General features: G+C 41.7%; 3 protein-coding genes, 1 long non-coding RNA gene, 1 other non-coding gene and 1 pseudogene across 6 annotated transcripts; 2 read left to right on the forward strand and 4 right to left on the reverse strand.

The window, feature by feature from the left end:
* The first annotated feature begins 145,780 nt into the window (after window positions 1-145,780).
* On the forward strand, window positions 145,781-958,506 carry DSCAM (DS cell adhesion molecule). Of its 2 annotated transcripts, XM_055279737.2 has the most exons (33): window positions 145,781-145,895; window positions 283,627-283,944; window positions 299,339-299,485; window positions 623,886-624,032; window positions 637,658-637,936; window positions 643,736-644,011; window positions 651,378-651,674; window positions 652,417-652,692; window positions 678,266-678,544; window positions 691,716-691,835; window positions 711,582-711,755; window positions 802,284-802,480; window positions 803,526-803,622; window positions 804,254-804,382; window positions 812,012-812,179; window positions 824,072-824,142; window positions 842,269-842,509; window positions 844,325-844,471; window positions 852,843-852,998; window positions 862,480-862,613; window positions 887,591-887,744; window positions 894,621-894,738; window positions 896,111-896,274; window positions 897,838-897,936; window positions 901,503-901,691; window positions 902,888-903,178; window positions 906,688-906,864; window positions 918,775-918,805; window positions 925,984-926,099; window positions 929,684-929,833; window positions 937,813-938,010; window positions 939,416-939,718; window positions 957,225-958,506. In XM_055279737.2, exons 1-33 carry the CDS (start codon window positions 145,853-145,855, stop codon window positions 957,521-957,523), a joined length of 5,985 nt encoding a protein of 1,994 aa, XP_055135712.1. In that variant the 5' UTR covers window positions 145,781-145,852; the 3' UTR covers window positions 957,524-958,506. The 2 variants fall into 2 exon arrangements, with proteins under 2 accessions (XP_055135712.1, XP_063496658.1); XM_063640588.1 differs by lacking the exons at window positions 145,781-145,895; window positions 283,627-283,944; window positions 299,339-299,485; window positions 623,886-624,032; window positions 637,658-637,936 and having other exon boundaries at window positions 643,693-644,011; window positions 957,171-958,506.
* On the reverse strand, window positions 229,019-229,093 carry LOC129483845 (uncharacterized; annotated as a pseudogene).
* Window positions 479,272-479,407, reverse strand: LOC129483768 (small nucleolar RNA SNORA51). Its single transcript, XR_008658264.1, has one exon. It is a non-coding gene; the product is annotated as a small nucleolar RNA SNORA51 (small nucleolar RNA).
* A 14,512-nt stretch (window positions 958,507-973,018) lies between the features above and the next one.
* Window positions 973,019-977,689, forward strand: LOC129482530 (uncharacterized). Its single transcript, XR_008657751.2, has 3 exons — window positions 973,019-973,068; window positions 977,033-977,081; window positions 977,184-977,689. It is a non-coding gene; the product is annotated as an uncharacterized lncRNA (long non-coding RNA).
* Window positions 977,690-1,043,632: 65,943 nt separating this feature from the next.
* PCP4 (Purkinje cell protein 4) lies at window positions 1,043,633-1,112,991 on the reverse strand. Its single transcript, XM_055279735.2, has 3 exons — window positions 1,112,847-1,112,991; window positions 1,083,126-1,083,177; window positions 1,043,633-1,044,046 (listed from the first exon to the last, which is right to left on the reverse strand). The coding sequence occupies exons 1-3, from the start codon at window positions 1,112,853-1,112,855 to the stop codon at window positions 1,043,919-1,043,921; spliced, it is 189 nt and encodes a 62-aa protein (XP_055135710.1). The 5' UTR covers window positions 1,112,856-1,112,991; the 3' UTR covers window positions 1,043,633-1,043,918.
* Window positions 1,050,760-1,051,978, reverse strand: LOC134736826 (rho GTPase-activating protein 5-like). Its single transcript, XM_063640587.1, has one exon. It carries the CDS (start codon window positions 1,051,841-1,051,843, stop codon window positions 1,050,851-1,050,853), a length of 993 nt encoding a protein of 330 aa, XP_063496657.1. The 5' UTR covers window positions 1,051,844-1,051,978; the 3' UTR covers window positions 1,050,760-1,050,850.
* Window positions 1,112,992-1,153,433: the final 40,442 nt, after the last annotated feature.

The raw sequence follows: 1,153,433 nt of genomic DNA on the forward strand, positions 1-1,153,433 counted from the left end.
TCTGTAGCTCTGGGGCCACACCCCTGTTTTGAGTTGGCTGTATAAGGGTGCTTCTCAGGTTTCTGGGACCATTCTTTACCAGATCCTCTGTGAACCTTGGCTTTGATTAGATCTGAGTTTGCTCTCGTGGTTTTTGCCTTCAGATCCAGCATACCTGGCTCTTGTATTCCCAGCTTCTGAAAATGCCAGCTTTATGGTTTATATCTAACCATTGATCCATCCATCCATCGACATACCTGCACGCACATACACGTACATGCACACATGTGTGGGCACATACATATAATTTTACATATATGTATTTATTTATAAAATAGCTTTTAGGCAACTTCTCTTCCAGATATTGAGACACGATTTTCCTATACCCTGGAAGCAGGCAGAAATAATTATGGGGCGGACTTTTGTGCTGTTTCTTTAGGGATTTGGGGGATGCCTTCATCACACCGTCCACTTTCTTCCTGTTCAGGGCTCTGCCATCCAGAGCAGCACGGGCTTTCCAGCAGAAGCAACATCTTGGGAGAGCTGCACGCCTGCCAGTTCTAATGAGACTCTGGTCTTACTGGCTGTTACGAAAAAACAGAAACAAAAACAAACAAACAAACAAACAAACAAAACCCTTGGAACTCATGAAAAACTTACACTCATGTTGTTTTAAAAAACCCTTCTTTTTCTTATAATAAGGGATATATGGATTAAATTTTTAAATTAAAAATTTTTTAAAAAGCTTTTGCATCTCTCATGGGGTGTCTGTGACTTACCGTGCAGGGCTTGGCTGTTATCAGAGATCAACTGGCAATAAGCCAGCACTTCTCTTCCATGATCTGAAGAGTCTCAGGCTACATGGCTCCCACCTAGTATTTCCTGGTACTGGCTTGTGTTTTGAACATATCTGCAAGACACCCTTGGTTGACTCATTAATTCCTTGTCATGCTCTCATAAAAAACTTTAATGGGGCTATTTTCTATATATGTAGCCAGCATGATGAGCTTTTTCCTTGAAATTTTCTAAATTTTCCTGTAGGTCCTGAGAATCCATCCCCTGATCAGCTCTTGATGTAATTTCCAGGCTTGGTGTGAGGACGGTGGTTATTTTTTACACTTTGCTCTTTTTAAAACACTCAGGGAGACAGTGGTTTTAATCATCCCAAGCCTGCCACTCTGCTTGGTGGCCCCACTTGTGTGTCGACTTGAGAGTCTCATAGCAACGTTGCACCCAATGGCAGGTTTCTTGAGAAAAGCTGGGGATGATTTATTGATGGCATAGGTGAAAATAAAAAGAGCTTCGTAAACTTGGGTGGCAGCTTCAAACGGTGGGGAGCCAGAGCCTTGGCCTGATGAGAACCACGAGCACCACTCAGGCAGAAAGAGGTGCCTCTGTTACCAGCTTTATGTCTTTTGTTTATTTCTAACAGGCTCCACGTGCACCACTGAAGCCCTGACTGTGTTTGTCCTGGCTGCACTCACAGAGAGCAAGACTGATGACAATTTTGAACACGCAACTCAGGCTCTCACTTCTTGCAAGAAGAGGTACCACTTGTTAGTCATTTACTAAGGGCCAGCTCTGCTAAATATTTCGCTTTTGACTCTCACAGCAATCCTGGGAGATGAATGCTACCTCTTTCCACATGTGACAGATGAGCAAACCGAGTCTCTAAGAATTTACATAACTGGCTATGGCAGGGCCAGAGATTGCTGGGCGCTGCCTGACACCCAGGCCAATGCCATACCACATGGCGGCCTGTAGCATGGAGGTGAAGAGCTCCCATCCAGAGGCCAGACGGTGAAACCTTTTCTCTCTACTTGCTTGCTGGGTGACCCTTACCTCTTGGGAGCTGTTTCCGTTTATACAGAATGTGGACAGTAAAGGGCCTCTTCATAGGGTTGGTGCAAGCAGTAAGGAACTGCAACACCAAAGCTCACAGAACAGTGGGGCAGCTCGTGTGAGCATGAGCATGGCTTTGGCCATGTCATCTCCAAAGAGAAAAGAAAATTCCTTGGTAAGAAATGGAGCTTCTATTTTTAGAGGTCTGTTGGGTCAATATTCACATTACACAATTTCCATTAACTTCCTGCACTCTCTCTTTTTTTTTTTCTTTTACTGAACTCTGGATTTCAGCCATGCCCAGTATATATGCTTTACAAACTCCCAATATGCACATTGTAGGTATCTGCACTATTATAGCATGTGGGCTCCTATGTGGTGTCACATCTGCAAAAATGAAGTCTGTTACTCACATGACAGTTACGTCACCTGTCAGAAGGACAGAATTCTGGAAGAACAACTCATTTTTCAGTGAATACATGTTCCCCCAGTGATAAAAAGGTGTCTTTGCACGATCCTCTGCTCTCCTCTCTCCTAATGGGCATGCCAGAGGCACGCAGTCAGGGTGCCAGCCAGCATCTCCCACTTGGTCCTTCATTGTTTGTTTGGTGTTTAGGGTGCCAGAGGGGCCCTGGATTCTGTGAAGCCAATTGTCCTCTCACCCATCCCCTTCTCAGTTTCTGCAGGCGTCCACTCGTGGGTAGACCCAGAAGTCCCCGAGGAGCAGCTTCACACTGTCACCTCTTCTGCCTTTCCCAGCCCACGCCCTCTCAGGAGCACCAGTTCTTCCCACTCACCTCCTGTTCCCATGCCAATGTGTCTTCCTTTTTGTTTGGCATATTAGGGACTACGCTGTGTTCCCCAAATGCATCTGTTGGAGCCCTAACCCCCAAGATCTCAGAGCGTGGCTGCATTTAGAGATAAGGCCTTTAAAGAGTTGATTAAGGTAAAATTAGATCATTAGAGTAGGCCCTGATCCAATCCCACTGGTGTCCTTATAAAAACGGGACATGAGGACACAGACAGACACAGAGGGACGACCCTGTGAAGGCACAGGGAAGAGATCTGCAAACCAAGGAGAGAGGCTCAGTCCTGCCGACACCTCCATCCTGGACTTCCAGCCTCCAGAACTGTGAGAGAAGAAATGCCTGCTGCTAAAGTTAATTAATCTGTGGTGCTTTGTTACAGCAGCCCTGGAAAACTCAGAAAATAAAAAGGAAAGAAAACATATAGTGAAAGCATTTAACACACTGGAGATGCTCAATAAATATTACCATTTTTTTCTAAATGGTAAAAATAAATAATAAATAAATACAAAGAAAAGGAAAGAAAACTCATATAGGCATTAAGCGAAAGTTATCAAAGTCAGGTTTGGTTCTGTCACTCTGGATGAGCAGAATGGCAGAGGCAGCCCACGGCCAGCAGGTGTTCTTCTACTTCTGCCTTGGGTCAGACACCATGCACTTAGGAGGGGGTTGGGAGGAACGAGAAGGGCAGAACATCCACTCAGAATATTCTTACGTGGAGCTCTCCCCGAGTCCATGCCAAATCAAATCCCTGTACTTACGTTCAAATACATGATATGTAAATTTAGTGAGAAAACAGTGCTTTCTTTGTTCATAGTTAGACACTTTCACGTCTTTTTTTTTTTATTTTTCAGCAAAACCAGTGTGATATTCAGAGTTCTGGCAATAAATTAAAAGAACTCTCACTGACTTCGATAGAAATAGTCCCTTACCTGGTGCATGTTTTCCTTACGTCCTGTCTTTTGCAAATGAATTAAGCAGAGGAGAGAAGTGTAGAGAAAATAGTTCAGGTAACAAGCAAAGTTGATTCGAACATGCACGGGTGTTTTAAAGAAACCATGCAACATCATGTTAATTTATTTTAAATGATGAGAAAAAAAATACCTTTCAATAAAATGCCCCACTACATTCTCTTGAAATACAAAATACTGCCTCTCCAAGCTGCACGTATTTTGAAACCTCACATGGCAGAGTTATCCCCTGAATATTCTGCAGCTTCAGACAAGGATGGGCACGGAGATCACATCCATCTCTGTACTCTCTCATGGCGCCAAGTGCAGTCCCACACTCACAGCACAGGGCCTCAGAACACGTGTGCTCCCTTCTGGCTGGTGACTTTCACTCTCTTGCTGTGCTGGATGTGCCAAGAAGTGAAATTGGAACCCAAAGGACCTTCAGCTGAAGCTATATTGTATGTATGAGGGAACAAGCTTGAATCTAGCAGTCCTTGGAAACCCAGATTCATTCATGATGCCGGCCCTTCACTTATCCCCCTGTAAAATAGAAATCACAGAGTGATGCTCCCCTGCTTGAAACCCCCCCCAAGAGACTCTCCTTGGCACAAAGAATAAAATCCACGCTCGCATCAGAGCCTGCAAGGTCCTGGGGAGCCACCCCTGTTGGCATCTTAGCCTTGACTTTGACCACATGTCTCAATGTATTATGTAATATGTGGCCCCAAAGGCCATTGTTGATTTTTTCAAATATCGTTAAGTCCTTTACTGCTTCAGCATTGTTGAGTCTTTGCAGACACTGTTACCTGTGTTTGGAATACAGTTCCTTTCCTGTCCTGGTCTCCAGTGCACAGGCATCCACATAGAGGAGCATGTGAATGCAAACACACACATGTGCACACATGCACACTCTATCACACCATGCATACATATGCATACACACGTGCACAATCACACGCACACATGCACACTTTTCCTCTCTCTACACTTAGAAAATGTCTGTTCCCCCTTTTGGTCACGGCTTAAATGTCCTGTCCACAGAGACAGAGAAACCATCCCAACCTCCCAACTGAAATGCTAGGCCTGTTGATTCACAATTTTTTCTGCTTTCCCTTGATGGCACCTGTGTTTGTTATGAAAATACGTAATTTTGTGTGATTATTCAGTGTCTGTCTCCGTCTCTGTGAGGGAGGAGTCCTATCTATTTTGTCTGCCACTGTTTACCTCCAAAGAAATATCCATTCTTCCAGTCTCACTAGCTGCTGAATATGCAAGTTAATGAAGCAAAGGCCTATGACTTGACACCTCAATTGTTGTTTAATTAAAGTGTATACAGACTCCCCGAGCTTTTCTTCTGTACAGAAAGAATGTTGTCATAGGATACTTCATATTTTGCCAACGGATATTCATTAGCAACTGAGAATGAATTTTTAAGTAGTCTGAACCGGAAGACATGTTCACCAACAGAGAAGCGGTGATGATTCCTTCCTAGTCTAAAATGAGGTCTCCTAAGAATGATTTGATCTCAGTTTCCTTGACCTTAGGTATTTGTGTATTTTTCTTACATGCAGATTAGGTAACTTAGATGCCCTTTTCCTGGCCCCAAAATTCACATTTGATAAGATCATAGACAACTGTAATAGAATGCCTCATGTTTGAGTGGCGTTTAATAGTTTACAAATGGCAGTTTCAGTTTGCAGCATCTATTGCAAGGAAGAAGGCGTGCTCCTGGGTGCCTCATCATGCTTAGTCTTCGTATTTTCAGGCCTTTTGCCCCGCTGGACTCTTCTGTCCATGTCACCCTCGCTGGCTTCCCCCAGGGGTCTGCAGGCTAAGGGCCAAATCTTGTTCATTGCCTGTTTTGGTGCGACCTGTGAGCTGAGAATAGTTTTTACACTTTTAATGGTTGGAAAAAAAAGCCAAAAAGAATACCTCATGACAGACATACAAAAATAATACAAAATTCGATTTTAGCATCCATAAATAAAGTTTTATTGGAACCCAGCCACTCCCATGGCTTTACTTATTATCTAAGGCTTCGGCTGTAATGACAGAGTTGAGTGGTTGTGACAGATAGGGTCTGCCAAGCTGAGAACATTTTCTAGGGGGTCATTTAGAAAATGTGTTTGCCAGTGCTTTGCTGACATAGTGACCCGCCCCTGGGTTTCCATCTTGCCCCCGTCAACTGAGCTTCCCTGCCATCCTTCAGTGTCTCAGGCCCAAAGAAATTTCTTCTGGAAAGCATTCCTGACACCAAGCATAGTCCACTCCCCATTCCCTGTGTTCTCGTGACCTCCCTGGTTCACACTGTGTATTTCCACCCCCATCCCTGCTGCAGGTGGTGCTGGTGAGATTAGGGTAAGAATCTCTCCTCCTCTATAGACTGTAAGCTTTGTGAGAGGAGGTGCATGTCTGTTTTGTTAACCACTGTGTCAGTAGAACTCAACACAGCACAGAAATATTTCTAGAATAAAAGAGTGAGGTTTTGAATGCCAACTCATACAGAGGAGGAGAGTAACTTCATATGCAAAAAAAGGGGCCTCGGAGAACTCAGCCAACCAGAACCCATGCTTTGAACCATCAACTGCCCATAGTCACAGGTCACAGGACAACACAGCTAATTAGATGCATGGCAAGAAAGCCCCACCTGTAACCTAGGAAATCTCTCAGGGATTGTTTCCTGGAAGGGCCTCATATGGGAAATGACCTCCAAATGCCAAAGGATCAGAGAAACAAAAGAATGAGGCAGACAAATCCAGTTTGTCGGTATTAGTTGATGTATTGGGGAACTTACACATGGAAGCGTGGCCCTGGGTGTCCACAAGACAGGTGGCTCTCTGCACTGTTACTCCCCAGACGTGGGGCTTACATACCACAGGGAAAGGGTGTACGTGCTCCCGCAAAACAAAGACAACTCCTCAGGACAGCAAGAATGTCATGTGCGCCATCGCCTCTAGTTTGTGCGGTAATGTCCAGGTTGACACGTTCTTACACCAGGGACAGTAGATAAAGTAGAAACCAGGAGGCATTCACAGGATTGGGGCTGATGAGACGTCAACATGGTGGGTTAGCATCCAAGAGGGACCCACTTTTGTCTCCAGAAGGATCATTAATTAGAAGTAAAACATGCAATCTTTGTGGTAGAACTTTTATAAAACCATGAAGTTGGCAGCAGTGAGCAACCCAAATGACAAGTCTATATTGATTGGGCACTTAGGTTACATGCATCAGGGCTAAATTTCATGATCATTAAGACACAATTATGGCCAGATGTGGTGGCTCATGCCTGTAATTCCAGCACGTCAGGAGGCTGAGGCAGGCAGATTGCTTTGGGCTCAGGAGTTTGAGACCAGCCTGGGCAACATGATGAAACCCCATCTCTACAAAAAACACAAAAATTAACAGGGCATTGGTGGTGCAAGCCTGTAGTCCCACCTACTCAGGAGGCCAAAGCTGGAGCCCAGGAAGCGGAGGTTGCACTCCAGCCTGAGCAACAGTGAGACCCTGTCTCCCCCCAACACACAAAAGACAAAATTATGACTATGCCTACTTTACAGATCCAAAACACAGGCAAAGGAGTTATATCTTAGTCCAGAGCCTGGATTAAAATCCAGACCTGTTTGTGCCATTGCCCCATAAGTGGGCAAGTAGCTCCTAATAGGGTTGGGTGTAGGCCTCCTCCACTAAATGTTCATTCCCAAAGTTTGCCAGTACCTTGGCGTCCCTGGGGCTGCAGGCTGTTGTCCATAACATGGAGACAGTAAGCTTCAAACAGCAGAGAGAGCATCTCAGACCCAGTAGCTGCCGAAAGCTGCAGAGTGCCTGACTTGGAGCCAAGGAAATGTTTATAACACAGCACTGGTAAAATTACCCATTTAGAAGGTATTTTTCTCAAGATTTCCCTTGGGTAATTCTGAAGGGCAAAGTAATTCTGAACCCAGAAGCACGCAGTGTTTGCTGTGCCACCTCGTAATGGAAATCATACCAGCTTAACTGCTCAGGGCCTCTGAATTCAGAAGCAAGCTGAGGCATAACATGTAATGGACTGTTTTTCCAACACCAGGTAATGCTTATAGGCCACAAACAGTACGTACGGTGAATGCAACTTTTGATCATTATGACTAAAAACTTCCAATCAATTTCGTTTTTCTCACCTCCATATCCAGCATGACTAAAAGCCTATTTTTTTAACCTTAAAAAATATATCCAGGATTTCTAGTTTCAGCTTCAAAATGTAAAGAGTTTGAAAGTCATTACTCCCATCCTTCCAACAAGAAAAGAGCTAAAAAAGCTAAAAATCAAAAACCTCTTTTCAACCCATCAGAGCACTAGAAAAATGTAGCCACCCAGATGTGCTAATCTGGAGCAGATGTCACCGGCGCCATGAGGTAGGAGCATGTAACTGGTAATGTTGTTGGATTGCTGGAAGCTGGGTATGGACTGGTGTGAGGGTGGGAAATTCCTAGGACTGCAGTCTTAGGGGGCTGCATATTTTTGTAGGCTTTACCTCTAGGAATGCTACCAGGTTCTCACATCGAAGAGCCAAGGAAAATCTCCTTGTTGTCTTTGGCAAAGGGAGGGGAAAAGTAACCGTTCTGAAATATATCCAGGGTATTCTCCATAACTAAGGCCCCACCAGCAAGGGGAAATGCTTTATTAGAGCCTTATCCCAATCTGGGGGCTCCTTCTAGCCTTCCTGTAGCACTTAAGGGAGGAAAAGAGCTAACTGTGTTCCCCCCCTTCCAAAAAAATATATTGATGTTCTAACCCCCCAGTACTTCAGACTTTGATGCTCTGTTGTGAGATTTATACATATGAAGGATTTTTATGTTTGGGGTTTTTTTGCAGAACTAACCCATTTATCATTAAGTGATACTCCTCCCTATCTCTGATAATTTTCCATATTTTGAAATCTGAGTGTGCAATGCATTCAGTTCAGAGGACTGATCTTCTAGCTTGTCGCACTTTCTCTGCATTATTTTGGGAACCCTGGTCCTGGCTGCCTCCCCTAGCTGATGCTGTGGCAGTCTAGGGGACAAGAGCTACATCATCACGAATGGGAAAACATGAGGTTTGATTTGAAGAAGCTTCCCATGAATATGACTAAGGCTTATATTGCTGAGCAGAAAATCATACAAGGTTAAAATTTTTACAGAATTGATGTCAAAACTCACAGTGAGCCAAATACCTAAACATAGTTGACCATTGAGCAACATGGCAGTTAGGGGTGGCAACTCAACTCCCCATGGAGTCAAAAATCTGTGTATAACTTTTGATTCCCCAAAACTTAACTACTCATAGCATACTATTGACCATAAGCCTTGCTGATAATACACACAGTCGGTTAACAAATATTTTGTATGTTAAATGTATTATGTACTGTGTTCTTACAATAAAAAAAGTTACTAAGAAAATCACAAGGAAGAGAAATATATTTACTATTCACTAAGTGGAAGTGGATCATCATTAAGATCTTGGTTGTCATCATCACGTTGAGTAGGCTGAGGAGGAGGAGGAAGAGGAGGGGTTGGCCTTGCTGTCTCAGAGATGACAAGAGATGAAGGAGGTGGAGGAGTTGGGAGGGGAGACAGAAGAGGCAGGCACACTTTGTGTAAATTTCATTGAAAAAATCTGCGTCCGGGCACGGAGGCTCACGCCTGTAATCCCAGCACTTTGGGAGGCTGAGGCAGGAGGAACACAAGGTAAGGAGATCAAGACAATCCTGGCCAACATGGTGAAGCCCCATCCCTACTAAAATACAAAAAATCAGCTGGGCGTGGTGGCGCGTGCTTATAGTCTCAGCGACTCAGAAGGCTAAGGCACCTGGCCTTTTATCTGTATCCTTTTAAAATTCTTTATAATAAACTGACAAACATAAATGTTTCCCTGAGTTCTGTCGAGGCACTCTAGAAAAGTAATCAAACCCAAAATATAAATTATGGGAAACCTGATTTATTGCCTCTTGGTCAGAAGTACAGGCCACAGTCTGTGCTTGTGATTGGCAACTCGAGTAGGGGCTATCTTGTGGGACTGACTCCTCATCCTGTGAGATCTGATACTACCTCCAGGTAGATCAAATTCATTAAATTAGAGGGCATTCAGCTGGTGTCCACCAGAAAATCTGCTGTGCAATGTGCAGAATTTGTTGTTGGTGGGGAACATTTTTCACACATCTTGGTGCCCAGAGGTGAAGTGTTCTGTGTTTTGAGAGTAAAGCAGGAGAAACTGAGTTTATTTTTATTAAATATTAAAGTCCCACAGATTTTGGATATTCTGTTTCTGTGTTACATTTTTTCTATTTTTTTCCTTTTTATATTTCAGCTTAGGAAGTTGTTAATTGATCTGTACTAAAGTTCACTAATACATTGGCCGTATCATGTAAACTGATGACCCCATCAAATGGGCTTAATTTCTCTTACAGTATTTTTTCTAATATTTTTCTTTTTTATCCTTTCTTAGAGTTTCCAACTCTTTGTTTATATTACCCATATATTATTGTATGTTGTTACTTTTTACTGTTAGTAACCTTAACATAAAACTCATGGTTATTTTAAATTCCTAGTCTGATAATTTCAACATCTATATAATATCAATCTGGTTCTTATCTTTCTTTGTCTTTTCAGACTGTTTTTTCTAGCCTTTCTGTATGCCTTGTAATTTTTTGTTGAAAGCTGAACATAATGTACCTGATAGCAGGACTGGAGGTAAATTGGGCTGTGGTGCTGTTTTTCATTAACCTGGTTAGGAGTCTGGCTGTGTTTGATGTTTGCTACAGTTGTAAGTACCAGAGACTTCAGTTTCCTTCAATGTGATTGTTTTTTCTCACTTGTTGACTTTAAGCTTCCCTAGGTATTCCTTCTTATATAAAGTCTGCATTTTACAGATCTTTTAGCTGTAATCCATTGTTTTTTATACTAGAACCTTGTTGCTGTGGTGGTAAGGTAGGGAGAAGATAAAGCATTCTGTAATGTCATAATTAAATCTCAGTGTGTTAGTGGGGTTGTATCTCTAGGTTATGACCTTCACGGTGTTTTTTCTAGTAACTTGGCTTTCTTTTTCCACTTCCTTCTTATGTCTTTCTTGACTGCAGTATTCCCAATCTGTTTCCTTGAAGCCGTGACCCTTTATGATTATGCTTTTTCCTCTTTGGCCTTAGGGAGGCCAGATGGAGCTTGACTGGGAGAAATGTCTTTCTCACAGGTAGGATAAGGTACTAGCAAATTCTTTTCCACTAGGGAGTAGTCCTTTTTTTGTGACAACTTATTATATTTCATAATGATTGCCTTTCCTTTGCCAGAGCCAGGGCTTCTTTCTCAAAGCTTCAATATGAGAATCCAGTGTGGTTCCAGGAAGTGAAGCCCACAATGTGTGAAGGATCCCCTAAGACTGTGGCTCCCAGGACTTTCTCACTTTCATGCTAGCCTATACTTTAGCCTCTAACAAGTCATCAAAATTGCCACATAAATGTCCCCGCCAGTTTTTGAGTCTAGTGGCTTCTGTTCCAGATAAGCAGATCTTGACTATTATGCTCAATATTTGTTTCTCAATATTTTGATGTTACTTTTTCCTTGTGACCTCCATTTTTTGTTGAGTTAAAGGGAAGTCACTGATTTATGTTTTTCCAGCTTTCTCTTGATTTAAGTATAGGATGAGAACTTCTAGGCTCTTTACCTGTCAGAGCTGAAACCAGAAACCTCTATTTTTTTTTAATATGTTCTTACTTATAGATCCTGCTGTCTGACTAATAATTTTTCAAATTATATTTCAGGTATTGCATATAAATAAATCACAGGTGCTCTAGATAATATCTTCCACTGCTGAGGATTCAGTTTCCTCTTGTGGGCATATATTATGAGGAACTGATCACCTCAATCCAACTAAAATTACTTTCAGTCAAGGCTGGATTGCAATTTTAGGATTTGTTTCATACCTGTTTCTTGTATATGGTGCTCCTAGGTTCTTGGTTTATCTCCTTAGCCCAGAATATTCTGTCCTTTAGAGATTTTGTGCTTAGCTCCTTAGCCTTTCACCTTGTACAAGTTCAGAAATCGAATCTGGCAAATATCTTGAGAGACCTGCCATGTGTTTTTATGTAGGCCCCCTCCCTCTGTGGGATATTTTGCTCTGCTTTTATTGGGCATGACTTTCCCAGATGTTTGATTGAGAAATCTCTGTTTTCTCAGCTCGAATGCTTTGCCCTTCAGAGGCTTTGAGTTTTTCCTGCACATAGGTTTAAATATGGCTGGCAGCTTGAGAGGGAGGCCAACTTCATGTCTGCTGCAGGGCTTCTCCCTGTAATGGGACTTAGTCTTTTAATCACTAGATTACTACAGAAAATTTTAATCCGTGTTTGTGTCTAGGTTTTTCCACTCCCAGCACTGTCAGAGAACTCAGAAGTCTCATGGGGAACTTGTTTGGAGATGATAATGGTTTCCAAGCCATCATTCTACCCACAAGTGACTTCCCAAAGCCTACCAAGAGCATCCCTTAGTTTGAGATAAGCCTGATCTTTAACTGATGTCCAGAATTGGCAAATAATGCCAAAAGAAGAAAACAGCCAGCAATGACTATCTCACTAGAAGGAACTCTTCTGTCTCTGGCACTTTAGTTCTTCTAATCTTTGGCTTTTCCATATGTCTTATTTCATTTGTTCTGCTATAGCAGAATACCTGAGACTGAATCATTTAATAAAAACAGAAATGTAATTTCCCACAATTCTGGAGAATGGTCTAAGATCAAGATGCTGGCATCTGGGAAGGGCCCTCTTGCTGTGTTCTCACCTGGCTGAAGTGGAAGGGCAAGAGAGCAATAGTGGGAACTCACTCACACGAGCACTTTTTATAATGGCATTAATCACATTGGGGATTAAGTTTTCAACAAATGAATTCTGAGAGACATATACAAACCATAGCACTATAGCTTTCCAATCCTTTAAAAATATGGGTTGTGTAGTTTATCCAACTTAAAAAAAATTGTTGCAGTGGTGTTATTGGTCTGACATGCCCTAATACATCTGCCTGGAAGCAGAAGGCATTATTACTTTTGTATAAGAAAAATTAGAATTCTTTCATTTTTGACTTTGCCTATATGCACCATTTCTAGTAGTAGATATCAGCAGAACTGTCTAATCTTCCTTTATTGACTCATCACATTAGCTGGGAATATGCAATCATCACTACATGCTTAGTGTTGGATGTCAAAAGAGTAGAAATCCAACATTTATATTTCAAACTTTGAAAGGCATAATAAACATACATTCATTTATGGTTCTTATGGGCATTTAAGGGAACACAGTAGAAGAGAATTCAGTATCCATAAAGAGGAGCAGAAAGCACAATAAAAAAAATTGCACAATATTACATGAAGCAGAAGAAAACTAAAGTATCCTGTGGGGCACTTTAATTAGAGCCCAGAAAATTGCAATTTCTTTAGAAACAACACAAAGAACAGGAAACATCCAGTGTAGATTCACAAAGGACTACTTAGAGGTATACCCAAAAAAAAATGCTGGAAACGATAAACAAGGGAGTGAAACTCAGAAATGAAAGGAAAAAAAAAGTTAACTTCAAAAAAATCTCAAAATGTTTCAACATGATATAATGCCAATTAGACCAATGTCCTGCAAAAAACAAACAAACAAATATACAAAAAAAGACCGAAAAAACAAACCCACCAAAAAACCAAAAAAAACAAAATCAGAAAACACCACTCTAATTCCTCAATGTCCCCCGCAAGGATGCGAGTTGTTAAATATTTGAGAAAATTGTGAAACAAATAATCAGTGTGACTTCAAATTGTTTGTAGTGCAAGGTAGACAGATGGGAGTAATGGTATGAGTCTTTGCAAACAGACCTTTGTTTATTTTTAGGATTCCTTAGGGTTGAAATATCTGCTTGTTCAAAATATGAAAAGTATTACACATATGCACGCGTATTTCTGAGTGTGTGTATGTGTGCACTAAAGCAAAGGCAGAATAATTGTGTGTCACTAGTTTTATACATAGATATGGCCACTCTCTTTTCTTTTTTCTTTTCTGAGACACGGTCTGTCTGTTTCCCACGCTGAAGTGCAGTAGCGTGATCTCAGCTCACTGCAACCTCTGCCTTCTGGGTTCGAGAAGTTCTTCTGCCTCAGCCTCCCGAGTAGCTGGAATTACAGGCACACATTTCCATGCTCGGCTAATTTCTGTATTTTTAATAGAGATGGGGTCTTACCATGTTGGCCAGGCTGGTCTCGAACTCCTGGCCTCAGGTGATCTGCCCGCCTCCACCTCCCAAAGTCCTGGGATTACAGACATGAGCCACTGTGCCCTGCCAGGTACTCTCTTTTCTAAACATAATTGAGAATAAATAATCTGACATATGTGCGTGTACACTTAGGAGACCTAAGGGACAAGAGTTTGAAATCAGTAATGTTCCAGAAAATTCAAGGCATACTGGGATGATGTGTTGGGGCAGTAGAGAGAACATGGATTCCAGAGTCAGACTTGGATTCAAATCCTGGTGGCACCACAACAAATGGATGAGCGTGAACAAGTCATTAATCTTTCTGAGCTTCAGTCTCCTTATGTCTAGAATGGGGATAATATCCATTTTCATAAGGTTTTGGTGGCAATTAAATTAGTAATAAATAAATTAGTGATGATGAATACCAAGCACAATGCTGGGCACCTGGTAGGCTTTCCATAAATGATAGATCTGATAGTCATGTGGTGCACAGGGAACAGGAATTATCAGGTGGTGGATGGTAGAGGCATGACTAAAGGGTGGTGTTTCAAGTTAAGAAAGAGGGGCAGTAGTAGAATGCGGACCTAATGAACTCACTAGGATATCAGAGATTGGGGAGCAGAGATGGTAGATGGAGGAGTGTGGCACTGGTATTGCAAGAAAGCCTGGGTTCTAGGAAAAGAAGAAAGATGGTGACATGTACATGATGCAGGTTGAGGGGACTGTGATGCAGGTGTGGGGGACAGTGATTGGGCCCCAGAGGGGTCTCCCTGACTATAGCATCTTCCAGGTTTTTCTGAGACATGACAGTGTCTTCTTATAATGCAGTCACAACAAATCTGGCAATCCAGGGATCCTACTTTGGGACCAGGTCTCTATTGTACCCTCCCATGAAGCCAGTATAGTGTATAGTCAATTAAAAAATTCATGTGTGATCTCTTCCACTCCTGGTAAAGGTCACTATGACTCTTGATGAATGATTCAATAGCTTCATCACCACTACTCTTAACTGTAAGATGAGGGGGTTGAGATCTTCAAAGACCTTTACAAGGCTTAAAGTCCATGCTGTCAAAATTGAGGAAATACGTGATTGTTTTTTAGAATAAGGATCAAAGTAAGAAAAGAACCATACAACTGATATGCAACAGGACGAAAGACAATTGCAAGTGACTACTGTGAGAATCAGAAGAAAACAATGCAGAGGTTATGGTGGGCAGCAAGCCAGATGCACATCTTCATTTGTGGCACTGCCGAGGGACAGAGGGCAATTGAGGGTGGGAGATGGGGAGAAGGAGCAATTCTAATTTGTACAGTAAACTCAAATAACCCTTTTATGGGGATGGAGTTCAAGGAGGAAAAGAAGCTAACTTAGAATCTCTTGCTGCTAAGTAGGTAGAAATAGTGGCTCCTTCCTCCTTCACTAAAGGGTCACTGCACAGAGAAGTTTAGAATGTGATTCACTTTTGCTTCCTTGTAGAATTTTTTTCTTCCTCTTTTTTATTTCCTCTATTTTAGGGCTTGTAGGAATTTTTTCTTCTTCTATTTTTAGCCTTCAGCCAGAAATGATTGAGTTTGCTGAGTGACTGGCCTCTTAATTACATTTACCTGATAAAGAAAACATTTTGTGCTAAGTCAAACAGTAGATAAGGATAGGGTCTGGGCACACATCACTGAAACAAAACAAATCTACTTCTCATGAGGTCAGAACAAAATTCCAAGGAAAATCCAAAAGAAATTGGTCAGAATGGATGAAGGAAAGACATACCAGGTTTCCAGGAGCAGAAGGTTCTGTGTGTTCCCCTTCATTATAAAAGAAGATGTAAGCTATGCACAAATATCAAGGTAAAGGCATTTGGTCCTGCCCAGGAATGTCAGAAGGTTGGGAATACACACTCTAGAGTTTCAATCCAGGGTTTCTGAAGTGATTGGACTTTCATCCCTCTTCCACACACCCTTTCATTAATTAGACACTATGTTTAGGCAGTAAGTCAAAGTGTTAAATGAGTTTGGTTTCTAATGCTCTCTGGCCTACAGACCTATTGCAAGGCTATCACTGCATGAAAAAGGAGAAAATTTATACTGTAGGGCATTCTTTTCCCTTTGGCTTTGCCAGCCAGTGGGGAAATCAGAATTGTTGCCAAGTGATGCTTGCTAAATCTCTTCTGAACAGCTTCAGAGAAGCTACGCAAGGGAGAATTGCTGAATTTTATTTTAAATTTTATTTTCTCACATGGTAGACAGATTCTAAGATGAAACCCAATTATCCCTGTTTCCTGCTGTCCATGCCTTTGTGCAATTCCCTCCCACTGAGTTTGGGTAGGACTTGCATCCAGTCAATAGAATATGGCAAAGGTGCTGGGATATCTCTTTTGTGACTGCATTGTGTTATATAAAATTCCACAGACTCACTGTTGCTCTCCTATGGGCCTCGAAGAAGCAATACGCCATGTTGTGGAATCAATCTGCCTATAGAGGAGACCGCATGGCAGAGAACTATGGGTGACTCTAGGAGCTGTGGAAGTCCCCAGCCAAGAGCTAGCAAGGAACTGGAGCCCTCATTCCTACAACCACAAGGAGATGAATTCTGCCAACCACCTGTGTGAGCTTGGAAGTGAATCCTTCCCCAGTCCAGCTTTCCAATGAGAACACAGTCCAGTCAATGCTTGATTACAGTGTTGTGTGACTCTAATCAGAGGACCCAGGTAAGCTGGGTTTGGACTATTGAAACGCAGCAATTGAGAAAATGAATGGATGTCGTTTTAAGCCTCTAAACTTGTTATCTGTTATGCAGCACAGAATATTAATATACCTTTATAAGCCATATTCTATGATACTTGGGAATTTTAGCTCCTTCATGTTGAAAGTCTTCAAGGACTTGGCATGATGGTGCCCAGCTCTTTCCCTCCTACACACTGTCTAAAGAGGCAGCTATGAATGACTGTCCATATTGGGATGACCTTCTTGAGGCACAGCCACACGGAGTGGCAGAAATACTACACCAGGCCTAATGAACATCAGGTTTCCTTTGGCATGGATTCACTTATTTTACCATTCTCCTATTGTGACAGATCCTGGGCTAGGCACATCAGCAGAAATATTAATGTTTAAGACCAGGAACTGCCCACAAAAATCTAGAATCCAGTGGAGGAGAGGAGAATTTAGATAAATAACTTCAATATAAGCCACATCTTGGGTACAGGCAATGAGACATTTCTAAGGAAAATTCAAACCAGGCAAGGTGCTCTTGCATTCATTCTTCCTGGAGCATCTTCTTCCCTACGTGAGCCCCAATCTCCAGACTTCCTGCGCTCCTATGCCTTCAGCTGTCAAGGGGTCTGCCTGTCCTATCTTAACCCAAGCTGACTTCTCTGCTCACTCCCTTAAAATTTAAAAAGGGGTCACAAATAGGGCTATTTTCCATGTTAGCACTGTGAGTTTTACAGCATTCTCAAATACTGTGCATTCTGTTTTTACATATTTTAATGCTCAATGGTGCTCATTCTTAGCAAAATTTTGTATTAAGTGAATCTGATTTTTGGTACCTCTGGTCTTTGCTTTCTGCATCCTTTTCCCACTGTGATCTGATGCCTTCTCCTCTATCAAATGCTGATCACAACAAAAGCATCTGCTGCCTTGATCATCTACTTTGACACTCTCTTTCAAGTGGATCTGTATGACTATGATACCTTTCCCAGGTATTCACAGAGTAAGCTTTAACACTGTGGATTAAAGGGTTTAGTCATCATTTAAATAGAGTGAACACATGGCAGGAGTTTTCTTTCTGAATGGAAGTTTCTAGAAAGACCTCTTTAGGCAAGTAGGCAATAATCTAATTTGCCCATGCAGAAGACCAGCTCCCCCAATCTCATCCATGACTAGTACTATGTCAAATGCTTAATAATAATAGTGTCACATGTGCATTTAAGATAGTAGTTCTCAACAGGGGTGATTTTGCCCCCTATTGAGCATTTGGCAATGTCTGGATACACTTTTGGTTGTTACCGAAAGTGGGGTGGTGTGGACTTTTGGTTGTTACCAAAAGTGGGGTGGTGTGGACTTTTGGTTGTTACCAAAAGTGGGGTGGTGTTGTTGTATTGGCATTGAGTGGATTGAGGCCAGGGTTGCTGCTGAACCTCCTGCTATGCACAAGACAACCCCCACAATAAAGAGCTATCACCCACATTGTCAGTAGTGTTGAGGCTGAGAAACCCTGATTTAACAGACTCCAATTCAACCCCATTTATTTGGCAAAAAAACCAGCACCAACAGCAAAAATAAATTAAATGCAAATCCGCGCCCCCCCCCGCCCCGCCCCCGCATTTACCCTATTACCTCTCTTCAAACTCTCTTTCTTGACTGGCCACAATCAAAGCTGAAATAGAAACAAATGTAGGCTAATTTTTTTCCCTTTGAATTTCTGTTGGGTTTTTAATATTCATCTTTATAATTTTACCCTGATTGTGAACATTTGGTATTCTAGATTACAGACAGATGGTCATTATTTATTTAAAAAGCAAACAGTAATGACCGCATGGATCCTCACACCCTGATTCTTTTTTTTTTTATACTTTAAGTTTTAGGGTACATGTGCACAACCTGCAGGTTAGTTACATATGTATACATGTTCCATGTTGGTGTGCTGCACCCATTAACTCATCACTTAACATTAGGTATATCTCCTAATGCTATCCCTCCCCACGCCCCACACCCCACAACAAGCCCCAGTGTGTGATGTTCCCCTTCCTGTGTCCATGTGTTCTCATTGTTCAATTCCCACCTATGAGAGAGAACAAGCGGTGTGTGGTTTTTTGTCCTTGCAATGGTTTGCTGAGAATGATGGTTTCCAGCTTCATCCATGTCCCTACAAAGGACATGAACTCATCATTTTTTATGGCTGCATAGTATTCCATGGTGTATATGTGCCACATTTTCTTAAACCAGTCTATCATTCTTGGACATTTGTCTTGGTTCCAAGTCTTTGCTATTGTGAATAGTGACGCAATAAACATACGTGTGCATGCGTCTTTATAGCAGCATGATTTATAATCCTTCGGGTATATACCCAGTAATGGGATTGCTGGATAAAATGGTATTTCTAGTTCTAGATCCCTGAGGAATCGCCACACTGACTTCCACAATGTTTGAACTAGTTTACAGTCCCACCAACAGTATAAAGTGTTCCTATTTCTCCACATCCTCTCCAGCACCTGTTGTTTCCTGACTTTTTAATGATCGCCATTCTAACTGGCTCACACCCTGATTCTTTTTTTTTTTTGAGACGGAGCCTCATTCTGTCGCCCAGGCTGGAGTGCAGTGGCGCAATCTCGGCTCACTGCAAGTTCCGCCTCCCGGGTTCACGCCATTCTCCTGCCTCAGCCTCTCCGAGTAACTGGGACTACAGGCGCCCGCCACCATGCCCAGCTAATTTTTTGTATTTTTTTAGTAGAGACGGGGTTTCACCGTGGTCTTGATCTCCTGACCTCGTGATCCGCCCTCCTCGGCCTCCCAAAGTGCTGGGATTACAAGCGTGAGCCACCACGCCTGGCCCACACCCTGATTCTTAAACCTGGGGTTAAGAATGATAAAAGCCGAGACAAACGTCCTACACATGCAAATGTCAAAGTCTACATCATAGTTTAGGAACAGGTTTTATCTCCTTATCTAGAGGAGGAAGAGTCAGCCACCTTCTCAAACCTCCCAAAAGGAGGATGAAAAAAATCCTTTGTTCCTTGGAGATACAAGAGAAAGGATCCTGGATTCTCACTCTAACCTTTTGGAATGTAAATACATCTTTTCTAGGCCCAGGTAGGCCCTCATGTCCACTTTTATAAGCTAGAGGTGCCCTCAAGTTCACAGGGCTCATTTTCCCATGAAATGTAAACATATGCCCCCAGAGAAAGGTAGATCTCTCTGGAGTTCTTTCACTCTTTATGCAGCTGTAAATTAATACTGCAAGGATTTCTGTGAGCCCAGTTTCCTGAATTTGCAGATAAATATATTCAGAAAGCCTCAACTTCATAAACACAAAAATATGTTCCTACATCTGACAATTTCCAAGGGTCCAGGGTCCTTAAGGATGACTTAAACGATCTTGACTACTTTTTCTTCTCCTTCTGTGACTACCCCATGTGAGGTGGATTCTCCTGTCATATAGAAGACCAGCACTGCCGCTTGTCCAGAAAGCAGGAAGCATTCCTGTGTCATATCCCATTAGGATTATGCCCACAAATGTAATCAAGAAATCCTGCTGAGTTGGTAGAGCTATTGATTAAGATACTTCTCCCACCGTTCCACTTTGTAGAGCCAATATCTCCACCAAGAGCTTATGTTAGGGTGGGAATTTGACTCTGAGGCAAACCAGGGGTGGATCTACATCTCAGATCCCTTGAAATCAGTCTCCAGGGGGTTGTCACGTGTGCATGAGTGCACGCACTCATTGTGTATGGCAGCTCTGTGTCCTCATCATGGCAGCCTGTCCTGAGTATAGAAAGGAAGGACATCTGTGTGGATTGGATTCTTTCTGCCACTGCCATGTATAGCCCACAGTCAGCAGCTCTATCTGCAGAGTCAGGCAAGGACAGTTGTAGCACACTCTTGGCATTGGGGAATTATTAACAAGGATGCTAAAAATTAAGGGAAAGCCATTCTATGATTCCTTCAAATTGCACTATTTTGGGATAAATGTGTCCTGAATTCTTTATGATGGAAAAAACCATTGGTACAATAAAAGAGACTAAGTAGCAGTCACTAAAAAGCAGGTGTTTATAATTTATGAAATAAAGCTTGAAGGTGAGACATATTAAATATATTACTTACTCTCTGTCTTGAAGGATTAAGTGTTCACTGGGGAGAAACTGATGATAAGATACCAGATGCCAAGTTTGAATCCCGTTGTCCATGCAAAACATCCCAATGAGAGGGGGCATTCACTCCAAGTCCATTTGTCAGGAATTTGGTAACAAAACAGACTTTCAGACTCAGCCAGGGTGCCACGTTCCCTTTTCTCCAGAGATTGACAGAGACAATTATAGTAAACTGTAAAGACTGGCTATCAAGCAGTCTATTCTGTGATTCTGTCATGTAACAAGAAACTCATTCTGGATTTTTTTTTTTTTAAGTAATAAGTAGATATTTTCAAAGTTTACCCAAATTGATCTGAAGCTCAGGGAAGATCATATACCCATTATCATCACATGGTATTTATCACACTTGTAACTGCCCCATGACTATACAACTTAGGACAATCCAAGTCCTGGGAACTTCTAATCCATTAGTGGCAGAAAAGATACGGAAAGGGAAATCTGTACATCTGCCTCTGGGATAATTTCCAACTGGAAAACTTCCATTGTTTTAGGTTGGAAGGTGAAGTGTGTTCTATGGAAAAGTTTAGACTCAAGGTTCCATTTTTCCAAGGGCAGTGGACATAGCCCTGCCTGAAATCATTGTTAGGTGACATAGTTTCAAGACTCCATTCCACCTAGGATAAACTTATAGCACTTGGGACCCAAGGCTAAGTAAGTTGTCAGGGGCAGAGAACTGAGGAAGCCCCTCTATGACTTGACCAACAGCCTTTTCTCAAGATCTTGAGTGCCCAAGCCAAGTCATAGTTGTGATAGCTGAGTGTCTTAGTCCATTTATATTGCTATAATGGAATACCTAAGGCTAGACAATTTATCAAGAAAAGAGTTTATTTGGCTCACAGTTCTGCAGGCTGTGCAAGTAGCATAGTGCCAGCATCTGCTTAGCTTCTGGTAAGGGTCTTACCTGCTTTCACTCATGGCAGAAGGCAAAGGGCAGCTGGTATATGTAGAGATCACACACACAGTGAGAGAGGAATCAGGAGAAGGGGGAAGATGACAGACTCTTTTTAACAACCAGCTCTCATGGGAACAAACAGAGCTAGAATTCACTCTCCCCTTCCTCCCACCCCCCAACCTGTCCCAGAAGGGGCATTAATGTACTCTTTAGAGGTCCACCCCATAACCCAAAGCTCTCCCATTAGGCACCACCAACACTGGAGATCAAATTTCGACTTGAGGTTTGAAGGGGACAAACATCCAAACTATAGCACTAGGTATACGGCCAACCCAGGAAGAATCTAGGAAAGAAATACAATATCCTCTTTCATCTCAGAATATAGAACCTGCGTGTAGATGAGCCTAAAGGTGTACAATGAGGTATCTTGGGCTCGTTTATTCAACAAGTGTTGCTGAGGGTTGACTAGTAGGCTCAAGGCATGCAACTGTGAATGTGACAGATAGAAACCCTTTCCCCATAGAATTTATAGTTTAAAAAAGAAGGAAGAATTGAAAGAAGGTGGCAACAACAAAATGTTATGAGCTCATCAGGGAAAGACCTAGGGTTTTCAAGGTCCATGGAAAGGCCCCCTGAAGATGCACTGTCAGAACAGACGTGAAGGTGAGGCAAATACATCAAGCAGATACCTGGATGCCAGTTGCTGACCAACACACTTGGCAGACAAGAGGACCTTCAGCAAACGGGGATCTTTGCAGGTAAAATATCTGAAGATTTATTCTTTTGTCTCCAACAGTCAGAGAAGCCTATGACACCCCCCCCATGCAACTGTGGAGACCATTTTATAGGATGTAGTGTTTTAAAATTTTCTTTCTTTCTCCCTCCCTCCCTCTTTCCTTCCTTCCTTCCTTCCTTCCTTCCTTCCTTCCTTCCTTCCTTCCTTCCTTCCTTCCTTTCCTCCCTTCCTTCTTCCCTCCCTCCCTCCTATCTTCTCTCTCTTTAATTCCTTCCTTCTGTATCTTCCCTACCTCCCTCCTTACTATCTTCTCTCTCTTTAATTCCTTCCTTCTGTTTCTTTCCTCCCTTCCTCTCTCCTTCCTATCTTTTTGCCTTCCTTCCTTCCCTCCCTCCCTTCTTCCATTCCTCCCTTCCTCCCTTCCTTCCTTCCTCCCTCCTTCCTATCTTCTCTCTCTTTAATTCCTTCCGTTTCTTCCTTCACTCTCTCCTTCCTATCTTTTCTCCTTCCTTCCTTCCTTTCTTCCTTCCTTCTTTCTTTCCTTCCTTTTTCTTTCTCTCTGTTTCTTTCTGAAAGCCATCATCTAAACTCATTAACCCCTGTGGAGACTCAACCTTCTGGCCTTTTGACATTTACTCAGAACCCTACAGCAGCTAGAAACCTGGCAAAAGACTAGAGTTGGGGAAGTAAGAGACTGAACATTTGACACCTGAAGATGAACCCAGCCCTCTGATGAGAGGAGTTGATCACTATCACCAGAAACAAACTCCAGTCATACATTACATTTTTATTATATTTAGTAGCTGTTCATAGACACATTTTATTATGATTCTTAAGTATATTTGGCTCCTGCCTACTAGTGCTTGTGCTTTATCTTCATAGAGCCCGATGCCCCATCCCTTCCTGGATCGTTAGGGACAAGCTCTGGAATGGCTGAGCGTGTGCAGAAGTCACTGTTCTGGTGCCCAGAGAAGCAGCCCTCATTGTATATGGCACCCAAACTGGAGACCAGAAGTCCATTTCTCTTTCCATCACATGCTCTCAGCACAAGTGTCCCAAGGAGGAAAGTCCAGCAAAGTAGCTTCTCTCCTCCTCTTTCTTTTGACCTTTTCATTCTTGAGAATGAAGCTTTGCCAGTTTCAGTGCTAAATTCAACATAAAGGAAGAAAATCCTATGATCTGTGGAGGTACAGCAAGATAGCTCTTGTGGCACTCACAACACACAGTGGGCCAGGTGAAAATAGACACAACCCATTTTATGTTGACCTGTTAATTAAGAGGGGAAAAATAGGTCACATTGATGCTTCAAGTTATAGTGGCTTATAGAGATTCAAATAACACATACATCAGAATTTTATGCCACAAAACAATAGCTTTCATGTAAGTTTGAAGTGCTGACACTGACATTTGTGGCAACATAAATGCTATTAGGGGACACAGTCTTTGAGCCCTGGGGTGTGGCTTAGTGCTCCCAGCACAAACTTTCAGTAATTTTGTGTCTTTGTGTGTGTATGAAAGGTAAATTTGGGCTATTATTTCTATAGCCCTATATTAATTCTGGCACACCTTGCACAAAATCTCATTATGTTACTTTTTTCAGAGTCAAAGTGCTTATGTTATAAAGAAGCTAAAATTTCACCTGTAGGAAAATTGGCACAATTTCTTATTTTACCATCCTCAGTGCCAAGCATAAAAAAGTGTACTTTCTGTTTGGGTAATTTTGCACAGCAGGAACTTTAAATTATTTACAGCTTTCCTTATCTGGAACCAGAGGAAACATACCATTTTCCATGCCACAATTTATACTGAAAAATGTTCTTAGAATAAAGAATGGGGGTAAATTGCCCATGTGTTCAAGAATCAGAGAAAGAACAAAAGAGTGTCAAAAATCAAGGGTCTCTTTTTCCTGCTATAATCAGGGTAGATATAAGGGACCCTGTCTAGCACCAAGACACTAGAAATTGCATTGTTCTCAGAGGCTTCTGCAAAATGGTTCCAAAACAAGCCTCTGTGAATGACCAAGAGTTTGAATGAAATGGAGAAAACCTGGGCATGAAATTGGAACTAGCTCTGGACAGAGGCATGAGCCTCCGATACAGTTGTGCTGTGAAGATTGATCTGTGTCTTATGGAAAATGCTAGCCAAGGACTTGTGTTTTGGAAACTCAGTCCTTTTAGTCCTTAGTTTTGGGGCATTTGCATACCTAGAGAGACAAAGGGAGAGCCGAAGGAATCTCCCTTCCTCCCTTCTCAGCCCTGAAGCTTTTCTCAGCCTTTTAATCACTCTCCCTTCCTGTGTGCCTCGAGGCAGCCTCCAAATAGGGTTACTAAGCATTGCCATATGTTAACCAGTCTCAGTCCCCAGTGCTCCTTAAGAATTTTACATCCTGGTTTTGCGCTGATCTCCTGTCAGTTTAATTAGTGAGAATGGGTCCATTAAGGTTAAGTTTCTGGACCTGTGTGGCTTGAGACCTCATCTTATAAAGAAGGGAGAGGTGTCTAAGGGCCATTCTAATTCTATTAATTAATTGACTCAGTTCAGTTACACATAACAGCATAACGATAACAGCTACTATTCATTGATCAGGCATCATGATGAGTATCATAGAAGGTTTGTCTGTCTTGGTCCTTACCTCAACTTCCCAGTAGACTCGTGCAATTTCTAAAGCTAATTGAAGCTCACGTAGATAAGAAGGGGTGTTGCTAGTTGTAGTCAAACTAGATGCTCTGACTTCAGAAGCCACCCACACAGCTGCCCTGTTCTACTGAATAGCAAGCAAGACGTCCTCTCTTGGAAGCTATTGTTTGATGTAACTCATGCAGCACTCCTTCACTACCCACTTATCCTATTAATATCAGTTGCAATAAGACTATTAGTAACAGAGGGCATTTAGTAAGTACATTACAATTTGCAGAAAGTTTTCTCACCTTAATTCTCTTTTTGAGGCTCACAACAACCTCACGGGCAGGGAGACAAATGTTTCAGCCCTGTTTACGAGGAAATAGCCTAGTTCAGGAGGATATGCTGACAATTATTTGCCTAACGAGAAGGATAACTGAACAGGGGTCTCTGAATTCAAGGCCTGAGCTTACATCATGAGCCTGGCCCACTTCTCTTGTTCTAGAGTTTTTGCTCCCAACAAACAGAATCATCTTTATTATAGTTGGGCAATAATGTGTGCTCGTGCTCCAGGTCAGTGGAGCAAAGTGATGGGAAGCCAGGCAGCAAAAGCTGTCAGATCATATGGCTCATTTCTACTTGATTCTCAAACTCCAGCTAGAAGGCACTTGTGGGCTCACGGCAAAGAAGGCTTGAATTAAAAAAAAAAAAAAAAAAAGCCACTGGCAAATCTGGGCAGGGGCTCCTAGAAGGAGCACTAATCAGAAAAGGACCAATGTAGACAGCCAATTCCACTGAGCAAGCTGATGGCAGTTTGGGGACTGGCAAATGGGGAACAGAGGCAAAGAGCAACAGAGGCACATGGGCCACTGTTGGAGGTGGGACAACAGGAACCTCTTTCTGACTGTCATTGTAATAAGAGAATCTTTGTCTAAATGACAGCAGCTTAGACTTGGGAAGCAATGAAGAAACCCAGGAGATAGCAACAAGAGCTTGGACCTTGCAGTCATCAGAATCCCATTGCAGCACTCACTGGCTCTACAATCGTGGCTGAGGAACTTACTCCACTTTGCTTCAAGTTGTCCATCTGAAAAATTGGTACAATAATGATTATTCATGAAATTTTTTCCAATTGTTTCCAGAATTCCATGTGTTAATATACACAAAGAGTCTATCAGAGTGCCTGGCACACATGGGGTCAGGGGGTTAATAAATATTGTTTTCTGTCTTTTTTCTCCTTTCTTCAGGACACAAATGCAACATGTGAGGGTCAGAACTTCATTCTAGGCCCAAGTAGGTGATTTATTCTAAATCCCATAGTTGGTACATTCAGAAACCTACTTAGTAGGAGTCCCTCGGAGGGCCAAAGGTGGGAGAATTGCAAGCAGCTGAAGGGACAGGGAAAAAGGGTACCAGAAAGAAGAACTGTCTCTTTCCTTTGATCAGTCTGTAGCTTCTGATCACCACTGGCTGTGGAAAAGCAATAGTTAAAATAATTAATCCACATTCATAACGCTACATAGGAAGAAAAATCCTTCCTGGCCTGAAACACAGTCTGGACCCCTCTCTACAGGAAACTCCTGCTAATAGGTGGCCCAGAAAGGATTCACCTTATTCAAGAGGATTAATAAAAAATAAACACCATAAGATCTATCTAAAGGTATTTCAAGAATAAGTAAGAGAAAATGGTAGGTCAAGAACAATCACCAGAAGAAAGATTTCATGAAACTCATGGAAACTGAGGCTAAAAATATCTTCAGAAAATGTATGAAACCTTAATTATCACAACAGAAAGCAAAACTAAAAAAAAAATATAGGCATGCAGAAGTTCAGGGAAGAGATAGTAAGAATGTAGCAGAAACTGAAAGTAATACACTAAGTCCTCAATGTCATCGATAGGTTCTTGGAAACTGTGACTTTAAGCAAAATGACCAGGTCCTTAAATAATGGCTGTCTTCCTGTATTAATAAGAAAAATAAAACGAAATAGTGGTAAAGTGTTGGGATGGCGAAAATTTTGGGGGGTTGTAGGGAGAGATAATGGGCGATGTTTCTCAGGGCTGCTTCGAGCGGGATTGGGGCGGCATGAGAACCTAGAGTGGGACAGATGAAGCTGAAGGAAGATTTTGTGGTAAGGGGTGATATTGTGGGACTGTTAGAAGAAACATTTGTCATTTGGAATTATTGGTGATGGCCTGGATACAGTTTTGTATGAATTGAAAAACTAAACGGAATAAGAGAAGGAGAAAAACAGGTATTAAAGGTCTAAGAATTGGGAGGACCTAGGACATCTGATTAGAGAGTGCCTAAGGAGATTCAGCATAGTCCTGTCAGCAAAGATTATTTATTTACTTCAAGAGTTAAGAGTCAGCTGTGATGGCCTGGAGAAACAGCGTAAACTGGCAGTGTAAACAAGAGCAGGGCATGTATGAGTAGTTGAGAACGGTGAACAGGAGTATGACTGGAGAGCAGATAGTAGGGATGACAAGTTTTTTGGGGCACACTCCAAGTTGGTCTGGTGTCTGGAATGAGACTGGGGCTTAATAAAAAGGAGCGTCTATACAGGAGCTCAAATGGGCTGTACCTTGTAGCATTCCAAGGACAGGCCTGAATTCTGAGAAGGGAAAGTTGTAAAAGTATTGTCCAGTCTTTTTTAAGTAGGTGGCTGAGCTTGGTGAGGTGTGTTTTTAAAAGACCTTTAGTCCATTCTACTTTTCCTGAAGACGGAGGACCGTAAGGGATGTAAAGGTTTCACTGAATACTAGGAGCCTGAAAAACTGCTTGGCTGATTTGACTAATAAAGGCTGGTCCGTTATCAGACTGTATAGAGGTGGGAAGGCCAAACCGAGGAATTATGTCTGACAGAAGGGAAGAAATGACCGTGATGGTCTTCTTAGTCCCTGTGGGGAAGGCCTCTACCCATTCAGTGAAAGTGTCTACCTAGACTAAGAGATATTTTAGTTTTCTGACTCGAGGCATGTGAGTAAAGCCAATTTGCCAGCCCTGGGCAGGAGCAAATCCTCAAGCTTGATGTGTAGGGGAGGGAGGGCGCCTGAATAATCCCTGAGGAGTAGTAGAATAGCAGATGGAATATTGAGAAGTTATTTCCTTGAGGATAGATTTCCACGATGGAAAGTAAATGAGAGGTTCTAAGAGGCGGGCTAGTGGCTTGTACTATAGCATAGTCTGCCTTTGCTGGTGTGTGGCGATTAGGCCTGGTGGAACTGCCATCAATAAATCAAGTGTGATCAGGGTGAGGAACAGGAAAGAAGGAAACATGGGGAAATGGGGTGAATGTCAGGTGGATCCGAGAGATGCAGTCATGAGGGTCAGGTGTGGTATCTGGAATAATGTGGGAGGCTGGATTGAAGTCCGGGGCAGGAACAATGGTAATTGTGGAGACTTACCAAAGAGTGAGTACAGCTGAAGGAGCCAGGGAGAAGAAAGTATATGGGTCAGGTGTGAGTAAGAAAATAGATTTTGGAAATTATGAGAGCTGTAGAGAGTGAGTTGAGCATAGTTTGTGATTTTTAGGGCCTCTAAAAGTATTAAAGCAGCGGCAGCTGCTGCACGCAGACATAAGGGCGAGGCTAAAACAGTAAGCTCAAGTTGTTTGGACAGAAAGGCTACAGGGTGCGGTCCTGGCTCTTGTGTAAGAATTCTGACCACACTAACCATGCCTAGGAAGGAAAGGAGTTGTTGTTTTGTAAGGGATTGAGGTTTGGGAGATTAATTGGACACGATCAGCAGGGAGAGCACGTGTGTTTTTATGAGAATTATGCTGAGATAGGTAACAGATGAGGATGAAATTTGGGCTTGACTGAAGTAATGGGAGCTGTCTGTGAAGCCTTGCAGCAGTACAGCCCAGGTAATTTGCTGAGCCTAATGGGTGTCAGGGTCAGTCTAAGTGAAAGCAAAGAGAGGCTGGGACGAGCGGTGCAGGGGAATAGTGAAAAAATCATCTTTAAGATCGAGAACAGAAGAGTGAGTTGTGGAGGAAGGTATTGAGGACAAAAGAGTGTATGGGTTGGGCACCACAGGGTGGAGAGGCAAAACAATTTGGTTGATAAGGCGCAGATCCTGAACTAATCTGTAAGACTTGTCCAGTTTTTGGACAGGTAAAATGGGGGAATTGTAAGGAGAGTTATAGGTTTTAGAAGCCCATGCTGTAGCAGGCGAGTGATAATGGGCTTTAATCCTTTTAAAGCGTGCTGTGGGATGGGATATTGGCGTTGAGCGAGGTAAGGGTGATTAGGTTTTAATGGGATGGTAACGGTCATGTGATCTGTTGCCAGGGAAGGAGTAGAGATGTCCCATACTTGTGGATTAAGGTGGGGGGATATGACAGGAAGACGCGAAGGAGGCTTTGGGTTGGGGAGAAGGGTGGCAATGAGATGCGGCTGTAGTCCAGGAATAGTCAGGGAAGCAGATAATTTGGTTAAAATATCTCAGCCTAATAAGGGAACTGGGCAGGTGGGGATAACTAAAAAAGAGTGCATAAAAGAGTGTTGTCCAAGTTGGCATCAGAGTGGGGGAGTTTCCAGGGGTTTAGAAGCCTGGCCGTGAATACCCACAACAGTTATGGAGGCAAGGGAAACAGGCCCTTGAAAAGAAGGTAATGCAGAGTGGGTAGCCTCCGTATTGATGAAGGGGACGGACTTACCTTCCACTGTGACAGTTACCGGGAGCTCGGCGTCCGTGATGGTCTACGGGGCTTCCGAGGCGATCAGGCAGCATCAGTCTTCAGCCACTAAGCCGAGAAGGAGTCAGCAGAGAGCCTTGGGCCAGAGTTCCAGGGGTTCTGGGAGTGGCTGCCAGGTGAGTTGAACAGTCCAATTTCCAGTGGGGTCCCGCACAGATGGGACATGGCTTAGGAGGAATCCTTGGCTGCAGGCATTCCTTGGCCTGGTGGTCAGATTTCTGGCACTTGTAGCAAGCTCCTGGGGGAGGAGGTTCTGGAGGAACGCCTGGCCACTGTGGTTCAGGCGTTTGGAAGTTCTTGTGTGCTGGAGATGTAGCTGGGGTTTGTCTCACAGTGGAGGCAAGGAATTGCAACTTTTTTCTATTATTGTACACCTTGAAGGCGAGGTTAATTAAATCCTGTTGTGGGGTTTCAGGGCTGGAATTTAATTTTTGGAGTTTTATTTAATGTCGAGAGCAGATTGGGTAATAAAATGTATATTGAGAATAAGACGGCCTTTTCACCTTTTAGGGTCTAGGGCTGTAAAGCGTCTCAGGGTTGCTGCCGAACGAGCCATGAACTGGGCTGGGTTTTTTATATTTGATGAAAAAGAGCCTAAATGCTATCTGATTTGGGAGAGGTCGGATAAAGAAAAAGGAGCATTAACCTTGACTATGCCTTTAACTCTAGCCACCTTTTTAAGAACAAATTGCTGGGCAGGTGGGGGAGGGCTAGTCACGGAACAAAACTGTAAGCCGGACCAGTGTGAGGAGGGGAGGTGATAAAAAGATTCTAGGGTGGAGGAGTGGAGGCTGAGGAAGAATTGGGACTTAGCTCGGCCAGGTGAGGAGCAGCCTGGGGAGGAGGGGAGAGGTCAGATGGGTCTGTAGAAAAGGAAGACTGGAAAGACTCAGCGACGCTTGGGGTTGGGACTGAGGGGACAGGCGGGAGGGAAAGAAGGAGGATCTGGGAGGAATTGCATTGGGAACAGAGACTGGGGGGGAACAAAGTGTGAAAAATGCCTGGATGTAAGGCACCTCAGACCATTTGCCCATTTTTCGACAAAAATTATTGAGGTCTTGTAGGATGGAGAAATTGAAAGTGCCGTTTTCTGTCCATTTAGAGCCATTGTCAAGTTTGTATTGGGGCCAAGCGGTGTTGCAGAAGAAAATAAGGCATTTAGGTTTTAGGTCAGGTGTGAGTTGAAGAGGTTTGAAGTTCTCGAGAACACAGGCTAAGGGAGAAGGAGGAGGAATGGAGGGTGGAAGTTTGCCCATAGTGAAGGAGGCAAACCCAGAGAAAAGAGAGAGTAGAGACACAGAGGGAAGGGGTTCGGGGGTTCTTACCCTCCAGAAAAGTGGGAAAGGGGTTGGGGCACAGAGATACGAGGTCTGGGCATGGAAATAAGTGATTGGGGCGCAGAGATATAAGAGGTTGGGGCATGGAAATAAGGGATTGGGATGCAGAGATATAAGAGATTGGGGTGCAGAAATAAGGGATTGGGGCACAGAGATATGAGGTTGGGGTACTTGCCCCTCCTCTAGAAAAGCGGGACTTGCTGGTCAGGGTGAAGGAGAAGGGGTTGGGGGTTTCTTGCTCCCCAGAAAGGTGGAGAAGGGGTAGAGACACGGAGAGAAGGGATTGGGGTACTTGCCACTTCCCCAGAAAAGCAGGATTTGCCGCTAAGGGTGAAGGACCAAGGCAGGCGTCCCTGCATGGTCTGACACCTCTGAAACGTGGGTGAATAATCAGAGAGGCATCCCTGCAATGATTAAACCCCAAGGGAAGGCTGCCTTCCCAGTCCGTGACTGGCGCCGGAGTTTTGGGTCCACGGATAAAACGTGTCTCCTTTGTCTCTACCAGAAAATGAAAGGAATTGAAATTAAGAGAAGGGAGAGATCAAAGTGTGGTGCCAAGATTGAAAGAAGAAAGAGGTTGAGGGATAGTGAGGGAGGTTGGAGAAGAGAGTAAAAAGAGGCCGCTTACCGGATTTGAAATTGGTGAGATGTTTCTTGGGCTGGTCGGTCTGAGGACCTGAGGTCGTAGGTGGATCTTACTCACGGAGCAAAGAACAGGAGGACAGGGGGTTGATCTCCCAAGGGAGGTCCCCCGATCTGAGTCATGGCACCAAATTTCGCCATGTGCGTCCATGTGAAGAGACCATCAAACAGGCTTTGTGTGAGCAACATGGCTGTTTATTTCACCTGGGTGCAGGCGGGCTGAGTCCGAAAAGAGAGTCAGCGAAGGGAGATAGGGGTGAGGCCGTTTTATAGGATTTGGGTGGGTAAAGGAAAATTACAGTCAAAGGGAGGTTGTTCTCTGGCAGGCAGAGTGGGGGTCACAAGGTGCTCAGTAGGGGAGCTTTTGAGCCAGGATGAGCCAGGAGAAGGAATTTCACAAGGCAGTGTCATCAGTTAAGGCAGGAACAGGCCATTTTCACTTCTTTTGTAGTCGAACGTCATCAGTTAAGGCAGGAACCGGCCATCTGGATGGGTACATGCAGGCCACAGGGGATATGATGGCCTAGCTTGGGCTCAGAGGCCTGACATTGGCATCTTGCAATTCCTTAAGGATCTAGAACCAGAAATACCATTTGACCCTGCAATTCCATTACTGGATATATACCCAAAGGATTATAAATCATCCCACTATGAAGACACATGCATACATATGTTTATTGCAGCACTGTTCATAAAGCAAAGACTTGGAACCAACCCAAATGCCCATCAATCATAGACTGGATAAAGAAAATATGGTGTGTATACACCATGGAATACTATGCAGCCATAAAAAGGAATGTGGTTATGTCTTTTGCAGGCACATGGATGAAACTGGAAGCCATCATTCTTAGCAAAGTAGTACACGAACAGAAAACCACCACATGTTCTCACTTATAAGTGGAAATTGAACCATGAGAACACATGGTCACGGGGAGGGGAACATCACACAGTGCAGCCTGTCGGGGTGTGGGTGACAAGGGAAGGGAGAGGGTTAGGACAAATACCTAACGCATGAGGGGCTTAAAACCTAGATGATGGGTTGATAGGTGCAGCAAACCACCGTGGCATACGCATACCTGTGTAACAAACCTACACGTGCTGCACATGTATCCCAGAACTTAAAATAAAAGAAAATAATAATAATAATGCGATTTTGTTATAATGTTGATGAGAAAAAAATCTATTTTCTTTATATGTCATTTTGCTCAAAATCGCAGTTTCTAAGAACCAGTTGATGACATTAAGGGAGGACTTCCTGTACAGAGTGGAGAGAAAACACAGTGTGCATTCTCCTCGTGTTTATTAACAGAGGGGTTGGTTGGTGGGGGTGGCACACCACCATCCTGGAAGCCGAACTGACTGCAGTGCTATTTAAACTACTTCAGGGCCTAGAAAAAGGAGATGATCTTATTTTTCTAGAAATGACATAAACATAGTTTTGCTATCAAAGGTTAAAAAAAGGATGAAAAGCAAAAAGCACAGGCAAATCTCACCTAGTAAACAATATCAAGCAATACATTGACAAGTAACACCAAGAGCTTTATTCCCAGAGGGCAAATTCCTTCAATATCTGGACATCTTTTAACAATAAGATAATACACATTATTGAGAAAAAAAGAAAAAGTTGATAAATTTAACAACGGTTAATAAGAAAAAAGTAAGTACATAGTTTCTCATCAATATGAAATATATCCAACATAACATATATCAAGTACATGCAATCCGTGAACTGATTCCTTCCTGATTTGAAAAAAATCAGCTGTAAAAGCCATGTTTTGAATTAGTTGAATACATATTAAAATGAGCTGCATGTTATAATAGAATCATTATTAATTTTTTTATGCATGATAGTCATTTTGTGTATATGTAGAAGAATATTCTTATTTTTTGGAGATTCATGATTTCTGTAATTTTTTTGACTAACTCAACAAATTTATATATATATATGTGTGTGTGTATATATATATTATTTTTGGATGTTTTAAAATGTTCATATTAAAATATTTTAAAAGTGCACATCTTCATCCCAAAGTCACTTTAATGTTTCTTAGGAAAGCCCTGGAAGCATCCCCATAAATCAACAGCAAGACAAAATAATGCCAAATGTTTCCACTCTTATTTATCTTAATCTGGAGCTAATAGTCAATGCAATCAGAAGGGAGAAAGAAACAAAAGGATAAAACAACATTTTCATTATGGAAAAACATGAAAAACTGAAAGGAACTACTTGAAAAACAATTATAATAAAAGAATCCAGAAAGTGTCAGGATAGGACTATTAAATACACAAACATCAATTGATGTCTTATACACAAGCAATGGGACATTCCAGTGAAAGAAAAGGCACACTTGTAATATCAACAAAAACATGACATAACTTGGGGTAAACTTAATAAGGAATGTTGAAGAACATGAAGAAGAAAACGTTAAAGCACTATGAAGTATTACAACATGTAGACTTGGTCAATGAAAAATATATTCTGCCTGAACAACAAAAGACAACTTTATAGAACTGGCAAGTCTCCCTTCATTAATCTATACATTTAATACTATCTCAATAAAGATCTAATATTATTTTTAATGAAGCACTGCAAATTTTATTTTACTTTTAAAAATTTTATTTCAATAGTTTTTGAGGAACAGGTGGTTTCGGTTACATGGATAAGTTCTTTAGTGGTGACTTCTGAGATTTTGGTGTACCTGTCACCCGAGCAGTGTACACTGTACCCAGTGTGTAGTCTTTTATCTCTCACCCCCTCCTATCCTTTCTCTCAAGCCCCCAAAGTCCATGATATCATTCTTATACCTTTGCATTCTCATAGCTTTTTGAAGAGAGGAATAAAGAAACTTTCTGGAAAAAACAATTTTTTTCTTTTTTCAACTTTTATTTCGGAATCAGGGGGCACATGTGCAGGGTTGTTACAAAAATAGATTGCATGATGCTGAGGGTTTGAGTACAGATGAATCCATCACCCAGGTAGTGAGTACAGTACCCAGTAGGTAGTTTCTTTCATCCCTTCCTCACTCTCTTCCTCCTTCTGTGTTCCCTCAGGTCTCTAGTTCCCATTTTTATGACCATGTGTACCCATTGTTTAGCTCCCACTTACAAGTGAGGACATGCAGCACTTGGATTTTCTGTTTCTGTGTTAGTTCACTTAGGATACTGATTTACAAATGCATTCATGTTACTGCAAAGGGTATGATTTCGTTTTGTTTTTTTTTTTTTTTCCCTCCCTGAACATGACCAATCTCATCTGGAAAAAAATTTCTTACATAAAAATACAATAATTAAATCAGTGATATTGGCCTTAGCTAAGACATAAATGGAAGAGGCCCATAAATAGAACCAATCAGATCTAAATATTTAAAGATGCTCTTTTAAATTAGCAAGGAAAACAATAATTATTAATTAAGATATACAAAGATAACGATTGTATTTGAAAAAATTAATAGTGGAAAACTAATCTTCAATAGCTCAATATATTAAAAAGAAAACATTAAAAGAAAACAAAAGAATGACGAATTCTTTTTTAAGTGTTCCACAAGACCTAGACCAATAAAAGTGACTAGATAAAGCTCTGAATTGGGAAAACCTTCATAAATTCAAAAGACAAATGACAATCTTGCAAAAAATCTTGCATTTTTTATCATGATCAATGGGTTAATTTTGCTAACAAAGCAATGAGAAAATATAATAAAATGGAAAACAAGGAAAGGAGATATATATATATATATATATCATATATATATATGCACACATACACATACACACATAGTGTCTGCCATTCCTCCAAGTACAAAGAGCTCCTAGACACATGAGAAATATTCCTTCTCGTTCAAATTAAGATTCCTGCAGATTTAGACCACATCAGAATACTGCTGCTCATGTGTCAGATTGACATGAATCAAAGATAACACAGCTTGTTGGAGAAGATGTAGGGACGGAGACACCCTTGTAGTGTGGCTGGGATAGCATATATTGTTTTAATACAGATGATGCCTTGGTGTTCGTTTTTAGGCCTGGTGTTAGTTGTTTGAAATCCAGTCTCAGTGTACAATCACCTTTGGCCTGATTAAAACTTCTCCTTCCCATATGGTTGTTTGTGATGAACTCACATATTTGTCATCCCACTGACCCCAAACCCAGCTCATCTCACAGCTGCTGACCATGATAAAACCTCATGGTCAATTCCTGCATTATGCCATTATGCAAATGAAATTCCTCCTTTTTTTCCTTAAATTAGGCAACCCATAGGCCCCTCAGGAAGGCCTAAGGGAGCATGACCATGGACCTCATTAAAAACATAGTCCCTCATTAAAAAGTCAGGAAACAACAGGTGCTGGAGAGGATGTGGAGAAATAGGAACACTTTTACACTGTTGGTGGGACTGTAAACTAGTTCAAACATTGTGGAAGTCAGTGTGATGATTACTCAGGGATCTAGAACTAGAAATACCATTTGACCCAGCCATCCCATTACTGGGTATATACCCAAAGGATTATAAATCATGCTGCTATGAAGACACATGCACACATATGTTTATTGTGCCACTATTCACAATAGCAAAGACTTAGAACCAAGCCAAATGTCCAACAATGATAGACTGGATTAAGAAAATGTGGCACACATATACCATGGAATACTATGCAGCCATAAAAAATGATGAGTTCATGTCCTTTGTAGGGACATGGATGAAGCTGGAAACCATCATTCTCAGCAAACTATTGCAAGGACAAAAAAACCAAACACCACACGTTCTCACTCATAGGTGGGAATTGAACAATGAGAACACATGGACACAGGAAGGGGAACATCACACACTGAGGCCTGTTGTGGGGTGGGGGGAGGGGGAAGGGAGAGCATTAGGAGATATACCTAATGTTAAATGATGAGTTAATGGGTGCAGCACACCAACATGGCACATGTATACATATGTAACTAACCTGCACGTTGTGTACATGTACCCTAGAAGTTAAAGTATAATAAAAATAGATAAATAAATAAAAACATAGTTCCACCAGTGCCCTTGCCTCTCTGCACTTGCTGGTTGAACTTCCTGTTGCCCTTGCACCACCCCATTCCTCCACCCCAGGCTTCTTAATCTCTCTGGGACCTGTAAGTAATAAATTTCTTCTGTTGCATGCATTTTGGTTTCACCTTCCCTCTGTGTCTCACCTGACTGACATACCCAAACCTAACTCCCCTAGCCCAACTGGCAGGGCTTTCCTGAAGAGTGGCTATCTTGGCTCATGGCCCCTCTAGACAGAAAGACCTTAAGTCCAAATTAGAAAGGAATGATAACAATGAAAATTAAAACATGGAAATGGCCAACTGGTATATTTTTAAAGATACATTTGCTAATATTTATTATAAATTTTAATTATACTTATTTAAATTACATGTACTTGTATTTACAGTTATATGGTTACAATGTTCAAGACTATATCAATATTTATCTACAATATGTTAATATCGTATTTACAACCATTATAAAATTATAGTGCAACTCTCCTTTGACTTGGAAATTTCTCTTCTAGTCATTAATGTACAGGTGCATTCACACATGTAAAATTTATGCCTGGACAAGGCCTTGCAGGATTAAAAAAAAAACTAGCAGAAAAAATTTTTTAAGTACCTATATTAGGAAATGTTTAAATCCATTATGACACATTCAGTTAGTAGCAGGTGTTAAGAGGGATGAGATAAGTCTTTGGCACTAACATTGAAACAGCTCCAAAATAGATATTCAGTGAAAAAAAATTAAGAGAAAGGGTGCTGTGCTTAGGAGGCTACCATGTGTAGAAATTTTCACTTCCACGGTCTTCTCAGGTTAAGTATAGAATATCCATTTCTGGGGAAATCCTCAAGCAGTGGGTAACAGTGCTCACCTCTCAGGTAAAGTTGTGAAAAGGTGATTGGAGAGAAACTTACATCCAACTGCAGAACATTTTTATCTAAATTTCTATACCATTTGCACATATTACTCATTCAATCTATGAATGCAATTTGAAAGATAATGACATAATAGCAAACACTCAGCACTTGTTATATGCCAGGCATTAGATGTATCAATTTGTATCATCCCCACAGCAGTGTTACGAGGTAGGTATAATTAATATGGATAATAAAAAAAACAAAGCACGAGGCCTGCACTTCAAAAGTAGAGAAGCAGGACTAGAATTCTTCCAGTGTTTGCCTCAGAATCTCTGCTACATTGGATATGTCTGTGGAGGAAGGACCAGTGAAAAGGAATATTTCCATGGTAGATGATACAGATGAGAAGGATCAAGAGTGATGGAAAGGAAGTCCTAGAGGACATGTGAGGGATGAGATCTAGGAATCAAAGATGCACGTTGTTCAAAGTCTCATGCTAAGTGCTCTTATCACAAAATACAGGCATATCATGAAAATATTGTAGGTTCAGTTCAGACCACCACAATAAAGCGAATATTGCAGCAAAGGAAGTCATACACATGTTTTGGTTTCCCAGTGCATACAAAAATTATGTTCATCCCACACTGTAGCCTCTTAAGTGTGCAATATTATTATGTCTAAAAAATAATGTAGAAACTTAACTAAAAGTATTTTATTGCTAAAAAATGCTAGTGATCATCTGAGCCTTCAGCACATGATATGGTTTCTTTCTGTGTCCCCACCCAAATCTCATCTCGGATTGTAATCCCCATATGTCAAGGGAGGTGATTGAATCATGAGGGTGGTTCTTCCTCATGCTGTTCTCATAATAGTGAGTGAGTTCTCTTGAGATCTGATGGTTTTATAAGTGTCAGTTTCCCCTGCACTTCTCTCTCCTGCCACCTTGTGAAGAAGGTGCCTGCTTTCCCTTCTACCATAATTGTTAAATTTCCTGAGGCCTCCCAACCATGTGAAACTGAGTCAATTAAACCTCTTTTGTTTATAAATTACCCAGTCTCAGGAAGTATTTTTATAGCAGTGTGAAAATGGACTAACACAGCGGGTCATATATATATATTTTTTTTTCTGGTAGAAGGTCCTCCTTTGATGCTGATGGCTGCTGACCAGTTAGGGTCATGATTGTTGAAGGCTGGGGTTGCTGTGGCAACAAGACAACAATGAAGTTTGCCACATCAATGGACTCTTCCTTTCATGAAAGATTTCTCTGTAGCACGCGATACTGTTTTGCTAGCATTGGACCCATGGTAGAACTTCTTCCAAATTAGGAGTCAACTCTCTTAAACCCTGCCACAGCTCTATCAACTAAGTTTATATAATACTCATTTGTTGTTATTTCAACAATGTTCATACTGTCTCACCAGGAGTAGCTCCCTTCTCAAGAAACCACTTGAGTTAACAGATGAGGAGTTATTTTTACAGATGGGCAATGTGAGTGTTTATTAATTTGCCTAATTTCAATATTGTTGTGTCTCAGGGGATAGGAAAGCCTGAGGAGAGGAAGAGAGACAGGCAGCCAGTCAGGGGAGCAGTCAGAATGCACACCACATTTACGGCTTAAGTTCACCGCTTTTTGTATAGATGTGGTTTGTGACTCCCGAAAACAATTACAGAAGTAACATCAAAGATCACTGACCACAGATCATCAGAACAGATATAATAATAATGAAAAAGTTTGAAATATTTTGAGACTTGCTAAAACATGGCACAGAGACATGACGTGAGTGTATGCTGTTGGAAAAATGATGTCAATAGACTTGCTGGGTGCAAGCTTGCCAAAAATCTTTAATTTGTAAAAAAACTCAATATCTGAAAAGTGCAGTAAAGTGAAGTGCAATAAAACAAGGTATGCTTATAATAATAAATAAAGCAAGTAGAAGAAAAATTTTAGAAGTGATGAATAGGTTTATCATTTACATTGTGGTGATGGTTTACAGGTCATACTTATCTCCAAACTCACCAAATGGTATACATTAAAGATGTACAGCTTTTTGCATGCCATTCTTACCTGAGTAGGGTGTTTCTAACCAAAGCATCCTCTTTGCTTGATAACAGAAGGACCTGGTAGACAGTAAGACAGTAGAATTATAAATCAGGAGATAAGTGTGTTCTGGAAGGCAAGTCATATAGAACAGAACCACAAGCTAACACCTCACTCCAACTAGCATGGCAAAACCCAAAAGACAGACAGTAACAAGTGTTGATGGGGATGCGAAGAAATTGGAACACATATACAATGATATTGGGAATGTAGAGTGGTGCATTTAGCATGGTACATTTAGCATATGGCTAAACATATAGTTATAACACAACAATTCCACTCCTAGATGTATGCGCAAGAAAAATAAAAACATACATCCGTATATGAAATCTGATAATATGTGGTCAGTCCTTTGTAACTGTCTGCTTTTACTCAGCAGAGTGTTTTCACGTTGTTTTATTTAATTTATATGAAATGTCCAGAACAGGCAAATCTACAGAGACATAGAGTAGATTAGTGGTTGCCTGGGGCTGGGAATGGAGGTTAAGGGATTCGAATGGGGAGTGAGTTCTTAATGGGGTCTTTCTTAGTTGCTTGGGCTTCTATAATAAAATACCATGGACTGGGTGGCTTAAACAACATAAATTTATTTCTCACAGTTCTGGAGGATTGGAAATCCAATGCCCAGGCCAAAGTTCTAGCCAATTTGGTTCCTGGTGAGGGCTCTTTTCCTGGCTTGTGGATGGTTGCTTTCTTACTGTGTCCCCCATGTAGAGAGAGAGAGAACAAGGGGAGCAAACTCTCTTATAAGTGCTCTTCTTATAAGGGCACTAATCCCATCATGAAGGCCCCACTCCCTGACCTCATTAACCCTAATTACCCCTCAAAGGCCTTACCTCCTAATACCATCTCATTGGAGCTTAGGGCTTCAACATATGAATTTTGGAGGGCTGCAAATACTTAGTTCATAAGAGTTCATTTTTAGGGTGATGAAAATATTCTAAAAATGAAGTGATAGTTGCACAATTCTGTGAATATCTAAAACTATTGAATTATATGCTTACAATGGATGAATCATATGGTAAGTGGATTTTATCTCCATAAGGCTATTTCTGATTTCTTTGTGAAATAAAAGGTGAGGTTGTTTCCTGAGAACCTGTGGGAAGATGATGCAAGAGAGATAAGATGTTGTGGGGATGAGAAGGGCCTTTGACCAGGAGCCTGCAGGAGGATCACAGGACTGCAGGTTGAAGGGTTGGGTGAAACTGGCATCTGAGAGCTTGTTGTCAACCCAGTCCTTCAGATATGGTTTCTCCAGTGGCCTTTGGCAGACAAGGTATATGAATGTCCTCCTAGTTTTAAATAGATACTCAAAGAATACATATTTTTATTTAACAGTGTCTCTCTTTGCAACGGACTGAGCATATTTGCAGATATGGCTGGATAGAGCTTTGCCCAAGGGCCCCATTCCCTAATAAAATAGCCATCATCACCCCTACCAGCCCCAGTGCAACTGTGCACACTGACTCTACTCCTTCAGCCTACATTCCTTCCCTAGAGTAGACATCATTATTACAAACACTCAGTGTGCCCAATTTTGTTCCTAGAGCTGTGCTATCCCTTTTGTGTAGATTAAATTTTTTATTCTTGTTGTTACAAGAAGAAGAGTGTCATTACATCCCCATTATGGATAACAGATCAAGGCTCAGAGGCATTCGGTGACTTGCTCAAGACTACAACTTGCAGGCTTTGAGCTTTGCGACTGAGGGGTACCTGACAACTAGGCTGGTAGGATTTCCACCACCCCATGCGCCTCTTCACACATTCAATAAGCACTTCCTGATCGCCTCCCTGTGCCGGGTACTGAGCTCAATGATGAGAATATAGGGATGGCCTCAAGGAATTGCAGAGACCTGGCCCTCTTGTGTGGAACCAGTCATGGCACGCCATATGCGTAGGAGGCAGGATAGTTTAATGCAGGTTTTTGATTTGTGAGACATTTTGACACAAATTTTGATGCCACCATTTGACATTAACTAGGTCAAGATGACTTTATCAACATGTGAAATCACTGTTCTTTAAAATGCCAAAAGCTCCTTGGAACAGGCATACCTGAACCTCAATACATCCCTAACTCCTACTTTGGCTAAAATGTATTTCCATTTTTTTTTATTATAGCAATCTCTTCTATAATGTTTCTTTGTTTTTCCTGAAAAAGAATTGCTTTTGTAGTCAGAAAATAAAGACTTTTCAAGAGTTTGAAGAACGACATTCATTTCTAAGGAATGTTAGTCCAGTCACCCCAAATCACACTTTTAAAGAGTTTTCATGATATTAAATATATCACAGAGAGTATGGAGAAAACATTCAGTCATTGAATGCAAGAGTTCCTGGCATATCTAGACTCAGAATAAAGAAACTTCCTTTTCTTCTTATTCCCCAGGCCCAGGGGCTAAAATTTGTATATATTCTATCAAAAGGTGAGCATAATTGTGAAGCCTACACAAAGCAGAGATTTACAATGTCTACAGTTGATTTTTTCTTTTTTTCTTTTTGGTTTTCAATTGTATTTTATTTTAGATGATATATTCACAAGGCACAATGTTTATACAAATACAAAAGGGAATGTAAAATTTTCCTCCAGTTCTCTCTTCCAGCCATCACCTCCATTCTTTAGAGGCAACCAAAGTTACCAGAATACTGGCAGAGCTATTACACACATGTATTAGCAAATAGGTATATGTGTGGGTGCATATCAGTACAGACACATAATATATCCATTCATTAACATAGATATAATGTGGGTATCTAATATGGGCTACTGACATTGATTATTTTTTGCATGAATGATAACAACTATACACATTGATTCATGCTTTGCTTCTTTGCTTCTAGTCTTATCAGAAATTTACCATAATAAAAAAATCTTCTACAAATTGATATTATATAATCTAAGATGCCTTAATAATAACGCACACTTTTATTTTATGGGTCACTAAAAAGGAAAAAAAAATGCCACCAATTAAATCATGTCACATCCATTACTCATCGCAATATCCAAGACACATCTTAAAAACTGATAAAATAGAGCATATTGTCATGCAAGGCTATAGGATAAATCCCCAGAAGTGGAACTGTAAGTTCAAAATGTAGATACTTTATTCTTGACTTTTGATTAGAATGCTTGGTTTATGTGTTAAGAAGGATACATTTTATCATGTTAAGAAAGTAGCTACCTAATCCTGTGTTATTGGAGATTGTTTTCTTAAAGAAGAGATGTTCATTGTTATTAATGTTTTTGCAGCATATGTGAAGATAATCATTCTTTTAAAATTTTTTGATTAATTAATGTTGTGAATTACATTTACAGATTTTCTAATTTTGAAAACCAACTTTGCATTCCTTAAATAAACTATTCTTGGTTAAAATGTGTTGCTGGTTAACACAATTTTCAAAGGAATAAACTATTGGTTCTATTACTAAGTAGCCAAATCTAATTAATAACTTGAAATAATTTAAAGTGATCCCCACCCTCCTCAAGTGTCTCAAAAATCTCCCTGTATGCTCTCAGGAGATGATCTAGCTCCTATTTTATAGGAAAAAAATAATCAAATAGCTATTCTATTTTACTTGTGAAATTACACATACAAACCTATCTACATCCCTTCTTCTCAGCTTCTGAGTTACAGAGAGTCCCTTCCTCTTATTTAAGGCCAAGTGCTCCCCTGTGCATTGGCTCCCAAATTCCTCTCAGGTTCTCATGATACCATCACTTATTTTCATTCTCCAGTGGAGCTTGTGTCTTGCAATTGGTCCTACTGAAGTGGTGTTGTTTGTCTAGAGAAGTAGTTGAGGTTCATTGTCTCATGCTAAGGAAACTGAAGATGTGGACACACAAGGAGTTTATTTAAGAGTAGAAGTTTAGGCCAGGTGCAATAGCTCACGTCTGTAATCCCAGCACTTTGGGAGGCCAAGATGGGTGGATCACCTGAGGTCAGGAGTTCGAGACCAGCCTGGCCAACATGGCAAAACCCCGTCTCTACTGAAAATACAAAAAAGTAGACGGGTGAACTGGCGGGCACCTGTAATCCCAGCTACTTAGGAGGTGGAGGCAGGAGAATCGCTTGAGCCCAGGAGGCAAAGGTTGCAGCGAGCCAAGATCATGCCATAGCACTCCAGCCTAGGCGATAAAGTGAGACTGTGTCTCAAAAAAAGAAAAAAAAAGAAAAAAAGAAAAAAAAGAAAAGTTTAATAGGCGAAAGAAAGAAGAGAGAGCTTCCTTGTGCAGAGGAAGGGAGCCTGAGCAGGTTTTTGGGTTTGGGGCGAGATGCAGTTGACTTTATAGATGAGCTTGGGGAAGCAGTGTCTCGTTTACCTAGGATCTAGAGGAGTGGTTGGACAAGGTGTGCCATTTACATAGCGTGGGAAGAGGCTGGCCAACCCACCCTAATCTTTCATTATGCAAATGGAGTCTTTACCTAGCTGGTGCCACTTTACCTGCACACTTGGCGACAAAGGAAAAGGCAAGAGGGAATCTCCATGTTGAATACACCTACCTGACTTCCAGGTATCCCTTTAATATTGGCACAGCTGCCAACATTCATCTATGCAAGACTCCAGCTTGCTTGTCTTTGCTTACAGCTTGATTTTTCAGGGTGCTTCTTGTTAGAAAAGAAATGATTTTGGGGCTGCTTTTTATTAAAAGGAAATTTCACCGAGATCTCATTTACCCTTAAACTGCCTACAAAATTTCTTTTCAGCTCCTTTATCACTACCCCTTGGCTTTTAGACTTGAATGAAATTTTTATTTCCCATAAAAGAAACGCTTTCCCTCAACCCTACATTACTCCACACCTGAGTCTATATCTTTCACTCTTTTATAGTTAACCTCTGGGAAAGAAAATAAAATCATACTTTCTGTCTGTATTTTCTCACTTTCTGTTTAGTCATCAGTTCTCTGTGATCTGAATTCAACCCAATACTGCACTGAAATGTTGTTATTAATGTCATCGATAACCTCAAGTTTCCATCCTACTTAAACCTCTTGGTATCATTCAATACTGTTGATTTCTTCTTGTGGCAGTGTCTGTTCTTGTCTCCGTAGCACCACATTATTTCAGGGTTCCTCTTTTTTTGTTGTTGTTAACTTTCATTTTAAGTTCAGGGGTACACGTGCAGAATGTGCAGGCTTGTTACACCCGTACACTTGTGTCATGGGGCTTTTTTTTTTATTATTATACTTTAAGTTTTAGGGTACATGTACACAACATGCAGGTTTGTTACATATGTATACATGTGCCATGTTGGTGTGCTGCACTCATTAACTCGTCATTTAACATTAGGTATATCTCCTAATGCTATCCCTCCCCCCTCCCGGCTTCCTCCACCCCATGACAGGCCCCGGTGTTTGATGTTCACCTTCCTGTGTCCATGTGTTCTCATTGTTCAATTCCCACTTATGAATGAGAACGTGCCGTGTTTGGTTTTTTGTCCTTGCAATAGTTTGCTGAGAATGATGGTTTCCAGCTTCATCCATGTCCCTACAAAGGACATGAACTCATCATTTTTTACAGCTGCATAGTATTCCATGGTGTATATGTGCCACATTTTCTTAATCCAGTCTATCATTGTTGGACATTTGGCTTGGTTCCAAGTCTTTGCTATTGTGAATAGTGCCGCAATAAACATACGTGTGCATGTGTCTTTATAGCAGCATGTTTTATAATCCTTCGGGTATATACCCAGTAATGGGATGGCTAGGTCAAATGGTGTTGCTAGTTCTAGATCCCTGAGGAATCACCACACTGACTTCCACAATGGTTGAACTAGTTTACAGTCCCACCAACAGTGTAAAAGTGTTCCTATTTCTCCAAATCCTCTCCAGCACCTGTTTTTTCCTGACATTTTAATGATCGCCATTCTAACTGGTGTGAGATGGTATCTCATTGTGGTTTTGATTTGCATTTCTCTGATGGCCAGTGATGATGAGCATTTTTTCATGTCTTTTGGATGCATAAATGTCTTCTTTTGAGAAATGTCTATTCATGTCCTTCGCCCACTTGTTGATGGGATTGTTTGTTTTTTTCTTGTAAATTTGTTTGAGTTCATTGTAGATTCTGGATATTAGCCCTTTGTCAAATGAGTAGATTGCAAAAATTTTCTCCCATTCTATAGGTTGCCTGTTCACTCTGATGGTAGTTTCTTTTGCTGTGCAGAAGCTCTTTAGGTTAATTAGATCCCATTTGTCAATTTTGGCTTTTGTTGCCATTGCTTTTGGTGTTTTAGACATGAAGTCCTTGCCGTGGGGCTTTGTTGAACAAATTATTTCATTACCCAGTCGTTAAGCCTAGTACCCATTAGTTATTTTTCCTGATCCTCTCCTTCCTCCCATACTCTACTCTCAGGTAGGCCCCAGTGTGCATTGTTTCCCTCTATGTGTCTACGTGTTTTCATCATTTTCCTCCTACTTATAAGTCAGGATATGTAGTATTTGGTTTTCTGTTCCTGTTTCAGTTTGCTAAAGATAAGGGCCTCCAGCTCCATCCATGTCTCTGCAAAGGACATGATCTTGTTCTTTTTTATGGCTGCATAGTATTCCATGGTGTATATGTACCACATTTTCTTTATCCAGTCTATCACTGATGGGCTGATTCCATGTCTTTGCTATTGTGAATAGTGCTGCAGTGAACATGCACATGCATGTATCTTTATAATAGAATGATTTATATTCTTATGGGTATATACTCACTAACGGGATTGCTGGGTCAAATGATATTTCTGCCTCTAGGTCTTTGAGGAATCACCACACTGTTTTCCACAATGGTTGAACTAATTTACACTCCCACCAACAGTGTGTTTCTTTTTCTCTACAACCTCGCCAGCGTATGTTATTTTTTGACTTTTTAATAATAGCCATTGACTGGAATGAGCTGATATCTCATTGCTGTTTTGATTTGAATTTCTCTAATGATCAGTGATGTTGAGCTTTTTATCATATGATTATTGGCTGCATGTATGTCTTCTTTTGAGAAGTGTGTGTTCACGTTCTTTTCCAAATTTTTAATGGGATTTTTTTTTTTTTTTTTGCTCGTCAGTTTAAGTTCCTTACAGATGCTGGATATTAGACCTTTGACAGATGAACAGCTTGGAAAAATTTTCTCCCTTTCTGTAGGTTGTCTGTTTATTCTGATGATAGTTTCTTTTGCTGTGTAGAAGCTCTGTAGTTTAATTAGATCCCATTTGTCAATTTTGCTTTTGTTGCAATTGCTTTTGGTATCTACATTATGAAATCTTTGCCCATGCCTATATCCTGAATTGCTTAAGTTTTCTTCTAGGGTTTTTATGGTTTTGGGTTTTAGATTTAAGCATTTAATCTATCTTGAGTTGATTTTTTTATATGGTGTAAGAAAGAGATCCAGTTTCAATTTTCTGCCTATGGCAAGCCAGTTATTCCAGCACTATTTATTAAATACAGAATCTTTTCTCCATTGTTTGTTTTTGTCAGGTTTGTTGAAGATCAGATAGTTGTAGGTATGTGGTCTAATTTCTGGGCTCTCTATTTTGTTCCATTGGTCTGTATCTCTGATCTTGTACTGGCACCATGCTGTTTTGGTTACTGTAGCCTTGTAGTATAGTTTGAAGTCAGGTAGTGTGATGCCTGCAGCTTTGTTCTTTTCACTTAGGGTTGCGTTGGCCATTTGGGCTCTTTTTTGGCCCTATATGAATTTTAAAATAGTGTTTTTTTCTAGTTTTGTGAAGAATCTTGATGGTAGTTTAATGGGAATAGTATTGAATCTATAAATTGCTTTGGCTTTGAGAAGCATGACCATTTTCATGATATTGATTCTTCCTATCCATGAACATGGAATGTTTTTACTTTTGTTTGCATCATCTCTGATTTCTTTGAGCAGTGGTTTGTAGATCTCATTGTAGAGGTCGTGGGTTTCCTCTTATGCCTTGGGTTGACTGACCTCTACTTCATTTGTAGTCTTGTCTTTAGCTGCCCATTAACCATAGTTTCTAAAGGCCTGGACCAAGCTTTTCTTATTTTACTGTGTTCTCTTTCCTCAGGAACTGTCTCCCATGCCCACAGCTTCGTTTAGCACGTGTAAACTGATGACTCATTACTCTATGTCTCCACCCATGGTCTTTCCTCTGAGCTCCAGACTCATATATCCAATTGTTAATGGGGCTTCTCCACTTGGAAGTTCTGTTGACATGTCAGACTTGACATGTCTGATCCTAAATTCATGATCCCTATGCCCCCCACCCCACCCCATGCTGATGTGGTTCTCCACTCTGTTACCTCTCAAAGTGGTAGAAGCCTCTTTACAGTTATGCAAGCCAAGTTTCTGGCATCTTTCTTAGAACCTCCCTTTCTGTGATAGTCATGAGCTGGAGCTGGCTTGTATTGGCTCATGATAGCTGATTGTTACACCTTCTGGAATTTTGTGGCTTATTGTTAAATAACAAATTATACAAATTTAATTATTAAAAGTTAAATGCTATTAACTTATAATTAAGTAAATTATACTAAAGCAAAGATAATATATATGAAGAAACATCACTTCCTAATTATTTTACTACATTTTCCTATCATCTATGTGCTTGAGATTATTCATATCTATGGTGTTCATATGTAGAGATCTTAACAGCGCTGCTATGCATCTCTTCCCTACTCTGCCCTCAGTGACCTTGCATTGATAGTTTGAAATTTACCATGGAGGAAGTATTTTCACCATGAAAACTGGCAAATGTCAACAACCAGAGCTTTATTTATTGCTTTGTTACTTGTCTCGACTTAAGAAAGCATTGGAGAAAATGTTAAAAATGTAGATTAAACTTGTAAGTGTGTCATGTCTTTAGCTATTATGATGAGAATAGCACAAAAAGTTGAGGAAATGGACTTCTGTAATTCAAAAATTATTAACACATTCAGCAACAAAATAGATCCTGTCATTGACCACTAAGTGAAGTTCTGACGTGGGTCTCCAGATTTCATTTTTGCCTCGCTTCTTAATGCAAACAAAAACATCAACTAGTATTCATGTCAGAACTAAACTTCATTAGTTGTAACATCGGGTCTCTATAGATATGAATTCTGCCAGCATGAATTAGAACATTAGAATAGTGAAAATCAATTTGCTATGTGAAATTTATAATAAAGAATACTACTTATATTAGTATTATTTGTAAATTGTGTGCTACAGTCATTTATAAGAGTAAAGTTCACAATAAACTGTATGTATAATACATGGAGAGAGATGTCACACACATGCACCTTTAGTTTTTGATAGTCGGTTTTTAAAATTTTACCATGACACCATTGCTCACCAGCCCACTGTATTTATTACCAAGACCTGTTGCTGTTACATCCTGCATATCTCTCAACCATACCCATCTCCTCTATCTTAGTTTAATTATGACCATCTCCCAAATGCCAGACCCCTAAGTAGCCCCTCAAGTCTATCTTCCTCCCTCCAGTCTTTTTGAACTTCCAATGTGATCATTCATCTTTTCTTTTTAATGAATATTTTATGAAGGACTGGCTGTCTATCTTACTTTAGAAGCTGGTTATAAACAGCAATGGATAAAACACACAGAAATCTCTGTCTTTGTGGCATTTACACTCTGGAGAATTAGAAATTAATAAGTGCTGTAAAGTGAAATGGAGCAAGGGTGGGGGCTAGCAAGGGCGGGTAACAAAATTGTAATAATCATAAAAATTGCACAACAGTACAGCCACATATTACTGCCCCAGGGACTGGCTTCTTGCTCTACCTCCTAGTGTCAACTTAAACCCAGCTGTTCCATCCTGTTTGACCATGGTCGTAGGTCTCCCAAGCCCTACCCCGTGTCAATTTCCCTCTTCCCTCAACCCAGTTTCCACTGAGCCACGTAGACCCCAGGCTGGGTGAAAGCCCCAGGCTCATAGTTTGCTTGGGAAAATAATTTGAATAAAAATCTAGAGCTTTATTCTTATTTCAAGTAAAATTTCTTACCCAACAGTGAATGCTAGAGGGGAAATGTCGAGCATGAACTAAAATGTCATTGAGAGTGCATATATTTTAAACTAAGGAGGTGGGGATACTTTGCACTGCATGATGACTGTGTTAAAAGGGTTATGACTTGTGCAAATGGGTCTTTATAAGCTACTCTTCCTGCTCTTGGTGGGTCAGCAATGGAATTCTCTTGGCCAGTGAGAAGGGCCTTTTCCTTCACAACGGCTGAGACGGTATTTTAGTTTTCTATTGCTGCTGTAACAAATTACCACCGACTTAATCACTTACTACATAAATTTATTATCTCCCAGTTTTGTATATCAGTAGATTCCCAAGCCCAGCATGGCATGGCTGGACTCTCTTCTCAGGGCCGCACAAAGCCAAAATCAAGATACTGTCCAGCCTGGGCTCTTATTTGGAGGCTGTAGGGAAGAATTTCCCTCCAGGCTCACTCAGGTGTTAGAAGAGTTTAGTTCCATGTGGCCATAGGATGGAAGTCCCTGTTTTCCTTCTGACCATTGGCCAGGGTCACTCTCACTCTCTGGAAGCCTCTACATTCTTTGGCTCATGCCCTCTCCACTATCAAAGTTAGCAATGGCTATCAGGTACTTCTCGCCCTTCAAATCTGAGTTTCTCTTTTGCTTTCCTCTTCTGTTATTTTTGAGGGCTCTGGTGAACACATTGTGGCCACCAGGATAATCCAGTATAATCTTTCCATCTTAAGGTCATTTATTAGTAATGTTAATTACATCTGAAAAGTCTCCTTTGCCATGGAATGTAACATTCCTGGGCATAATACCAGTGGTTGAAGTGATGGGGGCCAATATTCTGTCTCCCACAGTCTTCCCTCAGGTCCATCTCTTATACCTCCTAACATCCCCAAAACATACCTCATCCCATTACAGCATCAACTCAGTGTGCAAAATTTCATCAAAATCTCATCAGTTCAAAAATATATCAAATCAGAGGCCAGGTTGGTGGCTCACATACATAATCCCAGAACTTTGAGAGGCCAAGGCAGGAGAATCCCTTGAAAACAGGTCAACAAAAGTAGAAAAATTAGCCAGACATGGTGGCACACACCTGTAGTCCTAGCTATTTGGGAGGCTGAGATGGGAGGACTATTTGAGCTCAGCAGTTTGATGCTGAAGTGAGCCATGATCATGCCACTACACTCAGGCTGGGCAACACAGTAAGACCCTGCCTCAAAAAAATGTTTTTTTAAGCACATCAAATCCTGTCATCTAAATCAGATACAGATGTGTAATCCATTAAGTCCAGCTCATGGACACAATTGTCCCCCCTCCAAGGATCCGTGACACTAAAAAGAGAAGGTACCTGCCCCCAATATATAGTGAAAGAACAGGGATAGCTTAACAGCTATAGACATCTCTACTGGAAGTGGCAGAAAATGGAAAGTAAAAAGAAGTCACCAGCCCAGAGCAACTTTGAAGTCCATCCAGGTAAAGTGTATTAGGCTCCAAGGCCCGGGATGGGTCCCCCATGGCTCTCAGCTCTGCCCTCTGGGCTCTCAGTTTTGCCCTGAGTCATCATCCCCTTTTCAGTTGAAGAGTTTTATCAACCTGCTTCCTGCCAGTAGAATTTGAGGAGTCCAAAATGCCCCCTGTTATTTCATCCTCGCTCTGTTCCTTTTGGTCCCCACTGGAAGTGCTTATGTTAGAATAAAAGCCTCCTTCCAACCAAGGAACACCAAAGAACCTCACAAGCCTCTACAACTGACACAGGGGTTCTTTCGCAGATCCCTCATCCTAACGTGCTATTATCTTGTAAAATTATGATTTTTGAGTTTCTCATTTAGAATGTTTCCTTTTCTTTTGTAACATTTTAATTCGTATATCAATGAGTAAAACCAGAACACTGGTGAAATGGTCTGCCTCTGTGATTCCAACCAAATCTCATGGACGGGGAAGCCTGGTGGGAGGTGATTGGATCGTGGGGGCGGGCTCCCCCATGCTGTTCTCATGACAGTGAGCGAGTTCTCATGAGATCTGATGGTTTTAAAAGTGACAGTTTCCCTGTGCTCCCTCTCTCTCCTGCCGCCTTGTGAAGAAGATTTCTGCTTCCCCTTCACCTTCTACCACGATTTTAAGTTTCCTGAGGCTTCCCCAGCCATGTGGAACTGCGAGTCAATTAAACCTCTTTCCTTTATAAATCACCCAGTCTCAGGTAGTTCTTTATAGCAGTGTGCAGATGAACTAATATAACCAATGTTCATTTGTTATAAGTGAACTTGATCTCTAGGAATCTGATTTTAAGAAAATAATAGGGAAGGAATTCATTTGGTTCTCTTTACCCTTGTGGTTACAGAATTTGGACACCACTGTAACCATAAACCCCTATAGTACATTTGCTATTTGTTTTCCACAACTCCGGATTATTTCAAGTAATCCATAAGAACATTACAAAATATCACTCACAATTCCACTTTGAGAACCATTCGTCAAAGAAATGATAAAATATCCCATATATAAATTAAATAGACATGAAATAGATTTATTCATGGTTGGCCCTTGAATAGATATGCTCAAATCGGAAATGAGTCACAATAGAGCCATTCATTGAAACACAGCATGTCATAATAGACAAAAAAAAAATTGAGAGGCACCTAATATAAGGAAACTGCTATAAGAAAGAATAAAGCAATAAAAATTTAATGGGGACATTAAGGAAGCAAGAAATTTAACAGGACAGCGAGAAAAAAAATTACAAAAGAGAAAGTACTTCCCCCCAGTATCTTGCCTCCTATCTTGATAGGAGTTGGGTAGATAGATATCATTGTTATAAGCAATATTTTAAAGGGAGCCTGTATTTTTTACTTTGACCCTTAATCAGAAATTCTTTGAGAGTGAAAAACATTGGAGAAGAAAATAATGGAAAGATTAATTAATAGAATATGAACCAAATAAAGGAAAAATGTGAGAAAAAATTTTGGTATTTCAGCAAACTAGTAACAAATTGCGTGTGTACGCATGTATAAATTTAAATAGATATCTACATGCCTATGTACACACACACACACACACACACACAGACCCTCCAAAGGTTTGATTCTGTTATTCTCTGGTGCAATTGTGCTGAAATTTGCACTTGGACACAAAATAACATAAAAAGTCCATCATTTATTCCTCAAGAGATGATAGCAAGTTGGTTGTTCATTACTGCATTCCAATAATCTAAGAAGGCTTTCAAATTACAGCCCTTAGGTCATCCCAAAGGTGTTAATTCCTGAGATGCTGACATTCAAGTGTGCAGAGGTTCCAGCTTTTGCGACAGATGACCATGGAAAATACTGCATCAATTAGGCTGGAGTGCGGATATTTATTGTCATCAGTATTCAAAAAGGTGTTCCGAATTGCTTACTTATTGGTGTATGTGGGAAAAGTTACCATTGACAGAGAATTTTATTTTTGCAGGCTTTCCCTTCCTATGCCTGTTAGGAAACTTCCTTTTGGCTGGCTGAGACAGTCAATGGCCAAGAGCCCAGATACTGTGGATCAATTCACACGGGACAGGACAATGAATTAGTTGGGGAAGTGGAAAAGAAGAGATGGAAATAGTGCAAGCAATGTTAGGAGGAATTTGGGGGAGTTTGCAGAGAAAAATCCGAACTATTGTATTGCTTTATATATGATAGATACCAAGTATTGTGGGTTAAATTGTGGCCCCCAAAAGGTCATAGTAATGGAACCTGAAAATGTGACTTTATTTGGAAAAAGGGTCTTTGCAGATGTAATTAAGAATATCCGGATGAGATCATCCTGGCTTAAGGGGTCCCTTAAATGAATGATAAAAGAAGAGAAGGGGAGAAAACAGAGAGATGGGGGAGAAGAAGAAGTGAGGGCAGAGGCAGAGGTTAGAGTGAAGCATCTTCCAACCAAGGAACACCAAGGGCTTCCGGCAGCAACTGGAAGGTATGAGAAAAGCAGGGCATTGATCATCCCTCAGAGCCTCCAGAAGGAACCAGCCCTGCCAACTCCTGACTTCAGACTTCTGGCCTCTAGAACCGTGAGGGAATAAATAGCTCTTGTCGTAAGACCAAGGTAATGGTAAGCTGTTAAAACAGCCTGAGGAAATGAATGTACCATGTGTAGGGTGGAGAGTGGGATGGTTAGGTGCCAGGGGGTAGAGGGAGAAGGAGAGAGAAAGAGAGAAAGAAGGAACAAAGAGATGCAAGAGAGAGCTCACCTTTAAAGGAAACTTTAGTAAATATATTTTTTTTTCAGTGACAGACTGAAAAATGTACCATGAGAAAAATACGGTACATATTTATCATAAGCCATATGCATACATATCTACATATCTACACATGTATGTATACCATATACATATACATATCTACACATATGTATGCGTCTACACATATGTATACATATGTATATGTGTAGATATGTATATATGTATGCCATATAAATATATATGTGTATATATGTATATATGTGTATGTGTATATGTGTATACCATATACATATGCACTGTGCAGCCATAAAAAAGAATGAGATCATGTTGTTTGCAGGGACATGGATGGAGCTGGAGGCCATTATCCTTTGCAAACTAACACAGGAACAGGAAACCAAATACGACGTCCTCACTTATAAGTGGGAGCTAAATGATGAGAACACACGGACACACAGAGGGGAACAACACACACTGGGGCAGAGGAGGGTGGAGAGCGGAGTTTGGGAAGAGGGAGACGATCAGGAAAAATAACTAATGGGTAATAATAGGCTTAATACCTGGGTGATGAAATAATTTGTAAAACAAACCCCAATGAGACAAGTTTACCAATGTAACACACCTGCATGTGTACCCTGAAATTAAGTTACAAAAATTATATATATAATTTATATTTAAAAACATATTTATATATTATAAAAATATGTATATATTTAGACATGTATACATATATATATTTTTAAAGTTTCTACTGTATACCTGGCTGTCTTAGGCACTTGGCTGTCATGGAGCTTATATTCTACTTTGAACGTCACACTCTCCTAGGGTGAAAGTTCACCAGGGACCACCTGTGATTCTGAATTCAGGTACTTTCCTGCCCCGTTTCCCTCAGAGTGACCATCAGCCTAGAGGCAGCAAGACCGTGCTGCTGGACAGAGGAGCAGGAGCCCGAGGTGACCCAGGTGAGCCATGGAGGTTCATGAGTCACCCAGCAGAGCTAGCAGAAAACTGAAAATGGGTCTGAGCTAGGTTCAGAAGAAGAACCAAAGACACAACATATTACATGAATTCCCTGAAATGAGAAAGGCTGAGTAACTTCTTTGAGAAACTGCCACCTGGAGTTAGTAGTTAACCTAGTCTCCATGGACACCCAATTTCTTAAGGAATTTGAGTTGAGCCTCTCCTGGACAGACAAAGGAGCCTCCCAGGGACTGAGGCTTGGTTTCCTCTTCTGGAATCACTGATTTGCCATTGGAATGTTATGAGCTCATGGAAGCAGGTGGCAGGTGAGGAGCGGAGGCCACTCCACAGAAGTGGAGGTGGGTGGTGTCCGGCTGTGTTGAAGGATGAAGGGGCCGCAGGAGAGGTGGTTGTTCATGGACTCAGAGCCACAGAACCTCTGTTCTCATGGCTGATGATGTCCCTGACAGGGCAGGAGCAGAAGGAGGGCAGAATCCACAATTATCAGAAAGAAGCCATCAGACTGAGAAGAACGTTCCTGGAAGTTCAGATGCAGGCAGCAGAGAACTGACAGGACAACAAGCACAACTGGCAACACCTGGGTTAGGTGAAACCAGGAAGATTTGCAGCCTGAATTTACCAGACCCATTGAGACCTCACCTCAAACCTGAAAGGCTGCCTGTATTAGCTTCCTAGGACTGCTATAAGAAATTGCCACAACCTGGCTGGGTTAAAGCAATAGAAATTTGTTCTCTCAGTGTTCAGGAGGCCAGAAGTCCAAAATCAAGGTGTCAGCAGGCTGGTTCCATGCCTCTCTCCTAGTTTCTGGTGCCCCAGGCATTCCCTGGTGTTTCTTAGCTTGCAGATTCGTCACCCTAATCTCTGTGTCTGTCTCCCCATGGTCTTCTCTATGTGCCTTTGTCCCCTCCTCTTTGTATAAGGACACCAGTCATTGGCTTTAGAGCCCACCGTAAATACAGGATGATCTCATCCTGGGGTCTTTAACTCAATCATATCTGCAAAGAACCTATTTTCAAATAAGGTCACAGTCATAGGTACTGGTGATCAGGACTTGGGCAAATCTTTTGGGGGATATTATTCAACCCAGTACATTGTCCTCTTTCTCGTTTTGCCGTATTTCTCAACGGGGACAATATTGCCCCCAAAGGAGTGAAAATCAATTGTTGAACAGAAACCTTAGATATTGCAATGATTTGTAGACTCCAAAGCTCAACACTACTCAACAAATCTTATTCCTCACTATTTAATTTTACTCTTTAAGGAGAATTAAATTTTTTTTTCTCCTTAATGAGTGATGATGTGGTAGCAGAATTCTAGGCTGGCCAGCAAGTTTCTTGTCCTGTCATGATTATGCCCTGTAGAGTCCTCTCCCCTTGAGTGGACAGAACTTTGAATGGGAAGGATCACACCCCTGTGGCTAGGTTATTTTATGTGCAGAAGATGAAGGGGTTAGCAGATGTAACTAAGTCCCAAATCAGTCGACTTTGAGTTCATCAATAGGGAGAGTGTCCTGGTGGGCCTGGCCTAATCAGGAGAGCCCTTTAAAAGGGACTCAAACTTTCCTAAAGGAAGGTGCTAAGTGCGAGAAAGTCTCTGTTGACATGAAAGAAACAAACTGCCCCATTGTGGAGGGCCTGGGAACTGCAGTCAACCCCTGGGAGCTGGGAGCAAAGCCTGGGTGACAGTCAGCAAGGAAATGGGGACCTCAGACCTACAGTCACAAGGAACTGGATCCTGCCGGCAGCCAGATAGCCTGATGGGGCACCATGAGCCTCAGCTGAGCTCGCAGCCCTGGCTAACATCCAGATTTTGCCTGAGACCCAGCTATGCCATGCCTGGGCTCCAGAGCTACACAAATGGTGAGGTGACAAGTGTGTGTTGTTTTGAGCTGCTGAATTTGTTTGGCAGCAATAGATACCTGGATACCTAGTGAAAAGGCTGCCGAGAGATGCTCACTACAGTGTGGTGATGAGAATGGCAGAGGAGAGAAGGCCTGGGTGGGGTGCGCAGGGGCCAGAGTGACCCATGCACCTGTGTATGCTATGGGGGCACCTTGGCTTCTGAGAGTCAGGCCACAGCAAGTGAGTCCTGAGGGAGATGGCTCCACAAGGCCTCTGCAAGCCAGAAGTTTCCAGGGTGGCTAGTCCATCAGAAGGGACAGCACTGAGCCAGCTTTCTCCAATGCCAGCAGGGGCAGGAGCACAGGTGTTTGGTGATGACATTGAGAGTGGAGCTTGCCACACAGTTACAAGGAGATGGTGGTGAAACATCCTTTGAAAAAGTCATAATAGTGAGAAAATGACAATGAAAGAGATCTGATCTAACCAATCTCCATCTTGCCTTTAACCTCCAAACTGCCCTTGGTCACTCCTGGGTTTGGGCCAAGCTAACTCTGGCAGAAACTTAATTTATAGATTAAATGATAAGAGCCTTTCTCCAAGACTAAACCACCTTTGTAAAACTAATGCAAGGCCATCAGGTTAGGAGGATGAGAGGAGCCTGAATTCTGCTAAGATTTAGGGATAAACAATTACCAGCCATTATTCTGGAGGTCACAAGATTTGCAATTCCCCAATTACTCCTGCAGGTAACATCACTATTGGAGAACCTGAGATTTGCCTTTTGAGATGCCCTTTCAGGCTTTGGTGTTTCTGAAAACCAGATCCCCACCCAGGCCCACGACTCTTGGTTCAATTGCTTCTGTGGTCCCACCCAGAAGCAGACTCAGCACACAGGAACTATTTTCCTCATCCCTGTGGTTGCATCTCCAACCAATCAGCAGCACCCATTCTCTAGCCCCCTGACTGCTAAACTATGCTTGAAAAACTTCAGCTTCTGACTTTTTAGGGAGGCTGATTTAAGTAATAATAAAAGGTTGTTCTCCCATTTAGCTGGCTCTATGTACATTAAACTCTTTCTCTACTGCAGTTCCTCTGTCTTGATAAATTGGCTTTATTTGAATGGTGGGTAAAATGAACCCATTGGGTGGTTACAGTGCAATGCAGCCCCAGCAGGAGCCAGTGCAGTGCTTCTCCGAGTGCAGGGACAGGCAAAGTTGGTCCTTGAGTCAGGGCCTGGGAGAGTGGGGAACTCAGGGTGGACACTTCACTCCTTGCTTTACCACTCTGAAACTGGACATTTGTGGACCACCTGGTGATGACCAAGGTTCCATTCTCATGAGAGGAAGGGACTGCACATGGGCAGAGGCCATGGTGTCCTGTAGGGGACCAGTAAGGCTTTCCCTGAAAGCAGCCACAGAACAAAGGGTGTCAGCCCCACATGGCCTCAGCTCTGTCCCCTCTGCCTCATTGAGAACTATTCTCAACGAGGACCACTCAGTTTTGGGTCCTTTATTCAGAATTTTGGCAATGGATGAAATGGGAATTGCAGGAGTCTAGGAGGATGGGATTGATTAAAGTTTGGAGGACAGAGGTTGTCTCCGACAAGTGAACAGAGTAGATCTGGAAGGGGTGGGAATGAGAGCAGGAAAGGTCCTGCTGTGCTAGGTTTCAGAGTTTTGAGGTGTTTGGAGCAAAGAAAGGAGGGATTTGGGATGCAAGGTCAAGAAAGAGATTCAGAGAAGGGGAATTTTGAAGAAGGTTTATTGCACACTGTGTTTCATGAATGGAATCCCCCTTTGGCAATTTTAAAAGACTTCCTTAAAGATTTAAATTGCATTTCAGTAATTATCTGGGAGTGAGTGGCAATTCTTTGATATTGTCACCATGTAACGATGGTCCTTCAGGCAAGAAGATTTTATATGGTTTTATATGGGGTGTATTCAATTGCTTTTGGAACAAACCTGGAACAACTTTTTCTCCAAGCAGGGAAGTATTCAATAAAGCTTTCACTAATTTATGTGTATTTTCCTTACTGGCCAGCAAGAGTTGAAAGGAGTCAAAAGGGCCAGGCGCAGTGGCTCACACCTGTAATCCCAGCACTTTGGGAGGCCGAGGCGGGTGGATCACTTGAGGTCAGGAGTTCAAGACCAGCCTGACCAACATGGTGAAACCCTGTCTCTACTAAAAATACAAAATTTGCCAGACATAGTGGCACACACCTGTAATCCTAGCTACTTGGGAGGCTGAGGCAGGAGAATCACTTAAACCTGGGAAGCGGAGGTTGCAGTGAGCTGAGATCACGCCATTGCACTCCAGCCTGGGCAACAAGAGTGAAACTCCATCTCAAAAAAACAAACTCCAAAACCAACCAACCAAACAAACAAAAAACCAAAGGAGTCAAAAAGTGGAGCCCAGTTTCTAGAGAATTTGGATCATAAAGCTTTAGCTAATATGAGGAGACCCTGATGCTGTTATTTACCTCTGTCCATCTCAGCACTCCTTGTCATGCTACTCCTGTTAATTTCTCTTCAGATGTAAAAACCGGTTTTCCAAGATTTCCCCCACTTCTCTGCTTTCTTCTAAAAAACATGTATGTTTTGTTGTCTCCAGTTCTCTTTTGGAACTGTACTTCAGTTAATCTTGTTCATGGCAGATCTGAGAGCTCCTGCCTGTCACCAATGACTGTGACTTGCTTGGCAGAAGGGAACGCTGATCTCAGAGCACTTCAGCTGCACCACAGATGATGTGCTCAAGTTAAAAGCAATGGAAAGGTCATAACATGTCATATCTGGAGGTGGAATGTTTCACAATTTATTGAGGATTCCTTATTGTATTTTATTTTTTCTCCATATACACAAATATTGCCAAGAAGAATATGAGCTACAATTTTATGTCATGGATAAATTATTTCTTCCATGTCACAATTTTTATTTAATTCATTTTCATTCATTAATTTATTCATTACACAAGTATTTCTTGAGTTCCTACTATGTGCCAAGCTCAACTGGGTTGGTTGATGGAAAATACGCCATCTTGTGCTTTTGACCATGGACTCTGTAATTTAGTACTTTCTAGTTCTCTTCACCTGTTTCAGTAGATAGTCTCATTTAATTTTCTATTTATCACAAAGTGTATTGTTAAAATCTGAATTCACTTATATGTTTCTAAAGCAATAGTCATAATAGTTACTATAATCATAAGATGTCAAGCTGATTTAATATATTTAAAGATCAACTTGCTAAGCAATTTCAATGCCAACATGCTTTAAATCACTAATATAAAATGGCTGTAGGAGACAAGAAAAATGTAAAAAGAGGGATAGGAAACTTAGGTACACTGTGCCCATCAGTGACCTTGGGAACCTGTTATAAAACCTTTTACATTTTGAAAGGGTGAAATGAGTGGTTGGAGAGAGACATTTAAAAAAAACACATGCAGGTATAACAACACATTTAGCAAACTAATTGGGGCCTGTTTGCAGTAATGAACCAACCTGTTGTCCATCACAAATGCACCAGTCGATGTTGACAATGGTGACATTGTGTGTCCCCAGGACTCAGAAGGTTGTGATGTGAAGATTATCCTCCAGTCAGCTCCGTTAGCCCTGATTCCAAATTGAACTCTTAGAGAAATATTTGGTTAGACCTGTGCTTTCAAAATAAAGCAAATGCACTTAAAAAAATCAAAATAACTTACAATGGTTTTACAGAACCATGTGGATTAAGTGGATTTAACTGTAATTTTAGACAAAATAAGGTTAGTTTCAGGAGACTTCGCATCAGGAGTTTTAAAAAGTTAAACAAAGTACACCAAGGCAATGGAATTACATGCTGGCTGCCTGGTGGCAAAACGAATAAGCAGCTTCCTAGATCAGCACAGTAATCAGTGGCCATTAGGCTAAAAGGAATCAAAAGATGCAGAGTTCACCTAGAGTTTTTATCAGCATTTAGTGTTTTTTGACTGAAATTACCTTATATTAGTTAAAAAAAAAAAAAAAAAAGAAAAAAAGAAAAGTCCAAATTTGTATTAGGTCTTCTAGTGGAAAATCAAAGCAAGTGTTGAACAATACAGGCCAGGAAGAAACAAAACAAAAAATGTACAAAACAAAAACAGGATCACTTTGCCGAAATAATTCAGGTTAACCACCTATACCAGCATCGCTGGGCAGTTACTCCATTCCAGGCAGTGGCGGGTGGATCTTTATGCATGGCCAGCTTTCTACCAGACAGTTCAGTCTCAGAGTTTAATATTTCTCTAACAGCCACGCAGAATAGACATTCTTCAGCTAGGAGTTTGAAGGCTCCCCAGTCTAGCCTCATAATTGCCCACCCAATCCTTTCTACCTCTGGGATGCACATGTCCAGCAGGTAGATAAGTCTCCTTCCTGGTCTTTCCTCTCCTTCCTTTTTCCTTTCTGTTTTTTCTCTCACCTGAGCAGCTACCACCTTCACCAGGACCGTAAGCCCCTGGTTCACACTAAATCTGGAAATCCCTCTCTCCTCAAGTCTGACGCCTCATGAAGGATGTGTACTAACTAGTTTCTTGTTGCTGCTGCCACAAATCACCACAAACTTTGTGACTTAAAACAATACAAGTTTATTCTCTCATAGTTTTTGGAGATCGGAAGTCTAAAGTGAGTCTTAGGGGGCTGGGATCAAGGAGTTGGCAGGGGTGGTTCCTTCTGGAGCTCTGGGTGAACCCGCTGCCTTGCCTTTTTCAGCTCCTGGAGACTACTGTCTGCATTCCTGGGCTTAGGGCCCCTTTGCATCACTCTGAGCTCTGCTTCTCTGGCCACATCTCCTACCGACCTCTTGCATCTGTTTTATAAAGACCCTGGTGATGACATGAGGCTTCCCTGCATAATCAGAGATCATCTCGACAACACCAGATCCTTGATTTAGTCGCATCGGCCAGTCCTTTTCACTATATAATGTGACATATCCACAGGGGATTGGGGTGAGGGCATTTATTGCGGGATTATTCCGCCAGCTACAGGGCCTCACCAAAGGCCCCACCATATGTCTACAGCATCCTCTTTGCTGTCTGGCTCTTCTGACAGCAACCGTGTTACAGCATTTTTAGCTATTTGCTAAAAATTGACTCATCTGTCTGAGAAATCCCAGCCTTTGCCATCTGTGCAGTCCACTTGCTTGCCCTTGGATCTATTTCTGGGCTGCTTTATGCTCTGCTCCCTAACACAGTGGGGCTAGCCCCATAACCAGGCCCGCAGCCCCCATCTGCTGGCTTTGGGTTGGGTTGGGGAAGTCAGGGGAAAGCAGAAGCTGGGACTTTCCTCAGCTCCCCTCTGTGCTGGGTGGAGCCTCTGGCCCCAGATGCGTGTTCTGTGTGGTTTCCCCTCCTGCTGGTAGTTCATTCCTCCGCTTGTCCTCTCCATTTGTTTCTGTAGTCTCCTTGTTCTGCTGATCTCTCGGTTGCTTCCCTTTCTGCTGTGTGTGCTTTTAATTCTTCTAAACACTTTTGCATTTAATTCTCCCAGTTATATTTCCTCTATTAAATTATCTGATGGAGATTTTGTTTTCCTGGCTAGACCCCGTCAGATCCACCATTTCAGCAGCAGTGGGGAGGTAGAGATAAAAATGGCTTAGCCTTCTTCTCAGAGGTTAACAGTGTGGCTGAGGACACATCAGAGCAGTGTTGTGTGAAACACGATGAGGTAAGGGTGACAGGTGCCCATCAGCAGGATGCCATGGGGGCTGCAGATGGGTTCTCTAGAGAGACGTTAAGCCTAACATAGATTTGGTTTGGAAGGACGGAAAGAATTTCAAGGCAAAAAGGTGGGGAAAGCACATCTCAGGAGGAGGGAAGAAATCAGTAGACACGAGGCAGGACCCTGCAGGGAGGCGCTAGGAATGAAGAGTGCCAGGTGTGGCTGCAGGGCAAGGTTCACACACTTGGGAGGGGTGGGAGAGAGTGTCCTAGGGCCACTGGAACAAACTAATGTACACCAGCTGGCTTAAAACAACAGAAATCCACTCTTTTGCAGTTGTAAAAGCTGGGAGTGTCTAGAAGTCATTGAAGTTCCATATTCATGAGCCGTAGGGCCGTGATCTCCCTGAAAACTCTTCCAGTTTCTGGGGGTGGCCAGTTATCCTTGGTGTCCCTGGCTTGTGGAAGCTTCATCCAAATCCTTCACCCAAATCTTCTGTTATCCGTGGCCTGTTTTCCTGTGCGTGTCTTAGTGTCCAAATTTCCCTCTTGTAAGAACACCAGTTGTTGGATTTAGGAATCCTTGGATTTAGGACACCTTTGTCCAACAGAAAAACACCCTCCCTACATCTTCACCTAGCCAATGCTTACTCGTCTCATGCTAAAAAAGCATTAAGCAGAGAAAGACAGTGAAGAGCTGAGTATTGCAATTATCTTTCTATGATTATCTATTCACCCACCCTCCAATTCTCTCCACTTAGGACAGACTACCCAAATCTAGTCTGACCTCATCTTGATCACATCTGCAAAGACCCTATTTCCAGTTAAATCACCTTATGTAGCCTGTGAAGTTATGTTCACAGGTATCAGGGGTTAGGACTTGGACATATGTTTCTTGGGGACATAATTCTGCCCATAGTAGGCTGGTTTATGAAGAACCCCAAATGCCATGCTCAGACATGTGTTTGGTGCTAGGCTGTTATGCTAGCTGAGGAATGACATGAGGGTCATCTCCTCTACTGTTACACTGTCATGAGCATTTAAACCAACCCCAATCTCCTTTATTAACAAAAACACAAACAAAACAGCAACCTTCCCAACCCCATGTGTCCCTCTGTCTCTCTTCCTTTTAGAAGCCAACTTGTCTACACTTGCTGTCCCCACTCTATACCTTGCATCGATTCCACCACCCACTGAAACCTACATTGTGTTCCCACTACTCTCATCTGCTCCCTCTGCTATCAGCCACCATCTTTCCTTCTATCTGCTGAAGGTGCTCCCCTCTGCCAAACAGTGTCACTTAGCTGCCGCACCCCTATCTGCAACTCAACTTCTCCAAAACTCAATTATTCACTTCTCTATTTTTGAGTCCTCTGTGATAGCAATGAATGGCCCCACTACTGCCCTAGCTCCCAAACCAGAGCTGTAAAGTCAACCTCAACACCTTATTCTCACTCCTGCAATATCCCTAACTCTGCATAATTGCACTATCTGTCACTAAAATTGCTGCAGCCATCTCCTAAATGATTCCCAGGCTGTCAGACTAGCTACTGTAAAATGCTTATAGCAGCTACAGAGCTCTTTCATGAATGGGAATCTAGTCATATGGCTCTCCTGCTTGAAACCTCTCCATGCTTCCAATTGCCTCCAGCACAGACTGGCTTCTCGTGCTGCTGACCTGGCCCTGCAGGGCTGGACCCAGCTTGTTTCTATTCTTGTCATACAACTTATATATTGCCTTACATGCACTACCTCAAGTACTATACTACACACATTTCTGACCCCTAACTATACTGCTGCTTCTCCCACAAAGCTTTCATCCAACAGAAAAACTTCCTCCCTACCTTTTCACCTAGCCAATGCTTGCTTGTCTTATGCTAAGGAAGCACGAAGCATACAACAGGGAAAGCAAGTGAAAAGCTGAATATTGAAATTATCTTTCTATGATTATCTATCCCCCCAATCCTCCAATTCTCTCCACTTAGGACAGAATCCAGGTGTCCCCTCTCTTGACACCTCAGGATGCAGGAGTGCAGGGCTAGCCCCCCACACTGAGCACTAGGAGAGGCCAGGAAATTCCCTAAATGATGGGAACATTTCAAATACTCATCAGTTCCCAAATGGACAGGGTAGAATTGGCAGTTAAAAAAGCTCTTTGATTTCCAAGCCAAGAAGATATATTTTACATAGATGACAGGAAATTTGTGCTCCTTTGCATCAAAGCCCTGTGCAGTGCAGCATGGACTTGACCATCTGTGGGGGGGATTGACTAACAGAAGCCACTTCTAAAAGCAAATCCCAGTGAAATTTGCCAATTTGTATTTTGGGAGATACCAAAAATGTAAATGCTGAAAAGGGCCTTAGCCATCACCTAGGTCCAACTACTTTGCTCTCTGTAGATAAGATCAGGTGGATTCAGAGAGATCAGATGACTCACTTAAGGTGATTTAACTCATTGAGGGATGAGCAGACACAGGCAGTGAGTGTCCCAAGCCCCATGCCAGTGTTCCTTTTGTAGACACTTTCTATCATTTCTGATGATACTTTCCATTCCCATTATAGTGAAGAGAAAAGGTCAAAGGAGATTTAGAGTCTAATCCTGTTGAACTGCTCACCAGATTTGTGATCCCAGGCAAGCCACTTGTCTAAGCCCAGACTTTCCACCTCTACTATGAAGATATCGTTTGGCTGTGTCCCCACCCAAATCTCATGTTGAATTGTAGTTCCCATAATTCCCATGTATTGTGGAAGGGATCCAGTGGGAGGTGATTGAATCATGGGACTGGGTCTTTCCCATGCTGTTGTCATGATAGTAAATAAGTCTCACGAGATCTGATGGTTTTATAAAGAGCTTCTCTGCACACGTGCTCTTGGCTGCCACCATGTAAGATGTGACTTTGCTCCTCTTTGCCTTCCACCATGATTGTGAGGCCTCCCCAGCCATTAAACCTCTTTCCTTTACAAATTACCCAGTCTTGAGTATGTCTTTATCAGTAGCTTGAGAACAGGCTAATACAGTAAATTGGTACTGGGAGTGGGGTGCTGCTGTAAAGATATGCAAAAATGTGGAAGCAACTTTGGGACTGAGTAACAGGCAGATGTTGGAACAGTTTGGAAAGCTCAGAAGAAGACGGGAAAATGTGGAAAAGTTTGGAACTTCCTGGAGAATTGGAGGGCTCAGAAGGTAGGAAGATGCAGGAAAGTTTGGAACTTCCTAGAGACTTGTTGAATAGCTTTGACCAAAATGCTGATAGTGATATGGACAATAAAGTGTAGTCTGAGGTGGTCTCAGATGGAGATGAGGAACTTATTGGGAACCAGAGTAAAGGTCATGCTTGCTATGCAAAGAAACTGGTGGCATTTTGCTCCTGCCCTAGAGATCTGTGGAACTTTGAACTTGAGACAGATGATTCAGGGTATCTGGGGAAGAACTTTCTAAGTGTCAAAGAATTCAATAGGAAGCAGAGGATAAAAGTTTGGAAAATTTTCAGCCTGATGATGTGATAGAAAAGCAAACGCCATTTTCTGGGGAGAAATTCAAACCAGCTGTAGGAATTTGCATAAGTAAGGAGGAGCCAAATGTTAATCACCAAGACAATGGGGAAAATGTCTCCAGGACATGTCAGAGACCTTCATGGCAGCCCCTTCCGTCACAGTCCTGGAGGCCTAGGAGGGAAAAATGGTTTCCTGGCAGGGCCCAGGGGCCCCTGCTATGTGCAGTCTAGGGTCTTGATGCCTTGCATACAAGCTGCTCCAGCCATGGCTAAAAGGGGCCAAGGTACAGCTTGGGCTGTGGTTTTGGAGGGTGAAAGCCCCAACCCTCAGCAGCTTCCATGTTGTTTTGAGCCTGTAGGTGCACAGAAGCTAAGAATTGAGGTTTAGGAACCTCCACCTAGACTTCAAATAATGTATGGGAATGCCTGGTTGCCCAGGCAAAAGTTTGCTGCAGGGGTGGAGCCCTTATGGGAACTTCTGTTAGGGCAATGCAGAAGGGAAATGTGGGATCAGAGCCCCCGCACGGAGTCCCTACCAGGGCATTGCCTAGTGGAGCTGTGAGAAGAGGGCCACCGTCCTCCAGACCCCAGAATGGTAGATCTGACCATTGATAGCTTGCACCATACACCTAGAAAAGCCACAGACACTCAATGCTAGCCATTTGGGAGACTGTACCCTGCAAAGCCACAGGGACAGAGCTGCCCAAGACCTTGGGAGCCCACCTCTTGCATCAGCATGACCTGGATGTGAGACATGGAGTCAAAGGAGATCATTTTGGAACTTTAAGATTTGACCGCCCTGCTGGATTTTGGACTTTCATGGGGCCTGTAGCCCCTTTGTTTTAGCTAATTTTTCCCATTTGGAATGGGTGTATTTATTCAATGTCTGTATCCCCATTGTATCTTGCTTTTGATTTTACAGGCTCATAGGCAGAAGGGACCTGCCTTGTCTCAGATGAGACTTTGGACTGTGGACTTTTGAGTTAATGCTGGAATTAGTTAAGACTTTGGGAGACTGTTGGGAAGGCGTGATTGGTTTGGAAATGAGAAAACATGCAATTTGGGATGGGCCAGGGGAAGAATGATATGGTTTGACTGTTTCCATACCCAAATCTCATCTTGAATTGCAGCTCCCATAGTTCTTATGTGTAGTAGGAGGGACTCAGTGGGACGGAATTAAATCATGGAACCAGGTCTTTCCCATGTTGTTCTCATGATAGTAGATAAGTCTCATGATATATGATGGTTTTATAAAGGGGAGTTCCCCTGCACATGTGCTCTTGCCTGCCACCATGTAAGACATGACATTGCTCCTCCTTGCCTTCCACCAGGATTGTGAGGCCTCCCCAGCCATGTGGAACTGTGAGTCCATTAAACCTCTTTCCTTTATAAATTACCCAGTCTTGGGTATGTCTTTATTAGTAGCGTGAGAAGACTAATACACATGGGGTGTCATCCATCCTGTTTTTGTCCTTGTCTTTATAGCAGAATTTAATATTCTCAGATAATACAGCAAATGCACATTATGCTTTTTCCAAATACCTCTTTAGTTAGAAAATTTGCAGTGCAAATTAAGAAGTAGTTATAACAACAGTGAAACTCTGCTTAAGAATCTGGTGGGATGCTGCTAAAGCAGCACTTACTGGTACATTTATAGCCTTAAATGGTTTTATTTAATTTGAACAAATAAAATTATATTTAATATTTAGTCTTACTAAATAATAGTCTTATATAATAAATACTTAAATATTTAAAGAAGACAAGTAAATTAGTTAAGCATTCAATTCAAGAAGCTAGATTCAAACAAACAGTAGAAAGGAGACGACTTGGATTAAGAATAGTTAACAGAAAAGCTGAGGTGGTTTTAATTACTGGGAAGCTCAATAGCATCAGTGGGGTACTGACTTAAGTAAGAAAATAAATGCAATCTGAGGCTTAATATAAATAAAATGCTTTATGCCAAAGATGGTGATTGCTACAGAATATTCTGCATTACTCAGTTCAGCTCCAGGGCGTTAAAAGATTGGAATGAGAAGTATGGTGAGTTAATTATTCAGGAATTACTATGGAAACTGAATGTCTAACCTAGACAAAAAAAAGCCTATGGAAGGATCTACTAAAGGATGGGTGAGACTCAGTTTATTTGATAATTTAGGAATAATCATAATGTACTTGTTTGGAAGTTACAAAAAGTCAAATTTCAAGTTGTTGTAAGTAAAAGACATCGATCTAACAACTGGGAGTGTTCAAATGGAGCAGGGTTCCCTGTGAACTTGCATCCTTTTGGTTCTTTCTGGAAAGAGTTCAAGAAGGTGGGATTATCTGTGAGTAATGGAGAGAAACTAAATGGGAGATTCCTTTCCTTGTGAGAGACTCAGGATCCTAAGAGCCTATTGATCTAGAATAATAATATGATACTGTGGAGTCAATTCTAGTATTTAAAAGCTGCTTTCTACCAACAAAATTCTATTACACATAAAATTTAGAGAAATGTGATCTTATAATCATGTTCCTGGGGCAGCGTGAGCCACTCCAGATTACTTTCTTCCTAGCATTCATTATGATTAGCAGCTATCTTATTTATTATTTGCTTATCTGCTGCTTATATTATGATATACTATTTGCTTATCTGCATATTGCCCTTGTTCTCCTTCCTGAGAACAGAGACCACTTTTTCTGAGATCTCTGTGTACTTGGTACCTAGCAGTGGACTTGCACATAGTCGATGCTTGGTACATATTTGTTTAAAGAATGAGTCTAGAGTTCTTAACTTTCTAAATGGTCAATGTGTCTGGTTCAAAAGATTCATGAACCCTTGAAATGTGTATCTAAATTGGGTCTGTTGGGGGAGAAAGTCCATAGATTCTATCAGACGTTTAAATGGCCCCCAGATCCAAGCAGGGCTGAGACCATGAGTTCAGTAAGAGGAGAAAGAAACAAACAGGAGTTTATATTTTTTCCTCTGGAACATTGTGGAAAATTTAGATTTAGTGCAATTCCAGCTGAACTTCAGTGTAGTTGCTCTGTTGGAAAAATCTTCATGTGACCTTTCTAGAAGTTGACAATTTGTATAGGATGTAAATCTGATGGTTCAGCTTTAATCACACTTGACTCAACAAATTCCCTCTCCTACCCTATCAGATAATAGATTTATTCTAGATTTTTTTTCAGTTTTGAGGAATATTTGTATTTCTTAATACCATGAAAAGAATTTCAGAGCTCCCTGAAACACCTATCTCTCTCTCTTTTTTTTTAAAGCACCCACTGGCTTTAGAACAGTGTAGCCTCCTTGGGTGGAATTTCTGCTCAGAGAAGCACTCACACAAACACAGAAATATACATGCTTGTGCACACACACACTGGTGCACACACACAGAGACTCACTATATTCCAAAGGAGGAAAGAAAGCGAGTTTGGACAGTTTAGACAGCTAATCTACATCGTTTAACCAGATCATTTTTATTCCTGTATGAGTAATTTACAATTATCTCATTATGGTAGAGACTGTGGCAAGCTCCATTCTGTTAGGAGTTAAATATACACTTACAATTAATCCCACCGGCAGCTGTGATTGGAGTATAAAAATAAAAGTTGATAAGAAATCATAAAATAGCCTGGGCCTTGGCCTGTTTTTGACTTCAGATGAGTTACTCTTATCTCTGTAAGTCTCTCATTCTCTGTCTTCCTTCGTATCCATTATTTGCATTCCCATAAAATCACAGAATATTACAATCAAACCCCAGACCATGATGGCAGCCCTGAAACTCCAGCTTCTTTATTCCCATCACCTGTCTCCCTCTTACAGGGCTAGTGGGCTCTTTGACAGATGACAATAAAGTTGGTCAGGCATGTATCACCATTCTTTCAGCCCTGTCTAGCTCTGAAATGCAAGTAGAAGAAGCCCCACTTGAGAATCTTCTGTGTGACCCCCACGTGCAGGAAAGAAAGAGTCAGCCCTACCTGTGAACACAGGTGAGGGGTGGGGAAAACCTTTTATTATGTAACGTGATGCTCATTCGAGAAGGGGTAAGAAGGTTCTAAATGAGAAAATGTAGCCTCAAAATGTTCTTTCCATTTTGTCCTTTGACCTGGAGCTAGAAAATAAGTCAGAAAGACTTTTTTTTTCTTTATTCAGGGGGCAGAGATGAAATGGAGGGAAAACACCTAGTTACTACTTCTGACTTCCAGAGATGCTTTTCAGCTGAGTAGAAGAAGGAAATCTGTTTAAACCAAGAACTAATACTATGAATTTGTAGGGTAGTTGCATGTTCATAGACCTTGTCCTCTGGAGCATGTGTTAATCTCTTTATATGTGGAGCATCTGGAATTTTCAGTAATTAAAAGAAAGTTTGGAGCCAGATATTTCCTTGAGGAGCCTGGAGAGGTTTAGGCTGCAGGTTCTGTGTAACCCCTGGCACTCAATGACATTTCCAGTACATTGGTTTAAATTGGGCATCGTAGATGTATTTGGTGGTGAGTACTGGCAACTCGAATGCAATAGGGATACATGAATGCAGGCAGGACAGAGGTACGTTTGTGGTTCTCAGGCACTCACACTCCAGCCGGGAGTGTGTTTCTCGCAGTTATTTGTGCCAGCAGCCAGTGGCTGTGGAATTTGCACGTGTCCTGCACCGTCACTTGCTTTGGGCCTGGTCACTTCCAACCCAGCTGTCCTTTCCCCTGCCCCTGCCTGGGTCCTTCTCTGCGAGATCCACGTTGCATTCCCTGGCTTCACGTGGGGAAGCCCCACCCCCCCAACCCCATGCCTGAAGCTGCTCCTCCTTGGCTTTGTGATCAAACGGGCTGTATTTCTTGTTGTCTTCCTTTTTCTCCACTTGGCCCAGCTTTTGTATTTTCCTATCACCTCTGTGAATGAAATTCGTGGAGTCGTGATTTCCCAGGGGAAAACAACATTCCTCCCCCACTCTCTAGCACCACATTTGAAAGGGATTTTTTTTTCCCCCAGCTACAATCCATAGAATTTCTGTATTTGGACTTGACTTTTACAGCCTGTCTCTCTGCAGCCATTCATAGCTTCTTGGTATAAAAGGGGCAACAAGTGCTGACCACCTGGGTGGTCACTGAGCTCAGGACCACATGTATAAAGGGCATCAATACTGACCAGCAAAAACAGCCCATTGTGTGTGCAGGGCGGCCCTGAGGTGATCCCACCCTTGGGTGATGAGCAGGGCTCAGCTGCCCCCAACTTGAGGTAGCACCCAAGTTCATGATCAACCCGAGGGCTGCTCTTCGGATTCCACACCACGCTGTGCCACGTAATTGCAGGGTTCAGGTAGACGCAGGCACCTCCGAAGCCATTGCTGCAGCCCGTGTTAATTACTCTTCTTCTAGGAATTCAACAGAGCCAGGCTCCAGCGGTAGGAACTCTCACCCTGCCAGTTCCAGGCTCCTGTCAGAATCACCAGCACATATACACCATGGAATACTATGCAGCCATAAAAAATGATGAGTTCATGTCCTTTGTAGGGACATGGATGAAACTGGAAACCATCATTCTCAGTAAACTATTGCAAGGACAAAAAACCAAACACCACATGTTCTCACTCATAGGTGGGAATTGAACAATGAAAACACATGGACACAGGAAGGGGAACATCACACTCCGGGGACTGTTGTGGGGTGGGGGGAGGGTAGAGGGATAGCGTTAGGAGATATACCTAATGTTAAATGGCAAGTTAGGCCGGGCGCAGTGGCTCACGCTTGTAATCCCAGCACTTTGGGAGGCCAAGGCGGGCGGATCACGAGGTCAGGAGATCGAGACCACGGTGAAACCCCGTCTCTACTAAAAATACAAAAAATCAGCCGGGCGTGGTGGCGGGCGCCTGTAGTCCCAGCTACTCGGAGAGGCTGAGGCAGGAGAATGGCGTGAACCTGGGAGGCGGAGGTTGCAGTGAGCCGAGATCGCGCCACTGCACTCCAGCCTGGGTGACAGAGCGAGACTCCGTCTCAAAAAAAAAAAAAAAAAAAAAAATGGCAAGTTAATGGGTGCAGCACACCAACATGGCACATGGATACATATGTAACAAACCTGCACATTGTGCACACGTACCCTAAAACTTAAAGTATAATAATAATAAAATAAAATAAAAAAGAATCACCATCTGAGAGCATTGGGTAAGGACCACAACAGCCCCTCCTCAGGTCTTCCCTGGGGTATTTTAAGTCTTCTCAGTGAACACAAATGAATTCCCTTCTTCATACCTAAATAAGGCAGCTGATCAACCTGGCACTAAAAAGGTGGACTAAGGCAAAGAGGGCAAGAACAAGAATGAGGAACATTCTTTGGAGCCCCCTAACAGGAAACATATTTACTTTTTGCATTTCTGCAGACATTCAAAACAATTCCTGAACATTAAGAATCGTGCACCGATTTGGAATAATTGAAACTGAAATGTGAAAGGAATTACATTTCACTAATCCATTTACGTTGGTATGAATTGCTTCTCATAGCCAACTGCCAGATGGGCTGCTTTATTTAATAACTTGAATGCTAAAGCTCCCCCAGGCAAGGAGACAGTTCTACCACCAACTGTGGAATTTTCTTTCCCTTTCTGCTTTTTCTTGAGGTGGCCTGGCTTTGATCCAAAACTTCCTGAGTTCTCAGCCAACAGGAGTACCTGCTTGCCTCTCCCCAGTTCCATCTGCCCATGCTGCACCTCGAGGGGACAAAAGGGGAAATAAAGAACATGTCCTGTTTTGTTCCCACCCCATGATGGCTCAATTTCTCATAAGTTATAGAAATAAAATACGCATGACGGCTACACTCGAAGCACAGGAACAGGAACTCTTAGGACTTTGTGTCAAATAGAATCATCAGATAAAACCCTTTTGAGTCAAGGGCACTTGGGGAAATGATGTCAGGAAGGCAATCTTGGTTGTGCGGCACAGCAAGGCTCAGGGAATTGCTTTTCCCAGGAATCAAAGCACTCGGAGAGCCCTCCAGGATAGTCCTGTTGTCTTCTTCTCAGAGACTCTAAGCTCCTCTTTAATCAGGTTTGATACAGAGTCCAATTATTTGTCTATTATGAAGGTTTGAGATTGCAGAGATGTCAGGAGGAAAAAAAGGGTTAGGGCAGAGATTCTCCACATGGGGGCTGTGGAATCTCTGAGACCCTTTCTGTGGGCCATGAGGTCAAGAGCACTTGTATCATATAATCGAAAAGATTTTCTTAATATAATATTAAGGTGCTATTTGCCTTTTTTTTCACTGTGTAGACATTTGCACTGATAATGCAAAAGTGATGCTAAGTGTATTAGTCAGAGTCCTCCAGAGAGAAACAATAGGATGGCGAGAGAGAAGAGTGGGATAATACATATATACACGATAGATGATAGATAGATGATAGATAGATAGATAGATAGATAGATGATAGATAGATAGATAGATAGATAGATAGATAGATAGACAGATGATAGATAGATAGATAGATAGATAGATAATTTTAAGGAATCAGCTATGTACTTGTGGGAATTAACAAATCTGAAATCTGCAGGGTATACCATCAGGTTAGAGACTCAGGGAAAAGTTGATGTTTTAGTCTGGAGCCCAAAGGCAGTCTGCAGGCTGAATTTCCTCTTCCTCCAGAGAGCTTAGTTTTTTCTTTTAAGACCTTCAACTGATTGGATAAGATCCACCCACATTATGAAGAATAATCTGCTTTACTCAAAATCTATGGATTTAAATGTTAATCTCATCTTTTTTTTTTTTTTTTTTTTGAGACAGAGTTTCGCTCTTGTTGCCCAGGCTGGAGTTCAATGGTGCAACTTCGGCTCACTGCAACCTCCGCCTTCTGGGTTCAAGTGATTCTCCTGTCTCAGCCTTTGGAGTAGCTGGGATTACAGGTACCCACCATTATGCCTGGGTGATTTTTTGTATTTTTAGTAGAGATGGGGTTTCTCCATGTCGGCCAGGCTGGTCTCGAATTCCTGACCTCAGGTGATCTACTCGCCTTGGCCTCCCAAAGTGCTGGGATTACAGGCATGAGCCACCACGTCCAGCCTAATCTCATTTTAAAAGTACCCATGCAGAAACATCTAGATCAGTATTTGATCAAACAATTGAGGACCATAGTGTACTCAAGTTGACATAAAATTAACCATCACAGTAGGTAAAACTTCTGGTGCTTTAGGATAAATGAAGGCCATGGATTCAAACTTAATAGTAGTCATTGAATTCTTCTTGATGAAATAATCTGAAATAATTTTATTAAACCTCAAATCCTGAGTTTATCTTTTTTAAGTTTAAAAATTAATTTTAATGTCATCACCTTTCTCTGTTACCATATTTGTATAATTATTTTCATATTTGCAAGCATAGCATACATGCATTATGATATCCTTTTTCATTTAATTTTTAATTATTTTTGTTGGTATATAAAGATTGTACATATTTTGGAGGTGCATGTGATATTTTGATACCTGTATACAATGTGAGATGATTAAATCAGGGAAATTGGGGTATCAATCACCTCAAACATATATCATTTTTTGTGTTTGGACCATTACAAATCTTCTTTTCTAGGTATTTTGAAGTACACAATAAATTATTATTAGCTATAGTCATCCTACTCTGCTATTGAACTTTAAAACTTATTCCTTCTATCTAACTGTATTTTTGTACCCCTCAACCAACTTCTCTTCATCCCTTCTCACCACCTGCTCCTTTCCAAGCAGCTGGTAACCATAATTTCCCACTGGGAAGATTTCCATTCACCACCATCCTTCCGGGGTGTCCCAGTAAGGGGTTGTGGTGCTGCAGCTGTGCACTTCTGGGTGGTGCCCACACATGGTGCAGGACCATCTGTAACCAAGCCCGAGTCTTCCCTTCCTCTGTCACCTGATCATAGGGAACTTCCCATGAGGCCACGGTACAGGCTGGAAGAGAGAAGGCAGTATAGCATGAGTGGGGACCATGGCCATTGGGGTCACTTCTTCATGTAACTTACTCATGTTTTCAGGGCCTGCTTGAGCCCAGTCAGGTACAGACCACTCCTGTCTGATGATGGACTGCTCCTGTGCATGTCCAACTTTATGGCGTGGTGGGTCATGTGCATGCCCAACTTTATGACCCAGTCCGTGATGGGGGACCTCAGGTCACATGGTAACCTGGTGGCCCATGGAAAACTGTTTAGTTTCTATCAAGGCCCAGTTGCAGGCCAAGAGCTGTCTCAAAAAGAGAGTGGTTATCTGTGGAGGATAGCAGAACCTTCCTCCAAAATCCTAGAGGCCTCCACTGCAATTCACCTACAGGGACTGCCTAAAGCTCCACACTGCATTCCTCTCTGCCACTGACACCTCCAGCACCATTGGATCTGCTGGGTCATATGGTCCAGGTGGCAGGGCAGCTTGAACAACAGACTGGGCCTGTTGCAGAGCCTTCTTCTTTTCTGAGCTCCACTCAAAACTAACAGCTTTTTCTGGATCACTTGATAAATGAACTGGAGAAACACCCAAACATGTTCCCTCCAAAATCCAAATCGGCCCACTAGATGTTGTCCCTCTGTTTTGGTTGTAGGAGGGGCCAGATGCAGCAACTTATCCTTCACATTAGAAGGGATGTTTCAACAGGCCCAATACCACTGGACCCTTGAAAATTTCACTAAGGTAGAAGGCCCCTGAATCTTAAATGGATTTCATTCTCACCCTCTGACATGCAAATGTCTTACCAATAATTCCAGAGTGATTTCTACTTCTTGCTCACTAGGTCCAATCAGCATAGTGTCATCAGTGTAACACACCAGTATGACATCTTGTGGAAGGAAAGGCGATCAAGTTCCCTGCAAACAAACTTGTGACATAGGACTAGAGAGATGATAGGCCCCTGAGGTAGGACAGTGAAGGTGTATTGCTGGCCCTGCCAACTGAAAGAAAACTGCCTCCTGTGACCCTTATGGACAGGGATGGCAGCAAAGGCATTTGCCAGATCAATAGCTGCGTACCAGGTACCAGGAGATGTGTTGATTTTCTCAAGCAATGAAACTACATTTGGTACAGCGCTGCAATTGGAGTCACCACCCGGTTAAGCTTATGAAAATCCACTGTCATTCTCCAAAATCTGTCTGTCTTCTGCACAGGCCAAGCAGAAGAGTTGAATGGGGATTTGATGGAAATGACTGCCCCTGCATCTTTCAAGTCCGTAATGGTGGCACTAATCTCTGTAAACCTTCAGGGGTGCAATATTGTTTCTGATTTACTATTTTCCTAGGTAGAGGCAGCTCTAACAGCTTCCATTTGGCCTTTCCTGCCATAGCAGCCCTGATCCCACAGGTCAGGTAACCAATGTGAGGATTCTGCCATCTGCTAAGTGCGCATCTATTCTAATTATGCATCCAGCACTGGGGAAATGACCACACATGGGTCTTGAGACCTCTTGGACCTACCGTAAGTCAGAACTGAGCCAAAACTCCATTAACGACTTGATCTCAATAAACCCTACCCTAATTGAATGGCCCCAGTGATGTTTTAGGTTCAGAGGCAGTGTCCAGTAGGTCCTTGAAAAATCTGATTATTTCCTTTCCCACAATGCACAGTCATTCTGGCTAAATGCCAGAGGTCCCTTTGGGAAAGCATCAGAGAAACTTTAACAGTATACATTTTCAGTAGTGTACCAACGTCCTTCTTCAGGGAGACCTGGTCTCCCTTTCACACAAGGTGCTCTGCATCTATAAACTGGCTCAAGTCCAGAAATTGGTTGAGGGCTCATGATTCTGTTTTTATGATTTGAGTTAGACTTTTGTTCACCTGCCATGAAAGTTTTCTGCTTATACAGATGAAATAAGAAAGTAGTAGACTTCCCATTTATTTCATTTCTAGGAACACCATGATTAACTCCAATGTCATAGGCCAACATGAGTCAGACTTCTGATTGCTGAATTGCCTCTGCTGTCCATTATAGTAACTGCATCCACCTTGCCTTTGGGGATTGAGTGCTGCCACTTGACCCCTGCCACCCCAGGATCCAATTGTCCCCATTGCATTTAAGTTTTCCAATTGAGTAATCATGGTTCCCATGGTAGGATCTGGCATACAAGGAACAGCGATCACAGAGTTCTTCAGGGATGCTAGGGCTTCCATACAATATTGTGTGGTTTCCCACAAATGCTCAAAAGTGTCATCTACAGAGTCAATGAGTTCTTTGCTTCATAAGGTGGTGAATTAGGAGTATTAAAATTATTTATTTTGTGTATCTCTATTAACAGTTCATGCCTTGGAGTATCAGTGCTATCTGTACTATTAGTACAATCTTTCACATTTTTAGGTCTAGTCAGATTAGAGAGCAAAGTTGAGAAACTCCAAAACCAATTAAAATTCATTCTTAAAATTCTGTTTCTTTAGAATCACTTTTGGTACCAAAATCTGCATTAGAGGTTGAATTACTTATTGAATCTTACTGATTGAATCAGTGAGATGTATGGAAGGGGATTTATTAAGGGGGATTGGCTCACGTGATCACAGAGGCAAAGTCCCATGATAGACCCACTGTAGGCTGGAGACGCAGAGGAGCCATTCATGTGGCTCAGTCCCAATCCAAAGCCTCAGAACCAGTAATCCCCTAGGGTGGCCCTCGATCAGGCCAAAAAGCCCTGGTCGGCTGTGGTGCAAGTCTTGGAGGCCAAAAGCTGAAGAACCTGGTGTCTGACATCCAAAGGCAGGAGGAGAAAAAGCATTCTGCTCCAGAAGGGAGAGAGAAAGCAGAGACAGTGCCCAATCCCGCTTCTTCTGCCTGTTTTCTTTCAGTCAGGCCCTCAACCAATTGGATGCTGCAAACTCACATGGAGGGTGGGTCTCCCTCCTCAGTCCACTGACTCACACACCAGTCTCCTCTGGAAACATCTCATAGACATACCCAGAAACGATGCTTCACCAGCCATCTAAGTATCCCTCAACTCAGCCAAGTGGTCACCTAAAATTAATCATCTCACAGCTCCACTGCAGCTGACTCTACCTTTTTGGCCAGGCCAACTGGAATCAATGTGTGCCATGCAAAGCACCTCCTCACCATGCTTTCTGCCCAATGCCCCTTTCCTGGCCTCGTGCTCTTTCCTCATCTTTTACCTGTTTGCAGACCACTCAATCTCCAGTTCCTGAACGACCTGCCCTTCAGACCCATCCGGCCTCCAACTCTTCTTATTTAGTTTGGACACACACAAACCCATCTCAGATTCTTTCTCTTTTTCTTCTCTCAGGAACATTCTTCTGACACTTGCATGGTGCAGCGTCTGCCTTCTTTCATTCTCTGCCCACATATCATCATCCTTGGGATGGCTCTCTGAGGACCACCCTCTGGAAAGGGACACACTGGCTGTTTTCCATCCTCTTACCTTGCTTTATTTTCCTTCTTAGTTTATATGGTTTGGCTGTGTCCCCACCCAAATCTCATCTTGAATTGTAGTTCCCATAATCCCAACGTGTCGTGGAAGGGACCAGGTGGAGATTATTCAATCAGGGGACTATTTCCACCATGCTGTCCTTATGATAGTGAGTGAGTTCTCACAACATCTTATGGTTTTATAAGGGGCTTCCCCTTTCACTTGGTGCTCACATATCTTCCTGCCACCATGTGAAGAAGGACATGTTTGCTCTCCCTTCTGCCATAATTGTAAGTTTCCTGAGGCTTCCCCAACTATGCTGAACTGTGAGTCAATTAAACCTCTTTCCTTTATAAATTACCTGGTCTTGGGGATGTCTTTATTATCAGCATGAGAATGGACTAATACAGCAGTCTTATCTTTTGCCATGATATTTCACATTTCCTTTATACTTGTTTATTGTTTTTCTCCCCCTGTCTCATTCAATACCATGGACATGTGCCTTTTTCATTCACTATCATGGCCCTTTATTTAAAACAGAACCTGGCACATAGCAGGCACTCAATGCATGTTTGTTGAAGAAATGAATTCACTCCCAAAGTCTCCTTTTCCCTTTTGATGTACAAATAACAGTTCTCAAAACTTGCCTTTTTTTAAAAAAAGGAAGAAAATTCATTTCATTCCAGAAAACAAAATGCTTTCTTTCCTCCTCTTCCTTCTCCAATTTCATCCACCCAGTCACACCCCATGACTCAGTGCCTCTTAGAGACAGTGTCCCTTGGTGGCATAATACACATGGGGTCAGCATTTGACTTCTTGATTTGGGAGTGGCATGGACACAGGCTTATTTGCCCAAGTCAGATGAGATTTCCATCCCCACATCAGAACTCCAAGTCATTGCCCAAAGTGGGAGTGGGAATGAGAGGAGAAAGGAAGAATTTTATAATTCATCCGGGCTTCAACTCTAAACATTTATTTAAAAAATACTTTCTTTTTTACTACGACAGCATATATATTGCAGAAAATTTGAAAACTATATAAACTTAGTTTTATTGATTGATTGATTTTGATATGCCCACGTGGAATGCTTATGCAGTGCTAGACACTCTTCACAACAACCCTGTAAGGTAGATACTATTATTATTTTATTTTATAGATGAGGAAACTGAGGGACAAAGGTTAAGTATTTTGCCTGAGGTCACACAGCTTTCAGGGGGAGAAGAGGTTGGGTTTAAACCTGAATCTGCCTCCAGAGTCTGTGCTCTTAAACACTATGTGAAAATAAAATAAAAATAAGATGTGTGATTTAGAGATAACCAGTGGCTATTTTTCTCTTCTTTGTGAGATTTTGTTTTCCTCTTTCTCTGTTTCTCTCTCTCTCTCTCTCCCTCTGTGTGTGTGTGTGTGCGTGTGTGTGTGTGTGTGTGTGTGTGTGTGTCTATAGGCAAATTCTGGGCCATATTGTAGATTGCTGCTTTGTTTTTAAGTAATGTACTTCATAAAATATTACATACTTTACATTTTCTCATGTCATTAAGTGCTTTTAAGACATGATTTTAGGCCGGGCGCGGTGGCTCACACCTGTAATCCCAGCACTTTGGGAGGCCGAGGCAGGCGGATAACGAGGTCAGGAGATCAAACCATGTGGCTAACACGGTGAAACCCTGTCCCTACTAAAAATACAAAAACAAAATTAGCCAGTCAGGGTGGTGCACGCCTATAGCCCCAGCTACTCGGGAGGCTGAGGTGGGAGAATGGTGAGAACTCAGGAGATGGAGCTTACAGTGAGCCGAGATCACGCCACTGCACTCCAGCCTGGGTGACAGAACAAGACTCTGCCTCAAAAAAAAAAAAAAAAAAAAAGACATGATTTTAGTGGCTTCATGGCATCTCATCCTATGGATGTCTCACCATGAATGTGACCTGCTCTGATTATTGAACACTGAGGTTGTTCTGTGTTTTCACCATGAGGAATCCTTTCCATCTGCTGGCCACTTCCGTGAAGCCGTATGGTGACAGCTCAGCAGTGGACGCTCTAACCTCACTGCTGTGGTTCCTCAGGATTGGGTTAGGAGAGTGAGGCTTTGGCTGACATCACTGATGGCTTTTTTGTATTTACATATTAGTGATATTTTTACATCTGAATCCAAGCATGGGTTTCCATCATCATCGAATGACACTGCAGTCAAGAACAACCTCATTTGCTTAATATGCAGTGAACACACAGGTGTGACTCGCCCACCTCATGCCAGGAGTGAATTGCCTGATGGTCCTCACCAAGTAGTGGATTTATGAGGATGTGGAATAACCTTTGCAGGAAACAGAGAGCTTTTATTCCACCACAGCCCCATTCCCAGACTTTCCATCTTAGCACGCCAGTGTCACTGATCTGCAAGCATCTTTGAGAGACACACGCTGCTAGAGCACATTTTCCAAACAACAGAAGCCATTACCTTGGACAACGTTAGCCATTGTTGAGGGAAATAATGCTAACATTCAGCTTCCCTGGAGCAGGGATGTTCACAGCATCTGGCCTATGATCAGGCCCTGAACAAATGCTTGTTAATGTCCGGAATGAATGAAGGTGGTGAGGCAAGCCCCCAGCGTCTGATTCTGCAAAGCGAACCCACCTTTTGCCTTTCTCCAGGACGCAGGATGATCCTCCCCAGCTCTCATCCTTCCCTGCATGTTCCCCAGTGGCAAGCAGGCAGATGGCCACTCCTGCAGCAGGGACCCTCTGCTGGGGTCTTAAGATTGCACCTGCTCTTAGTGGTTTCTCTCTCCCCACACCCACTGCTGGTGTGGTGCAGCATCTAATCTGATGTGGTCCAATAATGACCAATGAGGATTTGTGAATAGTACAGTTAGCAAAGAGATGTTTACCCATGCTGTATAAAACAACCAGCAACCAAGTTTATTAGCACAAGTTTGTAGAAAATACACATGGGTGTATTTTCTATGTCTGAGGAGTGTTTCAGCCCACTGATGATAAGCCTGTGGCCTGTAGAGCTACTGTGTGGGGGCCAGAAAGCTACAGGTGCCTGTGAATGGGCTCAGGACCTGGTTTGATGCTATTTTCATCACTATCTTTCAGATATACAGAGACATTTGTTGCAATTTATAAAGTAACAGGGACTTGAATGATTTGATTAACATTTCTAAAGAAAGAGCATTTATTAGCCCTGGAGAAGAGCAGCAGCCAAAAAGGAAGAGCATTTGGCCTGACTCCAGACATTGCTTGGGGACAGGGCTGGCTTCTGGAAGCTCAGTTATAAATGGAGAAAAGGGGGTCCCTTTATTTTAGGTGAGGAGGGGATCCTACCTGCTGGTTACCGTGTGCACAAAGTTTCTGACACTGTGCGTGTGGCTTGGGGTCCTCCAGGAAGCTGTGTCCAGCAGAATTCGATGTGCAGGAGACTTCCTGGGGGACTGTCTGTAGTGCAAGTGGGCAGAGAGGGCTTCAGGACATCATGGGGATCTGACACCTACAAGGAAAGGAGGAGGAGGTAGGGTTGGGTAGAAAGAGCCTCGCTCTGAACTAGAGCCCCCAGAGAGTCTTGAGCAGGCTGACAGGGATCCCAAGGTTGCCTTAGAGGTGGCCTGCATTGGCAGAAATGGCCTGGCTCTTGTACTGTGTCAGAGTTGCCTGGGGAGAGAGTGGTCTCAGTGTAAACACTGCAGCAGATCTGGAAGATGTGGCAGATGGGTGCTGTCCACAAACTACACTCCTGGCTGTAGCCTTTTCTCAAAGGGTGGGCTGAGATGCCCATACCCACAGCTGCCCCATGGCTCACGTCCACTCACATAGGTGGAGGGGCCTATGTGGACTCTCAGGGGTGGTCCTCTTCTCCCCTCTGAGCTCCTCCTGAACTGTCCTCATGTCCCTGGACCTGGCTGTGCACAGGAATTCCTTTCCCAGGAATGCTGGTCCAGATCAGAGAAGGGCCACCATGGTGAGAAAGAGGAAATAGCTGATGGAGAAGTAGAATCATCAAGAGGGTACCACCGGGAAAACACATGGCCCTGGCATCATTTTCCAACACCACCGTTACCAGGAAAGAAGCCACAAACTATAGCTGTAACACCGCGGGACCGAGTGAGGGTGAGACCTTTGACATGGAAGCTAGAGCAGAGTTGGCCAAAGAAACATGGGGAGAAGGACACTGAAGCCCTGGGTGGGTAGCACTATATAAGTGGAAATCCACCACCACACGTGTCCCTACACACGGCTCATAGCTTTCTTTTGTTTTCTTTTTCAATGGGCACTGAGTAAATTTATGTTTTCTTGTACACAGGAGCAATTATTCTGAAGCTGGCAGTGGCTGGGCTGCTAGGAATGGCCACTAGTTTAGGCAGCGCCTGCTCCTCAGCCATTTGTAAATTTACATTTTCTTATACAGAAGAGCAATTGTTCTGAAGCTGGCAGTGGCTGGGCTGCTAGGAATGGCCACTACTTTCATGCAGTGGCTGCTCCTGAGCCATTGGCCAGCTCAGGCCTGAGCTGAGCAGAATGGTTGTCACAATGGTGACACCTTTTAGCTCAGAAGATGCAGATACCTGCTGGGAGCCATTGTGGCACCTCTGTCTTTCCAGAAAAGGTGTGGGAGCTCCAGGCAGGTGAACCTGCCACACTTGTGTTCTGAGGGCCTTTCCTCTGATCTTGGATCATTCTTATCTCCTGAGTAAGTGGGGCTCTCTGCTTCCTCATCTGCTTTGGGTCTGTGGTTGTTACCGTGAGGCTCAGCCTGGCATTGACCTTCCTACGTGCCATCTGACCCTTTTCCTCCCACCACTTGCATCTGGCTCTGCCCTGGTTCATGAAACGCCTTGGCCCACCATCACCTGTAGATGTCTGTGCTTAGCACTTTGCTCAGTCAAGAGGTTTACCTGTCATTTGCTGTAGAGAATTAATATGTATTTATATATATCCCAGGATAAAAATATGTATTTATATTTTAAGATAAATATATAAAAGTATGTATTTTTAATATATATTTTAAGATATATTATTATCTTAAATATATTATCTTAAAATATAATATATTTTATTTATATTTATATAATATATTTATATTTTATTTATATTTATGTAATATATTTATATTTTATTTATATTTATATAATATATTTATATTTTATATATATTTATATAATATTTTATATAATATATTATTTTATATAATATTTCATTTTATATAATATATTTATATTATATATTATATATTATATTTATATTTATATAATACATATTATATATTATAAATTTATTATATATTATATATTATAAATTTATAATATGTTATATATTATAAATTTATAATATGTTATATATTATAAATTTATAATATATAATATATTATAAATTTATAATATATAATATATTATAAATTTATAATATATAATATATTATAAATTTATAATATATAACATATAATAAATTTATAATATATAATATATATTATAAACTTATATAATATATAATATATATTATAAATGTATAATATATAATATATATTATAAATGTATAATATATAATATATATTATAAATGTATAATATATAATATATATTATAAATGTATATTATATATTATATATTTATTTATATTTATATAATATATTATATAATATATTATTTATATAATATATTATATAATATATTATATATATAATATATTATATAATATATTATTTATATAATATATTATATAATATATTATTTATATATTATATAATATAATATATTATTTATATATTATATAATATAATATATTATTTATATATTATATAATATAATATATTATTTATATATTATATAATATAATATATTATTTATATATTATATTATATAATATATTATTTATATATTATATAATATATTTATATAATATATTATTTATATATTATATAATATATTATATAATATATTATTTATATAATATATTATATAATATATTATTTATATAATATATTTATATATTATATATTATATTTATATTATATAATATATATTATATGTTATAAATTTATATAATATATATTATATGTTTATTTATTTATATCATATATTTATATAATATATTATTATTTATATAATTATCTTAAAATATAATATATTTTAAGATAAATACATATAAAAGTATATATATATAAAAGTATATATAGATATATATGTATATATCAGGATTAAAACATATATATATGTATATGACCTAAAATGCATATTTCTTTAGCTCAAAATGTTTACTTTTGTTTACACTCAAAACGCATTTCCACTTTAAAACATATTTACCATTGTCTAGAAATGTTTTGAACATATCAGTTTTCCCGATGGGTCACTGAGCACTTTCTGTGATGGCTGTGTTGTTTGATTTTGGAATGGTTCTACAACTGAAATGTGCCTTGGCAAATTTAATCACCTAATTATAGCATAGAATCTTTCCCGTGTGGTAGAGGTAAAGCTGTTTATCACAGTGACTTTTGATATCACACACATTTTTCAAAGTCACATTACTGGGGTTTCATCATGAGAAGGGCCACAGGTTAAACGCCTCTACACCAAGGCTCTGTCATGGATAACGGATGTGACTTGTACACATTTAAGAAGATTTTCATCCTCAAGTTGCTGACAGCCTGATTCAAGAGAAAAGACACAAAAATTCCTTACTAAGTATAGACACTAAATAGGTGCTAAGTGAGAGACAGTGACATTAAATTCCATGGAGAAGAGAGAGAGAGGTCTATGGCAATGTCACATTTAGCTTGTGGCTGTACGTATGCAATAAAAAATGCACTAATAATATTTAATTACTGTGATGTGTGATGGTGTCTGCCAGGAGCAGTGGGGTTGACTGTGCCCCACTGAAGGGGGAGATGGGAAAGTGACGGAGGAGCCAAGCTGGTGCTCTGGGCAGGGAACAGCATGGAATCATGGAATGGTTCCAGGAGACTTGAAGACTAGGCTCAGACCTACTTGATTAGAATGAATGGTTCATTGAAGTGGGGGTGATGAGAAATGAAACTGGAAATTAAGTGAGACACCTCAAAATTGTGACTTCCAAGATGAACCATAAGTATCTTCTCCCATGCAGCGTGTGGATTCCAGCACAGATGGCCAGCCCACCTGCAGCCCGTGGTTCCTCGGCATCTCAGCCGTCATTTTATTTTAAAAGATGTAATCCTGTGTGCCCACTGATTCATTGACTTGGGGTTACAACGATGGAGGTGTCAGCCCAAACAAGGGGGTTGTGCATAAGGAGAAACAGTGCATGCGTTAGGTGTGGAAACCCTGAGCCCAGGACACTGAGGATTCCCCACGCTTAGCATGGCTTGGCGTGAGCTCCCACTTTATAAGAATCCTCAAAAGGCTGAGTTTACTGTTATTGCTGAAAAACTCATGTTCTTTTCCTCCTAGCTAGTAAAACTATTTCATTTGGTAAGAAAGATAAGCAGGTTGTGTTCCCTGTGATACCTTGCTTCATGACAATTTAATGAAGAAATAAGAATAATGGATACTCAGATGTGGGACTCGCCACTTTGAGCCCCACTGGGGAGAACAAGAGAGCCCCGCTTATTCACAGAGCTGGTTACGTGCAGTTGAGCCCTGGTGGGGGTGTCTCTGCCTCTGCTGAGCCCAGAGGCTGACCCTGATGAACACATCCTGAGGCCCCTTACCCTCTAGCCTCTCACAGCTTCCCCAATGAGAGGCAGGGGAGGGAGATTTGAGGGGGAAAGGGAGAGGAATTATGTCCAGGGGCAGAGATGGCTTCCCACTTTGGTCCCTGGGTACTGTGCAAGCTGTCTTGTACCTGTATTTCAAGACATGGGCCTTTCATTGAACTCTCTTCAAGAACTCTTTGTGGGTGCTGTCTGATTCTTGCCAGGTCTTTGATGGTACTACAATACCTCATCCTGTGTGTGATGTAGGCAGCATCTTCCAAGAAGTGTATGACAAGAGGATGAAGGCATTTCTCCCTTTAATCTTGACGACGGAGGGGACACTTCCAAGGAGAAGAGCTAATCCTCTCTATGTACCATGGACCAGGTACTAAGCAGGAAGCACTTGGCCATAACACGTATTGCCTTGTTTCCTTCCCATCCCATTGGATACTGAGGCCATTTTACAGAGGAGGAAACTGAGGCACAAAGATTAAATAACCATGCAGCTAATGCATGCTAGAACATGAGATTAAACCCAAAGTCTCTGACTTTATAGTCCACATCCAACCATATGTATGTTTTCTTCTTGATAATTATTTCATTTCCTGATTTTTCTTTGATTTCCTCAATAAAATTTTTCAGATTTTTCTAAAGATCAATAGCTAAAATTGATATTATTTTAAAATATTGAGATATGATAAAGTATTTTTCCCATTTTAGATGATTAAAACAAACAAATAAAATGTTGTGTCATTGATCTAATTTGGACTTTTTCAATTCTATTCTTAATATTTGTTTAATAGTCCAAATGTCTTGACTTCATTTTTCACTGTAGTGGAACTAGTACATGCTGGACTTAGTTCAATTACGTTGTCAATGAATAGTGAGATAACATTTCTCATAGAAACACTTGGTTAAAAGTAGTTATGAGAAGCAAACAAAATAGAATGAAAATATAATATTAAATAAAATATATTCATGATATGCCATAGATGTGATTAAACTTACAAGCAGACTTTACCCGTATGCTTTCTTAGTATAATTTATTTGTTAAAAGTTTTATTTGTAGATAAATTAGTTAAACATAACTGTTTTTAATACAGGACTCTTATTTGAATTGGTTATTTATGTCGAAATGATGGTTTGAAGTTCCCTTTTCATGAGTTACCATCACTGAATTTCAAATGGTGTGTATACTAAAACCCACATAAGCATAAGATGGAATCTCTCTGACATCGTTTCTAAATGAATTCCTGGCTCCAAACCCATCATGAGTGAACCAAAACTTATCACCAAAAATTTGTCACAAGAGGTAAGACACACAAGACACTTTGACTTTTAGCTCTTCCTCTAAAAAATAATTTACTCCTCCTCTAAAAGTTAATTTAGATATTATAAGCCCGTCTCTCTCAGCTGTAAGAATCTTTTCTCTTTCATGTTTTTTTTCACTGTGGTAAAATATACACAACCAAAAATTTACCATTTTCACTATTTGCAGTGAACAGTTCAGTGACATTAAGCACATTCACATTTTTGTTCAAATGTCTCCAGAACTATTTTATTTTCCCAAATGGAATCTCCATATTCATTATATCAATGTTTTTGAAGCTTGATTCAGCACTCAGTGTAGTGTCTACCTGTTACAGCTAGTGTCACATGAACAATTGATAACCCTATGGCCCCCATCCAATTGCTGATAAAATATGAATGCCAGAAGTCAAGATTATAATCCTTTTACATGACAATACGGAATCCATTGATCTCTGTAACAACTCATTAATTAGCACTCTGGAAGCATTTGTTCAGCTAGCTTACAGTTCTTCTAATTATTCCAAGTTTTCCTCATCAGTCTCCGTTGCATTCACAGAATGAAGGAAAGTCTTTGTCAAAGGACTTCCTGAACTCAAGCCAACTTTCCCCTGGGGTCTTAATCTTTGAGATGAGATCTAACAGATCAGTAATCTTGCTAGAAAAAGAAAAATGATGCTTTATCAGGACATCCTCTTAGTGACCCCATGCTCGCTATTAATTGCTGTTTTATGCTCATGAACACATCTGCAAGGCCAACATGTGTCCAGCATGTTCAGTTGTTTACATCAGGAGGATTAGCCAGGGTGCCTCCTTGTTCATACTACAAAATCAGAGGGACAGCAATGTGAGCAGGAGGCACCTCTTCATGGCTGCTGACTGCCTGGCCTGGCCATGCCATACCCTGGTCCTGGGTGGCACACATGCCCTCCACTTTGGTGACCTATCACCTCCTCCACATCCTGGCACTGCCTGGTACTCCTTGGGCTGCCTACCAGACCATTAAGTGACCCTGAGCCCTCCCAGGTGTCACCATCTCCTGCAGCCCTTTTACAACAGCATCCCTTCTGAATTTTCTAGTAAGCTCAAATCCATCTTTTCTAAACCAGCTTTGTGTGTCTGATTTGTCCTGAATTCCTTCTTATTATTAGGGTCTTCAAGAGACCACATTCACTTTCTCCCAAGATTTCTGGGAATTTACTTTAGCAAATGTTTATTCAACACCACCTAGCACTTGCCAGGCATTGTTCTCTTTTAACCCTCATGACAATCCTTTCAGCTAAGTACTGTTTATTGCCTCCATTTTCAGACGCAAGATGGATATGAAAAGGTTAAGCAGCTTCCCAAGCCCTGGGGCCATTTGAGCCTGTCTGGCCCCAGAGTGCATGCTCCTAGCCCCGTATTCTCCGTATGCTGTGTCTCCAGAACAAACCAGTTCTTTCTTGGCAATTATATTAAATGTCCCCTTGTTCCTTCTTGGGATAAAATTTTTAGCATTACTGGTAAGCCAATAATACATTAGATGTTCTCACTAAGATGAATGAGACTTCCCTTAGACGCTCTTAGGCTGGAAACCCCCACCATTCTGGCCCCAGAAAGATGCAGATGGTGTTTTCCTAAGGCCTGTTACAGGGGAGCCCCTTCTTTTCCCCTTACACACATGCTCTTCACTGCATAATCACACTCTGTGGACTTTCACGTAGTCCAGTGTCCTCTGAACACAGAGCGCCACAACTCCATCTCTTCAATTAAACATTTAATTATAAAAGGAATAAAGCAAGGTAAGTGTTGCAAGTGCCAAGGAAAAAGTGTTCTTATCTTTGGTCTAAAATTGTAAGTGTTCTTTATAGAATGCCTAGCTCATCTTCTTTCTGCCTTGCTCTTCTCATCTCTGAAATGCGGTATTATCTGTAGCTAGCTCGTAAGATTGTTGTACAGATAATCAATAGCAACTAATTCACAAAACTATATCAGCAGATGAGGCATAGTTATTGCTTTCTATCCTCCCCCTCGAAATTATTCAAAAGACAATTTTATCTAAATACATCAGGTACATTCTCTAAACAATTCATTTTTCTCCTCAAATAAAATTATATAGCTGCTTAATTCAAGCAGGCACTAAAATCCATTCCCCCTTAGAAGTAATTCCAGATAAAAAAAGGAACGAAGCCCATATTTACTGTATAAATAAAACAATCCAGAGAGATTTTTGTGAGCTCAAAGAAGTTCGTGAAGTTTAAAAAAATCTCTTAAGTCTTACAGCTTTGGCTCCGAGAAAGCATATGTTAAAACTCAAAGCTTCAGGTAACCACAAAGACACTTCTTAATAATAAGGTATTTCCTGTATTTGTACTATGAACAATTTGAAGTTTTTTATCACTCATGTTTGTGCCCCCAGAAGTTACTGTTAAAATTACTGTAGCCCTTCTGGTTTCCTTTTTGTAAGATTTGTAATAATGGATCTTTCTTCAGTGACATTTACCTGACTTTGGACATCCCCCCATCATAGAATTCCTGGAATAGAATAGATTATTCTTGAACAGAGCTTCATGAATGATACAGTTTGCTAATTCCACTGTCTCACTGAATCCTCCCAGCAGCCCTGGGAGGTACTATAATCATGCCCACTTCACGAATTCAGAAACTAAGGCTGTAGAGTTGCACCTGTCTTTTGGGAGTGAGATGTAGGGGTTTATGTAGTAAAGATTTTTAGGAGACTGAGGTCCTGCTAGAAAAGGGAGGGCTCTGGTTACACTTTGGATAAATCATATTGTCTTATCAGACCTTTTTTTTTTCCCTTATGCTACTAGCGGTTTCAATCAATGATCTGTAAATTCACTTCTGGGATCAATGATGTATGATTCTAAGCTCTCGGAATGAAAAATATCCATATGCACCATGTGGCAAAACCTCTTTGCTGTCTCTGGGTTGACGTGTTTAATTTGGCTTGTCTCAGAAATTTAGACTTGAGGCTTTTAGAAGCAAAGTCGCATAATTCTGTGATTTGACTCCCAAAACAGCCAACATGTTTCCTTAAGGCCTGGTTACAAATGCCTGGGATGCTGTGAGTTTCTTTACTGGACAGAGAGTTCCTTGAGAAGCCAGAGCATGCCTATGATTTCTTTCTTCCTTAGTCCTTGCCCCATGGCGGGTGATTACTAAACATGTTTCCAATGCAGTCCCTACAATATGGACATCGTTAGGTTAAGGGCTATGGGGGATACACACCATGTTCTGTGCAGAGCTTGCTCTAAGGACCTCCAAGCTTGGCCAAGGAAACAAGGTGTGGCTTCCTCAGCACGAGGGCTGTCACTGTGCATGATTGGACGGCAAGGGCTCTGAGTCTGAGAGAGGAACAATGGTCAGGCTGGAGAGAACTGGAAAGGCACTGGGAGGAGCTGGCACAGGGCTGGGCCTGGAGAATGGCCAGGGATTAGATAGGAATGACGAGGCTGTCACCATGGAGGATGGAGCCTGTGGTCCAGGTGTGTCTGGGCCATGACCATTAGGACTGATTCCTCATGGGAAGGGGCTTTTTTTTTTGCGGGGAGTGGACAGGGTCTCAGGACCCAGGCTGGAGTGGAGTGGCACAAACATGGCTAACTGCAGCCTTGACATCTGGAGCTCAAGTGTTCCTCCCGCCTCAGCCTCCTGAGTAGCTGGGACAATAGGCACACATCACCACGTGATAAGGTTTGGCTGCGTTTCCACCCAAATCTCGTCTTCAGTTGTAATCTCTGTAATCCCCACGTGTTATGGGAGGAACTCTGTGGGAGGTAATTGAATCATGGGTTCGGTTCCCCCACACTGTTTTCATGATACTGAGTGCATCTCACGAGATCTGATGGTTTTATAAGCGTCTGCCGTTTCCCTCTTCACTTGGCACTCATTCTCTCTCCCGTTACCCTGTGAAGTGGTGCCTTCTGCCATGACTGTAAGTTTCCTGAGGCCTCTCCAGCCATGCAGAACCCTGAGTCAATTAAATCTCTTTTTTAAACAAATTACCTAGTCTCGGGTATTTCTTCATAGCAGTGTGAGAACAAACCAGTACATCATGCCCAGCTAATTTTTAAACTTTCTGTAGAGACAGGATCTCACTATGTTTCCCAGGCTGGTCTCAAACTCCTGAGCTCAAGCAATGCTCCAGCCTTCGCCTCCCAAAGTGCTAGGATTGCAGTTGCGAGCCACTGTACCGGGTGTGGGGAGAGTTTTTAATAAAAGTTGTGGGAAGGTTGGAGATATCAGCTCTGACCTCCTGAGGTGATGACCCTCCTCCCAGATCCCCCACCTCTGAATGCTGCCTTTAGTAACTGGACTGCTGACAGGCATGAGATGCCTGCCAGCAGTGGCACTGAGCTAGCCTTGGGTGCTGCCAGCCACTCATCAGTGAAAAGCAAAGGCTGTTTTCCTTTTAGGTAGAAGAGAGGAAGGGAAAACACAAAGACCAAGCTGGGAGACCAAACACTGTCAAGGTGGCATTTTGCCAACATGCCACAAAAGCAAGCGCAGAGAGACGCCAAAGAGTGAGCAGTTGGCTGGAGTGGAGAAAACACCAGGAAATGGAAGGAAAATGGTGAGAAATGAGGCAGAAGCCAAGTGGATGGAGAAATATCAAGATGACATGCACATCCTAATAATAAGGCTGCAGCCCTAAGTATGGATGGGTCAGAAGTATTTTTTCTCACCCCATCTCTCACTATGTTGTCTTTTGTTTATATCCAACATTTTCTATCTTAATCACTATATACATCAGCATGCTAGGACACAATACTGTGTGGTTCAGGTAAAACAGGCAAATTTTCAAAACTCATATTTGAGGTATTCCTAGTAACCACCCAGAAGTCATGATTTTTGCACAATGTGTGAGTTAGGGAGTTGTTGACTTTGCCTTCTTGTTTTTCAGGTTTGGTTAATAGTGAATGATGTGTTGCTACCGATCTTGGCAATGCTCATGTGGTTTGGAAGGTTTTCCCCTGGACCCACAGGCAGTAGGAGATAAACAAGCCATGTCCCAGTAGGGCAATGTGCAGGCTCGGTTCCAGCTTGGCACCTTTCCTCTGCTATCTTCATAAGCACTCCCTGGAAATACCACCTCCAATCTCATGATGAACTGCAAGGTGGAAAAACACCTATTTGAGTAAAACCAAAAGCTTCCTAGTCATCATTCTTAGACAGTCCAGTGCAATGGACTGTGCATTTTGTGGGGCAACCATGGAGTTACAATGATTCCCAAATGCTACGTGGACTGATCAGTAATATCAGAGGCAAATACTTGGCAGGTGAAGTGTCTGGAACTCTTGGAGTTTTGGCCAACACAGTGTGGATGTTTTTGAATTGTTGTACTTTTCGTCAGCTCATAGCTTCAGTGGTTTACCACTATCTCCATCATTCTGTCTTATATCAAATCCTCCCAACCCTTCTGTTTCTCACCTGGTTTGAACTGGCTAGGCCTCACAATTGTAGATTCTCATGGAAGCCTGAAGTCTTCCTCAGTTACTGTATTACAAATTCATTTTGCATACTTGTCTGTTTATGTGTCTCTTCTCCAACATCAAGAAATAACCATAAAGGTAGTAACCACATTTCTCTAGTTGTCTGTTGCCTTCCCAGGATCTAGCAGAGGCTGTATGCGTACTTGTTGAAAGAATTGTTAGTTAGCTGGTAGGCACTGCAATGTCCCTGAAAGAATGCAGGAGGGATCTGTTACTTCACCAAGATTAACATGTAAATTAGAAAACAAATCATTTTAGTGTCTTCACTCCTGTGTGTGTGGTGGGAGGGGCCTGTTTCTGGTCCAGCCCTCAAATTTGAAAGCCTGAAATTTAAATCTTTTATGTCTGCTCAAGGCTTGGTTTTCTCTTCCAGAATGCAATGTACCAAGTGGCCTCCTTCATTGCCTGCATTTTGAATGCACTCAGGCTGCACAGTGGAATGGAAATCCCTGGCCAAGATACACCTCTTAAAAGAAAATAATCTCTTCCTCTGTGTGTATGCCTGCGTCTACATGTATATTGTGGGGACCAGAATATACCACCCCAATATATAAATGACCGTTGAGCTGAAGGCAATTAAGAAGAAGTAGGCACAGGAAAGAGCTCTCCTCTCCCTTTATTTGCCTAAAAGTAGGACCCAGGTTTATAAGGACAAAAGGAATCCTGCCCTGCCTTCTTCTCCTATGGGAGAACAAAGGTTAACCACGGAAGACCACCTTGGACACTGATGACCCTGGAGATGATACCAGAGGCATCTCCATGAGCAAGCTTCCCTAACTCGCTTTTATTTGCCATTATGTGTCTTCCTGCAAGCTGCTGCCTTGGAGAACCCAAGTCCTTTTCCTTGTCTTGTTACTTCCTTAAAAATGTACTGTTCTTTGTTAAAAATGCTATACAAGCCAGAATTCAAAGCCATCCCTTTGAGGACTGCTCATTCCCTTGGCGTCTTTCATGTATCTATGAAATATACACCTTAATAAACTTCCATTTGTTTTTCTCTCATTAATCTGTCTTTTGTTACGAGTCCATTCCAACTCTGAACTTATGAGCGTTAATTATCTTTATTCCCCCAGAGTTCATATGTGTGTGTGTTCATATAAATACAAGTGAAACACTGTTTTTCCTCATATGAAACACTATTTTTTCTTCAACATTTAGCATTTTATGTTATCTATCTTAAGCATTCAAATAGGATCCCAAAGAGTAAGTTCATTTTTTTATAATGTCATAAAAAACTAGAGAGATGAAGAGAGGGGCAAAGCAGAACTGCTCTCAAAAACCTGCCATGCCTCTTTACCTGAATGTTTTAATTTGGGGTAAACATGAGACACTTCGTACACCTGTTTTAAATGACCAAGGAAGCATTTGTTTTTGACAATGATAATTCTAGAAAAGGAATGAAAGCTTCAGTGGCTATGAGCCCATTTCATCCTCAGGGTTCAGTAGAACCAGGACTGTCATGATTTGACCCTTTTTAACACAGAAAGATCATTTGAAGGATAATAAGATTGTATGAAAATAAATTTTATTTTTATTCTGGTTTTGGAGATGAAGTGGGGTAAGCAGCCATAACAATCAATAGAAATCATTAGAAAGATTGGGCATAAATGACATATGCTTTAGGGTTTAAAAATACAGCTGTGATAGGTCTTTGGGACAAAGAGTTTTGGGGGTGCTATGGTTGTCATGTGTCCCCCAAAATTCATGTGTTGGGAACGTAATCCGCAATGCAACAGTGTTGGAACGTGCGCTTTCAGGGAGGAATTAGGTCATGGTGACTCTGTTGTCATAAATAGATTAATGTCATTGTCAAAGGGCTTGATGGAGAACTTTGGCTTCTTTTTGCCCTTCTATGCCGTCCACTATGTGAGGAGGCAGCATTCCATTCTCTGGAGGATGCAGCATTCCAGGCACCATCTTGGGAGCAAAGACTAGACTCTCACTAGACACCAAACCTGCCAGCACCTTCATCTTGGATTTCCCAGCTCCAGAACTGTGAGAAATAAATTTCTATTGTTTATAAATTACCCACTCTCAGGCATTTTGTGATGGCAGCACAAATAGACCTAGACAAAGATGTGTACTAGCCAAGCTTGACTGAAAAGAGCCATTTCTTCATCTGCAAGCAAAAGAATCCAAGTGCCATAAATGGCTTTAAGTTTTACTGTTTGCTCTCCCTTATATTCTAGGCTTTTGTGTGTTTGTCCTGTGAGAGGTGCAAACAAAAATATAATCACCACAATACTCAAAATGCATCCATCACAACTCCCTGCAGAGCTGAAGTTAATGCAGGCCTTTTTGCAAGGGATGCAGATTGCAAACACCCTGGAGTCATCTCTCGACTACAAAGTTGATGCAGCTGAACCACTTAGCACGGAGTTGATGTTTACAGCAGCTCTCATAGCGTGATGCTACTTTGCCTATGATCTAACTTAGAATTCCCTGATCTGTTTTTGTTCATATAAGGTCACTTCAAGTTAAATCGAAAAAGTGGTTTGACAACATGCAGATTTTTCTCCTTGCCCTCCGTGTGTGCCCCATTTCTGTACTGAATAGTGAGATATCTTTTAGGCTGGCCCTTTGCATTTGATAAATGAACTTCTCTGGAGCAGCTGAAGTGAGAGATCAACAAGGTACATTTCTGTTAATTCTTCTGCAGATGTTGTCTGTTGATATCATTTATATTCCTGCCATATTTCTAAACATGCTCCCCTTGGGTGGACTCTCACGGTATCTTCTTGTTCTTGAGTGGCAGTATGTTAGGCTGTTCTTGCTTTGCTATAAAGGAATACCTGAGACTGGTTAATTTATAAAGAAAAGAAGTTTAATTGGTTCATGTTTCTGAAGGCTGTATAGGAAGTATGGCATCAGCATCTGCTCTGCTTCTGGTGAGGCCTCAGGGAGCTTGCAGGCATGGCGGAAGGCAAAGAGGGAGCCAGTATATCACATGGTGAGAGTGGGAGAAAAAGAGAGGGAGTAGGTGCCGCAGATTTTTAAACAACCAGAACTTGTGAGAACATGCCCACTATCAAGGACAGCACCAAGGGGTTGGCATTAAACCATTCATTAGAAATCTGCCTTCATGAACCCATCACCTTTCACCCGGCCCCACCTCCAACACTGGGGATTCAATTCAACATGAGATACAGAGGGAACAACCTCTAAACTACATCATTCCACTTCTAGCCCCTCAAATCTCATGTTCTTCTTCCATTAAGAAATACAGTCATCCCCAGCCAATAGTTTCCCAAAAGTCTGAATTCATTTTAGCCTCACTCAAAAGTCCAAAGTCCCAAGTCCAAAGTCCCATCTGGAGTTGAGTGCCTACCACCTATGAGTCTGGAAAATCAGAACAAATTATTTACTTTTAAGATACAATGGGGTTACAGGCATTGGTTAAACATTCCCATTCCAAAAGGGATAAATCAGCCAAAAAGACAAGGGCTATGTACAGCTCCCACACAAGTGCAAAACCAAGCAGGGCAAGTCATTAAACCTTCAAGTTCCAAAGCAGTCTCCTTCGACTCCCCGTCCTGCACCCAGGGAACACAGGTGCAAGGGTTGGGTTCCCAAGGCCACGGCAGCTCTGCTTCTGAGGTTTTGCATAGTTCAGTCCCCACAGCTGCTCTCATAGGCTGCAGTTAAGTGCCTGTGGCTTTTCCAGGGTACAAGCTGCTTATGGATCTACCATTCTGGGGTCTGGGGGAAAGTGACCCTCTCCCTACAGCTCCACTAGGCAGTTCCCACACTGGGGACTCTGTGTGCGGGCTCACACCCCACATTTCCCTTCATCACTGCCCTAGTAAAGGTTGTCTATGAGGGTTCTGCCCCTGAGATAGGCTTCTTCCTGGGCACTCTGGCTTTTCCATCCATCCTATGAAATGTAGACAGAGGCTGCCAAGCATTCTTCACTTTTGCACTCTGTGAACCTACAGGCTTAACACTATGTGGAAGCCACTGAGGCTGATGGCTTTCACCCACTGGAGTGGAGTCCCAAGCTGTAACTTGGCCCCTCCAGCTGCAGCTGGAGTGACTGGAATGCCGGAAGCAAAGTCCTATGACTGTGCAGGGGATTGTGGCCCTGGTCCTGGCCCCCCAAAACATTATTTGCTCCTAGAACCCATGGCCTGTGATGGGAGGGGCTGCCTCAGAGATCTCTGAAATGTCTTTGAGACCTTTTCCCCCTTTGTTTTGGCTGTCAGCACCTGGCTCCCTTTTAGTTACACAAATATCTCTAATAAGTGGTTGTTCTGTAGCTCACTTGGATTCTTCCTCTGAAATTGGGCTTTTCTTTTCTACCACATGGCCAGGCTGCAAATTTTCCAAATGTTTCTGATATGCTTCCCCTTTAAATATAACTTCCAACTTTAAGTCATTTCTTTGCTCCTATGTCTCAGAGTAGGTTGTTAGAAGCAGCCAAGCCACATCTTGAATGCTTTGTAGCTTAGAATTTTTTTTTTTCTACCAGTTACCCTAAGTCATCACTCTTAAGTTCAAATTTCCACAGATCTGTAGGGCATGAACACAATGCAACCAATCTCTTTGCTAAAGCATAACATGGATGACTTTTGCTCTAGTTCCCAGTAAGTTCCTCATTTCCATCTGAGACCTCAGCAGGCTGAACTTCACTGTTCATATCACTATCAGCATTTTGGTCACAATCATCTAACAAGCCTCTAAGAAGTTCTAAACTTTCCCTCATCTTCCTGTCTTCCTCTGAGCCCTCCAAAATCTTCTAACCTCTGCCTGTTACCCAGTTCCAAAGTCACTTCCACATTTTCCTGTATCTTTACACTAATATCTCACTCCTGATAACAATTTTCTGTGTTATGTGGTTCTTGCATTGCTACAAAGGAATATCTAAGACTGAGTAATTTATAAAGAAAAGAGGTTTAGCTGGCTCATGGTTTTGCAGTTGTACAGGAAGCATGATACTGACCATCTACTCAGCTTCTTGTGAGTCCTCAGGGAGCTTGCAATCGTGGAGGAAGATATAGAAGAAGCCAGCATATCACATGGTGAAAGCAAGAGCAAGAGAGAGAGGGAGGAGTTGCCACACACTATTAAAGAGCTAGATCTCATGAGAACTCACTATCACAAGAATAGCATCAAGAGGATGATGCTAAATCATTCATGAGAAATCCACCCCCATGATCCAATCACCCCCTACCAGGCCCCATGTCCAGTACTGGGGATTACAATTCAACATGTGATTTAGAGAGGACAAACTTGCAAACTATATGAATCAGTGAGTACAACAGCCTCTTTCAGGTCTGTAGTGGTTCAGCTGTGGCCCTCTCCAAACCTCATCTTAAATTGTAACTCCCACAATTCTCATGTGTTTTGGGATGAACCCAGTAGGAGATAATTAAATCATGGGTATAGATCTTTCCCATGCTGTTCTCGTGATAGTGAGTAAGTCTCATGAGATCTGATAGTTTCAAAAATGGGAGTTTCCCTGCACAAGCTCTCTCTCTTTGCCTGCTGCCATCCATGTAAGACGTGACTTGCTCCTCCTTGCCTTCCACCATGATTGTGAAGCCTCCTCAGCCATATGGAACTGCAAGTCCATTAAACCTCTTTCTTTTGTAAATTGCCCATCCTTGGGTATGTCTTAATCAGCAGCATGGAAACAGACTAATACAAGGTCTGTAGGGGAAGTGCTGAGCTCTCTTGCCATTTCCTTCTTCCTGTAGTTTTGAAGCTTTGGTCAACTGATATGCATAGATGAATTCATAGTATTGAGAATAATACTGAATGATCAGAGTAGCTGACATTTATTGAATGCTTACAGTGTTGTTGGAGCTGTTCTGAGCACTTTCTATGTACAAACTTACTTTATTTTCTCAGCCACTCTATGAAGCTAGGTATCAGTTAGGGCTTCGTGGGCCTTGCTTAGGATAATGGGAGGTCACATGTTCTTGGAGCTCCAAGGTACACAATTCTCAGAAGGTTGCTTGGAAACTGCTGCAAATTTCCACATCTGTCTGGTGCTGATGCTCAAACAGCTATCTTCCACTGATCTCTAGGCCAACTCCAGAGAGCCCATGACAGCTTCTCATTGGCAGAATTTCCCTGGAACCCACTGGTACAGAAAGATGGAATGTGAGTCTCCAGGCCTTACCCTGTGGATTAGGGGAGCATTTCAAAGGCAGATACCCCACTGAATGTCAACACATAGCATCTGGCACATGGAGAAACTGCTATTATTTCCATTGTACAGAAAGAAAATTATGGCACAGAGAGGTCAACTAACCATTGATGTGTCAAGGTTTTACAATTAGTGAGTGGTGGATTTTAAATCCAAACCCAGGCAATCCATTTTGTAGTTCATAGTTCTAACCACTTTGATCATGCTTCCTTCCTGCTAGGCGTGGCATGGGCAGGTGCTGTGGTAAGTGCGCTTAGGCTGGGCCACCTCCTTTAATCCTTGAGACAGCCCAGGAGGTAGACAGCAATGGTAGATACCATCATTATCCCATTGAGTGCAGGTAAAAAAGGATGCTCAGAGGTGTGGAGCCTGTGGCAGTCTCTCTAACAGCAAAAGGGGGAGCTGACCACATCATTCTTCCTTCTGAGCAACTCCACAGAAGGTGGCCAGGCCAGGGATGTCAAGAAAGGGTGTCCATTAGCAAAGGGAAGTCTGAAAGTGAGCCACAGCATATGTCCATCATGGAAATCTCTTGGCTGGTGGGAGTAGTGGAGGGTAGGAGGTAGGCTTCCAAGATATCCGTTAAAGAGCCCTGGGAGAAAAGGAGCTGGTATCTGAGCATCTGCCATGGTGAAGGAGCGGGCAGCACCTGCCAAGTCAAGATAAAGTTTTGCATCTTCAGGTTCATGCTTCCTTCCTACTCAATACTGAAGACTACAGCAAGGATGCAGCAAGGAAGTGGATCAAGGAAGGATGAAATGACACCCTGACATTATCCTTGCAGATTTTCCAGCCTAAATCACAGCTGAACTGCAGGAAAACCCAAAACATACTGACATTTTGGAATTAGACTAGACTGGCTTTTTTATATTCAAAAATAAGACTTTACAAATACCTGAAACTGACTAGAAAAGCCAGCTTCCCTGAGACATCATCCAACACTGCAGAATAAAAAATTGAAAAGTAGGTTTGAAGATTGTGGTGGGTTAAAAGGAAAACTATTTCCTGATTACAACCTCCCAAGTTCAGCCCCTTCCATAAGCTAGTTACAAAGACATCATCATCCTTGATTTACTCAAAATAGTCTGAGGTGAGGCCACTATATCTGTTTTACAAATGAGCACACTGAAACTTAGAGAGTCAACTGATTTGCCTGATTGGAGGTGATAAAGCTCAGAAAACAATCAGACACACTCACTTCACTGGATTTAACACAGTTACATTGGATGAAGACTGCCTGAGTTTGTACATGTTTTATGATTTCTTCTTAGAGAGTTTGTTCCTGTCTAGAGGCTGAACACTTGGCTATGGTATTGTAATAAATTCTTATGGAGAGATTATATCAGCACTTAATGAGAAACTGGTGTGTAGTTAATGAATCATTAATATTTAAGTGAAACATCCACTGATTGTGATATTTGGTAAAGAATCCAAGTCTACAGCACTGTTAATGTTTGAACCTGACATTGATTTATACAGATTAGCATTAAAGGTAGTATTTTATTACTTGGCAGGAGAGAGGACAGACTGACGGGGAGATCAATAATCCCTTGTGGATTAATGATCAGTTGGGGAAATGAGAAATTGTGAAAAAGATAGAAGTCAAAGAACTATTGTTCCAGACTGAATTCGACCCAGGATAGTGGCCCAACTCAGAATCCTCTGCAGCTGACATTCTGGTGCTCGGAGTTGAAGAAAGGAGGTTGTAACAAATACCGTTCTTGCGATTACTAGGAGCCAGAGCACTTTGTTAGCTTTATCACAGCTGAAGGTTTACTAACTCTAGCACCATCTTAGATCTGGTAGAGCCACCCCCAGAAGTCCAGACAATTTGGTTCTGGTCCAATCGTAGTGTTTGCCCCTAGCTTTGAAGTATTCATCCCTGCGATGCCTTATTTTTCTTTCACTGTATTCAGGATTAAGCCTATTTGCATATCTATTTGCCCTTAAAATCATACCATGTGTTATTATTATTGTCATCATCACCACTACCGCAACCATCATCATCACTATATTGTAGGTCCTTTTCCCTCCACAAATATTTGTGTACTTTTTAATAATCAAAACAATGCTGGAAGTCACATGTTTTTGTCTCATGGAAAATGCCTACAATCCCTAAGCCCATAGCCATGCCAAAGTTCTGAAAAGCCTTCAAATTAAATGTATAAGAAAGTATAATATAGTATAATATAAGGTAGCAGGGATTGGAGCTCTATAAAAATGAAGTATTGAACAATTTAGTAAAATAGTACAGTGGAAAACTGAATGCTAACTTTAAGATACCATACAATGTCTTTTTTAAAATCGACCTTATATACTTGAATTATGCCTACTAAAAAGATATAGAAGCTCCTGTATTTGAGGGGAACTACTTAGAGTGAAATTATTAAAAATTCCCACTGCATCAAATAAAAATGTACTAATGATTAATTATTTCATACCTCAGGCCTTAAAAAAAGTTTTAAGACAATGTCAAAAAAGCATCTTCCAGGACTCTAACCTACAACACCAAGGTGTGCTCATAACACAGCAGTGTCACAGCAGCCAGGGAAGCGTCATCTTTTTTTTTTGTAAAATATTTCTTTTATTTTTTCTTAATAATTTTTAACTAAACCTCCATAATTGACATAAAACTCCTTTTAAATTTTCATCAAAAAGGTTTTCTTCTTTGTGTAAGAATCCCAGGAATTTTACAGCAACTCAGTTATAAGCTCAGAAATCAAAAATTACCTAAAAGTTTTTATTGGACATTTAATTGTTACATTGGGCAACCAACTTCATTGATTTTTTTGTTACTGTTGAAAGAAAACTGTTTATTAAATTCACCATGTATTTTCTGACAATATCTCTTTTTTTAACTTTTATGTTCAGTGGTACAAGTGTGGATTTGCTACACAGGTAAACTTGTGTCATGGAGCCCCATCGTATAGGCCACCTCATCACCCAACTATTAAGCCTACTAACCAATAGTTGTTTTCCGTGGTCCTCTCCCACCTCCCACCCTCCACCCTCCAAAAGGCCCCGGTATATGTTGCTCCCCTCTACATGTCCCGTGTGTTCTCATCATTTAGCTTCCACTTAAAAGGGAAAACATGTAGTATTTGGTTTTCTGTTCCTGTGTTAGTTTGCCTGGACCTGGATTCTTCTGAGCTCTGGGGATGTAGGACTGTGGAAGGTGGTATCCGTTGATGACTGCTTGATTCAATTGTCTTTATCTTTAACATAAAATTCCAAGCAGAAATAGCAACTTAGAAGTCATTTTCAAAGGTAAAACATAAAGATGTGTTAGAAACTCCAGAGTACATGTGATAACTTTCAGCACAATAAAGATATTGCTGCAAAAAATACAAAGGATGGAATTGAGTAGAACAGTGCGAATTCCACACTTTGTCGATTGTTGTGGCTTATGGGTTTTAGTGCACTGTGCTACTGAATCAAATTGAAGCTGTTTTCAATTCTTTACGTATCCCCTCTTCTCTTTCTTTCTAGAGACAGGCCTCTTAAACATAGAGTGAGCTGGTGACCTGAATGAATGGGGTCATGAAGAAGGTGCACTACAATGATTCCAGAGCAATAACTGGGATGATAAAAAGCTGAAACCCACTGTTTTCAAGATACAGTTAAGATTGTAATTACTTGGCAATGGATGAGTTATAAGATGGTTTTCAGAAACAACTTAGGTAGAAACAGGGTGCAACTCCTTGGTATTGCTATTATATAAATCAGATGTCTGAAATGTTTTGTTACATTATTTAAAATAAAATGGAATAATCTCAATGACATCTCCAAATACGAATACTATGAAGTAAATATTTTTGGGTGTGAAAATCATGAATGATGAATCCTTCACCTCAAATACTTTAGATAGGATGTGAAATCTGTGTTATAGTACACCAACCTCTTCAGCTCTGATTTGATAAAGCATCAGTATGTTTTGAACACAACAAGGCTACTATTCAAGATTCTTCTAGCTATAACTCACAGTTAGTTTATTTATTTTTTATTTATTTATTTTTTATTTGAGATGGAGTCTCGCTCTGTCACCCAGGCTGTAGTGCAGTGGTGCGATCCTCGGCTCACTGCAACCTCTGCCTCCTGGGTTCAAGCAATTCTTCTGCCTCAGCCTTTGGAGTAGCTGGGATTACAGGCATGAGCCACCGTGCTGGGCCCACTGTTAACTTTTTTTTTTTAAATCTTTCTACTATGAGAATTGATGTTTAAAATAATAATCATGGAGCTGAACAAGCAGGGTGAGGCTTGTCATGTCTGACTTTGAGACCCTAAGCCTAACACTCTGGATGTTTATCCCAGAATGGTGTTTTCTCTGCTACTGCTGCTGCTTTTTTATTTTTACTTTTCGCTTCCCTCAGAATTTAAAGTCTTTTTCCCTTTCCTGGTAGAGACCTGCTTCTATATCAATCAGTGCACGTGCTTAAGGAGGCGTAATGTGCAACCCCTTCCAGGGATGATGGCCATCTACCAGCAGTGAACTTCAAGCTGCAGAACTGAAATGTTCATTAAGAAATTCCAGGCACCCCTGAACTGTTGGAAAAGTCTCTGGAGGGACATAGGAATACGGTCTTGAATCCGTGACATGTGGTTTGAATCAAACAGTCAGTACTACGTTACTGTCTCTATTCTGTAGATGAGGAAACTAACACACTAGGAAGCTAAGGAATGTAGTGGTCAAAGACTACCGCATAGCTAATGAGTGGGAGAGTGAGATTCAAGCCCACCTCTTCTTACCCCATACCTGGGCTCCTGGCATCCTGGTGTGCAGTGCTGGTGACATCAGATAACAAGATGGTGCACACACATTTCCTGGGAAAGGCAGTGCTGCACAGGGCTGGAGAGAGAAACGGATAGAAAATTAGAAGCAGTGGGCTCCGGCCAGGCTTTGAGCTAACTGTGCCTGGATTTTCAGCAAACCCTGGACCTCCCTGGGCCTCCAGTGACCATGCCGAGCCAGAGGCTCCCCAAAATCTCTCTCAGGTATGAATTATATGACTTTCAAAAAACTGCAATGTGTGAAGTACTTTACACATTGAATAGAACTAAATAAGGTCTTCAAAAGAAGTGGAAGAAGTGACATAGATATATTTAAAAGAAATGAAAAAAAAAAAAAAAAACCCAAAAACAGAAAACAGCCTGACTTCAAAAATACTGATTTTCATCAATAATAAAACAAAAAACTATATGCTTACTGTGTCCACCCATACAAAATAATTTGACTGGACTAAGAAGAAAAAGTTAATTCCGTGGGGCATTTCAGAGGGGTAGAGGGTGGGAGGAGGGAGAAGATCAGGAAAAATAACTAGTGGGTATTATGCTTAATACCTGAGTGATAAAAGAATCTGTACAACAGACCCCCAGGACTCAAGTTTACCTGTGGAACAAACCTGCACGGTACCTCTGAACTTAAATGTTAAAAAAAGAAAAAGTTAAATTCAGTAACATTATCATACACCCTGTTTGGTTAAATTTTTAATTTTGTAACTCGATGGTACTGGTATTGAAGACGCAACATGAGAAAAGGCCTGGAGTGGCAGACTGGGGCCCAGGCAGTAATTGGGCAAACCTGAGCCTGCACAAGTGCTAGTTACTGTGTCCAGGGATGCCCCCAGTAGGCATGAGCCCAAGGCATGGGCATGATAAGCCATCCTTTTCCAAAGTAGGCAGATCCTTCCAAGAACACATTGGGATATGCAGCTCAAAAGGGCAAGGAAAGCCTTGGAGTCTGGCCCAAATGCCTAAAATCCCAAGAGGATCCCAGAGGAAAGAACTTGTGGAACGAGACACTGGAGGAGAAGGGAAGGATAAGAAGTGACTTTAATACCATCCTTCAGGCTATCGAGAGCATTTATGGACAATGATGCCTGTTCTAGAATTTCACTGAATGAATGGAAATTGTAATAACAATAAGCCAGGAAGACATTAAAGGACAATTTTTTTTTTGTATAAGGAAAAATTTTTTAAGCAGTGAATTGATCGCAAAAAAAAAGTCACACAATTGACCTTAGACTCCTAAAGAAATATATTACCAACAGTTTTTTTAACTCAGAAAATTTAGCTAAAACTACTAGAAAGTAGCAAAAAAATTAAGAAAGAGTTCACGGAAAGTGACCCTTTGAAGATCTTATTTCTTTTTCTTCCCTTGCCCTGCAAGATTGGTAGTTAGGCTGAATTAAGTTGGCAATTCCTTTTAATCAGACATTTGGACATTGCTCCTAGCTTATGAGAGTCTCATCTCTTGTTTTATTATTTTTAGAAGTAATACAGGTACTATGAATAGTTTAAAATAAAACAGTGATCCCGCTATGATATGCTAGCAATAAAAAGTGATTGTATAAAATTCGGGTATAACATAATTGGTGGTCAGCTCTGATTCTCTGCCCAGGGGAGAGGAAAGACTTGGAGAGAAAGTTGAGATGAGGATGAAAATGACAGGAGACTCCATTTCAAAAAGTGGGAAGACAAAGGGTGAATCCTCCTGTTGCCAGTTTTCTCCCAATTCACTTTCCTCAGTCCCAATCCCAGCAAACATATTGTGCCCAGTCACCCAGGGAATCCAGGAATTGCTGACACTTTTCTGGGCATCCCAGGAAGCTACATGCCCCAAGCCATCCCTATCCAAAGGAAAGCCTGTGCTATACTGGCCAGCAATGGATGCCCACCTGCACACAGGGCCAGACTGGGTTTGGCCAGTGTGCCCACTCCCTGGACAGGCAAGCTCACTCTGTTCCTGTTCATTCCTTAGCCTTTCGGGAGTACCCCCTGGTTGTTCTAGAGCTTCGTGCATGGCAGTGGTCCTGCTGCTGGTGGTGTGATGGTGGCTTTTATGTTTCTGCTCATTGAAGGATGTCATGAAATGAACATCAATCCCCTAAGAAAGATTTCAGTGATTTGCCCTATTTTTGTGCTGCAAGCAGATAAACTGCAAATAACTATGCCACCTTTCAAAATCAGTTCTCTGGCAAAGCCACAGCCCTGCTGTAACTTTCTGTAATGGCCTTTTTATATTCTCAATAGTCCTCTCCCTCTATTTTTCTATTACACCTGTCCACGCTCTACTCCGAAAATTTCAGAAGACTCTCAGTTACCTACCAAGTTCCTCTTCGCGGTGGTTCCAGAGTGACAGATTCCTGGGACTGTGCTAAACAGAAGACTCAAATGTGTGTAGTTGGCAAAGCTTGGGGTAGAGTCAGGTAAGGAGCTATGGGGTGATGTCTTCTCTCTGCACTGGTCTTAAATCAGAGCTGACACCTACCTGGTTGCCACCTTAACCTACATTTTGGCTTTGTTTGCTTGGTTTTGCTTATTAATTTATTACTATTATTACTTATTATTAGAGACAGAGTCTTGTTCTGTTGCCAGGCTGGAGTGCAGTGGTGCAGTCATAGCTCACTGCAACCTCCATCTCCAGGCTCAAGAGATTCTCTCATCTCAGCCTCCCAAGTCGCTGGGATTACAGTCATGTGCCACCACATAAATTACTTATTTATTTTTGTAGAGACAGGGTCTTCTTATGTTGCCCAGGCTGGTCTTGAACTCCTGAACTCAAGTGATCCTCCCTCCTGTAAAAGCCAAAGACCATCACTAAGTCTAATTTTAGAACACTTCACCTCGCAAAGAAACCGTCTATCCATTAACAGTTTGTTCCCATTACCCTATCCAACACTGACGCCCCAGGCAAGCACCGTTCTACGCTGTCTTCATGGGTTTGCCTATTCTGGACATTTTATATAAATGGAATCACACAATGTGTGGTCTTTTGCGATTGGCTTCTTTGACTTAACATGGTTTCAAGGCTCGTCATGTTGTGGCATGTGTTTGTACTTCACACTTTTATGGCTGAATAATATTCCATTGTATTGATATCCTACTTTCTTGAGTTAAAGTTTCTCAAAAAGTGCTGGGATTGCAGGAGTGAGCCACCGTGCCTGGCCTGGTTTTGCTTTTGAAGTTGGCTTCAGCAGTGAGTCTTTCCTGGTCAGGGGGCACAGAAAGTAAAATGGACTCTTTCTCATCATTTTCCCCTAAGGTTAGTCTTTTATGGAACACAGGATGTGCACAGGCTTGAGCTCCTCTGTGTCTTAAGGCAATGTAAGGAAACACGTCCAAATGAACAAGTTATTTCAAGTTCTGGCAGAACACTACCCTTTGCACCTGCCAGGCTAACCTGGGCTGTCATTTGCACTGCTGGGCTGGCCTGGTCACCTATGCGGACAGTCTTACCAATGCTCTCTCTCCTAATTTGCAAGTACAAACCTGCTGAGTGACTCAACCTGTTTCCTGTGTGAGCCTGGGGCAAATAAGAGAAGCAGCTGTTTGTCCTCACCTAGAAACTTGTTCCTGTCTTCACTGAGACTTTTGGAATTGGATGACAAAAATTGTTTGTAACCTGTATGTTTCGATCACCCTTGTTGCTTTCCTGCTGACCATCAGCCACAGTGGGCCTCCAGTACAGCTTGAGCACCTGCTGTATACCCTGTGGATATCAACTTGCTCCATCCACACATGGACCTTAAGAGGCTGACATGGTATGGATCTGTGTCCCTATGCAAATATCGTATTCAATTATAATCCTCAATGTTGGAGGTCCGGCCTGGTGGGAGGGGATTAGATCATGGGGGCAGTTTCTAATTTAATAGCATCCCCTTGGGTGCTGTTCTCATAATAGTAAGTGAGTTCTCATGAGATCTAATTGTTTAAAAGCATTTAGCACCTCCCTTCTTACTCTCTCTTGTTCCTGCTTGGGGTCATGTGAAGTGTCAGCTCCCCCTTTGCCTTCTGCCATGATTGTAAGTTTCCTGAGCCCTCCCCAGAAGCTGATGCCACCATGCTTCCTTTACAGTCTGTGGAACTGTGAGCCAATTAGACCTCTTTTCTTTATAAAGTACCCAGTTTCATGTATTTCTTTATAGCAGTGCAAGAACGAACTAATACAGAAGCAGAGGCCATTCTCCCCAAGGTACAGCTGCTCTTATTTGTAGGTAATGTGCCCAGAGTCACCCACCAGTGGGATCTGAACACCGGTCATCTAAGAGGGTGGCTTAGACATCAGTCTTCAAAAACAAGTCCTGAACTTCACACACTGGTGGTGGGGAGGTAAAAGTGTGTAGCCACCCTGGAAAACAGTTTGCCAGTTTCTCAAAAAGTTAAAAATAGAGTTACCATGTGACTCAGCAATTCCACTCCTAGGTACATACCCAAGAGAAATGAAAAGAAATGTCCACAAAAACCTCTACTTGAATATTTATTGTGACACTCTTCACAATAGCAAAAAAAGTGGAAACAATTCAAATGCCCATAAACTGATAAATGGATAAAGAAAATGTAGGATATCAATACAATGGAATATTATTCAGCCATAAAAGTATGAAGTACAAACACATGCCACAACATGACAAGCCTTGAAACCATGTTAAGTCAAAGAAGCCAATCGCAAAAGACCACACATTGTGTGATTCCATTCATATAAAATGTCCAGAATAGGCAAATCCACGAAGACAGAGTAGAACAGTGCTTGCCTGGGGCATCAGGGTTGGATAGGGTAATGGGAACAAACTGTTAATGGATAGACGGTTTCTTTGCGAGGTGAAGTGTTCTAAAATTAGACTTACTGATGGTCTTTGGCATTTACAGTTTTTTTATTTATTCATTTATTTGTTTGTTTTTGAGATGGAGTCTCACTCTGCCACCTAGGATGGAGTGTAGTGGCACAGTCTCATCTCACTGCAACCTCTGCTTCCCGGGTTCATGCGATTCTCCTGCCTCAGCCTCCTGAGTAGCTGGGATTACAGGCACCTGACACCACGCCCAGCTAATTTTTTTGTATTTTTAGTGGAGATGGGGATTCACCATGTTGGCTAGACTGGTCTCGAACTTCTGACCTCAGGTGATCTGCCCGCCTCAGCCTCCCAAAGTGCTGTGGTTACAGGCTTGAGCCACCGCGCCTGGCTGGCTTGTACAGTTTAAATAGGTCAGGTATAGGGGATATGAGTTATCTCTCAGCAATGCTATTATTTTTTAAAACATCAGCTTTGTAGGTCATAATTACTTGGGTATATTGGGTATAAGTTAGAGGCAGAGAGAACATACTTGGTCCTCAAAGCAGAAGTTTGGTGGTTAAGGAGGGAGCAGGAAGAGTTTACCCTTTTGAATGCTCAGAGCTGTTATTATTTTTGTGGATTTATTGACACATAGGAATAGAGCTTTGAAAAATTTTAACCATTCTCTTCTGATGGAAAATAGTAATCGGTATCTGCACAAGCAAATAGAGATGATCAAGGATCAACCCACATCAGTTCTTTTTTCATTTGATTCACTGAGGAAACAAATAATTGCTCCCAGAGTAACATGGAATGAACAACTGCTTCATTACTGAAAAACTTTAACCCCCCTGAGAGTTTAAATAGGAATACATAGAAAGCATAGTTTCTTCTTTCGATTTCTTATTTTATGGTAATGAAAACAGATAATTAACAACAATAATCTGACACTTTATAGGCTTTTACATATTCTTAATAACATAAATTTTTTTTAACTTTAGCAATATCTGTGTGATAAGAATAGCACAAGCAATGTAATTCACTTTTATTTTTATTTATCATTTTTGAGATGGAGTTTTGCTCTTGTTGCCCAGGCTGGAGTGCAATGGCACGATCTCGGCTCACCGCAACCTCTGCCTCCTGGGTTCAAGCGATTATCCTGCCTCAGCCTCCAAAGTAGCTGGGATTACAGGCATGTGCCACCGCACCCGGCTAATTTTGTATTTTTAGTAGAGACAGAGTTTCTTCATGTTTGTCAGGCTGGTCTCAAACTCCCGACCTCAGATGATTTGCCTGCCTCGTCCTCCCAAAATGCTGCGATTACAGGTGTGAGACACCGCTTTCGGCCTATTCACATTTTATAGGTACTTAGTGTCAAGGATTAGAGTGGTTAAAGATCTTGTGCTTAATCATACAATTCACTAAAATCCAAGTCTCAAGACACTTTCTCATACTGACTGCTCCATTTTAACCCCAAAAAAGTAACTTCCTTCCCCTACCCTCATGCCCAGTGAGAGACATATACATACAGAGATTATTATAAAATTAAAATAGTTTTCATTTTCTATATGCAGTCATGCCTCTAGAATGGAAAGAGTTTACAGGAAACGTAAACATTTCCTCCTGGATACAATTACTTCCAGTGGAACTCCCTTGTACTGCTCCAATTAAGAACCTGGAGAACAAACAGGACTGGAAGCACATGTCACCTTTTTGAGTAGGCAAACTCTCTTTTTTTTTTTTCTTTTTCTGTCTTTTTTTTTTTTTGAAATGGAGTCTCACTCTGTCACCAGGCTGGAGTGCAGTGGCACGATCTTGGCTCACTACAACCTTCGTCTCTCAGGTTCAAGTGATTCTCCTGCCTCAGCCTCCCTAGTAGCTGGGACTACAGGCACCCGCCACCATGCCCAGTTAATTTTTGTATTATTGGTAGATATAGGTTTTTACCATGTTGGCCAGAATAGTCTCGATCTCTTGACCTCATGATCCACCTGCCTCAGCCTCCCAAAGTGCTGGGATTACATATGTGAACCACCACGCCCAGGGCAAACCCTCTTGAAAGACTAAGGATGATGCTTTTTTTTTTTTTTTTTTTTTTTTTTTTTTGGAGGCCCATTTTGTGGCCTCTTTTCTTTTTTTTTTTTTGAGACAAAGTCTTGTTCTGTCATCCAGGCTGGAGTGCAGTGGAGCTATCGCGGCTCACTGCAACCTCTGCCTCCCGGGTTCATGCCATTCTCCTGCCTCAGCCTCCCGAGTAGCTGAGACTACAGGTGCCCACCACCACGCCCGGCTAATTTTTTCGTATTTTTAGTAGCGATGGGGTTTCACCATGTTAGCCAGGATGGTCTCGATCTCCTGACCTCGTGATCCACCTGCCTCGGCGTCCCAAAGTCCTGGGATTACAGGCGTGAGCCACCGCGCCCAGCCGCCTCTTTTATTTCTTTACCTGGTGCTTTAAGTGACTAAGTAGGGGGTTGGAGGGCTGGAAAAGGGAAAGAGCAAAGCCAGACCATTCGACCCATTACTTATTCAACTCTAGAGACGAGGCCACAAGAAGAGAAGAGAGGAGATGACAACCACATCCAGAGAGGGGTGCCACACAGAGAGATGGAGTCTTGGATTGGAGTTGATTCACAAGCCCTGCATTCGACCTTTAGCTCCATTATGACATAGCAAAGTCATCTTGACTGAGCGCTCTGAAGTTTTGATTATTTCACCTACGATACAAGAACTGGGTTGCTGAGAATTTTATGTGAAACAGCATTATGTGAAAAGCATTATGATTTTCACATAAAAGCATCCATGATGTTTTTTACCTCTAAAGTTGAGTATTTATGGCCATGCCTAATGGACATTTTAGTGAATTGAGTCAGACTGGGTAGTTTCCTTGATTTTTTAATAAAGTGCACCAGCCTGGTGCTAATCAAGATGATGAAGTGTGCTAAAATAGAGACTGTAAGACTGACAGAACAGAGTGGCAATAAGACACCAAATTATAAATAAGACTTGAGGCCATGCGAGGAGGAGTTAGGTTATACACCTGTGCACTTAAAGAGTCAACTATGTTCTGCCACAAAGTTTTTCTTTTTCTCCACACTGGCCTGGCGATAAGCCATATTGAAACAATTGCAGCTCACTGATGGACAGATACTGACTAATTGACCTCCTCACCTCACCCAATCCCACAAACCATACCACAGCTTTGATTGGAAAAGAGACTAATTTTAGTAACTTTCTCCTGATAAGAGATCCGCAACCATAGACTGGTGGTCTGGCAGGTCCACAGAGGCTGCACACTGAGGACCTTCCCGTCCTCTTCTTCATCTTTTTGTATATAGAAATTAATGCATTTAAATGTTACGTCTCCACCCCAAAGTGAACATGGGATGCATATTACACGCAGGTTTACCATGCATGCGCACACACCCCTCATAAATATTCACAGCCCCTCCTATAGCTTGTTAAATATGTATACTTAGCCAGCCCATTCAGCATAAATTCCTGTCTCACCCATCCTCCTTCGAAGTAGCTGCTTTCAGTCTCTGCTGAAGGCTATGCTTCATAGTCTTTCAGGGTGGCCAGAGGCTGCAACCCTTTATAAGAAATTAAGCTCTCTTCTCCAGGTGTATGGACCTTGGGATTCTTTTGTGGACAAGTGTGAGAAGTTTGTCTTTGATGTCCTCTCAGTCCCTGAATCCATGTCCTCTCAGCATGCAGTGACTTTCCCAAACCTCACACATCCAACCTTCCTCCTTCTAGCTCTTGGAGGAAAGAAGGCAAGGAGCCAAGCATTTGCTGAGTCGATTGAGTTTCAGGCACTCTATCAGGAATGATTATATGTGGCAACTCTGCTAAGGTGTTGATTACAGAAGCTACATCAGGTAGTCTGATAAGAGATTAAGATGGAACCCTGCCCAGAAGTTGTTATGTTTTAATAGTGAGCAGTTAAAAGTAATCAAATCTTTTTGATTCACCCAAGCATTTGTTTATTTGCTCAACAATCATTTATTAAACATCTAACAAGTGGTCATCCTGCCAGCTCCTGTGGGGTATGAAGGTGGACTCACACTGCCAGCCACACGAGGAGCTAATAACTTATTGTCAAGGCCACCAGGGAGAGGGTGGGCAGCCAGAGATGGCCTGGCAGCAGCAGCATTATGGCTACGCCAGTCACTAAACATGCAACTTTGGGCTAGTTTTGCAACTTTTCCAAATTTTAGGTTCCTTGTTAGTAAAACGGAGAAAGTAATCCTCTCTGGCTCATAGGGTGTTGAATGAGGGAATGATTATAAAGAGCTCCACATGGGAGGAGCACGCAGTTCTCAGTGAAGACCTGATATTGAGTTCCATTCAAGCGTAGGAGCCCTCAATAGCCCTCCTGGAATGTGAGGTGGGTAAACAGCCTGCGGGGAATATTGTGGGAAACCAGAGAGAGGGTGCTAGACCATAGCCTGGGTTAGGGGAGGTGATATTTAAACTGGCTCCAGATGGGTGAAGGGTGGGCTCTCCCTTGGCAGAGGGAAAGGAGGGAATTTCTGGTGTGTTTTGGAGCTGTGGGTATCTGATGATTCGGGACTTAGGGTGATCGTGCATTGGGTGGCGTGGGAGAAGATGAGTCTTCAGGCTGGGATGTGTTTTATTTATTTTTTTTAGAGATGGAGTCTCGCTCTATCACCCAGGCTAGAGTGCAGTGGTATGATCATGGTTCACTGCAGCCTCTCACTCTTGGGCTCAAGCAATCCTCCTGCCTTAGCCTCCTGAATAGCTGGGATTACAAGTTCATGCCACCACGTGCTGCTAAGTTTTAAAAAATATTTCTTTGTAAAGACAGGGTCTCACTATATTGCCCAAGCAGGTTTTGAATTCCTGGGCTCAAGCAATCCTCGTACCTTGGCATTGCAAAGTGCTGGAATTGCAGGTGCAAGCCACCGTACCAGGCCTGGGATGTGGCTTTGAAGTGCCCTCTGTGGCATGGGATAGAGGTTGACGTTTATCAATGAGAACCAGTTTAACGCAGTTCCCAGAATGTATTCCCATTTCCCTAATTCTATTACATTTTACCTTTAAAAGGCTCAGTATCAGATTTCTGAAAACAAATTGCTTTAGTAATATACAATTGTTGCAATGAGTTAAATGATAAAATGTATAAAATGTTAATAATCTCTCCCCTCCCCAAGTGCCTTCCAGTCCCATCCCCTGAAGTAACCAAAGGTAATGCGTTGGTTGTGTCTTTCTCCACACACTTTGGGAAATCCTGACTTAAAGGGAAAACCCTATCACAGTAAAGTGACTGGCAGCAGGGGTGACATTCTCAGTCAAAGGCTTTTTCTGAAGATCCCCCAAGTCACATCACCCCTTAACTGACTTCAAGTCAGGTTTTCTGTCTGCCACAAAAGAGATAGGTTCTTGATAAATGAAATACCGTAAATGTTTTGTATGTTGGGTATTTCAGTTGCTATAAAGAAAAAGCTTCTAAATACATCTCCAGCTATCATGCTAATAAAAAGATCTGATGTTATATGACCTGAAGGAAGGAAATAAATGTAGGCCACCCATGGTTAAAGTAGCCATGAAGAAATAGTGCAATGCATTTCTTTTCTTTTTTTTTTTTGAGGCAGAGTCTTGCTCTGTCGCCCAGGCAGGAGTGCAGTGGCGCATCTCCGCTCACTGCAAGTTCCACCTCCCGGGTTCACGCCATTCTCCTGCCTCAGCCTCCCACGTAGCTGGGACTACAGGTGCCTGCCACCATGCCTGGCTAATTTGTTGTATTTTTTCAGTAGAGATGGGGTTTCACCATGTTAGCCAGGATGGTCTTGATCTCCTGACCTCGTGATCCGCCTGCCTTGGCCTCCATTTCTTAACCCACAGGAGACACACAAGATTTTATTTTATTTTATATAATTTTTTAAATCAGCCATTCAGAGATCTGGCACAATAAGCATGAATATCCCTTATCTGTGGACTTGCTAGTTCTGGATGAATTGTTTTGCATTCTGAGGAAAGGCGAACTCTATCAGTCTGGCTGTGCTAAGCACCCAAGATTCCACTGGGTCAGGCTCAGCTGGGTCTGAAAACTGCTTCCCAGGCAAAGGCAGATGAGACACAGGTGGAGGCACTAACCGGGCCTGGAAGCCAGGAATTCAGGTTTCCACTTTAAAATGCATATCCAGTAAGCTTTAAATATTGTTTGGATATCAAATTTGTATAACACAATTTACTTTTAAGATTGTTTTGATTCTTACTATTCTATATGAGACATTATAAAATAGGCACACTGACCGTATTTATGGTAAGCTCATTTTTGTAGGATAAAAATTCAGCTTCTAAAGTTAAACTCTGTTGCATGCAAGAGTATCTCTCATGTCATAGAAAACTAGAAGCAAAAAGCCACCCAACAGAGCATCGTTATAACATGTCCTTTGGTGCAGATGTGGGTCTGCAAGGCCAAGGTAGGCAGAACATGACGTGATCAGTCTGAACAGTGGAACAAATTCTTCCCTTTGACCACAGAGGGTTCCTGTTAGGTAAGGAATTGGTGTGCTTGCCCTGTCTCTACCAAGTTCCCAGCTGGAAACAGATGGCAGGAGCAGTGAGCCACTGTGAACTGAGGTGTGGGCACCAAGTACGAGAGGATGACATGACTCAGGAATGGCCCCAGCACAAAGCTTCTCCACTCCTAAGAGTGAAAGGGCAATGGGAGCAAAGGACCCTCATCATGGTCAGAAGAACTGTAGAAGCGGGTCGCAGACAGGGCTTGTGGTCATTAGGAATACAGCCACCCACAAAACCCCAGTAGGAGAGGGAGGGAGGAAGGCTATGTCATCAGACTGCTCTTTTTTTGCTCTCTGGTTTCCTGTCCATGTCTCTGTTGGCCAAACCCAATGGAATCAGTGTCTTAGTTCATTTGATCTGTGATAATAAAAGTGCCATAGATTCATGTCTTATACATAACAGAAGTGTATTTCTCATAGTTCTGGAGGCTGGAAGTCCAAGATCAGGGTGCCAATATGTTCAGGTTCTGGTGAGGGCCCTCCTGCAGACTGCAGACTGCTGATTTCTTACTGCATCTTCACAAGGTGGAAAGAGGGTGAAATAATTCCTTGGAGTCCCTTGGACAAGGACAGTAATACCGTTGATGAGGGTTCCACCCTCATGACCTAATTACCTTCCAAAGACCTCCTAATAGCTTCACATTAGGACCCAGCACAAAGCTTCTCCACTCCTAAGAGTGAAAGGGCAAGGGGAGCGAAGGGTATTAGAGGACCCTCATTATGGTCAGAAGAATTGTAGGAGGGGGTTGCGGACAGGGCTTGCGGTCATTAGGAAAACAGCCTAATGAGAGGATACAAACATTAAACGCTTGCGATGAGGGAGTCAAGTCCATAGAAGTCAGCTGCTTAGGGCACAGAGACGGCAGGGAAGGGTGGAGGGGCTATCGAGACCAGCCAGTATCCATAATACCTGGGATACAGTAGTCAAAATGACATCCTCATTATGGTGTTAATATTATAAATAAAAATTAGTTGAATCTGCATTTTTATTATATTTCTATACCTATAACGAGTTCATGAGCTATTGCTGTGAAACAGGATCTCACATGAAGAATGGTATGGCTTCAAGGAGACAAAGACATGTTATTTAATAGTCTCCATGATCACTCAGAAACTTTGGTAAATATAGTCTGTAACTTTCTGTCTCTTGTGCATGTGTTTCTAAAACAGCTATATGGAGATGTAATTCATATACCATATCATTTACCCATTTAACGAGTACAATTCAATGGTTTTCAGTATATTTACAGAGTTATACAACCATCGTCAAATCTGACTGTAGAACCTTATTGTCATCACAAAATGGAACCTGATAGAGTTTGGTTATTTGTCCTGTCCAAATCTCATACTGAAATGTAATCCCCAGTGTTGGAAGTGGGGCCTGGTGAGAGGTGTTTGGGTCAGGAGGGGGAGATCTGATTGTCTGAAAGTGTGTGGCCCTCCCCCCTCATTCTCTTGCTCTGTCTCTTGTTCCTGCTCTAGCCATGTGACGTGCCAGCTCCCTCTTCACCTTCCACCATGGTTGTCAGCTTCCTGAGACTCTTGGCAGAAGCTGAGCAGATGTGGCTACCCTGTTTGTACAGCCTGCAGAACCGTGAGCCAATTAAACTTCTTTTCTTTATAAATTGCCCAGTCTCAGGTATTTAGAGTAACAGAAGTATGGCCTAACATAGAGCTCTTTACCTACTCCAATTCTCCTTTTCCCATTCTTCTGTTCTCTTTCTACTCCACCTGACCTAGCCCTAGGCAACCAGTAATCTATTTTCTATTTCTATAAATTTGCCTAGTCTTGACATTTCATATAAATGGAAATATGCCACATGGGGTCCTTTGTGACTGGTTTCTTTCACTTAGCTTAGTGCTTTTAAGTTCCTCCATACTGTTGTAATTACTTCATTCTTTTCTATTGCTCAATAATATTTCATTATATGGATATACCACATTTTATTTACCTATTCATCAGTTAATAGACATTTGAGTTGTTTCCATTTTTAGCTATTATTAATAATGCTGCTAAAATATTCATGTACAGGTATTTTGTGGATATATGTTCTCATTTCCCTTGGGTTGATACGTAGGAGTTGAATTGCTGGGTCACGTGGTATCTCTATGTTTAACTTTTTAAGGAACTGCCAAGCTGGTTTCCAAAGTGGCTGTGTCATATCTCATTTCCAGCAGCAATGAGTGAGGGTTTCCATTTTTTCACAACCTTACAAAGATTTGTTATCATCTCTCCTTTTGATCCTTACTGAAGTGGTATCTCATTGTGGTTTTGATTTGTATTTCCTTGAGAACTAATGATATTGAGTGTCTTTCCATGTATTGTGGTCATTTGCACATGTTCCTTGGGGGAAAAAAGCCTAATCACATCCTTTGCCCATTTTTAATTAGCTTATTTATTTTTAATCACTGAGTTGTAAGAGTTATTTTTATAGTTCGAATACAAATCCCTTATCAGATTCATGACTTGGAAATATTTTCTTCAGTTTGGTGGGTTGTGTTTCCATTTTCTTGATGTTATCATTTGCAGCATAAAAGCTTTTAATTTTGATAATTTTGCTGAAGTCTGATGTATGCTTTTTTTTTTATCACTTGTGCTTTTGGTGGTCTACTGAAGAAGACTTTGCATAATGCAAGGCCACAAGGACACACTTCTATGTTTTCTTCTAAGAATTTTATAGCTTCAGCTCTTACATTTACATCTATGATCTATTTTGAGTTACTTTTTGTGTATGGTGTGAGGAAGTGGTTCAGTTTTATTCATTTGCATGTGGGTATCTAGTTGTCTCAAGGTCAAAAAGTTTAGTTTTTCCCCCTTGAATTATTCTAGCACCCTTGTTGAACATCAAGTGACCATAAAGTTAAAAGTTCATTTCTGGATTCTCAATTCTTATTCTGTTCCATTAATTTATATGTCTGTCCTGATGCCAATATTATACTGTCTTGACTACCGTAGCTTTGTTGTAAGTTTTGGAATTGAGAATTATGAGTCCTCCAACTTTGATTTTCCTTTTCAAGTTCGTTTTGACTATTTCAGTCAATTGCATTTCCACATGAATTTTAGGATGAACTTGTCGATTTGCGTAAAAAAGCCATTGAATATTTCAATAGCAATTGCAGTGACTCTCTAAATCAACTTGGGGAGTATTGACATTGTAATAATATTGTCTTCTGATCTATGTTAATGAGGTGTTTCATTTAGGTCTTTTTTACTTTTCCCAGTGATGTGTTATAGTTTTCTGAATACATGTTTTATATTCTTTTTGTTAAATATATTTCTAAATATTTTATTTTTTAAATGCTATTGTAAATGGAATTGATTTCTAGATTTGATTTTTAGGTTGTTAATTGAAACTGTATAGAAATACAGCTGAAATCTGTAAGTTGATCTTGTATCCTGCAATCTTGCTCGAATTGTTAGTTTTAATAGTTTTTAGTGGATTCCTCAGTGTTTTCTATATACAAGATCATTTCATTTGCCAATAAATAATTTTACTTCTTCCTTTTCAATCTGAATGTCTTTTATTTCTTTTCTTGCCCAATTACCTGGATAATTTTTTCTTTTTTTTTTTTTTTTTACAATATTGACTAGAAGTGGTAACAGCAGACATCCTTACTGTGTTCTTGATCTTGAGGGGAAAATATTCAGTCTTTCACTATTAAATATTATGTTAGCTGAGGGGTTTTGTAGATTTCCTTTATCAGATTGAGAAAGTTCCTTTCTATTCCTCACTTGCTGAGTAGTCTTATCATAAAAGGGCATTGGCTTTTGTCAAATGTTTTGTTCGCATCTATTGAAATGATCTCAAAAATTGTATTCTTTATTGTATTAATACGTGTTATAAGCATTGATTTTTCAGATGCTAAACAACCTTGCATTCCTAGGATAAGTGCTATTTGGTCATGATGTACAATTCTTTTGTGTATTGCTGAATTGGGTTTCTAGTATTTTAAATCTACTTTTATAAGGCATATTATGAAATTCATCAACTACAGATTCTGTCTGTAATTTTCTTGTGATATCTTTGTCTAGTTTTGGTATTGGGTTAATATTGGCCTGTGGAATGAGCTGGGAAATAATCCCTCCTCTTCTAATTTTTGGAAGAGTTTATGAAGAATTGGCCTTATTGGTTTTTCAACTGTTTGGTAGAATTAACAAATAAGGCCATCAGTGTCAGTGCCTTGGGCAATTTTTGTGGGTAGTTTCTTTTTTTTTTTTTCTGCCTGGAAAATTCTAATTAGTGAGATTACTATGGAACTGGAAGTAATTATTTTTTATTTATTTTATTTTTTATTTTACTTTAAATTCTGGGATACATGTGCTGAAGGTGCAGGTTTGTTACATAGATATACATGTGCCATGGTGGTTTGCTGCACCTATCAACCTGTCATTTAGGTTTTAAGCTCCACATGAATTAGGTATTTGTCCTAATGCTCTCCCTTCCCTTTCCCCTTTCGCCTTTCCCCCAACCCCCAACAGTGCCCAGTGTGTGATGTTCCCCTCCTGTGTCCATGTGTTCTCAATGTTCAGCTCCCACTTATAAGTGAGAACATGCAGTGTTTGGTTTTCTGTTCCTGCATTAGTTTGCTGAGAGTGATGGTTTCCAGCTTCATCCATGTCCCTGCAAAGGACATGAACTCATTCTTTTTTATGGCTGCATAGTATTCCATGGTATATATGTGCCACATTTTCTTTATCTAGTCTATCATTGATGGGCATTTGGGCTGGTTCCAAGTCTTTGCTATTGTAAATAGTGCTACAGTAAACATATGTGTGCACGTTTCTTTATAGTAGAATGATTTATAATCCTTTGGGTATATACCCAGTAATGGGATTGCTGGGTCAAATGGTATTTCTAGTTTTAGATCCTTGAAGAATCACCACACTGTATGTGGGTAGTCTCCTGATAACTATTCAAATCTTCTTACTTACTATATGTCTAGTCAGATTTTCTACTTCTTTTTTACTTGGTTCCAGAAATTTGTTCTTTTCTAGCAATTTGTCCATTTCATCTAAATTATATAATTTATTTGCATATAATTTCTCATAGTACTTCCTTATAATCTATTTTAGTAGACCAGCAATATTTCCTGATTCTTTCCTAACTTCAGTAATTTGAATCTTTCTTTTTATTAGTCAAGCTAAATAAAAGTTTCTCAATTTTGTTGATCTTTTCAAAGAAACAACTTTTAATTTTATTGATTTTCCATTGTTTTTCTATCCTTAATTTCATCTCTAATATTTATTATTTTATTTCATCTGCTTGCTTTAGGTTTAATTTGCTTTTTGTTTTTCTTCCCTAGTGTCTTCACATGGTAGGTTAAGTTACTGATTTTAGATCTTTCTTATTTTTTAATAAAGGCAATTGTAGTTTAAAAATTCCCTCTGTCACTGCTTAATCTGCATCACATAAATTTTGGTGTTTTGTCTTCATTTACATTCATCTCAAAATATTTTCTGATATTCCTTTGGTTTCTTCTTTGACATATTAGTTATTTAGGAGCATGCTGTTTAATTTCCAAATTTTACAACTTTCACAAATTTTATATTGCTATTGATTTCTAATTTATTTCACTATGGTCAGTGAACTCAGTTAGTATGAGTTCAATTCTTTTAAATTTCTTTGGGCTTTTTTTGTGGTTCAATATATGGTCTATGTGGAGAATGTTCCATGTGTGCTTGAGAAGAATGTGCATTTTGCTCTTATTAGTTGAAGTGCTCTATAGATCAGAGGTCCCATGGATTGGTACCAGTCCACGGCCTATTAGGAACAAGGCCACACAACAGGAGGTTAGCAGCAGGCAAGCTAGCGAAGCTTCATCTATATTTACAGCCAATCCCTATCACTCACGTTACTGCCTGAGCTCCGTTTCCTGTCAGATCAGCAGCAGCATTATATTCTCACAGGAGCACAAACCCTGTGGTGAACTATACATGTGAGGGATCCAGGTTGTGTGCTCCTTATGAGAATCTAATGCCTGATGTTCTGTCACTGTCTCCAATCACCCTCAAATGGGACCATCTAGTTGCAGGAAAACAAGCTCAGGGCTCCCACTGATTCTACATTATGATGAGTTGTATAATTATCTTATTATATAGTACAATGTAATAATAATAGAAATAAAGTGTACAATAAATGTAATGCACTTGACTCATCCTGAAACCAGCCCCTGCCCACCCTCCACCTCCGATTGTGGAAAAATTGTCTTCCATTAGACTGGTCCCTGGTGCCAGAAACATTGAAGATGGCTGCTATAGATGTCTGTCAGGTCTGGTTGTTTATGGCATTATTCAAGTCCTCTATATCTTTGCTGACTCTTTGCCTAGTTTTTCTATTTATTATTGAAAGTGAGATATGAAACTATTATTTTTGCATTGTCAGGTTTGCTTTACTTATTTTGGGGACTCTGTTGTTTGGTGTATATATGTTTATAATTGCTATATATTCTTGACAAATTTGTTTTTGTCATTATAAAATTTCCTTCTTTATCTCTATAATTACGTTTGTCTTAAATTTATGTCATCTGATATTTATATAGGTACTCCAAGTCTTTTATTACTATACACAATTTTTTATCCTCTTACTTTAAATCTACGTATATCTTTGAATTTAAAGGGTGTCTTTTGTAGATATCATATAGTTGGATCTTGTTTTTATTTTTTCCAGTCTGACAATCTTTGCCTTTGGTCAGGTAGCTTAATTCATCCACATTTAATGTTATTATTGATATGTTTAGATTTGTCTATTATTTTACTTTTTTTTAATATGTCACATGTATTTTCTGTTTCCGTGTTTCTCATTTACTACTTTATTTTGCATTAAGTGAATATTTTCTAATGCAGCATTTTGATTTCTTTAGTGAGTTTTTTACTATATATTTTCCAGCTTTCTTTTTTACTGTTTTCTCTGGGATTTACAATATACATATTAACTTATCAGATTCTACTTTAGATTTATGCTAACTTAATTCAAGTGAAATATAGAAACATTATTCTTACATAACTCCATTCCTTCGTTCTTTTTAATATAATTATAATGTTTGTTATATGTTATAATAATAAATGTTTTTTCTTATTTTACATTTCTGTTTCTCTTTATTTCTTCCTGCGGATTTTAGTTACCAATTTGTGTTATTTTCTTTCTCTGATATAATTTTGCTTCCACCTGCCTCCTTTGTGCTATTATTGTCAAATATATTACAATTTTGTAAGTTATGGGCCCAATAATATAATTCTGTACATATTATCTTATGCACTTGTCTTTTAAATCAATTGAGAGAAGAAAGGAGAAGAAATATGAAATTATACTATCTTACAATTAACTCAATTAGCTATATAATTACCTTTATTGGCACCTTTTTTGTCTCATAAATTTGAATTACTCTGCTGTCACTTGCATTCAGTTTGAAGATATTTCTTTAGTATTGTTAATAAGGCAGGTCTGCATGCTATAAATTCTCTGCCATTTTTGCTTTCACATTAGAAAGATTGTATTGCGAATATAAAACTATTGGTTCTCTCTTTCTCTTTTAGCATTTTTAATGTCATCCACTGCTTTAGCCTCCATTAATTCTGATGAAAAGTCAGCTGTTGAAATTATTGCAGTTTTCTTGTATGCGTCAAGTTGTTTTAGTCTTGCTGCTTTTAAGATTTTTCTTTGTTTTTGGCACTCAACATTTTGTCTATAATGTGTCTGGGTTTGGATCTCTTACATTTGTCTGACTTAGAATTTATTGAGATATTTGGATTTGTAGATTAAAGATTTTTATTATGTTTGGTCAGTTTTTAGCCATTATTTCTTTAAATTTTTTTTGTACTCTTTTCTCTCTCTGCTTCGTTGATATGCTCATTGCACTTCACTGCTTGAAGGGTTTGATGATTCCCCACATTTGCTGAGACTCTGGGAATTTTTCTTTATTCTTTTTTTCTGTTCTTCCAATTGCATCATCTCTATCCACCTATCTTCCAGTTTGCTGGTTCTTTCTTCTACTAGCTCATATTGACTTTTGAGCCCCTCTAGTAAATTTTTCATTTTGGTTAGTGTAATTTTCAACTCTAGAAATTTCATTTGGTTTGTTTTAATAATTTGTATCTCTTTGTTGATATTCTCTATGTGATGAGACATTGTAAACATATAGGCCTTCACTTTTTTAAAGCATGGCTTCTTTAGCTCTTTGGAAGTATTTATAAGAGAATCTTTGATGTTTTCACCTAAGTCCAAAATTTGAGTCTCTTAAAGATACTTTCTGTTGCCTGGTTTGTATTTTTTTTTCTGTGTATGTGTCATTCTTTCCTATTTTTGTTTTTGAATGATCTTTCTTTCTCTTTCTCTCTTTCTTTCTTTCTCTCTTTCTTTCTCTTTCTTTCTCTCTTTCTCTCTCTCTGTCTTTCTCACTAAAACATGGACATCTTAGATAACACCTTGTAGCGGCTTTCGATACTAACCTCCCTCCCCTGAGGCTTGCTGGTGTTATTTGTTTTTTTTATCTGTTTAGTGACTAGTGACTTGGCTGGACCAGTTTAGTGAAGTCTGTTTCCTCTGCAGTGTGTCACCTTTGATATTGCTTCTCACAGGGTACAGACTTGGACATGCATGTCAACAGTTTTAGCCAGGCTTTCTGTGACCAATCTCTTCGTATGATCTCCCCATTAAGCTTTGGGCTGTTTTCACGGTGTTGAGTTCACACTCAACTATTACCCTCCACTTATTGCTAGCTGATTGCACTATTGTTTTTTGCACTGCCCTGGGGCATACATTGCCCCACCTTCTAATCCAACTAAAATCAGGCCCCTTTGCAGAGGTAGTTTTTGAGGCTTTCTCTGACTCCAGATGACTCTTCTTAACTGATTCTCCCCATGGTTCTTTCTGTTAAACTTCTAGCTTGTCCCCTATTTCACGTATTGATATCATGAAGCTATAAGCCTTCTCTTAATTGTTGACCACCACAATCTCCATTGCTTTTGACAATGTCCTTTGGCTTGGACTTTCCTATGCTGTGTTCCAAATAAAGACAGTCCTGTTAGGGACAGCTACAGAGTTCTCTGTTTTTATAGCCTGTCTCTCTTGGGAAGAGATTTTATATATATTTCAACTTCTCTTTTAGATACAGGGGGTACATGTGCAGGTTTGTTACATGGGTACATCGCCCATAGACAGTGAACAAAGCATCTAATAGGAAGTTTTTCAACCCATGTGCACTCCCTCCCTCCCCCTTCAAGTAGCCTGCAGTGGCTATTGTTCCTATGTTAATGTCCATGTGTGCTCAATGTTTAGCTCCCACATATAAGTGAGAACATGAGGTATTTGGTTTCTGTTTCTGTGTTATTTCACTTAGGATTATGTCCTTCATCTCCATCCATGCTGCTACAAAGGACATGATTTCATTCTTTTTTAGGGCTGCATAGTATTCATGGTGTATATGTACCACATTTTCTTTATCCAATTCACCATTGATGGGCACCTAGGTTAATTCCATGTCTTTGTTATTGTGAATAGAGTGGTGATAAACATATGAATGCATGTGTCTTTTTGTTACAATTATCTGTTTCCCTTTGGGTATATACCCAGTAATGGGATTACTGGGCCGAATGGTAGCTCTGTTTTAAATTCTTTGAGAAATCTCCAGACTGCTTTCCACAGTGGCTGAACTAATTTACATTCCCACCAACTCTATATAAGCATTCTCTTTTCTCTGCATCTTTGTCAGCATCTGTTGCTTTTTTATGTTTTGACAATAGCCATTCTGACTGTGTGAGTTGGTATCTCATTGTGCTTTTGATTTGCATTTCTCCGATGATTAGTGACGATGTGCATTTTTTCATGTTTGGCCACTTGTATGTCTTCTTTTGAGAAGTGTCTCCTCATGTCTTTTGCCCACTTTTTAATGGAGTTGTTTGTTTTTTTCTTGTCAATTTGTTTAAGTTCCTTATAGATGCTAGATATTAGTCATCTGTCAGATGTATAGTTTGCAAAAATTTTCTCCCATTCTATAGGTTGTCTATTTACTCTGATGATAGTTTCTTTTGCTGTGCAGAAGTTTGTTAGTTTAATTAGGTCCCACTTGTTAAATTTTCTTTTTTTGTAATTGCTTTTGAAGACTTAGCCAAAAATTATTTGCTAAGGCCAATGTTAAGAAGGACATTTCCTGGGTTTTCTTCTAAGATCTTTGTAATTTGAGGTCATACATGTAAATCTTTAATCTGTCTTGAGTTAATTTTTGTATGTGGTGAAAGGCAAGGGTCTAATTTCATTCTTTTGCTTATGGCTGGCCAGTTATCCCAGCACCATTTATTGAACAAGGAGTTCTTTCCCCATTGCTTGTTTTAGTCAGCCTTGTCAAAGATCAGATAGTTGTAGGTGTGTAGCTTTCAAAATAATAAGAGCCGTCTATGACAAACCCACCACCAACCTCATACTGAATGAGCACAAGCTGGAATCATCCCCCTTGAGAACCAGAACAAGACAAGGATGCCCACTCTCATCACTCCTAATCAACATAACAGTGGAAGTCTTAACCAGAGCTATCAGGCAAGAGACAAAAATACAAGGCATCCAAATAGGAAAGGAAGAACTCAAACTATCTCTTTTCACTAACAACATGATCCCATACCTAGAAAACCCTAAAGACTCCACCAAAAGGCAACGAGAACTGATAAAAAATTTTAGCAAGGTTTCAGGATATAAAATCAATGTGCAAATCAGTAGCATTTCTATACACCAATGATACCTAGGGTAAGAGTCATATAAAGAACACAGTCCCATTTACCATAGCCACAAAGAAAACAAAATACCTAGGAATACAGCAAACCAAGGGGGTAAAAAATCTCTACAAAGAGAACTATAAAACCCCAATGAAATAAATCATAAACAAAACAAATAAATATAAAAATATTTCATGCTCATAGATTGGAAGAATGAGTACCATTAAAATGGCCATACTGCCCAAAGCAATTTATAGATTCAACACTATTCTTATCAAACTACCAATAGTATTCCTCAGAATTAGGAAAAACTATTCTAAAATTCAAAAAAGAGCTCGAATAGCCAATGCAATCCTAAGCAAAAAGAACAAAGCCAGAGGCATCACACTGCCCAACTTCAAACTATACTATAAAGCTACAGTAGGCCAGGTGTGGTGGCTTACGCCTGTAATCTCAGCACCTTGGGATGCCAAGGTGGGCAGATCACTTGAGTTCAGGAGTTGGAGACTAACCTGGCCAACATGGTGAAACCTAGCCTCTACCAAAAATCACAAAAATTAGCTGGACATGGTGGCAGGCACCTGTAGTCTCAGCTACTTGGGAGGCTGAGGTGGGAGAATCGCTTGAGCCTGAGAGGCAGAGGTTGCAGTGAGCTGAGATCACAGCACCACACTTCAGCCTGGGTGACAGAGCAAGACTCTGTCTCAAAAAAACAAACAAACAAAAAAGCTACCGTAACCAAAACAGCATGGTACTGGTACAGAGACAGACACATAGACCAATGGAGCAGAATAGAAAACTCAGAAATATAATCTGCTCTTAAGTTGAAAGTAGGAATAGAGGTCTACTTCTATACCCCTGATCTATGCATGGAGCATTAAATGGGGTGATAGCCTCCGGTATTCTTAGCTTGCTTCACCTGGCATAGAATCTCCACCCTACAAGTGGGTTGGGATAAAGATAATTGGGGCCCAATATTCTTGGCTTGCCAAGCCAGGGGTAGAACTTCCATCCTCCGAGAGGGGGCTGGATGGAGGAGGGGAACCCCAGACATCTTGGCCAGGCTTACTTGGAATAGAACTTCTGTAGCACAGAGCCGGAGGAAGGGTAGATAAGAAATGCTGGCGGCTTCACCACCCTGGGGAGAAACTGTAACTATTGTACCACTAAGGGAAATGGTAGCCTCATTTTCTTGGCTGTAAGTTCCTGGAGTATAGCTTTGATTATGCTGAGATGGGAGTGGGGTGGAAGAGAAAATGTCATGGCTGAGATGCCACAGATTCTTGTTGTTCTTACAAAGACTTGGTTGATTTTCTTGAAATAATGTTTCTACATTTGTGGTATGCCTCTCAGGACACTTTCCAGGGATATATATTCTCAAAAGAAGACATTTATGCAGCCCAAAAACACATGAAGAAATGCTCATCATCACTGGCCATCAGAGAAATGCAAATCAAAACCACGGTGAGATACCATCTCACACCAGTTAGAATGGCCATCATTAAAAAATCAGGAAACAACAGGTGCTGGAGAGGATGTGGAGAAATAGGAACACTTTTACACTGTTGGTGGGACTGTAAACTAGTTCAACCATTGTGGAAGTCAGTGTGGCGATTCCTCAGGGATCTCGAACTAGAAATACCATTTGACCCAGCCATCCCATTACTGGGTATATACCCAAAGGACTATAAATCATGCTGCTATAAAGACACATGCACACGTATGTTTATTGCGGCACTATTCACAATAGCAAAGAGTTGGAACCAACCCAAATGTCCAACAACGATAGACTGGATTAAGAAAATGTGGCACATATACACCATGGAATACTATGCAGCCATAAAAAATGATGAGTTCGCGTCCTTTGTAGGGACATGGATGAAACTGGAAAACATCATTCTCAGTAAACTATCGCAAGGACAAAAAACCAAACACCGCATGTTCTCACTCATAGGTGGGAATTGAACAATGAGAACCCACGGACACAGGAAGGGGAACATCACGCTCCGGGGACTGTTGTGGGGTGGGGGGTGGGGGGAGGGATAGCATTAGGAGATACACCTAATGCTAAATGACAAATTAATGGGTGCAGGAAATCAACATGGCACATAGATACATATGTAACAAACCTGCACATTGTGCACATGTACCCTAAAACCCTAAAGTATAATAAAAAAAAAAAAAATAAAAAAAATAAATAAATATATGTATATATATTTATAAATATATGTATATATATTTATATATTTATAAATATATGTATATATATTTATATATTTATAAATATATGTATATATATTTATATATTTATAAATATATGTATATATATTTATATATTTATAAATATATATATGTGTGTATGTATATATATTTATAAATATATATGTGTGTATGTATATATATTTATAAATATATATGTATGTGTCCATATATATGTTGCTTACTTCACCTGGCATAGAATCTCTCTCTCTCTCTCTCTCTCTATATATATATATATATATTTTTTTTTTAACATTTTCCACCAGGTATGGTTGTTTCACTAAAGAGAGGGTTTATGTAGCTCCTTATACCACCATTCTAGAAGTGTTCTTCTATATGATTTTATGTGTTTCTTTTTGTTTATATTTTTAGACAGTTATTCATTTTTCAGTTTTCTGACTTATCTATGTATTTGAGTTGAAGAATTACATAGTTTACAAGGTTTGCTACAAAGTAACATCCTCATCTCCTTTCTCTGTTTTCCCTAAAAAAAATCACTTTAAATTCTTTTTAATTGATGTTAAAAACTTATCTCCTTGTTTAGAAGTAATATATTTATAGAACAAAGTCTTTTTAAAAATAATTTCAGTTTTATTGCCAGGTGTGGTGGCTCATGCCTGTTATCTCAGCACTTTGGGAGGCCAAGGTGGGTGATCACCTGAGGTCAGGAGTTTGAGACCAGCCTGGCCAACATGGTGAAACCTGGTCTCTACTAAAAATACAAAAAGGAATTAGCTGGGCGTGGTGGTGGGCACCTGTAATCTCAGCTACTTGGGAGGCTGAGGCAGAAGAATCACTTGAACCCAAGAACTGGAGGTTGCAGTGAGCCAAGATTGAGCCACTGTACTCCAGTCTGGGTGACAGAGCGAGACGCCATCTCAAAATAATATTAATTTCAGTTTTATTAACTTACCATGATAGCAGATGAATACTGAGTTTTATTTCACTCTGCCATATCTCTGACATACGCTTCCATCATCCCTCTCTGAAGGTAGTTGTCATATTCATTAGATCAATACTACATGTTCATATATTCAATATCCAGTGTTTCTGAGTAGTCCCAATATTAATAGCTGTGCTACACAGAATAGTGCTTTCTTCCCCTTCTCATTTTTAAAAATTTATTTTTTCCTAAAGTTAATATTTGTTGGGCTCTCTTATTTGCTTGGTTTCCCATGTCATTATTACCAATTCCAAGCTCTTTCTCATTTACGTAATTTTCCTCTTACTGTGTTCAAGCACCCAGACATTTAAAGACATCTCCGGAGAGCTCCTGACCAGATTCTGCCTGAACTTGTTGCTCTCTGGGCTTAGGATGCAGCTGCATCTTAGGATCCTCACCATCCTCTTGGACAGTCCCTTCATCCCTGTCTTGTTTTAGACCTTCTGTTTTCTGTACCTCAGGTCTTCTTTTTTGGTTTCTACTTTTGTTTTAGTGGAGCTCATCCTTCAGTAACTCCCTGACAAAGCATTAGGGGAGGTAAAGTTTTTCAGACCTGTTTTAGGAAAGTATATTTATTCTACATACTACTAGTTTGCCTGGGCATGAAATTCTAGGTTGGAAATAATTTTACCTATGGTTTTGAATGACTAGGTCATCTGTTTTCTATCTTCTAGTATCATTTTTAAGAAATCCAATGCCATACTGATTCTCAATCCTTTGTATTAAATGTAACTTTTTTTCACTAAGAGTTTACAGAATGGGTTGCTGCTGTATCCTAAAGTGTCACGTAAGTGTGCTGAGGTGTACATCTATATTCTTCTGTTGTGCTAGATATTTGATGGGCCCCTTCAGTTTCGAAAATCATGTCCTTTGAATCTGAGAAAGCTTCTTGGATTCTTTGAGGATGCTCTCCCCTCCATGTGATCTCACCTCCTTCTGGATATCCTTTAAACCAGATGTTAGACTCCATGGGCTAGTCCTCTAATTTAAAAAATGTCTTATATCTCTAATTTTCTTTCTTTAATTATTTTCTATTTACAAATATGTTTAATAGTAGCATTTCTTTATGTTAAAGAAAAACAAAGTTCAAATGCCCAACCACAATTATGTTAAACACTTGGTATGCATATAAATAAAGACAAAGGGCTGCTGAGCAAATCTGAATTTAAATAGAGGTGTTGTAGGTATAATTAACTGTAACTTATTTTTTGAATAAGTAAGAATAAAGCCACTGGCTGCAAAGGATTATTAGAGATGTGTTTTCCAAAATTCATTTATCTGGACTCCCTCTCCCCACCTCTACCCCCTGCCAACAGAGCAGACTTCCCACTATTAAACCAAAATGCCTACTCACTCTCACCCCCCAGCAGTTATAATACACAACATCACTGCCCCACCGGATCGGGGGAATAGGGCGTTTGGCCTGTGGCTCTGCAATCTTTATCCTATTCTTTTTCCAGCTTCAAGAGCCTAACAGACGCCTGTGATCACCTGAGACTTCTTAAACAGCACCGATACTTCTATCTCGTTGGAACCTTAAATGCCACCACTCATCAGAGATAAGGTTCTCACTAGATTCTAAATCTGTTATTTAAGTTACTTTTCAATTTAAAAAAGGAGAGAGAGAAGAAACTTATTAGAATAAGGCCACCTAGGAATGTTCTTAACCTCTCCATTCAGCTTTTGGCTGATATATGAAACTACACATAATAAACACAACTTTTCTTCCAGGTGCACAGCTAAATTCTGGCACTTGATCTCCAGTGTTCAGAAAGACGCACTGCCCAGAGTCAAGCTAGTGTGTAGATTCAGTGGCCTCTGCCAATGAAGGCTTGCCAGTCATCAGAGGACAGACAAATAGGATCCAGCACCAGTTATATGGCCTTCCCGCCTGTTGAGTTTCACAAGCAGGATGTGTGTGAGGGGAGTAGCCCATACTTCTGTTGAAAGATGGCTGTAGTACTCTTTAGGGCACAGCCTGGACAGATGATGACAAAATTTCCAGGCACAGATAAGCCAACTGCAGTGGAGCCCAGGCAACATTCAGGGCTCTGGCCAACCCTGATGTGTCCCCCGTCAATGACCAAGGACAATCGAAGCCAGAGGTCTCGAGACCCCTCAACATTCAGAGAATTGGCCTGGGAGCTGAGGCTGGCACTGGTGAGAACAACAGGTTCCCCAAACACTTAGGCCAAGTCTTGCATAAAGGCATAATTAGGAATCCAATGCCTTGCTCACTGTCTTTTAGAATAGATTTTTTTTTTTTAATGGCTTGGCTCTTTTGAATATTTAATCTCTGCTTGTGCTTAAGAATTGTAAAATGCTGGTTGGCAGCTCATTGACACCCATGCACTCATTGACTCTCTAGAGCAGTGGTTCTCAAAGTGTGGTCCACGGAGCAGCAGTGTCAGCATTCCCGAGGTGCTTGTTAGACATGCATGTTCTTGAGCCCCTCTCAGACCTTCTGAATCAGAATCTAGAGTGGGGCCCAGCAATCTGCATTTTCATGCCTCCGTCCCACCATAATTGTTATTCATGCTACAGTTGGAGAAGTACTGAAAATTAAGGGTGGTCTGCCTCGGTGGCTTCGATGGGAGGATCTGCATGGCAGTATCTTTGTGCCTCTTTTGGACTGACCAGGTATCACAGCGTCATCTCTGGCTGCCAGACTCCTAAGAGCCTACTAGAGAAAGAAGCTGGGGAATCTCAACCTTCAGTATATGAACATTTCTTTAACCTCCTGTTTTCAATTTGAATTCCATTTTCAACTATGTCTGGTGTCATTCAGTCCAGAGACTGTTTATTCCTCTCTAGAATTAGACCCTGGGTCTTCAGTCAGATGACAGAGGGGCAGTTCTCTTTTGTCCCTCTTGCTGGTTCTGCTACATCTTGCCTTCAGTTGTCTTGGTTTCATAATCTCCCATGTTGGCTCCCACATTCCACACAGAGCCCCCAGAGCTCTGCAGGATCAGCTGCTGCCTGTGCCTCCTGACCCTCCTTTTGCTTCCCACACTCCAGCAGACCAGGCTCCCAGCCATTCCTGGTCACTGCAGCAGCCCTCCTTGCTGAGGGCCTTGGCATGTGCTTTTTTCTCTAGCAATGCTTTCTTCTTCCATCCTCCTTCACCCAGTCTAATTCTTTGCTACCTGTTAATGGCTGAAATGTGTTTCTCTAAGAGATGTTGAAGGTCTAACCCCCAGTACCTGTGAATATGACCTTATTAGAGATGATCAAGTTAAGATGCACTCATTATAGTGGTTTCTAATCCAATATGCCTGATGTCCTTATAAAAAGGAAAAACTTGGACATGGACAGGTGCACTTGGAGAACGCCGTGTGAACCCCAAGGCAGAGAACGCCATGCAAACATGCAGCAGAAGCTGAGGAACACCCAAGACTGCTAGCAGATCACTAGACACTGAGGGTAGGCCTGGAGAAGATCCCTTTCTCAGAGCCTCAGAAGGAACCAACGCTGCTGACAAGTTGATCTTGAACTTCTGACCTCCAGAATCATGAGAAAACACATTTCTGCTTTGAAGTTACCCTAGCGTGTGGCGCTTTGTTATAGCAGTCCCAGGAAAGTAAGACACCAGCCGCCGGTCCTCCTCATGATGCTGTCTGATCACTCATCCTTGGTTAGGACCTCTTTGCCGTATCTCCCCACACCTTACACTTTTTCACCCAAGTACTTTCCATAGAACCATTATTTAATTGCAATTTCTTTATTCAAATGTTTAACTACTTGTGCAATTCTTGGTTTTATTTGCCCCCATTAGTCTTCTTGTCAGTCCTCTGTGCATGCAGGGGTTGGGGTCATTTCTGTCTTATTTACCAAGATACCCCAACCGTTTAGCACAAGACTTGGCACATAGTGACCTTGGTTAGCACTGGTTGAAGGATTTAATTTTCTTTGATTTCTTCCCTCTCCCTCTCCTTGAGGGTCGCATTAGTTTTAGACATATTAAGTAGTCTGTGACCTTGGCCCTCCTACTGGAAAGGAAGCTCCAGGCCTGCCCCCAGCTGTACTTACTGCGGCTGGCCACTTACTGCCCTTCCTGGGCTGCTGTCAGGGAATGAGGGAACTGAACTTCACTTACAGCCGTGGCCTCCACCGGGACATAGGACTCACCTGGGGCTTATAAAATGCAGATGCCTTGTCTTCACAGCAGCTCAGGCCCTCTGGGTAATTCTAATACGGGAATCGCTGAATTTGAGCCCATTTACACCTTTCTTATGTGCAGTAGTAATTTATTTGGTCACTCGTATTCCTAGTTCATAGCTGTTTAAAAACCAGAAGTGAATATGGGGGTTGGGTACCAGAAACTGGTCCCAAACACCAAACAATTGAGTTCCGCCAAATCAATGGGAACACTAAGTATAGGGACAGATGGGCCTCTGACCTACACTGTAATGTTCGCAATGATGGGCTTCAGTAAATAAGAAAACTTTAGTTATGCTCTGTGTGCATTCCTTAACAAGGTGGAAAATGATAAATCACTAACACTGCCACATTGAGCTCTTCTGATGTACCAGGCACAGCTCTGAGCAGAGATGATGTTTGATTTAAACCTTACAAGAACCTTATAGGTTATGTTCTGTTGATATTCCTGTTTTTCAGGTGAGGAAACTGAGGACTAGAGAGAGCCAGTGAGTTGTTCAAGGTCACATTACTAGTAATTGGAGGGACAAACTCAAATCCTCATCTGGCCAACTTGAAAGTTGGTAATATAAATGTGTTTTGAGCAAATTCCTGTTGTTCCCATAAAGGACAAATTTTTTGTGAAAATTCATTTATGATGGCATTACCTACCAGTGCCATGTTAACGACACCGCCAGTGTTAATGACCTACCAACACCATGTCAATGGTGTGTTTACTTAAAAATTGCCCACAAGAATGAATTGGATAGTGGTTGACAAATGTGAAATTTTCAGAAGTTATTTAATTTTTATTCAGACCACATGGGTAGATAAAAAGAAAACTAGAAGTGATTCTATCGTGTTTTACTCCTTTGCACCTTCTGAAGAGAAGCAGGTGCTTTACTGAGTTGTATTTGCTGGGTTTTGCCGTCTGATTAACAGTGAATAGCAGAAATGTGCTCTTTTACCTCATCTTCCCTTTTCTGGCCTGCTTTGAGGCTCTCTTGGTAAAATGTCTGGCCTAAGACAGGATGTTCTTTGTGGGCTGGTCCAGACGCCATCTTTGCCTCACTTTCCTGCATGGTGAGTTCAGATCAGGTTGCTATTATAAGCTGATTCTCATAAAAGTCTGTGAATAAGAAAAAGGAGAGCTTGTAGTACTGGGAGATTTACATTCCTCTCCTGGTAGCAAGAAGGTCATTCTGAATATCTGTTTGCAGGGAAATAGGCAGTTTGTGCTTTCTCTGCAGGTTCTAAGGTTTCTCCTCTAAAATGGATTGTTGCAGTTTCTTCAAGGGAGTCCAAACAGGGAAAAGAGAACTGGAGTGAAGGAGCGTTTTGTATTCGCCCACACTTCCTCCTCTACTAGTTGATTATGAAAACCCCCAACCTGACAGATGGCTTGGTGCGGGGCTCTTTGTTGAAGATACTATTATTAACAGATCAAATGCACGTGTCCTCCATACAGATGTCTCAGGAGGGCAGCTCTCCAGCCAGATGACGGTCCAATATTCTATTAGCTTGGTGTGAAAAGGAGAGAATTTTTAAATCAGTTACTTTCCCTCTGAAGTGCAAGGATAAGATGTAATTCTGCATTTTTCTCTTCCTAATTGGAAGAAGAAGACTTCTAAGTCTAAAGGTTTAGTTTGTTGGCATTTGACTGACTAAGACTCTAGTTTTGGTGGCTGGAGATTTAAATTTATATTATACTCATTAAGAAACACAAGTAAAACTTTCAGAGTAGAAATGAATGGGCAATCCCCAAATAATTCAGTGGTACTTTTTAGCTTATTGAGCCAAATACACTGATAACAACTTTTAGGCATCCACAGTTATCCAAACTCAAATCTCAGTTGGGATTACGTTGGTGGCTTCTCAGAGTTGGAAGGGACCTCAGAAGGCTAAACACGTTCGAATGTGAGGAATCTAAAAGAGTGAGGAATTACCAGCACTCATACAGTAATTAAAAAATCAGATTAGAGTTGGTTTGTACTTATTTTTTATTACTTTATGTTAATAAATAACACTCAATAAATAGTGATCAATCTGGGTTGCTGCCGGGGAAAAGTACCCAGACCTTGTAACACCTAAAATATATGCAAAATAACTTCAAAGTCTTGATCATGACACTGTAAAAAGGTTGAAGGGATGAATTTCTAACTTTCCTCCTGGTTAATGAGTGGAGATAGAAAGGGAGATATGTGTTAATTTTGAGGAAACTTCCTACTTACTCTTCACAGCACAGCTCCTCTGGGTAATCTCCTTGTGAGTCAACTCTAGAGTGAAGAACAAAGGCTTAGATATCTCATGAAAAATTCACTGGCTCTAGGTTCATAGAGCATCCAGCACTGTCCAATATAACTGTCTGCAATAATGGAAATGTTCTATGTGTCAGGACTGTTTAATGTGCCAGCCACTCGCCATTGTGGCTACTGAGCACTTGAAATAGGGTGAGTGCAACTGAGGATCTCATTTTTTTTTTAAGTTTATTTTAATTAATTTACCCTTAAATTGAAGTAGTCATGTAGCTAGCAGCTGACGTATTTGACAGTTGTAGAAACCGTGTATAATAACCTCTTAAAGTTCATTGGTATCTTTTTATAATTAAAAAGTAGGCTTGTGCATAGTAAAATAAAACAAAATTAGTAAGAACACATCCATTTAATAAAGAAGGCTATTTCATGAAATTATATATTCCTTCTCTGTCCTACTCCAGTCTGTTTTTTGAGATGCAGCTATGGATAACAGCTTGTTATAGATCTCTCCAAGAGCTTTCTATGCATGCATAAACAGAGAAATGAATACACAGTTCTTTATGGGAGTGGGAACATACAGTATCCACTAACTTTATTTCATTACTTTTTCAGCTTCAAACATCTGGAGATCTGTTATATGAGCCCTAAAGCTGCCTAGTCATTTTAATAGCTGCATAATATTCCATAATCTAGATGAATTATTATTTAATTGCTCCCTGATGGTGGATATCTGGGTTTTTCCCATCCAGTTGCTATGGTATAATCACAGAACTGACCATTCATCCAGTTGTATTTTTGCATATGCATGTGTGGCTGGTATTTTCAATGATAGTAAATTGCATGAGAAGAAAAATCTCAAAGACAACACCAGGATGCAAGTCATTTAGGATTTAATAAGTTTTTGTCCTTGAAATGCTCTCAGAAACAAACAAGAGTGAGTATAATTTTCATACAGTGAGCATAATGTTAACTGTAAGCACCGTGTGAGAAACAGTTGCTGTCTGCTTCGTCCACTGATATATACTATGTGCTCACAGTGCTAGCCAGTAGCAGGGGCTGGATAAATCTTTGTTCAATGGTTGTGGATCACATTCTGAGTCTTTCACTTGCTTTGGAAAGGATCTGCCAAAGACCGAAGAGGTTAAATTTGTCTTAAATAACAAAGGCTATTAATATCTCTCACAGTCACATGTTATTTAGTTTTCAGTTGCTCCTCACCCATCCTTGGAGTAATATCCATTACTATTCCTAGAGAAATAGTCATGAAAAAGTTAAAATACCTTAGAAATATTGAGAGTTGCTTTTCAAAACTTTTCTTAAAATGTGATGAAATCATATAGGCATTGGCAGACAGATGTCATTGGCTATGGTCTGGACTGCTGGCGGTGCTTCTAGTTGCTCTCAGTGGGCCTTCCTCAGCTGAGAGGGAACTGCCCTCAGCCACCCTGGCACATGCCGTGCCTCTGCAAGGCAAAGGCTAGAAACCATGAGCAAGGCGGTCAAGTGGACTTGAATCTGGCCCTTTCCTTACTCTCCAACCACAGATCTCCATAAATACCCGATGCCCTTTTTTCTGTAAACCACTTACCATCCCTCCCATTCCCAAAAAACATTCACTTCTGCAAGGAGTTGCTCTGTGTAAGTGTAGAAAACAGGTTCCATCTCCCCTGTCTCTTCCTTTACTCTCAACTGCTGTTTCCATGGAGTTTTGTTTCTGACTTCTCCCTACCCCATGGCCCAGCCTTCTGGAGGAGAATGAGGAAGAGGAAATGAACCTGATGGGGTACTGTGATGGTTAATTGTATTTGTCAACTTGACTGGGCCATGGGGTGCCCAGATAGCTGGTGAAACATTATTTCTGGATGTGTCTGTGAGGGTGTTTCTGCAAGAGACTCACATTCTCATTGATGGACTGAGTGAAGTAGATGGCCCTCTCCATTGTGGGTGGGCCTCATCCAATCTGTTGGGAGCCTGAGTAGAACAAAAAGAAGAAGGAAGGTTGAATTTATTCTCTGCCTGATCCCTTGAGCTGGGGCATGTTTTCTGCCCCCAGAGTTTCTGGTTATCAGGCCTTCGAACCCAGACTGGAATATATACCACTGGCTCTGCAGCTCTCAGGCCTCTTTGAACTACACCGCTGACTTTCCCGGGTCTCCAGCTGGCAGATGGCAAGGCATGGGACTTCTCATCCTCCATTGTCATGTGAACCAGTACCTTACAGTAAAATTGCTCTCTCTCTCCACACACATATATGTATAGGTGTGTGTGTGTGTGTGTGTGTGTATGTATGTGTGTGTGTGTATATAGTCTATATGTCTATATGTATTCTATAATATAATATATTTATCCAATTTGCTCTGTTTTCTCTTAAGAAACCTGGCTAATATAAACATGTTACTTTGTTTAGAGATTTTAACAATGAGAAAAGGTCAAAATGGCCTCTCATCCAACACATGTCCACTATAGTGGGGGCTGCAGAATGAAACATATCTTCAAGGCTGCTTATGAACTGTACAGTTTTCTTCTTTATTTCTTTCCAACTTCTGCTTTCCACATCGCCTTCCTTCCCGTCTTTTCCTCGTTCTTGATCTGTGTTTGACACTGTTCCCTTTCTTCTGCTCTTGCGTCAAGGCATAGAACCTCACTAAAAACACAGCAAAGCTGTAGCAGCAATGACCATAGTAAATGCTTACATCTATGGGATCTTTTGCTCTGCATGCTGGGCACTGTTCTAGGCCCTTGGCAGGTTTTAAGTCATTTGATTGTCATAGCAGCTCTGTGGCATAGGTAGGGTTAACAGACCAGTCTTTAGAGACCAGAGGTAAAGCCACCCGCACGGGTCACCTCGTTCTGGCTCAGGCTCAGCAGCCCTGACGGAGTCTGACCCCAACCCAGCTCTTAACCACTGGGCTCCAGAACCCCATCACTCCTGCAGAGAGCGCAAGGCTGGCCCCTCGCCTTTCTCCACGTAGTGTTTTGGGACCCCTGCCTCTCCCTGGTTAGCACCTCCCCAGTGAGGACGGAGCTCCTTTAGAGACCCTGGGGCATTTCATCAAGACTGTCTTCCCTGGTGTCTGAAAAGCTGCCCACGAAGCCACAGAGCTGAGCTGTGGCTGAGGCTGCGGGGGTCATACAAGGATCCCTGAGCTGCTTCCTCATTCTGTTGCCCTCGGGGCCACGCTGGATCATTCCCCAGACATTGAAAGCCCCGTGCTAAAACCAGGATTTATCCTCTCCCTGTAAGGAGGCCCCAGGGACAGCTGCCTGGCACGCCTGGCGCCTCCAGGAACTCTGTATGAACGCTGGTCTTTTAAGAGGGGGCCGCTGCACCCCTCCACGAGAGTCCCGGGGCTGGTGGGAACTCGGGTCCCTCAGGCAGATGCAGGCCTGCACCCCCATCTGCAGCTCTCCCCCCAGCCTCTTCCCTCGGCGTCGTCCTTCCCCTCAACTGAATCCCAATGGGCCGCCATGATCAGCGCTCTCCACACAGGCTTATGTTCCGCTTTGAAGTGTTCACTGCTTCTAAAACCTATTTGATACAAACCCCGCCTTGACCTTTTCTTATAATTCAAATCCCTAGACTCAGTACCTGTCTTCATTTAAAAAAATACCTTGTTAGAGTGCCTATGAGCAAGCCACCTGCCCAGTGCAGAGTAAAGAAATATTTATTTTGATGAAATGTTTATGCAAGTTGATAAGCTGATTTGACATCTAAGAAGTGCTTTTTTTTTTTAATTCCCTTCCATCTGAGATTTTTTTTGTTTTCTATCACAATTCTATGTCTCCCAAGGTGTGAAATGCAGGAGATGTCACTAAGGGTCTCTGTGCCTTGCCTCATGCAACACTTTTTTTTTTTTTATCCAGTCTCTTTCGTAATTCAGCAGATATTCATTGAGCATTTACTATATGCTGAGCATTATTCTAGGTGTGGTGAGTGCAGAAGTGAACAGAAAGACAAACTCTCAGCTTTCATCTAAGAGGATAAGCCCATAGATAATTACATACATTTATAAGTCAATATAGAGAAAATAAAGCTCAGTGGATACACACTGGTAGGGTAGAGAATACTATTGGTGTGGGGGTTTGTCAAGGAAAGGCTCTCCGAAGAGAAGGTGTTCGCATTAGCAGTGATGGCAGTGGGAGGGTGGCCCCTGGGGTGCCTGAGGGAAGAGTGTGCACTTGTGCTGAGTGTGTTTGCGCAAAATGCAGGAAGCCAGCGCTGGGTGTGTAAGCAGGAAGGTGGCAGGGGCAGGGGATCTACCCGACGGGAGCTGGTGCTGGAGAACACTGGATTCATGGCCATGGTGAGGACTTCGGATCTCACCTTGCATGATACGGGGAGGCAATGGAGAGTTTGACCAGGGATTCCAATGATCGTGTGTGTGTGTGTTTGTGTGTGTTTGTGTGTGTGTGTGTGTGTGCGTGTGCGCATGCACGCATTGCAGGATCAAGGTGGCTGCTTTACAGAGACCAGGCTGTGTGTGAGAGAGCAGAAGTGGGGAGAAATGTAAAAGCCCGTGGGAGATGATGGGATTCCTGTTCTTGGTCAGAGGCTCCTCTGTCCGCACAAGCATCCGCCATGGATCTTTAGGAGTCATCTTGCCATCCTCCCTGTCCCTCCCCACATGCCCCACCTCTTCCCTCTTCAGAAGGGGACTGATCATTACTGGACCTCTGGGTGTTGTGCTTGCGTTCAGACCAAGCTCTGCCCCCCACTGGCTGGCTGATACAGTGCAGGGTTCTGGACCGCTCTGAGCCAAGGCTTCTGCATCTGGAGGGCAAGGAGGAGAGTAGTAGTGCTCACCTCCCAGGAAAGAATTGATTTTGTGAGCACAGACAGCATGTGGCCTAAAACTGAACATACAGATGTTGAATGAGTGTCAGTGATGAGCTAAAGGCCTCATGTATTGAGAATGATGCAAATGTTATTTAAAGTACTATTAAAGTATTTCCAACTCCTGATCATCTCACCTTTTACATGTCTTTCACTATTACCTGCGGCAAGTGCCTTCATCCCAGTCCTACTGTGTTGGTCAGGTCTTCCTCATTTCCTAGAAAGTTCTCCCTGCATCCTTCTCACATTCCTCAGGCCATTATCCAGTGTGTCCCCAGAAGGGAATGTTTCCAAGGCATACCCCTCATTGTGTCACTTCCCTATTGACCATACATCAGTGGTTTCCTTTCGCCTTCAGGATGGAGCCCAACTCCTCCTTGCAAGGGGCCTTCCATGACTGTGCTGTAGCCTGCTAGTCTGTGTCTCTATACGTTCAGCTCTCTCTGCCGTGGGGCAACTGTTCCTTCGTGTACAAGGCTGAAGCTGATAAAGTGTTCAGGACTCAGCTCCGGTATCTGCAGGGAAGCCTTCCCTGCCCACTCTCTCTGCCACACCTGCTTCCACCACACACACACACACACACACACCCAAAACAATGCACATAAACACACACCACATATGCAAACACACAAAATACACACAGTAAAATACAAACACACACCACAGAAACACACACATAGACACACAACACACTTTCACAGAGAAACACACACACTCACAAACACAGATACTACACACACAAACACACACCAAACACAGAAAGACACACATGTACAGCACACACACAGGCACACATACACCACACCAGCTAGTTGAATTAGATGTGTCAACTCCTGATTACATAATTTATCTTATCGAATTCTTGTCACTATTATTTGAATTTCCCACTTGATTGAGGTTAGTAGATACTGTGTTTTGGTCTTTTTTTTTACACACAGTAAGGCATGTAAAGTACATAAGGCTTAAGCGTACAGCATGGCAAATTTTCCATGTGTATGTTCCTGTGTGGTGTTTACCCACACCCAGACGGAGAACATTTCAAGCAGCCTGGAGGCTCCCCGGTGCCCATCCCAGTTCATCCTCATCCATCTTTAACCCCCACAGGGACTATTATAACAACCTGTAGATAACAGACTTATGCCAAATATTTGTTGAAGGACTCAATCAGTTCATTGGAGGAAGAAATGGGTGGGTCGCTGCTGACATTCTTGGTCATCTCTGCCCTTTGCAGTTCTGAGACCAGAGGTGTGGCAGTGTCTGGTTTCAATGAATCAAAACACCCTACAGCCAGAGTGAGGCTTTGCCAAGTAATATGTTTCCTCAAAATGTTTCTATAGGTCGAGTTGCAGGCTGTTATGACATCATGTAGTGGTTATCTGTGTAACCTTCTCAAAGCCAACTCCCATGTCTCATTGAATCCTCTCAACAATCTTCTAAGATAGGAAGGGTGGGTATGATTACTCAATTTTCCACGAGAAGAAACTGAGACTCCAGGTAAAGTCTGAGCTCCTTCTCTGCACAGGGGAGCACCGTGATGGTCCCTGATGCCCACGGCTCAAGTGAGTTATAAAGCAAGATGCTGGTGTCCTCACCCAAATCTACGGAAATCCTTCTCTGCCTCTTGCCCGTTGACTTCAGGCATCTTGATCCTGTTGGGTTTTAACTGTGTTCCCTTCTCTCCAAAAGAGGGTGCAATCCTAACCCACAGTGCCTCAGAGTGGGACCCTATTTGAAAGTAGGGATATCAAAGGTTGCAAATGTAATAAGTTGAAATGGGATCATACTGGAATAGGGTGAGTCTCTATTCTAACGTAACCACCATTCTTGTAAGAAGAGGAGAAGAGACGCACAGACACTTGCAGGGATAAAGAAGGCCATGTGAAGACAGAGGGTGAGATCAGAAAGATGCAGCTGCAAGTCAGAGTGCCAAGCATGGCAGCCACCACTAGAGGCTGGATGAGAGAAAGGGAAGCTCTCTCCTGCAGGCTGCAGAAGAGGAGGTTCCTACCAACACCTTGGTTTTGGACTTTTAGCATTCCGAATTCTAAAACAATAGCTTCCTGTTGTTTTAAGTCACCCAGTTTGGGGACCTTTCTTTCAGCAGCCCTAGGCAACTAATTCAGGTCCCCCATGGGAAACTCCTTATTGCCTTGGCCAGAATGAACCCCACAGGTCCAGCAGGACTGAGGCTCCCATGGTGGAGACCTTACTGCCTAAAATGCCCTCGTTGCTCATCCCTGACAACATTCAACCCCCAACCCTTCCTTCAGCACAAGGCTCAAAAGCCATTGCTTCGTATATGTTCTTCCTGGTTCTCCAACAGAAAACAGAGGAGTAACAGATGCTATACTTGGATGATGTAACTTGGATGATGTAACTCCTCAAATGTGCATTGTTCCTTATTTAGCATCAGTCAAGTTAGCACCAAGGTGGCCTCTTTGACTTCACCTTTCTTCCAGTAGGATGGCTGACCCAGAACTGCAGGAAGACAGAAACGGGGAAGGGACAAGTCTGGATGGAGTTGTTTCAGGTCAAAGGTTGATCTTCCAGAGGCTACATGGATTAGGAATAGAAAAGGAGGAATCGCTGGAAATCTAGGGTATTTTATAAAGTTGACTTTTCCGGATGTTTATACACTCAGGGCAGAATCCCCTGTCCTTGACTCAGTTTTGCACGTTGACATCTTAACTGAATTTGAAAGCTCAACTTTCTTGCCATTTCCTCTGAGACTTCTATATGAAGTACCGTACTCACTTTCCCTGCAAAGTTTCCATGGCGCTTTATGTGTACACGTGTGCATATCTGAGGACAGGCTCCACCTTCTACCTGCATTAGAGATCTCCATTCCAGCCCACAAATACTTGCCCGGCGTGTACTTGGGCCAGGCCGTGAGGTTACCTCCCTGAACAGGAAAGAGTGTCTGGTCTCATGGAACTCACAGTTTAGTGAGAAATAAGTGTGTTTCTTACTGAAGTCTATTATGTAAATATATTTGAAAAGACTCTGGTGCATGTGTTAGGCCCATTCAAGATCCTTCGCCCATTCAGCCTGTGGCAGATGCATTAATAGACAACCACAGAGAGTTGCACTCACACGGGGTCCCTTCTGGTCCCAGGCAAAGAAGGGCCTGCACTTGGGGTTGAATTCTCTGTAGTCACCATCTTGAAATGTTTAGTGATATCACCTCTGTTTTACCTTTTCTAAATCCAATGGGACAATGCAGCATGAAGAGGGCTTGGAGCCTTGGCTCCAGTCCTATCCTGCCACCTGCCACCTGCCACCTCTCCTTTGGGAGAGGTTCTTGGCTGTCCACTTCCCAACCCCATGTTCCACCAGCTCTTGAGCAGCCTCTGCCCCTGCAATTGTTGCTGCTCCCCAATAGGGTAGCAACTGCATCATTTTGGAACAGCAAGCCTGTGTTCTGCCACCATCTGCCATCTCTGGTGGGTGTCTGGGCATATGTGCAGGACAAGCACTGTGCAGTTCAGAGCAAGGCCTGGCAGTGACCATCCCCTCAGCAGGCTTGCAGTGCCAGGGCACATTCCACAAGTGGCCAGAGCCTTGTGCCCACCTCCAGTCCAGGTACCCAGAGCTTCCCAGCATAGAGGTTGCAATCCCCGAGAGATCTCCTGTCCACTGTACATCGGGCCAGTGTGCTGCGGGAGAGAGACAGCGGCTTCCCCATCCCCTAAATGTGGCTGGCCACAGCATGTGGGCGCAGCCAAGGGCAGGGAAGCAACTGGCAAGTGGAAGCCTCTTGTACTGCACTGAGTCACCTGGAAGGTCTGTGGGGTCTGTGCAGGGCTGCATTCCCACGCCCGAGGAAGAGCAGCATATAGCAGAAACCACCACGACTGGTTGAGAGAGGCAGGAAGAAAGGAGGAAGGGTTCCGTCTTAGTTCTTGTTATGGTGCTTCTTTTTCATTTTGAGAAAGGAGCTCTCCATTTTCATTTTGTAGTGGACCCCACAAATCGTGTTTCCAGCCCTGCTCCCAAACTCAGTAACAGTTAACCACAGCCGTCGCTCACTACAGTGACCACGTGCTGTCGACGGATGGAAAGATCTTCACAGCTCTGTGAGTTAAGAACTGTGATGATTTCCAGTCTGCGTATGAGGAAATTGAGGCTCGAGTCACATGCAGAAGCCCCACATCAGGGTAGTGGAGGAGCTGCAATTTGACCCTGGGTTTCCCTGACCCCAGTGCCTGGGCACCCTTGCAGGTGGCTAGTGTGCAAGTAACAATTAATGAATAGGTCAACCAGCCGGATGCAGGGACAGAATTAGGCCCATCCCCTGCCTTCCTGGGTTGCATTTGGGAAGGACCAGGGACTGAGCACCCAGCATTTGCAAAGCCAGAGGATGCTGGTTCTGGTGCGTGGTACTGGGGGCTGGGCCTGCGCAGCCTGAGTGGGCGGCAGCACGTGATCACCTGCAGCTGCAGAGCCGTGGTGAGCCAGGCAGCATCACCGGCTCAGCTGACCCTTCCCGGTACACAGGGCCTGGCCATCTTGTGCCCAACCCTGGTAAAGCACCATTTTGTTTCTGCCTCACCATTTGCTTCTCCTGTGTTGTTTTGTGAGCTGTCTGAGATGTGCATCATTCTTCTGTATTTGGAGGGGGGACCTGGAGCCCAGTTAGGATACCTAGTGCCTAGGAAAAAGCCTACTCAATTTCCCTTGAAAATGTCTCCCTTGACCCCCACCGAATGCTTTTTCTCAGTCCTGATTGTCCTGACTCTGAGCATTCCACCCTGGATTCTACACTGGGGTGCATTCCAGCCCTGTCGGTCATTATATTGCAAAGTGATGGATAGATGTACGCCCTTGTGAGAGCTTTAATTTAAATATTATCATGACTTCAAGAATCATACAGAACATTTAGGAAATGTCAACATATTGACTTTTCACAGAAACGTGAAAGGGGTTATATGTTTGGGATTACTCAAATTATCAGCAATTTCAATCAGCTTTTTTATGCGCCATTCAGAGAGCAAAATTAGAAGTGCTTGTGTTTGCATTCTACAATGTATTCAAGATAATTAAAAATTAGCCCGTGAAATCATAGAGATCTTTACAGTAGCAGCAAGGATTTGGAAGGAGCATTTCCCTCTAGGCAAATGAACTGGACTTTTCTGAGAGTAAATACGGAATCGGAATCCAGCTGCACATTTTAGTAAAACTACGAGCATTTCATGTTCACCTCTCCGTGGCTGGCCACCTTCCGCAATAGTCACCCTGGCCATCTCTTATTAGCAACCTGCAGGAAAATAAATAAAAATAAGCAGCTGTTGAAATGATTATTTAAGCCTCTAAGAAATTCCTCCTGATGACTGTGCGTGACTGTGCGGTGGCTGCGCTCTCCCCGGTCCTGCCTCAGTTCGGCTGCACGTCTCTGCTGCTGCTTTAAGACTGCAGAGCGCCCCAGCGGCCAGAGGCAGGGGAGGGGTCCCTGCTCGCCTCCGCGCTCGGCTTCACTCGCCCGGCTCGCAGGCAGGGAAGGTTGGCAGAGGGATCCATGTGACTGAGGCCGGAGCACGGCAAAGATGAGCCTGCCCGCCCGCCTGCTGCCTGGATGCGGAGGGTGAGGGCTGGCGCACGGGAGGCCGCTGGCTGCGCATTCTGGGCGCCGGGTGCCCGGGATGAGCTCACGCCCGCGTCTGCGGCTCTCTCCACCTGCCGACCTGCCGGGGGCCCACTGAGCTGACGGCGCACCTGGGCTCCGGCCGCAGCGTGGGGCGCGGCGCCCGAGAGCAGGTGTGCAGGAGCGCAGCGCGCGGCGAGCGCAGCCCTAGCTCCGGAGCCCGGCCGCGCCGCGTGCCCGGGCGGCTAGGCAGCGGCAGCGGCGGCGGCGCCGGCGGCGCGTCCTCGGCGGGCGGCGGGCGGCGGGCGGGCGGCGGCCCCCGGGCAGGTGCCGAGCGGCGAGCGGAGCCGGGCCGGGCGGAGCGCGGGGGGCGAGGCCGGCGCGTCGCTCGCGGGAGGCCGGGGAGCGGCAGGGGCATGTGGATACTGGCTCTCTCCTTGTTCCAGAGCTTCGCGAATGGTGAGCCTTTCGGTTTGTGATGAATTTCATTCCTTTTACATCGACCGGGGGGGCGGGGGGGGTGGGGGTTGGCATTGGATGCATGGGTAAAGTCTTCTTTCTTTTTCCGCTTCATCTGTGTTTTAAATTTCGTGCTTTTATTTATTTTTTAAATATTATATTTATTTTTTGGGGGGAGGAGAGGTGGCAATGGAGAGGCCCGGGAGAAATTGCTCTGTAATCATTGGAAGGCGCTTACCTAGCCAAGTGACAGCTCAGAGCCTAACTCCAGTACTAGAGAGCTGCCTCATTCAGAATAAACCAGGTTTGGTGACAGAAGGAGAGACAGGAAGATTGCCACTTTGAATATTACAACCTGGAAAGGGATATGACATTCCAAGTGCACGCAAGTGGAGGGGTCAATGAGGAACATCTCCCTTCAGAGTCAATGCTTTTTGAGATTTTTCAAACACGTAATTTCATGCTAGTACAATGTATCTCCAGCACCAAGGAGGGCTTTAAGAAAAATCTGTCCTTCTATGCACCCCGTGCTGCTTCATGCTCCTCACAGTCGTTTATGTAAAAATATGCACTGATAAGCATTACATCATCTGAAATGTTGACAAATTTTAAAAAAAAGAAAACACCTGTATAGTTGTAAAAATGAAATCAGTGAATATCGTAAATAGCATTCATTTCCTCATGCCCAGCCAATATTATATTTTGAAATGGTTTCTTCCTGGGTATTTAGAAAGCTATTGCTCTTGACTGAGTCAGACCCAATTAGTAAGTGTGACTGCACCTTAGGCTGCCTGTCACCGCGTAAATATGAACTTACATGTATGAATGGCTTCCTCTCTTGTGGGAACCAGAGGAAATTGTCATCATTTGACATCGCCTGGGAGTAGCTACAGCTTAAATTCCCATTTCAAATTTTGGAACACACATCTGCATAAAATGTATAACCTACTGACAGATCAAATTAAACCATTAAGCAGAATCCCCTAGCCAGAAGAGAGGAGAAAGAGAGAGAGAGAGAAAGAGAGAGAGAGAGAGGAGGGACAGAGAGACACACACACAGAGAGAGAGAGAGAGAGAGAGAGAGAAGGAGAAGAAGAGAAGGTAAAAGAAGAGAAGAGAGGAAATCTGGCCGTTGTGAGAAAATACGAGAAGCAAAGGGGAGGCTCTAAGATTTTCCTGGAAGATACACAGGGAAGCTCTGTGTGTTGGCTGCAAGGCAGTGCATTTTCTTTGCCTACCTAGACAGTGCCTAAAGAATCAACATGCCAACAGGCCAGAAGAAATGCATGAGCATTGTCAATGTTTTAAAAAAATGGTGACTAAGAAAAGGTAGAGTTGAAAGAAGGTACTATCAAAATGAACATGAAAATGATACTTTGCTCTCCAATATAACCTAAAGCAAAGTGTTCGAAACTTTCATTTTGAGATTTCCTAGCAGGAAAGAATTGCAACAAGTTCTGGCAAGACACCCATCTTTCCCAGAGGGCACCAGACCTGTCCTGTGTCCTCCTGGGAATTTCCCTTTGGGGACAGATCTGCTTAGGGAACATGTGGAGATGTGTCGGGGAAGCCAGCCCTTTCTGCTCTTCTGCTAATGCGACCTCCTAAGAAATGTACAGATGCCTACAGATGTGTTCCAAAGACACAGAGTTTTGACAGCCTGTTTCGCCTGTCAGGGAGTACCTTTCTGAACCCCTTGGAAAGGCCTGGGTTATAAGATGAAACAAAATTTGCACCCCATTGGGAAGTGTGTGTTTCAGGATGATGAAAGAGGCTGTGCTGGTTGTCAGTCAGCCAGTATTTATTTACAGTTTAAGCATTTTGTATGACAAAATGGTATGGAAGGATTTATGATACCAATACAGAGTATTAGCCTCTGATACAGAGATGCTATATATGTGTGTGACTTTTTTCTGAATCAGCATTTTATAACTAAAATAAACAACCATAGAAATAATTATATATGGTAATACAATTATATAAAACCTCAAATATTCTGCAGTATGAAAAATATATGCAAAAATTATGTAGGTACTCGTATAGTGAGTTCTGCGAGTATTATTTTCAAGACTTTTAAAATCAACTGATAATCACCATTATTGTTACTGTAATAAATATAAGTGATTCCACAATATTAGACATAAACAGCAAACACAAATGAATATTTTGCATTGCTGTATTATGTATTCTGATCCAATCTAGCAGAAGGCTATGGAGCTATCTTGTATAAAAATGCCCCTCTCTTTATATGATCAAGCATGAAAACATTATAAGCCTGCTGTAAAGCTTTAGGATCTTTGAAGGGGGGAGGGGAAATCAGCTTTAAACAATTTTCTAAAGCATAGTGTTCATTACGTACTGGGGAAAGGATCATAAAATATATAGACATGTTGAAATAAAATAAAAATCCAGTTTGGAACTATGCCTGTTTGTAAGACCATATTTCAAAAATATAAGAGTAAATGGTTTCTACCTATCTGAATTAAACTTTAAAAAATGGAGAATATGTTTGTCAATAACTGTCATATTTTGTTATACCTCAATTTTGAAAAATTTCTGAATGTGTGTGATAAAAGATTGATGAATTCTAATACCTGAACCGATTATTGCTAGGCCTCAAGCATCAAAATACCTGACATGATAACTTTTTTTTTTCATTTGTAAAAGATTATGCAGTTTAATATTTGGGGCTGTTAAAATAAGCCCACAATACATCTGCATTTTAACAGTAGACAACAACATTTTTCTTATTGATGTATCAGAAGTACAGTTATTTCTTAATAAAAGTATGGTTGCTAGACAGGCTGCAGACAGTATTTTTGGAAAAAAAAAAAAAGAAGTCAGTGACCAGGCCCTTCATGGGTTAAACCCTTAAATGAATGACCTCACCTGATAAGGTGCAGTATCATGTTTTAAAGCAGTCAATTTGTTCTGCAATGTTCTGGAAATACACGCGAGCTTCTGTTACAGTGCAAGGAGCCAAGGTACACGTATGTGCAGACACTCACCCACACACATCCCTCAGTGTCTTCTCAGCAAAGCTTCCTACTGCATTGTGTTTCATCACCATTTCTCCTGGTTTTAACCCCGGAGCACATTCTAGTTTAAAATTACTGCTAAAAGCAGAGCCAGGCCTTCAGACAAACAGAATGATGAAGAATCAGATTTATTATATATAATATATTTTTGCTAGTATCCTGGCATCTCTGTTTTTACACACACACACACACACGCACATGCACGCATTCCTGACATCATCTTTTCCTGAGCCGTGGGATTTTGAGCTCTACTGCATCCGTTTTCGTGGGGCCTGAGGGTCGTGGAGATTAGAGAGGGTGGGGTGCTGGGAGTAAGAAGGTGCTCATTAAAGAGAAGGTGAGTATGCGGCACCTTTGAGCTTCATCCATTCACTTGACAGGAAAATACAGAGCACACGCTTGCTATTTTATTTAATTAGAAGCAGACCTTTGTAAATACAAATGCACCTTAAGGACTTTGAAGGTGATTTTTATTTAATTCACATAAATGTATGTAAGGAAAAAATGTTATCAGGTGAACAATTTCAGGGCTGCCTCCCCTTCCCTTTCTCCCCCATCTTTATTAAGCAGATTAAAAAGCTCTCCATAATCTCAGGATTCACCTAAAATTCCTGGGCCTTTTAACTTAAGCTGCATGCCCCTCCAAGATGCCCTCTGTAGGAAAACAAAATGCCATGCAGACCTTCAGTAAATGCCAGTGGATCCTTCTCCACTTTTTGACTCTCTCCTTTGTCACTTTGGTGTGACTATGATTTGCTGCCTCGGGGGATCAGTGAGTCACGGGGGCAGAACCGGCGCAATACACCATTCTGGTAGGGGAACTAATTTTGACTAAAATATTTGCCAATTCTAATCCCCAGTTCCTGGACCTCCAGATAGCTGGCAAGGTATTTTATCTTAGATGTGTCTGGAGTAAGGTGCACGGAGTATTTGGACAAGAGACTCAATCCAGTGCGTATTAAAACTTGATTGAGAGAGAGAGAGAGAGAGGTCATTTTATAAAGAAAGACCTATGAACACTGTAGATTGGAAATTTACGTTTGCAAAATAAAAGGATGGGTTTATCAAGTGGGTGTATTTACAAAATGTGGCATCCAGGTTTCGTAAAATTAGCTGAATTCTACGGGTAAGATTATGAATGTGGCTCATAAATAATTAATAGGTAGTGAAAAAGAATGTATTTTGCATTAGGCAGTGCATTCAATAGTATTTCAGAAATGAGCACTTCGATTTCGTTGGTTTCCATGCGTGGCCCACCTCGCCAGAGCAGGGCAGGCACCCAGGGGCGTGCCCACACAAACAAGCGCGTCTGGGCATTTTCTTGGCTGCTGCGCTGAAGTGCACGCTGGGCCTTGGTGCCCGCGCCCTCAGCCTGGGAGATAGGGAGGTGGTGCTACCTGCATGCCGATTGTGTCCCCGCCATAGGACACTAGTGGGCGGCAAACCTCACAAGACTCTCGCAGCTAGCCTTCAGCAGAGCCAGCAAACCCAGCCGCCGCCGAGGGAGGACTGCTCCATGCAGATGGTCAGGGGCTATCTTCTGAAGACGCCTCCCCCACGATCGCTCAAGTTCACTGCGCCCAAACTCCTGCGTCGTAGAGTTCGTCTAACAGGAACCGTGCAAAGGCAACCGCAGGTCAGGCGAGGTCCAGCAGCCTTTGTTTTCAACTGTACAGCGGAGGACGGTATTCAGAGCAATATCTAGAAACCTAGAAGGTGCCCAGAAAGGAAACACAGGTGTTGCAGCGGGTAGCGGGCCCGCAGAAGGGTGCATTTGCACCCGCTTTCCAAAGCCACAAGGAAACCCCGGCGTGGCGCGCGCCTCGGAGGTGGCAGCTCCGGGAGCAGCTCCGCGCCTGATTGGCTGACCTTCCAATGTCATTCCAGGAGCCGCCGCTTCTCCTGCTGATGGTGACAGGGGTGATGCTGACGTGCCCGCTCCTCCGCAGTCCATCAATCTCCGCAGGCAAGGCTCCGGGACCGGGAGCCCCCTTCCCTCTCCCCCAGGCCCCCTGGAAAACACCTGTTCCCCTGGACTGGGGGGTTAACTCTTCATATTCCAAAGACCTGGGCACAAAAATGCTCATCTTATCTCTCCGCGCCCCTCCCCCAACTATATTTATGTTCTTTTCTTCAATGTTGTGAAAATGCAAGAAAATTCAAAGTTGCATTTCCCTGGCCGAATCTATGGGTTAAAATAAGGCAGTGGGAATGGAAGATTCCAGCAGCCCCACGGAGTATCCACTATGTCGTTCTGAATTCGAAGGGTGGAGCACACGGATGTTTTCTGCAGGTGACGCAAGGTCTGTCAAGGTGGCAGGAGGGAAGCAGGGACAGGATTTTGGTTCAGAGGTCAGATGGCTTCTGACCAGGACGTTCAGAAGGGTTGGGTTTCAGAGATCTGCTCCCGAAAATCAGTTCCCTCCATATTATCCTTTTTCTTAAAATCTTGGCTGTTGCCTTGATGGTGCCTACGGTAATCGTTAACCCTGCATTTAGGTGATGCTGATTTGACTAGTGGCTGCCTCTCTCACTAGATAGACAGGAGCCTCCACAGTCTGAAATGCGTGTGAAGCCTGAACGTGTCCTTAGCACAGAGCAGAGCACATGGTACGGAATAGTGGAAATAGATGATGTTCCTTACGGAGAGAAAGGATAAAGTGATAGGCAGAGCCTTTCTCCCCTCCTTAACTCACCCTCCTCCCTCCCGTCCACCTGTCTCTTCTGCCTCTAGCTGATTGGCTTCCCATCTTAGTTTGCTTTGCTGAACTTGCTCTTCTGGTCCCCATCTTGCATTCTGACTAAACCACTGGACTCTTTTGCTCTACCCACCTTTTCCTGTCGTAGTGACTCAATCACAGTAGAAATGTGTATTTTCCAGAAATGCCTGTGGCTTGGGGCATTTTCTTCTCTTTTCAAAAAGAGATTCCTGTTTCGAGTATCTGATGGGACTTCATCACTGTTGCACAACAGCTATAGAATTGCTTTAGGTGCTCTTCCTGCTGTGCAGTGGGTCAAGTGTCACAGAAAATAATTTCATCCATGTGCTGGACCCCTTGTTCTCAAGTGTATGCTGCTAAATGGCATGATTTAAAATTCCTATACAGTGTTTATTGCCCTGTCACATTTTGAAAGCCAGCCAGAAACATCAAACCGACATTTAGGCTCCCCCCCCCCCCCCCCGCCGCTCTGCCACCCCCAGCCCCTGGGAATTCATTTCTTCATCAAAGAGCCACCCAGGACATCAAAACAAAGCTTAGTTTCTCAGGCCTTAATCATCTTTAAAAAGTCATACTACTGTTTTCTTAAGCATCCTATGGATTTATGGGGTTTTTGTCATAATCTTCATTTCTTATTTTGCAGATTCAAATATGACGGTATCTTCATCAAAGTAACATGAAAGGATATCTTTTAATCATTGTTAAAGTTGATTTTTGTCCAAATATAAAAATCAAATTAAGTGTCTTATAGTTTACAATATTTATCAGCTTTTGATTTTTGGAGATCTCTATTTGTTCTATGTGATCAATGCTGTTTTTTTAAACTCATACAGCTGGATTAATTTTTGGTCTTTAAGCCCCCTGGATTATGTAAATATATATTATGGTTTAACAGAGAGGGATGAGTTTGATTGAGAAGATATATGTCAAGATACGGAGAAGGAAAGAGGCTACTACACAGAGAGACAGAATGACAGGGATTAATGAATCTTGCCTGTATCCCTAGTTATTTTTTTTACTGAGAAGACAGTGAGTAAGATTTAAGAGTGAGCAAGCAGTCCTATTTATAGAAAGCTGTTTTTAAGTGCAGCCGCAAAGACAGTGAAAGAAATAATTGAAAATGCAAGAGATCACCTCCATACTAAATGCTAGCTTCCCCTAACATCCCAGCTCTGTACAGCATTTTGTAGGAGAAAAAAAAAAAAAAAAAGCATACCAACCCTTGCAGAAATATTATGAAATCTCTTTGGACTCTCTGCAGAATATTCTAGAAGTGCTCTCAGTCTTTAAGTCTATGTTAGGCTTGGGAAGCTGGGGATGAGAAGGCAATATATATATATTATCTGGAAACAGCTTGACTAGGTCTGAACAAAAGACTGGAGGTGAAGGGAGGACATTGAACTTGCAGCACTGCTACAAATATTTATTCTGTAATAAGCCTTGCCTTTCTTAAAGATGTTTCACAGCAGAATAGTAGGAGGGTGAAATCTGCATACGTGTTTAGAGTAAAGCAATTACTGAGAGAAGAGTTCAAATTTAGGATCCTGTGATTATCACAAGTCCCTCCATGTTAACCTGTTCTCAAACTCTGCGGTTTTAAATTGCAATATATGAAGTCCTTATTTGTCAGTCTGTGTGGGGCAGACAATATCACCCCAGGCTTTGTGATTGACACAAATGTTATTGGACAAGGGAAAAAGAATGCCACATGCTCTTATAAATGAAATAGTCTTTATAAGATTCCATATATAAGAGACATCATGGATTTTGTGTGTGTATCTGGCATATATCACTTAGCTAATGTCTCCCAGGTTCCTTAAGTATATACAATTTAGCATAAAAAAAGAAATGAAATAGTCTTCCTTTCTAGGGCTGTATTTGTTACTTATAGCATTCTGGTTTTACTGGTTCCAAGTGGGCTTTGGGTTTTATTAATAGTAGAATCGTTGAATTTGTATGCAAATACTGCTGATTTACAGGTTGGAAATCTGGACAAAAGTCAGACCTGCCCTAGAAGATGATGCTGCGGAAAGTGTTTGCCTTTTGTCTTATAAAGAACCATCTATAAAATGGATCATTTTGTCGCTAGTCTCTCCAGACTATGAAATTGGCATTTTGATAAGGTGATGGAAAGAAATTTGAACTATTTAATTACTGATTTTGATTCATACAAGCCTCGACTCTTTTAGTATTAAAATTAAGAAAGAGAAAACAGTTTTAAGTCTGGCTTTACACAAAATTTACACTTTTTCCACACTGAAAATAAAACAGTAAAAGCCAGTTTATAGTTCTTTCTAAATACCCCAACTTTCTCATTATTGGATGCTTCTGCAAAACAACAGCAGGGTGATACCACTCCCAGTGATGACCTTGATGACCTTAGGGTCCCAAAGTGGCTTCAGCATTATCATGGAGTCACCACAATGATCAGGTAGAAGCTGGTGTTAGGACCAGCGGGAATGGGTCACAGGGGCTGAGGGCAGCTGTTGGGAGGTAGCCCATGCTGTGTACTGAAGTGCCATCCATGCCACTTCAGGTGGGTGATTGCAGTGGGTTGTCTCACCATTGATTAATCTTCCTAATATTGGGTAAAGCATCGATTCTTCTCATAAGCAAGAACTGCTGGATGATGGGAACGTTTCTATGATTGCATCATAAGAGAAAGACAAGTAGAAAGATAATTGGAACTGCTGCAATTCTATGTATATTTTTTTAATTTATTTTTTTAAATACAAAAGACAGCTATATTTCCTATATAATAAGGAAACTTCTTACTTTAAGGAAATATGCTTTCTCATGAGAGAAACTCAAGATTCAATTCTTTTCACAGGAGCCCCACTGTGGTGTGATTTGATCTTGGGTTCCATAGAGATACAGAAAATCCAAGTCCCAGTCTGCTTAATTGCCATGTTTATTTTTTAATCTCGGCTGTAGAGCATTTTTAATAACTGATATGTAGCTTGCAGGGTAGAAATAACAATGCTTTGGAATATTACTTGTGAGACTTTAGGAATGAGCTGAAGACACCCAACAATGACAACAATGGTCTCTACCAGCAAAATGGGCACCATGGCTACTTTATCACTACTGCCGGATCTAGTTCTTGTCAGTTCCTGCAAAGGCTAGTCATTTGTCTATTTCATTGGCTAGTGAAAAGGAAATCCACAAGAAATGTGGAATGCTGTCTAACGGACAGAATCCTCCCTTCACAAGTTGTTTAAGTTGGCAGCCCAAGTTAGCAACCTCTATCCGGGGCCTTGACGTGACAGCAGAATGTGGGTAGGATGGTTAATTACCAGATGTGTCTGTTATGACTCGCCCAAATCAATAGCTATTAAATCCTTGGTGGCTACTGTTTTAGAATAGGCTTGATTGAATATTTGTATAGAAATCTGGGTAGAAAAATGTTGACCTCGAGGTAATCTAGGTATTTGTTTTGGGTAAGGAATTCTCATCAGTGGTTGGTTTATCTGTGTCTTGGGGGATCTCACATCATCAGCCTTTATTAATCACTGGCACGAGAGGCCCCACATTCTCCCCCATACCTCTACCGCCCCATTGCTGAGGATGGGAGGGTAAGAATATAGAATATGCTGTAGGCTTCTGTGGGATTAGATGCTTGGATGCATGGAGGCAAATGTTGATGGGAAGACTGAATATGGAGGAAGAGGCTGTGCCAGCCCCATAGCCACACATCCCCTCCATCCTTACATCAGGATAAGAGGTAGACCACAGTCTGTTGACACTTCAAGCTGAACATTAGTTAGTATCCTTCTATCTGGGCCTTCCCAGATAGAAGGTAAGGATCGAGACATTGGTTCTCAACACCCCGGTGTTCTGGGTCAGGAACAACAGAGAAAGAAGATATGGAAGTTTCCTGAAATGCATTTCCTCTCATTAGCCTCCTGTTGGAAATTCTGATGCCAGCATTCTGGGGAATGGGCTATAGTTTGGAAAGCTCCCCAGGTGTTTCTAATCCCATGTGACTTTGTCCTCTTTTTCCACCACCACTGCGGTCTTCCAAGTTACAGTTTCTATGTTTGTTATGTCGTCTTCCAGCTCTGATACCAGGGAGTCTGATTCTGTAGCCTTGGTGTATGCACGGCCTGTGAATTTGCATTATTAAACATGCCTTTGCCTGTTCTGATCCACATGAACCATAATTCACCTTTGCAAAACACACATTTGCAAGGAAGCTACCCAAACAGTCGCTAGGAAGTTGATCCAGTAAAGTTCCAAGTACATCTCGATGAACTGTTGGAGAACTCTGTATTGGGTAGTAATTTATTGGGAATGTCTGTATACAGGGTTAGGGCTTCACTGACCACCATAAGAATTTGTGCATCTTTCGGGATAATTGGTGCTGGGGTTTAGTAACAAGAAAGATTCTGAGTAGAGGCATATGTGATCCTGCCAGAGGCACTCCCAATGTGGATGCTAGCAGCTTATGAATCATCTATGTGTATTAATATCTATCTCTTTGTGCCATTTTTTCTTCCTGTTTTAGTGTATTTGATATTCAGGTTTATAAATTCTTGTGCTTTGCTTATGGTCTTGATTCCATTGTATTTCTCACGTTGGTCCCTTCTTCGATAGCAGCTGGAGTCCCAGCAGAGAAGCCCTTTGAAACCTACATGTAACCATGAGGCTCCAAGCACGAGATCCATAGTGGGGAACCATTTGGGTGACTCTAGTGAACAAGCTTAAGAGATGAGCTAGGACGGGGTGAGACAGGGCAGGAGAGTGGATCCGTTTGCAGCTAGAGGTTTTGCTTTGATGCCGCCTTGGGATGCTGCACATGCCTTTGTCCAGGGCACAAGCTCATTCCAGAGCCAGATCTAAAGGGCTTTGGGTCATCTGCTCTGTTGGATTTTGTTGGCTTTCTTTTAGGTAAATAACCACAAGTTGACTGTATTTATCATACAAAGCATATGTCATTACCCTAAGTTGTCAGAAAAAAGAGAGAAACTGGCATGTAACAGCATACGTGCATTTTAAACCTTGTTACATATATGACAAAATAGAGGGCAGTTATTGGTGGCAGATTAATTTTTTCAAAACATCGTGTCCTTGATTTTTGCACTAAAATAGACTCAAATGTGTGCTGGAGAGAGGCCTAAATTCAGAACCTTAAAAATACCTTTTTGTGTCCTGAGATCTTATTTTAGATAATATTAAAAATAACTTTCCCTCCTAGGAATCTTAAACAAGTTTGATGTTATAATCCTTTGGCGATTTTATTGTGATTCACTATAGAAATTACCTTTTAGAGTGGCCGTTTTGAAATTTAGCTTTAGAAGGAAATGGTATAAAAGCCATTGTATGCTGAATAAATGTGAATTCTGCTTACTCATCACTACAGGAATTAGGGTAGACTGTTTCTTTACAATAATAGTTTCCTATACTCATGTTCCTTTAAAAGGGGGTGGGGGCATTATATTAAGAAGTCACAAGCTCTGACAGGGGAATTGCAGAAGAAGATTTCGGTTGAAAATAGCTCACAATTCCTCTCTGATTTGGAGTTTTCACAACCTACATGGTATAGCACAGACTGTTCTCTTTTAAATTTTGTAGTAGAGTAGGTCAATCTTTTCCCATCTCTCCGCCACGGAAAGGGCATAAATATTTCCATCATCAGATTTAATAACCTGTGTTAGACTCATGAGTAATTGTAAATGGTGAAACACTTTCTTTATTAAAAAAAATAAAAACAAGGGATAGTGTGACTCAGTATTATTATTAGAACAAATCACCTTAACCCATAAAAAATATTTCTTTCATACAGTAATAAGTGTTGAGTATTTTTCCCTGGGGTTTCTAGCATCTCTTGATAAGAGTGAATATTATTAGGTCCAGCCTAACTGGTGGCTAAGGCAGGTTAAGGTTGTGCAATAAATCGATTGTAGTGGAGATACATTCGCAAGAAATGGAGGAGCAGTCGGCATTTCACCTCTCTCTATCTTGTTCACCTTTCTCTCTCCCTCTTTAGAAACTGGAGCAAATATTAGAGCTTATACGTGCTCAGTGAGAGTGGAAGGAGAAAGCTGTATTTGCCTGGGGGGTCTGGAGGCCTTCTCTGGATTTATTCATTTTCAAAGTCACTGGTGGTTTGCTCTCTCCTGGGTAGGTGGAAGACATCGCTGTGACCTCTTGCCTGCTCAAGGCACACTGAAGTCTAGAAGCAAGGGTTAGAGTTCTCTGAGCCTGTGAGTGTCCCTATTCAAAGGTGCTCCTGGAAGTGTCTCCCTAAAGGTCTTTGATGGAGGAGGCTGGTATTTGATTATTTTTTTCTGAAGTGCACAGGCATATGCATTATGGGTTATTGTAAAGCTCTAAATAGAGCCATGAGAAATAAGGTAAATCCATGGAACTGGGCAACTATTATTATTATTACTATTATTATTTTGGAGATGGAGTCTCGCTCTGTCGCCCAGGCTGGAGTGCGGTGGCGCAATCTCGGCCCACTGCAAGCTCCGCCTCACGGGTTCATGGCATTCTCCTGCCTCAGCCTCCCGAGTAGCTGGGACTACAGGCGCTCGCCACCACGCCCGGCTAATTTTTTGTATTTTTAGTAAAGGCGGGATTTCACCGTGTTAGCCAGGATGGTCTTGATCTCCTGACCCCGTGATCCGCCCGCCTCGGCCTCCCAAACTGGGCAAGTATTATTTTAGGCTCATTATTTTTTGGCAGATGGAAATAAAAAGACCCCTCCCTCTATTTTTATGCCTTGGTTACTTTTAAAAGAAGTATGCACCGAACAAATTGTGTTCTTCAGTGGTTCTTAACGGAGGGCAATTTTGCACCCACAGAGGACAGTGAGAAATGTCTGGAGACATTTTTGGTTGTCACACATCTGGTTGGGGGTTGCTACTGGCATCTGGAGGGGACACTCACTATAAGATGCTCAACACCCTGCAATTCACAGGACAGCTCCCCATGACAAAGAATGAACCAGTTCAACACATTAATTGTGCCAAAGTTGAGAACACAGACTTAAATAGCTCAGAGTCTAGTTACTGTAACATCAGTACTGCGTTTTTTCCATGGATTTTAGAGTGGTCCTGGAGAGAGAGAGGAGGAAGGAAAATGTCATGAATCTCAGTTGCAATTCCTTCGGCTGCTAAAACCATAGCTGGTGATGCTTGTCATTGATTAACTTGCTATTTTCTTCCTTTTTTTATGAAGAAAGGGAAACCAAATCTGTGTTCCCTCTTGTCATTAAGAACATGGATGCTCAGGGTGTTCCTGGGTTCCTCCAGCCATTTCTCCCTCAAGCAATTATGCTAATTAGTGTTTGATCAGATGATTAAATTATAATGTGATTAATCCTGTGTGCTAACCGCTCTGAATGTATTTTCTCTCGCCTGGTTGCCCTGTGCCCGAAGCAAACCTTTTCTGTGGCTGGCGGAGGCCTGTTTTTCCCGTGGATGTGGATTTCTGTTTTCAAAGCACTGCAAATTCTCTTTGTTGCCTGGTAAAAGGGAGAGGGGATATTTTTGTAACCTGTTCTCTCAGGCAAAGGCTGGACTGGAGAGGCCTCTGGGAAATATTGAAACCCTAGCTAGAAAGCACTAATGATTTGAAGATACTAGATGTGGAGAAACGCTTGAAGAGGAGAGAGCGTCTGTGTGCAGAGACAGCTGTAGTGGCTCCAAAGTCCGTGAAGTCTTTTTCTCTGGGAGACTTTTCGCTGTTTACGTTCCTTTCTCTTCTGAGTGTCGCCTGAGTCTCTGCCTCTTGTGTATGTGGTGGCCCTGGGAGGGGTGTTCTCCATTTATTTTAGGTTTATATTTCCTTAAAAAGGCATGCCATCATTTGGTTTTGTTTTCTGATAACACGGTTTAGGTTTGCTCTCGCATGCCGTGTACTTTAGACTGGGTGATGTTTTGTGGCTCGTTAACTTAAAATGTTGATGAAATGCTTCCTAGTGTAAGAAAATTAGGACTGCGTAGGAAAGAATGTGAGTAGAAAATATCGATGGTGGCGTTGTCACTGATGGGCTTCTCCTCTAAGGCTGCAGATTACCATGGCTCATTGTGTAGTTTGATGAGCTTAGCAGTGATTGAATTTTTCCTTGTACCCTATCACTTTTTCTCTCTTTATATTAGCATAATGGGGTAGTCTGGATACAAGAAATAGGAGCATGTAGAATATGTGTAGTTTTTTAAATCAAAATTTGCCTGTGTTTTGATCTGGCTGGAACCTATGGCCTCTTGCGTTCAAGAGCAGGCCACACGATGATACCATATATCACCATTCCAGCTTCCTGCATCCTAAGAACCACTGGGCCACAAGAATTACTCATAGACACAGTCAATATCTGCATAGATTGTCACATACCCCTTCAAATATTGTGTAATCTCCTTCATAGAAATTAAAATCTCTTGGTTTACTCTGAAGAAAGAAATCCTCCTTGTAATTATTTCCCTAAAAAAGAATGAGGGTAGAAGGAAACTCGTATGTATTGGGCATCTAAAGTGTGTGGATACTTGAGTGACCACATGATTTGCACTCGTTATGTTTATTAGCTACAATAGTAATGATCATAAAAACAATAGCTTGAATTTATGATTTATGACTAGATGTGAGTATTGTTATTATCACCATCGTAAAGAAGGCATGGTTAGACAATGTGCTCACGGTCACACAATTGTTGAATGACAGAATGAGGACTATGGCTCTGTTCATTCTCAGTCAAATGAGTATTTTTAATTTCAGTTTTACAGATTGCAAAACCAGGGTTTGGAAATGTTGACTATCAGGTCCCGGTCAGGTGGCAACTGTGATTTGAGAATAGCACTTTGAGCCCAGGTTGTCTGGTGTCACAGTCTTTAAATCTTCTCCCAAATAAAGCCCCATTCATTCATTTGAAGTTTTCAAGCTGAAAATGATTATGTTAAATTTTCTTTAAAGAGTTGTTTTGGGAAAGTGAAAGATTGGTTTTAAAAAAATCGGTATATAAATGGAAAATTCATTTACTTTTCCATGTCAGCCATTTCACTTACTTAAGTTAGGTAAGTAAGAGACAGGTTAATTAACTTTTACCCACTTCAGAGGTGCAACTATTTCATGAGATTGCATTCTGTTGGGAAGAGTAAAATTGGAGACCAGATGACAGTTATATTACATTCGTATTACAGGATAGAATCTTTCCCCAACTCTCAAGTTTAAATCATGCATCTGTTTTTAAGTACACTATATTTCATTTGTCCTGAACTGACTACCAATTTTCTCAATGACAAAATATCAGAATCAAAATATTTTTGAAATTGCTAATTGGAGGCTGAAATTGTGAGTTTTGTATCAGTTTGAGCTTTTCTGAAAAAACACCCAAATTAGTTTTGTTAGTAAGAGTCTGAATCTTATTGAAGCTGAATCATTTTACCAGAAGTGTCTGTGGGACATGCATCTTAAAGAGTTTAGAAAATACTGCCTAGACATTTCAGCTTGACTGAAAGCTCTTGTAATAAATAAGAATAAGATATGCCTGTGTGTGCCTGTGTGTGTGTGTGCGTACCTGTGCCATGCTATGGTGATATTCTTATTACTCTCTCACACTGAGTTAAGGTTCAAGCCAGCTACTCATATGTGATATGTGTCTTCTGAGAAAGGAAATTTGCCTTCTGTGGAGTGTGTCCTTTGTCCAAATGTGATGAAAATAGACCAGTCCTCTCAGAGCTCAGAGCCTCCCTCGGCTGCTGGCTGCAAGGTGGTAGAAGTCGGTTTATTGCCTGGTTGGCCCCTCTGCAGGATACACACTGTGTGGCGCTGGTTGGAACACTGTTCTAATGAAGTCACCATCTGGGTCCACTGGTTGGTCCCCTGTCGTAACAATTGCCTTCATCCTGTCCAATCAGCCACCTCACAAACCTTGGCCAGGGATCCCATGGAGAGTCTGACTACAGAGAAATTTAAAGATATTTGGCTTCTTGTCTGTGGCCTAAGCAGCCTGAATTTCATACTATGATAATACTGACAGAATCACCTGTTTATGGAGCAGTGAATGAACCTATTTATAATAATTGCTAATATTTACTGAGCTCTTATTGTGTGCCAAGAACTGTGCTAAGTGCTTCATTTTACCATCCCATTTAATTGACAGACAAGTCTTTGAGGTGCTTGTTGGTATTATTTCCACTTTACACTTGCAGAAATTCAAGGCTTACAAAGGTGAATGCCTTTCCTAAATGCAAATCAAAACCACAATGATATACCATCTCACACCAGTTAGAATGGCCATCATTAAAAAGTCAGGAAACAACAGGTGCTGGAGAGGATGTGGAGAAATAGGAGCACTTTTACACTATTGGTGGGACTGTAAACTAGTTCAACCATTGTGGAAGTCAGTGTGGCGATTCCTCAGGGATCTAGAACTAGAAATACCATTTGACCCAGCCATCCCATTACTAGGTATATACCCAAAAGATTATAAATCATGCTGCTATAAAGACACATGCACATGTATGTTTATTGCGGCACTATTCACAATAGCAAAGACTTGGAACCAACCCAAATGTCCAACAATGATAGACTGGATTAAGAAAATGTGGCACATATACACCATGGAATACTATGCAGCCACAAAAAATGATGAGTTCATGTCCTTTGTAGGGACATGGATGAAGCTGGAAACCATCATTCTCAGCAAACTATCGCAAGGACAAAAAACCAAACACCGCATGTTCTCACTCATAGGTGGGAATTGAACAAGGAGAACACATGGACACAGGAAGGGGAACATCACACTCCGAGGACAGTTGTGGGCTGGGGGGAGGGGGGAGGGACAGCATTAGGAGATATACCTAATGCTAAATGACCAGTTAATGGTTGCAGCACACCAACATGGCACATGTATACATATGTAACAAACCTGCACATTGTGCACATGTACCCTAAAACTTAAAGTATAATAATAATAAAATTTTTTAAAAAAAAGGAGGAACACATCCAGCCAGGGTGGAAGTAGGATTTGAACCTGGGTGGTCTAATTCCAGAACTCCTGCACTTGACTTCCAGGCTGTTTTCCTGGATGAATGAGCCCCAGATAGGTCAGCTGGTTTCTCAGTGCACATACTATTTAGAGTGGTGATACAGTTTGGATATTTTTCCCTGCCCAAATCTCATGTCCAGTTGTAATTCCCAGTGCTGGAGGTGGGGCCTGGTAGGAGGTGTTTGGATCATGGCTTGGCGCCATCCCTTAGGAGGGATCTTCATGGCTTGGTGCTGTCTTCCTGATAGGGAGTTCTCTCAAGAACCGGTCATCTAAAAGTGTGTGGCACCTCCCCCACCTACTCCCTGTCTCTCTTGTTCTGCTTTCACCCTGTGACCTGCCTACTCCCTTTTCACCTTCCCCCATGAGTGTAAGCTTCCTGAGGCTTCCCTGGAAGCTGAGTAGATGCCAGCACCAGGATTCCTGTAAAGCCTGTAGAACTGTGAGCCAATGAAGCCACTTTTCTTTATAAATTACCCAGTCTCTGGTATTTCTTTATAGCAATGCAAGAATGACCTAACGCAAATGGCCATGCTTATCTGGAAAACTGGAAATGTAAGTGATGTGGAGAGTTAAGATGAGCCAGATAGCAAACATGGCTTTCTTGAGTTTTTCTGGAGGAAGATGCGGGAAAAAATGTGGCAATATGGGAACAATTTGGGAGTCTCAGGGTTGGTTTGTTTTCATCCCAGCATTTCTGGAATCTCAGCTCATTCCTGAGATGAGAGGCTCAGTCACGAAAACATTGCCAAGTACTTGTGGCCTCTCCCATGCAACGAAGCACTTGGTCACCTCCACTGCCCAACATGCAGCATGTGTCACCCATCTTTTCATATCCGTTTCTATGGTATTTGGATTAAAAATTAAACCCTCCAAATTTCAGCAGACAACACTAGGTGACCACCACCTGTCTGTAGTGATCTCGATACCATCACGGATCTATCTCTTGACAGCTGACTCCAACACCAACTTGCTTTTCCTCTCACCTGTTTCACCAGGTGCTCACACCTACTCACCCATGTCTCAGAGACTATAGACTTTGTGATATAGCTGATTATACTGCCCCAGCCTATCTGCCACTGCATCAGAGCATCTGCACTTCACCAAGGAGCTCTCACTGCACACACTGTGTTCTGATTCGTCTCATTATGCATGACCACAAACCTCGAGTGGGCTCTTAGCTCTGCCCTCAATCTCACCTCACTGCCCTAGTTGCTTTCTGTCTCTGTGGGAAGACTACTTCACACCTTTCTCACCTCCCCAAACCTCAAACTCCCCTTCCTTTCCCAGACTCTGAGTCGATAACCTCATATGATTCACTGAGAAACCAGGAGAAGCAAGTGAATACTTGGACTATTCCCTGATCTCCAATACACACCCACACACTCAACTTTTCATGTGATCAGTGTCCACTCCTGTTTTTATTGCCTCCCTTTCACCCCACTGATGACGGGGGATTCAGTTATAGGGGTGGTTGAACACATGACCCTGGGCAGATAAAATTGACAGCAGTGTTGCATTCAAGTATTCCCACAGCCCAGGGGAGGAGGACAGGGCAGGCCACACAGAGTGAACTAGCTTGGGCTGCGGGAAGCAGGCCTTGTAGTAACAAGAAGGGATGGTGGCCAGGTGTGCACACCTGTAATCCCAGCACTTCAGGAGGCCGAGGCGGGTGGATCACCTGAGGTCAGGAGTTCAAGACCAGCCTGGCCAACATGGTGAAACCCCATCTGTACTAAAAAGCTACAAAAATTAGCTAGGTGTGGTGGCATGTGCCTGTAGTCCCAGCTGCTTGGGAGGCTGAAGCTGGAGAATCACTTGAACTCAGAAGGCAGAGGTTGCAGTGAGCTGAGATTGTGCCACTGCACCCCAGCCTGGGTGACAGAGTGAGACTCTGTCTCAAGAAAAAAAAAAAAAAGAGGGTGGTGTGTCCCCTGGTTCCTGAGGGAGGATGTGATTGGCTTATTTGGCTGATTCCACAGGCTGACGGGAAACTGAAGCCCACTACTCATGGAAAAGCAGGCACTGTGCCTGGTCCCTATGAGTGTAGTGCCATTTGGCTAGGGGACTTTATCCATGATGGCACATTGGTGGGGGAGAACTACCAGGTAAGCCTGTTGAGGCTCTTCTGAATTTATCCAGTTCACGGCAACACAATATGGAACCTTAATCTCAGGTCCCATACCAGACCCATACACATGACCTTCCCTCCTGTGACCATGGATGCCCTGACCTTGCTCCTGTTGAAAGCTGAAACCTCCATTTATGTCCAGAATTCCACATCTCCTATCTGCTTAAAGACTTTGCCCTTGTATTTATTTTTATTTATTTCTTTTTATAGAAACAGGTTCTCACTATGTTGCCTGGGCTGGTCTTGAACTCCTGGGCTCAAACAGTCCTCCCGCCTCAGCCTCCCAAAGTGCTGCAAATACAGGTGTGAGCCACTGCATCAGTCCTGCCCTTGCATTTATCTCACCCTCAACTTCGCCCTCTTCCAGCTCAGCATATCAACACTCTGTTTTCTGTCTGTTATCCCTACCACTGTAAAACATACTAACAACCACCACCTCCCATCTTGTCACCACATCCTTCTCCCATCCAATTCCTCTGATACTTTTTAATAGTAAAACTACTGGACAGAGTTGAGTATACTAGTGCTTCTCAAACTAACTGTGCTGAAGGATCGGTTTTTCATTTTCCAGCCTGTTGTAGATTGATGTGAGGTCCTTACAGTACTTGCCTCAAACACAGCTTGTTGCGCATGCTTCTTACCACATGAGTTCAACAATACGCAAAGTTGTCTATACCACCCTTCCTGAGAATGGAGCTCACTGATCACACCCTTGAATGTTGCAGCAACATCTCAGTTTCTGTGCTTGTCTCATGGCAGACGAGAAAAAAGCAGCTGGTCTGCACACACTTCGAGTAGAGCTGTTTCAACTCACCTGACACCCTCATCTTTCAGTCTCTGTTGTCACACACTGGTCAGTGTCTTCTTCACCACTCCATTGAATCTGCTTTTGTCAATGAGGCTGATGACTTCCACATTCCTAGTCTTTTCTTGCTTTCTTTCTTTCTTTCTTTCCCTCCCATCCTTCCTTCCTTCCTTCCTTCCTTCCTTCCTTCCTTCCTTCCTTCCTTCCTTCCTCTTTCTTTTTCTTTCTTTCTTTCTTTCTTTCTTTCTTTCTTTCTTTCTTTCTTTCTTTCTTTCTTTCTTTCTTTCTTTCTTTCTTTCTTTTGTCTCTCTCTCTCCCTCCCTCTCTTTCTTTCTTTCTTTGTTTCTTTGTTTTTCTCTGTCTCTCTCTCTGTCTTTCTTTCTTTCTTCTTTTTGACATGGTCTGACTCTGTGGCCCAGGCTGGCATGCAGTGGTGCAATCACAGTTCACTTTGGCCTCAAACTCCTGGGCTCAAGTGATCCTCCCACCTCAGCCTCCCAAATAGCTGGACTACAGATGCTGCACCACCACGCCCAGCTAATTTTTAAATTTTTTTGCAGAGATGGGGGTCTCTATGTTGTCCAGGCTGGTCTGAAACTCCTTGACTCAAGCAATCCTCCTGCCTTGGCCTCCAAAAGTGCTAAGATTGCAGGCATGAGCGATCACACATGGCCCACGTTTCTAGATTTCCTCATGTTCGCTCTCTCAGCAGCTGTGACACAACAGATCACACTTCCCTTCCTGAAACACCTTCACCTGGACTGTGCACACCACACTCTCTGGGTTTCCCTCTGCCTCACTGGCTTCTCCTTCTCAGTGTCTTTGGTGAGCTTCTTCCCTCTAATCAGACTCTAAATGTTGCAACCCACTCCAGGGATTAATTCTTACCCCTCTCTTCTCCTCTCCTTTCCTCTCTGCTTCCTTTCCCTTCCCTTCCTCTCTCTACTTCCTCTCTATATAATTTAATTTAGGTCGAGGCATTAAATGCCCTCTATATGCTGATGACTTCCATATTCATATCTCTATCTGTGATTTCTTCTCTGAGCTCAAATCCAGGTCCTGAAATTCAACTGCCTACTCAACATCCCTTTACAAAACTCACAGGTATCTCAACAGTTAAACTCTCTGAAGGAGAACTTCTGGATTTTTCTCCTTGTACCCACTTCTATCTCACATTTTGGTCATTCAAATTGAGCATCACTCATCCCTCACTGCACAGAACAGAAATCAGAGTCATCCTTGATTCCTTTCTGTCCTTCACATCTTATATTCACACCACCAGCATGTCCTAGTGATGCTACTTTAAGAATCTGACCATTTCTTCTACCTTTACTTTCCTTCAAGCTGTGTTCTCCTTTTTGCCTGGACTATTATGATAATCTGCCAACTCACAGCTGAATTTCCACCCATTAGCCGAGGGATCTCCTCAAAATATGAAGCAGATTACATCACTCCTCTTTCCAAAGCCTCTCCCTTCATCCCTAAAATAAATACAGCATTGCCTTCACCTAAAACCCCTTCCATGGCCTGGTTTAGGCTAGCCCACCACACCCCCTCCACAGAGCCACGCTGGCTATCTGGATGTTTCTACAGCTTGCTGAGCTGGTCCTCTCCTCAGCAGCCTTGCACTTGGCTGCGTGTTCTGCCTGGAATGCTCTACCCTGGGCCTTTTCCTGCCCCACTTCTTCACTTCCTTCACTTCTCTGTCCAAATATCACTACCTAAGAGAGGCCTCCCTGACCACCTGATCTAAAACAAAGTGGCCTCCTTGATTGCTCAGTTTCTCCTTACCATGCTTCAGGTTTCTTTGTAGAAGTCAGAGTACTTAAAATCCTATACTTAGAAGTTTATCATCTGTCTCTCCCAACTGGGGAAGCCCATATTTGTCTACTGTGCTCACCTAGAAGAGTGACCAACAGGCTGCAGGTACCCAGTAAGTAGTTACTGATTAAGTAATTAAACCAATGAATGTTGTTTAAAGCAATGTATAGCTCTTAGGGACTTGATGTCATTGCTATCTCTTCAATTCTACTTTATTTATTTATATTTCTGATGGAATGACAGTATATCTCTGTGTGACAATAGCTTCTGCATTTGGACGATCTGCACTTGCATTTTAATTAAAAGATCAACAAGCATTATGCCCTAGAATTCTCAACTCTCACGCACCCATATAAGGATATAACAATAAAACCCCTCACTTAAAAAAAAAAAATCTTTGTTGACTACCCATGTAATTTCTGATATGTTGTATATACTTTGAGGAATACAAAGATATTTGGTTCAAAAACTTTTGAAAATGTTTACTGAGGCCAGGCATGGTGGCTCATGCCTGTAATCCCAGCATTTTGGGAGGCTGAGGTGGGCAGATTGCCTAAGGTGGGGAGTTTGAGACCAGCCTGGCCAGCATGGTGAAACCCCATTTCTACTAAAAATACAAAAATTAGCCGGGAATGGTGGTAGGTGCCTGTAATTCCAGCTACTCAGGAAGCTGAGGCAGGAGAATCACTTGAACCCGGGAGGCAGAGGTTGCAGTGAGCTGAGATTGTGCCATTGCACTCCAGCCTGGGCAACAGAGCGAGACTCCATCTCAGAAAGAAACGAAGAAAAAACGAAGGAAGGAAGGAAGGAAGGAAAGAAAGAAAGGAAAGAAAGAAAGAAAGAAAGAAAGAAAGAAAGAAAGAAAGAAAGAAAGAAAGAAAGAAAGAAAAGAAAGACAGACAGACAGAAAGAAAGAAAGAAAGAAAGAAAGACAGACAGACAGACAGACAGAGAAAGAAAGAAAGAAAGAAAGGAAGAAAGAAAGAAAATGTTTACTGAACACCTATAGGCACTAAAGTGTAACATCCAAGAAAGCAGGGATTTTGTTTTGCCCATTGTAGTATCTTCAGTTCTTAGAATAAGGACTGACACGTAAGTTGCTCCCTCCATATTTGTTGAATAAATAAATGGGGAAAAAACACTATATTAACGGCTGTGCAAGAAACAAAACAACTTCCTCTTTTCTGGGTCATGGCAAAGTCTCCAGGACAATAGGACATGCTCACAGCTTCAAAAAGGGTGTACGCAATAGTGACCACCAAGTCCGACATACAGAGAAAGCTCTGCAGTGTTTATGGAAGCAGAAAACAACTTCTGATTAGCCTATTTCAAAAGGGCTTCAAAGAGAGGGGGATTTAAAAACTTTACTTTTAAGGTTGTATATGCTTTTGACTGGGAAAGGTGGGCAGTGATAATAAGATTGGCAGGAGAAAAGAGGAAAATGAGGGAAGTCCCTGGGTGTGGAGGGAGAGACACTGAATTCTATTAAGCTTCTGTGCAAAGTCACGGTGGAAGACAAATCTAAAAATGTGACAGGGGCCGGGCAAGATGGTGCCTGTAATCCCAGCACTTTGATGGGGCCAAGGCAGGAAGATTGCTTGAGCCTAGGAGTTTGAAACCAGCCTGGAAAACGTGATGAGACCCAATCTCTATAAAAATATTTTTTATAAAGTAAGTTGGGGATGGTGGCATGCCCTTGTGGTCCCAGCTACTGAGGAGGCTGAGGTGGGAGAATTTCTTGAGCCTGGAAGGTTGAGGTTGCAGAGAACCATGTTTGTGCCACTGCACTCCAGCCTGGGTGACAGAAGCGAGGCCAGCTTCTGTCTCAAAAAAAAAAAAAAAAGAGAGAGAAATCAGTAATAAAAATGGGATAGGGAGCAGATTGTGGAAAGATTTGAATTCAAATTTGATGGAATTGAATTGAAGGTTCGTGTGTTAAAACGATCATCTCTATTTGAGCAATCAATGCAGTATTTTGGTTGCAGCACATAAGAGACATTGGAGAGCAGAGAGAATTTGTGGAAGGGTGGCCAAGCAAAGGCTAATTCCACGGTGCCGGAGTGAGATGATCTGCCACTAGGACAGTGATGGTGGCTGGGTGCTAACCTAGGTGGGAGGCTGGGGGAGAGAGGGAGCCCAATGGAGATGATCCAAGCATGACTGCTGATAAGGTTGGGTCTAGATTATCCCCATGGCGGTGTCTCACAATGTGAGTTTACTGTTAAACTAGAGCTGTGGATAGATTTTATAGCCTTGTGTGTTTAATTACTGCCAATACTGCCCACTTTTTTTTTTCTTTTGAGACTCTATGAAATTTGCCTCTCTGCAAACTATGTGCCAGAATGGAGTCATTGACAGCGATTTTATAACACCTGATGAGAATTATTCTATAATTTTATCACAGTGTAACCCAAGAGATGCTGAAACCTGACTGCATTGCAATATGTATGGATCAGAGGGCACATCCTGAAGGGGTAATCAGCTTCAATCGACTAATAACTGACAAGTTTAATTTCTTCTGGTTTGTGTATTTCTCTTGAAATTAAAGTATACAAAAATGTAGTATTGACAGTGAATTTGGGTGAGGTTTCACCGTAGCAATCACCATCTATTATTTTACAAATCATTGGGCTCAATTTTGGTTCCTGTTAGTATAAAGCTATTTGGGTTCTATAGTAACCAGAAAATGGAGGGTATAACCTATAAATATTTATATATTTATATATAACTTGGTATCACCCAAATATCCATTTTCCCTCATTCATATCATGAAAAATTTTAAGTTTAAAAATGTGTTCCATGTTGTGAGTTTCAAAAGCCTTAAACAAGTTGAATTGAGATTTACAGGATTCAACTTAGTGTAACTTTAACCTCAAAATAATTTACAATTCATTTCATATTTCACATCTGCGGCCTCACTTTTTTGTTGAGCAACTTAATGGGTTTTTTTTATGGTTTATCTTTTTTTGGCCTCCTTGTCTGTCTTCCTTTCTCTCCTCATCTTGCACACTTATTCACACACACACACACACACACACACACAATGTATGTATGCTAAGATTAAGCATTCTTTCTTTTTTTGGGAGGGGGTGCCGGGGGGTTGGTGTCTCACTTTGTCACCCTGGCTGGAGTGCAGTGGCTCAATTTCGGCTCATGGCAACTTCTGCCTCCCGGGTTCAAGCAATTCTCCTGTCTCAGCCTCCCAAGTCGCTGAAATTGCAAGCATGAGCCACCAAGCCCGGCTAATTTTTGTATTTTTAGTAGAGACGGGGTTTCCCCATGTTGGTCAAGCTGGTCTCGAACTCTTGACCTCAAGTGATCTGCCTGCCTCGGCCTCCCAAAGTGCTGAGATTGCAGGCGTGAGCCACTGAGCCATGCTGAAGTATTATTTCTTATAAGAAGTTTATGTTTAAATTCTTTGCTTTTGTACTTATTGAAAAAGTTATAGTTAAAAACTGAAAATAAAGAGAAGTAGGGTTTACATATTGTATACGCCCATCTCAACATTATACAGATTGTGAGGAACTGGCACTGTCTAAGCAGGCTGGTCATGATACAAAATGTTACTAATGTTATTAATGACCGAAGATGAAACCAATGGAAACTCACCAATGGGCTTTCTTAGAAGGAGAGCATTAATTAACCTGAAAATACTTACTGTGCTTATTTTATGTCCATTGGGAATATGGAATAAGATAAGAAGAGTATAAATATGGTTTCTTAGTTGGCCATTTCATTAGGAAATTATGACATAGATAAGTACAAAGTAACAAAATCTTTTTAAAAATAAACAGAGGTAATATAAGCTAATAAAACAAGGAGACAAACTGAGTAATCCAATTCAGTTAGATTACAAAATGAGCTCCTGATCATTCAAAAAAGATTTTTTTTTTGAGAAAAGATCTCACTGTCACCCAGGCTGGAGTGCAGTGGCACAATCTTGGCTCGCTGCAACCCCTGCCTCCCGGGTTCAAGTGATTCTTCCACTTCAGCCTCCCGAGTAGCTGGGACTACAGGCATGTGCCACCACGCTCAGCTAATTTTTGTACTTTTAATAGAGACGGGGTTTCACCATGTTGGCCAGGCTGGCCTCAAACTCCTGACCTCAAGTGATCTGCCTGCCTCGGCCTCCCAAAGTGCTGGGATTACAGGCATGAGCCACTGTGCCTGGTCTTTTTTTTTTTTTTTTTTTAACTTTTATTTTAAGTTCGGGGATACATGCGCAGATTTGTTACATGGATAAACTTGTATCATGGAAGTTTGTTGTACAGATTATTTCATCATCCATGTATTAAGCCTAGTACACATTAGTTATTTTTCCTGATCCTCTCCCTCCTTCCAGTTTCCACCCTTCGATAGGCCCCAGTGTGTGTTGTTCCCCTCTATGTGTCCATGTGTTCTCATCATTTAGCTCCTATTTATAAGTGATGACACGCAGTAGGTATTTGGTTTCTGTTCCTGCACTAGTTTGCTGAGGCTAATGGCCTCCAGTTCCAAAGACATGGAACCAACCTAAATGCCCACCAATAATGGACAAGATAAAGAAAAATGTGGTACATATATAGCATGGAATACTATGCAGCCATAAAAAGGAACAAGATAATATCCTTTTCAGGGACATGGATGGAGCTAAAAATGTTAAATACAAACATAGAGGAGGGAGGAAGCTTTGTGAACTGTAGTTAGGGAGGGCTTCATGGAAGAGAAGCTGTTGCCACAGAATCCTAGGGAATATGGATCAGTGCTGTCCAGCAGTTTGAGAAGTGGGCTAGGCGTTGACAGCACTGCTGTGGGGTGTGTGTGTGTGTGTGTCTGTGTGTGTGTGTGTGTGTGTGTGTGTATGCATGCACATAAATCTAGAGACTGGATGGATCTGAAGGAGGCTGAAGAGCAAACTCCAGGCTGCAGTGAGAAGCTTTCAAGGACTCTCAGAGCAAAGCTGTGTGCAACAGAGCCAAAAGATAAAATGAAAAATTACTGACTCTTAAGTTGTGAAGAGTCAAAAAAGACAATTTGACAAACTCAAAACAGTGAAGATGATTTAAGAAATTACAGTGTATATATATATATATGAAGATATATGTATCTATATATGTGAAGATAGATGTATATCTATATATGTGAAGATATATCTATCTATATATGTGAAGATATATATATATATCTATCTATATATCTGTGAAGCCCTCCCCAACTACAGTTCATATATATATACATGTCTGGATGTCTGGTTTGGGTACAAAAAACTTGCTGTATTAGATTATTGATAATATATTTTAAGGCAATTTACTAAGTTAAAAGCATAATAAACTATAATCTATTGTTGTGCGCTACAGAAGTTATTGCTTAATGAGGAAATTAAGGTTAACATTCAAACCTGTGAGGTTCTGATGTTTAAGTGGGCATAAATCTTGAATGGAGTTAGGCTCAGGGCCACGCTGGGTGATTCATCCAAATTCACTCACTCTTGATTTTTTGTTTTTTTCTTTGAATTTTTACATGGCTATGGAGTTCAACCGTAAGATAATTTTTTTTCTGTAATACATATTTATGGCCCTAATTAAAAAAAATTTTATTTTACTTTTGGTTCTGGGATACATGTGCAGAATGTGCAGGTTTGTTACATAGGTATACATGTGCCATGGTGGTTTGCTGCACTTATCAACCTGTCATCTAGGTTGTAAGCCCCATATGCATTAGGCGTTTGTCCTAATGCTCTCCCCTCGACCTTGCCTCCACTCCCTGACAGGCCCTGGTGTGTGATGTTCCCCTCTCTGTGTCCATGTGTTCTCATTGTTCAACTTTCAACTTCCACTTATGAGTGAGAACATGCAGTGTTTGGTTTTCTGTTCCTCGGTTAGTTTGCTGAGAATGATGGCTTCCAGCTTCATCCATGTCCCTGCAAAGGACATGATCTCATTCTTTTTTATGGCTGCATAGTATTCCATGGTATATATGTGCCACATTTTCTTTATCTAGTCTATCATTGATGGGCATTGGGGTTGTTTCCAAGTCTTTGCTGTTGTATATAGTGCTGTAATAAACATATGTGTGCCTGTGTCTTTATAGTAGAATGATTTATAACCCTCTGGGTATATACCCAGTAATGGGATTGCTGGGCATGAACCTAATTTTTTACCCAAGAGCTTTTTATAGTTCTAGCTGTTTTTAGTCACAAGCAGGGGGCTTTTATTTATATATCCCTACACACATTATTTTTATCCATAAATTGTCAACTTCCTGCCTTATCCCATTCCTGATGATGATATCCTCTCTTGGGAATTAAGGCCCCAGAGCCCTAGAACCATCAACGGTTAGACATGGAAGGACCTTTGTTAATCACCTGTCAAAATCTTCTATTTGAAAGATAAGATGGGAATGAGGATCAAAGATGTAAATTGACTTCTTTAATGAGGCACAATATGAGTTGAATGGAGCTGGATCCCAAACCAAGCTGACCTATCTCCCAGCTCTAGACAGTTTCCATCGTGGCAAACATATTAATGAGAAGAATGTTGGAAGAAATTAGAAATTCGCATATAAGCCAATGCAGATCAATATATCTGTGCTAGATTGCGTGATCTATCACAACAGCTTGGCCCACAATGATCTCGTTGGTTGACTGAGATGGGCCTTTTTCACACTCGAAATTTGTGAGGATTAGTAATTATATGGCATTAGCATTATGTTCCTAAATTTATGGCTCAATGAATGCTAAGTATGCAGTTGGGAACGTATACACAACCATTATGTGTTTGGCCCTTGTTGCTTCCTCTGAGACTCAGCATCTTACAGGGTGAAAATCCAATAATGTGTTTTGATGACATAGACTGTCCCCACTGTCTGGGGAAGGTTCACATGGGGCCGAAAAGTTCCCCCGCCTGGGTGCAGCCCAGCACAGTGCTGTGGTTTGAGGCAATCTGTGTTCAATTCTGGTAAAATGTTAAATTAGCTGAAAGAGAATTTTTCTGGTCACTTGAGTCTGCGTTTTGGACCCCATTAATCATTCAATCATTAAATCATTTCTATTAACCCTTTCTAACCAGTCCTAAAATAATCAGCTTTCTGTTCCGTGTTATTCCTCAGTTGGATTTTCTTGGGCAAATAGCCCTGGGCCCCAGTGAAGAATCCAGCATACCTTAGGTGCTCAGTCAGTGTTGAGCAGATGGGTGGATGGCTGTTGCGCAAATGGGCTCCGCGTAGGGCTTACTAGACCTCAGATCCTGGTTTCCTGTCATACTTCAACAGGAAATGCTACATTTGTACTTCAGATCTAAATTTTATTTTAAATCCAGAAAAAGCTCTTTTTATATAAAATAATTATGTGGTTATTTTAAGGTAACAATGTCTCATTCCAGAGACCAACTCTTTCCTTTTATGATTCAGCTGTGTTTTAGACTTTATCTAAATTTAGTCGTTCTCTTAGATTTTATCACATCTTCAAAAAATGCTATTTTAGTGTAAGGAATATTTTTAATTGTTCTGTTCTTAACCTCAGTGTCCACGGAGGTTTGGAGAAGAAGCAACATATATGAAGCTGAAAATTGATTTCTAAACCTTCAGTTAACTTTGGCTTTCCAAGAGCAAATGTTCAAGCATGGGATAACTATCTTATGTGACTTTGTCTTTTTTTTTTTTTTTTTTTTTTTTTGGTGAGACGGAGTCCAGCTGTGTAGCCCAGGCTGGAGTGCAGTGGTGCGATCTCGGCTCACTGCAAGCTCCACCTCCTGGGTTCAGGCCATTCTCCTGCCTCAGCCTCCTGAGTAGCTGGGACTACAGGCGCCCACCACCACGCCCGGCTAATTTTTTGTATTTTTAGTAGAGATGGGTTTTCACCGTGTTAGCCAGGATGGTCTCGCTCTCCTGACCTCGTGATCCACCCGCCTCGGCCTCCCAAAGTGCTGGGATTACAGGCGTGAGCCACTGCAGCCGTCCAACTTTGTCTTTTTTTAAAAAAAAGAAAACAACACATCGCATTGGGGCGGGGTGCCTCCATCCAGGCAGTGTTGCAGGGACAGGCGGATGTCCCTTTACCACACTGAGGCCCAAGGAGCTTTCATCACGGGAGCTTCTTGAAGTGATGAACCATGCAGTGTTATATTCCTTTTACCTTCTACTCTCTCACATAAATGATGACAAATTGCCTAGCTGTAAATTTGAAAGTCCCTAAATGGCACTTTTGTCAAAGCCTTGAGAACAAAATGCTTACTCGGAGAGATTTTTTAGTCTTGGGAGACGGGGTGGCGGGGAGCAGGCCTAATTATTATGCATCATGGCACAACGCATTATGCATCACGCTTGCTTTTCTGCTTTTTAAACACTTGTTATGGATGATGAAACTAATTTAAATGGACAAACAGGGTGCCCTCCTGCACATTACTCCTGTGATGTCATATTCTTCTTCCAGGAGACTTCATCCCTACTTCCCTTGGAAGTCCCCCAGACATGCGCATTTTAATAAGACACTTTAATAATTAGCTTAGAGATAATTGTCAGTCAAGGGAAAATAACCTTTTATCATAGGTGCCTTGAAAGTGGCGTGTGCCAGAGAAGAAACAAGCGATCTGATTTGCACTTAAGCTTTCTTCCCTTTCCCTCCTGGCATTTATGTGGAATAAAATACTACAAACGGGGGAGAGTGTAAAAAAAGGAAAAGTGTGGGTGTGGAAGGGGAAGCCGGAGCTGTCAAATTGTTAAGACAAATGGGGCTTAGAGAATCCTAATTAAACCTGAAATTGCTTAGAAACAGGAAGTATGTATTCCTAATTGTTGGCACCAAAAAAAAAAAAAAATCTAATTTACTGCATATCTTTAAATAAGAATAACCCATTATTTGGCTGAATGAGAATTCAATCCTTACCTATTGAAGAGGTGAATGGCGTAATTTTAAAGGCTATGAAATTCACCTCCAAAGTTCATCATCAGCTCTAGAGAATGTCAAAAAAGAGCGAACTTGAAGCTATGTGTAGAATTTTTTTTTCTTTTTCTCATAGGTGTATTCTAGTTTTATTTTGGGGAAATTTTAGTCTATTGAGACCCTTAGAAATACTATTTGGGTCTCTAAAAAATAAATATGGCCATATAGTCTCAAGACTCAATGGAAAATAGATTCATTTTGAAGACAACCCAGCAGCATTGCTTAATAAGAACAAAATGTATCCCCTTGGGCTAGGACTTCAGTTCCTGGGAGGATGTGAAAGATTTCTATTGCAGATCACAGCACCAGTCTTTCCTCCTGTTATTGTAGCTTTTGATGCAGAGGATCAACCACCCCTGGTTGTTTTTTGTTGTTGTTTTTTATTGAGACAGAGTCTCGCTCTTGTTGCCCAGGCTGGAGTGCAGTGGTGCAATCTCTGCCTCCTTAGTTCAAGCAATTCTCCTACCTCAGCTTCCCAAGTAGGTGGGACTACAGGCGCACGCCACCACGCCTGGCTAATTTTTGTATTTTTAGTAGAGATGGGTGTCACCATATTGGCCAGGCTGGTCTTGAACTCCTGACCTCATGATCGGCCTGCTCAGGCCTCCCAAGGTCATCCCCTCTTTTTATTTGGGGGTAGCAAGGGCGTCTAGCATCCCGACATCTCAAATTCATCATCGCATGGTGCAGGACAGAACTAAGGACAAATTAGGACCCTTTCTGAACCTTTGCTCAAGCTTCAAATCACACTCCTTCTCTTTTGTACAGCACTTATAGCACTTTGACTTTCATTTATTTAAAAAACACATTTAATATGTTATCCCCACTTTCTAGAAACTGATTTTGCTGTTTTGACATTGTTTCTCTAGTAGACGGAAAGGGGTGATAGATTGGAAGCAGGAACTGTGGATTCTGCCTGTGGTTGCATCTCCAACTTTGGGATCTCAGGGATGTCATCCACGTTGCCTCATCTGTGGTGACAACCACAATGGTGGCAGGTGGAACGATGATGGCTGCAAACTACTGAGCACTTTCTAAATGCCAGGCACTGTGTAGGATCTTTCATCATCACATTTCAGTCTCATTGTAGTCCTCTCTCCCTTTACAGATGAGCAAACTGAGTCACAGAAAAGTTGAGAACATTGCTGAAAGTCACTAGAGGTGTGTGTTCAGTTTGAATGCAGATCACCTGACTTCAGGAACAGTATGGTAACCCAAATCCCTAAACTCATATTTCCTATCCTGTCTACCTCACGAAATTATCATAAACAACAAAGCAAACAGCCATAACTTAGAAAAATACTTTGAAAACAAGGAAACACACCCTGGGTGTGTGTGACACTTCCATTATTATCACTTTCTCAGGATTTCATTTGGAAAACGGACATAATCACAGTTGCCCTAGAAGACAGTGGTGCTCATTACCTGGAAGAGATTTGATTAGTGGTGGAAAATTTTGTCTTTTAATTTGTGGAGCAGAGGGTTGGTGCCAGCTTTATCGTGGAAGATAAAGGGACCTACATTTGCTTATATTTGCTGACTAGGTTCTTGCGTCTGTGTGAGGGGCAGCCTGCCTTTGAGCATTATCTGTGTCAGCCCAGGTTGAGGGCTTAGGGATGGAGGCTGCCGGTGGAAACAAATGAGCTTTGTTTAGGGGGAAAATAGCCTTATCTTGCGGCAGTCTGTCCCTTCCTATTTGTTCTGAGAATACGACCAGTGATAGGCCCTTCATCATGTACAAACACTGTTTAGATTGGGGTTACCTTTTTTTCTTTTTCTTTTTTGGCAACTGGAAATAACTGGCAATGACCTGAAGGTTGAGAACGACCTCTCCTCTCTATTCAGCCCCTACCCTGTCAGCTGTCACTGCCTGCATCACTGAGCTGCAGCATTTCAGCATCTTCTTTCTGAAGCAGATCAAATCATGCTCCGAAGTTTTGATGTGCGGCCCTTTTCAAGGGCTTTTCTTCATTTGTTTTTATTTTGAACTTGTAAATTGCCATCACATTTTCAAACATTGCTGTTTTTCATGAATAAGAATACGAGATCAATAGCCTTTTCAATATTTTCCTTTACCATGAGGTAATCGAAGATCAGTACATAAAGCTCCTGATATTTCAGTTATCTGGTCTTCCTCCTTTAACTGGATTACCTACTTGCCTCTTGTGGTTGGTCCCAGTGTTTTTATTTCTGCCTCTACAATTGTCAGGGCTTGGTTCCAAGTCAATCACATCTGCAGGTCAACCTCTCATCTTCGTTTTCCATTATATCCTTTTCCCGCTCTTCTTCATGATTAACTAAAACCCCTTGACACCAATGATCTATGTATTTGTCAATGTTGCTTCTAAGCCTTTAGCATCACCACAGTAGAGACAGACAGCTCCCTTCCTCATCAATCCATGTGTTTATGTGAGCATTTAAAATAGCTATTAGATGTAACTTAGAAAGAAGCAGTATTTCTTTTGTCACAGCACATCTTTTCAAGAGAGATTTTGCACTTCTCACTTTGGTCCTTTCTCTACTACGCTAAGATGTGGGACTTCCACAAAGATTGTTCTTACATTTTTAATGAACAAGAATAGTAAGCAATTAAGAATTTTGGCTTGAGATTAAATATTGAAAAATGTCACTAAAAGAGTTACAAAAGGTGTAACTGGACCTGTGCAGAGCCAGAGAGTCTGCATGGTTCTGCGGTTCTTCATGCACAGGAGAATTACACAGTTGACACATCCCAGCCCATGCTGGAGGCCACAAATAAAGCTGTTGTTTTGTATGCTCCAGTTGCATTTTGGTCACATGTGCTTATATTAATGCCTTTGCTTTCTGCTTCCTCTTGGGTATTATGTGGTTGCTTGGCTGCAGCAGTGAATTCCAGCTGCATTGATGACCACTGCAAAGCTGCAAGAGACCAAAAGATTCAGGGAATCGAGCCTGCCTCATACCCCTCATAAAGCTGGAAATTAACTCCAAAAGAAACCCTCAAAACTGGCTGGGCACAGGGGCTCACACCTGTAATCCCAGCACTTTGAGAGGCTGAGGTGGGTGGATCACTAGGTCAGGAGTTCAGGACCAGCCTGGCCAAGATGGTGAAACCCTGTCTCTACTAAAAATACAAAAATTAGCTGGGTGTGGTGGCGGGCACCTGTAATCCCAGCGACTCGGGAGGCTGAGGCAGAGAATTGCTTGAACCGGGAAGGCAGAGGTTGCAGCAAGCTGAGATTGCACCACTGCACTCCAGCCTGGGTGACAGAGTGAGACTTTGTCTCAATTGAAAGAAAGAAAGAAAGAAAGAAAGAAAGAAAGAAAGAAAGAAAGAAAGAAAGAAAGAAAAGAAAGAAACCCTCAAAACTATACAAATATATGGGAATCAAATAATCTGCTCTTGAATAATCATTAGGTTAACAATGAAATCAAGATGGAAATTTAAAAATTCTTTGAACTGAATGATAATAGTGACACAACTTGCCAAAACCACTGAGATACAGCAACAGCAGTGCTAAGAGGGACGTTCACAGCATTAAATATTAAATGCCGACATCCCAAAGCTTGAAAGGACCAAATAGACAATCTAACGTCAGACCTCAAGGAACTAGAGAAACAAGAACAAATCAAACCCAAATACTACCCCTGTCTTCATATGCCACAGTTATTTAGATTAATGAACATATGTGTGGTCTCATAGGTTCTCTTGCCCAACCATGGTTTTTAGGCCAAAGAGATGTGGGTTCAAATCCAGTCAACTCTTCCCTAGCCTTCTATGGAATGAAATGGTGTTTCATTTGTACTGTTCTCAATCATCATCTCTATTATACTCTTTAGGATATATTAGGCTGCACTTCTATGCGCATGAGCTTTTTGTATTTCTCCTCATATTTCAAAGCCAGAGTTCTCTGAAGACATGTCGAAACCCATTTACTTATCTCCCTGCCTATAGTCACTCAACACCTGGTGAATTTCAATCTGCCATTCCTTTCGCTAAAACAGTTTACTCGAAGATCACCAGTGACGTCTGTACTGTTGAATTCAGCGGGCAATTTTCAATCCTCACAGCAGTTTCCAACACTGGTGACCACAATCTCTTTACTGAAACAATCTCTTGCTTTGGCTTCCAACTTCCCACTTTCTCCCTCCTTCTTTTATTTTTCTAGTCTCTATATCAACTGGGTTTTGCATGACCTCGAAGTGAATTCCTTAAAGTTCAAACCAAGGCTCTCCTCTATCTTTATTCTACATCATCTTCTAGAATAATAAATGTGTGCCCACAACTTTCTGTTTCCTATTCTACTTTGAGCTTCAGACCTATATGTTCAATTGTCTGGACATATCCACTTCGAACTCTCAAAGTTGCTTCGAAAGCTAGTAATCCTAACCAAGTTCCATCTTCTCCCTCTGTGGCCCACAAATGGCCATACCATGAGAGTGTGGGTAGTCATGGTTCACATGTATCCAAAAAAGAGAGCACAGGTAATGGAAGGGAATTTAGGTGTCTTGTGAGCCATCATGGTGTGATTGCTTGGTGACAGCTGTGGCTCAGGGGTCATTGTATGCGTGCTGGGCACAGTGTGACAGTAGAATGCGTGGACTCCCAAGCTGAAGATATAAGTGCTGGGTTATCTGGGAAGACCTTCCTTCAGACACTGGTGTGATGGTGCTGTCATTGACCTGAGTACCTGCGTGGAAGGCGAGAACGAATTCTTGCTAAGACTGGGTATTTGAGATGTGGCAGTTTGTGAGGTCAGATGGTAATGATTTCTGGCTCTCAGTCGATTTGCTATATTTCTCTGATTCGACTCTGTTTCTCTGGTTATATCTGTTATATTCCTGCTCTTCCTTGCCTGTTTCCTCACATCTAAAGAATACTTCACTCTTCACTTACTCAGTGGTATTTTCCCTGTAAACCTCTAAGCCTTTTCCTGATCTATTGTTTATCTCCTTGTAAGCTAACTCTTCTACTCTCTGATACCAGGAAGATGGGAGATGAAGAAGAAATATTCTCTTTTTGCTGAAGCAAGGATGCCTCAATTGGAGAACAATAGTGAGAGTGAGTCACCATCTAAAGGCACTAAAAAGTGAGAAAGGCCAGAACAGACACCAAAGTTGACTTCCAGTGGTCCCAGGTGCCTATCCCATATAGGACCCCATGGATCTTCAATGCAATCTACTCAGCCTGGCTCAGCCCACAGAGAGGTTCTGTGGGAGATGAAGACTTCTCAAAAAACCAAAATGAGAAAGAAAGGCTAGGCCTAGAAAGTGACGCAAAGCTGAGCTAACTGCTCTCTCAGCCTCCAGGTCACCCGTGAGGATTTCTCCTTTCTGTCTGCATCAGCCTTTGTTCTCTCTTTGCAGACTGCCTTTATCTGCTTCTCCAGCATGGACCACCTGGTTCTGCTGCTCCAGGGCCCCCTTCCCAATTTCTGGTGGAAAGAATCTGACTCCACATGTGCTCATTGATGGGTGAACATTAAAACTCTTTATAATACACTTTCTTTTCAAGAATTCATGTTGGTGAACTTGTGAGAATAATTAAATCAATTAAAATTCAACAAGCATCAAGTATTTGGTAGGTTATCAAGTACTTGACTGAGTCAAGTCAGGATTTAATCTCAACAGGTAAAAGCTTAAAAAGGAAGCAATCATTTGAATTAATGTTTGAAATGCAGAGCCACAGATACTAATTTGGGGGTTCTGGCTAATATACAATACCCTCAAAAAGTCTGTTTGTATTTAAATATCACATGGAGGTTCTGTTTCTTGCTCCTTGACTCTGCATGCTGTAGCATGAAAGTGATGACATTGGACTCTCTGTCTTCTCTGGTAGAAGCTCACTGGGGAGGACGTGAGAAACCCTGACTAGTGACACACTGAGCCTTCCCATATTATTTGATGACAGTCTGTGCCAGGGCCTCCATTAATTTAACTGAATGAAATATTCCTATCTGGGGTTTCAATAGCACTTCACTGAGTATCTCCTATACAATGTCCCCATCATGGTGTAGCCTCTCGTTGCAAACATACAATGACCCCAAGTGAAAAAATTATTTTTATAACTTTAACATACTTTTTTTTAGAGACAGAGTCTTGCTCTGTTCCCCAGGCTGGAGTACAGTGGCACTATCATGGTTCATTGCAGCCTTGAACTCTCAGGCTCAAGCAATCCTCCATCCTCAGCTTCCTGAGTAGCTGGGAGTACAGGCACACACCACCTTGCCTGGATAGTTTTTTAATTTTTATTTTGTAGAGATAGGGTCTTGCTATGTTTCCCAGACTGGTCTTGAGCTCTCAGGCTCAAGCAATCCTCCTGCCTTAGCTTCTTGGGTAGCTGGGACTACAGGCATGTGCCACTGCATCCAGCTACAAAAATTTTCATTATTACCTCAGCTGGACAAGCGAGAAAACTGAAATCCAGGGAGGTTAGAGCTGGGTCAGCTAATTACTGATGGGGCCAGGATCCAAAACCAGATCTCTCTAACTCAAAAGCTTGAACACTCTACCCGACCTTCTTGTGTTCCTGGTTTACCAAACTACCCACCAGGAACAGACTGGGGACCTACTGCGTTAAGGAGAACTTCTAATAAATTCATCTCTTTTTAGATGACTTTTCTCTCCCTTTTCAGCAAATTTCTGGAGTAGAAACAATTTACATTCTTCTAAGATAATTTTCTTTCCCCTGAAGATTACTCCACACTCCTTCCTGTGCACAGACTTGAGGGTGCAACGTTCTAGCTCCTCAGGAACTTCTGAGAGGGTGAATCGCAGATTTGGATCAGGGTGAAGGCTATGTTTGATCAATGTTGTTCCACAAGGAGATGCACAGTAACATTTAGACTACAATGAAAAGCAGTTCCAGCCCTCTTCTTTGTCTGCAAGTTCAGCCACATGGGCTGCAATCTCACAGTTTCACCAGAGGGGCCTGCTGCCTCTGGCCTTACTGGGCAGCAGGTGGTGGGGACGGCTGTTCTTTCTGGAGCGACACTTCCATCTCTCCTGAAGTCAGAAGGCAATGGTGCAATGCACTGCTTATATTTTTCTCCTGAAGACTGACTTGCTGGATCTGTAGCTAAATGTCTTGTCTCATTTTCACAGCCACGTCATCGCCCTTTTCCTAGTGTTCGTGAGTGAGTCACGTGCAAGGACCATCTGGGAGGAAGGGTTCCGTTAAACCTTTCTTTAAAGCATCGTTTTGATGTCCTGGGAAATGCACCTGCCCACTAGAGTTCAATTCACCAAATAATTATTAAATGATCACCATAGGCAAGGGACTTGCTGTGAATATAACAAAGATGAAAATGCCAGTTGACAGAAGCATGACGTCTCCTAGAGGACCCAGATCCAAGTGAAGCAGCTGCAGTCCAAGGCAGGGCAGAGTCTAGGCTGACAGTTTACAAGGCTCAGTTTCTTAGCCACTTACCTACTTTTGAAATGCATTCTTATATTTTTAACATCTTTACTGAGCAATAATTTACATAGTGTAGGATTCACTTATTTTAACTGTATGATTCTCTGATTCTTAACATTTTCACAGAGTTGTACAACTATCGCCCTTTTAGAACTACCCCTAAAATATCTCTCATGCCTATTTGAAGTCACTTCCCATCCCTGCTCTGAAGCCCCACCCCCAGTCAACAGCTTCTGTCTGCTTTCTTTATAGTTTGGCTTTTTCTCAAGTTGGGATCTGCTTCTGGAGAACTCACACCAAGACACTGCCCCTTGTCCAGTCTTATGAGCTACCAGTCTGTCCTGGGACATGGTGGCAGCTGCTGTCTCTTGCCTTTATCATGGTGGTGGCTGTGCTGCCCTGGGGAACCCTGGAAATTCTGCTATCAATCCCAACAGGCCAGAGCTAGGTGGATGCTCTGGTCTCATCCCATTGGATGAGACCCCTGTCCTGCCCTAACAGTCAGGCCAAGGGTCTAATCCAATGAGGAAGGGCATCAAAGATTGTTCAAGAACAATCAGATTGACCATGGGAATGGGTCAGTTGTGAGCATGTAGGATAGTCGCTGGGGTAGAAGTTAGATGCTAGGTGCAGGTTGAGGGGCCTGGAGCTGATGGTCCAGGGTTATGTCACCTTACAAAGCAGAGAGTGTCAGCTCATCTGCAAATGGCATTTGCCTTTGGGGTGATTCCAGCCCACACTGAATAGCAGGTCCATGTGTGATCTCCAAAGTCTTCTTCAACTTTATGAGAATGGGCCTGGGCATGGTGGTACATGCCTGTAATCACAGCACTTTAGGAGGGCAAGGTGGGAGGATTGCTTGAGCCCAGAGTTCGAGACCTGCCTGAGCAACATGGTGAAATTCTGTCTCTACAAAATTAAAAAAAATTAGGTAGGTATGGTGGTGGTGCACCTGTAGTCTCAGCAACCGGGGAGGCTGAGGCAAGAGGAACACTTGAGCCCAGGAGATCAAGGCTGCAGTATGCTGTGATCATGCCACTGCACTGCAGCCTGGATCACAGAGAGAGACTATGTCTCAAAAAAAAAAAAAACCAAAAAAAAAAAAGGATGGTCATATTAACTCAAGTCCTACTTAGAATCTCAAGGACCTTTCTCTCTCTCCTCATCTCCTGCCAGAGCTTGACCACTCTGTGGTTCTAGCTGCACTTTTATCACTTCTCTGTTCTACTTGCAAGATAGCTTCTTTTCATTTTTTTGTGACCTTTGGGTCTGTATGTTGTCAGCAATCTTCAGTGGGCATTTTTGGGCCTATTGGTCTTCTTGTGGTCTGGTGAGTAGAGATGTTGACTGATACAAGGACAGTGGAATCCCCCCATTTCTTCAATAATTTTAATAGGGAGGATTAATGTCTTAGGTTAATTCCAAGCAGACAAATGCTGAGATTATTTGTATGGAGAACATTTGGGAGAGAATGCTTCCATAAACAATGCTTGTGAAGAAATGAAGCAATGAGAATTAGAAGAAAGGAGAAGTTTCACTGAGAGGAAGTTGCTGTCAGGGCCTTAGCTGACCCTTTGAGGAACATTGAAGCTGGATGGTCATTCAGACTTGTCCCAAATTGAGTTGGGCTCCAGCAACACCCATTGACCAGTCATTGGATGAGTGATGTCTTTGGGGAGGATGCTTCTTTGGTTGAGGTCGTAGAAGGACCCAGCTCTGAATTCCTTACAAACAACACACTCAGCAAATGAGGAGATGTGTACCTAGGCCCAGAAGTAGGAATCTGGACAGCAGACCACAGTTTCTACTATAGACAACAAAAGCCACACAGTGAACATGGAGCTAAAAGTCACTGTGGTTCATGAACTATAATATACCTCACAATAATATGCTATAATATGTAAAAATACCCCTTGGACAGATAAGAGAAGAAGGTGGATAGAAATTCAGGCTTTCGGCCCTTTTCACCACTTGCCAACCCTCTTCCCTTTTTCTCTCTTTTGTCTCCTGCCAGAGCTTGACCACTCTCTGGTTCTAACTGCACTTTCATTACTTCTCTGTCCCACTTGAAAGATGGCTTCTTTTTATTTTGTTGTGACCTTTGGGTCTTTATGTTGTCAGTTGCTATAAATGAATAAAGGCTTTTACCTTCTTAGTGTGTTGGTGAAGAACTAGGAGTATTGCACTCACTGATCAGGAGAGAACAGGTCTAGGGAGTGCATAGAAGCTTTCCGAGAGGAGTGGACAGGAAGCCTGTCCTCCCCCTCACCCCCCACCCCCATCCCGCCCCATGTCCTGCGAAGGCAGGAGGACCATGAACCTGCAGTTTGGCTGATGGCAGTTAAGGGGTAATCAAAAGGCCAGGCATAGGAACTGGTTCCTTAGTGACCATCCAAAGCCTCAAGAGGCTGACCTGGAAGGATGCAGGTGTGAGAAGCCATGTGTGGATCCCAAGTTTAAGGACATAGATGTTTTCCTTGCAGAAATGGAATTTGAACACTATATGGTTAGGTGGTCAGCCAGCAACAGAGTTCAATAATAATAAACCCCTAATAAAATATTTATAATGTTTTTCCTTATATTACCTTTCTCCTATGAAACATTTATTGATTTGTTGATTGATTGATTGATTCATTATACTTTACGTTCTGGTATACATGTGCAGAATGTGCAGATTTGTTACTTAGGTATACACATGCTATGGTGGTTTGCTGCACCCATCAACCCATCATCTACATTAGGTATTTCTCCTAATGTTATCCCTCCCTTAGCCCCTCACGCCCTGATAGGCCCTGGTGTGTGATGTTCCCCTCCCCATGTCCATGTGTTCTCATTGTTCAGCTGCTACCTATGAGTGAGAATATGTGGTGTTTGGTTTTCTGTTCTTGTGTTAGTTTGCTGAGAATGATGGTTTCCAGCTTCATCCATGTCCCTGCAAAGGACATGAACTCATCATTTTTTATGGCTGCATAGTATTCCATGGTGTATATGTGCCACATTTTCTTAATCCAGTCTATCATTGATTGGCATTTGAGTTGGTTCCAAGTCTTTGCTATTGTGAACGGTGCCGCAATAAACATACGGAGACACTAATTTCTTAGGGTGATGAAACTAATAGAAACACAGCCCTTGAATGTATTTGTACATATTGTAGCATTCACAAATTTTTTCAGACCTCATAACTGTCAAAATGAGGGGTGGATTTTGAGTACCTCTAGGATTTGGAAATGAATTATGTCACTTTTTACCCAAGGTCATTCAAAGATGCTTGTGTAGCAACTCTATATTTGTATTGCAAGACCTAGACTGGAACTTTAAAATATCATCAGATCTCTGTCAGGTAAACTCACAGAAATGAGCTTATCGGTCAACACCTGCTTCTTTTGCATCTACAGGGTGCCAGGCACTGGGAGAATCAGTGCACCACAGATCTGGCTCCCCACTTGGTGGAGCTGACAGTAAAGCAATCATGTCAGTGATGGCAGCATTTTACAGCATATCAACAGCAAAGTAGAATGCACTTTGGAAGGCCACAGTGGGGCCTTAATCTAGCTTGTGGGCCAGGCAGGAAAGAAGGGCCAGCCCCATAGTGAGAAGGCTTCCAGGGATAGCAAATCACGATGTGCTGAAGGATCTGAGAAGAGTCCAGCAGGGCTGAGGTGTAGCAGGGAAGGGTATCACAGTAAATCCCCAGCAGGAAACAGATGGCAGGCTCATCTTAGAAAACATTGTGTTTAGGCCAGGTGCGGTGGCTCATGTCTGTAATCCCAGCACTTTGGGAGGCTGAGGAGGGCAGATCACAAGGTCAGGAGATCGAGACCATCCTGGCTAATACAGTGAAACCCTATCTCTACTAAAATACAAAAAAAATTAGCCAGGCGTGGTGGCAAGTGCCTGTAGTCCCAGCTACTCGGGAGGCTGAGTCAGGAGAATGGCATGAACCCGGGAGGTGGAGCTTGCAGTGAGCCGAGATGGTGCCACTGCACTCCAGCCTGGGCGACAGAGCAAGACTCCATTTTAAAAAAAAAAAAAAGAAAGAAAGAAAACGTTGTGTTTAATAAAGGGACCATTTACTATGATATGGGCTGAGTGTCAGGACAACAGGCTAGATGGTATAGGGTTGTGTGATGACGGACTTGCCACCATCCTTAGGCCTGGAGGGGTCAAGGGGTCATGGCGTAATTCCCAGAACCTGGAAGGGGAAGGGAACTTTGGTTGACCGATGGAACAAGCTAAGTAGGTTCAATGGGGAGCGAGCCAAGGGAATGAATTACTGAGTTTACTCTTCTACTGCCCTCCAGTCTCCTGTCAGGACTCCTGTGGCCCTGAACACACCAAAAGTCAGAGGGCATGGAATCTCACTGATGTCGTGATTACTGGTCAGCCTTATGGGCCAGAAGGCAGGATGGAGGGGGAATGAACAAACAGAAGGAACCCTCACAAAGAGAGAGAGGGGGAAAGAGAGACAGACATACAAGAGAGAGCTAGGAAAGTTGGCAGTGGCCAGATTTTAAGAGATACTTGGCTCATATTAAGGATTAAGGTTTACTTGGAAGTCACTGGGCAGTCATCCGTGTGATCAGATTATTATAAGAAGAGAAGTAGCAGACTGGAGGGTGGGTTGGAGAGGAGCAAGGGTGGATTCTAGAAGACCATTTGGGAGGTCATGACAGCTCCCTAGGAGTTGGGGGGAAGTGAGCTAATTTAAGAATATTAGAAGAGTCTCGTTCAGACAGCTGAGTGGACGTGCCTTTCACTGATTTAGGAAACATTAGCATTAGACCAATTATGGGGTGGGGAAGGAGAAAGCTTAAGTGCAGGTGTGATCATGGTCAGTTTGAAACACCTCTGAATACAATTGGATGGGGTACAATGTAGTTGTGGGACGTTAAGTCTGGAGCTCAGTAGATAGCCCTGGATGGAGGAGAATGTTGACTTACAGATGGGAATTTAAGCAATGGATGTGGTAGAGGTCTCTAAAGAACACAGGTAGCATGAACAGATACAGAAGGCCTAGGACAGAATCCATAAAAATGCCAACATTTCAGGATTGTGCAGAGACAGATGACTGAGTAAAGAAGACTAAGAAGGAACAGATAAATAGTCGAAAACCAAGTGGGCAGGGTGGGAGGCAGGTTAGGGTGAGTTGCAAAGTGGCTGAGAAATGAGAAAATGGAATCCTGGGGGCTCTCATCTTCTCCAGGAAGGTGTGCTGGGAATGGGAAGGGGAGAGACAGGCTAGCAGGCAGAGGGTGGTAGGAGCAGAGAGAGCCCTGCTGGGAAAGGAGGACTTGAGCCTACCTAAATGATGACCAGAGTCAGTGGAGAGGCAATGGCGATTGGGAGAACAAGGGTCCAGGAGGAACAGGACAATCATCAGAGAAAGGTTGGAATGCAGAAGCCAAGCATAGCACCCTGCAGAGCGTGCGTTTTGAATTTCTATGATCCTCTGGAAAAACAACCTTCTGTGCTTCAATTTAAAGGAAGGTGCATGGACTCCGGGCTCCCCTGATTCTGAACCACACTCCATCAGCAAGGCCACATCCACATTCAGAGCTCCAGGAAGCCTCCCCTATCCCTGTGGACAGGACTTGGGGAGTGGCCTTGTACTGCACAGGTCACTGTCTCCATTCTAACCTAAGTGAGGGAAGAGTGGATTGGACCCTGGAGTGTTTACAGACTTGGTGGTGATGGAGGGGTGGTTTAAAGGATTTTTAGCTATTTGCCCCCTTTCTTTATTAAGCAGAAGAGAAGACTGGGTCCTGAGAGTAAAGAGTCTGAGGCTTGAGTAGGTTAGAGAAGGTGAAATGGTCATTTTGTAGAGCAGGAGAGGGGACGCTCCTTAGAGACATTGAAGGGCCATTTAGGCTGGTGACGGCAAATTTACTGTGACGCAAATCTTCCCAGCTGTGGGATTTTCCCAACAACACTCAACAGTCCAGACACAGGTATAAAGGTGTTTTTTCTTTTTTTTCCCATCCTTCCCTTCCTCTTTTCCTTCCTTTCTAATCTATCCAAGTTGGAGTTCATAACCCACAGATTCTATACATAAATGCCAATATATTCTATATATACTAAAGTCTGTCGATTCTAGTAATCCCTAACTCACCAACCAACTACGAGGTTTAACAATAATAGAATCACAAATATGTCACCTTTCTAAATTATTAACTTGAGAGACGAAAGAGAAGGGGGAGTCTGGGGGCCTGAGATCAATGACTAGAGGGTGTTGCAGCACTAAAACATCACACGATTGATCAGACCTATCACTGGCTCTTTCAGTTTCATGAACATTTTGTGTTTTGCTTTAACAGAATTTGAGTCACCCCTACAGGTGGCTTTAGTGGTCCTTCCCTGGGTGTTTTCTCAGACTTGAGGTGGGTAATGGGGTAGCATATATGTGCTCACGTGGCAGAGTGGAGTTCTCATCATTTCACTGCCTTCTTGGCAAAGAGAGGCAATGAGAACATCAAAGGCATCATTTGCATTTGTAAAGCAAAAGCCAGTGATCACATCTGTATCTACCATATGGCAGATGTTCCATAATTATTTTGAAAAACATATGAGGTTTCAGCTGTGCAGCACTTATTGGAGACTTGAGGAAAGAAATTTAGGGGCAAGAAATTTAGGAATGAGTATTATTTTCCTCTTAGAAACCGACTTCTCTGACTTACCCTAAATTTAGTACTTCCAAAGAGAATAATAGATTTTCATGATTGTAAAATATCAGCAAAAACAGATCAAAGTGCTGCCATAAGGAAAAAAATTCTGTTAGTGGTACCTTGTCCGTCTAGTTGTGAGATGTGGTCAGCTGCATAATGCTGTCACTTCCCCAGGATGTCAATGTCTGTATTAGTCTGCTTTCTGTTGCTTGTAACAGAATTCTAGAAATGTGTAATTTATAAAGAAAAGAAATATAGTTCTTACTGTTATGGAGGCTAACAAGTCCAAGGTCAAGGGGTCACATCTGGTAAAGGTCTTCTTGCTGGTGAGGACCCTTTGCAGAGTCCTGAGGCAGCCCAGGCCATCACACGGTGAAGGGCTGAGTGTGCTGCTGAGATTTCTCTCTCCTGTTATGAAGCCACAAATGCCACTGCTGTGATAACCCATAAATCCATCAATGGATTAATCCCATTGTGAGGGCTATGCCCTCATGACCGGATCACCTTTAAAGGCCCCATCTCTCAATACTGCCACATTGGGGATTAACTTTCAACATTAGTTTCAGAGGGAGTAAACATTGATATCATAGACTACTTTTGCCCCTGGCCCCCAAAACTCATGTCCTTCTCACATACAAATACATGCAATCCATCCCCATAACCCCAAAGTCTTAACTTATCCCCACACCAACTCAAAAGTCTGAAGTCCAGAATCTCATCTGTGAGTCTGTGAAATCAAAACAGGTTATCTACTTTCAAGGTACCTAGAAAGACTCACGGATTTCTATTTTCAAAGTGATAAATAGGCAAAAAGAAAGGCTTAACTAGTCCCAACCAAGTCTGAAACCCAGCAGGGCAGACATTAATTGTAAAGCTTGAGAGTAATCTCCTTTGACTCCACCTTAGCCTCCAAGACACTGGGGAGGGAGTTGGGCCCCCAAGGCCTCAAGCAGTCCTGTCCCTGTGGCTTTGCTTGGTGTAGTCCATGCAGCTACTTCTATGTGCTGGAGTCTGGTCTCTGAAGCTGTCCAAGGTGGGCATTGCATGCTACTGGTGACTCCACAGTTTTGGGATCCTGGTGGAGGTCCTGCCTCTATGGCTGCTTTAGATATTACCCTGGTAAGGACTCTGCAGCAGCTCTGATCCTACAGTTACACACAGCATTGCTCTAGTGGAAGCTCTATGTGGTGGCAATCCCCCCCTGTGACAAGTCCCTGCTTGGGCCCCCAAGCTTTTGATGATATCCTTGAAATCTGGGTGGAGGCTGCCAATCCTCTACAACTCTTGCTTTCTGCAAACCTGCAGAATTAGCACCACATGCATGCTGCCAAGAGCCTGCGGAATTAGCGCTACAGGTATACTGGCATGTGTATACCTTCCAGAGCTGTGCCACAAGCCATACCTAGGGCCTCTTGAGCCTAACTAGGGCAGTTGTGGAGCACTGTTCTGGGGTGCAGGAAACAGAGTCCTCTGGTGGCCCTGGGCACTGAGCCTATGGAGGGTGCTCTTGGTCTATCTCCTGAAACCATTCTGCCCTCTTAGGCCCCTGGGCCTGTGATGAGAGAGGCAGCCTCAAGATCTTTAAAATGCCTTCAGGATCTCTTTTTTCTGCTATCTTGAGGAAAAGCACCTGGCTCCCTTCTGTTCATACTAACATGTTTAGCAAATGGTCTCTGAGCTACACTCTTGATTTTCTCTCCTGAACACACTTATTCACTTTTCACTTGGCCAAGATGAGAGCTTTTCAAATCTTTCTGTTCTGTTTCTCTTTTAGTTATATATTATGTTTTTAAATTATTCCTTTGGTCCCAAATATCAGCATAAGCAGCCAAAAGTAACCATGTAGCTCCTTTTATATTTTCCTTAGAAATGCCTTGTGTCAGACCAAGGCGGGGGGATCACAATGTCAGGAGTTCGAGACCAGCCTGGCCAACATGGTGAAACCCTGTCTCTACTAAAGATACAAAAATTAGCCAGGTGTAGTGGCAGGCACCTGTAATCCCAGCTATTCGGGAGGCTGAGGCAGGAGAATCACTTGAAACTGGAAGGCGGAGGTTGCAGTGAGCCAAGATTAAGCCACTGCACTCCAGCCTGGGTGAAAGAAACTCCATCTAAAAAAAAAAAAAAAAGGAGAAGAAAGAAAGAAAGAGGCATTCGAGACCAGCCTGACCAACATGGTGAAACCCCGTCTCTATTAAAAATACAAAAATTAGCTGGGCATGGTGGTGTGTGCCTGTAATCCCAGCTACTCAGGAGGCTGAGGCAGGAGAATCACTTGAACCTGGGAGGCAGAGGCTGCAGTGAGCTGAGATTGTGCCACTGTACTCCAGCCTAGGCAACAGAGTGAGACTCCAAAAAAAAAAAAAAAGAAAAAGGAAGAAAGAAAGAAGAAATGCCTTGTGTCAGATATCCTAATTCATCATTCTTAAGTTTGGCCTTCCATAAAGCCCTTGGGCAGGGACACAGTTCAACCAAATTATTTGCCAATTTATAGGAAGAATGGCCTTTACTCAAAGTTTCAATACCTTGTTTTTCAGTTCTATCTGAGATCTCATCAGAATGGCCTTTACTGTCCACATCTCTATTAGCATTCTGGTCACCACCATTTAATCAATTCCTAAGGAGTTACAAACTTCCCTTAGTTTTCTTGCCTTCTAAGCCCTCACCAGAATCCAGGCTTTTTCTAGCCTTCTCCCTCAGCTTCCATCCTCTGCCCATTACCCAGTTCCAAAGCCACTTCCACATTTTCAGGTGTTCATTATCATCAACACCCCACTCCTGGTACGAATTTTCTGTCGTAGTTCATATTGCTGGTAACAGAATGCCTGAAACTGGGTAATTTATAAAGAAAAATAATTTATTTCTCACAGTTATGGAGGTTGAGAAGTCCAAGGTCAAGGGGCTGCATTTTGTTGAAAGGTCCTTTTGCTAGTGGGGGACTCTGTAAAGTGCTGAGGTGGTGCAAGGAATCACATGGTGAGGATGCTTAGTTATTGTTCAAGACTCCGTTTTTCCTCTTATAAAGCCACTAATGTCACTCCTGTGATAATCTATTAATCCATTGACTTGTTAATCTATTAATCAATAAATGGATTACCTCTTAAAAGTCCACATTTCAATATTGCCACATTGGGGATTAAGTTTCAACATGAGTTTCAGAGGGGACAAACATTCAAACCAAAGCAGTGTACTGTCTCCAAAATCTGTAAATGCTACCTTATATGGCAAAAGGAATTTTGCAGATATATTTAAATTTAGGCTCTTGAGATTGGAAGATTATTTTGGATTAACTATTAAGCCTAATGTAATCACAAGAATCTTTAAAAGAGAAAGGCAGGAGAGAAAGATAGTAAAAGATGTGATGATGGAATAAGACATTGGAATGATGTGTCTCTCATAAGCCAAGGAATTCAAGAGGTCTTTACAAGCTGAAAAAGACTTGATAAGCTGGAAAAAGCTTTACAAGCTGAAAAAGGGAAATCAGATATTCCCCATGTTCCTTCAAAGGGAGTGCAGCCCAGTTTATATCTTGAGTTTAGTTCTGTGAAATTGAACTTGGACTTCTGTCCTCCAGAATTGTAAGAGAATAAATCTGCATTGTTTAAAGCCACCAAATTTGGGGTAATTTGTTATAGTGGCAATAAGAATCTAATACTGTAGAATAATTTACTTTGAGTTTTTTTCTCTGAGTTTCACCAATCAACTCTTCCAATGTATATTCATTATTGATTTTCCTGCATAGGGAAGGTAATGCGAACAATAAATTTGAGTTAATGTGTTAGCTCTCAATTTACCTATTGGCAATATAGATTCAAATTAGAGAGGAAGCATCACCTACCCCAAAGCCCCAGCAATCTGGTTCTTTTAACTCATTTCACTCCCAGAGTACAACAGGTAATTTGGTAAGGGAATCACTGATGTTACTTACAAACACAGGCTCTCAATTAGAAAAATAAAATTTTCTTTTTGGTCCAAGCTTTCTCTTTACAAGCCTCAATACCATCCTTTGCCTACAAACATAACTGTTGATATCTAAAAATGTCTTTATAGGGTAATAACATTTTTCCAAAAGTCAGTAGCTTAATTTTAGAAGTAAAACATTTTAATGGCTTAGGCTATGATTTTCTAGCTTTGCGAATGGAATTTTCCTGTTTTTGTGGTAAATTTATTTATCTAAATTGTTCTATTTTTAATCTCTTTTTAATTTTGTATGATCTTATTTTATTTTTAATTGAAGAGCAATATATACTGAATGGGTAAAGTTTGTAAAACACTTGAAACACACAAAAAAGCAACTCTTGTAGTTCTACAATGTAGAGAGATACTGCTAACAGTCTGGTATGTCTTTTGTTAAACATTTACAATTAGGTGATTGTTTTATTCTTTTTTTACTGCTTCATGAACATTTTCTTCACATCGGTAGATGTTCTTCCATATTACACTTACAATGACAACATCCTAGTTTATCGTATGTATCTGCTACTATTAGCTGATCCTCTACTGTAGATTCAGGTCATTCCTGAAATATTATTATTGCCTATTCATGTGCTTTGCTCATTTCTTTTTTGGTGTGTTATTTGAAAAATAGGTTTGCAAGCTTTTATAAATGCTAGGCTTATTAATTTTTAAAAGATATGTATAATCTTCAAAGGTTATTATTTGCCTTTTAATTTTGTTTATGGTGAGCTTTATTGATATATAAGCATTTATGAATTTCATGTAATCGAAATTACTTGGCATTTTCATTTTGGGTGTGCCTGTGATGATTTTTATTCTCTTCTTTTTTTACAGATAGATTTTCTTTTGTCTTGATGGTATACTGGATTTTAACTCTTTTCTTCTTTTAGATCAAATGCATATTTCCTTCTTCATGGTGGAGCAGCGGTGTTTTTAGTCCTTAACTAACCACTTAGCTTATTCTGTATTAAGAACATTTTTTTCCCACTTAGTGTATTTTTGACCCCAAATCTGCTGGCTAACTTGATAGTCTGATTCATCTTAAAGCAGCTCCTGGCTGAATTCAATTACAAACGTAAGGATAGTATTACTATCTTCTGTAAATATGCACATACTTACATTGTGAGTTAAATACCTAAAAAAAGTAATGTGCATCTAATGAAGGATCTTTTTTTTTTTTTGCCCCAGATGACAAGATAAAATTCTTAGAACATGGTTTCCATTTTTCATATTTTGGTAATGTCCCCACTATTAACAACATAAACTGATAAATTAGAAAGCACCAGATCCTTACGATTGTATTAAATTTGAAGGCAAAAATAATTTCTTTCTATCAAGGTAGAGAAAAAAGAAGCTGAATAAGCTCTGGGTTTCTGGAATGTCTCCATTCAGCTCTTTCTCTGCTTATGTTCCAAACAATTGCATAAAAGCAATCCCAAACAAATGTTTATAGTGGCTGCACTCCGAAATACTGATAATGAATTCTACATAATAAGTACACTCTTTCCCCTGGCTGTTTGCATTTAAAATGTACATTTTGCAGTAATTTTGATGACTTCATTTTGAAGCAGTTCTTAACAGACATTTTGGAAATGTCTCATGTCATGAATTTATTCATAAACCAGCCTGTCAAAAACCTTAGTGTTCACTGGGGAGAACGTATCTCAAATGCACAAGTGGTTGTTCTACCTACATCATCCACCATCTTGAAATATCATTATTCATTTCCATTACTTCTTGGATGTTCTGGTTCACTGCTACTGGGATTCACAACAGTGTGGAGAAGAGACCATGACATTGAGTTACCAGCTAAGCAGCATCCATAAGTGCTATATTCCTCCCTTAATTATGATGAGAACTTGTGTTTAGGAAGCTGTGATATTTACTGTTATGGTTAATGGTCAATGTCACTCATCAAAAAGGGTGATAAGCCAATAATGGGATCTTGGAACAGGGGAGTCAAGATAAGCACAATGTGTCATTTTTTTCCCTACATGCATACAGTCCTTAATGAGAACTAATAGGCCCTAATGTTTATTTGTTTAATGAACAAGCCATTGGATTGTGAACAAGAGGTCAGCATGGCTAGCAATGAGATGTAAGCTGCTCTGTCAAAGGGTGATATTTAGTGACTAGAGCAAGTCCTTGAATGTTTTACAGTAAACCATTGTAGTTACAACACATTGTTTCTACCCCTATGATTTCCAAGAGACAAGGAAAATAAGTGGATACTCTTGTCTTTCCAATCTGGAAATTAGAATTGGAAGTAGATGCTAGTTTTCATTTCTAATTCATAGCTCTTTGATCTTGATTATTCATGAAGCATATGCGTCCATGACCATGTGTTAAATCAGCACTTATCATACTTTATTGTGACATTCATTCCTGGGAATTTTATTAAAATGCAGATTCTTGGGTGGGAGCTGAGATTCTGTATTTCTAACCAGCTGTCAAGTACTGCTCATACTGTTTCTGGTCCATGGACCACACTTTGAGTAGCTGACTGATTCCAACTTGCAAGATAGAGACAGCAGAACCCACCTACATAGACTTAGAACCTTGTCTCATAATAGTGCGTGTATGCTTAGTGAGGCAGCATAGTAACATGGATAAAAGTGCAGGTTCTGGGTGTGAATTCTACCACTACTTTTGCTAAGCTTTGTGTAGTGCCAGTCAACCCGATAGTCTCTGCGATCAATGATAACAAAGATTTATTTTGTGTTCACATTACGTGTTGGACTGACTGTTGGCCACAGGTCTGCAAATTCTGGGAACCACTTTAAAGACAGCCTTCTCTGGGATATGCCATTTTACCCTCATCTGTTGGGAACCTACAATGACTAAAACTTCTGCTCGGATTTGCCTGTGTCATGTCCACTCATATGCTGTTGACCTAAGTCAGGAACATGGCCAAGCCTGATGTCAATGAAGCAGGGAAGTAGACTCCTTCCGCACACAGTGTGTATAGACATATGGCCTCCTGCGGGAAAGGGAGTGAAGAGTTGAGACAAGAACACACTTTTCCATTGTGACTTAGTAGCTGTGTATTCTTGTTATTTTCACAGGATTGCTTTGAGGATTGAATAAGCTAAAATGGATAGTACGTTGTACCTACATGACACTTAGGAGAAGCTCAGTAAATGCCTGTAATTATAATTGCTTTTGTTTTTGTTCTCATACTTCGCCCTAGTCCTCACTGCACAGTTGCTGTACCTTTGAGGTTGAGAAAAGTCCCTCTCCCTGCCTTTCACGATACATGAAACATACTGAGGCCCACTAAATACCAAACAATCAGATCACCTGAGGCACCTGCAGTTAAAGAAAACTGAATTACTACACAATCAGTTATTTCCAAGTAATTTTAGACAAGAGTGACTTCTTCCTCGCCATCATATTTTCTGAGTTTTTGACTTGAGTTTCAGATCACTAGATTTCCCCTGATTATTCTCTGAATTTGTTTTATGGCCTGTTCTTGGGTTGTTTGTTCTACAGATGTGTACTGAGCATCCAGTGAAAGTCAGCTGTTGTGTGAGGAGCATAGATTCATATAAATTGTGGTTATTTAATGAAAGTTTGTGAGTACACTTTTCATAGAAGCCCTCATTCACTGTTATCTAATTGCCGGGCAGTGCTGGCTGAGGGTGCAAAGGTGAAATCCAGCCTAAATAAATAGGAGTCTGGGGAGCTCGAGCATATTTAATCAGCCAAGGGGAATCATTATAGCCTGTGAACAGTGCAGGAATATGACCTTGGATTTCAAAAAAAAAATTGTGGGTAGTATACGTAAGTTGTTGGAGCCTCTGCCATTGGGCACTTGGTGGAGTGAGATTATAGGTCTGTGAGCCAGAGCATGGTGTAGTGAGTGGGTTATACGTGTTTGTGTGAGAGAAAAATAACCAGCGGCTGCATAGCTCTGAAGATTATCAGTCCAAGCAATTGTGGACAGGCAATAAGTTTATGTGATGGAGGAGGTAATGCATTCAATTGGGGCCAAGAGTTTGTGTTGTGAATAGTATAACAAGACAGAGATTTTGGAAAAAGGGGTTCAAGTAATTGGCAGACCAGCTATCCAGGTCAACTAGTTGATGGTTCATGACACAGTGCATGTTAAAAGCCTATCAATCTTATTGTGTAAAAGGAGTATAGACCAAGGGATATATAGTCATTAAATGCTGAAGGTTGAGATCCTTGTTAATGCAATGGTTCACTTTACTAAGAGGTACTTTTTTTTTTTTCAATTTGACTAAGAACAGGCATGCTCTACTCATAACACACTTGTTTTTGGAGCAGTGTGACACACTTGTTTTTGGTGCAGTGTATTGCAAAACAAAGTTACTGTGTTAAATTTAACTGTGATTTAAACTGATGTTGCCTGAGTCCCCAAAGACCAATGAAACACAAGTGGGATGGAAAAAGCAGCCACTTCCATTGTTGCCAAATGATAGAAAAGATTCGAAAAATCAAATGCATCGGGTTAGCCTCACTGTGCAGCAAGGAAAAAAATGAATTAATTATAAATAAGATGAATAAATAATTTAAATATATCACTTATTGCTTCTTTATTGCTTAACACTTGAAAAATTGTTTCCATTAGAAACTTAAACTCAATTTGACAGACGACGAAGAGTGTGCAGCTCAAGATAAATGTAAATTCCTTTGTGATATAAAAATTTGATTTTGCAATATGAACTCTATTAAAAAGAAATTAATAATCTCTAGAAAAAGGAGGCAGTGCCAAGAAAGGTTGGCCTTTTCCCACAGAATATTGCTTTTTAAGAGGAAAAATCAATAAGCTTATTATAGAGATAATTTTTTAAAAAATCAAAAACCAAAATACTAACCACCAACCCCACAAACAACAAAACTAATAAGCATTTGTTTCTCTGGATTTCATATTAAAATCATAGAGTACGTTTATGTGCTTCTTATATTTCACATGATTTTTTGTCTAAGCCTGACGAAATGCTTCATTCTCTTTTTGAGTTTGTTGGGCCTATAAAAAATGGTAGAACAGGCCGGGCATCGTGGCTCACGCCTGTAATTCCAGCACTTTGAGAGGCCGAGGCAGGTGAATCACCTGAGGTCAGGAGATCGAGACCAGCCTGGTCAACATGATGGAACCCCGTCTCTACTGAAAATACAAAAATTAGCCAGGCGTGGTGGCGTGCGCCTGTAGTCCCAGCTACCCGGGAGGAGGCTAAGGCAGAAGAATCATTGGAACCCAGGAGGCAGAGGCTGCAGTGAGCCAAGATCGCACCACTGCACTCTAGCCTGGGGACAGAGTGAGACCCCGTCTCAAAAAGATAATAATAATAAAATAAAACACCAGAACAATTTCATATTTTTTGCACCTAAAAAGCAAAGGATTTATGTATCTGAAGTCACAATGGACCTTACCTAAGACAAGAGTGTTCTGGAAAGTTGCTTTGATTCCTATGCCATCGTGTTCTAATGCTGCAAACCCTCCCTCCCCATTCTTGGCAGATATGGCCAATTAATGAGATCGTGATCTTTTGTATGTCCAGTCTAAACCTCAGAATCCCTCCCATCACAGGCCTCCAGCCAGCCACTTCTTGGCACGTGGTATGAAACCTAGTGCCCATCTGTCCCAGCAGCTGAAGGACTAAGAGTTCAATAACATTTTATCTGGCACATGAACAATTTGCCTGATTTCTTAACTACGTGCAAACATCTATCACCTTATGTTTTAGTTCAGTCTGCAGAAATGAGTTCTTTCTATTATGTATAGAAAAAAAGCAAATGTCTCAGGAAATTATGTGGCCCATGCATTTTACCTTTTGGACCTAAATATACATCTAAGAACTAAATATGGCCTGAGAATCGGCTCCCCTCCCCCCCCAAATCTCATAACAAACTGAACACTCATCATCCATCAAAAAGCAAACACAAAATAAGAAAACACCAGCTGGGCCACAAATGCCAGTCCAGGCAGCTTTCAATTAACATTCAGAGCTGTCAGAAACTCTACAGCAGGGGTGGAAAACGGATGATCTCAGCCCACAGATGTCTTACTTGGCCAGAAGGAGTTTTATTTCTTTATTCTGGCCCTATGTGGGTCCCCTCTTCTCCAGGTGTCACAGACTTCCATACTGCCCATTCTCTTTATCCCAGTGACATCTGAAGACCCCTGAATTTGTGATTCCTGATGGCAGAATTCTGTCTTTCCTCATTCTCAGTCACATATCCATTCATCTGTCTTTTATGGACTGAATCATGCTCCTCCAGAATTCATATGCTGAAGCTGTAAACTCCTAATGTGACTGTATTTGGAGATAGGATCTTTAAAGAGGTGTCTAAGTTAAAATGGGGATATTGGGGTGGCCCCTAATTCCATATAAGACTGGTATTTAAGAAGAGGAGATGGAAGGGCCCGGTGGCTCATGCCTGTAATTCCAGCACTTTAGGAGGCCGAGGCAGGTGGATCACCTGAGGTTAGGGGTTCAAGGCAGCCTGGCTAACATGGTGAAACCCCATCTCTACTAAAAATACAAAAAATTAGCCAGGCGTGGTGGCGCGTGCCTGTAGTCCCACCTACTCAAGAGGCTGAGGCAGGAGAATTGCTTGAACCCAGGAAGTTGAGGTTGCAGTGAGCCCAGATGGCGCCATTGCACTCCAGCCCGAGCAACAGTGACACTGTGTCTCAAAAAAGAAGAGATTAAGACACCGGGACACAAAGAGGGATGGCCATGTGAAGACGTGGGAAGGAAGACAACCATATATACACCTCAGGAAAAACACCTACCTCCAAACACCGTGCTCTCTAACTTCTAGCCTCCAGAACTGTGAGAAGCAAATTTCTGTTGCTAAGATCCAGAGTCTGTGGTCTTTCACTATGGCAGCCCAGACCAACTAAGACACCATCGCTAGTCCTGAAATCATAAGGAAGCAGCACTCCCCAAGTCAATCTACATTCAGTGAGCTGTGGGGAAATAGACCGCAGTGCTGAGCTTCACGGCCTGGGTCCCTAAGGTTGGGATGAAGACAATGTGAGAAGAGTCACTTTGATTTATAGCTCCAAAATTATGAGGCCTCTTAGAAATAGGGCAAGAAAGTATTTGACTGTATCTTGACTCCAAGAACTATAATGATATCTTTTAAAATTTCATTACTCTTTTATTTATTTTTTTTTTTGAGAAAGAGTCTCTCTCTGTCGCCCAGGCTGGAGTGCAGTGGCGCAATCTCGGCTCACTGCAAGCTCCACCTCCCGGGTTCACGCCATTCTCGCCTCAGCCTCCCGAGTAGCTGGGACTACAGGCACCCACCATCACGCCCGGCTAATTTTTTTGTATTTTTAGTAGAGATGGGGTTTCACCGTGTTAGCCAGGATGGTCTCGATCTCCTGACCTCATGATCCACCCGCCTCAGCCTCCCAAAATTCTGGGATTACAGGCGTGAGCCACTGCACCCTGCCTTAAAATTTCATTATTCTATTTACAATATAAATAGCAATACTAAGACAATGTAAGCAGATATTGTCAGTGTTGCACACTTTATTAGAGCTTCTTGGAAGATAGACATAAACACAACCTGCCATCCAGCCGTGTCCACATGATGGCTTGGAGAGGCTTTTGCTTCAGCAGCCAGTCAGTACTAAGCATATTTCTTTTTCTTTTCTTTTTTTTTGAGATGAAGTCTCGCTTTGTTGCCCAGGCTGGAGTACCTCTGCTTCCCGGGTTCAAGCGATTCTCCTGCCTCAGCTTCCTGAGTAGCTGAGATTACAGGCAAGTGCCACCTTGCCCGGCTAATTTTTTTTATTTTTTGTATTTTTACTAGAGATGGGGTTTCACCATGTTGGCCAGGCTGGTCTCAAACTCCTGACCTCAGGTGAACCGCCCACCTCGGCTTCCCAAAGTGCTGGGATTACAGGCGTGAGCCACTGCACCCGGCCGATTGAATGTATTTTTCTATGAAGACCTTTTCCCTGTTTCATGAAGCATCAACTGTGCGTTCTGGGTGGAATAACAATTCTGGGTGGAATAACAAATCTGAGTGGAATACTTACTATTTACTTGTTATGTGCTTCCTAGAACATGTTACAAATTCTTTTTTATTTCTTGTGCTGTATGCTATAGCATCCCAAACATCTGTGATGCTGTCTTACACTAGAGACAACATTCTCAGGCTGGCATGCACACCCACATACACATGTGCACACACACCCTCATAACACACAATTACTCCCTCCACAAGTCAATCAACCAATCATTTATACAACTTCATCCCATAGAGTGTTCTTTAAATTTCAAGCCCATGCAGGATGGTGAATTCTCAAAGCAATTTCATTGCAGAGGGCAAAACGAGCTGTCAGAACTAGTATAGGTTCTATTAAGGGTAAGATAAAGTAAACTCTAATCAGGGCCAATAAGAAAAAGCTAACTATGAGAAACTTGAGAAAGATAAACGTTTGCCTGGCCAACATGGCGAAACCCCACCTCTACTAAAAATACAAAAATGAGCTGGATGTGACGGAGCGCGCCTGTAATCCCAGCTACTCGGGGGGCTGAGGTAGGAGAATTGCTTGAACCTGGGGGGTGGAGGTTGCAGTGAGCCGAGATCGCGCCACTGCACTCCAGTCTGGGAGACAGAGCGAGACTCCATCTAAAAAAAAAAAAAAGGAATGAAAGAAAGAAAGATAAACGTTTGCATTCTAGGGGGCTATTTAACCAAAAGGTGAGCTCCGGATAGTGGCTTGTGAACCTCTGATACTAGAAAGGATAAGAAATCATCCGTTTCTGTACTGAGCCTCAAAACAGAAGACTGAACCTGTTAGGAAATACAAACAAGACCTATTTCTGCTAAATTGGCGAAGCCACGAATCAGCCACATAGACTTTGTGTGGTCAGGCGTCCCACCACTGATTTCATGACTCCTAACGGCAGAATTCTGTCCTGTGAGGCTGAGAATGAACATCTAACTTTAAGAAATACAGCAGAGACTGGGCGTGGTGGCTCATGCCTGTAATCCCAGCACTTTGGGAGGCCGAGGCAGGCGGATCACGAGGTCAGGAGATCGAGACCATCCTGGCTAACACGGTGAAACCCCGTCTCTACTAATAGTGCAAAAAATTAGGAGGGCGTGGTGGCGGGTGCCTGTAGTCCCAGCTACTAGGGAGGCTGAGGCAGGAGAATGGCGTGAACCCGGGAGGCAGAGCTTGCTGTGAGCCAAGATGGTGCCACTAAACTCCAGCCTGGGCAACAGTACAAGACTCTGTCTTAAAAAAAAAAAAAAAGAAAGAAAGAAATACAGCAGAAAAATCAATCTACTCCTTGCATCATGTGTGACATTTTAATTACCTAGGCAGCTTATCAGGACATAATGAAGCAGCTGCTATGATTATAGAATTTTGTCCCAATTATTTACAAAGCTGCTCAGCTGCTGAACTGTCTCATTGTCATATCTAGCATGCTTAGGTTCTAGGGCAGGTGTTAAGCCTGATTTACTGGCCAACTCAGAAAATTATTCCATGGCTGTCACTTTTTCTTTGGAGCCAAAAGATTAAAATTTTAAGTTATTCTCTAAAAGTGTGATTTTTTTTTAAATCTTGGTTGTCTTCTGGCTATCAGCTAACTTTCCTCGTCGTCTTGAAGGTCTCAATGCTTCCCTGGTTTCATTCTCTGTCTTCTTGGTGTTATCAAACTCTGCTCTATCAGCACCCTTCCAAGAGGTGAGTGTGCAATATTCCCAAAGGATAAGATGAAGCATTTGTAATAAAATGCTTTTCACAGACCCCTAGTAATACCTTTTTCCAAGCATAATGAGTACCAACTATGTGCCAGGCAATGAGATAAAAATATTCATATTTTTTTCTAGTAGAAATTCTAAAATTAGATTCTGATTGCTAAGCAGAAAACAATTCTTTTAAAGGCTACCTCTAAATTGGGGTGCTATATGGTTGCTGAAATCCATAAAACAGTGTAAAAAAGGTCAATTGTTAAATTAGTCTTTGTGATTGATTATTGCTGTCCTTGCAATAATCTGGTTTAAGTTAGAAGTTGTATTGTGGCTTTAGTTTTAAATCATCACAGAATCCATTCCATATGCTTTTACAGAAAAGAGATTATGATACGTTAAAAGAAATTCACATGGAACATTCTCTAGGGAGGTAGACATATCGTGTGGCCCTAAGTAGATGAATTTACAGGAAGCTGGAACTTGGAGAAAGTGGTCAAAAATAGCTATCACTGCAAGTTACCTAACATTACTACCTTGAGGCCGGGGAAGTTGGAGATAAGAATGAGTGATTCCAAATCAAAAGCGGATGGAAGAAAGGGACCTACATGGATAAGAGATGCATGAGTTTCTACTGAGGAGGCCATGCTTACGTTCCCATTGTGACTGGGACTGCTGAGATACAATACAGTACTTCCTCTAGTGAAGCTATAAAACAAAAGTTATTTGTCTCCCTAAAAAAAAGTTACACTTTAACCCAAAGGGGAACCAAATTTACTTATAAAAAAATGAGGATAGACAGGGTCACATTCCCATGGCCTGAATTTGTATAATGTTGTCCTTCTAGATTAAAAAGAAATGTGTGCTGATGAATTGTTCATTTTTATTCAGAATATAGAAATCTAGTTTCAGAAAAGAAGTGTAGATCTACTTGAGTCATAATGTTTTCTTATTGAATAACATGCATTCATTTCAGAACTAAATGCACTTAGTTTATTGGGAATATTGAAGTAATTCTTGGAAGAGGGTGAGGAAAGTGGACAGCATGTTTTATTCTGGTGTTGATTTGCTTGGATGTTCCACAGACAGTCCAAGCTTTTTGTAGGTCAGAGAAACATCCTTAACCTGGGACCAATTTTGACACCCAGAAGATACCTTCAATCCTCTTTATCTATCATAGTGTCTGTTTTTCTGTGGTCTCTTTTACTACTTCGGGTTTGCTATTAATGATTATTTGAACTCATTTCCTCAGTATAAAATTGGGGGAGGAGTGGAGAAGATTAATGTCACAGTGTCATTTTTTCCCTGTATTTTGTGGGTCTGACCTTGAATTCTAGATCCTTATACTCTCTTAAGTTTATACATGGATAGAATGTTGTATCAGAATGTGCTTATAATGGTTGCCATTATTGAGTGTATATTAATTATGGGTTGAGCTTATAATTAATTGACTTCATGATTGTAAATGTGAAGGGCCTGGTATTACACCGAACTACTTCTTAGCACAAAGTAGGAACTCAATATATATGAGTGGAATGGATGAATAAAAGTGAGTATAAATAAACCATGACTGCTAAGATGAACCACTGTTCAATTGTAAACAATGCAAGATAACCCAGTCGTTTTGACATTATGAGGGACGTGCATCTTTTCTTGAGAAATGGGGTGGGACATTAAGTCAGGGGCCTGATATGAGAAAGTGGTAGATTCATTTGTCCCAGCTGTTTAGTGACATTGAGAAGAGATTACAGAAGTCCAGTGTGTCTAGACTAGGCCACATATGATTTTTATGTTAAATCTGATAGTGGCATGTCAATTAGGGCACATCATTCGGCAAGATGTAATTGATATCTCAGGTCTGGAAAAAAACCTTAAATTGTTTTGTGCTCTTCTGAGTGGCTAGTATGCAAACCCACACATTTAAGATTGACATCACTTTTGAGGGTGTTTCTGCCCCTGAGTAGGGGCCTGCACATGGTGGCAAATGTGTTTCTATGAAATACTTTCCCAGCCTGTATTTCATGGACTAGTCCTGGGTGATCTTTGCAAAATAGAAAAAAGCTGTGTCCGTGTTCAATGATTCAATGTATTTAGAAAATTGCCATAAGTTTCAAATTGAGCCCTTGGACTTTGGAATCAGGCAGGGCTGGGTTCCCAGTTGGCAAGTTTGCAAACTGTGTCATCTTGGGAAAGTAACTTAGCCTCTCTGAGTTTCAGATTCGTAATATGAAAAATAAGAATAATAACAAATTTTGGGGTCTGACTGATGATTAAATAGGATTCCATATCCATATTCATATTTAAGCAATTTTAGGGTGTAGCCTATGGTAACTAAACTACAAATATCGGTGATTACGACCATTATTATGATTAGTATTTGTTTCTTTCTCTTGGGTATTTAAAATAGACATAAGGAACTCTGAAGCATCTCAAGGTGAGGAAGTCACTGACTTGCCTTAACCAGCAGTTTCTCACTGTATTTGATCAAAGGTCTGGCTTTTTCACTTAGCATGAAGATGCCATGTCCCCTGCAGCACCCTTTGAGAAAACATCTAAGTGCACTACTTCTCAAAATTCAGTGTCTCTTCAAGTCTCCTGGGTGTCTCGTTAAACTGAAGATTCTGATTGATTAGGTCCAAGTGGGCTCAAGACTGTTTCTAAAAAGCTCCCATGTGCTGCCGATGCTGCTGGTTCATGGACCTCATTATAGGTAGCAAGGACTGGGAGCCCATGACTATGGTACCTGCATGTCTGAAGTTTATATGTGGATGACTTCTTTCTTTCTCTTTCTTCCTTTCTTCCTTCCTTTCTTTCTTTCTTTCTTTCTTTCTTTCTTTCTTTCTTTCTTTCTTTCTTTCTTTCTTTCTTCCTTTCTTTCTTTTTCTTTCTCTTTCTTTCTTTCTCTCCTTCCTTCCTTCTTTCTTTGTTTTTTATTTGAGACTGAGTTTCGCTCTTGTTGCTCAGGCTGGAGTGCAATGGTGCGATCTCAGCTCACCACAACCTCCGCCTCCCAGGTTCAAGCAATTCTCCTGCCCCAGCCTCCCAAGTAGCTGGGATTACAGGCATGTGCCACCATGCCTGGCTAATTTTGTATTTTCAGTAGAGATGGGGTTTCTCTATGTTGGTCAGGCTGGCCTCGAACTCCCGACCTCAGGTGATCCACCCACCTTGGCCTCCCAAAGTGCTGGGATTACAGGCATGAGCCACTGTGCCCGGCCAGATGATTTCTTTTAGATGAGATAATTGCATATCAGCATTAGGGAAAAAATACCATCTCAATGGAAGATGATGATAGGAGTGTGGAAAGGAAAGAAACTAGTAGTCTACCATTTTATGTGGGTCTGTCTCTACCCTTCTGGACTGTAAATTCTCTGAGGAGGCAGATGTGTTGGTTTGCTCACTACTCTATCCCAATGCCCATGGCTTTTCTTGACATAGCATAGACAGATCCATACATATTTAATGACTGACCGACTGAATGAATAAATGAATGAATTAATGACAGGACACCGAGTCTTTTCGTCCTGGGAGTCTCATTACATGCTACATCCCAGAGGTTGGCAGGAAGCCATACTGTGGTAACTGAAAGATATGTACAAGACTCGGATTTAGGCAGCATATGAAAGCCTTACTTTTATGCTTTATTTATTGACAGTATTCTCTATTTTTTTGTTAAAAGTCTGTACTACTATTCTGATAAGTGTATCGGCCAGCGAGGCCTCCCTGCCCTTATTTAGGAAACTTCAGTAGCACCTCTTCCATGGTGGGACCACAAAGGCAGTTTTCCATCAGAGTAATTCCACAATGAGCTCAAGGAAGGGTGCAAGGATGGATTCAATATCTTCTCTTACAGCTCCTGAAGCTCTCTGCAAGGGAGTATTTTCTTATTAGTGTTATCACAGTTCCTGGAGGACAAGAGACAATCAAGTGAGTAGGTCCTCAAATGAGATTTCTCACAGATTTGCTCATCAGTGTGGTGCAGGTTCATAGCTTTGAATCTCACCAAAAATAGTTTATGTTTGTGGCTCAATGCAAATTGTTTTGCCCACATCTAAATTGATTTCCATTTTATTTGTATTGGTCTCTACTTCTAAAAAGCTTTTAGTGCAGAATCATCTAGTTGACTTGGAAGTTATCTTTCTGTGCATTTAGACTTTAAGAATGTCCAGTTACTATTTGGAAATGTGCTCAATCTGTCTCATGGTCAAATAATTGCAAATCAAAAGAACAATGCCGTGCCATGTTTTATCTACCAAACTGGCAAGAATGGAAATTAGGAACTGTATTTGTGTGGATATAGGAACAGGCCTGTCCGTTCCCACTTCTGGTGGCAGTGTTGATTGGAACAACCTTGAAAAAGGCGACATCTGTCAAAATTCAAAATGGAAAGACCCCCACCCCCATGTCCTCTGCTTGGAATTTCCTCTGTGATATTCTCACACAAGATATATTGTAGCAATATTGCTAATGATAAAAAAGAGGAATTAACTGTATGATAACTCCCATAAAAGGTAATATTACACTGCCATTAGAATGAGTGGCTAGATCTATGTGCATTGACATGAAACAATAGATTATCAAATGGCAAAAATGAGGTGCATAGCATCCTACATATTTTAATCTTATTTGTGCACCTCTAATGTATATAATAAACATTATATATGTTTATGTACATATATATTTTTCATCTGGAAGAATTCATATTAAACTGTTACCTCTGATTTCTTCTGTTTGTACTTGAAGTTGAGAGCGTAAAAATAACATTTTTCCTTTTTATTTTATCCCTTTCTGTACTTCTAAAAGCATTTTACTAGGAGCCATCATAGTGATGCATGCCTGTAGTCCTAGGTACCCAGGAGGCTGAGGTGGAATTGCTTGAGTCCAGGAGTTCAAGGCCAGCCTGGGCAATATAACAAGACCCTGTCTCTAAATAATAACAATAATAAACACAAATTCTAAAAAAACTTGAAAATGTTTTACTATGAGCACCAAAAAAGTAAATCATTCGTTTCTAGAAATTGAGTAAATAAATTGTAATGGCTGCTAATAAGAAGTTTGGAGTCCATCCAGGCATGTTTAGGACAACACTAGCTTGGAATAGCTTCTGGGAGGAAGACATTCCTAGGTGTCTGGGATGCCTAGGTAAGGAAGCATGTGTCTCTTAAAGGCTCTGTTACTTTGTTAATTCTCTTTAGAATTCTCCCCAGTAGTGATTCAGTGATCCTGTGGAGTCTAAAAGTTACATCCCTCTCCTACAGCTGAAGACAAGGACTCAGGAGATTTCATTTCACTAGGATGCTCTAAGTCTTCTTTTGAATGAGGAGCCCACATCTTCGTTGAACTTTCCCCACTTGATTATGCAGACATTATCCCTCCAATATTATCTCAACATGTAGTCAACCCTGTGTGTGAATGGAAGCTTTCGAGTTTCCTCATACCATAGAGCCATAAGTTTGATGGAGTTTTCTTTCAAAGATTTTCTCAAATTTTCACCTCATATTTCAGCCCTAGCTTGGATGAAGAGCCTTCAGATTTCTGTGCACCAGTGGTCACCGTTGGCCTCTTCCTTCCCACTTGACAATGTCTAAAAGCCATTGCAACCATTCAGTATTGGCTGACACATTCCAGACTCTGAAGTGCTGGATGACAGACTGAGGCAAGTTTTAGAGCAGGAGTGAAAGTTTATTATAAAGTTTTAGTGCAGTAATGAAAGGAAGTACCCTTGGAAGAGGGTCAAGAGTGCGACTTAAGAGAATCAAGTGCCCTGTTCGTATAAGTACAATTTTCCTTTTTAAAAATTGCTATGAGCTGTCTGGGCATGGTGGCTCACACCTGTAATCCCAGCACTTTGGGAGGCTGAGGTGGGCAAATCTCTTGAGGTCAGGAGTTCGAAACCAACCTTGGCCAACATGGCAAAATGCCATCTCTACTAAAAATACAAAAATTAGCTGGAGGTAGTGGCACATGCCTGTAATCCCAGCTGCTCAGGAGGCTGAGGCAAGAGAATCACTTGAACCTGAGAGGCAGAGGTCGCAGTGAGCCAAGATCGCGCCACTGTACTCCAGCCTGGGCGACAGAGCCAGACTCTGTCTCAAAAGAAAAGAAAAAAAATTACTATGAGCTAGTTACTACCAGTATTATTATTCTCAAATGAAGAATGAGTTAGTAATTAGTAGAGTCAAAATTTAGTATTACATGAGGTAGAAAGTCTATCAGATGACAATTTTTAGTTTGAGCAGTTGTGGCAAGGATTAATTAGAACAAAATTAATTCTTGCTTGTAATGGTTGATTCATCCTAGAATGCCACTGGCATGCTTATTTTTCTCTACTCCCTAGCTTCTTATAATATTTTTAGTTCATAAATAGGATAACAGGAGATATGTGTGTGTGTGTGTGTGTGTATACATATATATATTTGGAAATAGGTGAGGCACAAAATTATAAATGGTAAGTAAAATACTGAAACCCAAGTCACCTTTACAAAGTTTAGGTGGCCAAGAGGTTGCATGTCAGTTTCTAGAGCCTCATCATGCCAGTATGCAGGTGGGTGGTCCCTTAGCTTCTGATAGAAAGGACATGGGCTCTGGAACTTTGTTTGGAAAGAACACGTGCTTCAGCACAACTTGCGTTTAAAGCCAGATTCTGCTATTTACAAGCAGTGTGACTTGTCTGGCTCTGCTTCCTTGACATTCAAATGGAGACGATGACATCTACATCTGCGATTGTTATAATTGAGAAGATGCACGTAGAAAGCCTTAGGCTCCTAACTCTGCTTATACAGGTGAGATTCCTACATGATGTGAGTGAGGACACACTTCTGACTTTGATCTGTACAACAGGTGTCTGTTTTTTCCTTCCCATGGATATAGCTGTATATATAAATCTTAGTTAACTTTTTTAAAGAAAACTCAAGCTCCTTACCATCTCTTACCCCAAGCTCCTTACCCCACCCAGCCCTCTGCTCACTATACAGTGGCCACATGGGCATTTTTCTATTCTTTGGTGATACCCAGGTAATTCCGCTTCAGGCTCTTTACACTGCCATCCCTTTGCCAGGGAGGCTGTCCCTCCAGGTCACTCAAGTCCTGGCAAAGGGTCCTTCACTGACTATATATTCTGAAGTCGCCTCCCATCAACTCACTTATGTTATTTTCCTCTTAACTTTTTATCATATAAAATTATTTATTGATTTGTTTTTATACCATTTGTCTTCCTCCCCTTTCCCCACTGGAATGGCAGATCCATGAGGACAGCAGCTTCACCTCTCTCATTCCCTATTGTAAACTGGAATAGTGCCTGAATTTGATAACGCATGCAATGAGTACTTTTACAAGAAAATGTGATAAATATGTAACAGCATTGAAGGGTATAAACTTCCTTCAGATAAATTTGGCAATACATATTAAAAATTAATACTGATGTCTGAACCAAAATTTCTCTTCGTCGGAACCCATTCCACGAATATGACTGAGGAAGTTTTTAAAAAGTTTTAGTGTGTTTATCATCAGTCAGTCATTCTATGGCAATAACATCCTAATAGCCTGTCTTGCCTCTCTCTACTATCCTTCTTTCATACTTCAGCCCAAAATACCTTTCATTCCCAATTTTAAAAATACACCAAAATGATCGAGGTTAAAAAGTCAAAAGTCTATTATAGTAGAAAACAATAGTTAGCTGTTCCGTCTTTTCTGAGCCCTTCCGTGGGCAGGATTATTCAAACACAAGTTTAGTCTACTCACACTCTTTTTTTTTTTTTTTTTTTTCTTTTTTTGAGACGGAGTTTCGCTCTTGTTGCCCAGGCTGGAGTGCAACGGCACAATGTCAGCTCACCGCAACCTCTGCCTCCCGGGTTCAAGCGATTCTCCTGCCTCAGCCTACCGAGTAGCTGGGATTACAGGCATGCACCATCATGCCTGGATAATTTTGCATTTTTAGTAGAGATGGGGTTTCTCCATTTTGGTCAGGTTGGTCTCAAACCCCCAACCTCAGGTGATCCACCCTCTTCGGCCTCCCAAAGTGCTGGGATTACAGGCGTGAGCCACCATGCCCGGTCCACATTCTTTATGATTTTTGATATACTGAACTTCTTTTCACACCTTACTTTTGACTTCTATTTGTCACACTTTATCATCCTTATACATCCTTGTTTCTTTAATAAGTTTTTCTTTTTTACTTTTACTGTACTTATTTAGAATGTATATATTCTATTTCCATTTATTTAAATGTTACCTTGGAAATTTACCATGTACATTTAAATTAGCAAAAGTCTGCAATTAAGCAATAACCTAAGCACCTTCTTCCATGAAAAACAAACAAAAAACAAAAGAGGGTTTTGGAGCATTTTGATTCTGAACACTCACCTCAAAACCTACATGCCCCTGGGCCAGGCACGGTGGCTGGGTGACAGAGCAAGACTCCGTCTCAAAAACAAACAAACAAACAACCAAAACTTACATGCTCCTGTTTTCTTTACTTCTATATATTTATTTTTTCAACCCAGATACTAGGTATTATTTTATTATTAGCTTATTCAGATGTTATTTCTTTGGGTTTGCTTACGGTTTTATAATTTCATTTGTTCATTCTTACTTGGATCCCAAACCATCTTTTTAAGGTCGTATTCCTTTTTCTTGAAGCATATCCTTTAGAATTTTCTTTATTTCAGGTTTCTTTGTGGTATACCCTCTCAGTTTTTGTTATCTTTGACAGTCCTTGTTTTATCTTTTTTATAAAAGAGTATTTGGCTGGGCACACAATTCTGTACTGACTATATATTTTCCCTTTGTACTTTGGAGGTAAAATATCATTATCTTCTAGCTTTCATTAGTGCTGTTGGAAAGTCTGAAGTCATTTAAATTACTTCCTTTTTGTAGGCTGTTTGTCCTTGCTCTATGGCTTCATTTAAGATCTCCTCTTTGTTTTTGATGTTCTGTAATTTTATCAAAGTGTGTTTAGACACAAATTTCTTTTTATATGTTCTGATTTTATTTATCTTAGTATATTGTACTTTTGGGATTTTTAATGCATATTTTCTGATAGTTCTAAAAATTGTATCTTTTTAATGATTTTCTTTTATATTCCTGAGATTCCAGTTAGTTATATATTTAGTCTTCTCGTTCTATATTTTATTTATCTTAGTGTCTCTTTCACGTTCCTCATCACGATTCTATTTTTATCTTACAAATAGATTATTTCCTGGGATTCTTAATGATGATGATGATTATTTTGGTTTTCTCCCATTTTCTGAATTGTGTTTCATCCAAAGTTTGTATTTTTATATTTGTTGCCTTGGTCTTCCTCCTTCATGATGCAAGCATTCCTAGAATAGCTGATGGCTGTTGATTTCCATTTATATTAAAGATTGAGCAGATAGGAAGGAAACTTATATAAGTGGGCAAGGGTTATGGAATAGTCTTTGTTGCTTTATGATGTGCTGTTGTCTGAAGGTTTTCGGCTCCCACCAAATTTATATGTTGTAACCTAATCCCCAATGTGATGGTAGTAAGAGGTGCAGTCTTTGAGAGGTGATTAGGTCATAAGTGTGGAGCTCTCATCAGTGGAATTCGAGCCCTTATAAAAGAAGCCCAAGGGAGCTCATTGGCCCCTTCCATCATCTAGGGACACAGCATGAAGGCACCAACTATGAACAATGAACCCTTACCAGACACTGAACCTGCCAGTGCCTTGATCTTAGACTTCTCGGCCTCCAGAACTATGAGAAATACATGTTGTTTATAAGTCATCCAGTCTATGGCATTTTTGTGAAAGCAGTCCAGCCGACTAAGAGATGGTGAGAGAGATCGGTGCTTCAGAATCTGCTGACATCTTTTGGTTGCTGACAGCTTTTCCTGTTTTCTTTGCCGTAATGATTTTTCCTCTTTTCTTAGCTCATTACTCTTATTTTAAGGAAGCTTAAAGGGAATACCAATAGCTCATTCTACCATCTTGAATTAAAAGCCACATGTAATTTTTTAAGAACACTCTCATTATATTAATCTCTTGCTTGAAATATGCTCATTGCTGCCCATTGCTCATAGAACAAAGACCAGGATCCTTAACGTTGGTGCCCAAGGCCCTAAACAGCCTTCTCCCCAGAGAATTTCCACTCTCACCTTTAATCATGCTCCATCTGGCTTTCTGTGCTCTTTTCTCTTCTGCTAGTGCACAATGACTCCTCCTGTCTAAGGGATGTGCACACATCATATGCTCTCTGTCTGCAGGGCCTTTCTCCTTCCTCTGGCCCTCACAACCCCTGCTCCACAACTCCAACCTCCTAATACATCAATTTACCCTCTTGTATTATCTCAGAGCATCAGAGATCTTCTTTGTAGTACTTATCAAAGTTGTGATTTTTCTTTCATTTCTATGACTATTTGATTAAATCTGTCTCATCCACAAATAGAAATGGGCAGCTGATCATAATCCTGAAAGATACAGTCTAGAACACCATAATCTTGAATGTTGAAATCCTAGAAAGTCAAAATTTATGAAGTCTAAAATCCTGAAAATCACAACACCGAAAGATCAAATCCCCAAATTATAATTCTGGAGAAATAATATAAAAAATTATATTAGAGGTATTTATTTATATTTTTAAAGGGGGATTTATTGGAAAAACATAAAAACATCATAGAGAAACATGATAGGCCACTATACACAATAAAATAAGCAATAATAACATGAATATTTTTGCAAGCATAAACACTCAGGTATACTAATGATAGTCACATGAGCATAACAGTTAGGAACAGACAACACATATTCATAAAGAAAAAGGCTAAAAAGGGAAATGTATAAATTCACATCACTATGGTTGGTTATTGTGTGCACCCAGCTTTCTAACTACAGTCATCTGAAATACCATGATGAACAGCCTTAGTCTTTTGACGAGTCAATCAAAACTGCCAAGGTTCACCACCACATTTGTAATCGTCCAAATAACCAAAATCTCCAGAAATTGCATCTTTCACAGATACAAATGTACAAAAAGGACATCTCTTCATTTATTGAGGAAGTTCCAATGTTTATACTTTGAGAAAAGGACATCTCTTCATTTATTGAGGAAGTTCCAGTGTTTATACTTTGAGAAAAGGACATCTCTTCATTTATTGAGGAAGTTCCAATGTTTATACTTTGAGAACCAGGGATGCTGACAATGTGTTTCTCATTCCAAGGTTGAAAACCTCAGGATCCTGGGAGCTGCTGGTGTAAATTCCTGGAGTCCAAAGGTTGGCAAACCTAGAGTTCTGATGTCCAAGGCAGCAGAAGAAACATCTGTCCCAGCTCTCAGAGAGAGGGATCTGTGCCTTAGAATCTGTTGTAAGCTTTTGTGGCTGACAGCTTTTTCCAATTTGCCTTCTGTATTTGTTCTTTCCTGGTGCCCAGCCAATTGGATGGTGCACCTGACAACATGGAAGGCAAATCTTCCCCACTTAGTCCACCCAGATTCATACAGTAACCTCCTCTGGAAATACCCTCACAGACACACCCAAAATAATACTTTACCAGGTTTCTAGGTATTCCTGAATTTCTGAATCAAGTTAACACCTAACATTAAGTCCACTGGTGACCACATTAAGTCACTACTGGTCAACGTGGGTAACTTGGCACCCATATTCCTCTCCTTAAACCATGCTTAATAACAAGATAGCTAGTTCTGCCTAACATGATGCAACTATCTTGTGATAGTGATTTTCAAGATTTTAGATATTAGGGATTTTAGGCTTTAGGGATTTGAACTTTGAGATTTTTGGTCTTTAGGGATTTCAATCTTTCAGGATTTCAATTTTTGGGATCATGGCATTTGTGATTGTATCTTTTGGGATTATGATACAAACCCAACAAGGGGTCAGATTGGGTTTGAAAATGAGCAAAATTATTATGTAAAAATTATTATAATTATATGATATATAATTATTACATAATAATTTTGCTCATTTTCATTCCTTAGTCTCTATGTAGTGAATGAATGCATAACTGAATAGCAATAAAGGACCTTGGATGGTTTATCTCAGGCTATTTTTTGAGGATATTCAGGAGATCTTTGTCGAATCTGTTCCGTGATCATGGTAAGATGTTTAAGCAAAATCTCAGACTCACCGAGATAGAAGCAAGTGATGATGAAGTAAGTGATAGAACTAAGTGATGATGAATGTGGCTTCCAGTATGAACATGACTTATTTATGTCTAATAATGTGTTACATTTGTACAGAACTTTAGGCTTTTTAATATAGTTTCACATATTCAGATTAATTTTATCTTCATATTTTTATAAGACATTTTGTTGGTTCATTTTGATGAACTGGAATAAGACTGACTCATCTCTCTGCAGGTTATGAGACACATTTAGAAACGAGGATGCTAGGATCATCAGCCACATGGCCAGGCATCAAAGAAGGAAAGGGACTGTCATTCATGTGTACCTTTCTGAAAGTGGAGCCTGGAAGGCTGTTGGGGCTCCCAGGCAGTCTGGAGCCCAGGCTGTTCCATTGCTCCTTCGTGTACAACCCACGGAGCTTCACCCGACCATTAACTTCACTCAGTTTGATTCCCAGCACACCAGCCTCTATGTCTCTCTCACATCACTTTCAACTATGAATTATGCTTGTTCTTCTCCTCTATCACTTCTATGCTCTTTCACTCTACATCCTCTATTAAAATCTCAGAGAGAGAGAAAAAGATTGGTCTTAGGGCAAAGCTCTCATAGTAACTAAGTCACAGACCGCCTGTCCTGTATGATGTGGTGTGCAAAGCACTGTTGTCTTAAAGTGCTCTGGAAGCTCCCTTCTGGTTGTTGGACAGCATCTCAGCGGGCACTTCCCCTTGTTCCCAGTGGGGAAGCCTCAACCCAATTTCAGCTTCCCATGGGACCAATATCTTCCTTTTTCAGGGTAGGGGGGATGCATCTGAACCCAGCTTCTACTGTGTCTTCAAGGCTTCCATATTCTGGGGATCTGGACTTTCCAAACAGCTGCTTCAAACAGCTGATATCTAAATTCATCCTGCCTGGTGCCCCAGTAGCTGGATTATTCCCTTATTTAGAAGATTGCTCTCACACTTGCCTTGTTTAAAGGGCAGGCAGCCTAGCAGAGGAGAACTTCCCCTAGAATTCACAGCCACACTGCCTGCCCACCACAGTATCTTGGCCCAAATGCCTTTCTATGGCGTCAGAGGGAAAATCAGGGGCCCGTGCTTTTCTTTTGCTTACGTTGGCTTGTAGGCACTTTGCTGAAATGTGTTAGGTTGGTGTAGTGGGTTGAACAGTGTTTCCCAAACATTCGTGTTGTCCTGGTACCTCAGAATCTGACCTTATTTTGAAATACGGTGTTTGCAGATGTAACTAAGTGAGGAACTGGAGATGAGATCAGCCTGGACTTACGATAAGCCCTAAATCCAAGGACTGGTGTCCTTCTAAGAGAAAGGAGATGGAAATTTAGGCATGAAGACACAGGGAGCAGAAGGCCATGTGAAGACGGAGGTAGAAATTGGAGTTGTGTGTCTACAAGCCAAGGTATGCCAAAGATTGCTGGCAGATACCAGAAGCTAAGAGAGGCATGGGAATTAACACTGCCTACGTCTCAATTTTGGACCAAATTCCTACTGTTTAAAGCAACCAGACGTGTGGAAGTTTGTTATGGCAGCCCTCAGAAATGTAAACAGCTGGGTTTCCTAGGAGTAGAACCTGAGAAGAGGGTTCTCGTGCAAGGGACTGATGAAGGATTGGTTGAACAAGGGTTGGGTGGGGAGCTGCGTAAGTCAGGGATGTGTTTCAGCTGGGAACTGGCCTCTGTCTGACCTCACAGGCTGGCTCTGGTAAACAGAGCGCACTGCAGGATATGATCCACCTGTGGCAATAGGGCCAATGCTTTAACCCCTAGGTCAGCCAGTTACTGACTGTGGGCTGCTGGGAGTGAGTGATGCCTCCAGCAGGAGCTGCTTTTCATTTGGCAGAAGACAGCTCTCCGGGCCAGGGTCTACCACCGCCGCGGTCACGGCAATTGTTATTTCTTAAGGCAAATCCTGTGAAGTTATGGAATTTGTTACGGGACCTGGTCCATAATGGTGGCAGCCACGAGAGGACGTGCTTTGCGTAAGTAACACCCACAAAGGGAACCGCGTTGCACAGCACAGCAGTTGCCCACCATTCTGACAGTTATTTGCATTTGGGAAGGGGGAGGTTGTATGATACAGAGAGGAACAGGGAATTTGGCTGGGGAGGCCACCAAACCAAGAGAGGCAGTTGGACATGGGCAGGGCTCCTGCTGAGGGGACTAAGACAGTTCCTAAAACTGCCTAAGCTCTATGCAGAGCCACCCACAGCAGGAGGTATAGGACACAGGTCTGACATGCCCATAACTGAGAGGAAAGAGATAGGCAATAACCATTAAATCAGGCTGGGCATGGTGGCTTATGCCTATAATCCCAGCACTTCGGGAGGCCAAGATGAGTGGATCACCTGAGGTCGGGAGTTCGAGACCAGCCTGGCCAACATGGTGAAACCCCATCTCTACTAAAAGTGCAAAAATTAACCAGGCATGTGGTGGCGGGTGCCTGTAATCCCAGCTACTCAGGAAGCTGAGGCAGGAGAATCGCTTGCACCTAGGAGGTGGAGGTAGCAATGAGCCAAGATCACACCATTGCACTCCAGCCTGGGGGAAAAGAGCAAATCTCCTTCTCAAAAAGAAAAAAACATAAATCACTTTTTTAAACCTATTACTAGCAAAACATTTAAAAACAGTAGCTAGAAGTATGTGTTGACACAATAGCACATTTTATCAGCCCTTATTATGAAAGTTCTGTGTCAATTTCCGTCTACCTGACTTTGAAGTTATCAGTATGTGTAGCAAAAGTGAATATGTTTCATGGCCTCTTTCCCATGAACATAGTCACATTTTATGAAATAATAAAATTCACATAAAGATTACATCATAAACTCCAGTCTACATTTTCCCCTCTTCATTGTATGCGACATACGCACGTTCCCTGAAAATAAAATGTGCGTGTAAAATTAGGTTAGCTGGCTATTTTAGGTTGAGTTCCCAGTGTACCTATTTGGAATGCCTTTCTAAGTCAAAATAGGTTTTGAGGCTGTAACAATATCATCACAAATAAATTGGATTCAGAGTTTTGCCTAAAGTAATTGGGAGTAAAAAAGGAATTGTTCAAGGTGGTTCCCCGTTATATCTTCATACTTCCTTTCGCTGGCTCTTGATTTACTTAGAGATGCAATTAAGATGGAAATGAGCCATGCCCAGAGGGATGGGGAAGGCAGAGTGAGTGAGTTCTGGTGTTGCTTTTATGAACCACGCAAGTGCTCCTTGCAGAAACCTGGTCTGGAAGCCTTCCCCCGTGTAGGTGCAGAGAGGAGAAATTGCTCACGGTCTGAAGGAACAGCATGCACTTGAACACATTTTCAAGGGGTTCTGCTTTCAAAACTCCACATTTTGGGAAAAATGTAAAAGGTGCTTTGAGATGACCTTCACTCCTGTTTGTTCCCAATACTCCCTCCTCCAAACATTTCACTCACTGCAGCTCAGAACTGCGTTATGACAGCAGCCTGAAGAAGAACCCAGGCCTTCCTTGTAGGACACCCAGCCCATAGCCTGCTCAATGAAAATGCCTGGTAAAATGGGCAACATGGTTCTATGCTAATGAAAGCTTGTGCCCTTGAGTGGCTTTCTGTCCCTCATGTGGGCTGGGTGGCCTGTCTCCCACTGTTTGAAGCCGATGCCTCTCTACCCTGCCTAGCCCTGTTTCTTGGTTTAGTTTGACTCTGCAGCTACCCTTGGGGATGCCCGGAGTCCGGCAGCCTGGGGATGCTATGCCATGTCCATGCTGCCTCGCGTTTACCATTTATCCCCTTGGCTGCTTTCTTCCTTTCATTCTAAATCTCCTGGAAGTTTCCAGAAGAAAAGACTGCCAACTTCTCCTCACCTTGGCACACTTTCTACCTCTTGTGTTTTTGCATTTTACTTTTACTTTCAACATGCCTCTGCATCTGTTTAGTAACAACTAAAAAGTTTTCCTAATTAGGAAATGACTATCTCAGGGTTTGAAGCTCTGTTCTTCTTCTTACCAGCCTCATGGTTAGGGCTGCCTGCCTAACCTTTCTGTGCCTCAGTCTTTTTCATCTGGAAGATGGGGATCCCATAATAACATTCACCTCCTGTAGGGTTGTTGTGACAATTAAGTGAGTTTTCACACAAAAAAGGTTTAGAGCGGCAACTGGCCATCTGCAGGTGCTGAGTGTTAGATGTTTCTTTTTCTACACCCCCAGCTGTTCTGAAAGACGGTAAGGGCGGTGAGCCCTGACTTGGCTGTATCAGCAATTTTGACAATATTACATTCTTTTTCCATGGAAAAAACTCGAATAACTCTTACAGATGAGTTTCAAAGTCAACACAAGCTCATCACTGTATACTACAGTTCCAGACTTGGGTGGAGTATTGGTGCCTAAGTTGGCCAATTTCCTAGCCATTGGAGGTGTGAGTCTTATGGCACTACTTTAATACTTTGATGCTAAGATGCCAATAGAGAAAGAAAATATTGAAAAGTTGAGAAACTGATTCTGAATTTGGTTTTTATATTTTTATAAAAATGAAGAGAAAGAATTTAAGGAGACCAGTCTTTTAAGAAATGTTCAAGTCTACTTTTTGTTTTGTCTAGGGAAGAAATGAAGACCAGTTATATGGCAACTCCCTTTTGTTTTTAGGAAGATAATTGGATATAATTTTGAGAATGTTCCTTGGTTTTACCTTGGGGAAGATTTCAGTGTTATTGTTAAAAAAAAAATGACCTTTGATAACGCAGTAAGGCCGACTTTGTTCAGAGCCATAGAGACCCTGCAACTGCATTTTGAAGTGGGCGAGAGAGATTGGGCTCATTCCAAATACAAAAAGAACAAATGGGAGTTTATAGCCAGGTAGCGAGGTGGGGATCAGTGGATGGAATATTATTTACAGGAGACATCAAGGGTAAGGGGCATTCTGGCTACATCACCTGAACATGACTCTTGCTGAACACAGACCAGGGTGATCAGACAACCACCTGGGAGTTGGTAAAGGAGGAGAAACCTGATCAGATAGTTAGGGTAATCAGATACCCAGGATAGCCAAACTAAGCAGGATTCCTGCTAAAACTGGAGAAGGCAGAGACAAGAAAAAATGCTCCAAAGTCAGGGCTTAGTTGAGAAGAGCTTAGAGAGGGGCCTGCCTAAATTCTGGTCAGGGAAAGAGTCTGTCATGATGCACAGTTGAGCACAAGACTCTTGGCGGATGCTACGAGATCCACCTCTCCAGGGATGATTGAAGGAGGCTGGTTTGGATTTGGGACTCTCTGAAAGGGCTCTCAGAGTAGAGAGCAGGATGCTGACAACATCCACCTGTGTCCACCACAGCATGCAGGCCTCATCTCCTTCACCCACCTGTGTCTGCCACAGCATGCAGGCCTCATTTCCTTCTCCCACCTGTGTCTGCCACAGCATGCAGGCCTCATCTCCTTCACCCACCTGTGTCTGCCACAGCATGCAGGCCTCATCTCCTTCACCCACCTGTGTCTGCCACAGCATGCAGGCCTCATTTCCTTCTCCCATGGGTGCAGCACGTCTGGCCAGCTTTGAGGTCCTCTGTGGGTCTCTGGCCAGAGCTCCCACATTCCCTAAATGGAAAATGGAAGCCTGAGAATTTTCTGTGCTGCACCATCTTTGCTAGAATACTTGGCTCAGGACCAACTATTAATATGAGAGAACAAGTAGTGTATGACAGAGATGTAAGTGTCAATCCTTGTTCTGGAATGTTCCCTGCAGTGGGGATTCACCACAGATCATGGCCACTTAGAGCCTTGGAAGTGAGAGCAGAAGGTTGGGGAAGGGCCCCCATGAGCCTTTCAGGTCTAAACTCTAGTGGATTAATAGGAGCAACATCCCCAGCTGCAATCACCAAACTACTTCACCCTGACATCAAAGGACATCTTCAATATGCATCTCTTTGATAATCTCCCCTCTTGGGTGAATTTCGGCCTGTCTCAGTTGGGCCTCCACTTCCTTTTCAAAGAAAGTAGTTTGTTTTTTCCTCTTGTTCTGTAAGATCTTCCATGCCCCTATGCTATATCCAAGGTCTGGTGCTCAACTTCTGTTCCCAGTAACTACTGGCTTTTGTTTCTAACTTTCACTACAATTACAATCAACACAAGCTTTGGGAAGCCTGCTTTTACCTTGAAGCCCTTCCACATCAGGAGGTCCAAGTGCAGAGGTGCTCCTTACAACAGATGGATTGCTGCACTTAACAGGGAAAGGGCATCCTGTGATGTTCACCAAAACTAACAAACACCTGGAAATTGTGTCTAACGAAAATAAACTGAAGCTGGGTTCATTCATTATACCCAAAATATTAGCCATCTCTAATCTTTTCCTCACAGGTTATGCCCTGCAGGAATTACTGGGAGGGATAGAGAAGAATGCTTTCCGTTAGTGAAAGACAAGCTGTAATTGTGGGGAGCATTGGATGAGAAAATGCACATAAAATCACTTGGAAACTTGCATTAGCATGCAGGACAGATAGGTTCTGGTGCTCTTCCCAGAATTATCACACTGCAGCCCCTCGGGGTGGGGGAGGGGAGGGGAGTCACCGTAAGGTAATGAGGCAGGTGGGGAGGCCACCTGTCTTGGCTCAGAGCCACTGAGGTGCCATCTGTGTGCAATTCAGGCAGAGGGGTGACTGGCCACCTGTCCTGGCTCAGCCACTGGGGTGCAATCTGGGTGCAGTTCAGGCAGGGGTGACCATGTTTCCTTTAGTGAAGTTATAGCCTATGCTATGTGAAATGCCTAGATGGTTCCCTAAAATCAACTTTAACAGTGTTTGCCTATATTAGTCAACTTTAGAGTGTTTTATAAGTAGTTTTCCACTTAATCACATTCATTATTCTTGATTTTTTTCTTTTTGTCCCTGTCACTGAACATTTGCATATGTAGACAAAAATGCTGTGTATCTCATAGTGAAACCATGTAACACGCACACAGAGAATGGTGAGCCATGTATCAATGATCATAATTGACTAAACTGGCAATGTCAAACTACTGTGGGTTGTACCTCTCAAAGATCCCAAAAGTCACAGGTGACACCATCCATAGAGATGGTAATTCATCCCGTCAATTAGCTGTGATGACCAGGACCAAATGTTAGCAAGGCTGGGATTAATAGCAAGCGATCATTTGCATCTGGCATTCAATTGGGAGCTGCCGTAAGATGCTCCCACCCTGGGGTCTCTGTTCTAAATATAAGACAGGCTGATCCTTTGCAGGAAGGTTCATTCTCAAGCATAAATAGCACACGTGGTCTTTGCATTTTGCCTCCCATTCTAGCTGGAGAAGCTTATTTTGTATGTCACCCTAAAGGTCGACTTTCTCACATTAAAAAAGAAAATGGGCATCAGGCGAAAGTGCAGGGAGCTCAGAGAATGCTCAGTGCAGCAGCTGGTGGTTGTCCTGTACCTGCTTCGTGCTTGTCTGTGTGTTTTGCCCAAAGGAATGTGGGCCCGAAGTTACTGCCAGGATCTATCTGTGCCCTAGTTTTGCCCAATTCTCACGTCACCAATTCTACGAGCCTTATTTCAGGCTGAATAGTTTTCCATGTGAGACCCACTACCAGAAGGCAACCCTGCTTACCTACTCTAGTAGGAAAAGGAACGCTGGTTTTCTCAGAGTGAAACTATTTAAAATCTTACCCCTTATTTTTCCAAACACACCCCTCCCACAGTGCTCCTAACATGTTTTAGTTGACAATTAAACGTCTTTGTAAATTAGTTTTTTTTGTTCCCTGTTCCACATTTCCCCTACCTATAAGGCTTACGTATTTCCTGTAAAGCAAGTACCTTTTAAAACAACCATGAAATCAAGAAAGGTTTTTTGGCTGGACGCGATGGCTCATGCCTGTAATCCCACCACTTTGGGAGGCCGAGGTGGGTGGATCACCTGAGGTCAGGAGTTCGAGAGCAGCCTGGCCAACATGGTGAAACCCCGTCTTTACTAAAAATATAAAAATTAGCCAGGCCTGGTGGCATGCACCTGTAATTCCATCTACTTGGGAAGCTGAGGCAGGAGAATCACTTGAACTTGGGAGGCGGAGGTTGCAGTGAGCTGAGATTGTGCCACTGCACTCCAGGCTGAAAAACAGAGAGACCCTGCCTCAAAAAAAAAAAAAAAAAAGGTTAAGACATTAGTGATGGTGACCACAACTTGGAACTTGGAAATTGTCAGTTGGATGAGGCTTTCCAGGCTGTGTTTTCTGCATCTGATGTTCTTCCAGCAAGCATTTTCTTTCGTAAAACTCCCAGGGGAAAAGAATGTGAAATAACTACTTTGTAAATGATACCAAGTGTCAATGTTAGTGTTCAGTATTGATATTGAATGTCTCTCAGCATTTTAGTTAGTTACATCTCATCTCCCCTTAGGTTTAAGAATGTCATATATCAGCTATCCTGTTAAGGATATGTATTTAATTCTTTGAAAAAATATGTATATATGCCAAATACATACAAAATTGAAAGGCTCTGTTTTATATTTTTATATATGGGGAAAATGGGGAGAATTTCAACTTATTTTGTAATTGGGTCCTAACAGCTCATGATTTTTAATAAGTAGCAATCTTACCAGCAGTGCTTTCCCACCGTAGATTTAATTAGTCTTTCTTCCCCTCCCCCGCAACCACTTTTGCTAGTTGACGGAGCTGAGAGGAGGGAAACGGCCGCAATTTGAAACCTTGTTAGAAATTTATGAAGTGCTAAAATGTTTTATTCCCAAAGGCTGGCTTGCCAGCTGTCACGAGCTCCCTGCCTGCCTCTGCGGCTGTGATAGCAGGGGTAGGAGGGAGGCTGCCAGAGCTGCACAGGGTGGGGAAATGCCACTCCCATCAGCAGCACAGGGCAGAGGTGAGCTCCTCATTCCCCTGCAGCTGACCAGCCACATGTGAGACGAGAATCCAGGGGATCTGAAGCGGGCGTCGGAGCCCTAGAGTAAGACCGCTGCGGCTGTCAATAACAGGCACTGATCACTGATCATGCAATGAGAGGTCAGCTTTGGGTATAGAAATTAAAACAAACGCCCATTCTGTTGGTGGCCTCAAACAGATAGTTGGCCTCTTACTAGCAAAATGTCCCTGAACTAATTTCTTCTGGAGGAAACACCTTCTCACAAATGTTACCAGGTCTGAAGGATGTTCTTCCCGGGGTTGTAGCCTACCTGCAATGACTTGCTGTGCCCCCATCCTTCCCCCGTTGCTTCTATGATGCCTGGAATGTGTCTCTCAGGAAACAAAGTTAAAAAAAATTTTTTTTTCTTTGGTCCTTGAATGGAAATATCACTTGTACACTGTGGTCATAGATACCCCAGAGAATAAACAATTCATAATAAAGGTGCAAATCACCCACGTTAGATGCTGGGCTGGAGGAAGAGCTAAGTCAGGCATAATGGAGACCAAAAGGCCCCAAGGAAGCAGAGGAGGAGGAGGAGGAAGTGCCTCCTCCAGGGCCAGGGGCTGGGCCAGGCAGTGCCTTCATGATCTGCCTCCAAGTTGCTCTGCGCAAGGAATTGGGAGTGGAAGAAGGAGCCAGGGACCTCAGAAATCTTCATGGCAATGACATTGTTTAGGAAAGTATGCCCTCAGCACCCTCTCCTACCTCCTCTGCCCCTCCAAATCAACAATTATAGTAAGTACTTTTGGTTCCACAGAACTTTCTGACAAGTTCTTTTTTTGTGTGATACATGTACAGAATGTGCAGGTTTGTTACATAGGTACACATGTGCCATGGTGGTTTGCTGCACCTATCAACCCATTATCTCGGTTTTAAGCCCTGCACGCATTGGGCATTTTTCCTAATGCTCTCGCTCTCCTTGCCCCCCACCCCATGACACGCCCCGGTGTGTGATGTTCCCTTCTCTGTGCCTCTGTGTTCTCATTGTTCAACTCCCACTTATGAGTGAGAACATGGAATGTTTGGTTTTCTGTTCCTGTGTTAGTTTGCTGAGGATGATGGTTTCCAGCTTCATCCATGTCCTTGCAAAGGACATGAACTCATTCATTTTTATGGCTGTATAGTATTCCATGGTGGATATGTGCCATATTTTCTTTATCCAGTCTGTCACTGATGGGTATTTGGGTTGGTTCCAAGTCTTTGCTATTGTAAATAGAGCAGCAATAAACATGTGCATGTGTCTTTATAGTAGAATGATTTCTAATCCTTTGGGTATATACCCAGTAATGGGATTGCTGGGTCAAATGGTATTTCTGGTTCTAGATCCTTGAGGAATCGCCACACTGTCTTCCATAATGGTTGAACTAATTTACACTCCCACCAACAGTGTGAAAGTGTTCCTATTTCTCTGCATCTTCACCAGCATCTGTTGTTTCCAGACTTTTTAATGATCACCATTCTAACTGGCTTGAGATGGTATTTCATTGTGGTTTTGATTTGCATTTCTCTAGTGACCAGTGATGATGAGCTTTTTTTCATGTTTTTTTGGCTGCATAAATATCTTCTTTTGAGAAGTGTCTGTTAATATCCTTCACCCACTTTTTGATGGGAGTTGTTTATTTTTTTCTTGTAAATTTAAGTTCCCTGTAGATCCTGGATATTAGCCCTTTGTCAGATGGGTAGATTGCAAAAAATTTCTCCCATTCTGTAGATTGCCTGTTCACTCTGATAGTAGTTTCTTTTGCTGAGCTGAAGCTCTTTAGTTTAATTAGATTGCATTTGTCAATTTTGGCTTTTGTTGCCATTGCTTTTGGTGTTTTAGTCATGAAGTCTTTGCCCATGCCTATGTCCTGAATGGTATTGACTAGGTTTTCTTCTAGGGTTTTTATGGTTTTAGGTTTTACATTTAAGTCTTTAATCCATCTTGAGTTAATTTTTATATAAGGTTTAAGGAAGGGGTCCAGTTTCAGTTTTCTGCATATGGCTAGCCAGTTTTCCCAGCACCATTTATTAAATAGGGAATCCTTTCCCCATTGCTTGTTCTTGTCAGGTTTTCCAAAGATCAGATGGTTGTAGATGTGTGCTTTTATTTCTGAGGCCTCTGTTCTGTTCCATTGGTCTATATATCTGTTTTGGTCCCAGGACCATGCTGTTTTGGTTAAGGTAGCCTTGTAGTATATTTTGAAGGCAGGTAGCATGATGCCTCCAGCTTTGATCTTTTTGTTTAGAGTTGTCTTGGCTATACAGGCTTTTTTGGTTCCGTATGAAATTTAAAGTAGTTTTCTCTAGTTCTGTGAAGAAAGTCAATGTTAGCTTGATGAGAATAGCATTTAATCTATAAATTACTTTGGGCAGTATTGCCATTTTCGTGATATTGATTCTTCCTATCCATGAGAATGGAATGTTTTTCCATTTGTGTCCCCTCTTTTTTCTTTGAGCAGTGGTTTGTAGTTCTCCTTGAAGAGGTCTTATCGCATCCCTTGTAAGTTGTAATCCTAGGTATTTTATTCTCTTTGTAGCAATTGTGAATGGGAGTGCACTCATTATTTAGCTCTCTGCTTGTCTATTATTGGTGAATAGGAGCGCTTGTGATTTTTACACATTGATTTTGTATCCTGAGACTTTGTTGAAGTTGTTTATCAACTTAAGGAGTTTTGGGGCTGAGACGATGGGGTTTTCTAAATATACAATCATGTCGTCTGCACACAGACAATCTGACTTCCTGTCTTCCTATTTGAATGCCCTTTATTTATTTCTCTTGCTTGATTGCTCTGGCCAGAACTTCCAATATTATGTTGAATAGCAGTGGTGAGAGAGGGCATTCTTGTCTTGTGCCAGTTTTCAAAGGGAATGCTTCCAGCTTTTGCCCATTCAGTATATTGGCTATGGGTTTGTCATAAATAGCTCTTATTATTTTGAGATATGTTCCATCACGACCTAGTTTGAGAGTTTTTAGCATGAAGGTGTTTTGAATTTTATCAAAGTCCTTTTCTGCATCTATTGAGATAATCATGTGGTTTTTGTCATTGGTTCTGTTTATTGAGTTGCGTATGTTGAATCTGCCTTGCATCCCAGGGATGAAGCTGACTTGATCATGGTGGATAAGCTTTTTGATGTGCTGCTGGATTCGGTTTGCTAGTATTTTATTGAGGATTTTTGCATCGATGTTCATCAGGGATATTGGCCTGAAATTTTCTTTTCGTGTTGTGTCTCTGCCAGGTTTTGGAATCAGGATGATGCTGGCCTCATAAAATGAGTTAGGGAGGAGTCCCTCTTTTTCTATTGTTTGGAATGGTTTCGGAAGGAATGGTATCAGCTCCTCTTTTTACCTCTGGTAGAATTTGGCTATGAATCCGTCTGGTTCTGGGCTTTTTTTGGTTGGTAGACTATTGATTACTGCCTCAATTTCAGAACTTGTTATTGGTATATTCAGGGATTCAACTTCTTCCTTGTTTAGTCTTGGGAGGGTGTATGTGTCCAGGAATTTATCCATTTCTTCTAGACTTTCTAGTATATGTGTGTAGAGGTGTTTATAATATTCTCTTATGGTAGTTTGTATTTCTGTGGGATCAGTGGTGATATCCTCTTTATCATTTTTTATTGTGTCTATTTGATTCTCCTCTCTTCTTTATTAGTCTATCTAATGGTCTATTTCGTTAGTCTTTCCAAAAAACCAGCTCCTGGATTCATTAATTTTTTGAAGGTGTTTTCATGTGTCTAACTCCTTCAGTTCTGCTCTGATCTTAGTTGTTTCTTATCTTCTGCTAGGTTTTGAATTCGTTTGCTCTTGCTTCTCTAGTTTCTTTAATTGTGATGTTAGGGTATTGATTTTATTTCTTTCCCACTTTCTGATGTGGGCATTTAGTGCTATAAATTTCCCTCTAAACACTGCCTTAGCTGTGTTCCAGAGATTCTGGTACACTGTATCTTTGTTCTCATGGGTTTCAAAGAACTTGGTTATTTCTTCCTTAATTTTGTTGTTTACCCAGTTGTCATTCAGGAGGAGGTTGTTCAGTTTGCGTGTAGTTGTGCAGTTTTGATGCTCTACATGTTTAGAGAAACTTCTCTAGTAATGAACTATAGAAATGATCCCTGAAAGTATTCTTCTGATAAGTTCTTTTTAAAAAAAGTAAACGTACCAGGACACTCTCTAATTGGGATCTTTTCTGTCTGTATTAGTTTGTTAGGGCTGTTAACAAAGCATCACAAACTGCGAGGCTTGAACAAGAGAAGTTTGCTGTGTCTTGCAGTTCTGTAGACTCCAAGTCCAAGATTAAGGTGTAAACAGGGTTGTTTTTTTTTTTTTCTGAGAGCTGTGAGGGAAAGATCTGTTCCAGTCCTCTCTCCTTAGCTGGTGGATGTCTGTATTCATGATCACATGATATTCTCCCTGTAGTGCACATCTGTGTTCAAATATAAGCTGAGAGACAGAGGGGTGGAGGAGAGAGAAAAAGAGGGAGGGTGGGAGGGAGAGAGAAAGAGAGATGCTATGTTGTTGGCTTTGAAAATAGAGGGGGGGCCATGAGCCAGGGAATACATATAGATTCTAGACGGTAGAAAAGATAAGGAAACAGACTCTCTCCTAAAAACATTTGATAACAGGTACCAAGCTGGGAGACTTGGAGCAGGCAAGAGCTGTACTTAGGTTTAGCAAAACTGCATCTTCGTGATGAGCCAGACTCAAGGATGATAAAGTCCACTACTTGGAAGGATCGTGGATGCAGCCTTGGGTTTAGCTTGAAGTCATTCACCGAGTTCAGATGCCAGACTGGCTCTTTCCGTAAGGAATTGCCTGGTTGGGTGAGGGTAGAAATTCAACAATGACTGTTGCATTCCAGGAGAAGGAAGGCAAAGAGCCAAACTCCAAGTCGTGCTTTGGGAATGTTGTGATTATAAGTAAGTGCATCAGCTCCAGGCTCCCCAGTATCACATGCACACACTGTGGGGACTGATCGTGTTGATTCTCAGTGAGGTGTCTTGGGGACCCTGTCCTAGCTGGGAAGGTGAAGGGATGTATTAGGAGGCTTGGTGCCAGGTGCAGAAAGAGGAAGATTCTGGAGGCCAGGCATAGTCCATGAGCTGTAGCCAGAGACCTGGCATGAGAATAACATCTAACTTCCCAGAAAAACAACACAGCCAAGCCAGGCATCAGTCAAGGATCACAGGAGGAGAGATTTGCAGAAAAGCAAAGTTCCTCTACCTGGGTGGCAAAATGCCACAGCTGCTGAGGCTTCCTTGACTCTTGCCTGCTTGAAAGTGGCAAAGCAGTGACTGCTGGTGGCTATGAATGCTTGTTAAATGGCCCATTCTTACTCCATGACTGGCCTGTGCCCAGGACCTCTGCAGTTGGACAGAAAGACAGTGTCTCCAGAAGTCCTGGACTGAAGCCAGAGTGCTTCTCATGCTCCTTTAGCAAGTGCTCCGAGGCCAGCCCCAGCAACCAACCCAACAAACTGAGGGCAGCACAGAAGAGTCTGGACAGCCCACTCCCCGCCGTATCTATGTGCATAATCAGCCTGTAGGTGCACCTTGACTGGCAGGCAGAGAGATAGGCAGGCCAGAATCAAACACAAATTCCACTCAGTATGACCTGTGGCTCCCTTGCAAGCTAACGTCACCCTCTCAGCCTCAGTTTCATGATGTAAAAAACAGGAGGAATTCTGAAATATTTGAAGCAGGTGTGAAGCAAGGGCTAATTGAATCAATAAATGTTAATGTGGCCGGGCCTGGTGGCTCATGCCTTTAATCCCAGCACTTTGGGAGGCCGTGGTGGGCAGATCATGAGGTCAAGAGATTGAGACAATCCTGACCAACACGGTGAAACCCCGTCTCTCTCTACTAAAAACAATAAAAATGAAAAAAATTTCCAAAATTAGCTGGGTGTGGTGGCATGCACCTGTAGTCCCAGCTACTCGGGAGGCTGAGGCTGAAGAGTTGCTTGAGCCTGGGGGGCGGAGGTTGCAGTGAGCCAAGATCGTGCCACTGCACTCCAGCCTGGTGACAGAGCAAGACTGTCTCATGAATAAATAAATAAATAAAAAATAAATAAATAAATAAATGTGAACATATCCAATACAGCTCCTGATTCTTCATGGAGGCAAAAAGATGAATGCCCCTCTTGTCACCTCCCCCTTTTGATATGTGGAGGGCGATGGCTGGATTTTCATCTGGGACAGTGATGGAGATAGAAGGTGGCAGTGAGGAAGGAAAATGAGGGAAGCAAAGACTCGCACCCCAGGCTGTGCAATGACTGCTGCCAGGGGCAGGCTCATGGGATGATGGCAGGAGGGATGGGGAGCTGACTTTGAAGTCCTGGACTGAAGCCAGAGTGCTTCTCATGCTCCTTTAGCAAGTGTTCCGAGGCCAGCCCCAGCAACCAACCCAACAAACTGAGGGCAGCACAGAAGAGTCTGGACAGCCCACTCCCCGCCGTATCTATGTGCATAATCAGCCTGTAGGTGCACCTTGACTGGCAGGCAGAGAGATAGGCAGGCCAGCTGGCAGGCTGCCCCCAGGGATATGGGTATTTATCCATGATCAGAAGGGAACAAGGGAGTCATGTGCACTTTAAAGATCATTCAGTTGGTTTTTTTTTATTCAGGCTTAAAAGGATGTAATCCAACCTGAAAAAGATTCCAGGGGCAATGAGGAATTCAAAGCAGAGCCAGCTACCAGGTGACCATGATGCTTGGAGAGTTTGGGGGCAGGGAGGAGTCATGATGTGTGGGGTCATGGAGAGTGGCGGAAGTGAGATGGGCACTCAGGATAGGCTTGGAGCACATGGGAGGCTGAGAGCCTGGGGACTGTGGAATCCAACCTGGAATCCTCTTGGTTGGACTGGGAGACTCAATGCTAAGAGATGAGACAGGATGGGGCTAAGAGCAAAGGCCCCAGGCTGGGAGGAGCTATGTGTCCCTTCTCTCTACCCTTCTCTCCCTCTCCTCTTTGTGCCTCCTCACTACCCCATTTCACACCCCTTCCAGGCAGCCTTGTGCAGTCCGGATCCCTGTACTCTAAGGATTGTCACAAGCAAACTTGCGTTCTTTGTTTATGATGATCTATTAACAAGAATAAATGGTTGTGGGTCAGATAAAGGGCTAAAAATCAAAAGTCATCCTTCACATCTTTAAGATGCTACTGTGTATCATCTGCCAGGGCACGAGGGTCTTCATCAGGCCCACTAAAGAATCCCATTTCTCTTGAACCAAGTGTGTCATGACTGGGAGGAAGACAAGACCATTTGGGGTGTGAAGTTTTGGGGTAGAGGCCCTTTTAGGAGCCAGGTTAGCCCCCAGCTTCCCCAAGAAACCAAGCTGCCCCTGTCATCCTCACCTAAGCAAGCAGCTGATGCCAAAACTGGAGTTGGCCTGAGGGGTTCAAAGGAAAACCATAAATAGACCTCCCAAAATAAGAAAATGTAACTAAAACAATTCTTTCCACTTTATGCCGGAAGTCACCACACCTCCTGTCCTCTGTATCTCAGTTTTAGGTCTTTTTTTTTTTTTTTTTTTTTTTTTTTTTTTTTGAGACAGAGTCTTGCTCTGTTGCCCAGGCTGGAGTGCAGTGACGCGATCTCGGCTCACTGCAAGCTCCGCCTCTCGGGTTCACGCCATTCTCCTGCCTCAGCCTCCCGAGTAGCTGGGACTACAGGCGCCTGCCACAGTTTTAGGTCTTTATTCTGTGTTCCTCTTTCTTTTTTTTCCCCAGTCCCTTTTTCTGTATCTCTCAGAATATACACTAATGTCCTAGGACAGCCATAACAAAGTGCCACACATTGGGTGGCCTAAAACAGAAGGAATTTATTGTGTCATAGTTCTAGAGGCCAGAAGTCTGAAGTCAACGTGTGAGCACGGTAGTCGCCCTCTGAGGCTCCTGGTGGGAGTCTGCTTCACGTCTCTCTGTGGCTGCTGGTGGCTGCCTTCTCAGTCCCTGTCATCATATCTATCATACCGAGTTCTCCCTGTGGGTCTGTCTCTGCCTTTCTGGGTCTTTGTCCAGATTTTCCTCCTCTTATAAGAAAACCAGTCATTGAATTAGAGATCATTGTAATCCAATATGACCTCATCTTAATTTGATGACATCTACAAAATTCTTATTTCCAAATAAGGTCACATCCACGGTTACCGGGTGTTAGGACTTGAACTTATCTTTTAGGGGGACACAATTCTGTCCACTGTGATGGATATATGTGTATTCCCCCACATGAAACAGTACTCCACACATGCGGAGGATTCAATCAAGACTTGATGCTGAAACTTAGTGGCCCAAAGTGGCAAACATTTATGATTTCTCATGATTCTGTGGAGGCAGCTGTGCAGCTCTTCTAGTAAGGAGAGGCTCTCTCTTGACTCTCTTACGTGTGTGGGCTTCCAATCAGATGGCAGGCACAACTGGGCCTCAGCACATGCTCTTTACCCTCTGGTGGACTAGCCTAGCCTAGTACTCAGGTGGTGGACCCATGTCCCAGCAAGCCACAATGCTCATGGCCTTCCCAACTGCTTGCATCACAGCTGGCAATATTCCTGTGACTAAAGCAAGTTGCATGGCCAACTCCAGATTCAAGTAGAGAAGTCAGGGAAGCAGCCAAGTCACATTGCACAGGACATGCATGAGGAATGAGAGAATTTTTTGCAGCCATTTTTTGCAAATAGTCTACCATAGAAGCTGAGTGACATGACCTTTTATATATGCGGAAGAGTAACAATATATACACATGGGCCAGGCACGATGGCTCACGCCTGTAATCCCAGCACTTTGGGAGGCCGAGATGGGTGGATCACTTGAGGTCAGAAACTCAAGACCAGCCTGACCAACATGATGAAACCCCGTCTGTACTAAAAATACAAAAATTAGCTGGGCGTTGTGGCAGGAGCCTGTAATCCTAGCTACTCGGGAGGCTGAGGCAGGAGAATCACTTGAACCTGGGAGGCAGAGATTGCAATGAACTGAGATCCTGCCAATGCACTCCAGCCGGGACGACAGAGCAAGAGTCTAACTCAAACAAAAAAAGAGACTGAGTAATTTATAAAGAAAAGAGGTTTAATTGGCTCACCATTCCGTAGGCTGTACAAGAAGCATGATACTGGCATCTGCTCAGCTTCTGGGGAGGCCACAGGAAGCTCACAATCATGGCAGAAGGCAAAGAGGGAGCAGGCAGCTCCTATGGCCAGAGCAGGAGGAAGAGAGGGGGGAGGTGCCACAAACTTTCAAATAACCAGATCTCGCAAGAACTCACTCATTATCGTGACAGTACCAGGAGGATGGTACTAAACCATTCATAAGAAATCCGCCCCCATGATTCAGTCACCTCCCACCAGACCCCACCTTCAACATTGGAAATGACATTTCAACATAAGTTTTTGGCAGGGCCACATATCCAAACCATATCATACAGTGACATGCATAAAGCAATTGCTAAATAAGTGCTATCTGTTTTAATTTAATTCCCAACTTCTTGCATCACATCTGCCAATATTGCTGTAACTAAAGCCAGTTGCATGGTGAACACCAGATTCTATGAGTAGAGAAGTCGGGGGAATAGCAAAGTCACGTTGCAAAGGACATGCATGAAGGATGAGAGAATTTATTGCAGCCATTTTTTTGCAAATAGTCTGCCATAGAAGCTGTATGAATCTCTCATTTCAACAAGATGTATGGGCATCTCATTTTGCTCTTAAATTCACATCAATAAACTTTGGAATCCCCTACACAACTCACCTACACTGTGGGGGGCCAGGGTGCTACCTCAATCCTGCTCTCTGCCTTTTTATTCCACCATTTTCACTCTGCTGTGGCCTCTCAGGGTAGGGGAGACCTTCCCTTTCCTTTTCTCCACCCCTACCAATCCAGAGTTTCTATCATCTAAACCACACCCACCCTCAAATCTAAGATTCCTCTCAAGAATCCAGGCAACATCTTTTTAAAAACTTTATTTTATTTTTTGGCAGGTGGGGACAGCCTTTTTATGTCACCCAGGCTGCAGTGCAGTAACGTGATCTCAGCTCACGGCAAACTCTGCCTCCGGGGTTCAAACAATTCTACTGCCTCAGCCTTCCAAGTAGCTGGGATTATAGGCATGCACCACCATGCCCAGCTAATTTTTGTATTTTTAGTAGAGACAGTGTTTCACCATGTTGGTCAGGCTGGTCTTGAACTCCTGACCTCATGATCCACCCGCCTCTGCCTCCCAAAGTGCTGGGATTACAGGCGTGAGCCACCATAACTGGCCCCTAGGCAACATCTTAACCTCATCCTTATCCCCCAAATGTATGTCCTGCCCACTGCATCATCTCCCTTCCTCTTCCATGTTGTGGGAACTCCATCCTGAGCCATATTCTAAGTCTTCTCCACACCATGTCTTGTGGCAAAACTCCATCATTAGACCTCCAAGCTTTGTTCTCCCTTAATATAGTAGGAGGCTTTGGGAATTTAGAAAACTCTCTTCCCTCTCAATTGTCCTGTAAACCCAGACTTTCAAATGAAATGCTTACCATAGACTTGAGAAACAAATCAGAAACTCAGAGCAAAACGCTGAGTCTTTATTTTAGGCTGTATCTTTCTTTGAAGCAATGGCTGCCATCAACTCGGTGTGTGAAGGAGACACAGGACAATTAAGAAACAAAAATGAGTGGTGGTGTCGCAGGTGCTGTTGGTGCCTGCCTGGAGCCTCTCACCTGCTTACCATTTCCTGGCAGCACTTCCAACTGCCCAGTATCAACACTTCACCTAAGGACTCTCTTTGGCAGGTGAAAGTGCCTGAGAGATTGACTCCTGAGAGCAGCCATGGCCAGCGACAGCTGGAGTTGGTGATGTAAACCTCAGCCAGGCTTTCAGGAAGAGTAACTGAGGTAGGGTCCTGCTCTGGTTCTCAGTGTCTCCAAGAGATGAAGCTGTCATTTCTCATAGTGGCGACTTGCTATAACGTGCCCTTCATTGACCGTCTTCCTTTTATTGTTCACTTGCCTCCTTTCCTGCCTGTGCTTCTTGAAACAACTACCTCAAACTACTTTTGCTTGAATCCCTGTCACAGAGTCTTCTTTTGGGGGATTCTGAAGGTAGACACATTTAATATGTCAAAAGTATTGCACCTGTTGTGTGTTTTAGGGGAGTAATGATTAGCAGAAAATAGAAAGGAGGCTGTTGTAATGGTCCTGGGCACGGGGAACAAGAGCAGGTGCTGGTAAAATCAGGAGGACTTGAATAGTGGCAGAGCTGGCAGAAACACGGAGGCTGTGTCGGAGAGTCTGGTGTGCAGACCCAGCAGAGTCTAAGCACGAGAGGAGGGTCTGGCCTGATGACAAGAAGACGTCATGGCTGTTTCTTGCCATTGTTGTCACTGTCACGTTCATAGGTTCACTGCCCGTAGCAACTGAAAGAATGTCAAATGCTTGCACAAACCCCTTCAATTTGTAGATGAAAACTGGAAGTGTGGACAGGTTAAGTGGAAGCTCAAGGTCATAAAGCCAGCCAGCCGCAGAACCTTGCACTCTCAGGTTTTGTTTGTGACAAGGCCCAGCTCCACTTCAGGTGCAGTTCAGATTTTTGTCTTCATTCGTTCTGCAAAACTTCATTTTTTGCTGTTTACTTCTTGACTCTTCTAATTGTCCTTTGTATGTCTATTAGTGTGGGTCCCCCATTAGGCTGATCTATAGCATAATTTCTACAATAGGAAAGGGAGCTAAATAGGACATTTAAGATGACTGTACTCATCTAAAGGTTGTTTAAAAGCAATTACTACCATCAGTTTGAAGTGCTACCTCTGGCTACTCTGATAGTAATGTGCACCCAACAATCCAATTAGTTTGGAAATGGATTAGTCCATTTCTTACCAATGTGTGTGGTTTAAATTCAGTATAATATACATCTAAAGGTGTGTCCATTTTATCTATTGACCCTCTGTATAAATGTGTTGCTTCATCTTTCCATAGATAATTTACTCACTCCCTTCTCCCGTACTAAATGTTTCTTCGTTACCAATTGATTTCCTAAACTATGAATTATGATGTTTCAGTTTCATTGTCTTTATTAAATGATTGTAATTCATTCTTTAGTTTTAAGGATTTCCATTTTGTATCACCACATCGGACTAACCATGGACAACCAGATTTTCCATGGAAGGAGGTCATTTTCTGGGAACTAACAGACCAAGGAATACCTCCTGATATACTACACTGGAGGAATCCTTGCAGATATTCTCCCCAAATATGTGTTAAATAAAACAGTATGTTCATCAAGTACCTCTGGGATACCAGAAGCACAGATAAGCTGGTGTCCAACATGGAGCAAGTCTGGAATTGAGGTGTTAGAAGAAAAAGGCTGGGCTCCCTGAGCTCTGTCACATGGTGGAGGCTGAGGGGCCTGTTGTGTAGATTCAGGTGCAGGCCACGTGACAGGGTGTTAGAGATGTAAGTCCATATTTTCTCCCATTGTTTCACGTCTATTTCATCTGTTACTTCATTCATTCAACAAATGCTTAGTGTCTATTATGTAAACGTTTCTGGGGATATACTAGTGAACAAAACACTTGCCTTTCCTCCTTGCTTCCCTCTTTCCTTCTCCCCTTCTCTCCTCCTTTCCTTCTCCCCTTCTCTCCTCCTTTCCTTCCTTTTGTAATTCTTTACTCCCAGCTTTTTAAAATTGAGCTTATTTTCAGGGCTTCCTTTGAACATCTGCATTCTTATCCAGTTTTAGAACACGATTTGAATTGTGGTTCTTGTTGGACAGGGTCTTTCTCCGATGCCCAGGCTGGAGTACAGTGGTGCAGTCATGGCTCACTGTGACCTCAAACTCCTGGGCTCAGATGCTCCTCTTGCCTCAGCCTTCTCAGTATCTAGGATTACAAACACAAGTCCCTGCATCCAATCTATAGAAGTATTTTTTTAAATAATTGCATATTTTACCACATATTGCCTCAAATCCTGTTGGTCCTCTTGCCAAATTGTCAGATATTGGTGGAGACACAGGTCAGTTTCCTAAGGAAAAACATTAAACGTGGTCCCTGCTTCTTGATGCAGAATTTGGCTGCAGGAATGTGTGCGGATTCCAAGCCAGAGGGAGGGCCCCACCTCATTAAGCCAACCTAGGGGAGGGCCCCAGCTGTGCTCAGTCAGGAGGAAGAGGTGAGCTGGCTTTGGAGAAAAGAAGAGGTTACAGCAGAAAGGAAGCACCCACTCTTGACAGAGTCTTAGGCAGCCTTCTCTCCTTTCTGGATACAAAGCTTCAGGCTATAATGAAACCATGTGGCTTACGTAGTTAATTGATAGATTATTATTACCATGTACAAAGTGCTGTCAGGAGTGCAAAAGAAAAGACCTGCACTTTATTCTTGTTTTGACTCTTCTTGGAGTTTTGTCTATTGGGATGAGTTTGCCATCCAGTTGGGCTATAGAGCTAACAATGAATAGTGTGAATTTGCTGCACAGTGAGCTGGTAATTCAGCAGATAAACAGAACAGAGGTATCAGATCAGTGGCCTAGGAGATGGGGATGGGGTCATTTATATTATGAATATTGGATTACATGGAGGTGATGCACTCTGCTATGCTTCAATGATTTTTTAAATGTAACTTTTTTTCTGTCTTTTAAAAATGTAACTTAATTTTTTTTTACACAAAATATAAACATGAATAGAACCCCGCTTAAGAAATAGAAGAGTGTTCTTGAAAAGGGCCCTGTGTGCTCCTCTCCAATCACGTCTCCACCCCACCCTACAGGAGGAACCCCTCTCCTGAACTCCTTGTTAACTAATCCTCAATGTTCTTTGTAGTTGTACCACATGTTTGTAGCCTTAAGTAATATTTTGCTAAGATGTGCATGCTCTTGAACTTTATGTAATTAGAATCACAGAGGAAGAGTTCTTCTGGGACTAGCTTTGTTCTCAACATTATTGCTTTGAGATTTATCCATGATGATGTGTGTAGTTTGTTCATTTATTCAACAAATAAATTTTCGAGGCAAATACTGAGTGCCACACATGGTTTCTGGCTGCTAGGGATACAGTGTGAACAAAATAGGCAGAAGCCTTCATCTTAAGGTAGCTTTATTCTAGTGGGTGAGGGAAAGCAATGCATCAGATAAATGAATATGTAGACTAGTAGATCATAATTAGTGCAAAGAAACTGAAGCAGCGAAGAAGAGTAATTTTAAGGGAGACGTGGAGTTTCAGATAGGCTAGAGTCGGTCTTGCTGAGAAGGGGCACTTGAGTGAAAACCTGAAGGAAGTGATAGAGTCCTGGGGATGTCAGCGGGGGTGGAAGAGGGCTTTTCAGGCAGAGCAAATGGCAAACACCAAAGCCTGCAGCAGCCCGTGTGACAAGAGCAGGGATAGCAAGGGAGGGACAGGAAGGGGAGATAGGGACAGAGAGGATGTTGGAGGTTTTCGAACAGGGTGGCATTATATGACTTATGCTTTAACAAGATTTATCTGGCTATCGTGTTGAGCATAGAGCTGAAGGGGAATGGGGACTGGAGTGAGGGCTCCAGGTGGGAGTCATTTTAGTCATTCTAACAAGAGATGGTGTGGACATGGGGAAAGGGGCAGCGTCTGGGTGCATCACAAAGGCTGAGTGTAGAATTTTCTGATAGGTTGGATTTGCAGTGACAGAAAAAGTGAGAAATCAAGGACTGTAGCCTGAGCAGTTAGAATGGCAGAGGGACTGCTCATTGAGAGAGGGAAACAGGGCAGGGAAGGAAGCTCAGGGGCTCAGAAGAGTGTTCAGTTTCTGATGCAAATTCAACATCCTGGTGCAGATCTGAGCAGGCAGTTGGGTGTAGAAGTTTGGAGTTTAGATAAGAGGTCTGGGTCAGACATAGAAATTTTGGAGCTGCCAGCCTGGAGATGATACTAAAAACCTTCAGAACGGGTGAGATCAAAGGGAGAAAGGGAGTGAGTACAAAGAGACTGGAGAAGAAAGAAGGTCCAGAGACTGTGTTCTGGGATACTTCAAAACATAGAAATCAGGAAGTACGAAACAGCAACAGAGACTTAGAAAAAGCAGCAAGAAACTTCCTATCAGAGGGAAACCACGCATGATCAATAGTGTCGATTATCACTGCTACAGCAAAACACAGGCCACTGGTGACTGCAAGAGCATGTTCAGTGGAGTGGAGGGGACAAAAGCTGGCTTAAAATGAGAAACTAGGAGGCTGAGGGAGAAAGTGGAGCCAATGAGGTCAGGCATGGTGGCTCACACCTGTAATCCCAGCACAGTGGGAGGCTGAGATGGGTGGATCACCCGAGGTTGGGAGTTTGAGACCAGCCTGGCCAACATAGTGAAACTCCATCTCTGCTAAAAGTATAAAAATTAGCTGGGTGTGGTGGCAGGCACCTGTAATCCCAGCTACTCAGGAGGCTGAGGTAGGAGAATCACTTGAACCCAGGAGGTGTGGAGGATCCAGTGAGCTGAGATCACACCACTGCACTCCAGCCTGGGCAACGTGTCTCAAAAAAGAAAAAAAAAAAAGTGGAGCCAATGAAAGATTAGAGGGGAGAGGCTACATGGGAGAAATAACAAGGTTTCAGACAGTTACAGGCCACCCTTCATACATTCCTCTGTAGATGCACATTTAAGTCAATTCCATCTCTCAGCTACTGTGAACAGCGCTGGAGTAAACATGGAGTACAGACATCCGTTCAGCACACTGATTTCATTTCCTTTAGATCTATATCCAGTAATGGGACTGCTGGATCCTATGCTATTTCTATTTTTAAATTTTTGAAGATCTTTCATGCCTCTTTCCATAATGGCTATACTTACTTACATTCTCACCAACAGTGTGTAAGAGCTCTCTTTTCTCCACATCCTCACCAGCATTTGTTAAATTTTTTTTGTATTTTTGATGATAACCATTCTAACTAAGGTGAAGTGATCTCATTGTGGTTTTGATTTACATTTCCCCGATGATTAGTGATGTTGAGCATTTTTTCATATAGCTGTTGGCCATTTGTATGTCTTCTTTTGAAAAATATTCAGGTCTTTCGTCCATTTTTAAATTTAACTATTTGCTTTTTTGATATTGAGTTGTTTGAGTTCCTTATACATTCTGGATATTAATCCCTTGTCAGATGCATAGTGCACAAATAGTTTTTTTTTCCCATTCTGTAAGTTGTCTCTTCAAACTGTTGTTTCCTTTGCTGTGCAAGAGATTTTTAATTTGATATAATTCCATTTGTCTGTTTTTGCTCTTGTTGTCTGTGCTTTTGAGGTTTTATTTTAAAAATCCTTGCCCCATTCCATGAAGCATTTCCTCTGTTTTCTTCTAGTAGTTTCATAGTTATGGTCCTAACACTTAAGCCTCTAATCTTTTTTGAGTTGATTTTTGAATATGGAGATAGTGATCTAGTTACATTCTTCTGCATGTGGATATCCAGTTTCCAAGGACCATTTATTGAGGATACTGTCCTTTCCCCAATGAGTACTTTTGGCACCTTTGTTGAAAATAATTTGGATATACATACATATATTTATTTCTAGGTTCTCTATTTTGTCACATTCATCAATGTATCTGTTTTTATGCCAGTGTCATCCTGTTTTGGTTACTATAGCTATGCAGTATATTTTCATCAGATAGAGTGATGCCTGAAGCTTTGTTCTTTTTGCTGAAGATTGCTTTAGCTATCCAGGATATTTTGTATTTCCGTATGAATTTTAGGATTGTTATTTCTATTGCAGTGAAGAACGTCATTGAGATTTTTATTATAGAGATTGCATTACATCTGTAGATCACTTTGGATAATATGTATATTTTTAAACATTATTTCAATCCATGAACATGGAATATCTTTCTAAATTTTTGTGTCCTCTTCCATTTCTTTCATTGGTGTTTTATAGTTTTCATTGTAGGGATTTTTCACCTCTTTGGTTAAGTTTATTTATAGGCATTTTATTTATATCTTGTAACTATTGTACATGGAATTACTTTTTCAATTTCAATTTCAAATAGTTTGCTATTGGCATATAGCAAATGCTGCTGATTTTATATGTTAATTTTGTATCCTACAACTTTACCAAATTCATTTATTAGTTCTAATTTTTTTTGATGGAGTCTTTAGGCTTTTCTCTACCCATCTATCTAATTATGATGATATTGTCTGCAAACAGGGAAAATTTGACTCCCTCTTTTCTTAATTTGGATGCCTTTTCTTTCCCTTGCCTAATTACTCTGGACAGAATCTTCAGTGCTATGTTGAACAAAAGTGGTGAAAGTGGGCATTTTTGTCTTGTTCTACATCTTAGAAATGAAGTTTTCAACTGTTTCCTGCTCAGTATGATGTTCTCTGTGGATTTGTCATATATGGCCTTTATTAAATTGAGGTGTGTTGTTTTTATACCCAATTTCTGGAGGATTTTTATGAAGGAATTGAATTTTATCAAATTTTTTTCAGCATCTATTGAAATTATCATATGGATTTGGCCTTGATTCTGTTAATGTGGTAATATTATGTTTGATTTGTGTATGTTGAATCATTCTTGCATCTCTGTGATGAATCCCACTTGATCGTGGTGAATTATCTTTTTAATATATTATTGAATTCGGTTTGCTAGTATTTTCTTGGGGATTTTTTGCATCTGTGTTCATCAGGAATATTGGCCTATAGTTTCCTTTTTTGTTGTTGTATTCTTTTCTGATTTTTGGATCAGGGTAATGCTGGCCTCATAGAATGAGTTTGGAAGTGTTCCCTCCTTGTCAATTTTTTGGAAGAATTGGTAGAATTCTTGTGAGAAAGATTTAGTTGTAGATCTTCTTTAAATGTTTCATAGAATTTATTAGTGATACCATTAAGTCCTGGGAGTTTTTTGAATGGAAGATTCTTTAGTACTGCTTCAATGTGGTTATTCATTATTGGTCTATTAAGATTTTCTATTTCTTCATGATTTAATCTTGCTAGGTTGTGTCTGTCTAAAATTTATTCATTTCTTCTAGACTTTCCAATTTCTTGGCATATAGAAATTTATAATAGTCTCTTATGGTCCTTTACATTTTTGTAGTATCAGTTGTAATGTTTCCTTTTTCATCTCTGATTTTATTTGAGTCGTCTCTCTTTCTTTGGTAAGTCTAGCTTAAGGTTTGTTGAGTTTTTTTTTTTTATTTAAACAAAAATATCTCCTTGTTTTCTTGATCTTTTGTATTGTTTTTAAAACCTCTATTTTGTTTATTTCTGCTCTGATTTTTGTTATTTTTTTCCCTTCTAATTTGGGGCTCAGTTTATCGGTGTTTTTCTAATTTATTGAGTTGTGATATTGGATTTTTTATTTGAGATCTCTCTACATTTTGGATGTAGGCATTTATCACAATAAAATTCCCTCTTAGAACTGCTTTTGCTATATCCCATAGGTTTTGATATGTTGTGTGCATATTTTCATTTGCATCGAGACATTTTTAAATTGTATTTTTAATTTCTTCACTAACCCCTCTGTTGCTCAGGAGCATGTTGCTTAATTTCCATGAAGTTTTACAGTTTCCAACATTTCTTCTGCTATTGATTTTTAGTTTTATTCCATGGTGGTCAGAAAAGACACATATGATTTTGATTTAAAAAAAATTTTTAAGACTTGTTTTGTGACTTTCATAATCTATCCTGGAGAAAATATCATGTCTTGTTGAGAAAAATGTGTATTCTGAATCTATTGGGTGGAAAGTTCTGTAAATGTCTGTTAGATTCATTTGATCTAGATGGCTGTTTAACTCCAATGTCTCTTTGTTGGTTTTCTGTCTGGATAACCTTTCCATTGCTGAAAGTAGGGGTATTAAAGTTCCCAATCTTATTGTATTATAGTCAATCTACAGACCTTTTAGATCTATTAATGTTTTCCTTACATATTTGAGGGTCTCAAATATTGAGAGTCCCAGTGTTGGGTGCATACATATTTACAGTTGTAATGTTCTCTTTCTGTATTGATCCCTTTGTCATTATATCATGGTCTTTTTGTTTATTTTTACCATTCTTGACCTAAAGTCTATTTTATCTGATATAAATACTGTTATTCCTGCTTTTTTTTTTTTTTTTTTGGCTTCAATTTGTTTGGAATATCTTTTTCCATCTCTTCACTTTTAGATCTTCAGTCTAACGCTCTCCCAACTGAGCTATTTCGGCAAAGGCTATCTCTTCACTTTTAGTCTGTGCATGTTTTTATAGGTGACAGATCTCTTGTAGACAGCATATAATTGGGCATTTTTAAAAATCCAGTCACTCTATGTCTTTTAATTGGAGATTTTAATTCATTTGCATTTAAGATTATTATAGTTAGGTGGGGCTTTACTACTACCATTTTGTTACTTGTTTTCTGGTTGTTTTATAGATCCTTTCTACCTTGTTTCATCTCTTATTGTTTTCCTTGAGAGATTTTTTTTTCTAGTAGTATGTTTTGATTTCATGCTCGTTATTTTTAGTGTATCTATTATAAGTTTTTGCTTTGTAAATACCATGATGCTTAAAATCATGTTATAGTTAAAACAAGTTATCTTAAACTGATAACAACTTAACTTTGACTGCAAATTAAAGCAAGAAAAACAAACTACATTTAACACCATCCCACATACATGCATTTTTATTTTTGATGTTTCAATTTACATCTTTTTATATTAACTCTTAACTAATTGTAATTACTATCTTTAATAATTGTTTTCTTTAGTCTTCGTACTTAAGATTCAAGTGGTTTATGATCCACAATTACAATATCATAGTATTCTAAATTTGTCTGTATGCTTACTTTTACCAGTGAATTTTATACCTTTAGATCTTTTTTTTTTTTTTTTTGTACTTTGCTTTTATTCTTGCATCACAACATATAATGGAAAAAAGATATTTTAAATGTTGAGTTAAGTATCACAGATCAACACAAGGCACCAACATAATCAGTACTACTTAAACATACTCCTAGGCAATTAATTTTTAAAGAATCAAATTGGTGTCTTTTCTTGTTAGAAATCAGCACCCTTTTCTTTCAGATGAAGAACTCTCGTCAGCATTTCTTGTAAGACAGATCTGATGTTGATGAATTTCCTCAGCTTTTCCTTGTCTGGGAAAGTCTTTATCTCTCCATTGTGTTTGAAGGATACATTTTCCATGTGAACTATTCTTGGCTACAAGTTTCTTTCTCTTCAGCACTTTGAATATACCATCCCAGTCTCTTCTGGCCCACAGTGTATCTGTTGAGAAATCTGCTGAAAGTTGTACTGGGGCTCAGGTGAATGTGATATGTTTTCTTTCTCTTGTTCCTTTGAGTATTTCTTTATCTTTGCTTTTTGATAATTTGATGATGATGTGCCTTGGTTAATTTCTCTTTGGGTTGAATTTGGTGATCTCTGAGCTTTTTATACCTGGATACTGTCTTTTTTTTCCTCCAGATTTAGGAATATCTTAGCCATTATTTCCTTAAACATGCTTTCTAGAACTTTTTCTCTCATCTCCTGGAGAACTACTATTATGTAGAGGTTAGTTTGCCTGATAGTATCTCATAATTCTCATAGGCCTTCTTCAATCTTTTTTTAAAAATTTTTCTCCTCTTATTGGGTAATTTTATATGTTCTGTCTTTGAGGTTGCAGGTTCTTTAAGTCTGCTATTGAAGATTTCTAATAAGCTTTTCATAAATTTCAATAAGTTCAGTTATTGTATTCTTTATTCTTAGTATTTCTATTTGGATTTTAAAAATTTGTTTCTATTTACTTGTTAAATTTCTCAAATTTATTCACAATTTCACTGCATTTTCCATCCATATTTTCTTGTGAGTCCCTGAAATTAAAGAGGAGTATTCTGAATTCTTTGTCAGACATTTGATAGATATTTAATTCTTCTGGGTCCATTATTGGAGTTTTGTTGGTTTCTTTTGGTGGCATCATATTTCCCTGAGATTGTTTTTGTTGTTGTTTTGTTTTTTTAAACAACTTTTGCATGTTTTATGATGATGCCTGCATATTTGAAGAAAAAGCTACTCTTCCAGCTTCTGCTGGTGTTATTAGTGTTAGACCTCTACTACTTGATATTGGGACTTAATCACTGCCCTGCCATTGTTTCCCAGACTAGGGAACACCTATAGTGAGCACTGGAATTTAAACACTGGACTAGAACTAAATTGCTACCCTACTATTGTTTCCTGGTCTGGGAAAGACTTAAATAAGTACGGGAACTTAATTTCCAAAGGAACTTAATTTCCAAACTCAGTTGTTTCCAGGTCAGGGGAAGACTCCGCATGAGCACCTGAGCTTTGTGGGAAGTCTGGCCAGGGATTCAGACCTTCCTGCAGATCATGCTTCCTGCAGCACTGTAGTGTTGGCCAGTCTCCTCAGTATGACATCTGTATCCCTGCTGATTGGAGCTCCAAGATTCCAGCACCAGTGATCAGCACCCCCACTTTTTGTCCCCAGTTCACCCTAGGTAGTTCAGCCCTCCTAGCTCTACCAGGGGTTCCTGTGCGATGAGACCTGTGTGGGCTTCCCATGAAGATTCCCAGACCGGTAGAGGGATCAAACATCCACCTCCAATTCCATCTTCCCACCTTAGAAACCATGAGTCTGTGTCAATTCTCTGTGAGTGGCATTATACAAGCCTGGTGAAGAGAGTGGCACAGTCTGAAATGACCATTTTTCTTAGTTATTATGGCCTAGTGGGTTTCTCCACTTCTCCCCAAGTTCTGGTGAATTCGTGGTGGTATTCTTTTCTTTTAATAGTTTCCAGTTGTACGTTTGTGGAGAAAATAATGTCAGGGTGTCTTCTGCAGTCTTGCTCATGTTACTCCTTCATAATTACTGTTACTTTTTATAGAATTGTATTTAGATCTATTGGTCACTAGATTTGATTATAAGAAATTTTGACCTATTTACATCATGAAAACAAAGAAAAATTTTGAGAAATAATAGGGAGAATTCCTCAGATCAAGGACTTGTGAAAGATCCTGAGAACTGTTGACCAGGCAGAAACATGGTATCTGAATAACTCTTCTTGTATCACAAAATTTTTTTTAATGTATTTCTTTATCTCAAATTTTAATTTTTTAAAATATACATTTGATTGTTTTTTTCTTCTAGTATAAGCAGATCCTCACTGCATGTTTTCAGGTGTGAAATTCGACATCTCTAGCAGGTTAACCTCTTGTATTATGTCAGTGTGGGGAATAAGCACAGAAAAATATAATTTATGGAGAACATTTTCTCATTTTCTGGGACCTTGTAAAGACCTTATTTGTTCCAGGTGACAGGCCCCAAGTGGAATAAAAGGCCATTATTTTGAGAAATGACAACTCAGATATAGCAAAGTTGTTGCCAGGAGTTGATGATGCAGAAACAATTTATTTTGGGCAAGATGGTATTGAATGGGGGAGTCTGTTAGTGGTATTTTACCACGTGAATTTCTATATGAACCGTGTCTGTGGGAGCACTGCTGCATTCATTTGTGGGATGTACTGCTTTTTGCTAGTTGCTGTCAATAAAGTCTGTTTTGTAGCTCTTCAAAGTGGTTGATTCAGCCACTCTGTATTCAGGCCATAAAGATCATGAAATGAAAGCCTTCTGAGCTCCAATTAGAGTAGAATGTTATATCTCAATGCAGAAGCCTTCTTCAGTAAAGTAAGTGTAAGTGTAAATTTGTTTAGTGAAAAGTACCTTTTGGAAATTGTACTTTTGAGACAGAGGCATTCAAACTCTGACTACCGTTTGCCAGATGGGTGATTTAGGGGATACTGCTTAACTTTTTTGATAATTGTATTTCCTCATCTTTAAAATAAAAATAATGATGAAAATGTCAATTAAAAGGATGATGATGATATTGACAATAATGGCAATGATGATCATCACAATGAAGATGGCAATAACAGTAACGATGAATCTGGTGATGATGATGACAATCTCAAACAACTGTTGTAAGTATAGGACATAATCCATTCACAGTAACCAGCAAGACCCTGGCCCACTAAAGGGAGATCATTAAATTTCAGCTGCCCTTAACTGCTTTCCCAAACCTCTACTCTGTTTTCTGTATTTTCTTTATTTGTGTATATGTAAGTGTATCAGTTTTATATTGCTGCTGTAACAAATTATTACAAATGTGGTGGCTTAAAACAACATACATTTATTTTCTTATACCTCTGAAGGACAGAAGTACAAAATCAGTTTCACTGGATGAAAATCAGTGTGTCATAGGACCATGTCCTTTCAGAGTCTGTAGAAGAGAACCCATTCCCTTGGCTTCTCCAGCTCTACAGTGGTGCTCCTCACATTCCTTGGCTCCTGGCCCCTTTCTCCATCTTTAAACAAGTTCATTAAAGTTGCAGGATACAAAAATCAACATACAAAAATTAGTTGCATTTCTATGAGCTACACCAGTAATGAGCTACCAGAAAAAGAAATTGGGAAATGAGCTACATTTCAATGAGCTCCACCAATAATGAGCTACCTGAAAAAGAAGTTAGGAAAACAATCCCATTTACAATAGCATCAAAAAGAATAAAATGCTTAGGAATAACCTTAACTAGACGGCGACAGATTAGTATACTGAAAAATACAAAATATTGATGACAGAAATTAAAGAAGATACAACCAATTATAAAGACATCCTGTGTTCATGAATTGAAAGACTTAATATTGTTAAAAGGTCCATACAATCTAGGATGATACATAAATTCAATGCAATCCATATTGCTATGTGGTGTCCCTTCCAAAATTTAGGTGTTGAAACCTAATGGTCAATGTGATGGTATTAAGATGTAGGGCCTTTTAGAGCTGATTAGGTCATAAGGGCTCCTCTCCTTGTGAATGGGATTAAGGCTCTTATTAAAGAGATTTCAGGCTGGGTGCAGTGGCTCATGCTTTTAATCCCAGCATTTTGGGAGGCCAAGGCAGGAGGATTGCTTGAGTCTTAGGAGTTCGAGACCAGCCTAGGCAACATAATGAGACATCATCTCCACAAAAAATCAACAAAATTTAGCCAGGTGTATTCGTGCACACCTGTAGTTCCAGCTACTAGGGAGGCTGAAGTAGGAGGATGGCTTGAGCCCAGGAGGTCAAGGCTGCAGTGAGCTGAGATCATGCCACCGTACTCAAGCTTGGGTGACAGAGTAAGATCCTGTTTCAAAAAATTAAAATGAAAACGGCTTTAAGCAGCATTCAGCTCACTTTCACTTCCACCTTCTGCCAGGTGAGGTTACATTTTTCCCTTCCAGCAGATGCAGCAAGAAGGTGCCATCATGGAAACAGCAGTCTTCACTAGACAACCAAACCTGCTGGCACCTTGATGTTGAACCTCCCAGATCTAGACCTGTGAGAAAATAAATTTCTATCATTATAAATTATTCAATCTATAGTATTTTGTTACAGCAGCAAAAATTTGCTAATATATCTATCAAAATCCCATTGATGTTTCCCACAGAAATAGAAAAAATACTTCTAAGACTCTTATAGAACCACAAAGGACCCTGGGTAGCCAAATCAATCTTGAGAAAAAAGGGAAAAGTAAGGGGCATCCCACTTACTGAATTAAAAATGTATTACAAAGCTATATTAATGAAAACAGTATGCTACTGGCATAAAGACAGATGTACAGACCAATGGAACAGAATAGAGAGCTCAGAAATAAACCTGTGCCTATATGGTCAATTCATCTTCGGCAAGGATGGCAAGAATGCCAAGAATGCACACTGGAGAAAACACAATCTCTTCAACAAATGATTCTGGGAAAACTGGATATCCACATGCAAAAGAATGAAATTAGACCATTGTATCTAAGTCCACTTTGTGCTGCTATAAAAGAATACGTGAGACTAAATAACTTATAAAGAAAAGGGGTTTATTTAGCTCATGGTTCTGCAGGCTGAGAAGTTCAAGGGCATGGCTGTGGCTTCTGGTTGAGGGTATTTGTGCCTTATCACAACATGGCAGAGAAGGTCAAATGGAAAGTGAAGACATATGAAGAAGGGGAAACTGAGGAGCATCCTGGCTTTATAACAACCCACTCTTGTGGGAACTAATCCAGTCTTGTGAGAATTAATTCAGTCTCATGAGAACTAATTTAATCTCACAAGAATGAGAACTCAGTACTGCAAGAATAGCATCTTGAGCCATTCATGAGAGATCTGCCCCCATAACCCAAACCCCTGAGACCACCAGTAGGGCCCACCTCCAAGCACCACCACACTGAGGATCACATTGAACCATGAGCTTTGGTGGGGACAAACCATATCCAAACAATGGCAACTTGTCTTACCTCACTCTCAAAAATAAACACAAAATAGATTAGATTTAAATGTAAAAACTGAAACTGTAAATCTCCTAGAAGAAAATACGAGGAAAACCTTCATGATATTGGTCTTGGCAATAACTTCACAGGTGTGACACCAAAAGCACAGACAACAAAATAAAAAAATAGACAAATGGGACTATATTAAAATGCAAACACATTATATTGGTAACAGTTCATTATAAAAAGGATAATACAGGCTCAGTAAGGTCATATTCCATAATACTATCCCTAATTAATTAATACATGTAGTGGTTATACAAAGTAATCAGAAATCAATTCACTGTCCTTAGTCCCGCTGGGACCTCCTGTTAAGGATTTGGCAGTACCAGTGACAAAGGCTAAAGCTGCTTGGAATTATATATTCTCCATCTTAAAATGCCAAGATTACCTTGGACTTCAACCTCAGATGTCACACGTGACTGTCTAGGTTGTAAATAAAGATAGGGAGGGTTCCCATTGAAGTTGGCCAGTGCACAACTTGTGTGGCTGTACATGGTGGGCTTTTTCTGATGCCCACCAGACTAAAAACTCTAGAAATGTGTGATCTGTATCTATCTTGTATTCTCAGCACCTACTGCAGTTCTTGGCATACAGTAGAAATTCTCATTTAAGGAAATGAAGGAATGAACGTATAGGGATAGTCAATACAAGAACCACTAAGTAATGCCTCATCTGGTGTTACTCACATCGGTATAACGAGCTGTGCATTAGAATCACCTGGTAGAAGTTTTAAAAAATAAAAATCTCAGCCCAGATCCTATTGACAGACATTCTGAATTATTTCACTGGATGGGGCTGCAGTATTACTCCTTTTCTAAGGATTATCTGGGTGAATCTACTGTGCAGCCAGGTAGCTAGAACCTGCTAGTCTAGAAGAGTGGTTCTCAGACTTCATGCATTAAATTTATCCAGTGGACTTGTTAAACACACAGGTGACTTTTCTTACTCTGTCGCTCTGAGTTTGGGGGCTGAGATACTGCATTTCTAGTAATCACTCAGGTAAGGTTGATGCTGTTGGTATGGGGAACCATGGTTTGAGAACTGCTGTTCGGGAAGGCAGCAGAGAAGATAAGTTCCCTCAGTGTGCATAGGTGAAAACGGTAGAGCGATTCTGGAAGAGTGCATGCATGTGCATTCACATGTTTTATTAACATGTGAATATGAATGATATCAAGAACCCATTTGTCCATTTTAAATATATAATTGTATCCCTTCTGTCCAACAGCATTTCACTGTAGACATTTTTAAGTGTCAGTTTTTTAGCTGAAAAACTAGAAAACCAAGGAGGTAAATCATTGCCCAAGCCAGACTTGATCTTTTCAGCATGTCAGAGTCTCATGCTTTAGAAAAGCAGAGACCACTCTCACTATTTTGTGTTCATCCTCTTTCTCCATTTCTAGTCACTGTTTCTGCACTGACTTTAGGTTAATCTTCCATAAGAGGGCCTTGGTGTTCTCATCTTATTCCTATGCCCCCACTAAATTCTGAGTAAGTGTAACAGCCTTTGTCCTCCTGCATGCCACACACTAGTTACCTAGCTAAGATATCGTCAATCAACTTGAGAGACTGTAAGCTGCCTGACCTAGAGTTGGAGGATAACACCCATGTGAGATCTTCTGAGCTTAGCATCATTATCAACTTCTGTTACTTCCACTAAAATCTTTGTAAATCACAGCAGATATATCTCAGAACTGTGCCACTTATCTCAATGCCTCCAGGCATTTCAAAATAGTCACTTCACACTTGCCATCCTCCCTGTCCTTCTGAGTCCTCCTCTCAGCCCCAGTGTCTCCACCACCTCAGAGCCTATGGTTGTTAGCCTGCCTTACTTGGGTTAAAGACCTTGACTCCTGCCAGATGGATCCTAAACTGCCCTTCCATTCACTTTATCCAAACTGAAATTGTACATTCTTGAAATATACATCGGCACTCAACGAATGCTGAAAATTACATGATTAATTTGCACTCAAATGCAAATGAGGCTTGATGCTCCATGGAAGTTTTGAATTTTAAAGAGGAGCTTTTTATTCCCAATGGCTCTAATGTGTGGGAAACATATTGGGGGAGGGGGCATCTGGGGTCAGCAAATGCTGTGGACAATTCTCTGCCCTCTTTACCTGGGCTGCCGTTAGTTTGGCAGGGACTGAATATATGGCTTTAAGATTCTGGCCAAACTATCTCCTCATCTCCCCTTAGCTTTGCAAAGTGACTGCAGTAAAACCTGCCATGTTTGGATTGGCACGGCTGAAAGCTAACTGTATCTGAAACTTCACATTTCAAATCTCAAAGAAGACTATTAAATTTAGAGTTTTTTATCCTCAAAGGAGTTGTACATTTTATTTGTGTCAAAATCTACAGAGCACTGTGTTAGGCGCTTTCTAGCAGTTGTTTTAAAGGGTTGTCAGCTCCAGGCATTTCCTCTGCCCACATGAGGGGTTGTCACGTGTTCCCAGGTGGAGGAGTTAGCAAGGGTTTGCTGTAGCTCTTGGTTTAAATGTTGGCAAAAAAAAAAAAAAAATTACACCTGCATCATCTAGAGGTGGCCTCTCCCAAGGGACATTTCCACTTGTGATGATGGACTGAATGTTGAAAATCATTACTGGAAACTGTAAAGTGAAAGAAGCCACTGACACTAAACTGCCTGCCAGAATCAGGAGATTTTCTTTCCTAGGGGGAAAAAAAAAATCTGTAAGTTTTAACTGATTTGGGAAAGTTAAAACTACAGTTTATCCCCAGGGTTATGGGCCTAACTGTACTTTTTAAAAAAAATTATATGTTGAAGTCCTAACCCCCAGTACCTTGGGATGTGACTGGATTTGGAGATAGAGTCTTTAACGAGGTGATGAAGTTAAAATAATGTCATTAAGGTTGGCTCTAATGCAGTCTGACTGGCATCCTTATAAGAAGAGGAGATTAGGACAAAGACACAGAGGGACAGCCCTGTGAAGACACAGGAAAGAGAGCAGCCCCAGGAAGAACCAATCCTGCAGACAGCTTGGTCCTGGACTTCTAGCATCTAGGACTGTGAGAACTAAATTTCAGTTGTTTAAGCCACTCATCTGTGGTGCTTTGTTATGGCAGCCCCAGCAACAAGAAAGTTGTTGTCAAAGAGTACATCCTTTTCCTGGACCAGTCTCTCTGGGGCTGCCCCTTCCCTGAGCAGGTGGATTTCTCTGTCCGAGTCCTCAAGGGCACGGCCCCCACCTCTGCCCCCCCCAGCATTGCTGCAGACAGTGCTCCTGCCATCGTGCTCTTGTCGCCTGTCTAGATTTGGTTGTCCTTGCTCTTTCCTCTTTGCCTATGGCTGAAATTAAGAATGGTGACGAGATAAGACTATAATCCTCTCCTTTAGCCTCAGTGCAAATAACACAACATTAAAATCTGGAGAAAAAGAATATGATGAGACATGGGAAGGACAGCCAGCTCTGTAAAAGCATCAGTGGCCGCTAGCAGAAATGGTGCACTCCCCACCAGAACTCATGCTCCCCCTTCTTCCTACAGGGTTGGAGTTGGGAAGCAGCTGCCCAGACACAGGCTGTGGTTTCCATCCCTCACTTTGTGGGGGATTGTCCGTGTGACTGGCCCCTGCTGAGGGGCGGCGAGTTGAAGTGATGCACCTTCCAGGCCTTGGTAGTGAAGCAGGAAGTGTGTTTCTCTGCATTTTCTGCTGTCTGGTTCTGGGACTTTGCTTCTCCATGTGTTGTCCCCTGACTGGCAGCATCAGCGTCACTCGATGATTTGTGAGATGCGCAAAACCTGGGGCCCATTCCGACCTACTGAATCAGATTCTCTGGGGTGGGGCCCTGCAGTCTGTCTTTGAACAATCACTCCAGGTGATTCTAATTGACCTCCACTTTGAGAAACACTGGGATAGAGGACATGAGAGGTCTCCAAAAGGCAAGAACCAAGGTTCCTTAATCGCTGTGTAGAGGAAGGGCACCCACCAATCAAGAACACTACTGGGGTCACCTTCATGTGACTCCTAAGCAAGATGTAAATGCCTGTTAGCTTGGACCACTGAAATTCTAGGGTTTATTTGTTACAACAGTTAGGATTGACCTTAATGAAGGGCAGAAGAAGATGCGATTAAAATTAAGTGGTTACAGAACCAGCTCTGGGTCCCTGATGTAGCTCTTTCCCACTGTTTGCTTTAGGAAAAGAACAAGAGTTAGAACTTCATGCATTGTCATGGTCTACCTGCAACCTGTTGTGCATTTTAATTTAATTTAGTTGCTTGGTAAAAATTTTAAAACCTTATTCGGTAACTTCTCAAAAGCAAGAAACTAATTGTTCTTCTGATGTAAAATATCAAGCAAATACAATCAACAGTTGCTACTTACGGGGAGGGGGTACATATCAGAGCAGACCCTTCTCTGTGCCATGACTTTGTTGTGAAATGCACTTAACATGAATGAAACATATGCCTCCCATTAGAAGGAGCCAGAGCATCCCTCGAAGGCTATCACTGCCCTGGAATGAGAGCTACCTCTCAGACTAAAGTGTGGTCAGAAAAGGAGACTTAAATGGAAGGATCATTTTATTGACTGTGCCTTCAGAAAAGGAAGGTGGTTTCTGCATGACAGGAGGTAAGGCTGCACCTCACCTTGATATGGGCTGGAAGACTGGGAGCCCAGAACCCACTCAAGAGCCCCTTCTGAGGTCAGCCACATGCTGGATGTGGCCAGGCTCTGGAAAGCCAGCAGAAAATGAGATGCTCTTTCTGCCTGCAGAGATGTGTCCCTCTCCCTTGTGGCTTAGTGCCATCAGCCCTATAATAACTTGATAGTCGTTACACATGAACCCAGAGAGGTTGCTGAGTTTTTTTTGAGATGGAGTTTTGCTCTTTTGCCTAGGCTGGAGTGAAGTGGCGCAATCTCAGCTCACTGCAACCTCTGCCCCCTGGGTTCAAGTGATTCTCCTGCCTCAGCCTCCCAAGTAGCTGGAATTATAGGCACCCGCCACTATGCCCAGCTAATTTTTGTAATTTTTTTTTTTTTAGTAGAGATGGGGTTTCACCATGTTGGCCAGGCTGGTATTGAACTTCTGACCTCAGGTGATCCACCTGCTTCAGCTTCCCAAAGTGCTGGCATTACAGGCGTGAGCCACTGCCTGACCAGTTGCTGAGTTTTTAAAAGCAAACCTCTCCAGTAGCTGGGTAAAATGTTGATGTATTTCCTTATAAAGCTGTGTGTCTCTATTTTTTTTATATATGCTTGTGATCCTGTAATATACATAATTTCTGCCTTACAGTGAAATTAAAGCCTGCCTTTTATTTTATAACTAAGAGTCAGAATTCAAGAAATTCACTAGTAAAGCAATCCAGTAGTAAAAATAAGAAATTAGAATAAAGGAAAATATTGTCTATTGTTCTAACTCCCATAATTCTACAATCTTCCTTACAGTATTTGTTCCACAGCATAAACTTACTTTCTGATTGAAATCACAATGTAACTGTAATTTTGCTTTCTGCTTTTTTTATCTTAAGTATTTTCTATAGTGTTTCATAGTCTTTTTAAATGTAATTTTTGATCCATAATATTCCATAAAACTAATGTTCCACAATAAATTATCTTCTTCTTGTGGAGTAGTTATATAATTTTCAATTTTATAAAGGGTTTTTAAGTAAAATTTGAAAGAAACTTGGTGCAAAAAAAAAACCTATGCTATATAAGATTGTAACTTCAGTGTATGTTATAGAAGAAAGAAGCTTGGGCTTGACAATCTTGACGTCATAGAAAGATATTTGGTCTTTGTCCCTGGTTCTTGACACAGGAGCTCCTTAAAACCCTTGAGATGTCCTGAATGACAAGTGTGAAGGAAGCCTCTTTTGTTCTAATGAGGTGATTGGAGGCCCTAGATACCTTCAGGATGGGGGCTGCACACCAAAAAGACGAAGTCACAGTTAGAGGGTTGGTCACAATTGGGGAAGCCTCAGAAGAAATCAACCCTGTGGATGCTGTGATCTTGAACTTCTAACCTCCAGAAACATGACAAAGTACATTTCTGTTGTTTGAGCTGCCCAGCCTGTGATATTTCATTACAGCCCTAGCAAACTAATATACCCACCGCCCCCATGAGCTCACCCCCTGACTTTTGGAGAGAGAAGAGGAGCTGGAGGTTGAGTTCAGTTACCAGTGGCCAATGATGTCATCAATCATGCCTCTGTAATAGAACCATCAGAAAGCCCCCTAAATGATGGGCTTCAGAGGAGAGCTTCTGGGTGGGTAAATACCCTTGAGTGAAGAGAGGGTGATGCGTCCAGGGAGGGAGTAGGGCCTCTGTGTCCCTTCCCCCATACCTTGCCCTATGCATCTCTCCTCCCATTTGGCTATTTCTGAGTTACATCCTTTATTTGAAACCGATAATACTAAGTAAAGTGATTTCCTAAGTTTTGTGAGCAGTTCTAGCAAATTATGAAAACTGAAAGGGGAGATTCATAGGTTCCCCTTGACTTTGTATCCAAGTTGGACTGAAGTGTGGGTAGCCTGGGGACCAGCTACTTGCACCTGGCATCAGAAGTGAGGGTAATCTCAGGGAATGGAGCCCTTAAGCTGGGGGTGGGGGAGTCTGCATTACCTCTAGGTAGTGAGTGTCAGAATTGATCTGAAATGTAGGCTATGCATTTGCTCTTCCAGAGAGAATTGGTTGATGTGAGAAAAAGGTCTGCCCATTTGGTATCAGAAATGCTGTAAATAAAAAATAGTGCAGAATGCAACAGATTTGGGTTTGAATCATGACTCTGTCACTTTCTAGCCATGTGGTCTTTGTGATCTTTCATACATTAGTTAATAACTGTCCTTCTTCTTAAAATAGGACTAATCTCTACTCTATAAGGTGCTGGTGGTTGCTTTTTGAGGGCTAAAGGATGCAATGACATTTCAAATCTCTTAGCATAGTGTGTCTGGAATGTAGGTAGGTACTGCACAAATGGTAAATATTTGTATTATAAAATAGGCCCCCAAAAGTGGAAATACTGGGCAAGAGTTTGCAGCCTTTTTTTGGGATCTTGATACCTACGGCCAACTCGCTTTCTAAAACATGCACACACTCATTTCAGATGAAAGCAAGTGTGTTTTAAAAACTGTGGCAGTTTGTAACGGTTCCTTAATTGCTGTAAATTGTATATGTTCCTTAACTAGTTGTATTTCCTCCTTGCTACTTGCCTGCTCATGTATCTTTTGAATGGAATTTAATTCGGTAAACACAAATAGTTATCTAGCTTGTATCAGCGCCGTACTAGGTGTTAGAAATGCAAGGATAATAGGATGCAGTACTTACCTGTTTCGAACTTTAAATCAACTGGAGGAGAAAAACACGTGGATCAGTACCCTCAGTGTGATACATGCAAATAACATATATGTACAGGCAAAGAGAGCAGAGAGTAATGAATTCCTTTGCTAATTTATCTCTCAATGCTTTAGCAATTTTTTAAAATTCATTTGTGAATAGTTGACCAGTTTAAATGTTAAACCAACCAGCATTTCTGTTTTGTGACAATAACAAGTCAAAATCCAAGATTCTCTTCTTTGTCTACTCTCTTCTCTTCCAAAAGTACATTCACATTTGTCTACATAAATACATGAGAACATTCAGAACCCAAGAAGGTGGACTGACAAAGCTGAGGGACGGTAGAGACTGCACGTATTAAGCAAGCAGGAAAACAACCCTCAGAGTCTGCATTTTCATGCAACATTAGAAGGAAAAAAGGGCATTAACTGAAAAGAAGGGTGTGGAAATCAAGTGTGAACCAGCCATATTGAAACTCTGGCTGGAATGGTGGGACGGAGGTCCCAGTTGAATTTTTCCTAAAAGGCTGCTTGGTAAACATTATCTGTAGACCTCTCCAACAGCTGGATTTACATTCAAAGAAGCAGACTGAGGCTCACACTGCGAGAAGAAAGGGCAGTGATTTGCATAGGTTGGATGGAAGAACTTTGTGTCCTTTTTGTATGCATGGCCTGACTCTAAGCTCTGGCCCCATCGTCTCTTAAAGAGGCCTTTCTCAAGGTGGCTCTTGAATATTTTTAAAAGTATTTTTCAGGGCTCCCTGCATCCAATCATGGCACCCATATGCTGTGGGTCCTTCTCTCCCTCTGGCCCATGAGTGACTTATCTGAGAGATGAGTTTTGGAAGAGGAAGCAGCGTGCCCCTTTTCCTATCCTCCTCCTGCCCTCCTCTTGTAGCCCCACAGCTTGATCTCTGTAGATGCTGTTAAGGTGGAAAGCTTCAGGTGAAAATTTCCTTGGATTGGAGCCTCTCAGTGTCATCTTTTGACAACAACATTTAGCGTTTCTTGGGGTGACTCGGATTTCTAGATGACCCCACATCGCATCTAATGCACATCTAAGTTAATCCTCACAGGGCTTACTCTGCTTATCATTTATTAAGGACTGACATTTGTATAATGAAGTTAGGGCCCATCAATCTAAGATTCAAGAGTAAGTGATGTTGGAATTTTAGGGATGCCAAGACACCCCAGCTCCCTGCCTATATTTGGAATCAGTTAACAGAGAAAGATATAGAGAGGGGTCAGGTGGAGATCAAATACCATCCCTTTGTGACAAAGTCTGAGCTTGACAATGTGGTTCTGATGGGTGGCAGCAATGGCCTTGCTAATCCTAAACCCCAGAACCAAACCAAGCCAGGCCCCTGGAGCCCTTCCCCCAATGACAGGTGGGGTCTTGCTGCAACTTAACACGGGGAGAGTGGAACAGAGCAGAGAAGTGGGCATGGCCCCTGAGATCAAGGAGGCTAGAGGGGAGAAGAAAAGGAGGAGTGTCACTTTCTCTTCCCAAACTCACCTCTCTGATAAGTCACTCATGGGCCAGAGGGAGAGCAGGACCCACGGTCTATGGGTGTCATGCTCGGATGCAAGTTTTCTCAGCAGCGGCCTATTGACATTTTGGGTTGGATGGTTCTTCACTGGGAGGGACTGTCCCACACACTGGGATGTTTGGCTGCATCCCTGGCCTCTACTCATTAGATGGCATAGCACTCCCCAAACCCTCCCTCATGACAATCAACAGTATCTCCAAACATTGCCAATTTTCCATAGGGAGGGCAAAATTACCCCCAGTGAAGTAATTCCACTTCTCCAACGTGAGGCCTCTCCAAAAAGTAGACTGGGAGTAGGGAATTGAAACTGCAAAAGAAACTGCAGGCAGCAGCCTCCTCAGTCCCATCAGTCAGTATCCAGCAGGCTCCTCTGTTCTTTCCAAACTCCTGGTTCCCACCTCCCCTGGCACTTGTCTCCAGCCTTCCTTCCTGTAAGTACCTCTCCAGTAGGTTATTTATGAGTGCAGCAACTACCTGGCCTTTTGCCCCTCCAGCACCTGCATGCATGTCTGCACCCTCCCAGTGCCTGGCACAGTTTGCCATACCTGGGGCCTCTTTTGTATAGGTCAGAAAGGTAATGATTTTAGAGAAAGTTTCTCAGATATAGGAAGAAAAAAATAGATGAGAGTATTTTCCCATATTAATCTTTAACTGTCACTGTAATTGCCTCAAATCACTTTATGCATCGTCTGACCTGCCAATCACATGGATCTTACCCAGCACAGAAAAGCAGAGACTCGGAAATAGTAGAAAAAATAGCAAGTGATCATCATATCCGTGGTGCTGGCTCCAAGCCCAGGACTTGCACAAAGTACCATTAAATGGTGATAATAGTCACATATATTGCTTTCTTCACATTTTGAGTCCTCTCAAAAAGTGTTTCATATTCATCATTTGTATGCATTTGTCTTGGATTCAGGCTAGACTTTTCTAGTTTTATGATACAAGTAGCTAATTAGGACTAGTATAGGGGCAAAAGTAACTTATTTTGCAAAGCATGCTCACTTGAAATTGCCTCAATAATTGTATGACCTATTTTAGGAATCAGAGCTAACGTGTGATTAATTAGAGGACCCTTGTCCACATCAGTCAGGCAAGGAGCCTCCAAGGAGATGAAGTTATTGAATCAGTGTATCTCCTCTAAGGCAGGGAAATACGCATTCTTCTCGGGATTTCGTGACTCTTAATTGGAATGAGTAAAGAGACTAGATACTGCTGAGTCAACCTTCAAGGTTCTTGGCATCTACAATACACCATTCTCCTTGAAAACATTTCAATACATTCAATGTTGGGCAGTTCTCATTGTTAGAATGCTCTACCTTACATGGTGGTGGCATCTGCCTCTCTTTAACTTCATTCTTAAAGGAAGGGAGGGTCCTAGGGTGATATAATAGATTTCATCCTCCTGCCCATAGCAGTCATTGCAGAGTCTTCAGAATTCTGTCACATTTGTCCCATATTATGGTCCCTGGTTCCTCCACCCTCCTTGTTTCCCTCTCTTAGGGGCTGAATGGTGTCCCCCCAAAACTCTATGTTGAAGCCTTAACCCCTGACCTCAGAAGGTGACTGTATGTGGAGATGGGGCTTTTAAAGAGGTAATTAAGTAGGCTGGGTGTGGTGGCTCGTGCCTGTAATCCCAGCACTTTGGGAGGCCAAAGCAGGTGGATCACGAGGTCAGGAGTTTGAGACCAGCCTGGCCAACATGATAAAACCCCGTCTCTACTAAAAATACAAAAAATTAGCCAGATGTGGTGCACACCTGTAATCCCAGCTGCTCAGGAGGCTGAGGCAGGAGAATCACTTGAACCCAGGAGGCAGAGGTTGCAGTGAGCTCAGATCGCACCATTGCACTCCAGCCTGGGTGAAAGACCAAGACTCTGTCTTGGGGGACGGGGGGGAGGGGAGGTGGGAAAGAGGTAATTAAGTTAAAATGTGGCCTATAAGATGGGCCTTCATTAAATATGACTGATATCCTTATAAGAAGAGGAAATTAGGACACACACAAAAAGGGGAATGTGAACATACATTGAGAAGACACTTTCTACAAGCCAAGGAGAGAAGCCTCAGAACAAACCAACCCTGTGGATAGTGGGAACTGGAATGTATAACCTCCAGAACCATGAAAAAATGAATTTCTGTTGTTTAAGCCACCTGGCTTATGGTATTTTGTTACAGAAGCCCTAGCAAACTAATACACTCACCGCCCCATGAGGTATAGCCTCGACTTTCCCCCCCTTATCATGAGGACCATGATTGCACCTGCCTTGTGGGTTGATGGGGAATTCCACGAGATCATGCAGTGTCTGTCCTGGTATTTAGTGAAAGTGTCTTCTTGTTCACATTATTCTCATTATCACTCCTATCATAGTACCTGTGTTTAAGTGACTAATGAAAACATTAAATACAACAAAGTTAATCCTAGCCTAATTTGCGTTACTTCAGAATCTGTAAGGTTGACTTTGACCCATTCCTAAATACTTCTTCAGAACAGTCATGCTTATGGCTCACATCCTTACTACCAAACCTTCCTTACCGAAGCGCATATTTGTTGCCTCTGACATTCTAGTCTACTGGTCTCATACTTTAAAAGTATGAGAGAAACAATGAACAAATATGTAAATTATTTTGTTTTTAAATGCATAGAGTTGGTCCAAATATGCAAACATAGTTCTTTAGGTAGTGACTTGGGGTCATAGGTTTACTTTCTATGGGCTAAACATTTTCTGATGGTAACAGGATCACTCCATAATATTTTGTAACAATTTCTGTTTTGGACTTTAATAATCATTGAGCAAGTTGCATGTGCTATATTGTTAACACTGTACTATAGTTGCCCCAAAATATGCAAATACTCTAAATCTACTGATTTGAAATCTGGAGTATTGTGAGTCCGGGGTCTTGCTCCCCCTCCCTCCTCTCTTGCAGTTTGTGTTGCCTTGGCAACAGTCTTACCAGCACATCACATCAGGTGGCCTCTTATAGAGACAGCATCATGGGCTGGACAGCATGCCAGGCTTGTGGTCCTGGGGCATCCTTGATAGATGATATGGGCATTATTTCCTGCTTATAAAATCTGAGATAAGAACAGTTATGTCTTTACAGATAAGATTTGATTTTTATCAAACAGTAGAAAATGCTGTGGCTGGCACTGTCTTCACACTCTCTCTTGGAAATCTGTGATCCTGGGTCGGTTTAATTTAAAACATTCCAGTAATAACTTTCAGACGTTACAACTCAATTTTATTTTCAGAAGTCATCATGAAGGAAATATTAAAGAAGTCTCATTCCTTTAAGTTTAAAAATGTTCCACAGGATTCATTTGCAACAGCCAGCCACTCACCCCAACCCCAAACCTCCAGAAAAAATTATGCCTCTAGGACATTTCTCCAAATGAAGTGTCAAGTCCAAATCAAGTCAAATTTCCAATGTGGAAAAATGGACTCTATTTTATGACCTCCTGCACCCCGGGGGCTCTTCGGAGCCCATTACACAGCTGGTGCATATTAGGTATAGAAGGAAAGAGACCTGAGTGGCTATGGGGGTTCTGCTCGGTGAAGCCCAAGCCACATTTCAGAGGTTCTGGGATTATTAATGGTGTGTCTAGTTGCCTTGAGAATGTTCAACTCCAGTCTGTTATGAATACTTAATAGCAAGGAGAATGTGATTCTTCTCTTTTCAGAGACGTTTCTGTGACTCGGCGAATTCATTCTAGTGTGATAGGCAAACTGTCAATTAATGGATTTCGACTGAGATTTGGTTGTAGTGCAGCTGTAAATTAGCAGTAATACCACAGTGTATGTTGAATGTGCTACATTTTCACCGTGGATCTGGTCTGGAGGATGTCTTTGGAGGGAGCCACTCTAAAAATCATGTTTTCTGTTTTTTTCAATTTTTGATCATAGTTTTAATTCTGGAAGAAGTGTATGAAAGTAGGTGATTAAGATTTCTAGAACACAACAAAAAAAGAAACAGGAAATGAATGTTATAACCAAAGACATGTTAGCAGAGTTTGTTTTGGTTTTGTGTGGCTCTGACTTAAGGATCTCATTACTGAACCTCAATCTATCTAAATGTGAAGTGATTGTAAAGGAACACGATTCAGTTTATAAGGCTTTAGAGTGAGCTCCAAGGACTACACAGCATACCTAGCCCAAGCACATCTTTTTATGGGAATTTTAAATAATTATTCTGCAGCAATGTTTAGATCAAAGGTATTTTAAGTGGGGATTTGGACCTTTAAGGAGCTGGAGACAGAACTGTGTGTGACTGTCCTTCTTGTTCATGAGAGGGTGCAACACTTTCTTCTCATTCCCAAAGGGGTCTGAGCCCAAACACAGTCACTGCTTAACTGACAACCTAGCACCAAATCCCAGCTCTGTTCCTCACGACGGAGTTCAGAGTTTATATGGTTTCTCATCTCTGACATAAAAATAGCAGTAATAGCAGCCTGTGAGGTGTATTTTGAGGATGAAAATAAGGTTTTTTATTTAGATTACTTAGCATAATCCTAGCACATAATGTATAGTCCATAAAAGCTAATTATTTAATCATGTCAAGAGCAGAAGCAATAGTTACAGCTTTAAACTAAATATAAAGTTTGATAATGCACTTGGTGATATTTTCTTGGCAGACACGGGGCTAGCGACCCATGTCAGTGGAGATTGAAATATTGCCACTTGTAGATGCACCACCACTAAGTGAAGGAGAACACTTGGGCATCTTGGTGCTTTGCTGACATACAATACGGAATCCTGGGTAACTAATTTCCATCTCTTCTCTAGAGCCCTGACTTCTCACCTAGTGCAGTCTGTAAAAATAAACATCTATAGGATTAAATGTGACAATGATGGGTGAAAATGCTTGGGAAGGGCCTAAGGTGCTGTGCAAATGGACAGGCGGTATTAAGAATCATTTATAGTGGGCTAGGCATGGTGGCTCATGCCTGTAATCCCAGCACTTTGGGAGGCGAGGCAGGTGGATCACTTGAGGTCAGGAGTTCAAGACAAGCCTGGCCAACATGATAAAACCCCATCTCTACTAAAAATACAAAAATTAGCTGGGCGTGGTGGTGGGAGCCTGTAATCCCAGCTACTCAGGAGACTGAGGCAGAAGAATTGCTTGAACCCGGGAGACGGAGGTTGCAGCGAGTCAAGATTGCGCCACTGCACTCCAGCCTGGGCAACAAGAACGAAACTTGTCTCAAAAGAAAAAAAAAAAATTTATGGTGAATGTTTAATTTTAAAACACTATATGTCACTGAGACTTATTTATTGATATTTAATTGAATTTAGCCTAACAGTCTTGTGTTCAAGAAGTATTAAATATTTGTTGAGACTCTTTGCTACATGCTAGAAACTATTGTAGGAATTTGGGATACATCAGGGAATAAAATCAACCAAAATATCTACTTTTTAGGGACCAAAATTTTAGGATAGGTTTAGAAGCAGACAGTTGAAACAAGTGTAACAAATAGGTAAATGATCCAGGGCACTAAAGACGCTGAGGGCCATGGGGAGTAAGTGCAGGCGTGGGTCGGAGAGGGAGCTGCAGTAGTGAAGGTGGGGCATCTTTACCAGGCAGTCAGAGCAAGCATCCCTGAGGGGGAGACGGCACAGCCAAGGCTGGAAAAGGTGAGCCAGGGAGTTTCTGTGAGAAGAACACCCCAGGTGGAGGGAGAGCAGGTTCAGAGACCCAGAGGTGGGAGCCTGCAGGAGTGGTCTAGAGATGACAAGGAGGCCAGTGTGGCTGCAGTGGGATCCCCAGGGGAGGGTGGTAGGAGATGACATCAGAGAAGAAACAGTGAGGATGGATCCTGTAGGAAGATAGGCTTTTACCTGGAGAATGGGGTCCTCAAAAGCTCAGAAAGGGCCAAAGATAGCCTGAGCTGTCTTAACTGGATCACTCTCACTGATGGAGCTGATGGATGAGAGTGTGTGTGTAGGGGACCATGGTAGAAGCAGAGAGACCCGTTGGGTACTGGGGAGAGGTGATGGTGGATTGGACCAGGGAGGTGGCGGAGGACATGGCACAAGGCAGATGCAGGGTATATTTTGAGGGTACAGCTAAGGGACTTATTGATGCTGTGAATGTAAGATATGAGGAAAACAGGGACCTCTACAAGCACCCGCATGTTTGGGTTGGGCAACTGTTAAGAATGATGCTTTTTACTTCTTTGATTAAAATTCTCATATTTTAAGGATATTTTTGAGTGTACCTTGTGTGACTCTTATTCATTTTTTTCTGAAGTACTAACAAATGTGCAGAAGAATCACATACATGAGCAGGAAGGCAAGAAAACTTCTTGAAGTTTTAAGAATACTGGATCCCAGAACAGGGGTATAGCTAAGTGGACAAGGAAATTAGGACAGTAATTTAACCGGGGTTCCAATCAACAGATTTTTTAAAGTCTTGCATGTTTGAGACTCCTAAATAAGCCTCTGTAGGAGGGATTTCAGCATCGTGTGTTTTCCATCATTGAGAGCCTGTGGGGTGTCATTAGTCTCCAGCTGACTGGTGTAGATGAGAATGTCTTATTTTGTTTTTCATTGTTTATAACAGAATGCCTGACACTGGTATTATAGAGAAATGATAGAAATCAATTTCCTACAATTATGGAGGCTAAGAAGTCCAAGGTTGAAGGGCCACATTTGGTGAGGGTCTTTTTGCTGATGGGGACTCAGAGAAGAGGGGGCTGGGTATGCCAACTCAGATCTCTCCTGCTCTTCTTATAAAGTCACCAGTCCCACTTCCATGACAACCCACCCACTAATCAATTAACCCATTACTCCATCAATCCATTCATGGATTGATCTGTTCATGAGGGCAGAGCCGGCATGACCCAATAACCTCTTAGAGGCTCTACCCCTCAGTACTGCCACATTGGGGATTAAATTTCAACATGAGTTTGAGTGGGGGCAAATATTCAAACCATAGCAGAGGATCAGACAAATTGTGCTGCGTCCACTTGGAAGGCATTGTTCCGCATAGGGTTGGTTTGGGCTCCTTCTGATCATGACTGGAATTAGATGAACTCTCTAGAAACACACTCACTTACAGACTTTGCTTTCTGTGAGTATTTTATTTTCCTGTTAAAGCTGTCTCTTCTAGTGTTCAGACCCATATTTTTAAGTTATCTTTTTACACTGAAATTCTTAATCTTTCAAGTTTAGATATGGATTTACCTTGATTTTATGGACTGTGAATGCCCTCTTATCTTCTTCTATTTTATCTATATAATGAGACTACCATTTGGGGTTAGATCAGTATTTATGATTTACATTATTATGACTGTAAATGTTAGCTAAAGCTGAGCCACATAGTATATTATGAACACTTTTTCTATTACAGCTTTGTGTTTTTCCTAGGATTAATAATCACTTGCTTCTTTGTTTACTTAGTTTTCACTGCATGTGTTACTAATTCATTCCCCAAATTCTCCAACAGGACTAAACACTCTCTTCTTAATACATTCAGATGCATTAGCGTGTTTGAATGTTTATTTTTTTCCTGGAAACATCTCTCCAGGAGCTTTCTTTCTGCTTTAATCTGGACTGATTTCTGCTGTATGTTTGTTGTTCTGTTATCGTTCACAGTTATTCTGGAAATTCTTTTTGTTTCTCACCTATGTTGTACCGTCTGTTTTCTGAATATCATATGTTCTGAGTTTGCAACCTTTTAATTCATTTTTAATTGCTTTTTGAAGACGGGTACATGCGAGGTCAAAATTTTGACTTTGCATTATCTAAAATTGTCCTCATTTACTTGTCTGATACTTTGCTTATGGAATTCTAGGTCAGTCATACCTTGCTTTATAAATGGCTGCATTGAGGTCCAGAAAACACAGGCCCTTGGTCTCCACACTCCTAGGTCAGAACCTGACAGCAGGTTCCAACTACAGAGAACCCCAGAAATGATGGCACCTTTTCTCACAAAAGAAATGCTTTTTCCACCTCCACAGAGGTCTGCCTTCAGTTACATTTAAGTGTTGATTGCATTGTCCATGCCCTCAGTGCTGTGTGAGCACACGGTTTACAAGGATGACAATGCCCCCTTCGCTGCATTCAAGGTACAAATGTTTTAGCAATGAATAAAGTCACATATATGAACAGTCTCTTGATATGCAAGGGCAAAAATACAGAACTGGATCAGGTGGTATGAGTACAAGGGATGGTAAAGTCAGGTGAGTTTCATTCATGCAGTATTCCCCAATGTCCTCTGGGAAGATAGAGGAGTACCTCATACCTGGAGCCCAGACGCAGGTTTTTTTTTCCATCACTGCTTTGGCGACAGTAGGCATTGCTGATAAGAAAAGGCAACTGGACATCTACACTTTATCATTGCTCCCTCATCCTGCCATAGAATCTTCATTAAAATGGAAATAAAGGAATTTACACACACTCTAAGGACAAAGGGGAAGAGAGATGAGATGCTGGCAGTCATGAGATGCCAATGGCAATGGATTTAACATTGTGGAGAAAGCCAAAAGAAGTCATACTAGAGGAAGCCAGTGAGCCAGTCTGTCATTCAGAACAAACCCTGGAAAGGCTGGTAAATTCGAGGGACCAGGTTAGACTGGAGTCAATCCTTAAAGAGTCTTTCAAAGTTTTTTTTACAAATTATCATCACTCATGACTTAGGGTGTATTTGCATTTATGACAATGGTCATTTATTTTGTTTCTGCAACTTAAACCTGTGCATTACATGAAGAAAGAAATTACTCAAAACATTAGATTTCTGTGAGTCCTTAGGTCAGAGCAAAATGAAAAATGAAGCACTTCTGAACATAGTGAAGTTCTAGCAAAAGAAAATAATGCTCGACAGTGTATTAGTCCATGAGACTAAGAAGAATTTATGTCTTTTTATCATTTCACTTCAGTGTTTTCACTTAATGCTGGAGTGAAAGGTTTAATTACCGAACTTGGATTTTACATTTTTATGCTGAGGTACCACTCAGTCTCTGGTTATAATTCATTTTCTTCTTTAATCAGAGGAGAAATGAGTCAGTTGGCTTTGGTTAACGTCCTCCTCCCCTCCCCTTTGATAATCTTATTTTATGGTTGCTTCACTGCTGTTTTTGTTGCTATTTCACATTGCCATGTTTTTGGACATTCGGTTTTGTAAATTTTTTCCTCTCTCTCCAACTCTTTGCCTCTTAATCTGCAGAAAGCAATTCTGTTAACATTATTGCGATGTTATCTTTATTTCTCACTGTTATTTCTGCTGATTTTCTTCATTTGTAATTCTTTACATAACTCTGCACTCTTTCTTCATTCATTTGTTCTATTCTTGTTCCCCAGTTTTTATGCTTCCAAATCCTAAGGAGCCATTTACATCATTTTGGTTTATTTGTGTGCTTTAGTGCCTGTGATCATAATGCTGTGTCTTCTGCTTCTTCCAAATCGCTAGCCACTTTCATGCCTTTTGAAACCTTTGAGCTTAAAATGTAAATGCTGGAACGTAGCAAACCACGTACATATTATTCATTACAGAGTCTGTATTCCTCTCTGAAAATGTACACTTAACCCCTAGCAATGTTAATGAGAGTGACTTTCATCCATCCAAAGGGATGGAGAGACTTTTATCTCTAAAATGAATTCCCTATACACATATGGAAATAATTCTCTAGAAATGGATTGCAAACAATACTCAGACATTTTCTGGGTAAAACACTAATTTATTTTTACTTTTTTTCTCCAGAGCTTTGTAAAACCCATGGCAAAAATCAGGCTTTTTCCTTCTTGTTGCAAAATTAGTACAAATATTGGATAAAAAGAACATTCTTACACAAAGTAGCTAAAATCTCAGAAGTGTGTTCTTACAGCACCCCAGAAATTCTTTTTGTCAGCCACTCATCCTTGTGGTCCCTTGATATCTATATAATGGAATTTAGATTATAGTAGATGATGTATATAAAATACAGATCAAGGGTTACTTCTTAAAAGGAATCTCTTTAATTATATGTAGTATGAAAACCATAATATTTTTCTTTTAAACATTTATGCATTCAATAAAAAATGTGAGGGCTTCTATTATGTATTAGCAGCACACCAGCTGCCTCTAAGAATAAGATTGCATCATCTCGTATGAAGTGTGCTGCCCCTCTTCTAGATTGCAGTGGAGTGGAGTGCACACACAAAATACCTATGAAAACAGTGATGACAATGTGATGCAAGAAGCTGAAAGGTAGGACGTGGTGTCTAGTATGAAAGGTGTAGAAGACTGGGAATAAATTCTAAGGAATTGGTGTTTAGCTGAGATTCAAAGAATGAGTAGGAGTTAATTGGATAAAGAAGGGTGAAGTGTTCCAGCAAAGAGCCTAGTACCAGCACAGGCCCTGAGTTGGAAAGGGGATTGGGGACCTAGGACACTGAGGAGACCAGCGTGGCCAGACCCTAGTGTATGATAGGTGTGAGATGACATTGAATTTTTTCTACTCACAGTTTCTTAACCTCCAGCATTCAAGAATGCAACCTACATCTCAACAAAAAACACTGTTATGTTACCCTAATGGTAGTTAGCACTAAAAAAAAAAAAAAGAGAGAGACCCAGCTCTCAGTTCTCGTTTTGGATTTTGTATTTTTCACTTTAATTCCAGCAGATTTGCTTCATGTCCTCTGAAGCTCTTTTTATTAGGTACATAGACATTTAGGATTGTTATGTCACCTTGATGAATTGACCACTTTATCATTAGGGAATAACCATCTGTCCCTAGTAATATTTCTTATTCTAAAATCTACTTTGATATTAATATAATCACTCCAACTTTCTTTAGAGTAATGTTAGCTTATATTTTTTTCTACCTTTTTTTTTTTTTTTACTTTTGGTCTATCAGTTTCATTATAACAGAATTTCTCCTGGATAGCATATAGTTAGGTATTTATTTTTTATTCAGTCTTACAATGTTTTACTTTTAAGAGTGTTTAGGCAATTTATACTTACTGCGATCATCAGTTTGGTTTCATTTAAACCTATCATCTTGCTAATTGCTCCCTATTTTTTCTATCTGTCCTCTGTTCCTTTATTTTTCTCTTTCTTGCCTTCTTTTGGATTAATGGAGTATTTTTTAAATTGTCAATTTTATCGGCATTAAAGGATTAACATGTAAGTTTTGTTTTTATTTTGCTTTGTAAGTGGTTGCTTTTAGAGTTTACAACGTCCATCTCCAAAGTAACATGGCTTACTATCAAATAAGATTATACCACTTAATTTATAGAAGGACCTTACAACAATAAATTTTTGTTTCCTCCTTCCTTCTGCCTTTGTGCTAATATTGTTATTCATTTTATCTATATGTTACAAACTGCACAATGCATTATTATTGCCTTAACAGTAATGTATCTTTTGATGATGATTTAAAGTGAGAAAATATGATTTTATATTCACCCACATACTTAATATTTTTGTCACTCTTCGTTTCTTTATGAAGTCACAAATTTGCATCTGATATTATTTCTTGTCTTCCTGAAATATTTTAACATTCTTTGTATTGCTAGCCTACTGACAATGAATTCTCAGCTTCGGAATATCTAGAAAGTTATTTTGTCTTTATGAAAATTTTTCTGCATATAGAGCTCTAGGTTGACAGTTTTCCTTTCCTGTATTTTTTTTTAAATGTTTCAAATTTCTCTCTCCTTGTCTTCTGTTTTGCATTGTTTCTGATGAGAAGTGTGCTGTCATTCTTATCTTTGTTTCTCTAAATATAACATGTATTTATTTTTTAATCTGGTTGCCTTTAAGTTTTTTTCTTAATGTTGGATTTGAACAGTTGAATCATGTGTCATGTTGTGGTTTTCTACATGCTTCTGTTTGGTGTTTGTTGAATTTGATGGATAGTTGAGGTTCTAGTGTTCATTAAAGTTTGAAACTTCTGTATATTAATTGTTCGATTTTTTTTCTGTATCTCATTTTCCTCCTAGAACTCCAATTATATGTATATTAGGCCAAATGATACTGGCCCACATCCCACCAGTTTTGTGTTTACTGTTTTTAAGCCTTTTTAAAATTTGTTTTTCAATTTGGGTGGTTTTAATTGCTCTGTTTTCTGGTTCATTGACAGTTTCTTCTGAAGGGTGTAATCTGCCATTAATCCTATTTGTCTAACTTTCATTTCATATATTACATTTTGAATCTCTAGAAGTTCCATTTGACTGTTTTATTCGCAGCTTGGCTGTTTGTATTTTCTCCATTTCTCTCATCAATAGCTCTTCCTTTTTCCTACTGTCTTGTACATATTGACAGAATATTTGTAAGAGTGATGTTAATATCCATGCTTGCAAATTGTATCATCTCTCATTTATGTGTCTTTCTATGGAATAGTTTACTCCTAATAATATGCCATATTTCCTTTATTGTGTCCAATTTTTTATTGAATGACAGACATTATAAATTTTATATTATTGATTGTTGGTTTCTATTAATTATTATCAAAGTTTTTTGTTGTGCAGTTAAATTACTTAGACTCAGTTTGTTCCCTTCTAGGATCACTTTTAAATTTTTTTATGATTAATTTGGCCCCTGCGGCTGTGTGATACACTTCTGAATACTCAATCGGATGTTCCATTTATTAGAAGTTCTTTCCTCTTTTGCTGGTTGAAACATGAACTATTTTCTCCCCTGTGTGAGCTTCACAGATTTTCACCCGCTTCTTTCTGGTGTTCCTGATCCAACCTTGGTAGTTTTCTTACAAGCATGCAAATATCAGCACGCAGTTAAGGACTCATCAACTGGAAGCTTCTTCGGCTCTCTGGAGCTCCCTCTGTATATAACTTCCTTCTTTCTGCTTTGTAAATTCTAGCAGCCTTAGTCCCCTCAAATGTCATATTTGGTCCCCCTAACCCCACAATATAACCAAGTTTTATTTAAATTTCCTCCTTTTGGAATTATCTTAGAAACTCAGGAAGTAAGCTGGGCCACTCATAAGGTCCACTTTGTTTGTTTCCTTCTTTCATTTTTTTTTTTTTTCTGTACTGTCTGAAAGTTTAGTTAAGACATAGGGTAAATCCAGTTCTTGTTTCTGTGTTTTTGTTTGTTTGTTGTTTTATGATGGACCGAGACAGAATTTCATATTTCTAAGTGATGACAGTTGCAACGTCATTTCAGGGCTTGGGAGTAGATAGAATGAGTGAAATACATTAAAGTTAAAGGCAAAATTGCTATAACATATGAGCACATTTTAATAACCTGACTTGGAATCACTTCATAGAAGCCTGGAATGCTTTCCAAGTCATTATGAGCCCATCATTTAACTGATTTGTGCTTGTCTGATCCAGATAACACTGAATTTCTAAGCATTTATCCAAATAAAAAACCATTTTGGAGTCTCAGAATCAGCTAAATGTTATGCCTTCTAGATATGTTTACCTAAGGCTAAGTTATATTCCCTTTCATTTTGGGAAGACCTTTACACAAGCAGTTCATTTTAGTAAGCATAGCCACTCACATATTCCTATGAAATCAGTAAAGGTAATTTGAACCCAAATGGTGTTTCCATTCAAAATTAATGTATCCAATTTGCAAATTCGATAGCCTGTTTTAGTTCTCATGTTTTCTGACCTCTCTGAAGCAATTGACAATGTTGAAAACTGTTGGTTAACGTCTCAACATGTCTTTTTGTTTCTAAAACATTACTCTCTAGGGTTTGAGCTACTGATCTCCTAATTTCCTATTTTTCTCCTTCATGATTCTTTTCCAATTTCTTTAACTCTTTTAATTTTTTTAATTGAAATGTTACATACATGCAAATCACTGTGTACACATGCAGTGTGCCCAGCACACAGATCAAGAAAAAGAACATAGCCTGCACCTTGGATGCCACCTCATGCCCCTTTCCATTCTCTACACCTGACCCCACCCCCATGGGCAAACTTTATTCTGACTCTCAACATCATACATTAGTTTTTCCTATTTTGATGTTTGATATAAATGGAACAATACAATGTAAATCCTTTTGGCGTCTTTTTGCTTTTCTTCACCATTATAGTTGTGTGATTTATAATATTTTATGTGCAGATTGTTCATTCTTATCGGTATGTAGTGATTCAAGGTGCCAGTATATCACGATGTATCAATTTTATTATTGATCGATATTTGGTAAGTTTTTAGTTTGTGACTGTTACAACTAGTTGCTGCTGTAGATATTCCAGCGTGTATTTTTTGATGAACATATGCATGAGCTTTTGTTGTATAAATACTTCGGAGTGAAATTGTTGAGTCACAATGCACACATGTGTTCCCTTTAGTAGAGGCTGATAATTTTCCACAATAATTTTACTGATTTACGTTACTACCTGCATTGTTTGAGGGTCTTGTTGCTCCACATTCTCAAGACCCTCAATATATTCTGTCTTTTCCATTGTAGTTATTTTGGTGGATGTGTAGTGTTACCACATTGTACTTTTAATTTACTTTTTCTTGATGACCAATGGCATCGAAGCACTTTTTAATGTGCTTATTGGCCATTTATATATTGGCCTTTCTAAAGTGGCTGTTCACACCTTGTGTGTGTGTGTTTTTCTTTTTTGGAGACAAGGTCTCACTGTGTCGCTCAGGCTGGAGTGCAGTGGTGCGATCTCGACTCACTGCAACTTCTAATTCTGGGGTTCAAGTGATCCTCTTACTGCTGCCTCCTGAGTAGCTGGGACTACAGGAGCATGCCACCATGCCCAGCTAATTTTTGGTAGAGAGAGGTCTTGCTATGTTCCCCAGGCTGGTCTTGAATTCCTGGGCTCAAGCGATCCACACACCTTGGCCTCCAGAAGTGCTGGGATTACAGGCATGAGCTACTGCACCCAGCACTTTTGTCCATTTTTGTTGGACTATCTTTTTATATTGGTGTGTAGGAGTTCATTATGTATTTTGGGTACAAATCTTTTGTCAAATATTTTCCTACCTTATAAAGTACTACCTATCCCTGAGGATTTACTTCTGGTTTTTGTCTCTTCTTGTTCTTTACACTTGATATGGTTTGGCTGTATCCCCACCCAAATCTCATCTTGAATTCCCACATGTTTTGGGAGAGGGACCCCGGTGGGAGGTAATTGAATCATGGGGGCAGGTCGTTCCCATGCTGTTCTCATGATAGTAAGTCTCACGAGATCTGACGGTTGTTATAAGGGGAAGTTTTCCTGCACAAGTTCACTCCCTTTACCTGCTGCCAACCATGTAAGACGTGACTTGCTCCTCCTTGCCTTCCACCAGGATTGTGAGGCTTCCCAAGCCATGTGGAACTGTAAGTCCAATTAAATCCCTTTCCCTTGTAAATTGCCTCATCTTGGGTATGTCTTTACTAGCAGTGTGAAAACAAACTAATACAACACTTTTCTTGGAATATCTCACCCAGTGATAGACTTAAATTTCCCTGGCTGCCAAATCTGCCTCTAGGGTCTTGGACTCCTATTTCCAATTTGCTATTGGGTGGCCCAAGGGCAGTGCCCTCTTTACCTTAGTGAAACTGACATGTTGTTTCCTTTACCAACCAGCTCTGTCTTGTAGGCTCTCTTTGTAATAGTGTAACTGTGCAACTGGGCATGCAAGCAATTACATTTGCCTCATATTGACTTTTCTTATTTTCTTCACTCTTATTGCTCCCACATCCCTGCCCACCAATGCTGGTAGGATCATTTCAGACATATCCATAATTAAACCTTTTTTCTTCCTTCACACCACCAATGCCCAGCTGGCCTAGACCCCCAGCAGAGCAGTCTAGCCAGGCTTTACTTTTTAAAATAGCTTTATTAAAATATAATTTATATACCATAAAAAGAATCCACTTAAAGCATGCAGTTTAGTGCTTTTTAGTATAGTCACAGATAAGGTGCCTTCACCACAGTCAATTTTAGCAGATTTTCATCACTTCAAAAGAAACCCTGTACCTTTTAGCTATCACCCTCCTATCCTGTCCCATTACCCAGTCCTAACCATAAGTAAGCCACTAATCGACTTTCTGTCTCTACAGATCTCCCTCTTCTGGACATTTTATATGAATGGAATCATACAGTATGTGGCCTTTTGTGGCTGTAATTGAGGGTCACCCCCATTGTAGCTTGTGCCAGTTCTTCACTCTATTTTATTGCTGAGTGATATCCCATTGTAAGGCTAAGCCACATTTTGCTTACCTATTCTTCAGGGGATAGACATGTAGGCTGTTTCCATCATTGGCCATTATACATAATGCTGCTTTAAACATTTGCTCACAGTTTTGGGTGGACGTATGGTTTCATTTCTCCTGGGTATGTGCCTAATTGTTCTTACTGTCTGCAGGGCTAAGCACATGCTTTTTGGCTTGGCACCTGACACTCTTTACCATCTGGACTTTATAATCAGCACCTGGAATGTAACCTCCTGGAGGTCAGCACCCTTCCACGCCTTGGTTATTAGTGTGTCTGCTGGTCTTGGCACAGTGCCAGATACGTGGTAGATGCTGAAGGGTGTTTCCAAGATAAATGAATCTAAGGAACCTGTAGCTCTCTCTCCTAATCGTGCAACACTTTGAGCTGTGCATTGAATTTCCTGCTTCCCAGCACCTTTTTATTTCTCTCCTAACTGGGACAACTGAATGTCCTAATATTTTTTAAGACTTCTGCCTAGAATGTACTTTTCTTTCCTCCTCTGGAAAGTTGTTTCCATTTTTCCTAGGTCAGATTAGTTTCTCTATCACTTATGCTTCTGTTGCATTTTGTGAATGTTTCTGTCATCACCTTCGGCAAATAGAATTATAATTGACCTCCCTATGTGAACTAGAGTACCTTTCAGACTAAAATTTCCTTGGCAGTAGTACCAGGATTTGTTCTATCTTGCATTACTGGGCCCTTACACAAGACCTGGTACCTAGTAGGTGCTCAATAAATATCATTGCCTCAGTGAATGCTTGTGTCACTGCCTACTGCAAAATTCCTCCCACGTCTCCTCTTTTCACCCTGCCCTGTTTGAATTTTAAGAAAAGCTAAAATATTGATTTATTTTCTTTTTGGTGTAACATTCTTCTTTAAGTTTGTCACTGGAGCCTTGGTTATGCCATCTGTTACAGCGATGTAAAATATTGAGAAGTCTGCAACTGAAGAAACAATTCTCCAAGGTCCCTCCCATTAGCTCCCTTCGTGTTGGTACCCCAGGATTTTCAACCCTGAGTTTCACAAGATTGTGCTGAATGTTTCATTTAGCTTTCTGTTATGAACCCATGGTTATTTTTTAGGAACTTTCACACACACACACACACACACACACACACACACACACACACAATTCACATTAAGTTTGCCTCTGCCCTCACTGGAGGAAGCAAATGTTACTGTATTAAAGAGCGGGAGGCACTCTATGAAAAGAAGTGCTATTATTTAGGCAGATGGATGGTCCCTTAGATGGAAGAAACAAAAGCTGTTGGAATATAGTTTGGGTTTTCTTTTGCCTGTGGCCATATGATGTGTCTCTTAGAGAATGAGTTTATGTTACATTATTAAACCCTGTGGCACGAAGGAGAAAGACTAATGTAAAATTCTTTAAAAATATAAGGAGAAGTGACAGTAATCCCCCGTAGGTCGCTTATCTCTTTAACTACTAGGATTAAACATTTATTTGTCATTTTTTTCCTGCAGTCATTTAAATAATTTCACAAGCTGGCTTGTGGAATGAGATTTTCAATAAGAAACTATACATTTAATTAAGCAATGTTTCTTGTATACATTTACATTTTTAAAGTCTTGCTATTCTTAACAAGACTACTTTTAGGATACAAGAGGATAAATTCAAATACGACCAAATTTTGCTTAGTTCAAATTACCCACAGTCGGGTTGATAGAAAAATAATGTAGGGAAAAAAAATAAAAGAATCCTGGTGGAATTAATTAGCCTTGAAGAGTGACAGTTACCTCATTCCTAACAATGTGTTTGGGGTAATGTCAGTTTCTTAGAAAGCTCAAATGTAAAATTACAGTGCTACTATCAGCATTTTTATTTGAGTTGAAAACTGCCGTGTTGAACTATTAACTATGCTTCTGATCTGAACCGATTTCTTAGTTAGCAATAATTTTCATATTCTGACTTATGAAGCATTGCTAAAGACTTCAGTTATGGTTGGGAGAGAAAACTATAAAACACTTATGACTTGATGAACACCCCTGCCTCTCTTCTCTGTGGGTAAGATCTATCACTTGTACAAAATGTATTTTTCTCTGCCACCTTTTGACAAATGGTGTTCACTATGCTTCCCAGCTTAGTCATAGCCCCAACTGGCCCTGGAGGGCAAACTCTTAGTTTCTGCCAGTGATGGAGACCAAGAGAAAAAAGATGGATGTTTCAAGTAAGATACCTGGAGGATGCTAAATCTCATGGACACAGCTTCCCCTAGATCTGACTTTCCGGAATAAAGGCAGGCATATAATGAAACTAATATGGTGATGTGAAAAGGCCTCACCTATTCTGTATGAGTGTGAAGAGTGAAACTTCCATGAATTGTTGTCTTGGTTCATTTTCTGCTACTAAAACAGAATACACAGACTGAGTAAATTATAAACAAAAGTTTATTTGGCTCATCCTTGGAGGCTGAGAAGTCCAAGGCCATCAGGTGAGGGTCATCCTAGGTGGAAGGATGAAAGACAGAAGCAAGGATAGAAAGAAAATGGAGGCAGAATGTATTATAAGGAGCTCACTCCTGTGATAATGACATTAATCCATTTATGAGGGATCTGCCCTTACGAGTCACCTTTTAAAGTTTCCACCTCCCAATACCATTACCCTGGTGATTAAATTTCAACGTGAGTTTTGGCGGGAACATTCAAATCATGGTATTCTGCCCCGGCCTCCCGAAACTTCTAACATACAAAATGCGTTCATTTCATCCCAGTACCCCAAAAGTCTTAACTAGTTCCAGCATCAGTTTGAAAGTCCAAAGTCTCATCTGAATCAGATATGAGTGAGACTCAGGCATGATTCATCTAGGGGCAAATTCCCTCTAGCCGTGAGCTATGAAGCAAAGCAAGCTATCTAATTCCAAGACTCAATGGCAGGACAGGAACAGGATGGACGTTCCCATTCCAAAAAGGAGAAAGAGGCAGGAAGAGGTAACAGGTTTCAAGAATATCTAAAACCCAACGGAGAAAATAACCTTAAGTTTAAAGCTGGATAATAAACCCCTTTAATTCCATGTCCCTCACCCAGGGCACACTGGGGTGGGGATTGGGTCCCCAGGGCCTCAGGAAAACTGCCTTGATGGCTTTGTTGGGCTCTTGCGCTCAGTTCACCAAGCAGCTCTCATGGGTTGGAGTCTTGTGTCTGCAGCTCTCCCAGGCTGTTGTTATGTGCTGGTAGCTCTACAGTTCTGGGATCCCAGGGCCAGCCCCACTTCCGTGGCTGCACTAGGCATTACTCTAGTGGACAGTCTCTGCTGCAGCTCTGGCCCATTAATTCTTCTCAGCACTGCCCTAATGGGGACTGTTTGTGCCGGCTCCACCTCTAAAACAAGTCTCTGGCCAGGGCCCCAGGCTTTCTGGGAGGTCTTTGAAGTTTAGGTGGAGAAAGGCATGCCCCACAACTTTTGCATTCTGCGCACCTGCAGAATTAACACAACATGGATGCCACCAAAGTTTATGATTAGTACCTTCCAGAGCAGCAGGTTACGCCAGGCCTGGGACCACTTGAGCCATGGCTGGGGCAGCTGAGGAATACTTTGTCACAATGAAGTGGACAGGTCCTGAGACAGCTTGGGTAGCAAGCCACGGAGAGTGCCCCGGCCTAGTTATTAGCTCATCTAATTATTAGATTAATGTCTCCTCTGCCTCCCCCTACTTCTTCCTCTATTGGGACAATCTAAAGTTGGTGCTTAGTGTTTAAACGACCGGTTGCATGACCATTTAGTTTCTTAAGATGTAGCGCTAAAATGCATGAGTTCATTCCACCATACCAAATCTTGACCACCATATGCCATCCTCATAACTTTCTAACAGTTCTTCCTAATGAAGTTTCCTTTCTAGGCTATAGTAGGCTAGGAATCTCATTATACTTGCCCTTCCTCATCCCCACACCAACATATTTATTGATATATTTACTAAACTTAGTTAAAGAATGAAGTTTTGCCATGTGCACTCTAAGGTATATTTGTGCAAGGAGAGACAGCAATCCTTCCCATCTCTCTTTAGTGAGGTTAGGGGTTAACCTTCTTGGTTTTACTAAATAGAAGTCTACATTCCATCTAGGCACACGAGAGCAAGTTTCCTAATATAACTATGACTCAACACACATCTCAATGCCCTGCAGGATTCTGTGTCATTGACCACTGTGTTTATACTTTTATACTTTTCTATAATTGAAGACTTTGGCCCTGGTAACATTGCCATCCTATATGACACCAATGAAAAGTTAGAGTTTTCATTGGTGCCATATATGGCCTAACAGCCAGAGTGACCCTCAGATCTCACCCCAGTAGTGGACCTGTCAGGTAGATGTCATCTGCCAACATCTCCAAGGAGGTGTGTAGGTCTTCATGTGTGAGATCATCCATGTTATTTCCAGCATTGTTGAACAAGACACTTCTTGAGACGCACAGATTGACAATAGCTTTTGATGCTTCCTCTGATCAAGGAGAAAGAGGGTCTTTTCAGGGGCCCTTCTACTTTGGGGACATCTACATTGTGTGTCCCTCGCAGGGGAGCAGAATTCACATCAGTATGTAGGCTTTCCTGTTCATAGTGGAAGGAAGGGGGCCACAGTTTGTAAGCATCTCTCTGTATCAGGACCTCGCTGAAGGCTTTCGTCTGTACCCTCCAACCTTCTCTCTCTCTCTCTCTCTCTCCCTCTCTCTCTCTCAACTTCTATACAGTCAGTTCCTAAACTGTGAGAGGTAATTCTAATCTACTTTAAAAAAATGTAATTTTGTAAAATAGAAATTCCACAAATACTTCAAAAGTTTACATTATATTATCAACAGAAGTTTGACATACCACATGAATTATGAGATGGGAAAATGAAAAAAAAAAAAAAATGGAAACAGTGAATGCACCAACTAGCATTTACAAAACACACACAGCTTGCTAGGCATTAGGCTTAGGCCTATGAGCTCATTGAATATGTGAAGTTTAACTAAAAATCAAAATGTTTATATAATAGATGTTAGATTCTTACATGAGTATATTTTCGTAAAACAAACTACACATTGTCACTGTCCAGATTCAATGGGTTCCCCAAAACATAACAGCCTGAGAGTCTTACTTGTGTCATTGCCTTATTCAGTGTAATAATTATTGCTTGTAAAAATGTTTTAATCCAGTGATAATCCAGATTTAGTACTTTCTTCCATCTTGGTGTATTTTATTTATTGCTCATGCTCTATTGGGGAGCTTACATGGGATGTTAGTTGGCACTTTCTGATTACTTTATTTAAGATAGAAAAACATTTCAGAAAGACATGGTTGTAGAGGGTAACTAGCAGAGCCTCATTTGATGTCTCATGTTGAGTTACCTGAAGGGAGATGCTCAGAGGAAGAGTTGCATGCAGAAGGCCTCCTGGGAGTGTATTCTCAAGAGACACATCAGCAAGGGTGTGAGGAAGGCAGAATGAGTGGAGGGAGAAGCTCCTTCTGCAAAGCTCTGATGATAGCGGTCTCAGGTGGGATGCACCTTCAGCATTGTTGCCACTTAACACGAGGGGGCCAGGCTTGTGGAGCCACCTTTGACCAGTCACTCCCTGCAGGCCTCAGACAAGGCAGTTCCCTGTAACTGGGGCTGGTTCCCAGTGTAGGACTCAACATAGGACCTTTCCAGCTGCTTTGGGGCAGAATGCATTGGTGCTAAAGAGGAAATTTGAAGGGGGAGCCCCACAGCGTCCACCAAGTGGCAGCAGGGCAGAACATGCTGTGAGTAGAGCCAACCACATCTATGCAGCCTTGTGCCAATGCTTGGATGCTGTGCTTCCTAACAGCAGGGTGGAGACCACCCGCTACCCTCACATTTAGTGAGCAGATTAAATCTTATTATTATGAGTCCAATCACCTTCGTAAATAGTGTTAATTTCTTCATCTCTTTCTTACCAAATCATGTCAACTAACTACAGGCAAAGTGAGGGGCACATGTATTTTATTACATAGACTTAGTGGCAACCCCGGCACACAGCAGGAGCCTGTAACCCCTCAGCTCCACACCACGGAGAAAGACTAGATGTGGAAGCACAGGCCATAGACCCACTCTATACAGAGCTGCCTGTAATCCCCACACAAATGAGGGGTACTCTTATGCCACATTTGGTTCTAAGATAAGAAAACATAAATCTCAAAAGCCTTCATCAGAAAGACAATCTAGTTCTGCCACCTCCTAGCCCTGCGTTTGTGCTCAAGTGACAGCCTGTATCCTGTGTCCTTGGTCAAGTGACAGCCCTGTGAATCTCCATGTCATCGTCTGCAAAGTGGAGCCTTTATTTACCTAGCAGAGCTGTTGTTCATCTCGAGTGTTATAAGGTTGTCTGGTATGAGGTACTATGAGGCATACAATAAATGTTATTCTCACTTCTGACCAGTGAAGTTCATTCGAAATATCTGGGGCTTCTCTTCTCTCTTACAAATATGTAACTAGGTATGCACCTGCTTTAGAAAGTCATGGAGAAGCTCAGATGTGTGACAAGTAGGCCTTCATTATATTTATAAATCTTTTATTTAACTTGTAAATTCTGGAAGTCATGTTTTATTTCTTCACATAACCAACACTCCAGAAACATTTGTTATAGGCCCTTAAATGAATTAAAAAGCCAAATGTATATGAACGCATTTGCTGATATTTACTTGTAGAAGTGAAAAGAGAAACAATTTAAATGAAAAGAGTAGAAAAACAGTTCATAAGAATATGTATAAATTGTGCATTCACTGATATTTACTTGTGAATTCTGTATAGAACCATGGAATAATGTAGATGATGTATAAGAGAATGAAACAGTTATAAAAATGGTACATTTTATGTATGTACACTTTAATATGATATATAGATAAGGCATGGAGGCAGGTGGACCATAAGGGAAATGTAAAAATCAAAACAGACAATGTAGGCTGGTGGAGTTGAGTCATGCTTTTGTCAAAATTCTCTTTATTGTTACGTCCTATTTTAAATAAAAAGTGTATTCTTGATTTGACATTGTATTTTCTGATAACGGTGCTTTTTTAACATGCTTTGCAAACAACTTAAATTTACAAGAAAAAACACATCAAAAAGTGGGCAAAGGACATAAACAGACACTTCTCAAAAGAAGACATTTATGCAGCCAACAAACATGAAAAAAAGCTCATCATCACTGGTATTAGAGAAATGCAAATCAAAGCCACAATGAGATACCATCTCATGCCAGTTAGAATGGTGACCATTAAAAAGTCAGGAAACAACAGATGCTGGAGAGGATGTGGAGAAATAGGAACGCTTTAACAATGTTGGTGGGAGTGTAAATTAGTTCAACCATTGTGGAAGACAGTGTAGAGATTCCTCAAGGATCTAGAACCAGAAATACCATTTGACCCAGCAATCCCATTACTGGGTATACATGCAAAAGATTATAAATTATTCTACTATAAAGACACATGCACACATATGTTTATTGTGGCACTATTCACAATAGCAAAGACTTGGAACCAACCCAAATGCCCATCAATGATAGACTGGATAAAGAAAATGTGGCACATACACACCATGGAATACTATGCAGCCATAAAAAAGGATGAGTTCATATCCTTTGCAGGGATGTAGATGGAGCCGGAAACCATCATTCTCAACAAACAAACACAGGAACAGAAAACCAAACACCACATGTTCTCACTCATAAGTGGGAGTTGAACAATGAGAACACATGGACACAGGGAGGGGAACATCACATACCGGGGCCTGTTGGGGTTGGGGGGCTAGGGGAGGGAGAGCATTGGGAGAAATACCTAATGTAGATGACGGGTTGATGGGTGCAGCAAACCACCATGGCACGTGTATACCTATGTAAAAACCTGCACATTCTGTACATGTATCCCAGAACTTAAAGTATAATAAAAAATAATGCTTTACATGTGATTTTCAATTTTAATTAAAAATGTGGCGAATTTCATTCCATAATAACCCTCAGTGTACCTAGTAAAGACAGCAATTTGATCCCAGCAACAAGATCTAGGCATTCACACATTCAGCTTCCCTTTACTGAGAGTCCAGTGAGAGCTGGGCTCTATGCTCCAGGTAATAGTGGGAGTAAATTAAGACCTTGTCCTCATGAGGCTTATCTCTAGTGGCAGAAGATAGACAATAAGTGAATACAAAATATATACAGTCCAATGGTGGTCAGTGTGGGGAGAGAACAGGGTTTGGGGCATGAGGCCAAAAACCAGTCTATTAAAAATTAACATCCAGGATAACTTAACAGTTTGTGTACAAAGTGTAAAATTAGGATGGCGCCTTATTTTTTAGTATCAGCCTGTCTGCTCATAGCATTTTGAGAAAATTTGAATTATTTGGTTTTATTTGAGCCTGAGCCTCATGATTAATTTTCAAGATAACTTTCTGAGGCCAGACATTGAACTGCAAATGTCAAAGGCATGTTTTACTTACCCATGGATCCCTGTGTTGTCTTCTTGCAGTTTTCAGTGAAGACCTACACTCCAGCCTCTACTTTGTCAATGCATCTCTGCAAGAGGTAGTGTTTGCCAGCACCACGGGGACTCTGGTGCCCTGCCCCGCAGCAGGCATCCCTCCTGTGACTCTCAGATGGTACCTAGCCACGGGCGAGGAGATCTACGATGTCCCCGGGATCCGCCACGTCCACCCCAACGGCACTCTCCAAATTTTCCCCTTCCCTCCTTCGAGCTTCAGTACCTTAATCCATGATAATATTTATTATTGCACAGCTGAAAATCCTTCAGGGAAAATTAGAAGTCAGGATGTCCACATCAAGGCTGGTGAGTACAGCTCTGGGCTTTGTTCTTTCTGTGCCTGCTTGGGGTGGGAGGATAATGACAATGACAAATAGCAAAATGCCCTCGCAGCAGAGAACCAATGAAAACCCGATCATCAGTTCATTCTGACCTTGCTGATGACTTCTTTAAGATCTCCTTGTTTGATTTCAAAGTGCCTTACACTGTTGGAACTAAACCTTAAGAGAAAGCAGTGATTAGCAAGTTGGCAAGTTCTCACATCCCAGCCTCCTTATATTTTGTCTAATTTGATACTCTAATTCAAATTTTCAGTGTCTCAAACCCAATGTGTTTGCTTCCACCCCTCCTTTTTCCCACTTGCCCTTCCCCTACCCCATCCTAGGGGAGGAGAAAGAGAGAGAAAAAAAAAAAATGACAAATGGTTGGGCTGGAATAAAACCATAGCATCAAGATGTACTGTTATGGAAACAGAATCAATCTAATATCCTTGCTTTCCTTGTGAAATAGAAAGGCTATTTTAACATTTTTGACTGTATCACATGTTGCTGAAATGTTGTCAGTACATAAATCCTGAATGGGCTATGTTCCTTTTAACAACATATTGTGTCTTTTTTTAATCACCATTGCTACAAGTCAACCCAGGAAAGAATACTGCCTGAGATACACAGACATCAAGGGCTATATATACAGGACAGATTGTGTGGTTCTATAGATTTAACAAAGCCCTGCAAAACAAACTCACAGCTAGACTCCTGTTAGCAAACAGCATTTTAATTTTTTTAAGTCTAGCTCTGAGATACTTGTGCAGACTGACATAATATAATAGCAGGGCGAAGAGAGTGTGACTTTGATTTTTTTCTTATACACCAGGTAGCTGGGGGAGCTTTGCAATAATTTCTTCAGTAAGTGAGTAGGTGCTGGTAGAAGACATCACAACACGAGAAAAATATGAGGTGTTTCTGAATTCCTGCATATGATCTCTTTGATGTAAGCCATCAAACATTAGACTATGACTCATGCTGCTAGCTAGTCATTTTCCCAACTATATTTTGATCTTTGTGATATGCTCATGAATTCCAAGACCTGCGTGAGAATTCACATTAGAAAGAAAAAAAGGATTGTCTTTAATCAAGATATATGAAAATTTGATGTGTCAAATAATTACAATGCAATTTGTATAGGGATCTCTAAACCTGACAAACAGGGAGATATAGTGAATGACTTTTACTGGGAAGACTGCACATTTTAATGATGTGTTATAAAAGCATATTTATAATCTACAAAACACCACTTATAGGGAAACCTAGAATTTCAAACAGCTCTATCTGTATGTATTAATCCATTATGTCTGCTTTGGATTTTCTGTCAGATAAAGGAATGAAATGCTTACTCCTGTTTTAACTATCATCTTCTAAATTAGTCATAGAATTCATTGTTTTTGCATGACACTGAAAGTTTTAGAGCATGGAAATTGCATCATCTTGTCTGGCGTCTGTGCTACCTGCCTCTTCCTACCCAGTTGTGCTTTTACTATTTATGTGCTGGCGTTCTTGACATCTGAAACCCTGTGGACTATGAATCCAGCATATAGATGACTACTGTATCAATTTGAACATATAACATGGGCAGTCATATTACCCAAATCAAATTTCTCTCCTGATTTCATTTTGCTTTTTATTATGAACACGTAATGGTTATAATAATCTCTTAGGTTGTTCACTGGATACTTGAAAATCTTTTTTCATCCTGTTTATGTAAATGTGAGTACAGAACTGGAGGCTTGTTCAAAAAGACAGATGAAGGGCATAAATGCTACCCTTTGACAGCTGAAGGGTAGGTTTGAGGGCGATGACTGCTTACTCACAGGGTATTCTCTTCTGTATCAGGTCATCCTAAATGTCTAAATATCCCTGTAGATTAGTGTTTGGATTTTCCTGGAATAAGCTATTAGGTAGAATGACTTCATAATCTTTCCTTTGGCAGCACAAGGGATTCTCATTCTTAATTTTCAGAAATTTTGGCCTAGGTCTGGGTGCTAGCAATTGAAGGAAGGTTTACTCATCATGTCTCATTAATCGTCAATCCTAGTTCTAACGTAAGATATTTTCTTGCCTATTCTGAGAGCTGGAATGCAGGTGGGCCACTTGAGACAGTATTGCTCCTTACCCAGGCAGCCTTTGCTACACAGCAAGTAGCAATCAATCAGCCACCTGATCCTGGGCAAGTCAGAAGATTTCTCATGATTGTTTTCTCCTTAGCAAACTGTGCTTTCTTTTTTTTTTTTTTTTTTTTTTTTTTGAGACGGGAGTCTTGCTCTGTTTGTTGCCCAGGCTGGAGTGCAGTTGTGCGATCTCGGCTCACTGCAAGCTCCGCCTCTCAGGTTCACGCCATTCTCCTGCCTCAGCCTCTCCGAGGAGCTGGGACTACAGGCACCCACCACCACACCCAGCTAATTTTTATGTATTTTTAGTACAGAGGGGGTTTCACCGTGTTAGCCAGGATGGTCTCCATCTCCTGCCCTCCTGATCCGCCCGCCTCGGCCTCCCAAAGTGCTGGGATTACAGGTGCGAGCCACCGCGCCCGGCCGCAAACTGTGCTTTCTAACATTTGACTAGGACTTTTGCTTGTGGCCGAGATGGAGTTGCGGGAGCCACATTTACCCTTTTATCTGAAACAACCAAAAACCAGTGTCCTGAGGCTGATACGGTTTAATCTATGTCCGCACCCAAATCTCATCTTGAATCATAATCCCCATAATCCCCATGGGTCCTGGGAGGGACCCAGCGGAAGGTCATTGAATCATGGGGTAGGTTTCCCCCATTCTGTTCTCGTGAGAGTGAGTGAATCTCACGAGATCTGATGGTTTTATAAGCATCTGGCACTTCCCTTGCTTGCATTCATTCTCTCTCCTGCCACCCTGCGAAGAGGTGCCTTATGCCACGATTGTACGTTTCCTGAGGCCTCCCCAGCCAGTCGGAACTGTGAGTTAATTAAACCTCTTTTCTTTATAAATTACCCAGTCCTGGGTATTTCTTCATAGCAGTGTGAGAATGGACTAATACAACCAACCAAAAAAACAAACAAAAAATGCAGACAAAATATCTGAAGCAACCATTTTCAAGACTGGACCTCAGGCAGTAGAGGAAAGCAGTCTTTAAGGGGCTGGAAATAAGATGTGCCCTATGATTGCCTTATGCTTCGGGATAAACAATATCAAAATTTGCACATAAATTTGTATAGCAGCTTTATTCATAATTGCCAAAAAGGGGAAGCAACAAAGATGTTCTTCAGTATGTGAGTGGATGGGGATAAAGAATCTCTCCTTGACTAACTTTGGAAAGGCTCCTCTGAGCCCTCCTCTCAACTAGTTCTCAACCTTAGCTTTTCGTGTCTGGTCTCTTGTCCCCAGCTTTAGCAAGAATTCTGCTGAATCATCCCCTTACTCTTGATACTTGATCACTCTTAATATCTGATCAAGTTCTTCCTGTCCCACCTTTGATGTATACATATTTGGCCTAACTTTAGCAAGAATCTGTTAGGCCAGTTTAGCAAAAATCCTCATCCCTTGTCTCCTCTAATTTTCCACCCACTGATCCCCTCACTGTGTTCATTGGCTATAAACCCTCACTTATCCTTGTCGAATATGAAGTTGAATTACCCTTCCCTATGGCAGTCATCATGGATGACTCCCACTGGAACAGACATGAATATAATCTTCCTTATCTTTTTAATAAGTGTTAGAACATTTTTTCTATTTTTCAATTTTTTTGAGAGGACATCTTCCTCTCTTGTCCAGGTCGGAGTGCAGTGGTGGGATCATGCCTCACTGCAGCCTCAATTTCTGGGCTCAGGTGATTCACCTCAGCCTCCCAAGTAGCTGCGGCTACAGTCATAAGTCACCACACCTGGCTAATTAAAAAAAAAATTTGTAGAGCATATTCTCACTATGTTGCCCAGGCTGCTCTCAAATTTTTGGGCTCAAGCCATCTGCCTGCCTCGGCCTCCTAAAGTGTTGGGATTACAGGAATGAGCCACAGGGTCCAGCTACAATTTTTCTTTAACATTAGACAAATTATAGTATAAAATGAAGTATTAGTCAGCAATAGAAAAAATGTGCTATCAAGCTATGAAAAGATATGGGGGAAATATAAATGCCTGTTATTAAGTGAAAGAAGCAAATCTGGAAAAGCGATGTAGTATACCCTTCCACCTACTTGACATTCCAGAAGAGATAAACTAGAGAGACAGTAGAAAGATCAGTAGTTTCCAGGGGATAGTCAGGAGGGAGGGAGGATTGAACAGACGGAGCACAGGGGACTTTTAGGGCATTGAAACTGTTCTGTATGATACTGTAATGGTGATACCTGCCATTATGCATAGAACTTACAACATAGAGTGAAACTTAACGTGAACTATGGACTTTAGTTAATAATAATAATGTATAAATATGAGTTTATTGTCACAAATGTATCACACTAATGCAAGATGCTAATAATGAAAGAAAGGAGGTGGCGAGAGGGAGAATTTGGGAACCTGCTGTGACTTTTCTCTAAACCTACGACTGCTCTAAAAAAAAAAAAATCAAGTTTATTCAAAAAAATCAAAACATACTTCAAGAAGCTTAATGACAAATTAAGCCCCAAGGGAAGGGATGGTGAGATTTAAAAAGAAGTGGAAAAATGCAGGCCAAAATTTTCCAAATTTGTTGAAAATTATAAACCCACAGATCCAAGGAGCTCAACAAACCCCGAGCTCAAGACATGTGAAGAAAAAAATGCACAAAGGCACATCGTAATATAATAAAATTGCTCAGAGCAATAATAAAATATCAAAAGCAGCTACAGAAGAAAGGCATATTACACACAAAGGAACGAAGATAAGAATGACAGCAGACAGGATTTTTGTTGTTGCTGTTGGGTGTGTGTTTGTGTGTGGATGTGTGTATATGTGTGTTTTATGAGACAGGGCCTTGCTCTGTCAACCAGGCTGGGGTGCAGTAAGGTGATCATTGCTCACTGCAGCCTCAACTTCCCTGGCTCAAGTGATCCTCCCACCTCAGCCTCCCAAGTAGCTGGGACCAGAGGTGCATCTCGCCACATCAGGCTGATTTTTATTTTTATTTTTGTAGAGATGGAATCTTGCTATGTTGCCCAGGCTGATCTCTAACTCCTGGGCTCAAGAAGCTGCCCTGTCTTGGCCTCCCAAAGTGCTGGGATTATAGGCAAGAGTGGAAGTAAATTTATAAAATAATGGTGAAATGAAGGCTTTCTCAGACACAAAATAGCAGAAAATTTGTCATCAGTTGAATCCCACTACAAGAAATCTTAAAGGAAGTTCTAGAATCAGAATCAAAAATGACACCTGATCAAATCTTAGATCTACTCAAAGGAAAGAACTGCAATGAAAATGGTAACTACATAAGTATCTAAATCAGATTTTCTTTTTAAAAATTGCAGTATTTTAGAAAATAATTGGCTATTTAAACAAAAACAATAACAATGTCTTATGAAGTTGGTAACAGGTAGAAGTAAAACGTATGGTAACAATAGCATTAAGCCTACAATGAAGACATGGGAGCGTAATATTGGAGGTTCTTTTGCTATATGTGAAGTTGTGTAATGTCACCTGGATAGAGATGGTGATAAGTTACAAATGTATACTACAAAACCTAAAGCAACCTCTAAAATAACAAAACACAGTTATAGCTAATAAGCCCGCGAAGGAGAAAAAATAGAATCATTAAAAAATCCTCAATCCAAAACAAAGAAGAAAATGATAAGAAAAAGGAAAGATGTATATATCAAATAGCAAAATGATAAACTTAACCGTATCAATATCCACATTAAATTTAAATGTTCCAGTAATCTGAATTACAAGGCAGAGATTGCCAGATTGGATTTAACTCTGCTTAAAAAGAAACATTCTTTAAATACAAAGGCACAAATAGCTTGAAAGTAAAAGGATAAAAATGATATACCATCCTCATCAAATCAAATCAACCTAATTAAAATAAAACATTGAAAGAAAGCTAGAATAGCCACTTCAATATTAAGCAAAGTGTATTTCCAAACAAAGACACTTTGTTTGCTCAGAGCATCTTGCATTAGTGTGATACATTTGTGACAAACTCATATTTATACATTATTATTAACTGAAGTCCATAGTTCACATTAAGTTTCACTCCGTGTTGTAAGTTGTATGCATAATGGCAGGTATCACCATTACAGTATCATACAGAACAGTTTCACTGCCCTAAAAATCCCGTGCTCAGAGCTTAAAGCAGTTCATTTCATAATGTTAAGGGGGGTGGTTAAGAGGATATGACTATTGTAAATGTTTATGTACCCAACAACAAAACTTCAAAATACATAAAGTAAAAACGGATAGAACTGCAATGAGAATCAGACATATTAAAAATTATAGCCGTAGATTTCAATACTCCTAGTTCCATAATTGGCAGAAGTAGACAGAAAATCAGTAAGAATAAAAAAACACGTGAATGACACTATCAATCAATTTGATGTAATTGACCTTTAAATAAAGAACATTCTATCCAACAACAGCACAATATAAATTCTCTTGAGACACACAGACATTTACTAATATAGACCATACTCAGAACAATAAAACAAATCTCAGATAAATTTGTTTTAAATTCAAGTTGTATAAAATATGTTGTTTGATCATAATGAAATTAAATCACTAACAATAACATCTCTGAGAAATAACCAAGTATTTGAATACTAAATAGCACACTTTTAAATGATCTATGTCAAAAAAAATTCAGAAAAAAATTTGAAGAAGGAAATTAGGAAGTTTTTTCAACTGAATAAAAAAATGAACACACAATATATATGAATTTGGGGAGTACCACTAAAAAAATAGGGAGATTTTATTGCTCTGAAAAACTTATATTAGAAATTTTAAAAAATGTCTTAAATAGTGGTTTCAGCATCCATTTTAAACTGAAAAGGAGGATAAAACTAAAAATATAAGCAGAAAGCAAACAATGAAGATCAGAATGGAGATCAATAAATTATAAAACAGAAAGAAACAATAGAGGAAATCTATGAAACTAAAATTAGTTCTTTAAAAAAAATTGTTAAAATTGGTGTGTTTTTGGCCAGAAAAGTGAGAGAGAGTTGGTAAATGACTAATACCAACAATGAGGGAGATAACGTCACTTTATCTTTTACAGGTATCAAAATGGTACTAAGAGAACATTAAGAAAAGTAGATGAAATATTTTTTGAGAAACACAAACTATCAAGACTCACTCAAGGAAAAACAGATAAACTGAATAGTCCTGTATCTATTAAAGAATTTAAATTTATTGGTAAAAATTTTCTACAGTAAAATTCCTGGCTCAAATGGCTTCACTATTGAGTTCTACTAATCCTTTAAGAAAGAAATAATAATTTTGGCCAGGCACAGTGGCTCATGCCTGTAATCCCAGCACTTTTGGGAGACCAAGGCAGGAGAATCACTTGAAGTCAGGAGTTCAAGACCAGCCTGGCCAACATGGTGAAAATCCATCTCTACTAAAAACACAAAAATCAGTCAAGTGTGGTGACACATGCCTTTAGTCCCAGCTACTTGGGAGACTGAGACAGGAGAAGTGTTTGAACCCAGGAGGCGGAGGTTACAGTAAGCCAAGATTGTGCCACTGCATTCCAGCCTATGTGACAGAGTGAGTGAGACTCCATCTCAAAAAAAAAAAAAAAAAAAGAATAAAAATTATAAACAAATTCTTCCAGAAAATTGAGGAGAGAGTATTTCCCGAATCATTTTATGAGGTTAGCATTACCCTAATACATAAACAAGACATAAGAAAACTAAAGACAAATATCTCTTCTGACTATACATGTAAAAATTCTAACAAATTGAATCCAACAACATATAAAAGGAATAATGCATTATGACCACAAAGGCTTATATTCATAATGGAAGGTGAGTTTCACATTTGAAAATTAATAAGTGTAAACCATATGATCATTTCCACAGACACAGAAGAGCATCGATGAAACCCAGCATCCACTGATGATTAAAAAAACTCTCAGAAAACCATCAGTAGAAAGGAACTTCCTCAATCTGATAATAAGCAACTACAAAAATCCTGCTATAGCAAACATCATACTTGTCAAAGATTAAATGTTTTCACCCCCAAATGAAGAACAATATCAAAGTGTATGCTCTTACCACTTCTATACTACATCATACTGGAGATTCTATCCAGTGCAATATGACATGCTGTAAGCAGATGTGCTGTGACCCAGACCTTCTTGTTTTATTTCTAGAGCGTAGGCAAAGTAGATTTGTCATAATTCTAAGAAATAATTTTAGAATTATTGAAATGGTAAATGAGCATTGACTTCATCTTAGTCATCAGCTGCATTAGCCCTTAATAAGAATAGCTTGTTTTTTGAAGCATTGAGGCTAGGCATTGACTTCTCCTCTCTAGCTATGAAAATCCCGGATGGCATTTTCTTTTAATAGAGGGATATCTTCTGTACATTGAAAATATATTGTTTAGAGCAGCCACCTTCATCAATAGCATTAGCTGGAGCTTCTAGATAACCTGCTGCAGTTTCTCCATCAGCACTTGCTGCTTTACCGTGCATTTGTATGGTATAAAGATTGCTTCTTTCCTTAAATCTCAGTAGCCAATCTTTGCTAGCTTCCGGTGTTTCTTCTGCAGCTTTCTCACCCCTCTAAGCCTCCCTGGAATTGAAGAGAGCTAAGGACTTAGTTTGATTTAGGCTTTTGCTTAAGGCAGTGTTGTGGCTAGTTTAATCATCTATCCAAATCTTCTATCTACTCAAATTTTCTCCATGCCACCAATAAGGTAGTTTCGCTTTCTTATCGTTTGTTTGCTGAAGTAGCACTTTTCATTTCCTTCAAGAACTTTTTCTATGCATTTACAACTTGGCTAAATGCACAAAAGGCCTAGCCTTCAGCCTGTCTTAGCTTTTGATATGCCTTCATCACTAAGTTTAATCATTTCTAGATTTTGATTTAAAATAAGAGATATGAGACCATTTCTTTCACATGAATACTTGAAGGCCACTGTAGGGTTATTTATTGATTTAATTTCAGTAGTATTGTGTCTCAAAAAAAGGGATGCTTGAGGAGAGGGAGAAAGATGGAAAATGGCATGTCAGTGAGGTGGGCAGAGCGCATATGACCTGTGTTGATTAAGTTTGCTATCTTCTGTAAATGTGGTTTGTGTCTCCGCAGAACAATTACAATAGTAATATCAAAGATCACTGATCAATTATCACCGTAACAGATATAATAATAATTTTAAAAGTTTGAAATATTGTAAGCATTACCACAGTGTGACACAGAGACACAAAGTGAGTTCATGCTGTTGGAAAAATGGCGCTGATAGACTCGCATGATGCAGAGTTTCCGCAAATCTTCAACTTGTAAAAAACATAATCTCTCTGAAGTACAATAAAATGAGTATTTCATGTGAGAAACGCACATACAGCCATCCAGATGCAAAGAATGGACCCAGAGACACGAAGAACAGCAGAAGCGACTCTTTTTTTTTTTTTTTTTTTTCCACACAGAGTCTTGCTCTGTCACCCAGGCTGGAGTGCAGTGGCTCGATCTCGGCTCACTGCAACCTCTGCCTCCTGGGTTCAAGTGATTCTCCTGCCTCAGCCGCACTAGTAGCTGGGATTACAGGCATGCGCCACCACGCCTGGCTAATTTTTGTATTTTTAGTAGAGATGGGGTTTCACCATGTTGGCCAGGCTGGTCTTGAACTCCTGACCTCAGCTGATCTGCCCACCTCAGCCTCCCAAAGTGCTAGCATTACAGATGTGAGCCACTGCACCCAGCCTAAGCAAGACTTTTGATGGTGGACTTTTAATGCAAGATCTGGCGCCTCGTAGGCAGGCACACCCAGGGCAGGTAGAGCAGGTAATTTATCGCCTAGCAAGCAAGTCCCTCCCCCAGTTCCTCATTGGTTGAGTACTATGGAGTTACAATCTTCCTGGACATTGCCTAAGTTTCATTATCCCCCTTTTAAAGTTATACCCAATCCCCTTCCCCGCTTAAGTTTTGATTTCCCAATAACAAAACTTTCTTCCCTTTTATGGGCTGACTCCTCCTCTACATTCTGTTTGCTTATCGTGACCTTCTAGGTGCATGAGCCATGCCATTTGTTACATCTGCAGGCTGGCTGCCAGTGCTTAGATTTATTATGCCTTGAAAATGGACCATTTAAAATGTTGTCTCACATTCGGTGCTCTCAGTGTAGACCAACCATGTGATCTCTTGCTCAATAAATAAGTTGTGTGTGTGTAATCAAAGTAAAGTTGATTTCAGTTTTAAATAACTTCTTATAAGATGCTTTTTGTAAGCTTCATGGTAACCACAAAGTAAAAACCTATGGTAGATATGCTAAAAATATAAAGAAGTATGAAAGAAATTGAAGAGGACACACACACACAAAATGGAAAGATATTTCATGCTCATTGATTGGAAGAATTAATATTGTTAAAATATTTATACTACTCAAAGTGGTCTACAGATTCAAGGCCGTCCCTACCAATGACATTCTTCACAGAAATAGAAAAAAGCTCCTTTGTATGAAACCACGAAAGACTCTGAAACGCTAAAGCAATCTTGAGCAAAAAGAACAAAGCTGTAGGTATCACACTGTCTAATTTCAAAGAATACTACACAGGTGTAGTACTGGCATACTATAGCATAGTACTGACATAAAACAGACACATAGACCAATGGGATAGAATAGAGAATCCAAATATAAGTCCATGCGCTTATACCCAAATCATTTTTGACAAAGGTACGATGAACACACATTCGGGAAAGGACAAGCTCTTTAAAAATTAGTGCTGGGAAAACTGGGTATCTATATGCAAAAGAATGATACTAGATCCCTATCTTTAACCATGTACGAAAATCAACTCAAAATGGGTTAAATACGTAAATTAAGTCTTGAAACTATGAAACTACTGAAAGAAAACACTAAGGAAACACTATAGGAAATTAGTCTGGGCGAAGATTTTTGGGGTAAAGCCTCAAAAGCACAGGCAACAAAAGCAAAAATAGACAAATAGGATTACATCAAGCAGAAAAACTCTGCACAGCAAAGCAAATAATCAGCAAAGTTGAAGAGACAACATGCAGAATGGGGAGACTATTAATATTTGCAAACTATCCATCCAACAAGAATGTAATGATGGATGAAACTGGAGGTTACTATGCTAAGTGAATGAAGCCAGGCTCAGACAGAGACACATTACATGTTTTCACTCATATATGGGATCTGGAAAAGTGGATCTTATGGAGGTAGAGAGTGGAATGGTGGATACCAGAGGCTGGGAAGCAAGGGGATGAGGAGAGGGGATAAAGAGTAGTTGGCTGAGGGGTATAAAAATACAGTTAAATAGAAGGAATATGTTCTAACATTTGCTGGCACAGTAGGGAAATTTATAGTTAATAATTTATTGTATATTTTTAAATTGCTAGAAGAAAAAAGATTTACAGTGCTCCCAACACAGGGAAAAGATTGAAGTGACTGATATTCCAATTACCCTGATTTTATGATTATACATTTTATACAGGTATGAAAACATGACCTGTACCCCCAAAATATGGACAACTCTTATATCACAATGAAAATATTTGATTAAAAAAATGGCCTAATTTTGTTTCAAAGTCATATTACCAGAGATTTTTTTTTTCTTCTGATCTAACAAGATGACAAATTTTACCGAATGAAGGCTAAAATGATTGCAGTGGACCCTGCTGGCATCCCTGAATCAGATCCCTCAAGGTCTGTTCGCTGGTTGCTAAGAATATGAACCTGCGCCTTCAGAGGATTGCTTGGGCACTGGAACCATTCACAGAAACAAGAGTGGGAAATGCCTGGGAGTTCCATCCTCCTGAGGCCAGCCCTAAACCAATGACAGACAGCTACAACGGAATCCCAGCCCCTCTGCATGATCGAGCACGTCAGGCGTGGCTGCGACTTCACCTGAAACCACACGCCTGCTTTGCCACTTCCGTCCCTGCCCTCCTCACACTTGCCCTGCCTCTCGAGATTGTGTCCTTGCTCAGTCGCTTGAACCCAGCTCCTCCTTTGGGAGTCGAATAAGGAGAAGGGACGGGGAGTGTGCAGTTTTCTTCTGATCCCCGTTCTCTCTGAGCGAGCTGGGGTTCAGAGCACCACAGTGCTGTCCCTGCTTTGAGACGATCTGGGCTCTATGGGGAGAGCCTAACTTAGGACACCAAGCACAGTACTTAGATAATACTCTATCTCATAATGCAAATGTCAATCAAATTTAAAACAAAGTGTAGTTTTTTTTTTGCCTGCATCTCAGGTTTCTAGCCCAGTCTCTGTTACTGCAACAAAGTTAGCAGTAGTTGGATGTAGAATGAAGATCAAGGCTACACCCGTGTCTTCGGAGCTGACTATGGGCTCAGGAAACTCACATGACACTCTGAGAGGTGTATCACCATAGACAGCAATGTTGGTGTCTTAAGTTTTGGAGGCCTCAGGAACAAACCGTGCTCTGTTACAAAGATTAGGAGCTTTAATAAAACCCTGATTTGCATTTTTTTTTTAAAAAGCTATAGATAGTGGCTATAAATTCAAATGTGCATACATGTATATTCTATAAAAGGATTAGAAGTTCTCCCAGAATGGAAGCTGTGTCTTTCTATATATTCAGTCTCAAAATATGTATTGAACACCTCTTGTGTGCCAAGTATTTTCTAAGATAATTTTTTAAAGGCTCGCTGCACGGGCTGTCTTTGTGGAATGAGTAATCAAATAAGGAGAAGGGATGGGGAGTGTGCAGTTTTCTTCTGATCCCCATTCCCTCTAAGCAAGCTGGGGTTCGAAGAACCACAGTGCTGTCCCTGCTCTGAGAAGATCTGGGCTTCTTGGGACTGACCTGGAGGTTGGAGAAGCAAAAGTCACACAGGTTTAAAATTGTGACTGCTAAGGTGTCCTGGTACTGGTGAGGGCAGTGGGTAGCTAGAGAGGAGAAAACTCCATGATATGTGGGTAAGTGATGGGACTGAGGGGTTTCCTAGGACACTGGACATTGGGTGGTAACACTGGGAATGTCACCGGTCGGTCACCCCATGTTTTTATGGCTCCTGTGATCCCATCTAGTGTGGGGCTGTACACCTGGTGGGAAGGCATTTCTCATGTCTCCTGGTAAACAGGTGAATATCTTCTCACTTTCCTCTCTGATACATGGAACTTGACCCCTTTCCTTGATTTCTATTAAAAATTATCCTACTTGAGTCATTAGTGTTTGAAGCAGAGTCTGCAGGAGGTTTGGGGAGACAGTGATTTTATTGCAGAGAAACAAGCATCACACAAAGGAGCTTAAATTAAATCATAACCCTGCTTAGGGGCACCATTCCTGTGACAGTAGACTCTCTCTGTTGGCCAGTCCCTCTTTTTCCTCTGTCCTCCATCCTCCTCTTCTCCTCTCTGTCTTCTGCGTTTCACCATGCCCAGATTCTCACTTACCGATGAGTTTGATTAGTTTGCTTATATCTTTGTAGTCTCTTTCTAATCAGCTCCCAGCAAAGGTTTACTTATGCAGGAGCCTTCCTGTGCAAACTCTGTTCCCTCCTCTGGGTGTAAGGATGTTGTTACTGAGGTCAGCCTCTTGGGCGCCCTGAATTTTTGCCTAGCGGACCTCCTGCAGGAGGTGTGGAGTTGCTGCCTGGACCTTCACCTCATGCTGCTTGGGGATTACAGTGATGGGGGTCACAGAAGATTTCAATACTTGGAAAAATCTCCCTGGTTAGAGACAAGAATGAAGAAATTCTCCAAGTTGGGGAAAAAAGGCTAATGTTAAAAATGGAAACTGGAGAGGAAGGCTTTCATGAAAGACATGCTTTACTACGAAAATGCTCAGCATATCACAAGGTTAGCCCAACCTTAACAATCCTCTTCTGAAGAGCTCACCTCTGCCTACTGGGAGACTTCCCTTGAGAAATTCACCTTTAGCTTTGTTGGTGTGTCAGTACCTTTTGAAACCATTTTCATGGCAAGTTTTCATGACACATATTTGTCCAGTAAGTGATTAATTCTTTAAGTGAGCTGGTTAGATGGTTAGACAATAAGTTATCTCTGTGGGTATCTTAGAAAATCGTATACTTATAGGATTTAGACCTTGAAGAGATTCCTACCACAATGCCTTCATTTTAAACGTGAGGAAAACAAAGCTCTAAAGAAGTAAGGCTGGCACATCCAATTGAGACTAGATTCATCAGTGTCTTATTTCCCTGGAGACAGATTTTCCCCAACCCTGGGAACCCATCTCTGGCTATTGGTAAGTGTGGCCTTACCCAACCTGCTTCTAGCAGACACTGTTGAATTTTCACCTGCATTAACTGATTCACGACAGTCATCCTAGGGGGCAGATGCTACCAACGTCATCCCCATGGTCTAGATGGTAAGAGGATTTGCTCACTGCCCCACAATCAGGGAGTGGCCGAGCTTGGATTTGAACCCAGGCAGTTGGGCCTGCTAGGAAGGCTCTGAACACCAGTACCACCCTGCCTCTGAGCCCAGACATCAAGGATGTGGACGTGCACTCCGCAGTCTTTCTGGGATGCTCCTATCATCGGAAGTGTGCAGGATCAATGTTTCCCAAACTGCTTTGCAACTATCTCTTAAAAATTTACTAATGAAAAATTATTTTAATTGTCTCAGAGTTCTCAAGGCTTCCCCAAAAATTGCCTTGCTTGAATTTTTTATTCATTTTTTGCAGTCAGGAAAAAAATCTTCCTTGGCCCTTAGAGGACTAATAGCAGTTTGCCATCATCATAACTTGGCAAAGCCAGCAACTTTTCTTTCATGAAGCTATTTCCTATCTCCTGATACCTTCAGGGGGTCTATTAACTGTTTTAGATTATACTCTGGCCCCTTGGTATAGAGTGTGGTGTATTTTTTTTTCTTCACCCAGGCTGGAGTGCAGTGGTATGATTATAGCTCACTGCAGCCTCAAACTCCCAGACTCAGGTAATCTCATCTCAGCCTCCCAGGTAGCTGGGACTGCAATCACACACCATCATGCCCAGCTAATTTTTTGTAGTTTTAGTAGAGACAGGGTGTTGCCATGTTGCCCAGTCTGGTCTTGAACTCCTGGGCACAAGGGATCCACCCACCTTGGCCTCCCAAAGTGGTGGGATTACAGGCATGAGCCACCTTACCCGGCCATGTATTGTTAAGAGAATGAATGTTTTCTTAAGTCAGGCAATGAAAGACATGAAATGTAGGCATCTTAACTGTTTTCCAGAAAGATGTTATGCAATTGATGTGTGTGTTCTGCAATGTATATGTTACAATGAGATACTCTCAGAATGAGCCTGTTGACTGTGTGCCTTACTGAGGTCCTCTTTCTGCCTTCCAGTTTTACGGGAGCCCTATACAGTCCGTGTGGAGGACCAGAAAACCATGAGAGGCAATGTTGCGGTCTTCAAGTGCATTATCCCCTCCTCGGTGGACGCGTACATCACTGTCGTCTCATGGGAGAAAGACACTGTTTCACTTGTCTCAGGTAGGCTTTGCATCTCCAGGGTGCAGGACGCCATGCTCACCTTCTGAAAAGGTTATTTCACAGATGGAATCGGGTCTCCATTTATGTGTTCATTATAATTCAGAATTAGTATTCTTAAGGTTGATGCTATTTTGTAAGTAAACCTGAAATAAGTGTTTTGTATTGGCTTATAATGGCTTGATTCAGACATCCTTTGGTGAGTTGACTGATGAAGAGAAATTAGTTACTGGCGCTGTAACTGTAGCCATTGTGTTAACTTTTTTGAGAAAACTGGTTTTATGTCTGCTTCTAAAAACAAGGTAGTAGTATTTTGCATCTGTGAGAGACCTCAGCATTGCACATATAGCTGACATTCTGAAACTAAAATCTGGAAAATGGAAGCCCTGTTTTCATGCCCTTTTGGTGCTTTCCAGTGTCTTGAGAGTTATGTTGTATCTCTGACCTATTTCTTGAAGATTCTACTAAGAATATATATGTAGCAATGAAATGTATATTTGCATATGAATAATTTCTTGGCTTATATTTGGTGTGCAGAAAAGACAAAATTTACATTTAGCCTCCAAGAAAGTGCAGTTCTTCATTTCTAACAGTGTTGATTTCTTGCTCTGTGCTATTTACCTGGAAAGGCTACCGTTCGAGTAATGCATGGTGCTCCTGTTCTTCCATCCTTGGGTAATGACTGTTGGTGTATCTCAAAATGTGTTGGCTGCTTTCGGAAAAGAATTGTGAGGAGCATAGTGTGTGTTCGATGTGGATTATAAATAGTTGCCTTTTTTAGACATGTCTGTCTGCCCTCACATGCAGATGCACACACAGCACACGTTAACAGACTTCTTGACTAAGCAATATTTTATCAATTTATAGAGAGGAGAATTTGGAACTAAACCCTTATAGTGATACACCATTTTTGTTTTTCAGCTTATTGATTAGCTAGAGAGGTTGGTTACTGTACATCATGACGAGAAGGCATTTAAAAGATCCAAATCAAAATTGAAATACATTGTCATCATAGCATATTACAGGAATCTAGGATATAATGGAATTCTTAGTTTTATAAAAACATTGTCTTTACAGTGAATTCAAAACTCCTCACACTTCAATGAACAATCCATTCCTTGCTGTTATGTTGATTAATCATCATAATCTAACTTAGGGCATTGAAAAACACTAAGTAACTGAAATGCGATTGTAATCATCAGCATAGAGACTCACTTATACATTTTTATTTGCTAATTTTCAGTGTTGAAACATCATCATCTTCTTTCCTTAGGGGTCATGTTAGTTTTCTTAATGGCAAATGGAAGGATATGATGACAGTCATCTGGCTAAGCTCGGAGTCAAAGGGGAGAGGCCCTCGAATTTATATGGCAAGGGAGTATAGATTCAGGGAGGGGAAGAATTGGGGGCTACCTTTTCAATCTTCCAGACTCGGCGACCTAGGATAGAGACTTCACCATATTTTACCCCTGTCATCCAAATTTGCAGCCTCATGGTCTGCTCTGGCAGAGGAAGAGAGTGTGGGAGAATTACAAATGCCTTCTTTAGTGCTTCCACTTGGAGGTGACACATGTTATCTCTGTTCATATTTAATTGGCCAAAGCAAGTCTCATGGCCATGCCTGACCTCAATAGGGCATGTGCCTGAAGGAAGAGGAGAACTGGAAATCTGGGTGAGAAATCCAAATATCTACTAGGAGGATTCTTTTTAACTTTTTTAAGTTCAGGGGTACATGTGCAGGTTTTTTACACAGGTAAACTTGTGTCATGGGGGTTTGTTGTACAGATTATTTTGTCACCCAGGTATTAAGCCTAGTACCCATTAGTTATTTTTCCTGATCCTCTTCCTCCTCCCCCCCGCTCCACCCTGAAGTAGGCCCCAGCGTGTGTTGTTCTTCTCTATGTGTCCATGTGTTCTCATCATTCAGCTCCCACTTACAAGTGAGAACATGTTCTACCAGGAGGATTTTTGAATCGCTTTGGTTCTGCATAATATGTTTGTTCTTTTGTTTCGTAGACATCTTTCATTAGCAGCATCCTCATGTTCGTGTTTCACCTTTTTGCAATCTCTGTGAACAGACTTTATTTTCCTTCAAATGTGAACCTAATTTAAAAAAAAGGAAATGTATATCTAGTGAGGGGATGATGCTGGCATGCAGAATATAGAGTTTATGCCCCTCTGATAGGAACTGTTAAAGCCCATGTCCTCTCCTCAGTCAGATACTGGAGCTTCATCCTTTCATACAATTTTAAACGCAAAAGTTTTGGAGAAGCACTTGGCTTTTACTTCACAACAGCATCAAGAAAATAAATACAACACAGGTGTTTATCTTATTGAGGAATACATCAGTAAGAAGCTTTGGTTTGTTTGTAAGTAAGTCATTGAAAGAAAGGGAGAGAGAGAGAGAGACTTCATAGTAGGTCGTTCAACCTGAGTCTCATAGACTTGTCACTAAAAATGACCTTGTAAATGACAACAAGGCCCCAACGCAGTGGCATGATCTGCTTGTAGGAAGTCTGGAAATTGAGCATTTTACCTGACTTCTATTGCTCACTGCTACAGTCAGACCCTGTTCCCAGTGTCTGAGCTCCACCCATCAACAATGCCCAGAAAAGGAGGTCATGAAGTCACTGGAGGTGACATACAGTTTAAAACATTGGAGATCTTAATAAATAAACCATGCTCAGGAGGTTTAGGTGGAGAAGGGTTATATTTCTCTCTGGCTACTAGGACAAGGCACAGATAAGGACAGAGGACAGCCTTCCTCCCCCATCACCCAGGCTGTGCCGGGGTGGAGGACGCCAAAAGGAGGACCCTCCCTCCCTCCATACTGGCTGGGGCTGAGCCACTGCGGGGAAGCACTGGGATTCTTGGCTTCAGGGAATGACCTTGCACAGCACAGAAGTCCCAGGAACAGAGGGACTTTTTCTAAATTAGCCCTGACCTTCAGGGAAGCTGTCCTGAATGCCATATGCACAGCAGATGATCTGTAAAAGGTTAATTTGTCTCTGCTTTGTATATAAACTGTAACTCCTGTGAACTAGTTTGGATTTATTCCTTGGCATGGCCATCTCCCAGGTCCCTCTTCCTGGATTATCAAATCATCCCAACCTGCTGGGATCTGGCTGGGAAGTTTGTCCCAGGAAGCATTCGTGCTCTGCACAGATCACTTCCTTTAGTGGTTGATTCTTTCCATGGAGAAAAGCAGTTAACTAAATCAGCCATGGAAATAAGCCTGTGTAAGTATCTTACTGAGCGAGTGAGTTAGGAGCAGGTATGGGAGTGCCAGAGAGTTGACCTAGGAAAGCTGAGAGCTGATGGCAGTCAAGAGAGGGCCCAAAAGCATGATTCACATGCCATGGCCCAACGTGCCCCACTGGGCTCAGGGCGGAGTGTGCCCTGTCAGCCTGAGAGATGCTTAGCTGCTCAGCCTTGACTGTTGGGAGATTCCTGGGAAGGTCGGAGCAGCAAAGGCCTGCTTCTAACAGATGAGCTTTGGGTTTATGTGAATCTCTAGGCCAGGGGATCTTTGGAAATCCTGGTGAAGGTAAATGGGTATTTGTCTTCTACAAATTCTTTTTTAATGAAAAGCAAAATTAAAGATGTTGGTGTATTTCCCTAAAAAGAAGCAAAATGGTTTCTATTAGTATGTCTCACTAGGTTTTGCCCTTTATTTTGGTTAAGAAAACAAATGAGTAGGTTATTTTCTTGAGAAGCACAAATGTAGTGTTTGTCAGGGTTTAATGAGTGTTGTGCATTGTCATGGTGCCTTTCGGGAGCTTACTGCACATCAGGGCCTGCATTGATTTCTTTCCAGGACAGGCTTCGGTTGGCCTGAAGGTAGACGCGGGAATCAAGTTATGCCTCTTCATCATATGAGGCCATGAGGCTACCATTATCAAGGACATTAATGAGTGCATTGATTTTGAGTGACCTTTGGGAAGAATACCCCAACAGCTGAAAAGTAGCAATCCCATAATTCCACCAAATGGAGGAAAGATTCATAATATCTCATGTTGCTTTTCTGCCTACCTGAGCTCTTCCCCGGGCCCTGGGGCCTCACAGGGTGACCCTTCCCTCTGGTGTGATGGATGGGGGTGGGGTTGTAAATGTGCAGAGGAAAAACATTTCAGAGACAGGCACACAAGGTGCCATCAGATGACCTCAGTTAATATGACAGATCTGACCTATTGCGTTCTTACCTCCCTAAAATGAGCCAGGAAAAACAAGAGTCATGATGTCTATGTGGATTTTTTTAGACATCCTCATCACTTATCCTAAGCTGCAATGAAATCCTTTTAAATGCCCTAATATTAATGTAGCCCAGTAAAAATATAGCAGCTTGAATAATGATGTGCTTTTGGAGGTACTGCTGATGTGAAGATACATAAGACCCCATCCTGGAAAAAAAACGATAACACCGGCTTTATATTTGGGTTTCCCTTGACAAGCCTGTTGTGAATTTCCTCCCGATTAGGGAGGCCAGCAATAAGAGAGCCCAGCCAGCCTTCCGCTTCTGTTTCTTCTGATAAAATTGTGAGAATCTCACCAGGGGTTTAGCTACATTAACATCAAAGACACAGCCCAGGGGTAACCGGATTTTGAAAATGGAAAAAGCAAACATTTTACTATTCCCAGAGAAACTGCCTCCCTCTTTAGCAGTGGCCCAATTTTCTGCTGTAATATTTCCTATCTGAATACCTCTATTAGTGATGATTCAAGGAGAATTTTACCTCTTAGGATCAATGAGTTCAGGTCCAAGGATGATTATCTTCTTTCTGTATTCTGGCTAAACGTGAACAATTTTCTGCCCACATGAAATATCAAAGGACATAAACCACCCACTTTACAAGAAACATTTGCTGTAATTCTTCACTGCCACAATTGGGTCTGGGCATCACAGATAACGCAAGACGTGGGCTTTAAGAAGCACTGCCTCCCCAGGCCTCTGCAGAGATGGTTTCTGCTGTTGAGATGCTGGGGGAGGTTCCTGCACTGTCCCTCTTAGGGTGTTAGTGCTGCAGTAGGCGCTTAGGGCCTGAGGCTGCAGCTACACACATGGTTTTGCCTGGGGAAGTAGAGAAGGTTTCAGAAAGGAGGTTGTGATTTAAGAAAACCTTTGCATTTTAGAGAGGGGAAAACAGATTATAGGTACAGCCAACCAAATTAGACAAGGCTGCCCTTAAGCACATTTCAGCAAACCAGAACTAAGAGCAGATTGGATGCCGTATTCTCATGTGGGGAGGGAGGGAGAGCTAGCAGAGCTGTCGGGGGGACCTGAGGGTCATGCTATGGGGGGAGGGGGGCTCTGCTTTGTGCACTCTTGACTATAGAAGTTAACCTTCCTTTCTATGGCACTTCTATTGTGGTTTTATTGCTCCTCACTGAGCATTTTCCAGACATCTGCTATGCTGTGGCTGCTGTCTTGTGGAGACCTGAGTCTGCCCTCAAAGAGCTTATGAGTAAAAGGAATGAGATAAACATAAAAATAATGTAAAATTCAAAAAAAACCCGAGAGTCACCTGAAAGCCTCATCTTTGATTTTAAAAGTGCCAGAGAGTTGCGGAATTAAAGAAGCATTTCTTTCACATTCACTGAAAAGAAATTCGTGGGACCAGATGAAAAGTATAAAAGGAACATTTTTCTATCTGTTATCATCTACCTAGCTGTCTGTCTTTGTATGTATCATCTAATCTCTTATTTATATTGCTTTTAGTAAATAAGAACCACATTTTAAACACTGGAAAGTATTCTTAGCTCGGAACGTGCACACCAGACTGGAATTAGAAAGGCACAGAGATGTCATGTTTTCACCATGCTGTATTTTTGGGAGTGAATTAACTGAGAAATAGGAAGAGATGGCCCTGGTCTTTTTCTTTTTAAAAACCATTAATTATGTTATACTTTTGCCATTTAAGTCTATCGCTCGCTAAATTAGTTTTTGCATGTTACCCCGCTGCCACCTGAAGGTAATTAAAAGCTGGTTGTTTACAGCTCTGGAGAGCCCCTGTGTGACACCAAGAATGGGGGTCGTGTAAGGCGAGGGGCACAGCCTGGGTCTCCAAACAGCTGCTAGCAAGGCTCCAAAGCAGCCACAATAGCAGCTAGTCTGCAGGGCCTCAGCCTGCCAGGAGGAGACCTGCGCCCATTCTGAAAGCTGCAAACTGTGTATTGTGGAGTACAACCCAACACAGAGAAGTGCGCTTTTGACTTTTGAATCTACCAAAACAAGTAGATAGACACACAGAGGTAGGTATGTTAATATTTTTTCTTTAAAAAAGAAAAGAAAAGAAAGCATTGGGGCAAATTGAGCCCAGAGGATCTCGGGAGGGATGTGTGTACATGTGTGTGATGTGAGTGTCCACATATGTGTGTGGTGTTTGGTGTGGTGTGTGGTGCATGATGTGTGTATGTGTGTGTGTGTAGCATGCATGGTGTGTGTGTGTGGCATGTGGGGTGTATACTCTGTGTATGTGGTGTGTGTGCCGTGTATGGTGTGTGAGCTCTGTATGTGTGTGGAGGAGGGGTGTGTGTCTCTGTGGAGTGTGTGCTAAAAAATATGTGGTGTGTGTGCTCTGTGTGTGTGTGATATACGCATGGGGTGTGTGTGATGTGTGTGCTCTGTATCTGTGTGTTGTGTATGTGTGTGTAAAACCTCATTTGTTGGGCCACTAAGTCACACTAAAATGCCCCTGGATTTCCTATTTTAAGTTTCTGGAATGTGCCTTGATTGCAGCGCTGACTCAGGTTAGCTGCGTGGCCTAGGGAAAGGCGTTTCTATCTCTCTCTGTTGGTTTTTTTTTTTTTTGCCTCAGTTTCCTCCCATGGATATACGTGATGTCTCTAGTCCTCTCTCACAATACAATGTCAGGATATTAAAATTCCACCTTGAATATTCCACTTCTTAAGCCAACTGTTTTTTCACTTTCTTAGATTTAATCTTGCAGGATGTTATATGCACGTGTCAAAGGTCCCCAAGCCCACCCTTAGGTTTGGTGATTTGCTAGGAAGACTCAGCATGTAGCTGCACCCGTGGCTGTGACTTAATACAGGAGAAGGCTATGGAGCGAAAGGCACATGAAGTGACATTCAGAGGAAAGCAGGCCCCAGCTCTCAAGAGTCTTCTCCCTGTGGAATCACTAGGATGCACTTAATTTCCCCAGCAATGACTCCTGATAACAGGTGCAATGTTGTCTACCAGGGGAGCAGGGGAGCTCCTGGAGACGCAGTGGCCAAGGTTTCCTTTGGGGGCAGGTCACGTAGGCACCCTGGTATGTTTGGTATGTTCCAATGTTCCAGACTCCAGAAGGGAGGCAGGTGCTCATCGTGAACTGTATTGTTGATGCAGTTTAGGCAGTGAGCCACGCTAAGGGTAGTGGGAACCCTGCCAATATCCTAGTTCCCGGATACCAGCCAAGGGACAGTCTTGCAAGCAACCCTTCATAAGAGTGACAGTCTCAGACCTACTGTGTGAACTCTTCTCTGTGCCATGCAACTTTTTAAATGATGTTGGCTCATCTTCATTTTCATACATTCAACAATCACTTTGCATATGCTCATCATGAAATGCTGGAGAAGGCAAATGAAGAAAATCTATACTTTATGTACTTTATTGCCTTGTACCCAAGTATTTCAAGCCTTAAGAAAGGTCTCATCCCAAATTATTTTAACATCTGAAAACACATTGACTCATACTCTTCCCTTGCTCCACCTAAGTGTAAATGGAGTTCATTTTATATTCTGCCATTAAGGATCTTCTGCCTTTTCTCTCTCTCCCTGTGATGTTTGGTTCTTTCTAGACATAGGAAACAGATGGCCAGCTAAGTCAATCAGCTGTAATTTGGACACAAGCATATTCTCTGGTCTGTTGTTCATCTAAGAGTTTTCATTTCAGGAAAGTTCAAGAGAATAACAGGATCATTTAGGAAACAGTATTGTGTAGTGATAACCATAATGTTGTTAGATTATTATTATTATCAACAAGCTAAAATAGATGTCACAAACCAAGATTTGCTTAGACAATGTGCCACAGTATAAGAAAACAGGATTTGAGATTGAGAAATAGAATTTTTGACTCAGAATAACTTACTGGCTACTCAAGAAGTCAGTGTGAACTCAAGGTATTGTTGAGCAGAGATCAAGGTGGGTTGGACGAGGCTTATGGTGCTGTGTCCTTTGCGCTGGGCTGGAGCAGGTGGAGGAAGGTCTCCTCGGCAGATGGGTTGCTTAGCCTCCAGAAATCCATCAGGCGGAGTCACCATGGCTGTCAGCCCTCTGTGGCTCTCCTTCTGAGCAGATGGGACAGGACAGTAAGCCGTCCAGCAGCCCAGACTTCCTCTCTGCTCAGCAAACACGTCACCTGTGGAATCCTCAGTCTAGGAGCCACCCCGCTTCCCCTCTCCACCGTCAGCCTGTGGAGTGTTCCTGCAGACTGGGCACATTGAGCATTTATGCCAGTTCGGTTTTTTTTTTTTGGATGTAGTCTCACTCTGTGACCCAGGCTAGAGTGCAGTGACGCAATCTCGGCTCACTGCAACCTCTTTCCCTCCCCCCCCAGGTTCAAGTGATTCTCCTGCCTCAGCCTCCCGAGTAGCTGGGACTACAGGCACCTGCCACCACACCTGGCTTTTTTTTTTTTTTTTTTTTTTTTTTTTTTAGTAGTGACGGGGTTACACCATGTTAGCCAGGATGGTCTTGATCTCCTGACGTCGTGATCTGCGCGCCTCAGCCTCCCAGAGTGTTGGGATTATAGGCATGAGCCACTGCGCCTGGCCCGGTTTTAACCAGCTCTTCACTACTTGTCCAGATGCTCAGGTGTTTTTTGCTGCCCACATCTGTATAGCTGAAGAGATCTTTCCCAAGCTTTTTCTCAGCGTCCTGGAGCACCCCATTCTCAACTCTGCTGCACCTACTCTCCAGTGTTCAAAGGGTCGTAACTTTTCACTCTGCAGGGGCTGAGAGCAGCTCTCTTCAGACGACCGTTTCACCTCCAGCGTGGCTCAGCCCCACGTTCTTTCGCACAGGAAGAGCTGTCCTCTTCCTTCCAGCTTAGCCTCCCACCGTGCTGCCCTCCTGGTCCCCTTCCCGCTCCAGCGTTCTAGGACCACTTTTCATCAGCTGTGCCCTCTGTTGCTTCCGACAGCTTCTCTTTAGTAATTACCATATTTCTTGTGACGCAGGTGCTCAGTTCCCCCAGTTTTAAAGAAACTTTCCCTTTGCTGACTTTCATACTTCTTTCTTTCTCTATCTTTACTTCCTTCTTTCTTTTTTCTTTCTCTCCCTCTCTCTCTCACACTCCTTTCATTCTTTGCCTTTCTTCTGGCAAACTGTTTGAGAGAATGGTTTATAGTAGTGAGTATTTTGGGCTTTGCCTGTTACAATCTACTGAAATTCACTACTTCAAGATCATCCATGACTTCCGAATGTTAAATCCCAAGGCTGTCTCCTGGTCCGGTTTCTCTCTGACCTCCCTGTTAGATGTACACAGTTGACCTACTTCCTCTGTTTGTTCCTGTATTTGGCAGCTCTGGCTCCCCTCCCCATCTCCTCCCCTCCCCTCCCCATCTCCTCCCCATCTCCTCCCCTCCCCTCCCCTCCCCATCTCCTCCCCTCCCCTCCCCTCCCCTCCCCATCTCCTCCCCATCTCCTCCCCTCCCCTCCCCTCCCCTCCCCATCTCCTCCCCTCCCCTCCCCTCCCCTCCCCATCTCCTCCCCTCCCCATCCCCTCCCCATCTCCTCCCCTCCCCATCCCCTCCCCATCTCCTCCCCTCCCCATCCCCTCCCCATCTCCTCCCCTCCCCTCCCCTCCCCATCTCCTCCCCTCCCCTCCCCTCCCCATCTCCTCCCCTCCCCTCCCCATCTCCTCCCCTCCCCTCCCCTCCCCATCTCCACCCCTCCCCTCCCCTCCCCATCTCCACCCCTCCCCTCCCCTCCCCATCTCCTCCCCTCCCCTCCCCTCCCCATCTCCTCCCCTCCCCTCCCCTCCCCATCTCCTCCCCTCCCCTCCCCTCCCCTCCCCTCCCCTCCCCTCCCCATCTCCTCCCCTCCCCTCCCCTCCCCTCCCCATCTCCTCCCCTCCCCTCCCCTCCCCATCTCCTCCCCATCTCCTCCCCTCCCCTCCCCTCCCCTCCCCTCCCCATCTCCTCCCCTCCCCTCCCCTCCCCATCTCCTCCCCTCCCCTCCCCTCCCCTCCCCTCCCCTCCCCTCCCCATCTCCTCCCCTCCCCTCCCCATCTCCTCCCCTCCCCTCCCCCTCCCCTCCCCCTCCCCTCCCCCTCCCCTCCCCCTCCCCATCTCCTCCCCTCCCCTCCCCATCTCCTCCCCTCCCCTCCCCCTCCCCTCCCCCTCCCCTCCCCCTCCCCTCCCCATCTCCTCCCCCTCCCCTCCCCATCTCCTCCCCCTCCCCTCCCCATCTCCTCCCCCTCCCCTCCCCATCTCCTCCCCCTCCCCTCCCCATCTCCTCCCCCTCCCCTCCCCATCTCCTCCCCATCTCCTCCCCTCCCCTCCCCATCTCCTCCCCTCCCCTCCCCATCTCCTCCCCATCTCCTCCCCATCTCCTCCCCATCTCCTCCCCTCCCCTCCCCATCTCCTCCCCTCCCCATCTCCTCCCCATCTCCTCCCCTCCCCATCTCCTCCCCATCTCCTCCCCTCCCCATCTCCTCCCCATCTCCTCCCCATCTCCTCCCCTCCCCATCTCCTCCCCATCTCCTCCTCCTCCCCTCTCCTCCTCCTCCCCTCTCCTCCTCCTCCCCTCTCCTCCTCCTCCCCTCTCCTCCTCCTCCCCTCCCCTCTCCTCCCCCTCCTCCTCCCCTCCCCCTCCTCCTCCCCTCCCTTCCTTTCCTCTTTCTTTCTCTCTGTCTCTCTCTCTCTCTTTCTTTCTCTCTTTCTCTCTTTCTTTCTCTCTTCTACCTTTACTTCCTTCCTTTTTCTTTCTTACTTTCTTTTTTCTTTCTCTTTCTCTTTCTCTTTCTTTCTTTGCGGTTAGGGCTTCATCAACTACAACTTTAGGGGACACGAGGCAGTTCATAGCAGTTGCTCTCCTTGGGTTTGTATCAAACTACACTGCCTTGTTGATCTTTCTGATTATTTCTGTGCTATCTCTTTCCTTCAGTTTGCATCTTCCCCACTCAGAAATGTATGCCAGTCTAAAAGTCCAGTCCCAGCCACTTTCTGTATTGGTCATTTCATCATCTTCCAGGGCTTCATCCATGACCTGTACCTGTGTGACCCTAACTATGGACCTGCCTTCTCTCTTGGTCCTGCTTATTCACTCCCCCTGCATCCCTCCAGCCACCTCCAACAAAGGAAACCTTCCCCATGACCACAAAGGAATTTCCCTTTGATTTATTCATTTATTTTTTAATATCATGACTGTATTAGTTTACTAGGACTACCAAAAAAAAAAATACCATGACCTGAGTGGTTTCAAACAATAGAAATTTATTTCCTCACAGTTCTGAAGTCCGGAAGTCCAAAGTCACAGCGTCAGCAGGGCTGTGCTGACTCAGAGGGCTGTGGGGAGGGTCCCCGTCACGGCTCCCAGCGCCTGATGTTGCCTGCGGTCCTTGGCTCCTTGGCATCCTTGACTTGCAGAAATCTCACTCCATCCAGTCCCTCCCTCTACCGACACGTGACTTTTGCCCTGCGTGTGTCTTTGCATTTCATCTCCTCTTCTGATAAAGACAACAGTCATATTGGATGAAGGGCCCACCTTATTTCAGTATGGCCTCATGGTAACTTAAATGATTACATCTACCACAATCCTGTTTCCAAATAAGGTCACATTCTGAGGCTCCAGAAAGGACATTTTTGGGGAAAGCTGTTTAACCCACTATGATTACAAATTCTTCCGGTTCTTTTTTGGCCCTCTCTCACACATACTTTATATCTTTCCATCTCCTGCTTGACACACAGTAGACAACTGATAAATATATACTCAATGAGATTCTTAAAAGAAAAAAAAAGCATTTGTAAAGAAAGGAAACAAAAAGCCGACAGCCCCATCAGGGTAGCCAGGAGTACTGGTGCGCCAGGCCCTGTGCGTCCCTGCAGTCCTGTCCCCAGCGGCGCCAGCATCCAGCTGGCAGCCACACCACCAGCTGCCGCCGTCCCAGCTGCAAGTAGCCTGGTCTGTGTCAGACCGGGCTGGGGGCCAGTAGGGGACAGGATCCAGGCAGTCCTGGACCAAGCACAGGGGCGGCAGGCAAGCCGCTTCACCTGCATTTCAGATCCTCAGGTTCGGGTGCCATGGCTTATTGGGCATCTTCAAGTCCTGTGTTTCCTTCCTCAAAAGGAAAAGGGAGAAACTTGTTAATGGAAAAATGACTCATCAGTTTCCAAAATGATTAGTAGTCTGAAAACATGTGCATGAAAAAATTGCCTCAAAAGTTACCCTTGATTACAAAATCAATTCCAAACAAACTGAATTTTTATTGGATAAACTGCCACCTATGGTTGAAACTTCAACAACTAGATTCTATTTGCAAAGTTGTATTGACTATCGAAGGCTCATGTATGGGGGAAGTAATGAGAGTATTTACAGAATATTTCATTGTGTGTAGTTCCTGAAAATACAGTGATTCCAAAATTAATTCCAAACTAACTGAATTTTTACTGGCTACATTGTCACCTATGGTTGAAACTTCAACAACTGAATTCTGTTTGCAAAGTTGCATTGACTGTCCAAGGCTCATGTATGGGAGAAGTAATGAGAGTATTTACAGGATATTTCAGTGTGTGTAGTTCCTGAAAATACAATGATGCTGCTGAAAATGTTGGCTGTCCAGAATTGGGCTTTATGAGCAGGAGAAAATCCACAGGACACACTGCTCTGCAGTAGAGCAGAGTCAAAATGTTCTTTGAAAAGAAGCTATAAACAGATACAGTAAATAAGCAAAAATGCACAGATCCTGTGTGCTCTTAGAGGTGGTTTCAGGGTTCTGCATGTCTTTCATTTTGCCAGCAGTGCACAATAGGGCTTGGGTTTGCACTCAGAGGAGCCTGGCTTTGGGTCCCTACTTCGAAGTTGTGAGAACTTCCATAGTTAAATACCTCTCTGTGGACCTGGATACTGTGTTTTTATAAAGATGAAGAATGCCATAACTGCAGTTCCAGGCCAAGTGAGGTGCTCCATGAATTTGAACATAGCTAAGTAATTCTGGGCCTCTAGGTGTGCATTTCTCTATAGAGCCTGAAGCCCGTGTCTAGGTGCATACCCCATATTCAACCCCGACCAAGTTATGTAACCTTGAGTTAATCATATAACCTTGCCATGCCTCAATTTCCTCAACTATAAAATGGAAATAGGAATAAAAATAACATTCTAGTAAGATTGTTATGAGAATTAAATGAATTAATATAGGTAAAGTTCTTAGCACAGTGCTTGACATTAATGTTTGTCATTGTCCTTCTTCTTATTATTATTATCATTATCTTCTGTCTAAAGTGTTTGTATCCCAGAAACCAGAAGGTCAGGACACCGTGGTTTCAAAACAAACAGGCCGTTGTTTGTGTGAGGCTTGTTAGGAAGTAAAAGAAAAGTAATTCTATTTAAGAATTGCTAAAATGCAGGATATGCTGAAGAAGTCATGGGGAAATAATCCAAAATCCTTCAATTTCAACATAAAAATATTAGAATACTATTGAACTAATAGTCTGTAGAATTTTAAAATAACTCTTTACTTATTTTATTAAAATGTTTATTTTTCTTAAATAGCAAAAGTATGATATAAAATGACAATAAAGCAGAATGAAAGGATCTTATATTTTGCCTTAACCATCGCAGCTGATTCAGAGTATGAATTTGCAGTAAAGGTTAGTATTTACATTAAAATACTTGTAGCACATTTCAGTTATTGAATAGCTAACAATTCTATGGCACGCACATGTCAGGTTATACCTAAAAACTTCTTGACAACCCCATTAAGTAATTGCTTTCATCGGCCCCACTTTACAGATGAGAACACTGAGGCAGAGAGAGCTTCAGTAAGTGACCCAAGGTCCTTTCTTGAAATTCTCCCTCTCTAGAAGATAGAGATTTTGCCTTTTTTTTTTTTTTTTTTTTTTAATTTTTGTATTTTTTTTTTTTTAATTTTTGTATTTTTTTTTTTTTTAATTTTTTTTTTTTTTTTTTTATTATACTTTAGGGTTTTAGGGTACATGTGCACAATGTGCAGTTTTGTTACATATGTATCCATGTGCCATGTTGATTTCCTGCACCCATTAACTCGTCATTTAGCATTAGGTGTATCTCCTAATGCTGTCCCTCCCCCCTCCCCCCACCCCACAACAGTCCCCGGAGTGTGATGTTCCCCTTCCTGTGTCCATGAGTTCTCATTGTTCAATTCCCACCTATGAGTGAGAACATGCGGTGTTTGGTTTTTTGTCCTTGCGATAGTTTACTGAGAATGATGTTTTCCAGTTTCATCCATGTCCCTACAAAGGACACGAACTCATCATTTTTTATGGCTGCATAGTATTCCATGGTGTATATGTGCCACATTTTCTTAATCCAGTCTATCGTTGTTGGACATTTGGGTTGGTTCCAACTCTTTGCTATTGTGAATAGTGCCGCAATAAACATACGTGTGCATGTGTCTTTATAGCAGCATGATTTATAGTCCTTTGGGTATATACCCAGTAATGGGATGGCTGGGTCAAATGGTATTTCTAGTTCTAGATCCCTGAGGAATCGCCACACTGACTTCCACAATGGTTGAACTAGTTTACAGTCCCACCAACAGTGTAAAAGTGTTCCTATTTCTCCACATCCTCTCCAGCACCTGTTGTTTCCTGATTTTTTAATGATGGCCATTCTAACTGGTGTGAGATGGTATCTCACTGTGGTTTTGATTTGCATTTCTCTGATGGCCAGTGATGAGGAGCATTTCTTCATGTGTTTTTTGGCTGCATAAATGTCTTCTTTTGAGAAGTGTCTGTTCATGTCCTCTGCCCACTTTTTGATGGGGTTGTTTGTTTTTTTCTTGTAAATTTGTTTGAGTTCATTGTAGATTCTGGATATTAGCCCTTTGTCAGATGAGTAGGTTGCAAAAATTTTCTCCCATTGTGTAGGTTGCCTGTTCACTCTGATGATAGTTTCTTTTGCTGTGCAGAAGCTCTTTAGTTTAATGAGATCCCATTTGTCGATTTTGGCTTTTGTTGCCATTGCTTTTGGTGTTTTAGACATGAAGTCCTTGCCCACGCCTATGACCTGAATGGTATTGCCTAGGTTTTCTTGTAGGATTTTAATGGTTTTAGGTCTAACATATAAATCTTTAATCCATCTTGAATTAATTTTTGTATAAGGTGTAAGGAAGGGATCCAGTTGCAGCTTTCTACATATGGCTAGCCAGTTTTCCCAGCACCATTTATTAAATAGGGAATCCTTTCCCCATTTCTTGTTTTTGTCAGGTTTGTCAAAGATCAGATAGTTGTAGCTATGCGGCATCATTTCTGAGGGCTCTGTTCTGTTCCATTGATCTATGTCTCTGTTGTGGTACCAGTACCATGCTGTTTTGGTTACTGTAGCCTTGTAGTATAGTTTAAAGTCAGGTAGCGTGATGCCTCCAGCTTTGTTCTTTTGGCTTAGGATTGACTTGGTGATGCGGGCTCTTTTTTGGTTCCATATGAACTTTAAAGTAGTTTTTTCCAATTCTGTGAAGAAAGTCATTGGTAGCTTGATGGGGATGGCATTGAATCTATAAATTACCTTGGGCAGTATGGCCATTTTCACGATATTGATTCTTCCAACCCATGAGCATGGAATGTTCTTCCATTTGTTTGTATCCTCTTTTATTTCATTGAGCAGTGGTTTGTAGTTCTCCTTGAAGAGGTCCTTCACATCCCTTGTAAGTTGGATTCCTAGGTATTTTATTCTCTTTGAAGCAATTGTGAATGGGAGTTCACTCATGATTTGGCTCTCTGTTTGTCTGTTATTGGTGTACAAGAATGCTTGTGATTTTTGTACATTAATTTTGTATCCTGAGACTTTGCTGAAGTTGCTAGTCAGCTTAAGGAGATTTTGGGCTGAGACAATGGGGTTTTCTAGATATACAATCATGTCATCTGCAAACAGGGACAATTTGACTTCCTCTTTTCCTAATTGAATACCCTTTATTTCCTTCTCCTGCCTGATTGCTCTGGCCAGAACTTCCAGCACTATGTTGAATAGGAGCGGTGAGAGAGGGCATCCCTGTCTTGTGCCAGTTTTCAGAGGGAATGCTTCCAGTTTTTGCCCATTCAGTATGATATTGGCTGTGGGTTTGTCGTAGATAGCTCTTATTATTTTGAGATACGTCCCATCAATACCTAATTTATTGAGAGTTTTTACCATGAAGGGTTGTTGAATTTTGTCAAAGGCCTTTTCTGCATCTATTGAGATAATCATGTGGTTTTTGTCTTTGGTTCTGTTTATATGCTGGATTACATTTATTGATTTGCGTATGTTGAACCAGCCTTGCATCCCAGGGATGAAGCCCACTTGATCATGGTGGATAAGCTTTTTGATGTGCTGCTGGATTCGGTTTGCCAGTATTTTATTGAGGATTTTTGCATCAATGTTCAAGTCCTCAGTGACCTACAAAGGGACTTAAACTCCCACACAATAATAATGGGAGATTTTAACACCCCACTGTCAGCATTAGACAGATCAACGAGACAGAAAGTTAACAAGGATATCCAGGAATTGAACTCAGCTCTACATAAAGTGGACCTAATAGACATCTACAGAACTCTCCACCCCAAATCAACAGAATATACATTTTTTTCAGCACCACACCGCACCTATTCCAAAATTGACCACATAGTTGGAAGTAAAGCTCTTCTCAGCAAATGTAAAAGAACAGAGATTATAACAAACTGTCTCTCAGACCACAGTGCAATCAAACTAGAACTCAGGATTAAGAAACTCAGTCAAAACCGCTCAACTACATGGAAACTGAACAACCTGCTCCTGAATGACTATTGGGTACATAATGAAATGAAGGCAGAAATAAAGATGTTCTTTGAAACCAACGAGAACAAAGACACAACATACCAGAATCTCTGGGACACGTTCAAAGCAGTGTGTAGAGGGAAATTTATAGCACTAAATGCCCACAAGAGAAAGCAGGAAAGATCCAAAATTGACACCCTAACATCACAATTAAAAGAACTAGAAAAGCAAGAGCAAACACATTCAAAAGCTAGCAGAAGGCTAGAAATAACTAAAATCAGAGCAGAACTGAAGGAAATAGAGACACAAAAAACCCTTCAAAAAATTAATGAATCCAGGAGCTGGTTTTTTGAAAAGATCAACAAAATTGATGGACCGCTAGCAAGACTAATAAAGAAGAAAAGAGAGAAGAATCAAATAGATGCAATAAAAAACGAAAAAGGGGATATCACCACCGATCCCACAGAAATACAATCTACCATCAGAGAATACTACAAACACCTCTATGCAAATAAACTAGAAAATCTAGAAGAAATGGATAAATTCCTCGACAAATACACCCTCCCAAGACTAAACCAGGAAGAAGTTGAATCTCTGAATAGACCAATAACAGGTTCTGAAATTGTGGCAATAATCAATAGCTTACCAACCAAAAAGAGTCCAGGACCTGATGGATTCACAGCTGAATTCTACCAGAGGTACAAGGAGGAACTGGTACCATTCCTTCTGAAACTATTCCAATCGATAGAAAAAGAGGGAATCCTCCCTAACACATTTTACGAAGCCAGCATCGTCCTGATACCAAAACCTGGCAGAGACTTAACCAAAAAAGAGAATTTCAGACCAATATCCTTGATTTTGCCTTTTCTTAAACTTTCTTTCAGTTTCCCATATTACGTACATGCATAAGAGCCAACAAATATTGTCGACTGAATGATAACATTACCATTCCAGACACAAAGTAGAAGCTTAATCCATGTTTATGGAGTGAATCTTGAATGAGCAACTTTTCCATCAGAGTGGTGATGTTATTTTCTTTTAAACTTTCTTAATGCTTTAATAAAAGCTTCTGCTTTTCTATATTTTTTTCTACTACTTTAAGATAAAATTTCACATCAGCCTCTCCTCCTAATGCAAAGAGTTCCTGTGTTGGCCAATCAGGGGCAGCCTGGGATTTCACAGCTGACATCTCCTACGTGATGCTATTCCAAGGGAAATCGAAATTTCAAATTCCCAGTATTTATTATTCCCCTAACAAAAGCTGTCTTCTTTTATTTTCATGAAATGATTTTATTGTTGGAAGCACCTACAGCTTTACACTGCAGCATTTGTTAAAAAGCAGGACAGTGCAAGTCAAGGCGATGCTGACGTGCCGAGACCTTCGGAGGCACGTTACAGCATTTCCTGATGCACTGAATCCATAGCCACACCACGAGCCTCAGACTTGACTTTCAGTTTTTTATCTAAAGGGTTATACACATTTGGTGAGCATAGAGTGTCAGCCTGCCGTGGATAGCTTTTGTGCGTAAGGGCATGTTGTTTCAAATAGTGATCAATATGCTTCACCAATTTATGATGATGGATCTAAAAATGGTAGAATTTCTGTGTGGAGAAGCTTCAGGGTGTCTTTTTGAGCTGGATGCTGGAGCCCTAGAAAGGTTACATGGGGGGAAGGGACAGCAGAAATGACAGCTGCTGAGCCAATCACATCACCCACACGCGCCCATATGAGGATGTAAACATCACCTAGATCAGCCTCCCATCTCTATCACTGGCTCCAGTTTCTCATTGGAGAATTGTTTAGTAGATGAAGAAAGCACCCAGATGTGAAAAGTCACCTGAGCAGTGAATGGCGGTGCAGGGACTCCAACGTGGGGTTTTGTGGTGGTTGTGTCTGTACTAGTTCTGTCTTCAGTTGAAAATTTCTCCATTACTGTCATTTAAGCACTTACTCTGGATAAGGCAATGCTTTTAAAGTTGCCATTTTAAAAATTATATGACCTGCTTTAAAAAGACACAAAAGAGATAGAGACACACCAGATATAACCTAATTATAATCAGTAGGCTTATTATACTGAAGGAATTACAAAGACTTATTTTTCTGAAAGAAGTTCATTGAAAACTGTACTTCCCAAAATGATTCATTTTGAAATAAACGTATAACTGAGCTTTACTTCAATATCAAATATTTAAAATATACTTTAATGCAAATAATATGTTGTATATCTGAAAATGTTTGCCTGTAATTTCTGAAAAAAAATGTATATATAAATATTGTCTTAGATTATTTGGGCTGCATTAACAAGTTACCATGGATTGGGTGGCTTATAAACAACAGAAATTTATTTCTCATAGCTCTGGAGGCTGGGAATTCTAAGATCAAGGAGGTGGGTAGATTTGGTGTCTGGTGAGGGTTCTCTTCCGGGTTCATAGACAGCTGTCTTCTCATTTTCTTACATGGCAGAAGAGGTGAATGGTGTCTCTGGGGTCTCTTTATAAGGGCCCTAACCTCATTCATGAAGGCTCCACCTTTACAACCTAATCACCTTCCAAAGGGTCCACCTCCCGATAGCGTCACATTGAGGTTTAGGTTTCAACATATGAATTTTGGGAGGCGGGGAAGTAGATCTTCCGTCGATATACGTATTTTTTTAATAGATGGAAATATCCTTAGACCAATATTTCTTGACTTTTTGGGGGGATCATGGACGTGTTGAGTAAGTAATAAAAGCTATAGGGCAGTGGATCTTCAGAAGAACACACCAGTATCGAAAGCTGCAACAGTCCAGGCCTTTTTTGATTCCTTTCAACCTTGTGACTATCTGCATTCCCTCACCCCCAGCTCCCACTTGTCCTTACCCAGATTAACCAGGGATTCATACTCCATTAAAATGCCTGATATAGATGTTGGATCGTGTCTTTCTTTTTTTCAACCTAAATTGCATTTTGAAACCTTCAGCCACACTCTTTTCTCTGATCTCTTATTTGTCCTGGTTTCCTCTGCTGCTTTTTATGCACACATTTTTTTTCCTCCTATGCCCACCGCATTGTACCAGTATCTTTCACTACAATTGTTCTTGTACCAGGAAAAGTAAAGGGTTTTTATAAAAAGCCTTCATCAAGTCATTTTCAAGCTGCAGATGATACTAGGAAAGAAAGGCCATGCTGAGACTCCCCCCCGCTAATTAGATGGTGAAATTTTTAGTTCTCAGCATTGTTATCTGTTTGAATTGAAACCCTATCATTGAAAAAGCCAAATGAACTTGAAATTGAGGAGGGCCATTTCCCAAAACGGAACGCAGCCAGGCTGAATCCCTCGGTGGAGAGCCAGGGTGCACGAGGCCCGGATGCACGTGACTCGTTTCCACAGTTCTGATTTCCAAGCGAAGTAATTTGTTCTTTAAAAAAATTATTCTAGGATTCAAGACTTTAAAAAAAAATCTATATTGCCAAATGCTTACCATGTGTGACGAAATATTGCAGAAAGGTATATCTCAGCCTTGCAGGTAATTTTTAAATGATCCACAAGGATTTATTTATTCAAGGTCAGTCAATTCTGCGTTGGCACTTTCTATGTCAGTCTGTGTCCCACACTGTGTCCCCATCAAGTCAATTCCTCTGATGCTGAATCTACTCTATTCCTTGCCTCTAAGTAAAAAAATTTAAAAAAATTAAAAAACAAAACAAAAAAGCAAACGAAAGAACAATACGGCAATCGAAGTCTCGAGCATTTCCTCTTTTACTGAATTTGACACAATTCCATTGCTAAGTAAAGAAAACCGGAACATCCTATTGCTGGCCATGCCTCCCAGGGTTCTGCAGTAAACCTTTTCCATGAAAGCCTGAAGTCCATTTTAGATGCAAAACATGCAGAACTTCTGGGCCCCGTGAGGCCTGATGCATGACATTGATAGGAGTCTGCACATGCTTAGTTTATGGTCCTGAACATGTGTATTTTCCTGAATTTCTTGTTCTTTGTTTACTGGCTTTGACTTGTTGACATCAGATGAATGTTTATCTCTTGTTTTATCAAAATATTTAAGTGTTTTTAGTTTTGTATTGAGATTTTTAAAAACAAAGCTTTTCTTGCTAGTAAGGATATGGATAATTATTTCTTTTCAAGAAAAATGGTGAAACTGGAAAACTAATTTCATGTATTTAAAATAGACACTTGTTGCATAGTTATTGACCAGTTTATAAATTTTACACCTTTTTGGTGGTGGGAAAAATATATTCATAGTGACTTCTATTTTAAATTCTGGATCTGAGACGATGCTGCTTTTTACTAATAGTGGCTATAGAGTATATGTGTTGTAAAATGATTATGCAGAAGGAGAATAGGAAGGACTATAGATATGTGATTAAAGATATTTCTCTTTTGAAGGGTTAGTTAAATTGAGGAGGCAGCACGAGGGACAAACATTGTAAACTCTGTGTGTAACAGCAAGGATATTCAAGGTGACAAGGATCAGAACCTCTGTGAAGGTTCAGTAAAATTATTTGTGCACATCAGGTTATTATATAGGACATAAAAATCCAGTTTTAGGGCAAGATTTGTTTGTTTATTTGTAACTATCATATATGACCTGAATTTAAAAACTGGAGGAAACGCTCATAGCAATTTAGAATGCAGCTTTTTTTGTGATTTAAATTGGACTTATTTATCTTTAGTCTCCAACCCTTTCTTAGAAGAATTGTGGTGGATCAGAAACTATAAATTAGGGACAGTTATTTGAACCTAGTTACAGAAACGAAGTTATCGGCTTGGGGATTCTATAGGAGGGACTCTACATTGAATGGAAATGAAGGAAGAACTGGAAGAAGAAAGAAGCAAATAGGCCCAAGTATACATTTCACTGTGTGAACCCATAATTCTCTCTGATGGCTGCATGATTAATTCAAAGATTTATTGATTTTTCCCTTCTCTACTCTAGCCTGCTGACCTGGTTTTGTTGACAGGTTTGTGTGGATCAAGCCGATCTGACAGATGAAAGTGTGCTACCATATTAGTCCCCGAGGTCTGGAGCAAATATTTTATACAGTGTCCTTATCAACAGTAACCGAACACATGTGAGGCATCCGTCAACCCTCCTTCCCATGCCATGCCATGAAATAGACTCAGAGACGCCAGCCCAACAGCAGAAGCAGCTGGGATTATTCGTTTTAATGAACATGCATTGTGTGTACGTGTGTGTGCGTGCGTGTGTGTGTGTGTTTATATAATGAAGTGGGAGTGTGGAAGTTACGGCATTTTTACTCTTAGTAACAAATATTAACTGGCAGTTAGCTTTTAAAAATACCTTTATGGGCCAGGCGCGGTGGCTCATACCTGTAATCCCAGAACTTTGGGAAGCCAAGGCAGGTGGCTCACCAGGTCAAGACCATCCTGGCTAACATGATGAAACCCCGTCTCTACTAAAATACAAAAAAAATTAGCCAGGCGTGGTGGCGGGCGCCTGTAGTCACAGCTACTCGGGAGGCTGAGGCAGGAGAATGGCTTGAACCCGGGAGGTGGAGCTTGCAGTGAGCCGAGATCGCGCTGCTGCACTCCAGCCTGGGAGACAAAGCGAGACTCTGTCTCAAAAAAAAAAAAAAAAAAAAAAAAAAAAGAAAATACCTTTAATGATACCTGAGATTTACTTCAAAACAATCCATTGCTAGGGGTGAGGGTGTAGCCTGAATTGATAATTTCTGAAGCTGGGGGATGGTACATGGAGGTTTATTACACTCGTTATATCCTTCATGTGTGTTTGAAATATTCTATAATGAAAAGTTGAGGAAAAACACCTATAAGACAAATCATATGTTTTATTTGAAACTTCAGATTACGTGTTTAAACATGAGCAATTGGCACATCACCAAGCCAGGAATAGGCAGATTATAAATGTCATATTTTAAAAATTAATGCTACAATAACTGAAGCATTTTTCTGTTGGTTACGAGCTCTAAATTCTGGCCAAAGACTAGTAGAACCACAAATAAAATGGTCCTTTAAGACTAGTGAATCGTCTCCAAGTTGAGTATATGCCTTCTCAGCTAATAAAATATTTTTCACCAGCATTTCTCAAACTGTGTCCATGGAGGGATTAGGAAGATGGGGAAAAGATTATGTGGATCCTGGTTCAAAAAATTTTAGGAAATAATACATTAAGCAATAGCAACCCAGTTCCATGCAGCACGAATGTCAAAGTGACTGTGGCCACTTTTTAAAACCAATTAAATTAGTTAATTTTTATTTTTATTTTCTCTTTTTAGATGTATTAGTCCATTCTCACATCGCTGTAAAGAAATACCTGAGGCTGGGTAATTTGTAAGGAAAAGAGATTTAACTGGCTCACGGTTCTGCAGCCTGTAGAGGAAGCATGGTGCCAGCATCTGCTTCTGGGGAGGCCTCAGAGAGCTTTTACTCATGGTGGAAGTCAAGGCTGGAGCAGAAAGCTCACCTGGTAAAAACAGGAGCAAGAGAGAGTGAGGGAGGAGCTGCACACTTTTAAACAACCGAGTCTCGTGAGAACCTACCATCTGCAAAAATATTGTGGATAGTGCTAAACCATTCATGAGACATCCACCCCCATGATCTAATCACCTCCCCAGGCCCCACCTCTGAAGTTAGGGATTACAGTTCTACATGACAGCGGGGCAGTGACGCAGATCCAAGCCATACCACCAGACCACTCATGATATTCTATAGAATATAATTTGGAAAAAACTACTTCCAACGTAAGGCCACTAGAGGTGATTTGCGTAAAATTGAGGTTGTTTAAAGCCTTGAGTTCAACAATTCAGGGTTAAATATGAGTTAGATGTTTTCATGGGACCAAACAACATTTATAGGTCTTGAATAAATCTGAAATTTCTACTTTTATAAAGTCTAATATGTAGATGCACTGGGTTTCATTGGATCCTAATTCTATTTTTTGTATTTTGTGGGGGCATCATTTTTATCTTTACTACCATAAAACAAGACACCATCACAGCCAACTCCAAATGGCCAGCTGTGAAGTGGAAGGAAAGATGGAACAAGAGGGAACCAACCATGTGTGGGTGATTAGGTGGAGGGGACTGTGGTTGGTAGAAGACCCGTAAGTGGAGTGAGCTTGGATAGGGAGCCAGGATGGGAGGTGGCCAGGGAAGGGATGGAGCTGGACCAGCCTGCATATGAAGGGCCTTCCTGGTTAAGGCAATAGCTTTGGATTTTTATGCAGGGATAATGGCAAACTGTGGAATTCTGGGCTGGGGATTGATGTGACCACTGTTGCTGTGTGAACAGTGAGGGGTGGAGAGCAAACATACCATTAGATGAGTAGTAGGCGGCTGGTGGAAACTGACTTGAGTGGTAGACATGGGGACAGAGAAAAAGACAGACGTGAGATATGTTTGGGGAAGCTTTGGTATGTTGGCTGATAGATTAGATGTGGGGGTGAGAGAAAGACAGTCATCAAGGATGATTCAGGTAAAGAATTTAATGCATGTTGGTACCATCAATAGGTGTAGAAACTCTATTATTTAAGGTTATCAGTCAGAAATTGAATAGCATTAATAATAGGCAAAGCCCTTTAGGCACTCTGTTCTTGGTGTATGTGTGTGTGTGGGGGATGTCCTATGAGCCACTTAGGCTCACTATAAATATCTTTCTGAAGCCTTCCTTGAATGTACTATTCTGGCCTCCTGCCTTTGCTCAAGCTGTTTCCTTGTTTCCATTTCACCTTCAGCTTTATCTTACTCATGCTAAGTCAGACTCATCACTGACTTCACTACATTTTTGTTGGCTGATTTCCAGTTAGTCAAAATAAAAGAAAGTGGATAGATTTGGCCTTTGAAGCAAAAGGGGACACAGGACCTCTCTTTCCAGCTTCCTGACTTTATAAACTGCAGATACAGCAGTTGATGGTCGACATCTCACAGTAATTATTAGGCACTATAATTTTGCTAAATTTACTTAAGCTAAACTGAAGACCATCAAGAGTACCTTCTATGGAGTGATATTGTGTCCCTCTCTAAAAGTCATATATGTTGAAGCACTAACCCCCAATGTGACTGTATTTGGAAGTGAGGCACTGAAGGAAGTAATTAAGATTAAATGAGGGCATCAGGACGGTCCCTAACCCAATTGGACTGGTGTCCTTATAAGAAGTGGGAGAGACACCAGAGAGCTTGCTCTTTCTCTCTCTGCCGTGTGAGGACACAGTGAGAAGGTGGCTGTCTGCAACTTTGGAAGAGAGCCCTCACCAGATACACAGTGGCTGGAAACTTGATTTCAGACTCTGGCCTCCAGAACTGTGAAAATATAACTCTGTTGTCTAAGCCATCCTGCCTGTGGTATTTTTTGCAGCAGCCTAAGATGACTAATACAGCACCCTTCTGCTCTTTTATCTGACTGCGGTTTCTTGGAGAACTGCTGTTTTATATTCTTCTTACTTCCAGTGGTCATTCAATTTCCATACAGTTTCCATGTAGTCTAACGTCAGTTCGTTTTTATAAATTTAAACTATTTTTCCATTTTGCCCATAGTCATCCTTTTTTATTTTATTTTTTTTTTTTTAAGGAATCTTGCTCTGTTGCCTGGGCTGGAGTGCAATCGTGCAATCTTGGCTCACTGCAATCTCCGCCTCCCAGGTTCACGCAATTCTCCTGCCTCAGCCTCCCGAGTAGCTGGGACTACAGGCACATGCCACCACACCCGGCTAATTTTTGTATTTTTAGTAGAGAAGGGGGGGAGGTTCACTATGTTGGCCAGGCTGGTCTCGAACTCCTGACCTCGTGATCCACCCACCTCAGCCTCCCAAAGTGCTGGGATTACAGGCATGAGCCACTGTGCCAGGCCTCTTTATTCATGTTAGTGTATGCAGACTTTTTAATTTGTTCAGGCTAGTCTGTTCGCCTTTTCCTCCTTAGAAGTCTGTTCTCCTTATAAGTTTTATAGTGTTCAAACTTTGGATCATGTCTTTTTCTCTCTTTGATCTCTTTCTAAATATCCCTTTATTTAAAAATGTGCATAGATTTTCTCCTAAAATCATGTGGTGAGGAAAATGAACTTTTAAATTTCTTCGGGAAAGTAAACCTGGTCGAAGACTACAGTTGGGAGAAACTTTAGACACTCATGTATGTGACTAGAATGTGGATGTGAATGGTGTCTTGTTAAGCGTGTCTCAGGCTTTCATATGGCAAAGTAGTATTTTTAAGTTCTTTTTAGGTCTTATCTTTACCTCAGGATGCATTTTCTCATAATCTGATAACAATATTTTTTAATGGAGATTATTTTCTCTTGTACAAGTTATATGACAAAAGTACATTTGGCTTGTCTTCTGTTTGTTTGAGTTGATTGTGTTCTGGTTAGGAATGCTAAGTCACCTATGCAAAAGCAACTGAGAACTAACTTAAGAACATGAATTATTGGGGAAATATTTGTACACCCACATTCATAGCAGCATTATTTGCAATCGCCAAGAGATAGGAACAGCCCAAATATCCATCACCCTATGAATGAGTAATGCAAATGTGGTATATAACATTCCCTGGAGGATTTGTCAGTCTTGAAAGAGAATTGTGACATATGCCACAACAATCTTGAGGATATTACGCTAAGTGAAATAAGCATGTCACAAAAAGACAATACTGTATGATTCCACTTATATGAGGTATCCAAAGTAGTCAATTTTTTTTTTTTTTTTTTTTTTTCTGAGATGGAGTCTCGCTCTGTCACCAGGCTGGAGTGCAATGGCAGGATCTCGGCTCACTGCAAGCTCCGCCTCTCGGGTTCAAGCGATTCCCCTGCCTCAGCCTCCTGAGTAGCTGGAACTACAGGCACATGCCACCACACCCAGCTAATTTTTTGTGTTTTAGTAGAGATGGGGCTTCACCATGTTGGCCAAGATGGTCTTGATAAGTAGTCAAATTTATAGAGGCAGAAAGTTAGAATCGTGGTTACCAGGGGCTGGAAGGAAAGAGAAATTGAGAAATTGTTTAATAAGTATCGAGTTAGCAATACTGAACTGTCCTCTAAAAATGGGTAAGATAGTAAGTTTTATGTTACGTGTACTTTACCACAAATAACTTAAAAAATATATTGCACCTCTTCTCTTAAAATAGCTGCATGGGAAAATTGATTTTATTTGTAAGTAAAGACCTAGGTGAATTAACTTGAAATAGTACGGTATTGTGGCATTGTATTTTATAAACAACTTCCAAAATTGTAATCACAATTATTTTGTCCTGGTATTTTTTAAAGGATGTGTATGATGGTATTGAATTTGAATTTTTTTTATTATAGCCATATATTGAAAAAAATCAAGCCTTAGAAAATGAAAAACAAGTATACTGTAGGCTTAAAAATTACAACAACATGGCTGGGCGCAGTGGCTCATGCCTGTAATCCCAGCACTTTGGGAGGCCTAGGCGGGCAGATTACCTGAGTTTGAGACAAGCCCGGCCAGCATGATGAAACCCCGTCTCTACTAAAAACACAAAAATTAGCCAGGCATGGTGGCACACGCCTGTAATCCCAGCTACTTGGGAGGCTGAGGCAGGAGAATTGCTTGAGCCCAGGAGATGGAGGTTGCAGTGAGCCAAGATCAAGCTGCTGCACTCTGACAGAGCGAGACTCTGTCTCAAAAAAAAAAAAAAAAAAAAAAAAAAAAAGAAAAAATTATAACAACATTTGGGGAAATAGTATGATAGCAATTTTATCAGTCTATATTCTTTAACACTTTGGTGACTGAATTATAGACAGCTCGTGTATAAGCTACAGGAAAGCAGAGATTTTGGTCTGTTCTGTTAATTTCTAGAATAGTAGCTGGCACATAGCAGGAACTCCATGACTCTTCATTTAATGAGTACATGCTGAGGGTATCGAAGTACTAATTACTCTTTGGGCACATGGATTATGGAAGTGTAGAGACCAGTCCACAATTCTCCTAGATATAAGGAGTTTTCCCTGTGTCTGTTGATCACATAATTATTCATCAGTGAGCTCTTGGTTGCTTTTGTGTCTCAGGATAAATAATTTAAACAGATCATATAGATAAGACACTGAAAATCTCTCCACTGAGAGGTGGAGAGATTCGTCTAGGGTCTCAAAATAAATGACTAACAGAATTGTTCTCTGTTCAGGACACTAAATGATGCAAGAAATATTTAGTGACCACCTACTCTGTGAAGGTCTTGAGCTTGGCTTTGTGAATATAGCTATGAATAAGAGAAATACACAATCCCTGCACTCAAGGAATTTATTATCTGGTGTGTGTGTGTGTGTGTGTGTGTGTGTTTGGCACGGAGGTGATATAACTGCTTCCTGAACTCAATACAATCTTTTCATTACAGAGCCTCATTTTAGCCCCAATTTCTGTATCTTTTCTTTATTTTTTCCCAATCACTGTCTTTTTGACTGGACTATACTACTGAAAGGAAGTGGAGTCCTTTGCCATCTCTGGGTGGTCTGGAGTGATCTCATCTTCCAGGAAAGCTGTTACACAGACGTTAGTTTCTGAAAATGATATGACATGTAGCTCACTGTAATACAATCTATTAATTCAACTGGTAAAGTTTTATCTTCTAATCTCCCAGAATAGTACTTAAACAGTTTAGTGCACATGAATCACCCGGGAATCTTGTTAAATAAAGCAGATTCTGATTCAGTAGCTTGGTGTGGGGCCTAGTATTCTGCATTTCTTATGAGCTCCCAGGTGTTGCTGAATCTGCTGGTCCAAGGGTGGTATTGTCAGTGACAAGGCTGCAGGTTCTTAGCCCTGGTTGTTCATTACAACCCCCTGGGTGGATTTTGACAAATACCAATGCCCTTAGAGATTTGCTTTAATTGGTCTGGGCTTGGGCTCCAGCATTCATATTTTGAAAAGCTTTCAAAGTGAGTTTCATGTTCTACCAGCACTGAAGACCACTTCCCTGCACAAACACAACTGGTGCTGCCTGTCACTGTGTGTAACTGAATCCACTGATGTGAGTTGGTGCATATCAGTATCTTTTATAAATGCAAGGAGGGCTGGAGGCTGGGGAAATTGTCATAAGGCAGCACCTAGTGCAGGGACTAGTGTACAGCACTGTGTTTGCTGAATAAGTGAGTGAGGCAACCAGTCGTTTTCAGACACTGTAGAGGATGGCTAGTGACTGGATCCCAGTGCTGTTGCCTGGATCTCTAGCAACTGTGTTGTATTTCTAAACATGCTGGCTATGGGATAGCAGAGTTAATAGAAGGAGACTGGGGCCTTCTGCTTCCAGATAAAAATTTGGAAAGGTATTAGGAGGAAGGTACTGGGGAAATAAGTTTTGATCTATGATAGATAAGATAATTGAAAACCAAACCAAAGAAATTCAATTCAGAGTGGAGAGGTGTATTAGTCCATTCTCACACTGCTATGAAGAAATGCCTGAGACTGGGTAATTTATAAAGAAAAGAGGTTTAATTGACTCACAGTTTCACATGGCTGGGGAGGCCTCAGGAAACATAGAATCATGGCAGAAAACAAAGCAAACACATCCTTCTTCACATGGCGACAGGAGAGAGAAGTGTTAAGCAAAAGCAGGTAAAAGCTCCTTATAAAACCATCGGTTATCATGAGGACTCACTCACTATCACGAGAAAAGCATGGGGCTAACTGCCCCCATGATTCAATTACCTCCCACCTGGCTCCTCCCACAACATGTGGGGATTATGGGAACTACAAGATGAGATTTTGGTGAGGACACAGCCAAGCCATATCAAGAGGCATAAATCGAAGGTAGCCTTCCAGGGACTGAGGTCAGAGTTGTCCCAAGATAGAAACTTTGCGCACATATTTTCAACAGACATTCCACAAAATATGCAAGTATTTATTTTTTGATAGTATGTTTAAATACAAATAGAAATGAAGCCTTAAACATGACTTATTGATGAAACTACATTTCTCCTGCTCGGGACTGCATTTCAGATACTGTCCATTTGCATCTGGGCCCATGATGGGCTGTTGAAATAACATGAACTCAGCTTGTAGGTGAAGGTGGGGCGGAAAATATGCACTTTTCCATCTGAACAGAAAGTGTGTTCTGGCTTTTTTCTGAGATATTATTTTTATTGAATTTTAAGACCCACACAGGAAGTGGCTTTCACTTGGTTTCATCTTCCTGATCAGTGCATGTTGGGGACAAAGGAGAGAGGAGGGTGTTAACCTGGATCAGTCTGCTGCTGCTTTGGGAGAGTGGGGCATCCCATCAACCTGCTGCCCATGTTGCTTTGTGGGGATACATGAAGCAGCCTCTAGAAAGGCTTCTCTAGGAGCTTGGTGAGGCTGTGCAATGCCTTTTTTGCAAAACACCTGCTGTTTACTAATGGAGCAGATGAAATAATAAAGCCAACCAAGGAAGCAACTTAATAGGGAACAAACCAGCCACAGTGGCTTTTGGAACTCTTGTGCCTTGCTGCACATCACTTTGAAGTAGTCTGTGGAGTCCATGCTTCTGATTCTTGGAACGTTTGGTTCGTTCTTGTGTCATTATTGTCTAGCGCTAACCACAACTGGTCCCATAGATCTGAAGTGGCCCAGGCGCGGGGGCAAAGCAGTGGCCAGGTGTGAGTGCTGAGGGCCTAAATATTTCAAGTATAAAACACCCAGGAAAACAACCACCGGGGGCTTTACCATACTTATAAAAAGGAATCCTTCCCTCTGGAAGCCTCCAGCCTGACTGTAGGCAGAAGCAGCCATTGCCCATGCAAGGTGAGGAAGAACAGGTGTTGGTGAACAGAGTGGGCTCAGGTCATCACTGGTGTGGCAAAATTCTATGCGGGATGAAAGTATCAGCAATGGGACCACCTGGAACCCAAGCTCTGCTACTTTCTTGCTATGTGATCTTGGGTAAGTTACTTAGCCCTTCTGTTCCTTGGTTTTCTCCTCTGGAAAATGATGAGGATGATACTACTCTGCTCATAGGGTTGTTTTAAGGGTTAAATGAGGTACGTCATACTTAGAATGCTTTTCCGTGGCCACCCATCATCAGTATGTGCCTATCTTCATCAGCAGTGAAGAGGACAGAAGCTTCTTTCTCCCTTCCTGGCATGCTGGAGATATAGTTGGTCTCCTCAGGTTACCATTAAATTGTTGGCAATCCCCACTGAGAGGAGAGATGCAGCTAACTCCACAGGCACCTGAAGAGCCGGCCCTCTAGCAGGTGTCAGCCAGGAGAGACATTTGCCAAACTGAAGTTGGGGAAAAGCCTGAGCTGATTCCACACTCTAAGTCACCTTAGGGCCCAAAGAACAGGTGGCATGAGATACCCAGGGAATGTTGAGGCAGCGTGCCTAACCATGGTTCTGCAATCTTCACACCCGAGGTCATGGCAACGGACAATTTCTGTCTTCTGGATAAGATAGGGGTGTATCTGTCTGTGGGCATTCATTCACTGATTCATTCAACGTGGATGGACTGGGCATTGCCATGGACCAGACCCAGCACAGATGGGGTGCTCAGGGTGGAACAGGGAGCAGTAGTGCCAGCTGTGTCTGTGCTCATGGGCCTGTGGTCTTGGGGAAGACCTCAGGTAATCATGTAAATAATGACCTGCTTACAATTGTGAGACCTGCTGGAAATGAGCAACAGGAGTGGGGGCTGTAAAGGGAATTTCAGGGGATCTGGCCTGTCAGAGTTCAGGGAATTTATTCCCTGGAAAGTGACAAGCTGTCCTTTAGATTGGTTAAAAAAAAAAAAAAAAATGAAAGTGCGGAGAGGACATTCCAGGCAAGGGGAACAGGTGCAGTGGGCACTCACAGAAGGCCAAGGGGACAGCCCTGTTCCACAACAGCCTGCTCAGAGTCCAGTTTGCTCCTTGCTCCTGATTGGAGATTTTTCACAGACTGTCTCCCAGCAGAGGATTCTGTCCACAGGTATTGACAGGGCTTGGCTGGTCTCTTCTTGTCATCCAAGTTGTAGTTCAGGAAGGATGCACCCAGAAGGCTGCTTTTGACTACTCTGAATTTGCCACCTCCCCATGCCCAGCCTGTCTCTGTGTTTTCTTTGAAATTCTGCTGTTCCTTTATTCCTTTGCTTGCTATTTATAAAGAAAAGAGGTTTAATTGGCTCACAGTTCTGCATGCTGTACAAGCCTGGCACCAACATCTGCTCAGCTTCTGGTGAGGGTCTCAGGAAGCTTGCAATCATGGCGGAAGGTGAAGCAGGAGCACGCACACCACATGGGGAAAGCAGGAACAAGAGAGAGAGAAGAGCAGGTTCCAGACTCTTAAACAACCAGATCTCCTGTGAACGAACGGAGTGAGAACTCACTTATCACCAAGGGGATGGGAGGTCCACCTCCAGGACCTGGTCACCTCCCACCAGACCCCACCTCCAACACTGGGAATCACATTTCCACATGAGATTTGGAGGGGACAAACATCCAAGCCATATCACCTGTGTACCATTTGTTGCTTCTCTTCTGAACAAAAGTCCTCAAAATAGGTTCTTCGTCACATCCACTGTTGTCCCTTATTTTCAGGACAGTGTCTGACAAGTAAGTAGTGGGCACTCCACATTTGTGGAGCAATGGACAGTGGTTCCCAGTCTGGCCAAATTTCCCTAATGTGAAAGCATGAAACACTTCCTCTCACAGGTCAAATGCGTGGAATGAATTTGCAATGTAATTCTCAGCACAGCTGACTTTCCTTGTTGCTTCTGCTGGTTTTGGTCACTTTCCTGGGGTGCTGTGCCATCGGGAGCAGGGGCCTCCTCTTTCCTCTCCTGTCTGTTCTCTCCAAGTGATCTGCAACTTCATCCTGAGGGGAAACAGGGCAGGGACCTTCCTCCTCAATTTCTGATACTGCGAGGTAGCAAATTCACACAGGCCTTGATAACAACAAATGAAGAGTCAGGTCTTTACAAATATGATGAGAAAATACGATGGAAGTCCCAGTGCAGAGTCCCCACTTACTCCTTCCATGCCAATACAGATCTCCCTACGGACTTTACCACTGGTTCTATATATATGCGATGCCAGTGGGAAGATATTTCTCAGCCGTTAGAATAATCCATTTCCTTTATCCCAGAGTATGGATAAGGGGACACTTGCAGGAGAGGGGAGACAGTTAGGAAAAAAAGACTGGCTTTGTGAATAGAAATACGTTATTTGTGCATATGTTGTAGCTTGACTAGACTTTGAGCAGACTGATAACTGAAAACATATTTATAAGCCTGTTATAAACTCATAATTCTAAAATATTGAATTTTATTTATTTTGCATCCATAAACTGAGTTTTGAATTTGTGCAATAATTTGCATTATTCAGAACTCTTGATTGCAAGTGACAAGCAGAAACCAAAAAGAAGTCTTATTAACTCACGGAACTGAAAACTCCAGGAGTAACTGCCTTCAGGCCCAGAAGCATCAAGGTGTCCAGAAACTCTGACAGGAGCACCTCTCACTCTTGCTGTCAGTCTTACTGCTCTTGGAGTACTCTGGTTTAGACTGGCGCCTTGGCATACCTAGCACAGCACATTGCACACAACTCCAGTGACAGTAGCTCAGTACCCCGGGGGGAAGAGTCTTCTTTCTCCAAGATCCCTGAGAAGGGTCATGTCACATGCCTATCTGTGAACGAGTCACCATGTCTAGGGGCATAGAGCTGATGACCTTGGTCTCATGCCCATGAGGGATGGCTCCTCAAAGGAAAACCCGAGTGCTCTTATTCTAAGAGGGAGAATTGGATGCCCAGAGACAAAGTCTATAGATGTACATGGTCCAGTGTTGAAGCGGTGAGAGGAGAGTGCCAGCAACACGGGCAATTCCACGTTGTGTGCAACTGGCCTGTGCATATGGAGGTATTCAATGACCTGGCCGTAGACACTCCTGCTAACAGGACACACACATACTCTCTTACACACATACATGTCCACACATACACACATATACACCCCCCCACACACACACTTTGGCATACACTCACATGCTCATATCCCCCCACCATGCACAGACATACACTCACATGCACATATGTCATACACCACACACACTGATATACATACACTTACATGCATACATACCACACACACCACATGACATACATTCACACACATACACACTACACATACTGGCATACACACTCACATGCACACACACACACACACATATCATTGACAACTATGAAAAGCCCCTGCATACCCCAGAGCCCCTCAAGCTGGGCTTCTGATGACACCTCAGACACTCTCCCCTTTTTATTTTGTTTCCCATTTACTTCCTACCTTACCCTGTTCAGGCTGCTGTAATAAAGTTTGATGGACTGCGTCGCTTAAACTACAACAGTTCATTTCTCATGGCTCTGGAGGCTGGAAGTCTGAGATCGAGATGCCCACAGGGTGCTGGTGAGGGCCCTCTTCCTGGTGGCAGAAGCCACCTTCTCCTTCTTTCCTCGCCTGGCAGGGAGCAGGGAAGGAAGTGAGTGGTCTTGTGGCTCTCTGAGGGCACTGATTCCATTCTGCCCCACCTCCCATAGCATCACGTTGGGGAACAGGGTTCCAGCATATTAATTTAGGGAGCGCAAACATTCAGCCCCTAATACTTCCATTCTCATTAATTGCCTTCAAAGAGAGCTAAGCTAATCCTAATGGTAACTTTGGGATAAAGCAAAACTTTGAGAAGACGACATCTGATACCTGCTCTTCAATGTATGCTTTTTGGGAGAAGAGTGTTAAGATTTGGACTTTGCAACACTTATGGCCAAAATAGGATGCTCCTGTATGTCTGCTCTTAAATTTAAATATGCCATTCTCACTATAAAGCATGGAGCTCATGCTGTTTAAGAAAGAGCACATATTAAGACTGACATGTCTGTCATGATAATTTTGATAGAGGACTAAAAAAAGGAAAAAAAATTTACAGAACTGAAGGTAAAAGATAGCCAGGATTAGACCTTTCAATATTAACAGTGAACTTTCTTTAGATATTTCTTACATAATCATCAATGCTTATAAATTCTAGTGCTTTTGCCTTTTCACAGTGTTTTTTTTTTTTTTTTTTTTTTTTTTTTTAAACAACGTAATGTGCTTATTCCTCAGGCTTCAGGGCACCTCTGTAACACCCAGTGCTGATGCTCACGGTCTGCCACAAGGCAGGGCATGTTACTTTATGCTCTAACCCTATGTGTTCAATACGTACTTTGAAAAAAATAATATCTTGCTAGGCATATTTTAAATAATAAAAATCTCAATTTTAGGGTTTTCTTCCCTCAAATGTTAATTTACTATATTTTTTACACTTATTTGCCAAACAGGGAACTTTTGCTCACAGAAACAGGTGCAGTTTTAGAAGCTGAAGTTAAACACCTCTCTATTTTCATATTGCGTTTTTTCCCTTTGGGCACGCCCCAAAGCAGACATCCTGCTTACAAAAGAGAGCTTAATAGCCTCCCTCCTGCTCTCCCTGCCTGAAGTCTTTCTAGAATTTGGAAATATGTCCATTTTGTTAGGGCAATCTGTTCATGTTAATGATTTTATCAATCTACACTCCACTAAAAACAAAGAAGCAGATCAACACAATGCTAATAAATTGTTTGTTTTCTAATCCCAAGAAGACACAATAAATTAACATACATTTTTTATTTTAATTATAAAACCTTTCAAATAGGGATGTTGTCTCTCTTATCCTCACTCTCATTCTTGTGCCTGGTACAGAGCAGATATTTTGTGAGGGTTATTTTTGTTGTTGAATAATTGCATTTTAAATACACAGAAAAGGACAGAGAATTACAGAAACAAAAAACACAAAAGAAAACAAAAACCAGCTGCTTAAGCCCAACATAGAGTCAGATGTTTATGCTTTGCCACATTTCATTCATTCCTTTTTTTATGAATACGAGTGTTAGATAGAACTGAAGTCCCACTCACATTTTCTATACACATCTTGAAACCTCTGCAATGTATTTGTGAATCTGTAAACCATAGAAACTAACACAGTGTATTTTTTAAATGCATATAAATGATATCATGCATGCTAAGATTTTTCTTAGATTTCCTATAAATCATTTCAATCAAACTCTCCCTACTTTTCTATGGAAACTATGTAACAAAATGCTTTATTTCCAGAAGCCTCCAGGCCAAGGGTGAGTGAGCCTGGGGTGTTCAAATGTAATCAGAGTCCAAAACAGGCCCTTGATTGGGCTCAAACTAAACTGAGTTAAGAAATTAGCCTGGAAGGGAGAGAAGGTGATGTCAGATCTTAATAGGATAACTTTGCCATGAGTTCTCCTTGCAATAGAGGAGGCTGCTTTTCTTCAGCAGTTATTGAGATGTATGTTTCTTTTTTCACTAAGTTTCTGTTATTGTCGGTTGATTTTTTGTTTGTTTGTTTGTTTGTTTGTTTTTTGAGACGGAGTCTCGCTCTGTCGCCCGGGCTGGAGTGCAGTGGCGCAATCTCGGCTCGCTGCAAGCTCCGCCTCCCGGGTTCACGCCATTCTCCTGCCTCAGCCTCTCCGAGTAGCTGGGACTACAGGCGCCCGTCACCACGCCCGGCTAATTTTTTGTATTTTTTAGTAGAGACGGGGTTTCACCGTGGTCTCGATCTCCTGACCTCGTGATCCACCCGCCTCGGCCTCCCGAAGTGCTGGGATTACGAGCGTGAGCCACCGCGCCCGGCCTATTGTCGGTTGATTTTGACCACAAGTTGTTTTCTTGTTGTCTTGACTGTCAAGGACATATAATGGCAGAGGGATTCTTAGGTCTGCAGACATGCTCTCAGCTTAGGCAAGCCTCAGGGGCTGTATGTGTTTCAGAATTTCTCGCATTTTAGATAGCTATCTAAAAGTAAGTGTTAGCACACTCTGCGTGTTTTCTACACCCTCCCGGTGGAATGTGGGGCAGTGATGCTTCAAGATTTCTTCAGCAGAACTGTGGAATTTTTATTCTGTGTGGATTGAACAAGGCTCAGATAGAACCTCACGTCCATTTGGGCCGTGTTTTGGCAGCAGGTGAATCATGAAAATACTTTTTCATTTTTGAGGTATTTTTGGATTGTGGGATTGCAGATAAGGGATTGTAGATGGGTGTTATTGTTGTTGCAATATAAATTTCTATAACTTTTGGCCAGTTGATAGAATTATACCTTGTTTTTCAATGTTCACTCCTATACTTCCCTACCTCTTTCCCTCCTTTGATTTCTTTTTTCCTGCTTTCCTTCCTTCCTTTCTTTGTCTGTTTGGTCATTTCTTTAGGATTTGAAGAGAGGGCACAGTATACGATCTTTAAGGACTCAGATTTTCAAGTTAAGCATATCTGTGGCCAAATTATCTTTCTGCTGCTCATTAACTGGCCATTGTTCTATGTAACTTCAGGAGTTTCAGTTTCCTGAGATAATCACATCTACCTCCTGTGGTTTTGGGAAGACGCAGTAAGGTGATGGATGTCAAAACATTTAACACAGTCCTTAGCATATAACTAGCACTTGATAGATGACCACTGCTAGTATTGCTGTTGTTGTTTATCATATCACACAGCATGCAGCATTTGCTATTCTCTTTTAAGCAATGAATTTATTCACATTCAATGTCTTTAACATTTTTGAAATGCATCTGGTCTTTGCTTACCGTGTATGTTATTTGGCAACCTGTCTGAAAATATTATTCATTATGGTTTCTATCATCAGCTTTAGCTTTAAATGTTGCTTCAAGGTCCCTGGCACACAGCCATGCTTGACCATGTGAGGACCATGATGCTGCCCCCATCAGGTACAGCCTAATAGGGGTGGATGGATGGATCGATCAATAGATGCATAGATAGATAATAGATAGGCAGATAGATGATAGATAGATAGGCATATACATAGATAGATAATTGATAGACACACAGAAGAAAAATAGATGATAGATAGGCAGATAGATGAAAGATACATAGGTAAATAGATAGGCATATACATAGATGGACAGATAACTGATAGAACACAGATGATAGATAGATGGATAGTAGATAGATAATAGATAAACAGAAAACAGAGAATAGATATGATAGAGATGATAGATAACTAGTGATAGAGAGACAGATGAGAGATGATAGATAGATAGATAGATAGATAGATAGATAGATAGATAGATAGATTAGATAGACAGATAGATACTCATCTGATCACCAAGCAGCTGTGAACAGAGGATGTTCTGAAATGTGGGATTCTGCATTTGCTGTGAACAGGAGTACACCAGACAATCCTTCTAGAGGAGGAAGGAAAGAATGCATGGGGCCAAGGTTTTATTTTGCTAAGAAATCATAGCCTTCCCAGAGTTTAATTGCCACCATTTTTATCAAATAGTTAGAAACACGACTATTTTTTTTGACCCTTGGAGGCACATTGGCGACATCTGTGGGGGCAGCATTACTGATGATTGTCCGTCTGTATGTTGCTGAGCCCTGCAATCCTGGTATCCCAAGATGCCTCTCCTCTTCCAAAGAAGCACTTAAGATCTCAAGTTGCAGGGGCTTGAAGACGAAGCCTCGTTTGCCCGATTATCAGAACAGATGAGGTGTGTGCACAGCCTTTGCAACTTTCCATTCATCTCAGGAACTAAAATGAGTATTATTTTTAAGACTAATGTCTTAAATTTATGATTTTATTTGATTCTTTATTCAGCAATTTGAATATTATGGTTGATTACAAGTACATAATAAGAGCCTTTCTGTGATTGGCATTTTCATTTTTCTAGGTAAATAAAGTGCCTCTTGATCTGTTTTTATTTTTCTTCCCACCCCCACTCTCCCCATCAATTTTCTTTCACTTGTGTTTCTCTGCACATACTACGGGCATCCCAAGGGGACCGTAGTCTTCTTGTTCATGTTTCAGACTTGAAAGTCGTATTCAAATGCAGCCATATTTTACAGATTGGCAATTTTGCTATAATTAAGCTTCATGAATATGAAGATTCTTGTAGAATTCCCAGGGCACCCCATGGTGAGGATTTGCAATGAAAGTTCTTCTCAGCTCACTGTGACCTATTAGAGTGTCAGTTTGGCTCAGTTTCAACATGGTGTTTACTCTTATGAAGTGCAAACCACATATTAGCTAATTTTTAAGCCACGGCAGAAGCAGCCCGAGAGGCACATTTGTCCAGAGGGCTTGACAAAAAGCTAGAAGGTCAGCGTCTTCACAGATCCATTGAGGTTCAGAAATTAAATGATAATTTTGTAAACCAGGCAGGAAGTGACATTTGTGCAACTGCCTTTGATATGTTTTCTTCGGCTGTGTTTGGTTTCTTCGTCTCTGCAGAATCTCAGAATGAGCCAGCCTCTAACTAAAATGGTGCTGCTTCATCTTAAAATCTCTTTGTGACAGCTTAAGACAGGAGATCCCTTTGAACCCTTGTTCTCTGTGGGACCTTTCCTGGACTCCTATGTCTGCAATACAAATGTTAATTCTCAGCTGTATTAATACCTCAATATCACTTAAAAGATATCCAAGGGAAACTTTCCCTGGCCAATTTATTTCCACAAAGTAGCATTTGCTGAATTGGAGATTGCCGGTTGGCTCATTCTTATTTTATTTACTTTTGTAAACAGGTTATCATTTATAATTCAAAACTCGAGCATACAGAAAAAATTCTAGTCTCACTCCAGTCCCTTACTCTCCATTCCCTGGTATGCCTCCCCCACCCTCAGGTACTGATAGTTATTCATCAGTATCCATCCTTCCAGAAATTCTCTGTGTATATACAAAACAAATAAAAATGTATCACTTTGTACCACCAGTACTTTAGAAATCAGTTCAGCATGGGTACTCCTGCTGGGCACTCCCTGATCAGATTGCTGCGTTGTAGAAGATATCTTTCTGCCTGTCAATTTTATTTCCAGAAAATAGTGGTGATGTTGCTTTAGGGTAAGTCCTCAAAGGGTGTAGCTGCGCCTGTGTCTATGCAGCCCTCTGGTATCCTGTTCTCAGCTGAAAATAAAGCCCTGGAAGTGGTCCATTTCACTTTTTCTTTTTCTTGCAGTTTGAAAGGCACTTGAACTAGCCCACTAATGTTGCTTTTTACTCCTTTTACATTTTAAAAGGAGTCGTACCCTGGTTTATTTGCTTTTATTGCCTGTGAAAATGGCCTGGGTAATTAGACCAACAGAGAATTGCATCTTAAGGGCTAATTATTGATATATTCCTTGTGTCAGCTCAAAAGTAACCTCTGGGGATAGAAGATTAGGCAGAGTATGCCTGCCCATGAATATCCGCTGTTCATACCTCTCTAGGCTTCAACACACACGAGGTCATGTAAGGCAACCTTAACCTACCCCATTAGGGTCTAGAATGATATCCACCTAGGAGTAGAGTGTAAATATCACACCCATCAACTCACTCCTATGCCCAGTGGCTCATCCTTTCAAACATGCAAAACTTTCTATGATGGAGAATCTGAAATAGTTTAACAATATTGAGCACAGATTTTGATTTTTAAAAACTATTTTTGATAGACATACTATGGTTCAAGTCCCATACTTGCATTAAAGGGTTAAGGTGGAACAATGCTTCATGCACAGTTAGCATTTCATATTTTTTTGTCCAGTGAAGAAAAGAAAACATTCTCAACTTTGGTCTCCTTCAGTTTAAAATGAGATAAAATAAGATACATTCCAGCATCATGCCCTTACTTAAACTGAGCTGATTCTCTTGATTTCTATTTCTTGCTTTCCTCGCTATTGGCCTGAAATCAGTAGATGTGACCATTTTTGTCCATATGTCATATGTAATTAAACTCCAGCCTTTACATTGCCACCATCAAAGACAGCGAGGAAGAAACATTTTATTATTGCAATTCACTGTCTTAAGGTGGAAGCTTCTGCAACGGTGACACAGAAGCATGATGGAGAAGGCACAAAAATGATCCATCTTGCTCTTTTAAGAGAGAAGAACATACCGGACTTGTGCAGACAGAACTTTTTTTTTTTTTTTTGTATTGAAGCATCTTCTAGTGCATTTAAGCTTTTTTCTTGTCAACTTGAGGCTGGAGTGAAGAAATAACACACACAGCTTGTTTGACAGTGTGGCTATTAACGAAGCAAGCAACAATAGCTTTCACTCATGCACAGCAGGGCTTGGCTGTGTGGTTTGCAAAAAGCGATGAACATTTTCACATTAGGATTTTGAAGGGGCTGGTGAGGAAACTAAAGATCATCAGCATCTGCATGTGAAAATAAAATGGAAACTCTAAGAAAGGTTGAATGTAGCCTTCAAAAGGGGGTAGAAAGAACAAAATGAAATAAGAGTTGCTCTGGTTTGAATGTATGTGTCCCCCCAAAATTCATATGGTGGAACCTAAAACCCAATGTGATAGGACTGAGCGGGGGAGCCACTGAGGACGTGATTACATCATGAGCACTCTGCTTCCATGAATGGGATTAGTGCTTTATTTTTGTTTTGTTTTGAGACAGGGTCTTGCTCTGTCACCCAAGCTGGAGTGCAGTGGTGCAATCATGGCTCACTGCAACCTCCACCTCCTGGGCTCAAGCAGTCCTCCAGCCTCAGCCTCCCAGGTAGCTGTGACTGCAGGTGTGCACCACCACACCTGGCTAATTTTTGTATTTTTCGTAGAGATGGTGTCTTGCTATGCTGCCACACTGGCCTGGAGCTCCTGGACTCAAGCGATCCCCCCACCTTGGCCTCCCAAAGTGCTAGGATTATAGGCATGACCTACCATGCCAGGTGGATTAGTGGTCTTAAAAAAGAGGTTGAATAGTGGCTCGTGCCTGTAATCATAGCACTTTGGAAAGTCAAAGCAGGAGGATCACTTGCACCCAGGAGTTTGTGACCAGCATTGGCAACGTGGCAAAATCCTGTTTCTACAAAAAAAAAAAAAAAAAAAAAAATTAGCCAGACGTGGTGGTGCACACCTGTAGTCCTAGCCACTTGGGAGGCTGAGGTGGTAGGATGGCTTGATCCCAGGAGGTTGAGGCTGTAATAAGCCATGATTGTGCCACTGTGCTCCAGCCTGGGTGACAGAGTGAGACCCTGTCTCAAAAAAAAAAAAAAAAAGAGAGATTGAAGGGAGCACAATAGCGCCTTTTGCCCTTCTCCCATGTAAGGGTGCAGCTATTGGGTGACATTTTAGAAGCAGAGAGGAAGCCTTCCCTAGACACCAAATCTGTCTGTGCCTTGATGTTGGACTTCCCAGCCTTTAGAACTGAGAGAAATAATTTTATGTTATTTCTAAATGACCTGGTCTCTGGTGTATTGTTATAGCAGCACATGTGGACTAAGACAAGCATGATATTTTAGATTCCTTAAGCTGGGTAGAGAAGAGAGTCAGAATCCTAATATGTCTAGTTGCTGTCAAGGTGGGTGCATGAGTGTGGCACGCTGTGGACTGTGCACTGTGCACTGCTAGAAAGCAGGCTCCATTTTCTCTCTCCTTCTCTGGCTGCTTTGGAATCTTCCCTAAGCTAGCTAGTGATTACCTGTACAAATACACATTTCCAGACATATCTCTCTGTCTAGACTGAGAGTATCTCCACAGCTGAGGGGGTATCCTTAACCCCTGGTGGAAAATCTGGTACTTAGTAAGTGTGGCAGGCAGAGTAATGGCCCCTAAAGATGTGCATGTCCTAATTTCTGGAAGGTGAATATTTCACCTTACATGGCAAAAAGGATTTTGCAGATGTGATTAAGGATCTGGAGATGTGATTACCATGAATCACCTGGATGGGCCCAGTGTAATTCAAGGGTCATTATAAGTGAAAGTCAGAGTCAGGAGAGTCAAGTTCAGCATGATGAGATGTGAGGAAAACTCTGCCAGGCACTGCTGACTTTCAGGATAGAGGAAGAAACCACGAACCAAGAAACAGGGATGGCCTTTAAGAGCTGGAAAACGCAAAAGACACTTTCTCCTCGAGCCTTCAGAAGGAGCGCAGTCCTGCCAACACCTTGATTTTAGTACAGTGAGATCCATTTAGGACTTTGATCTCTAAACCATGAGGTAACAAATTTGTGTTACTTTGTGCCACCAGGTTTGCAGTGATTTGTTACCACAGCTGTAAAAATTTAATGCAGTGAACAATCAAAATGGAACAGCCTCTTGCTTCACATGTGCTATGTGCTGAGATCAAAGAGGTGCTGAGAAAGTGCTGCTATTGACTTTGCACCAGCACCAGAAAGCAGAGAGCATGCTTCTAGGACTCAACCTAGAGATCCATTTCTATGCTCTTCATAAACAACTTCCATCTGCATATTTGGGTCCATTTCCCTGATAGTCAATACGATTTGTAAAGGAAAACAAAAATCTTTTTACCAGACAGGAATATTGTATTGGTGATTGGGTTAAAAAGCTAACAGTTTTTCGTGTATGTAATGGGTATGAGGTTTTTCTTTTTTTCTTTTTTTGAGATGGAGTCTCAATCTGTCACCCAGGCTGGAGTGCAATGGTGCGGTCTCGGCTCACTGCCTTGAACCTCTGCCTCCCAGTTCAAGCAATTCTCCTCCCTCAGCCTCCCGAGTAGCTGGGATTACAGGTGCCCACCACAACGCCTGGCTAATTTTTGTAGTTTTAGTAGAGATGGGGTTTCACCATGTTGCCCAGGCTGGTCTTGAACTCCTGACCTCATGATCTGCCTTCCTTGGCCTCCCAAAGTGCTGGGATTACAGGCGTGAGCCACTGTGCCCGTCCAGGTATGAGTTTTAATCCACAAAGACGGCATAGTTAGAATTGAAATTTTATTTTTGTATAGCTCAACTTAATTTGTAACATATACGCGTGATGCCAGGTGGTAGAATCTTTATTTATTTATTTATTTATTTATTTATTTTTTGAGGCGGAGTCTTGCTCTGTCGCCCAGGCTGGAGTGCAATGGTGCTATCTCGGCTCACTGCAAGCTCCGCTCCCCGGATTCACGCCATTCTCCTCCCTCAGCTTCCCGAGTAGCTGGTAGCTGGGGCTACAGGCGCCCGCCACTACGCCCGGTTAAAATTTTTTTTTTTTTTTTTTTTTTTTTTTTTTCAGTAGAGACGGGGTTTCACCGTGTTAGCCAGGATGGTCTCAATCTCCTGTCGTGATCCGCCTGCCTCGGCCTCCCAAAATGCTGGGATTACAGGCGTGAGCCACCGTGCCCGGCCGCCAGGTGGTAGAATCTTAATTTCATTTAATTCATGATGATCACAGTCAACGCGGGGTCTTCTCCACTTTGTGTCTGGGCGCTTTCCTCTGTGTTCAGGAGTGTAACCTGCGGCTAAAGGATCTCAGCAGACCAAGTAGAGAGGGTGTGGCCTTCTTCCCATCGCTGATACCAGTTCACGGCCAGCATCTGCATCCACCAAGTTTCCATCATTGAGTCAGATTACCTCTGGCCTCTTGTGTCCTTAACTATTAATATAAAGCCTCTCCACAAAGGGCTCTTTCAACAACATCTATGGCCTTGTGAGACACCCTGAAAGTGCCTGGCTGTGGACCACCCTCTCCAGAGGTGGAGGAAGTCTCTGAGGCTGTTGTAGGACCATCCACCTGGGCACATCAAAGCAGCCATCTTTTTTCTACTGTTCCAAGACCATGTTGTTAACAGGAACCCATGTGGAAATGTTGGACTGTGTTGGGGTTTCCTGAGACCACCCCTTGGGTTGATGATTTGCTGGAGAGACTCACAGAACTCTGAAAAGCTAGTGTTGCTAAGGTTGTAGTTTATGACAGTGAAAGGATACAGATTAAAATCAGCAATGGAAAAAGTGCATAGGAAGGGGTCCAGGAGAGACCAGGCACAGGCTTCCAGTTGTCTTTCCTGGAGACTTACAGGGACAGGGCTTAACCCTCCCAGTAAGAAGCTGTGACAACACATACAGAGTGTCGTCAACCAGGGAGCTCATACAAGCCTTGATGTCCGGGGTTTTCATTAGGGGTTAGTCACATAGAGTGCTCAGATGACTTACCTTAACACTTGAGTCTCCAACCCCTCCTCCAGAGGTTGAACTGACACAGCGTGGCCCAGGGTCCCAGAGGAATAAAAACAGACACTCATCATAATCCAATTGTTGGCATAAACAGTCTTGCCTGGCCCCAAGCCTCAGGTCTGTAATGACACTTTTATCAGGCTAGAAATTTCGAGGGCTTAGAGGTTACCTCCTAGGAGTCAGTCAAGGGCAAGTTCTTTCTTTAGAATGTGTGGGATTTGGACCCCCTAAGCCTGTGGGATTAACCCTTTACTGCACACAGGCCTAGATTCCCTGGGCTCTCAGCTAAGCCTAAAAGCCATGTGTGGTTTCCGCTGTGTCTCCTCTCATTGGATGTGCCTCCTCTGGATAGGTCCTTGACTCAGGGCTTCTCTGCTGTTAGCCATGGGCTCATTATTCAGTGTGGGTGGAAAAAATTGGTTCTGGCTGATCACATAGCTTTTGGCATCTGCTGTTCATGTCATCAACTAAATGTCCTAATGGACAGAGAGATTAGGCTTTTGAAGCTCAAAGCAGGATTCTTATAGCTAAAAGTTGTGTTTTTGTTTTGTTTTGTTTTGTTTTCAAATTTCCAACTTTAATTTTAACTTCGGGGCACATGTACAGGATGTGCAGGTTTGTTACATAGGTAAACATGTACCACGGTGGTTCGCTGCACAGATCATTCCATCACCCGGGTATTAAGCCCTGCATCCATCAGCTATTCTTCCTGATCCTCTCCCTCCCTCCACCTCCACCCTTCAACAGGCCCCAGTGTGTGTTGTTCCCCTCCATGTGTCCATGTTTTCTCACCAGCTAAAAGTAACTTGACTTTCTCACTCCTTTATAATCTTTTACCTTTTCCCCTGAGAAAAGAATGCCACCAACTAAATGAGGAAGTATGGCCCTAGAGAACAGTGCTGAGGTCAGCAGGTGGGGCCAGCAGAAAAAAAAAAAAGGTGGGGGGCTGACCTCTTTTGTTCCTGTCCCTTATTAAGGAGGAAATCCTTTCCCAGAAGTCACCAACAGATTTTTAAAAATGTCTTTATCTCATTGAAGTTGGGTCCCACTTAGACTAATTCCTGGCAGAAGAAACTGGTTTTGGTGTATTTGACTTAAAGCAAACATAATGTATTCCTTAAAACTGAGTATATATCCATCAGAACAAAACCAAGATATTTCTTGAGCAATCAATCAACAGTATTGGCTATAATATGCATGTAAGATATAAGACTCTGCAGCCTTGTTAAGCTGCTGTGAAAGTGAGTTTCCAACAGGTCAGAGAGTGACAAAATGGCAGTAGTGCTACTCCAAGGACTCCACAGCACTCTTTAGGTTGGGAAAAGCAAGTGAGTTGCTTTTACAAGTATAAATCAGAGGGATAGAAATTATTGATGGGATAATCGAGATGGGATATGAGCAGGTATTCAGAATATATACAGTTTGCAAATGAGAATGAAGACTTCCCAATCCTTGGAGCAGTTCATAAAGGTATGTCAAAGACTGCAGGAGCCTAAGGAAGAATGTGCTAACTTTTGAACCATATAGATGGCTCATAAGAAATATAAATATTGAATAAACTTCTGCTGCTATTAGCGTCTGCCTTCATAATTGTGCTCAGTAATTTGCCTGAAGACCCTCAAGCCTTGAGGTCTTAAACACTGTGATTCAAAACCCAAATCTAGCCAAGGCCATCCATGTGTTAGATGCCTCTCTGCCCCAGGAGACAGGGCCTGGAGTTTGTCTGTGTGCTTGGAGCTCCTGAGGCAATGACCTGAGCTGCAAATCTTCAGCTGTGTACCCACAAAGCTGCCCCAGAATCCTAGCCATGATGTTTCAGGCCAGACCTCCACTTTTCCTCGGATCATGGATTATGCTCCAGATGTTGAACTGGACAGCTGGACAACCTTTAGGAACCCTCCCTTAGAACTGGGAAAACTCCTAAACCAAGCTCCTGTCTGACCCACTCTCCAGGCTCCACCTTTCCCCACTTCTTTCTTTCTTTGTGATAGAGTCTTGCTCTGTCACCCAGGCTTGCGTGCAGTGGTGCGATCTCAGCTCTCTGCAACCTCCGCCTCCCGGGTTCAACCAATTCTTCTGCCTCAGCCTCCTGAGTAGCTGGGACTAAAGGCGCATGCCACCACGCCTGGCTAATTTTTTGTATTTTAGTAGAGATGGGGTTTCATCATATTGGCCAGGCTGGTCTTGAACTCCTAACCTCATGATCCTCCCGCCTTGGCCTCCTAAAGTGCTGGGATTACAGGCTTGAGCCACCACGCCCGGCCTCCCCACTTCTTTATTAATGAAGACAGATGTCCCAGCTCAAGAAGAGAGAGTGGGAAAACTCCTCCTTCTTTTGCCTTTCTGTTCTATCCGGGCTCTGAAAGAACTAGACGACACCAGCCCACGTTGCTGAAGACAATCTTCTTTACTCAGTTTACTGATTCAAATGTTAATCTCTTCTGAAAACAGTTTCACAGACACACCCAGAAATAATGTTTAATCAGTTATCTGGGCATCTCTTAACCCAGTCAAGTTGACACATAAAATTAACCCATCAAAATGTCATTGATGAAAATTGCCTAAATACCTCCACCCTTGTCAAATTGATAACTATCTTGTCTAACCACTTAGTTAATGATAAGTGGAAATATTGCCTCTACGTCATGCAAATGTGACAGATAGGTAATAAATGCTTAGAGATGCTTGGAGGAAATAAAGCCTTCTCCAAATGAAGAGGTTTTTGTTTTGGGCATTTGACCTTGGGAAGCAGTTCAATTAAAAAAAGAAAAAAAAAAAAGTCAAACAAAAAAACAAAGTCCTCGTCAGTGATTTTGTAGCACCTGGTAAAATTGCATGTGATTGCTCACTTCTCCCCTGCTCCTCCACCCCTGCAATAAGCTTTGTTGTCGGTTATAGCTTTATGACCTCCTCTGTGCTGCTCATCTCACAAGAAGTGTGGAGCACCCTGGAAGTGGGACTCAAGGCCACCAACCTTCTGCAATCTCCAGGTCTGTACCTGGAGCAAACTCTACTCTCTGTCTCTCTCTCCAAGTTTCCTTGCAGAAGGCACTGCTGACAGAATAGGTGACACAAAGTATAGTGAAAAGAGGAGCTGGTGCCATCCAATCCAAAGAGACAACTATCTGGCCTGCAATGCCCTGGGCTTGCTGGTATAGCTGGGCGCTCAACTGAATCTTTCCTGCACAACGTCTCTATTTCGTGACCTCACTGTGGCCCACTCACCTCTCAGAGTGCTTCTGAGATCTTCCCTAACGTGAACTACCTTGGCATGTGTTTTTCCACCCCTGCATATTATTGTTTGTGTGTCACTATTCTCATTACCAGGGCATTGCATGGTGAGTTCTTTGTCAGAGCACATAAAGTGGCATATCCAGAATAGGTATGCAGCCAGCATGAAACAATGTGGTATAATCTGTTGCTAAAATATATATATTTTAAATTCTTCTGTAGTAGTTGGTAATCAGAAATAGTCTACTTGAGACCACACATTATCTAACGACGCTGGCCCATGGAGGCTGTGGTGGTGGTGTGGTCTTGGGAGTGGGGCTGTCTTGGAGGTGGACAGAGGTGGAGGTTCCAGGTGGAATGTGTGCAATGCCTCCTGCTGCTCTGGAGTGGGCCAGAGGTGGCAGGGACAACCCAACAGGGTGGAGGCTGAGGCTCATCTTGAGGAATTGGGGTTGGGACCAGGACAATGGTCTTTCAAGTTCAAGCTCTCGGAAAAGTGCAGGCTTCTGGGTGATGCCCAGCCCAGACACCTTCTTTTGTAACCAGATGTAGTGCGCTGGCCTGATGACTGTTAGCTTAATGGGAGGTCAATAAAGTGTGTGAGGCTAAATCACAGTGATGCAGAATTTTTCTCAGCAACTTTGCCAACCAGAGACCTCTATGGTTGGTGATATCCCCCTGCCTGGGCCTTGCTCAGCCCCGGGCCTGCCATTGGAGGCACCCCCACCCACTGAGCTTGCTGTACTCATGTTTGGCAGTTCCTGAGCTCCTGTCCCGTGTCCAAGAAGAATGAAGATACACTGACAACTCCAAGGGTGAGGATGGGCAGAGAAGAATTGTATTGAGTGATGGAACAGCTATCAGTGGAGAAGGGACACGGGGTGGTCCCCCAACCCCTCAGTCGGGTTGTTTATCTCCCAGTGTGGCTGGGTCTGGAGCTTTTTATGGACTCAAAATGGAGAGTGTGTGCGGACTCGTTTATGAGTGTGCAAAAGTTAAAATGAAGACACAACTCAAAGGTAGGCACGATAGTGTCAAAAACTAATTAGGAAAGGGTAGGTATATGTAAAATAGGTGAAGGGTGGGGATCAATCAGAGAAAAGTGCACCAAAATGGAAAGACAGGTTCTCAGTCCAGTCTGTGGATGTACCCAGGACTTGTAGCTAGGCTTTAAACTGTCTTTGTCTTGGAGGTTGGGTTTCACTGGGGACCCACCACTGTCTGCCTAGGGATTTGTCTGTCTCCTGCCACTGTCAACAGCTCAGCCAGGGACGTCAGCTTGGAATATCTGCCCAAACGAGAGATCATCCTGGCAATTCCTAAAATCAGAAGTGTCAGGACAGTTGGGTAAACAATTAATGCCATAGCTTCAGAAACTTGCTGAGCAGTGGATATGTGTGTGTGTGTGTGTGTGTACAGGGATATGTATGAAATTAGAGGAAAGTTTTTAATTTAATTACTAATTTATGTATTTGTGCAGGTTGTTGAATTATTTTAGTATCACCCCGGGTATACGTGCAGCACAGCAGTTATTGAATCTTTTTAGTTACTGAGTCTTTTACTTTTTCAAAATGTTGCAAGTATGTGAACTACAACTGATTTCTTTCTCTATTTATTTGTTTTCTTGTCACTTGCTGCATGTGCTGTTGCATGCACCAAGTTAATTCATTTTATTTCCCTGACAAATGTCAATATCTCTCCCTCCCCCTACGCAGCACATCATTGCCCACTCAGCGTCACTGTTTGACACATTCAATGTGGAAGACACATGGGTGAATCATTCCCAGCATCTGGACATTTAGAGACAGCTGGATGCTGTTGGGTGTCTTATTTTTCATGCAGATGTGAGGCATTATATAAAGCAGCCACATTTGTATTAATGTTGAAAGGTCCTAGGGTTTCTGCATTATGAAATGAAAAAATAGCTATCAGCTACTATTATCTGATGAGGTTTGAAGGCATGTAGTTCTAGAAGGAATATTTTGAATGGACATAATTTCTCAAATAATATATAGTTTTTATCCTAACTACACCAAAGATTTTGTCTTATAACTGTGCTAGCACTATTAAATTTTTGTCCTATCACTAGAAATATTGCTATTTTAGACAAGAGAACCTGACTTTAGACTATGGTTTATGTAATGGAATTTCTGAGTGGTCCATTAAACTTATTTAATAATCATAAAAACTTGCATAAAATTAGCCATAATTCATCAAATCTTACATTATATTCTTAGTCTGGGATTGATGTTTAATTAGATTTTTTATTGTTTCGTAACATGTAATAGGCTATTTATAATTATTTTCTCAACTATATCTGATGGAAAAATATATTACAGAAGAGTTTTTAATGTTCCAGAAATAAGGATATAAATATACAAACAGTGCTCACCCACACAAGAACTAAGGCAAAGATTGTTGCTGTTATAATTTAGGAGCAAATCGATTGGCCTCTGTAAGCTATGATTAGTGTAGACATCCTAATAACAGTGCGTGGTGAATGCCGGACTTCTGAACTTTAACAACTCCTCCAATTCAGCCACCAATAAACTGATGATAATAGGACTGAAAAACTTGTTCTCACAATGATAAATTTGCATAGCCCCATGCATATTTGTGGCTTGAACTTTTCCTCCTTCAAAATTTGAACAACTTTGTGTCTTTATGATGTTGCAAGTTCTTGGCAAGAAAGTATAGAGTGATGGCAGAGAGCAAAGCGAAACTTCAGAAGAGAATATTAGCAGAAACCCTTGGAGACTGGTCCAGAGCTGTGTGTGCAAGTGGATGCATTCATGCATGCAGGGCATGGAGGCTCTCGGCTATGATGGGACCCAAGAGATGGTCCAGGCCCCCTGGAGGGCCTGGAAGAGATCGGAAAGAAGAGTCGAGAGTGTTCCCTGGCAGCTGAGCAAGGCCAGTCGGCCTCACTGAAATTCAACTGCACACCAGCTTTCTACTTAATATGTTAATTTTGTGTTCCATTTTCTCCTGCAATCCTTTCTGCCAGCCACTCTTCGCTTTTACATACTTCATGTTGGAAGTCATTATTTCTGTCATCTCTAAATATTTCATCCAAGGAAGAAAAGCTAGGATATGTCTAGAGAACAGAAACGAAGTTTGTAGGAAGTTTGGTGGGCAACACGATGGACTCCAGATCGGTCAATGCCACGTGAGTTCTCTTTGCTAACAAGAAATCAGTGCTCATGGTATCAGGTGAACAGCCACTTTTTCTTTTTTTTTTTTTTTTTTTTAGACGGAGTCTCTCACTCTGTTGCCCAGGCTGGAGTGCAATGGCGAGCTCTCAGCTCACTGCAACCTCCACCTCCTGGGTTCAAGCCTCCTGCCTCAGCCTCCCGAGTAGCTGAGACTACAGGTGCACACCACCACACCCAGCTAATTTTTGTATTTTTAGTAGAGACAGGGTTTCACCATGTTGGCCAGGATGGTCTCGATCTCTTGACCTCATGATCCACCTGCCTTGGCCTCCAAAAGTGCTGGGATTGCAGCCAAGAGCCACTTCTTTCCGTGATTTTCAGGATTAAGTTCTAGGCCTTACGTTCCACCCTGTGTCTTTCTTTTCAATCCTAGTTTCACGGCCTGCTGCCTTCATCGGCTCAAACTTCATGGTGGTACTTTATCCCCTCTGCCGCCTCCAAGAATGATCTCTTTTCATTTAATGCAGTTAATTTTATGGGCTGAAGGCTCTAAGGTTCTAATACTTGTGTTGTTTTTCACTCTGCACCCGTTATATTTTATAGAGGAAATATTTTTAATGTCCCAGGACAGTTTAAATAATTTATTGGTTTGGAATATTCCCTGGACTCAACAAAATACTTTTTGCTCAATTTTTCCATTTTTCTAAATTGAAATGAATTTAGAAGTGAATATGGTAAAATAATTGTATAATAACTACTTGATTTTTTAGACCCAATACCCAATATCATCAAAACACATCACAGTGTTTTGTGAATTACAGGAGTATTTACCTCGGAGAACTGGATTGTGCGTTTCTAACATAAAACATGAAGAAGGGCACCGTGTATGCCTGCCTGATTGCTGTGAGATTTAGGAATCTTCCTACCTATTCTTCTCATACTACTGATAGATATAAGTCTTTACTAAATAGTAGATGCCTTTTAAAAAAAAAAACTGAATTACAGCATCACATGATTCCACAAATATGGATCAGTTCCAATTTTCACTACTTTACCCTAATTCACTTAGCCTTCTACAGTCCAGCTGAATTTCACCTTTATGTATCATCATCTCTAATAAAATACTTTTACTCTTGGTTCATGATTTACACTGCTCTTTATCAGAGACTTTACATTCAGATATTGCATCTCTGTGGTTTCGGATGCCTGTGTAGCATATTCAATCATCAAAACCATAAGAAGCAGGGCTGATTGTTATTTCTATGCTCAAGAGCATTTTAATTGCTGTGGCTTTCAGGACATCAAACAACCACCACAGAAGGAAGGGAAAGGAAATATTAGGGAGAAAAGTGTGCAAGGAGAGAGTACGTTAATTAGTCTCAAAAGAACCCATCGTGCTGTTTCTAGGCTGTGCTAGGAAGGTGTCCTAGATTGGCAGCCCCCGGTATGTGTATGCTTCTGTGGCCAAAACCTGAAGCTGGAATAAAATCAAGTGTTTTTTTTCTTGAATCTTTACTTGCAAAATTTGGTAGAAGAGCATGAGTGTTTTCAAAAAATTGTTCTTGAAAACAATTTTTAAAATTTGGCAGTTGTATTTTGAAACTGTGTTTTAAAAAGAAGAATGACTATATATCTCCTCAGATTTTAGGGATGGAACGTTTTGACCATGAGTTGTCCAGGTTCTTGGTGTATTGAGCAAAGAACTGAACAAAACCCACAAAAAATGCAACAAGGGAATGAAGCAATGAAAGAAGTAACAAAAGTCCAGCTTTACGGAAGTGAAAATACACTCTACAGAGTGGGAGCAGGCTCAAGCAAGCAGCTCAGGAGCCCCGAATGCAATGTACTTTAGGGTTTCTATTAAGCTAAAAGAATTTGGTAACACCCCTAGGTGCCCTTTCGAGGCCTCTAATTAGTCACACCCTATGAAAGATTGGCCTACGACCAGTCAGAGGCTGAAGTGAAGACTTGGCCCACAGTGGACCAGGGGCTAAGGTGGAAACTTCTGTCTTGTCATCACAGGAGTGAGGGTATGGCATGTGTGCTAATCTTTCCTAGAACTGGCTGAACCTGCTGTTTTCTTGCTTATGCCTTAACCCTTGGTTACCCTAAGCCCTATTCTCCTGCCTCACCATTGGTTAGCTATCCATTTTCTATTTTCACTCACTGATGAGGGTACCAACTACAGATAAACCACTTGACTCACCAAATACTGCTTGCTGAAGTGAAAAATGTCATGAAGTTATCTGAGTTTGGCTTAATACTCTTATTTGAAAGAGCTTATTCATCCATTAACCCATCCATTCAGAAAGCATTTATTAAGCACCTGCTGTGTGCTGGCTTTGCTCACTCTGCCAAGCTGTGAAATCTGTTTCTCTAGGTGGAGTTCTGAAGTCACCCACATTCTGAATCTCAGTCTTGGACCGATGGAATTAGAATGTCTGGGCTGGGGCTTGGGAAGTTGGGAGTTTAACAAGATCCACCGTGATTTTTATGCATGGCGAGCCTAGTGGTCTCAGTTGAACAAATGTGGATGGAATGAAGCACAGATTAGTCTGTTCAGGCTGCCATAACAAAATACCACAGACTGGGCAACAAAAACAACATAAATGTATTTTCACACATTCTGGAGGCTGGAAGTCCAAGACTAAGTGTTGGCAAGTTTGGCCTCTCCTTGGCTTGCAGGCAGCTGCATACTCATTGTGTGCTCACATGGTATTTCCTATGCGCACACATCCCTGGTATCTCTCTGTGTGGCCAACCTTCTTATAAGGACACCAGTCATTGGATTAGGGCTCACTTTAACAGCTTCATTCTAACTTGAAGACTCTGTCTACAAATCTGATTCTACTGGGACTGAGGGATTCAATATATGAATTTTGTTGGTGAGACACCATTCAGCCACCAGCAAAGCAAAAGAGTCCACTCTTGGCTTGCATCCCAAATTAGTTGAAGCTCTGTCATCCCAAGCCAGAGCTTTGCAGTCCACTCTGAGATGCTGGTGGGTGTCCTGTGGAGGTAGTTTCTCCCCTGAGAGCTTCTCAGTGCACAGTGAAGGCTCTGAAGTCCTCTTGAGCAGCTCGTGAAACTGAATTTAAAGCAAAGTTTTCTACAATAATTTCACCATGACCCTCTGATGTTTGCAAAATTTCTGTTCTCAAACAGGTTGCTCACTTGTAAAATATGTTGTTTCTCCAAGCTAGAGAAAATAAAACAAGGAGAAGTCAGGCCCCTTACTGAAGGCCACCCAAGTGTGACTTAGAGATGGGGTATCAATCTGTCTTACTCAGTTCAAGACAGTAGGAAAAACATTGTGTATTTACAGGCAGTAGCCATCAGGCAGATCTTATTCCTACATATCTGAGCTGCACTGTGGAATTTTATCATATTAATCTCTAGTGTTTCTTCATCTACCCACCCTGCCACTCATCCCTCTAATAGAAAACAGTTTTATTTTACTCCAGAGACTGCAGCAGGTGCCAGGAGCCTGAAACACACAGCAGCCCCAGCCTCTGTATCCCAGAGCCTGGAGTCCAGGCTCTATGCTCTTATCAAAGCAAATACAGATCCCATCACTGGGTCTCCTGGGAGGCCCTCTGCCCTGGTGATTCTCATTCTCATCACACATCAGAATCATAGGAAGCTGTAATCTTTGAGAGGCCAAGGTGAGCCAATTGCTTGAACCTAGGAGTTCTAGACCAGCCTGGGCAACATGGCAGAACCCCAACTCTACTAAAAAAATAAAATAAAAATTAGCTGGGCATGGTGGCAAACACCTGTGGTCCCAGCTACTTGGGAGGCTAAGGTGGGAGGATGGCTTGAGCCTGGGAGGTGAAGGTTGCAGTGAGTTGAAATCACACCACTGCACTCAAGCCTGGGTGAAAGAGCAAGACCTTGTCTCAAAAATAAAATCATTTTTAAAAAGAATGAAAATAGAATTACAGGAGAGCTTGTGGAGAGGCAGATCCCGGGGTTTTGTTCCTCACCTCTGGAACCAAAAACTCCTGTGAATGGGGGCAGAAAGATTGCTCTTTTTGGAAGCTCTCCAGGTGATTCTGAAGCAGGTAGACTGGCAGCTGGAGTTCTAAACTGTGGCTCTTTCCAGTGTAATTTCTCTCTGCTCCTAATGGGTGCTTTTAACTATGACCTAGATCAGCTCCTCCCTCTTGGTTGTGCTGGATACACACGTATCGTGCCTCTTTCCAGCCATGTCACCCTGCTGTGCTTTCCTCCTCCACTGTTCCTTCATTCTTTAGACTAGCACCTGCCCCTCTTCATCGAGGGAGCCTACGTCATGAGGAACACCCGTATTGAAGTCTTCATCTCTGTGTTCCTTCAGGGCTGTGCAGTCCAACAGCCAGGGTCCAGCTGTGCCAGTACAAGATGTATCACCCTGGACAAATATTTATCCTCTCTGAGCCTTGATTTTCCCATCCCAAACCACAACAGGAATACATGAGTATAACTTTTTTTTTTTTTTTTTTGAGACAGAGTCTCACTCTGTCACCCAGGCGGGAGTGCAATGGTGTAATCTCGGCTCACTGGAACCTCTGCCTCCCAGGTTCAAACAATTCTCCTGCCTCAGTCTCCCGAGTAGCTGGGATTACAAGCACTGGCCACCATGCCCATGTATTTTTAGTAGAAACGGGGTTTCGCCATGTTTGCCAGGGTGGCCTAGAACTCCTGACCTCGTAATCCACCCACCTCGGCCTCCCAGTAGTGCTGGGATTACAGGCATGATGAGTGTAAACTTTGAAATACATATTAACTTGGCTTTTATCAGTGTGTAGTAAGGCTCTCCATGTCAGAGTAAATAAATCCACCAAATAGGAGTCAAATAAATTCTTATCTGAAAATCCAAGCCTTAAGATTAGGATATTCTAGAACTTCTCTTCTAGATATTTTCAATTATGTTGAATCTCTTGTGTTACATATTTAAGAGAAGGAGAAAAGAAAGCTTCTTCTGAAAGCCTGTGACCAAAAGAAAGAACTGGAACCAGCAAAAGCAAATTGGTTTGTTTTCACTCAAGTAACCGTCTGCTTGACTTAAATGTGATCTGACAAATGGGCATTGCTACAAGAAACAAAAGGCTTCTTTTGAGCTTCTAGAGAAGGAGAAAGCATCCTGAATACTTGATCAAGATACCTTTTCCTACAGTTAGTGGAAGCCAGCTCATGTCTGTTCTCTCTCTCCCCTTTTCCTTCTCTAACACCCGTGTAGCTGCTGCCGCGAGGTAAATTTAAACGTCCATCACCCAGACCACACCCATGGGGCCACCAACATTCTAGAGCAGCTTGCTCTGTGCATCTTTTCCACACTGCTATGCACTCTGTTTATCTCATTAGAAAAACCTTTGCATATTTACTAAAGGCAAGAGGCAAAATAAACGCTGAGTTACATATGTAAAATTCCATGCAGCATCGTTCTCCTATGTATTACTGGGTTTGGTTATTCGACATGAAGATAGAGTTTCTTTTTACACAAACAGTAGGGCTCTTATGCAGTTGTTCTCTTTCAACATGAACACAATAGACTAGATAATATTGTCTGTTTATATTTCTTTCTGAAAGTAGGAATGCTTTCCTAAATTGCTTTCACATACTGTGTAAAACACTGTAGAAGTTGTGAGGCTTATCTGACATCTCATTCTCCCCTGGTGCGTGTGTGTGTGTGTGTGTGTGTGTGTGGTGTTTTTGTGTGTGTGGGGTGTGAGTGTGGCAGAGAGGAAAGAGGAGTTGTTTGATTCTGTAGTTCCTTTTCTGCCTTCTTCCTTTCTCTGTAAACTTTGGATACTTATCCAGATTACTAACGGCCGATTGAGCCCTATGCAGATGAAATGTGTCTGTGACAACCTCTGCTATCCACATCTCTTGGGCCTGTTTACCTGTGCTCCCAGAGCCTCCACCAGCATCCCAGAATCTCCATCCCCATCTCTCACTTATACACACATCAGTCATCGGTTATCCATTAGCTAAACTGCCTTTCTTAATAGCTTTACACTGTTTGCTTTCTCCGGAACATTTTTAGTTAAAATTTCATAATGCAGTTGCACACAAATGAAGACACAGATGGCTGCATCCTCCGTCTCTTCCCCTCGTTTACAGGAAGCTGCGGATCAGGGAGGGGTGTTAGGGTTACCCACACGGTAAGGGCAGAGACAAGAGGGGACCCCAGTTTTCCATGCTGCACATGGTCATTGCTGGGGACTGAGGTTTGCACATCACCCTGCCCTGTTCTCCCTCCGTTGGGGAGAAAGTCAGGGATGGAGCAAGCTGCAGCATCTTCTGAAAAAGAAAAGGTGGCCTCGTCTCCAGGTCTCCCCTCAAGTCCCACCTTCCCATAGTTTTCTGCCACTTCTCTTGATTCTCCTCTCTGCAGCTGCTTTGAGGTGGGTTTTCCCCAGATGCACACTTTCCCCTGCTTTGTGTCCTTATTCTGGTAGAAGCACAATCTAAAGCTCGTTAAGGGAACTAAACAGTTCTGTGCATCGCGCTAGCTCAGCAGATCACCACACAGGCAGCACTATTAGCAATTCGGTGCTTAACACATGGCACTTCCATGAATCAATATGGAGCCTGTGTAGAACAAGCCATGGGTTTTTTTCTCCTCCCATTAAGAAAAACTGATGCCAAAAATAACTTCTCCGATATTTTCAAGTATGACTTTTATGAAGGGAAAAAGCACTTTTGTTTGCAAAATCATGCTTCAATGCAGGCCAGTTGTGAATTGTGATGGCTTTTATTTCTCCTGGGGCTGTAACTTTAAGGGTTTAGAATTTGGAACCACAGCCTAGCTAATCATGACACACACACACACGCACACGCACACATACACATACACATACACACAGCATCACGAAGAACCATACAAATTGTACGTTATTTTACACATGGGGGCTCACTCTAAAATAGATACCATTTTAAATATTAACTAAAACCTGTGCTTATTGTATGATCATTTTATATGTACTGATTTGTCATTCACATTTCTTTCAAAATCGTTCAAATTTCTAGCTAGCCCACATCAGTTAAATATTAATAGTACTTTCTACAAACATGATTGTACAAAATAAATTCGAATCTATTTTCCCCACTGGTGTTATCAATACTGCTCATACTTTGTCAGTAACTAAAATTAAGTATCACATGATCTGAAAACTAATTTCACATACTAAAAAGCTTCCGAGGGAAATTGTAGAAAGAACTCTCAACATCATTGTTCTACTGGACAACATACATAAAATTATTTTACAGTGATGGGAGAGAAATAGGCTCCTAGTCCTAAAAGCTGTGAAGACAGCAGCAGTGCCGTGTTTTGGCATCATTCCCCTGTGGATCCCAGCAGCTGGTGGATTTCTGCTGTGCTTTATCACCAGACACAAAATGGACCAAAATGGACGAGTGTGAGGGACACAGAGGCTGCTTTAAAAAAAAAAAATGCAGGATATTTGTGGGTCTATGACAACCCAAGTAATGAGCAAACATGGGAATCCCCTGCTGAAAAGCTGTCACAGAACTGAAGCCTGCCTGGAAATATCTTGAGAATGTTGATATCATTTTAATAGGATCTAAAATGAGAATTCTATCAATATAAAACGGGAGAAGGGCCTCCTTCTATTTTTAAAAATACCCAACATTCATGTTTTTCATATTTTCCTAGCCTATAATTACTCTTAATCAAAGCACAACAAATAGTAAACAGTAAAAATGAAATAAATGTGGTGACAGTTTGCCAATAACGAGGAGAAAATGTCCCATCTGTCTAGCCGCGAGTAAAATGGGTGTAATTACCGCTCATTTTTCTCGTAATTGCTGAGTTATTAGTTTAAAGCTTACACACAACTGGTGAACAGTGAGTACTACCCATTCTGTAATTACAGCCCAGCCTCGCCGTGCTTGAAATCAGGGAATGCAAGAGCCGAGGAAACGATCTGAATTAACCCTGACTGCTTGCACAGAATTGTGACTATTTAATTTGAATTTTATAAACTCTGAGTTCCTTTGCTATCCAAATGTTAAAGCGGAATGTTTGTAACTCCAGCTTGAATTCTAATTGGTTTTTAAGCTATAGTCTTGCATCTGCTTCTAATGGTGAATGCATAAATTGATTTTTGATAGAAATAATCCATGCAGACCACCACTTTGCACTGTATTTGTTAAAGTTATGCATGGTTCACTGATATGCAGGGGTCTGTTAGCAGTTATGTTAACATCTCGTTACCAGGGAAATTCCATTTGAAAGTTCAGGATTACAGGTGGGTAGTCAACACCTGACGTACACAGCAGGGCAAATATAGAAAAAAAGAATCTCCCTTGATTGTTTCTGTTTATTACAAATCAAAGGTTAAGACAAATAGAGCTGTGGTTTGTTTCTTCTTCCAGTACGTTATTTTATCTCTGAGATTCACCTAAGAAAGACTAAGTTCTATGATGTTCTCATAGAACTATAGCTACTTTTGCCTAAAATGCTGATATCGTTTTAATAGGATCTAAAATGAGAATTCTATCAATATAAAATGGGGGCCAGGCGTGGTGGCTCAAGCCTGTAGTCCCAGCACTTTGGGAGGTCCAGGTGGGTGGATAACCTGAGGTCTGGAGTTCGAGACCTGCCTGACCAATATGGTGAAACCCCATCTCTATGGGTTTTTTTGTAAAAATACAAAAATTAGCCAGGCATGGTGGTGTGCACCTGTAATCCCAGCTACTTGAGAGGCTGAGACATGAGAATTGCTTGAACCTGAGAGGCAAAGGTTGCAATGAGCCAACATCATGCCATTGTACTCCAGCCTGGGAGACAGAGTGAGACTCTGTCTCCAAAAAAGAAAAAAAAAATTATATATATATATATATATATATATATATATATATATGAATGAGAAGGGCTTCCTTCTATTTTTGAACAATACCCAACCTTTATGTTTTTCATATTTTCACTTTCTAGCAAGGGTAGATTTTCTGGGTTTCTTCTCTTTGGGGTCCTGTCTTTGGTCTATGCTGGGAACTGTAACTCACCACAGACAGAGATAGTGCTGAGATGACAAAGCTGGGCTTGATTCCGCTTGGATCCCTGGGTTCTCAGCCATTCCTAATAAACCTTTGATTTGCTGCCTGTCTCTGATCCGGGAACACTGATGACATGTATGTTTATTTTGAGGGGCATATCCTCAAGCTATGGAGTGGTTGTTGAATGAGATGTTGTGAAAAAAGTCGTGAGAGCCCTGGCCAAAATACTCAGACTAGCGTGGTATCTTTTTTCCTAGCAAGTTATGTCATTTAATTTACAGATATAGAAGTGGAGACAATGAAAGTATAGCATAGTATGTTCATTTCCTTCCTCTGAGCCTGAGTGATGCCAAGGCATATTTTTCTATGTTAGAGGGACTACCCTGGAAAAAGGAATGGTTACAGTAAAATTTGGTATGGAATATTCACTGATACGAATCTCACATTTTCAGAAAGAGAGGAGATGAGGAAAGGACTTAGTGATTATTAAATATAACCTGAGAATCAAAGTTATTTCTGTTCCTGGCTGCAGAAGCAGTGAACCAGCCCCCTTCCTTCTTCCCTCTTTCTTTCTCTCTCTCTCTCTCCCTCCCTCTCTCTAATATTTAACCTCTTGGTTGAGATAAGCTGGTGAAAATCGTGGAAATGTATTTTAAAAATCTTCATTCTAAGCCCCCGAGAACCACAGTATCCCAGATTCCTTTGAGCTCCGCATAAATGTCTTTGCTCCGCGAACCACGTGCATATTGTGCATAATCCTTTGGTTGTGCGCGCCAGCTGGGCAGCAGAGATAGCGAGTGCTGGGGGCTTGCAGCTTTAAAACTGTGCCCAGGCCTCACTCAGAAGTAGGAAAATGAAATGAGCATTTGCATAATCTAGCTCGAGTTACCCAGGTTTCTTTCAATCTTCTTATCACGTTTTTAAAAAATCTATTAAGAGAATATTAGAACAAAATGCATTTTTCTCTTCAGAGAATTCATTTTGCCTGCGTCTTTGGGTCCTATAGGGCTTTTCATTTGTTTTAGTTTTTTTAAATGCCTTAAGAAAATTTTTTAGGAGTTTACTTTGTTCCTACTCTTCTCTATTTGAGTCAGCAGCACATGTTTAGATCAATTCTTTTGACTTGGAACTGCAGTTCTGAGCGATTACAAAATTTTTATCTAAAAAGGCCCTAAATGAATTGAAGTTGTGAAAATTGTGATAATTTATTTCCTGGAATTGAAATAGAGAAACTAAAATACATACTACATTTTAATTCAGTGTTAATTTCTCCCATTTGCTTATAAAAGAAAACATGGTACAGATCTTGTGTACTTGAAATAACTGTCCACACATTCTCAATCCACAGTCACGAATCAGACACACACACACATGCACACACACCTGCCCACACACACACCAGCGTACACTGCTAAAGTAACAAGCCGGCTCTCCAGGCCTGTGCTGCCAAGGCTGGCTGGCCAGACTGCCTGCCTCCCTCTCTCTTTCTTTCTTAACTGGATTATTTTCATTAACTCTACTTTCTAAATCTTTCTTTACCTTGGTAGCAATTTGCAGCTGCATCATTTACTGACACGTGTTTCTTGAAGTTCCCTAGCAGGCACTGAGTTTTGAAATCCAGTAGTCTCCAGTGTCTGGCCTGCACACCAGCATTTGGTACTGCTGCCCTGTTCTTTTCCCTCCTGCTGACATCCCTCCCTCCAGGCTCTCTTCTGTGTCTCTTCACTTTCTCTTCTTTATTTTCCCCTTTCTCTCCTGTCGATGGGATTTCCCTTCTTTCTTCTTCCTTGTCTGTCCCCTCTCTGTGTCCCTTCTTCCTTGAATGGTGACCTCTCTACAGGCTGTTCCCAGATGCCGTCATTCTTTCATTCAACACGGAAGTACTAAGAGCTCGTCTGTACCTGGTGCTATTCCAGGGGCTGGAAGACTACAGAAAATTTTATAGAGACAAAATTCCTGTCTTTGTGAAACTTATATTCCAGGGGGAGCAGGCAGACAACTACTAAAATAAGCATGTAACATGCTATGTTTGATGAAAAGTGTTGTAGAGCAAAATAACTCAAGGAAGGGTGATAGGAGGTTGAGGCTGTTTAATGCTTTAAACAGGATGCTTGATGAAGGTTTCTGAGAGGTGGACGTGGGTGCAAAGACACCCTTTCTTCTCACTCAGTTATTACCAAAACAGAAAAATCACCATGTGCCTGTGCTGAAGACAACCTTGTAGATACACAGGCTTCAAATGAATACATTGAAGTTCGCACATTTCTTTAACCTGGGATGTCCCAAATATTTCTTTTTAGATTTGTACATAATTTGTTTTATTGGTAGCTTATTTGATGTATTAAGATACTATTACAGAGACCAGGAATTTCTAGGGCATATTGGGCATGAAAAGTATGGCCATCCTGTGGCATCTGAGCTGTGGGTCCCCATAGAAATGTGAAGAGAGGAGGGAAAAGGATAAATCTTTGGAGGAAGAGTGTTGTAGGCAAACAGAACCGTAAGTGCACAAGTGGAAGTGTAGTACTACTGCATGCTGATAGAAGCCCTGGTAGTGAAGACCTGAGTGGGGAAACATGGTTCCATCACAAAGTCCCTCTGTGTGCAGACAGAGGCTGATGCCAGCTCTATGCCTACTGCCAACCGCTGCCACCAACAATCGTGGACAGAACAAGAGGAACAAAAGCCACAGAGCTGGTCTGAATCTCATTCCTCAAACATCTTTCCTCTTATTGTTTTCAAACTTTCTGTGTGTTGGAAGTTCTTAAATGTAACTCTTGTGCTTTTACTCCTCCATTAACCATTCATCAAGTCATCTTTCAGTAAAGAGACTTACATTTTGTGTCCTTGAGATTCCTTTATATTGGGTTATAAAGGAGCATATCCCACTATACTTAGGAATAAAAACTGCTAGGCTTTCTTTGTCTTTCTATTTGTTAGGCTATATTCCTGGGTCGAGAATAAGAAATAGTAAATCCTTTGTGTCCTCCCTTTGGGAGAAGACCACCTTATACAGCAACAACATGTGATCTCTGTGGGGCAGATCCCTGGGAGGCTTCCCAATCTAATAGGAGACTGCCTCCCTTTGGGAAAAGACAACCTTGTGTTTTCTGTGTATGGTTCATTCCAAGTTACACACATCCAAGTATCTTACACCATTGAACACTCTCCCAAAGTTCACTCCAGGCGTTTGTGTTTTGGCTCCATGCATCCCCATCAAACGGTTCTTAGCCTACAGTCCTGACAGAGGCCCATCTGAGCAGCCATCGTACTCTCAATGTCTAGCTAACCCCTCCTTTCTTCTCACTCAGTTATTGCCAAAATAGAAAAATCGCCATGTGCACGTACTGTACATGGCTGTGGATACACAGGCTTCAAATGCATACATTGAAGTTAACACATTTCTTTAATGTGGGGTGTCCCAAATATTTCTTTTTAAATTTGTACATATTTTGTTTTACTGATAGTTTATTTGATTTATTAAGATGCTATTTACTGAGAACAGCAATTTCTAGGACATATTGGGAACGAAGAGTATAGCCATCCTGTTTTATCTGAGCTGTGGGTCCCTGCACTTGCAGAGAGATGTGAAACTGGGTCTTGCTGTGAGATCTTGTGAAGTCACCGCCTTCTTCTCAGGACCACCGCCATTTGATTATATGCTGTGTGCATTCCTTCACGTGACCATGTGCCAGATGCAATAGAAAAAGTCGTTTCAGACTGCTACTCTGCTTCCAAAACCCAAGTATCACATTGGTTGGAATCAATGAAAGTAACTGTCACCAGCATTTGTGTCTTCTGGTGATGATGTATTAAATAGGGAAGAACGCCAGGCTGGGAGGACATCAGTAAACAACCTAGAGGGGGTTTTAGATAGCAAATCAATATGGAACAACAGATGTAGAAAATTACCAGGAAATGGGTAATTAAGTTCCTTCCATGCTCTTTTACAAAATCTCTGAGAATAAATTCCCTTAGGACAAATAAAGAGGCAAAGTGATGCCAGTGCAAACCTTAAGGAACTGATTGAGTGTTGGTGCTTAAAGTGATGGAGTATTTGTGGTATCATAGAGTGTAAACGGAACCCACAGCCTCTTGACGGGATTTGCATATGGTCACGTCCATCTTTCCATTGCAGTGGCGCTGGGCTTCCTGTGGATGCAGCAGTTCAGTGTAGTGTTCGTTCTAAAAGCACCGCACAGGTGCTTGTCAATCAGTGTGGAATGAAAGCCACCGGCCTAGGGATGAAGAGTGAGTGAGACCTCTTGCATTTTCCAACTAAGCAATTTCAGTGCTGTCGTATGATCTTGTTATCCCAATAAGCAAAATGCGTTATTTTATTTTGGGCTCAGTGTTGGGTATACTGAAAACAATGATAATAACCAGCATTTATGGAGCACATACTATGTCCCAGGAACTGTTGTGTCCTTTATATGCTTTACCTCTTTACTGAGTGTATGTGTAAAACAGCTCTTTATTATGTGAGCAGAACTCCCCAATATATGTGTGATAGTTGTGTGTCTTTTAATACATTTGTGTATGCATGTGTGTATATAAAACAACTGTCCTCTCACCCTCCCCCCACCCAATTTCCTTTTATTCTTGTAAACGACTTTCTCTACCTCTTCATTTATTTACAGAATGACAAGTATTCATAAAGCCAGGTATAGGCAAATTCTATCAGTTGGCTACAATAGCTGGATTCGTCTTGGGGGTAGTTTTATTTATTATTTTGCCCTCCTATTTCTGACAGGCTCATGAACCCCTGAGCACTGGGGTCAGCATAGACCTGGTCAGCAGCCTTGGAAGCCAGCACAGCTCTTTGGAGGCCCCATGCCCGGGGCACTACCCTTGCAAACTCAGACCTGTAAAAGGATGCCCTCTTCAGCTGCTTGGACACGTGCCATTCAAATGCACCTTCTCACAGAACCTGTGCAGTAGCACAGGGAGGCAGACTTGGTCAGAATTGTACCCACATTTTACTAGGAAAGCACCGAGATGCAGAGAGTCTGAAGAACTTGCCCATGGTGGCGAGGATAGTGTCAAAGCCAATGGCCTGTGTTGCCATCACCCTCTATTTTTCCTTCTACAGCACAAGCCCAAGTCTCCTGATAGGACCGGGAAGCCTCCTGGAGAGTGGGGTTCCCCACAGAGATCAGATGTGTTGCTGTATAACTTCCTAGTTTGGGACAGAGATAAAATTGATGACTTCTTTGGCCCTCCCAGTCCTGAGATTCTATCTTCCAGATTCATTTCAGTAAACATGGAACACCACCTAAATGTGCTGGAGTGGACAGCGTGATTGTTTTCATGACTGATTTCGGTGTCTTGACTCCTTCTCACCAATTCCATGACTGTGGGGCCTGAGGGACAGGGCGAAAGAGTAGACCCAATACTGGGAAGTCGTATTGGGTTGCAGGGGTGCTCTGAGTCAGCGGGAGGAAAACAGTGAACCACCCATGCAAGCCCAGAATCCCACCCAAAACCATGCCCAGAATTCAGACACATTTTATTTTAAAGAAATAACAAAAGTGGTTGCATGAGGCAAGATGTGGGAGTGAAAGACTGGACCTGAAGGTGAGAGCTGGGGAAGGGAATCTGAGCTGGTAGAGCAGTTCAGTAGCTGGCTCAGTTATCAAGCGGTGAGATTTTCTGGCAAGAGTCATATAAGGAACAAGAAGACAAATGACACGGGGCAGATAGAGCTCCACTGTGGCAGAGCTCATCTGCAGGCTGGTGGAGCAGAGGAGGGGAGCCGCTGAGCCATGCAGAGAGGCCACGTATAAGATAATACGAAGTGACTTGGCTGAAACGTGTAAGCACAGAAGGTTCATTGCTGGCATACAGAATTTCTGCTACATAACATGGTGTCCTTAACGGCCATAACTGCTGAAAAGCACAGGGAGAAAGTGGATGTTATCTAATTTATAAAATGATAATACTTTTATTATCCAGATTGATGACATAGATGCTCCAACCCCCAGAGTCTTCCTCTCCTTGGCTCCTTGACCTAAATTCTTCAAGCGAGGACTTTGTTTCATAGCCTCTGAGCCCATTCTTTGTTCCCCCAACTCCCTCAAAAATCAAATTACATTGTAACAATCTGTCCACCTTTGGGTGACACTCTACCGTGTTCATCTGAGACTCTCTCCAGCATTTTTGTTTGTGTCCAGGCTTCCAGGAAAGCTGATGGGGTCTAGATGGACTTTTTCTATATCCCCCACTGACAAGTACAGTGAAGGCCGAATGCTCAGTGAACAGTAACTCTTTGCCCTAAATCCAGGTGGGTGATGGATCAACACTGAACTTTTATTTTATTTTTTTTAGAATATATTACTTTGGCCGGGTGCAGTGGCTCACGCCTGTAATCCCAGCACATTGGGAGGCCGAGGAGGGAGAATCACTTGAGGTCAGGAGTTTAAGACCAGCCTGGCCAACATGGTGAAACCCTGTCTTTACTAAAAATACAAAAACTAGCTGGGCATGGTCACGTGCACCTGTAATCCCAGCTACTCAGAAGGCTGAGGCACGAGAATCTCTTGAACCCTGGAGGCAGGGATTTTTGTTGTGGTAAAATATACGTAACACAAAATCCACAATTTGAGCCATTTTTAAGTGTTGACTATACACCATTTAAAGCAACAAAAATGTTTGCAAATTTGGGTTTTATCCAACAATGCATGCATTTCATGTAGATTTTATTCTCACCCCACCTCTGTATGAACCCTCTGCCTCTGCTTCTGTCAAATGTGTCTGTTCCCTAATTTTAGACATACTTTGTGCTTTCCTGCTTAATTGTTTATACAGCCCTTCTCTTTCCTTTTCACTTCTGCTTTCCTGGCCACCACACCTCTTCCTGTTGGGCTCCCTGGTAGACACCCATTAGCATTTACTCCTTGCCTCCCAGGGAATCTAGGTCATAAAGGGCACCCTCTTTGTTTATAACACTTGATAATCTCTATGTTGTCTATATCGTCGTTTACCTCTTCTATTAACTATTCACATGCTACCAGATAACTTCTTTTATTAATCTCTATGTATATATCAGGTTCTATAGTAGATGCCAGGTCTCCAATAGTAAATATGAATATGATTATTAATATTAAATATGATTTGTCTCCTTTTCTCATGGAAGTTTTATGCTTTGGACAAAGGGCAGACATCGAACAATCACTGTATCAATCAGAATAGGCTATGTTGTGGTAGGCTAACAACCTTCAACACCTTCGAACAACAAAAGCTAATTAATTTCTTGCTTACTCCATTTGCCCTGGTGGCTCAGCTGGGACTTTCATGGTCCTTTCTCATGGACCTTCCACACTGAGAGAACACGCTGCATCTGGGGAATTTTGGATCTCAGGAGCACTGAGAAAAAGAGAACAGAGTAAGTCCCAAACTAGCTCTTAAAACTCCTTCCTCACTTCTCTTGTTTCATTGGCAAAAACAAGTGACACGGCCAGTTCTGACTTCAGTGGTTGATGGATATGTAATCTTCCCCTGAGGAGTTTGGGTATCGTTTAACTGGATATACAGGCTATACATACAAATGCACAATTGCACATTTTTATGAGACTCAAAACGCTTCCAAAGAAAGTTCTATTACTTCTATGTGAATTTGGTTTTGAATTTTCTAGAATTAAAGGGTTCGAAGAAATGTAAGGATAATCTTTTCCAATCCCAAATTGTTTGACCCATGACTCTCAATCTCTGGGCCTCTGCATAAGAGTAGAGATTAAATTATTTTACAGGACAAGAAGTAGAATAAACATCCTAAGTGCTTGCCATAGGGTGAGTAATATCACACACACACCACACACATATATACACAGATATATAGGACTGGGTGCAGTGGCCAGGGAGGCCGAGGCCGGCGGATCGCTTGAGGCCAGGAGTTTAATACCAACCTGGGCAACATGTCAAAACCCCATCTCTCCAAAAAAATTACAAAAATTAGCTACATGGTGGTGCATGCCTGTAGTTGCAGCTACTCAATAGGCTGAGTTGAGAGGATAACTTGACCCCAGGAGGCGGAGGTTGCAGTGAACTGAGATCGCACCACTGCACTCTAGCCTGGGTGACAGATCAAGACCCTGTCTCAAAAAACAAAATAAAAGATAGATTAGATAGATAGATAGATAGCGCGCGCATATACCATGGACCATTCTAAATGTTTTTCATCTATTAACTCTAGTGAACAAACTTTTTCTGTAAAGGAACAGACACTAGATATTTTAGGTTTTGTGGGCCATGAGATCTAGGTTATTACTACATAACTCTGCCACTGCAGTACAAAAGTGGCCACAGACAATACATAAACAAATGTTCTTGGCTGTGTTCCAATACAGATTTATTTACAAAAAAAAAACTGAGCTGGTTTGACCTCTGTTTTAACTTAGTTTATTCTGATGACAACCCTACTGTTATCCCCATTTTATAGATAAAGAGGCCTGTAGAGGTACAGTAATTTGTAGAAGTGCAGTTGAGGCTTGTAGAGGTTCAATCATTTGTCAAAGTTCTCTCATCTGGTAAGTGGGGGAGCCAGGCTTTGACAAAGGCAAGTTGGCTCCAGGGTTCATGATCCCAACTGTTAGGATTCATTTCTTCTCTAATAATGCTACTCTGCTGAATTCAGTTAAGCTATCAAAGTATGGATCAGAAAAAGAGGGTTGGGCTTCCAATATATTTGGTCATTTTATGGATGATCTTTTCTGTCTACAAAGACAAAAGACATAACTTATTTGTGGTTTCATTGTGCTGGGGTTGTGTGATTTACTGAGCCACACTAAATACAAAACAAGATGGTATACAAAGTGGTCAAATGTGTCATCTGAATCATTGTTGGCATACACGGACACACAACTTTGGGGTCTTCAAGTTTCCTTCCGGTGCCTCCGCAGCAGGGTAGAAGAGAAGACAAAAACACAGCAGAAAAACTCTGTCCAAGAATGGGAAAGAATAGTTATGGCATGCTTAGGTGGTGGGAAACAGCTGATTTAAAGTTAGCAAATCTGAATCCAAATAATGGTTCGATTTCTCTGTGCAACCATGCATAAATACCTGTGCTTCTCCAAATCAGAGCTTTCATGTCTGAATCATGGAGATAGTATATCTACTTACAGATGTGCTGTAAATGATAAAGGAGTTTAAGTAAGTGCAAGTGTTGGCTAAATTACAACATCTTTTAGATATATGTAAGGTCATCGCTATTACTGGATTGTCCTTAGAAGTAAGGGTTTTGCTTTTGTTGTATTTCAAGGTGACTTAAGTATGGTTGACTGCATATAGAAAAGGAAGAATCCAAACATATACTAGCTGTAATTGAGTCTTTAAATTGCATATTTAAAGAAAATGACTAGCTTTTAAAATCCCAAGTGATTTTAGAGAAGACTCACAGAATTGTTAAGGCTTTCCACAACATATTTACTCATATAGTGGGGGTGGAAGGAGTTGAATTTGCACTTGTGGTTTTCATAGAGTGGACAGTTTTTCTTGCCTATTCCACAAGTTCTAATGCTACATAATTTTTAAGATTTGGCTCACTCAGCTATCACTGTGATCTCCCAACTTACATCTGTTATCAAATTTTCAGTCCTCTCCTAGTTCTTTGCATTCACTTCTATTTGCCACAGGTTATTAGAGTTATTTGTCCATTCATTCAACTAACGTGTGGCTGTCTATTATGGAGAGGCAGTGTACTAGATGTTAGGGACACAAAGCTCACGAAGTAGATACGGCTTCTGTCCTTAGTTGGTGTATCTCTCAGTCAGAATCTGTTACTTGGGGGGCAACTGGAGCTCTTTCTCCCTTCCTAGTAGGCTGAGCATATGGAAACCAGATCCCCAGTTAATTTTGGTTGTTGTTTTCTTGATATGTAAAGAAAAGATCCATAAACTCAAGATGCTTTCTTATGAATCAAGTTCTCAAGTTTTACAGCATTCGCTTTGTACTACTTGTTTTGATCCCATTGAGAAGTTTTATTTCTTCTGTTCTCCTGATTCTTCATCATTTTAGCAGCAAATAGGTACCTACCATCCACTATGCGATTGATGCTTTGGAAATACAATGGAAAACTTGGTAGCAGTGAACCCCCTGCCTTTAAGAAGCTTATATTCTATTTTAGATTAGGGAAGCAGGAAGGTCTGTCTATGTACAATAGAATGAGAAAGAATGAGCCGCATGTGTGGTGTCAAAGAGGAATGCAAAAAGACAGCGTGGCTAGAGCCAAGTGAAACTAAAAAGAAGATGAGGTTGACAAGAGACATGATTCAGATCACCAGAGGCTGGGAGGCAATGGGGAGCATTTTGATTTTATTCTGAGTTCAATGGAAAGTCACCAAAGAATTCTAAGAAGGAGTATAACATAGGGTTTGACACAGTGGGTGAAGAAGATCACACTTGCTACTAGAGATGGGGGAGCACGTTGTAGAGGGGAAAGTATGGGTGCAGAGAGATCAGATGGGGGTTATTTCAGGTGTCTACATAACGGATGATGGTGACCTCAAATGGAAGTAGAAGTAAGTGGAGAGATGTGAGACACATTTTCAGATAGCAGGAGTAGGACCTGCTGATCGGTGTGTTGACATGCACTGAGGGCAGGGATGAGGCAGGAAGATGGTAAAATCAAGAATACTCCTGGGTTGAGCGACACTCCACCGTCCACTCCCTGTGATGCGATTTGGCATTTCTCAACTCTGCCTTCCCTCCTAAAAATCAGGAATCGGTCTTATATTCATTTTATTTTGGGTTCTGTATCTGTTTAATTCCATACACATCTCATTTTTTTCTGGTTACTCATTCATCTATCAGAAATTGTGTAAAGTCCATATTTTTTCAAATTTGGACACCTAAATACTAAAGATTTAAACTATTAATAAACGTGTACTTAATTTCAAAAAGAGGCTGCTAGACATAGGTGAATAGGGTTTCCCATTTCCCAAGAGGAGGAAGAGGTGAGGAAGATTGTGTGGGGAAAATTGAGAGGAAAATGGAGCAGCAGTAAAGGAGAATGCCAGCTAAAGGGAATTTGGTTTTGTTGTTGTTATTTGTTTATGTGTTTTTTGTAAAGATGAGATACAGTAGAGCATGTTTGCACAGCGAGTACAATGATCCAATAGAGAATAAGCTATCGTGGTGCAGATACAAGAAAGATAAAAGAATAGATGGAATGACGTCCTTGAGAAGGCCACAGGGTGGGGGCTTTCCAGCTCCTGCAGCAGGATCCGCCTTGAGTGGGTGACTGGGGTGGGTGCAGGGTAGAGAGAGATTCTAACTGAGCAAGTTTAGGATGAGGGCTTGCACTCCAGAAAAGGCTGGAAAAGGCACTGAGAGAGCTGTTAAGAGGGAAGCCAGAGATGAGAAACGTAGAATACTCATCTCAGGGAGTGAAAAAGGAGACTGCTAGACACAGGATGGTGGGCCTTTGTTGAGTGACTCTTCCATAGAGGAAAGTGCCTGGATGGCTGGTTTCTGGAGAATTTAAGTATTACCATATTATACATTATAATGCATCTTTGTATAATGTTTTTCTCTTATTCCCCAAGATCTTTCATTTTCTTTTGGAAAATGTGGACAGTTAGTCTCCATGTATATCTCTGTGGTTTCTCACTCTTATATTAATTTTGTTTTGAGTTGAGTATCAATTGAACTTCATCAACAGCTCTCATTTTTTCAGGTTACTCATTCCTGTTTTAGAAATTGTTCATAAATGTTCATTATTTTCACATTTGGACACCTAAATAATAATGATTTAAACTAAACATTTATTTAACTTCAAAATGTATATACTCTTTGCCTTTTTTATGGTGAGAATATATTTGTATAATACCTGTTTATATCAACACAGCAACTAACATAATAAATATACTCTTAGATTATAAAAGCTCACTTTATAAAATGAGAGCATTTTCTTTATGTTATAAAATAACTGGTATGAATATGCTATTTGGAGTATCATTCAATTACTTACACCTCATTTCTTTCAAAATGTATTGGAGATATTTCCCAATGTGCAGGTGCCTGGAAGGTTGGAGTGAAGAGTGTGTGTTTGTGTGGATGTGTGTTTGGATGTGTATGCACATAAAGGTTTCTTATTCCCTAATCATATTTCTTTTTTCTTTTTTGGCCTGACTTCTATACACAATTTTCTTAGCCCTTCTGGTAGGTTATTTGGGAACTCAAAAGTGCTGGGTATTGGCTTTCATGTCCTGCCAGGCGTCCTTCTTTTCTTTGGGAGAATGTTCTGCATTCCAGGAGACCCTGCTCCCAAGCATCATTCACATGGTCATGCTGTCCAGGTGCCTCTCACCCCACCTGGAGATGAGGCTGTTCTCTTTTCCTACTTTGGTAATAATCCCTGCCTCTGTTCTAAGGGCCTGGCCAAACCATGGTAAGTCTTTCTCTTTTTTCGATCCGATCTTACAGCAGTGCTGGTGACATTTTATTCTAGGTAGATGTTTGCATGAGGCAGTTCTTAAAAAAAAGTTTTAAAAAAAGATCTTTCTGTCTCTGAGCTTTTTTCATCTATTTCCTCCTTCTGTCATATTGCCAGAAGCTAATTGAGAGTCAGTTATGTTTTATTTTATTATAACCCAGTGATACAGGCAATGATGAGTTTGCATGTTACTAAAATGGGAAAATGAGATGTGTAGAGGCTGAGGGGCAAAATGAGAATCTGCACAAAAATCTGATTGATACAGCATTTTGTGAGAGGCAAGAATGTTCCTGTTAGGCAGGAAGCCCTGGGTAAGATAACCTGGAATGGGTGTATATGATCAGAACACAGGGCAAAAAAAACCATCCTCAAGGCTTATCGCCACATGAAGACTGAAAGGCAAACCAACCTTCTGAGTGAACTCATTGAAAAAAATCTTGTGTGCCTGGAAACATTCTGAAAGGGGCCCCTCCCGTAGGCTATAAAATCAATGGTGAATATCATTCTCAAATCAGATATGGGTAAGCTTTTACAGCATCCAGTTCCCAGTGACTATACCTTAAAAAACAAAACAAAATGAAAACACCACTATCCGTAGGCAAGTGTTTTCTCTTGACCACATATTTACATATGAAAGTCTATTCTGGGGAAGGACAGTGAGGAAGATGGAAAAATCAATGAAAAGCTCCCTCTTTGAATTTGTAGAGGCCTTTCTTTCAAAGGTGAGCCCCTCTGCACCGATTTGTTTGCAGAGACCCACACAGGCCTCATATTTATTTAGTTTCTATTTGAAAAGAAGCTTTCCTCCTGCTTTAGAAGAAGCTCATTACAGATAGACTTCACCTTTCTGTTGCAAAAGATGTTTCCTTGAAATGAAAATGTGATGCGTGTTAGATCAGTAGCATGTAGCTGCCAGGCTATCTCTTTGATCCAGTTTGGAATGCATTTGGTAAAAAGCCGCTTTATTGATTTTTTTAGCTGCTTTTTGCTGTGTTTGGATCATTTGTACACATGCACATCACAATTTTTGCTACATCAAAGTGCTGAATAAGTTCACTGCACTCAGGAAACAGCATACGAAACAAAGGAACTTTGCTCTATAAAGATTTCTGCCACTTAACCTCCAGTATGAAAGTTGTTTTTAATGTGGTTTTTTTTTTTTTTTTCCCCTGAATAGCTTCAAAATATTTTATGCAGTCTTCAATGAGTCAGCCAGGGCCCCGCTTCAGATCTCCTTCTTCGAAAATGATGCGTTCTGGAAAAGGAAGGATTTGATAGAATGAGTAAACACATCTCACATCCATTCTGCTGGACAGGAGTCATTTTACTACAATTAATTATTTAATTGGCTTAATTTGTGGGTAGCGGCAGCTTGGCAGCTTCCAGGAAAGTGTTGACAATATTTGATGTATGTGTGGATAGCTACTAATTTAGTAATAACCTGAAATTTACTAGGTAACTAATGTGATGTTTCTTTATTAGGTCCAATTATATGACAAAGAATGAGCACATTATAACCTTTAATGCTGATTTTTTTTTTTTTTTTGTATCATGTACATACAAATCAGTGTTAAGTGCTTTTAATTCTAGAGAGGTATTTCCTGGGGGCAGACTTGGAGCCAGCTCAGTGGAAAGCACAACTGGGAAGACAGAGCTGAGTTTGCTCCACTTTTGGTCTCAGGCCAAAAGCGCTGACTGTGGTCAAGTGTGGGCTGCACAGAGGAGCTGTCCAATCCAGCCTTCCAACTAGACCCCTCGTGCTGGTATTCGGGCAGGCTGTACCTCCTGCAGATGTACAAATGAACATGCATTAAAGATTTTATTTACCTCATTCAGTGGGGGAGCTAGGAAAATGTTATAACCAGTTGAAATGGGGATCAAAACCAACATTTATTTGTCAGTAATAGTGAAATGAATATGCAAATGGAGTCAAAACTGGTTTTTCCATGGGAATGGCGTCAGTGGGGAGGGAAACCAATTAAACCCGTAAGAGAGGGGTGGAATTTATGGTGTTCTTTAGTTACCTACAACCTATAGGTTTGTAAAAATAGCTCAAAGACAATGAAAACTTAGAATGTGGTAACCTCTAGAGTCTAGAAATTGTGGCGTTTCCCATTGAAGCACACCTTTTTTTGTACACCTCCAACAGTGGGGCGGACACTCAAACCCTTTTCTTTTTGTCTTTAAAGTCAGGAAAGTCTGTTGACTTCAGGGGTCAGGTGAAGGTCAGGGGGTAAGAAAATAGGAGGCAGGTGATAATTGTGGGCTTCCAGTAATATTCTGGTAAGTGTAAAGGAAACATGACCTAAAATAGCAGTGCATCAACTGAGTATTTAAAAGTCTTTTGTCTTTTTTAGAAATTTTGTCATTGTAGTGGTAGTTGATGTAAAAAGTGGTTTTCCTAGTTCCTGAATTTTATCTTTTATTTTCTCTCTTTTTTTCCCTCCCTCCTTCCTTCCTTCCTTCCTTCCTTCCCTTCTTTTCTTCCTTCCTTTCCTTCCCCCCACCTCCCTCCCTCCCTTCTCCCTCCCTCCCTTCTCTCTCTCTCTCTTTCTTTTCCATGATCTCATTCAGTGCCAGTTCACATTTTCATCTTGATCCATCCCTTTGTACATTGGACTCTCAAAAACAGCAATTCTTAACAGCTCAATTGGATTTGCCATTTGGAGCCATCTCTGTGCATGGCCTCTAAACAAATCTACCAAGTCCCCTTGGTGCAAAATTGAGATATATATGAATGGGTGCTCCCTAAGAGAGGAACGGGGACACCTGGGTCTGGTGGACCAATGTCCTGAAAGCACTATATGACTTTGGCAAACACCACTCTTCTCTGGGTGCCATCCCATCGGGTCCCCAAGCAGAAGTCAGAGGGTGCTTAGCAGCCATGGCCTGGCCTGGCTGCAAAGGGCATCCAGTCAGCATCGCTTCGTACACTGGAGCTTTGAACCAGTGGTCCTCAAGCCTCTCCAGTCAGGTCACTGGGAATTTATACTTTCCTAAAATGTCCATTTTCTTGCTGTTTGCCTCAGAATGAAATCTCACCTCGTGTGATAGTAGTCATGAAACCCAAAGACACAATGTGGAGAGGAGTTCATGAGAATGCCTAGTATGAGGAGAGCACCCAAATCACCCTTCATGAGCTCACCTCAAAATCTTGGGATCTACTTACCCAAGGTAGTTTGTTTTGTTTTAGTTTTTGTATTTATAAAGATATAATTTACATGTAATAAAATTTATTTTTAATGTGTATTTCTTCTTTTGAACATATGCTTAGAGTCATACTACAATCAGATAATGTTTCTGTGGGACCCCCAAACTTTCCTGGTGCCCGTTTTTTGTCATTTTTATCCCTGGTCTCCTAACTTTAGTAACCACCGTTGTGATTTCTGTCTCTATATTTTGCTTTTTCTAGAATGTCATATAAATGGAATCCTAGAAATGCAAACTTTTGAGTCTGGCTTCTTTCACTTACAATGCATCTGAGATCCATCAGTGTTGTCACACGCATCAGTGCACACTGAGTCGTATTCCCTCGTATAAATGCACCACGGTTTATTGTCTCACCTACTGAAAGGAAGGTTGTTGGGTTGTTTTTAGTGATGGGACATCATGAATACAACCAGTAGAAACATTCATTTACAGATTTTTTATGTGAACACAGTGTAGTGTTTCTGAATTGGATGATAAATACATGTTTAATTCTATAAAAAGCTGTCAAATTGTTTTCCAAAATAGCTAATCCATTTGGAATTCTCACTAGCAGTATATGAGAATTCCACTTGTTCCATCATATTCTCACCATCATTTGGTATTGCCTGCCTCACTCACTCACTCACTCAATCTTCTCTTTTTCTTTTCTTTTCTTCCATTATATTCTCACCATTAGTTGGTATTGCCTGCCTGCTTGCTTACCTGCTAGCTTCCTCCCCTCCCTCCCTCTCTCTCCCTTCCCTTCCCTTTTTCCTTCCTTCCTTTCCTTTCTCTCCCTTCCCCTTCCCCTTCCCTCCCTCCCTCCTTGCTTTCTTCCCTCCCTCCTTGCTTTCTTCCCTCCCTCCCTCCCTGCTTTCTTCCCTCTCTCCCTCCCTCCTTCCTTCCCTCCCTCCTTCCCTCCCTCCTTGCTTTCTTCCCTCCCTCCCTCCCTCCTTGCTTTCTTCCCTCCCTCCCTCCCTCCCTTCTTTCTTTTCTTTCTTTTTCTCTTTCTTTTTTTCTTTTTCGTTTTTTCTTTCTTTCCTCCTTTCTTGCCATTCTACTAGATTTCATAGTGTTATCTCATATGGTTTAAATGATATTACCTTAATTACTAATATGTTGAGCTTTTTTTTTTTACATGCTTAAAATCTTCTCTGTTCAAGTATCTGTTCAAATCTTTTGACTGGGCTCTCTTTCAAAAGCTTTCCAATTCAAATTCTATCTTTCCAAAAATATGAATTCATTAAGTCTAGAAAGTATCGATTGGCGTATTTACAATGCCTGTGGATGCAATGGCGAAACAAACTCCTAGAACAGATTATTTTGTAGTTCCTTAATACATAGATATTAAAGCAGTAATCAACTCAAGCCACAGTGGATTCACTAAGAATGAATGATGTAAAGGGACCCATTTCCTTTCTTTTTCATGAATTAACTTAATTTTATATTAGAATAGTTTAATAGATATATTTTCATGCTTGTGAACAAAATGGAGAAATATGAACTGTGTAACAATAGGTAAATTATATTTTGTTGAAAAAATATTACCCCAACATATTAATCTTTTTGAATCTGTCTAGCTGGAGGAATGTTCCTTAGTAATTAAATTCAAAATAATGTAGTCATCAAAAATAATCTGATGAAGTCAACAATGTTTTATAAATATTATTAAATGTGTATATTTTATTCTTATTTTGGAAATATTACATATTATAATAAATCTGGCATAGTTTCATGGGAGAAGGATCCTCTGACATTCATCTCAGAATGCTATACTTCACTTAAAGTTTACCTCCTTTTGTTATATTAACCCCACTTCATGAGATGCTATGTATTCTACTTTTTTAAAATGTAAATGTGTATGTCTCACTTTAATAGTGTTGCTTTTGTTTTTTAAAAATTGCTTATCTTTATATTTGAGATTTCCTTTTACCCTGTGGGTTTAAGTGGCATACTGCTTGCTTCAGCCTATTTCGAGTAATTCTGAGGTAGAGGCAGGACACATTGCGAGGCCTGACATGCCAGGGGCTGCAAAGTCTCTCCCCTTTTTCCTGGGTCTTGTTAGACACTTGAGTTTCTGCCATGTTGTCCACCTCCAGGCGCTGCTCCTGCCTGTGTTCTGCAGCCAAGTGCCCTGTGATTGCTATAAGAAGGAGGAATGAGGACTGGAGGGCGGGCAGGGATGCAGCAAACTGACCAGCTGCCACCTCTCCATTCTCCCAGTCAATCTCTGATCATTGTCTCTGCACTAGCTCACAGTCCGGAAGCTTGGAGAGCCTCTTTTGTTTCTCCACTTGTTTATTTTTTTTTTTTTCTCAGAGTTCTCTGTAAAAGCATGTTTTGGGTTGCGTTCTCCTCTTTCAATTAACTTATATCTACCCTCTGTCTTTTAGGAACTTATTATTTGACAAAGCACAAATGTGCAGAAAAATCCTAGGCCTAATAAACCCAGATGTTCTGGTTGCAGATTCATGCTTCTCTCTCATGAAACTCCCCCTCCTAGGCCATCAGGGTGAAGGCAGGGTGGCAGCTGCTGTGAGGACAGTGCTGTCATGCAGCGCTAGAGACCATTCCACACACGGCACCTGCTGCCACGGCAACAAGCACCCCTCCTGCCCTCCCTCTTTAGAGGATGTCATGTGGAAGTTCCATAAAGGCAAAGACCATGGAGAGTTCATCAGTGGATTTTAGCCCAGTAACGTTTTAAAATGTATTTATTCCCTCTTCATTTGGATTTTCTGAAAACAGAGCACACATTTCGATAGGCCTCAAGCAGCCTGTTGATTTCATGTGGACTAACTAGCAATTTTCTTCTTATCAGAGATGCTTATTGAAATGTGAGGCTTTCATTTCTTAATACAATGACACCTTTTTAATCAGTCCTGCACAGCTCTTAATTCAGGAGCCAGAATGTCAGTAAACAAAGTTCTTAGAAAGCAGACCTGACAATTCCTGTGGTTCGTGAGGCTTCACCTTCACCAAGGCAGCCATATTGACAAAAGCCCCAAGTGTGTTGCAAAGTGGATGGGTGCCAGTGTTTTGCCTGCTTCACGTTGGAACACCCGTGTCTGTCTGGCATTGTTCTGCAATAGGAATTTTGGTGGGAAGGAAGAAGTTGCAGAATCTGAGTCAGCAGAGTCTCTGTTTCCAGATGTGCTTGTAGCTACTCTATGGACGCCTGACCTAGCTTCTTCTAAGTCAGTGCTCCTCAACTGAGCACAAATTTGACCCCAGAAGTCATATGGCAATGTCAGCAGACAGTTTCAACCATAACGACTGGGAGGGAGCTGCTGGCATCTAGTGTGCAAGGACCAGGGGTGCTGCTACACATACTGTGATACATAGAATGTTCCCACGAAAAACAATTGTCTGGCTCCAAATGTCTACAGCACCAAGCTTGAGAAACCCTAGTCTCAGTTACAGTACCTGGGAATCAGTGGATCTCCAGTGTCCTGCATGGGTCCTAGAAGAAGCTGGGAGGGGGTAGATTGTGGCCTCTGGTGTTCTGTGATGACAGCAGCAACATCCACTCAAGAGTCATTCTGGGCCGGGCGCGGTGGCTCATGCCTGTAATCCCAGCACTTTGGGAGGCCGAGGCTGGTGGATCATGAGGTCAGGAGATCAAGACCATCCTGGCTAACATGGTGAAACCCCGTCTCTACTAAAAATACAAAAAAAATTAGCCAGGCGTGGTGGCGGGTGCCTGTAGTCTCAGCTACTCAGGAGGCTGAGGCAGGAAAGTGGCGTGAACCTGGGAGGTGGAGCTTGCAGTGAGCCGAGATCGTGCCACTGCACTCCAGCCTGGGCAACTGACCAAGACTCTGTCTTAAAAAAAAAAAAAAAAAAAAGACTGGTTCTGTGCCTGGTCTTTGTTCTGGGTGTTGGCTTCTGCCTGGCTGTCTTAGAATCTATTCCTGGTGTCTCACAACCATTCTTAAGTTCTATGACTCACTAGAAGGGATCACAGGGCTCAGGGAGACTCAGGACTATGGTTCATTACAGTGAAAAAACACGCAGTGGCATCAGCAAGGAAAACAAATGCACCAGGCAGTGTCTAGAGGAGACCCAGCAGTGGCCTCCAGAGTCTTCCTGTGGATTTGCACAAGACACACTCATTCCTCCAGCAATGAACTTCAGTGATGTAAGCCAAGTGTCTAAGCCCAGGGAGGGCAGCTTGGGTCTCAGAGGCTAGAGCGTTTATCAGGGGCTGGTCACATAGGTACCTATTTCCAGAAGGAAACTGGTGACCCCCATAAATCATGCTATTGACTTGGTACGAACCAACTAGATAAGCTTGGGCAGCATGTGTCAGGACCCCGGTGTACAAAACAACCTTATTAATTAGCAGCACAGGGAATATTGCAGGGCTAAGTTTTCAGGAGCTGGCCAAGGGTCAGTTAGGCCTTCCTGAAGAGACGTGAGAGTCTGGCACTGTCAGGCAGCTAGCTCTTTCCTGCACACTGCAGTTGTCAAAACCTTCCCAGTCATTCTGTGCTTTCTTCAGTAACCTTTCAGTGAAGCCCTTTCTGCTAAAGTCAGACAAGTTCAGTTATTTCTGCTTCCAACCAAGAACAGGAGCTGACTTATACACAACGTAATTCAAAAATAAGAACCGAGGCCACTTGTGTTGTTTGCATTGATCTTGTATGCATGTGTTTGTGTGTGTTTGATTTGATTTCAAAACATTATCATTTCTATCAGAAAGGGAGCTTTCTTGAAGACTTCATGCAGCCACACATGAGTCCGTGGGCTGGTGTTCTAGGGAAGCACATTATCTGCCTGTGGCCTTTAATGATGTGCATTTCAAATAGTTTTTCTTTTTTTAATAGAGCCAAAGACCCAGGACACATGCAAAGACTGCCCATATCACATTTTTGACCTTCGTTGATATAGAGCTCTCTGCCCAGTAAAGACTTTAGCTCCATCTGTCTGAATGTTATTACACATCCCGGGCCACTTCATACATCCAGCTTAGCTGTGGTGTGAAGTACCCTGCTTTTCTTAGGTTTGAAATGAATGCAGCTCGTGCATGTAAGATGTGTCATAATGTCTTAGGAAGCAATATCACCACTCAAAATAATGAAAGATCTTGGAAAGAAATGGTACGAATTTGTTGAGAAATATTTAGCTATGTTTTCTGACTTTCTTAGCCACCACACTTTTTGTTTTTCAGAGCCATTGAAGACAATGATGAAGCGATCACTCTTAAAGTGCTCTTTTTTTCTTTTCAGATTTTAATAGTAAAGCAGAACTTTTTTTAAAAAAAAAAAATCTGGGCCAGGTGCGGTGGCTCACGCCTGTAATCCCAGCATTTTGGGAGGCCGAGGTGGGTGGATCACGAGGTCGGGAGATTGAGACCATGGTGAAACCCCATCTCTACTAAAAAAAAAAAATATATAAAAAATTAGCCAGGCGTAGTGGCGGGCGCCTGTAGTCCCAGCTACTCGGGAGGCTGAGGCAGGAGAATGGTGTGAACCCGGGAGGCGGAGCTTGAAGTAAGCCGAGATTGCGCCACTGTGCTCCAGCCTGGGCGAAAGAGCGAGACTCCGTCTCAAAAAAAAAAAAAAAATCTGATGAAAATTATTCATAGATTCATCATTTAGAGAAAATTGCTGTTAACATTTTGGTATATAATATTCCCATCAATTTTCTTTTTTTTTTTTTTTTTTTTTTTGAGATGGAGTCTCGCTCTGTCACCCAGACTGGAGTGCAATGGCATGATCTCGGCTCACTGCAACCTCCACCTCCTGGGTTCAAGGCATTCTCCTGGGTTTACATGCCTGGCTAATTTTTGTATTTTTAGTAGAGATGAGATTTCGCCATGTTGGTCAGGCTGGTCTCGAACTTCTGACCTCAGGTGATCTGCCCACCTCGGCCTCCCAAAGTGCTGGGATTACAGGTGTGAGCCACTACGCCCAGCCCCCATCTACTTTTAAAACGTGTGTGTGTGTGTGTGTGTGTGCACATACATACGTATATACATAATGTATATAAAATATGTAATAAAAACATAAATACATATGTATACATGTGGCAGAAGTGTGTGTATATAGAGATGCATACACAGGTAGTCATAATTTATGCAGCAATTTATACATAATGTATATCATTTAATCCTGTTGATATTCTTCTGAAACATGTGCTTGTTTCATTGATACCACATCGACCTGCAATATTCTTCTGCATCATGGAAGAATGTAGAATGGCCGCATGGTATTCCATCTCATCTCACACGATACTTAGCACTTCTGTTACTGGACATACAACTGTTTCCATTTATTTGCAGTCACATGTCAGGCTGTGATTAACATCTTTAATCAAATCTATGTGCGTATATAATTTTCCCTCCAGACTATATCTTGGTGGTGGAATCTCTGAACCAAAGAGTGAGCACATTTTTCAAACAATTGAAACTCATGGCCAGTTATCCTTCATAAAAGTGGTTCCAAATTTCACACAGTGAGTCTTTTTTCCCACGAACTTGCTGATCTTAATGATTTCTAATTTTTAAAAATCTCAACAGTTTGGTGTTTGTAAGTAGCTTTTCATTATAATTAAAACAACCTTGATTGTTAAGGAGTAGCCAGAAACCCTTTAAACAAAACCTTACTGGTATTTTTTGTTTGTTTGTTTGAAATCAGGATGTTAGCCTGTTTAAATTTACCAAGTACATGAAAAGGAAAACAAAGCGAAAATTTCTTGACTCCAAAAAACCCTTAGGGTGGTCTACAGCCTGCATCTCTCTTCTATGACTTCCATGACTGCCATGACTGCATCTCTCTTCCATGACTTCCATGGCCTCATGACTGAGGCCTGGGGCTGCCCTCAGCAGGACAGGCCACCTTAGGCTGGGCCCCTGGGGGCCGTGCCAGGATTGGGACTGGGGTGGGGCTGATTGACAGGAGTCTTCTCAAATTATCTGCGAATCTCATAGGGGAATATATGTGGGTGTGCTTTTTTCCTTTGGCAGGATGGATTAGGACTCAGAGTTTTTCTTCTTGTGCAAGGATAACGATTTGCTCCCCAAATTTTGATTGTCTCATACTCATTCCTTTTCTAATTATCCCATATTTGTTAAATACAAGATAATAGATTCTGACAAGCAATCAGCAAATGGGCACCAAGTGAGGTGCTTCATTTTAATTGGCTTGCCTTTTTTTCCCCTTCTCTGCTAAATTATGGCCCATCAGCATGAGATTCCCTGTGGTGAGCAGCTAATAATATGCCCAGGTGCAGCCAATTTTACTTCCTAAAGAAGAAATAGTAGCTACAGATCCCCCGAATGTGAAGTGGAAAAGTGGGCTGTAATAGCTCTTCTCAGCAGTGCTGCATGCTAGGGCAAGTTTTACATCCGGATCTCTATTCTAACAATTTTTTTTTAATGCAGTGGCAATTAATTTGCATTATATTGATGAATTAATGAGGCACAGGACAGAAGGTTTTCTTAGAGACTTCTGAGAAATCTCTTGTTTAATTTTGCCTTAGATGTTACAATTTTAAAAAAAAATTTTAAGAATTAGGAATATAAAACCACTATAGATAAACACAAATGAAAATATCACTGTTAAATGAACCAGTGAAACAACATTCCATATGTATTTTCCAAAGTGGTGCTAGGATGTGGCTTTGCTTTGGTGCACAAACCCTAAACAAATGTACCCAATGGAATGTCAGTTAGGTTATTGGGAACACTTTTCCCTATTTGACATTAATAATATTTGTTCCTACTTAAAACATTTTAGTGACTTTTAATTAGCTACAATGAGGTGACAGTATATGTTTTAATCTTTATCTAACTTAATTTTATTTTTACGCCACTTGACCATGATGTGCAGTTTTCAGATAAACCCAAATATTCTTCCTGAGGCTGAATCAATAGAGATTTTCATCATCACATACTACACACCATCTATCACAGCCATCTATCTGTTATTCTCTCGGTCAAGTGGCCACCAATACTCTTGAACCAATTTGAAAACATATGGGAAAGACAGTAAAGGAACAAGGATTAAAGATTCCTGTCTTAATTCTTGAACATGGAAAGAAAAAATGAAGGAGGAGAAAACAGAGGAAATAGAGAAAACAACAATTTCCCCTCCCTACCAAGACAGGGAGAGTTTTCAGGGTGACCGCTCAGTGTGTCTTCACTGAGCCACTACCTTCCATATTACTGCCACATTCTGGTTCAGTTACTATTGTCCACACATGTCCTTCTTCCCTTGTAGTCCATCTCCACACTTCAGCCAGAGGGATTATCAAAACCCTTTGATAACATATAACAGACATCCTCATGCTGTGTAACGAACATCCCGTTAAAACTGCCATTGGCTATGTTCATAAACAGGAGATTTGGACAGGACTCAGTAGAGCAACTCCCCTCTGCTCCAGGACGCCTAAGACCTCTGCCGAGTAGACACCAATGGCCAGTAGACAGAAATCTCTCCTCGCAGCAAATCTGACTTAGGGATTTGTAGAGGTCATTGTCATTCATGAGCTGATACTTGCTTCTCTTCAGCTCATCGCCAAGTGTCCCATCCACATGCTGTCTCTAGCATGGTGCTTTCTGGGTAGTCAGACTTCAGTGCTTCAAGAGAATGCTCTCCCAAAGACTGGGGTGGACTGCAAGGCTTCTAAGGACCTGAACTTGGAGATCGCAGGACCTCACATCCACCAGATTCTCTTGGTCAAGCAAGTCACTAGGACCAGTCAGAATTCAAAGAGAGAGGGGAATTAGATTCCAAATCTCAATGAGCAGAGCAGCAAAGAACTTGAAGACATATTTAATTTCTATAAAAACATATTGGATCATGTCACCCTCTAAGCATACAACCTTCAAAGGCTTCCCATTGCTTTTCAGATAGAATCCAGTACTCACTCCAAACAGTCTGTATGTTCCTGCTGACCAGACTCATCTCACAGTGTGCTCTCTGAATCCTGCTCTGTGTATTTCAAATCCACTGATCCTTTATTTCCCTAACTGTGGTGGTTGTCCCACCTCATGTTCCTCTGTTTGTGCACTGTTTAGCTAAAGCCAAGCTATCTTCCAAGTCTCTGTTTAAATGTCACTTAGTAGGGGCAACCTCCACTGACCCATGGGTGCGGTCAAGCTTCCCTGTAATATCCTGTCTTAGCATCCAGAATGAGCAAATAATTAGTTGTGTGATTTAGTATATGCTTCACTGAAGTCCCATGAGGGCAAGGGCATAGCGTGCGGTTCAGAGCTATTTGCATAGCACCTAGAAAACTGTCCTGCACACAGTTGGCACTTACTAAATATTTACTAATGAGTCAACATTACAGTAGCCAACCTTAGGAAAGAGTGCACCTGTAGTCCCAGCTACTCGGGTGGCTGAGGCAGGAGAATCACTTGAACCCAGGAGGCAGAGGTTGCAGTGAGCCGAAATCATGCCATTGTACTCCAGCCTGGGTGACACAGTGAGTCTCCATCCTCAAAAAAAAAAAAAAAAAAATTGAAAACGAATTTCACCTGTTTCTTTTTACATTTTTATATGACTTTTTGAAAATCTGAAACCATATATGCAGTTCACATTTATGTCTCATGTTATATTTTGTGGGACAAAGCTGCTCTAAAGAGAAGGTTCTAGGGTGAAATGTACTTGGAGAAATTCTGCAAGCACTCTCACTCTTTAGAGGGTTTGCAATGACCATATCAAAGGCCCTGAGAAGTCCTGCAGCAAAACTGCTGTTAACTCTAAGCCAGTGCATTTCAAAGCTGATTGGACCTTGCATAGGTCTCATCTTTTTAAGGCCTTGGATATTCACCTCCCATGGAACACACTTAGGGAAACATGATTAGGTGACGGCCACCGTGATGCCTGGCCCTGAGGTCATGGACATGGTTCACGTAATACTGAATCTTATTATGGAGATTAGAGGCAGAGCCTACTGAAGTGCATTTTTATTGGGGGAGGGGAGGGGATGGAATCAGATACAGGAGAAGTGCCAAATTCAAGGACTTTGGCGGAATCACACAGCCCCGTACATAAAGTCATATAAACACATATGTTCCCACCAGAAGCTGGAAGCCGCTTCTACTCTGATGGAGGGGACATGGCCTTGCCAGCCCCAGGGTCATGGGCAGCCCGTGCTGGACTCTTTACAGACATCTGGGGCTATTCCTTGGTTTGCCTTATTTCTCTAGTTTGCTCAGTTTGCTGAAGGGGCAAACCAAAGGTAGGACACAACTTCAGGTCCACAACGGCTGGGGGCAGTGTCCGAGATGGAGGGGAGAAATGTACACCGAGTGGCTGTGAAGGCACCTGATTGTCTTGCAATTTCCTCCCAGAAATGTGGGCATTTTTTTCTTTCTACAGTAAAGAGTGGATATTGTCTCGCTGGGCTTTCTGAATTTCATTTCTGATGGGAAAGATGAGAGATTTAAATATGCTGTTTCTCAGCACAGAATCCTCGAGATGTTCGTGTGGACGATGTCCCAAGCCCTGTGCTTGTTTTAAAGGTGCTTGGTTGTCAAGAAAGATATTCTGTGAACCTAAGAAATAGTCCATCTCCCTATGAGGCAGGATTGTGGCCTCCTTTAAATTAATCCCACGTAAACTGTGACCTCTCTGTTGGACTGTCACCAGAATCATCTTGATATAAGAGCACTGAGTAATAAGAATCTAACCAGAGCTTGAGGCAGCCTTCATAGTCTCACCACCATCTGCCCATCCTGGGGCTTATACCTTCCCAGGCAAGGCCTGCCTGTCCTCTGTCAAAGCAAATGCTGGCTTCCCATTAGCTCCTAATTCTAATAAGGGCTTCTATTTTATCCACTTACCTCTCCTCCAGTTGATATTTCCCAACGTCTTTTTTACCGTCTTCCCCAGCAATTCAGTCCTAACAATGCTCTCCCCTTCCTGAGTCACCTTTCCTTTTCTCACGGAAGTTCATCCCTTCCACACTGCAGGATTAGAAAGATCACTACCTTGTGTTATTCTCACAGAGCAGAGATGCCAAGCATTTCCCCACAAGCATAAATCTTAATTGCCGTCCTTGCTACAAATCATAAATAACCCTAGCCCAGGTATCATTGCACATAAGGAGACAGAAAGCCAGGCAAACCATAATGAAAAGGTATTAATTGATAACTAAACAGGTGTTCTATCTTGCTCCAGTATAAATTTTATGGCAACAATTTTGTTGAATTGCTTCTTCTGGCATTGAAAATTTCATATGATGTGCATAGTTTCACTCTTTCTAAACCCATTTGGGGAAACAACAACAACAGCAAAATAATGATTTAAAAATCTGAAGCAGGCCGGGCACGGTGGCTCATGCCTATAGTACCAGCACTTTGGGAGGCCAAGGCGGGTAGATGAGTTGAGTCCAGGAGTTCAAGTCCAGCCTGGGCAACATGGCAAAATCCCATCTTTTCTAAAAATACAAAAAATAGCTGGTCATGGTGTCACATACCTGCAGTCCAAGCTACGCAGGGGCCTGAGGATGGAGGACTGCTTGGGCCCAAGAGCTCGAGGCCGCAGTGAGCCATGATTGCGCCACTGCACTCCAGCCTGGGTGACAGAGTGAGATCCTGTCCCAAAATTAATGAATTAATTAATAACAATCTGAAGCAATTCAACTTATTCAAAACACTTTGCCCAGAAAGAGCTTGCAAATTACCCAGGGTGAAAACCGGTGGTAGCTCCTGGAATTAATAACCTTAAATTTAAAGAAGAGAAGAGGTGCCTGGTACATTTCAAACTAAAATTGTTGTATCCTTTAAGAGTATTGCAAATTTAGCTTTGTAAATATGTGAATTTATTTAAATTTCCAAACAAGTAAAATGAATCAATGTTTCCGAAATTGTGTTCCATTAAATACTTCTCAGGGAGAGTTGGAAAGTTCTGCATTTGAATATGGGCTTTGATGGTCAATAGACTTGAAAAATACCTCATAGTAGAGATCTACTAAGAATACAATGCACACAAGCACCCTAAAAGTGCTGAGATATTCTGTTGCCAACACACCTGTTTCACTTCAGCTAACCTTTTCCAGAGCTTATCTGGGCACAAAACAGTTTATTTTGAGCTGTATCTCTTACTTTTCCTTAGAACACCAGTTTAGGAAATGTGAAAATATACAATGATGCCTGGTATACAATGGCATGGTTTCTTTTTTGTTACTCTGCTCAACACACCTAACCATTTCTCCCTAATTTTAATTTTGCATATAATCACAGGATATTTTGCTGTTCTTTCCAGTTTCAAATATATTTTCAAAATATTCGTTTTTATCCCTAATGCCATAAAAAATACACTCCTGTGGCATTTCAAAATTGTAGCCATGAAATAGAATGAGATGTGATGTCATCAAGTTTTAGGATAATTTCTCACTGCCACTAGAAAAATATTTCAGCAGAATTCATGATGATTATGTATATTTCATAATCAGTCTCCTCCTACCATTTATGTTGCTCTTCAGAGGTGATAATTTTGCCTTTGAAGATCTCTGGATCACAGGAACAAGAGTGAGGGCAATACCAAGAGCAAGCCAGGGCCCTCCTGAAACTCCCCCCTTCTTCACTCACTCTTCACTGCAGCCTCTGAGAAGGTACCTTGGCCCTGTACCAACTTCCTTCTCCATCCAAGATGGCACCTATGGAATGGCACCTCTCAATGTGGGAATATTCTAACCAATTGCTTTGTATTAGTTCGTTTTCTTGCTGCTGATAAAGACATACCCAAGACAGGGTAATTTATAAAGAAAAAGAAGTTTAATGGGCTCACAGTTCCACGTGGCTGGGGAGGCCTCACAATCATGGTGGAAGGTGAAAGGCACATCTTACCTGGCAGCAAGCAAGAGAGAATGAGAGCCAAGTGAAAGGGGAAACCCCTTATAAAAACATCAGATCTCATGAGACTTATTCAGTAGCATGAGAACAGTGTGGGGGAAACCCCTGCCCGCCCATGTTTCCATTACCTCCCACCGGGCTCCTCCCATGACACGTGGGAATTATGGCAGTACAATTCAAGATGAGATTTGGGTGGGGACACAGCCAAACCATATCATGGTTCTTTTCATTTTTCCCCTAAAGAAAGAATATTGCTTTCTAAAAAGATGAAATCCCTGAAAAGACGGAATTTATTTCCTCAAAAAAAAAAAAAAATCGGAATTAAAGGGAGAATGAGGCATAGGAAATTTGGATCCAAATAACTTGAAGCACATTTCTTATATATGATGTTCTTTGTAGACTTCCTTTGACTGATTGGAACCATTTATCTTGCCGTGATTTCACAGCATAGGCATAATTGTGATTGTTTTATTAGTTCTTTGCTGATTAACTGAAACATAATTGTGCTCTTTGAAAAAAGTATGAAGTTAGTTGATTTCTGAAAAGGTATGTAAGAATGTAAACACGAGGATTCTTAATATCAATGGAAGAAAATGACTCAGTGGTGGGACTGTGTTTTCACACTGCTAGTAAAGACATACCCAAGACTGGGTAATTTATACAGGAAAAAGGTTTAATGGACTCAGAGTTCCACGTGGCTGGCAAGGCCTCACAAACATGGTGGAAGGCAAGGAGGAGCAAGTCATGTTTTGCGGGGATGGTAGCAGGCAAAGACAGAGAGCTTGTGCAGGGAAACTCCCCCTTTATAAAACCATCAGATCTTGTGAAACTTACTCACTGTCATAAGAACAGCACAGGAAGACCTGCCCCCATGATTCAACTACCTCCCAGCAGGTCTCTCCCAAAATATGTGGGAATTCAAGATAAGTTTTGGGTGATGACACAGCCAAACCATATCAGACTGAAAACAGAGCGGAGAGATGTTCATTCCATGGAAGCTAAAAGGTGCATTTGCTCTGAGCTGTGAGCTCACATACAGAAGTGGGCCGCTCAGCTGCTACAGCCCAGGTCACACTCTGCTGTCTCCTGGTTGTGTGACCTTGGGCACCTTCTTTAACTCCCGTGTACCTGTTTGGTAAAACTTGGGGCTGGCCTGGGTTGGAGGCCAAATTCAACCACAAGCCAGCCAATGTCAGCCAGCTAGAAGATTTGTACTTGACAAATATTTGTGTTTGACTGTTGACCTGGGCAATGTTTAAGAATTTATTTTGAATAGTTGCCAACACTAAACATTTTAAAGGTAACATAAAATCTGGATTTCCAGCTCCTCTGGAAGAATTATAAATCTGGCAATGCAGGCTCTCATTCCCACCTGGCAGCTCCGGCAGTGGCTTTGGTGCTCTTCACTCCAGCTCATCCATGTGCCCATCACCCCCTCGTGGCCCCAACACCGACACTGAGACAAAGTACCAGCTGCCATTTGTATGGCTGTCTCTTTATTATAATTCAGAAGCATTAGATGATTTATGATATTCATATTCCTATCTAGAGTAGAGTATTTGTTTCAAGAAAAATGAAATATAACATTTTTATGGAAATAGGAATGTGCATTGGCTGGGCACAGTGGCTCACATCTGTAATCCCAGCACTTTGGGAGGCCAGGATGGGTGGATCACCTGAGTTCAGGTGTTGGACCCCAGCCTGGCCAACATGGTGAAACCCTGTCTCTACTAAAAATACAAAAATTAGCTGGGCGTGGTGGCACATGCCTGTAATCCCAGCTACTCAGGAGGCTGAGGCAGAAGAATAGCTTGAACCTGGGAGGTGGAGATTGCAGTGAGCTGAGATTGCACCACTGCACTCCAGCCTGGGCAATAGAGTGAGACTGTCTTAGAAAAAAAAAAAAAAAAAAAAAGAATGTGCATTAAGCACATACATAAGTGAAGAACATATTTTTTATTTAAAACCCATTCACCTTTGCTCATGTTTACTAATGTCTTGGCCCCTGATGGCCTTTCATTCTGTAACCTGTATAGAGCAGGGGTCAGCAAAATGGGGCTCACAGGCCAAATGTGGCCCAACCCCTTTTTTTGTAAATGAAGCTGTATTGAGACACAACCATGTTCACTTATTTGCATTTTGTCTATGGCTACTTTCATATTACAATAGGACACTTGAGTAGCTGTAATAGAGACTGTGTATCTCTCAAAGCCAAAAATATTTATCATTTGGCCCTTTGTAAGAAAACATTTGCTGACTTTGATTTTCAGCTAGGACACCCAGAGAGCTTGGAAGTGATTACTCCTGGGCTCATAACACGAAAAAAAGCTGAACAGAATGAAAATCAATGACTTTTCTTGATTCATCAGAGGATTGAGGTCACAGGGCAAACCACTGGTCTGCAATCTGGAGAGACAGGTCAACACAGAGAATGAGAGCCAAGGTCAGCTTACAGGGGGCAGAAGCTTGCAGAGCCAGTGATTGGTAGGAACATGTAAACAGTAAGTTCAATGAATTGCTGGAGACTAAGTGTGTGAGGCTTGAGAGTTAATATTTCCTAGGAGCCCCTACAGTTTTCTTGAGTTTTTCCTCCAGGAAGCTCACCAGATTCTCACATGAAGGTCAGAGAAAAATCCCCTCCAGTTCTGAGCATGAGAAGTGAGAAGGGGTAGTATTTGAAGCAAGCCCATTGCATTCTCTATAAGAAAACCATGTCCTTCAAGGAAGGCTACCTTATCAGAACGTTGTCTGACTTGAGGAAAGGAAAATTAGCTACTGGTGCCCCCTTCTATCCTGCCTGCCTCACATAGGAGGAGAAAGAAAAGCTAAAAAACAAACAAACACAACCACAAAGCACATCTGAAAGTCACAACCCAGGGACTCGGGTATACTGCAAGCTGAGAATTTATCATAAGAGTATGGAGAGCTTCCTCTCCCTAACACCTCAGCATCACATCAACAAGGCTCCAAAATAATACCAGTGAATTACAGCTAAGAGAGCTGCAAGATGCAGCCTTTATTGGAGAATGAGTTCCTAGGGAAACACAAAGACAAGAGAGAAAAGTGAGATAAAGAAACTAAAGGCTGTGTCACCTGCAGCTACATCAAACATTAAATACAGCCCAGATTCACATAAAACCTCATGCTAAAAGTCTAATTATATTAGCTTTCATTACCCAAATACTGTGTCTGACTCTCAACAAATAATGACAAGAAATGAAAGGCAAGAAAAAATACATATGAAGAGCTAGAATAAGCATCAGAACCAGACTCATAGATGGCAGTGATTTTGGAATTATTGGATATGGAATTTAACTATGATTAACAGAATTAGGGTTCTAATAGGAAAAGTAGATGACAAGCAAGAACAGATGGATAATGTCAGCACAGAGATGGAAACTCTAAGGAAGAATTTAAAGGAGGTGCTAGAAGTCAAAAGCAATGTAGGAGAAATAAAAAGTACCTTTGATGAGCTCATTAATAGACTAGATATAGACAAGAAAGAATCAGTGAGCTTGAAGATATGTCAGGAGAAACTTTTTAAACCAAAATGCAAAGAGAAAAAAAATGAATGGAAAAATAGAAACAGACTGTTGAAGTACTCTGGGACAATTACAAAAGGTATAACACATGCAGAATGAGAATCCCAGAAAAAGGAGAAAAGGGAGCAGAAGATATATTTGAAATAACAATAGCTGACAGTTTTCCAAAATTAATGATAGACACTAAACCACAGATCCAAGAGGCTCAGGAGAAAAAAAAAAAAAAAAACACAAGAAATGCAAAAAAGTCTACATGTAGGCATGTCATATCCAGACTGCAGAAATCTAAAGAAAAAGAGACAATATTGAAACAAGCCAGAGAAAAACACCTTACCTGTAGAGAGACAAAGCTAAGAATTATACTGGACTTTTTGCCACAAGCTACACAAGTAAGAGAGTGGAGTGAAATGTACAGTATTGAACAACAACAACAATAACAACAGCAACAAAAAACCCACCAAGATAGAATTCTCTGTCTACATAATGTTTCCTAAAAGTGAAGGAGAAATAAAGATTTTTGTCAGACACAAAAAAATTGAGGGAATTTGTTACCAGTAAACCTGCCTTTAACATTTAAGAAAGGTTAAAAGAATGTATTCAGAAAGAAGAAAATAGCATAGGTCAGAAATTCAGATTTACATAACAAAAGGAGGAGCTTCGAAAGGAATAAATGACAGTAAAATAAAATGCATAAGCAGAATTAGAAAAACTTGCTGTTACAGTTAGGGGCTTCAGCACCCCTCTGTCAGTAGTTAACAGAGCCAGCAGACAGAAAATCAGTAAGGTTATAGTTGACCTATGTAACAATGCCATCAAACAACTGAATTTAATTTACATTCATAGAATACCTCATCAACAACAGCAGAATGCACATTCTTTACAAATTCACATGGTCTATTCACCAAGACTATATTCTGGACTATAAAAGACATCTCAAGAAAAGTAAAATCATAGACATCATACAAAATATGGTCTTGATTATAATGAAATTAAACTTCAATGGAATTAAATTTAATCACATAAAGACAGCTGCAAATCTCTAAATATTTGCAGAATAAAAATACACATCCAGGCCAGGCGCGGTGGCTCACGCTTGTAATCCCAGCACTTTGGGAGGCCGAGGCGGGCGGATCACGAGGTCAGGAGATCGAGACCCTGGTGAAACCCCGTCTCTACTAAAAATACAAAAAATTAGCCGGGCGTGGTGGCGGGCGCCTGTAGTCCCAGCTACTCGGAAAGGCTGAGGCAGGAGAATGGCGTGAACCCGGGAGGCAGAGCTTGCAGTGAGCCGAGATTGCGCCACTGCACTCCAGCCTGGGCGACAGAGTGAGACTCTGTCTCAAAAAAAAAAAAAAAAAATTACACATCCAAATAACACATAAGTCAAAGTAGAAATCTAAAGGGAAATTTAAATTATTCGTAACTAAATGAAAATACAACCTATCAAAATGTGGGATGCAATGAAATCACTGCTTCACAGAAACTTATAACATTGAATGCATTGATTAGAAAAGAGAAAAGATTTGAAATCAATAGTTGAAGCTTCCACCTTAGAAAACTGGAGTAAGAAGTGCAGTATGAGCCTAAAACAAGCCAAAGAAAGAAAATAACAAAACTTAGACCAGAAATCAATTACACTGAGACCAGGAAACCAATAGAGAAAATCAGCAAAACTAAAATCTGGTTCTTTAAAAATATCAATAAAATTGGTAAACCTCTAACCTGGCTATCAAGCAAAAAGACAGAAGACATGAATTATTAATATTGGAAATAAAAGAGAACTCATCAGGAATGCTTTTATAGATGTTAAAAGGATAATAATTAAAAGGATAATAGGGTTATGAAAAGCCCTATAGCCATAAATTTGAATACTTGGATGAAATAAACTAATTTCTTGAAGGATGCAAACTATCAAGATTTGCATAAGGAGAAACAGATATTCTGAATGGGCCTATATCAGTGAAAGAAATTGACTCAATAATTAATAACCTTACAAAAAAGATAGCATCAGGCACCAGTGTTTGCACTAGTGAAATCTACCAACTCTTAAAAAAAAATGATACCAATTCTTTACAATCTCTTCCTAAAAATAAAAGCCGACCTGATGTTATGTCTCATGACTATGATCTCAGCACTCTGAGAAGCCGCAGCGAGCAGATTGCTTGAGCTCAGGATTTCCAGACCAGCCTGGGCAACATGACAAAACCCTGTCTCTACAAAAAACAAAATAATTATCTAGGCATGGAGGCACATGGCTATAGTCCTACCTACTTGGGAGGCTGAGGTGGGAGAATCACTTCAGCCTGGGAGACAGAGGTTGTAGTGAGCAGAGATCTAGCCACTGCACTCCAGACTGGGTGACAGAGTGAGACCCAATCCCCCCCGCAAAAAAAATGTAGAAGCAGAGGGAACATTTCCCAACTCATTTGATGAGGCCAGTATTATCCTAAAACCAAAACAGATAAAGACATCACAAGAGAAGAAAACTACAGATCAATAGCTCTAATGAACTTAGATACAAAATTACTCAATAAAATACTAGCAGATTAAATCCAACAATGTATAAAAAGAATAATGCACCATGATGTAGTTGGATTTATTCCAGGTATTGAAGGATGCTTTAACATTAGAAAATGAGGGAATATAACCTATCATATTGTAATAGGCTGAAGAATGAAAATCATATGATCATAACAAAATGCAAAAAAGAATTTGGTAAAACCGACACTTATTTATGATAAAAATGTCTCAGCAAACTAGGAATAGAGGGGAACTTCCTCATCTTGGAAAAAAGAATCTACATAAAACCTGTAACAAACATCATACTTAATAATGAGAAAATAAGTTTCTTCCCTCTAAGATTGGAACAAATAAAAGATTTTCCTTTTCATCACTCCTTTTCAACATTGTGCTGGAAGTCCGAGCTAATCCAGGAAGGCAGGAAAAGGAAATAAAATATATACAGATTGAGAAGAAATAAATACAATTGTCCTTGTTCACAGATGACATGGTAGTCTATTTGAAAATCTGAAAGTTAACAAAAAATTTCTGGAATTAATAAGTAGTCATAGAGGGTTGCAGAATACAAGACTAATATATGGAAGTCAATTGCTTTCCAATGTAGCAGCAATAAACAATTGGAATTTGAAATGAAAAACCAATATAATTTCTATTAGCACCAAAAAACCCACTTAAATATTAATCTAGCTGTATCTGGGCAGTATTTACATGAAGAAAACTACAAAACTCTAATGAAATAGACAAGATCTATAGAAATGGAGAGAGATTCTATTTTCATGGGCAGGAAGACTCAATTTTGTTATGATGTCAGTTTTTCTCAACTTGATTTATAGATCCAGAGTAATCCCAATCAAAATCTCAGCAAGTCAATTTTTACACATTGAAAAACTGATTCTAAAGCTTACATAGAAAGCTAAAAGACCTAGAATAGGTAAGGAGATACTGTAGAAGAACCATGAGAGAACTGACATTACCTACTTCAAGACTTTCGGTAATCACTATCTTCTGGTGTTGGTGAAAGGACAGGCAAGTAGGTCAATGGAACAGAATGAGGGCTCAGAAGCAGATGCACACAAATATATTCAACTGAATATTAACAAAGGAGCAAAGACAATTCAATGGGGAAAGGATAGTCTTTTCAACAAATAATGCTAGAACACCTGAAAATCCATGTGTGAAAGAAACTAGACACAAAATTTAGGAAATATTTTACAATATATACTTTAACGACAAAAAAAAACCCCTCAAAATTGATTAGAGACCTACATATAAAGTGCAAAACAATACAACTGCAAAAAGATAATATAGGAGAAAGTCTAGGTAACCTTGGGTTTGGTTTTGACTTTTTAGATACAACCACAAAAGTACGTTGAATGAAAGGACAAATTAGTAAGTTGGTGCTATGGTCTGAATGTATGTGTCTCCCCAAAATTCATATGTTGTGATAGTCTTAGGAGGTGGGGCCTTTGATAGGTGATTAAATCATGAGGTCTCTGCCTTCGTGAATGAGATTAGTACCCATATAATAAAGACCCCAGAGAGCTGCCTTGTCTCTTCCACCATGTGAGGACGCAGCAAGAAGCACCGTCTATGAACCAGAAAGCAGCTCCACACAAGACAGCAAATCTGCTTGTGCCCTGATCTTGGACTATCCAGTCTCCAGCACTGTAAGAAATGTCAGTTGTTCATAAATTACCCAGTTGATGGTATTTTCTTATAGCAACCCAAGCTAGCTAAGATAGTTTGACTTCCTTCAATTTAAAAACTTCTGCTCTTTTTATTGTTGTATCTCTGCCAGGTTTTCATATCAGGAGATGATGGCCTCATAAAATGAGTTAGGGAGGAGTCCCTCCTTTTCAATTATTTGAAATAGTTTCAGAAGGATGGTACCAGCTCCTCTTTGTATCTCTGTAGAATTCGGCTGTGAATCCATCTAGTCCTGGGCTTTTTTTGGTTGGTAGGCTATTAATTACTGCCTCAGTTTCAGAACTTTTATTGGTCTATCCAGAGATTTGACTTTTTCCTGGTTTAGTCTTGCGAGGGTGTCTGTGTCCAGGAATTTATCTATTTCTTCTAGATTTTCTAGTTTATTTGCATAGAGTTGTTTATAGTATTCTCTCATGGCAGTTTGTATTTCTGTGGGGTCAGTGGTGATATCCCCTTTATCGTGTTTTATTGTGTCTATTTAATTCTTCTCTCTTTTCTTCTTTATTAGTCTAGCTAGCAGTCTATCTATTTTGTTAACATTTTCAAAAAACCAGCTCCTGGATTCATTGATTTTTTTGAAGGATTTTTTGTGTCTCTATCTCCTTCAGTTCTACTCTGATGTTAGTTATTTATTGTTTTCTGCTAGCTTTTGGATTTGTTTGCTCTTGCTTCTCTAGCTCTTTTAATTGTGATGTTAAGGTGTCGATTTGAGATCTTTCTGGCTTTCCGATGTGGGCATTTAGTGCTATAAATTTCCCTCTTAACACTGCTTTAGCTGTGTCCCAGAACAATGAGAACACATGGACACAGGCAGGAGAACAACACATACTGAGGCCAGCCAGGGGGTTGGGGGCCAAGGGGAGGGAGAGCATTAGGATAAATAGCTAATGCATGTGGGGCTTAAAACCTAGATGATAGATTGATAGGTATAGCAAACCACCATGGTACATGTACACCTATGTAACAAACCTGCATGTTCTGCACTTGTATCACAGAACTTAAAATAATAATAATAAAAGGCTTCTTTTCAGCAAAAGACACAATTGAACAATTGAGAACATTAAAAGACAAGCCAAAGATGGAGAGAAAATCTTTGTGAAACACATATTGGAAAAAGACTTGTATCCAAATACATAAAGCAGCCTTAAAGCTCAACAATATGAAAACAAATGATCCAATGTTAAAAAAGAACAAAAGATCTGGATCACCTCACCTAAGAAGACATAGAAGATAAACATATGAAAAGATGATCAGCATTATATATCGTTAAATAATTTTAAGTTAAAACAATAATGAGATACTACTCTATAGCTACTAAAATGGCTAAAATTCAAAAAACTTACAATATCAAATGCTGATGAGATGTGGAGTAACAGAGACTGCAGAGTCACTTTAAAAGACAGTTTGGGCCAGTTGCAGTGGCTCACGCCTGTAATCCCAGCACTTCGGGAGGCCGAGGTGGGCGGATCACGAGGTCAAGAGATCAAGACCATCCTGGCCAACATGATGAAACCGTGTCTCTACTAAAAATACAAAAATCAGCCGGGTGTGGTGGCGTGCACCTGTAATCCCAGCTACTTGGGAGGCTGAGGCAGGAGAATCACTTGAACCCGTGAGGCAGAGGTTTCAGTGAGCCAAGATCATGCCACGGCACTGTAGCCTGGGTGACAGAGTGAGACTCCATCTCAAAAAAGAAAAAAAAAACCAAAAAACAGTTTGGCAGTTTCTTGCAAACTAAACATAGTCTTACCATAGGATCCAGCAATCATGCTTCTTGGCATTCATGCAAATAATTTGAAAACTTACTTCCCCATAAAAATCTGCACATGAATGTTTACTAAAGGCAACTGAACTAAAATCAACCGAAGTGTTCTTCAGCAACTGAGTAAGTGAACTGTGGACTTTCACTCAGTGATGGAAAGAACGATCCATCAAGCTACAAAAAGATAAGGAAGCACCTTAAATGCATACAACCACACAAGGAAAGCAAGTCTGAAAAAGCCACCTAGTGTGTGGATCCAACCATATGACATTCTGGAAAAGGCAAATACTGAGACAATAAAAATGTCAGTGACTGCCAGGGATGTGAAGGTAGCAGGTGGGGAAAGATGAACAGGACAAACCCCAGGGATTTGTGAGGCAGTAAAACTATTCTGCATGGCACTAGCGTGGTGAATACATGACATTATACATTTGTCAGAAGGCACAAAACGTACAACACACAGAATACAGCTTAATGTAAATCGGGGCCTTTAGTTACCAGCAAATTCACCACACTGTTGCAAGATGTTCATAATATAGGAAGTTGAGTATAGGGGAGTGGCAGGGGACAGCGCATGGGAGCTCTCTCTACTATCGCCTCAATTTCTCTATGCGTCTGGAACTGTTCTAAGAAATAGGCCGGGCACTGTGGCTCACCCCTGTAATCCCAGCACTTTGGGAGACCGAGGCAGGTGGATCACCTGAGGTCAGGAGTTCGAGACCAGCCTGCCTGGTCATCATGGCACAACCCTGTCTCTATTAAAAACACAAAAAGTTAGCCGGGCGTGGTGGCAGGCACCTGTAGTCCCAGCTACTTGGGAGGCTGTGGGGGAAGATTAGCTAGAACCCAAGAGGTGGAGGCTGCAGTGAGCCAAGATCATGTCACTGCATTCCAGGCTGGGAGGCAGAGTAAAACTGTCTCAAAAAAAAAAAAAAAAAAAAACCTATTACTGTAAAAAAGATAGGTTAGAAAAAAAAACAAAAACCGGCTTGCAAACTTTGATTTAGAACCATGAACCTTTTTATCCTAAAACTCTATGAAATAACTTGGTACCCTGTTTCTGTCATTAAACCAACAAAGGAGACATTTTATTTGTTTGAAGAAGATATTTTTCCAAGAAATAAAACATAAATATGAAATATACAAGGTCATGTAGGAAAAGTAGATTATTTTTCTTTACCCTGTGAATATTGCTCTCAGGGTGTTGCAGTGCCCTCCAGTCAGGCAAAAACTAGCTTAAGCCAGTAATAGCCAACCTGGCTTAGAAATAACGGCTAAATATATGCATTATGTTGTGAGTGCTTACTATTTATTGAGAGCGTGTTTTATTAGATTTGGGTTTCTGAAAATGTGATAATTGGGTTGGTAAAATTAACTAGCAAAAATATTTGTAAAAAGCTATAGTCTTAATTACAAATGAGTTCATAAACTTTCATTTTTTCATTTTAAGGGAAAAGACAAGTGCAGCAGATGATGCTGTTTATTTTATTTTTAATATAACATCATGTTGCCTTACCTATTATCTTGTGATGAATTCTGGAATACTGAGGAACATGAATGAATATATATATATATATATATATATATATATATATATATATGATATATTTGTAAAATGAACCTGGGAGCTATTTTATTTTTCCCCGAGAGTGATTTTCAGCTATAAAACTGTAATGTGGCCAGGTCGTAGATCACATAAAAATCATTCTATGTTTCCCTTAAAATTATCTAAATAGAGTTCAATAGTTTTTCTTAATGTGCACATTTCGTATCCCCCAGTATGGTCGGGGTGCAGGAGGTAGGTTATCTTCAAGACATTTTCTTGTTGCAAGAAATTACCACAATTCTGTGTTCTGTTGTTGCTATTTTTAAGATATTTACCTGCCAAACATACAGCGTAATCACACTTTCCAACCTCTCCAATTAAGAACTTTTGGTTCTTTGTTCTGTGGAACTCTGAATAGATAAGATGTTTCTTCTTTTATCTAACTGAATAAACTAATACCCACAAAATTCAATAAGCTCTTTGACAAAAATGGCCATCGAGGGCCTCTGAATCACCTTATGTTCATCAACTCCCACCCATCAATGGATATCAGAATATGGGCTCTAATATGCTTTAAAATTAGTCCTTCCTTAAAAAGGTGTCATTTAGGGGAAGCACTCTTTTATTTGAAAGCAAGTATCAGAAAGCCGGACAGTGGTACCAATCCTGCAGATATAAAAATATCTTGAGTGTTTTTCTAAAACATCTACTTTTCTCGGTAGTAGCTGTCTATTATTATGGGACAAGTGAGTCAGCCGTGTTGATGTGACGATATTAGGGTTCTTCTTGCTACACGCTCATGTGCCATGTTAAGGCTTACCCCCCAGAGCGTGGGCTCAGCAAACCACTGCAGAGAAAACAGGCTGGTCCTAGTGCTCCGCCTCGTGCTAGTTCTTGCGCAAAGGAAAACCACAGGCCAGCAGGGACTAAGAATCAGGCCAGACACGCACGTGCACTCACACAGAGCACAGAGGCCACAGTTTGCCGCATGTGGATCCCATTACCAACAGGGATGACGTTAGGTACCAGGATACTCCGTCTCATTCAGGTCAAAAATTTTACTTTGCCTAAAGCATTTCTCATTCACGACGTTTGGATCCAATGACTGTAGTAATGCTACAACTTGCTTGCTTCTTTGCTATTTTCCTTTCTTTTAAAAGTGGATTGTCATCAGAACATCCCTTTCAGTGTAATATTAAACTGTATTTGGATCTGATCCTCTTATAAATTGGAACCAGAGTATGTGGTGAGGTTGTGCCTCATCTTTTCTGTTGATAAGTGTTTTATGTGAGGAGGTTCAGAAGAGCTGACTTTCAGCTACAAAGGTTGTGTTCCCATTCCTGAGGCAAACAGCACCCTGGCCTTCAGGGCAGAGCTTGGCTGTGCTGTTAAGCAGTGGGAGTCTTTTGCATACCTTTGAATAGAGATGGCTCTTGGAAACCCAGTATGTGCCTTTCCCTAGCAATTTTTCTTTTCTTTTCTTTTCTTTTCTTTTTCTTTTCTTTTTTCTCTTCTCTCCCTTCCCTTCTCTTTTCCTTCCTTCCTTCCTTCTTCTTTTCTTTTTTTTTTTTGAGGTAGGATCTCACTTTGTCACCCAGGCTGGAGTGCAGTGGTGTGACCATGGCTCACTGCAGTCTTGACCTCCTGGGCCCAAGTGATCCTCCCACCTCAGCCTCCTGAGTAGCTGGGACTGCAGGTGTGCACCACCATGCCTGGCTAATTTTTGTATTTTTTGGAGAGATGGGGTTTCACCACATTGCCTAGGCTAGTCTCAAACTCCTGGGCTCAAGCTATTACCTACCTCAGCCTCCCAAACTCGTGGAATTATAGGCATGGATATGGAAAGAAATGCATAGCAGATGGTAAAATAAGAAGGAAACACAGTGGCACTTGGTGGCACCAAAGAAGGCCTGCCCTGTGCTGCCTGAGCTAGGGGGACTTCAGAAGATGTCCTATTTGAAGGTGCACCCAGTAAGTGTTGGTTGCTCACCTCACCCAATACCTACCTGTCCTTCCATCAGGGAGCACACAGAATTGGGCTCAAGAGCATGAAACGTTCTCAAGTGATATCTCTTTAGCATATGGGGTTCCCTCTAGAAAGACTGAGGTTGCTGTCTTGGCATCAGCCTCCCCTCCCCTGAGCAACACCAACAACACAATCATTTGTTCCCATTGCTGGACCCAGTTGAGAGCCCACATCTCTTACTGTAGACAGTCAAGTTATTGATTATCTACATACAAGTTATTGATTATCTACAAGTTATTGATTATGATTATGGCATGCGACCCTCTGTTCACACCTAACAGTGCTCCAGCATCCTCTTTAGGCCATCATCCCAACATTATCTCCATGGCTACTCTTGATTACCCCCTACCTTGTGCCAAATATTGTGCTAACTAATGGCCTGACAGATGTTATTTTATTGAATGCTCACAGCAATCTTGAGACAGTTGTTAGTGTTTTTATTTTTCAGATGATAAGAGTGAGATTCAAAGAATACAAGTATCTTGCCCAAGTTCATACTCCTGATATGACAGGCCAGGATTACTGCCCAAGTGAGTCCTCTTTAAACCCAGGTTCCTGTCCGCTATTGTGATAAGCTATGTCACACTGTAAAATTAGTCTGCTGGTTACCTTCCAGGGACTCATGGCTTTGCAGAATCTCCACCCACCAGCCACACATTTCCAGACTCTATTGCACAGTGTATTATTGTTCCAAATCTAGGATTGATTAATATTTTCCTGTTTCACCTTTAAGATTTTGACTTTATCCCAATGAGTTTTGAGGTAGGGGCATCTTCCTACAGGCCTTATGGATGAAAATAATTCTCCACAATTTTAAGTATGATAGCCCCTGAGATCAACTGAAAAGGGACTTGTAAGAAAGCAGAATTTTGTTTCAAATATAGGGGGATAAATGAATGGACCTAAGTAACTTTCTGAAAAAGCACAAACGAAAACAACAACAACAAAATATCATGCTATTTAACCTGTGTTCATAGGAGTAGATTAAAGCTTCTATTTTGGAACGTGAGATTCAGTGGAAAACATCTGTAGATAGGTAGCAAATGTTAGCAGCTATTTAAGATGTAAGTCTGACTTACTGATGAACATCAGAAATGGATCACTTGGTCACTTGGAAATTCAACCTACATTTCCTGTGTGTAAAGTATGCTGAACTGGCTCAGACTATCTGAGCATTCTAGCTCTGAATAGTAAAATAACAGTGAGGAACTCATGACCATAATACATGATGCTTTCAGATAATTTTAAATAGTTTTATAATATTGAAACATCATAGCCTGGTATAATGGCTCATGCCTGTAGTCCCAGCACTTCGGGAGGCCAAAGTGGGTGGATCACTTGAGGTCAGGAGCTCAAGACCAGCTTGGCCAACATGGTGAAACCCCATCTCTATTAAAAATACAAAAAAAACTAACCAGTTGTGGTGGAGCACGCCTGTAGACCCAGCTACTCGAGAAGCTGAGGTGGGAGAATCTCTTGAACCCAGGAGGCCGAGGTTGCAGTGAGCCGAGATCATGTCACTGCATGCCAGCCTGTGCAACAGAGCAAGACTCCATCTCAAAAACAGAGGAAAAAAAAGAGAAACATCATGAAAAGGTGAGGGATTGGAATGCTGACTGTTGAGGCTACAAAACCATGACATAAGTCTAGGAGTTTGGCCTTTATTCCAAGGACCAATGATTTCGAGAATTATTAGTAGCACAGACTTAATAAAACAAAATTAAAAAATCCTTTTTTGTGAAGTTCCAATATATAAAACATATGCTTTAACTCATAAATAGTGTAGTTTAAAGTTAACAGGTTTCTAAGGCAGTACCACACTTCAGTTTAGGGCAGAAAATACTTTTAGTACTAATTTTGAACTCTAATCCAGAAACTATTTTGGTTCTTCAAGCATTTAACTTAGTCAAATGTATTTTGTTTTGCATCTTTTAAAACCTTGTTTCCATTTAATCACTGGCACAATGTTGAGCAATTCATTAGCTCAACAAATATGTGTGTGCTTGTGAGTTCTGAACTCTTAAGGGCTGGGGACAGCAATAAGTTAGAATTGGATCTATGTCTTCACGGGGCTTATATTCTGTGAGAGAGAAAGACAATAAACATAATCCATGGTGATACAAGTGCGGTGAAGAAAACCCAGAGTGATGCTGTAGAGATGACATGGGGTAAGGGTGATGGATGAGATGGTCAGGAAGGGTTCTCCAAGGCCTCCCTTGGCAAGTGACATCTAAGTCAAGACTTGAATGCGAAAGAAGAAGCCAGGCAGAAGGAACAGCATGGGCAAGCACAGAGAGGCAAGAAAGAGTTTGGTGTATTGGAAGAACAGGAAGAAGGGGTGTTTCGGAGTGGACAGTTAAGGAGGTGGTCAGTGAAGTGGGAGAGACAGGGAGGGGTGAAACCACTATACCTTAAAAATGATAGCGAGGTCTTTACATTTTATTTCAATTGGAGCAGGAAGCCATTGTCCAAAACCAAATAATAACTTGACCTTTTGCAGCCTATTTGAGTCTCTTTAACTTATTAAAAATAAGACACACAAGCTCATGACTGTGATATTTGATAGATATTGAGTTAATATAGTTTATCAGATATTTCAAGTCTTTGAAATATCCTTACTGTTACCTTGCCTTGGGATAACTACGTAAACTCCTTACGGAATAATTGCATTATCAGAGTAATTTCTCACCTGAAAAATTTAACATTTTATGAACGCAAAAAGTCAGATTGAAAAAGAAAACAAAATTGTACTTAGCTCTAAAACTTCAATGAGGTATTACTGCCTTCCTGGATGTTGTAGACCACCTTCTTAAATGTGACACATTTAGCAATTCTGAATGCCAGAAGGCAGCTGGGCCATGGGGGAGAGTCCTGGCTAAGGTCAAAGACAGACCCTGCCCCTTTCTTGCTGTTTAATTCTTGGGCAGATAATGTAGTTTCTGTGACACGTAATTCCTTCATTTGTAAAATGGGTCCAACAAGCTAATACATATTATTGGTAAGCTATTAGAAATCGAATGCATTTTCTCCAAATAGCCTGGGCCATTTGTATTGCCAACATATACTTAGCATACGGTTAAGGGATTGAAGTGAAAAATATTAAATTAGAATTCAGTTTGTCCCTATTATAACTATGACCACTTCTTGGGAACAACCCTAGAGTTTATGTATATTTATACCTTGTTACCTCACTTTGTTCTTTCCAAACTCATTTTTAATAGAGTTATTCCAAGAAATTTAACCCTAGTGGACACTTTCTATTCTGCACAATATAACACACCTTCACAAGTACACTCCTTTTATCTGTTTCAAATGTCTATCATACCAGGATAGAAAACAAGTTAACATACTATGTTTCAGCTTTACTTATATCGAATGGTAAGGAGGCTTTTAACAAATGGCTTTATATAACAACTAGTATTGTGTGTTTAGGTAACAGGTGGATACTCAGTACTTTATTGGCAGTGGTGATGAGGGAATTTTGATCTTGGAATTCCCAGCCTCCTGAACTATGAGGAAAAATAATTCTGTTGTTTATAAGTGTATTCTGTTTCCAGACTGGGTAATTAATAAAGGAAAAAGTCTTAATTGACTCAGTTCTTCATGGCTAGGGAAGCCCCAAGAAACTTACAATCATGATGGAAGGCAAAGGGGAAGCAAGGCATCTTCTTCACAAGGCGGCAGGAAGGAGCTCGAATGCAGGAAGTTCTACCAGACACCTAAAAAAACATCTGATCTCGTGAGAACTCCCTCACTATCACGAGAACAGCATGGGGGGACTGCCCCCATGATTCCGTTATCTCCACCTGGTCTTTCCCTTGACACATGGGGATTATGGGGTTAATGAGGATTACAATTCAAGATGAGATTTTGGGTGGGGACACGGCCAAACCATATCAATAAGCCATGGCATTTTGTTATAGCAGCCTGGACGAACTAAGGCAGTTGGTTAGAATACATGTTTTTAAGGCAAAGATGAGGAAAGGGAAGAATCCTGGACCTCACCATGATAACCTGATGGTTTAGACAGGGCAATACCCCTCTAAGATGCTGCTTCACCTGAGAAATGAGGAGGATAATATTGGTACAGGACTTTCAGAAGTGAGATAATGTTCAAAAGTTACAAAAGGGAGACCCAAGTGTAGTCTCTTGTTAGTTTCTTAGTATTTTTGACTTTGAGATTTATTTTTTAACGTAATAGTAAGTGACATTATTATTGCTATTACTAGCCATAACACCTATTGGCTGGTTACTGTCACCAGCACTATACAAAATCCTTTAAATATGTTACCTCATTTACTCCTCACAGTGACACCATTAAGTCAGAGCTGTTTCCCCACATTTTACACGAGGAATCTGAAGTCAGAGAGTTTAATCAACTTTCCCTGTGTTCACACTGTGAGCAAAGTGGTGGAGCTGGGATTTAATTCCAGCTGTAAATGCATGGGGCAGAACCCCTGCAGAGGCTCCATGACTCATTAATGTGCCCCTCTGGCCCAAGCATGGGTTAAGAAAGTGGACCTAATGACAGAGCACTAAATAGGGGATATTCAAATCTTGCATTTATCGAAGTGCCATTGTCCGTATCATGTTAATATTTTATATTTACATACTTTCGTGTAAGTCGCAGACCTGGGATATGAATCTAGGCCTTTGAGCCTAGGCTTGGTCTTCCCTGTGGGTAAAAATCCTGTTGCACTTTGGGTCTATTTCTTAGTTACATTGGAGATTCATATTCAGTGTTTGGAATTTCTTACAAAATGACAGAAACTGCCTACTAATTCCCATTCATTGAAGACACAATATCTACCAATTCAGTTCTCAGGAAGAGGAGTTATTAGGTTTAAATTTATGTTTACATCTTAAAAGAAACTGCTGAGCGAGAGGAGAGGAGAGTGTTAACTTGGAATGACGGATTAAAAAAAGTGAGCCAGTTCATTTGTACGTAATTTTTGGCTACGTTATCCAGACATAAGCTACCAGAGGACAAAGCAGTGTAATAAATCTAATATTTTCAAATAGTTTGTGTGCAGAAGTTTAGCAGTGAGGATGGTTTTGTAATGACTGCACATGCTAGATTGCAAACTCCATTCTTCACTATTCATGTACATTTGATGTCATATACATTGCCAAAGATGATTTCAAAAATGCCAAGCTTCTATTCTCTTTCCTTAGTTATGATACCTTATATCTTAAAAGGGTGGTAATTTATTAGTTGGTTTTTTGTTTTTTGTGCGTTTTTTTCTTTTTTCTTTTTTTTTTTTTTTTTGGAGATCGAGTCTTGCTTTGTCGCCCAGGCTGGAGTGCAGTGGTGTGATCTCGGCTCACTGCAACCTCCACCTCCTGGGTTCAAGCAATTCTCCTGCTTCAGCCTCCCAAGTAACTGGGATTACAGGCACATGCCACCACACCCAGCTAATGTTTGTATTTTTAGTAGGGATGGGGTTTCACCATATTGGCCAGGCTGGTCTCAAATTCCTAACCTCATGATCCACCCACCTCGGCCTCCCAAATGCTGGGATTACAGGCCTGAGCCACTGTGCTCGAACTAATTTATTAGTTTTTATTATTTCATTTTGTTTAGATAGAAAGCGTGAAGTTAAACATTAATTGTACTGTACTGGCTGCCAAAGCATAGAAATTGTATTTTGGAGGTGAGAGCTACAGGGTAGGTTGCTGTTTCTTCATTGATTGTTCCCATGAGAAAAAAAGTGACTTGTTGATTGTAATTTCATTGTGAATAATAGTTACTTTCATGGTCTTTGAAAAACAAGACAGAGAAGCGGAGAGGGATATGGTAGCAGGGCTGGGATTGTCACAGGAAATAACTTGCCCCAGTCTACTTTTTTTCATACAAATACGGTTTGAGTTCCTAATTAATCAGTTGAACAATCCAGCTACTGAAAATATGACTACAGAATACTGATCATTGATTGTGATTTATTTTGCTTCACATAAATGGTTGCGTTTTCTTTTCAATGAGAAGAAAGTTTTTCTTTTTCTTCCTCTGTCAACATAATTCCCTTTGTTCTTATTCGATTTTCTTGTTAAATGTTTTTCCACATGTAGAATAGTACAAATTGAACAATACATGCAGAAAAAAAAAAAACCTGTCTTTTTTTCTTTCATCTAGATCATGGGAGAATGAAAAACTAGAATTTTCATGAGCATTCCATACTAAATATTTGTATTAGATTATCATTATTTATTACTTTGCTAGACAACCATTTTTATCCATCACTTTTTATGAATCTATAGTAAAGCAAAAATAGCCTCCATGCTTTCAACAAGGAGAGTCTGTTGCTCTAAAAATGTCCATTGCAGCGCAGTTTTTCCTCATCACCACTTGCTGAAACTTACTGCATTTGTTGATGTTTATTATAAAGGTTTTTGCCATCCTGCTCGGTATTTAAGATTAATCACAAGGCTATTCCCCCTGTTAGATGTTCTGACTAATGTTGATATGAACCACGTGACATTCACAAAGTAATTTTTTCCTGAATATATGACAGTATATATTAGGTTGGTGCAAAAGTAATTGTGATGTTTGCCATTACCTTTTAATGCCAAAATCCACAATTTTGAGCCAACCTAATATCAGAGGGATACGTGATGCAATTATAAGCGAGTGTTCTTTGGAGTCAGGTAGATCCTGCCTCTTCTCAGAGCAGCTGAGGGGCCCGCCAAGGTCTGTGGCTGTAATCCTGAGTCGTGCGGATCAGGAACGCCTTTAAGTCCATGCCTGGCAGCTGAAGGCATCTGCAGTTTAGATTCTCGTTGCACCAATTTTGCAAATCTCTGCAACATTGGAAGCCATGCACCCAGCTGAATGGAAGCAGGTGAAAACCAGGCCGCATGAAGTCATAGCCCTGTGGGCAGCAATGCACCAGGAGTAGCTCTTTGTGCTCAAGAATCAAATGATGACTGTTGGCAGGGATTAAAACTGCGGCTGACTGAGTGCTGGGGCTTTGATCTTAGCCAAATCCACTGAGACAGCTGAAATTTCATGGAAAGGTGACAAGGATTTCCTAAACGAAATGCAAATTGATGTTTAACTTTCAACTCCAGCTCACACCCAAAGGCTTTGCAAGTGCTTGAAAAAAGAATGTCTGGCTTGTACATCAGAAAATGACCTTTACAAAATATATTATTTGGGCTAAAACTTGTGCTGCAGCATCACTGGAAAAAATTACTCTTATTATTTAAATGATAATACTTTTCATAAAATTTCAATGACAGAGATGCTAAGTAGAGATGATGTTTATTGAAAGGCATTCTTAAAATTTGAGAAGGATTTATCAAGTGATAAACTTAACATTTTGTGATAAAGACCATGCATTCCCACTTATTTGGTAATGCAGCCAGTTACGGGGTACACACCATCTTTTTTCTTTAATTGAAGTGATAAAAAATTGTATAAAACTTAATAAACATTTTCCAACATGAATGGATGCTGTCATTAACCTATACTCACTAAAATCAGTGTGTAGATTAGCATTGTATTGGGGAAAATATGTGATTATGTGAGTTACAACCCAGATTTTGTCATGAAAATTAGATGCTTAAAGCTAAGACATCACCCTAGTGTTCTCATCAGAAATATGGGTAGATACAAATTAGATGATTTTGAGGTAATTTTCAGTTAAAAGTCTCTGATACATATCCTTTTTCATATCCTCTCCAATGGACCCTTGTTTCATTGATGAGATTATTACACATATTATTATTAATTTGCTCCCAAAGCCTTTTTTGTATGTTTGTTGATCGCAAGATTATTTTAAGTAAAATAATTTTACTAGATTTAAAAATTATTTTTGAAAAGACTGTATCCTCTAATGTACTCCTTGAATCACTCATCTGCTCTTCTTTATTTTTGTGTCTGGAATTAGTGTCTTGTTTTCCTTTTTAGATGCTATGTGATACGGTTACTGCCCCAAATGTTCATATTTGCTACCACTTAGAGTCCAGCCTTCTTCTGTTGTCTAATTATATGCTATTAGGACTGTCATACTGTGTGATTAGGTATAGAAATTTGCTTTAGAAACAAACTGAGGATTGCATAAGTATTGACATGGCAGGATAGTGTTCCGTGGGTTTCTTAGGCAAGTCGGGTTTCAAGCATGGATCTTTGTCCACACCTCTCCCACCTTCTTCAAAATATACACCAGAAATATCTTGCACCTTAAGTCTGTCTGCCACTATCTGCATCACTTGGAAGCTGGTCAGGAATGCAAAATCTCAGGCCGTGCCCAGATCTCCTGAATCAGAATTGAACTTTAACAAATGCTCTAGTGATGATTATGCAAATGAAGTTTGAGGAGCGCTAGGCTGAAACATCCTTCTCCTTCATAACAGCTTCCGAACACTCTTTCCCAAGATGCAGTGTTGTCATTTTCCTTAATCAACTCTGTCTCTGGGACACAGAACAGTCAAACGAGATCTTCTGTCTTAGTCTGCTTTTATGTTGCTGTAAAGGATTACGTGAAACTGGGCAATTTATGAAGAAATAGGTTCATCTGGCTTATGGTTCTGCAGGTTGTACAAGAAGCATGGTGCCAGCATCTGCTTTTGGTGCGGGCTTCGGGCTGCTCCTGCTCACAGTGGAAGGCAAAGGGGAGCCACTGCACAGAGATCCCATGGCAAGAACAGAAACAAAAGAGCACGGACCAGGCACGTCGGCTCATGTCTATAATCCCAGCAGTTTGGGAGGCTGAGGTGGATGGATCATTTGAGGTCAGGAGTTCGAGACCAGCCTGTCCAACATGGTGAAACCCTGTCTCTACTAAAAATACAAAAATTAGCTGGGTGTGGTGGTGGGCACCTGTAATCCCAGCTACGCAGGAGACTGAGGCAGGTGAATGGCTTGAACTTGCAAGGCAGAGGTTGCAGTGAGCTGCGATAGTGCAATTGCACTCCAGCCTGGGTGACAAGAGTGAAATTCCATCTCAAAAACAAAAACAAACAGAAAGATCACAGGGAAGGTGCCAGGCTCTTTTTAACAACCAACTCTCAGGGGCACTCTCATGGGAACTAGTAGATAAACAATTCATTCTTTCCTGCAAAAACACCACCAAGCCATTCATGAGGGATCCACTCCCATGACCAAAACACCTCCTACTAGGCCCCACCTCCAGCACTGGGAATCAAATTTCAACCTACGACTTGGTGAGGCCAAACTATACCCAAACCGTAACACCCTCTTATTTGGTCAGTCACTACTGCTGAGAGGTGGGTGGAATAATTTTTCATTTAGCATTAAACAAGAAAAAATAGATCCTCTCTGAAATTGCCCATGTATTTTGCTATGCTTTAAAAAAGACTTGTAGATCTATTACCACTTGTAAACTTTTGAATATGTGTTCTTTTAAGCATTTTTCTTTAACACTCAATAGAGTATCTTCATGGATCTAATGAGCTCCAGTATTTCCCATCTCTCCAACCCTTTTTGTGTTTGTGTTAGTCCATTTTGCATTGCTGTAAAGAAATACCTGACACTGGGTAAGCTGTTAAAAAAAAAAGTCGATTTGTCTCACGGTTCTACAGGCTGTACAAGAAGCATTGCCCCAGCATCTGCTTGGCTTCTGGTGAGCCCTCAGGAAGCTTCTACTTGTGGTGAAAGGCAAGGTGACATGGCCTCCCACATGACAAGAGAGGAAGCAAGAGGGAGAGGAGAGTGGTGCTAGGCTGTTTTTAACAACCAGCTCTTGGGAGCACTCCCTGTGGAATTAATAGAGCCGAAACTCACTCAATACCGTGAAGATGGCACCAAGCCATTTATAAGCATCCACCCTCATGACCCAAACACCTCCCACTAGGCCCCACTTTCAACACTGAGGGTCACATTTCAACATGAGATTTGGAGAGGACAGACATCCAAACTATATCAGTGTTCTTGTATCTGTGGATCATCAGAATCACCAAGATGGATTTTTGACCATTTCAGGTTCATAGCTCCCACCTACAGCGCTTCCTGGACCGAGAGACCCCCCCAGGACCTGGTAACTGTGCAGAGCTCTTTAGGGCTTCCAGGGAGCTGCTGTGTTTGGGCCCTGCTGACCTGACTTTGCAGAGTCCCTGCTTCTTCTTTGAGGGAGGGAGGTATAATGAGAGCAGTGATGTTGACCTGCTTCTTTGAGGGAGGGAGGTGTGATGAGAGCAGTGATGCTGATGAATGTAAAAGCACTTCGCAGACTGCAGCACTCCGCACATCGCCATGGGCACTCTCTGCTTTCATTCTTCCATTCTGCAATTCTTCCTGATTTCTATGCTGTTTCTAGCACCTCACTGCCTTGCTGCCGACGCTTCTGAGATGAAAGTTGATCTCAATCCTTGTCATTCTGATAACACTGCAGCTTCACATCTTGAGCTAATTCCAAGGTTTCTTTTATCTGACTTGCAGATGGATTTGCAAAATAATATGTAATTCATTTATCACCTAGGCTTGACCTGGTTACTTCTACCATGAGGTAACTAGGGCTCTGAAGCTGGAGTTACCGGTGCTTCAGGTGAGCTATGCCTGTGCCCCTGTGTAACACCAAGGAGCGGAACCTGACCCCAATAGGCAAGTTCACGGGAGGAGTATCAGATTCTCTGTGCTTCTTTTCTTATGGGTTTTTCCATGGCACATATGGGAAGGTGGGGATCAAATGAGGTCTTTTCTGACTGATACAGAATTATTTTCCCCTACAGGTTTTTGGGCACATAGTTCCAAGCACACCGGCAATTTTGCCTCATTCCTTAATGCAGAGGTATCATGCTTTTCAAAATACAGAAAAACGCCACTGAATTTTACTCACTTTGATCCTTTACTGCCTGGGCTTGCTTTTTTTTTTTTTTTTAATAGACTTTATTTTTTAAAGTAGGTTTAGGTTCACAGCAAAACTGAGTGGGAGGTACAGAGATTTCCTGTACACCCCCTGATCCCACACATACACAGCCTCCCTCGTTATCAGCATCCCCCCAAGAGTGGTACATTTGTTATCAGTGAACCCGCCTTGAAAAATCATTATTACCCAGTGGATATAGTGTATATTAAGGTTCACTCTCAGTGTTTATTAGTACCCTTAAAAAGTTTGAAAGACTCAAGTGCTTTCTGAACCAGTTTGCCAGCCAAAAGGAAACTGGCATTTTTTAAAAACTAGGACATTTTCTCTCCCTTTATCCTCTTCTCTTTTTTCCTTCCCACTCCCCTGGTAGATCTGAGGTCCCTTAAAGTGGAGGTGAGGGTGGGAAGAGACAGGTGGGGACAGCGGAGTCAGGTATGGTGGAAGAAGGGAGGGCAGAGGACCAGCTCATGTTCCATGCACCAGCCCAAGAAGCATATTTGTGTCTGTGGGTTCATTTGTGGGTTATAGTTCCGAAAGTTGATATACCACAAATACAACTCTCTGGGAATTGAACAGCCAGATACGAAATCAATGGAAATCAAACCCAGTCTGGAATTGTTAATATAATCTGTCCTCAACCCAGAAGAACCAGTGAGTGCTTCCGATGATACAATGTGTACTGGCCCCTGGTAACCTTTGCGTTGCTGGCGGTGCCCAGGATGTTTATTTCTTTTGCCTTACATTTATAAAATGGATCTCTTGGAAACTTCAGTACTGGTTTTCTAAACATCCTTTTGTGATTCTACTTTGTACTTGCCTGAATTCTGAAGTGACCTTTCTTCAATAGTTCATTCATAGTCAGTCATCCTTGATCTATATATATATTTTTTACTGATTCCTAAAGTTTTTTGGTAAGTGTAATTCATCTCTCATCTAGTAATGACTTTACTAGTCTGTGGCAAATATCGGATTGCTTTTCCATTGCTCAAATATCAGTGTGCAGTACATATAAAGGCAGTTCCTTTGTTTACAAAAGGACAGTTCCCACTAGGTCAAATCTATTGCTCCATCTGGCCCAGGCGATGGGTTCTGTTCACTTAGTCTTTCCAAATATAGGGCACTCTGTTCTAGACACTCTTTTGCTTCTAGTAAGGCAATGTTCAAAATATCATCTCAACTTCTAGTAAGTACTTATTAGTAAAACCTACATGCTGTCTAACCAGAGCTCATTTTCTCCAGGTCTTATCTTTGTGTACATAGTATATGTACAGAATCCCAGTGACTGCAAATTCCTGGAATGTGTATTATGTGTGTTTATGTCTCTAATTTGCTATCTCTCCTTGTATGCTTAATGTTGAACTTTAAAACCACTTTTTGGGAATTGTTACAAAAGCTATATGTTTACCACATACTATGTGTATATATTTATAATACATAACCTAAGAGTGTTGCTCTTGATCCTTTTGGCTGGGACTGTTAGTTATCTCGGTTTCTGAATCTGGTTTCTGTGTATGTGAGTATGTGTTTGTATATTTTGTCCATTTTTGGACTCACAATTAAAAACCTGCAAACCGAAACTCACAGTGAAAATATTTGATATAGGTGTTTTTTGATGCATTTTTAAAATAATAAGTATTCTCATTATTTAAACACTATTATAACAGTTCAGCAAGATTCAGATTTAGGCCTGAAATCAACCACTGGAATATATGCAGAACAACTGATTTATGGATGAGTTACTTTGTAGAGTTTTATTATATACAGTCCCCAGGACTATATAGCCAATCCCAGTAGGGCTTAAGCAGGTACCGTTAAATACTGGGCTTTAGGACCATAATCCTAAACTGCAGAATGACATTTATCTAAAGTAATTACCTTGTGACTCAACCACGTTTCACTAGTATTTGCTAATCTCCCTAGCATATGGGATGCGGGAATTAAAAATAAGCAGCAGATCAAATAAATTACATTTTATGGTATCCTTAGAGGATGCAGTTTGACTTTGGAATTGAAAATATGTTTGATTGAGTTACTGTAATTTTTTACAAGGAAAAATTAAAAGAAATTCTTCTATATGAAAATGTTACTGTATAGCTTTAAAGGCAGTAAGAATAAACTCGTGGTAGCCATGAATTACCAAATTCAATGCCTTTTTGTCTGTTTCCAGCTAACACCTGTGTCCCCTGGAAGGCTTGGGTACCAAGTGTGCCCACCTAACAGTGGGGAAATAGCTTGTGCTGCGTTGGCAAAAGCAGAAGGTCGTATTTTGGAAAGAGTGTAGAAAAATATCAATGCTGACCTCACACTTTCTCCCAGTCTCTGTCCCCATCCCCACTCCCCTCCTCTCACACCTGGGAGGAAGTGACAACGTTGCTACTGTTTAGGATTATGAGCTTTGGAATAAGACAAACCTGGGTTTGAAACCTGGCTTGCCCACTAACTGGCTGAGCAAACTTGGCTCTGCTGTTTGACATTCCTCAGCCCCTGTAAAACAGGGATGAGAGTGTCTACCTCACCAGTTTCAGAGAAAAGATTTATAAAAGGTCCTAGGTGAACACTTCTGGCTCAGAGATTGACACAAAGCGCCATAAACAGCTGCTCAGCCCGTGGAACTAGCAAAAGGTGGTCTCAGTCCTGAGCGTGGCGATTAAAACTAGGTTTCCTGCCACTTCCTTGAGGCTGCAGCGCATTCCCCAGCTTCTGCCAGAGGACCACGTATGCTTCTTGGTTTAAAGGATTCTCTTACGATTTAAAAGGACCTGCTTTATCCAGAGTCCTGTCTTCTTTTTCATTCCTATTGATCATTTGTGTTTTGCTGGGATGTTTTTCTATACTATATTATTCGTCTTTTTAAAAACACAGCTTTCATTTTCAGTTCCTTGTTGTTTTGTATTTTATCGTCTTACTTCGAAGTGCTTTGAGTTTACTGCATTCTTCTCGCTTCTTAAATTGAATATTGAGCTAATTTGTTTCCAGTCTTTCTTTTTTTAAAAAGAAATGCATTTAAACCTATACACTTCTTTCTAATAAACACCGTAGCTGTGCTCCCCAAGATACTTTTCAAAATCTGTTGTTGTTTTTCTTTAGTTAGTCATGTAGGTACATATATTTTTCCTTTGGCTTCTGGTACATTGGGTGTTTTCCACTTACCACGCTGGGTGCGGTGGCTCACGCCTCTAATCCCAGCACTTTGGGAGGCTGAGGCAGGTGAATCACAAGGTTAGGAGTTCGAGACCAGCCTGGCCAACATGGTGAAACCCTGTCTTTACTCAAAATAGAAAACATTAGCCAGGCGTAGTGGCAGGCGCCTGTAATCTCAGCTACTCGGCAGGCTGAGGCAGGAGAATAGCTTGAACCTGGGATGCAGAGGTTGCGTTGAGCCGAGATCACTCCACTGCACTCCAGCCTGGGCAACAGAACGAAACTCCGTCTCAACAACAAAAACAAACAAACAAACAAACAAAAAACACTTACCACATTTGGTCTTGGATTGTCTTCCAGCCCACCCACCTTTCCTGTTCCCATTAGATGATTCTCTATTTCCTTTATTTCTTCTACTGGTGTAGAAGTTTATATAAGTTCTATTGATTTTTTTCTACTTTCCATGCTCTTTTAATTACAATTTTAAAATCTACCTTCTTTTTAATGCTCTCAGTAGTCTTTTTTTTTTTTTTTTTTTTTGAGACAGAGTCTTCCTCTGTCACCTGAGCTATAGCTGTAGTGCATTGGCATGATCTTGGCTCACTGCAACCTCTGCCTCTTGAGTTCAAGCGATTCCCCTGCCACAGCCTCCCAAGTAGCTGGGATTATGGGCGCCCGCCACCATGCCCGGCTAATTTTTGTATTTTTAGTAGAGACGGGGTTTCACCATGTTGTCCAGGCTGGTCTTAAACTCATGACCTCAGGTGATCCACCCACCTCGGCCTCCCAAAGTGCTGGGACTACAGAGGTGAGCCACCCCGACCAGGCCTCAGTACTCCTTAAAAGTTAATTTAATGTAGTCCCAGCTACTCAAGAGGCTGAGGCAGGAGTATGGCTTGAACTCAGGAGGCAGAGCTTGCAGTGAGCCGAGATCGCGCCACTGCACTCCAGCTTGGGCAACAGAGCGAGACTCTGTCTCAGGAAAAAAAAAAAAAAAAAAAAAAAAAACCAACAGTTAAACATGGTAAAGTCGGACTCTCCAAGGTAGATCTAGAATCTGTTATTCACCATTGCTTCTGGTGGATGATCTGAAGTGAAGATCGGTGTAGCATGGACCCTAGCCAATCAAGAGAGAGGCCTAACCATCAGCTGAGTACCCTGCGCCACCACGCGGCTCACATTGGGTGAATGCCCACCTTCTACGTGATATCCCACATGTGAGTGTGACACCCTCTTCCTTCGTACCAAAGAAGAATCTTCACTTTTTTTTCAGTGAAGGTCTGATAGTAGTACATTATTTTATTCTTCTTATATCTGAAAACATCTTTGTTTTGCTTAATTTTTGACTAATAAATGGAGATGGAATCCTATATTGACATTTATTTTCCTTCAGAATTTTTGTAATGATTTTCTTGAGACGATCTTAACTTTGTGAGTAATCTTTTTCTCTCTGATAGGTTTGAATATATTTTTCTGGCTCTGTGATAGTCTGTAGTTTCATACAGGCAAGACATGAGTTTCTTTCCTGCTTGGCTTGTAATCTTTCTAGAATCCAAGGATTCTGGCTGTTTGTCAGTTCTAGAATTTCCTTCAGGTTTTAGCTCTTCAAATATTGTCTCTTCTGTTGTCTTCTTCCAGGTCTCCTGTTAAAGAGGCATTGGAATTTATCATTCTTTTCTCTGTATCTGCTAACTTTTCTTTCATATTGCCCACCTCTACCCCTCTGTGTTATACTTTGGGTGATTTCATCAAATCAACATTTTTTTCCTGACTGCTTCTTTTTCTTCTGTGTCTACTCTGAAGTTTTGTTGAGGTTTTTTTTTTGGATGTGCTTTCAGAATCCAAATTTGTTTATTATAATTTAATTATATACCTCTGAACTTCATATGTATTGTTGCTTTCAGATGATCCAAAAAAACACAGACCCATCAGGTCTTTTGCTTGCTTTCTGTGGTGGGCTGTGGTCTGTGTGAGAATTGTTCCCCTTTGGTTATGCTGATTTCCTTTGATCCCTGTAGCCCACTCCCTCTGCCTCCCTCCATCATTACAAATGTGCTAATGTGCATCTTTCTGTGTTTTGTACGTGCATAGTGTTTTGTTTGCATGTAGGTTTCAGTTTACATCATCAAGCTGTATTATACATCTTTCATCTTCATCCACACTATGTTTCTGGAACTCTTCCATGTCACTTCTAATTCCCGACACCTAACTGCTGCACTGTACTCTATGGTCTCTATACAGCACATTTTATGTATCCCCTTTACCCAGAGATGGATTCTAAAATTGACCAACAACCCCATCACATATCTTGCTGTGTCCATAATTTATTCCTTCCTATGAGTTCTTGTTCTCACTGACTTCAGGAGTGAAGCCACAGACCCTCACAGTGAGTGTTACAGCTCATAAAGGTAGTGTGGAGCCAAAGAGTGAGCGGCAGCAAGATTTATTGTGAAAAGCAAAAGAATAAAGCTACCACAGGGCAGAAGGGGACCCAAGCTGGTTGCTGCTGCTGGCTCCAGTGGCCAGCTTTTATTCCCTTATTTGGCCCTGCCCACATCCTGCTGATTGGTCCATTTTACAGAGCACTGATTAGTCCGTTTTACAGAGTGCTGATTGGTGCATTTTTACAGAGTGCTGACTGGTGCATTTACAATCCTTTAGCCAGACACAAAAGTTCTCCAAGTCCCCACCTGACCCAGAAGCCCAGCTGGCTTTACCTCCTACTGCTACAGTGAACATGCTTGAACTTATCCCTTTCTGAACCTGTGTAAGAGTGACTCTGGGAGATTCACAGAAGGGTTACAACTAGATACTGCCAGATACCTCTAGGCTGTGGCTGTGTTAGCCTGCACTCTCTTTTTCTCAGGGCATGAGGGTTCCTCTGTTCCTATATACTCACCAACCCTTGCAAATACCTGGTTTTCTAATTGTTGATAGATGCAAAGCTATAAAAAGATATCTCGTGATCTTGGCCCTTTTTATGATTATTAGTTAATTCCAGGATTTTTGAAATAATTTATTTGAACCTTATGTAAAAATTGCCCATTTATGTCTCTTGATTGTGTTCCTGTGGGGCTTCCTGTCTTCTTCTGTTGGATTTTTCAGGAGTTCTATATATAAGTATTAAATTTTGTTGATTTTAGATGTTGCAGATATCTTCTCCCATTCTGTCACTATCTTGTCTCTGTTCTCCTGTGTTAAACAGGAACCCATGGTTTCTCTTAAATGATTTTTTGAATTATAATTTATATACAATAAAAGGCACTGATGATTTTTTAGCTTAATATGTTTTGTCATTGGAACACACCCATGTTGACACCACCTAAAACAAGATGTAGAACATTCAGTTAACTGTCCCCAAAGAAGGTTCCCTTGCTCCCATAATTATCAGTGTCCCAGCCTGCACCCAACCCAGATGCAATCCTTTCTGATTTGAACATAAATTGGTTTTACCTGTTATGTAAATAGAAGCAAGCGGTATGTGTTCTTAGGTATCTAGTTTCTTCTTTTAAATTATAATTCTTCTGAAATTCACACATGTTGTTGCTGGTTTCAGAAATTTGTTTCTTTTCTAAACATTTTTTTTTTTCCTATTCTGTTGCCAGACTTTTGGGCTGTTTCCAGGGTTTGACTAATAGGAGAAAGGCTGGTATGAATATTTTTGTAGAAGCCTTTTTGTGGACATATGTTAGGATTTCTCTTGGGTAAATACTAAGAGTGGGATGGCATGTTTAACTTTATAAAACTTCTAAAAGGTACCACTGAAACTCTTGCCAGAAATGCACGGTAGTTCTTATTGCTCCATATTCTCTCCAACTTTTCGTCCTAACAGTATTTTAAATTTTAACCAATATAGTGTGTATGAAATGGTATTGTATTATTGTTTAAATTTGTCTTTATCTAATTACTAATGATGCTGTTACATGTGCTCATTGGATGTGATAAGTCTTCTTCTGGGAAGTGACAATTCAGGTCATTTGCCTAATTTTTCTTGGGTTGCCTTCCTACTACTGAGTTGCAAGAGTTTTTTTTAATATATTTTGGGTATGAATCTTTTGTCAAGTATAATATTTTGTTTTTAATTTGTAGCCTGCCTACCTATTTATTAGTGATGCCTTTCAATTAGCAAATTTAAAAAATTGATGAAGGCTAATTCTTTAATTTTTTTTCTCTAGTTAATTTTAACGTAAGGAGTGGAGTCAGACTCAAGGTTTATTTTCCTCCATCTATTTATCTTATTCTTACAATATTATTTATGAAAAAGGCTTTCATCACCTGTCATCTAATTGGCTTTGCACCTTGATTTTTAAAAATAGCCCTATATGTGTAGATCTCTATTCCCTTAATCTAATTGTCTGTCTTATGCCAAAACTACACTGTCTTAATTATATATGTTTCACTCGCATCCGTGTGAAGAGACCACCAAACAGGCTTTGTGCGAGCAATAAAGCTTTTTAATCACCTGGGTGCAGGCGGGCTGAGTCCAAAAAGAGAGTCATCGAAGGGAGATGGGGTGGGGCCGTTTTATAAGATTTGGGTAGGTAAAGGAAAATTACAGTCAAAGGGGGTTCTCTGGCGGGCAGGAGTGGGGGTCACCAGATGCTCAGTGGGGGAGCTTTCTGAGCAAGGATGAACCAGGAGAAGGAATTTCACGAGGTAATTGTCATCAGTTAAGGCAAGGACTGGCCATTTTCATTTCTTTTGTGGTGGAATGTCATGAGTTAAGGCAGGAACAGGCCATTTTCACTTCTTTTGTGATTCTTCAGTAACTTGAGGCCATCTGGGCCTGTACCTGAAGGTCACAGGGGATGCAGTGGCTTAGCTTGGGCTCAGAGGCCTGACAATATGGTTGTTTAGAAATCAAATTGTATAATTGTTTGGAGATGGTAGTGATTACTAATGTTTTATTGCAGTCTTAAAAATTAGGTACCTTAGCTGGGTGCAGGGGCGGGCACCTGTAATCCCAGCTACTTGGGAGGCTGAGGCAGGAGAATCGTTTGAACCCAGGAAGTGGAGGTTGCAGTGAGCTGGGACCCTGCCATTGCACCCAGCCTCAGGCGACAGAGCAAGACTCCGTCTCAAAAAATTAAAAAATATCAGGCACCTGATGTGATTCTCTTTTTTGACATTGTTTGGCTTTTGAAATGTATTATCTTGCCCTACTGCACTACCTAAGACTTCTTGAACAATGTTGAATATTGATTAGAAGTGACTAAAAGTGATGAGTGAATACCTTTGCCTTGTTCCTAACCCTAAGGGGAATGTTTCCAATAATTCAGTGTTAGATATCATATTATTTGTATATCTTCTGTAAATGCCCTTTATCAGATTGTGAAAGTTCTCTTTTATTCTTAGTTTTTTGAGTATTTCTCATAGAAGAAGCTGAATGTTGTCAAGTGCTCTTTCTGCATGTATTGAGATAGTTATATAATTTTTCTTTTTTAATCTGTTAATGAAATGAATTATTTTGACTGATTTTTAATGTTAAGCCAATTTTGTATTCAAAAATAAACTTGACAAATGGTCATGACCTGTTATTCTTTTTAAGTTTATAGCATCCAATTGCTAATATTTTAATAGATCTTTGTATATTGGACCATAAGGGATATTTTTATTTTTTCTTAAACTTATAATGTTTTTTGTAGGCTTAATATCTGGGTCGTGCAGTCTCAGAAAATCATTTGGGAAGTGTTCCCTCCTCCTCTATTAAAAAAAAAAATTGTGAAGGATTGGTAATTGGTATTACACCTTCCTTAGATATTGACATCTAGTCCAGAGTTTTTTCTTTTATGTTTTTATTTTCTTTCATGAGAAGGCTTCTGATTACAAATTCCATTTCTGTAACAGGTATTAGGCTATTTAGATGTTCTATTTTTTCTTGCATCTGTTGTGAATAAGATGTGTTTTTATAGGAATCTGTTTTATATAAGTGGTTATATCTTTATTGGCATAAAGTTGTTTCTGATATTCCCTTGTTTTTAATATCTGTAGAACCTGGAGAGATGCTACTACTTTTATTACTGATATGGATTCTTTTCATTTTTTCTTGAACAATTTTTCTAGAAGTATACCAATTTTATTAAACTTAAAAAAATTTCTCACATTGTTAATTTTCTTTTATGTGTTTTCATTTTATTTCTGCTGTTTTTATTATTTCCTTTCTTATATTTTAGTTGTTTTTCTTAGCTTAAGATAAAAGCTAAAACTTTTTATTTTACAACTTACTATTTTCAATTCAAATAGGGAATTAAAGCTATGAATCTCCCTCTATGCACCACCTTCACTGCCTTTCACATTTTGATATGTTGTGTTTTCATTTTCATTCAATTCAAAATATATTTTATTTTTCCCTGTGGTTTTTCTATAGGTCATCATCTGTTTAGAAACATGTTATTTAATTTTCAAATATTCGAGTAGTTTTAAAGCTATTTATTTTCATTTATTTCAATTTTGTTTATTTATTTATTTGAGACAGAGTCTTGCTCTGTCACCCAGGCTGGAGTGCAGTGGCGTGATCTCAGCTCACTGCAAGCTCCGCCTCCCGGGTTCACGCCATTCTCCTCCCTCAGCCTCCTGAGTAGCTGGGACTACAGGCATCTGCCACCACGCCTGGCTAATTTTTTTGTATTTTTAGTAGAGACAGGTTTCACCATGTTAGCCAGGATGGTCTCAATCTCCTGACCTCATGATCCGCCCACCTTGGCCTCCCAAAGTGCTGGGATCAATTTTAATATTACTATTTTCAGATTTCATACTTTGTATGAATTTTATCATTATGATTTGCTGAGGAATTTTTCATGTTGCAGAATGTGATTCATCTTAGCAAGTGTTTCATGTGATCTTGTCAAGAAATTGTAGTGTACAGTTGTTGAGTGGAGTATTCTATTAGAGATAATTATGTAAATTTCGTTGACAGTATTAAAATCTCCTGTGTTCTTTGATTTTTGGTCTACTTGTTTTATCAGTTATAATGAGAGGCATGTTAAAATCTCCCATGGTGAATGTGAGCTTTCAAAAAGCAACATTCTTCCTTTAGTGCTGTCAAGTTTTGTATCATGCATTTTGAATCTCTTTATTAGGTTCATACACATTTGAGATCATTACTTCTTGATGGAGTGACTCTTAGCATTATAATATACTCCTTTTTCTCTCTGGGTTACTATTTGTCTTGAATTGTACTCGGTCAGATATAAACATAGCTGTCAATATTTATGATGCGTAGTGGTTGGATAGTATGTCAGTTTTCAACATTTTATTTTCAAATATCTGTTTATGCTCTAAGTGTTTTTTGTAAAAGTCATTTATTTGAATCTTATTTTTAATCTAGTGTGTAAGTAAGTGATATTTAGTTCATTTATATTTAATGTAATTATCAATACAGCTGTATTTAAGTATTTTATCAGTATTTGTTTCTCTTATTTCTTATTTTACATAATCCAGCAATTAACTTTTTAAATATACTTTGTGTTATTTTTTAGGAGTTTGCTAGAAATTACAGTATGTGTACTTAACTATCATAGTCTAATTTTCAATTATACTAAACTTTAAAAAAATCTAAGACTATCACAATTATATAATTCTATTCTCTCATTCTTCGTATTCTTTTGTTTCACTGTATTCTATAAAACTTATAACACGTTGCTACTGGTTGTGCTGAAATGCATATATAGGTACACACACACAAACACATACACACACACACACACACACACGTTGAGTATCCTTTATCCCAAATGCTTGGTACCAGAAGAGTTTTAGATTTCAGAATTTTTAGGATTTGAATTTGCATTATATACTTACTGGTTGAACATCCCTAATAAAATGTGAAATTCTCCAATGAGGATTTCTTTGGAATGCCATGTTGGATCTCAAAAAGCTTCAGATTTTGGGCCATGTGCAGTGGCTCACACCTGTAAACCCAGCGTTTTGGGAGGCTGAGGTGGGCAGATCACGTGATGTCAGGAGTTTGAGACCAGCCTGGCCAACATGGCAAAACCTCATCTCTACTAAAATGGGAATATTTCAGATTTTGGATATTTGGACTGGGGATGCTCAACCTTTAATATGTGTTTAATATTTTATGCAACATGTATGTCTATATACACACAAACACACCTGTATATTAAGTATAGTAAATAGGTCCTTTATTTTTACTTATATGTTATACTACCTATGGTTTTCATTCTTTCCTGCAGATTTGAGCTTCTATCATGTATCACATTCTTTCAGCCTGCATTTCTTTGAGCGTTTCTTGGAGCACAGGTTTTTTGGCTAAAAATATCTGAGTTCTTCTCTAGCTGAAAATGTCTTTACTTAGCTTTCATTTTTTTAAACTGATACATATTAGATGTCCATATCTTCAGGATACATGGGATTTTTTGAAGCATTCATATCAAGTGTAAAGATCAAATCAAGGTAACTGGGATATCTATCACCTTGAATATTCGTATTTTATGAGAAGAATATTTGAATTGCTCTCTTCAATAGCTTTTACTTTTTATTTATACTTTGACTAAATATAGAGTTCAATGTAGAATTCTATGTTGACAGTTTTTTTTCCAGCATTTAAATTTTTTTTTCCATTGTGAGGAACTCATCCATCATTCTTTTCATACTTCCCCTAAATATAACATGGGCTATTTTTTCTTGCTATTTTTAAGATTTCTTTTCAATTTTTTTTTCTTTTAAGGTTCACCTCTGATGTACCTAGGTGTGATTTTTAAATAACTTTTTAAAAACTTATGTTGTGGTTTGCTAATCTTCGTGGGTATGTACGTTGCTGTATTTCATTAACTTAAAAAATATTGGCTATTGTCTCTTAAAATATTTTTTTCTCCTGTATCTCTCTTCTTCTTCTGGGATTCCAATTGTTTATATTGCTTGGTATTTTTACACAGGTCTTGGATGCTTTGTTTTATTTTTTTCATGTTTAATTTCTTTGTGTTTTATTTTAGATATTGTCTATTGGCCTGCCTTTGATTCTTTTCTATGTCCATTCTGCTATTAAGCCCTTCAAATGAATTCTTTCTACCTAGAATCATACAGTTACATCCTGATATTTCCATTTGAGTTTTGCTTTCACTGTTTGCTTCCCATGCTGTAGTTCTTCACCTGTTCACAAGTGTCAGTATTTTCCTCTAGAGCCTTCATCATAGCTACAAAGTTCCTGAGTGATAAATCAAACATCGGGGCCATTTCCATATTTGTTTCTGTTAATGAGTTATCTTTTAAACATGGGCCTTGTTTTCTTGTTTGTGTGTCTTGTGACTTTCTGTTTTATGCTAAACATTGTATCCAGATTGAAGTAAGGAATATTTACCTTGCCCCTGCAGGAAGGACATGCTCCTTCTGTCCTTCTGTCGGGCTGATGATGTGGGGCTGAGTCAATCTGACATGTGGCTGGGCTGTGCTGGGCTCTGTTGCAGTTAGGATCCTGAGCTAGATTCTCTTTACCTTGGGTTCACATGGTGTGAAGGTGGGGTCAGCACTTTGCTTTCAGAAGGGCTTGGGATCTGAGCACCAGCCAGACTCTTTGAATCTTTGTGTTTTACTGACCAGTAACCAGCTTTCCAAACTGTAGGAAATCTCTTTCTGCTTTACAGCTTGCCTGCCAGCTCTTTGAGTTTCTGGGGCATTTTCTTTGCTCTCTAGACCTGTTCTTGACTTTCTGTACCTGGGGAGATCTCTTTTTGCATCAATGCACTGCCCTCAGCCTTTGAAGGCCACTGCAGGGTACTTGGGGAATGCAGAGATCCACCTCAGTTCTCCTGCACTTATCCCAGCTTTTGGCATTCATTTTGTTCACTGCATTTGTCCTTGCCTCCTTATGTTCATACCATAAACTTTTTTTTTTTCTGCTGTTTGCTAATTCTGTGTTCTATATATTATTATTATTTTTTTAATTTTTATTTTTATTATTATACTTTAGGTTTTAGGGTACATGTGCACAATGTGCAGGTTTGTTATATATGTATCCATGTGCCATGTTGATTTCCTGCACCCATTAACTCGTCATTTAGCATTAGGTATATATATATTATTTTTATATTTTAAATTTATATTTTGCTCTCTCGACATCTGAAATCCAGTGTGAACACAGAAAAAATAAGTAGGAAGAACCCCAAGTTTCAGAAACCTTACCTAAAGAAGTCATTTCTAATTTATTCATATCGAAGCTTATGAAAGGTCTGATACAGCTCTGGTACAAGGGAGGTATGTCAGTCAGGGTCCACCACAGGCACAGAACCAGTAAGTTATATAGGGGACAGATAGAAATCCGAAGAGGAAGTGTGGGAAGTGTTTTTAGGAATCAGCAATTGCTGTAGCAACTATGGGGCCAGGCTGAGAGTGTCTGAAATCCATAGGGCAGGCTGTCAGAAAGGGCTGGCTAGAACTCCCAGGCAGGAGCTGATGCTGCAATCCACCAGAGCAATTTTCTTCTTTCTCAGGGAAGCTTCAGTTTTCCTCTTAAATCTTTTCAACTGATTGAATGAGGGCCACATAAACGATCAAAGACAATCTCCTTTACTTAAAGTAAATTGATTACAGCTGTTAACCACACCTACACAATAACCTTCATAGCAACACCTAGATAAGGGTTTCATCAAATAACTGGAAACTATAGCCTGACCCAGTTGATACATAAAACTGTTTATCACAATGAGTAAGGGTCTGTTCCACAATGTGGCACAGTATGTGTTAAAGAATAAACTGTAGGGAAGAAAATAAATGGAAGCAAGAAAATGAAAGGGCTGTGAATCCTGACATCATCCAACAGCAAGGCACCCTGGGGCCAGCTCTCCTGCACAGTGGGTAGGTCTGTGTCCAGTTGAGGGACCCTCCTGCACCCTGTGACTCTCCCTTCTTGTAAGCCCCAAAGAAATGCTACTAGGCAGGGGGATAAACAGCCTATCTGGGATTAGGCATCAGCTGTTACTGGAGTTGCCTGGGACAGCCAGCTGCCCAGCACCTGGAGATGCTGAGGCCCATGGGAGTATGTGGGCTCTGCTGCCAAGGGAAGAGGCCTTGTGCTACAGCCCTCGTGGTAGCAGAAAGGAAGACCCCCTTCTTCCAGTCGGCTCATTGTCTAGCCTGCCCTGAGTGAGCTCCTAGGGCCACTCTCACATCACTCTGCCCACCGCACAAAATTGTCTGCTTATAGGGCAGACGTCAAAATGCTGGTATTTTATTCTCAAAGCATAAGATTATTATTTATTTTTATTTTGCCTTTCTACCCATCTGTATTTACTAAAACTTTTACTATGTGAATATTTAATTATATAATAAAAATCAATATAACTTCCAGCATTTTAAATAAAAATGGAGACAAGTTTATATTCCCTGAGGAAGAAAATATCATTTTAATATTTTGTATTTTCCATAAGTCTCTACATATAAATACCTTAAGCATCTCCTTGAATGTACAGCCTGGAGTGTTTCTGTGCCTGCAGTGGTCTGTGGGAAGGACAAAAAACACCCTAAGACCTGGGAGAACTCCTTTTTGGAGGCAATGGGGTAGCTTGTATAATCAGAATATTGGAAATGATTAATCCAAATTCATTGTCTTTTTTCAACTAGACCAGCAATCTTAAAGAAAATATATATATATATTTGAACCATACTAACACACTGTGCTTTAATAAGGATAGACAAGTAACTTTGCTAATATGCTGTCTTTCTCCTTGCTTCTTGGGAAACTGTCAGAATGGTATGAAATTTAGATAAGATGTTGTGACTTAGAAAAGAATTTGATACTGGAAGAAGCGGGGTGGTACACATGCATTCCCCATTCATTGCTGAATGCTTCAATCAAACATAGTTTACATATCAGAAATGGAAAGTGGAAGAGACAGGAAAACATACTGATTATCTACACTGTCAAGAACACTAGAGGCGGAGGCTGCAGTGAGTGGATACCGCACCACTGCACTCCTGCCTGGGCGATAGAATGAGACTCAGTCTCAAAAAAAAAAAAACCAAACAAACAAAAAAACACTAGATCAAGAGTGGTAGTTTTGTAGAGAATAAATTCTTATAGAAAGGAACAAAATATCCTAAAGACTGAATTTTAATGTTTTTCAAACTAGTGTTTCTGATAATTTTCAAATCCATTCCATTTAACGAGGAGTAGGCACTGAGTGCTTATGTTATCCCTGATGCTAATCTAAGTTTGGGAATGCTAACACGTTAGCAAACGAAACATCCCAACCCTTGACCTTGTGGAGCTGGCATTGCCGTGAGGGGAGACAGATGATGGGCCTAATGAGTAAGTCCGTTGTAGAATATGTTCAGAGTGATAAGTAGGGGGAATGAGATGAGGAGGGGCGTTTGGGTTGTATGGATAATTATAGAGACAGATGTTTGTCTGTGTTCCTTGAAGTGGGGCTTCTTTGGTTTAGTGCATTTACTAGTGGATAACTAATAAAAACGGCTGCAGTCCCTTGAGCCTTATTTCACTTGGATGTCCATTGTTTTCTAGAGCAAATTGTTATTATTTGGTATGGAGAGGAGATGCAGAAACGCAGAGCTCTGGCTGTGTCCTGAGCACTAAACCAGGCACTTTCATTTCCATTTCCTTCGTCTTAGCAAGGGAGACAAGGGGGCATTAAGCAGCTAGCTACCTTGCCCAAAGGCCATTCAATTAATGGGTGGTGGAAGACCGGGAGGCCCCAAAGCCAGGGCCAACTATTTGCTAGGCACAGTAAGTTCAGTGTCTGAAACCAGGATACGTTTTGGAGCACATGACAATGTTTTAATTTCTTTTAAAATCAGAAGGAAAAACATACGTAATCCAGCCTGATTGTCTTTATACTTACAGAGTCATAAAATGTAACACTGATTTTTGTGGAGGGAGGACCCATGAACATCTTAACATGGCCCTGCTTATGTGTCTTTAATAATTCTGTTGCCTACACCCCTTCTGCTTGTTGTTTCTTGGCATTTCTCCTTCACACTGAAAGGATGCTTGTGCTTATGGACTTGGATCATCTTCAACCTGTGTCCATCCCCACTTTCCTGTGTCTCACAGAAGGCCAATGAAGCCAAGGTTGTTGTCACCAAGTATGACACTCAGCATTTGGTAGGGTGCAACACGTATTTGTTCAATGAGTGAATGAATGAGCAAATACATGAATACATGAGTGGAGGAACCTGGCAATAGCAGTAGTGGTGGTTGTGGGGATATTTACTTCTCTTCCTAGCAGACTTTTTTTCAAAGAAATGTGGCATCAACCCACTGAATGTTCCAGCCAGTGAAATTATTTTCCAAGCATTCTGTGTCACAAAGCCCATATGGCTCTGAACTAAAGGGAGAATTAGAAATAATCTGAAACTCAGTTAAAGATAAGTTTGCTAAATCCAGTGCATGATGAATTCAAATTACTTTTGCATAATGAATAATGTGTTGGGTGGTGAGTAGCGGTGTGAAAAGCTAAATTGTGATAAACCCAAGCTTGCAAGAGTCAATGAATGTCTGGAGAGTCTTAAACTACTTAGGTGCAGTTGAGGGCCAAAAGTTCAGCGATGTCTGGCAGAGTAGATCACGTGGGATTCTCTTGATTATGTTAGTAAGATTTTATGATATTACTTTCAATGTCTTGTCTTCTCTGGATGATGGCTGGTAAGCATGTTTCAGGCCATGGCATTCTTATTATGACGTCTCCAGAGAGACTCCCCAGCATCACTAGCCATCTAGGGTGGCCGTTTCTGAGCGTCAACAGTGCCAAAGCTTCTGCCCTGTCTCCCAAAGCACGTGCTTACAGCAGGCTAAGGAGAAAACCCTGAAACATGAAATGTAGGACAATAATAACATATGTGAAACAGGAAAAAGGATGACATCTTAATGACTGATTTAGCGGAGAGGCTGTACAGAGCTTGGCTTAAATCTAGACTTAAACCCTTTTGGTTTGAGAATTCATGTTTTAGTTATCTTCATGTGCCATTTTTCATGAAGCTTCTCTTGGCTGGGGTGTAAAGTTGATATAAAAGGGCACATGTTGTTGGTTCATGCGTTCATGCCGGGGGACCTGCATGTGTGGAAATGACAGGAGTGACAACAGTCCAATTTTACAAAATAAACTGGGATCCTGAAGTTTCGGAGGCAGACATTTGTGATTCCTTCTGTGTAGTTGAAAGTGATTCACCTGGCGGTATTTTCCCTCTTGAAGTTGAATCCCCCTTTCCATGTGATGTTAAGGATGCATGTGGACAGACAATATGGCCCTTTTCAGATAAGACACTCTGGGCTGCTGGCTGCTGTTCTGGGACATCTTGAAGCCCCCGAGGCACTGAGTGTGAACGTTTGGGTGCTGATGATAATTCAGAAGCTATTTAGAAGGTAGAGACAGCAATGGAATTTTGTGGAAATTAATTCCAATGTAAGTGTGATATGTCAACTTATCCAAGGGTGTTCCTTATGTGTGACCTATTTCTATGACATCAGTGGCATGAGGCTTCTCTGTGAACATATTAATATCTTGGCATTATTTGGTTGAGATTAGCATCAGTCAGAAGCCGTGGATAGGCTAGAGTCAGCTCAAAAACCCCTGATCACCTACCCTGACCCCCGAGAGTTTATTATGTAGTCACAGATGGCTTCTCTGTTCTATAAGAGTAGAACTTCCTCTTCATGGTCTTCTTTGAGCTACAGTGTCTCTAATTTCCCTAAATGGCTGCTCAACTTTCAAGAGATGTAAGCCCTATTAGCCGCATTGGCCATTCAGCTATAGACACCCAGTAGCCATGGCGGGTAGCAGAGCAGGTCTGGCTGGAGAGGAGAAGCCGGTACCTCGGCTAGTGGAAGGCAGCAGGTGTACAAAGGCTGCACTTCTTGGCTCCTGTCTTATGTCTTTACTTTGTTGTCTTCACAACATGGCCTTAAAGTATTTTGGAAATGGCACCGTGTTGGGTTATGTGTGTCAGGGGACCAGTATCCTCCCCTCCACCTCTGCCCATCCCACCTGGGCCTCTTCCCTTCCAATCTCCAGGTGCTCATCTTGATGGCACAGGGAGCAACTAGGTCTATGCAGCACACCTTGCTGGCACACCAATTCTCACCAAGCAGCTTCTCACCCTAATTAGGTATTAAAATAAACTTGCATTTGTTATGGATAGAATGTGGCTTTGTGTGTTTTTAAGGCAAGACATAAAATTTTAGGAAATTTTATGTCTTGACTGACAGGATAGGACACGGAAGGGTCTAGACTTGGCAGGTTCCCGTTTCGTGTGCTCGTTCCATTTAGTCTTGAAAACAATCCCATGAGTAGAGACAGACTTAGAGAGAGGAACAAAGTGGCTCAAAGTGACGTTTTTGTAGGAGGTAGGGTTGGCAGGATGCAGGCGAGATACTTGGTGCTGTCCTCAGCCCTAAGTCCATGCCCCAAAACAGGTCAAAGGAAGGCCAGAAGTATTGATAGAGAAGTGGAGGAAGGAGGAGGGTGGTGGGAGGTCAGCGCTGAGTAAATAAAGCAACACTGCCTCTTCCCTCTAGCTTCTTTGTGTGCATAGTCAGAACAATTTCTCCAAATTTACTTTGAAGATTAGTTACCGGCATCTGTGAAGAACTTGGAAGGGACAAACGTACCATTGTTTTCATTTTTGTTCCTCACAGGAAAATTCATACTCTCAAAATCATTGTTTTTTCCCCTGCAGATGGTCTGTTTGGTAGAGTTCCCTAACCACCTTGTTTCCAGTGGTAACTGTGTACTTCCCTCTGACACAAGATTTTAAGGAAAAGAAACTACCAAAGATGTTTTATGTTGATTTCTTTTTCCATATTTAGGACTGCTGACCAAGCACATTTATTGTGGTTATCATTAACTGTTTGACATTTACAAACAGTAGGGCACAGAGTAGGCATCTCTCAGATGGACGGGAGGCCTGAGAACCAGGGGCTTTCAGCTGCGTGCCTTTTGCATGGCTGGCCTTGCTCACGGCTCTGCTGTCACTCTGCCTCCCTTCTCCCCTGAAATGTGCTTTTTCATAGGAGGCTGTTTCTGTTTTGGTTTTCCTATTTTTATGGCTCTGCTTCTAAACATGCAATTGAAAGCTACAAGTTACTAAATCAGCTAGAGATCTTCATTCACCAAGAAATTTTGTTTTATACATACTAATATATATATAACTATATACGTATATAACTATATATAAACAAATATATATAATTATATATAAACATATAACTATATATAAAAATAGATATATGTTGTTTTATATATAAACAAAGATATATTTTGTTTTATACGTATATAAACATGTATATATTTCAAAATATAGGTAGTATTATCATTGATCTGGTGGAACTCTGAGAATTTCTGGATTGAAGTTCTCAGAGTTCCACCAGATCAATGATAATACTACCTATATTTCAAAATATAGGTAGTATTTCTGCTGCTTCTCTATGATATGTTAGTAGTAGGTCTCTTGATCTCAGGTGACTTCAAGCTGGGAGACAAACTATCTTTGTTTAGCAAGGACAGAGAAGTTAACCAGTTGCATGACTTTCAGTAAAAAAAAAAAAATGAGAGAGTCCTGGACAAACCAAGACAGTTGGTGGACCTGTGAGTGGTTTCAGTGTGCAAGCAAGAACACACTGGCAGTGTTGACATTTTGAGATGTGGTGGCTCTCCTAGATAATAAACTGTCTTCCCCTTCTGTGTAAGCTTTTCTTAGGGATAACTGACTCTGCTTCAGCAAATCCGGGCGATTGTCTCTATCAGCCAAATTCTGCACATGTACCCGCTGAACCTAAAATAAAAATTGAAATAAAAAGAAAAAAAAAGATGCTTTGTTTTTGCATCTCTCTCTCCTAGCTGTTGACTTTTAGTGCATGTCGTGCAGGCGACAGACGTATTGCTGCCCTTTCTGTCTCTGGTCCTTTTTCTAGGGCAGGATCCAAGTAGTTTTTGTGAGCATTGCGGCCAGGGATCATTTCCTCTTTCCCTTTTAGGGCTATAATAGTGACCTCCAGCAGCACTGGGTACTGAAATGCAGGACTTTGGCTTTCTCAGGCTCATACATGTAGCAGAGCGTCTGGTTTAAGATCTGTATAATTTTGTGTAATTATATTCAATTGCTCACTCAATCTCTGATCACTTTCTAATGAGCTGTTATTTTCAGAGGTAGTAGAAAAATGAGTTCAGGAAGAGATGATGATGTGAGAGAAATAAATAGCAAATGACTAGTGAGGAGAAATTACACAGTAAACATGATGCTGAGCTTTCTCTGAGTGAGTGGTGTGTCTAGGGAGGTGTATTAGTCCATTTTCACATTGCTATGAAGAACGGCCTGAGACTGGGTAATTTATAAAGAAAAGAGGTTAATTAGCTCACAGTCCTACATGGCTAGGGAGGCCTCAGGAAACTTACAATCATGGCGGAAGGGGAAGCAGGCAGGTCTTACATGGCCTGAGAGAGAAGGTGAGAGAGCATGTGAGAGTCTGGGAAAAACTAACATTTATTAAACCATCAGATCTCGTGAGAATTCACTCACTATCATGAGAACCGCATGGGGGAACCACCGCCTTGATCCAATCACCTCCCACCAGCTCTATCCCTCAACACCTGGGGATTACAATCAAGATGAGGTTTAGGTGGGGACCCAAAGCCCAACCATATCAGGAGGGGTGTGTTAGTTGAGCAGACACAGAAAAGCAAAAAATTATAGCGCAAGAGTGGAACCCATCCCTTATAAGGAGAGGCCACAATGTGAGGAAAGTCAGTGAAATGGACATGTGGCTAGGTTTGGTTAGTGTTTGAAAATGTCACTGAAGTCACTTTTTAATAATGAAAAATATGTGGATTGAAGAGTTTAAAAGAGAAGTATGCCTAGATGTTATTTTAAAAATTGGAATGTACACAAAGGGCCCCCAAATCTAGGCTGCCTTAGTATTTTTGCCCCTAGCTTTGTTTTCCCTTAAATGATGTCAGTAATTGCCAACGTTGCCTCTGCATCTCCAAAACTGAAGACAGCTTAGTTCACTCGGTCTTGTCATTATTGTTTCATGAAAGCATGTCATTGGGAGATCTGGGATCAGACCTAAGATTGAAACAAAAAAGGAAAGAGAAATATAAGAAAACCGTCTCGTTTTCAAAAACCTTCACAAACCCTACATTTTATTAAAATATAAGCCATTTGAAGAAAAGCCAGAGGAAAATAGAGGAAATGAGGTATCACTGAATGAAGCAGAAGCTAAAGGATGATCATATAAATTGTCTCAAATAGCAGGTCAGGAAGCAGTGGCCTGTCACCATGAAAACAAAGTTAGGGGAAATAGACAAATGAAAACAAGTGACTTTACATTATTCCTAAGAACTTTCTGCCAGTGAGAAAATAATGGAACGACACGTAGTCAGCATACACACAGGAATCTGTATTTTGTAGGTTATATTTCAAAGGATTCATGTACCCTGAAAAGAACTGTTGTCTGTAGGGTAAGTTAACACCAGGGGGTGCTGGGTGCAGGCACATTGAATCTGAACTACTGGGTTGCCATTTTAGACTGTTACCATCAGCACTGTTACCACACCTATAGTTTAGGTCATTAGATAGGTGTGGAAATGAAGCTTGGCTCCTTATCAATCCAGCCTATGCTCTTACCAAATACACTATACTGCTTAATTTAATATTGGTAATATTAGTCGAATTTAGCCGTTTCAGAGTTTTCTTTCTTTCCCCAAAGCATCATTTGTCAATGTTTGTTAACATAACGACACTTAGTGTAATCCTCATAAACAAAGTGGACATCCTCAAGTTCTGTTTTCTGGGATTTTTACAGAAGCACATGGTCCTTGAACAATGATGGTTTGACATTACTATGACAATATTTGACTTTACTATGGTGTGAAAGTGATATGCATTCAGTAGAAACCATACTTCAGATTTCAAACTAGATCTTTCCCCGGGCTAGCAATATGTGGTTCCATACTCTCTTTTGATGCTGGGCAGAGGCAGCAAGCTGCAGTCCCCAGTCAGCTACACTGTCACGGGGGCAAACAACCCATACTCTACAATGCACCGTGTTGCCAGCTTTTTTTGGATGTGATTTTGCCCAACTGTAGGCTAATGTGAGTGTTCTGAGCACATTTCAAGTAGGCTAGGCTAAGCTACGATGTTCGGTATGTTAGAGGTATTAAATGCCTTTTGACTTGTGATATTTTCAACTTACAATGAGTTTCTCCAGACATAATCCCACTGTAAGTCGAGGAGTCTCTGTATTAACAACCGGCGGACTGAAAACACCGATGTGCACACCTGGTTCAGTATGGATGAGGTGGACATCGGCATCAGGGTTCTTGTGAATATCCCCCAGGAACATAGGGAACATGGTGTTGTGAAATCTGGTGCTGGCCAGGAATTTCGGGATCATTACTTCCAGATTTTCACCCCACACAGGGGGTCCCCCTGGAGCCACCTGCCTACCTGACTGCTTGCTTATCTTCCAGTCTCTGTCTGAGCTTCTCTAGGTAACTCCTACAACCAGGGCAACTAATTTCCTGGAGCAACAGAGGAGCCTTCCTTGTATTGAGACAACATGCATGGCCTCCCTGCAAATGCTGCCTTTCTGCTCCTACATCTTCACGTTTTAGTGTAGGAAGAGCAATCGTGGGTGAGAATTTGAGCACAAGTGTTGACTTCAAAAGACAGAAAATTGGCCACGCACGGTGGCTCAAGCCTATAATCCCAGCACTTTGGGAGGCCAAGGCGGGCGGATCACGAGGTCAGGAGATTGAGACCATCCTGGTTAACACGGTGAAACCCCGTCTCTACTAAATATACAAAAAATTAGCTGGGCGTGGTGGCGGGTGCCTGTAGTCCCAGCTACTCTGGAGGCTGAGGCAGGAGAATGGCGTGAACCCGGGAGGCGGAGCTTGCAGTGAGCCAAGATCGGCGCCACTGCACTCCAGCCTGGGCGACAGAGTGAGACTCCCTCTAAAAAAAAAAAAAAAAAAAAAAAAGAAAGAAAGGAAAAAAAGGAAAAAAGGAAGCAAGAGAGAGAAGCCAAATAAGCCAGACTCTTTTTAACAACATACTCTCTCAGGAATTAACTCCCGAGAGAAGGGGAATGCACACCTGAGGGAGGGCATTAATCTATTCGTGAAGTATTTTATCCCATAACCAGAACAACTTCCACTTGGCCCCACCTCCCAACACTGCCACATTGGGGATCAAATTCAGTATGGGTTTTGGCAGGGACAAACCACATCCAAACCGTAGCAGTAAATATTGATACACAGTTGACCGTTCAACAACATGGGTTTGAACCATGCAGGTCTACTTATATGTGGATATTTTTCAGTAAAACTTACACTGGGTGTGCCTGCCTCTCCTGCCTCCCCTTCCACCTTCTCCACCTCTCCCACCTCTGCCACCCCAGAGACAGCAAGACCAACCCCTCCTCTTTCTCCTTCTCTTCCTCAGCCTACTCAATAGGAAGATGAGGAAGATGAAGAACTTTGTGACGATCCACCTCCATTTAATGAATAGTGCTATGATATGGATATTTATTCCCTTCAAACCTCATGTTGAGATTTGACCCCTGATGTTGGAGATGGGGCCTAGTAGGAGGTATTGGGTCATGGGGGTGGATCCATCATGAATGGGTTAATGCCATCCCTCAGGGGTGAGTGAGTTCGCACTCTGTGAGCTCTCTCCAGAGCTGATATTTAAAAAGAGTCTGGTACCTCCCGCCTCTCTCTCTGACTTCCTCTGTCTCCATGTGATCTTCACACCGTTGGTTCCCCTTTGCCTTCCACCATGAGTGGAAGCTGTCTGGGGCCCTCACCAGATGCGCAATCTTGAACCTTCCAGCTATCAGAATTGTGAGCCAAATAAACCTTTTTTCTTTATGAATTATTACCCAGACCTCTGTATACTGTCATAGCAATACAAAATAGACTGACATATACTATTATATTTTCTCTTCCTTACAATTTTCTTAATAACATTTTTTTCTCTAGCTTGCTTTATTGTAAGAACACTGTATATAATACAGATAACATACAAAATATGTGTTAATTGACTGTTTTTGTTATCAGTAAGGCTTCCAGTCAATAGCAAACTATTAGTAGTTAAGTTTTGAGGGAGTCAAAATTTATACATATATTTTTAACTGTGTGGGGAATGGGTAGTGTGGCTTTGTTCAAGAGTAAACTGAATACATGAAATCTCATCTTAATATTATAAACGTTATAAGACATGTGTCTTTCCTCAAAGGTGATTATTCTATATAGTGATTTGGTTTGGAGGTAGAAAAAGTGCAGAGAAAATTTAAGCAAATATTAAACATCACTTTTTCTTCTGTATATTCTATTTTTCTTACTGACAGAATTTTTCTGGAACATTTAACAGTATCTTCTAACAGGTACCTCTCTCACCCAACTTGTCCTCAAGTAATCCCCCTACCTCAGTTGAGCTGTGTATGGTGGTTCACACACCTGTAATCTCAGTACTTTGGGAGGCCAAGGAAGGGGCATTACTTAAGGGTAAGACTTCAAGACCAGTCAGGACAACATAGCAAGACCCCATCGCTGCAAACAATTTTAAAAAATATTAGCCAAGCATGGTGGTGTGCACCTGTAGTGCCAGTTACTCAGAAGGCTGAGACAAGATGATCACTTGGGAGCAGAAGTTTGAGGTTATAGTGAGCCATGATCACACTAATGAATTCCAGCCTGGGTGACAGAATCAGATGCTGTGTCTTAAAAAACAAACAACCACAAAAAACGTTGGTTTGAAATTTGACAAAATATTCTGCATTCACATTTAGAATGAACGTTTTATATGAGGAAGTTAATATGTCATTTTCTATAATTAAATACAATATAATGTGGGTTTAAAATTTCATTCTGATTCTTATTTTGGCATCACTAAATATCATTACTCGATCTTGATATTTAGAAGGTTTCAGAAGCCAATTACTAGTGCCTCAAAATCTCAGTACTGTGGAAATGACATATCATTGGGTTCTGGTAATGAGGAATGACTATTTTTCTTTGGATGTTACTATCAAAACATTTTTATAGGCATCTGTAAAATATCTGCCTGATTAAAGAGCTGTGTTTTAAATGCTCAAGATCACATGTGCCTTTTTCTTCCCTGTGTTCCCCAAGCAAATGGAATGCCATCTGGATTCTAGATTTGGCTTTCTCATGTAATGGATGTGAGACCCTGAGCTAGTTACTTAACATCATCAGGCTTTCTGGAAAGTGAGGATAGGAATGCCTGAATATTGAATTTAAAATATTCAAGTTAATAGTGTATAAACTATAAAGATTTTTGAAATATAAAATATGCATCATTTCATTCACTCACTCCTTCTTTGTTAATTCATCCACCATTTACTGAATGCCTTCTGTGCACTAGGTACTGGGCTTGGTGCTACCTACTGGAAAATTAATAAAACATTGTCTTTAAGGGGCTCACAATGTAACGGGAGAATCACCAAGAAAATATACAATTTAAATACCATGTGTTAAGTGTTAAATTCCAGTACAACATGTTAGTGGTTACAAAAACGTACAAACAAAAACTAAAATATTATGGGAGCAGAGATTACACTTAGTATCCTCCAGAAGGTTACCAAAATCCATTTTATATTTTACATATAGTTTGTTCTGCCATCTTCTAAGAACACCTAAAAATAGGAATTACTTCTATAATTTTAAAAAATAATTTAGTGCAATACAGCATAGGAGGAGAGTATGTCTCCCTCCATGTGAGTGGATAACCATCTCTGTAATATATACTTTCCTGAGATTTGTTACTCATATTTACTCAATACTATATTCAGTACACAATGGAATTCCTGTTGCTGTTTACTAGATGACTGTCGAAACTGGCTCGTTTCCTCACAATTGTCCACAAGGTGAAGGACTTGAGGGGTCCCTGAAAGGCTAGGTCTACAGAAGAACTTCCCCCAGGGAACTGGCCAGGGGAAAACATTCCTTGTCAGAGACAAGTATTTCTAAGATTGAAACTATCTTTCCATTTTTGTAAAAATGATAGCTGCCCTTTCCCCTGGACCTTGCACCTAAGTAAGACTTACCAGAAAGAGTCTAATATTATTGTTTGCAATTATGTTCTAAAATGTTTTTAATTTGTTTAATCCAACAATTTATAGCATTAAAAAAAAAAAAACTAACAAAACAAACAGCCAGGCATGGTGATGCATGCCTGTAGTCCCAGCTACTGGCTACTAGGGGCACTGAGGCAGGAGGATTGTTTAAGCCCAGGAGTTTGAGGTTGTAGTAAACATTATGACATCTGTAAATAGCCACTGCATTCCAGCCTGGACATCTAGCATGACCCTGTCTTAAACAACCAATACCTCTACAAATGACAACAATGACAAGCACCCTGATTCAAGATCTGGGATTTTTTGTTTCCTCCTCTGCTTGGCTTTGCTCTGAGCAGGAGAAGTCACGTAACCTGTTGGGCCTCAGTTTTGTCATATGATAAATGAGAAAATGGAACTAGGTGATCTTTCAGGAACCTTTTATTTTTAATAGTCTTGTTTTAGTGATACTATGACTCTGTCACAGAATGTTAAAAAAAAAAATAATTCAGAAGAAAAATTTACAGGTTGAAATGGATTTGAGAATTGAAGCACGAATTGCTGGCAGGTGTTTGCAATATACTTTTGGGTGCAAACTGGTGTGTTATCTTGGGAATGAAGGGTGAAGCATTTAGATATCACAGTTCTTGGCTAGAAGAGGAAGGATTGGTTAAAAAGTTAAATGTATATTTGGTTAATGATATATATGTAAAAATCTTATTTGTTTGCAAAGAGTTAAGACACATCTGAATTTTCTTACATTATACATTGTAATGCAGGGGCCTTCTTGCAGGGCCTTGGGACGTGTCTTGTACACAAATAACGATATCTCCTAAAACCTTGCATCAGGGGAATCCTGGTGGATTTCCACATTATCACCACAGGCCTTTCAATATAAAATGCTGATTTGAATGACATACTGTCATTGAGTTGATCTCTAAAAGTTGCTGGAAATTTTCTGAAGAACTTGATCCTCAGATACTACATATGCCCTTTCCAAGACATAAAAGGTAAGTCCAGCAGTACTTTCATAAAAGCACCACTTAAATATATAAACAAAAACATTTTGTGGAGTTCTACGATCTAGAAAGAAATGTGACTTGTGCTGTTTCTTCTTTTATTTTTAAAATCCACCAATAGAAACTGTCCCTAAGAGGCTTTGTCCTTTAATCCTAGCTGATTGTTAAACGGTTTTTTATTAATATCTTACAATTCAGTGCAGATGGTTTTGCGCAGTGATCAGATGAACAAAGATGCTTAGTGATGGTTCAATTTCCGGGTTGGATTTGCATCCTAATCTTAGTCTTAAAAAATTAGAAAGCTGTTTCCACATGAGCTGTATAATGTTTTACTTTTTTAGTACAATTGCTGTAATACTTTAGTCCTTAAGCATAGAAAATGATGCCCATTATTGGGTGAAAAGAAAGCTTTTTAAGAGTAAAACATGTAATTGTAGTCTCAAAACTATTTATGTGGCATCAATTATGGTGAAATTAGCTCATGAAGATAGGTGAAAATACATAAACATTGTGTATATGCTAATTCATCTAGATAAGAATTGTCATGTAGATTTGGTCAGCTGTGGTGTTAGATTTAAATGTAGTTTCAGATCTGGTTCAGATGGAAAGTAGATGAAGCTGCCAACCTTTGGCAGCAGCACACAGGTGGAATAGCTGAGATAGAATAGGTGATTGGTGAAGAAGATAGAAACATTTCTAACAGAAGATTTTAGGACAGTGAGTGTGGCACATTCTAGATGTTTCCCACACTGGAGCAATAGGAGATATACAGATCTTCCTCAGTAAACCCCTATTTCTAGACTATGTGAGTTTCCAGTTGAATCAGATTTGAGAAATGCAGTGTGCTAAAGGCAGCTCTTCTTAACTCCCTCTATGAACCCGAGGAATCCGTCTCATTCATTGGAAGGGTCTAGGAAGGGAAGATAACTCTTTTTTTTTTTTTTTTTTGAGATGAAGTGTCACTCTGTTGCCCAAGCTGGAGTATAGTGGTGTGATCTTGGCTCACTGCAACCTCTAATGTCCAGGTTCAAGCAATTCTCCTGCCTCAGCCTCCTGAGTAGCTGGGACTACAGGCACGTGCCACCATGCCCAGCTAATTTTTGTAGTTTTAGTAGAGACAGGGTTTCACTATGTTGGCCAGGCTGGTCTTGAACTCCTGACCTCATGATCCACCCACCTCGGCCTCCCAAAGTGCTGGGATTACAGGTGTGAGCCACCATGCCTGGCTGGAAATAGAACTCTTACAATTTTTCTGAGTTTATTTCTTTACATCAGCTGCCTCCTTACTGTAAACCAAAAAATACAAGTATAAGCCCCACAGCTGACTGAATGGACCCACCCTCTTGGCCAAAGGAACCCAAGGAAACCCGAAAAGGTAGTTCAGGTCATGACAGGAAGAGAGGCCATCAGACCTGTCTCATTATGCACTCTCCCTTTTGAAGTTTAGACACAACTGAGCAGCATTAACATTAAAATAGAGATCCTAAGATGGACAGAAAGATTCTTCGTAGCAATAATATACCAAATTCCAACCTAACTTTAGTATGATATCACATGACAGATAAATAAAATATTTTACCCCAAAATATCTTTCCTTGACATATTTTGGAAATGGTTCTGCAAAGCTGTCTTTTGTGGGGGAAAATTTGCACCTGTAAGGAATCCCTATTAACATAACCAGATCTTTCATCTTCCAGGCCCTCCCAATACTGAAGAATTAACAGAGTCTAGCACCTTTTAAAAGTCTGAATAGGAAACATTTGCTATCTATTGTCTCTAAGGGCAGCCACCTATGAGACTTCATCTACATAGTAAGAACCTCAGTCTCCACAACCCCTTATCTTAATCCAGACAGTTTCTTTCTACTCATTCCAGGTCTTTAGATAATAATTTAACTCTTCCAACCAATTGTCAGTCAGAAACTCTTTGAATCCACCTATAACCTGTAAGCAACACCCCCACCCACTTCAAGATGTCCTGCCTTTCTGGACTGAACCAATGTATACCTCACATGTACTGATTGATGTCTTATGTCTCCCTAAGATGTGTTAAAACCAAGCTGTAACCCAACTACCTGCAGCTCATGTACTCAGGACTTCTTGAGACTATGCCTCAGGCCATGGTCACTGGTATTTGGCTCAGAATAAACCTCTTTAAATATTTCACAGTTTGGCTTTTTTCATTAACACTACATTTTTTAAGTTTGACCTAAAGGTTTCTCTGTACATAGTGAACTGTCGTCTAACTGGATGTGTAAAGGGACTATAATCTACACTGTAACAAGTAGCTGAGTCTCAGCCAATCACAGCATCCCAGTTTCAGCCAATCACTTGCATCCAACTATTCAAACTGAGCTCAAATAAGCCTGTAAGCAGCCCTGCTGTTTCTGTGCCTCTTGTCCGTTTTCTCTACCTCACTTTCCTTTTTCTGTCCATAAATGTTATCCCAACCATGTGACAGTCCCTCAGTTACTCTGAACATATTATGGTTCTGGAGGCTGCCCAATTCTCAAATCATTCTTTGCTCAATTAAACTCTGTTAAATTTGCCTAAAGTTTTTCTTTTAATAGCTACTACTACTCTAGAGAAATATCCACAAAGAACGTAATGTGTTTGTTTGGAATACCTTGTTGAATGGAAAGAATGGTCTATCCTAAGGGACAATTGCAAGGATTGAGACACTTGGTGGCAATTTTGAAGAAAAAGCAATTTTTTTTGAGATGAATTCTTGTTCTATCACCCATTCTGGAGTGCAGTGGCATGATCTCAGCTCACTGCAGCCCCTGCCTCCCAGGTTCCAGTGATTCTCCTGCCTCAGCCTCCTGGGTAGCTGGGATTACAGGCACATGCCACCATGCCTGACTAATTTTTGTATTTTTAGCAGAGACGGGGTTTTGCCATGTTGGCCAGGCTGGTCTCAAACTTCTGACCTCAGGTGATCTGCCCGCTTCGGCCTCCCAAAGTGCTAGGATTGCAGGCGTGAGCCACTGTGCCCGGCTAGTAAAATATTTTTGAGTAGATGGCTGAACATCAGAAAACCCTGGGAGGCAGGGCAGCCCAGAGAAAGGATATTGGTTGAGTTGAGTGTCAGGCCTGGGGCTGGGTGTTGGTTTGGATCTGGGATCCAGATACCAATGACTAGCTGGGTGATATTGGACATTTCCTATAGATAGGAGTAGTATTTTGGTAGGGTTCTTTTCATTTGTAAATAATATCAAGAACTCAAAATACCAATCATAGGGCTTGATGCTTCATAGATTCTCAATAAAGCAAGACTCTTTGCTTAACTTTTCATTATTTCATTCATTTCAGCATTTATGTCAGTGCGTAAAGGATACAGCAATCTGTTGACTTAGCCAGCACATTTTCTCAGCTTAGAGATTGGTAGTTAACAGTATTTTTATCTCATCTTGCATGATGTATCTCTAAGAGGTTTGTTCATCACCACCATTTCACCACAGCCCCTTGTCCCTATTAGCTTAGCTGGGGTTTCCAAATGTCAATATAACAGAATAAATTTCTTTGTTAAATATGAAGGTGAGTGAGCTGAAGTATGACTTGTCCCAAAATGTAACACCTTATGAGACAGCCCTAGAACCTGGGTCTTCCATACCCTTTCATGCTGCCTCAGTATCTCAGTGTGGTTGGCAGCCTATTAAAACAGACATAACTGATTCAACTCAGGGTCACGAATGTACACATCATAAAACTTTGTTTTATTTCATTTGGTCATATGGATGCTGAGAGAAGGTAGTGTAATGACCACTGCTTACCCTTCTCAGCTGTTCTCTTCCTAAGCACAAGTAGTGGGACCCTCACAGCCCTGGGTGCATTTTTTTTTTTTTTTTAATCTCAAAGTAAATGACTGAAGAATCAGCAGGAGTTTTCCAGAATGAAAATGTAATACCTTGGTCTGTTTGGAACTCAGTCAACACCTTAGGAATTTTCTGCCAAGCTTGTTTATGTTACAAATTGAATGTATGGATCTTTAATTTTTTTAATTTTTTTGTTGGTATTCTCTCAAAACAAGAACATAAATGACATTTTTAATGGTTTTTTTTTTTTTTTTTTTTTGAGACAGGGTCCCACTGTGTTGCCCAAGCTGCAGTGCCATGGTGCAATCTCGGCTCCCAGGCTCAGGTGATCCTCCTGCCTCAGCCTCCAGAGTAGCTGGGACCTCGGGCGCACACCACCACACCCAGTTAATTTTTTGTATTTTTTGTAGAGATGGGGTTTCACCATGTTGCTCACGCTGGTCTCGAACTCCTGAGCTTAAGCGGTTTGCCCATCTTGGTCTCCCAAAGGCTGGGATTACAGGCATGAACCACCGTGCCCGGCCTTGTTTTACCCTATTTTGATTCTTCCATGGCTTTTGGAAAATGCACTAGATTTTTAATTCTTTGGGCCACTCTCAGATAAAATATCAATGTGTACTACTATTGACATGTTAATTTGTCTTCTAAAGGACAATCACATATCCCAAAGTCATGCCTACCTAATGGTCCTTTAAAAGGACTAGTTTGATGATCACCATTTAGGACATAGAAAGGCTGTGACCTTGGCCTTTCAAACACATTCTATTCAATTTTGCAAATTGGGAAGGAAAGTAAGAGGAGAAAGAAAAAAACTGCTCTAATAAAATTGGAAATGGTTTCAGGAAATTGCACGTGCTATTGAGATCTTTCTCTGATAATTTAGAAAAGGAAATACAAATTCTAATATATATTATATATATTTTATATTGTACATATATATATATTTTACTGGTTTATTTTCAGTTGAAGATTAATTACATCCAGGATTGTAAATTGCTCACGGGCCATTACCAGTCACCTACTGTCTTGCAGCAGAACAGGAAATCAGACGTGGGCGCTTTAAGATGAGCTGGTTTAGCGTTTACTTATTTAAAGATCAGCACCAAGCAGAACCCCCTTGGGAGGAGTCGATGGCTCATTGGGCCCCATGGGGCGGGCGGTAATTAAACTCTGAAGGCAGCCCTGATGTTCAGCTAAAAGCTGGTCTTTAAATAGTAATACACTTGCCTTGTAAAGTGCTAGGCCCTCGGGTGGCTGTTGACACAGTGCGAGGAGCTGGCGCTTTTTTCTATAAAAGCCAAATTGAAGAAACTGTTATGAACTCATCTGCATAAAGCAATATGATTTTGCCTGAGGGTGCAGGCAATGGGGAGTGATTAACCAACCGGCTGTCTCCCCACTCCTCCCCAGCTCTGCTAACATAACACTTGTCACTAAAAAATTGGAGACACCATATGCCAGGCTGCCTCTGCTGAGCGCCCCTTGCTGATGACACGCGAGGAATCCCTCCCCAGTTTGGGGGCCGCGGGACACCGCGCAGTGTCTGTCTGTAGAGGAAATGCTGCCTGCCTCCCTTCATCTTCCTCTCTGCCTTTCTCAGCAAGGACATCCCATTGTTCCAGGGAACGTGCAGAGACGTTTTGAGTTTGCTTGAACAATTTGAGGCACATTTGAAGGACAGTGGAAGCATTGCTCCAGAAACCGAGCGGCCAGACATCTTGTTTCCTCTCCTCCCTGTGCCAAAGGCTGGAAGAGGGTCCCCTGTGACTGGTTCTCATCACCTGCCTTTTGATTCCACCGGTGTCTTTGTACTTGTGCAGGAAACTCAGGAGGGCATGCCTTCCTCCTGCAAGCCTTTTATTTCTCCTAAAACCTACTTTGCGTTCTGTCTCTCGATTTTTCTGTGCTCCATTAATTATGCAAACCTCTTTTGATTCAATGTGCAAACAGTGCGTTAAGGTTTTAACCTTGAGGAGAATGGTTTTCATGAGGCCTGACAGCTGAATCCCAGGCCTTGGAAAAGGAGACGACTGTTTGGCTTTTGAAGAATTAGCTTTCAGGTCCCTCCGGGTGATAGGTTTGGGTGCAGGGTGGCTTCTGGGCTGATTTGATTATAAGCCACCATTTCGTGTTTCCCTCAGTCACCAGAATTAAGACCTTTCTAACAGCAGGCGTGTAAGGAGCAAGAAAGGAAGGCCGTGGTGTGGGAGTGTGGAGAAAAATGGATTCTAGAAAGGTGAGCAGGCTGTCTTCCTTGCTGCTATTGTGTCTACACTGGGGAACAGTGGGGTCATGTCTGCCTCTGGGCTGTCTTTCCCAGGATAGACAGGGTTGGGGACAGAGGGGACGGTGAAGATTCCCCATGACCAAGGTTGGGCTGCTCTTGGCTCTGTCTTTGTTGCTCTGCTTGATGTTATGAGGGGATTTGGATGGGGTTGATATGGGCCTCAAGAAGAAATGCTTCTCAGCCCCCTTACCCCCAATAACGGGGGTATCAGCCTTTAGAAAGGATCCTTCAGGCTCCCGCCCCAGCCCCAGCCCCTGGAGCAAAACCACATTCTCACTAGGCCTCTCCTGAAAAGGGGAAGTGTAAGACGTGACTTCCCTTAGAAAGACCTGAGCTGCTCTTTTTCTATGGGTTTTGGGGTGAGGCCAGCAGTGACTTAATCCCAATAAATATTAAATGAGACATAAATCCAACTTTAGCAAATGTCACCCGCAGACTTTTACTAAATCAAACTTACTTGTATTTTATTTTTTTAAATGGATGAACTTCGTCTCGAAGGAATGTAAAAAAAACCTACAAACCAAAGGCCACTGAGGTCCGTGCATGGACTAGGGGGGAAATCCCCATGTATTTACTGCCAGATCCGTGCCAGGAGCTGTGCTTGGGGGAAGCTATAGCTGGTGGCATAGGTATTATCACCCCCTACTCCTCACATGGAAACTGAGGTGGCTCAGAGAAGTCTACACGATTTGCCTAAGGTCAAAAGGCAGGGAAGTGGCTGTTATTTGAATCCAGATCTGTCAGACCCAAAGCCTGTGATCTGTTGGCCACTTTGCCTTTTGCTTTGGGCCAGAGTCTGCCTGAGGCCCTGGCAGAGATGTCACTGACAGGGTGGCAGCCCTTTTCCAGATGCATATCCCCATGACCCAAGGAAATGCTGCTCACAGCTACCCTGAGTGTGCGGACTCCCAGCTCTCCTGCAGAGCTTCCTACTGAAAATATCTCCCCATAGATGCCTTGTGAATCATTTTCCCAAGACAAGGACTTCTCTACACCTTAACCCTCTTTAAAAATGCTTGTGTCCTAGGAGGGGAGAATGTACCCGCTGAGTTTCATGCAGGGGTCTTGTCAGGGAAGACAGAATGAGTGCCTATGCACTGCCAGGTCCTTGTACCAGATCACATCATTTAAGTATTATGACCAGGTTACTAGGGATTATTTGGATCTTCTTTTGTGGAGGAGGGAACAAAGGCTCGCCAAGGCTGGAAACCCACCAAGGTTTCCCACTGGCAGAGAAAGCCCAGAGTGGACCTGACTCTCTGTTCCCAAAGCCCTTGACACGTGGCCACTCCAGTAAGTGTTTTTCTCAGTGACAGACTGGATGGGCTACACACAAGGGGGCTGGGGGCTGAAGCCACTTTCTGAGGTGCCTCTTTGTTCTCCCCTCATTCAGTAAGTGTTGGAGGCTGGTGCTCGGAGCCATAGCCAGACCATTGCTGGTGCCAGCTCAATGCCTGCAGTGTGCTCGGATGGTGTGCATATTTCACACATCATCTCACACAATTCTTACCCCTGCCAAGTGTCCCAGGACACCCGTTTACAGATGAGGAAACTAAGGTTCCCAGAAAGTCAGTGGCAGGTGCAAAGGTCATGCTTTGTGTGACTTCTCTGTGGTCTGTCTGGTTTCCCATGACATCTCTGGCCTTTATAAACTATTAAAGACTGAAAGAACAAGTGGGACTTTGCAGGTGAGGCTCTTTAACTTGCTGGAGGAGTGAATATATGTAAAATTTCGGATATTACAGGGCTGCCTATCCCCAGTGGAGGTTGTCTGGACAGAAATGATTTCCCTGATTTGTGAAGATTAATAAATATTTTGTAGGCCCTTGGTCAACTCAGGCTGCTGTCACAGAATACCATCGTCTGGGTGGCTTAAACAACAGACATTGATTTCTCAATTTTAGGGGCTGGACATCCATAATCAAGGCACCAGCAGATGCTGTGTCTGCTGATGTCCATGTGGCTTTCAGATGGTGGCCTTCTCACTGTGTCTTTGTATCCCTACATGGCACAGAGCAGAAAGACAGAACACAAGCTCTCATGTCTTTTCATAAGGGCACTAATCTCATTCTTGAGGGCTTCATCCTCATGACCTAATCACCTCTCAAAGTCCCACCTCCTAATACCCTCACCTACTGGGGGTTATAATTTCAACAAATGAATTTTGGAGAAACATAAACAATAGGTTCTTAAATTTTGAATTCTGGCCCCTATTCTACCTTTTTTTTTTTTTTTTCAAACTTTTAATTAAAGTGAATACATGACCCAGTTTTCTTATTTGGAAAAAGGTGACGCAAGTTCAATTTGACTATCAAATGCAAATTGAAAGATAATTTTCATTTGGAAAGGTTCAATTGATAAATATATAACAACAGTAAAAATGGCTAAAGTATGTTTCCTAGGGTTGTCATAACACATTAACATGAACTGTGTGGCTTAAAAAAATTATTCTCACAGTTCCAGAGGTGGGAAGTTCAAAATCAAGGTGTCGGCAGGGTCGAGCTCTTTCTGAAAGCTCTAGAGGAGGATAGAGGAGGATTATTTTCGCCTCTTCCAGTTTCTGGGGCTCCAGGCATTCGTCAGCATTCCTCAGCTTGTGGCCGTATCACTTGAATCTGTGCCTTCATCTTCCCAGGGGGTTCTTCTCTATATCTCTGTGTGGCCTCTCCTCTTCTTACAAGGACACTAATTATTGGATTTAGGGCTCACCCTAAATTCAGGATGATTTCATCTGAAGGTCCTTAACTAATCACATCTGCAAATACCTTATTTTCAAATAAGGTCACATTCTGAGGTTCCAGAGGACTTTCTTAATTTTGGGGTGACACTGCTCAACGTAGTACAGCTGCTGTTCATGTGAAGTTTCCAATGTGACAGACTCTTCCAAGTGATTTGCATATACTTTGCATAGAGTGCCTCCCATCATTCCTGTTCTACTCCGTGACCAAGGCTTATTCCTCAGTTTCTAGAACCCTGTATGGCGAGTTATTTTCAGCCCACCTGCCTGTATTATGAAGCTTCTCCCCTCCCCTCCTCACTCCTGCTGATGCTGCAGGAAATTTCACCAGTGCGATGGCTCACCCCTCACTTCCGGGTATCCTCTTTGTTAAACCCAACTCACACTCACTAAGAGTTCAACTTGGCACTTACTGGCTATGGAACAGGCATTTTCAAAGATAAAAAGTTAACTTTTGAAAGAACAAAGAAAGATGTGTTCTCCTTGGGTAGGTAGATGAGAAAAAGTAATGAACACAACCAGAGTAGCAATATTTTATTTACAAATATTTTTAATTATGTAAATTTATATGAAATAAAACTTTTAAAACAGGAGATTATGAATAATAACAGAAGTTGTCATTTAATACTTTGATTGCCTGGGGACAGTCCTGAAATTACTAAAGTAATGCTTGGTGGCTAGGTGACCAGAGACTCATGAGAAGTACTGATTTGATATCCCTTTAGAGGTAGAGGTGGAAGAATGATACCAAGTAGACAGGGTTTGGAGGCTTCCTCAAGCTGAGACTTAGTTTCCCTTGTAGCTTTGGGATCCCTGCCCCCCCATTTCTTTCCTCCACAGACTCACTGTGGCTCCCCCTTCCCGTGAGGTCTGAATAAAGGTGTGAAGAAGGGATGTGTGATTTCCACTCAACCTGACATTCTGCTTAATGCATTCCCCTAGAGGGTCCCTTGTGATAGGACATGACCTACCCCAGATTCTGGTTCTGGGCCATGAGGCCAATGCTCTGTGACCTGGCTGCCCATGTCCTCTTCATCACTTAGCTAAAGGCCACCTGGATGCCAAATGGTGGATCCCAGTGGCCATCATCACATTTCTTGTCCTCATCCCTATAATTCATTGCTGGAATTAGGGAAATGGCAGGACTTCCTAGGACTAAAATGTTTAGGCCTTTGGGGTGTTGGAGGTGAATACATCAGGTTTTAAAATATATAGCATTTAGGCAGACACACTCAGAGGGAAGAGGAATCTTACTTGTCTGACCTTTCCAGCCTATCAAATATTTTAAATACTTAAACACATTTTGAATGCAAGAAGTATGTATTCTGTGTTCTTTTTTCAAATGAGCCAGATACATTTTATGTAATGCATTGATTGTTTCCCTTTAAAAATGAATCAGATAAGTATCTCCAGAAGCATATATTGTCTTAAGGGAAATGCCACACAGTGTGATCTGCACCACCGCAGAGGCCCGGGTGAGGGGCCAGTATTCAGAAGAGGACACCTACCTGGAGCTCTTCCCTGGGGTCGTTTCTAATATTGTGACATGATGCTGGGCTAGGAAGACCTGGAGTCTGGTTAATGGTGCACATATTTAATAACTAGGATTTTAAGCAATTGGCTCCAAGCCTTCATTTCCTTATTGACAAAATGAGCCCCTTAGCCCATTTTGGGTTGCAATGATAAAGTACAAAAGACTGGGTGGCTTAGAAACAGAAGACAATTATTCCTCACTGTTTTGGGGGCTAGAAGTCTGAGATCAGGTTGTCAGCAGATCTGTCATCTGGGGAAGCCTTGCTTCCTGCTTCCCAGACAGTGCCTTCTCTTTGACTCCTCAGATGGCAGAGAGCAGAGCTGAAGAAGCAGCTAACTCTTGCGTCCTTTCTAAGGGCACTAATCCAATTCTTGAGGGTCCCACCCTCACGACCTCACTACCTTCCAAAGACCCCACCTCCTAATACAATCACAGTGGGAGTTAGGATTTCAACATATGAATTTTTGGGGGGCACAAACTTTCAGTCCATAGCAATGAGCAATTAGAACAATTTGAAACCCGTTAATCTAACTTCCACAACATTTGAGAGTAGATGCTGGGCATCCAAATGTGTTTCTTGTGACATTGCTACCCCTACAAATGTTCTCTTATTACAGTTTCAAATTCTTGTTGAGTAGGTCATTCCCAACGATATGTATAGATAGCATTGAACATTCATTTTTTGAGATTGAATGTTTATTTTTTGAAACATTCTGTATATGTTGAATAATCTTCTGAAATCAGTCAATTAGAGAACATATAGGCAGATAGTCTCAATGAAGAAGTGGAGCAAAAATGCCACGTGTTTTCAGAAAACAAGTTTCTTTTGTTAAAACTTTGAGTTCCTATTTCTTTTTCTCCATGCTCTTTTGTGTATTTTGCTTGGTTCTTTCTTTGCCTTCAGCCACTGATCTATGCAAGTGACATTGTTTCTGATCATCAGGATTGCAAGTTATCCCAAAAGACTGCCTTTTGTTTTTAGAGACGTTGCCACATCTACCAGGTCCAAAACAAATACAAATTTAAATTTATTCCAAATACTTGCCTTCTACTACTTTCAGTGCAATAAATTTTGCTGAATTTGGATGGATTTCTTCCAAGTCTTCGTAAACATCAATATACTGAAAAATGATTCTTCCTTAAGTGTAATATTATTACTTTATTAAAGTTCATTTTAATACATGTAATGACATCACAACTTGTAAAATGTTAACCTTAGGTCTTATATATACTTATGCACTTATATGCATTTATGTGTGTGTATACACACACACACACACACAAATATACACATGTATGTGATATATTAAACATTTTACAATTCTTGACTCTGAGAAAGGCCTCTATTCTTTTAATAAGGAAATAACTTTCAATTTATGAAGTAAACTAAACCAGAATAAATGGTGCAGACAACTATTTATGAAGAGCATTATGTTTAGGATTCTTCTCTTAAAATGCTTAAATTTAAGCTTCGCAGTTTATTCTTGTGTATTTCAAGTATGTATTATCTGATGCTTACTAGCATGCCCTTTATTTTATTTGTAAACTTACTTTCCACATAGGTCTTGTTTCAGAGAAGCATTTAAATACAGTCTGTTACTAAAGGCTGGCATAAAATAAGTATTGAAATAGAGTCAATTGCAGAAACTTCTGGAGTAGTTATAGTAATGTGAGTGCTTTTTTATTGAAAATTTTTATCTAATATGCAGAAAACAAATGAACAAAAATAAACATAGCAATGACCTGTAAAATGACATTCATTAATATTTTGATGTATAAAAAGACCTCCCCTGTATCAAGATTATATTGATATACAACTGGATTTTCTTCTAACACTTATATTGTTTTTATTTATAACATTTAGTTTTGTAATATGCACCTGTAGTCCCAGCTACTCAGAAGGATGAAGCAGGGGAATCACTTGAGCTCATTAAGTTTGAGACATGCCTGGGCCACACAGCGAAACCCCATCTTTAAAAAAAAAAGATACCCAACCCAAAACAAAAAACCTTTAAAAGTAATATATATGGGATTCCTTTTAATAAAATATTTTCTCTCAGTTGTTAGTCGGTTGGCTCAATATTTGTTGGTGGAGTAATGACATTAAAAACTGATTGAAGTTGATCCAAGAGGGATCAGGGTTGCACAGAAAGGCTGGGAGGGATGGGGGAGCTCTTTTAGGGCATTTTGGCAGAAAGCAAAGGAGATGCAGGACCCAGTAGCCTGAGCAGCAGACCGTTTCTTTTGTTAATGTTTGTTTATTACTGATCTTTTTCTAATTCATATTTTTAAAGCTGTTATATCCTAGGAAGTTTTATTTGTTGCCTCCTTCACTAAGCTTCCTACAATGTGGAAGAATTAAGGCCATATTTAGTGACATTAGAACACACGAAGCAAATAAAACCTGCTTCTCATCCTCCAGGGACTCACAGCGCAGTGTGAGGAGGGGCATGGAGGGACATAGACGTGGGTAATTAACATCGACAGAGAGATTGTGCTGTGTGTGAAAATAGAATCTCTGAGTCCTGTGGGAGCGGAGGGGAGAGAGGAATTGGTTCTATCTGGGAAATCAATGGAGGCTTCTTAGAGGAATTGTTGTTTGATCTGAACTTCTGCCTTTAGAGTCTGGATGGACCTTAATTAATGTTTAGTGAATGAATTAATGAATAGAGTGTTTTTTGCTTTCTGCTTTTGGGTTGTGCGTGCGAAGGGGGAGGTGAGCGGGCATCAAATGGAGGAACGGCCCAGAAGCATGACAGTTGATAATTAGTCAGTGTGTGTTAAGAGCTCATTAATTCTAATAAAGATACTGGAGATAGATCATACGTGAAAATAAAGCACCCCAAATGCATAATGCAACTCAATAGAAACAAACTACTAAAGGCTATCGACACTAACGTAGTACTATGCAAGTAAGGACAGGTTTTTTGGCCATATTTTTCCATAGCATCTAGGAAAAAATAGAAACATGAAAATATTTGTGAGTACATGGGAAAATGATTTTATGTTCATAAAGCCATTAGGTAAAACGAGACACACCAGGAATGCCCTGGGTCTTATCTGCATATAGAGACTATGCCTTCATCTTAATGAAGGTATCTGGTCCATATTTTCCCTTTTCAAAAATCTCAGGAATTGTCTTTTTCTTCAATTAATAACATATCATAATATCCCTTCTCATCTTATTAAAAACAGAGATACACAGGACCAACAACAAAAAACATCCTTGCTCTTGATCTGTCCCTAATTATAAGTGATTTTAGCTGTATTTCATTTCACTGATTCTGTTTGCAGACAGGCTTTCACATTTGTTTTTAAGAAATAAACTCCTTTTCTCAAAATCTCACTGGAAATCCCAATTTTTCTTTTTTCTTTTTTTTTTTTTTTGAGACAGAGTCTCGCTCTGTCGCCCAGGCTGGAGTGCAGTGGCGCAATCTCGGCTCACTGCAAGCTCCGCCTCCCGGGTTCACGCCATTCTCTTGCCTCAGCCTCTCCGAGTAGCTGGGACTGCAGGCGCCTGCCACCACGCCTGGCTAATTTTTTGTATTTTTAGCAGAGACGGGGTTGCACCATGGTCTCGATCTCCTAACCTCGTGATCTGCCCACCTCGGCCTCCCAAAGTGCTGGGATTACAAGCGTGAGCCACCGCGCCCAGCCATGGAAATCCCAATTTTTCTAACAAATCTCAGCGATGCTGTGGTAGACCCAGTGCGGACATCTGGGGTCTGGGCCCTCTCGGCCTCCCCAGCCACAGGCTTGTCCCATGGAGACCCCTAAAGTTTGTCTGTAAAACATGGGACTCCCTTAAGCAATCACTGGGCTGTGGTCAGCGAGGATCCATCCTAGTCCCAAATTTTGTTCTGTAAAAGTCTCTGTCTGGGTTTCTTTTCATCCTCTAAAGGACACATTTTTCTCTTCATTTTACGAGTTGATTTTCCTTTGTGCTGTTTCATCCTCTGCTATTCGACCTCGTGAAGGAAAGATGGAACCCAGAGAACTAGGTATTGCCCTTCATTATGTCTGAGACCCCGAATAATAAATTAGAGCAGAGATGTATCATTGTCTTTTTCTCTCCTCCTTCCCCTCCCTTGCGCTCCATGTTCCCCAGTCTCATCGAGCAATTCTACCTGAGAGGCCTTAAGATCTGATTTGAACACCACAGCCTTGAGGACTTTATTAGCAGGCGGTTCAAGGACCACACTGGGAGGAAGAAAAACAAAACACAACAGAAAATTATAAAGTAAAATAATACCATTGCTCCAGAATTCATTGTATGGCAAACACAGAAAGCACAGTATCAAGGCAAATTTTGATTTCATACTTAAAAGTTACTCGCTTTTAGTTTTGGGTCAAATTCTGCTTAGTGTCAAAATGGGGAAACCAGAATTGTTTTCAAAAGATGAACTATTTCCCAATAATAGTTTAAAACTTGGACATTTTACAGTTTTGTGGTTGTGAGAGGAAGGTACTTGGGGGAGTGGTGCATTTTGGTTGAAGGCAACAGCTCCAGGTCCTACAGGACAGCGTGATGGGTCTGCTTAGCTTCCTGCTGTGCTTAGCGCCCCGCCATGCACTGTGGTTTGCTTTGGATTCATCCAGATGCTGTCATCTCTTTCAGCTGGAAATGAAGGAGCACTAACACCCCATCTCTTGATCAAACACGTGACCTCTGAGTGGAGAGGGCAGAAGGGGCTCTCAGGAATGAGTGACCGATGGGGGAGAGGCTATCCCCAAATTATTTGGCTGTCAAGCAGACCTTTACCCAACTGAGTGGCCCCTGCTCTGCCTCTGTGTCAGACAAACACTACATCCATCCCTTTACTCATTCTCTCGCTGCACTGCTCACTCGCTCACCTACCACTTAGCATTTATTGAGCACTCTGTCTGAGATCCAGAGATGAATTCCACCTGGGTCCCACTTCGGGGCCCTCCAAAACCACATGGAAGAAGGAGGACTACTTCATATAATGCGAAAGTTGCTTGGGAAGTGTTGGTTTGTTGTGGCTGCTGTAAGGAAGTACAGCCAGTGACAGAAATGTATTGTCTTACAGCTCTGGAGGCTGCAATTCTGAGATCAAGGAGTCAGCAGGGCTGGTTCCCTCTGAGGCTGTGAGAGTCTATTCCAGGTCTCTCCCAGCTTCTGGGAGTCTTTGGTGTTTGGTGATTTCATCTCTGCCTTCATCATCTCAGGGCACTCTCTCTGTGTGTCTGTCTGTGTCCAAATTTCTCCTATTTATAAAGACACCAGGCATATAGGATTAAGGACCCATCCTACTCTACTATAATTTTGTTTTGTTTAATTACATCTGTGACAACCATATTTCCAAATAAGGACAGAGGTACTAGGGATTAGGACTTAAGCATGTGAGTTTTTTGGTGGGGGTGGGGGATATAATTCCTATAAAAGGTAGCATTCTCTCCCAGTAATTTCTTCTTGAGGCATTAGATGTCACAAATAAACAACGTTAGTTTTCTCAGAGTTTAGTTACTCAAGAGTGCTGTCCATGTGTGGACATGTTTGCAAGAGGAGAAGGCAGCACCGTTTTATGTCATAAATCAGCCTGCTGTCTGTCTGTCTCTCGACATACCTCCCTTCCTCAACACATATTGAATAAATTATACTGAGTGATATGATATTTCAGTAGGCCTCCAGGAACTTTGTTCAGTGAAAAGAGGGTTTGATAAGTTGTTAAATAATAAATTAATTAAAGTGTTCAATGCTAAGGGACTTTCATGGGTATCTCTGTGGCCCATGAGAATGTTCTGGAAAGCCAGGGAGAGAAAAAGATGTTTCTTAAGTCATGAGCTGGAGTCTGAGACCTGAAATGAGAGTAGAAAATACTCTGCCTTTTCATCCGAAATGTTTGGAATAAGTTAGGTGTTTCGCAGTTCTAGGAGCATTTATTAAGGGGCATTTCCTAAGTGAGGCAGTCCTGTTCTGGGGATGCACAAGGAGGCATCACACCTCTGGCCTTCAAAGCTGTCACTGCTGTACTTGTTTTTAAAATTTTGAGAGCTTTAAATCAAGTTCGGAAATCATTGCCAAAATTTTCTATGTCCTCTTTACACATCCCAAAACTGTATTTCTGTGTCAGCCATTATATTATGTCCTTACAAAAATTAATAAGATCAAATCTTCACCCTGAATTAGATTAGAATCTACCGGGGCCAGGCGCAGTGGCTCACGCCTGTAATCCCAGCACTTTGGGAGGCCGAGGCGGGCGGATCACGAGGTCAGGAGATCGAGACCATCCTGGCTAACATGGTGAAACCACGTCTCTACTAAAAATACAAAAAAAAAAAAAATTAGCGGGGCGTGGTAGCGGGCGCCTGTAGTCCCAGCTACTCCGGAGGCTGAGGCAGGAGAATGGTATGAACCTGGGAGGCGGAGCTTGCAGTGAGCCGAGATCGCGCCACTGCACTCCAGCCTGGGTAACAGAGCCAGACTCCTTCTCAAAAAAAAAAAAAAAAAAAAAAAAAAAAAGAATCTACCAGTCAGCTTTGGTTTTCAAAATCCATTGGTAGAGTATTGGAAAACCTTTGAATCTTAAATGGTTTCACATTACCTCTATAATGACCTGACCTCTAAATATAAGGTCATATTCTGAGGTTCTTGGGGTTAGGACTTCAATATAGGAATTTAGAGGGTCACAACTCAACCCTTAGCAGTGTCCCAGTCGGCATCACAGGAAATCAGTTTCCGCTTCTTCTCCATCCATAAAATCGAACATGCTAATGCCCACTTTCATTGTTTTTCGTGTATTTGCTGGCTGAATGTTGGCCACTTATGTTTATTAATGGCATGAAGTTCACCATTCAGAGATGTGATGTAAAGTAACGTCTCAGGCTCACCACTGCACTGCAGGGGGTGTCCTTGTAGGGGCTTCTTTATTTGCCTTGAGAATTGGCCACAGCACTTACCTCCAGCTTCTTGCCTATAAATACTTCGCAACCAAGTAGGTATTTTTTTTCTCCCAAATCATGATCCATGTTGACCTTGCAAGGAGACAAAGTCCTGCTTTAAATACTTTCAGGTGTGGTTGGACCTAGACATCTCTCACTATCTTTGAACCAGTTGGTCACCTTGCTTCATTTAGGTGTATCTGGGGTGCCGCATCTCTCTATAGTCTCACAACCACCAACCTTTAGCATGTTATGTATTTATCTGCCTGTCATTCCCACCAGACTTTGAGCTTCTCAAGGGCAAGGATTGGCTTTTATCCATCCTGTCTCCTCTGCACGTAGCACAGTGCTTGCTACATATCTGATGCTTAACTAATAATGTACATTAAGAAATGAGATGAATATATTTTTGAAAAATGTGTTTCCATATCTACAGTTAGTTGGGTCTCTACAGTAGGAATGACGCTGATAATTTATTTTTTAACTTCAACAATTATCATGACTCTCACATCCTGATTGGTAAACGCTGAATGAAAGTTAAGGAAACTAAGGCTTATTGAGATACAATGTGGCAGGCGTTTGCCAGGATCTGAACACATGCCATCAATTTAAACCACACCCTAACTCTGCATTTCTGTCCGACATTATGGATGAGGATATAAGTCTAGGGAAATTATTTGCTCAAGTTATTATATGTTATAATAAGGAGAAAATGAACGTTTTGTTTTTAGTGCTTATTCACATGAAGCACTGTTCTAAGACTTTATGTATTATCTTATTTATTTCTCCCCTACACCTTTAAGATAGAGAGTGTCATTGTATCCATTTTAAGAATGATGATACTTAGACACAGAGAATGTAAGTAATTATGCAGATCAAATAGGCAGCAGGTGGTCAGCCAGCGTGAAAACCTAGTGACTGTATCAAAGGTTACAGTCTTAACTCTGACCACCTCTTGGGGAACTAAGTCAGACCCAGGTATGTCTATCAGAAAAGTCCATCCTCTTGCCCCAAGCTGTAACCCCTATTTTTCTTATTCACTACTAGATGATACCACGTAAGTTTAGAGACTACAGAGGTAATATTGGGAGATATCATTACAACCGCCCATTATTTGATGTCATTCTGTACTTTATTTCTAAATCAGAGGATAATTGACAATAGATTAAATTAAAATAAGTAACATAGAAAATTATTTGGGGGTAATTACCTTACATAAAAGTATTGAGTAACGTAATAGATTACTTTTTAAAAATATATCACTCTATATCATTGCCCTGGATAGCAAGCAAGATACCTGCTCTTCAAATGTAAAGAATGTTTTTCAAGGCAGAGCTCAAGAAATATGTTAATAAAAATGAACACTTGGTGATAAATGCCATCATCTTGCAGAGTGAAACAAGAGTTCTGGGGACATGCCTGTGGAGCCTCCAGGTCCACATCAAGGTGGGGTACACACATGGATCACCCCAAGTCTACTCTTTGTGCAGGAAGATTCCCTTTTGCTACCCTGGCGATGTGCACATTTTCTAGTCGAATTTCCTATTTTTCCCTTTCTTACATACAAGAGGAAGTAAAACCTTGACTTGCTCTGAACTGTCACAAATGACATTTACTTTTTTCCCTGTGGAACCTACTTGAAATAATTAATATCCAAGAATATAATTTTTATACAACTACTTTACTCCTAGAGAAATTCCAAGGTTAGAAAATGTCAAAAGGAATCTGAATTGATTTTGCCACCTGGGGTCAAATTTTCTATTCTAGTTATGAAAGTCAATTTTCATAAAAAAATTTCACATACTATAACCTGGGAATATCCTAATTTCAATGAATAAAAAACATACGGCTGTCTGTTTAAATTTTGACTTTTAATGCAGAATGGTGGTATTTAGCTTTTACCCTCTACTTTATAAAATTCTGTTATTCCATAGGAATAAAGTAGATGCAGATTTACTCAAGTAAATTTTAAAATATGTAGCCATTTTAAAATGAGATCATACTTGCAGCACATCAGGTATTAGTAACAGAAGATTTATTTAAAAGAAAATCAAATGGATTTCCTTTCAGAGAAACTACTTGGAGAAGTTAACTTCTAAGAAGCTAGAATATTGAGAGTGATGACATGTTCCAATCACTTAAATAGGTTTTGAAGCTTCATTTTCAAACCTAGGTGGAGGAAGGAAGAAATAGAAAAACAGAGGGATGGATGGATGGATGGGCGGGCGGGTGGGCGGATGGATGGTTAGGGGGATGGATGGATGGACAGATGGATGAATGGATGGTTGAGTGGATGGTTGGATGGATGGTTGAATGAACGGATGGATGGAATGGATGGATAGATGGTTGGGGGATGGATGGTTGGTTAATGGATGGATGGGCAGACGGATGGATGGTTGGATGGATGGACGGACGGACGGACAGACGGACGGGCAGATGGATGGATGGATAGATGGTTGGATGGGGAAATAGATGGATTCATTTCCTTTAACAATGCTTGTATGTTGGTTTTGTGCATCAGATCTTTAATTAGAAAATCAGAGAAAAACAATTTTCACATATATCCTGGAATATGCAAAATATTTTGTATCTGTACATATATCGAGCAATGAAAAGGAAATTATTCTTACATGCATTCACACATGCCTGGATCCATCACACACATTGGCGGGAGGTAAGGGTAGTTTTGATCATTTTTAAGCGAAGACAGTGAGGTAGCATTTAGTCTCTTTACAGTATCCTGAAACAATCTTAGGACCTACAGAATCCCTTTTAACTCAGATTCCCTGCTTTTGCTGACCAACTGCAAGTGAAACATTTTTCCATTGAACTTGTAAAGTTAATTCAATTAAGTGACTTTCTTTTAACACACGTCTGTCCAGGCATCGGATGACTGTGCCATCTTCCCTCACTGAGGCTCTCACGGTGGTCCCTGGGGCCCTGTGAAATGCCCCAAAGCACGCATGTGCACACGCGAGGAGACACACACACATACACACACACACACAGCCTTCTGGCTGTTTTGAAGCACCACCCCCACCAAAGTCCTACCCAGGGCCATTCCATTTGCAGGTTTCTCTAACCCCAAGTTCTCTCTCCCCCAGGTCACCCCAGGCTCTCTCTCCCCCAGGTCACCCCAGGCTCTCTCTCCCCCAGGTCACCCCAGGCTCTCTCTCCCCCAGGTCACCCCAGGCTCTCTTGCTCTTTCCTTTGAGTCTCTGTACTTAGGTCCCCTCATCAGGATGCCCTTGGCCATCTTATATCAGCAGTATGCCCCCATCATCCATGATCTTCTTTCTCTGCTTTCTTTCTTGGTCCGGACCACTGAGCTAAAGCCCTCAACAAGAACTGTCTGAACACTACATATAAATCATGACCTGCATGAGACATTTCTGACCACCTTTCCTTTATGTTTCCCTATGGCTTTCATTACCGCTGCACATACCCCATGCTTGCTTATTTATGTGTTGTTTTTTGCTTGCCTTCCATGTGTCTAGAACATCCATGGTGTCTGCTCATTCAGTGAGGCATCTCAGACACCTAGACTTAAAGTGATTCTGTCATAAAATAGTTCAGGGAAATCAGTCTGCAAGGAGGAAAAAGTTCAATCTTTTATTTATTTTTTTAGCTTGATGTCAGCAACTGTCTTATCTGATATTTATTAGTATTTCAGATTCATTGTTCATTTTTTGTTTTCCCCAGTGGTTTGAATTTTAAAGGAATTTCTTTGTATAAAGTACCTTAAACATCCTCTTTTATATAAAGTATTAAATCATAACATTGATTTAAAGCTATTTAATTTATATGACCTGTTAAGCAGCTGTGAGAGCATAAAAGAACAGTGTATCAAAGCAAAAAGTAAGAACTCTCAAGTCTTTTGAAAATATTTACTTTGAACAGATTGTAGCTCCTTAATTGATGAGGCTTTGGAATCTGGGAGGTGGTCAGACCCCAGCTCTGCCTACTTGAGGCCACCCACATGTCGCTGGACCCACTGTGTGTCCTCCCCAAACCCAGCACCTCATCTTCAAAGTGACTCCCACATTAGACAGCTGTGCAGAGCATCGAGTGGGATGCTGGATGCAGAACCTGCCAAACGTCACTGGTTGCTGATTTATCAGTTTAATTGAATTTCTGCTGGAAAAGAAGGAAAGGAATGGGGGCAAGACCTGCATTTTCCGCGACAAGATTTGTGTTCTGATGGCAGAGAATGTGCTGCATGCCACCCACCTGTGATGCAACCACTCAGGAATGGGGACCAAACCTTTTTGCCCATCTCTCCTCCTTCCTTAAGGCTGAGCTGAGAGCTCTGGGTTGGAATTTCCTGTTGGAATCTGCTCTGTTCTTCCTTCACCCTTGCCCTGAGCTAGCTCACTGAGCAGCTGCCTCTCTGAGCCGGGAGCTGGGCCAGGCACAGGGGCCCAGTAGTGGAAGTACTGACGTGGTCCCTGCCCATCAGTCTGCAGTGCAGAGGGGACACACACAAGGCTACTGGGGGACCGTGAGGTGTGCTGGGTGCTGGAGAAGGACCATGCAGCAGCTTAGGCATGTGGCTATAAGAAAGGACAGGTAAACTGAGACAGCGGTGAATGAAGAATGAGACAGGTGTGGTGGCTGGAACATTGTACCCGGCAGAGGGAACCTGAGCCCAGAGGGTGCATAATGCGCCTGAAACCGGCAGCAGCCTTGGGGAGAGGGAGGCAGATTCCAGGCAGAAGGCAAGCTGCAGGTGCCAGCGGGAACGGTAAACCACCATGTCCTGCAAGCCTTGGTGGTTTTGGCTCTGCTGGTGTTGACGAGACGCCAAGAAGGAGATTGTAGCTGGAGAGAGACAATCACGTTTTCATTGTAAACTGTTATTCTGCCTGAGTTGTGGAAAATAGTCGTGGGAATGAGGCTGACCAACACCAAAAGCAGGGCACTCCTTGTCCATAGTTCAGTCCAAGGGGAGTCTGGGGAAGCCTGAATGGATGGATGAATGGATGGATGGATGGATGGATGGATGGTTGAATGGATGGACAGGCGGGGCTGAGAGATGTTATGGCAAAGAGCCATGTAGCTTTGGTGGACACCACGGATGTGAACAGAGTGAAGGAAACAGGGAGGATGTGGTGACTCCCTTATCAGGTGATGGGGTGGGTGGTGGACACTGTGACTCTAGGAGGGGCCTGAGGAAATGTGGGTTTAGATGGAGAAAGGGTGGTTTGGTATTCCACAGCTGGATTCTGAAGTGTTCTGGGATTTCCTAGCGAGAGGAAAACTGTCTCTATAGATGAGAAAAAATATTTTCTTAGAGCATTTTAATGTCAAATAGAACTTATTTGAGGTTATTTGTCATTTTAAATTAGCCAAGCACTTGAGTCTTTCTATAGGGTGGATATGCAATGATGCAATGGCTCAGAATTTTCTTATCATGACACAGAATGGGATAGAGCGTTTAATTTCAGTGTAAACTCAGTTCAAGGCACCACCTGGAATCAGAGCTCCCAAAAAACAACTTGTAGACAACCAGTCAACTAAAGGGCTGAAAATTATTTTTTGTAAACATTTAAAAACATTTTTTTAACCTATAGTTTTGTTTATCAACAAAAGTCAAAATGGGAAAAGAGAGCTCATCAAATCTGTATGTAACTTAAACAGTAAATGGAGTTTCAGTTCCAGGGTAAGAAAATTATTCTAAAAAGAAAACCAAATCAGGAGGAGTCAATGGTGTTTCTTTGCACTGAGTTTGTGTCTGTCGTGCAATGACCATGGAATGGTGCACTTGGTTTGGACAAGCCACTCCTGGGGGCAGTGTGGAGCTAGAGCAGAGAGCAACTGAGATGTGAGCCCAGGGCAATTGGATAAGGGTGTTCAGTTCTTATTATTTCATCATGTTAAGGCATCTCTTGAAATAAACAGCACCCTTAGAGTTAAAGCAATATATCTGTGACATAGAAATTGTTTCTCCAAAGTATTGCTGGGGTCAATGGAAAATAAGCAATGACAAGCCTGTTCCCATAAACTTTATTGCCTCCTGTAACTGACTTTCTAAGTAAATAAAGGTTCTTAGTTTTGCTTTTCTTGCAGAAAGGAAAGAAAGAGGGATACCAGAGGGATAGATAGCCAAGAGTTTTGCTAATTCTCTGATATTTTATAATAAAAGAGATTTCATCTAAGAAGAAAAGGAGGTTCTGAAGGTGGTTATGTACATTCTTCCAAACTCAAAGTCACGTCTGGAACATTCTTATATGGAAAGAGCTAAAAACACTTAAAAATTTACCTTGAACATTTCTCATCCAATCATATTAACGGTCTGGGCAGGTGCTGATATGAGGGACATGATGGTGATATCCTTGGACAAGCAGAAGGGACTGTGAGTCTCTGAGGATGGGATGCAGACCTTTGATCTGCTCCATACCAACTGTGAAGGAGGTCCATGTGCTTTTGAAATGCATTGTAAGGGTCCAAGACTTTGCGGTTAAGGTTGCTTCTAATAAACACAAGCTAATAGTGCAAATATGATTCCTGTGCAAAGTTAAAACTATTTAACAGCCACTAAGAAACAGCACCATGCTTTGTAATAGTAACATGTAAAACCAATGGCAGAGGCATGCCAGCGCCTCTTAGCACTGGAGAGCACAGTGATCACTGCCTTACTGGAGAAACTTCCCAGAGGGGAGTGCCATGGAATGCTTTGAGGAAGAGGAGGGGCTAAAAATGGAAAGCCTGGGACAGAAGCAGTGGCTTATGTCTGTAATTTTGGGAGGCTGAAAATGGTGGATCACGAGGTCAGGAGATTGAGACCACCCTGGCTAACATAGTGAAATCCCATCTCTCCTAAAAATACAAAAAATTAGCCGGGGGTGGTGGTACGCGCCTGTAGTCCCAGCTACTCAGAAGGCTGAGGCAGGAGAATCGTTTGAACCCAGGAGGCAGAGGTTGCAGTGAGCCAAGATTGCACCATTGCACTCCAGCCTGGGCGACAGAGTGAGACTCCGTCTCAAAAAAAAAAAAAAAAAGTGGAAAGCCCGGACGTTGCCAAAGACAAAATGTGTCTTTCATCGTGTCCATGAGGAGGCTCTGACTGCTGCTCACCCTTGCTGGCTGCTGCTCTGTCCTTTATCCTCTAGGATTCTGAAACCAGAGACAGTGACTTAGCAGGTGAGTGATTGAGGCCAACTGAGCAAAAACAAAGGACAGACGGAGTACCTGGCAGCAGAGGAGTAGGGATGTGTAAAGCCATCCCTCAAGGCTTGTGACCTTAAGGAATAGACCAGTTAGTTAGAAAAACAAGATGCACTTGTACAAAATTTACTAACAGTATGAGACTATGATGTCACATACTTGACATCACAGACTATGTATGAGACTGTGTATGAGACTGTATGTGAGATATGATGTCACATACTTGATGTCACAGACATGACAATTGAAGTAGAAGAAATTCTTGGTTGAAGGAAGAGCAATATCTAGTATTTACTGGAAGGAATATTTTAAATTAGTGCTGTTCTAGAAAATTCAGGGCAATGGCTATGCATATTCTATTTATCAAATATTTCTACACACTCTAAATATGTATAATAATGTATAACAAAATAACAGGCCAGTAATTACTATAATGGAATATAATATAATATATTATGAGAACTGGAGGCCAAGTTCTCAGAGGAAGCCACTTTATTCCTTAAGTTAATACGATGAATCTTGCTTTGTGCCTCTTATGCCTTATTTGAGCCATACAGAGGAGGAAAGAGGACAATCCCAACACATAATAGATTCTTGAATTTCACCATTAAATATGGCTCAGGGCTGTGGCTATGGCTGTGCTTATGTCATGGAGAGCTTTGTGAAATTAAATCAATGATAATTTATAAAGTCATCATCAACATTGTAGAAATACTACGGTTTTGGGCACTGAAGCACCCCAGTGTTGAAAGGTTTGCTTTTTGGCTTTGAGGTTTAAAAAAGGAGCTGTGATATTTTGAGACACAGAGATGATGGATGGCAGCCAGACCAGGTTACCTTACATGGCAGAACTCCTGGAGATGACTAGAGGCATGATTAGAGCATCCGCTCCTGTTTCCACAGCTATGAGGCGGGTGGTCTTCAGAAAAAAGGAGAGCCACACACAGGGTTTCTGTCTCAGGATTTCACCCACGGTTCTTCCTCCAGAGGCAAGGATGAGCTTCATGTTTCCTTTGTGCCAGTAGCAATGACAGCAGAAACAGGCACTGCAATATAATTATACTGGATTTATTCCAGGGTGTATCTGTTATTTATTACTATATAACAAACTACTTCAAGACTTAGTGGCTTAAAACAATGGCTATTTGTCTAGTTCGTGATTGTGTGAACTGGCAATTTAGGCTGAGCTCAGTTGGGTGGTTCTTTTGCTGTCAGCTAGGTTCAGTCATGAGTTTGTGAGCAGCTGCCTGTCAGGGAGGTGGCTCTTCTCCTGGGGTTGGTTGCCAGCTATGTGTTAGGGAGATAAGGAGAACTGGATCATTGTTTCCTGTTGTCCAGCAGGCAACCCTAGACTAGCTCCCATGGTAGCTCAGTAGGTTTCAGAGAGAGAGAGTGCAGAAGCTTAGACTCAGTGCTGGGACACAGCAACTTCTTTCACATTCTATGGGCCAATGTGAAATACAAAGATGCCCCATGTGGCCTGAGTGGAGAAGAAGACTATGGGACTTGATAGGAGGAGCTGTGAAGATCATTGTAAAGGCTATGGTACTTGGAGACATGGAGGATTATGGCCATTTTTGGCACCTACCATGCATGGGGTAGTTTGTGTCTGAAGGCAGTGTGGCTGGAAGCATTTAGGAAGTGAGAGCTTCACCTGTATGTTCATTTAGGGACACTATCAGGAATAGGAAGGTCAGAAAAAAATGGAGCTTAACAGAGCAAATGCCCTAAAGAGACACGGAAGCCAGAGCCACCTGCTTGGAAAGATCAGAGGGATGGAACAGCAGGGCAGGGACTTTAAGCCACACCAGGCAGTGCAAATGCTGCTAACTTCTCAGGGGCTCAGGAACACAGGCCAGGGAAGCACCTTGACCTCCTGGCTCTGAAGCTCTGAGCATCATTCTTAGAAATAGCTCCCCTGCCAGCATATTTTGTACCACTGAGAAACTGACTCAGGATCAAATCCAGAGCTCTGTTTTTTATTCTTAATTAACTAATTGATTTTGACAAAAGTGCTCTGTATTTAAATTATATAACGCAGTGTTTTGATATATGTATATACTGTGAACTGATTGCCACAATCAAGCTAACTAATCTATTCAGGCCTCTGTTGAAGTGCCCTAATGGTTCTCTTCAAACTGCTGCAAAAATCTGATAAGCAAAGTTCCTGGCCAGCCTGAAGGTATCTCGAGGGCTCTCATTATCTCCCTGAATCCCACCCACAGGCCACACCTACCATGCCATCTCTCACCCCATCCTCTTTTGCAGATGTCCTTGTCTTCTACACACCTGAAAAGGGGAAGGCATCCAGTTTCATATTCTCATTGCAGGTCCAGTGTCAGTTAAGGCTTGGATGGATCCCTCTGAGTAGCCTTCACCCCCTTCTCCCCGAATAAGCCAAATAAAAGTGGGTATAATTTGAAGCAGTGACATGTCCCTGAAAGGCTTGGCCTTGTGGTAAGTCACAAACAAGGCGCGAACAATTTTCCCACCTTCTCCTGTCTGCTAAGTACTTGCCCTGAAAAAAACTAAGTTCTGCAAAGTGCTCAGAGGGTTTAGGTGTGAACCACCCAGCTAGAGGCAGAGTTATTGCTCTGCCTCTGGGGGCCAGCTCCAGCTGGGTGGTTGATGGGAGCCTCCGAGGCTGGTCTCCCCCAGAAGCAAGATCCTAGACAAGAATTTGAGTGTAAGGAACTTCTTTCAGAGGCAGGCCCAGAAAGTATCCTAGGAAATTGGGGAAGGGACATGGGAAAGAAAAGAAGTCAGTAGAGAGGGTGTTGTCCAGCAGTTTATTGGTGTGGGAAACTGGGGTTCAGTCCCACCTGGGGCCCCCGAGAGATTTGGTACAGTACACTTCAAATGGTCATGGCTGAGTACCAGGAGCCCACCTTATCTATGGCTGAGGTCTGTTCATGCTCTGTCTTGTTTGCTGGCCAAGAGAAGATTCTCAGATGGAAGGCCACAGGGGTTTTCAGTAGGAGCCCTCTTGGCTGAAACTGAAATGAGGGTGCCTCAAAACATTAAGTGAATTTTCTGAGACCATATAGCCGTGAGCTGAGTCTAATTTTAAAGTCCTTGTTCTTTAACAGGAGAAAAGAGGAAATGGTGACAAATAAGTAGTTTCTTGGATCCAAGACATTGAGAGTGGCTATTTCCTCCTTGCACAGAAGGCTTCTTGATGGAAACCAAATTACTCTGAAAAGTTACTTGTTTTAATATCTTAGCAAATCATTCGATACATTCACGGAAGTGTTTATCAGCAATGTATAATTGTTCTTCTCACTTAAAGAATGTTTGTTTCATGACATTGGAGATCTGTAACACGAAGACCCATTTTGTATGATGAACCTCCGTGGTGTAGCTGCTTACAGGGCCCTCACACACACTCTTTTGGTCCCTGACCACATCTATTTTGACCTGGTTCTGACTATACCACTGTCCACTGCTAGACAGAAAAGAGGAAGACATGCCTCATTCTCCAAAAACTGGAGGAATGGCGTCATTTTCAAGTTTAGTTTTTGTTGTTTCCAAGTATATTTATGTAATGCTGTATTATATGTATATACTTGCCATGAATTAAAACCATCACAAATAAAACCCACTTTTGGGACTCAACAGTATATAAAAACACAAGTAGTATGAACAGATTTATTTATAAAGTTATGATGAGCTTTTCTGAGATCTTTCTAGCATATCACTAGTGTAAATGTCATGGGAATTGAAAATAATGTATTTGAATTTCACAGTCTTCTGTGAATGAATTTTATTTATTATTTATTTATTTATTTATTTATTTATTTATTTTGAGACTGAGTCTCTGTTGCCCAGGCTGGAATGCAGTGGCGTGGTCTTGGCTCACTGCAACCTCTACCTCCCGGGTTCAAGCAATTCTCCTGCCTCAGTCTCCTGAGTAGCTGGGATTAAGTTGCGTGCCACCATGCCTGGCTAATTTTTGTATTTTTTAGTAGAGACGGGGTTTCACCATGTTGGTCAGGTTTGTCTTGAACTCCTGACCTCATGATCCGCCCACCTCGGCCTCCCAAAATGCTGGGAGCCACCGCGCCCGGCCCTGTGAATTTTTTAGTACTGCATTTCCCAAAAAGAATTTGTCTTTCTCTACTTTTTAAAAAAAGTTTTCCCTGAGTCTATTATAAAGTCATTCTTGACCAGAAAACTCAAGCAAAAAAAGAATGAATTAGTTGACTTGTCCAGATTCTATGTTTAGCAGACATGTGTACCAAGAGTTTGTATTGATTGTTAATACATGATAACACAGAAAGCGCTGAAAAATCTTAACTCTATGTAAACTTTATATATATATATATATAAGCACTTAAGATTTTATGTAATATAACTTTTTCTATTCAACCTTTTAAGGAATATCTAATATTTTAAATTATCAAGCAAAGAAACAAAAAGGACAAGTTTAAAAATAAAAACATAGAAAAGGAAAAAAAGAGAATTATCCTGTGGTGTTCTCTCATTAACTAAAAATAAAGGTTTCGGAAAATCTGTTAATTTTCCAAATTTTAGATTTTTATGTGCTATTATTATATTGAAAAATGACATTAAAATTTTGAAAAATTTGTTCATGAAAATTCTAACTTTAAGTTGCTCATGATCTAAATTTTCTTAGCTCTCATGAGATCTGGTTGTTTAAAATAAATAAATAAATAAATAAATAAATAAATAAATAAATTTTCTTAGGGACCCAGCTGCCACTAAGATTGTTTAAATGGTAGCTACTGGCATTTTTTGTTATAAGCCGAATTTCTTCCATCAAATCAAGCTCACACATTCACTCAAGTTCTTAAGATACTGTTGAAATGGGGAAAGTCCCTTTGTCCCTCTCTCAGGGCATGTGATGGGGGTGTGGCTCGTTTTTTTGGTGCCTCACTGCTCAAACATTTAGGGGAGGGCATACAGACGGGCAGGCTGTGGGGGCTCCAACCTCACGGCAGCGTCTAGAGGTGAATGTTTACAGCTCCTGAGGCCCCAGTGTGTGAGTGTGTGTGTGTGTGTGTGTGTGTGTGTGTGTTACTGTGTGCTCTATTAGCTTAGCATCTGCAGGTGGCTTGTGTGTATCTGATCAATTAGACTCCTACCTTCTCACAAGGACAGAGGGCTTTTCTGTATCCCAGGATTTCTTGCCTTGGTGTACCAGAAGAATCAGATCATACCTGGGCTTGGAGAATGAGTGCAAGGTTTTGTTGAGTGGAAGAAGCTCTCAGCAGATGGGGGAGCCAGAAGGGAGATGGAGTGGTAAGGTGGTTTTCCCCTGGAGTTGGGCCGCTCAGCCACCAGGGCTCCCCTCCCACTGCCTCCCCCAAACTCTGCGGCATTCACCGGTCAATGGCCTGCTGGCTTCTGTTGGTGTGCTCTTGCGCCGGTGCATTCTTCCCGAAGTCCAGCCACTTGTGTCTTTTTCCACTGATGTGTTCCTCTAAACATCTAGCTGCTTGGTGCGTGCCCGCTAGTGTCTCGGGGTTTTTATAGGCACAGGATGGGGGCGTGGTGGGCCAGGGTGGTCTTGGGAATTGCAACATTTGGGCACAAAAACAGAAATGTCTGCCTTCACCTAGGTCTGTGGTCACAGGCCTGGGAGTAGAGCCCTAGTCAGAGACCACACCCTCCTCTACCCACCACTTCCCTGCCCCCTTCTGTATCACTATTCCTTCATTAATTAGGAAGTATGCATTTTTTAAAATTATAGTGTCTAGGTGTCTGCCAGCATTACTCAATAGGACACTGCAACAGAGGAGTAAAGTTATTTCTCCAAGGTCAACAAAATTAATAAATACAAAGCCTTCATCACCAGAGCCGTGGTGAAGAGCTGTTTGCACTATGTGTGATCGAAACATGAAATCAACAATTTGTTTACCTTCAGTGTAAATTGTTCATTGAATGTCATTATGTTGTCGATTATTGACTTCCTACAACGTGACGATTACATGTGCTTCTGCCTTCCCTGCCCTGAGTACCAGGCTGCTTTCAACTCTGGGCAGCACGGTGGCAAGATAGAGTTGATGGAGTTGCAAAAGGAAACAGGAAGATTTGGCGCCTGAATCTCGAAAACTCTTGACGAAAATTATCTTTAGATGTAGCGATTTGATAACTTCTTGAAGTGAAGTTTGTTTTGCTCATGACGATCACACCTGTCAGCTGATCAATTCTGCTTCCTTTTCAAGGAAAAATATATGTATCCTGCATCAGCAAGGATTCATGAACTAAAGGACTCACAGAGTAGAACTATCCACTTTTGAAACCGAGGAGCCAAGGCCCAAAGAGAAAACGTGACCTAGATTTAGTCATTATTTATTGTTTTAAACGGTGGACAATCAAATTAATGAAGGCAGTTAAAAATACATTACATTCTTATTAAATACATTTTGTAGGACTTATGCCTGATGATCAGGAACATCAAATCTGACTTCCCTGTTGAGCAAAATGAACTATAATCAAGTGGAAAGAATTGCTTTGCTATTATCCCTTGTTGTGGATTTGTGTCAGGATATGGTAACTGAGCTGAAATGGGCTTTGTTTGCTTAGCTCTTCTAAGGAGAACAACACCATTTACTCTGAGTTTGTACTGGGTTTCTACCTACTAACTGCTTATATTGGCCTTACTTTAATAAAGATTTCTATCTCACTCCTTAATACAGCACATGCCAATGGGAAACACATACCTTATGCCTAGCTTTGTTCTATAGCAGAGTTTCTCAACCTCAACGCATTGACATTTTGGGCAAAATAATTCTTTTTCTCAGGGAGGGAGTGGCGAGCTGTCATGTGCATTTTTAAATACATTTTTTAAAAAGTTTAATTGACACACAATTATTGTACCTGTTTATGGGGCACAATATAGTGTTTTGAAACGTGTGTACATTGTTTAATGATCAAATCAGGATAATTAGCATATCCATCACCTCAAACATTTATCATTTCTTTCTGGGGAACATACAAAATCCTCTATGACAGCTATTTTGAGATGTGCAGTACCTTATTGTTGACTGTAGTTGCCAGACTGTGCAACAGAACGCCAGCACTTCTCCTTTCTCATTGTTAACTTTGTACCCATTGACCCTCCACTCCCCATCTCCCTATTCCTACTCCTTACCCCATTCTATTCACTATTTTTATAAGGTCGACTTTAGATTTCACATATGAGTGAAAACATGATATTTGAGGGGTTAATATTCAGAATACATAAGGAACTCAAACAGATCAACAGCAAAAAATAAAAAAGCAAAAAAAAAATCAAAAAGACATACAAATGGACAACAGGTATATGAAAACATTCTCAGCATCACTAATCATCAGAGAAATGCAAGTCCAAACCGCAATGAGGTATCACCTCACTTGAATTAGAATGGCTATTATCAAAAAGACATAGTAAGATAACAAGGGTTGCTGAGGATGTGGAGAAAGGAAACCCTTACACACTGTGGGTGGGAATATAAATTAGTGAAGCCACTATGGAAAAAATTATAGTAGTTTCTCAAAAAACTAAAAGTGGATCTACCATATGATCCAGTACTTTCACTCCTGAGTATACATCCAAAGGGAATATCCTGTGTATTTTAAGATGTTTAGCATTATCCCTGGCCTCTACCCACTAGATGTCAGTACCACCCACCCTCTCACTCCCCTCCCAATTGTGACAACCAAGAATGTCTCCAGGCATTACCAAGTGTCATCAGAAGTTCAAAAATGACTCCGGTTGAGAAACACTGTTCTACCTACAGTAGGGAGTCTTGAATTATTGTAAAACACAGAAAGAGTGCTTTTAAGTTGTTTGAAATGTTATTTTATTAGAATCTATGAAAGTATTTTTAAATTTTTAGTGATACATAATATTTGTACATACTTACAGGGTACAAGTGATATTTTTAAGCAAACAAGCAAAGGCCATTTAAGCTCAGTTCTCATGTGCTAACTCAAATACAATGATTTGCAATTCCTTATATACACACTACATCACACTGCATATCTTTTCTATTTATTTATTTTTAGAGAGAGAGAGTCTTGCTCTGTCACCCAGGCTGGAGTGCAGTGGCACAATCTTGGCTCACTGCAACCCCCATCTCCCAGGTTCAAGAGATTCTCCTGCCTCAGCCTCCTGAGTAGCTGGGACTACAGGCGTGCACCACCATGCCCGGCTAATTTTTGTATTTTTAATAGAGACGAGGTTTCACCATGTTGGCCAGGCTAGTCTCGAACTGCTGATCTCGTGATCCGCCCGCCTCGGCCTCCCAAAGTGCTGGGATTACAGGCATGAGCCACCGCGCCTGGCCACACACTACATAACTTTTCATCCATTCTCATGTTAGTGTTTGTGTTTCCTCCTCAAGAACCTATGAAATATAAAAATATTTAATGCATTTAAATTGTTGACAGCAATCTTTGATTTTGAAATACTTTCATGAAAAGCATATTTTCTGGAAGATAATAGCATTGCATTGAATTCTGCTTCTCTTAATTGACTTGCTATAATTATTGCAGAGAATTATTTTCTCTTGAAGAAAGATGGTATTTAAAGTAAGGTATAACTGCTGACCTGTGTGCCTCTAAAATGGGAGCAAGTAAGTGTACCACCAAAATTCAACTGGGAGTTTGTAGTTTTATGGCTCCTAGAATTTATTGTTGGAGAAATTTATTCCACTATTGCAAGCTAATCTACTTCACATATAATTTAGGGCAAATGAGTAATGTCATTAAGGAAACATATTCATTTAGAGTCGTTAAATGCCTTCTAATAGATGCAAGATCTGAAATAATATAAATATATGCTTATATTAGGAGTCAGAGGCAACAAATTTTGGAGTCTAGAGTGATATAAGAAGGAAGGTCATGTGTTTTATGATTTGATTTAAACTACCCTAGTGATTCAAGTTACCTAGAACCAATAATCAACAGGGTATTTTATATGTGTATGGACACACACACACACACACACACACAGAGAAAGAGAGAGAGAGAGAGAGAGACTTTAAGGAATTGGCCCACACAATTGTCGGGCTGGCATGTCTGTAATCTATAGGGCAGAGCAAGAGGCTGGAAGCTCCAGAAGGATTTCTATTTTTATGTTATGGTCTTGAGTCAGAATTTCTCCTCTGGGTGTCTTAGTCTATTTGGACTGTCACAGCAAAAATACCATAAACTGGGTGGCTTGTAAACAATAGAAGTTTCTTCCTCACAGTACTGGAGGCTGAGAAATCCAAGAACAAGGCACCAGCACATCCAGTATCTGATGAGGACCCACTCCCTGGTTCATGGACAGCATTCTTGCTTTATCCTCAGATGGCCAAAGGGGCAAGGGGTCTCTCTCAGGTGTCCTTTAAGAGGGCACAATACCGTTCATGAGGGCTCTCAAATCCCCACCTCCTAATACCATTACCTTGTGGGTAAGAATTTCAACACACAAATTTTGGGCAGATACAATCATTCAGACCATAGCACTGAAACTTTTTTTCATAAGGTTCTCAACTGACTAGATTGTAGATGTTAACCATATCTACAAAACACCTTCACAGCAATACCCAGATTACTGTTTGATGAAATAACTGGGTATTATTACAGCCTAGCCAAGCTCACACATAACACTCACCGTCATATATTTACACACGCCTAGGAAGAGTAAAATAAAGGGCTATCTGGACATTTTCTTGAATTACCAGATTCATAAATACAGTTACATACCACATAATGACATTTCAGTCAACATCGGACTACATGTATGACAGTAGTCCCGTAAGATTATAATACCGCATTTTATTATACCACTTTTATGCTTGGTATGTTCAGAAATGAAGTACTTAACATTATGTTCCAATTACCTACAATATTTATGCAGTAACATGCTGTATGGGTTAGTAGCTTAGGAGCAATAGGCTGCACAGTAAAGCCTAGGTGTGTAGTAGGTTACGCCATCTAGGTTTGCATAAGCACACTCTACGGTGTTTGCATGATAATGAAATTGCCTAATGACGTACTTCTCAGAACATATCCCACTGTTAAGCCATGCACAGTTGTATCATGATGGATGGATGTTCTTCCTGTAATTCAATGAAGTAAAATTTTAAGGTTTTAGGTGGTGTGTGTGTGTGTGTGTGTGTATATATATATATATATATATACACACACATATATACACATATATACACATATATACACATATATACATATATACATATATATACATATATACATATATATACGTATATATACATATATACATATATACACATATACACATATATACACATACACACACATACACATATATACGTATATATACACATTATACACATATATACACATATATACACACATATATATACATATATACATATATACATATACATATATACATATATACCTATATACATATATACGTATATAATATACGTATATACGTATATATACGTATATACGTATATATACATTATACATATATGTACATATATACACGTATATATACACATACATATATACACATGCACATATATATACACATATATGTGTATATATATGTGTATGTATATATGGGCAAACCGCATTGAAAATATGTGCAGATGGTCTGCAAGGCTCTTTGACAGACTGGCTGCCACATGTCAGCAGATGACTGGGCTTGTGCCTCACCCAGCAGACAGGACGCATGTCAGGCCTTCAGGGTCTCTCGCAAATGGTCAGAACTCAAGGGTCCATTGGAATGCACACACAGATTCCTATTGAATTGGAATATCTGCTATTCACTCTGTGTTTAGGAATACTCAGTATTGAGGTTCACTAATACCCATCATGGAGGTTCTATGTGTCCTCCTTGGTCATCTGTGTCCCTGGACCCAAGGTGTGCCCGCCCTCTGCGTGAAGCACCCATGTCTCTGTGAACTAAAAGTCTGCAGAGGCCAGAAAAGCATGGGACCCAGAGGTTGGCGCTCGGGCTGAAGCTCATACTCAGAGCCATGTGCAGGGCCAAACAGGTGATTAAAAATGAGAGCACTGGGCTGGACCCAAGCTGAACTCAGGAACAGGCAGCAGCAACAAATTTCCAGTAATGAGAGTCTGCCAGGGACACAGCGCTGTCACTCTCCTCCTGCCACCTCAAGAGTTAAGCCTAGGGACAGCTGCAGGTCTCATTGCCCACAGCAGCACCCCAGAACTACATCCCAAAGAGGGGATCAGAGAGGAAGCACTTTGGTTTTTTTCACAGCTCCTATTTATGTGTTCTTATGACATGCACTGTCCTGTTTTCATGGTTTTGTTGAAGTTCCAGGTAGAATGGGCTAATGCATATTAAGACTGAAGACAGAATGTTAAATGGCATCATAGACTATTAGAAAAGGAGGGCTTAGAGATTACCTGAGTCAACCTTGTGTGAAAACTGAGAAAAATGAGACCCTAACAATGTTATATGGCAGGCTGCAAAGGCTGGCTTTGGGTTCCAGAAGTAAATGTGTGTGTCTGTGTGTGTGTGTGTGTGTTGCTTGTGTGTGTGTGTGTGTGTATTGCTTGTGTGTGTGTGTATATGGGTATGTGTGTGTGTGTATATATATGTATATACAGAGAGTATATAAGGTGAATATGTACATTTGCATTTATATATAAATATATCAATACATAAATATATAAGGTATACATATATACACATAAGGTGTATGTGTGTGGGTGCATATATATGTGTGCATATATATGTATATGCAGAGAGAGAGTATATGAGGTGAATAGGTACATTTGTATTTATATGTAAATATATAAGGTATATATATACACACATAAGGTGTGTGGGGGGTATATATGTGCGTGCATATATATGTAACATATGTATATACATATACAGAGTATATAAGGTATATATATACATATGTTAATATATAAGGTATATATATGGTGTATATATATGTATATATATAATATATGTATATTTACAGAGAGTAAGGTGAATATGTATATATAAATATATAAGGTGTGTGTGTGTGTGTGTATATATATATGGTGGGTGTGCGTGTGTGTGTATCCGGATTTGCTACTGTCTAATGAATAAACAAGATCTGGATTTGAAACACAATAGTGTATATGAACGTTATCAGAAAAAGCCCATCGAATTTCTCCCACACTGGGGCACTGCAGAGTCCTTCCCTTCTCGAATGTTCTCCCTGGCACTTGTGTTTCTTTCCTTCCTGACCTCTGCCTAGTCGCAGATAGAGATGGATTTTGACAGAGTTGTTCTATTTCCATGGCAACGTCAATTCACATTCTGCAGGTACATTGGCCGCCACTGCCTAAATGAAGGCTCCTCAAGACTCTGTGTGTTGCCGTGCCTGGCCAAAAATAACTTGGCATGCCACCGTTCCTCACAGCCCCATGGAGAAAGGCATTAAACTGACTGGATGCCAACTGTCAACTCTGTTCCCGTCTTCCTGCTAAAGAGGAAGAAACAGAAACTGCCAGTGTTTGGGGGAGGGGAGCCAGCGAGGCTGCTACATTGTTTCCAGGGTCTGAGAAACATCGCCTTTCCTCTGTTGAATGGAACATGAAATACATTCTAACTTGTTCACCCCAGGGGCACCAGATAATTTGTATTTCAGCAGAAGTATTATAATTACATAGTTTAGAGTTAGAATTAATTAGCATTTGGGGAAGTAGTGATAAAACCAAGCAGTTATTAAAAAATTAATTTTAATAGAGGTCAGTTTGGAGAGAATATTTGGTTTTCTTTTGAAAGATTTGTGCGTGTGTGTGTGTGTGTGTGTATGGTGAGGGAGATAAAAGAATAAAATTATTAAATGATCCTTTAATCAGTCTGAAATGTGAACCACCTTATCATTAGATGCTACCACTGGATGTTAAAATCCAAATTAGTGGCACACATGCAGAACATCTTTCAAAATCAGTCAAGAGTTAGGTGAATCTTTGAGGGTTATCTATGAAAAAAAAGAAAGTTTTGTAGAATCCTTTAAAAAGTATATCATGTTCCCAAGAATGTGGGTCATAGTAACCTTCTTGACGTTAAACATAGTTAAGAATGATTTCATATATTATACTAGACGCATGAGATACTTAATAATACTTAAATATTGTTTGAAGAATAATTTTTGAAATCAGTTAACATTGCTTACGAGTGCGCTGAGTGTGAAGCTCTCCTGGGAGGGCTTGCACACCCGGAAATAAAGTCGAATCTTTGCCCTCATGAAGCTTTTACTTTGTTTTGAGTGAGGAGTCAGAAAAGACTGTAATTTTTAAAAGTATTTTTTACCTTCAATTGGAGTTTTACAACACTCCTCTAAGTTCTTAAAATCAAAGGCCATCACAGTTAAATTTTAATTTTTTTCTGAAATTGATCACCGTTCCGTGGTTGTATAAAAGACTGTCCTTGTTCTCAGAAGATAATGTTGAAACCGTTGGGGAGAAGGAGACATCATGTATGCAACTTACTCTCCTAATTGTTCAGCAGTAACAAGAAGTGTTTTCATTAGAATGAGAAAAAGGGAAAGCAATGGAGAAAATGAGGCAACTTGTTATCAAGTGGTGAGTGGAAGTGGAAGGTATGCTACAGTTACTGTACTAGTCTTATAACTGTTCCTTCGTTTATATTTTTTTTCAAAACAATAAGTTAATGTAGTCTGTAGTTTTAGGCAAAAACTCTTTTTCAAGGAAAAGGAGCAGTGTGCAAAAGTTATTTTTATTTTTTCTTAAATGAATTCCGAGTCTTTTTGAAAATCTAGAACGTCAACACTTGTAAATGTATACTTCTTTAGTTTTCAGATTATAGTAGGAATTACCCTACTAATATTCTGAAATAAGAAGTAGCCTTTACAGATGTACCAACATTTTTAAGCAGTGCCAATTTCTAAGTAATCTTTTCTTAACTTCGCTTCTGAAAATTTGAAAGATGTCCTTTCGTCAAAAGCTATAGGCTGCATTAATTTAGCTTTTCCTTTTCCTTCCAAGACAACACCTTTGCCGCAGTGTGGGGCCAGAATGATCAGCTGACCCATTCCACATCTTTATACTCTAAATCAAAGTTGTTCCCTTTAAAGAGCTCACTGGAGAGGAATATGTGGGATTTGATAAGCTCCATTGATGGTTTAATAATTATGAATGTTTAACAGACATTATACATTTATCGCACATTTACTAGGATAAGAGGGAAAATAGAGAATGAAAGCAAATTGTTCTGCAAGGTCCATTTGTGCATGCTATTATCATGCCCCATAAAGAAAAAAAAAAAACTTTCATAAAGGATCGTTAGTTTTTTCGTCTTATTTACACCATTAGATGTTGCCGCAGAACATTAGAATATGCATTGGTGCAACGTGAATTGTCTGTCTGCTATTTATTGCATAATCCATTGTATGCAATGTCAAAAAGGAAAACAAAGAACCAAAAACACAGGCTTTATTTTATATTAGGAGATAAGCTCTGACTTTCTGATGTGTTAAGTTGAAGCCTGGAGCATTTTCTCGCTAATCCAGTGTGAGTTTCTAACAGTGAGCTCTGTTTTAAGAGGAAAAAGGGTGATGTAGTCCAATTGATAAGACGGCCTTGTTCATTTTCCCTGGGATGATGAAGCATTGAATGGCTCCCTGGCTCAGTGAAAACAGGGTGGAAAAACATTGATCCAGGGATTGTAAATTGAGCATGCAGGGCTTTGCAACAGCTTTCCTATACCTCTTTGGGAATAAGGAATAGGGTTCACCATACCTGTTCGGTTTTCTTTGCACTTGCCACTGTTTCTCTTAAAGTATTTTGGGAGGTTGCTTTCATTTTGGCACATTTTTGAAGAAAAATGCGTGCCTCCAAGTTCATGCCCAGGCTGTCTGTCCTGATCACACAAATGGCGTTGGAGGTTCCTTATGAATTCTGTATGCAATCTGTCACTGCATTGCTTACGTAGCAGTTTTGAGTGCAAAGCCTTGAAAATTAATGAAGTGCCTTTCTATTTTCTGTTCCAATCTGTGATCTGGTGCCTGGAGGATATTTTGACTATTTTTGACTTCACTTGTTTTTGTTTTTGTTGTTGTTACATACAGTTTTTTTTATTTTTAAATTCTCTCTCTAATATGTTATTTTTCTTTTATTCTGTCCATTCATACACCCATGTTGACGTAGTTTGGATATTTGTCCCCCCAAATCTCATATTGAAATGTGGCCCCTAATGTTGAAGGTGGGGCATAGTGGAAGGTGTTTGGGTCATGGGGACAGATTCCTCGTGTATAGCTTGGTGCTGTCCCTGTGATAATGAGTGAGTTCTTTTTCTATTAGATTATGCAAGAGCTGGCTGTTTAAGAGAGCCTGACACTTCCTGCCATCACTCTCGCTCCTTCTCTCATTGGGTGACCCACCTGCTACCTCTTCACCTTCCACCATGATTTGAAGCTCCCTGAGGCCCTCACCGCAAGCAGATGTTGGTGCCATGCTTCTTGTACAACCTACAGAACCATAAGCCAAATCAATCTTTTCTTTGTAAATTACCCAGCCTCATGTATTCCCTTATAGCAGCACCAAACAGACTGAGACATATATGCATAGTTGTGTTCTTAGATTTTGTTGTTGTTGTTCCCAGGATAGATTTTCCTTTTTTTCCTTTTCTTTTCTCCGTGTCTCTTCATTCACATTACAGATCAGGCACAGGACCTGGGCTGAAGTATGTACGGGGTAGGTAGGTTATGTTCTCTCCTCTTTCTATGCAGTCAGTGTGAGAATCCCAGCACTTTGGGAGGCCAAGGCGGGTGGATCACCCGAGGTCGGGAGTTCAAGACCAGCCTGACCAACATGGAGAAACACCGTCTGTACTAAAAATACAGAAAATCAGCAGGGCGTGGTGTCACATGCCTGTAATACCAGCTACACGGGAGGCTGAGGTAGGAGAATCGCTTGAATACAGGAGGCGGAGGTTGGGGTGAGCAGAGATCGCACCATTTCACTCCAGCCTGGGCAACAAGAGTGAAACTCTGTCTCAAAAAATAAATAAATAAATAAAAATTAAAAAATAGTGGAGGAAATGGGCAAGCATTGAAGCTGAGAATTTTCTATGGTCCCTTCCCTTCCCTGAAGTTCTGGGAATGGCCACTAGGGACGCAGTTGTGCCGTTAATGGGTCTCAGGGGAGGCCTTGCCCCGGTGTGAACAAGGGAGGTTAGAGCACTATTACTGTTAATGGCATATAACTATACAGTAGTATAAATTCACTATGATAACTTCACTGAGCAACGGTACAAATCGACAAATGGACATCAATTTCCATCACTGATTAATCAAATAGTCAGAAGTCAATAATCTGCTAAGAATATTCTGACCTCTACTGGCCCTTGGCAATAGATGGAGACGGAACAATGCCACAGACGTGAAGACAGCCTCCCACTCTCTCCTTTCCCACTTCTCCTACAGGCTTTGAGGATCACCAAGTTTCACTCCTTCATTCACATGTCTCTGACATTTTAGAGTCCAGAACATCACAAGATACCCATAATTTCCAATGACGTGAAGTAATAGAGATAAGATTTAGTAGGAGAGTAAACTTACCTCTGTCCTTGCTGTTGTATCCCCAGTGTGCAGTGGGGTGACTTCCCAGAGTAGGTGTGAAGTCAGTGTTTGTGGAATAACAGATATGAAAGAAAACAGACTCAGTTTTGTAAGAAAGAGCAAGGTTCACTCAGGATAAAATGGGCAAGGGAATTTCTTCTTATGTGTAATCACTGAATCATGCATAATTGGAAGGGAAAGATCACTGCTACGTTAATTTCCTCCTGCAAACGCACACACTCTCTTCTTGCAAAACAGTGTAACCTATCTCCCTTGCCTTTCTCATTGGAGAAAGCTGTTTGCATGCAAGTGTTTCCCCCAAAAGCAAGACCTCAAATAGAATACTTTTTTTTTTTTTTTGAGATGGAGTCTTGCTCTGTCGCCCAGGCTGGAGTGCAGTGGCGCCATCTCGGCTCATTGCAAGCTCCGCCTCCCGGGTTCACGCCATTCTCCTGCCTTAGCCTCCCTAGTGGCTGGGACTACAGGTGCCTGCCACCACGCCCGGCTAATTTTTTGTATTTTTAGTAGAGATGGGGTTTCACTGTGTTAGCCAGGTTGGTCTCAATCTCATGATCCGTCCGCCTCGGCCTCCCAAAGTGCTGGGGTTACAGTCGTGAGCCACCGCGCCCGGCCTAGAATACTTTTTGTAGGTTGGTGAAAGAGTGATTTATGTATAGGCAGAGGTGCAAAGAGACTGTTTTACTGCAAGTGTGGGATTGTAACTTTATAAAGAATTATAAAATTTGTAGTCTCATGAATATTAGAACTGAAAACAATGTTAGTGATTCTAGTTCCATCTTTTCCATGTTTTTAGTCGAGGAAACCTTTTCTTTGGAGAAATGGTAAAGTTTAACCACAATCACATTCATTTTGAATATTTTTGTTATTAAGTAACATATGCTAAATTTATGATATTTGTTTTCAGTAAGCTGTGAAATTGATGCTCTAATCAAGAAATTAATGTAATAACTTACATTAAGCTGAATTTCTTGTATTTAAAATTTTATCTCTATGTGAATATATTTTTAATGTCACTTTTTATCAGCCCTGTTAACTCGAGGGCTGTGGGAAAATTCCTTATTTCTTTATCTATAAAATAAGGATGGTATCATATCTGTTCTGCTTTCCTCTTTTCTCAAAAGTAACTGAGAAAACGTGAAAGCACTTTATGAACTATAAAACAACATACCATGAAGAGAATTAAACAAATGAATATAGTTTTATTATTCTCCCAAATAAATCCAACCTTTATTATTAACACATATGTGAGCAGTGCAAAAACAAGTCTGATAAATTTTTTAAAGGTCAGGAATTTTGTAGAATTTTTAAACTATAAAAGAAACACGACATGATTTCCTCAAACATAAATTTCTTGCTTTTATTCTGATACACAAATAAGCACAATACTGATAACCCATGGGTCAGATCTGGCAGGCTTCCAAATTAACCCATCTGGCAGAGGTCTTGTGATTCATGGCAACATCCGGTCCCTGGGTAGGGTCTTATCAGGAGTTCTCAAATTGTTGACATACTGTTTACTATGTAACTTACAGACACTGAAAAGAATCCTGATTTGTTTCAGAATCAGAAGAAAGTCTGGCTGATGGTCTTGCACACAGACACTTCAACCTGTATGTTGCAATCTGTAGCCAATGATTGTAACTTCTGTAATTTACCCTCCAATGAAAAAGGACAGCTCTGGTGTGAGGAGTTCTCTTCCCTCTAAACTTTCTTACAAAGGCCTTCCAACTCCTAGAACACACCCAACTTTTGTTGACTTCCTGAGTCAGTCTTCACATTTAGTTTTCAATAAAACTTTGAATCATCCTGTTTGATTTCGAACAAATGTTTATCAAACCGTTATCAAACCTCAACAGTCTTAATTTTTGTCAACAATACTAACATTTTGAGCAACTTATTATTTAAAAATTGATATATATTAATTCCTAAAAGGTGGACTTATGACAATGTAACAACCAGTCATATCTAAAATGTCACTAGAAAATTCCTCATAAAAATACTATCTCTGTTGAATTAATAAATTCTCCCTTCAATTTCATAGTCTTTTTTTTTTTTTTTTAGAAGCCTAGCCTATATAGCGTTTATTTCTATATTAGACCTGGCTATACTCATTAGTGATTTCTTAGTGCTTTGTTATTTATTTTAGAGTGCTTTGGGTGGGGGGGCAGTTTTAGATTCCTTTTTTTTGAGACAGAGTCTCGCTCTGTTGCCAGGCTGGAGTGCAGTGGGGAAATCTCAGCTGAGTGCAAACCTGTGCCTCCTGGGTTCAAGTGATTCTCCTGCCTCAGCCTGCTGAGTAGCTAGGACTACAGTTGTGTGCCACCATATCTGGCTAATTTTTTGTATATTTAGTAGAGACGGGCTTTCACTGTGTTAGCCAGGATGATCTCCATCTCTTGACCTCGTGATCCGCCCACCTCGGCCTCCCAAAATGCTGGGATTATAGGCATGAGCCACCTCACCCAGCGTAGATCCTTTTAGAGAAAAATCAAAGCATTTGTAATAAAGTTTGCTTTCTGTTCTAGTTTTGTTTGGCTTCAGAATGCATGTATAAAATCTTTATAACTTCACAGAGTGTGAAGGCATTGTGCTTGGGCCTCATTCCTGTTTTTTAATGTGATTACATATGAGTTCTTTCATAGAAATTTTACTAGCTAGTGGTCACTGTGTGTGAAATGCTGCTTATTGACTGGGTCCATGTCTATGTCTGGTTTTCCTCATCATTCTGAACCCACTGCATGTCGGCATTTGCCAGTGGGGTGAAAGTACACAGGCCTTTTGGAAAACCAGGCTCAGGCCCCAGGCTCTGAGTGAGAGGAACAAAGGGGAGATGTCATCCCCTCACCTCCTCCCAGTGAGAAATAGAAAATCAAATCTCCTTTGGCTACTTGGCAAGGATCTAGCAGTTATTTCTCCAGTGTAAAAGAGAAGGGTCTTGGAAAAAGACCCTTTGCTAATCAATATATGAGTAGGAAAGATTAGAGAGGTTTGACATCTTGGGCATTAGGGTTCACCGCCTGAACTCCTTTTGAATTCCACTTTCTGTTTTATTTTCTTGGAGTTTATGGCTGCAAATGACTGTGCTTTTGGACACTGAAGGCCTGATGAAAGTTCTTCCCTTGCCTATGTAACAGGTGACACTCACAGACTGACATCAACTTCCAAAAATATGCAGAATTTTAGAGAAAAAAACCAACTCTTCAATGAGGACAAGTTGCAATTTTGTACAAAGAGGAAGCAACACTAACTTCATGTTTTAGGTATTAGGGAGCTCACCCATGTTCAGGCCATTTTACCAAATTTAAAATTTTTAATAACCAAAATTTTACCTTAGAAATGTAGTATTTTACCATCATTCCTTTTGTCAAAATGTTGTTTTTCTGGCTGGACACAATGGCTCATGCCTGTAATCCCAGCACTTTGGGAGGCTAGGCAGGAGGATTACTTGAGGCCAGAAGTTTGAGACCAGCCTGGGCAACATAAAAGAGACCTTGTCTCTACAAAAAAGCAAAAAAAAAAAAAAAAAAAAAATTAAAAGGCTGTGGTGGTTTGCACCTGTGGTCTGAGTGACTCAAGAGACTGAGGTAGGTGGTTCCCTTGAGCCCAGGAGTTTGAGGCTACTGTGAGCAATGACTGTACCACTGCATTCCAGTCTGGTCGACAGGGCAAGACTCTTGTCTTTAATAATAATGATGATAACAACAACAACAATACTAATTTTAAAATGTTGTTTATCTCCATATTTAAATGCCAAACTATTTAGTTAACATTTTTTATTTGATTTCAATTAACCTATGCTTGGGATCTTTTTACCATTACCAATTTGCCTTTGAAATACATAATAGTTATTCTAGTAATCGAAAAACAGACTTTTGAGATCTTTTCCCTTCTCTTTTTGATTTATAAATAGCATATTAATTCCCATTTAAAGTGTGGATGCAGTGTGGCTGTCGGCATATTCCATTTTAGTAATTTCATTATTGATTTATTGCTTTTCTAAAAGTTACAAAAGCAATGGTTATTTGCTTTTGCAAATAGAAGTGACTCAGAATGGTAAATACTCACAGTTCATGGCTTCTTCCCTTCCTGACAGTGTGAGTCAGAAATTAAATAAATCAGTGATGAAATTCCTAGAATGGCATCTGCTGGGACCCACACTGCGTCCATATTCCATCCCCTTCTCTACAACCAGATTAAACATACTCTCTCCATGTAGGTTGGCTCCACTTAGGAAAATAAAAGTGACTCAACTCTACCCATTTTTCTACAGGTACGTTTAGCAAATACTGGTGGGTTTTGGTTACAAAGGTCCAGGGATTGGTGCTCTAGGAAAGCAGTTCAGTAAAAGGGTCTGTATGCAGGAGTGGAGGGGTGAGAGGGTACAGAGAAAGCTGCTCTGTGATAGGCTGTCCAGAGGGCAGCTCCAACAGTCTCCTGTGAATGTAAGTTGTTTATACATTTATTTTTTTGAGACAGAGTCTTGCTGTGCTCTGTCACCCAGGCTGTAGTGCTGCAGCATGATCACTGCAACCTCCACCTTCCAGGCTCAAGAGATCCTCCTGCCTCAGACTCCTGAGTAGCTGGGACTACAGGTGCACAACACCATGCCCAGCTAACTTTCGTATTTTTTGTAGAGAGGGAGTTTCACCGTGTTCCCCAGGCTGGTCTCAAACTCCTGAGCTCGAGTGATCCGCCCACCTCAGCCTCCTAAAGTGCAGAGATTACAGGTGTGAGTCACCACATCCAGCTGTAGATGCAAGTTATATTCACAAATGTAAGACGCACATTAGAGTACGTGATTTGCCTGCTATAGAAATACAGCAGTGTGTATATAAAGATGTAAATGCCGTATGTTTTACCCATAAGACAAATAGAAGAGCTATATGCTTTAACGATGCGTAGGACGATTTTCTGAAATCTGCTACTGGTATTGAATAGTTGCAGCTGTTTTTTTAAATTTATTTTTATTATTATTATTTTTGAGACATAGTCTAGCTCTGCCACCCATGCTGGAGTACAGTGACGTGATCTCGGCTCACTGCAACCTCTGCCTCCAGGGTTTAAGCAATTCTCCTGCCTCAGCCTCCCGAGTAGCTGGGATTACAGACGTGTGCCACCACGCCTGGCTAATTTTTGTATTTTTAGTAGAGACGGGTTTTCACCATGTTGGTCAGGCTGGTGTCGAACTCCTCACCTCGCGATCTGCCCGCCTCGGCCTCCCACAGTGTTGGGATTACAGGCGTGAGCCACTGGGCCTGGCCAAGTTGTGGCTGTTATTTTAACATAGAAAGTTTTTTTTCCAATCAAAATGTAACTTCTCTGATAATATGCTTTGTATTTGTGATTAATGTTTTAGTAATAGTAGGGCAAAAGATTTTTTTTCCTCTTTTGATTACCACTAGACAAATATTTTTTGTATTATATTTAAAGTTGATATTTTAGTAACACAATAAGATAAAATATGTCTTTTTCCCTTTATAACCACTAATCTGATGTTTCCAATGTAACAGTTTCTGCTAACTCTCCTGAATCTGGGGTCACTGGTTATCAAATACCATTTAAGCACTTTATATCTGAATTAAGCCGATTTTGTCTGAGCCACTTGATTTTTCCAGTGAAGCAAGAAGGACCAAATAAGTGGTAAAAGCAACCTTGGCTTGTTTTATTTTTCCTCCATGAAGTCAGTGAGTCCGGGGCGCGCCCACTGGTATTTTTCATATTTCTCCTGGACATTCCAGGCAGTAGCAGGTTCTGAGAAATGGCATCTAACCTTTCAAACTGAAGATTTTATTTGCTAGAATATTCACTCTTTATTGCTTATCTCTGAATCAGGTGGGATGAGTGTCGTTACTGTCCCCTCGTGCATGAGCTTGAGATCAGTTGGTAGCTAAGCCTAGCCGATGCTCATTCATCTTTGACACTAACAGAGTAGCTAATAAAATGCGTTACATATTTTTGAAAGGCAAGCATGAAGTGCGTTAGTAACAAAGCTCCTTCAGTAAATCTTTAAGAATCTGGACAAAAGCACAAGTCAGCTCAAGAGTATTATATCCATGGTTCACTTTGCAGCAGTGACTTTATATCTCGTTTTGTGTGTGTGTGGTTCTTTGCATCACTTTGAACATCTTCTTGAATGAAAATGAGTCAGATACAGCTACTTTGCTCATCTCCTGTAGACACACACTTTGATTAACAGAGTTGTTGGTGAAGTGTTAAAAGTCAAGAATGTTGTTATCACCACACGCGGAGGGACTGGATATTAGGAGTGTAGTGGGATTTTAAATGAGAAGCACTGCATATCACAGTCATAGAGTAACTCCTCGAGTGATTTTACGTGATGATCAGAGCTTCCCCAAAGAGCAATTTAATTGGCATATCTGAAGCTAGAAGTTTCTGACAGCCACCCCGTACCTTAGCAATAGCCTGTTCTCTTAGTAAGAGTCCCTGTAAACAGGTGGGAAAACTAAGGCACTCCAAATGTTTACCAAGTGTAGAACATTCATTATAGTATTTACCTTTTAGAGATATTCTCTGTAATTCCATAAGGCAGTTTAAGCAAGCCACCACCTGTTGTAAAGGGACTGAGAAAGCTCTGACTAATAGACTTCTTAGAATTTACCAGACTTTTTTTTTTTTTCTCAGAATGCTGTGAATCATAAGACTTTCACTAAACTTTCCTATTCTTACCAAATAGCAAATAAACTGGCTAAAAATAACTGGAAGAAATCTTTTAGCATGTAAGAATACTCACCTACATGGAAATAACTCTATCCTGTTTTCCTTTGTAAAACTGAAGCAACAAAAAAATTGTCATTTTCAAACTGTGCTGAATCTCTGGCAGTTTTTGAACCCAGCTGCCTGTCATGGTTTGAGTCTCTGTACTGTGTGAGTGGTGGTAGGCTAAATCCACTTCCACTGGTTTTTCTAACTCATTCTCAAAGTTGTCTTAAGGCTTTCCCATTATTTCCAATTACCTGTGAAATGGGCAACCAGGAGGTGGGACACAGTACCCCAAAACCAAGCCATGGATAGGCTCTTACCTTCCGCCTGGTGGGGGCCTCAGTCTTCCTTTGAGTCTTCTGAGTAACACAGCACCAGAGAACCATATAAACAGCCCTTGATTTCCAGCCTCAGAGGCAGACATGAGAGCTGGTATGATAGTCAACTTTTACCGTATCTTATTTGTATCCTATACAAATAAGGGAATAAATACAAATAAAAATATTTTTTTCTGATAATAAAGTAATGCATGTTTCCACTGGATAGTTTTAAAACTGCAAATAGTTACTGAGAAAATAAATAAAATCCACTTACAGTTTCACCCCCAGAGGTACATAATCAGGGCCTCTGTATTGAACAATTCAAGGGGGAGTCCAGGTTCCACTGGAGCACAGGTTGGATGGCGGCCCCAGAAGTTGCACAGCTCGGGTCTTAAACAGCTGTTAACATCTTGTGTCATGCATTATTTGAGTCTTTCGCATCGCCTGTGTAGTTTTTTTGTTGTTCTTCTTTTTTTATTTTGCTTTCTAAAACGAGTGTCATGCCATGCTGACAGTTTAAAGCTTGTTGTATCCTGTGTATTTTAATGTAATGCCCACTAACCACAGTATTCCACATCGAGAATGCTGTTCTCAGTGACAGGTGGACTGTTCTCCCGAGGGAGGGCTGAGGCAGGAGGAAGTACTCAGAGAAGGCGTGGAGAACAGGGAAGGCAGGGACAGCTCTGTGCCCCATGGCTATCACCATTGCTAGGACCTGATTCTTGATGCCCTCGTGGCTGAGGAGTCGGCCAACATCCCTGGTACAGACTTGGTGTTATTGAGTGATGAACAAATCCTCTTCCTCCTTTCTCTGCACCCCACTCTTTTCTTCCTCTTTTCTCTTCTTTTCTCCTCTCCTCTCCTCTTCTTTCCTCTTCTCTTTCCTTTCCTTCAATGTTCTAAGCCTCAGACTGTGCATTTCTAGAGCTGGCCAGATAGAACGGTGAGTCACGGTGAGATATTGTGCCCATGGGTTTGTTCTACCAGAAACATTTATGAGCCACTGTTGGGGAGCTCTGGTGCTCTTTTGAAATATCCAATAGCATCTTTCTGTCAAAAGCCTGGAAGAGAGGTTCCACTAGTCAGTGAACTAGCAGCAATGATCAACTACAATGATAACCCATGACCATCAATTCACAATGGCAGTAAATCAGTGCCATTTCAGACCTGAATTTTACCAGGTCAAATACGGTTCCAAGTTGCACAGTGAGGATACTATCCAGCTAAGACTAAAACCAAAACCAAATCAAACAAATACATGAAAATCAGAGCTACATCTTAATCTTTGTGGCTCGAGAAATCCAGAGAAAATAGGACCCTGGGTAAGCCCTGAAATTAAAGAGACGAATGTCAATGACTTAAAGATTTGTGTTCCAGATCTTCAGTGTACTTTTGTTTGAGAGTTCTTGTAGCTACCTGAGGTAAGGTAACCCACTGAAAATCAGCGGGTGTGCAGCGTGAAGTTGGCATCCGACAGCTCCTTGACAGCGCTGGCACCTGCTCACTTGCTCATTCTAGCTGCAACAGTCAGTGGGAGAAACATGTGCTAGTCTTGTTATAAGTGCATGTTAATAAGGTTTTCTTTGATAATGCAGGAAAGCTGGGGACAGAGGTGGCTAGAGTTTATTTTTCAAAGATAACATTTCTAGTCTGGTCAGATGCATCCGTAAGAGGGGGAATAAACAGTGTAGGCTGATACTCATCTGGTACTAATATCCTCTTGGTCGAAGCATATCAGGCGGTGAGTGAATACAGGGCAATGCTCGAAGAAGACTTGAAGCATGGGAGCCTCAGCTCCAAGGTCGGTGGAGCGCTCTTTGAATTTAGCCCTGCAACCCATCAGCAGTGTGGCCTTTGGCAAATCACTCTCCAAACCCTGGTTTCTTCTTCTGTAAAAGTAGCATAATAGATATTCTTATTGTGTAACGTTGTTGGGAAGTAGGAAGTAAAGAGAACATATGCAAGTGACTTTGTAGCAGATGTTTCCTTAAAGGAATGCTATAGTTCTAGTTGTCAGCGTCACTGTCGCAAATGAGAGGTTCTTAACCTGCTGTGTGCCGTAGATCTCTCTGGCAAACTCATGGAGCCCATGGAACTCTCCTCAGGATAGTCTTGTTAAATTAAAAAAAACTCTACATAATATTATAAAGGAAATCATTTAGCAAATTATTACTAATATATATGTTAGGCAGAATTATGACTCCCCAAAAATGCCCGTGTCTTAGTTGCCAGACCTGTGAATATGTTATGTTCCATGGCAAGGGGAAATTAAAGGTGAAAGGTGGAGATAGAATTAAGTTTGCTATGCAGCTGTCTTTGACATAAGAAAATTGTTGTGGATTATCTGGGGGAGCCCAATGTCATGACAAGAGTCCTTAAAAGTAGAAGGAAGAGACAGGAGAACCCATGTCAGAGTGATGCAATGGGAAGCTCAATGGGCCATTGCTGGCTTTGAAGATGGAGGGAGACCATGAACCAAGGGGTTTGGGCAGCCTCTAGAAGTTGGAAAAAATAAAAAAATAGATTCTCCCCTCGAGCCTGTAGAAAGAAGACAGCCTGCCAACCCCTTGCTTTTAGCCCAGCTTGACCCATTTTGGATTTATGGCCTACAGAACTGTAGATAATACATTGGTTGTCGTTTATGTCATCAAGTTTGTGGTGATTTGTTACAGCAGCAATAGTAAGCTAATATAGTTATCAAATTAGATAAAATCCATGATGTATGATATGTCCTTCTTGATTAATGTATTAAATGACACGCTAGATTTGTGTCCATAACAAATTTTAAGAAGTTATTCGTGTCAATAAAAATGTATAGAGAGCTATATCTGAAATGTGATTTTGAAAATATTAGTAATTTTTATTGATGATGAAGTCACAGTACTAATACTACTGTGGTTTGTTGCCTATATTAATAATTTTAAAACATGCTAAATTTCAGTTAGAGGTTAGTGAAAAATAGAACAAATTTTTTTCTATACCCAGCTTCAGGGAGCTTCCTGAATTTTACGCACAGAGGGTATGTGGGCCCCAGATTAAGAGTGCCTGGCTTAGATATATGAAAGAATGAGAAACCTAAGTTCTTCAAGATATATACAATTCAAAAGCAAAATCAGAAAATCACTGCAGCTGGTTTTCACTGCAGAGTTTGCCAGAGAGCTCTATGGCACACAGCAGGTTAAGAACCTCTCATTTGCGACAGTGATGCTGACAACTAGAACTATAGCATTATTTTTAAAGAACATTAATAATCCATTAGCCAGCGCTGTGGCTCACACCTGTAATCCCAACACTCTGGGAGGCCGAGGGGGGTGGATCACCTGAGGTCAGGAGTTCAGGACCAGCCTGACCAACATGGTGAAACCCTGTCTCTACTAAAAATACAAAAATTAGCTGGGCGTGGTGGTGCATGCCTGTAATCTCAGCTACTATGGAGGCTGAGACAGGAGAATCGCTTGAACCCGGGAGGCGGAGGTTGCTGTGAGCAGAAATCATGCCATTGCACTTCAGCTTGGGTAACAAGAGCAAAACCCCGTCTCAAAACAAAAAATAAAAGAATACTAAGCTTAATGCCTTTAAAAATTTATTCTCGCCGGGCGCGGTGGCTCACGCCTGTAATCCCAGCACTTTGGGAGGCTGAGGCGAGTGGATCACGAGGTCAGGAGATCGAGACCACGGTGAAACCCCGTCTCTACTAAAAATACAAAAAAACTAGCCGGGCGTGGTGGTGGGCGCCTGTAGTCCCAGCTACTCGGAGAGGCTGAGGCAGGAGAATGGCGTGAACCCGGGAGGCGGAGCTTGCAGTGAGCCGAGATTGCGCCACTGCACTCCAGCCTGGGTGACAGAGCAAGACTCCGTCTCAAAAAAAAAAAAAAAAAAAAAAAAAAAAATTTATTCTCATGAGAAAAGAGGCAGCTCATGGATGACCTCAGTGAAATCAGTACATTCACTGTCTCAGTGGAGACAGTCTTTATATATCACAATGAATAAAAGTAGGGAGCATAATTTTTAAAAATGGAGGACTCAAGACACAGATTGAAAAGGGGAGCACAAATATGAAGCTCACAGGAATAATACTAAATATAACAGACCTGGGTAGAAACTCATCATTTCCTCTAGTGTTTGGGACAGAAGTAATAACAATACTTCAAATATGTATTTGAAGAATATATATTTTAATATACAAAGAGGTGGGGTTGTCACGTAAAATACAGGATGCCCAGTTCAATTTGAATTCCTGATAAAACATAATATTTAGTGTAAGTATATTTCAAATATTGTGTGGGGCATACTTATACTGAAAATTATGCATTATGTAACTGAAATTTAGATTTAAGTGGTGTCCTGTATTAGCTAAATATGATAACCCTACTGAGAAGAGACTACTAATTCTACCTCTAGGCTGTATGAAGTAATATTTGCAGTAATAGGTACTGTGTGGAGTATCTCTGCAATGAAATTCTCTTTGAGCTTGCTCTCTTTGAGAAGAGAAGCCTTGTGCTGCATACCTACCATATGCCTCTCCAAGCCCCCTCTACCCCTGTCTTCACCCTGCTTTGAGCCCCAGGAGGCTGGCTGCCTCAGTGGGCTCCCTGGTCATGGGCTTCCTATTGGGTTCCACAATGGGAGGCATCAGCAGGAGACTACGGGGCAGAAGAGCAGTATCGTTAGAGAGTTGATTTTGTTTCACCTGCTCCTTCCCATTCAGGTTGCTCTGAAACCACTCCTGCCCACTCGCCCTCCATGCCTAGGGAAGATCACAGTTTTGAGCTGCTCTTAGCCCCTGGGTACTGCACTGGCTTTGTAAATTGCCCCTTTATTAGATTCTCCTCCAATGATTGAGCTTGAAGGTGCCATCTCTTCCCTTCTGGAGCTCTAATATGCTGAAGAATATGATGTAGATCTCCAAGGTCAAGAGTATAGTCTGCATCCATGAAGGGGTGAATTAGAAAAAGAAAAGATTTGGAAAGAAAATAGTTAAGTTGATATTCAATAGTGAGGTCTTGTTGGTCACTTAATCCCTCTTTTAAAACAGATATTTATTCCTGGAAGGTTTCTGGAAAAATTAATAGAAACAGGAGTCTTAATCAGTTGAAGGACATAAAGACATAGACTACAGAAATGAGCAGTTTATTACTAGAATGTCCATGTTACTCATAAAACAAGACATAAATCCTGTATTTATAAAATATATGTATTTAAAGGGCTTTCTTCAGAAAACTTAAAAAACAAAATATTTAGAAACTATTTCGTAAATATTTAGGAAAAAGGCGAAAACAAGCAAATCATGTGTTGTCCTGAGACTTTTTTCCTGCAATCTCCCTTTTCTCCTCCTCCCTCCCAGTGCTGCTGGAGTTTTCTTCCTAAGGAAGGGTACTCGGCCGGTCGCAGTAGCTCACGCCTATAATCCCAGCACTTTGGGAGACCGAGGCGGGTAGATCATGAGATCAGGAGATCGAGACCATCCTGGCCAACATGGTGAAACCCTGTCTCTACTAAAAATACAAAAATTAGCTGGGTGTGGTGGTGGGTGTCTGTAGTCCCAGCTACTCAGGAAGCTGAGGCAAGAGAATCACTTGAACCCAGGAGGCAAAGGTTGCAGTGAGCCGAGATCGCATCACTGTACTCCATCCTGGGTGACTGAGTGAGACACTGTCTCCAAAAAAAAAAGAAAAAAGAAAAAAAGAAGGGTACTCAGATCTTCACCTCCAGCACAGACATTTGGATGACTTCCTTCTATGCATCTAAAAAATTTTCAAAAATAGTTGCTAAATTTAATTGCATTTCTGCCTCTTTAACCCAACTGTCTTAGATATGGTTTGGAAAAGAGCAAGAGAAAAGTAAAGTAAAATTCCCTAATTAGTTCTTAAACTTTCCCCAGAAACTTAACGGGCGTGTTGGATCATGATTTGTCCCACATAGTAAATGAGACACATGCGTTGCTGGTGAGTGCCTTCTTAAATAAGAACTGAGATCTTTCATCTAGAGGCTGGCACAGATTGGAAGGTTCTGGCTGCTATCATCCTATATGTAGTAGAGTTTTGATTTTTTTGTTTGCTTTAATCTGAATGTCTGATCGAGGTATTCAAAGAGCAAGAGAGAAACCTGTGAAGAGATGGACTATTTGTGTCAGAACTGTTTAATCTTGTGGCTAGGATCAGTTGTATTGTTGAGCTAGGTTCCTCAATAGCTGTCTAGATATTTGACATATTGTGTTTTGCTCTATTGTGGTATATGACCACATAAAAAGATAAAATAGTAGTAATTTTTCCAATCTTTTATAGTCTGCAAGTATTCATACACTTATTTCAAAGTAGTCTGTTTCTAGCTTAGGTAAATTTAGATGATTTCATTGAATACTGTATTAACAACCTGCTTCATTCCAGTTAATTTTTTTCAGGAATTATTACTCATACTACAAGGCATTATTTATAGCTCCACCTCTCTTACGTGATAAAGAATGAGCTGCATATTACATTGCTATAATGAGAAATTCTCTTGTGTTTAAATTAATCTCCCTTCTTAGCATTGAGAAATTCTGTGGATTCTAAAATTCTATTTGAGAATTATAAGAATGTTTTATTACTCTCTTTTAATATGTGCCATATTTTTTCTCTCATATATCTGTCAATGATCGGTGTATATATATATATATATATACACATACATATATATACATACACAGATACATACACACACATATATACATAGTGAATATATACATATTACATATATATATACATACTATATATATATATCCATGTTTACATAGGTATATGTGAAATAGATATGCTTATAAATCCTGAACAGTGCCAGGCAGCTGTTTTTATAATCTTGCTGGTTTATACAGAAGTCAGTTTCTACCACCTTTCTTCCAATCCTAGGGAAGTTGTCTCTAAAACACCCATCTACAGCACAAAGGGAAGCCCATGGGCCAGCCACTGTGCGGTTTTTTATATGCATTGCTTTGTTTCGTCCTCACAGCAGTCTTGCAGAGCAGGTGTGGCGTATTCCCATTTTTAGATAATCAAACTGAGGTTCACTGAAATACAGTGAGCTCTTTAAGTTTACTCAGCTCGTAATGGTGGGTCATTGTTGCCTTCATATACAGTTGACAATAGTAATTCCTGCTGACAACAAAATGAGACGTGTCCTGAACTCTCATTGTGAAGGAGGCACTGTGCCAAACATTTAAGCAGCCCAGTGACACAGAGTTATTACTCCCATTTTATAAATGAGGAAAACTGAGACACAGAAAGGTTATGACCTGGGCAGAATTTGAAACCCAGATCTAGTGCCAAAATCCATACTCTTAACACCTTACTATGCAACCTACCATGTACTAGACTTTAATGAGTCTGTTGGATTATACTCGAAATCCAGTACTTCGTATTTCATAATTTAATAGTTTCAAAATGCATGTTGTTTTGACCGATTCCAACATAGCAGTTCTCATAGCTGGAAATACAAGTTAGAAATCAGCTTCCATTTAGCGATGCAAAACTCTGCAAAGGCAAATGTATGCAAGCTGATCTTTACGAAAAGCAATTCCAATTAACTTTATTTTTTAAACTACTTAATTTCTTTGTATATAGACAAATAAATGTATGTATATTGTGTGCAACAGGATGTTTTCTTATATGTATACATTGGGGAATGGCTAAATTGAGCTAATTAACCTATACATTACTGAATATACTTATTTTTATACTCAGAACACTTCAAATTTACTCTCCATGTTGTAGGATAGATTTCTTGAACTTATTCTTTCTGTCTAACTGAAATTTTGTCTTCTTTGACCAACATCTCCCCAACTCCCCACCCCTGCCCCCACCCCTGGAAACCACCATTCTACTCACTACTTCTAGGAATTTAATTCTTTTAGATTTCACATATGAGATCAAGCAGTTTTTGTCATTCTGTGTCTGGCTTATTTTACTTAGCATAATGTCCTCCAAGCTTAGTCATGTTTCAAATGACAGAATTTCATTTTTTATAAAGCTGAATATTATTTACTTGTGTAAATTTTCTTTATTCTTCTGTTGACACTTAGGTTGATTCTAATTTTTGTCTATTGTGAATAATGCTGCAATGAGCATAGAGGTGGAGATATCTCTGTGATATACTGATTTAATTCACAGCCTTTGGATATATATTCAATAGTGGAATTACTGGATAATATGGTAGTTCTATTTTTGATTTTTTGAAGAACCTCTATACTGTTTCCAAAAATGGCTGTACCAGTGTAAATTCCCACCAATAGAGTACTAGGGTTCCCTTTGATACACATCCTCACCAATACTTATTTTGTCTTTTTGATAACAGCCATCCTAATAAGTGTGAGATGACATCTCATTGTGGTTTTAATTTCCATTTTCCTGATGATTAATGATGTTGAGCATTTTTTCATGTATCAATTGGCCTTTTGAATGTCCTATTTTGAGAAATGTCTATTCAGGTTCTTTGCCCATTTTTTAATTAGGCGATTTGTTTCTTTGCTATTGAGCTGTTTGCATTCCTTATATCTTTTAGATATTAATCCCTTATCAGACATATGGCTTGAAAATACATTCTCTTGTTCCATAGGTTCTCGTTGCTGATTGTCTTTATTGCTGTGCAGAAGGTTTTTAAGTTGATATAATCCTAGTTGTCTACGTTTGTTGCCTGTGCTTTTAGGGTCACATCCTAAATTCATTGCCAAGATCAATATTATGGAGCCTTTCCTCTGTATTTACTTCAAGTCTTATGTTTAAGCGTTCAATCCATTTCGAGTTGATTTTTGTATATGGTGTGAGATAAGGGTCTAATTTCATTCTTCTGCATGTGGATAGTGTTTTCCCAGAACCATTTATTTAAGATTGTTCTTTCCTCAGTATGTGTTCCCGGCACCTTTGTTGAAAATCTATTGACTGTAAATGTGTGGATTTGTTTCTGGGCTCTCTATTCTGTATTCTGTTCAACTGGTCTGTGTGTCTGTTTCTATGCCAGTACCATCTGTTTTGGTTACTGTAGCTTTGTATATATTTTGGAGGCAAGTAGTGTGATGCTTCCAACTTGTTCTTTTGCTCAAGATTGCTTTGGCTATTTGGGGGTCTTACGGGGTTCCATATACATTTTATGCTAATTTTTTTCTATTTCTTTGAAAAATGCCATTTTGATAGGGAGTGCATTGAATTTGTAGATCACTTTGGGTAATATGGACATCTTAACAACATTAATTATTCCAATCCATAAACATACAATATTTTTCAATTTATTTGTATTTTCTTAAATTTCTTTTAACAATGTCATAGTTTTTAGTGTACAGATTTTTCACCTCCTTGGTTAAACTTATTCCTAGATATTTTACTATTTTTTGGCAGCTGTAAAAAATGAGACTGTTTTCTTGATAACTTTTTTGGATAGTTCATTGTTAGAGTATAAATATTCTACTACTTTTTATGTGTTGATTTCGTATTCTGCAATTTTATTGTATTTATCTATTGGTTCTAACAGTTTTATGGTGGAGTATTTAGAATTTTCTACATAAAAGATATGTAGCCTGCAAACAGTGACAATTTAACTTCTTTTTTTTCCAATTTGGATGTTTTTAATTCCTATCTTTTTCCTAATTTCTCTGGTTAGGACTTCCAGAGAAGTAGAACAGAAGGGACAAGAGTGGGCATAGTTATTTTCTTCCTGATATTAGAGGAAAACTTTCAATTTTTCATCATCCTGTACAATGTTAGCTTTGGGTTTGTCACATATGCCCTTTATTGTATTGAGCGACATTCTTTCTGTACCTAATTTGTTGAGAATTTTTATCATGAAAAAATTTTGAATTTTCTCAAAAGCCTTTTCTGCATCTATTGAGATGCACGTGGTTTTTCCCTTCATTCTGGTAATGTGGTGCATCTCATGTATTGATTTGCACATATTGAGCCGTTCTTCCATCCTAGGGACCAATCATACCGATCACGGTGAATAGCCTTTGTAGTGTGCTGTTGAATTTGCCTGCAATTTTCTTTTCTTAGAGTGTTCTTGTCTGGCTTTGGTATCAGGGTAATACTGGTCTTGTTAAATGAGTTGCAAGTTTCACCTCTTAAACTTTTTAAAAGAATTTGGGGAAGATTAGGATTAGTTCTTCAATGTTTCATACAATTTATCAATGAAGCCATAAGGTCCTGGGATTTTCCTTGATGAGAGTCTTTTTACTATTGACTCAATCTTGTTACTCATCTCTGATCTGTTCAGATTGTTTTACTCATGATTCAGTCTTGGTAAGTTGTATGTGTCTAGACATTTATCTGTTTCTTTTATGTTATCCAATTTGTTGGTGTATAACTGTTCATATTAGCTTTTTTATAATCCTTCGTATTTCTGTTGTATCAGGTGTAATGTTTCTCGTTTTATTTCTGATTTTGTCTTCTCTTTTTCTTAGTCTAGCTAATGATTTGTTGCTTCTATTTTTGAAAAAAAAAACACCCAACTTTAGTTTTGTTGATTGATCTTTTCTATTGTTTTTCTAGTTCTATTTTATTTGTGTTTGTTCTGACCTTTATTATTTCCTCCCTTCTACCAATTTTGGGCTAGTTTGTTCTCCTTTTTCTTGTTCCTTGAAGTGTAACTTTAGGTTATTTGAAATCATCTTTTTTTTTTTTTAATTTAAAAGTTTTTTTGCTAAAAACTTTCTTAGAACTACATCCTGTAAGTTTTGGTATACTGTCTCTGTTTTCATTAGTCTCAATGATATTTTAGTACTTAAAATTTAGATTTAAAAAAATGTCCTATTAATTTCTTCTTTGACCCATTGATCATTCAGGAGCATGTTGTTTAATTTTCATGTATGTGTGAATCTTCCAAAATTTCTCCTGTTACTGATTTCTAGTTTCATACCATCGTGGTTGGAAAAGATACCTGATGTGATTTCAATCTCCCCATATTTGTTAAGACTTATGGCCTTTCAGTCTATGCATGTCCTTAAATCTGAAGTGACTGTCTTACAAGCATCACATAGTTGGGTCATGTTGTGTTTCTTTTTAAATCCACTTAGCCACTCTGGGTCTTTTTGTTGTAAAATTTAATCCATTTACATTCAAGGTAATTGTAAATAGGTAAGGACTTATTAGTGTCACTTTGTTACTGGCTTTCTGGTTGTTTTGTAGATCATTTGTTTCTTTCTTCCTCTCTTGCTGTCTTCGTTTTTGATTAGGTGATTTTGTTTAGTGGTATGCTTTGATCCTTTACTTTTTATCTTTGTGTCTACTATAGGTTTTTGCTTTATGATTACCATGAGGATTACATAGGTGGCTTATAGTTATAACAGGCTATTTTAAGCTACTAATGACATAACTTTAATTGCATACAAAAGCTACACTTTCACTTCGCCCAACAGTTTTATATACATATATATATATATATATATATATATATATATATATATATATATATATATTTTTTTTGAGACGGAGTTTTGCTCTTGTTGCCCAAGCTGGAGTGCAATGGCACGATCTTGACTCACTGCAACCTTTGCCTCTCAGGTTCAAGTGATTCTCCTGCCTCAGCTTCCCGAGTAGCTGGGATTACAGGCACGTGCCACCATGCCTGGCTAATTTTTTGTTTTTTTTAGTAGAAATGGAGTTTCACCATGTTAGCCAGGCTGGTCTCGAACTCCTGACCTCAGGGGATCCGCCTGCCTTGGCCTCCTAAAGTGCTGGGATTACAGGCGTGAGCCACCATGCCCAGCCAGTTTTCTATTTTTGATGTCACAATTTGTATCTTTTAATATTGCATATTTCTTAAAAAATCATTGTAGCTAATATTATTTTTAATGGTTTTGTCTTTTAACCTTCATACTAAAGATATAAGCAATTTACATACTACCATTACAGTATTAGAGTATACTTAATTTGACCATGTACTTACTTATAGTGAGTTTTAACTTTCTTATTAGTGTTCTTTCAACCTGTAGAGCTCCCTTTAGTGTTTCTTGTAAAAGGGGTCTGGTGGTGATGAACTACTTCAGCTTTATGTTTTCCTGGGACAGTTTTTATTCTTCCTTTATTTCTCCTAATAATAAGCTAGTATTTAAAAATGTAAAATTTTGACATTAAAAATATAAGTGTTGGCAAGAGTAAAAGTGTAGAGATTTTGTATACAATTAAAGTTATGTCCTTTTCTGAAGGACAGGTTTGTTGGATTGGCAGTGTTTTCTTTCAGCATTCTGCATATATCATCCCACCTCCTCCTGGTTTGTAAGGTTTCTGCTGAGGAATCTGTTGCTAGCTTTATTGGAACCCGTTTATTTTTGATTCGCTTATTTTCTCTTGCTGTTTTCAGGCTCCTCTCTTTGTCTTTGATTTTTGATGGTTTGATTATAATATGTCTTGGTGCGGTCTTGCTTGCATGGAATCTGATTGAAAATTTTGACTTTTCTGTGCCTGTATATTTATATCTTTCCCTAGATTGGAAAGTTTTCTACTATTAGTTTTTTAAGTAAGTGTTCTACCTCTTAGTCTTCCTTTTCTTCTCCTCAAACTCCTATAATGCAAAGATTTGCTTTCCTGAATTGGTCATATAATTCCATGTATACTTTCTTCAATTTTTCTCATTCTTTCTTTATTTTTTTCTGCTCTAATTATATAATTTCTGTCTTTAAGTTCACAGATTCCTTCTTCTGCTTTATCAGGTCTACTGTTGATGACCTCTATTGCATTTTTCTGCTCATCCAGTGTATTTTCTAGCTCCAGAATTTGCTTTTTTTTTAAAAAAAATTTCAATCTCACTGCCAAATTTCTAATATTGATCATTTATTATTACCTGATTTCAATGAATTGTTTCTCCATATTTTTGAAGAGTTCTGAGGTTTCTTAAAAATTTTTTTGAATTATTTATGAGAAAGATCATAAATTTCTAGTTGCTTTAGAGTTTTATTTTATTTCTTTGGTTGTGGAATCTGCTCTAGGAGTGTGGTGGGAAGTCAGCCTGTTCTCAATTACTTCTTTTTTCTTATTTTTATATAACTGGCCACCAATGACCTATATTCAAATACAAAGGAAGCCAATTTCTTAGTTTAAATGGAACTTATCCTCATTATCTATAATCTATATCTAATAACACATGCATTATAAAGTAGAATTTATCAAAGGCTCTGAAGCGCTAGAATAGGATGTTTTTTCTAAAGCAATGGAAAAATCACTTGATTTATTTGAAAGATATTTATTGGTTACTTATTATACTCTGGTCATTATTCTAGGTGTCTTAGATATTTGAGTGAACATAACAGACAAAAGTTTTCCTTTATGGGATTTCTGTTGTGGGGAGAAGGGTACTACATCAAACCTAATAAATATGTAAATTACACAGTATGATCAAATGTTATGTGTAGCATGGGTGAAAGAAATGAGACCCTGGCAAGAGGGGTTGGGAGTGATGGCATAGGGGGTGGCAATAGTCAGTGGGGGCAAAATGCTTAAAACAGGGCTTGCTGAGAAAGTGGCATCTGAGGAAATGCTTAAAGGAAGGGAAGTTGCTGGTGAAATGTATTTAGAGGAAGAGCTTTTCAGGCAGAGAGAGAAGCTAGGCAAAGGTCTTAGGGCAGGAGTGTGACTAGCATGTTGCAGAAACAGCAAAAAGGCCAGTGTGCCTGGGTTGAATGAATTGGGTTGGGGGAGTGGTTATAGAAGGAGGGTAGGTAGGACAGAGAGGAAACGGGAGCCAGGTTACCTGGGGTATTGCAGCCCTTGGAATATCGTTGAATGGTACAGGGTACTTTTGCATGGATTTGAACAGAGAATCTAATTTCTGTTTTAGCAACTGCAGTAGTTGCTGAACTGAGAAAAGACAGAGGTGACTGGAAGGTGGTGGGGGGCATGCAACACTAGAAAGAGGGAGGCCTGCAAGGGAATATTGCCGGTGTCCCAGCAATACTTGACAATAAGAGAATCATGACAAAAAAGTTAGGCAGAAGCAATCACTGTCTGGTCATATTTTGCAGGTAGAATGAGTAGGATTTGTTGACAATGTGAACAGGAGATATGAGATAAAAAAGAGAGCAATTACCAATAACCTCCCAGAATTTTGCCTTATTACCTGTCAAAGAGAAAAATAGATTTTTCACTAGAAAGCATTAAGCATTTATTTTTAAAAGAGAATAAGAGAACACATTTGAAGTGTTCATAATTAAATTAATTTTAGACTCTAAAATTGCACTTTCTTTTATGATACCATAAGACAAAATACTTTGAAATTTTACAAACATCTTAAAAAACAGGGGCAGAGACTCACAGATTTTATAAGCTGGTAAACTTTTATGTTTGAATTCCTCATGTCCCCAAGTCACATAAAAGAATAATGGAGCTCCTCCATGTCATCTGTAGTTTAAAAAGTGACCTTAAATCTGTTTCAATTAATTCTTTTGCCAAAGTTTGGCAATTTTAGAGAAAGTTAAAGAATGATTTTTACACTAATAGAAGTCAGCAAAAATCCCCAGTGACAAGGAATCCTTGTGTGAATAGAGAATGCTGGTGTTTATACTGATACATTTTCATGTCCATGAGACAGAAACCTTGCAGGACAATGGGAGAGAGTGTGGGGATAAAAGCTAAGCAAAGAAAGCACATTAACAACTGGTCCTCATCCTACCAAGTGCCAGAAACTCCTGCTTGCACTGCTAAATGGCTCTAGACAACCTCTTTGTGTTGTCAAGGTGGGGTACTCCAGCCAGACCTCTCTCAAATCTTTTCTCAAGAATGAGGTGGAAGTTAAACAAAGACTTCCCAACCCTAACCTCCTTCCTCTCACATACCTTTACCTGATTCCTGCATGGAGAGGAGGCTGGTGTGTGATCCATCAGCCACACAGTGGGAAAGTAATATTTCAACATCCACGTAATGAAAATATACTATGTGAACCTACATAGTAAGTAAAAGAAATAAAAATGTCTAGACTCCAATTATAGATTCAATTAAAAAAATAATAAACTGCATTTACTATGGATAACACTGTCCTTAGCAAATCACATAGACCTACTGATATGGTTTGGCTGTGTCCCCACCCAAATCTCATTTTGAATTGTAGCTCCCATAATTCCCACATGTCATGGGAGGGGCCCAGCAGGAGGTAACTGAATCATAGGGGTGGGTCTTTCCCCACTTATTTATTATCTCATGATAATAAGTCTCGGGAAATCTGATGGTTTTATAAAGGGGAGTTCCCCTGCACGCACTCTCTTGCCTGCTGCCATGTAGGACATGATTCTGCTCCTCATCCTCCTTCTGCCATGATTGTGTGGCCTCCCTAGCCATGTGGAACAGTGAGTCAGTTAAACCTCTTTCCTTTATAAATTACCCGGTCTCTGATATGTCTTTATTAGCAGCATAAGAACAGACTAACACACCTGCAAAATCTTACATTGTATCCTGACTGAACAATATATCTTTCATTTTTATTTCCATTTCCAAAATTTAGGGGATGGAAGATGTCTTAGGGTTCTCTGGAGAAACAGAACCAATAGTACTTGTTTATATATAGAAGATATTTATTTTAAGGAATTGGCCAATGTGATTATGGAGGCTGATAAATCCAGAATCTGCAGGGTGGGCCAAGAGGTTGGAGACCCTGAGAAGAGCAAATGTTGCAGTTTAAGTTCAAAGTCAGCAGGGCACCCAGGAAGGAACTGATGTTCCAGTTTGAAGGCCATCAGCAGAAGAATTATTTTGCTTGAGGGAGCTCAGTTTCCTGTTCCATTTAGGCCTTTAAGTGATTGGATGAGGTCACCCACATTAGGGAGGGCAGTCTGCTTTGCTCAGAATCTACTAACTAAAATATCAGTCTCATCCAAACATACCCTCACAGAAACACCCAGAATAATGCTTGACTAAATGTCTGGGCCCCCTGTGGCCTAGCCGATTTGACATAAAATTAACCATCATAAGATTTTTTTTCTTTATGCAAATTATATAGCATTACTTTTGTGTTGTGGTTTTTTGGAAGTATAGACCTAGAGAATGGTGCCCATGACCTCTGACTATCCTATTATACATGAGGATTGCATAGTATGGTAGAATCTCCTATAATATTCTTTCCAGATGGCTGCAGAATCTCTGTGAATTCTCTTTGAAATCTCTGTGAACTCTCTTGAACTCATTTTTGTTGGCTTTTGGTGGGGAAATAACTAGAATTTAAATTGTGTCCGGTAAAGATGATTCTGGAAATGAAACCAAGGAAAAATAAACCATTTGATTAATCTTTCAAGGGGCACAAGAATTGGAAAAGACAGTAGTGAAATAAAGCTTTTTCTTTTCACTGTTCGAGCTATAATATCCCTCCCAGGTGAGAGGTATTCTGGCTGTAATTCTCAAGGGAACTCTTGTCACAGTGGCGTCTTTAGTGAGATGATTTGATTTTTACCTCTTTTCCTTTGGGTGGATGCCTTTCTCCTCTTCTTGACTGTGCATGTGTCACTGTGCCCACGGAGACAGAAAAGAATAAAAAGCTTACGTCTCCCCCCGAAATGCAGCAGAGTCAAACTTCAGAGTTCAGCAGTTTCTCATTGAAACTATCAGGCAATCTGATGCAGAAAGACAACCTCAGACATGACTGAGCCTTCAAATAGAAGTTTCCAGAGACCAAAAGTGTGTTTTCCTGGATCCCCGATATGGATAGAAGCCGTGATCTCCACAGAGACTTCCAGGCTGTCTGGCATCACTTCAGCGAGCAGCCCTCACTGCAGAAGCAGAAACGCAGAGAGGAAGGGCTTTGCTGTGGGGGCTCGACAAGGGTGTCCGTCTCCAGCCAGCCACTGGTCCAGGTGTGTACAGAGAGGGTGACTCTGTCATGGAGTTGGTAAGTTCATTGAGAATTGGGTGCATAACAGGAAAAGTTCTGATGAATGTGGAGCCATAATTCAAACTGTGGTCCCTGACCAGCAATATTAGCATCATCTGTTAGAAAGACAGAAACATCAACCCCACTCGGGATCTCCTGAACCACAGCCTGTGTTTTCATAAGATACCCCAGGGATTTGAATGTGCCTTAGTTTGCGAAGCGCCATCTAGAGTGTACAAGAACTAGAATGTACATGAATTTGACTCTAACTAACTGGCAATGGCCTCTTCACTATGCTGGCTGCAACTCTCCTCTCTCTCCTGTGCTCCTTAGCTCAGTGAATAGCAGAACCATCTGTGAAAACTCATGCCAGAAACCTGGATGTCTCCCTGGAAACAGCCCTCACCCCCAAGCAGCTTCATAGGTTCTCTGTAGAATGTTTCTAGAAGCTGCTCATCTTCACTGCCTCTCCCCTGGTTCCATCTCTAAGATTATTAACTTTCTCACGGGCTTCTTTGCCTTCACCCTCAGCCCTTCCAGTGGATTCCCCACCCTGCAGTTATGCTGATTTTGCTAAAATTCAAATCTTCTCATGTATCCCTCTGCTGGAAATGGTTGAGTAGCTCTGATTACTCTCAGCGTGAACCCACATGGCTTGGGGGTGACTTCTACCTCCCTAAGGATGTGGCTCCAGCAGCCTCCTCCAGCCTCACCTCATGCAACACCCAAGCCTGCCTGAGAGACAACAGCAGTATGCTTCACTGGTTAAATGTTTTATAGCTACCTGGAGTGCTTACCCTCTACCTGTGAGCAGGCAGTGTCTCTCTCTCTCTCTCTGTCTCTCTCTCTCTCTTTCTCTTTCTCACACACACACATACACACACACAGAGAGAGAGAGAGTTATGGGTTATAGAGAGAGGGAGAAAGTGCTTTCTCACCCTGAGATTATTCCATGAACCCATGGAAAAGTCAGAGCCAGGAATTAAATAAAAGGCCCATGAAAGGTTAAATTTAAAGGATCAAACCTTTGTGCTAAAGACCCTGCTTCAAACACGTGGAGTTCCTCATGGTCTTATTCTCTGAGTCTTCATCTTGTTGTTTCCACCTGCTTACCTGGTGCTCCCAGACTATTAGAAGCAGAAAGTGAGACCAAGCAGAGTTGCTAAAGGCGGGCACTGGTGACCCCATGCCAGCGGGACAGGCACCCAGGAAGGAGCAGAAGTACTCTAGGGAGCCAAGCCAGGAGCTCAGCGGAGCCCAGGGTGAGGGCAGGTGCCCTACAAATGTCAACTCCGATGATAGCTGATTTCAAGCTCTGTTTAATGACAGATGTTGATCCCAGTGGTTTCAAGCTTGAGCCATTCAAGGAACATTAGAAACTAGAAAGGAAATATTGCATAGGTTCCTTGAATATCAGTTTACTCCGTGAAAATTCAAGCGTTAGTCCTAACGTTGAAACAGTGCTGTATTAAGGTCTGTGTGCACTTCAAGGTTAAAACCTGAACTGTAAAATATCATTTTTTACAGTTATGGGCCCTTTTATGCTACAACCCCAGACCCCCTGAGGGCCTTCTCATTCCTTCTTCCTCCCCCACCTCCCTCCCCTGCCATCCCCTCCTCTCCTCTCCTCTCCTTGCCTATCCTCTTTTCTTTCTCTTTTTCTTCTTTGCTTCCTTACTGCCTGCCTGCCTCTTTTACTTCACAGTTATTGATGAGTAAATACTCCATGCCAGGATCTGAGTTTACAATGGTTGGTGGCTAGGATGGACAGTCTGGAGTAATCTGAAAAAGTTAGGACAGTCAAGAGGGGAAGGACCAGCCAGCATAAAGGCTGCAAGTTGAAAGTCATAGAGAGAGTAGTGGAAAGAAAGGCCCAGGATAAACCATGCCGGGTGATTATCCCAAGTCCTGGTGAATGCATTCCATGTGCTTTGTTGACTGTGTTACTGTATATTCACTAACAACTGAGTGGATAGTGGTCTCTCCTTATAGGTGAGTGAACTGTTAGCCATCTATGGCTGACCTCTAGGAATCAGGGGGGGTCTTTTGTTGTGTGATTTGAATATTAGCTACATCTCAGGCTTTATTTTTGCTGCCCTCAGTTTATAGTACATAGTTTTGTAAGCTGCCTTAAAAACCTTTATACACAAGCAACTTAAAAGAATATGCAGTAGATTTAAATGAGGCTCCTATCTAAAAACATTTAATGAAAGTAATGGTGTAATAATTGTGTTGGTAGTCAAAAGGTACATTTCAGACTGTGTGTATATGTATGAAAAGTCTGTGTATGTATGTGTATGTATATATGTGTGTATATAAATATATAATAACATACAGTATAAAATATATATTTGACACACAATTTAAGTATACAGGTTTAAAATATTTTAAAGTTAAATAACAAATAGAAATAATATATGCATGTAAGTAACATCTAAGTTGTTCTATTTATGTAATTTATTTTATAAAATAAAATTATTTAAAGTTAAATACATTTTATTTATTTGTTTGTTATTGGTGGATTCAAAAACTACTGATGATTAGCCTTCTGTATTAGTTCCCTCTGTGTCTAGTAGAAAGTCAGTGTGATATCGAAATCTGTAGAGTGGCAGATTGTGTTTTATTTTTGGAGAGTGGATGGAAAGGGGGTAGCAGGGAGCTTAGTAACAAGGGACCTCAATGGGTCTTGTGTTGTCAGTGAGGCCAGAAATTGATGTAGGCGGAGGAACTAAAATCTGGTTCTTCAATTCCTCTGTATAATAATATAATGAGACTCTGGAAGGGTCTCTAAAAGCTGCTGGAGGAAGCTCTAAGACTTGCAGATGAGTGGAAATGAAGGAGCAGTAGCAAAGAAAGGTGACCTCCATGACAGAGCAGGAAGCTACAGGCTGGGACTGTTGGCGTCACCAAAACATTCTCTGCAGCAGGGATAGACAAGAACTCCTATAGATGACAGCATCTACCATTTGATTTGAGGATTTTTCAGTCTTTGTGCTGTGTGGCAACTGTCCTCATCCTACATCTCCCTGTATAAAACAGGTAACCACAGCAGACTTATGTCAGCAGCACTTTGGGGAATGAGGGAGAGAGAGTTGCATTTTATGCTTGGCCTCATGCGAGCTGGAGAAAGAACAGCAGCTTCAGGAGATGACACAGTGGCAGGAACCAGAGGAAAAAAACCACCCATGAACATTATCCAAGGGTTTCTTTTTTAGGTGATAAAATCATGAGTTTCATACAAACAGCAAATGAACATCGAGTCAAATATTTTATTTAACTCATTCATGAGTGAGGGAATTGCTAAGATGCTGCAACTGGTTCCACTGAAGATTCTATCCACAGAGATTTGTTTTCTGTGGGGCAAAATCTATTTGCAGCACTGACAGCAGGAGTCCTTTGCATTGCTATGGACGGGAAGTGTTTGCATTGCTTTACATTTTCTATCAGTTAACTTGTATCTCCGCAGAGTTGCAAACAGTCAAGTCAAAGACAAGCTAAGGTATAGATAGTTAGGATGGATGAACTGGATAGGGCATTTAATGCCCACTTACTCAATTTCGGCCCACTTCCACCTTTCACAATTCTGCCGGACAGTATATTTGAGATGGTGAAATATTCGGGAGGCCTCTGGACAGAACCATAAATCATAGTCTTTGGATCTGGACTTTGTTTATAGGTAGGGAAACTGCTGAAGATTAGATGAGTTTGGGTGGGTTGAGACATTCTTGAAAGCAAGAACCTCGTCTAACATCTTTTATTGCCTAAGACCTACATCCTGCCTGTAGAATTAACGGTTCATAATTATTGGCCAATAGCCAAAATGTCAAGATTAAAATTGCTTACCTCTCAGAAAAATTAAAAATACTTGCTCAGCCTTGGTAAGGAAAGAAGTGATTAAACATCTAGAGTTTCAACTTTCTATTGAAATTTTAAATTGAAAAGAACCATAGTCATAGAAAGCATTCACAGCAAACTTTAAGAACATACAAAAGACACGTGTGTACCAGGGAGCCCAGGCGCGTCTGGGTACTGTTGTTAAAATGAGAAGAACTAGGCACACTAATCTATTCCAGGGATAGGATGCTTGAAATGGACAAATAGTAATCCAGGTTTATTAATGGGTATTCATAGTTGTTAAAGGAATTATATATAAATAATTTCCAATACACAGCTTAACAAATTTTAACTTATGTTTAATTATAACATGCGTCTGTTATACAGGAAAATAAAGAGAAAAAAATTATTATTATGTAATCAGGCGAAAACATCATGGCTTGTTGATCCTCACAATAGTATTGTTAGGAAAAATAGTTACTAAAGATATAATTCCCATGGTAATTTCTTGTTGAAATGTTTGGCCAGTGACACTAAAACCAAGCCAACTTAAATAAATACATTGCCCATTTAAGTTGATTTCACTTAAAAATAACCCACAATAATATCGTAAATGCCTAAAACTATACTTATCCATAATAGGTAGCTATTTTTTCCTCCTTACTATTCAAATAGATTCAACATGAAATGAAAGTAAAATCTCACAATGGTGAAAGACTTTTGGAAATTTTAAAATAGATATTTGCTAATTTGTAAGTCATGCAAGATTATGAGGAGTTTGTGCGTTTCTGCAGATGCACCTGCATGTTTACTTTTCCCATTAAATGACATTTCTTTTTTTTTTTTTTTTTTTTTTTTTTTGAGACGGAGTCTCGCTCTGTCACCCAGGCTGGAGTGCAGTGGTGCAATCTCGGCTCACTGCAAGCTCCACCTCCCAGGTTCACGCCATTCTCCTGCCTCAGCCTCTCCGAGTAGCTGGGACTACAGGCGCCCGCCACCACGCCCGGCTAATTTTTTGTATTTTTAGTAGAGACGGGGTTTCACCGTGGCCTCGATCTCCTGACCTCGTGATCCGCCCGCCTCGGCCTCCCAAAGTGCTGGGATTACAAGCGTGAGCCACCGCGCCCGGCCTAAATGACATTGCTTCTGTTTCTAATCTTCTAGAGATTCAGAAGAATTGTATGGGACATTTTAAAAAATTAGTCACAACTAACTTGTCATCAAATTTTGTGAGATCTTTCACTGACACAGATGATCAGTATAGAAAAAGCAAGTCAAATGTACTTTAAAAATAATTACATCCACAGCACCACAACTCTACCTTAATTAAAATTTCACAATTAGGCGGGCTGTGTGTCATTAGTCTGCCTGATAGCATTCTGTGTATTGTCACCTCATTTTCAAGCACGCATCTGTTGGAAGCAAGACGCTCTGCCACCTCATTCCACCTTCTCTATTTTACACCTCTAAAAGTGTGGAGGTAGTGTGCTAAGAGTTATAAATTGTCTTGCTGAAATTCTTTGGGAAAAAACATAGGGGGCTTCCATATAAAATAAACAACGAGACTCAAAAATTCTAGAATCAATCATTTATTGCCCTCTGCTGTCAGGGTCCACCTTCTGGGAATGTGTGTTACCTTTTGCTCTAATTCTTTTTGAAATGTCTCCAGAGAGTATGAAAATGTAGTGATTTCTCTGGTTTTGATTTTCAAAACCAATAAACTTTTTCCTTTAGTCCAATTTTTAAAACATAAAATGTTTTCAAAGGATACCCATGTTATAGTGAGTAAAAATTCTGAAAAATTCTCTATATTAAAAAATAAAAATAAAGTTGAGTCTAGAAGGGGCAGAAGAGGAAAGAACAGTGTGAAATATCTACAGGTGACAAAGGCAATCATTAGCTTTATTATTTTGGGTGCTAGGCACGTGTTTTCAGTTTAGTTATACTCTCCCACAGCTATAAGGGCATAAAGCTACATGTTAGAAAAAGTGCTTCTGACAGTACATAAGTGTACAGTAGCTACGTTTAGAATACTGTTCAGTGTGGTCATATTTTAAAATTATGAAATGTAGGGAAGAAATCCAATTGTGTGAATAAAAAGACTGGAAATGGTTCTTCATTTCTATGCAAGGATGGCCACAAAAAAGGTGACATGGAGCCATTTTCGTGTACAAATAAATGAGAAATAATCTCACAAGGAGGTGAGGGGCTGCACTTGCTCTTCCGCCCGGAGTGGTGTTGCCATGGTAATTATAGTGACTTCAGACACTTCTGAGATTTCTGGTTTCACACTCAGCTGGGAACGGTGAATCGCCTCTATGGGTGACAGGATCCACTTTGGATCAATAAGCAGTGCACGTGTGTTCCGGGTCTAGCTCTGCCATTCATTTGCTGTAGCTTCATAAATTGCTCTGTCCCTCACTCAACTGTGACATGGGTCCTGTCTGCCTCTCCGGGTTGTTATGGATGGAGAGCCAAAACCCAACTGCTCAGGAAGTAACTAGGCAGTGCATGTGGGTTAGGATGGCAAGTTTTAGTCTCATGATTTGTTTCCACAGTTGAATATAGTTCTGGCTTTATTATGCACTTTAAAAATCAGAAGAAGAAAATCACACTTTTGTAGTGTTGTTGGATTGTTTTTGGTCATTTCCGCTCATACTGAAAAATGCTGGGTATTCGAGTCCATTTCATTGTTCCTGAGCAAGGCTTTCTCTTGTGACCTTTTTTTTTTTTTTTTTGGAGACAGAGTCTTGCTCTGTCTCTGTTGCCCAGGCTGGAGTACAGTGGCATGATCTTGGCTCACTGCAAGCTCTGCCTCCCGGGTTCACGCCATTCTCCTGCCTCAGCCTCCTGAGTAACTGGGACTACAGGCACCCGCCACCATGCCTGGCTAATTTTTTTGTATTCTTAGTAGAGACGGGGTTTCACTGTGTTAGCCAGGATGGTCTCGATCTCCTGACCTTGTGATCCGCCTGCTTCGGCCTCCCAAAGTGCTGGGATTACAGGCGTGAGCCACCGCACCCGGCCTGTTCTTGTGATCTTTCTACAGGTAGTGACTTCTGCTGCAGGGAGCTTCTATTAGGGGAAAAATGAATTTAATAGTTTTAAAATAGTGGGTTTTAAAAAATGTGTATACAAGTTTATTTGACTCATAGTTTTGGAGGCTGGGAAGTCCAAGGTCAAAGGGCCGCATCTGGTGCAGGCCTTCTAGATGCATCATGTCAGGGTGAAGGGTATGGCAGGCCCAGAGGGCAAAAGCATGGCCTAAAAGAGTTGTTTTTTTTCCCTAGATGAGAATAAATTACAACTTACAACTAATTCTTTCCCAAATCCGTGAGTTTGGTAGGTTGACTAAAATGTTTTCTGATTGCATCAGAGAAAAGATATAAATATTGATATTTAGAGTGCCTTTTGCCCTTGAGCCAGTATCATCTTTAAGGTCCAGTTATGTGAAATTCAAAGTATCAGTGATAATGGCCTTCCTAATGTACTTTCTTCAATATACTGTCACTTAAACTTTCTGCACTCAAAACCGTGTGGCACATCGCTGTTTAATATGACAGTCCAGCACGAGGCCTTACGTTCACAACCTTCAGTAGCAACAGTGTCAAATTTCTATCATCAAAATTGTAGCATGTAAACATGTCACATGAAGACAGGTTTCAATATAGAATGTATGTGAGAGATAAGTAATGTCTACAAACATTAAAAATTCCTCTTGACTGTGTTTCAAGTTTCTAGAAAATGAAGTATGATATTTGCAAAAATATAGCTTCAGTGTGTTATGCATAGAACTTAATGTGTGTGAGGCTATGAACAAGACTGTCTCAATCTCTGACCTGTTATTTGTTCACACTGACTTCAGATTTTTAAAGGGAGGAATACCAGAAGGGAATGAGTGATACTCTCAGATTTTTAAAGGGAGGAATACCAGAAGGGAATGAGCGATACTCTCTCCTCCCTAAAAGGCTTTGGGAAATGCTTTATCTCATGTGTTAGTGATTCTTTAACTTCTGTGTATAGAGCCACATCTAGAAGGAGACTATTTCCTTTTCTAACAGGAGCCTAGAGATTTCTAACAGGAGCCTAAGTCAGGGCACAAGGAACTGCCTCTGGGCTGTGAGGCTGGAGCAGCCTTTGAACAAGGACTCCCAGAGAAATGGCGTTTGACCTTCCTCTGCCTCATTTCTGGTATTCTTGTTTCTTAATGTTGGGTGCAGGCAGTTTCTGTCGCAGCTGACTGAGTTTGGGGGTAAAATATTGTTGCACAATATTTAGTTTTGTTTAGTTAAATAAACAACATGGTAAACAAATCTCATACATGTTGCTATCATTTACCTGGCACAAAAAACCATTAGCTCTGTGTGTGTGTGTGTGTGTACATGCGTACACATGCATACGCATATATGTCTGAAAATAAGATTCAAAATATTTACAACTTATTTTTCTTCACTGCTAGGATATTCATTTTTACTGCTGAGAGATTTTTAAAAATCATGACAGTCCATGTGGAGAATCCCATGTGATATGGTCTGGCTGTGTCCCCACCCAAATCTCATCTTGAATTGAGCTCCCATAATCCCCTTGCGTTGTGAGAGGGACCCAGTGGGAGGTAATTGAATCATGGGGGCAGGTTTACCCATGCTGTTCTCGTGATAGTGAATAAGTGTCGTGAGATCTGATAGTTTTATAAAGGGCAGTTCCCCTGCACGTTTTCTCCTGCCTGCTGCCATGTAAGACATGCCTTTGCTCCTCCTTTGCCTTCTGCCATGATTGTGAGGCTTCCCCAGCCATGTGGGACTGAGTCAATTAAAACTGTTTCCTTTATAAATTACCCAATCTTGGATATTTCTTCATAGGAGTATGAAAATGGACTAATACATATGTGAGATGTTTCCAAGGGGACTAAGGAATTAAGCACATCAGAAAACATAGATGAGCAGATGTTACCCTTGCACCGTTAATGATGATGATGATTGTGTACTTCCCTGAGCAGATGGGAGCATCGTGCTGTATAAGGTAGTAAGAGCTGAGTTTCATGTCCAATGGACCTGAGTGGTGAGTGGCTTTTTGATCTTGGTTAAATCACACATGGCCATGTCTCTGGTTGCATCACATTTAATTGAGGACAATAATAGAATTTATGGGGTTACTCAGAGGATGAAATGCCTCATTGCAATGAAGCACTTAGCACAGCACCTGGCACATAGGAGGGCTTCCGTTCTTACAGCATTCTCTCCTCTTATCTGCAGCTCCACTTTCTGCAGTTTCAGTTTTCCTTGATCAACCATGGTCTGAAAATAGATGAGGACAGTACAATAAGATGTTTAGAGAGAGAGAGACCACTTTCACATAACTCAGAATACAGTATATTGTTTTAATTGTTCTATTTTATTATTGTTGTTAATATCTTACTATGTCTAATTTTATAAATTAAACTTTGTCATAGGTGTGGATGTATAGGAAAAAACAAAGCATATAAAGGATTCGGTACTATCTGAGGTTTCAGGCATCCATTGGGGGTCTTGGAAGCTATCTCCTGTGTATAAGGCAGGGCTACTGTATTTGTTATTTTGTTGCAGTCGTTGTAATTAGTTGTAGTTGTGGTAGTAGCAGTAATAACAGTAGTGATCATTGTTAGAGTTATAGTTCTTTGCTCAAAATCTCAGTTCAACACCTGAAATTAAAAATCCTCCCTATTGGCCAAGAACTGATTTTTTAGGATGTTCCATATATTTTGAAGATTATATGTAACAAAAAGTGGCTATAATTTTAGTACAATGTAATATTTTTACAATTTGCTATTTTATTTGGCACATAGAAAGTAAGGTCAATGCAATCACTTTGGAAAATGACCAATCTTTTTATTTTTATTTATTTTTATTTATTTATTTATTTTTGAGACGGAGTCTCGCTCTGTCGCCCAGGCTGGAGTGCAGTGGCGCAATCTCGGCTCACTGCAAGCTCCACCTCCCGGGTTCACGCGATTCTCCTGCCTCAGCCTCTCCGAGTAGCTGGGACTACAGGCGCCCGCCACCACGCCCGGCTAATTTTTTTTTGTATTTTTTAGTAGAGACAGGGTTTCGCCGTGGTCTCGATCTCCTGACCTCGTGATCCGCCTGCCTCGGCCTCTCAAAGTGCTGGGATTACAAGCGTGAGCCACCGCGCCCGGCCGACCAATCTTTTTAAAAGCTGGTTCTATGCCTATGGCAAAGCCATTCCACTCCCAGCTGTGTCCCCAAAAGAAAAAAATTTACCTATGTCCACATGTACTACAGGTTCCCAGGTACACACAGGCATATACAGTGTTCTTGGCAGCACTTTTCATAATAGCTCCAATCAAAAAACTATGCAAATTTCCCCAAAGAGCTAAATGGATAGATAAATGGAGTTATGTTCATTCAATATAATACCGCTAAGAAAGGAGAATTTATCCACACAAAACCACGTGGATAAATCTTGAAAAGGTAATGTTGAAGGAAGAAAGACAGACACAAGAGAATATATTCTGTGTGGTTCTATTTACATAAACTTCCAAAACAGGCAAAACGAACCTATCCTGTTAGAAATCAAGATACTGGCTGGCTTTGAAAGAAGAGTAATGACTGTAAAGAAGTAGGGGGGGTGGGGCTCAGGGGTCCTGGTCATTTTTTTCTCTATCTAAGTGTGGATTACATGGGTGCGATCAATTGGTGATGATTCAACTGAGCTATTCGGTTAAATGTACTCTCCTCTAGTCATGTTACACTTTACTGACAAGTTTTTTAAAAAGGCAGAAAAAAAAATGTCAGTGGAGAAAATGTTGTTGTTTTATCTTTTAAAATACTGAATAAAATGTTAACAATTTAAATGAAAATGCATGATTGGATTTCAAATTAAATATATCATTTTGATAATATTCTAAAATAATTACAAATTTGTGCTCAAATGAAAAGCAGGCCTCTCAGTGTTGATAAACACTGTGTGTAATTCAGTTCCTCAAGTAGTATGGGTTTTATCACTTTCTTCCAAAACATAAAAAAGTGAAACTTACTAAGTTTCATATGCTGTTTTAATGCGTAGGTTCTCTGGAAAGGATGTAAGTACATATGGTGGAAATAATTATAGATGACTCTTGGCCATCAATGGAAATTTACACGTCCTTTGGAACTTCAATACTGAACATCTGAGACATTGCAAATTTCTACTGTAGAAAAGACTATCGGAAAGAATAGCGGTTTTCTTTTTTTTGCCATTATCGTGTTTTTAACTATCTTCTTTTTTGTGTGTTAAGCATGGTATCTCCTTTTTCCTATTTCTTTTCTTTTTCTTCTGGTTCTTATCTTTTGTTAGATCAATTTCTGATTTTCTATGTCAGGTAGAGAGCTGGTTTTATTTTTCTAGACTATTCAGTGAAAAAGAATTCATATTCCTCTTTATTTTGAATATTGTATGAATGAGGTTTGAACAGATATATTTTGAAAATTTCTTTTTAAATTAAAACACATTTTATACCTTTCCACATTGAGATCCTAAATGCATGTGGGCTGACTGCAGTCTTCCTTAAATACTATTTAGGAAGTTATATAACTTTTGTTTTCTTTGAGCTCTTCCCAAATATTCCAAATTTCATGCAATAAAATATACTTACTTGTGCCTTAAATTTTAAAATGAACATTATTTTTATCAGGTCTTGGCTTGCAAAATTATGGTCACAGGACTAAGGTGAGAAAGTAAACGTTTTTCCTACTCTCTCTGAATTTCCCCTCAAGTTTTTTTGGCAGTTCATGGTTAATTGGATTGTTCCTGTGGGGAGCTTTCCACTCATTCTTCTTATTGAGGCCTTAGCAGGGAACACTATATAACATAGCCTACAATGACTGATTTTTGAGCCCTTCCCATCAAAGCTTTTCCTGTGGCCTGCCCTGCCCACCACCTAACCAATGGTTAGTCAGCAAAGAATAAATTCCTTCCCCCAAAACTCCCCAGTTATAGTCTTATGAAATTCCTAGAGTCCCTTCTGTCCTCACCTTAAGCACATTCAAAAGCTCATTGTTTAGTTAAGACCACAAACATTTTGGCTGATAAGGTTATGAGCAAACTCTATTTTAAACATACCTCTTATTAAATGTTTGTGATTGTCACTGTCATCATCAATATTATGATAAATTGATCACTATGTGCCAGACACTTACCTGTGCATTTTGCATGCAATATATACATATTAATGTTATCTAAAAATTAAAGCCTCATAACAACTCAGTGGGTTATATTAGCCTCTAAACTGAGGCTCAGGAAAGTTAAGAAATGGTCCAAGTTCGTATCCATGATGAGTGGCTGAGCTGTAGCTCAAACTCAGAATTGACTGCCCTTTCTCATGCCATATTATCTCCCTAAAATTATCAATATACCTTCCCTAAGGGCCTTCAAATGGGGACCCTCCTATAGAAATACAAGGACGTTTCTGGCATAGCCCCTTTCTCTATGAGGTGGTTAGTACAGCATGGGGTTGAAGCACCCACCCAAAGATGAAACACTTGTGGAGGAAAGAAGCCTAATAGGATTGGATAACCTGACAAATAGTTTGAATGTCCTACAAAATAAAAAATTGAACGAAATACCAACTTACACACAAAAGAAACTTGAAACTACTCAAATGGAATAGGCCGATGTGTTATTATTTTATTTTATTTTATTATTATTTTTTAAGACAGAGTCTGGCTCTGTTGCCCAGGCTGGAGTGCAATGGCATGATCTCGGCTCACTGCAACCTCCGCCTCCCATGTTCAAGCGATTCTCCTGCCTCAGCCTCCTGAGTAGCTGGGATTACAGGCCCATGCCACCAAGCCTGACTAATTTTTATATTTTTAGTAGAGATGGGGTTTCACCATGTTGGTCAGGCTGGTCTCGAACTCCTGACCTTGTGATCTGCCTGCCTCGGCCTCCCAAAGTGCAGCCACTGCACCTGGCCAGGCTGACCATTTTGTACGGGAAAGTCAGCACTTTCGTGAATGAACACATTGATCAAGCCACTGAGGAAAACGTGATTCAAATCATAAGGAGGCCAGGATGAAGGTCACACAAAGAGCCCTGACTCTAATCTACAATCATGACGAAGGGAGATCCAGTCCAGTTCTAGGAGAAGCCTCCCTGCCACATCCAGTGACAAGTTTCACACCAGCAGGGATCTTGCTGAGCCAGTTAGGTGGGCCGAGTCCAGCCCTGGAAGATGGGCCATCCTCGTGTCCTTCTGAAGGGCACTGGCCTGAATGCCAAGACCTAAATAAAAGATTTTGAAGGCTTAAACGTGGAATAAACCCAGGAGTGACCCAGAGGAGCCAGCTGAAGTGCTAATGCACCTTCAGAATCAAAGATATGAAAGCTTGTCATTAATTGCGCACGACAGTCTGAAGGAGGAGAGTGGAGCATCTTGCTGGCTGGAGAAACTTCTGGAAACCTTAAGTGCTCTTCAACTTCAGCATCCAGGGTAGGTGAGGCAACAGCAAGCCTACTGACTGGGGTGATGGGCTTTTTTTTTTTTCCTGGAGAGATGCCAATCTTCAGAAGCCCTGAAAGCCTGCAGAGCTCCGTGGAAGGTCTCTGGCCCAGGTGCCCAGGTGTGGGTCCGCCTGCCCTGGGTCCCTGAACGAGCAGGGCTCCCTGGCAGTTCTCGTTGTAGGAACACTCAGAGGACACGGCAAGAACAACGTTCCCCTCTGTCTCTAATGGACACGGACTGCCCTTCCCAGGCAGAACGCACGCACTCGCCTGCAGAAACCTTGAGTTCACCATTATTTATTATACCTGGGGGATGCTGTCATCCCCTGTGATGCCCGTGATTAATCATAATGTGCAAACCTGAGGTAATTCGCTGACATATTAGATCTTTGTGAGGCACCAGAATGGAAGCGGCATTTTTCAAACTCTGCTCTGCCGGAGCCCCAGGGGCTGTTCCAGCTCAGGGTGGAAGGGGAGGGCGGCAGCTCCCGCGGCTGCTGCTCCATTTTTAGCTATTTTATGTGTTTATTTGTTTACAATTCTTGTTAGGATTCTGGATGGACGAAGAAAAGTATTGCCTACAATAAGGAAAACAATTAAATGGAATATTATATGCTGCAAAGGAACATGCCAAGGGGTCCTTGGAACATTTTCTGGAATTTTCCAGTACTGAATATGCCTTTGTATTTTTGTGTTTTTTTTTATATTTATATATATGTATTTTTTTGAAGATGGAGTCTCACTCTGTCACCCAGGCTAGAGTGCAGTGGCGCAATCTCTGCTTACTGCAACCTCCACCTCCTAGGTTCAGGTGATCTCTTGCCTCAGCCTCCTGAGTAGCTGGGATTATAGGCGCCTGCCACCACACCCAGCTAATTGTTGTATTTTTAGTAGAGACCTGGTTTCACCATGTTGGCCAGGCTGGTCTTGAACTCCTGACCTCAGGTAATCCGCCCGCCTCAGCCTCCCAACGTGCTGGAAATACAGGCGTGAGCCACTGCACCTGGCCTGTGCCTTTATTTTCGTGATCGTCTGCATTCGTCTGCTAGGGCTGCCACAACAACATGCCACTGACCAGGAGTTTGAACAGCAGTCATTTGTTTTCTCATAGTTTTGGAGGCTCTAAGTCCAAGATGAAGCTATCAGCAGGGTGGTTCCTTCCAACGCTGTAGATGGCGCCTCCTCTCTGTGTCCTAAAGTGGTTGTCCTTCGTCTGTGTCTGTGTTCTCACTTCCACCTCTTCCAGTGACACCAGTCATACTGGATTAGGGCTCATCTTGATGACCTCACTTTACCTTAATCACCCCTTTATAGGCCCTATCTCCAAATACCTTATCCCGAGGTACTGGGGGTTGGGACTTCAACATGAATTTTGGAGGGACGTGATGCTGCCCATAACAAAATCTGGAAATAGTTGTATATGCACATTCTGTAACACATAGAACCCATATGATCTACCTGATAGGCGACCGCTGCCCAATTTTGGAGCCCTCAGTTTTGGTCATATTTGCGCTGGTGTTAACACCAGGCCATTATCTAAGGGGTCGGCATCCACTGTCTATCATATTGGAAAGCATGGCAGCCATTAGGTTGGCCGTTATCGTCAGATGGCTTCTCAGCCCCCTCTTGATTTAGTTACTGCCTATTTCACTGGTGGATTCCCAATAAGCTTCGTAATTAATTCCAGTACTTGTCTTAGTCTATTCAAATTGTACATGCAACATAACCGTAACCACCTCTAGGTCCAAAATGAATGTGCCACTCTTGGTGCCACTCTCTGTGCCTGCAGCACATTCTGCTTTTCTAATTCATTCTGCTCTTCTTTAGTTTTTGAAAAGTTCAGAGCCGTTACCTAGCTGTAGCTGGCAATTCTTGCTGGCAGGTGAACTGAGTTGCCATGGCTGCTTTTTAAGAAGGTCTCTGCCTGGTTGGTGAACAGCCCCTTTATTCCCCCAGAACAACATGAATACTTCTGCTCAAATAAATCCATGCCGCATATGGACCGTCTGCTCTGCCAGGGAAATGGGTTTGTAGCCCACTGAGAGGGCTGACCCATATGAACTTAGCAACAAAAATATGAAGTGCACAGCTGTGTTTGCACTCATCAGCGTGGCCACGCGCACTTTCTCTTCTCATTTCTCTCCACACGGTGATACGCATTAACTGGCACCTGGTTTCTGCATCACACACGCATATTGGGAGAGTTGTTATTCTAGAAGGGGACAGAGTGGGACACACCTCAGATAATTACTCTGAGAAATGAGTCCGAGGTCTTTTTAAAAAAACTATACCACATTTAAACACACAAACCATTTAAAAGAAACCACTCCTCCAAAACAGACATTCAAGTGAGACAAACCAAATCGACTGTCCATCCATTTAATTTTGAACTATCTGGAATATCACCTTAAAGCTCTAAGCTCCTAATGATTTTGGTCATTACAAATCCAAAATAACTTTGTTTCAAAATGAAGTTTTACTATTATTTTTCCCATTTGGGAAACAGTATATCCAATACAACAAGATGAATGTGTACCTCCATTAAAATTTTAACAATTAGGAAAATTAGAATTTATATATGATAGATTGAAATACGATTTTTCCTAAAAGTTTTCTTTAGTTTTACAGATTTGCTTTAGAATTGCTTTCAGTAGTTATTAGTGAATTTAAAATTTGATTCAATATGAAGATAGTGTACACCCATCTTCTCCAGAACGCGTATTTTAAAATGTGACATCATCTGTTCTGAATCTAAGCACCGAAGAATGAAGTGTCCACATTCACCATATTTATGCACAGACACATGCTCATTCCATTGACACATTTAAGTGATGTAATAGAACTAAAACTGCCACAAAGAGAGGAGGGTTGGGAAGCTGAGCTCTGGACAGCTCTGTCACTGGGCAAGTAACATGGTGTTTAGAAAATCTCTGCTCCTTTCTGTTCCATTGGTCTATATCTCTGTTTTGGACAAAAAAACACCACATATTCTCACTCATAGGTGGGAATTGAGCAATGAGAACACTTGGACACAGGAAGGGGAACATCACACACCGGGGCCTGTTGTGGGGTGGGGAGATGGGGGAGGAATAGCATTAGGAGATATACCTAATGTAAATGACGAGTTAACGGGTGCAGCACACCAACATGGCACATGTATACATATGTAACAAACCTGCACGTTGTGCACACGTACCCTAGAACTTAAAGTATAATAAAATAAAAATAAATAAATAAAATCTCTGCTCCTGTTTGCTGTCCCCACTGATAAAATGGTGGAGCAGGTCACTCCTAAGTCAGAGCTTGTGTAATAGCTGCATAGGAGTGTGAAGCCAGGCTACTTGGGAGCCAGTGCTGGCTCCAGAACTTTCCAGCTGCATGTCCTTGGGCAGTTTACACTCCGTTGCCTCAGTTTCTCCAGCAATACAATAAGAAAAAAATCATAGCCAGCTGATCAGGTTGTTGTGGAGGATTACATTATTAAATCTTGGCCAAGCCCTCGGAGCAGACTGTAACCCTAGTACTGTTTCATGCATAATCAGTTGTTGATGTTGTTTTAAAAGCACGGGGTTAAAAATCGCTGCACCTAAGATCTAGAGCCTGCCCTGCCACTGCCTAGCTGTGGTGGCCGGAGGCATAGAGCCCCATAGTTGTGGAAGGAAGGAGTGGCCCCAAAGGCCTCTACCTAGTGAAGTCCACCTCCCCTGCTTCCTTCCCTAATGTGGTTTCTTAGAGTTGACATAAGCATGTTTCTCTGACACACAAACAGACGACTTTTTCTGCAGGTTTGGTCAGAACTTTAGAAGTAAAGTGCTCGAGTTGATGAGATAATTTGCGGCTAACTGCTTGAAGTTCATGTCGGTTATGCTAAACCTCGGAGAAAGCAAGCTACCATTTCTGAATCTTTCCCACTTGTGTTTTATCCCCTCTGACACATTAAAGGGAGAAAAATACCAGTAAAGAAATGGCTAGAGAAAATCGCATATGACAGCTAGTCTAGGGAGGAAAACCGTGAAAATGTCTGTGATGAAAAGAAAGTTGCTAGACAAAACAAAAATAATTTGTAATTTGTCTTCTATATGTGGCATTCTAAGACTACTGAATCAATATTCCAAGTTCTTTTTTAGCCCTAATAATAGTAATTTTTAATAAACGCCCGGGTGGGGTGGCTCACACTTATAAGCCCATCACTTTGGGAGGTCCAGGCAGGAGGATCCCTTTAGCCCAGGAGTTCAAGACCAGCCTAGGCACCATGGGGAAACCCTCTCTCTACAAAAAATACAAAGATTAGCCAGACATGGTGGTGCAAACCTGTAGTTCCAGCTTCTTGGGAGGCCGAGGCGGGAGGATCTCTTGAGCCGGGGAGGTCAAGGCTGCAGTGAGCCATCAATCATGCCACTTTGCACTTCAGCCTGGGTGACAGAGATGACCTTGTCTCAAAAACCTAATAAACAAAACACTTCAGGTGCATGACTAAGAGTAAGCTTAGTGTTGGGCTCAAAATGCTGTTCAGTTGAAGACACTGGAGAGGAGAGGGCAGAAAGCTCTTGGACTCTTGGACAGCCTGGCATAAGCAAACCTTGCTCCAATGAGGGAGGCACCAAATGGCACAGGTGACTTCGGCATGATGTTATTGTAAGCCTGCCACGTTTCCGTGGCATACATTTTAGGATCCAAGGTTCTTTAATATTGTGTTTCCATAGCTTTTTCCTATAAGGCAGACACATAACATTAATGACCACAGAACTCTTGGTTTTAGCCATAGTTACTGAATCCTCATTGGTTGAAAAGCTTTGCGTATTAAGTTACAAATTTTTTTTCTTTTGCATCCAAACTTGAAATAAAACATACCAATTTGATTATTTTATATTAATTATAACATGACTTACATCATTGTGGTTTATTGAGGTTAAAAATTGATGTGCTATATTCCCAAAACAGAAATGATTATTAAGATAAAAGAGGCCCCTGTAATTCTATGCCCCAGAGATTAACATTTTGAACATGTTGGAATAGATTTCTCCTTTTATTTCCCAGTGAAAATATATGGGATTACATTATTCTAAAACCCTTTTTTCCACTGAACCGATTACAACACTTTTCCATGGAGTACATTGTTACATTTTTACATTGTTACATTTTTTAGTCAAACACTACATGCAAATAATTTTAATGTCATATGGTTATAAAGAAATTATAACAACAAAAAACTGAGAATGCATTCCCCATTTTCCTCCCACGAAGCAATCACTCTCATTATTTTTTAACTAAATTTCTGGTATTTAATTTTTTTCAATCTTATTCATGTATTTATTGACTTCATATTGTGATGATTCAGAAATTTAGGTCACTTTGCCCATATTCCCTTCCTCCCAGTATGTCTTACATTTTAGTTAAATCTATTATAATCATGTAAATATGAAGTGTCAAGCCAAGTTGTGTGCTATGATTACATTTTTCCTTTTTGCTTTAGACGTCTAACATTTCCACACTTCAAAGCACAAAATGATTTTCCACATGTTCAACTTTGTCAGGGAATTTATTAGTTCTGTTTTGTTTTTCCAGCAGAGACAGCTCCAGGAGCCCCTCAACCAGCCTCCAATCTGAAGGGGCTGCCACCTTAAGTATTCTTTTCACGTCTCCCCTATGCTGGATTTCCTATTTCCTAAATCCTGTGCTTTCCCGTGTCTTTTTCTCTCCCTCCTTTCAGTGGGACCTACCATCCATCGTTTCTGAGAAAGGATGCATGAGAAGTGCATTTTTAAGAACTTATGTTTACGTAGAGAATATAAGTTTGGAAGTAATTTTTATCTTAGAAATTTTAAAAATTGCCAAGGGAATGATTTCTCCATTGTCTTTTAGCTGCCAGGGTTGGGGTTGCTGTAGTTCTGATTGCTGACCTTCGGGTGTAAGTTCACTTTCTCCTTTTGGGTGGGCAATGTTGAGGACATTCTCTTTATTCCTGAAGTCCCATAATTTTATGAAGATGTGTCTGGCTGTAGTGTGCTGGGCACTGAGTGGGATCTTGGAATGCAAGCACTCCTGCCCCTCAAGGTAAGGTGATTTCCCTGTATTTCTTTATGGATGATACAATTCCTACTCTTTCCACCTTTCTCTCTCCCGCTAGAATTCTTGCTGTTCAAACAGATCTCCTGGATGGAGATGATTTTTTTAAAAAAAATCTTTATTATTTTGTTGTACAAATCTTGTCCTTTTTGACAATTCAGAAATTTTCGACTTTTGGTTCTTGTCTTTATACTAACTTTCAGAAAATATCTACACTTCCATCTTAAATACCCAATAATCTGTTTTAGTTTAGCCAGAGAATAAACCCCTTAGGCTATCGAGATGCTTCTGGAAGTGGCATAATGTGCACCTGAATGTGCAGGCGGGGCACGAGGACACAGGATTTCAGGAAACCCCTCCTTGTTCAGCCCTTGCCCCACTCCAAACCCCAAAGCCTTTGGGGCCTCCCCCTCCCCAATCCTGTGTGCAATATTTGCTGTTTTTCCATCAACTCCCTGACTTCAGATTGTTGAGCTTGAGTTCATGGACATTTCATAGTAACCCTGAAATATTATAAGTCTCTGAAATAGTGTATTTCTCTTCCTTTCTCTTCTCCCTCCTTCTCTTTCTCCTCTCTCTGTCTCTGCTATGAAATTAACTAGTTTCTTATTGCAAACCAAAAAGTATCTCAGATAGGTCTCAATTGATTGAGGATGTGCACCCAGGGGACAGGTCTGTGCCTTCCTCCAAAGATGATTTTGAGGGTTTGGGGATTTAAAGGAGAAAGAACAGATACTGGGGAAAGAGAAAGAGAATTTTAAATTTCAGTGAATCTGCATTTTTACATAAGATAAAATAAACATAGGGCAGAGGAAGCAAATCAGATGTGCATTTGTCTCAGATGAGCAGAGGAATGACAGTTCTGTCCTTTGTCCCGCACCTGTGAAGATAAGCTATCAATTTATCTTGTCACGGTGAAATGTAACAGAACTATTTTAGGGTAAAGATCTTGGGGCCTGCAAGGAATTTCCTAGTGGGCAAATTGTGAGGGAGCTATGTAGGTTTTTTTTTTTCTTTTAAATCTTTGTAGCTATCTTATTTTGGAATAAAATGGGAGGTAAGCTTGCCTGATACAGTTCCCAGCTTGACTTTTCCCTTGGGCTTAGTGATTTTGGGGTCCCAGGATTTATTTTCCCCTCACATAACTTATGACATTTTAGTCCTTATTCCTTTACTTTTACTATTTTTAAAATTGCTGATAAAATCCCAACATTTGTGTATTTTTCTTTAATCAATTCTTAGATAAGTTACTGCTTATTATAAATTCATGTACATTTTACAATATTCCATATTTTAACAAATTACCCTCAAAAACATATCAAATTATTAAGTTTCATTTCTGAAAGTATGTATAAAAGTGTTGATTCTTCTCTTACACTTCCTGACATTAAGCATTATTTTTTAATCAATTTTATATACAAGTCAATTTTATGCCATCATTCATACTTCTAAATACTTACTTTTAGAAAGCTACGTATTCCTGAAAACAGAGTATTTATTCTTTCAACACAAAATAGTTATTTGAAAACTTCTGCAGATATAAAGTCATAAAACACTTAAATGTGTTTACAAAGATCAAGACTAATTATTTTGTAGATTAAATCTTTGTGTGTGTGTGCGCGCGTGCACACAGCATGTGTTTAAGAAGATAGTGTGTGGGGATTAAATCATTGTGTATATGCAGAGTGTTTAAGAAGATAATGTGCTGGAATTAAGAGGCAAAGGCAAATAAAATTGTTTCTAAAAATTTGTGACCTATATTTGTGTCAGAAACAGCTTATATTTAAATTTGTTGTTTCTATAAGTCCACTTAATTGTCTTGATTGTTTAAATACAGGTGGAGTAATAATGATGAAAATCTGGGAGCCCTCTCGTGGCCAAAATATCTTTAGCTCCAGACATACATCTTTGGCTTATGTTCTAGATTCTCAAGATCTAGTTATTTTAAACTTCTTGAAGGTATAGGCTTTTAAAAATAATCAACAGATGAACAAAGTGAAATAAACAAGAAAAACAAATGTAATTGCATTAGGAAAACACTGTAAATTTGGAAAGTGATAGCCAGGTTTAACTCACTTCTTGTAAGTGTTTTCAGAAACCGGCAAAAATCAAATGCATATATTTGTCCAGGAGAAGCCACAGTGTCCTTGGAACCTTGTTGTCCACTCTCAGCAATGCAAAAGCCCTTTGCGGTGGTCCCATAGAAATGTATAACATGTTCCCTCAATGAAGTGAAGGCATTTAAATTGGAGGGGAAAAAAAAAGAGGTGTGTTAGCTGTCTTCAGAGGTCAGAAGGGAATCTTTGTCATAGGATCACATTCCTTACCTGGACAGTGCAGGGAGAAACGGAAGCTGAAAAAACAAAACAAAACCAACAGTTTAAAGTCCATTTAAGAAATAAATTATTATTAAAAACTATTTTTAAAAATGGACTGCCTTGATAAGCAGTGAGTTGCCCATCACTGTGAGTACTCAAGCAGGGAGGTGGAAACCCACTCATCAGAATTACCATGGAGGGGACTCGGGATCTCAAGCTTGGGTCTAAAGTACATAGTCTCTTCCAATGCTATAACCCTGGGGCTACGTGGATCAACAATCAGCTGTCAGGTAGGAACTGTTGATGGCCTCAGAGCCTGTCTCTTTAAATCAGAGTTTCAGGAATGAAAAGTGGTATTGGCATGAGAGGTCTTGGGTCTAGACAGGAGTGAATGTCATTTGTCTCAAGTTCTAGGAGGGGTAGATGTATCCAGGCTGCATGCTGCCTTATTTCTGAAAGGATGAAAGCAGAGATGGCTTCTGATCTCCAGCAACTCCTTAGTTGTTCATAAGCAATGAATTTAGAATCACAGATGGGACCACACATATGTCTGTGGGATGCTGGCATTTCTTTCTGAACAACAGTTCCATTTTTATTGCACTCCTTGTGACCACATCTGCATGTTTCACAGTCTTTTTGAGATTTTTGCAGGCATGATTCCGTCACCCAAAACAGCAAGGATATGCTACTCTTATTTCTATGCCTTCAAAACAAACAGATCTGCAGATTTGACAACCTTGCTGAAAATATTTTTTTTTTAACCAAACGTGTTTATAATCAAACAAGTTGTCAGAACAAGGGGTCATTGTTGCTTTCTCAAGTATTTCAAGAGTTAGCTGTAATGGCATTTGGAGAGAGAATATAATTTTAGTCTCTAGAACAGGGGTGTCCAGTCTTTTGGCTTCCCTGGGGAACATTGGAAGACGAAGAATTGTCTTGGGCCACACATAAAATACACTAATGATAGCTGATGAACTACAATAAACTGCAAAAATGTCTCATGTTTTAAGAAAGTTTACACATTTGTGTTGGGCCACATTCAAAGCCGTCCTGGGCTGCGGGTGGCCTGCATGCCACGGGTTGGACATGTGTGCTCTAGAGGAAATGAGATGAATGGCTCATCTCATTATTTTTAATGGAACAGAGTTTCTATAGTTGATCTGGATCCATTTGAACAAGTGATTTAACCCACTTGGGTGCCTCAGTTTACTCATCATTGAAGGTACCTTTTCACATGCAGTTCTATATCAAATGTTCAAACAGAGCTTTTGGAAGACATTTAAGCTCAGACCTGAAAGAAGAGAAAGAGCTGCTCATGAGAACTGGAATAACAGCATTGTAGGGAGAGAGAAAAGCAGGTGCAAAGGAGGCCGAGAAGCATTTCATGTGTTTCGTGCAGCAAAAGGACAACGCATCCCAAGCCAAGTAGTAGAAGGATAGATTGATGAGAAAGGATGTTGAAGAGGCACACTGATGCCAGATCTTGCAAGATCTTACATGTACATGAAGGGAATTGGGATCTTATTTTAGTGCAAAGAGGAGCCACTTTTAAGCATTTTAAGCAGAGGAAAACAATTTTATTTACATGGTTCAAAGATGGTTCTGGGCCAGGTGCGGTGGCTCACACCTGTAATCTCAGCACTTCGGGAGGCCAAGGCAGGCGGATCATGAGGTAAAGAGATCGATACCATCCTAGCCAACATGGTGAAACCTCGTTTCTACTAAAAATACAAAAATTAGCTGGGCATGGTGACGCGTGCCTGTAGTCCCAGCTACTCGGGAGGCTGAGGACAGAGAATTGCATGGACCCGGGAGGCGGAGGTTGCAGTGAGCTGAGATTGCGCCACTGTGCTCCAGCCTGGCAACAGAGTGAGACTCTGTCTCAAAAAAAAAAAAAAAAAAAAAAAAAAAAAAAAAAAAAAAAAAAAAAAAGATGGTTCTGGGTAGAATGAATTAGTGAAGGAACAGGCAGGAACAGATGCAGAGAATCCAGGTGAACTTGGGACTGAACAGGGTGGCTCTTTCAAAGATGGAGAAAAGTGGGTAGAAGTCGGATATATTTTAAAAGTGGGGTGAACAGGAGTACCCTGATGTTGCAAGTGAGGAAAACTGAAGAGTCGCAGTGACTCCTGTTTGCTTTTTGCTTGAACGGTGCTTGTAGATAGAATGGAAATCAATGTCTTTGTGTGTATGGGGGTTCTAAAGTGAGGGAGTCATGAACTGAGGCTCAGCTTTGGGAACCTTACATTTAAGTGACTGTGAACAATTTCTACCTTCCTCTGAGCTTGTTCTCTATTTTTCCCCATTGTACTCATCACTTTCTAACATGCTACCTAGTTTATTTATCTTGTTTATTGTTTCTTGTCAATCTCCCTGCTCCACCTGCTCCCTGCTCCTGCATTGAAAGGAAGATCCATGTGGACAGCGATTTACTTATTTACTTTTATTGATGTGCCCAGAACAGTCCCGGAGCCTCAAAGGCATTTAGAGAACCTTTGTGGAGATGTGAAGGAAGCAGTCAGGCTCCAGAGTTCAAAAGAGAGACTTGGGAGATAGAAATGTGGGAGAAATTCATATGTGGATGGTAAAATCACGAAAATGGATATGGTCACCTCAGGAAAGAGTGTGCAGATGGTTCAGGAAACAGCTGGAGAATCTCCAGTTGATGTTTGGAGGGGAAGGATGAGATGGCAAAGCAGAACCAGCAGTGGGCATTTTGTCAGGTGAGAGGTTAGAGGGGGATTGTCCTAGAAGCCAAGAAAAGAGAGGAATTTCAGAAAAGGAGGTGCTCACCTTCAGAGGTGTTTTCTCGTGAAGTATGAGGTAAGGCCAACAGTTGCAGGATGAGTGTCTAGGGATGAGAAGACAAATGATGAAGCTCGGGGAACATGAAGGATGCCAAAGAGGCTGGAAGCAGATGTTAATGACGGTGCAGCCTTCTGGAACCAGCCTCTAAGGAGCAGGGGTCTGGATCTGCACATGGATGGGTGGTGCCAATCTGTGATGTGAAAGCCAGCCTGGGGACCAAGGATGGACCTTCTCTCTGTCTGGTCCTGATGAAGGTCAGAAAGAGCAGCAGCCTATGTTGCAAAGGATGGGGTGAGATTGGGTCTATAGAGGATGCCCAAGTTTCAGTTAAGACCTGGGGAAAGTGGGGATGATCAGAGCCTATGCTGCTGATATTGGAGGGGAATTTCAGAGAACACACTGGAAGAACTGAGGGAGGAAGTGGTGATTGGACAAATGAGCAGATATTCAGTGCAATACGGGGTGCTCTCGGTATGAGCAGTGAGGCTTGCGTTTCTGATGCTGATTGAGATGGAGAGGAGAATATCAGGGCACTGGGCATAGTTGTTATTGGATGTTCAGCTATGTCCAGCTCACCATGTGATTTAAACTAGGCATTTGGGGTTTATTTTTAAAGTGCATTTTAGAAATTCCCAGATAACTCCTTGCTTGCAAGCCACTATCTAGTAGGTGTGCAATAATAATGAGCTTCTCAATGCCATCATTTTAGTATCCTAAGGAAGTATATTACAATGCTCATTATTAGGCTGAATAATATGAAATTGCTGTTTTATATATCAAATGTGGACCAATCAAGCAATTTCAGATGCTTCAACCTAGCACTCTTTATAGCAGAAAGTACGTCAAAGAGGAAATAGTAGCAACAATTGCAGTGATACAATAAATCAACTCTTGAAAATACTTTGAACTATATGGAATAAAAATAAGTTTAACATTTCTATTTTGCAAAGTTGAATATCAGTTGACTTTTCAGAAATGACTGGGGGTTGGGAAATGACTCTTCTCCTGGCCCCCACATTTACCATGTGGCACCTAACCCTGATCAGGTGCTACAAGTGGGAATTCTGCTCTGGCTTTCACATTAGGGTTGCATTGGAATCATCTAGGGATTAAGAATCCTGACACTCAGCCTGTAAACCAATCAATTAGATCACCTAGGGGTGGAACCCAGGTATCTGTACATTTTAATTGGCCCTGGGTGGTTTCAGTGTATCAAGATTGAGAACTATTGTTCTAAACCAGTGCTTTCAAACTGTCATGCATATGGTTCACGTGGGGATCTTTATTGCCACCTCCCCTGCCTAAGCATTCTAATTCCATGGGTCTCGGGTGCAACAAAGAAGTGAAGATTTTTTAAAGATCCCCACGTGATTCCAATGTGCAGTAATATTTTGGATGCCCTGCTCAGTCTAAACCAGGAGCTACATTAAGCCAGCGGTTCTCAGGCACGCATCACATCAGGCTTACTTGGAGGGCTTGTCAAACCAGAGTGTTAGCCATAGCTCTGAGATTTTTATTCCAACTGCCAGAAGATGGGTCCAAGAATTTGATTTGCTAGGCCATTCTCAGGTGACACTTCTGCTACTGGTCTTGGTGCCACATCATGAGAGCCTCTGTACCAGGCTCTAATAGAAGTACTCTTGGGTTCCTGTTTGTAGGTGGTATGGCTGGGATCTCCTATATTCCCTGCATGAAATTTTCTTATCTGAACTTGCAGGAAGGAGTTCCAAGAGGAAAGACGTGGGTTAAAAATCCCATCTGCTCTCTACTGCCTCCTTATCTTCCTGTGGTCATTCTTCTGTTCCTTTCTGCCATGTTCATTTCCTGCTGCTGCTGCTTTAACAAATCAGCACATACCTAAGTGGCTTAAGACAAAGTTATTGTCATACTATTGTGGATGTCAGAAGTCCAGGGCGCTAAATGCTTTCAGTGGTCTAAAATTAAGGTTTTGGTAGGGCTAGGTCCCTTTCTGGGGGTTCTAGAGCAGTTCTGCTTGAGTTTCCCAGCTTTTTGAGACAACTTGCAGCTCTTGACTCACAATCCATTAGTCTCTTCTCTCTGCAAGGCCAGCAATGGCTGTTCAAGTCTTTTTCACATTGCATCGCCCGCTCTGATGCTTGCTTCCACTTTTAAGAACTCATGATTACCTTGGACCCACCTGGATAATCCAGGCTAATCTCCCTACATGAAAGTCAGCTGAGGAGCAACCTTAACTCCCCTTTGCCATGAAGCCTAACACATGCACAGGTTCTGTGGATTGGGATGCAAACGTATTTGTGGGGGGATTGGGACATTATTCTACCTGTCACACCTGCCTCCCTCCAGACCCCAGAGCTGGAATGCTTGAGTGTGAAACCTGCTCTGCATCTCAGAGCTGGGTTACCTGGAGCAGGTCATTTAACTTCTCTAAACTGCTGGAACCCAGGGAAATAAAGTACCTACCTCACAGTATTTGTGGTAGGGCTACATACTGTGCGTAATGAATCATATGTATGTGTGCCAGGTCCTGGAAAAGGGATTTTAGAAAATGTTATTATTATTGTTATAATGTTCATTTGCAATTGTATTAAGAGTTTCTGCCTATAGTCACATAGTTCCTCATTTCATAGGCAAACACCAGTTTCTTGGGTATCCTTATTGCATAGGATAAGGTAGAATAATGTGAATATAAGCATATGCAAATATATAATTTGCAGAAGTGGTAAAGTATTATGCCTGTGTGAATAATACTTTATTCATGTTTTTTCTTTCTTTTAAACAGCTGCATTGTTCCTATTTTATGAATGTACTTCATTTACTTAGCTAGCCTTTATTGATGAATATTTTGCGTTTAATTCTTTTGCAGCTGTGAACAGGGCTGTAACTGATTGTCGTATAAATCAATAAGTTTGCATATGCACCTGTGTATCTGTTGTATAAATTCCTAGAAGTGAGCCTTCTGAATCAAAGGTTATATAGACTTTAAACGTTTGATAGATATAGCCAAATTTATCTCTGTATATATTTTATCCATTTTCATTTCCATCAGTACTATGAGAATGTGTATTTCCGTATCTCTTTGGCTGATTCATGTCACCCAGCATTCTTATTTCTGCCGTTCTGACAGTTGAGAATAGCATTTCATGTTTTTTATTTGCATCTCTCTTTTGAAGAAAACCAGCATCTTTTCATACATTTCTTAGCAATCATATTTCCTTTTCAATTAACTACCCATTTATGTCCCTCATCCATCATTCTTTTGGGTGGTTGATTTTTTTCTTTAATGAATAATTAATAGGATTTACTCACAGTTTAAGGAAAGATCTATTTTCTGTGATCTGAATTACAAAGCATTTCCCTACTTTGTTTACTTTTTGCGTTTGTGCTAAATATTTTTTATGTGGTTAAATTTCTAAATTGTTTATGGAATTATAATTTTGTATCACATTCAGATCTTTGCTATCTTAGACTATAGAAAACAAAATTTCCCATATCTTTGTCTAATAATAACATTATTTTATGTTTGTCATTTATATCTCTAGAACTTGTTTTTATTTTTTTCTTCCAACTTTTTAAAACATTTAATTATATTCTGTTTTAAGTTCTGGGGTACCTGTGCAGGATGTGCAGGTTTGTTACATAGATAAATATGTGCCATGGTGGCTTGCTGCACCTGTCAGCCCATTACCTAGGTATTAAGCCCAGCATGCATTAGCTATTTATCCTGATGCTCTCCTTTCCCCAATGCCACCAACAGTCCCCAGTGTGTGTTGTTCCCCTCCTTATGTCCATGTGTTCTCATTGTTCAGCTCCCACTTATAAGTGAGAAAATGTGGTGTTTGGTTTTCTGCTCCTGTGTTAGTTTGCTGAGGATAATGGCTTCCAGTTCCATCTGTGTCCCAGCAAAGGACATGATCTCGTGGAACTTGTTTTTATTTGATGAATTAGATAGGAATGCAATTTTAGTGTTTTCCACAAGTTCCAGTTGCCTCAACACCATTTATCCATAATTGATTCTGTTTTTCCTACCGATTGCTACCTTATTTATTCTTTTTTTTTGGGGGGGGGGGGGGCAGATTTTCTTTAAAATCTGGTTGTTTTTTCATGTTTACTTTAAAGTTGGATTATTTTGCTGGAGAAAAAAATATCTTTCGTATTTTGCTAGAGTTGTTTGAAATGTATAGATTAATTCATGCATTGCTTTCTTTAGGATATTGAGTTCCCATCTTAAGTAGAGTCTGCATTCCGTTTATTCAATTGTCATTTTGTGTAGTAAAGAAGCATTTCAACAGGCTGTTCATATGGTTCATACACATTTTTTATATTCTTTTTGCTTCTATTGTGCGTGGGTCTTGGCTCCAAAAGCATGGTTGTTTGTATATACTTAGGCAACCTATTTTTACCTTTTACTTTCTACTCAGTCACTTCACTGAATTATCTTTACCATGTCTAAGAGTTTTTCCATTGGTTCTCATGAACTTTTTATTTATGCAATTATATTCTGTGCAAACAATGGTAATTTCCTTTCTTTTTTAATATGCACAGTTTTAATTTCCTTCTCTTATCGAAGGGTATGTTCTAGCATTTAATTTCATCACTATCTGATTCATTCCCTGTTCTCATTTCTAATTTTGTGTTTTGTTCTTCTTTTCTTGCTTAGTTTAATCAACAATCTAATTTTTATTTCAAAACTTTAGATTTATTTAATAGCTCTAACATCATTCTGTTTTCGAATGCATTAATTCTTGTGTTTATGATTTTATTAACTTGTTCCTTTTGCTTTTTTTGTGCGTATTTTATTGATTTTCTAGTTCTTTTAGTTGGATGCTTATGTCATTTATTTTCATCCTTTCTTGTTATTTATATACGTATGTGTACAAGACTTAAAATGTCTCCTGAGCATTGCTTTTAACATATTACCTAGGTGCTACTCTCATATACAACTTTTGTAAATGTTCTCCAATCTCCGTTTTGGTTTCCTTTGTGATTCAGGAGTGAATTCTTGGTCATAAATCCTGATAAGTTATAACTTTGTGGGGAAATATTTAATGAACTTCTCTTTGTGACCTAACATGTCTTCAAGTTTGGCAATTTTTTCCTTGATTGCTGGGAAGGAAGATCAATTATCTGTCCTTAGGTTACAGAATTAGGTAAAGTACAAATAGATCTAACTATGTTGTTTAAATCTTCATTATTTTTGCTTTTGATGTTTAATCAACAATCTATCTAATTTTTTATCTTAAAACTTTAGATTTACTTAATAGCTCTAACATCATTGTGTTTTCAAGTGCATTCATTCTTGTATTTATGTTTTTATTAACTTGTTCCTTTTGCTTTCCTCGTGCATATTTTATTGGCTTTTTTCTAGTTCTTTCAGTTGGATGCTTATGTCATTTATTTTCATCCTTTCTTGTTATTTATATACTATGTGTATGAGACTTCAAATGTCTCCTGAGCATTGCTTTTAACATATTACCTAGGTTCTACTCTCATATACAACTTTTGTAAATGTTCTTCAATCTCTGGTTTTGTTTCCTTTTTGATTCAAGAGTCGATTCTTGGTCATAAATCCTGATAAGTTATAACTTTGTGGGGAAATATTTAATGAACTTCTCTTTGTGACCTAACATGTCTTCAAGATTGGCATTTTTTCCTCGGTTGCTGGGAAGGAAGATCAATTATCTGTCCTTAGGTTATAGAATTAGGTAAAGTACAAATAGATTTAACTATGTTGTTTAAATCTTCATTATTTTTGCTTTCGACGTATACTGGGTCAGTCATGGACTGAGAGATGTGAATTGAAGTCCCTCACTATTGACATACTTCTACCTATTAAAAAAATTCTTATAGGTTTCACTTTATTTGATGTAATATTTTCATCACGTGCACATGTTCGTACCTCTTACATGTTTATTGCTGAGAATATGCTTAGTCATCATAAAGGGCCATTCTTTGTCACAGGAATGCTCTCTACCCTGTTTTAACTGTGTCTGCTACTGAAGAACATGGCCGTGGCTTTCCTTTCCAATTTGCCTGGTTTGCCTTTCCACTTTATTAATATTTGATATTTGTAAACACTTTAAAACTCACCAAAACAATGTATAGTTAAGTTTGTGGTCCAAAAGGAGGCATATTTAGCACATTCAGATTGTAAATAACATATTTTATGTTATTCTTTCTCTTTATATCTTTATTTTGCATTTTTCCCCTCTTTTTCTGTGTATGTGTGTGCAGTATTTCTTTTCATAACATGAAAATGGGCTGCTTTTAGTTTTTATAATGGCTAACTCTAATTACAAATTGATATAATATGGGTTTTTTTGTTTGTTTTTTGTTTATTTTTTATTTATTTATTTTTTGAGACAGGGTCTTGCTCTGTCCCCCAGGCTGGGGTGCGGTGGTGCAACTGTGGCTCACTACAGCCTCAAACTCCTGGGCTCAAGCAGTCCTCCCGCTTCAGCCTCCTGAGTAGCTGGGACCGTAGGCATGTGCCACCACACCTGACTAACTTAACTTTGTTTATTTTGGTAGAGATGGAGTTTCACCATATTGCCCAGGCTGGTCCGGAACTCCTGGGCTCAAGCAATCCTCCTGCCTTGGCTTTCCAAAGTGCTGAGGTTACAGATGTGAGCTACCATGCCCAGCCAGCCTTCTTCTTTTTCTAAATACAGTGTCAACTTCCCACTATGGACAGAGATGAAATTATAAAGTATTCTAGGTATGCCACTCCCCAAATTTACTTGGTTATATTTTTATTGTTTTTTCCAGTATTTTTTTATTTTTTATTTTTTATTATACTTTAGGGTTTTAGGGTACATGTGCACAATGTGCAGGTTTGTTACATATGTATCCATGTGCCATGTTGATTTCCTGCACCCATTAACTCGTCATTTAGCATTAGGTGTATCTCCTAATGCTGTCCCTCCCCCCTCCCCCCACCCCACAACAGTCCCCGGAGTGTGATGATCCCCTTCCTGTGTCCATGAGTTCTCATTGTTCAATTCCCACCTATGAGTGAGAACATGCGGTGTTTGGTTTTTTGACCTAGCGATAGTTTACTGAGAATGATGTTTTCCAGTTTCATCCATGTCCCTACAAAGGACACGAACTCATCATTTTTTATGGCTGCATAGTATTCCATGGTGTATATGTGCCACATTTTCTTAATCCAGTCTATCGTTGTTGGACATTTGGGTTGGTTCCAAGTCTTTGCTATTGTGAATAGTGCCGCAATAAACATACGTGTGCATGTGTCTTTATAGCAGCATGATTTATAGTCCTTTGGGTATATACCCAGTAATGGGATGGCTGGGTCAAATGGTATTTCTAGTTCGAGATCCCTGAGGAATCGCCACACTGACTTCCACAATGGTTGAACTAGTTTACAGTCCCACCAACAGTGTAAAAGTGTTCCTATTTCTCCATATCCTCTCCAGCACCTGTTGTTTCCTGATTTTTTAATGATGGCCATTCTAACTGGTGTGAGATGGTATCTCACCGTGGTTTTGATTTGCATTTCTCTGATGGCCAGTGATGATGAGCATTTCTTCATGTGTTTTTGGGCTGCATAAATGTCTTCTTTTGAGAAGTGTCTGTTCATTTCCTCTGCCCACCTTTTGATGGGGTTGTTTGTTTTTTTCTTGTAAATTTGTTTGAGTTCATTGTAGATTCTGGATATTAGCCCCTTGTCAGATGAGTAGGTTGCAAAAATTTTCTCCCACTCTGTAGGTTGCCTGTTCACTCTGATGATAGTTTCCCTTGCTGTGCAGAAGCTCTTTAGTTTAATGAGATCCCATTTGTCGATTTTGGCTTTTGTTGCCATTGCTTTTGGTGTTTTAGACATGAAGTCCTTGCCCACGCCTATGTCCTGAATGGTATTGCCTAGGTTTTCTTGTAGGATTTTAATGGTTTTAGGTCTAACATATAAGTCTTTAATCCATCTTGAATTAATTTTTGTATAAGGTGTAAGAAGGGATCCAGTTTCAGCTTTCTACATATGGCTAGCCAGTTTTCCCAGCACCATTTATTAAATAGGGAATCCCTTCCCCATTTCTTGTTTTTGTCAGGTTTGTCAAAGATCAGATAGTTGTAGCTATGCGGCATCATTTCTGAGGGCTCTGTTCTGTTCCATTGATCTATGTCTCTGTTGTGGTACCAGTACCATGCTGTTTTGGTTACTGTAGCCTTGTAGTATAGTTTAAAGTCAGGTAGCGTGATGCCTCCAGCTTTGTTCTTTTGGCTTAGGATTGACTTGGCGATGCGGGCTCTTTTTTGGTTCCATATGAACTTTAAAGTAGTTTTTTCCAATTCTGTGAAGAAAGTCATTGGTAGCTTGATGGGGATGGCATTGAATCTATAAATTACCTTGGGCAGTATGGCCATTTTCACGATATTGATTCTTCCAACCCATGAGCATGGAATGTTCTTCCATTTGTTTGTATCCTCTTTTATTTCATTGAGCAGTGGTTTATAGTTCTCCTTGAAGAGGTCCTTCACATCCCTTGTAAGTTGGATTCCTAGGTATTTTATTCTCTTTGAAGCAATTGTGAATGGGAGTTCACTCATGATTTGGCTCTCTGTTTGTCTGTGATTGGTGTACAAGAATGCTTGTGATTTTTGTACATTAATTTTGTATCCTGAGACTTTGCTGAAGTTGCTAATCAGCTTAAGGAGATTTTGGGCTGAGACAATGGGGTTTTCTAGATATACAATCATGTCATCTGCAAACAGGGACAATTTGACTTCCTCTTTTCCTAATTGAATACCCTTTATTTCCTTCTCCTGCCTGATTGCTCTGGCCAGAACTTCCAGCACTATGTTGAATAGGAGCGGTGAGAGAGGGCATCCCTGTCTTGTGCCAGTTTTCAGAGGGAATGCTTCCAGTTTTTGCCCATTCAGTATGATATTGGCTGTGGGTTTGTCATAGATAGCTGTTATTATTTTGAGATATGTCCCATCAATACCTAATTTATTGAGAGTTTTTAGCATGAAGGGTTGTTGAATTTTGTCAAAGGCCTTTTCTGCATCTATTGAGATAATCATGTGGTTTTTGTCTTTGGTTCTGTTTATATGCTGGATTACATTTATTGATTTGCATATGTTGAACCAGCCTTGCATCCCAGGGATGAAGCCCACTTGATCATGGTGGATAAGCTTTTTGATGTGCTGCTGGATTCGGTTTGCCAGTATTTTATTGAGGATTTTTGCATCAATGCTCATCAAGGATATTGGTCTGAAATTCTCTTTTTTGGTTAAGTCTCTGCCAGGTTTTGGTATCAGGACGATGCTGGCTTCGTAAAATGTGTTAAGGAGGATTCCCTCTTTTTCTATCGATTGGAATAGTTTCAGAAGGAATGGTACCAGTTCCTCCTTGTACCTCTGGTAGAATTCAGCTGTGAATCCATCAGGTCCTGGACTCTTTTTGGTTGGTAAGCTATTGATTATTGCCACAATTTCAGAACCTGTTATTGGTCTATTCAGAGATTCAACTTCTTCCTGGTTTAGTCTTGGGAGGGTGTATTTGTCGAGGAATTTATCCATTTCTTCTAGATTTTCTAGTTTATTTGCATAGAGGTGTTTGTAGTATTCTCTGATGGTAGATTGTATTTCTGTGGGATCGGTGGTGATATCCCCTTTTTCGTTTTTTATTGCATCTATTTGATTCTTCTCTCTTTTCTTCTTTATTAGTCTTGCTGGTGGTCCATCAATTTTGTTGATCTTTTCAAAAAACCAGCTCCTGGATTCATTAATTTTTTGAAGGGTTTTTTGTGTCTCTATTTCCTTCAGTTCTGCTCTGATTTTAGTTATTTCTAGCCTTCTGCTAGCTTTTGAATGTGTTTGCTCTTGCTTTTCTAGTTCTTTTAATTGTGATATTAGGGTGTCAATTTTGGATCTTTCCTGCTTTCTCTTGTGGGCATTTAGTGCTGTAAATTTCCCTCTACACACTGCTTTGAACGTGTCCCAGAGATTCTGGTATGTTGTGTCTTTGTTCTCGTTGGTTTCAAAGAACATCTTTATTTCTGCCTTCATTTCATTATGTACCCAGTAGTCATTCAGGAGCAGGTTGTTCAGTTTCCATGTAGTTGAGCGGTTTTGAGTGAGTTTCTTAATCCTGAGTTCTAGTTTGATTGCACTGTGGTCTGAGAGACAGTTTGTTATAATTTCTGTTCTTTTACATTTGCTGAGGAGAGCTTTACTTCCAACTATGTGGTCAATTTTGGAATAGGTGTGGTGTGGTGCTGAAAAAAATGTATATTCTGTTGACTTGGGGTGGAGAGTTCTGTAGATGTCTATTAGGTCCACTTTATGTAGAGCTGAGTTCAATTCCTGGATATCCTTGTTAACTTTCTGTCTCGTTGATCTGTCTAATGCTGACAGTGGGGTGTTAAAATCTCCCATTATTATTGTGTGGGAGTTTAAGTCCCTTTGTAGGTCACTGAGGACTTGCTTTATGAATCTGGGTGCTCCTGTGTTGGGTGCATATATATTTAGGATAGTTAGCTCTTCTTGTTGAATTGATCCCTTTACCATTATGTAATAGCCTTCTTTGTCTCTTTTGATCTTTGTTGGTTTAAAGTCTATTTTATCAGAGACTAGGATTGCAACCCCTGCCTTTTTTTGTTTTCCAGTTGCTTGATAGATCTTCCTCCATCCCTTTATTTTGAGTCTATGTGTGTCTCTGCACGTGAAATGGGTTTCCTGAATACAGCACACTGATGGGTCCTGACTCCTTATCCAGTTTGCCAGTCTGTGTCTTTTGGTTGGAGCATTTAGCCCATTTACATTTAACGCTAATATTGTTATGTGTGAATCTGATCCTGTCATTATGATGTTAGTTGGTTATTTTGCTCGTTAGTTGCTATAGTTTCTTCCTAGCCTCGATGGTCTTTACCGTTTGGCATGTTTTTGCAGTGGCTGGTGCCGGTTGTTCTTTTCCATGTTTAGTGCTTCCTTCAGGAGCTCTTTTAGGGCAGGCCTGGTGGTGACAAAATCACTCAGCGTTTGCTTATCTGTAAAGTATTTTATTTCTCCTTCACTTATGAAGCTTAGTTTGGCGGGATAGGAAATTCTGGGTTGAAAATTCTTTTCTTTAAGAATGGTGAATATCGGCCCCCACTCTCTTCTGGCTTGTAGAGTTTCTGCTGAGAGATCAGCTGTTAGTCTGATGGGCTTCCCTTTGTGGGTAACCCGACCTTTGTCTCTGGCTGCCCTTAACATTTTTTCCTTCATTTCAACTTTGGTGAATCTGACAATTATGTGTCTTGGAGTTGCCCTTCTCGAGGAGTATCTTTGTTGCGTTCTCTGTATTTCCTGAATCTGAATGCTGGCCTGCCTTGCTAGATTGGGGAAGTTCTCCTGGATAATGTCTTGCAGAGTGTTTTCCAACTTGGTTCCATTCTCCCCATCATTTTCAGGTACACCAATCAGACGTAGGTTTGGTCTTTTCACATAGTCCCAAATTTCTTGGAGGCTTTGTTCATTTCTTTTTATTCTTTTTTCTCTAAACTTCTCTTCTCTCTTCATTTCATTCATTTCATCTTCCATCAGCGATACCCTTTCTTCCAGTTGATCGCATCTGCTACTGAGGCTTCTGCAGTCTTCGTGTAGTTCTCGAAACTTGGCTTTCAGCTCCATCAGCTCCTTTAAGCCCTTCTCTCCATTGGTTATTCTAGTTATCCATTCTTCTAATTTTTTTTCAAAGTTTTTAACTTCTTTGCTATTGTTTTGAATTTCCTCTCGTAGCTCAGAGTAGTTTGATCGTCTGAAGCCTTCTTCTCTCAACTCATCAAAGTCATCCTCCATCCAGCTTTGTTCCATTGCTGGTGAGGAACTGCGTTCCTTTGGAGGAGGAGAGGTGCTCTGTTTTTTAGAGTTTCCAGTTTTTGTGCTCTGTTTTTTCCCCATCTTTGTGGTTTTATCTACTTTTTGTCTTTGATGATGGTGATGTACAGATGGGTTTTTGGTGTGGATGTCCTTTCTGTTTGTTAGTTTTCCTTCTACCAGACAGGCCCCTCAGCTGCAGGTCTGTTGGAGTTTACTAGAGGTCCACTCCAGACCCTGTTTGGCTGGGTGTCAGCAGCGGTGGCTGCAGAACAGCGGATTTTCGTGAGACCACAAATTCAGCTGTCTGATAGTTCCTCTGAAAGTTTTGTCTCAGAGGGGTACCCGGTTGAATGAGGTGTCGGTCTGTCCCTACTGGGGGTGTGCCTCCCAGTTAGGCTGCTCAGGGGTGAGGGACCCACTTTAGGAGGCAGTCTGTCCGTTCTCAGATCTCCAGCTGCGTGCTGGGAGAACCACTACTCTCTTCAAAGCTGTCAGTCAGACAGGGACATTTAAGTCTGTGGAGGTTCTTGCTGAGTTTTTGTTTGTCTGTGCCCTGCCCCCAGAGGTGGAGCCTACAGAGGCAGGCAGGCCTCCTTGAGCTGTGGTGGGCTCCACCCAGTTGGAGCTTCCTGGCTGCTTTGTTTACCTAAGCAAGCCTGGGCAATGGGGGGCGCCCCTCCCCCAGCCTCGCTGCCACCTTGCAGCTTGATCTCAGACTGCTGTGCTAGCAATCAGCGAGACTCCGTGGGCATAGGACCCTCCGAGCCAGGTGCGGGACACAATCTCCTAGTGTGCCGTTTTCCAGGCCCGTTGGAAAAGCGCAGTATTAGGATGGGACTGACCCGATATTCCAGGTGCTGTCTGTTTCCCCTTTCTTTGACTAGGAAAGGGAACTCCCTGACCCCTTGCGCTTCCCGAGTGAGGCAATGCCTCGCCCTGCTTCGGCTCGGGCACAGTGCGCTTCACCGACTGTCCTGAACCCACTGTTAGGCACTCCCTAGTGAGATGAAACCGGTACCTCAAGCAGAAATGCAGAAATCACCCGTCTTCTGTGTCGCTGGGGCTGGGAGCTGGAGACCGGAGCTGTTCCTATTCGGCCATCTTGGCTCCACCCCGTTTTTTCCAGTATTTATATTTATGTCTTGATTAATTGGTTTATCACCATTAAAGAATCGGTTTGATTCCTGTATAGGCATGCCTCTATCCCTTATCTCTCATCTTCTTTGTCCTATGGACTTTTGTTACAATAATTCTAAATTGCCATGATTTACAATTGATTTCTGTACTGTAATTTCCACAGACATTTTACTTCTAATACTATAGTTAAATAGGATAAATACGGAGAGACAATACTTTGCTATGGTTTTGTGATTTATTTTTCATCATTTTATTACGAAAAGTCATAAATATATAGAAATATGAAAATAATTGTATTGTGAGCACCCATTAACCATTACCTGTATTGTACAATCAATATTTGCAATATTTGCTTTACCTATTAGCTATCCATTTATTGATACTTATCATTCCATTGTATTTCTGGATGCACTTCACAATAATTTTCAGATAGCAATCAACTTTACCCTTGAACGTGTTAGCATACGTATCATTAGCTAGAGTTCAATATTAGTGATCTTTACTCATTTTCTCATTAGCTAATTTTTTTCCTGATTGTCAGGAAGATTTTACAGCCCCTGCAATTCCTGCCTATTTTCCCATTTGAAAATGTGACCTGTAATCATATAATTAAATGTTATTCTGCCTGGATATAACATTTATTTTCTTGAGAATTTCATAGATGTTATCCCACTAGTTTCATAAGTTGACTGTTACTATGAGAAAATCTGAGATTGGTGTAATTTTAATTTACTTTTTTTTAAGTGAACTTAAAAAAATTTTTTTCTAATTATAATTTATCTACAAAAGTCCAATTAATGAAATACTAATTTAGATGCAGTTCTTGCTAAATTTTTAATATCAACTATTCTTAGGACATTGTGTTCATTTTCATCTGCATATTCAAGCCTTCTTATAATGATACTTCTCTATTATTTAAAAAAATTATATTTAATACTTTTTAGCTCATTTACGTGCTTCTCTTCCCCGAGCACACCAGTTATGCAGATTTTGAATCTCCTTGTCTTCTTCCCTGTCTCTCTTCCTTGAATATTTTTTCCTATTTATCATCTATCAATCCATCAATCTATCTATCATCCATGTAGTTTTTTTGTTTTCTTTTGTTTGTTTTTTGAGATGGAGTCTCACTTTGTTGCCCAAGCTGGAATGCAGTGGGGTGATTTCAGCTCACCGCAACTTCCACCTCCTGGATTCAACCGATACTCCTGCCTCAGCCTCCCCAGTAGCTGGGATAACCGGTGCATGCCACCATGCCCAGCTAATGTTTGTATATTTACAGTAGAGATGGTGTTTCGCTATGTTGGCCAGGCTGGTCTTGAACTCCTGACCTCAAGTGATTCACCAGCCTCAGCCTCCCAAAGTGCTGGGATTATAGGTGTGAGCCACCGTGCCCAGCATGGTTTATGTTTCTAATGCAATTCTTCCTCTTCTGGACAGTGTCTAGTTTCTTTGGGTTGATTACAATATGGCAATCAGTTTTTTTTTATTTTTTAATTCCCTTTTTTTCTTTCAAGTATTCTGATAGCTTATATTCCATCTTTCTCTCGTCTGAACTTCATCTTTTACCTCTGCTCTGAGCTATTTGATTGCTTCATTCAGTTCTTTTCATTCATGACCATACGTTTTGTTCAAATGATTCATCGGCTCAATAACTACTCTTTCTGGTGGAGCGTTATGTTCCACTTGTATTTCCAGTGCTTCTCTGAACCTGGTCTTACATTACATTGATATCAATCCCATGCTTGGAGCTTCTTGATCTATGTCTCGCTTTTTGGTGGAAGTCTTCCTAGATCAGGTGCTTGCAAAAGGTTTATTCGGAGCAGGGAAAGCATAACCAGATTAGTAGGAGTCATCCCCCATTTACAGGGAAGTACCTTCTGAAATCAGGTTACATTTTTGTATGAGTTGTTCCCCTTCACTTCTCTCCAGCCTACCAAGGTCAGCAGGTTGTGCGCAGCTTGTAATTCTGAGGACCTCTGCCTCACCCATTCTTGTGGACGTCGAGATAGAATTTATCTGGCCCTGCATCTCCTGCTACTTTATGGTGCCACACACTCGAAAGGAGAGGTACCCATCGCCAAAATCATCACCAAAGTCTGTGATTAAGCCATTGGTAGTGTTTCCTCTCTGTATATTTACCCTACTTTGAGAAGAATGCTGCTGCCTGAGATACTGGAGACACCTTCTTGTGGTGACTTCTGCATTTTCATTTGATTTCCCTTGATTTGGGAAGGTGATTTGCATGTATGGAAATTGCTTAGTTTTTTCAAAGATGAATTGTATAAGCTCTGCAGCTGTTAAACACTTCCCTGTGTGAACTGTTTGCCCATCCTTCCTCTTCATTCTAGAAGGATTCCTTGCTGTTCTATATAATGCCTTTACATTGTTATATTGCTTTTTCTGCTTTAGTCATACATTTTTTAAAGTGGGAAAATTGGGTAATTGAAAATCGAGTGTTTCAGAGTGGTCTTCACAGAAAACTTTCACAGATATGGTTTCATTTCATCCTTTTGACAATCCTTCAATTTGGGCATTGTAATCTTCATTTCACAGAAGAACAAAAGAAACTCAGAGCACATGATATGGCTAAAGCCACATATGAACACGTGACTAGGCTGAGTTTCTGACACCTTCATTGTTTCATTATGCCGCCTTTCATAACTGGGAATGAAACCTGAACAGTCCCCTGAACGTGGTGAGAGTTTAGACATTTGATATAGATTAGAGAAAAGAGAAAATTGCCCTGATTCATCATGAGCAGACTTTGCCATGGTGACAGACTGTCTAATTGGCTTATATATATCTTTCTGTTTCAGTCCGTAAGTTTGCTCATTAGGATGTGTTTTTCTTGATCCTACCTAGGCAGGGATTTGGGGTGTACTCGTGAACCTTGTTCCCATGTTAGGGCCCCGTTGGAGAGTAGAATAGTTTCATGTGCCAGGCATAGGCCCAGCCAAGGACATACTCCCTGCTTCGATGTACTTATACACAATAGATGCCTTTGCTGATTCAAGGGCCAAGGCTCTTACTTCCTTTTAGTCTCGTTAGTGAGTGATCAGTTCATCTCCTGAGCTTTTCTGTTAGAATACTTTTACAGGAGGGCAGGGACTGTTTGTACTTTATATAACCTCAGTGCTTCAAGCATTTCAAGTTGCTGTATAAATGTTTCTTAATTGAATATTATCTGTTCTTAAGAGTTGTAGCACTTTTGATGTTCTACTTTCGTTTATCTCTTGTCATCAACAGCAGCAAATGTTTATTGGCATTAGCACTAAGCAATGCTCAGATGGATGGTGGAATTATCATCCTAAGGTGTTGGATCAGGACATAGGCAGTGGTCCCCAAGGATGGCTGGAAAATGGTTGAGTGTAATTGAAGCTTTCTGGGGTGTTTTGAAAATGCAAAGGAAAACATACATTTTGTTGTTGCAGGCATTTTGTGCATTGAGGACGTAAAGTCATTTGCCAGTCATAGTGCAGAGTCTGTCAGGATTGCAGCTGTCAGCTTGTCAGTGTGACCTTTCCTAGTGTGACATAGCATGGAATTTTATGTCATGCTAGGACAATATGACAGGACTGTGCATTGCTTTTTTAGTAGATCTCTCCACCCTTATCTTCTCAAGAAAGAATACGTTCTGAAAGAGATAAGGGAGTACACTTATCACATATTAATCCTATCAGGTCAGAAAGCAGATAAAAAGGTTATACATTAAGCTTGATTTTATGCAGTAATTCACATAAGTGTGTGAAATTACTTATGTGTGTTTGCCTGTATGTATAGATATACACATATCTCTCTCTCACACACACACACACACACACACACACACACACACACACACACACAGTCCTTAAAGTTCAGGAACCAGAGAGGCAGCCATGTTTCTGTCTAGCAGCAGGAAAAGAAAGGCTGGAAATATCCAAACTCATTTTAAATGCCATTCTGAACTTAATATGGAATTACCTAATTATGTCTAATTCAACAACTGAAGCATAAACTACTGATTTCAGCCCAAGCCAGAATTTTACAGATTTCACTATTTTCCTGTATAGAATATAACACTTGGCAAAAATCCTAGATCACATCTTCTTTGCAGCTATTACCAAGTCTCTATGAGCCTTGGTGGAGAATGGTTGCATCATGCACTAAAAAAAAGCAACTAATCCTAACATTTTGAGTTTCTTTTTTTCTATTGGTAGGGAACTCTCACAGACATTAATATCACATAACCTAGTAGCATCCTGCTTGCTAGAGCGTGAGTGCTGTATTGTATGCTTTATGAATAGAATATAGAAGTTTGCTTGATGGTAATAGGCAAGTAATGTATTTTATACTTTGTATAATGCTAATAAGTTATTAGAGTGTTGAAACTAAACTTTCAATTTAAAAATGTTTACGAGCAAAACAAGAATTGCATACGATATCACTCTTTAACTTCTTAACTTCACTAAATATCATAAACTTCTTTGTGTCCCAATGCACACATTTCCTGAACCAGCTTGTAAAAGGTGTAATTGTTCAGAAATCAGATTTGAATACTCAGTTTTTTATCTCACAAGTTAGATTGATGCATTTACAGAGTATTTTCCAGGATACCTCCAGGATACCTGTGTGTGTGGTGTGTGTGTGTGTGTGTGTGTGTGTGTAATATAGTGTATACATGGTATGTATATACTACTATAGATATTATATAGTGCTCTGTATCTATATATAGTACATATAGTCTGTGTATCTATACAGTGTTCTGTATTTTTCATTGGATGTATTTTTCTCCATATTTAATCATCTTGATTTTGTGTATAATGGGTAAGAAAAATTATTTTTGAAATTCTCCTGGTTGAGGGGCCTGCCAGTACTTCATAGTCCCAGGGAAATCATCAACTGGAATCTTTCAGCAGCAGCGCTGACTCTTGAGGGACCCTTCTGTCATAACCAGTATCCACAGTGAAGTGGGAATTCCTCCTTAAACCCACTTATGCTGGAGGTTGCAATTTTTTGAATTTTTGCATCAGTGAAAAATCAGACTTTGATGATGACCTTGAGCAGTAGGATATAAATAACTCCCACATGTTTAGTGTTCCAATAATGGAACACTTGAGTATTGCATTTATGTTAATAATCCAAATAGTTTTTGGCGTGCACACATCCTGCAGCTACCCTGAAATTCTAATCCTAGTGATTTGATTTATTTGTACACTTCTATGCAGTCCACCATGTGTTCTGGAAACAGTTGTGGCTAAATTACTATCATTGTTGTCCTTTGGCACATGGATGTTTGATGCAACTGAGAAAGCAATTTTAATGTAATTTAGTCTGACAGCTATATATACCTGGTGCAGACTTAATATGACATGATACGAGCCCCACACGCCTAATTGTGTAGGATTCTTATGAATACATCACATGGATACAAAACCAGGAAACACTCAATTATCTCATGTGTTTGATGTGGAAATTTCTTTACTACCCCAAGTCTGTTACCTTTTATAACCATTAAGGCAGCCCCACTAATCTAATCTTTTTTTTTTTTTGAGATGGAGTCTTGCTCTGTCGCCCAGGCTGGAGTGCAGTGGCGCAATCTCGGCTCGCTGCAAGCTCTGCCTCCCAGGTTCACGCCATTCTCCTGCCTCAGCCTCTCCGAGTAGCTGGGACTACAGGCGCCTGCCACCACGCCCGGCTAATTTTTTGTATTTTTAGTAGAGACGGGGTTTCACCGTGGTCTCGATCTCCTGACCTTGTGATCCGCCCGCCTCGGCCTCCCACAGTGCTGGGATTACAAGCGTGAGCCACCGCCCCTGGCCTGCCCCACTAATCTTTTTATAAAGATTTACGTTTCATTCAAAAAGAAGGGATGTCTAAGCCAGTAGAAACTGCCATGGGGAGCTGCGCCATAATAGTAAGTGCTGTCCTTTTATTAAAATTCCTCCTGTTCTTTTTTATAAATGCTGGAGACTGGCCTTATCTTATACTGTGGCCCTTTGGAGCCTGAACAACTTAACCTCAGCCATCAACAGGCGATCCAAATTCCAATGGGGCAGAGCCTCTGGATGATGGGGGCTGAATGCCCAGAGATGACTTGCAAAGCATCTCGGAAATCTTTGGCCTTCCTGCCCCGAACTCCACTGACGTGCATGCTTATTTGTAGGCCTGCCCTTGAAGGACAAGGCATACAGATTTTCATCCATCCTGGAATGGTCCAGCCAACTGGCCAGAATGCCCACCAACAGAACACATGTTGAGCAGGAGGGTAGGTGACCTGCAGAGATACACGTTTATAAAATAAGATTGAAATCCTAAGATGCAAAAAAGAAACAAGTAGTACTGTTCAATCATTACTGGAAATTTTACATATGAATTCCTTAGTAAGCTTCCTAAACATTTCTTTTCAGAGATACAGTAATGTCTGTCATTAAAAAGCAGCAACAACAACAAAACTTACCTTTGGTAAAGTCTCAGTATATTCAATAACAATCATATATAACATAGACCTTGTGAGCCCTGATGGCTTAGATAAACTTCATACCTATGAAAGATAAAAATCTCAAACATTTGCAAGCAAAGTTTATTTCTGAATTAAAACCTATGTTGTAGGCTGTGAATATGGGCAATTCATCAAATGTTTTGAAGTCATTATCCATGAATCCTAAATCAAGGGCTTTATCCCTGTAAATATTTTTTTCCACGGCCATCAAGCTTGTGTTTCTGGGTAAATAACATTTTTTTTTCATTACTAAAAGCAAAGTGCTGAGTTTCATGTAGTTGTGAATGAATTAATAAGTTGTGGCCAGAATTTGAAGGCAAACAGTGGTACATCAAAAACATTTGGGATCTATTTTCAAGTGTCAGTCAGGACTAGAACATTTTAAAAATCTGTACTTGATGGCCTCTTCAGCAAACTAGAAGTGATTTGTTCTGCTGGTTTTCCCAGTATCAAAGCAAGCAGGAATCTTCAGATATATTATTTTATGTTATGTTGTTTGGTTTGGTTTATAACGGTGCTATTGTACCATGGTGTGAAAAAAATTTTTTAAAAAAGAGTAACTTGTTAGCCATTTCCTACATAGCTTTCTAAGACTTTTCACTGCATATTGACATCTATGTTGATGTATATGGAAAAATGTCACTGAACATTTCATTGAGTTTTTCTCCTGTGTATCCCAAGGCAGAATTTACTTAAACACAAAAAATCAAACTTTATATTAAATTTTATTTCTGCCTTTGAAGAAATATTTTAATTAGCTTATGTATTGTGGATTTGGCCATCAACTATTATACAGAATTAATTAAAAATAGGCTTAAATACATTAATGTAATTGTGAAAATTCCTATGAGGTAAGGTATGCCTAGTCTTTATTAAGAAATTTAAGACTGTTTCATCAAAGAAACTTTGAAGAAGTTTAGATTGGAAAAAAGATATATAGATGTTAGCTCTTCTGATTACCTTTGCTCAATGTTTTCATGCCTTTATCTTCAACAAAAAGTGCCACCAAAAGAACATAGGCATAAAGTCATATGATGCAGCAGAACTAGTTTTTAAAATATCTGCTTGATTACTGTTTAGAATATAGCATTAGATAATGTATCATAGATGACTCCTGAAATCACTTTTTTGGTCACACGTGAACATCTATGGGAGGTGCAAGTTTATTTTGATTTCTAAAAAGTGAATGTAATAACTTGATGTTTTATTTTCCTCTTTCATTTCTGAGAATACAAGGATACAGATTAGTGTCATGCGTTTACAATTTCACATTGTGGGATGTACAGCTCTCATAGGTGAGGAGTATACTTGAGAAATAGTCATGTATATAAAAATATTGTGATAGAATGATGCTTCCCGACCAAAGATGCCTACATCCTAATTCCCAAAACTTGTGTTATGTTACATTCCATGGGAAAAGGGAAGTAAGAGTGCAGCTGCAATTAAATGACCTTGAGGTAGAGAGGTTAGCCTCTATTATCCAGGTGGGCCCAATCTGATCATATGCATCCTCAAAGGCAGAAGACCTCGTTTTTCAGACATAGTCAGAGGGAGGCACGACTACAGAAGATGGCTAGAGAGAGTCTGCGGTGCTGAACTTGAAGATGGGGAAAAGGGCCACCAGCTAAGAAATTTCGGCAGCCTCTGAAAGCTGGAAAAGGAATAATAATCATAATTTTCTCTTCAGAGGCTTCTGAATAAGTGCAGTCCTGCCCACCTTCATTTAGTTCAGTGAGACTCAAGTTCAACTCCTAACCACCAAAAGTATAAGATGTAAATGTGTGTTGTTTTAAACCACTAAGTTTGTGGCAGTTTGTTATGGCAACAACAAGAAAAGAAAATAAATATGAACAAGATTTAGCATTTTTGCCCTCCATTCAGAGACAAAACTGTCATAATTACATTTTTGAGTTGATTTTGTGAGAATATACTCCTAAGAACAAAAGAAATAGATTTTATGTTTGTGGCATACATTAAAGTACTCCAGAGAAATCAGAGAGCCAGTAGAAGATTAGATAAAGTAGATAGATAGATAAATAGATTGATTTATTATGAGTATTGACTTACATAATTAGGAAGGTCAAGCAGTCCCATGAGCTTTTTCCTGCAAGCTGAACCAGGAAAGCTGGTGGTGCAAGTCAGCCTGAATCTCAAGATTTGAGAACCAGGGGACCCAGTGGTGTAATTCCCAGTCCAAGTTCCAATGCTTGAGAACTGGGGGGCCACTAGTTTAAGTCCTAGAGTCCAAATATATGAGAACCAGGAGCTGCGATGTCCATTGCAGGAGAAGAAAGATGTTCCATCTCAAGAAGAGAGAATGAACTCACCCTTCCTCTATATTTTTGTTCTATTTGGGCCTTCAATGGATTGGATGGTGTTTGCCTACATTGCTGAGGGCCATCTGATTTAATGGCCCTCAGCAATGTTTACTCAGCCTACTGTTTTAATGGCCCTCATCAATGTTTACTCAGCCTACTGATTTAAATGCTAATTTCTTCCAGAAACATCCTCACTTCACAGACACACCCAGAAATAATGTTTCACCAGCTGTCTGGGCATCCCTTAGCCAGTCAAGTTGACACATACAAAATCATCACACACAATAAACAGACTATAAAACACAGTTGATTTCCACGTTGACCTATTGAAGGAAGTTAGCCTTCATATTGAATTTTATTCAACATATACAAGAAATGCTTAATTTTATTAGGCTAGTATTATAACAACTGTAGGAATAAAGATCTAATTGATCAAAAATGCCCTTTAGCAAAGTAAATTGGACTTGAAGAATAGCGCAATCACATAAAAATAGAACTTAAAAATTCCAAGTAGGTTTGAAGTTGATCGATATAAGCATCACACTCCTCCTCGTTATGCCGCTATATTTTGTGGAATATCTATTACAGATAAGCTGTCTGATCTAGGAGAAAAAAATTAATGTCACTCACCACCAACAGAAATGTGCTTATTCTTTCAAAATGATTATTGTTGCTGAAAGTACAAATGTATTGTATTTAGAGTTGCCATAACCACAGTTAAGGGGTTATATTGTATGATGAATGTGTTTTCTATTAGAAAAACAAAGAAAAGGAAAGTTTGCCATAGCATTTGGCTGTGTAAATTAGAATCAGTCTTTCCATTGGGTCTGGAATGTCTCAAATACTTTTTTTCCTTATTTGAGTAATGTTTTGTGATCATAGGTTACTCTTACACACTACAGCCTTGGATGGAGGTGGTTCATTGTTGTCAAACCATAAAGTACATGAACAGTAATGGTACCCAGTAAAGAATAAATATTTCAGAGGTCTGTGAAAAATACAATAAATACATTTTAGTTTGTTCGTGGTCTTTACTTATCCTAGACCTTTTACAACCAAAATGAGTCATAGGGCTTTTAGAAGGAAATTGTCAGTGTTAGGTTTTGTGATGGTAATGCAGCAATCTCCACCTTCCATGATGCAGCCCCTGCTTGGGTATAAGACTGTAAGGAGTGGAGTTTCATTCACCTACATGCCCAACCTTAGCCTGAGTAGTAAATCCTCCACCCTGAGGAAGAAATGTTCATCGGTGGGTTCCCTGCAGTGACCCCTGTGCTGCTAGGGAAGGGATCTCATCTGCATCCCACACCATCTCTGCCAGAGCATGACAGAATAAGCACAGCACAGGAACACAAGGAGGTGACCAAGCAGGAGGGCACCTTGGCAGACAGGCTACCTCATCAGTAGAGGAGGAGACATTGGGGTCTTCAGCATCACTCAATCCTGTCTCTATTTGTGAGTGTACGTTGTCATCTTTGCTGCACTTGAGGCTGGCCCTGTCATTAGTATTTCCCCAACAGGACTTTGAAAGTCATAGGGATTTATATTTTCATTCTTAAGTACTATTTCCAATAAAAGACTTCTAGATTTCTTAGGGAACATGTGGTTGCTCTACTTTAAGTTGGAAACAGATATGTTTATTTAATGGTAGTCAGTAGAATTATTTCCTTTGAGGGGAGAGCCATAAACTTGAGTTGCTGAGAGTGATTCTTAAATGAAATTCACTTTGAGACTTGGCCAGGGCCCGTTCTGGCCATTGTAAACCACACACTAAACACATTTGCTTTTTTGCCAGTTTTAATATTGACAGAAACACTGACTGGGAATCGCTCTTCCTTAATGCAGCTGATCCTTCACTTTTTTGCAGAGGGGGCCCTGGGTGCTTAATGGAAGATAAACTGGAAGGATACTGAGTGGGGTCTGACCAGCAAAGCACTGTATGCAGTAAAGATTTCCACTGACAACATCCAAGATGGGCTGACATTCCTTGTGCCCAGTGGCCATAGGACTGGACCTTTCCATTGGATTACATGACGTGGCCTTAGCAGAGTCCACAGTTGCCTTGATTGATGACAAAATCAAGCAGACAAGCCGGCATGTCATTTCAGCATGCAATGACCATCAGTATCCATTATTTGGACTATGGAATAATCTTTCAGGAACACTGTAAACAGTGGTATTAGATCTAAATAACTAATATGGTTTTAATAAACCTAAATTACTATTTAAACTTAAATAGCTTTTAGGTATTCTTGACATCACTTCCCGATGTCTGTCAGGTAATAAGTTCCCATGTAAGAATATAAAGCTAACGTATCCTCTTTAACTTTTGTTTCCAAAACCAAGAGCATTTTACTGAAACTCTAATATACAGGCAAGTTGATCCCTCATTAAGCAATGTGTTCATCTTAACAGACATGTACATATTTTTCTAATACAGAAACCAATTTCCTAGACTAATTGAAGATTCTTGCATTGAAGGTAATAGAGTCTTATTATTAGCATTCAATGTGAACTGTAAAATCCAACTCATTAGAGAAAACAAGAATATGCTTCTCTTTCAAAGAAAATCAAGCATGTTTTATATAGTCTTAGTTGCAAATTTCCATAGTTACTATGTAGTGAAGGTTTTCTGAAGGAGATGAGGATTTTTCAGAGCAAGGGTTCAGTTAACTGGCGTCTGGAAAGAACCAATCTTAATTCTAAATCCTAACTGGATTTTCAGAGGCCATTCTGAGGGTAGCAGATTTTATCTATGACCTTGTGTGCCAGATGTTTCATTTTATATTCTCCCTTGTTTACCTGAAAGTGAGGTGATGGGCAAGGGGAGGCATAAGAAGGGACTTTTATACTAAATTGTAATCTCCATTCAAATATGAAATTAGCTGAGATAACACGTGATCAACTATAGCTTCATAGCTGAGATACCCCGAAGGGTTTAATTAGGACTTCCTGCCAATCTGAGATTTGGAAACTGATTTGGGATAATAAACACATAGAAACAGAATGTGATTTAAAGAGGCGACTCACTTAAGTCACCAGTCTCCAACAGAACAGAACCAATGTTGCATTATCCCAGAGTGAACTGAGTCACCTCACAGCCCAGAGGCCAGCATGCAATTAAAGCTTCTGAGGTGCTGTGATCTGAATGCTGGCGTCACCCCAGAATTCATATGTTGGAACCTAATACCCAATGTGATAATATTAAGAGGTAGAGCCTTTTGGGAAGTGATTAAGACATGAGAACTCCACTCTCGTGAATGGGATTAGTGCTCTCATAACAGATGTTGAAGGGGCTGCCTTGTCTCTTCCACCATGTGAGGATACAGGGAGAAAGTACCATCTTGGAAGCAGAGAATATGCCCTCACCAGACACAGAATCTCCTGGGGCCTTGTTCTTAGACTCCCCAGGCTCCAGAACCATATTTTGTTATAGCAACCCAAATGGACTAAACAGAAAACATAGACAATGTAGGGCAAACGTAGGTCGGTGATAGAGAAGCTTTGAAGCAGGAAGGAAGAACGTGGGATGGACAGTGAGTGAGGCACATGTAGGGAATGGAGGTAGACGGCATCAACCAGGGTACATTACAAATCCCACCATCATATGTAATCTGCCATTGTTCAGTGTGAGCAGTCACTGAGCATCAGAAGACCTTGATCCTATTCTCTTCTCTACTTTGGAGCAAGTTACATCATGGGCCTCGGTGTTCTCATCTACCAGATAAGACGATCAGGCCTAGATAATTGTGTCAGTTCTTATTCATTTTGTAAATATTTTATGCTATGCACCAGTTTTTAAAAATAGAATATGTATTAGTCAGCCATTACTGCAATAATGCAGTGTAACAAATAGCCCCTGAATCTAAAAGCATCTATCTCTCTTGCTCCTGGGTTTGCCAGGTGGCTGGATATTGACTGTGCTCAACCAGTTTAGGTTGGACTTGTCTCTAGATACCAGATTGGGCCAGATTGGCCCTACTTTATTCTCCTCTCCCTTATGCTAGTAAGTATGTGGGGTTTTCTCTTCTCAGGCAGATCACAGCAGTGTCAGAGGCAAGCCAAGCCACACAAGAACATTTAAAACCTCTGTTCCAGACATTCTGCTCTCACGACCTTGGCTGCCAGTTCCATGTCGGACTCTAAAGTCAACAGCCCTGACAAGTGTACACCTCATACCCTCAGGGAATGGTAAAGAGTGGGAAAAATGATAGACTGACCACAGTCCAGTGTCCTGAGTCTCCAGTTTTAGTTATGAATCCTCCCTTGAACATGTTTTAGAATATTTCAAAGTTGAGAAAGGAAAGAGTAGCCCCTATTAATACTGGAAAGACAAGGAGGAAAAGAAAAGTAAAAGCAGCAGTTTTTCCTCTGTTATTGTACCTTATTCCTTGTCTTAAGGAAATCCCCATTTTGCATAAGATTAGGGTATTTAAGTGTTTTTCCTTCACCTACTTTCTTCTAAATTATTGGTGAAAATACTAAGTTCACAGCCAGAAAGCTTGACATAAATGCCTGTTTGTCAACTTTGTAAAGTGGATAGAAATACAAATATGATGTAGAGCTGCTGTAAATCTGGTAGAATAATTAAAACTTTAAAATATTTCATTTCATGTCACTTGTAATCACTACAACTGTAGGAATGATGTAAAGCAGAGAAAATAGGACCCATCTTACATCTGCTAGTATTTGTTATGAGGACATTACCTTTCCTTTCCTTTTTTTAAAATTTCACCAGTGAAATTATATTGACCAAATGAAAACTCCTAGATTACTAATGTGAATTTACTATTTAAAAATAATGTTGAACTCATATTGGACATAACAAGTGATGATATAAACCTAGATTTTATTTACACAAGTGATAATATAAACCTAGATTTTATTTTGATCATGAAATAACCTAGTCATGAGGAGTAGGACTGTGGAAACCTGGCTTCCCCAGCAGGAACACAGAAGGGAACACAGACCACCATGAATGGAATCCTGTAATCCATCTGCAGCTTCAACTTTTTAACGCACAATGAAGCCATATGAACATTCTCTTTAATAGGAGCTGTTACAGTTTTGTGAGATACAAAATACTACCGAAGTAAAGGATTTCACTGTCTTTATTGACACTCTACTGCAGCATAAATGGATCTACCAAGTAGGGTACATTATGCAGATACATGCCCATAGCGATACAAATGTTAATTAAAACCTTGTTTAAGATTTTTATTTTGGAAAGAGTTAGCATTTCATGCTGGTAAAAGAAGTTGATTAAGCGAATTGCATAAATTAGCCATACTCAGAAGATCCACATTGCCTTCCTGTCACTAATATAGATTTTTATCAACACGATATGACCCGCAGGTGGGAGAGCAAACATAACAAAGGAAATAACTAAGAAATCTGTAGTGGTGATTTCTGCATCTCGGGAACTTATCATCTAATACTTTATAACAAGAAGAGTTATACTCTCTCCTCTGCTATTTTGTATGCTTTTGTTTCATGTCCATCCACACATGCATACACATGAACACATGTACCGGGAAAGAGAGACAAGGTTCACAGATGTATCCTGTATTATTTCCTTCATTAAGGGGGCACGTTCCAGTTGGAGAGTCTAGACATTAATAAAAAATTAACTCGGCCAGGCATGGTGGCTCATGCCTGTAATCCCAGCACTTTGGGAGGCCGAGGCAGGCAGATCATGAGGTCAGGAGTTCAGGACCAGCCTGGCCAATATGGTGAAAGCCAGTCTTTACTAAAAATACAAAACTTTGCCGAGCATGGTGGTGTGCACCCAGCTATTCAGGAGGCTGAGGCAGAAGAACTGCTTGAACCTGGGAGGCAGAGGTTGCAGTGAGCCGAGATCGTGCCACTGCACTCCAGCCTGGGTGACAGAGTGAGACCCAATCTCACACACACACACACAAAAAATTAACGTAGGGGTCTTAATTTGTATCATATTATTTTAATAAATTATTAAATACATTAGTAGTACATGTTTATTATTAAAAGGTAGCAGATACCTTTTAAATTTAAAAAATATTTAAATTTAAAAAAAAACAGATTAGTAAATTTAAAAAAATAAAATCACTCTGATGTCACCATGCTAAGATGGATACTGTGACCACTTTGACCTCAACATCCAGACTTTTCTTTACACATATGCATGTAAATGTATCTATAAGTTATATACACAGATATTTTACATATATAAACTTAAACAGGATTGTGCAGTGTCTAAAATTTTATAATGTACTCTTTGATTCAACAATATAAGATGAATTACTTTCTGTACCAAGAAACATTCTTAGGGCAACTCATTCTTTCAGCAAATATGCTTGGTTTCTTTCAATATACCCCCTCTGATGGAGTTGTAATTGTTTGGTTGTCTTCATAACCTCTACCCTCTGGATCTATAATCTAGAAGAGAAGATAAACATTAGTTAAGTAAACGACAAGTGGATTTCTTACAAATAGTAAGAAATATTCTGAAAGCAAAATAAACAGTGTGCAATGAAAAAGAGCAATGGAAGTATAGAAGCATGAGGAGGAAATGGAGATGAGTTGCCAACAAACTCAGAAATGATTCCATCATGGGGTCCCATGGCACAAGGATCCTGAGCAGAGGGCATTGGTCAACGAGTAGATGGGAAAAGATGCATGCACAGAAGCCCAGTGAGCTAAGGAGGAACCAGAGAAACAGGTCTGGGGTTCATCCAGGGCTTGGTAGGTCAGGTCAAGGGTTTAAATTTTATCCTAAAGTTCGAATATCTTTTAGACAAGAGAAGGAAATGATCTATGTTTGGAACCAGAAGTTCATTGATGATTTTGGCAAAAGGATGCTTAGGAGAAGTAGGAGAGAGGTAGCCAATTTGAAGGGTGAATGGTTTCATAAATTTATGGTGAGGGATCTGCCTTTATTAATCCTTCCCATATTGTGGAATATTTAGCATCTATTGTCTTTGGTACCAAAACAAAACTGAAAAGAACGATGGTACATATCTACATCTTGGATAATTAAGTCACAATGAATAATCCTGCTTGTTAGAGGCACATGACAACTCACACATGGTCAAGGCTCTGTGATTATTTGGCCTCCAGGGAGCTAGACCAAGGGAAAGACTTACAAGAAGACTACAGGATGGGTTTGAGGGGTGAATTTCAGGGGGGCTAAATAAACAACACGGCTCTGTCTTCTTGGGTCATGGCTTCCTTGGTCAGCTCTCAAGAAAAATGGTCCTGGCACTTCCTCCTTCTTGAAACCTGGGCTCTAGGGTCTAGATCTGGTCTACTTGGCACTCAGAGACAGACACTCCCTTTTCCTTCATATTCCTATGTGTTTGCCTTAGGGTTTACCATTTCTTGTCCACAGACTAGTAGAAACTGAAGATCCAACTGAGTAAGCTTGGGGTTGGGGGAAAGAAGGGCTGAATAGGTCCCATAGCCTGCATCCAGTGCAGACCCCGAACTTGCCTGAAGTCCATTAGGAGATTGTCCTCAGAGCTCCAGGTGGTCCATTCTAATAACATTGATGATAACTGTATTAATAATAGGACTAGCTAATACATACTGTAAGTGCTGTTCAATTTACACATGTCAACTCATTCCATCCACTCAGCAACCTCATGTGGTATAGGTCCTACCATATGGGGTAGCCCTGAGGCTACATTGCTCAGTGTCACACACAGCCAAGACTCAGACCTGGGCCTTTGGACTTTGGAGCCTTTAACATTTGTGATTACCCTTCTTCTATACTGTCTCCTTCCATGTCTGTAAGTGCTGTTCAATTTACACATGTCAACTCATTCCATCCACTCAGCAACCTCATGTGATATAGGTCCTGCCATATGGGGTAGCCCTGAGGCTATGTTGCTCAGTGTCACACGCAGCCAAGACTCAGACCTGGGCCTTTGGACTTCGGAGCCTTTAACATTTGTGATTACCCTTCTTCTATACTGTCTCCTTCCATGTGTCTCTCTGGAGAACTGCCACTAGGTTGAACAATGAGTCAAATGTTCAAAGGGCTAGCATCATGGATGCCGATCACCCAAATGCTATCTCACCATGGCCACTGACATCATTAATGTGCAGATACATGTTCCTACAACTCATATTATTCAGAAGACCCCAGGTTGCTTTACAGTCACAAACTACTTTTTTTGTAAATACTATAAATTGTTGAGGACATTGATCCTCCCTGATTTGGACTGAGGCACAGAGCATTGGGAAGGGGTCCAGAAGATGGTATGGTTTGGCTATGTTCACACCCAAATATCATCTTGAATTCCCACGTGTTGTGGGAGGGACCTGATGGGAGGTAATTTAATTATGGGGGCAGGTCTTTTCCATGCTGTTCTCATGATCTCGTGATAGCAAATAAGTCTCATGAGACATGATGGCTTTATAAGGGGGTGTTTCCTTGCACAAGCTCTCTTTGCCTGCTGCCATCCATGTAAGACATGACTTGCTTCTCCTTGCCTGCCATCATAATTGTGAGGGCTCCCCAGCCACGTGGAACTGTGAGTAAATTAAATCTCTTTTTCTTCCCAGTCTTGAGTATGTCTTTATCAGCAGTGTAAAAACAGACTAATATGGAAGGAAGCATTGGGCTTTAGCATGGCTAGGCAGCTCCAACGTGTGCACGGGACTCAGATCTCAGCCACTTCTGTCTGAGGGTTCCCAACACATGCTTCCTAAGTACTCAGTGCTGAATTCTTTCTGTTCAAACATCTGAAGTGTTGCTAGTCCTACCTTTATAGAACTATGTTTCACTTAAATCTGTTCTACCTTTAACTTGACTTTCTGACTTCACTCCAGTTCCACTGTATTAATAACTGAACAGTGGGATCCAGGCCTGTTCTGCACTGGAATAACATTTTCACACAGGGATCTTTTAAAAGTGATTTAAGTTCTGATTCTGTTTTACCTGTGTATACGTTGTGGAACTAATATTAACTAACTTATTGAGTACTATTTGCAAGACCTATCATAGCTGCTTTATGTCTAGTTTCTCCTTTAATCCTCACAACAGCTCCATGATACAGGAGGTAATATTAATATTCCCATTTTGGAAATGAGTAAACTAGGACCCAGAGAGGTTCAGCAATTTGCCTAAATACGCACAGCTAATGGGTGGTAAACGGGAATGTTGCTTGCACCTATGACAGTGGTGCAATAGAAAAGGGTATTTCTGCTTTATGATACCTCACTTTCATCTGCTGAAAAATTATTGAAATATACTGGTTTTTTAAGAACATGCCACTCTATGGCTACCTTCCAGAAAAAAAAATTGTAAAATTTATAAATCTAAGATGTCGATATTGGCAGTGTGCTTGGCACCCCCTAGAGTGTGTAGGGGTGAAATCCGTGAATCCAACTCCAGCAACCAAGCTCTCAGCATGTGTTACAGTGCTCGTGAGAGATGAAAGGTCTCCTGTTTTTCAAAAGGTGCCAGAAGACACCCTCATTTTGGAGAGCAAAAATAAATTATCTCAATCAGTCCTCATTCCTTATGTTGTTAGCATCAAAAGAAAGCTGTTTCTCGGGCCAGCATGATAGCTTTTACTCGGAGACACTGTGTGCCTATTACCAGCAATGATAGGTCCAACAACTAAATGTTGATGAGACCTTGGACCTTGAGGTTGGCCAAGGCCATGCTATGATTGTAAGATTCAGTTTGGTGCCATGGTTTGTGAGGCTTACAAAAGTGTATCATGTTCATTTGCTTTATGTCAGATTATTGCACTTTCTCATTTATTTAACTCCTTCACTTACCACTCATTCATTCATTCATCAACCCAATCATTGTTTGGAAGCCTACTGTATATCAGGAACTGTTCTAGACCTCCAAGATACCAAGATTAACATAACACATGATTGTTGGGTCTATGGAGTTTATATTCTAGAATTGTTTTACTTCAGACAATATCAGAAGCTCTATTACATTGAGTGTGATCATTAAATTAGGATACCGGATCTTAGGGTTGAAAAGGGTCTCAAAAATTATCTCATCCCCTTCATTTTAAGCTCAATGACTAGTGGCATCCTCAAGGTCACACAGTCTATGGCAGAACACAGACTCGATGCTGTGTCCCCAGGTTCTTGGTCCTGGGTCTGCTGCTACTGCCAGAAACTTCATTTTAATCAGGTGCTGGTGTCAGCATAGAGATAAGCGAGCAAGAAGGCAGCTTCAAGGTCAATACAGGGCAGGACATAGGGTCAGACTGAGACCTGTGAGGCTATGAGATGAACATTGCTGCAAGCCAAGTCTGAGAGCTTGGCCTCAAGGTCCTGACTGCCAGTGCTCCAGTTCTGGCTCTTCTTCTTTTTTAATTTTGTTTTTTTGAGACGAAGTTTCACTCTTTTTGCCCAGGTTGGAGTGCAGTGGCACAATCTCGGCCCACTGCAACCTCTGCCTCCCAGGTTCAAGCAATTCTCTGTCTCAGCCTCCCCAGTAGCTGGGATTACAGGCGCCCACAACCACGCCTGGCTAATTTTTGTGTTTTTAGTAGTGTCGGGGTTTCACCATGTGGGCCAGGCTGGTCTCGAACTCCCAACCTCAAGTGATCTGCCTGTCTTGGCCTCCCAAAGTGCTGGGATTACAGGTGTGAGCCACCACCTCTGGCTGGCTCTTCTTTGAAGGTCTGTGAACTTGAGTAAGTTATTTAACCTCTCTGTTCCTCAATACCTCCCTTGCAAAATAGAGATACTCATAAAGCTGGTCTCACAGGGTTTTCACTAAGATTATGTAATTGCTCATGGGAATCTTCATGCTTCCCCCATGGTTGGTGCTTGGTGAAGCTTGGTTATTATTATTACTATTGTTAGTATTGCCTCTGTGACTCTGTGGACACCTTGGTGCAGCCCCGAGCTTAGGTTCTTGAATCCCCCTTGTGATTCTTAGAGTGGCAATTCCCACAACAAGTCTCCCCTTGCTTGAAAATGGTCCTGAATGTGACCCAAACAGTGAACATGTCACAGAGCCTGTCTACACCCCTTCTGAAGAAAGCCGCCTGTAGATCATGCATCAAAATAATCATTTTATTTCACATTCCTGATTTTGATCCTTTTCAGGAATCCTGAAAGTGAATGAATTCCTACCTTTTCAGCCAAATGTAATCTACTTCCTGTGTTTTCAGCCACCGCATCTGATTATAGGTATGTGGCATATCTGCAGTAAGTGTAACACACTATTTCCCAAAGTGAGGCCATAACTCACATGCAGAACCAAATCCTTTTGGAAAACAGTATAGGCCCTTCCCAGAAACCCAAAATTTACAATAACTTATTAAACACCCTGGTGGGTACTGAGGTAATAAAATCTAAATTCTATAAATTGTTTCAGCAAGAAACCAACTTCCAAGCTGGCTTCATGCATGCAGGGACTCTATCATCCCAAAAGACTGTGCTCTTAGAAGGACCCAGTGCTTGACTTAATGCACTGCTGTTTTCGTCTTGAAATTCTTAACCATTTTTTAACGAGAGCTGCCTAGTTTCACTTTGCGAGTACTTCAAGTTTTGTATCTGTTCCTGACACCCCTCATCATATCCCACAGAACCGGTGTTCCGCCAAACAAGTCTCGGGTGAGACCCCTGTTGTCTGTTTTCTGTCATCTGGGTCAACAAGAGACAAACTCAGTGGAGAGTTAAGAATCAATCTTAATTGTTAGAAATATGCACCAGATTTCCTAATCTAAATGTATATGCACACACCACTAGATGCCAGCATGAGCCAGAGCTGCTGAATTCCTGGTCAGAGAGAATTCAGCTCAACCTTGTTTTGAGAAGTTCTAGGTTCTTCCCGCAAAGGACTATGATGGGGCAACCTAAACCCGAAAATACTGTTCAAGTGTAATTTGTGTAAACTAAGCATCTCAAGGGGAAATTTTTCCATATTAATCTTTGTGTAATTTCTGAGTTATAAAACTATTTTTAGATGAAGAAATACATCACTACAATTGATACAGAGACACTTTAATTCGGCACAAAAGTATGTTAAAAATATTCCACAGTACAGATGCTCCCTGACTTATGATGGGGTTATGTCCTGATAAACTCATTCTAAATGGAAAATATCTTAAGCTGAAAATGCATTTAATACACCTAACCTATTGAACATCATACTTAGCCTACCTCAAACACTCAGAATGCCCACATTAGCCTACAGTTGGGCAAAATCATCTAACAAGTCCATCTTGTAAAATGTGTTGAATGTCTCATGGTTGTTTTTCTTGATTTCATGGCGGACTGGGAGCTGTGGCACCCTGCTGCTGCTCAGCATCATGAGAGAGTAGCATATCACATATCGCTAGCCTGGGAAAAGATCAAAATTCAAAGTATGGTTTCTATTGAATGGGTATCACTTTTGCACCACTGTAGAGTGCAAAAGTTGTAAGTCAAACCATCAGACAGGAACCGTCTGTATAGGCAAAGGGATAGACATAGAGATCAATGAAACTGAATAGAGAACCCAGAAATAGACCCACAAAAATATGCTCAGCTGATTTTTGTCAAAGGTACAAAAGCAAGTCAAAGGAGGGATGATAGTCTTGTTTCCATAAAACAGTACAAGAGCAATTGGATATGCATAGGCAAATAAATGAACCTTCACCTAAATCTCATAGGTTTTTTTTTTTTGGTAGATACAGTTTTTAAATTTGTATTATTTATTAATTTTTAAACTTTCATTTTTAGGTTCAGGGGTACATGTTCAGGTTTGTTATAAAGGTAAACTTGTGTCAGCAGGGTTTGACATAAAGATTATACAAAAATTCACTCAGAATGGATCCCAGGCTTAAATCTGAAAAGTAAAACTATAAAATTTGTTGTTTTGTTTGCTGCATAATACCAACTAAATCAAACAAACATTAGAGAATTTGAAAGAATGCAATGATTTAATAAATCATCTAGCAACAAGGCTGCACTTCGAGCGGCTGTGGCCTCACAGGATTTGCCTTTAAGCCAAGAGGATTCCGCTTGGCAACTGCGGGGCAAAGCCACTTGTGTGCCACACCACCTCATACTGCAGCCACCAGACTTCAGAATCAGAAAAGGGTGATTCCGGGGTAATCTCCGCCACCTCCTGCCTGAGGAGAGATCTTGTCCATGCCCTACCATTTGTCTGTCACTGATTGATTCCATTCTTGGAAAACTTTCTAGAGCACTTGTTGGGGAAAATGTAGGTCTTTCAAGATAGGTTGGCCTGTCTCAAAAGGTCATCCTAGGGCCAAGTTCTTTCTTTGTCTCCTACTTGTCCCACTCAACAAACAAGGCTAATTGTGGCTACCTCTCAAGGCTGTGAGGAAATAACTTAATTATTCATAGCTGAAGTGGGTCTTGTAGATATCAGTGATTGTACACTCTCCCCAATATCTGGATTTAGTGTCTAATCGGGTGTTTTTTTTGTGACACATGGTGTATTGATAATGATCAATATAGGTTTATTGAGAATAACGAATAATTACACAAATTCAAAAATTATTTTCCTTCATTATACACAGGGCATATCAGGACTGCTTTTTGCAATTATCATTGAGGTGCTGCCGCATTATTTTGTTTAATTATTTCCACCTGGTGGCCTGATTAGGAAAATTGCTCACCTTGTTTTCCTAGCATAATGCACCATTATGAGAAGCAATTACTGCAGCCTGTGTCCCCAGCCCCCAGGTGGAGCTACCATCCTACAGTGAGCATGGCCTTGCCAGTGTCCAGATAGAGTTTGAGTTCAGCCACTTGATGCTAAGCCTAAATTCAAATAATCTGTTCTTCAAGAAAGGGTTTTGTTTAACTCTAAGACACTGGAAAGGTGATGTGTGATTTCTCATTTGCTGATGTTTTGCCGTTGTTGGCGTCTCCGTGTTGGCATGAGCACACTGCTCGCTGCCTCCATGTTGTGTGTTCACACCTGCTCTGGCTGATACAAGCTGAAAGGGTTAAACATATCCTCTCCTGGTGGACTTTGTGTGGCATTAATGTTTGAGAATAAGTGTGCTCTGAAAATCTTGTGTGTGTAAACGTGATTAAAAGGAAAATGGTGATGACAGGCTGGTAAGGAAAGTTGTGGAACTGCATTAGGACAGGCAGCCATGCAAGGGCCAGAATGAAATACCCAGTTTGGAGGAAGAAAGGAGGTCTAGATGCCCCTTGGAAGTCACTGGCCCTTCCCGAGTGAAACCATGTGGTGTGGACGCCAGCTGCCTCAGGTGAAATTGCCCAACACAGATGATGTTGTCCACTTCAGATGACATCATCCACTTCAGGTGAAATCACCTACCTCATGTAACATCATCTACCTCAGGTGATATTAACCAGCTCAGGTGATATCTTCTACCTCAGATGATGTCATCACCTCCGGTGACCTCATCCAACTCAGGTGACCTCATCCAACTCAGGTGACCTCATCCAACTCAGGTGACATCATCTACCTCAGGTGACATCATCCACTTCAGGTGATATCATCTACCTCAGGTGACATCCACCTCAGATGATGTCATCTATTTCAAGTGATGTCATCCACTTCAGGTGACGTTTTCCAGTCTCTTGCTAGCCATTTCCCTAAAGTGGAAGAGAAATAGAAAAAATAAATCCTGGCTCTGCCATCCGCCAACAGTGTGAACAAATCCAACTCTCTCCAAGCTTTTGTTTTCATTCCTTAATAATTGAATTGTAGGAAAATCATTTTCAAAGAAAATGCAGTCCCGTGCAGGGTTGGAGATGGGGCCAGTCAAAGCAGCAGGAGCCCATACGAACAGGCAGATGTCATGCTTCAAGCTTTCTCTGTTGGTCCCGTGCAGCTGGTGCCTGCCTGCTGCACGTGCTCATTTTTTTTTTTTTTTTTAGACGGAGTCTTGCTCTGTCACCCAAGCTGGAGTGCAGTGGCACGATCTCGGCTTACTGCAGTCTCCACCTCCCAGGTTCCAGCAATTCTTCTGCTTCAGCCTCCCACGTAGCTGGGACTACCTACCATGCCCCGCTAATTTTTTGTATTTTTAGTAGAGACAGGCTTTCACTGTGTTGGCCAGGATGGTCTCGATCTTCTGACCTCGTGATCCACCCACCTCAGCCTCTCAAAGTGCTGGGATTACAGGTGTGAGCTACCATGCCTGGCTCATTTTGACAGGTATATTAATGAATAAAGAAGAAATGTGACTGATTTTTTTTGAATCTGTAAATTGCTTATAACTTGAAACAGAAAATGGTTACAGCAGAAATGTTGGCTTTCACAGCTGGGAAAGAAGAACAAACGAGAGGCGATGGGTCAACCTGCTTAAGAGAGTAGGTTTCAGGCTCAGACTTCCCCATGTGCAAACCCAGCTCAGCTACCGTGGAACCTGGACACATGACTTCACCCTCTGGGCCTCAGTTTCCTTACCTGTATGACAGAGATTATCTCACCTAAGCCATATAATTGCTTTGAGATTTAGTAAGTTGATGCATGTCAAAATGAAGGGCACTGACTACTTTTTTCCTTTACTATATCTATGCATAGCTCATCTTCTGGCTTCATTGATGAACAGGGGCATCTGTTTTAGAGCAAGATAATTAGCTGTGTCCTATATGATAGGCTGAATAATGCCCCATTCCCCAAAGATGTTTGAATCCCAAGCACTAGGAACCTGTGAATGTTACTTTACGTGGCAAAAAAGGACTTTATAGATGTGATGAAGTTGAGGATCTTCAGAAGTGGGGACGTTATCCTAGACTGTTTGAGTAGCATCTAAAGGTAACCCCAAGGCTCCTCATAAGACAGAGCCTGGAGGGCCGACGTGGGAGGAGGTGGTGTGAGGAAGGAAGTAGAGATCTGAATGACGGCCAGGAGCTGAGAAACACGGCAGCCTCTGGAAGGTGGAAGAGGCAAGGAACAGATTCTCCATTGAAGCCTCCAGAAAAAAACAGCCTTGCCAATACCTTGATTTTAGCCTTTTGACTATCAGAAGAAGAATATATTTATTTATTTTTAAATTTTTTTGTTATTATTTTTGAGGCAGAGTCCTACACTGTTGCCCGGACTGGAGTGCAGTGGCACGATCTCGGCTCACTGCAACCTCCTGGGTCTGACCTTAGCCTTCTAGACTCTGAAAAACGATCCTGATACTGACCCAGATTGGAGGGGGTTTGGTAATTCTGGTTCATGGTAACAAAGCTCCCATTAACCTATTGAACAATTGAGTTTGTCATCATATGAATGGCCCATGCCCAGGGCCATGGTCAGCTGGGACACACGGGTTCATGCCCAGGACAGCAATCAGCTAGGACAGACAGCCCCGTTCCAATGACAGTGGTCTGGTCAGCTGGGACAGACAGGTCCATGAACGGAGCAGCAGTCAGCTGGGCCACATAGGCCCCTCTCCTGTATGCCCTGCTCGCCGTCTGCAAGGCTCATCGCAGAGAGCCCTGTGGCCAGAAGGTTGCTTAGTGAGCCTGGAATCAGAACACTCAAGCTTCTCGTATCTCAGATGGCTGACAGCATCAGGTCCCAGGGCTGACACCTAGGGAGCTGCTTATTATACCCCCTGTAATAAGTATTCCCACAAATAGGGATAGTACCTTTGCACACTAGATTTTTTTTTCAAAGTGTTAACCAAGTACCAATGAAGAAAGAGCAAATGTGAGTCAAGATGACGGTTTGGGCTTGACTGAGGAGAATGACTGTGGACATTGTCCTGTGTGTGCTGCTCCAACCCCCCAGCCCAAATGACACCATTCCCATTGTCATGTTTTCTGTGGTCACTAGCTGGTGCTCCTGGGAAGCACACAACAAAGTTTGCTGGGCCTCTTCCCTGGGCCCCAGCCCTTTGAGTTATGCCTCTGGGAATGTATCTGGTACTTTTCTTCATCTCTCATGTCATAGTACTCTCTAGAACAGTTATCTTTTATGACATTGACATTTAAAAACAAAATAAATAGTGAAATGTGGCCTTTGACAACTTTAATATTGCCATTTACATTATGAACCTTTAACAATTTAGAATGTATAACGAGATGACAAATTTCCTATTTCTGAAAGTAGTCACAGATGCATACTAGTACAGACATATAGATGCTGTGAACTGTTCCCACAGCAGGCAACGTCCACTCGTGAAAATGCCCATAGACCACCTCGCCAAATCACTGAATGGCCAATGAAAGGACAAATGGAGACAAAAGGAAGCAGCACAGGTTTTCCAACAAACTGTCCATGGATCTTGTAAAGTGACAACATTTGTGACCATTGTAGGCAGACCCATCTATGCAGCTTCTGTTAACTGTGATGGCAGTCAGCCTAGTTTAGGAAGTCTGCCTCCTGCTTAGCTAGCCCCAGGGCACAAGCCCCTGACAATTGTACCTGGCTTTGCTGGATACAGTCCAGAGTCGCTCTTTTCTTCCTGTGCTACCAATGGAGTAGTATGGGGCCAGCCACACCCTCCAACCTCAATCCATGTGTGTTCACAGGTGCAAATTTAACAATCAAACATGAGATTTGGAGAAGCTCTTGATTGACCAGCAAGCAAAGTGAAATTTACTGAAAAGTTTAGCTTCATTGTCCTTTATTCTGCCACCCCCACAAAAGGATGCTATATATAGATAGATATCCATATATACATAGTTTACTTATGTTCACATATATAACATATATAGTTAACATGTATATGTTTATATATGTTTATGGATACACATGCATATGTGTATGTATATACATGCTGAAGGTTGATTAGAAACTATAAGATTGGAAGTAAATATATTCTTTAGAATTATACTAAAACAGAAAAAAAGCTGTATTTTTATTTTTAAGTTTATGAAATGAACAAGAAAGAGATTTTTTTTTTTTTTTTTGGACACAGTTTCGCTCTTTGTTGCTCAGGCTGGAGTTCAAGCGATTCTCCTGTATCAGCCTCCCAAACAACTGGGATTACAGGCACCTGCCACCATGCCCGGCTAATTTTTGTATTTTTTTTTGGGGGGGTGGTTAAAAAATTCTTATTCTCTTCATTTATTTATTTATTATTATACTTTAAGTTCTAAGGTACATGTGCACAACATGCAGGTTTGTTACATATGTATACATGTGCCATGTTGGTGTGCTGCACCCGTTAACTCGTCAACCAAACACCGCATGTTCTCAGTCATAATTTTTGTATTTTTAGTAGAGACGGAGTTTCACCATGTTGGCCAGGCTGTTCTTGAACTCCTGACCTCAGATGATCCACCCACCTTGGCCTCCCAAAGTGCTGGGATTATAGGCATGAGCCACCATGCCTGCCTGGGAAGAGAATTTTAATCTCAGTTACATGATTATCTTTTTTGATCCCAGCATTCCTTTATGTAACCCAAACCTTGGTTCTGTTTTGGAGTTGTAGCCTCCATAACTGTAAGAGATTAAACTTCTGTTGTGATAATTTTTGTTTGTTTTTTGAGACGGAGTTTCACTCTTGTCACAGGAAGTGCAGTGGTGCAATCTTGGCTCACTGCAACCTTCACCTCCTAGGTTCAAGCAATCAATCCTTGTGCCTCAGCCTCCAGAGTAGCTGGGATTACAGGCACCTATCCCCATGCCCAGCTAATTTTTTTGTATTTTTAATAGAGATGAGGGGATTCACCATGTTGGCCAGGCTGGTCTCAAACTCCTGACCTTAAGTGATCTGCCCACCTTGTCCTCCCAAAGTGCTGGGATTGCATGTGCGCCCGGCCTTGTTGTGATAATTTTTTATGGAACCCCCAGGAAACTCACACAGCTTATTTAGATTCAAGATAAGAAAGCTATTCCCAGAATATAATGTATTCCCAGAATGTCATGTCCTCAGGCATATCATTGTTGAACCTTTGACTATATTCTGGCAATAGATTTTTTATCTTTAATCTGAAGTATATTGTGTGAGCTTCCTGGGGATTCTATAACATATGACCACAACAGAAGTTGATTCTCTCACAGTTCTGGAGCTTACACCTCCAAAATTCAGGTGTCCGCAGGGCCATGTTCTCCCTGACAGTTCTGGAAAGGTCCTTGCTCACCTCCTGCAGCACCTGGCACTGGCCGGCCAGCCTTGCTGTTGTTGGTTTGTATTATAGACATCACGCCAGTCACAGGGCTGGCTTCTTCCAGTGTTTTTACCGCATTTTCCCTCTATGGGTGTCAGTGTCTGTCTCCATATTTCTCCATTCTATAAGGACACCGCTTATATTGAACTAGCACCCACCCTAATGGCCTCATTTAAATTTGATTATCACTATAAAGACCTTATTTCCAGGTAAAGCCATGTTTTGAGATACTGCAGGTTATGGGTCTGCCATGAATTTTGGGGGGACACAATTTATCCCATGACTGCTAAATTAGAAAATAAATCTATTTTAAAAGATACGTCATGCTGCTAGGCTATCTGCAAATTAACAATGTTCCAAATCTGGGTATTGATGTTTGCAAAATTTAAAAATAGGACAATTCAAATTTTACTTTCCTGTTTTTAGAAATGTATTTTGTATTAGCTTATTTATTATAGTGGAAAACTGATATTAGCTATATATAAAAAGAGGAAGGATAATAGGAAAGTGAGGAAATATAAAATTTTGTTTGTAATATTTCTCTAAATGTTTATCCAGCATCTCCCTCTTCCCCACACCCCCCACAGCCTCCGCTCTTGGATTTCTGCCCATTAAGACTGATAGCAGGAACATCTATGAAATGCCATTCATAATTAATTTTGTTACATCACTGATCATGGCCCACATGTTACTGGTGGATGGTATCTGAGTTACTAGCAGCGAATCCATATGGCTCTGCAGCAACACCAATTCTCCCCTCCTCAGAAGAAAGAATTCGACCGAGGGGTATAAGGCAGAAAAAGAGACTGAGGAAAGTTTCAGAGCAGGAGTGGAAGTTTATTTTAGACAGCTTTAGAACAGGAAAGAAAGGAAAGTACACTTGGAAGAGACCCAAGCGGGTAACTTGAAGGAAAAGTGCAATCTTCAACCTTGATCCTAGGACTTTGTAGGCTGGCCCACTTCCGGTGTCTTGCACCCCTTTCTCATGACTCTTCCCTTAGGACGGGCTGCCCGCATGCGCAGTGCCCTCCTTCCCCTTGGGAGGTGAGCATGCGCAGTGTTGTTTAGGAAGTTGTAACACCATTTACATATATGGTCTCAATCACTCCTTGTGGATAATGAGTCAGTTAAAAATTAGTAACTGTCTTTGTTAATGAAAACCTGCATACAATAATAAAATGCTTCTGTTCAAAATGTTCATCGAGACTCAAAATTTTGGGAATAAGTATCTATTTGCTGTTAAAATGCTTCTAGATGCTCGCATATACCACTGCCTGGCAAAGTCAGAAGAGGGTAAATAAATTACCCAGGCGATACCTTCTATGTCTTCTGGACTTTTATGCCTTCTTAGTGTCTAAGGTTACAGAAAAAAGAAATGGAACACTCGGGTTGCCAGGGAGACATCCAAGCCTGTCAACCCCTCCAGCTCTAATAGTGACAAATGGTGCTTATTACATCAGAACTAATTTCATTGGATTCTGCCCAGATAAAGATACTTAACCTTTACTGATAAAATTGTGTCGTTATAATTACTTAGTAAAAGACCTTATTAGGCAATAGTATTCTATGTGGATAGATGAACATTTTATTGAGGTTGATTACTTATTACATTGATGGAATATTTGAATGTATGATTTTCTGCAAGACCTTTACTTATTGGAAAAACCTGCAGCAAACAGATTTTGGTTTTGTGGCTGCCTCATATGGAGGAAGTTTAAAAATGTGGTTTCTGCAAGTTGTTACTGAAAATCCAGAAAAACAACATAAAAATTTTTTAAAAATTAGACTTTACATGCCAACTTTTTTTTGTTGTTGTTACTGAGACAGAGTCTCACTCTATCACCCAGGCTGGAGGGCAGTGGCGCGATCTTGGCTCACTGCAACCTCTGCCTCCCGAATTCAAGCGATTCTCCTGCCTCAGCCTCCTGAGTAGCTGGAATTATAGGCATGCACCACCACGACCGGCTAATTTTTGTATTTTTTTTTTTTTTTTAGTAGAGATGGGGTTTCACCATGTTGGCCAATTTGGTCTCAAACTCCTGACCTCAAGTGATCTGCTCACCTCCGCCTCCCACAGTGCTGGGGTTATATAGGAGTGAGCCACTGTGCTCGGTCACCAACTTTTAAAATAAAGCTTGCTATCCAGGCACATAAAATTAAAATATCCAAATATGTCAACAAACCTTTTAGACTTTTAGGGTATATGCCCTCGAAGGCCAAGACTGGAAATAAATTACATTTTGAATGTCAGTTCCATCTGACTGGTAGTGACTGCCTGGAATGCAGAACTGAGAAGGATTCTGAAGTCTTATCTGTGCTCACTAGAAAAGAGTGTAGTAATTGATTAGCAATGTCTGCCATGGGCATGAGCAGGACATGCATCAGTGGACATGCTCATAATTGCCATCCCTTGTCTAAGTTTATAGAAAGATAGCAATTGTGTCAATGAGGCATTCAGTTTAAAAGAGCCTTTTCTCTCTCCTCCATGTGCATTGCATGCTCAGAGCCTCCTCATTCTCAGTTTTTCCTAGGCAGAGAAACCACAGCCCTATAGGACGTTCAAGGTTGGCTCTGCAGACCTCTTATAAGCACCCTCCCCTGCAGGGGACCTGAGAAAAGAAATGTCCTCTCCCAAGGAGCTGTTTCAACACTGCCAGAGGGAAAGTCATGGAGATATTTACCTTAAAATTCACTCACTTTGTGTTTCCTTTGTCCATTTCGGTTTCCGCCTCTCAGGTGTTAATTCTGCTAAAACGGTGACTGATAATACTGTTGTTTATCCCTCCTGAGAGCCAAAGATATGCCCCTTGATGGCGGAAATTCAAAGACTGTGAGAGGCAGTAGAAGAAAGGCTCTGGGACAGGGTTATTTTTCAACGTACACCTCAAAACACACAGCGCTGTCAGCTCCTATGAGAGCACATGTATTTGATATCTAAATTTTTCTAGCCTAGTGTCCCACACCAATCCCACAAGCACAAATGTAATTCTTCAAAAAGGAGCATGCTAAGAAGTGCCCTGAAGTTTGCAGAATGAACTTGTGCAGCACTTTCTGAGCAGGCTGGGTTCCCCTTGCCTATGACTACGCTTACCGAAGGTCAGGCTTCCCTTTGACAAGAGAGGACAGGTACAGTATGCTTAGTTTCTCTCCTCTGTCTCACCAGTTTCGGAGGCGTGTTCAGGTTCTAACGTCAGGGGTGAGGTGAATCCAGGTGAGGAATGGTGGAGGGAAGGATGCAGTGACGGGCCTGAGCTGCAGGCAATGGTGATACCAGCTCCTCTCCCTGGCTCTCAAGTCTTGAACACACATCAATTTCTCTGTCTTTCTTCATGGCTGAAGCAATTGTCAGGTTAACATATTATGGTAAATATAGGTGAGAAGGTGACACTTTTAAGACTATGCCTGAGGCTGTAGCTGCTCCCAGGCACTCTCCTTATTAAGCTTCTGTATTAGTTTAATATTAGTTTAGTATGCTGGGTCTACCATCACAAAGCACACACAGTGAGTGGCTTACGATGAAAGAAATGCATTGTCTCCCAGTTTTGGAGGCTAGAAGTCTGAGATCAAGGTATCAGTGGGGCTCTTCCTTCTGAGGAACTCTGAGAGAGAATCTCTTCCATTCATTGATTGTAGCTTCTGGTCGTTTGCTGGTAATCTTTGGCATTTTGTTGGCTTGTAGAAACATCATCTGATCTCTGCCTTCAGGTTCACATGGCATTCTTGTGTGTCTGTTTGTGTCCAAATTCCCCCTTTGCATAAAGATACCAGGCATATTGGATTAGTGTCACTCTAATGACCTCATCTTAGCTAATTTCATCTGCAAGGACAGTATTCTCAAATAAGTTCACATTCTGAGATACTGGTGGTAGGACATGAACATATAAATTTTGGGGAAACAGAATTCAACCCATAACACCGTAGATACTTGATTCAAACCAACTCTCCTGAATCCTGACCTTCCTGCTTGCTCCATAAAGTTTGACTTAATTCCCTCAGTTCTTCTCAGGATTTCAGTTGCTTCCGCCTTTTGAAAACAAAAGCTGATTCTCTGAATTATAAATACCAGGCATTCTGATTTTAGCAAATGTAGAGGCTTTTGATATGGATAAAGAAAAGACAAAGGAAATCCAGAACCCAAGTCGTAGATCTTGAGTCATACACTCAAGTGCAGATTCATGTCAAACTGTTTCCTTTTAGTCTTTCACATACATCTATAGACTTACTTTAAAAATGAAAATTGGGATTGTTTATACATAATTTCTCACCGGGCTTATTTTACCAGTGTTATATTGTGATTATCTCATCAAATTATTCAATATTCTTGAAAATACGAGTTTTCTTGAGCTACAAAGCTATCACAATTGGTATCCTGTTACTGTATTTTGCTTTGTGCCTAATTTTTTTATTATATTATCATTCCCTTAATATGTCATTTTCGTAACCACTTTTTCTCTGAGTCAAAGGCATTCCTTCAGTATTTGTTCTAATGATTACTCTTAAATTTTATATATACTTGTGCAAACTTTTTTATAGGTATAAAAGCCAAGAATAAAAAAGTATCTATGGGTTTCTTGGGTATAAAGTGGGTAATTTTATATGATTTTAATTTTTTATTCTTTCTAGCCAGTTCCTTGTTCCAGTAACAATAATGTGAGACTTTATACATGGTGATGATGATGCTGACAATGATAGAATTGATTTTAAGTTTCATGACCATATCAATAACATATCTTTTGCCATAATTTATGTTTAGCTGAGATTAAGTTATGCAATACATTCTTGAGTTCTTTTGATAGGCTGGAAGATGTATCTGAGTAATTTTTCCCAGAAATGATATGTGAGTGGTATAGCTGGTGAGACCTTGAATCTGGGTGAATCTCTTTCTTTGCCCTCTTATATGAAAGATAAGATGGCTGGGTATAGAAGTTTGCTCAGAGAGGTGCATATTCTGTTCCATTGACCTTGGATGATGAAACCAAGTGTTTTCATGTATAAATTACCTGTTTTATCAGCCTGCACAGTTAGAAGACTTTCTTTACCCCTATATTTCAAAATGTCTTTGATATATGTTTCAGAATTATTTCTCTTTTAAATAATATTTCTGATACTTCATGAATTTTTGTATCTGAAAATACAGGATTTTATGAACTCTTGAATACATTTAAAAAATATTTTCTGGGCTGGGTGTGGTGACTCACGCCTGTAATCCCAGCACTTTGGGAGGCTGAGGCAGGAGGATCATGAGGTCAGGAGATGGAGACCATCCTGGCTAACACAGTGAAGCCCCGTCTCTACTAAAAATACAAAAAAAAAAAAAAAAAAATTAGCTGGGCGTGGTGGCGGGCACCTGTAGTTCCAGCTACTCAGGAGGCTGAAGCAGGAGAATGGTGTGAACCCGGTAGGCAGAGTTTGCAGTGGGCCAAGATCACACCACTGCACTCCAGCCTGGGTGGCAAAATGAGACTCCATCTCAAAAAATATATACATTTTTTCTTTAATTATTTCCTTTTTTTGTGGCCTGAATTCCTGGAATTTTTGGAAAAAATAGGTTGAATATTCATGTCCAGTTCATAGGTTTTTAAATTGTTCTATCAGTGTTTTATTTTTTTACTCTAAATTATTGTGAAACATTTATAGTTTGTATTTGTATTTTACGCCACTAATTCAATTTTATGCATTATTCTACTATTTTCAATCCTTAATTCAATTATCATGTTTTTTTATATCTATCCAGTTTGTTCACATCCTAGCCTATCCCCTCATTTTAGCAGATTGTTCTAGTTTCACATACAAAATTCCTTTTCGGTTTTTATTGTGATAATTAATTAGACGTTTTCTAAAACACTAATTTTTACTGTTTGCTAAACAATCTTACTTTTGTCTTTCAGTACCGGCAATCCTGAGTAAAAGAAGGTTTGCTTTGATTGCCAATAAAACGCATGTTCTTGTGGCCATAATCATCACCTTACCTAACCTAAACACCTTCCCTGGAATATTGCAAAATTCTCCCATTCCCAGCTGCAGAACTATATGAATTGGATTTACAGATATCATAGTTTGTTTCAGCATCCTCATCTTTAACTTGAGTTTCAATGAAAACTTATTGGTTGGTTACAACTTAAACTCTTACAGGATTTTTTGCTCAGATACCATGTTAAAGTTTAGAGGACTTTCACTGAATCCTTTCCTCTGGCCAACCTTACTTTCCTGTCTTCTCACCCAGACAGTTTTCCAGAATCTGAGGTGGATAGCATTGAAATCTCCTGCCGAACACAACTGATACTCTAGCTTCATGTTCATGAAGGTTCTTTACACCCCTCTAATCCCCTATAGTACTTCGATGGTTACTTCCAAGGAAGTTCTCCAATCTGCCTTTTATTGAGGAACTTTTTGCATAGAAGAAAGGGCAGGTGTATCCACGCACTAGGTCTAGGTTTGAGGCTGCCTTAAAGTTACTGAGTAACTCTGGGCAAGGGGCTTCACAATTTGGAGCCTCACTTTCCCCATTTATACATGAAGATCATGATAGTAGACAGGGATTTTTCTTAGAAATAAATGAGATAATTTGTATAAACAACTTTTTTTTTGTATTTGTTATTGTGATCCTTTCTTCATGTCTGTTTTCTCAAGTGATTTACTTACATGAAAGGGATTTTTTTTATTTTTCTTGTGATTAATATTAACTAAGCACAATGATTATGATTTGCTAAGTTAAACTGAATTAAATTGTCTTATGTACCTAGAACCAGACCAGAAATATCTGGGTGGTTCTTATAGCTAAATTCCATACTATAGCAATAAGATAAAATATGAGTTATTTACTGTCTAATATGGACATATACATGGCTCTGTATATCTCTTTTTCTTCATCAAATATCAAATGCAATATTACACATTAGACACAACAATTAACTTGTGTTCATGTTTCTGAAATTGATTCTAATGTATTTTCTACTGTACTCAGAAATTTACCATCAATTTGCAAGATCTTTATAATGATTATTTAAAGATTACCTTATTTCTTCACCTTTATTATCTTGAAAAATGGTTTCTGCTCAAAAAGAATTAAATCTGTATGAAATATTATATATTGGCAATAAAAATGAAAATAAATGGGATAAAAATAGATGTTCATGCAACCTTAACAACTTTACAATGCTATTAAAAGAAAATTTTAGGAAATTTCCTATGCAATTGGGAGTTGTCATATTGGAAATGCAAATATGGACGTCAGAGTTACAGATATAGTCAGATGTCTCAACCAAATCAGACCAATGTCACCTTTCCAAATGACAGAATTTGAAGGAGCATTGCACATTCCAGAGTCCCTTGATTTTCACCTGCAGTGATTGCTAGTTACATGAGATGTTCTTGAATTTTGAAATTATAAAGCATTTTTTGGGGGCATGAAATGTTCATGAAAGAATGAGATTTTAAATTTTATTTACATTTCTGTTTTTATCTTTCTAAAAAATCCTAAATTAATTCTGAAATCATCTTGCTGTATAATCCAACCACTAGAGAGTAGTATAATACCTCTCCTGGACACATCATTCATGAAATTTTATTAAAGTTTTTATTATAGTATCCTTATTTTCTTTTAGTTTAATAATTCTATCAACTCAATTGAAGTTTATATCAATCCCTACATTTTTTTTTTTGCAAATAGCTCACTTTTTTCCCCAAATTGCTGAAACTACAAACCTGTCATTTTTCATTTTGCTCTTGCTTTGTCTTGAAATACAGTGACTATTCTTGTCTCCAAACTCTTTGTCTGCTTATTTTGGCAAAATGACAACATTTACGCAAGAGATGGCAAGAGGAATGTCCATTTTCTTTATCAGATAACTTCAACAAGCATCTCTTAAGCACCAAAAACTTACCAGGCACAGAGTGCAACCAAGGGTATTTCTACAAATAATTACGAGGTTTTTCCTTCCTTTGTTGACAAAACACGCAGACAGATGAAGACATAACCTGTGTGTGAGCACAGTGGGTCAAGCGATCAGTACAAATAAGGGAAACGAAGGAGTTCAGAAAGGGGAGAAACCAATGCAGAATGGGCTGTCAGAAAAATGCCACAAAGAAATAGAGAAGTGGGTAGGAGCAGAGCCTTGAAGGACAGGTATGAAGCAGAACATTAAATCAAATGCGTCCAATCCAGAAAAAGAGAATCCCCTCACGTCCAGCCAAGGCAGGACTTTTCACATCACGTCCAAGTGTGCAGGTCATTTTGTTGAAAAAAATATATTTGCACAGAAAAACTGATGAAGTCTGGATTGCTAATAGCCTCTTTTGCCTATTTTAGAAGTTTGAAGTAATCCTGTGTGCCAGTAGTTCCCAACCCTTTTTTCTGCCTAAAAACAGAAAATCTGAGCTATAAAACCTATGTGTCATTAATAAAAATGGATAATGATGACAGCGATGCATGACATGATAGTGCCATCCTGAGAGTTGGGGGAAGGTGTGTATAGGGATTGCGGCAGGGGTTGGGAGAGTTTAGAGAGGGGAAGCAGTGTATAAGGATGAGAAGACCCCCAAAGAGTGTCCCACCGGCCCCCTGGGGAGCCTGTGCAAATGGTGCCTCACAGCGATTACCTTGCCAGGGTGTGAGATCTCCCTTAGAGGGATAGAGGCATTTGTGCAGTTCTGCAGATCAGATTTCTCCAGGGCCAGGGCAACTTCCCTGTCCAGGTCTAGGCCGGTTCTCTTGTCCTTTCAGGATTCTAGATTTCTCTTCCAGTATTATCACAATGTCTCCTAAGCGACTGTGCTCCCTGAAAACATTTGGTCTCACTCCTCAGCATCTTGCACAGTGACCATCCAGACCTGGGTCATTCTTAGTTTTTCTACCTCGTATTCATTTCTCTGTGAAATATATCTATAACTCAGTATATTAGCTCTGTTTGTTGTTTGAACAGTCGAACAGTGGTGCCACCAACTTTTGGCACGCTCTGTTAAAGAGACCGTAGATGACAATGCCCTTTTATATTCCGCCATGTTGCACTGCTATTTTGTGCTAGAAATTGAGCCAGTTACATTCCATCTGTCTTTTCTTTTTTTATAACTATATAAAATCATGTATCCTACATTTAATTATAAATACAGAGTTTTGTTGGAAAAAATCAGTCTTGTTTGATGATAATCTTTAATTTAATATTAAGAAATACATTCTATTGAGTACCTAATATGTGAAAAACGTCCAAATCAAATTCTAGGTCTTTTTTTCTCGGCCTTTTTCTTCCTTTGTTTCCATGGAATCACACCTTCTTTCTGTAGCTTTGATCCTGGAAAATGTTGTAGGCATATATTATAAATCCTGCTGTATGTAACTTTGGATATATTTTATTGAGGGTAAGAAAATTGTCTTGGTTACTTGTGAATATCTATATGCTAAATAAAGCTGAGACGAATAAATAGCTCTTCCTTCCTTTGTCCCATGTCTTGATAAATTATCTTTTTAGCTTTTAGACCTGATGACTTAACTTGTGCTTTATCAGAACACTTTGTTGCCTTAGGCAGGTTCATGTCGGCAGGTGAATGACTCACTCGAGATATTCTCTGCACTTTGATAATAATAATCTGTGATTTTTGAGACATGCCCATATAGCTAACTGGTTCAGTGTATTTCACACTGCAGGTTGTAACTCATTGTTAGGATCTGAAATACATTTAATATTGTAAGGCCAACATTAAAGAAAAAGAAAGAGAAAAATATAGACTAAGCAATATCAAAATGTATCTCATGTAAAAAGTATAAATTATTTATGAATATTTTGCATTCTCACAAGTAATAGTTAAAAGTTTAGTTGTCTCACTTCTTCACAATACATTTTAATTTTAGCTATTCTAGGAGGTATGCATTGGTATCTAATTGTGGTTTTACTTTACATTTCCCTGAAAATGATATTAAACGTTTAAAATATGCTAATTGACTGCTCATATATCTCCTTTGATTAAGTATCTGTTCAAATATTTTGCACATTGTAAATGGCAGAGAAGACTTTTGTTTTCTTATAGTTGAGTTCTAAGAATTCTTATATGTGCTAGATACCAGTCCCTTATCATATATATGTTTTGTAAATATTTTCTCTTAATCTGCAGTTGGACTTTTTATTTTCTTAAATGTATTTTTGGAAGAGCAATGGTTTTCAGCTGTGATGTAACTTGTTTTATAAATATTTTTTCTTTTATAGCTCAAATTATTTTTGTCCCGTATAAAACATCTTTGCTTAGCCTAAGGTCACTTCCATTTTCTTAAATGTTTTCTTCCAGAAATATTACAGTTTCAGCTCTTACATTTAGGTCTATGAGCTACTTCAAGTTAAGTTCTGTATATGGTTTGAAGCAATAATTGAGGTCCATTTTGGCCATACAGATTTCTTAGTTTTTTTCCCCATGTATATTCACATATTCCAGCACTACTTTTTGAATTTGTTCTTTCTCCATTGAATTACCTATGCACATTTGTTGAAAACCAATGAACTCTATCTGTGTGGGTCTGTTTTCAGAATGTAATCAGTTCCTTAGGTCCATGTGTTTATCTTTATGTGAATAATATACTGTCTTGATTGTGTAACTCTATAATGAGTCTTAAAACCAGGTAGTCTAAATCCTTTCACTTTGTTCTTATTCAAAGTTGTTTCAGTCATCTTGTATCTTTTGAATTTCCTTACGGACTTTATAATTAGTTTGTCAATGTCCTGCTGGGATGATGATTGGGACTGCATTGAATCAAGAGATAAATTTAGGAAGACTTGACCCCTTAACAATATTGGGTTTTCTAATTCATGATCATGACTTACTCCTCCATTTATTTAAGTCTCCCTTCATTTCTCTTTTTAACATTTTATAGATGTTAGTCAATAGTCATGTGCACTAAAAAAAAATTTTGCCTAAGTATGTCATATTTTTCCAATTATAAATGGCCTTGTTTTTAACTGTTACCTTCCAATTGTTCGTTGCTAATATATAGAAATACGTTTTAATTTTTTGGTATATTGATTCTGTAAGCTTGCTAACTTCTCTTGTTAGTTCTGGTGTTTTCTATGGTAAAGCATTTAAGATTTTTTCATGTACATGAGCACATCACCTGTAAATATAGTTTTATTTTTGCTTTTCAATCTGTATGTATTTGAATTGCTTTTCTTCCCTTCTTGCGCTAGCCAGGACCTCCAGTTCAATGTTGGATGCAGTGCTGAGAGCAGCCATCCTTGCCTTGCTCATGACCTTAGGAGGAAAGCATTCAGTCTTTCAATATTAAAGATGATACTAGCTGTGAGTTTTTCATGAATGGCCTGTCTCAGGTTGAGGAAGTTACCTTTTATTCCTAGTCTGTATCATTAATTGTTAAAACTTATCAAATGCTTTCTTTTTTGCATGTATTAAGATGATAATACTGTTTTTCTTATTAAGATTATGTACCATTTAGAGTCTTCTGAGAAAGCTGCCAAGATAGAAGAGATATACAACAAATTTGTTGGGGAAAATGTTTATTAAAGATCAAGAGCAACAGAAACGGGGATAGGTGGGGAAAGCCTTCAGACCACGGGGCAAGTCTGACAACTGTGAAAAGATGGAGGGAAGGAAAGACACAGCAGAAAAGCCTTAGACTGCAGCGTGTGTCTGAGAAATTCTCAGCTAGGCGAGGGGAAACCCCAGCACAGGCATGGCTTGTGAGAAGTGTCCTGCATCTGGCAGTAATGGCCCATTCTAGTACCACTCTAATACTGAGTGATAGTCAGTCACGTGCTGAGAGCAGTCTGGGTACAGTGTGGTGGCAGCATCAATGCTGTAGTGAGCCAGGAGTGTGTCAGCTGGCAGTAGTGAGCCAACTACATACCCTCAGGAGGTGCTCCTGAAGGGAGATCTGATTGGCACACCTCTATGGGAGCCAGAGTTTGCCAGCCTAACAAGTGGCACTGGTTGGTTTTCAGATGTTAAACCCATCTTATGTGGTTAATATAAATATATATCTACAATCATTATATGTGTATGTGTGTGTGCGTATAATCACTGGATTCACTTTGCTAATATTTTGTTCAATATTTTATTTCCTATAATGACTTTGGTTTTGCAACAAGATTAATAGTAACCTCATAAAATGAGTTAGGAAGTGTTTCCTCCCCTTCCGTTTATGGGAAGACGGGATATGGAATTGTATTGTTTTTACTTAAACACTTGGTAGAATTCACTGGTGAGACCACCTTTGCCTGGGCATTTTTGGTGAAGGTTTTCAACTATAAGTTCAAATTACTTTAATAGTTATCGGACAATTCAGGTAATCTATTTTGTGTTGGGTGAGTGTATTAGTCCATTTTCATGCTGCTGATAAAGACATACCTGAAACTGGGCAATTTACAAAAGAAAGATGTTTAATTGGACTTACAGTTCCACATGGCTGGGAAAGCCTCACAATCATGGCAGAAGGCAAGGAAGTGCAAAGCATGTCTTACATGGATGGCAGCAGGCAAAGAGAACGAATGCCAAGTGAAACAGTTTTCCCCTTATCAAGCCATCATATCTCATGAGACTTATGTACTACCACGAGAACAGTATGGGAAAGACCCACCCCCATAATTCAAACATCTCCCACCGGGTCCCTCCCATAACACATGGGAATTATCGGAGCTACAAGATGAAATTTGGGTGGGGACACAGAGCCAAACCACATCATTCTGCCCCTGGCCCCTCCCAAATATCACATCGTCACATTTCAAAACCAATCATGCCTTCCCAACAGTTCCCCAAAATCTTAACTCATTTCAGCATTAATTCAAAAGTCCACAGTCCGAAGTCTCATCCAAGACAAGGCAAGTATGTTCCACCTATGAGCCTGTAAAATCAAAAGAAAGTTACCTCCTAGCTACAGTGGGAGTACAGGCATTGGGTAAATATAGCCATTCCAAGTAGGAGAAATTGGCAAAAACAAAGGGGCTACAGGCCCCATATAAGTCCCAAATCCAGTAGGGCAGTCAAATCTTAAAGCTCCAAAATCATCTCCTTTGACTCCATGTCTTGCATCCGGGTCATGCTGATGCAAGATATGGGTTCCCATGGTCTTGGGCAGCTCTGCCTCTGTGGCTTTGCAGGTTACAGCCCCCCTCCTGGCTACATTCATGTGCTGGTGTTGAGTGTCTGCAGCTTTTCCAGATGCATGATGCAAGTTGTCAGTGGATCTACCTTTCTGGAGTCTGGAGGACAGTGGCCCCCTTCTCTCGGCTCTACTAGGTGGTGTCCCAGTAGGTACTCTGTGTGGGGGCTCTGACCCCACATTTCCCTTCTGCACTGCCCTAGCAGAGGTTCTCCATGAGGGCTCTGCCCCTGCAGCAAACTTCAGATGTCCTTGGCTTAATATTAATGGTACTTCTTGCGTCTGCGGCTTTATAGTTTCATCAAATTTGGAACTATTTATTTTAATACTCCCTTCAAATATTTTTTCTGTTCTATCTCTGCTTTCCTCTGATAAGAATCCTATCTCTGCCTCCTCAATAAAAGCTCAATAAAAGACAGGGGTGGGCCCTCTGTAAAACTCAGGATCTGTCCACCTTTCACTAGCATTCTTTTAGTACTTTTTCCTACATTCTAGCTCTGTGGCCTCTTCAATGTTGAAACTGTGCTCTCAACTCAGAGAAGAGACCATCAGGCTGGTTGGGTTATTCCTCCCTTTATTGTGGGGGGAACCTCTCTCCAGGGGCTAGGCCTGGAAAAGCAGAGATTACACTTTGTTTGCTTTCCTTATTTCAGGCTTCCCAGCATGTTTTCCAAATTTGTAAATCACCATTTCATATATTTTGACCATTACTCAAGTTGCATAAGATAAAAGGGAAAATAGGGACTTCGTTAATCAAGGCTGAATGTGGAAGTGATTATAGTGTAATGTAACATTTAAAAATACAAATTACATTCTAATGGAACTTTTTAATGCCATAGCTCTCAATACTCAGGAGCTAAAGGTATTACCAGTATTTACTGTACAATTTTTATGACTGTATTTGGGAGCAGTTTTGAAAATACACCCTTAAGTATTTAAATTATTCTTTAGGCTTAATGGTTTTCTTTCTTTCTTTGTAAGCATTAATATTGGGCTATAATTGTTATCCAAATAAATATTTAGTGATTTCTCAGAGAAAAAGATAACCACACATTACCTAAACACCTGGATAGGTCAGATGATAATATTCTAGTTCCATTCATAACATACTAAAAATGGACTATTTTGAGATTGCTACCTATTAGAGAATAAATGTCTCATCGGAATCACACTAGCCTACAAACTCTAGTTATGTCATTTAAGATTATGACTGGCATCATGGGGCACACAGTGACTGCACTGCATGTGTGAGTGAACACGTCACTCCAGCTGTGTGTCAGACGGGGATCTTGCATCATCCCTCCTGTAGGAATGAGTGCGCTCAGGGAAGGAAAATGGAGGGCACATTGACAGACAAAAACAAAGCCTACTAAATATCCATAAATGGTGTAACTAAATCTTAGGATAGAAGAAACCTACAAGAACCAATGCCAACTTACGACTGATGAATGTCTGTTGCTGTGTCATATAAAAGATATTCAATTTTCAGGTTGTCAATGCTCCTCACTAAATGCGTTCCCCAAACTGAATGTGATGCCCAAATGATCTCCTACAGCAATTTCCAGCAAATATCTCATAACCAGCATTTCCCTTCACATTGTTTGTCAGTAGCCTTTCAATCCCTGACATCTCAACATTTCCAGAATGTATGGTTTCCCATTCTAATGATAATCTGTTTTAATAAGTTACGTTAAATTCCAGCTTATTTTTCAGTGTCCTGTCCACCCACCCTATCACAGACCTTCCAACTTAGTAACCATTCTTTCTTTCTCATCATCCACATCATCAATGAAAATTGTCAATGCTAGCCCTGAATTTAGGCTTAGTGTACTTCATTCTTTCTTTTATTTAATATATTCTTTCTTTTCATGTTGGGCACCGAGATGACCCAGGGCTTAAATAATTCTGTGCCTCCTTGTAGCAATGCAAACCTACTTTCAGGCAAAGATGGGTAATATCTTCTTTTGTTAAAACACAGTGAGCACAGTTCTGTAGTGCCCTGTAAACCCACCTGGTAGCCAGCGAGCCTTATAAAGAGCTGAGTTCCTTTGATGGGCTCCTTGAAAGATAAGGAGCCATCAAGATATTCCTTTGGATCTGGTTCACACCCAAAAAGGTTATAACCAGTTATTAATAGATGCATAACAAATCACCCAGAAAGTTATTACTCAAGATAAACATCATTGTGCAGCTTATATTAATAAGTCTTTGGGACAGGAAGCGGAGCAGGTTCTGGAGGGCGGCTTGTCCCTGCTCCACATGCTGTCACCTGGACTGGGTCTGAAGCATCAAAAGTGGCCTCCCACCTGTCTAGAACCTCAGCTGAGACAGCCCAAATGAGTGGGCTCACAGACCTCTGGAGCCTCGCTACTCTTCCACATAACCCTTCTCTTTATATGGAGTGTCTCATCCTTCAGGGTCTCCCCTCCATGTGACCTCCCTCTTTATATTAGGAAGTTTGGACTCCTTCATATGTCTGCTGGGTTCTACCTGAGCAAAATTAGAAGCTGAAAGACCTCCAGAGGGTCACCTTGAATCTCCCAGGACATCACCTGCATTGCTTTCTATTGGTCAAAGCAAGTCACAAAGCCATCCCAGATTTAAGGGGCAGGAAGAGTCCCCACCCTTGAATCTGGGAGTTAAGGCAAAGTTGTCTCACAAATGGGTTGTTGACATGGAGAGGATTGATTCATTGGAGACCTTCTCAGTTTTAGTGGACACATAAAAGTTGTATATACTTATGGTGCACAACATGCTGTTCTGAAATATATATACAATGTGGAAATGTATACGATTTATTCTGAGTTAAATTAGATAAAGCTAATTAAAATATATATTACTGCAGACTCATTTTTTGTGGTGTGAACATTTAAAATCTATGCTTATAATGATTTTCAGGTATACAATACTTTGCTATTAGCTATAGTTGCTATGTTGTACAATATATTTCTTGAATTTATTCCACCTGTTTAACTGAAAGTTTATATTCTTTAGCTCATATCTCTCCAATCCCTCCACCTGTCAGCCCCAGGTAACCACCATTCTACTCTCTGCTTTTATGAGTTCAAGTTTTTAGATTCTACATATGAGGCTGGGTGTGGTGGCTCACATCTGTAATCCCAGAATTCTGGGAGGTCGAGGCAGGTGGATCACTTGAGGTCAGGAGTTCCAGACCAGCCTGGCCAACAAGGTGAAACCCTGTCTCTACTAAAATTTAACAACAACAAAAAACACACACACACAAAAATTAGCCATGTGTGGTGGCACACACCTATAGTCCCATCTACCTGGGAGGCTGAGGTGGGAGAATCACTTGAACCTGGGAGGTGGAGGTTGCAGGGAGCCAAGACTGTGCCACTGCACTCCAGCCTGGGTGACACAGCCAGAACCTGTCTCAAAAACAAACAAACAAAAACATTTTACATATGAGTGAGATCATGTGGTATTTGTCTTTCCGTGCCTGGCTTGTTTCACTTAGCATAATGTCCTTCAGGTTTATCCACTTTGTTTCAAATGGCACGATTTCATTGATGTTTTAAGGCTGAGTTGTATTTCATTGTTTATATACATTTTCTTTATCCATTAATGCATTGGTGGACACAGGGTGATTCTATATCTTGGCTATTGTGAATAATGCTGCAGTGAATATGGGAGTGCAGCTGTCTCTTCAAATATTGATCTCATTTCCTCTGGATATATACCAACTAGTGGGACTGCTGGATCATATGGTAGTTCTGTTTTTAGCTTTTTGAGGAGCTTCCTTACCATTTTCCATAGTGACTGTCCTAGTTTATGTTCTCCACCAACAGTTCACAGGGGTTCCCTTTTCTCTACATTCTCACCAACTCTTGTTTTCTTTCATCTTATTGATAATAGTCATTGTAACAGTTATGAGGTGATATGTTATTGTAGTTTTAAATTGCATTTCCCTGATGATCAGCAATGTTGAGCATTTTATCATATGCCCCTTGGCCATTTATATATCATCTTTTTTTGTTGTTGTTGAGACAGAGTCTCACTCTGTTGCACAGGCTGGAGTGCAGTGGTGCAATCTCGGCTCACTGCAACTGCTGCCTCCCAGGTTCAAGCGATTCTCATGCCTTACCCTCCTGAGTGACTGGGATTACAGGTGCACGCCACCACACCCAGCTAAATTTTGTATTTTTGGTAGAGACGGGGTTTCGCTGTGTTGGCCAGGCTAGTCTTGAACTCCTGACCTCAAGTGATCCACCTGCCTTGGCCTCCCAAAATGCCGGGATTACAGGCATGAGCCACCGTGCCCGGCTATATATCATGTTTTATAAAACATGTATTCAAGTCCAGTCCCCATTTTTTAATGAGGTTATTTGCTTTCTTGTTATTGCATTGAGTCTCTTAAGTATTTTGGATATTATCAGATATATGATTTGCAAATATTTCCTTTCATTTTGTAGGTTGTCTCTTCATGCTGTTGGTTATTTCCTTTGCTGTGTAGAAGCTTTTTAGTTTGATATAATCCATTTGACTATGTTCGCTTTATTGCCTGTGCTTTTCGGGTCAAATATGCAAAAATTATTTGCCCAGACCAATGCCATGTAGCTTTTCTACTGGGGACCACTTTTAACTTATATCACTAATGCTTACCCCCAAAATTGCACCAGTGGATATAATGCTAGGTCTTGATAAATTGCTCAACTCCTAAGTGCATACATAGATATTATATACACAAGGTCTCAGAGGGATAATATGGTAAGATGGCTGCTCTGATCCCAGTTTAATGCATAAAAGGCACCTGTTACATTTTCCCAGGGTCTACCTCTGCTCAGTGCTCTCAGAACATAAGCATCACTCAGTATGAAAATTATCTTTTTACTGGACAGTATCCTCCACTAGATTCTCAGTTCCTGGGGGCCATGGGCTATGTCCCATTCACCTTTGCATCTCCCATACTTCATGGCTTCTGTTATATGGGAGCCAGATGCCCAGTGAAAAAACCTAAATAGCTCAACTTGAATAATACATATTTTGTACTGAAGCAAATTAAAAGCCTTGCTGTAACCACACCAAATTATTTCATATGTCTCTGAGATCCTAGAATCTATTGCCTAGGTCTATTACTGAGTGTGCCTGCTGACCTCATGAATACCAGTCATTTTAGGAAAGATGATCCATCCATTGAATCAAAATGGAAATGAATTCAAAGCAAACAATGCCAGGAGTGCAAACTGAGGAGACTTTCCTAGAGGATGACAGCACAGCGAGCTCCAGTCAAGGAGGGACCACACCTTCCTCCACTCACTATTCTATATCCAACCCCTGGCCTGGAGCCTGGTGTATGACAAGCCCTATGTGTTAAATGGAGTGTTGGCAATGGTAGAACTTGTTTATTTAAGTGCAATTCAAAGGGCAGGTTTTCAGAGACACACAGGAGGAGCCTGGAAAATCTGTGACGTGTTAAGGGACTTGTGCTGTATTAAGGAAGCACTAGGTTTCCAAGGAAACCCTTTTAGCCTTGTGCTTAATGTTTGATCTTCTGTCCTCAAGAGGCCCAGTGAGCACACAATTGTTTGTAACTAGTCAAGAGACTGTATCTTAGGAAATCACTTGCAAAATTGGACTCCTATGTCCAAAATTCCTCTAAAATCTTTGATCTAAGACATCTCCAACCGCCTCTTGATTCACAGAATCTGAAACAGTATCTTAACCGTTTCGCTTTGCAATTTATGTACATTTCCAGAACATTTTGCAAATGTAAAGTGCCTCATAGCAGCATTTTGTTTGTGCCATAGATGAATCCCTTTGAAGTTAACCTTTATCGAGGAAATTGTTAAATGCAGTATCATGAACTTGTGTTCACAGAACACAGGAAAAGTGTAAGCTATAGGTCTGAAATAAGAGAGATATAAGAGAGTCAGTAAGGGACACAGCAGCCCATCTCAGGGCTTTCTCACTTATGTTAAAAAGGGAATTAAAGTAGATAATCTATGTCAGTTTCTTGGCACAATGCTGAACAAGTAGTTCAGTAAGTTGTGGCCATGATGATGAATGATTTGGAAACAGACATGCCTGATTTTCATATTATTTTCTAAGATATTTTCCTCATCAAATGTTCTGAACACTTAAAAGTTAACTGCTGTATGCTTGGAAAATGTTCACAGGCACATTCAATACTCAAGCTTTATTAATGAGCACAATGTCCTCATCAGCTATTCAAGTCTAGGGCCTTCTATCACATTTTAGGCTCAACTATCTTCTTTTGTGATTTTGTCATTGGTAGCTTCACGGTGAAATTTATGGCTCTACAGAGAGAAGGGCATGTGTATTGTGTGTGTGTGCATGTGCATGCTTGCATACATGTATGTAAGCATGTGTGTTGATGACAATGATCAGCCTGCCAAACCACCCATGTAAGAACTCGGCTGTATAAGGCATAGTTTGTTAAACTACAAGTCTGATTTTAAGGTTGCCAAAGAAAATTCCGCTGGGCATTGTCTTTAATGTATTCTTTGTAAAATAGATTTACTCTGTAGTCCCAGCTACATGGGATACTGAGGTGGGAGGATCATTTGAGCCCAGGAGGCAGAGGTTGCAATGAGCTGAGATTGCATCACTGCACCTCCAGCCTGGGTGACAGAGTGAGACCTTGTCTCAAAAAAAAAAAAAAAAAAGATTTACTAATCACTTGGACATTAAAAAATTGTTCTTTTAAAATGTACATTCTCTATTAAAGTATGCTAGTTCATTGATACCTTTTCCTTTTTAATATTTCAAGGGATCACTGGAAATATATAGTGATGCTTTTAATAATTATGTCCATTCTAATCATTCCACATCATTGAGCATGTTAAGCACACATGATGTCAGCTGTGGTGCTTGATAGAAATGATACAAGGTTGGCATGTTGTTGGAAGTGCCTGTTTTCAGTGTCTAGTGAAGGATACGGGGAAATAGTTAAATGAGCCAGAATAGGGAATTACTATGAATTATGGGGGGGTATAATCTTGCTTCCAAATTTTCTCAATTGTGTTAACTCATTTTTTCCTGTACTTGTCTCTCTCAAGTAATACAAAGAAATAATTTATTGATAGCTATTGCCTTACTCTGAGTTTTGATAGTTCATTAAAATTAAGCCTTAAAACTTTGTGTTTTGAAAGGTCAAAAAATGGTTAGTATAATGAGAACCTGACTTTCTAAACCTAAAATTAAAATGTATATCAGAATCAATTGAATTTTTCCTTCAAGAAATTGTTGTTAAATCTTCCTCAATAAATTAAAAAAACAACAACAAATAAAAAAGACAATGTCAATTTTGAGTTAAGCGCCATTTTTTTTTTATCCTGTTTCTCTACAAGGAGCCACAGTCTGCCTAACTTTAGGTAAAGAAAAGCAGTATCACTTGGAGATACATAGATAGTTTACTCCCCCTGGAAAAAATCATTTTTTCTCCATTTAGAAATAATTTCACATTTAAGATCTCTAGAACTTTACTTTTTCCCTAGTCAGATACTTGTTCTAATGATCTGAGATAGGTAAAAACTCTTGGCTTAGCTTCTTCTTAGGAATCAAATACCATTTGTCTTAAAAATAATATATTTTATCTGGGTGCGGTGGCTCACGCCTGTAATCCCAGCACTTTGGGAGGCCTAGACGGGCAGATCACGAGGTCAGAAGATCGAGACCACCCTGGCTAACACAGTGAAACCCCGTCTCTACTAAAAATATAAAAAAAAAAAAATTAGCTGGGCGTGGTGGCAGGCGCCTGTAGTCCCACCTACTCGGGAGGCTGAGGCAGAAGAATGACGTGAACCTGGGAGGCGGAGCTTGCAGTGAGCCAAGATGGTGCCACTGCACTCCAGCCTGGGTGACAGAGCGAGACTCTGTCTCAAAAATAAAATAAATAATAATAATAATAAATTTTACTTCACCATTTAGAAATCATAAATGTTCCCTGTCAACCGCATGGGGAACTTAAAACGGGGAAACATTTGATTAGTGTCCAGTGTTGCTCTGCTCAGTTGGGTGTAAAATATAGCTAGTGAGGCTGGGCCAACTTCTGGAGACAGAGGAACGAAAGCTGGCAAGACGGGCCCATGGCAGGTCTCCAGGTCAGCAGCCTCCAGAGGGGAACATGGCGCCCATTTGGAAGGCACGTCCCTGGCTTGGGCTGGGCTTCGTGTTGTTCTCTTGACCCTGGTGGGAACAGGGCTGTAAGAATACCATCCTGTCTACTCTCTTTATATCCTTTGTAAACATATGATTATCCCATCTGTAGTACATTTTAAATTACAATGCCAAAGTGCAACAGTCCTCAAGGAGTGGTCTCTGTACGCCTGATGGTCTCCAAGACCCTTTAGGGATCTGCAAGGTCAAAACTACTTTCAGGATAATATTGACATATTCACTTTCTTTGTTGTTTTGACATTGCAATGATGGATAAAATTGCTGGTGTCTCAGCAGGTGTCAAGGCTGCGGGACCCAATTATACTTGTTTTGTGTAAATAGTGTACTATATTCTTCACTGCTACACACTAACAGAAAAAAAAATCCAATTTTATTGAGAATATCCTTTATGCAGCCATATAATTATTAGTTTTATTGAATCCCAACCCTTGAGTGTATGACTTTTTAATAGCCTCTGTGAGGAAACAGGAAATGTATTCCCATAAACTGTGGTTATTTTGAGGAAAAGCATTTGAGTGGTGGAGCTGCAAGCTGAAATAATCCTTTTCTTAATAGAACTTTAAAAAAGTTACTTTTCCTGTTACTGTTACTTTTATTTAGCACAACAAGGGACAGAAAACTATGGTAATTTGGACTACAGATGACAGTTATTTTCTTAAAATATGAACCAAGGTGATCCTGTTACTTCAAGGAAAATAACCAACAGTATTTGATTCAATGGTAAAATTTTTCAAGCAAAAATTCAAATTGTGGAAAAACAAATGGTATCCACCATTATGTGCTTGACAGCCTCTCAATATTTAAAGAACTTTTGTGATGAGATCAGTGATTATATTAACAAATACGATTTTTTAGTGTTATATATTGAAACCTGTCAACATTTGAAAGATCTGCATAACTCAGCAAACTATAAATGACTAATGCATGATGTTACAAAAGTCATGCATTAGTAATAGATCCATTTAAAGCTCAAGATAGGGCAATCGATTTTAATATAACAGAGTATGAAAATACCATTCCAACTAACCTTTAAGAAATTACCCCAGAAGGCCAGGCACAGCGGCTCATCCCTGTAATCCCAAAGCTTTGGGAGGCCAAGGCAGAAGGATTGCTTGAGGCTAGGAGTTCAAGACCAGCCTAAGCAACATAGCAAGACCTTGTCTCTACAAAAAAGTTTTTAAATTAGCTGGGTGCTCATGCTACTGCCTTCCAGCCTAGGCAACAAACCCAGACCCTGTCTAAAAAGAAAGAAAGAAAAAAAACTTACCTCAGTAGAATATCCACAATTACTTACAAAGACTAGTAAAACACTCCTTTATTTTCCATCTATGCATCTCTGTAAAGCCTGAATGCAGATGCAGATATGAGAATTGAGCATTCTATTAGGGTATACGTTAAAAAGATTTATGAAAATATAAACAGTATTACTCTTCTAGCTATTTTTTTTGTTTTAGAAAATGTGTTTTCATTAAAATATTTTTAATAACGTAATGGGGTTACTATTTCATTTTAAAAATAAATACATATTTTAAAATATTTTAAGATTTCTACCACACTAAATATAAATAGCTACAAATCACATAATGAAACCTCTTTATGGTCTCCAATAATTTGGAAAAGTGTAAAGGGGCCCTGAGACCTGCTGCACGGGAGGAAGGTGCTCCCGAAACAGGGAGAAAGGGTAGTCTGGGGAATGCTCACCATGACACCTGCTTCAAACACAGATTCCCTGTGGCTGTTTTTCCTCTAGGATTCTGTTAAAAATCCTATTGAAGAATCCATTCCACATATGGGTAAAATTTAGAAATATGTTCCCTGGAACTGGGAAATCCAGAGACAGGAGAAAAAAGCAGCAACGTTGCTTTGTTACTTTGTTTTACTTGCTACATCAGACAAAAAACAAAAAGGAATGGATATAATTATTTTACATACCTCTTAAGGGCAGTGTGAGGTTTATGTGAGTCAATGTTTATAATGCACTAGAACATACTTGTCACTACTAAGTTTATATAAATGCTTGTTAAATAAAAATGAATGAATGAATGAATAAGCAGCTTCTAACAGAAACAGTGGCAGCATTTTTTGCTGAGCACATTGCTAGGCAGTAACTTAATATGATGCTTGACCTCAGAGATTGAGGAAGTTGGTCCAATCTAGGCACATGCAGAGAAGATACGTTTAGATTTCTGAATTTCAATGGATATTATCTCAAATATCTTTCTGAAACACAGCGAAATATAAAGACTTTTATAAAATTAGATAGCATGCACACAGGAATTGACAATCCAGGCTTTCCAGTTTAAGTAGGTGGACTTCCTAAAGAACTCTAAAGCTATTTAGGAATTAGAAGTGACTCAGCTTCCAATATAGAAACCCTTTTCCACCCATACTCCCAAAATCAATGTGAAATAGCTAATTGTAGATGGAATCTTTGGACTCCTGTTTTTTGTTTTGTTTTGTTTTGTGAGACAGGGTCTTCCTCTGTCACCCAGGCTGAAGTGCAATGGCACAGTCATAGCTCTCTGCAGCCTTGACCTCCCAGTTTCAAGCAGTTTTTCTGCCTCAGCCTCCCAAGTAGCTGAGACCACAGGCATGTGCCATCACACCCAGCTAAGTTTTCTATTTTTGTAGAGACAAGGTCTGGCTATGTTGCTCAGGCTGGTCTTTAACTCGTAGGCTCAAGCTATTTGACCGCCTTAGCCTACTAAAATGCTGGGATTACAGGTGTAAGTGACTGCACCTGGTCTGGACCCCTATTTGGCTGAATCATTCATTCCTCAAGCAACAAGTACTTACATGGGAGATACAAAGAAAACAATATTGCCTCTTCTTAGAAACTCCTAGGCTGGGTGCAGTGGCTGACACCTGTAATCCCAGCATTTTGGGAGGCAGAGGTGGGAAGATCATGAGGTCAAGAGATCGAGACCATCTTGGCCAACATGGTGAAACCCCATCCCTACCAAAAATACAAAAATTAGCTGGGTGTGGTGGCGCACACCTGTAGTCCCAGCTACTGGGGAGATTGAGGCAGTAGAATTGCTTGAACCCAGGAGGTGGAGGTTGCAGTGAGCCGAGATCACGCCACTGCACTCCAGCCTGGTGACAGAGTGAGACTCCATCTCAAAAAAAAAGAAAAAAGAAAGGAAAGAAACTTCTAATTTCACAGTGGAGATTTCAGTGTGTATGCATAATTCCAAAGTCAGTGGAGCAGACAGAGCAAGGGTGTTGGGACTGTAGAGCCCTAGAGGCTAATTTTAAGTCCAGCTCCAATCATTTTATATCTGTGTGACAGCAAGCAAGTTATTATTTTAAACATGGGATAGGGAATTGGGGGTATTTTGACATTTTAGGAAGAGAAAATGAATGGTGTGAGTGAGCACAGGGAAGAAAAGTGCAAGGTGTGTTGGGAACCATTTGGAGTCAACTGCAAAAGGGATCCAGGCTGTAGGTTAGGATCTGGGACAAGGTCATGTTTAAGGAGACCTTGAACTTCAGGATACTCAGAATGACTGAGGAACCATTAACATTGGGTCACTTCTTAAAACATCTGAATCAAAGTGACATGTCCCCTAAGAGTGTGTAAGTGCCCAGAGCATGAAGATTCTGTAGTTTGTAGACAGCCGCAGGACCAGGGAATTTAGGTAAGTTTTTTCAGCAACAGCCAGAAGAATCCAAACATCCTTAATGAAGTATTGTGTGCAACACAGCCTCCTAAACTACAACTTACTCTAAAAAATGTAAGTTGACAAGGAGTAATGCTCCCGGTGCTCTGAGAGTAGTGGTAGAACTAGTGGCATTGGTGGTGGTGTTGGTAATTGTTGCAGTAGTAATGGTGGTGGTAATAATGGTATAGCAGTAATAGTAAGAGTAGTGGCAGTAGTAGTAGTGGTGGTGGTAGTATTAGTGGTAGTAATAGCGATGATAGTGGTGGTAGTGTGTCCGGAATTGGTGGGTTCTTGGTCTCACTGACTTCAAGAATGAAGCCGCGGACCTTTGCCGTGAGTGTTACAGCTCTTAAGGTGGCGCATCTGGAGTTGTTCCTTCCTTCTGATGTTCAGATGTGTCCGGAGTTTCTTCCTTCTGGTGGGTTCATGGTCTCGCTGGCTCAGGAGTGAAGCTGCAGACCTTCGCGGTGAGTGTTACAGCTCATAAAAGCAGTGTGGACCCAAAGAGTGAGCAGTAGCAAGATTCATTGCAAAGAGCGAAAGAACAAAGCTTCCACAGTGTGGAAGGGGACCCAAGCGGGTTGCCACTCCTGGCTGGGGCAGCCTGCTTTTTATTCTCTTATCTGGCCCCACCCATGTACTGCTGATTGGTAGAGCCCAGTGGTCTGTTTTGACAGGGCGCTGATTGGTGCGTTTACAATCCCTGAGCTTGACATAAAGGTTCTCCACGTCCCCATCAGATCAGTTAGATACAGAGTATGGACACAAAGGTTCTCCAAGGCCCCACCAGAGAAGCTAGATACAGAGTGTGGATTGGTGCATTCACAGACCCTGAGCTAGACACAGGATGCTGATTGGTGTGTTTACAAACCTTGAGCTAGATGCAGAGTGCCGATTGGTGTATTTACAATCCCTGAGCTAGACATAAAGGTTCTCCAAGGCCCCACCAGACTCAGGAGCCCAGCTGGCTTCACCCAGTGGATCCCGCACCAGGGCAGCAGGTGGAGCTGCCTACCAGTCCTGCGCCACGCACTCGCACTCCTCAGCCCTTGGGTGATCGATGGGACTGGGCGCTGTGGAGCAGGGGGCGGTGCTTGTTGGGGAGGCTCGGGCTGCACAGGAGCCCACGGAGGGTGGGGGAGGCTCAGGCATGGCGGGCTGCAGGTCCCCAGCCCTGCCTGGCGGAAGGCAGCTAAGGCCTGGTGAGAAATCGAGCACAGCGCCGGTGGGCTGGCACTGCTGGGGGCCCCAGTACACCCTCCGCAGCCGCTGGCCCAGGTGCTAAGCCCCTCATTGCCTGGGGCCGGCAGGGCCGGTCGGCTGCTCCCAGTGCAGGGCCGCCAAGCCCACGCCCACCTGGAACTCCAGCTGTCCTGCAAGCACCACACGCAGCCCCGGTTCCCGTTCGCGCCTCTCCCCTGAGGGAGTGGGCTCCGGCCTTGGCCAGCCCAAAAACGGGCTCCCACAGTGCAGCGATGGGCTGAAGGGCTCCTCAAGTGCCGCCGAAGTGGGAGCCCAGGCAGAGGAGGCGCCGAGAGCGAGCGAGGGCTGTGAGGACTGCCAGCACACCGTCACCTCTCAGTAGCAGTATTGGTAATAGTAGTAGCATAGTAGTGGTGGTAGTAGTAGTGATAGTAGCAGTAGTGGTAATAGTGGTGGTAGTAGTAGTACTAATAGTAATAGTGGTGGCAGTACTGGTAACAGTAGTATTGGTAGTGTTGCCAAAACACTAGAAGTTCAGTCTAGGTCCTACTGCTCACCACATGAATGCCAATCACTGAGTGTCTTAGGCTGTTCTTGAATTGCTGTAAAGAAATACCTGAGACTGGGTAATGTGTAAAGAAAAGAGGTTTAATTGGCTCACAGTTCTGCAGGCTGTATGGGAAGCATGGCATTGGGCATCTGCTCAGCTTCTGGGAGGCCTCAGGAAGCTTCTAATCACAGTGGAAGGCAAAGGGGGAGCAGGCATGTCACATGGTGAAAGGAGCAAGGGAGAGAGAGAGGGAGGTGCCACACACTTTTAAATGACAGGATCTCATGTGAACTCAGAGCAAGAGCACACTCGTCACCAAGGAGATGGCCGAAGCCCTTCATGAAGGACTGACCCTCATGATCCAGTCGCCTCCCACGAGGCCCCACCTCCAACACTGGGGATCACATCTCAATACGAGATTTGGCAGGGACACAGATCAAAACTGTATCACTGAGACAATGATTATTGCCAGTGAAGAAGACTATTCTGGTGCTGCAGCCAAGGAGATAGAAGATCAGTCTCAAATCCATCTCTCAGATTGATTAAAATTGGGGTTTTTATAGGATGGAAGCAATGTAACCATGTGTGGGAAAACAGGAATTAGGGAAGGGTAAGGAAAAGGAGTTTGTCAATAGGAAGCGGGTGGTCAGTTAGGCAATCATGATAGGTGAGAGTCTCGTACCTCATTGTCTAGATGTGGTGATCTGGGAAGTTTCAGTTCTTTGATGTTATCTGGGAGGCCTCGTGGTTAGTTTCCTAAGAAAAGAACTTAGATAAGACAAATGTAATTTTGTCAAGTTGTAGGGGGCCTGCATTCTCCAGTATTTTCCTCGCAGACCAGTGGCCACAACCATTTCAAGTTAAGTGTTCTGTTCCTGGTGGGCACCCAGCTCAGGAACACTGCACGTGTGTACTGAGTTGCCCCCATCTGAAATATTCTTCACCTGCTCACCCTCCATTACTGAGCTGAAACTTCCGCAACAAACCAACAGCCTCCTTGTTTTGGAAAACCGTTCCCATTACAGTAGATATTAACGAGCCCTAAATCCAATCTAACTGAATTTGGCTAATTCCTAAAGTTAGGATTTTCTGGGAAGTTGGCATGATGGTGAAGAATCCCTTTTCTCTGGTACCCGTTATGGTTGACAATCAGTGAAGTTTTCTTGTGCAATTGCTTGGCATTTAATCATTATTTTAGCATATTTTTGTGAACTAAATATACTATCTTGGAATTTGAATTTATCTTTTGGTGAGACATAGTAGCAAGGAAGAGGAAGTAAACAAAATCTCTCTAATGAATTAAAATGTAAAATGGTAAATGTCATCTCAATTTAGGAACCCTGTCGGCGGTTCAGAAGCAAAATGAGCTGCCCTGAGTTGGAGCCTCCGTGGGACCTGCTTCCGTAGGCACAGGCATAAAGTCAGCTTTCTGTTGCTGAAGGCTTGGAAGAGGCTGCAGGAGAACACTGTAATCAGATTTGACATTCCGAACTGATGGCTGATGGGCTGTAAGGGCCGTGGCAGGGAGTGATTTCAGGGGCTTTAATAAGGCTTGGCAAATAAATGATCAGGTCACACTGTCACTGTGTTAATGCCAATGTCTTCCTCCCCAGTCCACTCCCTGAGAGGACTCCAGGGCCAAATAGAAAATAAATTTAAAATGAACTGTAAACACAAAAAACTCTTTAATAGACTTTGTCCATGGAAAGTAATTATTTTATAAAATTGCTTTAATGCCCATTTTCTTTGTGTTCATGAATATAAAAGGAAAACAAAACCAATAGCAAGGTCTCAGTATTTCTGTTTTTTTTTAAGTTTTGTGATTTAAGAAAAAAGAAATCAAAGATACATTCCTTGCGAAGGCAACTATGGAATCCACACCCAAATCTCCAAATTATGTTCTTTAGTCAATTGTAACTAATTTTAGTGTTCCGAAAAGAATGAATTTACAAATTGCTCTCAACGCTTTTAGCCTAAAATATAGGAAAATGTTACAGTCTCCAGGTAGAAAAAAAAATGCATCATTTTAAAGCTGGATACCAAACAGACTCAAATTTTTGATCCAAAAGAAAAAAAAAAATACAGAAGGAAATTAAAAATAGACCTGACCTTTGAAGGCGGAAATTTCTTGTCTTTAAATTTGACTTTCATTTTCTTTCATTAAAATAAAAATAAAATAAAGAATGCCCCCTAATAGTTTCTTCTCAAGTTAAAAATACTGTACCACATCAAATTATTTTTGGAACCAGCCAAGAGAGGAAAGGGAGGAGGAAGTTCAAATACAATGCTATCACTTCTTATTGAAGTTAGAATTTTCATAACAACCTTCCAAATGTTTTTTGTCAGTTACTCTGACTGAACACAGTATATTTGTATCAAACGACATTGTCAATTAACCATGTAAAAATTACCTAATTCTACCTTTACTTCCTTATAAATTTTCCTTGGAGTGCCCTTGGGAATTACTTAACATACATTAAAGATCCTGGGATTAACTAAGTTTGAAACCCCTCTGCCATCTAAGACTGTCTGTATTTCTATCCTAATCTCTCCTAGTACTCCCCAATTACACACAAAGGATCCAAGTCTGAACTCGTATGCCTTCAGTTCTATAGTTCTCAGTGTTGAAAATCCCCCTCGCCCCTGTCCTCCAGGTGAAATTCATCCATTATCCAAAACCTCAGCCAAAGATCAAGGCTCCTCCATCCTCTCCTCCTCTAGGGAAAAGATAGCTTGGCCCTGCTAGGAAGAGTTTTCTCACTCTTCTGTAAATACTTCTGTGCAGGGTTTGTGTGGCTCAATATTGCATCTCCACTTCTTTCTGGTTTACCCGCCTTGGTTGAAGACTCAGGGAAGCAAAAAGCTACATTCCCAGACATAGCTGCCAGGGCTCTGGAAGCAGTTAAAATGCAGTCAGATGCATTGTATATGTATGGAGACTTGAGAGCTTCTGATAGCCTGTTGAGTGCAGGTTCATATTCTATTAGTTTTCATCCTGACTGTATAAAAGCCATCTCGTCTGATGTAGAAGAAAGAATGTGGCATTGGGAGTCAGGCAAGCCTAGGTTGTATGACCTTGGTCCTCAAACTATGCAATCTTGCTGAAACTCAGACCTCTCATTCAACTAATGAAAAGGGTTAGGGGAATTAAATGAAGTAATATGCAAAATGCCTGGACGGTAGTAAGCAATAAGGATCACTGTTCTTATCTTTATCTTGCCTCATATTCATATTCTAGGTGAAGTAGGTAAGTGTGAATTCACTGCTATATTTAGACCCTCACAAGATTATCATTGCATTAAACCACCCAACAACTGCCTTGACTATTCCAAAAATTCATTCCTTGACTATTCCATGAATTTATCAGTTTGATGTCTTTCTTTAAGAAAAAGTATAGATTTGACCACAGAAACTTTCCTTTAGGGAACTATATTAAAGAAATAATTAGAAATGCAGAAAAATATCTATTTGGAAATTCTTATTTTAATTATAATGGTGAAATATTAGAAACACTCAAGAACAGATAGGCTAATCCAATTATATACCCATCCAATGGATTATTACACAGTATTAAAATGATATATTAAAGCATTCAAATGACAGGTAGCCACTCATAATTTAGCAACATTCAAACAATATTCATTGAGCACATGAATCTCATAAAAGGATCAAGTAAAATAAGCTGAATGGAAAGCTATTTAAGTAACAATTTAATCTCAATTATCTAAATACACATATGTAGAAAAAAGCATAGAGGGATATATACAAACATGTTAATAATGGTCAGCTCTAGTGTTCAGCTGTTCATCCTTGGTAATGGAATTACGTGAGATTTATATTTTATTCTTTCTAGTTTTTATTTTTCAGATTTTTCACACTGTGCCTATATTTGTAGTCAGAAAAAAATGTAAGTTAAAGTTTTATAAAATGATAATATGGATTTCCTATTACCTTGACTTAAAAAAATGCCTATAAAAACATATAAATTTAGTAAAGTGGCTTTCTAGAATTTTCGTTGTATTTTCTCCTCCAAAGCATAAGCTCACAAGAGGGCTGGGAACATGTCTTTTCATGTTTAAATCTTAATGAAGACTCATCCATGTATTCCCCGTTCTTGGAGCTGGTATGGATTGAGTGCTGCTCCACATCAGAGGTCATGCCCCTGGGTCTGGAGATTCCTGGATGATAAAGGGGAAGGTGCCACAGCCTTTGGGTATGGCTTTGAAGTGGAAGAGACTGAGAAATCATTACCTTTCTTTGGCAGTGTACCTTTAAGTCTGCACTCTTTAGATTTGACGGCATTCTAAATCTTTCATCCAAGAAGACTTTGTGGTCTCAATGTGGAGCCGATATTAGGGAACCAGCCTTCGGAGCTGTGTGCATTAAATATGGGCTTACACTTGATGTCAAGGAAGCAAAATTTCTCTGATATATAACATGCACTAATAATCAATTCTGTACATGTGTATCAGCTCATTGATCTTTTTAGTACTTGGTTTGGGGGTTGAATTGTAAATTTTATTATATCTTTTGAGTGTGTTAAATATTTTCTTAACAGTTGACCTTGTGGCTTCCTAAGAAGCTCTGGCCAAGCTGTGTCATGCTTTGAAAAATTTCACTGAGTTATGGACATTGCTTCTGAGGTTATATTCACTGTACTGCTGCTGTTTGGTCCTTTATGGGAAGCATCTCTTCAATAGCATCTCACAGGGCTTGGCAGGACCAGGAGGAAAAGCTCGTATTTGGGAGTAGACCCAGAGGCTTCGCTGTTCTGTACCTGGTGGCTTTTTTCCCTTCCATGTCCTAGATGCATAACACATTCCCCATCCTGGAATTCCAATTCCAGTGTTACAAGAACTTGTGTTCTACCCTTCTTTCTGACCTTGAAGGATACTTACAATAAATTCATGTGATTATTACTTACTACGTCATACTGGTTAGTTTCTTAGGAAATCGTTGAAAATTTATGCTTTAAAGGAGTACCATTTTCTAATCCACTCTCATTCTGTAACTTTTATTATTATTATTATTATTTTTTTTTTTGAGACGGAGTCTCGCTTCTGTCGCTCAGGCTGGAGTGCAGTGGCACAATCTCGGCTCACTGCAAGCTCCACCTCCCGGGTTCACGCCATTCTCCTGCCTCAGCCTCTCCGAGTAGCTGGGACTACAGGTGTCCGCCACCATGCCCGGCTAATTTTTTTGTATTTTTAGTAGAGACGGGGTTTCACCGTGGTCTCGATCTCCTGACCTCATGATCCACCCGCCTTGGCCTCCCAAAGTGCTGGGATTACAAGCGTGAGCCACCGTGCCCGGCCTCATCCTGTAACTATTTTAAAAATACATTTCATTTTAGGAAGAGTGTGGCCTATAGATGAACCTCTGATCTGACCGTTTGAGGGTTGTTTTACTGCTGTTAGATTTTTCCAAATATTTATCAAACATTGTTTATCTTTAACCCACGCTAGAATAATACATGATTATTATTCTTAATACCTGTACATAAATATCACTTATAGGCATTAATTTTTATACTACTAATATGATTGCATGCTCAGGAAGTACTGAGGATTAAAATTAAGGAATTCCTCTCATTTACCCAATATTTGAATATGAGATTTAAGATGTGTGTTGGATGCCAGAGGAGGATATGTAGAATAACCATGGAGATAATGAAGGAAATAAGAAATGACTTTTGAAAAGACTGGTCAAGGCAACTACCTTATGAAGACTCAGCCTCAGGTGGGTATTTCACCAGCGTGGTTCCCGCAGCCCAAACTCCATGCTCCTTTGCACATCTGCTTCTCCCTTGGAGAGGTGCTTTCTCTCTGGGAAGAAAGAAGAGGCTAGACAAACTTCCTGGCATGTGAGATGACCCAGAGTCACATTCTAATGCCTAGTCTGTGCAAATTGTATCAACACCGTACTCAAAATGAGATTTTTGTAGTTAGCAATCTTCAAATTTTTGCAACGAGAAATTTCCGATAACAGCAATGTGGTAATACGCTTCTCTAAATATTTGCAGTGAGCAAGTGTGTATCGAGTGAACATGCCTGATGCTATGTGGGACACTGTAGGAGAAATCGTCATGCACCAGTGGGGAGACATCCTGCCACTGACACTGCTCAAACTCACACTAACCTGTAGAAAAACTCCACAGTATGAACAACCCTGGAGAGAAGGATAAATCGTAGTATGAAACTGACAAAATTTTAAAAAGTCCCCTTCCAAAGAAAGAAACATTGAAATGCTCTATGGTTGTGTTTTTAAATTACTTTCAAGCACATCGTATCATCTGATCAAACTAAGTTGGTGGTTCTCTAATCTTCTCATTGATCTGCATTCTTTGCTTGTAATTTACATTAAGAATGATGGCACTCTGATTTCAAACAGGAGGTGGGTAGAGTGTGTAAAATTTAGCCTCTCTCAAGATTTCTGTATGTTTGTGTTTATGCACTCAGAGATTTTTAAGTGTAAAATTGGCTTCTTATTTAAAGCCAACATGAGTGAATAGAATACTCATTGCTGCTCATTCTAACAGCCGTGAGTCCAGCCCCTGGTAAGGCAATAGCTCTCACCTGTCTTTGTGAATATTGTTTAGATTGCAGCATTTGCTGGTGTGGTTGGTGCTTCAGGGATTGTTGAAGGAGCACAATGATTTCATGTGGTCTGCATCATCCAGTATGAAATGTTATATACCTTGAAATATTTTTCCATAGTGAGAAGGTCTCCCTCCACTCCCTACACTTGCAAAGAACCATAGATACAGTTATCTTGCTTTTATTTTAAGCTTGTTGCTACCTGAGGTAGGCAAGGAATGAGCTGCTTTGAGATGTTATAAGAGATTCAGTGGTGTCCCCTCAAATGATGTTGAAGCTCTAATGCGCCAGTGGCTCAGAATGTGACCTTATTTGGAAATAGGGTCATTGCAGATATAATTAGTTAAGACGAAGTTGTATTGGAGTAGGATGGGCCCTTAATCCAACATGACTGGTGTTTTTGTAAGAAGAGGGAAAACTTAAACACAGAGGGAACATGGCCATGTGAAGATAGAGGTGGAAATTGGAATTACCCTGCCATAATCCAGGGTCACTGAGGCCTACCAGAAGCTGGGAGAGATAAGGGAAGATCTTCCCTTGAGGCATTGGAGCAGTACGGACCTGCCAGTAATACTTCTGGCCTCCAGAAATGGAAAAGAATACATTGCTATCATTTAAACCACCCAGTTTGCAGTACTTTGTTGCAGCAGCCCTGAGAAAATAATGTGGAAGCCACATCGAAAGGTGAAGCCAAGAGCACAGCACGGAACAGGGTGCACCGGCAATTAGCTAACCCAAGGCTATCCAGCTTCTCTCCATGAATTATTCAGGTCTTATTTTTGTACCTGTCAGTTTGTAAAGGGAGATTGTCATCTCTTGACTGGCTATTACAGATCCATCTAAAATGGTTGCTGTCTAACAGCTGACTGATAGACTCCACACTTTTTACCCCTGTGCAGTGAAGAAGAGTAAAAAGAACAAAAATGTAGCTTTTGATTGAATGCTAAGATCAGACTCATCCACCTGATGAGCAGGTCTGAATACCACTGCACATGCAACTGGGCAAGCATAGTCAAAGGAGGCTTGATTAAGCAAAAGGAAGCTGAGACAGCTCCAGCCTCTCCCTTGCCCCACCCTGCCCATGCATGCAGCTCCCCCTCCAGGAGATTTGAAAGGGACAGGGTGGGGTGGTGGGGGAATGGATAGACACAGGATGAGCAGGTGACCAACGAGGCTCATTCTCAATGATGCCTGATGAGAAGAAACACCCAGACTTGTAGCTCTGGCCACACAATATGTCCTCTTAGGATACATTCATTCTCATTTATTCCACGTGTCCTCATGTCCACACCTGTCCTCTCACTTTTGCATCCTTCCCAAATCTGTCTTCTTAAGTTTTCTCTTCCTTGATGCATGCACACGTGCCATGGCCATTGGGTAGGAAGCAATGCAGGCAAACAAGTCGGCCGGTGTGCATGAAGATTTCTGGAGAGTACTTGTCCATGCTGTGATGGTAACAGGCTATATCTTCTTTCAAACACAAGAGTCGAGGGTGTGGTTTATCACTCCTTTCGTTAATCTGAGTCAGATAAATCCAGATCCTAATGTACTTTATGTTTTAGATGGTAAGCTCTTTGTCAACTTGGTTCATAGGGTTAAAATGCTTTGGAGAATTTAACAAATAATTTAATCAATATACCTGGACAATATTAATGATAAAAATCCTGTGATGGTAATTCAGCATAGATTTTCTATAATCTATTGTGGTACTGGCCAAATACAGTGGATATCTTTGGAATGTACCAGAAAGAAGTGGTGCCCCTTGATCAGATGTCTTTTTTAGAACATTAGCTGTTTTTTAACGGTCCTCTTTCTTGTTATTTCTCTTCATAAAATATTGGCTATTTAAAAGAATATTCTCTAATTAAAATTTAATATCAGGAAATGAAAGAAAGATGGTTTCAATGCCAGACATTTATAATGACTTTTGATATCCTTGCTCAAATGACAAGTGAAGTCTTCTCAGCATGACATGAGAATAATTTATCAGAAGATATAAAAATGAGCAAAATGTACATTGGAGAAAACCCTTTTGTACTCTCAAGAAGAGAGCAAATTATCTTAAAACACGGGGGATTTCTATTCATCTTTTATGTAGGAATATCCTACTTTTATTAAATACATGTTGAATTACACTGAAGGAAAGAGTAAACTTACCATATTGAATCCCACCCATTTCTAAATGGCACAGGGTAGTTACACTGTACACTACATTTACTGTAAGAATTGCTAAGAAAAGCCAACATGAAATGAGCATGTTCTACATGGAATTTGTAAACAGTTACTAAGTGGGAAAATGTGGGGAGAAAATATAGGGAATGAAATTAAAAAGCAAGATTGGCTTACCTAGCGTGGTGCATCTATACCACCCTACTCCAATAGGGTATGTGCATTTGAATGGATTGTAATAGGTTTTAGTAGGATTAAACACACTTTCCAAAATGTAAAGTTTGCAGTGCTTAGAGTTTTATCAAATATTTTCAAAGAACACAGCTGGTTTATCCGTGGAGGAGGGGGGTTTTAAAATGGCCTTTACTCCCGTGATTTTCCTGTGAAGATTAAACAGAGTAATGACCATGAGAGCCTTATGGAAACTGGAAAGAACAAGGTCTGGTTTCTCAAACAGTAAAGAGATGCCTGCCAGGTTAAGATGTGGGTGAAATGGAGTTTGTGGAAAAGTGTCAAAAGCACTAAAGAGATTGCTTTTCTTCACCCACAAATACAGCATGCTGACCTACCTCATACCAAGAAACACAGGACTTCATGATACCATCTCTTGTGACCTCCCTCCCATCTGAAATGCAGTTGTCTTCCAGTGTTCTAGAGGCATCTAGCTTTTTATATCAATCATATTTGCCATTATTATCACTTATATAGTCATTATTTGTTTAGGGTTACTCACGCATACCTCGTTCTTTCTCCACCCTTCTTTTTGCATCTCATTACTGGGTACAATTTCCTTTCTGGAAGCACATCTTTTAGTTCCAGGAGCAAGCCTGCTATTGGCAAACTCTCTCGGTTCTTATCAATACTGGGAAATTTCCAAATTGTTTTCCCAAATATTGCTTTTCTGCCATTTTTTTCTACCCTCTCCTTCTTGAACTGTAATCAGCCATGTGGATTTCCTCCATCTCTCCTTCAAGCCTCTTTTTTTTTTTTTTTTTTTTTTTTTTTTTTTTTTTTTTTTTGAGACGGAGTCTTGCTCTGTCACCCAGGCTGGAGTGCAGTGGCACAATCTCGGCTCACTGCAAACTCCGCCTCCCGGGTTCATGCCATTCTCCTGCCTCAGCCTCTCCGAGTAGCTGGTCAAGCCTCTTAACCTTTCTTTCGTATGTATCTTTCTTTCTTCCGTATGTTTCTTTTTCTCTCTCGGAAATATTCTGAGTAATTTCTGTAGATTTATTTTCTTGTTCACTAATTTTTCCCAACTGTGTCTAATATAAATATTTATGTCAAGGGTTATATGTTTTATTTCTGCCCATTCTGCACATATTTTATTGTTTAATATTTTTATCTTTTATGATATACTCTTGTTCATTTATCTTATTTTTAATTCAATTCTGTAGTTTTGCAACGTTTAAAATAATTATTGTGTAAACAATATCGAGTTATTTCATTGTCTGAGGCCTCTATTGCTTCTTCTGACTCTTTTTTATGATAAATTGTTCTCTAATATGTTAGAGGTTTGGTATTGGAAGCTCAAGATTGGAAGGGAGGAGTCAAGCTTCATCTGTAAACATTTCTCAGTGCTCCTTCCTCCAGGGAAGATTTATTTGTCTTTGCTTCTGCCAGATGTCCTTAGAAGCGGAGTCACTATATGTTACTTTCTAGAGTGAGGTCTACTGGACCCTGGAGACAGTGAGAATACAAATCCCAAACCAGAGCAAGGCCAGTACTGTGGTTAGACATAATCCCTACACAAAGTTTAGGCTAGGAAGGCAAGGGTATTTGCAAAGGCTGTTTTTTTTTTTCAGGTCCAATCTTTGAGTGAAGTTATAGTTTTCTGCAGACTTCTCTTGTGTAGGACTTGTATAGGACTAATAGCCTTCCATTTCCTCATTGCTGTTAAAACTATGTTTCTTTCCCCCTAAATGTGCAAATGTCACAGGGAAATTATAGGTAATATCAACAAGATCTTTGCTGTTAGGTATTCACCTCCCTCTTCCTTTATAGAGCCCAGAGGACTTTCCTTACCTGAGAAACCTGCTGTTCGTTTAAGTCAGTGTTATATTTATGCAGCGTGTCTAAGTTTCTTATACCTGGAGAGTTTTCTGCTGTTCATTTAAGTCAATGTTATATTTATGCAGCATGTCTAAGTTTCTTATACCTGGAGAGTTTTCAAAATAATTAGTTTTTTACATAGTCAGAAATGGAAGTTGCTACAACTCACTGCTGATCCACTGACTATATTAAACTACCTGAAAAAAAAATGGAAAAATAAGATTCCAAATAATGTAATCTGACATACATTTCATGACAGAAATGACCAAAACTTAATCCTAGAGGGAATTTTATCTTAAAATCCTAGAGGGAATTTTATCTAAAGAAAATTCATTAGATGGTTGTAAAGCAAAAATGAAATTAAAGAATAATATAAATAAACGTAGAGTTCAAGGAAAACGTCACTGTTTCCACTTTAAGTGGAGAAGTAATTTGACAAATTTTCGTTGAAAGAATTTTGCTGATCACGAATTTCTATCAAAACCCAAGAAGTGTAAACATAGGAAGTACTTATAGGTTAATAAAGCAAAGATCATGTGTTATTAACGAAGAAGTGTTAAGGTGATGCCAGATCCACAGGCACTCACTATTTCATTTCTGGGAGCGTTTTTCAGCCTGCGGTTCCCACACCACGTGTGCCGTGGAGCCCTCTGTGCCACGCTGCGGGGCCTCGGTCTGACCAGCAGGGGGCACCGAGTGTTCTCCCGCAGCGGCCCGGCGTGGGCGGTGGCTCCAAGACCAATTCCTCAGCACCAGGCAGGTGCCTTTGCAGCAAAGGGCGTTCATTGACATTCACAAAGGTCTCCGGAACAGCCTTATACGTTCTTCACCTGCCTTCAACTAAAGCTTCGGAATTTGAAAACCTGGGAAGAAGCTTAGTGTCCTGATTGTATGTTCCTTTTAATTTTGCAAAGTCTACAAAATCCATTAAGAATTGCTTTGCAATGAAAAATATACATATTTTTATACTTTTTTTTTCAAATGCTTCATTCCATTTATATTTAGCGGTGAGGCAGGCCTAGGCAGAAATGAAATAAAAGCACAGTGTTAAGACCTGCAAGTCCATTAAATTGCAGTGCATGTAATTAATGCACCATGATATTGCCTAAACACAGAAATGTACATTAATGTTGATCCAGTGGCACTAGTCATTCGTTGATACAGGGCTAGATCCACCTAAAGCTCGTGGTGAACACTTACAACCTTGCACAGAAAGTGACTGTGCTTTAAAGCACGAAGGCAAAATCCCATTGAGCCAAAGATACCTTGTGTTCCTACCTGTGAATCAGTTTATCTTCTTTATTTTATACTTTGCATTATTTTATTACTTGGAAGAATTCACCTACTTTCTTCTGACAAAGGCTTATCAGATTTTTCTTTTTTAAAAAAACTTTATATAAAATTTTGAAGAAAAGAAAAAGCATTGCAAAGAGCTGTCAGAGGGGGACAGGAAGCTTACAGAGTGAGCAGGTGGCACACAGCCTCTCTGCAGTGGGCATGTGAGAGCCAACCCCTCAGCCACATTAACAGCCCACAGCATGTGCCAAGCCCTTAAGAAGTCACACAGCATTTCAGAGAATCCCACAAAACCAAAAACACAACATCTGTCAACGCAATACATACATTTCCAGGTAGATGTATTAGCATGACTCTTATGTGGGTGCCGAGGAATCTTGTAAAAGTTTGTGCAAAATTGACATCAGTTTTACTGCTTGTCAGCAGTGAAATGAGTGGATTCATTGATTCATTCATTTCACAAACATTTAATGAACAACTACTGTGTATGTGTTCTAGGGACTGAGAATACAGCATTGAACAAAATACAGAACTAAATGCATGCTTGATGGAGATTTTATTGCCATGGTTAGCATGAGTTACATTCATAAAATATACTTTATTTTCATTAAAAAGAAAGAACTAGATTTCTTTATATCAACATAGATCTTAAGAAAACATAATGTTGGATGGGAAAAGTGAGTTTTTCCTTGAGAAATAGTAAAATATTTATGTAAGTTTGAAAGACAAAGAGAGAAAATACAGAACCATACTATGTGAAGTTCATTGCCATAGCTATGTGTGTGAGTGTGTGGTAATAAAATAAAAAAAACTGGGAATACATACTCATATTTCTGATAATAGGGTTTTTTAGGAGAAAAAGATAGGATGGGGAGGGAACAAAGAGAAAAAGCATTTTCTGTAAAGTTCTATTTCTTTCATTAAAAATAAATAAAGCAAATTACACCAAATAGTTAACAATGATCAATTTTAAGAAATGGGTACATGGATGAGTATTTTATGCATCTGTGGGTGACTGGCACTTTTTCAGTTAAATAAATGGCAGTGGGAGGAGGGACAGAGGAAGTGCATGGGGAGTGAGACAAAAGAAGGATCATGATGAGGGCAGAACTTCCCTAGAGGACGGGCCCGTTGTGAGCCTGAGAGATCCCCTGTAGTGGAACTGAGCAGATCTCCCTGTGCCTCTTTCTGTCCTGGCCTCATGCTGTCTGGCTGGCTTTCCCGATCCATCATCCATCTCTGCTGCCCTGTTGTTGTTGTTGTTGTTGTTGTTGCTGTTGTTGTTATTGTTTTGAGATGGGGTTTCGCTCTTGTTGCCCAGGCTGGAGTGTGATGGTGTGGTCTTGGCTCGCTGCAACCTCTGCCTCCCAAATTCAAGCAATTCTCCTGCCTCAGCCTCCCGAGTAGCTGGAATTACAGGCATGTGCCACCATGCCCGGCTAACTTAGTATTTTTAGTAGAGATGGGGTTTCACCATGTTGGTCAGGCTGGTCTCTAACTCCTGACTTCAGCTGATCCACCCACCTAGGCCTCCCAAAGTGCTGGGATTACAGCTGTGAGCCACCACGCCAGGCCTTCTGCTGTCCAGTTTTAGTAACAGCTTTAGCAACTGCCTTGCTCTGCTCTCAGCATTCTCTGTTTTAACCATCGCGATTTCACCTCTGCCTCCCTTACATCTACCTTTTGTCTCACAGTCTGAAAATGAAAATCATCTACCACTGTCCTGGCACCAACCCTTGGGCCTCCCCGAACTCCCGCTTACCTGGGCCATGTCAGCCTTGCAGCCCACGGAGCTCCTCCAGGGGGTGCCTCTCTTGTGCTTCCTTGGCTGTGATCTCCAAGCAGAGGGCAGGCCAACTGCCTGTTTCCTCGTCCTCCTAAGTAGCTTCATCTTTCCCTCCTAGCAGTAGACCCCTATCCCTTTCTCCAAGAAACATTGTATAACCCACCTCTTCCAGGAAGCATCGTGAACACACTACTTCTCAAATCTTTGTCATTCATGAACTATCTTTATGATATCTGCAATCACTGAATACAATCTGTGCTAGTGTTTTTGTCTTTTGAATAATTCTTGTTTACTTAAAACAATGTAATTGTAAAAAAAAATGCATTACTACTTTTAAACGGAAAATCAGTTTAACTAGCCATACAGATAAATGCAATACAATGAAAGAAAAACAATAATATTAAATTCTAGTCAGATACAATTGCCTTCCAAAGACTCTAAGCCAGTAGTTTGCATTTCCTTTGTCTAAAAAAAAAAAAAAAAAAAAAGAAAGAAATAAAGGAGATTAAGAAGTGTTAGAGCAGTAGTGAAGATAACTTACTTCTGCAAAAACGTGCTGAGAATTCTAGTGGAGGCACCTAAGTAGGTGAGTGGATAACTGGTACCTTCTGTGGCTTTCCCTTTGAAAGAATCACAAGAATTGAGATTTACAGAGGGGAAAAAGTCTCACCATGTGTCTGGATAGCATTTCTCTATAGCCTCTTATCAGCTGCATACCATTAGTGGGTTCCACTCCATCTTAATTCATCATGGATATATCATTTTCTTTTCTTTTTTTCTTTTTTTTAGAGGGAGTCTTGCTCTCTTGCTCTGTCACCCAGGCTGGAGTGCAGTAGTGGCATGATCTCAGCTCACTGCAGCCTCTGCCTCCCGGGTTCCAGCAATTTTCCCGCCTCAGCCTCCTGGGTAGCTGGGATTCCAGGCGCACACCACCATGCCTGGCTAATTTTTGTATTTTTAGTAGAGACGGCATTTTACCATGTTGTCCAGGCTGGTCTCGAACTCCTGGCCATAGGTGATCTGCCCGCCTTGGCCTCCCGAAGTGCTGGGATTACAGGCGTGAGCCACCTGCCCGGCCAGATACATCATTTCCAATCTCTCTTTACATCAGCGCTTACGTGTATCCAACTGACACTGTTTGCCTCTGTTTTGCAATTGTTTGCACTTTCACTTTATGGTATGTTTCCTTTCCTTCTCATTAGGAATTAGCCTTTTAGGTACCTTGGATTCCATTACTAGGTCTGCATATGGTGGGCAGTTGCTATGTGATTCTATTAATACCGTTTTGTTACAAAGGATATCGCAAGGCAATGGAGTTTGTGTTAAGCTAGATCTGGGGAAGTCATTTAGGGAATTGAGTTGCTCTCACAGTGCAAGGCTCTGTGACATGAAAGCCAGTCTCAAAGGTTCTCATGAGGTCAGACTATTTGAAACCAAAAGGCCGTGGAGTGGAGTGACACGAAGGACTGCATCTGACCTGGTTTCTGCCCTTGGGTGTTCTTGTAAGTATGCATATTTGCATGTACGTTTGTATGGATGCCTCAGTAAACTCATTCTAGTTTCCTGTGACATCATCGCGTGTCATCGGGAAACAAATGTAACCCAAGACCTTCAGATGATGTTGCATTTTTAAAAAATAAACTGCTTTCTCTGCTATTCCCATTATATATGCAAGCAAGCCTTTGGCCTTATAGACTTGCTGGTCTCAAAGCATGTGTTTGAGGTGGGAAAAAATGTGGCACGTCCAAGGAAATGATACAAGACATAGTTTGAAAATAGAACTGATAGGACATAGAATTGGCCCGAATGCCAGGATGAGGCAAAGGTGATGAGGACCAAGGTGGCTGCTAGGTCTTGGTGAGGAGACCTGAACGGGTGAAGAGTCCTCCTACCAGGAGTAAGAACTAGGGGACTTGCTAAAGCAGAAATCCTTAATTTAAAATGCAGAAATATTTGAAGAGAGAACTTTAAGAGTCCCAGGTATACCAGCTGATGCTAAAAGACGATTAGCCTTGCTTTGAAACAGAAGCCTAGTCAGAAAAGTAACAATTCCATCGCTAAGATGTTGAAAAACGCTCTTCAAACAATTTTTGCACTGACTTACAGTAAGAAATACATAGAAAAAAGACATTTCATCCTAGAACTCAGCAATGCATACGCATAAATACACATATAAATATACAAACACACACATAATCTTATGTACGCACAGGTGTACTGAAAGAAAGCTGCAGAATATTTATCACCACTATTTGATAACACGCTGATACATTCTATGCTCTTTTATTTCATTTTTTTAAAAAATAAAGCTACAATCCATGAAACTGATTTCACAACCTATTAATAGGAGAACCCAAAATGTGAAAAACCATTGCCCCATAATATTAAGGGGCCACAACATAGTGTCTATTTTCATTCTTTATGGTGGTTCCTATTTTTCCAGATTCTTTCCCATAATCCTATGTCATCTGTATCAGGTAGACAGACTTTACAGTTAATTTTCATGTGTTTTGCCAATAAACCCAGTGTCTTAAATTCCTTTTGGGTTGCTAACACAGACCAAGTAAGCACAGTTGTTGTGGGCTGAAGTGCCGTGCTCTGACCTTCCTTCACTTATTTTTTCCTTTATGTACATGTTGCTTTTTAATCAGCACTGTATTGTGCAGCCACAACTGGAACAGACAATCAACCTGAAATACACATTCCCTTCCAGCCCCAAAATGCAGAAATCTTGTGGGACAGGAAATAATGCTGATGTATCTCTTCTAAAGATGAGTCCGCCTGATACAACGAGCACATCCAATAGCATTCTCTTCCTTCCCCTTTCCGTATCTCTATAAAGGGCTAATTTCAATTCCCCAAAGTCCAAAATAGGTCAGCCATGGACAGCCAGTGCCACGCCCCCTGGTTCTTATTCCTGGCAGGAGGACTCTTCACCCGTTCAGGTCTCCTCACCAAGACCTAGCAGCCACCTTGGTCCTCATCTGGCCTTTGCCTCATCCTGGCATTCAGGCCAATTCTATGTCCTATCAGTTCTATTTTCAAACCATATCTTGTGTCAGATCCTTGGATATGCCACAGTTTTTCCCGCCTCAAACATACTTTTCCTTTAACTTTGTTCTTAGCTCTACTTATCCATGAATAACCCCTTCTTATCTTCCTACCTTCTGTGGCTCTGCTGAAGTGCATGTCCTCAGAAATCCTTACATTCACACCCCACTCCAAACTCCCACCGTCTAAACAGGTCTTCTCTTTACTAGAGTCAACTTCCATTTCGCAATTCACATAAATGCATTTATGAGAGTGGATTTATTTTCTTTGTCAATGTACTCTTTTTGTCTGTGTTCCCAACTGAAATATTTGCTTTCAAATGTCAGTGGCCAAAACCATCTTTTTCATCATATAAATAAATAAATACAATTTATAAGTTTTATGAGCTTCTTTCGTTCTTTAATAAAATATTCTTGAAGTAATTCCTTTAAAAGTAAAGGAATTACACAATTATATTCTTTCTAAGGATTCATTATTGTAAACAACTAGAAATCTAGAGCAAAGATTAATGACAGACTCGAATATCTGCACAAAGATCTTATCATTAACAAACTAAATAGGGTAATTAGGTATACAGTTGGAATGCAGTATGCAGGCTTAAATTAGTAGTGTATAATTGAGCCTCATTTAACTGCAGGAGAATTTCACTGAGAGAATTTTATTTACAAAAAAGAAATGTCTTAGTGAAATTGCTTTGAGAGAATTTAAAATATATACACCAAATCTCTTCTTACATACTGGATCCAGCCGAATTGTAAGCTTATTCCTCATGCCCCACGTGATGGTGTTATTTCTAGCCAAATGATTTCTCCCAGGCAGCTCAAGATCCACGCTGGGGCTTCATTATTTCTTGGATATCTTGATGATACTCTCATAAACATAATAGGCTCCACTGAAGGTTAAATAAAATGATATGGTGAGAGCTCTGCCCCTCTCAATATGATCCCTTATTTTACTGATCCTATTTTTAGAAAAATCTCGAAGTATGTATATCTTCTAAACAATCACTTAATTTAGCACTGTGCAAACCTTTGGGGGCAGCAGGTAAGTGGGGCAAACAAGAGGATCCCTTTGTCTTCAGAGAGGCAACTGCCATTTTGAGGAGGCAGTGCTAACACCCAAATCAACTGGATTGATGCAATTATGCGTGAAATGGGGAATTATCACAGAAGTTCAGGAAGAGGCAGAGATCAGCTACCTGGCAGATTCAACTTTTGTATGAGGTATTTGGAGGGGAGGGAATACAAAGACCAGGGTGAATATTGAAAGTCTCCCCTTCTGCGTTTAGGCACGTCCGGGTAGCGACCAGCTTGAAAAGCAAGCATAATAAAAGCCCTCTTCGACGCATCTACTCCTGACAGCAACATCATCCTACATTTATCTCCTTCTGTGTTGTGTGTTACATGGGTTTGGTTTACGTCTACAGTGTCCATATGCTCACCACCCACTGACATCTTTTTCCAAAATACATTTTAACTACCCAAGAAGCACATTAATAGAGTCGTCTTTTAAGATACTCAAATACATGACAGGGGGAAATGAAACATAATTTCTCCTCCCCTTCCCCTAATTCACTCATGATTTCAGAGGCAACTACACTTAACATTTGGGCAGATATCTGCTGATCCAGGCCTCTCTGTTCATTTGCATACACAAATTTATTTATATACCACTGCCTTTGGTACATAACATTACAGATTGTTATGTAACCACTAGTGGAGATTTTTCTGCAGGGTATGTGTACATATACCTTGCTGTCTTTTATGTAACTGCAGAGTATAGATGTACCCTAATTTATTTACTTATTTATCCCTTGATTGGCATTCAGGTTTATGTATAATTTTTCATTGTTAAATTATGCATCAGTGCATTTGGGGGTGAACATCAAAGTGTGCACATCTGAGTTTTTCCATAGGATAGTCCTTGACGTTGCAAGAGGGATTGAAAAGTATGCAAGTCTCACACTTGAAATATACTGGCAAGTTGCCCTTCAAAAATCAAAAGCCTTCACCAATTTACATGCCCACCTATAGAGGTTTTTATTTCCCACACCCTTTGTCAAGACCACTTATTTTCAAACATTTTGTTTTTTGTTCTAATCTCCTGGATGAAAATCTCTCATTTTAATTTATATTGATTTGATCAAGTTCTAAGTAAATTTTGTTCAGCAATTAATTAAAATGTAATTCATTTCACTTGTGACAAAGTGACATTTTTGCAATATCGAGTTGTCTAATCCTAGAATTGGATATGCCTCTTCATTTATCCAGGGCTTCTATTATGTCATTTGGTAATGACGTGGAGTGTTCTTTAACTCAATTTTGTGCATTTCTAGCTCTTAGACATTTAATATTTTTATTGGTTCAGCAAGAATATTTTATCAAATTTTATGACACATTAGAGCTACTCTAAAGTGCTTTTCTCTGTCAGGTACTTACACGGATGTTCTTATTTAATATCATGATTTTCCCAAAAGGGCAATATTGCCCCTTTGTGCAGGTTGTATATGTACTCAAGGCTATGGCAATAGGAAGGCAGAGAGCTGCGGCCATTTGCACCATCCTTTAGGAGTCCTCTCCTCCCCTGGCTTTCTTAGCACCACGCTGGCTTGTGTCCTCCATGCCTCCTCTCACTCCTTTCCTGTGTCTTTTTCTGGCCTTCTTCCTTCACTCTCCTTCCTGGGGAGTTACTGAACTTCAGTTCTCATGAAGGGCTCCTCCTCAACAAGCATAGTTGGTTTCCAACACCCTGTCTCCAGCTTGACTTTTTTTTATTTTAACTGACTCAGCATGCTCACAGCTGAGCTCTTATCTTTTCTGAAACAGAATCTCCCCTACCCCAACTCCTTTGCTCTACCAAGGTCACCCCAACCCCATAGGTCCCTCAGAATCGATACCTGGCATCTTCTTCTCCTCACCCCAGCTCTGTTGAACCTTTAGGTTAAATTTCTTTCCGTGCCCGTGGCTTCTGCCCCACTCTGGTTGTACCTCCGCTTGCCCATGCCTTGCTGTCTCACACTTGTGCCATGGCCCAAACCCAGGGGAGAGATTTGCGTGAGGGCGTGAGCCAGCATGCCAGGGCACCATCCTGGCACAGATACTTCTAGTTGTATAAACTGGGGCAAGTCCCTGAACTTCTCTGTTTTTCAATTTTCTCATCTGAAAAATGGGAATAACAGTATCTTCCTCTTGGAGTCATTGTAAGAACTAAATGTGTCATAACATAAATAATGCTGAAAGCAGTGGTGACCCCCACCGAGAACCTGTTGGCTCTGATTAGGATTCACATTAATGTCCATGTCTGTATCTAAATTTCCCCTTTTTATAAGGACACCGGTCACATTGGATTAGGGGTACACACTATCCAAGTATGAGTTCATCTTAACATATTACATCTGCAGTGACTGACCCTGTTTCCAAATAAAGTCACATCCCGAGGTACTGCAGGTTAGGACATTAACATAAAGTTTTAAGGAAGGGGGAAATTCAGCTCATAACATCAGGTTAGATGTCTTCTCTTTAGAGGATTCTTCTTTTCTCTTATATGCAGCTTTCAACATGTGCATAGTTTTATCTGGCAACTCAATTGCTCAGGAAATATCTGTAGCTCATTCATGCCTGCATCTAATCCTTTATATATATCATATCTATATAAGATATATAATCCTTTATAATCATATCTATATAAAATATGTATATATATCTTCTCTTTCCACTTTTATTTTAGTTAATGCTAAGAGGCTCGTGTCATTTCTAATGCTGTATACTTAGAACTTAGATTTAATTCTTATGTTCCTCTAATATTTCAGAAACTGTTATTGAAACGGCTTTGAAGAAAGCTCAGTTTCATGACACAGTGTGGCCATCAATTGGAGACGGCGGGCACAGCTGATAAAAGTTTCATCGTGGTTGTGCTACCATTTGGCATCTTATTAGCAGAGCCATCTGTTCTTTTAATTGCTATTAACTCAATTCGTATAGACTGCAATAGGAAAAAACAAAACAAACAAGAGCTCTAAGATATATTTCTCTAAGTGAAAAATGACATGTGCTTTTAAAATCTTCCCCCAAATAGTGTTGCCTTTACTGAAGATCTAACAACTTAACCACATAGTAAAAAGCCAGGGAGCATAATGAAAGAATAATTCATCACCATCTTAAAATATGCTCATTTTCATATAAGAATATATTCAGCTCTGGAGGGGAACAAACTCTTTTTATGTAGTCTACACGAGGAAATGTGCTGAAATCTAAAAAAAGGTACTTTAGCTTTCTTTTTACTGAGACCTAGGAAAGGATGTTTTGAATACAAGCAATAATAGACTGTTTCATCAGCCCATGCATTCAACAAATATTTTAGGATGTCATAGCCAAGTACTGTTCTATGTAATGGAGATGAAATGTTGAACAAGACATAATGCATTCTTGCTATTCTAGATGAAGGAGGGAAATGTTAAACCAATCTCATGCACATGCACAAGATAATGTCACATATAGGTATAATAAAACCAAGTCTCTCATCATGAGTGACCATGATAATGTGACTTTGCCGGAAATTTGACTTAAAAACTGAGGCCAGGATGACAAGAAGGTCCCATCCAGGGAGAGATCTGGGCTCAGAGCCTCCAGTCAGAGCAAATAAAAGAAGTATAGCATGGCCTGGGTATGGTGGAAGAAGGACAGAGTGGAGGGGAAGCTTTTGGAGATATGGTCAAAGCCCAAACCATCATAGACCATCATAAGTGGTTAGGTCTAGTGGGATTCCATCAAGGCACTAAATGATGTATATTGCTAAGTGCTCGTGCATGATGAGTAGAGATTAAATTGTAGGGAAGCAGAAGTGGACACAGAGAGTTTGAAAGCTACAATCCTTAGATGTGTGTGGTACAGTGTTGAGGGAGGAAAGTGGATGGATTCAGGATATATTTTGGAGGTAGAAGCAGAGGGCCTTCCTGTTAGATAAAATATGATGGACAAGAAATGATTAATTTTGAGAACTTCAGGATATGTTTTTTTATGCTCAGATACTAACAGATATGCCAGGGAGAATTGTTCAAGTAGCATGATAATAATTTTGGGGAAAGTCCCTGAGTTTCTGTGAATATCCATTTCTACTGTGGAAAAGACTTCTGAAGATAATATCTTGGTCAGCTTGGGCTACTGTCACAAAATATCATGGACTGGGAGGCTTAAACCACAAAAATTTATCTCTCACTATTCTGGGGGCTGGGAAGTCCAAGATCAAGGTATTGGCAGATTTGGTGCCTGATGAGGGCTCCCTTCCTGGATTGCAGACAGCCGCCTTCTCACTGTGATCCCACAGGGCAGAGAGAGAAAGTGAGGTCTGGTTCCACCCTTATAATCACATCTATACCTAATTAATTCCCAAAAGCTTTATTTCCAAATACTGTCATATTGGGGATTAAGAATTCATCATATAAATTTTGTGCAGATGCAAACATTCAGTTAATAGCAGATGTCTGTGATCCTCCTTTCCCCAAGCCTTTCACTGGGGTATACAAAAATACTCCATGGGCTCAGTATATCTTTCTATGTTTACCAATGCTCTGTCATGTGACATTGGCTCAGAGTTTCGGTAAATATTTTGCCTGTGGTGACATAGCTCCAAATGGCAGAATTGTGATGTAAAATTCATCTACGTCATTACCACTCAGATGCTTTCTTTAATATATGAGGTTGCCTTTCATAAGTAAGCAAACAAACAATTGAAAGGGGGCCCTGCTATGTTTATATCAGTGGGATCTTCCCTGTCTGGCTCACACAGGCTACATTTTATACACCTGTGGATTGGCCAGAGCAGCAGAATAACAAACGTGACATTTACTAGGATAGATACCATTGTCATTTTTTCTTTATTATTAATATTTTTTCAATTGAAAAGTTATAATTATATACATTCATTGGGTACAATGTGTTGATTTTGTATGTGTCTATATATACACACCTATGTATATACACAATGTGAAATGATTACATCAAGATGATGAACATATCTGTCACCTCACTTATCCCTTTTTTTGTGACGAGATATTTGAAATTTACTCTCTGAGCTATTTTGAAATACAGAATACATTATTATTGAGCTTAGTCATTCTGCTGTGCAATGGATGCATGACTATCTGCTAGATGACATAAATGCATTTTAATTTGATCTTCAACAGCAGAACAAAGAGATTACTCATCATCTCTCTTTTTTCTAGATGAAGAAAGCAAAGTTTAGAGTTGAATGACTAGACTGAGGCCACACAGGTAGAAAGGGACAATGATGGTTTTGTAGTTCAGATCCACTGGCTTCCAAAGCCCAGGTTTTTTCTTCCACACTGAGAAATCTCCAAAGTGGATGAGCTTGTTGCACCTGAAACCAGGGAAAGATCTTTTAATTTGATTCTTCATAAGAACAAAGAAAAAGTTAGCTGAGAAGATTGAACAAGCACATTAATGATGAGGACTTTAACATATAAAGTTAATTATTTGTATTAGAATAACACACAAGGATAAAAGCAGGTATGGGGATAAATACCAGTTTTCCTCTCTGGGTATCAGTAGCCCCTTCATCCCAGCGAGATGAGGGCAATGCCACTTCCCTGATTGCTCTCCAGGTTCTGCCCTTCTGTCCTTTTTCCTCAACTTCTTGGGATGTTCCTCAACCCAAAGTCTCAAATCTGTTTAGATTACAAGCTCCCTAGAGATAGGGGCTGTCTCTCTCCTTTTTGCATTTCTGGAGCCTAGGACAGTGCTGGTCCAACGAATGGGTGCATCACTTGGCTCTGTTTCCTGCCCACCTATAACACATGCTGGTTTCTAGAATCAACTCTGATGTGCCTCTTTCTGGAGATCATGCATGCCTGCTCTCTGCAGCTCGGATCTTAAAGATCTGACTTTCAGCTTTAACAACCCGTAGTTCAGCAAAATAGATTTCTAGAACTGCTGCTATTTTAATATCTGCCTTTGAAGAAAACCCAAAATGGTGTCACGCCTGAGTTTCAGAACCCACTGCTCTATGGGTGTTTTTTGCTGCTCAGCACCATGACAATGGGAAGAACGTGGCCGTAGAACTCCAACTCTGAGGGTTTCTGCAACATTTTCCAACTGGGCTATTGCCCCATTTTCTTTGGTAGTTTCGTGTCCCTACATAGAAATATCCCACTGGCCCCTATGCTAATCTTAACCCGGCTGACTGAACTGGCACCAAGCACTGGATTTATTTTAGTGGCACTAACATGCAAGCTCATGTTAACTGACATTGGAAAACCACTATGTTACTTGCTCATAACCTATTTACTCTTAGTTTATACAAAGTCCTAACAGCTTTGATATGTCTGTTTTCTAACTCGCAGCATACTGAATGCATCACACTGTGTGTTGACAAAGATACTGATAACAAAGGGAAGTAACATACAACAGCTGGATAGTAAAGGAGGAAGCAGAAAATCTAATAAAGACAATCTCAGAGGCTTGAACGTCTGGCAGTCTGGGGCCATTCCATGCATCCTGAGATGCCAGATAGCTTCTGAGACATCCCTCTAGTAACTGAGCAGCATGGCTCAATAATCGATGTCCAAATTGATGACTCAAAATCCAAAAATCATTCACTGTTCAGTAGGCTCTGAATTGCAGTGTGTTTAACATGACAAAAAGTATGAACTATGTTTTAGAAATGTGTCCGGTTAAAATGCTAATAGTATTCCAAGGAAAATAAAGTTACTCATAAAATTTTTGCTTTGCACAGTTGTATGTTACCAGACAGTTCTGAGTAGTCAAGGGTGTGTGTGTGTGCTTGAGTGTGTGTGATACAGAAACACACACAAAGGGAGACAGAACGAGACAGAATTGTGTGTTTGCACTTTTTGATGCCAATAAATTGTATTTAAACATTTGCATATTTTAACAGAAGCACATCCATTAATCCCATTGAAGGACATGAACAAACCATTTATTCCATATGACATGGAAACCTCTGGTGGCATAAGGTAGCAAGTGGGGTACAGTGGCAAGTTAGGGAGCAGTTAAAATGATTCCTTGTTACCACAGGGCTGACGTATTTGGTGCTCTAATGACATAGCTGTGTCCTTGTCCCTTGATAGTTCCGCAGGACTCCTGAGTTGAGACTGTACCCAAGGACCCTGGACTTACCTGTTCCTCTCATAATTAAAAGATCCTACTTTTCAACCTTATTTTGTGTTTTAAAATGTTGATCAATTTCAAGATGAGATAAATTGAGAAATGAAGGACTAGACAAAGGAGGTCAGATTAACCCATTTATGCCTGAGGTTGCAATTTTTTGAATTTTTGCAATCAGACCTTGGCAATGACCTTGAGCAGCAGGAGATAAATAACTGCCACATGCTTAGCGTTTCAATAATGAAATGCTAGGCATAAATGGGTTTACGCACAGAAACTCAGTTAATGTCAACTCCTTCATTGCTGTAAACATCTCAAAAAATGCTTAAGACAATCAAAGGTTCAAGTTCTTCTGAAATGATACGCCGTAAAGCCTTATTTAACATAAGTGAGTAAACAGAAAAAATGTTAGATATTACGAGAACAAAATGTTCCTAGAGAACAGAGCCCTCTCTGGAATTGGTAATAATGCAGGCTGCTGCTATCTGTGTGCATTTCTCAACCTTTCTGGAAAATGGCACACAAAATCCTTTCCACTTATATTTTGCCACCACTCATGGCCTGTCAATTCTAATGAAAATACTCCATGCTAAGAAGGTGACAGAAATTACATACATCATCTTTTTTTTTTGACTTTCCTTTCTGTCTATCAAACTGTACTTTAAAGGAACTGATTATTAAAGCATTATATAAGCATGCAAAATATATTGAAAGAGAAATAATGTTTCCATTATACACAATGTGTATCATAAGAAAGGCTGGCGTGTGATGACACATGACAAGTGGTAAAAAGTATTTTTAGTTGCTTTCATTTGGGGGAATAATAAAGCAAAATTATCTGGAATATACAGCTTTAGGAGATTTTTCAGCTTCTCTAATAGCTAGCATTATTTATGGTATATTTTAAACTAAATGTCTAACTGGAATTGTTTGGAAAGTTAATATAAATATTACTTTAAAGATATTTTATACTAGCTTTAATAATTTGTGCTCCTTTGAAAAGCTTATACAAGGTCAGTATTTGCTCTGTTTTTTTATGATCTTTTTCACATCTGTGTTCTTTGGAATTACTCCTAACTCATGAGAATTCATAAATCATTTTTAGGCTCAGCATGGTGGCTCATGCCTGTAATCCCACTTTGGGAGGGATTACACTCCCTAGCACTTTGGGAGGCCAAGACAGGTGGATCACTTGAGCTCATGAGTTCAAGACCAGCCTGGGCAACATGGTGAGATCACGTCTCTATAAAAAAATACAAAAATCATCCAGGTGTGATGGCCCACTCCCATAGTTCCAGCTACTCGGGAGGCTGAGGTGGAAGGATTGCTAGGTGATGGCTGCAGTGAGCTGAGATGATACCACTACACTACAGCCTGGATAATACAGGCAGACCTTATCTCAAAAAAAAAAATCATAAACCATTTTTAATTTATCTGAGAGACTGACCTATGCATGATGTATAGTTATTGCAGAAAATGCCCAAGAAATTATGTTTACAATTTAATTATGTAAAGCTCAAAAGCAATGAAGCTAAGAGTCCTGGAAATTCTGACTGAAATAAACTAAAGGACGTTTCAACTGAACCTGAGAAAAGTAAGCAATAAAAGTTGATTATTTGGCATTTTAGTCTTTTTTCAAAGAGAAAAATCACATTCTTTCTAGTGGAATCACATTACGTGCAGAAATAGCCCATAGAAGAGTCTAACAGTGGCAGGAGGTGTACTGAGTTACCCACCACCAAGGTGTACTGAGTTACCCACCACCAAGGTGCAATGAGGCACTCTCAGCTCTACTTTTTTTTTTTTTAAAGTAAAAGACCAGAATTTTTATTATTTTAGGGAAATTATAGAATCCACTTAGGATGATCATGTACATTTTACCTTTATGCTCCAACTTGTTCTATCACCCAATTAAAATTGAACAGCAAAAAATATCTTTAAAAGTTACATTTTCAAAGGGAAAAAAACATGTTTGCCCTTCTTAAACTAACACCGATATTTGATCTCAATGTTGGCCCTTTCTGTTCAACTGAAGCTTTACCGGTAAAAATTACAGGTTACAGATAGGACATTGTTTTGTGCTGACATAATGGGGAATGACTGATCATGAATTTTTTTCTCGAGGGGAAAATTGTTATTGTCAATGATTTGAGCAGTCCCTTTAAAAATTAGTGATTAAGAAATAACAGTATTCTAAAACACTGAATCTGGGAAGCATTCATGTGTGTCATAGAATGTAGTGATAAATATTGGTTGTTAATGTGAGGAAATAAGACAGCCTTTTTAGGGGAAGTTTGTAGAATATTTTATTGCTTTGTAGTCTAATATTTTTATGCTTTTATCGAAACATTTTAAACTGAGACAAAAGTTTATACTTTCATAAGCTAGAGATGTGCAACAAAAAGTTAATATTCTCTTAATTTATCATATTCTAAGAGAAATGCAATGATCCAAGAAAATCTATATTTGCTATATACCGATTATATGACAGCTTCGTTGCTGTAAGATAAATGCATGATCTAAAATAAAGTTTATGAGGTTAGATTTGCTAAGTATATATTTATTGTATAGCATAAGTACTAAAAACCCTTAATGTAGGCTAGTCAAAAAGTTAAAACAGCTTGGACCCTTAATTGGCACACACACACACACACACACACACACACATGCACGCAGACACACGCACCCATTTTTAGCTTTTTCATTAAGTTTCTTCAGGTGGGGAAAAAAAAACTGTTTAAGGACTTTGTGTATGTGGTCGGGTTGCTTTCATTGTCTTTTAACCAAGCCATTGTTTTCCTCTATTTCAGGATCTAGATTTCTCATCACATCTACGGGAGCCTTGTATATTAAAGATGTACAGAATGAAGATGGATTGTATAACTACCGCTGCATCACGCGGCATCGATACACCGGAGAGACGAGGCAGAGCAACAGCGCCAGACTTTTTGTATCAGGTAAAAACTCATCAAGACTCCATCTGCTATGTCTGCTATTTCTTTGTTAGTGTCCTGAGACGACTCAATCAAAATTGTGGAGTGTTGCCACTAAAATGGAGCCTTCAATTCCCTTTCCAAAATATTTTAGGAATTTTAAAACTCTTAAATGAATATGAATACAATTTCATAGAAATACAGATTTCACATTTGTCAAACCAGTAATTGACACATTCACGTGATGATGCGTTAGCATTTCAGGAGCACATTAGGAGTGAAAGATCCATCTCCATCCCTAATATCCATCTCAAATGCAGTCAAATTGCATTTGATTTGATTAGAAAACCAAATACAAAATACCCAACCTTTGCCTTTGTAGCTGAAGAATATATAATTGCCCCCCTGTGGTAAATATCCTATAAGGTTGTAATAGTGAGATGGAAGTGACCAAAGGTTGCTTGCTATCAAGATTTGAGAAGTACCTTATTTGTAATGCTTTATGGGAAGAAGTGAAGGGAACTTGTTGAACATTGGAATAATTTAAAACATCACTGCCTGAGCACCCACTTTTTGTCCTTGATAATGTACTGTTGGGATTTTTCTCTTCATCACTTACATCTTCAAAATAGCCAATGGTCTTTCAAGGTCCAGCACAAGCACAAGTCAGAATTAAATTAGTTTTCCTTTGAACTTGCAAGTATTTTGTTTCTTTATCTGTTCTTTTACAAGTCAATTGCTATTTTCTCCCTTGCTTTTATAATTATCATGTCTTTCGGGGGAAAATGAATTAGAAAATGAATAATAACTATCATCTTAGTCCATGATAGCTTTAAGGAGAGCACAATATTCTACTTATTCAGAAAATCCTAGAAAACGTCCTGTTTGCATTAAAGAGAAATTTTCTAATGGCATGTTCAGAAAAGAAAGGGGAAGGATTCGAGGTAGGAGGGGGATCCTGGTATACAATTAATTTGGAATTAGCAAAATAAGTAAATAAGTATTTCTCCCTCCAAATGATGACATAAGTGGTGATTATCTAAGAGCCCGTCTTTCTGTTTCAAGTGACCTTTCTTATCTCCATGCTGAGTCATAAAGTGTTGATTTTTAAGTGTATCTCTTAGGGTTGGAAAGGCAAGTTTACTTTCCTTAATCCCACGATGTTTGTTCATTTTTTGTTTTGGAGTGATTCACTAATGTTTCAAAAATGGACAGAAGTAGTCACAAGCATTTTGTCACCATGGGAGTCCTGGGATTGCCTAGTGAGCACTGGAAAAGTGAGAGCAACAGTGTATAATCCAGCCAGGGAATGCTTTGAAAGAGCAGTATAAATCAGAAATAAAATGATGAAACAACACAAATCTGTGAAACAATTAAGTGGCATATTTTGGAAAAAGTTAGAAAAATGAAAAGTTCTAAAATTAAAATGAAATTAGAAGGAACACTCAGGATAAACACAACAGAAAGCATAATATGGGAAATCAAAAATATTAACGAATAAGACAAATAGAGATAAAAATGTATAGATGTCTGACAAAGGTGATGAAACACATGTATAACTAAATTCTCTTAAAAAGAAAGCCAAGCAATTTATCAGAATAAGTATTAATAATAAAACACTAATTCAAAAAAAGTCCTGTCATTAAAAAAGAATACATAATGACTACACATTAAAATGGCACAACCATACCTGGAAAAATGGACCCAGAATGGTCAACATGCAACATAGTCTAATAAAATTTGTGAGCTGTAAATATAAAGAAAAATATCATTTAAATATCCGGGAAATAAGTTCAAGTTACTTCTAAGGGAAAATATAAAGAGGCTAATGAAATAGAAAATAGACCAAAAGAACAGTAAATGTAATAAACAAGTTTTTTCTTTAAAAAAACATCAGTAAAATAGACAAACTGACCTAATATTTTTTCAAATGGTCTTGATTTCTGTACTAGGGCTAGTTATTTGGACAAGTCATTCTTTCTCTGAGGACAACTAGAAAGACTTGTTAAATGCGTAAAAAACATCTGCTTATGGTTGTTAGGAGCTAGTGTGAAAACTTACAGGACCAAATTCCAGAGGAAAACAGCCACAAGAAGTGAGTTTGGTATTGAGGACTGCCTTTTCAGTAGGGACAGTTTTCGAGGAGATTGCTGAAACTCCGAGAAGATGAGCAACTGTTCTGAAAGGTTAGTAGTGTCTGGAAGGTAAAAATTGGAGTCTAGTCTCTATGTACGTATTAGGGTTCTTTAGGGGGACAGAATTAATAGGATAGATATATATATAAAGTAGAGTTTATTAAGGAGTATTGACTCACTGATCACAAGGTAAAGTCCCACAATAGGCCGTCTGCAAGCTGAGGAGAATGAAAATCAGTCTAATTCTCAAAACCTTAAAAGTAGGGAAGCCAACAGTGCACCTTTCAGTCTGTGTTCGAAGGTCCAAGCATCTAAAAGTTGAAGAACTTGGAGTCTGATGCTCACGGGCAGGAAGCATCCAGCACGGGAGAAAGATGTAGGCTGGAGGACTAAGCCAGTCTAGTCTTTCCATGTTCCTCTGCCTGCTTTTATCCTAGCCATACTGGCAGTTGATTAATGGTGCCCGTCCAGATTGAGGGTGGCTCTGCGTCTCCCAGTTCACTGACTCGAATGTTACTCTCCTTTGGTGACACCCTCACAGACACACCCAGAAACAATACTTTTGCATCCTTCAATCCAATTAAGTTGACACTCAGTATCAATCATCACATTATATATATTTGTTTATATATTATATATACTCATTTATATTTATAGTAGCATATATAGTAGGATAAGTGAAAAGTGATTATGTTTATGTTATTTTTATTTTCAGTATAAAAGAAAAATAAAAGTATGAAATTTTTTTATAATTCTTGAAATATTTATAGAAATTCTTGAAATATAACAAAAACGTAAGGCATTTATACAACTGAAATAATTATTTCTAAATACTTTACATATGTACTTTTTATCCTAAGCTCTAAGAGAACAGATGTGCCTTAGAGTATGTATGTATGTGTGTGTATATATATATATATATATATATACTTTTTTTTATTATACTTTAAGTTTTAGGGTACATGTGCATAACGTGCAGGTATGTTACATATGTATACATGTGCCATGTTGGTGTGCTGCACCCATTAACTCGTCATTTAACATTAGGTATATCTCCTAATGCTATCACTCCCCCCTCCCCCCACCCCAAAACAGGCCCCAGAGTGTGATGTTCCCCTTCTTCTGTCCATGTGTTCTCATTGTTCAATTTCCACCTATGAGTGAGAATATTCGGTGTTTGGTTTTTTGTCCTTGCCATAGTTTGCTGAGAATGATGGTTTCCAGCTTCATCCATGTCCCTACAAAGGACATGAACTCATCATTTTTTATGGCTGCATAGTATTCCATGGTGTATATGTGCCACATTTTCTTAATCCAGTCTATCATTGTTGGGCATTTGGGTGGTTCCAAGTCTTTGCTATTGTGAATAGTGCCGCAATAAACATATGTGTGCATGTGTCTTTATAGCAGCATGATTTATAGTCCTTTGGGTATATACCCAGTAATGGGATGGCTGGGTCAAATGGTATTTCTAGTTCTAGATCCCTGAGGAATCGCCACACTGACTTCCACAATGGTTGAACTAGTTTACAGTCCCACCAACAGTGTAAAAGTGTTCCTATTTCTCCACATCCTCTCCAGCACCTGTTGTTTCCTGACTTTTTAATGATGGCCATTCTAACTGGTGTGAGATGGTATCTCACTGTGGTTTTGATTTGCATTTCTCTGATGGCCAGTGATGATGAGCATTTTTTCATGTGTCTTTTGGCTGCATAAATGTCTTCTTTTGAGAAGTGTCTGTTCATATCCTTCGCCCACTTGTTGATGGTGTTGTTTGTTTTTTTTCTTGTAAATTTGTTTGAGTTCATTGTAGATTCTGGATATTAGCCCTTTGTCAGATGAGTAGGTTGCAAAAATTTTCTCCCATTCTGTAGGTTGCCTGTTCACTCTGATGGTAGTTTCTTTTGCTGTGCAGAAGCTCTTTAGTTTAATTAGATCCCATTTGTCAATTTTGGCTTTTGTTGGCATTGCTTTTGGTGTTTTAGACATGAAGTCCTTGCCCAAAATTTTTAAAAATGCATAAAATCCTTGAAATGTCGAATTCCAATAGAAACTATTGGTATACATTTGCCAGGTGTGGTGGCTCACACCTGTAATCCCAGCACTTTGGGAGACCGAGGCAGGCAGATCACTTGAGGTCAGGAGTTCAGGACCAGCCTGGCCAACATGATGAAACCCCATCTCTACTAAAAATACAAAAGTTACCCGGGTATAGTGGTGGGTGCCTGTAATCCCAGCTACGCAGGAGGCTGAGGCAGGAGAATTGCTTGAACTCAAGAGGCAGAGGTTGCAGTGAGCCGAGATGGCACCATTGCACTCCAGCCTGATGACAAGAGTGAACTTCCATCTCAAAAAAAAAAACAACAACAAAAAACTATTGGTACACACTTCAAAAAAAAGTATGAATTTTCAGTCTTTCCGCTGAGAAGTCCCAGAAGTGATGAGCAAACAATAGCAACCAGCACCTCTAACATCTAGATTGTAGATTCTTTTAAATACAATTCACTACTAAAAGGGACCATGGCTTCTTGGAGGAGTGGCTGATTGAAGGTCTGAGGCAGGAAATGTCTGAGGTGAGTCTGAAACATGAATGGGGGTCTTGTCAAAATGACATAGGAACCAACATAAAGGGGCTCTCGTCAGCCAAAGGGGGTGAATTGAGTATCAGCAGTGATGTTTGCACATGATTGATAACCATTAAATATTTTGAAAACCTTTGAGTTCATTATAATTTTATACATATATGTGTATATATATACGCATATGTACATATATACTTACATATGCACACACACATATATATTTCATATAAAGAAAGCAATAAGAATCTTATTGGTCTCCATAGTAGAAACCAGGGCACTAACTCTTCATTCTGATAACAGATGATTAAAGACAACAACCACTAAATGTATTCTGTCTTTCCTATAGCTACTGTATTTTAAGATAACCAAATAACCTTAGTTCAGAAGGGAAAGTTCATTCTGCAGAATAATTATATCTACTGAATGCGAAAGAAATGACAAAATTAGAAAATTCCATTTTCAACCTTAACAAAATAGCTCAGATAAATTTTAACATCTGACCTCACTGATCAATTGAGTGTCACTAAGAATGGGAAAACCATACATTATGTGGAAGCAATGTGAAGCGCACAGCACCCCTCTCAAAGAGAGAGAGGTTGAACATTTATCTAACCAACCCACTGAAATAAATTCCAGTTCATAAGAAAAATGCCTATGGCAATAACGGAACAAGTTAAATGATGTCATGGACAAGCAAATTCAGCATGGTAACTACCTGGTTCCTTTAAAAAGCCAAGTCAAATACATGGGAGAAAGGAGGAGGGCTGGCTCTGCATTAAGAAAGACTCAAGAGATGTAACAACTGCATGTGAACAAGAGAAGGATCTTGATTTAATTAATTCAATTGTTTAAAAGCTAGCCACTTTTGAGCTGATGAAAAATGAATTTGGAATGTATAATACTTGATATTGTGTAATACTGACTGTGGTTATGTAACAAAACTCTATTTTTATTAGAGAAACATGCTAGTGATGTAATGATAAAATGACATAGCTTCCCTTTTTTGTTTTTTGTTGTTGTTCGTTTGTTTTTGAGATGGAGTCTCATTCTGTTGCCACACAGGAGTGCAGTGGCGTGATCTCAGCTCACTGCGACCTCTGCCTCCCGGGTTCAAGTGATTCCCCTGTCTCAGCCTCCTGAGTAGCTGGAACTACAGGCATGCACCACCACACCCGGCTAATTTTTTGTGTTTTAGTGGAGACAGGGTTTCACCATGTTGGCCAGGAGGGTCTCGATCGCCTGACCTCATGATCCCCCTGCCTCGGCCTCCCAAAGTGCTGGGATTACAGCGTGAGCCACCGCGCCCGGCCTATAGCTTCCCTTTTGTTGCATATACTTTACCACCAAAAACAAAGTAAAACTATCAAGAAATAAACATGATGAAGAATAGAAAAGTTTTGATGCCAGAGCCATTAATATGATGAATATATGGGATGCGTTATATTACTTTTGTCTACTTTTGTGTACGTTTTCAAATGGGATAAAAATAATTTTTGTAACACATATAAAAAAGTTTGAAGACTTTGAGACAAAAAAAAATTTGAAGGGGATGAAAATGAAAGACAATGCCGTTTGGTTGTTCAGATTTGACATATGACCAAATATCCCCACAAGAGCCTGTCTCAAGCATTGCTTCAATCATGCACTTAAAATATAAAACATCAGATGCTGTGAGGGTGCAGAGAAAAGGGAACGCTTATACACTACTGGTGGTGATGTAACTTAGTCCTGCCATTGTGGAAAGCAGACTGGAGATTTCTCAAAGAACTTAAAATAGAGCTACCATTTGACCCAGCAATCCCATTACTGAGTAATATATCCAAAAGAAAATAAATCATTCTTCCAAAAAGACATATGTACTTGTATGTTCATCGCTGGGCTGTTCACAATAACAAAGACGTGAAATCAGCCCAGGTGTCCATCAGTGGTAGATTGGATAAATAAAATGTGGTACATATACACCATGGTATACTGGAAAGCCATAAAAAAGAATGAAATCTTGTTCTTTGCAGCAATGTGGATGGAGCTGAAGGCCATAATTCTTAGTAAATTAACATAAGAGTAGAAAACCAAGCACCTCATGTTCTCACTGTTAAGTAAAAGCTAAATATTGACCACACATGGACACAAATACGGGAACAGTAGCCACTGTGGACACTAGACTGTGGAGGGCAGAGAGTTTGGGTTAAAAAGCTACCTATCAAGGGCCGGGCGCAGTGGCTCATGCCTGTAATCCCAGCACTTTGGGAGGCCGAGGCGGGTGGATCATGAGGTCAGGAGATCGAGACCATCCTGGCTAACATGGTGAAACCTCGCCTCTACTAAAAATACAAAATAAATTAGCCGTGCGTGGTGGTGGGCGCCCGTAGTCCCAGCTACTCGGGATGCTAAGGCAGGAGAATGGTGTGAACCCAGGAGGCAGAGCTTGCAGTGAGCCGAGATCGCGCCATTGCACTCCAGCCTGGGAGACTGAGCGAGACTCCGTCTCAAAAAAAAAAAAAAAAAAAAAAAGCTACGTGTGAAGTACCATACTCACTATCTGAGGAACAGGATCTCTACTCCAAACCTCAGCATCACGTAATATTCTCATGTAACAAATCTGCACATATACCACCTGTTATCTAAAATAAAAGTTGAAATAAAAAAAAAATACCTCATTCAGGTTTCGTAAAACAGTTTTGTTGAGATGTAGTTTACTTTAAACTCCATCCAGTTTATTCAATTCAATAATTTTAGTAAATGCATAGAGTCGTGCCACAATTACACCAATTTAATTTTAGAATATTTTCACCACCCAAAAGATTCCTCCTACCCATTTGAAGCCAATTTCAATGTCCATCCCCAGTCCCAGACAACCACTAATCTATTGTCTGTCTCTGTAGAGTTGCATTTTCTGGATATTTTACATAAATTGATATAGGATGTGGATTTCGTGTCTGCCTTCTTTCATGTAGCACCCATGTTGTTACATGTGTTAGTCATTCAGTTTCTCTTGTTGCTGGAGAGCATTTGCTCATCTGTAAATACTGCATTTGGTTATCAGTTCACTAACTTGTGAACATTTGGATTGTTTCTACTTTTTGATTATGAATAATCCTGCTGTGAACATTTGTACCTAAGTCTTTGAGTGAACATGTTTTCATTCATTTAGGGTAGATACCTAGAAGTTGGGGCCTTATGGCAAATTGAAGTTTAAACATTTTAAGAAAATGCCGACTTGTTTTGGCTGCTTTTATTTGGCAAGTATACCATAATACACCTGGGGAAAAAAATAAACTCTAGCCAATGTGATGTAAGAGGAGAAAAATGTGTGGGTTTGTAGGAAATTCTGCTTAAAAGTGAGTTCACTGAGGGGGCATTCTTAAGCATTTTTGCTGTGATGTGGATGTGAAGGCTGGCACTCTAGCCATTTTTATGTGAGATGTATATGTGTACATATGTAAGTATATATTACCTTCCACCAACAATGTATGAAGATTCCAGGTCCCCACATCTTCACCAACATTGTTTGTGATTTTATTGCAGTCATCCTAGTGGGTGTGAAGTCATGTCTCACTGTAATTTTAATTCATATTACCCTAATGCCTAGTGAGATTGAGCATCTTTTTGTGTACTGATTAGGTATTTGTATATCTTCTTTGGGGATGTAAAATATTCAGCTATTTTGCCCATTTTGATTGGGTTGTTTCTCTTCATTATAAAATGTAAGCATTTTTAATATTTTTTGGATTTGAGTTCTTTATTAGAAATACGATTTTCAAATTTTTTTCACTTTCTTAACGATGCCTTTGAAAATGCTACAGTTCTTAATTTTTTTTTTTTTTTTTTTTTTTTTTTTTTTTTTTTTTTTTGAGAGGGTCTTTCTTTGTCATCCAGGCTGGAATACAGTGGCGTGATCTTGGCTCACTGCAATCTCCGCTTCCCGGGTTCAAGCTATTATCCTGCCTCTGCCTGTAGCTGGGATTAGAGGCGCATGCCACCACACCTGGCTAATTTTTATATTTTTAGTAGAGATGGGGTTCCACCATGTTGGCCAGGCTCATCTTGAACTCTTCACCTCATGTGATGTTCCTGCCTCGGCCTTCCAAAGTGCTGGGATTACAGGCCTGAGTCACCGCACTGGGCCAGTTCTTAATTCTGAAGAAGTTTAGTATGCTGATTTTTTCTGTTGTTGCTTGTTTTCTTAGTGTTATGCCTAATAACTCTTCAAAGTCATGAAGATATTTTCCCTATGTTTTCCTCTAAAAGTTTTTATAGTTTTAGCTGTTATATTTAGGTCAATAATCCATTTTGGGTTAATTTTTGTAGGTAGTGTGAGGCAAGGTTCTAAATTATTTTCCATGTGGATATCCAGTTGTCTCAGCCATTTTTTTAAAATGTCATTAGAATTACATAACACTATCTTAAGCATATTTGAGAAATTTCTGCCAATAGTTTCAGTTAGAATAAAACTTTTTAAGTGCAGTCATTGAGAGTTGCTTTTTAATGAATAGCATTAGAAGTTGGTGCATTTCATTTTCAGAGATTGTGGGGATTATTCTGCAAAGAAAGTCAGAGGTGCACACTGTGGTGTTTATTGTCAGCCACCCCTGCCAAAGGGGTGACATCTTTGTGCCACCTTCTCCAACTCTACTTCTACTTCCTACTCTAAGTAAAATGACAGATTTCGCAACAATTTTTTCATAGTACTTTATAATATCTTCAATATTCCACTCTAGTGTAACTAAAATCTGTATTACTGAAGAACGAGAGCTATCATTATATTCTCACATTTTTTTGTTTTTGTTTTTTTTGTTATACTTTAAGTTTTAGGGTACATGTGCACAGCGTGCAGGTTTGTTACATACATATACATGTACCATGTTGGTGTGCTGCACCCATTAACTCATCATTTAACATTAGATATATCTCCTAATGCTGTCCCTCCCCCCTCCCCCCACCCCACAACAGGCCCTGGTGTGTGATGTTCCCCCTTCCTGTGTCCAATTCTCACATTTCTTAATTAAATGAAGACAGAGTTCAGAATAATAGAGAAGCTTACCCCAAGTAATACATATTATCTTGGATATGATTTCTACTTACTAAACAATATTGCAATGGTGTTTATATGGTCTGCAAGTTAGTGTACTAGGAAGTAAAAAATCCCATGCGGTTGAGGATGTCCAAGACCATTTCTGGAGTTGGCTTTAGGCACATCTTTGTATCTTCTAGTTCCCTGAACCCATTGGGTGTGCAGGTGATGATACTTCCAGTAACATGGATGCAGACAGCTAACCATTTTTCTAGATTCTTAATTGATGCTAGAAGATGCCAGAGATCAGTGAGACATCATTGGTTAGGCCTGACTCCACTGAATTATTCAGTCTATAAGAACATAACTTGATCTTCAAACCAATACTTTTCAAAGTCCGTTTGTAATTTTCTTTAGAAGCAGGTAAATGAAGCAATGAAGTTTTTGCTGGCACAGGCTCTGTACCTGGGTATTGTGCAACTTTTATATCTCTCTCGCCTTCTGGAGCCCTACAGTCATGCATGTGAATGAGTATAATTCTGGAATATAGAATTCTTCAGTTAATGAAGAATTAGAGGAGTCCTAGAAGCTCATCAGGTATTCTTTAACAGAGTATTTAGGCTCCCTCATCACATCACTGTCACATTGCTGTCATAAGACACCAGTGAAGTAAAAAGAGCAGCAAGTTCATAATGAAGTTTTATCTCTGATGATCACAAAAGAAATAGAAAGCCAAGACATTTCAGCTAAATGTGTTTGTTCTATTTTCAACAGTGCCTGCTGACTGCCCCCAGTGGCTGACTACGGAATCACAGCCTCTTAAAGAAGTCTTTCTATTAATAAATGATTTTTTGATGTTATTATTTATTAAAACAGAAATTTACTCTCTTGTATGTAAGTCCAGAAGCTGGTTTGCCAGCTCCAGTGTCACCAGGGATCAGGCTTTTATCTTTCTGATCCGTTATCCTCATGTGCGATTCCATTCTCAATATGATTTCAAAGTCCAAAGTGATTGCTGCAGCTTCTGCCTTTATATCCACATTCCAGGTGATGTAAAGAAGCAAAAGAAAAATGCATAAAAACACCCCTCCCAACTAAGTCACCTTTAAGCCGAATTTCCTACAAATCCACACATTTTTGCCTCTTACATCACCTTGGCTAGAGTTTATTTTACCTCCAGATTAATTGAGGTATTGAAAAATGAAAATTGCATATACTTAAGGTATCCAATGTGATGTACAATGTGCATATATATATATATATATCACTATCAAGCAAAATAACATATCTATTGCCTCACATAATTACCATTTCTGTGTGTATGTATGTATGCATGTGTATGTGATAACAATATTTAAGATCGACTGTCTTTGCAAATTTCAAGTAGATAAGATAGTGTTATTAACTGTAGTCACTGTGCTGCATAGTAAACCTCTAGAATCTATTCATCTGGTTTAACTGAAGCTTTGTACCCTTTTACCTACCATATGATCTAGCAATCCCACTCTGGGTATATGTCCAAAGGAAATGAAATTACATAACTGCACTCCCATGTTTATTGCAGAATCATTCACAACAGCCAGAATATGAAAAACGCTTAAGTGTTGATATACATCTACACACATGCATAGGAATATCATTCCTGTACACACAAAGGAATATTATTCAGCCTTAAAAAAGGAAGGAAATCTTCCCATTTGCAATGACATGGACGAACCTGAAGGGCATTGTGCTAAGTGAAGTAAGCCATGCACAGAAAGACAAACCCTGTCTTTTCTCACATACACGTGAAATCTAAAAAAGTCAAACTCAGAGAAGCAGGGACTAGAGATGTTCATCAAAAAATACAGAGTTCCAGATGGCTCACATTTGATAGGACAGTGAATATCCATTCCTTGGCCATCAGATTTATTGCATGTAGATCAAAAGAGTCATGGCATTTTTCTTACTGAGGCAAAGACAAGAAAATTTCAGGTGCCAGGAGTCTATAACTCTTCTGTAATATCCATATGGAACTCAAGGGTATTGTTTCATGCAAGTTCTAAACAGGTTGAATTAGAAGAGAGAGCAGGGTGAGAACACTGAGTTTACGTTTAGCATCCAATCAGGTGCTATATTTTGTATTCTTCATAGTCATACAAAGATTATGACCTTGGGAACATCACTGCATTCAAACAAACTTGAAGGACATTGAGCTGCATGGTTTCTACAGACCCAGTTCTTGAGAATATTTTATCAGTTTCCTCACCTGGTTCAAGATGATGTCACAGAACAGGCAAATTATACAAGTCCCTGTCATAAGTGATCATTTGCAAGCTGCTGCTTTTTAATCCATTGTCTTGCTATGCCACATGCTGTTGATAGTGCTCATTCACCTTATCTCAAATACCTTCTTCTCAGAGAGTCTGTCCCTGAGGACCATATCTTAAGTCCTCCTGGCTGCCTCCACACCCATAATACGTGGATTTCACTCTCTGTTATGCCCTCTTTTTCTTTCCTTAACTACACTTATTACAAACTAAATTATCTTTATTTGCTTGCTAATGTGTTGCTTGCTCCCCAACACCCACCCACCCAACAGAACATGAGCTCCAGGAAGACACCTGTCTCATCCACCACTCTCCCTTTAGTCCCTAACTCTGTGCTGGTCTACACTGTGGGATCAAAACATATTTGTGAAATGAATAAATAAAATGTTTTAAAATTCAAAAGCTATGTGTAAAACTCTTGTGCAATAAATTTTACTAAAGTTAAACAGCTATTTCTGCTTATGTTGCTCTTTTTTTTTTTTTTTTTTTTTCTTTTTTCTTTTTGTGACAGAGTCTCTCTCTTTCACCCAGGCCGGACTGCAGTGGTGCTATCTCGGCTCACTGCAAGCTCCGCCTCCCAGGTTCATGTCATTCTCCTACCTCAGCCTCCCGAGTAGCTGGGACTACAGGCACCCACCACCACGCCCAGCTAATTTTTTGTATTTTTAGTAGAGACAGGGTTTCACCGTGTTAGCCGGGATGGTCTCGATCTCCTAACCTCGTGATCCACCTGCCTTGGCCTCCCAAAGTGCTGGGATTACAGGCGTGAGCCACTGTGCCCAGCCTAGTGTTGCTGTTTTTTTCTGTTTAAATTTATTTAGGCTGGGTATGGTGGTGCATGCCTGTAATCCCAGCATGTTGGGAGGCCCAGGCAGGAGGATCACTTGAGCCTAGGAGTTTGAGACTGTGGTGGGCAATCATTGCACCACTGCACTCCAGCCTGAGCTACAGAATGAGCCACTATCTTAAAAAAATATTTATTTTATTAATTTTATGATATTTTACTGATGCATAATAGATATACATAGTTTGGGGTACATGTGATAATTTAATGTATTCATATAATTTGTTAAAATCAAATCAGTGTACTTGGGATATCTATCACATTATATGTTTGGCTTTTCTTTAAGCTATAATTATTTCAATTCTTCTGTTCTAGGTATTTTGAAATATACAATAGATAATTGCAAACCATAGTCATTCCATTGATCTGTCTACCACTAGGTCTTATTTCTTCTCTCAAATTGCATATTTGTACCCATTAAAGATCTTTAAAGAGAATTCTGACATTCCCAGTTATGAAAAGACAATCTGATTCTTGGCCTGAGCTGACAGCTCTTTTTGAAGCCTGCTCATTCTGGATCTTTTATTCATTTACTGAGGAATGACCAACAGAAGCTCTGACCAGTGTTCAACCTTTTGTAAATTCTGAGCAGAAAATAAATTGTATGAATAGGGCACTTCTTTTTCTGTTCACTTATAAAATCTTAAAGATCTGTATCAATAGTTGGTATGATGCACCGTATTTAAATTACACATGAAGTCCTACAATTCTAAATGACCACTTCAACTCCTCATTCACTGCCTCTAAAAGTTTTTATTTCTTCTACAGACCCAGCGAACTCAGCCCCATCCATACTGGATGGGTTTGACCATCGCAAAGCCATGGCTGGGCAGCGTGTGGAGCTGCCTTGCAAAGCGCTCGGGCACCCTGAGCCAGATTACCGCTGGCTGAAAGACAACATGCCCCTGGAACTTTCAGGGAGGTTCCAGAAGACCGTGACGGGGCTGCTCATTGAGAACATTCGCCCCTCGGACTCAGGCAGCTACGTGTGTGAAGTGTCCAACAGATACGGAACTGCTAAGGTGATAGGCCGCCTGTACGTGAAACGTAAGTTAGACGGTAACTTGCAAAGGTGGTGTTGGCTTCCATCGATGGAGCTCCTGTTATAAGTGAATCTCCATGTTTTATCTGTAGCTTTCCATTAACTCCCAAAACAGTCCAGCTGAGATCAACAGAAACCTCATTTTACAGATGTGAAAGTGCTCAGATGAATTCCCCAGGGTTACACAACTGGAGAGTCTTGGGTGTCGGATTTGATTTGAAGTCTATCAGATCCCCAAACCTCTGTGATTTCCATTAGGCCACAGACTATTACATTTCCAAGATATGATTTCAAGATAACACTTCCTAGCTGATGAATTCACAACAGCCAATGTCTCTAAAAATGAACAGAGGGAGAGGATAGGCTTGTTATTTCAGCACAAGTGATGGTAGCCAATCAAAGCAGTTGTCCTTTGTCTGTTTCCAGGCCATTTCTGCATTAAATTTCTAAATGAGGCTATTATCAGCCAAAGTGTGGGGCTCAGACATACCCAAATATTAGACTTGTGCCTAGTATTATAGATCATCTACTCCAAATATAATGGATATATTTGATCTTCCATTGATTGCCTTGGCTGCCTTGAGGAATGTGTTCAGAAGGATACTGAAGGCAGATTTGGAGGAAGGAGGGATGTGATTGGAGGGCCGCAATGTAATCTACACAACCACCCTCAATTTTGCTCATGCAGAAACCAAATTAAAGTGAATTACCCAAATTCACTTTAGAAAAGGGAGGCAGAGCGTTGGTCAGAGAGGAGGTCTTAGTTGCCAATATAATGCTCCTTTTTTGAAAATATATTTTTATTTGATGAACTAAATTGAACAAATTTAACCACAAGAATCTCACAGTGACAACAGAAGTGTTTTCTTACTTCCCACTCCCCGCCCAGCCCTAACCCTGTTTATGGAACTTTCTCTTCAATGTCAGCCTGAGTTTAGACTGCCTTAGCACAATACCAGCCTAAGAGAATATATTTATATTAAATATCCAAATGACTCTCTATCTGGGACAGGCTGTCCAGCCTGAGTCCTGCAAATATTTGAACATGTTTAGTCTGGGATTAGAAAGAAATGGATGATAAAATCCACAGTTACACTTCTATAGCTGAAGAATCATGTGGATAAAATAATGCAGCATTGGACAGCCAGTAAGAATTATTCCCACAGGCTCAAAGTCTCTTCTATGTTTAAAGACCTCTCCTAGCTCCCAATATTCTCCATTGAATAAAGTTTATATCTTAGGATAGTACTGAAGGCATCTCAAGCAAATCTGTCTGGTCGTATTTCCCATTGTTTTGCATTAAAACCCACTTATGACTAGTGTTCCATTATTGGAACACTAAGCATGTGGGAATTATTTACATCCTATTCCTCAAAGTCATCACCAAGGTCTGGTTGCAAAAATTCAAAAAAAAAAATTGCAACCTCAGGCATAAATGTGTTAATAAAAACCTATTCCTGCTAAATCTAACTTCTTCCTAATCCCTGCACAAACCCGTTCTTTGCCTGATTGCAAGTCACATTACTCATGTTGCTTCCTCAACATGGAAGATTATTTCCTAATACTTGGTTATCTAACACTTCTTGGTTATCTAACTCTTAGCCTCCATCCACAAAGATGTGTTATTCCCTATTTTCCTCCTGTTGCCTTCTCAACTGAGAGTACGTTACTGCTCTCTCTCTAAAGGCGTTTATCACTACCTATATTTTAAAAGCCTTTATTCTTAATGTGTTTATTTTTATCATTGTTCTCTTCTTTCACATCTAGGTGATTCTCCAATGCTTCTGGAATGTTCTCTACCTCCCTTCTGACTGCTTCTTCTAACTGCAGAAGACAACAGCTTCTTCGTTCCTATCTCTCTTCTCTATTGGAAAGCATTCTCTTGGGCTCCAAATTCAGAACTGTCTTCTTGTCAAGCTCTTCCCTTTTCCTTAGGCTCTGTTTCATTTGTAGAGCTTCGAATTCCTTGCCCCTGAAAATAAGCTCTGAATCTGTACTTACAGCCTTGGCTTCCTTCCTGAATGTCAAACAAGTGTGTCAAGCAGCTGTCTTTCTGACATTTAGCTGGCACTTCAAAACAACTGTCGGATACCAAACTGAACTCTCCACCACCTCTTCCTTCCAAATGGCTCTTCTTATTATTACCAACATCTTCCTCCTTCTCATCCCTCAGATGCAAAACATGAAATGTTGGGTGCTCTTTAAGCCTTTCTTTTCTACATCCTGCCAAGTCCTGCCATGTCCTGCCAAGTCATACAAACTGAATCTCACACTCAGCTCTGTTCTCAACCTCTGTCCTGTCCCAGATTGGATCTTAATTCTACCTACACTAGACATGTGTAATGTCTTCAATGACTGGTTTTCCTCACCCTAATTTGTCAAAAGACCTATGACTTAGTGATTCCATTAAAAGTATGTTTGAGCTGGGCGTGATGGCTTGTGCCTGTAGTCCCAGCTACCCAGGAGGCTGAGGCAGAAAGGGAGAGGAGTTTCAGGCTACAGAAACTCCTCTGTATGATTGTGCCACTGCACTCCAGCCTAGGTGACAGAGCAAGGCCCCATTTCTGAAAAAAAAAAAAAAAGTATGACTTATTTGCTAAACATTTTTGAATGCCTTCTTTAGTTATCTTTGTTTAATTCCAAAATCTCAGGGACTCTCTGTTGTATCCAAAGTGAATCAGAAACTCTCAGACATGCCCCTGCTCCCTGCCTTAATTCATGTGGTTCCCAATCTCTGTGATTCCCTCTTTCCATTCTGACTGATCTCAGTTCTATCCATCCTTGATATCTGTGGATTTTCTGCTCTTCCCATCCACCCTCCTCCACATGTGCTATGTCTCTAATGGCCCCTCCATCACGCTGATTGGTTATTACAGCCATTTATTGCCTTTGTCTTAGCAACCTAGAAGACTGAGCTCCTTGAAAACAAAGTGTGGTGAGATGAAAGGTTAGGAACAACTGGGATAAAACTTTTTTTTCGCCCACTTTTTGATGGGGTTGTTTGTTTTTTTCCTTGTAAATTTAAGTTCCTTGTAGATTCTGGATATTAGATCTTAGTCAGATGGATAGAGTGCAAAAATTTTCTCCCATTCTGTAGGTTGCCTGTTCACTCTGATAGTTTCTTTTGCTGAGTAAGTAGAAGCTTATTAGTTTAATTAGATCCCATTTGTCAATTTTGGCTTTTGTTGCAATTGCTTTTGGTGTTTTAGTCATGAAGTCTTTGTCCATGCATATGTCCTGAATGGTATTGACTAGGTTTTCTTCTAGCGTTTCTATGGTTTTAGGTTTTACATTTAAGTCTTTAATCCATCTTGAGTTAATTTTTGTATAAGGTGTAAACAAACCTGTAATTTCAGCACATGTATCCCAGAACTTAAAGTGAAATAATAATAATAAAAGGAGACGATTACCAGAATGGATTAGAAAGCAAATCTTAGCCATCTGCTAAGATGTGTGGAGTATGATTGCAATAATGTGGCTGATAGGAACTGTATGGGGTATGATTGCAATAATGTGGCTGATAGGAACTGTGTGGGGTATGATTATTGCAATAATGTGGCTGATAGGAACTGTATGGGGTATGATTGCAATAATGTGGCTGATAGGAATGCTATGGGGTATGATTGCAAAAATGTGGCTGATAGGAACTGTGGAGTATGATTGCAATAATGCGGCTGATAGGAACTGTATGGGGTATGATTGCGATAATGTGGCTGATAGGAACTGTGTGGGAATGATTGCGATAATTTGGCTGATAGGAACTGTGTGGGAATGATTGCGATAATTTGGCTGATAGGAACTGTGGGAATGATTGCGATAATTTGGCTGATAGGAACTGTGTGGGAATGATTGCAATAATGTGGCTGATAGGAACTGTATGGGGTATGATTGCAATAATGTGGCTGATAGGAACTGTGTGGGAATGATTGCGATAATGTGGCTGATAGGAACTGTGTGGGAATGATTGCGATAATTTGGCTGATAGGAACTGTGTGGGAATGATTGCAATAATTTGGCTGATAGGAACTGTGTGGGAATGATTGCAATAATGTGGCTGATAGAAACTGTATGGGGTATGATTGCAATAATGTGGCTGATAGGAACTGTGTGGGAATGATTGCAATAATTTGGCTGATAGGAACTGTGTGGGAATGATTGCGATAATTTGGCTGATAGGAACTGTGTGGGAATGATTGCGATAATGTGGCTGATAGGAACTGTATAGGGTATGATTGCAATAATGTGGTTGATAGGAACTGTGTGGGAATGATTGCGATAATTTGGCTGATAGGAACTGTGTGGGAATGATTGCGATAATTTGGCTGATAGGAACTGTGGGGTATGATTGCAATAATGCGGCTAATAGGAACTCTATGGGGTATGATTGCAATAATGCGGCTGATAGGAACTGTGTGGGGTATGATTGCAATAATGTGGCTGATAGGAACTGTGTGGGAATGATTGCGATAATTTGGCTGATAGGAACTGTGTGGGGTATGATTGCAATAATGTGGCTGATAGGAACTGTATGGGGTATGATTGCAATAATGTGGCTGATAGGAACTGTGGGAATGATTGCGATAATTTGGCTGATAGGAACTGTGTGGGAATGATTGCGATAATGTGGCTGATAGGAACTGTGTGGGAATGATTGCGATAATTTGGCTGATAGGATCTGTGTGGGAATGATTGCGATAATTTGGCTGATAGGAACTGTGTGGGAATGATTGTGATAATTTGGCTGATAGGAACTGTGTGGGGCATGATAGCAATAATGTGGCTGATAGGAACTGTGTGGGGGTATGATTGCAATAATGTGGCTGATAGGAACTGTATGGAGTATGATTGCAATAATGTGGCTGATAGGAACTATATGGGGTATGATTGCAATAATGTGGCTGATAGGAACTGTGTGGGGTATGATTGCAATAATGTGGCTGATAGGAACTGTATGGAGTATGATTGCAATAATGTGGCTGATAGGAACTGTGTGGGGTATGATTGCAATAATGCGGCTAATAGGAACTATATGGGGTATGATTGCAATAATGCGGCTGATAGGAACTGTGTGGGGTATGATTGCAATAATGTGGCTGATAGGAACTGTATGGGGCATGATTGCAATATTGTGGCTGATAGGAACCGTATGGGGTATGATTGCAATAATGTGGTTGATAGGAACTGTATGGGGCATGATTGCAATAATGTGGCTGATAGGAACTGTGTGGGGTATGATTGCAATAATGTGGCTGATAGGAACTGTGTGGGGTATGATTGCAATAATGTGGTTGATAGGAAGTGTATGGGGCATGATTGCAATAATGTGGCTGATAGGAACTGTGTGGGGTATGATTGCAATAATGTGGTTGATAGGAACTGTATGGGGCATGATTGCAATAATGTGGCTGATAGGAACTGTGTGGGGTATGATTGCAATAATGTGGTTGATAGGAACTGTATGGGGCATGATTGCAATAATGTGGCTGATAGGAACTGTGTGGGGTATGATTGCAATAATGTGGCTGATAGGAACCGTATGGGGTATGATTGCAATATTGTGGCTGATAGGAACTGTGTCGGGTATGATTGCAATAATGTGGCTGTATGGAACTGTGTGGAGTGTAATTGCCCTAATCTGGCTGATAGGAACTCTGTGGAGTATGATTGCAATAATGTGGCTGATAGGAACTGTGTGGAGTATGATTGCATGGTGCACTTGCTTTGTTGAAAGTCCAGCCTGTTGTCGAAATGCTATCTAGTGATGTTTTTACCTTTTATTCTCTCTCTCTTACTGAAACCTCCAGAGCCACTGAAAGCCACCATCAGTCCCAGGAAGGTTAAAAGCAGCGTGGGTAGCCAAGTTTCCTTATCCTGCAGCGTGACAGGAACTGAGGACCAGGAACTCTCCTGGTACCGCAATGGTGAAATCCTCAACCCTGGAAAAAATGTGAGGATCACAGGGATCAACCACGAAAACCTTATAATGGATCACATGGTCAAAAGTGACGGGGGCGCATACCAGTGCTTTGTGCGCAAGGACAAGCTGTCCGCTCAAGACTATGTGCAGGTGGTCCTTGAAGGTCAGTGGGCCTCGTTACAGGGTATGGCTGATAAAGAACCCAAACCCAGAGCACTCAGAAAAGAAGAAGACAGGGCGAAGCAGTGCTGATCGCTCAGTTCTAGGCTGTCTGTCTGTCTTACCAGCTAGTACTCTACCCTAATTTTTCAAGCTAAATCAGGCAAATAGGAGAGAAATTTCTGACAAAAATAGGATTGTTTCATATTAGAAGTAATGTAAAGTAACATAAATGTTGCCCACTTGTGCATTAGAAGTTATTTGCCAAGATTTAAATCTTAGAAGAAACTTGACACTTAACAGGTTTGTTGATCGATCATCTCTAGACCAGGGTCTTTCAAGAATCCCTTGCTTGGGGTATTTTTTTTTTTTTTTGAGATGGAGTTTCGCACTTGTTGCCCAGACTGGAGTGCAGTGGTGCAATCTCAGCCCATCGCAACCTCTGCCTCCCAGGTTCAAGCGATTCTCCTGCCTCAGCCTCCCGAGTAGCTGGGATTTTAGGCATGCGCCACCATACCTGGCTAATTTTGTATTTTTAGTAGAGATGGGGTTTTTCCATGTTGGTCAGGCTGGTCTCCGATTTCTGACCAGGTGATCTGCCCGCCTCGGCCCCACAGAGTGCTGGGATTACACGCATCTTGGGAAACTTCTTTACGTGTTGTAGGATCTTTAGCAGTGTCTCTGGCCCCTTTCCACTAGATGGATGATAGGAGCACCTTCCTCCAAGTTGTTACAACCAAAAATGTCTCCAGACATTGCCAGGTGTTTGCTGGCTGGGGTGGGGGCAATAGCCTCCAGTGGGGAAGTACAACTTCAGATTGAAAATGCAGAGCAAAATGTCAGTGCAGTGGTTGGTGACATAAAAATATGGCATCTGTGCAGTTGTCCCTAGTTACATCCAAACGTTCACAGATTTAAGTAAATGAAATTTGTGAGGAATTATTTTAATAACAGGTTTTGGGTATGTGATATGGTTTGCTTGTTTTAACTGGTTACTGCATACTAAATCTTAAAGCTTATCAGTCAGCCAGAGAAAGAAGCTATCACAGGCAACATATATTTATCACTACCTGATTGAACTAGCTTCTATCTATGTATTTGTGTGTCTTGTTGGAAATTATGTCCTTATATATAATTTAAAAATCATTTGATATCAATTGATTAAAATAATAAAATGATTTCGATATAGCCTAAAGGGAGAACAAATAAAACACACTAATATATGAAAGTAAGTTTAAATATATCTTGATTATAAGACCATATTTCTGTCATTCTTTTTTAACCTTAGCTAATTTTTTAAGAAGTAGCAGGTTTAGCAAGGAGATTCCTATTTTGATTCAATCGTTTCATTGCAGACAGTGAGATTTTTTAAGCAGAGGTGAAATTAGCTGAAGGCATGGTATTCATATTAAATGCCTGACACTGTGTTCCATATAATAATTAAGTGCAGAAAGTAATCAATTTGTGCAGAACCAGTTTGCTAATGATGATGCACTCTAGTCCTTAGATAGTCACTATTTTTAGATTCTTTGTAGAAAAAGGAGAAATTACCTGTCTAGGTCCAGTTACCTCGGCAACCATTTGGTGCAACTAAGAAAACGTAAAGACCATATCGATAATCCATGATGATGTCAGAAGAGTTCAGGTTATCAGAGTGACAGCAAAAAAGATTTCAAAGACACTCAGGTCTCCCTGGGAAAATAATGTCTGCTTTCATCTCCAAAAGAGCCTGTCACTTGAACTAAAAAGGGGGCCGAGGCGCACCGCCAGCACACTCGCGGATTTATTTGTCGCATGTCAGCTTCCATTCAGGACAAGAAGCTTCACTTTATTTTTTTTCTCTTCTGAGAGATGACAGTGCTAATGTAGCAAAGAAAGCAGAAATGGAATTACAAATACATATCTAGTACCTGCTTTAAAAGAGTGTCTGGCTAATTTCCTCTGGAAAACAAAAACACTCCCATTATTCTCACTGAAATAGCGATGGATTAAAGTAAAATTATAAACATTTGCAATACTGTGAACTAGGACTGAGCATAGATACAATGGAGAATCTGGGAATATTCCCTATGAGGCTATAAAATGGAATTTAATAATTATAAGTTCAGGATAAAACCATAATACCTGAAAAATAGAATGATTTTTAAAAAGAATAATAAAAGTTTCCAGTTCTGGGAATGGTAAAATAGCATGTATCAGACTAACTCCCAAGATGATAAAAACAAGAAACCTTGGGAAAAGCAAAAATATATATAGACATTTGAGAGACACCAAAAGCAAATTGGGGAGTGTCCTCTTCCACTGAGGACACATCTGAACTCCAAAAATGGGGGAGAATACAAGTGTGCAATAAAAAATAATTAGACATACAAAAAACAGGACTCTGCAGCCAAAGAACAAAAGACAAAGCAAACGATAGAAACAGATCATGAGAGGCCCCAGACGTTAGAACTGGCAGACAAGGACTTTACAGATGCTATTTAAAATATGTTCAGTAATTTACAGGAAAATATGGACTGAAAGAGTGAACGTCTGGGAAAGACCAACAGAGAAATTGAAACTGTAGAAAAGAATCTATAGAAATGAAAAAAAAAATCACCATATTTGCTTTAATACAAGATTAGAGAAGGAAGAAGAAAGTATCAGTGAACTTGAAGATAAATCTTAGAAAATCATTCAATCTGAAGCATGGAGAGAAAGAAGACTGCAAAGAAAATGATTAGAGTTTCAGTGACAAGTAGGAGATCATCAGATAACCTGACATACACATATGACTAGAGGCCCAGAAAAATAGGAGATAGGGAATGCAGAAGAAAAAAGTATTCAGAGATAATGACCTTAGTTTTATCAACTTTGGTATAAAAGTGAGGTTGCACATCTAAGAAACTCAGCCAACTCCAAAAGTAAACACAAAGAAAATTCTATCAGTACATCAGAGTTAAGCTGCTGAAAACCAAAGATAAAGAGAAAAACTTAAAAATCTGAGGGAGGAAAAATATTACATAAAGAGGACATCGATAACAAATGGTAGATGGTTCATCGGATATTTTGGAGGACAGGACACAATGGAGCAACATCTTTAAAATGTTGAAAAGAAAACAAAAAACAAAGATAAATACAAGACACAAGCCCTGCCAATGTAGACTTCTGTAGCAAAAAACCCAACAACGACAGGCTTTAAAAAGTAAGGCAAAATAAAGATATTTTCAGTAATAAAAAGGTGAAAGAATATGATGTCAGCAGCCCTGCACATCAATAAATGATAAATGAAGTTATGCCAGGTATAGAGAATGGACACTTATATCTACAGGATACAGATAACATGGAACAGAAATGGAACATAAAATTGAAACATATCTATAAGAACAAACACCATGAGAAATGGTAAATATATTAGTAAATATTTAGCGAAATTGTGTTTTCTTTTTTAATTTCTTTAAACAATTGATATTATAACATTATAAAATTACCACACTTGGCCATGTGCTGTGACTCACGCCTGTAATCCCAGCATTTTAGGAAGCCGAGACAGGTGGCTGAGTCAAGGTCAGGAGTTTGAGACCAGCCTGGCCAATATGGCAAAATCCTGTCTTTGCTAAAAATACAAAAACTAGCCAGGTGTGGTGGCACGTGCCTGTAATCCCAACTACAGGCAGAGGCAGGAGAATAGCTTGAACCCAGGAGGTGGAGGTTGCAGTGAGCCGAGATCCTGCTACTGCACTCCAGCCTGGGCGACAGAGTGAGACTCCATCTCTAAAAATAAAATTAAAATAAAATAAAACTTTATTATAGAGTTAATATAATAAATAGATGTAATAACACAAAGGGCAGAATTATTTGTTGCAAGATTCTTACATTTCACATAAAGTACTGCAATCTTAACTTTTAGTAGACATAATTTAAAACATATACACACATCGATATACATATAGATGGTGTGTGTGTGTGTGTGTGTATAAATCAATTGGTGCTTATCTTGTAAATGCAAGATTGGAAGAACATTAAAAATCTGGCTGGGCGTGGTGGCTCACGCTTGTAATCCCAGCACTTTGGGAGGCCAAGGCAGGCAGATCACGGGGTCAGGAGATCGAAACCACGGTGAAACCCCGTCTCTACTAAAAATACAAGAAGTTAGCCGGGCGTGGTGGCGGGCGCCTGTAATCCCAGCTACTCGGAGAGGCTGAGGCAGGAGAATGGCGTGAACCTGGGAGGCGGAGCTTGCAGTAAGCCGAGACTGCGCCACTGCACTCCAGCCTGGGCGACAGAGCAAGACTCCATCTCAAAAAAAAAAAAAAAAGAAAAAAAGAAATGAATATAAAGTATAAAGCAACACAGTCTCCAAAAGAAAACAGAATAATTCTTCATGATTTGCGAATAGGTAACGATTTCTTAGGACACAGAAAGCATTGAATGTCAACACAAATACATTATTAAGAAAGAAAAAGGCAACCACAGACTGGGATAAAATATTTTATACACACACAAATATATATGTTATATATATATGTTGACAGATATAATCTCTATAGGATATCTGACAAATAGATCATTATAAGATACCTGACATAGATACTATATATATATATTTCCTTGTATTTCAAATACATAAAGATTTAAATTTGTTGTATTCCACAACAAATCAAAGACAAAAAGGCAAACAGTCTAATATAACAATGGCCAAAGATTTGAGCAGACGCCCACTAAAGGAAACACACAGATGGCCAATAGGCACGTAAAACACGTGCCTTCCATGGTATTTCTGGGAAAAATATACAACCTGCATTTAGTCATGAGGAAATATGAGACAAACCCAATTTCAGCAACTGACTACAAAATTACTCTTCAAAAATATAAAAGTCAAGAAACACAAAAGAGGCTGAAGAATGTTCCAGATGAAAAGAGGCTGAAATGACATGAAACATAAATAATGGGTGATACGGACTGCAGTGGAAAAAAACAGTGACAAGGGATATTAGTGGTCAATCAACAGAATTTTGCTGTGGACAGTGCATTAGATAATAGTACTGTTCCAAAGTTACATCTTCTAATTATATTCTAAGTGTACTCTGATTATGATGAAATATATGCACATATAAAGCGTGCATACTCTATTATTATGTTTCTTCTAAGCTCAAGCACAGGTAAAACCAGCACATCCTAAGAGGAATCAGAGCAGTGATCTATGTTGGGTGTGGATTTATTGAAAGGAGCCCTTAAGGAATTTTGGTAATGGAAATGTTTTATATCTTGATCGTTTTGGTGGTTACTCTGGTGTGTATATATTTAGCAAAACTAAGCTGTACACTTAAGATCTGTATATTTCACTGTATGTAAAATTTACCTACAAAAAGAGAAGTATAACTGAAGAATACTTTTCTAAACAGTTGAGTTTTCAGAGCTTAATGTAAAAACGAGTGAAAAGTAATCTACAGCTAAACACATTTTACAAAAACCATGGAATTATAAAGGACACGTGAAATAACTCCAGTACTCCTAAGCATTAATGACTGATCATGCACAGTGAATAGCAATCATGATGACATCTGACTTACCTGTAAAATTAAACACAGGATGTGATGAGGCAACGTCTGCAGTGCGTTAAAGACAAAAGCATCAATTTTTCATTTTAATATTTTAAAGTTGTCTTTTTCATCTCTGATAGTAAGAGACAAAATGCTTACAACCCAAGGACACTGCAATTTGCTACTTATGAGCATATCTTGGAGGAAACAAACTCCAGGGACTTCTCCAGCCACCTGAAACATGAGCGGGGATGAAGAAATGAGATTCAGGAATTTGGGAAGGAGTAGGGGGTGGAGGGAAGAGCTGCAGCACAGCCCCACCACCATGAAGACCCTACATAACTGGCCTCCCTGGCCAAGAACTAGGCCCCAAGGTTCTGGGGGAATGAGTGGCACTTTCCTTAAGGGTGTCTGGTACTATTAACCATTAACTGTCACCTTTCCCTGATGGAATTGCAAGCTATCCTAAATTTTGCTTGCCTCCTTTCTTTTTGTTTATAATACTTTCCAATTTTCAACAAAAAAGATATTCAACAATGGAGATACGTTACCTTTATAATAAAAATTAAAAACTAACAAAAATTTACTCATTCTTTCATTATGGGACAACCCTTTAATTGAACACAAAAATTCTTTTAAAAAACCAAAAATGTCCCCTCCAGCAAGGTCTCTTACCAGACTCTGAAATCCTGTGGCACGTGATTGCAATTATGTCAAAATGACCCACTTATGCCTAGAAAAAATGTGTCACAGTGTTGATTTGTATGCCTGAGGCTGGCTGACCTATTGGTAACTTTTCTTCTGATTTTCATACATTTCCTTTAATATGCATTTATTTCTTTTTATAAATGGAAAAACATATATAAAAGAAACATGCATTTGTAACTATTACTATATAATAGAAAAAACCATGTGGATGATAGAAGAATAATGGAATATGAAAATTTGATCTATGTAAACATACTGAAAATTTCTGTGGAGACTTCTCTAAGACTAAGATCCTAGTTTGCCTGCGATAGTTCTGGGTCATGCCTGTTTTCTTGGCATAATTATTAGTTATTTCTGTTTCAGCCTCAAAAGTGTCCCAGGTTGGATGTTAAATTATATGGCCAGCCTACTTAAGATACTTTTAGAGAGATTTAAAATGTGCTTAAGTACCCTACTTAAGATATCTTTAGAGGTTTTTTAATACATGGCATTTAATACAAACTCTATTTAGCTTCTACCCATTCTCAGAGACTTCATGGAAGTTTGCATGCAATTACCATTTGTAATTAAAGTTATTAAAAGAGGATTTCTTATGAGAAAATGATGAAGATGAGGTCATCAATCTCTCAGTAGTTTCCTTTATTCCTGTAAACAATTCCCTAGTGAGAAAACCCCAAACAACTTGAGGAATTATAGGTTGGTGCAAAAGTAATTACTGTTTTTGCCATTACTTTTTGCAATCACTTTTGCACCAACCTAACAGATAAAGTGACTGTTTGTGGGGGTGAGTGGGTGTGGATTTTCCCTCTTTATAACTTTGTGTGAGGAAACACCAGTTTTAAATTAAGGACTTACGAGCTGTCATTGTTTAATCTGAACATCTGAGTTGTATTACCATTCCTCTTAAGTCAATCAGGAAATAGAGAAACAGTTGATGAAAGCTTGCTAATGCTGTGCTTACCTATTTTGAAAATAGTGAACTCTTGTTCTGATGAACGTTTTGTTTTATCAATAAAACCAGACCTTTTTGGTAATGTTTAACCACTATGACATCTACCTCCTAGACATTAAAGACATGTACTTGGAAGTTGTTTAATTATTTGTATGTGCCACTTTCTTCCATAATTTGTTTTCCTGCAGATGGAACTCCCAAAATTATTTCTGCCTTTAGTGAAAAGGTGGTGAGTCCAGCAGAGCCGGTTTCCCTTATGTGCAACGTGAAGGGAACACCTTTGCCCACGATCACGTGGACCCTGGACGACGACCCGATTCTCAAGGGTGGCAGTCACCGCATCAGCCAGATGATCACGTCGGAGGGGAACGTGGTCAGCTACCTGAACATCTCCAGCTCCCAGGTCCGGGACGGGGGAGTCTACCGCTGCACTGCCAACAACTCGGCGGGAGTCGTCCTGTACCAGGCTCGAATAAACGTAAGAGGTGCTTGTCAAATCAGCTCCTCAAAAAAACACACATAACTCATTGTAGTGGAGAAGAAGATTTCTGCATGCACCGAGCTGGGTCTTGGAATGCCGCAGCGGATTAACTGTTGCTTCCCATTTCCTACCCTCTCCTTCCTACTCAGGAATGGCACTGACTGGGTTAATGTTGGAAATGACATTTTGGTTTCTGTAGTCAGCTTGTTCTTTTTTACTCTAGATCTGTTCACCTGATGTTTCCTTTCCTGGTTTATGCTCTGCATGCCATTTCCCTTCTCCTTCTCTTCGGTTCTTCCACATTCATGGTAAACCTTCATGTACATGGTATTAAACTTACATTCATGCTGCAACGTGGTGTAACCTCCATCATCGTCCTAGATTTTACAAAGAGAGTTAAACAATCGATCAATTGCTGCCAGTGTTTTCACCAAAAGTGCATGATTGTCCAGTGTAGACTAGTTACTTTCTATTAATTAAATTGCCTTTTATCTTGTAATTTTTAATTCAAAACATTTTCATAGAAGTAGCAGATAAAGTATTTAACACTTATTCATTTGAATTTAAGAAAAGGAAAGAAAAGCCTTCATTGTAGAAAATGCCACACGCAAAAATATTTGTTTAACTGAAAAAGATGTGCTTACATGAATATAATCTATATTTTTAACTCAAGGAAAAGTGTACCCATTTCCCCACATGAGATGTACCCTTAAATTATTTTCAAGACTTTCTTTGTGTCTCTCCAGGGCCTGCAAGCATTCGACCAATGAAAAACATCACAGCAATAGCAGGACGGGACACATACATTCACTGTCGTGTGATTGGCTATCCGTATTACTCCATTAAATGGTACAAGAACTCTAACCTGCTTCCTTTCAACCACCGCCAAGTGGCATTTGAGAACAATGGAACTCTTAAACTTTCAGATGTGCAAAAGGAAGTGGATGAGGGGGAGTACACGTGCAACGTGTTGGTTCAACCACAACTCTCCACCAGCCAGAGTGTCCACGTGACCGTGAAAGGTAAGCCCTGTTCTCCTGGTTCCCACACAGCTCATCCCATAGCCCGACTACTTCCCAGACCAATGATTTGAAGTTGGGTAATCTAAGATCTGCTTATTTAGAGCAGGATAGTTGTACAGGCTAAAGAGTGACAGGGAACATGAGATGTCCTCTTTACTACTGACTGAATCTTCACTGGAACTTTAGTTGATCTAATTTTCTCTCCAGGTGGAACTTTGGCTTGGTTTTCCAGAGGGCATGTGTTGTTAACATTACAGCAGAAAAAAAGGATCACATCATTAGCTTAGTTATCTAGTCATCTCTCAGATAATTTTTAAATAGTTAGCTTTCTTTTCCTAAAACCTCCTAAAAGCAAGGTCTCTTAGAACTTAACTGGAAGGGATTTTCTATATTGGATGAGGATTTCAAACAAACGTCTTATCTTCTGTAGATGAGCAGGTCAAAGCAACAACATAGAAATTATATGTTTAAATGATGCCACAGAACGTTTTCTTCATTAAATTATTCTTTACATCATGACATGGACTGTCATGGAATCTACCTGTCAGGATGATCTTTAGAGATCCTGCAATTTGAATTGACTACAATCTCCTTACCAGAAAAAAACAATAAAGTGATCAGACTCATCCAAGGATACACAGCTCTGTAGTGGCAGACCCTCAGAAAGACTCATTTCTTCTGTTCTACAAGTCAGTTTCCTGAGCTGAATATGAAATAAAATTGTTTTAATTATGTAAGGAATCTACCTGAGGTAGGTCCTAGGAATAGAACTAATATGTTATAAAACTATTTCCAAAACCTGTGGGTGTTGCTTCTAGCCACATTGAGCTGCCTGTGTGAGCTGTCCAAGTTCTCTCTCCAGGAACCAATAACTGGCTTTTAGTTGCCCTTTTTACAAAGTTGCATAGGTTTCCTGTGGTCTTCCCCAACCTTCTTTTCCCACCAACCCTGTGAGTTTTACTTTTTTGAGAACACCTACAGACACACACACATAGAAATAATAATATGTGTATATTATTATTATGGGGCATATATATTGCATTACATTACATATTATAGAATATGTATTGTGCATTGTATATTAGATATGCCTGCACATAATTATAAATCGGTTTTTAATAACCATATATCTTGAGAATTTCCTCAAATCACTAGATATTCTTGGTAAACCAGGCTGGTAATAGCTGCATAAAGGTTCATTTTGTGGTTGTGTTTATTTCTTTAACAGAACATCTGCTTCATGCCAGGCGCTACTCTAGACACTGAGGAATACAATAATGAAAAAGGTCTGCAAGGTCCTCTCCCTCATTGACTCTCTTCTCAGTCAGGAGAGACAAACAATAAACAAATAAAACAAGCGAATAAACCAGAAAACACCTAATGGTACTCCATACTATGCAAAGAATTAAAAGATGACAGTATCTTAATGGTTCATTGCAATAGTCAGATGCCATATCAACACTTTTCTGTACTCTGCCGTCTTAAAATTCATTGGTCTATCATACCCTTAGAAGGAATCTTTTACCCACACATGATTTTGTAACATAGAAAGTTGATCATTTGGAAATGATTGGCTTACTGTGTTAACGCAGATCTTCCAAATGTTGATACAATTTGTTATACAATATCAAAATATCACAACTACTAACATTACCATGATCTCATCAGAAAGTCTTCAAGTAAACTGTCAAGTTCATGCTGATGGATGCAACTTTTCTAAAATTCTATTCTTTCTTGAAAGATTCAATTTTATTATTTATAATAAACACCATCAATTGTTATCGTAGGAGTGTTGGGCTCATTTCTCTGTAAGAAATTGTTTGACACATAGAGAAGACTGCATAACCATCGTTTTTAGGTAGCCATTCTTTTAAGAAAGAAATGGAATTCTGTGAAAAAAAGCAGCTGATCGAATTTGCAACTCAAGCAACCACAGACATACTCTGCTTGAAGATAGCCATGCTGCTCAGGAGGTAGAGAAAACACTGCCTTCTTCCCATTTTATTACACAGGACGTAGAACATTAAAAATAACATGAGCTTTAGGGTAAAGATGTAATAAAACTTATTTTTCTTGCTTCTTCAAGTGCCTGTAAGTGAATCTGGCATTTTTAAAAAACCAACTCAGAGTATGCATTGGTAAACAGTACAATGAATAGTCATCCTGTTAGTGTCACTGCTGGGATTCATGGTAACGCCCAGCAGTCTCACCCACCATGGCTTTTGCTCCAACAGTGCAAATGTCAACACCATGAGAAAGGGAAATAGCACCTCAGCATTGTCATGAAAACGATTTTCTTCTTACAAATCACCTAAAATTGTCTCAGGGATCCCTACAGGTCTGTGAGCTACATTTTGAAAACATCTAATACAGTGCTAAAAATTTAGTTTATTTCTAATGTTTGACCGTTACAAATGAGGCATCAAATGAACTTCTTTATGCATTGGCCTTTGTCTGATTTTAAGATTATTTCTTTCAAGAAAAATTTCCAGAAGTATGACCATTTGATAAATAGGTATAATACTTTAGTGTAAATTTTAGGAGACATAAATTTAAACAAAAGGCCTTTGAATCATTAATATTTATTCTTTAAATTTGCCAGATCAGTATAAATCAATGTATTTATCTTAATCCTTTTGAAGTGACAGAAACCAATTCAAACTAGCTTATGGCCAAAAGAATAATTTATTGTCTCTTATAAGCAATATATTTATGATTTTAGGAAATAATTCTATTGAATAATTTTTTCTTCAGGAGCTTCTTCTAAATACTTATCATATAGTATAAAACTTGTCAGCTCCTTTGCAAATACTTGCAAACAAAAGAAGGAAAATATTATTTTATGTGGTATTTTATTGCCTGGAGAGAAATGGCAGTTGTTGGGATTTGGGGCTTGCAAAATTTATCAGAATAGTCAGGAAAAGCTGCCTTGAAAAAGTGAGATTTTGAGCAAAGATATGAAGGGGTTCAAGACAGCTCATGGATACCTAGGGGAGGGACATCCTAGGTAAAGGGAAGAGATAGAACCACAATGTCTAGAGTTTGTCTGGCAAGCTTGAGCAATTAACAGAGAGGCTGGTGTGGTGGGAGCCAAGTAAACAAAACACTAAGAGGCCCTGAGTCAGAAGGAGCAGAACTTTTTCATGGGGGACTTACTAGATCAGGACTTCGGTTTTCAGGACATGGGGTTTTCTGCTGAGTGAGATGGGGGCTTTATTGGATGACTTTAAACAGAAAATCACATGGCCAGACTAAGGTTTTAAAAGGATACTTTTAGCCAGGCATGGTGGGGCGAGCCTGTAGTCCCAGCTACTCCAGAGGCTGAGACAGGAGAATACTTCGAGTCTAGTAGTTTGAGGTTGTGGTGCACTATATTTGCACCTGTGAATAGACACTGAACTCCAGCCTGGGCAACACAGTGAGACCCCATCTCTAAAAAAGAAGAAGGATGCATCTGAGGCCTGTGCTGAGAATGGTCTATTCGGGGAAATGGGGCAAATAGAATGACCTGTTGGAATGTGAATCCAGGTGAGAGATGGTGGTGGCTTGGACCAGGGGGAGAGCAGAGGAGGTGGTGGGTAGAAGACAGACTCCGGATCTATTTTGAAGGTCTATTCAATCGGTTTTCCTAGTGGTTGGATACAGGTGTGAGGAAAATAAAGACATCAAGGATCAGGTCAGGCTTCTGGCCTGAGTATCGGGAAGAATGGCATTGCTTTCTACTAAGTCAGTAGAAGATGCAGTGGAGCAGTTTGAGGAAGGCGATTGGGAGTCTAGTTATCGATGTGTCGAGGTTGAAATACACACTAAACAAAGAAGTGGATGCTGTCAGTAGGAAATTAGATATGGGAGAGTAGAGTTCAGGAATCCAGGCTGCAGATCTGGTGACATCAGTGAATAGATGATGTTCAACACCAAGCCCTGAACAGGACCCTCAGGGGACTTTCTACACCGCACTGCAGATTTTAACTTCATATGGACAGGCTTCCCCAGCCCCCAGTCAGGCTCACATTAGAACCTTTCACCAAATATCTGAAAATAAAGTCTGAGAAAAATTCAAACAAGGACTGTTTGAAATGTAAGTTTATTTTTAGATTTCCCAGATTGGCACAGATCCATGTATTGACTATGACCCCATTGGTTGCAAGGTGCAAGAACCCAAATTACCTTTGCTGAAGCAGCCAGGTGCAGAGGCTCACTGCTGTAATCCCAGCTACTTGGGAGGCCTAAGTGTGATGTGGTACGCAACTGTAGTTCCAGCTACTCCGGAGACTCAGACAGGAGAATGGCTTGAGGCCAGTAGTGCAAGAGTGTAGTGAACTATTTCCAAAACACAGTAACAGTTATACACCATTCACAATCTTAGCCTTTACTCAGAACTTAGAAGGGTCTTAAATAAAATGACTTCTGAACATTTAAATTTACATTTTAAAATGTTTTAATCTCAGCACTTTGGGAGACTGAGGCAGGAGGATCACTTGAGGCCAGGAGTTTGAGATCAGCCTGGCCAACATGGCAAAACCTGGTCTCTACTAAAAATACAAAAGTTAGCCAGGCATGGTGGTACACACCTGTAATCCTAGCTACTCAGGTGGCTGAGGAGGGAGGATGGCTTGAAGCCAAGAGGCGGAGGTTGCAGTGAGCCAAGATAGCACCACTGCACTCCATCCTGGGTGACAGGGCAAGACTCCGTCTCAATCAATCAATCGATCGATCAATAAAATGTTTTTAAATGAAATATTAATATATAAATTAAATTATACTCTAATGGTCAGGATTGTAGTTTATCAAGGCTTTTAAAAAATTAACAACCTTTACTATGTTCAGTTACCGAGTATTAGGGGAGGGAGATAAGAACTCAGCTAAATTTTAGGAAAAGACTTAGAATTTTGGCTTTCCCTGTGGATTAGGATTGAAAGAGACTTTCTTATTTTGTTCATATAAATGCAGCTCCACTACCTTTCCTGGGAGACCACACAGTGAATATTTCACCCAGCTAATTTTGGAAGAGCAAACCCGAAGCCTTAAAAATTGGCTTCCTTGGGAAGTGGAAGTGGCCCACTTGATCCCAGCAATAATGCTGCTAACAGTGAAATCAAGTTATTGTTATCTTGTCTCCAGGAGATTCATTTTAAATACTGGATATAGCAGAAAGTGTGTGCATATGTGTTTAGATGATATTTGGAAACAATACTATTTTTTCATCATGTCTTTCTCTGGCAATAGTCATAACCCTTTGCTTATTTTAGAGCATATGCCTGCAATTTTTTTAATTTCAAAGATTGATTAAATAATATGCTTATTATTGATGGTGGTTGAAGCTTAAGCAGTTCTGAAATATATGAAACTATCCAGAAGTGCAAGTTTGCTGCCTTCAAACATATAGGCGGAAGTAAAAGTCAAAGTCCCTTCTTTCACTTCATTTCAACTTAACAAGCAGTTTTATATTTAATACATTTTCAAGCTTTGTCTTTCCCATTTTAGGTGCCACATTGAACTTGAACGGTGCTTAATTGAGTGTTCTAATTGCTGGGGATCAACACTGCCAGGAAAGTTAATTGGCTGCTGGATAAAAAATGTCACCTTCTATTTATATTTATATAAAACTTTATAGTTTACAAAACACTTTCATCTGTGTCACCTTAATTACTACAGTGACTCTGTAACATAGATAAAGCATAATCAGGGAAAGAATAGAAGAGAGATGAGGCTGCGCACAGTCATCCAGTAATACATTCAAGACTCAAACGCAGATGTTTTGATTCCAACACAACCTGTGGTGACTCTCAGAAGAATAATTCGTATTGCAGCCGGAAGCCAGGGTAGGAGTGGGGAGAAATGAATACAAAGAACCCAGGAATGTATATATATGTAACAAACCTGCACGTTGTGCACATGTACCCTAATACTTAAAGTATAATATAATAATAATAAAAGACAACATGTTAAAATGTAGGGCAAAAGATATTGAGGGCCTAATTTAAGAGAGATAGAATTTGTTAAATTGGAGAGAGGAAAAGGAGAGAATGGATTTGGTGAAAGGTGAAAGAGGGCAGGTCAGAACGAGAAATGACTCCAGAAGCTCTTGCTTGGGAGATGGAGAGGCTGAGAGGAGTGATGTGGCACCTGAGTGGCTTGGTGAAAGCCATTGGATGGCGGGGTTGGTCTAAAGTGCCTGTGGATCACTATTCTGGCTTCAGATCACGGGGATTTAAAAAAATAGGAAAGCAGACTAAAATTCATAGAGAAAGTTAAAATTACAGTAAATAAATGTCTAAGAAGCACCAAGCTTTCAGAGTCGTATTTTATGAGGATTTTTAAAAGTTAATGTTTGCCAATAGTGAGATGAAATGGCCATGCTAGGAATGCAGAGAACAACAGAAACATTCGCGTTTACATATTTCATTCCATTTCTATGTTTGTGGCAATTTCTCATTTTAATGTACCACAATTTTTTTTTTTACCATGTCCTCCTTCAAACTGAAGGGAGAATTAGATGTCACTGCCAGGGTTTCCAGCTCTTGTGTTGGTGGTACTTTGTGTACCGTAGCCCAACAGGGACACTGTTCTGCACATTTTGACGTTAAAAATCCTGCTTCCATGCAGCTTTTTGTCCTACGCTGCGTCTCGTCTGTCACCGTAATGTCTTGCTGTATTGCTATTGGTGCAAGTTGGGAAATGAATGCTGAGTTAAAAATAATGCTGTTGAGTGTGTCTGCTCGCCTTCCACTCGAGGTGAGCCGCCGGGGATGCCGCCTTCTAATGATATCATTCTTCAAAGGCTGAGAACAAATGTCATCTCACCTAGGTGGAGGGACAGCTTTGTGCACAGAAACAGCCTTGGCGGTTTCCCCACTCCCGCTTTCAGACATTTGCTCATTAGCTGTTCCAACCTTGGCACTATTAACTTCCACTGAATTCCAAACCCAACTCTGTTGGCAAGGAAAGGTCTTTCATTCTTAATCTGTCACTTTCTTCCGCTTTCTCCTACTATCTCTCTAGATACTGGAGTTACTTGCAATATTGTTTATGGAAAGGACAGCATTTTGAGGTTATTTTTCCATTTTAGTTCCTCATTAAGGTGGAGCAATGGTTAGCTTAAGCTCCAGTTTGCTGGGGTCTTTTGTGTGTGGCCGTACACTGCAGTCATCCACATATTTTCATATTTATTTTTCAACAACGACTTGGGAATTGCAGAGCTTCTATTATGAATAATACAGGAGAAATATAGACCTGGGGAAAAATAGAATGGTAGTGTATTAAATGTATAATCCTTTTATGTTACTTTATTATTTAAAATGAGAATTTATACTCTTTTTTTTTTTTTTTTTTTTTGGAGACAGAGTCTCGCTCTGTCGCCCAGGCTGGAGTGCAGTGGCGCGATCTCGGCTCACTGCAAGCTCCGCCTCCCGGGTTCACGCCATTCTCCTGCCTCAGCCTCTCCGAGTAGCTGGGACTACAGGCGCCCGCCACCACGCCCGGCTAATTTTTTGTATTTTTAGTAGAGACAGGGTTTCACCGTGGTCTCGATCTCCTGACCTCATGATCCGCCCGCCTCGGCCTCCCAAAGTGCTGGGATTACAAGCGTGAGCCACCGCGACCGGCCTCTCTTTTTAATTTAATACCCTAACGTGAGAAAAGAAAGCTAATGAAGTGGGAACTTTCACTGTCCTCCCTTTTTAAATGACGCAAGAAAGCACTCATGTTTCAATGTACTTAAATGGATGCATTGACTCAGCTACCCTGGGGGTTTATGCTCTCAAGTGTCTGCAGAACAGAGGTAGGATATCAAAATTGAGCGCAGGACTCAGCTTCTACGGTTTCCTTCAGACAGGTTTGTCCTGGAGGTAGAATGACTTAAAATCCCTCTATTCTAGAAATCGAAGCAGACACCTTTCTTTAAAATATGGCATTTTATTAAGTGTTTTATAAGCAATACCTCAAATTACTTTACCCTAATTAGAGGGAAAAAAAGACTATGTGTAAGATTGGTTTCAGTATCAAAGAATGCTCTATATATATACATATATATTTATTATATATAAATATATGCATATGGTAAATATATATAATTTATTATATATAAATATATGCATATAATAAATATAAATATATTTTGATATATATAAATATATGCATAAATATATTTTATATATTGCATATATTACATTACATATTGATTTTAAATGTATATACATGATTTTTTACATTGTAAATAAAATAATATGTATTTACTTTTTAAATAAAATGATATGTATTTCCTGTGTATAGTACAATGTTTTGAAATATATATCCATTGTGGAATGACTAAATCTGATCAAATAACATGTGGGTTGTCTCACACAGTTATCATGTTTGTGGTGAGAACACTTTACATTCACTGTCAGCATTTTTCAAGAATACAATAAATTATTAGCTACACTCACCATGTTGTACGATAGATCTCTTGGACTTTTCCTCTTGAAATTTTGTGTCCTTTGACACACATCTCCCCAGTAACTCCAGCCCTTGGGAACCATCATTCTCCTTTCTACTTCTATAAGATCAACCTTTTTAGATTGCATATATGAGTTAGATGATGTGGTATTTGCCTTTATGTGCCTGGCTTATTTCACTTAATGTTCTCCAGGTTCATCCATATTGTCACAAAGGACTACAGTTCACTCTTTCTTAAGGTTGAATAGTCTTAAGGCTGAAGGTCCTTATTTCATTTTATTTTTTATTTTTATTATTTATTTATTTTGAGACGGAGTCTCACTCCGTTGCTAGGCTGGAGTGCAGTGGCGCGATCTCGGCTCACTGCATCCTCTGCCTCCTGGGTTCAAGTGATTCTCTTGCCTCAGCCTCCCAGGTAGCTGGGACTACAGGCATGCACCACTACGCCCAGCTAATTTTTGTATTTTTAGTGGAGACGAGGTTTCACCATATTGACCAAGATGGTCTCAATCTCTTGACCTCGTGATCTGCCCGCCTTGGCCTCCCAAAGTGCAGGGATTACAGTTGTTTTATTTTAACTTGTCCCTTTTTTTGGCAACCATTGTTTATGTATACCATATGTTTTTTAATCCATTCATCTGCTGGTGACCATTTAGCCACTTGAATCCGTATCTTGGCTATTGTAAACAATACCACAATGAACATGGAAGTGTAGATGTCTCTTCAACATACTGATTTCATATCCTTTTCATGTATACCCAGTAATGGGATTGCTAGAAAATATGGTGGTTCTATTTTTAATGTTTTGAGGAACCTCCATACTATTTTGTATAGTGAGTATAATAACTTGCATTCCTATCAATAGAGTACAAAGCTTCTCTTTTCTCTACATGCTCACCGATGCTTGTTTTTTTCATGTTTTTTATAATAGCCATTCTAACATGTGTGAGATGATACCTCATTTTGGTTTTAGTTTGCATTTCCCTGATAACTAGTGACGTTGAGCATTTTTTATATACCTGTTAGCCATTTGTATGTCTTCTTTTGAGAAATGTTTATTCAGGTTCATTGCCCATTTTTTAATAGCTTCATTGAATTTGCCTATTTTCAAATCAGGTTGTTTTGTTGCTATTGCATTGTTTGAATCCTTTATATATTTTGGATAGTAACCTTTTAGCAGATGTATAATGCAAATATATTCTCTCCTTCTGCGTATAGGTTGTCACTTCATTCACTCTGGTGATTGATTCCTTTGCCATGCAGAAGTTTTTTTAGTTTGATGTAATCCCATTGTTCTATTTTTGCATTTGTTGTCCGTGCTTTTCGGGTAATAACCAAAAGTCATTGCCCAGAGCTATGTTAGGAGATTTTTCCACTATGTTTTCTCCTAGTAGTGCCATAGTTTAGGCCCTTCCATTTAAGTCTTTAATCCAGTTTGAGTTTAATTGTGTATATGGCATTAGAGACACCACAAATTAGAGATAATGATCTAATTCCATTTTTCTGCTTGTGGATATCTAGTTTTCCCAACACCATTTACTGAAAAGACCCCATTGTGTGTTCTTGGCTCCTTTGTTAAAAATCAGTTTGCTGTAAATGTGTGGATTTACCATTCTGGTCCATTGGTCTATGATTTTATGGAAGTACAATGCTGTTTGGTTGTTATAGCTCAGTAGTATATTTTCAAGTCATGCGGTGCAATGCCTCTAGCTTTGTTCTTTTTCCTCAAGATTGCTTTGGCTATTCTGGCTCTTTTTTGGTTCTATGTGAATTTTAGGATTTTTTTTCTATTTCTGTGAAAAATGTCATTGGTATTTTGGTAGAAAGTACATTGACTGTGTAGATCACTTCAGGTAAGATGGGCATTTTAACAATATGAATTCTTTTAATCCATGAACACATTTGTATTTCCATTTATTTCTGTCTTTCTCAACTTCTTTCACCAATGTTTTATACCTTTCACTGTAGAGATCTTTCACCTCCTTGGTTAATTTATTCCTAAGTATTTTAGTTTTTGTAGCTATTGTAAATGAGATTGTTTTCTTTAATTTTTTTCAGATAGTTCGCTATTAGTCTATACAAACACTACTGATTTTTGCCTTGTAGCTTTATCATATGATTATTTCAATAGGTGTAGAAAAATACTTGACAAAATTTAACTCCTTTCATGATAAATATTCTCAACAATTTAGATACAGAAGGAATGTTCCTCAACATAATAGAGGCCATACATGACAAACCTACAGCTAACATTGTACTCAATGGAGAGAAGTTGGAAGCTTTTCCTTTCAGATTCTGAACAACAAAAAAAAAGATGCACACTCTTGCCACTTCCATTCAACATGGCACTGGAAGTCTCGGCCAAAGCAATTAGGCAAGAGAAAGAAGTACAAGGCATTCAGATAATTCAAATTAGAAAGGAAGAAATTAACTTGTTTGCAAATGACATGACCATATGTATAGAAGAGCCTAAGACACCACCAAAAAGGATTAGAAGTAATAAACCAATTCAGTAAAGTTGCAGTATACAAAATCAACATATAAGAATACAATTCTTTTATTTAGTTAAAATTGCAAGATACGTTTTATAATACTTGTTGCACTTGCTACACATGGGAAACTTAGAGGAGAGAATTATGTAGGGATAAGAAAGGAAAAAGAATGCCAAGCAAATTACTAACACTTTTGCTGCCTAATTCATAATTAATCTGCAAATACACAGGGAAAAACTCTTTGGTAGTGCTAAAAATAATGCCGTCATAATGACATTTTAAGTCAGAAATAACAATTCTCAATTATTCAGAACCATGCAGTAGGATCTTTTATATACATTGACTCAAAACACATGTAAATTGTTTAAATATATAAATTCAATAAAATTGTGTGCTTCATACACATATATAACATATTTATATGCATTATATTTTAAATATAAAGATATAGAAATATAAAACACAAATATAAATATACATATATTTATATATGTATATTATATATAAGTACATATATATGTGCTTACAGATATATAAATGCATGACACAATTATAGACTCTTAGAATGTTAGGGCTATAAATCAATTTGAAGTTCATCTAGACCAGGCTCCCATGTGATATTCAACATGCCCCTGGACTGTACCCCACGTTTTTCTAGACTCTTCCTGCACGGTCTGTGCAGTGGTTCACTAAGCGCGCAGCCCTTTCTGTTTCTATATGGCTGTGATTGTCAGTTCTTCCTCTGTCCTACATACATACAAATAGAGATACATACAAATATACCTTCTCTAGCTCTTCTTTCTGGTTCAAATATTCCCTCTAGAGCAACACTAAATAATTCCCGGTTTCTCCACATAAAGCTCCCAAACGTGCAAAAGAATAAGCTTTGTCTTTCTGGCTAACCATCTCTAGCAACCCCATTTGTTTAAATACTTTGTATGCAACAGAGTTCAGCAGCTCCTTTCCTTTGAAGGACACACTGATGTGTCTATTTTATCTCAATGAAACATAGCCCTCTGGCATTTTCTAATGAATAAAAGAGGGGAATAAGAGTGCCACCTCTGTCCTGAAGACAAGACCTCCTAGTTGCAACCCATGTCCCACTGTTGGGCCATGGTTTTGGACTCATGAACAAAAATCCCAATGGTGGATTTTGTTTTTGTTATGTCAACTTTTGGCTGACACCACAACATTATCATCTGTCCATGCAAGATCCTTATTTTGTTTTGTTTTAACTTGTCCCCCCTTTTTTTCAACCATCCACCAATTCTGGTATTGTTTGTCCCTGTCTCATAGGCACAGACTTATGTGTACTTAATATATTTATTTTAAATTCATTTTATAGCATCCTTATTTAGATATGCATGTAAATATATACAATAACGGCACAAAAGTGAATGCTTAGGTTGCCCCCCACCCCCAGCCCTTTGACTCTGTACAAATACTACCATGGGTATCTTATAAATGTGTCCATGTGTAGTATTAATATTACTAGAGGGCCAGCAGTAGAATTGTTAGGTCATAGAATTTAACTTCACTAATAATTGCATAGCTACTCTCCAAAATTCCTATACCAGTTGACTTTACCACCGCTATGCATTAGTGGTCCCGGTTCCCCGCATCCTGGTACCTGTGTTTCTATTTGTGACAAAGCTGATTGATGTAAAGGAGCTCTTTGTTTTAATTTGTTTTCTTTTCGTTACTACTGTGCTTGAATGTCTTTTTATACTCTCAGGAGATGTCTGCGGATTTCATCTATGCATTTGCTTTGTCCATTTGCTGTCACTCGTGCTACTTCTTCCTGCTTTGCTGTAGTTCTTTAGTATAAATATGAATCTCTTATTACTTAGAAATGGTTGTGAATATCTTTTCCAAGGCTGTCTTTTGTCTCTTAACTTTGCCTTTGTCTTCATTTGGACCTTGTTTAAGAAATTTATGAGCTCATGAAGATACGTTCCTATTTTTTCTGTATTTGTTCTATGTCTATATTTTTACTGTTTGCATTTAGGCCTTCAACCCACACTGAGCTTCACAGGTATAGTAAAGGTGGGGTCCAATTTATTTTCTGTCTATATCGAGTCAGTTATCCCGATATTTATTAAATGACCCATGTTTTCTTCTCCTCTCCATCTACGAAGATACCATGATGGTGCTGTCAGAGGCAGTCTTAGTTCTGTGAAATATATTGACTACTTTTTTATACCCTTGTCTCACTGTAACATATTTCAGCACTTTACTTAAAAAAAGCCTCTTCAAGTCAGTTATTATTAATAACCAAGCTTCTGAAGAGCTATGACCTTTTCTAAGCTAAAGTCATGAAAAATACTTCTCAAGCAAATAATCTGCTATTACTAACAATCCTTGTAAAGAAACTAATTGGAAAAATAAGCTAAGTTTTAAAATGAATACCAGTGATTTTATGAATCTTGTTTACTTCTGTTATTAAGCCTGGTTGTCGTCACCTCTGGTTGGGTAACATGGCTTTGCTTCCATCAAAAGTCCATATAAACAAAAATAAAATAATTGTACCTCATCTAGATGATACTTTTCTCTAACTAAATAAGTAAAACATGAGATATGTTTCATTTTCTTGATGCCATGATGATTGAAATGGCTTTTCTTTTCATAGTAAAGATGCAGAAAAGTAACTCAGTTTCATTACAGTCTTCTATAGGAAGGTATTATTGCTGTCAACCAGGGGAAACAACCTGTCATCCTCCTCAGACCATGGTGACTCTAATTGTTTACACATAGAAATTGTCATGAGTTTTTAAGTTCTTGGTCATTTTAATCTTTTAAAGAAACTATTTCAACATAATATGATTATGGCTTTACAATACACTCCATAAAAATAGCTTTAAAGAGACGTTTCATATGATTGAAGACTAAAATGACCCCAAGAAATTATCCAGTTCTTTCCACCACATTCCCCTTCGGGCATCTGGTTGACAATATTGCAGGGAATCCATTTTTCTTGAAAGTGCATTGGAGTAAAACATGCTTCTCAGAGCTTGTTTTACTCTTTCACACCCCCAAATTTCAAGTAGTTTATTTTTTCCCTTTATTGTATCCAACTTGCATCTTTTGTGTTTCTCTTTATTATAATTCTACTTTATGCCTTGGGATGTCTTTTTCTTGTTCCTAAAACATTTCAATTATTTTTTTTCCTCCCATGGACTTGATAATTTTCAACAATTTTTTGGAAAAAAGTTATTTGCCTGTTTGCCTTCCTTTTATTTCCTTTTCTCTCTCTCTCTTTTTCTTTTCTTTTTTTTTTTTTTTTTTTTTTTTTTTTGAGACAGACTTTCACTCTTGTTGCCTAGGCTGGAGTGTAATGGCACAATATCGGCTCACTGTAACCTCTGCTTCCTGGGCTCAAGCAACTCTCCCACCTCAGCCTCCTAAGTAACTGGGATTACAGGGGTGAGCCACCATGCCCAGCTAGTTTTTGTATTTCTAGCAGAGATGGGGTTTCACTATGTTGGCCAGGCTGGCCTCAAACTCCTGACCTCAGGTGATCCGCCCACCTTAGCCTCCTAAAGTGCTGGGATTACAGGCGTGAGCCACTGCGCCCAGCCCCCTTACTCCGTTGTTATATTTATGACTCTTTACCTCTTTTCACAATCTAGCAGTCTAAAATAAGCATCCTGTAGAAGAACTACTTTGTTTAAAATCATTGTAGAAAAGTTAACTACTCTTATCCTTGATATATTCCAATTATTAGAGATGAAAACTGAATTTTTGCTCAGAACACTAGCTAAACTTGGGCCAACCGAATGAGCAAAAACAACAAAACAAACACAGCATTTTTTTTAAGTTAGTGAGCAACGATTTTAAAATTAACCTTTTAAACTTTTTCCCTTGCTTCTTTTTTTATTCTTCTTCTATCTTTTCCTTGTTCTGAGGGAAAATAACAAGATACTGTTCATCATGTATAGAGGGTTATATTTGAAAGAGAACTCAGCACTAATTCTCTTCTAGTCCCAGTCCCAGATGAGTTAAAGTAACGTGAATGGATGGTTGAAGTATATGGAGGCAGTGTCACACACAGACCTGGTTTTGTTAATAATGGTGCATGCATTTTTGCTGCAGATGAAACAAACTGTTGTGGTTGGGTTTTTCAGGAAGCCAACTCTGAGATGGATGCTAGTGTGCAGGGTGTTTATCAAGGAGTGCCTTGTGATCAATACCTGAGGAGGGAAGGACAGGAAGAAGGACTGGGAGAAGAAAGAGTGAGCTGGGATGCAGACCAGTGACAATGAGCTCTGGAGCAATAACAGTCCCTCAGCGTTGTCCTGAGTTTGGGCAGAATTGCTCCTCAATCAATCACTGGATTGAGGACACTCCAAAAAGAGCCTGTCCTTGGGCGAAGTGGGCTCCTGCAGCTGAGACAATCTCGGAGGTGGCCAATAACTTCCAGATGACATCACCCCCTGAATTGGTGGTAACATGTCCTTTCTTGAAAGGAATCTGGTCAGTGCAACTCCTCCCACTTACATAGATGTCAAATGGCTATACATGTGTGTCTTAAACACCTTTTCCTAAATACATTTTTTCATTCAATTGCGCCCACTGGCCGGGCATGGTGGCTCACACCTATAATCCCAGCACTTTGGGAGGCTGAGGTGGGTAAATCAGCTGAGGTCAGGAGTTTGAGACCAGCCTGGCTAACATGGTGAAACCCTGTCTCTACCAAAAATACAAAAATTAGCCAGGTGTAGTGGCGGGTACCTGTAGTACCAGCTACTCGGGAGTCTGAGACAGGAGAATTGCTTGAACCCGGGAGGCGGAGGTTGCCATGAGCCGAGATCACGCCACTGCACTCCAGCCTGGGCAACAGACGGGAAACAAGAATCTGTCTCAAAAAAAAGAAAAAATTGCTCCCGCTTTCTATAATGACACGAGTCCAATATTTCAAATTAGAAATGAGAACTATTACAGTGTACCATAGTGTATTGTGTTGTAGTTCATAGCTCAATTGGACCTTTGTCATCAGAATAAGTTTCAACTCAAAAAATCTCTTTAGTTTTGTGAGTCCAATGATGTTTTTTAAAAATTTATTCAGGTAATACTTGTGCATCTGCTGTTAATGAGATCAAGTAATAATAGGATGGTCACTGCCAGCAAGGTGTTGGGGTCTGTGAGAGAACCCACAGACAAATGATGGCAACACACGGCAGGAAGCAGCAAATGTCCTGGGCGAGGGGCAGCAGAGGGTCCGAAACAGCAGCCATGACACCTTGCGCAGGAGAACAGCAGGGAGACAAGGAAGAGAAATGCGGACATCAACACAATACCATCAGAGAAATATGCAGTATGTGTTTCAGGAGCAGAGAAGTGGACATTTATCTAATTCTGGGCATAGGGTAGGCTGAGAAGTCTTCAGGAGCCAAAAAAGAATGTCCAAGAAAAGCTGAGTTGAATCTCAAAAGGGTCTAGAGCCTGAAACGGTTTCCAAAAGCAGAAACAATTGAGTGTAGTTTTGCCATTATAAGATGATCAGAGTGAGAATGGGGCTTGGACAGGGTGTGGGGACAGAGGTGGGTCAGGTGCAGTTGCTCACATGTAAGAGCCCCTATGGCTGACACAAAGGATACTCCCAGTAAGCCAAGGTCTGCATCTGCACAGAGAGGACCAGGCCTTGGAGAGTTGGCACATCCTACTGAATCCTAAAGGTGGCGGAGCAGAGGGAAATGCTCGCAGCAATGTTTTAGAAACGTTAATCTGGTTGAGGTGGGTAAGATATATCACAGTGCAGAAAGATTAAAAAAAAAAAAAAGAAGAACGACCAGTTAGGACACAATTGAAAGAGTTGTAATTTAAAAGGTGATAGTATTGTGTTTGGAAAAAGAGAAACCACACAGAAGACATGTTGAGAATTGGAGTAGACAATACATAGCAGCACACTCTCAGCAGCTGGACACAAAAAGAAATGCACAACTAGGAACACTTTTATTATTCGAAGCTTCTTGCAACCAAAATATTTTGCTATCACTACTAAGAACAGAGAATTGAAGAAGCTTAGATTAAGGGGAAACTTGCTATGTTTGGTTTGGGATTTGAGATACTTCTGAGACATCAAGATGAAGATATTGACATACTACTGAACAAGCAGGCATGAATCTTGAGAAGGAGTTTTTGTTTGAAAATTTAGATTAGGAGTCAACGGCATTGAGCTGACGGCTGGGGCAAAGGAGGTGCTGAGACCATCAGGGAGAGAGAAGGAAGAACAAGGCCAGGTCAGGACACTGAGGAACAATGGTTCCATTAGCGTATGATTAGTAAGAGACATTCCTTTCCATCTGAATTGTTGAACTATTTATTTATGGTTTTCAATCTCATAATTCAATTTTGTAATGTGTAGTATGATTCTTCAAATGAATGTGATATCCACCCTCATTAACTTTTGCCATGGGATCTGTGAACTCTCATAAACTCTTATAGGGTACTTGTCTATGTTTTAGACATTTAAAGTAAATACACATAAATGAACAGAGATGGTGACTGATAGGGTTTTGCTGTGTCTCCACCCAAATCTCATCTTGAATTTTACTCCCATAATTCCCATGTGTTGTGGGAGGGACATAGTGGGAGATAATTGAATCATGGGGGCAGTTTCCCCCATACTGTTCTTGTGGTAGTGAATAAGTCTTATGAAATCTGATGGTTTTATCAGGGGTTTCCGCTTTTGCGTCTTCCTCATTCTCTTTGCCTGCTGCCATCCATGTAAGGTGGGACTTGCTTCTCCTTGCTTTCTGCCATGATTATGAGGCTCCCCCAGCCACGTGGAACTGTAAGTCCAATTAAACTCTTTCTTTTGTAAATTGCCCAGTCTTGGGTATGTCTTCATCTGCAGCATGAAAACAGACTAACACAGTGACAAAATTTATTATTTTAAAGAATATATTACTGGCCCATTTAATTAACTTAGAAATAATTTCAAATCATATTTACTATAAAAAATATTGTGTGATACAATTCTAATAATTGAACAAAACTAACAATGCATTGGCCATATTAGAGTCTTTATTGTGTAAAATAAAGAATAATTCTATGTAGGAAAAATAATATGCATTATGAAATAATACCAGGAAATAAAATAATTCAATCCACTGTTTAAAATTACAATGTAATATAAGGAAAGATTTTTATCACATCAGTAACTATAGCAGACATAATGTTCTTCTATTTTATTTCATTTAATTTTAAGTTCCAAGGTACATGTGCAGAATGTACAAGTTTGTCACATAGGTAAATGTGTGCCATGGTGGTATGCTGCACCTGCCAACCCATCACCTAGGTATTAAGGTGATTTCATTTCATTCGTCATCTAGGTATTAAGCCCAGCATGCATTAGCTATTTTTCCTGATGCTCTCCCTCCCCTTACCATGCGTTCACATGCTTTCTTCCTCTCCCTGTGTCCATGAGTTCTCATTATTCAACTCCCACTTATAAGTGAGAACATGCAGTGTTTGGTTTCCCGTTCCTGCATGAGTTTGTGGAAGATAATGGCTTCCAGCTCCATCCATGTCCCTGCAAAGGACATGATCTCATTCCTTTCTATGGCTGCAAAGTATTCCATAGGGTATTTGTACCACCTTTAATCTCTTGGTGCCCACCCTGAGTGAGAATTGTGAAATTTGGCCTGCATGATTTAGTTGTTAGTAAGGCTATGGTCAAAAAGTCAAAAGATAGCAAGTGTTGGCAAGGCTGTGTAGAGAAAATGGAACCCCGTACACTGTTGGTGGGGATGTAAATTGGTATAGACATGATGGGAAACAATAGGAAGTTTCCTAAAAAATTATATAATCCAGTAATTCCACTACTGGGTGTATATCCAAAGGAAATGAAATCACTCTGTGACGGGGGTACCTGTGATCCCACGTTCATGGCAGCACTATCCACGACAGCCAAGACATGGAAACAACCTAAGTGTCCATTGGTAGATGAATGGATAAAGAAAATGCCACACACACACACACACACACACACACACACAAACATTATTTTGCCTTTCTTGTTTGTTTTCTCCAAGTCACAGCAGGTTCAGTTCCTTGACACTTTCTGAAACTAAAAAAGACATGGATGATTGGGTCCAGCTATTTTTTTCTGTCCATGGGGAGCATGTTTTCTTAGAATGGAGAATGTGGCCAGAGCAACCCTTGGTCTACTGTTTTTACTTACAACTCCCCCGCAAAGGAGGTGTACTTCTCATTCGAGTACACCTTAAATAATTCAAAAGGTGTAAATTTATCAAAATATACCCAAAACTCCTACTTCATTCATCCACAGAAATTCAAATGTGGTATTTCAAATCTATGTCTAGAGAAAAATAGATACTTGAAACATTTTTTAAAGTTTTGTGTGTTTTGGGCTATTACAAATATGCCCAAGACACAGTTCTTTAAGGAAACCTCAAAGATAGATCCTAAAAGTCATCTCCACCACACTGCAAGGACAACGCCTTGTCATTCCCTGTCCTTCCCACCCAGAAGGCAGGGCCAAAGAATTCCCCACTGGCTCACTCTTGCCTTTTTCGCCTAGGTCAATGTCAGTTAATATCAGCTCATATTGAACCCCCTGGGGAGCTTGGAGTGAGAGGCTAAGAAGGGAAACTAATGGAATCTAAGTTGATGTGACCCATGCAGCCTCTGGTTTCTTTTAGCACCCACTGGCTCCAACAATATCCTTATTACTCCCTCATCATATGTCTCTGCATCTTGGCCTCCTGCCCTTCCTGCTAAACCAGGTGCAGGTCACAGGACCAGCAGCCTAAGTCACGGTAAGCTATGTGCATCTCTGGCTGCTGCTGGTTGGAAGTCACTGATCTCAGGGAAACAAACTCACGTAGCAATCCAGAGTTGGCGCAAGGACTGTACCTAAATAAACAAGGCCAGATATTGAGTCAAGCTCCCCAACTGGCCCTGCCAGCAAAGGGGAGAGTTGGCACAGTAGTTAGAAGTCCTCAGCCCCTAGGCTAATAAGAATATGAAGAGGAGCTTCAGTCTTGTCCCTGCCATGTTGTCATTATTAAGTCCTGGAAGTGTCTGTCTGATCCTCTTTTCTAAGTCATTCTTAATGACTTCAGGATTGTCTAAAGTTCAGAGTGTAAACATACGTTCATCATCACCTCTGAAAGTTTTTTTCTAAAAAACATTATTCAATCAAAATGAACAAGACGTCTGGACTCAGTGGCTCATGCCTATAATCCCAGCACTTTGGGAGGCCAAGGCAGGTGGATCACATGAGGTCAGGAGTTCGAGACCAGCCTGGCCAACATGGTGAAACCCTGTCTCTACTAAAAATACAAAAAAAAATTAGCCAAGCATGGTGGCATGTGCCTGTAATCCCAGCTACTTGGGAGGCTGAGGCAGGAGAATCACTTGAGCCCAGGAGGTGGAGGTTGCAGTGAGGCGAGATCATGCCACTGAACTCCAGCCTAGGCAACAAGAGTGAAAACTCCGTTTAAAAAAAAAAAAAGAAAAACAAAGAACAAGGCACTATTTATCCCACTAGTTGTGGGAAATAAAAAAGATAAACTTGATAGATCTCCTGCCCTCCTGGGTCACTCTACTTAAGAAAATGGGCGTGTCCATAAATCACTATACTCACTTTGAGTCATCAAGATGATAAATTCCAGAAAAGAGTTTTGAACAAGAGTGAGTATAGGAACCGTTTACTTGTGTTGTATGTACATTGTGGAGAACTATATCAGACTGGGTCGGTAATCTAAAATTTAGCTAAATGATGTTGTTAAGTAGCAGAATTGACCAAATAACCAGACTTATGGGTGAGGAGATCATGAAGGTATACCCTGGACTAGAAACTCCCACCTGCTCACAGCCTCATCATTTTGGAGTCACAGCTTGCACTGAACTGGACAGTAAATAGCCCTATGGCTGTGCAGAAGAGCTACTTGCTATTTCAATGCAAGCTGATAATGAACTGTGTTTCATTATCACCTTGTTACACATGAAGAGATAGAATCGCAGAGCTAAATAAACTGGATCAAGATAACACTGCTAATCACCCAGAATTGATGAGCACCCCACCCATGATTTTATCAATGTCTTATACTCCTCTAGGAGAAATCAAAACATTTCCCTCTATGAAGAATAATATACAATTAATTTTTGAGAGACAAGACACAGAAATATATTAGTCTGATCTAATATTCTTGTTAAGGGTTTAGATAGAATAAGAGTCAAAATTGACATTTGGCAGTATTCAATGGCTCTGAGCTGCCTAGAAAAGGACCCCGCCATTCTGTAGAGTCACAAGCCTGGTAATAAATGACCTTTATCAGATATTTACATACTTCTTGTAGAAAGGGTATGTCAAAAGCAGTGCATGTCATATTCAGGATTTCTGCTCCTATGATATACAAGCTTTTACTGTCAACAAGATTCAGATAATTTACCTTATTTAGGCAATATCATGAATCCGGTAATCAGTGTGTCTCAAATAGGAGGTTCAGCTTTCCCAAAATCATGAGAAGAGTTTTCTAATCACTGGACTTACTTTGTGCCATCGATTTTATGTCTTATAAATGTAAAATATAAGACTTAAGATGCTTTAAAAATTTTATGCATTTGTATGCAGCAGACTTGCAACTCACAGCTGATGCAAGCAAGGCAACTTAAGCAGTGAAGAAAGAATTGACATGATTGACAAATAGGTCTTGTGATTTAATTTACATTAACAATGATGTAATGTGCATACTGACCTAATATGTCCTTACATAATGTGGCAAGCAAAACAACACATAGCAAACCTAATTTTGACATTCTTCTGGGAAAACGCTTTTCCCTCTAACTAAACTTTTCTTTGATATTTATTTTAACCATTTTGGAAAGGCTTTTTTTTTTTCGTAGATGTGTTTTAAAATATTTTAAATGTATCTTCTTTATTTAATATGTTAACCATGACTTATAATTCAGAATGCTAATTAAGTATTACGATTTTGTATTAATCACAAAAATGCTGACTACTAAGGGCAGTGTGCTCCCAAACAAAATGTCATCCAACTACTGTGTGTGTTGCGTTTTTGTGTCTGTTCTTTATAATTTACTTTTAGTTTCTCACCCTCCTCCTTTTGCTTGCCAATTGTGGCTTCTTACTAAGCCCTCTTCAGTATGCCTGAACTCCCAGAATCTGATTTAGGCCAAGATATCAGATAACTGAGAGTGTTGTAATGATTTAAAATAAGTTGTTTAAAGCAAAGGATTATCTTTGGAGTGATGTGTATGAGATTTAGTGCATTAGCTTTCTGACACTGGTTTTTCAGTGCTTTTGAAGTGTACTTCCTGATTTTCAGCCCTGTTGCTTTGAACTAAAGTAATGATAAAAATATTCCTTAAATACCATACATTGATGAATTGCAAATATTTTGGAATTATAGAAAACATAGGGTTTTGGTTTTTGTTTTGGTTTTAATGCTGATTCTTCTATAGATTCTTCTCTTACTTCTGTTCTTGAAAATTTGTATGCACATGTATTGCCTGTATTCTGTAACTCTCTTATGCTCTAAAGGGACATTCTAATACTTTACAATTATTTACAACCTACACTCTATGTTTTCCTTTTTTTTTTTTTTTTTTTTTGAGGCTGAGTTTCACCCTATCTCCCATGCTGGAGTGCAGTGACATGACCTTGGCTCACTGCAACCTCTGCCTCCCGGGTTCAAGCAATTCTCCTGCCTCAGCCTCCCTAGTAGCTGAGACTACAGGTGCGCGCCACCATGCCTGGCTAATGTTTTTTTTTATTTTTAGTAGAGACAAGGTTTTGCCATGTTGGCCAGGCTGCTCATGAACTCCTGACCTCAGGTGATTTGCCCGCCTGGGCCTCCCAAAGTGCTGGGATTACAGGCGTGAGCCACCACGCCCGGCCTTCTTATTAAATAGCTGGATTAAAAAATATGCTATGTCTTACCTTTCTTTCTTGATTTAGAGAAAGTAAATCCTTACATATTCCTTCTCCCTGTTGTAACTGATAGAGAAAATTAGCCCAATAACCTTTCAACTTAGCTGTTTTTTCCTCATCTTAAAGGGTTGTGAAATAGAACAAATGCTAAGAAACTGATTGAGATACATGACTAAGTTTGAGAATTACTGTGTTAACTCATTCAGAGCTCAAGGCAGCACTCTATAAATAAGGAAACTGAGACCCTGAGAGGGGTTAAGTAACTGTAGTAAGTAGCATAGCTGAACTTAAACCAAAGTAGTCTGTCTCCAAAGTTCTTATCTTAGAAAAATTGTCTGTAATTCAGACAGTAAGCAGCAAGCCAAGGTTTATCTGAGTTTGCTGACAACCAGGTTTTTGTGTCCAAGAAATCAAAGGAGAGGAAATGTAATTATTTTCTTTAATAAAGTGTAGCAATTTAGTAATAATAATATTTACATATAGAGTGAGCATTTATGCCACTTGGGGGCAAGATTTAAAGAAATACAAGCACCTTTGGTACAACATGACATTTTCTTCAGCACATTCCAACTGAGAACATTCATACCTTAGCCTGACCTGATTCTCTCTACCAGCACTGGATAGAACCTCATCCTGAGACCTTTTTCTCTTAGCATCAGATCGGCCCTTTTCAATCCCAAAGATCTAACTTTACATTGAGAATCCACAGCAGGATTGACATTGAGTATGCTTGTCCGTACCTTTGGCCATTTAAAAAAATTAATTTCCCTGGTAAGACCTAACTTGAGCCACCTAGTTCTTCTACCTCTGGCTGTATTTGCAATTTTGAGTTCTAGCTCCCAACTGCTTTTGAAAGCAGACAGCAGTCATAGTGACAATACGAAATAAGAGAAGTGCCATGGCTGCACTTCCTTGCTGTCTGCTGCCTATGGCTATATATGGAAGCTCCACTGGCAGAGGCTGGTGGGTTATGCTCATTGCTGTGTGCCCAGCACATCCACTGCTGCCACACACATCCCAGGTGCTCAATAAACATGACTTGATTGAATGAACAAATAAATGAATGAATGGTTTTCTATTCAAATTTCTCAGCTGGATCCCTTACCTCTTCCTTAAGCTGTTAGTTGAAATGGACTTACAATTGTTGAATAAACTGTAGACACCTTTAATAACTTCATTAGGAAAAACTCGTAGTATAATAATTAGTTTCTATTAGATTATCACATGATTAATCATCTTAGTTTGTACTCTTAGTCATTTCCAAGCCCCTGCATACAAATAAACCTTTTTCTTTCCAAGAATGTACGCAAAAGCACAAAAAAGGCTTCCCTAACAGGCTCTGATATTAGCTATATTGACATGATTTAAGCCCTCCTAGAATAGTTAACTGGTTCTGAGACCAAAAGGGCAAGGTAACATCTTTGAGTATCACTTTTCCCATCTGCAAAGTAAAGCAATAAATAACTAATCCGTAAGGTTGATGAATGAGCATATTACTTTGCTCATGATCTGTAACTAACAAGTAACAGGTAGAGTTCAAATGTGGTTCATCTGACTCCATTTTAACGATTTCAGAATGCTAATACCCTATGACATCATCTAGGAGGGCACTGAGGAAGAGAGTTCCTAAGGAAAGATGGACAAAACAGGCATCACTCAGCAAAACTGAATCAGGAAAGAGCTTTCCAGGCTGAGTTTGCTTGCAGTGTCCATGGTAGGCCAGGCTGAAGGCTATAACCCGACCTCCTTAGCAACATATCAACAACTCAAATAACCTGCCACGGACCAGTTCATAATTAAAAGTTACACACATAAATGTGGAAAACTAAGAGATGCAAAGTAAAGATGTAGTTATTCTAATATGAAATAAGAATTTATAATTAATGGTTGTTATTAGTTGGACATAAAAGAGAACTTTAACAATAAAATTGGAATCTTTATTTTACTTTTTTTTTTTTTTTAGTTTTTTAGAGACAGGCTGGAGTCACCCAGGCTGGAGGGCACTGGTGCCCTCATAGCTTACTGCAGCCTTGAACTCCTGGGCTCGAGGGATCCTCCCGCCTTGGCCTCCTCAGTAGCTGGGACCAGAGGTGCACACCATCGCACCTGGCTAATTTTTTTAAAAAATGTAGATATGGAGGTCCTGTTATGTTGCTCAGGCCAGTCTTGAACTTGTGGCCTCAAGTGTTCCTCCTGCCTTGGCCTCCCAAAGTGCTGGGATTACAGGTGTGAGCCACCACATCCAGCCAAAATTGGAATCTCTGCTTCTTCAGTGGGTTTAGAATATGCCTATTTACAAGGCAGGAAACAATTAGAAGGGGAACAGTAATTGTAGTGTCACAGTCGCAAAGCAGGAAAGAAACCTCCTCTTGTATACATCATTTTAAAAGGCTTTGAAGGAAAACCAAACCTAAATCCCTCTTTCACACTATTTACACTACAGATATAGTCTGAAATGTTTTCATTCAAAAATAATTTTTAAATTAAAAAAAGTTTGTTGAACAAAAGTAACTTGCTGAAGTACAAATTGAACCATGCTTTTTATTTAAATGATGAGAAAATTCAAATAATAGAAGCAGAATTTCAAATTTGCTACAGTTCCTGTATTTCTATGCTCCATCTATGATCGTCTGTACTACTCTTCCGGTGCCGTATACAGGGCTAAAGGAAAAGCAAATGTAGAATAAGCACAGTTTGTTATTATGTTTCTTTTTTCTTGCAGTTCCACCTTTCATACAACCCTTTGAGTTTCCAAGATTCTCCATTGGGCAGCGGGTCTTCATCCCCTGTGTTGTGGTCTCAGGGGACTTACCCATCATGATCACCTGGCAGAAGGACGGCCGGCCGATCCCTGGGAGCCTTGGGGTGACCATTGACAATATTGACTTCACGAGCTCCTTGAGGATTTCCAATCTCTCCCTGATGCACAATGGGAATTACACCTGCATAGCCCGGAATGAGGCCGCTGCTGTGGAGCACCAAAGCCAGTTGATTGTGAGAGGTGAGCAAAGGATCATGAGCCATGTGGCATCTATAGAGTTGATTTAACAATGGTTTAAGATGATGGGGCTTGAAATACTGTGAAAATACCTAGAACTTAGAAATTCAGTCTTATCTCACTAAAAAAAAAAAAAAATACAACTCTAAACCCAACCATGAATTCCCCTAAACTCCAAGGTAAGGTTTTATTTACCTAAAATAGGTTTTAAATAATTAGTAGCTAAGAAGGTGGGAGGCACAGGATTTAATTCATGAAATAAGTCTTCCGTATGCTAAGCCAGTGAGTTTTGAGGACTAACGTCCATGAGCTTTTGCTTTATTGTATTCATATAATATTTTTAGTATTTCTTATTTCAATAAATGGTTTTTTAAAAAATATGTCTCAAAGCTATATATCAAAGTTTTTCTAAAGAGCCATGAAATAGCTTTTCATCATGTTTGTTTTAGTTTTAGAAATGTGGTTTTCTTTGCCCATCTATTCTATTTAGCATTAAATCTATCATTATTTTGGGACGCCATTGCAACATTTTAAAATTAAGCAGAGTATGGTAGTACTTATTCAAAAAAATTAAAATAGGGTAGGCTAATGTGCAGAAAACATTGTAGTAATCTCATTACATCAAAACTGTAAGCATCAGTCTTATTTTGAACTTCTATTCAAGTCACCAAATTCCCATTAAGGCTCACACTCTTCATCTATAAAATAAGCTGCTAGTGTTCTCTAATGTATATCAAACACAGACATTCTGTGATGTTTATGATTCTCCAAGAGTACTTTACATTAATCTACCATTACAATATTCATCCACATTGCAAAAGTAACTGTCTGAAATTAAAGATTTATATTAATGATGATTATTTGCATTTTAAAATTCCCCAGATTGTGGTCCCAGAGTAGTTGTTAGGAGGGGGAGGATTTCTGTAATTTCCCAGAGAGTGGAGATAGCTCTTTCTTGAGGAGGAGATTCTCATGTCCTTCTTCATTCCTTACTCCTTGTCCCCTTGATACCTCTTCTTCCTTGCCAAATGGGAAGAAATGCACTGTTTATCTACCTGCCAGCAAAAGGAAGTGACACAGACTTAGAAGTCATAGGAAGAAACTAACTTTGTATTTCCAAAAAAAAAAATTTCCCAGATGAATAATTTAGAAAATATATATTCAATTAGACACAAACTTAACATCCTCATGACATTTTTCTCATTTCCACCTTGCACTTTGGAGTGGAAGAATTGGGATACTTGATTTTTTCCCAAATTTTGAAAGATAAGTAAAAAAGGGAGCCAACCTAGTATCTGTTTCCCAAGCGTTTTCTTATAAGCAGAGTTGACTCTTGGGTTTGTGAAGGGCAAAACAGTACATCAGCCTGCTTTCTATATAATCTGCTCTGAAGGATCCAGGTCAGGAATCTGAAATGTCAGATAAAAATGTACGGGGATGCTTTTCGTACAACTTGCCCTTGCAGAAAAGGCAACTGGACGTTTTTAACCAAGGCAAAGGTCAGATGAGCTGAAACTGAACCTAGCTATTTGGGATAATGTAGCTGATCATGATATGACTAATGTCTCCATGTGATTGTTCTTCAAATATGTTAAATAAGCTTTAGTTAAATTAATATTAAATCACCAGTGAGATAATGCAGCCTAAAGGAAGAAAATGTGCTTCACAAACAGGTCAGTGTGACTGGAGAAACAGGTAGGGACAAGTTGGTGTGGGACTGTGGTTCTCAATCCAGACGGTTCTGTAGAATCTCCTGGGAGGCTTAAGAAAACACTGATGTGCATTTTTTGGTCCCAACCTACACCAATTAAATCATAATCTTTAGGGGTAAATCCGTCTTACAGATCTCTGGGGAATTGTTCTTTTTTCCCAAAAATCACTAGTTAGTGGTTCTCAAACTTTGTTGTACATTCAGATTGCACAGGGAGGTCTAAAAAGGTCCTGATGACCAGGATGAAGCTCCCACCAATTAAATAGCCATCTTTAGAGGTGGGACCCAGGCATCAATAATTTGTAAAAATCCACAAGTTTATTCTACTATGTAGCCAAGTCTCTGTCCCAGCCCCCTGAGTAATTAGAACATGCAGCCATTTTAGAAGTGTGGATTTTTTTTCTAGATGATAGAGTTGGCACTGTTGACTTTAACCACCACAGCACTATGGCCTGATTTATCTTTTTAGTTATCATACTAGTAGCTGTCTGAAGAATGGACTGGGCTAGAAAGCAAGAAGAGTAGTTAACAGGCTATTTCAGACATTCAAGCAAGATAAAAATGCCTTGGATGAAGGTGTTAATGTTAAGGTCATGAGAAGCTGTGGAATTCACAATCTATTTTGGCGGTAAAGCAAATAAAACATGCTTATGGAGTGAATGTTGCAAATGAGATAAAGAAGAACCTTTAGTGGAATCATGCTTTGCCTAATAACAAGGTGAATGAAAGTGTCTCTAGCAGAAGCAGAGAAGAAATGAGGAAGAACAGTATTGACAAGGGGAATAATGGTCAATGATATGGGAGAAGCACCTGTCCCAGCAGTCACTAGGGCACTCCAAAATTTAAGGCCCCGGAATAAGAGGAGGAGGAATCAGCAGAAGAGATGAAGAGGGAAAAGGAGCAGCCTGTAAAGGAGAAAATCCAGTAGACTGTAGCACTCTACAAGCAAAATCGGAAATAAATCGAGAAAGAGAATATTAAACAGTAGTGAATCCTGCTGAAAGTAGACAAAGAGGAAAACCAAGAGTTGGTCACTGGTTTAGGAAGATGGATATCATTTATATCCTTGATGGATATTGTTTATGACCTTGATGGATATTGTTTATGACCTGGTGTCATTGCAGCGAGGGCCTGATTAGAGGTGCTTCAGAAAAGAAAGAAGGTCAATGTGCAGGAACTCAGAAAACACAACTATTTTTATATTTTTAGGAATTTTGCTATCACAGGAGGCAGTAAAATGGGGACAAAGTTGGAAATGGACATGGGGCAAGGGCAGGAGTTATTTTTAAGACTGGATACTTTACAGCCTGCTTATATGCTTATGAGACTAAGCCAGTAGAGAGGAAAAAAAATATGTGGCAAGATAAAGAGGAGATTATTACAGGATCAAAGTCCTTGAGTTAGTGAATGCAACTAGAATTCTTTGTACCGGTGCAGTAGTACGTTCAAAGTAGTATAATAACAACCACGGTGTGAAGCTCCAGTAGGTAGCACCAACAGAAATGATTGAAAATTATAGGGAGGGGGGATGTTTTGGGTCAAAGAAGTAGAAAAACAAAAATTATCTAATAGGACCATCACAGAGTAACAGGTAACACATTTATCCTCCTACTACAAACCAACTATAAAATTGGACTAATATATATATAAGAACTGCTTTCAGGAACAAAACAAAGTGCATGAAGTGAGTTCCAAATTCACCCCAGATAGCTGCTTGGGGTACTTTCTGCACATGACAGGGAGTGCAGAGCCCAAATAAATCACAGTGATCTTGGCAGGTGGAGAAAACAGAGAAATTGAAAGATACTGAGATGATTACTGGGTATTGAAGGACAAGCTACTGGAGATTAGGGAGCTATTCAAAGAAAGATCTCTAGAAATCTGTACAGGGCTCCTTTGCAGTTGCAGCTGAATACTGTTCTTCACATGCACAGGGTGCTAGCAGAAGTTGCGTATTGCTTGGGAATGCTGGAGTTCTAACTAGCCAGAATAGGGGAATTCAGCTGAAATCTCAGAAATGCCACACCCTAGGAGTAGGACTAATCTATCCCCAGAATAAGGGTTACTCTAGACCAGCCCTAAAAGAGTCTAAGAAGATTCTTGACAAGCTAAAACTCCACTAGTAAGTTAATTGTGTGCATAAACAACATTTGACACTAAAAAGAAGACAACAAAATCCAGACCCCTAACAGCATAGCGTATCCACAATGTACTGCATTCAGTAAACACAGGCACACCTGATTTTATTGCACTTTTCTTTTCTTTCTTTTTTTTTTTTTTTTGAGATGGGATCTTGCTCTGTCGCCCAGGCTGGAGTACAATGGGCCAATCTCCACTCATTGCAACCTCTACCTCCCGGGTTCATGCCATTCTCCTGCCTCAGCTTCCTGAGTAGCTTGGATTACAGGCATGTGCCACCATGGCAGGCTAATTTTTGTATTTTTAGTAGAGACAAGGTTTCACCATGTTGGCCAGGCTGGTCTCGAACTCCTGGCCTCAGGTGGTGCACCCCACTTGGCCTCTCAAAGTGCCGAGATTACAGGAGTGAGCCACCATGCCCGGCCACAGTTTGCTTTATTGTGCTTCCCAGATATCGCATTTTTTACATGTTGAAGGTTTGCGGCGATCCTGCATCGAGCAAGTCTGCGGGGACCATTTTTTCCAACAGTGTGTGCCCACTTCGTGTCTGTATGTCACATTTTGGTAATTCTTGCAACATTTCAAACTTTATCATTATTATTATGTCTGTTATGGTGATTGGTAATCAGTAAACTCTGGTGTTAGTATTATAATGTTACTATTATGATTGTTCAGTAGCCATATGAGATGGCAAACTTAATCGATAAATGTTGTGTGTGTTCCGACCACTCTACCAACCAACCATTTCCCAGTCTCCATTTCTCAGCTTCCCTATTTCCTAAGACAACAATATTGACCATTTCTCAGCTTCCCTAGTTCCTAAGACATAACAATATTGAAATTAGGCCAATGAATGGCCCCACCAACAGTCTCCAGTGTTTGAGTGAAAGGAAGAGTCATTGCGCATCTCTCACTTTAAATCAAAAGCTAGAAATGATTGCATTCAGTGAGGAAGGCATTTGAAAGCCAAGAGAGGTTGGAAGCTGGGCTTCCTATGCCAAACTGTTTGCCGCATTGTAAACACAAAGGAAAAGTTCTTGAAGGCGATGAAAAATGCTACTCCAGTGAACACACAAATGGTAAAGTGAAACAGCTTCATTGCTAATATGGAGAACGTTTACATGGTATGGATAGAAAAAACCAAACCAGCCACCACATTCCCTTAAGTTCAGGCTTGATACAGGGCAAGGCCTTCACTCTCTTCTATGAAGGCTGAGTGACATGAGGAAGCTGCATAAGAAAAGTTTGACCTGGGGTCATTGTAAAACTTAGCACATTGTTTGATAGCCTGGGTTACTGGGAAGATTTGTAAAGACTTGATCTAAAATAAATTAGCTGTTGTCTTGAGGAAAATATAAGAAAAAAAAAACAAAACCCCAAAAGCAAAAATCTCTTAGCTGTTACGTATGAGCCAATAAGAGCCAAAACTCATAGCTCTTATGACAGTGGACTGATGGTTTCCCTGATACCCTGCTCAGTGGAGTGACCTTGGCATTGATTAAGGTATTAGAAATAAAGCATTAGGCTTCATGACAGAGCACTCCTGCCCTTTGCTTCCTGCTGTGGTCTCTAGCCCACTCACAGGAAAGCACTAACACAACAGTTCCTATCTGTGATTCCAAAGGAGGGCTGTTTTCTCACACTTTTTTGTGTCTTCTGATGGGTCCATGGTTTCTGGCTTTTAATGGTGAACTGCCACATAGAGAAACAAGCACATTGGCTAAAATAGTTGACTGTCAGTTGACAGGAAAAATGAAAATTGTAGAAGGTTGCTATTTTATTGCCATCTATTGATCCAATTTTTGATAGAATTCTCATGCTATGATTTTACTTCATTCATTCATTCTTACACAAAATATTTCTTAAATATCTGTTTTATAATAGGTGCTGTTCTGAGTGGCGAGGATACCATGGTGATTAAAATAAAGACACCAAGTCTCTGCCCATTAAGGTTCAAATCCTAGTGAAGGGAAGACATAATGAACAAACAATGTCAGTTATCTACAAGGACTATGAAAAATAAACAGGTTGTACGTGGATTGAGAAAGATGGGGATGAAAATAGTATTTTAGGTAGGCTGGGCAGGGGAAGGCTTTCCAGAGAGATCTTTGGGCAGAGACTTGACTGAAGTGAAGGCGTACGTCCCAGGGAATTGTAGGAAGCGAGTTCCAAGCAGAGAGACCAACAAGTCTGAAGACTGAGTGTGGAGTGAGTTTTGTGTGTTCACAGCCCAGCAAGAGGCCCAAGGTGCCTCCTGTTCAGTAAGAGAGGACAGAAAGTGTAAGGCAGTGATATAAGCAGGGGCCAGGCCATCTATTCTCAGAATGATGGGAAAGCAATAGGTTTAATTTTCAGTGTCGTAAACTAAATCTTACCTAGACTTTGGCCAAGTCCCATCTCAACTAAATGTCACTGAGTAGAGAATGGTGGTGTTTATCCATGCACCCCCTCCCACCTCCACCAAATGGCTTTCATTAAAACTGAATTTCTGCCCAGGTTTACAGCTAGGGAAACCTAAATTCATTCTTGGAAAATATATAGCAACTTAGAAGCCATGGCTTCCAAACATAAAACGCTGGACTATGTTTAAAACTAGAAAAATGCCTGTCTTATTATAACCATAGTATTATTTCTTTAAAAATAAGATGACAGAAGTAATCCACCCCCCACGAACACACACAAAATAAGCAGATCAAGCCAAAGACCTCTGTATTTTAAACAACCTTCATTTTAGGTAACACCAGGAGTAAACTTCCTCAAAGAAACCTATTCGAAACTTCAGATACTCTCAGCCTATGTGGATCCCATGACAAGATTTTGGTATTTTGGAAAACATATCAAATTGTTCTTTTTGGGGAGACAGGAGTGCTGGTTATGTGCATGTAATTATGATTCAGATAAGTGTTTGGCAAGGTTAGCTATATTGCCTCTTGGAGATGTGATATAATTATGTAGTTGAACCTATTCATCTCTTTAATTACTCCTCCTCTCCACCAGAAAAACTGCTCTGTATTCGTCCATTTTTATGCTGCTGATAAGGACATACCCAAGACTGGCTAATTTATAAAGAAAAAGAGGATTAATGGACTCCATGTGGCTGGGAGGTGAAAGGCATGTCTTACATGGTGGCAGGCAAGAGAGAGCTTGTGCAGGGGAAATCCCCTTTATAAAATCATCAGATCTCATGAGACTTATTCACTATCAAAAGAACAGCATGGGAAAGATCCGCCCCCCATGGTTAAATTACCTCCCACTGGATCCCTCCTACAATATGTGGGAATTGTGGGAGCTACATTCAAGATGAGATTTGGGTGGGGACACCACCGAACCATATCATGCTCTATTGGAAAACCAACTATATTGGCAAGCAGGCTCACCACAATATACCAAATAATGTGTTATACTAATAAAAGGAAATCAAAATACCATCTTTAAAAAAGGAAACCAACAACTTTGGGGAATTATACACCCAGACAATATAGAGTACTGGTGGTCGTTTTGTTCTGTTATAAGTTTTGGCCCAAACAGCAACAGTCCCAAAGGCTTCATATCCTTCCATCTCAGGCTCTGTATCTTCTTGGCCAGAGTCCTCCTATGAGGCTGTCTTCTGCTGTCCCTCATACGGCACTTCCATTGGGTCCACTCTTCTCAAAGACCTCGGGCTTTGGGGGTCACCCTGATCTGAGTCATTAACTTAGCCATGCTCCATTTCCCTAGTCTATAAAACTGAAGTAATAACATTCATTTATTCATGTGTCCTTTCAATGCATAGTTGCAGAGTGCTTTCTGTACTCTAGATCTGTGCTATGCACTGCACATACCATGGCCTGTGAGAAAGGAATGGTTCTTGTTCTCATAGCATGCACAGCCTAGTATGGGAGACAGACTATTAAACAGCAATACCAAATGAGTGTAATACAGGCTATGGTAAGTAATTAAGGGCTCAGAGAAGCACTTAATCCTATCCACAGCATCAGAAAAAAATGTGCCTGACTAAGTGAGTGCTAAGCTAAGATGCAAATGGTGAATGGGAACTTATTAAACAAAGACGTGAAGAAGCCTGTGTGAAGACCTGGCAGCAAGAATGGTCTTAGGGACTGGATAATAGATGGGGTTTTAGAATAGTTGGGGCAAAGCCTACAAGAGGAGAATGTCACAGAATGCAACTGGAGACCAAGGGCTCAAGTCATAAAAATCCTTTAAAATATCCCAAGATTCTGGATTATACCAAAGGGCCATGGGAATATGGGATGCTTTTAAGCAAGGAAGTCACATCATCCAATTTGTGTCTTAGATCCTTTAGGTCCCTGTGTGAAGAATGAATTCAAGTGGGACAGTTTGTGGCAGGTAGAGAGGTTAGGGGGCTGAGAAATCTAAATAAGAGACAATATGGGCCTTGTCCTAGGTTGGGTTCCCTTGAAAGTAGAGTGTGAGGTACAGAATTGGCTGGCAGGTTATTTATTTGGGATGTCATTCCTGGATCCCAGAATGGAAAGAATGAGATTAGAAAGGGAGAAAAAAAAATCAATAAAAGTTGCTTTAATGAGCTGATTGCTGCTATGGGCAACTGGAGCTCATTCCTACTGGGAGTCTTCTAAGGAATCATGTAGAACAGTGGTTCTTGAAGTGTGGTCTCTGTACCAGCAGCCTCAGCATCGCCTGGGAGCTCATTAGAAAGGCAAAATCTTGGATTCCACCCCAGACCTACTGAGTCAGAATCACTGGAGACAAGGTTTAGCAATGTGTGGTTTAATCAGTTCTTCAGGTGATTCTGATGCCCTATAATGTTTGAGAAGCGCAGGCATAGAGCAGGCCTCATAATTGCCCCACTGGATCGGAGGAAAGTGAGGCAGAGAATTTATACCCTGACTCCTGTCCCTCAGTAATGGACAATTGTTTTTCACATGTCAGGGTTGCACCAGTAAGGTGGGTAAAGGCTCATGACTTCTGAGAAGGCCTGAGACTGCAAAGAGAGGGCCCCATCCCCTTAGTGCAGTGTCCTGGCAAAGTGTGTGGAGGTGGAGCTGTCCGCCCAGAAGTGCTGAAGCTGGGTGGACAGAGGGGCCGTGCCTCTTTCCCACATAACCAGACTACTCACTGTGACTGGGGTGTGGCAGTGGAGATGAAGAGAATTTGAGGATACATTTTCAAGAAATAATCATCAGCACCTGATAAAAAGAAATGAGAGGATATGAAAGGAAATTCCATTTTTTCTTTTTTGAGGATCTTAATGGATGGTGGACAGGAACAGGTACCATTTTGGAAACTTGAGTTAGAGGTACCTGTGACATAAGCTAATGATGGAAGGATATGGTGCTCTACACACCAAGGGAAGATAAAGGCAATCATCATGATGGGAGTGGGTGAAATAGCTCAAGAGGTTTGTTGAGTAAGATGTGGAGAACATTGAAGACAACACCCTGAGAACCAGTAGAGGGCCGCAGTGGGGGATCCTCTCTTTAATAAGCAAGCAAAATAAGAATTGTCTTGAGGGCAATTCTGGGAGGGGCCAAAGGATGGAACTGGGAGTCCCTGAAACCCACTGAGTACTCGGGAAATGCTCACTTTCATTACTAAGTGACTCCTTGGGGGGGCTCCTGGTTCTTTTAGGACAATTTCTTAGGCTGCCATTTTGTAGAAAAAAAATATCTAGGTCAAATATTAATAGTTTCTTTAAAAAATATCTCCACTTTTTAAAAAATAAACTGCTGCTTGCTTTAAAAAATTGGGAACTATGTTGTCCCTAGGGATAATGGTCATTCCCAGTGCTTAGAGCATATGAGAATGATGTCATTTGTTACAGGTTAAACACTGGATCCTCATTCAGACACTCCCCTGCCCTGGAATTTTAATCTTAGCTGGTGATGCAGCTGTCTCAAAGTGATGACAACCCCCAAGGGACCATATGCCTGTTGTCTTCACATTAGGCTCTGGGCAGGCAAAGAAATTTATTTAGAAACTTATTACAACTTGTCCCAGGAATCCATCACCTCTAATTTTGCCAGGCAGAACTCAACCCAAGCATATTCTTAAGGTGTCTGATCTGAGGGGTGTGGCCTCAGGTCTTCTTGATGTAAGTACACAGATGTTCCCAGTCTTAGAGTTCTTACTGTAACTCACAAGTTCACTTTCATGAAAGGGACCTACATATTCACTGGTAGATGATCAGAAATCACTTAGGGATTGAATATTTAAATTCATGACAGTCTTCTGTCAAAATTTAAAGGAAATGTATATGATTTGGCTTATTCATGCACTTAGTAAAATATAGCATTTTCCTCAAGGCGGTCTCAAGTTGCATGGTATATCAGCCAAAGACCAAACATCTGAGCTACTAATTATTCTCTTTGCTATAAAAATTAAGAAGTTCACTTACTACAGAAGCTTCTTTCTTAGGTCTTCATGTGACTGTAAATCACTGGGGTATCTGAGGAGAGAATTCCAATCTATGAGCAAAGAGGTGTACATGGGAAATCCCCTGGCTACTCCTACCAGGGTCAGAAACAGTTTTCAATGATATGGGGTAATTATTCTACTAATTTAGGGACCGTTTTTATCTGTAACTACCTTATACTTACAGTATTTCTATGGTTGTTTCTCATATAAACTTCTTTGACGAGATTTTAAGGAACATTTCATTGGATTAGAACCAAATTGAGGGGAGGGGTAATGGATCAATTATGATTAGACATGCTTCCAGAGGGAATGCAAGAGATTTTCTACCCTGTCCATTGATAAGCAATTTCTTGCTCTTGGCAGAACTTGAGCCAAATGGAGCACAGAATGTGGATGGCTGCAGATTTCCCTTCCACCCTGGGGAGAATAATTTTGGCATGGTGTCTTCAAGTTTGTCACCTGCTCTTGAGTTGATTGGTCACTTTTACTAGAAAACTTAGCTCTAAATAATCTCTACCATATTTCTTAGAGATAATTTCTTCACCTAGAGATAGTCATTCTTCATTATCTTATTTTAAATATATTTTCATTTTCTTAAATACATTTTGTCTCCAAATACCATCTACATGAAGTAACATTGCTTATCACTTAAGCAATATCTCAGAAACCCATTGGCTGTGTAAATTATTTATTTCATTTGCAAGTTGGGAACTTTGCTCATTAAGAATACGTCAGGCCGTGCGCAGTGGCTCACGCCTGTAATCCCAGCACTTTGGGAGGCTGAGGCAGGTGGATCATGAGGTCAGGAGTTCAAGACCAGCCTGGCCAAGATGGTAAAACCCCATCTCTATTAACAATACAAAAAAATTAGCTGGGCATGGTGGCGGGCGCCTGTAACCCCAGCTACTTAGGAGGCTGAGGCAGAGAATTGCTTGAACCTGGGAGGCGGAAGTTGCAGTGAGCAGAGATCACCCCACTGCACTCCAGTCTAGGCAACAGAGTGAGACTCCATCTCAAAAAAAAAAAAAGTAAAAGCTCAACATACCTGCATTTACTAAATTAATCAACACTCTTATAGCACTTAATATCTCCACAGTTCTGAGAACTTTCCTAATTTGTTCGATCATCTTAACAATCCTTAAAATGAGTTCCATAATCATCTCCAATTTTCAGATAAGAAAATTGAGACCAAGAGATATTTTACAGTTTGCACAAAATTGCCCAACAGGAAATAGCAGAGCTGGACACCAAGCCAATGTGTTTAACTCTTGGCTTTATGCTAGTAGTCACTATTTTCTGGTGCTTCTTCATGTGTAAATCTTTCTATAGAAAGTAAAGCTAGAAAATTAAAAGCAATCTTTTCTCCAGAAACACTGCGGTGAATTCCATCTCTGGCTGCTTCTTGTGTCTTGACATTTTCCCTTCCTCCTTGGTTATTTTATGGCCAAAGTGATCGTCACCTTGGCTCAGATCATTGTAACAAGCTTCTAAGCCCCTTGCTAACTTAGGCCCTAACCATCTTCTCAGTCTATCATATGTGGCAGCTGAGTTCCTATCTACCTGTAACACATAGGCTCACATTTATGTCTCAAAATTAAGAATTCTGGATCTTGCAAGGCTGATGAGATTAGCCTTACCAGGAATTTCCAAATATCTACTATATGGTGTAGATAATTCATCTCCTCTCACATAGTTTATGACTGCCTCGTTGAAAGTCTACCCTGTAATGAATCGCTGATCTGCTGGGAAAGATTCGGGGATTAGAATACCCTCAGATGCTACCTTTTCTAAGAGATGTGATACGTATTCAAATCCTAATGGCTTATCTCAAATAATATGCTTTCTTTGGGGAGATATGTTTTAAGTGAAGTCATGTTTATGTTTTAGGTAGGGATGGTTCTTTACAGTACCTCACAACATTCACCACATAAGCAGTCACTTAATATCTTGTTTTTTACAGGCACACTAGAAAACCTTTATGGTACCTCACTGCAACTACTCTCCGTAGTCCCCCTTTGGCCCGCCATGGTGCTGACATCTGGCATAACGGACTATGTGTTCTCACCAGAATTTTGGGAAAAGTTCAGTCCCACATTGTATTCTTGATTGCCTTTAGGAGGTGCCTATTATTTCTCACTTCATCTCCTGGTAGAGGAAAAATCAACATCAAATGCTTCGACCAGTTCACATCCAAGATGAATACTTATATTTGATAATTACTATTTGAGGCACAAACATATATTTGATCTACTTTTTTTTTTTTTTTTTTTTGAGATGGAGTTTCATTCTTGTTGCCCAGGCTGGAGTGCAATGACATGATCTCAGCTCACTGCAACCTCTGCTTCCCGGGTCCAAGCAATTCTCCAGCCTCAGCCTCCTGAGTAGCTAGGATTACAGGCATGCACCGCCACACCCGGCGAATTTTGTATTTTTACTAGAGATGGGGTTTCTCCGTGTTGGTCAGACTGGTCTCAAACTCCGGACCTCAGGTGATCTGCCTGCCTCAGCCTCCCAAAGTGTTGGGATTACAGGTGTCAGCCACCGTGCACAGCCTGACGTGTTCTTTAAATGGTGGTTCTGATTCCATTTTCCATTGAGGGAATTTCTGTATATTTTTGATAACACAATCAAAAGCAAAATGTTCCATTCCTTTGACTTAGTCAAACTTCCTCCCTCGAGGTCAGTTTTCCCTAGTTCAAAGGGCTTTTACCTGTGACAAAAGCTGATTGATATGAATCAGAAAATTTTTCAGCACTGAGATTAACCCCTTAATTTGTCCCAAACTGCCAATAGTGTTTTTATTGCCCCATGTATATGAAACAGTCTTCATATTTTAATGTTCATTAAAATGATTCAGTTTCTTAGAATCAGACCTTTACTCAGTTTCTGGTCTAGTCTTAATTACTGGTGACATTTCTCTCTTTTCAGTTCCTCCCAAGTTTGTGGTTCAGCCACGGGACCAGGATGGGATTTATGGCAAAGCAGTCATCCTCAATTGTTCTGCTGAGGGTTACCCTGTACCTACCATCGTGTGGAAATTCTCTAAAGGTATGGAGTTACTTGATCTACTTGTTACCTGTCAAACATTTGCTATGTTCTAAAGGATTCGATAAGCATTTCTAGATTTCCAGAGAGGTTTCTTGGAAGTAGATAGGTATCTCTGTTTCCACCAAGCCTATCATTCTCTCACAGACATTCCTAGTCATCCACCTAGGTGTTTTTATTCAGACCCACAGTGTGTCTGTTCTACATAGCATGCCCTTGGTAAGGCCACAAAGGGATGGAAGGCTTTCGTGTAGATTGTTTCAACACTTAGGAAGTCCTACCTTGCCCACCTGTATTATATAACCATGGTCTGCTTAAAGATCACTGCACCCTCGTACATGAAGAGATGCGAGTTTAAATTGTCAGAACTACTCATAGCTGGAAAATTATTTCCCCAGTATTTAGAGAGATGAGTGGGTTTAGATAGTTAAAGATAATATCATTGATTGTTTTATTCCCCTTATTATCTTAGAATATACACATTACACGTCATCTCCTTGGCATGCTCTTTTTAAAAACAAACATGCCCAATGTCCTATTGCGACTGTCTCATGTTCCCCGCTTGCACCCCTAATCATGTTTCCTCTTCTAAGACCTAGTATCTAGGCTTAATTATTGTGATGTATTTGTTTTTATGTTGACTTAATCATCATTTAGACTCTAGATGTTTCTTTTTTAAAATAGCATGTTGCATTTTCTCATTATGGAAGCAACAATGACCAAAGGAAAAACAAATGGTACATTTGTTGCAACCCTCCTGGCATCTGTCTTTTGAGAAGGAAGGTAAAGAAGTGGGGAAGGGTGCTAGACACTGTCTGATTGGGAAAACAACTAAATTTTTAAAAGTCCCTGAAGCAACTCCCCTGTCACACACCACACACCACATCCACTGTCCATGTGCAAAGGACTTCTTCAAAAATAAAAGCCTGTTATTCGGAGTCTCTGCCCCCATGACTTTTTATTTCCTGCCATATTTGAAGCTCCGTTGTGCGTTATTACTTGGAAACAGATAAACATCATAAATTTAATTTAGTTTCTATCGAGGTGCATATTTGATATTATGGACATTTTCCATGACATTTGCCTTCTTCGACATTATTTTTAATGCCTGTCATTATGCAGGTGTTCTCTCTCTCCCTGAGGGTGTTTACGGTTTTCACTCTCATAAACACTGCAGCAAATGAACACTCCTGTATGTTAATTCAATGTGCATATGTGTAAGTGAAGTGAAAAGGCCATATAGAAGGCTTTTACTCTGTCCTGCCCAAGGGCACTTAGGCCACCCACAGTATGGGTGGGTAAATGTGGCCCAGCATCCTCACCAACTAGATATCATTTTTTTTTTAAATAGTCTTTACAACCTGATGGTTGAAAATGCCCTCTCATTTTAGTCTGCATACTTAGATTGTTAATGTTGTTTAAAATGTTTTATCTTATGTTAACAGACCACTTCTACTTCTCCTTTGGGAAATTTCTTATTCATGTTACTTGCACACTTATCTCTATGCCTTATTTATTTGGAAGTGTTTCTACATAGATTAAATAATGCTTTGTCTGTCTTGGATGTTACTGACATTTTATCCCTTCTTACCACCAACTTAAAAATTAGGTTGTAGTAGTAGCTTTTTTGTCTTTAAATTTCATATGCAATATCAAGTCATCAAAGAAAAAAATTAGAAATTGCAATTTTTAAAAAAGTTAAATTCCCCCCCAAATAACATCACTCAAAGATGACCAAAGATAACTGCTGCAAACATTTTTTGTCTCTGGACTGTCAGTCCTGTCCCCAAGCAATTGTATACCCATAGATACACATTATACATTTTTAAAATTTTGATGACTGTTACTGGCTTATACTCTTCTTTCTTCAGCCAACAATATACTATGTATGTCTTGCCATAACAACAAATATGGTGCTTAATATGACTTTTTTTTTTTTTTTTTTCTGGAGACAGAGTCTTGCTCTGTCAGCCAAGCTGGAGTGCAGTGGTGCGATCTCAGCTCACTGCAACCTCTGCCTCCTGGGTTCAAGCAATTCTTCTGCCTCAGCCTTCCAAGTAGTAGCTGGGATTACGGGTGTGCACCACCACGCCTGGCTAATTTTTTTGTATTTTTAGTAGAGATGAGGTTTCACCATGTTGGGCAAGCTGGCCTTGAACTCCATGACTTTTTAATGTCTGTGTAATGTTTATTGTAGTACATCAATAATTACATTTATCTAATTACTTTAGTTAAGATTGAGTTTAGCCACTTACATTCACAAGGGTTTATTTTTCTCGTAAGAGGACTCTGGATGTCGACAGCTCGAGACTAGTTTGTTGGCTAAGTCATCAGGCACCCAAACTCCTTACGTGTTAGGAAGAGTTCTGCCTCTCCTAGCAGCATTCTTCATCCTCAAACAATGGCCACCAAGCTATAGTGTCAACTTCCTTTCACATTTCCCTGTAGGAGGAAGAGCAAAGGGAGATGGCTGCCCCTCCCACATGAGTCACCTCCCTTTAACATCCTTTCCAGAAGTGCGTCACAGATCAATTTTGCCAGCATCTCTCTGGATCGCTGGTCAGGTCGCCCCTGGCTATAAAGGGTCTGTAAGCCATCATGGACGTGATGTGTGTTATTTTCCTAAGTCAGAGGGGGTGTTGGATACTTGGCAACTGGATATCTCCAACACTGTTGTTGAATGTCATATTTTTGGATTTTTGCCAGTTTTTCTCTTAGAAAATTATCATAATGGGCCAGGTGCAGTGGCTCACACCTGTAATCCCAGCACTTTGGGAGGCCGATGCAGGTGGATCATGAGGTCAGGAGATCAAGACCATCCTGGCTAACATGGTGAAACCCCGTCTCTACTAAAAATGCAAAAAAATTAGCTGGACGTGGTGGCGGGCACCTGTAGTCCCAGCTACTCAGGAGGCTGAGAATGGCATGAACCCTGGATGTGGAGCTTACAGTGAGCCGAGATCGTGCCACTGCACTCCAGCCTGTGCAACAGAGCAAGACTCTGTCTCAAAAAAAAAAAAAAAAAAAACATAATGACTCCTATCACATTTATCTTTGTATATGTGTTCATTTATCCCTGGGGATAAATTTCTATAAGTAGAGTTTCTGGTTCAAGGAGTAAATAATTTTTATAACTTTCAATATGTATTGACAATTTGCCAGCATTTTATTCATTTACACAACTCACCTCAGTTTGCAGTAGTGTCTGTCTCTTACAACCAAAATAATACTGGATATTAGGCTTTTTTTTTGACATTTTCCAATCTGATAGAGAAACACTGTATATTGTTATTTTAATTATGCAAGCAGTAAATCTATTGCTTAAGAACAATTTAGCCTTGCTTGTGGAACATGTTTTCTTTCACTGAAATGATCACTAAGAGCTGAAGTGCAGCTCCCTTATAAATGACAAAACTGTATAAACAAAATGGATTCAGCTTGTTTCCTTGAGAGATGCAACAATTTAATTCAGGGGAGGCAGAATTCTAGGGTAAATCACTGCAGTTTAAAGGTAGCTATTGTAGAAATGAAACAATCTTTACTAAAAAAAAAAAAAAAAGTCATTACATTTTTGACCTTGGGTCTAGATGCACAAAGTCTAAGACATTCAATTCTCTTTTTTGATTTATTTATCTACATGAACAAATGAGGCCTCTTGCCTAAAAGAGATTTTTAAAAAAAATCAGGGCTTCATTCTGAGGTGGGTCTCACCTGTACTCCCAGAAGTCCACAGCTTAATGCCATTCTCTTGCATGTATGTCACTTATACTGGAGGGAAAATAGTTTCAGTGGTTGTCCTGAGGACCAGGGCCATCTCCTTGTTACCTGCTGAGAAGCAAAGAGGGACTGCAAATGCGAGAGAGTAGATGATGCATCAGCCTGGGGCCTGGCCTGGGCCTCCTTTGCTCTCTCTGGCTGTCCACAGAGTCTCTGACCTCCAGGGAAACTTGGTCGTGGGAATATCCAAAAACAAGAGTCAGAACATGCCTGGGGGGTGATGCTGGAGGACAGTGGGGAGTAGTTCGCATTAAAAGTATAATAAAAAAAATAATAATAATAAAAAAATAAATAAATAAAATAGCATTGTCAACATACCCCAGGAGTAGGGAAAGTCCGAGGAAAGACTTGAAGACAGATGAGTCCTGTTTTCCTGTCCTCCGAGGGAGAGCGGAAGGTGAGGGGCCAGCTAGTTCCCAAGTTGGGGGTGGGGGGCGAGGCGGGGAGGTTGATGCCTGGAACGATCCAGAAACACCAAGGAGGACATTACAGCTGTGGCAGAGTTAGTGAAAGGAAGTCCTGGGAGAGGAGACTCCTGCACTGCGTCCCCATCAGTCATTGCAAGGACCTGGCTCTGTCCAAGTGGGGAGTGGGTATGGTGAGCATGAGAGTTGTGATGGTGATGTGGTCTCTTCAGCTGCTAATGTGCTGAAGCCAGAAGCCAAGAGGCTAGCTGGGTAATTGGAGAGAGATGGTGTGATCTGCCTCATGCTTTTAAAGGATCACACTGCCATGCTGTTTTGAAAGCAGACTGTGTGGAGGACAGGAATTTCAGCTGGAGAGCTGTTCCAAGGCCTTGGCTGGGATGTGGCCGGGACCAGGGTGATGGCAGTGTGGAGGAGGGACAAATAGTTGGATACTGAATGTCTTTAAGTGATGGACTTACTATGGGTGTGACAGAAAGGGGATAACCCCAGGCAGTGAGGAGAGTGGAAGTGATGGTGACAGACAGGACGACTCCAGGCAGGCAGACCTGGGGCTGGGATAAGATCAGAGTTTGGGGCTCCTCTCTTTGCAGATACAGCTGTCAATTTCCAGTATAAGCAATGATAAATTTTCTAACTATCCTAGATTTTGATGAATATTTTCTACATTGTCAGAGCTTAGACCCTCTATGTTCTATTCTGCGGCCATATGCCCAACTTTTGCAATTGCCTGTGTTAGATTGATTTTGTGCTCAGTACGAGTTACTTGGACATAGTGAAGAATATTTCAACCTCTTTCTGGTTTGCAATGGTTTGTTCTTTGCCTTTTTACACCCAAAGGACAGATATTGGCGGCTCACACTATCTCCTTGGAGGGAGCACAGACTGCCTGATTTCCCTGTAGAAGGAACTTAATCTTTTTGGTTCTTTGCACCAAAGAGCTGTCTTTGAAGTCTGGTAAATTGTTTTTTCTTTTTTTATTTTTGTGATGGAGTCTCACTCTGTCGCCCAGGCTGGAGTGCAGTGGCAGGATCTTGGCTTGCTGCAACCTCCCCCTCCCAGGTTCAAGAGATTCTTCTGCCTCAGCCTCCCAAGGAGCTGGGACTATAGCCACGCACCGCCACGCCCAGCTAATTTTTGTATCTTTAGTAGAGATGGGGTTTCACCATATTGGCCAGGCTGGTCTCGAACTCCTGACCTTGTGATCCACCCACCTCGGTCTCCCAAAGTGCTGGGATTACAGACGTGAGCCACCGCACCTGCCCTGAAGTCTGGTAAATTTTTAGTCTATAATTTGGTGTTTTCCATTTGGGGTCAATTTTCCCATAGATGTGGTGCATCTATTTAATATGTAGATTCAGCTTATTTTAAAAAACATTTTTCCCATGAATTGTATCTCTAAGTGTTCTCTTCCCTGCTTTCATTTTCTTCTTCAGGGTCTCTGATTGTGGTTCCATAGGATTGCCACCTAGTCTCTGTAGCTGTCATTTTCTCTCTGGTTTTTTAACTCATTGATTTCCATTTTAATTTGTTCGATATTTTTCCATTTCTGTTCTCCATGTCTTTTCCCCAGCAAGATCTGTTCTTCTTTGTGCCCGCTCCAGTTCTGCCTTCACTGCTGTGAGTTTATATTTTTTCTCCTTCTTTCTCTCCAGCTCTGCCAGGTCACAGTTTACCCTTCTTCAGCCATGGCTTTATAGACAAGTGACTGTTTTATTCACAGTCTTCATCTAAATTGTGATACCTGGTTTCTTGTTCTGTTTTTTTCTTCTATTTTGCTTCTTGTATCTTTGCTAGGTCTTGGCTTCCTTTTGAATACAGTAGCCCCAAGACCCCCAGGGGATGGCCGAACCTTGGGGAGTGCCAAACCCTACATATACTATGCGTTTTCCTACACATGCATACCCCTGATAAAGTTTAATTTATAAATCAGACACAGTAAGAGATTAGCAAAAATTCTGAGTAGTAGAATAAAATTATTATTACAATGTACTGTAATAAAAGCTCTGTGAATGTGCTCTCTCTTTCTCGAAATATCTTATGAGGCTATACTCACCTATTTTAAGACTGTAATTGACCTCAGGTAGCTTAAACCATGGAAAGTGAAAATGTGGTCGAGGGGGAACTACTGTACTTACATTTGAAGAAAATCCGTGTCCCCAGAAAAAGATTATTTTGTACAAATGCCTGACTCCTCAGCTAACCCTACTTCTAAAATTCTAAGCCACATCAGGCCTGGGGAAGTGCCATCCACACCCGCCTATGCACACTGTTTTCACTGATGGAGGCTTTGCTCTCACCTGTGACCCACTCTGCTGGGAATTCTGAAGTTCACAGCGGTGGCCCTGATTCCCTCATCTTCCTGCATGCTCTTCTGCTCAGTTACCCTGTTGGTTGCCCATTTACCCATTCTGTAGTTGGAAGTTTAGCTATTTTCTAATTTCATAGGAAATAGAGGTTACAATTTTCTAGGCTTCTCTCTCCCATTTGCTTTCATGTTGTTCCCAGGAAGAGAAGAAGAAATGCTGGTTTATGCCTCCATCTTCAAATATGAAATTCTATTGTTTATATACAAAGGTTCATTAAATTTGGACTTGATTTTAGTAAAATAAGTAGGAATCGAGGAGGAAGAGTAGAAATCATCAGTTAGGAGACTGGGCTGTAAGTTCAAACCCCAGCCACAATACAACCCTGTCTGGTTGCGTGACTGCGTGTAAATTACCTACCCCATATGAACCACAGCATCCTTGCAGCTGAAACAGATAAAATAAGGGGATAAATGTGATGATTTAGTAAGATGACTCATAGAAAGCATTTATTATGGCTTCTGGCACATAGCCATTAGTCAATATGTGTTAGCTATTATTAATATCATTATTGCCATTATCACGAACTTACATGGTTAGCCATTTGTCCTAAAACCATTTATTGAAGAGCCCAAACTTTTTCATTTGCGATACCTTATTGTCTAAGGAGAAAATGTGAATACTGGAGTCTGTGTTTCAGCCTTCTCGCTGCTACACTCAATTGCCTGTTCAGCACCACAGGTATTAGAAGTTTATCTCTTTCTATTTTAATATCTGTTTTGACAATACTCCCCTTGTGACTTTTATTTTTCAAAAATGTCCTTCCTTTTTCTGCCTGGATTTTTGTTTGCTTGTTCCCTCTAGATGCATATTAAGATAACTTTATCAAGTTTCAAAAAAATCTGGAAAATTTGGAGGATCATAAATTTAAAGCCTAACGTGAAGAATGCTGATGTCATTAGAATATTGAGTCTTCCCAGCCAATACCATGGATAGTCCTTTCATGTATCCAAGTTTTTCTTTTATGAACATTAATAATTTTATTGCATTCTTTCCATTTGTCAGTGGTAGTGAATTTTTATAAGCTATGGCATCTGGTTTTCTTTTGTCTTCCTTAGTTTTCTGGGTGGAAAGGGGTCAAGAGCTGTCTACAGCCAATCTTTGTTGAGCTTGTCCTTATGTAGCTGTCCACATCTCTTTCTTCTCCCAGCAAGGGTAATGCTGTTCTTAATTTAGAGGAGTTTCTATTTTCCCCACTCTGTAGCTCATACAAAGCGCTGCAATGGGGGTGTGACTCTATTTCTTCCTATCTCTCTTGAGATTGTCTTTCTCCCTGCCCCTTTTCCTGTGTCCTTTCTGCCCATTGTAGTTTCCCCAACTCCATATTTCCCTGGAGGCTCCAGAGAATCCACCACTATTTGGTGCACACACAGGTTTGCTTTTGCTCCTCCTTCTCCTACTGTCCCCAGACAAGCTGCTGGAGGTTGTCACTTCTGCACTCACCACGCACAGTCCCCCAGAGGGCCTGGCTGTCCCTTACCACTAGGGCCCTTAAAGCATCCTCTTCTGCTCAGTGTCAGCCCACCTGGAGAACTCCTCCCCCTGTGGTTATAGACTCATCACAGGGGGCAACAGGAACTTGATTCTTTTGTGGAGAGATTCATAGAAATAAAACTAGGCACTCCAGACAGTTAATGTTTCCATACAAGATGGAGGGGAAAACACGTGCTGTGCTCAATACTGGCCAAACTGCTCAGGTGACCCTCTCTGGAGTCCCCTCCTACTTCAGGGGCGTGCCCTGGAATGGCTCACCTTGATCCTGCCCACGACTTCCCTCCCAAGGTCCAGGGGACATCCCTGGGACCTTCTGTAGCCCTCATAGCCTGTGTCTCAGAAGACCATGAGAAATATGCGGGAAAGGACAAGCCCAAGTCCCTCAAGCAGGTTAATTCTAGAGCAGGTTTTCTGCCAACACCAATTTCAGACCTCTCTGGTGAGATGACCAAGTCATTCCCTTCCTCAGAAGTCAAGAGAGGGCTCACACTGCAGATCACACTGCAGATCACCTATTAATCACGCTGTGATCACACTGCACATCATACTGCAGATCACACTGCAGAAGACACTGCAGATCACCTGCAGATCACACTGTGGATCACACTGCGGATCATGCTGCAGACTACTTTGAGATCACAGTGTGGATCATACTGTGGGTGACACTGCAGATCACCTGCAGATCACACTGCAGATCACACTGTGATCACACTGCAGATCACACTGCAGATCATACTGCAGATCACACTGGATCACACTGCAGATCACACCGTGGATCACACTGCAGATACCTGCAGATCATACTGCAGATCATGCTTCAGATCCACCTGTGGATCACACTGCAGATCACACCATGGATCATACTGTGAATCACTCTGCCGATTACACTGCAGATCACACTGCAGATCACCTGTAGGTCATACTGCATATCACACCAAGGATCACGCTGTGGATCACACTGCAGATCACGCTGCAGACCACCTTGAGATCACACTGTGGATCATACTGTGGATGACACTGCAGATCACCTGCAGATCACACTGTGATCACACTGCGGATCACACTGCAGATACCTGCAGATCATACTGCAGATCACACTGGATCACACTGCAGATCACACCATGGATCACACTGCAGATACCTGCAGATCATACTGCAGATCACACCATGGATCACACTGCAGATCACACTGCAGATCACACCATGGATCGCACTGCAGATCCCACTGTGGATACCTGCAGATCTTACTGATGGCCACACTGCAGATCACCTGCAGATCAAACTGCGGATCACACTGTGATCACACTGCAGATCACACCATGGATCACACTGCAGATCACACTGCGGATACCTGCAGATCTTACTGATGACCACACTGCAGATCACCTGCAGATCAAACTGCAGATCACACTGTGATCACACTGCGGATCACACTGCAGATACCTGCAGATCATACTGCAGATCACACCATGGATCACACTGCAGATCACACTGCAGATACCTGCAGATCTTACTGATGACCACACTGCAGATCCACCTGCAGATCACACTGCAGATCTCACTGTGGATCACACTGCAGATGACACTGCAGATCACACTGAGGATCACCTGCGGGTCACACTGCTGAACACACTGCAGGTTGTACATTCAAAAGATAAGTCTGGAAAGAAGCAAATTATCAAGAGACAGAAATTTGCTTAAATAAAATTCTCTTTTGTTTTTCCTCTGGGAAAGTAGGGGATTTATATTAAAATAGCTCAATGGGGAGCACGTTCATAGGGCCCAGTTGGGATGATACTGAGTTTTCAGGTCCTCCAAGGCTTCTCTCCAAGTTCTGGTCCCTTTGTCCTGCTCTGTATGCCCTTGCATGTTTCACTCTGCCCCAGCCTTCTGCCTGAGTGCCCCCAGGTTCAGTGTCCAAGGCATTTTGTCTCATTCTTTTTTTGCCCTTGCTGCCACTCACTCTGACCTTGAATACCAGTCCCACAGGCTTTGCTCAGACAAGCGTCTCTTTTGCATCCCTGTTCTGGGAAATTGGGTCTCTGCATTGTCTCTGACCCTTGTCTTGATCATCTCCTTGGGACCAGTGGCTCCAATCCTGGCCCTATCTTAATCCTCTTAGTGTGGATCACCAGAATAAAACTTCTGACCACAAGCCTTACCTGGTGGAGGCTGCTGCCCTCCCACTGTCCCACCCCTGCCTGTGCATCTACACACCATTCAGTGCTCTCACCATGCCCACTCCTGGACTCACCATTTGTCCTGCTCTGTGTTGTTCAGAGCACCCCAAGCCTCCACACCGATGGTTTTGACCTCTTCCATGTCCTTGGTTTCCTGAAGCAGCAGTGACCCTCTGTTCTGCCCCAGTGCACTCCTCTGATCCAGGCTATCAAGTCCCGGCTCTCACCCAGTACCCCCAATTTCCAATTAGGCGATAAGATGCAAATATTGAATTAATATGGGGAAAGAATTCAAATAATCCAAAAAGGAGAAGAAGGCAACATCTCTCTGTGGCACACATGGTAAAAGTAAACCCAAGTTCAAAGTCCAATATGGATCCGTCACGCACAACAAAAGGAGCTCTGCTTGTGTGTGTTGTGTGTTCCCCAAGAAGAGACAAGGGGCCTCACAAAGAAATAATGAGTTCTTGAAAACAAGTTGTAAGCTGAACAGAGAAGGTGAGTGTTCCACATATTGTTTTATTTTCTTCCTTTGATGGTAGGAAAAAACTTAGCAGAGCAGAAAGCCTTCTGCCTTCCTCTGTGCTACTCTAATCGGCATCTCAGTGGCCCTGGGAGCTGCTGCAGGACCTCTGCAGGGTCCTCACTTAAGGAAGTGTAATTACCCTGAGCCTTGGTGGAGCCACCAGGACAGTCAACCCTAGGGCCCATCTTGCTCTTCCTTTCTTTATTTTTCAGCACTCCTCCATCTTTCCTCCTCATTTATTTCCTGGGAAACTTTCTAGGAGCCTTCTTCTAGGTATAGGCAGCCACACTGAAGACAAATGTTTGGGGAGCCATTGCTCCAGGGAAATGGTGGCTGGAGACCTTGAATGGTAGACACTGCTGCAGGGCTCCTCCCAGAAGCAAGGCAAAGCACTGGTGGAATCTGCATAATTGAGCCACTTCAACCACTTCCAATATCACATGACCCCTTGATGAGTGCTGAATTGTGTTCAGTTCATGGATCAATTATCTGATAAGTGAGTGAAGGGCCAATTCCTTCTGGCTGATAAAAAAGGGATTCTTATGTATTAGTTATATAATTACATATTAGTTACAGAATTAGACATTGAAGCACTAGTGGACTAGCAAGTTGTAACAAATCCTGATTCGACACTAATCTAGACCATGAAATTTCCATTGTTTTCATTGGATAGCCTTCTTCAACATAGAAATGAAGGTGTTAAGGAAAGATAACTGGATTGCACAGTGGACACAATTATGTGCAGATTTACAAAAGAAGTAACCTGGATGGTGTCTCAGGGCACGGTGTGGTGTGTTATCAAGAAGGGATTTAATAAAGGGAATTAGGGGCATGCAAAATCTTTTGAAGCATGGTCAAACTGAGCGGCCCTTTAAGCACTTGAGAAGTGTAGGAACTATGAGCTGCGTCTCCCATACTAACAGCTACTTCTAGTACTCAAGCAGTGATTTGTAGTTCTCCCACAGGCAGCCATAAACCCGACGTTTGGGGTTGACCCGTGCATCAATTTGCTGCTTCTAAAGCAAAATAATGGCTTTTCCACCCTTGCACCTTCAAAATTGTTTTTAAGTGCCTCTCCCTGGTAAAATGTAAACCAGAATCTAGTAACAAAGGAGCCAGGGAATGTAGTTTTCAGGCTTTCAAGCCCTGCAATTTAGGGCAGAGTTTAGAGGGAAAGTGGTAGTGCTAAAGATCAACATACAGCATCTGACACAAACTTTCAGTGTCATAAATATTACCTGCACAGTGGTGGAAGCTTCTTTCTCAGGGATTGGAAATAGCTATGCAGCCTGGAACCAAGCCAGTAGTGTCTCAGGACTGTACCTCTGTCCACTTCTGGATTCTTCTTTGTAACAGAACTCTTCAGCACTCCTTCACTGAATAAGCATTGTATTTCAGCTACTAAACCTTATTTAGGTGCAACTGCTGTTGCTATTCTTGCTTTTTCTCTTCTCTTTCCATCGCAACCTCTATCTTTTTACCCAATGCCTTCCTGCAATCCCCCAACTATTCTCAGAAAGGAAACCCCCCTTCCTAAAGAAGAAAAATGCATTCTTGAGGAAAACACCACTCTCTCCATAAGGATGAAAGGGATTGTGTTTGATTCCTTGGTGAGAAGAAAGAACAGCTTACCACGTGACCATTGTGCAAACCATTGGTGAGGCTAAAGAGACTTCCCTTCCATGGTCCTGCGACTCTTCAGTCTTATTTCACCCTATAAGGGGACCTCTCGGGATGAGCTCATTGACCAAGCTCTCCTTGCATGCCGGCATTTATACCCACATTCATACAATCTTGTTTCACTTTATGTGCACAACAATCCTACGTCATATGTAAATGGATTATTCTCCTTATTCATATATGATGAAATTAAGGATGCAGAGAAAATAAGCCACTTGCTGTAAGGCATGGGTAGTTTCAGAGAGCATGAGAACCTAACCCTTTTGACTCTTAGCCAAGTGCCCTCTCTACAGACCAGCAAAGACTTAACAGTGAAAGAAAAAAAATGAAACAATTTTCTTATTTGCTGCTGCCTTCAAAGTGGGCTCATTTGGTGACAATCAGCTGTCCTTTTTCCACTGTCCCCATACTCTCAGTCCCTGTAAACACAGCTAGGCATATATTTGCAATAAATAAGAAAGGTGACCCAGTATTAATATAACTACCAATTCAGTATGTGCCTTACATAATGCTTTAACATTTTATTTTCGTGTAACGGAACATTGAAATTGTCCCCACTTGACCCCTGCTAGCCACAGAAAATTGACAGTGTTTTAATTAGTGACTGCTGGTTGCCACATTGTATCTTCTAGCTAATTACCTAAAGTGCTTACCTTGTGCTAAGAAGATTACAGGATTTTACATATGGATGCTGTGGTTAAATTTTACTCTTTAGAATAAAGATGAATCTAAAGTAGATGACTGATAGATAATTCTGTCAAACCCTGGCGAAGTCTACTTCCCTCAAATTAAACAAATGCTAACCCTTAGAACTGTAGTCCTCATAGCAGATGAATCGGTTTGCAGTGTGTTCACTATTATTCCATTTAGTAACCACAGTTAGATCTTTAGATGCAATAACCCTTCCACTTAGGTACATTTTTCTGATGAAGAAAAGATTTAATGTTTTCTTAAATGCATTTGAAACTTTATTTCTATCTTCATTAGGACCTTTTGGTAATAAAGAAGCTTACCTCAGTCTAGATAGGAATTAACAGATCATCCTTTTCTGCTATTTAATTGAGACAACTTAGCATTGTAGTTAATTTTATGTTGTGATTCTTTAATATAAATGTTTCAACTATTACAAGCATTTTTCTGGTGAAAATCATTTAAGAAAAGGAAAAAAATGTGTTGTCGACATGGATATTCATGTAAATTTTTCAAACCATACCAGCATTTTATTTGATTTTCATTTTCTTAAATACAGTTTTATATCATTTGAAATTTTTAGATTACCTATCTTATGGTTATATTTTTTCAATCCTACATTTGGTTGAGTTTTCAGGTTGTGTGTATTGGACTAAATCTACTCTCAATTCACAGTCAACTTTGAGAATGACATTAATAGCCTTTACTGATTTTCAAAGTGTGTTACAAATTTAAGCACTTAAATAAAAGTTGAAGCCTTTTTCCTTAATTTTAACTTCCAATAAATTTATTATCCTCACACTAAAGAACACAACATCCACAAGAAGGAATTTGATAATTTATAAAAACCAAATTCTTTAAAAATGCAGTCTAATTGTATAGGAGAAAAAAACATGATATCTCAATATATGATTAAAAAGTAGCTGATAATATTCAACATCCTCTTCTGATTAAAGCAACCAGAACAAAAAAAGAGTTTTGTAAAATAATTACGTAGGAATGCTTCCTTATAACCCAAAGTGCTTTGGAAAATGAAGAAAAAGACAAAAGCTCAGTAGAAAAATGGGTAAGGGATAAATGGGCTGTTTACTAAAGAACAAATACAGATGGCCAATACATTCATGATGCTCAAAATTATCTATAAACAAAAACAAAAATACAAAAAAAATCTGCCAAAATGTGCAAATTAAAATAGTGATGTACAGTATTGATGCAGATTTAAAAGATTAATAGCATACATGTATGAGGAAAAAATTAACCCTCAGCTAGCACTGAAGGAGATAACATTAGTACATTTTTAAGGCAGTTTATTGTAAATATGTTAATATATTTTAAGATTTGAATATGCATCACCTTTGGTCCAAAATTCTTCTCCCTGAATTAGGCATACAGATTGCCTACCACTATATATTTCTCTCTGCTGATGGACTGATTGATGAGTGGAGACATTCGTTGCAACATGGTCTCTATTCTTGTGGAATGGGAAAGACAGAGAGCCATGTAATCTTAAAATTATTAAATAATTAAAAACAATGTTAAAAAGAACAACAATGTTGTTTGCTTACTATGAGCCATACCAATACATAGTTCAAGAACTTTAGTGCTTCCACCATCCTATAATGAAGGTTCTATTATTTCCATTTTACAAGTTAAAAAGCTGAAATATTATGTAACTTACCTAATTTTACACGTTAGGAATCTATTGCTTTGTAACAAATTACCCCAATTTAGTGGCCTAAGATAGTGTACATTTAATAGCTTCCCATTTCTGTAGGTCTGGAATGCATGTGTGGCTTAGCTGAGACCTCTGGTTCACAGTCTTCCCAACACTGCAGCCAAGGGGTTGGCTGGGATGCAGTCATTTCAAAGCTTAGCTGTGGGAGGGTCTTCTCCCAAGCTCACTCCTGTGATGGTTGATAAGCTTTAGTTTCTCAGACTGTTGACTGGAGACCACCCCCCAGTTCCTTCCCATGGGAGCCTCTCCACAGAGCAGCTCACAACATGGTAGCTGGAATTCCCCAGAGTTAAGACTGAGTGGGAGGGAGAGAGGGAAGAAGAAAAAGAGACGGGAGTCATGATCTTTTTAGCCATAGCTCCTCACCCAGTATTTGTCACAGTACAGGTGCTCAGTAATTAATAAAGTCCATTTGCATAAAAACGGAGGATACGTTATTTTATGTTTAGAAAATATTAGAAACTCCATAATCTCTCTGAAGGCATTTACCTTTTTACTGTTTGAATTTTTGACAAAAAATTCAGATTCCCTAATCCAAAATTCTCATGCTTTAAATCCCAATAAGTAAACTAGTAAATAGCTTTCATTAATTATTTTTCAAAATCAACCACTCTTATACTGATGTTTTTATTTTTTCTCAAGCATTTGAGGCCAAGCACAATGGCTCGTGCCTGTTATCCCAACACTTTGGGAGGCTAAGGTGGAAGGATCAATTGTGGCCAAGAGTTTCAGACAGTCTGAGCAACAAAGCAAGACCCCATCTTTACAAAAAACTTTTAAAAGCCTAGCGGGGTGTGGTGGTGTCTGCCTGTATTGTAGTCCCAGCTACTTGGGAGGCTGAGGGGGGAGGATTGCTTGAACCTGGGAGTTTGAGGCCACAGTGAGCTATGATGGTGTCACTGCCCTCCAACCTGGGCAAAAGAGCAAGACCCTTCTCAAAAAAAAAGGCACCAAAATCTTCTGTGAACTTTCGTATGAATTAAGGTGTTTTTTTTTTAATTATCTAAGTTCTGGGGTACATGTGCAGAACGTGTATGTTTGTTACGTAGGTATAAATGTGCCACGGTGGTTTGCTGCACCCATCAACCTATCATGTAGGTTTTAAGCCCTGGATGCATTAGGTATTTGTCCTAATGCTCTCACTCCCCTTCCCCACCCTCTCACAGGCCCCAGTATGTGATGTTCCCTTCCCTGTGTCCATGTGTTCTCATTGTTCACCTCCCACTTATGAGTGAGAACATGCGGTGTTTGGTTTTCTGTTCCTGTGTTAGTTTGCTGAGAATGATGGTTTCCAGCTTCATCCATATCCCTGCAAAGGACATGAACTCATTCTATTTTATGGCTGCATAGTATTCCGTGAAGCATGTGTGCCACATTTTCTTTATCAAGTCTATCATTGATGGGCATTTGGATTGGTTCCAAGTCTTTGCTGTCGTAAATAGTGCTGCAGTAAACATATGTGTGCATGTGTCTTCATAGTAAAATGATTTATAATCCTTTGGGTATATACCCAGTAATGGGATTGCTGGGTCAAATGGTATTTCTAGTTCTAGATCCTTGAGGAATTGCCACACTGTCTTCCACAGTGGTCGAACTAATTTACACTCCCACTAACAGTGTGAAAGCGTTCCTATTTCTCCACATCCTCTCCAGCATCTGTTGTTTCCTGACTTTTTAATGATCACCATTCTAACTGGCATGAGATGGTATCACATTGTGGTTTTGATTTGCATTTCTCTAATGACAAGTGATGATGAGCTTTTTTTCATATGTTTCTTGGCCACATAAAAGTCTCATATGAATTTTTAAATTATCTGCATTATACAAGTTGCTGGTATAATTCCGAATTTTGTACATTTTGATAATTTATTTCCAAGGAGGGAGCAGATTTAGGGATAAAAATGGTTGTCCTTTTAGTCTCACTTTATAAAATATTCATTAGCTTGAGTAAGGAAAACATATTGAAGAGATAATAAAATACTGTTATGTTTTTAAATATTTTTATCCCTGACTTTGAATTCCTTATGAAAAGAATTTTAAAAACTTTTTCTACTTAGAACCATTTTATGAAAATTCATATTTTAGATATGTAATAAAGAACTAATGCAAACATGTGAGTTTTGTTAGTAGATGCTCCCTATTCTAAATGCGCAATTATCCTACATTACATTTCTCTTAATTACCTTTAAATCAGATATCAGAAAACCATGGGCCACAATTCAAATTTGGCCAACATCCTGTTTTTGTTTTTGTAAATAAGTTTTTTAGACTATCTTATTTCCTCATAATGATCACCAACATTTATCACTGTATGCTAGGACAAAGATCAATTCTTCTCAGATTCGGTATTTTTTAAGACGACGACGACTCCTCCTCCTCCTCCTCCTCCTCCTCCTCCTCCTCCTCCTCCTCCACTTGTTTTAGAGACAAGGTCTCACTGTCACCCAGGCTAGAGTACAGTGGAGCTCACTGTAACCTCAAACCCACTCCAGCCTCCCAGAGCATTGGGAGTAGCTAAGACTACAGGCATGACCCAACATGTCCAGCTAATTTTTAAAATTTTATAGAAATGAGGGCTCACTCTGTGACCCTGGCTGGTCTCAAACTCCTGGTCTCAAGCCTTGCCCCCACCCTGATCTCCCAGAGTGCTGGGATTACAGGTGTGAGCAATCATGGCCTGCCAATAAGTTTTTATGAAACACAATCATGTTATTTTGTTTCTGTATTTTCTATGGCTACTTCCATGATTCAGTGGCAGAGATAAGTACTTGTGACAGAGACTGTATGACCTGCTGAATTTAAAATATTTACTCTCTGGCCTTTACAGAAAAAGATTACCAACCTCTTTCTGAAAATGTTAAGCATTTTTATTCATGAACATGGTATAACTCTCCAATTATTTAGGTCTTATTTAGTTGTTCTCAACAACTTTTACAGTTTTCAGGGGGCTGGTCTTGCACATATTTTGTTAAATTTATTCTAAATATTTTATGTTTTTTTGCAAATATATTTTCTTTTTAATTTTTATTCCCAATTGGTTACTATTATACATAAATAAAATTGACATTGATTTTTGTATATTGATGTTGTATCCCATGACTTTGCTAAACTCATTTTATAGTTATAGCAACTCTTTTGTTTACTCTTTTCGATTATCTATGTAGAAAATCATGTTATCTGTCAGTAAAGACAGTTATATTCTTATCAATCTACATTCATGTAATTTTATTTTCTTCTTATTATTTTTTTTTTTTTTTTTTTTTTTGGAGATGAAGTCTTGCTCTCTCGCCCAGGCTGGAGTGCAGCCGCGTGATCTCGGCTCACCGCATCCTCTGCCTCCCAGGATCAAGCAGTTCTCTGCCTCAGCCTATCAAGTAGCTGGGATTAGCGGGAGAATCACTTGAACCCAGGAGGCAGAGGTTGCAGTGAGCTGAGATCGTGCCACTGCACTCCAGCCTGGGTGAGAGAGCAAGACCACATCTCAAAAAAAAAAAAAAAAAAAAAAAATTTTAGGTTGTCGTATGTCCCTTCTAGCAGTTCCATTTTGATGGGAACCACCTGTTGTAGGGATTCTACTTGACCTCCTTATTCAATGTGGAAGGTCCCCTTAGGTACCTTATCAATTTCTCTCGTCTCTTCAGTGGGGTGAGAGACAAGTTGCTGAGAAATCTAAACCAGAAACACGGGAAAGGAAGGCACAGCCACAGTCTCTGCCATTGTGAGCTCAAGTGAGACCAATATACAAGCTGTCATTAGGGTATGGAGACAGCAGGAGGAAGTGTCTCCCATTCTCCTGTCCTCAGATGCGAAGTCTGAAGTTTCCTGCTTGAGGCCTGTGGAGACGTCTGACTCGTTCAGCTCCTGTGTAGATTCTTGGGCCAGGAAGCTAGCACCTTCTCTCTAGAACACATCCTTGGCCCAAACGTTGAGCTTCCTCCAGGAAGATCCTCACCCCAGAGCTTTCCCCTCAAGTCCCCAGATACTCAGGCCAGAGAAGAAAAATGCCCTGGGAGAGTCCTTCAAGGCCTGAATCCCATTCTCCCAGCGCACCCAACTCCTCCAGGCCAGAAGCAGGCAGCATGGCAGGTTCATCCAGTCACCATCTTCCCAGAACTCTTCTAGGACCTTCATAATCTGTTTCATTATTTCTAAAATCCTTTTTTTTACACAGTTGTATATAAGTCCTTCATATGAATCATATCACATTCGTTATAATAGCATATCATATCCATGCCATTCCCTCCTTGCATGGAAGCACTCTGAGGAGAGAGGTGTTTTAATTCTGTGCTGTCTTACTGCACTAATCTGATGTATTTATTTAAATAACATTAAATGATATTAATGGTGTATTGTGTTTCTAGACCGGAATATAACCGCCCTTAAAGAGAAACCTTCAATGTTCCTATTCTCTTTGTAGCCTCAGACATGTGCAGTGAGCAAAGACTTCAAATGCCATGTCCCTGGAGCACTCCTTGTTTACGTTCATATTAAGTCCCTGGGAACACAAGGAATTTATTTAGCACCGTGAGAGTTGTCTGCTTCTGTGGTTGTTCTACTGTGATTTCTTTGAATAATTTATCAGCTACTTAACACTCATCAAATTTGGCTTTTTATGTAGAGAAACTATCTGTAAGTTCTGTTAGTTTTTATCTCAGAGTCTGAGATATTGTCATTTTAAATAAATGCTTTTCTCTCTAAACAAGAATTTTAATATTGGAGGAAAGAAAGAAAAACCTGGTGTATCCCGTGACTGCCTTATGGGATCAGTGTGAAGTGTCTGGTGCTTCTCTTTATGAGTCTGGGTGTGCTTGAACTCATTGTCTTCCCATACTTACTCTCGTTTGCATCATTGCTCCTCTTTCTTTTTCTGTCTCAGGTGCTGGGGTTCCCCAGTTCCAGCCAATTGCCCTAAATGGCCGAATCCAAGTTCTCAGCAATGGGTCCTTGCTGATCAAGCATGTCGTGGAGGAAGACAGTGGCTACTACCTCTGCAAGGTCAGCAACGATGTGGGCGCAGACGTCAGCAAGTCCATGTACCTCACGGTTAAAAGTAAGAGAGAAGAAATGCTTCGTTTTACCTAGTTTAAATACATAGGTCTCTGGGGGCTTCCTTTTTCAATTGTCTCCATACATACCTGTTTAAAATCAACACAGAAGAAGACCCATTGGTGTGATATAGCTGAGTTTAAAGTTTTGTTGTTTTGGAAATATGACTGAAGAGGATGGTAAATGTCCAGCCAATTGTTGACAGCGTGCCCAGGGCCCCTTTTGTGTGGAGCATGAGTCACATTCTTCTCTTCCTTTGGTTCTCACAGCCATTGGTATGGGCTCTGGGCAACCTAGCAGATGAGTAGTTCTCTGCCTTTAACACCCACATTGCTACCCTGTTGATTTTCCTGTGGAAAAACCCTATACATGGTCTCAGATGTGTTCTTTATAAAGCCTTTTGTCATGCATTTTATTATTTGCAAGCTGGCTTGTCCATGGATTTCCTTATAAGGATCATTTTATTTTATTTTTTTATTTATTTATTTTTTAAACCCCAAGGGTGGCAAAAAAGAAAATAAAAGGTATGTGGGTCCTTTTAAGACCTTGTGGAGTAGAATAGACATTCTTTTTTTTTTATTATTATTATACTTTAGGTTTTAGGGTACATGTGCACAATGTGCAGGTTTGTTACATGTGTATCCATGTGCCATGTTGTTTTGCTGCACCCATTAACTCGTCATTTAGCATTAGGTATATCTCCTAATGCTGTCCCTCCCCCCTCCCCCCACCCCACAACAGTTCCCGGAGTGTGATGTTCCCCTTCCTGTGTCCATGAGTTCTCATTGTTCAATTCCCACCTATGAGTGAGAACATGTGGTGTTTGGTTTTTTGTCCTTGCAATAGTTTACTGAGAATGATGATTTCCAGTTTCATCCATGTCCCTACAAAGGACATGAACTCATCATTTTTTATGGCTGCATAGTATTCCATGGTGTATATGTGCCACATTTTCTTAATCCAGTCTATCGTTGTTGGACATTTGGGTTGGTTCCAAGTCTTTGCTATTGTGAATAGTGCCGCAATAAACATACGTGTGCATGTGTCTTTATAGCAGCATGATTTATAGTCCTTTGGGTATATACCCAGTAATGGGATGGCTGGGTCAAATGGTATTTCTAGTTCTAGATCCCTGAGGAATCGCCACACTGACTTCCACAGTGGTTGAACTAGTTTACAGTCCCACCAACAGTGTAAAAGTGTTCCTATTTCTCCACATCCTCTCCAGCACCTGTTGTTTCCTGACTTTTTAATGATGGCCATTCTAACTGGTGTGAGATGGTATCTCACTGTGGTTTTGATTTGCATTTCTCTGATGGCCAGTGATGATGAGCATTTCTTCATGTGTTTTTTGGCTGCATAAATGTCTTCTTTTGAGAAGTGTCTGTTCATGTCCTTCGCCCACTTTTTGATGGGGTTGTTTGTTTTTTTCTTGTAAATTTGTTTGAGTTCATTGTAGATTCTGGATATTAGCCCTTTGTCAGATGAGTAGGTTGCTATTAAGGATCATGTTAAAATCAAATGACTAGCAAACAACTACAAGACAGAAATGTGTAAGACTAGGCTTAGTGCTGGTGCTGCTGGCCCAATATATAGAAAAAGGTGCCTTATAATGAAATTATTTTCATACATTGGTAACTGGCGACCAAGGAAAGGATATAAAGTGAACCAATTTTACTGAGTTGTGCTTATTAACAAATGATGGTGCATCTAGTTTACAGTGAATGGCTTATGCCCATTTATGGAATTTTCCATTGAATGAACTATGATTTCTTCTTGATTACAAGGCTTTATTCAGACTCCCCTCCCACTTTTTTTTGAGGTGGAGGCTCACTCTGTTGCCCAGGCTGGAGTGCAGTGGCACCATCAAAGCTCACTACACCCTCGAACTCCTGAGCTCAAGGGATTCTCCCACCTCAGCTTTCTTAGTAGCTAAGACTACCAGTGTATGCCACTGAGCCCAACTATTTTTTTTTAATTGTTTGTAAAGGTGAGGGTCTCACTTTGTTACCCAGGCTGGTCTCAAACTCCTTGCCTCAAGTAATCCTCCCCTCTTGGCCTCCCAAAGCACTGGGATTACAGGCATGAGCCACCATGCCTGGCCCTTGGATTTCCTCTTTTTTTTTAACTTTAATTCTGCTATGGATAGTTTGGAAAAGTCTCTACCATATGATTTATTAGAAGAATGAGATTTAAAGGTGGCATTCAGGGGTGTGTGTATTTGTGTGTGTATGATATTGAAAGGCTAGCTAAACAGACAAGTATCCATCCTAACTCAATGAAGAATTTATTTTAGTCCACTATTTCCAACAGAACAATAAAAACATCCAAGTGCTTATTTATTAAACTTTTATATTGTGAAACGGATTATAATTATGAAATGGGGTTGTTTTGGAATATATTTCGTACATACTCAATACCTAGTTTTTGACTTTTAAATCATGTGCACTGGAGGAAATGATGTGCAAGAATTTGATAACAAATTGTGGTACTGTTTAAATCCAGAGCTGAAATGGTAATTTTTAAAACTTATAAATTGATGAAATAATATGGAAACCCAAAATCTGAGGAGCAATGTTGACCAGAGTTGGTCCATCTTTCCCCAATGAAAGGGGTGTGTTTTGCAGTTATTTTAATAGATTCTAAATGCATAAGACAATTTTCTAGTCCATAAACACATATCTAGGACCTAGTATATATAAGACCCTATGAAGGAAGGATACAAGTACAATCAACCATGGACCTTACCCTCATGAGTGACAGGCCTCATGTTTTGGAAGGGGAGATAGCCAGGAAGAAGATAGAAGCCACTGGTTATAATGCAGGGTGAAGAGTTGCATGAATCATGTCTGTGACGTTCAGAGGAGGATAGAAATGTCAGCTTGGGGGAATTAAGGAAAGCTTCATGGAAAATAGGCTTCAAGAATGGAAGATACCCCCACATGTCCTCTTTCCAGATCTCTGTACTCAGTGGTAGTTGTGCAGCATCACGGAGGACTAAGGAGATGAGGTGGCCCCTGCCCTCTGGGAGCTTTTGCTCTCTGGGGATAATTGAGTGGGTATATGTCCAATTCCTGTCTGGCAGAATACACAACTGGTAGAACAGAGCCCAGAACACCAGGGTGCATGGAAGAGGGTGTGATTTGCTTCGGTTTGTAGGATCAGTGACCATGTGCAATGAACTGAATGTCTGTGTCCCTTCAAAGTCCATATGTTGAAATCTTACCCCCAGTGTGATGATATTAGAAGCTGAGTCCTTTGAGAAGTGATTGGGCCACAAGGGGGGAGCTCTCAGGGATGGAATTAGTGTCCTTATCGAAGGGACCCCAGAGAGCTCTCCTGTTCTCTGTTTCCACCATGCGAGGATACACAAGATGATGGCAACCTGGAGGAGGATGCTAGAACCTGCCCCTGCTGGCAGCCCCATCTCAGACTTCCAGCCTTAGAACTGTGAGGAATACATTTCCATTGTTGATAAGCCACCAATGTGTGGCAATTTGTTACAGCAGCCCCAGTTGACTAAGAAACTATGGAATGAAAAGCTGCAGCATCTGAGTTCAGTCTTAAAGACACAGGGGCCTTCAAAAGGCAGGACTGTTGAGGCTAGAGAGGGTATTCCAGGGAGAGGAGGCAGAGAAACCAGATTCAAGAAAATGAAAGACTCCAGGCAAGAGGAACTCTCTGTTCGAATGTTCTACAGTACATGGAGGAGATGAGAGAGGAGAACATTTAAAGTGAACACACTTCAAAAAGAGATGATAGAGTTGGCCAAATTTTAGATTCTTAAACTAATACGAGCTAGTCATGGATAGGTGGATTTAAATAAGTTAAATGCACCTCTTCATGACTGTTTGTATTAGTTTATCTCTCTGGGCCTAGAAAATAGGAAGAACTATGCCGTCTTCATAGAGTTATCATGAAAATTAAACAGGCTAACACAGGTGAAAACACATTGTAAGACATAAGATACTCTACATAAGTATTCCAGTACATACAGAGAGTAAATGATTCTTTGGTTGGAAAGAAAGAGAAAATGTATATTGATGGTACTGTGCATAGGAGCATTTCCAGAAAGTTATTCTGAAAAAGAAATGAAAAGGCCACAGGCTAGGGAAAGGGAAGAAGAAAGAGGACCTCCATGGCCCATGGGGAGGTATTTTCATCCTTGTGCAATACCCTTCCAAAGCTCAGCCCTGGAGTGGTGCCTTTAGAAACTCTGATGGCCAATGTCTTTTGCCTAACCCTGGTTGTTTAAGAACAATCAGTAAAGTGTTTTAGGATCTCAAACTGAAAAAAAAAAAATAGACATAAAGGAGAGTTTACGGGTCTAGATAAAGTACTCTCCCCTTTCTATAAGTCATTTTAAAAAATGGGCTGCAAATATTTCTAAATTCAGTAGGGAAGACCTTGCTGTCTACTTGGACGACGTCAGGAAATTAAGACAGCTGCTCCTGCAGGAAGTCTGGACTCCCAGGATGGCCTGGTGCTGGCTGTAAACATAATTTAAAGACCCAGACTCTCCGGATGGAACCTGCTTCTGGGGGCTCGCTGTGAGATCCTGCGAACCCTGCACGGATGAGTTTCCTATATGGGAAATTTTCTTACTGCCTTCAAGAAACATCACTCCAAAAATAAAGCATTTTAACAATAAACACCCACCACACACACACACACACACACACACACACACATCTTTTTGTTGTTGTTATTGAATCAAGCATAAGGAAGCCACAGGCAGAGAAGAAAGCCAGCAAGCATGTATGGAATTGTCGTGGAAAGCAATCAATGGGATGGAAGGTTACTGCATGTGAATCTTTCCAGTTCTGTTAGGGTTCCTGCCTGTGAGTCTACACTGTCATCACAATTCTGGTTTATGTTTTACCCAAAATATTTATCATGTGAGATAACGATTAGGAGCCTTCGCAGAAAAGGCAGAGGGAGTAGGCTCTGCTTGCAATCAAATTTGGCCTCTGGTGATGACATCCTGCCCTATGCTCCAGGCCGATCAGGGGCTGCAGAAACTATGCCACTTATGTGCCCCTTCCCCCAACCAGGAACTGTTTGAGGCCCAGGGAATGACTTTATGTTAAAAAAAAAAAAAAAATAGGTCTGTCAATCGAGGAAAATAATGAGACAAGTCTCAATCATTTTAGGATATTTATTTGCCAAAGTTAAGGATGCTCCCGGGATACAGGTCTATTCCCTTCTCTGAAGGTGATTTTGAGGGCTCCAAATTTAAAGGGGAAAGGACGAGATTTTGAGAAGCACACAGTTTTCACATAAACAAAAGGGGCAGAGGAAAACTGTGGGGAATGTACATTTTACATAACACAGACAAAATGGGGAAGGGAACATTCAGTTATACATTTGTGTCTGGTGGGCGGAGCGACTACACCTGTAAAGATAGGCTATCAAGTTGCATGGCCATGGGGAAGTTTTAACAGCTCACCAGGAATTTCCTTGTGGGCAAAATATGAGGGAAGCGTGTAGCTTTTCATCTTGTAGCCATCTTGTTTAGGAACCAAAAGGTGGAGGCAGGTTTGTGTGACCCAGTTCCCAGCTTGACTTTTCTCTTTGGCTAAACGAGTTTGGGGTCCCAAAATTTAATTTCCTTTCACAGCTCCAAAACCCACTGAGTCTCTTAAATGGATAGCCTTCCCTAAGGTTTGTCTCAGGTGCTCAAATTACATCCTCCCCGCTCCCAGCTTTCTGCCACTGGCTGATCTGAAGCCTCGTGTTTCCAGGAACACTGGTTTCAGCGTGAACCTGTGGCCCACGGTGAACAAGCCGCTCTGCTTTTGTGAGCTGCTCTGCATAGGTCCTTTCTGATCCCTGCATGCAGGACAAAAGAGCACCGCTTATCAAACAGGAGCAGGCGCTTCCCTGGAGAGTCGGTTACTCTTGGAATCTAATGAACCCCCAAGCTCCCAAAGTTAGCCCGTGGGCTCCAGTCCAGCCTGGGTAATGTGGTCTCCCTCCTCCGTGCGGAATCCAGGAAGGTCTGTGGGTTGCTATGCCCATCAGATTACTGTCAGAATGCAAGTGCACACATGTGCATGCACCAACTCACTCAGCTCTGACCTGACCGTCTGCAGGGTCTTGGCTATTTCTGTACAGATCTCCATGTTATGCTTTGACCTCAGGCCACTCTCAAGCCCTGCCATTGCCAGGGCAGATATATTGGGCCTGACATATAATAACCCATCTCCTTTTCTGTTGAAAACATGTGTATCTATGCCTGGATAATCCATAGTCAACCTCTTTTACTTTCTGCCCTCACCCACTGCCACCAGGACCCACAAATCTTTATCTTAACCCCTAATTAGCTAAATGGAAATCTCCAGTCCCGGTAGCATTGCTCTGTGATACTTCTTGGAGGAGGAAGCAGCCCAGCCCCAAGCTGCCCCCCATGGTGAAGCTTTGGCCACCTTGAATTAACCCCACATGTTTCCCGGGCTCCTTCTGACCACTCAGTCTGCTGAGCCAATCACCTCCCACCAAGCCCCTCTTCCAACACTGGAATTAAAATAGAACATGAGATTTGGGTAGGAACACAGATCCAAACCGTATCAATCATCATTTCTGAATTATAGTTTAAGGCCTTCCCAAACATGACAGATCAGTGCCTGAGATAGAAGATGAGGTGTCCCAGGTTTAAGAACACCCAGCTTATGCATTTTCCTAAATTCAGTCACCAGCACCCCCAGCAGTCCTCCCCCAACAATTTATCCTTCACATATGCAACACTCAGATCCCTCCTGCTTCCCTCTCAAGTCCAGTTGCCAGATACATCTGCAACTTTGCTGGGAGTTTTTCCGAGGAAGGAGTCTCCCACAGAAGCTTCAGAGGGACTGCAGCTATGCCAGCACTTTGATTTTGCACTTCTGGCCCCCAGAACTGTTTAAGAATAAATTTCTGGAGGCAGAAGCAGAGAATGGGAGGAATCCAGGGAAAGTACGTGTGGTGGAGAGGACATTGCTTAGTGAAGGAAACCCCTCAGCAGCTGCCACGCCCTTGGTAGGGCATCCTGAGCTCCATCCAAACATATGCATTTCACTTCCTAAGTCAGCCTGAAGTTCCACCAGCTAAAGACTCTCTGGGGTAAAAAAGGAATTCGTAAAACAGGAGGGTTCAAGGCCGGGCGCGGTGGCTCACGCTTGTAATCCCAGCACTTTGGGAGGCCGAGGCGGGCGGATCACGAGGTCAGGAGATCGAGACCACGGTGAAACCCCGTCTCTACTAAAAAATACAAAAAAAAAAATTAGCCGGGCGTGGTGGCGGGCGCCTGTAGTCCCAGCTACTCGGAGAGGCTGAGGCAGGAGAATGGCGCGAACCCGGGAGGCGGAGCTTGCAGTGAGCCAAGATTGCGCCACTGCACTCCAGCCTGGGCGACAGAGCGAGACTCCGTCTCAAAAAAAAAAAAAAAAAAAAAAAAAAAAAAAAAAAAAAAAAACAGGAGGGTCCATATAGCAGATGCAATTTGTTCCCTGCTCCAGTTTCAATTTCCCTCCTTTCTCTGTGCTAAAAATTGAATTATTTCCCGTCCACCTCCTAGATTTGTATGTTGAATTCGTAACCTCCAGTACCTTAAGTGACCATATTTGGAAATAGTGTACTTGCACCTTGCAGATATAATTAATGAAGATGAGGCTTTACTGAAGTAGGCCGGATCCCTAATCCAATATGACTGGTGTCCTTATTAAAAGGGGACAATCTGGATGCAGACACAGATGGAAAACATAGCTGGGCAAAGACAGATTGGAGTTATGCTGCCACAGGCCAAGAGACACTGGGCAAGGCAAGGAAGGGGTCTCCTGTAGAAACTTCAGAGGGACTCCAGCCCTGCCAGGACTTTCATTTTGGACTTATGGCCCCCAGAAAGGTGTGAGAATAAATTGCTGTTGTTTAGGCACCCCAGTTTGTGGAACTTTGTTACAGCAGCCCCGGGACACTGTACACTCAGTGACAATAGAACTCTTTTGCAGTCTTGTGTTGGAGGGAAGCCCACCACAGGCCAGATCACCTGCCTAAACAGGAGAGTCCAAATCCATCAAAGCCACTGGGTGTGAGCCCTGGCCAGGACCCATCAAAAGCAGCAGCTCCCTTTGATTTAAGGATGGGCAGACAACCAGAATTTGCACAATGAAATGTAAAAACAATTCTTTTGAGGGGTTTCTGGGGAAGGTTTCCGTATTCTTAATATAGGACTCTGCAAAAGAGGTTTATCTCATTTAATTCTTGACCCCATGATGTCTGGCAGTACATGAGATCACCTGGGACTTTATTGCCTTTGCTGTCTAGGCCAACGTGGGTCAGGGTTTTTGCATTTGCAGCTGGAGGCATCCAAACTAATTAGGTAAGAAGAGAGCAGCATCTCCAATTCATGGAGTGCAATTCAGCCACAGTGTTCCCTTCAGTAATCCTGCTGAAATAAATGGCTCTGGGGGAATGAGGAGTTTGATCTGGATTGAGAAGCTGTAGGGATTTGCAGTGCATGCTTTGGGCTGGGGCAGAACAGCTCCGTGGGAGGATAGCTGAAGGTGGATGGGAGCACTCGGACCTGGGCACATAGGGTGGCTTACAGCAGGGAGGTCAGTACCTGGTGAGGGAGGTTCTCCTGCCTCAGCTTCCCGAGTAGCTGGGATTATTATAGATGCCCGTCACTACAGCTGGCTTATTTTTATATTTTTTCAGTATAGATGGGGTTTCACCATGTTGGCCAAGCTGGTCTCAAACTCCTGACCTCAGTTGATCTGCCTGCCTTGGCCTCCCAAAGTGCTGAAATTATAGGCATGAGCCACCACAGCCTTTTGAAAAATTACTGGGGCCAGTAAAAATCTTATGTTTCCACTTCACTGTTCTCCTCCTCCTGCCTCTCCTCCTCTTCATCCTTCTGTTTTGAGGCACCCTTCTACCAGGCAACTAAAATGTTATTTTTTTTTTTTAACTTTGGGGTAATTGCGGCTATTTCAATGTTTTTCAGTTGATTTAAGGTCCTTCTGTTCCATGGCCTTCCCCTGTGGCCAGTGGCACCAATGTTCTGAACCCTCAATCAGCTGTTACCTTCCACACTGGCATCTGCTGAGAAGTCTGACTCCCATTTGGTCCTTGGCTGTGGGGTCACTGCTTAGTTCCCCTGGAATCTCCTCCTGTCTTCTGGCTGCCCCTGACCAGACCCACCCATTTGCCCATCAGCAGGGTTCACTGAGTGCTCCCTAGTGTCAAGAATTGTTCTGCATCCTGCGTGCTCTGAATAAGACCAAGTATTAGTTCACCGTCATGCAGCACAAATTCCCTTGAGAATGACATGCAGACGGGTATATAACATAATGCCTGGCAGAGGATACAGTGATGTAAGAAACCAAGTTGTGCATATGTCTTGGAGAAAGCATTCCAGGCAAATGGATTAGCAAGGGCAAAGGCTGAAGGGAGAAATTGGTTACATCTGTGGAGCAGCAGGGACCCTGTTTGCTTGGAATGTATATATGTGTGTGTATTTGTGTATATTTGTGTATATACACATGCATGTGTTTGTGTATATACACATACAGTATACATAGACCCACACAATCCAGATTTTTTTTTTTTTGAGGTGGAGTTTCTCTCTTGTTTCCCAGGCTAGAGTGCAATGGCACGATCTCAGCTCACTACAACCTCCACCTCCTGGGTTCAAGTGATTCTCCTGCCTCAGCCTCCCAAGTAGCTGGGCTTACAGGCACCTGCCACCATGCCCAGCTAAGTTTTATATTTTAGTAGAGATGGAGTTTCAGCATGTTGGCCAGGCTGGTCTCGAACTCCTGACCTCAAGTGATCTGCCTGCCTCAGCCTCCCAAAGTGTTGGGATTACAGATGTAAGCCATCACACCCAGCCCACAATCCAGATTTTATGTTATATAGTTATGTGCTGCATAACGGCATTTTGGTCAATGATGGACCACATCTATGACAGTGGCCCTTAAGATGGAGCTATAATGGTTAACATACATCTAATGTATGTGATAATGGACAACATCCTAACGTTGTAACTTAATGCATGACTCACTTGTTTGTGGTGATGCTTACATAACAAACCTACTGCCCTGCCAGTGTACGAAAGCAGAGCACACATTATGTACACTATATACTTGTGATAATAATAAATGACTATTCGTGGTTTATGTATTTACTATTTGTTCATAATTATTTTAGACCACTCCTTCTACTTATAAAAAAAAAAGTTAACTGTAAAACAGCTCAGGCAGGTCCTTCAGGAGGTGTCCAGATGACCTGTTACTTGTTTTTTCATTTTATTTTTTAATTTTTTCTATTTCAATAGCTTTAGGGGTACAAGTGACTTTGATGACATAGATGAATTGTTTAGTGGTAAAGTCTAGGATTTTAATGCACCTATCATCTGAGTAGTGTACATTGTACTCAATATATAGTTTTCTATCCCTCACCTCCCTCCCACCCTCCCCACTTCTGAGTCTCCCGAGTCCATTATATCACTCTGTATGCCTTTGTGTGCCCAAAGCTTAGCTCCTACTTATAAATGAGAACATGCATTATTTGATTTTTCAATTCCTGAATTACTTCACTTAGAATAATGGCCTCTAGTTCCATCTAAGTTGTTGCAAAAGACATTATTTCATTATTTTTATGGCTTAGTAGTACTTCACGATGTGTGTGGGGATATATATATATATGTGTGTGTGTGTGTGTGAAAATTTCAAGATGATATATATCTAACATATATCTGTATATACACACAAGCTATACAAGATGATCTGTATGTAACATCTTTATATATATATAATTTCAAGATTATATATAACATCTTCGTCTATTTGTCAGTTAATGGACACTTAGGTTGATTCCATATCTTTGCAATTGTGAATTGTGCTGTGATAAACATAGACATGCAGGTGTCTTTTTGATATAGTGACTTCCTTTCCTTTGGATAGATACCCAGTAGTGGGATTGCTGGATTAAATGGTAAATCTACTTTTAGTTATTTGAGAAACCTCCATACTGTTTTCTGTAGAGATTGTGCTAATTTACATTCCCACCAGCAGTGTATAAGCGTTCCTTTTTCAATACATCCATGCCAACATCTATTGTTTGTTAACTTTTTAATAATGGCCATCCTGGCTAGGGGAAGGTGGTATCTCATTGTGGTTTTAATTGGCATTTCCCTAATGGTTAGCGATGTTGAGCAGTTTTTCACATGTTTTTTGGCCATTTGTATATCTTCTTTTGAGAAGTATCCATTCAGGTTCTTTGCCCACTTTTTAATGAGATTATTTGTTTTTTCTCGCTGATTTGTTTGAGTTTGTAGATTGCGGATATTAGTACTTTGTCGGATGCATAATTTTCAAATATTTACTTCCATTCTGTAGGTTGTCTGTTTACTTTGATGATTAGCTGTGCAGAAGCTTTTTAATTAGGTCCCATGTATTTACTTTTGTTTTTGTTGCATTTGCTTTTGGGGTCCTAGACATAATTCTTTGCCCAGGCCAATGGCCAAAAGAGTTTTTCCTAGGTATTCTTCCAGAATTTTTATGGTTTCGGGTTTTATATTTAAGTCTTTAATCCACCTTGAGTTAATTTTTGTATCTGGTGAGAGATAGGAATCCAGTTTTATTCTTATATATCTGGCTATTTGATTTTCCCAGCACCGTTTATTGAATAAGTTGTACTCTCCTTAAATTATGTGTCTAATCCATTATGTTTTTATATGCTTTGTCAAAGATCAGTCAGTTGTAAGTATTTGGCTTTATTTCTGAGTTCTCCATCATGTTCCATTTGTCTGTGCATCTGCTTTTATATCATTCCAATGGTGTTTGATTACTATAGCCTTGTAGCATCATTTGAAGTTGGGTAATGTGATTCTAACAATAAATCTTTTTGCTTAGGATTTCTTTGGCTTTTCTAGTTCTTTTTGGGTTCCCTATGAATTCTATGTTTTTTTATTTTGTGAAAAGTGATGTTGGTATTTTGATAGGAATTGCATTGAATCTGTCGATTACCGAGCAGTATGGTCATTTCCACAATACCGATTCTTTCCATCTGTGAACATGGGATGTATTTCCATTTGTTTGTCATCTACAATTTCTTTCAGCAGTGTTTTGTAGTTCTCCTTGTAGAGATCTTTTCACCTCCTTGGTAAAGTGTATTTATTAAGTGTTTTAAAAATAAAGTGTTTTATTTTCTTTGTAGCTATTATTAAAGGGGTTGAGTTCTTTTTTCTTCTTTTTTTTTTTTTTTAAGATGGAGTTTTGCTCTGTCACCCACACTGGAGTGAATGAAGTGGCATGATTTCGGCTCACTGCAACCTCTGCCCCCTGGTTCAGGTGGTTCTCCTGCCTCAGCTTCCCGAGTAGCTGGGATTATAGATGCCAGTCACTATACCTGGCCAATTTTTATATTTTTTCAGTGTAGATGGGGTTTCACCATGTTGGCCAAGCTGGTCTCAAACTCCTGACCTCAGTTGATCTGCCTGCCTTGGACTTCCAAAGTGCTGGAATTACAGGCATGAGCCACCACACCCAGCCTGAGATTGCGTTCTTTATTTGATTCTCAGCTGGGTCATTGTTGGTATATAGCAGTGCTACTGATTTGTGTATATTGATGTTGTAACCTAAGACTTTACTGAATTCATTTATCAGATGTATGAGTCTTCTGGAGGAGTCTTTAGGGTTTTCTAACAGAGGTAGTTTTACTTCCTTTTTTCCTATTTGGATGCCCTTGATTTCTTTCTCTTTCCTGATTTCTCTGGCTAGGACTTCCAGTATTATGATGAATAGAAGTGGTGAAAGTGGGCATCGTTGTCTTGTTTCAGCTGAATGCTTTCAACTTTTCCCCATTCAACTCAGTATGATATGGGCTCTGGGTTTGTTACATATGGCTTTTCTTATTTTGAGGTATGTTCCTTCTGTGCCTAGTTTGTTGAGAGTTTTTATCATAAAGGAATATTAGATTTTATCGAATGTTTTTTCTGCCTCTATTGAGATGATCATATGGCTTTTGTTTTTAATTATGTTTATGTGATGAATCACATTTTTTGACTTGCATATGTGGAACCATCCCTGCATCTTTAGAATTATCATGGTGAATTACTTTTTTGATGTGTTATTGGATTAGATTTGCTATTGGATTTGGTTTGCTAGTATTGTGTTGAGAATTTTTGCATCTGTATTCATCAGGAATATTGGTCTGTAGTTTTTCTATTTTGTTATGTCCTCTCCTGGCTTTGGTATCAGGATACTGGCTTCATAGAGTAAGTTAGGCAGGATTCCCTCCTTCTCTACCTTTTGGAATAATTTCAGTAGGATTGGTACCAATTCTTTTTTGAATGTCTGGTAGAATTTAGCTGTGAATCCAACTGTCCCTGGGCTTTCTTTTGTTGGCATTTTATTTTTATTGCTGATTCAATCTCTCTGCTTGTTATTAGTCTCGTCAGGATGTCTATTTATTCCTGATTTAAGCTATGGGGTTGTATGTTTCCAGGAACTTATTTATTTCCTCTAGATTTTCTAGTTTGTGTCCTTAGTGGTGTTCATAGTAGTCTCAAATGATCTTTTGCATTTCTGTGGTGTCAGTTGTGATGTCTCCATTTTCATTTCCAATTGAACTTATCTGAATCTTCTTTCTTCTTTCCTTGATTAATCTAGCTAGTGGTCTATCAATTTTGTTTATCTTTTCAAGTAACCTCCTTGTTGTTTCATTGATCTTTTATAATTTTTTTGTTTCAATTTGATTTAGTTTTGCTCTGATCTTTGTTATTTCTTTTCTTCTGCTAGCTTTGGGTTTGGTTTGTTCTTGTTTCATTCCTTGAAATGTGATGTTAGGTTGTCAACTTGTGATCTTTCAGACTTTTAATGTAGGCATTTAGTGCTGTAAACTTTCCTCTTAGCAATGCTTTTGCTGTATCCCAGAGATTTTGATAACTTGTGTCACAGTTATCATTCATTCTGAAAAAAATCTAAATTTCCATCTTGATTTCATGGTTAACCCCAAAATCATTCAGAAGTAGATTGCTTAATTTTCATGTATTTGTATAGTTTTGAGGGTTCCTTTTGGAATTGATTTCTGGTTTTATTCCACTGTGGTCTGAGAAGATACTTGATATGATGGAAATTTTCTTTGCTCTACTCGCGTGTTTATTCATCCAGGTAAACCTAAACATGATTTTGTCTATTTCAAAAATAACCATTAAGTAATTATTTATAGAATAATTTGATGTGAGGGACCCACCTTTTTACCATATTGAGTCATTATATCCAGAAATGAAACTTCTCTTCATTTTCTTTAGTTTTCTGGTAGATTCCTTAACGAAGAGGCACAATTGTCTCCATTTTGGACTTAGATATATTTTATTAATTTTTACCAAAGAATTTTGAATTTTGTATGGCATTTTGAAAAGATATCTTGCCTTTCTGTTTTATTTGTATAGCCTAAGCAGAAGCCCTTATTAATTTAATACTATTGGACTCTTAATTATGTTTGAATATTTTTGCAAAATTAACAGCCTCATGGTGAGATGGCCAATGGCAAGAAAGCTCCAAGGTACATGCACATTAGTTTCAACAGGAGCTGCCTGATTCTTCTCATTGACTCAAGAAACATTTGCTGAGTTCTTACCATGTGCCAAGCACAGTACTAGGCACAGTCAGCCAAGCCTCTGAGCTGGGATTCCCAAACTGCTGTCCTTGTACCTCATTTCTATCAATGCCCTCCAGCCAAAGCCCATCAGCCACATACTTATAGGGTAACAAGTTGGGTTTGTTCTTGTCATGAGCTAAAGCATACAACATGGGAACAATGAGATGCCTTCATAAGAGGGTATTGGGAAGGATGTATTATATACTTGGGCTTGTGTTAGGTGATTTGGGGGAAGGTTCAAGTAAGCAGGACCTAACTCTGGAGTGTTGCTGCCAGAAAGTGGGAGTAATTCTATGATTGGGTATTGTCTTGATGTGTTTTCTGTTGCTATAACTAATTACTTGAGACTGGGTACTTTATAAAGAAAATAGGCTTATTTCTTACAGTTCTGGAGGTGGAGCAAGTTCAAGGTGAAGAGGCTGCACCTGGTAAGGGCCTTAATGCTGGTGAGGACTCTCTGCAGAGTCTTTGCTGCATAAAGCATGACATGGTGAGGAAGCTGACCACATCTAAATCTAATTATCTCCTAAATAGCCTGCCTCTCAAATACAGTGGCTAGATTTCCCACCCTCTTTTGGGAGGTGGGCTTAAACAACAGAAACTTATTTCTCACAGTTATCGAGGCGGAAAAGTCCAAGATCAAGATTCTAGCAAGGTAAGTTTTATTCTGAGGTCGCTTTTCCTGGCTTGTGGGTGGCTGCCATCTCACTGTGCACTCACATTACTTCTCCTTTATGTACACATGGACAGAAAGAAAGCGAGAGGGAGAGGGGGAGGGAAAGAGAGAGAGAGAGAGAGAGAACACTCAAGTTAACTCTCAGGTGCCTTTTCTTAAAAGGATATTGATCTAATCAGACTAGACCTTCTCATGACTTCATCTCACTCTAATTACCTCTCAAAAGTAATTACCTCTCTGTCTCCAGATACCATCACATTGGTTAGGGCTTCAACATATGAATTTTGGAGAGGTACTACCATTCAATCCATAACATTAAATTTCTATTTGTCAGGGTTCTCCAGACTAACAAAGCCAATAAGATATAGAGAGAAATGGTGCTATTTATTAGCACATTTATATCTCTTTATATTGGTATATATGTATATACTTATATAAGAGTGTGTGTGTCTGTGTGTGTGTGTGTGTATGTCTGTGTGTGTGTGTGTGTGTGTGTGTGTGTGTGTGTGTAGAGAGAGAGAGAGAATAAGTTTATTATAAGGAATTGGCTCACATGATTATGGATGCTAAGAAGTCCCAGGAAAGCCAATGTGTAATTCCAATCTGAAAGCCATCAAGCTCTAGACCCAAGAAGAGCCAAAGTTTCAGTCCAAGTCCAAAGACAGGAGAAGACCAAGGTCCCAGCTCAGCCATCAGGCAGGCAGAGTTTCTTCATACTCAATCTTTTTGTTCTTTTCAAGTCTTAAATGGATTGGATGAGGCCCATGCACACTAGAAAAGGCAATCTGTTTGACTCAGCCTACCAATTCGGCTTTAATCTTGCCCAGAAACACCCTCACAGACACATATAGAATCATGTTTGACCAAATATGTGGGCAAGATTTCTCACCCCCTTAGTACAGTTATAATTGTGGTTAAGTTTCAGTGTGAGTTTCAGAGGGGACAAACATTCAAACCATAGCAGATATTTGATAAGTCTCGTTCATAAGATGAGAGAAATGAAGCCAGGCTAATGCTGTCATGGGTAAAGAAGCAGTGGTCAGTCATGTTAGACAGGAGAACAGATGTTTGGTCATTGTTGCGGTTTCTTTGAACAATGCTCATGCTATTGTCTATGTTCAGACATGATAATGGAGGGGTCTTTTGTCTTGATCCATCTTTGTCACAGAGCTGTTTTGTCTGATGTTAGTGTTTTGTGAAATTGTTTATCTTCAATAAGAGAACATCAAGGCCCAGGTGGGAGTTCCCAGCCAGCTCCTGGATGTCGGGGGCTTTTTTCCAATCTCTAGTTTCATTATTATCATGTAATCGTTTTTAATATAATTCATCTTGAAAAGGATGCAGAAGACAATGCATAGTTTTGTTTAGACTTAATTAAGAAGAGAAGCTACAAATAAGTGCTTTCATCAAGGGCCACTAGACCAGTCTTACTGCAAACTCAGCCGAAACAAGCTCCTGACCTGCAATGGGCCCTGTGAATGGGTACGTGGAAATAAGCTGATGGACAGGCAAGGCTTGGAGATGTTTCTCTGATGATTTATTCTTTGTAGAATTCAAGTACCTGGATGTGATGCTCACTTTTCTCTTGAGGACTCCCAGGTGTGATCCTCTGTAGGGACCATCCTCACTCCTCATGTTAGGACATACCCAAGGACAACAGCTACGGAGCAGAGTCACTGCTGCACATTTGTAATGCAATGGCAAGTCGTGGCAAGTGTCCGTGCCACAGGGCAGTGACCCACCATCTGCTCTTTGCAGTTCAGCTGTGGCTGAGGCGGGAAGGCAGAGACAAGGCTGGAGGTGGTAGACTTTTGAATATACTGTTTTCCTACCTATTTATTTCACTTTCCACACCCTTAAGCCAATTTATTCCAGAACCTCAAGTTAGAGGTCCACTTTTTTGTGGCTGTCCGTTTGGCTACTGATTGTAAGACACATTACAGAGGTGTACAGTCCATGTACACACAGGCAAGTAAGGACCTTCTCATTGCAAAGATGCTTGAGCAGAAAAGAGCACCTGATTTTCAGCTCATTCTGAACTGGAACTGTGACTTTAATCATTAGTATGTTATATAATAAAACCTGAAGGACTACACAAGATAAGCATTGTTAGTTAAGAATGGCTGACTCGGCTGGGCACGGTGGCTCACGCCTATAATCCCAGTACTTTGGGAGGCCCGGGGGCAGGGGGGCAGATCACGAGGTCAGGAGATTGAGACCATCCTGGCTAACACAATGAAACCCCGTCTCTACTAAAAATACAAAATATTAGTACTCTTGTACAAGAGTACACCAAACAAAGGAGACAGGGTCATTTATAATAGGCGTGGTGGCGGGCGCCTATATTCCCAGCTACTGGGGAGGCTGAGGCAGGAGAATGGCGTGAACCCAGGAGGCGGAGCTTACAGTCAGCCGAGATCGCGCCACTGCACTCCAGCCTAGGTGACAGAGCGAGACTCCGTCCCAAAAACAAAACAAAACAAAAGAATGGCTGACTCAAAACTCCCATTCTCTCTAAGGAGAACTATTCAATAACCAGTATTCAACTGATTCCAGTTGTAGCCTTCTCTCTAAGGAAACGGAGATAACTTTTAACTTCTGGGCCCAGAGGCATCGCCTCTTTACGGGTGTGGCCTAATTCTCATCTCTGGTTGGTGCTGTGGGATCTGCTCCATACTGGGAAGTCCCTGTCTAGCTTCTTGCCCCTTATTACTTAGCTTCTGTATTTGCTCAGAGTGGAGTCTTTATTCTTAATGAGAAGGAGGGAAGCTGTATGCATTCCAGGGAGATGGTACAACCAGAGAAAAGGGCCTGTGGCAAGAGGAAGCTTGGTGTGTTTCCTCCATGATGCTGCTGGGGTGAAAAAAAAAGAGGAGCTCATTAAAGAGGAGATCAGATCCTACGAGGGTGGTGAGAACTTTGCATTGCTCTCTGGTTGCACGGCCAGGCTCTTCATTTTTCCTTCTTCCTAGTAGGCATATTCATGTGTGTAAGCCTTTTCTCTTTTGAGAAAATGAAATCACACAGTATATGTTAGTATGCATTTGCTTTTTAAGTTGACAGTATATCACAGTTGTCTTTCCGGATGTTAGAAATACTTGTTCCTCGGTGCCGTAAAGAAATAGCACTTGAACATAAATTTAATCTCCTCAGCAATGCCATTTTTACTTTCTGCAGAAGGGGTACACTCGCCAGCAGTTTTGCCACAAGAGTACACCAAACAAAGGAGACAGGGTCGTTTATAACCTGAGGTGTCCACTCTACTGCTGTGTCTGGTTTCCACTGGCTGGAACGGGACCTTACATTCTGTGTTTGTCTCGATTGGCTAGCGACTTAGAACTTTTTGAAAGAGGCAAAGGCAGAGGAGAACAAAAGAAGGAGGAAGCAACTTGCGGAATGCTGAGAAAGGTAGAAACACCTTCAAATAAGGAAGAAGAACAGGCTATGGCCTAACGCTTGCTTGGACCAGTATAAGCATGCCAGGGCAGATATTTAAGCTAAATTGTGGGAGCTAAGAACATAAAGTACATTGATGTCTTTATTGCGGCTAGCAGATATTTAAGAATGTTAGCACAGGTCTTTGAATACATTTCGCTTCTAAGAGAAGTTACTATTTATTCCTAATTAGATGGGGAGGAAAGTCTTTGAAGAGGAACCTCTGCTTTACTTTTTACACAGATAAATACACATAGTTCCATTTTACTGTATTTCAGGAGTAGCTCATATTTCACTTTATGGTTTGGCATCGTTTTGTAACTGTTATCTTAGTTGGACATTCAGCTTGGAAACAATTTCATGTGTCCTTTGAGAATAATATTTCTAGGTCTTGTAAGTAGTAGGTTCTCAACCAGTGTTTGCAGCAGGAAGAAATGCAAGAGGGAAAGAGCAGGAGAGCTGATGCCAGACACAGAAGAAGGTCTCCAGGAAGAAGTTTTGGAAGACATGCTTTTAGGTTTTCATCGCTTCTCCTTTTTGTATACTGTACTGCTGAATGCTGCCAGGAACAATACTTTCTCCCCAGAGATGCAGGTCAAATGCCACATTTTCTGTGGCTCATTTAGACTGATACAGAATGGGCCATTGCTAGAAAATGGAAACAACAGTCAGAAAGGACTTCACAGTTCTGAGTCTGTAGCCATTGATTGTAAATGTGCAAGAGGAGAAAAGAGCACTTTTGCTTAAAACCCTATTGATAATGCAGCAAGGGGAAAGTACATTCCTCTGTGAAAAGAATAAGGAGAAAGGGGCTTTCTGTAGCCATCAACTGCATTAATAGGCACATAATACCATGAGTGTTGTCATTGTCATCACACCATGGAGCCACCTCTGTGTTATCTTGGCCATGTATTGAAGGCAGGAGAAAAAAACAAGGGTAAGTGCATGAGCATTAAAAAAATTAATGTTTGGAAGTCCTGAGTTGTCTTTTATTTTCTGCGGCCTCTGAGAAGCCCCTCTTTCTCATGTGCCACTGTAAAATTATTTCCACAACTGTAAAAATTGGGATTGCAGTAATGCTAAATGAATCCATTCTGCTCATTCAATCCTGTCCCCCAAGGTAATCACTGTAAAAGGCTGAGGATGATGCATTATGAGAGAATAGCATAGCCATGTGGAGAGGCAGTGCCAGGGAGTGCGTTTGCCATTGTGTGTGTGTGTTTGTGTTTGTGTGTGTGTGTATGTATGTGTGTTCAGCAAATACAGTCAGCCCTTTGAATCTGCAGCTTCCACACTTATAGATTCAACCATCCTCAAATAAAAAATATTCAGGGAAAAAAAAACAAAAAAAAATACAACAATAAACATAAATGCAAATATAAAATAGTACAATACAACAACTATTTGGATAGCACTTACATTTTATTACGTTTCATACGTAGTCTAGATGGCACCTGAAGTGTACAGGAGGATGCGTGTAGGTTAGGTGCAAATACTAGGCCATTGCATATGAAAAGTCTTGAACTCTCTCAGAGTTTTGTATCCTGTATGAGGGGTTCCTGGAACCAGTTCCCCAAAGATACCAAGAAACAATTGTATCTTTGCTTTCTTTCCTCTCTTATCCCCTCATCGTATAACATATGATACATTGATTTGATATCGTAGTATTTAAGTATTGTCAACTTTACATCATAGTAGTGAAGTTACGGGGCATTAAGGAGAGACATGAACATCAGCAAAGGACTTTGCTTTTCTTTTAGGGACAGGGTTTGTGTGCTTTCAGTTGTGCTCAGGGTAGTGATATTATGTGAAGTGGAAGTGTAACCTTGTTATTGTCTTTATTTGAAGAGTAAGTATGGTTTAAGCAGACGTGCATGGATGCCAAGTTGACAAGGTGTGGATTTGTGATGGTTAATTGTATGTGTCAGTTTTGCTAGGCGTGGTACTCAGATGCTTGGTCAAAAGCCAGCCTAGATGTCGCTGTGAAGGTATTTCTTAGATGTGATTAACATTTAAATCCATAGATTTTTGAGTAAAGTAGATTATCCTTCATAATGCGGGTGGGCTTCATTAATTAAAGGTCCTTAGAAAAACAGACTGAAGTCCCTGGAAGAAAGAGGAGATGCTGCCTCCTTCGGACCCAAGCTGCACATCAGTTCTTTCCTGGGTGTAGCCTGCTGGCTGGCCCGGCAAATTTTAGACTTACTAGCCCACACAATTTCATGGAGCAGTTCCTTATCATAAATCTCTCTGTCTCTTTGTGTGTGTGTGTGTGTGTGTGTGTGTCTGTCTGTCTGTCTGTCTGTCTCTCTCTGTCTGCCTGTCTGTCTCTCTCTCTCCTGTTGGTTCTGTTTCTCTGGAAAGCCCTGACTAATGCAGGTTTTGATATTAGTGGCCTAAAAGTTCAGGAAGGATTATATTCCCACACACATGCCTTGCAGCATCCACAACCTAAATACCTCCCTCAGCAAAGTGACACATGTTAACGTGTGCATATTTTAACATGCCGCGAACTTCCATGCTGTTTACAAAAAGTTGAAACTGCAAATTCACTCTATAAATGCTTCAGAGTATGCTGCATTTTAATTTGGGAATACAGAGTTTTAAAGACTCAAGTCCAAAACATACATTGGATACCTACTGTATTAGTCTTCTCAAGTTGCCATTACAAATTACCACCAACTTAGTGACTGAAGGAAAACACCTTTTTATTATCTCAGAGTTTTGCAGGTTGGGCATCCAGTGGCTTGGCTGGTTTCTCTGCTTCACATATCACAAAGCCAAAGTCAGAGTGTCCGCAGCACTGTGCTCCTCTTACTGGAGGACCTGGGAGATAATTTGCTTCCTGGCTCTTTCTGACTGTGGGCAGAATTCTGCTCCAGGTGGCTGTGAGACAGACATCCTTGCTTCCCTGCCATCTGTCAGCTAGGGGCTGTCCTGAGCTCCTATAAGCCTCATTCTATTCCTTGCATATAATCACTTACATCTCAGAATTAGCCAAGTGTGGGGTGAGTCCTTCTGACACTTCAGATCTCTGACTCTCCTTCTGTTTTGTTTCTGTTTCTGACACAATGCATGCACTGACTCTTCTGCTTTCTTCTGCATTTAAAGTCCCATGCGATATCTCTGGACCCACCCAGAGAATTTAGGATCTTCTCCCTATTTTAAGGTCAGTTAATTAGCAACCTTCATTCCATCAGCAGAATACCTTTCACTGTGGACAGTAACATATTTATGTTCCCTAGATTAGGCCGGGGAAGTCTTTGAAGCACCATTATTCTGCCTACTGTATTGCTATGAGCAAGGACTGTAAATGTCCTCGCCTTTAAATCTTTTATAGACTCACTGGGGAAAAGAGCCACATGCATGTAGTAGATCATTTGTAACATTATCTCAAACCATAACATGGGGTTGCAGAGCAGAACCCGGCTTCATGAATCACACCACAAAAACGGAGCAGGAGCTGTCTGAGTCACCACTATCTGGCACAGAACACCCAGCACACAGTAACATACACAGCAGGTACTCAGTGGTTAAAGGGATGAATGGATACAGAGGAAAACAGTAGGAGACTTAAAAAATGGAGTCATCTCCTCAATGGGATTTAACATCCTTTATTCACCTGTTTATTCTGTAATTATATATTGGAAGTCTAATCTATACAACTGGCAGTACTGGGCCTTAGAGATGCAATTGTGATTAGCCCAGGGGGCCTTTACCCACACAGAGCTTATAATCTGACATTAATCATACCAGCAGATGAATAATCTCACAGTTAAAACATGCACCAAATATAATGAAGGCACTTACTAGATGGCACGTGAGAGATAAGGGAAAGCCACTCTGAGGACGCTGATTTTTGAGTGGAAAGCTGGATAAAGGAGGACTGTCTTAGGCTGGCTTCTGGCAGGAGCTGTGTGCTGGAAGCCTGCTGGAAAGCACTTGGGATCAATGCCATTGCGGGAGTACAGGAAGTTGGAGAGGCAGAGAAAGAAGCTTGGATGCAGAAGCAAGCAGGGCCCAGCTGATCCTGCAGAGAGCTCTGAAGCTGGGTGGCCCTTCCGACATGGCTGGGCCTGGGGGACTGGGCTTTATACCCACCCCCATGAACCAGTCACCTTGATTCTGTGTTAAGTCATAATGTACCTCAATTTTCTGGAGGTGAGACTTCTGTTTTCAATGGTTGGAAAAGCTCATGACTATAAGCATCAAATGCATTCGTATCGCCAACTGTATCATTTTGTATGCATCAGAAAATCCTTTCTTGCTTAGAGGAATGGGGGAGCATAATGAATCAGTTTAAATTTGCTCCCATCACCATCTTCCACCGGGTTCTGAGCTTTTACTTATTTCCTTCTATCATCATAGCTAGTCCAACTTAAACTGTGATATTCCAGCCTCCCCCTGCCTGGAGTGTTTGGTCTTTTCATTCCGGGTAACTTGCTTCTATTGTAATGGGGTGATACGATATGAGGAGATCATGCAAAACAAAGGCTCTCTCATTTATCTTGGCTGTGACTATTTATCTAATATTTACTGATCATCAAAGCACTCACTCTGTAAGGAAAACAGCCTGCATTCCTTCAATATTGTCTGACACCAACTGGGTATCGTACAATTTAATTTGATTCAGGCACTAATTACCTGGAGTTCGTATCAGATCCCATGAGTTAAAGGGCAAGATCCCCAGCAAGACTGCTCTTGTGTCAGACACCAGCAGTGAGTGGGGTCCCAGGCTTCCCGTGCTTCTGCCTGGATAGCTGCAAATTCAAGAGAGCACACCCTCCTTGGGTTTGATAACCTGCTAAAACCTCTTACAGCGTTCAGGAAAATGCTATACTTAACAATTACCATTTTACCAAAAAGGACACAAATGAACAGCCAGATGCACAGGTACATGTGGCAAAATCTGGAAGGGTCCTGAGCACAGGAGCTTCCAGCCTTGTGGATCTGGGTTGTGTCACCCTCTGGGTATACCCGTATATTCACTAACCAGGAAGCTCTCTGAGTTGCATTGTTCAGAGTTTTTATCTAAGTTTTATTACAGAGGCGTGATTGATTAAATCATTGGCCACATGACTGAGATCTATTTCTAGCCCCTCTTCCTTCCCCAGAGGTCAGGGGGTGAGGCTGAATGTCCCCCTCCTCTCATCACATGGTTGGTCTTTCTGGAAGGCCAGCCCCTCCTTGATAATCATCTGAGGGCCCACCATGAGTCACTTCATTAGCATAAACTCAGGTACTGCAGAAGTAGAAAGGGTCTGTTATGAGTAACTGAAGACATTCCTATCACTCTGAAAACTCCAAGAGGTTTTGAAGCTCTATCCAGGAACCAGGAACAAAGACCAGATATATTCTGCATTGTGTCATGTAATCAAATATATGCAATTTATTTGGCAGGGAATTTCCAGGCTCCCTGCTATACAGTCCCTAACTGAGTTAGGAGAATGATAAAGAGGTAAATAACATCCTCCCTCCCACGATGCTCCCCAGTGCCTTACAGAGATTCGTGCTACAGAATTCCCTCACTGTGGACCAACCATCCTAAGCCCAGATAGTTTCTGCAGTGTCCATGGAAACTCATGCATCATCGTCCTGTGCTCACAGTTCACCTGGCGTCTCCCTCCTGGTTTATGTCTTCCTGCTCAGGTATGTGTAAAGCAGATATACATGTCAACTTCCAATTAAATAGCAAACAGAAGAATATAAATTCCATTTTCCCACTTTTACAGGCACTCCCAACCTCTGTGAGTGATTCTTTTTCAGCCCTCCACCCCTTACTTGGGTCTGAGGGGACAGACAACTCAAGCCTTGGCACTCTGTAGTAACCCAGGACAATTTTCTTTTTCTCCCCACTTCCCCCGATTTTGTTTTATACATTGGAAAGTTGTGGGGACTGGAGTGATGATTGAGAGTAGCAGAACTTAAGCCTTTAATGGGAATCTGGTCCCCATAGTCTTGAAAAAAGTTTAAGGATGTGATACTTTGATCCTCAATCTTGAATCATAGAAACAAAATCTAGGGCAATAATAAAAAGTCCTTATCAAAACTCATTTGCATGTACCTGGCCACCTGGCTGGCCCTTCTTAGTATTTTTTTTTTTTCTGATTATAACAATTACACAGGTTCCCAGATATTTTAAAAATAAAATAATAGATTGAAGGGTAGAAAAGTCTCTCCTTATCCCAACATTCAAAAGATGGTGATAGAAATATTTCTCTCTTACCTACTCAAGATCTGAAATTTATGAGGGAAACAAAGGAGGAAAACAGCAAAATCTCATTTGTCAAAGATAAAATTCATGTGAGACAATGCTGTTTGTATCTATAGGCAAATACTCCTCATAACTTAAGCTAAGAATCCAATAGGCTTACCCAGACAGTCCTAGGCATCACAGGACCCCAATACCACCTCTGTACCCTACCGAAGATGAGGGCCACCCATCCATACTTTATGGCATAAAGGTCTGATTTTATTATCTATGTCTTTGTAACTAATTATCACAGACTTGGCAGCTTAAAACGGCATACACTTATGTTCTTACAGTTTTTGTGGGTCCAGGAGTCCAGACACAGCTTACTGAGGTCCCGGCTTCAACCTTCTCCAACAAACAGCCTTCTCAATGTCTTCCTCAAGGCTGCAATCAAAGTGTTAGCCATGGCTTAGGTCTCATCTGAAGGCTCAAGTGGGGATCTGCTTCCAAGTTCATGTAATTGTTGTCAGGAGTCAACTTGTGGCCTCAGTTACTCCTTGGCTGTTGGCCAAGTAAAGGTCACCCTTGGTACCTTGCCATGAGGATGTCTGCAACATGGCTGCTTGCTCACAAGTGTTGTTTGTTTGTTTTGTTTTGTTTTAAAAAAAAAAGGAAAGAAAAGAAAACATGCAAGTGGAGAAGGCAACAGAGAGAGTTGAAAGATGGAAGTTATAATATCATGTGAGCTAATCATGGAAATGATATCCCACTATCTTTGCCATATTTAAGTGCTTAGAAGAAAGTCACAGGACCTACCCACACTCAAGAAGAGGAGATTCCACAAGGGCATGAATATCAGGGGACAGGATCACTGGGGGCTATCTTGGAATCTGCCCACTACAGGGTGTTTCTTAGGAACCGTCAGCTCCCAACAAAAAGTACAGGAAAGAGTAGAGCTGTATATGCCTAGTTCCCCCTTCCAAACTCATTATCAAGCATAAGCCATTCCTTCTATCCTGAATTAAAACAAGGGAAGGCTAGGGAAATAGGAGAAGTGTTACATCAACAGGTCTGATCTATGTAGAAGGAAACATCAGGAATGGTGAGAAAAACCCTCCCTCACAAAAAAATTATTAATATAGTGGCAAATCTCCTTGTGGCCTATTTTTTTTCTCTCTGCTAATATGTGTTGAAGCATTTTTCTATAGAAACATCTGAATGTACTGTTTAATAACTTAGCCTTCATTCTGATCTATATGTGTTGATTTTTTCTGTGTTATTCAGTATTCTTCTGCTATGTGCCTTTCAGTGGTCTGCACTCTCTATCACATGGCCAGCCCAGTAACTATGTAGCCAGCCCTCAATGGCCCATTTGACTCTGGTCCCTTACAGCCTCCAAGCTGCATCAGCAGCATAGCTCCCTCCACCATATTTCATTGATGACAGAAGAGAGGGCAGGCAGCATGCTGCAGCACAAGGGCTGTGGGAGCCCAGAAGTCTGCAAAAAGGCCTCCACTCCCTTTTCAGGATATCAGATGATAGAGATTGAGCAAATGCTCTGTGGTGTTATCAGTGCCCAGAACTGGTCTGATAAGCAGGGTAAGACGCCAAGAAGGACAGGGTCTTGGAGATGCAGGTAACATGCACACAGCCCAGCCATCACCCTTTTCCCATTCAAATCTCGAACTTGCCAAGGTAGCCCTTTATTGAAGCGTGCTTAATTACTTCCGGCCGCCTCCATGGACATGAACGTGTCAGTAATCTTTGAAATCTTCTCATTAGCAGTGAGGTTGGGAACGTTAGCCCCGACCCAGTGCAGCACAGCAGCCCTCACTGAGCTGTCACTGCCACTTCAGGAAAGTGTCTTAATGTGAGGGCTGCCTTTTCACAGATTAGCAATGGGGATGAAAGGAGGCGACAGTGAAGCCATCTGGAGATTCAGATATTCTGGATTAATTCTTTGTAAGAAAATGTAAAATGGCCACATTTTGCACTATATTAGCAGGCCATCTATCACAAGTGTTTACTCCAAGTGTGGAATTTTTAAAAAAATTATAAAAGAACCACAGAAGATGCATCAAGCTAAATGGAAATTTTTATCTGCAGCTTACCACATAGTGTCATATATACACTCTTACTTTATGTTTTCCTGCCTTGACACATCCTTAAAGGAAGTAGCCTTCATCTCCCTTTATTCGTATTTCTAATCAAGGCCCTTGACTTTTTTAAAAAACACCAAAATTCCTTACCATGTAGAAGTTTTTCAGAGATGTCACAGACCACACGAGGAGTATTGGGGTTCCCAGATGCTGCATGAATTAAGCTTACAGCAGAGTCTGTGAATCCCCAAACCTTCATAGGTCATTCTACTGGCCTGAACCCTGCAATTGCCAAACCCAGGCAAAGATACGGCATTGTCTCAGGTTTAAATTCCAAGGTCATGGAGTCAAGGTCAATGTGAGTAGAACCTGCAAAAGCAGTACAAAGTGACCATGTTCTCAAGGTTAAAAGTCAACAGAAGGACCTCAGCTTCCTTTGAAATGGCTCCACCCAGGTCTCAGATGTGTGTCAGCTTAGGGCTTCCTTCCACTTGGAACAGTGCCAGGAGGCCTTGGTCTCAGACAAAACACCTTGAGGCCTCTTCCTGGTTAGGGGCTGGGGCTACACACCTACCTCCTTCATCCTTCTTTGGAGCTTGGAGGTTGTTCTCTTCTCTTCTGGATGCAAGGAACCCCTGCATTTTCCCCATGAAGCCATGATTACCTCAACTCTGTGTTTCCTAAAGCTTAACTCCCAGCATACCAGGTTGCAAAGAGAGCTCACTTCTGACCCTGAGACCTGCCACATCACACACTCCAGAGGGACAGCTGCCTTCATGAACAACTTTCTCAAATCTGCTGAAATGTTGCTTTCATACCCGTGTTTGTTCACCCTTCACAATTCTCATGATTTGAATATATTTCTACGCTAATGTATTGTTTTGTTTTCATGCTGCTGATACACACCCGAAACTGGGAAGAAAAAAAGGTTTAATTGGACTTACATTTCCACATGGCTGTGGAGGCCTCAGAATCATGGTGGGAGGGAAAAGGCACTTCTTACATGGCAGCGGCAAGAGAAAATGAGAAGGATGCAAAAGCAGAAACCTGATAAAACCATCAGATCTCATGAGATTTATCCACTACCATGAGAACAGTATGGGGGAAACTACCCCTATGATTCAGATTATCTCTTACCTGGTCCCTCCCACAACACGTGGGAATTATGGGAGTACAATTCAAGATGAGATTTGGGTGGGAACACAGAGCCAAACCATATCAGCTAATATCCAACAATACTGCAATTTGGATAACTGTATCTGCCCTGCTTCAGATGACAAAACTGATGTTCATTGATATGTCTTGGCTGTGCCCCCATCCAAATCTCAACTAGAATTGTATCTCCTAGAATTCCCATGTGCTGTGGGAGGGACCCAGTGGGAGATAATTGAATCACAGGGGTCGGTCTTTCCTGTGCTATTCGTGTGATGGTGAATAAGTCTCATGAGATCTGATGGGTTTATCAGGGGTTTCTGCTTTTACTTCGTCTTCATTTTTCTCTTGCCACCACCATGTAAGAAGTGCCTTCCGCCTCCTGCCATGATTCTGAGGCCTCCTCAGCCATACAGAACTGTAAGTCCAATCCAACCGCTTTTTCTTCCCAGTCTCAGCTATGTCTTCATCAGCAGTGTGGAAACAGACTAATACAGTAAATTGGCACCTGTAGAGTGGGGCACTGCTGAAAAGATACCTAAAAATGTGGAAGCGACTTTGGAACTGGGTAACAGGCAGAGGTTGGAACAGTTTGGAGGGCTCAGAAGAATACAGAAAAATGTGGGAAAGTTTGGAACTTCCTAGAGACTTGAATGGCTTTGCCCAAAATGCTGATAGTGATATGGACAATAATGTCCAGGCTGAGGTGCTCTCAGATTGAAATGAGGAACTTGTTGGGAACTGGAGCAAAGGCGACACTTGTAATATTTTAGCAAAGAGACTGCAGCATTTTGCCCCTGTCCTAGAGATTTGTGGAACTTTGAATTTGAGAAAGATGGTTTAGGGTATCTGGTGGAAGAAATTTCTAAGCAGCAAAGCATTCAAAAGATGACGTGGGTGCTGTTAAAGGCATTTCATTTTATAAGGGAAGCAGAGCATAAAAGTTTGGAAAATTTGCAGCCTGACGATGTGACAGAAAAGAAAATGCCGTTTTCTGAAGAGAAATTTGCATAAGTAACAAGGAGCTGAATGTTAATTCCCAGGATAATGGGGAAAATGTCTCCAGGGTATGTCAGAGCTCTTCATAGCAGCCCTTCTTATCACAGACCTGGAGGCGTAGGAGGAAAAAATGGTTTCATGGGCCGACACCAGGGTGCCCATGCTGTGTGCAGCCTAGGGACTTGGTGCCCTGCATCCTAGCCACTCCAGCCATGACTAAAAGGGGCCAAGGTACAGCTCAGGCCATGGCTTCAGAGGGTGCAAGCCCCAAGCCTTGGCAGCTTCCATGTGGTGTTGAGCCTGTGGGTGCACAGAAGTCAAGAATTGAGGTTTGGGAACATCCACCTAGATTTCAGATGATGTACGGAAATGCCTGGATGCCCAGGCAAAAGTTTGCTGCAGGGGCATTGTCCTCATGGAGAACCTCTGCTAGGGCAGTGTCAAAGGGAAATGTGGGGTCGGAGGCCCCACACAGAGTCCCTACTGGGTCACCACCTAGTGGAACTGTGAGAAGAGGGCTACTGTCCTCCAGACCCCAGAATGGTAGATCCACTGACAGTTTGCATCATGTGCCTGGAAAAGTCACAGACATGCAACACCAGCCCATGAAAGCAGCTGGAATGAAGGCTGTACCCTGCAAAGCCACAGGGGTGGAACTGCCCAAGACCATGGGAATGCATCTGTTGCATCAGCATGACCTGGATGCAAGACATGGAGTCAAAGGAGATCATTTTGGAACTTTAAGATTTGACTGCCCTGCTGGATTGTGGACTTTCATGGGGCCCGTAGCCCCTTTGTTTTGGCTAATTTCTCCCATTTGGAATGGCTGTATTTCCCCACTGCCTGTACCCCCATTGTATCTAGGAAGTAGCTAGGCTTTAATTGTACAGGCTCATAGGCAGAAGGGACTTGCCTTGTCTCAGATGAGACTTTGGACTGTGGACTTTGGGTTAATGCTGAAATGAGTTAAGACTTTGGGGGATTGTTGGGAAGGCATGATTGTTTTTGAAATATGAGGACATGAGATTTTGGAGGGGCCAAGGGTAGAATGATATGGTTTGGCTGTGCGCCCCCCCACCAAATCTCAACTTGAATTGTATCTCCCAGAATTCCCATGTGTTGTGGGAGGGTCTTACCTGGAGGTAATTAAATCACAGGGGTCAGTGTTTCTCATGCTGTTCTCATGATAGTGAATACATCTCACAAGATCTGATGAGTTTATCAGGGATTTCCGCTTTTGCTTCCTCTTCATTTTTCTCTTGCCGCCACCGTGTAAGAAGTGCCTTTTGCTGCCCCCCATGATTCTGAGGCCTCCCCAGCCATATGGAGCTATAAATCCAATTCAACCTCTTTTTCTTCCCAGCCTCAGGTATGTCTTTATCAGCAGTGTGAAAATGGACTAATACATTCATCAAGGTTAAAGATTGACCCAAGGCCACATATAGGTGACCAGCTGTCTCAGTTTCCCTGGGACTCTCTCAGTCTCCACATTGAAAGTCCTGCATCCTGGGGACTCCACACACAGCAGGAAATTAAAAAGCTGAGATTTAAACTTGGGCTCTCTCCAGGCTATCCACTGTGGGCTTCTGCCTGATTTCTAGCACTGTTCTTCAGAGTAGTATGGAGTTCACCTTCATTGCTGTTGGGTACTTCTTCACCATATTAGTCATGAGTAGTGCACATCTACCCACCCCAAGATCCTGTTTTCCTGGGGCCTCTTTTTTTTTTCTTTGATATAGAGTCTCTCTCTGTCGCCCAGGCTGGAGTGCAGTGGCACGATCTCAGCTCAGTGCAACCTCCACCTCCCAGGTTCCAGCAATTCTCCTGCCTCAGCCTCTTGAGTAGCTGAGACTGCAGGCATGCACCACCACACCTAGCTAATTTTTGTATTTTTTTTTTTTTTAGTAGAGATAAGGTTTCATCATGTTGGCCAGGCTGGTCTTGAACTTTTGACCTCATTTGATTCACCCGCCTTGGCTTCCCAAAGTGCTGGGATTACAGGTATGAGCCACCATGCCAGAGCCTCTTTTCTGCTTCTTTCTGGATGTATAGGAAGTGAGTATGGGATTCTTGCCCATGTTCACTCAGGCTCTCTGAACAGGCTTCTTGAGGATGTTTTTTAAAATCTCCTTTGGCTTTTATTTGAGAGTCTAGATTCAGGAAACACCTCATTTGATGCCATAGAATCAGTGTTCCCATGAACTGAGCAGAGGAGGTGGGGTTGATAGAAAAGGGCTGAGGAAAGCAGATACAGAGAACAAAAATTTGGTGGGTGGTTTAAAAGTGACTGTCCTTAAAGAGCTAAAACAGAAGGGACTTCCTTATCCTGCCAACTTAGGTAAGTTTGGCCCCTTCTGATCCATTGCTGTGGAGCTCCCAGTTTTTAAGGAACAGGAACCTGGATCTTACCAGAAATCAAAGCCTGTTCTTTATCTACCATCCCCGTTCCTCCTCCTGGCTAGATAAGTATGAAAGTGTCATTGATTTGTCCAGTTTCAGAATAATGAAAAGCACAAAAGCCCATGGCAGACCAGAGGTGTAATGTCCACGGCTCAGGGAGGCTCACACACAATCTCTTCCTCATTTGTTAATTCCTGGCATGAAGGGAAAGGAGAGACTATGAGCTCCACCCACCCAAGCAAGCCTCCCAGCCAGCACCAACCCTGAGAGGGTGAAAAGCAGAGATTCTGGTCATCAAAACACTTGCAAAATTCCCCTGACTTGCTGCTTGATAGGCCTCCCTTCGGGGAGAGGTGCAGGTGGAGGCATCTTCAGAGGCCATCCCAGCCCCGGGAGCCTCATGCGAAATCACTCAGCAAGCTATGATGGACTGGGCTACCCTCTCAGCTTTCCTTTTTTCTCATGTGTCAGAGAGGAGCTAGGGTAAATCCTGAAAACATGAAACAGTTCCCAGATCCAAGGACTTGCCGTTGTTAGGATAACAGGCCCCTTTTTGTCCTAATGAAGTCCCCCCACTCGGAGGGATGAGCAAACTCTGAGGGCCGCTGGCTGCCTCTCCAGACCAAACACACAGCTTTGATTTAAGAACTTGCACTTTAATCACCCATCATGTGTCATTACCCCAACAGGCGGCAGCAGCCGTAAGACACAAGTGCCGATAAATTGTGCTGAAAGTTGCTGGAGTGATTCTTTGTTTATTTTCTCTCACAGCTATTCTGTGACACTTGGGCCGGCATTGGAACAACATGGTGGCCACATGTAAGGAAGGGGTTCAAGGTGACTGGGGAAAGCAGGAGCATCCCTCCCTCCCTCCCTCAATTTTCTTCCTGTAGATTCCCAGTGCCTCGCTCAGCTCTCTAGGAAGTCAAGCCCTTGGCAGTCGGCGGAAATGAGCACTGTCTCATTAGCTAATTGCCAGTGCAGATTTTCAAGTACTTCTGCATGCAGATCATAACAGCGCTGAGCTTTCTTGCTTTTTAAAACGCCTCTTTCATCCATCCCACCCCCTGGCTTCTGGAGGAAAATGAGGTCTGTTACAAACTGCACATCAGATTACTTCTGGGGCTTTTCTGGCTCATGTTTCCCAGCCCCGCCACCCCAACCTGAGCAGAGCTCCTACCGACCTACCTGCCAGTGCTGTGAGGGACCATGAAGCAGAAGGTGCTACTTAGCTTTGGTCTAGAACACCTTCAGCAGCTTTCCTCATGCCCCGCATTCCTTCAGGATTCATCTCAGACCTCTTAGATCTGCATCACAGAAAACAAAATGCAAACCAGGCACAGGGACTTGAGAAAATGATTGATTAAATAGAGAGTAGCCTACTGCTACACAATTGTGATTTTTTTTTTTTTTTTTCCGGAGATGGAGTCTCATTCTGTCACCCAGGCTGGAGTGCAGTGGCACAATCTGGGCTCACTGAAACCTCCTCCTCCTGGGTTCAAGCAATTCTCCTGCCTCAGCCTCCCAAGTAGTTGGGATTATAGGTGTCCACCACCATGCCCAGCTAATTTTTGTATTTTTAGTAGAGACGGGGTTTCTCCATGTTGGCCAGGCTGGTCTCGAACTCCTGACCTCAAGTGATCCACCCGCCTTGGCCTCCCAAAGTGTTGGGATTACAGGCATGAACCACTCTTCCCGGCCACAATTGGGAATTTCAATAACAGTTTGGCTGCAGTCAGTATGATAAAAGACGTAAGATATTAGTTCACCGTGACAGAATGGTCCATTTCCACATGGCAGTAGACCAGTTTAGACATGTTCTCCTCCCTGTGTTGTCTAAATGTGGAAGGAACAACCCATTTGGGCACCAAGGTGCATTTATTTTCCACTTGTCTTTAGCTGTGCTTTCCGGGGTTGACAGGAATGAAATGAACATCACAGATGGGAAATGACCCCGCCACATTCAGAGGTCCCTCCCTCTGATGCCTGTGCGGATCACGGCCCTGGTAGACCGTCTCCATGACACTGGGGGAAATTAATGTGATGACAAGCAACGGTGGCTACCGGCAAAGTTGTTCCATTCCTCTCTCTTTGCATTATCCTTTTCTCCTCCAGAAATGCTCACCGAATTCAGCGATCACACCTGGGCATTCTCTGAAGTCATGGAATACAGTGCTGAAACAATGTGTGGAGGAGCAAAAAATCTTCTAGGATTTTAGAAGGCTGCCATGTCACAGGCAGCGCTGGCTTTATGGGGGAGCAAACGTTGCAGTCACACAGGGCCCCACACTCAGAAAAAACTGATGCTTTTATTTATGTACTGCTGTCATCATCTTGCAAATCTTAGTTTTTGAATGAGAAGCTTCACATTTCCATTTTGCACTGATTATGTCTCCTGTACAGGTAATATGTGTGAAAATATTCTCTTTTTTTTATTAATTTTTTTGCACACAAAAAACAAACATTTTCTAAAAATACATACAAACAAAAAGATGCGTATCAAACATATTAGGAAGGTTGCACATGGGAAGTCGGGGAATAGAAATGGGGGGTGGGAGTTAAAATAAATGAGAGAGGGACTTTATATGGATCAGTAATAATAACTCAATCCTCTATTTGACAAAGAAGAGGGAGAAGGAAGAGGAAGAAAAAGAAAGTGGGATAAAGGATCAGAAAGGGAGAAAAATAGAAAAAATTAGAGTATGACTCCAGGGTAGACCTGTTTTGCTGTCACTGAGTTGGTTGGTTAGTTTGTCTGTTGTATTTTTCATGTTTCGCCAAGTTGGCTAGACTGGTCTCGAACTCCTAGCCCGAAGTGATCAACCCGCCTCGCCCCCCAGAGTGCCAGGACCACAGGCGTGAGCCACCACGTCCAGCCCCCACATTGCTTCTGGCCTCCGTGGTAGACCTCCCAGACAGAGCGGCCGGGCAGAGGCGCTCCTCACTTCTTCCCAGACACGGGGCGGCCGGGCAGAGGCGCTCCTCACTTCCCAGACGGGGCAGCCAGGCAGAGACGCTCCTCACTTCTTCCCAGACGATAGGTGGCCGGGCAGAGGCGCTCCGCACTTCCCAGACGATGGGTGGCCGGGCAGAGGCGCTCCTCACTTCCCAGACGATGGGTGGACGGGCAGAGGCGCTCCTCACTTCCCAGATGGTGGGTGGTCGGGCAGAGGCGCTCCTCACTTCCCAGACGGGGCGGCCGGGCAGAGGCACTCCTCACTTCCCAGACGATGGGTGGACGGGCAGAGGTGCTCCTCACTTCCCAGACGGTGGGTGGTCTGGCAGAGGCGCTCCTCACTTCCCAGACGGGGCGGCCGGGCAGAGGAGCTCCTCACTTCCCAGACGATGGGTGGCCGGGCAGAGGCGCTCCTCACTTCCCAGACGATGGGTGGCCGGGCAGAGGCGCTCCTCACCTCCCAGACGATGGGTGGCCGGGCAGAGGCGCTCCTCACTTCCCAGACGATGGGTGGCCGGGCAGAGGCGCTCCTCACCTCCCAGACGATGGGTGGCCGGGCAGAGGCGCTCCTCACTTCCCAGACGATGAGTGGCCGGGCAGAGGCGCTCCTCACCTCCCAGACGGGGCGGCCGGGCAGAGGCGCTCCTCACTTCCCAGATGATGGGTGGCCGGGCAGAGACGCTCCCCACCTCCCAGACGGGGCGGCGGCCGGGCAGGGGCTGCAATCCCAGCACCCTGGTAGGCCAAGGCAGGCGGCTGGGAGGCGGAGGCTGCCGTGAGGCCAGACCACGCCACCACACTCCAGCCCGGGCAACACCGAGCTCCGTCTGCAGTCCCAGTACCTCGGGAGGCTGAGGCGGGCAGAGCACTCGGCGTCAGGAGCTGGCGACCAGCGTCGCCAAGATGGCGAATGCGTGCCTGTAGCGAAAGGAGAAAAAGCAGGCAGCGGTGGCGCGCGCCGGTAGTCCCAGGCAGTCCGTGGCGCGGGCAGCAGCGAGCTGAGTAGATTGCCGCCCGGGCCTCAGAGGGAAAGAAAAGAAAGAAAGAAAGAGAGAGAGAGAGCCAATATTCTTGTTAAAAGTGCTCATTTATTTCCTTTTTTCACTACCTTTCACTATTGAAAAAGAAAAAGAAATGCACTTAAGAAGACAGTCTGTGCTTTTTTACCAAAGCAAAACAATCCAATCAAGGAAATGCTCAATCCATCCCCTCCCCACAAAGACTGAAATTGTATTTTTTTAAAAAATCACTCTATTATTTTTTGCCTTTTTCTTTATGATTGTACATTTGCTTTAATTCTAAATTGCAAAATGTAACAGGAGTATTGTAGGGAGACCTCTTCTCCTGAGCTTTCGTGTTCCAAAGTCAGTCTAAATACATGAGAACATTCACTGTAACAGAAGCCCAGGGGTGGCCCCAAAGCACAGACCAGATCACTCAGCTGTGAGGTGGGAGACTCAGATATCATTAGCTGTAAATTGAAAACAGGAAGCAAAGCCCCAGACACAGGGGAGTCTTATGTTACTAGAATAAAATGGGTAAGAAGGGGTCACCTTCAAGGACGGAAGTTGTTGAGAGAAGGACCTGGTCGTGGCTGGAAGAGCTGTACGTGAGGTGGAAATGAGTGATAGGAAACAGACCCAGAAAAGGCCTGTGCCAGTGAGGATAGAGGGTTTTGCTCAGTACACAGCAACCTGCTTCTTAGCTGCTTAAACAAAGAGTTGTTTATCACTCAGATAATATGCCCGCTGTGGGGTTGGGGGCAGGGGTATCTGCTTATTGTAGGCTCAGGATCCCAGACTGATAAAACAAGCACCATCCCAAAGTTGCATGTCACCGTGTCAATAAGAGTGTCCTGGATGGTGCCATCATAACAAGGCTTCCAGCCTGGAAGCCACACATGGCACTTCTGCTCACAGCTCATTCACTGAAGGCTACACATGGTGCTTACACTCACAGCTTATTTGCTGGAAGCTACATATAGTACTTCTGCTCACAGCTCATTGGCTGGAAGACACGCATGGTACCACATGGTACTTCTCACATTTCATGGGTCAGAAGATACATATGGCACTTCTGCTCACAGCTCATTGGCTGGAAGACACACGTGGTACCACATGGCACTTCTCACATTTCATGGGTCAGAAGATACATATGGCACTTCTGCTCACAGCTCATTGGCTGGAAGACACACGTGGTACCACATGGCACTTCTCACATTTCATGGGTCAGAAGATACATATGGCACTTCTGCTCACAGCTCATTGGTTGGAAGATAACATGGCACTTCTACTCACAGCCCATTGGCTAGAGCCAGTCATATGGACCCATCCAACCACAAGGGACCAGGCAGAACAAGTTTCCCAGGTGCTCAGAAGGTGGATGACTGGAAACATGTGACCAACAGCACTCATGATCACCACAGAGCCTAAAACATTACTTTATTTACTTGATTATTTTGACCATTCATCCATTTGTTCATTCATTCCTTCAGGAGTCCATCTAACAGTCATTTTCTTTTTTTTTAAAAAAAAAAACAACTTTTATTTTAGGTTCGGGGGTACACGTGCAGGTTTGTTCCATAGGTAAACACATGTCACTGGGGTTTGTTGTACAGATTATTTTATCACCCAGGTATTAAGCTCAGTATCCAATGGTTGTCTTTTCTGCTCCTCTCCCTCCTCCCACCCTCCCCACTCAGGTAGACCCCAGTGTCTGCTGTTTCCTTCTTTGTGTTTATAAGTTCTCATCATTTAGCTCCCACTTATAAGTGATAACATGTGGCATGTGGTTTTCTGTTCTTGCATTAGTTTGCTAAAGATAATGGCCTTCGACTCCATCGATGTCCCTACAGAAGACGTGATCTCATTCTTTTTTATGGCCATATAGTATTCCATGGTGTATATGTACCACAGTTTATTCAATCTGTCATTGATGGGCATTTAGGTTGATTTCACATCTTTCCTATTGTTAATAGTGCTTCGGTGAACATTCGTGTGCATGTGTCTTTATGGTAGAATGATTTCTATTCCTCTGGATATATACCCAGTAATGGGATTGCTGGGTTGAATGGTTGTTCTGCTTTTAGCTTTTTGAGGAATCACCATACTGCTTTCCACAATGATTGAACTAATTTACACTCCCACCAACAGTGTATGAATGTTCACTTTTCTCCACAACCTCACCGGCACCTGTTATTTTTTTGACTTTTTAATAATAGCTATTCTGACTGGTATGAGATGGTATATCATTGTCGTTTTGATTTGCATTTCTCTAGTGATTGATGATATTGAGCTTTCTTCGTATACTTGTTGGCTACATGTTTGTCTTGTTTTGAAAAGCATCTGTTCATATCCTTCGCCCACTTTTTAATGGGGTTGTTTGTTTTTCCCTTGTCAATTTGTTTACATTCCTTATAGATACTGAATATTAGACCTTTGTCAGATGCATAGTTTGCAAATATTTTCTCACATTCTGTAGGTTGTCTCTTTACTCTGTTGATAGTTTCTTTTGCTGTGCTGAAGCTCTTCAGTTTAATTAGATCCTACTTGACAATTTTTGCTTTTGTTGTGATTGCTTTTAGGGTCTTTGTCATGAAATATTTGCCTGTTCCTAGGTCCAGGATGGTATGGCCTAGGTTGTCTTCCAGGGTTTTTATAGTTTTGGGTTTTACATTTAAATCTTTAATCCATCTGGAGTTGATTTTTGCGTATGGTGTAAGGAAGGGGTCCAGTTTCAATCTCCTGCATATGGTTAGCCAGTTCTCCCAGCACCATTACCATTAGTCATTTTCTGTGGGTAAGATGTGATAGATCTTGATAGAGTCATCGGGATTGCTGCACCCAAAAAGCTTAGATATGGTGGGGAAGCTACAAATACCTGTTACAAGGGGATCAGTGGCACTTGTCCCAAATGGCATGCATGCCTGTCAGGCAATTTGTTATTGGAATGTAGAGGAGGAATCCAATATTTTCACACAGGGCAATCAATGGATACTGCACAAAGGAGGGGGCATTGGAGCTATGTAGTAAAAACTATGCAGTTTCAATAAGCAGAGGAAAGGAGGGGAATGGGGAAGAAATTTCTGACATTGGGAACAGCCTGAACAAAAACGTAAAGGCTGGAAAATATAAGGTAATTTAGGCAGAAAAGGCTCACATGTAATTTACTGTCATCTTGTGGAAGACACAGAATGCTATTAAAGGCAGAGAAAGTATAATCCAAGATGTATTTGCAGAAAAGTAATGAACATCTATCTATCTATATGCAAGATACATTAGAATGGATAGAGTTAGAATAGAAAAGGAGGCAAAAAAAAAAACAAAAAAACAAAAAAAAAAAAAAAAAAACAGTGAGGAAGCTACTGCAGTAGCTAGATAAGAGGGGATGAAGGCCCACTGAACAAAGGTAGAATGGGAATAGAAAGGAAAGGTGGAGGTCCCTGTGGGACAGGCAGGTAGATGTGGCCAGCCTTCACCTGCCTGGCTTGAGTGTTAATCAGGAGGGCTCCCTCCTGTGGTTGTATAGATCAGTGCTGCCCAAAGTGGGGTCTGGGGACCCACAGCATCTGCATTGCAGGGGGCCGATGGGCAGATCTTGTGAGAAATGCGAACTCCCCTGGGTTGTAGCCTGGCAATTTGTGTTCCAACAAGACCTCTGGGTGTTTTGTGTGCACATGAAGGTCTGAGCAGGTACGGTAGAGGCGATGTGTAGTGAATCTAGCCTCCCTATCCAGTGTTCCTGTCAGGACCTGATGGAAGTATAACTGACATGCTCGCCTGGAGAGGCCCCTGCATATGTACCCCCTGGAATGGACAGGTGTTAGGCAAGCATGGAATACATTAAAAAGTAACCATCCTAAAGCATTCAGGGTTACTGTATAAAATATTTCCAGCCCGGTTTTCTAAGTCTTTTTCCTACAACTTCTGAGTGCTTGGGGAACTCTTGCTGAGGCTGGATTAAGTTTCTACTGCTGTAACCTATGCCACTTCTGAGGGAAGAAGCCATATTGAGCCTCATCTGTCCTTCTAAATCAAGTGACTTTGGAAGTTTCCTATAAAATTCTAGGCACTTATGTTCAATTACTTCATCATATCTTCCCAGCATAGAAAAACTTCCTAACCCAGATGATCTAATTCACCTTATGCTGGAAAAAGCATTACATTTTATTTCCTGTCTTATAAAATTACTTCCTTTATCTCTTGAAAACTTAGAAGGAGCCTCTTCTTTCATCGTTGCTTTTTTTGATTTCTTCTTGCACAGTAAAGTGATTAACTCAAATTTAAGAAGGCAGGTATCCAAAAATAGCATGTACAAAACAGGCCTACTTCTCTATTTTGTGATCTAAAGCAATGTTGTTATAGGTTATTATTATTTTCTTTTCCTAAGAAACTTGTGATATCAAAATTATATTTCCAGCATGTACTATCGTTATTTCTTCTCACTTTGAAAAAAAAGGAAAAACGAATTTTCCTTTTCTTTGCTAGGGCCCAATTCATCTTTAAGTATCCGGGTATTTAAGGTTTTGACATCCTGAAACGTTGTGCATTCTCTGCAGAAAAGACCTTTGGAGCCGACTTTCTAGAGATAGGGAGAAATGATGGTAGTCCATCATAATGGCCTGATTGCACTCTGGACACATAACTGTTCTCTATCTCTGAAGCCATTCCTAGGGAAAGTTTAAAAGATCATAAGGTAGACGGTGAATGATACACATGATGCTCAAATTAGAATCTACTTTTTTTCACAGTGGCATTGCCACAGCCTCTCAAGCAAAGGGAAGCAGGAACATCACCTTATATGGGGACTTATATCACTGTCACATTCAGGTGAGAAGGGCACAGTCATTCTCACCTGAAAGTGGTAGGATTCTAGAAAATTACGGAAAGTCTTCTAATTCCTCCCGAGTACTGCACTGTCACCTCTGGGAGCTGTCACTGAAAAGAATAATTGCATGTCATTTAAGGCCATGTCAAGCCGGTACTTAGACATGGTTTAGGCATGGAAAAGGGAAGAGGTGCTTCTGGATGGTGTTGCTTATTTAGGCAACACACAAATTAGTCGTTTTCTTTTCCCCCAGCTGCTATGGCACATGTGAGAGAAGACGCAATGCTTTCCACTCAGAGCACTTGGTTGTCTCTGTCTTCCTCCTTCCGAGAGGACATCTAGACCAACACACCTGTTAGGTGGAGTTTAGCGGTGAATACTTCCATCCTCTCTCCTACTCACTGTTAGGCCCAGATGTCCCCAAAAGCTATCCAGCTCTTCCACCTCCCTGGTTTTAAAACACAGAGCCTTTGGCTGTGGATTTTTGTGTAAAGAGGAAATTCTCGTGAGCCAAAGTCTGGCCCATTTTCAGTTCCTCCACCTGGAGTGCCACATCCTGAGTGTGCTTGTCCAAATATGTCCAAGGGTCATTTTCACTGGAGACGACAGAGCTAACTAAGAATGCAGATTCCCATTCCACTTTCCAGACCACAGAATCAGACTTGGGGGCTGGGGTCTTATATTTCTATTCCTGGAGGCATCCAATTGATTCTTTGGAGTATTATGGTTTAAAAAATCCTCAGAAAGATTCCACCCCAGGGAGGGTCATCTTTCCTTCATTTCCTCCCACATATCCCCATATCTGATGCAATTTTTCTCCCAATCTTCTGCAAGCTCTTTGGTAGACAGAAAACTATGCACCTCCTCCCCAGGATGTCTATAGCACAATCCACAGAATCTGTGAATGTATTACTTTACATGACAAAATGCCTTTGCAGATGTGATAAAGGGAAGGATCTTGAGATGGAGAGATGACCCTGGATTAGCCAGGCGGGCCTGGTGTCATCACCAGGATCTTCATAACAGAGAGGCAAGAGGCCATGAACCAAGGAATTTAGGCAGCCCTTAAGAGACTTGGAAGACAGTGTGGGGAATCCTCAAGCATCTAGAACCAGAAATACCATTTGACCCAGCAATCCCATTACTAGGTACATACCCAAAGGATTTATAAATCATTCTACTATAAAGACACATGCACATGTATGTTTATTGCAGCACTGTCCACAATAGCAAAGACTTGGAACCAACCCAAATGCCCATCAATAATAGACTTGATAAAGACAATGTGGCACATATACACCATGGAAAACTATGCAGCCATAAAAAAATGATGAGTTTATATCCTTTGCAGGGACATGGATGAAGCTGGAAACCATCATTCTCAGCAAACTAACACAAGAACAGAAAACCAAACACCACATGTTCTCACTCATAAGTGGGCGTTGAACAATGAGGACACATGGACACAGGGAGGGGAACATCACACACCAGGGCCTGTCAGAGGGTGGGGGCCTAGGGGAGGGATAGCATTAGGAAACATACCTAATGTAGATGACAGGTTGATGGGTGCAGCAAACCACCATGGCATGTGTATACCTATGTAACAAACCTGCACATTCTCCACATGTACCCCAGAACTTAAAGTATAACAATAAAAAAAAACTTCTTTAGTGCCTCCAGAAGGAATACAGCCCTGCTGACACCCTTGAGTTCAGACTTCTCATCTCCAAAACTGTAGGAGAATAAATGTGCATTATTTTAAGTCACTACCTTTGTGAGAACTTATTGCAGCAGCCACAGGAAATGTCTACAACCTCCTAGCTTTGTTGCAGTGTTTGTTCAGCAAGCGTGGACTGAACAGTCTCCACAGAATGTTGAAGAGCTAGCGCTGGGGCATGTGATGGGTACTAGACACCTACCTTTCAGGAGTTGACGGGAGAGTTGGAAGACAGTTGTTCAGTCGTTGTGAGAAGTAATAAAGCTGCCCATGGCTTCCCACACTCTTCTCCTCATATGCCTTGCCTGGTGGCATTGGCAGCCTCCTCTCAGACACTAGTAAGATGGAACATCTTTGTTTCTGTTATCTGAGTGTAATTAGGTAGACACTGCTTACTGTAGATCGGTCATGGTCCTAAGCTGTTTATCCATATTAACTCGTTTAATAATTATTCCTCCACCATGATTTGAGTACTATTATTCACCTCATTTTAAAGATGAGGGGACTAATGCCTAGGGCTCAGTTGACCCCGGGCTTCTATGAAGCAGAGCCAGGTTGTGAGTCTGGGCAGCCTGGCCCCTGGTGTCACTCAAAACCTGCCATGTGCTCTGTGTCTGAGGGCTGGGTGTTTCTTTCCTTTGACTACAGCACCTGAGATCTAGCTCCTTACCCCACATATTTGTACCCTGGAAGTAACGCCCTACAGAACTGGAAGTTCTGGACAAATTTTAGAAGGATAAACTAGCCCACATCCACGGAGACCCACAAGATAGAGAAGAGCCAGAAGCCCTGGGCTGTGGTTACCCTACAACATGGTGAGAGTGAGCCAGAGCTCTGATGCTCTTCAGAGTGGGCACTTTGAGAAGCACATTTTGACTTATTCATTAATCAAATGTTGATTAAGTTTCCTCTTTGGGCCACACCCTGGGCTCACTGCTTGGCATATCATACAAAGCAAGGCAACCTGCTGCCTATACACAGAAAGCAGTTTCCAGAATGCAGGCAAGAAACATGGGCAGCTAAGTTCAAGGTTTAGAATTCTTCTTTAATATATGCAGCTGCATCGGCAGAAACAAGTTTATATATTTAAGTGTGCAGATGGAAGCAAGTGTACAGAGGAAATTTACTTCCAACCACAGTGTTTGCATCCTCGATATGGTACTTGATAATACAGCCACATTGTACTTCATCACCTGGGGCTTTGGCAACTTTTATTTTAGCAAAACAACCTTACTTTTGAATAATAGAAAAATTATCCATGCAACAGTGAGCTTTTTTTCTCAGTCCCATTGATGATACAAACATATGTTTATTGCATCTAATGTGACAGAGCTCTCTCAGTAATGATGATGGCTGTTGGTGCAGTGTAAAGGGATCTGAATTTTTTTTTTTTTTTCTGAAAAGGAATGCAAGCCTGGTGATGCATCATCATTAACTTCCTAGTTGCAATGTCCTTGGGAGTGAGGCTAAATTTGCTTGCAGATGAATACAGTTGAAGAAGTGTGGAATCAGGTGATCCTAAGGGGTGGAGAAGATTCATTTTGAATGGAAGGCAGTGTTTGGCTCTCATGGATGTGGTGCCATTTTCTTTCTTCCAAACGGTCCTTGAGAACTAAACTCTATTTTCCATTATTTCAGCTGAGCTTGCTTGCTGAAGAGGGACAGGGTGATTAAAGAGCTCAGAAAGAGCCCTACACAGACCAAAGTAGCAGCTCTTTTAGTCTTAATGATCGGCCTTTATGTAACATTCTTCAAATTAAATATACAGTGAAAGAAAATAAATCCCTCCATATTTTGAAAATCTGACAGCTTCCTCTCTTGTGTTTTCCTACTTCATAACGCAAAATGTGTTTCTTGTAGAGGCTAGTACAGATGGTTACTCTGGACCATATGATTAACTGATATGAAACCACTGTCTGTTTTGAGTCTCATCTTTGTATTTTATGGTCACCATCTGGCCCCCTGACCATATCCCAATGCCTCAGTAGGGCTGAAGGTGGATAACTCCATTGTAATGTATCACTATTTTCATAGAATAATATAAACATTTGCTCTGCCAATTTTGGTTCTTGCATGTAGTGTAGTAGATTCTTTAATTACGCAGGCAAATAGATTACTCCTAATACTATTGCATTTCTGAAGAGGCTAGTTTCATACAAACGAGGAGGAGCTGCTAGTGATAGTGATTTTTATTGACAAGATCTACTACCATTGCAGACATAGGGCAACTAAGTCATAATGCTCTGATATGTTTACGAAGATCTGGAGCTAGACGGAGACCAAGAAGCCTCCTGTGACCTGCCTCAGGGATACATATTTTACTCACATTATATTTTTAGGAAAAATAACCCAGGGGAATCATTCAGGGTACATGAAGTTCTATCAGCAAAAAAAAAAAAGAAAAAGAAAATAAAAAAAAGAAACATATCCACCCAAAGAATTGGCAACTGGATGCATTTAAATATACCAGGAAGGAATGACAGAGACCATGTGACTGCAGAAAAGTGAGAGAAGAGAGAACTGGATCAAGAACATCATAGAATAGGCAAAGAAAGAGAGGAGAAGCAGGAAACAGAATGATGAGGCTACAATAGACAGGAGTTAGAATGGTCACAGAATTTTTCATATTCCTTATTTCCCAAAAGTTCAAGAACCAGCCACATCTTGACTCAATATTACCAAGTATGGAAAAGCACATAATAGCTTACGCTGATCTTTTCTTACAAGTGCCAGGCCCAGTGGGAACTGCTTTGCTTATGTAATGTCATTTATCCTTGCATCAGCCTCTGAAGTGGACGTGACCATGATTTCCATTTTACAGGCAAAGCAACTATGTGGCTCAGAGATGTTAAACCACTTGTCCAAAGTTGCAGAACTGTTCTGTACCAGAGACTGGAGTTGACTTCTGCACTGTGTAGATCTTCACAACTTGGATGGTCTTAATAGAATTACTCAAATTTACCTAGACGCAGACACCATGTTGTCCAAAAAGTAACTCCATGCCTCAAGAGTAAAGTAAAAACCAAATCACTATTTTAAGACCGATATAATATTCTGAGAACGCAGCCATGTTCCATGCTAGCCAGCTCTTCAGGTTCACTCTGTGACAAGAGCTGTTGTATATTCCCAGCATGGGCCTTCTGGTTAAGAAGGACTGCGGGCGTAATTAGCCTGGGAACTGAGATTTGCACAGACTGGCTGAATGAACTGAGTCATGCAACAGCCAAGGCAAGGCAGGGAGGATTGTGCAGACCTTACCTGAGGCTGTCAGATGTTGATACAGCCTGGAGCCATCTTAACATGCAAGAACTATTACTGAGCCATGAAAAAGAAGTGAATTGGAGTGATATCAGGTCATGTGGAATTGCTATGAGTTATTGCTGTTTGGGAAAGTAAATGCCGAGTCGTGTGTAGTAGATACTCTTCTGTCAGATGAACTATAACCAAAAAATTGCATATGTGTGTATGCGTGTACATGCATGTGTATGATTGCAGAGAAAAATATGAAAGGGCATACACCAGGTTATTAATAAAGACCAGAGGACAGTGATGAGCATGAGGGAGTGTGTCCATGTGGAGGAGAGGACAGAAAGATGGACATGGGGACAAAATGTCTCTAATTATATCAACAGCATACGTAATGTGCTTCCACTTGTGCAATATTACGTGTCCGTGTGTGTGTGTATCATACATAAGAACATACTGAAGCATGGTCAGAAATTTGACCATAATTGCCTCAGACTGGTTGGTTGAATTTTAAATGACCTTTATTTTCTTCATCAAATTTATTTGTTTAGGTGAGTTTTTTGGAGCCTGCAGATGCTTTTGAGTGAAGAAAAAATATATTTAAAATATTACTTGGACTTTAATATGGTCATTTATTAAAGTTATAAATGTAAAAACCCTCTTTCTTTTTCAGTTCAACTTATAAATTTTGTTATTCTATGTATGTATCTAGTAAATTTAAACAAGTACTCTTAAGGGATTTTTTAAAAAACTTTTAGGTTCAGGAGTACATGTGCAGGTTTGTTATACAGGTAAACTGTCTGTCGTGGGGGTTTGGTGTACAGATTACTTCATCACCCAGATAATAAGCGTAGTACCCAATAGGTGTTTTTTCTGATCCTCTCCCTCATCTCACGTTAAGAGATTTTTGATTAATGTCTAGACCCATTTATAAACTTAGTTCACTTTTCTTCTTTGTACATTAAACTATATTTATAAATTACACATATTTAATTTCCCTTTTAAGTACTCCAATTATCTAACAAAACTTTTCTGAGCATCTTAATAACTTATAAATAAATAAACAACCTAAATGACTTAGTATTATTATGACTTCTTAAATATCACATTACTATGTTTAATCTCAGTAAAAGTCCTGCTTAATATCACCTGTCTAAATTGATTACTTAATTATACACTTAAATTAGAGTTACAAATCTGATGAGAAATACTAATATGCTATAGCTCATAAAAATTACAGTTAAACTGCACAGATGTCTTACCATAAAAATAGTAATACTTTGGGCTTCTTCTCTAAAACATGTCTGTGTGGAATTCTAACTCTTTGTGGAGCTAGAGGACACTTATCTGCTGAGAAAACATGAAATGTCAAACAGCTTGGGCAGTAGCTTCCTGGGCATCTTTAGGGATATTTTCCTAGGCACTAAGGTTTCTTAATAACCAGAGAACTGACGCTGACTAGCATCTTGTTTGTAAAATTCAATGTCCGTCTCTTCTAAGGTGTATCAAAGGGCTGTATCAAAGTTTTTCCCATGGGTCTATCATACCCCATGCTCCCTAGATTCGTACATTCATTATCTGTCTCTTATGGCAGCTCACAAAAACCAGCCACCCCGTAACAGGTGGCTAAGCCTCTTGATTTAACTCAGCAAGTCCATTTTTGGCTTCATCGTATTTGAATTTTTCCCATGTTTCTCCTGTCTTCAGGACTGCAACTAGAAATAGAATTCAATTCTAGTGTGTAATGAATGACGTCGTCTGCCTCGTAGTTACAGTTCTAGGTCTGCCAATGCAGAAGTAGTGGAATTCCATTCTGTAAACATGCACTGTTTATAAAATCCAAAAAAAAAATTACCATATTCATTGTGGGGTAAAAAATTATATTTTTCAATTAGATATATGGGAACATTTAGATGATTCCTAGAATGTAAGATAAATATTAATCACCTAAAATGCCAAGGGTGGTGTCCAGACCAGTTTCTCATTATGCTGCTCAAATATATATCAGATTGGTAAATAAGATATTTGATCACAAAAGAGGAGGCATTAACTTTCAGTTTCAGCTCTGACACATGAAGAGCTTGTAGGCCATCATTCTCATCTTTACAACAAGAAAAAGCTGGAGGCCAGGGTCGGTAGCTCACTCCTGTAATCCCAGCACTTTGGGAGGCCAAGGCAGGAGGATCACTTGAACCCAGGAGTTCCAGACCAGCCTGGGCAACATGACAAGACTTTGTCTCTACAAAAAATAGAAAAGTCAGCTGGGCATGGTCATGTGCGCCTGTAGCCCCAGCTACTTGGGAGGCTGAAGTGGGAGGATCGCTTGAGTGCGGGAGGTAGAGGCTGCAGTGAGCTGTGATCATGCCACTATATTCCAGCCTGAGCAACAAAGCAAGACACTGTCTAAAAAAAAAAAAAAGAAAGAAAAAAGAAAAGAAAAGCCTGGAAAAACTGAAAATCAACAAGTTTTCTTACAGAGAACTGAATTGACAGAGATAAACTCTCACCTGGAAATCTAGGGAGATAGGTGACACAGCGAGATACAACAACAGAGATCGACTTGCCTGGAACAGAAGGTGCTGGGCCAGTGAAGTGGCAAGAACAAGTAAATGGCAATTTTGGCACATTGCTGGTGGCTGACTGTGGACTGGAGTGAGAGTGAGGGGCTCCTAAAGGCCACCGTCTTGGGGTTGTCCTCACACTTTCACAGACTTTCCCTCTAGGAACCTTACCAGATTCTCACAGTGATGATCAAACCTTCTCCGTAATGAAGGTCTACTCTCCACGGAAAATTTAAAAAAAAAAAAAAAAAACTTCCAGAACCACATTCTGAAATTTTGTCTCGCCTGCAAGAAATAAATTCCTTCTCACTCCAGCCCTCTCCAGCCTACATATATGATCTAAGAGGTGAAAAAAAAAAAGCATAATCGAGAGTCAAGGCTTCAGAGAAATGGATTGGGCATGCTGCAGCCAGAGAACAGAACAGGGATGCGGGGTGGGGGTTGTGGGGACATCTGTGTACCTAGAAGAGAGGCAGACACTTGGAAGGACACAGCCCTGAAACACAGGCCCCCAAAAAACAGATTTAATCATGAGTATGGAACACTCCCCAACCCTCACAACTTATGACCACAAAAATATCAAACTGCCAGCCAATAGCAGAAAGATAGCTGTAAAATCCTCTAATATCTGGGAATTAACACAACACACTCTTCAATTATCCCATGAGTCAGAGCAGAAGTCTCAAGAAAAATTGAACAATATTTTTAACTAAGTAAAAATAAAAATACTTATGTGTGGTTTGCAGCAAAAGCAGTGTTTAGAGTAAAATTTATAGCAATAAATCCATATATTCAAAAAGAAGAAAGATCTCAGATCAAAAACCTAAGTCTATACCGTAGAAAACTAGAGAAAGAAATAAAAGAGGGGCCACTATGACTGGTCCCATTGACTTTAAAAGGTCGCTGCTCACAGATTTGATTATTCAGATAAAATTGGCCAATTCCAGAAGTTAAAGAGAAACTGATAAACTGAATAGTCCTATTTCTATTAAAATAATTGAATAAATAATTTTAAACCTTTCAAAAACAAAAACAAAGCACAATGTTCAGATTGCTTCACTGGTAATTCTAACAAACATTTAAAGAACTAATACCAATGCTCCACAATCTTACAGAGAACAAAAGCAGATAGAACACTTCTTAACCCATTCCATTAGTCTAGCATTATTCGAATATGAGAAATAAAAACATTGCAAGAAAAGAAAACTTTGTACCATTATTTCTCATGAACATATGATGACAAGTTAAGTATAGAAAAATATGCTCGCTATTATTTATCATTAGGAATACGCAAGTTAAAATGACCTTGAAATAGCACTACTCATCTATTAGAATAGTTAAAATCCAAAGATCTGATAGTATCAGTTGCTGACAGGGATATTAAGTAATAGCAACTCTCATTCATCGCTGGTGGGCATGCAGAAGTATAGAGCCAGCTTGACAGTTTCTTACAAAGCTAAATACAGTGTGGTCTTAGGATCCGGCAATTGTACACCTGGGTGTTTGCCCAACTGATTTAAAAATGTACGTCCGCATAAAAATCTGCATATCAATGTTTGTAACTGCTTTGTTCATAATTGCCAAAAATTTGGAACCAATCAAGCTGTGCTTCAACTGATGAATAAATACACAAACTTTTGTTTGGTACATCTCTTGACAATAGAATATTATTCAGCTATAAAATAGAATGATGAGTCAAACCACTAAAATTACGTGCATATTAAGGGAAAGAAGCCAGTCTAAGAAGGCTAGATACTCTGTGACTCCATTTTTATGACATTCTGAAAAAGGCAAAACAATAGAGTTGGGAAACAGCTCAGTGGTTGTTAGGGATTTGGGGAAAGGAGAGGACTGAACAGGTGAAGCATGCAGGACATTTTTAAGGAGTTGAGGATATTATGTATGATAATGCAACCATGAATATGTAACAGCATGTATTTGTCAAAACCACAGAGCCTTCCAGCAAAAAGAATGAATCTTAATGTAGGTGAATTAAAATGTAATTAAAATTTTCAAAAAAAGCATTTAAGAGGTCACGGGACCCCAGGATGAAATGCAGACTGTGCAAATCAATCTAATTGTATTACAAATGAGTTAAATAACTTTACTAATAGGGTGCTGACCTAAGTAACTTTGGAGATGAATGGAAGCTGTATGACTAAAGGCAAAAAGAACTAGACGTAAACACTGCACTCTTGTTGACAAAGTTGTTTCTAACAGGGACTTACTTCTGAAACTACTACACATCTATACTGTAATTAAACAATTAGGGCCCTGGGTGGCAGATCATGGGAGTTGGGTTTCTCACCATGAAGTGGGAGTTTACAAACAAGCTAGGGAAGAGGCTAGAATGAGCTGTGTGGTACCTGATTAGACTTAGAGACATCAGTATGAACTCGTGTTTAGCTGAATAGAGATACAATGGATACATATAGAAATACTCATAGGTGTGTGTATATACATGTGTTAGTATACACACATTTTTTCTTCTGTCAGCTAAGAGGACCTGGAAGCAAGGAACAATGCCACAGTAGCAATAAACACAACTGTCCCCAAATCTTGGTTTCTAATAGGATTTTCCAATAAAATGAACCAGGACCCCTTTGAGAACGCTAATTCTAAGACTGGTAAGGGAATATAAAAGAACTTGGAACTTCCAAGCACTTGGAACTTCTTGTAGAGTCAGAAAATAAAGAAATACCAAGAAAAAAAGAAAGAGAGAGAGGTGGAGGGGGAAAGAAAGGATAAAATAAACACGCAGTGATGGTGATACATCAGTGGGACATGGGAGCCAACTGAAGGAGTTCCCAGTGGTTAAATCTGGAATCATTTGAGCAACAGAACAAATAAGGCGGTATTGGATTATAACCCAAAGTTTAAAATAAATACACCCTGATAAGTGTATCAGTGTAAAATAAGTGATAAGTGTAAAATAAGCCCACACTGATATAAATAAATGATTGAATAAATAAATGGTAATGATAGTCAAATTTTCCTGACGAAAGAATTCCAAGTAATTTATGTAGATACACCACCTCAAGAAGATGAAGCATAACTCTCACTCCTTATGTGTGGGCTTTGCAGAGCGACTTCCTTCCAGAAAGGACAACATGGAAAGAGAAGCTTTCCAGTGGAGAAACCTGACAAGCACCACCTTAGCCAGGTGGCCAAGGTCAACAGCAACAGTGATAAGCCCTGTTGATAGCATTTACCCTTGATATTATGTGATGAGAATGGCACTTTACCTCCGTAATTTGCCCCTTCAAAACTCTCATAACCTCAGCCTAAAAATGAGAAAAACAACAGACAAGTCCCAACTGAGAGGTATTCTACATAATTCCTGACCAGCATTCCTCAAGACTGTCAGTCATCAAGAACACAGAAAGTCTGAGAAACTGCTACAGAGGAGCTTAAGAAGACATGATGGCAGAATGCAGAATGGGATCCTGGATGGGATCTTGAAACAAACCAGGGACATTAGGTAGCAGGTAGGGACATCTGAACAATGTATGCACTTAGTTAACAATGCATTAATAGTCATTCAGTAATTGTAGCAAACGTGCCACACTAACGTAAGGTGTAAATAATGGAGGAACTGGATGTGGAGATTATAGTATACGGGGACTTCCTGTGTTATTATCTCAACTTTTCTATAAATCCAAGTGTATTCTAAAATGTTGCTTATTACTTTGAAAAACCAAATAGAAGAGGAGGTATCCTCCCAGATGTACCAGTAAGGGTAGCAGTGGGGGAAAGAGGTGGTATTCTGTAGCTATCGACCTCAAAATACCTGTATGATCTTAAGACAGAATCATCACATTTCAAATTCTGAGAAATATCATGGGAAGAACTAGAGACAGCTCCTAGTCCTTTAGAAAACAATTTACCCCAAATGTTGTCTAGTTTTGGTAAAGTAGCATTTCCTGTCAGCCTCAGTCTTGTGACAGGCCACAAAAATGACCCTTTTCCAAAGAGTTGGTTAACATGCCATAAGATGCCTGCCCCCCTCTATCTTCCGGAAAGTGGCAGCTGGGAGGCTGAGTCATTGTGCTGTGATTCTCACAGGATGCACCAGTCTTCTGGAAAAGCTCGAAACCTTCCAAATGCTTTAGTGCTGAATTCTCAGGAATGTGCCTTCAGAATGGGCCAGAGTCAACCATGACACATTTTATCCCAGCATCAGTCTTTGATCCTTAAATGATTTTTTTTCCTCCTAGAGCCTAAGAAACTACTAAAGAAAATGTGGTACATATATCATGAAATACTATGCAGCTGTAAAGCAGAACGAGATCATGTCCTTTGCAGGGACATGGATGGAGCTGGAGACCATTATCCTTAGCAAACTAACGGAGGAACAGAAAACAAATACTACATGTTCTCACTTACAAGTGGGAACTAAATGAGGAGAACGCATGGACACAGAGAGAGTAACAATACACACTGGAGCCTTTTGGAGGGTGAATGGTGGGAGGAGGGAGAGAATCAGGAAAAGGAACTAACGGGTACTCGGCTTAATACCTGGATAATGAAATAATTTCTACAACAAACCCCTGTGACACAAGTTTACCTGCACAATAAACTTGGACTTGTACCCCTGAACTTAAAATAAAAATTTTTAAAAATGTTAAATGCTGAAGTATAAACAACATAAATGGCAAATTAACTTTTGGATTGGTTAAAGGATCTATATTGCTGTACTTGAAAGAGGTGTCTAAACCTTAGAGAATGACTTTGGGTTCACTTGTTACAGCTTGGCACAATGAGGTCTTTGTGGAGGGCTGCATGGGTTTGGGACATTTTGTTGCCTCCAGGCCTCCTCACTTAGCTCTTGTCTGTATCTATATTTCTTTCATTTTGTAGCCAAATAGAAAATGTCATTTTAATATAGAATCTCTTCTGCTGCTTGATATCTCTCCTGACATTAAAATAGCACCCCTAAAGAAATGCAAGGAAGTGAACTGAGCTATTATCAACTCAGTGCTCAAGGGAGAAATTTCGGTTTCAATCCAAGAAAATCCGAGAACCCACTGAATTACAAAGAATTAGCTACCAAGTAATATATAAAACTATGTGTTCCACATTTATGTCCGTACTTTGTCACCAAACTTTCTGTGCATCTTATCTATGTTCCTTATTGCAGAGGTCACTACCATCTGGGGAGAAAGTCAAGAGCACAGGTTCTGAGCGCCAGACTGCCTGGCTTTGTATCTCAGCTCTGCCATGTACTAACTCCATCTCTTCCAGCCTCAGTTTCTCCAATTGTACAACAGGGATAATAAGAGAACCCATCTCATTGGATAGATAAGTGGATGTGCAAGAGTTAATGCTTGTAAAGCAATTAGTAAATATGTGCTATTTATATGTAGAAAGTCTTTATCAAACCCATATGAGAATAGATATTTTCATGTTGGAATCATTGCCTTTCAGGGTGAAAATACATCAATGTAGTAATGGTTCTGGGATCTTGGTCAATGGTGGAGCATCACCAACACACTTGTGTCTGATTCCAAGAAGGTGTTGGAGGACAGGGGGACTTTCTCTGCCCTCTTCTTTCTTCTCCCCTTAGTTCACACAAATCGAGGCTCGGAGACCTGGGGAAAAGTATCGTTATCTTTGTGTTCTCTCCATGGTCCCAACAAAGATCGTGTGGACCCCAGCGGTAATAGGTAGGAATAGGGAAGGAAGAAGCAACTGGCCTCCTGGAATATAGAGACTTTTATCAACAAGGTCTGCACTATCTCAGGATGGATGGCGGGGCCTCTTAATCCCTCACCCTCCTGGATGAGGGATCCAGGAGGGCACTGTTGAGTCCACACACAAAGAAGAGTGGAGGAGAAGATGCCATGGCTTCTTTCATATCTGGCAGGATTTTAGCCATTTTGAAGAGAGAGAAGGCTTAAAGGTTGAGGGTGGGAAAATTACAAATTATAGAGTATTTGAGTGGGAATGAATGTGGCTAAGAGGTTTTGAGAGGCCGTGCCTGAGATCACTGGGGGAAGAGGCTGGGATGGCAATGAGCTTCTAAACACAAGGCAGATGTCGTGGGCTTGGTCCAAAGGGCAAGGTGCAGCCATGAAATGATGGTCAAGGTCAAGTGGTTGGGGCAGGTCTTGTAAACAGAAATGAAGGCAGGCAGTAAAGAGGAGGGAAATACAAGTATGCATATGTGTACCCTCATCTGTCATTCGCAGGCTTACCTTGTTGGCAGGAGGGTCTGAGTCTGAGAACGGGCAGTGTCTTTCATGCATTTGGCCTGGCCAAACTCCTGTGAACTGGGATGTTTCAGTGTTTACCAGTACACAGCCTGAGTGTATGGTGTGTGTACCTTGTGTGAGTGTCATGTGCTTCACCTTGTAGCGTGCACAGTACCTCTTTGAAAAGGTAGTTTCTACTTCAAACCAACTTATATTTTTATCAAGAGTCCATACAGCCAACTACATTTGGGAATGAATGTTCAGGTGACTGATAATTCAATTTAGGACAAAACATGGACTTGTTATCTTTTTTGAAGTGTCCTTTTTGACTTGAAAATTCACCGGCATATAAATATGAAACGTAAGATGTAGCCTTAGAGATAGTTGTCCTAATAGCTGTCATTTGAGAGGATGCAATGTCTCTGATACTTATTTTAGAAAATATGAAAGCAAATTTTTATGTTTATTTTTAACTATTGTAAAATCTTCAAATGCAGATTTAAGATGTCGTTTATTGCCGATTATTGATTTTTGCTCATTTGTGCATCAATATTAGTTTATGGAATTGAATTCTTTTTTTGCAACGTTATTGATAATTTTAGTGTATATAGAAGAAGGCTGCATTTCCCAAGCAATCTTTCCCCATCATAGAGCTCTTCCCATCAGTGTCATTGCCTCTAGCCAGACTTCTTATGTTTCTGATGAAATGTGAAAGAGAAGCGTATCCCTGCAAGGAAACTGTCATTGTTTTCAAAGAGGAGCAAATATATTTCTTTCATTTCTTCTCAACATTCACTTAAACAGTTGACTAAGAACAAAACTGCCAGAGATGTTTAAATACCAGAGATATTTAAATATTAAATACGGTATCCATTTATCACCAGATTTATTCTCATTTGCAATTTAACCAGATCTTGTTTGAAATAGTGTTGGTGTTCAGTGATGCATGAGTGATAATCAACTAATTAATGAAAGATTATACTGCTTTGATTTCTTGGGGGAGAAAAATAGACTGAATCATAAGATATTTAAAGAGTTCAAAAATTCTTTTTCAGTTAAAAGAAATCCCCATTTTTATACTTAGCCAAAGGTTTTCTCAATTCCCTAGTACACATATTGTTATGACACTGTGGGTTATTTTGAGAAATTCATTTTGCTTCATCCTGATTTCATTCATTCTTCACTTCTCTGAAATCTAGGAAATGCCAGTATATTTCCCAGGGACCCCCCAGCATGTGGGGTGGGGTAGGGGTTTCCAGAAGCTCTCCATCCTTCCTGATGGAGGCAACCGTCACATGGGCCTATCCGGGCAGGTGGGAAATATGAGCGGGCATTTTTGAGCACCACCTGTTTTAGAGAGGCCCTTAAATGTGTTCACATAAGTGTTGTCATTCTCATACTCAGAAACCATTCTAACCTTCATAAGTGAATGAGAGCAACTTTTTATTAATGTTGTAACTTTTAACAATTTCGCATTGAAATATAGCCTAGGCATTTTATTAGATCATGCTAATAACCACTACTGATGACTTAGAAGACCAAAAGAATCTATAAAGATAGATACATGGATGTGTCTGAGCATGTGTGTTTCTAATTATAATGTGTATATATGATATGACTAGAAAAAAAAGGTAACTTAGATTTTGTTAAAGTTGTTTAAAAATACTCTTCTGGTTCTGAGAAAAGCTGTCTTCCTATTGGAGCTTTTTTTTACCTGTGTTTTGGAAGCCCATATGTCATGCTGCAAAAAAAGAATGTGTCTAAGGGCTGAAAATGGCATTTCCCTTAGGACAGTAGCAGCTGGAATGAAAGCGGTGATGATGGCAAGTTCAACGTGGCTCAGAAATGACTCGAATGGGGGCTCTCAGGCTCAAGTGATGGGCTGAGTTCTGGGTCGCAGGACTAAGGACCATGCTCAGGTGTTAACTGGGGTTCACGGCCCAGCAACCTGGGGACCTCCTCAAAGCTGCTCTGAGGGTGAGTCTCAGGAGGTAACTCCAATCCTGCACCTTCCTCCTGGCTCCCACATCAGGATCAGGGACTGAGGGCAGGCTGCTGGGCAGGCCTCCTGGTGTCAGGAGGGGAAAGAGAGGCCACACTGGACACACCTGAGAAGGGAACAAAGGTTGGTAGGGATGCTGGAGGGGAGCGTGGTCACGGGTAAAAGAATATTGAGCAAGGGGCCGGGCGCGGTGGTTCACGCCTGTAATCCCAGCACTTTGGGAGGCCGAGGAGGGCGGATCACGAGGTCAGGAGATCAAGACCATCCTGGATAACACGGTGAAACCCCGTCTCTACTAAAAAAAAATACAAAAAAATAGCCGGGCATGGTGGTGGGCGCCTGTAGTCCCAGCTCCTCGAGAGACTGAGGCAGGAGAATGGCGTTAACCCGGGAGGCGGAGCTTGCAGTGAGCCGAGATTGCACCACTGCACTCCAGTCTCTGGGCGACAGAGCGAGACTCCGTCTAAAAAAAAAAAAAAAAAAAAAAAAATATTGAGCAAGGAACATTTCCAGGGATTAAAATTTATTATATTTGCGGATTTGGCCCTTGTTCTAAGAAACTTCCATTAGACTTTAGGTCTTTAATACAGATCAATATAGATTTCAAACTTTAAAATTGTCTCAATTATATAGAAGGACACTTCTCAAGATTTTTGACCCTAGAACCACTTTATAATCTTAAAAATTCTTGAAGATTCCAAAGGGCTTTTGTTTCTGTGGGTTGGATCTATCAATATTTGCTCTACTAGAGATTACACTGAGGTATTTTTTTAAATGACAACTATGACATATTATCATAAATACACTTCTTAATAAAAAAACTCTATTTTTAGAAATTGGTGAGAAGGGATGAATTATTTTACATTTTTTGAAAATCTCTAAAGTCTGGCTTGTAGCTGCTTCTGCATTCAATATACTGTGATGTGTTGTTTTCGTTGAAGCATATGAAGAAAATACAATTTGCACAGAGATGTAGTTGGACAGGGAAGCTTAATAGCATTTTCAGATCCTCATGGCTATTGCTCTTTGATACTCTACCAAAATCTGGCAAGCAGTGGTTTTTAAAGATTAATTCCCATGCAGAACCAAAAACCATATCAACAGCCTTTTCTTGCCCTATTGCATTAAAATATATCAGTGTTTCTGGACCTTTTACAGCTGCATGATTTTATAACACCATGCATTGGCTTTTGGAAAGTATTTATTCACTTAGTAACGTAGACGTTCCAAATGTCGATGCACTCCATTATACAATACTTTTGAAAATCACATTTATAACATCACTATTAATGTCATCCAAAACATCTTTAAATATTGGGAAGATATGTTAAGCATGTGGTGAAGAATCCAAGTTTTCTAAAATCGAATTAAGACTTAAAAGCTCAAATTTTACCACTGGCAACAAACACTCTCAGTTGTTTCCCTTGAAGTGACAGGCTCACTTCATTCCTTTTGAGAAAATGTTTGTCAAATACCCAGACAAAAATAGTTTGTCAGTTTTTCTTTCAAGCAGAAATGTGTTCCATGAAAATCACAGCTGATCAGCTCACATTCAGTCCCACACTGGAGCTTTTCTTGAGCACCCAACACACAGGTGCTTCGTATGTTTCTGCCATTCTGTCACACAGAATGTTAAAAACACACACCCTCAATGGTTGAGATGGAATGAAATGAAATGATTTTCACTGCTTAGTCAAGGACGCGCTGAAGTGAAGCTGCCACGTTTGTTTTTGTTGCGAGTGTTGACGGACCTTTGTGAAGACCACAACGGCCGTGAGAACAGTTTGGTGTCACTGCCTTGAATCCTGTGAAGGCCCCAGCAGATTTGCCCACTATTGCTTTTGTACTGTTGGCTAAAAAGGCAAATAATTTTTTAGTGTTATTCTGAAAATAGGTCTGATCTCGCGGATCCTTTGAAAAATTATCAGGGATCCCAGGTGTTGTTGGACTGTACCTGAGATCAGTTGATGTAAAACAATCTTATGATTATTATTTATATGTGTATTATACATAACATGTAGTATTTTATATTATGTATATCATATATTATATATTTTATATTATTTATATAATCCTATTATGTAATATAATATATGTAATATAATCCTATTATTATGTATGTATATTATATATTTATATATTATACATATACACAAATACATTATTATATATATAAATATACATGTAAAATAATTTTTCAGGTCATCTAGATCTTGGATCTGAGTAATCCAATCAGGTGTCTGATTGTAATGCCCTCTGCAGGCTGGGTAGCATGGTAGTGGCATGGGTGGGACAGGTAGTGTAGATCTGGGAGAGATCCATCTATTATTCATGGTTTCACTCTACTCAACTCTTTGAGGCTCTCAACTCTTTTTCATCCTGTTTGACACTCCACAACTCTTGCATAATAATTAACAGAGGTACTATAGTCAGGCAAAAATGAATTTAAATCCTTACTTTGCTTCTCACTAGCCATGTGAATTGTAGCAGGTTTCTGAGCATCTCTGAGCCTCAGTTTCTGCATCTGTGAAATGGAGATAATACAAAGCTACCTCCTAGGATGGTTCAGAGATTAATGAGATTAAAACTTCCATTGATGGAGTGACCTCAGACAACACGTTGTAAAAGCTTGTGCAGCCTTGTGGCCCGGTGAGCACAGTGATGTGCGCAGAAGGATAAATGACCACATTTTGGTTGGGTGCTAGGGTGAGCCTGCTTCATTTCCTGCCGCTTTTCGCACATGCACAATACCTCTATCCACTTCGGAATACAAGGAAAGAAATTGTGTCCTGCATCTGTTTCTTCAGTCACAGTTCAGTTAAGCTGTGAACTCTCATGGCGAGTCTCACATAGCTATTCTAATACATCCTCATCACTGTGTGGCACCAAAACTGTGGAGACTTTTTATTAAAGATTATGAAATGTTAGAGTTTATCATAGCAGAGTTTGCATAACATCAAATTTCTTTATAGTCTATTTTTGTACCATGGAGGAAAACCATTTTAATTAAAAAGTGGGATAAGCTAATTTATCTCTTGAATACTAAATGTCTTAACCTCAAAACCTAGGCTAAGGTTATCCTTACAAATACAGAATGTTTTCAGAGGAGACAAAATAGTGAATTCAGTGAATATTTTGTTATACAGTCCATTCTGCATTTTCCTTCTACATTTTATTTATTAACTCAGACATGTATATTCACTTTAAGTGAAACTCTTCTGATGCTTGACTTGGCCATGTTTGGAAATAGCCACTCGAGGTTGGTTCATGGAGAAAGAGGTAGCTGGCCGCACACAGACAATGACTCTCCCTCAAGTGTGCACAAGCTGCTCACATATTCCCAAAGCCTGCTTCCAGGACCCCAGGCCACAGTGGGTGTGAGAGAGACAGGATGTCATGTTGAAAGGCAGATTTATATTGCTACGGCTCCCATAGCACAGTTAAAACCAAAGATCAAATCTACCCTGGCAAAATGTTGAAAACAGTTTACAGCTGTTTGTTAGAAAAAGTTAAGCTGTTAACTCCTTAGATAGCATTGATTCCTGTTTTCTTTTTGTCCACAGCTATTTAGTATCTTTTATGGAAGTATAGAATATTTATGTCTGAACTGCACCAAACATATTCAAAAATGCTATTTGGTGTATATATAACAAAAGTAAACATATGTAAGATTTCGACCTGTTGGCATTAGTATTAATTTACAAACATTTATGAAGTAGAATGCTACTCAAAAAAATTCATTTAACTTCACTTGTTGAATATTGGTTTTATTAATAAACATATAGAGAAACAAAATAAATGATAATATGGAATATTGGCAGAGATGCACAAATATTTACATTCTGATATATCATTTGGCAGGAAAATTTTTTAAAGCAATTTGACAAAATATATCAAAAGCCATAAACAGTTAATGTCTTTTGACTCATTAATTTCACCCTTAGTTATCTATACCAAAGAAATAAAAGTTATAGACAAATATTTATGTAAAAAGAATCAAGATAGAACTTTAAAATAATAAAACGTTGTTTCTCTCTAGATAGCTTAATTAAGTGACTGCTTCTGTGAATGGTGGTGCATCAACCTAATTCAATATTATGTAGTAATTTTAAATTATGGGTTTAAATAAGTTTTCTTAATATAGGAGGCAGTCATATAATATAGCTGAATTTTTAAAAAGCAGGATTTGACCACCATGATCAAGTAGGCTTTATCCCCAGGATGCAAGGTTGATTCAACATACACAAATCAATAAATGTGATTTATCACATAAACATAACTAAAGACAAAAGTCGCAGGATTATCTCAATAGATGCAGAAAAGGCTTCTGATAAAATCCAACACTCATTCCATTTCAAAACTCTCAATAAACTAGATATTGAAGGAACATACCTTATAATAAGAGCTATATATGACAAACCCACAGCTAGTATCATATTGAATTGGCAAAAGCTGGAAGCATTCGCCTTAAAAACTGGCACAAGACGAGGATGCCCTCTCTCACTGCTCCTGTTCAACATACTATTGAAGGTCCTAGCTAGAGCAATCAGGAAAGAGAAGGAAATAAAGGGCAACCAAATAGAAAGAGAGGAAGTCAAATGATCTGTTTCCAGATGACATGATTCTGTATGTAGAGAACTTTACAGTCTCAGCCCGAAAGATTCTTCAGCTGATAAACAACTTCAGCAAAGTTTCAGGATGCAAAATCAATGTACAAAAATCACTAATTCCTATACACCAACAACGGCCAAACTAAGAGCCAAATCAGAAAGGCAATCCCATTCATAGCCACAAAAAGAATAACAATTCTAAAAATACCAGCTAACCAGGGAGGCGAAAGATCTCTACAACAAGAATTACAGAACACTACTCAAAGAAATCAGAGAAGACACAAACAAATGAAAAAAAAATCCCATGCTCATGTATAAGAAGAATCAATATCATTAAAATGGTACTGCCAAAATCAATTCACAGATTCAGTGCTATACCTATCAAACTACAAATGACATTCTTCACAGAACTATAAAAAAATTTTTGAAATTCATACGGAACCAAAAAAAGGGGCTGAAAGCCAAAGCAATCTTAAGCAAGAAGAACAAAGCTGAAAGCATCATGTTACCCAACTTCAAACTCTACTACAGGGTTACAGTAACCAAAATACCATGGTAATGGTATAAAAACAGGCTCATCGTCCAATGGAACACAATAGAGCGCCCAGAAATAAGGTCACACATCTACAATCATCTTAGCATTGATAAAGCTGACAAAAACAAGCAGTGGGGAGAAGACGCCCTATTCAAGAAATGGTGCTAGGATAACCGGCTAACCATATGCAGAAGATTGAAGCTGGACCCCTTTCTTACAACATATACAAAAATCAACTCAAGAAAGATTAAAGACATAAAACCCAAAACTGTAAAAACCCTGGAAGGCAACCTAGGCAATACCATCCTGGACAGAGGAATGGCAAAGACTTCATGAAAAAGATACCAAAAGCAATCGCAACACAAGCAAAATTTGACAAGTGGAATCTAATTAAACTTAAGAGCTTCTGCATAGCAAAAGAAATGACCAATAGAGTAAACAACCTACAGAATGGGAAAAAATATTTGAAAATTATGCACCTGATAAAGGCCTAATAATCAGGAACTTAAGCAAATTTACAAGAAAAAAACAAACCACCCCATTAAAAAGTGCGCAAAGGGCGTGAACAGACACTTCTCAAAAGAAGACATATATGTGGCCAACAAGCATATTTAAAAAGCTCAATATCACTGATCATTACAGAAATGCAAATCAAAATCACAATGAGATATCATCTCACACCAGTCAGAATGACTTTAATAACTTTATTGTTAAAAAGTTAAAAAAAAAAACAGCTGCTGGGAGGTTATGGAGAAAAAGGAATGCTTATACACTGTTGGTGGAAGTGTAAATTAGTTCAGCCATTGTGGAAGACTTGAGCGAGGAGAGTCAGAGGAGGGAGAGGAGCAGAAAAGACAACTATTGGGTACTGCACTTAATACCTGAGCAGTGAAATAATCTATACAACAAACCCCCATAACACAAGTTTACCTATGTAACTAAACCTTCACGTGCACCCCAAACCTAAAATAAAAGTTAAAAAAAAGCAGGACTTTCGAAATGTATGTATATACATATATGTAGTATTATCTTGACAAGGCTCGGAAATCATATCTTTTTAGATAGAAGAAAATGTACTTGTTAAAATGGTTGCTTCTCTCAGGATTACAATTATGAGTGATATCTTTCTATGCTTTTTTATACTTTTCTGCATTTTTCAAGCCTTCTGCATTAAGCTTCTATTCATTTGCAATCAGAAAAACATAATCAAGAAATGTAATACAATAGTAAGATATATACATAGTCTTCTGAGACGTCAAATATAAAATAATCTTGAAATGATGAAAATCTTTGTCATGGCATTTTTGAGAAAGGGGTAACAGATGTTCTCTTTTAGAAAGTCAGGTTGTGTTTTTGATTTGGAAGAGAGAAATCTGTCCACTGGTCCCTTTTCTGGCCTGGAAATGGAATCATTAGTTGTGTTCAGTTTTTCAGACACAGCGATCTTTGTTTTCCACTTAGAGTAACCGACTTTGAAAAAATGCAAATGACATCAAATTGTTGGCCAAGAAAAGACATTGGTCACTTAGCCCTGCCAAGGTGTCCTGTCTGTTCCATCACGTTCTAACAGGGCAGCAGCTCCAGGTGGGAGGTAGGGCGGTGGCTGCCCTCTCATGGGGGCACTGGTTGGCTGCGGGAGGGGCCTCCTGGCCTTACTGCTGGGTGTTACCTGTGCTGCTCTGACAACAGTCCCATCTGCCAGGTGCAAAATCTGCTCTATGATGAACGATGCAAGTGATATTCCTGTGGTTGCATAAATCTAGTTTAAACAGTATTGACATTTTTCTATACTCACAGTTCTCACTTTGGTTTTGTAACTGATGATGCATTAATAGGTGTTGATTATAGATATCCATGTAGATAAGCCTATGATTTCTATCAAGATTCTAAAATAGACGGTCTTTGTCTCTAGATATTTTTAAAAGCTTTTTTTAGGAAGCAACCAGTTTAATATAAATTTCATTAAAAAATGGATCATTGGCTGGGTGTAGATGTTCATGCCTGAAATCCCGGAGCTTTGGGAGGCCAAGGTGGGAGGATCACTTGAAGCCATAAGTTAAAGATCAGCCTGGGCAACATATTGAAACTCTGTTTCTAAAAAAAAAAAAAAAAAAAAATTTTTTTTTTTTTTAATTAGGCAGGCATGCTGACACATGACTGTAGTCTTAGCTACTTGGGAAGAAGGCTGAGTCAGGAGGATCACTTGAGCCCGGGAATTTGAGGTTGCAGTGAGCTGTGATCTTGCACACCAGCCTGGGTGACAGATAGATCCTGTCTCTAAAACAAAAACAAAACACAAAGGGCTCGTTTGTTTTATAGGAGGCCAAAAGAAATCATTGCATGTCTTGACTTGCTTAGCGCTTATTCTGAAGAAGAAATATTGGTGTGAAATGCGTGTTTGTAACTGGGTCCTTCCCATAGTAGTCTTGAGCACAAATACCAAAGTTTTTTTTTTTTTTTAAAGGAGAAGAAAAGGAGCAGTTTCACCTTTTTTTATACAGCATGTAGACAAAATGGCAGTCATTTATGATTGATTTGTTCTACCTACTTAGCATGCAGGGACTCCCCAGTGTGGTTTTTAAATTAATTAGTTAATTTTTTTCTTTCATTAGTTTTAATGGTACAAGTGGTTTTTGGTTATATGGATGAATCGTGTAGTGGTGAAGTCTAGGATTTTAGTGCACCCATCACCCAAGTAGTGTACATTTACCCAACTGCTAGTTTTTCATTCCTCACCTCCCTCCCCACTTCTGAGTCTCCAATGTCCATTACACCACTCTGAATGCCTTGGCATACCTATAGCTTAGCTCCCACTTATAAGTGAGAGCATGAGTACCTGGTTTTTAATTCCTGAGTTACTTCACTTAGAATAATGGCCCCAGTTTCATCCAAGTTGCTATAAAAGTCATTATATTGTTTTTTTTATGGCTGGGTTGCATTTCATGGTATATATATCACAATTTTTTCTTTTGTTCTTTTAGTTGAGTCTTGCTTTTATGATTTTTTTCCTTTCCAACTGTTATTTTAGATTCAGAGGATACACGTACAGGTTTTTTACATGGGTAAGTTGTGTATGAACCACATTTTCTTTATCCATTCATGGATTGATGAGCACTCAGGTTGAGGTTGATTCCATATCTTTACAATTGTGAATTGTGCTGTGATAAACATGTGTGCAGGTGTCTTTTTGATATAGTGATTGCTTCATGAACTTAGGAACTCCAGAGTTTGATGCATATATATTTAGAATTGTTACATCTTCTTGTTTAATTGGTCATGTTATCATTATATGGTGACCTTTGTCTTTTTTTTTTTTTTTTTTTTTTTTTTTTGCTGTTGTTGCTTCGAAGTCAGTTTTATTTGATATCAGAATCGCTCCTCCTTGTTTTTGGCTTCCATTTGCTGGAAATATTTTTCCACCCTTTACCTGTAGTCTATAAGAATCCTTACATGTTCAGTGGTGTTTCCCAAAGACAGCGGTATAGGCTGCTACTCATGGCTTCTTTCAAAGCTGTTTATGGTCCTGTGTTGCTTCTTGGAAAAAAGTTCACAGTGTGAATCTCTACACACTATTTTGTCTCTCCAAGTGGAAAAGGCGTGCTAAGAATGCCTATGTTCCATCATCTTGGAAAAACAAAACAACAAGAAAAACCCAGTGTAAATATTATCAGCACAGAATCTTTCTTTATGGGCTCCAAAATATACCAGATGCACACTTCATATTTTATCCTGATTACATACGCCACTCTTTAGAGTCTCAGCTAACTGTGACTGAGTAAGAATGTCTTAGAACACAGGCTCCCACATCCATGGGTGCATTAAATATAATTATTTCCAAAGTGGCCAGGCTGGCTGATAGCTATGACTAGCTGGAGAGAAAGCAGCATTTATAGCCTAAGTGGGCTGGGCAGCAAACTACCTGAAATCCTTAGGAGCAAGAATAGAAGGGATGCCTTGTTCTCCACACCCAGGTATCACTCATTGTCTGATGTCTCGCTTCGTGTGTTTGCTGGGTTTCCGTCTGTCTAGGAAAGGAAGCTCTGTGGGGACAATGACTCCAACGAGCTTGTCTCCCTTTATTCCTCACCGTGTAGGTGTGGATTTGAGTGGACTCCAAATGGCTGGGCCAAGGGCCTTGGATACCAAACACAGCAGCAGATGCGGAAAGGATGAGGGACCCAGGGGTTCTGTCTTTGGGGGAAGAGCCCTGTTCCCTGGACATCGCCTCCTTATATCCCTGCACTGGAATATCATAAAATTCCCCAAGTCAAAACCCATGATCCTGCCTGTCTGGGAGAGGCTACCTCAAGGAATCCTCCTTGACTCCACTTCTTTTCATGGAGAAGGAGCCCCTCCATCCTTGCATCCTTAACAGATTCCCTTCTAGCTTCTCACCCACTCCATCTCCAAGCCAGGTTTCCCTTCACTTCTAGAAATAATCTGCAGTGGCTGCCTAAGATGTTTTCTGCGTGGAACCCAAATAAAAATGTAGTAATTTAAATTGGAATTTTCTGCAATCATGTATTGCTCATGTCTGCATTACAGATACCCAGGTCACATGTAGGTAAGCAATTAGCAATTATGATGGAAACAAGACTTCCTAACAGGTATTTTGGTGAAAACTTGAAAGGTGTTTCTAAAGCTGTTTATTCATGCAAACCTCATTACAGTCCTGACAGTAAACCTATGTGTGCACGGGGAGGCGGGAGGCCATGAGGCGGCAGCAGGGTCCTTCACCCTGTGGCTCACTCACAGTGCACTCTTTAACCAGGTCTTATTATGTCCATGCTTCTGGGGTGATTAAAATATGCCCTAGAAGCCTTGATACCCAAAATAAAGCAAAACGTGGAATATGAAGCTTGAAAACATTAAATAATAAGTTAAAGTTTTGTAAAATGAATTTTTCTATACTGTTCAAATGATCTTGAAGATGGCATCCGTTTCTTAGTTCTGCCATACAAAATGACCACGATGGAGTGGCTTAAAACAACAGAAGTTTCTTCTCTCACAGACATCTGAAATCAAGAAGTCAGCAGGGCTGGTGCCTTCTGGAGGCTCTGAGGGCACATCAGTTCCTCACCTCTCCCAGCCTCCGGAGGCTTCCTCAACCCTTCACACTCCTGAGCCTGTGGCTGCCTCGCTCCAGTCTCCGCCTCCACCTTCACATGGCTTCTTCCTTGTGTCTCTGTGCCTTCTCCTTTTCTGTCTCTTATATGACATTCTTCAGTGGATTTAGGACCCACCCTAATGAAGGATGACCTTATCTAGAGATTCTTACTTTAATTACATCTGCAAAGACTGTATTTCCAAGTAAGGTCATGTTCTGAGATTCCAGGGGTTGGGATGTTGATATGGTTTTGAAGGACCACAATTCAACCCACTAAAGGGATGAAAATTAAAGTGAAAAATATCAACCCCTGAAAAACCTACTTTATTGCCACCTATATAAATTGCTCTTTGTCACAATATACAACAGAGACCTCAAAACCTTGGTGTTCTTGGTGTGAGAATGGTGAAAAACCAGATAGAAAGCAGCCTGAAATATGCACAGGGGTGTGTCATCTCGTTACTGGGAAAGGATGTACTGTCCAAGCGACACCTAGGCTGCAGAGGTAAAGCTGAGACCAGGGCAGCCATGGTGTTTAGATTGAACATGAAGTTAGAATTCTTAAGTATCAAAACTAAATTCATGTTGAATCTAAACACCATGGCTATGCCTCTCAAGGTGAGGCCACTGTGTTGTTCTCTATGCCTTGAGCACCCTTCCTTCTTTGCAATAAAAAAAGTTGCAGAATTGACTGGGCACAGTGGCTCATGCCTGTAATCCCAGCACTTTGGGAGGCCAAGGCAGGCGGATCATGAGGTCAGGAATTCGAGATCAGCCTGGCCAACACAGTGAAACCCCATCTCTACTAAAAATAAAAAAATTGGGCCGGGCGCGGTGGCTCACGCTTGTAATCCCAGCACTTTGGGAGGCCGAGGCGGGCGGATCACGAGGTCAGGAGATCAAGACCACGGTGAAACCCCGTCTCTACTAAAAATACAAAAAAATTAGCCGGGCGTGGTGGCGAGCGCCTGTAGTCCCAGCTACTCGGAGAGGCTGAGGCAGGAGAATGGCGTGAACCCGGGAGGCGGAGCTTGCAGTGAGCCGAGATTGCGCCACTGCACTCCAGCCTGGGCGACAGAGCGAGACTCCGTCTCAAAAAAAAAAAAAAAAAAAAAAAAAAAAAAAAAAAAAAATTAGCCGGGCGTGGTGGTGCATGCCTGTAATCCCAGCTACTTGGGAGGCTGAGGCAGGAGAAATGCTTGAACCTGGGAGGTGGAAGTTGCAGTGAGCAGAGATTAGGCCGCTGAACTCCAGCCTGGGCAACAGAGCAAGACTCCCTCCCACCCCCCACACCAAAAAAAAAAAAAAAAAGCTTCAGAATTTCAGTCTCCCACAACAAAACACACGCACACAAATTTGTGTAGCAGCTACTGTGTGCCAACAATTAGGGTCTACCCAATTAAGACATCATCTTTAACCTCAAGCAGTTTACAATCCAGAGGGCAATGATGGAGGAGAAGAATGAGGTATGGATAAAAGTGCCTGTTAGCAGAGTATGCAGTGGAAAGTGTGATAACACTTCTAGATAAAAGGCGGTTGGTCCATAGGTATTTGGTGAGAATCTACATGTCTGATGCATCGTGGGCTATACCAAGGACAAGTCACTGCCTTTGGAAATGTTTGACTCATGCCCTGATGGATAGGTGGATAGGTCTACACATCAAAAATGCACGCCTGGCTACACATTTATGAGAACAACAAAATTTTTTAAAAATTATGACGACACATGCTGGCAAAGATGTGGAGAAACTGGATCTCTCATGCATTGCTGGTGGGTATGTAATATGGTGCAGCCATTCTGGAACACTCTTTGGCAGTTTCTCATAAAACTAAACATGCACTTACCATGTGGTCCAGCAATTGTTCTCTTAAGCATTTATCCCAAAGAAATATGAATTTATATTCACAAAAAAGTTATATAAAAACGTCCGTAGCAGCCTTATTTATAGGAGCTAAATTCTGGACAAACAACAACAACAAAATGAATGTTTCTCACAGGTGAATGGTTGAAAAATCTATGGTCCATCCATAGTTTGGAATGCAACTATTGAGCAATCAAAAGAAATGAACTATTGACACACACAATAATCTAGATGAGTCTGAAGGGCATTATGCTTAGTGAGGAAAAGCCAACTTCAAAAGGTTATGTTTATAAAACATTCTCAAAATGATAAAACAGCACAGGTGGAGAATACCTTAGTGGATACTAGTGGACAGGGACGATGGATAGGATGGGGCCAGGTGCAAACACAGAGAGATAGGAATAAGGAGTTCTTCTGTGGTGTGGAACAGTTCTGCATTTGATGGTGGTGGTGGGCACATGGACCTATAATGGGATAAATTTAAACGGAACTATACACCTACAGATCTACACAAGCACATACACACAGATGAATGTGGGTTAAAAATAATGAAGGTGGCCAGGCGCAGTGGCTCACACCTGTAATACCAGCAACCTGGGAGGCCGAGGCGGGTGGACCATCTGAGGTCAGGAGTTCGAGACCAGCCTGGCCAACATGGTGGAACCACATCTCCACTAAAAATACAAAAATTAGCCAGGTGTGGTGGCACACACCTGTAATCCCAGATACTGGGGAGGCTGAGGCAGGAGAATCATTTGAACTCGGGAGGCAGAGGTTGCAGTGAACCAAGATCGTGCCACTGCACTCTAGCCTGGGTGACAGAGCGAGAATCCATCTTAAAAAATAAATAAATGAATAAAAGACGAAGGCATCTAGTCTAGTGGATAATGTTAACTGGGAATGTTCCCATGTAGGTTTCCTGGCTCTGATATGCACCACAGCTATGGACATTCACAACATGGCCAGAAGCTGAAGGATACACAGGACTCTACTATTTTTGCAACTTCCTAGGAGTCTGTGTTGCCAAATTTTAGCTTTGTAAAAGTAAATGCCAAAAGATATATATGTGCAATAAATGTGAATGTATACATTAAAAAGTTGTGGGAGTTCGGAGAAGGGAGAGCCCCTTGTAGGGGTGAGGTCAGGGAGAGCTCCAGAGAGGAGGTAGGACGTGACTTTAACATGGAAGGAGGAATGAAATCCAGCTCGAAGAACTGGAGGTAGTTTTCAGAATGGCAAAACAGTGCCAGCCAGTCATACCTGGAAAAGGAAAACTATGTTCTCAGACCTCAAAATAGGGAATGGGGGAGGTGGAGAAACATACCTTGTATGTTTGAGTGCTGGGGTGGAATGTCTGGGTAAAGAAGGAGTTAGTGGGTAACTGGAAACAGGTTGCAGCAAGATTATAAAACGTCTTAACTTTTAAGCTGTGAAAACTGAGCTTAATCTGTAAATAGCAGGGAGACATTATAAATTGCAAGTGAGAGGATGTCATACTGGAAGTCACATGTAAGGAAGCTGAGTCTGGCAGAGCTCTAGGGTAGACTGGAGTGGAAAAGGAAGGCGAATGAGCGATGAGTTATAATGCCATTTCACAGCCCAGCACAGGCATCCTGATGATGGCTTGCAGTAAGCTGATGGTCATGGGCCTAGAGGGGGCAAGTCTAATTTAAATGATGCTATAAACCTTGACCAAAAAGGACCAGGCCACTGATTGCCTTGGGGACCTGGAATCCATCCAAGGAGGAGCCTGGGACAGGAATAGGGACAGGGAGAAAGCTTGGAAGGACAGGTGCCACATTTCTTCTGTCTCATGTTGATTGTAAGGGGATGGTGTGCCTTCCAAATGGAAGTACCTGGCTGACCTCCAGAGATGGGAGACGGCAGCTCAGGAGAGAGTGATCAGGGCTTTATAATAAATAATCGAGACAGCCCAAGCAGGTCAGATCAGCAAGGGTAAGAGTGGAAAAGAGAGCAGAAGAGGAAGAACAGAAATGTAGGTGCCCTGTGTGTGCAGGCATCGCCATGCAACGTCTATGAAATGAGTAGTTTCTCACTTCATCCAGTCTTCTTCTTGGCATTTTGCTCAAAGCCTGGCATTATACTGGACAGGTCGAAGGTTGGCCACACACCCTGCATAACCTCCTCACTCATGCTCCCCCACTGCTTCCTTAACAACCTCCTGTCACTCACTGTCATCAAGGCGGAAGCCTGTGCACTTCACTTCATCAACCACGGCAACCAGCTCTGAGAGTCCCAGGTGAAAGACGATGAGGGGAGAATCATTCATTGTCCTCGTGGCTACAGGCAGCCTCTCTGAGCCCACAGAACCTCACCCCTACAATTAATCCTGAATGCGAGTTCTCAGAATAGTGCCACCTCATTTAGCTGTCAGCTGTCTTGCTCTTAGAGCTTCTGAAAAGAAATCACAATAGCTCAGACCTTCTCTTTGGGGGGCTGTTTGTTTTGAGGACTTTTTCCTTAGTTGCATGCTTCTTATCGCCAGCAAAAATTTCTTCATCTCCCTAGAGGATCAAGTTGGCCTGTTTTAGATTTTTAAATGAGAGGTTGAGAGGAGGGAGGAGTCGGGCAGTGAAAGCCGCAGCTGCCTTTCCATATTTCTGCCTCACAACCCAAGGGGATTTTGTGTAGGCCTAAATGGAACCCCCTACAGGGAACAGTTATGTCAGGAGATCTTTCTGCATGTTCTCGTCATACTCAAAATGTTCCTTCACACATAAGTTAGAGAGGACATGTTACTTCTTTCCCCAGCTGTTTCCTGGTGAGTAGGAATTCCTGACCATGTGAGAATATGAGAGCATGCAGCACTCCAAGATCCTTGGGGAAAACAACGAAAGCAACAGCTCAGTGAGCCATTCTCCATGCTCAACCGAAAACCCTTTGAGATTCGCTGCCATTTTCTGTGACAATGGAATTGTGGCCTGATTTAGCTCGGAAATGTGTTGCCCAGGCTGGAGTGCAATGGCGCAATCTCAGCTCACTGCAATGTCCGCTTCCCAGGCTCAAGCTCTTCTCGTGCCTCAGCCTCCCAAGTAGCTGGAATTACAGGCACCCACCACCACACCCAGCTAATTTTTTCGCATTTTTAGTAGAGACAGGGTTTCACCATGTTGGCCAGGCTGGTCTCAAACTCTTGACCTCAGGTGATCCACCCACCTCAGCCTCCCAAAGTGCTAGGATTACAGACATGAGCCACCATGCCTGGCCAGTGCTGCTCAAATTCGAACCAGGAATATTTGTTGATGGGAACATATACTAAATCTATTACTCCGTCGATTCCATTTTTATTCCATGGATAATGTATTATCAATGGTATTATATTAGGTATATAGGTATTATTAGGAACTAATTTGTGTCTCCCCCTAAAATTCGCATGTTGGAGCCCCAACTCCTGCTGTGACTATATTTGAAGATAGAGCCTTAAAGAGGCGATTAAGGTAAAATTAGGTCCTAATGGTAGTTCTCATCTAATCTGACTGGTGTCCTTCTAAGAAGAGGTTAGCGTGCAGCCACACACATGGAGGAGTGACCATGTGAGGACCCTGGGTGAAGATGGTTATCTGCAAGCCAAGGAGAGAGGCCTGAGGAGGAACCAACCCTGTCAACAACTTGGTCTTGGACTTCCAGCCTCCAGGACTGTGAGATAATAAAGTCCTATTATTGAGGCCAATCTGTGGTAATTTATTATGGCAGACTTAGCAAATGAACACAGATCTATCTTTCTGAGACTACAGATAGTTTTCAGTGTTTTAGGGGCTGAATAATATTCCACTTATAGATGTGTAATTTTTAAGTAACTGTGAACATTTATGTAGTGCCTAAAGGCTCCTATAATCAATAAGGTTGCAATGAGCCATCCTTATGCATAAACTATGCACATTTATCTAATTAATTTCCTAGGACAAAATACAAGAAAAGGAATTACAGGGTCAAAAGATCTGCTCATGCAACATATGTTCACACCTGGCCAAACTGGTTCCCAGAAGACTGTACCATCTGACATTGCCATTGCAAGACTGGAGTGCCGGCACCCCAGTCCCCACCTCCTACCAAACTGGACCCTTTTGGTCATCTGCTCTGCAATGGCAAGCAAATTTCACAGAAATTAAAGAAGAAATTAAAGAAAGAAGTTGAATATCTTGGTATTTTAATATTGAAATTTCCGTTTGTTTAATGAATTCTCTATCCTTTTTCACTTTTTCTAGGATTGTTTTTAGTATTTATAAATTTATGTTATTGCATAATAATACTTTTTTTACTATAGTTACAATTTGTTTTTTCAGTTTGACTTTTTAAAAATTTCGTTTTCCTTATTTATTTGTTTGCATGTTTATTGCCATACAGAATCTTTAACGGGATGCATTGTCAAATCTGCTAAGTGTTATCTTTATGGTTTCTATCCTGGGGCATCATGCATGCAATGTCTTTCTTTTCTTGAAATGGAAAAGAAATCACCTAAATTTTCTTTAAATTGTTTTTGTTTTGTTTTGAGACAAAGTCTTGTTCTGCTGCCCAGGCTGGAATGCAGTGGCATGAACAGAGTTCACTGCAGCCTCGACCTGTTGGGCCCAAGGGGTCCTCCCACCTCAGTCCCCCAGCTAGCTGGGACTACAGTCATGTGCTACCATGGCCAGCTATTTTTTTTTTTTTTTTGTAGAGATGGTGTCTTACTGTGTTGCCCAGGCTTCTTTTGAACTTTTTTTTTTTTTCAAATCCCAGGAAAAGCAAGGATTAGAGATGTTTGTTACCACATTGTTGGGATTTTAAAAAAATAAAAGCGGAGTTTTAACTTACTTGATGTAACACATCCAAATAGCTATGTGGAAATGGCCCAGGAAATATGGTTGATGCTGGAGGCACCCATTCCTCTCACTGGGTCTCAATGTGTGCCCTCCTCCACCACCTGCCCAGCTGTACCAATGTACCTCAGGAACATGTGGAATGTGCAGCCTCTGGAGTCCCCCTAGACCCACTGGGTCAGCCCCACAGGCAGGACCTACCCTCGTGTGCTAACGTGCCCTCCAGGGGATGCTCACAGCCTCTGCTCTGCTACCCAGAGCTGCCTCCCTGACCCCTAGCCTCAGGTGCTTTTCCCCAGCAGTTTCCAGTGGATTTATCCTCACCTCGTGTTCCTATCATTAGGGACACACCTACTGAGATGAAGGTATTCTGGTGACAGCTCATTTGCTATTCACACAGGCACACACAGACTCACACGGGTGTTCAAAGCTCTCTTTACCTAGACGCACTGACATTACTATCCTTAGAACTGCGTGGAGTTCAGAGAGAGACGGTTAGAGCACAGGTTACACGTTGTGTCAGATTTCACAGTTCCCTCTGTTTTGGGCATCCCAGGCTCTCTGAGAGGAAGCAGGTGCTGCTGCCAGTGCCAAAAAGCCTCTGTGGGTGAGATAGTTCCATGTCAAATATAAAAGGCCAAATGAGGTAAAACCTCCAATGCCTATTGCATAAATCCTCCCTAAATAGGAGGGAGAGAGCAATGCAACAATCTTTCTTCAGGAGAAACTATAGGTGATGCTTTTAAACATTATTTACTATCCTTGAATAGTTTGAAACATGCTTAAATATCTTATATGCCTGTTTTATATGTGCATATGGTGAAATATATGATGTAATATTCACCCAGGCAAAGAACTGGGGACATGATCAAGGAGACATTTTTAATACTGCAACAGATCATTTTTTGTGGCTCTTTAGCCTGGGACCTTGTGCTGTGTGAGGCACAAGTTTCTGTGTTCAAGAGAACACTTTCTTTTTTCCTTTTTGAGACAGAGTCTTGCTCTATCACCCAGGCTGGAGTGCAATGGTGCAATCTCAGCTCACTACAACTTCCACCTCCCGGGTTTAAGTGATTCTCCTGCCTCAACCTCCCAAGTAGCTGGGATTACAGGCTACCATCACCATGCCCAGCTAATTTTTGTATTTTTAGTAGAGATGGGGTTTTGCCATGTTGGCCAGGCTGGTCTCGAACTCCTGACCTCGGATGATCTGCCTGCCTTGGCCTCCCAAAGTGCCGGGATTACAGGCTTGAGCCACTGTACCCGGCCCAAAAGTACACTTACTTGCATGAAGGAGCAGTGAATGAAACCTGCTAAGGCTCCAGCATGCACTGCTTGGCAGCACTCATCTTCCTTGGAGCTGAATCTTCCTAGCAGGTTTCTGCTTCATTTAGAGCCGTCAATACCTCAATTAGTGTCTGTTCATCTCCCTTGAGAGGGACCGTTACACATGTCTCTTCACGAGCCTCTGAACTCTAAAAACCCCCTGAGAGCTGCTGGGTCATAAAATACCTCCTGATTAACAGTGCTGCTTGCCAACAATTCCTTGCTCCTTCCATTTCCCCCTTTTTAAAGATGTATAACTGACATAAACAGAAGACACAGAAGGGGTGCAGCCTGCCAGCAGTTACATGGAATGTATTCCTGCAAATGTGCCATGCATCTGTTTACCCATTTCACTCCTGGATGCAGGACTCATAAGCCCACATCACAAAGCAGGAAAAAGCACTGGCTTTAGTTGCACATGTGAGTGTGTGTGTGCACGTGTAGACACACTTGCTTGTGTTGGCATTTACTCGAAAGCTAGGATACGACCTCCATCTCTTAGTATCATTAATACTACAATTCAGTTACATGAGAAGACCCTCGCCCCCAGTTTGAATTATGAAAGTAAAGGCGCTGGGTCTGGCTTCCACAGGCTGGGTGTATTCCTTGTTCTTTCAGAAGAGGTGCTTTTCTATCTGCAAAACCGTCGGTGTTATTTTTATCTCTATAGCTTCTCTAAGTCAGTTGTCCCTTCCACAAACCTATAAAATAGGCCAAGGTTATAGAGACCATCTGAGAACTTTAAGGTTTTCCTTTATGAGAAAGGTATTAAATAAGAAAGAAATGTATAGTTGTATATTTATTTTCTAATAAACATAATAAAAAATGCATCATTTTGGCTTTCACACAAAATTTGGGAGAAAGGTTTCAAGATAATTAAAAGTCTTTAGGAGCCGTTGCCCTCTAGTCCTCCAGCAGACGCCGAGGCAGGTGTGAACGTAAACACACATCCACATCCACACAAACACATGCAAACGTGCACATGCAAAAGAATGAATGTACATGCATACAATTGCACACGTGCTCACAGGCACATTCGTGGGTACATGTGTGTGCACACACGCCTACAAATATGGGCCCTACAATTAATCTGTAGCAGCAATCTCTTTGAAAACACCACTGGAAACCCTATTCTTGGAAAGTAAGCAGACCATCACCCCATTCTCTTCAAAACAAGTAACAAAAGTTAGCACTTAAAACACCCCGGTTTTCCTTTTATCTTTTACCTGTGTTGTTAATATTCTACATGATATGATGGACACAACCGTTATATTATTTATCAAATTCATTAATATTTCATTTAAAACCTACATAAGTGAAATTTACTTTTAAACATATTTTATTTATTGCTCAACTTTTATAAAAACCACACTAAATATTTAAAATTTTTATATCTGTATGATCCCATTATCTTAACACTTGTTTTCTTACAATCCTTGCCTATACCTATATATGAAAAGCTCTTTAGCCATACAGGAATGTACAATGTCCTTAGAAAACCAAGTCATGAATACAAATATTAGCTAGAAAAAAACTAACCTTACAAGCACTTTATAATCTACAAAGGTCTTTGCGTGTATTTAATTGTGTTGCTTCTCTCCATTGAGGTGGGCATCACCATTGCACCCATTTGATAGATGATTCAGAACGTAAATACCCACCTAATTTTATAGCTTATCAATTGGCAGAGCCAAAAAGCCTAAAAGTCAGCTCTGCTGATTCCAAAGCCTGAGCTGCTTCTGCAATATGCACACAGGGTACTAGAAAACAAGGGTCTGGGTGACGGGTAGGGGAGAGATGCCACAAAGAACAGATGTAAAGCAGTCCCCAGGTGGGGGATGATTTAGACAGATTGTGGGACCCTAGAGTGTGCATTTCTAGCATGTTCCCAGGTGATGCTCGTTCAGGGCTGTATAATAACTCTGCATATAAGAGGAAAGAAACAACAGACACTGTACATATATGGTAGATATCTGCAAAGATAAGATGGAAGGAAAGAAGCAAGACACAAATGAATGCAGAAAGGTTGATGCTATTTTACATACAGTTCAAAAGCAGCCAAGGATGTACCAAGTTGTTCATGCATCCATACCCAGGTGGGAAACAGATGGGCTGCATGGGTTAAAATTCTGGCTCCACTCCTCTCTACCTGTGTGACCTTGAACAAGTCATTCAGCCTGTCTGCACCTCAATTTTCATACTCATAATTATGACACCTCCTTCCTAGGATTGCTGTAGATATTAAAAGCTAATACATTTCTCAGCATAGAAGTTAATGCATATTAGCTATAATTATCATCCTCATTATTACAGCAGATGTTTTTAAAAGGGCATTTATGTCCTTGATACTAGCATAGTCAAATGAAAAAGGAATGAAAAAATGATACAATCCAGATAACCAAATAAACCGTATGGGCATCATATGCAAGCTAATGGAATCATGCCACTAATGCTTGAATGAAGAGGGCGCAGTGGAAAATGAATATTCACACAGATGAAGATCACATGGTCAGAGTGGTTTCAAGGAAAAGGTGAAACTTTAGGAATCAGAAATATGGTGGAGATTATAAAGTTGAAGGAAGGATCAAAATACTGGGCGTTGGCCCATTTTGGACAACAATCTTCAGGTGGAGGAGATCCCTGGGATACCCTAAAGAGCTATTAGCTTTTAATTTCTATAGCAACCCTAGGAGGGGGTGCTGTAATTATGGGTACAGAAATTGAGGCACAGAGAGGCCAAAGGACTTGTTCAAGGAGATAACCAGCCCAGCTTCCAGGAGACACAGCACACTGAACGGCTAGGAGCCACAGGCAGTGTGCTGTGCAGTGGGTGATGGAGACAAGTCATGGTAGAATTCACCACCCCGTTGAGTGCTAACGGGGATGATATTTATCTTCTCTGTTTCTCCATGAAAAACAGCTGTACATAAAGCAGCTGCTCAAAAGTTAGAACATGGCTTCAGACATGACGACTCTGTGTCTGTCCCCAAGCCACGTGGAAACTGCTGGTTCTGTTCCTATGGAAACTGCTTGCCTTCTGGGAAATGCATCTGAATATAAGAGTGAAGGGTGGCAGGGATGAAATCCACCCCCCAGCTCCCACACAGGGTTGTTGTCAGGCTATTGGTCCAAGACTTGTCCTTCTCATGGTCCTCTACATGGGCCACATGGGTATCCTGGTGACATCATGGCAGGCTTCCCTGGAGCAAGTGATCAGACAGAAAGAGAGAGAAGTGGGGCACCCAAGTAGAAGGTAGAAGCCACAGACCTTTTATAATCTGGTCTCAGAGTGATAAAATGTGGAGAGTTTGAATTCCAGGAGATGAGATTGCCACAGGTCACCTTAAAAACCGGCTAACCCATGGGTCATAATATATTTTTGCTGCAATTAATATCCTGGACAGCACTTATCCAGTTTTTCAGGATGTCATGATCTATTTTCTTCCTTGTTTTATTTTTATTTGTTTTACTATTATCGATGGCAGGAAATCAGAATCTATTTTTTCCTTTTTCTACATAATTATTAAGAAGTTTTCTGCCGGGTGCGATGGCTCACACCTATAATCCCAGCAATTTGGGAGGCCAAAGTGGGCGGATCACCTGAGGTCGGGAGTTTGACACCAACCTGACCAACATGGAGAAACCCCATCTCTACTAAAAATACAAAATTAGCCAGGCATGGTGGTGCATGCCTGTAATCCCAGCTACTTGGGAGACTGAGGCAGGAGAATCGCTTGAACCCGGGAGGCAGAGGTTGCAGTGAGCCGAGATCATGCCACTGCACTCCAGCTTGGGCAACAAGAGTGAAACTCCGTCTAAAAAATAAATAAATAAATAAATAAATAAATAAATAAATAAATAAATAAATAAGTTTTCTTATTGGGCAAAATATAGTACCTATGTACATAACCAAACAGGTGGAAAAAAAAAAAAAAAAAGGAAGAAATGGCCTGCCTGCCTCCATGCGAGTTAGAGGAAAATACTGTTTTTGATCTATTTTGGTTAATATTCATACTTGTCTTAAAAAATAAATCAACTTTCTTCCAGTAACGTGACTTGAAATAACTTCAGAGTGAATGTAATACGAACCCTAAATGTTCTTCGTCTTTATTCTGACACATTTAATCATGTCATAAGGGCCTGGAAAAGCTGCCAGGAAGCGGAGATGTTGTCATTCTTGTTAAAGCTTAGCATCAAATATGACCCACTCCAGCTTGGAAACATGAATTTAGCATCAAATATGACCCACTCCAGCTTGGAAACATGAATTTGATTAATGGTTATAATCTAAGTAACTTCATTATGTAAGCATAATAACTCAGCTGAGGAGATATTTTAGTATGTGCTAAGAATTTGTTAATTCCTGGCTGGAAAAATCATTTTCTTTATAAGGATTAGAGCTGCCCAGTAGGCAGCCTCACTTGCTGAAATTTTATGAACAATAAGTATTTGGACAGGAGAAATTTTTGATTCTGCAGCAGAGATAATCACACTTGGTGTTTCTGTGGGGCCATTCTTCCAACACCCTCAGAGGATTCCTCTAACATAATCTCATTAATCCTCATTACAGCCTTAGGAGGTGGCAGGTCTCATTGTTCTTACAGATGAGGAAACGGAGATGAAACCGAGAGGCAGAGACCACAAACAGGGAAAATACTACTTGGCCTTTGAACGGCTTGAGAAGAAATAGGCAAAAAGACTCAAGCCATTTTCTCTAGCAAAGTTCTACAGACTCTTTAAAAAATAATGTTTTGTATACCAGTGTTCACAATAGCCAAAAGGTGAAAGCAACACAAGTGTCCATTGACAGATGACTGGATTATACAAATGCTGTATACACATATCTTGAAATATAATTCAGGCTTAGAAAAGAAGGAAATGCAGACACAGGCTACAGCTTGACTGAACCTTGAGGAGATTATGCTAAGTAAAATGAGCCAGATACAAAAAGACAAATACTGTATGATTCTTCTTATAGGAGGTCCCCAGAGAAGTCAAACTCATAGAGACGGAAAGTAGAATGGTGGCTGCCAGGGCCTGGGGGGCCAGAAAAAGGAGAGAATAGGAATTGTTTAAGAGGTGCCAAGTTTCAGGTTGGGAAGATGAAAAAGTTTGGGGGATGAATTGTAGTGAAGGCCGTACAGCAGTGTGCCTTGCAGCTGAGAAAACGGAAATTTCAAGGACTTTATGGGGAGTCTCCTGTAAATGGACTCAGGCCCCAGAATGAGGGGCTTCCAAGGGTGTTCTGATTTGAAGACAGACTAAGAATGTACTTAGTCCACTGAAAGTGACGAAAATGACAGATTTTTTATTACGTGTATTTTACCAAAAAAAAAAAAAAAAAAAAAAAGGAGAATCCTGAGGAGAGCAAGTATTCGCTGTGACTGGGAAGATACTACTGTGGGTGTTTTTTTGTTTTTTGTTTTTTTAATTTTACTTTAAGTTCCGGAATACATGTGCAGAATGTGTGGGTTTGTTACATAGGTATATATGTGCCATGGTGGTTTGCTGCACCCGTCAACCTGTCATCTAGGTTTTAAGCCCTGCGTGCATTACGTATTTGTCCTACTGCTCTCCCTCCCCTTGCCCCTCACCCCCCAACAGGCCCCGGTGCGTGTTACTCCGCTCCCTGTGTCCACGTATTCTCATTGATCAACTCCCACTTATGAGAATAGTCAGAATGGCTATTATTAAAAAGTCAGGAACAACATATGCTGGCGAGGCTGTGGAGAAATAGGAATGCTTTTACACTGTGGGTGAGAGTGTAAATTAGTTCAACCATTGTGGAAAACAGTGTGGTGATTCTTCAAGGACCTAAAACCAGAAATACCATTTGACCCAGCAATCCCATTACTGGTTATATACCCAAAGGATTATAAGTCATTCTACTGTAAAGACACATGCACACTTATGTTTATTGCCACAGTATTTACAATAGCGAAGACTTGGAAACAACCCAAATGCCCATTAATGATAGACTGGATAAAGAAAATGTGGCACGTATACATGATGGAATACTATGAAGCCATAAAAAAGAATGAGATCATATCCTTTCCAGGGGATGAAGCTGGAAGTCATCATTCTCAGCATACTGTGGGTGTTTTTATGGCTCCCAGGTGATGTAAGGAATAGGAACCACAGATTTAATGAAAGATAATGGTGATGTATTGAGTGGCTTGGGAAGATGTTGATTGCAAGTGGATTAGCCACTTCCCTCATTAAGGCTTGCCTCTGTACCCATTGCCTTCATGATGGGAAGAGTGGGCTCCCTACTTCAGATTCCAGATTGTGGTTAGTCATATCTAAGTCTTACCCGAAAGACTGCCCTGTCCTCAGCTCTTCTTATTCCCCTCCTGCTCAAGGTACCTGGGCTGTTTCTTTCTACTGGAAGCAGTAGAGGCTGCCTAGGGAGTGGAGTACTGTCCTGACATTCAGGGACAGCATCATGGGTACACGACCAGTCCAGTCCCACAAGCCAAAGATTATCTGCAGCCGCCATCTTGAATTCTTAACAATTTTGTCTTTGAAATTGTGTTTTGCAAGTGAAGTCCAGTGTGACAATGGAGCATGAACAGGGTATGTGGAGCCACAGCTCCCATGTTATCCTACCTCCCACTGCCTCTCCAGAATAGATTTTCAGCTGTCCACTCTCCTGCCCCCTGGAGCCCCAGGCTCCCCTTTCCTGCAACTGCCCAGCAATGGCTATGGTCATCCAGTCCATGGGGATCTGGGCAAGTATGTGGAGAAGGTCAGAGACAGCCTCCTGTACCATTTCTGGGTGTGGCACCCCTCCCTGCTTCTAGGTGGTAGTACCAGAGAGTTTACAGAGGATGACTGGGCAGGGTGGGTCCCCAGGTCACTGAGGGTCACCTATTCGACTGAGAGAGGCCTGACTACACATCCCCACCCTGGCCTGGGTATGATGATGGTGGGGATCCAGGCATGTGGGGGGGGCACATGAGTGTGCATGCCAAGTCACAGGGCTGTTACTGGGAGTTAGGGAGGGTCAGCACTTGACCAGCCACTATCACCATGCCAGAGGAAGTGGGATATTAAATAAAAAATAAAGGCCATCATGACAGAGGGAGAGAGGGAGACCACAGAAGGAAGGAAAAAGGTTTATATTTTAGAACTTTAATGGCACCTTTTTCCTGCTTTTTGAACAAAAGGCTCCATATTTTCATTTTGCTCTGGGTCCTGCAAATTATGTAGCCAGTCTCGTCTGCATAATTCTACAAATATGCAATAGGCTTGCGGGAGATGTTTGGGTCTTGCCTTGCAGCTGAGAAAATGGAAATTTCAAGGACTTTATGGGGAGTCTCCTGTAAATGGACTCAAGCCCCAGATTGAGGGGCTTCCAAGGGTGTTCAGGCTTGAAGACAGTCAGGCTGACCACAGATACCCCTGTGGTCAGACACTGTGCACCCTGTGGCCAGCCTTGGCCTCCTCCACCACTGTAAGGCAAAGAGGCTTTGCACTTGGAATCAGAAGACCTGGATTCTCCTTCTAGATCTTCCATTTACTAGTTGTATGACTTTAGGCTAATTACTTAGTTTCCCCATCCTGTGTAATTATAGGTAAACGGAATTAAGAATCCCTTCTCCACTGAGAACACGTATGTTGCTGTAAGCCCATGATGTGAAAATGATCTGAGACGTGAAAGGACAGAAGGACAGATGCATTATTAACTAACTGTGCTGCTACTACCATTTAGCTTTCCAGACCCTGGAGGAAGGAAGGAGGAAAGAGAAGGGAAGAGAGGGGATGGGAAAGATTCATCACTTTAGGGATTAATGAAGATCATTTTACTGTATTACTTTTATGGCAATATTGATTTTTTTAAATAAACTTACTAAATAAAATAGAACTTTGCATTAGGGATAGGAGAGAGGCAAGGGGAATAGGTCTAGTCATTTCTAGTCTTAAACTCCCCAGTTCTCTGTTTCCTTACTTAGAAATTAAGGAGAGCCTGGGCAAAGTGGCTCACGCCTGTAATCCCAGCACTTTGGGAGGCCGAGGTGGGCGGATCACAAGGTCAGGAGATCGAGACCATCCTGGCTAACAAGGTGAAACCCTGTCTCTACTAAAAATACAAAAAATTAGCTGGGCATGGTGGCGGGCGCCTGTAGTCCCAGCTACTCGGGAGGCTGAGGCAGGAGAATGGTGTGAACCCGGGAGGCGGAGCTTGCAGTGAGCCAAGATTGTGCCACCGCACTCCAGCCTGGGTGACAGAGCAAGACTTGGTCTCAAAAAAAAAAAAAAAAAAAAAAGAAATTAAGGAGAAAGGGGAGAAGATGTCAAGTAGAAATTAATTCCAAAATTCTCTTATATTCTAATCTTTATTTTTGCCCATTTAAAGGCAGTGTTTGGTGTCTGGTTTCTATTTGACCGTCTACATAGACATTTGTTAATATAGATGCAAATCCAATGAATCTGCTGGAAATGTTTTGTCTACATGTCTCAATTCTATTTATAGCATAATTTAGAATCACCTTAAAATAGCACTCATATGTCTTGGGTCATTTCCATGGCTAGTGTTTTTATTCCATCATGTTGTCGTATGGCTGAAATACTTATGCAGTATGTGGAAAAGTTCTTAGCACACAGTCAACATTCATAAAAATTAGCTATTGTTGTTATTATGGCACTGTGAAGGAGAAAGCAGAAAAAAGCAGGAGACAGAAATGGAGGATGAAACAGAAGAAAGAGAGGGGAAAGTGAAGAAGGAAGGAAGGGAAAAATGAAGAAAAAATTGGGAGGGAAGGAGGAACAGAAGGATAGAGGGAAAGAAACAAAGAAAAAAGGAGAAGGAGGGGAAATGGCAATTAGAGGGGGAAAAGACCTTCGGGATCATCGGATTGAGTTGTTTCAATCCAGGCTGTATATTTTGGGATTGTCTGGGAAACTTAAATAAATCCATGCATAACCCCCACCCCCAGTGACTCTGAGCCAATGTGTAGTGGGGCCTGAGCAATGGCCTATTTTAAAGGCTTCTAGGTGATTCCGAAATATAGTCCAGGTTGAGAGCCCCGATCCCATTCAGCTCCTCTATGACTCAGGTGAGAAAGCCAAAACCCAGGACGGCCAAGGGTCCTGCCCAGTCCCAGCGGCAGGAGGTCGGAGTCAGATTCTGCACTCCCAGGCCCCTTCCTCACCTTTCCTTTTGGTAAGACATATGTGAGGGGCAGCACTCTACCCCAGGCGCCACCTAAGTCCACATCACCTCCCTTTCCTTTGGTAAGACGTATGTGAGGAGCACCACTCTACCCCAAGGGCCACCTAACCCCACATCACCTCTGCAGGCCAGGATGCGGCAGTTCCTTTACCTGGGACACCAGGAGGCCAGTGCATCTCCACCCTGAGCTGCAGAATCCAGGCAGGTGGCTGCCGTCTTATAGCTCGACCTTTGAGACCCACGCTGATGTATGTGTTTACCGAAGGTAGTTTTAAAATAGAATAATAAAAAAAGTGTTCAGTAAATTTTGATAACAAAGAAAACACATTTTGATTCAACACTGTGCATTAAAGTGTGAACTGTGGAATCCAGGCAGTAGATACATGGCTGATTGGCTTCCCGTATGTTTGAAATTTTTTCATAATAAAAACTTGGGAGGACTGTTTTAAAAGGGGCTTGAAAAAATAGCTTTAAAATGTGTTTATGTCCCAGAGCATCTCCCTCTTTTGACTTCCCACCCGGGAACCCTGTAATTCCTGCCTCAGTTTCCCATCTTAGGCATTGGGCCAGGTTTATGCTGCCTCGTTCTTGGCTCCACACCCTCCTCTGCCATATCTGCTCTGAATACCTGGAGGGACTGAGAAACTTCCCAGGATACAAACTTCCTATGCTAAAACACTAGAAGTCCTGGACACTCTGGGACAGTTGGCCATCTCCTATGTTGGGGTGATCATGACGATGATGGTTTTCGAATAGGACCGATCAAAGTCAGATCCTGACGGACTCCTGTATTTGGGCTTTTGACACCCATTCTTCTCTATAAAATGAAAGTATTGAGCCAGATGCTTGTGACAGGAATCTTGTCTCATGCGGGATTATCCAGGCTGTTTGGTACTTTCTCCTGTTTTCTTTTCAATCTGTTTTCTTTTTGGCAGAACCAGGTAGGAACAAAAACCATAAAAATGTATAAGGATTAATTTTGCATTATTGATAGAGTCATTAAAAGACTTGAGAGTAAAGTTTGGAACCAATCTTTAATATCAGTGATTTACTGATAGAATTTTTCATTCTCTCTGTATCCTAGGGTTAAAAATTTAATATATGCATCAATTTATCACTGAATTATTTGTCAAAACATACAGTGACAAACTTCATATTTTAATTAATAAATAATAAGGGTTTACTTTCATTGATAAAGTTAATTATTGCTCTTAGGTTAATCTCACTATCTTCTCAGTATCTCTTGTACGATGGGAACACCCTTTAAAATTATTAATGTAGTGAAACACTCTCCTAAGTATTGTTCTGGTAAATGTTTAACAATTAGCTATTGATGGGGAAGAGGATGGAGAAAGCCCTGATTTCTAGCGCTTGCCAATTTCGGTGGTATAAATACTACTACCATTGCCAATTTCAAGCTAAATGGGAAAGAGACATGACTGCACTGCCAAGCTGGGCAGAGATATGCACAATCAGATCTCCCTGGCCAATGACAGCAGCTCCACTACACCACTGCATCATTATGCTGCAAAAAAAGTAGGTCAGAGGGATGCTCCCTTATATCATAAGAACATAGATTTGCTGAGCATTAAGGGTGCTGTTAGATAATATTATAGTTTATGAAGCAAATTTATAAATTGATATGATGTAAAACAGCACCTTCCTCAATGGGTAGTTTTGCAGGAGAGGCACACAGCACACAATCTTTGGACAAAGCGTTCTTGGGTCTAGATCTCCCTTGGCCCTGCTAGCAGGGTTTGCCCACGGCCTCTCCTTGGTACCAATCCCTGTTAAATTACCCCATCCATTTGTTATGCTTCAGAAATCCTCGCAAAAAGGGCTGCTGTACAGACATGTTGTCATCTCTAGGCATCCATAACTGTGACAAGTGAAAAGGTCGTGCCTTCAAACATTAGCATTGCAAAGAAACCATGATAATGATTCATTTTTTCCTTTCCACCATTTCTTTAAAGGGCTGAAAATACTTGAGCTGGATAGGAGAACATGGGCTAGTCAGAGCATTTCTCTCTAAGTGCTGAATTTAATAACCAGAACAAAAATACCCATTTTAGTAGGGCACTCTTTCAAAGTAGAAATCTAAATAAAACTGAGGAGTATTTTGTGCAGATTAAGATGGGCAAATCATAAACAAACCAGAGGTCTATGGCTTGGCCAAGGTACTTCTCTCATCAAATGCAATAAAGCTTGTGATTATTTTTTAAAAAAAGGAAAAGAGAAGAAAACAAACAAGTCCTCAAAACAATGCTGCAGTTTTTGGAGAACAGTTCTTCCAGTTGGTTGTTTTAAAGTACTAGGGAATTACATTCTGGGTCAACACCAGCCTTAGAGCTCCTAGAATAGGACAGAAACCCTTACTTCAGAATTGGCTTGCTCTCATTGGAATATAGTGAGTGAGTGTTAAACTACCCTGGATTTGGGAGGTGATGATGGTGACTTACCATGTTCTCACAGGAAAACTGTCTGTTTTTATGTCTTACCATTTTACAGATTTCCTTTTTACAAACACTGCACAATAGGAAATCCTGACCATAGCCTTGAGATGCCCAGGAGACTGGGAGGCGTTAAACATGGATTGATTTTCAGTTTTGCAACAAGAGTTTCTATATTTTGTTCTAAGGATGAGGGTGTTGCAGGAATCAGGACACTCATCAGGAATTGGGGGGTGGGGGATGATGGTAGTGGACAGGGGTCACCTTTCAAAGCTAAATTATATGTGAGTGTCATGGTTTCTGATTCACATTCCCCAGTTGTGAGAGAAAGAATGAGGAGAAAATATTTTCTTGTTCATACGCCTGTAATTTATTTATTCACAGTTTTGTAATTTAGGTTACTTTTGTTGGCTTTGAGATCTCTAACTATATTGAGTTAGCCCTTTTCCCTTATGAGAAAAAATCTTGATTAGTGAATTTGAGGCCAAACAGAAAGTGCCACCACCTTCAGTTCCTCTGTGATGGCAGATCCATGGTGAGCCTGGGGTTTCTACAGCCAGTAAGCCTCCAGCTGTTGAGAAACATGCCAGCTCACCTTTTTGTAGGTGCACCCAGTTTCTGCTCTTTGAGTTCCCCCATTGAATTCAAATGGTTGAACTCAAATTGTTGAACTCAGATGGTTGAAAGGGAATGTTCTTGTTCCCTCACCATAAATACTGAATCTTAACACATCCTCTCTTTCCCTCTTCTCTCTCCAATCTCCTTCCACGAGAGTGCAAAATGGTGCTGCCACTTGGTCAAACAGTGTGGCAGTTTCTCAAAATGTTAAACAGGAAATTGCCATATAACCCAGTAGTTCCACTTCTAGGAATCTCTCCTGGAAAAAAAAAATGAAAACATTTGTTCACACAACAGCTTATACAGGAATATTTATAGTATAATTACTCATAATAGCCCCAAAGTAGAAACAACCCCAGTGTGCATCAGTGGGTGAGTGCATTTAAAAAAATGCAATATATCCTTGTGCTGCAATATCATTTAGCAATAAAAAGGAACAAAGTACTGTGCTATGACATGGATGAACTTTGACAACATTATGCTTAGTGAAAAAAATCCAGAAAGCTAGATACTAAAGAATACATGCTATATGATTCCATTTATAAAAAATGATCAAAAAAGGCAATACAGGGACTGTTAGTCTGTTCTTTTAAAGACATACCTGAGAGTGGGTAATTTATAAAGGAAGGAGGCTTAACTGACTCACAGTCCTACACGACTAGGGAAGCCTCAGGAAACTTACAATCATGGTAAAAGGGGAAGTAAACATGTGCTTCTTCACATGGCGGCAGGAAGGAGAAGTGCAGAGTAAAGGGCGGAAAGCCCCTCATAAAACCATTAGGTCTTGTGAGACCTCACTCACTATCACGAGAACAGCATGGAGGTAACCACCCCTATGATTCAATTATCTCCCACCAGGCCCCTCCCATGACACATGGGGATTATGGAAACTACAATTCAAGATGAGAGTTGGGTGGGGACACAGCCAAACCATATCAGGGAGAGAAGGTAGATTAGTGATTGCTTAGAACTTGAGGGGGAAAAGAGAAATGACTGAAAGTGGGCAGGAGAAATCTTTTGGGGTAATGTAAATGCTCTAAGATTTGATTCAGTGATGATTATACAACTGTGTATATTTGTATTCAGGTTATAATGGTATATATGTATATGTACTGGATAATATAAATGTATTTGTAATGGGTTGAATAGTATCCCCCAAAATTAATATCCCGTTAGAACCTTGGAATATGACCTTATATGGAAATAGAGTCTTTGCAAATATAATCCGTTAAGAAGAGATCATACTGCATTAGGGTAGGTCCTAAATCCAGTGACTGGTATCCTCATAAGAAGTCCATGTGAAAAGACACAAACATTCAAAGAAGAATATAAATTATGTGAAGATAAGGCAGAAGCTGAAGTTTTGCTGCCACAAGCCAAGGAATGCCTGGGGCCACCAGAAGCTGGAAGAGGCAAGGAAGAGTCTTCCTCTAGAGCTTTTAGAGGGAGCATGGCTCTGCTGTCAACTTGATTTTGGAATTCCGGCCTCCAGAACTGTGAGAGAAGAAATTTCTGTTATTATAAGTCACATAGATTCTAGTAATTTGTTACAGGCACTCTAGGAAGCTAATGCAATATTAAGTGTACAACTGAATTGCACACTTAAAACAGGTGAATTTTATGGTATGAATATTATACCACAATAAAGCTGTTAATAAAAATAAACATTTTTCTTTTATAGGCTAGGGGAAGAGGGGGATCAGAACCAAAGGCTGGGGACAGTACAGCCAGTTTTGCTGCATCTCAGAATGCCAGAAAAGGAATTTCACGACAGTTTTGAGCAACTCTCTTTGATATTCAGGACTCTTGGCACCTCTTTCTTGTGTCACCAATTTGCCTACTTTCCATCTTATTACACGGTCAGTGCTGTGGGGCGCATTTCTGCCACATGGCTGCTGACTCTAGAGAAACTCCCAAATGTAGGTTCTTCTGTGGGTGTTCAGGCTACAGAACTGGTAGTATTTTGATGTTTCATTATATGTCTCAAACCTCTCTGGTAAGCCATGGGAAAAGACATGACCCAGTATGTGCCAGTCTTAGAAGAAGCCACAGTGTTTCTGTGGTCAAGTACCTTGGAAGTCTTATGAGGCAAGCAATCAAGTACATAGTCTGAGCTTGACCTCAGAAATGGGGGAAGGGAGCTTCTTCCTGTGATTGGAGAAATGAGATTAAAAAGCAAATAAAAAGATAGTTATGTTTTGATGAATTTTCAAACCTTTCTAGTCCTTTTTGTTAACATCTTGTTCCTTTATCATATTTTTAAAATATCTTTAAACATTCTTGCATAGTTATTTTGCAGTCTGTATCTGACAACTGTATCATCTGAAGTCCTGGGAGGCCGGTTCTCAATCATGGTGTTAGTCTTCTCATGTGTTCTTTAGTTTTAGTTTGTGAGCTCATGGCCAGCAGGGCTTTATCTGGGTGCATTTCAGTGGGCCTGGACAGAGGACACATTCTTCTAGAGTATGTTAGCTTTTGCTAGGCTCCTCAGGCCATTATCAAATTACAGTCACCTTCATGTTAATGCTTTAGCATGAATTTGACTACAGACCTATGTAGAGTCAGGCCAGTTTTATAAATTCTCAGGGGAGAGATTGTTTTTCTACATATATAACACAAGCTGAGGCAGTTTTCTTCTCTCTTTGCCTTTGTGGATTTTTATTTATTATTATTATTATTTTGGTTATATACTTTCTGTCAAGATAGAACACTTTGAGGAGCCTGGCTTTGGAGGTCTCACGTTTAATGTCATGCCTCTCAGGTAGTCAAAGCACCACCATTATATTACCTCTGGCTTTTCACTATCAGCTTTTGTGTTTGGTCTCTGGTTTTTCTCTCACTTTCTGATAAGCTTAGTATGCATTTTAAAAGGTGTTTGTTACATGCAGTCTACAATTTATAGGTGGCTTGTGGAATTGGGGTGGGATCTTGTGTCATCTATTGCCAATAAAAGAAGTCTATATATTAGACTTCTTTTAATTTTGATGTGGGAAAGGAAAGTTGAGAAGCTTCACAAATAAAGGGTTCCCTTTTCTCAGTAAATTGGAGATGAGATTCTCTGCTCTAAGTTATGGAAGAAGGACAGGTTTGAGGTCTCCAGTGACTGATAAAGGTTTGCAAGGTTTATAACAACTGTGGGAGATGGGCATTGTGAAAACTGGTTACAAGGACTGGTTAGCAGCAACAAGGGATTCACCTAAAGTTGACTAAAAGTGGAAGTTTTATCCCCATTGTTTAAAATGATAGTTAGAAACCAGTAACATCATTGTATTAGTCCGTTTTCATGCTGCTGATACAGACATGCCCGAGACTGGGCTATTTACAAAAGAAAGAGGTTTAATGGACTTACAGTTCCGTGTGGCTGGGGAGGCCTCATGACCATGCTGGAAGGCAAGGAGGAGCAAGTCACATCTTACATGGATGGCAGCAGGCAAAGATAGAGCACTTGTGCAGAGAAAATCCCGTTTTTAAAACCATCAGATCTCATAAGACTTACTCACTATCATGAGAACGGCATGGGAAAGATCCGCCTCTGTGATTCAATTACCCCCCACCAGGTTCCTCCCGTGAAACATGGGAATGAATTATGGGCGTACAATTCAAGATGAGATTTGGATGGGGACACAGCCAAAGCATATCAATCATTCTGGGTGTGCTAAGGGACATAGGCCATAGCCCTCAGCAGGGTTGGAAGAGCGACGTGCCGTGGATATGAAACGGCATGGCAATTTCTGCTGAGGGCTCACTTACTCAAGTTTCATTTTTCTGCTGCCTTTCCTTTATTTTGCTTGAGATTCTCACTCAGCAGTTTCTTGAATAAATTTCATTTCAAAGAAATATCTCTTGAAGCATGATTTACCTGAGTGTTTTGCCAGGGAAAATCAAGAACCCTGCTTTGCTGAACAAGTTGTGTCCCTTTTGGTTTTTCAGTTCCTGCGATGATAACATCCTATCCAAATACTACCTTGGCCACGCAGGGGCAGAAAAAGGAGATGAGCTGCACGGCACATGGTGAGAAGCCCATTATAGTCCGCTGGGAGAAGGAGGACCGAATCATTAACCCTGAGATGGCCCGTTATCTTGTGACCACCAAGGAGGTGGGAGAAGAGGTGATTTCTACTCTGCAGGTAAAAGCATGGCAAATGCAACACATTGGAACGAACTTTATTGGAAGAATAAGTCTTTCCTTTCACACAAGTGGGTGCAGATAAGTAGCAGATAATCTTTTGGAATTTATTTACGAAGCACTATTTCTCTCCCCTTTCACACAGCGAGATTAGTGAAGTAGCCTTCAAAAATAGTGCTTCAGCCTAAGTGTTATTAAGAATAGGGTTATTATGAATGCAGCAGGGAACCAAACTGTAATAAAAAAAAAAGTGAGAAATAAGGTTTTTAAATGACAGTTAATCCTTGAGGAATGACGGCCTATGCTGTGTGCATGTTTTAACTTCCTGCAAAAAGAAAAATGAGACGGGCTTTGGGACAAAAATATTATCATAAAAACTATCTTGCTTCTTTGGAAAAATCCACAATAAAAAAAAAATTCTGTCGTTAAAAGGGGATCACAAAAGCTAGAGAAGAGGACTGTGAGTAGTGAACTGGTTTGTGCTGTTATCATGCGGATGGAGAATGATACTGTAGCACACACAGGGTGGGGAGGTGGGGAAGCCCGGTGTTTGAAATGCTTATATTGGCTCTCAGACAAAGGTCCATTCCTGGAATCCTCCTAGAAAAGGAATCTGATGCCAGTCTTGCTGGCCCCCAGCCCTGGCTGCAGTATTTAATCTGTCTCTTTAGGCATGGTTGCTTTGGATACCATTAAAAAAATGTATATGTGGGATATATGTCAAGCTGACCACGACATCCTATATAAATTACACTTTCAATTTAATGAGCTACACCTGACGTGGATAGTGTACATGAATCCTATTCATCCGCCTACTTTCAATTACACTGAAATAATTTGTCCTCAGAGGGATACGTGCATGTGTGTGATTTAGTGTATGTGAGTCTGGAGGAATGGGGGTTTTGTGAGTGTGTGTGTGTGTGAGTGTACCTATGTGTGTGCTGGGCATGGCAGGAGAACTGAAAGAGTGGAGAGAGAGAGAGGTTTACGGCCCGAAGTCATTTTGCCTGCTGAAAAAGATGAATTTCTTTCTGCTTTACACATAGATTTTGCCAACTGTGAGAGAAGATTCTGGTTTCTTTTCCTGCCATGCTATTAATTCTTATGGGGAGGACCGTGGAATAATTCAGCTCACAGTGCAAGGTAGGAAGACGATCGCATAAGAGAATAAACACAGTCATTTCAGGATGGGAGCTGTATGCTCAGCCTCGGGCATCTGTGTGGCCTCAACTTGCCATGTAACACTTCCAAATTCCCAGGAAATTTTGAATATGTATAATGTCAGTGCTAAAGCAGAATTTTGCAGTGCCTGTGATTATGTCAAAGGAAAACCCCCAAACAGGGAACGAAGCCCTTAGAGGAACCAGTCAAGATGACAAGCCCGTGACAGTCAAGCCACATGCACACAAGTACAGTGGTGGAATTTCTTTGCTCAATTTTAGGAATCCATGTACTAGATGATCAGAATGAAAGGGAAGTTTAACATTTGGGGCCAAAGTATGTTTTGAGTTAAAGATCCAAGCTAGAATAGTGACATTTTATATCCTCCAGGCTTGGTCCCGTTCTTAAGGGCTATGAAAATTGAAAGTCTTGGGAAAGTGGAATTTCTCTTCCCTAAAATGTGATTAGGAAAAAGAAAATGCTTCCAAATAAAAAGCTTCTGTTCTTGTCTAATGCAGACAAATCGTTTGTGAGTCATGCTCAGCATTTCCACCAGCGTTTCATGTCAGAGCTCTGTTTGAACTAACTCGGAGTCTTTCTGTTAATGGCGCAGAGCCCCCAGACCCTCCTGAAATTGAGATCAAAGATGTCAAAGCACGCACAATTACGCTCAGGTGGACCATGGGGTTTGATGGAAACAGCCCCATCACAGGCTACGATATTGAATGCAAAAATAAATCAGGTAAGTTCTTTACTTCCTCCAGCTTCATTTCCACCTCAGAAAGTTCTTTTATTTTTCTCCTTATTAATGTGTTTTACCTGTAAGCGCACAGCGCAGCTCACAGGAGCTCAGAGGGCACCATTTCCCCAAGTCTCCTTGCTGGAAGCACATCCTGGCTTTCTGCTGCGGGAGTGGAGTTTCGTGTTGAGGCTCAGCTCTGCTGCTTTCTTTTTTAGCCAGCCCTGACTTCAGTCTTGCTTCCTGCTGGACTCCTGGATATTGCAGCTGCCTGTTGGCACGTGGGCAGTGGCTGATGGAGACAGGCCCCCACCATGACCTTTTCTATCTCACCTGCTCCCTTCACTTCCCATTTCCCCAGTTGGGTGACTTTTGTAGAGCCTGAGCCTGTGTCCTGTACCCAGAGCGTTGAGCTCGAGCTGTGCTTGGTGTCGGTTGGATAAGCTGTGCAGTGGTGGTTGGTGCAGAAAAAGGAAAATTCACTCTGGATCAACCTCCTCGAAATGCTCAGGGACCATCAGCGACACTGGCTGCTGCACCCAGGACCACTCAGCCCAGAGCCCATAAATAAAACTGACCCTGCTGCCAGGGCCGCTGCAGGTGTGCCCATTCGTTGCCTTCAAGGAACAATGCTGGGGCCATTTTGAACTTTATGATGCATTGGGCGAGGGTAGAATACCACCACTGTGGCCTCTAGTCAGAATTTTTACTGTGTCTCATAAAGGATATGAGGAATTCGAGCACCACCAGCATGGGAAGGGTTAATAAAATCCTTATAGGCCACAAAAGCGGCTTTATTTTTCACTTCCTGGACACCGCATGTTATTTCAGATTACCCAGTTGTGACCCATTTAATATCTTTGGCACTAAAGTTGTAGTAAAAAATCAAGCTCGAGGCAGCTGGGAACCACAGGTCAGGAGTGAGGAAGTGTTTCAACAGAGCAAGCCAGGAACAGAGCCAGGAAATGGTGACTGCAAAGGGAAGCCAAGGGGTGACTCTTCAGGAATTCAGGAGAACAGAATTTGAAGATTGGGAAGATATGGATCAAAGCAAAAAATAGTGTTTTGAAAAGTAGTATCTGTGACTTGCTGGGTTGGAAATGCACGTAAGAAAAGATGGAATGGCTCAGGCCATCGGCCTCTGAGTTGCAACTGGGGACCAAGAAGTGAGGTGTCACTTACACAAAGTCTGAGGAAGGGCCTTCCAGGGGTTGATTGGACTGCAAGTCTCACCGTAGCCAAGAAATGCTGCAGAGCCAGGGCCCCGGGCTCAGGGGTGAGGCACAGTGATCTGGGGGGCTCGCCCAAGACAGTGCTGAGCTAAACAAGCGTCTTTCGGGGACTAGGACAAACAGGTTTCCCAAGGGCCCAGGGAGGAGAGGCTGACCTTGCCTTTGTTCTAAAGAAGTGGGATTACAAGTTCATGTATACAGGTCTTGAAGCGAAGCAAATGCTTCTTAGGTGAGGCAGGCACATTTGAGCAGAAACTGGCCTGGAACTTAGTGACAATGATGAGAGCTCAGACAGATGCAATGAGCACCGTGGGGACAGGGACAGCCCTTTATCTCACCGGCTGCACACTGGCTATGGGGCTGCAGGCTGCCCGTGCTGTTGGTGCTGGAGCACACAGGAGGCCTCTCCTAGTGGAGCAGCTCAGGACCTCCCCTGTCCTCATGGAGAATCAGGCATTGCCAGATGCTGGTAGCAGGCCTAGGTTCAGTTGTTTGGGACCCAGCCTGTGTGGGATTCACTGCTGGGCCTATGTTGCACCAGCTCTGCACCTTCACTTGCTCTTCTCACCTGTGAGGTGGGCACTGCTGCATCCACCTCAAAGGACTGGCAAGGATACCACAGAGGCCACCAGCTGCCGTCTTCCTGGAGTCCTCCCTTCCCTGGGCCACCCAGTTACTACCCCCTCCATAGATCTCAATTCTCAGGTGCTCGCCCAGCTCCTTCTCCCTTTCAATCTGGGCAGGTGGCATTATGGGTCATTATATATGTATCTCTGTGATTACTGACAAGTATACTGATTAATGCATTTCACCTCCACCACGCCAGAGGCTACTTGGGGGCTCCCTGCACCTAGTAGGTCCATTTTCACCCAGCTCATTTCTCCAACACCCAGCACCACACCTAACATGTGGAGACACTCAATGGAAATTGGTGGACTCTAAAAAGGGAAGACATTGAAAACGCTTTCGTCGTTGTCTGGAGCATACTCAACATCTAGTAGGTGGTAGCTTGTAGATTGCTGCAGCATGCAAGAAAATACTTATGAGTAAAATGCCTCTAAAACCCTCTGTGTTAAACTACTTGCTCAGCATCTAAGAGTCCTCACTATCTGCCTACTCCCCAGGAGTTTCCCAAAGGCAGGGACTCTGGTTCTCTGTGTCCTGGGATCTCCAGCACCCAGCACAATGTCAAGTGAAGAGCGTACTATAAATGTTTATTGCATTTAATTTACATGCAATTGAAATCTAAGGATCATTATTATCAACAGCATCTTTAAATGTATAAATTGATCATGGTTTATATAACCAAAGCGGGAAAGCTCCTTGTCTATAAAGCTGAGTACAGGCGGGATTGAGGGATACTCTTTTCCATCCTTCATGCCCTACTTCAACCAGAGACAGGGCCCGTGGTGTGGCTAAGATGTTTATGCAGCCCTGGAGCAAGTCATTTTAAGGGGCAGCGTGGGTCCCAGGAGAATCACTGGGGAAAAGCTCACAGGACAAGCAGATGCAAGTCCATGACCAAGGTCTCTACCAGGACCCTACAGAACTTCCATTACTTTCAGTTTGGAAGCCCTGGGAGGAAGGAGCTGTGCTGAGAGTAGATAGCACCTGTACTCACTGCTGTACGAGGTGTGTTAGTCAGATTTTTCATGTATTAGTTTCTTCCTCAAGAAATTTTTGGTGTATAAAAATTACAACCATAATTTAAGTGAGTGTAGTTTTAGACTGGGTACATAGAAAACTGATCCTTCAAGTATTAATAACAGCCTAAATGTCACTTCTTCCAGGAAGCCTTCCCTGACTACCTATTCCCCTTCACTGTTCATAGCATGTCTTGGAACACTTGGTGGGCTTGTGACCATTAATTTACTATCTGCACCCCACTGAGCAGTTGTCCCCCTATTGGCCTTAGTGAGCCCTGAGGGCTGGAATTGTGTCTGACAAACCTTATGCTATGTCCCTGTGCCCCTCTTAGTGCCTGACATGTATACTAGACTCATAATAACCATTAGTCAAATTGTTGACTCTCAACCTCTGTTTTAGGCAATGGTGAAATTATCCCCCCAAAAGTTTTCCTTTACTTTGCATTAATTTTCAAAGAAAGCAGCATATAACCAATGTATTAAAGTACTTCACATTCATAACAGAAAGAACTTCTACAAGTGACCATTCACTCTATGCTTTAACAATCCGAGAAACAGAAATTCACTAACCCAGGGAGCACAGCTCTGCCTTTGGCCAGCTGTGACTGCTACAAGTTCTTACATTTATTGCACCAAAATGGACCTGTCTGGATCCAGCGTCTCTCCTCCAACCTCTTAACCCTTTGGCCAAATGACAGTCCTCCCGGGATTTGACAACAGATGACTTTCCTTGGTTTACTATTTTCCAGGAAACACTGAACATCCCAAGTCCTTGTTATTATATCTCCTGTCATCATCTCCTGCCCCCCTAACTCTGGTCATGCCCAGTGGCAGCACCAGTGGCGTCATCTGACCAGGCACAGGCACAGTGAAGCTGTCCCTTCCTTATCCAGAATATTCTTCTTCTCCCATAGCTGGCAATTACACAGGTTGCCTTGGTTGCCATATTTTCTGATTCCCAGGGTCTACTGCTTCTCCTCTAAAGGACCCAAGGCCACCTTTAACATCCCTTCGAGCATATTGTCTGGGGACCTCCAGCAGATTCGTCTGCAGTTTGCTGCCTCCCTTTATTCCCTTCCTTGGAAGGCAGCCTGCCCTTCAGAGTCTGTTCCTGTGGTGGCCATCTCCTGTCCACAGGTTCTCTTGTTGCCCCTCCTGTCCACGGTTCCTCTGGTGCCTCCCTCCTGTCCATGGTTTCTCTAGTGGCCCCTCCTGTCCAGTTTCCCTGGTGGCCCCTCCTGCACATGGTTCCTCTGGTGGCCCCTCCTGTCCACAGTTTCTCTGGTACCTCCCTCCTGTCCACCGTTTCTCTGTTGGCCTCTGCTGTCCACAGTTTCTCCGGTGCCTCCGTCCTGTCCACAGTTTCTCTTGTCCCTCCCTCCTGTCCATGGTGCCTCACAGGTCTCTGACCGGGTTTCAGCACCATGGCAAGCTCTGTCACACCCTGAAAGGTAACCAGGAAACACAGACTGTGACACAGAAGGTGCACACCCCTAGCCCCTCTCCTCTCTTGGGCTTCCCACCCCTAGTTCACCCTGAGGACTGTTATCCTTGAGAGGTATAAGACAGAACAAGGGGCTCTCCTGTGTCCCCACACCTCCTCCTATTCACCAACATGAAGGGCCCGCTCCTTCTCCCAGCTACCTCTCCATTGTTAAACCTCTCATGTAATTCACCTCCAGAACTTTCAGTCACCTTCACTCATTCTGGTCTTTAGCCTCTAACAGCACTTCTTCATACCAAGTCCACTCTCTTATATTAGTCCTTGTTGCTCTTGCATCCACTGGATTTGGGGTATCTGACCCCCAAGGTGAGCTCCCCAGCAAGCACCCAGCGCAATCTCACTGGCTCCTGTCAGCTCTTCACTCCTTCCTCACCTCACAGAGGCTGCAGTGGGACTCTGAAATGCCCCATCCTCCTACACCACCAGTCTCCCTGGAGCAAGCCATGGCATCCTGCCCACTCTTTCATGAAGGCTTCTGACAACTTCTTCCTAAACCAGGCTGCAACTCTGAGCCTATACAGCCCTCTCAGACTTCCTACAAACCCACAGATGGTACAGTAATTCTTGGCCAAAGTTTTCTTCTCTTACATTTGACCAAACAATTTCTGTGCATTGTCAAGTCAATAACTTGCCAGAAGGTCTTCTTCTAGGCATATGAGATTTTCAGCAGGTGCCTGGAAATATCGAAATCCTGTCTTATTAGGTGTTTTCAGGGACTATGTGGAGGTCATGCATTACAGAAAAATGACCTTGAACTTGGAGATAACACAGGCGAGGCCAAATCCCAGCCCTTCTTGTTACCAGCTATGTAACAGGGCTTGAATTTCTTGACTTTCACTAAGGAAATAAAAACCTTACCTTGGTAGAATGTTGTACAATTTTATCAAATAATACAGTCTGTCCAAACTATACATCGGAATGACCAAGATAGGGAGGCTTTTTAAAAGCACAGGTTTGTGGGCACCATTCCCCAGAGACTCTGGTTTAGTAGATCTGAAAGCAGAATTATCAAAAAGCCCCAAGGTGTTTCCAATGTGCCCACAGATTTGGGGCCACAGAAGTCACATTTGAAAATGCCCAGCACATTTTCCTGATGGGAGGATGAAACTGAAAATTGAGATATAAATATAACTAGGAAGAATGCACCATTGACCAAATAAAAAAGTTCTTAGGAGTAAATCACAAACAGAAATGTATGCATGGACATCCATGATCTGAAAAGTGGCGAGTATGACTGGGGAGAGTCTGGGAAGGCCACGGACAGGAGGGTGAGGATGGGCTTTGTAACGGGTCCCCCAGCACATTGGAGGGAGTCAGTAGTTGTTTCTACAGACAGAGAGCAAATGCAGCATCAGAGAGGATATATAAGTCACACTGGGAGATTGTTGAACAAGGCGACGTCACTGAGATAGGGGCTGAGCTAAAAGAACCTACAGAGCGTGGATGTGGAGGTGCCCAGTGACCACCAAGAGGGGACTGTCCCCACCCTACCCAGGTCCACCATATGCCTTGGATTGGTGTAAGGGACTGCAGTCATGGACACTCATATGCCTCTCCAGGCTGCCCGCCAACTCCCAGATAAAAGCCTCCAGTGAAGATGGCTGTATCTTCATTGGCCCCGTCAGTTCCAGAAACTTCCATGTTGCCTGGGCACAGGTATCAACCACCACAACTGCCTACTTCCTCCAGGGGCTACTTAGCAAATGTCTCTGCATGTTGTGGCACCTGGCATTCCTCCTCATCCTTCTAAACATCTCTGCAGAAGGTCTGGCTTTCTCTCTGTGGGACAAGACTCATAGGTGTGTGCCGTTTCGTTGATAAAAAATTTCCTCTCCTCATTTGTCTTCTATTGAATCCCATTCTTCCCCTTGTCAATTTTTTTTCCAACTCTTTCTATTTCATGTTTTTCCACCTCTAATCTTCTTGACCCCAAATATGCTTTTTCCTTCTAACTGCAATATTCATTGTCAGCTTCTATTAGGCTTCATTCTCTGAGAAGTTACAGTATTCAAAAGCAGTCTTTAAGTCGCATATTTTTTCTTCAATTCCAGAAAATCTCTTGCATTTATGTTTAACTCTGGACAGAGAAGTCCCCTAAACTGCCATACTCACCCTTAGTGTGACAAAGTGATTGGCCCCATTCCCAAGACTCAGAGGTCCATGTATTTGTGGTTTATTTGTTCATCTATTAAACATTCATGTACTATTTATCTACTATGAGCCAGGCACTGTGATAGCACTAGGGATAAAAGACTGGGTATGGCCAGCATGGCCTCTGCCCTCCTGGAGCTTAAAGTCCAGCAGGGAACAGATTCAGATTATCCATGGAAGACTTACTTGTGTGGTGAGCACCACCAAGGCAGACCCTGAGGAGGGTGGAAATATGTAGGCACCATCTCTGTCTACTGTCTTGGGGCCTCCTTTGTTCATCCCCAGCCAACACCAGCTGTTGACCACCCAGCTGCAATCAACAACTGCCCAAACTCTTTTGATATAAGAACCGTGTATTGACATGCTCATCCTTGCTTGAAGCCTGAAAACCACCAGATACAAAATGTCACAGATTCAGTGATAACATTTCACACAAAGTAGGTGCTGCTGTTATAATTAGCTGTGGTTGAAAAATAATTCCTACAACCAAGGATTTGGCACTAAATGATTTCAAAAAATAGAATTGAAAAAATATGTTTGGTAATCAGGATTTATTCTGGAATTTGAGATTGGTTTGTATGGGATTATCTTGTTTTTACCACACTGTATTTGGGGAGGAAAGGATCTGATATGGCTTGAAGTTTTGCTGGTTTTCAAATGCCAGGGATTTTGGGGGGGGCCCAGGGGTACTATCCAAACCATAGTTCATTGTACTGTCCTATACAATGAGTGCTTACAGTGGCCATGGTCCGTTCCACTAGCCTCAGCTTCCACCACTGGAATTTGCCTTCTGAGATCTCCCCCAGTCGGCTGATCTGTGCTTCCTCCATCACCCCTCCCTGAACTCGGCTGGCTTGTTGCCCCGTGTCCCTCGCAGCGTGAATAATGAGTGTGGGATGTCACTTCCCCTCTGATGGCCAACTCTGCCAGAAAGCTGGGAACATTGCAGTGAGAAATCACTTTGAGTGTAATTTTTCTTTCTTTCCGTCTTTTTGTTTTGTTTCGTTTTGGTTTTTAATTCCTACTTGTGAACTTTCAAAGGCAGAGGAAAAAAACTCACGTCTCTATCTCTTCTTTTTTGAAAAACAAAACCCAAAAGACTCCTGGGATTCTGCTCAGAGAACCAAAGATGTTTCCCCTCAGCTGAACTCGGCCACCATCATTGATATCCACCCTTCCTCCACCTACAGCATCCGCATGTACGCCAAGAACCGGATTGGCAAGAGTGAGCCCAGCAACGAACTCACCATCACGGCGGACGAGGCAGGTACGTGGGACCGGGCGGAACCTTGCTCCAGAGGAGCCCGGGAGCTAACTCTTGAGGGCTCAGATGCTTAAATGCAGAAGCAGACCTTTGCCCGTGCTAGGCGGAGGTCTTTGATGCATGCTCTCCGTAGTTCTGTGCCCTATAAAAAACGCAGACAGCGCTCTGCATCTTACTTTGAAGGCACTGCTCTTCAAATAGGATTTAGTTCAAGTTTCCTATTTCCAAGACTTAAAAGAAAGACGTATGAGGCTAACAATCTGGTGAGATTCAAAGAATCATGCCGTTTTACAATTCCTTTGTTTGGACACATGGAATCCAGGTTGACAGGAGAACCGTGAGTGTGTTTCTTTCCTGAGACCCTGTGAAGTCCAGTGTGGGAGGAAGCAGTAATGCTTAACTAGGAATCTGCAAGCATGCTTACTGTGCAGGAGATGTGGGAAGGGGAACAGATTATTTTATTGACTAGAAATGTCAATATTTAAAAATAGTGTTTTTGCTCTTTTTTGTATTACAAATAACATTATATTTAGTGTTGCAAATTCAGAAGATAGAGATAAGCATTGTGGAGAAGGCAAAACAGCTTCCATCATTTTCCCACCGAGAGCTAACTCAGGAACAGGCAGTGATAACTGGCTAAATAATTTCATCACCCACACATGCACATGCACACAGGCACGCACCAGTGTATTCACACCCCTTAACACACTGTGAGCCACTCATGTTTCCTGGGGGTGAAATTAACAGATGTGCAGAGAACTGAGCAATGAGGCAATGGTCCATGAATGCTGATTGTCAACCCGCCTCCTGGCAGGAGGAGAGGAAGCCACTGCGCTTGGGTTTCATCCACCAGGATTGCATGCCTGGCCCATTTATTGGAGGGAAAGGATGTCCAGCTCCCGAACCTACCTCTTCTTTTCCTGCCCACCATCAGAGCAATGAGCCACTCCCTACTGCAGGGAAGATGGCAGCTTAGTCTCAGGTCCCTGTTTCTCCATCACCAAGATTAAGGTGATTGCCACACCCAGATGGCTAACAGAAGACCGGAGGTTTGTTCCAACTTTCAAGAGAGGTTGATCTTGGCTTCCTTCCCACCACCTCATCTCTGCTACCCTCGTTAACAGCATCCCAAATATAAATGGAGCTTATGTATCTCTCAAGTACTTTTCTACAATTTGTAATGATATCTCTCACCACGTGTTTAACAAATCTCGTATTGCCAAACGGGTCAATTATTTTCAAGTTTTCTTTAGTATAAACCCCACTACAATGAACATCCTGGTGGTATGTCTTTTGCCATCTCCAAGATCATTTTCTTAGATTAAATCCTAAGAAGTTGGATGGCTGGATCAATCAAATGCAACATTTTCACCCTTCTGATATCTGTAATCAATGTTGTCTTCAAGAGAATAGGTTAAAATGTACAACTCTTCCTGAACTGCAGAGGAATGCTCATTTTTCAATGCTGGAAGACATCAGCTCTTGAAAATTGTTTTCAAGAGTGAGTGACAGAAGATCTTTAGGCTGAAGTGCCTGAGAGTGGGCCATTTCTGAGACTTGGATTCTCTGTGTGATTTCTCATCTGCAAAATGGACATTATGGTGCCTTTCTGCTCCTTACACAGACATATCTGATCACTGAAAAAAACTAAAGCTCTGAAAATACTTGTCTCAGAAATAAGTGGGAAATAAGTGTTAATCTGCTTCTGCAAAAAATAGAATTGTATTTAATTATGTATGTAAACAACCCACTAACTTCTTCAGATCCCTGAGATTTCATTATGCTGGGTACTTAGGGAGAATAAGCTGTCCCCATCCTTCAGCCCAAAATGTCATCTCTGACTTCCTGCCCAATCTTCTCCTTCTCTCTCAAGCCCTTTTCTAATCCCGCCCCATCCCAGCCACCTCCTCAGGAAAACAGCATTTTTCCGGTGGTGCATTTTGCACCTGCTTTTCTGATTGCCATTATTAATGCTGCTGTTGTTGCTTTTTTCTTCGTTTCCTCTGTGACCTCCGCTGTGGCTGGCAGTTGCCATGGCAGCAGCTCTCTCCCTGCCAGAAGGCCAGGTGAACAGCCTCCAGGGTGCTGGTCTGCAGGGCAGCTGCCTGGCATGTCTGCAGACAGATGCAGATGCTGCCTCTTTGGCTCCCAGGCTGGCCTTTTATATTGTATCTGGGTGTCCTGGCTATGGCAGCGCCACACAGCTCCTCTCCTTTAATATTCAGAGGAGCTAAGGGGAAGGAAAGGAAAGGAGCAGGTTCTAGAAATGAAAAGCTACAGCAGAGAACTTGTCTTTGTCTTGGTTCATAGGTTTGCATGACTGAAATGTAAAAGTCAATTTCCCATGTGTGACTTACCTAGAATGGGGTGCTCTGGCCAAAGGCATCCTCATTAGAGTATTCAGCAGGGGCTGTAGACACTGCTGCCCCTTCCCAGCAGGCAAACCCAAAGGCACATCTTTTTAGGAGCTGTAGCTGTCTTGTCCCACTGTTCCCTTACTCCTCATATGGGAGCCTCCAGAAGCTGTCGGCCCACTCACTTTTACTGTAATCTAGTACCCAAGTCTTGGGCACACGAGGATGCCCCCTGATGCTACTACATTGCAACGACACTCAGTGACTCCCCAGAGCCCAGTGCCCAGCACTCACCTGCCTTTGCATGCTCCCACACCTCTATTGTTGTGCTTCTTCCCCTGTCTTGAAGGCACTACAAGTTCCATGTCTCCTTTTCTGTGCTCTTCCTTGAAAAGTCAAGTTCAAGGATGCCTTCCTCCCTGGTGCAATGCCTTTTTCCATCTCCCAGGTATAGTTAGGGACTCCTCAGCTCAGGACAGAGGAGGGATTTTGCTGACGGCAGCCTTTGAGGTATATCATCATGTCTTCGTGGACCCTGCTGTCCATGATGATATCCCACCTGATGTGGAGGGGGCATATGCGCTCACAGTTCTGTCCCTTGTGTGTGTCTGACATAAGGGAGATGAACGTATGAGATGAACATTTATAAACATTACCCACAGTATTGCCTTTAGAATGGGTGTCACAATGAGCAGACCATGTGTGTGTGCGTGTGTGTGCACGTGTGTGTGTGTGTGTGTGTGCAAAGAAAATATATCCTGGATTAAACCCACAGTGAAATTCTGAAGGGTGCCTTGGTCTGAATGTTCATGCCTTCCCTTTCAAATGAATATCCTGAAACCTAATTCCTAATGCAATAATCTTAAGAAGTGGGGCCTTTACGAAGTGAGGGTGGACCCGTCATTAATAGCATCAGTATGCCCTTATACAATAGGCCCCAGGCCCGATAAGATCACTTACCCCTTCTGCCCCGGGAGGACATGGGAAGAAGGCACCATCTATGAACCAGAAGAATGAGCCCTGACCAGACACCAAATCTGGCATCTTGATCTTGGAATTCTCAGCCTCTAGAAATAAATTTCTGTAAGAAATAAACTTCTGAGCCAGGCGCGGTAGTTCATGCCTGTAATCCCAGCACTTTGGGAGGCTGAGGCAGGGGGATCACTTGAGGTCAGGAGTTCGAGACCAGCCTGACCAACATGGCGAAACTCCATCTCTACTAAAAATACAAAAAAAAATTAGCCATGCATTGTGGCACATGCCTGTAATCCCAGCTACTTGGGAGGCTAAGGCAGGAGAATCGCTTGAACCCTGGAGGCAGAGGTTGCAGTGAGCCGAGGTCGTGCCACTGCACTCCAGCCTGGGCAACAGAGTGAGACTCCTTGTCAAAAAAAGAAACAGAACTAAATAAACTTCTGTTGTGTATAAGTCATGCAGTTTAGTGTACTTTGTTATAGCAGCCCCAAAAGACTAAGACAAGGACTTCATGCAGAAAAGTAGAGACAGGTGAAAGATAGGACAGGAAGGCTGAGAGGAAAGCAGATGGGGGAAGAATACAGCCCCCATCCGAGCTCCAGTGACCACCCATGAAATGGCTGCATCTGGAGCTTGAGGTGCCCTCCCCCCATCCTGATGGAATAGGGCATGTCCCAGGCCATAAGCTGCAGCCCATGACAGACCAGGCCTGTGGATGTGAGTCTGCTTAGTGTTGTGCAAAACTTTTAAATTCGATGTTAATTTTTAAAATCTGGAAATTTCAGCTGCAAATCTAAATTTTGAGTTCCTCTTGAGTTCCTGCATGGCAGCAATGAGCTGGAGTTAAGCATAGAGTGGCCACCCCAGAGGCTGACCCTACCCCCTCAGTGAGCCAGAGTTCCCACCCTCCATTCATTGAAGGATCGGCAAACTACAGTCGGTGAGCCAAATTTCACCTACAGACCTTGAGCTAAGCATAGTTTTTACATCTTTAAAAAAAAAAAAAAAAGAATAACATAAAGCTCAAAATTTGTACTATCTGAATCTTTACAGAAATGTCTATGGATCTCTGATGAAGTCTGGCCACCATGGGAATTTGAGTTTTAGATTTCTGCTGTATCTACTGCAAAGCTTAGTGAGGAAGGAATTGCGGCCATTGGCATAGTGTCCCTACCTAATGTTGGGAAATCACATTGCTCCCACCGCAGACTACTCAGTTTATTTGCATGTGTTGCATGTGAAAGTACATAAAGCGTTATCATACCACTTTAATACACTCGACCTCAGAGAATAGCCATGAAGCCAAGACCACACCATTCAGCACAGTCTTCACGGCTTCCCCAACCACCCCTAGCACCAGCAGCCCCCACAACAAAGGAGAAGTCAAGAGAGTAAGTGACACAGTCAGAGTTAATGAGATGAGCTGTTAATGGACCCGAAGTGTGTCTCTTTGACACGGATCAGCCACGTGACACGTGACATTCACAGCTAACCCTTGCTACAGACTAACTTCCCCATTAGCAGCTGTCCCCTGCAGGTCATGAGTCACTTGGTGCCTTGTGACCAAGTTTGGGGTGGCTGCCCCTTTCATTATTTTCACTATAAATCTGTGCATAGAACATGCAGCTTCAATTAGTGGGCACTCATTGAAACACCACTGAATTTGACAGACCATCAGAGAATGGAAGGTGTGGATTATGGAAGGGTCACGACGCAGAGTCGCTGGGTTTCCAATGAATCTGGCACTGAGTTAAGTCCTTGCCCCATCTTTCCTTCCATTCCAGGGCAGCAGCTGTGATCTGGAAGAAGAGTTTCCTATGTGCTGAGCTGGGGTGGAGGGGAGAGGATGGAATGAGGGCAGAGGGAATAAAAGTCAGGAGCATGTGAAACAAACACAAGGCTAGCTGTGCTCATTAGCACACAGGGCGGCATCAATGTGTTCTTCAGTAAAAGTCAAATGCACAGCGTTCACTCAGCGAGAAGAGCCGAGCACACCCCATGCCCAACCAGGCCCTCAGCGATCTGCTTCTATAGATTTTTGTCATTCTCCTCCATCCTGGGTTTGAAGAAACTTTGGAAATTAAACCTAAAGAAAGTTACCAGCCTTCCTGCTATCCCTCATACACATTGTGTATACCCCTGTCTGCTATCCTGAAATGTTCTGGAACAGTTCTGGAATGTTCTGAAATGTTCTTCGTCTCTTCCCTTACCACTTTCAAATATTATTCTCCAAGAATCTGATCCTGGCCACCCTATTAAAATTCAACCCCCTGCTCACTCCACTGGGTCCCCTGCCTCCCTTACCACTCTCCTTCTAACAGTCGCTTGTATTACCACCCAGTGTACCGTATAAGTTGTTGATTTATTTTGCTTATGGTCTGTTTTGATCCCATCCCACCAGGGCAGGTGGAGTTGCTTGTTCTGCTCACTCACTGCCGTATCCCAGGCACCTAGATTGGTGTTTAGCACATAGGATGTGCTAATTAAATAAGTAGGTTAAATAAATGGGCCATTTATTTAATAAGCAGTTATTACATGACTTCAGCCTTTCCCCATCTGGACACCAGCTATTCTTTGTCGTATTTTGATTTTTACTAAATACTGTCTTGGTTCCCTTTGTCCAACACAGAGCATGCCTCTCACCCACCCACCCAACTCCGGTAGAAGACAAACGTGTGTTTGTAGAATTATGCAGCTGCTCCTCACTACTTTTTAAAAATTTATATATTTTTTTCTACTTTTGTATCCCAGTCATTGCCTAGTTTAGGACCTGGCACATGCAAGGCAAATCTCCCAATCAGAACCAGAGGCAAAAATGTGGGAATGGTTCTCACTGGGGTGATTGAGCCCATATCAATTAATGATGAGGCCCCCAAGATGCTGGCTAAAGCCAAGACATTGAGACAGGGAGGAGAGTATTTTGGAGCAGAATGGAGCAGTGAGGCTTGAGTCTCAGCTCTGGGAGGGACACAAGAGCTGCTGGGCAGTGGGAGGCTGTCCAGCTGGGGAGGGATAGGAGCAGAGACAACGTAGCCAGGAAGGATAAGGATGGGGAAGCAAAGCGGAGATCCATGCATTCGGCAATCAGGAGGCGCCTGTCATCCCTGTGTTTTCAGCCACACAGAATGAATCGTCCTGACTTTTACCTTTGCAAACATAATAGAAATTATAAAGATAGTCTTTGCTTATTACTGCTTTACAGATTGAAGAGTTTTGGCTTTCCTAGAAATGCAGAGTTTATTTTGGAAAATCACTTGTTTTTTGTGAGATGGAGTCTTGCTCTGTTGCTCAGACTGGAGTGCAATGGCACAATCTCAGCTCACTGCAAACTCCGCCTCCTGGATTCAAGCGGTTATCCTGCCTCAGCCTCCCCAGTAGCTGGGATTATGGGCATGCACAACTGCACCCAGCAAATTTGTGTATTTTTAGTAGAGACCATGTTTCACCGTGTTGGCCAGGCTGGTCTTGAGCTCCTGACCTCAGGTGATCTGCCCACTTCGGCTTCCAAAGTGGGGAAGCCAATTCTGCTTTTTCTATATATTACATTTGAAACCATGTAAGTAAATTCTTCAATGTCCAATGTCAACACAATTTTCAAATTTAGTTAAATAAATGGATATACCTACTTTTTGACCCTTAATACATTTTGCATTGGGAACTCAATCGGCTTTGGATTGTAATTTTATAGGCATCACTGGCAATGAGATGATAACCTATGAAAAAATTACAGCTCAGGAGTTATACTGAAAGCAATAAAATTCTTAAGGCAAATTTTTTATAATTAAAAAAAATTTTTAAGTAGTGTTTTGGAAATATAGTAGAAAATTTAGTGCCCTTTGTAAAACACAAGCAAACAAAAAACCTTCCTAATGATATTGGACACAGCCCTATTGTGTGTTTGTATAAATTAAATTATTTTGGTTTGTCTGGACTGTTTTCATCACTTTTTAAGAGGAGGGATCCAAATGCTTTCACTTCAGGAACAGGCAGAACAATAAATACATTAGTGACAAATCATGGCAGCATTGGTAGGCTAAGTAATAAAGCTGTTACATTCTTAAAAACAGACAAGTCTGTCCTGGATACAAGAACTGTATCACCTCTCCTCTTCAGTGGGGACCTTCATAAAATACCAGACCTGGGCCTGGCATGGTGGCTCACACCTGTAATCCCAGCACTTTGGGAGGCTGAGGCAGGTGGATCACTTGAGGCCAGGAGTTCGAGACCAGCCTGGGCAACATGGTGAAACCCCATCTCTATTAAAAATGCAAAAGTCAGCCAGGCGTGGTGGCACACGCCTGTAATCCCAACTACTTGGGAGATTGAAGCGGGAGAATCGCCTGAGCCTGGGCGGTAGAGGTTGCAGTGAGCCGAGATCATGCCACTGCATTCTAGCCTGGGCAACAGAGTGAGACCCTGTCTCAAGAAAAATAAAATAAAATAAATACCAGACCAGATTGGAAAAGTAAGTTATTCCCAATTCATGATTACATTATGAAATGTATGCTATCTGATGGAATTGAGGACATTCTTGTAAACACTATGCTGGCACCTTTGGTTTAATTATGAATATATCTCAACTGGAAAATCAAGGCTGCAACTCTTGTCTGCCATCTTCCTGAGAGGACCACACCAAAGGCCACACCCCAGGGAGCCCAGAGGATTCAGGATGAGACAGTGCCCCTGACATTGCCTCCAATTCCTAACAAACTGGCTTCTTGTTAAATTCAGTTAAGTGTAACTAAATTAAAGTAACCCAGCCTCAGTATAGCTGTCAGACTCAAAAATCATTTTTCAAGGATTTTTATGGAAAACTGTGTGCTTTTCAATGAGCACAGAATTATCTGTGTATGAGGGAAATCCATTCCATGAGTTTTTATTGAATTTGATGTCCGAAGTTTCCTGCCTAAGAGCTTGACCCCATGTGCAAGAAATTGGGCGCAGAGGCTTAACAATAATCACCATTAGCTGGAAGCCATTCGCTCCCTCGGCTCCTGTTCTGGACTTTAACTTCAGTTCTAGCAGAGCCTTTGCACTTTGGGAATTAATAGATCTGAGAGGCTGTAGCACTCCAGACTGCCAGCTGTCCCCGGACCTGCTGAGGAGAGGGAGGCATGCTCAGCATTTCAGCGTCTACAAATTGTTTTACCCGTTCAAAGCAAGGACTCACTCTGGGCTCAGTTCCTGGTGCCATGTAGAGTCTGCTGGGTGACCAGAGACATGCAAAGATAGACACCCAAACATATACGCACACTACAGGGACAGGTCCCCAGGCCTAGGAGGGTATCAGCTGCAGCGGGAGGCTCACAGGCACGGGTGGCAAACCCTGATGGAGGGAGAAGAAAGCTCCAGGGAAAAGGCTTGGATCTACCCAGGGGTCCTATGTGTTTTGGACATGGCTGGGACACAGGGTGCATAGGGAGTGCGCAGAACCAAAGCGTGGAGAGGACGGTGAGGTGCCGTCTGGGAGCAGAAAATTACTAGGATGGGTGACCAGTGTGAATTGTGCTCTGGGGCCATGTCCCTTTTAAAAGAGTATAACAGAGACCAGACTTAACGTTTAGGAACTAAATACAAACTGTCACCAGGCATAGAAGTGGGGTGGGAGTGGGGCATCAGAGTGAGAGATAGGGATCCCCACAAGGACAACGGTGGAGAAAGCATAGGACAGGGGCCATTGGGATCAGACGTCAGGGACAGCATCAGCAAATGTGTGAATGAGGGGTGCAGGGAACAAGCAGCCCAGAGGCCTAACCCCCACCTCCTCTCTCTCTCCAGCTCTTGTCTCTTAACACCTTTGTTTTAATGATGAGCACATCTTAACTGGAAAATCGAGGCTGCAATGTCCCCATTTCCTTTCAAACTCATATTTCTAAACCATAACAAACCATATATGCTGGAGAATCGGCTTCATTTCTTGGCATTCTTTTTTTTTTTCTTTCTTTTTTTTGAGGCGGAGTCTCGCTCTGTCGCCCAGGCTGGAGTACAGTGGCATGGTCTTGGCTCACTGCAAGCTCCGTCTCCCGGGTTCACACCATTCTCCTGCCTCAGCCTCCCAAGTAACTGGGACTACAGGCGCCCGCCATCACGCCCAGCTAATTTTTTGTACATTTAGTAGAGACGGGGTTTCACCATGTTAGCCAGGATCGTCTTGATCTCCTGACCTCGTGAGCCACCCGCCTCAGCCTCCCAAAGTGCTGGGATTACAGGCGTGAGCCACCGCGCCCACCCATTTCTTGGCATTCTTATAACATCATTCTCTCCCAGTCCTGCCAGCCCCGACCTGCAGAATCAGCTTCCTGCTTGGTCCTCAGCGCGAGGATGGAGCTGTGGAGTCCCATTATCCTCTTGGAGTAGCAATCCCTGCGTCTTAGAGCACTGACTCCTGGGGAGGGGCACCTTGATAGAGCGCCTTAGTGCCCTAAGACACAGGGTGCACCCTTTTCTATAGAGCATAGACATTTTCCAAGACTTTGTTTTGTTCCTAAAGCCCATAACTCTCTCCTTCATGTTCCCATTCTGATTTCCTGCTTGGCTTATTGTCATATTGTTGAGAAAAGCAACAATCAGGTTTCAGCCTGCTTCTTTCAACCACTAAGTTTACCTGTGTCTGCCCTTACCTGGCTTCTCTCAACCGGTAAGCCTACCTAAGGCCTCCCGTCGCTCTGCCCTCCTCCCATCCCAGAGGTATTTGTTCCTTTGCCCCACTCGCTCCATAGCCTGTATCTTCTGCCCTCTTCAGTTTCTGCCAGGACACTCATTATTCCTTCAAGTTTACCTTTTGTTGTTGTTGTTAAATTTCTCCCATTTGCTTCCCTCTATTTAAAAACACTTAGTGATAATTATATTATGATTATGATTTCTTATATTTACTGAACACATTGTTTTCATAACAACCCTATGATACAAATTCTATTGGCCCATTATATAGAGAGAGAAATGGAGTCACAGACAAGCTAAGTAACCTGCAGAAAAAGCACACAGCTAACAAGTGATAGAACCAGAATGTGAACTTGGACAGAAAAAACTCAAATGGCCCATCAACTTAGCAACTACATCATGCTACTACTCAGAACTTCCCCTTCCTTTATAAAATAGGAAGTGAGCTTTCCCTTGATCATGCCCTTCCCCAATCTACCCTTTATCTATAAGGTATCTTTACTTTTCCTATCACTGCCAAACTCTCCAAAATGAGTTCATATCCACTACTTCAGCTTTCATATCTCCCGTGTGCCATACAACCTTTTGCAAATGTCCACAAAACTGGCTTTCCGTAGTTCTGCAGTGATCTAAAAATTGTCAATCCAAAAACATTTTTTAATCTAAAGGACTCTTTCCCTCTGATCTCTATGTCGTCGTTTGCTTCTGCTTCTCAGAAGACACCTGTTTTCCTGCTGCCTTGCATTGCAACCTTCTTTCAGTGTGTGTATCTCATATCTCTGATTACATTCTGAACTCTTGGTTGGCAAAATGTTTTACATCTCTTAGTTCTACACCATGTACCTAGTACGTAGCACATTTCCAACACATACCAATCAGCTCTAACTGGGATGTAATTGGAATTGTCTCTCACTGGCTCCCTGTAATTGGGATCATCTGTCATTGGCCCCCTGTAATTGGGATTGTCTCTCATTGGCCCACTGACTTATTGCACACTCAGCGGAAATAGGTTGCTTTAAACTGCATACTTTGTTTTTCTCCTTAACATTGCTTCAGCGCTCTGTGGCTAGAGCCCCTGGTTCACAAGGGTTTTTTTGTTGCTTTTTGTTTGTTTGTTTGTTTGTGTTTTGAGATGGAGTCTCGCTCTGTCGCCCAGGCTGGAGTGCAGTGGCGCAATCTCGGCTTACTGCAACCTCTGCCTCCCGGGTTCAAGCAATTCTCCTGCCTCAGCCTCCCGAGTAGCTGGGAATACAGGCGCATGCCACCACACCCAGCTAATTTTTTGTATTTTTAGTAGAGATGGGGTTTCATCGTGTTAGCCAGGATGGTCTCAATCTCCTGATCTCATGATTGCCCACGTCAGCCTCCCAGAGTGCTGGGATTACAGACGTGGGCCACCGCACCCGGCCACAAGGGTTTTTAATTGAAGAACAAAAGCCATGAAAGACACCCAAAGGCAGAAGAATCTTGATTATTTTTGCCCGAAGTCATTCTAATCAATTGAGAAACCCCAATACCACATCACTCAGCAAAGCTTCCAGCGGGTAGAGAAGGACCTTCAATACACACCATAGACAGCACTTTATAAGGGAAATTTTGTTTTGCAACTTTCTGTTGTACCCCTGGTTGAAAATTGGGATTGATTCACGAGGTTGTCAAAGACATGGTGAGAAGGAATACCATGATAGGTCCCCAAGATTCATGTTTCCGAAGAGCAAATAAACAAAGGCCAAGAGCTGGACACAGTAATTCTACAAAATTGACATTTCCCATGACCGCTAAAAAACTTCTTCCTCTGTGCCAAACATGGGGATGGGATGTCCTCGGGGACCACGTTTGGCTGTGTAGGCTTCGATCTGCTCCAGAATGCTTCTCTAACCTGCCTGTGGGTTTTTGGTCCTTACAGCTCCTGATGGTCCACCTCAGGAAGTCCACCTGGAGCCTATATCATCTCAGAGCATCAGAATCACATGGAAGGTAAACTCAGCAAACACTTGTATTCTCTATGCTTTCCCCCCAGCGTGAGTCCTTCGCTCCTGTTCAGTGTTACGACACCAAGACTCTGGAATTTTACAAAACTTTTATTTTTTCAAAATTAAGTTGAAAGCCCTTTTCTTAAAATGCAGTATTTGTATCCACATTTTGAATACTTTTACAGCAAATTCTGTGTCTCAGAGGATAAAGTGGTTGCATCTTTTTTTTTTTCCTTCCTTGAATCTTGATCAAGGTCTAAGTAGTGGTCTCTACAGAAATAGTGAAACTGATGTCCCTGACTGCATGCTCTCATTTCATCCCAGCAAAAATGTTTTCAAATTGCCTTTTTTAAATGGCAAAGCATGCGGTGGCAGACAGTCCACCGAGGTGGCAGAAAACAGGCCAAGTCCTCACCGTGCCACTAACTAGATGTGTTCTCAAGAAGGCCCCTAAATTTTCTTGCCAGTGAAGTGAGCTGTTGAATCAACTGACTCCCAGGGCAGTGCTAAGCCATGTGTGGCCCATAGAGGCAGACTGGCTGCTGGTTACTTTAGTGTTTGTTGTTAAGTAGCTGGGAGAGAAAGAAAGCTTGAGCCACAGTGTAAACAATTACATCACTAAGCACATCGTTTCATTCAACAGCCATGGTTTCCATAGCAAATTTTCTCAAGTAAGGAAGCAGTGTTGATTCTGGAGCAAGCTCATCACCACTACCACTGTTCCATGACCTTCAAGTCAGTAGCATGGCCCTGACCTGGTGGGCCATGGCATTAGTCATCCTCCTGAATGTGCTCTTGGAGATGACTATCTTAGGCCAAATTCCATTTCAACCAGAACGTTGTTTATCGAATCAAAAGCTCTGTAACTATCCCAGCATTAACTGTGCCAGCTCTGAATTTCTCTCATTGCATATGATTTTTTTTCTTATCTCTTTCCTCACCCTTTTTTTTCTGTGGCGTCACTGGGAGAAGAGGGCAGCCAACAACCACAGTGAGGTCTTCACATCACACACCTCTTCTAACCATTGCATCTTCTAACATTGCATATGAGATGATATGTTTGTTTGATTGTTTGTTTGTTTTCCTTCTAGTATGGGTTCTTTCATAAGATGACCAGTCTCTGTAACAAAAATGGATTTTCATTGTTGGGGCGATACCACCTTTGGTATTACATGCGTTAATGCAGCGAGCCCCTTTGTGTCAGCGTTTGTCAACCACAGCCAATGAGTCGTGTTTCCAGCGGGCAGCGTGATATGACTGTTTAGCTGCACAGAAAGTGCAGGCCGAGGAGTGTGGGAGGCGGTGTCACTGGTCTTTGTGAGCACATCCACCACCTGCGAGCATCACACACATTGTAGAATAAAGACACTCAGCAAGCCATAACCCCACACGCGTTCCCGCCACTCTACAAATGGAATGCTGACTCACTCTGTCTTGAATTGAAGACTGTGAAGTTTTACCCACTAGCTTTACACATTCTCTTGTGTTTTGCCCTGAAAAAGACCAGGTATTAACTGTGGCCTCAAAAGCTTTTTGGGTCTTTTGGGTCCTGCATGAGAGAGGTGTCTGTCCACAGAGGATCTAGCTCTTATACTAAAAATGGAAACTTCGGAGGCTTTAAAAGGCATTGTATCCTTTCTCTCTCTGTAGAAAGCAGCCACAAAAGTTAGTGCATTGCAGTTAAATTTCTTTTTAGTGCCAAAGGATGAACATGTTGTGGGACTATTAAAAGGAAGCCTGGCTTTCATTCGATTGTGAATCGACTGTTAATACATTGTTCATGGAGGAGTGCAATCTATCTCTGTAGTGGGCCTTTGTGGCATGGCCTGTCAGCAGGCAGACTTGCCGGTGATCTAACTGACTAATGAGGTAGGGGCTGCCCTGTCACCAGCTTATCATTTCACATTGGCCTGTTTATATAATGAGCTTTTAAAGGACGTCACTGATTCAATCGAATTGGACGCTATTACACGAAGTCTTAAGTATATGTAAAAGACAATGTGTTACATACGACATGCCTTTATTTATGGCATAAAATTCAGAATATCTGTTTTGTGTAAGAAGAAAGAAAAAAGGAGAAATAGCGTTAGCCTCAAAGAGGGAGGCCCACATCTGTCAGCCACGGTGGACATATGCAGTCGTGGGAAGTCTAAGGTGGAAGCTCATTCATGGACACGGACGCTGATCGGAAGTAAAAGACGCATTCAGTACCGAGACACAGGGTAAAGGAGGAAATAGTTCTGGGGTTTTGGTGGGAAAATAGCCATTTAGACTCTAAGTCTTTGAAATGTAAGGGGCACTTTGGTGGTCTTTCTGTAACACTGGAGATAGATATTACATTTATTTAATTATCATTGAACAAGCACTGCTTCTGTAACAACACCCTCTATTGATCAAAATAAGCAACTTTCTGCTTTTATTTTATTTATTTTTATTTATTTATTTATTTATTTTGAGACAGAGTCTCACTCTGTCGCCCAGGCTGGAGTGCGGTGGCACGATCTTTGCTCACTGCAACCTGTGTCTCCTGAGTTCAAGCAGTTCTCCTGCCTCAGCCTCCCAAGTAGCTGGGATTACAGGCGTGTGCCACCACACCCAGCTACTTTTTTTGTATTTTTAGTAGAGACAGGGGTTTTCATCATGTTGGCCAGGCTGGTCTTGAACTCCTGACTTCACGTGATCTACCCACCTTGGCGTCCCAAAGTGCTGGGATTACAGGCGTGAGCTACCACACCTGGCACCCTTTTTATCTTAGTTATTTCTTTCACCAAAGAAGAGCTTCTGATTTTAAAATCTTTCGTGTCCAGCAGAGGTTGCCCAGGACCTAGTGAAGGCAGCCATCCCACATCAGCTGCAGCACCCGGATTCAGGCCCCTTACCTTGCCCTGCCTTCCCAGGGATACCCACCCACACAGCAGTCCACAAGTGTCATCGTCTCTCCTGTCATTGTTCAGGTGGTTTGTAACACGCTTACCTCTCCTGTCCATTCCTGCTCATTTGAGGCTCAGATTGTGCATGACTGCCCCCATGAAGATGGGAATGGGAATTGGAGATGGGAATCTCCAATTAGAGTTTCACCCTCTATGTTACCCATTGCTCTTGGGGATGGCTCAGGGAGGTTCCCACCCAGTGGCTTCTGCAGTCTGTTTCATGTGCATCCCCTCCACTGTTCTGGGAGCTCCTTGGCAGCAGGAAGAGAGGCTTACTCAGTTCTGATCCCTCATGGCTGGCATGTGTTCCATGAATGAATGAATGGGTGAGTGAAGGAGAGGTGAGTGTATATGTGAGCTGGGAATGAAGAGGCCTAGAAGACAAGTGTTCCATATCACAATTGCCTGTGAAGCATTACGTGTTTCCGAGACTGCCATGGAGACGGCATCCCTGCTATTAGGATCTCCAGACAGCAAACATGTCGAGTTCAGGTCTGACTCATGATACAGTGAAATCCCTAGACTATACAATGGCAGGCACCCAAAGATGTGAACCGCACTCAGTACACCAGGTGACCAACCACTTTTCACATGAGTTTCTACTATGGTAATTTTCAATATAGTTTATTGAAAAGTAAAGGGCAGTAGTGGTCAAATTTATGATAAGTTTCGTGGGAAATTGACATCTTCACATCCCAAATGTAAGCCCAGAGAAAGATATTCAAGAGGAATATATTCAATAGAAATATATTTCTATTCCTCTTGAATATCTTTCTATGGGCTATATTATGATGTCTATGTGATTTGATGTCTATATTATGCAAGATGAAGTCTCGGAAAGGGCTCTTAAATACTTTTACAAATATTAAGCTAATTAAAGTGCTAACTGATGCCTTGACAGAAATCCAAAAGACAGTGTAAGTGGTTCTGAATAAATTAAAAGTAAATGACAATAAAGTTTCATTTGACATTCTTGGAGAAACAAAAAGATTTGTGTAAGCAAATACAATCAAGAATTACACAGACATCATCAAATGGCGTCTGCTATGTCATGGACCCCTCTCCTAAGGCAAGGGAAGAAACATGACATTAGTTTTATTGTTATTATTATGACAACTCAGCTGGACGAAGTTGGTTAGGGTCCATCACAGGAAGAACCCCAGCCAGAAGGGCATGAATTAGCTGCCCTAGCACAGCTATTTTCCAGACTATTTTCAAGGTAGCATGAAGCAAGACAGAAAAACACAATGTGTGCCTTCAAACATATTTCACTAGTTCAAATACATTTAAGTTAATGCACTAAGACGTAACAAACTAGTTCAAGATAGCCCATAACATTTTTAAAGCCAAACTCTTCATTGTATTAAAAACTCTGAAAGCTACTTTAAATTCTTTCAATTCCTATAATAAACTCTTCCTGTTCTTTTGAAAAATTTAAGTTGAGACCGAAAATAAAAGTACTTTGTGCTTCGGTAATTATAGACGTATAAGAAATCAAACCATTTTACCTTCTCGTTTTCCCTGCCAGTAACAACTTGAAGTTGGAAACAAGGTTTGTTTTTCTGTAAATAACAGAAGAATTTAGGTGGCAGATCCTTAGTGAATTTAGGAAACAAGGCTTCCCACTGAAGGAGAGTGTGATTCAGGGAGTGCCTGTGTTGCTCCCGTGGTCCCGTGTGGAATCTGTGGCACGTGTTGCATCTGGACTTCTGGAGTGTTTCCTTCCAACATAAGCCAGAGTGTTCTCAGGGGCCCTTGGTCTGAATGCTTCTAGCACATTCCTAACAGGGAACATACAGTGGCCTATTGGACAACTGTTTCTTTTCTTTTGTTTTTTGTTTTGAGACATAAGCCAGAGTGTTCTCAGGGGCCCTTGGTCTGAATGCTTCTAGCACATTCCTAACAGGGAACATACAGTGGCCTATTGGACAACTGTTTCTTTTCTTTTGTTTTTTGTTTTGAGACAGGGTCTCACTCTACCACCCAGGCTGAATGCAGTGTAGTGGCACCATCTCGGCTCACTGCAGCCTTGACCTCCCAGGCTCATGTGATCCTCCTACCTCAGCCTCCTGAGTAGCTGGGACTACAAGTGCATACCACTATCACCACGCCCAGTTAACTTTTTGATTTTTGTAGAGACAAGGTCTCACTATGTTGCCCAGGCTGGTCTCAAATTCCTGACCTGCAGCGGTCCTCCTGCCTCGGCCTCCTAATGTACTGTGATTACAGGCATGAGCCACTGTGCCTAGCCTAGGCAACTTTTTCAATACTCTCCTCCCAAATACCTATTCATGCATATTGATGTCTAAAATTCCCTTTAGTCAAGGCTAAAGCCTTTCATTACCCAAAAATAGATAAGAGGCTAGGCATGGTGGCTCACATCTATAATCCCAGCACTTTGAAAGGCTGAATTGGGAGGATTGCTTAAGCCCACGAGTTTAAGACCAGCCTGGGCAACATAGTGAGAACTCATCTCTACCAAAAAAAAAAAAAAAATGGCTGGGTGTGGTGGTATGTGCCTGTGGTCCCTGCTACTCAGGAGGCTGAAGGAGGAGAATCACTTGAGCCTGGGAGGTCGAGGCTGCAGCCAGCTGAGATGGCACCAATGCACTCCAGCCTGGGTGACAAGGCAAGACTCTGTCTCAGGAAAAAAAAGAAAAAAGAAAAAGAAAAGGAAAGAGAGACAAAGACTAGCTCTACAGAAAGAATGCCATCCTCCCCTTAATCCCCACTGAGCTACAGAGGGCAGATATTGAATCCAGGACCAGAGCTCCATTGTTAATGCAGACATTACTATTCCTTGTCTTCTGATAGAACACAAGTTAGAACTATCCACTGGAGCAAGGATAAAAGGAGAGTAACGAACTCTAACCAACACTGGGCAGAGCCCAGGCCTTTCTCCCACGCTCCTTTCTTGGTAGTGCCTCTCCTGTCAACCTTTCTCCCCTCTCTCCTCCCCACCCTGCCTTGGACCTCACTGCAGCACACCCAGTGAGTTCTACCTCACATGCTGGTTCTGTCCGCAGCACTGTCCTGTACGAGTCTGCAAAGTGTTTCTCTAACGGGCCAGAGAGCAGATATTTTCAGCTTTGTAGGCCCTGCAGTCTTGGTCTTAACTGCTCAATGCTGCTGCATAGGCACAGCTGCAGCCCATGCGTGAATGAGTGAAGACAGTTGGGCTCCAGTAAAACTTTACCTAGGATAGGTGAAATTTGAAATTCACATAGTTTTCACATGACAAAATATTCTTCCCTTTTGATTTATTTCAATCATTTAAAAATGTAAGCAACAACAAGAAACCATTGTTAGCTAAGAGCCACATAAAAACAAGTGGCCAAACAGATCTGGAGCAGGGACCAGTTTGTCAACCCTTATTTCCTGGATTGAGATGATCTCTCGAGAGGGAGCCACATCCAATTGAAAAAGTCTCATCTGAGACAAGGCTAGCCCCTCCCACCATATATGATATATACTAAATCATCACTCTCAAGTTCAAAGATCCGCAGATCTTTGGGGCAGGGGCACAATGCCTCCAACTTCTTTGATAATGCATAACAAAAGTGACCTTTGCTCTAGTTCCTAATAAGTTCCTCGTCTCATCTTAGAACTCCTTAGTCTGGACTTCATTGCCCATATCACTACCACCATTGTGATCATAACAATTTAACAAGTCACTGGGAAGTTCCAAACTTTCCCTCATCTTTCTGTCTTCTTCTGAGCCCTCAACACTCTTCCAACCTCAGCCCGTTACCCAGTTCCAAAGTTGCTTCCATATTTTCACGTAGCTTTATAGCAGTGCCCCCACTCAAAAATGGCTTCTGGTTCATTGGTTCTTTCGGCACAGATGTAAAGCACTCAGGAATTCCTTCCGGTTGTAAAATTAAAGCTCACCTTTCAGTGGGCAGGCTCCTTCTGAGACCTGGATCTTCTTTGGTTCTTCTGGACAGATACTTAGCAAAAATGACAAAGGCTATGTGACTGATGTCGCTTACTCCTTTACAAGCCTCTCTGTCTCTCTCTCTCTCTCTCTGTCTGTCTGTCTGTCTGTCTTAGTTTGACTGTCACAGCTTCCACCTGCCTCCTGGCAGTGCCATTCCCATCTGTGTGTCCCTTCCAGCCCAGGGTCACTCTCACCCGCTACTGGCTCTCAGCCTCATCCCTGTGGATTCCAGGACTCAGTTTGTCTCCACACTTACCCTCTCCTCCTACATCACTTAAGGGTTCTCTTTAGTTATTCTTTAATTTATATTATTAAATATAACATAAATTATATATAGGGTAGGAGGGAAAGGGAGGCAGTTCCAGCTTAAGGACCTACAAGGTAGACAGAGGCTGCCCTGTGTGCATGTCAGAGCACTGGCCGGGGCGACTCCTGGCTTGGCTCCCTGTCTTGGCCTCCAGCTTCCCACGCCCTGCCCTCCCCGGTGGAAAGGACCTGTTTGGTCCCGAGGAAGATTCTTCTTCACCCTCCTTTCCTGTCTTTTCTCATCAAGACATCCAGGATGCCTCCAGAGCATGCAGACCCGGTGGTTTGTCTGGGTGAGAGGTAGATGTGCCTTCATCTCACTCAGCTCCACCCCTGCCCAACTGACCTCTTTACCAGCAGTGTTGGATCATGATTGGCGCTCCAGTGGCGCTGTCTTACAAAGCTTCCAGAATCAGATACTGTCTTCTCCCACCCCGCAAAACTACTTCCAAGCATTTTTCATGGCCGCATGACCATGCCCTTGAAATCCTGCCTCTTGTGCTTGTTTATCAGATTGGAGTCGGGGTGCCCCTCCCTCCCTTATCTCTGTGGCCTTTCTCGAGCCCCTGCCCTGCCCTCCTTGGCCACACTGCCGTTACAGGGCCTCCATTACCTGCAGAGGGGCTACTCTGGGTTGGGCCTTCCAGGCGTGTGTGGTGGGCCAAAGCTCTTTGGGTTCACTCAGCCACCGCTAAATAGTTGGGGCCCAGCCTTAGGCTCACAGAGTAGCATACCCCCTCTTTTGCATCAGAGTACACCCTCTAGGTCCCCATTGTTGGGTGCGGGAGCTAGGTGGGGGCATTCCCAGAGGCCAGCCCTCAGGGTTGATTCATAGGAAGCAAAGCCCAAATGCCCTCACGTGGTCCTTGGCAGAGAGCACTGATAGGCCTCTGTGGCTGGCAGGAAATGTTAACTGTGGTTAGCAGGTGGTGTGATGTATGAAGAACAACAGAATTCAAAAAGGGAGTGTCCCAGTGACAGGAACTATTTCACAGGTGTTTGTTGGCTGGATGAATAAAGCGGAAGCTGTCCTATACTTTAGAAATGGAATAAATGGAGTTTTGCTTTGCAGTAGTTAACCTCAATTCCATGTCATAAAATTATCAATCTATTTCTAGCATTCTGCATTTATGTCTCAAGGCAAAGCCCACATACACCTTGGCCACTCTTTCCTCCTCAGCTGCCACGTCTGACTAGAATATGGCAGCTGCATCCTGCAAGTAGCATTCTTGGCTCTCAAGACAGTGCCTATTTCAAATAATCTGTCATTTATCATTTATTTCTCAAACCGAAATTGCATAGCCCCTTTGTTCTAAGCACTGTCTCATTATCAGGTCATGTGGCCCTTTTCTATTTCATGAAATGTGGACATCTCATCCTTTCCTAGCTCCTCGAAAGATAATGACTTTAGGGGAGCCAGTCCCATGGCCATACATCTCCCCATTATGAGACCTAGGACACAGATACTGTATTTAATACAGTGCAACTCTAAGGAGAGATATATGAACAAAAATATCATTTGAAGCCAGAAGCAGTGGTTCACTGATGGTAATCCCAGCACTTTGGGAGGCTGAGTTGGGCAGATTATTTAAGCTCAGGAGTTGGAGACCAGCCTGGGCAACATGGCAAAAACCCATTTCTACAAAAAAGTACAAAAATTTGCCAGGTATGGTGGCATGCCTGTATCCCAGGTACTCAGGAGGCTGAGGTGGAAGGATTATTTGAGCCTGGGGAGGTTGAGGCTGCAGTGAGCCGTGATCCCACCACTGCACTCCAGCATGGGTGACAGAGTGAGACCCTGTGAAAAAGAAAGAAAAAGAAAAGAAAAAGAGGGAAGGAAGGAAGGAAGAAAGGAGAAAGGAGAGGAAAGAAAGGAGAGAGGAGAGGAGAGGAAAGGAATTATTTGAGGCAATAATATAAGAGATCTCCTCGACCTGACGTAGCTCCCTCAAAATCCATTGTCCATGGACCAAGATAGCCAGCTGGTTCTCACACCACCCCTACACCTATCGTAAAGCAGAATCCCTTTAGTGCTGAGTAAGGTAGATCTTTAAATTACTCCCAAGACCAGGAAGGTCTAACAGTTTTATGTGCGTTTATTCCCTTTTGTTCTGCCAAGAACCAGGAAAATGGGCTACTGGCTAACCTGAGAAATGGGGGAATGCATAGTTGCTGCTTTTTAGCTAAATAGTCTCTCCCAGCAAAGCCAAATCTAAATCACTGAGTGACTCCCAGTGATAACGACAGTGATTCTCAGACTCAAGGGAGCACTGGCATCCCCTGGAGGGCTTTTTAAAACACACCTCACCAGGCTCCGCCCCCAGGGTTTATTCTTGATTCAGGAACTCTGAGTGGGTCCCCAGTTCTTGCAGCTCTAACAGTTTTCCAGGTGACGTGGATGTTGCTGGTAGCGCACCATACCCCTACATACAGGCTCCGTAGGTTCTGTCCCATAGATGTGTCCCTACTTCATCTGTGCTTGTACCATCCCCCACCCCTGTGATCACCATGGATACCTCACCCCAGAGTCACTTGAGCCTCTCTCCATTCCTGGGTGTCTTCTGTCCTTGCACCTGGGTGCAGCTTTGTATGCCAATTGCTTTGGCGACAGCAGTGTACCCTCCAAGGCAATGTCCAGTCACCCTTTAGCTCAGGTGAAGTGTGCTCTTCTCTGGCAATCCTTCTGACCCCAATTTGCCCCTCCATAGCACTCTGGGCAAACCTTCAGCACTACAAGTATCACGCAGTATTCTGAACACTGATTCACTCGTAGGTGTCCCTGGTGTGCCATGCCTTGTGTAGAACAGATGCCCAGTTAAGGTTTGTTCAATGTGATGCACCCATTCACTGAGCAAGCTTATGGAGTGGCTACTATTTATGTTGGAAAGCAGGTAAGGGGAGGCTGCAGAAAATGCACAAAGATGAAAAAGACTGTCCACCCAACTTGTCACATAAGGGAAATGAGAATAGATTTTGAGTGGATTTGGAGGAATCTAAAAAGAAAATGTTCAATTCATTTCCCAACTAAATTATTCAACATGTCTGAGAAAGGCAGGGTTCTTCAAACATGAAATTCTGCAGTGAGGCTTTTAGCAGACTCCAGCCAACAGGTGAATTCTGCACATCCAGCAAAGGCCATTTCCTTTCAATGGGAAGGAGGCGGGAGGCGTGAGGGAAACAGAACATGGCTGGTGGTCTTCAGCACAAGAGATGCCTGTTCTAATAATTCACATCCAGGAAGGTGCGGTGAGCATTTGCACATCTACTGTTTTACTGTCCCTTTAAAGGATGATGCATCTGCCACAGGCGGCTTACAGCCGACTGATTGGGAAGGACATACAAAATACAGTCACTTGCACACCGTGCAAATACATTGACACGGTGCGACTGTTGTCATGGAGATCAAAAGAGAAGGTTTCTTAAAGGAAGTGGAGGTTGGGAGGGATTTGGAAGCTGGAGAAAGGGCATCTGGGAGGATGAAAGGAGGCTGTTTAGGAGGACTACAGGAGAAAAAAACCTGCCAGGCAAGGAAAGAGGAGAGAGCATTCCACAGATGGCAGATAAATGAAAGAAATGAGAAGAAATCAAGATCATTACTGAATCCAAAGGCAAATGAATGGGGGAGTAAAGTTCAACATGGGAAAAACAATCTTTGTGTGAGAAACCTAACAAGGAGTAGGCATGACCTTCTCTTAGATTTGCACTGTGTTCAAAGGGATTTGAGAAGAGGCAAACAGAAAGCACTCACTTAGGAAAGAAGTCTGTTGTTTGTAAGTACGTCCTCAAGGATTTCTTTAATTTAAACACATTTCTAAATTTCAACATTTTCCCCTGTGGAAAGGGCCTTGTTTTATTGAGTTCTTAAATAGTAGAAGGGAGCCCTTAGTTTTTTTTGTCTTTGTTTTTTTGTTTTCCATATACTTACTTTTCAAAGGACTCCTTTAATTTGTCTTAAGATGACTGGTTACCAGGTGAGATTCACTGTAAATCTGCAGGTCCATCATCATAAACACATGTAACCCACCGGCTGCCTGAATAAGTGAGCAAATTCTCTTTCTGGAATCCTTCTTTTAAGAAGGAAAAAAATGAATGACAGTGTCCAAATAAATTGGCTCATCAGAAGCTATTTTCATCCCTGGTGGGGCCTGGGCAATGAAGCTCGACCCCTCCGAATCCTACCTCAGCCTGTCATCCTTCTGTGTAGGCCAGCAGGCTAAGTCCCAGCGCGGAAGCCAACTCAGCTTGAATCCACACTTCCCGGCTGTCACACTGGACTGCTGAGTTCTCCGCTTCCGTAGTGGCTAAGCCAGGCCTCTCTTCAACAGCTAAACCATGTGTCTGCAGTCAAGGAATTTCTTCTGACTTCATACCCTTGCTATCAGTCCTTTACCCAGTTAAATTGTAAACCTGTACCTGTGATCATTCTTACCCACCTCTTTTTTTGCACCTTATGTGTGTTCAAAACCATTCTCTTTTCCATCTGCAAGAATATCTTCTGAGAACATCCACAGTGTTGAAGCCCCGATTTAGACAGGGGGAAATAATAAGTGAGATTTCATTCTGTAGGGTTCCTTGCATTCTAGAGCTTGCAATGACATTCTTTGAAACCACATGTTTCATCGAGAATGGTGGCCACCAGAGGAGGTGGAAGTGATCAGTGAATGCCAATGGACACCAGGGAGGGAGAAGGCTTCTTGGTGGGAGTGGTCTAGGGAAGAGCCCTGGTGAGCTGGAAGCTGAGCTGGCCTGCAGAGAAAGAGTAGACACGGTATTCGTTGAAAGAAGAAGGAAGAACATTTTTTGACAACAGCTTTTATAAGGTGGGAATATGTAAGAGAGTTGGGATCCCCACCCTCTTTCAGGCAGTCAGAGAGGAACCCAGGTGAGCAAGCAACACCCAGGAGGCATTAGTCTTGAGAGATGAGGCAGCGATCAGATCTCACAACAGGTACTACTGAGATCGGGAGACAGAGATCAAAGAGGCATGGTCAAAGTGGTTTCCTAGGAAATTTGTCTTCTCCAATATTATGCAAGTCAGATTCAAAATATGTTTCCAGATCCCTACCTGATTTCTTGTTTTCCTTGTCTTCTTACCCCACCATTAACCTCATTCACTGAGTTTCATGATAGTGAACCATTATTTCCACCCATGTATCAATTGTTCCACAGTGCTAATTAACAACCTTAATACGGTGTTCTAAAGATCATTTCCCTATAAGGATGTATTCTCTATACCCCAGAAAACCTTCTCCCTTTGTTCCAAGTAGACACATGCTCCAAGCAAAGATGTCTAAAGCATCATTCAAAACAATTTTCCAGTAAACGATCTAATGCACTAATTTGCCTTGGGAATATGAAGCCCACTGCCAGACAGATGGATTCAAGTGTCTCCACTAAGCACACCTTCCACTCCCACTGACTTGTCCATGACTCAGAGTGAGCCTCTAGTGTCATCTTCGAAAACCTGAACCACAGGCCCTAACATTCCTTACACTTAATATACAAAATCTCTACATTTATGGATTTTTTTCAGAGGTTGTTTTAAAATACATCCACAAGGATTTCTTTAATTTAAATACATTTCTAAATTTCAATCTGACTAGTCTTATCTACAAATTAATAAAGTAACTTAAACTTTCCCTGAGAGAGTAAGAATTTTTGCTTGCTTTTATGCATAAAAATATACAATTTTCTCTTCATGTGATCTATTAAATTTTCCTCTGATTAGAAATGCCATGTATACTATTACTTTACAAAACTAACAAACTTTGCAAAAGGGTGAAAAGTTCTCTGAGGCTCTATGAGTGGTTAATACCAAATACAACTTTGGAGAATTCCTACCCTGTACTTGCCTTGAGATAGTTGTTTTAACATATTTGACCTTTTGTTTCTTCATCTCTAAAGAAGCATACTTACACTGTGTGGGGTTTTTGTGGGAAAGAAAATGAAAATACATAAAGCACCAATTACAATGGGAAAAAAACAGTGTTCAGTAAGTGGAAGTGGAGGTGGTAGAGGTGGTAGTAGTTGTAGTGGTCATTGTGGTGGCATTCATGTTGGTGTTGGGATAGTGATGGAATGATGGATGGTTTCGGTGATAGTGATGTTGGCACTGGGATTGTGATGGAGTGATGGATGGTTGTGGTGATAGTGATGTTGGTATTGGGATAGTGATGGAGCAATGGATGGTTGTGGTGACAGTGGTATTGGTGTTGGGATAGTGATGGAGTGATGGATGTTGTGGTGACAGTGGTATTGGTGTTGGGATAGTGATGGAGCAATGGATGGTGGTGGTGGCAGTGGTGTTGGTGTTGGGATAGTGAAGAAGTAACGGATAGTGGTGGTGATAGTGATGGTGGTATTGGGATAGTGATGAAGTGATGGATGGTTGTGGTGATAGTGATATTGGTGTTGGGATAGTGATGGAGTGATGGATGGTTGTGGTGATAGCAATGTTGGTGTTGGAATAGTGATGGACTGATGGATAGTTGTGGTGATAGTGATGTTAATATTGGAATAGTAATGGAGTGATGGATGGTTGTGGTGATAGCAATGTTGGTGTTGGAATAGTGATGGACTGATGGATAGTTGTGGTGATATTGATGTTAATATTGGAATAGTAATGGAGTGATGGATGGTTGTGGTGATAGTTATATTGGTGTTGGGATAGTGATTGAGTGATGGATGGTGGTGGTGATAGTGTTGTTGGTTTTGGGATAGTGATGAAGTGAAGCATCTTTTTAGTGACAGTGATGGTGGTAACATCAAGGATGATGATGGAAGTAGTGGAGGTTGAAGTGTGGTTTGTTGGTGAAGTTTGTGATAAATATGGTGGTAAAGTTGGAAGAAGTGATAGAGGTGCGTCTACCATTAGGTTATTTTTATGGCAGTGATGTTGATACTGGTGGTTGTAATGCTGGTGATGTCATTGCTGGTGGTGGTGGTGTTCACAGTATTTTTGGCAGAGATGAAGCTGGTGGTGATGATGGTGGTAGAGATGGTAGTAGTGATGGTGGTGGCTTGGCTGTGTGGGGGACCTGATGGAGTGGCATTGATGTTGGCAGTGGTGACAGTGACCTGCAGAGGTGGTAAGCATTGATTGGTGGTGGTGGTCATCATGGTGGAGGTGCCAGTTAGTGTTGTAATTGAAATAGAAAGATAACCTAGAGATGAGTTAGCACGCTACCTTTGTAAAAAACAGCTTTATTGAGATACAGTTAGCATGTCACAGCATTCCCTATTTTAAGTGTATGATTCAGTGGTATTTCATATGTTTACAGAGATGTGCAGCCATAGCCGTAATTGTAAACATTTTCATCACCCCACAGAGAAATCTTGCAACCACTGGCAGCTGCTCCCATCCTCTCCCGCTACCTTTTAAGTCTGTTTTTAAACCTTATAGTTTGGGGACCTGCAAGCTATGAAACTGAAAGTATATGTTCCCTTTATAAGAAACACGTCTCACTTCTTCCTCAGGTGCAACAATTTATTCTGCATGAAAACTGTAGATCATATTAGCACCCTGAAAAAAAAAAGATGTAAAAACTACTACCATCAAGTAACTCATAACTCTACTCAATATATTTCATTTCAAAATTGGAATATTAAGAAAAATGGAGGAGAGCTCTCTTGTTTGTTCCTTGTGACATAATCCCTTAACTTACCATATTATATTGCACATCTGGAAGAATAATAATCAAAAAAGCCCTATCTCATTAACAGCCAATTGAAACATGGACTTAAAAAATAAGACAGTCATCTACTTCTGGGACTTGAGTTCAATAAGCAAACTTAGAAACAGAGAAACTATATCGTGAAGGTGTCTAACATAGTATCTGTGGTAGTAAATAAACCTGGAAACAATAATATCCCCAACAATTAAAAAAAGGGCAAATAAAATAAAACATCAATATGATGGAATATGATATTTAAAGGCTATGAAGTAAAGATGGGAATATAATCATAATAGCATATTAAATGAAGAAGAAAAACTCAGACACTAAATTGTACAGGCTACAAACATAGCTATGTGGGGCAAAACACTTTACTTTAGATAAATAGACCGAAATGCATCAAAATGTGAATAGAATTGCATTGGATAGAAATGGTAGTTGTTTACTTTTATTATAAAACAAAATGAGATAATTATTCCGCACAATATTTTGCAGAAGTATCAACTAAGAACAAATAAGCTTTATTTTAGAACCACAGGACTAACATATAGTTCTTCTAACAAAAATGTAAAGAATTTTCTTTTTCTTTTCAACAAAATATTGAAATGGAACAGAACAAAAACACCTGTGTTGTCTATTATACTTAAGCTAGTTAGGATGTGTTTTCACCCATGGAGAGGAAAAAAGGGAAGATTTCTCCATTCTACCTGTACAAACAGATCACAAGCAGGATTAATTCCACCAAACTGGGGGAACAACGTGTCAGCAAGCAGGTCCCTTCATTCTTGTGGAGGACTTAGCTAAATTGGTGGCTCTATGAAGACACTTTCTCACAGGCATTTGACTTCACTGTCTACTCTTCTTGACCTGACTCCACAGCCCCCATACTGTGAATCCAACTTGCTGTCTTAGGGAGGCTTAAAGCCTCACTGGGAGCCAGTTGAACAATTAGAATATTTAATGGAGGTAAAACTCATTTAAAAAATAATATTATTTTATTTGGGTCACTATATCTAACATTAAAACACTACGTAAAATAGGGGAAATCTCTTTCTTGGTAAATTTGACTTATAGGTGACGTTTACAGGGAAATTAATTTGATTAATTAGGTCACATAAATGCAATTCAGTGGTTGCAGCAAAACAATTTTCACGTAGAGTAATTGAATTTTCAAAACATAGAATCTTGAAATCTATTTCTAAACAGTGAGAAAAGCCATAGCCCATCAATGCAAAAGGCAGCACATCTGTGGATTCAGAGATGCATAGACATCTGTTTATAATAAAAAAGGTATGAGCTCTTCCACCAGGATCTAACTCCGAGCCAACAGATACAAGTAAATAAATGGCTTACGCGACTGTTTCACTGACACCTGCTGGCACCGTGAATATACTAAATTAGATTGGCTGTTGGGAAAAGCAAGTGGAGTCCAAGAAAACCATAAATGGAGAAACTTGCTGTGAAAAATAAAAATGATTTTAATGCTCTTGGATAAGCCAGACTTACTACTAATGACAGTCTGAGGCATGGAATCCCCTGAGAAGTTATTATTAGGCAATCCGTAAGTGTTTGCTGAATCCATCAACACTGTTCATCAGCTCAAAACCTTCTTCTGACTTCTCATTGTCTGCCCTCCCCCGGTCACATTTGGCAGGTTTTCAATGCTCCGCTCTGTCTGTTCCCTCCCAACTCACCGCTGGGCAGGTGCGCACCCTTTGCAGACTCCACTCACCCCATCCTCCTTCCACTTCTCTGAGCCGTGCCCCGCCCCCACCCCGCCCGTCAAGCCCACCTGGGCTCTGAGTCTTCCCACCACTTCAGACCACCCACACTCACACTTTCTAGACGCCTGCTGGCCTTCACCTTCTTACCATGCATTTCCACACTTCATAGTTCTCTGCAGGTTCTTAAGTGCTTATGTCCTCTCTCCAGGTCGATTATAAGCACTTTCAGGAAGGAGAAAGCTTTCAGAGCCCTGAGAGATCTAGATCCATAATTTGTAGTTAAATGTATGTGTGTATGTGTATATGTATATACATACATATGTACATGTATACATATATACATACACACACACACATAAACACACATATCTGTTGACTGCCTGAAAGTCTACAAAACCTTTATTCCCTAGAGCCTCATCTTGGTGGCATTCACATATCTTTTTTTTTTTGTTTTTGAGACTGAGTCTTGTTCTGTCACCCAGGCTGGAGTGCAGTGGCGCAATCTCGGCTCACTGCAACCTCCGCCTCCCAGGTTCAAGTGATTCCCATTTTAGCCTCCCAGGTAGCTGGGACTACAGACACCCACCACCATACCTGGCTAATTTTTGTATTTTTAGTAAAGGCAGGGTTTCACCATGTTGGCCAGGCTGGTCTTGAACTCCTGACCTCAAGTGATCCACCCGCCTCAGCCTTCCAAAGTGGTGGGATTACAGGTGTGAGCCACCGCACCCGGCCTTATACCATTTTTGAAAAGGCTCTGGTTTCTAAATGAGTCCTACACATCAGCCTAAATCCTACTTTGATCTGGTGGACCATCTTCACATCAGCAGGGTGGAGTTAGCACCAGCCTCTCTCTCGCCCCGCATTTAATCACCCCCAAATCATTCCAGAATGACTCGGGGCTTCATGAAAGAGATTACCTTCCTATAGGGCGTGCACTCACCTTCCCATGCCAGTTTTCAACCTGGAAACACCGTGATTCTGGGATATTTCCTTAGAATGTAAGCTCCATGAGGACAGGGGTCTTTTGTTTTCTTACATTTCCAAACTCAATTCTGTTCCCCGGTGCCTGGAACAAGGCCTGGCACACAGCAGTGAGCCCGAGAGTCCTTGCTGGGTGCAGGCCTGAGGGTCAGTCTCACCCAGTTGTAAGCGTACCTGGAGACGCCACAAACATGGTCTGTATTTTGACACTTTCTCGCCAATTAGACAAGTCAATCAGGACAGCATGAAGGACAGAATGAGAGCGCAGGCTCTGGGGCCCAACACCCAGGTTCAGATTCCCCTCCTGCCATGTATACTCAGGTGACCTCCTGTGTCCATTGACGGTCCAATGGCTCAGAGGGGCTGGGAGGGCCGGATGCATTCACAGGTAAAGGAAGGGTGTCTGGCACAGACCAAGCACTGTATGTGGGTTTGCGGCTGCTACCGGACCACCACCCCAGCATCGTAGCGATGACTCCACTTTATTTCTGCTTTCCTACGTGGGTGTGGACGTTGATTTCGCTCTTGTCCTACCTCCAGACTTCTTTAGTGTGTCTTTTCTCTCCTGTTTAGGCTCCCAAGAAACATTTGCAAAATGGGATTATCCGTGGCTACCAAATAGGTTACCGAGAGTACAGCACTGGGGGTAACTTCCAATTCAACATTATCAGTGTCGACACCAGCGGGGACAGTGAGGTTTACACCCTGGACAACCTGAATAAGTTCACTCAGTACGGCCTGGTGGTGCAGGCCTGTAACCGGGCCGGTACGGGGCCTTCTTCTCAGGAAATCATCACCACCACTCTCGAGGATGGTAGGTTCGGCCGGGGCCTGTTCGTGGCTTTTCCCTCCGCAAAGCTTCCCTCGGGTCTGCCCCGGGGCTCCCCCAACTTCACACTCCCCCGCCCCCTGACTTTGCAGTGACCTGCAGGGCCTGGGGTCTCGGGTGGAAAAGCCTTCCCTCGTGACCTCGCCCGCCCTGCTGATTCGCCCCCCTGGGGCAGGGCTGCATTGCAAAGCAGCAAGTCCCTCCCATTTCAGACTCTTCCTCATTCATTTCAGGTACAAGAATTGGGCTTTTCTGGAGTGAAAACAAGGCTCTCTCTATTACTGCAGAAGTCTCACGAGAATGCAGAAATGCTAGTTGCTAAAAAACTTTCTCCCAAATGCTAAGAAGGTTTTTTTTTTAATTTATTTTTTTTTTTATTGCTTCCTATTTTCAAGCATTCTGAGCACAGAGAAAAGGAATTTTCAGATCGCACAGTGATCGATCGCCCCCTAGCGGCCGAGATAAATTAATTAGCCCTTCCACCATGACACTGAGAATAACTCAGAAGCCCAAAGTTCCAGTAGTGCTTGGAAATAGAGAACGCTGGTAGCCAGAGGCACAGTGTTTTCGGCAGAAAGTTAAGATATGGGGTTATTTGTAGCAATAAGTGGTAGCTTTGAAGGCAGGAAGCTGGCACTACATTTACCTCTTGTGCAGTTAGCCATTTGATCATAGATTTTTTTTTTGAGACGGAGTCTCGCTCTCTCTCCCAGGCTGGAGTGCAGTGGCGCGATCTCGGCTCACTGCAAGCTCCGTCTCCCGGGGTTCACGCCGTTCTCCTGCGTCAGCCTCCCGAGTAGCTGGGACTACAGGCGCCCGCCACCACGCCCGGCTAATTTTTTGTATTATTAGTAGAGACGGGGTTTCACCGTGTCAGCCAGGATGGTCTCCATCTCCCGACCTCATGATCCGCCCGCCTCGGCCTCCCAAAGTGCTGGGATTACAGGCGTGAGCCACCACGCCCGGCCGGCCCTTGATCACACATTTGACGAGGCAGATAGGACTTGTACCTGTAATATCTGACAATTTTTGCGAGGAGAGGAGTCTTCAATGACTGGCAGTCTGAACACTGGAATTGTCTATCTTCACAATTGCAGTCGTCGTTAAATATGCCTTTGTTTTTGCTTCAATCCTCATTTTTCATTAAGATGCGTGTCTCAGCCAGTATTTTGCACGCCCCCCCCCCCCGCCCTCCTAGCGCCAACATTTAAGGTTTACAAAAGCTCAGTACTAAAAATACTTTCAATATTCTTCTGACGCGTCTCCTCGTCTCTGGTCTCTCTTCCCTCCAGGGAAAGGGATGAGGATGAGACAGGAGAAATCTATGATTATATTTCTACTTTTAAGCACTTTACAATGGTTCAGCTTCCAATTTATATGCCATATATTACTAAATACAGAGGTACTGTACTCTATAAAGTATATGCAACTTAAAGAAGTAACTTCGAAGAGTAAGGGGGAAATAAATCAGACAAACAATGATTTTCTACTCAGGCAATAAAATTAAGAAGGGTACACAACTCAAGTCCCAGTAACTGTCCTGAAAGTAAAGAAACTGAGTTGGAAGGAGAGACTGTGGAATCCGTTAGAATATATGCATTGACTCATGATATTTTACTGAGTACTGAGTTATCGTAAGATTTATCCAGAGAAGTGATCTTTGTTATTTTTTCATTCGTTTTGGGGTTGAGTGCAATTTTTTTGTTCGCATATTGAAATATTAAAATATGTTGCTTTTTCAGTATTGCTTTGCTCATAAACCACCCACAGTTATTACAGATTCTAATTATTTGATTTCAGTGCCCAGTTACCCCCCCGAAAATGTCCAAGCCATAGCAACATCACCAGAAAGCATATCAATATCCTGGTCCACACTTTCCAAGGAAGCCTTGAATGGAATTCTCCAGGGGTTCAGAGTCATTTACTGGGCCAACCTCATGGACGGAGGTAAGAGGACTAAACTAGGACTTTGGGTTTGCCTCCAGAGAATGCATGATGGAATTTGCAGACCGCTCCTAGTTCCTAACAAGGGGCTCAAGATATGGCGGGCACCTCTTTATCAATAGACACTTTCCCCTTTTCTGTCATCCCTCACCCGACATTTGAACAGGTCTCTCTGTTTAAAACATCACACGTCTTCGAAACCCAAGTTGAAGCCTAGGCGGGGGCGGCACTTGGGAAATTTCAATATGGATGTATTTTCCTAATTATGAGTGTCTATGTCAAGACTCTGCAGGCAGCACCAAAACCTCCATCTCTATCTAGAACATTCTGTGTGATATGTATTCTAAAATGTTGGCCTCTTCCTATTTCCCAAATAGAACTCTGCGGGGAAACATTGAAGTTCCCGTAGTTGTGCTGTAAGTGGGTGTGGGAAGAGTGCCCAGGCACATGGAGTGGGGCACTCAGGAGAGGGCCAGGAAGTTCAGGGCCCTCCCATTTTGTCTCCTGTTTCTCTTTCTCCTCTTCCTTCCCCTTCTCCTCCTCTCTCTTTTCCTTGTTCTTTAGAGAGAGAGAGAGAGAGAGAGTGTGTGTGTGTGTGTGTGTGTGTGTGTGTATTTCAAGTAGTAGGGCAAAATTTTCCTGTTTGTTTAGGGCAAGACTTTGAATAAATGACTTTCTTAAGTGGCCATAATATTGGGGCCACAAGTTTCTTGGAGCGACACCTCGGTGTCTTCGTCCTCAGGCTGCGAGTGGTGCCCACCAGGCTGGGCCGGGCTGCGTGAGTGTGCTGGGGCAGAGCAAGGCTGCAGCCCCCTACAGGAGAGGCCTCTGGAAGTCTGCTCACTGTCTCTATCCCAAGCCTGGGGGGCCCACACCTGCCTCCTCCCCTGCCCTCCATTTCCAGCCCCTTCCTGCGCCCCCTGTCACTGGACAGTACCTTCGCTCTTGTTTGGGGTTTCTTTTCTGTTTTTGAGACAGGGTCCCCCTCTGTCACCCAGGCTAGAGTGCAGTGGCACCATCTCAGCTCACTGCAACCTCCACCTCCCCGGGCTCAAGCAATTCTCCTGCCTCAGCCTCCCAAGTAGCTAGGATTACAGGCGTGCGCCACCACGGCTGGCTAATTTTCCATATTTTTAGTAGACATGGGGTTTCACCAGCTTGGCCAGGCTGGTCTTGAACCCCTGGCCTCAAATGATCTACCCGCCTTGGCCTCCCAAAGTGCTAGGGTTACAGGCGTGACCCACCACTCCCAGCCTGGGGCTTCTTTCAACCCGTCTGACTGGGTGTGATCCCTGATGAGTGCTGACCTCTAATTTTGGGCAAATGCAGTCAAGGACCTATCCCTTCCCTGCTCAGGACCACCTGGATCTGTTCTACCAGGCAGGCCCCTGTCCTCGTGCAGGTAAACAGAGGGCCCCACGGGTGGCAGGAGCCTCCACGGGTGGTGCAACAGTAAAGGCAAGAAGACACATGAGCAGCACAAGCATTACTGGCTCAGCGAGCACAGGCCTTCGAGTCTTAGCTCTGCGTGTCCCTAACTGGATGTGTTTCTCAGGACTGAGACCAGACCTCATGCCTTTGATGCCGCATATAGTACCTGGAGCAGTACCAGCCATGGGAGGCGATCTAGAAGGACCCCCCCCAGGTCCTGCAGCAGACACATTTGCTAAACACCCACTCGACACTGAGCTCTTGGGAAACACTAAGGTTGCTGTGTCTGTGCCTGTGGAGGTTCCAGACCAGTGACCGAGGGAGATGCTAATGAATACAGAACCACAGACCCAAGAAGGGACAGCCCCACAGAAGGGCAGATTTAAGTAGATGATTCTGTAACACCTTCACCCCTCCCACCTAAAGACGAGTTTTAAAACACCACAGAATAGAGAGCAATGAAAATTTGCAAAAGTCGTATATTTTATGGACAAAATACCATAGGATATCATTACATATGTTTCTTCTGATTCTCACTCCTTATATTGAGTGGATGAAATTAAATATCCTTAATGTTCTTCGAAAGGCAGTGTTATGCTAAGATGTCTCTTCTGTTCTTATTGGAAATATTTCCAGAATCCAGTGGTGACTTCATCCACATCACCCATATTTTCTAAACTCACCCACATTTGCTAGCATTGCCTGCTGGCATCTTCATTCCAAAATGAAAGATGTGGCTTCATACCTTTAAAGCTTTGAAAACTTGAATATTCAAAAACAAAGGAATGCTTGGGAGTGTGCATGCAGCTTTTTAAAGATACTTTCACTCATGGGATTAAAATCAAAGTGATGAGATAAATGTACAATGTAGAAGTCTGCACTTAATTTCCAAAAGATAAGCAAGAAACCTGCGGAAACATGAACCTGCCTGCAAATGGTCACTCCTCCTGCTACCTGAGAGATTTCACTGATGAAGCAGGTCAGTTCACGGGGCTACTGGACACTTTCGCACAAACTCCTCAGACTGTGGCCTCCGGGGCTGGCTGGATTCCCACAGACATTGAGCAGGAAGTGACTGCTGACTGACACCACATACACATGTGCACACACCACACATACAGGCACCCCACATACACCACACACCACACCACACATACACACCACACACACACACCTCACATACATCACAGACCACACCACACCCACACATATCCCACACTCACCACACCTCACATGCACGTGCACACACAACACACACATGCACACCCACCACACATACACACACCCCACATACACCACACATACCGCACACACACACCACACAGACACCACACATACACACCACACACACACCCCACATACACCACATATCACACCACACACACATCCCTCATATACCACACGCCACAGGACACACACCCCTCATACACATACACAAACCCCATGTACATCACCCACCACACGACACACACTATATATACCACATACCACACCACATGTACACAAACACCACATGCACCTATGAAAGGAAAATCTGTTTTTGGCCCCAAAATCACTAAGGAAAAGTCAGGCTGGAAACTGCTCAGGGCCAACCTGCCTCCCTTTCTATTCAAAGTCACCCCTCTGCTCACTGAGATAGATGCATGTCTCATGGCCTCCTTTGGAAAGGCTGACCAGAAACTCAAAAGAATGCAACCCTTCCCCTCTCACCTACCTGTGACCTGCGAGGCCCCTCCTCACTTCCAGTCTTCCTGCCTTTGCTTCGAGTTGTCCTGCCTTCCAGACCCAACCAATATACTTCTGAACTTATATTGATTGATGTCTCATGTCTCCCTAAAATGTATAAAACCAAACTGTGCCCCGACCATCCTGGGCACATGTTGTCAGGACCTCCTGAAGCTGTGTTGTGGGTACGTCCTCACCCTTCGCAAAGTAAGCTTTCTAAATTAACCGAGACCTGCCTCAGATTTTCAGGGTTCACATACCACACCACACACACCCCACATACACCATGTACCACACCACACGTACACATCACACATACACACACCACATACCACACCACACATCCCACATACACATGCATACACACACCACACATACACACACACACACACACACAACACACACTAAACACACCACACATACACCACATACCACAACCCCAGGCACATCTCACATACAGACCACAGACACCACACATACACACAGCCCACATATACTGCACACCACACGACACATATGTACCACACACACCACACATACACACCCCACATACACCACACACCATACCACACATCACACCACACACACACCCCACAAACAGACACACACCCCACATACACATACCCGACATACACCACACACTCACCACACACACCTCACATACACCACATACCACACCACACACACCCCGTATATGCCACACACCACACATACGCAAACCCCACATACACCACACACTCCACATACATATGCGCACACACACCCCGAATACACCACACACTACACCACACACTACACCACACATACACACACACCACCACGCACACCCCACACACACCACTCACCACACCACACATCACACAACACACATAACACACCCCATGCTACTCACAACATATACCGCATACACACACCACACACACACCACACACACTGCATACACACACCACACACACACACCATACACACAGGCGCACACACCCCATGCACATCACACACCACAAACACCACACACACACCCCATGCACATCACATACCACAAACACCACACACACACCCCACACATTCACACAGGCTGAGAGGGGCAAATATTGTTACTACCACTTTAATTAGCAATAACCCGTATACTTTCCAAAATATGTTTAAGAAAGAATTCTGTTGTTAATGTGATCAGATGAAATAAAACTGGTTAGTATATTTGATAAAGAAGGTTAAATAAACAATATTTTGATGAATGTTCTGATAATTTTTTTCATGGTCAGAAAGTTAAATCATGGTTAAGGCCTGAAAGAAACAATTTATTTGAGAGTGCTAGGAAAATTGTATCCTTTGAAAAGTTACCGTTTTCCTCTGAATTTTTGCCACCTTCCATCTCATCCATCTTTCTTCATGGCACAAATGGTACATTCTGAAAGGAAGCAACAATTAGGTGCCAACTGGAGTGTGTGGGCAGCTGGGGCTTGCTTCAGAAGCTATTCCCACACCTATTGTTTTCTGCCTTAAAACCCTCTGAGAATGAGGCATGATATAAATACACAAAACTATTTTGTTTAAAACAAAATTTGTAATAGAAAAAATCTGATATCTAAATTTATTTTATATATATTTTTAATTTTATGTCGCTCATGACCTCAACTGAACAATACACTTCAGTTAGTGTGTGTGTGTGTGTGTGTGTGTGTGTGTGTGTGTGTGTGTATTAGCCCTACAGGGGCATGAAAGCTAGACTGTAGAAATTCATGTTTAAAAAGAAAAAGCGTTAAAAAGAATGGCAAACTAAACACTCAGTTTTGTATCTGGCTTTCTTTTTTTTTCATTCTTTGCTTTTTATTTCTTCCATATCTGCTAGTCACCCAGTATCTGTCACCAGGAAAATAGCCTTCCTTCACAGTCTATGAGGCGTTCTAGCAGATAGAGCCAACTGTGGCTCAGGTAGTTTTAGAAATCTTAAAATTGGGGTTTTGACTGCCTTCGTCTTCATGGTTCATGATAAATTAGTTAATCAAAATAACTTGAACCCGCTAATGAGTAAACATCCAAATGTTAATTCTAATTAGTATATTAACCGTTAGCATTTTTAATCATTTTGTTTTAAGTGTTTGCTTTTTTTTTTTTTTTTTTTCTTGAGACAGAGTCTTGCTCTGTTGCCCAGGATGGAGTGCAGTGGTGCAATCTCGGCTCACTGCAAGCTTCACCTCCCAGGTTCACGCCATTCTCCTGCCTCAGCCTCCCGAGTACGTGGGACTACAGGTGCCCGCCACCACGTCAGGCTAATTTTTTGTATTTTTAGTAGAGATGGGATTTCACCGTGTTAGCCAGGATGGTCTCGACCTCTTGACCTCATGATCCACCAGCCTCGGTCTCCCAAAGTGCTGGGATTACAGGCGTGAGCCACGGTGCCCAGCCAAGTGTTTGCTCTCTTTAAGAAGATCAGAGAGGCCAGGTTGTCCTTCTCCCTCCCCACCAGGCTCCTCTTCCTCATTCTGTCTGATTCAAGAGTTGCATAGCTGGAGGGTCACAGCTTTCTCCTATATTGCGAAATGATCCTACTTTTTCTGTGAGGTGGACACCCTGCACTCTTGGGAAAAAAGACCTTCATCAAAGTCTCATAACCAGCTCCCAGCACCCTGCCCTGACCAGCCCCTCCCTGCAGCTGTATTTTTATGGATTGTGTGTGTGCATATCTGTAGGGATGTACGTGTGTGATATTTGACAGTGAAGTTTCTAAATCTGAAAACATCTTAATGAGTTCTATATTTAAAGTTTGTCCATTAGCATATGAGTTTTCAATTAGTTTGTTTAAAGACAGGGTCTGGCTCTGTCATCCAGGCTGGAGTGCAGTGGCACAATCACAGCTCACTGCAGCCTCCAGTTCCTGGGCTCCAGTGATCCTCCCACCTTGGCCTCCCAAGTAGCCGGGACCACAGGCATGAGCCATCGTGTCTGGTTACATTTGGGTTTTTATCCTAATCCAAATATATTCAGGAAAAGGAATATAATTGAATATGGAAAGACTCGTCCTTCAGAGATGAGAATTTCCAATCCATCTGGGACAACCAAGTATTGAGATTTTGACTGCCTGGTGACGACACACGCACAGACATTCTCGTCATTTTCGTAAGCCCTCTGTTGAGATTTCTAAATTGTGACCTCTAACAGCTGGCACCCTGCTGGCCTCCCTAGAAGACAGGAGTCCAAAGGCCTGTCTTTGGGCCATCCTCGCCCTGCTGTCTCCCCAGCAAAGCCCCAGCCTGCAGAACTGTCTGCTTCTGGTGGTCCCAGGCCTTCGGCTCCCACTGGGGCCTGGACTGTGGGAGCCACGTGGAGCCCCTTTACCCCTCTTCTTGCAACTCCTAGAAGGCAGAAGGGCTCTTTGGCATGTGAGGGACAGGCCTCAGCCATCCCATGCAGTATTTGCCATTCTCCTTTAATGCTGTATCCATTCCACATTGATCTTTTTGGTGACAAAAAAAAAAAGATGAACAAAAGATGTTCCACAGTCATCATGATCACAAAATACATGGCTATTCATTTGTGAACTTCTGTGCAATATCCTGGACACACGAGGGAAAAGAGGACACACGAGGGAAAAGAAAAACAATGAGCGGGAGGGAAAACCAAGACAGGCAAAAAGCAAAAGCCCATTTAATCTGGCCGACACGACGGCTCGTGGGTGCCTCCATTTTCAGCCCATTTTCTGCTTTTTCCCAGAGCAACTGAGGAGAGCAGCTGAGATCCGCGGCCTGTCCCCTCAACCACTGTGCTGGGTTCCTTGATCCTTCTGTCCCTCGACTTCCTTGTCTGTAAAATGCATGGGTTGCAAAAGTAATTGAATAACTCTGCTGGTTGTATAAGTTACTATCTGTACTTAGAATAGCATAGCGCTGGCACCTAGGCAGGCATGCATGTCACATCCGCTCCCTATACGGAGGCCAGGGAGAGTGAGAGGGATTGACAAGCAACCGGATTGTTCTCTAAATGTAGCCAAAGCAGACCTGTTCAACGAGGAACTCCCCAGACCTGCTGGTCTCTTGGGGTAACCGGGCTGCTCTGGGTACCAACGTGTCACTGACAGCCCCTTCCCCTAGGGGAACAGTTCTCAGGCCCTTCTCATGCTCTGAAGGTGACTCATTTCAAAACCCATCAGCCAAACACCGAGGAAGTACTTAGCACGTCATTTGTAAGTTTTCTCAAATTGCTGTGTATCATATGCTGGAGATGAGAGTGCATAGTGTTCCATCTGTGAATATTATTAGTTGATCCCACTCCTGAAAGTGAAGCATTTTTAGCTGACACCAAGTTTCTGACACATGGGCATGTCACTTCAGGATTGAAGCTGAGAGGAGTTCACTCCAGGTAAAAAGAGGCGTTGGCTGAACCACTCAGTTTCGCTCAGGTGTATTTTTTTCTTATTTAAAGATGTTATCTTTTCAGCTTTATTAAGGTATAATTGACAAAAACTGCATGTATTTCAGGCATGCAGCTTGTTTTGATGTATGTATCCAGCGTGAAATGCTTGCCACAATCAAGCTAGTTAACAGCAGGTCCACCATCTCACATAGTTACCATTTTCTTCCTCCACCCCGAAATGATACAAAGTTTCAGTTATGCAAGATGAGTAAGTTCTGGAGATCTAATGTACAAAGTGGCGACTATAGTTAAAGACACTGTCTTATAGACTTGAAACTTGCTGAAGAGGGTAGATCAGATATTTGAGATGAAGTCAGGTACTTAAAAATACATGTATGTTAAAGTAGAGCTTGTTTAAAATAACAATAAAACCCCTCAGCTTGCAGAAGCTTCCTAACGAATAGTTAGCAGTGGGGCTGCCGAGTGTGCAGTGTGTGTGTGTCGCCCTAAATGTGCTGCTAGGGGTGCAGGGGACATTGCTCATTAGCACCTGCTGAAGGATGAGTGGCAGCCCTGGTGCTGGCCTTGGGTTGATAACACTTAACTTGGAGCGAATTGCTTCATTTTCCAGACCAACGTTCTGCCTTGTGTTCTGGAGCAGTTTGATGTGAATGTTCTTTTCCAAAGGGCCACATGACACCATGAGCTCACAGGATGGCTGTGCATAGTCCCTTTGAGAATTTCCGTGTCCAGATGATGGCTGGATGGGCGATGGCATGGCACAGGGACAGTCAGTGGGGACAGTGTGGAAAAACGAGCAAAAATGGGCTCAGAAGTGAGATTTTGTTTTCTTGTTCTTGTCCTCCAGAGCTGGGTGAGATTAAAAACATCACCACCACACAGCCTTCACTGGAGCTGGACGGGCTGGAAAAGTACACCAACTACAGCATCCAGGTGCTGGCCTTCACCCGCGCAGGAGACGGGGTCAGGAGTGAGCAGATCTTCACCCGGACCAAAGAGGATGGTGAGAGACGGGTGGGCGGCGGGTCCCAGCAGTTGCTGGAAGGGCTGGGTCACAGAGAGCTCACTTGCCTTTACCCTGCAGTTCATCAGGCTATTCTCAGTGCAAACCTTTGCTGCCCTCCCAAAATATCCCAGCGCAGTTCAGACCATTAACTTCCTCTCTCGCCTTTGCTTGATGTGTGTAATCCATTGCTTCTTCTTCCTCTCTATTTTTTCTTCTTTCCTTTTGTTTTTTTTTTTTTGGCCAAGTATTATTGTAAATAGAAACTCATTTTATCCTAGAGCTGTAATACTTGTCATACATGTTTTGTATCTTGTTAGAATAATTTTAGTAGCTATTCAGCTATTAGTGTAAGCTCTGATTAAATCCATCCTTCCACTTCTTGAAAATTATGTACAGACTGAAGTTCTATTATTCTTTGCCAGCTGAATCACTTTAGAATAAGTCCTTAATTTGAGAACTTCATGTTAATTTTTTTTAATTCTTGCAAGAATTCATGGTGATTTTGTAAAAATTTAAATTGCTGCTGATTTTGTTCTACAACAATAATTCTTGCTGTTCCTTACAATTTGGATTGGGTTGTGTGACTATTACCCAAACGTACAGAAACCATACAACAAAGATTCTGTATTATTTTAAGGGAAACTCTGAGGGGCCTTAGCCAAGCCTGTTTAAGGAACAGATAAGTTCTGATAAATACTACCGTGGTAGTGAGAAAAGTAGCCTCCACCTTAATAAAGGAAGGAGCAACTGATGTCAAATTGATGCCCACGTAGAACCTTCCCAAAATATTCCAGCATAGAAGTATGCATTGAGATGAGACATTAGCAGAGCTAAATGCTGTGCTGGATTGTCTCTGCAACTTTTGTCTTCTTGCCAGGACTCTGTTCCCTAAGCAGTATAGGGCGGGAAAGCTGTTGGCCATTGCTGGTCACCTCCTGTGTATGGGCAGGTTTAATGTCTATGCTATCTCCCCCACTACTAGAGTATCAAAAATGCTGTTATTCTATCCCATATCTGCTCTGATGGAAGCAAAGAACACCTGCTCAGGGGCCATGATACGTTCTTCTCTTCAGCCTTTCTGCCCCTGACAATGATTCCCTGTTATTCTGAGCCTGCCATCTTCCACCTCACTCTCTGCTCTCACCTTGGCAAGCCAGGCCTTGCTCCTCCGAGCAGCCCCAGGCATCCACTCTCACCTGGTGTTTTTGCTGCCACTGTAGCCCTTCTCACATTACAATGTCTGCACCCAAACTAATCCTCATTTGCTTTAGTTTTTTTCTAAAATGCATAGGTAGTTTTTCCAGGGAATGTACAGGCGTCAGCTAGTTCTGCTCTAAGAAATTGGGTTATTTAGGGAAATCTAAGGTTCAAATGTAATGCCATTAGGAAGTCACACATCAATAGAGATATCTAGAAAGCTAAGTCCTGAGTGAAGACAGCCATAATTTAATTTTTTAAAAATGTAATAAAGAGCTGTGCAAATGCTGGCTCTGTCACCTGGTGCCCATGGGTCTTTGGGCACCTTACCTAAGCGTCTCTGAACTGGATTGTCGTTAGGGACAATCTGCTGTAGCAATCAGACTGCACAGAACCAACGTGTGAGAGCTGAAGTGGTGTCTGAAAACACCTGCTTGCCACAGAGTGGGATGCTTCCTGACGCTCAATATTTGATTATCTGCTCTCCACTCCTTCAGACTAGGGGTGAAATACTCCTTTTTACATTGCTAAGCAATAATGCAAATGTCACTGGAATTATTATTTAAAGAGCAAATTGATCATCCATAAAAGGTTTTGCACCTGCATGTTTAGAAGAATGTACAGAAATCCAATAAGAAGGGAAGGCTCTTCACAGAACCTTATTAACTCACAATTTTAGATCAATTTTTAATTAATATTCTAGTTTCAAGAATGATAGAGTTCTGTCTCAGAACTTGACCCCAGGGCCCAAGGTCTAATTTGTCAATCAATTATGCTTTGCTTTTGTCTCCAGTGCTGATAGTGTATGGAGCTGGGATTGCCTATGGAAAACCCTGCCTTGGGTACCCCAGTTACCCCAAGGAAGAGGCCATGAATCCCACTTTTGCTGGTGGTATGGGACAAGGACTATGCAGAACTGAGCGTCAATATTTCTTTAGGATAAGTCTGCATTTTCAAAAAGAAGTGGAGTGGTGGATCACTTGAGACCAGGAGTTCGAGACCAGCCTGGCCAACATGGTGAAACCCTGTCTCTACTGAAAATGCAAAATTAGCCGAGGGCAGTGGTGGGCACCTCTAATCCAAGCTAGTCGGGAGGCTGAGGCAGGAGCATCACTTGAACCCAGGAGGCAGAGACTGCAGTGAGCTGAGATCGTGCAACTGCACTCCAGCCTGGGTGACAGAGCGAGACTCTGTCTCAAAAAGAAAAAAGAGGTGGAGTGAAGATTGGGTGGAAGAAGAGAAAAGCTAGAATAATATCACTTTATCTCCCAGGTTCCCATGAAAAATTCAATAATTTAGAAACGGTGAAGAATTGTGTCAACCACTTTTGTAGACTCAGTACCTAATATAATTAGGCATTTCAGCAGTTTACAAAATTAAATGCAATTTTATTTATCTGATTGGAAGAAGGGACAAAGGCCAATTCAGAGAACAAATGCCCAGTCAAATTGATTATAGATCCTATTTATACTTCAATGAGAAAGCTTTGTAATTTTGAACTTTGGATTACACTTGCAATTTCAATTAAATTGTGTAAAAATACAGATAGATTTCCAGTAAAATAATAATTACCAACATTTGCTCAGTTCTTTCTCAATAAGATACTATTTTAGGCTCAGGTTGAAGTTTCAGCTTTTATCAATGTTGTTGCCGGCAAAGAAAGATGGCTGCAGTAACAGCGAGCATCTGATCCAGCTGTCTATGCCAGACACGCGTCCTGTACCGGTGTTCCTAATCTAGGCAGCCTGGAGGCTTAAACTGTCTTATTAGGTCACTGGTCATACTAAAAAGAGAAACTTAACCCTAATAAAGGCAAAAATTTACTTTTGCAAGGGATTCTTTGCAATAGCAATATTTGTTTAGAGAACAAGTCTGTGCTTGTCCTCTAAAGGTAGTTTCTCTACCTCTATCTAAAGATTCTTGGGCTCATAGACATATTCACAGGTCCACGGACACATTCTCATGTCTGTGGTCAAAATCTCAGGGCCATGGACATAGTCTCTTATCCATAACTATAGTCTCCGGTGCATGGACATATTCTCATGTCTGTGGTCAGAGCCTCAGGGCCGTGGATATCATCTCTTATCCGTAAATACGGTCTCAGGTGCATGGACATATTCTCATGCCTGTAGTCAGAGTCTCAGGGCCATGGATATCATCTTTTATCCATAAATACAGACTCAGGTGCATGGACATATTCTCATGCCTGTGGTCAGAGTGTCAGAGCCATGGATATCATCTTTTATCCACAAATATAGACTCAGGTGCATGGACATATATTTGGGGGTCTGTGACTACTGCTCACAGTTCACATTCTCTTTCCAGGACTGCTCAATCAATGAGAACTTGTGCCCCTATTATTGCTGCAGAAACACAAAGGATGACTTGGTGATCTGGCTTTCTGTTTTTGAGCACAAGAACAACTAATCCTGACTTCTAAAAACAGTTGTGAAATCCTGATGCCATTTTATTTGCCAATACCATAATATGAGCCAAGCCATAAGGAAAGAGAACACAAACAAAATGCAATCTATTAATCTTCCAATTGCTATTTTCACTCTGAAGGCAAAAGCTAGTTTTAGCCTTGATCCCTTTACACAAGAGTAAACCTTGCATATGTATCAATAGAGATAGTTAAGTTCAAATATTTGCTGAACACATCACTAATGCACATAACCCTGAAGGCACATGTGAGAGGGCCAGCAGCAGGTGCAATATGTGCTCTCTACTCCCTCCCCACCGTCAATTAGCAATCTCATTGGGAGGAGATCTGAAAGTAGAGCCAAGAGGAAGCAAAAGAATAAGCTGACATCCGGATGCCTCTGAATCTTCTGACCACCCATACTTTGAGCCATACATACTTGTGAAAGTGTGGATAGTGTGTGCCTGTGACGTGTGCTGGGGTGACTATGTGACCACACATCGGTAGACCTGAAAGCGGGTAGGTTGCATGTTGTGTTTGCATAGCCACCAGTGGTGCTGTTCCTCAGTAGACACCGGGAAGTACTGCCAATCAACACTGCTCACACTCCCTCCACTGCAGTGGATCCCAAACTAGGTTCTTACCTCAAACTAGGTGGGCCCCAGAGGTGCCCAGTGGTAAACAAGAGGCCCAGTGGGAGACTCCATTCTTCCCGTGACCCCGGCTTCAAGAGCCGCCCCACTTCCACTTGTGTTATGTGCTGGGTTTTCACATGATGGTTTGGTTAAAGGATCAGTCAAACATTTAAAGAATGCTTGAACACTCTTGCTCTAGTGAGAGGAAAGGCCAAAAATACCAGAGTCTTACGGACATGGGAAGAGAAAAGGGACATATGTGCACGCTTGGTGGGATGACAGCTGTGAATGTGACATGTCCCTCCAGGATTGTAGCATCTGCATGGCACGGCATGGCTCAGGAAAAGCCACTGAAAAGTTGTGGGCTTAGAAGGATCTGGCTACCATGGTGTACCACATATGTACATGCATGTTTGTGTGTGCACGTGTGCATACACACACACACACACACCTGCCTGTGGCTGTTTACTAAGACCAGAAAAATGATGGTGAAAAAAAATGAAGCTGACTGAAGTGTCTGTGTGGGTGTTTAATCAGACTTTCGTCTGGTATTCCTACTTCAAGGCAATACTGTTTCAGAAAAATGATTGTGGTATTTTTACATTAAGGTATGTTACAGGAGGGCTTACCCACTTGCATTTATTTTCTATGCTGTGGTACAGATTGCTACAACCTTAACACCTTAAAACAATACAAATGTCTTAGCGTTTCCAAGGGTCAGGCATCCAGGTCTGGTTGAGCTGAGTCCCTTGCTCAGGGTCCCACAGATAAATCATGGTGTGAGCTGGGCCTGTGCCCTCATCTGAGGTCAAGGTCTCCCAGGCTCACAGGTTATGGGATTTTTTTTTTTTTTTCTTTTTGGTTATGGGGCTGGAGTCACCAGCTTCCGGAGGCTGCCTGTTACTGCCTGTCACACCCCCTACAGCATGGTAGCTTCCTTCTTCGGGACCAATAGGAAATCCTCACATGGCTTCCAATCCCTCTGACCTCTTCTGTCTCTGACCTCCATCTCCTCTTCTAAGGGGCACATCTGATTAAACCCAGCCCACCCAGGAAACTTTCCTTTTCATTAACTGAAAGTCAAGTAATTAGGACTTCAATGATACCTGAACAAGCCCTTCACCTTTGCCACATGGCACAGCCTGCCCATGGGAGGAATCTGTCCATCATAGTAACAGATGCCACACCCATTCAAGGGGAAGGAATCACCCAGGCACATACACTAGAAGGTAAGGCTCCTGGGGACCCATTGTAGAATCCTGCCTACCACACAGACATGAATGAAATCATTTTTCCACTCTCGGAAAATCTGTACTGAGGATCTAGTATGTTCCAGATACTGGCCCAGGAACTAAAGATGCAGAGAAACAGGATGGGTGTGGTGGGGTTTGCACGCTAGTTGGGGAGACAGATGTTGATAGATCACCCCTGAGTGGATTGTTTCAAGTGCAATGATGAAGAAGAGTCTCAACAGAGACATGGAAGTCCTGACCTGACCTAAGCTGGTGATCAGGGAAGCCTTCCTGGAGGAAATGACGCATACTAGAACCTGAGAGATGAGTAAGCATTGCCAGGAAGAAGGCAGAGGGTGGGAAAAAGTCCAGACAGAGGCATCCCAAGGCCCTGGATCATGGCATCCCAAGGGCCCGGGGTGGGAGAAGCAAACCACTTTCAGGGAACTGAAACAGAGCTCAGTGTTGGGGAGCATCATCAAATCAGGGGGAGAGCCCAACTGCTGACCTGTCCTGTCCATGTGGACCTCCAAAGGGCTCGTCGAGTGACAGCAGGAAGACAATTCCAGGTCCTGGTTCTTGCAACTGAGAAGATGGTGGGGCCATTTCCTGAGATGGGGCAAGAGAAGCGCAGGTGTGGATAGAAGACGGTGAGCCCTGTTGTGACTATGTCGGTCTGAGGTGCCTGTGTGAAACATCTCAGCCAATTGGACACATGAGACACAGAAGCATCTGCAGCTCAGAAGGGATGTCCAGGTGCATTGGAGGAATGTAGAAGAGAGAATTCTCTGAAGGCCACATTCTTTACTACAATCAATTAAACTTGAATGCAGAACTTCTCTCTACGATGCCCAGGAATTCATGAAAACTTCCCAAGTTTGTTTTGACCTTCATAAGAGAAACTCAGACTACCAAAATGGAATGTGGTCACTAAGAATGTTTCAAGAAAATATGTCCCAAACAGACATGGTATACCGTTTTTTACTCCATCCTATGCCATCTCTGTCCTCTGCAACTCTCAGTGTCAGGTGTTTGGCATTCACCACTGAGTCACAAAGTAAAGGCTAGTATCATTTAGTGACATATAATCCAAGGACATAAGGATGGTTATTAGAGATGATATCTAGAACTTATTTGGTGCTTACTGTACAGAGAACAATAAATCATTTACATGAATTATCTCTTATAATTCTAAGAGTAAAAACATAAGCTGGCACAATTATTGTTGTAGATTTATAAATGAGGGAACTAAAGATTATTAGAGAAGTTAATCAGCTTCTCCAGGACATGGAGCTAAGTGGTAGAGCCTCATGAAACCAGCAGTGAGGCTCCAGGGCCCACACCTTTATGCTTTATGATATTGTCCAAACCAGAACTAAAATGTTAAGTTCTAGCTCTGAAAAGATTAGCTCAATCATCCAGAGAGCCTTTCCAAAATGCCATGTTCTTCAACTTTTCTATGTTGTTATTTTATTGTACAAAGTTCTAGTAACCATACAAGGAAAGCTTGTGTAAGGTAGATCATAAATCCATGTAGGAGGAGCCAACGGCGAGTTTAGATGGCGCAGTAAAAGTCCCACGATCGGCTGTGACACAGGCATGCTCACGGAAATCATCACTTAAAACAAGGAATCACCAAACTGTACAGTGGTCAAGAAGTACCTGAAATGTTGCATTTTAACTTAAAACATATAAATATGTATTTATTCCCTAATCATTCTCTAATCACATGACTTAGGATCACTTCTTGAAGTTTTGGGTGAAAAGATTGGAGTTCTGTGCCATCTTTTACTCCACGAACTGTATTTAATGTGTAGCATCTGCATTTTTCAACTGGTATCTCAATTAAGAGCATGTGACCATTTACCAACGATCTGTTTGCAAATTGGGACAAATCCACATGTCCCATTCTTCTCAGTGGTCCTGACCAAACATAGATCAGCCTTCTTCTTTCCTTCCTTTCTTCCTTCCTTCTTTTCTTCTTTCTTTTCTTTTTTATCCTTCTTTTGTCTTCCCTTCTTCCTTTCCTCCTTCCTTCCTTCCTTTCTTTTTTCTTCCCTCTTTCCTTTCTTCCTGCCTTCCCTCCTTCATTCCTTTTGTTCTTCCTTCCTTCATTTCTTTCTCTTTTTAATTTCTTTCTAACTTACCTCTAAGGAAGCCTTTCCAAAGTAGTCCCATTAACTGTCATAGAAACAGCTTTCTCTTGCACTTGAATTTCATTGGTTTACATAATGAATTAACTTACAGTATTACCCATGACAGGTACAATTGTCACAAACAGGTTGGAAACAAATACAACTGACCCCTCTTCAGCAGCCATTCAACTGGTTGGTGCTAGACTACTTGGCCTCCTAAAGAGAAGCTGCCCAGCAAGAGTGTTCAGTGTGGTGAACGCCAACCAGGGGCTTTATGGAAAGGACTGAGAATGTTGGCTAAGCTGGGGTGTCTACTAGGATTAAAATCCCCAGGAAATGTTCACTCTGCCCTTGTTGTTCAGGAGGAGCCCTGGCAGCTCTGAACTAGGTTGTGGATGTCTTAGACATTGCCCTCACCTGATAGAGGTTTGTTCTCAAGGGATTTTTTAACCCAGGATCTATCACTTATGTGTGTTACCTTTTCTAGATCTTCCACTGTCAGCAAGACTTGCCAAAAATGGATTACCAAGATTTTATATTTTCAAATGGTGACCATGTCCAACCCAAGTTAGTTCTCACCAAAGCTCTTGGTTTTGTTATGCAGATTTAGAAGAGTCAAGGTGACAATTATGAGATGCACATTCAACTCCAAAACGATTTACTGAGCAGTTGCATTGCCATCAAAGCAGTAAAAGACATAGATTTCTCCAGGGGCTTGCAAGGGACTTCTATTGGTTTGAATTTCAATGTCTCCATCAATGTGGTTGCCCTCCATGTGGACAGTGAGGTTAATGAGGAACAAAGCAAGAGCTCTGATGCCTTCCTCACTGGCACCTTTGACATTTTGGCATCTTATGTGTCTTGGCCATCTCACCCCCCCCTCACCTCTTCAACCTGGAAAATAAAATAAAAGAACAAGAGGAGTGGGACATGCCTTCAGTCTCACTCCGAAATCATGCTTAATATTGCTGCCACCATGTTCTGCCTTCTTAGCTGGTTTACAGAGGAGAGTTTGTCTTACATGGATACTGTGAATCTTGAACACAATAATCCCTATTCATCAACAATATTTCCATACCTCTCCTGAGCCCAAAGTGGTACCATTACAAAATGACTGGGGTGAGGGAGGGTGGGGTCTGATGGCTGAGGTAGTTCACCCTCATGCTTCTCAAATTCAGGATCCAAAAGGTTCATCCCCAGTACATTCAAAGCCAAAAACTGCCGCAGAAATGAGACTGATCCAGAAGTTAATTCTCCAGTTATCCAGAGGCAGGAAGTCGCCAGGGGCTGAAATGGGTTGGGAAGACTCCCCAGGACAAGAGGGACTAGAACTGACTGTATTAGGTCCTACAGCTATAAAGGACCACAGACTCCAACATTAGGAATTTATTTGCTGTCTCTGAGTTCTGGAGGCCAGAAGTCCAAAATGAAGGTGTCTGCAGGGCTGGTTCTCTCTGAGAGCTTTGAGACAAGCAACTGTTCTGGGCTTCTCTCCTAGGCTTATAGATGCCCTCTTCTCCCTGTGTCTTCACATCATCTTCGCTCTATACATGTCTGTCTCTGTGTCCAAATTGGCCCTTTTTATAAGGACACCAGAAGTACTGGATTAGGGACCACCCTAACAAACTCATTTTAACTCAATTACCTCTGTAAAGACCCTACCTCCAATTACAGTGTCATTCTGTGGTCCTGGGGGTTAGGACTTCAACATATGCATTTGGGGGGGCACAGCGGAACCCATAACGATCATCCTGAAAGAGCTGAACAGTAAGCGCGGAGTGGGGTCGTGTTGGGAAGCGTGGGTCCGCAAGCCCAAGTTGAGGCCCCACCTTGTGACTAAACGCACGGCTCTTCCAGTTCCAGGTCCTCCCGCGGGCGTGAAGGCAGCGGCGGCCTCAGCCTCCATGGTCTTTGTGTCCTGGCTTCCCCCTCTCAAGCTGAACGGCATCATCCGAAAGTACACTGTATTCTGCTCCCACCCCTATCCCACAGTAAGTTGGTAAATAACCAAGTGCCTTTCAAGCGTCTGCCAGGGACGAGCTGCAGGTGCTCGTGCTGGACAGTTTCGTTCCTTTGTTTCCTACCTACTTGGGTCTTTCCGGTGGTTTTGTTTTGCCCCTGCTGTCTCCACATACAAAACAAAGTCCTCATTTACACCTCATTTGAAAATACGCTCCTGAATCATGACAAGGGGGACAATTGTCTGGAATTATTGTTTATTTGGTGAGTTCCCACTAAACTGCCAGCAGCCTGATCAAAATCAAAACCCAGAGGCCTTAATTGTGCCTTAATTGATAGTCAGTGGACAACACCTATTGATTTTACTGTTGGACTCATCATGACAGGCACTTCACGCCTTCCTTCCCTCCCTTCTCCCTCCCTCCCTCCCTCCCTCCCTCCCTCCCTCCTTCCTTCCCTCCCTTCTCCCTCCCTCCCTCCCTCGCTCCCTCCCTCCCTCCCTCCCTCCTTCCTTCCTTCCCTCCCATCCCATCCCTCCCTTCTTTCCTTCCTCCATCTCTCAGGGGGAAAAGAATAGCAGGCAAAACCCTATTGTGCTAGAAATGAGGGACTTTAATGAAGATCTATTACCCTTACAGTTACAGCAGTCAGCTTGGTTCATTGTGAAGGAACTAAAAGTTATTTACCATTTCAAAGTGTGGTTTTTGTTATCGTTCATATTATTCCTGCTGAATAATCATTATAAAGTTAGACTGCTTCTGAGACCACACCAAAACATATCAAAAAGGGAAATTTTAAAGAAAAGAAAACATTAAAATGACCCACCAAAATTGACGATGTCTTCATAGAAACATTATGACATTTTCTGCGACAGTTGCCATATCTCTTCCATCTTTGTATCTCCAGCTCCCAGCATAGAACTTGACACATGTAGTCATTCACTAAGCATTTGTGGAGTGAGTATACACACTGGTTTGGTTTCCTTTCTGGTAAAATACACATAACGTAAAACTTATCATCTTAACCACTTTGATTATTGAGTTCATCAGTATTCAATACCTTCACGTTGTTGTGAAACCATCACCACCATCCATCTCCAGAACTCTACAAAACCGAAACTCTGTCCCCATTAAACACGAATTCCCCATCCTTCCTCCCGCCAGCCCCTGGCACCCACCATTCTACTTTCTGTCTCCGGATTTGACTCCTCTAGGGACCTCGTGCATGTGGAATGATACAGCATTTGTCGTTTAGTGACCAGCTCGTTTCACTTGACATGATATCCTCAAGGTTCATCCATGTTGTAGCATGCGATGGAATCTCCTTCCTTGTTAGGGCTGAAAAATATTCCCAAACAAATTTATGGATTAATCTTTTAATCAAGGTGATATGTTTGCCCAAGCTCAGAGTCCACAGAGGCCCCTGAGGCCTGGTGTACCCCAACAGTGAGTGTGAGTGAGAGAGTGTGTGGGCTTGCTTGGCCCATGAAGGTCCATCTGTTGCTGAAAAAGTAAGGTGTGTTCTCTACTGCTTATGCATTCATGGCAGTACTCTGCCCTTGAAGTCGATACGTAAATGTAAATAGTCAGAGTTAGGCTCCACAACATCTTTCTTGGCTTCTTATGTGGTCTTCAATATGCTGTTAATCCTCACTTGCTGAATCCTACCAGCAAAGCCCAGAGATGGAGAGAAGCATAGACATTGAAAAAAAGCTGAGCCATTGTGCCCTCAATGCCCAGGGTGGCTTCTGATTTTCTGCTTAGCACTGGCATGTGCCATATTCACCAAAGAGAGACAAAAATTATTGCTGAAATAAAGTATATATATTTGAAATGAGTCCTTAGTGACTGATGCTTACTGAGAAAGCCCCTATTTGTGGATGATACAGGCTGTATTTGGCTCTGTCCTCCCGGCCTAAGAATTACATACAATCAAAAAGGAAGAAAAAACATCCTATCCTGAAAACAAAGTCACACAGGTGTTGTTAGATGGGGTAGAAACGCATTTCCCCAGGATTTCTCCTGTCTCTTCACCCACAGAACAATGGGATTTGACCTGCCCAGGATCTTAACAACACACTCTCAAAAGGGACAGTAATGAGGGCCAGCAAGGCACGGTGGCTCACGCCTGTAATCCCAGCACTGTGGGAAGCCAAGGCAGGAGGATCACTTGAGGCCGGGAGTTTGAGACCAGCCTGGCCAACATATGAAACTCCACCTCTACAAAAAATACAAAAATTAGCCAGGTGTGGTGGTACATGCCTGTAATCTCAGGTACTTGGGAGGAGGCTGAGGCAGGAGACACTCTTGAACCTGGGAGGTGGAAGTTGCAGTGAGCCAAAATGTCACCACTGCACTCCACTCTGGGCAACAGAGCAAGACTCTGTCTCAAAAAAAAAAAAAAAGAAAGAAAGAAAAGAAATGACAGTAATGAGAGCAAACCCACCAGAAAAAGGTGGGAAATAACAGCTGAGATTTTTATCAGGGTATCTCTGTGTTGCCTTTTGACCATATTAAAAAGACTAGAGACATAGAAATATGATGGGCAGGTGCCTGTGTTCTTCCAGGAGATAATACCTAGAAAGTGTTACAAGAAGGTCCCAGAACCCCAGAGCATCCTCATTGAAATGAAGTGAACTAAAAACAGTTCCCTCTCCGTATCCACCTTCCTATCTATCTCAACCATCATTTAAGACCACGAGACCTATTTTTTACATCAAATAGTATCACTGAGAGTCAAGGTCAGAGACAATTATTTCTCTTCAGAGGTGAATACTTGTAAATAGTATCTATTATTCTGTTTTAAATATGAAATGATCAAGAAACTTTAAAGTACAGGGAAGAGGGTGTTTTTTTATTTGTTTTGTTTTTTTTTCATCAGTTTCTGCAATTTGACTTTCAGTCGGTAAACTAGATGCTGTCAAGTTTTCCGAGGCGTTTGCATTTCTGGCTATGTGTGCGAATGACCACCAGAGGGCAGTATGAGCTCTAGATATTTTCCTTGCTCATAAATCTGAATTTTTTTCTTTGAAATGATTTCATGGTTGAATGTAGAACATAGGGGGATAAATCAGGACACGATATGCCTTGTAATTTGGTCCTTTTTATAAGAGTCCCTCAGCTAACCTCCTCGCTGATGTCATTTTCTCTCAAGATCCCAAATTCATCTCCCCTTCTTGGGAAAGGACCTTGTTAAAATAGACAAGCTTTTTTCTCTAATATGTGACATGTGATGTCTGCTGATAGGCATTTATTTCATGGTGCTCTCTCAGTTTAGCTTAGAAAAAGACATTAGAATTTGCAACTTTGCATGTGGTCAGATGACAAGTTAGGGTAACTGAGAATGAATCTCCAAACAGGTTGTCTAAAGATGGTGCGGACTGAACGTGAACTTTCCCTCAGGGGTCCAGCAGTGCAATGAGATATTAAACTCCCCAATCAGAGATTCAAACCGCAAAATCTCAAAAGTCATTTGATTCGGAGCCTCATCCACATAATTTGTGGATTCTGGCTATTAATTTTAATATATAATGGTTTGAATGATCAAACAATCTATCATAAGCAATGAAAATCCAAAGACGTGAGATAACCCTTTTAAGGTCCCAGGAAGAAAACAGCCAAGCTTCATTTCCTCCCCGATGCTCCCATCTACATAAAAGCAGTCTGAAAAACTCTTACCTACAGACTGCTTTTACTATATACACATTAAATAAGCATTATGATATAGACATTGTCTATTTCACAAGGCTAATCTCATTTGCAGAGCTTAGAAATGTAAAATTAGGAAGCACAGACTTCTCATTAATGAAAACTAAAAATCAGAAGGCATAAAATCTCTCTGAGCTCTGATTCACATTGGTTATTCCAGCTTCAGATGATAATGTTATTCAGTTCCTGTACATAGTAGGTGCTCAATAAATGTTGCTGAATGAATCAGTGAGAATACACTACTCTTCTTACCCAGAAGACTTGGGCAATTAAGCTCTCCACAGTGTAGCCCAAAACTTAGAATTAAACAAGTCTTCTGGGAGGCAAAGTAACTCACCAGGTCCAGACAGCTTCCCACCCCAGGCAACAGGTGTGTGTTTGCCTCCCCATCAGCCAAAGACTGCATCAAATAAAGCCATAGTCAGGCTGAGGGCGAAAGGGGACTTCCGAGAACCAGAAATGTGCAGGAGTCTCAAGGAGTGGAAAAGTGGTATAACGTGGAATCTGGAAAGCAGCGTCTAACGTGCTCATCTGTATCTACAATGACATTCATCGCAGTGTTCACTCTTCCTCTGTCACATGGAACACGGACCTCCTGGCTGTATTAAAATGTCATTTCTCCCTCCCAGTACCCTCCCTATTTCATGTCACTGTAGCATATAGTGACGCTACTAGGCAGCGATTTGCTTTTAAAAACCTCCTTTTCTTAGCTTCCATTATCATGTTTTTTATTCTTTGTTTCTTCTTGTCCCTCTGCTTCCCACCCTTAAATGTAGGCATTTTCCAATATTCTTCCTTTGTCTCTTAATATTCTTCACTGTCTCCGTGGATCATTGAATCTGCTCTTATAATTTAACTGTCATCTGAAATTAAAGAGTTCGCATTTTTTATCTCTATGCTGACAATCTTAGAGAACCATCAGTCCTATATTTCCAACTTACCACCATCTGCGTTCTCAGGAAGACCTCTCCAGTACTTCACATTCAATGTGCCCACAAACACATTTATACTTGTCTCTCCCTCTCTTCCTGTGTTCTGGTTTAGCTGATGATCTAACAAAATCTGCTGCCTTCTGACCAGAAGCCTTCAAGCTACCTATAGTTCCTCTCCTAATCATTTATTCATTTTTACCACAAATAAACATAGAGCACTACTCTTAGACCAAGCTCTGAGCCAGGTTCTGCATCACATCAATCAAGAGATGCTGAGTTAGGGGTCATCACAAACAGGCCTGAAACCTCAGTGATTTACAATAACCAATGGTTTCATTTTTCTGTCACGATCATGCTCATTGTGAGTACATGGTAGTCCATGCCATGTTATCTTCGGTCCAGGAAGGACCCAGGCAGGTTTCATGACAAAGAGAGAAATCTCTGAAGCTCTGACATAGGCATGTAAACGCTCCAGCACAAATCATGAGCCAGAATCTGTCGTAAGATTCTGGTCCATGTCTTAACCACAAGGGGACCATGACGTATGCTCCAAACCCATACCCAGAAGTTCTAGGGAAGGCAGGAAACACTAGACAATGTCACCCTAATGTGTGATGTGACAGAGGACACAGCAGTGATGTGCACAGCACAGTGCAGGAGCGCAGACTGGGTGTCACTCAAACATACGGCCAGAATGGTTGCTTGGAACACATAGCTAGCCCTGGCTTGCAGGAAGAGAAGAATTTTACCTGATGAATCAGAGGCAGGAAGGGGTAATATGATCAGAGGAAATAAATGAGCAAAGTGACATCATGTCACAAGAGCTCTCTGCAATGTCTTTTTTGTTGTTTTTTTGTTTGTTTTGAGACAAGAGTTTCACTTGAAACTCTGAGTTTCACCTCCCAGGTTCAAGCGATTCTCCTGCCTCAGTCTCCTGAGTAGCCGGGATTACAGGCACCCGCCACCACATCGGGCTAATTTCTGTGGTTTTAGTGGAGATGGGATTTCACCATGTTGGCCGGGCTGCTCTGGAACTTCTGACCTCAAGTGATCGGCCTGCCTCGGCCTCCCAATGCAATGTCTTCTTAATCTCCTTTCACACCCAATGCCGTTGCCTTGCTTCAGGCCCTCTCCTGGAGAACCAAAACCAAGTCAGAAGCCTTCCCACTGCCAGGCTCAACTCCCAGCCTGTTGTCCACATCCCTGTCACAATTCCTCTTCCAGTTCTGAATCTGAGCGTGTTATTCCCTTGTGCAAATTTCTTGGATGACTTTGCAGTTTTTATCTAAAGACATTCAAAATTCTCAATATGACCTAGATTTCCGCAATCCAGCTGCAACTCCTGTCTAGTTTCATATTCTAATAACCTTCTTCCATCCAATATCTAAGAAATACCATGTCTCATACGTGTCTGCATTTGTGCACATGTGTGTGTATGTGTGTGTGTCTGTGTGTGTGTGTGTGTCTGTGTGTGTGTGTGTGTGTGTGTGTGTGTATTGGGTTTTCCTTGCCTTTTCCATTTCATCCTCTTTGGTAAAAATGTTTATTGTTTAAAGCTCAACTTAAATGCTATATTTTTATTTCACCATTTTTTAGCACTGGCTACACGTTACGCACTGAGTGCCAAAAGCTTTATACCTATGGTTTTTGAACTTGCTCTATGGTGACCCACAATAGAAAATATAAGTTATAATCACACCACAAAAGTACTTACACACCACAAACTTGCATTTACTACACGTGATGCCCTCTGATATTTTCTGTCCCATTTGACTTTTTTTCTGTTCTATTTCATTTTGTTTTTAAAGTGATTGTCATGTTCCATTAAATTCCCCTATGACTCACACTTTTAACAATACTGTTTTGCATCAGTTAATGCTGGTGACTACCTTACGCAGGAGGTGTTATGATTCTTATCTTCATTTAGTGATCCTGAAATGAAGACTACAATCTGGCCAGGGCCACGCAGGTTAGCAAAGGAAGATGGGATCTGCAACCCACAGGGGACTGAGCTCTTTGTCCTGATGCTTACCTGCCTTCCCTGGGATCCCAGCTCCATCTTGCCCCAGTATTCCCAGCACTGACTTTCAACCTCACTTTGACATAACCACAATCTCTTGCGTTATTGTTAGACATGGGCATAGACTGGCAAACCTGGTATTGTGCTGAAATAGTGGATGTTCCTCAAATGTGTGTTGAATTTTATAGATTATGACTGTGAGTCATCTAAAAGAGGTTGAATTGTGCAATGAAGCTGTAGCTTAATAAGGCAAGAAATTGCGTTATGTACTTTGGGATGCTTTGTATCCCAGAAGGATTTGGATCAAGTACCTGTGCTTTTAAATCACTTACATAGAAATCATTCTTCCATCATTTTATTTAAATGACTTAAGGATGCTTTTTTTTTTTTTTTTTTTTTTTTTTTTGGAGACAGAGTCTCACTCTGTCACCCAGGCTGGAGTGCAATGGCGTGATCTCGGCTCACTGCAAACTCTGCCTCCTGGGTTCATGCTATTCTCTAGCCTCAGCCTCCCAAGTAGCTGAGACTACAGGTGCCCGCCACCATGCCCGGCTAATTTTTTGTATTTTTAGTAGAGATGAGGTTTCACTGTGTTAGCCAGGATGGTCTCGATCTCCTGACCTCATGATCCGCCCACCTCGGCCTCCCAAAGTGCTGGGATTACAGGCGTGAGCCACCGCGCCCAGTGGAATCTCTTTTTTTTCTTTTTTTTAAACAATGGAAAATCTGAAAATTATGGAGATACCACAAGTTGGCCTAAAAATAGACAATCGTATTCCATTTACGCACATGTAATGAATCATGTACGTGAGACCTTTGTGGAGTGCTTCTACGTGGCAGGCAGATGCTAGGCTCTGTATGTTCTTGGATCAACCAAGCATTATTGTAGCCCCAGCATCCTGTCGTGTAATCATATGGCTGGAAAAAACCTAGAAGGGTTTCTTTGAGGCAAGGCTGCATCTAAATATCCCAGACACATGAAAATCAATTCTGGTTTTATAAAATTTCTTGGGAAGTCTATTCCTGAAGATTTCTTGGGAATATATTTTTATTTCACGGCTAGTTCTAATGGAATGCAGTTCTTTATTTTTTAACTTTTAAGTTCAGGAGTAACATGTGCAGGTTTGTTATATAGGTAAACTTGTGTCACAAAAGTTTGTTTTACAGATTATTTCATCACTCAGGTACTAATCCTAATACCAATTAGTAGTTTTTCCTGATCCTCCCCCTCCTCTCACCCTCCACCCTCCGAAAGGTGTGTGTTGTTGTTGTGTTGTGTGTTGTTCCCCTCTGTGTCTGTATGTTCTCATAATTTAGCTACCACATACAAGTGAGAAAATGTGATATTTGTTTTTCTATTTCTGTGTTAGTTTGCTAAGAATAATGGCATCCAGCTCCATCCATCTCTGCAAAGGACATGATCTTGTTCTTTTTCATGGCTGCATAGCATTCTATGGTGTATATTTATCACATTTTCTTTAGTCTGTCGTTGATGGGCATTTGGATTGATTTCACATCTTTGCTATTGTGAATAGTGCTGCAATGAATATATATGTGCATGTGTCTTTATAACATAATGATTTCTTTTTTTAATTTATTATTATTATATTTTAAGTTTTAGGGTACATGTGCACAATGTGCAGGTTTGTTACATATGTATACATGTGCCATGTTGGTGTGCTGCACCCATTAACTCGTCATTTAGCATTAGGTATATCTCCTAATGCTATTCCTCCCCCCTCCCCCCACCCCACAACAGTCCCTGGAGTGTGATGTTCCCCTTCCTGTGTCCATGTGTTCTCATTGTTCAATTCCCACCTATGAGTGAGAACATGTGGTGTTTGAGTTTTTGTCCTTGCCATAGTTTACTGAGAATGATGATTTCCAGTTTCATCCATGTCCCTACAAAGGACATGAACTCATCATTTTTTATGGCTGCATAGTATTCCATGGTGTATAGGTGCCACATTTTCTTAATCCAGTCTATAGTTGTTGGACATTTGGGTTGGTTCCAAGTCTTTGCTATCGTGAATAGTGCCGCAATAAACATACGTGTGCATGTGTCTTTATAGCAGCATGATTTATAGTCCTTTGGGTATATACCCAGTAATGGGATGGCTGGGTCAAATGGTATTTCTAGTTCTAGATCCCTGAGGAATCGCCACACTGACTTCCACAATGGTTGAACTAGTTTACAATCCCACCAACAGTGTAAAAGTGTTCCTATTTCTCCACATCCTCTCCAGCACCTGTTGTTTCCTGACTTTTTAATGATGGCCATTCTAACTTGTGTGAGATGGTATCTCATTGTGGTTTTGATTTGCATTTCTCTGATGGCCAGTGATGATGAGCATTTTTTCATGTGTTTTTTGGCTGCATAAATGTCTTCTTTTGAAAAGTGTCTGTTCATGTCCTTCGCCCACTTTTTGATGGGGTTGTTTTTTCCTTGTAAATTTGTTTGAGTTCATTGTAGATTCTGGATATTAGCCCTTTGTCAGATGAGTAGGTTGTGAAAATTTTCTCCCATTCTGTAGGTTGCCTGTTCGCTCTGATGGTAGTTTCTTTTGCTGTGCAGAAGCTCTTTAGTTTAATTAGATCCCATTTGTCAGTTTTGGCTTTTGTTGCCATTGCTTTTGGTGTGTTAGACATGAAGTCCTTGCCCATGCCTGTGTCCTGAATGGTAATGACTAGGTTTTCTTCTAGGGTTTTTATGGTTTTAGGTCTTATATAACATAATGATTTCTATTCCTTTGGGTATATACCCAGTAATGGGATTGCCAGGTCAAATGGTATTTCTGTCATTAGGTCTTTGAGGAGTTGTCACACTGTCTTCCACAATGGCTGAACTAATTTATACTCCCATCAACAGTGTATAAGCATCCATTTTTCTCTACAACCTCACCAGCATTTGTTATTTTTTGGCTTTTTAATAATAGTCATTCTGACTGGTGTGAGATGGTATCTCATCATGGTTTTGATTTGCATTTCTCTAATGATCAGTGATGTTGAGCTTTTCCTATGCTTGTTGGCTGCGTGTATGTTCTCTTTCGAAAAGTGTCTGTTCATGTCCTCTGCCCACATTTTATGGGATTTTTTTTTCTTGTAAATTTGTTTAAGTTTCTCGTAAAGGCTGAATATTAGACCTTTGTCAAATGCATAGTTTGCAAAAATTTTCTCCCATTCTGTCAGCTGTTTACTCTGTTGATAATTTCTTTTGCTGTACAGAAGCTCTTTCATTTACTTGATCCCATTTGTCCATTTTTGTTGTTGTTGCAAATTGCTTTTGGTGTCTTCATCATGAAATCTTTGCCCATGCCTATGTCCTGAATAGTATTGCCTAGGCTGTCTTCCAGAGTGTTTATAGCTTTAGGTTTTACATTTACATTTTTTAATCCATCTTGAGTTGATTTTTGTCTATGGTATAAGGAAGGGAGCCAGCTTCGATCTTCTGCATATGGCTAGCTAGTTATCCCAGCACCATTTATTGAATAGGGAATCCTTTCCTCATTGCTTGTTTTTGTCAGGTTTGTTGAAGATTAGATGGTTGTAGATGTGCGGTCTTATTTCTCGGTTCTTTATTCTGTTCCATTGGTCTATGTGTCTGTTCTTGTACCAGAACCATGCTGTTTTGGTTACTGTAGCCCTGTAGTATAGTTTGAAGTCTGGTAGCATGATGCTTCTAGCTTTGTTCTTTTTGCTTAGAATTGCCTTGGCTATTTGGGCTCTTTTTGGTTCCAACTGAATTTTAAAATAGTTTTTTTCTAGTTCTGTGAAGAATGTTAATGATAGTTTAATGAGAATAGCATGAATCTATAAATTGCTTTGGGTAGTATAGCCATTTTAAGATATTGATTCTTCCTATTCATGAGCATGAAATGTTTTTCCATTTGTTTGTGTCATCTCTGATTTCTTTGAGCAGTAGTTTATAATTCTCCTTGTAGAGATCTCTCACCATCCTAGTTAGCTGCATTCCCGGGTATTTTATTCTTTTTATGGCAGTTGTGAATGGGAGTTTATTCCTGATTTGGCCGTCAGCTTGACTGTTGTTAGAGGATAGGAATGCTAGTGATTTTTGCACTATTCTGAGACTTTACTGAAGTTGTTTATCAGCTTAAGAAGCTTTTGGGCTGAGATGATGGAGTTTTCTAGATGTAGAATTATGTCATCTACAAATAGTGATAGTTTGACTTCCTCTCTTCCTGTTTGAATGCCTTTTATTTCTTTCTCTTGCCTGATTGCCCTGGCCAGAACTTCCAATACTATGTTGGGTAGGAGTGGTGAGAGAGGGCATCCTTGTCTTATGCCAGTTTTCAAGGGGAATACTTCCAGCTTTTGCCCATTCAGTATGATGTTGGCTGTGGGTTTGCCATATATGGGTCATATTACTTTGAGGTGTATTCCTTCAATAACTAGTTTATTGAGAGTTTTTAACATGAATGATGTTGGATTTTATCAAAAGCCTTTTCTGCATCTATTTGAGATAATCACATTGGCTCAAAATAAAGGGATGGAGGAAAATCCAGTAAGCAAATCAAAAACAGAAAAAAGCAGGGGTTGCAATCCTAGTTTCTGACAAAACAGACTTTAAACCAACAAAGAACAAAAAAGACAAAGATCTAACTGTCCTAAATTTACATAATCCTATATTTTATATAATGGTAAAGCGTTCAATTCAAGAAGATCTAACTATCCTAAATATATATACACCCAACACGGGAGCACCCAGATTCATAAAGCAAGTTCTTAGAGACCATCAAAGAGACTTAGACTCCCACCCAATAACAGTGGGAGACTTTAACACCCCACTGACAATATTAGACAGATCATTGAGACAAAAAATTAACAAAGATATTCAGGACCTGAGGTCAGGTCCTGAATTAGATGGATCTGATAAATATCTACAGAACTCAAATGGATCTGAAAGATATTTACAGAACTCTCCACCCCCAAACAACAGAATATACATTCTTCTCATTGCTACATGGCACTTACTGTAAAATTGAACATATTAATCAGAAGTAAAACACTCCTCAGCAAATGCAAAAGAACTGAAGTCATAATAGTCTCTCAGACCACAGCACAAATTCAAAATCAATACTAAGAAATTCACTTAAAACTATACAAATTACATGGAAATTGAATGACCTGCTCCTGAATGACTTTGGGGGTAAATAATGAAATTAAGACAGAAATGAAGAAGTTCTTTGAAACTAATAAGAACAAGGATACAATGTACCAGAATCTCTGAGACACTGCTAAGGCAGTGTTAAGAGAGAAATTTATAGTGCTAAATGCCCACGTCAAAAAGTTAGAAGGGTCTCAAGTTAACAACCTAACATCACGACTAGAAGAACTAGAGAACCAAGAACAAACAAATCCCAAAGCTAGCAAAGAACAAGAAATAATCAAAATCAGAGCTGAACGGAAAGAGATAGAGACATGAAAAACCATTCAATGGATCAACAAATCCAGGAGCTTGTTTTTTGGGAAAAAAAAAAAAATAGACCACTAGCTAGGATAATAAAGAAGAAAAGTGACAAGATTCAAACAAGTACAATCAGAATAAATAAGTGGGATGTTACCATTGGCCCCACAGAAATACAAACAACCATCAGAGAATATTATGATGGTTTATGCACATAAACTAGAAAATCTAGAAGAAATGGATAAATTCCTGGACACATACACTCTCCCGAGACTGAAATAGGAAGAAATTGAATCCCTGAACATACCAATAATGAGTTCTGAAATTGAGGCAGGAGTAAGTAGCCTACCAAATGAAAAAAGCCCAAGATTAGATGGATTCATGGCTGAATTCTACCAGCTATACAAAGAAGAGCTGGTACCATTCCTATTGAAACTATTCCAAAAAATTGAGGAGGGGGGACTCCTCCCTAACTCATTCTATGAGGCCAGCATCATCCTGATACCGAAATCTGGCAGAGATATGACAAAAAAGAAAACTTCAGGAGAATATCCTTGATGAACATCAATGCAAAAATCTCAACAAAATACCGAAAAACTGAATCCAGCAATACATCAAAAAGCTTGTTGATATGGTTTGGCTGTGTCTCCACTCAAATCTCTTCTTGAATTTTACCTCACATTTTCTCCATGTGTCATGGGAAAGACCCGGTGGAAGGTAATTGAATCATGAGGGCAGATTTTCCTGTGCTGTTCTCATGATAGTGAGTAAGTCTCATGAGTTCTGATGGTTTTATAAAGAGCAGTTCCCCTGCACATGCTCTCTTGTCTGCCACCATGTAAGACATGCCTTTGCTCATCCTTCGCCTTCTGCCATGATTGTAAAGCCTCCCTAGCCATGTGGAACTGTGAGTCCATTAAACTTCTTTTTCTTTATAAATTACACAGTCTCTGGTATTTCTTCATAGCAGTATAAAAATGGACTAATACACTTATCTACCATGATCAAATAGGCTTTATTCCCAAGATGCAAGTTTGGTTCAACATATGCAATCAATAAATGTGATTCATCACATAAACAGAAGTAAAGACAAAAACCACATGATTATCTCAATAGATATGAATGTGGTTCTAAATCTTCTCAGATTTTTGTGTGCAATTTTTGCCTATTTATTTGACTTCTATTCTTTAAGAAAGTGGAAGGGAAGTCTATGTTGTTTTTTAAAGTTTATCCTTTAATAGTGATCTTTTTTCCCTGTTATCCTATTCACAGTGTATTAGTCTGTTCTCACACTGCTGATAAAGACATACTCAAGATTGAGTGACTTATAAAGGAAAGAGGTTTAATTGACTCAGTTCAGCATGGCTGGGGAGGCCTTAGGAAACTTACAATCATGGTGGAAAGGGACGCAAACATGTCCTTCTTCACATGGCAGCAGCAAGAGGAAGTGCAGAACGAAGGCAGGAAATGCCCCTTATAAAGCAAGGTCTCATGAGAACTCACTCACTATCACAAGAACAGCATGAGAGTAACCACACCCATGATTCAGTTACCTCCCACTGGGTCCCTCCAACAGCACATGGGGATTGTGGGAACTACAATTTAAGATGAGATTTGGGTGGGGACACAGCCAACCCATATCACACAGTGAAACAGCCAATAACTACTCAGTCTTTCTGTTGAAGCTATATTTCAGTTTTCTCCTCATATTGTTCTCAGTGGTCATTAGTCCACTAGGCATTATGTGAAGCCATTCAATTGCTACAACTGGTAAAATGCAGATGGCCTATACTCAAGGTAGAAATCTTGGCCTTTAAAATTCTGAGCCCGGTCATGTAATTTATAGAGCAAAGGAAAACAAGCATATATTCCACTAAAATTTTCATACAGAAAGAGGCCCTGGAAATCTCTTTTGAAGCTCAGTCTCATAAGACTGCCTGCCCAATTTGTCAGATAACCTGTCACTAAGCATTCTGGCTTTGAGGTAGCATTTATTCAGACTAGGTAGCTTAGTGTATGCCACCCTGAATGTACTTCGCCACTGCTGCGTAGAGCTTTCTGATTATCCACAGGCTAAAATGCTCTTTAAAAAACTTGACTTTATTTTTTTTAAGTAGTTTTAGGTTCACAGAAAAAATTGAGAAGAAGGTAGAGATTTTCCAAATACCCTGCCCCTACTGCACAGCCTCCCCCACTATCGACATCCCCCAACAAAGTGGTGCATTTGTAACAATGGTGGAACCTACATTGACACATCATGATTAGCCAGTGTTCATAGTTTACATAAGACTTACTCTTGGGGTTGTACATTCTATAGGTTTGGACAAATGTTTGATGATGTGGATCCACCATTATAGCATCATGCAGAAGTTTCACTGCCCTGAAAACCCTCTGTGCTCCACCTATTCATCCCACGCTCTTAGCCTCTGATCTTTTTACTGTCTCCGAAGTTTTGCTAAAATGCCCGTTTTATCAATTAGCTTTTGGAGCTTTTGGAAGATTCCAGCTTTGAAAACATCTATCTTTTTTACTTGGCCTGACACAGACATAGTGTACGATTTAAGGAAATAAATTGGCTTTAAATCATTTTTCAATTAACACTAGTGGAAAGAGCTATTTTTTTCAATTTTGTAAATTCTGCATATATTATTTTTATTACCAAGAATTGTGTTTCTCATTAATTTCTTGTATGTGAGAAACTATATGATAACAAATTAGTTTTTTTGTACAGAATTTGTTGAATAGGTGACAGCAATCAAGTTAAATTAATAATGCAACTTTGACAGATAGATAATTTTCATGGCAGGTGGTATGACAATGAAAAGGAGATGAGGGAAAATTGTAGCAAAGGGAGATTATATTGGTTGGAAAGAGCCTGTTAACATAAGTATCTGTAATGCCAGCCGGGCTAATTGGATGGTGCTTCTAATTCTAAACAATTACATCAAGAAACTAGTTTTTCTCATGCCTTCTCTGGATATCAACTTTAATATAGTTGCAAAACACTATAGCAATAACTTTTATATTTGGAAGTCCAAAAATAAAATATTTTATATTTGAAAGGCTTTTTAAAAGTAGCCAATAGTCTATGTATATAGTTATATATATAGTCATGTATATAGTTATATATATAGTCATGTATATAGTTATATATATAGTCATATATATAATGATATCTACAGTAATCTCAGTGAAAGGCAGAGGAAACTACCAGAATTGCCTGGCTATTATCCCATTTCTACCAATGTTGGCCCCTCAACCTACGCCTTTAGGAAGATCTTTGTGCCATGACATCTTCTTTTATAGATGGGAACTGTGAAATAAAATGGAAATTAGATCAAAATATATTATACATAAGAATTTTAAAAATCTTAAATTGATCCAGTGAACTGCTAATTCTTTATGGAATCCAGGCCATTTCTCTGCCACTAAACAGAAAGATGTTAAGCATTCTAAAAGTTCCCTTACCCTATAATTGAAAGAGCCATCAATTTTGTTTATTGCTTTGGGGGAGTTTTTTTTTCACTGCTGTGAACATTCTATCTATGAAATCACAGCCTTCAAGTTTTTTTAATTGCATGTTAATAATTAGCTATCAGAGCTTTTTAAAACATCACATTTCCTTATAGAATTAGTTTTTCATTAAAAAGTTAATTGAAATTTTTGAAAGTAGAATTCCTTTTATATCAGACAGGCTGAATAATTTGACATGAACAGCCTATGGCTGTGTAGTCATTTTATACTCATTATTTTATATTGTACTCAAATCATTTCTAGGTCATTACTAAACTCACCTAGTACAACAAGAATTTCTTCAGTGTATTCCAGTTACTGGTCATTGAGTCCCAGCTCTAAGCAATGCTCTGAACCGGGTTCCCTGCAGAGTGAGTAGAGGGATGGGTGAGTAGAGGGAGTAGAGGGATGGGTCAGGGAGCCTGACCCCCGGGGAGATGCAGTAAGCACGTGCAAGACCATAACCCACAGTGGAATAAAGGCAAAGGCTATGAAAGACAAAGGGCAGACTTAGCCCCTGATTGAGAGGACTAGAGAAGGCTCTGCAAGGTCTTATAAGTGCAGCTACAAGCTAAATAATGTGAGGGGTTCGGAAATGAATTTGGCAATTATTGGGTAAACGTCTAGTTTTATAGACATGACCAAAGAGTGTTTAAAGTGCCTCACTGTGGCTAATTGTATCTTATTTACTGGTCAAAACCATCTTACACATGAAAAGAAAAATATTATATCAACACCACAAGGCAAAAATAATTGTGGAATGAAGGCAGGTCTAGAAGACGCTGTTCCCAGGCTTTCCATGAGTTGACCCTGAAGCACTAGGAGAAAACTAACTTCCTCACAACCCTTACACTCTTTTGACTGGAAGGGTAAACTGTGCACATTTAGTTCCTTAGGAACCCACGACTCTACCCAGCAGACCTAAAGCAGTAACATACAAAGACAAAACGCTTGAAATGTGAACACTCTGGCTTGGGTGTCACAAGATTTATCCCATTTACTGTATTTTCCACTCTGGATACGGCTTTAGGGAGGCAAACATGTCAGAAGTCTTGTAAAACCTTGCTATAAATATTTTTTAAAACAAATATATGAAGTTTCCATTTATTTTTTAGGCATCTTGTAAATATTCACCCATGTCTTCAACTGTGACAGGGTTGGTTTTAGAAAAAGATTCAAACGAGTTTATATCTAAATTTTAGTAGGAATTGGTCAGACTTCTATATGGTGCCTCATTTTAAATTAATCTTCTGTTTGCCAAGATGTGGTCATTTCTTGCTCCCTGGGGGCAGGAACTTACCTTATAATCTACACACTGCAACTGAACTCAGTAAATGACCATTAATTGAAACTCAGTAACTATTTACAAGCCCTTCCTATCACGAGGCATGAAGCTAAGAACTTTTGCCTAGATTATCTTCCCACAGCCCAAAGGAGAGAACTACAGTCCAACAAGCTTCTATGTCTGGCCCATGGGGTCCTATAACTGTCGCCAACATCCCTCATCCACAGACCTCCATACTTTCAAGGCAGCGGTGTCTGCCTGGACCCCCCCACCACCTCCCACAGTAAAAACCATGACCAGCCCCACTGTAAGAATAGTATTTGAGATGGTTCACTACATAAGCGAAAGGCGTATTTTACATTTTATGTGTGTGTCCTCAGACCAAATACCCAAATCTTCCCCTAAGAACACTGTGGATTGCCCCTGTTACATGACATCAGTAGAGCAGGATTCCCCAACCCCGGGGCTATGGACTAATACTAGGGACCTATATTGTGTGCTTCTTATGGGAATCCAACTAATGCCTGATGATCTGAGGTGGAACAATTTCATCCCAAGACGATCCCATCCTACCACGTCCATCCATCTGTGAAAAAAAAAAAACCGTCTTCCACGAAACCTGTCCCTGATGCCAAAAAGGCTGGGGACCGCTGAGCCAGAGAGAGCCCTCCTCTTCTCATGCCACTATGTTATCTGGTGGACCAAGAAATCAGTAACTTGGCAGCCACTTAGAGCCTTTCAATTGAGAAGTGATTAATTAATAATAAATGTTGGGTTGCTTCTCAACTTGGATAGAGCCTACATGTTTAAACACGTTTTAGATGAGAAATAACAGGCTTTTTTCTCAGCTGGCCAGGAGGAATATATGACAGATGCAGAATAACTGGCAACCCCAGTCCACAAATATCCCATCCACTTCCTCAAGCTGGGCATAGACAGAGCAGGATTAAAAATAAGCCATGGAACGAATCCCTGGCATTCTGGTTCAGGGACATGGGAGATGGTATCCCTCAAGTCCATGCCTGGCCACACCTTCGTAATGTTGGCTGTTTCTGTATTTCCACAGGTCACAAAGGAACTCTTATGTCTTCTCTTCAAACAAATGGTTAGCACAATTATTGTAGTCCACTCAAAATTAATTCACACTTTAGGCATAATAAAATCTAGGATGACTGACACGTCTGTCTTAACTCTAAAGAAGATGAGACTGGAGAGTTCAAAGTCTACCTGAAGAAAATGAAATATTTAAATATTAAGAAAAGTGTCTCCTTTTGCTACACTTGGTTCCTTAATCCCTAAGAAACTCCGTTGTGAGTTTGCCGTTCTTTATACCGCAGTGTTTATCTGTTGTCCTTGATAGCGAAGCTTTGCTTTGTTTCTTAAAAAAAAAAAAAAAAAAAAAAAAAAAGATTCAGAGTCTCTGAAATAGCAACCCAGCTGATACATCAGGAGAAATCTGGAAATCAAAGTGATCCCTTGTCATTGAACATTCTCTATATTTGGAAGAGTGTGCTACGTAATAAAATATGCATGTAGAAATTAGCAAGTCAGTTTATACACTATTGGATTGTTGTGTTGGAAAATCTGGTATCCAATAAAAAGAAAATTAATGAAATATAAATATAGTCCATGCTATCCTAACTTACTAAAATATGGAGGGAAATGTTTCATAAGGAGATGATATTTATCATCCCTTCTTCTCAGAACAAGCACGTTTGGCTGAGCATTAAGAAGGATTTAATCAACTAGATTGGCTCCACTACACTGAAAGAACTTCTGGTTATTTTCTTCCCATTTTGCTCTTTTTTTTCTTTTTTCTCCTACCTACTGTTAAAATGGTTCGTAATGACTGAGTTACACACCATCCATAGCTAAGGATTCTGTTTACAATATATACTATATAATTTACACTGCATCCCTCTGTTGGAGGCATTTCATGCCTGTGGTTCTCTCTCTCAAGACATCCCGGCTTGCTCTGTCCTTCAGGTTCAACCAGTAGGCATCCTTACCCTGCTTCACTCTAGGAGGCATGGGCAGTCCAGCCCAGCCCAGCCTCCTCTCCTGTTGTGAGCAGGGCTAACCTCTGCCACTGTGGCTCACCATTAGCCTTCTCAGGTGTGGCTCACTTACCAAGCTCTGTGTCCTTCAGACTCCAAGTTCTCCAAGAGATTCCCTAGAGCTCAAAGCCCTCTTCCACCCATAAGAGGGAATGCTCACAGACCTCTCTCAACAGAAAATCCTTATTCCTGCCCCAGCCTCTTTTGAACCCTGGAAATGGATGACTGGCAAAACATCAGAACCAGCAGGTCCTGCCCAGGTGGCCTCACAGCTCTTGTTAGGAAAGAAGGTACTGGCATCTTTAGGAGCATTCTCACACTTTAAGATCATTGCTAAAACTTCCAGAGAACAGGAAGAGTCAACTTTAATATCCAGTTACATATATTCCAAAGAAAATAAATGAACTCTGATGGTTTAAACTGTTCAGTTATCAACTTTCTGCTTGCCCTTCTACTAAGACCAGGAAAATTGTGCCTAATTATGGCAGTCCTCAGAGAAATACACAGTGGCATCAAAGGGTGGTGACATCAAAGCAACTAACTTACCCAAATAACCAATAGGAGCCACTAACAGCTTGACGTTATTATTTTTCATCCTAACCTACAGAGAAATGAAGGAAGTTTCTATGAATATACCTTTTTTACTTCAATTCTTGATTAGTCATCTATATAAATGATGAAACAAATCTTGCTGCATAAAAAATCCTATTTTATTGTTGATTTTAGCCATGCATTATGTTACAGGCAAAAATTAAAATGTGTGTTTTGGAGGTAATCAAGAACGAATTTTACCTTGTCCACAGGATAAGTATGGAGTTTTAACTAAAAGCTATGTTGTCTACACAGAAAAAGATCTTTATTTTATAAACGTATCTTAATACTTTCCTGATACTTAATGTTCAGTAAGAGCAATTGGTATAATTTGCACATCATGAAGCTTTGTAAAATTAACTTGGCAATGACATAGCCGTGGAGAATCATACAGTGCAAGTGCATACAGTCTCAGGATTTTCTCTGGTTTATCAGGAAACAGGCCAAATTCCCTCTGAACTCCTAGAGAGACTAATTTTCCCATAATACTCTAAGATGTGACTGGAGTGTTGTAGTGGGAGGGGGGTGGAGGTGAGGTGTAAATGAGTGCATACACATGCACATGCATGCTAGATTATAGTCATGTATCTAAGGAATCCATGCAAGAGTCTCTCCAAGTCATCGGACGCTGTGTACCCACAAATTAAAGTTTTGAGAATAAGTAATTATCTGACATTATGTTTTGTTGAGGAAGCATGAGGTTGTATGACAATTAAGAGATATGGTGAAGATTTAAAGCCCCTGTTTCATTGCATGACTGGTATTGTAACTTATGCAGTCTGCTGAGGCATGTAAGGTTTATTGAAAAGCTAGCAAGAGTAAAAGTAAGTCCTTCTTGTTTTGTTCACTTCTAATTGACAGCATAAAGTGTGAGGAAATAGCACCAGACTTGGGACCAGAGGCCCTGAGCTGGAGCCATTGTTCGGCACTTGTCTGGCCTTGTGACATCAGTGAATCACTTACTTTCTCTGAACCTCAGTTTCCTGATCTGTAAAATGGATCCAGCTCTACCTACTTCACGTGGCTTTTTAAGGAACAATTCTGACCTATCTAGGTCTATGTCTCCTTGAAGTTCCATTAGTTTTGTTTCATGTAATAATAAATCCTAAATGTTTATTCACCTAATAACCAAGCTTCGTATCTTTGACTAATAGGTGAATATTAGGTGAATAAATGTTTAGAATTGTTATGTTCTCTTGATGAACTGACCCCATTATCATTATGAAATTTCTATCTTTATTACTGGTAATATCCTTTGCTTTTAAATCTATTTTGTCTGATATTACTATAGCCATTCCATATTTCTTTTGCTTAGTGTTATCATAGGCTGTCACTTCAGTTCCTTTATTTTTAACCTATTTGTGTTTTTACATTTCAAGTACATTTCTTTCTTTCTTTTTTTTTTTTTTTTTTTTTGAGGCAGAGTCTCACTCTGTCACCCAGGCTGGAGTGCAGTGGCACAATCTCGGCTCACTGCAAGCTCCGCCTCCCGGGTTCATGCTATTCTCCTGCCTCAGCCTCCAGAGTAGCTGGGACTACAGGTGCCCACCACCACGCACAGCTAATTTTTTGTATTTTTAGTAGAGACGGGGTTCACCATGTTGGCCAGGATGGTCTTAATCTCCTGACCTCGTGATCCACCCGCCTCGGCCTCCCACAGTGCTGGGATTACAGGCGTGAGCCACCGCGCCCGGCCTATTTCAAGTACATTTCTTGTAAGCAGCATATAGTTGGATATTGCTTTTATATCAGGTCTGACAGTCTTTGCCTTTAATATATTTAGATCATTTATACTTAAAATTATTGTTATTATGTTTATGTTTAACTCTGTGTAGTGCTATTTGAGTTCTGCTGCTGTTGAGCTACTTGTTGCCCTTGTCACTCTTTTTCTGACTTGTTTTTTTTTTTGTAATTCCATTTTATTTATCTTATTAGTTCATTGGCTTTATTGTATGCTATATTTTGTAATTTCAGCAGTTTCCTTACAATTCACAGCATATACTTTTAACATCATAGTGTACTTTCAAGTGGTATTACACACTTTGCATATAGTATGAGAAACTTATAATCATATACTTCCATTTTTTCCTCCCAATCCTTGTGCTATTGTTAAACATTTTACTTTTATTTATATTATATACCCACATTGCATTGGTATTGTTTTTAACTATCAATCATATTTTAATAATATTTAAATAAGAAAGACCATATATATTTATCTATATAATTACCTCCTTTTTCTGCTTATTTGTGTACATTTATGTCTCTATCTTCTGGTATTATTTTCCTTCTGCTGGAAGGACTTTCTTTAACATTTCTTGTAATGTGGGTCTACTGGTGATTAATTCTTTCAGCTTCTTATGTATCTGAAAAAAGTCTTTATTCAATTCCATTTTGAATTATAGTTGTTGAATATAGAATTCTAGGTTGATTTTTTTCTTTTAGTACTTGAAAGAAATCATTCCACTATCGTCTTACCTTGATTGTTTTTCAAATGAAATTGGCTGCCATGCTTATCTTTGTTCCCCTTTATATGACATTTACTTTCTCTGGCTACTTTTAAGATTTTCTCTCTAGCACTGAAACTAAAACTCTTGAGTAGTTTGATTATGATGCTCCTTGGTATAGTTTTTTTTTTAATATTCTTGTGGCTAGAATTCACTGAGTATCTTGGCTCTATGGGCTACAGTTTTCATCGAATTTGGAAATTTTTCAACCACTATTTTTACAACCTTTTTTTGGTCCTGTCTCTCTCCCCTCCTTTAGTGACTCCACTACATGTATGTTAGGCAGCCTGATATTTTTCCATAGCTCACTAATGCCCTGTTAACTTTTTTATTCTCTTTTCTATGTATCATTTATTAATATGTCTTTGTGAACCTTGAATATCTGAGACAGGTCACAGTCAATTTAGGAAGTTTATTTTGCCAAAGTGAGGACACATGCCCATGACACAGCCTTAGGAGGTCCTGACAATATGTGCTCAAGGTGGTCCAAGCACAGCTTGGTTTTATGCATTTTAGCGAGACATGAGATATCAATCAATTTTTTAACATTGGTTCCATCTGAAAAGGCAGGACAACTTGAAGCAAAGGCAAGACAACTCAAAGTGGGGACGGGGCTGGTGAGGAGGGGGCTTCTAGGTCCTAGGTAGATAAGAGACAAATGGTTACATTCTTTTGAGTTTCTGATTAGCCTTCCAAAGGAGGCCATCAGATATGCATCTATCTCAGTGAGCAGAGGGATGACTTTGAATAGAATGGGAGGCAGGTTTGCCCTAAGCAGTTCCCAGCTTGACTTTTCCCTTTAGCTTAGTGATTTGGGGGCCTCAAGATTTATTTTCCTTTCACATCTTTAAGTTCACTAATCATTTTTTTCTGCAATATCTACTCTGATGCTAATCAAGTTCAATGTATTTTTTATCTCATGCATTATAGTTTCATTTCAAGTTTAACTTAGGTCTTTTTGTATCATATCTACTTAAATTTTTGAACATACACAGTTATAATGCAGCTATAATACAATTATAACTACTTTATTGCCCTTGTTTGCATAAATCTAATGTCTGTGCCAATTATGGGTGAATTTTGATTGATTGATTTCTTCTTTATGAATTATGTTTTCCTGGAAACTTTTATGACAGCTTTATTGAGATGTCATTCACTTTTAAATTCAACAATTCAGTGGCTCTTAGTGTATTCACAGAGTTATGCAACCCTTACCACTATCTAATTTTAGAACATTTTCATCACCCCGAAAAGAAACTGCACACCCATTAGCAGTCATTCCCGATTTTCCCCTTCCCCTACCCTGCCCCTGACAACCACTAATCTAATTTATGTTGCCACCGACCTGCCTATTCTGAACATTTTAAATGAAGGGAATCATAAATGTGTGGTTCCTTGTAATTGGCTCCTTTCACTTAGCATAATGTTTTCAAGATTTATCCAAGTTATAGCATTTATCAGTACTTCATTCCTTTCTATTATATCATAACACTCTGATATGGCTTGGCTCCATGTCCCCACCCAGATCTCATCTTTAATTATAGCTCCCATAATTCCCATGTGTTGTGGGAGAGACCCGGTGGGAGATAATGGAATCATGAGGGCAGTTTCCTCTATACTGTTCTCGTGGTAGTGAATAAGTCTCATGAGATATAATGGTTTTACAAGGGGGAACCCCTTTTGCTTGGCCTCATTCTTTCTTGCCTGCCACCATGTAAGACGTGCCTTTCACCTTCTGCCATGATTGTGAGGCCTCCCCAGCCATGTGGAACTGTGAGTCCATTAAACCTCTTTTTCTTTATAAATTACCTAGTCTTGGGTATGTCTTTATCAGCAGCACGAAAACGGACTAATACAGACTCCATGGTATCGCTATGACATATTCTGTTTATCCAGTCATCACTTGACAGATATTTGGGCTATTTGTATGTGGAAATATTTTATTAGGTGTTAAACTTTGTGAACTTTACCTTTTGGAGTACTACATGCTTCAATTTCTATAAATTCTATAAATATTCTTGACCTTTATTCTTGGATGTAGTTAAGTTATTTAGGAATAATTTGTTCTCTCTAAGTCTTGCTTTTAAAAGTAATTAGGAAAGACTAGAGTGGTATTCAGTCTGGGGCTAATTATTTCCCCCTTTGTGGTAAGACCCTTATGCACTATACCCAGTGCTCGAGGAATCTTGATGTTTTCCAACTTCCAACTGATGGGAACAGCCACTACTCCCAGCCCTGTGTGAGTGTTAGGCACTGTGACCTCCAATTCTTTCAGGTGGTCCTTTCCCTGGCCTCGGGTAGTTTCATCACATGCATCCATGGATCTGCTCAGCTGAATACCCAAGTAGGACCCTCTTCAATCTCCAGAGCTTGTCCTTTGTGTGTAGCTCTCTTTCCAGTGCTCTTCCTTGTGAACTCTAGCTTCCTTCAGGCTCTCAGCTCTGCCTCCTCAGCTTGGAAAGGCTGCCAGCCTCCTGAGTTGAGGAGGCAGTGCTCTCTATTTTATCAGAAATAAAATTTACACTGCCCTAAAAATTGCAAAAACTCTGCGATTGTGGGGTTTTCTTCATTTGTTTCCCATCTTTCAGAGATCACTGTCATTTATTACCTGATGTGCAATGCTTTTAGAACCATTGTTTTATAGATGGTGTGTGTTCCTCCGTTGTTTGAGGTGGGAGGGTAAATCTGGTTCTTGTTACTCCATCTCAGCCAAATACAGAAGTGCTGTGGCCTGTAATGTAAAGGGGTAAATTATTTATCGGTGGCCATCAAAGCTGCTGCAGAGAAAAATGTAGATGGTGGGTCACTTAAACTTACCGGTTATATTTTATATTGCAAAGCCAGCCTTTTAGAGGAGAGTGAGTTGAGTTTTTTTGTTATAATATTTAATATGTTCATGACCATTCCTTCGGGAAATCCATTTGTGCCACATGCTTCTTTGAATGTGAGAACACTTATGTCTCTTTTCACAGGTGATCAGCGAGTTTGAGGCCTCTCCGGACTCATTCTCCTACAGAATTCCCAACCTGAGTAGGAATCGTCAGTACAGCGTCTGGGTGGTGGCCGTGACTTCAGCTGGAAGAGGCAACAGCAGTGAAATCATCACAGTCGAGCCACTAGCAAAAGGTAGGCAGTAGATATAAGGACCTCATTTCCTATTGTAACGACTGTTTTTAAGTCTCTGTTTTACCTGAAATAAAACTTACACTGCCCTAAAAATCAAATAAACCAGAATATCACATTTTAGCTCAAGAAACAGGGTTGTGGCTAACAAGCTCTGAGCTTCTGTCCCATGGAAAAGGAATTCCCTGGAGGTAAACACAGAGCTGAGAATGAGTGGCCTTACAATGGAAGTGTCTATGAAAATTAGGAAAGGAGCCCTCATTCACCCCTTGGAGTAGCTGAAAATCATTATATGGCATTTTCCCAAGGATGTTCTACTTTCACCAAAATCAGGTATCACACTTCTTAATGAGAAATGTCTATTTTATAATCTATGGAATTTGCAAGCTTAAAAATATTTGAAAATCGGCCGGGCACGGTGGCTCACGCCTGTAATCCCAGCACTTTGGGAGGCCGAGGTGGGCGGATCACGAGGTCAGGAGATCGAGACCATCCTGGCTAACACGGTGAAACCCTGTCTCTACTAAAAATACAAAAAATTAGCCGGGCGAGGTGGTGGGCGCCTGTAGTCCCAGCTACTCGGGAGGCTGAGGCAAGAGAATGGTGTGAACCCCAGGGGGCGGAGCCTGCAGTGAGCCGAGATTGCGCCACTGCACTCCAGCCTGGGCGACAACGAGACTCCGTCTCAAAAAAAAAAAAAAAAAAAAAATTGAAAATCATTTACTATATGTTGATAGAATGCTATAAGCAAAGACTTTAAACAACAGCAGTAAGTAAGAGTCACCAAAGAATAAAAAGTTCCTTAAAGTGAATATAATATCTTCACGTTTGGACATTAAACTGGTCCTTAAAAAGCACATGCAGGCACAGGGTATTCTTGCTCTTCTGGACAGCCATCCGGTGTTTCCAGGAACCCCCTAAATTAGCATTCATAAGTCACTTTCCTTAAAACACAATTCCAGGCCAGCAGGAGTTGACCCTAATTTTGGGTTATAGCACAGTGACAACTTATTACTAATATGTTCTCTGAGAGCCTGAAAGAGAAGAATAAACATTCCAAGATTCCAATTTTACCTCCAAGAATTCTCTTAAAAATGTGCTTTTTAATGAGATAGTTAAGAAATAGGCAGAATAAAGCAGTGAGGGGAAAAAAGAGGGGTGTCACATTTTGAGCTCAAATACAGATAGAAAATAAGTAAGTTGGTAAGGGAAATAAACTGGGGGACTTATTTTGTGTATTACACTCTTTGATCATGATATCCAGCCACTCCCTGAGAATGAGAAAATGATGATTACCAAGGAAAATGTTGGACATAAGGACTGAGCTGTGGGATTTACCAAAAACAACAACAACAACAACAACAACAAAACAAAAAAACTGCAACAAAACACATAGGATTAGCAATAATGTTTCTTCCTTTCCTTTGTGCTCTCAAAGTTCTATCTCTAGACACAGCCAGAAAGGCCTGGCTAGTACAGTGGGGTATGACTTACTCAGTGGGGGAACAATTGAAAACTCCCATAGAAGCAGGTCTTGCTTGGGGAAATTCAATGTCCTCCGGTCATTTAATAAGTCATTTTGAGTGCCTGTTGTATGTCAGGGTCTATGCTGGGGACACAGGGGATTTGGTCAAGGGAGGCTGACTGCTGAAACAAATGTTCCCTAAATCTCAGTGGCTTCACATAATAATATAGTCCAACAGAGATATTTTTGGCCAGGGCTCTCGTGGGTGGCCTGTTCCACATGGTGATTCAGGGATCCAGGCCTCTTCTACCTTATGATTTATAACCCTGGATTTCTCCTCATTTACAGCTACATAGATGGGGGAAGAAGGGAGTATGGAGGGTTTGATGAGAGGTTTTCATGAGCCAGATATGGAAGTGTATACATTATTTTTGCTAATATCCTATTGTCTAGAATAAAGGCATGGACCCACTAGGGAAAAGAAAGCAGAGTTTGGAGAGCCCAGGGGAGTCTTTTAAGATGGTTTAAGAGATGTGTTCACTCCCTGACCCCCTGAAGCTTACAGTTTGGTGGGGAACCAGTCAGTGATATGGTTTGGCTGTGTCCCCACCCAAATCTCGTCTTGGATTGTAGCTCCCATAATTTCCATGTGTCATGGGAGGGACCCAGTGGGAGGTAATTGAGTCATGGGAGCAGGTCTTTCCTGTGCTGTTCTCATGATAGTGAGTAAGTCTCATGAGATCTGATGGTTTTGTAAAGGGGAGGTCCCCCACACATGCTCTCTTGCCTGCCGCCATGTAATACATGCCCTATGCTCCTCATTCGCCTTCTGCCATAACTGTGAGGCCTCCCCAGCCATGTGGCACTGTTGAGTCCATTAAACCTCTTTCCTTTATAAATTACCCAGTCTCAGGCATGCCTTTATTAGCAGCATGAGAACAGACTAATACAGTCAGTAAACAAAGCATCACAAAAGTATATGCATAAAGACAAACTGCAGTAAGTGCTATAAAGAAATAGTGTGAGAGGACTTCACCTGGAGTGTCAGATGGAAGACACACTTGGTCCCTGAGCACAAGCAAAGGTGGTTAGAAGTGAGCAGTCAGAAGCTCCTGCAGAGAAAGATTTAGCAGGTGGGAGGTCCAGGACACTGGACCGTGCTGGGGCCAGGGAAGGAACAGTGGTCCCGGAGATGCTGGGAAGGAAGACAGGGGCCTGATCACGCTGGGTTTTCAACACTGTGTTAGGGATTTCAGATTTTCCCGCAAGAGAAATAAGGAGATGGTGTAGGGTTTTAAGCAGAGGAGGCACATGGTCTCTCTTTCTCTCTGTGTGCGTGTGTGTGTGTGTGTGTGTGTGTGTGTGATAAACCTTATTTTTTAGAACAGTTTTAGATTTACAGAAAAATTGTGATGATAGTACAGAGAGTTGCCATTTACCTCACACCTAGTTTCCCTTTTTATAGACATCCTAATTAAATGCCTTTCTTACAACTAATGGCGGGTGTGCTTTTCAAGACCACCCTGGTCTCTCTGTCTTGAATGGACTGCAGAGAGGGAAGGGTGATAAAAGCAGGTGCCCAGCCAGGAAGCCGACGGGTCACCGAGTGAGGCTTGGACTAGCAGACTAGCAAAGAGGATTGAGAGGAGAAGCCGAGGGGCCTGGGCTGTGTTGTGGACGCAGAGCGGAGGGGACTTGGTGGCAGAAATGGAGGAGGGTGGAGAAGGAGATAGCAAGAATGAGCACCTAAATTCTCATGTGAGTTAGCATACATGGAGGCATGATTTCTTGATGAAGAAGACCATGGAAGAAGTGGATTTTGAAACCAGTGAGAGGAGGTACAGACATTTGGAGGGGTTCAATCCAAGGTGACGAAGAGCCATTCACTCAGAGGCGTCTGTGCACTGAGGCATGTCCTGGCTCTCAAGAGACATCTGGCAGGAGGCAGAAATTCAGGGGCGTCAGCATCTGGGTATCGCTTACACCTGGGATGGGAATGAGATTGGCTGAGAGATAGAGGAGAGATGAAGGTGCAGAATGGACTCTCAAAGGGAGTGAGAGCAGGCAAAGGAAAAGGGGAAAAGCCAGAGAGGCAGCAGAGCCGGGAGGGTGTTAGGCTGTGGATTCAAAACAGATGCTTGCAAAAGGAGGGAGTGGTCAGGTGAGGCTACTGCTGCTGGAAAGTCAGGCGAAACCAGGTGAAAATGCCCCTCAGTGTGGCCACACAGAAGATCTTGGTGACCTTTCTGTGAGCAGCATCAGTGGGTGTGGAGGGGCATGCAGAAATGAGCCTGAGTCAGGTGAGAAAGTGGGTAGGAGGTGAGGGGCAGGCTGACTGGGCAGAACATTCCTTCAACACACATCACCTGGAAGAAGTGACAACCAAGAGAAGAAGCTGGGAGGGGGTGGGAGGCTCTCATTCGAGGAAAGGCTCTGGGTTCGTTGTTTTTCATGAGGCCTGCCATCAGAGCATGTTTGTGTGGTAACAGGAAGATCCCAGTAGAGAGGGAGAAAGGAGAAATCAACAATACATAAGAAAGAGCCCACGACCACAGCACTGAGGTTTAGAGGAGGAAATGCCAGTAGGTTCACAGATTTGGTGGCTGGAAATGCAGGGTTCCTGGATGGTATCTCTGAGGCATTAGGCAATTTGGGGAGAGTGGAGGGAAGCCCAGAAGTGTGAGAAGAGGAGGGACAGTAGGAAGCCATCGTTGCAGGGAAAGGGGAGGACATTTATTAAAGAAACAGTAAGACCAGCAGGGAGTGCTGACAGTTCAATTGAGGTTGGTGATCCTAAATGCTGGTCAATCTCCAAATGCTCTATTGCATGGATTTTTTTTCCAGAAATGTTCAACTTTTCATGCTTAAGGGAGGTTGACTCAGGGTTAGGGTTGCTGTAGGTAGGTTTTCTGGAAAGGGGATAAGCTAGGGGGTGCCTCAGGGTGGAGCAGACAGTCCGTTGGGCAGCCCCCACCCAGAAGCCCAGACACTGGCAAACCATTAAGGCTGAAAGGCCCATCCTAGAGGGATGGGGTTGTCCACAGCGGAGGAGATTGAGACAGGTTATTCTGTAGTTGTTGGGAAGTCAAGGCAGACCAGCAGCAGTCTAGCAACAGGTAGCAGGGTCCAAAATTCAGATATAGATTGAAGAAGAGGAGGACCACTGCTTTTATGGAGGGAGTGGCAGAATGGGGCCATGGCACTGGTCCTGGGGGCAGCCCCTCCTAGGAAGGGGTCCAAGACACGAAGGAGGCACAGAGAGCCTGGCCCCATGGCTGAGAACAAACAGGACCCGAATCAGAGGGGATACCAGGTTGCAGAGGGGTTCAGTTTCTCATCAGAATCACCTGGGATGCTTGTCAAAAGGCAGATGCCCCAAGCACACGAAAGAGCTGCTGAATCCACAAGGCTGTGGTGGGAACCTGCCTTTTAAACAAAGATTCTAGGGGATTCTCTTGGCTGCCCCAGGTCTAGTGTGTTGAGTTGCCCAGTCATACATTTCTGGCTAGAGACCCTTTAAATTTCAGCTGTCTAAAATGGGCATTGAGCGATAACATCGGGGGTTGTTGGGCTTGAAGATGAAGTAGCTCTAGCTTGTATTTTTTAAATTGCTAATGGAAAAGCATTCATAAGTCCTGGAGTTAATTTGAGGCGTTATGCCGACAATGTTAAAGAACAACAATGGAATAGAATGGAACAGAGTCAAATCAACTAGACTAGACTAAACTAGGGTTTAAAAAAGGCAGAAAACATCACATACAGTGAAGTCTTTATTCATGCAACTTTGTTTGCACGTACACAACATCCCAATGCATGTGTAGCTTCTGGAGTTTGATGTAAAACATATTTCTTAAAGTGGGTGACTGTTATAAAGCTGGAAAGCCCCTACCTCTAGCTGAATTTCTCTAGCCACCCTGCTTTTACTGCTGAGGACATTTTCCACTCTCTAAAGAACTGTCTGAAGAGTGTGAAAAAGAAAATGCCAAAAGCTGCCAGTGCAGGAAATCTGATGCTGCCTAATCAGGACCTTTTTGTTATCACGATGCAAAATCAGAAATGTCAGTGACTGATGAAATGGGCCCTGCCTTAGAATACTTCATCTCAGTCTGGGGAAATTGCTTGAAACATGGGTTCTGCTGCAACAAAAAACAAGGTCCAGCTTCTAAGCCCTCTGGCATTTTCTTTTTCTCTCTACTCTTGCCCACAGTGCCCAGAAGCAAAAATGTATGATTTGGTCTGGTAGATCCTAGTGACTAATGTGGGTATTCTGTACTAGGATAGCTGCATAATGACTTGGCTCTGGGTACTCTGCCCTTCCTGGGATTCTAGAGCTTCCCTGGGGGAGCCTTCTCCTCACCTTCCTTTGCCAGTGCAAACCCTCAACCCAGAAATGGTGCAGGGGTCTCACATTTGTCCCATTTTTATGGGCTCTGAATCAGATCAAAGCTGCCTTCCACCTATGGTTTTCGGTCTGTGCATCTATCGAGGGTGAGCTCCTGTAGGGGCACCTGTTTCCTCTATGTCCCCAGCTCCATGACAGTGTCTGAAGCATCCTGGCTAAAACAAAGGACAGGAGAAGCCCCTGGCTCCTGTTTACGCCCCGGAAAGTAATGTCCCAATGTATGGCAAAGACTGAGCAGATTGTTTTCCTCTGGAAGACTTGTGTGTGGTGTCCCTGGCAGCTTTTGTGACTCACTGATGAAGGTAGCACTAGAACCTCCCATCGCTAGCCACCCTGGACTTCAAGGCAAGTTCACCCTGGGCTTTTTCTGACTGTCTCCTGGGACTTCCTGCTACCTTGGGGCTGCACCAGCACCAGATGCCCCTGGCAGATGCTCCTGTTTGGCCGTCTGAATCACTGTCCCAAGCAAATGGTTGTTCTGCAAGAGAGGCCACTCCGAAAATGTTCATTCTCCTTAATGTGTGTCCTAAAGATCAAGTTGCTATAGTACAGGCGGGAAATTGATAACTAGAACTTGTTCCAGTTTTACTCCTTCCTGTCTTTGCGGCCTTTGTGTTTTGTATTGTCTACTTTCTCTGATATTAAAGTATATTTTAATGAGCAGCTTTTGTGTTGATGTAAATTGCTTCATAAAGTACTTTGAGAAATAGTTGGGCTCATAGAAAACACAGCTTGGAGCTGCTTGGCTTAGGAAACCCCAGATATTTAATTTGGACTCGTCGTGTTTAGTCAATAGAAGAAAAGAATGCTACAATGGGAATTTCCTGCTAGTTGTGTGTTCTTACAATGACAATTCCTCATAACCCGGGTACCAGAGAGTAGTGTTGACAGTTGTAATGTGAATTGGCTTCACATCCATTTTTAGGTATTGCCCTTATTGAGTAGGTCATGTGGGCCTCTGTGTAGACACGTCTGTGGAGTAATCAGGCTTCCGCTTTGTTTGGTTCCTCAGCTCCTGCACGAATCCTGACCTTCAGTGGGACAGTGACTACTCCATGGATGAAAGACATTGTCTTGCCTTGTAAGGCTGTTGGGGACCCTTCTCCTGCAGTCAAATGGATGAAAGACAGGTAACCAGTAACCCAATGTATGCCTTCAGTGAAACTCTAAGAGACTACATCTGACATACTCAGGGTGGGTCTAGTGGTCTCCTAATTTTGTGTTTATTTATATTAGTGAAAACTCAAGGAAACCTACCAGTTCTTCTGAGATGAGGGCAGGGAAGGAATCTCAGCTTTAGCACCGAAAGGGTCTGATTTATTGTATCAACCCTCTGTTAATTCAGAGCCTTTTAATTCATGAGAGAATGCTTGCAAGGAAAATAGTCGAACCAACTCAATTATTGTGGAAGTTTGCTGCACCCTCTCAGGTAAATTGTCCATGTAACTGAGATGAATGTAGCCAAGGTTATTGTGAGACTTAACACCTATCTCTTCTTCTTTAAAGATAGTGAACTAACCATAACTCAAATACCCTGAGAGAGAACTTTAAGAAATGGAGTACATTAGGACCTTGCTAATTTAAAATCTGGTTCTCCATACTCCATAGTAATTATTAAAATAATAGGAGCCAAGATAGAGGGAGAGAGTGAGTGAGATGTGGTCTGTCCATATAACTTTTTAAAGTGCTGTATCTCTATTCCGGAGAAGAAATTAGGATATAAGTAAAGGGTTGAAAATTCACTTACGAGCATAGAAATGTGATCTAATGGGTTCAGAAGGATGCCTATTTTCAAGCAAAAGCACTTAGAAGGCATAAACTATAGAAATAATGGCTTGGTGTAGTGACCACTTTTCTCATGCATTTAAAGTTGGTTCATCCAAATGAAATCTGTGGCTCCCAAGGTCAAGTTGGCATTCTGCCTATTGTGGGAATGACCCCAGAGGACTGGACAATCTGCCAGCGGAGCAGTGGTTATGATGGCCACGCAGTTCTTTTTATACTAGGGTAAACTCATCACCCTCTTGAGATATCACATGTCATTTTTCATGTCAAAATCATGAATAATTGTGACTTTAAGTGAATCTAAAAATGATCCCAAGGTTTAGTTTCCCCTCTATGATTTGTTCAAACTGGCACTTCTGCCTACAGAAGAAATTCCCAGAATTGCCAAAATGAGGATATCTCCAGTGCCCACAGAGCGGAGTAAAGAGGGACCCATCAGTCTCTGGCATGGATGAGGAGTCCACTGACTTGAGCCAGTGATCTGGGCCCTTGACACAGATCTCATCTTCAATGTAACATTTTTTGCAAAGGAAAACTTCAGCTACACAGCTGTTGATTGTTTTCATTATGTAATCATATTTAGTTCTTTCATAATGCAAGAAATACGAAGCTTCCAAATGTGCTGTTTGCTTCACAAAGTCTTTATGCTTTTCCCCAACCTCAGCTAATTTGGATTGTAATTTCTTTAATCTGTGCATTTTTCTTCCTGTGAGGCAGTAACGGGACACCCAGTCTAGTAACGATTGATGGGCGGAGGAGCATCTTTAGCAACGGAAGCTTCATTATTCGCACGGTAAAAGCAGAAGACTCCGGCTATTACAGCTGCATTGCCAATAACAACTGGGGATCCGATGAAATTATTTTAAACTTACAAGTACAAGGTACAACATTTGAGGACTCTTTTTAATGATATCTTTTACATGTACGCTTTCTATGCAAAGAGTAGCATTGAACGAATCTTAAAATCATCCCTTATAAAGAGCTAACCTCTGTTTCCATGTTACAGAAAAAGAAAACGCATGTTCATCTTGCGAAATATAATTAAACAAATCAAAGAAAATACAAAGCATTCACAACCTCAGAAATACTGAGATACAAAACATCTTTGCATACAGAATGCCTAGTCTCTTTTTTCTTTGTGTGTGCATGTCTAAAAAAGCCCTTCTTAATGATTTCCATTAATTGCACTGTTTGTTCTACATATGTGTAAGTGTATCCCAGAAAACACAAACAAAAAACAAGTCTGAATTGTGGTCTTTTTTGTATGCTAATTAACTCAATTTTTATATGCAATGTATTTTTAAAAATGACAGTAACTGGAGCTCTAAGTATATTGCTGCAGTATTTAGCTATGTATTTAATACTAAGTATTTTTCTTGATACCATACAGAAAATGTGCACACCTTCAAAAGACTGTCATATTAAAATTTTGTGTAAATCCCAATCAATAACTGATTGAGTTCAGATTTGTATGCACAGCAATATTTTATTAGTAGAAAAATCAAAGTATGTGCTTCTTTGGATTTAGGTGTTGTCACATTAATAGATTACAGCAAGTAAAAATAAAATCAATACTGTTCTCAGTGGGATGGAAGGAAAAGAACTATATTTCTAAAAATACTGCAAAATTGATCTTGAATTTCAAGTTAATTGAAGTCAGGAGAATTCCAGGGAATTTTGGAAGACAGGCACTATATTATGACTCTGAAGAGATAGGTTCAGAGGAAAAGAGAAGGGAATTTTATATGAAGCTTTCTATATGATTTGGATAACCTGATTCTGAATTTCTTTAGTGTTTCTATCCTCAGAACCCATCCAGACTTATTTACCAGTATGTATTCTACAAGCCTTGTAAGAGAGACCAGTTCATGTTCTGCAGTTCAAAGGCCTGCTTTTGATTTTCTGTGTGTGTGTGTGTGTGTGTGTGTGTGTGTGTGTGTGTGTGTGTGTTGCATCTTGGAGGAACAGCTTAGAAAGTGAAGATTTTTGCAATTCTTTTTCCCACTAGCTATTTTTCCTCCTTCACCTTTTCCATCCTGAGAAGAACGGAACTGCTAAGTGGATGCCATTTATCTTTTTCACTTAAATTTCATGGCTGAAATTCATAGTAAAATGAGGCATGTATCCTTAGTAAGTTTAAAGAAGATTTCAATTAGTGATAAATAACTCAGACAGTCAAGGAACTGGTGAGGAAATGAGTTAGATATGAATCCAAATAGAAATGTGGCTGAATTTTTTTTTAATAATAGATTCACTCTGTTCTATCTCTTTAGCCCAGGATATCAACTAAATAGACATTTTGACAGAAGTGAATTGCATATTTTCGCAATCTAAAACACTTATTTAATAAATGGCTGTTAAAAATGAGTTGGTAAATGACTGTTCAGGAAAATTAAAGATGTGAAAAACTAATTCTTGTTTTCTAAAAACTGCTTCCCCTCTAGTTCCACCAGATCAGCCTCGGCTTACAGTCTCCAAGACCACGTCTTCCTCCATCACCCTTTCTTGGCTCCCTGGAGACAATGGGGGCAGCTCTATCAGAGGTAATAAGATATAGATTGTCCACAATAGTTGATTAGTTGTGTGATCCACATGCCAATAAGTGACACATCTTCAGCAAATGACTGGTATGTGTTAGTTTATTCTCCCCCAAAAATACATCATATAAATAATCCCTCCATTACCTAAGAAAGAAACCATACATTTATTTTTAGGATATTTGTTGAAACTCAAGTCATTCATCCAAGGATGCTCATTCACAGAGTGAAATATCAACAGTTGCAAGAAAGAAAGAAAAAAGAAATTTGGACATCTCTTTTTTGAGATTCTAAATACTGTTTCTTTTTTGTTTTGTCAACACAATGTCATTCATTTATGTAACCATAGGTACTGTCCTGACTTAGAAAGTAATAAAAGACAGAGGACCTAAAGTGTAGATGTAAAACAATCTATTTGCCCAAAATCTTTGCAATTAGTTCATAGTTGAGGTATATAAACAAGGTTTTGTTTTGTTTTGTTTTTTTGAGATGGAGTCTCACTCCATCACCCAGGCTGGAGTGCAATGGCACCATCTCAGCTCACTGCAACCTCCGCCTCTCGAGTTCAAGCGATTCTTCTGCCTCAACCTCCCAAGTAGCTGGGATTACAGACACACACCACTGCGCCCAGCTAATTTTTGTATTTTTACTAGAGACGGGTTTTGCCATGTTGGCCAGGTTGGTCTCGAACTTCTGACCTCAGGTGATCCACTCACCTTGGCCTCTCAAAGTACTGGGATTACAGGCGTGAGCCACCATGCCCAGCCTAAATGAGGTTTATATGGAAGGAGTGAGCATGGTCGTTCTAGTGTAGGTGGAGTTAAGCTAGAGACAGAAGATACACAGGAAAGAGGGCCTGCGCCATAAAGGAGGTCCCAGGGCTGGGGAGAGAGAATAGGGGCTTAGACTTCCTAAGGCAGAGAACATCCTTTCTTCCGAGAGAGAAGGAAGGCTGGGAAGTAAACTGGAAGTCAGGAGCATTTCAGAGTGACATCAGTAGTGTGCTGGAGCAGCTCCTTCCACCTCCAAGAGTGACGTGCCACATCCCTTCCCAGCTTCACGCTCAGTGGCCACAGCCACCCTAAGAACATTCCCTCACCATGTAAATCAGAAATGCTACAAATCAGAGCCTTTTTTCTCCTCTCCAAGAACCAGTTGTTAAACATTTATCAGCACTCCAATGGGTGAAGGGAAGATCTTTTTTTTTTTTTTTTTTTTAGGAAAGAAAAAGTGAGGTGATTTTTTTAAAATAGTGGTGAGGATGTGTCTGTGGATTTGAGGAGCATGGGATAGGTTTGTAACAGCTGCCTTGTGGAATGCACAGAGAGTCATTAATAGATGAACAGAGTCATTGCCAAGAAGCTGCAAGGACCCAGCTGCAGATGCACAGCACAAATTGTAGGGGTCACAATTACCACAGTCTAATGACTTTCTTTTTTGTTTTGTTTTGTTGAGACGGAGTCTCACTCTGTCGCCCAGGCTGGAGTGCAACGGCGTGATCTTGGCTCACTGCAACCTCTGCCTCCTGGGTTCAAGTGATTCTCCTGCCTCAGCCTCCCACGTAGCTGGGACTACAGGCATGTGTCACCATGTCTGACTGATTTTTTGTACTTTTAGTAGAGCTGGGGTTTCACCATGTTAGCCAGGATGGTCTCAATCTCCTGGCTTAGTGATCTACCCGCCTTGGCCTCCCAAAGTGCTGGGATTGCAGTCCTGAGCCACCACACCTGGCCCAACGACTTTCCTAAATGATTCTGGACAGCTGGGAAGAAAAGTGGATCACAGACTACCAGTAACATAAGCATTGCCAGAAGTCTGAAGAGTGGGAGAAACTAGGCTCCTTGTCGAAAGGGCCTACCAAAGGTTCCAGGCTGACTAGAGAACCTTCTTATAGGAAAAAAAATGGGAGGCACCTAGGGATGGGCTCGAGGGACCCGAGGCTTTAGGCTCAAATGAAATGAGGCTTGGATTCTACAAGTGTGAGAACATGAGAGAGGTAGAACAAGAAGGGTGTGTCAGAGCACAGGGTCTTCCAGATGAAGCCAGTTTTAGTGAGGGAGAGTTTCCAAGACAAAGATAACCCAGCATTCCTGAAACACAGTAGTGGCCAAAGCCATTGCCATCATCAGGAGGTGTCGTAAGTTGTGTGCCCATACTGATGGACACTGATGGCACTGAGGATGATAGCAGGGGACAGGGAACTATACAGGCCTATCATCACCAAGGATTAGAGGAGTTTTTTGAGGTGGCTTCGAGGGGTGGAAAGTGGGAGGAAAGCAGAGTCCCTACAATGTATAGAGCGGCTGGAGTACAGGCTGGGATGTGGCTGGGAGCAGGTGCACAGGTATCACCTGTCAGGTACTGAAGGAGCTTTGCGGAGGTCAGATGAGGAACACAAAGGCTCAGGAAGAAGGAGGGACCCTATGGGCACTGAAGGCCAGTGGTGAGGGAAGGCTGAAAGGAGTAGGGGAGATACTGACAATGCCCTCGGAAGGAGGCATCGGAGATGAGTGATCGCCATGTAAGGGGTGTGGAAATCAGCAAACCTACCCATTTGGGTTTAGGAGACACTGTAGTGTGCAGGGAAAAAGAATGCTTTATTTTTATTAAAATGGAGCTCCACAGGACAGGAATAGAAGGTACCAACCCGTTGTTGCAAAGACACCATGTTCCAGGCCAGCTAGCCAGGGTGGACAAGGAACATGGCTGGAGATAACAGAGCTGAAGGAGTTAACAGGAAGAATATTTCAGCATTCACAGGGGTGAAGAGCATGGGCTTTAGGCAGACTGCAGGGTCTGCGTCCTCCTTTCAGCACTTGGGACTCACCGCTTAGCTGCTCTGGACCTCAGTGTCTCATGTGTCCTGTGAGAGAGTCGTCACTGTTCCATAGGGTTGCAGAAATACTGTAAGCAAAGGGCTTAGGACAGGGCTTGGCATGGAGTGAGTGCTCTAGAGTGGACAGTCATCATTAGTAGTTGTAAAAGTAGAGGTAGTGCTCATGTGGGGGAATGAATTGTTGGAGGAATTTTTCAAACCAAAGAGAAGCCAGGTTACTGTCAGAATATTGGGATGGCTGCAAGACTTGGAGCTGTTTCTCCTAGTGTCTGTGGACTGTGAGACCAGGAGTACATGAGGAGTGAGGCAGTTGAGGAAATGTCTACTCCCGTTGATAATGTGTCCCTTTCCCAGAGATTCGGATCTTGCAAAAATAACAGCTTCAGCCTATGTCTGCACTCAAGGATTCAGGCACGTATGATCTGAGGGGCAGATATTTAGCAACTTAAGTATTCCCTGCTGCCCAATATGGCTTTTAGAAGAGAATGAGCAGAAAACAGCAATACTTCACAGTGATAGTGTCTGGTGTGGCCCAAATGACTCACTAATCAGTACATCATGGCGCTTCTCCCGGGCTGGGTTAAATTTCTTGGAATCAGAAAGAGCGAAAATGTTCCTTGTGAAGATTCTTCAGTTGTGAGAACGCTCGTTCTATTACCCACACAAAATGCAAACATCAGTCCACTTCCCATAGAAAGCAAACAGTGCTCATGGGAATCTTTCTCACTCTCTGCAGGATACATACTGCAGTACTCTGAGGACAACAGTGAGCAGTGGGGGAGTTTTCCAATCAGCCCCAGTGAACGTTCCTACCGCTTGGAAAATCTCAAATGTGGGACTTGGTATAAGTTCACACTGACAGCCCAAAATGGAGTGGGCCCAGGGCGCATAAGTGAGATCATAGAAGCAAAGACCTTAGGAAAAGGTAGGTATGCCTTCTCATGGCTTCTAAATATCCTTTGTTTTCCCAGACAGAAGAGGAGATTGGAATCATAAAAGATCCATCATGTTTTATGTTTATGTGTTTGAACTTTGTCATTCCTCAAATGGCTTCAGCAGTGCCACAGCATAATGAGAGGGACAGCTGGACCTTGCAGAGTGTTCTGGTCCTCTCTTTTATTGTTTCATTTGCGGTTAAAAAGGAGAATGTCATTTGAAAATCAAGGGCGTTGGTGTGAATGTGAGGTGCCAAGGCTGGGCAGCCATGAAGCATGACACTTGCCCTCTCAGCCGTTTTGAGGCACCCTTCTCCCTTAGCCAGCCCTTGCCCCCACCTTCCTATCATTTCCACGTTGCCACATAGCCCCCCACTTTTCAGAGGGAAAATGATGGGGTAAATTATTAACATTTCAATATGAGTTGAGTGTTTTTTTTTTTTTTAATCTAAAATGTGGACTTTCAAGGAGATGAATCCCGAAGAAATGATATTCAGAGAAAGAGGTTTTGTCCCAGGAACTCCGGAAGGAAGGAGGGATGATGCAGCTCTGTGTGGGCATAGGAAGAAGGAGATGTCTCTGCAGGCTTCCCTCCCACAGGAGTCCTGTCAGGTGGGGTGGGGTCAGATGGCAGGAGAGTGAGTAATGAGATGGCAAGGGTATTATTTGTGCCCCTTGCCACAGTTTTGGGTAACAAGTGGTAAGAGGTCAAATGATCTGGGATTGATTTATGCAGAAATAGATACATTAGGTCCCTGGGCTCCAAGACCAAGTGTTTAGTTGTGGAGGAAAATCCGCTGGTGCTTCCCAAATCCAACTCTGTCTTCTCTTGAATCAGGTTCATCACATGAGGATGGAAAAAGGTCAGCCGAGCACACTGCAGCACAAACCACAGAAGGAAACCCATATGTGAACATTGTATTGTTCTTTAGGGAACTCGAAGATACCCCAAAATAACCTCCACCCATGCAATTTTCTGTCATACATGCAGGTCATTACAGTTGGAGAAAGCCTGTTGGTCCATAAAGTCTCTATTAACAGGGGACAAGTTGCCAGTGGCCTGTGAGCCAGAATTGGACTGAGCTCCTGGCCTCGCTGGAGGAAGCAGTCCAAGGGAAATACGTGAAGATGCTGACGGCCTCCCCATGTGTCCTGTGAGCTGACCTCCATGTGTCTTCTCCCACAGAGCCCCAGTTCTCAAAGGAGCAGGAACTGTTTGCCAGCATCAACACCACGCGTGTCAGGCTGAACCTCATTGGCTGGAATGATGGCGGCTGCCCCATCACCTCCTTCACACTAGAGTACAGGCCCTTTGGGACCACGGTTTGGACCACAGCTCAGAGGACCTCTCTCTCCAAGTCCTACATCCTGTATGACCTGCAGGAAGCCACCTGGTATGAGCTGCAGATGCGGGTGTGCAACAGCGCTGGCTGCGCGGAGAAGCAGGCCAACTTCGCTACGCTGAACTACGATGGCAGTAAGCTGGCTGATTTCGTGGCCCTCCTGTTTGTGTCTTGGGGGATGTGCACGTGGGCCCTGCCCCTTTCCCATCGAACATCATCTTTGCCATAGTTTGGCCAGTGCCCACGGAGCCCATTAGGCTTTGGGGATTCAATGGACTCTGTCTGGGGCTCCCTAGTTCATTATATCCAGATGACCATCCCTGTGTGTCCAGAAATAAGAGACTCAGGGCCATAGGGAGTCTCACTGGGGAGTCATGGGGCAGGAGTGATTTCTCTTAGGGCTGAAGGACTCTTGACCATGTGGTTCTATGCTTGTGTTGATGTCTATGAGCTAACATTGCTTTTGTTGTCTCCCACCCCTTTCCCCACCTCATCCCAATCCACATAACAACTTTCTTTTTTGCACTCATTACACCCTAAACTGCATGTGCAAAAACAATTTTCCATGGTAAAGGAGCTTATGTTAGTCTCTGGGCAGGAGCAGGGCCACTGATGGAAATCAGATAATAATAGAAATCCATGAACACGTGCACACACACGTGCACACACACTTGCCGCTTGCATTTACTTTCCAAAAACTAGGTGAGGTGTCTCTTGACATCAGTTAACCAAAAATGAATGGTTTAAAATCTCACTCATTTTTTCTGGTATCAAGGGCCATTTATTGCTAACTGAACAAATGCTAAGCCTATTGCTAACTGAACAAATGCTAAGCCCAATGAAGCTGAAAGGGAGCGAGTCCTTGACTGCAACTTAGTAGAGGAACTTTAGAAGGTCCCAGTAGCAGCGAGTTGACGCTGACTTCTCACTAGGGGAACAGCAAGGATGGAGTTAGGTGCTCTAATTGCAAGGTAAAAACGGCAGCAGTGCATCAGGATGAATTGGAACTCCAGTGCAACTCTCCTCAGAGCCTTCTCTTCCCTGCCTGTTGGTCAGGCTAGACCACAGTGTTGAATGAGTTAACCAAGAAACACCCAAACCCTTGACTGACAGTTAGCCAAGCCAAGACCAAGTTGCAAGTGCTCCTCCACCTGTGGGTGATGCTTCGTGAGGGGACACCTTTCCATGAAGTCACTCATAACTGAGGGCTGTAAAATTAGACAGAGGCAGCCCATGAAAAGCATCAGCGCTGCTGTCTGGGGGAGAGATTCTTCCTCTACTTCGTGCATTTGGGAGGCTGCTTTATTAAAGCTGCAGCAGGTAGCTCCTTGGAGCACAGTTTACGCCATCCTAAGAAGAGTGGCTGTGAACCTAAGGACCCGCAGAGATGACCACAAGGAGCTAATGAGGTGATGTTGCCTGGGATTTTCATCTGACCAATTTCTCCTATAATGTCTGGATGGCCCAGAGCTGGCTCTTCTTGCTCTGGCACACAGAGCAGACCTACCCCAAATCTCCTGTCCAAGGTCATTTTTCCCCAACTTTATCCTCCTCTGCCAGAGCCCAGGGTCTTCCTGGCACTTCTGGCCTGGGTCTCAGGGCTGTAGGAAGACCTTGAGCTTGTAGAAAGCTCTTCTAGTGTTGGTTACACTAGCCGGGCTCCCTGGCCTCTGCAGGGGCTCTGTCCTATGGCCCCAGAATAGCCTATGCCATCCCATACAACAACTTTTCTCTTCAAGGGCTGATGCTTTTCATGGGCTGCCTCTATTTTTATAGCCCTCACTCTTCAGTGACTTCATTCAAAGGTGTCCCCATCACAAAGCATCACCCACAGGCAGAGGAGCACTTCCAAGCTGGCCTCTCCCCGTAATATGGTTGAATTATTTGATCTTACAAAGTAAAGAACTTTGACACTTACCAGGCACTTTACTTAGCATTTAAGGGTGCACCAAAATCCTCTGTTAACCAGCACACATTTGAGTAGTAAGTATCTTTTTTACTTTAGATCATTGTCTTGCAATATTCACACTCTGGTCCCCAGCTTCTCTAATAATATGTGCAGATGCCTGGGCACCCAGCTTAAATGTGCACACTGATGATATGCTCACAGCTAATGATTTAATTAGAAACTACTCGTGTAGAATTTGAAACTGTGATTCTAATTCACAAAGTGCTCTGCGGATTTTAAATGTTTGTCTTCTAAGAAAACATATAATTTTCTCACTTAATCCAAGATCCCAAATTTTGAAAAATGCTACAAGCTACCTTTATGTTTTGGAAATATGAAATGACTTTATTACACTAAGAAATATGACTGCATATTTATATTTTCCTTGAAAGAGATTACAGATTTCTTTGGACCAATCTCATGAATAGATAGCTTTAATATCTCTATTGTCACATCTGCCTGAAGAACTTTTTTATCTTGAGAAAACCAAGATTGACAGCCTACATGCATACCACTCAGGTTTCAGAGTCCTCCATTTATTGATCTCACTCTTTCTCCTGCCATTTCCTTAGCCAAATGTTTCTGCTTGTCCTAGTGTTGTCTTGGTTTTGCAGACCCATCCTCATGGGCATCCTATAAGTGCCTCTTTCCTGAATTTCTAAGCATTTGGAGACTTGGGTTTCCACAAAAACACTTTAAAGTTGGAAGAACACCCTTCTTGGCTTTAGCGGAGATCACAGAGGAACAAGGATTGCATTAGCCCTGCTCAGCTTACTAAATGCGGGATAAAGACCGTTTTGCTCAGGGAGAAGTTATATTATTTTTGCATTCTCTTTTCCTGAAGTGCTGACTTTCTGGCCCTTGTTGTACATGGAAAATGCAGTGGGGTGGAGCACCTTATATAATGGAGGGTAGCAAAATATATACCCCATAAAAAGTGGATGCCTGTGTTTAGATCTCTGCACCCATTGTACTGAGCATCTGGATAGAAGGCAGCTTAAGATAGCTCAGAGTTCATTTTCCTTCAGTGGTTCCTTATTACTCGAAATAATCTGGATTTTGTAGCACTATTTAACAATGCCTGATCAAAAGTAGGCTCCTTTAGAAACCTCGTTGGGTCCCCTTTGAAAAGTTGTCTGTAGCTCTTGTACCCTCAAATGGCAGCTGTTGAAGTAGATTTGGTCTTACACCTGCGATAAAAGCCAGCAAATTACCTAATCACGAGGGATTTGAGTTTCTTTATGCCAGTGTATCTAGGACCCTCTCCCTGCACACGCGCTTCTGTCCATTTGCCCAACCTTTTGTTCATTCTTTGACGTGCATTGTTTTCGAATAGTCTCTATCAATTGTACTGTGGGTGACAGTCAAGGGAACACTTAATTCTGGGTAGATGCATGTGGCTCTTGTCAGCACCGAGCCTGGGCCTCATGCTTTCAAGTGCCTGCACACAGTAGTGCATTGCAAAATGAAGTCCTTTTCAAACGTGCGCTATAGAATAAGTCAGAAGTTCAGGCAGAGGGAGGGAAATAAGTAAGAAAAAAAGTTAGCCAGGGCCTAGAGACAGAGTTCTTTTCATTTCTCATCACCTCCGACACCCTCGGATCACACAGCGCGATTTTTATAACCTGTCATCCCTAAAAGCTCCGCCATGCCGTCTTCATTAATAGCCATCTAACACCGTGGCCCTGCTTTCAGGTACAATTCCTCCACTCATTAAGTCAGTTGTCCAAAACGAAGAAGGGCTGACGACCAATGAGGGGCTCAAGATGCTGGTGACCATCTCCTGTATCCTGGTGGGGGTCTTGCTGCTGTTCGTGCTCCTGCTGGTTGTACGGAGGAGGCGGCGGGAGCAGAGGCTGAAGAGGCTGCGAGGTAGGTCCAGGCGCGGCTGTCCACCCCTGTGTGTCCCCAGCTGCTCTGCAGCCACCGGGAGAGATGCCAGCTGGAGAACAAACCTCAAAAGGGAGTGACTCTTCCCTCTTTAACCCAGGTCCCTCCACTGCCTGGTTCTCTGATATTCCTTCAGCAAGACTGCAGAGCCTCAGGGAAGAGCAATAAGAATGTTCCTATCTCGGTCAGAAATCAGGTGAAAGCCAACCTGTCCCCTAAATCCTAGCTGTTGGTAGGCAAGGAAAATTAATTTTTTTACCTCTAGTCTCTTAAATTTTCAGTGGGTCCAGCAAAGCCACCAATTATGGCTTTCTATGAAAAGAGCTATCAGATTTGCTCCAGGAATGAGAATTATTTGACTGACTGGAAGTGGGAATTGAGGGCTTGGGATACTGGTGAAGCATTGTAAGGCAGAGGACACATGCCATCCCAAATTAGAAATGGGAGCTGAAGCCCGGTGTAAGAGTTTCACTCTAATGAAGCAAAAAAATAATGAGGCTAGAGAAGCCAGGCCAGATGAGCTCCATTGTGAACAGACACCATGATTATAATGTCCAGCCCCGTGTCGTTCTGTGATGAGGCTGTTCTCAGCTTCTGGCCAAGAGCCCTTACTTGCCCTTGCTCTGCAATGTGAGGACAAGGAGTTATTTCAAATATGAAACTGTGCAGAAGTATTCCCAGGTCCTTTGCCCTTTATCAGTGAAGGTATTTAACCAAGCCACTTTTTCGGTAAGGTGTATTACAAGGTATTTTCATTTTAATATCAGGGCAGTGTGGGATACTGCTATGCAGCATCCTATGTATGTTTCAAAGTTATGTTCAAAGTACAAATCTGGAAGCACTCTCTCCTCAAAACATATCCCAAACTTTACCGATATATTTAACCTCTTCTGTAAATACTTAATTTGACCATAATCCACTTAGAGCAGAGAACATGGTAATATCTTCACCTGTCTTCACTTCTCCAAAGCACCCCTTTTTACGGAATTCTGGTACAATCAACTTGCTTTTGCTCTGCCAACAAATTACAATTCTGAAGTACATTGTACTTCATCTGTACAATTAAGGATCTGTCCATGTAAATCTCCTGCAGCCCAATAATTCAGGTCAACCATCAGTCTCCTTGAAATGTTCTTTCGCAATCGTGCGAAGCAGTTATCTTTTAATTTTGCAGACATTACTTGAGTGAATGCTAGGTGCTTAATATACAAAGATGAAAAGAAAGCTTTCTGAACTCTAGGTTTGAGGTAGGAGGTAGGCCCATAAGCAGCTACCAGTAAAAGACAAAACATGTTATGAATACAGAAATAGGGCTCCAAAGAAAGCCTGCGTCAGTGAAAAAGAAGGATGGACTAATCCCAAGTGGAGAGGAAAAGGGAGGCTACTTCAGTGCTAAGTAAAATAGAACTACAAGCATATAACGCAGCCCATTATGGTCAGAAGTTCCATATAACGTGGACCGTGTTGAATTCTATGCAGTTCATGAGTGTTCATCACTAAAATACAAAAAGTATGTTTTCATAACCCTTGTTCACAGTGGCCTGGACTTTAGGAGAATTGTTATGAGATACCAAGGGTGTCTGTCTTTGTTACCATTAGACAACTATGTCTCACTACTTGCATTTAGAAGGCTATGCATTGTCTGTATGACGTTTCTAAAAACCAATAGTAAATAGTTCTTATTAATGATTTTGATTTAATCACAAGAGTTAAGCATCTAGGCTATCCTTCTCATCGGTCTACACCCTCTGCCAAATTCACCTTTTCTTCTTTTCCCTGACTCCTGTTGCTCTCCATCCTTCTCAGCTATTATTTTATTTTTCCTACTGACCTTCAAACTTGAGCACCCCAGCTGTGCATTTCCTGTCGCTGAGAGCACCTCCAGTTAAAGGTGCTGTGGACTCTTACTGAATGAGGCCTTTGGGTTGAAATGATGACCCATGCACCCTGTATTTGTATTCTTAGTAGTTCCTTGTAATTTAATTATTGCTGTACAAGGGCTATCTCCAGAAAACATCCTGGGGCTGGCATTTTAATTGTTGGCCTCTCTGCTTCCAGACACTATTGTTTTGCAGTTGGGTTTGGTAAAGACAGCAGTGTGTCACCTCAGAGAACATGGCCTTTCATTCCCCGGAAATAGTTTTGATTTCTATGTTCTGGGGAAAAGGCAAATCCAACACAAAGGTTTCAGTAGGAGGAAAGTAAGTGCTGGGGGAAAGAGGGAGTATTCCTAAGAGATGTTGAGGAGCAAAGGCTTTCAGAAAAGCAGCTTGCCGTGGCACAAAGGTATCTGCAGTTTGGCATTTTGTACATGGCTAATAAAGGGTTCTCTCAAATCAAGAATCTGACAGAAGAGGCTGGGCGCGGTGGCTCACGCCTGTAATCCCAGCACTTTGGGAGGCCGAGGTGAGCAGATCACGAGGTCAGGAGATCGAGACCATCCTGGCTAACACAGTGAAACCCTGTCTCTACTAAAAATACAAAAAAAATTAGCCAGGCCTGGTGGCGGGCACCTGTAGTCCCAACTACTCGGGAGGCTGAGGCAGGAGAATCGCTTGAACCTGGGAGGCGGAGCTTGCAGTGAGCTGAGATGGCGCCATTGCACTCCAGTCTGGGTGACAGAGTGAGACTCCATCTCAAAAAAAAAAAAAAGAAGAATCTGACAGGAGGGCAATCAGGATGCCAAGGATTGGGTACCCAATTTCACACCACTTCTGAATGGCAAGTTTTAATGTAGACACACTGCAATAAATTCAATTTGACAAACCACTGTAGATTATCTACCAGGTGCAAGATGGAACCTTTTTTTAAACTAGTGGTAACATTTGCTGGTTGACCATTCCTATTTGATCACAAGAGTTTAGCCAGGTCCTAGAGAGAGAAGAGATTTCTAAGACTCTGAGAACTATAAAGGTGACATCGCAGTGGCAGTGGGTCAAGGCTTGCAAGGGGCAGACTCATCTCCGTAACTGTGCAAAGCACTGCCATAAAAGGACAGCGCCAGAGGTGAGGGTCGTCAAGGGGAATGGATGAAAGGTCAGGCCTTGCCCCAGAAAGACCTTTGTTTCTTAGCCCTGCAGAGCCCTGAAATGTTCATTAATGATACAAAGTATTTTCAACTCACTCATGGAGGGCAATTGCAGCTGCAGAGTTTAAAGGAATAGGTGCCTATCTATGAAGTATCCGGAGTACATTAGTCGAATCACCCAGTAGCAAGCGAACCTACATAAGGTACAGACTCTGTGCCTCTGGGAGAATAAGTTCAAATATATTTACAGACCGTACAGACAGAATATTTTGATTGTCAAAATTAAGGACAACATTTCTAGTAACATGTCAGCGTTGCGTGAGCAATCATCTATCAGGATCAAAAATGGAAATAAGGAGATTTAAATTATAGAAAAATATTATAGGGATCCCCAGTGGATGTTTTTAGAGGGATTAGGTGAGATCAATTTTATATGGTTGAAATTGATCACATTTTTCAATTGCTAGAAACAACAAAAATGTTTATAAGCTGAGTATGTTTTACTGTATAGACAAGTAACCTAGTTAGATGAATATAATATAATGTTATTTTATGTAAAATTTTAGAAAGAAAGAAAATGGGACTCTAGCAGTGTAGTCAACCTATATTCTCTCTTCCTGAGTACTTTACTAATTTTAGAGCATGGCGACCTCCTAAACTCTAAATTGCCTGCAAGTGCCCACATTTTTTTTTAAATCTATAACCTTATCCAGGAGTTCAGGAGCCGCATTTTGCTTTTAATGGTGCCCTGGTTTTTCTTGAACTTCTAGATCCTTTGAAGTGCAAAGTTATAGAGTGAGTCACTGGTTGGGCCTGAGATCCCAGCAGCCCCAACCTTATAAAATGTGATCCCGTGTCAAGTAATCAACTCCAATATTTCTGAAAGCCTCCTCCTTTGGTATGCATTTACGCAAGAAGGCACAAGCTGCTGTCGGCAGTTAGCGTGGGTCAACCTGCAGGACTTCAAATAAGCTAAAGATAAAAATCAGTGAGTGATGTCACATTTGACCATGCTTTTGTGGCAAAGTGTCTTGCTTCTCTTAAATGGAAATGTGTTTATTATTTTAAACATGCTTTGAAATGGATTGTTACAAAACTGATCAATTCCGGAAGAGACTGTTCCCAGAGAGGATCTGGGTTCATGGTGCTATGCAGGCAGATCAAGGGGTAGGTTATGAGAAATCATTGTTATTTTCTGAGTACTAACAGGACATTTGTCTGCTCTGCAAATGAGCCCAAAGCTCCCCTCATTTGGAAAACCAAAAGATAACTTGAACTTTACTAAATCTAAAGCAGAAATGTGCATCCAGGAGCCCAGTGACACTCAGACTTGAGATAGACTCAAAGTTTTAATAGATGCCCCAGCACTAATGCATAAAGCCATCCTAAATGTGGGAAGCCCACATTGTTAATGCATTAGTAGCACACATGCACCCTAGAGCTTTCATTACCAGGTGTGGCTAAGATGGCATTAGAAGCCTGTACCCTGAAACTCTTTAGTTCTGTGCTTTGTGTTTTCTTTCTTGCTTACTTGCTTTCTTCTTTCTTGCTTTCTTTTTCTTTCCTTCTCTCTTTTTTTCTTTTTTCTTTTCCTTCCTTCCTTCCTTTTCTCTCCTTCCCTGCCTTCCTTCTTTCCCCCTTCTCCCTCTCTCTTTCCCTTCCTCTCCCCCTTCTCCCTCTCTCTTTCTCTTCCTCTCTCTTTCATTCTGTCTTGGTTTCTTAATGAAATTATTCTCTTAAAACATCAAACTTGTTATGGCAAACTGAATAGGAAAGGCTCTCTGCATCTGACAGCAGGAAGCAAAAGAGCATGGGGGTGAGGGGGAGTCGAGGGCTACCAGTGGAGGGGAGCCAGGGAGTGGGTAGTCAGGAGGGGATTGTGGGTCTCAGCCAGGCCCTGGAGCTCTGCCTTGCCTGGGTGTCCTATTTTGTCTGTGTCTGCGCATGCAGTTTTTTCAGATTACCAGTATATATGGCCTTCTTTTTTTTAATATATGTCTGCCACAGTTTTCAAATTAGCTTTCATCTGAGCATTGTGATGATTGGAAGTCCTATTTGGGATCTTATAAAAACATAAATTCAGGTTTATAGCCCTTGCAAAAATAGCTACTTTATGAGACTATTTCAATTCCACAGAAAGGCAGGGACTGTTGAGGGAGAGGCTGCAAATAAAAGCTTTTGATGGATGGTAATATAAGGTCAAAATCTGCCACCCTCAAAATGTTTTTTTGTGGATATCTGCAAGTTACTGTCCAGTAGAAGTATTAACCTAAGCGTCTTCCATTTTACATAACTAGAACTTCAGATATGAAAACATAGCCATTTGGCTATAAACAAGATTTCTCTTTTTTAAAGAAGCAGTTGGGTGTACAAATTGTGAGGCAGTTCAGCCTCTCAAGCTTTGCCCAGCTGCAGTGCCTGGGACCGTGGTGGGCACTCTCCCACTCCATGCTGTGTCATGCTCTGCCTTGCTGATGTGCACCTTCATGCCAGGCACAACTCCAGGATGCAAGCCATGGTCCACAAACAGAACACAGGAACTGGGCAAGACCAAGCTGGGAGCCTCCTCATCCAGCCGGAGGTGCCATTTCCCAAAACTCGATCTAACCATGTACTAATCCACAGGCTACTAATGCTTCCCATTGTTTCGCTCTTCATTCTTCTCCATAGTACTTCACTATGCACCATCCTACCTTTGTCTCTCAATAGCCATGCAAAACAGTTGAGTATGAACTGCCCATTATGATGCCCCAATTTTCTTTCTTTTTTCTTTTTTTTTTTTTTTCCTGAGACAGCGTTTTGCTCTTTTTGCCCAGGCTGGAGTGCAATGGTATGATCTCAGCTCACCACAACCTCCGCCTCCCCAGTTCAAGCGATTCTCCTGCCTCAGCCTCCCAAGTAGCTGGGATTGTGGGCATGCACCACCATGCCCAGCTAATTTTGTATTTTTAGTAGAGACGGGGTTTCTCCAAGTCGGTCAGGCTGGCCTCGAAATCCCGACCTCAGGTGATCTGCCTGCCTCAGCCTCTCAAAGTGTTGGGATTACAGGCGTGAGCCACTGCATCCAGCCATCATACCCATTTTCTGACATGAAAACTGAAGGCCAGCTATAGAATTATCCAGAATCACCTATGAGTCCAGGCAGAGATAGAAGGGAGTTCAGATCACTCTCCCTACCCCACTCCTCTTGCCATGTAAGAAACAGGTTGTCTCATCAATATTAAGTAAGCTCTAAAGGTTTATCAATTATACCTGGAATTAGAAGATGTATTAACACAGTACCAATAGCTACTACATAATTTTATGTTTGCCCATCAAAAATACTTGGTCTACTGATTTTGTATCTCGATATTCACTACCCTTCAGCCTTCCCCTAATTATATTTTAAATATGTATACATTATATATAGAGAGAGGCACATATACATATTCCTTCTAGCTTGCATATCTTCATTCTACTGCCTCTCTGATTCTTTTCTCCACTGAATACTTGAGAGTATTCTGTCCTCAGCTACACTACCTGTGAATTACTCCCAAATTCTCACAGTCCCCTTCCACTCACCACCCAAATGTAACTGTTCTCCTGAAGACAGATGACCAGTTATTCTCTGATCTCCAAATTCTCCTTTCAGCCATCATTTTCTAGCCCTCTTTGCAGCATTCAGAGTGTTAGCAAATGTTGTCTTTTGAAATTCCTTCCTTCCACATTTTAATATCACTAGATTATCCTGGTATCATTTCTCCATCATTTCCCAGCCCAACAGATAAGGGAGGAGCCCAGAGCCAAGGATGGAAGTGTGGGAGTAGCAAGGGGCTTTAGAAAAGATGATGTCGCAAAGTCTGAATCTCAGATTGATCTGAAATGTGTGGGAAAAAAATGTGACAGGCAATGCAAGGGCTGTTTAGCTGTGTTTGGGCAAGAAGAACAAGGCCGTGAACAATGTTCTCATATTAACAGATGGCAGGTAGACAGGAGAGCTGCTCAGCATCTGCTTTGCTTGATGTGTACCAGGAGAAATGCTATTTGAATCAGAAGATGTGGACCAGGAATTATAAAAAGAAGGAAGGGAGGGAGGGAGGGGAGGGGAAGGGAGAAACTCGGGATGCTTATGAAAATAATCAGCACCCTGACAGTTTAAAATGATTTATTTTTTTTCAAAACATACTCTGTATTAGCCATTATGTGGAGGTGGAGATGTTGCTTTTTGCAGACAATGTTTACAAAGAACTATTACACACATTCCAAAGCGTAAGCAGCCTAATGCAGACACAATAAATGCTGTGCTGTTTCACTGAAGGGAAAGATCTCCACCACTAAAAAAATTAGGGAAGCTGTCATGGGGTTCCAGTCCCATGATTCTGAAGGATAACATTTTAGGGTTCTGAACAAAATTTTTCCAGACATAACCCCAAGATCTTTCTGGATAACCTTTGAACAATCAAATGCAAATTAGAGGCGTTAGAAAATGATTAGGCAGATGGTCCCTGACTTACTGTGGTTCAACTTAGGAGTTTTTGACTTTACAATGGTGTAAAAATGATATGCATTAAGTAGAAACTGTATTTTGAATTTTGATCTTTGTCTGGGTTAGTGATATGTGATCCAGTACTTTCACATGAAATACTCAACACCTTATTATAAAATAAGCTCTGTGTTAGTTTTGCCCAACTGTAGGCTAGGGTAAGTGTTCTGAGCACGTTGAAAACAGGCTAGGCTAAGCCCTGATGTTTGGTAGGTCAGGCATATTCAATGCATTGCATTTTTGACTTAATTATATTTTCAATTGATGATGGGTTCATCAGGAGGTAATCATAAGTCAAAGAGCATATACCCTGGACCCATTTTCAACAATAGATTAATTCTGGACATTATAGATTGAAATAAGTTAGTTGAGGTTATAGAAAGGATGTTTTGTGAGCAATCAGGGAATGGAAGGGACCACCAGGTGCCCAGACAAACTCCATTTGCATTTTGACAGGGCTGATTAATAAGGGTACACCAGGATGTAGCTGAAAGCATGGGCAGGCTGATCCAATCTTGGAGGCCACATACATCCTGGTGGGGAAGCTAATGTATTTATTAGAGGGACAAGTCCACATTTTAAGAGATTTTGAAAGGCTTGAACCAAGAATATATAGTTTAATGGGAATAATTGTGAAGTCTTCTATAGAAGTTGTAAAAAAAATTCATTTGCAACACGTATAATGAGCATTGCGCCTCTCCCTAGTGTGCTAGAAGATCAAGAATTACCAGCGTCTTTCTCAGCCCCATTTAATAAAGAAATAAAAAAAGTCACAAGCCTTTCAAAGAAGAGAGTCCCAAGTAGGGAATTAATTACCTAGAAATCATTCCGTATTAGGAGTGGCTGAGAAAATTAGAGAATGTAACCCAAAAAAAGAGAAAGCTGAGGCCAAGCAAGGGAAATGCAACTACATAGAAACATCTGAACAGCTTGCAAATGACTTCAGGTTAAAATTACATCAAGGAATTTCTGCACAAGGAAAGGAAGATGTCTCTCACAATTAAATGTGCCCTCAGGAAATCTTTGTGTGACTTCACTATGGATCAGGGACAGGACTGTGCCCAAAGGGGCCAAGAGAAAGACAACCCGAAAACAGGTGGGCACAGTATGAGCTGGGAAGGGCTGTCTGAGATATAAGGCAGAGGTCCAGGGAAGCAGAGGGAACCGAAGCTTCAACCCTGCCTGCTGGGCATGGGAGGGTACACGGAGCAAGTTGCGTCTGCACGGGGTGGTGGGGACAATGGAGGGTTTTGCACTAGCAAAGTCTTGGGCTCTTTGCAGAAAGTGGCAAGTGCAGGAAACTCAGAGAGAGGTTGGAGGTTACAAGTGAGCGGCAGCGGATCCGGATGACAGCTTGGACCAGCACGGAAGGTGGTTCTCTGTGCTAATGAGGGCTGTTGCAGTGAGGTCCCTTTGAAGGTTTCAAAGCACAGATATCACTCAGTAAGATGGATTCCAGGTCTTCACCCTTCCTGCAGTGTGGGTATCAGTGTTGGGCACACCAGCAGTAAGGATGCTGACTAATACGTGAGATTAGGACTGAGAAGAGAAAAAACAAAGCTTCCCCTGGGGACATGCTGGCTGGGAGAGACCTGCAGACCTGGAAGGCAGGAGAATACTGGGAGGAGAGGAAGGACGCTAGGTGTGCAGCAGGAGCACCGACCCCAACTCTGGATTCATGCAGACAGAGAATATGTGATGTGTACGTCTGTGTAAGACATTGTGAAAGGGATTCCAACATTCATTAGGTGGCCATCTGAAAAGTCTGTATTGCTCTTAAGATTCTGTGATTCTAGGACTTTAAATTTTTTTCTTGGCTTGTCTCAGACTCTTCTCACCCTCAACAAAAGTGTGTCCCAGATGAGATTTTGCCGTCTTCTTTTTGCACTCTCGCTATGGGGATATGAAAACACCCATACCCTCATCTTAGCCTCAGCATCTTTCCAAATTTGATTCCAAATTTGCCTCTGAACAGCCTCACCTAATGTCCCCCGATATTGAAACTAGGCAAGTCTCTCCCCAAATTGCTGCTTCCATGTTGTTCTAGACCATTCCTGTCACTCATGTTACTACATCCAGCTCTGCATATCCCAAATCTTGCCCTTTTCCTGGACTCCCTGCAACTCCTCCTTGTCCCACTGTACACCTGGTAGGACTCTGATTCTTACACATTTCCTCTGTCTTCACATTATAATGTTACCCACATAACCCCGGCTCTCTTCTGTAATGCCCAGAGCCTCTCACTTGGACTAAGGACTAAGAAGCTTTCAACAAGTCCCAGGCCCCCACCTCCACATTCAGAGCATTCTGGCTTGCCTGGTGGATGCTAGTTCACAGCACCCACACCCATCCACCACCCGCCTCTGCCCTCCTTTTTCCTCTCTCCCCTTGACCCAGGTAGAAGCTTTCAGGTCAGTAATACAAAGTCACATCTCCTTAGCTCTTTAATGTCTAGACTATGCACCAGACCAGACCACCATCCTGGCAACTTCTCTGTCCAGTCAAATTGACCTAGTCTTTACTTCTCAAATGGGCTCATAATTCCGATGCATGTGAATTCTCTGCGTGGAGCACACTGCCCGTTCATGTCAAAGCTCCCCACATCCCATGCTCCTTTAAGGTGGGGTGATTGATAGGTGTAGGGAAGGGTTGACCCAAATGGCTTTGGGCGTCTAGACCTGTGAAAGACCTTAGCCGTGGGGAGGATGCCTGCACGTGGCAGCCAAGAGAGGTCTGCTGTAGGCATGGCAGTCATTGCGGGGAGCACTTTTCTCCCTGCTGGACTCTGCAATTCCTCAGTACATTGCCATGAACAGCTCATAGGAGAGAGCTGTGATGACTGACCGAGAATAGGAAAAGGAGAAATTATTGTGGTGGGCAGAAGGAAGACAATTGAGGCTGAGAACTCTTCCAAGTGTGAACTGAAGTGGGATGTTTACTCCTTGAATTTGTTTCCCCCTTTTTAAGAGTATTGTACCAGCCACTGCTTGGTAGTTCCGTGGAGCTAATTAAGTCCAAGCTTCTAGCGTTATATGTATGTATATATATGTGTGTGCATGTATATGTGTGTGTATATATATACACACACATGAAGTATATATAAGCATATATATATATACACTTTGTAAGTGTTAAATCGTTCAGGGAAAGAGGAAATTCATTATATTTACTGTGTCTTTGCAGATAAATATAAAGACATGAACTGGGAAATCCAATGCTATTTTGCTTTCTTTTCTTTGCTGTGTGGGTGGAGTAGATGGGCCCTGTTTCATTTCCCAGGCTGAACCCATCTGTGCACAAAATCAGGCCCCATCTTGGGGTTACCATTGGGACTGGCCGACTTAACGAACTAAGCTTGGCTCATGGCAAGGACGGCCTCTACGTGGTCATTCTGTGACTATCCACGTCTTTCAGAAATAGCATGCCGCCCACTGTGCAGAAACTGACTACGTATAATTGTCAGCCCCCAAAGGCATGAGATGGAAATGGTCCCACATACGTATTCTTTCACTGCAGAGCTGGTTGCACCGTCAGCTGAGTCCATTTCCAGAAAGTTCTGTTCATTGAACACTATACTTAGCATCAAGACTTTTTAGAGAGCAATGAAATAAAAACAAAAAGAAGGTTTTTGTGCTCTAAGTAAGGAAACATTCATTTTTGCCAGGACCAAATGTGTAAAAAGAATAAATTATATTTTAAGGGAAACGGGAATTTCAAAATAACACCACCAAAAAAAGGGATTTTTTTTCCCTACACTTTTAGTCAGGATTCCTTCTGTCGGGAGTGGTAACCTGGTCTTGGTAAACAATGTGCTCAGAGAAAAAAAAAAAATAAAGTTTTTTTTAATTTCTGAATTTGAAATAAACATCTAAGTTTCCAGGAACATTTATATTTCATTTATACAATTCTTTGGTCAACCCGAGGAACTCAGAGCTCTATAATAATGCCACTTACTTCTGATATTTTGATAACAAAAAGCATGGGTTTGTTCAATGTAGATGACATACCCTCAAAATGTTAATTTTCTGACTACTGAAAATAAAATTGGATTTCCTAGAAGTGACTGTAGGTTGGAATAAAACATATAGTAGATGTCTGAGAATGTTATAATCATAGGATAGTTATGTTGATCTTTTTGTAATTAAAATAAAATACATTTTAAAAGTCCCATTTAGAAGAAATAAGGACTCCATGAAACTCTAGGTCATTAGTAGTGATCTGGGTATATGACTGTGTTTCAAAATGACTGTTGTGATCTGACTGTAGAGTTATTTGTCATAAATGCCTAAGTGAATGTTAATGAGTTATTTACCATGTACTAATGTTAACTTTCTTTCCCCAGATGCAAAGAGTTTAGCTGAAATGCTCATGAGGTAAGAACAAGACCTAGCACCCCAGATATCATGTTTGAAAGAACAATTTCCAACTTGCCTTGATGATTTCTTTTTTAATAATGACAGTCTGAAATTGATAATGTGTTTTCTTTTTAGAAAAGAACGTAATTTCCTATACATTCCAAAATATCCATGTAATGCATAGCTGAAGGTATAGATGAAAATGATGTATTTGTAGACATGCCACAGGTAGTTGTCTTGTTGGCTGGACACAACCAATAGAAGGCTTCCCATTAGCCTGGGAACAGAGGCACATAAAGAGGAAGTAGCTTTAGTTTTGCCTTCATCTAAATTTACTACTGGTGAGGTCAAGCCTTCTTTCTAACAGAATCATCCAAGTTAAAAGAAAAGCACAAAAGGAATGTGCTGTGCCCCATGCTCTGCAAAGGCTCTGGGTCTCTATCAGCACCCTCCACCAGGGCACCCATCAGCTCCTCTTACCTCTGTCTGTTCACTGTCTATTCTGGAAGTCACACCCTTCATAGTTCATCCTCGTGTTAGGAGTAGCCAGCACAGTAGTTGCCCCATTCATAACTGTGGAGGGGATGAATGAAGAGTGGTTATTGAATAAGTACGAGAATGTTCACAACGTGGAAGACAGAAATGCATCCTTCACAGCTTTCCTTTCACACGTCCACAGGCTTGTGATCGGCAAAGCTGTGACAAGTGTGTTGCTTTCACGTCCCCAAACTCTATTTTCCACCCAGTCCCCCTCTTCAAATGTTCAGTTTTCTTGTGCTGTCCAACCTTTTTACTCTGTAAATACTGGAACACTCTGATATGAAGCATTTACACATATGGATTAATTGCCTGATGTGTTACCTCACCCTGATATTTGCATTTTAGGCCTTTCATATTGCAATGATTACATGAAAAGTGAAAAAGGGAAATCAGAGTCTAGGAAATGAGTAGGGAAAATGTCAAGGACGCCGATGGTGAACTCAACATTGCCAGTTTAGGATGATTTACGTGGGAGAGAAAGAGGGTGGATCTAGGACCTCTTCCCACTCCCATCACCAACACATTTGGCTGTGACTTCCTCCTCCATCTATACATATAAAATTAGTACTTTTTTGTAATTTAAAAACTTCCCATGTTCCATATCACTAGTATCTTTGAAGACCGAAGGCAGTAGTAGAATGCCATTGGCACACAGATTCCATCCTACAGACATTTCGTTTGGCCATACTGTATTTTAAAACAATGTGAATCATAGGTAAAACAATGATATGAAGGATAAGTCTTTTCCTTTCTTTTTCTTTTTGAGACAGAGTTTTGCTCTTGTCACCCAGGCTGGAGTGCAATGGTGTGGTCTTGGCTCACTGCAACCTCCACCTCACGGGTTCAAGCGATTCTCCTGCCTGAGCCTCCTGAGGAGCCGGGATTACAGGCACCTGCCACTATGCCTGGCTGATTTTTGTATTTTTAGTAGAGACAGGGTTTCACCGTGTTGGCCAGGCTGGTCTCGAACTCCTGACCTCAGGCAATTCTCCCGCCTCGGCCTCCCAAAGTGCTGGGATTACAGGCATGAGCCACCGCGGAAGGATAACTCTAAAATACATTTGTTGTGACTGATCTGATGATCTCATCTGTTGGTGCCATCTGCCAAGATTAGGAAGATAGAGGTAGGCTATGGACTTTTGATTTTTTTGGAAGGTAGGTTGGGAGGAGGTATTGATGGGAATGAAAAGACCTATTTGGGTCATGTTGAATTTGGGATTATTTTTAACGCATCTAGAGGAAGTTTTTAAGGCATCCAGAGGAAGTGTCAGATAGACAACTGGTAGCAGAAATCTGGAGCTCAGAGGAAAAGCAAAGATGCAAATTCCCTGTACGGTATCTCCTTCCTTAAGGGGTACTTCATCACATTTCCAGGAGAAGATTACAGAAATTGCATGAGATGCCTTCAGCCCATGCTCTTTGTTTGTGTGACATTTATGGGTCACAGGGAACACATCCAAACACACATGCACTTGTGTTGAGCAGATCTGATAAAACATATGCAAAACAAAGAAGTCAGAGTCACTTGACTTGTAATAACTGATCTACCTAATAAAAGAAATTGTCAAAGGCAGACTTTAAAAATATGAATTAGTTAATAATGACATTTAAAATGAGGAGATTTCACATAAAATTTGGCTTTCTGATTTCTCTTGAAAATGCCCTGGCCATACTAGCACTGCTGAGGTGATAATGGTGCCTGGAGGTAGGCACAGTGCCCCTTTAGAATGGCGTGACTTTTGCTCACCACAGCAGCCCCCACCCCTACCCCACCCCTGGCCTGCTTCACCAGTCCGTACACTGAGCAGGGCTCCTGCAGCCCCCCAGAGAGCTTCTCCTCCCCTCAACTGTGCTCTGCACAACCTACCCTGGCCCCCTCCCCTATCTACTCCCAAACTGTAAATCATGCCTTTGTCCAGAGGCTGTGAAACTGCAGGCTATATTTTCTGACATGTTCAACATTTGTTCAATTAGGATGATTTGCTTTTTCACTTCTCCTGATATTCTAGAGTACATTCCTACTCCTTCTCCCTAGCCTCTGAGAAAGACATTAGCAAGCATTCTCTATGAATAGGGCAGTTGCTGTGGTTGCAAGACCATCTGTTGATAAGAGGAGGAATTAATTATGGTCTTCCTATTGCCAGTTACCAGCATGAATTAGGAACAGTAAAACCAGTAATCACAACCACTTATGATAGTTACCATGGTTTTCCTTCAAATGGTCAAAGTGATTGAAAAGGAAGAGAATTTTCAAGCTCCTCAAATAGGTGGATTTGTATGGGATTAATTTAGAAGTAAAAGCAAAGCTTTTACCCATGAAAGGTTGGTTCAATCTAAGTTTGGCAGGTGAATGGGCCAAGTAAACAAAAACCTCATTACCTAACTGGTCAATTTAGGATCAGCCATATTTGGACATGGCCCAGGGGGTCCAGACAAATCATGTCCATTGGCAGAGAGAAAGATACTGAACAGCTACCCCTGGTCTGTGCTGCTGTTTTCTCTGGAAGTCAAAGGAACTGGCAGCCTGGTACAGTGAGAATACGAACCACAAGTCTATGTTCTAGGCCCCAGGTGGCCATAAGCTGGTTTTTAGATCTTAGCAGGTCATTTTACCACTTTGTTTTCCTTACCTAAAAAATAAAAATAAAATAAAAAATTCAACATGGTTTCTAGCTTTATCACTCCACATTCTGTGTTCTAGATGGATGTAACATTAATTTTTCAACCATTTTCTACCAAGAAGTATCTGCGTATTTCAGGGAGATTAGCTGAGGGCCAGGCCAGGAAGGCAGATTGGACAGCAGAACATGCCCACTCAGTCTAGGTCCCCAGGGATCCCTGGCATGGCAGCATCACCCATTGCTGGGCTTCACGCTCCTAGATATCCACCTGTTCCACCCAAGCACATCCCCCCAGAGAAGAGAGACTGCATCCCTCACACCCAGACAGAAAGACTGTCCTTTTGTATTTTTGTGTAAGATTTTTATTTTTAAAAAACAGCCTTCTAAGAGGTGCTTGCTCTAAAGAGATAACTGTATACTGTAGAGAGCTAACATATATAATGTTTAAGGTCCAGGAGTCAGTATTAGTGAGTGAGTTGGGTGTAAGCAGAAAAAGGTTCAAATGGAATGAGAATGGTCAAATTAGTTTAGCTTTTTTGATATTCATATTTTTGTACACATAATAAAAAATCTCTACCCTAGTGTTATAATGAGCTATGCTCCTAACAGTCCCATAGTCATTGTACATTTAAGGAATGTTCTGTGTCATATTTGAGAGGATGATGGACTATTTATTAAGACTTTGAAGAGTGGCAGTGGCTGCAAATAATTGATTGGCTAAGCTGGGAAATTCTCTGCCCTGTGAAACCCTCTCTGCTCTCCTCTTCTTCTCATTTTAATCAAACAACCAGACGGCAAATAAATGGATGGTTGAAGATTATAGCTCAATAATAACTAATACGTTTAGCATGATCCTATGCCATGCAAAAAAGATGCAATTTTTGCTTCCACAGTGAAAACATTTGGACTCTTTTTCCAGGTTGCAAATGAGGTTTGTTCAAATCACTTTTTTAAGGTTTGCTGCCATTCTAATGACCAATTGTTATCATTTTTGAGGTTCACAGAACAGAGTGATAAATGTAAATGTAACAATAGATTGTCAAAAATGACAGCAAATATTAAGTAATGAAATAACTTAGTTGGAATCCAATGACCTTTTAGAATGAGAAGGATATTATTGCCTCAAAACAAAGTCTTGGGGACATCTCACTCAGCACACGTTGTGCCCTCAAAATAAATCAATTGTGAGGATTTACTTCACAGATATTTACTGAGCACCTACTTTGGCCATATACTGTTCTAAGTTCTAGGGAGACACAGGAAACAGAACAGGTGAAGAAAACCCCAGTGGAGCATATTTTCCAGTGAGAGAGGCAGATAATGGATAAGATAAATCAACTAAGTGTATGCTAGAGAGTAATAAGTGCCAAGGAGACAAAATTAAACAGAATGGGGAGAGGACACATGAGACATCCCCATCGCAGGGCCAGCCTGGCTCCACTGGAAAGATGGCATCTGAGTCGAGCCTTGCAATGAGGGAGCCAGCTATGTGGGTTTTGGGGGTAGCAGGGGAAGTGTGTTCTAAACAACGGGAACAGCCAAGTGCAAAGAGAAAGAAGAACTGTGAGTCCAGCTGGGCGCAGTGGCTCACACCTGTAATCCCAGCACTTTGGGAGGCTGAGGCTGGTGGATCACGAGGTCAGGAGATCGAGACCATCCTGGCTAACAGGGTGAAACCCGGTCTCTACTAAAAATACAAAACAGCCAGACGTGGTGGTGGGCACCTGTAGTCCCAGCTACTCGGGAGGCTGAGGAAGGAGAATGGTGTGAACCTGGGAGGCGGAGCTTGCAGTAAGCTGAGATCACGCCACTGCACTCCAGCCTGGGCAACAGAGCAAGACTCCGTCTCAAAAAAAAAAAAAAAATACTGCAGTGAACTGTGATTGCACCACTGCACTCCAGCCTGGGCGACAGAGCAAGACTCCGTCTCAAAAAAAAAAAAAAAAGACTGCAGTGAACTGTGATCACACCACTGCACTCCAGCCTGGGCAACAGAGGAAGGCTCCATCTCAAAAAAAAAAAAAGACTGCAGTGAACTGTGATTGCACCACTGCACTCCAGCCTGGGTGACAGAGCAAGACACTGTCTCTAAAAACAATTAGCTTCTGAATCTCAAGGCTTGTCGGGCCATTTTCTTATAGTCTTCTGAGGAGGAAGAATTTACCTCCAGCTTTGGTCGTGCTGGTTCGCAGAGCTGAATCATGTTCTAAGTCTTGGTGCCAGCCAGTCGCAGTGGTTCACAGCCATTATTTAGCCTGCTTCCTGTGGCAGTCTGGTAGCAGACCCCTTATTGTTGTTTAAGTATAGCCTGCAGTTGGTGTTCATCGCTATTTAATAGAGCAGCCGCTCACTGCCTCATAACTATTCATGAAGAGCAGAAGGCACTAGCTCACACTTCTATTTTTGGTGCAAGGACAAGCTCAAGTCCCTAGTGAGGTTTCTAAACAGATCTTTGGGATATTCACAGAGGAGTAGTTTCCCATATGTTTTTGTGGAAATATAGCCTGTCTAAGCATGCTGTAAATGCAGCACCCCAAGTAACCAAAATGCTTTTCATTTTATTTGATTATTTGAATTTTGTCATTATTCTCTTTTTAAAAAAATCAATAAATGACAAGTTAGTTAAGTCAGTAATTTGAAAGAGCATAGAGATCATGTGAAAAATCAGGACAAAACGTTTGAATTTGGGCTCTGCATAATTAGCATGATGTAGGTACATAACCCAGTTCCTCATCTGCAGAGCAAGAAATCTGGTTCAAGATCAAGTCCTAAGTAGGAATGTTGCACCTTTCAGAAGTTGTCTTTTTCATGGGATAATTTGCTCTCACTCAAATGAGGAGTATACGTGGATCTCATCAGGCTAACATCTAAGGGTGTACTTGAGTGACCTTCACTTTGGGATAATTAAAGTTCTGTCCACCACTTGGTTTAAGAGTGGATGAGTCCTCATTAACAAGGAAGAATCAGTGGAGGCAGAGCCCTGGGACTTGGGGTGAATGGCTCGGTTAGAGGGGAAAGCATTTAAAATGTAGCATTGAGTATTCCTATTTTGGTCTCCATCAAAACTAACACAGAGGTAAACCATCACTGAGTTAACTAGGCTCCAGAAATCTTTCTCAAAACCAGTGTTAACAACAATTGAGCTGGATTGATGGATGCCATAGATTGTGCCATTGATTGGATTATCCAAGTGACTGCTGCTTCTTAGAGGATGCTTCAGTAAATACTATTTGAACATCTAGTAAAGTCTTATTATTCTGTAAAGACTGAACAACCACCCTTCTAATGTGGATTGCTAATTAAGGTCTTTATTGACTTTTTTAGATTTTTTTGCAACGTGGAGATTCTTTTTTAACTGCAGGCTATAACTGCAGTTTTACTACTTATTTTCATTTACTTTTAGAGAACAGCTCACTCTAAGAGTAATTTTCTGGTACACAAATTTTGAGATTAAATTATGATAGTAATTGCTTTTTTCTATTCTGAAATGTACTATCAGTTAGGAAAACTAATGTCAGGGAAGCTAACAAGGTTTGTGATTTGCTTCTAGAGCAAAAATAAAATGACACCAGAGATAAATACAAGTCCATTAGTAAAACTCCCATCTGACAAACAGCTGGTGCATGTGCTTTTTCCCTCACCATCTTTGGAATATCTGGTGCCTTATTCCTCACCACCACTGGAATACCTCACATCTGACAAATGAAAATGCTGTTGATTTTTAATTGCTTTTCATTTGTTTCATTTAGCATTTACACAAGAAATGAGATCTTTCTAAAGATTCTATTGATAGATGTAGAGCCAATCTCTATTGACAATTTGTATTTTCTGAAACTCCCCAACCAGCTGAAATTTAATATTAATAAATAACATTTGAATGAAGGAAACATTTTCATAGTATGTACTTTTTCTGTTCCCCTCCCCACAAGGTATTTGTATATTTAGTCAATAAACTAAGTTGGTATACAGGTGCATGTTGGTAGAATGTTAACACTGAACTGGATTTGTTAATGCATTACCCCATTTTATTCCCAGTAAGAATACCCGGACTTCAGATACGTTAAGCAAACAACAGCAGACCCTGCGAATGCACATCGACATACCCAGGGCTCAGCTTTTGATTGAAGAGAGAGACACGATGGAGACCATCGGTAAGGTGCCCTATTTGCCACTTTACACAAAGTGGCTGCCACAGCCATGCCTTCTCAATCCAAACACCAGGGTGTGGGAAATATTAGACAGGAGAGTGTGTTGAAGGCTACATGAGTACAAAAGCTAGAAGGTAGAGAATTGTTCTTGTGAAGAAGAAGAAGTACCAGCAAATGTGCAGAAAATTTGACTTATATATATGCCAATATGCCAGTCATTTCCAGGCATTTGGGACAGAAATCCCCCAGCTCTGATCCATTTGGGATCTTTCCAGGGGAGGCTACGGATGCCACTCCAAGGAATAAACATCTGCAATCGAATACACATCAATCCAGAAAGCCTGCACTCTAAAGCCCCAGGTTGAAAATCCACTCTGTGCCCCCCTCATCAACTCTGATAATGCAAGTCTTCATTAAAGAAAACTTTTAAACTGTACTTAACACTTAAACAAACACATGTCTTTGTACAGGGTATCTTCCCCCACACCAGTGCCCCAGAAACATCCTGCAACTGTTTCCCCAGCAGCACTTTGGGAAAAACACCAGGGCCCTAGTTTTAGGGTTTCAGAACAGCCACCTGGAGGTTTTCTGGCTTGTTCACCCCTCCCAGCCTCTTTCCACCTGAAGTCCATTATCCCACACTGCCTGTCTCGATTATTCTATTTATTCCGGAGTGAAATACCTTATATTTCCTTTCCAATAATAATGAGAAGAATAGCTAACATGTATTGAGAATTCTGTAAATGTCACATAGTTTTTATAAGCACTTCATGTGCATTACTTAATTCAGCCTTTCAACCAACACATGAAAGAAGTCTTGCTTTTGTAACCAAGATGTAGAGGGTCTATGTAGCTTTCCAAGGTCACGGAGACAGGCGCAGAACCAGGTTCCCCATCTGGCCACACTCACCACCATGCTGTCTGTCTCCAGTGACAGCTAGCACAGCAGCAGGCCACCTGCTTCCACACCAACAGGCTGCTTCCAAAAAACCCTCAACCAGAAGTTATCCAAGCTTTTGAGTGCCCATGGAAACACCCTGAGGCAGGCTCCGAGGCTGCCTCTTTTCAAACCTGGCTGTGTTTATTTTGGAAGGTGTTTGCTGGCGTGAGTCCCAGGGCAACCCTTTCTTGTGATCTGGATAAACTGCCTGACTCTCAGCACATAGCCCAGCTGCCTCCTGCCGGGAAGGCAGTGGTAAGGGGCCAGGTGGGCAGAACACCTCCTCCATCAACCCTCGCCCTTCTGCTGCCGCACCCACCACTGGAGACATCTTGACCTAATGGCTCCTAAATTCTAAGGCCTGGGTTCTTCTGGCTGAAGTCACATTTGGTCCAGGCATAGCAGCACTTAAAGAAAGATTGGTCAAGGGCCAAAGTGGCTCTTGATCAGCTAACTTCAGTGAAACACTTCAGTTAAACCATGTATGTGAGGTGGCACTACCTGCCCTAAAGTACACAAGATTTTGTTAGCTTGCTTGTATCAGGACAAGGGATAGGCTACTATGTTTTGCTTTTGATTATCTTTTTTTGGGAAAGGGGAAGGTATACCTGGAATCTCTTTTGTTTCACCCAGTAGATTGGGCATTAAAACTAAAAATTTCCTTTGAAAAAATTTCAAAAATCAGAATGTAATTCCTTTGACCATGTAATTTTATAAGCCCTTTATATGCATTATTTAATTTAACCCTTCCAGCCAACATAAGAAAAGGTTCTTTTGTAACTGAGACGTAGAGCGGTTACGTGGTTTGTGGAGGTCACCATGGTTATATAACACGGTTACAATATTTGCTAAATGCGCCTCACTAGACAATAATGCTACATATGGCTACGAAAATAGAGAGCTAGGCAGATGCCATGAGTGGTCTATGGCCTCCCAAGAGCTGGTCACTGGGGGCTTAACACCAGAGAAAGCCTGCCAGTCACTTCCATTTGTAAATATGACCCTTAGCCAGAGATCCATCCCAGTCCATGCAGGATCGTCCACCAGCAAGAGCCCTTGACCTCCTTGTGATGCCTGACAATTGGTTGATGGCATTTTCTAATTACCGGGAAGTGGAACTGTGGTGCTTCAGAATGCTCTGGGCTCTGATCACAAGAATCCAATATCACAGTGACATTAATTTCCAGCTAGAATGAATGGTTAACTTCACGATCAGACAGGCGCCCAAAATTTTCCATGAAAAGTGTGTAACCCAGCCCCACAGATCATCTGGTGTGATCTAAAAGGGCCTGCCTGCTAGAAACTGTGACACATCCCATCATTAATGAAAAACAAATGTAGACACGGAGCCTCCCGTGCTGGGTCCAGTTGTAGGAAGCTGTCTCTGTGGAAGAGCCACCCTCTTTGAGGAGTCGAGTGACCGCCATGGGGCCAGACCTCCAAGCCAAGCCCAGGCGCCTGCTGTGGTGCCAACCTCACCGCACCGTGCACTGGGATACTCACAGGCATCTTGGCAGCCTTTCCTCTATTTCTCTGCCAAGAAATTTTATTCTAACTTCGAGAGGCTTTCCTTCCCTGCCAGAGACTGAGTAATTGGATTTTGTAAGGTTCATTCTGTTCAGAGCCTTTTTTGGGCACAGAAGTCGAGCTGTGTTGTTTACGACTTTCGCATCCCTGTTGCAGTGTCAGGGCAGGCTGCAGCGTGGTCCCTGCTGACTGATAAACTCTTAGCAACAGCATCCTGGGCTGCAGTCTTTGAACATTTATGAAAAATCTCTATATCCTAGCCAAAGTCTCCCTTGGAGTAAAAAAGCTCTTTAAAAAGTATGAAACACATCACAAGGTAGTAATGAGAATCCTGGCCCACCAAATAATGACCCAGCTCAAACAGCGGCTCCTGCTCCAAGCACTAAGATGCCCAGAACCCATCCAAACCCACGCTCTGGCCTCGCTCACCTTCAAGTGCCCACAGCAGTAGGACTTGGGAAGTCTGACAAGTGAATCATGTAGGAGAAGTCAGTTAATGGATGTTCTAGAGTGCTTAAGGCTTACAGGAGGTGGGAAGAAAAGGAACATACCTTGAGTCCTTTAAAATAGAGGAATCAATAAGCTCTGAAGACTGGCATGTTTTCTTCTATTCCCCCCCCCCAAACATTAGCCAAGTTCAGAAAAAGAGCAAACCTCAGTAGAGAGAACTGCAGTGGCGATTTTCTAGTCCTGCAAACAGAGCTTCCCAGCAGCCAAAGGGAACCATCTTCATTGACAGCCTCATCACTGATGAGGGGGCTGGCATTGCAGATGATGTCTCAGAGAAGCTTTTGACAAACACATAAATCCAGAGTTCAAATCAATGTTAGCTTAATGAAAAACCAAGCCCAAAGAGAAGAGAGCTCCTTCTCTGCATGGTCATGGTTCTTCTTAGCTCATTGCTCCCAAAGCCAACCCCTAGGAAGAAGCTTCTATTCCTAGCACTCTAGAGTGATGCTAATTCAGTGCTTGAATTTGCAATCATTTTTGTCACTTTAGATGAGGCTAGTATTGTAGTTGTTATTAACAATAACACAAGTGCCTCAGGAGAGAAAAGGCCAGGGAGTGGTTGGAAGGGAGATAAAGGTGTTTGGCTTTCTGTGTTCCCGCCATCCTGTAGATGATCGTTCCACGGTTCTGTTGACGGATGCTGACTTTGGAGAGGCAGCTAAGCAGAAGTCCCTGACGGTCACTCACACGGTCCATTACCAATCGGTGTCTCAGGCCACTGGGCCCTTAGTGGATGTTTCAGACGCTCGGCCGGGAACGAGTGAGTGGTCAACAACACTTAAAATGTGTGGGTGTTAACAATGCTGAAAACATAGTAATGTTCTTTCTCTCTCAAATGAAAATGTGCGGCTTTTCATACCTACGCCTGAGAAACAAATGGGTATAATAACATCTCTAATTGGGATAATGAGCTGTTATTGATGGATCTTGGCTATTATTATGTCTGTTGAATTACTGTTAGTATTGGTTACTATAAAAAGTGCTAGAAATTTCAGGTACATGTATTTTTTTTTTTAATTTAAGCAACACAGAAAAGGAAGAAGGTAATCCACATTAGTGTGTATCTGCTATATGCCAGTGTTGGGATAGAACGATGACGTCATGCACGTTATCTTTGCCAACAATCCTGTAAGATACCTACTCGTGAAGCAGGTATCATAGCCTCTATTCTGCAGATGAGAAAACTATAGCCTCAGATAAATTATGCAAACTGCATAAAGTTGCACACATAAGTAGTAAAACCAAGATTCAGCAACAGACCTGTCTATCCCCAAAGCTTATGCTTTTGCCCCTGAACACGCTGTTTGAGCAAAATTATAATTCTGGTTAATGTGAAGATTATGTTGGATTTTGTCATTAATATTTGCATCCATAATATGTGGAAATTAATTACTGCAATGAAGGTGAGTCCCCTAATATGTATCTAGAGCTTATTAATTAGATTCTCTTATTTCTTCATAATTGGAATCATTCCTAAATCTCTTTAAAGACTGAGAAATTGATGTCCTGATTATTATCATTTTGGATACTTTGATGTCTAGCTTTCAAATCTCTAATCAATTTCTTTGCAAAAATTTACATTCTTAGAATAGTGTGTTACTATTAGAAAAATAAATACTATAATGTTAAAAGCTATTCTTCATAAATCCTAGCTTGGGAAGCATTTGCGAAATGCAGTGAGCTTTATGAAGTAAACCCATTGCCTTTGAAATAACATTGTAATATACAAAAAACAGTTTCAGCAGTCATTGAAATCCATGTAAAAAATGTTTTCAAGAACATTCTACATTCTAAAGAAGTCTTTTACCTCTTCCTTTTGTCTAACCTTCTCCCTTTTCTTCTTTGATCACATTAATACATTCTGAAGACATAAACAGGATATGAGTGGGAATTAGCTTTGCAAAGGGGTGTGTGCCAGAACCTTACTCTTAAAAAATGATTCAGACCGGGTGCAGTGGCTCAATCCCAGCACTTTGGGAGGCCGAGGCGGGTGGATCACGAGGTCAGGAGATTGAGACCATCCTGGCTAACATGGTGAAACCCCGTCTCTACTAAAAATACAAAAAATTAGCCAGCCTGGTGGCGGGCGCCTGTAGTCCCAGCTACTCAGAAGGCTGAGGCAGGAGAATGGCATGAACCTGGGAGGCAGAGCTTGCAGTGAGCCAAGATCTCGCCACTGCACTCCAGCCTGGGCGACAGAGCAAGACTCCATCTCCAAAAAAATAAATAAATAAAATGATTGAAGGCTTTGACATCTCTTCAGCCATTCGCTTCTCCCTTGTGAACCGCCTGGTGTGGCTTGCTGCTACTTCAAGACACTGCTCCAATGGGTTTAAGAGCCACTTTTTTGCTGCTAAATCAGAAAAAGTTATAGATATTGAAAGGATTCGATTTTTAGAGCAATGCAGCCTTGGCTTCAGCATTCTGTTGGAAACGGTAGCAGAAGAACAGGCAAAAGAGACAACAGAGCAGATGCCCTGGGTCTCGTTCTCCACCTTGACATGCATCAGAATCACCCAGTGCCTATTTAAAATATCAATTCCAGGCGTCCACCCAGAGATTCTGGCGTAGGAATCCGCATGGTAACAGTCATCCTGGGTGATTCGAATGCTGGCTGTTTGGACCCCACATTGAGAAACACTGCCCCAAGGGTTAGAAATGTTTCCTGCATATAACGCAGCAGGGCAGGACCCCTCCGACACATCAGTTCTTCCTGCCAGGTAAAAAGCAACATGCATTTCTACTTCCCTTTCAATGGTCAGCTAGCAGCCGAGAATGCATAAAGCTAGTCATAAATAGTTAAGACAGGAGAAGCAGCAGCCCAAAACAAAAGCACTGGCAACCTTCCAGCTGCATGGTCAGCCCCAGAATAATGGGGAAGTTGATTTGTTGGCATGCAAAATATCAACAGAGACATGAACCGGAGTCACAGCAGTTACTGTAAACCAGTGGTCAGCGAGTGCCAGGCAGGACGCATGTGGGAGGGACGTGTGTGTATCTCATGGCTATAAAGTTGGAAGCAGGGCTGGGAATGATAATGCGTTCATTCAGCACTCGAAAATATTTATTCAGGTTTCACTTTACATATATGGCTCAGTGCTGTGTGATGGAGATACACCATGAGTAAGATGCAAAAAGACATTCATTTCATTCTACTCGGGGGGCAGACGTTAGACATGGAACTAAAGTAGTTTTCATTTCTCAGTAAGTCCTAGACAGAAAGAGAATGAAGCCCTGGTGAGTCAGTGGGCGTGTGGAGCAGTGGGAGGGGCTCTCTTGGGTCCAAGTCATTCAGGAGGACTTCCAGTGAGGGGAAGACATGAAACAAGATCAGAGTCACAGCAGGAGCAGAGGGGGCAGCAGGGAAAAGCTCCCAAGGTTCCCCGCATGATGAGGATGGAAGTGGCACTGGAGCACAGTGAAAGGCAGGGAAAAGGTGAGACAGAGAAACAGATGTCCTCATCTTGCAGGGTCCCCTAAGCCAGTGCCTAGCAGGTGTATTTCATTCTGAGAGTGCTGAGCTGCTGTCCCTGGGGCTTAGCCTGATGATCACAGGGAAACAAATACTACGGCTTATACAACAATGTTTCTTTCCTGTGTGATGAATTTCACTAAATGACGTTTACCAACATCAAGCAAATCTACTCAAATGCATGCATCAGTCTCTGGCTCCCCCCTCACTCTCCAAAATGAGCTTATTCATTTAGCACTTGTGGAACCCTCTGTATTAGTAAAAGATCTTCTGGATCATTTTTTTCATTAAATCTTCCTCAAAAACCACAGTGTGAGAGACTGACAACACTCCATGTTTTATTTAGAGTTAGAAATGATAGGTGACTGGCCCCACAGTGGGTTCAAGAGTCTGAAACCCATGAACTTTTTTTTTTTTTTTTTTGAGGCGGAGTCTGGCTCTGTCGCCCAGGCTGGAGTGCAGTGGCCCAATCTCGGCTCACTGCAACCTCCGCCTCTCAGGTTCATGCCATTCTCCGGCCTCAGCCTCCTGAGTAGCTGGAACTACAGGCACCCGCCACCACGCCCGACTAATTTTTTTGTATTTTTAGTAGAGACGGGGTTTCACCGTGTTAGCCAGGATGGTCTCGATCTCCTGACCTCGTGATCCACCCACCTCGACCTCCCAAAGTGCTGGGATTACAGGCGTGAGCAACCACGCCCGGTCAACCCGTGAACTTTCTGAAGCAGAGTCCCCCACTAGCTTCTTGCACCAGAGCTTCTCACCTCTGCCCAGGTGTTTATACCTCTGTGAATTCCATGGAGCAGGTTCTTCTCACCACAGTTTGACATATTTGCAGAGATTCATTTGTATTCTCTATTTTCTCAGCTAGAGAAGACATCGTGATTCTATTTTATATGTTAGGACTGTGTTGTCATTGCAAGAATTATTTTTAAGAAAAGCATCTAAAACATGTTGCTTACGTACCAGAATGACTGCATGGTAGAAGTTATGTTTCTAGGCATTTTATTAGTTTGCCAGAGGGTTGCAACAGATTCTTATGAGGATGGAAGAAATCATAACAATTTGCTATTTATCTCTGTTGGTGCTGAAAACACATCCCTTGGCTGGTTCTGCTGCACTGATTACTTCTCTGTCTTTCCTGTGGATTATAATACACTGGAAACCTAGGACTCTATCCATGTCCTCATCCCCATACCAGCCACAGTGTCTGACACAGGCATGTAGTGGATAAATACCAATCAGCCATCAAGTTCTGAGATCAGAACAATGGGAACGGAAAAGACAAGACATTGAGGCGTGTTTGCTGCATAGGAATCATGGGCAGGGCCAGCTGTGCCTGCCCCATGTGCCCGGAGCACTTGGGCACATTAATCTCATTCAAACTTCAGGACAGCTCTTAAGGTGGGTGATGACATCACCTAGCCTCAGAGACTAGGGGATTAGGCAGGTCTGACAAGGTCGCTTGGCCAGCGACACAGCCAGGGAGTAGTGAACATGAACTTCCAGCCCAGGCAGCCTAATTCCAAAGCTCTCACTCTCAGTCATTCTACGTGGCCTTTAGGTAGAGATACTACATATAGGATATGTAGAGACTAAAGAATAGACTTCACACATATGCACATTCAATGACAAGAGCTTACAACATGGACTTGAATCCTTACTGTTGAGACTTTGAAAGAAAAAATGCCCTCTGTCACCCAGGATGGGACTCGCAGTGGCCCTGAGGGAAATACCTGGGGTGGGTGAGGTGCATCCAGTGGTCCAGGATGTAATAAGTGCTAGATAAATATTTGTTAGTTACATGAGGGAGTGTTCAGATCTCCCAGTTTCATCCTCTCTCTGAGACAACTAGTAAATTCATTATGTAAAGCTGGACCTCCACAACTGCAAGATATGGAAACCAATGGCACAGATGAAAGATTAATACCACGATCACAGTACACATGACATGTTCTGTAACCCTATTATCTACAAAATCCTCTCTCATCCCAAACTCAGGATAATTAAAATAATCTGATTCAATGGGCAGAAGCTTAATTAGGGTTCAGACCCCACGTTGAAAGGCCATGAGCTATTTATATCCCGTGCCCTCCAACTCATGGGCTGCTGAGCAGGCATGATGCTTAATCACCGAGTTTTATTTATATTAGAATGCTGGGAGCCTAACAAAATACTTTCCATGAAGGGGCAGTAAATCCCAGCGTTTATTTGCTTAGTAGATGAGCTAGTAAGTTACACAAAAAAGGCTTCCTGTGGAATCCAAGTAAAAATTATATTTTAGCTGCTATCTTAGGCATTATTATACAGCAGAGTTCAGTTCAGGTACAAAACAATGGCTCCAAAAACCAAATTATTAAAAAATAAATGTGTCAAATGCCCCAGTATTCTACATACTGAGGCAATTTTGACCCTAGGATGCCTGCCTAGCACAGAACAGAACTGAGGGCTGTGGTTTAAGGAAACTAATATCATGACCTAAATTTTCAACATTATCAGGCCACCAGTAAAACTGTCCTCATCTAGAAAAAAGAGATTATGAACAAAATTAACTTGAAAAGAGACCAGGCTTTGAACCAAGGCTGACATGTGCGACTTTCCCATGGAATTTTCCAAGTAGGGTGATCTCAATGAGGAAAGGGGCTATGACAGTGAAGATCTTTGCCCCACCATTGGGGAGTGAGCTCAAGCAGAAGAAACGAGGGTCAAGGTTTGGGAGATTGGAGGAAATAATTGTATCCTTGAAGTGGGACTAGCAAACTATACCCCCCCAACTTCCATGCCAGAAGTAAACCTGCTCAGAATGAGCTACAACAGTTGTAGTTGCAAGAAACTTAAAGACGAATAAAAATGAGAATTTTCAAAACTTATGTAAGGGACTGGGTAATTTTCTGGAAAAAGACTCATTAGCATTTAAATAACAAGCTTCACTTATTTAAGCTCCACTTATCAAGTCGATAGTGCCTGGAAGACATTTAGCCTCTTCCCCATCATAATGTTTTTCTGTCTTTTTGAGGGCCTCTTTCCTAGCATTTCAGTGAAGTAACCCAATTATCATTCATACCTGGTTGTGTAGAGCTCCAGCATAACTCATTTACATTCTCATCAAGGCCAAAAAAATCTTCTAATGAAATCTTCCATGGAATTGTGCAAGTAAGGGATGAAATGTGTCTTAAAATCAATGCCCCAGAGAATATTCACCAAGATTGAGTGTTCTGATGATTTAGGAAATCTTAAAATCTATCTCTTTGGCTGCCATCTTAACATACCTCTCCAGCAAAACACAGAATAATAGACTAGGTTCAAAGTCGAATTAACTAGAAACTTGCAATGAGGAAATCTTCTATTTAAAAACAAAGTCATTGCACCTTCCCAGTGTTAGCCTTTCACATTCCAACATGGAATTATAAGCAAGCCAGGGTCATGTAGACACAGTACTAGGAAACTTAGACACTCAGGATTTGGCCATATGTGGTCAAGTAACAGGCATTATCTGAACTGAAAAGGCAGAAGGTTTGGGTTATAGTTTTATCACTTAACAGCTATGTCACTTCTCTGTGAGCTTCCATTGCCTTCATAAAGTGACCCTAGGTCTATTAATTCCTTCAGAAAACTCTGTATGTCAGGGATTATTGTAGGCTCTATGAATGGATCCAAAGAGGGATACCATCGCCCCTGCCCTGGAGACACTGCCAGGCTCATGAAAGCACATAAATAAATCGGTGCAATAACATTACAGGCTGGGCCTGTCAGTTTTGCTCCTTTGAAACTTCATGAGAGCCCAACAGTGAATACAGTCTGCTGGGTTTAGAAGCGGCCAGACCATACTGAAATACAACTGTATCAAACTGCTCTTTGAGAAGCAGAGAATTCAAAGGTAGAAAAGACCCATCTAGGACCTTAAGCTGCCTCCAGGCTGGAGCCCCAGAAAAATCATTCCAGGTAACTGAACCTCTCTCATTTTCCACAGAATTCCAGAAGAGGCGATGTTGTAGCCCACTCTGGTACCTGACAGTCTCTGCTGGTGGAATATCCTTCTTCTTAGCTCACCAAAGGGTTGAGCTAAGAACTCCGTCCACCCCATCGACTTGCTGCCTTTGGTTCCAGATTTAGGGAGAATGAAGCCCATCTGGCCCCAGCTTAACCCTTTGTTCTCCATATTAAATAACCCAAGATGTCTTTGTCAAAGTTAGGACAATTCCATTGAAGAGATGTGCTATCATAGGCAAAGGGCTTAAGGAGAGTTGGGACACAAAAATATGGTCCCTCTGCTCTAGGAGCTTTCAACTTAATGAGTAAGACAGTCATCATTAATACAATGAGTAGTAATATGAGAAACAAAAATACAGGCAATATCCGTATTAATTTCCTAGAGCTGTTTTAACGTAGTACCACCAAATGGGTGGCTTCACAGCACAGAAATGTATTTGCATGCAGCTGCAGCACTCCAGTGTCCACCTGCATCATCCCACGGCCCTCTCCCCTCCTGTGTCTGTGTCCTCGTCTTATAAGGGCACGAGTCATAGTGGATTAAGGGCCAACCCGATTCCAATATGACCTCGTCTTAGCTAATTTCATCTGTGATGACCCTATTTCCAAACCAGATCATGCATTCTGAGGTCCTGAGGGTTAGGACGTGAACATGTCTTTTGGGGGGACGTGATTCACTCATAAGAACACTAGGGTTGTAGGAAGGAGGTCATGTTAGAACGCACTGGGCTGAGCTTCCTTGTTTTACAGAACATGACGATGCCCAGGAAGTTTAAATGATGTGCATCGGGTCATAACATTATTTTTTGTACTATCATTCATTTAATTGCAGTTGCAAACATCATAACCGAAGCACCTCTCTCAAGTCATTCTCTAGCACAGTAATTGGTTTTATTTTCTTTATAATCTTCATCACTATTTGAAATTTTCTTGTTTTATCCTATAATTGTTGTCAGTCTCCCCTCATTCCATTTCTAGCTTTTAGAAGGGTCATAACATTATTAAAGGCCAAGAGCAAGACTCAAATATGTAACTTCTGAATCCAAGTAGGGTGTTCTTTTCCCTGCAGGGCTGATTAAACACGTAAGTGTCAGATGAAGGTTTCAAGCCACAAAGGAAAGGGAAAGTGTCCTCTGCACAGGAGAAGCCAAGGAAGTTTTCCTGGAGGGCGTGGGCGAGTTGGCAGGGCTGGGTGGGTGGCACCGACCTCTGCTCTGCTCTCAGCTGACCACACTCCTCTGCAGACAAAGACTGACATGATTCTTGGCTCTTCACAGACCCCACCACCAGGAGGAATGCCAAGGCTGGGCCCACAGCAAGAAACCGCTATGCCAGCCAGTGGACCCTCAACCGACCCCACCCCACCATCTCAGCACACACCCTCACCACAGACTGGAGGCTGCCAACACCCAGGGCTGCAGGATCAGTAGACAAAGAGAGTGACAGTTACAGCGTCAGCCCCTCACAAGACACAGGTAGGCCCTGACGCTGCCTCCTCCGTCCCTGGGGACCAGCACGGCCCCCCGCACTTTGAGCTTCATGGGCTCCTTGGGGAGGGGAGAGAGGGCTTCCTCCCTCTTACTTATGTTCTTTTGAAGGTCACTTTCAACTTGTTACGCAGTTTATCTAACAGTTACTAATACAACTGCACAGCCTTTACTCCACACAAGGCAAAACAGAGCCAAACTGCATCTATTCTGCAGGTGTCCTGAATCTTAGACCCAAGCTTATTTCTCCATTTAGTTCCTACCCCACTGGGAGAAATAGAGACATTTTTAAATTTTCACCCCCGTGATTGCAATAATTGCTGATTACACTCGGAGGGCGTCTGACCCATTACCATCTCCAGGATTAAGACACTGCACTTGAAGTTACATGATGAGGTCATAGCACCCTCTATAGGGAACACAGGCTGATCTGTTTGACAATTAAACAGGGGTTGATTATAAGGTTAAATCATCCAGTCTACGCCATCAACCACCAAGTTTTCACTTCAGAGAGAAGACAGGCCCTAAGAATAGCACCGGGTTGCCCACCACCCCCTCTTAAATTTTGAAAAGAAATTACATCTGAATCTAATAGCTGTAGGAAATTTTAATCCTCATTTTTCTTTTGTTCTTGATGATATACTTCAAAAACAGTGTTTCAGAGGAGGATCGTCGCCATGTGAATTTATTTTTATGGCTGTGATTTCTCTTAGAAGAGTCTCAGAGTTCCACACAGAGGTGACCTTAAAACTTCTTAGTGCATTTGAAATGCAGACATCTCCCTGACCAAGATGACGTGGCCCAGCTCAAAGGCATGTGGGCACCGGTTTTTGTCCTGATGGTTTTCTAGTCCCCATAGAGGGTAATCACAACAGAAGATGCATCCCAGGGGTTGGGGACCATTCTGGCTTGTGGCCAATTTCTGTGCAACGTGACATCTTTATTTCTAAATATCGTCACATCTTCCTTCCTGAGCTGAGGCCCCAGAAGCTGAACTGCAGCTCAAATCATTCATGCCAATTAAAGAGTCTCTAGGGCACAGATCCATTTGCAGGTTGGAGCAGAGAGGGGGCTGCTGCCGCTCCTACTGTTTTCACTAAAAGCAGGATTTTTTTTAAAGGGAAGGCATTACTTATTTATGGAAATGTTCCAAGCTGGGACATCTGACTACAGCAATTTGGTTGCAACAAAGCTTCCCTTAGCCGGATCTGCTGAGACTTGTGAAGCTGGCCTCAGAGTGCCTAAGGCAGGAGCCTCTGAGAAGGAGCCAGAACTCCTACCAGGTCCCACCATGAGCTGGAAGAAAACAGCCCCAAAGCGAGGAAGGGCCATGCCGTTGGTTCAGACTTCTGATGGTGAGTCGTCTGCCTTGTTTTTCTCTTTCCTGGTGTAGATCGAGCAAGAAGCAGCATGGTCTCCACAGAAAGTGCCTCCTCCACTTACGAAGAACTGGCCAGGGCCTATGAACACGCCAAGATGGAAGAGCAACTGAGGCACGCCAAGTTCACCATCACGGAGTGCTTCATATCAGACACGTCATCTGAACAGTTGACGGCAGGGACAAATGAGTACACGGACAGTCTGACCTCCAGCACCCCTTCCGAATCGGGAATCTGCAGGTTCACTGCATCTCCCCCCAAACCTCAGGATGGAGGAAGAGTAATGAATATGGCAGTTCCAAAGGCACATCGGCCAGGTAGGTGAGAAAGGCCACCTGGGGGCCGTTGCTTAGGGAAGTGCACCTTCCTGGTTCTCCCTCATCTGCTGTGAAAGCCCTTCTCAGTGTTCAGACCAAATGGGTGCTCTGTTTATGGATGGCTACCTAACAAACCATCCCAAAGTTCATTGGATTAAAACTACAGCAGTCACTTATTTTGTTTCCGAATCTGAAATTTGGGCGGGGCCTAGTGAGGGTACCATGCTGCAGAGGCTCTCCTGGGGCTGGGGATCTACTTCCAAAGTGGCTCACTGACCTGGCTGTGTTCTCCCTGTGCTGGCCTCTACCATAAGGTGCTTTAGCTTCCTCACAGCATGGTGGCTAGGTTCTAGTAGCAAATGGTCCAAGATACAGTCTGTGGAAATAGCCAGTTTCCTTAGGTTGGGCCTGGAAACTGACACAGCTATCATTTCTGTCATATTCTAATGGGCAAGCAGTCACAGAGCCCAAGAAACCCTGATTCCAGAGAAAGAGGCCCCCACTGCTTGATGAGAAGACTGTCAAAAATGCGAGGGCTGTGTTTTAAAACTGCCGCACTGAGGGCTTCTGAAAGGGGAGAGGTCTTACTATAGCCAGTGTTTGGGACTCGGTCTCACTGAATTACACAAGGTGATGGTAACTGGCTAGCGTTAGGTCAGCCAGTAGTTTGGTCTTCAACTTGAACACCTGTGAATCGTCTGGGTGGTGAAAGCAAGCTGCAAATTCTGAGGTCAGCAGGGCCTGGCGGATAATAGAATGCAGAGGCTAGAGAACAGGGTCAAAGGAGTGATGGGGACATAGACCATTTCAGGGTTCATACTGTCTAAAGGAAAAGACTCTAGCAAGGCCCTTCCAACTGATCACAAGTGGAAATGGGGGTCTTAGTATGGACTTGTGTTTGAAGAGAAGCCAGAAATCTTGGTTTTATATGGAAATTCACAGCTTTTTAGTGTTGGCTTGGATATTTGTAAACCATTGTACAGGGCAAATAAAACACATCTTCAGATGGAATCCAACCTATGGCAGCCAACTGTAGTTCTCATCTGAAGAACCACTTTTTCTTTTTCACCCTGAAATAGCTGCCTGTAGACTTTCCTTCACAGACTGATCTATCCAATCTTATTGAATCCAGTTCTGTTTCTCATTTTACCCATTTTCTACACCACTGTTCTGGTTCCATTTCAAAAATGCATCTTCACTTTTGAATTACAATTCCCTTGGGTTTTATGGGACAAGGCCTAGCTGAAAATGAGCTTTATAAATGCATAAAAATATACAAGATAAGAATTGTTTATCCAGCAAATAATCTTCCATACCAGCTCAAGATTCATGCCAGCATCCAATAAAGAATGATGGTTTCATTTATTTTCATTCTGTCTACCTCCTCAGGGGAAAAGAAGAGCTGTTATTTGTGGGTGTTTTTATTTCAACTTTTTTTTTTTTTTTTTTTTTTTTTTTTTTTTTTTTTTTGGTGTTGTTGGCATTTATTTGCAAGGCAACTGGAGAAAAATGCAGGATAAATGCCATGACTTTCTGCAGCTCTTCAGCCTGAAGGTGAGGAGGACTGGATAGAAGACCATAAGCCTGTGGGCATGTTGTATAGGCTTATCTCAGCTTCAGTTCCTGCAACTGTAAAATGGGAATGGCATTGGTGACTGTGTACTGGGCTTCTGTTAGATGCACGTAGCATTATACAGGTGAAGAGGTCAGCAGAGGAGGCCCTCAGCCATATTAGCCGTTGTTTCTGGCACTGGATTGTTAGAATCCCCACTGTGACTCCAGTTCTACTGCTGGCCTCCTCTTCCTTCTTGCTTTTATTTTTCTCCAGTGACCACTGAAGTTCTAGCAGGCGCCCACCTCAATTGTGTGTCACCCAGTTAAGTACTTTATGTTTCCACCTGAGATAACATGCCGTCATTTTCTCTTTGTGTGTGATTTAGGGCACAGAATGAGCTTCTAGGTTAAAAGACTGTCCTATTTGTGCAGGCCTTTACATAATTACAGGGTTGAAGCTTCTTTTTGATAGCATGCTGCTCATATTGTTGGGTTGTTTCTTAAGAATTTGACCTTTGCTCATGACATTGTTGCCTGGATCCATTAGAGCAATGGAAGATCATAGCTAAGTTACTATTGTCTTAATATACTATTCAGAGTAAAATGATTTTATAAATATAGGTTTGAATAATCTCTTAAGTCAATGCAAGTTCAAATGTCCACAAACTTTGTTTTGTCTACCCTAGATGACTGCATTATTACTGAACATCTGATATGCTTTAGAAAATATTTCAGCCTTTGGAAACCTTTCCGTCGCTCCTTTATAATTCAACTAAATTCAACATTGGGCACAAAATACAAGGTTGCAATTTACTATTTTGCTAACTAGAGCTTGTGATACAATCAGCAGCTCCTAGAGCTGTGCTTTTAAATCACATTCTTTTCCTATATGCCCTCTTCACGCTAGATGATATTAGTCATGTCTGTTTCCGTTTATAGTCTTCCAAATTTCTCAATATCTTCCTCCTCAATTTTAGAGCTTCTTTTTTGATGGTCCTTTTTTTCCTCCCCTTTTTATTTTTTCTGTCCTCAGTACAAATAGTTATGATCCCCAAACTTTGAAATTCTCTGCAAATTGCGATCAAGTTACATGAATTTGGCCAGATTGTGGCTTCAGAAAAATAGGAAACATGTCTTAGTTATCTTCATACTTCCTTCTCAGGGTCTAGCAGATACCTGATAGCCAAGTAGTTATCATGCAAGAAATATTTTTAAATGAATTAATGGTATTGAATACTCAATACTATATACTTAAAACTATATATATATATATATATAAAATCTCCTGTGTATGTATAATATACACATATATGGCCAGACTGTGTCTGGCACATAGTAGGTGCTTTATAAACATTATTGTATGAATGAATATATCATGGTTGTGACAGCAAAACCAACTGGTTAAATTGGTTAAAATATTTCAATTACTAGAAATTATAGTAAAATACAAAAGGACATTTAAATCTACTCCAACTTTCAGCACCTTTAATCAAAGTAACTTATTTTCCGTTCTTGCCCTTAGCAAATAAAAAAGACATCCCTTCAACAGATAAAGGGGTGCTCTCCCATGAAATGAGAATAGCTATGCACAAAACAGGCAGCATTATCTAGCTGTAATTTTAATGATACCTGAATTTTGAATTTGCCTGTGCAATTATAAGACCTAAAAATGCAGCAAATTATTGTCTTCTTCCATAAGGGATGACTATTCCCATCTCTACAAACAGAAAACAAAATTCTCTATTCTTCTGAGAAATAGCTGCAAAGTTTAACATCTTTTTTCCTCTGGGTCAAGATGGCTTCCAATTCTTTGATTACAGTACCTATTCTTGGTTTCAGGTAGCATTTTGAGCCAGTTGCAAACATTCTTGGATTACTGCTTCTTCTTCTTCTTTATTTATGATGTTTATCCTATGCCATCAAGAGAAGCCATTACATGAAGCTACTGAATTCAATTTCAAGCTTCAGACATGCACCCTAACACAGCCTGCCCCACTAGCAGCAGGGAAAGCATCAGCCTCTTTGGATATCTGTGCTCATTCCCCCTGGGCCCCAGACGGAAGGTGATGAGTTTCAGCCCCTTCCTTGGGGAATGCATTTGAGGTTTTTTTTTTTTTTTTAGTGGGAAAGGGCCACTGCCTGGTGCCAACTTGTTAATTCACTGAATTGCCAGTAATTCAAAACAGTTACTGGATTTTAATTTTAGGATCCATTCATCTTGCATCACTCTCTCCTGAGGGTGTGAGGGTGGAGTGTAAGAGGCGGGCCCCAAGGCATGCAGAGAGGCCAGGAGCCCTTACCTGGAGGAGCCCTTACCTGAAGAAAGAGCCTACCTCTGCACAGGTCAGCACTATTCTGACCAAGGCTGGCCGCCTTATTCTCAGTTGTCATTTTGACCATGCTGTTTTCCCTGTCTGAAGTCTGTATATCTCTCACGTTGGCTCTTAAATCAAAGCAAGACACCAGCAATCCAATCTTCAGAGCTAAATAACCCCCATCCCCAGCTTCACTTACCTACATCTCCCTCACTGCCTGAGGACTTGGCTCAGGCAGCCTCGGGGCACCAAGCCTCAGGGCTTGCATCTTCCTTCTCTGTTTTGCACATCACTAAAACTCAATTTTAAAATGTTTATCATAAATATTATACTAAGGGTCTCCTTTCAAATGCAAATCTCTTTGATGCCTACACATGTGTGCTTGTGCACACACATGCATGCACACATACACATTCACACACAAGTACACATGCATGGGTACTTGTGCACACACACGCATATATGCATGGACACACATATATGTTGACACACATGCACATGTACGTGGATACATAAGCACATGCTCCCATGCATGGATACACACAGGCACACATTCTCACTGCACTGCTCTGCGTTCCACCCTTCTAAAGGAAGGCTGGCTCCCTCCCTCTCAGCCTCCCTGCTTCCCTGTCTTTCTTTGCCATGCATGTGTTGAGTGGACACTAAATGACTGGTCCTGTTTTGGGAACTGAGGATGCAGTGATAGACAAGACCCACGGATATCCACATTGAAGGAGCTTCTGTTCCTGAGAGGGAGACAGACAGTGATCAAGTAAACAAATAGTATCGTTCCCGACCGTGGTGAGTGCTGGGCGGAGAAGGAAATCCAGGAAGGGGATAAAACGTGGGAGGGGAGTATTTTGGAAAGAATGGCCCGGAAGGGCCTCTCAGGCAATGAGACGTAAATGATGGGATGGAAGGAGCCCTGCAAAGATCCTTCTGGTGGTCCAGAGAGCTGACCAAAGATAAAGGCCAGGAGATAGGAATGAGCTTGGCGTTCACAACAGAGATCAAGAGTTCCCTCTGAACTATGACCTTTCAAACACTCCCATAGAATTTCAGGTTAAAAGAACCCTGGGGCCATCCAACAAAGCCTCCACATACTGCTGTTCACGCCTACTCGATGTCGACCTAAATACTGGCATGTGCTAATCCTGATTTCTGCTGGAAAACCAGGTCTCTCTGAAGAGTAGTTGCAATTTTAGCTTTTTTTTTTTGAGACGGAGTCTCGCTCTGTCACCCAGGCTGGAGTGCAGTGGCGCGATCTCAGCTCACTGCAAGCTCCGCCTCCCGGGTTCCCGCCATTCTCCCGCCTCAGCCTCTCCGAGTAGCTGGGACTACAGGCGCCCGCCACCATGCCCGGCTAATTTTTTTGTATTTTTAGTAGAGACGGGGTTTCACCGTGGTCTCGATCTCCTGACCTCGTGATCCGCCCGCCTTGGCCTCCCAAAGTGCTGGGATTACAAGTGTGAGCCACCGCGCCCGGCCGCAATTTTAGCTTCTTAAGGGCTCTCGTAGAATTTCAGTGTCTTAGTAGCTCTCCCTCAGACTCAGAAAGTGACAATAGGACCTGTTCTGAGGGGTTCTCAAGCTTAGAACTCTAAGCCCATTGCCTGAAATAAAAGCTTAGCATATACGTCCATGGGGTCTTTTGCAGCCACCACCCTGCACCCAGCCTCCTGCCACTGTGTTCGAGAGGCCATCACCTGCACCTCTGACCTTGTCCGGTAGTCTGGCTGGTTCATTGTACTTGCTGCAGTTGCTAAGCTGCTGTTTGTGTCCTCTAGTTCCAGAACATGTATTCCCTGTGTTCTGATTCTTTTCTCTGACTTCTGAGCCCCTTAAAAGGCTCACTGTTTTTCTTGGGTAGCTTATTGGGGTTCAGTTCTAATCGTAGTGAAATCCTGGGCTGCGCCAGTTCCTCAAGAGGTGGAAAGTGATGGGGGAGGCTTGTACCTGAGAGAACAGTGATCTGGGGCTAGAGGCCTTGTTGTCCCTGCTGAGTGACCAGAAGGAAGCTCCCAGATTCCAGCACTGCAGGTGACAAGAGAGAAGGCTGCCTAGGCTAACTGAACATTCACTGCATCTCAGACAGACCTGGTTAAAACACAAATATATGACACTCATGTATTGAACCCCTACTGATTGAATATCTCCTGAGTAGAAAGACGGTGGGTATTACCCTAAGACATAAAAGAGTTAATATCTTAAATTAACACTCCTCACAGTCTCATTCATTTATCAGAATAGTGTGTATCAAAGACTGCAGGCAATGGGTTCTGAAGACATGAGACAGGCAAATCTTGAGAAGGTCAAGAAATAATACAAAGCCCAGCTTATAGAAGACGATCGGTCAACACCTACACACATGCACACACAGATACACACACACACAGCCCGGTGAGGGGTTGTGAGAAGCTAAAGCCACACGAAGGCCCAGGGAGCATACAGAAAGGTAAGAAGAAGACAGCAAAGACCATCGTCTTCCAGTGTGGCCTCCTGTACCCTCTGCTGGCACCAAGGCCTAAGGCATCCTGTATCCCAAACCAGAAAGGGGAAACAAGCCATCATTTCCAGTAAGAGTCAACCTTCTCCTGTTTAACCCCCTTCCACGGCTTCCTGCTGCTCTCATGATAGAGACTTACAAGCGTCTGAGGGGTCAGCCATGTCTTCTTTGCCTTGACCCCAGGTCTCTAGCCTCCAACCTTGACCCCTGGTTTCCAGCCTCCATGCTTGACTCCTGGTCTCCAGCCTTCAACTTTCTGGCCTCCTACAACTCCACAAATATACATTCCCTCTGTCTGGAATTCTCTCATCTCCAGCCTAACTCAGCTCCTTCTGTGGGATGATTCAAGATGCATATTGTTGTAGAAACAGCTCTGTCAGCTTCATGGCAGAACAAGGGCAAGCCCCCAGCCAGGGTTCTGCTTCAGGTGGTCCCTAATGTGTGGTTCCTCATGGCTGTTGCGTGGGAACTGTATCCATCTTTGAATCTCATGGATCGTTCCACAGTGGGTGCTCCAAAAACACTGCTGAGTTCTGCGCTTGCCTAAAGGCCAGGGAAGATTTTCCAATCCCTCTTTTATTCAGATCTACTTTGAGAAGAATCATGAGCCTCAACAAAGTCAAAGCCCTACTTTTATACCTCAGTGTGGTTTTTAAAGTTCACCAGCAAGCAGAAGGATCACAATATTGACGAGCTCTTAAAAAATGCATGAGGGCCCCTGAGTACAAGCCAAGAGTTGTAATCGAGTCCCTGCACGTGGGCCTCTGATATCAATCTCACATTATTTATTTAGGGTTTTTCCTGGTTGCCATTTGGGAGTGAAGATTCATTTACCAAGAGAGATTCTTTTACTAGTTTTCATTACCATGTTGCATCATTAATATTAAACTCAAAAAGTGTTAGATCTCGTCTGTCTCTGGTATGGGTGGACTCTATGCTACCCTTTGGGAACCAGCTCTTTGACAGTGTAGTGTTGTTGCAAGTCTGGTCTCTGTGTTTTCTATTGAAATTGCTGGAACTCAAGTAAATCATCCTTTGCTTCTTACTTTTGCATCAATATCCAGCTCTATCCAGACATAGATCTCAAACCTTGTTAGAAATTGATGAAAGTTCCTTTTTATGTGTCCCCAGAGGAGATTGAAGCCCAAAAAACTGTGATTCACATTCATTCCCACAAATCTGGGAAAGCATCTGCATGTTTACAGCCTCCAACTAACAAAGCATTGCATAGGAGGAGGAAGAAGGCTACCGCAAAGTGTTTTGGAATATCTGGCCCCCAGAAATGCATTTCATTTGTTCCACCCTTATCCATAAATTCCCAATACAGATGTATATAACCAGTTTTCAGAGGTGAGATAGCTCATAGCATAAGCAGGGCTCTTTTAGGCTTCAAGGTGCCTTTAGAAAGTATTGTGCCTCATGCATTTGACTAAAGGCAAGAGCACCGAGACTCAAAAGGGTCACAAAACTACCTGGAGGCAGAAACAGAGGCAGAGACAGGATTTTCAACACCAAGCCCTGCACTCTGTAACTACTGCTGTTTCCACTGGACTCAGCTCCTGCCTCAGCAGGTGCCAATGGAGAAAGAACTGGGGGTTTTGCCTTCTGATTACAGTTCCATTGGACCATCTCTTATTTTCTTCCATGAAGAACTGAGGTCGTAACTCCTTGTTGACTAGTATTCTGAGGCTGAGGGGTACAACTGCTTATCCCGGTTGAATTCAATGCTTTATAAGTAGAATTAAAGTGAAATAAGGAACACTTGGCATTATGAATGCTGATCATCTAAACTAGAGTTTCTCAACAGCAGCACCGTTAGTATTTGAAGCCAGATCATTCTTCGTGGCAGGGGCTGTTCTGAGCATTGGACGATGTTGAGCAGCACCCCTGGCCTCTGACCAATAGGTATCAATAGTGTCACCCTCCCCCGCATTGTGACAACCAAAATGTCTCCAGACTTTGCTACACATCCCCTGGGGACAAAACCACCCTCAGTGGAGAGCCTCTGATCTAGTGTTCAGATATTTTTCCCTAGTGTGGTGCCTGGGAGGTAGCAAGAACCATTGTTTGATGATGGATTAATGGAATGCACATTCATTTTCTGAATTGCCTCATTCTTGTTATTTCAGTATTGATTTTGCCATCCTTTTTCCAAGAACTGAAATATATTCAAATTTTGCATGTGCCTGAATAGATTGAGAAAGTTCAGGAAGTTTTGCTTTCCTGAGTTTCAGCTAAAAGGAGGCAGGTATAGTTCAGCAGTTTTCACACAGTCAGGCCAACCATGGCTCTAATGCACCCTTAGTGGAGGGGGACAAGCTCTGAGTGCGTATCTTCTGATGGATGTGGGGCCTGCAGGAGGAATCTGTACATTTTAGGACCAGAGGCGAGGAGGTGCTTGTGATACTAGTATGCAAAGTGGTTAGGGAAAGAGGGAGAAATCAATGCTGACTTATTTAATCAGAACTTTTGGAGACATTAATGGCACTGAAGGTCCCCAGAGGGCAGCAACAGAAGGATGAGAAATGAAGCATGATGTCAAATAATAAAGCATAATGCAGCAATAATGGGTAAAGCGTCTCATCCTCAAGGCGGAAGTCAAAGCAGCTGCCTGGGTTCCCTCCAGAAAGGCAGTGATGGGTGCAGCCTGTGATCAGCACTGGATTTTGGTGAGGCTGATGAGAAAAGAATGAGAAATGGGTGCCCCAGTGATGGATGGGCCAGTGGTCATTGTATGGTGCACACATCTTTAACGCTCCACAAGGGCCGTTCATTGTGGGTAATACACATTTATTCTCATAGTACTCACCTTTCTGGTGCCCTCTTCCTCCACTGCTCCTTACCACTGTCCCAGTTGGTTACCATGTTCCCCTTTTCCCTTCTCTATTTGTGACTCTGTCTCTAATTTTTATCTGTCTACCGACCTGCGTAGCTATGTTTCTTTTTTTTTTTTTTTTTGAGACGGAGTCTCGCTCTGTCATCCAGGCTCAAGTGCTACGTTTCTTTCTGCCTCCCTCTGTGTGTGTGTTTCCATCTCTCTGATCCTTCTCTCTCTCTGTGTCTCTTCCCCTCTCTCTCATCCATCCTCCCTCACACCCACCTAGCCTCATTCATCTCAGCCTCCCCTGACCCTGGTATGTTCCTGCATCTCAGTCCCCCACAGCCCTTCTCTGTGCTTGGCCATCTCCACCTTCTCCATCCCTCACCCTCACTTAGGGTCTCTGACAGGAAGTGCATTGGCCTCAGGGCAGAGCACAGTGGGTTCATGGTGTGCAAATCCACCATTACAGCCCAAAGAAGTCAGCAGGGGGACCCTGTCCCAAAGGCCCAGGCAGGACTCTGTGAGCCTTTGTATTCACGCTGGGGCTGGGCTGGAGACACTGACTGGGTTTAGCTCACTGGGAAGGAACCGGCAGTGTGGGCAGGTAGGTGAGCAGGGCAGAAGGAGGACATGGAAGTGAGTTCAAGCTCAGTTCCTCCTGCCGTCAGACCATGAGCTGAATCCTTCTGCCAGTGCTAGTCCTTTCCTTCTCCATGCCTCAACCTCCCCTTTCAGTATGCTGCTCTTCCAGTTAGATTTTTCCTCCCATATCTCTCTCCTCTCTCTCTCTCTCTCTCTCTCTCACACACACACACACACACACACACACCACACTTTTCTCGACCTGTATGCCCTGCTTGCTGTCTTATTGCACTCAGCTACTTCTTTGTCCCTCCCTGCTTCATGTTTTTACCCCTTTTCTATGCCTTTGATTTCATGGATGAAAGTTTTAGCACAAGGTAAACAAAACAAGGAAAAGGAAGGAAGGAAGGAAGTTAGTTTTCACGTTACCTGAGACTGGGTAATTTATAAAGAAAAAGAGATTTAATGGACTCACAGTTCCATGTGGCTGGGGAAGCCTCACAATCATGGCGGAAGGTGACAGGCACATCTTATATGGTGGCAGGCAAGAGAGAAATGAGAGCCAAGTGAAAGGGGCAACCCCTTATAAAGCCATCAGACCTTGTGAGACTCATCCACTACCATGAGAACAGTATGGGGGAAACCACCGCCATGATTCAATTACTTCCCACTGGGTCCCTCCTACAACACGTGGGGATTATGGGAGCTACAATTCAAGAAGAGATTTGGGTGGGGACACAGCCAAACTACATTAGAAGGAAAATAAAGGAAAGAATGGAGGGAATGAGAGAAAGGAGGAAGGGAAAGAAGGAGGGAGAAGGGGAAGGGGGGAAATGTGGAGAAAGGTTGAGGGAAGCAAAGCAGAGGAAGTGACGCTATAGAGTATGGAAATCATTACCAAAAATATAAGTGAATTTTGTCGTAGCTAGTTTTACCTAAACGAGTACTAAGACTGGGCATTTGCCTTTGCCGGTGTTTATGGCAATGATAGATTTACACACAGGAATGCCGAGGGCATTTGCACCCAGTGGAGGTGAGTACCCATGACGTGGTGACCCAATATGGTGACCCTGGAGTTCAATGCACAAAGGATCCTTGGACTTCTTCTGGATCCCTGCTACTTTTCACCACATGGGAGAACTGGAGAGGGTCCTGACTGATAAGCTACGAGGCAGGTGAGCTGAGGAGTACCGGACACACCCAAGAAGGCCCTGCTCCCTGTGGAAACAGATTCCTTAATCCAGGGAAAGCTGTCACATGCGTTATCTAAGTTACTCTTCACTACAGCCCTCTATGCTAGATTCTGCTATTACTCCCATTTTATGGATAAGGAAACTGAGCCCAGATCTAGACCTGTCAGATAAAGGCAGGCGATGTTATCCTGGCCTCTACTCCTCATCACCACAATTAAAGCCAACGGCTAGTTTCTCCCACGTGACACAGGCAGATGGCAGGCAGGGTGCTGGGGGCAGGGGATGCTGTGCCAATGTCCCCGTGGTCACCACAGTCTCACACATCACGTGTCTCTTTCTGGATCAATAACTGCATGAGTTGTCTTGCTACGTGTAGGCATCTTAAGCACATAGGAGGACAATTAGAGAATCCAGGTCCTCAGAGGCTTTGTTGATGAGGACATGGGCTGGGGTTTTAAAGGACATAAGTGCCTGTAATAACAGAGCTTACCGCTGACTGCTCTGCTGCTCTCTTCTCTGTAAGTGCATTAATTATTGAGAGAACTCATTTGCAGCACGCACACAGTTGAAAGGGCTACTTTGGGTGCTAATCAGAAAATACAGATTGTGGAAGGGAGCTAATGAGAGAATCACACAACTTTATAGAGCTTTGCCTGAAAAACTGGATCAATCAGAGATATTGGATATTCAGAGACACTTGTCAGACCTGCAATAGACAAACACATATAAGCATTCCATGTAAAGATGTAACCCTGAGCTGTTGCCATTAGGAAGGATTTGTATTTCTCACCAGTCCATTTCAGCGACTGGAGCCCTCTTGATCACTACATCTGAAGTGGGAGCCCCTGCAGGCAGCATGCCGACAGTATGAGTCCTACCTTTTGATTTCAGACACGTTTCTTCCTTCCAATCTAAGGCCTGAGCATTCTGCAGTCCAGTGGGGACCACGATGCTATTACTTTGTAGGGGTTTAATAAGCCCTGTGCGTTCAATGGGGAGTCACTAGAATAGAGATTTATCCCCAAATCTGTTGCAACACATTACGAATATGTCAAGTGTTCGTGATTGAGTCGGGTCTCAGAAACAGCATGAGGCATTCTCGACCTATATTTTTAAAGAACCCTGGAGGTAAATGTCTGTCGCATTTCCTCAAATATACGAACAACATGATAAAAATAATATTGAATAAAGATAATAAAAAATAAATAAGAAAATTAACATAATTTATCAGATTCTTAGGAATAAAGACAATCACTTTCAGGAGATTGAATATATAAAACTACAAATTGCAAGACTGGTCAGTTAAGGTGTATTGATTCACATACAAAAGGATATTCACATTACAAAAGAATTATTCAATTTATTTCTTAATGACAGCTCTGTTAATGCTTTCATCGCTTTTTTTTTTTGCAAATAATTAATCCCTGGTTAGAGAAGACTGAAGAATAACTACCATAAATGAACATAAGTAATTTTCAATGCCATCAAATTTCATAAAGTTTTAAAAACTCAAATTATTTCATCTTTCAGGAACAAAGCTATTCTATATGGCGAGATATTCCTGAACCCTCCACATTAGTGTATATAATGGGTAGGCCTCATGCTATTATATTTTCCTAAGCCAAAGTTCAGATGCATCAAGTTACCAAAATCCTTTTTACAAGAATGCCAAATTATGTAATTCCTTCCTATAAGAACGTTATGGGCCAGGCACAGTGGCTCATGCCTGTAATCCCAGCACTTTGGGAGGCTGAGGCGGGCGGATCGCCTGAGGTCAGGAATATGAAACCAGCCTGACCAACATGGAGAAACCCTGTCTCTACTAAAAATACAAAAATTAGCCAGGTGTGGTGGTGCATGCCTATAATCCCAGCTACTCAGGAGGCTGAGGGGGGAGAATTGCTTGAACCGGGAGGTAGAGGTTGCGGCGAACCGAGTTGCACTCCAGCCTGGGCAACAAGAGCAAAACTCCATCTCAAAAAAAAAAAAAAAATGTTATGGCCCATTTATTGTCTAGGTATTTATTACTGAGCTTCCCTTGGATCCAGTTGACAGTAGGAAGCCAACGTTGAATTAGAGTGCCTTTAATTTCAGTGAGCCCAGTCCAGTGTCGCTAGGGTCATTTAGTGAATTACATGCTGCCGTTTCCAGTGAAATCATGTAATTACTCATCATCACTTAATAGAATAAAGACATCCTGAAAAAGCTAAATGGAATTTTGAATCATAAATACCAAGTGGTGCAACAATGTAATAACACAATGACAAAGAAATCATTTGGTGGATTTCCCAAAAATAAGGTCATTGCTCCTGTTGTTTGGGGAAAAAAATTTTCAAGAAGGGTAATAACATTTTGAAAATTTGTATGCTCATTTAAATTGTATAAAATGCATTTTTAGGGCTTGACTTGGCCATATTTATTTTTAATTCTCTTTTTTTTTTTTTTTTTTTTTTTTAAGACGGAGTCTCGCTCTGTCACCCAGGCTGGAGTGCAGTGGCGCAATCTCGGCTCACTGCAAGCTCCGCCTCCCGGGTTCACGCCATTCTCCTGCCTCAGCCTCTCCGAGTAGCTGGGACTACAGGCGCCCGCCACCACGCCCGGCTAATTTTTTTGTATTTTTAGTAGAGACGGGGTTTCACCGTGGTCTCGATCTCCTGACCTCGTGATCCGCCCGCCTCAGCTTCCCAAAGTGCTGGGATTACAAGCGTGAGCCACCGCGCCCGGCCTATTTTTAGTTCTCTTACACTTTTTTTTTTTTTTTTTTGAGATGGAGTTTCATCCTTGTTGCCCAGGCTAGACTGCAACGGTGCAGCAACCTCCAATGAGCGGGTTCAAACGATTCTCCTGCCTCAGCCTCCTGAGTAGTTGGGATTACAGGCCTGTACCACCACGTCCAGCTGATTTTTCTATTTTTACTAGAGATGGGGTTACCCCATTTTGGCCTGACTGGTCTCGAACACCTGACCTCAGGTGATCCATTGCCTAGGCCTCCCAAAGTGGGCAGGGATCACAGGCCAGTTCTCTTATACTCTTGAATAGTCCTTTCCTTCTGTTATGCTGGTTGTTCTTTTTCTGTGGGTAAACTTGAAGTCGTTTCCTAAGGTTCAGGCTTTAAACACTGTCTAAACACATATCACTTCCTTTGCCCCGCTAGCAGGGCAGCTGGCTAATGGCAGCCCTCACTTGGCTCAGGTGGTCTCAGATCCCCTCAGCCTGCACCTTCGGGGCCTACGGGTCCAAAGGGGCTGGATGAGGAAGGCTCAATTAACTATTGTTAGCATACAGTAAAATAAGGAAAGCAGGGAATATTTTGAAGCAAAAGAAACAAGAATGTTCGGTTACTTTAGATTCAGAAAATGAAGAGTGAGTCATCCTAGAGCTACGTTTCTATGATAAAAATACCTACTAGATATCTTGTCTTGAATGTCCCCAGCTGCATCAAACTCAGCAGGTCTGAAACTAAACCCTTCATCTTTTGTCATCAAAGTAAGAACTTTCCCCTATACACCGTTTCACGGTTAGTGATTTCACTGTCCACACAGCTTCCTGAGCTTAGAGCCTGGGAAGGAGTCGCCCCTAACCCCTTCTCCTCTGTCACCAGTCCCACTTGTCACTGACTCTGAAGCCGCCTTCCTTGGGCCCCCTTCATATCTCACAATTTAATTCCCTCTCTTACATCCCACAGCTGCTTGTGAGCTCAGACCATCATCATCTCTCTCTCCCTGCACATCCTTTTCCCTGGGCCCTCGCTCCAGGACCACACACCACCAGCCCATTCTCTAGACAGAGTTTTGCACCTGGTATGTCATGAGTTGTAGGTGTGCCAAGATGGTGAGTCCTTCAGACCTCAAGGTGGCCAGAAACAGCTCCTTGGGTTCATCCCAGTGTACTGCACAAATACCCCTTGTCTGCCTGTTCCTCAAAGAGAGAAAAGTGGGAAGCACTGGGCTGGATGATGCACACTGTCTGTACCAAAACAGCAGAAACTCAGACCCAGCGTCAGTCCAGCTCAAGTCAGGCAGTGTTGGTTGCAAAGTGGACCTGGTGGCTGGGCCCTAATTGTGCTCATGCTTTGCAAGGAGGTGATGGGATATATTAAAGCCTTGAAACAGGGCCCTGAAGATGGGAATGAGAAGGAGTCAAGGCCAGGTGGCTCATGCCTGTAATCACAGTGCTTTGAGAAGCTGAGGCAGGAGCATTGCTTGAGGTCAAGAGTTTGAGACCAGCCTGGGAAACCAAGCAAGACCCTGTGTCTCCAAAATATTTTAAGAATAATAATTAGCCAGGCATGGTGGTATGTACCTGTAGCCCTAGCTACTCTGGAGGCTGAGATGGAAGGTTTGCTTGAGCCCAGGAGTTTGAGGCTACAGTGAGCCATGAATGCACCATTGCACTCTAGCCTGGGCAACAGAGCAAGACTCTATCTATCTCTTGTCGTTTTAAAAAAAAAAATAAAAATAAAATAAAGGAGTCAAGAGATATTTTGCCAGTAGAATTAACCTGGAGAGAAAGGTGTCAGTGAAACCTCTGAGGTTTCAAGGATGGAAGGATGGTGATAATGTTACACAAGATGGAGCACACAGGAGAGAAGCAGCATTTGGGATTGGGAGGGGAGGGGGTTGGCCTTTATTAACTGAATTGATAGACTGTGGCATTCAGAATTCCAGATGGACACTCGTGTGGAAATACCTAGCAAAGCATCTGAAGTTCACATCTAGGGCTCAGGAGAAAGAGCAAAATGGAAAAGATAGACGGGAAAGCTAATTTATAAAGCGATGAGGAAAGCAGCCAAGCCTTCCGAGAGAGCACTGAGAGCAGGCCACTGAACACTCCGTATTTAGAGGAAAGACAGAGAAAAGGATCCAGTCAAGGGGAGTGAGAAGGGGTGGCCAGAGTTGTAGGCAGAGATCTGGAAGACCACGGTGCCCTGGCAGCTGAAAGGGCCAACAACAAAAATATCAACAGCATCAAATGCTATCGTAATGCAGGTAGGAAGAGGACCAAGAGGAAACCAGAGAATTTGGCAATGAGAGGTCAGAGTGACCTTTCAGTAGCTGATGGTGAAAGAAGCTGTGTCCGTTCATGTTTTTGAGAAGCGCCTGTCAAGACAGATTAGACACACGAGGAATTTATTGGGGAAATTCTTGTGAAGAAGGAAGCAAAAGGAAGCAGGAGGTGGCAAGGAGAGTCTGGAGACCATAACAGAGGTCTGACACCTGTGAGAGGAGAAGGCGAAGGAGGGATTGGTTGGAGGCACCTCGGGCTGCGGTGCACCTCTGAGAAGGCTGCAGCGAGGCTGATGGGGCATCCCTGAGCAAAGGATGCCTGTCAGGGAGATCCTGCACTGGGCGGGGCCGGCCATGAGGAAAGCCCTGTCATGCTTGTCATTGGCTTGCAGCGTCCCAGAGAACAGATGCCTCCCTGCCTGCAGCAGATGCTCTTGGTTTTTTGGTTTGGGTTTGGGTTTTTTTGTTTGTTTTGTTTTGTTTGAGTCTTGCTCTGTCACCCAGGCTGGAGTGCAGTGGCATAATCTCAGCTCACTGCAACCTCCTCCTCCCGGGTTCAAGCGATTCTCCTGCCTCAGCGTCCCCAGTACTGGGACTACAGGTGCCCACCATCAGCCTGGCTAGTTTTTGTATTTTTAGTAGAGAGGGGGTTTCGCCATGTTGGCCTGGCTGGTCTTGAACTCCTGACCTCAGGTGACCCTCCCGCCTCGGCCTCCCAAAGTTCTAGGATTACAGGCATGAGCCACCATGCACAGCCAGCAGATGCTCTTGAAGGAGATCTGAGGGTATGTTTACATGGCACCACAGAAGCCAGAGTGACCATAAGCAGGAAGTATAAACACTAGAACTCTGGTCTAAGCTGCTGCCATCTCTATACACAGCATGGCTGAAACAGAAGAGCCACACAGAGGTTAGCAGGTAGGCAGGGCCTGGTAAGGAGGCCATAAGCTGTGGCGCTTTCACCCAAAGCCATCATAAAGACCCATAACTAAGTGGCTGGCCAAAGTCACAAGGTTTCATAGAATTGCCAAGACGAGAGCCAGCTGTCCATCTTCCCTTGGCGTCCCTGGCTTCTCCTCAAACCCTGTGCACTCCCCGTACTTCCAATCACATGCGGGGTTTGGTCTATCACCGTTCGTACCCAGTGGACGCTGTTGCCTTTGATGTATGTTTTTCTTTCAACGATGGTGTTTTGAAGGATTCTGCTACCTCCATTCCTCCATTTCTGTACAAGTAAGTTAATACAAGTAAGTAAGCACTGTGGGAAAATGAGCTCCTCCCGCGCCCAGCGAAGCGGTAGGAGGACGATTCCACCTGTCTTTGTGGTGAGCGTTGAAGGAGGATCTTGAGAAAGGCGCCTGTGTGCGCCGCATTCTCATCTCTAAACCACGCATGGCCTCCCGTGTGCACACGGGGCATTCTGCCCATGTTCACCAAATGAAGACACCAACTAACTACCCTGTCTTTCCTTCTAGGTGACCTCATACATTTGCCTCCATACCTTAGAATGGACTTTTTGTTAAACCGAGGTGGTCCAGGCACCAGCAGGGACCTGAGCTTAGGACAAGCATGCTTGGAACCTCAGAAAAGCCGGACCCTGAAGCGCCCCACGGTCCTGGAGCCCATCCCGATGGAAGCCGCCTCCTCCGCCTCCTCCACGAGAGAAGGACAGTCGTGGCAGCCGGGGGCCGTGGCCACATTACCTCAGCGGGAGGGAGCAGAGCTGGGACAGGCAGCTAAAATGAGCAGCTCCCAAGAATCACTGCTCGACTCCCGGGGCCATTTGAAAGGAAATAATCCTTACGCAAAATCGTACACCCTGGTATAACAGACAGCATGACTGGACAGCGGTTGTAAATACAATTCAAACAATTCAATCAAAGCTACCTTTTTTTTACGGAATTCCAATATTTATAATTAAAGAAAATTGCCAAAATATATTAAAAAAAAAAAAAAAAGAGAAAATACTGAAACCATAGACAGTGCAAAGACTCTCCTGCTTTTTTTCTGTCTGAGTGTGAGCTCCATCCGCCTGGGCATCTGATTTTTTGGGAAAGAAGTCCAGTTTTATGATCTTCACAGGCTATTGCATTTTTACTGATTTTCTACAAAAGTGCATGGGGGGATTAATTAAACCTTCTGACTGGAAGTTCTATCACACAAGAGGCAAGAAAGAAAACAGGGTGGGGGGGAAATCAGCCTATTTGTGAATTTAAAAGGAACACCGATTTGCGGGCAGGGGAAAACTTCCGTCCCGTTTGCACACCTTTCTTTCCCATTAGAAACCGGGTTCTCAATTTGGTCTTCTTTTGTTGTTAATTAGGATGAGTGCCGTCAGTGAAGGGGTGGGGGGAAGCAATTCGGTTTTCTCTTTTGTTTCTTTTTTAATTTAATGAGACACTCTTTGCATTTTGTCTAAGCGAAATAAAAAAGAAAAGGTTGTCTGCCTTTATTTCCATGTCTACTTCTCTCGTCTTCTACCAATGGCCTGGGCCTCCTTCCCAATGATACTTCTGTTTGGAAACACCAGGCCTGAACCCAGAGCCCCATTCAATAAACCAGAGTCGATACTAACACCCCGAACTCCTCAGGAATCTCCAGGAAGCACAAAGAAGGTACAGCTCCTGTTCTCAAGCTGGAGAGGACAAAATGCAGGCTGGGCTCCACCGCAACCAGAGGCCAGCCCAAGTATTCGAAGCCCCTCCCGAGGCTCTGCCCCTTGCCTGCCCATGGCCAGAGTTCAACTGACTGTGGCCTATGGGCCAAATCCAGCCTCCTGCTGTTTTTTTAAATAAAGTTTTATTGAAACAAGGCCACATGCACTATTTGCTATTGTCTATGGCTGCTTTCATGGCACAATGGTAGAGCTGAATAGTTGTGACAGAGATGGTATAGCCCATGAAGCCTAAAATATTTATTACCTGGCCCATTACAGGAAATATTTGCCAACCCCTTGCTCTGGAGTCTGAAATGTGGCCCCAGCTTGTGTGACAAGGGGCAAGATCGTGCGTCCTACCCTCCATGACTTTTCCTATCTCCACTATGCCTGGTGTCCAAATGTCCGATAGACCATCTTAATAAACATTGCCTCAATCCTCTGTAACCCGAGGAAAGTGATGTTCCTCTAAAATCTAAGTTTTTAATTTCCTTTCCCTCAGTTTATCTCCCATGTGGCTCATCCTGAGAGAGCATTTACTCGTAAACAGTCGGAACTGCATTCTTTATCCCACAACCCGCACACGGTTTGCTTTTGAAACAGGATGTAATCCTCCCTTGGCTGCAACACTCCATTCCAGGCTCACTTCCATAAAATGGAAAGATAACCAGGTCTTCGTGTCAGAGATTTGGCATTAACCAGAAAACATGATCAAATATCCGTGGCTGCTCAGTCTCCCAGGCTGAACACTGTCTACAGGCTTCCATTAAGGCCACCAACACAGACTGGTGCCAGTTATTACCATCTTGGGAACATATTCAGAAATGTCTTTCCTTCCCTCCCTCCCTCCCTCTTTTCCATCCTTTCTTCCTTCTATTTATTTTCCAGGCAGGCCCATTTGTCTGCTTAGATTCAGTGACACAGAATGGGTCCAGGACCATGTCAAGACCACCTGCTGGTGCAAGTGTTAGATGACTCCATGAATGTGAGGTGCGCATCCATGGTTTCAGAGTGTAATCCGTGTTGACGTGTACTATTGGCATACTCTCAGACTGGTTTTTTTTTTATATGAAAAAGAAATGCTACTTTCTGGGGGAAAAATTTAAAAGTCTATCTTTCATCAACCTAAAACTTCTATATCCCCCAAACATAGAAGTTTACCTTTTTTAACATTTTTCTCTCAACCTGTACAAAAATAAAAAAATTCTACATTATGTCTGCCTCTAGAATGGATTGCTTTCAAGACTCCTGCCTTAAAAATACTCATTAAAATCAGTTTAACACACAAACAATTGTCTCAGAAGATCACCTACTCCCAGTTCAGATAGGAGTCTATTATTACTGTCTTCCAGGGGCTGCAGATTAAGAGGCAGTGTATGCTAAAATGACTGTTATTGACAGTAATAATAATTAATCTTTCTCTAGACCTCTACCTGTCTGATTTGTTCTGTGGAAGTCATCGTATTAGCCCAAATCTGCACACAGATCATTCATGTGGGAATGGTGAAACTCAAATAAATTCTCTATCCTCTGGTCAATATCTATAGGGTACATGGACAATAGCTATTGAGTCAGTGGACTGGGTTTCCTCCTCAGCATCCATCTGGCTGGCAGCCTGCAAAATACCCACCCTCCTGGACTAAGCAAGGCCTTCTGTTAATACGCAGCCAGTAAGCCACGCAGGACTCGGCACTCACAATGTCTCCAGGAGCCTGGTGTTTCCATGCCATTCACATCTGCCTGATGACTGCTATCTTGCATCCACGTCCACCATGTCTACCATGAAGAGAAGAAGGTGGAACAGTTGAGATGGGAAAAGATGGAACAGTGCCATGACATGGAGCTGGTCACCAGCTACACTGGATAAGCTTTTATTCCACTCATCATCTTTGGGCCCTTGCTGCAGAGACCCTTGATACTATCTTATGACACAGAAAACACACTGTTGCTTGAATTGCTGTTTACACAAGCAGGAGATCACCACTCAGTAAAGGTCCCTCTGGTCTGGTGTCAGGATCACTGAATCACTCATATGCCAAAAAGTTTATGCAACTTTTAAGGACATAGCTGAGGCCTTCTAGAGAAGCTCTGGAACTCTATGAATCAATTTCCAGCAACGACGCACAGCCTTCTGGAACTGGGATAAGACTGGGAACCAAAGGACTAGTGTATTATAGGCCACCTACCCACCAAAGGTTCAAAGGAACCTAACAGTTTGTCCATAAAAGTCCTCTTTTAACTTTCTAAAGAACGTGGTAGAGAGTATCTCAGCTCTCTGAAGAGCACCTGGAAAGACTAAATAGCCCCAGTTTAATATCCAGGGCACCCGAGGCCCATGTTGCTTCTCCACTCATTATTCCAAAATGGTCCATGAGAGGCAGCAGAGTGTGGCTGCAGTGAAGGAAAGATTCTTTGCAGGTCTTGGAAACCAAGCTGTTGTGATCCCTAACAAGAGTGTAAGCCAGGAGGGAATCTTCAGGCCTGCATAAAAGCTGTGCCTCTTTACTGTGGGATGTTTGTTCGCTTGAGGAGGACACTTGTGATGGCAGGGTCACTGAGTAGCCTGAAGAATATGTGGCACTGACAAGCCAGAGCTACAGCAGGGTCAGATGGCAACTGTGGACAGGATCCTCGCTGAGTTCCTCACCCCCTGGCAAGCAGGGACTGAAGACTGGATGGGCCTGATGCTAACTTGGGTCACCTGAGTGCCATCAAGCATGGGAGTGGGTGTACCTGTGGGGATACCATCCCCCATGGATCATTGCATTTGTGCATGTCTCTTGAGCAGAAGCTTTGATGGTTTCTGTTCTGTGTTGTTTTTTCAAGGATGCTTGCATAGCAGATAGCCTTGGAAGATACAGACAGTGTCTCCTTGCTGGACAGAAGGCAGATTTGTTGGCTGACCTAGATAATAAAAACAATGTCTCTGTCTGAGGCAAAATTTGGGCAGGTGTACCAGCAGCCCCCTTCCAGAGTTTCTTAGGCAATAGACACAGCCAATCAGGAGTCACAGCCTCGCTGGTCTCTGCCTAGAATCTGGGTGGACTCGGGCAGCCTCCCTCCTTTCAAAGATGAAAGCTCCTTCATCTTTGGTCCAAGCTCATCTTTTCAATGAGGGCCTCCGTGAGCACCCTATTCAATGCCACAACTCCCCCAGGATTCCTGCCCCCCATATCTGCTTTAGCTCTTGTCCATACCCTTATCATCTAACTTATGCTAGAATTTATTTATTCATAATGGTTATTCTTTGTTGTCTGTCTTTCCTCTCAAGGATGTCAGCTTCACAAGAATGTAACTCTTTGTTTTGTTTACTTGTGTCCACAGTTCCTAGAAAAGTCCCTAGCACACAATAGGCATCTTACAAGTATTTGTTGACTGGGGAAAAAAAAAGTTTGGAGTTTCCTAAGCTTAGAGCTCCTCAGCTATGACACAAACCCACCGCGTGCACAGCATCCACCTGGACTGCTCTGCCTCACCCCACGGGCCCTGCAGGGATGGGTAGCTGGTGAGAATATGGCTCTCATGCTCATTGCTATAACTTCAGTAATGATAGTCTCAATCTCTGATGCTGCCTTCTGCCAGCATCTATGAAACTGAGACAAGCCAACTTGGTAACTCACAAGAAAAGTATAAATCCCAGGCTTTCTACCATCCTCAGCAAGCACAAACCAGACATGGGCAGTACCAGCTCCCTCCCCCTCTCCCCAGAGAGACAAGTCACAGCTTAGACTCACAAACTTTTTGCAATTTGGTGGGAATGGTATTTTTTTTCTTTCTCTCTCTTCTCAATCTCTCACCATCAAAAAGAAAGAAAAATGGAAAACTTGGTAAAAGTGACTTTTAGCACATGGCACGGGGTGCCTGTTTCATCTCTCAAGACCAGCTTGACAAAGCCAGAAAGCCCTTTGTGTCCCAGAAACTTCAACCCCACTCTAAGAAGAAAAGATAATGTTTATCATCTTCAGCACTGGATCTCCCAGAGAGTGCTGGACTCTGCCTCTAGGAGATCTTTCCATGGAGAAGAAAATACCTGCCACGTACATTCATGTGTGTGGTGGCACCAGGGGCAAGGGTCCTTGCTCCAAGGGTCCTTGGGGATGGCAGTCCTGGACCAGACGGCAACCTAGGTGGGTCACCATCCACACTGGACATCAGAGGGCGTCACAGCCAAAGGAGAGGTGCCATTCCCTATCATGCTGTGTGTGCCTGCAAGGGTTTTATTCTCAAGCAGTTAATTAATTCAATGTTTGCCTCAATCTTTCATTCTCTGAGGTTCCCCTAAGGGTGACCACCTCACTAAACAGAGGAGACGTCCCCTTGCTACTCTGTGAAAAAATGTTTTAGCAGTCTATTAAAAAGATGCTTCCTGTTTCTAGAGCCGAAAGTGTAAGTGTCTTATAAAGGTGCAAATTCCTAGATGGCAAACTGATGGTGTGGTATCCTGGTTCAACCCCCAGGTATGGAAAACCAGGCTCCTCACCCTGAGTGGAAGCGCAGTCGTCCATGCAACCACTGCTCACCCTTGGTAGAACACAAATCCACTACACGCCTGCAGCACACCAACAACCTTCAACATCTGTTTCCCCATCCAGGGTGAGAGGTGGTTCTGTCACAGCCCAGGAAGGTGACTGATGACAGTTCTAAGAGATACACTCTGCACATGCCAAGTGAAGCAACAGCCAGAGAAAGACACAGCCACTAGAACTGATTTTACCTCCATCTAGTATCAACCCAATCCTGGGTCTATTCCTCTGTTTAGTCATGTGATGACAGAACATTCCTCACTGAAACTTCTACTTCTCTTCTCCAGTTGATTCTCTTTGAAAGGTCTCTCATCATCTTCGAGTTAGCGGATGGCATTCTGTCCACTTCTGTAGCAAAAGTTAACCCTCAACACCAAGGTGCTGACGTGTCCAGGGAGAGGACTGGGAGTTCTTGGCATGGAGCCAAGAATAATGAAGATGCTTCCAAAAAGAGTTACAGAGCACCTAGGAAGGGGACATTCTTGTTGCTATGGAAGTAACTGGAAGGGAGGAGTTATGGATGGGACCAAGATGTCCATCTTGGTCGAGGTCCATTCTTAGATGTGTTTACATGTCCATTCTGCAGCATGTAAAAATTGGGCTTATTCAATGACCTAGGATCACAGGAAAATTTGGGGTGAGCAAGGGACGTGGCCTAATAAGAACACTGCACTGGGAGGTTTAGTCCAAGCACCAGCTCCTCGGTAACAAACCAGGAGGTCTCACAAAAGGCCACCTGGTTGGACATCAGTAAACAGGCCTGAGTGGTCAAGGAGGACTCTGAGGCCCTGCTTGCCCAAAAAGGAGATGACCTTTCACAGTACCAATCTCACTGGGCAAATATTTGAGCTTCTTAAAAGTGTGTGGTGGGGGGTAAGTTGAGGCTGCCTTTCATTTATTTTTTGTACTCCTAGCACCCTGCACAGGTATCAGCCCAAAGTGGTGAATTGGTAAATGTTTAAGAAGGATGTGACGTGAAAGTCAGTGTGCAGAGATGTGTCGTGGAACGTAAAAAGGGAGGTTCTCCGTGTCTATGAGCTCAGTGTATAAGGCAGACTTTTATCCTTTTAATAAACTCCTAAACTCACCTAATTATTGTTGTGTTTGCATTTTATCCTAGAGGGAAAAGGAAGTTTAAAAGACCAACCTGATTATTTGTAGGTTTCAGATACTACATGTGTGTTGCACAAATTCTCACATGCTGCTGTTGAAAAGATGGGCCTTCCCTCAGGTCCTTCTAAATAAAAACCTCTCTTTAGGCTGAACATCCTCTTGAGTAGATTTCTAAATTCATGCTGGTGGCTCCTGCGTGAGAGTCAGCAGAAAACTGCTTTCTGTTGTTGCCGTCATTGGTAAAAAGTCTGAGGGTCTCTCCATAGGGGGCGTGTGCCCAGTCCCTCCCTCTCCCCAGGCCCTGCTCCTGCCATAGTACACCAGGCAGCAGGCACCTCACATTCTCATCATTGGAAATGTGAACCAGGTGACCAGAGCTGAGCCAGCTGAGGCTCCTGGGGAGCCAGCACATCTGACGCCAACCCAGGCAAACCCTTAGGGACCTTCCCAAATGCCCATCCCATCTCCTTCCCTCACTCTCAGCAGACAGACACCCCTGACATCAAAGGCCATGGTGTATCTTCCCTGTTCTGCCCCCACCACCAAACTCCTCACAGCCACCTCCTTCCTGACCCTGCCACTTCCCATCCATAACTCCTCCCTCCATCCACACTCTGGATCCCAGCTGCTCCCAACTTTACAAAACTCTCACCCTCCCTTCTACACCTGGATCTCATCTCATACCCATGTGTGAAGACATTCAAGTGTCCCCCATCAATAAAAACCCCCCACTTTCCCTGAACTCACTGGAGACACTGTCCTATGTCTCCCCTTTGGTCTTAGTCCATTTTCTGTTGCTCATAATAGAATACCTGAAACTGGTGTATGAAGAAAAGGAATTTATTTCTCAAAGTTATAGAGTCTGAGAAGTCCAAGATCAAGGGGCTATATTCAGTGAGAGCCGTGTTGCTGGTGGGGACTCTCTGAAGGGTCTTGAGGTAGAACAGAGCATCACCTCAGATCTCTCATCCTTTTTTTTTTGGGGGGGGGGGGGATGGAGTCTCACTCTTGTCACTCAGGCTAGAATGCAATGGCGCAATCTTGGCTCACTGCAACCTCCTCCTCCCGGGCTCAAGCGATTCTCCTGCCTCAGCCTCCCGAGTAGTTGGGATTGCAGGTGCACACCACCACACCCAACTAATTTTTGGATTTTTAGTAGAGATGGGGTTTCACCATGTTAGCCTGGATGGTCCTGATCTCCTGACCTCGTGATCCACCCACCTCAGCCTCCCAAAGTGCTGGGATTACAGGCGTGAGCCACCGCACCCGGCCCCAGCAAGGTCCTCTTTCTCCAAAGTACCTTCAAAGGTGTATGTTCCCAGAGTTGCAACCTCAGTCCTCTGCATTACTCACCCTGGGCAGTGTTAGCATCTCATCTTCAATCACAGCTTTAGTTACCATCTATATTCTGGTGATTGCTAAATTTAAATCTTCAGCCTGAACTTCTCTGAGCTTCCAGTCCACATTCAATAGCCTCCAGACACCTCTGCTTGCCCATCCCATGTAAAGCTCAAACTCAACCTAATCAACAGTCATAACTACATGTGACCCCACTGCTCCTGGATCCCCTCTTCCTGAATCTGTATTGCAATAGATGGCATTACCATAGCACTCAGACTGACTGACAATTGCAGGTGTATGGAAACCCAGCTTCCTGGCCTCAAGATGGAACGCTGTCTGAATTTTTCCTTTCCTCCTCCACCCTTTTTTGATTATCTTGATAACACTTTAATAAATCACTGCATATAAATTCACATCTCGAGTTCTGTTTCTGAGGAGCTCTACCTAATGCAAGTTCTTATCCTTTATTCTATCCCTGTACCTATCCTAGTGCCTAGTATACATTCGATGTTCAATAAATATTTGACAATAAATAAGTAGATGAATGAATAAGAGTAGATGACATTGTAAATGTGAATATCTCCTTCCTTATTCTCCCCCATTAAGTTTATCTAGGGGCCAGGTGTGGTGGCTCACCCCTGTAATCTTAGCACTTTGGGAGGCCAAGTCACGTTAATCACTTGAGGTCAGGAGTTTGAGACCAGCCTGGCCAACATGGGAAAACCCATCTCTACTAAAAATACAAAAATTGGCCTGGCATGGTGGTGGGCACTTGTAGTCCCAGCTACTCGGAAGGCTGAGGCAGGAGACTTGCTTGAACCTGGGAGGCGGAGGTTGCAGTGAGCCAAGATTGCACCATTACACTCCAGCCTGGGCAACAGGAGTGAAACTCTGTCCCAAAAAAAAAAAAAAAAAAAAAAAAAGATTTATCTAGGGCGATGCTTACTGAATACTATCTGAGTTTCTCAATGCATAGTGCAAGTAAATCTTGGCCAAAAGTAAAGGAGAAAGTATAAGATCAAATCTTCCTGAAATGCAAAAGTCTCTGCTATGCTTTCAAGGAGACATGAGCCAACCCAAGTCTGCTCTGCAACTGCCCAGGAGCCAAGGGGAAGGAAGTGGGAAGCAGCATGATAGCCACTGCCTCTGCATCCCACAGCAGTCAGAACAGGCTTGCTCTGGGTTCAAATCTTCCCTTGTGAGCCCTCCTGCAGAGGACGACCTGAGAGGACACTGATACCCAGGTAGTCAGCAAACGACTTTTTCAACTGGATTGACAGCCTGGAGGGAGAGGCGAATCTGTCAGGGCTTTGAATTCACAGAGGGGGAAATCATTTGGCTTCTTCAAGCAAGCAGGATGGGCTCAGCCAGGAAGCATCTAATTTTAGCACTATCTTTGATGACAAAATCCTTTCAGGGTTTATAACCTAATGAGGATTTACATTTGGACTAGCAGTAAGGGCTTTCAAAGATAAGAGATGAGACATTTACAGATCTCAGAATACATGTGGAACCTTTAACACATTTCCAGAAATTTGAGTTTGGCCTCCTTTTAAGGTTTCTTTGTGATGCCCTTCTCTGTGGCTGATTCATGCTCCCAGCTTCCTGCTAGGATGTGGCCCATGTTTCTAACACCTGGGGCAAGAGCTTGTTGACTTGAGCTGAGCACAATATTTCAAAAGAGGGCCAAAAATAAATTGCATTGCACACAAAGTTAACAGAAGCTTATCTTTGGACTAAAAATAATAAATTTGGGAGAATGAGCTTCATTGGAGCCTTCCTATCGTACAGATGGAAGCCACTCTGAGACCCTGAACACACATCACACCAGGATCTTTTCATCAAGCAGTTAATCCTGAGATTTCATGCAACAGCCCAAAGAGGGCTTATTTGCTTTTGTTTAACCATCTCAAGACTTTTTCACTGACTTCCCCATGTGCACCAACCCTGAAGGGAACTTAAAATGCAGTACTTAAGAGTGTGGGATCTGGAGTCAGAGGTTGAGTTCAGAACCGTGCTGCACCACAGATAAGCTTCTGACCGTGGACAAGGTACTAACCATGGCTCAATGTTCTTATCTTTAAGGCATGAGAAATAACAGTAACTCACTCGATTTAGGGATATTTTGAGTTATCAAATGAGTTAAGACATCTAAAGGGCTTAGAATAGTGCCTGGCACATAACAAGTTCTCCAATAAACATTAATGATGATCATTAGCCATCTGTTTAATCTACTTATGTAAGACCATGCATGCTTAGTAACACCTGCCCATGGAGCATGTCTCAACCAACATTCCACTCAGTCATCCCAAGCACTGTCTCAACATTTGGGCTGAAAAGGGTCATTCTGTTATATTTGTACATATCAGCATAAGGCACACTCCCATGGCACTTTTGACTGGGCGACTGCCCTTGTATCCTGAAATCAATTCCTAGCCCAACAGCATATATGCGTATGTTTACTCATGTTCAAATGCTTAATTGTGCAGTTCTTTGCCGATCTGATATCATGTCTTCAGCTCATTTCAACAGCTTCATTAATAAAGTTAATTATATTGACATCTATTTAAGAACGAGGAGGAGGAGAAAAGAAGAGCAGCTAATTAAAGCCACCTTCTAAAGGATTTCTACCAATATGTATAAATGGCAGCATTTACATCTTAAGCTTCAAATGAAACTGTTCTGTTATCAGCCTAAAATAAACATGTTTAAAGTTTTAAATAGTCTTTGTTGCTGTTGCAACATGCTCTCACTTATTTCTTATGTATTAGACTTAATAAGTAATAAAAGCAAGTTTGAGTTTCTCAAATGTTATATCTTTTGCAAGAGCCAAATTATTAATATTATTATTATTATTTGAGTCAGAGTCTAGCTCGGTTGCCCAGGCTGGAGTGCAGTGGCACCATCTCATCTCACTGCAACCTCTGCCTCCTGAGTTCAAGTAAACCTCCTGCCTCAGCCTCCCAAGTAGCTGGGACTACAGGAGTACACCACCACACCCAGCTAATTTTGTATTTTTAGTAGAGATGGGGTTTCTCTATGTTGGCCAATCTGGTCTCGAGCTCCTGACCTCAAGTGATTTGCCCGCCTTGGCCTCCCAAAGTGCTGGGATTACAGGTGTGAGCCACCGTGCTTCACCATTGCCAAATTATGTTGAGTAACACTTCAGTAAGTAAAGGAAACAATTCCGCTGGACTCTAGTGGCATATGAACGTGTGAAATACAGTACACCCACAGGGAAGCAATCCTTTCTAGCAATCACTACAGAGTACTGCTTGTCCAGGTTTTTCCAAATGCAGCACTCCCTCCTGTCCTTTCTCTTCTCCTTATCTTTTCAGCATTCTATGTTCTGGGGGAAGCAGGGGAGAGAACTTACACGCAGTTTAGGACAGGGTGCCTGGCACAAGGGCTGCCTACAGCCCTTGCAGTTACCTCTGCCTCAGTGAAGTCACCCCTTGTGGTCTTTGAGAATTCTTGATTGACAGTCATTGCTGAAGTCCGTGGTCCCTGCCGTGGCACCTGAATTCCACACTGACCTTCCAGACACAAGGTCCACTTTGGAGGCCTGCTCTTCCCTAGGATGTGCAGGACCCTGTGGCCTCTCTGGCTGGTTGCTTCCCCCAGCTGTGGTTTCGGCTACCCCACGGCCACGAGCTCTGGTCCCATCTTAAGGGGTTTGCAGTGCTCACAGGCTTCCTTATGGAGCTCCTCAAACCTCTCTTTGTGACTCCTCCTCATTAGAGTCTTCACTCTGGGAGGAGGCAGAAAGCATGGTGGGTGGAAGGGGTCTTCTCAGACTCCCCCCAGCAAGCTCAGTTCTGGCCTCATTGCCTCCTGAGCCCCTTGCCCGTTGAACTCCCTTTTTCTTCGCAAGTAAGTAGCTGCGTGTATTAGTTCTCTTTCACGCTGCTGATAAAGACATAGCTGAGAGTTGGACATTTACAAAAGAATGAGGTTTAATTGACTTACAGTTTCACATGGCTGGGGAGGCCTCACAATTATGGTAGAAGGTGAAAGGCATGTCTCATATGGCAGCAGACAGGAGAAGAGAGCTTGTGCAGGGAAACTCCCCTGTGTAAAACCATCAGATCTTGTGAGACTTACTCACCATCACGAGAATAGCACAGGAAAGACCCACCCCCATGATTCAATTATCTCCCACTGGGTCCCTCCCACAACATGTGGGAATTATGGGAGCTACAATTCAAGATGAGACTTGGGTGTGGACAGAGCTAAACCATATCACTGCATTTGCATCTTACTTTGTGTGCCCCCAGCTTTCTGGATTATTTTATGCTTTCTGTGTTCAGGCCTCTGAGCTTTCTTGCTGAAACCCACAAATCCTTTTATCTCTCAACAAACTCCAGCACTTGTTCATCTATATCCTTTAGTTTTTAGACTGTAATCTGTAGAGTGAATTTCAAGAGCCTGCTTTGGAACTCAAAAGTCAAAAATCTGCCCTTTATCCTAGACATGATCATTCCTTCCCTTGAGAGCTGGGAGATAGAAAGCTGCCTGAATGCCGGGGGAAGGTAGAGGGAACAAGGGGAAAACAGCAAAATGATTCTCTGCCATGCACGGCCATGTAGAATAGACATGACAGCCTCCCAAAAAGACATGTTGAAGCCCTAACTCCAGTACCTGAGAATGTGACCTGGAAATAGGCTCTTCGCCATTGCCACCAAATAAAGACGAGGTTGTTTTCAACTAGGGTGGGCCCTAATTCAATAAAACTGGTGTCTTTATAAGAAGAAGGAAAACACAGACTGACACGCAGGGAAGATGGCAATGCATCTTCAAGCCAAGGAGCACCAAGGATTGATGGCACATTGGAAGTCAGGAAGACACAAGGAATTATTCTCACCTACAGCCTTCGGAGGGAGCATGGCTCTGCTGACCTGACACCTTGATTTCAGACTTCTGGCCTCCACAACTATAAGAGAATAAATGTCTGCTGATTTAAGCCACACAGTTGGGGTCACTTCCTATGGCAGCCCTGGGAAATACAAGGAGGTATCCAGAGGCTGGTACCATCATGAATTGCTAGCCTACGCCACCTCTCTTCTCTGCTACCAGACTTCAAAATAGATGAGCATATTAGTGAATCATCTTTCAGATGCAAGTGAGTGGACACCCAGCCCATCTTGGTTTCAGCAAGAGAGAAAATTTGTTGTCTTAACCAAAGGTCTGAAAATAGATTTTATCAGCTTCAGGAGCAGCTGGATCCAGGGGCTCAAACAGCATTGCTGTTACCCAGCACCTCTGTATTTTTCCCTGGGCTTGTTCTTTGCTCTTCACAGGTCAACCCTTTCACTTGGTCTATTGATCTACACTTTTATTCCTTCTTTGTGGTTGCTTACCACCAATTTCCTTCATCTTTCTCTGCTCAGCCAATCTATCAATTAATAATCAGTTTTTATCCTGAAAGCTCATTCAGCATGAGACAGTGTTGTACAGTGGTTAAGAGCATAGGTTATCAAGCCCATTTTCCTGTCAACTGCCTTCTCTGTGTTCTTGGGAGAGTTATTTAACCCCTCTGTGCCTCAGTTGCCTCATTTGTAAGACAGGGATCATTTAAAAACTTGGGCTCCTAGGGTTGCTTTGAGAATTGAGTTAGTAGATGGTAACTGCATGCCATTCAGTGAGTTCATATGCATTAAATATGGAGAACAAGGCCTGACACATAGTAAGCGCCATATATGTGTTCCATATTTATGGAAGTAGAGGCACACTATGCATGATTGTTGTTATATTGACGGTATAACATTACAAAACTAGCCTTTGACTTAGGCTTGCCATCTCTAAAAGTTACATATATTAAGAATGTGAGGCTCTGAGAGGTTTATTATCTTTTCCAGGGTCACCAAGCTAGCAGAAGTGTAGCCAAGATTCCATAAGGGGTTGAGCACTTTCACTATACATGTTTGGTCTCTCCTGCACTCTCGCTCTTTCTCTTCTGTCAACCATGATACCCAAGTCTCCCTCATTCTAAAAATATCTTTCCTCCACCCTGCTTGGACCTAAATGTTCCCTATATGCCCTAAAGTTTCCATCATCTGTCTCCCCCTTTATTTACTAGGATCCCATAAAAGGAAGTGGCTGATACTGAGCTTTTCCACATTTCCTGTCCTTACCAGTCTTCACTGACCTTCTTACTCTTTACAACCTTATGTTCTTTCTGGCATTCTCCCAAAAATATGCTCTTGAAGGTCACCAAACATCTCTTAAATACCAAATCAAATGGCTTTTCCTAAGGCCATCTTCCCCCGACCTCTGTGTAAAGGGTATTCCCTTTATCCATGGCTTCTTCCCTCGAGCCCTCTCCCACCTTTGGCTCCCTTTCACCTCCCGCTGGCCCATGGCTTTCTCCACTGCGACCCTGAGGCCCCCACTGCTCCAAAGCAGACTCATCAAGTGAGCAGGAAAGAAAGAAGGAAGATGGCAAGTTCTTCATCATCTGAGTTTTGTCTTTTGTTAAGCTCTAGGCCAAAGAAAAGAAGAAAATATTTTTTAACTACTTGCTTCTTCTAAGGAAAAATACTCTCTTCAGGCCAAAATAGAGAGCATGGGAAATGAAAAGAATGAAGTGCATATGGGGTTTCTCAGAAGGAACCGTGAACCTACCCAATGACTGGCCCCAAGGGGATTGTCATTGTTTGACAATCCTAGAGTTAAGGGGTCCTGGGTACCCTTTGCCTCCAGCTACCCTGGGCACCAAGACAAGTAGGAACAGGTGTCTGCTCAGGAGGCTGAGGCCAAGGGCATAAGGAAGGCTCACAGTGGGCCCCCGCCCCTGCTGACCCATAATAGAGTAGAGAGGAATCAAATATGGCAGCAGACAATGGAGGAGGGGACACTGTCCTTGGGTAGGGTGGACTGGCCAGTGGAACCAATTAAGTGCCAATGGGACAACACTCATTGTAGAGGAGGCCAATGCCTACTGAGGCCAAGGAAAACCCGTCTCTCCCCTGCTGAGACTGAGACGCCGCCGTGTCAGTCCCTGGAAGGAGTGTGTCCCCTCTGAAGTGAAGGTGGTGGGAGAGGAATCTGAATAGTCATTGTGCTTCCTGTGAATTAGGGAGACTCTATTTCTGCTCCTTGCAAGAAAGGGGCCTCCAGAGAGAAAGTCAGTCACATTTCTAGCACACCGAAGGTGGTGGATTGAGAAATTCCTGCCTGTCACAGAAGCGGCGTTTTTCTTCACCATCTTTAGATTTTTCAGATCCTGTTATTCCTTCAGCCTGATTGACCAGTTAGAGTCTATAAAAATCAGGGTTAGATCTCAGCAACAAAACCATCAGCGTGATAGAGACCGAGAGACAGAGAGAGGCTATTTAACCGGCTTCCATCCTTGACTGTTTAACCAGCTTCCATTCCTGTGTGAGGTCACATTCCCTTATAATAAATCCCTTATGATATGGGATTTGATCCCTTATGATATGATTATGGGGATTTGATGCCACATAATGATGGAAGCTAGTTAAATGGTCTCTGCAAGCCTGTCATCTTTGTGTCTGGTGCTGGCATTTAAAGTCCACGGGGAGGCAGTGAGGAAGAGGGGAGGGACTTGAAGTGGGAGAGAGTGAGGCCACAGGCAGGCGCCAGAATCCAGGAGAACAGACTGGAATCTGGCGAGGGGCTGTGTTCTGAACATCACCTCTTCACCTTGTAGGCGAAGGAGGGATTCCCTGAGCAGGATTTTGAGCCTGGTCAAACACAGGATGCCCCAACACTGAACAGGTGAAATTGACAGGTTGGGAGGAGGACACCATATACCATTCAGTGCCACACAGGGGTTGCACCCAGGAGCTGAGTAAACAAGAAAAGGCTAAGGGATGCAGGCCCTGTGGTATCAAGAGAATGGGGTGCCCCTTGGCTTCTGCAGGAGGAGGTGGTTCCTGCAGAGAACAGAGGCCCCTACCAACAATAGCAGGCACTGTGCCTGGGCCTGGTGTTAGGGAGAGTGGCTTAGCCAGGACACCTTCTCTGCAGGAGCACTGTGGGATGGGGAGCTTGCCGTTAGGCTGGGTTCCCCAGATGTGAAGGCACACACATAATATTGGGCTGCAGCTTTAGGCCTCATACCCTAGTCTCTCACACTTCTAGGCCTCAACTTCAGTGACAGGGCTGGAGGTTCTGCAGCAGAAGCTGGCTTTCCTTGTCATGAGGCTGAGTCTGCCTGCAGCCCAGGAGTTGGAGAACAGAGTGGGCATTCAGCAGGAGCTGGAGGCTGAGCAGCCAGATGAGTCACAGGTGAGGACAAAGTGCACAGGCAGTTTCAGAGCCTAGCCCTGTGCATTGGCCCCCAAGGGCTGAAGGAACACAGCAGTTGCTTCTCCTTTACCTTCAAAACCTCCTGCAAATGCCCTGTAGCCCACCTCCAACCCACCCTCCAAGGGGAGTGGAATTCTGGAAAATGTAACTCCAGCGTAGCCAAGTCAACCTGTGAAGCCACCACAATCCCTGCCTTTCTTCCACGTTCAGTGGAAGTTCCATTTCCTGATTATCTCAGCTGAATATGACCCCTTTCTCCTCTGAACTTCCTGATCCTTCTCTAATGGCACTTTTCACTTTGTGCTAGATAATAACCATTTGTGATTACATTTTATTTCCCCTAATAATGATAATTAAACCATGACAGGCCAGGTCTTGCCCTGTATCTCCTCTAATTCTCCCAACAGGCAGAAAGCAAGCATGATGATACCCCTCTTCCAGGTGGAGAACACTACTCAGGGAACGTGGGAAACTCGCCTGAGACGATGGCAGTAGAAGGGGGCAGTGATGTGAGCCTGAAACCTAGACCCTCTGCTGACACTCAGCCTGCACACCAGCTCTCAGCTCCCCAAGGGAAAGGGACTGTGCCTTATCTGTGTCACTTGCATGCTGACTATTTCTGTAGCTTGCACACAATATAGTAACCCACTTGGGATTCATTCAAATCCTTTCCTGTGTGCAAAGAAAAGGACCCATTTTTATGGAGACCACAACTGCAATTGATTAAACCTCAAATCACCATGCAGTTGATATTGACTGGCCCCTCGCAATGTTCATGTCCTCAAACAATATAATGACACTTCTGATGACATGCTTTTGACTTGGGCCCCCTGACCATGCCTCAGGCTCCAGGCTCTGTGTTCAGTGCACACAGTCCTTTGTTTGATGCGCACCGCAGCCCCCAAGGAAGGTGTTACTACCCCCATTTTACAAGCGAGGAATCTGAGACTTGCAAATAACCACTTGCCCAAGGTCATGGACTTATGAAGTACAAAAGCTGGAGTCTGACACACCCAGAACTCCTTATCGCTGTCTCAGGGGCTGCTCTTGCAAGGTGAGCAGGCTTCACCTTGTACCACCTGCCAGATTCTAACATGTCTCAATGCCCTTCTCCCCTCCAGATGCCTCAGCTCCCACCATCCTTGCTTGCCAATGCTGTCTACTCTGTGTCTCAACCACTGCTTGTTTCTGTGTTTTCTTGTCCATCTCTGCAGCCATTGCTGGGGCCAGGTGCTCCTTCTCTCAATGCAATGTTCTCCCAACCAGCCCCCTGGACTCCAATCCTTCTTCCTCCATTCCCTCCTTCGTATTCCTGAAAACTCCATTCTCCTGAAATGGGAATCTGATCGCATAAGTCCTCCACTGACATTTTTGGTGACTTCCTGTTGCCCCAGGACATGACACTCAGGGTCCCTTGGTCTCACTGTACATACTACACAGACCCAACTCCCCAGCACCTTGTAGCAGTAACTCCAGAACTCACCATGGCTCTCCATGCCTCTGAGCTTTTGCTCAAGGGCTTCCCTTTCTTGGGAACACTTTGCCATGCCTAACTCCTACCCAGTCTTCAGAATGTCCCTTCAGGTGTCACCCCGAGCCCACATCTGGGACAGATGCTCATGAGTGCCCTGGGAAACCTCCATCAAAACCAGGGTCACCCTGAGCTCTCTGACTACTCTACTTGTCTCCCCTCTTACCAGATGGAGCTTCTGGGTCCAATGGGTTCATCTATTCATCTTGGCACCCCCACTGGTCTAGCCCAGTGCCTGGTAAACAGTAGGGGCTCAGTATAGTTTTGTGGAGTGAAAACAGTGATAAAACAGCAACTGCACATTGATTGAGTCCTTATCACATGCCAGGAACCTAGAAAGCCCTTCCCGGGCATTATCTCATGTGATCTTCCCAATATCCTTATGAAACAGCAATCTTCATTTTACAGATGCTGAAACAGTGGCACAGAGCTGGAGAGCTGTGATAACTTCCCCCATGCTACTCATGAGTGGCTGAGTCAGGCGTGGGGCTCCATGGCTTGGATTCCATCACCACGTGCTTCCCAGGGCTGACCATGCAAGGCTTTGAGCACCCAGCCTGCACCTTTGGCAGATGAGAAGCTGTGCTCTGGGATCCATGACAAAGCAAGGGTTAACTTACCTAAAATACGCTGTGCTGCTGTGTAGGGCCCTTAGGAGTTAGCAGGGTATTGTTTAATGAGGCAGCATTTCCCAGGGTCTGGATTGTAGGAATTAACAAGCTGGGGTCAGGTCGAGTTACAGACTCATGGGAACCTCCTCAGCCTCAAAGAGAATCAGCAGCTTGATAAACAAGAAAAAAAAAAAAAAGACACCTGCCTAACAGAGACCCCAGGGTTAACAGAAAGGACATTCATACTAACAAAAATTTCAGGCTGATAAACATTGGAAATGCTGCCCCTCTCTTCACTTCAGGAGGGTTTATTGCTTCTTGGGGTGACCAGTTGCTCCCTGCAGAAGAGGCTGTTCACGGGCCCAAGCCCTGTGAGGCCATTAAGTCTTTTTCTTTTTTAGTTACTTTTCTGAACGTTTTTGAGTTTTCTCATTAGGATGAAAGCAAATCTTATGCTGTAAACAATTTAAACATCCTCTACCGTGTCCCCATTAAGCAGGATGTCCTCTCACATGGTAAGCAATGGCTATTTTTAATTAAGTTTCACTGCTAATGTTTCATAATTTTCAAGTAACTCTTCAAGTTGATATTTTCAGCCAAAGGAAGCTCTTGGGTTTAGGCCCAAATGAACAATTTGTGAAAGACTTAGACTTCCTTGACCCAAATGCCTTCAGTTTAATGAGAACTTTTAAAAACGTTTTTACTTTTTCTTTTTTTCCTGTTTATCTTGGGTCTTGGGTTGATTACTATCTATTAAAAAGCTGGCATGCCTTCTGCTTCTTCTCCTAACCACTCTTCTTTGTCCTCTGCATTCAAGATACTACCTTTGTATACCACACCAGATTCACCGGAGGCAGGGCTCCTGGCCTCTTGAATTTAAGGAGGGCTCGCCAGGATCCCACATCCTTGTTCCTTCCTCAGACTCAAGTGAGGGGGCATTATAAGTTCATAGATGTCAACCAGAATGCCTTCATGGAAACCTTATGACATTCTCTCAAAAAAAAAAAAAAAAAAAAAAAGTGAAATAAAAAAACAACCCAGTTCATGGTAGATATAAATATGCTGTATGATCAGATGTCAGGCTTCCTCATCATTGGCATCAATATTTGGATATTTGCATCTGAAGCAACATGGTTTTTGGTGTGTTATACAAATGTAAGCCACCATAAGTGGACACAAAGCCCTTTGGCAGCAACAGCAGTCCGTGTCCTCAACCCCATTCTTGGGGTTGGGCTGCTGCAAGCACGGGACCTTTGATAGTTTAACATCCATATTCTGCTCTCCACAGATGAAAAAGATCAGAGGCAGAAGTCATCATGAAGATACTGCGAGTGCAGGTGAGTCAGCCAAAGTCACATACCTCCAATGGGCAGCCAGGTGGAGGTCAGAACCCATGTCTCACTGACTCCAGTTTCTGCTTTCGTCCACTCAAAAACCAGAGTGGATTCTAGAACCAACCCAGCCACTGAAATAATCAGGAGGAAACAAGAGCCATTCCTGGGGAGGAGAGGTCAGGAGTGGCAGTGAGACTTATGCGGAACTCACATTGGAAGAAGACGGCACCTCTGAGTTAATTTAAGGGACCTCTGCCTTAGCACAAATGAAGCTAGGAGTACAATTCATGAACAGCTTTCTATATTTCAGAGTCAGTACTTTGAGGAATAATTGCTGGAGACTGGCCTACCATTTTTAAATCAGCCAGAACACAAGTGGTTGTCCATCCAATGCAGTCAGTGAATGGCCAGAAAGAAAAGGACACCACAGAACCACACCAGTGGAAAGAAGAGGGCAGAGACAGGGTCTCTTCAGTGGCCCCAACTCTTAGGGGAAAATGGATTTGGACTCAGTACCAGAACCAGGCTATTCTTAGGGTACATAGGAATATTGGTTTCTTAAGCACATATTATAGTCAAAGTCTCCTGCCTAGCCAGCTATGTATACATCTTCCCTAGCATGATTTTGATTCTTCCCAAACTTTTTCCTTGGTTACCTGTAAGGCACTGTGGAGTGTAAGGCACTGTGGAGAGGCCTCTTCTAGGGAGACTGGGAAGGAAGCTGAACAGGAGCACTCACCCACCATCCACTGTTAAGGTTCTGGATCTCAGAATAGGTGGAACCGGGATGTCTCCTCCATCAGAGCCTGTGAATGGGGCCCCCACTTGGTTGAGTCTGCCCAAGGTCATACATTTGTACACAAAGTTAAATAAGGGAAAAGGGGAGCATCTATCCATTATGGATCTTTTCAAGCACATCACAGTTTCCCAATAAAGAAGGACTCGGAGAAAGATCAGAATAACTCAAACTTCTACCACTAGTTTGAGCTGCCCTTTCCAATCAAATGTTCAGCATTTTCTACTCAATAAAGAGCATTTTCTACTCAATAAAGAACACTCTTTCAAATGTTCAGCATTTTTTCTATTCAATAAAGAGCATTTTCTACTCAATAAAGAACACTATCAAATGTTCAGCATTTTCTACTCAATAAAGAGCATTTTCTACTCAATAAAGAACACTCTTTCAAATGTTCAGCATTTTCTCCTTAATAAAGAGGCAACTACAAGTCCTGGAAAATATGATTCCCACTTTTAAAACTGTATCATCTGATTAGAGAAGTGAGATGAATAGACTTCACATACATAATAAGACAAAACAGATTAAATTTAGTGCTGAATTATGCATTCAGGAAGAAAGATAAGGCCAAGGTAACCACAGGAGCCTTCGAGGACATAGTTATCTCAGTATTAAAAGGAGGACTGATTTGGATGATGGAGGAAAGACCTAGATGCTAAAGGACCACGTGTGTGAGGGAGAAATGTGAAATGGAGGCACGACATAGGCTGGGATGTTTTCTCATCTGTAAAAGGAGAAAAGCATCAGTCTTTTCAGCCTTATTGGATTTCTCTGAGCAGGAAATTTACGTAGCTGGTGTGTTTCAATTCAAGCCTGATGAGGAAGTTAGAAGCCATGGGGTCCTTGGAAGAATGACTCCCTGTAGCCAATCAGAAGATTCCCCCATAAGCCTCTCTCCCTCCTGAGGTACCACTAGCCCCACCCTACTGCTCTGTCTGCTGCTCCCCGCGGCTCTCCTCAGAGTAGAGGAAAAGTGGGGTAAAGCAGCACTCCTCTTCCACGAAGACCAGGGAGATGTCTTCAAGACTGGGCACCCCAAAGCAGCCTGAACCTCCTCGTGAGACGTTGCAAGAATCCAGGAGTTCCCTGTGGATTGAGTGAATACCAAAGGTTGTCCTGGCATGTGGATACCCAGTCAAGAGGGGTCTTTTAGGCATGAAGCAAGAAGCTGAGGGCATGACTTCCTATAGTGGGAGCTAAGGAGGTGGAGATCTCCATACGGTCTCCAAAGAACCATATGGGTGTCCACCAATGACAGACCCTTGGACTTCCAGGTTAGGAAGAGCACCAAAGGCCAGCATCAGCCACCGAGGCCACAATACACAGCAAAGCAGACTGTCATCTCATCCAGTCACTCGGGGGGCACTTGCACTTTCTTGCCAACTTCCTCACCTTATACTCAGAGGATCCTAGAAGAGAGATAGGGAGGAAGAGAAGAAGAAGGAGGAGGAGGAGGACAAGGATGAGGGGGATGAGGAGGAAACAGCTGAGGTATACTTGCTCTGTAGGCAGGAGACAAGAGATCTGAACCCATCTCGAGAGTGGCATTTGCAGGTGAACAGCACTGAATCCTGAGTAGCAAGATGAAACTGCGCCAAGAATCAGTGGGGCTGAGAAAGAAGTACAGGCTGCAGTAGAAAGTCATGGAGGATGCCTGGAGAAGGGAGGGTTCATCCTAGCGGAGTTGGAAGGGGCAAATATTGGAAAAAATAAAACTACAGGGTTTTTCTGTGCATCCTGCCAGTGAACTGACACTTCACAAGAAGCCAATGTTCATTTGTATTTGTGAGAAATGAGTATGTTCACGTTTCTAAAAGTTAGCATTTCGGGCTTCTACATAAACCTATGGCTCAAGCTTTGTCAATACCTTTGCGTTTGCTTCTTATCAAGGAATCAGAAAAAGTAGGAAATCATTAGCTTCGTAATAGGAGCATAAGACATCTAATTCACAATGCTTTTTTTTCCCCTTTTTTGCCCTGCTGCAGTCCAAAGTGACAACAAAAGCTATTTCCCCTAATTCACAACAACCTCAATTTCAGTTGACAGAAAATTCTCAGACAGTGGTTGTTTTGGTGAGCACTACATTTACCCTACAAAGAAATATTACATATATATGCAAAAAGCCATATTTACATAAAGAAGCATCCAGTAAAATAAACCATTTGCTACAAAGCAGGTTTCAGGACCTAAGCATTCAAGTTAATTTGACTGTAGGGAAAGTCCTTGAATGGGAGGGGATCTTAAGTATTCAAAAATTTCCAGTGACCTAGTTTTTTTAAGTTTATGTATAATTGTCACGATTTTTAGAATTCTCTTTCAGTCATATTTTGTTTTTTATGTCTAAAGTTGCAATTTACTCAATAATGCCCTGGCACCCTGAAAACATTAACGAGCATGTTTGAAAGCTGGTTTGGGGAACATATAGAATCATTCACAAGAATCCTCAAAAACCTGCCTTAAAGGTCCTGTTTATTTATTTCTGGAATACAGCAAAGGTGGGCCTTCCTGGTGTGAGCTTCCTTCTCATGATCTTCACAAATAAAGAAGCAAAACCAAAATAGTCAAATGGCTCTGCTCAGGGTCACGAAGCAAGTGCATCAAAAATGGAAATGGACATTCTCTTTGTCTTTTTGCCAGTCCAATGACCACACAGATGGCTTCTCAACATGGTGGGAAAGTGATGACCTATTCCCTTTATTCCTCTAATATCAGCAACATAGAGAAGCTGCATGGACAGGGTCCTTGGAGAGGGGCTCTCCTTAGGCTGTGACTCTGGACCACAGACACTCCCCTCCTAAGAGTGACAGACACAAGTCAAGCACCCAAGTTACTCAATTATTTCTTTCTGAGATTTGCCAATTCCCAATGAAAGCCAAGGAACGTTATTACAAAATGTCAGTGATTTGGGATGCACTGTTTAATTTCTATGTTGATTCCACACACAGAAGCACAGGAAAATCTTTTATGACACTAATGTGAAACAGAGCTGTGGGTCGGGATTTGTCTGGACTGGAGGAACCTGGTGTTTTTGGGTTCAGATGGCAACCGGCTGGGGATCAACCCCATGTAGCTATCTCTTGGGCAACTCACCTGATTCCTAGAAACCAAAACCCATTCCAATTTTTACTTCTTTATCCCTATCAAAAAAAAAAAAAAAAAAAGCACCTGAGGACTACAGACGCAACCTCAAAACCCCAAGTTCAGACAACGTTCAATATTTCCTAGGATTTTACATTCTTATAACACAGCCCCTGAAAGCCAAGCAGACAGATGCCTCCACGTGATGATAATGGAGCATGCACTGGGTTGAACTGTGTCCCCCAGAAAGATGTGTTGGCATCCTTAACCCCTGTACCTGTGAATGGGACCTTATTTGAAAAGAGGACTTTTGCAGATGTAAGCAAATTAAGATGTGGTCATATTGGATTGGGGTGGGTCCTAAATCCAATGACTGGTGTCTTTATAAGAAAAGGGAAATTTGAGCACATAGACACACACAAGGAGTACATTACGTGAAGACGGAGACCAAGATGAGAGTGACACAGCTGCAAACAAGGAAACACCACAAATTGATGGCCACTGCCAGAAGCGAGGAGGAAGCAATGAAGGATTCTCTCCAGAGTCTCAGAGGGAGCCTCTCCCTCTTGATACCTTGACTTCCTTTTTTGTTTTGTTTTCATTGTTGTTGTTTCTTTTAGGAAAAGATAACAACCACCTTTATACTCATTCCAATTAAGATGTTATGTTTATCATCTTTATAGTTACCTCCCCCCATTACAGTGTAAATTCTTCACTGGCGTAGAGCAGTGTCAGGCACATGGTGCATCTGTTGAGTTAAACAAATGTTTTAAAAACTACCAAAGACTATCGTGAAAAAAAGGCTATTCTTATCTCCTGGAACGAGGATAAAATCACTGACTAAGTCAGAGGCAGGCCCACAACTAAAATTCAAGTCACACAACAGCACTCTATGGAAAATCTACATACTCCTATAATAAAGATCTTCCGAATGGCCAAAATGTGTCATCCACTAGTTTGTGGGTAAGTGAATGTGAAGCATGTCTCTAACTGATACCTTGACTTCTGACTTCTACCTTCCAGAACTGTGAGAGAATAAAGCTGTACCATTTTAAGCTACCCAGTGTGTGATATGGAATCCAGAGTTGCAAAGAAATCCAGAGTTGCATAGATTTTAGGTTTTTCTGTTTGTTTTTAATTCTTCTCCTTAGAATGCACATATTTTAAAGATAGCAGCCCTCACTGACATTTCCATTTCTCCTTTGCTGAAGCTCAAAAGTGGTAGCGAAAATGTAACCTCCTTAGCCCCTCCCTGCTCCCCTTGTTGTATCTGCTTCAGCTCGAGGCTGCGACAGGACTCATCTGGAAAGATGAAGGGAAGCTAGACCCATGGAGCCCATCACACACCTTAGATCCTGTCCACAGGGCATCCCTGACATCTGGTTGGCCAACGGCAGAGTTTGCCAAAAATGTCAGAGTTTTGCACCCAGCGCGTGCTTCAGGATGCAATAGATAATAAAAAGCACATCAAACAAAATGACTTGAAGCCTTTGCAGAAGACGTGTGTTAGAGCACATACCCTGAAATTGCAATGACAGGTGCTTCAAAGTTGATCAACCTAGATAGAATATGGTCAGAAGTTGGAAGCCAAGAGTCGGAAATGTTGGCCCTATTTATTTCTCCTTGCTGAGCTATGGTGCATCTACCAGTAAATCATCTTTGCCTGTCTGGATTCCAGTAACCCAAGTACATCTACAGCTATAACTGCATCGAATTCCCCAAGGCATGAAATTACCTTATCATGAAGTGCCTATGAAGAGCAAACGAATCATGTTAGATCTCACAACAAAGTGATGTGAGTTCCTCAGAAGTGGGGGAGAAGAAAGGCATATTCTGAATATTTGGCTCTTTAAAAATCACATGCCTGTATTTGAAGGGAGCAGATGCTGAGGTGAAATATGATTATGCAGATGACACTGACTCTGAGCAGCCACCCTGTGATAATTGTTATTAATAGTCATGCTTCATCTCTAACCCTAAGACCCTTTGCATGGCCAAATTCTGGCCTGCTGTGTACATCTGAGCATCCCAAAACCTCTTCCAGAAAGCCAAGTACTTGCAGCAGCCTGGCTGGAAAGAAAAATATAAATTAATTAAAACAAAACCACCCTGCAGTGACCTCAAAGCTGAAAATACAGCTCTCCTGTAAAAATCTGTAAAAAGACATTGATTTGATTCAGGATGCTTTTTTTTGGCGGGGGGGTGGAGAGGGGTGGAGGGGGATGGAGTCTCGCTCTGTCACCAGCCTGGAGTGCAGTGGGGCGATCTCAGTCCACTGCAACTTCCGCCTCCCAGGTTCAAGCAATTCTCCTGCCTCAGCCTCCCCAGTAGCTACAACTACAGGCACACGTCACCATGCCTGGATAATTTTTGTATTTTTAGTAGAGACGGGGTTTCACCATGTTGGCCAGGATGGTCTCAATCTCTTGAACTTGTGATCTGCCAGCCTCGGCCCCCCAAAGTGCTGGGATTACAGGCGTGAGCCACCACGCCTGGCCCGATTCAGGATTCTTAACTACAGGAGACCAAGGGTGATAAGAGCACAGATGAAAATGTAAATTGTCCATGTTGAAGAAGGAAGAGCTGGTGGAAAGAAGAACTTTTCGGGGGCTAATTGCTGACCCTAAGATGAGTACAGAAACCAAGAGAGTGATCAAATGTTGTGATGGGTAAAATTACGTCCCCCGCTACTCAGAAAAGGTATGTTGTCTTCCTAACTCCCAGTACCTCAGAATGTGACCTTATTTTGAGATAGGGTCTTGACAGAGGTAATCGAGCTCAAGTGAGGTGCTTAGGGTGAACTTTAATCAAATATGAGTGGTGTCCTTACAAAAAGAAGAAATTTGGGAACAATTATACACATTCAGGGAAGACAATTATCTTTGCCCGTTTTGTGCTGCAATAACAGAACACCACAGGTCATGTAATTTATAAAGAGAAGAACTGTATTTTGTATAGTTCTGGAGAGTGGGAAGTCCATGATCAAGCTGCCGGCAGGTTCACTGCTTGGCCAGGGTCTGGCCTCTGCTTCTGAGACGGCACCTTGAACACTGTGTCCTCGGGAGGGAGTGAATGCTGTGTCCTCACGTGGCAGAGGTTCCAGGCCTCAGAGACATCAAAAGTGTGTGTGTGTGTGTGTGTGTGTGTGTGTGTATGTGTGAGATGTGGGAGGTAGTATGTGGGGTATGGTGTAGGGGAGCAGGGTGTGTGGGAAGGTAGGGGGCTGTGGTGTGTAGAAGTGTGTGTGTAGTGTGTGGTGTGCATATGTGTGGGGTGTCTGGTGTTTGGGTGTGTTTGGTATGTGTGGTGTGTGGTATGAGTGTATGTGTGTGCACAGTGTGTGTGGTGTTGGGGGAGTGTCTGGGAGTGTGTTTGGTGTGTGTTTGTGTTATATGTGAGTGTGTGTGTGTAGTGTGAGGGGTGTCTGGTGTCTATGTGTTTGGTGTGTTGTATGGTATGTGAGTGTGTGTGCACAGTGTATGGTGTGTGTGTTTGTGTGGTGTGTGTGATGTGTTTTGTGTGGGTGGTGATTGTGCATATGTGTGTAGTGTGGAAAGTCAGGTGTGTGTGTATTTGTGTTGTGTGTGTATTTGTGTTGTGTGTGTAATGTGGGGTGTCTGATGTGTGTTTGGTGGGTGAGTGTGTGTGTCGTGTGTGATGTGGTGGTGTATTACATTTGCGTGGGTGTTGAGTGTGTGTATATTTGTGTGTAGTGTGGAGAGTGGTGGTGTGCGTGTGTTCGGTGTGTTTGTGTATGTGAGTGCGTGTGTGTGTGTAGCGTGGGGGTGTCTGATGTATTTAGGGTGTGTGTGTGTGTGTGTGTGTGTGTTTGGTATGTATTTGGGGTGTGTGTGTGTGTGTGTGTTTGGTGTGTATTTGTGGTGTCTCCTGAAGAGAGCCCTTCAGAACTGTGTCTGGAAAGGTCAGAGTGACCCTGACCGTGGAGTAACATGACCTCCCGCTGACAGGCTGGACTGTAGGTTGTGAGCCCACGGATGCTTTAGAGACCCTGTGGACCCCGGGTGCTGCAGGGATGGAGGGAGAGGGGAAGGGGCAGGAAGGCCGGCGTGACAATAATCCAGTCTGGAGATAGGTGAGCCTCCATAGGCCAACTAACATCATATTTGGGGTTTGAACTAGAGGAGAGGCTGTGACAATGTCTGGGAGACAGAGTTTTAAAAAGAAACACCAAAATCCATGACCAAGTAGGGGAGACAGGTAGGTCCCAGTGATGCAACGCTGGTGGAGAACTTGAATTAGCAGCCAGGATCTTGCCTTGGGGCAGGGGCAGGATTTGAACCTTCCCTCCAATGTCTATTAGCTAGAACCTTGGAGTTTACCAATCTCACTATGCTTCGTATTTCCAAAATGACAAATATGAACAGATCATACCTCAAAAGATGACTGAAATTATTAAATAAACAATACCAAGAAAGCATTTGGTATGATGCCCAGCACAAGATAAGCATTCCTAGAACATTAGCTACTGTGGGGGAAGAGAAGCACCAAAGTACACTTTGAAAATCTGAAAAAAATCTATGTACTTTCTTCTACAGAAAAATGCACTGTGCAAACACACCCTCCCCACACCCCCACATCCATAGGTATGCACACCACACGGACACACACACACATGCTCAATTTTGCATAAAACTTCATTGGAACTATGGGCTCCCAGTAGCCATGGTGGATTTTGTTAAATGCCCATGCACCCAGACTAAATCGTTCCAAACTCCATAGAGGCGTCCTGCAGATATTTGGAAATGTGGCTGGATTTCCAGAGACTAGTCAAAGCCAGAGACATGAACCTGGAAATCTCCAGCACTTGTTTGTCCAAGATCATGAACCCGGAAGACATTCCGCGGGAAGTGGGGAGACTCAAGGGGGAATTTGGACGGCCTCACGCAGTCCACAGGCCGACGGGAAGGGGTCAGCAAACTGAAGAAGCCCCCACACCAGAGAGCTGCAAACAACACTGGACCACCAACATTTTAACTCCAGCTGGGTAATGTCTTAAGAACACAAACCACCACAACGAAAGCCCATAGGCAATTATTTTAAATTTCATTAAACTACATTTCACCATCAAAACCTTCTTATTTGGAGGCTGAATTTTTTTTCAAGATTGTTTCTCCAGCTGTTCAATTTAAATTTATCCCTTTGCGTAAAACTGTATTTCCCAAACCAAAACCATGGTACACATTTAGAAATAAGAGTATTTTTAGGGTTTATGGATTTATTTATGAGAAGTTTTACAAGCATACAAAAAGTAACATTTAGTTATGTAAGTTCAATAAATTAAATTTATTGAAAATAACAAAATTAGATGAAACCATGGGGATTCTGGAAAATCCCATTCTCAGATTTGAGATATTTTCGTGGGTACCACTGCTGGGCAGAGAGCAGTGGCCCAATACATACTAGTTTCTCCTACTCCCTTTCAGCCTCAGCTTCAGAGGACAATGGGGGGGGAAGGAAGGAAGGAAGGAGGGAGGGAGGGAGGGAGGGAGGGAGGGAGGGAGGGAATGTTAGTGTTAAGAGATGGGGAGGATGTGGTGCAGAAGCAGCAAGAGGGGAAGGCAGGCAGGCAGGCAAACTTGGTGGGACAAGGATGTGGTGCAGAAGAGGTGGGGTGATGGCATCTGGTGATGCAGGATTCTACTCCCTTAGATGATGGGATTTGCAGGGCTCCTCTCACGAAGTTTCATGGTGGTTGTGTTACTGACCACAAGTTCTTAGGCCCCCATGCAACAGAAATTGTCACTAGGCCAAGCAAGTTTCCTAGACAAGGTTTATTAAGACTTCTGCCTGAAACACTGGGCATACATTGGGAGACAGCACAGGAAGAAGGGTCCTCTGGCTGGCACCCCAGGGGAATGCCTTGCGGTGTCTTAAGAAGGGTGACATGCATAACTCATGAGGTAGGTAAGGGTCATTACACATGCAGGGTGGAGCACAGGGTGTACAGATGCAGTAAAAAATCATGCTAACACATATTTTGCATGATTAGAAAATGGCAGCTAAGCCCCTCCCTGGGCGAAGGTATTACAATGAGGCTCAGGGTAAGGATTGGTCACTCTCCTGGTCTTGTGCACATGTGGGCAATAGAGTTAACCCTCCTGAGTGGGATTTATGGTGGAATGCTGCTTAGCTTAGTGTTTTTAGACAGCTTGCAAGGTCTGGTCAGCGGGTATGAGCCAGCTGGGGTGATGCCAGAAGGTCCGATGGTCAGCAGGCACGTATGGAGAAATATGTAGGTGGGGGTGGGCTCAGACCCGTCCCTACTGTGGCTCAGTTGGTGTATGTGGGTTTTTAGTTTTGTGCTCTGGTGTTTTTGTGGGGAATGTAGGCAGTTTCCAAAGCCATGCCACCGTCTGCTTCTTTCCTCTGGATGTTTTCATCAGCAAACTTGCTAAGCATCATTTAGTGATGGAAACGAGTACCACAGTCCATGAGAAATTTTCCCTTGACCCATCCTGGTAAGCACTAAATTGAAACTTGCAGAAAATCCAGGGGTAGTTGTTCTTTGCAGAACTACTGCATTAGCAGTGGACAGAGGGAGACATGGTGCTGAGAAGCACAAACATGGGCAGCTATGTACAGTGTGATTTCGGCCCTGAATCTGAATCTGAGTTTTGGGATAAATTCCCCCGATGCAGTCCATGTGCCTGTGTCATGACACCTCAAACTACAGTGAGCAATGACAGGCCTCCCCCGCTTGAGAACTAGACTCCTATCTTAATCCTGTTTTAGTCCCCAGCACAAAACAGAGTCCCTAGCCCATAGACACATTTTTTAATATATTAAGGGAAGGAATGATGCTTTAAGTTCTAGTTCTTGTCAACTGAATCCTATGAAATGCTTTTCTTTGTTGCACAAAATCCAGGCTATGTTATCGAACGTGGAAAGGTGTGAAAACAAAGCTCTCTAATGAAATGGGCTCTGAAATCATTGGAACCTATGTCCACTGACATTGGTGGTAATGGAGGGGTCCTTTAAACAGCCTGTGGTTAAAAGAGATCCTGCTAGGTTGTGAGATGAAAATGGATGTGATCCTCCATTGCACCATCAGAAATCATCCTCTTTCCTTCTCCAGTAACAGCAGATCAAGGCATTACTGTTGAATATTTTATGCTCAACAGCATGTGGTCTGCATAAAGATCATATTCATTTATTTCCTTACACATTTAATAAATATTTATTGATCACCTACCATAAGCAGGGCCATGAGAGTAAAACAGTGAGCAATGGTTACGCACACCCCAGGAATATGCCAAAGAAGATAAATTCATGACACAGAATCGAAATATGACAGATTATGTCCTAATCATGATCTATTCTATATGAAAAGATCTTCTCATGAAAAATATGAGAGCATTTTGGAGAAATTTGCGTGTACTGATTCCAAAGTTGTGCATTTGCAGGCAAGGCATCTAGAGGCTGATCTACATAATAGCTGAGTTTTACGTAGGAAAAGGAGTTGGAGGAAAGTTACTGTGCTAGAGTATATAAAATATATTTCCAATATTTTCATGCCAAAGATATTCTGGTTTCCCACTAAACTCCTAGAATTTTGCTTTTCTCTTTTTCCTTTTTATTTTTCTATTAGAGTACTTGAAGTATATTTTTGAGTTTGGTAGTAGTAGGTGTTCTACCACCAGGTGGCCTTACTAAGGATCACAACTCTTGGCTAGAAAGGGGAAAAAAAAGCAGAGAACCATCAATGAATATCTCTCAGAAAAATTGTTCTTTTCAGCCGGGCTCTGTAAGCCAGAGACTTGACATCTAACATGTTGATTTTGAGGGAAGGCTGGTTTCTTATGATCACAACAAGTTTCTTATGATCTTGGTTAAAGACTGGAAAATAAATGGTTCATTATTTTCTTCCTTGAGACTCCTTTACTTTTGCCTTATCCAAGCGTGCAAAAAGAAAGGCTATCCTCCTCATCCAATCAGCTTTGACGTCTGCAATACTTGAGGTCAGGGACACTCGTTCTGATCTGCACAAAACAGTGACCAACAAGGTTTCTTTTGCTTTTGCCTTCTGCAAGGCCTCATTCTGATATAAAGGACCTAGTTAAATGGATTGTAAGTTTTCAGCTCTTGATGCTTAGTCTAAATTTCCCATATTGGGTTCCTTTCTTGTTAACTGAGTAACAGCAAATGGAAAACAGGGCACTTACTGGTTGAAATAAAACTGGTAAACACATTTAGAAGACATTTGGATGCTCAGCAGATGTAGGAGGAGGTTGCCTGTGGGCTGGTGCAGGTGAAGGAAAAAAGGTAGCTTCCTTTAATTTCCTTAATGGATGTGGCGATTTGCTTTTTCTAGTCAAGAATCAACATAAATTAGTTGCCTATAACAACGGCCAGCCATTAGAATTAATTCTTGGTTACTATGTAGTTAATATCCTAAATGGAAAATACCTATTAGCACAAATATTCATATGGCACCACAGGCCATTAAAACTCCATTTATTCCACAAACAGAGTACTTGATGATTTTGGAGGCAACTTCTTTTAAGTAGCATCAATAATGGAAACTTTCAGATCTTCAAAGTCTGTCTTTTGAGCTCAAAATAAGAGGCAGGATTGTATCCATTTACTGAGAGAATTATGCTGTGGAGCTGGGAATTTCGTCTCCATTTCTTCTTGATTTCCCAGAATCGTTACACTCCTGAACTGTATAATAAATTTCAACTTTGTGATAGCAGTCGATGAAGGATTTGTTTCCTGGATTTAATGGAGTGGTCACTTGGAGATGGGCTGGGACCACCAGGATGTTTCTCAAACTCCGCCAAGATTTTTATAGCACTAAAAAATTATTTCTGCCAATAGAAGCTCCATACTGCAGCAGTCTTAAAAGAAATTCACTGCCTGCCAGTGGGTTCAGACTGTAAAAGGGACTGACTCTGTGTCCTGGTCTTGTAACTCTGTATAGTCTAAGGTTTAAATTAAAGCTAAGTGTGATTTGTTTCCTTACATCTGGCAAAATCAGAGGGCCTCAGATGGCATAACCACAAACTCCTCTCCCCAGTCTGCTCCTGCAGAGAAGGTCCCCCAGCCAAGCAACCCTCCTTATCAAGGGACCAGGCAGATACTGCTTATCCTTGAGTAGTGAGTTTCATTCCCTGCCAGCCTGTGGAATTACTCAAACGAGCCAGTCGCATCCTCCCACAGGAACCGGGAGACACTGCAGTCTCTTGTTACTACAAAGCCTGCCTCTCACGGCCCCTAGTTGTTCACTGTCTTTAAATGGCCCACATGGCACGGTGTCCTCCTCCCCTGGGCTGTGGGTATATGTTAGGAATAGGCTGCTGTGGATCGCATCTGTCCACTGTCAGGTGTTGTGTGTTTAGCCACATTCCAGATCCTAGGAAGGGAATCCCTCCCTCACCAACGGGGTAAACAGGAGGCAATTAAAGCTCTAAGGAGGCCTAGGTTGGGGGATCACTTGAGCTCAGGAGTTCTAGACCAGCCCGGGCAACATGGCAAAACGCCATCTCTACAAAAAATATAAATATTAGCCAGGCGTGGTGGTGCACACCTATAGTCCAAGCTACTTGGGGGGCTGAGGCAGAAGGATTGCTCGAACGCAGGAGGTCGAGACTGCAGTGAGCTGAGATTGCATCACTGCACTCCAGCCTGGGTGACAAAGTGAGACCCTGTCAAAAAAATATAAATAAATAAATAAATAAATAAATAAATAAAAATAAAGATAAAAAAGCTCTGGGAAGGACCAGACCAGGGAGTGAAAGTCAAAAAACTCAGAGTTAAATATGAACAAAATACGCATAAATAAAGCCTCATGCTCACTATTCATTGCTTCACATGTCATGTATTTATTGAGCACCTGCTACGTCAAACGCTGGGAATAGGACCTGGGATCCAGCAATGAATGTAACAGGTAAGTACCCTGACCACAGGGAGCCTCCATTCTGGTAAGGGAGTGGGGTGGTAAACAGGAAAACAAATAAATAGGAGCCTGGATTTCAGGCTGTGCTGGATCTTTGCAGGCCCTTCCCTCTGCCAAGTCCAGGTTCTAATGGAAGATTCCTAGTTAGAATTATAGAACCACAGAAGTCCAGTATGACTTCCAGTTGGACCACCATCTTTACTGACTTCAACTAATAGAAAAATTCTGAACAGCAGTACTGACAAGGGCAAGCTTGCCTTCTTCCCTGTATTTTGTTCCAGAGCCTCCATCTATATCTTAGCTTTTATTTTCGCCTTTGCGTGGGCCCATTCCCCACCTTGGTTGGGCCCATTCCCTCTGTTCCTCCATACTGGGGTTCTTCTTCTATTTATCCCAATCTCATCTTGCCCTGTAGTCACTGCTGCCCTCTCCCTGCCCCAGGCCTCCTCATCACTTCACTGCTGACCCCCTCTCAGCAGGGGAGTGTGTTTTTGTGAGCACAGGCCGCTCTGACAGCTCCTCCAGGAAGGGGCACTCCTGCCCTGAATCCACGGCAGGGCCACCATGAGTCTGCAGTGGAAGTCCACGCACCGTGGTTTGAGGAATGGGGAGAAGTCATTTCTGACCACAACGATCTTCCCCCATCAACTCTTTAGAGAGCGCAAATGCCATTATTTTGGAGGAATTCTTTTGGATTTTTACTTATAACATTCCTTATTTTAAGTGAAAAAGCGTCTGAGTAGTACTGCCTAATTCAATGATTTACCCTCAAATTCCAATTTTTATGTGCAAAATCAGAGAATTTCAGAGCTATGGGGAGAGCCACCCTCTAGCCACCGTGCAGGGAACTTTAAAGCATTATCTTGGGAGAAAGAAAATGGGTCAGGTCAAGGCAGAGTGAAACTCCTGCTGTCAAAGGCTTTGGTTTTCTAACAAATATCTCCTGAAAATTGAGTTACAACACTTAGTGGCCTTTCTGTGTTGTGTACTGTGGTTTGATGGGAGCAGCCCCCAAGAGATGTGTCCACTTGAGACCTGTGAGTGTGACCTTATTTGGAGAAAAGGTCTTTGCAGGTGTGATGAAGATAAACATCTTGAGATAATATCATCCTGGACTATCCAAGTGGGCTCTAGATCCAGTGATACCTTTCCCTATAAGAGAAGGGTGGAGGGCAATTTCAGACACAGGCATAGAGGAGAAGGCAATAGGAAAAGGAGGCCAACATTGGAAAGATGTGTCCACAAACCAAGGAATGTGAAGGCCACCAGCCACACCAGAAGCCTGACACGCCTCCGCCTCTGCAGCCTTCAGAGGGCATGCGGCCCTGCCAAAAACTTGATTTTGAACTTCTGGCCTCCAGAATTGTGAAAATAAATGTGTGTTGTTTTACGTCCCTGGTTTATGGAAATTTGTTACGACAGCCCCAGGAAACTCACACGTGGGTGGTGGAGAGGACACCCCTGACCACCACCACCTTCCAATCAACTCTCTAGGAAGCCCACATGCCATCATTTGACACGAATTTTTGCAAATTGTGAATGGTTTTCAGTTTTTAGAAGTTGCATATTAAAAGGTGGCATCCTAAGCTGTTGAGAAATTTGGTGGTTATTAATTTTCTAAACCTGGTAGTGAGCAAAATATCAAGAACCTATAGTCATGAGATTTCGCTTAGTTGCCTACAAGGGAGATGAGTCCAAGGTGGAAGTCAGGGCTCTGAAGAGGCAGCAACAAAGATCAACAAAGGTCACCTACTGGACATTTTCGTATCTCACACACACACACACACACACACACACACTCTTAATAAAACAAATTATTTTAAAACCAAAATTATGCTTTCCATTTTCCCCAAGAGCCAAACATGCCTTGATGATTGCTACATAGTTTTAGTAACTCACACAAGCTATGAATCTTTAATATGCAACTGATGCACTGAGCACAGAAGCAGGCTCCCTGGGAGACATTTATGGAGGCTGGCGTTAGGTTTACCTAATTAGATGTTCCAGAATGCAGATTTCCTACTTATAGCATGCCTGTTTTCTGTGAAAGCACCCCACAAATTCAGTTCAGCGGACACTTTTGTTTATCCACAGACCATCAACAGAAGTTAGCTGAAATAATTTAAAGAGGCAGTTACATGCTTCTGGCAAAAAGTAAAAACTCTAAAAATCAGCATTTCATGGTTCTTAGCTAGCTTGAGCCAAAAATATGCTGGGCTGCAGTCTGAAGTCTGATTTCCTTCCGTCTGAAGTTGACTGGGTGTGCTTTGAGCAGCAGCAGGACCGCAGGGAAGGACTCGTGGGTCAGAACTTTGGGTAGGGGGGCCAAGCACCAAGAGCAGTTCCTCTACCTGCCTCTGTGGGCCACCCCAGGGGAGACAGATGCAGGGCTGAGGAGAAGCTGACCTTCTCCTAGGAGAGGTGATACATGTGTCTGGAATGGCTCCAGACTGGTGGTGGCCATTAACGGGGCACATTTCATAGTCCATGCCTTTTGCCCGACATGAGATTGCACAGCAAACCTCAGGCCACCTGCACTCACATATGCCCGATATATTTAAGACAAATCAGGAGTCCGGAAAATCAGAGGTGGGTAACAGACCCATCATCAAATGGAACATTCTAGAAGCCCCACAGAGCCAAACATACTATTGGATAAAACTGGACACACTAAACAAAAACAAATCTGAATGTTTACATAGATACTGGTGACTGAAAGGAACAGAAAACCTCCCATCCAAAGAGATGCTTGGAAATAAGCTCATAGACATGGCTGCTGAGAAGCTGTGATGTCCAGGAAATTGGGGAACTGGATGGGCGTCTGCAACATGAAAGGCTTCCAGGCAGGTGAGGTCTACTTAGAGTCCAACGAAACACCTGCAGGCTCACACCTTCTCAATGATTCTTCTGTTTGCCTTAGCAAGACCAAAGGGCAAGTGTTCTCTTGCGTTTACCCTCGACTTCTGTGACAACTCAGAACACAGACTCCAGCATCAAGACTCAATAGCAAAATGGATTTTCCCTGGCTGGCAACACAGGACCCAACATTATCCTTCTGCATCTCTGGGAACTCTTTGTAAGCCTTTGTGCTTCCTGAAGCTAATCTGTCTCTCAGGGCAAAGGCCTTGACCTACAGAGAATTAACTTCCATGTCAAAGCCTCAGAGATGCTGGGGGTGATAGAGATATTAAAAGATGGGGCAAATGCTTTGCTAAAAAAAAAAATGAAAATCCCTCTGTTATTGTTGGAAAGGAAGAAATCACAGCTTCCAACTCTTTAAATGAAAATTTGTTTGACAAACTAACTTTGAACTTGATTTTTTCAGAGGAGCTTGGTGCAACATCAATTAACAAAGTCGTCAGCCCTGATTGTGCCAGTCTGCAGCAAAGGTCTCCACTTAAAAGGCCTTCTCAGCATTTCAAATATTTTGTTTGTACCGGATAAGAGCTGCTTTAGAACACAAAGGTCAGAGTTTCCATGATTTATCTTTTAAAAGCAGGCATGCTGGATGTCTTTTAAATGAAGTCATCCTGGATAAACTGCACACACAAAAAATATTTCAGTGGCTAATTGATGATGGTGATTTGGGGAGGATCTTCTCCCTAAATCACTTTGGGACACAATTGGTAAAAAGCTGCCATCTTTGATCATGGCAAGGAAAATCTATTTCAGTTTCCTCCTCGTATAACAGCAATCTTTTTTTTCCTATGTACTCTCTAATCTTCACAGCAAACCTAGGAAATAGACATTGCTTTCTCCCATTCTATAAAGAAAACAGTAAGACTTGGAGATATTTATTTACTTAATTCGTTGCTGATGCAAGACTTGAAACCAGACTCTTTCAGCTCTACTCTGGGCATTTTAGACACATAATTCCTCATTAAACCACTGGAATTGTCCCCATGTGCTGAAGTTAGGTTTACTGCAGAGTCATTCGACTCAGCATAACTAACTGTTCATTATCAAATAACAAAAAAAGAATTAAGAATAAAAATTAGTCTTTGGTCTCAAGGAGTTCAAATCACTTCGTTTTTTAAAAATTTTTATTTTTATTTATTTATTTTAGAGACAAGATCTTGCTCTGTCTTCCAGGCTAGAATGCAGTGGCACATTCATAGCTCACTGCAGCCTCAAACTCCTGGGCTCAAGCAATACTCCTGTCTCAGCCTCCCAAGTAGCTAGTACCACAGGTGCATATCACTATGCCTAGCTAACATTTTTTTTTACGTAGATGGGGTTTCGCTATGTTGCCCAGGCTGGTCTCAAACTCCTGGTCTCAAGTGATCTTCCAGCCTCAGTCTCCCAAAGTGTTGGGATTACAGGTATGAACCACTGTGCTTGCCCTCAAAGCACCTTAGAAGATTAGGGCTCCTCAATGCTCCTTGAATTATCTTCTTTATCATTTGAGTGGAAAATGGTGCTGAAAATATGTGCAACTAGGCTAAAGATGAGGTAGTTAGTTCACAGTATCTAGTGTGAGCTGTGGAGTCAGTCAGAGCTGGGTTCAAGCCTAAATTCCAAACCTCAATTTTCCCATTTGAAAATTAATATGATAATAATAGTCACTATTTCAAAGAGTTCAAAGAGTTGTGAGAATTAAAAGTGTTAATGCCTGGGAAGTAATGCACTTAAGGCATTCAGCTCAGTGCCCAACTTGTATGTGTGTATTTAATGAATCCTAGTTACTGTGGTTAACTGTCACCATGAAAGATTCACTCATTTGGACTTGCAAACTTTAAGATCTTTGAGTGTCTGTGGTACAAATTCAAACAGCTCTGCAGAGCTGGCATTTAAAACACTCTCAGCCTTAACTATGTTAGTGAACATTAGTTGGTCACCAGCAAAGAATAATGCCCTGTGGCACTGGGAGAGAGGAGTAGGCAGCACAGGGAAAGAAAGTGAGGTTGGGAAGGAGGCAGGTAAATAGCGTGTTGAAAATGCAAGGACTTGGAGTCCAGACTAAACTCCCCTGCTTCAAAATTTTACCAAGGACCAGCCCATGGGCAGTTAGTCTTTACTTACGATTTTTTAAATATGGCCAATTTCAGACTATTAACAACGATGATACTAAAATAATAATAACATAAATAATAACCATTGTTTGTCAAGTGCTTATTACAAGCTCAACTCTGAGCTCAGAGAATTTGATTTTCACATAATTGTTGCCAAATGCCAGGGGTTCAGCCTAGGTCTGGATGCTTACCACACAGAAAGCCAGTCACTGAGACAAGTATTGCCAGGGAAGAAAGGCTTTATTGCAGGTGACGGCAGCCAGAAGATGGGAGACAAGTCTCAAATCCATCTCTATAACCAAGTAAAATTAGGGGTTTGTATAGCAGAGAATTAGGGAGGGGTAAGGAAGAGGAGTTAGTAAAGAGGCAGCAGGTGCGTCTGATTGTCCGGATGTGGTGATCTGGGAAGTTTCAGTTCCTTGATGTGATCTGGGAGGCCTGACGGTTAGTTTCCTGGGAAGGTAACTCAGGTGAAACAAATGCAAGTTGCTCAAGCTTCGGTTCTATGGGAAAATTGGGCCGGTTTTGTAATTTTGCTTGCCTTGGTGTAATGCTCCTTTCTTTTCAGTAAAACTACATTTCTTCATGACTCTATTGCACACAGCAGTGAAAATCAGTGGGGGTTTTGCTCACTCAGATTCAGAACATGGTTCTCACTTTGAGGGAGTCACCCCATTGTGTGACTTGCGGTGGATGGCATAGCGGCAGTGCCACTTTGACTGCTACTGCGTGGGCCTGGGACTGCCACTCTGCCAAAGAGAAGCTCCCACCCCAGGCTTCACATTCAGGAGGGTGACCCAGAGATGCTGGGACAGTGTGGTGGCTGCCACATGGAGGCAGATGTCCAGGGGCCTCTGCCCCCAGGATGTATCAGCATGGGCATTAAGCAACCAGTGGTAGCCACAGTGCCAACAACGAGGCCCAGGCTGGCAGGTTCTGGGCTTCATTGCTGTGCTGCACCTGCCTTGGATACTGCCCTTCCTCTGTACCACATTCTCCAGCCTTCCCTTTGGTTCTGGAAATTTCCAGTGCATTCCTCCCTGCTTCAGTTGGCAGAGGCTGTTTTGCATTCACCCTACACCCTCTGACAAGGTGCTCACCTACAAAACAGCCCCAAAGGTCAGAAATCAGATGGACATGGTAATATCTGGGCCAGCAATGCTGAGTGGTTTAAGCCACATGGACAAGTGAACCCCTCAGGCTCAGCAACTATTTTACATTTTATATAAGCATCTATATTCTTACCTTGTATTCATTCATTCAACAAATATTACTGGGAGCCACCTCTACACTAGTTATTTAAGACGGTATGTCTTTGAACAAAGAAATAGTGTCCAGGATTTGTGTAGGTCTTAATCAGCAATTAAAAGATATGCCATATTTCATAGAACCAGATTTTTCTGAGACAAATTGAAAATTCTTTCAAGGACACACAGGACTAACTATAATTATGAGGCAGCTAGATCCTCATTCTAAGTCTGGGCTTCAAAAGTTTTATTTTTCAAAGCATAATTATAATAATTGATCTAAGTGACAAATAGATGGGTTTTGGCTTTGTAATCAAACCACAGAAAAGGGCTTATGAGTAGAGAGGTGCAAATGCATTAAGCCCTGGCCTTAGTAGATGTGAAAACATTCAACTAGAACAGTGCCAGCAAGAGATCACCAAGAATTTCTGTTCCTATATGAAGAAACTAATGCTTGTGATATTCCTTATCTTATCCCATTCATCAGGTTTGAGGAAAATTTGAAAATTTCCTTCAGTTTCATTCAACTTTCTTTTTTTTTTTAGTTTAGTGGACACTGATCCACCAGCTGAAATGGACAAAATGTTTTTGTGCCCTCCCCACTGCATTCAGATATCAGAATCCTAACTCCCAAGATGATGGTATTGGAGGTGGGGCCACTGCAGGTGATTAGGTCATGGGGATGGAGCCCTCATGAATGGGATTAGTGCCCTTATAAAACAGGCCCGAAGTGACTCCTTACCCCTTCCACCATGTGAGGACACAAAAAGAAGACACCATCCATGAACCAGGAAATGAGCCCTCACCAGACACCAGATTGAGACTTTCCAGCCTCCAGAACCACCATGAGAAATGAATTACTGTTGCTTGTAAGCCACCCAGTGTATGGTATTTTGTTATAGGAGCCCAAATGGATTAAGACACCAGTGAAAGCAAGATGACTAAGATGCAGAGACAGTGATGGAGGAAGTTCTGGTCCCAGTGAACAGAACACACAGGCAATCTTATCAGTGCAAAGCTGTAATTGTTTGCTATTGTAGGCATACAGCCATTAATGAACTGACTCAGTGTTTCATACCCAGTGACTCTTTGTGCCTGTGGTGCGCCCCCTGTGTCAGGTGGCAGCTAAGGCACTGCAGGGTCCCCTCCTGGAGAAAAGATGACATGCAGAACCAGGGCAGCAAGGCTCAGCTTTTGAGCTTATAAACGACCTTTGAAACTCACTGGAGAAACCACAGTTTACAAGAAAAGCTATCTGAGTCACAGAAACCATGATTTGGAAGGGCTGGGGAAAAACATTTTACACCCTAAACAATAGATTTGGAAGAACATAGGATAAAGAGAGAGCCAGGATTTTCTGCCCCGAACTCTTAGATGTCCCTGGCCTTTGGGTGAAGGAGTACAAGAAAGGAAGTCTGACAGTTAGGGGTCAGTGGGTGTGCTGAGAAGGAAACCTATGCCCAGGCTGGTTCTCATCCTCTGGAGGGAAGCCATGCAGGAATGACAGGTTTCCCCACTCCCCTCCTGGAGGATTTTGAGGAGCTAAGAACAGAGGTGACCTGTGCCTTACTTCCCAGCTAGGGACTGATTCCTCAGCTTTCCGTCCACCCTGTGATGGTTAATGTTACATGTCGACTTGGCTGAGCCCTGGTGCCAGTCGTGTGGTCAAATACCAGCCTAGAAGTTGCTGTGAAGGTATTTTGTAACTGTGATCAACATTTAAATCAGTAGATTTCGAATAAAGCATATAGCCTTCCATGCTTTGGGGAGGCCTCCTCCAATCAGCTAACAGCCTTAAAAGACTGAAGTTTCCCAAATAGGAAGGTATTCTCCTCAAGACTACAACACAAAAGTCCAGCCTGAGCTTCCAGCCTTGTGCTCTGTAGAACTCAATCCTAAGACTGTGACATCAGCACTCACCTGGATATCTGGACTCCCAGCCTGCCCTGCAGATTTTGGCCTTCCCAGCCCCCACAATCACATGAAACAATTCCTTAAAAATAAATTTATCTGTATATATCTACATGTACTTACAGATAGAAATAGAAAGAGACAGATACAGACATAGACATTGATACAGACCAATGTATGTATCCTAGTGGCTCTGTTTCTCTGAAGAGCCCTGACTAATATGAGGGAGGAATGATAAGTTTCCCCCTCCCCTCCTGGTGGAGTTTGAGGGTCCAAGAAAAGAAGTGACCTGTGCCTTACTTCCCAGCTGGGGACAGATTCCTCAGCTTTCCACCCACCCTGGTGTTTTGATGCCGGAGAGCAGAAGTGACAGCTGGGACAGCCCCACACAGTTCCCCAAAGCCTAGAAGAGTGTCCCTTCCTCACTGAGAACTGCTCAGCAGGTGCTGAAGGGGAGGACAAGGAGATTTGCTGAGGGCTCAAGCTCAGGACAAAGCAGACATAGAGAGCTCCAAGTGGACCAATAATCCCTGATCAAATAGGAACGTGGGAGTCTCAGAGTTTGCAAGAATGGACTGTGACCTCAAAGGACATGATGCCCAATCCCACCCAGGCTGTGGCATTTTCTGAACCCACCACCCTTGAATTTAGACACCACCAGAGGGAGAAGAGACCCTGAAGTGCCAGAGGAAACTCTGAATTGGTTGTGCTTATGTTTAATTAATTGACACCACCATCCAGTAAGGGTTAGAGTATAAACATGAAAACAAGGTTGAATTTTTGGTTCCTTGTGTTTGAAAACTGAGATCCATCCTCTCTGCAGAATTGTGAGCACAAAGATGGTAAATTGTCCCTTGATAATGGTTTGGCTGCGTCCCCACCCAAATCTCATCTTGAGTTATAACTCCTATAATTCCCATGTGTCATGGAGGAACCCGGTGAGAGGTGGTTGAATTATGGGGGTGAGTCTTCCCTGGGCTGTTCTTGTGATAGTGAAATGAGTCTCACAGGATCTGATGATTTTAAAAATGGGAGTTTTTCTGCACAAGCTGTTTTTGCCTGCTGCCATCCATGTAAGATGTGATTTGCTCCTCCTTGCCTTCCACCACGATTGTGAGGCCTCCCCAGCCATGTGGAACTGTAAGTCCCATAAACTTCTTTATTTTGTAAATTGCCCAGTCTCGGGTATGTCTTTATCAGCAGCCTGAAAACAGACTAATACATCCATCTTCACTCAGAAAAGTTATAAAATACTATTTGTCATAAGTCATTGTGTTTTTAAATCTGGAGTCTATAAATTTGCGGAGATCCTTCAAATCCTATGATAACATTTATATTCTATTACATGTGTTATTTCCTTGATGTCAGTGCTCTAAAGCCCGAGCTTATTCTGAATGGCTGGATGCTCATGTTCACCTCAGGATTTCTGATGTTATGAGATTAGCTGACCGCCAAAAATGGCAGCATTTAACTCTAGTGTTTCCCTCGAGGATCCATAAAAAGGATTTTCCTCTTTCAAAGGAATTTCTACGATACTTGAGTTTGAGAAACACTCTTGAAATAAAGAGCATGGAAGACCTGGGTCTAAAAACATGATCAAGTCCTGGCTCCATCATTCTCTCCTCTGGTGGGTTATTTTACCTCCAGTGATCATTTTGGATATTAAATAAATTAAAATATAAAATACAATGTGTGCTGTAAATTATGAGGTTATGTAGAATTGTAATATCCCTTGTAATCCAATCCCAGCACTGCAGAATGAGATGTTCTGGAGTTCTTAATTGCAATTTGCTGTGTGTGTGCGTGTGTGTGTGTGTGTGTGTGCGCGCGTGGTTGTGTGTGAGTGCTTGCGTGTGAGTGCAGATTTTAAAAAGGCAAGGGAAACTCAGTGTCTAATAAAATCATAACCACGGAAGTTCATTCCTTTCCTTTGGCAAAACAAACAAGCACCACCTATTTTGTGCATTGAGTATGAATCAGTTTATATAAACTGGGATTGCTATTTTGGAAAAGATAACTCATTAATTTAGGAATCCAAATGAAAATGAGTTCAAGCAGCTGGTGGGGGTGCAGGGTGTGGAGTGAGGAATTATCTCTCTCTTCTCTATTCTTACAGGATCTTGATTCTGGCTTCTGGCCTAGGGCACTGTGCATGTCAGAACCACTGGGGAACAAGATGATTACTCTATTAAATTGAGCATAAAGCCAATCAACAATATATCATTAAAATAAAAATGCAGCTTCTAAATGTAATTTAGCTCCCCAGTGATGGGCTTTTGTTGGAAGCACATAAAATCTAATCTAAAATGCCTGGAAGTTTCCTAGCCAGAGGCAGAAAAGAGACCATCATTAAAAGCAATAGAAATCTTTAAGAAGTCATGCAAGGATATTGAATGTGCTTTTTCCCCCCATCTTGTGAATACTCTAGTCTTTGCTAATAGAGTAGGAACCATTGCCTTCTTCACAAGGTACTTAAGCTTACTTGTTTCAAAACAAGGTATGAATGAGAGATAATGAGACTATGACAGAATTTATATCTCAAAATGAGTTTGACTCTGAAAGTAATGTTTCAGTGATGCTGAAACACATAAAGGCATATTGAAATGGCTTTCTGAGCTCGTTTATAAATAATCCAGGCTTTATAAAAAATTTCATAAGAAATACAGGCTTATTTATTTAAATCCTGTCTTTAACTAGCAGAAAAGGCCTAGGACTAACCCCCTTTGTTCAACTCTGAATGATTTCAGACAATTCTTAATTCGATTCTCAACTCTGACTTGTTTGTTCTCATTTGGACATTTCAAAATGTCCAATCATTTTGAAATCATTTGGACATTTCAAAAACTCAAATTCACCATCAAAGAGCAGGAATTTGCCAGCAGTGAGAAGAATGTGCCTGTCTTTGAAAGAACTTTTTTGTTTACCACTATATGCTTAGTGCCCAGATGATATTATCTGTTAAATAAGTGGCCATACTTGCTTGTAATGGTTTGGGTGTACACTTTAAGCCAAGTGTGACTATCAATATGCTTGATTTTTTTTCATAAATATGCTGACACTTATACTTTGAAATAAAAATTTCCCACCAACTGGAAAGATATACATTAATTCCAGTGATGCTGTTGTTGTACAGGATGTTTTTGGAAACCATTTTGTTGGGATTTTTTTTAACAAGTTCTATGGGGCATTACCAGCCCATAGGAAGGTCTCAGGCATTTAGTGTTACACCACAAATGACAGCAAACAGGAAGTCCAAATGATCCAATGGGCTTTGCACCATTTTAGCGGAGAGAGCCTGATACATGGAAAGGACTCTGAACTGAGAGAAGACTGAGGGCCATTTGGTAACAGGAGTCCATTCATTAACAATGAAATAAATACTTCCAATCCTGAGGCACATGCCAGCCTAGAGAAGCATTTGAAGAAGAGCAGTCAGCCAACAGTGCTCACAAGGGACTTATGAGTTACTCAGGCGACCAGGGAGGCAGGTAAACATATTACTCCAGAAGAGGTGATAACCGCTACCCCCAAGGTGCTGCGGAGCACAGAGGATAGAGAGAGGGATTCTGGAGGAAACACGACAGACCTCAGGGAAGTGCTGGCATTGGAGCTGAATCATAAAGAATGGATAAGATTTTAGTAAGCAAAAAGGAGAAGATAGCACAGCATGTAGAAAAGAAGAATGTATTTAATGAGTTTCTTGTCTTCCATTTAATAGACACTTACTGAGTGCATCTGATGTGCCAAGCACACGGATCCGAAAACCATGCTACCACTTTGTGAGAGGCTCATAGTCTAGATTGGTTTCTCAACCTTGGCACTGCTGACATTTGGGACTGAGGCATTCCTTGTTGTGGAGCTTCTGCTGCGTATCATTCAATGTTCAGCAGCGTATCTGGCCTCTACGCACTAGATGCAAGTGGAAGACGCCAGATAGTCACAACAGAAAATGTCTCCATACATTGTCAAATGTCTTTCAGAGAGCAAAATCTCCCCTGGTTAAGAATTACTGCTCTAAGAAACCAGAGAGACAGCTAATGAAAATGCAATGCAGTGATGACTGTCCTGATGGAGGAACACAAGGATCCCAGAGAAAAACTTCCCCCCGCCCCAACTCCAAACCACCCCGTGCAGCCTGAGGACCCAGAGGATGCCAGGGAGAAGAGCAATATGACTTGAGTTTTGAAGGCTGAATGGAGGTTATATAACTTAAATTTCAGGTCAACATATTGTGTTTAGGGTAATAATGAGCCAATTATATGGAGGTGTCTGATAAGCACTTGAAATCTGGTTTGTTGCCAGAGAGAAAGGTAAGAGACTACACGTGAAAATTTGGAAGCCATTCAAATAAAAATGGAAGTGTAAGGCATGAGTTTTAGTGAAATTAGGAGAGAATGTCCCGTAAGAAGAGGAAAGAGAAGAGAAAGTGGAAAAGACCCAGAAAGGTTACATCACGGGAAATGCTGAAGAAAAGGCCAGAGGAGGAGAATTTTAACAGTAAAAGCAGCTGGATGTTTGGGTGTGAGAAACACTGAGAAAAAGTCTCTCGATTTTGTCATGTAGAAGGCATTTGAGGACCTTACCCAGAACTCTAAAGAAGCAAAGTGCTAAGGGGTATAATAAGTAGGAGATGGGGAGACAAAGACAGCCCTAACACTGGAGTAAAAGGGGAGGGGGTGAAAGGAGGTGGTGTTAAGGGGCATCAGAGTTTTAAAAACATGTTTAGAGGCTGGGTGTGGTAGCTTATGCCTGTAATCCCAGCGGTTTGGGAGGCCGAGGTAGGAGGATTGCTCACATCCAGGAGTTCGAGACCAGCCTGGGCAACATGATAAAACCCCATCTCTACAAAAAAATACAAAAATTAGCTGGGCATAGTGGTACAGGCCTGTAGTCCCAGCTACTCAGGAGGCTGAGGCAGGAGGATTGCCTGAGCCTGGGAGATTGAGGCTACAGTGAGCCAAGATCACACTACTACACTCCAGCCTAAGCAATAGAGCAAGAGACCCTGTCTCAAAAAAAAAAAAAAAGAAAGAAAGAAAGAAAGTGTTTAAGAGAGAAAAGACATAAAGATGTTTTTAAGCCAAAGGAAAAAAACAGGAAGAAAGAAGATTCAAGGGAAAGAAATATGGTTTGTAGAGCAGGATCTTTGGGGACTCAGACACAAGACAAAGAATAGAGACATTTTCCTTAAAAGGGAAGACAGAGAGACTTCTGCTTCAGGGTAAGATGTAGAAGTCATGGTAGGGCAATGCCCCTATTACAACAACTACAAAAAGGTGAATAAATTATAAAATTGTAGTTTTAAAGCAGAACTATGGGACAATAGGAAATGGATGAACTAAAATATCAGATGTAGGGAAACCATTCTGAGCCTCCATTTTTCCCTGGGAGATGTTCTATGTCTGGGTGAGGGCAAGGATCAGAACATGCAGAGGCCCCTTGCTGGGAGACCGGAGAACCGGCAAAGCTTCCAGCAGCGAATGAGGTTGGTGTGACCAACTGGAAATGAGAGAGGTCTCAGGATATCCTGCTGAGCTCTGGAACTCTGTGGGAGATAGGGGAGCCAGGCCACAGTCTCTAAACAATAAAGTGAGTTCTCCTGCATTCTCTCAGTGCTTAAAAAATAAAACCTACCGGGGGTTTACCTCAAACACAAGGCAGGCCCTCAAGATGTCTGTCAGATTTTGAAAGACATATAAAGAGTTTTGATGGTTTTAAAGTATGTTCACAAATTTGCTTATACTCTTCCCTTCAGTGGAGCTAATTCCCCTCACCTTGAGGGTGGACTCTACTTAGTGACTCACTCCTGATCAATAGGAATTTCTGATGGCAGAAAATGTGGACAGTAACCATTGAGCCTAAGTAATAAAAACATTATGATTTGCTCTCTCTCTCAAATCACTCATGCTTGAATCACTCATAATGAATCACCATGTCATCAAGACACATAAGAACTCTCGGAGAAGCTCATGGTGAAGAAATGAGGCCTTTGGCCAGCAGCAAAAAAAGTCAAAAGGTCCCAGCCCACAGCCACAGGACCAAGCTTGGAAGCAGGTCTTCCAGTCCCAGTCCAGTCTTCATTCTGTGGCATCTGCAGCCAACAGCTTGAGTGAAACCTCATGAGAGACCTGCAGCCAAATTCACCCATCTAAGCTGTTCACAAATTCTCGACACACAGAAACCATGACAAAACAAGTATTTGCTGTTTTGAGCTTCTAAACTTCAGGTAATTTGTTATGCAGAAATAGACACCAACACAGGTGTGAAGTTCAAGAGCTAAGCTAAAAACCTCTGAAGGGCAGAACGAAATCTTTTGCAGTCTTTCAGGACTGAGATAGAAACCCGATGGGCTCAGATCAAAAGGCTAGAAGAGCTGTGAACTGGATGTAGACTGAGTCTCACTAAAACTGCAGCTCAACACCCAGCTCAGCTCAACCTCTGTATTAAGCCAATTAGTCCTCACCCTCTCTGCCTAACAAAGGAAGCAACAACCTCTTTGGTGGAAGAGAACAACAACTGCAGTCTCTACTTACTATGAAGAAAAGGAGAACTGAACATCCAAAGAGGGAAGACCATGTGACCAATAATCAGAAGAAAAAAAATTTCAATCAAAGTAAAATCACAGATAAGCTAAAGAGAGCAAACAAGGTCTTTAATTTGATTAATATGTTTATTTAAATGAAGAAAAAGAATCATGAAGTAGATAAAAAGAAGGAGAATTTTGCCAAATAACTACTTTATAAATAACCAAGTGGACCTCTAGAATTGAAAAAGTAATAATATCTAAATATTAGATAATAGTGGATAGGTTTAACAGCAGATCAGACACAGCAGAATACAGTATTAGTGAACGGGAAGAAAAACTAATAGCACCCAAATTTCAGAGAGGAAAAAAATAGTGGGAAAAATGGTTAAGAGCATAAATAAAATATGGGATACTCACAGAAGGTCCAACATACATATATTTGGCATCTCAAAAAGGAGAAGAAAGAGGGAAAATTGGACAGAAGTAATATTCAAAGAGATAATGGCTGAGAATTTTCCAGTGATGAAAAAGGAAGAGAGATATTTCATCTTATGAAATATTACTAAAAAGAGAACAGGCGATGTAGAGAATTCTGATACTGGTGGGGTGAAACAGGTGAGAGAGAGGGAAAATTTAAATAGTCATGTCTTCTCAGTGAAGAACACAAGTTGATTTTCAGAGGATAAGGAGGTTTGAGAAAGTAAGTTTGAAAATCGGAGAGACTAGGAAAGGGACAGATTAGCCACTGTGAGCAACTCACTAGGGAATTAACTAGGATAAATGATGAGAAATGTCACATAGGAAGGAGGACTCGACTGAGGCTATCTGAAATAATTTTGTAGTGAGAGTAATAAACATTATTGAGTATTGTTGGCCAGACGTGGTGGCTCACGCCTGTAATCCCAGCACTTTGGGAGGCCAAGGTGGGCAGATCACTTGAGGTCAGGAGTTCAAGACCGGCCTGGCCAACATGGTAAAACCTGTCTCTACCAAAAATACAAAAATTAGCCAGGCATGGTGGTGCACATCTGTAATCCCAGCTACTCAGGAGGCCGAGGTGGGAGAATCACCTGAACCCAGGAGGTGGAGGCTGCAGTGAGCCGAAATGGCACCACTGCATTCCAGCCTAGAGGACGGAACGAGACCCTGTCTCAAAAACAAACAAACAAAACAACCATTATTGAGTATCTTTGTCTAGCAGCATCTAGAAGCTCAACGTCAAGACTAGAAAAAAAAATACTGCACATGCACGTGGACACACACAGAGGTGAATTTAATAAATGAAAATAAAAGCAGTGAGAGTGAGGGAGTGGAAGAGACCAAAGGTCATAACCAAGGTGAGGAATTTGCCCTCCTTGTAAGCAGAGTAGCGCTGAGTGCTTATAAGACCCAGAAAAAGGCCATGAATGACAACTTCTGAACCAAACTGAAATGCAAGTGATGATTATTGATGCCGAAAGTGTTGAAAAACTGTTACCGTGTTTCCCTACATGTGAGGTAGAATCCAAGTCAGACCCATTCTCTCATCCCTCTATTTCCTCTCTTCTCCTTGGATTCCTGAGTTAAGCTAAAATGCAGTGTTTTCTGGGGTTGTTAAATTCAAAGTTTTAAGAAAAGTTTCATTCTGTAAGCTTTCTTGCTAACATGAAGCATTCTTTTAAAATTTCTATTCACATTGTTAAAAATAAAAATATAGAAATAACAGTTTTTGAAAAGTCACCGTATTTAATAAATGCCTGCCTATTTTATTTTTGAGCCCCAGCCAAAAATATACAAACTGGCAGAATTTGAACTTCAAAAAAAAACCAAAAAGAAAAAGAAAAATGCACCTGACTCTTGAAATCTGAGGTGGAAAACACATCAGGTCAGCAAGTTTCAAAAAAAGAAGAAAGAACATCCCATTTCACGTGACTGCTTGGCTTATTCATAAACTCCAACACTGATAGAAGCATATTTTGGACACAACTTTGAGAAAAATGTGACTCAATCCACAGCCTCCCCTTCTACCCTGCCTTACCTGTTAAAAATGTTGTATATTTGCCTCTGTAATCCTAGCACTTTGGGAGGGCAAGGCAGGTGGACCACGTGAGGTTGGGAGTTTGAGACCAGCCTGACCAACATGAAGAAACTCCATCTCTACTAAAAATACAAAAATTAGCTGAGCATGGTGGTGCTTGCCTGTAATCCCAGCCACTTGGGAGGCTGAGGCAGGAGAATTGCTTGAACCCAGGAGGCAGAGTTTGTGGTGAGCCGAGATCGCACCATTGTACTCCAGCCTGGGCAACAAGAGCGAAACTCCGTCTCAAAAAAAAAGAAAATGTTGTATATTTGCTTAATAGTGATATATATACCTTATGGGCGGGAGTATTCAGCAGATATACAGTTGTATGTCACTTTGAGAGTCAGTTTGCAGAAGGTATATCAAATACCCCTCAAAGTTTCGCCACACATTCATAGAAATTTCTTCCTCCTCAGATAAGTTTAACTCTTAAAACCTCAGAAGTACCACTTCTTTTCATAAAACTTAGTTTCTTATCTTTAAGTTTTTAAAAATTAGTTGTTTAGAAGCCAACATCTACATTTAAAACCAAGAGTTAGCAGGCTCACATAATATTTTTAAAATACTCTTTCTATTTTGTTTTATTCTGTCATGTGCCATAACTTCCCAAGGTCAGACATTGTGGGAAAAAAAAAAAAACTGTGCTGTAGTGTTTACTGAGGGTGCCAAAAGTAGAAAGAAACTAATTTTTCATAAGCTTAGTTTCATTTACATGACATTGGCTTGAGCTTCTAAGTTTTAAAGACATTCCTAAGCTTCTAGAAATAGTTCCCTAGAACAATAGCTAGAAGAACAAGATCAGCTTTTATCAGCAGGAAGCCTGATTATCCTTGGATACAACATTGCATTTGGAGGCTTTTGTTGGTGGGGTGCTGGGGAAGTGAACAAATTAATTTTATGAAATTCCCCTTGGATTTGGGACTGAGTAATAAAATGCCAAAAACAAACCCAATTGAAATGTATAAGGAACCAACAGAGAGTCTTTGTAATTTTGCACCAAAGTGACTGATACAAAATTTTTAGTTTTCGAAATAATCATCCCATGGATGGGAGGTTTTCTATTTTCTCTTTAAGCTCCTCTTCTTTCTCCAGTTTAAGGCCTTTGCATAGCATAATTTCAATGATATTCAGAAACAGTCACTCTCTCTTCCCTATACTGCAATTTTTCAATAAAATTATAAATAAATCCCAAAGAAACCATCCCCTAAAGTGTTGATAGCAGATCATTTTTATGTTAGCCATCCCAAATTAAAAACTTCAGTGGTAAACCTGTGTATTAAAATCCCACAGCATTTTAGCCTACTAACAATTCTACTTTTTTGAGAAGAGGTTGCAGAGCCTGTTACAAAAGCCCACTGCATCTTGACAGGTTGCTTCTATTTTTAGCAATAAGCACTTTAAATTTTCTCTAAGATCATCCTTCATAGCTAGCTGCAGAGGTGGCTAGAACCATGTGCTGGATCTTACATCTTTTACATTTTATAAACTGTGTTGAACACACTCCCTCTTTAAAATTACTATTTTAACACAATTACTTACAATTGTTCTATGAGCCAGTCACATTGAAGAGCTATGTATGAGAACCTTGAATTCTAGAGTACCTAGCAGTGCGGGAGTGAGAAAGTCACAAAGCAACATGGTGCATCTTCCTGAAAAATTGATTTCATTCCCTGGTGAGTAAAGTGCAAGCACTGGAGAATTGAATGCAACGTTTATGTGATCTTTTAGACTGAAACACCAGATTTCAAACACATTTGAAGCCTTTGGTCAGGTCATGTCCTGGGCTGGACATGACATTAAACATAACTTAGAATTTCTCTTTTGTGGTCTCCGAAACTGAGTCTGATAACAACCCTTACTGCAAAAGTTGAGTTTCCAAATGGATTCTCTCTGTCATGCAAAATGCCTCCATGCATTTCTACTACCAGGTGCCGCTGATTCCCTCCGGCTGCGTTCATTCAGCAACGTCACTGAGTGTCTGCAGAGGTGCCGGGTACTGAGCTTTTCCTGTGGCCACAGCACCCTCCCCCAGGTGCAGTGTGTGGATCCTCTCGCCTTGTGTTTTGGAACATTTAGTAGCCAGCGGCTGAGATCCATTTGGGGGCCCCATTCAATTGAAAGCTGAACCAGAAAGTTTTCAATAATATTTAGACTCAATAATAATTTTTAAATGGTGGGAAATGGAATAAACCTGTGCTAGTTAAGATTCCACTGTATGGTGATGCGAGAGGCCTGGGTGTGTTGAAAGTGAGAAAAAGCAGATAGGCTGATTCTTGCCCTTAAATAATCTGTAAGAGAGCCTGCCATTTGCATTAACATGTTTGAACCTAGAGGACATTATGCTAAGTAAAATAAGCCAGACAGGGAAAAAAAAAAATACTGCCTGATTTCACTTATATGTGGAATACAAAAATAACAATTAAATACATACAAACAGAGTAGAAAGTTGATTACCAGGGGTAGGGGCTTGGTAGGAATGTGGAGACATGGAAGCATATCAAGATGCAGTTAGCTGGGATGAATTACCCTAGAAATCTAGTATACAATATGAGGACTGCTAAAAAGTGTCCATTTTTGGTACTCTTACTACAAAAAAAAAAAAAACTATGCAAGATGATGGATATGTTGATTTACGTGACTGTGGTAATGACTGCAGTATGTACACATACATCAAAGCAACATGTTGTAAACCTTAAATTCATATAATGAGAATATTTAAAAAGAGAAAACAGAGGTCACAGTTCGGCTATACCTCTGGGCCAACCGCCCACAGCCACATAACTAACACTTAAACCATCCTGATTTCCTTGCAATGCTAGCTTTAACTGTAAACAAAACTTAAGATTTTATTTTGTCAGCATGATTCTGAACTAATCAGCTACAGATGAAACAGCTTGCCGGGCGCGGTGGCTCACGCCTGTAATCCCAGCACTTTGGGAAGCCGAGGCAGGCGGATCACAAGGTCAGGAGATCGAGACCATCCTGGCTAACACGGTGAAACCCCATCTCTACTAAAAATACAAAAAATTAGCCGGGCGAGGCGGCGGGCGCCTGTAGTCCCAGCTACGCGGGAGGCTGAGGCAGGAGAATGGCGTGAACCCCCGGGGGTGGAGGCTGCAGTGAGCCGAGATTGCGCCACTGCACTCCAGCCTGAGTGAAAGAGCGAGACTCCGTCTCAAAAAAAAAAAAAAAAAAAAAAAAAAAAAGAAACAGCTTATACAGCTCTACTTGGCCTAAAAGGAATGAGAGTTTATAATAGCCTGTAACAATAAAGTCAGTGTTCTTCTTCATTTGTGCTTCATGAGCTACACTGTAAATGCTATGACCTGAGCTACTTAGTGCTTTTGTTTAGAAGTCTCCCAGTTCAAGACTGCTTTATTATATGCAGAGTAAATTGTTAAAAAATTTTTAGGCCAGGCATGGTGGCTCATGGCTGTAATCCTAGCACTTTGGGAGACCAAGGCGGGCAGATCTGTTGAGCTCAGGAGTTTGAGGCCAACCTGGTTATAAAACAAGACCCTGTTTCTAAAAAAACAAAAAAAATTAGACTGGTGTGGTAGCACACACCTGTGGTGCTAGCTTCTCCAGAGGCTGAGGTGGGAGGATTGCTTGAGCCCAGGAGGCAGAAGTTGCAGGTTTGCAGTGAGCTGAGATCTTGTCATTGCACTCCAGTCTGGGCAACAGAGCTAGACCCCGTCTCAAAAAATAAAATAAAATAAAATAATTTGTAATCTCTGTATGCAGAAATACATTCTTATCAGACAACGGAGGAGCTTTCTTTTTTTAAGTACAATGTCAGGCCCCTGAGCCCAAGCCAAGCCATCGCATGCCCTGTGACTTGCACGTATACATCCAGATGGCCTGAAGTAACTGAAGATCCACAAAAGAAGTAAAAACAGCCTTAACTGATGACATTCCACCATTGTGATTTGTTCCTGCCCCACCCTAACTGATCAATGTACTTTGTAATCTCCCCCACCCTTAAGAAGGTACTTTGTAATCTCCCCGACCCTTAAGAAGGTTCTTTGTAATTCTCCCTACCCTTGAGAATGAACTTTGCGAGATCCACCCCCTGCCCCCAAAATATTGCTCTTAACTTCACCGCCTATCCCAAAACCTATAAGAACTAATGATAATCCACCACCCTTTGCTGACTCTCTTTTCAGACTCAGCCCACCTGCACCCGGGTGAAATAAACAGCCATGTTGCTCACACAAAGCCTGTCTGGTGGTTTCTTTACACGGACGCGCATGAAATACATCACAGCATACGCTGGACACTAAGTACGGGCAACCTGAAGAAGACCACACAGTGGGACGTCAGCAAACAGTCCAAAAGATGAGCATCAAGAGAAAATCATGACTCAAACTTCAGCAAAGGTATAGGAGCCAGAAACCCCTCAGAGGCAGCAGCTGAACAGCCAGAAGAAACGGGGAAAAGAGAGCACCCCAGTCCGGGGCCCCAAATAGATTCATACCTGGTTTTCCAGAGTGGAGCCAGCCCAAGGGCTGTACGAGGCCAATCTGACACTTCTGGAGCTTTCCATGTGTTTCTGGCCCTTCCTCTTCCAAGCATTTTGGCCACAGGCCCTGGAGGTGACCTGGAGTTGACAGGGTGAGCCCTGTTCATGGCCCAGCCTTTCCAGCTCTGTGGAGTTGCCAGTGCCTTCACAGAACACGGGAAGGCCATCCACAATGGGCTCTAATATTGCCGTCCTTCCTCAGTGAAACCACTAGCTCTCTGCACCCTGAGCACAGCTGCTGCAAAGCACTTCCAACAGGCCGCCTATGATTGTCGGTCTGCTGCATCCTGAAAAACAAAGTGGCAAATTTAATATTAACAGAGTTTTTATTTACATCATTGGCTGCTTAATGACCTACTGTAGATAGTCTTCCGTACTTGTAATAGATCAGATTAGCTGTGCTTCATTGGTTTCTAGACTGTTCTTTCTGGGAAGTGTTTTTATAGACTCATTAGTCAATCAGCTAGTATTTGTGAAGGCTACACAATTTCAGAACATCTCACTTTTGATAGGCAGGAGAGGTGGAAACTGCCCCCAATATCCCCCTAGAATAGTAGTGGTGAGTTAGAGGGATGGTATTAGTTACCTAGAGCTGCTATAACAGATTACCACAAACCCAGTGGCTCAAAATAACAGACATGTGTTCTCTCACGGTTCTGCAGAAGAAATCCAAAATTAAGATATCAGCAAGACTATGCTCTCTTCAAAGGATCTAGGGGAGAATGGATTCCTTGTCTCTTCCAGCCTCTGGTGGCTACCTGCATTCCTGTGGCAGGCCAGGTCTCGCTACCAGCCGAACAGACAGGCCTCCATGACAGCGGTTTCAGCACTGACTGAGTGATTAAGTTAAATACTAAAAGCTGAAAGAGGTTGGGCATGGTGGCTCACACCTGTGATCCCAGCACTTTGGGAGACAAAGGCGGGCAGATCACAAGGCCTGGATTTGAGACCAGACTGACCAATATGGTGAAACCCCATCTCTACTAAAAATACAAAAATTAGCTGGGCGTGGTGGCGGGCACCTCTAGTCCTAGCTACTCGGGAGGTTGGGACAGGAGAATTGCTTGAACCTGGGAGGCAGAGGTTGCAGTGAGCCAAGATCACGCCACTGCACTCCAGCCTGGGCAACAGAGCGAAACTCTGTCTCAAGACAAAAAAAAAAAAAAAAAAAAAAGGCTGAAAGAGCCAGCGTCCTTATACAAAAGTTGGAATGTAACAAAAGCCCACCAAGAGTTTTGCCCAGGCCTTTCCTGGGCCTTGAAGCATGACAAGATAACGAAGGAATTCTTAACAGGACCTGTTTAGGATTAAACAAGTTTTACTGTGGGTCTGAAGAATCTCTCCAGACCTTCACAAACAAGTTTTATTGGGAACTCCCCAAACCGCCATGATTTAGCAGGTGACAAGATAAGGGTAATCACCTCTGGCACCTGGACCCATCCACATTAAGTCAATTTACTGAGGCTCCAGAGGAAGGTCTTCAGGACTCAGACCTCAGTTATAGATTAGAAGTTAATCACTTATGTCTTTGGATGAATGCACACTTACACGTACACATTAGCTTAGAAGGTAGATAAGCTCCAGAAAACTTTGTAATTTTGAGTTGGCCTGGTGATATTTTCCTGGCCTTCTCCCTGTGCCTGGTTACAGAAATAAACTTTCTTTTTTCTCCGTTCATCTACATCTCGTTACTGGGCTGCGAGAATAAGCACCCCTACCCTTGATTCAGTCTGGGAACATTCCTTGGCTTGGGACTGTCTCTCTGCACTCTATGCCTCTGTGGTCACATGGTCGCCTCCTCTTCTGTCTGTGTAATCTTCCTCTGTGTCGTTCTTATAAGGACACTTGCCATTGGATTTAGGACCTACCCAGATAACCCAGGATAATCTCATCTCAAGATTCCTAACTTCATTACATATGCAGAGACAGGGTCTGGGGTCTCTGCCTTTTCCCAAGTAAGTTCGCATCGACAGATTCTGGGGATTGGGATGCGGACATATCTTTTTGCGGACAAACTATCCCGATTTTCCAGGGACTGAGGGGTTTCCCAGAACGTAGGAGGTTTACTGCCAAAATGGAGACTAATTGATTACCCTAACTCTGAGAAACAGATCCCAGAAGAGGAACACCCTTAGGCAGAGTTAGGCAGTGGCTCTCAAAGTGTGGCCTGGACCAGCAGTATCAGCATCAACTGGGTATTTGTTAGAAATGCACATTCTTAGGCTCCACCGCAGACCTACTGAATCAAAAACACTGAGGGTGAGCCTCCAAAATCTGTCTTAGCAAGTTCTCCAGGTGATTCCAATATACACTAAAGTCTGAGAACCTTTGGAGAAACATTTAAGTCTTGGCCAAAAAAGCACAAAAAAGCAGAGAAAAAAACCCAACTGGAACGTTAGTTCTCAGTGCTGGCAGCACATTTCAATCCTTTGAAAAGCTTTGTGAAAATCCTGATGCCCAAGCCCTATAATTGGTCTGGGGAGGAACCCACACAATGGTGCCTTTGCAGAGCTTCCCAGGTGACTATTATGTGTGGCAGGACCCAGCACCTAAGCCACGAGACTCCATCCAAGAGCAGCTTAATAAGCACGTGAGCAATTGCGGGGCTCCAAAGAGGTTGCTTGCTCCTTTGTGCGCTAAATCACAGAATACACACCAGGCTTTTATTTTGAACTTAACAAGAATGAAAGACCGTATTTCTTTGGTCTACATCTACAGATGGACAACAAAATGTAATTTCAGAGTAATTTGGCAAGCAGAAGTGTGTGAATAGCTTAGGAGTAAAAAAAAAAAAAAAAAAAAAAAAGTTCCCAAATTAAGATAGAACAAAATGAAGGTGTGATGTGGAGGAAGGGTAGAAATGCTGAATATTTTCTCTGAGGTAGAGGCTATTTTCCACACCTGGCGATGCGAGCCTACCAGGAAACCACAGGGGATGCCACGCTCTGTCTGCCCTTATGCATGTAGCCATGGCAGCAATATTTTGACTTCTGTCTTTTCTTCCCCACTGCTTCGGCTGTGGCCAGGATTCCCTCGCAGTTCCCAAGAGAAGGGAGTTCCCCGTGCCATGCAGGACCGGTCGGGAGGCTGGGGAATCCTGGCCCAGAGCCTTCATGATGGTTTCCAGGGTGAAGCAGAGTAGATAAGTTTGAGCAAGTCTAGGACTGGATGGTTTGAATAATTTCAGCAGGCTCTGGGCTACAGAGGTGGTCTCTAGTTGTCCAGTACCTGACCTTGGGGGCAATTTAGGGCAGAGAAAACATTGGCTTGGTATATGAGAGTTTGATAAAAGAGGTGGTTGCTGATTTGGGCTTTGTTTTATTGTTTTGCATATGAAAGGCGTGTTTGCAGGGAAAATGTTTGCTATGTCGGGAATTCGCTAGCCCTGGAAGGGGTCATCTCTCCAGGCCCCAGAATAGCAAAGCATCATAAAATGCAAAAAATACACATATGACTAATATACCCACATAATCTAAAATCACAGGGCTCTTACCCTCAGGTATGCCTCATAGGGAACCCGAGCATGTTAAACCGGGAAGCTGGTGATGGAGATCTGGCAGGCAACTGAGTAGAAACCATGGGTCTGCCTACGATTATCCCACAGAGAAGGAATAAGGGGAGTGCGGTGCCCAGAGCGACTCTTCCATTTCTTAGTGAGCAGCAGGAAAGGAACACCTAATAACGGGGAGAGGAGAAACCAGCAGAGTGGAAACATAGTGACTAGAGGATAGGGAACTGTGGGATTGTCCCCCAGAGGGTCAGCCAGGATTATCACAGTGATATTTGGAGGGAAGGAAGGGAGGGCCAGCCCACAAATGCCAGGTGGGTAATTTTTTTCCAGAAATGCAGACAACTTTTTTAAAGAAAACTGGCTGTGAGGAGAAGGACAGGAGTCTCAGTAAATACCAGAGTAATGGAATGACTTTGTTTTTAAAGCCAGAGTAGACCTGACCATATTTTTACAGGGAGAACAGGGACCATGATGTGGAAGAAGCTGAATGCTCACGAAAAGGAGGAGAACTGTGAAGCAGCCTTTTTGGACAGCGGGGAGGAGAGTGATCCGGCACACAGGGCAACGGGGCACCTTTATAAGGGAACAGACATTTCTTCATAAACAGGAGCGAGAAGAGAGAAGAGGCTAAGCCACGCTGTCCATAAGAGGAGTGAAATTAGGATTTATATTGGAATGGCTTCAGTCTGCTCAGTAACATGGGAGGTGAGATCATCTGCTAAGACTTCAGGGAGCAGCTGGCAGTGGGATAAGTGTTTAAAGAGAATTTAAAGGGTATGTGGCAGCTACTGGGGAAAACCGGCAGGGTCAACTCTGAAAGAAGGAATGACCTGCAGGGAGGATGGACAGAAGTTAGAGCTCAGGGGGACACTGGGGAGCAGGTGTTCCCAAAAACAAGAGCATTGATTGAAAGTCTGTGTAAGGACAGTTACCTCCCAAGCTGTCCACCTCCACCCGGCATGAGGCTGAAGTTCATTCTCTAGAGAGACTGAAACAGAGGTATCACTGAGGTTAAGAGAATTCAATAAAAATGGACACACTAAATGGGTAAGACCCCTGAGCCCCTTCAGTTCAGAGCACATGCGTTGCCAGACTTATACTCTTCCCGCTACACACTCACACTAGGACTTCGAGGATTTCTCCTGAGCCCTAACAATGATCCAAACATAGCAATGGAAAGACCCAGGCAAACCTCCCTACCTTGAAGCCAGCAGTCAGCAAGCCTCGCCCACAGATACTTTGGAACACACCGCCTTTAAATATGAACTATCAGCAGACATTTCACAAAAGCATCTACAAGCACAGGGTTTCTCAGCCTCAGCACTATTGTGATTTGCGGCTGGAAAATCCTTTGCTATGGCAAAGTGTATTAGTCAGGGTTCTCTAGAGGGACAGGACTAACAGGATAGATGTATATACGAAAGGGAGTTTATTAAGGAGCATTGACTCACACGGTCACAAAGTGAAGTCCTACAATAGGCCATCTGCAAGCTGAGGAGCAAGAAAGCCACTCCAAGTCCCAAAACCTCAAAAGTAAGAAGGCGACAGTGCAGCCTTCAGTCTGTGTCCAAAGGCCTGAGATCCCCTGGCAAACCACTGGTGTAGGTCCAAGAGTCCAAAAGCTGAAGAACTCGGAGTCCAATGTTCTAGGGCAGGAAGCATCCAGCACGGGAGAAAGATGAAGGCCAGAAGACTCAGCCAGTCTAGTTCCTCCACATTCTTCTGCCTGCTTTATTCCAGCTGCACTAGCAGCTGATTAGATTGTGCCCACCCAGATTGAGGGTGGGTCTGCCTTTTCCCGTCCACTGACTCAAATGTGAATCTCCTTTGGCAACACCCCTACAGACACACCCAGGAAAAATACTTTGCACCCATCAATCCAATCAGGTTGACACTCAGTATTAACCATCACAGGGGGCTATTCTGTGCATTGTAAAATGCTTAACAACATCCCTGGCCTCCACCTGCTAGATGCTAGCAGCACCCACAACTGTTGTGACAACTCAAACTATTTCCAGCTATTGACAAATATCTATTGAAGACGAAATATCTGCCTACCCCCAACCCAGTTGAGAATCACTTATCTAACATGAAAGGAAAGACAAACTCTAAAAAATAAAAAATAGAAAAAAAGAGATGTTGCAGGGAGCATAATATGTCTTTTGAGGGAAAAACTATAATTAATATCCTAATAGCTATTAGTAGATATTTTTAAAATAAAATCAGAATAAAGCGTAATTACAAAAAAATAGATTCAATCAACTAAAAATAGACATAGGAAACTAAAAATATCAGGTCAAAGTGAAAAATAGATGCATTGAAAGGCAAAATTGAAAAAAGAAATCTTCCAGCTCGTAAGACAAAGTGACAGAGAGATGAAAATGGGAGAGAAAATTAAACAAAATGAAAAGATCATTCCAGGAAGCCAACATCCACATAACAGATATTTTAGAAAGTAACTTCAAAGAAAAATGGAGAATAAATTACCAAATAAATAATTTAGGAATATTTCCAGGAACTGAAGGACGCAAGACTCCAGTTGGAAAGTTACCTTTAAACATCCAGTACAAATGGATGAAAGACACTTACCTCAATGCAATCCATGTAAATTTTCAGAAAACTGGGGCTAAAGAGAAGAACTTCAAGGCTTTTAGAGCAAAAACTAGGGCACAAAAGATTGGAAATGAGAATGGTGTTGGATTCCTCTTCAGCAATAATGGAAGCTATACAATAAAGAAGAACAATTCAGAGTCTTAAGAAACAGTGCCAAGTGTTGACAAGGATGGGCAACTATTAAAATCTCACGTGTTGCTGGCACAAATGCAAAATGGCACAGCTACTTTGGAAAACAGTTTGGCCATTTCTTATAAACTTAAGTACAAACTTACCATATGACCTAGCAATACCACTCATTGAAAAAGAAATGAAATAAACACATGTGTGCACACAAAGACTTGTATGCTAATGTTTGTTTCAGAATAATTAATAAAATCCCAAAATGGATGCAAATAAATTGTCTATCAGTTGTTGAAGGGATGTTACAGGATATCCATACTAGGGAATACTACTCAGCCATAAAATGAAATGAAATACTGGCATACACAACAACATGGATGAATCACAAAACATACTAAATAAGAAGTTAAACACAAGCGTCTACATAATGTGTGATTCCTTTTATATGAAGTTCTGGAAAAGGCAAATCTATAGTGACACAAAGCAGAGCACTGGCTGCCTGAGGTTCAAATATAGAGGGGCATGAGGAATTGTTTTAGGGTGATAGGACTGTTCTGTATCTTGATAGTAGTAGTTGTTACACAGTTGTATACAGTTACCAAAATCATAAAACTGTATACTTTTTAATGAGTGATCATTATTTCTTGTAAATTATGTGTCAGTAAAGCTAATAAAAGAGTATTAAAAATCAAAAAATAATTGTTCACCCCCTAAAATTTTATACCTAGCCAAATTATCATTCAATTAAAGTGTTAAGAAAAATACATCTTAAAAATGCAGAAATTCAATACCTTCTAGGTCCCCTTTCTTCACATTTCTTAACAGGATCCTAAAGATATATTTCATCCACATGAGAAAGATAACCATGAAAGAGGACTGAACATATGATAACCTAGGACAGGAGAAATATTGAACAGCTCCCTGAAGGATAATGAATAGACACTCCAGGACGGAATCTGTGCCACAGCCCTACTGGAGCATGAAGATGGAGGAAGAGTCTCTGAAAAAAACATTTGAAAAAAGGAAACTACAGGTTACTCTTGAGACCTTTGAATATATTAAGGAAAAATATATTTTTGGTGGAAAGTCCAGCATTAAAATAGTGGTAAGTACATAAAAACTAAGCAAAGGTAAAATTAGAAAATTATTAACTCCAGGAAAGAAAATGCAATGACAGTATGTTAAATGACTCAGCTGTGGATTACATTAACAAAGACATAATAAAGAAAACATCTAAACATCAATTGTATTGAGAAAATAAGGGAAAGGAAAGATCAGAAGGAGAGGCAAATCCTCATGTTTCGTGTAGGAAGTCATCATACAATATCTGAAACTGAAAAATTAAGAAAGAGCTACATAAGCATGTTTTAGAAATATGGAAGTGCCCAAAGGAGCAGCTGAAAAAGTTGAAAGCTATTGTGGCGGGGAAACAGGACATGGAAATGGAAATTTTGGGGCATAGAATGCTGTGTTTTTCTTATCAGCTTTGTAGAATCATGTAATATTTTCACAAGTAAGAAACAAAAACCAGGCAATGGGCCAAGAGGGAAGGGGAATGTGTATGCTAAAAAAATTAGGCTGACTTAGAGGCGGAGGCTAAAAAGAAAATGAAGGTTAAATGGCGGTGGTTGGAAGAAATTAATGAGACAGCAGAGACACAGTCATAGTGGGGCTGTGGAGCAAGGTCAGTAAATGGCTGTGGTTGCAGACATGCACAGGAAATTAATTGAGGCAGCAGGAGGGTAGGGGTGGAATTCAGCATTCGGATCAGAACAATGTGTCTCGAAAACCATCTTCATCAGTTTTCTGTTCATCTGCAGGTCAGGTATTCAAGCACTTCATTTCTCAAACAAAATGTCCCTTTTGTTCTATTCTAAATCATTTTATCAATAAAGTAAGAGTCATAATAATGAAGAACAGTTATCAAGACAGTACTGCCGCTGCCCAAGTTTTCAAGGGACACATGCACTAAACATTTATATGCTGTAACACTTTGCTGGAAATTCTGCCTTTGGCAGATGAATGTGCTTCTCTTTACATAACCTGGTCTACCAGATTAACTAAAGGTCTGCAGGACTCATGATGAACATGATTAAGAAAACAAAGTCTAGGGGTGGAGCCAAGATGGCCGAATAGGAACAGCTCCGGTCTCCAGCTCCCAGCCCCAGCGACACAGAAGACGGGTGATTTCTGCATTTCTGCTTGAGGTACCGGTTTCATCTCACTAGGGAGTGCCTAACAGTGGGTTCAGGACAGTCGGTGAAGCGCACTGTGCACGAGCCGAAGCAGGGCGAGGCATTGCCTCACTCGGGAAGCGCAAGGGGTCAGGGAGTTCCCTTTCCTAGTCAAAGAAAGGGGAAACAGACGGCACCTGGAATATCGGGTCAGTCCCGTCCTAATACTGCGCTTTTCCAACGGGCCTGGAAAACGGCACACTGGGAGATTGTGTCCCGCACCTGGCTCGGAGGGTCCTATGCCCACAGAGTCTTGCTGATTGCTAGCACAGCAGTCTGAGATCACGCTGCAAGGTGGCAACGAGGCTGGGGGAGGGGCGCCCACCATTGCCCAGGCTTGCTTAGGTAAACAAAGCAGCCAGGAAGCTCGAACTGGGTGGAGCCCACCACAGCTCAAGGAGGCCTGCCTGCCTCTGTAGGCTCCACCTCTGGGGGCAGGGCACAGACAACCAAAATCTCAGCGAGAACCTCCACAGCCTTAAATGTCCCTGTCTGACTGACAGCTTTGAAGAGAGTAGTGGTTCTCCCAGCACGCAGCTGGAGATCTGAGAACGGACAGACTGCCTCCTAAAGTGGGTCCCTCACCCCTGAGCAGCCTAACTGGGAGGCACCCCCCCAGTAGGGACAGACTGACACCTCATTCAACCGGGTACTCCTCTGAGACAAAACTTTCAGAGGAACTATCAGACAGCTGAATTTGTGGTCTCACGAAAATCCGCTGTTCTGCAGCCACCGGTGCTGACACCCAGCCAAACAGGGTCTGGAGTGGACCTCTAGTAAACTCCAACAGACCTGCAGCTGAGGGTCTTGTCTGGTAGAAGGAAAATTAACAAACAGAAAGGACATCCACACCAAAAACCCATCTGTACATCATCATCATCGAAGACAAAAAGTAGACAAAACCACAAAGATGGGGAAAAAACAGACCAAAAAAACTGGAAACTTTAAAAAACAGAGCACCTCTCCTCCTCCAAAGGAACGCAGTTCCTCACCAGCAATGGAACAAAGCTGGATGGAGGATGACTTTGATGAGTTGAGAGAAGAAGGCTTCAGACGATCAAACTACTCTGAGCTACGAGAGGAAATTCAAAACAATAGCAAAGAAGTTAAAAACTTTGAAAAAAAATTAGAAGAATGGATAACTAGAATAACCAATGGACAGAAGGGCTTAAAGGAGATGATGGAGCTGAAAGCCAAGTTTCGAGAACTACGCGAAGAATGCAGAAGCCTCAGTAGCAGATGCGATCAACTGGAAGAAAGGGTATCGCTGATAGAAGATGAAATGAATGAAATGAAGAGAGAAGGGAAGTTTAGAGAAAAAAGAATAAAAAGAAATGAACAAAGCCTCCAAGAAATTTGGGACTATGTGAAAAGACCAAACCTACGTCTGATTGGTGTACCTGAAAATGATGGGGAGAATGGAACCAAGTTGGAAAACACTCTGCAAGATATTATCCAGGAGAACTTCCCCAATCTAGCAAGGCAGGCCAGCATTCAGATTCAGGAAATACAGAGAACGCCACAAAGATACTCCTCGAGAAGGGCAACTCCAAGACACATAATTGTCAGATTCACCAAAGTTGAAATGAAGGAAAAAATGTTAAGGGCAGCCAGAGAGAAAGGTCAGGTTACCCACAAAGGGAAGCCCATCAGACTAACAGCTGATCTCTCAGCAGAAACTCTACAAGCCAGAAGAGAGTGGGGGCCGATATTCAACATTCTTAAAGAAAAGAATTTTCAACCCAGAATTTCCTATCCCACCAAACTAAGCTTCATAAGTGAAGGAGAAATAAAATACTTTACAGACAAGCAAACGCTGAGTGATTTTGTCACCACCAGGCCTGCCCTAAAAGAGCTCCTGAAGGAAGCACTAAACATGGAAAGGAACAACCGGTACCAGCTCCTGCAAAAACATGCCAAATTGTAAAGACCATCGAGGCTAGGAAGAAACTATAGCAACTAACGAGCAAAATAACCAACTAACATCATAATGACAGGATCAGATTCACACATAACAATATTCACGTTAAATGTAAATGGGCTAAATGCTCCAATCAAAAGACACAGACTGGCAAACTGGATAAGGAGTCAGGACCCATCAGTATGCTGTATTCAGGAAACCCATCTCACGTGCAGAGACACACATAGACTCAAAATAAAGGGATGGAGGAAGATCTATCAAGCAACTGGAAAACAAAAAAAGGCAGGGGTTGCAATCCTAGTCTCTGATAAAATAGACTTTAAACCAACAAAGATCAAAAGAGACAAAGAAGGCCATTACATAATGGTAAAGGGATCAATTCAACAAGAAGAGCTAACTATCCTAAATATATATGCACCCAACACAGGAGCACCCAGATTCATAAAGCAAGTCCTCAGTGACCTACAAAGGGACTTAAACTCCCACACAATAATAATGGGAGATTTTAACACCCCACTGTCAGCATTAGACAGATCAACGAGACAGAAAGTTAACAAGGATATCCAGGAATTGAACTCAGCTCTACATAAAGTGGACCTAATAGACATCTACAGAACTCTCCATCCCAAATCAACAGAATATACATTTTTTTCAGCACCACACCACACCTATTCCAAAATTGACCACATAGTTGGAAGTAAAGCTCTTCTCAGCAAATGTAAAAGAACAGAGATTATAACAAACTGTCTCTCAGACCACAGTGCAATCAAACTAGAACTCAGGATTAAGAAACTCAGTCAAAACCGCTCAACTACATGGAAACTGAACAACCTGCTCCTGAATGACTATTGGGTACATAATGAAATGAAGGCAGAAATAAAGATGTTCTTTGAAACCAACGAGAACAAAGACACAACATACCAGAATCTCTGGGACACGTTCAAAGCAGTGTGTAGAGGGAAATTTATAGCACTAAATGCCCACAAGAGAAAGCAGGAAAGATCCAAAATTGACACCCTAACATCACAATTAAAAGAACTAGAAAAGCAAGAGCAAACACATTCAAAAGCTAGCAGAAGGCTAGAAATAACTAAAATCAGAGCAGAACTGAAGGAAATAGAGACACAAAAAACCCTTCAAAAAATTAATGAATCCAGGAGCTGGTTTTTTGAAAAGATCAACAAAATTGATGGACCGCTAGCAAGACTAATAAAGAAGAAAAGAGAGAAGAATCAAATAGATGCAATAAAAAACGAAAAAGGGGATATCACCACCGATCCCACAGAAATACAATCTACCATCAGAGAATACTACAAACACCTCTATGCAAATAAACTAGAAAATCTAGAAGAAATGGATAAATTCCTCGACAAATACACCCTCCCAAGACTAAACCAGGAAGAAGTTGAATCTCTGAATAGACCAATAACAGGTTCTGAAATTGTGGCAATAATCAATAGCTTACCAACCAAAAAGAGTCCAGGACCTGATGGATTCACAGCTGAATTCTACCAGAGGTACAAGGAGGAACTGGTACCATTCCTTCTGAAACTATTCCAATCAATAGAAAAAGAGGGAATCCTCCCTAACACATTTTACGAAGCCAGCATCGTCCTGATACCAAAACCTGGCAGAGACATAACCAAAAAAGAGAATTTCAGACCAATATCCTTGATGAACATTGATGCAAAAATCCTCAATAAAATACTGGCAAACCGAATCCAGCAGCACATCAAAAAGCTTATCCACCATGATCAAGTGGGCTTCATCCCTGGGATGCAAGGCTGGTTCAACATACGCAAATCAATAAATGTAATCCAGCATATAAACAGAACCAAAGACAAAAACCACATGATAATCTCAATAGATGCAGAAAAGGCCTTTGACAAAATTCAACAACCCTTCATGCTAAAAACTCTCAATAAATTAGGTATTGATGGGACGTATCTCAAAATAATAAGAGCTATCTACAACAAACCCACAGCCAATATCATACTGAATGGGCAAAAACTGGAAGCATTCCCTCTGAAAACTGGCACAAGACAGGGATGCCCTCTCTCACGGCTCCTATTCAACATAGTGCTGGAAGTTCTGGCCAGAGCAATCAGGCAGGAGAAGGAAATAAAGGGTATTCAATTAGGAAAAGAGGAAGTCAAATTGTCCCTGTTTGCAGATGACATGATTGTATATCTAGAAAACCCCATTGTCTCAGCCCAAAATCTCCTTAAGCTGATTAGCAACTTCAGCAAAGTCTCAGGATACAAAATTAATGTACAAAAATCACAAGCATTCTTGTACACCAATAACAGACAAACAGAGAGCCAAATCATGAGTGAACTCCCATTCACAATTGCTTCAAAGAGAATAAAATACCTAGGAATCCAACTTACAAGGGATGTGAAGGACCTCTTCAAGGAGAACTACAAACCACTGCTCAATGAAATAAAAGAGGATACAAACAAATGGAAGAACATTCCATGCTCATGGGTTGGAAGAATCAATATCATGAAAATGGCCATACTGCCCAAGGTAATTTATAGATTCAATGCCATCCCCATCAAGCTACCAATGACTTTCTTCACAGAATTGGAAAAAACTACTTTAAAGTTCATATGGAACCAAAAAAGAGCCCGCATCGCCAAGTCAATCCTAAGCCAAAAGAACAAAGCTGGAGGCATCACGCTACCTGACTTTAAACTATACTACAAGGCTACAGTAACCAAAACAGCATGGTACTGGTACCACAACAGAGACATAGATCAATGGAACAGAACAGAGCCCTCAGAAATGATGCCGCATAGCTACAACTATCTGATCTTTGACAAACCTGACAAAAACAAGAAATGGGGAAAGGATTCCCTATTTAATAAATGGTGCTGGGAAAACTGGCTAGCCATATGTAGAAAGCTGCAACTGGATCCCTTCCTTACACCTTATACAAATATTAATTCAAGATGGATTAAAGACTTATATGTTAGACCTAAAACCATTAAAATCCTACAAGAAAACCTAGGCAATACCATTCAGGACATAGGCGTGGGCAAGGACTTCATGTCTAAAACACCAAAAGCAATGGCAACAAAAGCCAAAATCGACAAATGGGATCTCATTAAACTAAAGAGCTTCTGCACAGCAAAAGAAACTATCATCAGAGTGAACAGGCAACCTACACAATGGGAGAAAATTTTTGCAACCTACTCATCTGACAAAGGGCTAATATCCAGAATCTACAATGAACTCAAACAAATTTACAAGAAAAAAACAAACAACCCCATCAAAAAGTGGGCAGAGGACATGAACAGACACTTCTCAAAAGAAGACATTTATGCAGCCAAAAAACACATGAAGAAATGCTCCTCATCACTGGCCATCAGAGAAATGCAAATCAAAACCACAGTGAGATACCATCTCACACCAGTTAGAATGGCCATCATTAAAAAATCAGGAAACAACAGGTGCTGGAGAGGATGTGGAGAAATAGGAACACTTTTACACTGTTGGTGGGACTGTAAACTAGTTCAACCATTGTGGAAGTCAGTGTGGCGATTCCTCAGGGATCTAGAACTAGAAATACCATTTGACCCAGCCATCCCATTACTGGGTATATACCCAAAGGACTATAAATCATGCTGCTATAAAGACACATGCACACGTATGTTTATTGCGGCACTATTCACAATAGCAAAGAGTTGGAACCAACCCAAATGTCCAACAACGATAGACTGGATTAAGAAAATGTGGCACATATACACCATGGAATACTATGCAGCCATAAAAAATGATGAGTTCGTGTCCTTTGTAGGGACATGGATGAAACTGGAAACCATCATTCTCAGTAAACTATCGCAAGGACAAAAAACCAAACACCGCATGTTCTCACTCATAGGTGGGAATTGAACAATGAGAACTCATGGACACAGGAAGGGGAACATCATGCTCCGGGGACTGTTGTGGGGTGGGGGGAGGGGGGAGGGACAGCATTAGGAGATACACCTAATGCTAAATGACGAGTTAATGGGTGCAGGAAATCAACATGGCACATGGATACATATGTAACAAACCTGCACATTGTGCACATGTACCCTAAAACCCTAAAGTATAATTAAAAAAAAAAAAAAAAAAGAAAACAAAGTCTAAGCCACGACACGAATATCATGCTTTTAAGAATTGGCTCCAAAGAACTCTAAAAGCATAGACAGGCTAAAGCCTCTAAATGCAGAATACAACCAATGGCATTATATACATCTTCAAAATGGAGATAATAGTTCCCAATCCATAGGGTCAGTGTCAGGGTTAAATGAAAAAACAAAAAAAGAGAGCACTTAGAATGACATCTGGCATGGCATGTGAGCTGGACACCTGTTCATAGTCACAGCCATGGTGGTCGTGCTGTTGCTGGTGGCAGCTGGCATGGTAGCATGTGTGGTACCACCATGCAAGCTTACCTTCCCCCTGCACATAGAGTCTGCTTCTCTTTGGGGGCAAGTTTATGCCCTGCTTTGTAATGCACTTTAGTTTGATCCTAACTTTTCTTCCTTGTTAGGATGAAATGTTTCAAAAAGCAAGAACTCTGTCTCATGTATCATTGATTTTTCAACATGCTGGAGTAGGGGGACTCAACACAGATGCTCAACACCTACAGTGCAATTAGAAATTTTTGAAATAATGAGCATTTGAATGACCCGCCATTCAAGGATGTTTATCCACTCTAAAGGGTGACAGAGAATTTGTTGTCTGAGACTCCACAATAAGGAACCTATGGACTTTCGTTTTATTTCATCCATGGGACATGGGTTGGCAACAGTTCCATCTCAGATGTGCTCCCTGATAGATGGAAGATACAGACCCCCGGCTCCTCACTGCCTGTTAAGAAAACATAAGCGCCTCACTTTCATTTATAACTCTATGAGTTAGAGTGGTGCTAGCTGCTGTAACAGGTAAGTCCCCAAATCTCTGCGATGCACACAATAGTAGTTCATTTATTGCTCAAGTTAAATCCAAAAGAAGTGTTCCTGAACATCAGGAGGCCTTCTATATGACCACTCAGGGACGTGGATGCTTTCCATCCTGTGGAGCTCTGCTATTGTTTCCATCTGTTAAGACTGCTAAAACAAAACTGCCATCATATGGGTGGCTTCTATACAGGAATTTATTTTTCACAGCTCTGGAGGCTGGCAAGTCCAAGGTCTAGGTGCAGATTCTGCATCCAGTGAGGGTCTGTCTCCTGGTTCATAGAGGATACCCTCTTGCTGTGTTCTTATGTGGTGGAAGAGGCATGGGAGCTCTCTCAGGCCTCAATTATAAGGGCATAAATTCCATTCATAATGGCTTCCTCCTCATGACCTCCCTCCCCCATCCAAGACCCCACCTCTTAACACTGTCACACTGAGGATGAGATTTCAACATAGGATTTCTGGGAGAACACAAACATTCAAATACTAGCAGCCCTCTTAAACCAGTTCCAAAGTCACCCTAATGGGGGTGAAAATAAAAGTGCTATGTGTGATCCTCCATTCTCTTTCCCCATCATGGAAACAAGGAGAAAGAGAATGGAGGACCACACATAGCACTTTTATTTTCTATGCTCCTGGCTTGAAAGTGGCTCATGTGGCTTCTGCCCTGTGGTTTCACTGGCCAGGACTCAGGCACATGGCCACATTTCACTGCCAGGAAGGCTGGCCAGTGTTGACAGGCTGCTCCCAAGATGAAGAGAAGACAGGCTGGTGAGCTGTTAGCCAGCTCGGCTACAGTGGCCATCTGTCGTCCAGCCTGGCCTTCACCCACCTCTCCAGACTCAGACTCCACTGCACCCCTCCAAGCTCCCTATGCACTTCCCAGCCTGGAAGAGTTGCTATTCCTCAAAAGAAGTGTTTTCTTGCCTCTGTGTGTGGCCCTTCCTAAAATGTCCTTTTCTCTATCTCCACCTGTTCAACTTCTATGCTTTCTTTGAGACCTATATTTCTCTATCAAGTATTCCCCTAGTCAACATTGAGCTCTCCCCCTTCCCATTCTTCATCTGTTTGTCTCTCAAAGGACTCACCACTTTTACCTTATTGGGGAACACGTCTGTCACTTCCATGAAAAAGCAAACTCCTTGAAGACAGACGGCCACGTCTTGCCATTGTGCCTCACCGAAGAAAACCTATAAGCACTACCTGTGCCTGACTGCATCCTTCACTCTGTCCCCGTGAAATCGGTACAATGCCTTGGACATGGTAGATGCAGAGTGAACTAGAGCCCACCTCATGCTCTCTGGTGTCATCTGCCCCAGTCACAAACTGACCATGGCTATCCAACTCCTAGAATGAAATCTGTTGCATCTACAGACACAGAGAGTGGGCTTGCCAGAATTTGTGGCAGACAGGGTTATCCACTGACTATGTACTTGTCAAAGGCATGGTAGAACATGTTTTCTCTTACCTCAAAACCAAACTACAGGGAAGTTATTTTCTTTCTCACCTAGTGACTTTGTTTCTTTTCTCTCTTCCTTTCCGGTCTCCCTTCCTTTGATTCTTTTCTTCCTTCTTTTTGCCCTTCCTCCAGCTTCATTATGCTTTTGGTCTTTAGTTCTTTCAAAACATTATTTACTTTTTTATCTGCTATGTGTACAAGACAGATCTGGATCAATTATCAGTAATGAGGTACTAAATTACATAAGCTTGTTTTTCCCACTTTGATCTTCTGCAAGCCAGCAGAAAATTTTCCAGAACAGAAGGGGTAGCATAGAATAGGAAAGTGAACCTGGTCCCTTTCCCCACCTGCCAAGAACCTACACAGCCTTCTTGCTTGCAAATATGCTATGTGGCTCTATTCAAACAAGGTAGCCTGGATCTGCTTCAAACAGGCTGCCAATTGATGCTTTGCAGCTTGATGTAGATTATGCTGGAGTTGCTGATATGCAGTTCTGAAAGCAGCCAAAGTAGAAATAAATTTTCTGTATCCTCCCTACTCAGAGTTGATAGCTGTGCTTGAAGAATAAAACATCAGGCTTCACCTAGCCGGCTTCTCTTCTTTGGCAGATGAACTTGTCAACATTTGCTTCCATCAACTTGAGATATCTGCATTGTCACTCCTGTCAATTGCTTTCATCCAGTTTCTGGACCAGAAATTGAGAACTTCGGCTGTATTTTCAGTCTTTGATGTGTCCTTGAACAAGTCACTGTGGTGACAAGAAAGCTGAGACAGTGTCTAGGGTGAAAGAAAGAACTTTTGCAAGGAAAGGCAGCCCCCAGTAAGCACTTAGCTCTAAGCACTTAGCTCCAGCGAGCTCAGCCCCCAGTGACAAGTAAAGGAAATCTGAGGCTAGGCATGGGGGCCGTGACAACTGTCCCACAAGGATAAAAGACCAGGAGTCAGTACAGTTAGAAGCAGCATCCTATGGGGCAAAAGGCACAGGCTCTGAAAAGTCTGCTCAGATGGAATCAGTGGTTCTACCATTTATGAATGACCTGGGAAATTTGTCAAGGGACTCTGTGCCTCTGTTTATTTGTCTGAAGATTGGATAACTACGAGTGTCCACCTCAGAGGCTTCTTGTGAGGATTAAAAGGAGATAATCCTTGCAAAGTCCTCAGCATGGCATCGGGCACAGAGGAAGCACTCCTGAACACTGGCCATGTTTCTGAGACTGGCTAGGTGCTCACCACCTCCATCTGCTCATCTGGGCAAACAGGAGGATGATCTTCCCACCCTCCCTTGCAACCAGGGCTGTGCTGTGTAATTTGAGCTGACCGATGGAATGCAAGTGGGCATGGGCGCCACTTCTAGGCATGATAATAAAACAAACAAACATGTGCAGTGGGTTGAATAGCAACCCCCTAAAAGATGTACCCAAGCCCTAACTCATGGAACTCATGAAGGAGATCTTATCTGGAAAAACGTATTTTTGTAGATGTAAGTTAAAGATCAAAAGATGAGATCATCCTGGATTTAGGGTAGGCCCTAAAGCCAATGACTGCTGTCCTCGTAAGAGGCAAAAAAAAAAAAAAAGAAGAAGAAGAAGAAGATTCACACAGACACAAAGGGCGATGTGAGGATGGAGGCAGAGACTGGAGTTCCATGTCTACACTCCAAGGAATGCCAAGGACTGCTGGCAGCCACCAGAAGCTAAGAGAGCCATGGAACAGATTCTCCCTCTGTCTCCAGAAGGAACCACCCCTGCCAACACCTTGGTTTCAGACTTCCAGCCTCCAGAACTGTAAGACAACAAATTTTTGTTGTGTAAACTATCCAATGTGGAAATTTGTTATGGCAGCCCTAGAAACTAACACATTTTGTGATCATCCAAGCTCTTTCTCTCAGAAGCAAATGACCCAAAGACACAGTCATCCAAGGGACAGAGCCTGCATCCCTGAGTCACTGCCTGAATGGAGAGCTGCCTAGATAGCTGCATAAAGCTCATCAGGCTTCACAGGAGTGAGAACGATACTTCCTGTGTATTAAATCACTGAATGGTGGGGTTGTTAGTTATAGCATCTGGCATTGATTATCCCAAGCAATATGACTACTATTCTTAAGGGATCTATAGTAGGGATCTAGATAGAGAGGAAAAGAAGCCTGGATATTAGGAAAGGTGGTGAAGAACTAATTACAGTGATTAGCAGTTCCAGCCCCTCACCTTCAGCAGCATATCAAGTTCTGGACCTTTCTAGTGGATATGGGTTCAGGATAGAATGACCCACACAGTCCTGCTAAGCCCCACATTATCCTCACAACCTACTGAACTAACTGCTGTCTTAGAGACTAAGTCAGACTTCGTATTACAAACAGAATGATAGAGTCCATGAACCCTGTGGAAAGCCACTGGGGAGACCTCAGATTGGGAATGAGTGTGATTCCAGACCAGAGGAAGCCAAGAGAAACATCCCAGGACTGATTCAATCCAGAATGAGCATCCAGTTTAAAGCAAGTTAAAGATAATGTAATCTATCTAGATGGTAACTCAGCTTGTTACACTGCCCATAAAGGAAACTAGAAAATCATAGCATGGGACTTAAAAACTATAGGAAAAGAGGAAAGACAGGACCCTGGAAAATGCTGAGGGGCTACAGTGGAATCAATTTCACCCCAAACTGGATTTATTTTAGTTAGAATAGCTTTTCACAGTCCTAGACTAGCACAGGTGCTGGGAGGTGGGCTCTGCTATTTGCAGGCTATAGAGTCACGCCTCTCTGCAGCCAGGGTGGCTGAGAGCTTTTGTCCACCAAAGGACATTGGCACAAGGCGTCAGGGAGCCTCCTGGGAAGCAGCTAGCCAAGGACAGAGAGCTTCAAGGTGACTGAGGTGACCAAACACAGAGTTGTTCTCAGGGAGTGAGGACCATTCCAAGAATGGTCTGAGGGTAAGGGGCATCCCACTGGGATGAAGCTTCCAGAAAAAAATAGAGACTGCATCTCTCTCATCTTCATACCTTCAGGACTTAGATGGATCCCAACACAAAGCAGTTGGGTCACACCCTCCTACTCTACCTTCCTTCCCTTCAAGGAAAGGAAATAACTCTTGATAGACATAAACTAAGTTAATATCTGCCCATTTTTATCTTAAAGCACTGATTTCTTAATTTAAAAAAAGAGGTTGTGAAAAATAAGACATAAACAAACCATGGTACATATGGTCCAGAATGCTTGGAACCTGAAGTTCTTCAGCAGAGAACAAATGGGCAAGCATCAGGAAGACAGAGAGGGGCCAGGCCATGGGTAACGTGGCACGGGGAAGGGAGGGGATGAACATGTGCACAGAGCACATCCCTGTTTTAACCTGAGATGCAGAAGCAGATTCAAGATGTCAGCATATCCCAGAGAGTGGAGCACCAAGTCACACATGCAAATCAGTAAAGGAAACAGCGTCCCTGAAGCCACCGAAATGCATGTTCCACCAACCTAGAAAAGCAGAGGGAGAGTTTGTATACAATTCCCAAGGAAGCAGAAGGGAGGGGTTCATGGCTGAAATGCCTGTGATCAAATAGGTGAGGCTGAAGCAGCAGCATGTGATCTTGTGATGGACACTGAGACCCTCACTCTTGGGCTGAGGGTCCTTTCTCCTCCTCCCACTTCTCTGGTCCTCTTCTAGAAGCTTCTGGCTTCCCAGCTATCCATGGAGTCCTGTCCCTTTCTCAAGGACACATTTGCTTTTTCATAAATGTGAGCTTCACTGCGATACATCTTGCATTTCTCTCTCGTGCTCTTAGCTGACCTCTCATATATATGTCTCTTAAGTCTCCCATTTGAATGTAGCTTCCAGGGAAAGTAGAGGACACGTCTCTCTCGTCTTCATGCTTCCAGGACTTAGATGAATTCCAGCACAGAGCAGATGGGTCCTCCTACTCCACCTGCCTTCCTTTGTAGGGAAGCTTTTCCTTCAAGGAAAGGAAACACTCTTGATGGACAAAAACTAAGTTAATTTCTGCCCATTTATATCTTAAGAGGCTGATTTCTTAATTAAAAAAAAGAGGTTGTGAAACATAAGATGTAAACAAAACTTATGGTGCATATGGTCCAGAATTCTTGGAACCTGGAGCTTTAGCTAAAAATGCCCACGTGTCTCCTTTGCCATATGTCTTAGGATGGGTTCTCCTAGATGGCAAACCTTGAGACAAGCATTTAAATATAAGTGGTTGGTTTGGGAGGTTATCTGGGGAGTATCAGGAGGGAAGTGAGCATGTGAGACAGGGAGCAAAGCCCAGGCAAAGTGCTCCCTCCAGCAGTTTACTGCGTGTGACCTGGGGCTCACCCCTACAATGGAACTCTGGAAGGCAGAACAGTACAGCCTCAGAAGTGATTTCACATAGAGAGCAAGTTAGCTGGGATATTTATCCTCCAAGTCCCACCAGGCATTGGCCAGGAACAGTGCTGAGCGGCAGGAATGCCAATCACTTCCAGCTGCCCTGTGTGCTGGCTAGGAGATGCATCAACATTAGCTGGAAGGATGAGTGCTGGGAAGATGCGTGCATGGATGGAAACCATCTTCTGCCATACCAATCACATGTCTCCAGGCCACACAGCACCAGGAGAATTGGACAGGTGTCAACTCTCTAGGGAACTCAGGCCACATGTGTGCCTATCTACCTAGTTTAGGCCACAAAAGATGGCCCATGAGGCAGAGACTGTGGTCTTCTCCATCCATCCTCCCAGTTATCCACCACCTTGTCCCCTTCTTGTGGTTGGACATGAACGCAGTGGTGATCCATCTCAGACTATGAGAGAAAGGGCAGGACACTAAAGATGGCCAGACAAGGTAGAAGTTCTGGTCCTGATACAGGAAGCTGCTGTTCATCCAGACTCTTACAGATGAGACACATGAGCCCTGTCGTTGAAGCCACCGTTACTGGGGGTGTCAGATAAAGTGCTGAGATTCCATCCTGATGGCCACATCCCTTCCCTCCACTCTTCTGAAATTCGGACTGAAAAAGCAATGGAGTGGGCCACTGTTTGTTTGCTTTTGCTCTTTCTTCCATGTCTATTCCCAGGGAATTCAAGCAAGTGATTGGGCAACCTGGCCAGCAACGGGCGTCTCGGGGCCTGGATGGACAAAACACAGCCTCCCATCTCTGGTGGAGAGTTGCAGATGGGTGGCGGCAGCCTTGCTGAGGGTTCAGCTGCACCAGGGTACGCACTGGCCCTGAAGGTTGCTATGACTAGGCCTGGCCCGTGGTTGCAGGCAAGCGCTCCATTTCTCAGAGCTTTGCTTCACTTGTTTATAAAATGCAGGGCTGGATGAGGTCCCTAAGGTAGCTAGCAGCACTCACGCTCTTTGATTTATAAGCATGAAGACACATCAGGGAGCCGGTAGATGTAGGGGAGAGGCACTGAGAAAATGAGAGCTGGACTGGGAGCCAGGCATTCCGAAAGGAGCTGAAGAATGCCTTTGTTCATTGAGACCAAGCCAATCAAAAAGGGGAGCCCAACAACTCTAATCACTGTCCCACGGAGTTCGCTCACCTTCACACACCCACAAGGAGGTCATCAAAGTCATAAAACACCCACTTTCTGCTTTACCGCCCCACCGGTGTACACTGGGTGGGTGGGCAGCTCCTCCCCTGGGAGCTTGACAGCAGTGGGGCCAGGGAATGCAGGGAATGGCATGGTATTTCAGGCAGGAATACAAATGGTGCAGAGTCTTCACGGCTCCCTCTCGGCCTGCAGCTCTGCAGTGGCAGAGCCATTTGCATGGCGGCCAGATTTATTGTCTTGGCTCCGTGCCTGGGGTTGCAGAGGCTGCTGGCTTGGTTGCAAACAAATCACACGAAAGAGCCTGAGCAACACCTGAACAAGGAGAATATCTGGCCAGTGCTGCCCACAGGCCAGCCTCCAAATCTCACCCACAGTTGTCAGGCCACAGCAGCTGATGAAACACGATGCTGCTGGCTTGCCTCAGCCCTCGGCACCTCCCTGTCCAAGGGGGTCCTACAGAGACTGTGGTATAATCATGTTGCTGCAGATCCCACCCATTCCCAGAGACCAGGGCTGAGGACAGTGTGATCTGCCAGCCATCTCAGTAACCTCACCACCGCACCACAGTTTTAAAGACCAGAAAACATTTCCTCGGCTCTTCTGTATCTGCACTGTCCTCATAGAGAGGATGTACTGGATGACTCTCTCGAGGGATGCTGTGTGAGCTGGGTGATAATAATTAGTGTATGCGTAACAGTTGAGCTGCAAGACCACACCAGGCATTAAGGTACAAGAGACATGGCACAGAAATTACCACTGCATTATAATTTCCAAATTACCACGAACCTAGTAGCTTCAAACCACACAAATTTACTATGCTATAGTTCTGGGGCTCAGAAGTCCAAAATGTGTCTATTATAATAAGGTAAAAATCAAAGTTTTGGCAGGGCCGTGTTCCTTCTGGAGGCTCCTAGGGAGAATCTGTTCCTTCCCTTTCTAGAGGCCACCTGCATTCCTTGGCTCTTGGCCCCTTCCTCCATCCTCAAAGCACATTCCTCCCACCTTTTTTTCCAAGGCAGATCCTCTCTTGCCTCCTTCTTAGAAATATGCTTGTGATTTTATTGAACCCACTCAGGCAATCCAGTACAATATTTCCATCTCAAAATCCTTAACTTAATCACATCCATGAAGTCCTTTTGGGCATATTCACGTGTGCTGGGGTTTTGGACATGGACATCTTTAGGGGTCTTATTCTGTCTACAGTCATCACTATTGGAATGCAGAGGCAGAGGATCCCCAAAGGACTTGAATCATGAGAGGCATCATGGGGGCACTGGAGATTACAGAACCCAAACGGTGCCCCACATGGATAGGAAGCACTGTAAGTTACAAAATACATTGGTGTTCAATGCCTCCTACTAGATGAAGTGGGTGTCAAAGACTTCAGGCTCTCAAGTCAAACCCAGATGCAGAATTCAACCTCATCTGTCAATAGCTGCATGACCCTCATCCTCTCTGAGCCTTAGGTTTCTTGTCTGTAAAATGGGGATAAAGTACATCCTCTTTAAGACTATTAAGACTCAATGAAATAATATGCGTGAAGCCCTTCATAGCTTGCCACAACCCAATACACAGGAAGAGCTCCACACAGGTTGCTTTTAATCCCTCCCTGCCATCCTGGGAGTTATGTCCATTTTACAGAGGGGTAGGTTGCGGCCAGAGGAAGTTGTGCTTCTTTCCCAGGACAACTCTAGTACTAGGCTGGCTGACTACAAGCCCAGGGCAGTCCACTGCCCACAGTGAGGGTAGGCTAACAGCAGGCATTTGTTCTATACAGAAAGAATGACATGGCCAGGCGTGTTTGCTCACGCCTGTAATCCCAGCACTCTGGGAGGCTGAGGTGGATGGATCACCTGACGTTAGGAGTTTGAGACCAGCCTGGCCAACATGGTGAAACCCCATCTCTACTAAAAATACAAAAATTAGCCGGGCATGGTGGTGGGCACCTGTAATTCTAGCTACTCGGGAGGCTGAGACAGGAGAATCGCTTGAACCCAGGAGGTGGAAGTTGCAGGTTGCAAAGAGCCTGTAAAAGAAAGAATAGCATGGAATAAAGTAGGATCCTGGGTTTGCAGTTTTCAGGTGCCTGTTGACCTCAAGACCACCATAGGCTTGGGGATTTGTTCAGCTTTTTGGGGGAATAAACAGAGGCCTAGAAATGTACCTGTGTCTTGGTGCCTATCTGTCCTGAATTCCACTCTATGTCTAGCCATTGTAAACTAGGATGACAAGAAAATCTACAGCACAGTGGCTTTCTAACACCCTCCTTAGAGAGGAAAATGAAAAGCTGAAGCATACCGGCCGACTTTGGACTCTGACCAGATCAAGGTCTTCCTTGACTGTTTACTGAATGGAAACATTAGGGTTCCTTTATGTACCTCTGCCCTCAGATACACTGGGAAAGATGATTTCTGTAGAGTGTGTGCCACAAATGTGGGCATGGATGCATTTATTCATTCTTGCTGCAAGTTCTTACAGAGCACCTGAACCGCTGGTAAAACGGTGTCCCTGACCTCATGGAGCAGCATGGAGGAGATGAGTATTGATCGGACAATCACAGTGATGCCTGTGAATTACAGTTGTAATAAGTGCCACCAGGAACAGGACCTTAGGTGAGTGGAGTGGGTAGGTATGTGGGAAGGGTTGGGGTGTGAGGGGAGGGGGCTGTGGCAGAAACTGCAGTGATGCCCCAAACCTGCTTCCTCCACTTCCTGAGCACACAGGCGGACTGCATTTCCCCGCTCACCTGCACATAGGCGAGACCAGGTGTTTTCTCCCAGCCAGTGGAATCAATGTCAATCAGTCACTTCTGGGTTTAACCCATCAGAAACTTTTGACACAGCCTCCCGCATGGAAAATGCAGATGACTCTGGAGCACCAGTCTTGGATTCTGCTGTAAGCAAGAAATAAAGTTCTACTGGGTGCAGGCACCGGGATTTGGGGGTTTATCTTTCCATCAGTTAGTTCTCCCTCAACTACTCCAGAAAGTAACAGGTCAGCTCAGAACTAAGATGATGGGAAGTACCAGATGCAGAGAAAGAGGGGCAGGGTGAGACTGAGAAGCAGACTCAAGCATCTTGACGTGGGGGCAGGCAGGAGAGCACACCCCAGGAACATCAGAAGCCTCCAGAACGAGAGGAGAGGTGGCAGTGTGGGTGCCACGCAGAGGAAATTGGCTTTATCCTATGAGCACAGTTAAGACATTGAAGAATGTTGAAGTTTGAGGGGAGGGAAGCATGGAAAAGATGATAGGACCAGGTTTGCAGTTTTTAAAAATTACTCTGGCTGCTACAGAATATACTAGAAAGAGGAAATGATGTGGTGAAATTGGAGGGATGGTCACTGAAAGTATCCAGGTATAGAACAGTGTTAGCTCTCAGTATTAGTACTGTCTAAGCCTCTGCACCTGTCAAGAGTTACAGAGTCAGCCACAAGCGATTTTGTCTAGGGCCAGACATGCCACATGTGTGGCTCCCAAACCACAGTGCTTGGTTAGGAGGCCTGGGTACAGGTGGCCTGGCTGCAGCAGAGAGAGGAAAGCAGCCAGCTGAATATTGTTGGCATCAGTAAGGTTCACATAAGAATACAGCAGGAAGGCATGGACTCCTCCCAGTTTCATCAAATACCATGTGATGTCACCTGAGTCTAGGCATTTCTGTGCAGGAATGCATCTCACTAAATCAAAGACAGCCTGGCTTTGAACAAGACAACCATCTAACAACACAGTTCATGCCGTAGGTAGCCTAGAAAATTCTTCCTTAGCTTGGGGACTGTAAGAAAGACCCCCAATAGAAGCCCCAGAAGCACTAACAGAAAAGTACATCTCTCTCCTTTGTGAGCTGTCATGGTCCATGTGATGGTAGCTCTTTAATCTCTCAGATGCCAGAGAAAGCCTGAAGTACAGGCATATAGAAATAATGAGTGGTTAGCTTTTGGGGGCGGGGGAGGGGCAAAAATTTCATATTCAAATCAGCTTTACAGGGCAGAGAGCAAAAACAGTGACTCTACTTTAACAATTCTCTGGCAGTTTTATTCATAAAGCCTGATCAAGCCTCACCCTCCAGCTGGTGCCCTCCAACACATGCCTCAGCCCAAACCCATCATCATCCCCTCTCTGCAGACTCCTAACTCCCATGGAGGGCACATAAAGCATAGCAGCATTCTGCTTACCCTTAATTCTTATTGAATTAAGCAACTGTTAACAAAAGAGCAGAAGAATTCCTAAAGGGCAATGGGGCACTGAACAGAGTGCATTGTCACAGCGGTAGGGAAAATGGAGCCAGTCTTGAAGCAGCAACCGGAGGGGAAGAGTGGCAGGCGATGAGCATAAATCCACATTGTGCAGTAAATCGATGGGCAGTAAATAAAGTCCAATCTACTGTTCAGTCTGATCAAATTACAGAAAATGAAGCCCAAGGGTGAGCTGAATGTTATGGACTGAATGTTTATGTCCCTTTAAATTCACATGGTGAATCCCTAACCCCCAAGATGATGATATTGAAGTGGGACCTTTGGGAGGTAATTAGGCTTAGATGAAATAAAAAGGGTTGGGCCCCATGATGGGATTATTTCCCTTACAAGAAGAGAAAAAGCTGGGCACAGTGGCTCATGGATGTAATCCCAGCACTTTGGGAGGCTGAGGTGGGTGGATCACCTGAGGTCAGAAGTTTGAGACCAGCATGGCCAAAATGGTGAAACCCCATCTCTACTAAAAATACAAAAATTAGCGGGGCGTGGTGGTGCACACCTATAATCCCAGCTACTCAGGAGGCTGAGGCAGGAGAATCGCTTGAACCCAGGAGGCAGAGGTTGCAGTGAGCTGAGATCCCACCATTCCACTCCAGCCTGGGTAACACAGTGAGACCTCCATCTCAAAACAACAACAACAAAAAAAGAACAGCAAGTTCACTACCATGAACCATGGTACCATGTGAGGACACAGCAAGAAGGTGGCTGTCTAAAAGCCAGGAAGAGAGACCTCACCAGGACCTTCATCTTGGACTTCCTAGCCTCCGGAAGTGTGAAAAATAAGTGTCTATTGTTTAAGCCACCCTTGTATGGTATTTTGTTATAACATCTCTAGCTAAAAGAGTGACCAAGGGACTCTACCTTGATTGTCCACGATTTGAGCTGTAATCAAGTGAAATCTCCTAAACATGACATTTCTGTGAATCCTCATCTTAAACGCAAATCCTACATAAGCCCTAACCCTAAACTCTTCCTGTTCAATCTCCCCTTACAATTATACTAATTTATTTAGGTTAATCTCCACAGTCTATAAAATGTGTGCATTCAAAGGTACAATAAGAGACTCATAAAACTTGAGAAAAGATGATCTTATGAAGTTAAAATCAATCAACCCAAAATAGCTGACCCATGCAAATGACAACCCCATGAGATGGTCTGTCACTATAACTGTTGAGACTGAACTCATGCCCAAGCCTCCCTCAACACACAAGAATTAATTATAAGGAAGATGAGACAGAACAAAGGAAAGGAATTGAAAGTAGTCAGAAAGAAGAGACAAAATTATTGTTATTTGCAAGTGATAGGACCTGGAAATCCAAAAATATTCACTGAAAAATGATCGGGACTGTAGTTCAGTAAGATGAATAGTTACAGAGCTAAATATACAGAAATCAGTAGTTCTTTGAGATAACAGCAACACCTACTAGAGAATGCTTTCAAAAAAGATCGTGCTTACCAGGACAACAAAAACTATGAAACACTTAGAAATAGAACAAAAAGAAATGTGCAAGACCTATATGAAGAAAACTATAAAACCACCAAACGTCATAAAGTGCTATAAAAACAATAACATAAAGACGTCAATTCTTCCCCACTGTGCCCCAGTTTATTTATAAATCTAATATAATTCTGCCTGCCCACGGTGTTCTGTTCTTTTCTTGGGTGTCTTCGATGTTCTATTCTTGGATGTCTGTGAGACCTGAATAATTCTCTCTTTTTTTAGCTAGTATGAGTGGGTTTCTATTCATTGCTACCAAATGACTAACTCAACCTAGGCTACCTCTTCATCTCTCATGGGCTCATGTACCTTGAGTCTCAAATCCTCTCCTTCTTCCTGCACCTGTCTCCACATGGGCTTTTGCAGCTCCTTGAAAAAAAAAAAAAAACAGTTTTTTAAAACCTTTTTTGCAGCTTTTACCTGTCACCACACCAGCCTTGTCCCAGCTCAACATCTACCTCAACTTAACTGGCTCAGCTCCTATGATGGTTAATTCAGAATCACTAGAGAAATATTCAGACAGGCTGAGCCCACCCCTTGAGTCAAGTGCCTACCACTGGTCCAACTGGCTGTAGCCAAGGGAAACTGAGTCCCATGGCTTCCGTTGAGTGAGGTGTTGTGTGTTGCATGTTGATAAGGGAAGCCATGGTTGACTCTTTACCACACTGGTTTATCAATAATGACAGCTTACATTTATTAGACACCTACACTGAGCCAGACACTCATGCGTTTTGCCTCATTCTAAATTCCTAACACTTTGCCAACCACCTTACCACAAAGATTTTATCATCACTTTGCTGTTAAAGAAACTGGCTGCTTGAGGTAGGCAACTTCTCTGTAGTCACTTGACTGACTGTAAGTCAAAGATGGATCCAGTTTCAAGTCTCAAATACTTGGGTTCTTGCCTCCTGGCCTCCCTAAGTTCAGAGAGCAGAGTCACATCCCCCAGGCTGAAGTGCATTGATAAATTCAGCCTCTGGGATGGCAAAGTTTGTCACCTCCTTCTCAAGGACTTTGCCCAGACCCTTCTTCACCAACCACCGCCTTTATTTACCCAGAAATTCCTGTCAGCCCTCAGTGCACTGCCGGGCATGGCTACACCTGGAGAAGACTTGAGTGATTGATTCTCCATGCTCTGCCTTGCTGTGCCCCTCCTTCTGTTCCAGCATCTGCTTATCCTCGTCCCTTCCCCACCAGCCTGACAGCACCTTGACAAGGACTGTCCTGCTTTGCAGCCACTGCACCAAGTCCACACCCACAGCAGGAGTTGAATACACACGGCTGAAGGGACATTGAATTAGTGATGCTCCAAATTGCTGGCACCCCGTAGCACCTCAGGAGTTTCCTTCCTTTACCCTAAATAAACACTGCAGCCCATGGCAAGGAAAAGGTGCTCCCAAGCCTGAAGCCACAATCCCTTGTCCTTCTTCTGGTTTTGTGAGACCATAGACACAACATACCCAGTTCCTATGCTGAGGGGGGTGCATTTGGAATCTTCCCCATGCTGTTAGCTGAAGCTCTAGACCCTGATGAATCTACCTGGGAAGTGAATAGTTAAATTCATCCTGATGGTTCAAAGGAAAGCAGTTATACCCCTGTCCTGTGATTGGAACAAGAAAGGCACATCACAATCTTTGAGGGACCTCTCCGAATTTCGCATCTCTCACCCCAGTCTCATCCTTCTTCCCCCAGTGGGCCATTGTTACTGAAAGAATATTCCCAGTCCCTTGGGGACATAGGGAAGAACCACTCCATTGGGATTTTCTGCTGTGCATGGAGAGTCCGCTCTAAAGAAAGCATCCTCATTATAAGCCAGATTAGCTTCCAGAGGGGTCAGCGTCGGGGCAGCACCGGCCAGAGTGCAGCCAGTAGAGACAGCGCCCCTACTTCCTTTAGGTGAACTATTCAGAGGATGGAGGTGCTTGAAGTATGAGGTGTGGTGAAACTGATCCAAAATATGTGTTTGTTTTGTTCCTGGCTTACTTTACGTTGGTAGCTTAAGGGAACGCCAAAGAAGACTACATCGAGACCCACCTGATTTCTGTGGCATTCGTACCCCTGCTGTCTCAGGAAGCTTTTCCTGGAGTGTCCCTTCAGCCTGTGGTCCTCTTTTCAGTAGCCCCACAGCATCAGGAGCCCCACAGAGCCCTCGCTGGTTATCAGGGCCAAGTGATCCTATTTAGCTCTCTGATGATTGGAAATTCATCAGAGTCTATGAGTTTTCCCTGTCTCTAACGACTGCAGGGAATTGTCTGGCAGGAGAGATTTCCTTACACGAGAAAATATGCACATTTTCAGAGGGATTTTTGAGACAGTAAATCACCCAAGCACGCCAGTGTTTCTCGACCTGTGCCCTCCCGACAATAAACGGGGCCCTGCTGCAGGAACAGTGGCACATCCACCTGCAGTCATTGCCCTGCCCACGCCTCACTCCCACCATCCCTTACATCCACACACCCATGCACACGCATGTGCACACGCACGGCATCATCCCTCGCCCCTTTTCCCATTATTCTTCATGCTCCACCTTGACCTTTTGTTAAGGAGCTGGCAAAGGAAAGACATGCAATGTCCCACGGTGTACAAGAGCAGTCATGGAGCATCTCAAGCATCTCAGGAGGTTGAAGATGAGATGTGACTTACACATCACGTTATCATGTGGAAAACTTCAAACAAAAGCCACAAGTACCTCCCAAGGCGGGTACCCACCCAACCAACTGGCCCCCAGATCAGTGGCGTTGAGGTCCTCTCCATGTGACGGACCTCTCCTCACTGCCTACAAAACTACTTTGGGATTTACAGAACAGTTTACCTGCAAGGTTTGCATGGGAGAAGATGGAGTGGAAGAGAAGCCTGATAGCTTCTCTAAATTGCTATAGGTTGTAATAAGTAACCCTACCAGGTGGCAAATCACAGCATAGAGGGAGTTGGGGGATCTGGAGAAGGTGCTGGGACCCTGGAGCCACACAGGTGCAAAGCACTGCAGGTAAGCTGCAGAATGGCCTGTAACAGGCTAGGGTGTCCCCTTTGGAGATTTGAAATGGGTCTGCTGAGTAAATCTGGGGATGCTCCAAACACAGATGCACATCACCTTCTCCCATTTTGTCCTCCTGAATCAGTCAAATTCCCCAGGGAAACTTCTGTCTTTGGCACCCGAGGATACAGGGCTCTATTCCCATGATAAGAAGAAAATATGTTGCCATCGCCAGCCAGCACTTAGGACTCTCCAAATGAGGCAAGCATGGCTGAAAATGGATCTCTCACTCTCAGCAAAAAAGCTCCTAACAGAAGATGATGTGTTACATCTCTGACTCCTAAGAAAAAGAAATAGACACCTGGCTCACAGTCACCTCTAACATCGGGTAAAATAAAGAGAGAGAGAAAGGCAGTCACTTGAATTCACTCATCTTAACTTCATTTTATTACAACATCAAGGAAAATAGTTGCAGGAGGAATGAAAATGGAGAGAAACATAGAGATTAAGCTACTCACAATTCCATTGTCTATACCTTCCTACAAGGGTATAAATATCACGGGTTTCTGTACATGCATTGGAGGTTTGCTGTGTGTGTGTGGATTGTTTGTGGATGACTTCTCTCTAGGGTGTTGTTCTTTTAATTTCTTGACAGGTGATGGTTGAATTTGGTGTTTTCAGGTGGACTAGGAGCGGGCTTTCCCGCTAGGACTGAGACCCAGCCTTCTTCTTCTGGAATTTTCTGAACTGAGACTGAATGGCCACCGCTGCACGTTCTGTCTCTGGTGCATCCATGTCAATGTCAAATTCTTCTTGAACTTTCTTCTGTCCATCTGTAGCAAGACAAACACAAACAGAAGGCAATCACTGAGCTGAAAATAGGAACGCAGACAGCCCCACTAGATAAGTGAAGCCAGGGAGTCCACCTTGGGGCACACACGGGGGCTTGACTTACACCCCAGGACAAAAGCTCATTTGCAAAGTAAAATCCAGTGGAGTGTTTTGACAGAGCTTAGAATCTACCACCTGAGCAGGACAATGAAACTCAAGGACACAGTCTCAACACTTCATGTATTTTCTGCACATGATTTGCTGTTCTCAATGACCATCTTGATATATGGTTTTAATATTGGCTGTGCTGTTACTTTCTCCTGCTATCTCACATAGGTGCCATTTAAATATTGCTAAGATATTGGTCCAATGATAGCTGATATTCACAATTACTGAGTTAGCAAAGTTGTACACTGAGTTTCCGTGTGTAATTCTGTGTGTCATTCTCAGGAAAGATTTGCTTATTGCAATCATGGCTTCCATTTTTATCATCGTCAAGATGGGATGACACCATTTGACCTTCACAGTTCGACTGAACTTTCACAAAGCTTACATTCTTGTTCCTATGAGGTAGACTTGGCAAATGGCTTGCTAAAGTGGAGGGATTTCACCAATTCACACGGTGGCAGGATACAAAGCGGGGGGCGGTGGGGAGCAAAGGCTTGGGCCTCTGTGCTGTGTACCTTACTACAGCACAGGGCCAGTGCAGCCAAGATGGAAAAACAAATAAATCAATAGAATTCTTCAGTCGTGGAAGGTAAATGTCTTTCAAAAGCCTCTAGTCTGATGAGACCCGGCATGTTCAGGGTGGTATGGCCGTAGAGTGTATAGTGTATGCTGCTCAGGTGATGGGTGCATCAAAATCTTACAAATCACCACTGAAGAACTTACTCATGTAACCAAACACCACCTGTTCCCCAAAAACCTACGGAAATAAAAAACTAAAATAAAATAATAAATGCCTCTAGTCTGATGAAGGCTAAACATCAGATTCATCAAAGGCATCCTTTTCCTTTTTCTTTCTTTTTTTAAATACAGGCATGACGGTCTCACCCCAGACTCAGGGCTTCCTCCTTGCACAGCCGCAGTGGGAAGGGTGCTCCTAAGGGTAAGATGGATGTTGAGAAATCCGTGTCCCTGGGGGGAGGCCAGACAGCTACACTTTTAAAAAGACTCTCAGGTGTGGCTGGAATTGAGATCCAAGGACAAAGAAGGCCTTGGAGTTAGCTCAAGCCAGAACTGGCGACAGAACTCACCTCTCCTGGGACCTGGGCCAAGAGCCTCACTGCCACCCTGGGCTTGCACCTAGCGCAGAGGAGGCCAGCCCTGTGAGGAGCACAGCCGGCTTGGAGATGGGAGAACTGGAGGCATTCTGAGGCAGAGGAAAAGCCCCAGCCAGTGGGCAGGGCGTGGGCTCTATTCCTGAGTGTCACCAGGCAGCCTGAGTTCATCATCCGCTACCTTGTTTAGGGACTTTGCATAACAATGCTTAGGCACCAGCTCTATCAGAGAGGGTGGAGGAAGCTGGGCTTCCTTGAGGACTTGAGGTAAGGCCTGCCTGTTCTATCCTGCTTGCTCTAGATTAGATAGATAGATAGATATAGATAGATAGATAGATAGATGATAGATAGATTAGATAGATAGATAGATAGATAGATAGATAGATAGATGATAGATAGATAGATGATAGATAGATGATAGATAGATAGATGATAGATGATAGATAGATAGATGATAGATAGATAGATAGATGATAGATAGATATATAGATGATAGACATACAAACATAAGTAGATGATAGATAGATACAGATAGGTAATAGATAGATGAGAATTAGCACTTATTTCAGACGCATCTGCAGAGCTGTAAGCAGCCTCCTCTCAATTTTCCTAGATCCTAAGCAGCTTCCACCAGGAACCCTTCAATCATACTCTCACCTAGGAGGAGGGAATGTCAGCTCTGGCTTTGGAAGCCTTATAGGACTGATGGAGCCATGACCCAAATCAGAGAACTGTTGTCTTCTATTTCAAACTTGCCGCCAATGCTCATAAAAGCAGAGATGTTGAGTGCACCAATGTTCAGGAATATTTCAGAGGCAGGGGAGGGGGGTGCTTCCTTTTTAACCCACGACAGCCCAAATGATAGAGAGACAAGTGGAACTGTTTCTCACACTCCAGGTAGCCATTCACATTGTCTTCTACATTGCCAAGGCCCTTTCTTTGCAGAACAATAAGGGGTAGGATCACTGGGAGAAGTAAAAGTTTCCTGTGGCTCAAGTAGATGCTTTAAAAGTGGTTAATTAATGTTATCACATGAGCCTGGGACTGGAGGGCAAGTGTCTAGCAAACCCAGAATGCAAATGGCACCAGTGTTTGTGCTGATGGCAATAAACCCTTTAGTACCAATAACATCCTTGGTTAGGTAGCATCTACAGCACTAGGAGTTGTCATTCTTCATAAGATGATTTATAGTCCCAAATCCTTCTACTCCCAGAGGAATCCTTGCATCGACTGTACAGTGAGGGCAAAGGGGAAAAATTCACTCTGATTCCAAGTAGGAGGGGAAGTTTCCCTTTTAAATGTAAAATGTTGCTGCAGTCTGAAGTATTTAAAGGGCCTGATTCATCTTTTCCCCTTTATAATAATGGAAGAAAGCGGCAATATTATTTTTTGACAAATGACAAACGAAGATGCAGAAAATTATGTATATTAAGGAAATATATAATGAAACAGTGAGGACAGGTCACAAAAATCAATTTTGCACTTATATCTTAAACTGATATCTCATCCAAAAGTGATTGACTGATTCCTCATTTGAAAAATACTACGTTGTTTAAAAAAGAAACCACTAACATTTAAGGAATCGCTACTTTCTGTATCCTTCAGACAGTCCAGTTCCCGGGGGTAAGGTCAGACACTGTTAGAGGAGTGACAGGAGCTTCCGCTGAGCCAGCCAGGAGTGTGTAAGGAAGAGAACGGGGCACCCGACTGCAGTGGAGAAGGGACAACCAATTAGACTCAGTGGCACGGGGTTCAATACAAATGGTCTGTGGCCCTGGAAGTCAGGAAAGTACAGTTCTAAATACCCCAGATTCAGCAGGCACAAAGGTGGGGGAGGAGAGTAAGGGAAGGGACCACAGCCAGGCATCCACTCCCAGAACCACTCTTCAGGGCCTTGGAGCCTGCCAAGGTTCCCCAAGGATGACCCTAGTGATAGTGACAAGGCCACAGGAGCAGGGTGGCCCTGTGAAGAGCCTCCCCAGCCCCATCACTCCCGGGCAGAGGCAGGGACCCACGGGCAGTACAGGCGGCCCTTTCTACTGCTGACACCAGCAGGGAAGCCCTCGGCCATGCCTGCTGGGGAGACTGAAGAGCCCTAGGTGAGGACATTCCCCGAATATGTCCCCTAGGGGCACGCCACACCCCCAAGCCTGCATTGCAGTTTTTCACAGTGCAATTGTTACCCATTACTTTACGTCTTTCTTTCCTTCCCTGGTTTGTCGTCTTCTATGCTAGAGTGTGAGCTCTGTGAGGCCAGGGACTTTGTCTGCCTTGTTCCAACAGCTTACATAGGACCCAGCACACAGTAGGTGTTCAATTAAAAACTATTGATTGCAAGTGAGTCCATTACTTAATATGCTACGCAGCTGTTCAATGCATACGTTTATCTGGAGGACTAAACAAGCATGGTACCCTCCTTGGTAACCATTTAACTTCAGTTTGTAAGGCGAGTCCTTGTCCTCACTCCCTGCAGCATTGTCATGGAGGAGGGTCTCAACGGGCCTCTAAGGGGGGCATGTAGCTGGGAGCTGTCCTGAGAAAGCCACTGTCTGGGCAGCCAGAGGGACACAGCCCACAGGTGGCACCGTAAGGAAGATGGAAAACCTGGCGCCTGAGAATGACGTCAGGAAGCACTGCTGTTTCGTGGGAGAAAGCCTCGGGAAATGCTCAAGGCCGGACGCAGAGAAGAGGGGCACAGGTGTCCAGGGGCAGACGTCCAGACCTCAACAGGCACACAGGGAAAGAGGAAGGCACGGGTGCACCCTCATGCCCCTGGGCCAGGGCCTGTGGCCCCAGAGGAGGCTGTGGGGACCCAGCAAAGCCAGAGAAGCTCCAGGTGGGTTTTTAAGCCTCTTCTTGCCTAGAACAGAGCCTGCCACCAATAGCTGGCCAGGGAATAAACAAAACCTGGGGCCAGGTGTGGTGGCTCATGCCGGTAATCTCAGCACATTCGGAGACTGAGGTGAGAGTTTGAGACCAGCCTGGGCAGCATATGGAGACAACGTTTCTACAAAAAGTTAAAAATTAGCCAGGAGTAGTGGCAGCTAATTTTTACACAGAGCTGAGCATAGTCCCAGCTACTCAGGAGACTGAGCTGGAAGGATCACTGGAGCCCGGGAGGTGGAGGCTGCTGTGAGCTATGATTGCACCACTGCACTCCAGCCTGGGCAACAGAGTGAGACCTGTCTCAAACAAAAACAAAAACAAAAAACACAGGCCTCGTGTCCCAGCAGCCAAAGCCCTCAGTCTCCTTGGGGATGAGAGGCTGCCTCTCTCCTCACACCTAGATACTCCCCGCACTGAGCCAGTCACCCTGCAGAAGTGGGGCTATGGAGTTCAGGTAAAATCTGAATTTGGGGATTGCCTCTGACTGCTCTGTGACTCTGAAAAAAGTTCTTAGCTTCTCTGGTGCTCAGTTTTCTCATCTAGAAAACAAAAGCCTGTGCTACCTGGTTCCCAGTGTTAGGTTTATGTTCAGATCAACACTCCGTTGTACCTTAAAGCACAGGCCACACCGTACTGGGCATGGCATGGCCAGAGCTGCAAAGGCCAGTGAAGGGGACGTGGGCAGTAAGGTGGCTCTCCAGCCTCAGGGTGCCTGTGTCTACTCAGGGGTGAGATTCATGGATCACTCGGGCCCCCATCTAGGGAGGAAGGGGCACTTTCCATCATGGCCGCCCGCCTGGCCATCCTGGCCGCCCGCCTGGCCATCCTGGCCGCCCGCCTGGCCATCATGGTCAGCTGTGTTTGCTGGGTTTGTTGCAAGATGGCCCCAGCTCAGAAATACAAAGAAGAAAGAATATCCTTAAAATGTGTTCAAAAGAGAGACTTCCCACTGCCAACCGATACAGTCCACAACTCACAAGTCATGTCACTGCAAAGCTTAGACAATGCAGAAGGACATTCTCCTTAGCTACGAGGGCACACACCATGCCCTCCTAGTGGCCTAGAGGCCTTTGCAGAGCTTCTGTGTCCAGGAGGGAGCAGGGCATCTAAATGAGTGGTACCGAGGAAACAAATGCCATTGTCATGTCCAGATTGCAGTACAATCATTTCTGTCATATTACCACTTGCTCCTTCACACAGATGTCTGAAGGCGTAGGTCTGGACTGGGTGGCCTCTCCCTGACATGTGCACGTAGGATTCTGCCGCCTGTATTGGAAAATCACCTTGGCCACACCCACTCTCTTTTTTTTTTTTTTTCAGTACCCAAAGTATTTTTGTTGCTATATTAGCAATGGGTTTTTTAGATATTTTTTAAGGACCACATAAAAATAGATTCAAGGAACAAATTAAATTGAAGTCCTAGATTTAAATGTTTGGTTTAAAGAATTTTCTACAACAAATTTCATGTTTATGTATGAAAAGTTATATAACCTTATATGAAAATGTCATGAAGTATTTTCTACACTATACTAAATGTGTTCCCCAAGAGGGAAAAAATTAAAATATCTAAAATATATTAGATTAAGATTACAAGACCATCATAGATCTTTTGAACATGCATCTGTTTACAGAATTAACAGTATACAAAATTTTTATTTCATTATGGACCATAAAGAAATGAGTTGGTGACAACTATCCTTTGCACAACATTATCAACTCACTTTAGCCACAAGCATGTCCTTGGTATGTGTGTAAAAGAAATAGGTTCATTTATCCCTCATCAAATCATCCACAGGTTTACTTGGAAGTAAAGACGAAGGTACAGAAATGTGAAATATGTCAAGTGTATTTTTTCTTTCTTTCAAACAACATCCCAAGCATGGCCTCAGTAGCCTGAAATTATAAAATACTTAACTGGGGGCTTTTACTTATCTACACTGACTGCCAGAATGTAAATTAAGTTGCCCAAATTAGCACATCAAATAACAAAATCAGCCAGAAAGCAGGCTGAAAAGCTTTAAATGTTTCATATAGGTGAGTTTTTAAATCATTTAATTTCTATAGAAAAATTTTATTCACAATATAATGTGACAGAAATTGCCACAGGAATGATATACTGATTGCAGTAAGGTTGCATGCAGCAGCAGCTTTGTACTTTATAGCTATTTATGTTTATAAAAATTAAACCTCTCCAGTCATGCTTATCACATGGTCTTAGATTTGTAATGTAAGTGAATAAGGAATACCATCTAGTTCAAAGAGAAAATGTAATTTTGAATGTGAATTATCTGTATGAAACATGAAGTATACTACTGAACCCTGAAACATGCATGTCTAGATTTGCTTTTTGTCCAAATCCAGCCTGTTTGCAATCACTTCCTACTCATATAATACCAAGAGGATCCGTTTGTAATTGTGGTTGTATCAGCTGAGGTTGCAATGGTGGCGGCAACTGAAGTGGTACCATTGGTTCCACCAACTGTCCTGGGTTTGAAGGTGGTGGAGGAGCCACAATGTTTGTCGTTTCTACAATTTCTCCATTGTAAAAGAAAAACTGACACTGCTGAATGAATGTTTCAACAACAGATTGATGAATCTTAGTAGTAGACAGAAACTCTCGATTTTCAAAATCAGGTCTCATCAAGGTTGGCCAAAAATGGATAAGTTGTCTGCTGTCATTAGGTTGATTTTATTTTGCTGACTAACCCTGTTTAGATGTGTTATCACATATCTGAACACATCATAGTTTACAGGATGAAATTTCTTAACAATTTCTTTCAAGGCATGAAGACGTTCTGTTTTATCCGAGATTTTTGCTGCTTCCAATAGTTCCGGCTGAAGAGAATATGGAATTAAAGGATCTGGCAGATCTGCAAAGAAAGCTTTAAGGGCTCCAGCTAGAGCATTTACTGTTACTTCCATTGACACTAGATTGATATTATGATCTTGATCAAACTGCTTTTGAATATTGTCTTGGTCAGTTTTGTTCCCGCTGACATGGTAGAGTCCTTCGGTACATAACCCTGTATCTTCAATAAATTCCACACATTTCTCAACAAATACTGGTACGAGCTTCTCAGCTGTAACCAGATCCTGGAGGGGCATCCCAAAGTAATTACTTTCCCAATTTCTACGTGTTGGTGGATTGAAGTTCTTAGTTTTCTTTTTCTGCTTTTTATCTTCTTTCACTTTGTGGGTTTTCTTCATCTTCTTATCATCTAACTCCTGGTCAGAAGTGATTGCAGGATTATCAATACCACCTTTCCAAGTTTCAACAGGAGAAAGAAGTGGATCTTTTTCACTTCCATGATGTCTTCCTTTTCTTTTTGTTTTAGAAGTGGTGAAAGCCTCATCATCACTGGCATCTGAATGTGTTCTTCTATAGTATGACTTGGCTTTACTAAACAAGGTTTTAGATTTATATTTGTATTTTGAAGGCCTCCGTTCCCCATGACTTTTTGAGGTTCTATCAGAAAATCCATTTTCTTCATCTCCTTGGGTATTATTTACAAATGAGTTTCGAATTTTAATGCGATTTTGACTATCATCTGGGACAACATAAATCTCATCAGAATAGCCCTTCTGTTTGAAAATTGTATCAATGGGTTCCGCATAGCTATCTGAAGGATCCATATCTTCAGGATGTGCCAAAGGCACCCGGGAAGTCTGCTTTCTTGGATTTTTACCAATACCAGCTTCAATTGTTTTTAAAAGGTTTGGATCCAGTTTTTTCACATTTGTCTTAGGTACAACTGGTTTAGGTTTAATAGGTGGAGGCACTTTATGGTTGCGTTCATGGTCATGACAGTTTGGGGTACTATGAATAGGATATTCATTTCCTTCCAAATCTAATCTATATCTGGAACGGTGGCTTTTCAGTCTGAGCGAGCAGCAGGTTACACTAGATTACATTTGGCCTGAAGATGCCTCCATACTCCAGTCCTCAAATAAAAACTACAATCTTTCTTAGTACAAAAACTAACTAGAAGCCTAACTCAGGAGTACTGTACAGACGTGCTCTGGTCCACAAACAGTGGGGTCTCCGTCAATCACAGCAGCCCATTTTCAGTCAATCACAGGTGGGCAACTTACTCAAACAGGGCAAAATGCTGCACTGTAACCAGTTAAGCTGCCTCGGTGCCTCACGTCTGCTCTCTGCCCATCAAGACTGCCGGACCACGTGGCAGGCTGGAGTTCTGAGAACATGTTCTGGTTCAGAGAGATGCCTAATTCTGGAATCATTCTTTGTTCAACTCCACTACATTTGACTTGTCCTCGGCTTTTCCTGTTAAGTATTTCACCAAAATACCTTGTAAGCCATCCAGGGCTTCACAGTTGTCATACTTGCATTTGCCTCAGGTCCTGGAATTCTACCTTTTCCCACTCTGCATAGACATTCTGAAATTCTCAAGCTGACCACAGAACAGTCAAGAGATATTCATGCCAATTAGCAGATTTGATGTAAGAGAACAGCAATTCCAACTCCACTAGAAGGCTAGGGGAAACCCGACTTATTGATCATTATAGCTCAAAAAAAATGGTCCCATGATTTAACGTCCTGTGTCCCTGGGGGGCCATTATCCCTCATAAGGCCTTCAGACTTCAGCCAAGTCCATCACCTGTAAGATCTCACCTCAAAGGAAGTGACAATGAAAATCTATCAGGCTGGGCAGCTATGTGAACTGCTACATTATCTAGCTACCTGTCCATTACTTGTCTACCTGTCACACTGCCCTTTCTCAACAAATAGTGTAGCTGCAAAATGGCTCCCAGCAATAAGGCTTTTCCCTCTGAGCAGAAACCTCATTAAACCACCAGGACCTGACACAGAGCTCTGCCGATGGCCCTTGAATAATGAAGAAATGATGATGCTCCCTGAGGCTTGGAACGTCCCCTGATTCAGTTCTGCCATGACCTCCACTAGGGAGCAAAACGGTCCTATTCAAGTTTAAACTTTGCACTAGTATAGACATTTCTTATGCTACTTTCCTGAAATACTGCCTTTCCCCCACAGAAACTGAATAGAAGGTGGCCTCTGCAATTATATGTTTTATGATGTCATAAGAGAAAGCTCAGGCAGCCCTTCTTAAAGATGGAATGGTAATAAAAACCACTCTTTATTGAGCATTAAATAGATCCTCCCTCATATACTCAAGTAGATTTTATTTTACAGATATTTGATGGGCAAATGTAAAATAGAGAATCATAAATATAAATGTTAGGAACTATTATACTACCAGTTGAAGACAATCCCAAATGAATATTACAAGTCTCAGGGCCAGGCATGGTGACTCACACCTGTAATCCTAGCACTTTGGGAGGCCGAGGCAGGAGGGTCACTTGAGCCCAGGAGTTTGAGACTAGCCTGGGCAACATAGTGAGATCCTGTCTCCATATTTTTTTTAAGTCTCTGGTATTGTCGTGAAAATCCAAAGAACAGAAAAATGCTTTGATAAATTAAAATTCCACTTGCATTTATCTATTCTGATAAAACAGAGTTTGGTGCTGGAGCAGAGGTTCTCACATCAGTCCCATAGTCCATCAGCAGATACTTGTCAAGAAGAGTATGAGTTTGCTCAGGCTGCCATAACAAAATACCAGAGACTAGGTGGCTTCACCAATGGGAATTTATTTTCCCACAGTTCTGGAGGCCGGAAGTTGGAGACGAAGGTGTCGGCAGGTGTGGTTTCTCGTGAGGCCTCTCTCCATGGCTTGCAGATGGCCACCTTTTTGCTGTGTTGTCACCACATGAGGACATTAATTTAACATTAATCAATTAACCATCTCTTTAACCATCTCCAAAAGTAGTTACACTCTGGGGTACTAGAGGTTAGAGCTTCCACATATTAATTTGGGTGGGGAGATGACATGGCTCAGCCTATAACCGCACCTGACCTAATTTGGAGGCTTCATAGGTTTTAAAGTAGCTTTGCATCATAGAGAATCTATATTTAAGATTCCCTATTTTACAAAGAGAATTTGGGCTTCTGTAATCTGTAGTTTGGACTTACGTAGTCATTTATGAGAGCTGAGGAAACATTCATCATCCCCATTCCGGAAGGGCGCTTAAGATCACCTTGTGAAAACTGGCCAAGCTTGAGTTGGGATCTGGGTCTTGTTCCAAATCTTGTTTTCATGCTGTGGGGTTGTGCTACTTCATCTCCTTAGATGTAGACCAAGTTGACAGACTTCTTTATGGACCAGTTAATACAGCTCTGGGGAAAAAGCACCTCTTGGATGGTCCAAGTCTAAACACATAATACAGTCAACCAGCTTGCAAAAACTGCTGGTTTACCAGGCAGTCTGGGGGAACTATACCAAATTCATGCATTCGGCGAGTGGTCTGAGAGAGCCATCCCTGTCCTGGGGGCTGGGAGGGAGCAGAGAACAAACCTAGTCCCCTCCTTCCCCAGGAAAACAAATGGAAAGGTAAATGCACAACTAAGTAATAGAATTTCAGAGATTCAAAGAGCAAAGCAGGCCGCTGGAGAGGGTGAGGTAAGATTGTCAGGGGGGGCCTCTGCCGAGGAGCCATCCTGGGAGGGGCACAGCCCCACAGTGAGGCCAACCAGGATGGGGGCGGCAGCCAGGGCTCTTCACGGATGGTGGGAAATAGCACTTCCAGAAAAATGGTCTTCATCTGTGCACTCACAATCTAAGTGGCAGGCTTCAAATAATTAACATAAATTCCTAGGAAATTAACAGACATGAAAAGTCACCTAGGGCATGACAGAGCTATTCATGGATCCTGCAACAGTCCCAGAAAGGATAAAAAGTTTGAAACACAGCACTATTCAAAAACACATTAACCCCTAAACTTGGGAAAGGAAACTCTCAAATCTGTTTGTTTCCCAGTTGATGGCGATGAAAGGTCATTGCTCACATCATCATGGTTACGTCATTGGAGGAACCAGCAATAAGTCACCACAGCAGCTTTTACTTTTAACACACAGACACACGCACATACAACACGCCACACACACACAACAGACCGACACATCCACAACCATCACATAGTCACATACCACACACACTCACACAAACACACCACACACACACCACACCAAACATACATATCATACCACATACGCAAACACACCACACACATACCACACACACATCACACCACATCACACATCAAGTACACACCACACACACACACCACACACACACTACACCACACACACTCACACCACACCAAACACATGTCCTACAAACACACAGCACACACACCACACACAAACACACCACACCCACACCACACCAAACACACATATCGTATCACACACACATACCACACCCATCACACATCACACATCAAACACACTACACCACACACACCACACATACACAAACACCCCACACAGACCAAACACACACACATCACACACACCACACACACACAGACACACCCTACACACACCACACACACACGCCTACACCCACACACCACACACATCATACATCAAACATACCCCACACACAAACACATGACACACACACCAACACACACCCCTCACTCCACACACATGCACTCATACACAAACACACCTCACCACACACACTCCTACACAAACAACCCTCACCGCACACACTCACACACACCACACACAAACACACCACACCACACACACAAAACACACATACCACACACTCACAAATACACCACATTACACACACAAACACATACCACACATACACAAATACACATTACACACCTCACACTACACACACATACACACCACACACACACAAACCACACACACCATACACATACACACATTAGACCACACACATCACACCACATACACACTCATACACACCACACAAACAGGTAAACGCTTTAATTTACATATTGATCACTCTTCTTATTTTAAGATTGATTTGATAGAAACGAATGACCTCCTAACGCCTAATCCTGTAGATCAGAAATTTGTGCCCAAGCAGTAAATTGGGATGTAATAGTCCCAAGTAGGAGTCTGCCTTCATTAGGAGTCGCAGCACATAGCATACTATAAAAGCACCTAAATTTTAGCACGCTATAAAGAAATAACAGTCATTGAACTTAAGTATGCCTTCCAATTGGGGTATTTTAATGCCAAGGTTCTTAGAACGTTCTACCTTCTTTCAAAGTATGATATTAACTTTGGAAGAATTAACGTCTGTCAGCTGTGTTGCCCTTGATATAGTTAAGCTAATTGATGCAGAGTTCTGTGCTGCTGGGGCCCTCTTAGCTGGGATCCCCTCCCCCACACCAAGGCCACTCAGCCAAGGAGACGGAGTGGGGGTTCCCTCCTAAGGACCCAAACCTTTGCCCTTGAGGCAGAGAAAGCCAAAGAGACAGGTAACAAAGCAAGCAAGGATTGCAATTTTATCCTTTACACCTCACATTGGATCAAGATATACTCAAAGAATAAGGCATCTAGTGTTGGAGAAAAGGTCAATTCCTCCAGAGGAAAAAAACTATAACAATAAATTTATACCTGTAGTACCTAATAATGCTGGCATACAGCATCACGCTTTATGAAATGCCAATTAAAAAAAAAGACAATAAGCTCTTCAAAAAGCTGGGAACAAAGCATGCAGAGAGGCACTGTGTCCTTCTGCCTGACCTCCTGAGTTGCAGTCCCTCCACAGCTTGGGGAGTGTGGGATTCCAACAAGCCAGCCCCACAGCCCAGAGCCACTTCTCGTTCCTGCCCGCTGGCTCCGTATTTATTGAACGGGGGCTGCTGGTGTGGAGAATTGCAATTTTCCAGGTCTGTGCTAAGAGGCAGAGATTAATGAGCAAGTTCAGGCATTAGCAGTCCCAGGCAAGGGGACTTTCTGCATCTATTGTATTCCCCAGATCAAATAAAAACACAATTTGCATTTCTTCTAGCTTTCCATTTACCAAGTTAGTGCCTTCTTTGGTACTTAAAGCTTTTTCCAAGAGCGAACAATTCTCTTTTGTCCTAAAATAGAAGTATTCTGAAACCCACAGTCTTCAATTGTTCAAATCAAGTTCTCATTAATACAAAGCCTAATTTGGTAGCCAAAAGTAAGAGTTTACTCTGAGCTCCTCTCGGTCATCTATTTCCCATTCTTCTGTCTCTCGGGCTTCCATCCAGAGGCACCCTGGCTTATATAAAACGCCCACTGTGGCACTAGATAATCAAATTAGCACAAATCCATGCTTATCGATTACAAAGAATGAGAACTAATGAGATCAGATCTTCCTCCAAATTTATTAAGCGAGGAAGGGCACAAAAAAACAAGGTATAATCATCACTGAAGAAACACTAATTTTTCTGTTGAAAAGGCAAAATTCATTCCTATTTGTATGAATTGCTTAGGCTGTCATGACAAATTATCACACATGGGGTCACTTAAGCAACAGAAATTTATGTTCTCACATCCAGGAGGCTGGAGTCCAAGATGAAGGTGTTGGCAGAGCAGGTTCCTCCTAAGACCCCTCTCCTGGCTTGCAGATGGCTTCCCTCTGTGTCCTCACATGAGGATCCCTTTGTGAATGTCTGTATCCTGATTTCTTCTTCTAAGGACAGCAGCCAGACTGGATGAGGGCCCAGCCTGAGGAAATCATTTCGATTGAATTACCTCTATAAAGACCCTATCTCCAAATAAGCTCACATTCTGAGGTCATGGAGATTAGGGCTTCAACACTTGAACTGGATAAGGAGGGAGTACACAATTCAACCCAGAACCACTAGCCAAATGCCTACATTTTCAAGAAAAAAATAAAGACAATCAGAGAGGTATGATGAGAAACAGCTTGACTAAGAACAGCTTGAATTCAAGTCATGACTCTTGACTGACGTTCAAATCCTTGCCCAGGCTTGTTTTTCTCTGGAGAGCATGTGCAGGGACACAGTTTGTAAGGAGTAGAGGGCCATCCCAATGCAGAGGTGCATTGCCCAAGATGGCAGCCGGCAGCCTGGCTTACCCAAAGCATCCTCCTTCCAGCTTCTCCATCTACCACCAGGCTGAGAAGCTGGAGGACATCATTCCCAGATGTCTCAGGGGTGGAAGTCTGACGCACAGGTGAGGGCTGGCCAGGCAGGTGCACTAGAAGGTTATGAGAGGCAGAAGTGCACGCCAGGGGCCAGCCAACCACAGGAAGATCCCACCTTCTGGTAAGCCCTGAGGCGGAGGTACTGGGTTTCTCTGGGGCAGCTGTGGGGACATCCCAGTGTCCTTTGCCTGGTGGCACATGCCAGGCAACATTAGGAGCAGTCAAGCATCTGCTAGAAAGATCTATCGTGTCGCTAAATATCTTCCATATGAATTGTTTCTGGCTGGACACCATCTAGGCTGAGCTCTCTGCCTCCCAGAAATTTTTTTTTCTGTAACTTTTATTGTAAGTTCCGGGGTACATGTGTAGGATGTGTAGGTTTGCTACATAGGTAAATGTGTGCCATGGTGATCTGCTTCACAGATCAACCCATCACCTAGGTATTAAGCCCAGCATCCATTAGCTATTCTTCCTGATGCTCTCCCTCCCAATAAGCCCCAGTGTGTATTGTTCTCCCCCATACATTCATGTGTTCTCATCATTCAGCTCCCACTTATAAGTGAGAACACGTGGTGTTTCATTTTCTGTTCCTGTGTTAGTTTGCTGAGGATAACAGCTTCTAACTCCATCCATGTCCCTGCAAAGGACATGATCTCATTCCTTTTTTAGAGCTGCATAGTATTCCATGGTCTTTATCCAGTCTATTATTGATGGGCATTTAGGTTGATTTCATGTCTCTGCTATTGTGAATAGTGCTGCAATGAACATACGCATGCTTCTGTCTTTATAATAGAATGATTTATATCCCTTTGGGTATATACCCAATAATGGGATTGCTGAGTCAAATGGTATTTCTGCTTCTAGATATTTGAGGAATCACCACACTGTCTTCCACAGTGGTTGCACAATGGTTGAACTAAGACATACATAGGTTCAAAACAAAGGGATGGAGGAAAATTTACCAAGCCAGAAATTATTAAGGGACTTGTAATAAAAGCCCTTTCTTCCAAATCCAACAAGAGTAGATTCTGCTGTCTGAACCACCACCTCCTATAGCCATAACCAGTTACCCTGGGGCCAGGGGAGGAGAGAAATATTATATAAAGAAAAGGGGTAATCTTGTGCTGTTAGAGATCAGATTGCAAGATTTATTTACATAGAAAATATGTTAATATTTACTCGAGAATACCTTGAAGGAAAGTGGGTAAATGAAAATGCTTTTGGGAGTGAGAATAACATACCAAATGCTTTCTTCTCTCTGAGCACATGGAAAGAACTGAAATTCCTTCCCAGGAATCAGCAGCTAGCTGCCCTAACAGCAAACCACAGAAAAGCCACACTTTGCCCTTCTTCACACTCTGACTAGGAAACATAGGAAAAAAATCTCTTCAGGCTAGTTGGAGGGATAGAGGACAAATTAGTCATCCGACAATTCAGATAACCCGTCTGTGCAAGCTAACCAGCTTGTAAGTACCCAATAAATTCCAGGAGCAGAAAGGTGTTGTGGCTGAGTCTGTTCATTGCCTTTGTTTATCCGCTTTTTCTTAGTTCCAAAACCCCTGATCTGGGGCTGAGCACATGGTTATCCAGAAAACAATTTCCAGCCTCCTTACTCTTGGATGTGTCCCTGCAACTAGGATTTGGTCAATATGATGTAAGTGGAAAAAAGAAATCTTACAATAAAATTAACAGACATCCCTTGCCCATTTTTTCCCTCTGTTCATATCTGTTTTCTGTTGGCTGAAAGGTAGGTGCAATGGCTGGTGCTCATGCAGCCATATTCAACCATAAGTTGGAAGTCTTATGCCAAATATTGCCAAACAGTAACAGATGCTTGATGCTCCTTGAAACTACACGGACTGCCCTTGACCATCTACCTCCAGAATCCTTCTATATGAGAGAGAAATAATCTTCTCTATTGTTTAAGCAGTTATCATCTTGGGGTTTCAGCTTCTTTTAAATGAACCTCATCTTCTACCCATATGTGATAATCAGTGTATAATTCATCAGGAAACATTTTGTTTCAAGTTGATAATGGAAATTCACATGTATTTTACTGTGTATTGGATGGGTTCATTTCTTTCCCTGAACTGCACATTTTATCTTTTGCTTACGTGCATCCATTCAGTTTCTGAAATGGGTGGTCATTTCTTCATAGTATTTAATGCTTTAAAAATCCCAGAGATTGATCCGGGTGTGGAGCCAAGATGGCCGAATAGGAACAGCTCCGGTCTCCAGCTCCCAGCCCCAGCGACACAGAAGACGGGTGATTTCTGCATTTCTGCTTGAGGTACCGGTTTCATCTCACTAGGGAGTGCCTAACAGTGGGTTCAGGACAGTCGGTGAAGCGCACTGTGCGCGAGCCGAAGCAGGGCGAGGCATTGCCTCACTCGGGAAGCGCAAGGGGTCAGGGAGTTCCCTTTCCTAGTCAAAGAAAGGGGAAACAGACGGCACCTGGAATATCGGGTCAGTCCCGTCCTAATACTGCGCTTTTCCAACGGGCCTGGAAAACGGCACACTAGGAGATTGTGTCCCGCACCTGGCTCGGAGGGTCCTATGCCCACAGAGTCTTGCTGATTGCTAGCACAGCAGTCTGAGATCACGCTGCAAGGCGGCAACGAGGCTGGGGGAGGGGCGCCCGCCATTGCCCAGGCTTGCTTAGGTAAACAAAGCAGCCAGGAAGCTCGAACTGGGTGGAGCCCACCACAGCTCAAGGAGGCCTGCCTGCCTCTGTAGGCTCCACCTCTGGGGGCAGGGCACAGACAACCAAAAACTCAGCGAGAACCTCCACAGCCTTAAATGTCCCTGTCTGACTGACAGCTTTGAAGAGAGTAGTGGTTCTCCCAGCACGCAGCTGGAGATCTGAGAACGGACAGACTGCCTCCTAAAGTGGGTCCCTCACCCCTGAGCAGCCTAACTGGGAGGCACCCCCCCAGTAGGGACAGACTGACACCTCATTCAACCGGGTACTCCTCTGAGACAAAACTTTCAGAGGAACTATCAGACAGCTGAATTTGTGGTCTCACGAAAATCCACTGTTCTGCAGCCACCGCTGCTGACACCCAGCCAAACAGGGTCTGGAGTGGACCTCTAGTAAACTCCAACAGACCTGCAGCTGAGGGTCTTGTTTGGTAGAAGGAAAATTAACAAAGAGAAAGGACATCCACACCAAAAACCCATCTGTACATCACCATCATCGAAGACAAAAAGTAGACAAAACCACAAAGATGGGGAAAAAACAGACCAAAAAAACTGGAAACTCTAAAAAACAGAGCACCTCTCCTCCTCCAAAGGAACGCAGTTCCTCACCAGCAATGGAACAAAGCTGGATGGAGGATGACTTTGATGAGTTGAGAGAAGAAGGCTTCAGACGATCAAACTACTCTGAGCTACGAGAGGAAATTCAAAACAATAGCAAAGAAGTTAAAAACTTTGAAAAAAAATTAGAAGAATGGATAACTAGAATAACCAATGGAGAGAAGGGCTTCAAGGAGATGATGGAGCTGAAAGCCAAGTTTCGAGAACTACGCGAAGAATGCAGAAGCCTCAGTAGCAGATGCGATCAACTGGAAGAAAGGGTATCGCTGATAGAAGATGAAATGAATGAAATGAAGAGAGAAGGGAAGTTTAGAGAAAAAAGAATAAAAAGAAATGAACAAAGCCTCCAAGAAATTTGGGACTATGTGAAAAGACCAAACCTACGTCTGATTGGTGTACCTGAAAATGATGGGGAGAATGGAACCAAGTTGGAAAACACTCTGCAAGATATTATCCAGGAGAACTTCCCCAATCTAGCAAGGCAGGCCAGCATTCAGATTCAGGAAATACAGAGAACGCCACAAAGATACTCCTCAAGAAGGGCAACTCCAAGACACATAATTGTCAGATTCACCAAAGTGGAAATGAAGGAAAAAATGTTAAGGGCAGCCAGAGAGAAAGGTCGGGTTACCCACAAAGGGAAGCCCATCAGACTAACAGCTGATCTCTCAGCAGAAACTCTACAAGCCAGAAGAGAGTGGGGGCCGATATTCAACATTCTTAAAGAAAAGAATTTTCAGCCCAGAATTTCCTATCCCGCCAAACTAAGCTTCATAAGTGAAGGAGAAATAAAATACTTTACAGACAAGCAAACGCTGAGTGATTTTGTCACCACCAGGCCTGCCCTAAAAGAGCTCCTGAAGGAAGCACTAAACATGGAAAGGAACAACCGGTACCAGCCCCTGCAAAAACATGCCAAATTGTAAAGACCATCGAGGCTAGGAAGAAACTATAGCAACTAACGAGCAAAATAACCAACTAACATCATAATGACAGGATCAGATTCACACATAACAATATTCACGTTAAATGTAAATGGGCTAAATGCTCCAATCAAAAGACACAGACTGGCAAACTGGATAAGGAGTCAGGACCCATCAGTGTGCTGTATTCAGGAAACCCATCTCACGTGCAGAGACACACATAGACTCAAAATAAAGGGATGGAGGAAGATCTATCAAGCAACTGGAAAACAAAAAAAGGCAGGGGTTGCAATCCTAGTCTCTGATAAAATAGACTTTAAACCAACAAAGATCAAAAGAGACAAAGAAGGCCATTACATAATGGTAAAGGGATCAATTCAACAAGAAGAGCTAACTATCCTAAATATATATGCACCCAACACAGGAGCACCCAGATTCATAAAGCAAGTCCTCAGTGACCTACAAAGGGACTTAAACTCCCACACAATAATAATGGGAGATTTTAACACCCCACTGTCAGCATTAGACAGATCAACGAGACAGAAAGTTAACAAGGATATCCAGGAATTGAACTCAGCTCTACATAAAGTGGACCTAATAGACATCTACAGAACTCTCCACCCCAAATCAACAGAATATACATTTTTTTCAGCACCACACCGCACCTATTCCAAAATTGACCACATAGTTGGAAGTAAAGCTCTTCTCAGCAAATGTAAAAGAACAGAGATTATAACAAACTGTCTCTCAGACCACAGTGCAATCAAACTAGAACTCAGGATTAAGAAACTCAGTCAAAACCGCTCAACTACATGGAAACTGAACAACCTGCTCCTGAATGACTATTGGGTACATAATGAAATGAAGGAAGAAATAAAGATGTTCTTTGAAACCAATGAGAACAAAGACACAACATACCAGAATCTCTGGGACACGTTCAAAGCAGTGTGTAGAGGGAAATTTATAGCACTAAATGCCCACAAGAGAAAGCAGGAAAGATCCAAAATTGACACCCTAACATCACAATTAAAAGAACTAGAAAAGCAAGAGCAAACACATTCAAAAGCTAGCAGAAGGCTAGAAATAACTAAAATCAGAGCAGAACTGAAGGAAATAGAGACACAAAAAACCCTTCAAAAAATTAATGAATCCAGGAGCTGGTTTTTTGAAAAGATCAACAAAATTGATGGACCGCTAGCAAGACTAATAAAGAAGAAAAGAGAGAAGAATCAAATAGATGCAATAAAAAACGAAAAAGGGGATATCACCACCGATCCCACAGAAATACAATCTACCATCAGAGAATACTACAAACACCTCTATGCAAATAAACTAGAAAATCTAGAAGAAATGGATAAATTCCTCGACAAATACACCCTCCCAAGACTAAACCAGGAAGAAGTTGAATCTCTGAATAGACCAATAACAGGTTCTGAAATTGTGGCAATAATCAATAGCTTACCAACCAAAAAGAGTCCAGGACCTGATGGATTCACAGCTGAATTCTACCAGAGGTACAAGGAGGAACTGGTACCATTCCTTCTGAAACTATTCCAATCGATAGAAAAAGAGGGAATCCTCCCTAACACATTTTACGAAGCCAACATCGTCCTGATACCAAAACCTGGCAGAGACTTAACCAAAAAAGAGAATTTCAGACCAATATCCTTGATGAACATTGATGCAAAAATTCTCAATAAAATACTGGCAAACCGAATCCAGCAGCACATCAAAAAGCTTATCCACCATGATCAAGTGGGCTTCATCCCTGGGATGCAAGGCTGGTTCAACATACGCAAATCAATAAATGTAATCCAGCATATACACAGAACCAAAGACAAAAACCACATGATTATCTCAATAGATGCAGAAAAGGCCTTTGACAAAATTCAACAACCCTTCATGCTAAAAACTCTCAATAAATTAGGTATTGATGGGACGTATCTCAAAATAATAAGAGCTATCTACGACAAACCCACAGCCAATATCATACTGAATGGGCAAAAACTGGAAGCATTCCCTCTGAAAACTGGCACAAGGCAGGGATGCCCTCTCTCACCGCTCCTATTCAACATAGTGCTGGAAGTTCTGGCCAGAGCAATCAGGCAGGAGATGGAAATAAAGGGTATTCAATTAGGAAAAGAGGAAGTCAAATTGTCCCTGTTTGCAGATGACATGATTGTATATCTAGAAAACCCCATTGTCTCAGCCCAAAATCTCCTTAAGCTGATTAGCAACTTCAGCAAAGTCTCAGGATACAAAATTAATGTGCAAAAATCACAAGCATTCTTGTACACCAATAACAGACAAACAGAGAGCCAAATCATGAGTGAACTCCCATTCACAATTGCTTCAAAGAGAATAAAATACCTAGGAATCCAACTTACAAGGGATGTGAAGGACCTCTTCAAGGAGAACTACAAACCACTGCTCAATGAAATAAAAGAGGATACAAACAAATGGAAGAACATTCCATGCTCATGGGTTGGAAGAATCAATATCGTGAAAATGGCCATACTGCCCAAGGTAATTTATAGATTCAATGCCATCCCCATCAAGCTACCAATGACTTTCTTCACAGAATTGGAAAAAACTACTTTAAAGTTCATATGGAACCAAAAAAGAGCCCGCATCGCCAAGTCAATCCTAAGCCAAAAGAACAAAGCTGGAGGCATCACGCTACCTGACTTTAAACTATACTACAGGGCTACAGTAACCAAAACAGCATGGTACTGGTACCACAACAGAGACATAGATCAATGGAACAGAACAGAGCCCTCAGAAATGATGCCGCACAGCTACAACTATCTGATCTTTGACAAACCTGACAAAAACAAGAAATGGGGAAAGGATTCCCTATTTAATAAATGGTGCTGGGAAAACTGGCTAGCCATATGTAGAAAGCTGAAACTGGATCCCTTCCTTACACCTTATACAAAAATTAATTCAAGATGGATTAAAGACTTATATGTTAGACCTAAAACCATTAAAATCCTACAAGAAAACCTAGGCAATACCATTCAGGACATAGGCGTGGGCAAGGACTTCATGTCTAAAACACCAAAAGCAATGGCAACAAAAGCCAAAATCGACAAATGGGATCTCATTAAACTAAAGAGCTTCTGCACAGCAAAAGAAACTATCATCAGAGTGAACAGGCAACCTACACAATGGGAGAAAATTTTTGCAACCTACTCATCTGACAAAGGGCTAATATCCAGAATCTACAATGAACTCAAACAAATTTACAAGAAAAAAACAAACAACCCCATCAAAAAGTGGGCAGAGGACATGAACAGACACTTCTCAAAAGAAGACATTTATGCAGCCAAAAAACACATGAAGAAATGCTCCTCATCACTGGCCATCAGAGAAATGCAAATCAAAACCACAGTGAGATACCATCTCACACCAGTTAGAATGGCCATCATTAAAAAATCAGGAAACAACAGGTGCTGGAGAGGATGTGGAGAAATAGGAACACTTTTACACTGTTGGTGGGACTGTAAACTAGTTCAACCATTGTGGAAGTCAGTGTGGCGATTCCTCAGGGATCTAGAACTAGAAATACCATTTGACCCAGCCATCCCATTACTGGGTATATACCCAAAGGACTATAAATCATGCTGCTATAAAGACACATGCACACATATGTTTATTGCGGCACTATTCACAATAGCAAAGAGTTGGAACCAACCCAAATGTCCAACAACGATAGACTGGATTAAGAAAATGTGGCACATATACACCATGGAATACTATGCAGCCATAAAAAATGATGAGTTCGTGTCCTTTGTAGGGACATGGATGAAACTGGAAAACATCATTCTCAGTAAACTATCCCAAGGACAAAAGACCAAACACCGCATGTTCTCACTCATAGGTGGGAATTGAACAATGAGAACTCATGGACACAGGAAGGGGAACATCACACTCCGGGGACTGTTGTGGGGTGGGGGGAGGGGGGAGGGACAGCATTAGGAGATACACCTAATGCTAAATGACGAGTTAATGGGTGCAGGAAATCAACATGGCACATGGATACATATGTAACAAAACTGCACATTGTGCACATGTACCCTAAAACCCTAAAGTATAATTAAAAAAAAAAAAAAAAAAAAAAAAAAAAAAAAAATCCCAGAGATTTTTTTTTTGCAGAAATACTTCCTTTATATTCAGTAACCTTTGGCAACATTCCCTCTGAGGCTTCCCTGCTTCATGTTATTTTTTTTCTCCTTGTGGGACATTTGCTTCTCCTTCCATACCCTTCCCTTTGCAGTTGTGGAAACTGTGTAGTTTTTCAAGTGCCTGAAAACACAGGAAATTGATGTGAGCAGGTCCTGCTCCAGGGAAGGTGACCTCCCTAGTCAGATTTCAGGCCACTCCCTTCATTCTGCACTAGGTCTATTTGTTTCTTCCTTTCACAGCTTTGGAATAATTGGAGTTTTCCTTTTCCTCTGATATTCCCTGGTTTTACCAGGTATCAACTGACTCTCCTGAGGGTGCTCACCACCTTCTAGGACTCAAATGTGTCCCAGCTTCTAAAATTTCCAATACCAGATTTAAAGCATTAAACTCTAAAAATTTCACCACCATAGAGAATTTCATACAGTTCCCCAGTTTTTAAATAGAAAAAAAGTCGAATGCAATCATAATTACAGGACATTTTTAAGTAGTCTCAAAGGAACACCAATTAGCCTAATTAATATAAGAACCTCACTTGAACCCACTGAGTTTCTTCTAATTAATTCTCCTTGCCCCATAATTCTACAAAGAATTTTACTTTCTTTTTTTCTTTTTCTTTTTTTTTTTTTTTTTTTTTGCAATAGCTCTGTCACGCAGGCTGGAGTGCAGTGGCATGATCCTGGCTCACTGCAACCTCTGCCTCCTGGGTTCAAGAGATTCTCCTGCCTCAGCCTCCTGAGTAGCTGAGATTATAGGCACGTGCCACCACACCCAGCTAATTTTGTGTGTGTATGTTTTTAGTAGAGATGGTGTTTCACCATGTTGGCCAGGCTGATCTCGAACTCCTGACCTCAGGTGATCCACTTGCCTCAGCTTCCCAAAGTGCTGGGATTACAGACATGAGCCACCATGCCTGGCCAAAGATTTTGACTTTAAGAAGGAAAGGTAGAAGCCAAGGCAAATGGAGTGTGTTCCAGGGTTCGGTGAAGAAGGAAGAGAAAGGCTGGTAAGAGCCCCCGAGAGCTTCATGAACAATGGAGAAAGCAAAGAGCAGCTTGGGTTGCAAAATCATCACAGGTACATCAGAAAGGGACTAAAGCTGCTTTCAAAAGTGGGCATTCCGGGCCTTTTCTCCTTATAAATACTCTTTATTTTCTTTGGGGCTGTCTGATTTAAATAAAGAATAAGAATACTCTTAAAGAATAGGAATACTCTTTCTTCTCTTTGGTGCTGTCTGATTTAAATGCCTTTCTCCCACAGCGTGTGTGTGCATCTGGCATCCTTCATGACGCATGTTTCTGCGTACTTCTTGGCCCTGGCTGTCAACTCAGCTGCTGGGCCATGCTATCTCATGGGGCACTTCCCGCCCTGGCTCTTCACCCTGAGCTACTAATCCCTGCAGACAGGTGTTTCTCTTTGCGTATTTCCAGGGATTACAAGCTTCCTTAAATGCACGAGACTATTCGGTAGATGGGTCTGTCGTGTATGGAATTTCACGTGGGGTACAACTCTCTGGAAACTCCAAAGGCGGTCTGTGAAGCAAAGCCAGGGCCAAGTCCATCCCAGGTCCAACCACGCAGCTGAGCTGATAAGACGCCCATCACTGCTCAAAATCTCAAGCCCGAGGCTACCACCAACCTGGAATTTGCATTCATTCGTGGGTCCTGTGTTTCGTTTCATGCTCTACACTTTTCACGCATGGCAAGAAAATGGCAGAGCAGAAATAGACACCACTGTATATAACTCTGAAGTCCCATGTTTTAAAATACCCTTCAAACATGCTGAACATGACTGGGCATCCCACGTCAGAATGCTGTCATAAGGACAGAGAGGGCTGTTGCCCAGAGGTGTGTGCCTGGATTTGTAAGTGAGTATTTTATGTCTAAACAAAGATGAGTGCTGATTTCTAGGGACGGCCAGCCCTGTGACAGTTAAACTTCACTATCTCTAGTTTGCTAATCCACAGCCACAGCCCCTCACGTCCCTTCTCTTGGTAGGTTTGGAGCAAAGACAAAGCACTTCTATTTGCTTTTTTTAAGATCACACTATGTTAAGAGCTCATGGCCAGACACTTGCTGATTTCTTGGAAATACCTTTTTAAAGATGGGTCATTTTAAGCTTTGTACCTTTTTCTACTTATCAGGAAGATGAGTTCTTATATTTATAAAAAGATAGTAAATTAAATACCCCAGAAGTAAAGTTATGTGGCATTCTAGACTAAGTAGCTGAACTACATATAGTAACCTGGACTCAAAAAGATTAACTAAGAGTAGAGTTTTGGTGTCAGTTTTAAGCAACAAGTAATAATGTCCTCACTTTGGGAGGCCTAGGTGAGAGGATCCCTTGAGGCCAGGAGTTTGAGACCAGCCTGCGCAACACAGTGAGACCTCATCTCTTCAAAAAATAAGTTACCTGGTTATAGTGGCCTGCACCTGTAGTCCCAGCTACTCTGGAGGCTGAAGCAGGAGGACTGCTTGAGCTGGGAGTTCAAGGTTATAGTGAGCTAAGATCTCACTACTGCACTCCAGCCTGGGAGACAGAGCAAGACCTTGTCTCTAAAAAATAAAAATAAAAATAGATTAAATTAAAATAATAATGTTCTGACACCTAATCACCCCGAAAAATGGCATTGGGAAGTTCTTCCCAGGGTTGTGAAAAGTTCTGAAGCTGCAGACTTTTTTTATATTGGTTCAGGTAGATGAACACCTAGGCAGAATTCAGTTGGGGCCTGGTTAAATGTGACCATTTAACCAGGGCCTGTTTTATGTGGTACTTTGGCAGGAAAGCAAGGCTCCTGCTCTTTGTGGGTGCCATCAGAGCATGCCCATCCAAAAAGCTTTTACAAACCAAAAATAAAGTGGATTACTTTTATTCTTTTCAAGAAATTTCAAAGACAGAAAGAAATTTTCTGGGATCAGGGCAACAGGATCAAAAATTAATCAGTTTGGAAATACTTTAAAAAAAAAAAACCTTTCAAAAGACCAACAATGAAATATCATCCCTTAACACATTCTAATTATCGGCAGAGGTAGTAGAAGCATTTCTGTCTAAACCAAAAATTTAAGCAGTGATAAAATATGCGTTTGGGGCTGCCATGGCTCAAGGGAGCATTAACAGAGGCTGATGTCAAGAAGCTGATGGGGAAAACAAATTTAGACAGAATGTTAGAAAAAAAAATGTCTAACATCAGTCTATTAGAGATTGAAAACACCTCCCAGGAGCAGCAGCATCTGACCTTTTGCTAAAGTCATTTGAAGCTGAACTGAGGAAATATACAACAGGGAGTCATATTTCACCAGCTGTGAATGGCCGGGGTGACCTAATAGGCCGTTTCTAGCCCAGATAGGTAATTGGCAACGTTTTATAGTTTTGTTCAACTGTGAGATGTGTGAATAGAATAAGAGTGAACATCTTATCTGCAGGTAGCTCATCTTGTCTTCTAAAACCCTATCTCCTTCTTCCACAGACAAGTCTGGATTATAATTTCAAAATTACGGTTCAACTCTTCCACACACAGCCATCATTTAAGGTAACAATAGGCTGGATTTATAGAAAAGACAAGTGAGGCTCTTTCAAGAAACAGCTATAACTCAGTATTCCGTTGCCATGGGGCTGGGAGCACCTATCCCGGCAACCTCTGGCTGAGGTTTCCCGTAGTGCTTGGTTGGTACCAGGTCACGCTGACGAGGCCCACAGGTGAAAAGGCTATACAGTTTCTAAAGAATGTTGGCTACCTTCTGCCTGAAAGATCGCAGTCATACTTTAATTTCATGTATGCCAATTGCCACCAGAGGGAGGCACCCACTTCTTTTGTGTTTCTGTGTCGAGTGGACCACTGTTGTCTACACCTGTGGTCACCTCGAGGCCAGTCCCTGGGGCGCCAGCCTCCTTTCTAAACTGGACACACACTACAGAAAGGTCCAGGAAAATAAACCCTGTTTCCCTGTTTTACTGTCAGATAGTCGGAAATGAAGTTTTTCTAGAGGAAAAGTTAAATTTTCCCATTTTCACCCATTTTGTTGAAATAGTTGTTATTTCAACAAAAATAACTACTTGTTATCCTGTGTTCACAGCCGGTGACAATCCCATTCAGATTCCATCCATTGCCCTCACTTTCCCCTCCACTGCCTCCATCAAGAAAAATCATCGTATTTCTCCTGTGGACTCATATGTGATATCCCCTTGATGCTTACAGAAAATAAAATCAAAAGGAGTCAAATGTCCTACACTGTCCCAGGAAAGAGACAGCCACAGAATCATAAAGAGTCAGAATTCAACAAGTGCCCAAAGACAATGTCATCGTACAATGCTGCAACCCAAAGAGATAAAATGATTCACTGCAGGTGAACCAGGAACAAACGAGTAAAGCATAGAATGGCAGGGACGGAACAAATGGGAATTCACCCAAGCCCCACCCTTCATGAGCAAACCAAGAGTCAGATGAGGTTTATTGGCAGGGCTTCGGGCCAAGCAGCTCAGGGGCACTGCAACAGGGGAAATGGCTAAAGGGCGAGGAGGACCCTAAAAACAGTCAGCAAAAATGCCCAACTCCTGCTGGCACGGAGGCAGCCTGGCGTCAGCTAATCCATGGAAAACCCCAGCCAAAACTGGATGCTAAACATTGTTCTATCTTCTTCTGAAAGTTCTATGAAACAATTATTGAGCTCAGAGCTACCTGGGAGGAACCTTCAAAGCACTTTCCCCAACCAGTAAATGCATTATAATCTACAACCAAGCATCTGCATGGACCGTTTCTCATTGCCTGGCCCATTTTCAAAGCTCACTATAAATACACTTTTTTTTTTTTTAATGGACTGGTGGGAAATTGGATTTTGGTGAGTGCACATCCATCCAAACTGCCAAAAGCTTTATATTTGCGTGGAAACAGCGAAACTCGAAGTGTAAGAAAGGTTGGGGGCGACAAGGATCATGGTCCTACGGTGATTAGCCCTGTTCGCAATGACTGCTGTGGGAAGTGAGGTCTGCCCTCCTACACAGGCCAGGTCTGTTGCACTTGGATTTGGTGAACCGGTAGCAACTGGAGTCTGAAGTGAGACTTGCTTCACTCACATCAGTGCCCGGCCACTAAAGCGTCTCTCTGACATCCGAGGAGACTTTGCTTTCTAAATGAATGCCAGAGCATGATTCGATTTCCAATTGTTTTCAGGGTCTGGGATGGTAGAATAGCAGAGAGAGAAGAACGCACCTTAGAAATATTGAAGAAGACTTGAGAGGCCGAGGCGGGCAGATCGCCTGAGATCGGGAGTTCGTGACCAGCCTGACCAACATGGAGAAATCCCATTTCTACTAAAAATACAAAAATTAGCCAGACGTGGTGGCGCATGCCTGTAATCCCAGCTACTCAGGAGGCTGAGGCAGGAGAATCGCTTGAACCCGGGAGGCAGAGGTTGCGGGGAGGCAGAGGTTGCGGTGAGCCAAGGTCACGCCATTGCACTCCAGCCTGGGTAACAAGAGTGAAACTCCATCTCAAAAAAAAAAAAAAAAAAAAAAGAAAGGAAGGAAGACATTTTGAAGAAGCTGCTTGCCAAGCACAAAAACAGCAGCAAGCATCCCCTTCACATAATCGTACGTTCCTGAAGGGAGAGTTTTCATAAACATTGTGATGGAGGCCACGTCCCTGACTTCCCAGTTCCTCCTCCCAGCACCCCCAGCCATATCTGGGTCTATCCAATCGATACGTATTTCCACTGATCACAGTTCTACACCATTCCACACCCCAAGAGGTAAAAAGGAAACGGCAGCAGGAACAGAAAAACCATGACTAGAATGCAAGGTGATCCCAGCAGGTGAATAAGAAGCATCTGCTCCTTAGTGAATAGGAGAAGGGGGTAACTTTCAAAGGAAATACAATTTTAAAATTAAACCTAGTGATATGCAAATAATTTGGCTTCTTGCTCATGATGAGACTGAGGGAAATAACATGACAGAAAAACAGAGCAGCGACACGGAACAACAGTCTGTGAGGAAAGGGTGTGCTCAGCCTGAGCAGATACAGGATCTGCCCAAGGAAAAAGCGATAGTAAAAGAACAGATCAATATGCCATAATATCCACAAGAAACTGTCATTATAATAACTGTAATATCTACCCCTTCGAATTAATGCTGGAAATAGTGAAGTCTATAAATGGCTGCATTTTAAATTCAATGATCTCACAGTACTTGTTATTCTTCTTCCTTCTTGAACATTCAGAATGTACTTGACATTAAAGGGGCCCTGATCTTATTTCTTCACCATGGTGCAGAAAAGAGCAATTCCCCTGGTTGTGTTGGGGGAGGAGAGAGAAGAACCTAAAAGGAAATACGTATAGTTTAAATAAAGAGATGGTCATTTCTCATATTTTTAAGCAGCTGATCTTGCAGTCACAAATTTGAAGTTTAATTCAAGGTAATGAAGCCAGGAAATCCAAGAGGGACCTAAATGAAAGCAGATTGGCTCCTTGATGCCTGTCCATGGGGGTGGAGGCAAAGCTTAGCCTCTCCTCTGAGACCTCAGTGCTGCCTCCCAACCCAGACCAACACCTACAGCCCCAGGCCCAGTAGCAGCTACTCCAGCCTCCCAGAGAGCACCTGGGGCCGCAGGCACTCCCACCCTCCTCCCCACCTTTCCTTTGGGCCGAGGCAGCTGGGGAGTCATCCAGAGACTCTGCTCAGTGGGAGCAGAGCCTGGGGCGCCACTGAGCCCTTGAGAAAGCAGCTTTCTGGAAGCCCACAGTCTGTGGGTGTGTGGCTGGAAGCTACTCTCCTCCTCCCTCCTGGTCTGACAAACCCCAGCTTACAGGGGTGAACCGTGCCTGCCCAGTCCCCTCCCCATTTCCCAGTTGGCCTGCCATTCAGCCGGGCCTTCCGTTCAGACTGGGTGGAGGTGTGAACAGCTCTGTGTCCACCCTCACCCACCTTCCAGCCAGCTTCCTCTTGTGTCTCCTGTTTGGCCACCTCCTTGTCCCCTTAATGACACCTGAGGAGGGATGAGGGGCTTACACCGACTGTGGGGAACACACATTAACCTTCACAGGGACAGCTTCATCGCTCCAGGAATGTCAAATATGTCATCCTTAAAAAAGAGATCTGACAGTTTTCCTTCCTTTAGAAATACTAAGCCAGTCAATTACACTACACAGTTAACATGAAAGCATGGTTTCAATTAATCACTTTTCTTGCTTTTTTTTTCCTGAAGCCAATCCAGAATTTGTATACAAAAAATCATTCCCACTTTGTCTTTGGGAAACTGCAACCACTTATCGTATAATAAGCTACATTTTTTAATTAGTGGGGACCGACAGGGGAACAGGGTGACCCGGCCCAAAGGCCAGGAAGGGAAGTGCATTGGCAACAACTGGAAAAAGGAACTTGATACAATGGAACGCTGCATTTCTTGTTTCTCAGATTCACTCTCCTCTCTTCTCTTGTTCCACCTAATCATTGCTCTGTAGTTTTGCTGGGAAAGTCCAACCGGTAGAAGTGATTAGAAGGCACTTTTTTTTTTGAGACAGAGTCTCATTCTGTTGCCCAGGCTGGAGTGCAGTGGCATGATCTCTGCTCACCTCAATCTCCGCCTCCTGGGTTCAAGTGATTCTCGTGCCTCAGCCTCCCAAGTAGCTGGGATTACAGGTGCCCGCCACCACGCCCAGATAATTTTTGTATTTTTTAGTAGAGATGGAGTTTCACCATGTTGGCCGGGCTGGCCTCAAACTCCTGACTTCAGGTGATCCACCCACCTCGGCCTCCCAAAGTGCTGGGAGCCACCGCACAGGGCCTTTATGTCTCAATTCTAGCAGTCCTAGTAGTCTCTGCAAAGTTGCCACAGCTTAGCTATGCCTTTCAACAGGCCGAAGCCCCTGTCTGTCCACTCCTCCAGATAGGCCTCCCTGGGATTCTGGTTTCTACTTTTCTGGGTCTGCATCTCCCCCAGGCTATGTTCTAGATTGGCTCCTAGAGAGCTTTCTTGGGCGACCCTGGGGACTTCTGCCTCGGGGTCCGAGGCATGTTCTGTGGTTGCTCTAAGGATATCTTGGAGACACGCTCAGGGCTGCAAGGCTGATTCTTCCCTGCCTCATGTGGAGGGGAGAACAGATCTAGCTTGAGAGGGAGATGTACTCTCTGAGGACAATTCAGCCCACTCCGTCTACTGACAGCATTATTTTCCAAGGAGAAATATTAGCATTTTTCCGTGCTTTTGTAATCCCAGATGTACCTAACTAATATGAAACCTACAAATTTAAACCATCTTATCATTTGGCCCAGCCTGAAATTTAGGTTGGGTTTTGCTTCTGAAAAACTGCCTGCTGTGCAAATTAATTCTATAAATAAGATTATGAGTGTTTCACCTACTTAAAAGAGCAAAAATGTTTTCAAGCCTGTGAGAAATACTATTTCCATAAAAGTAATTAACAAGCAGAACCTGAAACATTTGAAACCTGGAATATCTCCTGCTTGGGGCAGGTTTCCAAAGGCTAGAAGGATCCACATTTTCCTGGTTCAAGCTGCTTCACAGCCAAGATCTTGAAGAAGATCTTTAAGAGCAATTCATTTAGAATAATGTATAACTTCACTTTTTCACCAAGGTATATAAGCTTTCTCTGCATGATGTGGAATGAAATTCTATTTCAGCTGATCTAAAGCTGTCCACTGCTCAATCTCAAAAAGAAAGAAGGAAGAAAAGGATGAAAGGTAGGAAGAAAAGATGGAAGGAAGGGGAGGAAAGGGGGAAGGAAGGGGAAGAAGGAGGGGGGGAAGGAAGGGGAAGAAGGAGGAGAGGAAGGGGAAGAAGGAGGAGAGGAAGGAAGAAAGGAGGGAGAAAGAGGGTGAGGAAGAGGGCAGGTGAAATATGAAAAGGCTATAAATGAGCATGTTGCTTTGATGTTTTAATTTTGAAAATTATCACGGCTGTCCCTGTTATTAGTCTGAGATCACCTCTATTTGCCAGAGGCTAGTTAACTAAACTGATGAGATAATGGTACTATGGAGACAACAGTTTCTGGTTTGGCTGAGATGTAGCCCGTTAACCTTATTCTGTTCCAGGGGCTTAGACCACAGCCCACCCAAGTTGCCCATCTACAAACAAGACCCTGGTCAAGAGGGAAGTCAGGAGAAAGTGTAAATAGAGACAACCTGGCGTGTTTGGACTGTGGGTCAGATGACCAAAACTTTCCTCCTCTTATTTATGTGACCTTAGGACAATCTCGAGTTCACCAGCAACTCTGCCTGAGATCCCCTCCCAACCCACCTGCAAGGCCGTGGTGAAATCAAAGGGAAGACAGCATGGGGGAGTATTTTTTTTTTTTTTTGAGACGGAGTCTTGCTCTGTTGCCCAGGCTGGAGTGCAGTGGCGCCATATCGGCTCACTGCAAGCTCTGCCTGCCGGGTTCACCCCATTCTCCTGCCTCAGCCTCAGGAGTAGCTGGGACTACAGGCGCCCGCCACCGCGCCCGGCTAATTTTTTGTATTTTTAGTAGAGACGGGGTTTCACCGTGTTAGCCAGGATGGTCTCAACCTCCTGACCTCATGATCCACCCGGCTCAGCCTCCCAAAGTGCTGGGATTACAGGCGTGAGCCACCACGCCCCGCCGCATTTTTTTAAACTATCCAAATCCATAGAGATGTAAAGAATTGCAACCAGGGATTGGCAGGAATCTCCACTTCTGTCCACAAGGCTTCAAGCACTTTCACACCCAAGACTGATCAGAAGCACCGTACTTATCCAAGGTGTTCCTTGCTCAATGAAGTTATTATAATGCTCACTCTGAAGGGCAAAACAAAAAGTCACTCTTCTAACTGTGTTAATAAATTCCCTCTCAGCACTAATCCCTAAAGTAACCTTCAGGCAGAATCAGCTCACTTGTTGAGCAATATCACCCATTGACTGGGTTTGTCTGGAGACTGCGATGGCTTTAAATGCCCGGCTTAATAAGCAATTCCAATGTCATTCTTTCCCCATCTGGATCAATATCAGAAGCAGCTTTGTTTGTCCATTTCTTCCTTCTGGAGTAGAGACTCTTTAGAGTGTTTGGAGCCGAAAGCGCAAAGGACCCCACCTCTTGAGCATCAGTCACTTTTGTTTTGATTTTTTTTTCTGATTTCTTCAAATACAGAAAAGGAAGGAGATAAAGGGCCAAGAACCCCCAGACGGAGACCAGAGCTGTTTGAGTTTTTACCTTGAAGGCGCCACCACCCATGTGCCTCTGGTATTCACAGCAGCACTCACTATCTCTCAGTATGGTGGATTCTGAGCTTTAGGCAGCTCAGGGCTTCATTGCCCTAGCGGGAAACAGATTGAGAGCTTTCTAGCCTGGGATATGTTGCACACCTTAGACATTAATGACTTTAGGGAGGTGCTTTTTTCACAGCCAGTGCTGTCTGTGAAAGTTATAAACAGCACATTTCTGACACACGTTGCAGATGGATACTCAAAGTTGTCTCTGTTCCTTTTCAAAGAGGCTCATCTTGGCTTGGTAAGTTTCCATGTGCACTATTGAGATTTGTGCAGAATTGGCATATTAGACCCTCAGTGTGGACTCAAGCTTCACCTCCACCTGGATTCCAGACACCTGCACCCTCTGGCCTACAGGAACAGCAAAATTCTGGATCGCAGGCTGCTCTGTCTTCCGTGTACCCTGATCCATCCTCAAACTGTGATCTGATCGCAACCCATATCTGAAGCAGAGCAGAGCAGAGCTGAATCACTGCTGCAGGCAGGGGCAGAGTGTATTCCCTCTGTAACCTTTCTAGAATGCATTTCTTCCTCTTGCCTTCCATCCAGCCACCCTGTGCCCAGGAGCAAGATCAGCCAGGCAGCATCCTCTGCCAAAACTGACCTCCTCTCTTGGGCATGATAGTGATCACCCAATCATCTTTGGTTCCTGGACTCGACATCAGTTTCTTCTTACCCCAGGCTGATGCCCAGCCTTGCACACGAAGTCTTATTCCACACAATTCCACATACCAAGGAGAGTTGATAGATAAAATATATCCTAAGCAAAGCCTGCCTAAGTCAGCACGTAGGTCTTGAAAGATAATCTTGCACCAAGAACACAGACACAAGTGGGAGGGGGAGAATGTCTACTGGGAGATATGGAGCCACAAAGGGCCAGGGGTAGGGGGCAGTGAAATTTCTTTGGAAATAAATTTTTGGGTTACATTTTTTTATTTGAAAAATCACAGTCCATTTAATGGTAGCATGTACATCTGTCTGCCTATAAATGCAAGTCCATCTTGGGACCTCTCTACCTACTTAAGAGCAGAAAAATAAGAAAGTGACTCTGTGTGTGTACGTGTGTGTGTTTCCTCAAAATCCAAAGGTGAGATAAACTTAAACTTTCATGGTTTGGGATTTATTCAAAACAGGGAGAGGAAAGTACCCAGTACATTAACATTTCATCTTATTTATTCTTGGCAATCATATAATCATATCAAATCAAACTAAGTCTTAAGTACTCCTAGAATATCCCCACACCTACTGAAACTTCTCAGGCCACAGTCTCTCTCCCAAAGAAGGGGCACAGGTATTCAAGCATGGAGCCTGAGCTTGTGCAAGGCTACTCACACTCAAAGAAACACAACCACAGTGCGTCCCACAGGTAGTTCAAAATAATACTTTCCTCTGTAGCATTTACCTACAGCCTGGATGTGAGGGGATTCTTTTCTTAAAAGCAGGTGTGTTCATACACCTTCCCCCTGCAGAAACAGAGCCTTTTGGAAGCAAATGCATCACAGCTCACTAAGTCAAGAGAAATCCATTCCAGTTTTAGAAATTCAATTTAGCTTGGATAAGCCTCCAAGCTATGAAAGTAAGCCCCATCACGAGGTTTATTATTCATAAATCTCTTTTTCAGGTTGGAAGCCTCCCAGCAGCCACTCTGCTTCCAGTATTTTTCTGCTTTTATGTGTCAATAAAAAAATTTAACTCTTGGAGTCTCTCCAGACAACCAATATCAAGGTATGGATCAAGAAATCCAGCAATGTTGTAGTTTCCCCCAAAAATCTTTTGGTTGTGTTCAAATTACTAATTTGTGGTGAATAATCTAGATTCAGATGGTTGTGTCTATATTTGTAAACATGTTTGAATTTAATTTAGCCATTTAAATGAGACAAAAAGATTTATAATGGAAGCTATGAGGTATTGTTTCTTTCAAGTAGAAAGTTTTTTCCAGAAATGAAATCTGTGGCCTAACTAATCAAATGATGAAGGCACTTTGCTCATATAGGAATGAAAAATCTCTGAACCTCCAAGCCCTGAAACGTTTATTTTCTACATTTAAAAAAATTATAACCTTAATATTTCTGAAAAACCTGTCTTCCTACTGCAGATGATACCACAAAATCTAGTTCTAGCAGAATCACTGGGTTTGAGTATGTGTACTGAGGTTAACATCCTGGGAAAACGAGGAGGATTTTGAAACATTCTGGAGAGTATGCAGTAGGTCATATTTCACATCAATAAATACCATGATGACAACAACAAAAATAAATATTGAATTTATGAGAAATTTGATTCCCAGAAAATGGTGCTCTCAAGATAATATTCAATGTAATGAAATGGCAGGAAAGCCCAGGAATCTAAATATCTTCTGAAGTTTTAATGTACCTGACTTGGGTCTTTTGTGATCCAAATAATTTCAAGGCACCTATAGTTCACTCCCACAGTCTTTATTGCTTTATACGTTAAATGGGAACCTCAACTAAATTTACAATATTTGGATAACGAACACCCTGACTTGTACGGACAATTAATACAATTGAAAATGTTCCTTTTGTTATTAAGTGTTACTGTCCAAATTTCATAACATTTTGATGGTTTTTTTAAATACTTCATATTTCAATACTCAAGGGTCCTTGCTTCTTCAAGACATTTGATATTAATAGGAAATATACATTAACATAATAGATCTCCCTAGATACGTGTAATGACAGAATAAAATCATTTGAATTTCAATGGAATGTAATACTAGGTTAAAACGGAAATTCCAAGATGATCATCTCATATCAGGAATTTAAGAATAAAAAATTAAGTAACTTCAATTCTTTAGGAAAATGTTTTTTAGATTACTTCTAGAAGTTTTTACCCTCATCTTTCTTGGGCTGTTCTGGTTTTTGTCTTTGCTCCTTTTTAAAGGCAAAAGTACAGACTTTAAATTATAATAAAGTATCATGTACAAGTATCATATATAGGCAGTTTTAGCTGAAATTAAAGTATAGCATGTTAATAATAATTTACATTTATACATTGCCATTATCCGGTAACTGTAAAATAATCTCGAATTCCCTTTTCTACCCAAAAGTGACTATCATTTAATATCTAGAATTATCTAATGAAAAGCCTTATTCATAGCATCAGGAATATTTCCATTTAATTAATTTTTATACCTCCATAAAAAAACTCACTCAGTTTCCACTGGTGTGGACCAGTTTTCAGCTAAAAGAAATTCCATGTCTTTGAATGGCAGAAAATGGCATCACCTACAGTAGCCGGTAATTCCCTTTGGTGCAAAGCACTGAGCGTGTCAGCATGGTTTGAAAGACCAATAGGATGCCAACGTAAAGCCAAGAGGCAGAGACATCGAACACATAAGACCTAGTCCTGGCTTCATCACCATGTGCCTGGTCTTCAGGCTCCTCCAAACATGACATGAGACATGCTGAGCAGTAGTTCCCAAAGTGTGAACCAGGTACCCTGGGGGGTGCCTACATCCTTTAAGGGAGCCCAAAAGATCAAAAATATTTTTGGTCTTGTAAAATATATTATTATTATAAAAGGTAAGAGTTTGATCTTAAAGGATATTACTTGCTTTTTTAAATCTCATATTCTCACAAGTGAGCAGTCAAATTTTCCACAGGCTACACATCACATGATATAACAGATTGAACGCAGAAGCCAATATGAAAATCCAGCTGTCCTCTGTCAAGCCAGACTTTAAAGAGAGTTGCAGAAATGTAAAATTGCCACTTTTTACTAAATATCCTTTTCCATTTTGGAAAATATAATGACTTTTCATTTTTCAAAACGTTACTTACATTAACATGTAGTAGGTTTATTATTTTATTTTTAATAAATTAATAAGAAAACCATTTAAAACTTTCTCCATTTTAATTCCTAATATAGGAGACAGTGTATGGCAGATACACCTGATATCAATAGCCTAACTTAAGCATACCCTGAGAATGACCCTATGGTCTAAGAAGAATGTGTGCTGAGAGTTGAGTTCCAAGCTAAGGAATATGGGAGTGGCCAATCTAGGGATTTGTTCTTATCTATGAGGAACATCTGAATTCCCAGTCCATCCCATGGGATGCAGGCCATACAGGGGATTGGGGACCTTTGTTTTGGAATGAATGTAGATTGCCAAGTAGAAGTTGCTAGAGGGAGGGTGCCAAGTGAAAACGCTGTGTAAACTGCATGCTTGTTACATGCAGTTGTGGTTCTTTTATCCAGCCCATCGCTGCTGGACTGCCCTAGAGGTAACTCGTCTCAATAAATCCTATGTCTTGCTCACTGCCTCCAGGTCTTTTCTTCGGTACCATCTCTATTAGAGTCAGTAGGGTTCCAGCATGACAAACGTCAATAGATATCACCAACATAAACAAAAGTTCTTTGGGGTCCTCAAGAATTCTTTAAAATGGAAAGGAGTTGTGAGAACAAAAATGTTGGCTGGGTGTGGTGGCTCACACCTGTAATCCCAGCACTTTGGGAGGCCGAGGTGGGTGGATCAGCTGAGTTCAGGAGTTCGAGACCAGCCTGGCCAACATGGTGAAATCCTGTCTCTACTAAAAATATAAAAATTAGCCAGGCATGGTGGTGGGTGCCTGTAATCCCAGCTACTCAGGAGGCTGAGGCAGGAGAATCACTTGAACCCTGGAGGTGGAGGTTGCAGTGAGCCGAGATTGTCCCATTGCACTCCAGCCTGGGCGACAAGAGCGAAACTCTGTCTCAAAAAAAAAAAAAAAGTTGAGAATCACTACAATAGAGGATCTCTGAGAAGTCTTTTGACTGTAAAACTCTGTAATTCTAAGGTTGTGAGGTTCAATGGAAAGGAACTTGCATGAAAGATGGCTATGAATGTATGAACTGGGAAAATCAGTGGAGGCTCACAGCGCCCTATGCTCCCCTATGGCAGGCAGTGGGTCCTTCCTCATATAGGCAACTACAATATGCTCCTCCCTTTTAAGCCCCATCATTTGCTCCTTCCTCTGCTTCCTGCCTTCCTTGCCAGTACCCCACACACCCACCCCAACTCACACACAGGAGACAGGAGAAGCCCTGGGCAGCAAAGGAAGAGCCATCAGCCTCATGGAAAACCTTGTTTCCTTCTCCCAGCCCCCTAGCTCCAATTAGGACATTGTAGAGCCCCCACCTCTCTACTTATTGATATGATGACCTCTTTATCCAGGGAGCACTGCACTCACCCTGCCCAATAGGACTGTCGTAAATGGGTGGGCACGTTGGCAGGCTGCAGATGCAGAGCAACATTCTCACACTTGAGTCTTGCTCAGCTCAGACCCACCACCCACCACAGAGGCTCCAAAGGGGTTGTCAGGCCCCAGGGAATTTTAACAGGTGGTATTTCAGATTGGCATTATCCACAGTCTGATTGGTGGACACTAGCATCAATTTCATCCAGTCGGCAGCAAGAGTCATTTTCCATAAAAGGAGAGTTCATCTTGAGTTAACAGAAAGGAAGAACACCCAGAGTCTCACCTCACCAGAACTATGCTGCGGCCCTTGGTGCATACCGCTGGGTGTTTTTTATTATTATGCTTGTTCTTATGTCAATTGCTGAAGTTAGAGACCTGGGGTTCCAACTGGCTCTATTTCCTTCAGGATCCATGGACTTCCCATTTCTAGCTAAATCTCACCCCAATGCCAAGCCTCCGTTTCCTGATCCATAAAAATATGATGATCATTCCTACAATTTAGGGTCGTGGTTGAGATGGGCCCATGAAGAGGCAGGATGCAATGTTCCTGTCACTGCTATCGTTTTTATTTGCTGGTGAATCACTGCAGTGACATTCACTGACTCAGCACCTTCCAATGGACCAGCACCGCATCCTGTGTGCTCTGGAGGGCTGAAGCAAGTTTTAAAACATCATTTCAGAAGTTGTGTACTTCACAGTTTTCAAATCACTTATCTCATTTGATCTCGTTTTATCCTCACAACAACTTGGATGATTCTCGCCCACCCTAATGAAGAAAGCAGAGAACTAGATTTGCATTGTAATTACCATGTTGCCCAAAATGGGAGTCCTCCTATGGAAGGGAAACTTCTTATCATGGCATTTAGCTAGCTCAGTTTTCTTCGTAAAACCAGACCTCAGTGCTCACTGTGAATTGCTAAAATCCTCTGTAAGCTGAAGCACAGACACATATAGTAAGCTGATTGGGATGGGATGTATGATCCGCACCTGCTGCGTACCCAGGGCTGCAGATGGCAAAAGAGAAAGAACTTGGACTATTCATGTCCTCTTACCATTTTCACCAGATGTCTTGTCTTTTCCATTGGTTGCCCCAGCACCTTGTCGCTAAAGGCAAAAAAATAAAAGAAAAAAGAAATTGTTATCGGATATACTCGGCATTACTTTTGTCTCTTTTATTGTTCCAAACATCTCTTGCATTATATCAAGTTCTATGTTACTTTAGCTCAGATGGCTAAAACACTGTGCTAGTGAGAGTAGGAATGGATCCACCAAGAAAGGATGTACTGAAGCTGCACAGACCGACCCCCTCATCCACATCCACTGCTGCCCCTCATCCACATCCACTGCTCTAGGAATGCAGGTCACCAGTAACAAGAGAAACCAGGAGGGAGATCAAGCACAACTTCAATGCAAATATGAAGGCAACAGCCAAGGTTCTGTATCAGCTACAAGATCAGCATTGTTACTTTTGTTAATGATGGTCATTAGGCTGCTGTATTTTCATTCCATTCACCATGTCCAATGTCTTTTTTTTTTTTTTTTTTTTTTGAGATGGAGTCTGGCTCTGTCGCCCAGGCTGGAGTGCGGTGGTGCAATCTTGGCTCATGGCAACCTCCGCCCCCCAGGTTCACACCATTCTCCTGCTTCAGCCTCCCAAATGGCTGGGACTACAGGCACCCACGACTACATCCGGCTAATTTTTTGTATTTTTAGTAGAGACGAGTTTCACCATGTTAGCCAGGATGGTCTCGATCTCCTGACCTCATAATCCATCCGCCTCAGCCTCCCAAAGTGCTGGGATTACAGGTGTGAGCCACCGCACCCGGCCCAATGTCTTCTTTTTAAATAAATTTTAATCAACTAAGAAACTCTTATGTTTCCTCCTGCTTATAAACTATTTTTTTCTGCCATGTTTATACCTAGCCTGTGCATTTTCATTTTACCAGGTTAACTATAAGTATGAAGTCTTTTAAGGTTAGACTTAACTCTTTGGGCAAGATTCTCTGGGTGTGAAGTCTGGGGAGCCGCGTGAAATGCACCACACATGTAAACAGAAAGGATGTTTCCTCAAAGCTTAACGTGATTCTAGTTGATGGAGAGAGAAGCATTTTGTCAATCCCACTTTTTGGTTGTTATCAAAAAGGATGCTTTGAGTTGAAAAGGACTGAAAAGCTTATAAAGTCTCTAACTTTTTTTTTTTTTTTTTTTTTTTTGAGACAGAGTCTCGCTCTGTCCCAGGCTGGAGTGCAGTGGCAGGATCTCGGCTCACTGCAACCTCCGCTTCCCAGGTTCAAGCTATTCTCCTACCTCAGCCCACAGAGTAGCTGGGATTACAGGCACGTGCCACCACCCTCGGCTAATTTTTGTATTTTTTGTAGAGATGGGGTTTCACCATGTTGGCCAGGCTGGTCTTGAACTCCTGACCCCATGATCCGCCCGCCTCGCCCTCCCAAAGTGCTGGGATTACAGGCATGAGCCACCATGCCTGGCCAAGTCTCTAACTTTCAGATGAAGAAAATGAGGGAGGTAGGGAGCATGACTTGCCCCAGATCATGCAGCTAATGAGTGGCAGAGTCAAGACTGGAGCCTGGACTTCCTTGACCTCAGGAATTGCTACTGTGACGCCACTATCTGAATGGGATCCTAGAAAAAAACAGCAGAGTGCCGAACAAGGAGAAAACCATGATAGGTGACTAAGGGATAAGGTACCATCAAAATTCATATTTGGGTCCAGGTCTTTAGCTTAAAAACAATATCAGAAAAATAACAATCAGCTCCCTTTGACATTCAACATTGTCATAAGAAATTCTCAGGTCATTTGTCAACCCTTAATTAATGGTAAATGGGTCATCTGGGAAAACCTTGCTTTCAGAGTCTGAGAAGTATAAATAAATAGAGTAAATGATCCAGATTTATATTAACAAAGTGAACCATCCTCGTGTGTGCTTATTGCGTTATGCAGACAATAACCCAATAAAGAAGCAAAGTAAAGCTTCCCACTTATTACCAATACCATTCACCTTCCATCTGAGTCAATGTGAAATGATTTAAATCAGGTAAACCATTTCTTAAATATAGTAGATTTGCAAGTAAAAATGCCTGCTTCTTTTTGTCTGTCCTTATGTTGATGCCTCCTCTTTTTAAACACAAGGCTCGTACGTTTGCTGCACCGGGTGGAAATCTGACTACTACTGAATTGGACAAAATCCGAGATGGAACAGCCGCCTCAGGTGATTAAACTCTGGCATTCAAATCCAGTATCTTTCCCTGCATAATTCATAGATGGCTCAAATAAAAGAAAATTTCACAGAATAAAAGAACAGTGTTAGAGTAGAATAAAGTCAAATTAAATGGAAGGCAAGTGCAAAATAGGTGCATGCTCAACCCCACTGTCTTTAAATGCCTTAAACATGGATGCCTTTCAAATGTCATGAATAACTTGTTCCATAAAAGATCACTTTTTAGAAACCAGAGGAAAACCAAAATGAAATGTGCACAGGGGATAAAAGGAGTCATTTTTTCGGGATTTCTAAGATGGGGTTTTTATGTCAGGTTCTATTTAATGGAGACACAATGAAGGTGATTTATGTCATAGGAGAAGGTGTCTCGCATCAAAAAATAATCCCGACAAAAAAGAACTCGTTATTCAAAGTATCTCATTTCAGAATTCTTTGAGACCTTTTGACATTTTCAATGGAGGTCTGAGGGCAGAGGGGGAATTCTCCAAGAGCTACCCTATTCCCAGGGTCTGGTCTTTACAATGCCAGGCAGTTGCAGTTCCACTGAACTTATAGTGGAGAGAGTCTACACCAGGCTGGGTGTCGGGTAATCATGGCTCATGCTGATGGGGCCAGGCTTCAAGGGCGCTCAAGCATCATCAACTCATTGAGTTCTGACAGCATCCCTGATGGGGTAGATGCCCTTAGTGTCCTCATCAGCCTCACTTTACCAATTATATCCTGAGGCACAGAGAGGAATTTGCTCAAGCCCACAAAGTGGGGAAGGGGCAGAGGCAGAATTCAGTCCCCAAGAAGCTGGCTCTGGAGCCCTTCCTTTTAGCCACTGTACTTAAGCATCTCTCAGTACTGTGTGCAGCATCCCTCCTGAGGGCCTTTATCAGCGGGTGGGGAGTTAGGCAGCAGTAAGATTTGAGTTTGAAGGTAAATGTGACTTCATTAACACCACAGGCTGGAGTTTTAAGAACACTTGGCTTTTAGGAATAAGCAGAGTCAAACAACAGCCAAGGGCTCAATTCCAGAAATGCTACCAGATCTTTGTTAATGTTTAAATAACATAAGCACCCAGAGCTAGGCTCTACTAAAATAAATAGCAGATGGATGTGTGGATGGATAGATGAATGGATGGGTAGATGAATGGATAGGTGGATGAATGGGTGGATGGATGGATGGATGGATGGATGGATGGACCTAAGGATGGATGAGTGGGTGGATGGATGGATGGATGGATGGATGGATGGATGGATGGATGGATGGATAGATGAACAGATGAGTAGATAAATGGGTAGATGGATGGGTAGATGGGTGGATGGTCAAATGAACAGACAGATGGAGGTAGTTCATTCTCTAAGCAACCAAGGAAAAGATTCTTTTTCATGAGGTGATAGAAGTTAGCGTCTTCGGGAAGAGGCTGCCTTTTCTCTCCACCCCACTCTCATCCCCAAATAGGAGAAGATGTGATCTCTTATCTCTGTTCTAAATGAGCTCCAACTACAAGTTCATCATCCTAAGAACATATGTTGCCCACTAAACAGAAGTAGTCATAGTTCAAAAGTATTATTTATTATAATTGAACTAATAAATGAAATCAAGTATTCAAGAAACAGGGCACAATAAATTGGCTTCAGAGAAAACCCTGATATGAGATTCTGGAATCCTGAGCTCTTTCTTAGGAATTTCAGAAATGATTCAATGGTATCATGAATGCCACCAATGTGTCATTCGGTTTAGATATCAATATAGCTTAATACGTTAGGTTATGCAGAAGGCAGTACAAGTTCTCCCTAAACAAATATGCATAGCCACAATGACCAACTTAATGCAGGTGTAGAAAATATGCTATTAGAATTATCTAGAGAACTACGGACTAGAGTATTTGAGAGCTTCATGAATATGCATTCTGATATCTGCGAATTTGTCAGCAGATATCTTCTATGATGTTTTCCAAGGGATCTAGAGAGTGAGTCAGTTATGACTGCTAAGAAGAGCATGGGTTGATACATGTGGGATTTCGCTTATCTTTTCTTCTGGGGAAGGGGGTAGTAGGGTGGTAGTAGAGGAAAAAGTCAGCATCAACTTCAACCACAGCAAAACTAGATCCATTAGATTGTCTAATAATTCCACTCCCAGGAGAATGCCACCATGAGTCTTGCAGTCTATGTCACAATACTCAGCTCAGATGTTCTCAATCTTCTCCTGATCATCTCCAGCCTGACACCCACCCTAATGACTTCTCTTTCATAAAATGCTCCTGTTTGGGACCCTCCGCAACACCTTGTCCCCATGCAGACATGGCATCTTCCTGGATGCTCACCGAAGAGTCTAGAAGAAGGACACCCCCTTCCTCCTTCAACCGCCTGAAATCAGCGTCCCTGGTGCTCAAGCCAGCTCTGTGTCTATCTACATCATCAGAGACACTGGCCCTCCCTCTTTAAACATGTTAGAGCAATGTCCCTATTGTTATCTCCAGAGACCTCCACAAAAGACAGGTGGCCCTCTGTGAGACAGTGTATTCCACTTGGATTGACCTTCACGATCACAAATGGCTTATTTCCCTTAACATAATAATCTCCAGTTCCATCCATGTTGTTGCAGATGACTAGATCTCACTCTCTTTTATGGCTGAATAGGGGAGGTGGGGATAGTTAATAGGTACAAAAAATAGTTAGAATAAATAAGACCTACTATTTGATAGCACAACAGGGAGATGGTAATCAATAATAACTATACATTTTAAAACAACTTAAAAGAGTGTAACTGAATTGTTTGTAACTCAAAGGATACATGCTTAAGGGAATGCATACCCCATTCTCCATGATGTATTTATTTCACATTGCATGCCTATATCAAAATGTCTCATGTCCCCTATAAATATATACACCTACTATATACCCACAAAAATTAAAGTTTAAAAAAAGTTTTAAAACACAAAATTCTAACTGCTGATCTTGCAGTGTGACCCCTGAGAGCTGTGTGAACTGTGTCTGAGGACAGAGGCTCTAGGGAGAAGACTAAAGAGTTATCCACCATGGGGCGGAGGATTACCCAGGTGCCGAGGCAAGAGACTGAAGGTACAAACTGTTTCAGTATACTAAAGACAATAGTTAGAATAAGAATAGTCATAATACAAACTAGATATAGAGATGATCATGAACAATTATCAATCATTATTATAAACATTATTAATCATTAGCTTTTAATATTACTCTTTGTTGCATTACTAATGTAACCTAGGAATAACCGGTGGACATACGGTGAGGTGCTGAAGGGACATTGTGAGAAGTGACCTAGAAGGCAAGAGGTGAGCCTTCTGTCACGCCCGCATAAGGGCCACTTGAGGGCTCCTTGATAGAGCGGTAACACCAGTGTCTGGGAAGGCACCCGTTACTTAGCAGACCGCAAAAGGGGGTCTCCTTTCCTTGGAGAAGTCAGGGAACGCTCTGCTCCACCAGCTTCTTGTGGAAGGCTGGATATTATCCAGGCCTGTCCGCAGTCATCCGGAGGCCTAAACCACTCCCTGTGGTGCTGTGCTTCAATGGTCACGCTCCTTGTCCACTTTCATGCTCCTCCCGTACTCCTGGTTCCTCTTTGAAGTTCATAGTAGATAGCAGTAGAAGAAATAGTGAAAGTCTTAGAGTCTTTGATCTTTCTTATAAGTGCAGAGAAGAAAACGCTGACCTATGCTGCCTTCTCTCTCTGCTTCGGCTACCTAAAAGGGAAGGGCCCCCTATCCTGTAATCACGTGACTTGCTTCACCTTGTCAGTCACTTAGAAGATTCACCCTCCTTACCCTGCCCCCTTGTCTTGTATGCAATAACAGCGAGCCCAGCCGTTTGGGGCCACTACCGGTCTCTGCATCTTGATGGTAGTGGTCCCCCAGGCCCAGCTGTTTTCTCTTAATCTCTTTGTCTTATGCCTTTATTTATTACAATCTGTCGTCTCCACACACGGGGAGAACACCCACTAAGCCCCGTAGGGCTGGACCCTACACCACCAGCTGCCATCTCTCGCTGATCCAAGGTGCTCCACAGAGCACCAATTCCCCATGCATCTGGACCATGCAAAGTCTTGCACCTGGCAGCTGCCTGGGTTGATGAGGAAGCCCCAAGGCAAGGGGTGGAGGTGGAGGTGATTGATGTGGGCAGGAGATGACATGCTCTTACTGTGCAACTGCCTGAAGTCTGCAGAGCCCACGCTGAGTCAGCCACCCACGGGGGTCCTCAGAGAGGGCCTAGTGACACACGAGAGGTGTCTGACTCAGCACACAGACATGGCTGGGTGACTATTTTTTTTCACTAAGTTGCAAAATCACAAACAATCCCTTCATATTCAATACCCTGCTAGTTGAACGGACCACATCAAGTTCCACGTGAATAATTGGCCTTGGATCCATTTCTGTCTGTACTTTGAGCTTAGAATGGACATAAAGATATGTCTGACCATATGTATGCTACAGTTAGGAGCTGTGCAACATCATTAATACCTAGGTCTTCAGTTCAGGGCTTGAATAGAAAATGTGCTGGCATCCTGAACATCACTAACAGTCCCACAAACAAATTCCTTTGAAAACAAAAAACTCGATGACTTCTCAGTCTACTATTCTTCCTTGTGAAATCCATTACAAAAATCACAGTGTTTTTGAAATAGCCACCACTGGGTAAAGCAAGCAAGGCATTTCCCCTGGGCACAAAATTTAAGAGGGCTCCAAGAAACTCAGTAATCAAAATAAATCATATGTTAATGCAATATTTTTCAAATAAAAAGTACTGCAAAACGTCATGATGAACAAAATATTAAAATTTTGTCCAGGCACGGCGGCTCGCACCTGTAATCCCAGCACTTTGGGAGGCCGAGGTGGGTGGATCACCTGAGGTCAGGAGTTTGAGACCAGCCTGGCCAACATGGTGAAACCCCGTCTCTACTAAAAATAAAAATTAAAAAAAAAAAAAAAATGAGCTGGGTGGGGTGGCAAATGCCTGTAATCCCAGCCACTCTGGAGGCTGGGGCAGGAGAATCACTTGAACCTGGGAGGCAGAGGTTGCACTGAGCCGAGGTCATGCCACTGCACTCCAGCCTGGGCAACAACAGTGAGGCTGTCTCAAAATAAATAAATAGATAGATAAATAAATATTAAAATTTGAAATAGACAGGATTGGAATGACTGATATTTCCTTCTGCCTTGGGCTTCAGTGTGGCTCAACCCAACTCTAGTCCCATGTCTCCCTGAAGTAAGGAAAAGATTGGAGAAACCCAGTAATTCTAAGCTTTCAGAAAATTATTCTAATACAGTCATTGAAACCTTTTCATTGTATCATGGGCCATGCCTGGGCCTGAAGGACTCCTGTGGTTGTTTTGAGAGTGTTTATTATACGACTTCTAGAATGCTGCAGTGGAAGGCCTCGCTTCCACCCTTTGTTGTCCATACCCATAAAATCAGTGTGCTGTTCATACATCAGTAAGAAGCCAACTCACCCAAACCTGTTTTATCATTCATCATAACCCAGAACACGAGACAGATCACGCCTATTTGGGAAATAATTCAGCCCAGTACACTTTGTTCCATCTTTAGGATAAAATACAAGTTCCCATTAAAAGACACTTATTTTTCATTCCAGAGATTGAGGAATATGAAATGTGAAGTGAATTCCAGCTGGTTAAATTTGGGGTCCAAATTGCAGTCTAATAATTTTTTTCTGAATGTATGCCTCTAGCATTTAAGTGGGTAAATCTGTATTCACTTGGTTTGAGGCCGGGCGGGGTGGCTCACGCCTGTAATCCCAGCACTTTGGGAGGCCGAGGCGGGCAGATCACGAAGTCAGGAGATAGAGACCATCCTGGCTAACACGGTGAAACCCCGTCCCTACTAAAAATACAAAAAATTAGCCAGGCGTGGTGGCAGGCGCCTGTAGTCCCAGCTACTCAAGAGGCTGAGGCAGGAGAATGGCGTGAAACCGGGAGACGGAGCTTGCAGTGAGCCGAGATCGTGCCACTGCACTCCAGCCTGGGCGACAAAGCGAGACTCCGTCTCAAAAAAAAAAAAAAAAAAAAAGAACTTGGTTTGATATTTAATTTGGTGAGATATGGTTGGACTGGGGGGGTTCACCACTTTTGAAGACCCCTAAGGGTTAGGGAATAAGGAGGCTTCTGAAGCTGTCAGGGCCCAGGTCATCCCCAAATTTCTTAGGGTGCCATACACCCCTCCCTTTGTTTCCCATCTCCCCAGTAGACTTGCCTATGTGGCCACCAAATATTCGGAAGAGCTTTATTCATAAATCTGGCTTTGGCAACGCTAGAAAGAGAGAGAGAGTCCTCATGCAGCCAGATCCATAGGGGACAAGGGACAACTGGACCCACAGAGGCTCCTGGCTCACAGAGGCGTTCCCTCTCAGCCCCGTGATCAAGCCACGCGGGGATGGAAGTGAAATGGGCTCCTCCCAGTCCTGCTGTCAGCCTCTCACGGCTACTGCACAGGAAAACTTCTCTAGTTAAAGGACTATGGTGTCTCCCAGGCTAAGAAGCAAAGGCTACTTTTTTAAGTGAAACGTGGAAATTAGGTACATTTACCAATGTGCAAAGCTGTCAGGAGAAAAAGTCACGGGTACAGGGTCAGACAGGTACCCAGACTCAGCCAGGTCAGGGGACCAACTCCTGGACTGTTTGTTTTTGCCTTTGCTGAGCCAGGTCCTGGGCTAGGCCCGAGGGTCCCAAGCAGAAGGGGCCCACTGCTCCCACTTTGGTGGCTCACAGCCTGGAGGGCCAGGCAGAGAATAAAGCAACCATCTCAGCATGGAGAGGAGGAGCTGAGACCCAAGGATGATTGACATCAGGGGCAGTGGGGGAGTCCCCTAACTCACACCGCTGTCAGCTCTTGAGGGAGGTGTGCCAACCACTGACTGTCCCCACCAGCTGCGTATCACTGGAGAAATTCCTCATTGAAGTCTCAGTCCCCTCCCTGCCAAAGAAAAATGATAATCCATGCCTCCTACTGGCCACATCTAAGGAACCAGGACCCAGCAGCCATGCTCTCCCCACCTGTTCATCAATGACAGCGTTTACCACAAGAGCCGTTGTTGAGTGATGTTAAATGGGTGGTTTATCTCTATGAAAAGAAAGGAAGTATTTGTTCCTAAGTCTTCTTTAAAATTTTGCCCCCTGTTCCCAACATCTGACTTCTGTTGGCCCCTGTCTACCACAAAGTTGCTGAGATTCTGCAAAGGAAGGAAGTAATAAATCCATCTCGTTCTCGTGGTGGCATGAAAGCTCTTGTTAGCAAGTGCTACTTAACACCTTCTATCCCCCGGTGATGTGTCCTCTCTTAAGTTATTTTTCTCCGCAGTGCTGTCTTCTTTTTGTGCTGTAGCATCCTGATATCAACACTTCTAATGGTTTCAGGGTTTTTAGTTACCCTGGAATGGCAGCATCTCGACAAGCAGTTCCCTAGATGGATCATAAAAAAGGGGAAAAACACAAATCCGCATATCTTTGGTATATATTGCACATGGGGACCATGAAGTTTCAGATATTGCATATTCCTCGCACAATTAATACCCCACACAGCAGAGACACAAAATGCAGGACTGCCTCCGGTCACCCCAGTAAGCCCTTCTAAGGGTTTCTTGTCTGCTTTCTCTGAATCACCATGTTTATAAAGAAACAAAAAGGCCTGTTACTATGGTATTATATTTAATGTTATTTTGACAAAGGCTAATCAGGCTCTTAGATGATCCACCTTTAAACGAACAGAGAAACAAAGCCACAGGGATTGCACAGTGAAATGGCATCAACAGCCGGACAGGTAAGCAAGTAGCTGACGACTGCTTGAGGCCACCTCGATCATTAAGCAAATGAATTCTCAGGAACACTGAAGACCTATCATTAAAGGCAACTTCGAAATCAAAGTTGCTGAATTTGTCTGAAGAGCAGAAGAGACTTTTATGCCTACATTTTGTGATAGAGACAGAAAAGATTTAAATTCTCGCCAGTGATATTTTTAAGTCATCTATAATTCTCCTAATAACATTCCAAAAATTGAGCATTAATTTAATCCCTAAAGGTGTAGAAATTCATGTCAAAAGAAAACTTCAGCTAGAAGGTTTTAAAAAAAAAAAAAAAAAAAAAAGTTGGTTAAAAAAAAGTGATGGGATTTTCAATGACAAATGCATTAACCTTTCTAATTCCTCCTCTCTTCTTTCATTCTCACCTCTGGAAGACCCAAAGGCTGAAATTCTGCCTCAAATACTATATTCTATTCCTATCATTTTTTCTCCTGACCTTTATGGTAAGAGAACTAATTAGCATCACTGCAGTTTAGGCAAAACATTTATAAACGTACCATCATTTTCAGGTATCCATGATTTATTTTATTGGAATTAATTTTGTACTTTTTTTTCACAGCTATATTTCTAAAATTCGCATTTTCTACTTTAAAAAAAAATCTTCTTTGTGCCAATTTTCATGTTGAAGAACACTGTTTTCTATTTGCAAAAGTAGGATATGGCCGTTGTGAAATTTTTGGAACATAAATGTGCAAGGAAAAATGCAAAAAGCCACCTACAATTCAACTAATCAGAGTTAATCCATGTTAATACTTCAGAATATTTTTCTTTCCATCTTCTTATAGGTGGACATATATATACTCTCTCTTTTATAAAACCAACCACATGCCATATATATAATTTCATAAAGGTATACATTTATGTATATATACACAACATTATATATGTATACATATATATGTATATATGTATATACATATACAACTTATATATACAACTTAAAGAACAGTTGCTATTTAATGACTTCTGTGTGGACTCTTCTAATTTCACAGATTTCACAGTGAAATGTCCAGCCCACACTGTTGAATTCATTTGGAACTCCCCCTGACTTTTCAAATCCTACATATTTCATACCTGCCAATAAAGCCACTTGTTTATTCAACTTGGCTCAACAAAGACTCATGGTGATGACTTGTGTATTGCTGTCAGTTTCCTGAAATCAATATCATAGAAGGTTCTGAATGGTCCTTGACGTTAGGCAGAGCTACTACCACTTTTGCAGTGTGGTCGGCTGAATTGGGACCTCCACTCACAATTCACATGAGGAAGCCCTAAACCCCAAGTACCCCACAGTGTCATCCTATTGAAAGAGAACATCTTTGCAATCGAGTAAAGAAGAGCTCATTGGAATGGGCTCTAATCAAATAGGACTGTGTCCTTATTAAAAGGGACAATTTGAACACAGACGTGCAGAGGGAAGACAGTGTGGACACACAGGGAGAAGACGGCATCTACAAGCCCAGGAGAGGGGTCTGGAGCAGATCCTCCCTCACGGCGCTCAGAAGGAACCAACCCAGCAGACACCATGATTGTAAACTTCTGGTCTCCAGAACTATAAGAGAATACATTTCTGTTGTTTAAGCTGCCCGCAGACTAATTAGTACATTCAGACAGCAACATAGGAAAGAACAGACTCATCCACAGGGGCTGATAGAAGGACGCTCAGGAAAGAAAGCCGGGCACAGGCCTGGCTCTGCAGGCTCTGAGGCCTGTCCTGGCGTCCTTTCCCAGGGGAGGGAGAGGGTGCCTGGCTTTGGGGGATGCCCAGAGCACAGGGGAGGGCATCTCCTTCAGCGCAGCTTGGGTGTGTGCCCTCTGCCGGGCATGGGCTGAATTCTCTCCTGAACCCCAAACCACATGGAGGTAGGACGCTCCCTGGGCTAGAAAGATGTGTCCTCCCTCAACCACATGCCCAGAACTGTTTCTCCAGCCCCGAGCCAGAGGTTTCCCCAGCTGCCAGCGTGATGTCCTTCTCAGCTGCCTTGTGAGGGCAGCGCCTGGCAGAGGGGCGAGCTGTGGTCAGAGCAGAGGGAGGGCAGCTGGAAGCTCCGCTGGGCCTCAGGCTCGCGGCTGGGCCTCAGGCTCATTGCTTCTTAGCAACCAACACCTCCCACAGCCCTGGCTCCCCCGGGGACTACATGGTTGAATAGCCCCCTGGAGCAGGAGCAGGTGGCACTTGCTGAGTGTCAGTTTGAGAAGGGGCAGGACAGAAACCCATTTCAAGACTCTGGCTGGGGCTGCTGTTCGGAATCACAAGCGCTCCCATTCATTGAATGCCCTCCCTGCAGTCAGAGACCCTGGCATAATTTACAAAGACCAGGAACACAGGTCACTCTGGTGTCATTTTGTTACTTTTCTATACTTCAGCTCTTCATTATAAAGTAACATTTATAAACTGTAGCACTATGAGATTTAATTGACTTAAAAGCCGATATGATCATACTATTCTCAAAACGGTGTAAATACCTTGCGTCGTAATTGGGCTTATTTTTATTTAAAGTGTGCTGGTGAAGCATGTGGGCTCTAGGGCCAAGGGTAGAAAGACAGGACTGACCATAAGCACACAAAGAAACTGTTCGGGTGATAGAATAATCACTCTCTCTCTCTGTCTCTTTTTTTTTTTTTTAAGACGGAGTCTCCTCTGTCACCCAGCCTGGAGTGCAGTGGCATGATCTCCGCTCACTGCAACCTCTGCCTCCTTGGGTTCAAGCGATTGTCCTGTCTCAGCCTCCCGAGTAGCTGGGATTACAGGCACATGCCACCACACCCGGCTAACTTTTGTATTTTTAGTAGAGACAAGGTTTTGCCATGTTGGCCAGGCTGGTCTCGAACTCCTGACCTCAGGTGACCTGCCTGCCTCAGCCTCCCAAAGTGCTGGGATTACAGGTATGGGCCACCGTGCCTGGCCAGAATAGTCTATCTCTCAATTATAAGACTGCATATGTGTCAGCTGGGTGCGGTGGCTCACTCCTGTGATCCCAGCACTTTGGGAGTCCAACACAGGCGGATCACCTGGGTCGGGAGTTTGAGAACAGCCTGACCAACATGTTGAAACCCCGTCTCTACTAAAAATACAAAATTAGCTGGGTGTGGCGGTGCATGCCTGTAATCCCAGCTACTTGGGAGGCTGAGGCAGGAGAATTGCTTGAACCCGGGAGGCGGAGGTTGCAGTGAGCCAAGATCACACCATTGCACTCCAGCCTGGGCAACAAAAGAGAAATTCCATCTCAAAAAAAAAAAAAGACTGCATATCTGTCAAAACTCATTGAACATACAACTAAAAGGGGTAGATTTTACCACATGTAAATTACACCTTAATAAATTTAACCTCAAAAATAAGTGTGCTGGAATCCGACTACGCAGGTAATCCCAGCCCTGGCCCCAAGCAGCTGTGTGGCCCAGTTCAGGTCACACTTAACTTCTCTGAGCCTCAGTGTCTGTTTTTATTAAATGAGAATAACAATATACCCACCTCATTATCGTGTGAGAACTAAATGAGATAAAAACGCTCACATTGCATGGATTTGGTCTCTAAGAAAAATCAGAGAGCAAAATAATGGTAAAACAGGCTTAAGAAGAGATGTTTCTCCTTTTTTTCATTGTATTCAACTTGCAATATAGTAAAGGTAATGAAAAGAGTGCATTGAGCTCACGGTTGAAACACTGGGAGTAAATATGGCTGAATCATCACAAATAAATGATTCCGCTCCTCAAAGCCTCAGCTTCTTTATCTGACCAGTTTCTTTTTCACAGTGAATTAAAATAAAATAGGATACAGAAAATATGTACCTCACATGGATGTTAAGAGACTCCAAAGAATACTAATATTTGTGTCATTTTTCTCATGAAGGATGCAGGCTCTACCTGTGTTATGAAGTTGTTAACTTCAGCTGAAGTTTCCTGGATCTCTATTCTAACGGATGCATTTTGTGTGTTTCGTACAAATCACAGCTCATATTTTTTTTCTAGAAATGGAAGATACAGGAGGAGGGTACACTGATGACAAAGAAGAAATGTGGATGGAAGTCCGGGAGAACTCAGTGGCCCTGTTACAAGGTGTGTGCATCTGCTCCAATCAGCAGTCTCTCCCCAACCCAGAGGTTGGATCAAAGGGCCCAGGAATCAACATACAAGCACCTCCATTTATCCCAGCTACAGCCAAATTCACCTGCAAGCCCCCCAACCCCACCAAGCCACCCTTGGAAACCCCATGGATCTGTAGGGTGCTAGGACGATGCATAAACGTAGGTGTCTACCACCTTCTGCATCTGAACTGCACCCAAAGAAATACTTCTCCATCCAACCCACTTCTTTGATTGCCTTCCTGAATTTGTGTTGAATCCTTAGATTAGTCTCAGAATAAAGGCTGCTGGTATATGAGCCAGATGCTAGCCAGAGCAGCTGCTGTGATTAGAAAAAAACAACAGTGGGCTCTCGGACAAAGGCAAAGAGACCCAAATGTTTATTACAAGGTTATATTCTCACAGTCTACATAGAAGTTGCCAGATTGAAGTAGTACAGAGAAGAATAGAAGAGATTCGATTTCTCTCCCCATCCCTAGAAGTTATGGCTGACCAGCCTGATGCCAAGAGTAACAGAGGGTAGAAAACTGTCAATGAAAGATCAGTGTAATGACAGAAACTGAGCTGTGCCTGTAACTCACCCATTTAAGGGCAAGTCTTTCTCATACAGATAATTAGGAGAAAAACCAACAGGCAGGGCCAGTCTTCTAGAAATAAATGAAACTGACAATGTAATCATTTCAAGAACACTAAGGATGCCTGCCTGTCCCTCCGAGGATGATGTGGTTCTTCTAGCAATTTTATACTTCAAAGGCTAGGGAAGCTGACATGAGATCAGAAAACCCACATGGGGTCTTCCCGGATTACAGAAACCGGCCACGGAGAAAGACACATCTTTTCTTTGCTTTCAGCAGTAATGTCGGCTTTCCATTCCCCCAGTCCTCCCCAGTACAGCCGGTAAAATGCCATGCCAGGTGTACTCAGATAAAAGCCAAAGAATGAACAAAGGCCACAGAATGAAATGCCGCAATCGCTGGGAGACTCTTCCCTGCCGGTCCCTAAACAGTAATCCATCCTGAATGATCTCTCACCATGGCCACACTGGCTCTGCCATGGTTGAGCCAAGCATAATGTACCGCTGCAGTCAGCATCCTCATCAAGTGAACAAAAAGGTGTGAGAAAGAAAGGACACAGGCCAAACCTACTGTTATCCAAGAGAAGCCCATACTTAGAGCTGAGTGAATAGATGACACCGCTAAGTTCGGCAAAGATGTTTTCCTTTCTTTGCACCAAGGCACAAGGCTCTGTCTGCAAATGCAAGCAGCTATGTTTTTTCAGTCACAGTGACAACAGCTAAACACTTTCATGGAAACAAGCCTACTACGAGGTGGCTACTACCTTTATCCCAACTGGATGGAGATAAAACTTGAGACACAGAGAGGCTTAGGAATATGCCCAAGCTTGTTGCAGCTACGTGAGGGGATCAGCGAATGGAATTTGAGTCTAGACAGATCGACTTGGTAGTCTGAGCACTTGCCATTTAATCTTTCCGGTCTAGAGGGGGAAAGATTGGCTTGGAAGATGGAAGACCTGACCTGGACGCCCCCTTTCTGCCATCAACAATGCAGACATATTATGCCCCAGTCCAACTGGTTGCAGAGTCGGAATCACGTTTCCTGCCCTTTCTTATTTTAAAGCAACATTGTGGAAATGTATGACATCGCACAAGGCTCTGCATTTGAAAATAGGTGGGCCATTTTAGGAAAAAGACGGGACAAATGCATTGCACATTGTCAGGGAACTCAATAATGCATCACACAGGTTCCCGTGTCCGCTGTGATGTCAGAATTGCAGATGTACGTTTCATGCATCTGTGAGGACAGGACCCTGGCACCATGAAAACAGCTCTTGCTTTGTAATTCACTCTGTTTAGGTGTCTCAACGGGTTTTTCATGTGTTTAACTGGCTTCCTAGACCCCCATGCAAACCCTTTTTCTATGGAGGCTAATGCCGCTGTTCCTGCAATGACGTGTTGTGATGAAATGCAGGTGTGTAGTTTATCTGGCACTGTGTGCTGCAAAACATGTTTCTCTAATAGCGAGTGTCCCAAGCTTCAGAAGCTGGAGACTTTCTTTTTTGGTATAATAATAAACAAATAGCCAGGTTTTTCCCCCAACATTCAACTAGAACAAAAATAGCTTCAGAAAACAGTAGAAGTCCGAGGTTGTATACCTCTGGAAGAAAAGTAATGTTTTGTCCTAAATCAGCTGCACACCCCAAGAAGTGGATTGAGACTCAGATTAGAAGACAGGTAAAAGTTGTATGGGCCATTTGATCAGCTGCTCCCTGCAGAAGTGAAAATTCTCTCCCACAAAAAAAATAAAAATAAAAAACGATCACCACTACCAACAACCAACTCATCTAACAGCTGTGCCTCCTTCATAATAGGTATTTGTTCCATATTTTGTTTCAAATTCCTCTGAAATCCAGAAGGATTTAATTGACTGGAAAATAAACCCAATTCCAATTTAAACATTGTTTTCCAGGAACAAGGCACTTACAAATGGCCAAAGCTCACACCACCAAATTACTTCCTATCTGCACATATTGATCCCGGAATTACTAAGGTAGACCCCTTTATTTCCAAAGCCCAGCATACAAAAATGTTTCTTTAATTGAAAAGCCTAGTACATCTGCATTCTGTTCCCTCTGGACATACTCAAGAAGAAGTGAGGACCAAAGACTTGATAGAAAAAGACTTGGGACAAAACTGGCCAGCGGATGCTTTCACCTGGATAAACAACCAGCACTCGATAAAGACAGCTGGAATCAGAATTCAAGGACATTTGCACACAGAGTTTAGCATTTATATGGTCTTTAAACATACACACGTATACACACACACTCACACACACGCACACACATGCACATGCATATGCATATTCCAAATGATTTTGAATCCATTTTATTACTTCATCATCGAAAGAGTCCTCAGCACCAGCCAAGCTGATCCTTGAACACAATAGTTTCTTATTCAAGCATGCTGCTAGGGAAGCTTCCTCCAAACCAACTTGAAAGCTCCCTTGGATTGGGGGGAAAGACCCTCCACCCACTGACCTCCATGGTCAGGCTTGGGCCATTTTGAGAGCTTCCACTTGGACAGGGAATATATATATATATATATATATATATATATCTCCAGACATTGCAAAGATAATGGAATTATGTTTCTTCAGCTCTGCCTCTTTTGTTTTTAGTTTGTTCATTAAAAAGCAATTGGGATGCTTCTTATTTTGACCCAGGACTGGACTCATGGGAGAGTGACCCATGCGGTCCAAGGGGGCCCACTCTCAGAAGGGCCCTGGCTTGGTCTGATATGTTGCTGTCCCCATCTTCAAATTCTAATCAATGTTTAACAAGGGGCATCGTATTGATTTTTCATTGGGGCCACAAATTATGTCACTGGTCCTGCCCTACTCCCTGTCACAGGTTCTTATGGATGTCCAAACTCTGAGCTACATTACCTCAAAAAGAGGTTGAAGGCAGAGGGGGCCAGCAGGGAGGGTTACAGAACTGTGATGTGTTTTTAACTGGACTCACTTCTGCCAGTATCTGCCTGACTCTTCAGCCCGTGTCCTTTTCCTTGTTGTAATACTAATGGGGACATTAAGGAGCCAGAGAGGGGGCCTCCGACGCCACTGCTTGTACCTCTGGAGTTACATTTAGCAGCATTTATATTTTGTCGTGTGAAATTCGAAATCCTCATCCAAAATGCAACTGTGGGGGAACTCTCAGAGGAATTTCAGCCAATTCTGGCTCCCAGCAAGAACTCAGCAAAAAAGTGATGACATGGAAATTCATAGAATAGTGCCTGAAAAATGAAATGAATCATTTTTAAAGATGGCAAAGAAGGATCTGGATGAAAAATAACTACGAACTTGAAGGAGGTATTTGGTGGAGGTGCTTGACAAATTGCTACATCTATTTTAAGAAACTTTCTTGGCCGGGCATGGTGGCTTAATGCCTATAATCCCAGCTCTTTGGGAGGCCAAGGCAAGCAGATCACTTGAGGTCAGGAGTTTGAGACCAGCCCAGCCAACATGGTAAGACACCATCTCTACTAAAATTACAAAATTAGCTGGGCGGGGTGGCACGCACCTGTAATCCTAGCTAGTCAGGAGGCTGAGGCAGGAGAATCACTTGAACCCAGGAGGGAGAGTTTGCAGTGAACTGAGATAGCGCCATTGCACTCCATCCTGGGCAAAAAGAGTGAAATTCAGTCTCAAAAAAAAAGAAAAAGAAAAAGAAAAGAAAAGAAAATTTTCTTCAAGAAGAGGTAAAATATCCCACATTTCTGAGGTATAGAACGTTTCCAGAAATAATATTTGAGGTGTGGCACTGTATTATCTAGACATTTTGACAGGACTTAAGCATATGTGAGAGCAGAGTTATAAATATAGGGTTGAGCCCATCCCCTGAGCAAACTTCAAAGAGAAGACAGTAATATAATGGTTAAGAAGCCACTAGAAGCTCTGAGATACAGAGTGCAATGATACTCTACCATGAGCAAGCACAGACAGACACTCTCACAAAGGGAAATAACAGACATACCTAAATCCACGTACACAGTTCTCACAACTGGATCACGTAAATTTTACAACCAACCAATGTGTGCACTTTCAAAAATGTAATTGACTGTCCTCATGCAATCTCTTTCCAAGATACAGAAGACTTTTCACTTTTAAAGAAAGATACAAGTCCATAGAGCCCAAATATTCATCGATGTGGATGAGAAAATGTCCACGATGTTTAAAGCAATTTTTGTCACCAGGCAGGAGTTTAGAATTAACTACAGTATCATAATGGACATGTATCTATATAATGAGCTTGAAGATTGCTAAATTCTCACATGGCTCTAAATTGTATGAGTTTTAAGATTCACAGAGTGCTATCGTACTGCTATTCTTCAGTCAATGTGTGCTGAGCCCCTACTTCTGTAAGCCCCTGCTGCTTTGGGAAGGTTACCCATTGGCATCTTCTTTCCATTCCTTCCCAGCCCCGAGCAATGGCAAATTAACCCATGCATCCTGGCACTTGCTTTACACAGAGAATAGGCCTGTAGCTCTGCATGGACACCAGAGTAGAGTTAATTTTATGTGATTCTATCTCCCCCTACAAGTTCTTTAAGGGGTAAGGACCACATCTTATTGATTCTCCATCAATGTGAGTTCAATGATAGAGTGCTGGGAAGATGAAACGGTATAGAAGAAGACATAATCTCTCTCTCTCTCTCTCTCTCTCTCTCTCATCACAATCTAGAAGAAAAAAAGAAATGTGACTACAAAATGTGTGATGACTGACTATATATGCAATGGTTTTGGCCATAAAAAGGGCCACCATTTTCTGGACAAATGTTTTCTAAAAATTGTGTATGTTAGGGTTCAGAATGCTCTTTCTCATTCAAACAGAGCACTAGAGAGTAAGCAAGGCATAAAGGTGATTGGTATAACCTCAGAGTCAAGAACACTACCCGGCAAAACAAAAAAAAACTTTGCCAACAAGGGTCTTGTTTCCTTGATTGTTTTGTTTTGTTTTTGTGTTTGTTTTTGTTTTGAGGCAGGATCTGGCCCTGTTGTCCAGGTTGGAGTGCAGTGGCATGATCATGGCTCACTGCAACCCCCACCTCCCAGGCTCAAACCATCCACCCGTCTCAGCCTCCTGAGTATCTGGGACTACAGGAATGCACCACCACACCCGGCTAATTTTTTTTTTTTTTGAATTTTTGGTAGAGACGGGGTTTCGCCATGTTGCCCAGGCTGGTCTCTAACTCCTGGGCTTAACCAATCCTCCCACCTGGGTCTCCCAAAGTGCTGGGATTACAGGAGTGAGCCACCGTGCCCAACAAGGGTCTTAATGAAACATTCCACAGGGTAGCATTATTAACATTTCTCAGCTTCTCCATGTGTGATGGGATGGGAGGCTGGGGGTGTCAGGGTGGAAGCTGGAATCCCTAGAAATAGAGTGGAAGACCTGATGAAGAAAAAAGTGGCTTTGTCAAGATTTCTGTGGCTATTCTTTTTTTACTCAAGGCTAATAAAAATATTCAGGACAATTTTAATTTAATAAATTACTTGTGCAAACCCTAAGTGGAATTTGGACAGGTTTAAAAGAAATTGGGTTGTATCCAGAAAATGAGAAATGTAATAGGATGGAAAATGTGGAAGGGAAACTTAGACTTTCTCTCAAGAAGCTCTGTGATTTTGCACAGGATTCATCGTTGGACACTCAGTCCTCTATTTTAAAATGACTGCTTTGAATGAAATGACAACGATGCCCTTCTCTGATTCCCTGAATTCTAAGTGGAACTATAAAAACGACAGCCTTTCTCAAGGTCAACAGTCCTTAAGCAGGCTGACGTCAACTCAAGGAAGGGCACAGCCACCATGTTCAGTAGCATAGGTTGTTCACGGCGCAAATCCAGGGGGTGCTGTTGGCACAGACCACAGTGTCAATGGCACCTCTGGGGTTGTAAGGTGCTTCACTGTCACAAACACTCATGGCAAAGAAGACTTTAGAATTTCTATTTATATTTGTGTAGGATCTAAGATCAATTTAAAAATTAGGTTTCATTAATAGCTAATATCTGGATTGATACTGACATCATCACTTGGTGGGTAGGAAAGAGTAGCAGTCCCACAGTTGGAGATTGTCCCAGACACACTGCCTGTTGACGTGCTCTCAGAATATCATCATGTGATGCATTGCAGTTCCTTATGATCCATTAAGAGGATTTATAGATTATACAATCTACCTTTAACTAAACTAATCTTCCCACAGTAGGTAAGTGGCTTTTAAAATGTCTTATATAGTCACAGGCCACAACATAGATGAACCTTGAAGACACTATGCTAAGTAAAATAAGCCAGTCACAAAAAGACAAATACTGTATGATTCCACGCATAGGAGGTACCAAAAGTAGTCAAATTGATAGGGGTAAGAAATAGAATGGGTTTGCCAGAGGAGAGGGGCGGGGTAATGGAGAGTGGTTGTTGAATGGGTGCAGAGTCTTGGCTTTGAAAGATGAAAAAGTTCTGTGGACCTGTTTCACAACAGTGTAAATATAATTAATACTGCTGAACTGTACACTTAAAGGTAGTTAAAATAGTAAATCGTATATGTCTTTTATCACAATTGAAAAATTCTGCATTAAATCATAGACTGAAAATAATACTAACACCATCAGCACAAACACCAAGGAAACAATAGAAGCACTAACTAAACCTTCTATTCTTAGGATGTCTTCATGGGCACCGATACAAGCTTAAAAACCTCAGCCATCAAATTAGACTCAAAAAGAAGTACAGTTACCAAAAAGCCTATTGGAATTATAGATTTCCTTACCCTTCCTTTAGCGATTAACTCTTACTATATTAGCATATTCGCATGTATACGTAATTGTAAAATCAATAAAAATTTGTTGTGTATACATGGTCAAATTTTTTCCCTATTAAGGTACACTATCAAAAACTTCAGAGTATTGATATCCATAATCACTGCAGACACTATTCCATTGTTCTGTTATGGATCTGCAGGAAGATTGAGAAGATAGTTCCCAAAACATTGATATGCTAAAACAGACAGTTGTCGTTAGAGCAATGACAATTGTGGAAAGTCATAGAAGGCAAGAGGATAAAATCACGTCAAGTCGCCCTTACTGTTTTAAGGAGAAGATGTCACTATGGCATAATGGTTTGAAGTTTTGCTTGTTGCTATTTCCACCTAAAACTCTCAGGAAGATGCCGAGATACGATCTGTAAAGGAAGGCTCCACACCATCGCCCATCTTGGACATGGGCAGTCTTGTGGCAGCGCCAGTGTCTGTGTGTATGCTGTCACCCCTCAGAGATGAGGAGACCAGCACCCAGGATGCTGTCACACAGTTACAGTCAGCCCAAAATTTGACCCGTTCATTGCATCAGAGATTTCTCTGCATAATAACAACAAAAAAAATTGTGAGAAAATTTACAATTTGAAAAAGAAAACCCTAAATACAATTAGTCATTCTGCTGGGCGCAAGAAAAAAAAAGTGATATTTTTCTAACAACTCCTAATGAAACAGTGGCTATTATTTAATAAAGAAATTGCATACAGTAGTTCCCCCTTAACCTTCCTTGGTTTCACTTTCTGAGGTTTTAGTTACCCGCTGTTAACCACAGTCCAAAAATATTCAATGGAAAATCCCAGAAATAAAAAATTCATAAGTTGCAAATTGCACACTGTACTGAGTAGCGTTATGAAACCGCTTGCTGTCTAAGAACATGAATCATTCATCTGTCCAGCGTATCCACACTGCCTACACTATGTGCCCATAGCCACTTAGTAGCACTTTCAGTTATTATCGGATGGAAAAAGCATAGCATGCATAGGATTCGGTACCATCCACACTTTCAGCCATCCACCGGGCATCTGAAGATAAGGGGGAACTACTGTACATAAGAATCATAAATTTTAAAGCAGGCGTAACCTTTAGCTTTTTTTTTAAATACTAGAACTTAACCACCTGATGAACAGATGCTTGTATGGTTTTTTTTTTGTTTTTTTTTTTTAAAAGACCTTCAAAAAAAAGGAAGAAATTATATCATTTCTCCCTCTTGTGTTTTTGTGTTTCCTTGTTATATTTTTACTCTTATTTGATTAAGACACATGTTCATGGGTCTTGTCAACTTCTGGAGTCCTTTTCTCAGAGGTCGTATAAAATTAAACTAACCATTACTTCATTCGATTATTGACCAAACCACAGATGCGGTGCTACGGGAACAGATGACTGTGTCTTTTGTCATGCCACTACACCACAGACTTGGATTGTTATACCAGGAATAGCGTGATCTCAAGCCAATCTGGATCCCAATTTGCTATCAAATCGTCGTAAATAATATTTAACATTCAAAAGTTGTCTTTCGAACTACGAGGCAGAGGTCTGACTCGTGTATGGCTGGAGACGTTTTAGCCTCCTCCAAGTCCAAGACTGTGTAAAAAGGAGGGCAGAAACTTTGAAGAGACGGACTCCCCTGCTCCCTATTCTAGCTCCTTTGTGAGGAAAATTGCCTTATTTGAATGGTTGGAACAGTTCACAGCTTTTGCTTCCTTGCCCTTAAATGTTCAATTTGTGGATGATTACCTTCCTGCTTTATAAATCTAATTTGTCTTCCTTTCATTTATAAAATGGCGAGTTAAGAGTAAAATATAAAATAATGGCATTTAGTGGGTGATTGATTTTTCTACTGGCAATGTCATAAATATGGGCCAAGTGTTTCCCTTCCAGAAACGGAACGAGCAGTAAATTCAGTGAGATTCTGAAGCATAAATTTAGGGCTGTGTGTGAGGCATAAACAATATACAAGCAGACCCATGCCTGGAATGAGTGGCTTATGATAAATTGGTCATGTAGAATGACCCCAACATGAATGTGGCATTTATAGGTTTGAGCCATTGATGACGGTGGCAAGCTTGCTGTTTGTGGCACAAAACAATCCATTATCGAACATTCCCATATCTATACCCCAAAGGCACCTGTGCCAGGTGATTGGAAAACGTTTCCCTATTCATTGTTCATATTGCACCTCATCTGAAAGATGGGAAGAAGAACGGTAAATAGTTTATCCCTGAGGATGATAGGAAAGCAGAGATCCTATCAGATTAATCACACGGGGATATGGACGTGCAATTCAGTTTCGAACTCCCCAAGAAAAGAAATGTGCATCCATCCCTTTTTGCATATAAATTTTCATATATTCCTATTTCAAATATAAATTTACTAAAATATTTAAATATTCAAATATCAATTATTTATTTTAATTAATATTATGAGTATGCTATTAAGAATTAATTTTAGATGATAATTAAACTATTTCCTTGCAATAATATGCAACTTGCTTTCCACGTGCTAGATGTTTACCTTCAACAATACGCCAGAGTTTACAACTGGGCTGATGGAGATTGGGCACTGGGGCTCTATCACTACAGGTCTGCTTAGACTCTCTCTTATTCTCTTCTAATCACAGCCAAATCGGTTTTCTGTTTCAATACAGCAAACCACTTTCCAAGGTATTCACAGGCTCTGCCTCTCTGGCTAGTCTCTTTTGTTTGAATTTCATTGAGCTTATCTGAAGTGAGCTAGTCTCAATGGAGACAACATGGAAACACAGGATATTAGAATTCTACGTCCCTTGCTCAGTTCCCATATTTTCCCTGACATTTTCCCAAATGTCAAGAGTTCCTTCTGTTGAGATCCTTCTTATTTTTTCTCATTTTCTTTTACTGTCATGAGACCACTTATGTTGCGTATATAACAATGCACCCATATACCACATAAAAGGATTTACATGGCAAACACAGGTTTCAAACCAGGAGTAAAGAACGAAAGATGGAATACATCTTTTCCAAATGTATCCACCACAAGCCTCAACATTTAGAAAACAGGGTGCCTGGCCTATTGATTATAGCAAGTGATAAATCCACATCCCAAAACTTATTTATTCATTCAGTAACTGGACATTTACCAAGTGCCCAACCAGCAGTCAGACTTGTGAATGACATAAAATTGTCCCTTTTGGGAAGTTCACAGTCTAGGATGCTTCTAATCAATACTATGCAGCCTATGATACTTTAACAGCACGATATTTAATGTTGTGTTTCATAAAAATATCATTCAATATAACGTAAACCTGTATGCATGCATCCCCTAAAATTCTTCTTTTCTCTCAGCATGAAGACCTTTCTAGAAAGTCATTTTAAATTAATGAAAAGCCCCAGGCTTAGGTCCTGATATTATTTGTGCATCCAAATAGTTCAACGTACCCAGTGGTCTAAGAACAGAAGGACCATAGACAAATTGTGAATGCCTTCCCCGATCACATCTTTCATGAAGCACTAAGAGTAGAAATTAGAATTTTAAAAAATAACGCAGGTCGGGTGCGGTGGCTCACACCTGTAATCCCAGCACTTTGGGAGGCCGAGGCAGGCGGATCACCTGAGGTCAGGAGTTCGACACCAGTCAGACCAATATGGCGAAGCCCCGTCTCTACTAAAACTACAAAAAATTAGCTGGGCGTGGTGGTAGGCGCCTATAGTCCCAGCAACTCAGGAGGGTGAGACAAGAGAATTGCTTGAACCTGGGAGGCAGAGGTTGCAGTGAGCCGAGATCGCGCTACTGCGCTCCAGCCTGGGCAACAGAGCGAGACTCCATCTCAAATAAATAAGTAAATAAATAACACAAAGAATGTGCTCATCATAAGTTTAAGAAACTTTCCGTTACAAAAACACATGTTTTCTTTTCATCTTGATCGTACTACTTCACTAAACCTTTAATGAAATCAATAATGAGTCATTTATTTTCTTTTTGAAAAAAAAATATACATCTTGCATTGTGTCATTCTTAAAATTCAAAAGAGAAAACCTGAGACTTTTGAACCCCACAGCATTTCTTCATAAAATGCATGATTGGGGAAACAAGTTTTATGGCAACTCTTTGCAATCATTGGCCCTGGGAAACACATATTTGACCTCTTCTCTATTAGGAAAAGTTGAACTTCAAACCCAAATTGTAACTGGTGACTGTGTGGACTTAATATCCCCAATTAGAGGAAAGACTATCTTTCATGGTGTTGTCCAATAAAACTAAAACTGATCTTGCTTGATCTGTCAGAGTCCTTGCGGCAGGTACACCCCCAAATGGGGTTATAATTACATAAGAAGTTGAATTGTCATTTGACCTTCTGTTGCTGGGTTTTGCAGACCATTTGCAAAACCCACATTTTACGCAGTCACCCTCAGAATCTGTGCTTAACAACTGGTCTAAAATATACAGGTCCTTACAAATCTAATCACCCACCCATTAGCATCTATTTGAGTTTACCCTTACATCGTAAGAAGCTCAAAGCCATAATCTTTCTCTTCTTAGGATCTGTTTCGTTTTAACATTAGTCCCTCCACTGGGTAACCGTGATAGTCAACTATGTAAGCCCCAAACCACTGTTGTATGCATGATATTTTTAAATCAGTGGCAAAACATTTTTTTTTAATTCATGTTTTTTCTATGTCCTCACCTCATGAGTTAACTGCATGTAGCCTCCCGTTTGCAATCTTTGTCAAGAAAAATGCCATTTACAGCTTTCTTCTTTCTTTAGAGATTATTGTACGTTTTAACGTATACATTAAGTTCGACATTGATTCTGTTTGGGTGCTAAGAACAGACATGTGTTTCTAAAGATTTGCCCTTAAATGTCCTTGATGTTGTTCAAATCATGCCTTTGATGGGCATCGTCTTTCGCTGCGGCCAATGTCTAGACGAAAGAAAGAGCCACAGCCCTTGTACTGAGTTGCACTTTCCCATCCAAGCCAAAGCAGGAAAAGAGCCCAGCCCGTGACCGTGAAACTCGGGGTTACGAACAGGCTTTTCCCGAAGGGGTCTCAAGTCCAATTAATAGCTGTCATTTGATTACGTGACCTGGAACGTCTCCAACCCTCACCCTAAACAGGGCAAGGGTGTCACGTTTTTAAATTCACGCTCCAGATGTTTGTCCTTATGCCTTCCAACATTGCCCCTGGCTCTCCTAAATGAGTTCTTTTGAAAAGCAACTTAAAAATAGACACCTAAAGGAGAACATGAGACTGACTGTCATTCCAGGAACTCTTTTTTCAAAAGCTCTATTAAGTGGCTAAACAAAGGTAGTCATTTTTCTTGTGCCTGGATGAGTACGATGAGGGAGCAAGAATGCACCTTGTAAACTGAGGCTGTGATGGTTAAGATTTCTGATCCAGCTGATAGACTTAAGCCTGCATTCTGATCCCTGCTACATTCTCTTCCAATTCATCTCATAGATTGCTCCAGGCACATGTGACATGTTTTAATACCAAAATGTAAATCAGACACCCCCACAAACCACCTCCTCTCTCTCACATTACCCTAAATTTGGACTTTACTTTTCTCGCTGTACTTTACTTTCCTGAGCTGTTCTTTTCTATCACATGTCATTTCCCCTAAAAAGTGTTGTTACAGGAAATAAAGAAGACGTCCTGTTGTAAAGCTGCCCAGTTTAAAGCCAGTTCGAGGCTCCCTTTGCCACTCCATCTTTCCCTTAAAGGCGGGGAGGCCTGGAAGTGCAGAGCAGGCCCCAGGGAGTATGTGACACTTTGGGGTCCTCTCCAGCCAGCAGGCTTGCCCACTGGCCCGGGTAAGCAGCTAATGAGCTCCGGAGCCTCTGCAGCAGGCACTCAGCCCTGGCACTGCAGCAGGCACTATCTGCCCACCAGACCCCAATCAATCCTAAGGTCAAGGAAAGTCCGGCAAAATCCATTGCTCTGGCTTTCTTTGGTAATTAGTCACACATGCAAGTAAATGATGATCTGAAAGCCATTTCTGCCTGAGAGTTATTGAAACTAGAAGCCACATTTAATTCATCCAACCAAAGAAACCCCTTGAGGGGTGCCATGAAGGGGGAATCCAGTTCTCTACCCAGAAAGGAGCTTCTGTTCCACTTTATTAAATATTTTAAGCAGATTTGAGGTTTAGTCAAAGGACAAATTCCTGCTCTCCAAGGAGTACACGCCCAGGAACTTGGAGATCAGCCAGGAGCGGTGGCCATGCTGGTGGTCAGAGGGAGGGGGCCTCATGTGATGTGAGGGGGAGAAGAGGGCAGGAGGGAGGACGAGGAGCAGGGAGCTGGGAGGGGTTTTGTGAGCAGCAAGGGGAGGCAGAAAAGTGGGATGCGCCTCTTGTGTGCTTTTATCCACATTAAAGGAACTAAGGCAAAAGCTCCGCAAGAACCTGCAAATGTGTCTGGTAAGCGCCACGGCGGGGTGGTGACTACAGAGCTGCCCTGATTACCCGTTCAGCAGGAACCAGGCTGTGACCCTAATCACAGGTGAGCTCTGGAACACGCGCTCTCTCCCTGGAGACCCACACAGTTGAGTGAGCCCAGCAGAGCTGAGCCAGAATCCCAGGGTAGCTGACTTGACCCGAGAGGCCACCCCTCAGTGCTGTGCTGCTTTCTAAGTCTTTCTTCTATAGGAAACTCTTATTGAATAAGTTGTATATCAAGAAAAACCACTCCACACAGCCATCCCTTCTTGTTGCAAGCAAGGTGAGCTGATGTGGACACAGGAGCTTCTGAAATATCTGTAGAGTCCAGCAGAAAGCCCCTCCTCCTAGCATGTGGGAAATGGAGGTCTCATCCTCATCATTCCATCTCTATTTCAGAGCCCCAACTTCTTTCTTTCTTTCTCCTCACCTCCCCTCTCCTCCTTCAGCCTCTGGCATCCCCGCTGTTCGGCAAATTCCATACATATTTAGACATCAAGATTCACCTGGCAGTCAACCACCCAGCATTGCAGCCCAAGTCTTGGCTCTACTGTTCTTTAGCTGGTGACCTCGAACCACTTGGTTCCCATCTCTGTGTCTCAGCGTCCTCATCTGTCAGTTGGGAATAATAATGGTGCCCACTGCACAGAGTTGTTGAGAGGTTCAAAGAAGGTGACAGGTGCAGAGACAGCCTGACACTGTCAGCACACAGACCATTAGGCAAGTGTTAGCCGCTGTTAAAAGTACCATTGATGGTGGTGGTGGGAGAATTCCCATCTTCCACACCACAGTTGGTCTCTCACTGCCTCAAACCCTTGGCTCTGTCCCAAACCCCGTTTCTAAGTTTTATAGTGCTTTGCTCTTCTTCTTGTCATGTTTACATCAAAAATCACCCATCAGAGAGATAAAAGCAGGGAGGAGGCATTTTATTTCTGAAGTTGTTAATTTTACCCTAGACTTCCAAGAAAAGAATCATCCATCTGTCAAAAAGAGACAGAGAAGATAAAAGATCTTTAAAAGTAATTATTTAAGTGCCAACCAAGAGGAAATGAAAATGCATTTGGCTCGGTTATTGAGGTGAATTAGAGAATGGTGTTGTACCACCACTAATCTGCTTCATAGATGAGAAAAAAGGAGAAGATGATTTAAAAAAAAACAAACGTGCTGTCAGTTGGCCCCAGTAAAACACATTCTGTGTAAACATGTTTAGAGAAGTGACTTTGGATTTGCAAAATTGTAGCTCCTCTTCTGCCGGGGCCGCCTCCGGTCTTAGAGCCACAGATCGATACACACGGATGTTTCCCAGCTCCTACTACTGTTTGCATTTCTTTCCCTGGTGCTCTGATTAACTGCAGGGGTAGTTTGTACAACCGAGCCATGAAATGCCACCCAACGGCTAGCCCTTTCCCCACCTTGTCCCCTTCCCTTCCAAGGCTTGCGTTCACCAGATGACCACCTGCCCAATCACATTCTGAAAGGTATCACCGCGGGAATCATGCAAAGACATGCATCTTCATAAGAGAATAAAACATTTGGCTTTCTCTTCTGAGCTCTAAAACCCAAAGCACTTTCCAAAGTCACAATTCAATCAGAAAGTAAACCTTTCTCTTCCTCAGGCTAATTGTAAAATTTGCAAACTTAACCAATTTCTGCACTTACCATTCAAACAAAGAGATCAATCCTGTCAGTTCTCCAAGCAAATAATTACATGATTAATTTGTTCCTCAGCACTGCTAAGCCTCTCACATTTCCTGAGACTAAGCCTTCAGCCGAGGTCCCTCCTCACTCCTAAGTTTCCCTCTCCAGATCGAAGCGTCACTCACCTCACTCATGTTGGCTCTAACCCAACAGCTCAGTCCCGCCGCTCAGCACAGAGAACACTGCTCAGGGGTCGCTGCTCCACCGGTTCTGGCTTTTCTCTTAAAAAGAGCTGCCCGGTGGCATCATGCCTCCCTGGAGCCAATGAGATGCATTCACCTGTCTGCAAGCCTGGCCGACATCTGAGAGCACCAGGGGCCACCTAGTGGTGCAAAAGAGAACGGCACGTCAGGTCGCTGCTCCAAATTCCGCCAGGATGGAAGGAAATGCTTCTTTAGGAAATGCTTCTAAAGGAAATGATTTCTTTAAAAAGTAATACACTCCAGCCTGGGCAGCAGAACGAGACCCTGTCTCTTTAAAAAAAAAGAAAGAAAAAGATAAAAGCTAAAGTTTCAAAGATCATCACAGGGATGTCATTGTGCGTTTTTCAATGAGTGCAAGATTTACATGCATGAAAAATACCTTTCAAATGTCAGCGGGAAGGATTGTTTTTCTAAGGGAAGAGGAGCTCTGAAAATACCTGCGTGCCCTCTCACGCACTTTCAGGTTTTCCCAGGAGCTGGGTTTCCCTTGTCCTTTATAACACGAAACTCAGCCCAAGGACTTTAATATCTCTGCTGTCTCTCCCCCGTCCCAAATCTGTCGCCCTGCTTGTACCCTGAGCTGGAAGGATAAGAGTAGATGGACCGGGACGTGGGAATGGGTCCCCACGACTTCAACAAAGGAGGCGAGCGGCTCCAGCAGCCTTGCTGATGTGCCCTCCTCACGACCACAGTGGGGCCAGGAAGGAGCCTGGACACTGGCCCTGGCCTGGTCGAAGCTCTCCTTGCCTTAGTCCTGTTCGCTTTTCTGGGAAGTGGTTCCATCCTTTGTTCAGTCCCAACATCGTGAGGCTCTGAAGAGTCTTCAAGGCATCAGAGTGGGCCCTCAACTGTCCCAAAAAAGCGTTGTGCAGACTGAAGGCACATTCACATCTGTTACTCTGCCAGTCCTGGTACAGGACTAAGCGGGTCTGGCGAGAAGATTGAAGCGTCTTGCGACCCATCCCCAGCGCCCCTCGTCTCCCTGTGCAGAGCAGGCCACCATTCTCCAGCCCATCAATCCTCTCTCCTCAGCTCAGCAGCCCCACGCCCTCTGACCTGGACTGAGGACAGGTCACCGATGCGACCACATCCTCAGGTCCACCTTGGACAGCAAGCAGAAGGCCATGCGCCCCCAAATGGGCACTGGCGAGCACAGGCTGCCCTCAGAGGCCATGGCCAGGAGCGCCAGCTGGTCAGCACCCTCGCCCACACTGTGGGAACACCAGCCAGCAAGACAGAGTCTCATACATGAGTTATTATAAAATAACCCATATTTCACAGATCAATAGAAATGAACATTATATATATTATATAAAATATGTAAGTGTGTTATATTCATTTACTTTTATATGTATATAAATTATTTATTTACATATCCTGACCACACAAATCATTTGCAAACTAATAACGGCAGCATCCTCCTTCTCCTCTCACTCCCCTTCTCCTCCTTGCCCCCAGTGCCACGCTTGGGAAGGCCCACGTGGGATGCCTTTAGGGCTGCGCAGGTGGTTAGTAGTGGGAGAGGAGGAGAAGGAGGGCTGGGTGAGGAACCAGAGCCATAGTGTCATCTGCGATGTATGACAGATCAACAGATTGGAAGAAGGGTGCTTGCTTATCTATACTAGGAGACACTTGTGATTTCTCAGGGGCAAAAACCACACCCTCCCCAGGAGACTCCTGCCCTGTTGGGGGCTGGAGCCCCCACAGCCTGGAGGAGTAGAAGGGGCCTCCCAGTGGCAGCCTCCATGGGGTCCCTGCTGTGGTCCTCCAGGCTGTGCAGAGGGCACGTGGAGAATCAGCCTGTGCTCTGCTGGCTGGCTCTGGAGCAGACCTGCATTTTCTAACAACACAAAGACACATCAAGGGCTGCAGCAGCCTGGGCTTGGCAGCACAGCAGTTAGTGCTGAGGCTCCAAGTAGAGGGGCAGGATTGCAGGTGCCGGGCTGGGCTGAGGCTTTGCTGGGTAGACTCAGCAATTCTTTGGGACCAACCAAGAGACGATGAAGGCTATTGGGGAGAGGATGGGTTATGGTCTGAGCTGATTGCCTTCCTCCAGAATTCATACATTCAAGTCCTAACCCTCAATATCTCAAAATGTGACCTTATTTGGAGATAAGGTCTTTAAAGATGTGATTAAGTTAAAACAAGGTCACTAGGGTGGGCCCTAATCCAATAGGACTGGTGTCCTTATAAGAAGAATAGATTAGGGCAAAGGCACTGGCAGAGGGACAACGCTGTGAGGATACAGGGAGATGGCGGCGGCATCTATAAGCAAAGGAGAGAGGTCTCAGAGGAACCAACCGTGCTGCCCCTTGACCTCACACTTTCAGCCTCCAGAACTGCCAGGGGATACATTTCGGTTGCTTAAGCCACGCAGTCTTGGTACTTGATTCTGGTAGCCACAGGAAACGAACACAGATGCCATTACAAGCACATGGAGAAATTTCAGGGAAAGGATAGAAGTAGTTTAAGGGGGATTTTCTCAAGGCCTTGTGGTATGCAATTTCATCCTATTTATCTCCCCAGGATATCTTTAGCAAAATAACTATCTCCTGTTAATGAGTTGTGGAGTTGTCCTGTTATAGAGAAGACAAAATTAATGTTCAGTATTGCTACAAAGGGAGGGTCAAGCTGTCCTGGGAAATTGGTGCTCGCCAGTGACACAAGACAGGTCTGAGTGCACAACCCACCAGGTCTCAAGTGCAAGCATGCTAGCTGTCAAGCGGCACCCCAGCCTGAACACACATTGCATCCTCTCCCACAGATGGGCCCTGGGACAACATCTCCTAGCCCCATTGATCCTCGTGGGACAGTACTACCCCAACAAGACCAGTTACCAGATCGAGAACGCCAAAGACTACCTGGACCTCTTCATAGCATATCCAGGGACAAGGACAGTCAACGAGCAATCTTTCAACCTTTTCCTGTGGTTCCGATGAGCAGTCAGGTTTGAGAAGTGCTGCTTGACACAGTGATGCTCTCTCCCTTTCTACCTCCTTTTCAGGCCTGCTTGGCTGTGGTTTACTTTTACACGTGTATGTCAATAGCTTCAACGTGCCCCATCACTCGACTTTTCTCAGGTTAGCCAAACACTGTTACGTGACCAATGGGGTTCTGAACCAGAAGCTTAGAACTTGGATCCTAGATGTGAGAAATCATTTTCTGTATGACCTTGGCGAAGTTGTTCCATTGCTCAGTGTCTGATTTTCTCCACTGGTAATATAGAAGTATTCAAGCCTTGCATCTGCCAACCTAAGCAAACATATATACATGAAATATATTGAGCTGGGAAATAACTTTTGAAGGAACTTCAGAAGAATTAGATCTACAGCTTCATATATTAGATCTTGGGGAAAACTTCAGCCTGGCTGAATTAAAATACAGACATGTGGTTTATAATTTATGGAAATGTATATATATATATAATAAGGACAGGTTATTTTCATCTTCTTAGCAGCATGATCCTGCCTGAAGGGGCAGAGTTGGCCCAAGCTGTCTTTGAGATTATTTATAGGGACACTATATATTAATGACCTAGGGCTTTTCATCAGACTTTCATACCAAATGCATCATTTGTGTACAGTTTCTGGGGATGTGGGGGACTTTGAAAAAGAATCTACCTCCTGCTTCATTTCCTCGCCTTTGCGGACATAGCGCTGTTTTAATCCAGCACAGACGAAGAAGGTGGTCATCCTCCTTGGAACGGAGACTGCACAGCCTGGCCTTGATGGTGAGGCTGACTTCTTCTGCCTTCACTGCTTCCCAGCCCGATGCCAACTGTACACTCTGGGTGTCTACATGGGGAACCTCAGCATCCCTGGCCTGACGGGTGAGCCCAGAGGCTCCTGTCTTTGACTCCTCACCTCCTTCCCTGCTGCCCTGAGCTTGAATCTTCCTGCAGACTCTAGCCTGCTGCCAACCACTGGATGTGATGTGGCCCCGAGCCAGGAGGCTATGCAGGTTCTATCCACAGATATGGACAAGCAGCCTAATTCTTTAAACCCCTCCTGGAAGGATGTACTTGTTTAAGGATGCGTGAATATGTGTGCTTGTTTACTCAAGCCTTGTCCCCCACCTTCTGGACTTTAAGCCTCTTGAGAGAGGGAGAGGCCAGGCCATATCACCCCACTTATTTTTTCATTGCCATGCCTGGAAATGCCATGCCGATCACTGAGTCGGCACCTGAAACCACTTCTGAATAAATAAATACCCAGCGGTCACTAAGTGTGAATGTTGCTGTAGGAAAGAAAGCTCTTTTGTTCTGTGAAACTAAATTCTCTTTCCCATGCCGACAGGTAAGAATTTTCTCTTTTGAAAATGAGAAAAAAGGGTATTTTTTAAATCTGCTGTCGAATTTTAGTCCAGTTTTCTAAAATGTTAAAAAATCTTCCCACAAAACACACCTGTTTTAAACCTAGATAATTGGGTTTTACTGCCTTTTTGAAGAAAAATAATAATTAATAGAAATATTTGGCTATGGTCTTCCAGGATTTTAGCAACTAATATTGCACAAACATCATTATGCCTCTACTTCATACCCCATATCTTCTCCACACTACTGGTCACTCTTAATTAGCCACTCTATATAGTAGGTGTGTATGTTGTTTTTATTTCTTGAAGTTATTGAAAACTTGGTATGCATGACTTGTATTTTCTTTCTCTCTCTGTCTCTCTTTCCTTTACCCTCTATGTCTCCCTCTAATATGAAATAACTTGTGTTTTATGCACACAACCTTCCATCCCATCTTCACACTAGGTGAGGTGACTCTTGCAAAAGGCACCAGCCAACAGGAGAGAAAGGAAGAATACGGGAGACATGCATGGACAGGTAAAATCCATTCGTGACGCTCCTATGGATCTCTGTCTTGTCACATCTTCTAATTCCAAGTGCTACGAACATAACTGAAGCCACTGCTGTTCTTAAGGCTTAAATTATTCCCTATGTATGGATGAAAAGGTCATTTTATAACTCATAGTTCCTTTCAGCCCAATTAAATGCCCAAGCCTGTCCTGCCGATGAGGACTGGCTGGCTGAACTGCAGAGCCTGCGCGTCACCTCTGCAGCCCCTCTCTTTGATGAAAAGGTCAGTGGGTGTTTGTCTTCAAAGTGCCACTGCAGCTCTGAAGGCCGCACTGTGGGCCGGCTGAAAGGACCTCTCGATTCTCAGCAGCCTGACAGCTTTCAGAATTGGGCTTGGTTGAGTCCTTAATTATTTTCCCTGTCTCCACTCTCTACACAGGCGAACTCCTCCAATTCACTTTTCAGTAACTGTTCCCAAAATTTCAGATCCATGATTCTTTCTGTAGAACCAGCCTGCTCGTCTAGAGCTATGGACCAGATCGTGTCCCTGCAATATTCATATGCTGAAGGCCTGCGCCCCAGTACAACTATATGTGGAGATAGGGCCTCTAGATGTTTAAGGTTCAATGAGGTATATAAGTGTTGGACCCTAATCTATTATGACTGGTGTCCTTATAAGAAGAAGAGATTGAGACACAGACATGCACAGGGGGATGGCCCTGTGGAGACACAGGGAGAAAAAGCCAAGGGGAGAGATCTCAGAAGGAGCCAGCCCTGGCACCTTGACCTTGGATTTCCAGCCTCCAGAACTGTTAGAATGTAATTTTCTGTTGCTGTCCCTCCCTACTGTGGTATTCTTTTAAGGCATCTTGATGTGACTAAGACCTCTGACCAAGAGCTAAGGTTGGTTCCTGTGCTGGACTCCATAGTGGACCACCCCAATCCCCCGCCCTCTGGGGACTACTCATTGTCCCACCTGCCGAGAGTGTTGGTGATGGACCCAACTCTCAAATCTGAGCCCCTAAAGAGACTGCTGTCAGCCAAAGGGAGCAGAAGGGGGCAGAACATATCTAAAAAAGGCCTGGCCCCCTGGTCCCAATTTGGGACAACTCTGCAGAATCTTCCATTCCATCTCCAAAGCTTGCTGTAGGATCCACGGAGGCATTGCTCTGCCTCAATCGTGGCCTGAGTTCTGTCTCTGCCCCATCCTGCCCCATTCACTGCCACACAGTATCATTACAAGGCATGGCTCAGTATCACACTGCATTCTCTTCTCCACCTTAGAGGCAGCTTCCAGGAAACTGACCTGACCGTCACATCAGGAGCAGTGGGAGGAAAGCAGACCTTGGCACAGGGTTTGGAGCTGGATCACCTGCCAACCAGCTGAAAGTGTGGACCCTCAGTGCAGCGTGCAGGTTCAGCATGGAGCCCCACTGAAGTGCAGCGGTGTGCAGGTGTTAGGGCACTACACCTGTGGAAAGAATGCACGATGTGGGAACCATGAAGTGGCTGCGTCAGATAGCCAAGAAATATGTGGGAAAGAGTAGTTATAAAGACAATGAAATCAGATATCTGCTGCTGTGGAAATCAAAGCTATAGACAGAAATAAAGCAAGGCTGGGGGTGATTCATTAGGAACTCAAGGCTAAGTATGAAACCCAGGCCCATTTTGTAAGCTCTAGTTTATTTTATAAAAGTAAAGAAGACTCTTATTTCCTATGGGCTGCAGGGAGAGGAAGCTGAAGAAAGGCCCAAGGCTTATCATGAGCCTAGCAGAACCCCACACAAATCTAAATCCTCCGTGTCAGCAGGTGTGCTGGGCCAAGGTCAGGGTCTGACTGAAACAGAAATAGATCCTGAGTCACGGGTTGATGTGCTTGAAGATCTCAAATTCCCAGATCCCTCTGATGCCTCTGGGCTTGCAATACTGGCCTTCTCCTCCCTATCTAAGGCTAGTGCCCCTGGTGCTTGAAGATGATGCAGAGTCTCTGTCTTGTAGGATAATACACACCTATCCCAAGAGAATTTCCACCTTCCATCATGCCCAAAAAACTCATGACTAAGCTAGAATCACCCATTAGCTGGTGGGGAAGAGTGCTAAGCCCGACAGTGGAGGAAAGGGCTCTCCTCAAAGGACCTGCAGGACTTGGCCAACATGTACAAAGAATGTGTAGGAGACTGGATTTGAGCATCAGATCAAGGCAGGAAGGCTCTAGCAGGAGCAGAAGCAGGAGCAGAAAATGAAGTTGGGCAAGAGAAAGTTCACTGATACAGGATAACTATCTTATGATACAGGACTTAACACTTTAGGAAAGATGTCAGGAGATGATACCTAAAAGCTGCTAGGGTGGCTTTTGGAACCTTGAAGAAGATGGTGCCCATATTGACTGAGGCCAAAATGCCAGACCCACCATGGCAACAAGTGGATGTGGGGACCAAGGGCCTAGAGTTGAGGGCATGCCACAGCGATACACCATGAAAGTCTGAAAAAGTGCAATGAGGGCATTGCCTTTACCAAAGCAACAAGGAACGTGCTAATGACAGGGACCTCAAAAGTACTGAGTAATATGGTGGTGTCCATCCTCTGCAGGACAGGACTGGGCATAGGGGAAGCCACTACAGAACCAGGCTCCCTGATAGCAACAGGCATGGCAGGATCTAGAAATAATAGAGGCTGGGTGGCAACAATCACCCATCAAAAGCAAGGTGGATGCAATAATCATAAAAGGGCAGGCAGCAGGCTGGCCTTACACCAAGCCATGGTAACAGATGTTAATAGAACACAGCACCCATACCAACAAGACAGAGGGCAGCCAACAAGTAAAGCCCTCAAGCTACCCTTGTGGTTCCCAAAGGAGAAGCAGGGCATTTCCTCTTCTCTCCCTGGGGAGACACTGGCAATGTCTGGAGACATTTTTGTTGTCACAGCTGGGGGAAAATATTTTCAGTTATTACAATCTGAACTAGGAGAATGTAAATGATATCTAGTGTGTAGAGACCAGGGATGCTGCTAAATATCCTACTGATATGGTTTGGCTGTGTCCTCACCCAAATCTTATCTTGAATTATAGTTCTCATAATTCCCACGTGTCATGGGAGGGACCCAGTGGGAGGGAGTTGAATTGTGGGAGTGGTTACCCCTATGGTGTTCTCATGATAGTGAGTGAGTTCTCACAAGATCTGATGGTTTCATAAGGGGCTTTTCCCCCTTTGCTTGGCACTCATTCTCTCTCCTGCTGCCCTGTGAAGAGGTGCCTTCACCATGATTGTAAGTTTCCCAAGGACTCCCCAGCCACACAGAACTACGAATCAATTAAACCTCTTTTCTTTATAAAATACCCAGTTTGGGATATATTTCTTCATAGCAGTGTGAAAACAGACTAATACAGTAAATTGGTACCAGGAGTGGAGTGCTGCTATAAGGATACCTGAAAATGTGGAAGCAACTTTGGAACTGGGTAACAGGCAGAGGTTGAAACAGTTTGAAGGGCTCAGAAGAAGACAGGAAAATGTGGGAACATTTGGAACTTCCTAGAGACTTGTTGAATGGCTTTGACCAAAATGCTGATAGTGATATGGACAATGAAGTCCAGGCTGAGGGTCTCAGATGGAGATGAGGAACTTGTTGGGAATTGGAGTTAAGGTAACTCTTGTCATGCTTTAGCAAAGAGACTGGTGGCATTTTACCCCTACCCTAGAGATCTGTGGAACTTTGAACTTGAGAGATGATTTAGGATATTTGGCAGAAAAAGATTCTAAGTGGCAAAGCATTTAAGAAGCAGCAGAGCATAAAAGTTTGGAAAATTTGCAGACTGATGATGTAATAGAAAAGAAAAGCCCAGTTTCTGGAGAGAAATTCAAGCTGGCTGCAGAAATTTGCATAAGTAATGAGAAGCCAAATGTTAACTGCCAAGACAATGGGGAAAATGTCTCCAGGGCATGTCAGAGACCCTCACAGCAGCCCCTCCCATCACAGGACCAGAGGCCTAGGAGGGAAAAATGATTTCGTGGGCTGGGTCCAGGGCCGCCCCCTGCTGTGTGCAGCCTCAAGACTTGGTGTCTTGTATCCCAGTTGCTCCAGCCATGTCCAAAAGAGGCCAAGGTAGAGCTCGAGTCATTGCTTCAGAGGCACAAGCCCCCAGCCCTGGCAGCTTCCACTTGGTGTTGGTCGTGCAGGTACACAGAAGACAAGAATTGAGGTTTGGGAACCTCCACCTAGATTTCAGATGATGTATGGAAACACCTGGATGTCCAGACAGAAATTTGCTGCAGGGGCAGAGCCCTCATGGAGAACCTCTGCTATGTCAGTGTGGAAAGGAAATGTGGGGCCAGAGCCCACACACAGAGTCCTCATGGGGCACTGCCTGGTGGAGCTGTGAGAAGACAGCCACTGTCCTCCAGACCCCAGAATAGTAGATCCACCAGCAGCTTGCACTGTGCACTTGGAAAAGCTGCAGACACTCAACCCCAGTCTGTGAAAGCAGCTGGGAGGAAGTTCTGTACCCCACAAAGCCACAGGAGTGGAGCTGCCCAAGGCTGTAGGAGTCCACCTCCTGCATCGACGTGACCTGGGTGTGACACATGGAGTCAAAGGAGATTATTTTGGAACTTTAAAGTTTAATGACTGCTCTATTGGATTTCAGACTTGCATGGAACCTGTAGCCCCTTTGTTTTAGCCAATTTCTCCCATTTGGAACAGGTATATTTACCCAGTGCCTGTACCCCCATTGTATCTAGGAAGTAACTAACTTGCTTTTGATTTTACAGGCTCATAAGCAGAAGGTACTTGCCTTGTCTCAGATGAGGCTTTGGACTTGGTCTTTTGGGTTAATGCTGGAATGAGTTAAGACTCTGGGGGACTGTTGGAAAGGCATGATTGTGTTTTGAAATGTAAGGACATAAGACTTGGGAGGGACCAGGGTGGCATGATATAGTTTGGCTGTTTCCCCACCCAAATCTCATTTTGATTTGTAGTTCTCCTAATTCTCACATGTCATGGGAAGGACCTGGCGGGAGGTAGTTGAATCTTGGGGGCAGTTACCCCCATGCTGTTCTTGTTATAGTGAGTTCTCATGAGATCTGATGGTTTTATAAAGGGCTTTTCCCTCTTTGCTTGGCACTCATTCTCTCTCCTGCCTCCCTCTGAAGAGGTGCCTTCTGCCATGATTGTAAGTTTCCTGAGGCCTCCCAAGTCATCCAGAACTGTGAGTCAATTAAGCCTCTTTTCTTTATAAAATACTCAGTCTCGAGTATTTCTTTATAGCAGCATGAGAATGGACTAATTCATACACCTACAGTATTCAGGACTGCGCCCGACAGCAAAGAATGATCTGGCTCAAAATGTTAATGGTGCCAAGATTGAGAAAACCTGAGCTATACCAACACACCTATACAAAGATCTATAAATATATACAAGAAACCAAAGATAGACAATCAAGGGACTGAGGGCTGACATCTCAATAAGAAGTCAAGATCCCTTGCTGTATTTTTAGATCTGAACCAGTTTTCAGATGCAGAAGCAATTGACAGAAAGCCAAGTCCCCAGGAGAAAAGATCTACCAACATCGAGGCTACTGTATGCGGTAGTAATTTTCCTAGTTCTTACTCAAAGGGACCCATAGACATTTCCTTGAGTAACAGTGCACCAGGGAAGGAGAACACTCAAACATCTTGAAGATTTTTAACTGTAGAATCCAAGTGGAAAGGGGGATCCAAAACGCTGGCCCTGTTAGAGAAGGGGCATCCAGGGGTTGAGTATAGACGGGATCCTGGCACAGGTACAAAGTGGATGTACTGGAAATAGATGTATTGGACAGTTGACAGAACATTCATATTAGACTCATGGCTTGTGGTGTAAGAGTGTTCTTAGTTGGGAAGGCTAAGTAGAAGCTCTGAACTGCCCTTGCTCCAGCCAAAATAATAAATAAAAAGTAATATCACATCCCAACGAAATGGCAGAGATTAAGGTCACTCTTACATACCCACAAGAAGCTGGGTGGTGATGAATCCCATCTTCATTTAATTCACCGGTATGGTCTCTACAGAAACCAGACAGAGCCTGAAGGATGTCAGTGGAGTGCTTCAAACTCAGTCGAGTGGCAGCCCCAACTGCATCTGCTGCATCTTTGCTAGAGGAAAGCAACGTGGCTCCAGGTACATGGCATGTGGTCGGTGACCTGGAAAATACCTCCCTTCCTTTCACAGCCAGGAAGGAGGATCAGAAGGTCTCAGCCCCTGACATGGCACCAGCTTTCAAGGAGACCAGCTTTTGGTTTCAAATTGAGGTCATTAAAGTCCTTCTACCCTAGAAGAGGCAATAATCCTCCTTGACAGGAATTGACACATATTCTGGTGTCCGTTTCCTTTCCAGTCCACAAGCCTCTATCGATCCAAATGCAGCAGCACCACCTGAGGCTCCGTGTGTGACCCACTGACACAGGACACTGTGTAGCATCACCTGGAACAAGGGCCCACTCTATGTCAACAGAGATATGACAGAGGCATACTAGAGTGGGTATACCATGTAAATCTGCAAAAGGCAATGAGGTCATCACCTCCACCAGGGGACACCAGGGAGACTAATTTTGCAAGACTCCATAGTAAAAATAAGGGAGCTGCAGAGAGAGCGCTGCAGAGGTCTTCAGAGCATTTCCTTGAGTCTTTGAATACCGATTTATGCGAGAAAATTCCATGAAGCCAAAATGAAGGAAACCACCCAAGCTCAAGGAAAAGCTCCATGAATAATTCCCAGAGCTCCAATGGAATTGGAATCACTCACCTTCCCACCAGCCAAAATGAAGCAACCTCAAAACACTCAGGCATGGGGTAGAGGCTCCACCCGTCTTCTTATTAGAATTAACGTAGTCTTTGACTCACCATGACAAAGCCTCAGATCAAGCCTCAGCAGAATCAGACTTGTCCAAAGGTTACTTAATTGCATGCAAGAAAAGTAAGTAATCCAACACTCTTTAAGGGAATATGATAAAATTTAGTACCCCAAAATATGAAATTCACACCTGGAATCCAAAATTACTAGGCATGCAAAAAAAAAAAAAAAGGTAAAAACCACAATCCATTTATTTCATAGAAACTAAAGGCAAAGAAGACGTAATTACTAGACCGTCCCTCCTATGCCTCTGCTCTGTGATCCTGGACATAGAGCAGATGCACTCCAGCCTGGGTGACAGAATGAGACCCTGTCTCTAGGAAAAAAAAAAAAAAAAAGTTTCATCATGGTTTTCCCCCCCACCTTGGATGTATCAATATGGTAGAAATCATTTCTCTTTCATACTCAAAAATGGTCATTTTCCTGTATTAAGGATTATGTCAGACAATCAAACAAGACGAAAGTGTGTACGTGTGTGCCTATGTGTGTGTGTTACAGGTGGAAGCTGGAGAAAGGGGTAGATGAAAAGTAAACCCACCACAGTACACTCCCAGTGACTACTGGGTGAAATTGTACAGCATTTAAATGGGTCACAAAAGAAGAACTATTAATAGTTACTCCTATGCAGGCTTAATGCTTATGTCAATAAAATACTGTGAAACTATGCCAACTTCTTTCCAGATGAAAGCAAAAACGATATCCAGAATTGATGTCCTGCAAAACATTCATATCATTTCAGTTATTTCAAGACTGTAAAACATTAGCATAAAAGGTGATAAGTTCATTCCTGTTAATATGAATCCTTGCTTTAAATAATTTCAAATACTAAATCATACCGAAGAACTTATTACCAATATAATAACATTAAAAAACTCCTCAGTCTATTAAATTCAGTCAACCAAAAGTCTTCAGAAATATGTAATTCCCTAATTAAGCTGCAGCGAGGTGGGGACCTACAAGTCCTACTGTGTGGCAAGGTTTCCAGCAGGGCGGCGCCAGGGTTACCAGCCACATGCATGAGCTGTTTCAACCAAGGCACAGCTGTGGAGAACGAAGCTGAAAAATGCATAAATGCCAGCATATATTTGGATCCCAAAAGGCAAAACCATTTTCATCGTAAAGAGAAATTGGCCAAAAAAAAAAAAAAACCTTTATTTCTCTTCTAAAAAATAGCTTTTGCAACCATGTTCCTGTGAATGTCATCCAAAGATGTATGGAGTTATAACATTTAATTCAATGACCCTACTTTGGCCTGAATATTCCAAAAGCCAGAATGTCATCTATAGCATCATCCCTACCCAAGACATTCAGGTGTGGACAAGCTCACTGTCCACTCTGCATTAACAGTATCCTTTAACAGTAACAGTCATGCCTTTCATATGGTCCGTAGGGACATATCATTCTTTGAGGTCCTGGCATCCCTGGTCTCTAGGGTCACAGAAAAAATACCTGAAACTTCATAAAAAACTAGAACTACCATAGGAGTGGGGCAGAAACATTCAAGAATACCAGTCCAAAGGACCAGGGATAGATAAATAGCTGCAGGAAGGGACTTTTAACTCTGGGAGAAGGGAAGCGTTCTGTAGTGGAGAGGGAGGGAGAGGCTGTGGAAGGTGAGTGCACTCTTTGTGTGGAAAATTTGCATCGAGAGAACCAGGGACAAGAAGAGACTGATGGGAGAGTGGGGTCAAGACATAGAAACAAGGCTGGGTGTGGTGGCTCACGCCTGTAAATCCAGCGCTTTGGGAGGCCAAGGCAGGAGGATCATTTGAGCTCAGGAGTTTGAGACCAGCCTGGGCAACATAGTGAGACCTTATCTCTACTAAAAATTTAAAAAAATTAGCGGGGTGTGCTGGTGCACACCTGCAGTCTCAGCTACTCAGGAGGCTGAGGCAGGAGGAGCTCTTGAGCCCAGGAGGTCAAGGCTGCAGTGAGCCATGATCATGCCACTGCACTCCAGCCTGGGCTACGCAGAAAGACCATGTCTCAACAACAACAAAAAAAAAAAAAAAAAAAAGAAGAAGAAGAAGAAAAGAAAAGAAAAAAAGAGAGAAGAGTCAGGGGAGATTACCCAAAAGGTCTCCCCAAGAATCACCGAGTGCAGAAGAGGGAAAGAGGCCCAGAGACAAGTTACAGAAAAGATCTTAGATCGTGAGTAAGCAAATTACGCTTCAGATTAGAGGACTTAGGAAGAGACAGCTAGGTCAGCACCTGCGAGGCAGGAGACCAGGTTGCATGGCAAGGGAGAGAAGTGAGGCAATCAGGGGCCTCAGTCTGAAGAAGAAGAGCTGCATCTTATGACGCCCTGGATCGTCCTACTAGGCGTGGAGAATTCTTATGGGAGAAAGCTGGGCTGAACTAATAAGTTAATGGCAGTGGGGAGGGGATCCACGGGCACCGGTACTGGCTGCCCAAGCCCTGGCCCAGGGACACCTGCCAGGGATGAGTCATCCATCTGTGGCTGGAGCCATCCTGTCTCTCTGGGGGATGGTTATCGTATTGTGCCAGGATAGCTCTGGGGTCACTCGCCCAGAAAGTCAGGAAACCCAGACTGTATATTCTCAAAACAGACAAAAGGGAATCTCTCTCTGTCTGGACCCAGAAGCATGGGAAACAAGGAGATAACAAAAGACTGGCTCCCTAGTCCCTGCCTTCAGGAACATAGTGAGATAAGGTGTCACTATGTTGTCGAGTCTGATCTCAAACTCCTGAGCTCCTGACCCCACCATGGCTAAGATCTGTTCACCGTATCCACATGTGAAGGGGCTCTGATTTGAGGCTTCAGGTGGAGTGAGACTTCTCACAGTGAGGAGGAACCAAAGAGGAACCAGGAACAATGACAGCACCTGGATAAAGCAGGTGGTGTGGGTCTGTCCCTCTCAGGGACCCCAGAGTTGATTGTTAGCAATGTAAGAGCCAGAAACTGATGGAACTGCATTGTCTTCTCCATGAGCTTATGAAAGAGAAACAAAGCCCAACACTAATTAAAGTGGTAAGGATAGACTTTATTCAGCAGTAACTATTGCTGTAGAGAAGGGGTTTAGCATTAACTAAGCTCAACTTTGCCAAAACCACCATAAGGAGACTTTTACAGACTGGAGTGTGCTGAGGGAAAGGCAGTGCCAGGTGCTAGGCTGGACTGGTCATGTGACCAGGACACACCTGCGTTGGTTAATAGGCATTTATCCAGAGGAGAGACAAACGTCTCATGTCTTTATGACAGGAGGTGGTGGTGCAAATAAGAGCAAGGTGCCCACCAAAGTCAGGGCCTCGCCCTTGCACGGGGACAGGAGTGGAGTTATCTCCCTGAATGTTTGCAGTTGAATGAGTCAGCTCACAGATCCTTGAGAAGACAGTTCCAGGTGGTAGAAGATTTACATCTCAAATGGACAGAGAAAAGATTTACAATTGCAAGCTTTCTAAAGGAACTGCTCTTAAATGGGGCTCAGGGCCTATCTGCCTGCCACCAGGTGTTGGCTGGAACAAATGGTAGATTCTTCTGTCAGTGATGAGCTTTCACAAGCAGGAATTTTAGGGGCTGGAGTCATTGTCATCCCAGGGACACAGCCCTGAGCTGTTAAAAACCATGCAAGTGTTTATTTAAGTCTCTTAATGTAGGAGGCAAATAAAATCATTTGTGCTGAGAGTCTGCAGTTTTCACAAGCCAAGCTTGAGGCCTAGTTAAGAAGACGGCTCAGAGGTGCCTGAGAAGAGCTTAGTCAAGGAGAATCTTGGCCCAGCTGCACTGTCAACTCCATGACTGCACCATGCCTTCCATGATGGCACCATCTTCTCCATGACTGCACCATGCCTTCCATGATGGCACCATCTTCTCCATGACTGCCCCATGCCTTCCATGATGGCACCATCTTCTCCATGACTGCACCATGCCTTCCATGATGGCACCATCTTCTCCATGACTGCACCATGCCTTCCATGATGGCACCATCTTCTCCATGACTGCCCCATGCCTTCCATGATGGCACCATCTTCTCCATGACTGCACCATGCCTTCCATGATGGCACCATCTTCTCCATGACTGCACCATGCCTTCCATGATGGCACCATCTTCTCCATGACTGCCCCATGCCTTCCATGATGGCACCATCTTCTCCATGACTGCACTGTCATCTCCATGACTGCCCCATGCTTTCCATGATGGCACCATCCTCTCTGTGAGCTGCACCATCTTCTCCATGAGCTGCACTGTCTCTTTCATGAACTGTCTTGGTGAGATCCTAGACAAGGCATGATCGTCACTCAGTATCTAGTGCGCCCATCTGAAGGAGACATAGCAAGGCTGAATGCAGAGCAGTGCTGCTTTGGGAGCCGGCTGGCAGAGAGTAGCTCAGAACCAGAGCAGGATCTGTTCCCGCCAAGGGAAGGAGGCAGCACCTGAGGGTCTGATTCCCTGAGCACATCCCAAGAGAGCTCCTCAGCTTGGATGCTGCTTTTCATGGTGGCAGTTGGCCATGGCGAACCTGTGACACACGGCTGGCAGGCAGCAGCTGTGGATAAGAGGGAGCCAGAGCCAGAGGGGAAAGAAAGAACAGACACACGAACTCACTCATGCATGAGCCCAGGAGCCACCCTTCTGAGACTCCCAGGGATTCCTGGAGGTCTCTTGGACAGCTGTTCATTTCCAGCCCTGAGGCCAAGAGAGATGAAGTGACCAAAACCAATCATTGCAAGGGAGTGTGACATTATTTTTTAAGCCCCAGGCTGCCGAATCCCGGAGTGTCTGTGTCTTCATCACAGTCTAGCAGCCAGAATAGATGAGGTCAAACTCCATGGGAAACAGGACAGGCTCTGCAAGTCTCCGCTGCCAGCCCTCTCTTGCAATGCAAATGTTGAGGATCCCGTTCCTTCTGGGTTGATTCCCCTTATGATGCCATCCAGCCATTTTAGTTGTCTTTTGCACACGAATTTCCTGCCAAAGCAGCAGAGATTGCAGGAAAGGATGATTTTTTTCTACAGACGGCAGAGGGGGAACGGTGTGCCCAAAGGCCCACACGGGCAGCTGGGTTCCAGACAGAGACCTCAAGGGAAGACGGAGTCCTCTGGAAAAGGAAACAAAGCTTAATTCTCCTTCCAGGGTCCGTCCTAGGGCCTCTGGGTTGTATTTAATTTTATTTGGGAAGATGGCATTCCTTTTTCACATCTGTGATGTGCACTAAGAGGATAACCTTTCCCCTGGAGAAGCTGGTGGCCCTGTTCCGTCCCCCACCAGCCAGCCACCTCCACAGCCTCAAGCTCAGCAGAACTGGGAGAAGGCGGGTGCTAAAAACCTTGGACCAGGGTGGGAATGACAGGTCGTGCCCTGGAGCAGCGGATGTATGCAGGGTGGGTAAACACAACTGTCAGTTCCTATGGAGCAGCCACTGTACTCAGCACTTCTTATGCAGGAAACCGAGGCTGGCAACGGGAGAGCACTGCCCACAGCCAGAGCTGGCAGCCGGAGGCTGAGCTGCAGGGCCAGGCAGTCTGCTCCGAAGCCTCAGCTCCCCATAGTGCGACTCTGCCTGGCCAGCCTGTCTCAGCCTCTGTCAACTTTGTGTGTGTGTGTGTGTGTGTGTGTGTGTGTGTGCGTGTGTGTGTGTGTTTGCCCTTGTCCTTGGCTGCTGGCTGTTTGAAGATACAGTAAGCCCCACTAAACAATGGGATGGCATTGGCACAAAAAACACAAATCAAATGATCAATGCCCTGTGATTTGGCTCCAGGGCTACACCTGATGGCCCCTTGGCATCAAAGAAAGATCACACGATCAAAGTTTCCACTGCCAAGTATGTTGTTTCAGTTTCTAAAGCACGTTCGTAAGCCTTACGACACCTCATCCCATCATGATTTGGGCATAATTAGCCCCATTTTTAAATACAAAATGAGCTGAGGCTTAGTGGACTGTCTGTATTGATTTCCCATTGCTGCTGTAACAATTCACTGCAAACTTCGTGCCTTAAAACAACACAAATCCCGTATCTCTTAGTTCCAGATGTCAGCAGCCTAAAATGCGTCAGGGGGACTGCATTCCTTGTGGAGGCTGCAGGAGAGAATCTATGTCCCTGGTCTTTCCTGGGCTTGTGCCCAGTGTCACTCCCACATCTGCCTCGGCTGTCTCATCCCCTTCTCTCACCCTCTTGTCCCCTCTTCCATCTTAAGGACCCTTGTAACTACAGTGGGCCCACCGAGATAATTCAGAAAATCTTCTCCTCACAAATTCCCTAACTTAATCACGCCTCCAGAGTCCCTTTTCACCATGTAAGGCCCCACATCCTCAGGTTCCAGTGATCGGCACATGGACACGTGTGGGGAGCACAGTGCCCAAGCCCCACAACTCAGAAATGAAAGAGTGAGGCTACCATAGCAGCCGCTAAAAGGCCTGGTGCTTGAGAGATGGTCTTTGCATAGACATGGATGCATCAGGGTGTCTGGGCACACAGAGCCGCCAGCACAGATTACTTCCCAACCAATCCATTCCCCTGCCTTCCAACTCTCTCTCTCACACACACACACACACATGCCCCCCACACACATACACATACACACACACACAGGCACACACATACAGGCACACACACACACTGCCAACATGAGGCTTTGGACCACAAGAAATCTGACTCTACTGAACAAGCCCTTCCCTCGGCCCCCAGAGGTGTGAGCAAATGACTGAATGAATGAAGTGGATTGAGATATGAAGAGCTGAGACCGAGACCCGAAGTACAGCAGGGCTCTGCAGGGGCCGGGCTATGGTTGCCAAGTGCTCCGAGTTATCTGACTATTTTTGCCAGAGTTGAAAGTCAACTCTGGCAAAAACATTTCAGGAAATTCTCAAATCTCAAAGAATTTTCCTACTTGTTTGAGGAGTTGAGCATCTGGTTCTCATTGTGCAACAGACTCAGTCCATTTGCTTCCTCATAAATTAAGTGTATTACTTTTTCAAGATGATGTGATCTAATACTTATAATTATAAAAATAAAAGAAGAGTAGAGTAAATGTCTGATGCTGTCATGATTCCTTTCAGCATCAGAAGATAAATTTTTTCATGTATAATTTTATTAGTCGATGCTGAAACCATTATTTCCAAGTAGTTCAGTGACTTTTCCAAAGATAAAGCCTTGGAGATAATTAAGCTGGAACATTTGTGCTATGATAATCTGCACACAAGGAAAATAGCTGCTCTTCTTGCCTAAGAAAAATACACAAAATTGACAAGCATTCATAGGTAATAGTTATCTGATACATAACTATTAAGTAAGAAAGCACCCAGGTTCTTACTTCAAAATGAAGTTCAGTTATGATGATGCATTTCCATTTTATTAAAATTAGCTGCACAACAAACAGGTAAATATTGTTTGCATTTCAAGAGAAATGACAAGACCAATTTCAAAAAAGCGTTGCAAGAAAAAAATCATAAAATTTGGGAGACCGGGAAATTGTCTGATTGAACTTGTTTTAAATAATGATAGCTTCCAGATTCACAGATAATTTGCCTTCATAATTATGGAAAATTCATCTTGAACAATGAAAGCTAAAGATTTCTACTCTAAAAATATTAATCTCCTGTGGAGTCTAAGATGAGCATCTTTACATTTGCATTAAGTTTCACTTTTTATCTTCTAAAGGGGCTCTGAAGTGTGGTTCATTTTCCACATTTCTGTTATACTCGTGCAAGGGTAGACCCAATAGAGTTATCTCGCTTAGGCTTATTCTAGTTTCAAAAAACAGCAAACATTCCCAGCCGGCTTAAGCCAAAGAGGAGGAAGGGTTGCAGGGAAACAGGGCTGGTTCATGGAAGCCAAGGACAGGAAGTCACGTGACCCACGAGGAAGGCCCCTGGGAAACCAGGAGGAATCAGTGGTGAGCTTCCACCCTCTCTCTGCGCAAACTGGCCTTCTCAGTCCCTCAAGGCCACAGGGTAGGTAGACGATGACCATCCACAGCCCCTGAGTTCACAGGTGGCAGGGCCCATGTGTGCACATGGTCAGATTTCCCATAGCCCAGCTAGGCCAGGTGCCCACCCACAGCTGGATCATCCCTACTGGGGGGATGTGAGCACACAACAGAGTCGTGGCCCAGGAGCCAGTCCTAAGCCAGGCGGGGCCAGCATGTTCCCAAAAGGGGCAGGTCATCCCACCAGGCAGCCATCCAAGCAAAGTACCCCCCTCGTCCGCTGGGACTCATTGAAGGCTAAGGGATCGGATTCCACTGTCTGAAGAAACATGGGGTTCATGTGGGCCCATGTTTCTGAACAGGAAGCAAAAGGCATTTGGAGCAAAATGCTTGGTCATCAGTCAGCCTGACCCGCACTGCAGGGGGCTTCATACCTCTACCCCACCTACTATAAGCCAAAGGGTCCCCTCCCCAGTCTTCATGACACTAAACCACCCACCTTCATGTCACGTGCCTCCTCGGAGCACAACACTGCATCTTATTGAAAAGCACTGGGTTTTAGTCCAAGCCTTTTGAAGTTCACAGTGAGGGTCCGGAGACCCAGAGCAAGATACAAAAGAGTGCAAGCGATTTAGCATCAGACAGTGGCCTCTGCTGGCCTCCTAACCATGCAGCCTTAGAAATACCTTCACATCCATGGACCACAGCTCCTCACCATCCAAAAAATGAATTCAATGGCACCTCTCCCATAGACTTATTGTAAGGATTAAGTGAAATCAGATGTTAGATTGAGCCATATGAAATGTCTGGATCTGTAGGACAAACAGTTGAATATCTTATTTCACATGGCTCATGTAACACTCAAGGGCTCTAGCACATAGTAAGTGTTCAATAAATATGAATCCTACAGGGATGCAAATTAAACTCAGACTATGCAAAATACAATGAAAACATAACTTCTACCTAAAAGCACTGTATCCCCACCCCACCTCAACTTTAGACAGAATATAGCACATGGCATTAACTAAGGTAGAAACGATAGTGCTAAGAAAGTATGCTTGGGGGAAATTTTAATTAAGCACCATCTGTGACAGTTCAAAGAAAGGTGGTTAAGTGACAACAGGAAGGACAAAAGCAGGCATCATTCCAATGGAGCTGTAGAGCTGGTGGCCAAGCAGTCTTCTGCTTATAGAAGACCCTGGAGAAAGCGATTCTCAGCCGTCGTCCCCCAAAGACAACACAAAGCCTTGGTCTCCAGCAAGCAGGAGGCGGGGGGACAGGGATTGGTAATTGGCAGGGTGGTTGACTTTGGGGTGGTATTCATATTTAACTGTTTCAGCCTTACCGTGAATTTTGCATAAAAGAAATGGCTTTTATTTCAAGCTCCACGAGTCCCTAACCTGTCCTGTGCATACATACACCACCCTGAGACTCTCCACTGCCTCCAGTTCTGATCCCCAGCAGGCCAGCAAAACACGGAGTGCATGAACGGCCTGGGCACAGCCCAAGGAGTATCCTTGGCACTTTCCACTAGCAGTTAACTTTTAATTAAAAGGTAAAGAGATATTAATTATCAGTTAACAAATTTCAATCTCTATTCAGAGATTGAAGGGAATTAATGTGTTTTTAAAAGGCCTCAATAATTATTTCTTGAAGTTGAGAAAAGGGGTGAAGATAAAAATACACCTTTGCCTACACTCTTCTCTTCTCATTTTGGAAAACTTGTGTGCAAGGGCAGCCACATCCAACACCTGCCTGCTGGTGCTCTGCATTTGAGGAATGCAAGTTATTTGGCATAAGACAGTGGCCCGTCTGCGGACTGAATTATTAACATCTTTGAAAGGAAGGGCGTCAGACCCCAGCAGAAGGGGAAGGTGTCTGCACGCTCTTGGTTGGTCTTGGTCATTTTTGGAAGACTTTGGAACTCTACACAGGAATGTCTTTCTCGGCTTGCTCCTGCCCTGTCCTCATAGAGCTTGGCTTTCCGAGTGCAGGTGGAAATAGCTTCTGCTGCTCACCTCTAAGTCCAGATGGATTTTTGCCACACACAAAAAGTTTCTAGAGGTCAAATAAAATTGTTCCCAGGAAGGAGAAAGAAAGGGTTCTCTTGCCATCGCGACTTTACAGTCATCACGCTGGCAGAGCTTTGTGGTGGAGGACAATGATTTTCTACTGCCCTTGTTGAGTTATTTGTAACCTTGTGATTTTTTTCTCCCCAAAACCTCCTTCTGAGATATTCTCCTACTTTTTTCCAGAAAGGTCATTTCCTTTCTTTCCCTGGAAGGAAAATTGAACTGGTACGTCTTACTTGAATTACTCAGCCTCTGAGAATGGAAAATACGAGGGAGATCAAACGGCTTTAAGCTCCTCGGATTAAAATTGCTCCAAGGTAGCTCTGCCAGATGGGCAACATGCTGTGAGGTCACCTGCCATGAATAAATTAAAACCTGGGTCAAATACAGAAAGGAAAAGAGAATTCATGTGAAAGACCCCAGTGTAGGTTGAGCTTTCAGCTCCTCCACGGGCCCAAAAACACAGTTCGTAGTAACAGAATTAAAAACTCCCCAGGACTCCAACCTTGCAGGCCAAGGAGTTGAGGAGCAAGTTTTGCAAAAGTTGAAGCAAAAGACAGCACCAACGCACTATTGTCAAAGATGCTCATTCCTCACAAGGAGGGGACAAGAGCTCGAAACAGACCAGGGCCTCTATGTACGTGAGTGGTGCCCTCAGCATGGATCCCATCCCTGGCCTGGTCCTCCTGTCCTCAAATGTCCTCTCCTCCTTCTTCTCCTCCGTTGCCACCACTACATCCTCAGAGAAGCAAGGGCTACAGCCTTTTCCCAGGCGCTCATGTCTCCACAGACCCAGCACCAGACTGAGGGTGTCTCCTGGGTTATAGACCATCCCAGGGCTTATCCCACGCAATTGTTGGTCCCAAAGGTGTCCTCATGAAGAGGGAGAGGGCGGAGTCAGTCAGACTCACAGGTCCTGGGCTTTGGGGACTGCGTGATTTTGAGAAAGCTGTGTGACCTCTCTCATCCCTACTCTCTTTTTTGTTTTTTCTTTTCCTTTTCTCTTTTTTTTTTTTTTTTTAGATGGAGTTTCACTCTTTTTACCCAGGTGGGAATGCAGGGGCAAGATCTTGGTTCACTGCAACCTCCACCTCCCAGGCTCAAGCTATTCTCCTGCCTCGGTCTCCCAAGTGGCTGGGATTACAGGTGTGTGCCAACATGCCCGGCTAGTTTTTGTATTTTTAGTAGAGACGGAGTTTCACCATGTTAGTCAGGCTGGTCTTGAACTCCTGACCTCAAGTGATCCACCCACCTCAGCCTCCTAAAGTTCTGGGATTACAGGCATGAGCCACCACATCCAGCCTCATCCCCACTCTCCTTCCCTGCAATCAACCGGAACTGGAAACATCAACCTCACGGGAGAACCAAGGAAACCTCCACAGAGTGGAGTCAACACATCTCAGTTCCCCTTCCGCACCACACCACCAGCCCTGAGACTGTGCTCGCTCCACCTCTGCCCCAGCACCAAGCACTGACCAGATCCATGGTAGATATTCAGTAAAGACACAGTCAATGGACCCGCCCAAACCCACAGACACCAAAGTCTTTTTTACCTCAGACATCAAAGTCTCAAGATAACAAAGACAATCGCAGGTAGAATATTGGATGAAACAATGCAATTCGCTTTGCTTGATTCTGGGCTCACCAGCACATGTTTTTTTGTTTGTTTGTTTGTTTGTTTGTTTTTGAGGTAGAGTCTCGCTTTCTTGCCCAGGCTGGAGTGCAGTGGTGCGATCTCGGCTCACTGCAAGCTCCGCCCCCCGGGGTTCACGCCGTTCTCCTGCCTCAGCCTCCCGAGTAGCTGGGACCACAGGCGCCCGCCACCATGCCCGGCTAATTTTTTGTATTTTTAGTAGAGACGGGGTTTCACTATGTTAGCCAGGATGGTCTCGATCTCCTGACCTCGTGATCCACCCGCCTCGGCCTCCCAAAGTGCTGGGATTACAAGCGTGAGCCACAGCGCCCGGCCCATGTTTTTATTTTTATTTATTTTTGAGACAGGGTCTCACTCTGTCACCCAGGCTGGAGTGCAGTGGCATGATCACGGCTCACTGAAGCCTCAACCTCCTAGGATCACGTGATCCTCCCAACTCAGAGATGACACCCCACATCTGCAGGCAGGAGTAAGAGAACCATAGAGGAAGTTAAACAGCCAGGGACTAATGGCTTCAGAAAGCCGTTTCCATCACCCCTTCCTCCTCCCATCGCCCCCTTGCCTGAGGGGCAGAAACAGTTACCTGAGTCCCATGAGAAGGGGATTCACCCAGGAGGCCACCCCAGAGAACCTGCTGCCATGTGAGAATGTAGCTGACCCCAACCATGGTGAGGCAGAGACGGAGCAGGAGGGGGAGGTTATGGAACCCGCTGGGTTCCCTCCTCTGGCTCAACCCCATGCCCTGTCCACATCTCCCACTGGCTAAACAAAGCCCAAGAGGCAGGGCCGGTGCACCGTACGGGGGCAGCTTCCTGGGCTGAGCTGGGCATGAGGGCGGAGATTGGACATTGAGGTTGTGCACCTTTTATATTGTGTCAATTTTGAATCATGCAAATGTGTTCCCTGTTCAAAAAATAATAATATAATGCTAAAATATTCAAATAATTCAATCACTGGGACACAGAATGGCAGAGAAAACAGCGTGCCCGTTGCCCTTCCCCCACTGGCCCATGCAAGCGGGGAGGAGAGGAGAACCTCTCCATGCCCAGAGTAGAGTCAAAACATCAACATGGAACCAAAATAGAAAAAGACAAAGAGTTGTGCACAGGATTGAGTGTGGGGCGAGGGTCTTACTCTATGATAACTTCTAATATATTGAAGTGTCTGAATTGGAAATCACCGCCACTGCTCTAATTGCTGGGGAAGGTTTGGAGGTAAAATCTTCCTAGAGCAGCGTCCTCCTCCCTGTGTGGCAAAGAGAGGCTCATCTGCAGCCAGTGAGGAGGCATTTGTAAGGGAAGCCTGTCCTGGGAAGATGCCAAAAGCTCCAGGGAACGATGCAGGGCTTGTGGTTTGCAAGGGTTGATGCCAAGGCCATGCAGCAGGAGTGATACTCTTTTCATTGTGTGAGGCTGACTGTGTTGCCTCCAACACCCTGGCAAGGTGTGCCTGCTTTGCAGGTGAGAGGAAGCTGGCAGCTGCCCATCAGGCTGTTTGTGAGATGGAACTGGAGGTGAGGCATCTCCTTCACACTCACTGTGGAACCGCCTGGACCCTTCCCCCTGGGGCATCAGTGGCAGTGACAGTCTCTATCCGCCCCCAGCCCAGCCTGGAGGCACTCAGAAATCAAGATTCATGAAGGGAACCCAAGAAAGGACCAACTCAGTCCTTGTAGGGAGCTCAGGGGCCTCCGAGGGAGCGTGGGGTCAGTGAATTCAGGACCTTGAAAGAGGCTGTGCTGTCAGCGGGGAGGGTGGGAAAGGAGCACAGGTCGTCATGAGGAAACTCCATGTGTGACAGCCTCCTCTCAAGACCTGCATCCTCACACGTCTCCCATGGAGGGTAAAAGGAACCCTGAGCTGCACAAAGTCCCAGCCTCACTTCTTTCAGCTCTGCACTCCTCTTCTCTGATCAACCTGACCCTTCAGTGAAAAAACTCTATATCCCTCCTTCACCATCGAGGATGGGTTCAGAAAAACAGTACACCATGGAGAAGATAGTAAAAACCCCAAAACTGTATTGTCCTGATAGGAAGGTGCAGGGCCCCTCCAACACAGCACCAAGCCCCTTTATAAGATAAATCCATGCTTCCCAAATCAAATGAAAATGACAAAAACAGGCAATGCTCCTGAACCTTAAATAAATATATGATTTTGAAAATTCTGATTGCTCTAAATTAAATGTGTGTTTCATTCCTATCACTCATGCCCTGTATTTTTAAAACATGACTTGGTAAACATCGTATCACCTGAAGCTTTGTGCATTATTCCTTCTCTATTATAGAAGCCTTATCATTGCATTATTTCCAATTGATTTGTGCAGTTCCCTCACACAAGACACAAAAAAGATAACACCCCACCATTTGTGTAGATGAAGGTCAGGCCTTCAAGGCCAAGTGCGGCATCCTAAATGTGGGGCTTGCAAACTTGGAGGACTCACAAGGTCTTCGTGACCCATGAGGGTTAAAATTCCTTCCCCTTTTCAGCAGGAAGTGCCCCACCTCATTGCCCCAGCAAGGGTGGAATTCCACCTCTCCATCCAGTGTATGGATACTCAATATTAGTTCTCAGCATTCATGTGAGTGGCACTTATTTATTATTTGAAGAGCCATGCATTAACCCCTTCAGGTGCTTTATAACGTAGGAGCTAGGATCCTATCCTAGTTAGGTGAACACCCCACAAATTAGGGACAGTAGAACCCATAAGTAACTGTAGCACAAGATTAAAATTGCCCAGCAAGAGTCGTAGATAGGTATATTGCTATGTTAATTTTTTTTCTGCAAAAATTCGAAAAACTTCAAACCTCTGAAAAAAGTCAATGATTACAATCAACACCTATGCACCCTTGACCTCAATTCACCAGTTGTTAACATTTTCCCACATTTGCTTTCTCCCTTCCTCCCCTTTCTTCTCTCTTGCTCTCTCTCCCTTTCTTCCTCTCTCAGTCTCCAAATCATTCAAAAGTAAGTTACAGTCATTGTGATACTTTTATGTTTCATTTTACGCAAATGTTTCTTCTAGGAAAAAGGATATTTTTCCTATATAACTTGAATGTCATTATCACACCCAGGAAATGTAACATTGATCAATAATATTACCAAATGCACAGTCTATATTCCAATGTCCCAGTTTTCCAAGACCCTCCCAAGGATCATGCAATGTATTCAATCTTCATCACTCTTTAGTCTTTTTTACCTAGAACAGATCCTTTGCCTATGTTTATGTTTTGTTGGTTTATTTATTGTAACATATTTTTTAAGAGTCCAGGCCAGTCATTTTGTAGAATGTGCTAAGTCTGTATTTGTCTGACTGTGTCCTCGCTAACCTTAGATTCCAGTTAAGGGCTTTGGGCCAGAATGCTAAATATTTGACGGCATGCCCTCCCCCTTGCATCACAGTGAGCAGCCCGTGATGGCAGCTTCTCCCATGATGGTGACGTCATTAGATGGCTGCGCTAAGTGTTGGACCTCTCCACTGAGAGGAAATGTTTTCCCTTGCAATTAACAAATAACTTACGGAGGGCGTGACGCTCTGAGACCCTGTAACCATCCCGTTCCCAACAACTGCTCCTCCCAGGGTCTTCACCTGACTCAGTTACAGCAGCAGCTGCAAAATAATGATTTTCTCATTCCATCATTTTCCATCTAATTCTTTCTCTTCTTTTTTTTTGCTTTGTTGTTTTGCTTTTGCTACTTGGAAGTGAAGAAGGGAAGAGACCATCACTCGCTGGGGTGATGAAGGAAACCTCAGGAGAGAGAGGGCGTTTGGAGATGTGGAAGGAGACCTAAAAAGCTGCATTTGCTGCCTTATATTAGGAAACAGATGTTTCCTAATAAACACTAGAAAACCAAACAGGGCATCCTGGCTGAGCTAGGCTTAGGTGGCCTCCTTTTCTCATGGATTTACTCCCATCCACTAGTTTGTGAGGACACAAGTGAAGAACTACATGGGGGCAGGTGGGACTAGAACTGTGTCCACAATCGGGGCAACAGGTTGCTAGGCTCCTGAGCAAGAAGAGAGGATTAGGCTGTGGTCCTTTTCCTCATGCACGGAACACTCAATAAACCCCGTACTAAACCCCTTCCTTTGATACTGTGCTGCTCTGCTGGGCTAATTATTCACCGAATACTGAGGAATCTCAGACACACAACTGCAGAGTACATGCACTTGATGCAGCATCCCAAGGCACTGATGCTACTCAAAGGTTTAGGGGAAAAGAGAAAGTTTGTATTAAAACACGTAGGAATATGATTAGAACACAAATTGCAGGCAAAATGTTCAACTAAAGCATGAGATTTCACAAAAACTTTGTGCTTTCGGTAAGCCATTGTGGACTTTGGTGAGCCCCCAGAATCCCAGGGACACACAGCTTCTCCCTTCTGCTGCAAAGACAAGATTGAGAAGAACATTTGGGAAACATGCTCAAAGTCAATTAAGCAATGAATGAGCCACAAACATCAGGTATCAGGGAGCAAAGGTAGGTAACAAGCAGATTCAATGGTGCAAATGTTGACTGCTCTGGGGTCCATAGTATACTCATGCAAAGGGGTATTACTAACACATATGTGAACACTGCGTTTCTAATAATGTCATTATTTGTAAGAAGGATTCTAAACCATTCTAAATTGGCCTTTGTTCTGATTCTCATCAACGATAAGTCTTCTTTGTCTTATCCTAGAGGTAACTGGATACTCCATGGGATGTGTTAGTAAACAGAAGAAAGGTTCTAACTTTCTTTAGGGTGTAAATTCTGTATTCTGCAGACAGAGAGAGAGAGATTAATAAAGAAAACACTCAACAAAGGAAATCCATTGGAATAGAATAAGAATTCCAGGGCCTTATCAAGATTTGGAATCCAGCCTATTATTTTATAAAATGAAAAAAAAAGACATTAAAGCTTTAAAATGAATAGAATGAGGCCCTTATACTTATGGAATTGCTAGAAATCCAAGCTCTGAGGGCTCAGATTGAGTTAAACCATTTGTAAACCTTGCAAGAAGAAAATGAAAACTATTAAGGCTTTTTGAGTGTATATTTTTATGAATTGGAAACTATACTCAATTTTATAACTGTGAAGCAGGAGGCTTCTTAGGCTCTGACCATCAATTTCAATTCTGAGCTCTTCTAAATATTTAGTTCACTGCCTCTTTTGAACTGAAGTCTCAGTAGCTAAGACTCTAATAATGTTAGAAAGGACTCCCTATGACCCTGCCCAGTGGAGTGTGTTGGGTAACAGATCACGTGCTCACAGAGAGGAGCACTGCATTGCACGAACTCAGAGCCTCTGATGCCACTCAAGCAGCTGATGACCAGGTGCAGGGTCCTTCCCCCGAGGGACATGTGTCAGGGAGGAGCACCTTGACAGACTGCGGGGCAATGAACAAGGGCAAAGCTCCACTCCATCTCTTCACTTATGGATCCTTAAACCCAATCTATACTATGTCCTTCCTGCACTCTTTTTATCCAACTATAATATCTATCACAGTTTATAGTTTTCTATTTGTGTGTCCAAGATATGTCTTCTCCACTTCACCAAAGTTCCTTGCAGGAGGGGCTCATGCTCTTGTCCGCCCCTAGGGACCCAGCACCTACAGCCTACCTTAGAGTACATGCAAGTTCAGCATTTGTTAATGAATGAACGAATGGCTCCCAAGTAGGAATCACATCTGAGAGTTTTCTCCCTTGCCTAGGCATTGGTCACTTGATAGTTGGAGCTGCAGTTTACCTGGATTTTTATTTAACCAAGTGAGTAGATCCAAGACTGTCCTGTAGCTTCAATCATTCATCCAGCTCATGTTCTCTGAGCCCTTACTATGTCCTAAAGACTATTACAGGAACTGAGGATGTGAAGATGAATAGGACATGTACACATGAGTTAACACATCAGTCAAATCAAAGCCTGCTCCCAACAACTCTTTCTTTTCAGGGTCAACCAAGCACATGGAATCTTTTGCTTAACATGCAATATGAAGAAAGAGATAAATTACAAATTTAAGAAGATAGACAAAAGAGATGGTGACCTCGACTCACCAGTATCCAGGCCCAAAGAGGAGCATGTTTTCTGATTTCATTTCCTGGAGCCCCAAACTTTCCTCTTCTTCTCCAAGCAGCAGACATTAAGAGAGACTGCTGAATTTCTTATGCATAGAGACCTTTGACAGCCAAAATTGCAAGCGAATTTAAATTCCAAGGCCAACTCTATTGATTGGTATTGTTCTCCTCTAGCCGTGGGTTGAGAAACTAACTATTGGACTAAGTGAGAAAGGCCACCATCAGTTAGTGATGTCTTCCATTGGTGCTACATGCCATATTTTTGTTAGTCTTTCCCTCAGAGATGGACATTACTATGGGGCTGACAGGGAGGAGATCACAGGAGAAATTTCTACCATTGCCTTAGCACAATATAGGGCAAATACTAGATGCTAAAGAAAAATGTAAGCAGCCATAAAAAATGATGAGTTCATGTCCTTTGTAGGGACATGGATGAAGCTGGAAACCATCATTCTCAGCAAACTATCACAAGGACAAAAACCCAAACACCGTATGTTCTCACTCATAGGTGGGAATTGAACAATGAGAACACATGGACACAGGAAGGGGAACATCACACACTGGGGCCTGTTGTGGGGTGGGGGGAGGGGGTAGGGATAGCATTAGGAAATATACCTAATGTAAATGACGAGTTAATGGGTGCAGCACCCCAACATGGCACATGTATACATATGTAACAGACCTGCACGTTGTGCACATGTACCCTAGAACTTAAAGTATAATTAAAAAATAAAAGAAAAATTTAAGTAGATCGATAATAGTCTCTGTTCTATCAATGTTCTCTTTGTGAGATTCATGCCGCATTTTCTGTACCAATTTGCAGCTGAAGTGCCTATGGGAAGGCTATGATTTGGGGATGAACAGATTGCACATGGCCTTTGTTCTGATTTTCATCAATGATTATCCAACAGGGTCTTCTGATTCATGCGATAGAGTTCAAGGCATTCTTGATTTAAATTATGCCAGAGATTATCTGTGTTTGCCCAGGACAACCCTTACTACACTCTGTTATGATCATTCATTTATTCATCTGCAAGTTCTGCAGAGACAGTAACAACTACTAATTCATTCTTGTTTTGTCAACCCCAAGAGTAGTGCTTGGTGCATTAAATTAACGTTTAATTAAGTAAATGAGCTGAAAATTTTATACCAAGAAGATGGAACTTTTGGCTTAACAGATAGGACATCTCTTAATATCTCTTAATAGAACAGATGGATATTTGAACCACAGGTGACATCTTAGTTTTCCCCATATTACAGAGTAGTAGAATAACTGAGGTGTCTCTGAGTTGGAAAGAAAAGGGTAAATTATATTTAAAGCAAGGTAGGAAAATAGCATCTGTCATAAATTTTTAAATCAAAAAATAGCACAAAAATACTATAATATTAAATATATAGAAAATAATCATGGGGAACTCAGCAACAAAAAAACAACTCAATCAAAAAATGGGCAAAAGACTTTAATTTAGCCATTACTCCAAATAAGATACACAAATAGCCAATAAGCAAATAAAAAGATGTTCAAAATCACTAATCATTAGGGAAATGCAAATCAAAATCACGAGATTTGTTCTGGACTGAATGTGCATCCCCAGAAAATGCATATGTTGAAATATTAACCTCAGTGTATAATAAGAGATGGTAACTTTGGAAGGTAATTAGGTCATGAGGGTGCAGCCCTCATGAATAGGACTAGTGTCCTGATGAGGATAGACTCATGAGCTCTCTCTCTCTCTCTGTCTCTCCTTTCTCTCTCTCTCTCCCTTTCTCTTCTCTCTGCTTTGTGAGAATACACAGAGAAGTAAGCCATCTGTAAACCAGGAAGAATGTCTTTACCAGACACCAAACATGCTAGCACCTTCATCTTGGACTTCCCAGCCTCCAGAACCAAAGCAATAGATGTTTGTTGTTTAAGTCACTCTTTCTATAATATATTTGTTATAACAGCTCAAGATGACTAAGATAATATACCACTTCACACCCATTAAGATAGCTATTATCCAAAAAGAAAACCCAGAAATTAACAAGTATTGGCGAGGATGTAGGATGTAGTGAAATCGGAGTTCCCACCATTGCTGGTGAGAACGCAAAATGGTGTAGCCACTGTGGAAACCATACGGTAATTCCAAAAATTAAGCATAGAATTACTATACGATTCAGCAATTCCACTTCTGGGAATATATCCAAAAGAAGTGAAAGCATGGACTAGAACAAATGTTTGTACACTAATGTTCACAGCAGCATTCTTCACAATAATCAAAAGGTGGAAATGACTCAAATGTCTGTCAATGGATGAATGGTTAAACAAAATGTGTGTACACAAACAAGGGACTATAGTTCAGCCTTTAAAAAGAAGGAAATTCTGACACATGTTACATGAATGAACCTTGAAGACATTTACATAGTGAAATAAGCCAGACACAAAAGGAATATATTGTATGATTCCGCTTGCATAAGATACCTAATGGTCAAATTCATAGAAATGGATAGTCGCATTATGGCTGGTAGGTGCTGGGGAATGGGAAATTAGCGTTTAATGGGTACAGAATTTCAATTAGGGAAGATGAAAATATTCTGGAGATGGAGGTTGGTAACAGTTGCACAACAATTTCAATGTACTTAATACCACTGAACTGTACATTTAAAAATCATTAAGATGGCAAATTTTGTTTTGCATATTTTACCATAATAAAATAAATATATTTTTAAAAACAACAAATGCATATGCCCTTAGGATTCTATTTCACTTTTGTGGAATTTTTTCCTACATATATAATCACAAATACATAAAATGACACACAGACCATCCCTGACTTGCCATGGTTTGACTTAGTATTTTTTGACTTACGATGGTTTATCAGGACACAGCCCCATCATGAATCAAGAAGCATTTATATATATAAAGTGATGTCTTGCAGCGTGATATATAATAACAAAATATTCGAAGCCATCTAAATTGCCTTCGTGAAAGGACCAACTGGATATATTATCATTCTAAGCATACAGTGGAAAGTTTCGCAGCTATAAAAATGTATCAAGATGCTCTGCATAGACTTATGTGGAAAGTTGACCAGGATATATACTTGAGTGGAAAAAAAGCAAGGTGCAAAGCAGAGTATAATATGCTATAATTTGTGTTTTAAAAACATGGGAAGAATATCTCCTTGAATTGTTTGTAGATGCACATGAATCTCCTGGAAGAATACATAAGAAATGAATTTTAAAAATGTCTGTGAAGAGGGGAAACAGGAGCTGGGGAAGGAGAAGGGCTTTTCATCTCATTCCCTGCTTAGTTTTTAATTTGGGAACCATGTGAATGTACTGTCTGTTCATATAGATTCCTAAAAACTAGTTTTTAAAATAAAAATAAGCTATGTCAACAGAAGAAAAAACAATTCTGCAGAAAGTTTACTTATAGTAATCATCTGTGATAGCCAATTATTTGGATTTGCTGTATTAAATCGTAGGGCTGCCTTAACAAATGACCACAAACTGCCTGCTTTATAAAAACAGGCATTTATTCTCTCGCTGTTCTGGAGGCCAGAAGTCTGAAATGAGTATCAGCAGGAACACGTTCTCTCTGAAGCCTCCAGAGCAGGATCCTTCCTTGTCTCTTCCAGCTTCTGGTGGTGGCTGCAATCTATGGTGCTCCTTGGCTTCTATACGCATTACTCCAATCTTCACCTCTGTCTGTCTTCACCCAGCATTCTCCCTGTATATGTGTCTCTCTATTTCCAATTTCTCCTTTTTTAAGGACACCATTCATGTTGGATTTAGGGTTCCCCCTAATGACTTCATCTTAACTTGATTGCATCTGCAAAGACCCTATTTCCAAGTAAAGTCACATTCACAGATTCTGAATGGACATGAATTTGGGAAGACAGTATTAAAGTCAGTATATGCACTAAAGATTATGCTGGTGTCTCAACGTGCTTGTGTAATTACTACCCTCTTCCCTGGCCCAATCATAGGGGCCTCCTGTCTTTCTTTCTCCGCAGAAGATTGGTGTAGAGATGTAACCAAAAGGAACACCTAAATTACCTAACAGGACAGTTGATGTCCACTCTTCTTATTATTATTTCCATCGTTCTCTCCTGCTCAATCCCAGCCCACCAGTTTCAGATATTTCCATTTCAATAAATAAATAAATAAATAAATAAATATCACTGATTATTTTATGGAGTAGAAGCAATCAGTTGACTATTGCAGGGGAGAAATGATGCTGGCTTTGATGGGATGATAGTAATGGAGGTTATATTAGTTGTCTATTGCAGCTGTGACAAGTTGTCACACACTTAATGCCTTAAAATAGCACTAATTTATTATCCTACAGTTCTGTAGATCAGAGGCTGATATGGTCTTATGAAACTAAAATCAAGGAGTGGGCAAGGTTGCATTCCTTTTGGGAGGCTTTAGGGAACAACTTATTTCCTGTTTGAGTTATGAGAATTCAGTTTGTTTTCTTGGTCAAAGGACCAAGGTCTCTGTTTTCTTCCAAGCTGCAAAATGACAGCTGTTTTCAGCTTTTAGAGGCTGCCACATTCCTTGGTTGTGACCCTTTTTCTTCAACTTCAAAGCCAGCAGCAGCAGTTCAGTCCTTCTAATGTCATATCTCTCTGACCCACATTTCAGCCTTTCTCTTCTACTTTTAGAGGCTCATGTGAATTAGGCTGGACTTACTCAGATAATCTAGGATAATCTCCTGTCTCAAGGTCTATTACCTTAATTACATCTGCACAGTCTCTTTCGTCATGTAAAGTAATAGTTGCAGGTTCTAAGGATTAGAGCATGAACATCTTTGAGGGGCCATAATTCTGCCTACCACAGAAGGGATGACAAATAGATGAATTCTAGATGTATTTTAAGGATATTGCCAACAAGACAATGAATGAAATATGTAAAGAAGAGAACCCAAGCCAGGTAGCCTGACTACTAGCAGCACCATTTACTGATTTGAGGGGCAGTGAGTTTGGGAAGAAATCTGATATTCCTATGTATACCGAGGTGTCCATTCAATATCCACATGAGATACCAAATAGCAAATTGGATAACAAATATTGAGTTTAGTGAGGAGGTCAAAGATAAAGAAAAAACATGAAGCTGTCATCATATTTCTGGTTTTTTAGTGCCATGAGACAGTGAAACTACCTAGGGAGGAGTTGTAGATAAAGAAGAGAAGAGAACAAAAAACTGAGTCCAGAATGACTCTTAGTCCAGTCTCAACCAATATTTAGAGGTCACAAGAAGAGGACAATCCTAAAAATACAAAGCATAGAAAGAGAAGCTAATGACATGGGATGGGGAGAATCGAGGTTCATAGACACCAAATGAGATTTCAAGAAGAAGGAAGTGATCAAGTGTATCAAATGCTGCTGGTGCATCACACAAGATGAGGACTGCAGATTGTGCCTTGGATTTGACAAGATGGAGGTGGTTGATGACTTTGACAAAAGTGATTGCAATGTGGAGAATTAATCCTTCACAGGAATGGAAAGAAGGGAGCCTGACAGAGGAGAGAGTGGAAACTGATTTGAGGAAGTAACTCTTTTGAAGGTTTTGCTGTAAAGATCAGCAGATTAAGTTCGTGACTAGAAGCAGATGAGAAGTCAAAGAACGATATTTTGGTATGGGAGATCATACAGCATATTTGCTGATGAGAGTGATCCATGAGAGAAGAGAAAAGGGATGATCCAAGGAAGCCACCTGTATAGACAGAAGCAATGATATCTAAGGCACAGTTGGAGGAGTTGGGCTTAGACACAGCAGGCCTTGTATCACAGGAGCAAAGGCCGAGTGCATGAGATAGACAAATGCTGTTGGGTTAGCAGATTTGGTGGGGAAAACATAAGGTAGTTCTCTGTTGATTGTTCAGTGAAATACAGCAAGGTCATCAACTGGGAGTGATTATTATTCAGCAAATATTCGCTCCCTTTACCTGCCATCTTCCTCTGAAGAATATACTTTCCCACCTCATTGATGTGGCACTTGGCCTTGTGACTTAGTTTGGCCAATGAAATTTGAGTAAATATGAAGTGAACAGAGTGCTTTTGCCACTGTCAAGAGAAGAATATGCCCTTGGCAACCAGGTAGTACCGGAATAATGAGAGACACATGAAACAAGGAGCTCCAGCTGATGCATAAACCTGTGAGCATGATTACAAATTCTTACCACTGTATGCCACCGGGATTGTGTCCTTGCCCGTTACACAGCAAAAACTGACTGATACAGAAGGATATTGGCATTTCGAGGGGAGATAAGAAAGTATGAAATAGTTGTTTCTGGGTGTGGAAAAAAATTGACAAGAGAAAGTAATAGGTTAGTCAGGCAGTGCTGAGGAGCTACATGAGGTTGTGTGTTATGAATTCAAAGTGGAACCAGTCCATGCTGGTAGCAATTGTTTCTAGCCACCTTCAGTTGCTTGGATGCAGGTGTGAAATGGCCAGAAGTTTTAGCCAAGGCTGAATTTTGCCAAGCAAAGTCAAGAGGAGCAAAACAGCTGAGGATGTTTTCAAAGTAGTGAGTATATTTAAGGACTCTGTAAACTCTAAACTGGGTCAATAAAAAAACAAGAAAAGAAAGAGCAGACATAGGGGTAATGATGAGTGAAAAAGAAATTGGATTCATTGGCATTCCCAAAGTAGATGAAGTGTTGTTGGAAAAGAATGATTAAGATAAGTAAAGAAATGAGGGAGATCTTGGAGAAAAATGCTTATAATTAAAATTTTGGAGGTCTAAGGAATAACCAAAGGAGTAGGATGTGGCTGAGATAGAGCAGAGAAAAATTTGTGCATGCAACAATGAGGAAATGAAGAAACTGAGGAGCCCAAGTGTGGTGGTTTGACATGAATGTTGAATCACCAAAAATGCTAGGAAAATTCTGGGAGCAGTTTTGAAGACAAAGTGAAGTGTTTAATATTTATATTTGTTCGTATTAAGTTGAAAAGACAGGTGTTCTGGAGCAAGAACAGATTAATAATTCTTACTTATGCCGGGCGCAGTGGCTCATGCCTTTAATCCCAGCACTTTGGGAGCCCGAGGCAGACGGATCACAAGGTCAGGAGATCGAGACCATCCTGGCTAACACAGTGAAACCCCATCTCTACTAAAAATACAAAAAAATTAGCCGGGCGTGGTGGCGGGCACCTGTAGTCCCAGCTACTCGGGAGACTGAGGCAGGAGAATGGTGTGAACCCAGGAGGCGGAGCTTGCAGTGAGCCGAGATCGGGCCACTGCACTCCAGCCTGGGGGGCAACAGAGTGAGACTCTGTCTCAAAAAATAAAATAAAATAAAATAAAATAATAAAAAATAAAATAAAATAATTCTTACAGTAACCATACTCTTTCCTCCATGGCTTATTCTTATCCCAAGGGGGTGCAATGAAAGCCAGATCAGACATCACCCTCCATATACCATGCTCTGCAATGACATCATAAACCTGGGTAGTTACTGAGGCTGACTTAGAGAGTAGCCCTCCTCTGCTCTGAGACAGAGAAATAATCTCCCTAGGTAAATAAATTCTCTTTAGAAAATACCCAGGGATTTTACACTTCAGAATATAAATAAATGTTTCTAAAAGGAAGAGAAGACTAGTGTCTCCAGATTTGGATCCCAGGAATATGCCCATGGTCCCAGGTCTCATCCCTCTTGAAATGTAAACACACACCTTCAGGAGGATAAATCTCTCTGGAAAGTCTGTCAGTATCTGATCATTCTTTAGCTTTCAAGTCACATTCTTTTAATAAAATCTTAATAAAATTTGCCCAGAAAATTCTAACTCCAGAAACACAAAAATATTTTCTCTACAGTTCCCTAGCAAGTAAGAATGATATGAATGTTGTAACCTTTAGTGAGCAAGGAGAAGTAACCAGAAGATGAGCTGAGGCTTGTGACAAGTGCAGAGTGATGGTTAATTTTAATGTATCATTTTGACTGGGCCACATGGTGACCAGATATTTGATTAAATTTGTCTTCTCTATTCTCATTTTAGCCATTGTTCCAATACTCCACTTATCCAAACAATAAAGCACGATATTTTAGGTGTCTGTGTGAGGGTATTTCTGGATGAGATTAACATTTGAATTAGTAGACTGAGTCAAGTAAATAACCCTCCCTAATGTGAGTAGGCCTCATCCAATCCATTGAAGGTACAAATAGAATCAAAGGCTGAGTAAGAAGGAATTCTTTCTCTGCCTGACTGTCTTTGAGCTGGGACATTGGTCTTCTCCTTCCCTTGAACTTGAACTCAGACTAAAAATTATATCATCAGTTATCCTGGTTGTCATGCCCTTGGACTTTGCCTGGAACTTACACTGTTGGCTCTCCTGGTTCCCAGGCCTTCCAAGATGGGCAGGAACTACACCATTTACTCTCCTGAGTGTGCAGCTCGCTGACCACAAATCTTGAACTCATCCTCCATAATAGCATGAGCTAATTTATTACAGTAAATCACTTGGTAGAAGATAGATGATAGATAGATAGATAGATAATAGATAGTAGATAGATAAATAGACAGATAGATAGATAGATAGCCTATTGGTTCTGTTTCTCTGGAGAACCCAGACTAACTCACATGATAAAGGCAGTTACCTCAGAGGACCAGAATTTTTTAGGAAAGGGGGAAGAAAATGATCAAGAAGAGATCATGCAAATCAGAAAGGATGCCTGCCATACTTCCCAACTCTGTATTCTATGCAGAATGGGAGAGGAAATAGCCACCATTCAAGAGGACTACAGGAGAAAGCAGGGTCCTCAGAGGAGAGCAGATCTCAGAGAAGAGAACTTTCTGAGAAAAGACTGGACATACAGGGAGTTTTGCTGATGATAGTGCTGATTCCAGAGGAAACAGTGGAAGTATCTGCTTGGTAAGGAAGGGCTGGAAGATTGAGTCCTCTTAAGGAATGTGAAGAACCTCCTGAAGGCACAAGTCAGGGTATGGGGAAAGGGTCTTCTCAAAGGCTTGACATTCTGGTGGACGCTGAGACGTACAGAGTGATGAGATTATTTCTCATGGCCTTTTAGGAGAAAGTCGATAAGTAGCCCTAAGGATATCCTCATAGAGATAGACAGGCTGGGGAAGGAGAAGTCTTGCAAGGATTACTGTGCCCTGTGCGCCCCTTACCTTAAATGTTCAATGATAGGTGTGCCAGAGATAGGCAGTCTTTCTAGGAGAAATCCCTAGCTATGCATGTGGCAGTACTGAAGAGACTCTTGTCTGGAGACCTGTTTCCATGCAGACTCTGCTCAAATCATTAATGAGTGGACTTAACAACCAAAAAATGGGAAGTGAAACTTGGACTTCAGTTACACAATGGAAGATGATGTATGGTAAAAGTGCTCTAAGGAGAATCTGGCCATTCAAAACTACTCATTTCCTCAGGAGACTCTCAGTAACACATCACCCACGAATTACCAAAGACCTTCCCCTAGGGTAGGTCCTTAATAATATTTTCCATGTTCTTTATTCTTGTTTATCCCTGCTCATCGTTAAAGCCTGTTTCTCACTAGATCATGTGTCTGCTGCCTGACTTATCTTGGGCTATACCCTGACCTCCTCTTCCTCTCCTATTACTTCTTTCCCCTCAGATCTCTCCAACATCTTTCCCTCCCATAGTGAAGGACAAAATCCACCACCTCCATGTATTTCTTCAACCTTCACTGGGCTTCTTCATTTTACACATCTACATCTCTCTTTATCCATTAATTCAGCGTTATTAAGAGCAACAACTTTTGCTAGATTGCCTAAAGTATGTATTCTTTTCTGCAAATGCCTAAAGTGTGTGTTCTTCTCTGGAAAATGTACTAAGTGCACTGCTGACCACAGTTTCATCATCTTCAAGTCATCTTTGGAATCCCAGTCTACTCATCTCCAATCCTCTCTCTTATCATTATCTCATCCTAAATTTAAGCAGTCCTTGAAATCCATTTATTCCAAAAAAAGCTTACCACTACGTGAAAATGATGGCAAAATCTCCCAGCCCACCCTTCCCAAAGGAAACATGAAATCTCATAACAATACTCCCTACCTTGCTACTTGGTAATGATGTTAATAGCCTGCTTTTTAAAACATTCATTTAAATGTTCACCTGGTTGACTCTACATTATTTGATTTCTAACCTCAGTAATCCGTTCAGTATTTTAAGCTTTTAAGAAGGCATAAATCACAGCTTGATTTTATGTAGTGTCACACTCAGACACATGTTATTACTTATTTTTATCTTAATGATGGAATAAAAAGTCAAGAGTATTCTGGAGTTATCCTTAAACATGGCCGACCATAGTCAATGCTCTTACTACAATTTGTCTTTGTCTTGGAAGGTTAGGGTTGTGCATTTTCCAGAGAATATACATAAATGTTGCATTCTTGCAGGCTGCTATTGCACTTGCCCACAATTGCCCTGAAAAAACAAATATGTTTAAAGCACGTCACATGCACTAATTTTAAGTCTAGCTATTCCTACAGATCTGTACAAGAAGAACCAATTGCATATCAAGAACGACAGAAGAATGTTCATTAATACCCCCAGATTTATTGATTAATTTGTTTCCTTATAATTATCATAATCAAAGAGTAGTTGCAAGTGTGGTACAATTTCTCAGCAGTTTACCAATAAAGCAGAAAGACTTAAAAAGTCAACTCTTGGTGCCAGAAGTTGTAGTATTCAAATATGGGATTTTTTAAATCCTCTGCTTCTACTCTTCCCCTGATACTTGCTTATTTGATTCTGAAGTCAAATAGAAAAAGGGAAAAGAGGCAAAATTCCCTGAAGTAGATGCCTTTGGTGTTCTAAGTCCCATCTCCTTGACCCAATGCCTCCAGATAGGATGAAGAGTTTTGGGTGAGCTCAAACCCATTATATTAGTCTGTTCTCATGTTACTAATAAAGACATACCCGAGACCAGGTAATTTATAAAGGAAAGAAGGTTAACTGACTCAGTTCTACATAATCATGGCAGAAGACAAAGGTGGCAGGCAAGAGAGCTTGTGCAGGGGGAATTCCCATTTATAAAACCATCAGATCTCATGAGACTTATTCACTATCATGAGAACAGCATGGGAGAGACCCTCCCTCATGATTCAATTACCACCCACCGGGTCCTTCCCATGACACATGGGAATTATAGGAGCTACAATTCAAGATGAGATTTGGGTGGGGGGG

Source organism: Symphalangus syndactylus, chromosome 5 (assembly GCF_028878055.3).
Source record: "Symphalangus syndactylus isolate Jambi chromosome 5, NHGRI_mSymSyn1-v2.1_pri, whole genome shotgun sequence".
Classification (NCBI taxonomy): domain Eukaryota; kingdom Metazoa; phylum Chordata; class Mammalia; order Primates; family Hylobatidae; genus Symphalangus; species Symphalangus syndactylus.

Bases quoted from the DNA above. Each gene is read 5' to 3' on its own strand.
- LOC134736826 (XM_063640587.1), bottom strand. From the start codon at position 1,051,843: ATGGATCCTTCAGATAGCTATGCGGAACCCATTGATACAATTTTCAAA.
- DSCAM (XM_055279737.2), top strand. From the start codon at position 145,853: ATGTGGATACTGGCTCTCTCCTTGTTCCAGAGCTTCGCGAATG. The intron at 299,486-623,885 runs GTAGGCTTTGCA...CCTCTATTTCAG, and splicing joins CACTGTTTCACTTGTCTCAG to GATCTAGATTTCTCATCACA. The intron at 862,614-887,590 runs GTAAGTTGGTAA...CTCTTTTCACAG, and splicing joins GCTCCCACCCCTATCCCACA to GTGATCAGCGAGTTTGAGGC.
- PCP4 (XM_055279735.2), bottom strand. The intron at 1,044,047-1,083,125 runs GTAAGAGGACAT...GTCTTGCTACAG, and splicing joins CAAGACATCTGGTGAAAATG to ATGGACAGAAGAAAGTTCAA.